This window comes from Lissotriton helveticus, chromosome 5_1 (assembly GCF_964261635.1).
Source record: "Lissotriton helveticus chromosome 5_1, aLisHel1.1, whole genome shotgun sequence".
NCBI lineage: Eukaryota > Metazoa > Chordata > Amphibia > Caudata > Salamandridae > Lissotriton > Lissotriton helveticus.
In genome coordinates this window covers 1,346,667,853-1,347,821,285 of record NC_136065.1, presented here as the reverse complement: position 1 = coordinate 1,347,821,285, position 1,153,433 = coordinate 1,346,667,853, and the positions used below count along the sequence as shown (strand labels likewise).

General features: G+C 46.6%; 1 protein-coding gene and 1 long non-coding RNA gene across 5 annotated transcripts; one reads left to right on the top strand and one right to left on the bottom strand.

Annotated features, from left to right (window-relative positions):
- Positions 1-253,052: 253,052 nt before the first annotated feature.
- Positions 253,053-1,143,544, bottom strand: LOC144755389 (uncharacterized). Of its 3 annotated transcripts, none has more exons than XM_078644239.1 (7): positions 1,143,050-1,143,544; positions 1,086,002-1,086,064; positions 915,493-915,632; positions 716,285-716,379; positions 386,631-386,745; positions 291,590-291,667; positions 253,053-253,604 (listed from the first exon to the last, which is right to left on the bottom strand). In XM_078644239.1, exons 1-7 carry the CDS (start codon positions 1,143,469-1,143,471, stop codon positions 253,591-253,593), a joined length of 927 nt encoding a protein of 308 aa, XP_078500365.1. In that variant the 5' UTR covers positions 1,143,472-1,143,544; the 3' UTR covers positions 253,053-253,590. The 3 variants fall into 3 exon arrangements, with proteins under 3 accessions (XP_078500365.1, XP_078500363.1, XP_078500364.1); XM_078644237.1 differs by having other exon boundaries at positions 291,528-291,667; positions 1,143,050-1,143,542; XM_078644238.1 differs by having other exon boundaries at positions 291,528-291,667; positions 915,493-915,620; positions 1,143,050-1,143,539.
- On the top strand, positions 412,590-477,206 carry LOC144753615 (uncharacterized). Of its 2 annotated transcripts, XR_013594430.1 has the most exons (4): positions 412,590-413,634; positions 414,048-414,140; positions 452,685-452,782; positions 476,730-477,206. It is a non-coding gene; the product is annotated as an uncharacterized LOC144753615 (long non-coding RNA). The 2 variants fall into 2 exon arrangements; XR_013594429.1 differs by having other exon boundaries at positions 412,590-414,140.
- Positions 1,143,545-1,153,433: the final 9,889 nt, after the last annotated feature.

Here is a 1,153,433-nt window from a genome sequence, read left to right as displayed (position 1 = left end):
TGGACTTCCCCTGGACAACGCTTTATTTTTATGTACCCCTGAGACCCGCCTGAGGCTTCATTCGGGAGTCGGATCAGTACGCGGCTGCGTGTTGGTCAAAGAGCGGCGTCTTCCGGGGTTTTCTGCAGCCGCTCCCCCTCGTTGTGCTCTGTTCGGGTCATTTCACGGACTTTGTTTTGAAGACCCGTTTTTCATTATATTTAGATAGTTAGAGTGGGTTGGGACTTCGTTTTTGGACTCCTTTTTGGCATTATTTTCTATAACTCTAATTAGACTGCAAAGGGGTTTTTTATGTCAAGAGACTTTTTCCCCTTCGATGTGCCTAGATTGGAATCCCGGATCAGCTTACAAGTGGACGTTATTTCCGCTTTTTGCGGTTGCTGCATTTCCTGTATTTGCCTTGTGGTACTCACTATTTGGAAAGCAGCGGTTGTAGGCACACGGCAACGAGGACCTGTACCTTGGTAAGAGGGGTATGAGTATAAGGGTGTGTGTTGTACTTGGCCACAAAACGAATCAAGAAAGGCTTGTACCAGCAGAATTGTTATTAGTGATTAGTGAGCCCTGTGTTCTTTCTTTTTGTCTACCGCTTCAGGTATACTCCTCCAGCTGACGGGATTGATAGCTTGAGAACTCCAGCGCACATATCTTTCCTTCTTTTTTCCCCTCCCTCTTCCGGCGCTCTGGTTGATAGTGCTCTGTTAATATTTGCGGTGCATGCATCCAGAGTGTGGGCAGGGGATAATTAACACGCTGTAATAATTTAGCGGTCTTTTTCCACCAAAAAATCCAAACTATTTACTATTACAACCACAGCACTGAGACCGCCCTCATCGCCGCCACCGACGACATAAGGATCCTTATGGACAAATGAGAAACAACCGCCCTAATCCTTCTGGACCTATCAGCAGCCTTCGACACGGTCTGCCACCGCACCCTAACAGCACGCCTCCATGACGCCGGAATCCAAGAGAAGGCCCTGGCCTGGACAACGTCCTTCCTCTCCGGCAGAACCCAGAGCGTCCGCCTCCCTCCCTTCCGCTCCAAGACCACCGAGATCATCTGCGGCGTTCCCGACGCTGTTCAATATCTACAGGGCACCTCTCGCCCACGTCGCACGACAACATAACCTCAACATCATGTCCTACGCCGAGGACACCCTGCTGATCATATTCCTCACTGAAGACCCCCACACCGCCAAAGCCAACCTCCATAGAGGAATGAAGCCCGTCGCCGAATGGATGAAGGACAGCAGGCTGAAGCTGAACTCAGACAAGACGGAGGTCCTCATCCTCGGCCCCACCCCCTCAGCCTGGGACGACTCCTGGTGGCCAACAGCACTAGGAACGGCCCCAGAACCAACCGACCACGCACGCAACCTGGGGGTCATCCTCGACTCCACCCTCTTAATGACCAGGCAGGTCAACGCCGTCTCCGCCACCTGCTTCAACACCCTCCAAATGCTCCGCAGGATCTTCAAATGTATCCCCCCCGACACAAGAAGAACCGTCACCCAGGCCCTGGTCATCAGCAGACTGGACTACGGGAACGCCCTCTACGCAGGAACAACAACCAAACTCCTGAGATGGCTGCAACACATCCAGAACGCCTCGGCACGGCTGATCCTCGATGTCCCCCGATGCAGCCACATCACACCCCACCTGAGAAGCCTGCATTGGCTCACCGTCAACAACAGGATCACCTTCAAACTCCTCATCCACACACACAAAGCCCTACACAACGCCGGACCATCATACCTCAACAACCGACTCAGCTTCCACAACCCCACCCGCTCTGCCAACCTCGCCCTCGCCACTATTCCACGCATCCGGAAAACCACCGCCGGGGGCAGTTCCTTCTCCTACCTCGCCGCCAAGACCTGGAACACCCTCCCTACCAACCTACGTCAGACCCAGGACCTGCTGGCCTTCAGAAGACTTGGCTTTTCGAACAGTAGCTACCCCCCCCCCTCTCCCCTAGCACCTTGAGACCCTCACGGGTATGTAGCGCGCTTTACAAATGGTAATGATTAATTGATTGATTGATTGATTGATTTATTCAGCCTTCTCCATCATTTCACCTGACATAGTGGAAGCTGAGGTAGGCGGTTCTGTCTCTCCACCTAATTGAGTGTTGGAACAGTTATGCCTTCTAAATGCTGATTCACTGGATTTGGTAATTTCTACAGTGACCTCAGGCTCCTCACCGGATCCCACTCCACCATAACACCTTATTACGGCTATTGAATCCATCCGCCCAGTTGTCCTTGATGTTTTGAATTGCTCAATCACCTCTAGTACGGTTCCCCCTTCTTGGAAATGTGCGATGGTTAGGGCTCTTCTGAAGAAGCCAAGTCTAGATCAGTCTAATCTATCCAACTATCGCCCAATTTCTCTCCTCCCCTGGTTGAGTAAATTATTATAAAAACACATTAACAACCTCTTGGTTATGCATTTAGAATCCAACAATTTGTTGGATGTCTCACAAACAGGCTTACGCCCTCAACATGGGACGGAGACAGCACTGTTGATGGTGAAAGAAGAGGCAAGGAAGTTGGTAGATGAGGGAGGAATGGCTGCCATTATCCTCCTGGACCTCAGTGCCGCGTTCGACACGGTTAATCATACCATTCTGACCCACCGACTTAAAAGTATAGGAGTGTCGGGCACTGCACTGGCATGGTTCTCATCCTTCCTTAGTGACCACTGTTTTCAGGTCTTCGAGGGGGATGTGGTGTCCTCAAGACTACCTCTGAGCTGTGGGGTTCCACGCTTTTTAATGTCTACATGAGGCTTTTGGCGGGGGTCGTCCACCCGTTTGGCATTAAGATCATCAGCCATGCAGACGACACCCAGCTAGTGGTGTCCTTACACCACGCTGAGGGGTCGTCTAGCTCCCTGGGCCCTTGCCTAGAAGCATTGCCGGGTGGATGGCGCTCTCATACCTAAGACTCAATGGAGACAAAAAAGAAATCATGTTGTTGGGCAACCCATCATCCTCTTGTCCCTGTCTCCTTGTGGCCGGCCTGTCTGGGCCCCGCACCCTCCCCGAAACCACAGCTAAAGAGCCTTGGTATGTGGCTTGACAGCTCTTTTTACTTCACACATCAGGCAACCACACTTTCAGGTATCTGCTACGGAATGATGAGAATGCTACGCAAAATTATCCCCCTCCTTCCTTTCCAGGCGAGAAGGATAATGGTTCAAGCAGTTATACTGTCACGCCTGGATTATGGGAATGTTTTGTATCTCGGAGCTCTTCAAGCCACGATAAACTAATTGCAGGTAACCCAGAATTGTGCAGCACGGATGCTCCTGCAAATCCCACGTTGGCAATCAGCAAGACCAGGACGGAGACAGCTCCACTGGCGTCTGGCACACAAGGCCATGTGAAAAACTGGCCCGCCGATCATGCACTCATTAATAATTCCATATCTCCCGCATATAACCTTACGCTCTACACTTGGCCGCCACCAAGGAAATAAGGAAAGAAAGATGGGGCGGATGCTCCTTCTCGATTACTGCTGCAAAGATTTGGAATTCTCTTCCCCAGGCCCTGCGAGGGAACAACAATCTTCTGGTCTTCCGTAAACTTTTAAAAACCCATCTGTTTGGAATGCTCCTATAGCACTGTGGACTGATCCCACTCTGCTCTTCATTTCACTCAGCGCTACGAGGCCTCTGGGTAGTCAGGTGCTATGGAAATACATTTTCATTCATTCATTCATTCATTCATACTACAACGCTTTCTGATAATCCTTGGACCCAATCCTTACTAGACTCTTTAATTCCTTTGCTGAGAGTAGGAAACTAACGCAGTCTATGCTGTCGTCTTTCATATAAAATATCCACAAATCGGGGGAAAAACAGGCTGCGCTGTAGCTCATATAGACCAATCTTGCTGATTATGTAGATCACAAACGTTTGACCAGCATTCTGGTGGCCAGACTAAGTGCTAGATTTAAATACTGGTGGATGGCCCCTTGTTCCACCAGTGCAACTGAGTAAATTAGTGCATTGCCTTGGTGGAGGAGAAAGATTTATAAATGGCCACCAAGCAGGCGGTCATTTGTAAAGCATTGCCAGGAACTGCTGTCATGATGGCTCCTGTAAATGCATTTCGCAGTGTGGTCCAAGGCTCCGAAACCATGATGGAGTCCTGCACCAAACTGTTTTTATTTTTTTTTAAAGAAAATCCTGAAAGGGATTTTCTTTTTGATAATAAAAAATGAAAATGCACCCTTCGCCATGGCGAGGGGAGCACTTAGCATAATGAAGGACAGTGAACACTGACCTATATTTCAACCCTACTAAATCAGGCAGGTGAATTAGAGATCTGCCTCTGACGGCCCTTATTCCGCAGGGCCATTGAATGGGTTTAATCACAGCGGAGATTGAGTAGTCTTCACCGTGATTAAATATATGGTTCGGCCACACCTAAATTGGGTAGTGGGACGATTATCTTTGAGGTATGAATACTTTGTCACTGTTGCAATGGATTATACATTTCTGGAAGATATAAATCAGGCCCTAATCCTCAAATTCCCCATTTGGTGAATCCAGACCATGGCTGGTTTATACTACACAGAAACTGTGGTGGTAACACCAAGCGTATACCCCACCTTATAGACAAGGTGCATACATCCTAGAGGAAAACTCTGCTATTTGTAATCAATACAGAAATCTGTTCGAAAGGGTCCATTAGCCCTATTTAATTCACAATTTGAGTCATTATGGCTTTGGAAAAGGGATTCAACAAAGCCTTGCTGAAGAGGGTGTTACCCCAAAACCGGTCCCAGGATGCTTGTTTCCAGTCCAGGGAAGACCTGGCTTGGCAGTTCGGGCTGGACTGTTCCCATGAGGCACAGAGTAAATACTGATTTGCATATGGCTGGGTCTGAACTGGGATGGTGAAGTGAGCTAAAGTACGATGAATGTTTCAAACCAGGTCTGTGACTGGGGGTGAGTGTCTGAAAGGTTTCAGCACTCCGTCCATAATCTCCTTGTGTTTGCTTTGTTCGCCCTAAGTTGGCAGGGTATGCCCAGACCTGGGTCCCTTGCTAATTTTGCCCCTGGATTACAACTAGCCTGGCTGATTAGGGGTGTTACTCCAAAACCAGTCCCAGAATGCTTGTTTGATAGATAGGGAAGACTGGGCTCGTCAATTTGGGATGGACTGTTCCCATGACGCACAGTGTCAAGACTGATTTGCATATGGCTTGGTCTGAACTGGGGTGGCGAAGTGAGCTAAAAAACGATGGATTCAACCCAGACCTGTGACCAGGGGTGAGTGTTTGAAAAGTGTCAGCTCTCTGTCCATCATCTTGTGTTTCCTTTGTTCACCCTAAGTTGGAAATGTATGCCCAGGCATGGGTCCGTTGCTCACTTTGCCACTGAATTTATGCTAGCCTGGCTGATGAGGGTTGTTACTCCAAAAGTGGTCCCAGGATGCTTGTTTCCAGTCCAGGGAAGACTTGGCTTGGCTGTTCGGGCTGGACTGTTTCCATGAGGCACAAGGTAAAGACTGATTTGCAAATGGCTGGGTCTGAACTGGTGTGGCGAAGTGAGCTAAAGAATGATGATGGATTCATCCCAGATCTGTGACCGGGTGTTGGACCCGGCCTCGTGGCGTGGTCCTACCCCTCCCGCATGGCGGGCCCCGGATGAGATCGGCCCTCCATCCAGCCCGGGTCGGCCTCGGGCACACCTCTGCACGACCTACAAACCACCAGATCCGCCACCCGGCGGCCCACAACCACTGACACGGCACACTCGGGCCGCCCCAGCATTACCGGTCCGGTGCCCACCCCGGACCCTCATTCCAGGCCCGACGCCATCTTGGGCCCATCACGTCACAGACACGTGGTCCCGGCCCAGCCGCGGCCACGGCCCCAGCGAGCCCGCCATCGAGGCACCAAGAGCCCTCCGGGTGGTAGAGTGGCCACTCAACCAGAGACAAGGAGAGGGGAGTTTCAATGGCTCTCCAACCGTCCCCGGATGCCTGGTTTCGATCGGCCTCTGGCCTCCCTGAGCGCTGGCCCCACCCCCTGCTGGGTGTCTGGACACCATCTTCCCGGCCCCTCTGACCCCCAGGCGAGAGGGTCCGGACATCAAAGGACTCCAGACCTATATCTGGGCCAGCCCCGGAGTAGGACGGCAGTTGTATCCCGGAGTCGAGAAGCCCTGCTGACGCTGTCGCGGCTAACCCTGAGACGAACTCCCCTTGCTGTTCTACCTGGAACCTGCTGGCGCTGCCGCGGTCCATCTTTGCTGTAACCACCTTGGAGCCTGCTGGCGCTGCCGCGGTCCATCTTTGCTGTAACCATCTTGGAGCCTGCTGTCGCTGCCGCGGTCCACATTCGCTGAACCATCTTGGAACCTGCTGGCGCTGCCGCGGTCCACACTCGCTGAACCATCTCGGAACCTGCTGGCGCTGCCGCGGTCCACACTCGCTGAACCATCTTGGAACCTGCTGGCGCTGCCGCGGTCCACACTCGCTGAACCATCTTGGAACCTGCTGGCGCTGCCGCGGTCCACACTCGCTGAACCATCTTGGAACCTGCTGGCGCTGTCGCGGTCCACACTCGCTGAACCATCTTGGAGCCTGCTGGCGCTGCCGCGGGCCAACCTTCCGGAACACCCCAGCTCGAGGATTGAGAGCTGTGCGTAGAGTCTCCTTGCAACCGACCATCTATAAGACTGTCCCGGTACCTTGCCCCTTGTCACGAGACTTTCCAGATCTCGGGATCTGCTGTATATATTGAAACAATACTTATTGCCAGATAAAGATTGAAAACTCTATCTACGTGTGGTGTACATTTGTAGTGGTGTGGTTACTCTGCTGTACGATTCTAGGAGAGGGCCCTCACGTCGGAGGCCTCTCGACATCGCTCGGTCCCTTCTCTGAAGGAGGGGTAGACCTAGAGGTGGTCAGTCAGACACCTTCTGCCTCCCCCGGGTTCGCCTTTCTAACATTGGTGGCAGGCGCTGCGATCCGAGCCAACGCAAAATCGTACAGAGAGTGATCTACCCGCTACGACGGAAAAACACACAGAGACCATGACGACCCAAGGAACCAACCTACCTGCCGAATTCCAGAAAGAGAAGATAGGAGAATACAGCCACAAAGAACTAAAACAATTCTGTAAAGACATGGGTATCGCTACCACTGGCCTGAGCACAAAAGAGGACTTCAAATCGGCCCTACAAGCCTGGGTGGAAACCCGAGACAGACCACCCCAAGAGGAGAATAGCCCGAACGGGCAACAGGAAACCAGCGCACCCCCGACGGGGGAAAGAACCGCAACACTAAACGCGGACCTCATCTATGAAGACGCTCGAGAACGAGAGCGCAACCGGCTACACGAATTGGAGCTTGCACGACTCCAGCTAGACGGAGAACTCCAGCTAGCGGAGAAAAAGATAGCCCTCGAGCAACTACGGCTGGAGGGGGATCTAGAAGAGAAACGGAGACAGCGTGACCTCGAAGAAAAACGACTAGCATATGAACACGAACGAGGCCTGAGAGAACTAGAAATCAAAGCCAAGATCAAGGAAGATAGCGCGGCCGGGGCCAAGACCTCGGCCCCTCCCGTGAACACCAAGGTTCACCTACCGAAAGATGTAGTCAAAGAATACTACAAGAACGATGATATCCAGCAATGGTTCAAAGCCTACAAGGTGGCCATGACCGCCCATCGGGTGCCCCTGAAGGATTGGGGCGCCGGCCTGTGGTAAAAGTTCGTCAACGAAGGGAGGGACGCCCTGCTGGAACTCCCTGACACCGAAATGACCTCCTATGAGCACATGAAAACGGCCCTACTCACGCGCTACGGACTCACCCCCGAAATGTACCGCCAGAGGTTCCGAGACTGTAAAAAAAATCCCCGGTACCACTTGGGTGGAATATGTGAACTTTTTTAGCAGAGCCTTCGAGGGGTGGGTCAAAGGCAGTCAGGTCACTACCTACCAGCAGTTGGTCGACCTTATGTTATGGGAGCACCTCTCCAACAACTGCTTCATTGAACTACGACAGCACCTCCTCGACAGCAAGTTGACCGAGCCGCGAAAGCTAGCGGTCGAAGCAGATCGGTGGGCGAGCAACCGCGTCCACCGGAACACCACAGGAGAATACGGACGAGGGTCCCCGGGGAACCACCGGCCGCGAGGCGGCGGGTCTGGCATCAGCCGAGGCCGAGACCTCCCGCCGGGGTCTTCGCCCGCCTCCTCTACACCAGCCTCCAGCCCGAGGGGGGCCCATCCAGCCCGACCGGCGCCACGCCCCAACGTTACGTGCCACAGATGCCAGCGGGTGGGTCACTATGCCAATGATTCTCTCTGCCCCATGAACCAGCGGCCCGGCACCACCGGGCCCCCCAGTCGACAAATCACTGCAGCTGCTCTGAGCGAAGAAAAGGATGAAGAAGAAGAGGTCCCTATGGAACCAGAAGAATGGGAGTCTGCGGCCATGTGCCTCGCCTCCCTGGGCGACAAAGACATGATCCCCCGAGACCAGATTCCGATCAACACCCAGAAGTACCGCCAGTGGGTCACCATCAACGGACGCCGGGCCGAGGCTCTCCGTGACACGGGGGCCAACATAACTGCCGTCCGCTGCCATCTGGTGACCCCAGAACAAATCTTGCCCCACGTTCCTTGCCCTGTCCGGTCAGCGGACAATTCCGAGAGCCTGTGCCAGATGGCTCGCATCCCCTTCGAGTGGGGAGGAGTGTCCGGCATGCTGAAAGTCTCCATCCGAGACGATGCCCCGGTGGACTGCCTCCTAGGGAATGACCTGGAAAGTTCCCCCTGGGCACAGATCGAGCGTAGAGAGCATCTGGGGATGCTAGGCCTTCTTGAATGGGTTTGCGTAACGACCCGATCCATGTCCACCCGGGACGCCGTCCCAACCGAAGACAATCTGCCCGAAGAACCTGAATGCCCGGCACCTCCGCCACCCGCCACTGCCACGGCCGAACCCGAACTGGGGCCGCAGGGCCCCAGCCATGAAGAACTTCCCGAGCTCGGGCCCCTTCCCGAACTAGCCCAGTGGCGCCAAGAAGGGGGCCCCACCCGCGAGCAGTTCCGTCGGGAACAAAAGACATGTCCTTCCCTTGAGGGACTCCGACAACAAGCCGCCACGCAAGCCACAGGAGACTCCTCGGGGTCCCACTGGATCTATTAGGACCAGGACCTCCTGTACAGTGAACAAAAGATCGCCGAGGTGGGGGCCGGCCGAGTGCTAGTCGTCCCCCTCCACTTCAGAGACTTTCTCTTAAACCTGGCACATGATGTGCCCCTCGCCGGGCACCTGGGGCAGGACAAAACCTACAGCCGCCTGGTGACCCACTTTTATTGGCCGAAGATGCGCAGCGATGTGTACAACCACTGCCGAACCTGTCCGACCTGCCAAGCCAGCGGAAAGAGTGGGGGGAAAATCAAGGCCCCACTCCAACCGTTTCCCGTGGTGACCACTCCCTTCGATCGAGTAGGGATCGACATCGTGGGGCCCCTGGATCCTCCAACCTCTCAGGGGCACCGCTTCATCCTCGTCCTGGGGGACCATGCCACACGCTACCCAGAAGCTATCCCCCTCCGGACTATCACAGCCCCCGTAGTGGGTCGGGCGCTAATGGGGATCTTCTCCAGAGTCGGCTTCCCCCGAGAGGTCGTCAGTGATCGGGGCACAAACTTTATATCGAAATATATGCGGTCCCTGTGGCAACAGTGCGGGGTCGCGTATAAGTTCACCACCCCGTATCGCCCTCAAGGGAATGGACTAGTGGAGCGATTTAATAGGACCCTGAAAGGAATGATCAAGGGCCTAGATGAGCCCCTCCGGCGCAAATGGGACGTTCTGCTGCCATGGCTCCTGTTCACCTACCCGGAGGTACCCCAGAAGTCCCTGGGGTTCAGCCCCCTTGAACTATTATATGGACACCCTGTGCGAGGCCCCCTCAGCCTGGTCAAGGAAGGCTGGGAGCTGGCCGCCTCCGATACTCCGCCCGATGTTTTCCGATACCTCTTGACTCTCCGCAACCAGACTCGGAGGTTCCGGGAACTGGCCGAAACCAACCTGAAGGCCAGTCAAGAGGAGATGAAGCGCTGGTATGATGAAAATGCCTCGTCCATTGAATTCGACCCGGGCCAGCAGGTCTGGGTCATGTCCCCGGTCGACCCCGGCGCCCTCCAGGACAAATGGACGGGGCCCTTCAAAGTGGTGGAGCGCAAGAGCCCCGTCACGTACCTAGTGGACAAGGAGTCCCCCCGGAACACCCTCCGGGTCCTACACGCCAATTGGCTCAAGCCCAACTTTGTCCGCACCGAACTGAGCCTGTTGTTGGCTACCGATGACGGAGCAGAGGACGACTCCGAGCCTCTACCAGACCTCCTGAGCACCTCCGAGAAAGATGGCTCCATCGAGGGGGTCTCCCTCTCTCCCGCGCTGACACCCAAACAGCGCAAGGACTGCCAGAAACTGCTGGGTCAATTTGCGAACTTATTTTCCCTCACCCCCGGAGTCACCCAGTGGTGTGTTCACGACGTCGACACCGGGGACAGTCCGCCCGTGCGGCACCGAGCCTACCGAGTCCCCGACCGAGTCCGGGCCTGCATCCAAGCCGAAGTTTCCAAGATGCTCGCCCTAGGGGTAGTCGAACCCTCAGACAGTCCATGGGCCAGTCCCGTCGTCCTGGTCCCTAAGGCCGCCGCCACTGGGGTGCCCCCGGAGCTGCGGTTCTGTGTCGACTACCGGGGACTGAATGCCGTCACCAGGACCGACGCCCATCCCATTCCCCGAGCGGATGAACTGATCGATCGCCTGGGAGCCGCCAGGTACCTCAGCACCTTCGAACTCACGGCCGGATACTGGCAAATCGGCCTCACGCCAGGGGCACAAGAACGATCCGCTTTCTCGACCCCCGATGGCCACTTCCACTTCAACGTGATGCCCTTCGGCATGAATAATGCTCCGGCCACCTTCCAGAGACTAGTGAATCGGGTGCTGGCAGGGCTGGAAGAGTTCAGTGCCGCCTATCTGGACGATATTGCGGTGTACAGCCTCTGTTGGGACGAGCACCTGACCCACCTCTGGAAGGTCCTGACGGCCCTCCAACGGGCCGGACTAACAATAAGAGCCAGCAAGTGCCAGATCGGTCAAGGGTCCGTGACCTATCTGGGACACCAAGTGGGGAGCGGCCAAGTGGCTCCCCTTCAACCCAAGATCGACGCCATCCAGGCCTGGGAGCCCCCCGTCACCCAGACCGCCGTCCGAGCCTTCCTGGGGCTCACTGGATACTATCGGCGGTTCATAAAGGACTATGGGAGCATTGTGGGGCCCCTCACAGAACTAACCTCCAAGAGACTACCCCCGAAGGTGCACTGGACCCCCGAGTGCCAAGTAGCCTTTGAGACACTAAAGACTGCCATGTGCACCGCCCCGGTGCTCCAGGCCCCCGACTACAGCCGAGAGTTCATCGTCCAAACTGACGCCTCGGAACACGGCATTGGGGCCGTACTCTCCCAAATGAACTCTGACGGAGTTGACCTTCCTGTGGCCTTTATCAGCCGGCACCTGCTGGCCCGAGAACAACGATGGAGCACCATCGAGAGGGAAGCATTTGCCGTCGTATGGGCCCTAAAGAAGCTCCGGCCCTACCTCTTCGGCACCCACTTCCGAGTACAGACCGACCACCGGCCCCTGCGGTGGTTGATGCAGATGCAGGGCGAGAACCCGAAGTTGCTACGTTGGTCCATCTCCCTCCAAGGGATGAACTTCACGGTGGAGCATCGCCCTGGCAACGACCACGCCAACGCTGACGGCCTCTCCAGATTCTTCCGCCTTGGCGAGGAGAATCCCCAAGAAGATGGGTGACTCTCCCCTGCCTTCAGCTGGAGGGGACGTGTGTTGGACCCGGCCTCGTGGCGTGGTCCTACCCCTCCAGCATGGCGGGCCCCGGACGACATCGGCCCTCCATCCAGCCCGGGTCGGCCTCGGGCACACCTCTGCATGACCTACAAACCACCATATCCTCCACCCGGCGGCCCACAACCACTGACACGGCACACTCGGGCCGCCCCAGCATTACCGGTCCGGTGCCCACCCCGGACCCTCATTCCAGGCCCGACGCCATCTTGGGCCCATCACGTCACAGACACTTGGTCCCGGCCCAGCCGCGGCCACGGCCCCAGCGAGCCCGCCATCGAGGCACCAAGAGCCCTCCGGGTGGTAGAGTGGCCACTCAACCAGAGACAAGGAGAGGGGAGTTTCGATGGCTCTCCAACCGTCCCCGGGTGCCTGGTTTCGATCGGCCTCCGGCCTCCCTGAGCGCTGGCCCCACCCCCTGCTGGGTGTCTGGACACCATCTTCCCGGCCCCTCTGACCCCCAGGCGAGAGGGTCCGGACATCAAAGGACTCCAGACCTATATCTGGGCCAGCCCCGGAGTAGGACGGCAGTTGTATCCCGGAGTCGAGAAGCCCTGCTGACGCTGTCGCGGCTAACCCTGAGACGAACTCCCCTTGCTGTTCTACCTGGAACCTGCTGGCGCTGTCGCGGTCCATCTTCGCTGTAACCACCTTGGAGCCTGCTGGCGCTGCCGCGGTCCATCTTTGCTGTAACCATCTTGGAGCCTGCTGGCGCTGCTGCGGTCCACATTCGCTGAACCATCTTGGAACCTGCTGCCGCTGCCGCGGTCCACACTCGCTGAACCATCTCGGAACCTGCTGGCGCTGCCGCGGTCCACACTCGCTCAATGTAGGAAGGTAGATCCCTGACTATGGTTGCCCCCAACTTTTTGCCTGGTGTTTTGCTGGTTTTCTGACTTAGTTGACCTGGGACCCTGCTATTCAGGGCCCCAGGCCTACTGCTCTCTCTGTAAAATGGATTCCATGTACCTTAGGTACATATCTAAATTGGATACTGAGTCACCTTATCAGTCCCTGTACGGTGTACCTTAGGTACCCAGGGCATAGGTGTACCCAGGGCCTACCAGGGGCTGCAGCATGTATTATGCCACCCCTGGCTGGCCATCCAAATCTGACACAACTGGCTGCTTGACAGCTGGGGCAAGGTGGTGTAATCACCCTTTGCTTTAGATATAGTATACCTATATCTAACCCTAAAATGGACACACATATCTCCTATCAGTCACTCCTATGGCAGGCCTTAACAATCCTGAAGGCAGAGTGCTTGGAATCGTGTGAGATGGTGCTCTGGCATGAGCTGAGCCTGTCTGCGGCTTTCGGGATCCATCCCTTAGCCGTTTCCATGATATCGCATACCATATACTCTTAAGTGCATTATAATCCTCGCGGTTATATGCCAACTCTGGTATCGCTTTATCAAAACATGTAGAGTAAGGTGTCATACGAATTGGAATACTAACCCCTCGCCAATTCTGGCGACGGGGTTAGCATTCCACCCTTCTAGAGGGACACGACATGTATGTAACCCCTAACCCCGGTTAAAGTCAGACAGAGCCTTAGCATCCACAAAATGGATGCTGCCACCGAGACACAAGTCTGCCCTCCTGCTGCTGGGAGTCCTCCCAGAGCAGGAGATAAGGACAAAGGGTTTCCTGCCAGGGGCGGTGCCAGCACCGTCCCAGACAGGATTTTGTGTATTGTAAGTAGGCAGGGCTTCAGAGGAAGGTGACTGCACGTGGCACCCCGGTGCTCACTGTGCATAGGCTGGCTTGAACCAGTTCCAGGGACACTCCAGACCCTGTGCTGGGGAAAAGCCCGCCAAGGAAGTGGGTGTAACCACCCCCCTCCTGGTCCCACCCATAGGGCAGGACCTAGTCGCGTGCCAGCCCCCTTTTCCCAGATAAAGGTAGGGACTGGCCCCCTTCCAAATCAGATCATCTTGGAATCCTGAAACTACTTTCTACGAAAGGAACTCAAGACTTCTTCCTAAGATTTCTCCCTTGTGGCTAAGGAGTAGTCACCCTGCATCCGCAGGCACCATCGCAAGAACACTGCGGTCTGCTGCAAGTCCTTCCTCCGGAATCCGACTGCCCAGCTCGACGAGAACCGGCTTCCCTGGCACCTCTGACCTCTACCCACCTCTACAGCCCAGCTGAGAATCGTGGGTGCGACGAGACCTCGAGGGACCGGCCATCTGCAAGACTGCACGACTTCTGCACAGCAAGCCCGCCGAGTAATTTCCTGGTGAGTGCTTTGGGGTCCGAGAAGCCCCGACCCTGAGCAGCTCCAGCACCGAAGTGCAGCCTCCCAGCATCTCCACGATCTGCGTGGGGCCCTTCTGCTTTTTGCTGCTCACCGCGTTGTTTGGCTACTAGCCCGCTGGCATGTGGCCTTCTGAACGACGCCCGACGACATCACTGCTGCTGGTCTGGTTGCTCCAGACTGGCCCTTGCTCCCTTCCCGAAGAGGAGCACCCCGGACCCTCCTGGTCCACTCAAGACGCCATTTTGAGTCCACCGCGTGGGCTTGAATTAGCCAAGGCTTGTTGCCCAATCCTGGGTAACTTCGACGCCGACAGCTTCATCCATCGTGGGACAGCTCGCCTCTCCATCCTGGTCGCCGACAACGCCTCCTGGTCCGTGAGATCTGCAGAGCCAGCGTCGCCCACTCACCTAGTCGAGGTGACTACCATCCGGTGCCCTCCTGGTGCCCACTGACTACTGGCTAGTAGTCACGAACTTGGTCCCCTCTGCTTTCAGGTGTCATCCATCTTCCAGATCCAGGCTTGGATCAACTCGAACTATCTTCACTGGTCGCCTGCCGGCATCTTTCTTCCAGGCTCCTGGTCCGGCAACGAGGATTCCCGACGTCTTTTAAGACCTATGCAGCTGCAGCCCCTGGGCTAGGTAACTTCGGCATTTCGGTGCCCCAGCATAGCCTCACTATCCAAGGGTCAGGATCCACTGTCGTTTTCTTCCCACCAGGTCGGGTTCGCCCGTGAACACTAACTTTACCTTTACTAGCTTCCATAGACTTTGTCCCGCATCCCGCGTGAGAGTGCACACTCTGCACCCGAGTCCCCTAGGCCTCCTAGAAGTAATCTAATGATTCCCTAGTCAAGTCCTAGCGATTCCAAAGCCTATTAGTACTGTACTTACCTGCTAGTAATTTCGCATTCCACTTTTAGAGTATATGGTTTTTCGTGCCCCTCGAGCATTTGTGTATACTGTGCTAACTTAAGTATTTTCGTAAGAGTTTTGTTGTGTGCCTAGCACCCTGTCCTCATAAAGAGTACAGGGTTGTTGTGATTCTAATAAATACACTGTTTTTTTTCATAACACTTGTGTGGTGTCCTTTCACTGGGTGTTCAAGGGGTAATGTGATGGTAAAACAGCTGGCTTAACACGCCCTCTAGAGTCTTAGCCTTAGACTGCTCGTATCCATGCTACTAGGATAGCTGGTCTATAAGGTTGACTTACAACCAATCATCAATAAGGGTTGTTTGGACTGATATATAGTGATCACTAGAATAGTGAACACTGCACATCAGGCCAACTTCTCACACTCAACCATCTTGGAACCTGCTGGCGCTGCCGCGGTCCACACTCGCTGAACCATCTTGGAACCTGCTGGCGCTGCCGCGGTCCACACTCGCTGAACCATCTTGGAGCCTGCTGGCGCTGCCGCGGCCCAACCTTCCGGAACCCCCCAGCTCGAGGATTGAGAGCTTTGCGTAGAGTCTCCTTGCAACCGACCATCTATAAGACTGTCCCGCTACCTTGCCCCTTGTCACGAGACTTTCCAGATCTCGGGATCTGCTGTATATATTGAAACGATACTTACTGCCAGATAAAGATTGAAAACTCTATCTACGTGTGGTGTACATTTGTAGTGGTGTGGTTACTCTGCTGTACGATTCTAGGAGAGGGCCCTCACGTCGGAGGCCTCTCGACATCGCTCGGTCCCTTCTCTGAAGCAGGGGTAGACCTAGGGGTGGTCAGTCAGACACCTTCTGCCTCCCCCGGGTTCGCCTTTCTAACACCGGGGGTGAGGGTCTGAAAAGATTCAGTGCTCTGTCCATCATTTCCTTGTGTTTGCTACGTTCACACTAAGTTGGCAGGGTATGCCCAGACGTTTGCCCCATGCTCATTTTGTCACTGGATTCAAGTTAGCCTGGCTGATGAGGGGTGTTACCCCGAAACCAGTCCCAGGATGCTTGTTTCCGGTCTAGGGAAGACATGGCTTGGTAGTTCGGGCTGGACTGTTCCCATGAGGCACAGGGTCAGACTGATTGCATATGGCCATGTCTGAACTTGGATGGCACAGTGAGCTAAAGAATGATGATGGATTAAACCCAGATCAGTTGACTGGGGGTGAGTGCTTGGAATGTTCAACACTCAGTCCATCATCCCATTTGGTTATGCTTTGTTCGCCCTAAGTTGACAGGGTATGCCCAGACGTTGGTCCCTTGCTCACTTTACCACTGGATTCAAGATAGCCTGGCTGATGAGGGTTATGAACCCGAACTTGGTCCCAGGATGCTTGTTTCCGGTCCAAGGAAGACCTGGCTTGGCAGTTCGGGCTGGACTGCTCTCATGAGGCAAAGGGTAAACACTGATTTGTATATTGCTGTGTCTGAACTGGGGTGGCGAAGCAAGCTAAATAACGAAGATGGATTCAACCCAGATCTGTAACTGGGGGTGAGTGTCTGATAAGTTTCAGCTCTCTGTCCATCATCTCCTTGTGTTTGCTTTTTTTCGCCCTAAACTGGCAGGGTATGCCCAGACGTGGGTCCCTTAATCATATGCCACTAGATTCAAGCTAGCATGGCTGATGAGGGTTGGTACCCCAAAAAACGGTTGCAGGATGCTTGTTTCTGGTCCAGGGAAGACCTGGCTTGGTAGTTCGGGCTGGACTGTTCCCATGAGGCACAGAGTTAAGACTGATTTCCATATGAGTGGTCTGAACTGGGGTGGCTAAGTGAGCTAAAGAACGATGAAGAATTCAACCCAGGTCTGTGACCAGGCAATGAGGGTCTGAAAAGTTTCAGTGCTCCGTCCATCATCTCCCTGTGTTTGCTTTGTTCGCCCTAAATTGGCAGGGTATGCCCAGAAGTGGGTCCCTTGCTCACTTTGCAACTGGATTCAGGCTAGCCTGGCCGAGGAGGGTTGTTACCATGAACCCATCCCAGAATGGTTGTTACTTGTCCAATGAAGACCCAGCTTGGCAGTTCAGGCTGGACTGCTCTCATGAGGCACAGGGTCAAGACTGATTTGCATATGGCTGGGTCTGTATTGGGGTGGGGACGTGTTCTAAAGAACTATGATGGATTCAACCCCGATCTGTGACTGGGGGTTAGTGTCTGAAAGGCTTCAGTGCTCTGTCCATTATCTCCTTGTGTTTGTTTTGTTCACCCTAAGTTGGCTGGGTATGCCCAGACGTTGGTCCCTTGCTCAGTTTGTCACTGGATTCAAGCTAGCCTGGCAGATGTGGGGTGTTACTCCAAAATCGGCCCCAGGATGCTTGTTTCCGGTCCAGGGAAGACCTGGCTTGGCAGTTTGGGCTGAACTGTTCTCATGAGGCACAGGGTCAAGACTGATTTGCATAATACTGGGTCTGAACTGGGGTGGCGAAGTGAGCTAAATAATAATGATAGTTTCACCCCAGATCTGTCACTGGGGGTTAGTGTCTGAAAGGTTTCAGCGCTCCGTCATTCATCTCCTTGTGTTTGCTTTATTCCCCCCAAGTTGGCAGGGTATGCCCAGACTTTGTTCCTTGCTCAGTTTGTCACTGGATTCAAGCTAGCCTGGCTGATGAGGGGTGTTACCCCGAAACCGGTCCCAGGATGCTTGTTTCCAGTCCAGGGAAGACCTGGCTTGGCAGTTTGGGCTAGACTGTTCTCATGAGGCACAGGGTCAGGACTCATTTGCATATTACTGGGTCTGAACTGGGGTTGCGAAGTGAGCTATATAATAATGATGGTTTCACCCCAAATCTGTGACTGGGGGTGAGTGTTTGAAAAGTTTCAGCTCTCTGTCCATCATCTCCTTGTGTTTGCTTTGTTTGCCCTAAGTTAGCAGAGTATGCCCTGACGTGGGTCCCTTGCTCACTTTGCCACTGGATTCAAGTTAGCCTGGCTGATGAGGGTTGTTACCCCAAAACCGGACCCAGGATGCTTGTTTCTGGTCCAGGGTGGACTGTTCCCATGAGGCACAGAGTTAAGACTGATTTGCATATGGCTTGGTCTGAACTGGGGTGGCGAAGTGAGCTAAAGAACGATGATGGATGCAACCCAGATCTGTGACTCGGGTGAGTGTCTGAAAAGTTTCCGCGCTACGGTCATCGTCTCCTAGTCTTTTCTTTGGAAACAGGTTTTGACAATGAACACTATGTGGATATAGCTCTCCAAGAGCTAAAATGTAGGTGAATGGGACTCCCTCAAAATCACTTCTCATACAGAGGGGTACCAGGCAGAGGTGTCCCATGTCACCATTCTGTTATAACTTTGCAGATGTCATACCTGTTATGGATGTTTTATGCCATCTAACATTTTTACAGCCTGTCCTTTCATCACCTGGTTCATGAAACTCACACTCCCATGAGCAAGAAAACAATTTAAAAAGTGCTCATAGGTATATTAAACAGGAAGTATCGCCCCAACTGTCATTTACTGTATAATGCGTGACATCGATAATATCCCTTGCAAATAGCTTCAGTCTGTAATTTGTATAACACACCCAGGTCCAGGTCAAGTGTATGAACACACTATTGAAAAAAAGGTGGTCTAGTCCTTGACATGCAACAATTTTTTTAAACACTTCCACATATAGTCATAGAAACTTCAGATCAGAAATGTAGATATGTAAATGGTGCAGAATCAAGGTGTCACCACAATTAAAAAAAGAAACCAATATGTACCTGCGTTCCATTTTGACAGATAGGACAGTTCTTTATTAAGAGGGCACAACAGACAAACAGCATTTCCAACAGAATAAAAGCATATATATCTTTTACCATGATGGCCAAAAAGCATGGTCCTTGATTTAGAGTTTGGTGAACGTTTTTCTCTATCATAAACGTGACAGATGTCACATCTGCCTTATTAAAAGTGCATTTTGTCCTATGGCACTTGTAATAATGTAGCATCAGCACAAAATAAAATGATGGATGGAGTGTTGAAACTTTTCAAACACATACACCCAGTCACAGATCTGGGTATAACCCATTGTTATTTTGCTGGCTATGTCACCCCATTTTGGATCCAGCCATATACAAATCAGTGACCCTGCCCTCTGCCCATCATTTATTCTTTTCGCATTTGTCGCCCAAAGTGGGACGGGTATGCTCAGATGTGATCCTGTGCTCACCATGCCACTGTAGTCAAGCTATCCTAGAAGCGTGGCTCAATGGTTAGAGCGGCAGACCCTGATGCAGAGGTCTGGCCCGGGACCAGGGTTCAATTCCCGCCTCGGCGGCTCTTGGACTCAATTTCCCCGGACCTGATAATTCTCGCCTCGGTGCCTAGTCTAATCATGGGTCCCACTCTGTGACTCTGGGCAATAGCTTGCTTAATCTCCACAACGGCCCCAGCAGCGCTTGGATGCCTGGCTTCACCTTGGGGGGTCCCAGGAGTGGACATTTCACAGGAAAGCCAGGATGGGTTCCACAGCGGTATGAATACAGCACTACGAGACCTCTGGGTAGAAGTGTGCTATATAAATACAAACACATTTACACATTTACATTTACATCCTACAATGCTTGTTTCTGGTCCAGTTAGGACCTGGCGTGGCAGTTCAGGCTGGACTGTTCCCATGGGGAGCAGGGTCAAGACTGATTTGCATATGGTGGTGTCCTAACTGGTGAGGCGTGGTGAGTAAAAAAGAGATGGATTTAGGTCCGAACCACTGTACTGGGGGTGAGTGTTTGACATTGTTCAGCATTCCATCCATCATTTGTTGTGTTTGCGTTTGTAATAATGTAGACACAAATCCGGTGTGGTGTGATGAAATAGCCAGCCTGCCAATCTCAAAATCAAGCTCTATGCCAGATGTGTGACTTCAGCCCTGTTTTAGTTTGACAGACACATTATTCTGCTACAAAACGTGACAAATTTCTCACCTGCCTTATTAGAAGTGGTAGAGAATATAATGCACATGGGCGTCCGCAGGGGGGGGCAAGGAGGGGCGCTTGCCCCCCCTGGAGCGACTCTCCTTGCTCCCCCTGCGGACGCCCATAAAAACCTTGACTTCAAGACGGGGTTCTCATTCTCTTTCCTCTCCTTTCTTTTATTTGCTTCCCTATGAAATGGATCCAAAAAAGAAAGACGCTTTTGCTGGAAATGTCATATTTTTCTGACATTTTAATTCCAAAGTGCAGCATTGGGAATAAAAGACAAAAAATATGAAAAATAGATAAATAACTAAATAAAGTAAGACAGAGTGGTAGCAAACTGGCCAAACTGATTTTATTCACACTGAAATACATTAGCGCCACTTTTACAGAGTTTGCCAACGAAGCGCTATTTTTGTTTTCTTGTCTTTGTTTTCCCTGCACTTGGAACTAGTGCACCAATCCTGGAGGTAATGCAATGTGTGGATTGGAAAACAAAATGTGTACTGCGGCTCTGCGTCCAGGGATGTGGTCTTTTTACCATACTGCTTACCTTTTGTAAGGATATAAGCAATGGACATTGAAATGGGTCCATTCAGGGCCCTGTAGTCGTGTCCTTAACTTTTCAGGCAAAAGCACTCACTGATTTCTGAATAGTGAGTGTAAAAGCATTAAGGTAACGATGTTGTTCCTGCTTACATTTCCCATGGTTTGCTAAATTTTGCATTCCCTATAAGTGTTTGCTTTTTCCAGGATGTTGTTACTTTTTGTAGGCCGCATATTGCTCTTGTCTAGTGCGTAATTTAAATTGAGCCGCATCCAGGTGTTTATAGCAGGCAAGAATTGGGTTGTAGTTGAAGACAGTGGGAGTTTTTCTCAGTGGGGCAGTACGGTGTTCAGTGGGGGGGAGGATGTGGCACTATGGTCAGAGCTGCTGAATTTGGAACTGGGAACCAGGTTCAGCCTTAATAACAAGTCCACCAGACCACTCTCCTGCGAGAGCATAATCACATGCTAGACCTTTGAAGGCTTCGCAACACCTGAGAATCCTGGTGTCTTTGCACCAGCAGGTGGACCCTAGCATGACAAGTGTAGGTTAACCTTCAAGGCTTGTCTAACACTATCCATACTGAAGTTCACCTCCAGTCTTGCTGGCAGGCCTATGAAGCAGCACGCCCTAGAACAACAGTCACTGAGGTCACAGGGCCCTTGAGAAGGGCCAGCTCTAGGGCGGTGCAACCAGTGTGACCGCATCGGTTGCTGTCTTTAGGTGGAGGCATCATGTTTGCAAGTATATTATGGTTTTAAAAATGCTTGCTGCCTCCTTCCTGGCCTCCAGCAATTTTCGGCAACAATAAAAATGACATGATGACTCTGGTGATTAATGTTCTTCCTAGAGAGAGATCAGAATTTTGTCTAGTGGAAGTTTTGACTCATGGAAAGGTAGCTCAGATGGTTAATGTACCGGCTGCAAAGAACATGCGCCATGCAGATCACAAAGGGCACATAATGTAAATAGGTCAGTTGGCTACTGCTTTTGTCAGAGAGATCCTTTTGTTACTTGCAGTTTATAAGTTAAAATCCTAACTTAGAACAGTGAGCTATTAACTGTCATCTAAGAGCTGCATACAAACTGCAAGGTATAAATTAGAGCGTTATGTTGCACCCCCCACCCCTCCTCCACCCCAGTCTTTGGTTATCCTAATGTCCCAAAAAGTGTTCTTTTGGACAGAAATCAATTCTGATTATTAAGGGGAACCCCCAACCATGGTGTTACGTTTTAAATTCTGGGTATTGTGTTTCTCCAGACCAATCACTATAAAACTATACAGGCTACTAGTATGGTTGTCATGTGACTCCTACACCTTGTAGTCCTTAGTCTTATGTAACATTTTCTATACAGTGATTTACACACATAATGATTGTCTCTGTGTAATGTGTGTGATGTTAAGTGCTCTGACACCCTACAATGGTATGAGTGGAGCTGTAAATCAAATTAAATGCATCTGAGAGAGAGTGGTTATGGAAACTTGGGCGGCACTGTTAAAAGGTGGTAGGGATGGAATCCATAGAAGAGGTGGTCATTGGGGGGCACTAACAAACATTAATGCACAGGACACTACCAGTGCTATGGCTGGCCCTGCCCTTGAGGCCAGTCTGCCTCACCCATAGGTACCTCCATTGGCCTTGTTTTAGCAGTAGTAGCTGCAACTCACCAGGGATTTGCAATGCAGGACTTGCACGCACACCAAACTAAATTCGCAAACTTACAGTCACCCGGCTTCATTCAATAGCACTTTTAACATGTGCTGCCTGCTGTGGGGCCACTGGAATTAATTATGCAGCAAAGGATGACAACATTATGCCGTAGTGTTGACTAAATTATGCATAAAAAAAGGCTGCAGTGTTATGCAGTATATTTTCAGATATTTTATTATTTTGACGTGTGTGCACATGCTAACAGTCTTCCTGAAAGATTTTGCCTTATTAGTACCAGTGTAACATACAAACGCAGCAGTGAGAAAGGTGACCAGTCAACCTTTACAATAGGCCATCCATTCTGCAGCAACACAAGTCACATTTTATATTTACTTTTGATATGTTTGAACTACAAATAATTTATTAGTTTAAATGGTCAGATCATGCAGCAGATCTTGTATTATGAGGCAAATATGGCAGAGCCCTAATTTTAGAGAAAACATTTGCAAACTAGGATATTTTGCCATTCATGTTTGAACTGCTGCTGATGACAGAAACTCCATGGCTCGGAGACAAATGCTTGTGTTTCCAAATTTTATCGTATTTGGTACATTCTGTGATTAGAAGCATATCCCACTTTGTGAATATATTTTAATGTTAATAACTCATTATAACCTTAAATAATCATTTGTATCCATTGGTTGATTAAATTGGGCAGTGAAATGCCAAACAAATACTAAAAATGGGGATGTCTGCGCATTCTGGTCACACCTCTGGCTCCACCCACAAATCCAATCCTTAGGTTATTCCCGCCCTCTGATTCTCCGCCCACTGTTCTCCTACTTTTTTTCACCCACTTCGACCACTGTGTAAGACTCAGCATCCGTGGACCTGTGATGTGCCCCTGCTGCGGGCGCCGCATGTGCCACACATTTACGAGGCCGGGATTCCGCATAAGGGAGCTGGCCATTAGTGTATCCCTAAATATGGGCCCGTTGTCAGTTTGACATTGACTACACGTAGAGGGATTCTAAGTTTCTTTTAAAAAATATAGCTAACATTTGGGCCTATACATTTTGTTTTGTATAAATTAATTGAATGTGTGAAACATTTAGCAATGCCTGGGGAATTCTAGTAAAGGGAGCACCCATTGGCGAAGCACTAGCGTGTGTGATTGCTGCATTATTTATTACTAACTTTGACGTTGTGCTTTAACTTTGGATAAAAGTTATCATGAATTCTAGCACCAAGAAGCCAATATTGGTAAATATGTGTGCTACAAATAATCCCTAACATACACTGTGCATACAGTATATTCAATCTGGTGCTTTAATCATAGGCTGTTTTAAAGTATTCTGATAAAAATTGAATCGTGCTTAAGACTGCCTTGATTGGTGTTGGATCGAGGATCCGGAAGTCTGCACACCTAGCAGACAGAGATAAAGCACCTTGTCAGAAAGTTTAGCGTTTTCCCTACAGGTGGTGTTTGTTGGCATGTGGCAGGGTCAGTCACATGTCCTGTATTCCTGGCATTTAATTGAGTCTATCCCAGTTCTGCTCCCCAGTGTTTCTTGTGCCCCACCTGGCACACATCATGTCGGAGGATGGTGATGATGATAACATTTTGCCCCCCCCTGGAAAAATATCTGCGGACGCCCATGATAATGCACGTGTCATAAGGCAGACAAAATATCTTTGACATTTGTGAAGGAGCAACCAGCATTCCAAAGTCAAAATCAGGCCCTTTATGATGCCTCTTTTATACGCCTTTCATTGGAATTAATATGGCAAAGGGTTTTATGTTTGACCCTCTTTGTTGTGTGAACCTTTTGTTATTGGCCTCCATAGTATGTAACTGATTTGTGTACATGTTTGCTTAAGCTTTCTCCGGAGGAAGCGAGGGACATATTGGCCAGATTTTGGGGGCATGCAGAAGAGCTACTTGGAGTCAGAGCCACAAATACCAATGGACGCATCGACACTGAGGGCTGGTAAGGTGATCACTCCAACATCTGAATCAAAGGCCTCTGACTTTACCTAGCCACTTGTGGTGGCAGAGAAACCAACACAGGATGTACCATCTATTCTTGTATCCCCCACCATCGCTACAATTATTAAAACTCTCACTCCTGTCCCTGTGGGGAAATAAACACCACCTATTCTGGAAAAGGGCTGGGTTTCCTTCGCCCTGGTCACCTCTCCCTGTGCCCTCATCCCACCAGTACTGGTGTCAGAGGAGGTACTGGAAGCTCTGGAGAACTTCTGTGGGGCAGTCATCATTGTTTCATGCCATTAACGGTGTCAATCATGCACTTAGACATCCTGGATTGCATGTGCTATGCCATGTATGCCTTCTGACTTTCCTAGCGCCTCAGCTGACACTAGTTCCTATTCCTCCTCTAGCCACCTGACACCATTCAAGCCCATTATCCCATTTCACCACATGTACCTATACAAAGCCTCAACCCTGTTCCATGCACTAACTAAATGTCTCCTTCTGACCAAATCCATCCACCTCTCTGCACCATTTCACTTGTTCCAATCATAGCCAAAACCCGAACACACTCCCATACCCACAAACACTCCTTTATCCCAAAACCTCAATATTCCCTTTGCTTTCTCTCCTCAGCCCTCCAGGCCCTATCGCTCTTTGAAAAATCCTTATTACCACTCCCCATTCGAAGATATGGCTTCCTGGAATAACATCAGTCCCTGGAAGATGGAGAGCCTCCTGAAGAGCACATTGCTACAAATGTTGGGAGGCAAGCCCTGTTTCTGGAGCCTAAAGGCATAAAGAAAGCAATAGTATACTATGGGGCATATTAGCAAGAACCTGGTTAAAATTATCGCCGTTTTAGCGGCAGGAAAATGCCGCTAAAACGGCGATAATGGGCTTGCTAATATGTCTTATAGAATTCCAATAGAAGCTAAGGCTAGATGTCCTGCACATCTAACCTGGGCTTCTATTGGAATTCTATAACGCATATTAGCCAGCCCATTATCGCCGTTTTAGCTGCAGTTTCCTGCCGCTAACACTGCGACAATTTTAATGAGGTGTTTGCTAATATGCCCCTATATTTATCTACCCCAAACCTGGACTTTTAATAATAATATTTGTTGTCTTCCACACATTAATCTACCCAGAGGAGAAAGATTTGTGTTGTCTCTTATTCTTTTTATAATAAAATATTTTATTTTGAACCTTTTTTATCTGTTGTTTACTTGAAGATATAGTCTGTTTTAAAAATGTAATACTGTTTGCCTTGTGTGATTGCAGATTCCATTAAGTTGTATAAGTGAAGCAGTTACTTCCATTTCAAAGTCTTCAGATTTACAATGTGTTGCATTGTGGGAGTTCATTCCATTTCCAATGTGTTAAAGGAAGTGGTAGTGTTTTTGTGAAGTCCTATTATGAGTGGATTACAGAGCGAACGTGTGTGTGTGATTACATTTAATACCAATATTTTTGCAAATAGCTTTAGGAATAGCTTGTGATATTGTAGATCACAGATGGTCTATGCCATACATTATGCATGCCTACACCTAGGTTAAGGATATGCGTGCAAATTCTGGCACTTGATTGGTTGCCCAGCCTTGGGCATAATGGGCCTAATTTTTAGATGTGCCATATCAGTGAAGGGGCAGTGGAATATATACTTGGGGTACATGGTTGAATCAAATGATTGTGGTGAAGTGTGTGGTAAAAGAGTAACGAGGAGTGAAGATTAGACTCTCTATAGTTGTGTTGTCTGATATACACTTCAAATGTGAAAAAGTATCAGCATACATTTTTTTAAATGTTTATAGCAGCTTAGTGATAGGGTGTTAGCATTATATGTTAGTGTGACCATGTACATTTGTAAAAAATGCTTGTGGTAGTCACTTGAGTATTAAATGTGGGTATGTAGTGTTAGACTGTGGCCAGACAGGGAGATTGGGTAATTTGCTGTTCAATATGTTTGGTGTTGATAAATTTAACTGTAGTGGCACAGCTACTCAACACGGTGCATTTACAAAATAATTTTACAGGTTTTACTTACGTTCTATTTTGTTGTGGATTGTGTTGTTCAAACAGGATTACCAGATAGAGGCCATGACTTTGAAGTAGCAGGAGCATATTGTTAGAGTAGGTGTTGCGGTTGCTGTGGACAGGGTTTGCCTATTAATGCTATTTTTCCTTCAACATCGTGGTGGAGGATGAACTGCCTTGTTACGGTCGATGGAAATTATACTCTAAAGGGCATGTTCACAAGGACCTATCGCCGAATTAACAGCACTTTATTGCAGCCAAAGTTGTGCTAAATGTACCCCACCATTCACAAGCAGGGGCTAACAGCCCACAGCACCAGTTTTCCTACGAAAGCAGCCACAAAAAACATCGCCACAGAGGACCCCCACAACTATCGCTAATGAGATGCAGAGAAGGCGTTCCTGTGCAAAAAGCCGCGACAACACCACACCTCAAAATTCACAACGACCAGCCAGATCGGCAATAAGAACACAAAACACATGATAAGGCACGTTAGCAGCAGGAAATTTACACCTGCTCTGACCTGGTGTAAAGTAGGACGGCAGCCTGCACCACAATAGGGAGCCCAGTCCAGAGCCACGCCTGAAGACAAACAGATGCCATGGAGCTACTGATCATGCAGCTTGGACACCCAAGAGGGCCACAACACCCACCCAGCAGCCCCCCCCACACCACCCAACCAGCACAGAGGCAGCGCAGTCAAAGATAGCGCCCCCCCAGGAAACACACCTGCCTCACAGGCACAACTTCTGACAATGTCACTGTCCATTACAGGCTGAAAGGGATAACCATCCTACACATCCTGGCTGTCATCGCCCAACAGGCCAACAGCACCAACACAGCGGGCAACCAACATCCCATCCCACACCAAGCTGCAGGCCGTGCTGCACCTGTTGGTCCCTGGCACACCCCAACCAACACCCGCCAGAGTTGGCGGAGTCTCACAGCCAGCTACATCCAAGACCCCCACACCTGTCCTGGACATCACCATCATCCTGGCACCCCAGTCCCCGTACAGCCAACAATGCACAGGAAATGCTGGAGACCAAGCAAGGACCATACGCCATAGCCGGATGCACACAAGTGTTTTGGGCAATCCACTGCACACATGTCCCACCTGAGCCCCCTGATGACACAGCAGACAATCAGTGCAACAGGAAGTACACCTCACACATCTATGTGTAGGCAACATCAGAACACTGTGGGACCTTCACCAATGTTGCAAACCAAATACACAGCCAGTGTGCATGATCCCTTCACCCTCTGACATTCCATCAGCAACCAGCCTTCCCAGGATGGCACCCAGGGAAATGCACAGCTCTTTGGCAAGTTCCCAATTAACACCCCACTCACCTCAACTCCACAACCATGCAATCCACAAATCTGGCAATGCACACATCACAAGTTCACAACCAACATGCACAAATGTAAATGTAAATGTAGTAGTAATTGTATAGTGCACGAATCGACCCATGAGGGTATCTCGGCGCTTGTACGCATACCGCTGTGGAACCCTTCCTGACTTTTCCCTGTGAGGTGCCCACTCCTGGGCACCCCCAAGGTGAAGCCAGGCATCCTAGCATTGTTGGGGCAGCTGTGGAGATTAAGCAAGCTATTGCCCAGAGTTGCAGAGTGTGACCCATGATTAGAATAGGCACCGAGGCGAGAATTATCAGGTCCGAGGAAATTGAGCCCAAGACCCGCCGAGGCGGGAATTGAACCCTGGTCCCGGGCTAGACCTCTGCATCAGGGTGTGCCGCTCTAACCATTGAGCCACACTTCTCCACAACAACATGCCCACCCACCAGACACGATTGAACAACTTACAATGGTAACCTGGGCAAGCTGTGAACATGACCAATCAACTTCATGGCACCTCGGCCACACAATAGACAAATGTGGGGATAGGAGGCAAGCAGGAATGTGTGAAGGATGCAGTAAAACCATGATTGGGAAAGTACACAATGCTAAGAGTGGCGATGAAGGGCTAGACAGACTGCAGTATGCAAAACACACCCATATCCACGGCGACATACACCTCTAGTGTATGGAGTGTAGTGGACAGTGGATGCAACCATGTCACCCCAACCAGTGGGGGTCCTTGCAGAAATGTTGCCTGTTAACCCCCCGTAAGCATGAGCAGAGTGGGATGGGCCGGCGAACGCCAGGCCAGCGTGGGGGTGTGAATAAAAAGCACGTAGCCCTGGGCGTGGTTCTCTTCCGGAAAGCACAACGTCTCTGCCAGGGCAGCACCTCCCACCCCGCCATGAGGCCGACACTGTCCTCATTAGCGGAGCTGCCTGATATCCTGTGTGACTGCCATACAGCGGCCTGCTGGAGCACTAACCCATCAGTGCCGACCCTGCGCAGCCAGGCCACACTGATCAGCAGCAGACACTGGTGTGTGTCAAGGAGGGCCCACCACATGCCAGTGTAACCTCCAAACCCGAGGCCCACGACCCGAACAGCCTTGTAGACCACCGCTGTTCCCCCAAAATTGGCCCACATTACTCCTTTCTCGTTTACACATTCTACCGACGTCCAATATGTGAAACTTTGGTAGTGAGACAAAATATCGAAATTAAAATATCGATATACAATAATATAGATGTTTTAATTTCGATGGTATAGAATATCGATGTCCAAAATATCGACAGACAGAATATCGTTTTTTTAAGGTATGTATGTTACAAATATCGAAATTTACTAATATCGAAATTTTGTTTATTGTTATGTATTTTATTATGTTGTTTATATGTTTGTTAAAAATGTTTTGTAATGTATGTTTGAAAATTAGTATATTTGTTTACATTTTGCGTTTTAGTATCAGAGCGGGTTGTGGGTTTATAGGGGAATAGGGTGGGAAGTAATTTAATAATAATTAATTAATAAATATATTTATGTAAATATTTTTAATTATTAATTAATTGGTAATTAATTAACATTAATTAGTTAATTACATTAATTAGAGTTAATGTTTTAATATATATAAATTTGTGTTATTGTTAATTAATTAATTGATAATTAAATAATATTAATTAGTAAATTAACTTAATTAGAGTTAATGTGCTAATATATATAATTGTTTGTTATTGTTAATAAATAATTAATTGGTAATTAAATGATATTATTATTTAATTAAATTAATTAGAGTTAATGTGCTAATACATTTAATGTTTTTGTTATTGTTAATTAATAATTAATTGGTAATTAAATAATATTAATTATTTAATTAAATTAATTAGAGTTAATGTGCTAATATATTTAATGTTTTTGTTATTGTTAGTTAATAATTAATTGGTAATTATTAATTATTAAGTGATTAAATGATATGATTTATTTATGTGTAGTGGGTTGTGTGTTTATAGGGGGATAGGGTGTGATATAATTAACTGTAAATAAATAAAGAGATTGTATTTATTTGTTGGTATTTATTGTTAATTAATTAGTAATTAATATGTGTTAATTAGTTCATTTATAATTACATCGATTTAGTAATATTAATTGTTATTAATTGATTAATAGAAATTTATATTAATTGTGTTTTTTTGTATGTTTAGTGTGTTGTGTGTTAAAGGGGGAGTAGTGTGGGAAGTAATTTTTACCCCCCATGCTATCCAACGCTTTCCCTACTGTTGCACCCTCTGGAGTGGGAATAGTAATTTAAACCCTACGCTATCCAAGGCTTTCCCTACTGTTGCACTCTCTGGAGTGGGAATAGTAAATTTTACCCCTACGCTATCCAACGCTTTCCCTACTGTTGCATCCTCTGGAGTAGGAATAGTTATTTAAACCCCTACGCTATCCAACGCTTTCCCTACTGTTGCACCCTCTGGAGTGGGAATAGTAATTTTTACCCCTACGCTATCCAACGCTTTCCCTACTGTTGCACCCTCTGGAGTGGGAATAGTAATTTTTACCCCTACGCTAACCAACGCTTTCCCTACTGTTGCACTCTCTGGAGTGGGAATAGTAATTTTTACCCCTATGCTATCCAACGCTTTCCCTACTGTTGCACCCTCTGGAATAGGAATAGTTATTTAAACCCCTACGCTATCCAACGCTTTCCCTACTGTTGCACCCTCTGGAGTGGGAATAGTAATTTTTACCCCTACGCTATCCAATGCTTTCCCTACTGTTGCACCCTCTGGAGTGGGAATAGTAATTTTTACCCCTACGCTATCCAACGCTTTCCCTACTGTTGCACTCTCTGGAGTGGGAATAGTAATTTTTACCCCTATGCTATCCAACGCTTTCCCTACTGTTGCACTCTCTGGAGTGGGAATAGTAATTTTTACCCCTACGCTATCCAACTCTTTCCCTACTGTTGCACCCTCTGGAGTGGGAATAGTAATTTTTACCCCTACGCTATCCAACACTTTCCCTACTGTTGCACCCTCTGGAGTGGGAAGAGTAACTTTTACCCCTACGCTATCCAACGCTTTCCCTACTGTTGCACCCTCTGGAGTAGGAATAGTTATTTAAACCCCTACGCTATCCAACGCTTTCCCTACTGTTGCACCCTCTGGAGTGGGAATAGTCATTTTTACCCCTACGCTATCCAACGCTTTCCCTACTGTTGCACCCTCTGGAGTGGGAATAGTAATTTTTACCCCTACGCTATCCAATGCTTTCCCTACTGTTGCACCCTCTGGAGTGGGAATAGTAATTTAAACCCCTACGCTACCCAACGCTTTCCCTACTATTGCACCCTCTGGAGTGGGAATAGTAATTTTTACCCCTCCGCTATCCAACGCTTTCTCTACTGTTGCACCCTCTGGAGTGGGAATAGTCATTTAAACCCCTACGCTATCCAATGCTTTCCCTACTGTTGCACCCTCTGGAGTGGGAATAGTAATTTTTACCCCTACGCTATCCAACGATTTTCCTACTGTTGCAATATGTGGAGTATGTATATATATTAATTTATATGTAGAGTTTTTAATTTATTTTAAAAGTATATGTATTAGTTATAATTTTTGAAATATGTTTTAATGTTTTTATTTAATATTTGTAAAATTATATGTATTTTTAAAATATGTTTACATTATTATTAATACATTTAAAAAAACGATATTTTTAATTTCGATATTTTTGTACTACGATATTACATTTTCGATATTTTTGTACTTACCTTTATGAAGATATAACTCCGATATTTTTGACTTCGATATTTTTGTGTCGATATTTTTGTATGTAGATATTCTGTCTGTCGATATTATGTCATAGATTCTGAAACTTTGTTCTGGCTAATGAATGGCAGTGACCCCAAATCCGGACCAGCGGCCACAGCACCAGACCCCCCCCCCCCGATCAGTGAGGCATAGTTCGATGTGGGCATCTTGCAAAATGTGCTGCCACAAACCCTGTTCAATGCCATCCGGAGACTCGTGGATGAGGTACCAGGACTACCCTGCAGACCAGTAGGTGTCACATCCAGCACCTACTCGCGATTCACGAATGGCAGAGTACACACCAGTGGTCGCACAGAGAGGAGTAAGAGGTAGATGACGCTCAGTCCGGACGAAAGCCAGGACACAGTCACTGAGGTGACCGAACATGTGGTGCCTCTGGACATGAACTACCCCGGCCGGTGACTCCACCAACCTATGCCGGCGACACTCGATGAATGACCCGTGCTGGCTGCTGCCTCCGGCCTAAACTGCGCTCGAGTAGGTCACAGATTCTGAACTGAACATCAAGTATGCAAAGGCTGATTTAATTTCATTGCATGCAGGGAGAAGGGTAAGAGGTTGACGCCATGCATCTTGGTGGAGAGAAAAGGATCATCGTTACGGAGGTGGTCGTACACTACCGAGAACTGCCCTGGTGTCACTAGCGCTGTGCATAGCGAGCCAACGACACGTGGCTGTGGGCCACTGCTGACCACTGCCTCCGGCATACACTGCAGTCCAGTAGATCACAGAGTCATAATTCAGCAATGGCAGAGTTCATATAAGTGTACCAGCATCATCGCAGACTGCATCCCCACTCAGCCCCAGTGCCACTAAGTCTGTTCCCTGACATTCACGGACACTCTCTAGTCGAGCTTTGGTGGTATCTGAGTCTATAGACTAGGGGGCAGTTTTCATCCTCGTATAGCTGATTCCGAATTGGTGGTGGCAAAGAGGCTGTCGCATTCCACCCCTCCATTTGCTGCTTCTGGATACAATCAAACCTTCCGGCGTCTTGCACTGGAGGACACCTTCCACTGTCCCCCAAAACCCTCCGCAACATACAACTCGGACTTTGATGGTGACCCGCTCAGGTCGCATGGCCCATCTGACTGCAGTCCTGGGTGCCTGTGCCAGCCGCAGTGCTTCCCGGGCCACTAACTCTGTGCTGGTCAAGTGTGGGACCCCTTCTCTGGAGATATTAATGGGCCCTGAATAGTAGGCCTTGGGTTCATCAACGCCATTTCTCTGTGGCCTTGCGCTGTACGCAGACTCCGGGCCAGAATGCGTGCCACCAGGGCTCACACTCCAAAGCGAGTCCAGACCAGCCCGAACGAAGCATCACAGCAGAAGGCACACGCCACCACAGCAAGGACCACTTCCAACCGCCATCTGCCAGAGTTAAAACATAGTCCTGACAGACTTACGGAGTTGCTCGGGCCTGTCGAGGATGCCATCATCGGCCTGATGCCCTGCACAGCACTCCAGGTGCCAGTGACTCAGTGCACCGCAGGCCATTGTCCGTTGCTGATTGTGCTTTGTGCTGTGGAGCGGTTGGGCAGGTATGTCACCTCAAACAGTGTGTGGGCCCCGAGGCGTTGATGGGGAAGATGATGCAGGCCTAACACACCCCACTGCATCTGCATCAGGAATATATCAAAGGGACACAATCCGAGACTTTTTCTTCACATGAGCGTGCTAGTGTCCAAACCCCAGTGCACTGCAACTCACAGACACAACTGTTTGCATGTTGGCTGTCCTTTGGACTTTCTTCGACTCACTCCATGTTGCTCAGCAGTTGACTCTGTAGTGCATGTGTTTTTTGTTTCTGTTGCATTGGTGTCCAATGTTCCAGTGGTTGCTAGCACCAAACATTCCGTGCAGAATGGCTTACACTCACCCCACACACATCCAGCACAGGCATCACTGTACATGTGGACCTGCCAATAAACGGGCGGGAGCATGCGCCTGTGGCCAATTCAACATGATATCTACGTGTGTCCCTGTGGTTTTGTATTATGCATGTGGGCCCTGGGCCCTACGACATTACATTGTGCTGTGTACACCTGATGCAAACATGTTACCGCAGGCAGCGTTTTTAAACTTGGACTTGCAGCTTTGTCGTCACCCACTTAATTCATAAGGGGAGTGGCCAGGGCCGTCATACGCACAGTCAACATGGGTGTGTGACTGCTATTTGAGCACCCCTGGGCGTGGTTCGCTGCTGTGCATGTGCATCTGCATGTGTCTCTATGGCAGTGTGGGTCTCCTTTGTGGGGTGTGGGTAGGCCCTGAAGGGTGATAGACCCCTACGTATGTGTACTTGTTTGCATTCCATGGGTTCGGCCCCCACCCACACCTGTTAGGCCACCTCCTTTTGGTGTGCTGACACATGGTATTGGGGTGCCATGTGTGGGTGGGTGAAGTGTCGTGAGCCAGCTGTGCTTGCGGGTGCTTCCTGCTGTGTGGTCTGTTGCAGGCTTGTGTGGGATATCCATGGGCTGTTGTAGGGAGTCGGTGTCGAAGGTGTGGTGGTCCTCTCCGGCATCATGGATGTGTTGTGTTCTGTGCTCTGCTGAAGGTGTTGTGTGCCCTCTGCGTTGTGAAGGGGAGGTGCGTGTTGACTTTGTGTTGACATATATGTTGGGACATTGTGCTGGTTTGCATGCAGGCTGTGTGGCAATGTACATTGTGACTGAGGGGTGCTGGATTCTCCTGCGGGTAAGTGTACATTTGGACTGCATGACGGGTGTGAGGTCGTACACGTACATTTCCATTTCACTGTTTCCGGCTCTGTCAGATGTAGTGGGCATGTTTCTGTGCATGTGCGGAGCCAGTTGTGTCTTCTGCAGTGTCGGCTATGGGCGTTGACGTCAATGTGGATGTGCTGTTCTTCCTATGTGTGTGCTGCAGTGTGCCAAGGGGATCTGGGACATGGTCCAGGGTGTTTGTGGGTGAGCAGTGTGCTACGCCTCGTTGTGCATGTATGCCATTGTGCCCATCTTCCCCTGTCCCCCAGTCCCTGTTCGTTCCACTCCCTGTTGATGTTGTGTCAGGTCCTCTTGTACTGTGTCCGTACTCCCTACTCCTTGCACCATCTCCACACTGATGACTGTGGCCTGGGTTTCCTCCGGCTCCTCCGGTGGCGCTGGACTGCCACCTCCTGTCGCTATTGCTGCCTTCCTCTTGGCAGCGGGTTGGTGCCTTGTTTAGGTAGTCATGTCATGCCGTCGCCTATTGGCCTCCTGGATTGGCCTCCTTGGCATTCTGACTGCAATCCAGGTGGTCTGCTAGTGTGTCAGTTGCTGGTAGTGTTCTGTCACCTCTGTGACGCTGGTCTTGTGGAATCCTCTGTTGACAAGAGGAAAACAAGGTGTTCCTAAGGGGATGGTCCCAGTGTCTTTCTGGAATCAAACTCTAAATCAGGCCCATAGTATAGATTTTTTGATTGTGTCCATCCATGGTGACGAGAGTTTTAGAACTCAGTAATGCAACAAATAATTATTTAGTCTCACAGGACTAATGATTGTCCTGTATGAGGAATCCTCAAGTAATGCATAGGTGTTTGGTGGGTTACAGTCCACAGATCTGCTGACTCATGTTGGTAAGTTGGCTCAGCCTGCACGTCTCCAGAGGGTTTAGGGTTTCTAAATTGGGCTGTATTTGCTTCTGAAATTTAAAAAAGCGTGTCAGGGTCATCTTATGGTGGTAGACCTCAGTATAGAAAAAACCGCATGTCAGGAACAATGAAAGCAGCATAATATTGATATAGTTGGATTTCAATGTCTTCAATGTTCTCACCCAGTCCGTTGGTTTGTGAACTATAATTAATGCTCACATGATATTTTTATCTGGTTCACTTGCCCACCTGCTTTTCTATGATATCTGAAGGAACAATGAATGTTGATGTTGGAACACCTATGCTAGTGAAATCTTTTGCAAGAGTGAAAGGGTTCACAGGAGCTCTGCTGGAGCTTGTCCACCTCAATGAAGGTCATAGTCGAGAAGGCACTGTATTTGGTTGCAAGAGACCTTGAGCACCTATATGGGAACTCTTGTTTTGGGCATACACTTTCCATATCTGCTCAAAGAATTGATGGTTCTTGGTCTTAAATATCATCAATATGAGCCATTGTATCAACTACTATGCTTTTCTACCCCCTGAGTGAGCCACTAGGGTGATTCATGAATAAAAGTAAGACTCTGCACTTTTAGAGCTTGGGGAAGAATGCGAGGAGGATAACTGAGTAAACGGAATGCTCAATGCTGACAACTGTGGGGGTTTGGCTGTCATGAGATTGAATCCCAGCAAGGGAGATCCAGCAGTCTACGAATCCCACTGGAACTGCACCGCCATCAAAAACAAACAAGTAATGCACCCTGCAGTGACATAAATGGCAGGGGTGAAGCATTTGCAAGTTCCAGGAAAGTTAGGCTCTTCTCAGTAAAGTGCAAAAGGTGTTCATTTTCTTAGTGCGTATGTTGTCCGATTACACGGAGGAGAAGCTTCTGGCTGCAGCTCATTCTCATAATGGAATATCAAAGGGAGACCTACACTTGCCCAAAACATTCTGGAATTCAGACAACTGGCCGATAGATAGATCGATCTTCCCTAGTAAGTGAGATCAGTGCTGTTGTACTGCTGCTGCTCAGCCTGGGTGACTGTGTGTGAGAATGCTGGTGATTAGAATGTTAGTGTGTGAGAGTGTCAGTTGGATGAGGGGTTGAGCAGCAGTAAGGCTGCTCCTGGTGGGGCTCTGATCTGTACCATCATACCTGGAATAACTATATATAAGAACCTAATGACTGGACTACACCTTCTATTGCAACATATTTTGCCGATGATCCTGAGGAAAGAACCTACGCGTGCCACCTGATTCACTACATAATATTGGAAACTAGGGAACTTTCAAGGCTAAGACTTTCACAAATTTTAAACTGCACATTTGAAGAAACCTGGCACCCAGAGCCCCACCCAGTGACCACCCCACCTGTCGCCCTACAAGTAAGTGCCAGTTTTCAACATTACTTCCTTACCTTCCAATCACCATGGAGTATCGTCCAATTCCTGCTATTTTGGGACAGTTCCTACCCATAATGCAGTTTCCTAGAATTACTTGCCTACCGTTTTCATCTACTGCTTGCATACAAAAGATAAACTGTCCACTGCCTGCCAGTTCCTGACTGCTTGCCTGTTGCCTTCCTCCTGTCCTGCCACCTGCTTGCTGTGAAGTACACAGTACTGCCTGAATGGCTACGTAGGAGAGTGTTATCCTGCCTTGCTGCCTGCCCTCGATTCATAATTGACTTTTGCCAGCTCCTGACTGCCATTCTGGGAGATAGTGTGCCCCTTCCTACTGCACTTCTCTTCTCTTGCCCATTTTGAGTCACCGCTATTGTGGGATTGCTTTTATTCGTGACGGTATTGCTGCTGTACATATTTTACATCACACCCTTTTTCCATGCTAGGCTGTGAGTACTTTACATCTTTTTTTTTTTGCCTTTTCAAGTTAAATGCGCTCAATAATGTCTAGGTCTATCTTGGTAGTTGAACCGTTCTGCCTCTTTCAAACCTGGCACGAGCTGCCTACAGCACGCATACACACAGCGGGTGCCACTCAACTGGTCCCTCAGTGTTCTCGCCATGACGTCCTTCCTTCTTCGTTCCGGGATGCTGCTTACAGATGCTCTGCTGCACAGACGTGCCCAGAGCCACCCGGCTTGCCGTGAGTTTGCGTGCCGCCATTTTGGAATTTTGCATTTGAGTTTGCCTGCCAACCACTCTTCACTGCCAACTACGTCTTCTGGGGTGACAACACAGCTAATTGGAATGTCGTTGTATCTCTGCCAACGTAGCTTCATTGCCAACCACATTTATAGGTCTCGTGAGCCAACGCGCATGCGTTGTCTGCGAGACTTAAGTAAGGGCTCTCAAAAATGCTCCCAAGCAGGCGGATTGCCTACAGTGCATGTGTGCAGGCGCATGCACATCGCACACCATTTGGCAGCCTGCATCAGACTTGCAGCCGGCATCAGACTTCAAAGGAATCCGCTCCCCCGCCCCCCGCCGTTCCTGGCTTTGCTCGCTGAAGACTGTCATGCACAAGATCACACCGACTGTCACTCAGACCTTGCTGCCCCCACTTTGGCTACGTGAAAAACAATGTTTATATTGGGCATCCTGGTTTATACATTCCCAAAATAGTCGAGCGTTGTTGCAGTAAACACTTGAAAAAAGGTTCGGTTTGGGCTCTTTAATAACAAAGCCCACCCTTTACTCCATTTTCCAGCACACCTGTGTGGTTTCTGTGAACGAGTTGTAAATAAAACGTGTTGATCATATCACAGGTACAGCTGTGCTACTTGCATTCCCCCCTCCCTTTTAGCCCATCCCTTTCAGCAGCAGCTGGCAGGTACCATAAGGGGCAGAGCGGCGCACACATTTAAACTTTCTTTATTCGCTTTCTCTTAACTAACACAGCAGAGCACATCACACTCAGGTCTGACACCACATCACACACAGCAGAGCACATCACACTCAGGCCTGACACCACACCACACACAGCAGAGCACATCACACTCAGGTCTGACACCACATCACACACAGAAGGGCACATCACCCTCAGGTCTGACACCACATCACACACAACAGAGCACATCACACTCATGCCTGACACCACATCACACACAGCAGAGCACATCACACTCAGGCCTGACACCACCCCACACCCGCAGAGCACATCACGCTCATGCCTGACACCACAGCACACACAGCAGAGCACATCACACTCAGGTCTGACAGCACATCACACACAGCAGAGCACATCACACTCAGGTCTGACACCACACCACACACAGCAGAGCACATCACACTCATGCCTGACACCACATCACACACAGCAGAGCACATCAAACTCAGGTCTGACACCACATCACACACAGCAGAGCACATCACGCTCATGCCTGACACCACATCACACACAGCAGAGCACATCACACTCAGGTCTGACACCACATCACACACAGCAGAGCACATCACACTCATGCCTGACACCACATCACACACAGCAGAGCACATCGCACTCAGGCCTGACACCACATCCCACACAGCAAAGCACAATTCACTCATGTTTGACACCACATCACGTATAGCAGAGCACATCACACTCAGGACTGACAGCACATGACACACAGCAGAGCACATAAACACTCAGGTCTGACATGACATCACACAACAGACAATGCCAAACACACAACACCACACACACAACACCACGCACACAACACCACACACAACACCAACGCACATACACACACACACAACCAAACACACAACCACACACACAACCACACACACAACTACACACAACCACACAACCACACCACATACACACAACTGCACACAGACACATATAAACATGCACACACATACAACCACACACACAACCACACAAACACACACAATCTAACACACAACCACACACACCACACACACACAACCACACACAAAACCACACATACAACCACACACACACAAAAACACACACAACCACACACACAACCACAATCACAAACACAACCACACACACAACCACACATACAACCACACCCACACACAACCACACACACAACTACAACCACACACACAACTACAACCACACACACAACCTACACACACACACACACAACCACACACACACAACCACAAACACAACCACATACAACCACAAACACACACAACCACATACACAACCACACACACACAACCACAAACACATCCACACACACAACCACACATACAACCACACACACACAACCACACACACAACCACACACCACACACCTAACCACACACAACCACACACACACAACCACACACACAACCACAAACACACAACCACACACACAACCACACCCAATCACATACCCAACCACACACCAAACCACACACAACCACACACAACCACACACAACCACACACACAACCACACACAATCACAAACAAACAACCACACACACAACCACACACACACAACCACACACCAACACACACAGCCACATACCCAACCACACACACACAACCACACACACATACAACCACACACACAACCACAAACACAACCACACACACAATCACCCACAAACACACAAACACACACACAACCAAACACACAACCACACACACATCCACACACAACCACACATACAACCACATACACACACAACCACACACACAACCACACACAACCACACACACACAACCACACACACAACCACACACAACCACACACAACCACACCCACCCAACCACATCCAACCACACACAACTACACACAACCACACACAACCACACACACAACCACAACCACACACACACAACCACACACACAACTACACCCATTCACACACCCAACAATACCCAACCACACACAACCACACACAACCAAACACACAACCACAAACACACAACCAAACACACAACCACACACACAACCAAACACACACAACCACACACAACCACACACACAACCACACACTACCACACACACATACAACCACACACACACACAACCACACACAACCACACACACAACCATAAACACACAACCACACACACACAACCACACACACACCCACACACACATACACAACCACACACACACAACCACACACACACAACCACACACACACCCACACACACATACACAACCACACACACACAACCACACACAACCACATAAATCTCCACACACACAACCACACATACAACCACATACACACAAACACACACACAACCACACACACAACCGCATACACAAACAACCACACACTCCCACACACAACCAAAACCACACACAACCACACACACAACCACACACACAATCACACACAACCACAAACACACAACCACACACACAACCAAACACACAACCACACACACATCCACACACAACCACACATACAACCACATACACACACAACCACACACACAACCACACACAACCACACACACAACCACACACACAACCACACACAACCACACACAACCACACCCACCCAACCACATCCAACCACACACAACTACACACAACCACACACAACCACACACACAACCACAACCACACACACACAACCATACACACAACTACACCCATTCACACACCCAACCATACCCAACCACACACAACCACACACAACCAAACACACAACCACAAACACACAACCACACACACAACCACACACACAACCAAACACACACACAACCACACACAACCCCACACACAACCACACACTACCACACACACATACAACCACACACACAACCACACACAACCACACACAACCACACACACAACCACACACACAACTACACACACACCCACACACACATACACAACCACACACACACAACCACACACAACCACATAAATCTCCACACACACACCCACACATACAACCACATACACACAAACACACACACAACCACACACACAACCACATACACAAACAACCACACACTCCCACACACAACCAAAACCACACACAACCACACACACAACCACACACACAACCATACAACCACACACACAACCACAAACACACAACCACACACAACACAACCACACACAACCACACGACCACACACACACACAACCACACAATCAAACACACACACACACAACCACACACACTCCCACACACAACCACACACAACCACACACTTCCACATACTCCCACACACTCCCACACATAGCCACACACACAACCACACACCCAACCACACACCGAACCACATACCCAACCACACACACAACCACACACACAACCACACACACAACTGCACCCAACCACACACATACAACCACACACAACCACACACACACAACCACACACTCCCACACACAACCACAACCACACAACCACACGCTCCCACACACAACCACACACACAACCACACAGCCACACACTCAACCACAAACACACAACCACACAAACACACACAATCTAACACACAACCACACACACCACACACACACAACCACACACAAAACCACACATACAACCACACACACACAAAAACACACACAACCACACACGCAACCACAATCACAAACACAACCACACACACAACCACACATACAACCACACCCACACACAACCACACACACAACTACAACCACACACACAACTACAACCACACACACAACCTACACACACCCACACACACACACACAACCACACACACACAACCACACACACACCCACACACAACCACAAACACAACCACATACAACCACAAACACACACAACCACATACACAACCACACACACACAACCACAAACACATCCACACACACAACCACACATACAACCACACACACACAACCACACACCACACACCCAACCACACACAACCACACACACAACCACACACAACCACACACACAACCACAAACACACAACCACACACACAACCACACACACAACCACACCCAATCACATACCCAACCACACACCAAACCACACACAACCACACACAACCACACACAACCACACACACAACCACACACAATCACAAACAAACAACCACACACACACAACCACACACCAACACACACAGCCACATACCCAACCACACACACAACCACACACAACCACACACACATACAACTACACACACAACCACAAACACAACCACACACACAATCACACACAACCACAAACACACAACCACACACACAACCAAACACACAACCACACACACATCCACACACAACCACACATACAACCACACACACACACAACCACACACACAACCACACACAACCACACACAACCACACACACAACCACACACAACCACACACAACCACACCCACCCAACCACATCCAACCATACACAACTACACACAACCACACACAACCACACACACAACCACAACCACACACATACAACCACACACACAACTACACCCATTCACACACCCAACCATACCCAACCACACACAACCACACACAACCAAACACACAACCACAAACACACAACCACACACACACACAACCACACAAAACCACACACACAACCACACACTACCACACACACATACAACCACACACACAACCACACACACAACCACACACAACCACACACACAACCATAAACACACAACCACACACACAACCACACACACACCCACACACACATACACAACCACACACACACAACCACACACAACCACATAAATCTCCACACACACAACCACACATACAACCACACACACACAAACACACACAACCACACACACAACCGCATACACAAACAACCACGCACTCCCACACACAACCAAAACCACACACAACCACACACACAACCATACACCACACACACAACCACAAACACACAACCACACACAACACAACCACACACACAACCACACAACCACACACACACACAACCACACAATCAAACACACACACACAACCACACACACTCCCACACACAACCACACACAACCACACACTTCCACATACTCCCACACTCCCACACACAGCCACACACTCAACCACACACCCAACCACACACTGAACCACATACCCAACTACACACACAACCACACACACAACCACACACAACCACACACACAACCACACCCAACCACACCCAACCACACACACATACAACCACACACAACCACACACACACAACCACACACACACAACCACACACTCCCACACACAACCACAACCACACAACCACACGCTCCCACACACAACCACACACACAACCACACAGCCACACACACAACCACAAACACACAACCACACACACAACCACACACACAACCACACACACACAACTACACCTGACCACACACACATCCACACACACAACCACACATACAACCACACACACAACCACACACACACCCACACAACCACACCCACACACACACACAACCACACCTAACCACATACACAACCACACATACAACCACACACACACAAACACACACAACCAAACACCCAACCACACACACAACCACACAGACAACCACATACCCAACCGCACACCCAACCACACACTCAACCACACACACAACCAAACACACACAACCACACACACAACCACACACACACAACCACACAAACACAACCACACACACACAACCATACACACACAACCACACACACAACCACACACACACAACCACAAACACATCCACACACACAACCACACATACAACCACACACACACACACAACCACACACACAACCGCATACACAAACAACCACACACTCCCACACACAACCAAAACCACACACAACCACACACACAACCACACACACAACCATACAACCACACACACAACCACAAACACACAACCACACACAACACAACCACACACACAACCACACAACCACACACACACAACCACACAATCAAACACACACACACACAACCACACACACTCCCACACACAACCACACACAACCACACACTTCCACATACTCCCACACACTCCCACACACAGCCACACACACAACCACATACCCAACCACACACCCAACCACATACCCAACCACACACACAACCACACACACAATCACACACAACCACACACACAACCACACACAACCACACCCAACCACACACACATACAACCACACACAACCACACCCAACCACACACACATACAACCACACACAACCACACACACACAACCACACACTCCCACATACAACCACAACCACACAACCACATCCAACCACACACAACTACACACAACCACACACAACCACACACATAACCACATACACAACTACACCCATTCACACACCCAACCATACCCAACCACACACAACCAAACACACAACCACAAACAAACAACCACACACAACCACACACACAACCAAACACACACACAACCACACACAACCACACACACAACCACACACTACCACACACACATACAACCACACATACAACCACACACACAACCACACACAACCACACACACAACCATAAACACACAACCATAAACACACAACCACACACACACCCACACACACATACACAACCACACACACACAACCACACACAACCACATAAATCTCCACACACACAACCACACATACAACCACATACACACAACCACACACACAACCACACACACAACCACATACACAAACAACCACACACTCCCACACACAACCACACACACACAACCACACACTCCCACACACCACCACAACCACACAACCACACGCTCCCACACACAACCACACACAAAACCACACAGCCACACACACAACCACAAACACACAACCACACACACAACCACACACACAAACACACACAATCTAACACACAACCACACACACCACACACACAACCACACACACAACCACACATACAACCACACACACACAAAAACACACACAACCACACACGCAACCACAATCACAAACACAACCGCACACAAAACCACACATACAACCACACCCACACACAACCACACACACAACTACAACCACACACACAACTACAACCACACACACAACCTACACACACCCACACACACACACAACCACACACACACAACCACACGCACACACACACACACAACCGCAAACACAACCACATACAACCACAAACACACACAACCACATACACAACCACACACACACAACCACAAACACATCCACACACACAACCACACATACAACCACACACACAGAACCACACACCACACACCCAACCACACACACACACAACCACACACAACCACACACACAAACACACAACCACACACACAACCACACACACAACCACACCCAATCACATACCCAACCACACACCAAACCACACACAACCACACACAACCACACACACAACCACACACAATCACAAACAAACAACCACACACACAACCACACACACACAACCACACACCAACACACACAGCCACATACCCAACCACACACACAACCACACACACATACAACCACACACACAACCAGAAACACAACCACACACACAATCACACACAACCACAAACACACAACCACACACACAACCAAACACACAACCACACACACATCCACACACAACCACACATACAACCGCACACACACAACCACACACACAACCACACACAACCACACACACAACCACACACAACCACACACAACCACACCCACCCAACCACATCCAACCACACACAACTACACACAACCACACACAACCACACACACAACCACAACCACACACACAAAACCACACACACAACTACACCCATTCACACACCCAACCATACCCAACCACACACAACCACACACAACCAAACACACAAACACAAACACACAACCACACACACACAACCACAAACACATCCACACACACAACCACACATACAACCACACACACACACACACACAACCACACACACAACTGCATACACAAACAACCACACACTCCCACACACAACCAAAACCACACACAACCACACACACAACCACACACACAACCATACAACCACACACACAACCACAAACACACAACCACACACAACACAACCACACACACAACCACACAACCACACACACACAACCACACAATCAAACACACACACACACACAACCACACACACTCCCACACACAACCACACACTTCCAAATACTCCCACACACTCCCACACACAGCCACACACACAACCACACACCCAACCACACACCGAACCACATACCCAACCACACACACAACCACACACACAACCACACACAACCACACACAACCACACACACATACAACCACACACAACCACACACACACAACCACACACTCCCACACACAACCACAACCACACAACCACATCCAACCACACACAACTACACACCACCACACACAACCACACACACAACCACACACACACAACCACACAAACACAACCACACACACACAACCATACACACACAACCACACACACAACCACACACACACAACCACACATACACAACCACACACACACAACCACACACAACCACATAAATCTCCACGCACACAACCACACATACAACCACATACACACAAAGACACACACAACCACACACACAACCACATACACAATCAACCACACACTCCCACACACAACCAAAACCACACACAACCACACACACAACCATACAATCACACACACAACCACAAACACACAACCACACACACAACCACACAACCACACACACACACAACCACACAATCAAACACACACACACAACCACACACACTCCCACACACAACCACACACAACGACACACTTCCACATACTCCCACACACTCCCACACACAGCCACACACACAACCACACACCCAACCACACACCGAACCACATACCCAACCACACACACAACCACACACACAACCACACACAACCACACACACAACCGCACCCAACCACACCCAACCACACACACATACAACCACACACAACCACACACACACAACCACACACTCCCACACACAACCACAACCACACAACCACACGCTCCCACACACAACCACACACACAACCACACAGCCACACACACAACCACACACACAACCACACAAACACACACAATGTAACACACAACCACACACACCGCACACACACAACCACACACAAAACCACACATACAACCACACACACACAAAAACACACACAACCACACACGCAACCACAATCACAAACACAACCACACACACAACCACACATACAACCACACCCACACACAACCACACACACAACTACAACCACACACACAACTACAACCACACACAACCTACACACACCCACACACACACACAACCACACACACACCCACACACAACCGCAAACACAACCACATACAACCATAAACACACACAACCACATACACAACCACACACACACAACCACAAACACATCCACACACACAACCACACATACAACCACACACACACAACCACACACCACACACCCAACCACACACAACCACACACACACAACCACACACAACCATACACACAACCACAAACACACAACCACACACACAACCACACACACAACCACACCCAATCACATACCCAACCACACACCAAACCACACACAACCACACACAACCACACACAACCACACACACAACCACACACAATCACAAACAAACAACCACACACACAACCACACACACACAACCACACACCAACACACACAGCCACATACCCAACCACACACACAACCACACACAACCACACAGACATATAACCACACACACAACCAGAAACACAACCACACACACAATCACACACAACCACAAACACACAACCACACACACAACCAAACACACAACCACACACACATCCACACACAACCACACATACAACCACACACACACACAACCACACACACAACCACACACAACCACACACACAACCACACACACAACCACACACAACCACACACAACCACACCCACCCAACCACATCCAACCACACACAACTACACACAACCACACACAACCACACACACAACCACAACCACACACACACAACCACACACACAACTACACCCATTCACACACCCAACCATACCCAACCACACACAACCAAACACACAGCGCCGCGGCCAGGGCGACTGACGCTGGAATCTGGGGATCACGGTTCGATCCCCGGCTCCGGCGGCAGATTAGCCTAGCACCATGTGACTCTGGGCAATAGCTCGCTTAATCTTCCCGACGGCCCCCAGCGCCTAGAGACCCTTACGGGTGATTGTGCGCTTTACAAATGTGGACTTTACTTTTACTTACACAACCACAAACACACAACCACACACACAACCACACACACACACAACAACACAAAACCACACACACAACCACACACACATACAACCACACACACAACCACACACACAACCACACACAACCACACACACAACCATAAACACACAACCACACACACAACCACACGCACACCCACACACACATACACAACCACACACACACAACCACACACAACCACATAAATCTCCACACACACAACCACACATACAACCACACACACACAAACACACACATCCACACACACAACCACATACACAAACAACCACACACTCCCACACACAACCAAAACCACACACAACCACACACACAACCACACACACAACCATACAACCACACACACAACCACAAACACACAACCACACACAACACAACCACACACACAACCACACCCAACCACACCCAACCACACACACATACAACCACACACAACCACACACACACAACCACACACTCCCACACACAACCACAACCACACAACCACACGCTCCCACACACAACCACACACACAACCACACAGCCACACACACAACCACAAACACACAACCACACACACAACCACACACACACAACTACACCTGACCACACACACATCCACACACACAACCACACATACAACCACACACACAACCACACAACCACACCCACACACACACACAACCACACCTAACCACATACACAACCACACATACAACCACACACACACAAACACACACAACCAAACACCCAACCACACACACAACCACACAGACAACCACATACCCAACCGCACACCCAACCACACACTCAACCACACACACAACCAAACACACAACCACACACACAACCACACACACACAACCACACACACACAACCACACAAACACAACCACACACACACAACCATACACACACAACCACACACACAACCACACACACACAACCACAAACACATCCACACACACAACCACACATACAACCACACACACACACACACAACCACACACACAACCGCATACACAAACAACCACACACTCCCACACACAACCAAAACCACACACAACCACACACACAACCATACAACCACACACACAACCACAAACACACAACCACACACAACACAACCACACACACAACCACACAACCACACACACACAACCACACAATCAAACACACACACACACAACCACACACACTCCCACACACAACCACACACTTCCACATACTCCCACACACTCCCACACACAGCCACACACACAACCACACACCCAACCACACACCGAACCACATACCCAACCACACACACGACCACACACACAACCACACACAACCACACACACAACCACACACAACCACACCCAACCACACACACATACAACCACACACAACCACGCACACACAACCACACACTCCCACACACAACCACAACCACACAACCACACGCTCCCACACACAACCACACACACAACCACACAGCCACACACACAACCACAGACACACAACCACACACACAACCACACACACACACAACTACACCCGACCACACACACATCCACACACACAACCACACATACAACCACACACACAAACAAACACACAACCACACACACAACCACACAACCACACCCACACACACACACCCATACCTAACCACATACACAACCACACACAACCACACACCCAACCACACACACAACCACACAGACAACCCCATACCCAACCACACACCCAACCACACACTCAACCACACACACAACCAAACACACAACCACACACACAACCACACACACACAACCACACAAACACAACCACTAACACAACCATACACACACAACCACACACACAACCACACACACACAACCACAAACACATCCACACACACAACCACACATACAACCACACACACAACCACACACACAACCACATCCAACCACACACCCAACCACACACAACCACATACAACCATACACACAACCACACACAACCACACACACAACCACAAACACACAACCACACACACAACCACATACCCAACCACACACCAAACCACACACAACCACACACAATCACAAACAAACAACCACACACACAACCACACACACACAACCACACACCCACACACTCAGCCACATACCCAACCACACATACAACCACACCCAACCACGCACACACACAACCACACACACAACCACACACACAACCACACACACACACAACCACACACAACCACACACAACCACACACAACCACACATACAACCACACACACAACCACACACAACCACACACACAACCACAAACACACAACCACACACACATCCACACACACAACCACACATACAACCGCACACAGACAACCACACACACAACCACACCCAACCACACACACAACCACACACACAACCACACACAACCACACACACCCAACCACATCCAACCACACACAACCACACACAACCACACACACAACCACCACCACACACACACAACTACACCCAATCACACACCCAACCATACCCAACCACACACAACCAAACTGTTGGACACGGCCTCGTGGCGTGGTCCGGCCCCGTCCGCATGGAGGGCCCGGGACGACATCGGCCCTCCATTCACCGGCTATCGACCCCCCTGACACGCACCTCCACGAACCATCGGCGCGAGCAGCCTCCCGGGCCACCTACAGCTCTCCCCCTCCCTGGTACCCCGGCAGGACCTGCTCGCCAACGCTGCCAGCCTGGCACCCTGACCAGGCCACCCTTTCCGGTCCGACTCCATCTTGGGACCCTCACGCCCGGAACACGTGGCCGCAGCCATCCCGGGCCCGACCCCAGCGAAGCCCAGACATCGAGGCACCAGGATCCTCCCAGGTGGTAAAGTGGCCACTCGACCAGACCCCGGAGGAGGAGAGTCTCGATGGGCCTGCCACCGCCCCGGACGCCTGGTATCCATCACTCTCCCGGCTCCCTGGGCGCTGGCTCCGCCCCCCTGCTGGGTGTCTGGACACCGTCATCCCGGTCCCTCTGACCCCCAGGCGCGAGGGTCCGGACATCAAAGCCCTCCAGTCCTATATCTGGGCCAGCCCCGGATCAAGACAGCAGTTGTATCTGGAGTCGAAGCCCTGCTGACCTCGTCGCGGCTGATCCTGATCGTAACTCCTGCACCTGGAACTATCTCCGAGGCCCTGCTGACGCCGTCGCGGCCTGACCAAGCTGAACTATCTTCGAGGCCCTGCTGACGCTGTCGCGGCCTGTCCGAGCGGAACCACCTTCGAGGCCCTGCTGACGCTGTCGCGGCCTGTCCAAGCTGAACTATCTTCGAGGCCCTGCTGACGCTGTCGCGGCCTGTCCAAGCTGAACTATCTTCGAGGCCCTGCTGACGCCGTCGCGGCCTGTCCAAGCTGAACCACCTTCGAGGCCCTGCTGACGCTGTCGCGGCCTGTCCAAGCTGAACTATCTTCGAGGCCCTGCTGACGCTGTCGCGGCCTGTCCAAGCTGAACCACCTCCGAGGCCCTGCTGACGCTGTCGCGGCCTGAACCCTTGAACTATCCACGCACCAGTGGGTGCCGAGACTGTCCCGCTACACCCTTTCCCCCGAGACCACGACATTACGGATCCCTCGATCCTTGCCGCTACCCTGCCAAGAGCTTGCTTTGAGAACTTATATAAAGATTTTTGTGAACATCCTTCCTGTGTGGTGTCTATCTGTAAGTAGTGTGATTGCTCTGCTGGTACGATTGTAGGAGAGGAGCCTCGCCAAGGAGGCCTCCCTACGGCGCTCGGCCTATTCCATACAGAGAGGTGGGCCTCGGGGCTGACAGTCAGACACCTTCTGTCTCCCCTGGGGTCGCCTTTCCAACATTGGTGGCAAGCGACGGGATCCGAGCCCACGCAAATCGTACAGCGAGTAACACGTCACTACTGACAGAGACCCACAGCCACGATGACTACTAAGGAAGCCGGAACGACCGCAGAATTCCAGAAAGACCTGTTAGAGGAATATACCCATAAAGAACTTAAACAATTTTGCAAAGACTTGGGTATCGCTACCACTGGACTAAGTACAAAGGACGATTTCAAAGAAGCGCTGCAAACCTGGGTGGAGTCCAGAGAAACCCCACCCCAACCGAACGAGGACATTGTCCGAGAAGTACCCGTGAGTACCGTCATAGCCCCCATAGAGGAAAGAACCGCCAACAGGGACCCGGGCCTCTCCCACGAAGATGCCCGGGAGCGAGAGAGGAGTCGGCTCCATGAACTAGAGTTAGCCCGACTCCGGCTGGACGGAGAACTCCAATTAGCAGAAAAGAAAATGGCCCTTGAACAACTGCGATTAGAGGGAGATCTGGAAGAGAGGCGGCGGCAAAGAGAATTGGAAGAAAAAAAACTCACGTACGAACACGAGCGAGGCTTTAAAGAACTCGAAATCAAAGCCAAACTCGAAGAAGCTGGCGCCACGGTAGCCCGGAACCCCTCACCTCCTGCCGACCCAAAGGTCCACATCCCGAAGGATATCGTCAAGGAGTACTACAAGAATGACGATATCCAGCAATGGTTCAAGGCGTACGAAGTTGCCATGACCGCGCACCGCATTCCGCGATCAGACTGGGGTGCCGGCTTATGGGGGAGATTCGTCAGCGAAGGAAGAGACACCCTGCTGGAGCTGGCCGACAACGTAATGTCCTCCTATGACCACATGAAGGACGCCCTGCTTGTCCGGTATGGCCTCACCCCCGAGATGTACCGGCAGAGATTCAGAGACTGCAAGAAAATCCCCGGCACCACGTGGGTCGAGTACGTGAACTTTTATAGCAGGGCCCTGGAAGGATGGATAAAGGGCAGCAAAGTGTCCACCTACGAGCAGCTGTTCGACCTCATCGTTTGGGAGGACCTCTCCAACAACTGCTACGTCGAGCTCCGACAGCATCTACTCGACAGCAAGCTAACCGAGCCCCGGAAACTCGCCGTCGAGGCAGATCGATGGGTGAGCACCCGGGTCCCCCGAACACCGATAGGAGAAACAGGACCGGGCGGCCGGGGGCACCCCCGCCAGCGGGGAGGCGGAGGAGGACAGAACCCGAGCCGAAGCTTCCCGCCGGCCTCGGGCCGGGGTCCCCCTCCAGGGAATCCCCCGAGTAACACTTCGCCGTCCCTGAAGAGGGACCCCCCAGCACGGCCGGGGCCCCACCCGAACATTACTTGCCACAGATGCCAGCGGACCGGTCACTATGCCAGTGACCCCCTCTGCCCCATGAACCAACGTCCCGGCACCACGGGGCCTCCGACCCGCCAGTTCGCTGCTGCAGCACTGGGAGAAGAGAGAGAAGAAGACGTAGAGGTCTACGAGGAAGACCAAATGGAGTATGAACCGGCCGCCATGGCCCTAGCCTGCCTGGGCAATAGAGACCTGGTACCCCAGGCCCCGCTACCGAGCAACACTCGAAAATACCGTCAGTGGGTCCACATCAATGGACGACGGACCGAAGCCCTCCGGGACACGGGAGCCAGTGTGACGGCCGTCCGCTGCCACTTGGTGACCCCCGAACAGATCATCCCGAACGTACGCTGCCCCGTGAGGGCCGCCGACAACTCAGAAACTCTATGCCAGATGGCCCGAATTCCCTTCGAATGGGGGGGAGTGTCGGGCACCCTCAAGGTGACCGTCCGGGACGACGCCCCCGTGGACTGCCTCCTTGGGAACGACCTCGAGAGCTCCCCCTGGGCCCAAGTCGAGCGGAGGGAGCACCTAGGAATGATGGGATTACCAGAGTGGGTCTGTGCGACGACCCGACCTATGGCAGCCCGAGCCCCGGCATCGAGCGAGGCCGCCCCGACCGAGGAGCCGGAGTGGCCCGAGCCACCGCCCTCTGCCATCCCCGAAGAATGCGACTCCGAGACCAGGCCCTCGGAGCCCGGAAACCACCACGAGCTCAGCGACATCCCCGAACTAGCCCAATGGCACCAAGAGGGTGGTCCCACTCGAGAACAGTTTCGGCAGGAACAGAAGACCTGCCCTTCCCTCGAGGGGACCCGCCAACAAGCCGCTGCCCAAGCTACCGGGGACACCTCAGGGTCCCACTGGGTCTACTGGGACCACGACCTCCTATACAGCGAACAGAAAATTGCCGAGCTGGGGGCCAGCCGAGTGCTAGTGGTTCCCCTGCGATTCAGAGACTTCCTTTTGAACCTGGCGCATGATGTGCCCCTCGCAGGGCACCTGGGGCAGGACAAAACTTACAGCCGCCTGGTGACCCATTTCTACTGGCCCAAAATGTGCACTGATGTACATAACCACTGCCGCACCTGCCCGACATGCCAAGCCAGCGGAAAGAGCGGAGGGAAGGTGAAGGCCCCGCTCCAACCCTTTCCAGTCGTAACCACCCCCTTCGAGCGAGTGGGAATAGACATTGTGGGGCCCCTGGACCCTCAAACCCCACAAGGGCATCGCTTCATACTTGTCCTGGTGGACCACGCCACCCGCTATCCTGAGGCCATCCCCCTCAGAACAATCACCGCTCCCGTGGTGGGGCGGGCGTTGATGGGGATCTTCTCCCGAGTAGGATTCCCCCGGGAGGTCGTGAGCGATCGGGGCATGAACTTTATATCTAAATATATGCGGTCCCTGTGGCAACAGTGCGGGGTCACATACAAGTTCACCACCCCGTATCATCCCCAAGGGAATGGACTTGTGGAGCGGTTCAACCGGACACTCAAGGGGATGATACAGGGCCTAGAAGAGCCACTACGACGCAGATGGGATGTCCTGCTGCCCTGCCTCCTGTTTGCCTATCGGGAGGTACCACAGAAATCCCTGGGGTTCAGCCCCTTTGAACTCTTGTACGGACACCCTGTCCGAGGTCCGCTCAGCCTGGTCAAAGAGGGCTGGGAAACTACCGTCCAAGACGCACCACCGGATGTCTACCGGTACCTCCTGACCCTCCGAAACCAGACTCGGAAGTTCCGGGCCCTTGCAGAGGCCAACCTGGAGGCCAGTCAGGAGGACATGAAACGCTGGTACGACCAGCACTCCTCCTCCATCGAGTTCGAGCCGGGCCAGCGGGTCTGGGTCATGTCCCCGGTCGAACCCTGTGCCCTCCAGGACAAATGGTCGGGGCCCTTCAAGGTGATCGAGCGCAAGAGCCCCGTCACCTACCTCGTGGATATGGAGTCTCCCCGGAACCCCCTCCGGGTTCTGCACGCCAACCGGCTCAAACCTCATTTTGCCCGCACCGAACTGAGCCTGCTACTCGCTACCGACGATGGGGCCGAAGACGACTCCGAGCCCTTGCCCGACCTCCTAAAGTGCACTGAGAAAGACGGCTCCGTCGAAGGGATCTCTCTCTCCCCCGACCTGACCCCCGCACAGCGCCGAGACTGTCACGAGCTGTTGGGACAATTCACAGATCTGTTCTCCCTCACCCCCGGGGTTACCCAATGGTGTGTCCACGATGTCGACACCGGGGACAGTCAGCCAGTACGACACCGGGCCTACCGGGTCCCCGACCGAGTTAGGGCCTGCATCCAGACGGAGGTCATCAAGATGCTGGCCCTGGGGGTAGTTGAACCCTCCGACAGTCCCTGGGCCAGCCCAGTGGTCCTGGTCCCCAAGGCCGCCGCACCTGGCACCCCGCCAGAACTCCGGTTTTGCGTCGACTCGGGGCTGAATGCTGTTACGAGAACCGACGCACATCCCATCCCCCGGGCCGATGAACTAATCGACCGCCTGGGGGCTGCCAAGTACCTCAGTACCTTCGACCTCACCGCCGGGTATTGGCAGATCGGCCTCACCCCTGGCGCCCAGGAGCGCTCCGCCTTCTCCACACCCGACGGCCACTTCCAGTTCAAGGTGATGCCCTTCGGCATGAAAAACGCCCCGGCCACCTTCCAGAGACTAGTAAACAAGGTACTGGCGGGGCTGGAAGAGTTCAGTGCCGCCTACCTAGACGACATTGCGGTCTACAGCCTCCACTGGGCTGAGCACCTGAACCACCTCTGGGAAGTCCTGACCGCCCTTCGCCGGGCCGGGCTAACTGTAAAGGCCAGCAAGTGCCAGATAGGCCAAGGGTCCGTGACCTATCTGGGACACCAAGTGGGGAGCGGCCAAGTGGCTCCCCTCCAACCCAAGATCGACGCCATCCTAGCCTGGGAACCCCCGGTCAACCAAACCGCCGTCCGAGCCTTCCTGGGGCTCACAGGGTACTATCGGCGGTTTATCAAGAACTATGGGAGCATTGTGGGCCCCCTCACAGAACTGACCTCGAAGAACCGGCCCCAAAAAGTGCAGTGGACACCCCCGTGTCAGGTGGCCTTCGAGACCTTGAAAGCAGCCATGTGTACCGCCCCTGTGCTCCAGGCCCCCGACTACAGCCGAGAGTTTGTGGTCCAGACCGATGCCTCGGAGCACGGCATCGGGGCGGTCCTATCACAAATGGACTCCGCGGGAACTGACCATCCTGTGGCCTTCATCCGCCGGCGGCTGCTGGCCCGAGAGCAGCGATGGAGCACCATCGAGAGAGAAGCCTTCGCTGTTGTGTGGGCCCTCAAGAAACTCAGGCCCTACCTCTTCGGCACCCACTTCCGGGTGCAGACTGACCACCGGCCCCTAAGGTGGCTGATGCACATGCGTGGCGAAAATCCCAAACTGGTGCGATGGTCCATCTCCCTCCAAGGCATGGATTTCACTGTGGAGCCTCGCCCTGGCAGTGACCACGCCAACGCTGACGGCCTGTCCCGATTTTTCCGCCTCGACGAAGAGAGCCCCCAGGAAGATGGGTGACTCTCCCCGCCTTCAGCTGGAGGGGACGTGTGTTGGACACGGCCTCGTGGCGTGGTCCGGCCCCGTCCGCATGGAGGGCCCGGGATGACATCGGCCCTCCATTCACCGGCTATCGACCCCCCTGACACGCACCTCCACGAACCATCGGCGCGAGCAGCCTCCCGGGCCACCTACAGCTCTCCCCCTCCCTGGTACCCCGGCAGGACCTGCTCGCCAACGCTGCCAGCCTGGCACCCTGACCAGGCCACCCTTTCCGGCCCGACTCCATCTTGGGACCCTCACGCCCGGAACACGTGGCCGCAGCCATCCCGGGCCCGACCCCAGCGAAGCCCAGACATCGAGGCACCAGGATCCTCCCAGGTGGTAAAGTGGCCACTCGACCAGACCCCGGAGAAGGAGAGTCTCGATGGGCCTGCCACCGCCCCGGACGCCTGGTATCGATCACTCTCCCGGCTCCCTGGGCGCTGGCTCCGCCCCCCTGCTGGGTGTCTGGACACCGTCATCCCGGTCCCTCTGACCCCCAGGCGCGAGGGTCCGGACATCAAAGCCCTCCAGTCCTATATCTGGGCCAGCCCCGGATCAAGACAGCAGTTGTATCTGGAGTCGAAGCCCTGCTGACCTCGTCGCGGCTGATCCTGATCGTAACTCCTGCACCTGGAACTATCTCCGAGGCCCTGCTGACGCCGTCGCGGCCTGACCAAGCTGAACTATCTTCGAGGCCCTGCTGACGCTGTCGCGGCCTGTCCGAGCGGAACCACCTTCGAGGCCCTGCTGACGCTGTCGCGGCCTGTCCATGCTGAACTATCTTCGAGGCCCTGCTGACGCTGTCGCGGCCTGTCCAAGCTGAACTATCTTCGAGGCCCTGCTGACGCCGTCGCGGCCTGTCCAAGCTGAACCACCTTCGAGGCCCTGCTGACGCTGTCGCGGCCTGTCCAAGCTGAACTATCTTCGAGGCCCTGCTGACGCTGTCGCGGCCTGTCCAAGCTGAACCACCTCCGAGGCCCTGCTGACGCTGTCGCGGCCTGAACCCTTGAACTATCCACGCACCAGTGGGTGCCGAGACTGTCCCGCTACCCCCTTTCCCCCGAGACCACGACATTACGGATCCCTCGATCCTTGCCGCTACCCTGCCAAGAGCTTGCTTTGAGAACTTATATAAAGATTCTTGTGAACATCCTTCCTGTGTGGTGTCTATCTGTAAGTAGTGTGATTGCTCTGCTGGTACGATTGTAGGAGAGGAGCCTCGCCAAGGAGGCCTCCCTACGGCGCTCGGCCTATTCCATACAGAGAGGTGGGCCTCGGGGCTGACAGTCAGACACCTTCTGTCTCCCCTGGGGTCGCCTTTCCAACACAAACACACAACCACAAACACACAACCAGACACACAACAACACACAACCACACACACACAACCACACACAACCACACACAACCACACACACAACCACACACAAAACCACACACAACCACACACACAACCACAAACAGACAACCACACACACACAACCACACACACAACCATAAACACACACCCACACACACAAACACACAACCACACCCAACCACACACACATCCACACACACAAGCACACATACAACCATACACACACACAACCACACACACACAACCACACACACACAACCACACACAACCACACACACAACCACACTCACAACCACATTCAACCACACCCAGCCACACACACATACAACCACATAACCACACACACACAACCACACACCCAACCACACTCCTAACCACACACAACCACACACAACCTCACGCAACCACACACACAATCACACACACACACAACCACCCACACATCCACACACAACCACAAACACACACACACAACCACACACCCAACCACACAAAACCACACACACAACCACACACACACACAACCACACACAACCACACACACACATACGACCACACACAACCACACATACACAACCGCACACTCCCACACACAACCACAACCACATGCAACCACACCTTCCCACACACACAACCACACACACAACCACAAACACAACAACATACACAACCACACACACACACACATCCACACACACAACCACACATACAACCACAAACACACAACCACACACAACACAACCACACACACAACCACACACACACATACAGCCACACACATACTCCCACATACTCCTACACACTCCCACACACAACCACACACTCCTACACACTCCGACACACAACCACATACACAACCACACACAACCACACACCCAACCAAACACCCAACCACACACCCAACCACACACACAACCACACACAGCAACACTCACAACCACACCGAACCACACCCAACCACACACACATACAACCACACACAACCACACACACACACAACCACACACTCCCACACACAACCGCAACCAACCACACACACAAGCATAAACACACAACCACACACACAACCACACACACACCCACACACACATACACAACCACACACACACAACCACACACAACCAAACAAATATCCACACACACAACCACACATACAACCACACAAACACACACACAACCACACACACAACCGCACACACAAACAACCGCACACTCCCACACACAACCAAAACCACACACAACCATACAACCACACACACAACCACAAACACACACCCACACATAACACAACCACACACACAACCCCACAACCACACACACACAACCAACAACCAAACACACACACACACACAACCTGTGAATCTCACCCTCTGCTGCTTCTCTTACTCACACTGCCGTTTTTCCTCCCTACCCAGATGTTTGACTTATTCTTTCATTTTCCCTACTCAAAGGTGATCTTATCCCTCCTGTTTCTCTTACTCATCCCGATGTGTCATTTACTTTCTTATTTCCTATGCTCTTTAAAGGGGATCTTCCACCTGCCGGTATCTCGTGCTCTCTCGCTTGCCCCATGTTTCTTTTATCTCTTCTGCAGCCAGATGGTTTGCTTATTCTCTCATTTTCTTTACTGAAAAGTGATTGTACCCCTACCGCCTGTTGTTTTCCTCATTATCCTTTAATACTTTGCCGCCTCTCGCTGCCCCCTCTACCAGCATCTTTCTAGTACCTATTTCAGCCTTTTCGTTATTTTTGTCTCTGTCTCAGTTGGCATTGCTAATAATAATGCAACTCTAGCACCTGACTGCCTCAAACTAACTACATGTTGGAAAGGCGATCCCAGGGGAGACAGAAGATGTCTGACTGCCCGCCCCGAGACTCACCTCTCTCTATGGAATAGGCCGAGCGCCGTAGGGAGGCCTCCTTGGCGAGGCTCCTCTCCTACAATCGTACCAGCTGAGCAATCACACTACTACAGACGGACACCACATGACGCAATATTCACAAGTATCTTTATATACGAAATGAAGGCACGTTCTTAGCAGGTTAGCAGGCAGGGATCGAGGGATCCATAAAGTCGTGGTTTCGGGACTAATGGGGTAGCGGGACAGTCTTGGCACCAACTAGTGCGTGGATAGTTCAAGGGGTCAGGCCGCGACAGCGTCAGCAGGGCCTCGAAGGTGGTTCAGCTTGGTCAGGCCGCGACAGCGTCAGCAGGGCCTCGAAGGTGGTTCAGCTTGGTCAGGCCGCGACAGCGTCAGCAGGGCCTCAAAAGTGGTTCAGCTTGGTCAGGCCGCGACAGCGTCAGCAGGGCCTCGAAGATGGTTCAGCTCGGTCAGGCCGCGACAGCGTCAGCAGGGCCTCGAAGATGGTTCAGCTCGGTCAGGCCGCGACAGCGTCAGCAGGGCCTCGAAGGTGGTTCCGGTGCACGAGTTCGGATCAGGATCAGCCGCGACCAGGTCAGCAGGGCTTCGGCTCCAAGATACAACTGGAGTCCTAATCCAGGGCTGGCCCAGATATAGGACTGGAGTCCTTTGATGTCCGGACCCTCGCGCCGGGGGGTCCGAGGGGCCGGGATGAAGGTGTCCAGATACCCAGCAGGGGGGTGGAGCCAGGGCCCAGGGAGGCTGGAGGGCGATCGAACACCAGGCGTCCGGGGATGGCTGGAGGCCCATTGAAACTCCCCTCCTCCGGGATCCGCCAAGTGGCCACTCTACCACCTGGGAGGATCTTGGTGCCTCGATGTCGGGGCTTCGCTGGGGCCGGGGCCAGGGGTGGCTGCGGCCACGTGCTCGGGACGTGATGGGCCCAAGATGGAGTCGGGTCGGAAATGGTGGCCTGGCATGGTCGCCAGACCGGCAGTGTTGGTGAGCAGGGTTCGCTGGGGTCCCAGGGGGGAGAGCTGTGGGTTGCCAGGGGGGCTGCTCTCGTCGATGGTTCGTGTTCAGGGGGATCGACGGCGGGTCGACGGAGGCCGATGTCGTCCCAGGCCCGCCATGCGGGAGGGGTAGGACCACGCCACGAGGCCGGGTCCAACACTACACAACATAAAACAGACCACAGTTTTTCAAATCGGCCACAATACCTGAAACTGATCACAGTACGTGAAACTAACCGCAGTACGATATCTAAAACTGACCACAACCCTTGAAACAAGCATATGTTGTACTGAGTAGTATTATGTTGTGTGTAGTTATGTTGTATTGAGTAGAGTGTAAATATGTGTTGTAAATATTTGTTGTGTAATTATGTGGTATTGAGTGTTATGATTTTTAGAGTATTTATGTTGCATTGATTGGTGTGTAAATATGTGGTTTGTAATTGTATGGTACTGAGTGGTATGAGGGGTGTATTTATATTTCATTGAGTAGAGTACATAACTACACTCAACATAATACCACACAGTACCACATAATTACACTGTATTCAATACAACTTAAATACTCTCCACATACCACTTAGTACTACATAATTGCACATCACATAATTACTCTACTTAATGCAAGATAAATACACTCCACACAATACCACTCTGTGCCACATAACACAACACATAATTACACTGTACTCAATACAACATAAATACACACCTTTCACTCAAGTTTGTGCTATTTATAAACAAATAATTGCAATACAATAGGTCTCACATTACTGAATCTTTGAGCTGCTAGTGTTCCATTATTATTAGCAATGCCAACAGCTCAAACTTTTATAAAGCGAGACCTATTGCATTGCAAATGCTTGTTTTCATCCGCTGTCCTTCCTTTAAAGTTTTTGTCTGTCTGTTATCACTACTACCCTCTCATCTTTCAAGTGTTCGTGAGAAGCCAAATAAAGTACTTAAGGAGCTCTTTCCGGAGTATTTTTTGTCCGATTAGTTCTCCAGTTGCGGGTGAGGACTAGGATCACAATTGAGGAGATGTGTTCTTTATTGGACTCAATGTGTGTAGTGTCTATTAAGCGTACCGTATTGCTCCAGTGGATCATCTGCATCTTATTGATACAATGGATTTCCATACTTCATCTTCTGCCTTTTTGCATCGGTTTGCCTCAAGCCTCCTGGAACGGTGCATATTGGAACAATTTTATGGTGACCATTTTTACTGCCTCCTGCCTGCAGTTTTTTTTTGTTGCTTTCTTCTCTTGTGTTTCACCTGCCTTCCTGTCTTACCTTATCTATACATTCTTCAGTGACAGGCACACCTCTTATGCTAACGTTTATGATGTGTTTGGATTGATCTGATGATTGTTTGTTGCAGTGTCTTATGTTCACTATGTGCGTTGTTTTCTCCTTCCATTACTATTGTACCTTTACATTTCAAGGGGAGTACTCGGGTGAGAGTTCGCTCACCAGTGGTTGCAGCAGGGTTTTTTTTCTATGCATATTGATATCTTGCCATGAGTGCTATTTCCTGTACTTTATTGTTCTTAAGTTTGCAATGTATGCCTTTTTCATGCTTTACTATGATTCATCACTTCATTGCTTAAGTATTTCTTTTTTCCTTCTGATTCCAGTTTGCGCGTATTGTGTGTTTTGCTCCCCACTTTTTGGTGGTTGTGGTATTGTCCATTGAAAGGGTTTCTCATGTCCTTCCCTCTTAGTTGTGGATGTGTTGGTCCTTCCCCACTACCCATTGCAGTTCAGATTTTAGATGTTGCTATTGTGTACTTTACGTGCTTTCTTCCATTTTTACGCGGTTATGGGCCCGTTCTTCCCCACCACCCATTTTAATACAGATACTGGAGAGTTAATGTGAAGAGGTGCTTTTGTTTGCATTGAGTTTTCCCACTTTTATGTGGTTGTGACTTATGATTACGTTACAGCTTCCCATTTAAATGTAGTTATGGGTCGGTTCTTCCCCACCACCCATTGAAGTATTCTTACTCTTGTTTTGATGAAGTTTCTACGCTTTTGAGTACCGTGTGGTATCCCCCACACATCACACCCCAACTAATGTTGTTGGGGGAAGTATTTTTATTGTTCCCTGTGGAAGTACCTTCCACAGATTCATATCTTTTGTTCTGTTTAGTTTCCTACCATGTTATTTTGATGGTTTCCTCTTTACCTCTTGTTTGGCCTGGCCAGCCTTCTTGTGGGTATGGGATTTAGTTTGGGTGTAGCTGCATGGTAGTGTGTGTTTGGTGTGGTTTTAAGGAAAGGGAGATGTGGTGATTGGTGTGTAGTGCTGTTTGCTGGACTGCGTTTACTGTTATTTTTCTAATTATTCATCTTGTGTCATCTGATTATTTTGTAATTTCTTTAATGCCCTGTGTTGCATGTTTTTATTCTTTTATCATCTTGTACATGCTGCATTTACCTTGTATTCTCATCGATTCTGTTTCCCTTTGGGAAAAAAAGAGATGTGTTGTACTGATGCTGCTCAGCCTGGGTGACTGTGTGTGAGAATGCTGGTGATTGGAATGTTAGTGTGTGCGAGTGTCAGTTGGATGAGGGGCTGAGCAGCAGTAAGGCTGCTCCTGGCGGGGCTATGATCTGTACCATCATACCTGGAATAAATATACATAAGAATCTACATGACTGGACTGCACCTTTTATTACAACAGGTGCTTAATTTGACCTGCTGGTTTCCGGTGCTCGGCACTGGCACTTAATTGCCAGCACCAGAACTTAATTGTCGACACCGGAATTTATGACGGGTGACACATGGATGGCGCTGTTTGTATAATTTAGAGATGAGCAGAACAGCAATCTTTTATTATTAAAGTATGCATTAAATACAACTAATACCTGCCGCCCAAGCTATTTGTATAGCTTTGGAGGCCTGGAATAGGCTGAATTGTCACACTTGTAGCAGTGTGTTGGTTAGTAGTTGTGTAGGTAACCGTCATTGGCAGGGCTGGCAGTGGCACTCGGTTGGGCAAGCTGCTGAGGCCTGAGTCCTGACTAAAGCCTGGGCACTTACTTTTTTACAAATTAAGAACTGAGTGAGAGGAAGGTATAGCTCCACACTTCATGGGTAAAATACATGGCTGAAGACGAGTAGGTAAGCAGTGCGTAAAACAATATAATTTAAGAGCACTGCTCTAGCAACTAAACTCAATGATTGATTGTTTTTATTTAGCCAGGGGATACCCAGAATGGCTCTGAAGTGGATGAACACAATCAGGTCAAATGCAATGTCCTTAGCATACCAATTTAAAAATGGAATTGCTCGATTTTGGGTCTAGTAGATGATGTGGTCTGAGGTTATGTCTTTATAATTCACTGCTCAGGTAGAGGCCTAGTTGAACTTTTCCTGGTAGGAAAACTGAGAAAATACGCTTCTAGGTAGATCCAATCTGTCCTCAAATCTATGAGCTGGCCAGCTCAGGCTTGTGGTTATTTCCCACCATCAAATTTACATACCTGGTTACTGCTGTTGTAAAGTGTGTTGCATTAGCCAAAGACAATAAGATCCTGGAAGCAGAACATTCTGACAGTGTCATTCACAGTCTGTGTTGAGTAGTGCAGATTTCATGGTTGGATCGTAGGGATGATTTTGTCTGAGTTTCAGATTTAGGAAATCCTTCCCGGAAAAACGTCCAATTTGGCTGAAATATATACAGTGGCTCGGCTTCTCTTTTATATATCTTCTTTTGGCAATTGGCTTTAGATTCGTCTAAATTACATGTGTTTGACTAGGTTCACTTTGGAGGGCTCGGGCTGGGGGTTGTCTTCATTAAGAATATACATTACTTTCAGTTTTACTTCTGGCTTTTACTTGGAAAAAGAATGGGCTGATTTCACTGCTTAGTTCATCCGATCGCAAATAGACTCAGGAAAGGATTGAAATATTGAGGTAGAAACCGTTTTGGGTAATCCAGTGGTTTATGATTTTTATCAAAAGAGGAAGGAACAACCTGCTCGTAGGCATTTCTCCCTAAAATGCTCTAAAGTAGTATAGCAATGCATCCTCTCTCTGGGTTTAGGCCATAAATGCAAAGAGCCTCCGAAATTTGATTATAGGAAGGCCATTTTGTATTGTTTCTTGGAGTGATGGTTGGTTGACAAACAAAGTGTAATTGGTACTTCTTCATGAATACTACAGTTTTTGTACTCTCTCCTCACAATCTGACACTAAGAGGCGAAGTTGCAGCAGAAGGCAAGAACCTGATTACATTTAGACATGTTTGGTTCTTAGCCCGAGAGTTGGCATATCATTCTGAGAGATTGTTGGTATGCTGTGGTAGAAATGTTTTTGCTGAAGTGATGTGGAACTATGATTTTGCTGGCTGAAATGCTGGTGGATCCCTATTTCAGTTACCAGTGTACTTCCAAAGACACGGGAATGATACATCTTTAGACATTGTAGATCTGGTTTGGCCACAGGAGGAAGCAACACCTCTGGTAATCTGTCCCTAACATGAGTTATATTAGCACAAAGAGCAGAGTTAAAACAAAGTGGGTCACACTATATAAATTATGCACAACCTCTAATGTATTTATTTGTTTATTTATTATTGTCTTTATTATTTGTTTACGGTAGTTGTATAGTGAGGACCTAACCTCATGGGCAACAAAGCACTCATGTAAAACTCTACACAGAACAACATGTGAAACTTGAAGAAGGCAAGTGGGAGAAGAGGTATATACAAGGGAAGTAGCATCTTTATAGTGATGGATAACTAAAATGAATAATAGGCTAAATATTAAAGGTCATTTTGAACATGTGTGTCTTTAGATCTTCCTTGAAGGATAGCAAGTTAGTGTTGATTCTTAGATTATCCAGAAGATAGTTCTAGAGCAGAGGTCTTCAAACGAAGGGGGGACGGGGCCATTTGGGGAGGGCAAATTCATGTTGGGGTGGAGAGGAGAGGGGGCGGGGGGTTCGGGGTCTGGCCAAGATTAACTTAATCTCCTCATGGCTAAAAAGAATGCGTAATATAATCTGGTGCTCATGTAAAGTGCTATAACCCGCACACAATGGTACTTACCCTTTATCTGTCTCATTGTAATTATATAAATTGTCGTAAGGTTGGACTGTGGACCCCTGTCCAGCTAGTTTATGCTAAATAAATACCACTAAATCAGACACATACATACATGCATGCCTTTAAAGTCCTTATCTGGTCCTGGCAACACCTGCAGGCTTTGTAGTGAGTCCACTGTAAGCTTGCCTTGTAGCCATCTGAACTACTGGTTACCCCAATCAGACTCCTCTTATTCTCACTTCCACAACTCCCCAGATGGTTATTCTCACCTACAGGCAGGTTTTTCCTTCTTGGCTCCAGGCTCATCTGAAGACGAACTTCTGATTGTCATCACTGCATATCACTTTACTGGCAGCATGTCCTTCAATCAATCAATCAATCAATCAGGGGTTTGTAAAGCATGGCTACTCACCCATAAGGGTCTCAAAGAGATGGGGGGGACTGCAGATGCATCTGGGTGAGGATATTCAGTCGAACATCCAGGTCTTGAGGTCCTGCTTAAACTGTGTCAATGACGTGGATTGCCAGAGGTGGTGGTGCAGGGCGTTAAATGTCTTGGCGGTGAGGTGGGAGAAGGATCTTCCTCTGATTCTGGTCTTATGGATCTGTGGGACGGAGGCCAGGGCGCATTAGGCAGAGTGTAGTTGTCTGGTGGGTGTAAGGAAGGCAAGGCAGTGGTTCAGATAGTCTGGTCATTGCTCGTGGAGAGCTTTAGGCATGTGTGAGGAGCTTGAAGGTGATTCTCTTGTCGATAGGGAGCCAGTGGAGTTGTCGGAGGTATTCTGTTATATGACTGTGGCGGGCGATGTCGTGGACCAGTCTGGCTGTGGCAGTTTGATGTTCTGTAGTTTCCTGAGCGGTTTCTGGGTGACTCCGGCATAGAGCGTGTTGCTGTAGTCCAGTCTACTGGTGATGAGTGTGTGGGTGACCATCTTTCTGGATTCTGTGGGAAGCCATCTGAAAGTCTTTCGAAGTAGGCAGAGCATGTGGAAACAGAATGAGGATACTGTGTTGATTTGGCTGTTCATTGACAGCGAGGTATCCAATATGATGTGGGAGGGGTTCCTAGTGTGACGGGCCACCAGGAGTCATCCCAGGATGAGTACATCTATATTTTCCAAGTTGAATTTAAGGCAGTCTTGCATCCAGGTAGCGACTGTCTTCATTTCATTGTGAAAGTTCATTCTGGCGGTTGTGGGTTCGTTGGTGAGGGAGATGATCAGCTGGGTGTCGTCAGAGTAGGAGACAATGTTGTGTCTGTGACTTCTGAGGATGGCTGCGTGGGGAGCCATGTAGATGTTGAAGAGGGCGGGGTTCAGGGAGGAGCCCTGGGGGCACTCCGCAGCTGATCTCTGTAGGTACTGAGAGGAACCGAGGTACTCTGACTTGCTGTTTTTGGCCTGTCAGGAAGGAGGGGATCCAGTCCAGTGCCGTGTGGTGGATGCTGTCGTCGAGCAGTCTTGTGATTAGGGTGCAGTGGGAGACAGTGTCAAAGGCGGGCGAGAGGTCCAGTAGGATATTGGACAATCTTGTGATTAGGGTGCAGTGGGAGACAGTGTTGAAGGCGGGCGAGAAGTCCAGTAGGATATCGGACAATCTCATGGTTGCCAAAATCTTGACAAGGGATTTGCCGCCAAGCATCGGCCTGCCAATCTCTATCAAGACAGACCATGTCTCACATTTTAAAAATAATAAGTACAGCTCTTCAGATTTAGCAGAGGATTGTAGTTATCATATTCAGCCTTCTGGAATAATTGAAAGGCTGGATGGGACCATTAAAAATAAACTGGCTAAAGTTTGAAGTGGTTGGATGCTCTTCCTCTTCTTTTGTTGAGTATTACAAGTACTCCTGACAAAAAGACTGATCTTTCGTCCCATGAGGCATTGATGGGAAGAGCAAAGAGATTGGTTTATATTCCTTCAGCAGGGCCAGGCTGGGAACACAAACCAGCCCTGGCAGTTCTGCTGGACCGGCCCCGGAGAGGGGAGGTGGGGGTGCTAGTGAGAAGCTAGACTGCTGCTGCTTTTACTACATGGGGCTGATATTGCATCACTGCTACAAAACCGGCCCCTACCACTGGAAAAGTGGCCCCCACCCTGGTGCCCACTACGTCCATTCCGGCCGTGTCCTTCAGCTGAACTCAATTACTGATTATATCATTCTATATTACTGCAAAGGTCTGGCTGACATGGTGAATTCTGTTTCAAGTCAGGTGAAATTGGCAACAATACAATTGAAAGAAACTTAATGTCAATCCTTAAACCCAGACAACTAGGTATTTATCAAAAGACATGTTTAAAAGAGTTACCTAGAGGAGGTGGCTTAGCCCGTATCAAGTTATACTGGAGACTAACACTTCTGTGAAGTATGCCACAATTCCACAGTGGATCCATGGCACTCAAAAAGAAAAAATGAAAAGAGTGAAGGCGGTGGATGAAGAAGGAGTGGACACAACCACTGATTCACAGAGTCAGGCAAAAAACTCACAGTGTGGAACCAGAGGGGATAAAAAAAATTAAAGGGAAAGTTAAAAAAACAACTTAAAAGTGGGACTGGTGAAGACAATGAAATGTGAATTATTGTTGATGAGAGTGAAGATCCTGATGAAAGTACTAACAGTAGTGGCCAGTTAAAGTGAGGGTCAGAGTGAAAAGCTGTTACAATGTGAATGTCGAAGGCATAAGTGGCAAGAAGTAGTCTCTGATCCAAACAGTGAAAGACTCCAGTTGAAAATGTGAGTCACAAGAAGCCCCAGAGGAAGAAAGCCACTCACAATGAATTGCACTACTCATGCTGATCAAAATGTAAGTCCAGCAGTGAGTAGAGAAGATTCAGCAGTAGTTAGAATTAAAGAAGAAGGGGCTGAAGTAAACAGGTCACTGAAAAGAACCTGTAAAAGAAGACACTGGCAGAAAAGAAAACTGAAGCAAATCAATGAAGAAATTGAAGTTGACTCAGAAAATAGTGAAAGTGAATCACAATCTGCTGATAGACCAGCATAGACAAAAACTCCAAACATAAAGTATGTTTCAGCTGAATTGGTGTTTATAGCATCAGTGTCTGAACAGAAGAAGAGACTGAGCCATAGATCTAGAGTCCAATAAACCGTTACAAATACATTTTTAAAAGTGAACCTGCAAATGATCCTGCAGAAGTAGAGCCCCCTTGAAAATCTCAAATACTTCTAATGAACACAATTGAACTGTATGTACATTTTTGGGAAATCTAGGAAAGAAAAAAAATATTTTAAGAACATAAACTGAATTAACTTTGAGAAAAAAATGAATAAAAAGAGGGGGAAAACGTATTTGAATTCATTTTGGCTTTTGATTATTATTTTCAAAGAAATAGGAAAAGAAATTATTATTGTTTTAAAGAGATCTTTTTCTTTTTAGAGCATCACTATACTTTTTTTTGTCTCAACAAGAGAATATCATGTAATAAATGTTGCAAAATTGTACGTTTGATTGCGTTTCTAATGATACTAATAATCGTAGGTGGCTTGTTGTTGTGTCTCCTTTCTCTGGTGGGCTATGACTTCACAAACATTGAATTAAGTACAGTATGTCATGATATTAAACATAACACACTGATACATAGGGAAAGTCAACTAGTAGATTTTTATGCTAATATTTACACTAAAATGTAGAAGAATATGTTGAAATGATGGGAATTAAAAATACTATGGGGCAGATTTACAATTACTGGCACATCCCTGCATATCGGCCATGATGCACCAGTAATTGTGCGCCGCAGCTCCGCCACCCATGAAGCGTCGCATTTACAATGCGGCGCACCATGGGGCAAAAACGGCACAGATGCGTCACGCATCTGTGCTGTAAAAGCGGTGCATTGCTGGAGTTGCGTCGCAAGCGCGACGCAGCTCCAGCAATGATCAGGGAGGCCCTATGTGTACAATGCTGTGTCAATCCTTACGCCTGCTTCAAGCAGGCGCAGGGTTTTGACGCAGCATGGGCCCAAAAGTGACTGAGTGAAATCTTGTAGATTTCACTCAGCCACTTTTGGGAGGCGTTCCTGCGCAGGAACGCCTCCCCCTGCTATGGTACACCTCTTCTGGCGCAGGGCTTTACAACGTGACTCATCTGGGAGATACGTCACATTGTAAATACCCCGCACCATGGTGCATCTTTTGCACCGCCGCTGATTCACAAAAGTGACGCAACGGCGGCGTAAAAGTGGCGCAAGGGGCTTGTAAATCTGCCCCTATGTTTGTACATTCCTTCTTCTGCAGGTGAAGGTGCATACAATTATCAATATCTTATGGGTTGTTGAGCAATGTGTTCGTTAGTATTTTGTAATAAACATAATTAGTATCTCCATTCCTGTTGAATTTCAGTCTCTCCCTAGAAGATCTATCAATTTCTGAAAATGAAGATACTAATAAGGGTCTCATATAAAGGCAAAACTAAGTATAAATTAAAAAGTACTAACCAGGAGTATGTGTTTAGCTTAAGTAATAAAGAGCATGAGTTTGTTAAGTAATATAATGGAAAAAGAGTTCCAATGAAAGAAGAGTAAGAGAACAGTTTAAGACTGAAGAAGAATTTAGATTGCTAAGTGTGCATTTTAGATTGAGTATGGAACATGAAAGAAAAGGTGAGTTGTGTATGGTTCATTGGGAGCTTACAAAGATTGGAACAACTGAATATGTGGGTGAAAGTAAATGGTGATTTTCTGATTGATGAACAACTGATTCTGAGGGGGATTTATTATGTTTGTGGTAAAACTGCTTCTTTCAATTTGCCATGCAATTAGGATGGATCTTGTTATCTTGCTTTACTGTTTCCTAGTGTCAATAATGTGAGTGGAGTAAATGTTGCCATTTGTTTGAAGAGAGTAAAACATGTATTAGGCACCATTATTCCACCTATAGGTTTGGCTTTGAATGATGTGAAAATGAGTCTTTTGTCTACAATTAAGAACTAGCTTGCTTGTAAAACAGCTGGAGCACTGAGCCAAATTATTTCTGAACTAACTGTAATGCGGGCAATGAATATGCAAAACCACTTAGCACTAGATATCCTCTTGCGAAAGAAGGCAGTGTAAGCAAGGTACTGAGGGTAAAGGAATGTTGTACCTTCATACTGCATAACAGTAGGGCTATTACTGCATATGCACAAAATATTACTAAGGCTTCTTGCGAAGTTCAAGCTTTAGAAGAGCATGGCATGTGGGAAGTGGTAAATTCCTGGCTTAATGAGATAGGAAAGGGTTTTAGCGAGGCTAGTGAATGGATTGATAATTTGGGAGGGGGATGTTGAAATTAGTTCTAACCACTGTAATAATTGCAAATATTTGTTCATTTGTCCTATTTCTCTTCTGCAAAGCTTTTGGGTGTCTGTTTGGATATTGCAGGTATAATGATAAAGCAAACTCATTTAAATGAAAGAGAGAAGGAGAAATTGAAATGGAGGATGTTAAAGATTCTGTTTACAACTAGTTAGAATTGGTGAAGGAGTCAACACAGGAGAAACAAATAATTGCACAGACTGTGTTATAATTTTGGCTAGATTAACCTTAATAATTGTGTATTCAGAGATTATAAAAATATTCAGAGGGGGGATTTGTTGAAGATTTGTATTTTTTTATATTTTTGTGCATAATTATCAATGATCAGAATGTCTTTCCTCGTGCGATTTTAAATGTATACACTGATATAGTAGTGTTGCTTTTGAAACAAATTCTCGTTGGCTTGTGAAAAATCTTTTTTTTAACATGTGTTAACTAGGCCTCATGTTAGACATAGACACCATCTTTTCCAAGATGGAAGCCACCCTGTCACTCATGTTTCTTCCCTCACCTGCCCACTTCTCTTCTCGCAAACTCTGCAGCCCACAGTCAAGCTGGGATGTACTGGTTTATTTCCATTTTTATTATGCTCTTGATGAACTTTCAGTCACAGCCTGATACATTACCAAGATTCTTCCACTGGTTCATCGTTTCACTGTGCTATTCATTCATACAAAAAAAATCATGTATCTAGTTTTGTACTAGCATCTCTGGACGACGTTTGCATAGAGGTTGCTGAATAATTATTCATGTGGTGAGATAGTGCTTGAGTGTTAAGGCAATGTGATGTTTATTTTTCATGTGCACTAACTTACTAATGAAATGCTACATTTACTCACACCACAGTGAGTCTGAAAATTGTGTAATTTCATATGCAGAATAATGTATAAAAACCATTAGTTTGGGGGCTGAGGTTGAGCCAGAATACTATCCTGTTCTATTCAGGATGTTGTCTGCTTCTTTCCCTATTTTGCTGTCTATGCCTATTTGGGACATAGAATAATTAATTTCAGATTTTTGCATTCTCTGCATATGTTTTCATTGAATGCCTTCATGGCATTGATTCTGTACTTTATTCATGGATGCACTTTATTACAGTCTTATTATCTCTATACTGTATATATTATTCTTGTTTTTACAAAGCGAACTACCAGATAGTACTGGAGAGAAAAGGCAAATGCTGAAAACCACTGACTGCATTTAAGCGTAAATAATTTTATCCTACAAACAGAATATGGTTGTCTTTTATTTTATTGGCTTTTATTAAGTCGTTGCACAAATTGTACGGATTATTAGATTGGCAAGAAAGAATGCAGAAATGGCAGAATCTGAAACATTAATGCTGCACATTGTTCGATTCTAGCAGGCTCTGACTAAGACTTGTATTTTATTGTATCACTTCAATATCATTGGCATTTGTAAGCAAACGTTTACTGACTTGATGTCAAAATACAGTGATTGAACTGAATTGAATCTGTACTGCTTAATTTTTTATTTATGTAATGAAAACGTTTAACTTTTACATTTATCTAGAACTCAGTTATTGAGTGGGCCCATTCCATGTATCAATTCCATAGAATTGTTTTAATTTTGATGTTTTGGGAGGTGCTTTAATGTGGAGACACATTACCTCATGAAACTGAGATTCAACACGTTCTCTGATCCAGTACATGTAGGCATTCTGGCTGAGGTAATATTTTTGGGGTCTCCAAAAATCTAAGGATTCATCTTGCTCAAAAGATCACAAATACTTCCCACAGGCAGGTTCTCCTCCCAATAAGGCTTCCCTCGCCCAATGAGGGAATCAAATCTTAATTCTGTTAGCTACACTACGCTATCAGCATTCTCTTACTCTGGAGCAGCATGACTCTTTTTACCTCCACCTCTTTGTTGGCTGACAGACTATTTCTGGTGGGGCTTTGGGTGAGGTGCAAACAGACTGATCACAGATGTAGGGACATATTTATGACCCGGTTTGAGTCGGCCTTGCACCAAGTAACGTGGTGCAAGACGAACGTAAAGCATAAGTCATAATTTTTAAGCCACTCAAAGCCACTTTCCATGGCTTTGAGTGGCTCCAAAAATATGGAGAAATGCAACGCAATCACTGTGTTGTATTACTCTGCCCTGGGTAGGTGTTCCATGTGAGTTGTGGGAGTTCCCACACAACTCTCATGGTTTTTGATGCATCCCCAGATTTACAAGACCTGGTAACGAGGAGAAACTTGTTTTTTTCTCCTTGTTTTTTCCTCTTTCTATGCGTGCTGCATTCTGCGGAACACATAGAAAGAGGAAAACGCCTCTCAGGATTGTTATCGTGCAGGGAAGTGTCCCTTCCTGCAGAGAAACAATCCTGCCTACAACACAGGCACCCTTGCACAATGGTGCATGGGTGCCTGCGTTGGCTCTAGACTGCCAAAACGGCGCCAGTGCAAGGGAATAGGACAGAAATGCGCTGTATTGCATTAATATGTCGCATTCCTGCCTTTTCCCCCATGACGCAATGCCCTGCGCCACTAAATATGGCCCGGAATGCCGAAACTCTGAAGCAATAAAATGGTTCTCTTTATAAGCTTAAAAAAAGCAGGTACTTTGTATCGTCTTCCGTCCACTCACTCTTCCAGCTATTTCTCTTAAAACTGTCAGTCTGTCACAGAAAACCATTCTAAACGTGCAACCCACAGCAGCACCACTGCCTTCATCATCATCATCGTTTAAGACACTCATTGCACCAACAAGGGACTCAACATGCCACAACCTTCATCTGTAGCTGAATATACCTTTGGATAATGATTGCTCTTAAACACTTTAACTTGCAACAAACTTGAAGCAAATCTTGTTTCCGATAATGAATGTGGCTTTGTACCTACTGACAGAAGGTTAATTTGCAGAAACGGTGTGGAGGAGTTAAGTTGCGCACCGTGCACAAAGGAATGCTGTGTGAACTGACAATCTAGATCCATACTGATAAAGAACAGCTTTTTGCACTAACTCAGCGCAATACTCAGAAGGCCGCACACTCCGCTGGGTGTATGCATTCGATTTGCTCAATCAATTCTGGACCCAGCGATAACATGTTCAAATACCTTGCTGTGCAATGTTTACCGTCCCTGGTTCTGCTCAATCGAACACAAACCATTAACGATAACGGGAACAATCGCCCAAAGATGCCAGATGGCATGTTGCTGAAAAGAGTGCCAGCCTTCACCATGGGCGGGCGTTTATTGCAGCGGGTCAGTCGTGGCACGCAATCCCAGTTCATCCCAGTTTAAGAGGAAACTTGAAACAACATCTTGTTTGCTGGGGCTCGGGCGGGGATTTGCAGCTTATGGCACCTTGCAGTTGGCAGAGGGGCCACACTCAAGCTCTTGTGTTGAGAAAAATGTATGCTTTTATTCCAATCAGGCAAATTTTAAAATGAAACGATCCTTCGGTTTAGCCGCACAATCTAAATTAATCTAATAGTGTTCTAATTGTGTGTGACATTTTCCCCCTTCCTCTCGCCCTAAACATTACACTCGCCTTAAGACTCGCAATCTCATTTTCTCCCAAAATAAGCAACCCACACCGTAATATGTTTTACTAAGGAACTTCTATTTCCCACCCTTTGCTCTTACATCTCCATCACTTCACCTTCTTCACTTCACTACTCCACCTCTTATCCTAACCCTCCTGTCTCTTTCTCCCCTTGTACTTTCTCTCCTGTGCCTGCTTGAGCAACTAGCCACAGGCCATTTTATCCAAACATCCTTCATGGTTTTTTTGCCCTGCCTGCTTCCATCAAAGCGTCATATCACCTGCACCAGGTAGGGTGGTGGGCTAATCATGGGGCAAAAGGAAATCTGATGCCCTTCGTGCATGCTCCCCTTTTGCAGGGATATGACGACCCTGCCATCACCGACTCACATCTCTCCCCTGTCCCAAACTCTCAATAACACAGAGAAACTGGCCCCCTCCCCTGAAGGTGTGTGTGTGGGGGGGGCGCTTCCTTGGCGTATGTTTGTAACTGACTGAGTATCCCTACTGCCTAATGCTGCTTCTGTGGAAGAGGAAAGCAGCCGGGATAGGGAAGGGCAATACAATGTTAAAGCCTCTCAAATCCAGCTCAGAACAGGTTGGTAGGTTCAAGTCGCCCGATGTCCCACCTCCGTCGTTCATGTTGCCTTTTCCCTCTCACCCCCAACCACCCGTTTTCCTATTTTTGTTATCTTCCTGCATCATAGTGCTTGTTTTTTTTTTATAACTTCAATGGTTCTTTAAAATAATAATTCTCGAGAGTGTTAATTGTTAGTTTTCCACAGGATCTCTTATGCAATATGCTGCTTTTTTCCCGGGAAAGTCTATGAAGCTACAAACACAACATTTGCAGAACAACAAAACGACACAACAATAGCAGCACACAACATAAAACAAAAAAACAATAAGGCATTCCAATATAAATGCACAACAATGCAACACCAAAAAGCCACACGCCAAAACACAGTAACATAACCTCATTACAATAGCAACACAAAACAGTAAGATAGTATGATACAAGATCAAGATCACCAGGGAAGACAAACAGACGGCGTTGCTACACTCGAACACCCCCAGATGAAGGCTTCACAGCCGACATGTATTGGGATCAGTAGAATGTAGGCATCAACCGCATTGCACTCTGGGAAATGATGTTTAAAGTGTTTGAACTACAAATCACTGAATTGTGATGCAACAATTCCATTAAAAAGTGAACCTTAAGGACACTGTGTGGTTCTTTATAACCCAGCGAATTAACCACTGAAACCTCCATTGAAGGACTTTGTATCCAGTGCCTGGGGGACATACCCCACTTGCATGGGGAAGCATCCAGTTTGATATATTTCACACTCCAGTTCAGGGAGTGTTACCCTGGAGCACGGCACAGCTGTATAACTTCATACACCCTAGGTAGTGCGCACACTAAACCCTTTAGTATGATACAAGACCTTAAAAAATGTCAACAAAACAAACCTCAACAACCCAGATGCAACACAACACATCTACACAAACTAACGCAATCTAGTAGGATACACTACAGTATAATTGTTACTGTGTGTTAGTGTTGTGTTTATGTTTTGTTGTTATTCCATTATTTTATTTGCTGCATTCTTTTGTGTTGATGTTTTGCTACTGTGCTGTATTGCATTGCAGTAGTGTTATTGTGTGGTGCGTGAGGTTTGGCTGCAAAAATGGTTCAAGTACACTGCCACAGGCCAGGCGCAGCTGAAGTTGGTCATAAAGTAGGTTTTGCAAAGGGCCTGGCTGCAAGCCAGGCTGTTCCGCCAACTGACATGTACAGGGCTTGAGCCGCATGGGAGACTGGGCGTGGGTCCTGTGGCCAACCCCCAATGTGTATGGCCTATCCATATGTCCAAGGGAGTTGGCAGCATTGAAGAGCACCGGCCCCCACAGGTCACCTGCCCCTACCGTGTACTGGTAGTTGCGGTATGGTGGGTTGTATTCAAACCCTTTGTGCAGGATGTTGAGCAGAGGCTCTCCAGCCAACTTCCGCTGCACATGGCCAAAAGACATAAGTGACAGGGGTGGCAACACTGAAGGTTGGGTGCAGGGCTGGCTCTAGGCCAAAACTGTCAATAACCCTGAGTGGGCACAGCCAAAGGTGGCCTTGCAGTCTCTGCAGTCATCCCCATTCTGCAATGTCAAAGGTTGTGAGGGCCGCACATTGTGTTGGGAACAAACAAAAAAATAAATATACAGAAGCAAACTTTAATTAACTGTGAGATGTGGGTTCATTTGCTCCTAAAATACACAAAAGTTGATGGTAGGATGCTTTCAATATGTCTAACCACTGGCAATCTCTTGGGTAGCATTCAAACCCATTGTTCTTTTGCCCACCATGCCACCTTAGATTAGACCCAGCCATATGCAAATCAGTTTTGACCTTGTTCCAATAGGAACAGACCAACCCAAACTGCCAAGTATCCTCTCTGAACCAGAGCACAAGCAACTCAAGACTGATTTCGGCCTGATTGGGGCTCTTCAGTCTGGTGTAGCTTGGTCCCGGTGGCACACTGAGCAAGAGATCTAGGTCTGGGCATACCCTTGGCCACTTAGGCCTTACATCAAAAACATACCTTTTGTGTGTTTGATGTAACGCTCTAAGTGCCCTAAGATATGCCAAGACAAGGATCCCTTGCGGGGAACAGAGTTTAAATCGCATGCGATACATCGCATGCCATTAAAACGCGGTTGTTACAATGACTGCATTGTTACATCGCAAACCATTACATCGCAAGTCATTACAGCGACTTGCTGTAGGGAGCAGAAGGTGTTGGATTTACATTGCCACGCCTTCCATGCCATTGCACAAACTGGAGTAGGTATAGTAAACTATACTATTCCCAAGTCCAGATCGTACCCCCACAGAAGTCGTGGTAACGACTTGGGATGTAATGGTTCATGATGTAACAATGTGATTGTTGTAACGACCGCATTGTAATGGCATACGATGTATCGCATGAGTAGTAAAGACATAGATTTATCGCTTGCTCACTGTGCCACTGGAACCAAGCTACACCAGATTGAAGAGCCCCAATCAGGGAAAAACTGGTCTTGGGTTGCTGGTGTTCCAGTTCAGAAAGGACCTGGCTTAGAAGTTGGGTTTGACTGATCCTGTTCTTTAGAGAGCATTCCACAGTATATGATCCACCAGATTGTTGTGCACTAGTGGGGAAAGAAAAAAGGGAAAGAATATCCTCTTCATTCATATATTTTTTTAACACCACTTAATTGATGTCCAATCTCTCTCTGCTTGTGGAGCATTGTTGACAAGTAGTTATAGGATATAGCCCAAGCAAAGATGCATGCTTTAAAGACCTTTGGTTTCACAGATGAGGAATTCATTAACTTAATAGCTAAGTCATCTATGGCAGATAAAGCAGTAGTGTTAATGAAAGCGATACCAGTGAATGGGTGAAATTGATTAATCTAAAAAAAAAAAAAGGCTAAAGAGACGCAATCTCAGGCAAATTTTATGTTAGAGTTTTTGAGAGCAGGAGCAATTCTATCAGGATTAATAGCAAGAAATATACCGGCTTTTTTTGAAGAAATTAGGACATTTCTGGAGAAATGGTCCCAGATTTCAAATTGTTGTTCTAAGGACTGGATGATCCTTATTTTAAAGACAGTAAGGGACGTTGTGGTTACTTTAAATAAGGAAATATTGGAATTGGAAGATAAACTCCACAATTTAAATACAGTTGAAAAAAGCAAAGATAAAGCCTGAAAAGATACATTTAGCGTTAAAGCATTTCGAGGAGTATCTGATGTAGAAAAAAAAAGATACATTGAAAATGTAACAGATTTCAGAGTCAAGACAGGATCCTCAACCGCATTATTTGACACATAGGCAACAATATTGGAGACCTTAGAGTAGAGGGGACAAGCGGCCATTTGATGGAGAGTGATTTCATACCTCTATTAAATTTATCTTCTGAACGAATTAGTCTAGAAGACAATAGTCTTCTATCTAGAGGTCTTTCATTTGACCCAATTCTGAGAAGCAATGTTTTTCAACTCAATAAAGATATATATCCTGATGATTCTTCCAAGTTTATCTGGCACACCATAGTAGTGGAGAAGTTTTCACGTTGCTAGATGCCTTCCCATAGCCAGCTTGCTGGTCTTGCAACTGAGCATCAACTTGTTCCTTCATTCTGTTCAGGATGACTCTGTTGAACACTTTGTCTGAGGTTGATAGAAGACTTATTCCTCTGTAGTTTGGGCAGTTACTCAGGTCACCTGTCTTGGGGATCTTGATCAGATACCCCTCCTTCCAGTCTGATGGCACCTTTTCCTCTTCCCATATCCTTCTAAATATGGGGTAGAGCATGCCTACTAATGTTTCAATGTCTGCCTTTTGTGTCTCTGCACTGTCAGGTCCTGCTGCCTTTCCATTTCTCAGAGGTTTGATGGCTTTCCGTATTTCTTCCTCTTATGAGGGAATGACCTGCAAGATAATCCATGGAGGACAATACATGGAAGCCTTTGAAGTGAGGACCAGAGTCCACCAGGGTTGTTGGTTTTTGCCTTTTCTCTTCCTGCTAGCCATAGATTGGATCAGGAAGACATCCACAGCAAGGGGAAGAAATGGGATCCAGTGGACATCATGGACGCAGCTCGATGACCTGGACTTTACAGACGACCTGGCCGAATGTATGATGATACAACGAATGCTTTTACAACGGATTTTTTACTACGCAAAGTCTATTACAATGAATGTTTTTACAACGCAAACCATTACCATTAAAAGTGCCATTACAACACAAAACAATACTACGCATACCATTACAACGCAAAAAAAGATATTTTTTAAATATTTTTAAAATAACTCCTGGCACAGGATGCAGGGAAAATAGGGGTTTTGGGTGGGTAAGTGTATTAAAATGTGGGTCGAAACTGTGCACATAAGTTTTAAAAATCAGACTCATTTTTAAAATGAATACTCGGGTATTAATTTTAATACTATTAATCGAGTAATAAAAAATATGGGGAAAAAATGAACATTTTTGAAATGCTAAAATTAGTCAACATTTAAAATATAATAAATACATTTACTTATCGTGCAATTAAATAGATTACAAGGAAAACTACCGAAATCAAAGAAAGCAGACCGCCATTTTATGAGCTTGTCTCAAAAACAAGTCCTACAACAGTTTCCATGACAAGAAATGCAGCCTCTAGCACACAAAATGGAGGATTAAACACTCACGATCCCAATAAACAGGCAAATTCATAAACGAAAATTAAAATATAAGTTTTCACATGAAATGTACAAGAAGAAAACTAGAAACAGAATGAATATTTTTACGAAAATAATGGTGTGACACAAAAAAGGTATAAAAAGATATAAAAGGTATAAAAAGAAGTTGACCACCATTTTGAAATCAGTGGCCAACTGACTACCAGCGAGAGCACAAGCTTTTTACGCTGCCCCTCTCTCTCTCCCACAGAAACTAACACTGTGACATAGCATAACAACCTTTGACAACAAGCAAGTAAGTAAAATACATTGCTACTAAATACCTAGCTTTAACTTTTTAACCAACAAAACATTAATTTTAAATTTTTTTATTTTTTTGCAGTTTTTTGAAAACAGCTTGACAGACTTTAATTAAAGGGGCAGAATATTTGTTTTTGATAACAAAATTGGAAAGTAAGTGAAATAATTAAATACAATTTTTAATGGTTTTTCTAATGATGTTACTATTTGTTTCGTACATTTCATAAAGAAATAATATGAAATGTTTAAATGAACCAGGCTCATATGAAAATAAAATAGTGGTGGTGAATATTCATTTTTCAAAAAAGGAATAATCGAAAAACCTCTTCTATTTGAAGCCAAAGCATGAAATGTACTGTACCTCTTTATATTTAAATATATGTAAGGTCTACCAAAGTGTCTGAATAAAAAGTAAAAAAACAGGTGCTTAATGATATAGTGACTGTAAATAATACGAAATGTTTTGGTATGATTCACGTTGAAGAGAAAATAGAAATTTTAAGGCGAAACATGTTAATTTAGAAAAAGCTGAATGTTATTTAAATTGCTTAAACTGTTGAATAGTGCTGTAGTAATATTTTATTTTAAATATATAAAGTGGTGCATACGAATAAATAAAATGTCAAACACCGAATGAAATTTTTAATTATTCCAGCAGACAGATATTATTGTAGTCAACATCTTTTATGAATTGATACATCAATAGAACATCCAATTACAATTAAACCATCATCAAAGTACCACATATATTTTAAAGGTAAGTACATTTAAAAGAAGACTTAATAAACATGTGCAATATAAATAAAAGTAACAGTTTGGTATAAATCCTATTCTTGTAGATGCCTAACAGTTTTTATATATTTCACAATGTATGGATAATGAAGCAAAGAGAAAAATTGTTATATTAAATCCTGAACATTTCTGCAAGTGTTTCAAAACTCATATTTCGATGTTTTTTGATAAAATATTGTTTTTTATTATTTGCTCACATAAATGCAGCATATTGATATAATTAAATGTCTTGTTTCACTGAAATAATGCAATTTTTTATTCCTAAAATAGATATTTCTTAAAATAATTTTTTTTTAATGTATTTATTTTATCTTACAACAGATATCAACATTCAGTAAAGAGCTCTGTCAAAATCGAAACTACACCAGCTTTGCAACACCTTCAAGAGAAATTTAACAGCATCTTCACAACATCCTAAAATAGTTCAAAAGGTAAGTTCTTTTTCAAAATGAAGGATTTTGTTGCCTTTGCCTGGATTTCTCTTCACCGGACTGCGAGGACCAGCAGCCCCGTAGCACTCCGCAGCTGTTCCTCTTCCCGCCCACCTACCTGCCTGCCTGCATATAACTGCTCGCAGCCCCCGATTCGCGGGAGCCGCTCGCAGCAGTTTCTGAGGATTTTGTTGCCTTCGCCGGGATTTCTCTTCACAGGACTGCGAGGACCAGCAGCCCCGTAGCACTCCGCAGCTGTTCCTCTTCCCGCCCACCTACCTGCCTGCCTGCATATAACTGCTCACGGCTGCGTGCCGGGCGAAGCTCGGGCCAAGGGCGGGCCCGTTTAAGCCCGTTAAAGACCGGAGAGGACCGGACGGGCCACCCCTCTAACGTCTTGCATCTCGCACATTGAAGGTCACTCAACAGCCAGTAAGTACCTCTTGTAATATCTAACATTGTACTAGGGAAATGGCTGGGCGTAAAAGCTGGAGCAAGAAAGTGACATCGGGAGGTTATGTAGCTGGGACGCTGGACAATTTTATTACGACAGCGAATTCAGTCCTGGATCATGAAATAACTTTGATTGAGCACCGGTTCTCCCAAGATATTGCTTTCGCAAAAAGATCTTCGTTGGGGCACCTTTAGAATATTCGCACACCTGAGCACACGCGACGAATGTCTGCCATTGAAGGGCTTGAGTTTATACCAAGAAGCGATATCATCCAGGGATTGGGAAAGTTACCTCCAATTGGTGAGACACAGCTACCCTCAACCGTAGAGACTAACTCACCAACAACCCCTGGAAGCAACCAAGCAGAATGCGGATCGGAAGGACCCAACATTCGGCAGCTGCGGGGGAGAACTGAAGGGGCCATACCTAAAAGGAAGCGAGGTGGGGAGCTTCATGTGGTAGGAAGCCCAAGCTTGCGAAGCTTACGAAGTGCACCGACAACAGTGACTCTGCCACTTTGGTTCCAGCTTCAAAGACTTCAAAGGCTCCAGATAGCAGGCCACCGCCTCCGTTAATGGCAACCACTTCGGCAGGGGTAAATCCATCTACCATATCAGCTACATTTGAGGACTCGCTTATATTAAAATTAGGTGTCCTTCTTCAGTCATCACTTCAACCACTTGAGACGAGACTCTTACTGATAGAGGAGTGGTTGACAAAAATCGAAAAAGTAACATCAGTGACTATGGACTATTTAAAGTCTAATAAGGTGACAGTTGGCCAATTACAAGCTAAACATAGCCAGGGAGGATTATTGGTCCAAAATCCTGTATTGCCACCTATCTTGTCTCCCATACTTGTGACTAGTCCAACCCAGATATCTCCCGCTGACCCCCCTGATAGCCTTCCGACAAAGGTTAATAATGAGAAAACTAAAGTGGTTCACCAGCACCAACAGCGAGGTGGTATAACTAGACTAATTAAAATTGATTTGCCCCCAGAGTCAAGCCCGTATGTAGTGGTCCTAGCCGGGGTACCTGAACAGTCCAATGCTAGTGAGGAATCCCACCTGTCCCTAAAAAATAAAGTCATTGTCAACAAAAACAGACCGCCCCTGGCACATATTAATAGTGAAATTTTGCTTGTTCGTAGGGAGTCTTGGGTGGGCTACAGGGTAAAGAACATTATGGGGGATTGCGTTCTGGTAAACTTTAGGGATGCAAAGACCGTATCTTATATATGCGAGTGGATGCAGTCCAATTCTGGGACAGTTATACAATCCCTCCCAATGTCGTATTTTTATCCCCATGGCCCCCGGTGCCGTAGGCCAGACATTAAACCAGACTGGAAGCCAGCTGGGCCCCGGGTAGGGGTGGGAATAACAAGGACAGGCATGGAGAACTCCTTGCACCCTTTGATATTAGTCCTCAAAATAGATACAGTTGCCTGGATATGGTAGATTGACTGCAGTACAACCTTGAGGGTGTAAATGGGGTAGCCCCGGAGAAAGTGAAGGTGAATCCTGGAAATGAACTGAGGGGAAATCCCTCAATCACCATTGGAGACAAGAGTGTAGGAAGAAGTTTGGTACATACAGCCTCCCAAATTAACTACCAATCACCCATTGTTATCAGTAATGAACCTGCAGCAAACACATCTGCTGAAGGTAACTTACCGGGTCCTCCGCTAGCTGGAATAAGATTGACTGAAGGGGGTTATAGGGAGTCTGTCACGAGTACCGACGAGGGTCGTAAGCTAGACATACTTAAGATATTGTCATAGAATGTTGCAGGTCTGCCCAATAAAATGACCTGTCCTGACTGGGGATCCTTTGTGGACAGAAATGACGTGTGCCTCTTCCAAGAGACCTGGGCCCGCGAAGAACAACTCCGTGGGGGTTATGTTTCATTCCACGTGCCGGCCCTATGTGGAGGGAGAGGTCGCCCGTCAGGAGGTCTTCCTATCTGGGTCGGCTCTCATCTGGGCTGCACTGTTAAGACATTAAATACTTACTCCGAAGATCCTCGTATGGCCCAATGCTTTTAAGCTTGCCCTCATTAATGTCTATTCCCGCCCTGTTAGTATAGCCAGTGAGTCCAGGACTATTGAGGAGTTGTCCCATTTTTTTTGCAAACTACTTCGAGTGATACTCATCTCTTGGTAGGGGGCGATCTGAATTGCCATTTTGAGCCTCTAGAGGGTATGAATGAGGATGTTCTATTGGCAGAGGATGACTACTGGTCCATACCCCCGACTTAGGCTCCATCTCCGAGGGCATGGACTCCTCTAGCCATACAGATCACAGCTCTTACTTTAAATCATTCTTTATGAGCATGTAATGAGCGCACTCCTTCTGACACCCCAGCCAAGTGTACCTTCAATAAACCTGGACATATGTCACGTCTCAATTACATCTTGGCTGAAACACGGTTATGGCCAAAGGTTATAGATTTAAATGTTATTACAAGAGCTGAGAGTGATCATAATGCCTTAATTTTAGAGCTGGGCTCACTCAGTATTAGCAGGAGCAGCACTCCAGTCTCCGGGGATTCTGATCCTAGGCTCATACTGTCTAATGACAGACATATAGAGTCAGATGGCACAAATTAATGGAACACCCGGAAGAACTCTGGAAATTATATAGCCGGATAGTTCCCCTCTTCGCCGAGGTTGATATCCTAAACATTCAACCATTTACCCCTCATTATCACATTAAGATGCAGGCTCTTCATGTGGATCTGGTATCTAACCTGGCAGAGGTACTTAACCCCCGGGTGGCAAAGAAGAATAAAAGGGTCCGACAATGCACCTGGTATAATGCAGCCTGCAGGAAGACAAAGTCAGAGCTAGTACAGGCTTTAAAGAAAAATAATAACAAACTCAAACTTAAAGCTAGGAGAGCACATTATAAAGGGCTGATTAAATGTGCAAAGGAAGAGTGGGACCATGATAGGTGGTCCAGTTTATCTTCTGCAATAGCAACGAAAGACTCTCGAATATTCTGGTCCATAATTAACAATGGCGGTGGAGAATTGAAAGCCCCATTGAAACAAATATAGCAGCGGAAGCCTGGGAAGATCACTTCCGGGCTTTGTATTCCATTGAGGACCTTCCAGATACCCCCGAAATCATATTGACACAGACAGCTTTCATCCCACACTCTGAGGTGGTAGAGATTACGTTGACGGAAGTTTGTAATGCAATCTCTAAACTTGCCATAGGCGAAGCCCCAGGCCTAGACAAACTTCCGGTGACCTCTTTAGGCAGGAACCGAAGATATGGGGCCCTGGCACACACAGTGCACTTTACTAGGGACTTCGTGGTGCTACAAATATGCCAATCAGGTATATTCACTCAATATCACAATTTACAGAGGGAGCACTTACCCTCTGACACTGATCAGCAGTGGCAGAGGGTCCAAAGCATCTAAACCAGCAAAAACGAAATCCAGCACAGCATCAAAACACATGAGTCAGAGGCAAAAAGATGGGGGAAGAACCACGCCAAAAGGTGTCAGGTCTAACACGTGTCCCCTCCAGCTGAAAGTGGGGAGAACTACCCAACCTCTTGGGAGTCCTCATCACTAAGGCGGAAGAATCTGGACAGACCGTCAGCGTTGGCGTGTTCTGTACCAGGGCGGTGCTCCACCGTAAAGTCCATCCCCTGTAGGGAAATGGACCACCTCAACAATTTTGGATTCTCACCCCTCATCTGCATTAACCATCTGAGGGGCCTGTGGTCGGTCTGAACGCGGAAGTGAGTCCCAAACAGGTAGGGCCTCAGCTTCTTCAGAGCCCAGACCACAGCGAAAGCTTCTCTTTCAATGGCACTCCATTTTTGTTCCCTGGGGATTAGCCTCCGGCTAATGAAAGCCACGGGTTGGTCTCCTCCCTCGTCATTGATCTGTGAGAGCACTGCTCCCACGCCTTGCTCTGAAGCGTCAGTTTGCACAATGAACTCACTTGAAAAGTCAGGTGCCTTAAGCACCGGTGCTGTGCACATGGCAGTTTTGAGGGTGTCAAAAGCAGTTTGACAGGCCTCAGTCCAATTCACTTTCCTGGGCTGATTCCTAGATGTCAGCTCTGTCAAAGGGGCCACAATGGTGCCATAGCCTTTGACAAACCGTCTGTAATACCCGGTGAGACCTAGAAAGGCTCTCACCTCAGTCTGGGTCTTGGGGGGTTCCCAAGCCAGAATGGTATCAATCTTCGCCTGTAGGGGCGCCACCTTGCCGCTCCCCACCTGGTGTCCCAAGTACACCACAGATCCCTGCCCTATCTGGCATTTACTGGCCTTGATAGTGAGGCCTGCCTTCTGCAGAGCCTTCAACACTTCAGTGAGGTGTTGCAGGTGTTCCTCCCAAGTGGAGCTGAACACCGCAATGTCATCCAGGTAGGCGGCGCTGAATTGCTCCAGCCCTGCCAGTACCTGGTTGACCAACCTCTGAAATGTGGCGGGGGCATTTCAATTACCGGTTGCTGGACAACCTGGTGTCCCTGTTCCCGCTCCCCTGAATCTAGCTCCTGTACCTCCTGTAGTCAATATTAATGTTCCTTCGACAACCCCTTTTCTAGGGTTGCCGGCTTCTTTTCCTATGCCTGTGTCTTCACAAGCTATTTTGCCTGCTACTCCTACTGTTCCTGATCTATCTGTTCCAACTGCTACTCTATTCACTGCCTCTGCTAATATTATGACTCCGCTTTCTGTTCGTCGAAGAATCACTGATTCTGTCTCTAATATTCTATCTCCCTTCTATAAAACTCTGATTAAGACTCCTACCTCTGACTCTGTGCAGAGACGTAGTCAGCTTCCCAGTACTGAGGAAAGAGGAATACTAGATTCCACTGCTCTTAGATGGGTTTCGAAAGTTGGAAGATATAATGTACAAAATGTATTAGATACATTTATGCAATGGAACGAACCGACACAACGATATGTGTTCGATGAAATGTGTTTCCTTCTACGTGAGGAATTGGAAGAAGATGACCCTGAATCAAATCTAGGAGAATTAATTAATGTTCAGAAAGAGTTTGCTACAGGTATGATAGTTGGACAAAATATAAAAGAAGCGATGGAACTGGTTCTAAGTTATAGATCCGACTCATCCCTTCTTTCACCGAGAGAGTTAGAGAAACGTAGTACGAAACGAAATCGTCAATATCCAATGAGAGAGGTTCCACCAATTTGGCGTGAAGCTGTGCAAGCTAATGCACCGCTTGGTATTGCAGCCGCTCCGGCCCAGTTCCAGAGAGTATGGATACATATTCCATGGAAGCGAGCTGAAGTATTAGCAGTAAAACAGGCTTTGCCAGATCCGCGTAAAAATCCTGCAGGATACTACAAAGAGTTGGCTCAAACAGTTGACGCTTGTGTATTGAATCTTGCTGACATAGATCTGCTATTTGGTAACGTAGTACCGCAACCAATTTGGGCTAAAATTCGTAAAGAGAATCATCCAGTTGCCCTAGGTGGTGACTGGGCAGCTATAATTGCAGCGGATGGTCAACAAGTAGGTGGTTCCAAACCTGAACCTTTAATTGCTAATTTGCCTGGTAGAATAATCGATCTAATGAAAACCTTAATGCCTGCATTACGCGTTAACTGGGATAAATTGTCCGCGTGCAAACAAAAGAAAGACGAAAGTGTCTCCGACTTTTTCACAAGATTCGAAGAGACTTTCGTAGATCATAGTGGTCAGGATATGAGCACAGAAGGAGGCCAGAGATTATTTGTCGATAAATTTGTGCACAATCTGCTGCCAGAACTTAGTAGTAAATTAAAGAATTCTGAAAGTGCGTGGGCTGTCTCTACGACTGCGCAAATACTTGCGACTGCTCAGTACTACGAAAATAGGGATAAAGAAGAGAAGGAAAAATCAGATAAAAAGACGAAAGATTTAAAAACTAAAGTACTTTTACAGCAAGCTTATCCGCCTCGCACGAATCAAACTAATATGCAGCAAGGGTCATATCAAAGAACGGATTATAATTTTCAAAGGCCACAATATCAATGGAATCAATGTGCTTATTGCAAAAAGGAAGGTCATTACAAGAGTGATTGTCCAGTTCGGGCGCAAAATAATGATGCGGCCGCTCAGAGAGGTCGTGGTAGTTCTATGCAAAACTCTAGAGGTCGAGGACGAGGTGCTATGCCTCCACAGACAAGTGATCGCCCCTCTAATTATTTCGATCAGCGAAATGGACAATCTGCCCAACAGAATAGGTCTCCACAGTATCATGTCGAAGACTATTATGAAACTAGTGAGGAAATTCAGCAAAGTGAATACTAGGACAGCCATGGACAAAGAGAGGGAGTAGTATCAGTACCAGTAGATCAGAGTGGACCTTATGTCGCAGTAGCAACATCAGGTATAGTCGAACCGTTTCTGTTGGATACTGGTGCAGCAAAAAGTTCTATCATACATGCTAAACTCCCTGGCGCACCTTTGTCTGGCTCAACAAACGTTTCAGTAGGTTTTTCGGGCGCCCCTGTTCACAACCCTGTTTCTGGTCCTTTGTATATTTCTGTTGGACCCCGTCAATTGAAAGCACCCCTGATTTTGACGACAGGTTGTAACGAAAATCTGCTTGGTTTAGACTTGTTAAAACGCCTGTACGCGACATTGTACTGTTCTCCAGCAGGAGTACAGCTTACGTTGGGTAAAAGAATAATCTCTCCGATGTACTTGTCGATGGATGCGCTCCCACCAGAGCTGCGTTCACTCCCTGATACTGTTTGGGCGACTGGTCCTAATGATGTAGGTCTCTTGGAAATTCCACCCTATGTAGTAACTTTGAAAGCAAATGCCAAACTTCCACGAATTCCACAATACAGAATCTCTAGTGAAGGTGAGCGTGCGCTCCTACTGATAGTACAAGACCTGATCAAGAAAGATGTTGTAGAAGAGACTAGAGGTAATGTCTGTAATAGTCCTGTACTGCCTATTTTGAAACGAACTGACCCTACAAAGCCTCCAGTATATAGGTTCGTAATTGATCTTAGAGAGGTTAATAAAATTGTGATCCCACAGTTTCCAGTGGTACCAGACATTACTGCATTGTTAACGTTGATTCCTGCTACAGCAGCATGGTTTTCGGTTGTCGACTTGAAAAATGCCTTTTTCAGCATTCCGATAGCCGAGGAAAGCAGGGATATTTTCGGTTTTTCTCTAGGAGGACGAAGTTTTAGATTTAAACGCGCTCCACAAGGTTATTGTGAAAGCCCATCCATTTACAGTCAAGCATTAAAAAGCCAGTTAGATTTCTTCGTACTTCCTCGTGGTTCTGCTCTAGTACAGTATGTCGATGATCTTCTAGTGGCTGCCGATAACAAGGAAACTTGCAAAACAGCTACGATTTCTTTATTACATCACTTGTCGGATTTGAATCACAAGGTGTCACCTTCAAAAATGCAATACTGCTGCCAAGAAGTGACCTACCTAGGTCATCTCTTGTCAAAGGAGGGAAGGAAGTTGACCCCAGAGAGAATAAAAGCAATTACACAGATGAATGTTCCTAGCACGCAGAGAGAAGTGCGTGCCTTTTTAGGTATTACCTCATATTGTAGGCAATGGATCCCAAATTTTTCTCTTTTAGCAAAACCATTGGTAGCCTTGACTGGGAAAGGTGTCCCGAGTCCGGTACCATGGTCTGCTGAATGTCAGCAGAGTTTTTCTGAGTTACGAAATGCACTGTGTTCAGCACCTGTATTGGGTACACCCGACTACAGTAAGCCATTTATGCTCTATGTCCACGAGAGAGAAGGTTGTGCATTGAGTGTTTTGACGCAGAAATTTGGTGATAAACAACGCCCTTGTGCGTATTTTTCATCAACATTAGATCCAGTAGCTAGAGCATTGCCTAGTTGCTTGAGAGCTACAGCCGCAGCTGCAGCTTCCATTCGACAATCTGCTGGTTTAGTAATGAACAACATGCTAGTAGTCATGGTTCCTCATGCGGTGGATACACTCATGAACCGAACCAAGACGCAACACCTTACCAGTGCTAGATTATCAGGCTATGAACTGACACTATTAGCTAGTCATATTCAGATCAAAAGATGCAATGTATTGAATCCAGCAACATTGTTGCCGACTAGTCAAGAGTCGAGTGATTCCGAACCACACGACTGTTGTTTCAGAACTGAGGAAGAAACAAAAGGACGAATCGACCTAAAAGACACTCCATTGTCAGAACCAGATGGCACGTTGTATGTTGATGGGTCTTGCTTCAAATTGGAGAATGGTGATGTGACTGCTGCTTATGCAGTAACGACTTTGAGTACGATTGTGGAGACTGCAAGAGTGAGTCAGAATTCTGCCCAGGCTGCAGAATTGATCGCGCTAACAAGAGCGTGCGTTTTAGCTAAGGGAAAGAGAGTGAATGTGTTCACAGATAGTCAGTACGCGTTCGGCGTGGCCCATAGTTTTGGCCGTTTGTGGAAAGAGAGAGGTTTCATTACGTCCCATGGGACTAAGATTCAACATGGTCAGCTAGTTAATGACTTGTTGGAATCTCTAACCTTACCGACTGAAGTTGCGATTGTGAAATGCAGTGCTCATAAAGCAATCACGGATGATGTTGGTCGTGGGAATGCTTTTGCTGATGAGATTGCAAAACAGACAGCTAGAAATATGATGAGTGGAATGTATGTTGCAACGTCTGCAAGATGGATTTCTGAGTCTGGAATGTGTGAAGACACAGTGGAAAGCGTGAAGGAAATTCAGAAAGAGGCGACTGAGGAGGAAAAACGTGCATGGAGAGAGAACACGGGTAAACTGGACTCGAGTGGATGTTGGATTGAATTGTCGGAACAACAGCGTTGGATGTTGCCTGATGCGTATGTGCTTGCAGTAGTGACGATGGCGCATGGATCAGCGCACATCAGTTCAAAAGGGATTTGTAAGATGTTGGCTCCGGTCTGGAAGAATGACGGGATTAGTAGGTGTGCAGAGAGAGTGGTGAGGAATTGTATGGTATGCTTGATGCATAATCCTGGCAAGGGAATCCCCACACCTGCAGGTCATTTCGCTCCTCCTTCCTGCCCTTTTGAAGTGATCCAGCTAGACTTCATTCACATGGACCGTTGTAATAACCTGAAATACGTCCTAGTGGTAGTTTGTGCTTTTTCCAGATGGATCGAAGCATACCCACTCAAGGACAATACTGCCTTATCCACTGCCAAAATTCTTCTTAAAGAATACTTCCCCAGATACGGAATGCCACGGATTGTATGGTCAGATAACGGAAGTGAGTTCGTAGGGAAAGTTATGCAGAGTGTGTGTGCCGGCCTAGGGATTAGGCAAAAATTCCATAGTGCAAATCATCCCCAGTCCGCGGGTTTAGTCGAGGGTTACAATGGCACCCTTAAACTGAAACTCGCTAAGATACAAGCATCCACGGGTTTGTCCTGGCCAGACGCATTGCCTTTGGCTTTGCTATCAACAAGAGCAACTGTACATTCTAGAGTAGGGCTTAGTCCCTACGAAATAGTTTTCGGTCGTCCTGCAAATGTTTGGGGGGTACCTAGACCGAAAGAATTTAAGCAGCTGGAATACCCAATGTTAATTGATTACCTTTTCGACTTGACTGCTAAATTGAGTCTTATTCACCAACAGGTTTTCGATGCATTACCAAAGCCATCGGAGAGTCCAGGCCATCAACTGAAACCGGGTGATCAGGTGGTCATCCGAAATTTTGCAAGAACGAAAAATCTTCAGCCCAGATTTATTGGCCCGTTCCAAGTCCTGCTAGCAACGAGAACTGCTATTCGTGTGGCCGGAAGAAGAAATTGGATCCATACAACACACGCTAAACGTGTGCCTCTGCCACTTCCTTACGACAACTGGGTAAAGAAAGGAATCGGTACCTCTGAAACGGAACAAGTCCCCAGGTTCATACCTTTCAGCGATGCAGAACTGATCACGGATTCACCAAATTCTGACTCTCCTCCTGAAACTGCTCTTTGGAACCCTGAACACTTGTCATCCACACCCAATGAACATTTGCCATCTGCACCAAAAGAACATTTGCCATCTGCGAACGTGAACATTGCAACGTCAGCTGAAAATACATTGTTTCCAGATCAGACAGCTCCTGCAAAACTGAGATACAACTTACGTTCTCGCAATATGGACAAATAAAGCAGGAAACTGCCTATTTTCAGATTTGAATTTGCTATAACATTGCCTCCAGCCAGGAAGTTTGCTAATACTTTGTATTGTTTCTTTTTGTTTTAAAATTGCCTTGCCGTCTGGGTAGCCGTAGGGTCGTGGCTGTGTGCCTAGTTGAATCTGCGGGGGTCCGACACAAGGTCGACCTTTCTGTTAGTTCTGGGAACTCCCAGGGCTGATAGAGGCATTTTCATCTACGTACACATCATCAGTGGTCGCGAACGGTCGTAGAAGATGGAGCTTCCTGAGCTACAACGAGAAAATGTAATTTATGTTCGCAGAAATAGACTGTACAGAATACTTCACAGCAAATGCTTTCTAATACAATGTGCAGTTACATTTTTAATTGTTTTAATAACGTTGGTGGGTGGAATCATCTTTTGCATACATTTGATTTTTATGCCAGTAACTACAGTGCCTCCCCTTAATCCTGTTACTTCTACAGTTTCTTCTATGCATTCTTTTCACTCATTTCCTGAACACGAACAAGCTCGACGCTCAGAATTTATGAACAATACATTTGTACAGCTCTTGCATCAACACCAACTGATAGTTAATACTACAGACTGCTGGGTGTGTGGGTTGATACCTCACACTATGGATAAAGGCATTCCCTATCTAGTCTTGCCTTTTAGCTATAATGGATCATTTCAGGCCTTTCAGACCATTTTCTCATACGCCCTTGAGACCTATCCTCCGCGTCCTCCACGGTCCACTAAATACAACTCAGCCAACAAAGCTTTAGTCCAGGGAATTATTGATATGATTAAAGACGTCAATAATACTCCATCTTATCCTAAAGATGAATTGCTGGTGTATTTGACTTGGAACTCTACAGAGTACCGCCTTAGTTTGGGAGAAAGCAAGCGTAAAAGCTCCACTTCAGTTTGGGTCGTGCCTCACCGAGGTCAGGTCTGTTTGCAAGGAAATGGGAGAAATCCGAGAGCTCAGCTAGGGAGCAGCGAGTGCGTTGAGACTTACGTATTTCCGTCTGACTCCTCCCCTGCCTTTCTGACTGCTAGGGGTACCTACTTCATTTGTCAGGACAGAGCATATACATGGCTGCCTGCTGACTTTTCAGGTTCATGTTATATTGCTCGATTGTTACCTCCGACATACACTGCTTCTTCAGATTATCACAAATCCAGAGTAGCAAGAGGTGTCTTCAGCAAGGAAGATACCGCTGGTCAAGAAGCTGGAGACTTTTTCAAAGGTTTCCTTCCGTTTTGGGGGCCTATGGCCAACAGTAGAAATCTACGCCAACTAACACGGGTAGTTGAATCTACTATTACAGAAACTGCTGGTGCCCTTAGTAACTTAACAGCTGAGCTTCAGGCGGATCGTCTCATGACGTTGCAGAACCGTATGGTTCTAGACGTAATACTTGCAGATCGAGGTGGGGTATGCAGAGTGATCCAATCGAGCTGCTGTGTCTTTATTCCTAATAATGCTCCAACAGTCTATGAAGCAATCTCTAAGTTACATAAGATTTCCGACTCTATACACATAGATAAGGGAAACTGGTCCTTCATGGAGTGGTTTTGGACTCTGGTATCAGCGTGGGGATGGAAGGTTCTGATGGTCATTGGTGTCATCCTAGTATTTCTGTTCTCGTGCTGCCTTATTATCCAGTGTGGTCCCGCTCTGTGCAGTCTCTGCGCTGCAACCTGTTTCAGGAAACCACCTGCATTAGGAGAAAAGGCACGAGGCAGGATGATGACACAACGACATATCGCTGATCTAATGAGCATAGAAATGGACTCTGACTCTGATATAGACTGAGTAATTGCCTAAGTAAGGGCAAAAGGAGGGTCTGAGGTTCCGTGATCATTTATGCTCGTGTTTGTAACATTGTCGTAAATACATAATTTTGGTATCGGTGAACCGCAAATGATCCATTTAGTATATCCTGGTGTTTTCGCTATGCTACGAGCAAGAGCACTCCTGTTACCAACACATTTGTGATTTACCCATGGCATCCATCTTAGATCACGGAAGCCATTTTGTATTCCTTGCCCTCACATAGTCAATGGACACGCAATGATCTCTTTTTCATTAAGGACACGTAGGCCTTAACCGGCGATTCACCTTGCTAGTGACACGTGCACCTTAGGCCAGCAACGCTGTGGCAGCATGACTCGGCAAGAACTGCCTCCCCAGCCTGAGGCCAGTCCTGCCATACTGGTTCTTGTGTTCGTTGGCCTGATCATGATTAAGCGGCCGAAGCTGGTAACCGTGCCCATTTACGACCCACAAACATTTCTTATCCCGTCTTTCTATCTTCCACACCTGGCTCTACTCCTTTCCTTCTGGGCCTTTATTAGGGGGAGGTAACGAAATTTACGATGAGGCGGTCCGGGTCTTGAATGAAGAATTGACATGGGAGTATGATGGACTAGTGGGAACCCCTCATTCGTAATGTTTTGACATCAGATACTGTCGACGATTCCTGTGCAACGCCAAATATTTATTGTTTAAGACACAAATGATTAGAACTGTGGTAACATGTAAAGAATTTGCCTGAAGCCCAATATTTAGTATATAAGGAGCAATCCTCTCTGTACAAATCGAACAGGCTCCTAGATACTGCCCATGTGTAGTTTCTGTGACTTCTGTGTCCCTGCAGTAATAAACCTTTGGTCTTTGACGCCACCATCGAGAAGCCCGTGTTTCTGTTTGTTTGTGTACCAAGACAGGTTGAACTCCGGGGTCTTCGGGTGTTGTCCCTGACACCTCTGGACGGAACCAAAAAGTCCAGAACTCCAAGGCATGGCGGTGCCCTGTACTTGGCTGGGCGCAGAGATTGTCCCCTCTGCTCCCAACCAACTACAGGCCCATCAGCCTTATTGATGTCCCTCAGAAGATTGTTGCAAGACTCATTCTGGACAGCTTAGAGGACTGGATAGAGGAGCACACAATTCTTAGTCCGTACCAAGCCGGGTTTAGGAAGAACACCTCCACCATGGACCAAAATTTCCGTTTGTCACTACTGTTCTGGAAAACGGTGAGAATAGAGGGTGGCAGCCTCTATATGGTGTTTGTCGACCGTCGGCTTTTGATCTAGTCCCCCGTGGGAAACTCTGGACTGTGCTCCTCGAGTTGGGCATACCGGCCCATCTTTTGTCTATATTGATGAGGCTTCACGAGGCGAACTTTGTCCAAGTCAGATGTGGGAAAAATGGCGCATTATCATCTAGATTTTGCCGTTGGCCGGGGGGTAAGGCAGGGTTGTGTGCTCGCACCCACCCTGTTCTGCCACTATGTCAATGGGGTAATCTCGCACCTGAATGGAGTACAGAACAACGATGCTCCAAAGCTGGCTGGTAGTAGGGTCCCTGCGATTATGTTTGCAGATGACACCCTCTTGTTGTCTAAATCTCGAATGGGGATACAGCGCATATTGGATGGCTTTGATGAATTCTGTAGAGGTCGGGGTCTGGAGATAAATTCTCTCAAAACCAAATTTATGATCTTCAACCCCCCCGCAACCACCCGGCAAAATCCCAGTCTAGGTACAACAAGGCTGGAAAGGGTACCGACCTTTGACTACCTGGGGTCACTATTAATGAGAGCTTGACGTGGGGCCCCCAACAAATCAAGTCACAATTAAAATTGGCCCAGCTCGCAGGCGGAATCTTCAAGCTATTCAATAAGTCCACTATTAAACCTGCTGGTCCACCATTGGAGGTATATAAAACACAAGCTAGGGGTGCAATTATGTATGGTGGCGAACTATGGGGATACTCCTGCAGGACCGAAATTACTAAGATAGAAAACAAATTCTTAAGACAGTTGCTAGCATTACCACCCAGCACTCCACTTTTTCCTTTAAGGCTTGATTTGGGGATTATCCTCATTGATGAGGAGTTAGCGCTTAAACCACTTAGGTTTTGGCGCAGGCTTTGGGTAACCCCGGAGCTGTCAAACTATAGGCAGGAACTCAAAGAAATATTGACCTACTCTAGCGCAGGGAAAATTCCCTGGCTCACATTTATAAAGAATGAATGCGAAAGGTTAGGAATACCCGTCCTATGGTCTGACCCCGAGAGGGGCTGCAAAATGATCTCACATAAGTTTCTTACGAGGACATTTTGTGATGATAAACTTACTGCTGTATTGTCCAATCCCCATGTAGGCAATTTAACTGTTGCCTTTTTAATGGTCAAAGACTTTTATCATTTTGAGCATTTCATGGATGAGATATATCCTATTTTAGCAAGAAAATTGTATGTACAGTGGAGATACGTTGCTCTACCCTTGCAAGCCTTTACTAGTAGATGGTCATCTTGTTGAAAATTAGTACGTTTTGGTGAACATTATCTGCGCCATCTTGCCTCTTCCCCTGATGCCACACTTTTGTCGTGCGCGCCCGCCATTTTTAAGATGCCCCGATCAGAACGAACCCTTTTGCATGCCGCTGGCCCCTGACGTAGCCCTTCGCCTTCACTAAGCCTGCACGCTGACCGCCCCCTGCTTGCACCTGCCTTGAGTCATAAACCCCTCTTCGGCGCTGCTCTGCCCCAGGCCCTCATCCTGTTCCCAGCGCGACACCCCCCCGCTTCCCTTTCATGATCTCCGGCCCTTAGATGCAAACCCCCTTCTTCCCCGTGTGCCCGTTTTGTCTCCCCTGTTCCCAGGCCGACACCCAGCTCTGCCGATACCCTTCCTTGCCCCTCCCCGTACAATAGAAAGTTTCCCCCATCAAAGGATCCCCGGGTTGATCAAAGCCCCCACTCCATGAGATCCGATCAAACCCCCCACATTCCGTGAATCGGCGGAATATCCAGCTGCGTAATACTCATCACCTGTTGTGACTAGGGTGGGGACTTCTACTGTAGATATGTGTGGGAACGGGCCCAAAAGGGGGATTCCGGGAATGTCTTTCCGTATATCAAAGCTTTGTCATGTGTATGTAAACTGTAATAAAAACCACAAGCACTGTATATAAGGGGCCAGGCCTCAAACGTAAGTTAGAGCACCTCAGAACGATACCTTCTGTCCGTTTCGTTGTGTTCTCCTCCGGAGAGAATAAAAACCTTGTTTCCTGCTTTCCAGTCTCCAGCGCCTGCCTCTTCATTGATTAAATAACTAGAGGGTCACAGAGGCAATACCGCCGGGCAAATATCGATTGTCCCCGACCCGACTCAGGTTTTAACAATTGGCGTCCCAAGCGTGGGGCCCATCAGCGACTCGTGGATCCAGTGGGAGAGGTCCCGACGACAGAGTGAACGACTGCAACGATCGGGAGAGCTCTTGCCCAATAGACCCTCGTCTGGCAGCCGATCATCCGAACTTCACTAGTTCCGAACAGACCTCTCTCGAGTGATCTACGGTCCTGACTGGGGACCACCAGGAGTGCCGTGAGAACTACGAGAAAAAGAGGACGATCGGGCGCTGGATTCGGAAGACAAGAAACTGTCCACATGGTCCGGGTAAGGTCGTGTAATCACGACAAGTTGCGAAATAATTGCTTGATTGTTTGATTGCTTAAAAATACTAGTATTGCTCTTTATTTATTTGGAGATTCACTGTCTACAAACGGAGAAACAACGGGCTCTCTCTTTGCAAGCAGTGGAGGATAGGTAGGGCAGCAGCCGTGCTTATTTTTTCTCCCCCACTCAATAATTACTTGAAACTGAACTGTTGTTCGCAAAACTATTGTTTCCTGGAGATTCCCTGTCTGCAAACAGGGAAGAGACCACCCTTTTTGCAGATAGTGAAAAGGGTAGGTAACGCAGATCTTTGCGGACCTACTCATTCTCCCCATTGTTATTTATTGGTCTTTTTTGTTATTTTTGATCCATGAGGTATTCACTGCCTGCAAACAACGGTGAATAGAAATATTCTGTCCAGTCTTTGCACCTAGTGATAAGATAGGCAGTGCTGACTTTTTAGTCCCTCGTTACGAGCCGTCATGTCTGTCTTCTCCCCACTGATTAATAGCCTGTTTAGCCCGGACCGTGTATTAGAGGTGGACCATATAGCTCCACTAGAAGGCACCCCTAATAAGGACATGTTCATAAACTATGGATTAGTCACCATAGCCTATAATAAATTGTGGCACAGGTATACCGAAGAGAGTCAAGACAAACAGTGGCCACTGGCAGGATCCTTTGACCTTGATAAAATAGAAACGTTAGAAATAGCCCTTCGAAATAATAAGACAACGCCAATTATGCTCGACAGTCTCGGCATGTGGCGCAGAGAGGCTATGCAACGACAGAGAAAAGACGAGGACAAACCAAGTAGAGAAATATACCGACAGGACAACCCCAGGACATCGCTACCCACAACTTATCCCCCGACACTATGCAAAAGACGACCAGACTTAGGGCCAGACCAATGCGCTTTTTGTAGGTATGTCGGACACTGGAAAGCCCAATGCCCGACTCTACTGAGCGTGAGTAAAGGCAAAGGGCCGACAGGAACGACAGACCGGCAGTACGAGAAAAAGCGCGAGACAAAGAAGAACCCGACTTACATAGACAGACCAGACAGAACCACCACGTTTGATTATGCCCGATGGCACAGATTTCGCCAGGACAATTTCAGCGGCATGCTCAAGTTCTCCTAGGTCGGGCAACGTCAAGACGGGAACCCAGCCTCGTTTTAAATTCACAGACGGAAAGAGATAATTATGACCAATAGCTGTTTTATGTTCGTCTTGGGTCTTTGTATGTCGTACTTGTACTGCCCCCCGTCTGAGTTTGTGTGTATGTAATGTACAAATCTGCGTCATCCCTCTACACGTGTTTCCGTGTTACTCAACCTCTGTTAGCAGAAACTTAGCATAAAAGCAACCTGGAAAGAAAGAAATGGTAAAACAAAATCCGTAAACCATTAATGAACTTGAACTTTTAATTTAGCACAACAAACAAGGAATAATAACGGTAAACTGTAGAAAATGAAAGTCAAACAGAACATTCGCCCCCCCCCCCATTCTGGAACCTTCCAAAGTAGGGCAGGGTTACGGCTACGCCCAACCAACGGCAACCCATATAAGGCGGGCCCGGCCGCCAACTCTTGGTCAGGAAATCTTAACGTATGGGGGAGCCGGAGGAGAGGCAGGAGCCAGCGGCCCGGGCAGTTGTAGGTAGTCCCGCCACATGTCTCTTCAGCCAGCCGCAACGGGCCTGGATAGACTTAAGTAGTCCCGCCACATGTCCAGAGAAGAACGAGGCACCTCTTCCTTTTCTCTTCCGTAACAGCCGCAGCAGCTCTGGACGGCGGGATGTCCTGCACGTGCCTCCACAACAATTTGTCCAAGTTGGGCTGGGAGGGAGAGGCGACGCGGACGAGCCTCTCCCACCTCCACCGATAGGAGGTCTCCCAGCCCCCGGCCCGACGCCGAACACCCCCAGTCAGGCGATGGTGCCAATACTTCCACAGCACCGAACACACCATGGTGGCGCCCAAGTACTTGCGCAGCACCGAACGTGCAATGGTGGCCATATTTTCGGAACACCGAACCTGCAATGACTGCACTGATACTCGTGCCGCGCCGAATGCGCGCCACAGGTGGCCATACTCCCACAGCACTGAGCACAGGACTTGGGGAACACCGGATGTGGAGAGACCTTCATGCGGGGCGATGAAAAAGAACAGCATGGAGTGCACCGGGAGAAGGAGACGGCGCAAACGAGTCTCCCTCACCCCCCCAGGTGGGGGCATCACAGCTGCACCCCAGCTGAACGTCCCGCTTTCACACAACAGGGACCTCTTCCTTTCACTCCGAAGGATCTCTCCCACTCTTGCAAACTCGACGAGAGTGGCCCCTGTAGGGCCTCAAAATGGCGTCTGGGTCCACTGGAAGGCGGGCCCCGGCCGCTAGAGTAACTTTGACCAGCAATATAACTCGAACATTTGCCCCCTGGAGCACGAGCCCCCATCTCCGACAGCATCTCCGCAGCCTTGAAGATCCTACAAAGGTCCCCGGCGGAACCTTCGGCCTTTGCAGGTTTCCGGTAAGGGACGGCTGCCTTGACCGCCAACGAAACAAACATGACATTGCCGCTCCTTCTGTTAGCATGAATTCTAGAACTGCCGAAAAGGACTCTGGTCCAAACTGCCAGTAATGGGAAACATTTCCCCCTGATGCTGCTTCCGGACTGAGCCGGCCCCGCCCAAAATGGCGCTGGTATCAATCGGAACTTACGAACACCTCGTGGTGTTCCTTCGCACTAATATAAACCTGATGTTCTGAGATTTTATATGATCCTTTGTACACTTGGCTAGAAAAAAACAAGGAGAACTCACTCTACGAACAGTATGAAAGGATCCCCGTTACAAATGTTGATTACAAATGTACAATGTATTATATTTTTATAACTGATGTAAACCTCATTTACGACGCACACGTACGGTATGCATATAAGAAATCTGATTACCACTATTATGATTATGCTTCTAAATTATGAAAATAAATGCCCCCGAACCCCCAGCCAATTAATAGACGTTTTAGTCTCTTACAAATGAATAAGTAAAACTTTCCGATGTTTTTTTATTGCTGCAAACGACACCCCCCACTGTACGCACTTTAGCCATTGCCACGACCGGCCAAATACGACCGCACCCTCATAATCCAAATGCTGAAATGATTTTGCAAAATAAAGTTTTTGAAACTATGAACGGGTATTGCATGCTTTATTTTAAAAATGTGGGATCGGTGGGAAAGTTCTTTTCTGTGCACCCTACTCTGCTCTCTCTTTAAGGTTAAAAGAAGATGGTTGCCCAGCCCTGGAGGACGGATCGGATCGACAACACGACACTCCGCCTTCAAAGTACGCGACTGACTCATGAACTCTCGCGTAGAGGAAGACCTTGACTTCCAAGGATGGGTAAAACGAACGGTGTAAATGAGGGAATGTAAAAGGAGGGTGAAATGAAATAATGTAAATGTGATAAAGTACAACGTTCCAAAGTATCAGGGAACGGAGCTGACCCAAGAACCGAAGAACCTTAGAACGCCACAGCGTTGAAAGAGGTTTGAGGATCCCGATAGTGAGATACATCCTTTGACTAGATACCTCGCACTAGGCACCTCTGGTTTCCTTTTTACGTTTCCCCGCACACGACCTATATGGACACACTACCCCCCTCGACTCCAGAAATCACGTCCCCGGGGACCCTGCCCCGAGGAGGAAAGACGAGTAAGAGGTAAGTAAAGAACTTATGAATCCATGTATTTGAATATGCGCGAATGCTGTCTCCCCCACCCCCCTTTTTTCCTCCCTCTGCAGGTTACATCAGAGATTACAGCCGAAGTGTGGCGAAGATCTGAAGCCTTGCCATGTCTAATACACGAAGCGGACTAGCGCCGCAAGGTGGTGTCTAAGCGCGCCTGCAAACTACTCACGTATCGAACAAACCCGAAAAATTAGCGCAACCTGATAAAAAGTGATCACCCTTAAACCAGACCGGACGAATGAACCCATGTCACGTATGATGCGAAACTGTGAGGGAATGTGTGTGTGTGACTGAGGCGTTGACCCAACTGGTCGAAGGACCGAGAATGCGAGAAAGTGCGACAAAATGGTACCTCCTTTCTTCTTTCCTTTTTCTCAAGGCACGTCCCCTCTACCTTGTCTAATGCTCAAACTGCATGATTACAAGATTCTAACGCAGACCCGTGAATGCCCTTTACTGTGTAATGCACTAAATAGCCTTTCTTGAATACACTGCCACCCTCTCTGTTGCACGTGTACTATTTAGCCTGCCGTTGCGCTCTCTCTCTCTCTCTCTCTCTCTCTCTCTCTCTCTCTCTCTCTCTCTCTCTCTCTCTCTCTCTCTCTCTCTCTCTCTCTCTCTCTCTCTCTCTCTCTCTCTCTCTCTCTCTCTCTCTCTCCCTCTATTTTTGCACTCCCACTCTTCCGAGTGATTAACCCCGAAATTGGCAGACTGCCACCCCTAGCACACCACCTAATTGGCTTCAAATACCGTCAGTATTTGCACAAAAAACTTGTCTTTAATACAATCACCCTGAGGCCGCGTCATTACCTCTCCTTTTCCGCTAGAAGTCAATGAACCGAGGTTGGGCCGTAAGGGAAAGGACAGGTAAGACGACAGAAGTTCCCTAATCTGGCCCGAAATAAGGGAACTACATGTCAACGGCTCCTATGGTATAAAACAAGGACCTCAGAATACGCGACCCTCCCCTCCCCGAATTGTCGCAATACCCAAACCGGAAAAATGATCACCCCTGTTACCTCCCCTGTATCAGCCGCCCAAAAGACTGGAATTATGAAACTACCCCTCATTTCCGGTTGTGAGAGATGGGTCGATTTATGCCCTTACCACAAGTTTCCTATGTCCCTGGTTGTTCCCCATAAAACCCCTGTCCTTCCTAATTAAGTAATCGGGCTGTAAAAGGTTACGTAGGATCCAGAGTGATGTTTTACAAGGTTAACAGACTAGTCCAAGGTAAAGAAATCATCGAAATGAACCCCGTAGTAGTTGAAAGGCAGGATGCATCGATAGAAAGGAAATGTTCAGCCATGTTCGTCTCTCAGCAAAATACCTGTGTAGTACCATGTTGACGACTCACAGTACCCTTTGTAAATGTAAAACTCTAGAGAACGGCATATCTTTGCCAGGTTCGTCTCACGAAGGTGGGTCACCATCAGATGAACTGTCGTGACTGTAATAAATAATTGTAAAGGAAAGTCATAGTAAATCCAACAGGCCCGTCACCGGTCATTCATATGCCAGTTGTGAACACTAATATAACGGGCATTTTCATTCTTTGCCTGGAGCTGGGAGAGAGATAGACTTTTTTGATTATCTTCATCTGCAAATTCTCTAAAGACTGTCTTTTCAAACTTGTTTAAGGGTACTGCTGTTGGAGGAGAGAAGGACCGGATGTGGGAGCACGAGGCCTGACTACAGACTAAGGAACACCTGCGACATTAGCCAAGGCGAGACCACGACAGAAAAGAGCTGCAGGACGAGGCACTGTTTTCGACAACATGAGAAGAAAGGGTCGACCTGATGCCCCTGCTCGATGTCCAGTGTCTGTCGACAAGTCCCCGCTCTCTGAATTCGGTCACACGCCCGCCTATTTGAAGTCTCTCGTTCCCCTAGTTTGTTCCTAATTTGGCCTTGCTCCATCCCCCTTTTCCTCTGACCTACCCTATGGACTGTTTTGTACGCTCTTCTTCCATCTGAACTTTCTGACAAACACCTCAAAGGACACAGGGCGAAAAGGACCTTTTCGACCAGAAACGCGAGGAAAGGGTCGTGCCCTGCAACGCAGAACTTAGAACAGAGCTGGACTTGTAGCTCCACCGCCGGTGCTCAACAGCGCCAACGAAAGGCAACCAAGAATGATGAGAACTCGTTAAACTTCGAACATTTGACATCCCCAATCGCCGTTTCTGCTAGACCTCATTTCTCTCCCAGCCGCCATCGTATTGATCATGCTCCAATCCGAACCTGATATATATGTAATAACCTGCCAGTATGAAATATGCTTGCTGCTCTCGCTACAGAATCGTTTTTGTATTGCATTCCTATGACTTTCCTGCTAAACAAATTGATCAAAGTTTATCAAATAGGCTCACCTCCTAAAAACTAGAAATGTTAAAATGTATTGTTTACACTCTTTTCATCTAGGGTTCCTACCGTTTTCTTTCTCATGCCCACCACAATAGAACCGAGTAGAAAATGAGCCAGCAAGATGTCTTGAATATGTTAAAGGGAGGACTGTTGAAAATTAGTACGTTTTGGTGAACATTATCTGCGCCATCTTGCCTCTTCCCCTGATGCCACACTTTTGTCGTGCGCGCCCGCCATTTTTAAGATGCCCCGATCAGAACGAACCCTTTTGCATGCCGCTGGCCCCTGACGTAGCCCTTCGCCTTCACTAAGCCTGCACGCTGACCGCCCCCTGCTTGCACCTGCCTTGAGTCATAAACCCCTCTTCGGCGCTGCTCTGCCCCAGGCCCTCATCCTGTTCCCAGCGCGACACCCCCCCGCTTCCCTTTCATGATCTCCGGCCCTTAGATGCAAACCCCCTTCTTCCCCGTGTGCCCGTTTTGTCTCCCCTGTTCCCAGGCCGACACCCAGCTCTGCCGATACCCTTCCTTGCCCCTCCCCGTACAATAGAAAGTTTCCCCCATCAAAGGATCCCCGGGTTGATCAAAGCCCCCACTCCATGAGATCCGATCAAACCCCCCACATTCCGTGAATCGGCGGAATATCCAGCTGCGTAATACTCATCACCTGTTGTGACTAGGGTGGGGACTTCTACTGTAGATATGTGTGGGAACGGGCCCAAAAGGGGGATTCCGGGAATGTCTTTCCGTATATCAAAGCTTTGTCATGTGTATGTAAACTGTAATAAAAACCACAAGCACTGTATATAAGGGGCCAGGCCTCAAACGTAAGTTAGAGCACCTCAGAACGATACCTTCTGTCCGTTTCGTTGTGTTCTCCTCCGGAGAGAATAAAAACCTTGTTTCCTGCTTTCCAGTCTCCAGCGCCTGCCTCTTCATTGATTAAATAACTAGAGGGTCACAGAGGCAATACCGCCGGGCAAATATCGATTGTCCCCGACCCGACTCAGGTTTTAACAATCTGCGGCTTTGAAAAATTGCCCTGGGTGTAATTGTGATATGGAAAATGATCTGCAGGTTATTTTCTTTTGTCCAGCATATTACAAGCCCAGGAAGTACTGGCTCGTACCTTTGTGTAAGAATTTGGGTTTTACACAATGTATGCATGCCTTTAGAGTACTAAAAACAGACACAACTAGACCCATTGTTTTCGCTGTCTCGCAATTCCTGGCAGCAATGTGGCACAAGCGAAGGTATTTAATTGCCAGAACCTGACTATGTTCTGATAGCTAACAGAAAGAATATTGTCTCTCTGTAAATTTTGTAAATTTTTCCAGTTTTTAATCAAACTATTTATTGCTCTATTTTCTACGGTGGTGCTTTTTATCTGTAACATTTTTTGCCTAACTGTCTGCACTTGGAAATTGCTGGGGAATTCATTTTGTCTTGCTATAATATATTGAACTGCCACCCATGAATATTGCTTTTTTTAATGCTCTTGTATTCTTTTATGGCATATTGCCGAAATAAAGATTTCAAATGAATGAAAATGGAGTAAATATAAAATGAACCCCTTTTTCTCCATATAGACCAACATACCAAAAAAGCAATAATAATAAAGCAAAGAAATATCCTATTCTCTTCCAGCATAAAATAATCTAAATAGCAACAACCAACTAGAAGACCAACAGACTCCATCTTAAAGCACAGACAACCAACCCAAAAGGTAATAAAAACCGAAACAAATTCAAAAATGTTTATTTCTTTCAACAGGAACAAATCAAAGTAGCATAATAAAACAAGCCAAGCAGTTAATGTTTCATAAATCTTTTTTTAAACAAATGTTCCAACTGAACCAATACCCAGAAATAAAAAATGTATTAAAAAATATTAATTCTGACAATTTTTCCTTCATTTTCTTTTCATTTCAGATAATGTCAATGAATAAGACAGCCCATTATATCACATCGAAAGGGAAACCGCCTTCTGAAGCATGCAGGGTACATTTAGGAGAGGATAACAGAACCAAGGAGACATTGGAGGTGTGTGCAATACTACTTAACCCATTGCACAGGCAGAGCGGTTACTCTGGGTGACTCATTTGTAAAAACCACAGAGCATAACCACTCTGCCTCTGCAATGGAGATTGAGGTGAGAGAAACAATCAATGAAATGAAAGAAATTGCAAGCACCTCACATGACTCCTCTGGTTTCATTTTGAGGGAGGTTACCCAACATGTCCCTAGTCATGTTGCTAGCAGTTTGCCCATCATACACAATCTGAGAAGAATTATACAACGCAAAAAACAGGCAAGTAACCCTCAAAGAGTTACACCACAAACCTTCTCTGATATTCTTATTCCTCCCGAACTCCCTGTTTCTTTATCTAACGAACCTTTTGTACTGCATAACAACAAAAACCCTCTAAAACGAATCATTATCCTTTGCACACCCCGTAATCTAGTTAAGTTAGAGAATAGTGATGTTTGGATGATGGATGGGACGTTTAAAACCACGCCCCATCCCTTCACCCAAATATACACTATTCATGCTAAAATTAACAATACAGTAGTCCCCTTAGTATACAGTTTGCTACCTGATAAACAATCCACAACTTACACTGAACTTTTAACAGTGCTAAAATCCAAAACATCAAACAAAAGTCCAAGGAAAATTATTATTGATTTTGAATTCGCAATCATAAATGTTATTTCAAAAACGTACATGGATACCCAAATTCAAGGATGTTTTTTCCACTTTTCCCAGGCATTTTGGCGTAAGATACAAAAAACATCCTTAGTTGTGGATTACGTATTGGATAGCAAACTGCAATTCGAACTAAAAAAACTAACTGCACTTTGCTTTGTTCCTCCTGATAGTGTAGACGAGTACTACACTGCAATTACTGAATCTGACTTTTACACCACAAATGAAGAAAAATAGGCACCCGTACTAAATTATTTTGAAGACATATGGATTGGGCATCTAAGCAGGGTGGGTCGCAGAAGGAAGCCACGTTTCCACATGGAGTGGTGGAACTGCTATTCGACCTGCTTAGAAGGAGGAGCAAAGACAAACAATGCCATAGAGGGATGGCACAACTCCTTCAACCACACAATTGGCAAAGCTCACCCCAACTTTTATCATTTTTTGGAAACTTTGAGGAAGGAGCAAAGTTTCCAAAAAATGAGAATGTCACAGGCATTAACAGATAGTCTAAACGCACAAATTTAAAAAAAAATCAAAGGAAATGTCTGAAAGACTATTGGGTGCATTACAACAATTTTCCTTGTGTGTGGCTTCAGACTACCTGGATAATGTTGTACACATTCTACATAACTAATACAACCTACACTATTACTTTCCTGTTTTGCCCTAAATTATACATCTTCTTATAATTTGCATTTTTCAAAACATTTTAAAAATAAATAAAGTCAGGTCACCTTACCTTAGATGTCTTCTTTTTTCATTCCTTTAATAATCCAATCCATAACAATGTATTCCATGATTGATTTTTTTCCAAATTCCAATCTACATTCCGAAACTCATTCGAAAAATCATCTTTTATAAACTCAAATTCCAAATCGAAAACCATTTCCAAAAATTGATACTCCGTTGCAAAAATCCATCCTTTAGAAAAAGATCGATTTACAAAATCACAAACAAAAAATATTTCTTCTCCAACTCCAACATTTCTGAATTCCAAAACATCTGATATAACGATTCATCTCCATTCTTGAAAATATAATCCAAACCTTCTAAATCCGCAATCGTAGAAATTTTTGTTTAAAAAAACCAAAAATGTTGTGGTCATCCTTGAAAAAAAAATCCCAATATCCATCCGGAATCCCAAAAATTAATCCATAGTTCGAAAATCGATCTTCTTCTTTCTCCGGTCTTTCAGAATCGAATACTTTTTGCATTTTTTCAAACAAATTACATTATTTACAAATATATATCCTTCGTAAATACTTCTTTACAAACCCTATCTTTTTTTTAAGGTTAACACGTGACCCGAGGTGGGCATACACTGTCAACAAGGTTGAGGACATGTTAATAAAATACAAACTTTACATATTAATAACTTGTAAAAGCCTCCCTCTTCTCTCCCTGCAGTAAATGTCACTCATACCCTCATGCACTATTATATATAAGTTTTAAAAAAGTTTCTTACCTGAGCGCAGGTCTCCCAAGCTTCTGCTCTGTCCGGTGACGCTCCTCAAAATGGCTGCCTTCAAGTTTCACGTTTACGCGTATACATCATCTGGAGCTACGAAAAAAGAAAACGGACAATTTATTTATTACTTATGTTTACTATTAAATTATTTTATAAGTCAAATATTTTCAAAAATAAAGATTACCGATATTTTATTAATATATTTTGAAGATATTTTAAATATCCATTTTATAAATAAAATATTTGTATATATAAAATAATTTCCACAGTCTCGCATTATTACTATTATTTTTTTAAATATTATATATCAAGAGTAGTACAAATTTTTTAAATATGTAATTATGTTTAAAAAACATGCTCCATTAGGCTTCTTTTCCCTCCCGCGTTCCACTGTAAAAGAACTTGAATAACATAGACGCGACAATCACCTTGACATCTACTGAAATAAAAGAAGGACTTTTTTTACCATTGAATTCAATGTTAAAGTGTGAGAAAATTATTATAAATTAGCTTTTTAAATAATGAATTCATAAGTATTATTTTTATTATAACATAAAATCGAAGTTTTAATTATTTTTAAAATTTTAAAAGCTTTTAAAATATTTTTTAATGCATATTAATTAATAATTAACATTAATTCTGAATTGAAATTCTGAATACTTTTTAAGTATTAAATTAAATTCTAACACCTAGGGGGTGCATCTATAAGGTAAGCATAGAATAATGTAGTGGTAACAATTACTACTCTAACTCCAGGGGGGTGCATCTCTAGGGTAAGGGCTGGATAGTGTAGGAGTATTATTTACTAACTCCAGGGGGGTGCATCTCTAGGGTAAGCGCAGGATAGTGAAGGAGTATTAATTACTATTCTAACTCAAGGGGTGTGCATCTCTAGGGTAAGTGCAGGATAGTGTAGGAGTATTCATTACTATTCTAACTCCAGGGGGGTGCATCTGTAGGATAAGTGCAGGATAGTGTAGGGGTAACAATTACTATTCTAACTCCAGGGGGGTGCATCCTTGGGGTGAGTGCAGGATAGTGTAGGAGTATCAATTACTATTCTAACTCTATGGGGTGCATCTTTGGGGTAAGTGCAGGATAGTGTAGGAGTAACAATTACTATTCTAACTCGAGGGGTGTGCATGTTTGGGGTAAGTGTTTGATAGTGTAGGAGAATTAATTACTATTCTAGGGTAAGTGCAGGTTAGTGTAGGAGCATTAATTACTATTCTAACTCCAGGGGGGTGCATCTGTGGGGTAAGTGCAGGATAGTGTAGTGGTAACAATTACTATTCTAACTCCAGGGGGTGCATCTTTGAGGTAAGTACAGGATAGTATAGGAGGATTAATTACTATTCTAACTCCAGGGGTGTGCATCTTTGGGGTAATTGCAGGATAGTATAGGAGTATTAATTACTATTCTAACTCCAGGGGGTGCATCTCTAGGGTAGGTGCTTGATTGTGTAGGAATATCAATTACTATTCTTACTCCAGGGTGGTGCATCTCAAGGGTAAGTGCAGGTTAGTGTAGGACTATTAATTACTATTCTAACTCCAGGGGGTGCATCTGTAGGGTAAGTGCAGGATAGTGCAGGGGTAACATTTACTATTCTAACTCCAGGGGGGTTCATCTTTGGGTAAAGTGCAGGATAGTGTAGGAGTATTAATTACTATTCTAACACATGGGGGTGCATCTGTAGGGTAAGTGCAGGATAGTGTAGGGGTAACAATTACTATTCTAACTACAGGGGGGTTCATCTTTGGGGTAAGTGCAGGATAGTGTAGGAGTATTAATTACTATTCTTACTCCAGGGGGGTGCATCTTTGGGGTAAGTGCAGGATAGTGTAGGAGTATTAATTACTATTCTATGTCCAGGAAAATGCATATGTTTATTAAGTGATGAATAGTGTAGGTGTAACAATTTATAAAAAAATAAAAAACGTACCCAAACTTGCGTAGTAATAGCCTGCGTTGTAATAGTATGCGTTGTAAAAGATATTGTGTTGTAAAAGATTCGTTGTCATAGTATTGCGTTGTAATACCTGTGTTGTGATGCTTGTTTCCCACCTGGCCCTACTTTCTCATACCCATCAGCAGATGCAAGAGAAGACCAACATAGTAGCAGTCACATCAGCACAACTTGGCCTCAACATCCAAAAGGAAAAAAATAAGATACTGAATGCCAACACGGCCAGCACAATTGCAGTCACTGTTACAGGCAATGCACTGGAAGAGGCTGAGGCCTTCACCTACCCGGTAAGTGTCATAGACAAGCAGGGAGGCACAGACGTCCACGTCAAGGCAAGAATCGGCGAAGCAAGGGCTGCCTTCATTCAGCTACAGAAGAGCTGGAGCTCCAAGGACCTTACATTACAAACCAAGATCAAGCTTTTTAACACCAGTGTAAAAAAAAGTCCTTCTGTTTGGAACAGAAACTTAAAGGACAAGTTAGTGAAGCAATCATTTGGAAAGATACAACAATTCTTTGGAGGAGGTACCCCAGTAAAGGGTAACCATTGATGTGGGGCCTGTCATGCATGCGGGCGGCCCTTGTTGCAGATAATTGGGAACACAACAGATATACGGTTGTTATGAAAAACAAATTACTAATTTCAGGAGTCCAATGATTGTTTATCACATCTTGTGCCGTTGTGGAATGCTTGGGAATCTGGTAGGGAATTTAGGATACGATTTGGAGCACACTAGTTGGCAGTGCAAAGAAAGAAGATGCAGGTGCTACTATTAGAACACTGTTTAGAAATAGGTAATCATGAATCGGGATTTAAATGGTTGAAGATAGGGAAACATTTTGGATCTTCGCCCTTAAAACCAATGAATTAGGTCCATTGAAGAGATCATCTGGGTAGGAAACTAATCCATGTAATTAAAGGGTATTACATACAGCAAGTGTCAATCTTGACAACTTGGGAGAATTGAATATTCATATTTCCTGTAATGTAATGGATTGGGTATATGTGATAACTTGTTGAAGTAATTTGAGATGTAGGTGACTTCCTGCTAGCTTGATCATAGGACGTTTTACTCCTTAAGGTATCATTGCTTATGGATTTTGGGTTATTTTAAGGAAAATATATATTTGGAGACTAGATTTAGGGTGTTCTCTGATGGATGATGATTATGACTATGGCAGAGGTCTCTGCTGTTCACCATTAGGTGATTACTTGATTGGGAATTAACCAGCAATAATTATGTAGAGGAGCAGGAGTGTAACTAGATTAAGATCGTGAGGCACCGTAATTTGGATGTCTCATAATTTATAGCAGAGAATATACAGGAGTAGCTTTTTTTTATATACTGTTATATACAGGTATGGTTTGTAGTTACAACAAAGAGGATGACCCCTAAAAATATGTATTTATTAGAGTGAAATGGATACTAGTTTAAGATGATGACATTTTGTGACTTAATTATCATGTGATTAATGAATGTATGGTTTATTGGTATTATATGTTGAGACAACTAGTGACATTTATACACAGGAGCAGGAGTTGTATTAGATTGAGGAAGGTGGTGCTCCAGTATGCAGAGGTAATATGATTCAAGAATAAATAACATTTTCACTTAGATATATCAGATGAGTAAAAATGACATGTGTTAGAGCAACGAACATATTAGCCTAAAATGGTGGTGCCCTGTGGACTGATTATCACGGGATTCAGGAATTAAAGCTAAAAGCTCACACACCTGGCTTTCATTTAGTTTGCCATTGTGTATTATTTATGCAGGCTCCGGGGATCCCTCCCAATGACTGACCCATGTAGCCAAGATCGGAGAACTATTGTTACCAACAAAAACAGCGCCATGGAGGTATGTGGAAAAACCTGTGAGTCAGTATGGCGGGCGGAAATGTTTAGGCAGAGGGATCTAATATTGTGTGAGTGTGACGATAACGATGAGTAGGTACAGTATGTAGTAATGAAGGTAATGCGGTAATGTGGTTATGGTTGTTGACAAGTCAGGCTTTCCACTTTCTGAGAATGGTGAAATGACCGCAACAATAAAAGATTTAAGATGTTGACTTTTATACTGTGTTTTCTGTTGTTCTTTGCCTTTTTGATAAGCTATTTTGTTGGTCTAAAAATAAACTAGATTCCCCATAATGGGAGAACCTAAGAAGTAGAGAGAGAGGTAATACAGCATATCGAACTGTAGCAGCCATGGAGAGTAATAGAGGTATACATTTTTCAATTTTGTTACTTTATGTGTTTAGCTTTAGACCACCAAATAAATGATTAAACACATCGCCTATCTTTGGTTGTGGCAGCTGGAAAGGATGGGAGAGAATCCGACAAGTGTCCCATGAACCTTTGATGTGGCAAATAGCTTTCTATGAAAATACTATGGTCATTTTATACAATCTCTTTAGTATGATTCCAATTAAGGTTTCTGGTGAGTTTCCCTACTTGTAGGAGGATTTAGTAACAAATAGGGCTTTATTCACCCCCTGTGGATAGGAGAGGTGTGAGCACCATCATCAAAGTTTGAAGACTATGAACTGTTGATGATACATGTTTGGTACAGAAATTATAGTGTTTGGCAGTCTGTAAATTCTATATGTTGGAATAGTTTGTGTGGAAAATCTGGGCTACTGTAATGTGAATGGGACAAGACACGAAGATGACAATCTTTTTCAGGTGAACTATGGTTGGACATTTAAAACACAGGTGTCTTTAGTGATGGTCTGTCTAAACACATGGGGGTCCATTAGGATGACGGCCGGACTTTGTCCGCCCGTCATCCTAGCGTGGATTGGGACCGCCCGCCATTAGGGAGGGGGTCCCTTGGGTGGCATTAGGATGCGGCCGCCACAGTGGCGGCCGCATCCTGCATTCATAACATTGTGGCGGGCGGTGCACTCGGCACCGCCCGCCACAATGATTTGAATGCTTGTATGCATATGCATACGCAAAGCGGCAGGCACTGCGCGGTGCCTACCGCATTGCATATGCAAATGCGGGGGGTACCACAGGTAGACCCCGTGTGCACCCCCCACTTAATTGAAGACCGCAATGCCGCCACGTAAAGGCATCTGTTTCCTCCCATCGTATATGGCTGGCGGTGTCTGTTAGACACCGCCACCATATTAAAGCGGCAGACGGTCTTTCCGTCTGCCGCGGTCCCCCCCGCCATACTAATATGGCGGGGGGGGAATTCGGGAAACGGTGTCGGGCAGATTGCCTCCGCCAGGCCAGCGGTGGCTACCGCCAGCCTGGCGGAAGCAATCTGCCCGACATCGTAATGGGCCCCATGGTATTGACTTATGGTGATAAGTACAGTGGGGACAATATGGTGAAATATTTGATTTCTAATGAGATTAAGTAATCTGCTGAATCGTTATACCTAGCCACCTATCCAATAAAAGGAAAAAAACGTTTTTTGTTATTGTTTAGAACAAACCCCAAATATATTTGTATGAGAACGAGGACATTGGAAGAGAGTTCACGCAGAAGGTTGTTACGCGTTACCTAGGCCACTATAATTTGCAGTGACAGTTCGGTGTACCCCTTGACTAAGACACAGAGATGGAAGACTGAAGAGCGGTCTGCTTTCTGTGCTATTCAAATTACATCTGGGGGTGGGGGGGCTCTGAGAATGTGTGACTGTGTATGTTTGGTATGGATGTGAGAATTGTTTGGGGATTCTTTTATGTTGTTTCATTTCATTTTTGGTTGATTAAACTACTATGATGAAATATTGTGTTTTTAATGTATTCTTGAAAGAATTAATAATGTTGGATGTATAGATTAATGATGTTTCTTATACTATAAGTATGAATGTCTTATGAATAATTGTGGTTAATAAATAAACAAATATCATTTTGAAGTTATTGATGGATGAGTAATGATTGAAGATTCATTCTTTGTAAAAAAGTAAATAGGATAGTAGGATTTTTTTGTGTGAACCTATTGGAGCAATGTCAAGACTAATTTGCATATGGCTGGGTCTAATTTGAGGTGGCATGGTGGGCAAAAATGAATGGGTTGGAATGCTACCCCAAGCAATTGCTAGTGATTGAATTTACTGCAAGCATCCTCCCATCACCTTATGTTTGTTCTTGTGCTCTCAAGACACTAACAGATGCTTAATTTATTTTTAGAAATTTCCTGAAAAATCACGGATAGAGTGAAGTTACTGTTTCGAAAAAAAGCCCTTAAACACATGTAATTGGGGATTAATGCTTGGCTACATAAAACATAACGCATGTCCCACTGTACTCTGCAAATGGCATCACACATCACAACATAAATGAAATAATCAATTAAATCAATCAAGGCATATCATATGACATCACAGCATTCTGATACTCCTGGGTCATGTTCACGCTTTATAAAACTCTCAGTAAAAAAATACATTACTCCTGACCTGCTCCTACCCACTGACTCATTCCTGATCCAGTGAAGCTTTTGTTTGGACAAGAAGGGAGGTTTATCTCTGACTGACTCAGCATACGTGCACTTCTGTCAACTTTCTATCACTCTCAGGAGCATTTATCTCTATTTCTCTGACACATCACAACCCGGATAAGGTACCGTGGGAAGGGGAAAAAAGACATGCACAACCAAGCTGTACTTAATGTTTGCATGCGAAAGTCCTAACAAACAAACATAACATATATACAAACATACAACTGGCCACCCCCTGTGAGTGATAAGTCACGGTCCCTGTTGAAGAAACACTGACCGTTATACTCCTTGCCAGTTTTGAGCCCTGGGGACTATGAGGCATATTTACAAGAACTGATGCATCAGCATTGAGGCATCAGATTTCTTGCACCTGCCGCAAATTGCCTAAAGACCCCATGGATGCACAGTATTTACAATACACTGCTCCATGGCACAAAGATTCACAGATGTGTCCGAAATTCTGATTCATCTTTTGGCACTAAAGTGATGCATTGCTGGAGTTGGTCGTAAGACTGACACAACTTCAGCAATGCGTCAAAACACATAGGCAAGCACCATGTTCAAATCCCTTTGTCAATCCTTACAGTGGGTTTGAGAAGGTGTAAGGATTTTGATGCAGTCAAGTCGTACAGGGATGTAGTGAAAGTATATTTCACTGCATCAGTTCTACGTGTCTTTTAATGTGGGAAAACCTACCTTGCATACATTAAACCTGGAGCAGGTATAATGTGATGCAGGCCTCTACAAACTGTCGCATTGGACCCAATGCATCAGTTTGTAAATATGGAGTAATGTGGATCACTGATTGCGCTGCCCCTGCGTAAAAAAAACTGATGCTGCGATGGTGCTAGCGCCTCGTAAATATGCCTCTATGTCTTTTTCCAATGTTGTGAACTGTGAACAGGGCTGGCCACTGCCCACCCCACAGCATGTCCGAGTCCTACACATCATGCAACAAGCTCATGCTCAAGATGATTCTGTAGGTCAGATCAAATGAATTCTGTCTCTCTTTTAGCATCCGGATAGGTTGTGCTCATACCTCTTCACCGAGGCCCTTGCCTCATTTTGATTTCATTTCATTTCTAACCTCCCTGTGAACGGCACCCATTGGTTCTTTTGCCAGTGACAGGGAGGAAAGGCTGATTCCTTGGCACTTACCGTCCCAGTAGAAAAAGCAGAATTACCCAGTTCTCACCCCTTGTTCTCCCTGGCGTGGGGGTGTTTTTGTTTCTCCCACTCACCCCAACCTCCATTGGTGTTAGAGGACACACCTCTGCACACTCCCTAGTTGGCCAGGATACACCCCCACACACAAACATATCACCTTCTGATTCAGGCTACTCCCTATCTGCTCAGGGGACCCGAGATCAAGGTGATTCTCCCCAACCTCCTGTCTCTTTTAACTGTATAGAGTCGAAAGACGTGATGTGCTCTTTTAGAAAAGCTGAAGAGAAGGATGTTTTGGCCATCCTAAAAGCTCTGAAGTCCGGGTCGCCAGTTGACCCTTGCCCTGCTAGAGTTTTGAGTGGTGTGGCAGAAGCTATTGCTCCTATAGTAACTGACTTGGTTAATGAATCTTTACAAACAGGTGTGGTATCCTCTCAGTGGAAACAAGCAAAACTTCTTCCACTGATCAAAAAACCTTCAGCGGACCCCCTGAATATTTCCAATTATAGGCCTATCTCCTTGCTCCCGGCTTTAGCCAAGGTCTGTGAAAAGGCTGCCTTTCGACAGCTGGAGAAGTTTATGGAATCATCGGGGGCTCTACATCGTGCCCAGTCCGGGTTCCGCACCTCCTTTAGCACCGAGACCGCGCTCGTGGAGGTCACCGAGGCCATTAGGGAATGTCTGGACGGGGGCGGCAGAGCGGCTCTAATTCTATTGGACCTCTCGGCCGCGTTTGACACGGTTCCCCACGTCCAGCTCCTCTCTAGGCTGGAGGATATTGGCATCACGGGCACGGCTCTCAGCTGGGTCAAATCTTTCCTCACAGACAGGTTCCAACAAGTATGGCTGCCCCCCACCACTCATCGAACAGCAGGGTAGATACAGGAGTTCCACAAGGGTCGACCTTGAGTCCCCTGCTTTTTAATGTTTATTTGACTCCCCTTGTCTGCTTGGCTGAGAGCTTGGGTGCGAAAATAATGGCTTATGCCGACGACACCGAACTTCTCTTCACTTGGGACAAGAATAATCTTTGTACCGACGGTGTCCGGCAGTGTCTGTCCTCGGTGTTTACCTGGCTTGTCCGGGCCTGCCTTAAGTGTAATGAGGACAAGTCAGAGATCCTTCTGTACGGGCACTTTCCGGTGGCTTTTAAGGAATCCATTTGGCCCAGTGGATTGCCATGTCCCACTGGGGGCTGTGGGGTTGCAAAAAACTTGGGGATTTGGTTCGGAGCTGATTTATGCTTCCGGGAACAAATCACGAGACTGGCGGGTACTTGTTTTGGGACCCTAACCACTCTCAGGAAGTTTTTTCCTCTCCTTCCCCAAGAGGCCAAGGAAACAGTGGCCAGAGCACTTATTCTCTCGTGTCTGGATTACGCCAACGCCCTCTACATCGGTGCACCTGACTTTTTGCTTCGCAAATTGCAGGTGGTCCAGAACGCGGCAGTGAGGCTCCTCTTTGACATTCCTAGGAGACTCAGCATACGCAGGCAGCTCTTAGAGTTGCATTGGCTTCCAGTTGCTCTAAGAGTACGCTTTAAGATCTTGGTTTTGGCCTTCAAAGCCTTACATGGCCCATGTCCTTCCTACTTAAAGGACAGATTTGCTTTTTACCACCCTTCTCGTCAATTGCGATCTGCCACCCTTAGACATTTGGTCATTCCCAGATTTAAGAGAGTTCGTCTTGGGGGACAATCCTTGACGGTTAGAGCTGCTCAGCTGTGGAATAACCTTCCCGACGTCCTCAGGCACACGACAAACTTCACATATTCTAAAAAACATCTGAAAACTCACTTATTCAGGCAAGCCTTGTAGATCACCTGCTTTTATTTTAGTGACACCCTGATTCCCTCCCGCGCCAGGACAGTTTCGACTAACAGTGCGTGTTACAAGCAACTATATAACATATAACATAACATAACATAACATAACCTATTGCACCCCCGTCATAGACAGCGCTGTCCCGCAGGTACCCTCTTCCTCCTGTCTCAGAGTTACTCTTATACATGTGAGGCACCCCTTTAGACGCCAGTGGGACTCCCCTTGACACCATGAAAGTGCTTTCTCCCAATTTCAATGGGCTGACCCATTACGTAAAACGCAAAAATGTCCTGTCTTACATACACAAACACCGCCCAAGCACTTCTCCCAGACAGAAAGTGAGAAGGTATGTAGAGATTGGGTAGGGAGGGAATATCATGCATTCAACATCCAAAGGGGACGTTTTTCCTCCACCAAGGCCCTTTCGTAAGGGGTGAGTAGCTCTATTGTTCAGGCAATGACCCCGGCAACAAAGTCCTCGTCTCTCTAGATGACGAAAAGGTCTTCAACCGGGTGGAGTGAGGTTACCTTTTTTGATTACTGACCTTCAGAGAGTTAGTCTCAGAGTTTATATCCAAGATCAAATATCTATATATGTCCCCCTCTGCGATGATCTCCTGCAACAGCCATGAATAGCAACCCTAGACATAGCTAGGGGGATGCAGCAGGAATGCCCACTTCCTTCCTGGCTGATTATCTGAGACCAAAAAGTACTTGCCGTACCCATCTGCCAGCATTAGGAGAATGCATGGCATACACACCCCAGCGGAAGACCTGAAATTGTTAATGTAATCCGACGATATCTTGTTAACTCTTTCTCACTCAGCAACGTCTTTGGCACACCTCACATCCCTAATCTTCAGATTTTCCTCCATCTCAGGTTACTGCAATAACAGGGAGAAATGTGAGGCAATGCTCTTGACTCGCTCATCCAATAAAGCTGCCTTGGGTTCTTTACTGTTTCGGTGGAAACATGTTAATTTGAAGTACTTAAGCATCCTACTGAACACAGGCCTCACTAATATCATAGATGACACTCCCCCATGCTTTCAAAGTTTTGGCAGGACATGAAGCTATGGAAGGCTCTCAACCTATCTCTGTGGGGAAAAGAGCAAGTCGTTAAAATGAATGTAGGCCCTTGGGTGAATTACATTTTTGTAGTGTTCTCCCATGTGATCCCAAAAGTGTCCATCTTGGAACTCACTCGCAAGCTCAAGCTATTTCTCTAGATAGGAAGGAAGCCTTGGCTGAAGATAAAGAAGCTGTATGCTCGTGGAGCTCTCAGGTTTCCACACCTAGAATTCTACTGGCTGTCATTTCAAATGTCTCAACTGTGCTTTTTTCTTCAACCCACACTTGGGCAGTCCTCCTCCCTACTAAGTAGGAGGGAAGAGTGATCATGCTCTATTCAAGAGATAAACAACTACTCATTAAAGTTCACCCGATTGTGGGCATCTGTTTATGTATCGCAGAAGGCACAATATATACTGAAAATAGATGACAAACTGCACCAGGCAGCACCATTATGGGGTAATGGGAGATTCGGAAATGTTAACCCAGAACCTTATTGGACCTGCTTCATGGACAAAAGGGTACATAACACAGATCATCGAATGACAGGGGTAGACTCATCCACCTTTGCTTAAGCATGCACAGCCCACAACTTAACACTGAACTACTCATTGAAATGTCATCAATGGACATTATCTAACTTTGACCCAGGGTCTAACTTCAACCCTGGGCCCTCAACCCCTTGCTCTTAGTCATTCCCATATGCAATCCTATCTGTGTACATGGAGCACATAAAAAGGAGTCGCTTCGAGTTTTGGTCCATACGACTAGGTATAGACTACACAGACGAGGACTGGGTGGATCTTCTTTCACACCGCCACAAATACTTATGGGAGGCATGGCCCACACAGGGGTAATACAAAATACTACACCATTGGTATTGGTCTTCATACAGGTTGCATAAAGTAATGATCACAGGAGACTCCACCTTTTGAAGCTTCCCTGAGGTAAACTGTGACGAAATACATATACTGTGGGACTAACAGAAGATATGTCCCTACTGGACGAGAATACGGATGGAAGTGCAACACTGGACCGAGATCGGGGGGAGGGGGACCTAGGAATCCCCATGGCGATGCTTTGTGACTTCTCACAATATCCAGAAATTAGCCCATGACAAGGGCAGTGGTTCACCAAAACCTTAGCTATTGCCACACTAGGTATGCTGTGTTATTGGAAAACGGACACAGCACCCACGGTAGAGGTGTGCCTGAGAGAAATGTTTCAAATGGCCTTTTTTTTCACTATTGTATTGCTACTTTTTTTTAAACCTTTTTATTTACAGTTTTAACCATCTTAACCCCCCCCCCCCCGAAGACTAAGATCTCATCCGTAATACAGTAGAAAGGAAGACAAAATCAATAACAGGATATTACAAATAAACAGAAATCCTTACATACATGAGGTATGTCTAATCACACAAAAAAAAGAAAACCAAAGTTTGATAGCAATACAATTTGTTGCGGAAGGATGATTCAAAACAGGCTGCCATTCTTTATGATATGTATACAAATTTACATGAAGTAACCCTAGGAGAGACTTTGACTCCAACGGAGCAACGGCTCCCATATCGCCATTCCCCTGATCCTTTTATTGCGCCCTTTATTTTTATAAATGGCTACCTCCAAACTATAGGTCGCGAGTAGCCTAGTTCTCCACTGCCCGAATACAGGAGGGTTCTGATCTGATCTATGAGGAGGCCACAAGCAGTCGGAATACAGCCATAGCTATAAAAATTAGTCCCTGCATATATTTCGACCTGTGATCGTTAGATACTCCCAATAATATTTCTTCTGTTGAGATATTAATTCTGACTTGGAATACTTCTGATAACTAGTCAGAGATTTCTGTTCTTATATTAGAGAGTGTGGTGCAGATCGCGAACATATGAACAATATCTGCCTCAAACAATGTACATCGTGGGCATGTAGTCCCCTTACCGGTTCCCCATTTAGGTATTTTATAGGGGGTATAGTACAAGGAAAAGAATGTTTTATAGAACTGGGCATGTCATTTCATAGACATGAAATATGTCTGAGAAAGTTCATACGCATATTAGGCGATTGATGGTTGTACTCCGAGTTTGCCCTACCACATTACTGATTGTTTGTCCATGTCATCCGGAAATAATGTACTCATTTCCTGATATAATTCCCCAATTTTAGGAGTAGGGTTTCTGCCAAGAATTTCTATAGTTTGACTAGTTTGAAATTTTAACCATCCCCCACCTTTCTTTAATAAGAAGTCTCTGATCTGTAGGAACTTGAAGAAAACCCAATGGCTAATATCATACTCGATACGCAGGTCATCAAAGCTTTTAAACCCGTCTAGTGTATAGAATCTTCCTAAGTGTCGAATCCCTGCCTCAATCCACCTCACCATACACCCATCCTGAAAAATCTCGGGGAGGTCATTATTGTGACTCAGAGGAGTATAGTATGAATAACGGCCCAGCCCCAATAATTTCCGGACATTTCCCCAAACTTTGGAAATACTTGATAAAGTCTTGAACTTGACTTTCTTAAAATAGCCGTCATTGGAATGCCGCCATAAACATCCCTCACCTCCCCCCTCTAGTATAAGCTCTTGTGGTGACGGGATGACCTCGTTATTAATTTCAGTCAAAATTTGTGGCACACAATATTTCAACACAGTAGCCCAGTAATAAAGTTTGAAATTGGGCATTGCTAATCCCCCTCTTTCCTTTGGCAACGTGATCCATCTAAAGGCTCTACGAGGTCTCTTATAATCCCACATGAATCTTGAGAACATCGTTTCAATAGTTTTAAATAACTGAGGAGAAAATTCTAAACAAATAGCCCGAAAACAAAATAAAAATCTAGGTAAGAAGATCATTTTTACAACATTACACCTACCACCTATAGTTAAATGTAGATTATTCATTCGAGCCAATTCTTTTTACGTCGACATATCAGTGGGTCCATATTGGGTCCATATTGATACTGACAATATTCTCAATTTTTGCAGTAATATTAATCCCAAGATACGATGCGTGGTCTGTGACTCTTCTATCGTTCATCCTGATCTTATCATTAAGGAAAATCTGGGTTTTTCCCGAATTGAGTTTATATCCAGACACATTTCCGAATCGCTGTGCCTCTTCCTCTATCACATTGATGGCACCATTGGGGTCGCTGGTAACCAGTGCTATGTCGTCGGCATAAACTAGGGTTTTTGTATCGTGATTATGTACATAAAGAGGTGGGATTAACGCATGATTCTCAAGCCGACAAATGAAAGAATTGATATAAATCGCAAACAAAAGGGGTGAACAGGGGCACCCCTGTCTTGTCCCCCTGGTGATGTCAAACCTTTCGGACAGGATCCCATTAATCATAACACTAGCCCCTGGATTAATATAAAGCCTTCGTATGGCTTTAATAAATCCCTCGGTAATTCCGCAGTAAGACATAGCTGTCCACAGAAATTTCCAGGAGACCCTATCGAACGCCTTCTCTGCATCAAGCAAGATAAGCGCCATAGGGTCTCCTGTTGTCTCTGTGTAGTCAAATAATGAGACCGCTCTTTGGACATGGTCTATTGTTGACCTCCCTGAGATAAACCAATGCTGTCGAGCTGACACAATTTTATATATCATTGGTGCCAGTCTAGCGGCTAGTAGTTTAGAAATATTTTTAGAATCCCCATTTAATAATGGTATGGGACGATATGATCCCATTTCCAGGGGATTTTTATCTTTTTTCAAAAAGACTACAATCTTAGCCACCAACCAAGAGGCAGGTGGGATTCCCCCCTGAAATATGGAGCTGAATAATTCTAACATGATACTTTTCAACTGATCTGCAAATTTCACATAAAACTCAGTTGGAATCCCATCCATACCTGCTGCCTTCCCTGTGTCCAACATATTCATAGAAAGCAGAATTTCATCCCAGAGAAGGGGGTTATCTAGACTATCTTGATCTTCTTTCTCGAGTCTTTTCAGTCATGAAAGCTTTCGGGCTTGGGGAGGGATATGTGCATTGGACTGAAATATTGTATTCATCGGCAAGCGCCAGAGTGAGGGTTGGAAGAGTAGTATCATCCTCATACCCGGTGGGGCGTGGCACCAGGCAGGCTTGCCCACTCTTCCCGCTGCTCTTCGCACTAGCGATGGAACCACTAGCGGCGAGGGCTAGGTCGGGGGGGAGTTCCGAGGCTTGAGGCTTGGTGGTCAGTCGCATTATATTTCCTTGTATGCTGACGACCTCCTGCTGTTCTTGCGAGATGCGGAGGGCGCGCTGGAAGGGGTGCGTTCCCTGCTCAGCCGTTTCGGTGACGTCTCTGGCTTGCGAGTCAACTGAGCGAAGACATGCGTGTTTCCGATGGCCAGGGAGCATGCCCAGCCTATCCTGCCGCCTGACCTGGTGTGGGAACCTAGGTGCCTTTTCTACCTGGGGACGCACGTTTACCACAAGCAGGAAGATCTTCTCGAAGGCAATATAGGCAGAGCGCTGAGGGGACTTAAGGGCAGCATGCAATTCTGGGGGACCCTTCCACTCTCGGTAGCAGGCCGAGTGGCGCTGCTGAAGATGGTGGCACTCCCTCGGCTTTTGTATTTTTTTCGGACCCTGCCTGGACGGATACCCGTCGCTTTATTTCGGCAACTTCGATCCCTGGTGGGGGGTTTCATTTGGGGAGTAGGAAGACGCAGAGTAGCACTGGACACTTTAATTTGTCCAAGGGCTGATGGTGGCCTAGCCGTCCCCAACTTTTGAATTATATTATCTAGCCGCAAAGTTCCAGCACCTCACCCAGGCGGTGGCGCAGGAAATTCGAGGCCCGGAGCGGGGAACTGAACCAGAGGTCCCATGGCACGTCTTGTCGTTCGTCGTCCTGCAACACAGTCTGCGGGCTGATGATTTGTCCCCCACAGAGCGTGCCCTGAGGCACTGCTGGAACTGTTACCACAGCCGAGTTGGGGTAAAACGACCTTATGCCCCGGAAATACCATTAGACATGTGAACGGCCTTGCCGCATGGCGGAGATTGGTTGGCTCTGGCGAAGTGGGTAACACTGGGGCTCCAGATGGTGGGTGATTTATTTGAGGACGGTGCACTACTGCCTTATAGCGCGTTGCAGGACTCCTATGGGCTCCCGCGGGGTCACTTCTTGTTGCATGCGGCACTGGTTGCGGCCATCCAGAAGCACTGGGGTACTGGTCTGTCGGAGTCACCCACAAGTGAGGCGTGCCAATATGTAGTGTTGGCAGCGGGCACGTATAAGGCGGTCACTTGTTTATACAGGCGTATGTTGGGAGGGGGGCTGGCGCCGCTGCAGAAGTTGCGCGACCAGTGGGCGGCGGATGTAGCGGCCTGGTCTCAGATACTTAAGAGGGCGTGGAAGGGCACCAGAAACGCTAGATTCCAGCTCATCCCATTTTTTGTGCTGCATAGAGCGTACCTTACGCCGGCTAAAATCAATCGATACTTCCATGTTAATACGGCACTTTGCCCCCGTTGTAGATCTCCTACACATGTTGTGTGACTGCACACGATTGGGCACGCACTGGGAAGAGGTATCCACTTTTCTCTGTAATATAACAGGGCGACAGATTACTCCGGATAAGGGCTCTTGCTTGCTGCACTGGTTTCCACACACTAGCGTAACAAAGCTGACTTGCAAATTTATAGACTTAGGACTGGTGCTTGCTAAGCGAGAACTTACGTCCCACTGGAAGGCAGCAGCGGGCCCTAGCTACACAAGGTGGAAGGCTGCATTACTTAAGTGGGCGGCTAGTGAGAGATCAGTTAGGCTACAACAAGCCCATAGGTCTCACAATGACAAAGCGATAGCGGTGGCGCAAGCTTGGGAGGCTCTTGTGACGGAATAGAAAGCTGCAGATTTAGACGCAAACTCAGAGACAAGTGCACTAACTGATGTAGAGGCCCAGTAGACAGAGTACCTTCCTATAGAGGCGACGTGCAAGCAGAGATTCTCCGCTCTCCGTGGTGGTCACGATACTTATTAAGTTTGTTGAAATGTGCCATTTGTAGAACCTGTACAAAATTAAGCATTATTTGGATTCCTTTAGCCTTCAGATAGTAGCACCGGTGGGAATGGGGAGGGGTGGGTGGTTCTTGGGGGCGGGCCTTTGAGGTTGGAGTGAGGTGTGACTCGGAAGCGGGGGCTATTCACCTTAGCGACACGGAGGGTAGCGTACATCTTGACGCTGCACCAATGATTGCTGCGAGGAAGACCCTCGCTGTGGGGGCTGCACCGAGATTGTTGATAACCTGTTGCATTGTGATGTCATTGCTGCTATCCTCCTGATTGTCGGGCTCATGTAGAGGCACTGGCCAATCCTCCTTTTTGTTGTGGGTGTTGAAAATAATAAACAAATTAAAAAAAAAAACAGTTATATATGAGTACTTAACTGGAAAGCCTTTCTGGAGTGTCTTACCACTGTCTTTCACTGAAGCAGTGGCAGCTTGCATTATTTCGCTTTCTATTTTCGTTTTTGAACGAGTGATTGCAGCTACGGAAGCCGTTTGCACCGCTGCCTTCGTGGCTTCATCAGCCAATGAATTCTCTTCAATGTGAACGCCTTCACGCTGATGACTCAGTGTATGAATCACGTGAGTCTTTTGTAGTTCTTTTTGCAAAAGAACTACTTGTTCCCATAGAAGTTTATGCTTTATTGTGCCACCTTTAGCATCTTTGAAATCGTTTTGAACCCAGTTCTGCAAATATTCATTGTAAGATTGGACGCAGTAATATGAATCACACACTATCAGTGTGGGGAATTTGCGATCTGTATTTTCAAGCGCCATCTTGAAAGCCTGTAGTTCAGCTCGCTGAGCTGTACATTCTCCGAGAGATTGAGTTTTTGTGACCAGAGGTCTAAATTTACCTTCGCGCCTACATTTTACCCCCAATCGCGGGTTGTGCTGAGCCGTCTGTATATATTATATAGCCATAATGTTCAAGTGGCAGAATTTCAGCTGGCAGAGGAAATTCTAATTCGTACTGTAGGAATTCTTGTGTTTTTTAAATACGGGTCAAAAACATATTCAACGTCTGTTGCAGAAAGAGAATTAACCTATTGTATCCATGTCGGATGTAAAGCTTTAGCATTTGGAATGCTTGCTTTTGTCACTGCCTCTAAGGCAGGTACAGGTGTAACGATTTTAATGCGTTTACCCTGTGCCAGGGCTCTTTCTTTTGCTACAGCAGTCTGAACCGCTGTCAGTATCTTGTCTGTTGAAGTGAATTTCATTTCAGCTTGTGTGTGCAAGTGTGACTTATATGCTATTGGTACAGTTTCACCTTCGTTAAAGGTTAGGTATGTGAATCCGCATCTCCCTGGGATGATTCAGATCACTAGGTTGCGCACGTTGTCGCGTGTTTGTAACTGTGTTTTGCTAACATGTCTGTTGCAACGGAACGCAAAATTTCTGTCTGTTTTTGTGTCAATTAGTAGGTTTGAAATCAGGTTTGATTAGTTCGTAGAGAGGTTTAACCCTTTCTGCGTAATTTAGAACATAAGTTCTTCCAAAATTCATGAAACCTAGAATTGACAGTAAGTTTTTCAGCGTTTTTGGAGGTTGGAGCAGCGCACATTTCTCTAAGAAGTTTGCTGCCAGGCTTTTGCCTTCACTTTCATAACTCATATCCCAAAAATAGGACGTTGAGGTGGGCAATTCGTGATTTCTTAAAATGTCATTTATATCCTTTGGAAGCGAACCCCAGTATTATGGTGTTCACTCTCTTCAAGTGCACGTCCAAATCATCATCTGTAAGATAGATGTCATCGACATATGATTATGCCTCATCATCGTACGTTTGTAGTAACTCCGTTACTGTGGCTGTAAATAACCCTGGACTATTTTTGAATCCCTGGGGGAGATGGCAAAATTGTCGCTGTGTCCCCATTATTGAGAAAGCGGTCAAATATATGCTTTCAGGTGCAATGTTTTGACAAAAGAAACCATTTGAGATATCTAATGTAGTTTTATATTTTTTGCGCACAATGTTATTCATCAGTGCTGCACTATGTGCATTCTGTTCTGCAAATGTTTTGCAACAAGAGTTTAGATGTCTGTAATTCAAAACTAGATGATATGAATTGTCTGGTTTGGAGACAGGAAACAAAGGATTGTTCATTGATGAGGTGCATGTTTCAATCACCCCTTGGTATTCAAGTTGATTTAAAATCTCCCTGACCTGTTTTTTAGCTTCCTGTTTGACAGGATATTGTCTTTGCATTGTTGGTTGAGTTTTCAACTGGATTTTAAGGTGAGGGGAGTCCTCATCATATCCTACATGATTTTTGTATAATGCTGGGGCCTGGGCCACAGCCCATTTCCTGGCATATGTGTATTTTTATGAATTGGAATTTGATTTGAGAATGCTGGCATAATTATATCTTCGCCATGTGGGCACTCCCTGACAAATTCAGGTGGCCAGTCTTGTTCAGCTAGTAGGATGTCATAGCCCTTAGAGAGCTTCTCCCAAAAGAGTGCTCTAATTTTTCTTAGTTTGTCCCCCTCCATCCGGAGTGTTACTTCATATAACTTATGTGGTACACTAACCCTGGTATCTACAGTTTCAACTTGGATGCTTTAATTCGAGTCCACTGTCTCCAGATGATCCTTCAGGATCTTGCGAGCTATGGTTACCTCTGCTGCGCTGTCTAGCATTGTTTGGGCCCACTCCCCATTTTTGAGTTGTGTCCTCAAGATCCTCAGCATTTCTGATATTTAGACTTGCTATCTTTGTTTTTTGGAAATTGACTTTTCTTATTTTTTGGAACGTGCTGTTCGTCTTTGGACTTCACTCGTTCTTCTTTTTGTTCTGATTGTCCTCTTCTTTCGGATTTCTGCGAGGAAGTCTGAAAGGTACGAGAGGAACGTGTATCATTATCTTGATATCTATCAGGTTTTCTCAAATTATCCCTATTTCTAAGGTTGTACCTTTTTTCAGAGGGTTCCTGTTGAGGAGACCTTCCTCTGGACTGTGAACGCTTCTCTCTTGGAAGTGTCTGTTTAGTGTTTTCCCACTTCTTTTTAGGAGTAGTGAGATTATTTTTATTAAAAACTTTTTCAGGATTTCAGTTAGTTGAGGTTTTACTGGTTTCCAACCCAAACTATCTCTACCTAGTTCTTCATAAGATTTTTCAACAATTCTGGCAAGCTCATGCGGTTGCTCAGTAATATCTGTTTCTTTTAGTTTTTTGGCGGTTCGCCAGTGATGCTGCTTCACCTTTTATGTTGGCTAATAGTATAGCCGAGACCTGTTTGAAATCCTTCAGTAATTTCATACCCAGATTTAAGGCCGGTTCTGGACCGTATTCATTTTGAATCTGTCTCAGAACATCTGGTATTACCGCCATAGACGGGACACCATGTGTTTTAGTGTAGATTGAAGCAAAGACTGTACCCCAAGTGTCGCAGTCTTCTACATGTGGTGCAATCCCCATTGGTAAACAGATTGTTGGAATCCTGTGTTTCTCATGAGGTGTATTATCAGGGAATACTGCCTCTATTTGAGTACTTTTTTGTGCTAACCAGAACGGAATTTGTTCTCGTTTTGTGGGCAATTTACCAATGACTGACTGTATAGTCTGTGGTGTAATTTTGTTTGTGTTCCCTTGATAAGGGATGTGCTGTGCAATTCTTACAGCTGGTTGGACTGTTAAAGTCCTCAAGACATACTGAACCAACTGCCTGTGTATTTTGATCAGCTGTTTTAGCTGAGCCAACAACTCAGGAGCTGTCATTCTTTCAATGTCAGGATGTGGTGTATAGCTGGCTAGTACCAGCCATGTGGCTCCTGGTCTAACTAGTGGACCGAGCCTGGTAATGTGATTTTGATGTTGTAGAGCGCCGTTAAACCAGAGCTGATGCTCTTGGTAAGTTAGTGGAATTTCAACGTCCTCAAAAGGAACGTATTCCGCTGGAGGTTCCTCTAATTTATATTAGTGGAACTCGTGTGTTGCTGCATTTGCTGCAGGAAACAGAATCCATGAATAGACTACCTCTGTCTGCCGATATTCATGTGCCTCTATAACAAATATTACTTTACCACCTCTTGGTGATATTCCATTTTCTATACGTTTTATAGTAATGGTTTTCCTTATAATTGCCGGGATGAGTATAGCATCCGGGTCATTATGTTGGAGACTTGTGTCATCCAAAACTGCCTGAGCTGCAAGTGCTTCTCTCTCTCTCTCTCTCGTCATCACTCTCCGTCATTTTGTTGACCCTAAGTGTTTGCAGAACAAGTTTCAAGTAGCCAAAGATTCGGTGCACAATATTTTGGAACATTGTATCCTTCAACGTTGAAAAAACTAAAAACTAATACATAGGATTTTTTCGTCCTACTCAGTTTAAAGCGGATGTTTTATCCTTTTACCCACTCCAGACCTCTATTGGAGTATTTTACGGGAAAAAGGGGTCTGTGTGAAAAGCACGACTGAGTTACTCTAGTATCTAGCGTTAAAGTATCGCCTTACCAAACGTTGGGCGCCATGTAGTGTAGTTCCTATATTCCCAATAGGCTCTCCGCATTGGAATAGTGTGTCCTGTAGTTTAGACGTAGGACTGAAGTCAACTAGGTCTCTACCGAATATACTAAACTTAATTGTGTGTGTGCCAGCTAGCTCAGAGGTCACTAGAAACTTTCTTGAATAAACAAGAATGGATTAGTTTCTGACAACCGCTGCAAACATGACAACTTTGTTTCCCAAGAATAAGAAATGTATCTCCAGAGTCGCGGAAACAATTGATAGTTATTTCACTCAGTCAATCGTGCATGCTTCGTTTCACCAGAGGTGCAGAGAAAAAGAGAGATGGGCGTTTTCAATTAAAGGTATTTATTGAACAGTCTTCTTTCTCAAGCATAAGAAATGAACTGCTGCAATTGTGCCTCGGGTGCTCTGCATCCGGCCCAGTCAGGCTTCAGATCATCCTTCAGCACTGAGACGGCGCTGGTGGAGATGACGGAGGCAATCAGGGAATGCCTTGATCGGGGCGGCAGAGCGGCTCTGATTTTATTGGATCTCTCTGCCGCCTTCGATACGGTTCCTCACCAGCTTCTTCTCTCCCGCCTTTCTGCCATCTGCCTCTCTAGTGCTGTGTGGGACTGGCTGGAATCTTTCTTGGCTACTCGTACCCAGCAGGTCTGGCTGCCTCACTTTTCATCTTCGGCCAGGGAGGTCTTGACTGGAGTCCCTCAGGGCTCGACTCTGAGCCCTCTGCTTTTCAATATCTATATGACTCCACTGATCTCCCTGGCGGAAGAGCTGGGTGCCAAAATTATGGCTTATGCTGACGACACCCAGCTTCTATTCACTTGGAAGGGCCCCGACCTGGGCACTGGGGCTGCACAGAGGTGCCTGGCCGCCGTGTTTACATGGCTTGCACAGGCCAAACTCAAGCGCAACGAGGGGAAATCTGAAATACTGCTCTATGGCCAATTTCCCCCATTCTTCACAGAAGCCTTGTGGCCCCCTGATTTCCCCCACCCACTTGCTGAGGGTGGTCCGGTTAAGAACCTGGGAATCTGGTTTGGGGAGGATCTCAGGTTCTCGGAACACATCAAGAGACTAACGGGTGCCTGCCTTGGTACGCTTAAGTCACTGAGCAGATTCTTCCCTTTGCTCCCCGAGCCAGCGAAGGAAATGGTGGCTCGGGCACTTATCCTTTACCTCATGAATTATGCCAATGCGCTTTTCCTTGGCATTCCTGGATACCTGGTGAATAAACTGCAATTGATCCAGAACGCGGTGGCCAGACTCTTATTTAACATATCTAAGAGATCAAGTATCAGATCACACTTGTGTGACCATCACTGGCTGCCCGTGGTCCAGCGGGTGCAGTTCAAGGCCCTTACTTTAGCTCATAGAGCTTTGCACGATTCAGGGCCCTCCTATATTAAGAAACGGGTGTCCTTCTACACCCCCTGTCAAACCCTATGATCTGCTTCTCACCGTCTGATGGCCACCCCCCGCTTTCGTCGTTCTAGGATGGGGAGTTAGTCACTTTCAGTCAAAGTAGCCACTCTATGGAACGCCCTTCCTGTCTCGCTGCCCCACATCCAGGACCTACGCTGTTTTAAGAAACTCCTCAAAACGTATCTTTTCAAACAGGCTTTCTAAATCTTTTTCCATCTGCATGTCTGTAGCCCATATCGTGCCAGGATACTCATGAGTAATTGTGCGTGCTACAAATCCCATATAACATAACATAATACTTGCGGTAAAGTACAAAACGTACAGTACGAAGAGTATTATAAAATATTATTGTAAAAGCATGATATGGTTCCTAAGCCATAAAATACCTAAAATGCATAAAATACATACAGTGATGAATAATGACTAAAAGTACTCAACTGGTGCTTCTAAAATACGCCTACCCCGGTGTACCTAACCTAGGTCTAGTACAAGGGAAGAAATAAGTAAGGTGTAGCCTAGTTCTAGTATTCTTTGCCAGGAATCTATTCCAAGAATTCTCTTAGGGTGTAATCAGCTCCGTACCTTGGTTTTAGAATGTAGGAGGTCTGGTATCTCTCTCTCTCAGGACTCGATTTCCCAGCAACCCGCAAGGGTAGCCTGGAAACACTGGAGCTGGATTTCTAGGCAGGAGAAATTACAGCGTCTCTCGGTGCGTCAGCTGGAGGGTCGGCTTCCTTCGGCACTTGCTGCAGCAGGGCGCATCAGGCAAGTAGATAGTCAAACTGCTCCAAACCACTGTGTGTTTGTTTGGACAAGTGTGGGCATATTTATACCTTGAAGGTGCCGAGTTTGACGTAAGATTGGACATAATAACGTCATCAGAGACTTAATTCTCTGAAAACTCCATGATTTCTTGGATAACTTAATATTCATGCAGGGGGAAGTCCCTGACTGCTAAAGGTGGGTTTTTCCAAGAAATCGTTGTAGATTTTCGGAACTAGTGGAAGTAGCCAAGCCGTATAAGGACTACTTGAGCTATGTCTTAATATATTTATGATTTCTATGCCTATATAAGGATACGGTATTTTATACCTATATAAGGGCATGAATCGGGAAAATTACACTAGGGTCCTAAAACGCTATACAACAAGACCTGGTGCTATTACGCAGCTTTCTTTCAATCCACTAAAGGTTTTAAAGTGACAAGTTGTACGACTGCTGTCCCCCAAATTCACCTGGGCAATGTGTTTGTGTATAACAGTTTAATCATGTCTAAAACTTTTTGCGGCACACCCATGCTGCCAACTTTGACCAGAGCAAAGTGAGGGGAGCAGAGCCGAAAGTGCCTTTCAAATTGACAAAGATTTGCTTTGTATAGCTTTGACTTTTGTGTAGTGCCCTTGAAGCTAGCAGTGTAAGGGACAGTACATTTGTAATTGTTGACTGTCCTCTTTGAAATCTAGATTGAAAAATTGGTATTATAATTAATGAAGTTCCCCACTCTTCCAGATCCTTAAGTAGGCATGTTGCAAAAACGTTTTCCTCCACATCAGTTAGGGCTAATAGCCGATAGTTGGCCGGGTTATATGGCGGGCCGCTATTATAAATAGGCTGTAGAATGCTCCTTTGCCTGGATTCCGGCACCAATGTGTTTGCTACAACATCTTTAGATATTAACAGGCTATAATCTATGTCAACAAAACACAGAAAATAATCCAAAGTAGCCAAAAGTAACATCAGGTACTAATAGTTTTGATTTACAATTAAGAACTAGTGGTACTTTAGGTACTCCCACATAACCAGCATTTGAAAAGTATGAATCCTGTAGATCATGTAACACCTGTTCTGGATCCTGCGAGTGCAATGGTCATCTCTGTACATTTAAGGGAACTGCCCTCCAAGCAAATAGCTTTTGTGGACAGCCAATATCGGTTTTGATGGCTGCCTAAAAACGTTGACTTTTTTTTATTTAACAAACAAACTCCCAAAGTGGGAGATAATTTCCGAAAAAGAATCTAATGTCTCCCCACCCTGGGAATTGTTCTCCAGGTGTTAGGTGATGGAGAGGGAAAAATAGCATTACACTGTTCGCCCTAAATAGGGCGACCCCCAATCCGCTGGGCAGTCAGAGAAAGTATTCTGTTGACGGAGCCAACAGAATACTTAAGAGCCAGCTGTCTCTAAACGAGGACAGAAGATTTGACAGACAGGTTGCTCCTTCATGTTTGCTAGGAAGTACCCTGTCCCACCAAACTCTAAATCAGACCAAAACCTATTTATTTACACAGTTGTCCAGAACAGTAGGCATGAGAGCACTATACAATGTTTTTAAATACACAAACATCTTTGTTAATAAGAATAAAACAATCATTCTCATAGACATACAGCAATAGAAAAATATTCCATTATGCCAAGCAAAACAATTGGAGCTTTTGAAAACTCTATGTTTACAAGACACACCTAAAAGATAAAAATCCTGCATTTGAAAGGAAGTTAACCTTTCACCCTACCCTGTTACTTTGCTTCGTGTGTTTGTGAGCGAGTCACCAAGTGAATTTGCACAGCTTTTGAGCTGCGTAAGGAGGAACCCATACTTTGTTGCAATACATTGAGCAGTTTCCAATGGCAGTGCACACTGCCGATAAATTTACAGGAGAATCCGTGGACCTTGCTGGTAGGACAGAGCACCAGAGCTAGGAATATAGGTTCCACTAGTGCAATTTTGCACCAAACAGTTCCAGAAAAAATACAGGCTCATTTAGGTTACACACCGAATCACATTTAATGATAAAAGTATGTAAATAAGTGAATACCACATTCACATATTTCTGCTGGGTGGAGCAGTTTTGTAGGGGCAGAGGTCCAGTAAGACACAACACAAATGTTTTTGCCATAGTAACTATTGACTTTGAAGGGGCTGACAAATATGCTGCAGAATGTGTGGTAAAAATGATTGAACGTCAACCATCTTTTTACGACAGAGAACCTACATCCAGGGGAAATGCTAAAACAAGGTTTTCATCATGTCTGGGCATTGACTCCATATTTCACACAGAAATGTATATGTACTTGGGAGATAGCCCTGGCAATCCACAGTTACAGATTAAATACATTCTCCTGTAGGTCCAATTCTTAAGAATGGTAAGTGAAAAAACTGGCAGTATTTTGATTTACGCACGTTTTTCTTATCAGCACGTAATTGAAAGTCGAAGTTCTACTTTGGTTTATGCAGTTTTACCGTGGGGGCGAGGTAGTTCGACTACTTCAAGCATACATACTATTTAAAGTTACAACTGATGAACAATTGACATTATTTGTGCCAATAACAATATGGTAAAATGCGTGGCGGGGCGTGGCTACGCGCGCAGCGAGACTGGCTGTGCATTAGCGGAGCTCCGGTGCGACCCTCCACTCAGGGGGTAATTTATCCGGTCATTTCTCTGACTGGCTAGCCAGTAGTTGGCACGAGGCTTTGTGCAGCGCTTACCCAGCTCCGGACCAAGTTTTACGGTTCCACATGCTCTGGAACCGCACCGACACTTAGGAGCCCACCCACGCCGCGAGGGACGCCGCAGGGCCGGTGAGGCCCGCCAGGCAAGTCCGGGGTCGGGACCGGAAGTGCGGGCCGCGCGGGCCGAGTGCGCCCAGCGGCGGTGCAGAGAAGGCGGCGTTGGGGTGCACTGAGCGTGATCGTGGATACTGAGGGGGGCAATAGCCCGACTGGGACCACCGTGGCAGCGAGAGCGGCGGTCTGAGACGGCGAGCTGGGGCTGCTGCCTGCTGGGAGCCGGACTGACAGGGGAGCCCCGGCCGCGGGCAGGTACCCCTCCCCCCGCAGCCCATAGCAGCAGCGCCAACCGGGGAGAGTCTCCAAAGGGGAAAGAGTGAGAGCCCCGGCGACGACAGGCGAGGCCCCACCGCCCGAGGACCGAGGCACCCGCCTGGACCCACCAGTGCCCGTTCTGGAGAGCACCCATGGACGCCTGACCGGGGTTGGGACCCCCGGCGCCACCGGCACTGAGCGAGTGCGATTGGCGAAGGAACACAGATCACGGCTGGGGGGCCCCCACGGTGGCTCTGAGAGGAAGCGCCCCCCCCTGTGCGGTGACTCTGGCAGGAGCCCAGCTGCTGTGCGCCTCGACTGCCGGCCCCAACGCGGAGCGGGCGGACCGGCCCTGGACCAGGCGCCCCAGGGGGACCATCGTGATACCCCATACTGCCAGGCTGATGTAGGGACTACCTGGGCCTGATACCACCTCGCCACGAGGCACGCTGCCACCAACTGTCATCAACCACCCGGCTGGGCGAAGCCCCACCTGACCACATACTTCGCCACTGCAGGGATGCGTCGGGGGGGTTGAGCGGCGGCAGATAGCGACCCCCGCGGAACACCGACGGAGGCTGCGGGTGGTGTTGCCACCTATGTAACTCGAACACCACTGGACCATTGGGGTCAACAGGGCATGAAGATACAGACCTGCGGGCGCTGACCCCCCCCTCGTGTTCCACTACCGCCAGCTCAGCGACGTGGCGGTGGGACAGCACTGCACACGCAGCATACGGCCTTCGAGGCCGAGCCACGCAACGCTTTGTGACCAGCTGCAGAACCTGGAAGTGACGCAACTACCACCGGGACATGCAGGCCTGTATGTTGGTCGGCCCACCTCAGCTGTGGACACCTCACGAGGACCTCTCCCGACAGCGTCCCCCACGGGTGTACGGGCGTAGTCCCCCACCTTGAAGAGACACCTGTAGTGCGGACGGCCCGCTGACACGATTAGCACTACACTATCGGGGCTACCAGAGCACAGAACCCTGCCCATGTCTGGAGGTGCAGGGAAGCGCACAGGAACCGGGAGCACGCACCCGAAGAACAAAATGGACAAGTCACAGAAGCAGACGGATGTGGACCCGGTGACGGCCAGACTGGACTCGGTCTTGGCGGCCATGGAGCGATTAGAGAATTCCATTCAGTCCACCCGGACGTCGCTGGAGGCGAAGATAGACGGGGTCGCCATTGACCTGACGCATTTGAAAGCGGATCAAAAAAACTGGCTGAACGCACCACAACCCTGGAGACCACCGTGACCGACTTGGAACCGCGTGTCACACAGTCGGACAAGCAGATCAAGGATCTCCTCAACAGGGTGGAGTTCCTAGAAGACAGGGCGGAGGATGCAGAAGGACGGGCGAGATGCAACAACGTCCGAATAGTTGGTCTGCCCGAAAAATGGGAAGGGAGAGATCCGACATCGCGTGTGGAGGACTGGCTTCGTGCCCTGTTGCCAGAAGGTAGCCTTTCGCCCCATTTTGTGGTAGAGCGAGCACACAGGGTCCCGACTAGACCGCTCTCTACCGGCTCCAACCCGCGTCCCTTCCTCATTCGGATCCTGAACTATAGAGACCGGGATGCGGTCTTGAGAGAAACTCGCAGACTCGGCGCCATACAAGTGGAAAATGCGAACATAATGTTTTTTCCGGACTATACGATTCAGGTCCAACGTCAGAGACATTCCTTCCTGATAGTGAAAAGACGGCTACGCCAGCTAGGGATCACGTATTTCCTCCTCTTCCCAGCAAAACTGAGAGTCATAGCTAATGAAAAGACACATTTCTTCAACACCTCGGAGGAGGTGGAAGCCTGGCTGGATAACGGGACCGACAAAGACACAAGGAGACAAGGAGATACGCCTAGGTCAAGGAGACGCAGGAGATCCAAACGGAGGCGCGGGAACCGAACACCCTCACCAGCAGCGAGTACTACACACAGCGGCACGAACCCGTCTGAAGAAGAAATACGCCGGGAGCAACGGGAAGCTCTGCGGCTGGTCACGGAACTTGGCGGCTCTCCACCTCAGTGCTCCCCACCTATCACCAGCCCAGGGATATCACCAAGCGACGACGAGGCGATCTATGGACTACCGGACTCACAGGTCTCAGGTGATCTGCCGACAGTCACGCCACAGACATCGGATCTGTTCGGTTGACGGAGTGTCCCACCCTGGCGCTCTTTCTGCCTCGCTTCGCTCTCCCACCCGCTCCATGCCCTCACACCTGCCGGCCGGTGGGACCAATGTACCTGAGTGAGGCGACTAGATGGCACCGATTGCGGGTGTGAGTCAGAGGTGGTGAGTTCACTTTACCCACGATGGCGCACGTCTGAGACGCAGTAAGTAGTCATTGAAGCATACATAGTGTCACCTGCCGCTGAACAATCGGCCTAGAGAGCCCCCTCCCCCCTGGGTTATGATATGACAGGGGTCACTCCGGGTGGGCGGAGTTTCTACTACACACAGGGAACTGGCAGCACAGATGCCGCAAGACTTTAAGATTGCATTGCGCGGCCACCGGTATAGCCCACCTGATAGCTGACCAGAACTATATACTTCCCCCCATGAGGGGCGGTACATGCACTTAGGCTCTACTGGAACTCATCACCCCCTGTTCGCCTTGCGCGATGGACAGCAACCCCCCAGACTGGAATGTTGGATATCCCAGTAGAGTGTTTGGACGGCTGCACGTTTGGCAGTCGACCCTATGGTGTTTTCCCCAGTTTATGTTCACCCTTCTCCCTATTCTTTTATCGTGCTGCAATCATAGTTTAAAGGCGGAATTACTGAACTTTTCATGGTGCTCCACAGGTGTGCAGGAAAATGTCGGGGGGTTGGGAGATGGAGGGCTTCCCGGGGGTGTGCATGGGGCGGGGGGGAGGGCGGATGAGAATGACTTGATGCATTGTGATGGCTGAGGTTAAACTCTGCACTTGGAATGTGCGAGGTATACACACACCTGCACGCAGGTACAAGATATACTCCTATTTGAAGAGACATAAGGTACAAATAGCACTCCTGCAGGAGACACACCTGACAGCGACTGAAGTACTCACACTACGCAGGCGATGGCGTGGCCAGCTGTACGCGACTGGGTTCTCCTCCTACGCGAGGGGTGTATTGATATGGGTGAGACCAGGAATTCCGTTTGAAATTGACGACTCACACATAGACAGGGACGGAAGACTGGTAGCGATAAAGGGTCGTTTGGATGGACACCCATTGGTTCTAGCGTCGCTTTACGCCCCTAACATGGACCAGCAGGGTTTTCTTGCGACAGTATCTACGGCCCTATCTCACTGGCATGGGATCCCCTGGGTATTGGGAGGGGACTATAACTGCGTGCTGGACGTCACACTAGACCGTTCCTTTCCGCCATTACCCAACGCTCCGGTGGTGGCCGCCATGAAAGCCCTTGTAGCTTGGGCTGACCAATGGCACTTACAAGACGTGTGGCGACACCGTAATCCAACCACCAGGACGTATTCATTCTACTCAGGAGCTCACACCCTACACACCCGATTAGACAGGTACATGCTCACTGATGACTTACTCCTGTTAGTCAAGGAGGCGTACTACATGGGTAGGACACACTCCGACCACAACCCTCACATGTTGACTGTCTCTTGGGCAGCCCCACATCCCCCTGTCCCCACTTGGAGACTGCAACCGGATCTCCTGTTAGATGCGCCCTTCCGAGATTCGCTATTCTCGCATATAGCGCATTACTTCGAGGAGAACACGGGCTCTGCCACCACCCCACAAATAGAATGGGACGCTTTTAAAGTGGTCATTCGAGGACAGTGTCTAGGTACGCAGGTCAACCTTAAACGGAGTGTTGAGAAAGACCTTCAGAGGATAGAAGCCGAGTTGATCCGACATGAACAGGATTCGGTCAGAGATGGTGGCGCTGAGTTGCAAGCTGCGCGCACAAGACACGAAGAACTGCTGGAGAGGCTTAGGTGTTTGAATTATGCTGCTCACGCGGCACGCACTCATGATAGAGGGGACAAACCGGGCAAATTGTTGTCGTGGCTCATTACCAGGGAGGACAAGACTAAACCGGTCACGAAACTCCTGGGCACAGACGGGTTGCTCTTACGCACTCAAGCAGAGATTCACGGCGCGTTCGTCACTCACTACGACGCGCTGTACCGCTCCTACCTACCCATCCCCGCCCCGGACACGGAGGAATACCTCCGTCAGATACCGTTGTCGGTGCTCCGCGACGCCCAATGCGCGGATCTAGCAGCGCCCTTCACGTCCGAGGAACTCCGGGAGGTCATAGCAGCGCTGTCTAATGGTACATCCCCTGGCCCTGACGGACTCCCAGCGGAGTTCTATAAGGCATATCGGGACCTCCTGATCCCCGAACTGATTAAAATGTACACGACAGCGCTTGACGACTCCTCGCTGCCGCCCTCTTTAAACGAAGCCACCCTGGTCTCCCTCTTAAAACCGGGTAAAGCCGGGACGTTACTGGGCTCATACAGACCGCTTGCTCTCTTAAACACAGATTATAAAATATTAGCATCTACACTAGCGCGGAGACTTGCCCAGTACACACCCACCCTGGTTCATACAGACCAGAACGGCTTTGTACCCACCCGCAGCACGTCGCTCAATATCCATCGGTTGTTTAGGGTGCAGGAGTACGCGAGGAACCCTTGGCCGCGTTCGGGTTGTCTTGTATTGGATTTAGAAAAGGCGTTTGACTCAGTGGAGTGGCCATATCTAAGGGCGGTGATGCAAAAATTTGAACTGGGAGATGATTATTTGGAAATGGTCGGCCTCCTATACCAAACCCCCAGCGTTTGAGTCAGGACCGGGGGCCTCCTATCAGACACTATACGAGTCAGACGGGGCACTCGTCAGGGCTGCCCATTGTCACCTTTGCTCTTCTCTTTAGCGATGGAGCCACTAGCGGAGTTACTGAGGGGACAAGGCACGGAATGGGGCATCCCATTGATAGACGGTGTGCATACGGTCTCGTTATATGCGGACGACCTGCTCCTTTACATCAGGGACCTCACTCAGATACCACCGGGGCTCGCGGAAATCCTACAAGAATTCACAGCCCACTCGGGACTACGAGTCAATTGGGGAAAATCTGGGGTCTACCCCTTTCACCCTGATATGCAGGAATGTGCAGTGCAATTAGGGGGCACAACGCTAACCTGGTACGCGGGCACCTTCAAATACCTTGGTATCCATATATATCGGTCCCCGGCGGACATACTGGAGGGCAACTTGATCAGGGCTATATCCTCCCTGAGAGCCCAAATACATTTCTGGAACACGCTCCCGCTGAATGTCCCAGCCAGAATCACCCTGGCGAAAATGATAGTTTTACAGAGACTCCTTTATTATTACTCGAACATACCGGTATACGTCCCTGCCCGGATATTTAAAGACCTGGAAACCATGGTGCGTGCGCTCCAATGGAACGCAGGAAGACCCAGAGTAGCCCTCAAGAAGTTATATGCCCCAACGTCCTCGGGAGGATTGGCGGTCCCCAATCAGGAACTTTATTATCTTGCGGCGCAACTTCAATGGGTGGTGGCATGGCTCGCGGGTAGGAACCTCAATGACACAGCCTCGATGGCCCCGGCCCTGACACGTGCGGGGGCTCTCGCACTATTCCACCCCCTCAATGGCGCGGCTCGCGGAATACAATTGCACCTCGCGGTGGCACTTAGATGCTACAAGCGTGCATTAACACTGACGAAGGGGATATCGCCTTACGCCCCGGCCCTCCCATTGGAAGGCATGCCCAGGCCTGGGGGAGTTGTAACCACAGCACAATTAGTCAGCTGGGAACACGTGGGACTGGAATCCATGGCGGACCTATATAATGACGGCGCCCTAGTTCCGTTCGAGAGACTCACGGAGGACTCTGGCCTGCCGGCAGGGCAGTTCCTACTCCACGCCTCTATGGTCCGGACGCTCACGGAACACTGGGGTGATATATCGGAGGAGCCCCAGACGCACCAGTTGATACAATACCTACACATAATGGGTAACGGGTCGCACGTGATACACTGGCTAGCACAGGCGTTACAATCCCATACCACGTGCACACTCCAGCCCTTACGAGACAGGTGGGCGGCTGACAGGGAGAGGGACTGGACGGACAAGGAATGGGAGAGGATCCTGGAAAGCCCGTGCCACATACCCCGCAACTCGAGATTTAGAATAATACAGTTCTACATTGTACACAGAGCATATCTGTCCCCGGACAAGATAAATCGTTACTTCGCGATGGATACCTCCAGCTGCCCATGATGTGCGCTACTGAATGCAGATCTCCTGCACATGCTATGGTCGTGCCCAAGACTACAGACGTACTGGCAAGATGTCACTACACTCTTGACGAAAGGGGCGGGCACGGTACTGAGCCATGATTGGGACGCCTGCGTGCTGGGCCTGATCAAAAGGACAAAACACAACAAGGCCCACGTCAGATTTTGGGATCTGGGACTGATCACCGCCAAACGACTTATAACACGACATTGGAAAGATGCCACTCCACCGCAGACAAAGCATTCGTGCGCCTCCCTCACTTATTGGGCGACAGCAGAGGGTACAGTATTACGCAGGGAGGAGACAGCAGGACGGAGGGCCATCCCATTAGCCCAGATCTGGGATAACATCCTACAGGCGTTCACCAGGGCTTGCTTTGACCGAGGGATGGCATAGGCAGGGAGGGAACCCCCTCTCCCCCCCCCACCCCCCCCTAGCGGAACGAAGAGGTACAGTGAGGGAGAGTACCCCACAGCTACACCATGGACACGGAGCCGTACATATGCAGGAATGATCCACCACTCAGGTAGCCCCCCCCGCTTATGCCCCCCTCCCCCCCTCTCTTCCTCCCCCATGCGCCCCCCCCCTGTTGGGGAGGACCGACTACGCGGCCGATGCACACAGGACACGCCGCCCCGACACTAGAAGTCCTCGCAACTCCCACGTCACTGTTGACCCACATACGCATAGCATCTCCACTCCGCATTGATACGCCACCTGACCACGGGCCAAGACAAGCCGAGACCACATTGCAGCACACCCATCCCTCCTTGACTTAAGGTTCACTACGCCCCCCCCCTTTTTCCCTACCTCGGTTTGGAGGTTGTTTAGCAGACGGTCACCCCCCAGTTGACCACACTGCACTTTTACATCTGAAAAGCAAACGCATGACCATACAATGCACGGTGGCCCTTACCGCAACCCTCTATCGCATCACGACAATGTCCGGGATGTGCTTAACACCGACGACGTCCATACACTTGGTTTCTAAACAGGCCGAGACAGACAGCCCGTCCTTGGGAAACGATGCACTGCAATGTCGAACAGAGGGTTGTGGGCGCTACACGGGGAGATGGCCAGAGGCACACCCGAGCTGACAGGGTGGGCCGGACACTCTGGTGGGATGGATAACGCACGATAAGTTGTAAAATAATGTACGAGTGGCCTTTGATGCAGACGCCGGAACTGTCCCCATTGTGGTTAAATGCATGGCTCATTGATGTTGGTACCTATTGGGACTCTGGCTGTTGACAGTATCATCACGGACTTTGTACGATTTGAACAGCTCTCTGTTTCCCTACTGTTATTCTACACAAGGAAATGTAACTGTATGTCACTTGTTTCAATAAAACATATAAAAATAAAAAATAAAAAAAATAAAAAATGGTAAAATGCGTGGCAATAACCTCACTGAAAGTTATTTATCATTTATCACTTGGCACTTAAATCTTAAATCAAGGGAAAATGCTACACATTATCGTTATACCACATCTGGCCACAAACCCCCTTTTTAACATATATTTAAATGGCCATGTAGAATGCCTAGGTGCCTGTGCAATGGCCCCACATTTGCGAATATTTGGTCAGCCAGAATGGCGTACATTTTACACTAGTCAGTCGGAATAAATATTTTTGGGGCCAAATGGGCCCAGCACAGACCACAAACTCGCTCTCTAGTTGTGAAAAAGGCCTCTTTATTGAAGACAGGTGCACCTCACAATGTTAACCTTGGCCTTTGTCTTACGAAACTACACCTAACTATACATTTCTTCACCTACATGGCTCCTCCCAACACCCCTAAGGTTCCCCCTTATATCCTTTCATCGCAACTGTTTAGGACCCCTACTCGGTCATTAACTGTTGAACTTTTCAAACAGCTAGTTTGAACCTGTAACCCTGTACAAACTAGCTGTCAAACACCACTCAGAAAAGTCCCTCCTCCTCCCTGACTTTTCTGACCCCCCCACAAGGAAAATCTAGGATACCTCCTTATGTTCAGAGCCTTGTCCAGGGATTCCTTCCTCTTAAACACAGAAGGCCCCTCCTGAAATTGGCACATGCCATTCCACTGTTGAGAACAATTCCACCACTGTAGACCTAAACTCACGGAGCTCTGCCTTAACAAAGCCATCTTCCCTACCAAGCTTCTCGTGTTCCTACAAATCATTGTCCTTGCTTAACTACAGCGGCTGGCAGCGCAGCTCCCCCCACTAACTGAGGAGCAAGCTCCTTCCCCAGGCCAAACATTCAGACAACTACTTACCTATGCCCGCAAACCCCTCAACATCTGTTATACGCAAAGCTAACTATATGCCATTAATTCATACCTCCCTACATGCCAAATTAACACAACAGTTCAAAAGTGGCAGTTCCTCAATATTATCAATAAAGCAGCAATGGACGCCACTCCTCCTACCCATCCGGGACAGTCTGTAACAAATCTTACAAATATTACTTTGGTTGAGTCTTTTGCGGTTCGCTGGTCTGACCATTTCTTGTTATCATTTATTTGGACCCCGCAAGATTTGCTACAGCCGTTTGTTAGGACTAAAAAGTTTGGCCGCATATGGTCCAAACTCTCTGTGGAAAGCTGGGCATCCAATCTTATAAATTTTACACCTCCACCTCATGGTGATCCTACAATGGCTAATGCTAATTTCAACAGTTGGCTGGAGTCCTCTTTAGATTCAGCTCTTCCTAAGAAAGAAGTATGTCATCGAATTGGTACTCTCTTGAACTTAGACAGCTCAAACAATCTTGTAAACAATTTGAAAGGAAATGGAGGAGGGATTTTACAGAGATAACAAGAGCAAATATAGAGAAGCACTCATGCTCTATAAAATTGAAATAAAAGCTGCTCCATCTATCTATTACCATGGAAAAATCGCTTCTGAATCTAATTCCCCTCGGGAAATTGTTTACATTGTGAAATCCCTGCTTACCCCTCCTAGTCCTCCCACTGAATGTGATTATGTTCAAAAGCGCTGTGATGAAATAGCACATTTCTTCTCAACTAAAGTCCACAACATTAACTCTACGTTCCAGCAAACCAATCTGGATACAAATTTTCCTTTGCCCACACAACAAGTCCTTCTGGAGGAATTTGCTCCGCTGACCCATCCGTCTCTGCAGGAACTTTTGAGGCAACCTAAATCGGGATCCCCGGCGGATCCTGCCCCGCCGGTCATGCATGCTCAATCTGGTCTTAGAGATTGTCTCTCCTGTTATTCAGGACGTGATAAACTTCTCTTCTCTGGAAACAAGCAAGAGTCAAAGCTCTTTTGAAAAAGCCCAATTTACATCCCGATTACTGGGCCAATTATCGCCGCATCTCTTTTCTGCCAGGTATTAGTAAATTAGCAGAAACATACGTTAACACCTTACAGGCAGCTTTCTTGGAGGAAAATACCTGCCTCCACCCCACCCAGAATGGCTTCAGATGCCAACAGGGCACGGAGACCGCCCTTCTTGCCGTGGTCGAAGAGTCTAGGAAAATCTTGGACAATGGAGGCTGCGCTGCCATCATTTTGCTAGATCTCAGCGCGGCCTTTGATACCGTAAATCATCAAATTATGATCCAAAGATTTAGGAAGGTGGAGGTAGTAGGTACTGCCCTGGAATGGTTGCAGTCCTTCCTTGCAGATAGAGCATTTGCGGTCTTTGAAGGAGATGTTCTTTCGAAGCAGATTCCTTTACAGTATGGAGTTCCCCAGGGATCCTCTTTGAGTCCCACCATGTTTAACATCTACATGAGGTCCCTTGCAGATGTGGTACTTCCCTGGGAGATCCATACTGTCACTTATGCTGACGACACCCAGTTTGTGGTGTCTCTTAGTCAGCAAGTCAAAGCCGATTCGGGTTTAACTTCCAACCTTGTGAAGGTCTCTGAGTGGATGGATCTGTCCTTTCTTAAATTATGGTTCCAAGACAGAAATTATGATACTGGGCCATGAGACCCCCATGACTTTAGATCCTATGTGGCCTAGTGGTCTTGGTCCCCCTCCTATACCGAAAAAACAGATTAAGAGTCTGGGCTTCTGGTTTGATTGCAACCTAAACTTTACAGTTCAAGCACGTAAAGTTGCTGCTAGCTGCTATGGTCTTCTCAGGTTGATAAGGAAGATTCTTCCTCTCCTTCCGTTTAAAGCCAGGCTTATGTTGGTCCAGGCTCTTATTTTATCTCGGTTGGACTACGTGAATGCAGTCTACTTGGGTGCACCACAAGGAACTACTAAGATTCTTCAGATTGTCCAGAATTGCGTGGCCCTTCTCTTAATGAAGGTCCCAAAATTTAATTCTGCTAAGGTGTCGCTTAGTTGGCTGCATTGGCTTCCTGTCCAGGAAAGAATCAGGTTTAAGGCAATGTGTATCGTCTAAGGTCCATTGCTGGTAATGGCCCCCCACTGCAATTATATTGCACCAATAGGACCCTTAGATCTAATAATAAACGACTACTTGTGGTCCCTAGGATCAAACGGTCACGGACGGGAGGCCGGCGGTTTCCATACAACGCGGCTAAGTTCTGGAACCAGCTTCCAGACTACATTTATCTTGAATCTGACTATCTTATGTTCAGGAAGCAGTTGAAAACTTTTCTCTTCCCATGATCAGGGGTGAATGATAAGGTGTCACAGAAAGGGCTGGGACTCCCTTGGGTAGCCATGCGCTATACAAGTGCGTATTCATTCATTCATTCTGCGAAAGAATCAGGCATTCTTATATTGTGCTCCGTGCCGATTCCCAGTACGAAAAGATGTTTTAATCCCTGGTGGACAGCTATACAACATCCGACCCCGCTACTGCATCTGAAAAGACACACTAGTAAGCCATGGAAATGTACATTTATAGACCCATGCACCCCCTGCCGGACAGTCTGCGAAAGCAATAAGAAGTCAACTTCTAAACTGTCATAGCAAGTTCCTGCCCCCACCCCATACACAATACATCTATAGCAACCCCACCCATGAAACAGTGGAAACAACATACTCATGGGGGGTCCCCGGCAGAGGAAACCCCTTCCCAGGACCCAAACTACCTAGGCGACAACACCACCTCTCCCGGTTTTCTGCGGAAAACACCACCCCGCACCTGTTAGGCACAATGTTCACCTACAAGTCCCCACCATAGGGAACCAGGCAGATTGAAGGCAAAACTTCGTCCACAACACTTTTCTTTACCTCCTTGATCTGGCTTAAAGTGACCCAGTGACGCCCACAGAGAAACTATATCCCTGTCCCCAACTGCCTCCCAGTCCAAACCTTAGCACTTCCCATCTCCCCAGCGATCGGGACTCCAAATATGCTGGCATACCTCCAAAGCCTCACAGTGGAAAACAACTCTGTCTCCGCACAATGATTGCATCTCTACTGCAAAAACCCTTAACATAGTCACACAAGCATGTCTCATGCCTGGCATCTTAACCCTAGTTCTGGTCCACATCCCCTCTGCCCACCCTTTCAGCATGCTCTTTCCCATACACCTGCTGAAGGAGCGTAACCTCGAAGGGGCTGCCCCAGGCAGGCAAAACCCCGACAGTTTCCTGGCAATCTTAATTTGGACATACATTTTTCCACACATGACCCCATAAAATGGGTGCCATCTTCCCCTATTTAACCAGGCTTACAACCCCTTCAATGTACCCCACAAAACAAAACGGAGCCTGTTCCTCACTGGCAGGCCGTCTAATGGCCATGTGTACCTCCTCAAACGTCCACTCTATAATTGACTATCCCGTGCAGCAAATCCTATTCCAATGCCTTGACTGATACCCCTAGCGGAAAATTCAATGAAGTCAAAACTCTAACTCCCAAGTTGCCTGCGTCCTGCCACTGCTTCCCTGCACTCTTTACCCTGCCCATCTAAACCAAAATTTTACCTCCTGCAGCATCAGATTATATTTGTACATTCTGTCCCCCTTCCTGGTGTGTTTATAATATTGTCAATGGAGTCGTCGCTGATCTCGAAACCCCATGTATTACTCTTCCTTTGCCCTTGCGGATAAATACATTTGATAGCATTGCTACCCAAAGTCCTTCATGTCAAATGGCCTACGGAACCTGTACCACCGTGACCATCACTTGTAGTTTAGCCAATATGTCATCCAGCAACATCTGCATTTGCCCTTATTCTTCTGTTGTTAGGCGTGCCACCATTGTCACCAAAACAATTCAGTCCCCAGAAATGACAACACAGTTCCTGGACCTTGTGCCTTCTCTGATGCCAGGGGCATTCCCAGTACCACCTGAGCTCTTATACCCTTCTCAACTGTTGCTGACAGGCCGTCAAACCATTTTGGCCCACCAGAAAGGGGTCATCAAGGTAATGTGTCACCGACACTTAAACCATTTGCCCTAAAGAAAACCCATTGCCAAATTGAACTGAAACACTCCAATATGTAGCACACTTTTGTAATGCTATGTCCACAAACCTTTGACCAATACCGGGACACCCAATATCTGGATATCATCAGGGTGCACCGCAAAACTGCAGCATCCAGCTCCATTGCATTATGCCTTTTCCCGCTCTCTCAGTCAGTCCCATCTTCATATATCAAAAAGCATAAAAACTGTTTAGTACTTCATATATAAAATGCCTGGAACTCCCTCCCGTCAAGAGCAGTGCTGCAACAATCTGAACTGCCCAGTTTCTTACTTTGGAACCCTCCCCCATAGGTGGGATACTTAATTTCCTGATAAGCCAAGTTGCAAAAACGGGCCCTCCTTCTTGCTGCCTCACTGTTTTGCACAGCTGATCCCTTACCAACGCTGTACCTGCGTGGACTGACATGTTGTTTTTTATTTATTTATTTGTTGGCCTGGTCCTTCGCACTTAAGTGTAAACTCCTCCCACAAACCTTAACCTCGAATTAACCACATTGTCTCCTTTTTGTGCGATTAAAAATGGTCGACAATCCCCGAAATGTTATTTTAATGTCGTACAACCTGCTCCCCGGTATCTTGCGACCAAGACCATCCCCTGCTGTAGGGTGCTGATTCACTTGGCCAGACTGTCATCCTTTGACTGCAGCTACCACGCCCCTAAATATTGTATAAGTGGGTGTCAGCTTGCAGATATCAAATTCGAATCAGAGTACCCCAACAGATGGGGGTGCACTCCTGACAGGGTTTACTAACTGGAGACCACTGGCCGTATAGTTGGTTTCCTGAACTTACCCCAAACCCATCTACCAGTACAGCTCTGGGTCGACCCCACCCCACTGGGCCTCAGGGTCCCATGCCAGCCCCGCCCCAAATTCCTTGTTGTAGTGAGGCCTATCCACCCTGCAATACCTGTGCCCTCCTGATACCAACTGTGCGTTCCAATAAAGACACCTCTTTGGGTATTTCCACGCCTAAGAAAACCTCAAAAGTCAGGAAACTGCAGTCCTATTCTCCATTGACATCGGCACTTAGTCCTTTCAGACAACTTTCATTCCCCCTCATTGTCCCCTTCTTTTCCCTTGAACCATGGGAAGTAAATATGACCTCTCCATCTATTCCTTTTTTTTTTTATCACAACCTTTGGAACACAAGGATTTGATACGTACCTTTAGAGTAAGAGTCAGAGCCCTTAACCATGAGGCTACAGTGACTACTCTTGCATGTTCTTGTTATTGCTATTTATTTATTCATTCATTCTTGTTTTGCTATGTAAAAGGTACTCCACCAGTGCTTGTCACTCCCATGTAAGATGGTCGCCCGGACCCTTGTCCATTGTGAGACCCTGCCCCACCGCCCCAACACCTACAATCGCCCTTCTCCAGCGCCAAGGTTGGTCGTGAAGGGGATCGAATGGCTTCGGTCTATGCAGGGTATCTTTCTTCACATCTCCGAGCCTGCAACAGACTAGGCACAACATTGTTACCGTACAACCCCACCCCGCTCCCTCCTTTCCTCAATTATTTCTCCCCCTCTTTTTTTCCTCTTTAAACTTGCCAGCATTAGCGTGATCCAAACCCTTGTCCTGCTGGGGCCTGTGCCTCAAGCGTCAAAAGCATTTCCGCTGACCTCTAGCTTTTCCTTCGACAGTTTTTACAAGTCCCTCTGTCTGATTATCGGCAGGACCTAAGAACCAGCCTGCTTGTTAACCTTTGCCTCCGTTATTCCGTGATCTTGCTGAGTTACCTCCTCGATGTCCTTCGCCGAGTACTACGGGCCGTAGTATGCCCTCCTGTTCTAGCTTGTTGCTCCTGTTGCTCCCCGAGGCCCCAGGGCCCGCCTTGACCCAACTGGGTGTTGCACCGCCGAGGCCACCTTTGGCCTTCATAGCAGCCTTGAAACCGTCCCCCGCCGCACTTCGGCTGGCAGCCCCTGCCTGTGCCATTCCTTCTTCTCGGGGTCCTTGAGCCGCATGTGACTCTCCCAAGTCTGCCTGTCCCTGCCATTTCCCCTGCAGCACCAAAGTAAGGTTGGCGAGTGTTAACGCAGGATTACTGGTTACTAGTTACCTTACCAAATCCCAAACCAAGTCGACTGAATCGTTGGTACCTGTCATTGAGTAAAAGGTAATCTAACAATAGGTCAATCAATTAAGAACTTACACCACTCTAAATGACCACTGACCAGGATTAAGTTTCAAAGATTTAATATAAAGTCAAAGATAACTGAAGATACAAACTTCTCAAAATGAGGTTCAGAAGATAAATTGGTATCACTATGAACATGAACTTTTTGAATAGTCTGAGTCTGAAAAACAGAATAATGAGTACAACTTCCAACAACATAAGCGTTGCCAAAATGAATACAAGTTGCAACCTCAAAGTCATTACAGAAAAGAAAATTAAGGTTAGTCTGTCCCTACACTATACTAAGTGACATCCCTACTTAACAAGATCTTTTACCCCTCTAGGTGTCAGCCGTGGTGACTTCCTAAGAAGATCACGCACTTCTCTTTGTCTCTTCTCTGATAATGGGTCTCTCCTGATCAGCCTATCTGCCTACCCATCCGCTTCCTTAGGCTCCCAAAATCATCTGCTCTGCTCTCTTCCCGGGTCGCTTTCCCTAATACCAAATCACATTTCCAATAGAAACGCCCCTTGGGACGCCCCTCACGTGGTACATCTTTGCGCGGTAAACTCCATGATGGTACTCTTCAAGACCCTCGTTATAGTTGACCTTGATTCCCAGGCTTCTTCTCCAGTGCGCTGATACCCCCTGAAATTCCTGGAAACTCCTACAGGCCTGTGCCAGGCGCCACTGAACAAAGTCCCTTTCATTCGAGCTGATTAAGACCCTCGCACCTGCATACAGTTCGTCCTGCAGTGGGCCTCAAATTCCAGACTCCACCATATCTTTAGGTCGTAAAACACACTCAAAGCTCGGTGCTGGACACCTCTCGACTTCTTCCCTAACGAGCACATGGCAGTTCAAACGATATGACATTATCAGTTCAGGCCTACTTGATTTACATGAAGCAGGTCCCTGCACTCTTAAAACATTAACTTAATTTAAACAGCAACATTCTTAACTAGCATACGTTTCTAAAATAACACATCTATAAAGCATATATTTTAAACTTAATTCGATAATACATTTGTGGAAGAACCAGGTTAACTCCATCTCACATTATTTTAGCAGCACGTTTAGATTTGCTGTGAATTGCCCTAAGGCCTACACAATATACTGGATTTTTTAGAGTTCTATTCAACTCTAACATGATTCCTTTTAACATGAGAACATGAGGTTTTCATATTCATTCCAACATTTCTACATTAATCTCACACAGTTATGATTATTGTTACTCTACTTAAACATTCTATACATTTCACTACTGAATATAAGACACTCTGTGTATTTCACTCCTAAATATAAAACACTCGTGTGCAAAAGCATGTTTAAACTAACTACGTGCTTGTAAATATGGTGCACTTATACATTTTTCAGACTTGTGCTCTCTCAATCCCCCCTTTGATGACCTTCAGGGGTCATCACCATCAAGACACCATCACAAAATGTAGAACCCTTCAAAGTGAAGTCGTGGCAGTGCCACCTCTTTTCATTGTCTCTAATGCCTTTAGACTCCTGTATTGGGTGTCCTGCATCGCTGTCAACTTTTCCTCCTGTTTCCTCATAGTTCTCTGTAACCTATTTGCTCTATACCACTGATACAAACGCACCAATCCCCACAAAGTGATTACACAAATCACAATTATGATGATGGGTTTCAATATGTACCAAATGATACCCTTTCCTAAGTTGGCAAACCAACTTCCAACTTTACCCATTCCATGACCTACTTTTTCCCACACATTTATCTTTGTCAGATCCTCAATTTCGTAGTGTATGGCAGTGATGTTTCGTATATACTTCTCTAGAGGTTTTGAATTGTCTGGAATGTAAGTGCAGCACTCCTGGACCTTCAAAGCCTTACAGACTCCTCCCTCTTTAGCTAACAGAACGTCTAAAGCAAGTCGGTTCTGAAGAACCATTGCCCTAATCGATTGCATCTCACCTTCTATCAGCATCAATGATCTAGCAGTACTGGCAGATAGCCTATCTACGACTGTAGCTAACCTCCTGATCTTAATGTCATTCAATATCAGTCCTAAGAAAGGGAATGCAGCACCGAGTACATCTCCAACTACTTCTGCTGCACCCAGCCCTCTCTTCCACCTAGTTGGTATTTCTTTCTTTGTCGTTTCTAAATTCTCAACATGATATATTTTAGGGAAGACAACAGCCAGATAGCATGATCCGTACCAATTATCTGGTAGCTTCACATAGGCATTTCTTCCACATACAAAATATACATTTGGAATTGCTTGCATCCCTTTCAAAAAGTCCTTAGAGTAATACTCCAGTTGAAAGGCATGTTCACAATTGACTTGACCTACATAAAAATTCTCATAATAGGAGTAACTCCTGTGGATGCACAGTTTCCCCCGTTTCTCCTTATCTAAAGCAATTGGACCAATACTACCCTTTCTTTGATGTGCCCTTTCCTCCTTGGTCCAATCAGTTTCCCATTGTCCTGAGGCCTTCAGAATCTTCTGCCTCCTGTATCTAGTATCTACCTGCCCTATAAACTTTTTCTCAATTTCTGACACTTGACAAGTCAGATTGTTTCTTCGAGCATGTGAAGTATCTAATGTTTTCCATGGAATAAACCATTTGTGTAATCTGTCTTCGCTTTTGTAGTAGTCCCACTTGTTCAAATGCTTGAAATTCGGGACCTCTGGCAATGTCGAGTCGAAATTCGAGAAATAATACTCAAATCCTTCTCGTCCATAAAATATGCTCAACAACAAACTGCATGTGATTCCATATGTCAATGGAAGATGATGGTATCTGATACCCTCCTCCACAGAAGCTGGTAATTGCATACAAACGTAGCAATTCTTCACCTCCATGGCATCAACGTATTCATAAAGCAATTTAGCATAAGCATTTGACCTGTAATTTCCCTGTGACTCATCTGTGTGTAACCTTTTTATTTCTGCATCTAACAACGCTTTGTCTTTATCATTGATGTTTCCCTTATCATTAACAATAGTGGTTCTCGGTGTTGAAACTCCCTTGACCTCCTTGACTGCAGCTGCATCTCTCTCATGTCCCACTATGTATGAAACAGTAACCACTAAAACTATCAGGAAAATTACCACTCCCAATAATGTGCCAACTATACATTTTGCCCTGCGGTTCGGGTTGCCAGCCTCCATGTTCTCAAACAGTGTAGTTCTTGACTTTCTTCCGGCATTCGCTTCTTCTTCTCTCTGTACAAAGTCTTTCTTTTACATCTTGTCCCTCTTTGGAACACTTGGAAGCCGACAATTTACTCCGCAAAACATTTTAAAGTCCTGTAGAAAATAGACAACCCTAGCCCTTCTCCATCCGCTAAAAGGAAACCCCTACCAATTTTCTTCTTCCACTCGGCGCTAGGTTATCTTGCAGTAATTTTTCAAAGTCCTTTCAAAAAGTCTTTTTACAACAAAGTGTTAGTCCAAAACAATGAGCATTCCAAGAGCTTCCACTACTCGCTCAAGCATTTCTAACCGAAGGAGAGTTCCCTCCAACACTGGATATCGCGAACAGCAAACTGGAAACTTAACTGTTTCTAAAATCAATTTTCTTATTCCGCTTAAGAGAGGAGGATAGACGATGTTGAGTGTCAGCAACCTTTCAGTCTCCGCCCCCGGTAGCAGGAACAGAATTTGTACTGTGATGATTGGGTCAGTTCTGATCAGGTTCACTTCCCTGACCCTCCCGGTTCTGTGCCCCACCGACATCTGCAACGAGGTAGGTCCAATCAGGAGTAGAGTATCTTCTACTAGGCACTCGCACCCTCCTTGATCTTCTAGGGCCCTCCTCAGTTCCCTCTTGGGTATCTTCCTCCTGATCCGAGTCTTCGGATATAGGAACAAGTGTTTCTTCCTGGGCCGACCTCAAACTTAGCCTCCTGTCTCTTCCCGGCCAAGTGGCAGCCTCACACCTTGTTCTCCTATATCTCGTCCTCACACTCGGTTCTTGATCACTTTGGTACTGATCTGTGTCTGTTTCGTATTCACTGCTGCTCTCTCCTTCAGTTGCGTCTTCTGTCTCACTGCCGTTCTGCCTTCGCTCTTTTCCTGAATCCGATGCGTTCCCAACTTCTTCCGACACCCCCTCAGCTGCCTCAATCCCTTCTTGCGACTCTTCTTCCACTTCCGGGTTTTCGTCTGGGATAGGAGCTGTTTCTTCTAGAGGTGCTGGAACTCTTCGAGTATGGGATGCATGGATCCAATTTGGTAGCCCCCCGCACTTCACCGCGGTGTTCGTGATCAGGATTACCTGAAAGGGCCCATGCCAGCGAACATCTAGGCAGTTCTTCCGGACGTGTTTTTTAACCAACACCCAGTCCCCTGGGTTCAGGTCATGACACAGGTTCCTCGATGCTGGAACTTCAGCCGCATGCACCTGAAGGGACACAGAATGGATGGCGTCAGACAATCCTTTACAATAATCCAAGATCAGATCATCTGTAATATTCAATAGGGCAGCAGTTGGAACTGTGGGAAGTCTCATGGCCCTCCCCATCAGAATCTCGTGTGGAGAGAGACCTGTCCTCCTGTCAGGGGTGCTGCGCATGCTCATAAGCACTAAAGGAAGAGCATCTGGCCAACTCAAAGATGTGGATGCCACTACTTTAGCCAATCTATTCTTCAAAGTGCCGTTCACTTGTTCCACAATTCCTGAAGCTTCTGGTCGATAACTACAATGCAGCTTTTGATCGATATTCAGTGTGGAGCACAACATCTTCACCATTTCGCTGTTAAAATGTTTTCCTCTGTCCGATTCCAGAGAGGCAGGCACCCCGAAGCGCGGTATCAACTCCCTGAGCAACAATTTTGCCACTGTGAGTGTATCGCACCTACGTGTAGGGTACGCTTCAACCCATCTGGAAAATACGCATACAATCACCAACACATACCGAAGGCGATTAACTCTTGGCATTTCGATGAAATCTAGTTGCATCCTATTGAAAGGCCCCCCCGACCTCCCAATGTGACTCAGTGTGACTGGTGTTCGCTTGCCTACGTTCAGTTGTTGGCAGGTAACACATCGCTTACATACTGATTCTGCTGCTATTCTAAATTTAGGGCAATACCAAGTTTGCCTAAACACTCTCATCATAGCATCCCTTCCTAGATGTACTGGACCATGTATTTCTCTCGCCATGGGATTAGCTAATTCTTCAGGTAACACAGCCCTCCCATCTGCTGAAACCCAAAAATCCATTTCACTTCGCACGCAACCTGCTATTTCCCAAGCCTTTTTCTCTGTTTCAGGTGCGTTCTCCTGCATTATTCTTAAATCCTCCCAAGTGTCTACAGTTTCTAACATCATACTTAATTCTGTCTTTTCTTCAGCACCATCTATTTCCACTTTTGAGAAAGAATAATTTTGTTCCGCACAATAACGCGCGACCTCATCAGCGTATCTGTTGCCTTGTGACACAAAATCTGTATTTTTAGTATGTGCTACACACTTTACTATTGCGATGTCAACTGGACCTTGTAATGCTTCTAACAACAATCTCACAAATTCTCCGTTTCGAATGGGCGAACCAGAGGAGGTCATGTAACCCCTCTGAGACCACAACTGCCCGAAATCATGAACCACACCGAAACCATATTGGCTGTCAGTGTATATGGTGACTCTCTTTCCGTTTCCTGCTATGCAGGCACGAGTTAGGGCAATGATTTCTGCTACCTGTGCGGAATGTACTCCTTCCAGGCAAGCGGCTTCCACAACTCCAGTAATGGTACAAACAGCATAAGCTGCTCTCAATCGACCAGTATCGTCTCTTAAACATGAGCCATCAACAAAATAAATTTCATCGGGGTCAGACAACGGCTCATCCACAATATCTGGTCTGGGTTTCGTGCATAGTTCAGTCACATCAAGGCAATCGTGGTCTTCACATCCTTCGCCTTCTATTACAGTAGGTAATGGCATTAAAGTAGCAGGATTCAAGACAGAGCATCTCCTGAGAGTCACGTTCTCCGCGGCAAGAATAACTTGCTCGTAGCGCGTGAGCCTACTATTGGTCAGATGCTGCGTCTTCGTCCTGGTCATTAGCAATTCAACTGAATGTGGTACATACACCACCACTGGATGTCCCATCACAATACTCTCGCTCCTTTCAATGCTGACACCCGTTGCAGCAACGGATTTGAGACATCCGGGCAACGCTGCGGCTACTGGATCTAATGTAGCCGAAAAATATGCAACTGGTCTACGGGCATTTCCGTGGGTCTGTGCCAAGACTGACAAAGCACATCCCTCTCTCTCACAGCAATAGAGTGAAAATGACTTCTCGTAATCGGGCATTCCCAGAGCCGGAGCACGACACAAATCGTCTCTCAGCTGCAAGAACGCCACCAAGCATTCTTCATCCCATGGTACCGGATCACTCACCTCCTTGTGCGTCAGTTTCTGTAAGGGCTTTGCTTTCAGTGAAAAGTTAACTATCCACTGTCGGCAGTAACCCACCATTCCTAGGAACATTCTAACTTCTCTCTGTGTTGTAGGCGCATTCATCTTCATTATCGCAACAATCCTCTCTGGGGACACCTTGCGTTTCCCTTTTTCTAACCGGTGCCCTAAATACTGTACTTCTGTCAGACAATACTGCAACTTGCTCGGAGATACCTTATGTCCATTTTCAGCTAAATGGTTCAGTAAGGCAATTGAATCTGCTTTACAGGCTTCCTCTGTCTCTGACGCAACAAGTAGGTCATCTATGTACTGGACCAGAACCGAGTTCTGGGGTAGTACTAGATTTTCGAGATTCTTTTTCAACAACTGATTGAAGATGGATGGGCTGTCTGTGAATCCTTGTGGGATTCGACACCATGTTAAAACGCGATCTTCCATTTTAAAAGCAAAAAGATACCTGCTCTCTTCATCCAATGGGATTGAAAAGAAAGCCTGGCAAAGATCTATCACTGTGAACCATTCTGCTTGACATGGTATTTGAAACAGATCACTGAAGGATTCGGTACCACGGGACAACATGAAACGACTATGTTGTTAATCTTTCGTAAATCCTGCACTATCCTGAATTTTCCGCTAGGTTTCTGTAAACCCATAATCGGGGAGTTACAAGGACTACCCACGATTTCTTTCAGTATTCCCTGTTGTATCATTGACTCGATCACAGGTTTTATCCCCGCAATCGTTTCCTGGGACAATTTGTATTGAGGCGTTCTTGGAAACTCGGCATTTGGTTTTACCAGTATTTTTACCGGTTCTACCCCTTTAATCAATCCTATTTCTTCTCCTGTGAAATCCCATACCTCTGACGCCACTGCATCTCGTAAGTCTTGGGGAAGATCTTCTACTGTCAGAGTAGGATATAGTTCTACACAGGATTTTGAATTGGCCACCTTAAAGGTAGCATCATCGTCGGTAGTCTGTACCTCCACTCCTTGCGGGGTGCAGTATATGGTGCAGTTCAATTTGCACAACAAATCCCTTCCTAACAGACATACCGGACTCGAGTCACAAACCACAAACTGATGCTCGTTCATATGGTTTCCTATCCTCACAGACACTGGTTCTGTCAAGGGACTAGTCATTCTTTTGTTCGCGACTCCTACCACCTGAATTGTTTCCCCTGACATCGGCAAGTCTGGAACCACCGCCGATCTCAGTGTTGATCGGGTAGCCCCAGTATCCACCAAGAACGTTGTGGGACACCCTGCCACTTCTGCCTCAACAAATGGCCCTCTTTGATCCACCTCGAGGACTGCCCCGAGGGTACAGTCCTCTTCACTGCTCACTCGTTGTCCTGTCAATGGATCAATGTAATAACACTTTTCTTCCTCGATGAAGAGAGGCATCTGTTTAAAGACCTTTCCCCCTGTCGCTACCTTCGGTGGCTGTGGGAACTGGGCCCGTGGGGCCGAAGTCCCCCCTTTGGCCACCTTGCCTCCTGGGACTGTCACCTTTGGAGTTGGGACTTCTTGAACCTGCTCTTCTACTTCTAGCTCTCCATTTTCAGGGTTAAAGGGACACTCGCGTCGCCAATGCCCCACCTGGTGACACTGATGGCACTTTGTCATTTTCTTTAAAGTGGCAAAGTCTATCCTAGGTCTCTGCCCTTCTTCATTATCTTTGTTCAGACCGTTTGGTTTTCGTCCCATCCCCTGCTTCTGCTGGCCCCCCTTCCCAGCGGACTGCATTTGTACCACCATTAATTTCTCCTTTAAATTCTTAGCTTTAGAATCTATTTCGTCACTACAGTATCTCGCATAACGTAGAATCTCATCTAGTGGTTTGTTCTGCCAACAGATTAAATGTTGCTGTATCATCAAACAAATATCAGGTCTCAACCCCAAGACAAACTTTGACACAAACTGCCCTATATCTTTGGGATCCATTACATCGAGTCCACTGTATTGCTTGAATGTTTTCAATAATCTTTCATAAAACTCGTGAACTGTCTCCTTGGGTTCCTGCCTTGTTCGGTCTATTTTCACCCAATCTATATCCTGTGGTGGTACCTTATCTTTCAGCCATGCTATTACCCTTTCATATTTTCGCATGACAATCTCGGACGGTCCATTAGTCCGAGCATCCCTCACTGGTTCAGTATTTGGCCATTCAACACTAGTCTTGCACGGGGTCCACAAATCAGATGGGACCACGATGTCAAACAACGTGTTCAAATCGATCCATAATACTTTCGAGATCTTGACAAACCTTTCTACCTGCTTATACCACTCTACTGGATTGTCCCTTAACTTCGGAAATGAGTTGGTAAATGCAGCTAAGTCTCCTCTACTCCAGGGCACGTGTACATAATTTCCGTTTGATATTTCTCGCAAAGGGAATGCCTCCATATGCATTACCCTTCCCTCGGGGGTCATCACATTTGCACTTCGTCTAACTGTGCCCTTTTTCGACCACCTTTCTTCCCATTTGTCCAATTCTCTCCACACTCTTATCCCTGATACCAGCTCTCTTATGTGTGTTTTTAATCCAGTAGTTCTCTTCTCATCTAGATCCTGGTCTGCGTACTGTAATCTGTGGTTACTCTGCAATGCCCTTGTCCTAGATAAATCCACGGCATACCTGTCTGCCAAATCAGTCAGTTTCTCATGAAACGCTCTAGCTTTCCTAGTAATATCCTTTGCCATGAACAATAACTCATCCTGTTCATACAATTCTATCCTCTCCAAAGGCAATGTTCCATCTATTATCTCATCAACATCTGATTTTAAACTAGTAACATCGAGCCTCTTTGCCTTAATTTCAGCTTTCAAGACACTCAATTTAGCTCCTCCATCCACATCTCTCCCATCCCAGCTCCGAGATCTACGTTTAGGTATAGGTGAGTTATAGGGAGTCCTCCCCTGTTCCCATCTCTCTTGGTCCCATGCCTTTCCATCTTCTCGAGGTGGGTGGTGAAACACTCCTTCATGCCTCATAGCCCCTCTCTCCCCATCCTGGCTAGTTTCACGGGATGCAGGGTAAGATGTTCCATTACTCCCTCTTTCTTCACTACTCCCCTGTGATTCCTGATTATTCGAGGCGTGGCGGGACCTATCGCTGTTCTCCTTTCTCCAATGTTGGACGTCTTCCCCGGGTGTATGATGAGGGCACCTAAATCTATTCTGAAAAGCCTGTACCATTTGGTCTCCTCCTTTCTCCCAGAGACGGGACATCTCCTCACACTCTACACTCCTGCTATTTTGCTCCTGCTGTTCCCTCTCCTCCGTAGGACGTGTAACTCCTCTATTCTCCTGACTTTGGCCTTCCCGCCCCTGACTGCTTTCGCTGGCCCCACAATGAGATACAGTCCCATTACCCCTGCTTTCCCATTCTGGTTCTGTTCTTGACCTATTACTCGGGGTTACTGCGGACCCATCCCATTCCCTCAAATCAGCTCTTAATTCTGTATAGGACTTTGGCCGCGGTCCCCTTAGGTCCATCAGTCCTCTCTGACCTCCCTGTCCTGTGTTGGGACCTACAGATGTATCTAATGGGGTGTTCCACGTTACCGAACCTGGCAATTGCTTCCATGCATTTGTCACGTTATTCCTCCTTTCCATCTCGATCCTTTCTCTATCCAATTGCCTCTGTTCTTCCTCTCTATCTCTCTCTGGGTTATAGATCGATACTATAGGTCCTATGGTAACAGGCACTTGAAGAGCATCTGGCAATCCAAAGGACTCAACCCTTTCGGTGGCTGGCGTTTTCTGCACCACAAACCTTCCCACTACACTCTGTACTGTGCTGGGTTGAGGTGTCTCCCCACCTTTGGTAGGTGTCCATTCCGATATAGGGAGTGGTGTATACCCCTCAATGGCATTCCCATCTTCCCTTGCGAGCCCTCTATCTTCTATCACCCCCACTCTCGGAGGTGGTCTATCCATTAACAATCTGTTTATCAGATTGTCCTCCGACTCGCTTTCCTCGTCTTCTTCCATGAGGTTTCCTCCTCCTCCTGCCACCTCCCTCATCGGATACATTTTTTCCACCTCAATAACCTGTACCCTCCACCGCTTTGCTTCCTCATCCCATTTAGAATCTCGCACTGCTCTTACCGATCGCGTCAGTCTTTGTTGACGCCTGTTCAAATTTCTGTCGTGTGCAGCCCTAATCCATGCATTAAGGGCCTCAAACTGTGTTGGTCTGGGCGAGGGTTTCAATGAGGACATGGTTGCTTTTAGCCGATGTAACACCTCTAACTTAAACGTCCCGTACCTCGGGAACTGCATTTCCTCATTCCCTTCCGTAAGCTTATTCCAAGCCCCAATCCATAATATCGTATGCAGCCCAACATTCGTTGCCATATAATGAGCTGGTGTACCCTCCGGCGGAGCCTCTTCCCCGTAATAATGTTCACTTCGTTTACGTTTAAAAATCCCTTTCAAACACTTAAAACACTTCATGATTTCGCTCTTTCTCTGCGTTTGTTTACTTCCTGATGATATTCCACCAATCTCAGCCCCGTTCACACTAACTGGCCTATCCGTACGCGACTTTCCTCCGACGTCGCTCTAGCCGCCCAACCAGAGCGCGGCTCTAGCTAACGTCACACCAACCGCTCAATCACAGCGCGGCTCTAGCCGACGTCACCCGTCCCCCTTCGCAGCAGTTCCCCTCCTTTCTCAGCTCGTCTCCTCGGTCATGCACGCGTCCCATTCATACTCTGAAAAAAATGATTACTTCCGTCCAAGCGATCACCTTTCTTGACTGTACGCCCACAGTCTTTCTCTGTAGTTGTCACCTTAACTTTGGCGAAATGTCTTTCCGTTTACTTCCAGACAATCGCCTTCTCCGATAGGTTACTCACACACACAGTAACTTTCGACCAGCGTCTGTTACTCATACACTCACTCTTACACTCCCCCTATCTTGGATCCACGGCGGTCAATGGTACCTCGTGACCTCCGTACTATGGTCGACAACTACCCTGGATGTTCGATACACCCAAAACCACTTAAGCTCTGGCCTGAACTTAAGATTTCACCAGTTCACCCGTTTACCAGGTAACCAGCTTACCAGGTTGCGCGCGCTCACAACCTTCTCTCATTCACACTACAGGCATTCAACTCCGCAAGACATTACAATACAAATACAACACAAAACACCGCAATCTGTTCACGCATGACCCTTTTTATACTCACTCTCCTCCGATACTGCTGCTTTTCTCGCACCGTCTGCACCTTTCGGCACACGATTCTTCCGCTGCTCGTTTCTCGACGTCTCGGGGCCTTGGGGTAAACTAACCTCTCTAGATTACCTTCCTCAAGAAGATAACCATCCTCACTCTGCTACCAACTGTTAACGCGGGATTACTGGTTACTAGTTACCTTACCAAATCCCAAACCAAGTCGACTGAATCGTTGGTACCTGTCATTGAGTAAAAGGTAATCTAACAATAGGTCAATCAATTAAGAACTTACACCACTCTAAATGACCACTGACCAGGATTAAGTTTCAAAGATTTAATATAAAGTCAAAGATAACTGAAGATACAAATTTCTCAAAATGAGGTTCAGAAGATAAATTGGTATCACTATGAACATGAACTTTTTGAATAGTCTGAGTCTGAAAAACAGAATAATGAGTACAACTTCCAACAACATAAGCGTTGCCAAAATGAATACAAGTTGCAACCTCAAAGTCATTACAGAAAAGAAAATTAAGGTTAGTCTGTCCCTACACTATACTAAGTGACATCCCTACTTAACAAGATCTTTTACCCCTCTAGGTGTCAGCCGTGGTGACTTCCTAAGAAGATCACGCACTTCTCTTTGTCTCTTCTCTGATAATGGGTCTCTCCTGATCAGCCTATCTGCCTACCCATCCGCTTCCTTAGGCTCCCAAAATCATCTGCTCTGCTCTCTTCCCGGGTCGCTTTCCCTAATACCAAATCACATTTCCAATAGAAACGCCCCTTGGGACGCCCCTCACGTGGTACATCTTTGCGCGGTAAACTCCATGATGGTACTCTTCAAGACCCTCGTTATAGTTGACCTTGATTCCCAGGCTTCTTCTCCAGTGCGCTGATACCCCCTGAAATTCCTGGAAACTCCTACAGGCCTGCGCCAGGCGCCACTGAACAAAGTCCCTTTCATTCGAGCTGATTAAGACCCTCGCACGTGCATACAGTTCGTCCTGCAGTGGGCCTCAAATTCCAGACTCCACCATATCTTTAGGTCGTAAAACACACTCAAAGCTCGGTGCTGGACACCTCTCGACTTCTTCCCTAACGAGCACATGGCAGTTCAAACGATATGACATTATCAGTTCAGGCCTACTTGATTTACATGAAGCAGGTCCCTGCACTCTTAAAACATTAACTTAATTTAAACAGCAACATTCTTAACTAGCATACGTTTCTAAAATAACACATCTATAAAGCATATATTTTAAACTTAATTCGATAATACATTTGTGGAAGAACCAGGTTAACTCCATCTCACATTATTTTAGCAGCACGTTTAGATTTTCTGTGAATTGCCCTAAGGCCTACACAATATACTGGATTTTTTAGAGTTCTATTCAACTCTAACATGATTCCTTTTAACATGAGAACATGAGGTTTTCATATTCATTCCAACATTTCTACATTAATCTCACACAGTTATGATTATTGTTACTCTACTTAAACATTCTATACATTTCACTACTGAATATAAGACACTCTGTGTATTTCACTCCTAAATATAAAACACTCGTGTGCAAAAGCATGTTTAAACTAACTACGTGCTTGTAAATATGGTGCACTTATACATTTTTCAGACTTGTGCTCTCTCACGAGCCTGCCTTTCCTTCCCTTCTGTCTGGAAGTTTTAGATCTCTCCAATAACATGCTGCCAATCCCCCCCACTTCAAAGAGACCCCCCCCCACCCAGACCTATGTACCCCACTGTGGGGCCCCCTTGTACATTGTGGGGTGGCTGAAGCTTAAAGCCCGCTCTCCCCCGGACCGAGACATTCTGTTTCCAGTACATCTCCCGTATCCCCAACCCATTTATTAAATATTTTTTATTTACTTATTTTATTTATTTATTTATTGTCCCCAACAGCAAAATTGCCCTTGGGCGGCCACCCTTCCCCCAAACTAGCCATGGACTACAGGCCAACCCTCCTGACAACCCCCCCTAGTCAGCTAAACTGACAGTGCCCTGAAGACACAAGTGCCCAAGCCGAGCCCCTGGCAGGACATGAATCCCGGTATGAAGTGCTCTGAGACAACAGCACCTACCTTGCTGCCTGAGAAACCCCTCGCCTGACCCAACCTCCCACTTATTGGTGCTGGTCGGGGGATGTGCAGCGGGCCCACCCCTCTGGTATGTTCAGTACCTCAGGACACTGCGTGGCGCACCACCCCCTGCCCTCCTTTGAATTATGGGGGGAGGACACCTACTCCGCCCCAGGCCCCATCCCAGCTATATTCGCCACTCCATGCCAGCGGCAGAGAAACGGCCCGATGCCACTGCCGTTATGAGCTTCTTTTTTTTTTTAAAGCCCTGCCAGAGAATCGAACCCAGGACCTGCTGGAACTATGCAGGGTGTGCCTTAATGCCTGGAGCTGCTGGGGTCTGAAACCCGGGGATATCTGTCAAATATGCACTGCTCTCAAACCCCACCTGAAAATTTGTTTCTATCTCCCCGCCGACTGCCGTGTCACCTTACTCAAAATGTTGACACGGAGCACAAGATGGCTGGATTTATATCCTGCCCGCCCAGCCCAAAGAGATAGCCCAAAAGAGCCCAATTTGTGACCAGGCCGCGCCACTGGCCCAAAAACCCTCCCACGCAGTCGGCTTCCCCCTCAAAGTCCCATTTTGCCCTTCTCAGGGGGAGCAAATGTCATTGCAAAATTATAAAGGCGTCAGTGTTTTCTTTGGAACATGGAAACGTTGGGGTAAATCTGCCCCATGGCCAATGCAATAAGTTTACTGTAACTTTTTATCATTTTCAATTAAGCACATATATTTTTCTAGTCTGTACTTATGAGATGCCAGCACACTGGCCATTCACAATGTTGGCTTCAATGAGATAGACAGGAGTTCATCGGTCATTCACAATGTTATTCATAATGAGATGGCAGTGCATGAGTTATTCACAATGATGGGCCAAATTTATCAAAACATTGCACAGGTGGAAATTCACTAAAAGTGACTCAACCCAGCTTAAAGTGTTGATCTTTGGGATTTAATTTTCAGTGCAAAACTGTGTTTGAACTGAAAAGTTGTTTAAAAGTAACAGATTAGGTGTTACTACACTACGCCGTATGATTTATGACACAATATCATATACTAACAGGGCCTTCTGCTTACAAAGACTATGCCTCTGAGGCAGGCAGAAAGTGGGAGAAGAAAACAAGTTACTTACCTGTAACTTTAGTTCTCCAGTATTGGAAGCTTTCATAGATTCACATGCCTGAATCATTCCCCGTCGTAGAGACGGGAATCTCCAGTATATAAAAAAGCAATGCTTAGTAGTATAGCAAACTGAAAAAAGGCCTAGGCCCATTTCCCTTTTGCAACCCATAGCCTTTGTTATGTAAAAAAGGCCCAAACATTTCCCTGAACCAATCAGAGCTCCTCACCCTCTAGAACACTCCTGAGAGAACCTTCTGCCCCTCATATTTTCGCGCACTTGTGTATAAAGAACACTTGTGGTGCTAAATCCAAGGTGAGCCTCTCAGGGGAGGAGGGTGGGTGCATGTGAATCTATGAAAGCTTCCAATACTGGAGAACTAAAGTTACAGGTAAGTAACTTGTTTTCTTACTCCAGTATTGGAACTTTCATAGATTCACATGCCTGAATCAGAATAGCGAGCAGTGAGATTACAAAGCACATTTCTCTGATACATTTCATAATCATGTAATAAAACTTGAAAATCAAGCATAATATCATACATATATATATATATAATATGACTTTGTAAAACAAGAGAAATTACGGATGGAGGGATGGAAAGAAGGTTCACCGTTACTGGATGATATTCCGCAGTACCGCCTCTCCCACCGCCGCATCCGACTCTGCGGCTGCCTCCAAGCAGTAGTGCCTGGTGAAGGTGTGCGTAGATGCCCAGGTCGCTGCTCTGCAGATATCCTGGATTGGCACTCCTCCAAACAGTGCAGTGGATGTAGCCACTGCCCTCGTGGAATGAGCACGAACTTGTGCATTTAGAGGCTTTCCAGCAGCTTGATGACAGTAGACAATTGCACTGGAAATCCATCTGGCAATTCCATTTTTAGATAAAGGGAAACCTTTCTTGGGTGCGCTAAAAGCGACGAAGAGCTGAGAAGATTTGCGAAAGCTCTTAGTTTCCTTTAAGTAGAACTTCATACATCTTTGAACGTCTAGTGAGTGTAACACTCTTTCCGCTACTGTTGACGGATGAGGAAAGAAACGTTTTAACACCAACGGCTCATTCAGATGAAAATCAGTTAGCACCTTAGGAATGAATTTTGGATTAGTCCTAAGAATCATTCTATCTTCCTGAAACTGTAGGAAAGGCTCCTGAATTGTGAGCGCTTGCAGTTCACCTACTCTTCTCGCTGAACTTACTGCAATGAGAAGAGCCACTTTCCAGGACAAGAACTTAAGGTCCGCTCTGTGGTTCGGCTCAAACGGTGGTTTCATCAATTGTGACAGTACTATATTGAGATTCCATAGTGGTGGTGGAGGCTTTACTGGAGGAAAGACCCTGAATAATCCCTTCATAAACTGTTTGATGATCCTTGATGACCATAAGGAGGGTCCTGATGAAGACCTCCTGTAGCGGGATAACGCAGCCAAATGCACCTTGATGGAAGCGTGTGCCAATCCTGACTTTGCTAACAGCAGAATGTAAGGTATAATTTGATGAGGTGCAGCAGTAAGAGGGTGAATGTTATGTCTCTTACACCACAGACAAAACCTCTTCCATTTCATCCTGTAGGTTTTGTTGGTACTGTCTGATCTAGCTTTAGATGACTAAACTCACATTGTTCAGGACAAAAGGCTACTAATCGCAAGGATTTCGGGTCCGGATGGAGCACCTGACCCCTGGACATTGTCAGAAGCTATGGAATTAGTCGCAGCCGAACTGGACGGTCCTCCGACAGCAGCAGGAGTTCCGTGAACCAGTGTTGTCTGAGCCACCGCGGGGCTATTAGGATCAGCCTGCACGGCTCTTTCTTGATCTTCACCAGTACGCGGGGGAGAAGAGGAATTGGAGGAAAACCATAGGCAAAGACGCCGGACCATGACATGGAAAACGCATTCCCCTAAGATATCTTCTGGGGAAGCCAGCTTGCGAAGTACCGGCATTTCCTGTTCTCTCTTGTGGCGAAGAGGTCCACTATTGGTGTCCCCCACCTTTGAAAGTTGCTGTCCAGTGTCCCCTGGTCCAGCTCCCATTCGTGGCAGGACGATTTGAGCCTGCTGAGAGTATCCGCCTTGACGTTTTGATCCCCCGGGAGGTGTTCTGCTGACAATGATATTCCTTGTTGAAGAGCCCATTCCCATATCTCCTGGGCCTCTTGAGATAGGGAGAGAGATCTTGTTCCTCCCTGCTTGTTTAAATAGTGCATCGCCGTAGTGTTGTCATGTTCTTACCAACACCGGCGAACTTCGTATTCGTGGTAGAAAGGCTTGCATTGCTAAGCGGATCGCCCTGAGTTCCAGCAGATTTATGTGTAATCGCTGCTCGTGTACCTTCCAACGACCGCTGACTTGAAGGTCCTGAAGGAAAGCTCCCCATCCTTCTAGGGACACATCTGTCATCACCACTAATGGAGCCGCTCTTGAAAGAAAAGTCAGACCCTGAGATACATTTTCTTTTTGTGTCTACCATGTCGCTGCCTGCACCATCACTGGTGTCACTCGTATTGTGTCGTCGAAGGATCCCTCCGCTTGACGCCACTGAAGATCGATCTGTTCCTGCCATGGGCGCATCCTTAATCTGCAGTGAGGCACGAGGAGAATGCAAGATGACATCATGCCCAGCAAGGATTTGTACCTGCAGACTGAAAGAGACTTTCTTTTTACAAAGTCTTGGAAGAGAGACACAATCCTCAGTTGCCTTTCTTTGGAGGGAAACGCCTTGTTGCAGTCCGTGTCTAGTATTGCCCCCAGAAATGTGATCACTCTTGCTGGTTGGAGGTTTGATTTCCCTTCGTGAAGAGTCAAACCCAGTTTGGCGAACAAATCTATGCAGGCCTGGGTTGACGCCCTGGCTTGTGCTTTCGATGGTGCTTTGACTAACCAGTCGTCGAGGTAAGGAAATATTTGATGTTTTTGCTTCCTTAACACAGCCGCCACTGGAGCTAGACATTTTGTGAATACTCGAGGTGCTGACTCTAGGCCGAATGGCAGTATCTTGAATTGGTAATGTCTTCCGGCTACTAAGAACCGAAGGTACTGTCTGTGTGCGGGATGGATCGGCACATGGAAATAACCGTCCTGTAGGTCTAATGTAGTCATATGATCTCCTGGGTTCAATAACGGCAGGATGTCCTGTAGAGACACCATCCTGAAAGATTTCTTTTTGAGATAGGTGTTTAAGGATCTGAGATCCAGAATGGGACGCCATGGGAGCTTGTTTTTCTTGACAAGAAAAAACCGGGAGTAAAACCCCTTGTTTTCCTGGGCATTCGGTACCGGTTCTATTGCTCCCTTTCGGAGCATAGTCCGAATCTCCTGCTGGAGTTGATGCAGATGGCTGGCTTTCTGATGCATCGGTGGTGTACAAGGGGGCGTTTGTAGAAATTCTAGGGTGTGGCCGAATTGAATAATGTTGAGGTCCCATTGGTCCGTCGTTATTTTTCGCCAATTTTGAAGATGGTGAGCAATCGTTCCACCCAGGGGAGCACTTGATCTCTGGAATGTTGGCAGAGCCGGAAGATGGAGGTTGAACACTATCCACTCCGGTTCTCCGACTGACCCCTGCCCCCACCACGTCTTCAACAAGGCCGACTCCACCATCGCACCCCAACTCCGAGACGTCATCAACACCTCCTTCAACACCGCCACCTTCCCGGAGAGCTGGAAGCACGCCGAGCTCAGCGCCCTACTGAAGAAACCAACAGCGGACCCCACCGACCTCAAAAACTTCCGCCCCATCTCGCTCCTCCCTTTTCCTGCCAAAGTCATCGAGAAAATCACCAACAGACAGCTGGCCGCCTTCCTCGAGACGAATGGATCCCTCGACCCCTCGCAGTCCGGTTTCAGAGCCAACCACAGCACTGAGACCGCCCTCATCGCAGCCACCGACGACATCCGAGCCCTTCTCGACAATGGGGAAACAGCGGCACTCATCCTCCTGGACCTCTCCGTCGCGTTCAACACTGTCTGCCACCGCACCCTAGTCCAACGCCTCAGCAACACCGGCATCCAAGAGAAGGCACTGAAGTGGATCATCTCGTTCCTCGCCAGAAGAACACAGAGAGTCCGCCTCCCCCCGTTCCGTTGCGAAGCCACCGAAGTCATCTGCGGCGTCCCGCAAGGATCATCACTCAGCCCCACCCTCTTCAACGTCTACATGAGACCTCTCGCAGCAATCGCACGCCAACACAACCTCGACATCATCTTCTACGCCGACGACACCCAGCTGATCCTCTCCCTCACCAGAGACCCCGACACCGCCAGAACCAGCCTCCACCAAGGGATGAAAGACGTCGCCGAGTGGATGAAGAACAGCCGCTTGAAACTGAACTCAGACAAGACGGAAGTCCTCATCCTTGGATCATCACCCTCCGCCTGGGACGACTCCTGGTGGCCCCCAGCCCTGGGTACCACTCCCAAGCCGACAGACCACGCACGCAACCTGGGCTTCATCCTGGACTCCTCCCTCTCGATGACCAGACAAGTCAACGCCGTCTCCTCTTCATGCTTTCACACCCTCCGCATGCTCCGCAAGATCTTCCGATGGATCCCGATCGAAACCAGGAAGACGGTCACCCAGGCCCTTGTCACCAGCCGGCTGGACTACGGAAACACCCTCTACGCCGGAACCACAGCCAAGCTACAGAAAAGACTACAACGAATCCAGAACGCCTCCGCCCGACTCATCCTGAACATCCCTTGACGCAGCCACATCTCCAGCCACCTGAGGAACTTGCACTGGCTCCCCGTCAACAAGAGGATCACATTCAGACTCCTCACCCACGCACACAAGTATCTCCACAACCTGGGACCCAAGTACCTCAACGACCGCCTGACCTTCCACACGCTCACCCGCCAGCTACGTTCCGCTAGCCTCGCCCTCGCCGTCGTACCACGCATCCGAAGAGCCACCGCCGGAGGCAGATCCTTCTCCTACCTGGCGGCCAAAACATGGAACTCCCTCCCCATCCACCTTCGGCTGGCCCAGGACCACCTCGCCTTCAGGAGACAACTCAAGACCTGGCTGTTCGAGCAGTAGCAACCCCCCCCCCCCAAGCCCCTTGAGACCCTTCCGGGTGAGTAGCGCGCTATACAAGTGCTGTGATTGATTGATTGCCGTCGGGTGTTGTCCTTCCCCTGATGGCCCCCCTTCCTCTTGGAGCTGACTTCGTATATGCTCCTGATTGACGCTGACTGTACTGTTGGCGGTAGGGATGCGATGAGGCAGAATAAGAGGAATATCTCCCTTGTTGATATCCTCCCCTATAAGAGGACTGCCCTCTACCTCTGAAGCCACGAAAAGGGGCTTTTCTGTACTGCAGTGTTCCCAAAGCCTTCGCAGTATCGGTATCCTTCTTGATACTCTGCAAAGTATCATCAATATGCTTGCCAAATAGATCTTCTCCATTGAATGGGAGGTCTAGAATCTTGTTTTGAACTTCCGGCATAAAAGCCGTTGCTCGTAGCTATCCCTGCCTGCGCAGGACTGCTGCTCCTCCCAAAGATCTAAATGCCGTCGTCGCTATATCCATAGCGCAGTCTATGACTTCAGCCGAAATCCTTTCCCCTTCCAGGAGAATCTTTCTGGCTTCCTGCTTCTCCGGTTCCAGCACCTGGTTAATGTATGGAGACAGGTCACACCACATCTGCCTGTCGTACCTTCGCAAGATAGCGAGGGCATTAGCTGCTCTAACCAGCAGCGCCGACATTAAGGAAAAACGTTTTCCTGCATTATCCAGTCTTTTACCTTCTCTGTCCGGAGGTGTCGTGATGGGAGCAGATGGATTTCTGGACTTCTACTGTGCCGCCTGAGTAATCACAGAATCTGGTTTGGGATGACCCAAAAGACAAGCTGGAGCATCTGTAGGTGCCTTATACTTTTTGTCTAGTCTGGCCAGAACCGGTGTCACCGTAGCTGGCGTCTCCATGACCTTTAATCCTTCCTCCCAAATATGACTCACGATAGCCAAGGACCGCACAGACTTGCGATACGACTCTTTGAAGTCATATAAAAAGCATTCCGCTTTATCCTCAGTCATGGTGAGTGCAAATCTCTTAGTGGCTATTTCCATTAAATTATGAAAACCACCAATGTCCTCTGGTGGAGAATCTACTGGCTTCGGTGTAGGAGTTGAAGGTGAGGGGATGAGATAGTCATCCCATTCTCCACTCGGTTCTGCAATCTCTCCATCCTCGTGGTCAACATCCGTGGTGTTAAGTTGTGACACTGGTGGTGGAGACCTAGTAGTAGGCTCCGGCAAAATCTCTCTCCTAAGCACTGGCATCCCTGGCACAGACCGTGGACGCGGAGTAGCCTCTGGTACGTCCTGAGTGGCTGGAGTATTTGGATATCTTCTTCTATAATCTTCCAACATGCCCTGGACGTCTTTCAACAAAGATGATGGTACACTCGTCATATCCTCACGCTGCTGTTGGAGATATTGGTGCTGCTCTTGGGGATGCTCTTGAAAATCCCCATATTCTTCCTCAGAATCGACCTCCTGGTACTTGACTTGCAATTGCGAATCACTACTCGCAAAACCATAAGGACTCTCGTCATCCTCGTCCTCCGAGTCTATTTCCTCCAGCAGGTGAGATGGAACCAATGGAGACACCTTGCTTGGCGATGTAACCTCTGGCGTTATAGGCTTTTTCCAGGGTACCAATCCTTTTTCTGGTGTCTTTTCTGTCGTCGACGAGATTCCCGTCGCTGTCGTCGACCATGTTATCGTCGTCGCCGCCATCGTCGACGTTTTAGTTATCGTCAACGCTGTCCTTGTCGACACTCTGGCCGTCGTCCTCGTCCTCGTCGACGCTCCTGTCGTTGACGCTCCCGTTGATTATGTGGATACAGCTATGCTCGTCTACGCCCTCGTCGAAGATGAACCCGTCGACGATACCGCCGTCGACAGTGAAAGCATCGACGGCGCCTTCTCACTAGCTTTTACCTCTTCCTTTCTCGTCGACGACGTCGATGGTTTTGTCGTCGACGATGACATCTTTTTCGTCAACAGTCCCGTCGACAGCGCTGAAACACTTCCCTTCTCCTCAGAAGGCGTAGAGGAAGTTCTCTTGATGGTAATCTTGACTTTATGAGGCGATTTTGGAGGTTCTGAGGCGGACTTCCCTTGTTTTACCTCAGAAGCAGAACCCTTCTTTCCCTTAGTTTAGCCTGAAGGAGATTTTGAGGGACTGTGCCCTGAAGACCCAGGGGTGGTCTTTTTTGGGGCCTTCTCAGGTCTCTCCCCTGAGGTATGTGTCTGAGGAGATCTACTTCTCTTTTGAGATCTCTTAGACGATCCAGACTCCTCCTCACTTTCACTTGAGAGGATTTCTTTCCTGGCTTTAACCTTCTGGAGTCAGATCAGCAGTCTTCCCTCACGATCCCTCAAGGTTTTATTTGAAAAAGTTCGACATAACTTACAATCCTCTGCCTTATGGTCTGGATAGAGGCAGTATAAGCAATCTTTGTGAGGATCATCTGTATAAAGCCTCTTCGGAGAGCAGGTGGAACAAGCTGTAAATAATACCTTTTTCTCCTTCCCAGGCATGGCAGATGAACAAGGAATTCCAATAAGAAGAAAACAGAAGATGAGAGAACTCAAATCTCAGTCAAAATACTGTTGAAGTGAAGAATTTGAGCAGAGCTCAAAGGAGACTCCCTAGCACAACGTGCTGTAGAAAATCTGAGGGGCAGAAGGTTCTCTCAGGAGTGTTCTAGAGGGTGAGGAGCTCTGATTGATTCAGGGAAAAGTTTGGGCTTTTTTTACATAACAAAGGCTATGGGTTGCAAAAGGGAAATGGGCCTAGGCCTCTTTTCAGTTTGCTATAGTACTAAGCATTGCTTTTTTATATACCGGAGACTCCCGTATCGACGGCGGGGAATGATTCAGGCATGTGAATCTATGAAAGTTCCAATACTGGAGTAAAATGTAGTTTTCTTCAAACTTCAAAATAGTTAGGCAAGCACATAGACTAAACACTCTGAGACAGTCTAGCGGACATCAGGATTGGAAGCATTACATTATGCTGGCCCTCCTTGCTCCGAAGAGGTTATACAGACAAGTGAGCCTGTCCCTGACTACCACTTTTCCACTCGGTGCTTTTGCTAGGGACTATACCAATGAATTCCTAGTATGTTAAAAAACTTGGTTTTTGGTTTGATCGGGGTCTCCTTGACTGTGGCAGTCAAATCCTCATACTTCCATTTGTAGCTGGCAAAAAATATCGAGTCCCTCATGAACACTTAAATGTAGACAGCATCATGATGATGGCAAATTCCAAGTCTATCAATGGGCAACCTGTTATTTATCTGGTGATATCACTTGTCTGCAACAGGTACCAAATTGAGCTGTTTGCATGAGTTGCAGTCATAGACCTGGCGCCACATTACATCTGATTGGGCAACCTGTTGAAAAATCGGGTGAAAATGTATCCAGTGCCCCCACCACATACTGCCATTCGTTTCTAAGCATTGTTTAAGATGAAGAAATTCACATTGGAACAGCGGTATTGTTTCTATATTCATTTGTTTGCTTCCATTGTTTCTACTGTATGCAAGAGCTACATTTAAGGTCCTTAAAGCGCTTCACACAAAAACTTTGAGTGTAGGCCTGAACTTTTTGAGGGAGATGCTATCTAAACACAAGCCTGTGTGCAGCCCTTCCCCAAGTGAGGTGTGTCCAAACTGTGCAATTCTCACCTGTCTGACATACCAAACCAGAGTGCCACAGTTTTAATGAGCATGCGCGGTTCAGAGGGGCATTTCAGACTCATCTTTTTATCAAGCAGTATGTCCCTCCCTGGAGGGGAATGAGGATGCGTATACTGTTGTTCAGCATTTTTATATTTTCTTTGATAGTCCATCGGGTCTATGACCCACAATCTTGGAAACAGCCATTGATGACGTATGAGCAGCACAGTCTACTGAGGGCTTAAACACAGCGTGCTTTTTATGTATGACAAAAAGTATATTATTTCTTATGATATACGGTCATGCCATCATCATGACCCTCACCATCATATCTCCCTTAGTCACATTAAACCCCTGATCTCTTTCTTGATCCTACTGAAAGTAATTTCAGCTTTTGGTGTGTGAAATACATGTGGAATCTGGAGTATGAATCAACACCAACAAGCAATTAACAATTGTTTCAAAGACAATGTTCCTTTATTATTTGTATTGTTCTTTATTATTAATGATTTATTATATATTTTTATTTATGCAATTCTTTATTTATTATTTATTACTAATTTAGTATTCTTAATTGCTTGCTTCAAACAAGCAATTCATAATTTTTTCAGACACAGTTTGCAAACAGTTGGATGCAGGTCACTAATATATCGGAGCTAGGTTAGTGCTTGGAAGGCGTGGTACCGAGTAGATAGATTCCTTCACTCTACCTCAGCAGTGCAATAAATACACATACTGCTATAAATAATTCCTTCTTAGCTAATGGCTACATTCACAGACAAGGAAGTTGAAAAGCTAGTTACTCCTTTCATTGTTTAAGTTTTAGTTCATGTTGGGTGCAGGAAGCTCCTTTCCACACTGGCAGCGGAACTGTGAGTGATGAGGTGTCCTGGGAAGTTCGCTTCCACTTCAAAACCGATTTGTCCAGCACACGTAAAAAACACGGATTTGTAAATGAAAAGCCAATATCTGGAACAGTTGTGTCCCGGTGGCTTGCAGTTAGTCACATGTTGCTTTAATTCCAAATGAGTTGTTACCGATTATTGATAATGCAATTGTTTTAATTAAGTGCCTAGTGATGTTACAAGCAGAAAGTTAGCTGTAAACTGTTATTCACTATATGAACAGACAGGAATGTGAAGCAACAGCGGAATGAGGAGACACAACCGCTACCTAGGGGGGGCTGGAACAGCATGCATATAGCAATCGCCTCAGCATTCGAGGCCCCCTTGGGAATGGGATTTTGGTTCCCAGCTTTTGTGCACCACTGTCACTGGGCCGGGCGCGCGTTTCCTGCCATTCAATTCCTGAATTAGAAAAGGTGACGCAGGCAAATTCTGTGTTCTATCTGGGCAGGCAGGGCAGAAGGAAGTGGGACAGGATCACCATAGATTTTGCATCGATCGAGCATCGACTGCCGATTGTTTTTCTAAGCTCTTACACGTCCTTCCTTTTCAAGCTTTAGACAGCCGAATGAAACTTGGAGAGGCTTTTCACAGTATTGTGATTCTGACCGTGACTCAAGATCAGGTTTTTGTGCTGTTTGCCTGGCTGGCTTTCCTTTAGTGTTGTGTTCCTCTATTCTAACTAGGAGGCGCTGCAGGTAGGCTTCTTATCGAGGAAACGTGTTTCACTGTGATTAGGATCATGTATAGAGAACCAATAGCTTCCTGCGCTACTACCTATATTAGAATATTTAAAAAAGGCAGCTCAGGAATATAGGCAGCTGTTATGTAGAGATCCACAGGAGACAGAGTAGTGAGGAACCTCCTTTATTGATATTTATCAGCTATATCTATGGAAAGCGCCCCCTCAAATGTTTCTCTCAATGCTGCCCTCCAACCATTCTTTTCGCACTCCCCAGTAACCCCCTCTAACCAAGGTCTTGCGCAGGACTTTAAGTGGGATGAAGAAACTGGGGGGGGGATGTCTCTCAAAGGGGCGTGGCCAATGTAATTAAGGGCGTGGCTTACAAACAAATAAGCTAAAAATCTGTGCTTAGCATAGTGTGCTGCCTGACTTGTATTTTGCTTTTCCTGTCATTGCATCCAGATATATGATACAACAAGTAACATCATACCTACAAGTCAAGACATATTGGCTTTATCAAAGGTTGTTAGTTGCATAAGATAAATAAGCAGCAACTATGGCTTGTATATTATATTGAAAAAGCTTTCACTTAAAGCCCTGCTGACATCACGACGTTTCTGCTCCTGCGTTTCAAAAAGAGAAGGGAAATCCAGAGACTCCCTTTAAAGGATTTCCCTTCTCCTACAACGGTCATCTGGCACAAAGTCATGCCGTAACTTCTCCACTAGTGAGAAGAGCAGTGTGAGCAGGCAAACATCGATCTGCCTGCGGTCACTGCAGTCTGGAAAAAAAAACAGACCGCCTGTGCCAGGGCACAAAACAGAGCCCATCAGAGACCCATTTCGAGGCCCCTTTAAAAACAAGCATTGGCATAGCCAATGGTTCTCGCCTTTGGGAATTTATAAGCGTTTAGCCATGAAACACTTATGTTGTTGCACCAAGGATATTGTGCAGCATAACTGAATACTTATAAAACGAGACCTATTGGCTATGCCAATGCTTGTTTATTATGATGCTGAAACTTGATCTAAGCATTTCTCATTTCTCCAAGTTGATGTTTTGCAATTAAATTTATCAAGGAATAATATACTGCTTTAAAAATAATGGAAGTGAGTATATTTGTATATAATGTTGTTAGTTTTCCACTGAGTCGCAGCAATTAGATCTATGCACTTATAACCCTTCCAAGTGGATGCTTTTTAATGAAACTTATTGTGGATATTTTAATGTTTTTTGTAAACTGCCTGTTTTTATCTGGTTGTCTTTTATGATCTGATTTTTGGAAGATCGAATATTGATTATTGATTGATACTGACAAACGTTTATTAATGTAAAAAGCACACTCACTCTCCTCAAGCGTATACCAAGAATTTCAAACTCTTTAAAAAATAGTTTTTCTTCTTTTTTTCTTTCCCTTGATAAAGTGAAACAAACTTAAATAAGAGTCTAACAAGACTTTAATTTAAGCTAGACCTCTTAAAGGACAGAATATGCAGAGCAGATTTTCAACACAAACATTGCGCTTTTTGCTTCATATGGAAGAATTGTTGTAGGTCATTTGAGAATGGAAGACTCAACGAAGAGCCACATGAAAATTCTCCATCAAGGTAACAATGTCATAAAATACATTTTCAAAACTGTAGTCCTCAAGATGAGGAGCAGTTCTGTGAGGTCCACTTGGGTAAAAGTGCATATACTGCACACTCTCCTGTAACCGCCGATTAAAGCATTCTAGTTGCTGCAAAAAGGCTCTATTGCTACTGGGCATTAAATCATCTGTCTCTGAATTATGGGACCGAGAAGCAGGCATGCTCTCTAATGGGAGAGAGGCCATTTAGTTTCTAAAAGCGTGCATCCATTGAGGGCAGCATGCTAAAAATTAAACAGAGTGCAACTGTAACATTCGAATGCAGGAGCGAAAACCTTACAGAAGTCATTAGCCACCCTGTGAAACACAATCATTTTCAGTGTAGCGCTCAGCATTCCATTGTCCAAAATCTCCTTAAAAATTGCGTCTATTTCTGAAATTCAAATTCTGCCAATAACTCAAGCATTGTATATTACCTCAGCCACATAGAGATATTTTGAGAGACAGACATAGCGAGACACACAGAGGGAAAAATAAAGAGAACAGCGCAGAGTTAGACAAGCAGATGGAAGCAAAAGGAATTGCACCATGAAGTGAACAACGATATACTGAAACAGTGAAAGAGGGAACGAAAGAGACCGAGCTTGCCAAAGTTAGGCAGAGACAAAGAGTGAGAGCGACAGTCAGTAAATGTCCAGACACACAACAGACCGAGAAAGACATTCTTTGATAGATACGGACATCAAACACAGACAGGAGGAATCACTCCACCCCATTTCATTGGTCCCATTGAACTTGGGCTGGCGGTATGAAGACTAGACAAACTTGCGTGTGTTGACAGGTTTTGATTTGATTTTTATTTGATTTAGGATTTGTAGAGCGCGTAGCTACCCTTGGGCGTCCCAGCGCTATAGTATCAGCCAGAAAGTACTCCTGGGGTAGGATTATTGGGGGAACAGCCAGGTTTTCAAGAAGTCTGCGGAATGACAGCAGATTATTTACTTTGCGGATGTTAAGGGGGAGGCTGTTCCAGAGCTTTGGGCGTTATATGCAAATCGACGCCCACCGGTAATGTAATGTAATGTAATGTAATGTAAAAATTACTTATAGAGCGCAGCTAACACCTAACGGTTTCTTGGCGCTTGAGCAGTGGGGAAAAAGCAGATCACAGCATGAAGGCATTAGCAGAAAGCATTGCGGAACAGGTGAGTTTTGAGGAGAGACCTAAAGCGAACATATGGGCAAGCAAGTCTGATGCTCAGAGGGAGTGAATTCCAAAACGAAGGGGCAAGGAATGAGAATCTTGAACCTCCATGTTTCTTGCGCTTAAAAGTGGGGACCTTAGAGTAGCGTAAGGTGGGAAGAGCGGAGGTCACGAGCAGGAACATAAGGGTGCACTAGCGAAGAAATGAAAGAGGGACTCAGACCAGCCAGGGACCTAAAAATAATACAGCCCAGTTTGAATTTGCACCGCTCAGACACAGGGAGCCAGTGGAGGGACTTTAACAGAGGGCTGACGTGGGAATACCTAGGTTGATGGTGAATGAGGCGTGCAGCCTGGTTCTGAATAAGCTGCAGCCTCTTCAGCAAGTAAGATGGAATACCTACATAAAGTGAATTGGCATAATCAATTCTCGAAATAACTAGGGCCAGCAAGACTAAAGTAAGGGCTTCAATGGTCAAAAAGCGGGCTATCTTCCGGATTTTCCGGAGCTGGAAAAAGCAAGAGGAGACTACAGCTTTTACCTGGGGCCTCATCGTGAGGTCATCTCTGATGATGACTCCCAGACTTTTCGCTGAGTTAACAGGACTGGGGGAGAGCCCAGGCTCGCCGGCCAGAAGATGGATTTCCATGGGTTGGCGGCACCCCCGACAAGAACCAGTTCGGTCTTGTCGGGGTTGAGCTTAAGATGGTTAGCCCCCATCCAGTCGCTAATATGGCAAAGAGTAGACTGAAAAGTGGAGATGGACTCCGCCGAGCCATCAATGTTAAAAATCAGTTGAATGTCATCCGCGTAATTAAACGCGGTGACATGATTGCCACGTAGAGACCGGATAAGAGGGGACATGTATAAATTAAAAAGGAGTGGGGATAAGGAGGAACCCTGCGGGACGCCACAAGTAAGGCTTACTCTATCAGCAGAGAACTGAGAGAGCCGGACCGCCTGGTGGCAGTTGGACAAAAAGGAGCAGACCCAGTCCAGAGCCGTGCCCCGGATGCCAGCCTCCCTGACACGGTCGATCAGACTGTTATGGTCGACCGTGTCAAAGGCGGCCAACAGATCCAGGAGCACTAAAACCTGGCTGATGTTAGAGTCCGCTCCTCTCTACAGTTCCTCCATAACTGAAAGAATAACTGCCTCGGTGGAATGGGCGGGTCTAAAACTGGCCTGTTGGGGGTCAAGGTATTGAGAGTTCTCAACAAAGGAGCTCAGTATGTTAGTGGCATGAGACTCAAGCACCTTGCTAAGATAGGGGAGGAGGGATATAGGGCGAAAGTTGCTCATGATCGTCGGGTCTGCTGTTGGTTTCTTCAGGATGGGCACAACCTCAGCCCCCTTGAAGGAACTGGGAACCAGACCAGAAGACAGAGACGAATTCAAGAGTCTCAAGAGGTGCGTGCTCTTTTTATTCTGGGGACGCTAGCCAGAAATAGGGAGTCCGACCTGAGCTGTCTGGTAGATTTATGGGGTTTATGAGTGGTTTTAGTATAGGTGGACCTTTGCCTTGTAAGATTTTATGAGTGATGCATAAGGTTTTGAAGGCGATGCGCTCCTGGATGGGGAGCCAGTGAAGAGCCTTGAGGGAGGGTTTAGCCGAGCACCTTGATTTCGTCCCCGTGAGCAGTCTTGCTGCTGCATTCTGGGCGTGCTGAAGTTTTTTAATGACAGCTACTGGGGCGCCTAGGTACAGGGCGTTTCCGTAGTCCAGTCTCGATATAATAAGGCCCTGGATGAGAATTTTCCTAGACTGGGGGGGATAAGAGGGAGGATCTTCTGGGCTGCTCGCATGAGCCCAAAGAAAGTGCCGGCTGTCTTTCTCGCTTGGGCTCTGAAGCTGAGGTCCTGGTCGAGCCAAAATCCTAAGCTCTTGATTTCATGTTTTTGTGTGGGGGGGGGGTGCCCATGCTGGGTGGCCATGCAAGGGTTTTTTGGGAGTTTGTTTGGGTCGCCTAGGAGCATAATCTCAGATTTCTCACCATTGAGCTTAAGTCTGGAGTCGCCCATCCATATGGATATATTATGCAGGCAAGCGGCTAGATTCTCCATGGATTGATCGGCCTGGTTGATGGAGACGACTAGTTGGGTGTCGTCGGCGTACATGACCACCTTCATGCCGAATGGTGAGGTTATGTCGTCTAAGGGGGCCATGTAAACGTTAAAAAGAGTGGGGCTCAGGGAGGATCCCTGGGGAACCCCGCAGTTCAGGGGGAGAGCTTTGGAGTGACCGTAACTGTCGGCCACTTGGAAGGGCCTATGTAAAATGGACAGGTAAAATGCAATCAATTTGTTTGCAAAAGCAGACGGTGCAAGTCTCGAAATGAATGCTTTCACAGGAATTGCATATGTTTCAAAAGTAAAGGCATCTCAATTTATTTTGCCTGTCTTTTGCTGTTATCAGCATTCCCCGCAGGTATTTTTCCAGTGTTCGACTATCAATGCATGCGGAGCATAGGCAGCATAATGGTCTGAAAATTAAACCCACCACAACCTAAAAGACACAAAGCCTAGCAGTGAAACATCAGACGTATGAGGCTGGTTTAAAAACAAGCCTGGGAGTGGTGTGTGCGTGCGCAGACTGCTCTTTTTGGAAGCACTGCACTCGTGCTTGTGGTGCGCCCCTGCTTGCTCTTGCAAGCTGGAGACCGCCAAACACTAGTGCGTGCTTCCAAAAAGAGCAGAGCGATGGCTTAAGGTCCTCCTATGCAGTGCATGCGCGCTGCATAGGCGAGACCTAGAAAACAACTGCACAGCCTGAACAGTACTGCCACCAAGTAGACTAAGGACTAGCTACACAGCCTGCCACTTGTCTGTCACCAGATACACAATCAACTGCACAGCCTGAAACACTACTGCCACAAGATATACTAAGAACAAACTAAACAGTCTGCCACACTGCTACAATCAGATGCACTAACTCAACTGAACAGCCTGCATCAGTACTACCAGCAGATACACTAAAATACAACTAAGGAGTCTGACACACGATGTACGACGTTACAACGCGTACTTTTACAACGCGTGCCGTTACTACGCAACTTTTACAACGCAAGTCGTTACAACGACTTGCGTTGGGGGCGCTGGATAGTAAATATTTTAATTTACTATTCCAACTCCAGTACCCGTGGATAGTAGGGAAGGAGTTGGACAGTAAATTAAACTATTTACTATCCTGGAGCGCCCCCCAGCGCAAGTCGTCGTAACGACTTGCATTGTAAAAGTTGCGTGGTAACAGTACCGCGTTGTAAAACCTTCGTTGTAAAGGTTGTTCCCCCTGGCACACTGCTACAACCAGAAGCATTAACAACCAACTGCACAGAATTGCAGAGCCTGGATCAGGCCAGTAATGCAGTCCTAACACAAGCTTTTACAGAGGCCTATTGGCTAGATCTACATGCTCCCACAATCCCAAAAAGGCACAACAGAGGCAAACTCAGGCTGCACGGTCCGGACACAATGCTGACACCCGAGCAAGCAGAGAGCCCACAGACAAACAGCTGACACCTGAGCAAGCAGAGAGCCCACGGACACACTGCTTACACCCAGGAAGCAGAGAGCCCACAGACACACTGCTGACACCCAAACAAGCAGAAAGCCCACATACACAGTGCTTACATCCGAGCAAGCAGAGAGCCCATGAACACATGGCTGACACTCGAGCAAGAAGAGCCCACAGACACACTGCTAACACCCAAGCAAGCAGAGAGCCCATGGACACACTGCTGACATCTAAACAAGCAGAGAGCACGCAGAAACAGTGCTTACACTCGAGCAAGCAGAGAGCCCACGAACACATGGCTTACACTCGAGCAGACACCCGAGCAAGCAGAGAGCCCGCAGACACACTGCTGACAGTCAAACAAGCAGGGACCCTGCGGACACATTGCTGACACCTAGACACAAGGAGCCTGACACGCTGCTGACACTCTGGCAAACAGAGTGTACACGGAAGCACTGCTGACACCTTAACAAGCAGAGAGCTCACGGGCATACTGCTGACACTCAAGCAAGCAGAGAGCCCACAAACACACTGCTGACACCCAAGCAAGCAGACAGCTCACGGACACACTGCTGATACCAAAGCAAGCAGAGAGCCCACTGACACACCGCTGACACCCAAGCAAGCAGGGAGCCCATGGACACAGTCCTGACACCCAAGCAAGCAGAGAGTCCACAAACACACTGCTGACACCCAAGCAAGCAGAGAGCCCACGGGAACACTGCAGACACACAAGCAAGTAGAGACCCCACTGACACACTGCTGACACCCAAGCAAGCAGGGAGCCCACAGACACAGTGCTGATGCCCAAGCAAGCAGAGAGCCCACAGACACAATGCTGACACCTGTGCAAGCAGAGAGCCCGTGAACACACAGCTGACACCCAAGCAAGCAGGGGGCCCAGAGATACACTGCTGACATCCAAGCAAGCAGGTAGCCCACTGACACACTACTGACACCCAAGCAAGCAGAAAGCCCACTGACACACTACTGACACCCAAGAAAGCAGGGAGCCCGCAGACACACTACTGACACCCAAGCAAGCAGATAGCCCGCGAACACACTACTGACACCCAAGCAAGCAGGGAGCCCATGGACACACTGCTGACATCCAAGCCAACAGGGAGCCCATGGACACCCTGCTGACACCCAAGCATGCAGAGAGCCCATGGACACGCTACTGACACCCAAGCAAGCAGGGAGCCAGCAGATACTCTGCTGACACCAAAGAAAGCAGAGAGCCCACAGACACACTACTGACAACCCAAGCAAGCGGGGAGCCCATGGACACACTGCTGACACCCAAGCAAGCAGGAAGCCCATAGACACACTGCTGACACCCAAGCAAGCAGAGAACACACAGACACAATGCTGACACCCTAGCAAGCAGGGAGCCCACAGACACACTGTAGACACCCAAGCTAGCAGAGAGCCCACTGGCACATTGCTGATAGCCAAGCACACAGGGGGCCCAATAAGTTGCTGATGCCAAAGCACGCATGGGGACCAACATGCTGCTGACACCCAAACAAGCAGAGAGCCCTTCACTCTGCTTTATCTAAGCAGATCAAACACAGGTCTTTGCAGGAAGTGCTTGTGTGTTGGTGACGAAAGGTTAAAATGGGTACAGTACAGAGAGCTGTGGGACACGCGTCTTGACGAGAGTTCAAGTGAGTATACTACAGAATGGTGGGGTTTGCTAGGGTGGATACCAGGGCCCTGCATCCACAGAGGACCCAGATGAGGATAGAAGAGGTAGAAAACTATGACATCTGAGCATAGAAGGTGTTACACTGAAGCTCGTATACTTCGATAATGCAAGTATTGCATATTTAATGTGCCACGTCCATAAAAAGTAAAGGAACTCACAGAGAATAGTCGTTGCTACCAGGAATGGAATACTTTAAGGCATATGCAGTTTTATAAAAAGTAAAGCATCTAACAAATAGAGTGGGCACTATATAATACAGTACCTCAAACCTGTGCCTGCTGGGGGTTAATATTACTAAGACCCTGGTGGCACAGAGATGCTAGTGAGCTCAGCGAAGCTCACCCTCCAGGCAGGGGTCCCAAGCGGCCATCTCCCCATGAGACACAAAGCACTCTGAGACCATGAGGGAAATTCGCACCTTCCGATTATTCTCAAAGCTCCCAAGTACCAGAGGAGCGGGTCTGGAGAGAGACTAAGGGGCCTATTACGATCGCGGTTTTCCCGCATCCTCCGGGCCGGCGGAAGCCACCGCCGGCCCGGAGGATGCGGGAAAACTGCAGCGGACCCACCAAAGACCCACCGCCACATTAGGATGGCTGGTGGGTCCTGGTTTCCGTCCGCAGCTTTTCCGCCGCGGTTGGCTTACAACCGCGGCGGAAAAGCTCTAATATGGTGACGTTGTCTCTCAGACACCGTCAGCCATAATAGGATGGCCTGTAAAAAATGCTTTTCCACGGCGGGTTTTCCGCCGTGGAAAAGCATGTGTAACTTCACTGCAGGGGCCCGTTGCGGGCCCCCTGGGTGAAAGGGGGGGTGGGAGGTGCACATGGGGGGTACCTATGGTACACCCCTGCATTTGTATACAGAAATCGGCAGGCACCGCACGGTGCCTGCTGCTTTCTGCATACAAATGCAATCTATGCATTTTTACCATTGCGGCGGATGCAGCTTGAAGCCGCACCTGCCGCAATGGTAAAAATAGAGGATGTGACCGCCAGGGTAGCGGTCACATCCTAATTGCACAGGAGGGAACTCCGCAGACCATGTGGAGGTTCCCTCCTACTCTATGGTGGCGGACGGACTCAGGTCCGTCCGCCATCATAATCGGCACCTAAGTCTCCAACGGGCTTCAGGGGCAGATGGGAAAGGAGAGCAAGGGAAGCTAGAGTTGGGGGGGACACCTGGTGGTATCTTCTAGGGGGGGCTGCACTGCACAAGAACAGGTAACGTAGGGGCACACGTAGACTGGGCAGCTAAGACAGGCGCATGACCAACTGGGATAGGTGCATACATGAACAGCTAAAGTGGAACCACACATTGCATGAGCAGCAACAGTAAAAACAACTACAGTGGTAGGAAGCACACAGAGCACAAGTAACAAGAGCAGAAGCCCACTCAGCATGATTTATAAACATTTATGAAAGGTAGGACAGGAACGCACAGAGCAGTTGATGTGGGAGCGCTCGTGGTGTTAATTCGTTGTTGCGTAAGCACACAGCGGCAGCAGTGATGGAGAGTGTAAGGGAGAAACAGTGAGTGGGTTGAGGCAAACTGTGGTAAAAGTTAAGAGAGCCTGGCAGGGAGTCTAACGAGCATGCAGGGTGGAGCAGCGACAAATACATGGGGCAAAGAAGTGCATTAGAGTTGACTAAGTGGGACAGAGATGCCAAAGACCATATAGAATGGAGTAGAGTGAGAACAAAATCTGGCAAGGGTGTCGGGTGAGCCAGCAGCATGGATCAGACATAGCTGAGTGGGACAGAAGTCTTTGTGTGGGCCCGGTAGAGACACATGATGCAGAGAAATGAGGAGGGTAGTTAGACAAAATACGTACAGGGCAACGAGTGGATTGGGGAGGGTCGACATGGAGATGGGATTGGGGTGATAAAAGAAATGAAGAAACATAACCGAAGAAAGATGAACGAAAGAGGAGAAGTGCATAGGCCAATCGCTAGATTTTATAGGTCATCAGAAAGCTGACCTTGAGTAGTTGCGTGATCCCTGTTTGATGTATGGAAGAGTGCTTTTTGTTCCCCAGAGGCGGTTATTGGGGGCACGCACTGCTTACTTGCACTTCTTATGCTTGAAAAAAGAATCGCAGATGTATACGAGAGCTGCATACAAATTATATTTGAGAGCCTTCCGTATGGTGCCCATAGAAAGGCAAGATGGGAGGGGAAGATGTGCTCCGTCAGGCGCTGCGTGCTTGTAGCGCTACTAAGTGGCACAGCTCGGTTTGACAGGTAAACTCCGCAGCTCAGAAACTTTGCACACATGTCCCTGGTAGGACAGTCCCGTGAGACAGGTAGTGAGAGCCTGTCAGAAAGTGGACTGGGACAAAAGTGTTCGGATTCGCAGACCCCTGAAGCTCATCAGCACTAAACGAGTGAAGCGAGAGGTGCACGCGGCTCTTATGCTTTGAGAGCCCCGTGCATTTTCGAGTGGAGGCTCATGAAGAAGCAAGCGCTAGGTGTGACCGTGAGCATGGTGTAACACCGGTGAGTGGTCCTTGAAGCAGTGTTTGAGGTGTGGATATGAAGAACCGGCTCCTATGTGTCCTGCTTGGGAACCAGGTCTGAGGCATCAAAGGAGCCGAGGCTTTGCCTGGCGTTGCCCTGCAAAGGGCACTTCAGTGTATCCCGTCAGCCACGCACGAAAAAACCCAACATAATGAATAATAAACCTCAATAGGGCTCGAACTCAGAAACAGAGGACGAGTCTCGCATTTAGGAAACATAACATTATACTTAACTTGCCCAACTTTGAGGCAATACTATGAATCCTAAAACGAAGTGGTGACGCGTGGAACAGTGAAAAGAGCACGGTATATGTGAGCAGAATACAATATACGTATTCACGTTGTCACACAAGAAGTGCACAGCGGCATCTATACTGGAGACATTACAAAAAGCATTGGTTGCGCGGCTGTGAAAGCGACGCGGCCACGAAAGTGAAAGCTATTGCGTGTAAGCGATCGCGCTAAGAAGCAGCAGCTGGTTGCATGTGTGCTTGCGCGTGCGCGGTCTGCTCTTTTTTGAAGCACATACTCATGCTTGTGGCATGCCCCTGCTTGCTCCCGCAAGGTAGATGCCGCCACAAGCACGAGTATGTGCTTAGAAAAAGAGCAGAATGACGGCTAAAGGTCTCCTTAGTAGTGCATGCATGCTGCGTAGGCGAGACCTAAAAACTGTTGTTGCTCAGACCCGGTGAGACCCAGCCCACTTAAAGCCCTGGTCTTGCGCCTGGATTGCAAACCCGGCCAAGTGTCCGCTCTGAATCACCACAATCGGTAGATCGAGCACTGCAAGGCCAGGAGAAATGGCACAGCAAGCACGCCTCACAACATATCTTCCTTTTTCCACAAAAAAGAGAAAAAATAGGATAACAGAACAGTCTATAAAAATACCAATAGAGAATAGTCCATCACTCTGAATGATTTTATTTTTGATGCTGTTTTTGTTATACCTTGTGCAGTTTCACAAGGGTCATTGCTTTGACCCACATTGTTTAATGTGTATGTTACACCTTTGGCTAGAATGATTAGCTCCTTTGACTTTTCTATAGTATCATATGCAGATGACACCCAAATTGTTGTGTCCATTTCACGTGACATTCATGAGGTAGTGGATAGATTTCAAAAATGTTTGATGGAAAATGGATGAAAAATAACTGCCTTAAACTTCATTCTGGTTAAACAGATGTTCTTCTGTTCGGTAATGATACATCTTTCTGGTTCCTCACCTGGTGGCCTCAGTTTCTAATAACTCTTCCATCCCGTTCTAGAAAGGTAAAGAACTTAGGACCGCTGTTTGATGATAAGCAGACCTTTCCAGATCAAATCAATCAAGTCATCTCGTCCTACTTTTTTATTCTGAGAATAATGAAGAAAGTTTTTCCCTGTATTCCTTTAGCGCTGCAGGAAACAGCAATAGTTGCCTAAGTACTAGCAAGAATTGACTATTTCAATGCTCTTTATGTTAATATACAACAGCAACTATCAAATACATTTCAAACCCTTCAAAATGCAGCTGCGCAGCAGTCCTAAATTTCAGTCGGTATCACAGGCACTACCCAGGACACAGTGGTTGCCTATAAAGAAATGGTTTGCTTTTAAGGCCCGGTCCATTGCTCATAAGGCTCTACATTTATTTATTTGTAGAGTTTTGTATAGCGCGGACAAGACCCGTGGGTATCAGAGCGCTTAACATAAAAACATAGAAACATAAAAGCATAAAAAGATTACAAATTACAGATTGACATTATAGTAGCAAATTATGATAACACATATATATGAGGTAGTAGGCGATATGCTATCAGGGGTGATTAAATAAATATATATTCCTAACGCCTGTGACATTAGCCTTAGGAGGGGCATAGGCTTGGCTTGTGTCGTAGTCATATCGTCAGGTTTGGTGAGGTAGGGTTACATAGTATTATCAGTGCAGTTCCATGAATAATCAGCAATACGGGTTGGCTAGGTATAGTTTGTGGCAAGGATTAAAAAGATAATCCAAGTAGGGTAGAGAATTATATCATTATGGTTGTGAGATATAGTGTAGAGTTTACATATATATGAGGTGACCTTAAGGTGTGTAGCCGCTGTTTGATCGAGTCATTGTCATTGTCTAATTGATCTTCAGAATATTACTGATGAGTCCGATCTTCTTTGTCTTGAGTGTTCATACTAATGGTCGGTATGTATCTCTATGTAGGGTATTTACTCATCAAGTGGTTCTTAAGTGATTGCAGTCCGGAATATATTAAGCTCAGATTCCAGTGGTATGTCCATTATAGGATTTTACGCATAAAGGAAAGCGCTTAAAACCTGTCTGACTCTAATATTTTCCCAGAAGGGTTACAGTTTCTTCCAGGACAGTTTCTAGCGCCAAGACGCTTATGAGCATTAGTGAGCTTTATAAAAAAAATCTAATTTATTATTCCTGCAAAATTAGGAAGACCCTTTGCATAAAACTCACACAACCCAATAAATGGCATAACCTGTTTGTTGTTGGCGGGCTGAGGAGCTTCTTCAATAGCTTTAACTAACCCTGGTTTAGAGCTTAACACCTGTGCACCTACCACATGATCCAGCTACTCTAGTTTGCTTTAACCAAAACTATATTTATCTTGTCTAACTCGAAATCCATTTAATTTTAGCCGCCCAAAATTTGTCTTTAATCACTCAATATGTTTTTGAAGATTTTTCCCAACCACCAAAATGTCATCTTGGAAAATGAGTAGACAGTTCATAATGCCTAAGATTTTGTCCATAACACTCTGGGAAATCGAGATGGCTGAAGCCAAACCAAAGGCATTCTCCTGAACTGGAAACACTATCATGTGTAACAAATGCTATCAAATGACATGAAGGACATGATGATAGACTATTCTTAAGTCTAATTTGCTTACATTTTGAGCATCATCTAGTTTGATAATCAAATCCTCAATTCTTTGAAAAGGAACAACATTAATCCAAATATTCTTATTCAATTATCTAAGGTCTATGCAAATGCACAACTCTTTGTTCTGCTTTTTAGCAATGACAATTGGGAAAAGCCAAGTAGAACTATCACTAGGTTCAATAACTTCTTGTTTCTGCATTTCATTCAATGTTTAAATAACTCACTTCTCATACTCAGTGGTATGCTTCTTAACTTATGTTTAATTGGTATTGGTCCTTCTTTCAATTTAATGTTCAATTTAAAACCCTACACAAACCGAATTAAGTTCTGAACAATTCCCTGTAATCTTGTACTAGAGACTGAATTAGTTGCGAAAAAGATGCTCAGAATTTTCTGCACAAACATTATGTACAGGATTAATTGTTGACATAATGTAGCTCAAAAAATGTTGCTTAACAATTTCATGAGATAAATCAGCAAAAGAGATAACTTTTTCTTTTAACAGGTAATAAAACAATATCAAGCAAAGCTTGATGAACCCAGCTCACAATGTTTTTTTCCTTTAAAAGTGACATAAACCTTTCCTGTAAGAGAGTTACTCTGAAAAAAAATATAAGTAATGAAATAACCAAAAATATCAATCTTACATCCTTGAAATTATTCAGTTCTAAAATCAGGTTCTTCAAGAGGTACATAGCACCATCATTTCTTATCACTGTCATGTGTGGGAATGGTGATTTAATAATTCGACCATCTGATTACCTAGACCAATGTCACTGATGTGATTCTCACAGATTTCTAAATAAGATGGATTGATGTTCAACACCAGATCCTTAAGGCTTTGATGTGATCAGTCATCGGAAGGTACATTATTTTGATTTACTTGTAACTTCTTCTCCATGCATACTCTGGCAAAGTGCCCTACTGCACCACACTGATTGCACACCTTTTTAAGAACTAGACAAAACTTGAAATTCACTACATTTTAAGGAGAACCACATCGAAACCATGCACAAAATGTGTTACTTGGACCAATCGCTTCTTCAGATATAGATTAAATAAGTGCTGACTTTCAATAATGAACTTTGCTTTTAATCTTGAAAACCAGCTCCTCAGTATCCTCCCTCATAATTTTCACCTCAGCTTCACAATATTGAATCACAGAAGCAGCATCAACCGCTTCAGCCAGTAAAAGATTTTTGAAAGAAATAAGCTTCTCCTGACTAGTCTTATTATTGCAATTCACAACAAGTTGATCTCTGATGAGTTGTTCAGTTGATCAGTAAAATGTTCAAATTCACATGAAGCCGCTAAAACTCTCAAAGCCATAACATAAGATTCTTTGGATTCTTCTGGTCTTATTCAATTATCTAACGCCTATGCAAATGCACAACTCTTTGTTCTGCTTTTTATCAATGACAATTGGGAAAAGCCAAGTAGAACTAATATTAGGTTCAATAACTTTTTGTTTCTGCATTTCATTCAATGTTTAAATAACTCCCTTCTCATACTCGGTGGTATGCTTCTTGACTTATGTTTAATTGGTATTGCTCCTTCTTTCAATTAAATGTTCAATTTAAAACCCTACACAAACCAAATTAAGTTCTGAACAATTCCCTGTAATCTTGTACTAGAGACTGAATTAGTTGCGACAAAAGATGCTCAGCATTTTCTGTACAAACATTATGTACATGATTAATTGTTGACATAATGTAGCTATAAAATGTTGCTAAACAATTTCATGAGATAAATCAGCAAAAGAGATAACTTTTTTCTTTTAACAGGTAATAAAACAATATCAAGCAAAGCTTGATGAACCCAGCCCAGAATGTTTTTTCCTTTAAAAGTGACATAACACTTTCCTGTAACACAGTTACTCTGAAAAGAAATACAAGTAATGAAATAACCAAAAATATCAATCTTTCATCCTTGAAATTATTCAGTTCTAAATTCAGGTTCTTCAAGAGGTACATAGCTCCATCATTTCTGATCAGTGTCATGTGTGGTAATGGTGATTTAATAATTCGACCATCTGATTATCTAGACCAATGTCACTGATGGGATTCTCACAGATATTTAAGTAATGATGTTCAACACCAGATCCTTAAGGCTTTGATGTGTTCAGTCATCGGAAGGTACATTATTTTGATTTACTTGTAACTTCTTCTCCATGCATACTCTGGCAAAGTGCCCTACTGCACCACACTGATTGCACACCTTTTTAAGAACTAGACAAAACTTGAAATTCACTGCATTTCAAGGAGAACCACATCGAAACCATGCACAAAATGTGTTACTTGGACCAATCGCTTCTTCAGATATAGATTAAATAAGTGCTGACTTTCAATAATGAACTTTGCTTTTAATCTTGAAAACCAGCTCCTCAGTATCCTCCCTCATAATTTTCACCTCAGCTTCAGAATATTAAATCACAGAAGCAGCATCAACCGCTTCAGCCAGTAAAAGATTTTTGAAAGAAATAAGCTTCTCGTGACTAGTCTTATTATTGCAATTCACAACAAGTTGATCTCTGATGAGTTGTTCAGTTGATCAGTAAAATGTTCAAATTCACATGAAGCCGCTAAAACTCTCAAAGCCATAACATAAGATTCTTTGGATTCTTCTGGTCTCTGGAGAACAACTTAAAACATCTGCCAATAATACTTTTGTGTGTGTCAAAACATATCTCTAGTCTCTGTACCACCTCCTAACATTGATCGAATTCTTCGCCTATCACAATCAGGCAAATGCTCAAAAATGAAATGCCCTTCTTTACCAAGGTAATGTTCCAAGATAACAATAAAAGTCTGCACTTAAAATAAAAGTATATGATGTAAAAAGAACTAAAGAAATCCTAGAAAGATAATATGCAAACATTTGTAGTGGTGTGCACATCACCGTGGTTTGATAGATGTGCTCAAAACCAACGGAATAACGTTGAGGTAAATTTGAAAAAATGTGTGCATCACCAATAAAGCACTAGCCGTAACAAAATAAAGAAAAACAGTGCTTTGATTATGTGTGAAACCCATTCACATATAACCGTCAGCATTCTTTTGCTTTTAGGGTGTTTTCCAAACCAACCAGAATAATCTGAGAGCAAGGAGCCAATCCGAAGGAAAATGGCAGAGACCAGATGAAGAGAAATGAAGTGTGGGTCCATAACACCAGGGTTAACTCAATAATTGCCAAATTGTTATGTATAACGCCACACAAGACAGAGAGATGAGGAAACGCCTTTATTTATATTCCTCAGCTAATCCTGGAGAGAGCGACCTCACGTGTTGCTGTCAATGCTGCCTTCCAACCGTCCTTTCTCACTCCTCAGTAACCCCTTTCCACCAAGGTCTTGTGTCAGCTTCAAGCACCCGGCCAAGCGCTGTCTGCTCTGAATCACCACAATTGGTAGCGCAGGCACTCACAGAATCTCCATATAAGCGGAGGTGAACTTAGGTCTGGGGGGTGAGTGTGCATGGGGGGGAGTACTGACGTTACCACTCCCCTCCGTTGGATGTGTAGACTGTTCGCCTTCTGAGATTTTAATCTCTGATTCAGAGATTTTCCTTGTATATCCTATATTCCTGTTTTTTGCTAGATTAAGTATCTCCTCGTTGGCATAACATTTCTTAGCGAATGTTAAAATTTGTCCTGATTTGTAATCCTTCTCTTCTCTCAAAAAGTTATTTTGTTTTCGACATATAATTGAATCCTCCTAGTCCATCAATCGTTTTTTCATCGCTGATCTTGATTCATCACTTTGCTTGGTATCTTTCTCTTGTACAATTGCATCTGGATTTAGGAAGGCTTTAAGAGTGGTCAAGGTCAACAGAAACAGTATGGTTACTCAAGATGGCAACTTTGGAATGTCAGCAGAGTGGTGAAATGTAAGTATAAAAAGAAAGGGAGTTCCCTTACCAATCCAAGGACAATGTCTGGAAATACACAATAGAAACAACGAGATAGGCTCAATAGTGAGGACCCCTTTAAGTGTGTGGCTTCACGGGTCAAGCAGACAAATTGTTGCAGAAGACTCCCTTGTAAATTGGCTGATTATATGTAGTGTTTATCTTTATTTCTGTGTGTCTTTTGCGTCTTGTGCCTTGTATGTTTGCTGTTTGTCCGTTTGCTGTGTGTCCGTTTAAAGAAGATAGATGTGTTGTATTTTGTTAATGTTGCTTTAAATTTTTACATTGTTTAATATCTAATTCTGCTTTCATGCAAGCCTCTTCTTGGGATTCTGGCTCTAGAGCATAAGCAGATGGGAGTTGTACTGCCTGGAATGTAAGCAGGTACTGTTACTGTAAAGCTCTACAATAAAACTTGTTATTCTTCACATCTCATCTCAGTTTGGTTAATTTAACACTTCTACTGTTCCTTAGAGTCAGTTACCCCGGGGCTGGTCCCCTTTCGCTTAGCCAATAATGCTACAGCAGCAGGTTACAAGGCCCTAATATGGCAGATTTGTTTGCTCGTGTATGTCACAGTTCGTCACACAGGCATATTATTTGGTCATGCTGCAATACAGTTCTGGATTTTTGGAGAGGAGTATTTCAAAGAAACCACATGATTATGTGTATGTTTTTAAATCTCTTTTACATTCTTCCCTTACAAAATTTAGCAGAACCTATTAGAATGGTGGAGAACTGGCTACATGCACAGTGTGACTGCCGTGCTAATTTTGCTTTTGTGGCTGTGGATGTCAATGGAGAGATCAACACTTGATGACTGGATGCATGAATTGAGCAGGCAAGCTTTATGGCAACAGGTCATGCATAGGTTCTTTGCCTAACATTGAGAATATATGGATTGATTATGATCACGTTCTTAGTTGTTTTATAAAGTATCATAAAAATCACACTGAATCCTCACTCCAGTTATTTCACACTTCTGTCTGGGAAAAGGAGAAACTATTTCTTCAACTCATCCACTTTTATTGGTCTGTGCACCCCTTTTCAAGATCCCTTTCACACACCCTCTTGTTGGCCGTCTATTGCTGTACAAGTGTGGACGACCTTCACATTTTTAGAATTCATAGTTATTTGCAGCACAGCCTGGCACATACTCTTGCTCAATAACCTGCAGCGACCACAGGTGATCCCTGATGTGGTGGGGCATAATACTTGTTACCGGTTCATCTCACTGCTTTAATAGTGCGGCAGGTGCAGTTGCACCAGGGCCTCTGAGCCCTGGTGCAACTGTACTTGCTGCACCATTGACAGGCGAACCCCTAACTCCCACTCTTGCTTGCAATCTCCCCCTCACTCACTCATTCCGACTCGCTCACTCTGCTTTAGTTACTCTCTGGCTTACACTTATTCATACTCACTCTCACTCATTCGTTTATTCTCACTTTCATTTTGTTTAAAATATTTTATTGAACAAAAGCAGAGGTAGTAATAAGCTGACAGTCATGAATTACAAACTTGACATAGAATGCATACATTACAGCAGTGTATCACAAGTACGATTACGAGGGGGGCCAGTCCTAGCCATCGCCATGTCAGTTGAAGGGGAAGTACAAAGTTCACCTCTATAAACATTCCAGTGTCCCCATTTCTTATCCCAAGTTCCAGGACACCCCCTGATCTTGTAGACCGTTTTTTTGGACAGCATACACACATCCATTGCAGCAACCCATTTGATCAAGAGCGGTTTAGATGGTGAGCCCCAGTGCATTGCTATTTCACGTTTCAGTAAGAGGAAGCCCAGAGCCGCCCATTGTCGTTCCATTGCAGTTAGATCTGTGGGGTCCCACACATTGAGGAGTTCGCTTTTAGGAGTCAGAGGGACGGGTTTTCCTAGAGCATCAGTCATTTTTCGAGCAGCACGTTCCCACAGGTCCTGAATCACCGGGCATTCCCAGATAGTGTGGTAGAAGGTACCAATCTGTCCGCAGTTACGGAGACAGAGGTCAGATGTGCATCTACCAATTTTGGCCAGGAGGGGAGCGGACATGTATGTTCTGTGCAATACCTTTAATTGTATGTCTAAATCTGTGGTTGATAGCTGATTCGCGCGGGGACATCAATGCCGCCTGCCATTCGGCATCATCCATGACTCCGATGTCGTTCTGCCATTTGTTTACTCTATAACATTCCCCGCTGGCAGTCAGCTAAGAAAGCTCTAAAGGAACTTCACTGGCTCCCAGTAGCGGCCAGAGTGCAGTTCAAGGCCATGTGCATTCTGCATAAATCCTTTCATCGCACTGGCCCGGCAATTTTGTACCCCATAGTCACGCCCTATGCCCCGTCCAGAGCCCTACGCTCTAGTTCTTTACAGTTAGCAACTACCACCAAAATCTACCAAGCTTGTTGGGGTGGTCGCTCCTTTTCCCATACTGTGGCCAAGCTTTGGAACTCCCTTCCGCTCTCTCTCCGAGAGAATAATAACCGTATGTCCTTCAGAAGGGTTTTAAAAACTCACTTGTTCGCAAAAGCCTGTTGATCTACCTTGAGCTCGCCATAGCATTCAGTCAAAGCGCTGCGAGGCCTCCGGGTAGTTATGCGCTATACAAGTGTAATTTTTCATTTCATTTGTCTCGTAGAAGTTGGAAGGTGTTGGGCATGTTATTACATAATTTACGATAGGTATAGGATATCGCTTTGGCCTGGAGGGGTTCTGACAAGAGTCTGTCCTCAAGGGGTGAGGATTGTGGAAGAGAAGAGAGGTCAGGGACATTGGGGAGTATGTCATGTTTGATTTGGAGATAGCGGAAGGCTTCAGATTGGGCTAAGTCGTGTGTCTTCTGGAGCTCTTCGAATGTCAGTAATTTGCCCTTGTGAAGTATGTCTCCTAAGGTAGAGATGCCAATTGTCTCCCACTTGTCAAAGCCCTGATAGTGACAGAGGGAGCCTAACTTATGTGAGGTCCAGAGTGGGGTGGATAATGTAAGAGTGTCAGCCCAACCGAGTCGCTAGTTTGCACGGTGCCAGATTGTTATTGTGTGGGACATCGGGCCTATATACCGGGTGCGAGAGTGTTTACCATACAAAGCCTCAAGATAGCCCCCATGGCCCGTCTGGTATCTCTCAAGGTGAAAAGCAGGGTTCATGGGTGAACCATATATCCACAAGTTAGTGGCAGTCAATTGAGTAGCCCAATAGTAGAGTCGAATATTTGGCAAGGCATTACCACCAACGTACCACCCCTGTGTAAGCGAGGGGAGAGCAATGCGGGGAGAGCCGCCGTCCCATAAAAGGAGGCGGAGGTCTCCTTTAAGTGTGTTAAAATAAGAGTCGGCTATGGGAAATGGGCAATTCTGCAGGGCGTACAAACAACGAGGGAGTGCAAGCATTTTAAAGAGGGCTGCTCTGCCCGGGAGAGAGAGAGGGAGTGATCTCCAGTGAGAGATGTCGTTATGGAGTCTTTGAAGTGGGCCTTTTAGGTTACGGTCATAGAATATTTTTGGGTCTGGGGTGATAACGATGCCGAGGTATTTGAATCCATCCAGGGCCACTTAGATTGAGTAGCCTCGTGGGAGAGGAGGGGGTGGGCAGTGTAGTACGTATAGTATTGATTTGGACCAATTGATGGAAAAACCCGAGTATTTACCAAAAATAGTGATGACGTGCAGTAGACTGTTAAGAGAGGATTTGGGAGAGGAGACGTAGACGAGGATGTCGTCCGCGTAGAGTGAGATCTTGTCGATCGTGTCATCATCCACGGATGGAATTGTCAGTTCTGACCCAATGAGCCAGAGGTTCAAGGGTGAGTGCGAATAACAATGAGGACAGAGGACACCCCTGTTTTGTACCTCTGTGTAGGGGAAATCGCCTGGATGTATGTCCATTGACATAGACTTGACCCCAGAGATCAGTATAGAGCAGTTGGATCCATGGATGAATTTGGGACCAAAACCATAGCGGAGTAGGACCTCGAAAAGGTATGACCATTCTATAGAGTCAAAGGCAAGCGTAGCGTCAAGGGAGAGGATAGCTGCGTCCTCTTGGAGATGTGGTATCCTACTCATTACGTTGTGAACCCGTTGGAGGTTAAGCGCTGTGTTGCGGCCCGGCAAGAAGCCCGACTGATCCTCATGGATCAAGGCGGGAGGACTGTCATGAGTCTGGTAGCGAGGAGTTTCGCTAAAACTTTCACCTCGGAGTTGATAAGGGAAATCGGTCCGTAGGAGCTGCAATAATTAGCCGGTTTATTAGGTTTATGAATGACAACTATTGATGCCAACCGTTGCTCCAGTGGCAGGCATCCGGCATCTCGGCTCTCCTCGAACATTGCCTTGAGGTGCGGGAGGATCTCACTTGCCATACCCTTCAGGAACTCGATGAGGACTCTGTTGGGGCCCATAGCTTTACCTGACTGTATGGCAAACAAGGCATTGCCAACCTCTTCTGTTGTGAGGTCTGCCTCCAATTCCTGCACATCAGACTCGGAAAGAGTGGGAAGTCTCATCTCGGCCAGAGCAGTTTAGACTCCTCGGCGCTGTATTGTGCTCTGGCTGTGTATATTCCCTCTCGGTGGGTGGCAAAGGCCTCTGCTATTTCACCAGGGTCTGTGACAGTAGAATGGTCTGATATGGTCAACTCTGGGATCCACCGAGATCCCTGCTCGCGTTTTTCGAGCCACGCCAGCAGTTTGCCTGCTCTATCCCCCAGTTCATACACACGATGGCAAGTCTTCAAGAGCTTGGCCTGCACTTTCTCCAAGGTCAGCGCTTTATATTCCAGTTGTTTCGCGCGGAGGCGAGTTCCAGTTTCGTCTGAGGGGTTCGCGTTGTGGAGTGATTCCAGGTGGGTCAGGTCCGTTTCGACCTGAATTAGGTGTTCACTCTGTTTGTGTATGTAGCCAGTTTTGAGAGCTAATGTCTTACCCTTAAGTACTGCCTCATAGGCCTCCCATATAGTTATAGCCGATTTCACAGATCCGACATTTTCCGCGAAGTAGTATTCCGGGTGTTCTAGTAGGCAGCCTTTTATGTCGGGGATTTTTAGGAGCCAAGGGGTTATGATTAATGGGCCGCGGGATCTCTAGCGGTGATGTGTGAATTCTACAATGAGTGGGGAATGATCCGAGATTCCCCTGGGGAGCCCTTTAGGGTGGCGAAAAAGCTCCATATCAGTTGTGGGGGAGAACAGATAATCTATGCAAGAGCTACTATTGTGGGCATTTGAACAGTGTGTGAAGTAAGAAGTGGTCGGGTGAGATGAACGCCATAAATCCTCGAGCCCCATTGTCTGTGTAAAATCAAGGAGATCAGAGCTTTGTCTATGTGGCGTACGCTGGGGGTGCCGATCTTGGGTATTGTTCATTGTCATGTTGAAGTCACCTCCAACAAGTAGGGGTCCCTGTGGGAGATCTAACATTATGCGCGGCAGGGCCTGCAGAGCAGCAGTGCCTAAGGTTGGGGGGATATAGACTGAGATAGCATTCAACGGTTTTCCCTCCCAGGTGGCCTCTAGTACAGCGAAACGACCAAGAGGGTCAGCCCACGTCTTCGTGCAAGTCAGTGCGACATTTTTACGAACCATGATTCCGGTCCCTCTAGAGCCGGAGGTGAAGCCTGCGTGTACGAGTAGTTTGTAACCTCCCCGGTGCAGTGCGTGACACGTGTTGCCCATCAAGTGTGTTTCCTGGAGGAGAACCAGGTCTGGAGCATGACGTTTAAGATATTGCATGACTATCCCTCTTTTTATTCTACTGCCTAGGCCATTGACATTCCATGTCATGATGGAGAGAGACGTGGTCATTGGGGGTGTCATGGTGGCTCAAAGAATGGAGGGCATGTACGGATTATAGGTCTTTGGGGCACCGAGCGTGTCCTGTAGCAATTAGCTGTCTTGATGAAGTCTATGATGGAATTCGGGAAAGATCTGGTGTATCTTGATGTTGAGTGCGGGGCGCCTTGTGAAGGCACATAGTGCTGTGTATTGAGCCCCGTGTCTGAAAAACCTCTGCAGCGTGGAAACAAAAACTGAAGCAGAAATAACATCAACATCAGAGCCGACTTCCCAACCATCCATCTCCCTCCCAGGAGGGAACCGGTGTTTTCTAATATTAAGTACGGGATGCTTTGTGGGGGCGCGTAGTGCTGTGTAGTATGTTCCATGTTCAAAAAACCTCTGCAGTATGCAAAGAAAAACAAAGACAAAAACAATAACAGTATCTTAGCAAACTTCCCAACTACCCCTGTCCCTCCCAAACCCTTCCCCCTTCCCGCCTCCCCACCCTCAACCCCCCTCCCTGCCCCCCTGCCCGCGGACTTGAAACTATCCACTCCCAACTAGGCAGAGTGTCTGTCGCCCTCCCGAACATTGCTGGGGTGCGTGGAGAGCCGTAGGTGCCCTCGCTAGCAATTGACATGATGATATCGTCTAGTGCAGTGATAAGCAACTTGCATCAGTAACAACATTCACATAGTAGAAAATATTAACAAATCAATCTGAGTAGGCCATAATGGCTGTAGCTAGAGGAGGGTATGTGGAGTTAAATAGTGGGTTTCACCCAGTGGGTCCCGGGTCGGCCCCACGCTGGAGGCCCATTCTATATCAGTTCAGGCATTTGACAATGTCCAGCAGCAATAACTAATGTATACGGACAATATGTAACAACCAACAGGATTAGGATAGTCAAGTTCTGTAGTACCTCTCTCTCCAATTAGGCATAGTGTTCATCACCCTCCCACGCATCGACAAGCCGCCCAGAAGGCCAAGAGTCGCTTCCACTGCAAGAGTACTAGGTGAGTTAGTCTATCATATCCTAGAACAATCTACCAGAGTAATATCGTTCATAGGTCATAGGAAAACATCAAACGGAACAAAATGCACAATCACATCAGGACCAGGAAAAGGATATATATGGATCAGGATGGGCTGCAGTCCATAAGATTGAGTCCAGCCAGGAGAGGAGGGTCACGAAAGTTAAGGGTTGGGTTCATGGCGGCGATCTGGAGGAACATCTGGAGGCTTGAAATAGTGAGGAGATCGCGCCAATGGAGTCGAGATAGAGTAGTCCAGTGTAGCTCCAATCAGCGTGGACAGACTTAGCAGTATCACAGTGTCATGATGGACCAATGGAGAAGCGGATCTTCATCCAAGGAGCCAGCAAAGAATCGCAGGATGAGTAGGAACAACACAACCGGCATTGCAAAATTAGACGGTCTAGAACAAGAGTGCTCCAATTGCTAGATAAGTCTTAATCATGTGACTCGCTGCTCACCCTGAGTATTGTCCATGAGCAGGTCTTGACTTTCAGGTAGCATCTCTGAGTCAGAGCGATCTGCAGATTTCCTGAGACGATTCTGGGAGGCCGCAGACTGGCGCCACCCCTCAAGCCAATCCCACACCTCAGCAGGGGATTCAAAGAACCAAGTCTTGCCCTCCGATTCAATGCTTAGTTTTGCGGGAAACAGCATGGAGTACTTGATGGACGGAGCAGGAGCACCTTCTTTACCTCTTGGAAGTTGCGTCGACGAGCCTGTACTTTTACAGTGAAATCTGGGAAGATCATGATCTGTGCGTTGTCAATTCTCAGTGGTGGCCCCGCTCACGCCGTCTGGAGGATGACATCTCGGTCATGAAAATGGAATACACGGGCAACGATAGGGCGGGGGGGAGCGCCCGGCTTCGGCCTGCCCCCGGAAACCCTGTGTGCTCTTTCTATGGAGAAGTAGTTGGATAGTTGTTTTGGTTGGAGATATTGTAAGACCAGTTTCTCCACAAAGAGATCGGCCGCCGGCTCTTCAAGGCCCTCCGGAACACCCAGGATGCGGAGGTTATTGCGTCTTGCGCGTCCTTCATAATCATCGAGGAGCATCTCCATTTGTTGCTGTTGTTTCTGGAGTTGAGTCACTTGTTGCTGTAGAGTGGAGGTATCTGCAACAAGTGCTGAGGTTTTGATTTCTATATCTTTTACGTTGGTATCCATCTTGCGAAGATCCGCCCGTAACAGCGTCACTTCTATGTTTACTGAGTCAATACGGGTCTCTAATGAGGACCGGACCCCAGCGATCACCTCCATAACATCGTCTAGGGTGGGGGGGCCTCGTCTGTGGAGGGGGAGTCGCTGTTTTAGGTATATTATCAGGAGCAGTGTCTTTAGGCTCTCCTTTAGAGCCCAATGATAATTTGTTGATTTGTCTTTGGTTGGGGGATCGATTTCCCTTACCGCAGGCCATCGTGAAGTGCAGATCTTGCAGGAGGTCGCACTGACGCAGATTTGAGGGGTGCACAATTTGGATGGAGGGTCCCTCGCCGATTGTAGAGGGGAGCGAACCCCGCGTCTTCTGGAATACACGCCTCGGGAAAAATTGTGAGTCTGCAGGGTCCCGGGAGGCGAGGACGAACGGTAGCCTACGAGAGGCAAGGGGGGAACAGGAACACCATTCCCAGGTATGCAGGCTCCACCACTCGAGTCTTAGGTTAACGGTGGGGGAGAAGGAAGGGCCTCAGCTTTTCTGTTCAGGTCGAATGTGGATGGGTGGAAGGGCTCTCCCGGGTCATTTCCTCCCATGGAATGTTTGGGAACCACAGGAGAGGTCGTGGAGGCAGGACCCAGGTTGGCACGGCGGCACACTGTATTCACTATCGAGTCTAGTTCAGGGCTGAAAGCGGTGTTGAGACCGCACCTGGTTACATCTCCTGGGCAGCACCAATGACCCCAGGGGGGGCGAACATCTCAGAGTGGGAGCCCCTCACACTCCAGGAGTCTCCAGAAGTCAGGGTGGGCACAGAGACCAGTTACCCCGTCATAGAGGAGGAAGGGCGAGCGCCGCTAACCGCGCGCCAAAATAGGGCCATGGGCGATGCGTGGTCACTCATCCAGCATGGCTCACGAGAGGCTCGGAAATCCTCCCTGCCGTTTCAGCCACTCGATCGGGCAGGGGGAGGTGGTTCGTCTGGTAGGGCAGCACGTCCGCCCGCTATGTCGCAGAGCAGGAGGGGAATTGAGTGCCACCGGCAGTTGTAGGGCAGCCACCGGCAGTAGGCCCAAAGCCAGGGACTCACGTGGATGTAGACGCGGGCGGCTGGGAGGGCCCGTTGTTCGTTATGCCGCTCGTCACCCGGGGGGCCAGCAAGCCGTGGCTAGGTGGTAATGATGGGGAATCGCCCCCAGAAGACTTGACGAGGCTGCTCACAGGAATTCAGGGCCACTAGGCGTCTGGAGCAGCCCCGGTGTCTGCAGCAGAGTGTCCGGTGTCCACAGCCGCCATCTTGGGCCGAGGGAGGGCCGATCTTCGGGACCAAACTCTGGTGTTCAAAAGGACCCGGTGGGCAGAAGGGGCTCAGCATGGGTGCCCGGAAGGTCAGTGATCTTGTGTTCTCTGATCCTGGGCAATATGAAGGCACTAGCACAGGATAAACAGCAGTATGGCAGCGAGGGCCGAGGAGCCGCTTCAAGGTGCGACCATTCCCTTCGGCTGCAAGCCACGCCCCCCTCACTTTCATTTTGAATGACACTTTCAAACACATTAAAATAACACACACTCTCACCCAATCTTTTTCAATCACTCACAAACACACTTTTACTCACATGTGCACAGAGAAACGACACAGATTTATTTCTTTAGTTACCTCAGATGCTCCATGACAGACGTAGAGCAGGAACATGGTGCTGCACATTAGAACCTGCAAGGTATGATTGTGATTAAAGAGGGGTGTGCCTGTGTTAAGGGATCGTAGTTGAAAAATCTCCCTAATAAGCACACTGCAGATATCCATCTACAGAGTGCTGTGCTTTTAGACAACACTTTAGCTGTATCATCGCTCAGCCCCATTCAGCCCTCTTCCCCTCCTGTCATTAGGAGCCTGGTAGATAGGCCGAGAGGGCTGATCTATGCACTGCAGAGTTCATGTAAACATGAAAGTTGTGTCTGCATGAACACTGCTAAATTAAATTGATACAAAGGTAATAGATTAATTTAGCAGTGGCTCAGAGGTGGCCCCTGAAGAGGAACTGCCCCTGATGACCTGTATGTCCCTGTTGGTGAGGCTACTGCTCTCGCCCACCCTTAGTAAATGCTCAGGAGGGGGGTGGGGAAGGACTACATTGATAAGCACTAGAACACTGTAGGAACCATCCATTACTGCCACACATCCTTATCAAGTTTAACCTATACCACCCACAATTTAGAACATTAACACTAGTTCTCACCTCTCCAACGCCCAAATATCTCATTGCATGTCTGCACAATTGAATATAAGCATATAAAACTCTTAGCTGAGTAGAACACTATCAGAAGAAGACAGGGCTTACTGCTGTGTACTAAGAGGATCCTTTCACTTAACAGTACGTTAAGCATTATACATTTAAAAATTTGCAATAGAATTTACCACAAACCATCATTTAATTACAAGTGGTCCCAGGGAAGATGCGTCATGCCATAAGTGTAGTGCTGAAGACACTGACTTTATGCATTTAACAAGGATATGCCCAATACTGGTTGGCAGTCACCACGACACGGACTGAGATGGTTGGATTTACAATAAAATCAGAACCACATATATGTCTCCTGGGGCTGGCTAAGCAGGTCCCACTAAGGTCACTGCTTAGCGTTCTTACAAAGTTCCTAGCTCTAGCGTTATTACTAGCGAAAAGACAAATTGCAGCACACTGGTGCAGAGGCAGAATACCCACCAAGGAACTCTGCAGGAAGAACTTGTATATTGAAATAAACATCTGGAACTTCTCCCTCAAGCGTCCTTTGAGGAGCTATCTACTTGCAAAACCATAGGATTCATTTGGCACAAATCTACGATATATATTTTTAAAATGAAGACACTATCTCATAGTGAATTCAATAAGCAAAACAGATACCTTGTAGAAACGTCTAGGGTAAAGGTACTGAATATAATTTCCCATGCAAGCTTAAAATGCACTAATGCGTACCAACATCTGTTTTAACTAGGAAGGGCTGAATTTGCTTTTTCTTTGTGATCTGTATTACACCATGTATTTATTACTTGTGTTGTAATTTCATGCATTATAATGAAAATAATAAATAGAAAAAAAGTTTAACCAATACCACTAACTGATCTTCGCCAATGACAGATCAGAATTTCTCTTCGTATCTGAACAAAGGAAGTTCCCTTAAACAGAGCCTGATTTTCTATAATATCCATGTATTTAAAAAAAAAAAAAAAGACGTGCTGTGTAAGAGTGAAGGACTGCTGCTTTTGTTACTGGGGGTGATATATATTTCAGCATCGCTGCAAAACCAGCCCCCAGTAACAAAACCAACCCACACATGCCAAAACAGGTCCCTACCCTTCCAGCCTCCCGGGGAATCACCTGATGCCCACTATGGCCAATCCGACCCTGATTGGTATTATAACTTCAGACTCCATATTTACCCTTTCTAAGAACTTGTATGTGGAATCCCTAGTTGATGCCTTTTGTCTTTATGCCACTCCATTCTCCTCTCGTTGTTTGGACAGTCATTCCTTTTCTCTCGCCTGCCCCAGTGAATGCCTAGGCTTCTTCCTTTGGGTTGGTTATGGGAATTATTAAATGGGCTTCTCACAAGGCTTTCTGTTCCCTTGACTATTCCTTCGCAGATTGTTCAGATATGTTTTACTTGTGTGTCCTTAGTGCCCTTCAGCTAAAAATTTCCTGATGTTGGTTCAAGTGGTGAGTGAGTGGGTTATCTCGTTCTTCTCCTCCTTGGGAGTAGAGCAAAATGCCAAGATAGCAGCCAACACACTAGCTTATACCACACGTCTATAGGAAAGGGCAGTCTACTGCCTCTTCTGCTGCTCCCTAAACATATTGGCTTGACCAATATGTATGCTGGCCATCTTTAGGTCCTTAATGGCCTATACAATTTGGGTCTTAGTCAGAGTTATATCACTGTTAAAAACTTTAAAGTAATAGAGGGCAAAATACATTTCCTCCTGCAACACATAGTTGATGTAATATTCAGATTAAAACTTACAAGACTACTTGGCATGAATAATTCACATAACAAATTCATTACATCCACTGTAACATTTGCATAAAACTTGGTATGGAGATGGGAAAGTAGGGCAAGTCGGAAGGAAGGAAGACAGACCAAGTGATGCATAATAATGGATAGAATGAAAAAGAAGAAAGGGAAAGTGCCATATTTGGTTGGGAGCGATAGGGCAATACACAGAGACAGAAGAAAAGAGTTGGAAAAAGACTGGGGTTAGGTTCGCCAGAGGACAAACAAATATATACAAAAGGATTTGCATGTCAATATACAATGACCATTGGTTCAATTGCCACTCAGAAACAAGATTAACGCAACAAAAATAAGCAGTTAGGGAATGCCGAAGAAGAAAATAAGTTACTTACCTGTAAATACAGTTATCCAGTATTGGTATCTTTCATAGATTCACATGCCTGAATCATTCCTCGTCATCGAGATGGGAGTTCCATGGTAACATAATCAAGCAGTATGTAAATAACACCATAAGCTTTAATGGCCCTGAGCCATGCTTTAAATAGCCTATCTATGTCCTTTTTTTTTTTAAAAGGACCAAATGGTGAATGCTGCCAATCATTTGATGCACAAATAACAGTTGATGGACAGAATGTAGAACAATGTCATACATTCACCCCAGGACAGAGATCTGGGCCTAAATCCATCGTTTTTTTGCACTCCACACCACCCCAGTTCAGATATGGCCATGTGCAAATCAGCCTTGACCCTGTGCCTCATGGGAACAGTCCAGCCCGAACTGCCAAGCCATGTCTTCCCTGGACCGGAATCAAGCATCCTAGGACCAGTTTCTGGCTATCAGCAGTCTTCAGCCAGGATAGCTTGACTCCAGTGGTGTACAGAGCATGGGACTCACGTCTGAGCATACCCATTCCACTTGGGGGTGACAAATGCAAAAATAACAGTTGATAGACAGAAGGTAGAACAATGTCATACATTCACCCCAGTACAGAGATCTGGGCCTAAATCCATCGTTTTTTTGCACAGACCATTGGTTCAATTGCCACTCAGCAACAAGATTAACGCAACAAAAATAAGAAGTTAGGGAATGCCGAAGAAGAAAATAAGGGCCCGATGTAGGTAAATTAGATTTACCGATTCTTAAATACCGAATTTTACCGATTCGGTATTCATGAATCGGTAAATCTAATGTAGGTAATTATTCTGTAAAAAATATCGAATCGGTAGGATTCGGTATTTACCGATTCTGTAATGACTGAATCGGTATTTGTCATTGATTCCTATTGGCCTTGAAGCCCATAGGAATCAATGGCAAATGCCGATTCGGTAATTACAGAATCAGTAAAATTACCGATTTGCCAAGGGGGACAGGGTGTCACTTTGACACCCTGTTGCACCCCTGTGTCTGGCTTGTGTGCCATGTGACACACATACAGATGTGCATGTACACTAGAATTTGTTATTTACCAGGCAATAGCATTACATGGTAAATAACGAATCGGTAATAGCCTGTGACACTGTTTTCAGTGCCACCTACATCGTTAAATTTACCGATTCGGTATTTTACAGAATCAGTAAATTTACCGAATCGGTAAATATACCGATTCTGTATATTTTAAGGCCCCTACATCTCCATTACCAAATACCGACCGGTAAAGGCCGAAATCGGCCGTTACGGACCGGTATTTGCCGACCCACATCTGGCCCTAAGTTACTTACCTGTAAATACAGTTATCCAGTATTGGTATCTTTCATAGATTCACATGCCTGAATCATTCCTCGTCATCGAGATGGGAGTTCCATGGTAACATAATCAAGCAGTATGTAAATAACACCATAAGCTTTAATGGCCCTGAGCCATGCTTTAAATAGCCTATCAATGTCCTTTTTTTTAAAGGACCAAATGGTGAATGCTGCCAATCATCTGATAGCACCCTCTAGAACTCTCCTAGCAGAGACAGTTTCCCTCAGATTATTCCAGCATAAGTGAAATGAATGAAATGAAATGAAAAGATCATTTGTATAGCGCAATAGCTACCCTAAGGCGTCCTAGCGCTGCAGACAAATGCGTGTGGGTGAACGGTAAGGGCTTAGTCTGATTTGTTGAACAGCAGGGTTTTTAGCCTTTTGAGGAAAGACAGTAGATTAGGCTCTGATCGCAGGTGGAGGGGAAGGGAGTTTCAGAGTTTGGTAGAGTTATAGGAGAACAAACGGCCCCCACGTCTGGCTCTCTCGATCCTGGGTACTGTGACAAAGAAGGAAGAAGCTGATCTGAGCTGTCTATTGGGGTGGTAAGGGGTGATCAGAGAATGATTAATGGTGGCGCCCGTTTTCCAGAAGGCTCGGTGAGTGATACACAAGCCCTTGAATTCAATTATTTCCCTGACTGGAGCCAATGAAGATTCTGAAGTTCGGTTTTGACAGTCAGGCGACGAGGGATCTGAAGGAGGGTTCGTGCTGTACAGTTCTGGGTGACCTGGAGCTTGCTTAGGGCGGCCTGGGGGGCCCCTAGGTAAAGGGCGTTCCCAAAGTCCAAGCACGACAGAATGAGACCCTGGATCATAATCTGCCTAGCCTTGAAGGGTAGTAAGGGAAGGATTTTCCGGATAAGCCTAAGTATACCGAAGCAGGTGGCTGAAAGTTTAGCTGCTTGGTAGTTAAAATCAAAAGACTTATCCAGCCAGATGCCCAGGCTCTTAATTGTGTCCTTGGGTATGGTGGCGGGTCCAAGACAAGAAGGCCACAGGGAGTCAATAGTGGGATTGGGGGAGTTACCTAAGAGCATCAGCTCGGTCTTGTCTCCGTTTAGTTTGAGACAAGACGATGTCATCCATGAGGTCACCGCTCCCTTCTAAGCAATCCCTCAGATTGTTGGGCTCGGTGTGAAGTTGGTTTAGGGCCCCCACTAGCTGAGTATCGTCCGCATAGGTGATGATTTTTATCCTGAAGGGGGGGATAATCTCAGCTAGGGGGCTCATGTAAATATTGAAGAGCATAGGGCTCAAAGAAGAGCCCTGCGGCACACCGCAGCCCAGAGGTTTGCTGGGGGAGGTGATTTCGCCCTCAAAGACAAAGTGAGAAGTGAGCATCTTATTACACAACATAGAAACAGCCTCTATGGGGAGGAGGGTCAGTGAAATCAGTGCATGTGAATCTATGAAAGATACTAATACTGGATAACTGTAGTTACAGGTAAGTAACTTATTTCTTATCCAGTATTGGGTATCTTTCATAGATACACATGCCTGAATCAGAATAGCAAGCAGTAACATCCAATAGTGTTTTGACTGTTGCGGATGGCGGGAGACCTCTAAAGTACTGAACCCCCTCAAGTTTGAAGTAACACAATAGATACAATTAAAGATGCGCATGTGCGTTTTCTTTCTTTAAAAAAAGATAGGATGGAAGAGAACAAATGTACAGAACGCATTTATAAGAAAGAATCCACTTATCTCGCATGTACTCGCCTTTTCATGTACAGAGTAGCAAAAAGTGACAAGAAAAAACTGTGTATCTTATAATACAACTTACATAGGCATATTAAACATAATCATGAACATGTAAGCACATGAGATTACCATGAGAACAAACAAGACTCTTTCTAAGAGCTAGAAAGAGGCCTTCCTTAATGGAAGAGGTGACGAAGCACCGCCTGGCCGACAGCTGCTTCTGCATCTTGAGAGGACTCCAATCAGTAGTGCTGCATGAAGGTATGAGTGTTCCTCCATGTTGCAGCACGACAAATCTTTTCCAGAGTTACTCCCATGAAGAGGGCAGCTGATGTGGCAATTGCTCTGGTGGAGTGAGCTTTTGTTCTTCTTTCCAAAGGTCTGTTAGCTTTGACGTGACAGAACTGTATCGCCACCGATATCCTTGCGACAGTGGATTTCGTTATCGCAGTTCCTTCTCTGCCTTTGCCGTAGGCCACTAATATTTGATAAGTCTTTCGAATGTCCTTCGATCTCTGAAGATAGAACTTAAGGCAACGTTTAACATTCAGCGTAAGTATTACTTGTTCTGTGGGGATCGGCGGCTGGGGGAAAAAAGATTGGGATATGACTGGCTCTTTAAGGTGGAATTGAGCCAGTACTCTGAGAATAAGATTAGTCCTTAAGATCACAGCATCTTCTTTGAGCAGTAGAAAGGGCTTCTTGATGCTGAAAGCTTTAACTTCACTCACCCTTCTGGCTGAGATAAGGGCCAGCAGAAGAACAACTTTCCAGGTCAGAAATTTCACAACTCAGCCTTATGAATTGGGTCGAACTGTCATTTCATGAGTTCTGAATTGATCACATTAAGATTCCATTCTGGGGGAGGTGCTCCTACCGGAGGAAAAGTATGGAAAAGCCCCTTCATAAATTGTTTGAACAGGCTTTAGGCACAAAGAGAAGGGGCCCTGGAAGCTCTTGTACAATGAGAGATGGAAGCTAGATGCACTTTAACTAAGGCGAAAGCTAAACCAGATTTTGCCAAGGAGAGGAGGTATGGTAGAATCTGTTGCAGGGATGCTTGAAATGGATGCAGGCCCTTCCATTGGCACCAAAACCAGAATCTTTTCCATTTCAGTTTGTTTGTCTGTAGGTACTCTCTGCTCTAGATTTCGAGAGGATGTCACTACATTCCTGCGAAATGTTTATGTCTCTAAACTCCAAGAAGTCAGGAGCCAGGCACGCAAGTGCAGGGACTCCGGGTTGGCATAGTTGATCTCGGTCCCTAGACAGGAGAAAGGGGATCTGCTCCAGATGAATGGGTCTGGTTTCTGAAAGATGAAGGAGTTCTGGGAACCAGTTTTGCCTAGGTCACCTGGGCACAATGAGTATCAGGAGGCAGTTCTCCTGCTTCATCTTGGTCAACACCCTGGGGATTAATGGGATTGGGGAAAGGCGTAGGTATAAATCCCTGACCATCGCATCACAAGGGCATTGCCGTGAGACCCCAGGAGAGGGAACCTGCTGGCATAGGACTGGCATTTGGCATTAATGTCTGTAGCAAACAGGTCCAGCGTTGGTTTCCTCCATAGTGCAAATACTCTGTCCAGGTGGTATTGTTCAAATTTCCACTTGTGGCAATTGTCTGAAGCTCTGTTGAGAGCCTCTGCTAGTGTGTTTTGCAAGCCTGGAACGTGCTCGGTCCTCAGAGAGATTCCATGCTCTTTCGTCCACTTCAATAGCTCTTGTGCTTCGTGTGAGAGCGTGTGAGACCTGGTTCCTTGTCATATTTTCTGTACATACCAGTATGGGGGCACCTGCTATCCTTAGTCGAAAGTCTTGTAAAGAGAGGAATATAGCCTTCAACTCCAAGCAGTTGATATGGCTTAGTTTTTGGGAATTGCACTATTTGCCTTGAATTTGAAGGTCCTGCAAGTTACCTTCCCTGCCTTCCATATAGGTATTCATTGTCAGGATGTAGTCTGGTATCGCTTGCAGAAAAGTGAGCCCTTTGCATTGGTGTTATCATGGCCAGTGTAACCCGAATGATGTCTTTGAAGGATCCTGATGTTTGCAGCCATTGTTTTTGAAGTTCCTTCTGGAGAGGTCTCATCTTGAGTCTGGCCAAGGGCACTATGTCTATTGCTGATGAGCACATTCATAGGGGAGATTTGTATCTACTTACTTAAAAATTGACTTTTTTTTAAATGGTCTTAGCCAATTGTCAATAGATGGATCTGGCATTCTTCCAATAAAAATGCTTTGCATTAGACTGTGTCCAATCTGGCTTCGAGCAATGATGTTATCTGACTGGAAATGAATGAAGACTTTGCAATGTTCACTGTCAATCCCAGCTTGCTGAACAGTTGAAGACAAGCGTTCATGGTTCTGGTTGGTTGACTTACTGTTGGTGTCTTCAGCAGCCAGTCGTCCAAGTAGGGGAATACTTGGTTACCTTGAAAACAGAACTGCAGCAACTGGCCCGAGGCACTTTTTAAATGTTTTGGATGTCGATTTGAGGCTGAAGGGAAGGTACTTGAATTTGTATGGGGTACCAGCTATCGTGAACATGAGGAATGTTCGATGCTTGCGATGGATGGGGATATGGAAGTGTGCATCTTCAAAATCAAGGAAGGTCATGAAGTCTCCTTTGTTGAGACGGCGTAGGATCTCAGTCAGAGTTACCATTGTGACTGTTTGTTTTCTCAGGTACTTGTTTAGCTTTCTGAGATCCAATATCGGTCTCTATTCCCCTGTCTTATTCAGAATTAGGAAAAACAGGAATAGAAACCCTGACCCCTTTGCAGAGTTGGAACTTCCTCAACTGCTCCTTTTGAGAGCATGATTTTAGCCTCTTTGTGCAATAAGTGAAGACGAGGGGAGTGGCTCCTTTGGGTGGAGTAGTTGGAAGTCTCTCTATGAACTCCAGAGTATGACTGAAGGCAATGAGGTCCAGTACCCATTGGTCCGTTGTTATATTCTCCCACTGCTGAAAATACTGGAGATCTTTGCACCCATTGGAGGGGATAGGGAGGAGGAAGCTGGTACCCTGCTCAGATCATTGTTTCCTCCTGTTATCTCTGCCTTGGCCAATGCTCTTTTGCAGCCCTCTTGACGAGAGAAACCAGCCGTAGAAGATTGACGGTAGGTGGCAGGCTGATAGGTTTGCCTGTATTGTGGCTGATAGGGTTGGTATTGTTGTGCTCTCTGATAATTACCTTTCTATGTGGTGAAACCACATTCCTTTGCTCCTCTAAAAGGCATTTTTCACTTCTGGAGGGAGCCTAAAGATTTGCTGTATCAGTGTTAGTCTTTATGGATAATAGTGCCTTGTCAATATGTTTGCCAAACAAAGCGTCCCCATCACACGCCATGTCCAGTATTTTTGTCTGTACTTCAGGTCTAAAAGTGGTGGCTTTCAACCATACTTGGCACCTTAAAACCGCCGGACTTGCAAGTTGGAGAAACCCCATATTGGCTATGTCTATTGCACAATCGATAGTCTCACAGGCTGCTTGTCCTCCCCAGAAAAGGGTATTTCTAGCTTCCTGCTTCTTGTCTTCAGAGATGAGGTCTAGCAAGGAGGCCATGTCAGATCACATCTGCCGATCAGAGCGGCCAATGATAGCCAAAGCATTGGTCGCTTTGATGGTAGTCCCAGCCATGGGGATAAATGTTTCCCCATAATGTCTAGCCCATGCCCTCCTTATCTGGGGGAGTTGAGAACGGGGTGGCTGGGTTTTTTGATCTCCTTTGCACCGCCTGAGAAATAATGGAATTCGGCCTCGGGTGGACCGTCAGGCACGAAGGGGAATCTTCTTGGGGCCTGGTGGTATTATGGCTGGAGTTTTCATTATTCCCACTCCCTCTTGCCAAATATAGTCAATTATCAGAATTGTTTGAATGGATTTCCTAGCCTGCTCCTTGAGATCATACAGTAAGCATTTTGTATGTTTCACAGCCATGGGAAGATGGAATCTGGTGGAAGCCCTCTCCATTAAATTGTGAAAACGCCCAATGTCCTCTGGAGGCGAAATCACTGGATGGTGTGACGGTGGAGAGGGACTAGGAGCAATATGATCTTCACAGGGATCTGCAGGTGTAGGATTTGGGAACTCACCCTCTTCTCTCTCCTTATCTGAGGATAAAGGGTTGACCGGATCAAGCTCCTGTATAGGAGGGCGTGGGACTGTTAGCATCTCTGGTAAAGCCTGTGTTGCAAGGGACTGCGGCTGAACTGGTGGTGGTTCTATTTGGATATTTTGAGGTGGAAACCTCTACTTATAGTCAGCTAGCATAGCCTGAAGATCTTGAATTAAAGATGGTAGTAGATGTGCCATCTCTCTAGAGTGAGTTTCGGGAGGATACCCATAATGTTGATAATGGCTCAGTGGCACCAGATGTGGTTGATAGTATAGCTGCTCGTCTTCATAATCCTCTTCCTCGTTGTGGCACTTTACATGCAATTTGGATGGACTATCAGCACCTCCATATAATCCATCCTCATCCTAATCCTCTTCATCCAACTCCTGTAGGTCCAAAAGGTGCGAGGTAGGCAACGGGGAGATCTTGCTAAACGTCAACAGCTCCGGATATAAAAATGTCTATGACACCTTTATAATTATCGACTGTGGCGTTAGCAGTATGATAACCACTGATGATGGAATGCCAGTCTTCGACAGTGATATTGCAGCCAGCGTTGCCTTCGACGGTGTCACAGTCAATGGTGTTGTCGTTGATGTCGACGTCAACGGTGTTGTCGTTGTTGACAGGAGGGTTAACGATGGTATGGTCATCGACGGTGTCTTTACTGACTTCACCAACAGAGTCTTCGTCAATGGTATAGACGTTGATAGGAAAGACGACGGTGATGGTCACAGCGAGATCTTTGTGGCCGGTATGGGGCCAGAGATGGCCATTGTTGTCATTGTCCCTGTCGTCGACGGAGCCGACGATGTCTCAGTATTACTTGTCATCGTCGACGATCTAGGTGTTTTCATCGATGGTGCTGTCGTCGATGGCGATTTTTCACCTCTGACCCTCCCAGAATCTGAGGAGGCTCTATGATGCTTCTTGTCCTTTCTCACTTGGAGTAGAAGAGACTGAAGATGAAGGCTCTGAGGAGACATTAAGATGTTTCTTCTTTTTAGGGCTCTTGTTCTCTTGGAAGGGTTTGAGGTATTTCTTCCCCTCTCCAGAGTCGCCTTCATGAGATCTGGCTCTCTTGTGTGGTCTGGATGGCCCATCACTGTCCTATTTGAATGTTTTCTGTTGTTTAGTGGATGGGAGCCACAAAAGCCGCCTCCCCTCTCTATCTCTCAGAGTCCTAGAAGAGAAAGTGCAACAGATTTTGCATTGCCTTACCTCCTGGGTTGGGTGGAGGCAATAAATGCAGTCCTTGTGAGGATCATCCACATGGACCCTCTTCTTGCCACAGATTGTATCAGACATAACAAGTTACTTACCTGTAACTACAGTTATTCAGTATTGGTATCTTTCATAGATTCACATGCCTGAATCATTCCCCGTCGTCATAGTGGGAGTCCCACGGTACATAAATAACAAAGTAGTAAGTACTAGAGAGTACCTTTCCATAGGCTATGATGGTAGCAACCATCTTTTTCTATAGCCTATTAGTCTCCTTTTACAAAAAGGACCAAACTTTAAACTCAGCCAATCAGCACCCAGCACCCACTAGAACCTTCCCAAGAGAGGCTGAGTCCCTCAGATTTTCCCAGCACGAGTAAGTACGCACTGTATCCTAGAGGAGCCTCACTGGGGAGGAGGGTGGGTTGCATGTGAATCTATGAAAGATACCAATACTGTTGTTACAGGTAAGTAACTTGTTTCTTATCCAGTATTGGGGTATCTTTCATAGATTCACATGCCTGAATCAGAATAGTAAGCAGTTCCTAGTCTGCATATATATATATATATATATATATATATATATTGATATATTACCTACTGGCGGTCGCCAGTAGGTATATATAGTTAGGATTTTTTCTCTATGGGATTTTTGAAAATTCTATGTCTAATAACTTTGGCGTTTGTGGACGGAATTGGCTGAAATTTTCAGGAAAATGGAACATTTTGTTTCTGAGCAGCCACTGAAAATTTGGGGGGGTTTGTCAAGGGGGGGCTGAGAAAAAAGGGGGGTCCCAAAACGTGTTTTTCCCATGTTAATTTCCATAGGGCGGTTGGCCTCACTTTTAGCCCGAACGGCTGAATGGGTTTGCACGAAACTTGGCAAAATTGTAGGGACTGTTAGCCCGATGTGCCTTTGCTAGGTCTCAAGATATGTGCTCCAGTGGATTTTGAGAAATTAACGTTAAAAAAAAGATATATATCTGTAAGCGCGCTCCGGGCAGCGCCCCGGTTCGCGTACCTGACGGGTAACGGAACTTCGCGAAGCGAAGCTGATTGGCTCTCCGGTGTCTGTCAACATTCTAAACAGTCCGGAGCGGCCGCCATCTTGTCTCTCGGTAGGATCGAGAGACAAGATGTGGTGAAAAACGAAGGGGGGAATGAAGGAAAGGGGGCAAGGTAGACCCCTCCTGACCCCCTAGGATTGATGAGGGGGATATTAAAGTGCCCCGCGGGGCAACAAATAAAAAAATAAAAATTTTCGCAGTAGAGGCGCGTCCCGGTACGCGAACCGGGCAGCTCACCGGGCAGCTAACCGGGCAGCTAACCGGCAGCGTAGCTGTCAACATTGTAAACAGTTCGGAGCGGCCGCCATCTTGTTTCTCGGTAGGTTCGAGAGACAAGATGTGGTGAAAAACGAAGGGGGAAATGAAGGAAAGGGGGCAAGGTAAACCCCTCCTGACTCCCTAGGATTGATGAGGGGAATATTAAAGTCCCCCGCGGGGCAAAAAAAAAAAAAAAATTGCGATTTTTCGCGGTAGAGGCGCTTCCCGGTACGCGAACCGGGCAGCTAACCGGCAGCGTAACGGGGAGTCCGCCATCTTGTTTTTTTGGAGCGTCCGGTTCGCGTACCGGGTAGCGTCCCGGTAAGCGTAATAAGAGAAACAGTAAAAAAAAAAATAATGGAATAGATTATCAAGAAAACTTTGAAAAATTGTAGGGACTGTTTGTTTGATGTGCCTTTGCAAGGCCTCAAGATATGTGCACGTGTGGATTTTGTCTAATTAAGGTTAAAAAAGATATATATATCTGTAAGCGTGCTCCGGCTCCGGCGTGCTTACGTTACGGGTTTTGTTTGCGCTGCAGAGCCGATACGTCACGGTTATGCGACGTGTCATGAGGCGTCTCACGTGGCTACGTGATACGTCACGTAATAAAGAATATATTTTACAGATATAGATATTAGCTTTTAAAAAACCAATGAAATTCACTGAAAAAACCATAGGTTATAGACCATATATAGTTAGGAATTAGCATTTACAAAACCTTGAAAATTCACTGAAAAAACCATAGGTTATAGACCATATATAGTTAGGAATTAGCATTTAAAAAACCTTTTTTTACTCACACAAAACCATTGAAATTCCATATATAGTTAGTTATTTGCACTAACTATATATCGCGCACCCGCAATCCACTGCTGATCATGTCACATATTACATCATTCATGACATGGTCAGTGACATCACTGATGACATCACTGATGACATCTCAAATGACATCACTGATGACATCACTGATGACATCTCATTTGACATCAATGACCACATTACTGATGATATCATTCATGTGACAATACAATGCATCTCCTCACATTTTAATATAACCTCTGTTACACCCAGTGTTAAATACAGAGTATAATTTTTGAAACCATTGACACACCAATACTAGTTACTACATACGCACTCACTGATTCCTACGTCTACACACACATTCACTCATTCACCCATACAATCATTCATACATACAATCACTCATCTTTACAACACTATCATATGCACTCATACACCTATACAGACACTCACACTCTGCCACTCATCCATGGAGTTACTCACACACCTAGTCAGTCCTGTAAAGAATCAATCACACTTCCATTTTCTTGTCTATACAGTTAAACATAGAGCACCTTACATTTTCAAACATATACTAACACATACTTACACTCTTATACAATCATTGATACAAGAACACATTGATCTGCACAGAGTCACACATCTCCCAGCCAGCCACACACACACTCAGTCTCCCATACAAATACTTGGACAATCAATCAATAACCCATATAGTTACTCATATAGCTAGTGATCAACACATGCAGCACTTTACAGAACAACAGACATAATGATGCACAAATTAAGACAGTTTAGTCACTAACCCATGCACTCAGTGAGACACATTTAATCACTTACTCAGTCATAAAGTCAGTCACGCACCTACTAAATCTTTTATTTAGGCACTTCTACATCTACTCATTTTTCAATATGTAAAACATATTTAAACTTTGCAGAAACACACAGTCAATGGATGATGTCATCAGTGATGTCATCAGTGATGTCATTTGAGATGTCATCAGTGATGTCATCAGTGATGTCACTGACCATGTCATGAATGATGTAATATGTGACATGATCAGCAGTGGATTGCGGGTGCGCGATATATAGTTAGTGCAACTAACTAACTATATATGGAATTTCAATGGTTTTGTGTGAGTAAAAAAAGGTTTTTTAAATGCTAATTCCTAACTATATATGGTCTATAACCTATGGTTTTTTCAGTGAATATATATATATTTATCTATATAACTCATGCATGAATATGCGTAAAATGCAGACTTGCAAATATCTACATCCGTATTAGGAAGCACTCTTGTGGATGGACATTCACGCGTCAGAGACCCCCGCATTACAAAGTGGCTGCGGTGTTGTTGGCTTCTGTTTCGACGGACTGCTGGTTTCCAGGGTACTGGATTTGCGCTGCAACCCACTTTCAATCTCGGGAGGAGCTGGGCGGTGGGCTATGCGGAATTCATTCCCGATGCCCCTGCCTCCATTTGGCCCGGAGGATTGAAAGTTTATGCGTTAGTGGGGACCCGAGGAGGCATAAACTTTGGGAGGCACATCAACATTGAGGATGGTGAATTTGTGATGCCGTCCCCTTCCCCGACATTTTCAGTTTTTCTGAATGTGGCATTCTGGGACATGTAGGCGATATTGAACTTGCCACAGATTTGACTCGACATGGGGGCGGAGCTATCACTCAGGCAACAGGATGCAGCTGGGTATTTTAAACCGCGATAGTTATCGCGCATCCTGTGAACACCTCAAGGCACTGAAGAAGGCTGTGATGTATGCCGAAATGCATTTGCTGTTTTTGTGTTCCGAGTAAATGCCTCCAAAACGTCCCCGCCTGTGGTCTCTTCTTCTTCTGGAGAATACTTTGCATATTTCAGCGTGAACGCCAACATTCACGCGTCAGAGACCCCCGCATTACAAAGTGGCTGCGGTGTTGTTGGCTTCTGTTTCGACGGACTGCTGGTTTCCAGGGTACTGGATTTGCGCTGCAACCCACTTTCAATCTCGGGAGGAGCTGGGCGGTGGGCTATGCGGAATTCATTCCCGATGCCCCTGCCTCCATTTGGCCCGGAGGATTGAAAGTTTATGCGGTAGTGGGGACCCGAGGAGGCATAAACTTTGGGAGGCACATCAACATTGAGGATGGTGAATTTGTGATGCCGTCCCCTTCCCCGACATTTTCAGTTTTTCTGAATGTGGCAATCTGGGACATGTAGGCGATATTGAACTTGCCACAGATTTGACTCAACATGGGGGCGGAGCTATCACTCAGGCAACAGGATGCAGCTGGGTATTTTAAACCGCGATAGTTATCGCGCATCCTGTGAACACCTCAAGGCACTGAAGAAGGCTGTGATGTATGCCGAAATGCATTTGCCGTTTTTGTGTTCCGAGTAAATGCCTCCAAAACGTCCCTGCCTGTGGTCTCTTCTTCTTCTGGAGAATACTTTGCATATATATATATATATATATATATATATATATATATATATATATATTGATATATATATATATATAAATTTATCTATATAACTCATGCATGAATATGCGTAAAATGCAGACTTGTAAATATCTACATCCGTATTAGGAAGCACTCTTGTGGATGGTGAACAATTTTAACATAATAGTAAACCCAAGAGGATATATTTTAATACAAAACAGTGCTTATAATACTTGCAATATTAATAATCAACATAGAATGCAATCAAACCTCTCTTAGAAGGGGCTTACCTTAAGAAAATAGGTTCCTTATCACTGCCTGTCCCACAGATGCATTAGCACGCTGAGATGACTCCAGGCAATAATGCTGCGCAAACGTGTGCATTGTCTTCCACGTAGCAGCTCTACCCATTTTTTCCAGCAGCAGTCCTGCAAATAGGGAAGTTGATGCTGACACTGCTCTAGTAGAGTGTGCTTTCACAGTACTTGATAAAGGCTCGCCAGCCTTGTCATGGCAACATTGAATTGCACATGCTATCCATCTGGAAATAGTAGCTTTGGTGACTGCATTACCTTGAGAGTTCTGACCATAAGCTACAAATAGTTGATTAGATTTTCTAATGTCCTTTGTTTTTTGCAAATAAAATTTAAGGCATCTCTTGAGGTCCAGAGTGTGCAAAGCTCTTTCCGCAGGTGTAGAAGGGTTAGGGAAGAAGGTCCTCAGAATGACTGGTTCATTTAAATGGAATTGCGTAGGGACTTTAGGAATGAACTTGGGGTTTCATATTCAGAATGACCGTTTGATCCGTGAATTTCAGGTAAGGATGAGATATGGTGAAGGCCTGTATTTCGCTATCTCTTCTTGTTGAAGTTAGTGCAAAGAGAAGTGCAACCTTCCATGCCAAAAACTTTAATTCTGCCCTGTGTCTGGGCTCAAACTGTGGTTTTAACAAATGAGCCAATACAAGATTAAGCTGCCATTCCGGCGGTGGAGCCTTGATAGGTGGAAAAGCACGAAATAGACCTTTCATAAACTGTTTAATGACTCTTGAAGACCATAGAGATGAAGTATGAGGCGCTCCTCTGTACCTTGATATGGCTGCCAGGTGAACTTGGACTGATGAGTGCCTTAAACCAGATTTTGCTAGCGAAAGCAAATAAGGTAGAATTTCCTCTGGAGCAGAAAGAAATGGGTCAATTTCTTTACGTTTGCACCATACGCAGAAATGTTTCCATTTAAGCTTGTAAGTTTTATTGGTGCTTTCAGCTCTAGATTTGCCAATGATGTCTTTGCAATCTTGTGGAATCTTCAAATCTCTAAATTCCAGGAATTCAGGAGCCACGCATGCAACTGCAGAGTTGCTGGTTCCGGGTGGCGCACTTGGCCCCTGTTCTGTGTCAACAGCGTTGGCGTCGGTAGTAAACATATGGGATGCACTTCTGAGAGAAGGAGATGCTCTGTGTACCAGTTTTTTCTGGGCCATCTGGGGGCTATCAAGAGAATCCGGCAGCGCTCCCATTGCATCTTCGTGAGGACATTGGGTATCAGCGGAATGGGGGGGAAAGCGTAAGCATTGATCCCTGACCAACGCATCAAAAGAGCATTCCCTCGAGAGTTTGGGAGAGGGAACCTGCTTGCGAAGAATCAGCATTTTGAGTTTAGTTGTGTCGCAAATAGGTCTAGCGTTGGTTTCCCCCAGACTGCAAATATTTCGTCCAGTTGTGCTTGTTCCAGCTCCCATTCGTGACAGCTGTCGCTCGTCCTGCTCAAGGTGTCCGCCAAGGTGTTTTGAAGACCTGGGACATTATCCGCTGTGAGAGAAATGTGATGGAGAGTCAACCAGTTCCATAACTCCTGTGCATCTTAAGATAGGGAGAGTGATTTTGTACCTCCTTGCTTGCTTATATAAAACATGCGTGTGGTGTTGTCCGTGCGGATCCACACTGATGACCCCTGTATTCGAGGAACGATGAAGAGATAAGAAAATGGCTTTGAGCTCCAGTCTGTTTATATACATCTGCCACTGGGTAAAGTACCATCTTCCTTGTACCTGCAGGTCTTGCAAGTATCCTCCCCATCCTTCCACAGAAGCATCTGTTGTGACTACGAAATCCAGAAGAACTGGGAGAAAAGACTGTCCTTGTCTGAGATGAGAGGTTTGACTCCACCACTTGAGGGCTTTTTTCATCCGAAAAGTGACTTTGATTTCATCGTCGAAGGAGCCTGAGATTTGATCCCATTGAGTCTGTAATTCCTCTTGAAGAGGCCTTATGTGCAATCGAGTTAGAGGTACAAGATCTATTGCAGAAGAGATTCTGAAAAGGGGGTGGTGATGGACAGAGCATCTGAATTAAACAGAACACTCATACCCAGTCGAAAGATCAGGGCTTGATCCATCACCGTTTTTTAGCTCACTGCACCATCCCAGCTCAGAACCTGGCTACATGCAAATTAGTCTGTCCCTGGCCCAGTGAATCATGGGAACAGGGCAGACCAAACTACCAAGCCAATTCTTTACTGGAAAGGAAACAAGCTTCCGGGGACCGGTTTCTGGCATTGCAGCCGTCTTCGGCCCGGCTTGCTTGAATCCTGATGGTGCAGTGAGCAAGGGACTCACATCTGAGCATACCCTGCCACTCCTATAGTGGCCAAAACGATTCTGAAAAGGGTGTGGTGATGGACAGAGCATCTGAATTAAACAGAACACTCATACCCAGTCGAAAGATCAGGGCTTGATCCATCACCGTTTTTTAGCTCACTGCACCATCCCAGCTCAGAACCTGCCAACATGCAAATTAGTCTGTCCCTGGCCCAGTGCATCATGGGAACAGGGCAGACCAAACTACCAAGCCAATTCTTTACTGGAAAGGAAACAAGCTTCCGGGGACCAGTTTCTGGCATTGCAGCCGTCTTCGGCCCGGCTTGCTTGAATCCTGATGGTGCAGTGAGCAAGGGACTCACATCTGAGCATACCCTGCCACTCCTATAGTGGCCAAAACGAACGATTCTGAAAAGGGGGTGGTGATGGACAGAGCATCTGAATTAAACAGAACACTCATACCCAGTCAAAAGATCAGGGCTTGATCCATCACCGTTTTTTAGCTCACTGCACCATCCCAGCTCAGAACCTGGCTACATGCAAATTAGTCTGTCCCTGGCCCAGTGCATCATGAGAACAGGGCAGACCAAACTACCAAGCCAATTCTTTACTGGAAAGGAAACAAGCTTCCGGGGACCGGTTTCTGGCATTGCAGCCGTCTTCGGCCCGGCTTGCTTGAATCCTGATGGTGCAGTGAGCAAGGGACTCACATCTGAGCATACCCTGCCACTCCTATAGTGGCCAAAACGATTCTGAAAAGGGGGTGGTGATGGACAGAGCATCTGAATTAAACAGAACACTCATACCCAGTCAAAAGATCAGGGCTTGATCCATCACTGTTTTTTAGCTCACTGCACCATCCCAGCTCAGAACCTGGCTACATGCAAATTAGTCTGTCCCTGGCCCAGTGCATCATGGGAACAGGGCAGACCAAACTACCAAGCCAATTCTTTACTGGAAAGGAAACAAGCTTCCGGGGACCGGTTTCTGGCATTGCAGCTGTCTTCGGCCCGGCTTGCTTGAATCCTGATGGTGCAGTGAGCAAGGGACTCACTTCTGAGCATACCCTGCCACTCCTATAGTGGCCAAAACGATTCTGAAAAGGGGGTGGTGATGGACAAGCATCTGAATTAAACAGAACACTCATACCCAGTCAAAAGATCAGGGCTTGATCCATCACCGTTTTTTAGCTCACTGCACCATCCCAGCTCAGAACCTGGCTACATGCAAATTAGTCTGTCCCTGGCCCAGTGCATCATGGGAACAGGGCAGACCAAACTACCAAGCCAATTCTTTACTGGAAAGGAAACAAGCTTCCGGGGACCGGTTTCTGGCATTGCAGCCGTCTTCGGCCCGGCTTGCTTGAATCCTGATGGTGCAGTGAGCAAGGGACTCACATCTGAGCATACCCTGCCACTCCTATAGTGGCCAAAACGATTCTGAAAAGGGGGTGGTGATGGACAGAGCATCTGAATTAAACAGAACACTCATACCCAGTCAAAAGATCAGGGCTTCATCCATCACCGTTTTTTAGCTCACTGCACCATCCCAGCTCAGAACCTGGCTACATGCAAATTAGTCTGTCCCTGGCCCAGTGCATCATGGGAACAGGGCAGACCAAACTACCAAGCCAATTCTTTACTGGAAAGGAAACAAGCTTCCGGGGACCGGTTTCTGGCATTGCAGCCGTCTTCGGCCTGGCTTTCTTGAATCCTGATGGTGCAGTGAGCAAGGGACTCACATCTGAGCATACCCTGCCACTCCTATAGTGGCCAAAACGATTCTGAAAAGGGGGTGGTGATGGACAGAGCATCTGAATTAAACAGAACACTCATACCCAGTCAAAAGATCAGGGCTTGATCCATCACCGTTTTTTAGCTCACTGCACCATCCCAGCTCAGAACCTGGCTACATGCAAATTAGTCTGTCCCTGGCCCAGTGCATCATGGGAACAGGGCAGACCAAACTACCAAGCCAATTCTTTACTGGAAAGGAAACAAGCTTCCGGGGACCGGTTTCTGGCATTGCAGCCGTCTTCGGCCCGGCTTGCTTGAATCCTGGTGGTGCAGTGAGCAAGGGACTCACATCTGAGCATACCCTGCCACTCCTATAGTGGCCAAAACGATTCTGAAAAGTTTGGTCTGCCCTGTTCCCATGATGCACTGGGCCAGGGACAGACTAATTTGCATGTAGCCAGGTTTTGAGCTGGGATGGTGCAGTGAGCTAAAAAACGGTGATGGATCAAGCCCTGATCTTTTGACTGGGTATGAGTGTTCTGTTTAATTCAGATGCTCTGTCCATCACCACCCCCTTTTCAGAATCGTTTTGGCCACTATAGGAGTGACAGGGTATGCTCAGACATGAGTCCCTTGCTCACTGCACCATCAGGTTTCAAGCAAGCCGGGCCGAAGACGGCTGCAATGCCAGAAACCGGTCCCCGGAAGCTTGTTTCCTTTCCAGTAAAGAATTGGCTTGGTAATTTGGTCTGCCCTGTTCCCATGATGCACTGGGCCAGGGACAGACTAATTTGCATGTAGCCAGGTTCTGAGCTGGGATGGTGCAGTGAGCTAAAAAACGGTGATGGATCAAGCCCTGATCTTTTGCCTGGGTTTGAGTGTTCTGTTTAATTCAGATGCTATGTCCATCACCACCCCCTTTTCAGAATCGTTTTGGCCACTATAGGAGTGACAGGGTATGCTCAGACATGAGTCCCTTGCTCACTGCACCATCAGGTTTCAAGCAAGCCGGGCCGAAGACGGCTGCAATGCCAGAAACCGGTCCCCGGAAGCTTGTTTCCTTTCCAGTAAAGAATTGGCTTGGTAGTTTGGTCTGCCCTGTTCCCATGATGCACTGGGCCAGGAACAGACTAATTTGCATGTAGCCAGGTTCTGAGCTGGGATGGTGCAGTGAGCTAAAAAACGGTGATGGATCAAGCCCTGATCTTTTGACTGGGTATGAGTGTTCTGTTTAATTCAGATGCTCTGTCCATCACCACCCCCTTTTCAGAATCGTTTTGGCCACTATAGGAGTGGCAGGGTATGCTCAGACATGAGTCCCTTGCTCACTGCACCATCAGGATTCCATCAAGCCGGGCCGAAGACGGCTGCAATGCCAGAAACCGGTCCCCGGAAGCTTGTTTCCTTTCCAGTAAAGAATTGGCTTGGTAGTTTGGTCTGCCCTGTTCCCATGATGCACTGGGCCAGGGACAGACTAATTTGCATGTAGCCAGGTTCTGAGCTGGGATGGTGCAGTGAGCTAAAAAACGGTGATGGATCAAGCCCTGATCTTTTGACTGGGTATGAGTGTTCTGTTTAATTCAGATGCTCTGTCCATAACCACCCCCTTTTCAGAATCGTTTTGGCCACTATAGGAGTGGCAGGGTATGCTCAGACACGAGTCCCTTGCTCACTGCACCATCAGGATTCAAGCAAGCCGGGCCGAAGACGGCTGCAATGCCAGAAACCGGTCCCCGGAAGCTTGTTTCCTTGCCAGTAAAGAATTGGCTTGGTAGTTTGGTCTGCCCTGTTCCCATGATGCACTGGGCCAGGGACAGACTAATTTGCATGTAGCCAGGTTCTGAGCTGGGATGGTGCAGTGAGCTAAAAAACGGTGATGGATCAAGCCCTGATCTTTTGACTGGGTATGAGTGTTCTGTTTAATTCAGATGCTCTGTCCATCACCACCCCCTTTTCAGAATCGTTTTGGCCACTATAGGAGTGGCAGGGTATGCTCAGACATGAGTCCCTTGCTCACTGCACCATCAGGATTCAAGCAAGCCGGGCCGAAGACGGATGCAATGCCAGAAACCGGTCCCCGGAAGCTTGTTTCCTTTCCAGTAAAGAATTGGCTTGGTTGTTTGGTCTGCCCTGTTCCCATGATGCACTGGGCCAGGGACGGATTAATTTGCATGTAGCCAGGTTCTGAGCTGGGATGGTGCAGTGAGCTAAAAACAGTGATGGATCAAGCCCTGATCTTTTGACTAGGTATGAGTGTTCTGTTTAATTCAGATGCGCTATCCATCACCACCCCCTTTTCAGAATCATTTTGGCCACTATAGGAGTGGCAGGGTATGCTCAGACATGAGTCACTTGCTCCCTGCACCATCAGGATTCAAGCAAGCCGGGCCGAGGATGGCTGCAATGCCAGAAACCGGTCCCCAGAAGCTTGTTTCCTTTCCAGTAAAGAATTGGCTTGGTAATTTGGTCTGCCCTGTTCCCATGATGCACTGGGCCAGGGACAGACTAATTTGCATGTAGCCAGGTTCTGAGCTGGGATGGTGCAGTGAGCTAAAAAACGGTGATGGATCAAGCCCTGATCTTTTGCCTGGGTTTGAGTGTTCTGTTTAATTCAGATGCTCTGTCCATCACCACCCCCTTTTCAGAATCGTTTTGGCCACTATAGGAGTGACAGGGTATGCTCAGACATGAGTCCCTTGCTCACTGCACCATCAGGTTTCAAGCAAGCCGGGCCGAAGACGGCTGCAATGCCAGAAACCGGTCCCCGGAAGCTTGTTTCCTTTCCAGTAAAGAATTGGCTTGGTAATTTGGTCTGCCCTGTTCCCATGATGCACTGGGCCAGGGACAGACTAATTTGCATGTAGCCAGGTTCTGAGCTGGGATGGTGCAGTGAGCTAAAAAACGGTGATGGATCAAGCCCTGATCTTTTGCCTGGGTTTGAGTGTTCTGTTTAATTCAGATGCTATGTCCATCACCACCCCCTTTTCAGAATCGTTTTGGCCACTATAGGAGTGACAGGGTATGCTCAGACATGAGTCCCTTGCTCACTGCACCATCAGGTTTCAAGCAAGCCGGGCCGAAGACGGCTGCAATGCCAGAAACCGGTCCCCGGAAGCTTGTTTCCTTTCCAGTAAAGAATTGGCTTGGTAGTTTGGTCTGCCCTGTTCCCATGATGCACTGGGCCAGGAACAGACTAATTTGCATGTAGCCAGGTTCTGAGCTGGGATGGTGCAGTGAGCTAAAAAACGGTGATGGATCAAGCCCTGATCTTTTGACTGGGTATGAGTGTTCTGTTTAATTCAGATGCTCTGTCCATCACCACCCCCTTTTCAGAATCGTTTTGGCCACTATAGGAGTGGCAGGGTATGCTCAGACATGAGTCCCTTGCTCACTGCACCATCAGGATTCCATCAAGCCGGGCCGAAGACGGCTGCAATGCCAGAAACCGGTCCCCGGAAGCTTGTTTCCTTTCCAGTAAAGAATTGGCTTGGTAGTTTGGTCTGCCCTGTTCCCATGATGCACTGGGCCAGGGACAGACTAATTTGCATGTAGCCAGGTTCTGAGCTGGGATGGTGCAGTGAGCTAAAAAACGGTGATGGATCAAGCCCTGATCTTTTGACTGGGTATGAGTGTTCTGTTTAATTCAGATGCTCTGTCCATAACCACCCCCTTTTCAGAATCGTTTTGGCCACTATAGGAGTGGCAGGGTATGCTCAGACACGAGTCCCTTGCTCACTGCACCATCAGGATTCAAGCAAGCCGGGCCGAAGACGGCTGCAATGCCAGAAACCGGTCCCCGGAAGCTTGTTTCCTTGCCAGTAAAGAATTGGCTTGGTAGTTTGGTCTGCCCTGTTCCCATGATGCACTGGGCCAGGGACAGACTAATTTGCATGTAGCCAGGTTCTGAGCTGGGATGGTGCAGTGAGCTAAAAAACGGTGATGGATCAAGCCCTGATCTTTTGACTGGGTATGAGTGTTCTGTTTAATTCAGATGCTCTGTCCATCACCACCCCCTTTTCAGAATCGTTTTGGCCACTATAGGAGTGGCAGGGTATGCTCAGACATGAGTCCCTTGCTCACTGCACCATCAGGATTCAAGCAAGCCGGGCCGAAGACGGATGCAATGCCAGAAACCGGTCCCCGGAAGCTTGTTTCCTTTCCAGTAAAGAATTGGCTTGGTTGTTTGGTCTGCCCTGTTCCCATGATGCACTGGGCCAGGGACGGATTAATTTGCATGTAGCCAGGTTCTGAGCTGGGATGGTGCAGTGAGCTAAAAACAGTGATGGATCAAGCCCTGATCTTTTGACTAGGTATGAGTGTTCTGTTTAATTCAGATGCGCTATCCATCACCACCCCCTTTTCAGAATCATTTTGGCCACTATAGGAGTGGCAGGGTATGCTCAGACATGAGTCACTTGCTCCCTGCACCATCAGGATTCAAGCAAGCCGGGCCGAGGATGGCTGCAATGCCAGAAACCGGTCCCCAGAAGCTTGTTTCCTTTCCAGTAAAGAATTGGCTTGGTAGTTTGGTCTGCCCTGTTCCCATGATGCACTGGGCCAGGGACAGACTAATTTGCATGTAGCCAGGTTCTGAGCTGGGATGGTGCAGTGAGCTAAAAAACGGTGATGGATCAAGCCCTGATCTTTTGACTGGGTATGAGTGTTCTGTTTAATTCAGATGCTCTGTCCATCACCACCCCCTTTTCAGAATCGTTTTGGCCACTATAGGAGTGGCAGGGTATGCTCAGACATGAGTCCCTTGCTCACTGCACCATCAGGATTCAAGCAAGCCGGGCCGTAGACGGCTGTAATGCCAGAAACCGGTCCCCGGAAGCTTGTTTCCTTTCCAGTAAAGAATTGGCTTGGTAGTTTGGTCTGCCCTGTTCCCATGATGCACTGTGCCAGGGACAGACTATTTTGCATGTAACCAGGTTCTGAGCTGGGATGGTGCAGTGAGCTAAAAAACGGTGATGGATCAAGCCCTGATCTTTTGACTGGGTATGAGTGTTCTGTTTAATTCAGATGCTCTGTCCTTCACCACCCCCTTTTCAGAATCGTTTTGGCCACTATAGGAACGGCAGGGTATGCTCAGACATGAGTCCCTTGCTCACTGCACCATCAGGATTCAAGCAAGCCGGGCCGAAGACGGCTGCAATGCCAGAAACCGGTCCCCGGAATCATGTTTCCTTTCCAGTAAAGAATTGGCTTGGTAGTTTGGTCTGCCCTGTTCCCATGATGCACTGGGCCAGGGACAGACTAATTTGCATGTAGCCAGGTTCTGAGCTGGGATGGTGCAGTGAGCTAAAAAACGGTGATGGATCAAGCCCTGATCTTTTGACTGGGTACGAGTGTTCTGTTTAATTCAGATGCTCTGTCCATCACCACCCCCTTTTCAGAATCGTTTTGGCCACTATAGGAGTGGCAGGGTATGCTCAGACATGAGTCCCTTGCTCACTGCACCATCAGGATTCAAACAAGCCGGGCCGAAGACGGCTGCAATGCCAGAAACCGGTCCCCGGAAGATTGTTTCCTTTCCAGTAAAGAATTGGCTTGGTAGTTTGGTCTGCCCTGTTCCCATGATGCACTGGGCCAGGGACAGACTAATTTGCATGTAGCCAGGTTCTGAGCTGGGATGGTGCAGTGAGCTAAAAAACGGTGATGGATCAAGCCCTGATTTGTTGACTGGGTATGAGTGTTCTGTTTAATTCAGATGCTCTGTCCATCACCACCCCCTTTTCAGAATCCTTTTGGCCACTATAGGAGTGGCAAGGTATGCTCAGACATGAGTCCCTTGCTCACTGCACCATCAGGATTCAAGCAAGCCGGGCCGAAGACGGCTGCAATGCCAGAAACCGGTCCCCGGAAGCTTGTTTCCTTTCCAGTAAAGAATTGGCTTGGTAGTTTGGTCTACCCAGTTCCCATGATGCACTGGGCCAGGGACAGACTAATTTGCATGTAGCCAGGTTCTGAGCTGGGATGGTGCAGTGAGCTAAAAAACGGTGATGGATCAAGCCCTGATCTTTTGACTGGGTATGAGTGTTCTGTTTAATTCAGATGCTCTGTCCATCACCACCCCCTTTTCAGAATCGTTTTGGCCACTATGGGAGTGGCAGGGTATGCTCAGATATGAGTCCCTTGCTCACTGCACCATCAGGATTCAAGCAAGCCGGGCCGAAGACGGCTGCAATGCCAGACACTGGTCCCCGGAAGCTTGTTTCCTTTCCAGTAAAGAATTGGCTTGGTAGTTTGGTCTGCCCTGTTCCCATGATGCACTGGGCCAGGGACAGACTAATTTGCATGTAGCCAGGTTCTGAGCTGGCATGGTGCAGTGAGCTAAAAAACGGTGATGGATCAAGCCCTGATCTTTTGACTGGGTATGAGTGTTCTGTTTAATTCAGATGCTCTGTCCATCACCACCCCCTTTTCAGAATCGTTTTGGCCACTATAGGAGTGGCAGGGTATGCTCAGACATGAGTCCCTTGCTCACTGCACCATCAGGATTCAAGCAAGCCGGGCCGAAGACGGCTGCAATGCCAGAAACCGGTCCCCGGAAGCTTGTTTCCTTTCCAGTAAAGAATTGGCTTGGTAGTTTGGTCTGCCCTGTTCCCATGATGCACTGGGCCAGGGACAGACTAATTTGCATGTAGCCAGGTTCTGAGCTGGGATGGTGCAGTGAGCTAAAAAACGGTGATGGATCAAGCCCTGATCTTTTGACTGGGTATGAGTGTTCTGTTTAATTCAGATGCTCTGTCCATCACCACCCCCTTTTCAGATTCGTTTTGGCCACTATAGGAGTGGCAGGGTATGCTCAGATATGAGTCCCTTGCTCACTGCACCATCAGGATTCAAGCAAGCCGGGCCGAAGACGGCTGCAATGCCAGAAACCGGTCCCCGGAAGCTTGTTTCCTTTCCAGTAAAGAATTGGCTTGGTAGTTTGGTCTGCCCTGTTCCCATGATGCACTGGGCCAGGGACAGACTAATTTGCATGTAGCCAGGTTCTGAGCTGGGATGGTGCAGTGAGCTAAAAAACGGTGATGGATCAAGCCCTGATCTTTTGACTGGGTATGAGTGTTCTGTTTAATTCAGATGCTCTGTCCATCACCACCCCCTTTTCAGAATCGTTTTGGCCACTATAGGAGTGGCAGGGTATGCTCAGACATGAGTCCCTTGCTCACGGCACCATCAGGATTCAAGCAAGCCGGGCCGAAGACGGCTGCAATGCCAGAAACCGGTCCCCGGAAGCTTGTTTCCTTTCCAGTAAAGAATTGGCTTGGTAGTTTGGTCTGCCCTGTTCCCATGATGCACTGGGCCAGGGACAGACTAATTTGCATGTAGCCAGGTTCTGAGCTGGGATGGTGCAGTGAGCTAAAAAACGGTGATGGATCAAGCCCTGATATTTTGACTGGGTATGAGTGTTCTGTTTAATTCAGATGCTCTGTCCATCACCACCCCCTTTTCAGAATCGTTTTGGCCACTATAGGAGTGGCAGGGTATGCTCAGACATGAGTCCCTTGCTCACTGCACCATCAGGATTCAAGCAAGCAGGGCCGAAGACGGCTGCAATACCAGAAACCGGTCCCCGGAAGCTTGTTTCATTTCCAGTAAAGAATTGGCTTGGTAGTTTGGTCTGCCCTGTTCCCATGATGCACTGGGCCAGGGACAGACTAATTTGCATGTAGCCAGGTTCTGAGCTGGGATGGTGCAGTGAGCTAAAAATTGGTGATGGATCAAGCCCTGATCTTTTGACTGGGTATGAGTATTCTGTTTAATTCAGATGCTCTGTCCACCACCACCCCCTTTTCAGAATCGTTTTGGCCACTATAGGAGTGGCAGGGTATGCTCAGACATGAGTCTCTTGCTCACTGCACCATCAGGATTCAAGCAAGCCGGGCCGAAGACGGCTGCAATGCCAGAAACCGGTCCCCGGAAGCTTGTTTCCTTTCCAGTAAAGAATTGGCTTGGTAGTTTGGTCTGCCCTGTTCCCATGATGCACTGGGCCAGGGACAGACTAATTTGCATGTAGCCAGGTTCTGAGCTGGGATGGTGCAGTGAGCTAAAAAACGGTGATGGATCAAGCCCTGATCTTTTGACTGGGTATGAGTGTTCTGTTTAATTGAGATGCTCTGTCCATCACCACCCCCTTTTCAGAATCTATTGCAGAAGAGAGCATTCCCAGCAAAGATTTGTACATTCTCACTGAAACGCACCTTTTTCTGTACAGTTTGAGTGCTAACATTCTTAACCGATGTTGTCTTTCTTCGGAGAGAAAAGCCTTGTTCTGGATGGTGTCTAGTTTTGCTCCCAGAAATGTAAATATTCGATTTGGGTAAATTGCAGATTTTAGAAAATTGACCGAAAGACCCAGCTTGTGGAAAAGAGTGAGGCAGTCCATTGTTGCTCTTTCCACTAAGCGAGAAGATGGAGCTTTAAGCAGCCAGTCGTCGAGGTAAGGGAATATCTGATGACCTTTGGTTTTCAAGGCTGCTGCCACTGGGGCCAGGAATTTTGTGAACGTCCGTGGAGCCGATTTGAGGCCGAATGGAAGAACTCGGAATTGATAGTGGGTATAAGCCACTGTGAACCTCAGAAACTTCCTGTGTTTTGGATGAATAGGGACGTGTAAATATGCATCCTGGAGATTCAATGATGTCATGTAATTGCCCTTGTTGAGGCGACGCAGGATGTCTGAAAAAGTACCCATGCAGAATGTCTGACTTTAGATATTTGTTCAATTTCCTGAGGTCTAGGATAGGCCTCCACTCTCCTGATTATTTGCAAATGAGAAAGAAACAGGAGTAGAAACCTTTCCTCCGTTGGGAAAATGGGACCTTTTCTATTGCCCCCATTTGAGGCATTACCCGTGCTTCCTTTTTGAGTAAGTGAAGGTGAGGGGGTGAAATCCCCTGGGAGGAGTATTGGCCGGTTTTTGGAGGAATTCCAATGTGTGGCCATAAGAGATGAGATCCAGGACCCACTTGTCCGTAGTGATGTTTCTCCACTGATCGATATGCTTGAAAATCGTCGCACCATTTCTGGGAAATGAATGAGCAGCTGGTACCCCATTGAACTCACTGCTTTCATCCAGTACCACGGCCTTGTGATCCACGGCTGCGTTTGGAATCCTGTCTGGAGAAACCAGCTGTATTTGACTGTCTGTAGGACTGCTGTTAATAACCTTGACGGTATTGCGGCTGATAGGTCTGATACGACTGGGATCGCTTATTATTCCTTCTATAATTGGAATAACCCCTACCTCGGGCTCCTCAAAAGGGCTGTTTATGATACTGCAGGGTACCAAGAGCCTTAGCCGTGTCCGTGTCTTTTTTGATGGCCGTAAGTGCCTCATCAATATGGCTTCCAAATAAGCTTTCACCATCATAAGCCATATCCAATATCTTGGTTTGAACTTCAGGATGGTAATTAGTTGCTCTCGACCATCTTTGACGCCATAAAACGGCAGCTCCAGCCAACTGTCTGAAACCAGCTGTGGCAATGTCCATAGCTATATCGATGATCTCAGAAGCTGCTCTCTCTCCCTCCGTGAGCAACCTAACAAACTCTTCCATAGAGGTATCCGGAACGACCTCCTTCAAAGCACCAATGTCAGACCATATTTGTCTGTCATAACGTGCTAGAATGGCTAAAGCGTTAGCCGCTCTGACAGAGACTGCCGCCATAGAAGAGAACCTTTTTCCAACCGCATCCAGGCGTCGACCTTCCTTGTCAGGAGGAGAGATGATAGGCATTGATGGATTTTTCAAACGCCTTTGCGCTGCCTAGAGATCACTGAATCACGCTTAGGGTGACTTGTAAAACACACTGGAGAGCCCTCCGGCGCTCTATATTTCTTATCCAGCCTGGGAAGCACTGGAACTACAGAAGCCGGTGCCTTCATAACCTTAATCCCTTCTTGCCAGATATGGTCAATTATAGGTATCGATCTGACGTCTTCCTTTCCTGATCCTTAAAATCATATAGGAAACAATCCAACTGATGGACTACAGTAGGTAAATGAAAACGGTTAGCAGCCCTGTCCATAATATTATGGAATCCTCCGATATCTTCAGGAGGCAAATCCAAAGGAAGATGAGGTGGCGGTGAAGGAGTTTGCGCTATGAAATCATCCCACTCATCCACTGGTGGAGAGAAATCTGGAAGCTCACCTTCTTCATGTTGCTCTTCCGATGTAGTAGGCTAGTCTCTGGGAGGAGGAGGAAGTATGGGAGCTGGTGCCATTACCAGAGAGGCCGGAGGTGGAGCGCTGGTGTTTGCAGAGCTTCCTGTGGAGGTGAAGGAGGTATAACAACATCCTCCTCAGGAGGAAACCTACGTTTATAGTCCGCCAACATGCTCTGAAGATCCATGAATAACTCCAGAGGGAATTGAGCAGACTGCTGCTCTGCTGTTTGAAATATTGATGGTACTGCACTGGAGGGGCAAAATAGTGATGGTAGTATTGATCCTCCTCGTCATATTCGTTATCATCCTCCTGATGCTTAACATGTAACTCTGAAGGACTATGTCCAGCTCTAAACTGACCCTCATCATCATCAGAGTCCTCAACGTCTAACAGATGGCTAGGAGAAAGCTGAGACATTTTTAGTGTCCTAAAGTGCTGTTGTACTGGTTGCTGAACATACTGGATGCTTTGTCATTGACGGTGAGATTTTCGTCGTTGAGAATACTGTCCCAGTCCTTGGAAATGCTGTCTCCACATTTTCAGTCAACGACGATAACGTCGTCATTGGTAGCGTTGTCTTTGTTGACGGTGGTGCAACTGTCGACGGTGTCTTCGCTGTCGTCGATGGTGTCGTCGTCGGTGGTGTCATTGACTGTGGTGTCGTCGACGTTGGCGTCGGTGGTGTCAACGATGATGGTGTCTTCGTCGACGATGGTCTCATCGTCGATCGTCTCGTCGTCGACAGTGGTGTCATCGTCAATGTCTTCTTCGTCGAGGGCTTCACTGACAGGCTCGTCGACGATGTGGTCTTGATTTGTCGACGACAAGGGCAGCGCCAACGGAATAGAACCTCCAGAACTCACCATTGATGTGGTAAGCACCGTCGACGATCTCGACGACGAGGTACTAACTGTGGTCGTCGTTGAGGTGGGAACAGGCGTCGATGGTGAACCTGCGGCTGATGAAGACTTGTGGCCGCCTTTACCTTTATACTGGCCAGAAGACTCTGGCTTTTCCTTAGATGTTCCTGGAATCTGAGGGGATCCAATCTCTGAGGAGATGTTAGGTTGCTTCTCCTTTTTAAGACAAACTTTAGGCACTTGAGAGGTTTTAGATTGCTTCTTCCTCTCCTCAGCCTGACCCTCAGCCAACCTGGGCCTCTTGAGTGACATAGAGGATGTGTCGCTGTCTACATCAGAAGACTCACATTGTCTTTTCTTCAGCCAAAGTAGAAGCCTTCCTCTTCTATCCCTCAAGGTCTTAGTGGAGAAGGTGCGGCACATTTTACAATGCTTTGCCTCATGTCTGGGATAGAGGCAGTAGATACACTCTTTATGTGCATCATCTACATGCACCCTCTTCTTCCCACAGGATTTACAGGCTCTGAATAATCCCTTTTTATCAGACATTCTTCTAAAAGAGACTTATCTGAGAAATTTGAAGTAAACTGAGCAGAGCCCAGGGAGACTCCCTTACACTACGAAGTGCGGTGAAAATCTGAGGCACTCAGCCTCTCTTGGGAAAGGTCTAGAAGGTGCTGGGTGCTGATTGGGTGAGTTTTCAGTTTTGTCCTTTTTGTAAAACGAAATTAATAGGTTATAGAAAAAGATGGTTGCTACCATAATAGCCTATGGAAAGGTATTATCTAGTACTTACTACTTTGCTATTTATGTACCGTGGGACTCCAACTACGCCGAGGGGAATGATTCAGGCATGTGAATCTATGAAAGATACTCCAATACTGGATAATAAAGAAAAGATCTCAGGAATAAATTCCAGAAGTTTGTAGAAGAAAACTGAGTAGAACTCAGGGAGACTCCCTTCACACATGACGTGCGATGAAAATCTGGGGGAACTACCTCTGCTAGGAGAGTTCTAGAGGGTGCTAGCAGCTGATTGGCTGCATTCAAAATGTAGCCCTTTTTAAAAAAGGCCATAGATAGGCTATAGGACATAGATGGCTCAGGGCCATTATAGCCTATGGCATTATTTACATACTGCTTGATTATGTTACTGTGAGACTCCCATCTTGATGCCGGGAAATGATTCAAGCATGTGAATCTATGAAAGATACCCCAATACTGGATAAGAAAACAAGTTACTTACCTGTAACTACAGTTCTATGTCAGGGAGCGGAGGCGAGGATTTTGCTAGTCCTTTCTCCATTTTATTGGACAGCAAGTTAGTAGTAAAGGAAAAAACATCACATCCAGGACTACCCAAACCAACATGGCAGCGGTAGGCCTGGTAACGTAACAACCAATCAGAGTCCAACAGTTCGTATATATGGAGTCCCAGCTGTTAGTCCTTCCTCTTTCTCCATTGCTGCCTCGGCAAGATAAGTCACGCTCTTCATATCTTTGTCGTGGCAGATTTTTGTGTGATGTTGACAGCTTTATTTGATAGCGATTGTTTGTATTTGACTTTGCCTTATTGTAGGCTGTGTTTCCATAACGCGGTAGGCTTTCAGCCCGAGCGTTCATTCTTCGCGCGTGCGCGATCTTGGTGTCGGCTTCTGACGCCGATCAACTGTTCTCCTCAGCGCTCTTCGCGCTTGAGTAGAAACGCGCTGAGGCACTGCGCTTCTGTCATTTTCCGGCCTCTTCCCTCACACGGACGCCGTTTTTGACGGCAAGAAGTATTTTTCTGACTGAAATTATTTGAATTAATTATTTTTTCTGTCAGAATTTTGGTGTTTCAGTTTTTCTATTGTGTTAGCCTGCCTGGTACCTGTGTGAAGGGTTTTTTCCCCTTGTATTTAGTTGGGGTGTTCGTGTATGGGTACCAGTTTTTCTGCTAATATGCAGTCAAGTCCTTCAACTGTGGAGGTGGTGGCTCCTAATGTTCAGCCACAACTGACCCCTTTACACCCTCCTGCAGAGGTTGACAGGCTTCTCTCTTCGGCGATAGCCCAAGCTCTGGCACCTCTGCAGGACAGTGTAAACAGACTGTCAGCCCATGTTTTTAAGAATGATACTGGTGTTTTTGGGGACAGTGGGGCAGGGTCCAGTGGTGTTCCGTGTGCTCTACCACGTACGGCCAGGAAGCGTGACGCGGGGCACCTGGAGGGCTTCAGTAAATTATCTGAAGTGTTCCGTAAGAGTGCGCGCACGCTTAGAAGCGCACCCTACCGGGAGGAAGAATCACCCGGAGAGACTGGTGGTTTTGCCACCCAGGACCTTGACCCGGAGGAAGGGTCCCCCTTTGAGGGAAATGATGAGGAGGACGAATACGTAGATGAGGATGAGGATGCTTCCTCAGAGGATTTTTCTGATGTGAGCAGGTCTTGGCGCCCTAAGCCCAGTGCTCCTAGTCTTACGGAGGGTGATCTTGCGCCTCCTAATATGTTTGACCCATCTACGATTGTAGGACCTAGGTCATCGGAGTGGTTTCCTGAGCAGTCTACTGCTGATTATGTCGCAGCTAAGCTTCGACAGCCTTTACCTCAGGATGTCCGACTCCGTCTGCGCTCTGAGTGCCCTCGCCCTTCCCTTCCCTTTAGAGTGGCTTGCACCCCTGAGATAGATCCCAAGTTGTGTACCTTCTTCGCCAAATATATCAAAGACCCTAAAAAGGGTATTGATAGGTCATGGAAAGCCTGTCAGGATAAACTCCTAGATGTGGTGGGCCCTCTCACTAAAATTATTGAAACAGCCCAACGCTCTAAGGAGTCGGGCTTACCGATGTCTGTTGATGACGTTGCTGGTTGGTCGCAACGGGCAATGTGCCTTCTTGGCAATGCCAATTGCGCGCTCTCTGCAGAACGGCGACGTTCCTTACTGCTTAAGATTGACCCGAAATTAGGGGAGTTGTCGTCTTCGGAGGCAGGCCCTATTGCACAGGGTGCTTTGTTTGGGGACCCCTTTGTTAAGGAGTTGGGGAAGTTTGTGGCAACCTTTTCGGCTCTGGACAAGGCTCAGGCTTCGATGAAAAAATTCTTCCCCAGAAAGGTTTTTGGCGGGGCCGGCAGAGGCAGGGGTCGCTCTTCCGGCCGTCAGGTCCAGCAAGGCCCCAATAGAGGCCAGTACAAACGAAATAACGGCTGGAACGATGGACGACAGGGTACCTTTTACCCCTCCAGAGGAGGCAGAGGCCAAGGCAAAGGACGTGGTGGATTCCAGTCCAACTCCAGAGGATTTAATGGTAAGATTTCGAATCATCTCTCTGGTTCAAATGGGGGGAAGGTTAGCGTTGTTTCCCCAGGCCTGGGCGTCAATAACTTCAGATCCTTGGGTGCTGGAGACGGTTCAGGGGTTTCACATCGAATTCTACGGTTCCCCTGTTCAGCTTTCTCATCCTCGTCCTCTAGTGTTTTCTGTTTCAGACCAAGAACTTGTCGATTTGGAGGTTCGGGCGATGTTACAAAAAGGCGCCATTATCCCCTCGGCGCTTCACCCAAACGGTTTCCTCAGCAACATCTTCCTGGTGGAAAAGAAAGGCAAAGGGTTCAGACCAGTAATCAACCTCCGCTCCTTCAACGAGTGGTTGGTTTACAGACACTTCAAGATGGAGGGCATCCATCTTCTGAGGGACCTTTTGTTACAGAACGATTGGCTGGTTCGCTTGGACCTGAAAGATGCTTATCTTTCGGTTCCAATCTTTCCTCCTCATCGTCGATTCCTCCAGTTTCTGTGGAAGAATCAGGTTTACGAATTTCTTACGCTTCCCTTTGGTCTTTCCTCAGCACCTTGGTGCTTTACCAAACTCCTGCGTCCGGTGGTAGAACATCTCCGGACCCTAGGGATTCGTATGATTGTTTACCTGGACGACATTCTTTTAATGTGTCAGTCCAAGGACCTCCTTCTTCACCATCTTCAGGTTACTATAACCCTCCTTCAGTCTCTGGGATTCATCATCAATGCCCAGAAGTCGGACCTCTTTCCCCGACAGGAAATGACTTTCCTTGGCTTTCTGATCATAACTACGGATGCGACTCTTCACCTTCCTTCCGAAAAGATCTCCAAGATCAAGAAGGAGATTCGCAAGGTTCTTCGGCGGGATCGAGTATCCCTCCGCCAACTGGCCAGGATTGTGGGCTTACTCTCTTCATCGATCCAGGCCATTTTTCCAGGCCCTCTTCATTACAGGGCTCTTCAGAGACTGAAGGCATTTCACCTCCGCAAGGGTCTTACTTACTCTGAACTGATTTCCTTGAATCTGGAAGCCCGATCGGAACTCCTTTGGTGGTTGGATCACATGGATGCCTGGAACGGGAAGGCGATTTTTGGTTCCCGTCCGGATCTGGTGATCGAGTCAGACGCCAGTCGCCAGGGTTGGGGTGCCCGTTGCGGCTCCCTCTCGGTGGGCGGCAGATGGACAGAGGAGGAACTTCACCTCCATATCAACTGTCTGGAGCTCCTTGCGGGCTCGTTCGCCATCCGCTCCTTCACCTCGACCAAGGTTTCGTGTTGTGTGCTTCTTCGGATGGACAACACGACTGCGGTCAGGTACATCAATCGGTTGGGAGGCACGCACTCCAAGGTTCTAGCGGACCTTGCGAAGGACTTTTGGAACTATTGCCTTCTTCGCCAGATCTCTGTCACGGCGGAGTATCTCCCAGGCGATCTGAACACTGTTGCGGATTGGCAATCCAGGAATTTCCGGGATGCCAGCGACTGGAGACTGGATCCTTCAGTATTTCAGAGAATTTCGGACCTTTGGGGTCTTCCAGTAATGGACTTATTTGCGTCCAGATGGAACGCCCAGCTTCCCCGTTTCTACAGCTGGAAACCGGATCCGGGGGCGGAAGCAGTGGATGCCTTCCTACAGGACTGGTCCCTGTTTCCAGCTTACGCGTTTCCCCCCTTCCTTTTCATTCAAAGGGTGGCGGCTCAAGTCCGCAGGCAGAGAGCTTCTCTGATTCTGATCACGCCAATCTGGAGAGCTCAATGCTGGTTCCCTTCTCTTTTGGAACTATCCTGGGACAAGCCTCTTCGGCTTCCGTCGTTCGACCACATTCTGACGGATCCATTGGGTCACCCACATCCGCTGGTTCTCCAGGGCCATCTACGTCTCATGGCATGGAGGATTTCAGGGGACGTTGGTCTTGTGACTCGCTTTCGAGAGACGCTGAGCTCCTCATTCGAGGAGCCTGGGCTCCTAACACCACTAAGCGGTATAGATCGGCATGGAACAGATGGGTTCGTTGGTGTGTGGGAAAACACCTGGATCCCATGGGCTCCTCTGTCACCGACGTGATTAACTTCCTCGCTGATCTTTTCAAGCAGAAATTGGCGTACAGCACCATTAATTCTTTCAGGTCGGCAATTTCTGCTGGGCATGCCCTCGTTGATGGCTCTCCGGTTGGTGAGCACCCTTGGGTTTGTAAACTCCTTAAAGGTATTCGCCTTTCGCGTCCTCCAGAACCTCGTTATTCAGGTTTGTGGGATGTTAATGTGGTTTTGAATTTTCTAAAGTCCTGGCAGGATAATCAATACCTTTCCCGCAAGGAGCTTTCGGCCAAATTAGCGATTCTCCTCTGCTTGATATCATGTAAACGTGCTTCAGATGTTCGTGCTCTGGACGTGTCAGCCAGGGTTTTTACCCCAGAAGGGGTTACATTTACTGTTTCCAGAAGAACTAAATGTAATACCAGGTCAGTAACTTACCCGGCTTTCCCAGATTCGCCAAAGCTCTGTGTTGTTCGTTGCCTTAAGTCATATGAGGATGTTACTCTTGAGCTCCGCCCTCCGGGCGAAAGACAATTACTTATAGCGGTTAAGAAGCCTTTCAAGGCAGTTTCCTCTCCCACCATTGCCAGATGGGTCAGGTGGATAATGTCTGAAGCTGGGATTAGCGTCACTGACTTTGGGGCTCATTCCACTAGAGGTGCAATGGCTTCCAAGGCTATTCAGGTAGGTGGACGCCTGGAGGATATCATGAATGCAGCGGATTGGTCCTCAGATTCGACTTTCAAAAAGTTCTACTTTAAACCAATCCATGAGGCTGCTTCGTTGGTGGTGAGTAGGCTTTGAACAAGCAAAATCCTCGCCTCCGCTCCCTGACATAGAATGAGAAATTTCCTAGTTACCACAAAGGAAAGTTTCAATTCTATTAAGGAGGCGGAGGCGAGGATTTTCCCACCCAGGCTTTATCGAGCCTGCCCTCCCGTAACTGGAATATGATTTGTTACTTCGTCTAAGGGAGTATACCTTTTTTCTGAGTTTTAATGTTTTCATTGTTACGCTGTGCAATGTTGATTAAGTTATATCTGCATTTCGTTCTTCTACTCCATTGCAATGTTCTTGAATTCTTCGACATTGTTCTGGACGAGATATTATTATTTGGTTCTCTTCCCTAGGCTCCGATCAAAAAACGGACTAGTGGATGGATGACTTCTTCCCTGCGGCAGCTCCCACGAAAGAGGAAGGACTAACAGCTGGGACTCCATATATACGAACTGTTGGACTCTGATTGGTTGTTACGTTACCAGGCCTACCGCTGCCATGTTGGTTTGGGTAGTCCTGGATGTGATGTTTTTTCCTTTACTACTAACTTGCTGTCCAATAAAATGGAGAAAGGACTAGCAAAATCCTCGCCTCCGCCTCCTTAATAGAATTGAAACTTTCCTTTGTGGTAACTAGGAAATTTCTCATTATCCAGTATTGGTATCTTTCATAGATTCACATACCTGAATCATTCCCCGTCGAGATGGGAGTCCCACTGTAAAATACAAAAGCAGTGCCATATGAAATAAATACGCCAAAAGAAGCCAAAGTAGCCTATCTATGTCTTTATAGGAAAAGGACCAAAAGTCCGTTTTAATCAATCAGCCATCAGCACCCTCTAGAACACTCCCAACAGAAGCAGCTCTGCTCAGATTTTCCTAGCACAAGTGGGAAGTAAATATCCTTAAAATCATTGAGAACTGGTTCTATGGGGAGGAGGGTGGGTGCATGTGAATCTATGAAAGATACCAATACTAGATAACACAGCTTGTCCAACCGCTTCATCCTCCTTTTGTGCTGATTAGAGGCAGTAGTGTCTTGTGAACTTGTGGACATTCTTCCATGTCGCAGCACGGCATATCTTGTCCAATGTAACTACAGCAAACAAAGCTGTAGATGCCGCAACAGTTCTGGTGGAGAGTGCTTTAGCTTTCACCTTGAGAGGTTTGTTTGCCTTTTCATGGCAGAAGTGAATCCCCGATGCGAACCATCTGGCTATTGTAACCTTTGTTACAGCAGTTCCTTGTTTCCTTTGACCATAGGCCACTAACAGTTGGTCTGTTTTCCTAATATCCTTTGTCCTTTGAAGATAGAACGTCAAACATTGTTTTACATCTAATCAATGTAATGTCCTCTCAGCTAGAGTAGATGGAGTCAGAAAGAAAGTTTGCAGTATTACTGTTTCGTTCAAGTGAAATTGTGTAGGTACCTTTGGAATGAACTTAGGATTCGTCCGCAGGTTCACATAGTTCTGTGTAAAATGCAAGAACGGTTCTTTGACCGTGAAAGCCTGAATCTCACTAACCCTTCTTGCAGAGGTGAGAGCCTGTAAGAGGGCTACTTTCCACGTGAGATATTTGAAATCTGCTTTATGGATCAGTTAAAATGGTTGACTCATAATAATAATAATAATAAACTTTATTCGGATTATTACAATCCATAAAAGCAATACAATTTTAAAAAAAATCTTCAAAGAGATCTAGTTATCAGTTACTTAAAATGATTGCAGAAAGGAATTTCATTAGTATATACAGTACAAATATATTTTCTTAAAGGTTTTTCCTATGTCTGTATATACATTTCAAAAAATTAAGGACATGGTAACATGTGGCTTCGGTATCCAAAAGCTGCAGGCTCAACATGGCCACCCTGCATTGTCTGAGACCCCACGATTTTAAGAGGGTCAGTAGCCAGAGTTTGCGGTGTTCCTGATAAAATTTACAGAACAGAACTGTATGAAGCGTGGATTGACCTGATATCCCATCACATGGGCATAGAGGTGAATTTGTGTCCCACACATTTGGTGTTGGGAAAACCACCAGTTTGTGAAATACGTTCAGTCTGAATCTTATCAGGAGGAATCGTTCAAAGGTACCAATGTCAAGATTTAAATAGGGCTGCATTGAAAGAGTAGATTGAACCAACATGGCGTGTTGCGCCGACTGTTTCCCAGCCTCAACCTGAAGTCTTAGTTTGATCAAATGGTCCAACGCTCGCTGTTTTAAATTCTCCTTTGCGAGTTCTCCAATTTTTTCGGGATTAGAATAATATTTTTCCATTCCGAGATCTCGAAGAAAGGTCCGAATGTAGGCCAGCCATTTAATTCTCAAAACATAATCCAAGGACATTGCGTCCGCCACTATCATTTTTGTGAGGGCATTTTTATCCGATGTCCAGATACGTCGCCAAAGTAAAATTGGTTGTAACTTGGCAAGGTCTTCAATATATGGTGCCCCTAGTTCCAAGTGGCAGGCGTAAGTGGAGGAAGTTTTGGGGGCAGATAGGATAAATCTGAAGAATTTGTTTTCTGCAATTTGCAGAGAGGTGACGTCCATGTGTCCCCATAAACCTGCTCCATATAAAGCTGTGGATTGGCATTTGGCTTTATATATAGTTATCAGTTCTCTAGGTGGACGTTTTCCTAATTTTTGAGAGAACGATACCAAAGCGGCTAGTGCTCTTTTAAAGCAATGGCTTCTGGCTTCTATTGCTGGTTTCCAGGAGAGTTTATTGTCTATCATGACCCCCAGATACGAGTATTCTTTGGTTGAGTCAATTTTTTGACTATCAAGGTAAATAGAGTTTTGCTGTTTTTTCCCAACCCCAGCATTCATTACAAAAGTTTTTTTCACGTTTATGTGGAGGTCAAGAGTTCTCATAAACTGGGAATAGCTATTAAGGGACCTTTGGAGTTCGCGGGGAGTTTGTGCAAGAAGGACGGCGTCATCCGCATACAGCAGGGCGGGGATCGGGCGATGTTTTGCCAAGGGGAGATCACGGGCACCCTTTAGTAGCTCAACCTCCAAGTTGTTGGTATAGAGGGAGAAAAGGAAGGGTGCCAGGACACAACCTTGTCTGACCCCACGCTCTACTGCGAAGGACTCCGTCAGTTCTCCCTTTATTCCATAACGAACTCTTGCAGATGGATTGGAATAGAGTTCCCTTAGAAAATTCAGGAGTGGGGGATCAACCCCCATCTGTGCCAGGAGGGACCACAATTTTGTATGGGCGACGCAGTCGAACGCCGCCGACAAATCTACATAGGTCATATAAAGTTTTGCTTTCTTTGCATGCACATATTTTCCAAAAATTAATGATAAATTTAGGACTTGTTCCACGGTACCTAATCCTTTTCTAAATCCGAATTGAAGGTCGGATAAGATACCTCTTTCTTCTGCCCAGTCCTGAAGTCTTTCTAAAATCACTCTTCCTGCTATTTTTCCCAATGAGTCCAACAAGGAGATTGGGCGATAGCAGGCGGGGTCCATGCGATTACCTTTTTTAAAAATCGGCACCATAATGGACCTAGTCCAAGACTCCAAGATTCCTATTTTTGCTGTAGCGGTACAGACTCTTGTTAAAATTGGTGCCCAGAGATCTGTTTGATGTTTGAAAAGATCTGCCGGGACACCGTCCGGCCCTGGAGCTTTCCCTTTTTTGGTGGAGTTCAGTGCCACGAGAATTTCGGGAATATCAAAGCTTATATCTATTGGGTATGGTGAGAGTATTTTTTCCTCTTCTTCCAGGTCTTGATCGTGGGTTGGTTTTCGGAAGATACTGGTGAAATGTGACACCCAAGTTACAGCGTCTATGGCAGCTTCGATTTTTGGGCAAATGTCGTCTGCCAAAAAAGGAGTTCTTATAATTTTCCAGAAAGCTTTAGAGTTTTTTTCCTGGGCACTGGTGTGAAGTTCATTCCACAGCTCTCGCTTCAGTTCCTCTTTCCTCCTTTTTCTTATTTTTAGATATTCACTTCTAAGAGTGGCTATTGTTCTGGGATCCCTTTCTTTTTTATTTAGGGCTAGCTTTAGATTTGTATGAGCCTTGGTGCACTCTTGATTGAACCAGCCATTAGGCTTGGATGAGCTAGATTTTTGTTTTCTTGTTAGTAGCACCTTAATTTTTCCCATGATTTGGGCGAAGTTGGTTAAAAGATCCGTATCATTGGTAGCTGTATCCAAACAAATTTCAATTTGGGGATGGACTAATCTTATTAGCTCCTTAGTGAGTTCCTCTGGATTTGTCCTCTCCCATTTTATAGAATACCCATTTACTTTATCCATGTTAATATCTTCCTGAGTCAGTGCGTTGGCTATTATTTCTGAAGAACATTTCTGGTGAATTAATGAGACTTCCAGAGTTAGAATTGCATGGTCGCTTTGGGAATTTGGTATTACTTCAAAGTTCTTTACTCTTAGTTGTAAGGATGCTGATATAATTATAAAGTCTACCGTAGTTTGGTAGCCTCTTCCAATATAGGTGGGTGCAAGTGAGTTTTTCCCATAGTCCGAGGTGTTTGCTATCTGGAGATCCAGATCGGATAGGAGATCATTCATTTGCCTTCCCATTTTATTGTGGGAAAAGTGAGTGAGTAAGAGGCCTTCTTCCGTCACCATGCCGGGACATTTTCTTTTTGGTTTGGTACAGGCATGTAGGTTGAAATCGCCTGCCCATAATATGTTTACCGGGCCTCCTTCTCCTTGTTTCATTCTTAGATTAATTAATTTCTCGTGAAGGTGGGCCAAGACTTTCTCGAAGTCCAATTCATCCAGATTGTTATAAAAATTGATAATGATCATCGACTCTCTTTTCTGGAAGTAAAGACCAAGGATCTGCAAATTTTGTGCCAATTCGATGACCTTTATTTTAACGTTTTGGATAGTGTTGGCTATAAAAATACAGAGACCTCCCTTTGGTCTACCTGTATGTCCCGACTGGGCAAGGGACGAGTACGTTTTAAATCCTTGCAGGTGGTATTCTTGTAGGGACCATGTCTCCTGTAAGCATAGTACTTGGTGATTAAGCGTGTGGTACAGGATTGTCCCATCCTCTATTTTTGTCTTTAATCCCGCAATGTTCCACGAGATCAAGCTCAGGATTGTTACGCTATCCCTTGAACTTTTTGTACTTTTTAATTCATTTCGGATCTCGGGAGCTGGTAGGGTCTCTGAGTCTGGGGAGACTGACGGGCTTTCTATTTGAGGTTGGGAGTCTTCCTGAGGTTGTGATTGTGGTAGTCAATCAACACATTCCAGGGGGCTGTATCTATTTACTAATTGGGGGCCATTCCAGCTATCCCAACGTGTGGAATCGTTGCACTTTATCCGGTGGTCCTGGCCACTCCATTCGTCCCTATTTCTGCCATGATGATTTAGGCCTAGTGGGTTGAATGGGGGAAGCCATCCTTGCCGCGGCTGTTGCCAAGGATGGGTACTAAAATGCATTGATTGCTGAGGTTGGTGAGGTTGCCACCCTTGTTGGGTGGTGTGATGTGGATATTGTGGTAGGTTGATGGGGTGTTGGGTTGCATGGTGTGCGAATTGGGAAAATAAGGCCGGTGACTGCCACTGTAGAACTGGATGTTGTAAGTTTTGTGGGAAATTAGGCCTATCTAAGTAGTGTTGGGGATGATATATGTTGTTTTCGGGGGGATTGGCAGGGCCGGGGTTTGATGGATATACATAAAAGGGAAAATTCTGCCTTGAAGGTGAGGATAAAAAGTAGGACAAGGGGAGGGGATTTATTTTTGTAGCAGGACCTCTGTTGGGCGAATTACAGATATAATTTGACGCCCCAATCTCCCTGAATTTGATACTGATGACGTCCCCCGCTATTGCCTTCGGGGTTCTACCAACCCAGTCTCCTCTACGTACAGAGAAGATGTCACCCCTAATATGTGCGGGTAATGGTCTGTGGAGTTGGAGCCATTGGGCACATTTGTTCCTCAACTCTGCAAAAGTTTCTCTCGTACCCTCCTTCAGTGGGGGCACTGCTGTTAGCACCACCACGAGGGGAGAGGCTTCCGGGGGTAAGTTAATTATTTTGGGCCGAGGTTGCTTTGTCTTCAGATCTGATGGTTTTTCCTGAGAGGGGGTCTCTGGTGGGATAGTGAGATTCCCTTTTGTTTGTCTATTATTTGTTTTTGATTGACCTACTAAACCTGTTTGTGTGGCAGAAGGAAGAGCTACCACCTCCGGAGTGTTTTGGGAGACTTCCAAGTTGCTCCCTTTTTTTGCTAAAGGAAGTGTTTCTGCCGCTTTTTTAATTTGTGAAATATTAGGATTGACTGTTTTACCTGTTATTTGTTTAGTGCTGGGTGATTTTTGAGGAGTTTCCTTAGCTCCCTGTGTTGGGGCAGGACCATTCCTACTTAATTTACAACTGCATTTAGTGTTAATTAATGACGTAAGTCTGTCCAGCTTTGATATGAGTGGTTTAATCTGTGCTGTAATTTTGGCTTCAAGGTCAGATTTTAGATCCATAACCATGTTTTCCACCCAACAGGGTATACCTGCCGAGGGATTTGGGGTAGGTGTGATCAAATTATGGTTCTTTATTTTTGATTTTCCCTTGATAATTGGCATTTCCTTTGAGAAAGTAGTGATGATTTCCTTTGTTTTTATTGGTTCTGCATACGTTTCTGGCTCAGGTGGTAAAGAATTACAAATGGGACTTTGGACTAATTTCTCATCCGGTGATTGGCAAGCTTCTAGATCAGGAGTTGCATCGAGATCAACATATGATTGATTGGAGTCCGATTGGGTTACGGATAAGTCTACTGAGTTAGGAACAGTCACCATAGGAACAATGGTTAATGGCAGAGGTAAGGAGCAATTATTATTATTTGCCCCCTGATGGACAGGAGAATTTGCGGTAGCAATTGAGCCGAGCGAAGATCGTTTTGCCTGTATGAGGTCTAAAGAGACTCTTTTCTCCAGTAAGATGATGCTTTTGTCAATGGTGTCATTTACCCTGGATATGAAAAGGTCAATAGGGCCGGTCACTTGCGTCACCAGTGTTGCTTTCTTGGACGCACTTCTTGTTTTGGGACGCATCCTGATCCCCAATAATGTGCGTTAAATAATTCAAAGGGGCCCAGGGGGGTTGTCGTGGGGTGCAGGGTGACAGGGCCTGGGCCGTCCTCTGCCGTCCTCGAACGGCCTCAAACGGCCCTGTCTTTGCCCTGTCTTCGCCCGAGCTGCGTCCCGCACTGCGGGAGGGAAGTGTTGTTTTGTAGGAGGTGCAAAGGGCGGGGGGCGGGCCAGCAGGGAGAGCGGACCGGAAGCTCTTCCTTGGTCTTGCAGGGACTTCTGGGAAATGAAGTCCCCGCACGCTCGCAGCCCCGCTGGTCCCTCGCGCCCCTTACCGCCTTGGAGTCTTGCTGCCGGTATCCTCGCCTCAATCCTACAAGATGGTGCCTCCACCAGCACCCACCGGCGAAGCGGCACCCGCGAAGCGGGTGCGGCGAGAGGTGGGCTCGGGAGGCTGGGAGACCGATGCGCTGCTTGGCTGGTGCGTGAAACTGATGCCTTCCGCTTGGCTGCAAAGTAGGTAAATGTCCCACGAGGTGGAGGGAGAGGGACGCTTTTAGCTGGCTTAGATGGGCGGGGGGCGGGCCAGCAGGGAGAGCGGACCGGAAGCTCTTCCTTGGTCTTGCAGGGACTTCTGGGAAATGAAGTCCCCGCACGCTCGCAGCCCCGCTGGTCCCTCGCGCCCCTTACCGCCTTGGAGTCTTGCTGCCGGTATCCTCGCCTCAATCCTACAAGATGGTGCCTCCACCAGCACCCACCGGCGAAGCGGCACCCGCGAAGCGGGTGCGGCGAGAGGTGGGCTCGGGAGGCTGGGAGACCGATGCGCTGCTTGGCTGGTGCGTGAAACTGATGCCTTCCGCTTGGCTGCAAAGTAGGTAAATGTCCCACGAGGTGGAGGGAGAGGGACGCTTTTAGCTGGCTTAGATGGGCGGGGGGCGGGCCAGCAGGGAGAGCGGACCGGAAGCTCTTCCTTGGTCTTGCAGGGACTTCTGGGAAATGAAGTCCCCGCACGCTCGCAGCCCCGCTGGTCCCTCGCGCCCCTTACCGCCTTGGAGTCTTGCTGCCGGTATCCTCGCCTCAATCCTACAAGATGGTGCCTCCACCAGCACCCACCGGCGAGAGGTGGGCTCGGGAGGCTGGGAGACCGATGCGCTGCTTGGCTGGTGCGTGAAACTGATGCCTTCCGCTTGGCTGCAAAGTAGGTAAATGTCCCCACTCATAAGCAGGGTTAATACCACATTGAGTTCCCACTCCAGAGGCGGCGAAAGCACATGAGGGACAGTGCGAAAAAGTCCTTTTATGAATTGTTTTACAAGAGAAGACGAACATAAAGAAGGAAGGTTGGAGATTTCCTGTATCTGGAAATAGCAGCCAGGTGAACCTTTACTGACAAGAAAGTGAGTACAGACTTGGCCAGAGAGAGTAAGTAAGGTAAAATCTGCTCAGCAGGAGCTTGAATTGGATTCATGTTATTGGCTTCACACCAATAACATAATCTTCTCTATTTTAAACAATACATTTTGATAGTGCTTTCAGCACGGGATTTAGACAGTATGTATCGACAGTCCTGTGAAATACTGAGATCCTTGAACTCTAGGAATTCAGGAGCCATGCGTGCAAGTGCAGCAATTGTGAATCCGGATGGACTACCTCACCACTGTTCCGTGATAACATGGTCGTGTCGGATGCAGGCGAATGGGTTTGTCTTGTGACAACGGAAGAAGCTCCTGGAACCAATACTGTCTGGGCCAACGGGGTGCAATCAGAATTAGGCGGCTGCCATCCAGTTTCAATTTCTTGAGCACTCTGGGGATTAATGGAATGGAGGAAAAGCGTAGGCATAGATCCCAGACCATCTCATTGAAAGGGCATTTCCCTTTGACCCCGGTTGAGGGAACCTGCTGGGGTAATATCGGCATTTCTTGTTCTCCTGTGACGCAAACAGATCTAGAGCTGATTTGCCCCATTTCTGAAAGATCTTGTTCACCTGAGTTTGTTCTAACTCCCACTCGTGGCAGCTGGATAGAGATCTGCTTAGCGAATCCGCTAGTGTATTGTGTAGACCTTCGACATGCTCGGTTTTCAAGGTTATTCCGTACAACGTTGTCCATTCCCACAATTCTTGCACTTCCTGGGAAAGCGTTATGGACCTTGGTCCTCCTTGTTTGTTTATGTAATACATGCGGGTCGTATTATTGGTACGGACCAGCACCGAGGAACCTGCTATCCTTGGAAGGAAAGCTTGAAGAGACAAGAATATGGCTCGAAGCTCCAGACTGTTGATGTGCTGCTGTTTCTGTATCTGAGACCATCTTCCCTGGATCTGTAAATCCTGCAATGACCTCCCCACCCTTCCATGGAAGCGTCTGTCGTTAATATGAAATCCGGGATGTCTTGCAAATAGGAGAGACCTTGGGCAAGATTTGCTGTTTGAGACCACCAACGGAGTGCGTCCACCATACGTGGGGTTATTTGTATAACATCCTCGAAAGAACCCAATGCCTGTTGCCATTGTTTCTGTAATTCCTCTTGAAGAGGTCTCATCTTGAGCCGCGCTAAAGGGATCAAGTTGATCGCTTAGGAGCACATTCCTAGGAGCGATGTGAATGTTCGAACAGAAACTGACGCTCTTTTTGAAATGGTTTTCGCTAATTTTTGATGGTGCACTTGCCGATCTTGAGACAAGAATGCTTTGCACTGGACGGTGTCCAGGGATGCTCCAAGGAATAGAATGTTCTGAGTTGGAATCAAATTTGATTTTCCCTTGTTCAAAGTGAGCCCTAATGAATTGAACAGACAGAGACACATTGTTGTAGCAACCTTGGCTTCCTGGTTTGACGGAGCTTTGAGCAGCCAATCACCAAGGTATGGGAAAACTTGGATCTCCCGGGATCGTAAAGTCGCTGCTACCAGTGCTAAGCACTTGGTGAAATTCCGTGGTGCTAATTTTAGACCAAACGGCAGCACCTTTAACTGATAGTGGGTGCCAGCCACTGTGAATCGCAGTTATTTCTGATGTTTTGGATGGATAGGGATATGAAAATACGCATCTTCCATATACAGAGAAGTCATGAAATCCCCTTTGTTCAAGCACCCCAGAATATCGGAAAGTTTGTTTTTGGAGAAATTTGTTGAGATTGCGGGGATCCAGAATTGGTCGCCATTCTCCTGTCTTCTTTTTGATTAGGAAGAAACAAGAGTTGAAACCTGTTCCTCTCTGCATGGACGGTACTTATTCTATTGCTTCCTTGAGGAGCATGATCAAGACTTCTGTGCACAATAAGTGAAGACGAGAGGAAGGGGGACCCATGGACGGAGTGGTAGGTGGTATCTGGAGAAACTCCTGTGTATGAGCCTTGGTGACAAGGTCCAACATCCAGCGGTCTGAAGTGATCTTGTGCCACCGCTGTGCATAAACAGAGATTTTCGCACCCAGTAGTAGGGGGGAATGGTTAACTGGCACCCTGAGAAGCTCATTGCTTTCCTGCCAAAACCTGGCCTTGCTGTTGTGTTCTCTTTTGGCCACCCTGGCGAGAGAAACCAGTCGTGGATGACTGACGGTAAGAGGATTGGTTATACGTCTCTCGGTACTGAGGTTGGTACTGTCGATATTGCTGATTCGACTGATAGCCGCCTGATATGTATAGAAACCTCACCCTCTGGCTCCTCTGAAAGCTATGCAGTGTTATTGTAGAGCATCTAAAGATTTTACAGTGTCTGTGTCATTTTTGATTGCCAAAAGTGCGCCATCTATATGTTTCCCGAACAGGGAATCCCCATCATAAGCTATGTCCAGTATCTTCATCTAAACTTCGGGTCTAAAGGCAGTTGCCTTAAGCCAACCTTGGCGTCGAAGAACAGCTGCCCCAGCTAACTGTCGAAAGTTCGCGTTAGCGATATCTAACGCGCAGTCAATTGTTTCAGATCTTCCGTGCCTCCTCTCTTTGATCCTCTGGGATAAGATTTATCAATCCTGCTATATCGGACCACATTTGGCGGTCATAACGGCCAATGATTGCCAAGGCATTGGCAGCTCTAATCGAAGCTGCAGCCACAGAAAAGAATGTTTTCCCCAAAAGGCCCATACAACGTCCTTTTTTGTCTGGAGGAGTGGTAATTGGTGTTGCTGGACTTTTCGAAAGCCGTTGTGCAGCCTGAGATATTACCGAATCTGGCCTCGGATGACCTACGAGGCAAGATGGACTGTTCTCTGGAGTGCAGTATTTTTTCTATATTCGAGGTAACACCGCAGTTATGGATGCCAGTGTCTTCATGATTTTCACACCCTCTTGCCAGTTGTAATCAATGATGGTAATAGAGCAAATGATCTTTCTAGTATCCTCTTTGAAATAATGTAAAAAACAGTCTATTTGTTTGCCCGTAATAGGGAGCTGGAACCTAGAAGCTGCTCTCTGCATTAAATGACAAAATCCTACTATGTCCTCAGAAGGAGAATCAGAGGGCAAATGCGGAGGCGGAGATGGTGTTTCTTTGATATAATCATCCCAAGGATCTGGAACATCTGCCTGTTTAGGTAACTCACCTTCCTCAATCTCCTCATCCGAGGAGGAAGTGTCTTGATGTCCAGTTGGCTCTTGTGCAGGAGTTGGTGTACTAGGTCGAGTAGGCCCTGGTACTTTAACCTGTGGAATTGGGTTCTCGGTTGGAATCTGCTGAGGAGAAAATCTCTGACGATAATCCGCCAACATAGCCTGTAGGTCTTGTATAAGTGCTGGAGGAAGATGAGACATTTCCCTCTGACGAGATTTCTGCCTGTGATGGAACTGGTATGTATGCCGTGGAGCCATATATTGGCCATGGTAGTAGTGCTGCTCCTCGTAATCATCCTCGTCAGTATCTTGACATTTAACTTTAAGCTCAGATGGACTATGAGCCACTCTGTATGGATTTTCCTCCTCTTCCTCATCATAATCCTCGCCTCCATGAAGCCTTCTAATAGATGAAAGGTGGTAACTGAGAAATTTTACTATAATCTTAAAAAAGGCCTTTGAATTCTTTTTTTATTATGTTAAACTCTCGTTGACTGGGGTGTCGACGGTGCAGAGATATGAATGGTAGGAATGTCTCACATCGACGGTCCTGTCGTCGGCGGTAGTAGAATCACAGGTACGTTCGTAGATGGTACCATCGTTGGTATTGTCGTCAATGCCTCTCCTGTCAACAGTATTGTCATCGATGCTTCTCCCGTCAACGGTGTCATCATCGACGGTGCAGTTGGAATCTTCGTCGATAGCTTCTTCGTCTATGATGCGTCGTCGACGGGTTTCGACGATGGTCTCATCGATATAGAAATTCTCGTCGATGAGATAGGTGATAAAATAGCCGTCGTCTAAATAGTCGCCGTCGACGATGGTGTTGACGACGTAACACATATCGTCGACGATTTGATAAAAGTCGTCGTCTACACAGATTTTTTGTGCTTTTTACTCACACTTTCTGAAGAGGATGATCTTGGACGCTCTGTGAGTGGAGTAGAAGGCAGAGATGATGCTGGCTCAGAGGAGTGTTTAGAACTTCTTTCTTTGTGAGGAGATTTTTCTTGGGAAGTTTTCAGCTGTTTCCTTCCCTCACCTGAGGAGCCTTCTTGAGACCTAGCCCTCTTGCTAGATGTAGAAGCTCAGTCCTCTTCCTCAGCCGAAGAAGGAGGACGCTCTTTAGACTTGAGCCATAAGAGTAATCTTGCCTCTCTTTCCCTTAGAGTCTTGTTGGGGAAGGTACGGCAGATTTTACAGTCTTTAGCCTCATGTTTGTGGTAGAGGCAATAAAGACAATCTTTGTGAAGATCATCCATGTGGACCTTCTTCTTCCCACAGGTCCAGTAGGAGCGGAATAGGGCCCTTACGATCAGACATGCTTGCATGAAGAGCTGAAGAGAAGAAAACTGAGTAGCACTCAGGGAGACTCCCCTCCACACAACGTGCAGTGAAAATCTGAGGAGAGCTGCTTCTGTTGGGAGTGTTCTAAAGGGTGCTGATGGCTGATTGGTTAGAGCTGACTTTTGGCCCTTTTCCTAAAAGGACATAGATAGACTGCTAAGATATAGCCTTTGGCTTCTTTAGGCCTATTTATTTCTTATGGCACTGCTTTTTTATTTTACCGTGGGCCTCCCATCTCGGTGACAGGGAATGATTCAAGCATGTGAATCTATGAAAGATACCCCAATACTGGAAAAACAGGAATTTGTGGGAAGTCTTAAAGAAGATGTGCACCAGCACTTAACGTGCAATATCTGGATCACTAAAATCAGATTATTGCACGGTATGTCTTGCCTCATGCAGACTGAACCCTGCCCACACATACCATGAGCAACAGTAACCATATTGGAGCCAAGGGCATGCTTCTAGAGTTTGGTATAGAGTTGGGTATAATTTTGACAAGTAAACCGTTATATATATGAATTGTGATTCATCAGAGAAAGATTTTCAATGCTATTAAGTGTATATAATTTCTTATAAAAGTTATTTATATACAGAGTGTGACTGGAAATTAGAAATCCCTTTGTCTCCTCATAGTTGGAATAAGTTACCTAAATGTTATACTTCCTGTATAATGGATTCTTTTCTACACCTTTTTCATTACATATATTTAATACCTATTTCAGATCAAAGTTGCTCATCTCCCTCAGTCTGAGACATTGAAAGATATGTTATACAATTATTTTACAAGGCTCAGTGGAGAATTTGCTTTAAATACAAAATATGCAATATTCGCCATTTAAAACTTGTGCTTTCCTTGTTCCTTTCCACCTTTATTTGAATGAAAAACACTTATTTTTATGCACGTAATGATTGTCCTTTAAGTACCTTCAAAAATGTTGGGACATCGCTGGTTAGAGTTATTTTATAAGTTGTATATTATCATGTAGTAATTGCTTTTGTGCTTTGTGACGTTTTCTTTATAATCTTTGTAGGTGTGTTAATAAGAACATTTTAACCTCTTCGCTGCTAGAGAGTTTCCCCTGCTGTGCTGGACATCAATAAAAACGGGTGTGGTCATGACGAGCTCAGCTCGTCATAAGCACACGAGCACTGTGCTGCATGACGAGCTGAGCTCCTCATGAGCATGGAAGGGGTTAAGGAAAATAGTAAATATCCTTTCTGATGTGTGCCAAAGTAACAACGTGCACTTAGAATGGTATTTCTACCACAATATTAACTTTTAACTATTGTCCTCCCTGAATACTGACTAAAAAATATCAATTACCGTATAATGAAGGTAAGTGTACATATGAGGGTAAGTATAGATTTACTCTTTGTAACTTAACAGCCTTGCATATTGACTATATAGCAATATCTTAATGGTACACAGGAGGGTTAAGAATAATACATCTTTATTTACCTGTATATACTTTCGTTTGTGACATTTTTGTCGTTGAAATTGTGAAAGGATAATATTTTGTCAATTAATAATGTGACAGACAACCCTTTCTTTAAAACAGACTTAGGAAGGTACCTCAGGATAGTAAAATGATTTATTTTCCTTTCTAAGCTGGATGCAGACGTTTGCTGTACCAGGTCTCATAAGGCAGACATTTTGTTGTTCTCTAGCTGCCTATCTCATCCTGAAGTACAAATAACAGGAGTCACCAGATCTTGTAAATGCCTCAAATGTATATTTTGTTATTAATGGTATTCAACAAGTGACCCAAAAAGATGTGATTTGAGTCAGGAAAGCCTAGTGTGATATATAATGCCATTCAGCGTACAGAGGGGGCAGGAAAGAGAAGAGCACAGGTAGAGAAGGGATGAGCGGAAGCAAGAGATAAATTCACCCAAAGTAAAATTAATGTCCTGAAATCAAGGTGGAGCTGGCATCTCTAGCGCCTGCCTGCGCTCATAACAAGATGTGGTTATCTGCACATCAGCTCTTGATCCTGCATGTTGTTTGAAGGTTCAGCCTCATCTCTTGGACCGTGAAAGACCTGCTACTGTCAAATGTTTAAGCAGCTGCATCTTCCAGACCTTCACATGTGTTCTCTTCTTCAACCTTCTCAAGAAGTAGGATCTAAGCAAGCAAAGAATAATCATAATATTTTAGATCCATTTGGTATTATTACGTAAATGTTACATACAGATTGGTAACATTAGTTCTCAGAAGGTACTGTGCTCACTCTGCACATCAGTTATCTTTGAAACTACCTAGCTATAGGCACAAAATATTTTAATTACTATCAAGGTGCTGGGTGAATTACATACAGCTACACGTTTTAGTCCACTCAGCATGGTACCTCATCCAGCATTGACTACTCACTGACCATCGCGGCCCTACTTCCTATGACGGGAGATATACTACATCTGTGTACACTTTCGGACCACTCCCCAGTCAAGCTCACTCTTACAATCCCAGCCTCTAGATTCTCCCAGATGCAGGTTGTAAGCACAATCCCAGCTGGATTTGTTGTTCCATGGGGAGTTATGAGAAGCCATACTGGAATACTTTAGATTGGACCTGAACACGGTTACTAACTATACCACTCAGTGGGAGGCCTTAATGGGTCATGTGTGAAATAATAATACCAAAACATGAAGGTATACTCAGGTACATTTGTAGACAATTTGTACCATAGTTTTCGGAAAATTCAGACTGCTAAAGCAGGTTCATCATCGCCAAGAATGAACATGGCGGAAATCTTACCTCCATTTTGAAAGAATAGCCTATAAGGCTATGTTGCCTAAATATAAAGCGGCTATTGGGGCCGAAAAGTTGGGGCACTGCACCAATGAGCTTGCTTCAACTAAATCCGCTAAAGATCTTTTCAAACTGATCAACATCTTATCTGTCCACTCAGCTCCATTGCACAAACAAAACTCCCAGGATTTCTGCGAGCAAACAGCTAAATTCTTCTATTTCAATGTAGTGGACATATACAAAGATCTGGACCTTCACAACTCAAAGCTCTCTAATTCCTTGAATGTAGAATCTCAGGCAGAATCTGGCCATCAAAGAAATCTAACTACTAAAGACAACCTCATAGCAACTTTATTGTATTTTGCTATGTTGACACAACAGCTGACAGAACATTATCTGCTCGCTGTTAAATCGGGCACCTCACTAGAACCCTGCCCACCTAATGTTCTGCAATTAGAAGCCTAGAGTATAGTTCCCCATCTTACTGATACCCTGAATAAAGTTACTGAATCTGGTTGTTTTCCTCTGCTTTGGAAAAAGGCAGTAGTCATGCCTCTGCTCAAAAAGACCAATTTGGATCCTGCAAAACTAAAAAACAATCAACCCATTTTCCTGCTGCCTGTAACCACTAAAATCCTCGAGAAACATCTGAACCTTCAGGTTATGAACTATCTTGAACAATTCCAACTCCTAGACACTTCTCAATTTGGCTTTAGGAGCAACCATGGGAATGAGATGTCACTAGACTCTGCAGTCAACAACATCCGCTACATGGTGAAAGCTGGGGAGTCTGCAGTGCTGGTCCTTCTGGACCTATCTGCAGCCTTCGATGCCATCTCCTCGACACAGCTCGTCGAGTGGCTCCAGCAAATGGGGTCACAGACTTGGCACTTAAACTTATGGCATCTTTTCTAAGTAACAGGTCAGAGATGGTCATGGTGGATCAGTTTTGCTTGGAGTCCATAATGATGCCATGTGGGATGCCTCTGGGCTCCTCTATGAGCCCTACCCTGTTCAACTTGTATATCTCTCCACTGGTGATACTTATTAGATCTTTTGGACTTTAAGATTTGTCTTATGCTGATGACACCCAAATCATTGTGTCCATCTTGAGGGACATCGATGCAACAGCCTCCAGTTTTAAACAAGCATTTGCAATGCAATAGGTCTCGCATTAGGAAAATTTGAGCTATTGGTATTGTAAATGACACATTTTTTATTTATGTGTTGGTTTTGAAAATAGCTAAATTAATAGCTTTGTCATTTACAATGCCAATACTTTTAACTTTTGCAAACGTGACACCTATAGCATTTGTAATGCACATGTTTTGTATTTACGTGACTTAGATGTATTGATATTACAAATAAAAATGGATTTTAATTTTTTTAAATAATTAATACTTAAATAAAAGTTATTGCAATTTATAATGCAATAGCTTAAACTTTTGTAAATAACTTTTGTGAAGATTATGTTCAGTGTATTTTATTGTGACAGGAATCCAAGAACAGAAGTGAAATATTAACATCTTTTTGTGACATTTGTAATAAAGCTTGAAACATTGAGAGAACGTATTTGAACCAGTAGTTGAATGGTTGCACAGACTGATGCTGTGGTGGCGCTGAGTGATGTTGTTGTGGCGACGAGTGGTGCTGTGGTGTTCAGTGATGCTGTGGTAGCGCATAGTGATGTTGTGGTGCCCCTGAATGATGCTGTGGTGGTGCGATAGATAGAGGGTTGGCGATAGATAGAGTGAGGGCGATGGATAGATAGATAAATAGAGTGAGGGTGATAGATAGATAGACAGAGTGAGGGCGATCGATAGAAAGATAGAGTGATGGCGATAGATAGAGTGAGTGCGATAGATAGACAGATAGAGTGAGTGCTATAGACAGATAGAGAGAGGGCAATAGATAGATAGAGTGAGGGCGATAGATAGATAGATAGATAGATAGAGTGAGGGCGATAGACAGAGTGAGGGTGATGGATAGATAGAGAGGGCAATAGATAGACAGAGTGAGGGCGATAGATAGATACATAGCTAGATAGATAGATAGAGTGAGGGCGATAGATAGAGGGCGATAGATAGAGGGTGATAGATAGATAGATAGAGGGCGATAGATAGATAGAGGGCGATAGATAGATAGAGGGCGATAGATAGATAGAGTGAGGGCAAAAGATAGACAGAGTGAGGGCGAAAGATAGACAGAGTGAGGGCGATAGATAGACAGAGTGAGGGCGATAGATAGATAGATCGATAGAGTGAGGGCGATAGATAGAGTGAGGGTGATAGATAGAGTGAGGACGATAGATAGATAGATAGAGTTAGGCCGATAGATTGATAGATCGATAGATAGATAGAGAGTGAGTGAGGGCGATAGATAGATAGATAGAGTGAGGGCAATAGATAGATAGAGTGAGGGTGATAGATAAATAGAGTGAGGGCGATAGATAGATAGATAGATAGAGTGAGGGCGATAGATAGATAGATAGAGTGAGGGCGATAGATAGATAGATAGATAGATAGATAGATAGAGTGAGGGCGATAGATAGATAGATAGATAGATAGATACATAGATAGATAGATAGATAGATAGATAGATAGATAGATAGATAGATAGATAGATAGATGGATGGATGGATGGATGGATGGATGGATGGATGGATGGATGGATGGATGGATGGATGGATGGATGGATGGATGGATGGATGGATGGATGGATGGATGGATGGATGGATGGATGGATGGATGGATGGATAGATAGATAGATAGATAGATAGATAGATAGATAGATAGATAGATAGATAGATAGATAGATAGATAGATAGATAGATAGATAGATAGATAGATAGATAGAGTGAGGGCGACAGATAGAGTGAGGGCGATAGATAGATAGAGGGAGGGTGATAGATAGATAGATGTGTGTGGTTGTGTGTGTGTGGTTGTGTGTGTGTGTGGTTGTGTGTGGTTGTGTGTGTGTGTGTGGTTGTGTGTGTGTGGTTGTGTGGTTGTGTATGTGGTTGTGTGTGTGTGGTTGTGTGTGTGGTTGGGTATGTGGTTGGGTGTGTGGTTGGGTGTGGTTGTGTGTGTGTATGGTTGTGTGTGTGGTTGTATGTGTGGCTGTGTGTGTGGTTGTGGCTGTGGTTGTGTGTGTGGTTGGCTGTGGTTGTGTGTGTGTGGTTGTGTGTGGTTGGCTGTGGTTGTGTGCGTGTGTGGTTGTGTGTGGTTGTGTGTGTGTGGTTGTGTGTGGTTGTGTGTGAGTGGTTGGGTGTGTGGTTGTGTGTGTGTTGTGTTTGTGGTTGTGTGTGTGTTGTGTTTGTGGTTGTGTGTGTGTGGTTGTGTGTGTGGTTGTGTGTGGTTGTGTGTGTGGTTGTGTGTGGTTGTGTGTGGGGGGGGTGTGGTTGTGGGTGTGTGGTTGTGGGTGTGTGGTTGTGGTTATGTGTGTGTGTGGGTGTGGTTGTGTGTGGTTGTGTGTGTGGTTGTGTGCGTGGTTGTGTGTGTGTGTTGTTGTGTGTGTAGCCTAGGTTTGTGTGCGTGTGTGTTGCGCCTCTTTATCTCGCTCTCACACCCACGCGATTATGAGCGTTCATCACGGGGCCCGTGCGGCTGGAATTATTGCCTCCTGCTATGTCGAGCAGATAGACTTTGCCGCATATTGATTCCCCACAAAGAAGATGACATGTCCCTGCTCAGCACCCTTTATGGGATGGGCCAGGGAGATGTTGGGGAGCAGGGAAGAAGGGGAGAAGGCATGCCAGCCTGCAACGGAGAAGCCCTTCCCTGGCAGAGGAAAACAACGCGAGATATGAAAGGGGCGGCGTTGGAGATGAGGAGAGCGAGAGGGGACCGAGAGAGGTAGAGGAGGATACATACGAGGGGAAGATGGGAAACGATAAGGAGAGCAGAAAGGGGCCGGTGAGGGAGAGGAGCAAGCGATGGGTGAGAGAGGGAAAGTACAGAAAGGAAACAAGAGCTCAAGCTCGGACTGCAGACATATATTCTTTTAGTTGTAATGTGAGTCGATCTACTAGTCCTCATTTCCTGAATTATCATGTAAATGTTTTTTTACAGTTAACCTCTTACAGAGTATTACAGCGACTGGGTTACCATCTCCATGTTAGCACTCCTGTCTCTATCAAGGAAAATCCCCTTGTTTATGAATATTAGAAATGTGAGATGCAGATTATGTGACTGATGTTTGTATTTTACTTTTTGGTATTATTACTTGTTCACTGTCTATAAACTTATTTTATATTTATTTTATGTACCTTAAATATTTATAGAGAGAACATTTCCATATGTCCACAGCTTATTTTAAAGCATGTTGTTTAAATAAAATATACAGTGTAGGAATGACACCTTGGATCAGAGAAAGGAGATGGATTAGTTACTTACCTGTAATCCTAGTTCTCTTCCAGGGGTATCCTCATCAAAGTCATAAGCATTAGAATATTCCCGCCCATGCGCGGGACCCCGGAAACATTATATTATATGTGCCCCACATATATATATCCATATATATATATAAACATATATATATATATATATATATATATATATATATATATATATATATATATTACCTACTGGCGGTCGCCAGTAGGTATATATAGTTAGGATTTTTTCCCTATGGGATTTTTGAAAATTCTATGTCAAATAACTTTGGCGTTTGTGGACGGAATTGGCTGAAATTTTCAGGAAAATGGCACATTTTGTTTCTGAGCAGCCCCTGAAAATTGGGGGGGGGGTTCGTCCAGGGGGGGTCGAGAAAAAAGGGGGGTCCCAAAACGTGTTTTTAACATTGAGTTTTCCATAGGGCGGTTGGCCTCACTTTTAGCCCGAACGGCTGAATGGATTTGCACGAAACTTGGCAAAATTGTAGGGACTGGTAGCCCGATGTGCCTTTTGTAGGTCTCAATATATGTGCTACAGTGGATTTTGAGAAATTAACGTTTAAAAAAAGATATATATCTGTAACAGCGGACCGGGCAGCGCTCCAGTACGCGTACTTTTCGCGCAACGGAGCTTTGTGAAGCGAAGCTGATTGGTTCTCCGGCGTCTGTAAACATTCCAAACAGTCCGTAGCGGCCGCCATCTTGTCTCTCGGTAGGATCGAGAGACAAGAGGAGGCCAAAGCGAAGGGGCAAATGACCATAAGGGGGCATAGTAGATCCTCGCTGACCCCCTAGGTTTGATGTGGAGGTTTTAAAAGGGCCCCGCGGGGGGAAAAAAAAATAATAATAATAATCGAACGGCTGAATGGATTTGCACGAAACTTGGTAAAATATTAGGGACTGGTAGCCCGATGTGCCTTTGCTAGGTCTCAATATATGTGCTCCAGTGGATTTTGAGAAATTAACGTTCAAAAAAAGATATATATCTGTAACAGCGCTCCGCTTCGCGTAACGGAGGTTTGCGAAGCTGATTGGTCATTCTGTCACTGGGCTATAGTTGGGCTACATCTGGCTGATATTTGGGCTACATTTGTTTTTTTGTCTCTGGCGGCATTGGGCTACATTGGGCTTCATTGGGCTTCATTGGGCTACATTGGGCTACATTTGGGCTCCAACATATATATAGGCCAATGTAGCCCAATATATATTTTTCAAAGTTAATTTTCGTAAAAACCACTGGAGCATATATCTTGAGACATAGCAAAGGCACATCGGGCTACCAGTCCCTACAATTTTGCCAAGTTTCGTGGAAATCCATTGAGCCGTTCGAGCTAAAAGTGAGTCCAACCGCCCTATGGAAATGAAGGAAATGAATGGGTAATTTGTAATTAGCAAATAGCTCATCGCAAACTAGGAATGGTAAAGAATCGCTATTTATTCCTTAAAGTTCGCTATTTAGGAAATGCAAAAAACTTTGATGATACCTATGGCGGTTCATCTCTAACAAGATAAGAAGCATAGGGATAGATTTATGATGACTGGCGCATCACCAGGGATGTGTTAGTCATTCTGTGCCGCTGTTCCGTCACCTATGGTGTGCTGCATTTACAATGCGGCGCATCATGGGGCAAAAACAGCACAGATGCGTGATGTATCTGTGCCGTAAAGGTGGCGCATTGCTGGAGTTGTATCGCAAGTGTGATGAAGTTCCAGCAAGGGTCGGGGGTGCCCCTGTCGCAGGGTTTCTGTTCTCACACAGAACTGTGGACAGAGGATTGGAACCTCGGCGAATTAGGGTGCCCCAAAACTCACCTTAGTAATCAAAAACCCCTTAGCAAGCTAGGTACAGTGTCACATTGGATATAACAAACTCTCAATGTTTAGACAATCCAGAATATGAACTTATAGAACCTCAGGATACGTGGAACTCATGAACAGTCGGTCGTTATATATTTCTTAGAAACCAGAACATGGAGTTAAGAAGAACACATGTGTATTTGAAATGTTTATTTACTAATGCCGTCTTCTCAGGCGTAGTATCTTAGATAATACAAGTACACATATTATCAGTAGCAAAATTACCAGCATAGTTACTAGTACATAAAAAGCGAATGGTGACAGTATGTTAACATGCTGTAAATGAATAAGAGTTAGCAACACTTATAAGCAGCCGCGGGCCGTGGAGGGAGTTACGGTGGGGCAGGGAGGCGGGGAGGGGGAGGGGCAGGGTGGAGAGGGCTCCACCCTGCCCCTCCCCCTCCCCGCCTCCCTGCCCCACCGTAACTCCCTCCACGGCCCGCGGCTGCTTATATCTCACCCTCCCTAATACACATATTATATTATTTGCTAAGAAGGTCTGTTTGTGTTGGTTTAGGGCGTGCCCATACTTTAGTGTCTTAGATTTGAAGGAATCACATCAGCATAGACCAGCTCTCTCTTCATGTGAACCGCATCAACTGTTGTGTATGTGTGTTCGGCAAAGCAATATAAAACCCGCCTCATGCCCAGAATTGGCAGAAGCTGCACTTATGTTATGAGTATGAAGTCGTGGAGATCAGACCTCATAACAATTCTGTATCGTGTTGTTCTTGAAACTTCAGCACTCGCTGTACAGATATAGTTTAACAAGCAAAGCAGATAGTAGAGCAATAACATATTATTCTCATGTAAACCACGATGAACTACTAGGTTGAAAGCTAAAGCAACAACTAAGTGTCGTGTGCAGAAGTTGCAAAAAAGGAAAAATGGCGTTTAAACCGGTAATGAGCCCATGCTAACTTAACACGGTGTAAAGATATCCAGGACCTAGATGACACCTCCCCATGATCCGGAAACGAACTGAATAAGATAATAGAAGTGCCATCTCATGAGAGCAGATTGCAACTTTATATGTGGACGGTCCGCAAGGTAAAACATTAAAAACTAGGAAATTTTAATGCTAAAGAAAAATAAAACAGCCAAGTACTTTATCGAGTCTTAAGCCAATAGGCAAGCTAAATAATAAAAACTTGACAAATAAGTCAATGAATTGTCAATGAAATGCTAGTACTCAGCATATCAAACATGAAAAAGGTCTATGACATAACTGTGTATGCAAAATAAGCTGCAACAGCCTCCAATAGGAAGTCACCGTCTTCATCCGAAAAGAGTTCAGCCATCCAATTTAAAAGCGGAAAAGAACATACGTGTTCTCCCAGCACCGGATCCTCTATCACAATCAGAGGACAGCTCGGTGGGTTTTCAAGAAAGCTCTGTTCCAAGAAAGACTGTGTTGCCGCCAGTAAATTCCAGGGACCAATTAGTCCATGCATCAATGCCACAGCCATAATCCTTTCGCCAGGACAAACCAACTCGTGAGTAATGATAGGAGTCATCAGCTGATTAAAGTCGACGTCAGGAGAAACCGGTCCGCAGAGACACAAATCAATGGCCCAATCGAAATCACAGGTCAGGCAGTGAAATATAGGCTGGACACAGGTGAAGTAGGAGAATCGAAAAGATAATCCATATGCCGTGCTTAATATCGCCAACGGCATTGTGCCATAATATTCTAGCATGCGATTGCGGAACAGTGTCAGCAGCTGCAGGGCGGGAGCTTGCACAGGAGGGACATCCATATTTAAAAATGTAAAAAAGCACAAGAGCGTCCGCTGGTAATGCAAGTAAAAATGGGAATCCACGAAGCACAGTGGAAAAAATAGAATGAAAGAAAGCAGGGATGACTCCAAAGATTTTCTCAAATGAAGTCACGAGACCACTGGTAACAACTTTAAAAAAGTGCGCCAGGGCCTTTGTGGAGGACGCGTTAAAGATAGTCCGAACCATCTTGCTGAAATGGAAAGGCGAATCAGTATTGAAAAGGGTCTGCACCTCTGTACGGGTGTTCGCTATGTGAAGCACGAAAGTTTCACGGGCCGAACTCAAGGCCACCTCTCTCTGAGACAAAAGAGCTCTTATTCTTGCCATGCCGTTGAAATCTGCTCCCAAGGTTGGTATTTGTGGCCAGATTGAAAACTCCCTATGTTCATGTGTGGGAGGAAATAGAACATTTCTGCAGCAAATAACCCGTTCACTTACTGTTACGATAAAAGGAATACTTTTAATTAACCCAGAACAATCTTCATTATTGAGCATCAAATAACTACCATTTTCCAACAACTTGAACGTGGGGATGATAGCAGGAACTGGCGTGCCTTGCAACACGCAAGCCATATTTGGTCGGTGTTTGTTGCATGAACCGTGTAACTGTATGTGCCTACACATTAGTGAATGATCTGGCGTCTCAGTGCATTCCTCTCCATTCAGATAAACTTCTTGATCATCTTTGAAACATCTGTATGTGTATGGAAGCGACCAGACCTCATGAAGAAAAGCACTACCTAAAGGTTCATAACGACCTATTGGTATATATTTCATACAATTTGAAAACTTATATAAAGCAAAAGGCAGCGTTATTAAACCGTGGATAAGGCACGTTGCCAAAAAACCCGCAATCCTCTGCTGATGATGTCACTGAGCATGTCATGAATGATGTAATATGTGACATCATCAGCAGTGGATTACGGGTAATAGTATCTCTAGTTTACTCCCCTATAGCTGTCTTTCTTTTAACATAAGTGTCTGTTTCCTTCCCTTATACTTACTGTTCTTTTTAAAAAAAAAAAATTTTGGTTCACTTCCGGTTCGCGTACCGGCGAGCGAACTGGGAAGCGAACTACGAGAAATAGAGGTTGGCACAGTTCCAAATATTGTACCAATTTTTTAATAACGGGGAGGTAGTTCTGAAAAGAACTTTTTTTTTAATTGTTTTTGTTGTTTTATATTTTTTTAATTATTTTTCTGAACATTTTTTTACTTTTTTTGAATTTTTCTGAACAGTTTTATATTTTTTGGGGGTTTTCTTGGAGGGGGCAATGAAAACGATTCATTGTAAAGGGCTCAACAGGAGCAACAAAACAAAAAAAAAGAATTTATTATTTGGGGCGTTTCGTACAAACTTGCATATGATAGTCAATAGCTCTGTTGATCAGAGTGATGCTTCTTTCTCCGTAGCAAATGAATCCACTGCAATATACGCAGACTTGTTTTACTTCATGAAATCTCGTTTGTATATTTGGCACCATCTCCCTGCCCTCTGGTCCCGTTACTTCCGGTACAACAGATCTTCTGGCCATAATAGGGAGATTATCTAGGTCGTTACGAAACTGTGCAGCACTGTAGTTGTTAGGATGCCACCTAGTCATATGGCGATGCATTGTGTAGTTTCCGAAACTGTATTTTTTGTCGGTCCCTCTGGACAGTCTATCTTGACATATAAGGCAAGTTACGTATCTTGCATTTACTTTTTTCTGACCTTTGGGAATTTAAAAAAATTGCCAAATGAAGTTTTCTTTCCGGTGAGACGTCCTGGGCTCCTCAGGCAAAAAGTGCCTCTCTTCGTGCTCGTCGTCCTGTTCCTCTTCTTCCTCTTCTTGCTGAATTATAACTTCAGCAGGTGGTCCACTCTTCCTTGGATGTGGTGGAGGTGGTGGGGAAGCACCAGCTGAAGCTACTAAAGAAGCCATTGCTCACTGGGAACAAAGGGTCTTTCTCTCACAATGATGAAAGTCAGAGTGAGGAAAGAAGGAGGGATTTTCATCATTTGGGAAAAACAATAGTTCTCAACCAATGAAAAGTGTTCATTTTAGATTATATGACCTAGTCTTACATCATTAGGAAACCAAAAGTGAAATGAACCAATGAAAAGTGTTATTACCAAGTCACATGACCTGCTGTGTTTACGTTAAGCGCTTTGCAGGGCCTCCCGGTTTGCTTCCAGAAACCTGTGCTTTGCGACTCGGTAAGCGTACCAGTTCGCTAACGTAGCACGTCATATGACGTATCACGCGACAACGCGAAACGTCATGCGGACGGGAGGCGTCACGATGTTGTTTTCTAACGCGGCAGTTGCGGTAAAGAAACGTTTACCAGCTCGCGGTCTATTTCGCGGCATCAAGGTCAGCTAACGGGAAGCTTCCCGATTCGCGAAGCGGGAACGAAGAAAAAAAAATATTTAAAAAAAAAATTATTAATAAACATATAAAATATATTTTTGGATTTAAAGAAGAATACATTTTACAGCTACAGATATTAGCTGTTAAAAAACCAATGAAATTCACTGAAAAAACCATAGGTTATAGGCCATATATAGTTAGGAATTAGCATTTACAAAACCTTGAAAATTCACTGAAAAAACCATAGGTTATAGACCATATATAGTTAGGAATTAGCATTTAGAAAACCTTATTTTACTCACACAAAACCATTGAAATTCCATATATAGTTAGTTGCACTAACTATATATCGCGCACCCGCAATCCACTGCTGATGATGTCACATATTACATCATTCATGACATGGTCAGTGACATCACTGATGACATCACTGATGACATCTCAAATGACATCACTGATGACATCACTGATGACATCTCAAATGACATCACTGATGACATCATGACACACCAATACCAGTTACTACATACGCACTCACTGATTCCTACGTCTACACACACATTCACTCATTCACCCATACAATCACTCATACATACAGTCACTCATTATTACAACACTATCATATGCACTCATACACCTATGCAGACAGTCACACACTGCCACTCATCCATGGAGTTACTCACACACCAAGTCAGTCCTGTAAAGAATCAATCACACTTCCATTTCTTCATCTATACAGTTAAACACAGAACACCATACTTCAGTGACATCACTGATGACATCACTAATGACATCTGAAATGACATCACTGATGACATCTCAAATGACATCACTGATGACATCATGACACACCAATACCAGTTACTACATACGCACTCACTGATTCGTACGTCTACACACACATTCACTCATTCACCCATACAATTACTCATACATACAGTCAGTTATTATTAGAACACTATCATATGCACTCATACACCTAGTCAGTCCTGTGAAGAATCAATCACACTTCGATTTCCTCATCTATAGTTAAACACAGAACACCATACTTTTCACACATATACTAACACATACTTACTCTCTTATACAATCACTGATACAAGTACACATTGATATGCAGAGCGTCACACACCTCCCAGCCAGCCACACACACACTCAGTCTTCCATCCATCCAGTCATTCTTCAATATGTAAAACGTATTTAAACTTTACAAAAACACACAGACACTAGATGATGTCATCAGTGATGTCATCAGTGATGTCACTGACCATGTCATGAATGATGTAATATGTGACATCATCAGCAGTGGATTGCGGGTGCGCGATATATAGTTAGTGCAACTAACTATATATGGAATTTCAATGGTTTTGTGTGAGTAAAATAAGGTTTTCTAAATGCTAATTCCTAACTATATATGGTCTATAACCTATGGTTTTTTCAGTGAATTTTCAAGGTTTTGTAAATGCTAATTCCTAACTATATATGGTCTATAACCTATGGTTTTTTCAGTGAATATATATATATATATATATATATATATATATATATATATATATATAAATAAGCAATTGCAGCCTAATAAACACCAGAGCTGAATTATGCTCTAAAGAATTTCCATAAAACATGAACAAACATGCATTATAAACATGAAAGACAACAACAGCCTTGTTTTAGAACTGTTTTAATGCTCAGAAAGCAGTGGAAATTCTCATCAAACACTGAAAGCATAGGAAGCTCCCAGGCTGCATTGCAAAACTACAGTCTAAAAAGACTGAAAAGCTAACCTGCATCAACATGCAGCAAACTGACACTGTGCCTTTAAGGCACCCGTGACCCCCAGCTTCCCATCATGCCTCAGGGGTGACAGTTAGGTCAGTTGTTCTTTGCGGAGACTGAAAAAACCATGAAACATTTAGGTTAACCATATCTCCAACTTAAAATAATCCTTTGCCTGGGGAGGCGGGAGGGTTGCTTATGACTTTGATGAGGATACCCCTGGAAGAGAACTAGGATTACAGGTAAGTAACTAATCCTTCTCATCCAGGGGATCCTCATCAATAGTCATAAGCATTAGAATAGAATAGCGAGCCTCACCTCATCTCCCTGCGGGCAAAGGAATAATGAAAAACAGTAATATCAATACTAAGCCTAGAAAAAACTAAGCTTGTACAGGCCGCAGGATACCCAAATAGATTCCTCAAAGAGGCTTGTCCTACTTGAGTATCAGTCCTGGAATCAGATTCAAGACAGTAATGCCTTGTAAAGGTATGAACTGATCTCCAGGTTGCAGCCTTGCAAATCTCAGACATAGAAACATCATGTAAGAAAGCTACTGTGGCCGCTTTACCCCTAGTAGAGTGTGCTTTAGGTGACAACAGTAAAGGCTTGCCCGCCAGCTGATAAGCCAGTTTAATACAGGAAACAATCCATCTGGAGATGGATCTTTTGGCAGCTGGAAAGCCTGTTCTCATTGAACCATAGTTGACAAAGAGCTGATCCGTCTTCCTAATACTTTTGGTATTTTCCAAATAAAACGTAAGCACTCTCTTGACATCCAAAGAGTGCAGAGACCGTTCAGCAGGGGTCGTAGGGCTTGGAAAAAAGGATGGAAGAGAAATGGACTGATTAATATGAAAATCAGACACCACTTTAGGTAAAAAAGATGGATGTGCTCTTAAGACTACTCTGTTGTGGTGGAAAACAGTGTAGGGTTCTTTGGTACACAGCGCTCACTTACTCTTCGCGCTGATGTAATTGCCACCAAGAACGCAACCTTCCAAGAGAGGTGTTGCAACGAGGCCTTGTGGATGGGCTCAAAAGGAGACCCCATCAACTTGGATAGAACCAGGTTCAACTCCCAAGGAGGAGAAGGGTTCCATACAGGGGGATAGACTTTCTTCAACCCCTGAAGGAAATCCTTGACCACTGGAACTTGAAAGAAAGAAGTTTGGCTTGGTGATTTCCTATACGCTACAATGGCTGACAGATGTACTCAAATGGAAGCATACTTCAACCCAGATGTTGCTAGGGAAAGGAGGTATGGTAGAACAACCTCCTCCTGCCCCGTAGTAGGGTCAAGATGACGCTCCCTGCACCACATATAAAACCTCTTCCACTTGAACGCATAAGACGCTCTTGTGGAAGGCCTCTTAGCTTCTTTTAAAATGTGCATACATTCAGGAGGTAGGTTCAGATGTCCGTACTGCAGGACTTCAGGAGCCATGCTGTCAGGTTCAGTGAAGGGAGGTTGGGATGCAGAATCCTCCCGATCATCTTGCTCAACAGGTCTGGTCTGCAAGGCAGCCGTTTGTGTGGACACGCAGACAGATGAAGAAGGTCCGGGTACCACCACTGCCGTGGCCAGTCCGGAGCTATTAGAATCATCTCCATGTTCGACCTGAGGAGCTTGGAAACCACCTTTGGGATCAGCGATAGGGGAGGAAATGCGTAAGCAAATGTCTCTGACCAATCCATCAAGAGAGCATTCCCCTGCGTCCCTGGCCGGTGGGATCTGGACGTGAAGGCGTGGCATTTTCTGTTTTCGTCGTCTGCAAACAAGTCTATAGTTGGACGACCCCAACAACGAAAAAGCTTGTCTACTACCTCGTCGTTTAGCACCCAGTCTGCCTGATCTTCGAAGTGCCTGCTGAGTGCGTCTGCCTTGACGTTTAACTCGCCTGGAAGGGGCACTGCTACCACTGAGAGATTCCGAGCGAGAAGCCAGTGCCAGATCGCCTGTGACTCCAGGGAGAGAGGGCGTGACCGTGTGCCTCCTTGTTTGTTCAGATAGAACATGGTGGTTGTATTGTCTGTCTGAACCAGGACTGAGTTGGTCTTGATCGCTGGAAGAAAAGCTTTGAGCGCAAGATGCACCGCTCGGAGCTCCAGCATGTTGATATGGTAGGTCTGCTCTTGTGCCGACCACCGACCTTGAATCTGAAGGCACCCCATGTGTGCCCCCCAGCCTTGTAGAGAAGCTTCTGTCACTAATGACTGCGTTGGGAGAGGCTGGTGAAAAGGTACTCCGACCAGAACATTCTGCGGTCGAATCCACCATTTGATGGAAGTCTTCGCTACTTGGGGTAGACTGATCCGGTCCTCCCATCGTCCTGTTGCTTGGTCCCATTGGTCCTCCAGGGCCTGCTGTAAAGGACGTTCGGTATGAGAAAGATGTATGATGTCATGGAGCCTAGCAGGGAGGCAACCTGTCGGACTGTTGGGCTTCGAGACTCGAGCAGAACTCTGCCCTTCTGCCGCATAGAAAAAAGTCTCTCCTCCGAAGGAAACGCTTTTCCCAATTTTATGTCTAGAACGGATCCTAGGTAGTGGATGGACTGTGTTGGCCGCTGGACTGACTTCTCCATGTTGACGTGGAGCCCGAGTTTGTGCAACTGGTGCAGGCAAAGCTGGAAATCGTTTGCAACCTGTGCTGGAGATAGACCTTTTATGAGCCAGTCGTCCAGGTACGGATAGATGAAAAGACCCTTTTTGTGAAGAAAAGCCGCCACCACTGCCATGCATTTGGTGAGGACTCGTGGTGCGGACTTGAGCCCGAAGGGCAGTACTTTGTACTGGTAATGTTTGCTGCCGATCACAAACCTCAAGTACATTCGGTGACGCAGTGCAATCGGGATGTGAAAGTATGCATCTTGCAGATCCACCGAACACATCCAATCCCCGACTTGAAGATGTGGACATATTAGGTGAAGAGCTAGCATGCAAAACTTTTCCTTGACTATGACCTTGTTTAGAAGACGAAGGTCTAGGATGGGTCTGAACTTGTCCTCCTGATCTCTTTTGGGAACAAGAAAATATCTGGAGTAGACTCCTTTTCCCCTTTGAGAGGGAGGTACTTCTTCTATAGCTCTTTTTTGCAGAAGAATTTTCACCTCTCTCTGGAGCAAGTCCAGCTGGTGGGGAAGAGATTTCTTCGGAGGAATGTTCTTTGGGAGCGCACGGAAACATAGCGTGTATCTATTGCGCAGTATATTCAACACCCAACGATCTTTTGTGATGCTGACCCACTTTGCCAGATGTTGTGAAGCACTTCCTCCCACTGGAGTGGGCAACGGCGCCAGAGGAAGCCACTGTTCAAGCCTTTCCTCCCCTCGCCGTGTTAGAGGACTGCTGGTAACCTCCTCTACTTCTGCCCGATTTGCCTCCTCGAAATTGGGTCTTGCCTTGACTCTTGTTTTGGGACCACTGAGGGGTTTGAACCCTCTGTTGAGCCCCTCTGCCCTTGTTGGTCTTAAAGCGGGGCTTGAACTCCTTTTTCTTTTCTAGACCGACCGCTTTGACAGTGTCCAGCTCGGTCTTCATTCGACTCATCTCCTCGTCAGCGTGTTCACCGAAGCGAGAGGAACCAGAAAAAGGAAGGTTTAAGATGCGTTGTTGTGCATCGGGCTTGAGGCCTGTAAGGCGCAGCCAAGAAGACCTCCTGGCACAAACTCCATGGGAATAAGAATGAGCTGCTTGCACTGCGCCGTCCGCCGCTGTGCTAATTATTTGGTTAGACACTAGGCATCCTTCGGTCAGTGTCTCCTCAAAGTCCTTCTGGTCCTCTTTTGGCAGTTTGGACTTGAACCGATCCAATGAATCCCATAGGGCTCTATCATATCTACCTAATAGAGCGGCCGCACTGGAGAGAAGAAGCAGAATTGCATACCTTTCGACCCCACGAGTCCTGTGATTTGCTGTCTTTGTCTGGTGGAACTGAGGAGGAGGCAGCCACTGCATGTGTCTTCCGAGCCGCTGCTACAATCACAGAGTCTGCTGGAGGGTCAACTTTCACAAAGACTGGGTCGGAGTCAGCTGGTTTGTATTTTTTTTGTATGCGAGCCGGCACCGCCCTAATAGTCGCTGGAGTCAGAAAAATGCCTTTGACAGGATCCATAATTCCCGGGACCAAGGGTAGTAATGGACGTCAAACAGATTTTTGGTGCAGCGTTTCAAAAATCACTGTCGTAGCCACTTGGGGGACAGACATTTCAATGTTCAGTTTCTTAGCCCCTCTCTGCAGGACATCTAGATAAATGTTGATGTCGTCCACTGGAAAAACTCTGGAGATGGGGCTATCTGTAAGCGTGGAAGAATAATCTCTCCTGGAAGACCGGGTTGAGGAGGAAGAAGAAGAAGATGGAGTTCTTCGACTCCTGCGGTGAGCACCATGCCTCTTTTCACGTGATCTTCTTGGAAGCTCCTCCCTTCTGGGAGAGCGAGATCTGGCTGGAACTTCCCTTTCGGGAGAATGAGATTGGCCGGCTCTTCTCTTCTGGGAGAACGAGATCTGGATGGCCTCCTCACAGGCGATCTTTCTGCTTGGCGCCTGGGAGGGCTGCATCTATCCACTTCTGCCACCAATCTTTGGAGTGGAGACCTGTGCTCAGGACTGGCGTACTCTTGCATCCGCTTGGCAGCCCCTGATTCTCGCCAACGATCCAACGGTTGGTACCACCTAGGGGACAACTTCACCACCTCTGAAGAAGGATCTGTCCGTCTTAAAGGTGATCTATTGACCGGACTTCTGGATCTTGAGGGTGATTTTGAGGAGCCAGAAGATGAAGAGGAGTGGCGCGAAGCCGATTCAGTCACCATAATCACAGAGTCCCTTGCCGTCGAATCAGCCCTTTCATGAGGCCTCGACATCGGGTGTTCTGACGTGGATTGCCTCGATAGTGACGAACGTTGGTCTCTCGGAGTCGAACAGCGCTGCACTGCCGACGATGGAACCCTCTCTCTCGATGTCGAAAACCTCTTGGGCGTCAACGGAGCAAGCAATCTCGGAGTCGAATGTCTCGACGGTGAGCGATGCGAGGAATGATGGTCTCTCGACGCCGAACGGTGATGACCAGCCGACGACGGAGCTTCCTCTCTCAACGCCGAATGTCTATGCGACGATGGCGGAGGGGTATTGACCACCCTCGATGCCGACGAAGATCGGCTTCTCGATGCTGATCGACGTCTGGTTGTCGACGGCGAAGGGATCTTGGGCCTCGACGCCGATCGTCGCCTTGCTGACGACGGCGGAGGGGTCACACGTCTCGACGCCGATTGTCGTCTGGATGATGACGGCGGAGGTGTAACGCCCCTCGATGCCGATCATCGCCGGGTTGACGACGGCAGAGGGGTCTTCGTCCTCGACGCCGATCTTCGCCGAGTTGACGATGGCAGAGGTGTTATGGTCCTCGACGCCGATCGTCACCTGGTTGACGACGGCGGAGGAGTCACCTTTCTCGACGCCGATCGTCGCCCTGTTGACGATGGTGGAGGTGTGACCTCCCTCGACGCCGATCGTCGCCTGGTTGACGACGGCGGAGGGGATTTCGACGACGGAGCTGGAATCCTCGACGTCGGGGACGAACCTGATCTTCTTTTCGACAGCGAGCCCGCCGTCGACGGTCGTTTATTCGATAAATGACCCACCGGTAGCTGTTTCTTCAACACTGAGCCCGACGCTGAAGCTGAAGGACGTGAAGACTTGTCCCTTGAAGGTGATCTAGCCCTCTTGAAGCCCTTCTTCACTGGAGATCTTCCTCTGGATGACCTTTGGGCTAGGCCATAAATGTGATTCCTCTCCCTGTCCTTAAGAGTTCCTTCTGACAGGAGCTCACAGTGAGAACAGGTCTTTGGGTCATGATGATCAGGCAAACAAAGTATACAGACATCATGACTGTCTGTTTTAGCCTTCTTGTCGCCACAAGAAGGGCAGTTGTCAAAAAGAGAGGGCTTTTTGAGTGAAAATGCCTAAAAAAAACTGTCAATAAAAGACAGATACTTACTTGACTTGATGTAAAATGTCAAAGTAAGCCAAAAAAATCAGAATAATGAAGGAATTTTCTGACAGAAAGCCAGAAAAGAGTGGAGCTGAGTTACCAGGGTCCTTCCTGAAGGAGCCGGAAAGAACAACTCACCTAACTGTCACCCCTGAGGCATGATGGGAAGCTGGGGGTCATGGGTGCCTTAAAGGCACAGTGTCAGTTTTCTGCATGTTGATGCAGGTTAGCTTTTCAGTCTTTTTAGACTGTAGTTTTGCAATGCAGCCTGGGAGCTTCCTATGCTTTCAGTGTTTCATGAGAATTTTCACTGCTTTCTGAGCATTAAAACAGTTCTAAAACAAGGCTGTTGTTGTCTTTCATGTTTATAATGCATGTTTGTTCATGGTTTATGGAAATTCTTTACAGCATAATTCAGCTCTGGTGTTTATTAGGCTGCAATTGCTTATTTTTATATATATATATATATATATATATATGTATATGTTTATATATATGTGGGGCACATATAATATAATGTTTCCGGGGTCCCGCACATGGGCGGGAATATTCTAATGCTTATGACTATTGATGAGGATCCCCTGAAAGAGAACCTTTTCTCCTTTTATTTTAACAGTGGGTGTTCCGTGTCATGAAGTTAAAGGTCTGCATCATCTCAGTCTAAACACCTCCCGAGGGGCCAGCACTTCCAGGTGTTAGATTCCATGCTGTTCACGCCCAATCTTCATCTAAAACACAGCACGGACAAGCCAGGAGGCACACTGCTCCGTCATCAAATGCCATCTACTGAATCCTTTTCAGGAGTTCAGTTTTGTGATTTCACACATTCCCCTTCAAAGTAACTATTCATGTTTACGTTCCGTTTTATTATTGTTATTATTTTGTAAAACAGTGTTTCACGGTTTAAGTGGTTCATTTTATAGCAAATGAGGACACTCAGGCAGGAAGAGATTGGATATAGAGAAGCCAGGTATAAAACAAGGCAAATTAGAGTAATATATATTTAAAAAACATAGCTACTAGATGCGACTGGACAGGTCAGACCCCCCTTGTCACAAAAAAAGTGTTGCTACAGCAGAACTCTTGCGCCTTTTTAAAATTAATCCGCTCCTAGCACCCGTCGCTCAAAGTGAAACATGTTTGCTAAAATAAGCAAAGGCTTGTAGTAGACAGTACGGCCTGGGTATAAAACCCTGTGCAGCCAGTTCACAAAGGTTTTTTACCAGCTTAAATCAGGCTTGCACCTGGAGAAATGTTATCTTTAGTTTAAGCCTGCATGAGAAAGTAGGAAAGAGGCTTAAATGCATGTGATGTCCTTGTGCCTGGTGTAGCAGCTCATGCTAACTCTAGGCACTTGTTCATAAACACTTTTTAATGTAGTGTGTCTTACTTTATCTCTGTCATTTATAAGAGCTTTTAAGTAAGAGGTGGTATTCTTGTCCAATTCAAAGCCATTTATTTTACCAACCTCGGTATGATGGAAAGCTGAGTTTGTCTTTCCGAGTTTCAGACCTGTGACCTGCAATTAATTGAAGTGCTCTGAAGGGGCAGCAGGAGAGTGGAAGCAGACACGACGTGGGATTGGTGTGGGAGGCAGGAGCAAGTCAGGAGAGGGAGGAGGGGGAACTGCTCTTTTATTTACTTTTTGAGCAATCGTGGCACCGTGCTTTAGATTAAGACCTTTACTGTTAAAGCGCGAGTGCCCCTATTTAAACCAAGATAAATAAAGCGAAAAAAGGCATGTTTGGCAATGCAACTAACCACATCGCCACGCCATTGCGGGAATAAAAAGAATCATTTGAAGGCACGAACGGGGAGGGGCGGGTGAGCAAGAAGGCATCGGAATGCAGGAGGGAAGGCGGACGGAAGAAATTGCTTCGCTCAATATATACACACGGCGCTGTTAAAGTATCCTGCTGCAGCGTCCAAGCATGAGAAAAGGGGAAATTATTAATAGCCGCTATTATTTGACAAAAAGGCAAAAATGCGTCCATCTTGGTGCAGGGAGAGCCTCCTGTGGCTTCGACCGTGGGAGTGCCGTGAATCGATCTCGGAGCGGGGTGGGGAGACATAAAGCAAGCATTGGCGGCTGCAAAACAAATCGGCCCCGAAATGAAGAAAAGCAAGCTCTTGGCATTGCTGTGGGGGGGCGGGGCGAGAGCGCATTGGTGGGGAGCAGCAGCCTTTGATGTGCGAGCGAGTGGGAGGGAACACCATATGGGGTGTGATTAAGAAGTGAGCTCAAGCGCGCGCTGAGGAAGCGTCGCGCTTGAGTAACTCACATGCATTGGGGACAATCCTCGCTGGTTTCAAGAGCTGTTTTGCCCACTATAATCTCGCAGAACAACGCATGCGCGTTGGTTCAGCGAGACCTAAAAACTGTATGCAGGCAGTGGCCACATGGATGGAGAGAAACTACTTACAAATGACCAAACGCACAGTGCAACGGTCTGTGGGAAGGTGGACATAACTGAGATAGATTATGTTTATATCTGTGGGTAGTTTCTAACGTGATAGCAATTTTTGAGCGAAGAAAATGTCTCTACCTAGAACATGTTTGTGTACATCCGCTTAAGACACACAATAGGAAAAACATACCAGGATTCCCCATTTAGCCTGCAAGATGTAAAGGGAGGGAAATTTAAATGTAGTGCCAAACTCCTTTTGCTTTCTTTTAAAGTTTTTAAGGAAATGTCTTACATATATCACAGTGCAAAGTTTTGTGAGTGTGGTAGAGGCATTATATGCACTGGGAATGAGGATCATAAGTGTAAATCTTCTTCAGACCACAGGTAGCAAAGGATTTGAAGAGAGATTTCCCTTCTGTGTCAGCCATAGTGACACATTGTGACAGGTGACAGATGAGAAAAAAAGGTCTTCCTGGCCCCAAAAATATTAATGTTCCCTAAAAACAACCCACAGACGTGTGGAAGCTGAACATAGGGTTAGATCAGCCACACAGTAGACGAACAAGTAACAGTTTAAAGTCACAGGAAGGTTAGAGATGAGGTCTGTCTGTCTAATACCTCACACGACATGCAGTAGAAATCTGAGGTATGGTGGCCTCTAGAGGAAGTAGGAGAGCTGGCACTTCCACCTTATAGGTTAAAGTTCAGGTTTCTTCAAATGAAGTGTATTTAGTTCTAAGAAAACACTACTGTTAAGGCCTATGGACATTTGAAAATTCTTTACTGCTGTACAAGATTACCAGGGATTCCCAGCCTGATGATGGGAAATGATTCAAGCATGTGAATATATGAAATATCCAATGCTGGAGAACTCAATGATTTAATAGACGCCACACAACTAGATGTTATTTTTCCTTATGGAAATCTAGTTGTGTTATACTTCTGTCCCAGAAATCGCTAGTGCAATCCTCATAGGGTTCTCCATATTAAGGCAAGGGAGTCAAGGAAGTACTGCTGGCAGCTCAGCCATACTTTACTGTACTTCCCTGAAATACAGTCAAATTGATGGTCACCGACACCTTTTACACAGCAGCTGCTAATTTCTCCCACAAATGTTTTCACATACTTAAAAAAAATCTTCAGCTTGCAACTTTCTTCAATTATATAATCTGCAGAAACTCTCTGTCAATCTCATCCTTTTTCTGTGATAAAATAGCTGCACCTCAAATGAGCTTTGTAGCCCAGCCAGCCCATATGCTCCTTGGCATCCCTTCACATGCACTCCTCTTCTACACAGGTATCTTCTCTTCCAGAGTTCCACCACATTGAGACTAGCTCCTTCACTGCTCCTTGTACATCTATCAAGTGTGACTGCCTGTCAGATCTGTGTTACCCCTCAACAACATTAACCTTGCACTGGAAGGTATCAACCAAGTCTTGGTCAAAACCTGCAACTCTACTTTTAGCCCCTGTTATAGTACCAACAATCTGTAAACATGTCACCTCTCTTTTGAAGAAACCACCTGCTAACCGTTCAGCTTTCAAAAACTTTTGCCCAATTTCCTTGCTTCCCTATGCATCAAAAATCTACGAAAAATATGTCAATAAGCAACTGTCCTCATACTTAGAGTACCATAAACCTATCGACCGATCTCAATCCAGCTTTAAACCAGGGTATTGCAAGCAACAAGACTGCTCTTTTAACATCCCTGGACATCTGAAGGATATTTTGGATCCAGGAACCTGTGCAACTCTGGTTCTATTGGACTGATCAGCCGCTTTTGATACGGTATTCCAATTCTACTCTCATTATGAGATTACACGATCTAGGTATCTGCTTGAAAGCCCTTGACTAGGTAGCCTCTTTTCTCAGTGGCAGGACACAGTTGGTATTGCTGTCCCTATTTCAGTCTGGTGCCATAATGATCACCTGTGGGGTGCTGCATGCTTCTTCACTCAGCCTCATGTAATTTAATGTATATCTGATCCCCACCTATGCGTCTTTTGTGCAATCCTTTGGTTTCAACATCATTTTTTTGCAGACCACACACAAATTATCATCAACATCTCAACCTCCCAGTCCTATGCACAAGCTGCTTTTATATTCTCTATGATTTTCTTAACCAACTGGCTAACAGCAAATTGCCTTAATTGTAATGGTGACAAAACCAAGACCATAGGCTTTTGTAAAGCCTCCTCTTTCGGGCCACAGATTTGGCTGACCCCAAAACAGGGTGCCAGTGGCTAGGAATCATGGCATCCTACTTGATAAGAAGCTATCAGTCTCTCTGCAAATCAACCAAGTTGAAGCAATCTGCTTTTCTTTAATGAACAAGCTAAAAAACATCTTTACTAATCTCCCATTGCACACTAATCAAGCCGTTACCCACGCTCTTATCATCCATCTAATTATAGAAATTCCCCTTAAATTAGGGACTGATGTCCACCTCATCCAACATCTGCAAACAGTCCAAAATCTGTAGCTCACATTATCTTACATTTTCCAATGCTCGCCCTCGTCCTGCCTAATCACGAAAAACTTCATTGGCTGCCCACACCAAATGGATCACCTTTTAATCCCTGCCTGTATCTGGTTTTCAAAGCTTTTCACAATTCTGGGTGATTCTACGCTACTGACAAATTCACCTGTCATCAGCCCTCAATACTCATACAATCAGCCTCACTTAAAATCCTGGCTCTCCCTTACAAGTCGCTCGACTTCGCAGATAGTCAAGCATTCTCCTGCCTAGTACTGAAAGCTTGAAATGCTCACCCTCTGGACATGAAAAGCACTTCTTAGCTCAATATCTTCAAAGGGAAACTCAAAACCCAAATTTTCTCGTTAATGGCCTCTACCCTTATTACTCCATTTGCTTCTGCACCAGGATGCACACATGGTGGGCGAGAGTTTGAGCTTACAAAGAGAAGAAGAAAAGGATGGGTAAGCAGAAGAAGGGGAGGAAGAAGGATGGGAAGAAGGGGATGGGGAAGAAGAAGGTGAAGGTGAAGGAGAGGCGGTGAAGAAAGAGATGAAAGATAAGAAGAAGTGTATGAAGAAGAAGAAGGGGAAGAGGAAGAAGAAGAAAATATACAAGCGGACTTGATGAGGTGCTGAGTTGGCAGCAATATCTGGCATGATTGACAAATACCACTGCCCGGTCATCCACAGACTCCAGTCTGAATTGCATGATTCTATGACTGAAGCAAGGAGTGATATGGGGCTGTTACGTCCCATCTGTCTGAGTAGGCCAAATAGTGCATAAGTGTCTCTGTGAACTGTTCCCAGATCACTTCTGACCTGAAATATTGGCATGAAAAAAAATTCCTAATCGAACAAGTTACTTACCTTCGGTAACGCATTATCAGTAGAGACTCTATCTAGCTGCAAATTCCTTACCTTTGAGTTTCCCAGGCGTCTGGAAACTTTTGCTGAGCAATACCCCTTGCGCGCGATGTCGGGTGGCTCCATTCGGCTCCGCATGACGTCGACCTCAGTGTCGGTTACGACATCGTGGTGCCTATATAGGCGCCACCCAGGTGCGTGGAAGTCAGTACTTTTCATTTTTCCACGCCAGAAGCACAGAGCCACGAAGTACCTGATGTAGTTGTGTGCAAAACTAGGGCCCGAAAGGGGGAAACAACCCTAGTCCTACAATATCAGTCCACAAAGCGGGGAGGCATGGGGCTGTTAGTAATCTGCAGCTAGATAGAGTCTCTACGAGATAATATGTTACCAAAGGTAAGTAACTTGTTCATCTGACAGAGACCTCTAGCTGCAGATTCCTTACCTTTGAATTAGATACCCAAGCCATACCATCTTGACAGTGGGTTGCGGACTCCCATCCTAAACTAGGAAGTCTTGCAAGACAGAACGGGCAAAAAGCCCATCCCTGCGTACTTGCCCATCAAGACAATAATGTTTTGTGAACGTGTGCAAAGAAGCCCACATCGCTGTATGACAGATGTCTTGGACTGCGACACCCCGAACCAAGGTTGTAGTCGCAGCCTTTCCCTTGGTGGAGTGGGCTCTTAATCCCTCAGGCGGGCTGCTGCTTTGCCAAGGCATAACAGAGTTTGATGCACAGAATGACCCAGTGAGGGAAGGTCTTTTTCTGCACTTACCTTCCCTTCTCTGCTCCCACGTACCACAAAGAGTTGGTCATCCACTCGAAGCTCTTTTGTGTAGTCAATGTAGAACAACAACGCTCCTTTTGTCTCCAGTCGGTGGAGACGCTCCTCTTCCTTAGAGGGATGCGGAGGAGCAAAGGAGGAAAAATGGATGGAAGAACCCAGATGGAATGGGGTCATGACCTTTGGCAAAAAGGGAGCTCTGGAGCGAAGCACCACCTTGTCTGGAAAGGACATAAGGTAAGGAGGCAAGAAAGTTAATGCCTGCAACTCACTCACCCTTCAGGCAGACTTGATCCCCACCAAGAAGTCTGTTTTGATGGACAACAGCTTTAAGGGAGAATCGATTGTGCAAAGGCTCAAAAGGAGCATACATTTGATAGGTAAAGACAAAATTAAGGTCCCATTGTGGCATGAAAAAGGGCATAGGTGGAAATAAGTGAGCCAGCCCTTTTAGAAATGTATTAACAATTGGAGATTTGTAGAGAGATGGCTGGTGTGGCAGCCGTAAAAAAGCAGACAGAGCAGAAAGGTAACCCTTGAGAGCTCCCAAAGCAAAGCCCTGCTGGGCAAGGGTTAGAATGAATAAAAGGACAGTAGAAAGAGAGAGAAGCAGAAAGAGGGTCAATAGACCTTTCTGTGCAGTATAACACAAATTTCTGCCAACGGTATCTGCTTGAAAGTCCTTGACTAGGTAGCCTCTTTTCTCAGTGGCAGGACACAGTTGGTATTGCTGTCCCTATTTCAGTCTGATGCCATAATGATCACCTGTGGGGTGCTGCATGCTTCTTCACTCAGCCTCATGTAATTTAATGTATATCTGATCCCCACCTATGCGTCTTTTGTGCAATCCTTTGGTTTCAACATCATTTTTTTGCAGACCACACACAAATTATCCTCAACATCTCAACCTCCCAGTCCTATGCACAAGCTGCTTTCATATTCTCTATGATTTTCTTAACCAACTGGATAACAGCAAATTGCCTTAATTGTAATGGTGACAAAACCAAGACCATAGGCTTTTGTAAAGCCTCCTCTTTCTGGCCACAGATTTGTCTGACCCCAAAAAAGGGTGCCAGTGGCTAGGAATCATGGCATCCTACTTGATAAGAAGCTATCAGTCTCTCTGCAAATCAACCAAGTTGAAGTAATCTGCTTTTCTTTAATTAACAAGCTAAAAAACATCTTTACTAATCTCCCATTGCACACTAATCAAGCCGTTACCCACGCTCTTATCATCCATCTAATTATAGAAATTCCCCTTAAATTAGGGACTGATGTCCACCTCATCCAACATCTGCAAACAGTCCAAAATCTGTAGCTCACATTATCTTACATTTTCCAATGCTCGCCCTCGTCCTGCCTAATCACGAAAAACTTCATTGGCTGCCCTTAACCAAATGGATCACCTTTTAATCCCTGCCTGTATCTGGTTTTCAATGCTTTTCACTATTCTGGGTGATCCTACGCTACTGACAAATTCACCTGTCATCAGCCCTCAATACTCATAGAATCAGCCTCACTTAAAATCCTGGCTCTCCCTTGCAAGTCGCTCGTCTTCGCAGATAGACAAGCATTCTCCTGCCTAGTACTGAAAGCTTGAAATGCTCACCCTCTGGACATGAAAAGCACTTCTTAGCTCAATATCTTCAAAGGGAAACTCAAAACCCAAATTTTCTCGTTAATGGCCTCTACCCTTATTACTCCATCATTTGCTTCTGCACCAGAATGCACACATGGTGGGCGAGAGTTTGAGCTTACAAAGAGAAGAAGAAAAGGATAGGTAAGCAGAAGAAAGGGAGGAAGAATGATGGGAAGAAGGGGATGGGGAAGAAGAAGGTGAAGGTGAAGGAGAGGCGGTGAAGAAAGAGATGAAAGATAAGAAGAAGTGTATGAAGAAGAAGGGGAAGAGGAAGAAGAAGAAAATATACAAGCGGATTGATGAGGTGCTGAGTTGGCAGCAATATCTGGCATGATTGACAAATACCACTGCCCGGTCATCCACAGACTCCAGTCTGAATTGCATGATTCTATGACTGAAGCAAGGAGTGATATGGGGCTGTTACGTCCCATCTGTCTGAGAAGGCGAAATAGTGCATAAGTGTCTCTGTGAACTGTTCCCAGATCACTTCTGACCTGAAATCTTGGCATGAAAAAAAAATCCTAATCGAACAAGTTACTTACCTTCGGTAACGCATTATCAGTAGAGACTCTATCTAGCTGCACAAATTCCTTACCTTTGAGTTTCCCAGGCGTCCGGAAACTTTTGCTGAGCAATACCCCTTGCACGCAATGTCGGGTGGCTCCATTCGGCTCCGCATGACGTTGTAATCAGTGTCGGTTATGACATCGTGGTGCCTATATAGGCGCCACCCGGGTGCGTGGAAGTCAGTACTTTTCATTTTTTCCACGCCAGAAGCACAGAGCCACGAAGTACCTGATGTAGTTGTGTGCAAAACTAGGACCCGAAAGGGGGAAACAACCCTAGTCCTACAATATCAGTCCACAAAGCGGGGAGGCATGGGTGGGGCTGTTAGTAATCTGCAGCTAGATAGAGTCTCTACGAGATAATATGTTACCAAAGGTAAGTAACTTGTTCATCTGACAGAGACCTCTAGCTGCAGATTCCTTACCTTTGAATTAGATACCCAAGCCATACCATCTTGACAGTGGGTTGCGGACTCCCATCCTAAACTAGGAAGTCTTGCAAGACAGAATGGGCAAAATGCCCATCCCTGCGTACTTGCCCATCAAGACAATAATGTTTTGTGAACGTGTGCAAAGAAGCCCACATCGCTGTATGACAGATGTCTTGGACTGCGACACCCCGAGCCAAGGTTGTAGTCGCAGCCTTTCCCTTGGTGGAATGGGCTCTTAATCCCTCAGGGGGGCTGCTTCTTTGCCAAGGCATAACAGAGTTTGATGCAGAGAATGACCCATTGAGAGAAGGTCTTTTTCTGCACTGCCCTTCCCTTCTCTGCTCCCACGTACCCGCAAAGAGTTGGTCATCCACCCGGAACTCTTTTGTGCAGTCAATGTAGAACAACAACGCTCCTTTTGTCTCCAGTCGGTGGAGACGCTCCTCATCCTTAGAGGGATGCGGAGGATCAAAGGAGGAAAAATGGATGGAAGAACCCAGATGGAATGGGGTCATGACCTTTGGCAAAAAGGGAGCTCTGGAGCGAAGCACCACCTTGTCTGGAAAGGACATAAGGTAAGGAGGCAAGAAAGATAATGCCTGCAACTCACTCACCCTTCGGGCTGACGTGATCCCCACCAAGAAGTCTGTTTTGATGGACAACAGCTTTAAGGGAGAATTGATTGTGCAAAGGCTCAAAAGGAGCATACATTTGATAGGTAAGGACAAATTAAGGTCCCATTGTGGCATGAAAAAGGGCATAGGTGGAAATAAGTGAGCCAGCCCTTTTAGAAATCTATTAACAATTGGAGACTTGTAGAGAGATGGCTGGTGTGGCAGCCGCAAAAAAGCAGACAGACCAGAAAGGTAACCCTTGAGAGCTCCCAAAGCAAAGCCCTGCTGGGCAAGGGTTAGAATGAATAAAAGGACAGTAGAAAGAGAGAGAAGCAGAAAGAGGGTCAATAGACCTTTCTGTGCAGTATAACACAAATTTCCGCCAACGGCAGACGTACACCGGCTTAGTGGAGGGCCACCTGGCCACCAGAATAAAGTTACAGACTTCGGGAGGAAGGTCAAAAGCTATCAACTGTTGTCGCTCAATCTCCACTCATGGAGGTGCAGAGTTGACAGGTTTGGGTGGAGAACCCTCACCTGCTGCTGCTACAGAAGATCCTCCCGAAGGAGCAGCCTGATCGGATGATCGATACTCATTCTCAGAAGCTCTGGATACCAGACTCTCCTCACCTAGTTCTTCTTCAGAACCCTGGGCAGGAGTGGTATGGGCGGAAAGGTGTACAACAGGCCTGAGATTTACTCACGACAAATGGCGTCGCCGAGCGATAGCTGCCTTGGAAACTCCAGCCTGCAGTACTGCTGATACTGCGCGTTCTCTTCAGACTTCTCTTCAACTTGAAATGATCCTCCGTCAGCTGTTCCTGATTTGGCAGAATGAGAGGAGAAAAGGAAAGGCAAGACAGAGAGTAGACCTCCTGGATGATCTGCAAGACCCACTTGTCCGGTGTTATGGGTCTCCAGTGGGGGAGATGATGACAAATTCTCCCACCAACTGGAGTAGTGTGGTCCTGTAGAATCAGCCTAGGAGTGCTTAAAGGCTGCAGCTGTTTGGGGCAGTGTGAATGATGTATTCTGGCCTCCATTCTGAGCCCAAACTGCACTGCATCTATGCCCTCGCATAGCTTGGGCAGTCTGTGCAGGACGATGGCTAGGATAGGGTTGACCCGGCTCGAAACCCCTTCCGTTGCCAAGAAAGGGGCGAAAGGAAGACTGGGTGGTGGAGAGGCCATGGATCTGGCCGTAGCTCAAGAGTCCTTGAACCTGACCTGATCACTTGGACTTCTTCTTCTTCTTCTTCTTCTTATGCCTCTTCCCAGAGTGTCCTGAGGACCTCGAAAGGGAGGAAGTGGACTTAGGGCTCCGTCAGCGGTCCCGCGACCATCGACGATGACCTCCCGGAGTCGCGCTTCACGGTGTGGACTGCCGGGCCACGAGAAACTTTATTGCCTGCTCCCTCAAGGTCTTCGGAGCCATAACCTGACAGTCCGAACATGACTTAGTATCGTGGTCACTCTCGAGACACCACAGACATACAAGGTGTGGATCGGTGACCAACATCATGTACGAACAAGTCCCGCCTGGCTTGAAACCTGTCTTCCTCAAAGACATCCATTTCACAAGAAGTCGGAGCCTAAAAATATCTATAGAAATTGAAAAAAAGCCTGACAAAAAGTGGCAAAGGGTAGCTCTTCCTGGATTGGCGCTTAAATGGCGAGGAAAGAAAAGAACTGCTGTTGGAGTGCCTGGGTGATGCCTATATAGGCACCGCAACATCATACCCGATGCTGAATATACCAACAACTTCACGCGGAGCGAATGGAACCACCCAGCGTCGCGCGCAAGGGTTATTGCTCAGCAAAAGTTTCCGGATCTAGCCTGATCCCAGGGAAATTCAAAGGTAAGGAATCTGCAGCTAGAAGTTTCTGTCAGATTCTTTGGATTTCTCTTGATATAAGTGCAACATTCTCCTAACATCTTAAGAACCTAGAGAGTGAACACTGGAGTGGAAGGTTTACTGAATTAAACTAGGAGAGTTATAGATTTATTTATGTGAAAATTTGAAACCAGCTGGAGTAACACCATAAGCAAGGTTCTCACTGCAATGGAAGACTGTACAGGGTTCACTGCAGACAGTGCCTGTACCTTACTAACTCTTTGGGCACATGCTACCTATCACAAAAAGCAGTCTTCCCGGTTAGATGCTGCAATGAAGCTTTGTGAATGGGTACAAAGGGAAGATCCTCTTAATTTGGGTAGTACTAGACGGAGCTGTCATGGAGGGAAAGCTTAAGGATAATCTTTATTAAAGCTATTAAGGAAAACTTTTAACTTATTGAATTTTTAAGAATAGTGACTGATACAGCCCTTTCCTACAAGACATAATCCCTACAGGTGAACTTTAATAGAGGGAAATTTCAGCTTAGATTTGGCCTTATGGAGTAAGCATGATAGGATAACCTCTTCTTCACATAAATGCAATTGGAATTTAAGAGGATCTCGTTGTCGACCTCATGGCCTCTTTCAAAATGTCCACACAGGGCTGTCGACAATTTAAGGAATCATACTGTGTGATGTTGGGAGCCATGCTGCCAGCTCAACTTCAGATTCAGATAGCACAATTGACCCTGCAACCTAGTCAGTTTGCCTGGCAGCCTCTTGTGTTGTTTTATCGATAACTGAAGCTCCAGGAACCATCACTGGCTGGGGCACTCTTAAGTGATAATAATCAGGGTTGCCTAGGAGGCTTGTAATTTCACTAGTACTGAGAAAAAATGTAATGTCCTTAACCAGTTGATCAAAAGGGCATTACACAGTGAACAATTGTTGCAAACTGATCTATGTTTGGTATGCCCTATCTGATAAGACTTCTTGTAGAACTTCGATGTCTGACACCCATTTATGATTTTCCTCATAGAATTTGCTGAGTAAATCTGCTTGGTGGTGCTGGTTTCCATTGAGATGAATCACCTTTATAAAGAAGTTTCCTGGCCAAGAGCCACAACCAAATTATTGGGCTTACAGTGACAAAGGCCTTGATCTGGTTCCTCTCTGCTTGTCTAGGTAGTCAATTGTGGTGGTGGTAGTGTTGGTTTGCACTAGAATCCAATTTGATGTCCAATGATGGCAAAAAAAGCTCTTAGTGGTAGGTGACCCACTATGAACTCCAGGAAGTTGATATGCTAAGAGTTCTCTTTTATTGACCACCATCCTTAGACAGATACCAGCTTAACAGAAAGGCATCCGTCACTTATGTTTGAGTTGGTAGGCTAAATTGGGGCAGAAACACTATGCACAACATTGCTGCTTTCGCACCACCATGAAAGAGACTGAGAAGCTATTTGGGTCAATCTTAGTTTGTGGTCTTAGTCATCCACTTTTCTTGACCACTGATCACACATCAGAATGCATTAACTACCCACAACCCAGCTATCTTTCCAATCATTAATTGACTTTATGGTTCTCTGTGACCCTGCCTTTTGGGTACGTTTGCTCTATAGAAATACCATAAACATACTAATCTTACAGGCATTGCTCAAGCAGTGTCACATGTGTAATCTCACATTCATTACAATAGCTATGCAACCCAGAAGTAATGAAATTTGATATGCTGTCAGTTTTTCAGTTTTATGCGTTTCAGTAAAGTGGATGACATAATTTCCTCTGAAAGAAACAATTTTCCTGGAAAAGACTCTAGAATCACTCCTAGATATATTTAAATTTAGACTGGCATCATGATTGATTTCTGATTTTCAGCCCCTGCCTATAAACTAAACTCATAGTACTGCATAGTCCTTTTTCAATTCACCTAGGTATTGTTATATTGAAATATTTCAGCAATGAAGGTGGCTGCTACTAGCACCATGGATTTGGAGAATTTTTGAGGTGCAGACTTGAGACCAAAAGGCATTACTGAATGCTGGTAATAGGTCTTTCTAACTACAAACCAAATAAACCTCCTGTGTTTCCTTGCTGTTGGGATTTTTAAATGTGGTCCTACAGATCTAACAAGCACACCCAGTGCCCCTTTCCTGATTGGATGATAGATTAGATTAAGTGCCAGCATCCATAATGTTTCCCTGGTGATCCATTTGTTTGCAAGCAGAACGCCTGAGATGGGCCTAAAGTTCTTTCTTCACAAGAAAGTATCTTTGATGCCTAGATGCTCTTCTGCCAAGACAAACATTGTGAACTGAACAGTGGACCCCAGATGAATTTGCCACTGATTTTGCCTAGCAGACTTGATGTTTGAGCCTTGTATCTGATAGTATAAACACCTACATTGTTGCTACTGTTACTGCTGTCTGCTGTGGGCAATGAGGGAATTGAACCCTATGGCTCCTGTAACATCTGTGGGCTTTGTAACAGTAATTTATTAAGTAGTATCTCCTGTATCCTTCCAGACCCACTACTTTTAGGGTCTCTGCCTCCAGGTTTTCATGTGGAATATCCATTCCTTTCTGTACTGATCAAAGTGAATGTTGTCAATGAACAGTAGATTTAAAATGTTCAACTGGGCATCAGGCTTCAAGGATGTAAGTACCAGCCATAATGATCTTTGGCTAAAGCCTGTAAAGGCATCAACTCTATCGAGTTGATGCCTTTACTGATGACCTGTTTAAAAAACAGCAACAGATCTCCCCGCACAACTGCCTGAAACTCTTGTCTTTCTTTCCAGCTGCATCCATTCTTTTGCTCTCTCTGTCTGGAGGGTGAGAAGTCTCTGGTGCTGAAGGACATTTCTATGGAACGTAGACACAATGACGGAGTCCAGTTTTGGGTCCATACGGGGGAGGCTACTTGTTCCAGAGGCTTATATTTCTTAGTAGTAAAGGTGCTGACACTTTCATCATAATCACTCTGAGAAATGTTTCTTCTACCATTTCAGCAAACATAACACTAAAGGGAGAAGAGGTGTAGGTCTAGGCTAACTTGTCTCATTAACAACAGATCTCTGTATGAGGTGCTTCCAACTGGAAATTAAGTTTAGATGCTCCTCTCGCAAAGACATCCTAAAAAAGTAATAATGTCATCCACTGGAGGCACTCTAGAAGGAGAGCCAGTAATCAATGCAGTAGTGCAAGATGAACTAGAATCCCATCAATCTGAGGTTCAGTCAGGTGATGAAGAACTCTCTTACAGCTGTACTGCAGAGGTAGAAGATCTTCAGCAGGCCCCTGAGGAGAATGTGGAGCAGGTTGAGGTGCTTCCAATGGCCTATGATAGGTTGGTGATGGAGGCCTTTTCCTAATGGAAAGATTGATGTCTGCCTGGAAACTATAACCTCAGAGAGTTAGAAGAGGCAGTAGGTTAAATGGATCGTGAAGTCTGAAGAGGATCCTTTAATGGAAAACAACTGCAAAGTGCTATAATAGAGCTGGCCCACCCACCGTAGAAAGTGAGAGATGTAATCTCTTTCCTGGAGAGACTTCCTCCACTGAAGAGAGTCCCGACATCAGTCTCCATGGCATTGATCTCCATGAGGTCCAATGATGTTCTGAAGTCAAATGACTTGTCGAATACATTGACTAGTGCTTTGACGGCGAGGGGCGCAAAGGTGAGTGAGATGGCAGGCATGGAGAATGATTCGATGTCAATTACCTTTCTGAGAGGCCTTGATGTTTTGCCATTAACCCCTTCTTTGACTGCATCAGGGTCCAACCCCCTGGCTGATTTCCAGACCTTTTGTATTGAATGATTAGTGATGCATCTTCTCACTTTCCTTTGTTGAGTGAGAGGCTGAAAGGCACACAATACTGATATGATGTGGGTCAAAGGTTGCTTTCTGTCAGTCACAAGAAGGGCACTTGACAAATAAGTTTAACATCCTAACTGGACATTTGGGGTACAAAATAAAAAAACAAATAAAGCCTGAGTCTGCGTCACAGAAATAGGAGACATAAAATAACACTGAAAAATTACAAATTCTAACAAAAAAATGCCAAGAAGTAAAACAGTGTTCTAATTCATCCAGTGATAGGATCTGGAAGGTTCAGCAGGGCATGAATTGTTCTAGTTTTGCACATTATTTGTAATTAAGCACCTAGTTAGTATTTCATGGTGTCTGGATGCAGGAGGAATGTTTCTAAAGTTTATGACTATTAATGAAGATCGTATGATGCAAGATTACCAGACCCCACAACAAATCACACCAAGGCTCTGCTGAGGAGTGTAAAGCATTCTACACCTCTACCAAGTCAGCCTTCCAAAGACTCTCACTGCAAACACTTGAGGTCACTTTTCCCCAACTCTGGACATACTTGCTCTTCTAAGAATCTTAAAAAAACAAAAACCAGCATCAAATCCACAAACAAAATGTTTTAATGAAGAGCTGTGTGAGCTGGAATCTCAAAGATCAGTGACATAAATCAAGATCAGACAAGGGTATGGTCTATTGTAAGGCGACAGGAGAGTAAAAAAATAATTCTTGCCACAAATCAAACTTGGTATGTAGTTACCATCTACAATGAAATAACCAAATATAAGCCTTGGAAACCACACTTGCAACTCAACTGTACACTGAAGACCTTTTACTGTTGTTTGAATCGAAAATAACTAAACTCAATGGCACCATTTCTAGCAACCTTGAACTTAACTCCCTATCCCCGTGTTAGCCCTCATTTGATACATTCAATTTTTTCACTCATTGACCAAAAGGAAAGGTTATCCTAAGGGCCAAAAGTACTCGATAAAACAACGGAAACCCTTTACCATAAACAATTCCCTTTTCCGCATAACTGTAATCGACACATCATTACTGTACAGAGTCAAACCAGGCATTCTATCATGCCAACATCAGGCCTCTGATAAAGAACCCATCCACTGAGCTGATTAACAAACCAGTGGCCAAACGTTAATTTACCATATCTCAGCTAGAGCATGAAAAAGGAGATTAGAAGACATTTACAAGAATACAATAAACTTAATTTCACCTTTCACTACAATTAATCTGGGTTTAGCCCAGCCAAGGATTATAAAAAACCTTCCTGGACAAAATTAGAGAGGTGCTACTATGGTCATTGGACACACCCCTGATATTCCTTAACCTCTGCCCAGTATAGTATGTATTGTTGAGAAGAACAATGAAAGGTCTAGAATCAATGTGCCAACGAATGGATCTTCTCCTTGCTTTCGAACCTCAGGAAAAATATCTGGATTGGATCAATGGATTACTCATCTTGGAAGGAGTCATTTGGAGAACTGCAGGGTTCAACCCTTCAATGCCTACTCCTACACCAGCTGGTGAAGGCCTTTGAGCAATACCAGGTTAACCACCAAACAAGTGCTTATGGCACTCAAATCTATTTTCAGCTATGAAACAGGATGAGTGGAGTTGAGACCTAAAGCATTATGTGAGGAGAAGAATCCACTTAGTGTTGTAGTAGGCTATCAATTAAGGAGCACCATTCCTTACCCTCACCACACAAAAATTCAGGGACCTGTATTCAATCCTGAACTCTTGAATCCCACAAAAAGAAACCCTCAATTTCTTCGAATATACCACTGGGTACTGCTGAAAAGAATCCTCGTAATGGCCAACTTATACTACTGTAGCGTTTGTTATTTTGAACTCCTAGAAAAAATCATCATAACACTTCAGATGCTGCAGAACTCCATGAGCCAACCTTGAAAGTACTTCTCTGGCCCTCAATAGGTCCGAGAATAAAATTCAGTGTTCTTTGTACCATGCCCATAGGCTACTGGACAGAGGATCAGGAAATTAGCAAGGATTAGCTGCTCTCAATGATCCCATAGACATTTGCTTTTAGCAATGGAAAACTTTATTTCCTCATTTTCTAACACTTTTTTTTTATGGAACCAATAGAAGCAGATCTATGGAGTTCAGGGACCCACACCATGGAACTCATTTAACCCACATATCAGGAAAAACAAATAATAACCTTTTTAAAAAAAAAGCGTGCATGCCTAGTTGTTCCTGCATGCATTCAATTACACTCAACACCTCCCCAAGTAGTAAAGAAATAATATGAGAATGGGACCCTCTACTCGCTGATGAGATCCTAGCTTCATTCTGTGCCTTACCTTGCTCTCCGTAGTAACTGTAAGGAAACACCTCACTTTACAAAAATTCTTAATGACTAAAGAATTGATGTCTACTCTAGTAATTTAACTGAGCACTGCTACACTTCTTAATTGATGCAATATATGGTCTTTTTCATTCTTCATGTCTTAATTTTATGATGGGCTGTTAGTTTTCCTTATGTTTGTGGAGTAATCGCTTCTTCAAGAACATTGACGCTAGCATTGAACTTTAACCCAGACATCAACTGCAAACCCCTCCACCGATTGTGGCTGTCAATGTTTCCCAATGCAACAAACTAAAAATACACCACGACACTGGTTACTAACTTCGGGGCATATCAGCAACGAGGCGATAAAAACTTTATCGCCGCTTTAGGGTCCGTTTTCGGAAGAAAAGCGGTGATAATTTTATCGCCTAATCAGCAAGGTAACGCCATCGCGTGAAACCTTGCGTTATCACCATTTCCCTTAATGCCCAGCTTTGCATCTCAAATGAGATGCAAAGTGGGTGTTCCTCCCTAGGATAATGGGAGAAATGTCGCTAAGCGACATTTCTCCTATAATCAAGCCTCACACAAAGCAGCATAGCGACAAGAAAAGTAGCGATAACCTCTGTTATCTATACTTCCCTTACTCCTGCTTTGAAACTGACTTAGCCATGATATCCTATGGAAGGTGGATATCATGGCTAAGTATGTGAGGCCCTATCAGCAAGCTATCGCCAAAAGTTGTGTGATTATCGCTGGATTTCCAGCAATATTCGCACAGTTGGCAGCTTGCACTCTGAATTTTATCGCTTTGGAGATAAGCGTTGCTGATAACACACGCTATCTCCGCAATAAAATTCAGAGTTGGCCGGCGATAATTATCCTCACACTAAGAGCGTTGAGCGATAATTATCGCCGGCCCTTGCTGATATGCCCCTTCCATCTTTAGTCAGGTAACCCTCCAAGTGTTATACAAGGCAGCAATGCTCTCTGCAAACACTGCTTTAAACCCTTTTCTATGTAACTACAGTTAGATTATGATACATTTTAATTCATAGAGTTCTCTCTTGATATATTTTATCATGTTTCAAAGGCTCATGTTTTTTTTACTTTTACCTTCTTGGAAACGAATAACAGGTAATCCCATTGATAAGAATTGTGTGTTTTATATAATTACAGAAGTAGTTAAAAGCCAGCAGACTTCTCTGAAGCCTCTGTGTAGGATCTTGTACATCAAACACCTGTCTCCAACATCTCAAAACCTTCCCACTTACTTCTGCTTATCCACTGACCACAGAATGTTCAATACCTACTGCCGCATTCGACTACCATCCACTAAAAATGCCCATAGAGGCACTGCTCACCTCTCCATGGGTTATTCCGGCCTCCTCAAGTGTGATTTCTGATTTGTCAAGCACTTCCTCACCTGCCTTGCCCCCTTTCTTCAAGAGCCTGGATTTGCATGAAATCTGCAAGACACTCTTTAGCTGGGCCTCCAGAAAGCCTTGAGTGTGAGAGAAAAATATGGTTAGCAATGTGTTTGTCTCAGGGTTTAATGAACCCCCACAGTAAAAGTTAACCAGAAAAGCTTCCAATAGCGTATACACACCATGTTCAACAGTCATATGAGGCTCTAAGTCATTACAGATAAAAACATTACAGCAAACATAATTACAGTGAATACCCAATAGGAGGTACCATTCAGTGTTTATGAAAATCTCATAATGAAGAAACAGTTATCCGGGGTATCCAACATATGATTCACAAAGATTACAAGCAGCCGCTTTGTTAAATTTGGCATCTACATAATCAAGAATATCTTGGGTAGTAGATTCAAATAAGACCCAAAGGAAAGTCTTTTAATTGGTAATAAAAACAAACCTACAACAATGCAGAGGACCATATCCTGTTCTGACTAGCATTTAGAAGAATGCACCATTGTTTATGGAGGTGAGCAAATCCCCTTTTCCCAAATAGTGGCAATTATTTATAGAGAGATCATCCTCAATGGCTTCTCTTTGCTGAATTTGGTCATTTGTCTGTTGTTTAAGACAGATCTGACACCTTTGACTTTTGTCTTGACCACATAATCTAAGGAGTAACTGCACTTCTTTGAAGTCCTTTTCCCCAAAAAGTATCTCAATTGAATTAGTATCTTGATGTGAGTCAGATAGGTAATTTAACCAGTAGATATCAACATAAATTATTAATTAATGTTATTGTGTATCCGCATTCTATATTACTCATTACCCATCTGCCCAAAAAAATGTTCTCAAATCAGAAACTAGAAAGAAGTGAAATAACCATCCTTCATTATCCTGTTTTTGCAATTTTAAGAGGAACTCGAGGGGCGCATGGCCAGGATGGTGGCAGGTTAGGACGTGCTTTCCAACCGCTCCGTCCCACTGCTCTATAAAGCTGACTATTGCCCCCGCCAGCTCGACCCGAGAGCCCCCGGGTGCCCACGCATTGCAGAGCGATGGGATCCGCGACCTGACTGGGGCGCACCTGAGAGGCGGGGTGTGGATCTGGAGGGCTTGCGCTCGTTCAAAGCTAAGCGCATATCCGGCAGCCGTGGTCTGCGACTGAGCCTCTTTCGGACCTGCAGAGCTGCGCTTGGAGTTCCCCACCAGACGGTTCCTGGTCGCCCACGAGGCAGGCAGGCCCACCCGGGCTTGTGGAGCGGGCCGGGGGCTCCCAGCGCAGGCCTCTGAGGTGTGTGGCCGAACAAGAATGGGGGAAGCAGTGGGCCCCGACCGAGCCCTAAAGTACTGAGTGCATCTGGACGCGGCACCTGGTGGTGGGTGAGAGAGAATTTGGCCTACTGCCTGGGGCCTACCCCTGCTGGGGAAGAACGGAGTGCAACCTGTGTCGCCTACGCTGATTGGTGGTGAGTGACCAGTGCCCCAGCATTGGCCCCACGCTTTGACCCCTGCTGGACTGTAGTGCACAGTGGGTCTTGTGGGGGGGGGGGGAGTGTCCAGAGGACAAAGCGGAGACAGCTCATCCCCTCTCACTACACCCTGCAGCGAGACTGGGGCTAACGGGAGCCTTGAGCGTACTGGACTTGCGACCCTGTGGCAGATTCGGGATCTGAGTTGTGACACCATGGTGGCCCACTCTACGTGGCTTGCAGGGACACCGATCTGAGGGGAACCCTGGGAGACGACCCTTCCCCTGCAGCGTGCCCCCAACACATCGGGACACCAAAGGCTCCCACTTGTGTGTTGGAGGATAGCAGGGGAGGTAGGGCCACCTCCGCTGCCGGAAGCAATGAGACGGTTGAGTGGGATCAAAACCCTCACACTAATTTCCCCACACACCTTGGCCTACCGAAGCCACATCAAGATAAACGCAGTGCACGACTATCCCACAACCACAGGGGATGGAATATGGGAGCTCCAGATGCGGAGGGAGGCCTTGGCCCTTCTTATACTGGTTGCTGTGGGATCCGTCTGGCAACCCCATAGCTAATCTTGCGTCAGTGCCCACCCTGGAGGGCTCTGGTCATGCCCCCCACTTTTGGCAGCCACTAGTTTGCGTCGGAGCCCTCGGCAGAGGACATGCTACAGCACACGACATAGAAAGTAAGAAGTCACCCGGGTCAGAAGAGCTCCCTGGTACCATACACCAGGCAACTCCCAGAGAAGCAGCCGGAGTGGCATGGTGGGCTCGTGGGCAAGGAAGGATAGCTCCCTAAAGGTTTTATTTGCGAAAGCGTCCGGCTCCGGGTCAGGGGACACCCCTGCATCACCGAACCTGGAAACCAGGATGGAAGTGGGGGATGGAGAGGCCCTGCACACCAATGCATATGTGGAGTCCCTGTTTTCTTCCCTCCGAGCGGACCTATATGTGATGAGGACCGAGATAACCTCTGAGTTCCGTGAGGTGCAACGCGACGTGGACGAAGTGGGCGAAAGACTGGCCGAGCTCGAGGACAGATGGTCAAGTCGGGTGGAGGAGGTGGCCTGGCTCCAGCAAGAAGTACTCAGGCTGAAAGAACAGCATTTAGACCTCCAAGCCCATAACGAAGACCTTGAAAACATGTCACTGAGGAACAGCATAAGGATTCGAGGGGTACCGTCCACAGCAGACGGCTCCAACCTCAGTGAGTATGTGACAGAACTCTTGTACCATGTTGCTGGCCTCCCAGAGACCACCCACATACGGCTAGACCCGGGGACCAGAGGGGCTTACCCCCTTGTTTTAAAAGAAATTCTGTCAGGTCCACACCCCGGTCCTAACAAGACTTTTTAACTCCTTTCTCAACACTGAAGCACTTTCTGACTCGCTCACAGAGGCCTCGATTTCAGTAATACTAAAACCTGCAAAAAAAAACTGGATTGTGCATCGTATCTGCCAATCTCACTACTTAATGTCGAAGCTAAACTCTTCACGAGCATCTTGGCACCACGCATCAACCCGCACATGCCAAGCCATATTGACCCAGGCCGGGTTCACCAGTCAGTGAGGGGACAACACGAAGCGGCTCTTCCACCTCACAGATCTTATTGCTCGCTCGCGTCGGGAGGTGCTACCACTACCTGTCGATGCTGAAAAGCCTTTGACAGGGTACATTGGCCCTTCTTAATGGAGACGCTCTGTTGCTTTGGGTTTGGGGACAGATTTCTTGGGTGGCTCAAAGCGCCGCGAACATCAATTAGGGTCAACGGGTTCTCTTTGGCGCTCTTTCCCATATGTCTGGAGACTCGGCAGGGGTGCCCGCTCTCCTCCCCTATTGTTCGCTATGTATATGGAACTGGTGGCTCAGAGGATTAGGGACAATCTGTGAATCTCCGGTATTCACCTTCGGGGACACACATACTATTAGTCTTTAACCTGATGATGTGATTTAACACTGACGAATCTGGAGACTACCTTAGCAGCCCTGGTCGATGACTTCTTATGTTTCAGCGCTGTCTCAGGAGTCAAGGTGAAACTGCATAAATACAAAATCCTGAACCTGTCCACATCCACAGCCATTGAAGAAGTCTTAGCTAAACAATTCCCATTCTCTTGGGCCACCCAGCACATACCATACATGGGGAACTATACTCCACTACTAGCCCAAACTACCACGACCCTGACAACGTGGACGCGCGCGGGCCTATCTTGGCCAGGATGCAATGCTGCAGTCAAGATGTTGATCTTGCCACGCATACTATATGTCTTCCAAACCAAACCCTTAACCTCCCTCCGGCCACTCTATGGAGTCTTCAACAGCCTATAAATCACTCCATCTGGGGTGGGAGGCAGCCGTCTCGCAGCTTTGCATCGGAAATCTGATGGGGAAATGGGAGTCACAGTGGTCGCACGATACTTCCAAGCTTCACAGCTGCGCTTCGTATTAGAGTGAAACCACCCTGAGGCGGAGAAACACTGGACATTTATGGATCAAACAATAGCTGGCAGAAATATCTGGTGTGAACTGTGGCTCCCACGGTAGCATAGAGCTTGGGGTCTATACTCCTCTCCTATTATGGCGACAACTCTAAAAGTGTGGGATCTTACTGCGATCCGACATGGTCTTACCACCTTCCCCTCCCCAATGACCCCTCTAACAGACAACCTGGATTTTCCACTGGGGTGTAACTCTGAATCATTTCAGCGATGACGTGAGAAGGGATGTAAGATGATGGTCTACTTTTTCGACCTGAAGGGCCTTATTCACTCAGCTTCAGGAGGATTATGCGATCCCAGCAATGGATTGCTATATGTACCAAGAAGCGCAACACTGGGTAACATCCTCGGCAACAAGACCAGGGGCCTTGCGACAAGCGCCTAATATCGGAACTCTATGCCTTCCTCTTTCCAAACACTTCTTCTACAAAGACTAAGGGCCAGTTACTATGGGAGGAGGCAAAGAATGGCAGGACATTTTTTACAGAGAACACCACACTGCACATGACCTGTCTTTCACAGAGGCGCTATACAAGGTGGCCACGTATTGGTATCTCACTCTGGTCCGACTCAGTCATTGGAATAAAGAGCGGCCAGCATCCTGCTGGCGGGGTTGTGGGCAGACTGGGTCACTGGTACATCTCCTATGGCATTGCCCTAAGCTAGTGTGGTACTGGGATCTAATTTTCTAAGACATTAATGGGGATTTTGACACAGACATCCCGCGCTTCCCGCATACATACTGCTGGGGCTTCCCAAATGTGTGACCTTCCCTTTGCGTTCCGTAAGAGGGAGGCAGATAGCCACAGTTCTAAACGCCACGCACCTAGAGTTGCTAGCTCAATGGGGGTCCGAGAGGATCCCAGATCACTCTGCTTGGCTAAGGCGATTATGGATGGTGTTAGGCATGGAACGTTTATCACTGATGGCGGACAACAAAACAGATGCTTTTCAGGAACTCTGGGCTCCCTTCCTAAACATCCTCAGTGAGGAGTTTGGAGAAGTCACCTGTCCTAAGCTGCTACAGGTTCTGCACCTCACTGACATAGGCCAGTCCCCTACGACACACTGAACAGCGAGTAGGGGCACCAGCGTAGCCGCCTCATGGGACAGGATGGGGTGCGGAGGAGATTGGGTGGGTGGGGGAGGGGGATTCTGCTTCTCGCTTCTTGAAGGCATGCAGCTAGATCACACGCCTGGCCCAGTGACGGCTTCTGCTGAAGCGGAGCTTTAGCTGGCTTGAGATTTTGAAGATCACGGAATGTAAAACAGATAAGTCGATTACTGTAGCCCTTGGTTCACGTTGCCTGCCTCCGGGTTGTTGGCTTATAGCTTTGTTAACTCCATGAGGTGGACGTTTACAATACTGGCTACTGACAACGTTTGCCTTTTCATCTTCTCTTTTCTTGATGCGGTGCCTTGATGTAAAACAATAAAAAGAGTTATTAAAACAAAAAAAGGAACTGGCGCAGGGTGGTAAGGAATAGCTCTTTACAGGTAATGTTAGTTCTCCTTCAGGAGAATTTCTGCTGAAATCATAAGTACTGAATAGCACCACTCACATGCGGGATCCTGGCAAACATTTTCAAAGAAAATATATTGCACATTTGACTTTCTTAAAGACATATCTTCATATTTAAAAACAAATAATTTAGCAACATGTAAAAATAGGGTGTTTTGGTCAAATCCATTTATTTACTTTAAATAATAAAACCTTTTCAAAAATACATAAATGTCACCAGAGATGCTTCCCAAGCCTATTTGAAAGGACATAAAGGGATGTACATATGGGAACCATCATTGTAAAGCTAAAACAAACTGACACTGCAGCTTTAAGGGATCACAGCCCTCCAGTATCTCATCATGCTCTCGGGGCAGTTGCTCCTGTTTTTTTTCCGATGAAGTTAGAGAATACTAGCACAGAAGAAAAGAAAAAAGGTATTTACCTGCACCTGTAGTTCTTTAGTATTGGTTTCGGAGTCTGATGATATATATACTGGGCAGTACAATGTTAAATAAAGGGAGAAAACTTTGACATAGTCATAGAAGTACCTTATGCACATAATTTTCAAAAGATTGTGTGGCCAATCAGCATACAGCACTTCCGTCACTATTACCTACCCAGGTATGCTCAGATTTTGTAGTAGAAGTTCTGAGAATATGGTAACCTGGTTGAGCCCCAGGGCAAAAGGTGGCTCACACAACTCTATGAAAAATAGCAATACCGGAGAAGGAATGGTTTCTTACCTGTAATCCCAGTTTTCTCTTAGGGCACTTACTATTATAATTGCAGGCGTTTGCTTTCCTTCACTAAGGCCTGTAGAAACACTTAAGACATGAATATTTTGCGGCCTATAAGAAACGCTATAATGGGCAATTTCTTCAGATTGCATTTAAAAAAGGGTAATGAATCTATATATATATATATATGTGTGTGTGTGTGTGTGTGCGTGTGTGTGTGTGTATATATATATTCCCACGTTATAGTTAGTTGGACTCACTATAACTTGCGCGTCCAATGCACTGCTGATGACGTCATATATTACATCACTCATGACATGGTCAGTGACATCACTCATGACATCACTGATGACACCATCCAGTGAATGTGTGTCTTTCTGAATAATAAATATGTTTTATATATGTATATGTAAAAGTTGATGGAAGAATAAATGTTTAAATAAGTGTTTACATGTTGATTGGTTAACTGGCTTATTAAGTGTATCTTAGTGAATACATATATTAGTGAGTAATGGTTAAATATTTAAATATATGTATTAGTGTTTCACTTTGTGTATAAGTGGCTGCATGGGTTGGTGAGTAGCTACATGTGTATGTATATGGGTTATTACATGTTTTTCTTAGTATCAGTATGAGTGTTTGTATGGTTTGGTGGGGGTATTACCTAGCACATAAATGCATGAATGACTAACTCTCTCTTTGTATGTGTTTTAAAGACAGCATATGTGCAGGACTGTATGGGTGGATGAGTGTGTATATGTGTGTGTTAGTGAGTGAATGAGTGTCTCACTAGTGTCTTTATCAGTAACTACATATGTATTAATGTAGTGTATGTGAATATTAATGTATATAAGTGAGTATATGTGAGAGTAAGAGATTGTAAGAGTTCCTGTTTAAATTAGTATGTGTTTCTATAAGTGATTGTTTAAGAGAGTAAGTATGTGTAAGTTTCATTAGAAGTAAAGTGGTAGTGTGTGTATAGCTGTATATGCAAATAAATGGATGTTTAATAGTTTATTTGCATGTGTGAGTATGTGTCAGAGTATCTTTTAGATGACTGTTGGTGTGTGACAGGATGTATAGGTGTATCACTACATATAATGAGTGAGTATATGTATGAGTTACTATATAGAACTGTTGGTGAATAAGTGGATGTGTATATAGATGGTGGAATTTTTTGAATTGGTTGTTGTTACTAGTATGGGTATCTCCATTTTTTTGAAAATTTTAGTTTCTATTATTGAATATGTGCTTCAAGGGTTACATTACAGTGAGAGGAGGTTTGTCACTCTGTCACAAGGATGGTGTCATCAGTGATGTCATGAGTGATGTCACTGACCATGTCATGAGTGATGTAATATGTGACGTCATCAGCAGTGCATTGGACGCGCAAGTTATAGTGAGTCCAACTAACTATAACGTGGGAATTTCAATGGTTTTATGCGAGTAAAATTTCCAGCTAACTATAACTGGTGTGAAACCTATGGTTTTTTCAGTGAATTTAATAGGTTTTTTAAATGCTAATTCCTAACTATAACTGGTGTGAAACCTATGGTTTTTTCAGTGAATTTCATCGTTTTTTTTAATAGCAAATCTCTATAGGTATGAAATGTAATATTTTTTATAATGAATTTTATATTGTATAATTATGTAATACTATTTTATTATGTTTAAAAAAAAATTATTTTATTTTTTTTGCCTCGGAGCGCTTCCGGGGCGCATACCGATGCGCTCACCAGTGAGCGCATTGTTATGGCGCGCCCCGGGGCACGTACCGGGGAGCGTCCCGTTAGCGCCATTGCCGTGAACGAAAACATCATCGTGACGTATCGCCTATCCGCGACGCCTTGCGTCATAAGACAAGTATCGCGTAGCCGCGAGATGCGTCTTATGACGCACCGCGTAAGCGCTCCCGGAAGCGCTCGAGCGTATACGACCGCGCAACGTAAGCGCCCCGGCACGCTTACGCTACGCGCCCCGGGACGCGCCCCAGGGCGCGTAGCGTAAGCGCGTCAAGCCATGTGACTTTAAAATAACACTTTTCATTGGTTCAGAACATTTTTTTTTCCAAATATTGAGAAACCCACCCATTTCTCTCATTGCTTTGTACTTGGAGAGAGCAAGAGGTGTTCTTTGCATTATCTGCTTTTCAAAGTTTCCTGATCTACAGCAATGGCAGCAAGGGAGTCATCCAGCAGTGATTCTGATGGTTTTTTGCCTGAGGACCCTCCTCACCACAAAACAAAGGACCACTTCATTTGGAAAATTTTGGACATCCCTGAAGGAAAAAAAAAGGTTAATGCTGCTAAGGTAACCTGCAAGATATGTGGCAGTATTTTATCCAGAGGCAATCCTAATAAGAAATATAGCTTTGGAAATGCCAATTTAATAAGGCATGTCCAGAGAAGACGCCCAAATAACTATGCCAGGGAGAGTGTGAGGGACCTGGCACGGAATTTACCAAGAGATGGCAGCAGCACCTCCACTGGTGGAGCAACACCTTCAGGAACACCACGTGGAAGAATGGTCCCTAACGTGCAGCCGGTGTTTGCAGGCATAACATTTCTATGCGTGGACTGTGATGAACTGCTCTGTTATGGGGAGCAGAGCGTTGAACTCATTGCTATAAAGAGACAGGAACACCGCTGCCCTCCCCGTCCCTAATTTTTCACAATTTTTTGCTTCTGTTGAGCAGTTTTGGAATCCCTGTTTTTGTTTTTTCCCTGAAAAAAATCCCCCAAAAATATAAAATCGTTTTAAAAAAGTATAAAAAAATATAAAAAAAACCAAAAAGAAAAAAAAAAGTTCTTTTCAGAACTACCTCCAATTTATAAAAAAATGCTACATTTTTAAAAAACTCTGTCATTCTTTCTTCTCCACGGTACGCTCCCCGGTGCACGTACCAGGCGCACCCCCGCGAAATAGAATTTAAAAAAAAAAATGTTTGCCCCGCGGTGCCCTTTTATGGCCCCCACATCAAACCTAGGGTGTCAGGGGGGGTCTACACTGCCCCCTTTTGGTCATTTCCCCCTTTGTTTTTGCCACCTCTTGTGTCTCGATCCTACCGAGACACAAGATGGTGGCCGCTCCGGACTGTTTGGAATGTTGACAAGACACCCGAGAGCCAATCAGCTTTCCGCTCGCGAACTCGCGTAGCGCGCTGGGGCGCGCCCCGGTGCGCGTACCGGGGCGCGCCTATAGATATATATTTAACCTAAATTACTCTAAATCCACTGGAGCACATATCTTGAGACATAGCAAAGGCACATCGGGCTACCAGTCCCTACAATTTTGCCAAGTTTGGTGGGAATCCATTCAGCCGTTCGGGCTAAAAGTGAGTCCAACCGCCCTATGGAAATTAACATGGGGAAAACACGTTTTGGGACCCCCCAAATATCTCGGCCCCCGCTTGACGAATCCCCCCCGAAACTTTCAGGGAAGGAGCAGAGCGGAACGGGCCATCTTCTTTGAGAAATTTGAGAAGATTCGTCCACCGGCGCAAAAGTTATTCCCAATAGAATGTTGCGGATTTCCTATGGAAACTAGGTCCTAACTATAACTACCTACTGGCGACCGCCAGTAGGTAATATATATATATATATATATATATATATATATATATCCACACAGCCATCCACAAGAAGAAGAAGGCGGCAACCACAGAGGAGATACTTTTCAGAGCAGCTTTAATTCACAGCAACGCACAGTCCGGTGGCGGCGAATGCATTTCGGCGCATTTGCCTTCCTCAGCGCCCTTCACCCGACAGAGAGTCCTGGTAAGTGCTTCCTGCTGTCCCTAGATGAACACTAGGCTCCGCTCCTCCCCCTTGCCGTGAAGCACACCTGTTGTAGTGCAAATCATTGTAATTGCACCACAACTCCCACAATGCCATATGTTGAAGCAGAATGGGCTGGTACATGGCGGAGGTTCAAGTGTTCTTTTTAGCGGTAGCCCAAATCCAGCAGGGCTCGATATTCCCTTTGTCCGCTCGCCGCCAATCAAGCTGCTCCTCCGGTCTCCTCAAACTGTCACAGCCCTCGTGTGCGGCAGTCATTGAGCGGGGGCAGAGTGCCACAAACAGAGGTAAAATACCTCCACCGCCCCGAACGCCGTGCACAAGAGCGGGGCCGAAGTATTCCTTAACAGGAATGCAGTATATGCCGTGAAGCAGTACCAATGGACTTCTTTCCCAAACGTGACAGGGGTTGTCAAAAAGCGCCACTGGTAAGCGCTTTAAAATGTATATATATATATAAACCACATGTATAAAAAGAACTAAATGGCGACTCCAGAAGCCACAATAAATTCTGCTCTTAGTAAGCCCGAGCATGCTGGAGCCTGTTTTATGAATAATATGAAAGACAAACATCTGAACTTTCCCGAGTGTGTCCTGCTCATAACAACAAGAATGGAGAAATGTCATTGGTATACTATCAGCCAATCACCTGCTCCCTCTCATCTGCTGCGCCCAATGAAAAGCCATTTGTCAGTTCAAGTATTGCCACAGATATGCTGTTTTATTTCCAAATGCGAGCTGATGAAGGCAGAACGCCGAAACGCGTCCTCGCTGAAATAAATGGATAAAGGAACTCCGCGAGTGCTGTGTGTTTTTACACTGGAGCCTGTATGTTTTTGAATGGACCCACCTCCATTCTTGATGGCACCCGTCAGCAAGTGTGCTGGATGCGCAGAGGTGGAACTTGGAGTGTGAATATATATACATATATATATATATATATATATATATATATATATATATATATATATATATATATATATCGTATTTACAACGCTTCCCCAATTCGGAAGAATTATCACGGCCACCTCGCATGGATTGCAGGTAATTTATTCAAATATCAGACTGCACCGCAACGCGTTTCACCTTTCGGCTTGATCACCAAAACCAAGGTTTTCCTTTACGTTTAGGCAATAGAATGTGACATGGATTCAGCCCATTGGTACATACAACTTTTGACATGTACAAAATTGAAAATGAACTGCTTTATAGATGAACTTACAGCCCACTTGGGCGGTATTCTTCTGATTTTCTTCAAAAGAAATGTTGGCCCACTTGGGTAATAGTGCTGTTTCCGAATTATATTGCTGAAACTGTATGAATTGTTTTCACTATAACAGTATACCAGAGATAGGAATGAGCAACATGTGGCATTGTCCTATGTGTATTGAATGACGAAATTGACTAGGTCAAAATGGCGGAACCACCGTAGATTTATGTGTTATTTTTTTCACTGTGGTTGAGTCCTTTGTTTATGTTTATCACTGACGTATATTTAAATGTGTAAACTGTAATGCTTCTTTAGCGTGATCAAGCCGAAAGGTGAAACGCGTTGCGGTGCAGTCTGATATTTGAATAAATTACCTGCAATCCATGCGAGGTGTCCGTGATAATTCTTCCGAATTGGGGAAGCGTTGTAAATACGATATTGTACAGGGCTACCGGTGCCCTGATCACGGACCGCCCTGTAAGACGGCTTCTCTCAGAACCGGGGTTTGTGTGTTCATATATATATATATATATATATATGAACCACATGTATAAAAAGAACTAAATGGCGACTCCAGAAGCCACAATACAGTCTGCTCTTAGTAAGCCCGAGCATGATGGAGCCTGTTTTTGTGGTGGGAAAGGGTGTGTTGAAATACATATTCATACATACAAATTTAATTCAAATTTACTGAAAAAAGTTATTTGACTACTTAAATCTCTTTCAAATAGATTTTTTAATAGAGAGAGATGAAGGAAAAGAGGACAGTGTAGCCCTGTAGGAAAATGAGTTACTTACCTGTAACTACGGTTCTCCATTATTGGTATCTTTCATAGATTTACATGCTTGAATCATCTCCGTCATGGTGCCACGGTATACATATAAAAGCAGTAGATAATACTACAATAGACTACAATACAATGAACAGTCACAGCAATAGCCTATCCATTTTTTTTTGTAAAAACAGAAGCAAACTTAGGTAGCACCTAATCAGGCGACAGCACCCTCTACAACAATCCCAAGAGAGGTTACATTCCTCAGATTTTCAAGCACAAGTTTTATACCTTGAGGAAATAAGGGAAGCCTCTCAAGGAGGGAGGGTGAGTCGCATGTAAATCTATGAAAGATATCAATACTGGAGAACCGTAGTTACAGATAAGTAACACATTTTCTTCTCCAGTATTGGATCTTTCATAGATTCACATGCTTGAATCAGAGTAGTTAGCAGTTGCGTTGACATACATGTATAGAAGTACTCTAATAAAGACATGTCTAACCTTAGAGGATGGTTAGTAATAATATACATACATACAAATACTTAAACACTTGAATGTATATAAGACAGGGGCGTGGCTTAGCCGGCGAACATGGCGGTCATGTAGAGCGTGAGCTCCGACCGGCCAGCAGAAATCCTACATCAATATCCTGGCCCTGGTCATCGTAAACGGTTCCCAGTGATCCCGCTTGGTGCCCGGTCCCGGGGGCATCCATCGACGGCATTTGGCGGCGCCGAAATCGGCTCCCGTGGTCGGGGAGTGTCCCGGCGGAGAGCCGCGATCGAAGCTGACCGGCGAGGCCTATAAAGCCGGGACCTCAATTTTGCCGTGGCCCGACCAGCTGGGGCGGCCGCACCGAGAGCGGAGGAGGCGCGTGCCCCACAGATCACCCTGGGGCTGGGGAGCCCTGAACGCCGCGTCTCCCGTCTGGTGGCAACGTAGGGGACACAGGGACAAGGCGAGCCTGGAGGGAGCCCGATCCGGAGACGGCCGGAGAGAGTGGCCGCCATCTTGAGTGGCAGTGGCTGCCGCGCTGATCGGCGGAGAGGCACGACTGGGCGGGCGAGCGGCGCTGCCGCATACACAGGTTAGTGCGGCGCTCAGTGGGCCTGAAGCGCTGGTCTGCGGCAGTGGCCGGCCTGGCGGCGAGCTGCGGTGTGATTGCGGCTGGACGGCCAGAACTCGGGGGTCAAATCGGGCCCCGGCGCACGTATATTGGGGCACTGACCGCGCTGTGACACCTCTCCTGCATCTGGGACCTTGTAGCGGCCGGGGCCAGTGCCCAGCATCCTCGAGCGCCGGCCAGGGGGCAACGCAGCGGTCAGCTGAGGACAGCGCTGAGATAAACACTTCGACACCCCCTTGGGCGGGCAACCGGCAGTTGGCGGCCATAGTTGCGACTCGGCGCGGGCAGGCCGTGCAGGGGCCGGTGGGCAAACCTACACATCGAGATCAACATGACGCGAGGCGGAGGTGGAAGTCAGGGCAAACAGGGACCAATTGACAAATTCAATGAGGCGGCTGGTGCGAAAGGAGCGCAGTCACAGGTGCCAGACAACGCGGCGCTCCTGGCGGCGATCACGCAGTCCAGAGATAGGGGCAAGATGCCAAGATAGGGGCAGTGGGCTCTGATGTTATGCTTCTTCGGCAGGACCTGCAAAACGCTGTGAAACGCATTACAGGTGCGGAAACGCGCATATCGGAGGTGGAGGACGATGTTACTACTTTGAAAATGAGAGTCGGGGCCCTGGAGGGAATTCAGAAGGGCCTGGTTCTGAGAGCCAAGAACGCGGAGGGGCGCGCCAGGCGCAGTAACCTTCGCTTTCTAGGATTTCCGGAGGATTGTGAAGGGGGTAATCCTGAAGCAGGCGAGACTGAAGGGCTAGCTCACGTACGAGAATGCGAACATTCTTATCTTCCCGGACTACACAAAATTGGTTCAGCAACAGCGCCAATCCTTCACCGCGGCCAAGACTCGCCTCAGGGGCCTGAAGCTGCAATATTCATTGCTTTACCCAGCGAGGTTGCGGGTCGTCTTCCAGTCCCGCACATTCTTCTTCGACACCCCGGAAGAGGTCTTTTAATGGACGGACGGATCAACACGGCGAAGGGTGCCCAGACAGAAATACCTGGTTCCATTACTGAAGGATAAAGCCTTCACTCAGTCAAAACCTGCCCTCCTGTATCTCCAATTATTGGATTCTGCTTTGGCTATGTTTAGCGTGGCCAATTATCTTGTTGCTGCAGTTAGGATCAGGAGAAGAAGACTTAAAATGTAATATATGGGTTTTTGTATGGAAGGTGAAAATGGATAATGTTTTGTGTATTTGTAAATTTTTAGCGAAATAGTTACTCCTTTTTAGCTGTATTTTTAAATTGTGAATATATTAAATTATACTGATGCTTTGCATCATTTTTAATATTGTGAATATGTAAATACTATTGTCCTACTGACTTTGTAATTTCTCATGAATTTGTATTGCCCCTCCTCTGTGAATGTAGAATGCTTTTATGATTTTTAACTAAATCGAATAAAGTGGTTTTGACTTGACTTGACTCCGCGCCAGGAAAGATCGCATTCGAGCCGTGGCTCGCAGTCGTGGTCAACGTCTCGCCGAGACGAGGCAATGCAGGAGGTCCAGGAGGATGTGCCCTGACTTTTGAGGGAACTGACTCATGCTTTCTTTATATGTCAGATATAGATGACCAGGTGCTATGCTGCCATGGCTGGTGGCCACACTCGGTTTGGTTTGAGGAGGGAGCAACAGCCTAGTTCTACATGGGCTGCTACTGTGGGGATCCATTGGAGGGGGTGGCACTTGGCTCCCAGTTGGGGCCGGGACCACACTCCGACCACGACAGGTGCTTCCATGTTTGGGAGGTGTGGGGTGGGGGGTGGTGGGGGGGACGTTGGGAGTTGGTTTTCAAGGGGGGGGGCTCGCGCGTAAATTGCTGCTTGCGGACTGTTGTAGGAACTGCCTTTGCTGCTCTTGTAAGGCTGGGTCGCAATATGTACTACTGCACAAATGTCTCTTGATGGTGAGGGAGTGCGGCTAGGCCCTGGTGGGACACGGATAATGAGCTGGAATGTGCGGGGAAGTAAAGAGGGGAGCGGTTTTTACATGGGCCAGGAGGAGGGGAACTGACATACTCTTGTTGCAAGAAACGCACTTGCTAGGCACTAAAGCGCTATGCCTCCAGTGAAATGGCTTCATTCATGCTTACCACTCGGGGTTCACAAGGGGGTCACGAGGGGTAGCGGTCCTCATACATCGTAGGGTTCCTTTTGCTCATAAACGCACATGGACTGATGCGCAGGGTAGATTTATATTTGTGCAGGGAGAGATTGGAGGAGACGCTGTGATCTTTGGCAGCGTATACGCCCCACCACCTTTGCAGTGGCCCCTGGTAGAGAGGCTGTTGTCCCTTTGGGTGGATATGCCCACTGCCCTGTCCACTGTGGGAGGGGACTGGAACGATGTCATGGAAGTCTCGTGTGACCGATGGCGTAGTGCTGCTAGCGTTCAGGATGCGGTGGGGAGGGAAGGGCCGGCCACTAGATTGAGGGCCTTGGTCACGGGCCTAGATTGGGTGGCCACTTGGAGGTACAAGCATGGGTCACGTAGGGACTTCACGTATTTCTCCACAGCGCGGGACTCCTTCTCTAGATTAGACTACGTGTTTGTTCCGAGAGTGATGGCTCATAGAGTCTTGTCCGCGGAGATCCTGCCACAGGCGTTGTCCGACCACTCGCCGGTCTATGTTATTCTTGACACTGGTCGTGCTCGGCAGCCGTTTCGGGGGCGTATGTCGCCTTGGCAATTGATGCTGGACTCCTACCGTACTCACATGACCCGTGAACTTGCACATTTCTTATCCACTAACGTGGGTACGGTAGACTCCCCGGCAACACTGTGGGAAGTGATGAAGCCCACGCTGCGGGGGATAGATATCTCAAGTGCGCGACGGCACGTAGGGAGAAATGTAGAGAACTAGTGCGGCACGAGGCGGACTTGGAGGATCTGGAGCGCAGGGGGTGAGAGGAAGATGGTAGACCGGCAAGGCGGCAGCTGGTATTGGTGCAACAACAATATGCTGCGGTGCTGCTGGACGAAGCCCGACAGGCTTGGCTGGCTACACGCAGTCGTATATACCAATGGGGCGACAAGTCCTGCAAGATGCTACATCGCCTGTGTCAGGGCATTATGCATGCCCAGCCGCTGCCCCAGATAGTGAGCCCAGATGGGGAGCCACTTTTGGAACCCGCTGTGATTGCCGGGAGCTTTGCTGCGTACTACGAGGCATTGTACGCGCCCCGGAAGTGCTTAGAGGTGGAGGTCGTGCAACGGTTTATTGATGACCTCCCTCCGAAGGCCGTTTCGGACGAGGCTCGTGAAGACGTAGACCGTCCTTTGAAGGACGATGAGTTGGCCACGGCACTGGGCGAATTGAACCCGGGTAAGGCGCCGGGACCTAACGGGTTCCCTAGCGGATTTTTTAGGCGCTTTGCGACGCAGCTGAGTCCTCATTTTCGCCCAGTCATCGAAGAAGCGCGCGAGAGCAGCACGCTGCCCCCGGACTGGAGTAATGCGGAAGTGGTGGTGTTCCTGAGGCCGGGGCAACCTCCGGAGAGACACGAGTCATACCGCCCAATCTCTTTGCTCAACACCGAGGCCAAGATACTGGCTAAAACCCTCGCCAGTAGACTTAAACCCCACATTATGGAACTGGTTCATCCGGACCAGGCGGGTTTTATGCCACAACGAGCCACTCGCCATAACATTAGACGAGCCCAGGTCGCGATTTCAGCGTGGCGAGGATTGGGGGAGCAGGCGGCGCTGTTTTTGGCGGACATGGACAGGGCGTTTGACTCCCTGAGCTGGACGTACTTGTTTGCCCTGCTGGGACGCCTGAACCTGGGCCCACGCTTTTTGGCATACGTGCGGCTCCTATACACAGACCTCACAGCCACGGTGCGGGTGTATCCCGCTACTTCCAAATTCGGCGTGGGACGAGGCAGGGCTGCCCCCTCTCCCCAAATCTTTTTGCACTCGTGATGGAACCCCTCGCGGCGTGGGTGAGAATTGACGCTCAGCTAGAGGGATTTCGGTGGTCGGCGGACCTAACTGATAGAATAGCCCTTTACGCAGATGGTGTGTTGTTTTTCCTCACGGACCTGGGCGCTCGGGGCCTCGTCTTTTGCGAATCCTACAAATCTTCGGCGAAACCTCAGGTCTATATATGAATCCCGGGAAGTCTACACTCTGGATCCTGGGAGGCCCGCAGCCGGTGGGGGATTGGGCATGGGGGCTCCAGTTGACCACGGATGGCGTGAAGTATCAGGGAGTATTTCTCTCTGAGGACGCGACCATAGCCCGAGAGCGAAACATTACCCCGGTCTGGGAGCACACTCGGTAGAATGCCGCTCTCCATTCTTGGTAGATCGGCCATCTTTAAGATGGTGGCGCTCCCGCGCCTGATATACCAACAGCAAAATCATCCAGTGTTGGTTCCACTCGGCTGGTTCCGGCGCTACAACGAGGCATTGAGCAGATTCTTGTGGGAAGGGGGCGCCGTACGTGTTGCCTTGTGAACTTGCTTTCGGTCAACGTACACTGGGGGCTTGGCCACGTCAGACGTCCTATCGTATTACCAGGCGTCCCACCTTTTGGTATTAAATGAATGGTGGTATGCAGACAGGAGTGACCCCGCATATGCAGTGGAGAGGGCCTTGATGGGCACTGCGTCCGTCCACACACTGCTATATTCTGCACCCCTCAGGAGGTCTCTGCCGTCCATCACACAGGTGGTCTTTCAGATATGGAGGCAGGCTTTACGAAGGATGGGCTGGTGGAATGTCCTTACTCAAGAAACCCCATTGTGGCGAAATGGTAGGTTGCCCCAGATGGCCACCTTGATGGGCTTCCGGGGCTGGGATGCAATTGGCATCTCTGCCCTAGGGGACGTTATGTCCGGGTGTGTACTCAAGTCCTTTGATACTCTGCGGGAAGAATTTGAGATGGCACATACCCAGTTCTATAAATATCTCCAATTTCTTCATGCCCTCACACCATATATTGCAGGGTTGGAGAGTCTGCCTGAGTTCAGCCCACTGGAGGCTAAAGTTTTCATGGGGGAGTTGCCCGATAAGAAATTGTCCCGCATCTACCAAACCCTTGTACGACACTGCTCCACAGACCTGCAACGACTTAACAACACATGGGCGCAGGACGTTGGGGAATTGGATGAGGAGGATTGGGTGGAGGCTCTGGAGGGCCCCAGGGGAGCTGCAATTTCCACGTGCCTGCGACTCATCCAATTTAGATACCTCCATCGTACATACTGTACCAGACAGAGCTTGTGGAAGGCGGGCTTGGTTGCATCCCCAGATTGCCTTAGGTGTGGGTCGGAGGTGGGAACGTTGATGCATACGGTTTGGGACTGCAGGGTGTTACGGAAATTCTGGAATGAAGTGTTCCGGTGCCTAGATGAGGTCCTGGCTTGGGTGCTTCAGAGGGATCCTAAGCTGGCTCTGCTTCACGTCATGGCTGGGGTAGGGGACAATAGGTACAAACGCCATTTATTGTTACTGGGGCTAACACTGGCCAAAAGAGACATTGCACGATCATGGAAGGCGCCCCAGCCCCGTCGCTCATAGCCTGGAAAAATGGGATGGACTTTTGTATGGGGCTGGAGCAACCCATTTACGTGGCTAGGGGCTGCCCTCGCAAGCACTTCAAAATATGGAAGAGGTGGGCAGACTATCGTGGCTGGAGCTGGATCCGCCACCTGAGGACAATGCTATCCAGCCTCCCTGACAGTTCGACAGTCAGGACTGTCTTACAGATACATTGGTGCACATGGCATGCGTTATACTTGACGTGCATGATACAGGCGGAGCAGGCAGCGGCGCGCGGGGGGTGGGGTTGTGGGTGGGTGGGGGAGTGGGGGGGTTTCCTCAGTTTCACCTTTTTGCTTGTATGTTTGCTTCTTTACAGGAACTGACTGCATTTGTAATTGATACATTGATACTGGTGATTGTCTCTGGATGTCAGAGCATTGCGTAATATGTGTTTACTATGCAATCAATAAAATCTGTTTTAAAAAAAAAACATATATAAGATATCGTGCAGTAAAGCACCTATATATATACGGACCAGAAGCGCGAGGAGTTAACGGATGGGCGCCCGGCTGACAACAAAGACGCTGGTAAGTCGCCGTTCCCGTTATTCACACTCCCGTTTGTTGCGACTTGCATTTGCGAGGGTCCGATAAAAACAGCAAGGCGAGTGGGTATCTGCGACTAGACCCAGGGAGGCTTCCCTGTGGTATTAAAAAAACGCCAATCAGCATGTGTGATGAAGATGAACGCCGCGAAGCGGCTCTTGATGTCTCCAAGAAACGCACACCAAACTCTTCTGCGGCACCAGACATCAGAGGCAGGGGGAATACATCACTAAGTTCCCTACAGAATTTCTACATGAAACTTGAACGACTAAGTGAGAGAGAGATAGGAAAATGTTGGGAGGCTACCTCTCTACAAAATTATATCGACGTGGATCGAGTGCCCAGGGGGCTCCGCATATATACAGTACCCGCCTATGAGAGCCCTGACCCCTTATTATTGGAGCAATGGGCTGATCTCACTGCAGCCTCCTGCAAGGCTATGCTCGATCTACTTGTTAAATTCGCCTGGAGCGATAGGGCCAAAGCGATTGAGGAGATAGCCACCCTTGAGATCGAAATTGCCAAAGAAACGGATACAGCCAAATCCACACAATTACGAGAGGATATGAAAAAACGCTTGATCAAATACGAACTTAAAATACGACAGCGGAAGCAAGAAAAGTTTGAAAGAGATGAGCGTGACTACGCTCAAGGAAGAATCCTTACCTTTTCCAAAAAATTTGATGGTCCGCGGAAAGCTGTAAATAAAATGAAGAACACCGGACCGGTAGAAGAACCCCCCACATCGGAATCCTCAGCCACGGAAGAAGAACAATCAGGTGATGAGAGGCCAACATCGAGCAGCGAAGGGAGGAAGACTCCTTTTCACCTGGAATTCGACCTCATCCGCCGTACCTGGCTGAGAGGGGGCAAACTCAAGCCACCCGAAAACGACAAAGAACTCGACGAGGTGGCTGGCAGAAGAAGAGGAAGGGGCAAAGCAGCAGCCCAAAACACTCGCAAGAAGAGAGGGAAGAAATGGTAGATTCCAGTCCCATGATCATTAACCTGACTGATCAGGTTTTAACACGAGATGAAGAGGACACCTTACAATTGGGGCTCAGCTTCTGCCCGAATAATGGACTGGAATATACCCAAACCCGTATCGACTTGTTCAAACTGACCCGCAAAATCAAATTACACAAGTTTCACAAAATGAAACCCCAGTCTGATGGCACAAGGAGAACGAAAAAGAAAACCACAGTGTGCCCTACAGACGTTTTGTCCATCAGGGATCTTCATACGGCACAAGCCTTGGAGGATCTGAGAACTGAACAATTGGTTGAGAGTGTCGAAGATATCATCGGGACACCTGGTGCGCAAAGCATTCAGCAACAATCACCAATTACAGATTTCAAAGCTCCATCGCAGCTCAATCCGCAGATGCCATATGATGCAATATACACCTTTGCAGACGCTGTGACACAGGATCTCATGAATTACAGACTCTTGAACAACAAGAGGATTAAGACAAGGAATAATCTAACCGTGGCACAAACCAACGCCATTGCAAATTTGAGTAAAAATAAAGAGATTATTGTGAAACCCTCAGACAAGGGGGGGAATGTTGTCCTGCTAACACGAGACCAGTATTGTCAGGAGTCATTGAGACAACTTCAAGATCTAAGAAATTATCAAAAGATCAATAAAGATGAATATACAGCAAGTATCAAGGCTTATCATGATCTCTTGACTAAATGGCGTAACAAACTGATGTTAGATATGAACGAATTCCTTTTCCTTAGAAATCCAGAACCTGTGATCCAGACCTTTTACCAATTACCTAAGGTCCATAAAGTTCTACAGTGTCCACCGGGACGACCTATTGTGTCCTCCAAGGGTAGTCTTACGGAAAACTTGTCGATCTATATTGATTCCTTTCTTTCTGGTTTTGTATTTGATTTGAAATCATATGTGAAAGACACTAAGGACTTTATTGGACAGATTGAACAGATTGTCTGGGATCCATCTTATGTATTAATTACCCTGGATATTGCCAGCCTCTATACTAGTGTACAACACGAACAAGGTATAGAGGCTATCAGGTATATTCTGGACAAAAGATCGGCCAAATATATGGAGCATGGGAAGATGTTAATAGAATGTTTGAATTTCTGCCTTAGAAATAACATCTTCCTCTTTGAGAATGACCTGTATAGGCAAACCAGTGGGACTGCGATGGGAACCTGCTTCGCCCCCAGCTATGTGAATCTTTTTGTAGGCTGGTGGGAGGAGCAGGTTGCCCTAGCTGGCGAAAACCAGCAATGGGCTAAACACATCGTGGTATGGCGTTGATATATCGACGACCTCTTCCTGGTGTGGAGGGGTTCCACCACACAGGCAGAGGAATTCATTGAGGATCTTAACCAGAATCAGTTACATTTAAAGTTTACATCTGACAAAAGTGAGACGGAGGTACATTACCTTGACCTAACGGTATTTGTCAACAAAGGTGGGCTGGAAACTGCTCTATATAGAAAGCCGACAGCCGGCAACAGTATACCACATGCTGGAAGTAGCCACCCCCCCAGTCTGATTCGCAGCATCCCCTATGGAGAACTGCTGAGACTGAGACGCAACTGCTCTCTTGAAACAGACTTTATCTCAGCAGCTAAGGGATGTATTGCCAGATTTCTAACCAGGGGGTATGACCAAACTTTGTTGGATGATACTTTCAACAAGGTATTGAGAATACCCAGGAAACATCTCCTTGAACAAATTCCTAAGACCAGGGAGCACTCAGATTTGAACAGCAAATTCCGTATGATCACAACCTACTCTGCTGAGGCCAACAAACTGAGACAAATGCTCACAAGGAACTGGCATATCTTACGTACGGATCCCATTATTGGGAGTGATGTTCCAGTCAAACCCTTGCTCACATTCAGGAAATCGAAATCAATAAGAGATAATCTGGTACAGAGCCATCTTATCCCAATCCAACCCAAGGCCAGCGGCACTCTGAAAGACATGAGGGGTTCTATCCATGTGGGAAATGTCGAGCATGTGATAACAGTAGACGGACACTAATGTATAGTGTTCCAGGTTTAAGTAAACCTAGAATGATCAACAAATTTATCACCTGCATGACACCATATGTAGTGTACTGTTTGGTCTGCCCATGCGGACTACAATATATTGGGAGTACGATTAACATCGTCAAACTCCGAATATTGGAACATCAAAGAGCAATCACAAATAAGGATGTGACCTACCCTGTGGCTCGACACTTTGCCAAAGTACACGGTAGCAACAGGGAACTGCTACGTTACTATGGCATTGATCATGTGCCTGTGCACCCCAGAGGGGGTGATAGATTACTGAGTCTGCGTAGACTAGAGTCTAGATTTATCATAGACTTGCAGACTAAAAGTCCCTCAGGACTTAATACAGGGGAAGAACTCACAGTCCACCTTGGTAGATGATCCCCCGTCTCCTGAAATATGTCCTTAAACACACTGTAAATATTTCTTCGAGAAAAGATTGTGTATTAAACCTAAGAGGTGAATAGGGAGGAATACATAGATATGAATATTTGAAACTGTATTACAGTAACTCATGAAATTAGACACTAACATGAACTATTTCTCCAAAAAGATCTTTGGAATACATGACCTTTTTTAATCTTTTTTGATCAATCTTTTAATGAATGAAAGCATTAATTTATTACACTGTAATCTTCATGATGTCCGAAATCTCCAATTATGTATTTAATAAGTCGTATATAATGACTTGTCTTCGCATGTTCATGTTCTCGACCATAGTCTTGATAGACAGGGCTATTTCAATATCTCATTTCATTTTCCATTTTCAATTGTATCCGCATTCTACACATGGTATATTTTGAAAACAGTATTATGACTGCTGGCAATTTGCTGTATGTAATTACATCATATCTCTTTCCTACCTCATTGCTAACTAGCCAGTATAAATTAGTCGGATATCAATTTATCTCTGGGACACAGTATATATTGTGATGCCGGAGCTGTGCCGATACACGGCTTGATTGTAATTTACCTCTGTTTTGGGTTATGTTGCAAAAGGTTAAATTTTTGGTGTTTGTAACTTTCGTTTGGTAATTTAGCCAGAACAATGCCGATCCACGGCGAGATTACATCCATTTTGCATTACTTTGCATCTGGCAGTGGTTGTTAGTCCATGGCGATTCTATAATCCTCAAGCACAGAGGCTATATACCTGCTATGAAAAATGTTACTTACATTCGATTATATATGCAATGGCCGCCACGTTTTACCAAGCGTTTCTAAACGAACATCTTTGTACATAAATCAAGTCCGCCCTCACTTTTCATGAGGGCGTTTACAGAAATGAGCCGCGAGCGGCACACTGCTGACACTGAGGAAGGACTTTGTTTGAAACGCGTCTGTCATCTTACTTTTGCTGTAGGCGCTAATAAAATCCTGTCGCCTTACCCGGAGTGCTGAGTCTTCTTTTGGATCATTGAGGGGACTACAGAGCTTCAATATATATATATATATATATATATATATATATATATATATATATATATATATATATATATATATATATATATATACATATATATGTACATACATATATAAATATATGTACATACATATATATACATGTTTATAAATATTCTTGACACAATGCAAGGGAAACAAGCACTGGCGTTGCCAATAGGTCTCGCACTCGGAAAGTTTGATGTATTTGTTTTGTAAATGTATTATTTTTTAATTGTACAGTGTTGCTTTTGTGGTGTTGAGTGGTGCTGTGCTGTTTGTTTGTTGGTGCTTAGTGATGCAGTGGTGGTGCTGAGTGTTGTTGTGGTGGTGTTGAGTGGTGGTGTGGTGGTGCTGCTGTGGCGCTGAGTGTTAATGTTGGGCTGCTGATTGATAATGTGGTGGTGCAGCACATTGCTGGTGTCTTGCTGAGTGATGATGGTGTTGTGCTGCTATTTTTTGTGCGTGGAGCTGAGTGATGCTGTGGTGGTGCTGAGTGTTGCTCGTGTTGCGCTGAGTGATGGTGGGGTGTTGCAGAGTGATGCTCGTCTGGTGCTGAGTAGTGCTGTGGTGTTGTGAAGTGATGTTGTAGTTGCATTTAGTGATGCTGTTGTTTTGCTTAGTGGTGCTCTGTTGGAGCTGAGTGTTGCTTTTGTTGTGCTGACTTATGGTGTATTGTGTCGTGTAATGCTGTGGTGTTGCAGAGTGGTGCTGTGGTGTTCCTGAGTCTATTTGTGTTGTTGCTGAGTGTTGCTATGGTGGTGCAGAGTTGTGCTGTTGTGTTGCTGTGGGGGTGTGTAATAGTGTTGTGGTGTTGAAGTGTAATGCTTCCCTTTAACACTATGAGTGTATTGTATGTTGTTGCGTTATGCTTATTGTGTGATGTTTGTATGTGATGTAGCATATTTGATGTTGTGTGAGTGTGAGTGTTTTGCATGTTTTAATTTTATGTATTTATGTATTTTGAGTTTGTATATGTGTCTATTTTTATTTTTATGATATGTGTGCTGTTAATGTATTTAAACGGTAATTTTTTTTAATTTAAAAATGGCGGACGCTATGTATTCCCTTTACGTTCCTTACGTAAGGGAATCTAGCGTTCTAGTTTTTTTTTACTTTTTATTGTAGTATTCCCGTGACGTAATTTTCAGCCAATCGCAGCGCTCCGTTTGGTTACGTAGCGTTGCATTTGACGTGCGTCAACGGGGAAATTCCCAGATTGGCGTGAATCTTCGAGTGGGAAAGGCGTGTTCTTCTTCCGGTCTTGTTCCTGCGTCGTTTGACCGGTAATACAAATTTTTTATAATATTTCCTACATTATGATGAATGTATTATTGCTTGTGTGTATATTTTTATCAATTTGATTAATGTTTTGGATGTATTATTGACTAATTTGTATGGCGAGTGTTTTATTTCTTACCGTATGTACTTAAAATATAGTTCAGTAAAGTTATAAACAGTGGATGTGCTATAATTTTAAATGTTTTGAAATGTAATATATATCAATGTAATTTTTGGATAATTGTTAAAATTTTATGTTGTGTGATATTGCGTTTCTGTTTAATGTAAGAATGTTATTTTTCCTGAGGTATGTGTGATATTTCTAACATTTGTAAGTATGTAATATATTTGTATTGTTTGTGCTATTTCTACACTTTTCTGCCTGAGTTGCTGCGACATACAGGTAATTTTTTTATTAAAATATTTTTCTAGAGCATTTTATTATATTGTGTATTATTTATTGTGTTGCCTTATAGCTGTAATTTCATTTGTTATCCTTTTTTTGTGATATTTCTACTTGATTTGTTTTACAAAAGTGCGATTATTAATTGAATACGGGGAGTACTTTATTTTTATGGTGCATTGGTGGGGCACATGTGTTTCGTGTAAACGTCAGTTACCGATATGTTTTGGGAAGTTCTGCAGGTAAGACGAACTTTTGTCTGTTGATATTCTTTTTTTTTATTTCTTTAGTAGATGTTATTTATTGTAATTGTTTTGCATTTACAGCTTTTTACTGTCCGGGTCCTGTTTGGCTCCGTAAATGTCACTTACCGATCTTTTCTGGCTAAAAGGACGGGTAAGCTAAAATTATGTTTTTTACAATTAATGGAATAATTGTTTTTTTTTCCTTATCTGCTTGTAATGTTTTAGAAATGTGTAAGTCTTTCATGTTTGTGTACTGATTGTGATATTTCTCAACTAGAATAGGCGAGTTGCTGCAACATACATGGTTTTTTTTGAAAATACATTTTTATATAGATTTTCAATATATTGTGTATTACTTTGTGTCTTCCTTTTTACCTGTAATTTTATTACTTAAAAATGTTTTCTGATATTAGTTGTTTATTTATTTGACGAAAGTGCTAATCATAATTTTAATCGGGGAGTATTTGAATGTAATACGTCACGTGTGGGACACCTTTGTTACGTCAACGTTATTTACCGATATCTTATGCAAAATTATACAGGTAAGAACAACTTTTGTCTGTTGATGTAATGTTTTTTAATTTTTTAATGTAGATGTACTTTTTTGTAATTTTTTTGTCGTTTCCCATATTTAAAATGTATTTGTTTGACGAAAGTGCGAATCATAATTGAATACGGGGAGTACTTCATTTTAATAGGGCACGGGTGGGGCACGTGTTCCACGTAAACGTCAGTTACCGATATCTTTTGGGAAGTTCTGCAAGTAAGACCAACTTTTGTCTGTTGATATAAAGTTGTTTGATTTATTTTGTAGATGTTATTTATTTTATTTTGTTTGCATTTACAGCTTTTTACTGTCCGAGTCCTGTTTGGCTCCGTAAATGTCACTTACCGATGTTTTCTTGCAAAAACGACCGGTAAGCGAAAATTATATTAGTTACAATTAATGTAATGTTTTTTTATCTGATCTACTTTTAATTTTTTAGAAATGTGTAAGTGTTTAATGTTTGTGTACTTATTGTGATAATTCTCAACTTCAATGGGCGAGTTTCTGCAACATACAGGTAATTATTTTTTAATTTACATTTGTATATAGATTTGCAATATTTTGTGTATTACTTTGTGTCTTTATTTTTAGCTGTATTTTAATTACTAAAAAATGTTTTCTGATATTAGTAATTTATTTATTTGACGAAAGTGCTAATAATAATTTTAATCGGGGAGTATTTCAATGTAATACGTCACGGGTGGGGCACGTTTGTTACGTAAACGTTATTTACCGATATCTTCTTCAAATTTCTACAGGTAAGAACAACTTTTGTCTGTTGATGTAATGTATTGTATTTTTTTTATGTAGATGTACTTTATTGTGTTTATTTTTTGTCCTTTCCAATATTTATAATGTATTTGTTTGACGAAAGTGCGATTCATATTTGAATACGGGGAGTACTTGATTTTTATCGGGCACGGGTGGGGCACGTGTTTCACGTAAACGTCAGTTACTGATATGTTTTGGCAAGTTCTGTAGGTAAGAACAACTTTTGTCTGTTGATATAAAGTATTTTTAAATCTTTTGTAGATGTTTTTTTTTTTTTTTTTTTTTGCATTTACAGCTTTTTATTCTCCGGGTCCTGTTTGGCTCCGTAAATGTCACTTACCGATATTTTCAGGCAAAAATGACCGGTAAGCGAAAATTATGTTTGTTACAATAAATGTAATAATCTTTTTGTTTCTGATCTACGTTTACTGTTTTAGAAATGTGTAAGTGTTTAATATTTGTGTACTGATTGTGATATTTCTCAACTTCAATGGGCGGGTTGCTGCAACATACAGTATTTTTAAAAAAAAATACATTTGTATCTAAATTTTTAATATATTGTGTATTACTTTGTGTCTTCCTGTTTAGCTGTAATTGTATTATTTAAAAATGTTTTCTGATATTAGTAGTTTATTTATTTGACGAAAGTGCTAATAATAATTTTGTTCGGGGAGTATTTTAATGTAATACGTCACGGGTGGGGCACGTTTGTTACGTAAACGTTATTTACCGATATCTTCAGCAAAGTTCAACAGGTAAGAACAACTTTTGTATGTTGATGTAATGTATTGTATATTTTCTAGTAGATGTACTTTATTGTTATTTTTTTGTCCTTTCCAGCTATTCACTGTCCGTGTCCGGTTTGGCTACGTAAACGTCAGTTCCCGATGTCTTCCGTCAATTTCTACAGGTAAGGGAATTTTTGGTGCGTTTCAATTAATGAAATAATGTTTTTGTTTCTGATGTATTTTTAATTATTTTGTGATTTATAAGTATTTACTGTTTGTGTACTGTTTCTGATATATTTATCCTTTAATGGCCGAGTTGCTGCAACATACAGGTAATTTAAATTCCCAAATATATTGAAATTATTTTTATAATATAATGTGTATTCCTTTTTCTCTTGCTATATAACTGTAATCTTTTTTTTTAAATATGTGTTGATATATATATTTTTTTTATGTGCCGAAAGTGCGATTTATAATTTAATACGGGGAATACTTGATTTAAATACGGCACGGGTGGGGCACGTTTTCCACGTAAACGTCAGTTACGTATATATTCCGGGAAGTTTTGAAGGTAATACCCACTTTTGTCTGTTGATGTAATGTATTTAAATTTATTTTTTCGATGTTTATAATTTTGTTTTTTTGCATTTACAGCTATTCACTTTCCGGGTCCTGTTTGTCTACCGCTTGTGACATTTCTATACTTCACTGACGGTTTTGAAGCGACATACCGGTAAGTCTCCTTATTTGTTTATATTTTTTCATATTGCGTTCTTGGTGTTCTACTTTATTGTATCTAGTTTTGTTTGTGAAATGTGGATTTAATAATGTACATGACTACTATTTGCCTTTTGTGCATTGTGTACAATATTTTGCGATGTTCGTGTTTGTGTATGTTTTCCTATTTCTTTTTAAAAAAATAGTGTTTAGCTGGTATCGTCGGCATGCATTGACTGATGTTTGCGCGTGTCGTCTTTGTACCCGGGTCCTGTACTCTAGTTTAGCCTTAACTTCCACCCTCTTTTTTGTTTAATCTTGCACTTGGCTCGTCTTTGGCTCGTGTATGGCCCGTATCTGGCTCGTGTCGCCAATATGCATTTCCCTTTTTATTTTGTGATGTTTTTGTAAAACTTATTATGTATGCACTGTCTATGTTCTCTTTGTGTGACTTTTGTCTGATCTCTTCACTTCACAGACTGAGCTGCTACGATCGACAGGTAATTGCTTTTTTTTCTATATAATTAAAGAGTGCCTTTGTGATTTGGAACACTTTTTGGTATAGAGTTCCTTTGTGTGCTGTTAATGTAATCATGGACTTGGCTCCTTTTTGGCTCGCACTTGGCTTGTGTCCGGCTCGTGTCTGCTTGGTGTCTTTTTCCATGCTATCACTGGCTAGTCTTTAGCTCGTATCTTCGCCATGCATTGACTCATGTTTGCTTGTGTCGTCCTGGTATGCGGGTCCTGTAGTCTAGTTTCGCCTGAGCTCGCACCCTGTTTATTTTTTATCTCGCACCTGGCTCGTGTTTGGCTCGTATCTGGCTTGTATCTGGCTCGTGTCGCCGCTATGCATTGCCCTGTTTTTTGTGATGTTTTAATTTTTTTGTAAAACTTATTATGTATGCACTGTCTATGTTCTCTTTGTGTGTCGTTTGTCTGATTTCTACACTTCACTGACTGAGCTGCTTCGATCGACAGGTAATTGCTATTTCTTTCAATATAATTAAAGAGTGCGTTTGTGATTTTATACACTAAATTGTATCCAGTTCCTTTGTGTGATGTTAATGTAATCATCGACTTGGCTCTTTTTTGGCTCGCACTTGGCTTGTGTCCGGCTCGTCTCTGCTTAGTGTCCTTTTCCATGTTAACATTGGCTTGTCTTTAGCTCGTACCTTCGTTATGCATTGACTCATTTTTGCGCGTGTCGTCCTTGTATGCGGGTCCTGTAGTCTCTTTTCCCCTGACCTCGCACTTTTTTTCTTTTTTATCTCGTAAATGGGTCTTGTTTGGCTCCTGTCTGGCCCATATCTGGCTAGTATCGCCGCTATGCATTGCCTTTTTTTTAGTGATGTTTTCTTGTTTTTGTTAAACTTATTATGTATGCACTGTATATGTTCTCTTTGTGTGTCGTTTGTCTGTTACACTTCACTGACTGAGCTGCTACGATCGACAGGTAATTGATGTTTTTTACAATCTAATGAAAGAGTGCCTTTCTGATTTTGTGTATAGAGTTCCTTTGTGTGATGTTAATGTAATCATGGACTTGGCTGGTATTTGGCTCGCACTTGGCTTGTGTCCGGCTCGTCTCTGCTTAGTGTCCTTTTCCATGCTATGACTGGCTCGCCTTTAGCTCGTACCTTCGTCATGCATTGACTCATGTTTGCGCGTGTCGTCCTGGTATGCGGGTCCTCTAGTCTATTATCGCCTGACCTCGCACTTTTTTTTTATTTATCTCATAAATGGCTCGTGTTTGGCTCCTGTCTGGCCCGTATCTGGCTCGTATTGCCGCTATGCATTGCCTTGTTTTTAGTGTTGTTTTCTTGTTTGAGTTAAACTTATTATGTATGCACTGTATATGTTCTCTTTGTGTGTTGTTTGTCTGATCTCTACACTTCACTGACTGAGCTGCTACGATCGACAGGTAATTGGTTTTTTTAACAATATAATTAAAGAGTGCCTTTGTGATTTTTTAAACTTTTTTGTATAGAGTTCCTTTGTGTGATGTAAATGTAATCATGGACTTGGCTCCTTTTTGGCTCGCACTTGGCTTGTGTCCGGCTCGTCTCTGCTTGGTGTCTTTCTCCATGCTATCACTGGCTCGTGTTAAGCTCGTATCTTTGTCATGCATTGACTCATGTTTGCGCGTGTCGTCCTGGTATGCGGGTCCTGTAGTCTAGTTTCGCATGAGCTCGCACCCTGTTTATTTTTTATCTCGCACCTTGGTTCGTGTTTGGCTCGTGTCTGGCTCGTAACTGTGCACTGAGCTCACTTGACACACAACTCAAAATGGTGCAATGCTGCTGACTGTATTCTGTATTGTAGGGAAGCTTGCAATGGTGTTGTGTGGCCTCTATATACGAAAGAAGCTTGCAATAGTGCTGACTTGTTCTGTCTCATTTTAGAGTGGTGTTGAAGGGTGCCTATTGTCAATCTGTTGCTTGTGAATGATGTTGTGTTGGTGCAAAGTGATGATGTGGTGGTGTTGTTGAGTGGTGCTTGTGGTGGTGCTGCGTGCTTTTGTGTCGGTGCAGAGTGATATTGTGGTCCTGCTGAATGATGCTGTTGTGGTGGTGTTGAGTGATGCTTGTGTGTTGCCGAGTGATGTTAGTGTGGTGCTGAGTAATGCTGTTGTGGTGATGAGTGGTGCTGTTCTGGTGATGAGTGCTGGTGTGTTGGTGTTCACCGATTACCACCACAGCATAACTCAGCACCATAACAGTAGCACTTCTCACAGCAACTGCATCACTGAGTCCCACCAATGCACCACGCAGCAACACCACATTATAACTCTGCACCCCCACAGTACCACTGAGCACCAACCCAGCATCACTCTGCACCACCACAGCCGTACTTAGCACAACAACAGCCTCATTGATCAACACTACTGCACTACTGATCCGCAACAAAGCATGCTTTTATACCTGTTATTGTGTGTGCCACGTTAAAACATGTGGTGAAAGTGTGCACTTACGGCCGGCGGTGTGTATGGCTGTTTAAAGGGTGCACTGATGGCTGTTGGTGTGTGTGTGTGCCTGGTGAAAGAGTGCACTGATGGCTGGTGGTGTGTGTGTGTGCCTGGTGTAATGTATAGTAAAACTGTGCACGGAGCTCACTTGACACACAACTCTAAATGGTGCAATGCTGCTGACTGTATTCTGTATTGTAGGGAAGCTTCCAATGGTGTTGTGTGGCCTCTATATACGAAAGAAGCTTGCAATAGTGCTGAGTTGTTCTGTGTAATTTTCGAGTGGAGTTGAGGGGTGCCTATTGTCAATATGTTGCTTGTGAATGACGTGTTGTATCAAATTGATGCTGTGGTGGTGTTGTAGAGTGGTGCTTGTGGTGGTGCTGCGTGCTGCTGTGTGGGTGCAGAGTGATATTGTGGTGGTGCTGAATGATGCTGTTGTGGTGGTGTTGAGTGATGCTGGTGTGTTGCCCAGTGATGTTAGTGTGGTGCTGAGTAATGCTGTTGTGGTGATGAGTGGTGCTGTTCTGGTGATGAGTGCTGCTGTGTTGGTCTTCACTGATTACCACCACAGCATAACTCAGCACCATAACAGTAGCACTTCTCACAACAACTGCATCACTGAGCCCCACCAATGCACCACGCAGCAACACCACCAGTGAGAGCTGTGTGCAGTGAGTGAGAGCTGTGTACAGTGAGTGAGAGCTGTGTGCAGTGAGTGAGAACTGTGTGGACAGAGTGAGAGCTGTGTGCACTGAGTGAGAGCTGTGTGCTCTGTGAGTTATGTCTGTGTGCACGGAGTGTGTGCAGTATGCACTGATTGCGGACTGTATGCAGTGCGATTGAAGGCTGTGTACACTGAGTTAGGCCGGTGTGCAGTGTGAGTGAGGACTGTATGCAGTGTGATAGAAGGCTGAGTGCACTGAGTGATGGCGGTGTGCAGTGTGAGTGAAGCCTGTGTGCAGTGTGAGTTAGGGATGTGTGCACAGAGTGACGGCTGTATGCAGTGAGTGAGGCCTGTATGCAGTGCGATCGAAGACTTTGTGCAGTGTGATTGAAGGGTGTGTGCACTGAGTGAGGCGTGTGTGCAGTGGGAGTGAATTCTGTGGATAGTCCCTGAATATTTGCACTATTGATGTTTCTGAAAATATGGCGAGAAAATGGGTAAGTAAGTGTTGAAGAAGCAGTCACAACACTATTATACAAATACAAAAGTGTTTCTCGTAATCCTAGTACCTTTTTTTTTGGTTCATACTGAATTTGGTATTTTCTTTATTCCGCACACGTAAAAAAATGTCTAGGCATTTGCAGTGTTGGTGTGTGTGAATGGCCTAAGCAGGCACTTACGGCTGGTGCTATGCAGTTTTGTTTGGTGTGTAACTTTGCACTAACAAACGTACAATTTAACAAAAAACTATTTGACCTGCATGTAATAGATTGAGTAAAAGAACGTGTTGCTTTCAACAGTGTTTCTAAAGTTTGTTCACGTGTATTTCATGGTATTCGGTGAGAAGGCGAGTTTCGCGCACTTTAGTTTATAATTTCATTTACACGTAAAAATTCTTGCCATTTGCAGTGTGGGTGTGTGTGCATGGCCTAAGCAGGCACTTGCGGATAGTGCGATGCGTGTTTGGTGTGTAACTTTGCACTAACACACGTAAAAAATTAACAAAATACCTTTTTTCCTGCATGTAATAGAATGTGTAAAAGAACGTGGTGCTTTACACAGTGTTTCTAAAGTAGCTTCCCTTGTTTTTTATGCTTTTCGGTGAGAAGGCGACTTTCGGTCGCTTTAGTGTAGATTTGCATTTCACAACGGATGGCCGACAAGCGATTAGAATCTTTACAACTGTGATGAAAGAAATACAGTCTCCTGGGGTGGTTAGGCCCCAGACATTTTGCTCTCGCCCCCTCCCCACCTTAGAGAGGGGAGAAGGAAGAAGCACATGGCGTGCATGAATGTAAAAGAGTCTGGGGACTGGTGGTTGTGTCTTAAAATGTTTTCAGAGAAAAGCGGGCATAAAAGTAGAAGGTGGGGTGGGAGAACGTGCAGCTGAATGAGAGAGAAGCTATGGTGTGCGCGTTTCTGTGCATAAATGGGAGCGCGTGTGGGAGGGGGGGGGGGGAAACGTGCAGATGAATGAGAAAGAAGATATGGTGTGCGTGTTTACGTGCCTGAATGGGAGAGAGTCTGTGTTCTGTGTGACCTGTTTGTTGTGCGTGTTGCCGTGCGTGAATGGGATAGAGAGAGAGTCGTGAGGCTGTTTGTGTTTGTTGTGCGTGTTGCCGGGCGTCAATGGGATAAGATAAGCAAGAGGCACGCGCGTGTGCGTGTTGCCATGCGTGAATGGAACAGAGAGCGTCTGTGGGCTGTTTGTTTTGGTGTACGTGTTTCTGCAAGTGAAAGACAGGGTGGTATGCTTAGAAAGAGTGCACGTCTGAATGTTGTCAAGCTACGTGCCGTGCGTGAATAGGAGAGAGACTGGGATGTGGGGGAGTGGGAGAGAGAGTCTGTGGGCAGATTGTGTTTGTTGTGCGTATTGGCTGTGTACACTGAGTGAAGCCTGTGTGCAGTGTGAGTGATCCCTGTGTGCACTGCGAGTGAGTGATGTGTGCAGTGAGTGAGTGCTGTGTTCACTGTGAGTTAGGGCAGTGTGCACTGAGTGTGTGCAGTATGCACGGAGTGCTGACTGTATGCAGTGTGATTGAAGACTGTGTACACTGAGTGAGGCCTGTGTGCAGTTTGAGTGAGGCCTGTGTGCAGTGTGAGTGAGTGCTGTGTGCAATGAGTGAGTGCTGCTTGCACTGAGTAACGCCTGTTTGCAGTGTGAGTGATCCCTGTGTGCAGTGCGAGTGAGTGTTGTGTGCAGTGAGTGAGTGCTGTGTTAACTGTGATTTAGGCAGTGTGCCCTGAGTGTATGCAGTATGCACAGAGTGTGTACAGTATGCACTGAGTGCGGACTGTATGCAGTGTGATAGAAGGCTGAGTGCACTGAGTGAGGCCTGTGTGCAGTGTGAGTGAGGGCTGTGTGCATTGAGTGAGGCCTGCTTGCACTGAGTAACGCCTGTTTGCAGTGTGAGTGAGGCCTGTGTGCAGGGTGAGTGAGAGCTGTGTGCACTGAGTGAGAGCTGTGTGCACTGAGTGAGAGCTGTGTGCAGTTAATGACAGCTGTGTGCAGTGAGTGCGAGCTGTGTGCAGTGAGTGAGAGCTGTGTGCAGTGAGTGAAAGCCTTGTGCACTGAGTGAGAGCTGTGTGCACTGAGTGAGAGCTGTGTGCTCTGTGAGTTATGTCTGTGCACGGAGTGTGTGCAGTATGCACTAATTGCGGATTGTATGCAGTGTGATTGAAGGCTGTGTACACTGAGTTAGGCCGGTGTGCAGTGTGAGTGAGGACTGTATGCAGTGTGATAGAAGGCTGAGTGCACTGAGTGAGGCCAGGGTGCAGTGTGAGTGAAGCCTATGTGCAGTGTGAGTGAGGCCTGCTTGCACTGAGTAACGCCTGTTTGCAGTGTGAGTGAGGCCTGTGTGCAGGGTGAGTGAGAGCTGTGTGCACTGAGTGAGAGCTGTGTGCACTGAGTGAGAGATGTGTGCACTGAGTGAGAGCTGTGTGCTCAGTGAGTTATGTCTGTGTGCACTGAGTGTGTGCAGTATGCACTGAGTGCGGACTGTATGCAGTGTGATTAAAGGCTGTGTACACTGAGTTAGGCCGTTGCAGTGTTGGTGTGTGTGAATGGCCTAAGCAGGCACTAACGGCTGGTGCAACGCAGGTTTGTTTGGTGTGTAACTTTGCAGTAACAAACGTACAATTTAACAAAATACCATTTTACCTGCATGTAATAGATTGAGTAAAAAAAGGTGTTGCTTTCCACAGTGTTTATAAAGTTGGGTCCCGTGTATTTTATGGTATTTGGTGAGAAGAAGAGTTTTGCGCCCTTTAATTTATATTAGCTTTTACACGTAAAAATTCTTGGCATTTGCAGTGTGGGTGTGTGTGCGCATGGCCTAAGCAGGCACTTGCGGATGGTGCTATGCGTGTTTGGTGTGTAACTTTCCACTAACAAACGTACAAATTAACAAAATCCCATTTTACCTGCATGTAATAGAATGTGTAAAAGAACGTGGTGCTTTACACAGTGTTTCTAAAGTTGCTTCCCTTGTTTTATGCTTTTCGGTGAGAAGGCGACTTTTGGTCGCTTTAGTTTAGATTTGCATTTCACAGCGGATGGCCGACAAGAGATTAGAATCTTTACGACTGTGATGAAAGCAATACAGTCTCCTGGGGTGGTTAGGCCCCAGACGTTTTGCTCTCGCCCCCTCCCCACCTTAGAGAGGGGAGAAGGAAGAAGCACATGGCGTGCATGAATGTGAAAGAGTCTGGGGACTGGTGGTTGGGTTCTAAAATGTTTTCAGAGAAAAGCGGGCATAAAAGTAGAAGGTGGGGTGGGAGAACGTGCAGCTGAATGAGAGAGAAGCTATGGTGTGCGTGTTTCCATGGGTAAATGGGAGAGCGTGTGGGAGGGTGGGGAAAACGTGAAGATGAATGAGAAAGAAGATAGGGTGTGCGTGTTTACGTGCTTGAATGGAACAGAGAGAGTCTGTGGGCTGTTTGTTTTGGTGTACGTGTTTCTGCAAGTGAAAGACAGGGTGGTATGCTTAGAAAGAGTGCACGTCTGAATGTTGTCAAGCTACGTGCCGTGCGTGAATAGGAGAGAGACTGGGATGTGGGGGGGTGGGAGAGAGAGTATGTGGGCAAATTGTGTTTGTTGTGCGTATTTCTGCGAGTGAAAGTTAAATAACGTGCAGATGAATGAAAAATGAGAGAGAAGCTAAGGCAGGGGGGATATGCTTGGAAGATGCACGTCTGAATGTTGTCAACGTGTGCGTGTTGACGTGCGTGAATGGGATAGAGAGAGAGTCTGTGGGCTGTTTGTGTTTGTTGGGCGTGTTGCCGGGCGTGAATGGGATAAGATAAGCAAGAGGCACGCGGGTGTGCGTGTTGCCGTGCGTGAATGGAACAGAGAGAGTCTGTGGGCTGTTTGTTTTGGTGTACGTGTTTCTGCAAGTGAAAGACAGGGTGGTATGCTTAGAAAGAGTGCACGTCTGAATGTTGTCAAGCTACGTGCCGTGCGTGAATAGGAGAGAGACTGGGATGTGGGGGGGTGGGAGAGAGAGTCTGTGGGAAGATTGTGTTTGTTGTGCGTATTTCCGCGAGTGAAAGTTAAATAACGTGCAGATGAATGAAAAATGAGAGAGAAGCTAAGGCAGGGGGGGTATGCTTGGAAGATGCACGTCTGAATGTTGTCAACGTGTGCGTGTTGACGTGCGTGAATGGGGTAGAGAGAGAGTCTGTGGGCTGTTTGTGTTTGTTGGGCGTGTTGCCGGGCGTGAATGGGATAAGATAAGCAAGAGGCACGCGGGTGTGCGTGTTGCCGTGCGTGAATGGAACAGAGAGAGTCTGTGGGCTGTTTGTTTTGGTGTACGTGTTTCTGCAAGTGAAAGACAGGGTGGTATGCTTAGAAAGAGTGCACGTCTGAATGTTGTCAAGCTACGTGCCGTGCGTGAATAGGAGAGAGACTGGGATGTGGGGGGGTGGGAGAGAGAGTCTGTGGGCAGATTGTGTTTGTTGTGCGTATTTCTGCGAGTGAAAGTTAAATAACGTGCAGATGAATGAAAAATGAGAGAGAAGCTAAGGCAGGGGGGATATGCTTGGAGGATGCACGTCTGAATGTTGTCAACGTGTGCGTGTTGACGTGCGTGAATGGGATAGAGAGAGAGTCTGTGGGCTGTTTGTGTTTGTTGGGCGTGTTGCCGGGCGTGAATGGGATAAGGTAAGCAAGAGGCACGCGGGTGTGCGTGTTGCCGTGCGTGAATGGAACAGAGAGAGTCTGTGGGCTGTTTGTTTTGGTGTACGTGTTTCTGCAAGTGAAAGACAGGGTGGTATGCTTAGAAAGAGTGCACGTCTGAATGTTGTCAAGCTACATGAGATAAGCAAGAGGCACGCGCAGGACAGAGAGAAGGTGGGCGGAGGGAGCCGCTTCAATGAGGCGTGGACAAAGTGAAGAGCCAATGAAAAAACAACAAAGGTCGGGAAAAAAAAGTTTATGGCACAAAAGCGCGTGCCTATGCCCACGTGAACTCGAAGAAAACCGCACGGAAAAAGCGGTAGTTTCACTAGTATTTTGAGCACTTGAATTCTCTCCATTTCCCATTCCTGCGGAATGGAAAAGGCGAGACCTAAAAACACCTCTAAAAGTACAGGCTTATGTTATTGGAATAGATGACGTAGGACTGCCTGTCCCACTGCTGCTTCGCTATAAGATGCCATATCCAGGCAATAATGCAGCGTGAAAGTATGACCACTCTTCCATGTTGTGGCACGGCTAATCTTGTACAGTGAAATACCAGCAAAAAGGGCAGCAGACGAGGAAACTACTCTTGTAGAATGTGCCTTGGCCTGACCATAAGTGGTTTACACGCCTTAGTATGACGGAGTTAAATAGTAGCAGCGATCCATCGTGCAATATTCCTTTTTGTGACAGCAGAACCAGTCCGAGAGGCCCCTAAGATACTAGCAGTTGATCCGTTCTGCGCAACTGCTTTGTATTTTGTATGCAAAACTTAAGACATCGTTTGACATCCAAAGAGTGGAGAACAACGGGCTCATTAAGGTGAAACTGTGATGGAGCCTTCAGTAGGAACGTAGGGGTTGTTCTCAACATAACACAGTCCTCTGTGAAACGTAGGTAAGGCTCTTTTATGGTGAAGGCTTGAGTTTCACTTACTCTCCTAGCAGAAGTAAGCGCGAGAAGCAAAGCCACTATCCATGTGAGAAACTTGAGCTCAATTTTGTGAAGTGGCTCAAACGGTGGTTTCATAAATTGAGCCAGGACCACATTAAGGTGCCAATCTGGTGGAGGAGGCCTAATGGGGGGATAAATCCTGAATAATCCCTTCATGAACTGCTTGATGATGCGAGAAGGGTGCGCAGACAGAATATTGAGTTTTAAATTTCGAGTTGCACAAATATTGAGTCAGAAATATCATGATTGAAAAATATCAACAGCAAGAATATTGTGGTCAGGAATATCGACTTACGGTAAGTAACATTGAATTTAAAAAAATACTGAAGTGTTTAATATCGTTTGCAAAAATATAGTTTTTAAAAATATCTATATTTTTATTAATGTTATATACTTTAGTATATATTTTAAATGTCTGTGATGTATTTTTTGTATAAGAATTGTTTATATGTTTTAATATTTGTGTTAAATTTTGGAGCAGTTATTATTTTTTTTATTTGAATTTTGCATCTTTTTGTTCAGTTCCGTAGCGGGTTGTGGGTGTATAGGGTAATAGGGTGGGAAGTAATTTAATTATATTAAATTAATGTTTATTTTTTTGTATGAGAAATATTTACATTTTTTAATACATGTGTTACATTTTTAGTAGTTTTTTTTAATTCGAATTTTGTGTTTTTTAGTTTTGTTGCGGGTTGTGGGTTTATAGGGGAATAGGATGGGATGCGCTAAAGGGTTACTTTATCTCCGTTGGGTGGTTTGTGAGATAACGGAATCTGGCTTAGGATGTCCTACCAGAAAAGCTGGAGAACCATCGAGAGCTTTAAACTTTTGTCAATCCTAAGCAAGACCGGGATAACTGTGGCGGGTGTCCTCATCACTTTCACACCTTCCTCCCAGATGTCATCTACAATGAGTATAGATCTTTCTGGATAAATTATTGAAATCATAGAGAAAACAGTCAGATTGCTTTACTGTCAAAGACAATTGAAAACGTGAAGCTGCTCTTTCTATTAGCGCGTGGAAGCCACCAATATCTTCTGGTGGAGACTCCACAGTTTGAGGAGAAGCAGGTGTTTATGTAACTAGTCCTCCCATTCATTACCTATTTGTCCATCTTTCTGAGGTTGACTCTCCTCAATTTCTAAGTCATCAGAAGAGTCCTGATTTTGTTGTGGTAAAACAGTGTCCCTTGCTGTGGAAGCCATAGGCAAAGGCTCAGACGTACGTGAAGGAGAACATACTGGCAAAGAGGCAGGTGGTGGAGGTGGAGCAACAGCTGCTGAAGGAAAACATGTGCAGTAGTCATGCAACAAGTCTTGAAGGTCATGAACCAAAGACACAAGAAGGTGGACCATAGGCTCAGTAACAGGCTGTATATATTGAATTTTTGCATGTGGAGGGCGATATTTTTGCCGATAGTAACCTTCATATTCATCATCATCTTCATCTTGATATTTTACACAAAGCTGAGAGTGACTGTGCGCAGGGCCAAGCATCCCATCATCATCAGATTCCTCTAAAAGTGTTGAAGGTGGCAAAGGTGAGACTACTACATGAACGTTGTCGACGGGTACATAGGCGTGAGTTGCAATGTCGACGGACGCTTACGACCAGTCGTGGGATACAGCGTCGCCAGCCTCGTCGATGGTAGCGGAGTCTGTGTTGTCGATTAGGACATGGCAGGAGTGGACGAAGTAGCCGTCGTCAGCACCCTCGACAATGTCGTCGTCGACACTGTGGTAGACGAGAAGGGCATCAATGGAACCATCATCGTCGATGAGGATACTGACGAGAAGGTTGTCGTCGTCGGTGAGTTGATCATCGGTGATGTTGAAGCTATTGTCACCACTTAAAGCGGCGGGCCGTGGACGATAACGTAGTCATATTCGTCATCGACAATGTATATTTTATCGACAACGAGGTCGGTGAAACATGTTCAGAAGGTGATTTTTGTGTCGACGGTGACTCAGACGTGAACGCCGCGATATAAGCTTTCTTGAGGCTGTTATTTTCATGGAAGTTTCTGAAGATTGTTTTTCCTTTTTATGGTTTTTCTCCTCAGTAGGAAATGAATGCTTTCCTTTTTGTGAGGTGCCTGCATCTTCCTGATGAGACTTTTTAGAAGCCTTTTTCTTGGAAACTTCAGGAAATTCAAGAGATCTTTCCCTCCTTTGGACTGTTTCCTGAGAAGCCTGTGAAGTAGAGCTCTCCTCATCATCAGAGACAATGTCAGATTAATGTTTCAGTCTCTGAAACCAAATCAACAGCCTACCCTCTCTGTCTTTAAGGGTTTTGGTTGAAAAAGTCCTACACATTTTGCAGTCTTTTATGTTATGTTGAGGGAAAAGACAATAGAAACAGTTTTTATGTGGATCCTCAGAATGCAGTCTATTCTTATTGCATGATCCACACAACCTGAAGAGACCTTTCTTTGAAGAATCTGACATTTTGAGTAGAAATCTGAAAGTTTAAAGAGATAAACTGAGCAGAGCTCAGGGTGACTCCCTTTCACAAGACGTGTGGTAAAAAATCTGAGGAACCTAGCCTCTTTTGGGATTGTTCTAGAGGATGCCGTTGCCTGATTGGCTGCTACCTAAGTTTGGTTCTTTTTTACAAAAGAAAATGGATAGGCTATTACGGTGACTGTTCATTGCATTGTAGCCTATTGTAGTATTATCTACTGTTTTTATATGTATATTGCTCACCTAGGCCTCCTCCCCAACTCACAGCCATCCACTCCCTTCCACTCTCCAAAACTCCCCCGAAACCTCTTTACTGCATGCTTGTTAATTGTCGGTCCGCTGAGCGACATGCCACTGAAATATCATAAACTATCCTTAGTGAATCCATCGACATTGCGGAAACCTGGCTCAGAGACCACTCGACGAGCATCCTGGACCTCCTCGCCCCTTCAGGCTATTCTATTCTCAGGAAAGACCGGCCCATCCGAATTGGCGGTGGTGTTGCCATCATCTTCAAAGAGGAACTACAAATTTTCCTTGTCAATAATACTAATTACTCCACCCTTGAATACCTTGAAGCTGAACTCAAAATTCACGGCTCCCAACCCATTCGCCTTCACATAATATATAACCCTCCTGGCAATACTCTTCCCTTCGTTGATGAGCTATCCAACCTTCTTACACAATCCTCACCACTCCCCGACCCATTCCAAAGGATCTATCCTAGATGCCATAATTACTATCAAAGATCTAGCCCTCCTATCCAACATTGTTCCCATCGACTGGTCTGACCACCATCTCATATTGTTCTCTATAGCGGTCTCTGCCACTCCCCCGCCCACGAAAACCACTAAACCCTTGAAACTGACCAGAAATTTGAATAATATCCCCCCGGATGTACTGTAATGTAAACTCCATGCCCAACTTCTCGCCATCCCGCCCTCACTTAACGCAAATGAGCTTACAGAACACTACAACAAAGCAGTTGTCGAAACCCTAGACCTCCTGGCCTGCTTAAGCTCAAAAACCAAATAACCGTTCCTTCCAAATCATGGTTTAATACGGAGCTTAACAATGAAAGACGTTCACTGAGACAGACGGAAAGAACATGGAGACTGCACCCTTCCCCCTTGCACCTAGCTCGCCTCAGACGTGCAAGATCCTCTTACAAAAAACACATCTTTAAACAAAAAGCATCCTTTTTCAGAACACAACTTGACCAAGCCAAAAACAGACCCAGAGAACTGTTCAACATTGTTCGCAATCAAACCTCAGCCGCTCCGCCTGTACTTAAGGCCTCGACGACCAGATGCGAAGAAATAGCCCTCTTTTTCTCTGAAAAAATTGCGAAAATAGAGCAATCCTTCCTGCCGACTCTGACCCCTACCTCTATACTGCACATCCCCCCTACCGCACCTGCTTCCTGCCCACTCCCCCGCCCCCTCCACAACCCTCCATAATACTGATCTCACTCCCCCCTCCTTTCCCTCCACCCTCCAAGATTCTAATCCCCACAACACTCGCCCTAAAAATAACGCCGCTTGGCATAATTTCCAGCCAGTCACTGAAAGAGATGTCTTTGACATCATTGCAAAACCTAAACCCTCCTCCCACACTGAAGACCCCCTCCCTTCTAAACTCGTCCAAAACCTCAAACATATCATCACACCTGCCTGGACGTCGATCATTAACACCTCCCTAGCCACCGGCTGTGTCCCCACCTCCCTTCAACTGGGACAAATCACCCCCATTCTTAAAAACCCTACGGCACACCCTAATGACCTCAACAACCTACGTCCTATCTCCAACTTTACCCTCCTCTCGAAAGCCCTTGAAAAATGTGTCCTTCTTCAGCTTGACAGACACATTGAACTATTTAACTTACTTGACCCCCTTCAATCAGGCTTCAGGAAAGGCTGCAGCACCGAAACCGCCATGCTTAACATTATAGATGGCATTCACCACTCCCTCGACAATGGCGAATCTAGCCTACTGATCCTCCTCGATCTCTCCGCAGCGTTCGATACCGTTAACCACTCTGTTCTTCTCAAAGTCCTTAAAGAACGATTCGGCCCTAATGGCATGACTCATAATTGGTTTGTCTCATACCTGCAACACCGCGCTCAGCAAATTAAAATCCACAATTGCCTTTCGAACCCCTACCCCATCTCTCTAGGAGTTCCACAAGGATCCATACTATCTCCCTCTCTCTTTAACCTCTTCATGGAACCTCTCACCCTCATTCTCAAACAAGCAGGGATTAACTATCACCTCTACGCTGACGATACACAACTCTACCATAAGATAAAAACCCATGCTGACATCCTCCACCTCAACAATACCCTCATCAAAATTCAAGCCTGGTTCCACTTGAACCATCTCAAACTTAACCCAAAAACAACTGAAATTATTCTTTTCTCCCCAAAAAACAACCAGCTCCCCATTCAAAAGTGGATCACAGAGGGAGGAGCTACGCTCGTAACCAAGATGGCCGCATAAGCTCCCGGCTCCGCCGACCTCCGCCAGAGGCTCATGAATCCTGACTCCCATCCTGATTTCCCGCCGGACTCCCGTGCAGGTGAACTGCGCCTGATTCGAAAGGTGCAATCCCGGAATTTCTAGCTGCTCGGACGACAAAGATAGGTCGTGTGCCATTCTTGGTCTACCCCAGATTTGAAGCCGGGGCCTCGAGTTTTAACCCGGCCGGGTTGGAGTTGAACAACATCGGCCGCGGACCGTGGGCGGTTCCGGTCTTCCGAAGTGGCGTTTTTCGTCTCCCGTTATGGATGGTGCTTTGGTGACAGCTCTACCCAGCAACTACGGTGGCCTATTGTACCGACTATTTGTTCGGGGTTCCGCTGCCCGGAGGCCCCGTTGAGCTCCCGGGGTTTTCTGGGCTCGGTTCCTCGTGGGAGGCGACGGTACTGCTATCGTGCTTTGGACGTGTTAACAGTGGTTTCTACATTGCTTCTGCCCTGTGCCCCGGAGAAGTCGACCTCCGAGGTTCGGACGCCCGCCCGGTCGCTCATTGAGGGGCGATGGAGCGGGCTGAAACTACACCGTCGCTACGCACTGTAATGGCTGCCATTTTGGAGCTCCACACACGATTCACCACCACCTTCCAGGAGATGATCATAACTGTTGATCATATAGGCTTGGGACCGGATTCCGGCCCTTTGTTCCTGGAGAGCCGAGATACTTCATCCGCGGTGAACGCCTTGATTGTTACCGAGGACCCTGTGCAAAATACCGACACAGAAATCTACTGCGACCCTAAGATGGCGGCGATCGAGCCCGAAAGAACTGGACGTTTATTTAGCCCTATGTCGACCCCGCCCGAGATGGATGTGACTATCTTCGTAAGCCATTGTGACTTCTCCAACGTCTGTCGGACTACACCTTTGCCTCTTTTTGTGAGTGATCAAAACCGCTTTGCTGATTTATCGCTGGTGGGCAGTGGATTTGCTTTGACTTTTGGACTCTGTGGCCGTCTATCCTGTTTTCCCTCATATCGAATTGATCTTGACACTCTACTATTTTCTATTAATCTTGTTGTGATGGCGGTTCGGATGGACAGAGCCTGCGTGGAGAAACGCAGCGACCTATTTGTACTGGACGGGGTCATCGTGATGGATCGTGAGGGTTTGGGCTGAACTTGATTGGACTTTGATGCACCGTTTCTTTTGTCTTTGCTGGGTGGTATCTGTGGGAGCCAGGGCCAGATGTGAATCTGATTGTCTGATTATTAGTCTGATATGCTCGGGACGGGATTTGCTGCCTCTGCGGTACCGGGGGTCGGGCGGGATGGTCCTTTTTCTGTTTGCGGCTCCCCTACGGACTGTCTCTTGATTTGCTAAAATTTGCTTAACACTACGGTAGGGGGTGACTGCTTTTGGCGGGGGATGGGAGTCCGGGAGCTCGTATCGTTTTGCAACATTCTCCTCCTCCAACTTTTTCCCTTCCTTGGGGCGTAGTTTAGGGGGCGACAGGCACGCTGCTAGTGGGGTTAGGTCGTAGCCATCTGCAGGGGTGTAGGGTGGGGGGTTGTGGTTTTTTTTTTTTCCTTTGTTATTTTCTATGACCATTCTATTTCCCTTTTCCCTTCTTCACAAGAGATGTGGCGTATTCTCCTGATTTTTGCCTAAACGTATCTGGGTGTCATATGTCTGCCTCGTATATCCTGTACTCCTGGTGGGCGGGTGCTGTGGGGGGGTGCCTGCGGTCATTGCTATCTAATTGTTTTGCTTCTGCTCTACGCTGGTATTGATTTCTTTGCTGATTCTTACTGTACGGTATTTCTTCACTTCACTTGCCCGTCCACAGCTGTGTTGTATTCGTTTGTGACACCCGATATGTATATTTCTCCTCTTGTGTTATAATAATATAAAGATTTTTTTTTAAAAAGTGGATCACAGACCTTAATGCCCTCGACTGCTCCTTGTCCCTAGCCACCTCAGTCAAATCCTTGGGCATCTCCCTTGACAACCGCCTAACTCTCAACGTACACATCAACAACTCTGCCAAAGGAGCCCTCTTTACCCTCCGTAACCTTAAGAAAATTAAGCCCTTCATCCCAATTGATGACTTTAAACTGGCAGTCCAATCGCTTGCTCTATCGCGCATTGACTATGGCAATGCCATCCTCACCGGAATTCCCAGAACCCACCTGGCACCTCTTAAATCTGTGCTCAACCTCGCGGCTAGGCTTATCATGGACTGCAAACTGTTGGACCTGGCCCTTTTGGCAGGTTCACCCCGAAACTTTTAGCTTTTTCCTAGCCTGTTTCTGGACCCTGGTGGTAGTGATTTTAGGCCTCTGCGCACTTTTTCACTGTGGTACAGTGTAAAGTGCGTGAGCTCTCTGTGTATGTGTGGTGATTGACCTGCCCTCCCATAGGAATGAATGGGGAATATGTATGCCCATGGTAGTTCCTGATGTGTGGGGAGTGCAGGGTCGAGTTTGATATGTGCGAACTCGTGAGATTGAATGCTGCGTAATGGTGTATGCGGCATGATTGTATCTAGTCTAGAAGTGCCACTTTGAGAAGTTGGCATATTTGTGTAATTTGTGCCTGGCATGTGATTGGCTGGTGAGCCTGGCCCAGAGTGCCTGGGCCTGCTTGTGGATTGCCTGTCTTGTTTGAGGGTGACAGGGGCTGCAGAGCCCCCAGGAGGTTGTCTGAGTCAGCCCGTGGATGAAAGGCAGCATCTGCTGCCAAGGAAGTGGGTGGAGATAGCACCTGAGAGTGAATGAGGCTGTGCCTGCCTGCCACAATGCTGGCTCCACCTCCCCGCTGGGCGACTGTCACCTCTGTCCCTGATACTGAAAGGACTTCCCTATAACCAGTTCTAGCTGGTTCTCACACTGCCTGCACAAAGAATTCAAAGACTTTTCTCTGTATAAGAAGGGGCTGTGTCCCCTTCCAAAATGTTCTTGTTTTTGGACTTGAATCTGCCAGGGGCGTGCTGCTGCTTGGGCCCAGGGGAATCCCTGGGCCCTGCCCAGCCCCTGGACACCTGATGGACATGCCTGGAGGACTCCTGGGGGACCCCTCTGCCTTGCTTGGGCTGATGGGGGGACTTGGCTTTGCCCCCTGGGAATCTCTGGGACCTTTGCAGCATGGAGAAGCTGTATTTCCTTTCAGATAACTTTGTCTTGCTTTTGCCAGGGCTTCTTATAGCCTAAAGCGCCTGGAAGCGCTTTGGTTGCTGTTCTAGCGCTAGGAGCGCTGTGGATTGGCCTTTAGCGCTTTATGTACGAGTGCCGGTGCCCACCCGGCACCTTTATTTAATTATTTTTATAGATGGGTGCCACCCCATTCATTTCATTGCCTAACGGGTGCTCACCCCGTTTATACTTTTATTTTGGATTTCGAGGGTGCCCACCCCTCGTTTTGCCACTTTTAATCACCGCCGCGGCCCTCGCGCCGCAACCAGGAAGTCAGGCACTGTAGTGCCTGATGTGGGGCGGGACTTCCGGTTCCCGGAGGAAGTCCCGCCTGCTGCCGCGCTCTGATTGGCCAGTCCGGCCGGCTGAGGGGAGGAAGATGCCGGCGGCCGCTGCGGGGCTCCCGTGACCGAGAGGGAGCCCTGAGAGAAGAAGCGTGGCCTGCTACTGGGGCTCCCGTGTGCTGAGGGTGCTCCGGGGAGAGAAGGAAGCGCCGGCGAAGGAGAGCCGCCGCCCAGCCGAGAAGCCGCCGCCCGGAGGAGCCCCGCACAAGAGAGCCCGGTGAGTCGAAGGGCTGGGGGGCTCCGTGTGGGCCACTGTGGGTGCCTGTTGAAGGCACAGTGACGGCGAAGAGCGGCCCCACTTGGCAGCGGGCCGCTCCAGCATTTGGGGCATGATTGTAGGAGCTTGAGAGCTCCGCCACGGCAGATGTATATTCCGGGCGGCCCCAGATGACAGTAGGCCGCCCCCACGTTCTGTCAATGGCCCCTGTGGCCCGTGTCTTCCCCCAGTTGTTTCGAGAGCCACGGAGGCTCTAGGGGGGCACATTATTGTTTGAGTCTAGAGGGGCTCACCGCCCACCTGATGTTTAGGGCCCAGTGAGGCCCTTGGGGGACACGAGTGTTTCAGAGCCTGTGTGGCTCCAACGTTCTGTACAATGGGGCATGTGTGATATGCCCAGAGCCTGTGTGGCTCCCAGTTGGCGCAGCTTTGGTTCTAGGGCCAGTGAGGGCCCTGGCGCAGTTTTGATGATTCCCAGCTGCCCAGCAATTAGTGGGCAGCTGCACCATTTAGGTCTTGGGATGTTCCCAGGTGCCCAGCAAGTAGTGGGCACCTGCACCGTTTAGGCCCCTGACATTGAGACACAGGGCGTCTTAGCCCCCACAAGGCCAGTTGGCCTAGGGACTGCCACAGGTGGTGGCTTATGTGAGTTTGGCGCAATTGTGTGGTTTTTCCTTGCACCTCTGAATGTTTAGGCATCATGTGTCTTTGCGCTATTGAGTTGTGTTTTTCTTCCCTGCACCGCTGAATTTTTTTTTGATGCATCATGTGCTTTGTTCTTAACACCGCTGAATGTGTAGGTTTATGCATCATGTGTTTCCCTTTACTACTCCTCTGAATGTATATTTATGCATCATGGGTAATGTGTTCTTTCCTAGACTCCTAAACGCTGTGTGATACTTAGGTGGTTGTCCGTACACCTCTGAATGTTTTAGGCATCATGTGTTTTCCTTTACTACTACTCTGAATGTGTTTCATGCATCATGGGTAATGTGTTCTTGTTTATACCCCTAAATGTATTTTATTCTTAGGTGGTTGTTCTTTCTAATACAGGTGGTCCTAGTGAGGTCCTGGTCCCCTGCGTGACATTCTCCTAAGGTGTTTATGGTTGCGTAGGTGGTACTTACCTGTTCCCAGTAGTTACTGGATGTGATTTATAACTGTTATTTTGTGCTATACCTATTCTAATTTCTGACAGTATTTCTATTTCTAAAAGTGTTGATGCTGACAGTGGCCCATGTGGCCCTGTCCTGTAAATAATCCCTTATGAATGTTGCCCGTGCCAGTTGGCACAATGTACATGTGTGATTTCTATCTGATGTGTGTTTACAATACAAAAGTTATTTTAATATAACCTTGTGTGGAGTTCCTTTTGTGGTGTGCCTAGGATGTTGTTGCTGTTGTGTGCTGGCGCAAATGCTTTACACATTGCCTCCGAGTTTAGCCTTACTGCTCGTGCCAAGCTACCAAGGGGGCGAGCAGGGGTTATCTTGGCGTGTGACTTCCTTGCCCTGACTAGAATGGTGGTTTCTGCCTGGCTTTGGCGTCAGCCTTAGCCTACCAGAAATAGCCAGTTCTAACATTGTTGGTCAGCGGTGCGGATTTCGACTTGTGTTTGCGCAGTGCCACAGCGACAACTGGCTACATTACAAAACTCTGCAATTTTTTCAGATAGTCACATGTTTGGGATTATTGTTTTGGATTTTGTTTTTCCTCAAGAGTGTCATTTTCAGATGGTGTATCTGCGCTTTATGTTTAGTGGCAGATGAGAGAGAATGACAGGGCGGGACGCCAGTAGAGGGGGAGGTTCCCATAGATTAGGAATCCCTTCCTGGGTCCAGTGTCCAATCCCTGTTCCTGTTCCTGTGAGGGTAGATCGAAGAGAGGGAGTGTGGATGAGAAATGGCTTGCTTGGGAGGGTGGTTATCCCCTGAGTGTAGTGTGTGTGTGTCTGGATTCCCCAGGGTGGTAGGATCCAGTGGTGGCAGCTTAAATGTGTCCAGTGCGTGAAGTCCCATTCCCGGTTCCCAGAGTATGGTGCCTGGTGCTCAGTAAGAGGGGTACAGGTTGAGAGTCAGGGGCAGTGAGGAACTGTCTCACCAGTCTGGAGGGGGAGTGTGTGGATGAGTGGTGTCTTGAACTGGAGGAGTTGGTGTGAGTTCTTTTTTAAGGAGCTTGCATGTGAGGTGTACCTCTGGTGGTGTGCAGGAGGTCCTGCAGAGGCACTGGACAAGAAGGTGGATGTCTGGCGGTGTGCTAGATGTCTTGCTGAGACATTAGGGAGTGATTCTAAAAGTAGTGGCTTGTGTATCTGATGATCCTGTGTAGGTGAAGAGGTTCATGTGTAGCCCAGCTAGGTCCCAGTAGGATGGTAGGGGTGTAGGGGCTCACGTCCTGTCTCAGTGGAGGCGGAGTGAGTGTGGGACGGTGTGTCCCACGTTTGCCCGAAACCCTGTCTCTGGGCCTGGAGGGTTCCCTAAGGGAGCGCCAGGTCAGGGGCCTAGGCTGTACTTACAGGTCATTTGAGGAGGATCTTCCTGTGTCTAGAGGACGGGGAGTTTCTGTAATCAGAACTCCGGCGGTCCTGGTGTTGGGCTGTACCGCTCCTAAGTGGAGGGTGCAGAAGTCCTGGTTCGCTGGGCATTTGACCGTCTAGAGTGCTTGACCATTTGTGGGTCCTCTGGAGGTCGTTCCCCGAGGAGGGGGGATGCCAGGTTCAGCCTGACCTGGAGGGAAGGGCATCTGTAATTAGTGTCCTGACCTGGTGTTTGGCTTCTAGGGGTACCGCTCCAAGGTGGGAGGGTGCAGAACTCTGGAAGGGGGTGCAGAGGGACGGTGTCCTTACTTCTGACCCCGGTGCAACCTGAGGGTTTAGATCCTAGGTTGGGAGATTAAGAAACTTCTATTTCAAGAGGAATCTCTGCCAAAGTAGATCAGCTGAAGAGACTGAGGGGGCTGCCCTTGCTGTGTGTTCTGGGGCCCACCTGCAGTCTATTGTTTCTACTAAGGTGGAGGAAAGGGGATTTTGCTATGTGCTGTGTCCCCCCACCTGCTTGAAGAGGGACTGTGCTGTGTGCTTTGTACCTCAGGAGTGAAATAGTTTCCAGGTGGTAGACCAGTGATGGGGTGAGGTCCTGATCTGGTAGGAGAGTTGTGTTCCGGTGAGTGCTTCCCTGTGAGGGTGCGGAAACCCAGAAGTAGAGGTAGGGTGGGGCATGCTTGCCCGTGACCTCTGGTCAGCCTGAGGGGGTGTTCCCTAGGTTGAAGGTTCAGTGGTAGTTGTAGCTACACTGAGAGGGAGTGGAGAATGGCTATTGTGTGCCAGGGGTTACTGCCCCCCACTCTGTGGATTGGTTAGGACCTGTGATATTTGGATGGCCTAGGGCCTGGTCTTGGCCGTGGATGACTAGAGAGTACCAGTGGGGTATCCTAGTTGGGTCAGAGAGTTCTTGTTGAGGGAAATCTATGTGGGTTCAGAGTGACGATAAAACTGGAGGGTGTCCCTGCCGTGCGGGCCCGTGTCCGTGTTTTGTCACCCAGAGCAAGGAAGCCCATCAGTGGAGTGATTGGTCTACCCTGCATTTTGGCTGGAAGGGGGTTGTGTTGGACCTGGCCCTTTTGGCAGGTTCACCCCGAAACTTTTAGCTTTTTCCTAGCCTGTTTCTGGACCCTGGTGGTAGTGATTTTAGGCCTCTGCGCACTTTTTCACTGTGGTACAGTGTAAAGTGCGTGAGCTCTCTGTGTATGTGTGGTGATTGACCTGCCCTCCCATAGGAATGAATGGGGAATATGTATGCCCATGGTAGTTCCTGATGTGTGGGGAGTGCAGGGTCGAGTTTGATATGTGCGAACTCGTGAGATTGAATGCTGCGTAATGGTGTATGCGGCATGATTGTGTCTAGTCTAGAAGTGCCACTTTGAGAAGTTGGCATATTTGTGTAATTTGTGCCTGGCGTGTGATTGGCTGGTGAGCCTGGCCCAGAGTGCCTGGGCCTGCTTGTGGATTGACTGTCTGGTTTGAGGGTGTCAGGGGCTGCAGAGCCCCCAGGAGGTTGTCTGAGTCAGCCCGTGGATGAAAGGCAGCATCTGCTGCCAAGGAAGTGGGTGAAGATAGCACCTGAGAGTGAATGAGGCTGTGCCTGCCTGCCACAATGCTGGCTCCGCCTCCCCGCTGGGCGACTGTCACCTCTGTCCCTGATACTGAAAGGACTTCCCTATAACCAGTTCTAGCTGCCTGCACAAAAACTTCAAAGACTTTTCTCTGTATAAGAAGGGGCTGTGTCCCCTTCCAAAATGTTCTTGTTTTTGGACTTGAATCTGCCAGGGGCGTGCTGCTGCTTGGGCCCAGGGGAATCCCTGGGCCCTGCCCAGCCCCTGGACACCTGATGGACATGCCTGGAGGATTCCTGGGGGACCCCTCTGCCTTGCTTGGGCTGATGGAGGGGACTTGGCTTTGCCCCCTGGGAATCTCTGGGACCTTTGCAGCATGGAGAAGCTGTATTTCCTTTCAGATAACTTTGTCTTGCTTTTGCCAGGGCTTCTTATAGCCTAAAGCGCCTGGAAGCGCTTTGGTTGCTGTTCTAGCGCTAGGAGCGCTGTGGATTGGCCTTTAGCGCTTTATGTACGAGTGCCGGTGCCCACCCTACACCTTTATTTAATTATTTTTATAGATGGGTGCCACCCCATTCATTTCATTGCCTAACGGGTGCTCACCCCGTTTCTACTTTTATTTTGGATTTCGAGGGTGCCCACCTCTCGTTTTGCCACTTTTAATCACCGCCGCGGCCCTCACGCCGTGACCAGGAAGTCAGGCACTGTAGTGCCTGATGTGGGGCGGGACTTCCGGTTCCCGGAGGAAGTCCCGCCTGCTGCCGCGCTCTGATTGGCCAGTCCGGCCGGCTGAGGGAAGGAAGATGGTGGCGGCCGCTGCGGGGCTCCCGTGACCGAGAGGGAGCCCCGAGAGAAGAAGCGTGGCCTGCTGCTGGGGCTCCCGTGTGTTGAGGGAGCCCCGGGGAGAGAAGGAAGCGCCGGCGAAGGAGAGCCGCCGCCCAGCCGAGAAGCCACCACCCGGAGGAGCCCCGCACAAGAGAGCCCGGTGAGTCGAAGGGCTGGGGGGCTCCGTGTGGGCCACTGTGGGTGCCTGTTGAAGGCACAGTGACGGCGAAGAGCGGCCCCACTTGGCAGCGGGCCGCTCCAGCATTTGGGGCATGATTTTAGGAGCTTGAGAGCTCCGCCACGGCAGATGTATATTCCGGGCGGCCCCAGATGGCAGTAGGCCACCCCCACGTTCTGTCAATGGCCCCTGTGGCCCGCGTCTTCCCCCAGTTGTTTCGAGAGCCACGGAGGCTCTAGGGGGGCACATTATTGTTTGAGTCTAGAGAGGCTCACCGCCCACCTGATGTTTAGGGCCCAGTGAGGCCCTTGGGGGACACGAGTCTTTCAGAGCCTGAGTGGCTCCAACGTTCTGCACAATGTAGCATGTGTGACATGCCCAGAGCCTGTGTGGCTCCCAGTTGGCGCAGCTTTGGTTCCAGGGCCAGTGAGGGCCCTGGCGCAGTTTTGATGATTCGCAGCTGCCCAGCAATTAGTGGGCAGCTGCACCGTTTAGGTCTTGGGATGTTCCCAGGTGCCCAGCAAGTAGTGGGCACCTGCACCGTTTAGGCCCCTGACATTGAGACACAGGGCGTCTTAGCCCCCACAAGGCCAGTTGGCCTAGGGACTGCCACAGGTGGTGGCTTATCTGAGTTTGGCGCAATTGTGTGGTTTTTCCTTGCACCTCTGAATGTTTAGGCATCATGTGGCTTTGCGCTATTGAGTTGTGTTTTTCTTCCCTGCACAGCTGAATGTGTTTTTGATGCATCATGTGCTTTGTTCTTAACACCGCTGAATGTGTAGGTTTATGCATCATGTGTTTCCCTTTACTACTCCTCTGAATGTATATTTATGCATCATGGGTAATGTGTTCTTTCCTAGACCCCTAAACGCTGTGTGATACTTAGGTGGTTGTCCGTACACCTCTGAATGTTTTAGGTATCATGTGTTTTCCTTTACTACTACTCTGAATGTGTTTCATGCATCATGGGTAATGTGTTCTTGTTTATACCCCTAAATGTATTTTATTCTTAGGTGGTTGTTCTTTCTAATACAGGTGGTCCTAGTGAGGTCCTGGTCCCCTGCGTGACATTCTCCTGAGGTGTTTATTATTATTATTATTATTATTATTATTATTATTTATTTTTGTAGAGCGCGTAGTCACCCTGAGGTATCCCAGCGCTAGGAGCCCTATCTCTTCAGTTCAGCGGGCCGAGGGCAAGCAAAAGGGGGGGGGGGGGAGGGGACAGAAGATCAGTGTTAAGAGTAAGCATGAATCATTGGGGAAAAAGATGAGTCTTGAGCCGCTTCCTGAAGCGAAGGTATTGTGGTTCGAGTCGCAGGTCGCGGGGGAGCGAGTTCCAAAGGCGTGCAGTTTGGACAGAGAAACGTCTTCCACCCGAGCGGGCTTTCTTGAATCTGGAGGTGGTGATGAAATTTTCTGTGTCCGAACGGAGGGATCTTGTGGATTTATAGGGTGTGATGAGTTTACTGAGAACAGGGGGGCCTTGATTTTGTAGTAGTTTGTGGGCTAGGCACAAGGCCTTGAATTTGACCCGCTCCCTTATGGGAAGCCAGTGGAGGAGTTTTAGAGCAGGTTTAGCGGAAGTTCTGGCAGGGGTATTTGTGATAATCCGGGCCGCAGTATTCTGGATTCTCTGAAGCTTGTTAAGGGTCGCTTCAGGGGCGCCTAGATAGATCACATTGCTATAATCGAGCCTCGAAAGTATTAGGCCTTGAATTAGCAATTTTTGGGAGTTAAAGGGCAGGAGGGGCAGGACTTTCCTCAGCGATTTCAGGAGCCCGAAGCAGGTCCCGGCTACTTTCTTTGCCTGCACAGTGAATGAGAGGTCAGTGTCGAGCCACACACCCAGACTTTTTACCTCTTCTTTTGGATCAGGGGGGGGGCCCATACAAGCTGGCCAGATGTTCGGGGAGAGTGTGAGCCCTTTCGGGCCGAGGAGCAGAACTTCAGTTTTTGTCCCGTTTAGTTTTAGGGCTGAATTGTTCATCCAGCAGTGGACCTGCGTAAGGCAGTTAAATAGGTCTGCTGATTGTTGTCTGGGTTGAGATAGAGACACCACTAGTTGTGTGTCGTCAGCATAGCTGACGACGCTCACTCCGAATGGGGTGATAACCTCCTCCAATGTGGACATATAGATATTAAATAGAGTGGGGCTCAGGGAGGAGCCCTGAGGCACACCACATTGGAGGGGAATTTCGGAGGAGCAGGCGTTCTTCTGCCAGATCTGATAGGTCCGTTGAGCTAAGAAGGATGAGAGCCAGGAAAGGGCCGAGCCTTCCACACCAACTCTTTTAAGTCTTTTGATGAGAAGTTGGTGGTTGACGGTATCGAATGCCGCACTTAGGTCGAGGAGGATCACTGCCACTGATCCTCCTCCGTCCAGTAGTGCTCTGGCTTCCTCTACCGCTGCCAGGAGGGCGATGTCAGTGCCCTGCCCTGGACGAAAGCCCGTCTGGGAACTTTTTAGCTTATTGTTGCTCTCCAAGAACTGAGAGAGTTTCCTATTAACCAATTTTTCAGCAATCTTGCTGACTCCCGGGAGTAGGGAGATGGGCCTGTAATTAGCCAGATTTTCGGGGTCGAGGGAAGGTTTCTTTAGTAGAGCTTTTACGACGGCCGTCTTCCAGCTCGGGGGTACAACTCCCTGTTGGAGTGAGGCGTTGATCAGATATGTCAGAGGGGGAATGATCGTGGGGGCTACCTCCTTGAGGATCCTGAGTGGGGCGGGGTCCCTGGGAGATCCGCTCTTTATGGATTTCAGCGTGTTTCCTACTTCTTCAGTTGTAACTTGACCCCAAGAAGAGAGACAAGTAGGTGTTGAGGAGTACGGGAGATTGTTTTCTTCACACGGATTCGCGAGGGGGATTGAATCAAGAATTGTTTGGATTTTATCATGGAAGAAATTAGCTAATTGTTGGCATTTTTCCTGATCGGCTTTAGTATCCGTGGGGTATGTCGGTCCCTGTTCTGGGGTTTTCAGAAGCTCTTTAAGGATGGCGTAGGATTCCTTACTGGAGCATCCCGCTTTCTCTATTCTCTCCTGGAAAAAAGCGCTTTTAGTTTTTCGAATAGCGGTTTAATAGATTAAAAGGGAGGTAGAATAGATGTCTTTGTTGGTTTCCGATTTGTTTTTTCTCCAAGAGCGTTCCGTTCTCTTGCACTCTTGGCGCAGGGCTTTAAGCTCTGGGGTGTACCATAGAGCAGGGAATAGTCTTTTGGGATGTTTGAGGGTCGCAGTTTTGGGGAGAAGTGTATCTAGAGAAGAGGTAATCCACTCATTAAACTGCTTGTCAGCCGTGGCAGGATCGGTGGAGAGCTCGGGGATGGAGTCTGCAAGGACGGCGGCCCATTCCCCGGGTGTGAGTTTATGCCACCGTCTGTCGGTTACCTGAATTTTAGTGGTTAGGGGGTTCGTGGTGGATATTTCCCAGGAGATAGGGACCAGAAAATGGTCCGTCCATGGGAGGGTCACGGGTGGTCTGGTGGTGATAGTTGCTACATTAGTGAGGATGGGGTCCAGTAGGTGTCCCTTCTCATGGGTAGGCTCGTTGTTGACCAGTCGGATATTGAGTGACATTAGGTCTTGCCGGAGGTCAGAGGCTATCCGGTCCGTAGGGTCCATGAAGTGGAGGTTTAGGTCGCCTAGCATAAGGAAGTTGGAGGTAGAAGATGCTAGTTGTGACACTGATTCGATGACGGCATTAATGAAATTGCCAGGAGCACCTGGGGGCGGTAGATCAGTAGCCCTGACAGGGAGTGAGCTGGGGAGGTTTGGATGGAGAATTGACAGCTTTCGCAATCCTCGATATGGGCGTTGGAGGTTCTACAGGTAAATTGATCCCTGAAGATTATGGCTACCCCCCCTCCCCTCCCTTTGGGTCTATGTAAGGCTTGGCAGAGGTACCCTGTGGGAAGGGCCGTGACGATGTCCGAGTCGGAGCTATCTGATAGCCAAGTTTCCGTTAAAAACAGTAGATCGAAATCCTGATCTTGGATTAACAGGTTGGTTTCGAGAGCATGTTTAGGAAGGGAGCGGCAGTTAAGAAGTCCTATCTTCAATCCGGGTTTTGTCGAGCTCAAGGGAGTCGGATTGCAGCGCATACAATTAGAGAAGGGTTTACCATCAATATGCGTGTGGTAGCAGGCAAGGACTTTCTTAGGTTGGAGTGCGCGGAGCGCGTCTCCAGTATACACCACACGGTCATAAGGGCCATCTGGCAGAGTCACTGGGCCTGGGTCCGTCTGGGCCCGGACGGGCCCAGACGGGCTTGCCTTTGGCGCGCCTTCGGCGCGCTGACGGCGCGCCCGCTGCGCTCCCTGAACTGACACATTATTTATGGGCGATAAAGGGGAGTTGGCAAAAAGTGGGCGTGGACACCCGGAGGGGGCATGTCCTAGTCTCCTCGCGGCCGGTGATGGCGGCGTGCGAGTGGGTCCTGTGTCACACAGCGTTCAGATCAGCTGTTTCAAGTGATACAGGTCAGTGCAGGGGGAATGGCGCAAAGTGGGTTAAAAACACAGGTTTCACACAATTTTTAAAATACAAATTCAATTTCAGTGCTAAGCGTCGCTCCCGGCTTTCCGCCTCAGGAGATTAGGGTAAAGTGCAGCTCTAGTGGTCAGAGCGCGCTTTTATATGATTTGGCAAGAAGTGGGCGTGGCCACCGGAGGGGGCGTGTCCTAGTCTCCTCGCGGCCGGTGATGGCGGCGTGCGAGTGGGTCCTGTGTCACACAGCGTTCAGATCAGCTGTTTCAAGTGATACAGGTCAGTGCAGGGGGAATGGCGCAAAGTGGGTTAAAAACACAGGTTTCACACAATTTTTAAAATACAAATTCAATTTCAGTGCTAAGCGTCGCTCCCGGCTTTCCGCCTCAGGAGATTAGGGTAAAGTGCAGCTCTAGTGGTCAGAGCGCGCTTTTATATGATTTGGCAAGAAGTGGGCGTGGCCACCTGGAGGGGGCGTGTCCTAGTCTCCTCGCGGCCGGTGATGGCGGCGTGCGAGTGGGTCCTGTGTCACACAGCGTTCAGATCAGCTGTTTCAAGTGATACAGGTCAGTGCAGGGGGAATGGCGCAAAGTGGGTTAAAAACACAGGTTTCACACAATTTTTAAAATACAAATTCAATTTCAGTGCTAAGCGTCGCTCCCGGCTTTCCGCCTCAGGAGATTAGGGTAAAGTGCAGCTCTAGTGGTCAGAGCGCGCTTTTATATGATTTGGCAAGAAGTGGGCGTGGCCACCGGAGGGGGCGTGTCCTAGTCTCCTCGCGGCCGGTGATGGCGGCGTGCGAGTGGGTCCTGTGTCACACAGCGTTCAGATCAGCTGTTTCAAGTGATACAGGTCAGTGCAGGGGGAATGGCGCAAAGTGGGTTAAAAACACAGGTTTCACACAATTTTTAAAATACAAATTCAATTTCAGTGCTAAGCGTCGCTCCCGGCTTTCCGCCTCAGGAGATTAGGGTAAAGTGCAGCTCTAGTGGTCAGAGCGCGCTTTTATATGATTTGGCAAGAAGTGGGCGTGGCCACCCGGAGGGGGCGTGTCCTAGTCTCCTCGCGGCCGGTGATGGCGGCGTGCGAGTGGGTCCTGTGTCACACAGCATTCAGATCAGCTGTTTCAAGTGATACAGGTCAGTGCAGGGGGAATGGCGCAAAGTGGGTTAAAAACACAGGTTTCACACAATTTTTAAAATACAAATTCAATTTCAGTGCTAAGCATCGCTCCCGGCTTTCCGCCTCAGGAGATTAGGGTAAAGTGCAGCTCTAGTGGTCAGAGCGCGCTTTTATATGATTTGGCAAGAAGTGGGCGTGGCCACCCGGAGGGGGCGTGTCCTAGTCTCCTCGCGGCCGGTGATGGCGGCGTGCGAGTGGGTCCTGTGTCACACAGCGTTCAGATCAGCTGTTTCAAGTGATACAGGTCAGTGCAGGGGGAATGGCGCAAAGTGGGTTAAAAACACAGGTTTCACACAATTTTTAAAATACAAATTCAATTTCAGTGCTAAGCGTCGCTCCCGGCTTTCCGCCTCAGGAGATTAGGGTAAAGTGCAGCTCTAGTGGTCAGAGCGCGCTTTTATATGATTTGGCAAGAAGTGGGCGTGGCCACCCGGAGGGGGCGTGTCCTAGTCTCCTCGCGGCCGGTGATGGCGGCGTGTGAGTGGGTCCTGTGTCACACAGCGTTCAGATCAGCTGTTTCAAGTGATACAGGTCAGTGCAGGAGGAATGGCGCAAAGTGGGTTAAAAACACAGGTTTCACACAATTTTTAAAATACAAATTCAATTTCAGTGCTAAGCGTCGCTCCCGGCTTTCCGCCTCAGGAGATTAGGGTAAAGTGCAGCTCTAGTGGTCAGAGCGCGCTTTTATATGATTTGGCAAGAAGTGGGCGTGGCCACCCAGAGGGGGCGTGTCCTAGTCTCCTCGCGGCCGGTGATGGCGGCGTGCGAGTGGGTCCTGTGTCACACAGCGTTCAGATCAGCTGTTTCAAGTGATACAGGTCAGTGCAGGGGGAATGGCGCAAAGTGGGTTAAAAACACAGGTTTCACACAATTTTTAAAATACAAATTCAATGTCAGTGCTAAGCGTCGCTCCCGGCTTTCCGCCTCAGGAGATTAGGGTAAAGTGCAGCTCTAGTGGTCAGAGCGCGCTTTTATATGATTTGGCAAGAAGTGGGCGTGGCCACCCGGAGGGGGCATGTCCTAGTCTCCTCGCGGCCGGTGATGGCGGCGTGCGAGTGGGTCCTGTGTCACACAGCGTTCAGATCAGCTGTTTCAAGTGATACAGGTCAGTGCAGGGGGAATGGCGCAAAGTGGGTTAAAAACACAGGTTTCACACAATTTTTAAAATACAAATTCAATTTCAGTGCTAAGCGTCGCTCCCGGCTTTCCGCCTCAGGAGATTAGGGTTGCATAGGTGGTACTTACCTGTTCCCAGTAGTTACTGGATGTGATTTATAACTGTTATTTTGTGCTATACTTATTCTAATTTCTGACAGTATTTCTATTTCTAAAAGTGTTGATGCTGACAGTGGCCCATGTGGCCCTGTCCTGTAAATAATCCCTTATGAATGTTGCCCGTGCCAGTTGGCACAATGTACATGTGTGATTTCTATCTGATGTGTGTTTACAATACAAAAGTTATTTTAATATAACCTTGTGTGGAGTTCCTTTTGTGGTGTGCCTAGGATGTTGTTGCTGTTGTGTGCTGGCGCAAATGCTTTACACATTGCCTCCGAGTTTAGCCTTACTGCTCGTGCCAAGCTACCAAAGGGGTGAGCAGGGGTTATCTTGGCGTGTGACTTCCTTGCCCTGACTAGAATGGTGGTTTCTGCCTGGCTTTGGCGTCAGCCTTAGCCTACCAGAAATAGCCAGTTCTAACACAAACGATTTGACCACATCTCTCCCGCCCTTAAATCCCTCAAATGGCTCCCCATTGAAGGCAGATCCACATATAAAACCGCCTGCATTACGCATAAAATCCTCCACCAAAACACACCGACATACCTCTCCAACAAACTGACCAAAGCATGCTGCACGCGATCACTGAGAAGCTCCAACACCCTCCTACTTATCCCACACCTTCAGAAAAAGAATTCCACTCAGTCACGCTCCTTTTCAGGCAATGCCCCACTTATTTGGAATGCTCTCCCAAAAGACGTCCGCTGTAACCAGTCCTACCCCAACTTCAAAAAAGACCTCAAACTTCTTCTCCTTAATAAATACTGGGGTTTCTAATCCCTTCCTGGTAGCCTCGCCCCTCTGCATCACCCCACCTAGCTGCTCCACATATGACTTGTGACCACCCGCCTGCCCAACTCCCTTACCTTCTATCTGATCACCTTACCTCCCCCTCCTCATGACCCTCAGTTCTCTTGCATGTTTTTTGTATACTTAAGTGAGGCTTCCCGCCAAACTGTGACCGCTATTTTGTATTACTCATAGTGTCTAGCAATTGTTTTTACTTTTTTATCTAGATGTCATGTATCCTATGTGGACTTGCTCTTTTATTATTCCATTGTCTGTGCTTATACACACTGTACCTGTTTGGAAACACCTTGTAAAGCGCTCTGATACTCCTGGCTCCAGCCAGCGCTATATAAAACCTCTTCAATAAACTACGACGACAGCGATGATTCAAGCATGTGAATCTATGAAAGATCCAATACTGGAGAAGCTGCCATTCTGTAAATGTCAAAACAACGTCTATGCCTTTAAGGGCCCAGAGACCACCAGTATCCCATCATGCCTAGCAGGTGGTAGTTGCTTCAGTTCTTTTTGCTGAGATATGGCAGTGTTAGATAGATCTAATAATTGTCTCTGTTATCTCCACCGGGGAGGAGGAAGGGTGGCTCATGACTTCAATGGGGATTCACAGAAAACTGGGATTACAGGTAAGGAACCATTACTTTTTTCTCAGGGGATCTCCATTGATAGCATGAGCACCGAATAAAGTAGCAAGCCCATTCCCACCAAAGAGCAGTGGAAAAGACAGAAAACATTTTCAACAAACCAGATTAAGTAAATACATTTCACAGAGAGGCCTGTCTTACTTGAGCATTTATTCTAGCATCTGAATCCAAACAATAGAGTTTAGTATAAGTGTGAACAGATTTCCATGTCGCCGCTTTACAGATCTCAGCGATTGGTATATTTCTCATTAAAGTAGCTGCAGCCCCTTTGCCTCTAGGGGAATGAGCTTTAGGTCTACCAGACAGAACCTTATATGCCTTCTGATAGCCTAACAGAATACAAGACACTATCCATCATGAAATGGACTGTTTTGATGTGGCTAAGCCTGTACAGACGGCCTATAGTTTACAAACAACTGGTCCGACTTGCGGATATCATTTATTTTCTCCAGATAAAACTTTAGGATTCGCCTGATATCTAGAGAACGGAGAGCCCTTTTAGCTGGTGTAGAAGGGTTGCTGAAATAAGGTACGTAAAAAAGGGTCTGATTAACTTGAAAATCTGAAATAACTTTTGGTAGGAATTTTGGATGAGTCAGCATGACCACCTTCCTGGAATGAAAAAACGTGTATGGACCATTAGAACATAATGCCTGAATATCGCTAATTCAACGTGCTGATGTGATCACTATGAGGAAAACTGCTTTCAAAGAGAGATGTTGGAACGAAAAGAGTCAGACAACGTTGGTGAATTTCAGGCATTGCTGGAGGAGGAAGACAAAGAATAATAGGTCGAAGACGTCTTGACTGTTTTCTACACACAGACGCATAGCGACAATGTGTGCATCGAGAAGATGGTCGTGATGAAGAACATCAGGACCTGGTGTGATGCCTGGCATGTCATGAATGATGTTGAGATCTTTAACATGATCGAGGAGAAGGTAGAGGGATTGGGGCGGGGCTTCCACATGTTGCAGTTGTGAGAACAGCACAGGAGATAGAAGAGGCGCCGTAGGAGGAGGTGGAGTATGAGTAGGAGAGTCTGGAAGCAGGACAGGTGATATACCGTGGAGTCAAGAGTAGATGGTAGATGTCTAAGTCTTAACTTTCTGACTTTCTCCACAGTTCTTGAGTGTTTTGATAACGACAGACTCCTCCACATTGTTTTTCCATGTCTTAGGGTAGATAGATTCCTCAATGTCGAACTTCTCCTGAGCCTTGACGTTGTAGTCTCCTTCAACATCGACCTTCTATGTCTCAACGTTGAACGTCATCTCCTATTCAACATCGACCCAGACCTCGATGGTGAGCATATAGGGATCGTACATTGTCTAGACAACGATGCTCTCAATAACAACGCTGTTTTTGATGTAGACGCTGGTAGAGAACTGACCCTTTCCAAGCTCACTGGATGTCTCACCTTCTGATTGCGCTTGTTGCCTTCATCTCTCCTCTTCACCATGGAGGCAAATCTTCTACTTTTCCCTCAGGGTGTGCCTAGAAAGCTTCCTGCACTGTGGACATCTCTCAGGAACATGGCGTTCTGACTTTGCCTTCTTTCTTCCACAGGCAGGACACTTGTCAAATAAAAATTACATTTTATTTGATCAATGGAAAAAAATGGTGTTAGAAAAACACTTGAGCAGATTAAATCCGTCGAGTGAAAAAAAATTCTAAGTGAGATTTTTGAAGAAAAAAGCCTAAAAGGCTCAACTCCAAGTGCTCCAAGATCTTCTTACCATGAGCTAAAAAAAAAGAACTGACGTGACTGTTAACGGCTATGCATGATGGCATCGTGGTGGTCTCTGGGCTCTTAAAGGGGCAGACACTGTTTTCACATAATTTACATAATGGCAGTCTATAGGGCTACACTGTCCATCTTTCCCATTTAAAAAAAGTTTTGTGGAAGACGACATCCAGCTCATCCTCTCTCTCACGAAGAACCCCGAAGACACCAGACTCTGTTTCCAGGAAGGAATGAGGAATGTGGCAGACTGGATGAAAGACAGCTGCCTGAAGCTAAACTCAGAGAAGACCGAAGTCCTCGTCCTCGGACCCTGCACCTCTGCCTGGGACAACACCTGGTGGCCCTCCGCCTTTGGGAGCCCACCCACCCTGACAGACCACGCTCAGAACCTCATCATCATCCTTGACTCCTCCCTCTCCATGAACCGCCAGAGCACCGCCTTCGCGTCCACCAGTTTCAACTGCCTCCGTGTCCTCCGTAAGACCTTCAAATGGATCCCCCTGACTGCAGAAAGACCATGACCCACACACTCATAACCAGCAGACTGGCCTACGGTAACACCATCTACGCCGGAATCAACAAAACGCTTCTACACAAACTCCAAACCATCCAGAACGCCGCAGCCAGATTTGTCCCAGGGATGCCACGCCACGAGCACATGACTCAGCACCCCCGAGGCCTCCACTGGCTCCCCGTCGAGAAGAGGGTCACCTTCAAACTCCTCATCCACGCCTACAAATCCCTCAACAACATCAGACCCAAATACCTCAACGACAGAGTATCCTTCCATGTACCAAAGAGGAACCTCCGCTCCGCCGACCTCGCCCTGGCAGAGATTCCCCGCATCCGCAGAAAGAGAACTGGCGGGAGAGCCTTCTCCTACATCACGGCCAAGACCTGGAACGAGTTACCTCCCCGACTCTGCACATGCTCAGGAAGGACCTCAAGACCTGGCTCTTTGACTGATCTGTATCTGCTCCCCCCAGCGCCTTTGGACCCTCACGGGTGAGTAGCGCACTTCACAAACCCCTGATTGATTGATTGAATTGTTTCCACAGTCCTTCCTGAAGGCAACATCTACACTTAAGACATATTATAGAAAGTGCTCCAGCATCCGACCACCACATCTCTGTTAGCTGTCAAATCCAGACAGTAATGCTGCGTAAAGGTGTATCTGTTTTTCCGGTTTACTGCCCTGCTAATATAAAGTTCAAAGAAAAAGGGCAGTCCAGAGACCCTGGTGTTGGATATGAAATCCTATGGGACTTTGGAGGAACGTAGCTCAAAGCTCTGGACCTTTCAGCCTCGTATTGACAAGTGAGAGTAAGGGTATAAGCATATGTTCCTCCCTTCAGTCGGTCTGTTTTTTCATTAGGTTAAATCCTTGCTTTGCAACACAACACAGTAGTCCATTTAGAGTTTAGTGAAGGAAGATATCTTAATTCAATTCATCACTTTTTAAAGCCATTCCACTCTTTTTTAAATCATGTTTTATGGCAGGATATTAAGAAAAAGGGGACAGCCGACACGTGTTTTGCCCTAAGTGGCAGACTGAGCCAGGGCTTTCTCAAGGCTGTAAAGGAAAGTAAATACAATAAATACTAAGGATAACCAGATAAGAGGGCCCCAAGGGAAGCACCAGTTGTGATGTATAAGTGGAACTAGTGAGAATTAAAGATTCACAAATATTTATTGATTTTATTGATAATTTTTAAAAAGAGCTACAATGTTAATGATAAACGCAAGTGTGAAAAAGGGTGAAAAGAAGGTGACCCAAAGATGCTTTACGTACGTTTGTGAGACCAGAAGATAAGAAAGAAAATAAAAGAGGAAAAAACTGAGTAGGGTGCTGGCAAGAGCAGGAATCCAGAAGGAATATTCTGGATGTCGAGAGAGCATATGACCGAGATAGGACTAAGGATGATGATTAAAGTGAAAAAGTAGAAGCCTCATTCCATTCTATTCAAAACTTATTTAATATGCACGACAGTACGGTATACAGACATATCGATTCAAAAATATAGAACAGCACAAATATCGAAGTAAAAATATAGAATGGACAAAATATCGAATGGACAGGATATAGTGGTGAAAAATATCGTTTTGAAGGTAATAATTTAATATCGATTTTTAAAATATAGAAAGTTAAAATATCGAGGTATATAATATAATAATTAAGATATATTGAATTTTTAATAATATCGAATTTTTTTAAGTGTTTTTTTATGTTATTTCATTTTTGTGTAATTTAAATCTGTGGCGGATTGTGGGTTTATAGGGGATTAGGGTGGGAAGTAATTTAATTCTAATTAATTAAATGTATTAATTTATGTATAGGTATTTATTTTGAATTAGTTGTTAATTTAATATTAATTTGTAAGTAATTATTTTTAATTGGTAATTAATTTTTAATTGGTAATTAATTTGTATTAATTGATTAATTGATAATTATGTTAATTGTATTAATTTATTTTCTGTAGTGGGTTTTGTGTTTATTGGGGAATAGGGTGGGAAGTAATTTAATTATAATTAAATTAATCATTTTTACTTATTTATTGGTATAGATTTTTTATTTATTGTTAATTAATTGTTAATTGGTAATTAATTTGTATTAATAGGAAATTAGTTTTAATAACTAATATTTAGTTGTAATTTAATCGATTAATTATTACATAATTTAAAATATGTAATTTATTTTAATTAATTTTTTTATTGGTATTGATATTTAATGTATTTGTATTAATTTATTAAATGTTTACTTTCCCTACTGTTAATCTCACTAGAGTGGGAATAGAAATTTTTTACCCCTACGCTATCCAACACTTTCCCTACTGTTGCACTATCTGGAGTGGGAAAACTAATTTTTACCCCTACGGTATCCAACGCTTTCCATACTATTGCACCCTCTGGAGTGGGAATAGTAATTTTTACCCCTACACTATCCAACGCTTTCCCTACTGTTGCACTCTCTGGAGTGGGAATAGTAATTTTTACCCTCCCGTTATCCAACGCTTTCGCTACTGTTGCACTCTCTGGAGTGGGAATAGTAATTTTTACCCCTACGCTATCCAACGCTTTCCCTACTGTTGCACTCTCTGGAGTGGGAATAGTAATTTTTACCCCTATGCTATCCAACGCTTTCCCTACTGTTGCACCCTCTGGGGTGGGAATAGTAATGTTTACCCCTACGCTATCCAACGCTTTTCCTACTGTGTTGCACTCTCTGGAGTGGGAATAGTAATTGTTACCCCTATGCTATCCAACGCTTTCCCTACTGTTGCACTCTCTGGAATAGGAATAGTAATTTTTACCCCTACGCTATCCAACGCTTTCCCTACTGTTGCACTCACTGGAGTGGGAATAGTATTTTTTACCCCTACGCTATCCAACGCTTTCCCTACTGTTGCACTCACTGGAGTGGGAATAGTAATCTTTACACCTATGCTATCCAACGCTTTCCCTACTGTTGCACTCACTGGTGTGGGAATAGTAATTTTTACCCCTACACTATCCAACGTTTACCCTAATGTTGCAGTTGCTGGAGAGGTAATAGTAAATTTTACCCTTCCGCTATCCTACAGTAAAAATATTGTACATTTTTTGTAATTAATAATATGTTAATATATATATATGTGTTAAAAAATCAAATTGTATGTCTTTTTTTTAACTTAAATTAATTATTTAATCATTTTAAAGGTATTTAAGTATTCTTAAATATGTTTGAGTTAATTATAGTTATTATTTCATTAATTTTAAATTACTTTTGACATTTAAAAAAAATCGATATTTCGACTAACTATATATTTTTTTTCGATATTTTTGTACTTACCTGTTTGAAGCTAGGGCTTTGATATTTTTGCTTTCTATATTTTAACTTCGATATTTTTGTCTTCTATATTTTTGTATTCTATATTTTGTCAGTGATCCCAGCTACAGTACCTAGTTGTGATATTCAGAAGTCATACAGTCTATTGCAAGTATATTACATTCCAGATTTCTTCATAGTAGTATATAAGAATATTCACAATCTGGGAAAAACAAGTATTTAAATGAAGTACATTCAGGATTGGATAGATGGAATGATATTATTATGTAGCACTTGCACAAACTGTCTTAAGTAATCCATTCAACCCATAGTCAATATATAAACACTGTCATAAAAAAGAGGCAGCACAAACATGAATAAAGCAAATTATGAAAAAATCCACGTTAGAATTACCACAAGCTATGTATAAGACCTTCCAGATGAATTTAGGGTCAGCATACAATCCCTAATACAACTCTATTAGCAGAGTAATATTGTATAGCAATATAGAAGGTATTTTTTTAAAGGGATAATGTAAACGGGGCAGAGAAAAAGGTAAATTCAAATGCATCATTACACAATGGTCGATGAAGGTCTATCTTTGAGAGGTTGTAGTTAGTCCACTTTTGCAAGAGAAGTGCCACAGCAGAAACACATACCAAAGATATCAAAATGGAAGGAGTAATAGAAGACTAACGACCAAAGGGGATGTCTGTAATGAAGCACTCTAATTAAGAATGAATATCACATGGTCTGCAAAGTTGTAGTCAGAAACTATCAGTTCTCAAGTAAAATTCCATATTATATCACAAAAGCAGAATTATTGAGTAAGGTACCTCTCCGCCTGAATAAGAATTGATCTTACGAGGAAAGAGCAGGAGCGTATATTTTAAGCGCAGACAGGTAAGAGGATTCCAGTACTGAACGAGGCTTTTAAGAAAAAAAACTGCTGACCCAGACACTCCTAAATCAGGACTGAACAGTCTGCACAATGTACAGGCGGCTCCTTGAAAAGACGGAACCGGAGCATACTTCTTTAACCAATGGAACACATTTGGATTGAAGCAAACATTTATCCGGCGCTGACTGGTTAAAGTTGAAAGCAATGTGGCGAGCCTTACTTACTCGAAGTGGTGAGTTTTTAGACCCAGGATAAATCCATCTTTTGGAGTGTTGCTGTAATCTGACAGCATTCCGTCTGCGCCGCCATATTTAAAATATTGCTGGTGTGCATTATAACCCAGAACTGGACGCACATTTGAACCGGAAGGAGTAATTCAGATAGGGTATGTGGAAACGTTAATTATTTTTAGATAAATTATATATTATTTTTAATTATTTTTAAAGCACGGCAGTGCACGCAATACTCAGACAATTACTTAAACGCAGTAGAGTATATTGATCGACATGTTGTCAAAGCTGAAACCTCCAGCGTGGGGAAAGAAAACCCTGCTGCTGATCCAGTTGAGGGCCCTGTGCTGGATCAATGCGTTGTGAAGTCTGAGACTTAGGGTGCGGTGGAAGACTGTGTCGAATGCTGCTGAGAGGTCGAGAAAGAAGAGGGCTACTGTTTCTCCTTTGTCCAGTAGGGTGCGAATGTCGTCTGTTGCAGCGAAGGTCGGTTTCTGTACTGTGGTTTTTCTGAAGCCGGATTGGGAGGAGTTGAGGATGTTGTGCTCTTCCATGAATCTGGCAAGTTGGCTTTCGCAGGGAACGGTTGCAGGGTGATGGGTCTGTAGTTTTTTAGTTGAATTGGAGCAAAGAATCTTTGATCGTTGATGGCTTGAATATCACACCACTACAAGTGCCACTTTCCCAATAAAGAAACTTTAATCCTGCCTTGTCAATTGGTTCAAAAGGACTCTTCATAAGTTGGGATAGAACGATGTTCAAATGCCAAGGGATGGGGGGTCTTATTGGTTAAAAGACTCTAAAAAGATCTTTAAGGAGTTACTTACTGATGCTAGTAGGCCATAGTCATGGATGGTGGAGTGCTCCTCTAAACATGAAGTGGCCGCTGAATGGACTTTGACTGATACATGACTTAATCCAGGTGTTGCTAAATGCAAAATATACAGCAAAATGTGTTGTGATAAAGATGGGACTGGGTGCAAATTTTTGTTGGCACACCATGAACAGAATTTCTTCTATTTAGCTCCATACATTTTGATTGTTGAAGCTGTTCTATTGTTAGATTGTATTTCTTTGCAGCCCGCCGTAATATCTAAAAGGTGGATCCAGCGGTCATGCTGTCAAGTTCAGAGTATTCGGGTCCAGATGCAGGGTCTGGCAGTTGCATCATGTGAATACATTTGGTGATGGATTCCCACTGTAACAATAAATGTTACTTTAGGCTGGGAGTCAAATATACTGAAGATCAATAAAGGTCTGACATGATCATTACACAACTTACCTAATTTATTACAGTTCTCCTTTCCAAATATCGTTAAGCATTTACTTATAACAATATATTGTTCAAGCTGGATAATACATTTGTACAGTACTCAAGTAAATGTATCATACATCTGCAACAAGTAAATACTGTCTAACATCAAAACATTTAATTACAATGAGATAAATCACTTCATCTGAATGTTTATGAAACTTCCATGACTTGGTTCACAATCCAAATATAGTGGTCCAACTATGTCCATGCTTACAGCCAAGATAATGTATCCAAGGACAATGAACGATTGGCAGTACCAATTATTGCATAAGAGCACAAAACAGCCAACATGTGTTCTGCTTCTTTAGGGCTGCTACAAAACAATAATTAAAAAAATTATTTTGAAACGTTCCTACTTACATCATACCTGATGAATTTACTTTATTGGATATGCATCTATAAGTTATCTAATTATAAGACTACAGAAAGTTGGGCAGAAAGTAAACAAACAGTGAATTAGTGACGGAGTATTAGGTGATGGCGTCAACAGAATTCTGGCTTGCACTGAAAGGAGAAATAGCTCTGTGAACAAGTAATGTCTAGGCCACCATGGAGGTAGCTGGATGAGGTAATACGCCTCATCTTTATCAAGACCTTTGGAATCACAGAAAGGGGAGGCAAAGCATACATATGAGTTCCTGACCAATAGACTGAAAAGGCGTTCACCCACAGTCTGGATGGTCAGGCCTGCTGGCATAATACCAACATTTGTATCTCACACTGGGCGCAAGTAGTACAGACTCGGTGTGCCCTAGTAAAATAACATTTTGTTGGAATGCACTTGATGAAGTTCATATTTGTGATATTCGTTTGGTGTTCTGTTGAGGTTGTCAGCCCAGGAAGTGATTGGTACTTGTTCTGCCTTTTATATGGAAATAATTTTGAAAGGCCGGTCCCATATTTGTTAGCCTCTTTGGAGAGCATGTTCCTCCTTGTTTCTTGGCATTGTATAAACTTGTATTATCTGTGCAAATTAATACTGAGCAGTTTGTTATTCTTGGAAGAAAACAATGCATGCTTAGTGCTATGCCTTTAGTTCCACAATACTGATATTGAGTTGCACCTCTTTGGCCGACCACTCGCCACTAACTGCCAGCTCCTGCAAATGTGACCTCCAGCCCTCTAAGGAGGGGTCTGTAGTCATAACAAACTGAGTGCTCTTTTTTGGACAAAAGACCAATCCACGTTGGTATTGCTGTATTGTCCCCACCATGGTAACGCTTCTTTCATTCGGCTTGTCACCCTTATAAGGGCATCAAATGATTCCTAACCTTTGTAGCAACTATTGTTTGAGTAACTCTTGAAATGGTCTCATGTGAAGGTGGCAAAGTTGGATCAAAGTGATGCAGGAAGACATCATTCCTAAAAAAGACTTGTAAATTCTGACGGTGACTAATTATTCTCTTTGGTATTTGCTGACAATCATATCTATAATGTTCTTCTCTATCATCGGAAAGGCTTTGTGCACCTCTGTATTCAGTACTGCCCCTAAGAAGTAGATCCTGCGTTAAGGAATTAAGAAATATATTTTTCTTGTTTAGTGAAAGTTCTATTTTTTAAGAGCTCTATGCAGTCTCTGGTTGTTACTTTGGTGGCATCAGGGGGTTCCCTTTCACTAACCAATCATCTCTATATATATATGGGACATTTTGATGGCCTTGTTATCCTAGATGTGCTGCTAGTGGGACCATACACTTTGTGAATATCCTCGGGATGACAAGGCCAATCATTAGAACTTTGAACTGATAGTGGCGACCGGCCACTTTGAATCTACAGTATTTAGGATGAGTAGGATGGATGGGAAAATGTGCATCTTATAGTTCAAAAGATGTCATGTAATCCCTTTGTTGATGGTCACAACTTCTTGCAGGGTGACCATGTAAAATTATTGCTTCCTAAAAAAACTAACTTGAATTATGGAAATCCAAATTTGGCCTCTTTTTCTCTCAATATCTTTTTTATGAGGATAAAGCAAAAAGGATAATTTACTTACCTGTAATCCTAGACTCTTGCAGGGGTATCCTCATCAAAGTCATAAGCACTAAATATTCCCGCCCACGTGCGGGGACCCCGGAAATAATGTAAAAATATATATGTAAATCACATATAAATAGCTCCACATATATGTATGCACATATATCATTTTTTCTCACACCATGCAGCCCCAAAATAGAGGCTAAACAATGTAAATACTCATACATGCACTGTAATTAGCAAGGAAACAAAAACACATTAGGTCAAATAGACCTTGAACTTTGTGTTTTAATGAGCAAAAAGACTCATAATCCTGAAAATTGCTAATAAATAGACATTGTTAGCCAAAGGCTGCATTGAAAAGCAATAGCATAGAAAATGAAAGCCTTTTCAATAGCATAGAAAATGAAAGCCTTTTCAACAAAAAACTGGCACCGTGCCTTTAAGGCAGCCATGACCCCTGGCTTCCCATCATGCCTCAGGGGTGACAGTTAGGTCAGTTGTTCTTTATATAACCCTGAAGTCAGGGCTCAACCATAAGTCATAAAACACACACATCTCATTTACCTGGGGAGACGGTGGGTTGTTTATGACTTTGATGAGGATGCCCTTGGAGGAGAACTAGGATTACAGGTAAGTAACTTATCCTTCTCTTCCAGGGGATCCTCATCAATAGTCATAAGCACTGAATAGAATAGCAAGCCCAACCAACACCTGCAGGTAAATGAGAAATACATGACCTAACCGAAACATTTGTAGCAGCCGAGAACTCAGCCGCTAAACAGATTCCGCAAGGAGGCCTGGCCTACCTGGGTATCTGCTCTCGTGTCAGAATCAAGACAGTAATGTCTGGTAAATGTATGGATGGACCTCCAGGTCGCCGCCTTACAGATCTCAGACATGGGCACATTATGGAGAAAAGCTGCAGTCGCCGCTCTACCCCTGGTGGAATGTGCCTTGGGAGAAAACCCTAGAGTTTTCTGCGCCAATTGGTGGGCAAGCTTGATACCCAAAACTTTCCATCTTGAAATAGAACGTTTCGAGGCTGCGTAACCTGTTCTGATCGAACAATAGTTGACAAATAGTTGATCAGACTTACGAATAGAGTTGGACCTACCTAGATAACATTTTAACACTCTTTTCAGGTCCAAAGAATGCAAAGCCCTCTCAGCTGGAGTAGAGGGATTGGGGAAGAAGGCGAGCAGAGAAATGGTCTGATTTACATGAAAATCTGACACCACCTTGGGTAGAAAAGACGGATGTGTCCCCAGTACTACTCTATTCAAGTGGAACACAGTACAGGGTTCCTTGGAACAGAGAGCCTGAATTTCGCTCACCCTACGAGCTGACGTGATTGCTACCAAAAAAGCAGCTTTCCAGGAAATATGCTGCAAAGTAACTTTATGAATGGGTTCAAAAGGCGGGCCCATTAATTTTGACAGCACCAGGTTCAGCTCCCAGGGCGGAGAAGGAGGACGCACTGGAGGGTACACTTTTTTCAACCCCTGCAGGAAGTCCTTTACAGCAGGCAGTTGGAAGCAGCTACATGCACCTTAATGGAATTAAACTTTAGACCTGCTTTAGCCAGATATAACAAATAAGGAAGAACAACTTCTTCCTGACCCTAAATAGGATGATGACCATTCTGTATACACCATAGATAGAAGCGCTTCCATTTACAGGCATAAGAATGTCTTGTGGAAGGATGTCTCGCTTCCTTCAGGATGGACATGCAGTCCTGAGGCAATCCTAGATGGCCGTATTGTATGACCTCAGGAGCCATGCTGCCAAGCTCAGTGACGGAAGGTTGGGATGGTGAATCCTCCCGTTCACTTTGGATAACAGGTCTGGTCTGCATGGCAGCCTCTCGTGAGGAGTCACTGATAGGTGAAGCAGGTCCATGTACCACCATTGCCTCGGCCAGTCGGGGGCAATGAGGATCATCGTTGTGCACGAGTGTGTCAGCTTGCTCACCACCTTCGGGATCAACGGAAGGGGTGGAAAAGGCATACACAAATTCCCCTGACCATACTATCAAAAGGGCATCCCTTTTGATCCTGGACGGTAAAATCTTGAGGCGAAGTCTCGGCATTTGGTGTTTTTGTCGTCCGCGAACAGATCTATGGTGGGACGACCCCAAGACTGGAAGATGCCTTCGAATACCTCGTCGTTGAGAACCCAGTCTTCTCTGTCTTCGAAATGCCATTCTGTTCTCCTGGAAGGTTGACTGCTGTGACTGACAACTGCGAGCCAGAAGCCAATGCCAGATGCGCTGGGCTTCCAGTGACAGAGTCTGTGAGTGCGTCCCCCCCTGCTTGTTCAAGTAGTACATCGTGGTGGTGTTGTCCGTTTGTACTAATATTGATGTTTCTCGAATCGAGGGAAGGAACGCTTTGAGAGCTAGGTGGACTGCTCTCAACTCTAGCATGTTGATGTGGTAAGTACATTCCTTGGGGGACCACAGACCTTGCACCTGGAGATGACCCATGCGTGCCCACCAGCCTTGTAGAGAAGCATCAGTGATCAACATCTGTGCCGGAGGAGGTTGATGAAACAGAATTCCCACCTGCATATTTTGCTTTTTTGTCCACCACGGAATGGAGGCTCGAGCTGTTTCTGACAGAGTAATCTGGTCATCCCAGCGAGCTGATTGTTGGTCCCACTTGTCCTCCAGATCCTGCTGAAGAGGACGCATCCAAAGCCTGGCATTCGGGACCAGAAAGATGCATGAAGCCTAGCAGGGAGGCAATTCTTCGCACTTTCTGAACTATGTAGCGGAGCACCAGCTGACACTTCTGATTTATAGAACACTGTCTCTCCTCCGAAGGAAACACTTTTCCTACCTCGGAGTCTAGAAGAGCTCCTAGGAATGGAATCTTCTGGGTGGGCTGAGAGACTGATTAGCTGAAGTTGACATGCAACCCCAACCGTTGGCGAGTTGGATGCAGATCTGGAATTCATCCCTTACATCGTCTGGGGAAGGACCTTTCAGTAGCCAATCGTCCAGATATGGGTACACGAAGACCCCCCCTGCGGTGTAGAGCGGCTGCTACTACTGCGACACACTTCGTGAATACTCTGGGGGCTGACTTCAACCCAAACGGCAGGACCTTGAATTAGTAGTGAGAGGTCCCCACCCGGAACCGCAGAAATCTTCTGTGTTTGTGGTGTATCGGGACATGAAAATAGGCATCTTGTAGGTCCCCACCCGGAACCGCAGGAATCTTCTGTGTTTGTGGTGTATCGGGACATGAAAATAGGCATCTTGTAGGTCCAGCGAACAGATCCAATCTCCCCTCCTGAGATGTGAATATATTTGGTGAAGCGCCAACATGCGAAACTTTTTTTTTTTTAATATGTAGGTTGAGTGCTCTCAAGTCCAGAATGGGCCTGTATTCTGCCTTTTGGCCCTTTTTTCTGACCAGGAAGTATCGGGAGTACACTCCTTTCCCCCTTTGAGCGATTAGAACCCTCTCGATGGCTGACCTTTCGAGGAGTATCGCTACTTCCTTTTTCAAAAGGATGAGCTGATGTCTTGAGGCTGGCATTGGAGGAACTGGTGGAGGCAGCTGTTTGAAACGAAGACAGTACCCATTCTGAAGTGTAGTCAACAACCATCAGTCTTGTGTAATGTTTTGCCACTCTGACATATGATGCGCGATGCTTCCCCCCACTGGAGTGGTCAACGGCGCTGGGGGAAGGAAGGACTCATTGATTAAGCTGGGACTTGTTGGAATTGTTGCCAGGGCGCTGATTTCCACCTCCTCTGGAATTACGCCTGCCTCTGATTTGAGATTTCTGTTGCACCTGTTGGTCCTGACCCTTCTGCCAGTGAGGGGTTTGAACCCTCTGTTTGGAAGGGCCTTTATTGTAGGATCCGTACATCCTCAGAAATTACTTCTTCTTCTAAAGCCCTACGGCTTTAAGAGTGTCCAAATCTGACTTCATGCGTTGCATTTCCTCGTCAGTACTTGCCCCAAACAGCAATGTTCTCGAAAAGGGCAAGTTCAAGATTCTAGCCAGAGCCTCCGGTTTTAAGGCTGTCAGGCGCAAACAAGATGACCTCCTTGCCATTACTCCATGCACATAGCCATGCACTGCAAGGGTAGCTCCATCCACTGCAGGCGCTTTTGATTTGATTGGAGACCTGGCTGCCCTCCAAATCTCCTCGAAATCTTTTCGGTCGTCTTGCGGGAGTTTCTCAACAAACCGTTGCAGAGAATCCCACAGGGATCTGTCATAACGCCCCCGAAGGGCTTCCGCATTAGAGACCTTGAGAAAGGAGGCTGAGGTGTTGCAGACTCTTCTTCCCCACAAATCTTGTGATTTGCTTTCCTTATCCCAAGGCACTGTGAAGGAGGAAGGTGCAGCACTGGATATTTTCGCCGCCGCTATAATCACCGAGTCTGGTGGCGGGTCGGCCCTGAGGAAAAGAGGTTCCTCTTTTGGCGAGCGGTACTTTTTGAGAATCTTCGCTGGAGCGGCCTATATTGTTGCTGGAGTAAGGAAGACCTCATTCACAGGTTCCATAATCCCGGGTACCAAGGCAACAGAGGCTTAGGTGCAGCCCTGTGATGTAAGGTTTCGAAGATCACGGAGGTCTTGACCTGTGGAGTAGTCATGGGCACTCTCAGTTTCAGAGCACCCCTGCCCAAAATGTCTTGAAAAGTAAAAATATCATCTATAGGGGATATTCTCGATGGAGGACTGTCCGTCAGAGTCGGAGAATAATCCCTATGAGAGCGGGACAGAGATGAAGACACAGTTGGAGATCTGCGTGCCCGTCTCCTGCTCCTAGACCTCGATCTCCGTCTACTGGAACGCATTTGGGAGCGTGATCGCTCTCTGGGCTGTGAAACTTGCCTGCCCTGATCTGCTTGCATCCTGGCTGCTGTTTCCTTGTCTGGAGCCCAGTGATGAAGAGGCCTACACCATCTTGGAGATAGCCTGATGGGAGGCGACTTCTGGATGTGCTCCCTCGCTCGCGAACGTGCCGGGGGTGGCAAATCCGTTTGTTCAAGCCGTGAACGTGCCGTAGAATGCCTGGACCTCTCACTATCAGAGAAATAGATGACCACAGCTGGAGATCTATCATGGTGAGAAGAACGGGAGCCCAAAGAAGATGATGACAGGCTCACTGGAGACACGATCCCCCTGGAAGGGTTCCTGGAAGTAGAACTTGTGCGACTCTGTGAAGCACGATCGTCTGACACTCTTTTCCTTTTAGCAGGTGGGCTCATATGCACTGGAGAATGCTCTATCGATCTAGATCTTCTCTCTGAGATAGATTCCACCTCCGCAGCTGAAGCCGATCTTGGAGACCTCTGCTGTGGTGCTAAGGAATGAGACCGAGCCGAGGGTTGATGAGCTCTCTCCGAAGGCGACTTCCTCTGGGATCGTGAAAGATAGACTTACCTCGAAGACAGAGGCTTCGACGTTGAACGTCGATGTTGTGACGTCGATGGGGATCTTCTCGACGTTGATCGCCGGTGACTGGGCGACGACAGAGGCTGCTTCGATGACGAACGTCGATGTTGTGACGTCGACAGAGACCTTCTCAACGTCAAACGCTGATGACTGGGCGATGACGGAGGTTGCCTCGACGTCGAGCGACGATGGCCGGACGCCCACAGGGGATGCCTCATCGTCGAACGCTGATGACTAGGCGTCGACGGAGGAAGCTGCGATGTCGAAGACTGGTGATGATGCTTCGACGTCGGCTGTCTCGACGTTTAGCTCCTATGCTCCAACGGAGACCTCTCTCTCGATGCTGCACATCGCCCTGTTGACGGCAGCAGAGGTACCACGTCTCTCGACGCTGAAGTCTTTGTTGTCGAAGGAAGGTGACTCGTCTTCGCTGTCGTTGATGGCCTATTCGACGCCGAAGGAGAACAAGTCGGGACTTCTCTCGACGTTGATCGCCGGTGACTGGGCGACGACGGAGGCTGCTTCGATGACGAACGTCGATGTTGTGACGTCGACGGAGACCTTTTCAACGTCAAACGCTGATGACTGGGCGATGACGGAGGTTGCCTCGACGTCGAGCGACAATGGTCGGACGCCGACAGGGGATGCCTCATCGTCGAACGCTGATGACTAGGTGTCGACAGAGGAAGCTGCGATGTCGAAGACTGGTGATGATGCTTCGACGTTGGCTGTCTCGACGTTAGCTCCTATGCTCCAACGGAGACCTCTCTCTCGATGCTGCACATCGCCCTGTTGACGGCAGCAGAGGTACCATGTCTCTCGACGCTGAAGTCTTTGTTGTCTAAGGAAGGTGACTCGTCTTCGCCGCCGTTGACGGCCTCTTCGACGCCGATCCTGACGCCGAAGGAGAACAAGTCGGGACTTCTCTCGACGTCGATCGCGTCCTGCGCTTCTTCTGCCTCTTAGGAGACCTACCTCTCCCAGAGAGACCATAAATCCTTATTCTCTCTCTATCTTTGAGAGTTTGCCTGGACAAAGACTTGCAGTGTTCACAAGTGCCTGCAGAATGTGTCTCAGGGAGACAGAGGATACACACAGGATGTGTATCAGTCCTGGCCTTCTTCGTCCCACAGGAAGGGCAGTTGTCAAAAAGAAAAGGCATTTTTGACAGAAAAATTCATTTTTTTAAGATCCAAAAAAAGCAGCACTAACACTCTATGCCCAATAGACGTCGAGTGAAAGTAAAATCTGTAGAAAACCTCTAGTATTTTTTGAAAGAAAGTCAAAAAGAAAGGGAGCTGTTAAACCAGGGTCCTGACTGAAGGAGCCGGAAAGAACAACGGACCTAACTGTCGCCCCTTAGGCATGATGGGAAGCCAGGGGTCATGGCTGCCTTAAAGGCACGGTGACAGTTTTTGTTGAAAATGCCTTCATTTTCAATGATATTACTTTTCAATGCAGCCTGTGGCTAACAATGTCTATTTATTAGCAATTTTCAGGATTTATGAGTGTTTTTACTCATTAAAACTCAAAGTTCAAGGGCTATTTGACCTAATGTGTTTTTGTTTCCTTGCTAATTACAGTGCATGTATGAGTATTTACATTGTTTAACCTCTATTTTGGGGCTGCATTGGTGTGAGAAAAAATGATATATGTGCATACATATATGTGGAGCTATTTATATGTGATTTACATATATATTTGTATTTTTTCCAGGGTCCTCGCACGTGGGGGGAATATTCAGTGCTTATGACTATTGATGAGGATCCCCTGGAAGAGAATCAAAGTCTATATTTTGCTGGTATTTGCGGACTTGTTCTGTAGTACGTTTCTGAAAAATAATGCAAATCTCGGTTTGTAACAGAGGAAGATGATGATGGGGTCCACCGGATAATGGTGTAGTTGGTGTTTTTTAATGTAAAATTGTAGCCAAATTGTATAAGGTCCAAGCCCAGTGATGCGAAGTTTACATTGTCCCATTTTATGTAAAAAGATGAGATTCTTCTACCTACAGGTATTCCTGAATTTAATGTGTCTGTCTGTTTTTAAGTGTTCACTGCCTTATCACTGATTTGCAGATTTCCTTAGGGGGAGCCTGCTTAGGGTGGGACACTGGTGCTGGTAGTGGTCTATATTGTTGAGCATAACCTTGGCAGTATGTGTGTTGCAACAGTTGCTACCTATAAGGTTGGTAACATCCTGTAAAAGAATATTGGCTCCTAACCCTTAGTCAATGGAATGCCTGAGGTAGGTTTACTTGTAGGACACCTACAGATCTTGCAGTGTCGGTATCTGATTTGATTGACTGGAGCATTTCATTTACATGTGTACCAAAGAGAGAGTCTAAATAATAACCCATGTCATTAATTCTACTGCGTAGCTCTGTTCTATCAAAAGTAGACCACAGCCAACCTTGTCAGCACCATACAGCAGTACTAGGTAATTACCTAAATCCTGCTGATGCAATGTCCATTGCTGCATCAGTTATTGGCAAATACATTTTCTTCCCCTCAACAAGAATTGATTTTTGCTTCAGCCTTTTTATCAACCCAAAAGTTATCCCGATATGGACTAATATCTCTCCATATCTGGCAGACATATTTTGCAACAATTGCCAAGTTGTTGGATGCCCTGCTTGATGTTGCTGATAATCGCTTGCTGCTATTGTCCAGCCTTCTGCTCGCTCTGTTAGGTGGTGCAGGACATAAAGACTCTGGATGTCTTGATCCTCTTTGGGCCACATGTATCACTACCGAATCTACACAGCGGGAGCAATGAGGCAAGTTGGCATATTTTAAGGTGTTTTATGTTTTTTTGCCCTATCTAGAAATACTGCGGCTACCGTAGATGGATTTTTTATTGCTTTTAGTTCTTCTGACCAAATGTGATCAAATATTAGTACCATCTTTACTGTCTTGTATATTCTTCAAAACCATACAAGAAGCAGTCTATTTCTTTTTTTGGCATTGCCAAATCAAATCTGTTGGTCATTCTTTCAATGAGAGTGTGAAAGCCCCTTGATGTTGTCTAGAGGTGAATCAGCTATTGGAAGAAGCGATACCTTCCCATTCCAGGCCAGTAGATTGCAAAGAAACTGGCTGTATCTGGCATTTGTCTTGGTCATCAGTAGGGAACGTCTGTGCCTGGCAGATTAGACTGAGGTGCCAGAGGGGAATGATGTACCAAAGGTATTAAAAACGAAATGAAAAACAAGTTCATAATCAACTTGTATGCCTGGGCACTAGCATATGCTGTAAACCAGCCCCAATTTTTCAAGACACTGTTTCACTATGTTTCATTCCAAAATTGTTCTTTATTTAGTTATCCATGTTTGGTAACGACATCCAAATGTTGCATCACATTAAATATCCAGCCAAACGGATGAATTGTTTCAAATTCACAAATATTTGTTAACTTGGCCTCCCATGGCCTCCCGATGCAATTCGGCGCTACACTGCGCCTTTATCAAGGGATCTGTAATTTAAATGTCAATAATTAATACTAGATCCTGAGCCAACAACAAAGACTACTACTCGCTACATGTCGAGCTAAATAAGCATACTTCTTAAGGTGTTAAGAAAATTAATGCATTTAACGAGAGGTTATCTATTCGTAGCTATGCGCGCGCTAAGTGCGTGTGAAAAACTCAGATATAAACTCAAATGTATATTATACAATCTCCACCCTCGGGGGAACAAAACTACCAAAGCTACTACGTGGTTGTGAGCAAGTGGCTGCAAAAGGGTAGCGAGCGGGTAACTGAGGCCCTAAACAGAGCGACAGGTGAATGATCTGAATTACGGAGCTTCCTGCTGCTCTGCGGGAAGCAAAGGGGGATACATCGCGTGTTTAAACTATCCGCCCAAAATTACTCGTAATTATTAAAGCTAGCGCTGCTTGCGTTACGCTATCAACCGCAGTTCCTGGGAATTCTCCTAGTAGGGGGGCTTACCGGAGTGAGTAAAGAACCGCTCACGGGAGACTGCCACACACGGACGCGAGCATCACAGAGTGGCAGGTGACCTATGGCGGAAGTGGGTGGGGGGAGTTAATCTCGCGGCTAAAGCGCTATGGATTCTGGGACTTGTATGCTATTGGTGGTGTTCTATGATACCTTCGCAGTGAAAACAACAAAACAGAGCCCATCATGCAATGCATTAACAAGTAAACAGATTACAGTTATAAATAACAAAGAAATTCCACCCTCTCATTAAGGCCAAACGGTTTGAGAGATTTCAGACGATAAATCCAATAATTCTCTCTCTTCAAGAGTAGGGCCTCAGTTACCCGCTCGCTACCCTTTTGCAGCCACTTGCTCACAACCACGTAGTAGCTTTGGTAGTTTTGTTCCCCCGAGGGTGGAGATTGTATAATATACATTTGAGTTTATATCTGAGTTTTTCACACGCACTTAGCCCGCGCATAGCTACGAATAGATAACCTCTCGTTAAAATGCATTAGTTTTCTTAACACCTTAAGAAGTATGCTTATTTAGCTCGACATGTAGCGAGTAGTAGTCTTTGTTGTTGGCTCAGGATGTAGTATTAATTATTGACATTTAAATTACAGATCCCTTGATAAAGGCGCAGTGTAGCGCCGAAATGCATCGGGAGGCCATGGGAGGCCAAGTTAACAAATATTTGTGAATTTGAAACAATTAATCCGTTTGGCTGGATATTTAATGTGATGCAACATTTGGATGTCGTTACCAAACATGGATAACTAAATAAAGAACAATTTTGGAATGAAACATAGTGAAACAGTGTCTTGAAAAATTGGGGCTGGTTTACAGCATATGCTAGTGCCCAGGCATACAAGTTGATTATGAACTTGTTTTTCATTTCGTTTATGATAGTCTGCACCCTGGAGTAGAGGGTGTTCCTGGAGCACAGTAATCGTTTATATATCTCCTTTATATTTCGCAGTGCTCGAATCTTTGAAAACTTTAGTGATTTCCAAAGGTATTAAAGACACTTGTATAAAAGGAGTGCATGTAGTGTATAGTTTTGCGTTACGCCTTGACTGAAGCGGAGACAGAGGTTTTTGAAACTGGTTTGGAGGTTCTGATGTTGATTCTGTAAAATGTTTATAACAGTTTGTAAGCAGAAGTAACAGCTCTCTGATTAATGCTATTGAAACCTAGATCATTGCTTTCTGTTGTGTCTGCATAGTCTGTGTGGTCTGAGTGTAAGGGTCATATTCATATTGACAATCGTCATCATCTTCTTTAAAAAGCTAGTACCATCATCTGACATCAGGATATTGTGGATGACTAGGATCAGCTGAATAGATGTCCTCCATCTGCCTGTCTGTATTCCTCTTCATCAGGGTCTTGGAAATTTGCCCATTAGCTGTGCTGGACTGTATGCAGTACCAAACTGTGTGCCACCATCGTCAACATCCTTTTCTGAGCCTTCAGTATCCAGCAGCCTCTGTAGTGGATATCGAGATACCCTGCAAGGTGGCGTGCTTTCCAGCATTAGCTGCATTGGAATGCCACTTTCTGAAATGAGAGTGATCATGGTGGTTTTCTTTCAGGATGAGACTGTTGATGAGACTGTCCTCGACAGCGTTGTCACCAATGATAATTGTATTGACTTGGACAGGGTCATCATTGGCGTGACTGTTAAAGCAATCAACAGTGTAGTCGCCAAAGATGTCGGTATCGACTGTGTCTTCATGGTAGGTATTGCCATCAACGGTATGGTTGGCGGTGCTAACAACAAGGTTAGTTTCTCATCCAACGATAGTCTCATTGATGACAAACTCTTAGTTGACGGAGTTGCTAATCCTGGTATTGTTGACAATGCTGAGATTTTTTACTTTAATTTTGAATCTGCCTCCTGGAGTAGATGGCTCAGAAGATGGTTTATGAGCTGACTTAGAAGAGGTTGTTTTCAGTCACCACCAAATACATCAGGAAGCACTTCAATCTACGTCACAGATTTCTTGTGTAATTTCCTTGGAGTTTCCTCAGATATTGAGCCTTGAACTTGTAGTGGGGTAGGCTTACTATTCTGTTATGTGCTTATGACTAATGAGGATCCACTCAAAAGAAGGAAAACTTTCACTTTGGTACTCCTAGTTTGCATCCAGGGGAATAATCATCAACATCATAAGCAACCCTCCTACCTCCCCTGACAAGAGTTTAAAGCAGACATTTCAATTCTGTGCCGATTATCTTCATTGCTGTTAAAATCAACTGACCTGTCACCTCAGACGCATGATGGAAAGTTGGAATGAGGGTGAAACCCTTTAAGGCACATGGCCAGTTTTAATGCTCTAACTATGCACCTTATGTGCTAGCAATGCCCTCAATTCTCTTTATTTTTTCTTTTGAAAAAGAGGTTTGTGACTGATATTGCTACTAGTCACTTTGGATTCAGTGACTATATTACTACAATAGGATTTGTTTTTTTTAATGAAACATAAATGGAATTGAGCAAGTTCTAGCATCCTTTAGGCTGTATAGTCTATTTATTCTTTCAATGCACTTTTTTATCTTCATAAAGAGCTTGCTAATATGTAGATATATATTTTGCTGCTGTATCGGATCGACACTGCGATCTGTTCTGAGCTTTAGCTTTAGCTCTATATATCTATTTGGATTTAAGATCATGATATGCCTCACGATGTGAACTGCTACATGAAAAAAAGTGAAGAAATAAATCAAATAATGTTTGAAATTTGAAGAACTGATTATTTACTGGTCTGACATGATTTAAAGCTAAGAACAGATCGCAGTGTCGATCCGATACAGCAGCGCCCAGAGGGTCGCTCCCAAGATAAAGGGAACGCTTTTCTCTTCAGTGATTGTCACACCTGATGTTCGACTAGCTGATACCTCCGTGGCACGCTACATTCTTACAACGGTACAACATCAAGCCTGTGCCCAACCGCCCCCTTGTTTTCGATATATATTTTGCAAAATTCTGCTGGATTCCGCACTTGGGCGAGACAGTTCAGGGCTTATGACTTTGATGAGGATTTCCCCTGAAGAGGAATAGGATTATCTATCTGTAAGTAACTTTTCCTTCGACATTAAAGTCCAGAAAGAAAGGCTTAAAGAGCACTTAGAGTTAGAAAGTGCCCTTTTTTGTGCTTTTCCAGGTGACTCTGAAACACCTTCGTAGTCCTCTTCAGAGGTGTAAGTTTCTCCTGAGGTGGATATTTGGAACCACAACCAAAGTCTTCCCTCCCAATCATTTAGGGTTTTTGTGGGAAAAAATGCAACGTATTTTGTAATACTTAGCTTTGTGTTCAGGATAAAAGCGATATATGCAGTCCTTGTGGCAGACTTAAGAATGAAGTCTTTTCTTGGCACAGATCCATATTGTCTAAAAAAAGACTTTTTAGAGGACTCAGCAATATCAGATTTTAAAGATGAATATATATTCTCTAAAGTATGGAATAAAGCGTAAATAACCCACTTATCTGTGACTGAGTGAGCATAGCTCAAGGGATTCCCTCAACACATGAAGTGTAGTAGACATTTGAGTGTGGTGACATGGATATGGAAGAGTGAAAAAGGTGCTGAGTACAGATTGGCTGCATTTTGAATAATTTAAAATGATACAGACTGCCTCTATGCCTGAGTCGAAGTTTTCTGCTTTTTTAATTTAACGTTGTTTTGCCCTTTATATTTGCAGTCGGAATTCACAGCTTGACAATGTGGATGTTTGAAGGATGTACGGCTTTACAACGCGTGCTTTTACACCGCGTGCCGTTACAACGTGGTTTTTTCAACGCAAGTCGTTACCACGACTTGCGTTGGAGGGGTGCGGACTTCGGAATTTTTTTATTTACTATTCTGACACCAGCCTACGTGCAGTAGGGAAGGTGTTGGATAGTAAATAAATAATTCCTTGTCCTGTAGCGCCCTCCAGCGCAAGTCGTGGTAACGACTTGCGTTGGAAAAACCGCGTTGTAACGGCACGGCGGTGTAACAGCCGCGTCGTAAAGGCTGTTCCCCTTTTTGAAGCATGCAAATTTAAGAAAGATCCAATATTGTAGAACACTCAATTATTTTAACCCTTTCACTTGCTTATGACTGCAACAGTGACTCCCCATAAGGAGAAGTAGGATTATGGGTATGCAACGATTCCTTCTCCTTCAGGGGATCTCCATAGATAATCATAAGCACTGAAAAGAGTAGCCGTGCCATCACGTACAAATGTGGTGGAATGGAAAAAAGACAAATCAATTAACTAGGTTTGTCTCGGAGTGATGCCCTACTTGGGCTTCTGTTCTGGAGTCTGAATCAATACAGTATCTCTTAAAAAGGATTTACAAACCTCTCCATTGGAAATATTTTTGAGTTTTTTTATTGAGAGTGCGATTCACAGTTGTGCATATAAAAAATAAAGTGCTTACAATGCTCAATTTCATTTTTGGATTGCTTACTCATACAAAGATGGTCCATTTTCAGATCTAAAATAGTAAAATAGGCCACATATTGCACGGTTTAGAGTTAACATTTCATCTTTACAAATTCACAGGCTAACTTCCTATGGACATCCAGCATTTCTCAAATGTTATAAGTGTTCCTGATCTTAGCGCATAGCGTCTTTCCAGCTCTTTAACTTTGTGAAGTTTAGCCCGCCATGCTTGGAAAGTGGGTACAATATTGCTTCGTCAATTCTGGAGAATTAATGATCTTACCACCAGACCTGATATAAATAAACACTCCTCTTGCATTTTATTTGACGTTTTGTTTGGTATGAAACACCCCAGAATTGCAGTATACTTGTCAATAATTAATGCTTGACCTATAGAGGTTCTAAGGTATTTCTCAATTTCTTCCCATAGTTGCTTGATCTTTGGGCAGTCCCAGACAATATGGGTCCAGGTACCTCCTCCCTCTTCGGGGCACATGAAACATCTATTTTCAATCTCTGGGTATATATTGTGGAGGAAAGATGGGGTTCTGTATATTAACTATTTTGTGTAAAATTGCATTCTCCTAAAATAGGCACCCCTTATTATTGTGGCATTACATTTGTTAATTTTGTTCCAGACCACTCTCAGGATCTGGAGATCTTATTTGTCCTGCCATTTGTCTCAGGCTTTTTCATACACACTAGAGGACTTATTTTCATTAAATATTTTTACCCAGCTGCTTATTGACCATTTATTTGTTGTTTCTAGTAGCGCTTCGCTTAGTTGTGATCATGCTCTTAACACTGTTAAATCAATATTTTTTTTTAAAAATTGATTTGGATAAATGACCACTTAAACATATCTCTAGAATGAAGCAGCCCATTCTCTATCTCTGGCCACTTTTTTATTCTCCTCCCACTTCTTTGGTACGCCGGTTTGTAATAACCTGTCTTCACCGGCATAAAGCTCGGCCAGCCTTGTAGAGTGGTTTATCCATGAGATTCTGTAATATTTTAACAATAGGGCTTTTTGTTTTAAAAACCTCTAGAGAACCTTGTATCGTACTTCCTTAGGGTTCTTAACTACCCTCATGGGAACTGCGATTTTGTATTTGTTCACTATTTTTATCATAAAAAATTGTCCATATACGGCGAATTGAAATGGTTATGGAATCTGTGCTTATAATGTGCAAAATTTGCATAATGGTACTCCCTCAGGTGTGGGAGGGACCATCCCTACCTCTTCATTTGGGTAGTTTAAAGTGGCTAGTGCTAATCTTGGTACCTTGTTGGCCCATACGAAAGACGAGAATAGACCATCTAATTCTTTAAAAAAGGAAGTTTGTAGTGCACATGGAGCTGCTGAAAATAAAAAATTAAATGGTGGTAGGATTGACATTTGTAAAAGGGCCACCCGCTCTACTATTGAGATTGGGAGTTGATTCCATTTAGCTAATAAGCGCTTAACTTTTTGCACTACTGGAACATAATTTAATGTATATAGTTCCTCGACTCTTTTCGACACATAGATCCCTAAATACCCCTTAGGCCTTATTTATTTTATAACCGCACATTGCTTGGAATTCTGAAAAGATCCCCAGGATTTTCTTTTGGATGTTCTCCCCAGGCTTAAGAAAGAAAGCAATGACATCGGCATAAAGTTTTATAATAATCATACCTTGTAAAGGTGCAGTTTGTAGTGCTTTTTGTCCGATGGCTATTGCCAGGGGCTCTATGAATAAGGCAAAAAGAATTGGAGATAGGGGGCACCCCTGCCTTGTACCCCTGCTTATTCTACAATTACCTACATTCCCTAGAATTAATTATTTGTGCCATTGAGTCCTCAAACAGACTTTTCACTATATGTATACAACTTTCTGAAAAACTCAAATGTAGCAAGATTTAAAAAAAGACACTCCCAGGACACCAGATCAAAAGCGTTCTCAGTATCTAAAAACCCCACATGCGCCTCTGTATTATTCTTATTAAAATAATCCAAAGCATCTATCAAAAATGTTGTGTTCGAGGAAAGTTGCCTACTTGCTACAAAGCCACATTAGTCCCCGTGGATTATTGATCCCATAATTTTATTAAGCTTTGTAAAAATGTTATAATCAGCATTGAGAAGTCTAATTGGCCTATAGGAGTTGATGTTTTCCCTATTTTTATCCTTCTTCAAATGCTAACTAATACTGCCGTATGGAAGGAGGCCAGAGGTGCCCCTCCTCTTAGCATATAATTAGCAAGCCTAAGCTGTTGTGCATTTAAATTTGGGGCAAATCTTTTGCATATTTCTACTGCAGTCCATCCCCATCTGCTTTTGAACTCACCACTGTGTCTTCTTCCATAGAACATTATGCTGTTACTATTTGACTATGTTCTTTGCTCAAGGATGGAATAGGTAGCTTGTCTTGGAAGCGTATAATACAGTCAGGCATTGTTTGTTGATCCATCTGGTATATTCTCTCACGATCAATCAACCAAACATTTGTAAAGCGAGGTCGGCGGATCGTAGCTGGTGGTTGGGGATGTAGAAGGAGAGTCGACTGTTGAGGTAGGCTGGGACGGTCTTGTGGAGTGCCATGTGTGCGTGGATGAGGAGCTTGAAGGATATTCTTTTATTGACGGGGAGCCAGTGCAGGTTTCTCAGGTGGGGGGTGATGTGGCTGTGGCGTGGTATGTAGAGGATCAGTCGTGCCGAGGGGTTTTGGATGCGTTGGAGTAGATTGCGTTTCTGTAGTCGAATCTGTTGCTGACGAGGGCTTGGGTGACTGTCTTTCTTGTGTCCGTTGGGACACATTTGTAGATTTTGCGGAGCATGCAGAGGGTGTTGAAGCAGGAAGAGGAGACGGTGTTGACTTGCTTGGTCATTGTGAGCATTGAGTCGAGGATGATTCCCAGGTTGTGTACGCGGTCTGTGGGTGTCGGGGCTGTCCCTAGTGCTGTCGGCCACCAGGAGTTGTCCCAGGCTGAAGGGTTGGAGCCGAGGATGAGGACCTCCGTCTTGTCCGAGTTCAGCTTCAGGCGGCTGGCCCTCATCCAGTCGGCGATGGTCCTCATTCCTTCGTGGAGGTTGGCTTTGGCAGTGGTGGGGTCCTTGGTGAGGGAGAGGATCAGCTGGGTGTCATCGGCGTAGGTGATTATGTTGAGGTAGTGCTGTCGGGCCACGTGTGCAAGCGGGGCCATGTAGATGTTGAACAGTGTCGGGCTGAGGGAGGAGCCCTGGGGGACGCCGCAGATGATCTTGGAGGCTTCGGATCGGAATGGGGGGAGGCGGATGCTCTGGGTTCTGCCTAAGAGGAAGGATGTGGTCCAATCCAGAGCCTTACTCGGATCCCTGCGGTGTGGAGTCGTGCGCGTAGTGTGTGGTGGCAGACGGAGTCGATGCCGGCGGAGAGGTCAAGGAGGATGAGTGCTGCGGTCTCACCGTTGTCCAGCAGGGTCCTGATGTCATGGGTGGCGGCGATGAGGGCGGTCTCGGTCTGTGGTTGCTGCGGAACCCTGACTGAGAAGGGTCCAGGATTCTGTTTTCTTCGAGGTATTGGGTTAGCTATTTGTTGATGATCTTCTCGATGACCTTGGCCGGGAACGGGAGCAGAGAGATGGGCCGGATGTTCTTGGGGTCTCTTGGGTCTGACTTGTTTTTTTTTTTTAGAAGAGTGTTGATGTCCGCATGTTTCCATCTTTCTGTGAAGGTCGCAGTCTCGAGGGAGAGGTTGATGACGTTGCGCAGGTGGGGTGCGATGGAGCTGCTTGCTTTGTTGAAGACATGGTGTGGGAGTGGGTCTGACGGAGAGCCAGAGTGGATTGTGCTCATGGTCTTGATGGTGTCATCGATGCTCACGCTGGCCCAGGCTAGGAGGGGGTCGTAGTCGATGGTGTGAGGAGAGTCCGTTGTGTTGCTGTAGGTTGTGGTGGTCTGGGTGTTGAAGCTGTTGTGGATGTCTGCTATCTTTCGGTGGAAGAAAGTGGAGAGGGAGTCGCACAGGGCTTGTGACGGCGGGATGTCGTTGGTGTTGGAGCTTGGGTTGGAGAGTTCCCTCACAATGGTGAAAAGCTCCTTGCTGTTGTGTGTGTTGTTGTCGAGGCAGTCTTTGAAGGAGGTCCTCTTGGCAGCCTTGATGAGGTGGTGGTGGTTGCAGATGGCATCCTAGTGTGCTGCGCGGCTGTCCGGGGTCTATTCGCTGCGCTGTTTCTTCTCTAGCTTCTGGTAGGCTTGCTTGAAAGCTAGGAGTTCTGGGGTGAACCAGCTGGCCCTCTTGCTGGTGTCTCTGTGGGGGGTTTCTTCAGCGGAGCGAGGGTGTTGCACAATCCTCGATCCAGTGTCTGAGGCTGAGGGCAGCGTCGTCGGAGGGTTCGGTGCGTGCGTTGAGAGTGAGGTTTGCATGAAGTTGATCTTCAGTGATTTTGCTCTAGCAGCGGCGGGGGATCTGTTGGGTGCGGTGGTGTGTGGTGGGTTTCTAGAAGGTGAAGTGGCTGCAGCGGTGGTCGGCCCAGGGGAGTTCGGTGGTGTGGTTGAAGGAGAAGTGCGGGCTTGAGGAGCAGATGGGGTCATGGGTGTGGCCGGCAGAGTGGGTGGGCGTGGTGACGAGTTGCCTCAGGCCGAGGTTGGCGAGGATATCGGTCAGGGTTGTGGTGTTGCTGTCATTGTTGTTCTCAGGGTGAAAGTTCGGTCTCCGAGGAGGATGTAGTCGCTGGAGGTCAAGGCGTGCGTGCTGATGAAGTCGGTTATGGAATCCCTGAACTGGGGGCGTGGTCCGGGCGGTCGGTAGACGAGGGTGCCTCATAATGCCTGAGAAAACCCTCCCCAATATCCTGGGAATTGGTTATTTGTATTTTAGATTCTTCGTCTATCAGCGATACGATTCTATTTTGAACCTGTTTTTCCTATGCCTGTCAGGCGAGTAGTCCCTTGTGTATTCGCTCATATGTCTTCTGGAGGTAGGCCGTGTTTGCCATGTCACCTTGTAAATAGTAATATTCCTGCATTTCTAATTTTGCTTGCAGCAGCTCCTGTTTTGATGCTGGATTTCTATCCCTAGTGTACTCCCATGCTCAAGCCTTGACTCAAGTGTGGATCTTTTTTCTTTTTGTTGAGGGATTTCTTTAGAAGTAATAATTCCTCGTAGTGTAGCCTTAAAGACATCCCACACTATGCTTACAGAAGCAATATCTGTATTGCTAAAAACAAGCTATTAATTTAGTTTGCTACGTCTATGCATCATTCCTTTCTCTCCACATTGATTTTATTAAAGTACCACCTCCTAGGTGCTCTTTCTGGCCCTGCCCTGGCTATTACAATTTTTCGCTAGTGCATGGTATGAGAAGGCATTTGAAATATAGTCATGCTTGCTCATTTTGCAAGATCAGAAAAAAGTCTAACCAAGAGGCCATATTGTATTTCGTCGAGAAGCATGAAAATGAAAAATTATGTTTCTCTGGATACCGAAGGCGCCATGGGTCCACCAAGTCAAGATCCCTTTTGGCACTCGTCACAGTAATAGTCACCTGTGGCTTATTTTGTTTTCGAACATTAGTGGAAGAATCAACTAGTGGATCCTGAAGAAAATTGAAGTCGCCACCCATTATGATAGAGCCAGGAATGCTGGTTAGGGCCTGTTTAAGCTGGAGCAAGGGGAGGGGATTATCTAAAACTTGTGCACAGATTGCTGCTTTGGGAAGATTTTACTGGTTCAGACTTCCATGCACAAAGACCCATCTCCCTCCAGGGTCTGTCTGTGTGACTTTTACTTGGAATTGTACATGTTTGCCTACATAGATTTGCACCCCTTTCTGTGCACAGCCAGCATTTGACAAGCAGCAGAAGCCGTCCCACTGCAGCGAAATTCCACTCGCACTATTTGAAGTCTTGAAATTGGTTTCCTGCAGGAGTTCAGTATCTGGGTTGTGGCTTCTGAGCCAGCTTTCTATTGTGTGGGCTTTAGGCTTCTTGTTTATTCCATTGGCATTAAAGGAGAGTAGTGTGAGTTCTTCTCCACCTATTGATTACTTGTAGCTGAACTGGAATGGCTTGCGCTGTCATGGAGCACATGCTGTAAACACATTCCCCTCAACCTCGCAGAAAGTGCTGCGTGCATACATAGCTTCGTGTTTTTAAAGAAGTCTCTCCTAAAGAAGTTCCTCAGTCTCTTAGAAAGTGCTGCGTGCGAACATGGCTTCTCACTTTGATTACATTTCATCCAATTAAATACCATAGCAGCTAGGATACAACCTGTATATACATCTAAAGTGCATCTAAGATTCATAAAGTGACATGAGCATTTCTGAGATAAAGTGACATGTGCTTTCTCTTAACCCCCACCCTGTATTGCCTATTCCCAATTTCGTATGCCAACTCAAAATTTAACCTATGAGTCCTGAATTGTTTCATCCCACGAGGTGTGTAAGCACTTATAGTCAAACTCTCTTTTTTCAATTTGCCTCCATCTCACCACCACTCCCTCTGCCCCCCACCCTGAAATATGGAATTGCCCACTTTTTCCTCCCCCCCCTTATTACTGGATGCCATTGTATTGCATCCTTTTGCGCCCTCTGGCTCCCCCATACTCACCCAGTGCTATGAGCACTCTTAGACCCGCAGAGTAAATGACCTGGACATTTCCGTTGAAAATGGCTGCTTGGATTGTGCCCCCTTTGGGGCTGAGTCTCACTTTTCCCCATGAGACAGTTTTGATAGCAATGATTGAGCTTCTTGGATATCTATAAATACGTGGAATTTTCCTTTACCCAACACGTTAAGTTTTGATTGATGAAATATCGAGGCCTGTGCTCCCCTCTCCTCAAACAAGTCAATCATCTTGACAAATTATTTTCAACTCCTTGCAGATGCTGCAGACATATCAGAAAATATTTTAAACTCAGGAATTTCTGTAATGGAGAGGGATCTCTTCATTATGGCAGTGCTTAATATTTTTTCCTTGACCCTAAAATCTGCAAAGTTGAGTAGTATGGTCCGTGGAAATTTAGCATTTGATTGTCTCTGTGCTGGGACTCTATGGGCTCCGGTGATTGTGAGGTCCCCTTCTAACTCTGGCATTGCTTTCTTCAACAACGAGTCAGCCCATTTAGTCAACTGTGTGCCTTCGCATCCTTCTGGGATTCCCCCTGGATGAAGGTTTGAACACCTATTGTAGTTTTCTAAGTCCTGGAGCTTCAATTCCATCTGGCTCTTGCATTTGCCCAGGTCAAGCACATCTTGCTGTATAGCAGAAAATGTGTCCCCTAAATCTGAGATGCAGCTCTCTGCCTTGTCTATTCTTTTCAGTGTGCTAGACATGTTTTTTTCCAGTTCAGACAGTCTTTCGTGCAATAGAGCAATCTCTGAAGCCTGGGACATTTTTAGTTCTCTAATTTCACCCAATATGGTTAAAAGCATTTTATGGATTGATGTTTCTCCACTCTTCCCTCCCTTCGCAGTTCTTTCTAACGCGTCTCCGAGTTTGTCATTATATTTCTTTCTTCATTTTCGTTGACTATCTCCCATGTAGTCCCGGCTGCTGGTCGAGTGGCTTGGGTGTACCTGTAGGAGTACTTTGAGGGAGGTCGTTGTCTTCTACCACATGTGCTGATCTGGCTTTTTTTCCTATAGGCATAACTTCATCTACTAGTGCGGGGTTTGTGGTTGTAGTTGTAGTCTGCTGCTTCTGGTGTTTCTGGAAGAGAGGGTATTGCTTAGGGCAGATAGGGCTATCATTTGCACCTTGCACCCGCTTGCTCCTGTCTTGCTCCATGCTGCTCCTTGCATCCAGACGTAAATCGGGTGAATGATCGAAAGCATCTTCATCATTTTCTTCATCTGATATCCTTTCAGCATCTGAAGGGTCATCTGGCTCATTTTACTTTTCAATTTCGGCTAACGCATTATCCTTAAGTTCCATCCTCTGCTGTGCGTTTCTCTAGCCTCTACGCTTCCCTCTAGGAGCTGGAGGGGGTAGGGGGTAGACTGATCCGGCATTTCGGTGTTATCATTCTTTACTGTCTTATGCTGCTTTGTGTGCATTCTATTGTCACCTCCTTTTAGTAGAGGAAGAGACAAGCTCAACCTTATGGAGGGCTGCAAATTGGTCTACTGAAGTCTGCTTTTTAGAGTCTTATTGCAGTGCCCAGATCTACATGAGCTTCTAGGCAGCTTCTTGTATACTTTAAGGTTTCTGATATACTTTGGACTATGCTTCGGGCTGTTCAGCAAACACGTTATCAGGCGCACCTTCTCTTTCCCTCTCCTCCTTGCAAGCAGACCCAGTAACAGCAGTCCTTCATTATGTGCCAGTACCGCCAGACCCTCGCAGCCTCACAACCTCGTGGCAGGCCTCCACTACTTTCCCGTTCCCTCCTCTCCCCTGCTGCAATGCAGTCAGAGAACGAAAGCAGAGCCCAGACGCAGGCTTCAAAAAGGGAAGCAGGAATATCAGGGTGCCGAAAGGGCCACAGGAGAACTGCTGGTGTCCTGTAACCTTGCTACAGCGAGGTAGATGAAAAGGAGTGGAGTTCGTGCTATATGTTAATGCTATATGTTCCAGGGTTCAGCCGGAGTCTTCAAGTCACAGGAAGCCTCAGGGATCAACACTCACACTGCAATATAACTGCAATATGACTATGTTTGAGAGCGAGCCTGGAACGAGGCTAGAACCAGGCTAGTCCAACAGGACTCACGGAGCGAGCCACGAAGGACTGCAAAGAGCAGGGGCTGAAGGGGGGGGTGGGTGGTGCTGTGTGTAAGTCCTGTGCCCTGTATAAGCGAGAATTCATCCTAAAAACTGGTGATGTAGACAAATCACCAACATTTCAAGTATATATCTGAGTTTACCAAATATAGTCTCTAAAAATAATCCACCTGTAACAGTACTGCCGATCTGAAAGAAAGTGTGCCCCAGCACATAGTCAAGAGGCAGTTGAGTCCCATGCACTCCGTGGTCTAGATCAACAGTACCATTATGGGTGGAGTTTTTTCAGAGTCGACTTCTTCGCTGTCAACATGAAGCTTCTGGAAAGGTAAGACTGACGGTGGTGCTGAAAGGATCTTCCTTTGTGAGAGACCTTATCAGGGGAGAACCAAGACACAATAAAAAGGGGACCTTTCCTGGCCTTTCTGTGATTTCCATTCTCTTTGTCTTCCCTTTGGTCTTCTAGTTTGCATCAGAGTCAAATTCATACCTGGTCCATTTCATTCCTTGTCCTTCAAGGCTTGTGTGGTCATATTTTTACTGAAGTCATAATCCTTTACTGAATGTGAGGTAGCAAACATAGCTCACGTAGATCATGTGGGTCAGAGGCTACTTTCTTCATTACAAAAGAGAGGCACTTCGCAAACAGGAAAGACATTGCCACACAATTGCTCTTTAGGGGATGAAATAGAAGGTAAAACAGCTTCAGTCTTGAAATTCTAAGGTAAAGTCTACTACTCTGCTCATGTGTAACGGGTATAGTCTTGCAGTCAACAAATGCTGAATATGACAACTAGTGCAGACCTCGCAGTATAGGGGTGATATTTTTCTTATCTTGCTACACTGGTCACAGCTGTTTCTGAAGAATTTTGCCATAGGTGCAACATGTTCATTCAGTAGTACCAATCAGGACAGCATTACAGTGGTCAGTTTCAAAACTCACATGGAGCTACCAATAGTAGTCCTGTGAGATACTGAGACAGAGGGACAAACTCTTCACACCAGTTTTAAATAGTGTAGATCTTATGATTCTTTCTGATCAATCCATATTTTTCAAGTGGTAGAGTAGAAAAGTTTTAACTTTTTGCACATAACTAATACTGATTATTTCTAATCGTAATGTTCTTGTAAAGATTGGAAAGGTCACAACTTCCTAGCAGGCACCATATAGAGAAGTTCGCCTTTAGAGGTAACTAGAGTTAACCAGTTCATGCTCACCCAAGATTGAATAATGACAGACACACATTTAATTTACTTGAAGTATCAAATCTTACTCTGAGTGATCAGTCAGCTTATTATGCAAGTTTCTCTCCTGTTCTTGTGAAACTGTACACCATGGTTCATTAAAACGTGGTGTGAACATGGCACATAATAGTTAAATAGCAATGGGTACAAACTTGCAACCTCAAAATCCTGGTGGCGACCGGTGTTTCTAGAGATGCTTGGGCCAAACACCATCTTGTACATCTATTATACAGAAAGAGTCTAAAGTAATTATTAGTATTGCCACCTCCATCAACCTAGTGAGAAAGAGGAAGTAGTCAAGACCATTGAAGGTTTCAGATAAATAAAAAATCTTAATGAGTGACACAACCCCATTCCTTACCTCAGTATGGCAAAATGCCATTTGCTGATCTCCATGTAAACTGTCAGGATTAAGATGGGCCTGACACTGGATAATTACTGCTTTTTATATGATACTTAGCAGAAGTGTCACACTGTAGCAAATGTGTATAATGTTGCAATCTTCTTGACTTAGAGACTTTTTTAACCGGTTGGGTAATCCATGCCTGCTTCAAGGCTTTAGGAATGGAGTATGTTTGAAGGGAATTTTTTTATAAATTCTGAAAGATAGCAGCAATATCCCTGTGGATTCGCAAGTAACAGACTAGAATCTTTCAGAGTTTGTTTGGCTCATACTTTGATAATACCCTTACCTCCTCTAGAGTTTCTCGTTGAATTCAAATAATGACTATACTGCACAATTTAGGAAACTGTCCAAATCTATAATTTCCCTCTGGTGTTCTATTGCTTTGATTAAACTGTTTCACATTTTCACAATATAATCACATATAACTGCATGAGACTCAACCATTTTCCAAGCCTAATGCTCAGCCCCAGTCCTTCATTCAGATCACTGAAGACTGCATGATTTCACCAAACACAAAATCCCAAAAATAGAAGGCCTGAATGGTATCTCTAGATCTTACCTACTGTGTCCGTTGACTTGAAAGTCCTAAAAAGTTTAGGCTGAGGCAATGAGGAGCCACACACAGTAATATTAATAGGGTAGCCCTCTCTATCTGGGGGTAGGTTTGGAGGGACCTGTAAGCAATGGAAAAGCATTACTTATATACATATAAGAACTATTGTTCCTTTCCAAAAGAAGTAGCATCTTCCTCACACTCACAGAAGAATAACATTATTAACTATAAACAGGAAATCTTTATTTTAAGTATTAAACATCTACCTATTTGTATCCTTTATGAAGTTGGACACACTTACTTCAACAGTATCAAAATGCCCCTAACGCTCAATTGGAAAGGTTGGCTTTAAGTACAATTTCTTCAGGTTTAAGTAGAGCATTTATGGCCACCAAGCCATCCATTTGCCTTTAGAAATGAGGAAGCACGCCCAATAAATACAGGTGCCTTTAAAGGCACCTTTTGCTTCAGAAATCTAAAACTACAAACAGAAATTAGTCAAACGTCATTAGAGCTACATGGGTCTGAACTGAAGTTCTCTGAACTGATAATGACATTTTGGGAGTCCGTTTATGACAGGAAAATGGGTCTGTGATCGTTTGACATATTTTAGGTATATCCGTTTTTGATCATAAAAGTTTTCATAATGCGACTCTGCCTTTTAAGTAAGGTATTATTCTAAGCAGTTTTCTGGGTTTGGTGCAGCTTAAATCAATAGGAAGGTCCGTTAGTGGTACAAACGTGTGATAAAGGGCTACAATCAAGTGAGCAGAGTATACATTAACTTGGTGGCTTTTTTAATTTGTGGCACACGTTACAATGATTACTTGTTCCCAATTTTGTTACCAGCCACAACATTGAAAGTGTTTCATATTTGTTTACGCAAAGGATATGGTTCACTTGCATGATTTCCGAATGGAGTACTCTTCTGCCACCTCAATGAGGAATACCTTGCTGATGATTTGTAAGGTGAAAACTTAGATTAAAGAATCAATGAGGGGCATATCATGATAAATATTAAGCTGCAAAGTCAAAAGGCACAAATATGTGATAAACTCGTTCAGTCCTAAGTATTTACTAAATCATAATACAATTTGATATAAACTCATTCCATGTCTACTTCCATAATGTACCTGAATGTAATAAATAAGTAAAAATTTAAAAACACACATTATTGGCACTTAATGCATTGTTATAGTCAAGTCTTCACACTTTAAAGGCTCGATTACAGGTGGCCGTCAAACTGCAACAGGTTTGCGCAGGGATTGTATTTATAAGCGGTAAATACCACATGCAATAATGTTTGTTCCCTTTGCTTAATTTCAGCAGGTTAAACCAAGGGGAAATGGCCTGATATTTGCCATGGCAGGCATATTTTTGTGCATTAAGGCGATGAACACTACATCCCAAGGTGTCCCTCCCTGCACATAAACATTCATTAAAAAATGACGATTTACAACTTCTATGTGTGCTGCACAATGCACACCTCACCACAGGGGAGCCATTAGCAGTCAGGTGACAGTTGGAAACTGGCATGGGGCCTTTTGGTTTTCAGCAGGAACAAGACAACTTTCTAAAAGTGTATTTTCCAAAATCCCAATGTAGAATTTGAGCTTACCATCAAATTGGATTTTTGTGTTTGAATTCTCTTTCTAGCTGTTTCCAAACTGAATTTAGCACTTTCAAGAGTAATAGTGTAAACCAATGTTAAGCTAAGGGAGAGCTGCCAAACTATTGAGGTTTCCACTGCCAAGACATGTAAAACGGGCATTTAAGGCCTAACCTAGGGAAGTTCAGGGACTATTAGAAGGAAAGTATAGGTCTGTCAAAAGGATTATTTCCGCAGGTCGAAATCGAGGTTTAAAACTGCACACCCAGGCCACAGGGGCAGGCCTAGACACAGGTGTTTACAGTGCTACTTCAATGGGTGGTGCAGCCAGCTGGTAGTATTTAGTTCACAGGACCTGGGGACATGTAGTACATGTGGTACTATATACTAGGGACTTACAAGTAAATTAAATGTGCCAGTTAGGTGTATACCAGTTTTAACATGTTTTAAAGGGCTAGTACAAGCACTTTACCCCTGGCTAGCAGTACTATAGCAAACAAAAACAGGTTAAGTAAAAGGCGGGAACAATCTGGGGTTCTACATGTGTCCCCTGGTTCCCCACCCCTATCAGAAGGCGGGGAGAACTACTCACCCTTAGAAAGTTCTTAACGCTAAGATGGAAAAACCTGGAAAAACTATCAGCATTGGTGGGGTACCAGGACAATGTTCACCGTATAGTCCATTTCCTGGAGGGAGACTAAGTACCTCAACAGTTTTGGATTCTTACCATGGATGTACATCAACCCTTTTTGGTCTGTCTGAACCCGAAGGTGAGTCCCAAACAAGTATGTTCTCAACTTGATCTCAACCACTGCAAATATTTCTTACTCTTTTGCACTCCACCTTTCTTCCCTGGGAGGCAGCTTCCTGCTGCTGAAGGTTACATGTTGGTCCAAGCCCTCCTAATTTAGTTGTGACAGGACAACCCCAACGCCAATTTCTGAAACATCCATCGGACTAGAAATTCTTTGGAGAAGTCAGGTACATTGAGCACTGGTGCTGTACACATTGTCTCCTTCAGGGCATCAAAAGCTGTCAGTCACTCCTCTGTCCAGATCATCTTTTTCAGCTGCTTTTTGGAAGTTACAGTCAGTTAAAGGGGCAACATCGGTACCATATCCCTTTTATAAATCTCTTGTAGTACCCAGTGAGGACTAAGAAAGCTCTCACCTGGGTCTGGGGCTGTGAAGGCTCCCAAGCCATAATAGTTTGTATCTTGGGCTGAAGAGGCTGAACCCTGCCAACAGCGACTTAGTGGCCCAATTACACCACTGATCCCTGCCATATCCGCCACTTACTAGCCTTTATAATGAGGCCTGCCTGGTGAGGGCCTAGAGCGTTCCCTGTTAAGATGATCATCCTACCTGGAGCTGAAAACAGCAATGTCATCCAAGTAGTTGCCACTAAGGTTTTCTAGCCCAGCCAAGACCTGAGTGACCAACCACCAGAAGTTCTTTAGTCCGAATGGAATCGCTCTGAACTTAAAGTGGCCAACAGGGGTAGAAATGCTGACCTCTCCCTGGGCCCTTCAGTTAGGGCAGTCTGTCAATACCCTGTTGTCAAGTCAAACGTACTGAGGTACTTGGCAGCACCCAAATTATCAAGGAGCTCATCAGCTCTTGGGATGGGATTAGCATCAGATTTGGTGCCTGAATTGGGGCCCTGTGGATTACAGGGCCCCAAGGGGGCCGATCACGATGTGCCATTGCAGCTGCTAAAGGAACCGCCCGCAATATTTGCGGCAGTCCCACCATATCAATTATAATGCGCCCGCCAGTGGGGCGGGCGCATCCTGTATATTTTACATTGCGGCCGGCAGTGCTGCAAGCAGCACCCACCACAATGTAAAATATACATGTTGTGCTTTTACATGCACAATGTGACAGGCACCGCGTGGTGCCTGCCACATTGTACATGTAAAAGTAGGGGGGTACCATAGGTACCCCCCATGTGCACCCCACCCCAGGGGGCCCGCAACGGGGCCCCAACAGCAGGAACCGCCAGCCTTTCCATGGCGGCAATGCAGCCAGGGAAAGGCTGATCACGGCCTGCATCATAATATGGATGGAGGTGTCTTCCAGACCACGACACCATATTAAACCCTATTTTTCCGCTGGTCGACTCGTCGCCCGGCGGAAAAGCGGCGGGCGGTATTTCCGTCTGCCACGGACCCCCCAGCCATCATGATATGGCAGGGGGTCTTTGTAGTGACGATGGCGGGCGGATCGCCCCTGCTGGGCCAGCGGTGACCACCGCCAGCCCTGCGGGGGCGATCCGCCCGCCATCGTGATCGGCCCCAAAGTGTTTGGGTGGTCCTCAGTGGGGAAGCCTTGGGTAGCAGCACCACTGGACTGGACTAGGGTACACAGACAAGCTAAATCACCCCCAAATCCAACATCTAGAATACCTCATCCTTAATGCTAGCTCTCAGTTTGTCAGGCAGCCTCTAGATTTTATTCTTGACAGGCATGCTGTCCACCATGTCTATGTCATGGGTACACCAATCAGTGAGCCCTGGCGTAAATGAGAATAAAGAGGTGAACTGCCCCAAAAAATGACGAAAGTCCCTCTGCTGTGCTAGGGTCAGGGTAGGGGACAGGATAATTCCTTCCACTGACCCATCTTGCTCTGTGGACGACGGGAGGTCTGGAAGAGGTTCACTCTCCTTTTTCTCCTAACCATCATCTGTCACCAGGACCATAGTGATTTCAGACCTCTTAAAGTGGGACTTGAGGTAGTTTTACATGTAGGACCCTTAAGGGTTTCTAGCTGACTTGAAGTTCACCAGGTAGGTGACCTTCCCTTTCCACTCCTCCACCTAATAGGCTCCATCACCCTCATCCTTTAGACAGGCTGAAACTCCAGCAGGATGGCTTTCTGGTCATACCAGTGTTTCATGACCTCCTGGCTGACCTCTAGATCCTTAGTGACCTTTTTCTATAAGGGCTTCATCTGAGATATAAGGCCTAGCATGTAGCTCATTACATCCTGGGGAATTTCTTTGGAGCTTGCCTCACCCTTTCTTAACAAGACTGAGAGGTCCATGTACAGCCTGGTCAAACAGATGTTCAAAGAGCCTGAGGCCCTTTCCTGGATGCAAAGAGGAGGCATGTTAAGAGAACTCCCAAGTTAAGCCTCAGGGGTGTTGATATGCCCATAAATAAGTCTTTCAAGATTGTTGTTGAATCTCTTAACAAGCCCATCGGTCTAGGGGTGGTATGGTGTGAAGCACTTGTAGGTTACGCCCACAAAAGTCCCACACAAACTTTATGTATGCAGCCATGACGTTGGTGCCTCTGTCAGACAGAACCTCCTTGGAGAAACCCACCCAGTTAAATATCCCCATCAGTGCAATGGCCAACTCGGGCGCAGTCACTGACCTCAGGGTACAGTGTGGCATGGTCCACAAACACCAGAATGAACCTGTGGTCTAAGACTGTCATGGTATCCAGATGCCGAACAATATCGCAGCCCACCATTTCAAAGGGTGTTCCCACCACAGGGAATGGAAGCAGGAGAGACTCATGCTTCAGCTCAGGCTTCCCACTGGCCTGGCAGGTTATGCCTAATCTGAAGAATGTATCCAAATGCACCCTCATCCTGTCCAATAATATTGGGTGACCACTCAGGCAAAGGTGTTGGGCTGCCAAAATGTATTGCATGGGGATGTCATGAGTCAAGAGATGGCGAGGAGGAAGAGGGCAGCCCGGTAACGCCGCAGGACAGGTAAGTGTGTTTTTATTTAATTTAAAAATAATCTTTAACTGTTTCGGGGGGCAGGATGGCTAACTCTGCTCTATGCTCCATGTTCCCAGCAGAGCACGGAGTGGGCAAATTTCCGAACACTCTGCTAGCGGAGTGGAGTAATATGCCCAGGGTAAGTAACAATCCTGGCACTTAGTCTGAGAAAAGCCATGTTTTTCTTCCATTAAACCATCCCTTCTTATGGTCAGGGTTAGACTGGGATTTATTATCTTGAAAACGTCTTTGCGAGGAGTTTAGAGAAGTGTTTTTGTTTTTCACTTTTCCCACCTCATTCTGTTGGTGAGAACCATGTCCACCCTTCTGAGGGTCTCCCACGATACCTTCTTTAAAATTCTGGTACTGATCCAGAGGTCAGCCTCTTTTGTAAGCTCCCTGAGCACAGTGAGGTCGGAGTGAATAAGGTTTTGACACAACTCTGCAAAGCAATTACTGAACAGTTACTCTCGTAATCAAATTGTACAGCCCAGAATAATCATAAAGATTCCTGCCCTTCAACCAATCACCTTACTGGAGTGTTCCATGAAATCAACCCACGACTGGTGAGACAGCTTGTGGCTATCCTCAAACTTCAAGAGGCATTTCTCTGGGGTTAAACCAAACTATACAACAAGAACTTATGGGGGAATACCATATCCTGACACCTTTGTCTAAGTCTAGAAGGGTATCCCTCCCGATGAGATACATATGCTTCCAGAGACTAGCCTCACAATCCTCCTCTGGATCCCAGTGCATTCAAAAAGATGTCTCATAGAGCTGAAAGCTCTCATCTATGTCATCCTCCACACAAAGCTAGGCACTAGGTTTTGGGGATGTGGACCCTTTTACATCTCCTTGCTGTATTGCTGCCACCATTATTCCTCGACTCTCTGACCTGTCTTTTCTTTAGGACCAGTTCTTTCTGTCTCATTAAAGTATTATTATTTATTGTATGGTAGTTATGGTATTTTCCGATATGTTACTCTAAATGTATTGTTGGTATGCTCTTCATATAATGTTTGAAATGTTATGGCTTGGAGGCTAACAGTTACAGAGTGGCACATAGAGGCAAAGCAGGTGTGGATGGAGTTTCGCCTTACTACAATAAAGCAAACCATATTCATCTCCTGAATTTTACTGCGAACCTCCTCTAATTTCACATTGGCAACGATTCATGAAACCCTACTTGTTGTTACACATCTTCAGGAGAAACTTCAACACTTTCTTTTCAGAATTCGAAGTGGTCATCTATTTGTATTTCTATAGCCCTGCTGAAGCTCATATGGCACTGTACTTTAATTACAGAATTATTTATTTGTAAAGTTTTTATAGAGCGAACATGGACCTTATGGGTATCAGAGCGCTGTACAAAGTGGCAAAAGCATGCGTAAAACAACAAAATGGAATAAATGAGGTAGTTTAGCAACCACAAAGTCTAAAAGGGGAGAACACACGAGGTCAAAGGGGGCACGGTGAGGCAGCCAGTCTAGCGGGACCAATACAGGTTCAGCAGGTCAATAGCGCAAGATGACCCATGAAAAGAGAAGATATTAAATTTTGAATGAACAGTTAAAAGAGTATCAAGACTGGAGAAAGAGAAGGCTTGACAAGGTAACATGGTTAATGCTGTTGATGGTCATTCAAGAAAAGCCACATGCCTTTTTTTTTAAAGATGCAATAGATGGGTTGGAGCTGATCTCAGGAGGAAGAGCGTTCCATATTCTGGGAGCAAGACCAGAGAACGCACAATTATAAGTTATTTTCTTATTGAATTTGGGAGGTTTCAATAGAAGGGTGGGAGAGCTTCTTAAGTTCCGACTCGAGCCAGATAGCTCAAGCTTTTTTGCCAGGTAAACGGGATGTTGTAATGAATAGCCTTATGCATCAGGCAAGCTATCTTGAATCGTTACCCTAGCTTCGATAGTCAGCCAGTTTAGTTGAATTATGTCTAGAGTAATGCGGTCTGTTTTCTGGAACCTGTGATGAGTCTGGTCGAAGAATTTAGAGTGGCTCTGAGAGGAGCCAAACTAGCTTTAGGCAGCCCAGCAAGAGAAAGCAATCCATATTCCAAGCGTGAGATAAGTAGGGATTGTACTGCAGGCTGGAGGTACTCGGGCGGAAGGAAAGGCTTGATTTCCCTACGGGTGTTGAGCTGAAGATTTGCTCCCCTAATAGTTGCACTGTGATCATGCATATTAAGGTGTTTGTCCAAGGTTATGCCTAAAGATTTAGCAGAGTCAACAACACGAGGGGTGCAGTTAAGAGCAGTAAGTTGTGTAAGCCAGTCCAGGGTAAGTGCAGAGTGGTTGCGGGGGCAATCAGAAGGAATTTTGTTTTGAGAGTATTTAACAATAGATGGTTCTGGGCTAGCCATTGTTGAGTTTGTAAGAGTGCATCATTTAGAGTGTTTATGTCATCTGGAGAGTATAGTTGCATGTCATCAGCATACATATTTATTTATTTATTTATTTATGAAGCTTGTAAAGCGCTCGGCTACCCCCAAAGGGGGTGCCCCGGCGCTGTAGACTGCATACTTAGAGAAAGAAATGCTTCAAGAGATGGAGAACAGCCAAGTTTTCAATTTACTACGAAAAAGAGATTCGGAGGGCATAAACCTAAGGTCCAGTGGGAGGCTGTTCCAAAGTTTAGCAGTCATTACACCGAACGCTCTGCCGCCCATTCTGGAACGGCGAAAGCGGGGGACAGTCAAGAGACGCAGGTGGTTCGACCGCAAAGATCTAACCGATTGAGATAGTACAAGTCTTTTTCTCAAGTATCCCGGGCCCGAACCATTTAGGGCCCAAAAAGCAAGGGTCAGCATCTTGAACTGAATACGACGGGCGATGAGAAGCCAGTGTAGCTTCTTACGATAAGATGCGACCGATTGACGATAGGGGATGTTGCCAATCAGTCTCGCTGCCGCATTCTGGACGATCTGTAGACGTTCTATTTGGTACAAGGGGGCACCGGCATAGATACTGTTGGCATAGTCCAAATGTGAGGTGATCAGGGCGTGGATGATGGTTCTACGGGCATCCAAAGGGAGGTACGGAAAGATCTTTCTAATCATACGTAATTTCCCGAAGCAAGCTGCCGTGACCTTGTTAATTTGAGCTTTACAGGAAAGAGCGTTATCAAATTGAAAGCCCAAATTCCGTACTGTTTGGGCTGGTGTGGGAGGAGGATTAAGCACAGAAGGCCACCAAAGACTAGCCGGCAGTGTTGTTTTTTTGATTAAAAATAAGACCTCCGTCTTATCAGTGTTAAGCCTGAGATGATTAGAGGTCATCCAGGAGCATATGTTGCCCAGGCAGTGGCGAAAACTGGCGAAGCTGGAGTCAGAGTGATCTCTAAACGAAAACACAAGCTGAGTGTCATCAGCATAAGAGATCACTCTGACCCCCCAGGACTCCACCGCCTTAGCCAATGGGGCAAGATATACGTTGAAAAACAGGGGGCTCAGAGCTGAGCCCTGAGGCACGCCACAACGGAGGGGTTTACACTCTGATTCAAAAGGTCTAAGAAGGACCTTCTGAGTTCGTCCTTTGAGAAAGGAGCCGATCCAAGTCAGAATAACACCACCCATTCCAGTCTGGCTCAGTCGATCCAGTAGTATCTCATGGGATACGGTGTCAAAAGCGGCGGATAGGTCGAGGAGGACCAACATGGCCTCCTCGCCCCTATCCACACACTCCCGGATCGTCTCAGAGACCTCCAAAAGGGCAGTCTCAGTACTGAAACCGGTCCTGAATCCAGATTGTGAGTCATGTAACAGTGAGTTGGATTCTAAATATTCAGCCAGTTGTTTCTGCACCGCCTTTTCCAGGATTTTCGCCGGTTTGGGGAGGAGGGAGATGGGGCGATAATTACTAAATTGTGCCGGGTCCGCATCCCCTTTCTTCAGAATAGGGACTAGCATTGCCTCCTTCCAAACAGTCGGGAATTGGCCTGTGCGCAGAGATGCATTACTGCTTTTCATGTCATTTACTCCTGAGGCTTGAGCCGGGAGGTTACATTTTAAAACTTTTGCTTTTAAAATCTGTTGAATATTTTCCCAGTGTGTCCTTCCCCCTCCCCCTGGCTTTTGTGCTGAATACTCAGTGCTCAACCTAGAGGCACGAACATCGTAGGGTTTTACCTAGCACCGATTTAGGGTGCCAGACAAGGCAAGGGTGTTTAGACCTTACCCGTATCTCCCCCGATAGCTTGGCAGATTACTTGCTTTCCCCTTCAGCGTGTGGCCGATTTTCGGGCCGTCATCTGCGGGGACCGACAGGGAAAGGGTAGCGGCCATCCTAGTGAGGGCTCGCATTGCACGTCGCGCAGACGACGGCATAAAAACAGAAGAAGCACTGCTTTTCAGAATTACTGCTTTTCATGTCATTTACTCCTGAGGCTTGAGCCGGGAGGTTAACTTTTAAAACTTTTGCTTTTAAAATCTGTTGAATATTTTCCCCGTGTGTCCTTCCCCCTCCCCCTGGCTTTTGTGCTGAATACTCAGTGCTCAACCTAGAGGCACGAACATCGTAGGGTTTTACCTAGCACCGATTTAGGGTGCCAGACAAGGCAAGGGTGTTTAGACCTTACCCGTATCTCCCCCGATAGCTTGGCAGATTACTTGCTTTCCCCTTCAGCGTGTGGCCGATTTTCGGGCCGTCATCTGCGGGGACCGACAGGGAAAGGGTAGCGGCCATCTTAGTGAGGGCTCGCATTGCACGTCGCACGGACGACGGCATAAAAACATACGGTTATGGCTCCGCGCAGCGGACGCGCATTGCGGGCGCGCCGATCGCGCGCCGGAGTCAAGCCAGAGTCCTGCCCGTCTGCGCCCGTCCGCGAACGGCCGGAGCGCGGGGCAGGACTCCATGGCCCCTCCCTCCAAACTGAAACTGATGCCCTAAGCAGCAGCGGCCACCGAATATACTATTCCAAAGCCGATCTCCTCACACTCGGTAAGAGGCCGACTCATACCTGCTTTCATACTATAGATCCTGACTACATACCCTCCCTTTGTAAACTATGTCACCAAGTACTTCCCACGATAAATAAAATTCCAAGAAAGGCAGTCAACATGAAGATGATATTGCTAAACTGTAGGTCTTTGACTAAACATAAAATGGAGATCCACGACCTATTGCTAAACGAAGATCCGGACGCCATGTTTCTTACTGAGACATGGCTGGAAGAATCGTCCTCCCCTGATATTTTAGATGCAATACCTCTCAGGTATAGTCTACTGAGAATAGATAGACAAAAACAACGTGGAGGAGGGCTTGCACTAATCTATAAATCAGAGCTAGAATGCACTTTAGTGAAATCCACCATAACTAATAGTGAATGTGGCTTATTTACAATAAAAATAGAACCGACAAACACAATCACTGGTCTATTGATATATCGGCCCCCGGGAGCCGCGGCGCCTTTCTGCAGCCAACTCATTGAGTCAGCAACCCAGCTAGCAGTTAGACACAAAAATCTAATTATTCTAGGCGACCTAAATCTTCATTTAGAAGATATTAACTCTAGCGAGGCACAATTTTTAGTTGCCGCACTTAACTCTGTAGATTTAAAACTTCTCTCCACAATCCCCACACACCAGCAGGGACATCTTCTTGATCCCATTTTTTCGAATTGGGAGGGCATTAAGATCTTACCCCCGATTCCACTGATCTGGTCTGACCACAGTATGGTGCCATTTGAAATACTAAGACAACCTATAGGAATTATACCTATAAAACATCCTCCTCATAAACGCCGCAATTGGAAAAGATTCACCCCTGAACTCTTTAATAGCATGTTAGCCGAGCAACCTCCAACCGTAGGTAACTCCTTACAGGAAGTTTGGGACAACTACGAATTATGGATGGCGAAAGCATTAGATAGGATAGCTCCGTGGACAGCCAAACCTCCAGCAAGACAATCCAAAACCGCTCCATGGTTTTCGGAGAAACTTAGAACAGCAAAGGCTCAATGTAAATCTATAGAGCGTAGATGGAGAAAAAGCTATGCACCTGAACTCAAAGAAAGTTACAGAACTGAACAAAAAAAGTATCAGAAACTGGTCAGAGCGGAGAAAAGTAACCATTATAAAAATAGAATTGAGCAAGCAGACAATCCTACGAGAGAGTTGTTTAGTATCTACAGAGAACTCACAATTACATCACGATTAGATGCTGAAGACACATACTCTGCCGAGATATGTGATCAAATTGCTGACTTCTTTGTAGAAAAGGTGGATAAAATCCACTCCACCTTTGTAAGCAACATAACTCCCGGAAATACCAATGTGGATATCAGATCCACCCGAACACACAAATCCCCACTTACCAGTTTCAAAACTCCTGACAAACAGGATCTATTGAAAATCATTAATGGCATACAATCCGGCTCCCCCACCGATGCCTGCCCACCGGAACGGTGTAAGGGAGTCATGGAAAGCACCTTAATTGATCACATTAGTCATATGATCACTTCATCTTTTCAGGAGTGCTATGTTCCAGAAGTTTGGAAAACAGCCCAAGTTATGCCATTAAAGAAGAAGCCCAACATTCATATTTCTCAGTTCCAAAATCTACGCCCAATCTCACTTCTCCCTTTCTGTGCTAAAATCATAGAAAAAGTTGCAAATAAACAACTTATGGAGTTTTTGGAGAAAGAAGCTCTCCTTCATCATTCCCAGTCAGGATTTAGATCAGGTTACTCGACTGAGTCGGCAGTTCTATATTCGACTGAATGTATTCGGCAGATGGTGGACGAAGGCGAGACAGCGGCGTTGGTCCTATTGGACCTTAGTGCAGCATTTGACACCGTGCTGCACTCAACGCTGTTGTCTCGTCTCTCGGACATGGGAGTAATGGGCCCAGCACTCGCTTGGCTACGCTCCTTTCTGACCGACAGAAGCTTCCAGCTACACTGCCCACCCTTTAGATCATCTCTTCGGAAGGTGAGCCATGGGGTTCCACAGGGCTCTAGCCTCAGCCCCACGTTATTTAACATCTACATGGAACCCCTGGCGCACATTGTGGAGGAATTTGGGGTGGGCATTGTCAGCTACGCTGACGACACCCAGTTGGTGTTCAAGCTAACTCCTGATCGAAGAGAATATGCCACCAACTTCTCGGACTGTATGTCGGCAGTAGCGGCCTGGATGAACAACAATTGTCTACGTCTGAATGGCGATAAGACCAAAGTACTGGTGGTCGGGAGGGATGTTTCTGCGTGGTCTCATGCATGGTGGCCTAGCGAACTGGGTAACCTGCCTGTTCCCGCACGGACGGTTAGAAACCTAGGCGTGATGCTGGACTCCGACCTCTCCGGCAAGACCCCAAGTTAACAAGATAACGGGAAAGTACTTTGGCATATTAAAAGTTCTTCGAAAGGTGCTGGATCTTCTTCCCACCGAAGCCAGGAAAACCATAGTCCATGCTCTGATAACACCCCATCTGGACTATGGAAATGCCCTCCTGATTGGACTCAGCCAGAAGGGCCTTCATCAATTGCAATGCGTGCAGAATACAGCCGCACGACTGGTGCTCGGACTCCCAAGAAGAACATCTGCTAAAGCTGCCTTATTTAAACTCCATTGGCTCCCTGTTAGGGAGAGGATTAAGTTTAAGACCCTTTGCTATGCCCACCGCATTGCTCAGGACAAAGGCCCTGAATACTTAAAAAATCTCCTTACTATACATCGCCCTACCCGAAATCTAAGATCTTCGGGCATGATGTTATTTAAACTTCCCCGAATTACAAGAGCTAAAATGGGAGGAAAATCTTTTCGATACCTGGCCTCCAAATATTGGAATGCACTCCCGCTCCACCTGCGGATGGAGCCATTCGAACTGAGATTTAGGACAAAATTAAAAATGTATCTGTTCCCTAACATGTAATCTCTCTCTGAGCTCCATTTCCACTACTCCTTTGGATTTCTGTATTGTATTAGCAGTCAGCGCGGGGACACACAGTTTTGTGCAGCCAGGCGCTTTAAAAATGTTTTATTATTATTATTATTATGTGTTCCAAATGGAAAGGAGTGGCCTGACCAGTAAGGGAGCCAGGTTACCCATAACCTTAGCAGGGACCAGGTCTAAAGGGGAGCCAGATTTGCACTGAGCAAACAAATTCAGTGCGGACTCACTAGTTAACTCATTGAAGGACACCAGTGACACTTTCTCAGGGTCCTTGTCACTGGGAATAGGGAGAGCCAAGACAGCAGAGAAGGAAGATGTTATGTTGTTAACTTTATCATAAAAATAGTCCGAGAGACCATTACATAAGTCTTGGGTAGAGGAATTCTGAGGCACCACGGCAGGGGGATTAACAAAATCCTTTACAATTTTAAAAAGAATTTTTGAAGAATTATCTGCGTTCTTGATTTGTAAGGAAAAAAAGTCTCTCATCGTAGACCGTTTTAGTTTTAGGAAGTGTTTTAGGGCAGTCTTGTAAATAATTTTAGACTCTGAATCATAAGTTTGCCGCCATTTACACTCTAATTTTTTACAGCGACATATGGTAATGAATGTTAGTACGGTTTAGAATATCGGAAAGTGGTTCCATAAAAAGGTGAAAAGGTGTGGGCGAGAGAACCTTTACGGTACTCCAAAAGTGACCGGGGTACTGGTTGCCAGGGATTGGTTAACTTTGATTCTATGTGTGCGGTTCTGTAAGAAAGAGGCAACCCAGGTTAAGACAGGGCCCGAAAAACCTATCCTATGTTGACAAAGAGCAGTCAGGTTTTAATGTTTGATGGTGTCAAGTCAGGACATGTCAAGAAGGATCCGAAGACAAGGGACATTTTGATCAAGGAATCTCAAGGCATCATCAACAATGTGAGTTAGTGCTGATTCAGTACTGTGCCCTGCTCTCAAACCCGACTGGTAGAGGTCAAGGAGCTGAAAGTTCTTTATGTGGGAGCAGAGTTGAGTGTGGATGCATTTCTCTAGCGATTTAGCTAGAGTCATGATGTTGGTGATCAGACGGAAGTCGTTAGGATCAGCTAAGTCGGTATTAGGCTTCTTAGGGATGGGAGTGACTAAACCTATCTTCTATCTTGAGGCAATCAGGGATCCTCCCTCGTAAGAGAGATTCTTGAATAATCTGGGACCACAGAGGGAGAATGGCTGAATTGAGATCTTTGAAAAACTTGGCTGGTAGAGGATCACTGAAGTGATTGGAAGTTTTTAGGGATGCCACAGATTGGTGCTCCAATCTGTGTCAACTGGAAGAAGAAAAGCATTCCAAGATGCGTTGTTTTTGGGAGCATATATTATGTGGTAGGAAGGTATGCTCACTACAGAAGGTTCCATAAATTCCTCTGATGATGCGAGGGTGTTCAGAGGCTGCAAATTTGGAGTGTCAGATTGCAGCTCCAGTTCAGTTTTTCGTGCCTTTTCGGAGAAGTGTGCCGAGAAGTCCTCCCCACTAGGAAAGGAGGTCATGGATGCCGAGATTGTTCAATTTTTTTTCTTCAGATTTTCTTTTCATAATTTATGAGAACTACATGTCATCAGCGAGACTAATCTGATAATGCTGTACTCACATGCCCGCAGCGTTCCCATGCAACTGGCTTAGCTCTCCTGTTTGAGCATGTGTGGATCTACACAGCATGTGTCCATCATGTGTTTCTTGTACTCAGCTCTGCCTTGTCTTGTTCTGGAATTCTTGGAGTCCACTGGAATACCTCTCACTGTAGCTTGCAGGTAATCTTTTATTTGTGAGGTCTACTTCTCGTGTCATCACTAAGTTGAATTCACAGTGCACATTGGAATTCTCTTGCGCTCCCTCGACATTAGACTTTGCCCACTCTCCGCCAGTTTTCATTCATTTATCTTCAGGATATCATGTTCATGTTACAGAGCTATGAAATGAAATGAAATGAAATTAAATGAAAAGTAAATTTATAAGAGCGCGATTGCTGCCCGGGGGCGTCCAAGTGCTAGCAAGTGTTCTTCCTTCAGGATTGTTCTGGCTCCACTGACGCTTTGATCAGACTGCCACCCCCACTTCTTCTAGTGAAACTGACTACAGACTTCTGTATCCAGCACTTGTAGAAAGACTCCATTTTATGCTATGATGCACAAGGCAATTTATGGTGGCGGTATGCAAGTGTTCTTCCTTCAGGATTGTTCTGGCTCCACTGACGCTTTGATCAGACTGCCACCCCCACTTCCTCCAGTGAAACTGACTACAGAATTCTGTATCCAGCACTTGTAGAAAGACTCCATTTTATGCTATGATGCACAAGGCAATTTATGGTGGTGGTTCCAAGGATATTCAAAAACTGTTTCCACTATACACTCCTTCAGGTGCTCTCAGATCGGACAGTTTGGGCCTCATTAAGACCGCAAAAATTAGCCGGACAAGATGGGGTGGCAAGGCGATCTCACAATGAGCGGCAAAGCTCTGGAACAAAATGCCATTGTCCATGAAGCTCCAATCCAACTTGCAGATCTTCAGGAAGAGCCTAAAAACATGGCTGTTTACCTCCGCATAGGTTCCTGTTTACATAGTGTACTGTTCTAGCTCACACACCTCAGTGCCAAGACGCCACGGCAAACGAGCGCTATACAAGCATATAAAACATAAAAACATCAACCTTTGACTTTCAGGAAGATTTCAGGCACATTTTCGTGTGTTGGTGGTTCCAATACTCTGCCTTTTTTCTTTTCTTGGTCTCTTGTCTTTTTTTTCTTCCCTTTCTTCTAGCTTTCCCTCTTATCCCTATTTTCTGTAATGCAAACATCATTTAACATCCCCTTGAGAACCCCCCCTTTCCTGCAGCCAAATGGAAAAAAAAGTATTCATAAAATATTTGAGAGTTTGTGGCCCAAATTTGTCTCTGGGCAAAAAAGTATCCATGTTACGACACTGCTTAGGGGCTGATGATCAAGAGATATTTGAAAATTTGCCAGATATAGAAACTGAAGGTGGTGAGGATGCTTCATAATTTCTATTTCTCAATGAGTTTGAAAAATCAATCAAACCTTTAGATAACCATTTTCTTCCCAAAGTTCTATAATTTTGCAGCAATACTATTTTGAGAAGAGAATGCTGGGTTGTGGAGAATCAGTTAAGGATTTTGTCACTGCTCTACGAAAACTGGCCTATCCCTTGTAATTTTGGGGGAAAGAACTGATGAAAGGATAAGAGACCGATCCATGTTAGAATGCAAACTGGCCACAATTTATGAGGAACTAAGGTCCAAAAATGATCCTGATCAGGTAATCAGGTGCTAATTGTTGCCAAAAGTGGTGAACATTCCTTGTTGTGGATTCAGGAACTACAGAAATACAAGGATGCTGCTTCTACTGTGTGTACTGTCTCACCCATACGGAAGCCACCATCTCCCACTGTTGTAAAAGTTAAAAATGTTTGCTGCAGGTGTGGGAGCCCTAATCACTTTGCTAATTTTAAAGTGTCCAGGCATACATGTCATTTATAAGCAATGTTGCAAGAAGGAGCAGTTCAGGAAATGTTGTAAATCTAATGATTCCAAGGAGATTTTTTTTAAATAGGTACAGATGTTCCTGAGGAGGTCTTGCAAATTGTTAATGATATCAATTATGCGTCCAGCATTCTTTGCGAGTATTCATCTTACCAAGTATCTCTTAATGGTATTGTAGTCACGATGATGATGATGGATTCTGGAGCAATACTTTCCTTAGTTTCTGATAGAGATTTTGCCAAGTGTTTTCACAGGAAGGTCGAGCTGAAGAATCCTGACATCACAGGCTATTTTGAGGGACAAAGGTAATGTACCTTATCTGGTACATACATCTTAACATTGTAAGATTGATGTACCAGATAAGGGGAATACTGTATTAAGCTAGCCACATCAGAACATTCTTGGGATTTACCTTGACCCTAATTTAGAGCCCAAATTTCAGGTCAGAAAGATTGAATCTGTTGAATTACCTTCTGGCAAATATGCTTACGATTTTCTTCAAGAATTCCCTGATGTTTTTTCTAATAGGTTGGACAATGTCAGGGGTTACGTACAATGGATTCCTTTGAAATATGGTGCCATACCTGTAGTATGTAACTTTAGGAATATTTCCATTAACTTGCAAAGCTCAGAGAATATGGAGTTGAAACATGTGCCTGAGGAAGATAATTGAAGCTGTAGAATCTTCTGAACGGGTAACTCCTGTTGTGGTAAACAAAACAAGATGATGGACGGAGTGCTCAAACTTTTCAACCACTCACATGTTGTGCTGGCAACTAAAAGCTCTGGTCAGGTTAGATTGTGTGTGGATCTCAGGCAGCTCAACAAAGAGATAGTGGATGATAAGTTTCTCCTTTCCAATATAATGGAGATGGTAGGGGTGCTAGAGTGTGTTAGGTTTTGCTCCACGCTGGATCTCACCTCGGCCATTCATCAGGTTCACCTGACTGATGACTTAAAGGACCTCATTGCGCTCATATCACCTTTTGGGATATTGTGCTTCAACAGGATGCTTTTTTGTTTTTGCTTACCAGTGTCTGTTTTCCAAACACTGATGAATGATACTTTGGGGAAGGTTTCATGAGTAAAATTCTTTTCAGACGATGCCTTGATCGTCAGAAACAATTTGGGTGTTCATCTGGAAATGATTACAGAAGTACTGAGGATGGAATAGTTTCTTACCTGTAACTCAAGTTACATGTAAGAAACTTCTTCTCTTGCTGGGGATTTCCATGCATAGTCATAAGTACTTGAATAGACTAGCAAGCCCACTCCACACGCAGACACGGTGGAAGAGGCAGAGTCAAATTGCAAAAGCTTTGCGCGGACCGGCAGCCGTGAGGGAAACGGTTTTACCGCTACCTGCCACGCCGTGAGGGGAAAGGCTTTACCGCTACTGCAAACTACCTCTCCCAGCTGCCCCGGGGAGGCAGTCAGCACTCACGCCACCAGCGTGCCCGGAGGCACTTAAGTAGATGGAGCACCCTGAGCTCCGGGGGGCAAAAGCTTTCAGCGGACCGGCAGCCGCGAGGGAAACAGCTTTACCGCTACCTGCCACGCTGTGAGGGGAACGGCTTTACCGCTACCACAAACTACCTCTCCCAGCTGCCCCGGGGAAGCAGTCAGCACTCACGCCACCAGCGCGCCCGGAGGCGCTTAAGTAGACGGAGCGCCTCTCGCACCGCGAGTCATGGGCGGGAGAAGCCCTGGACAAGGGCGGGACAGTCTGTGGCAGTCCGGGGCAGAACGAGGCAGGGCTGGGCAACCCCCCTTGGCTGCTGGGACAAAGATAAACTTAGTAAGTCAAAAAGGATTTTAATACCTGACTTTTACTTATTTTAAATATAGTGTCCATTTGCCTCTGGTACCACCCAGTACTTCAATATATCTTCTGTTTCTTGAGTCCAACTGTCTGTCTCCCGCTGATACTATTACTAGTTTTTCTAAAATGTCCAAACATAAATCAACTATTGACAATTATCTAGTAAAAGTGGTGAACAGAATTAACAATGACGGAAATCGTTTGGCCGGGAGAACCCTTTAGACTTACCTCCTGCATTACCTGTAGTTAGTAATGATCTGCTTGTGGTCGTAAATGGTGATCCTGATGTTATTCCAATAGAAATACCAGCTGATCCAGTTCCAATCCAGGATCCCCCCGAATCATCTGAAACACCTGACGCCATTATGCCACGGCGTTCCCCGGCCTTGCGAACAGTGAGGGCCTGTAGAAAAGTACAAACCAAGCGCGGGGGAATCTATAACAAGAGGAAAGCTGAATCGACACCGATTAGTAATGCCAGTGACAAAGAGACTATGATTAAGAACTGCATGGCTAATCCCAATTCTGAGCAATTTGATATGTTGGTTAGCATTATAGAGGGGAAGTTTGAAACAATTGTTAAACCACTCGTGGACAAACTAGACCTTCTGACAGTTGAGGTTTGTAGATTGGGCAGACTACCAGATGCGCACATTGGCATGAATGACAGCTCTAGGCCCAAAGAGAAGGGGGTAATATCCAACGACAATGCCCCAAAGCCACTTGATGCGAGGCCGAGCTTAAATAAAGTAGTTACAGCTGGTCTGCCAGCTGGGGCAGTAGGACTGCACAGGTAACAACAGCACCAGTAAATACGTTTGGAGGATCTGCGCCTAAGAAAAGTAGTTTTATCAATCTTCCACCAGACTGTGCTCCTTATGTAGTTGTCCTAACCAATGTCCCGCCTCTTGATATCAGTCAGTCCCACACTGCACAAACCCCCCAGGAGTCACATGATTCGCTTAAAAACAAAACGGTTTCATGGCTGCACAGGCAATGTGGGTTCCCAACCAATTACTTGGATCAAATATTAACAACAAGAAGAGTTAATTGGATTGGGAACTCAAGAAAGTCCTGCAGGGGGGAATGCGTCATTGTTAATTTTAAATACCCTCAGCATGCCGCAACTGTCTTGCTCAGAGCATCCTCTCTAACCCCGAATGAGAATGATGTACTTGTACGCCCTTTGGGATACTTTTATAATCATCTTAGTAAGATGTCCCATTTTAGTAATAGAGTTACACCCTTTACCCTCAATCAAGGTCCAACTTTTGAGGTACCATTACAGAATAGATACCAAGCTTTGAGCTCTCTGGACCAGAATGATTCACATCCAAAGGTCATTACACCTCAGCTTAGTTTACCCTATAACGTCCAAAGAATACACTCAGGTGGGCTTGGTATAGATCTGGGGAAAACTAAGGATTCTACTTTTACAGTGTCTGACGGTGGTCCGGTATCTGACCCGGCTATAGAGAGGAGAACGATTAATCAACAAACAGTATATGCTGAGGTTTCTAATGTTTGTTCAATTGAGGATGATGTTAACCTCATTGTTAATCAAGATGAACCCAATAACTGTACCATAGGGTGAACCTCTATTGTGAGCTGGAACATAGCTGGTTGGGCCTCAAAAAGAATGGGGACAGGAGGACATGATCAGGTCCTACGACATTTTATGTCTCCAAGAAACGTGGTGCGTCACAAAACCCAGTTTTGAAGGGTATGCATGTTACAGTCTAGAAGCTGTAGAGTCAAGACATGGGAGAGCCAAGGGAGGTTTAATTTTCCTCCTATCTGTGGACCTGACGTTGACAGTAGTAAAACATGTAACAGTTGGAACTCATTCCCAAATTCTATGGATACAATTGAAGGGTGGTCCAGAGGTGCTCTTAATTAACTTCTATAACAATATTTTTAATAATTCACGGCACAATGTTATAGAAGAATTGGAAAGTGCCCTCATGAAGCTTGTAGCAGAAGCTAAATGTATTTTTACCTATATCTGGTTAGACGATTTTAATTCTTCAATTTGCCCCCTATCACTTTCTGGGGCTTGTGGGGTGCAAAACAATAGTGGCGAAAATACACCCCACTTCCCACATCATGTCTATGGGGAGGCAATTAACGGTATTATGTCAGCGTATGATTTAGAGTTAGTACAGCCTGATAAAGATGCTAGTGGCCAAACTAAACCCACCTACATTGGGAGAAACACTAACTCCCACATTGATCATATTGTGGTCTCAGCTAGCATAGCACCTTACTGTTTGACAGCGGTTATCGAGGTACCTAACCTAAGTGATCATAACTGCTTAGTTATGAAAATAGAAAATTGGAACTGTAGGAATCAGCGGGCATTGAGAACCCTAGATAATATCGAGCCCCATAGGTCAAATGGGACTAGGATAAGGAGGAAAGGGGAAAAAAACGCAATAGTTGTGCCTATAATTATATCCAGAACATTGGCAGATATCAATGTCATTTTGACAGTAGGAAGTGGGTCTGTTTCAATTCTAAATAATTTTGTTAATATTAACAGAATTATTGAGAGTATATTCACAGGAAAGAGGCCAGGTTCGACCGGCCATGGTAAGGGTTGGTTCGACCATGCATGCACAGTGCTTCTCTCCCAATTGAAGCCCACTCTAGCAGTTAGACCAAGGGATAGGAATCAAGTCTTACTTTTGAGACATGATTATAAAATGGCACTCACTAAAAGGAAGAGGGAATTACAACAAGAAGCTTGGGATAGTTTAACGCAGGCGTCAGAAACTTCTGACAACTGCCTGTTTTGGTCCACAGTTAATTCCCCCTTCCTTAAAGGTGATACAACTCCCCAACTTTCTTCCAATGTCAGTAGTGAGGCATGGGTCTCCGAATTTTCAGCCATATTTCAATCTAATGGTACAAATGAAGCAGTGCAAAGGCATTGGCCTATAGCCCCTTTGGACGTAACCCTGGGAGAGGTCGAATGCAGCATTAAAGCTAGTAAGGGGGTAAAAGCACAGGGCTGTAATGGAGTCCCAATTGATGTTTACAGGGCTCTTCCTTTATTGAGGGGACCGATACTTACTTTGGTTCTCAATGCAGCAGTTACAGCCTTGATCCCATCCACTTGGGGAGACTCGATTATTGTCCCTATTAATAAGAAGGGGGTCAAGACAGCAGCATGTAACTACCGACCTATTAGTCTACTTGACTCATCGGTGAAAATCATGATTCGGGTGCTGCTGTTTAGGCTGGAAAATTGGGCAGAGGAGAAGGGGATTCTTGCTACCTCCCAATACAGCTTTAGAAAGGGCCATGGGACCCTAGATCAATGCCTGAATTTAGATCTATTAATCGGCAAGTACACCAAGGCTAAGCCAGGTAATTTATATCTCTGCTTTGCCGATTTAAGCAGAGCATTTGATCTGGTTAACCACTCGCTACTGTGGCAAGTTCTGCTAGAACTTGGCGCACCAGAGGAAATCATCTATTTTTTAGCTAGACTATATAATAAGATGCAAGCCTGTGTGCGGTATGGGGCTAGTGGGGAGTGCACGCCAAACTTTAGTGTAAAGCGAGGGATAAGACAGGGTGGTGTCCTTGCCCCCCTGTTTTTTACTCTATTTATTAACGGCGTAGACTCCGTCTTGAAAACAGTTAAGGCCGACGCCACTCAGGTAGCTGGGTCCAGCGTGCCAGTTCTGCTTTATGCAGACGATGCCATACTGCTATCACGGACTCCAATTGGCCTACAGCGCCTGATGGATCGGTTTTCTGATTTTATTGGGGAGAGGAAGCTGTTGATCAACAAGAGTAAAACCCATACCATGATCTGTGGGGCCAGAACTAATAAAAACCAGGCCTTTTTTATTGAAGGGGTGAAAGTACAGCAGGTGGAAAAATGTTGTTATTTGGGTGTTACTTTTTCTTGCGACGGAAGTTGGTCCCAGGACTTATTAAACGTTAGATCAAAGATGGTAAAAAGCTCCTATGGCATTTTTAAATTCGCTTCTAAGCTAGGGGACAGGCGAGTTAGAGATATGATGCAGATCTACAAGGCAAGGAGTGTCTCTATTGCATTATATGGGGCAGGGTTGTGGGGTTACACTAATATAGGTTTGTTGCAAAGGGAAGAAAATATCTTCCTCAAAAAACTTTTGTGCCTACCTACCTCAGCTGCAACTGATTTAATCCATAGGGAGGTAGGGGCAGCCTATTTAGGGGACCTCATCCCGCTAAGGCCTTTGATGCTTTTCCAATCGATTTGGCGCAAGGAAGAGACAGTGTTTAATCAACTTGTTATCAGGGATTGTCTCAACCTGGAAAATTGTACTAAGATACCCTGGCTTAAATATGTAGTGGACAGTTTTCAAACTATCTATGGGATCAACATATTGTTAGATTCATGTTCCGTCGGAATTATTTCAAAACAAGAAATGAAAGATACTTTTATGTTACATAGAACCCAAAAACGTTTAGCAGCGAATGGTTGTCTTACAACAGTTCAGCTTTACAATAAATACATTGAAAGCGAAGGCTACCAGCCGTACCTGACTATGGTAACTAGACCAAGCCATAGATTTGTCTTAACAAGACTCAGATTTGGAATGGCCCATGTTCTGGTGGCCTTCCCTCAACCAAAAAAGTACCCTGCTGGCCCCTGCCCTTGTGATGGGCAATCGAAACAAAGCACCCTGCACTTTATGCTAATTTGCACCCTTTTCTTGAATATCAGGGTTACTTACTTGAAACCACTGTTTGTAAAGTATGGTATCTACAATGTGGATGACGCTATGAAGTTGATCTATAATATGAACTCTCCAGACAAATGTTTTTATATTGCCACTTTTATATATAAATCAATCGAATCCAGGAAAAGTATGATATTTTTTTTTTTTAATTGTCTATTTTAACTTTTGTTTTAACCTGTACTTTTAACCTGTATTTGCTGCTTTGTATTGTATTGCTTCTGCTTTTATGGTCATTGTTTTATGTACCGAATAAAGCTTCATGAAATGAATGAGTCAAATTGCAGATTTAAGCAAAGAGGTTCAGAAGGGAAGCCTGTTCTACTTGAGCATCTGCCTTGGCACCAGAATCTAGCCAGTAGTGTTTTGTGAATGTATGGACTGACCTCCAGGTAGTAGCCTTCTAAATCTCTGAAATGGGTACATTACGAAGCAAAGCAGCAGTAGCTACCTTCCCTCTGGTAGAATGAGCCCTAGGCTTACCATCAAGGGGTTTGTTAGCTTTCTGATAACAGAGCAGAATACAAGAAACAATCCACCTGGAGATGGATTGTTTAGAAGTGGCTAGACCTGTACGTAGAGATCCATAGTTTACATATAACTGATCCGCTCTACTTATATTGTTAGTTTTGTTCAGATACATTTTCAAAAACCCTTCTTACATACAGGGATGAAGCGATCTCTCCGCTGGAGAAGATGCATGCTGGAAGAAAGTAGGCAAGAAAATAGTTTGATTTACATGAAAATCCCAAATTTCCTTAGGGAGGAATTTCGGATGAGTCTTCATAACCACTTTAGATGCATGAAAAACTGTGTACTGTTCTTGACAGCAAAGTGCCGGAATTTCACTAACCCTGCGGGCAGAGATGATAGCCACAAGGAAAGCTGTCTTCCAGGACAGATGCTGAAGAGTAGCCTTATGAAAGGGTTCAAAGGGCTCTTGCATTAAATGAGAAAGCACCACATTAAGATCCCAAGGAGGAGAAAAACTTCTAATAGGAGGAAAAACTTTCTTCAAACCCTCTAAGAAATCTTTAATGACCGGAATCCTGAAAAGAAAGATTGTGAAGGGTATTTCCTGTAAGCAGTCAAGGCTGCCAAGTGAACCTTAATGGAGGAAAATTGGAGTCCAGATTGCGCTAGATGAAGCAAGTATGACAGCTTCCTGGCAAGAGGTAGGGTCTTCGTTCCTCAATGAGCACCAAATACATAATCTCTTCCATTTGTGAGCATAAGCGGAATGTGTGGATGGCAGCTTAACTTCCTTAACCCCTTCTATGCTTATGAAGAGCTCAGCTCGTCATGAGGCACAGTGGAGCTGTGCTCATGACGAGTTGAGCTCTTCATAACGGCCGTGGCACTCCCACGCGCGGCTAATTTCACACCTGTGTGGGGGCTCTATTGGAGTGGGTGGAGTTGTAACGATCCCAACTCGTCATGAGCACAGATCCACTGTGCAGCATGACGAGCTGGGCTCGTCACGAGCTCCGCGGGGCTGCGCGGGGCCCCTCCGCCCGCACTGCGGGGGAATTAGCCCCGCATGGAAGGGGTTAAGAATGACAAAACACACAAGATGATGGACGGAAAGTTGTAAAATGGCAAAACATTCAACCCCAGTCACAGATCTGGGTTTAATCCATCGTTATTTAGCTCACCAAGCCACCCCAGTTCAGACATGGCCTATGCAAATCAGTCTTGACCCTGTGCCTCGTGGGAACAGTCCAGCCCGAACTGCCAAGCCATGTCTTCCCTGGACCGGAATCAAGCATCCTAGGACCGGTTTCTGGCTATCAGCCGTCTTCAGCCAGGATAGCTTGACTCCAGTGGCGTAGTTAGCACGGGACCCACGTCTGCGTATACTCTTCCCACATAGGGTGAACAGCAAAACACACAAGATGATGGACGGAATATTGCATAATGGCAAAACATTCACCCCCAGTCACAGATCTGGGTTTAATCCATCGTTATTTTGCTCACCAAGCCACCCCAGTTCAGACATGGCTATATGCAAATCAGTTTTGACCCTGTGCCTCATGGGAACAGTCCAGCCCGAACTGCCAAACCATGTCTTCCCTGGACCGGAATCAAGCATCCTAGGACTGGTTTCTGGCTATCAGCCGTCTTCAGCCAGGATAGCTTGGCTCCAGTGGCGTACTGAGCACGGGACCCACGTCTGGGCATACCCTTCCCACATAGGGTGAACAGTAAAACACACAAGATGATGGACGGAATGTTGCACAATGGCAAAACATTCAACCCCAGTCACAGATCTGGGTTTAATTCACCGTTATTTTGCTCACCAAGCCACCCCAGTTCAGACATGGCCATATGCAAATCAGTCTTGACCCTGTGCCTCATGGGAACAGTCCAGCCCAAACTGCCAAGACATGTCTTCCCTGGACCGTAATCAAGCATCCTAGGATCCCGTGCTCACTACACCACTGGAGTCAAGCTATCCTGGCTGAAGACGGCTGATAGCCAGAAACTGGTCCTAGGATGCTTGATTCCGGTCCAGGGAAGACATGGTTAGGCAGTTTGGTCTGGTCCAGCAGGGCACCATCCATGTGGTAGTTGCTCAGAGTGTGAATTAACTGAGCGAGTGAAATGTGTACAATTGGTGGACGGAAAAAACATGGCATTTGACTAAATTCACCAATTGTAACACGGCCAATGTTATCTACCGACTGACTTGCCCCTGTGGGCTCTACTACATTGGTCTAACTACACGGAAGATTAAAATTTGCATACAGTAACACCTGAGCACCATTAAAGCTAGTAAATTGACAACTCGCCTAGTAGTGCACTACGGTGAACAAAATCATGACTTTAGAGACATCAGATGGGTAGTGCTTGAGAAGGTCTGGGGTGATCCATCCTGCATTGAGAACAGACTGAGTTGCAAAGAGGCACGTTGGATATATCAGGAGAGGCCTGGCAGGTCGGGACTGAATGATGTGATTGAGTGGAATAAAGTAATAACACGCACATAATCACAATCAGTACAGCATCCCCATGATCTTCAGTCATGAATGGTGTCGACCCTTATGGACTCCCTCTTAAAGAAAGAATAAAAACAACTTGGTCAAAGAAAACCAGTATTAGTCCATACATATCCCTAGATTCATTTGATTTCGAGGGAAGATACAGTGGGCTCTCCGATTGGCAGGGGGCAGGATGCCCGTTTGGGCGCCCGGAAAATAAACTGCAAGATCCTTGTACATCAAATACTCCCGGGGTATTAATAACAGCTCTAGCTACCGGGAAATATAAATACATGGGTGGCATTCATTTACAAATGGGATGTCCATTCTTACACATACCTCACTTTAAATTTGGTTTTTGTAGAGAACCAAAATGTACCTTTCTGTGCTTGTGTTTACAAATAGCATAATAAAAAGTCGAGTGTCAGCTGTATTAAAGAGTGAGCCAAAATTATACAATTTACATTTGCATTTAGCAACCACAAGAGGAATACATGTAGTTTCCCACTCCAAAATGGCTGCCACGCCTGGGCACCATGTGATGGACGTTCGTACGTTGCGCACTGACGTCACAACAGGCCCGGCAGCGAGTTCGTCCTTTCATTTAAAAAAAAAAAAAACGCGTCAGAAGCAGAATGGAACGGAAGACCTAGACGGAACACGCTAGGAATTGGTCCGGTAAGAGGGAATATGCACAGATGGGGATGACCAGGAGACTGGGACACGGTGGATGCCCCATGTAACACGCAGTAGGCGCCAGCCATACCCAAGAAATTTTGGCGGGGACAATGGCCTAACATCTAAGCATTTGAACTAGAGGCTCAAATTCCAGGGACAGCAAACACTAAGAGCAGAAGGCGCTAGCGTCACAAGCAGGTGGGGTTTGAACGCTGGGACATACATGTCATGATAGCGGGCACTACGGGCAGAATGTATATTTGCCATGAGTAGGTGTCAGGAGGAGATGTGAGCATCCAGGTTTGGGGTGCCTGCGGGGTGAATGACAATACTGCGAAAAGTATATGCAAAGGGGGAACCAATAGGAACCCTATGGCTTTATGTTGGTAGTGTGTATGTGTATCCCGTTTCAGGTTGACAGAACGCGATTGGGACCACTACACGTGGATATATACACGCCTGCTACATTGGTGGCTGCAGGTATGCCAACGAGTGGCAACCACCAGGTAATATGGTAATATTGAGTGTCCACTAAACAATTATATGATAATTGTATAACAATGTGTACGGGCATCCATTAGTCAGTGTCATTCTGTGTGTTTTTACATGTTGTATCTGTGTCTTTGTTCCAAACAGGTTTGAGTGCTGTAAAGTAACAGCAGTGTGTGGCACTGACCCCTAGCCCTGAAGAAGCTGCCGACCAAGAATGATAGGCAACGAAACATGTTGGTTTCATATGTATTAAAACGAAGTTCAATTGTAGCGTGTTGGTTTTAATGTGAGCAGATACCCAGCAATGAATAAAGTGGATCATGTAGCTAGTGGTGTCTAGCTCAGTTTTAGCTAGTTAGAACAGTGAATGGAGATGCTCTAACCCAAGGGGTCGGGTAACTGTAGGTACGAGCAGTTAGGTTCACAATTGAGTTCTTACACTACACTTATAAGTTTATTCACAATAATTTCTTTTGTGGTGGGAAGGAGCCGATGATGATAAGTGGAACATACTGATGAGTACCTGTCAGCAGTTCCTTGGTGGTTGCATACGTGAGGTCCCTTCCCACCTTGCACACACTTTTTTAGTACACCTTTAGAATTGAGAAGGTGGCTGGAATATTTGTAGACACAGACACAAAAAGGATTTTAGTAATGATATAGGCACACTCTGGTAAGTAACGCAAACATGCAGCGTACTAGAAACACCTCATTAATTAGGAGGCAGGTGATGTTTCTGTGAGAGCCTATGACAGTTGGGACAGGTTTTATTGATGAGAATATTGTGAGTGGAGGGTAACCTGTGTCCCTTTTTCCCTCTTGGCTCCTGTTTTGTTAAGATCCTCCAGACATCCCCCAAGTGCTCTATTCCAAGGAGTCTCCATTCTTTGAAACCTCATAGCCGCCCCCACATCTGTCAATGACGCACAACACCACAGAGGTGTCCGAGCCGTTAATCTCCTCCTCTAACCAAGAAACCGGGTAGCTGCATGCCATACATCTATGGTCACCTGCGTCCGTTGTGGTCGGGTACCCCCACATCACCTAGCATATAGCATACATTCATATCCTTCCGGGCCTGCATTCATTCTATCCACCCTGTACGCTGGGTCCTGCTCGTACGCAAAACCTCACTCATTGATGATTAGTAGCTGTGATGCCCAGTAATACTTTTGAACATCCGGAACTGCCAGCCCTCCATCATACACCTCCTTCTGTAATTTAGCTGGGGCAATCCTTGGAGCCCCGGCCTTCCAGAGTAATCTGCCACCTGTGTGGTCATTTGCCTAAACGTTGCCTGCGGGATCTTACAGGGCGTATTCTGTGTCACATAAAGTAACTGCGGTAGGGCAATCATTTTGTAGAGAGCTGCTCAACCCATTATTGTTAGTTGGGGTGACTCCCAGTGTGACACGTCCGCTTACAATAGTTCAAGATGTGGGTCCAAATTGTGCCTAAGGAAATCTCACAGGTCTCAGGTAATATAGATTCCTAAATATCTAAATTCTCCTGGAGTCAGTAGAGCTAGGCAACTACAAGGCAGGCACAGGGGCTCTCCTCATGGGAAGTATACCACTGACTTGGTCGAGTTGATGGTATAACCCGAGTGTTCCCCAAACACCCGGAATATGTGCATCACACGGTGTAAAGAGTGTAAAGGTCTTGCCAAGAAGGATAAGTTACTTACCTGTAATCCCAGTTCTCTTCCAGGGGTATTCTCATCAAAGTCATGAGCACTGAATCTTCCCACCCATGAGCGGGGACCCCGGAAACTATAAAAAATTATATATGAAAACATATATATATAAATATGCAGCTCTATATATATGCATATATCATTTTTTTCACACATCAATGTAGCCTCCTATAAGAGAAAAAGGCTAATCAATGCACTGACAAAAACTGCTTTTGCAACCATATACTATAGAATATAGACAACAGGAGGACAAGTATCACTTGAACTCTCTTTAATAAGTAGAATCAAAAACTCCATCTGCAAAACAGCAGGCATAGTTAGCCTATAGGCTACCTTGAAAACCAATAGCATAGAAAATTAAAGCAACTGTAAACACAAAAATTGGCACCGTGCCTTTAACAGCCATGACCCCCAGCTTCCCATCATGCCTCATGGGTGAAAGTTAGGTCAGATGTTCTTTGCGGTGACCCGAGGGTCAGGGCAAAAAGATATGGCTTAAAGAAGTCTCATTTGCCTGGGGAGGTGGGTGGTTTGCTTATGACTTTGATGAGGATACCCCTGGAAGAGAACTAGGATTACAGGTAAGTAACTTATCCTTCTCTTCCAGGGGATCCTCATCAATAGTCATAGGCACTGAATCAAATAGAAAGCCCATCCTCCGCCTGCAGACAAACAAGAGGTGACCGAATAAACTATCATGGCTGATTTAGCATTGAAACAAATTTCTCAAGGAGGATTGGCCTATTTGAGTGTGTGCTCTGGTATCCGAATCGAGACAATAGTGCCTCGTAAACGTATGTATCGATTTCCAAGTGACTGCCTTGCAGATCTCAGCAATTGGTACATTGTTCAGAAAAGCTACTGTAGCTGCCTTCCCTCTAGTGGAATGAGCCTTGGGAGTAGACCAAAGTGGCTTCTGTGCCAACTGATAAAACAGCTTGATGCATGACACTATCCATTTGGAGATGGAATGCTTAGATGTTGGAAAACCTGTTATGATTGAACCATAGTTTACAAAGAGTTGATCAGATTTCCTAATAGCTTTAGACATATCCAAGCAGAATTTCAAGGCCCTTTTCAGGTCTAAAGAATGAAGAGACCTCTCAGCTGGTGTAGGGGGTTAGGCAAAAAGGTAGGTAACAAGATGGATTGGTTAACACCAGCCCCGGAAGGAAGGGTGGGTCCTCAGAACGACTTTGTTGTGGTGAAAAACTATGTACAGTTCATTAGAACAGAGACGCGTGTATCTCGCTCACCCTGCGAGCGGAAGTGATTGCTACCAAAAAGTCAGTCTTCCATGTAAGGTGTTGGAGGGATGCTTTGTGGATAGGCTCAAAAGGAGAGCCCATGAGTTTGGACAGAACCAGAATTAGCTCCCAAGGAGGTCGGATACGAGGGTAAACCTTTTTTAACCCTTGCAAGAAATCCTTCACACTTGCAATTGAAAGAAAGAAGGTTGAGAAGATGACCGCCTGCATGCCGTAATGGCCTTCAGGTGTACATTTATGGAAGAGAAATTTAGACCTGACCTAGCTAAGTGGAGGAGATAAGGTAGAATTACCTCCTGTTACCTCTTGGTAGTATGGAAACCATTTTGTACACACCACAAATAGAAACCTTTCCATTTAAATGCATATGAGTGTCTTGTAGAAGGCCTTTTTGCTTTTTTCAAAATGCTCATGCAGTCTTAAGGAAGTCCTAAGTGCCCATACTGGAGGACCTCAGGAGCCATGCTGCCAAGTTCAGCAAGGGAAGGTTGGGGTGATCAATGCCCCAGTTCCTCTTGGCCTGTATATCCGGTCTGCACAGCAATCTCTTGTGTGGACACTCCGATAGGTGTAGAAGGTCCAGGTACCACCACTGTCGCGCCCAGTCTGAAGCGATCAGAATCATTCTCGCCTTGGAGTGGGAGAGCTTGGTTTTGACCTTCAGGATGAGAGGATGAGAGGAAGAGGGGTAAAGAGTATACAAAGCCCCCTGACCAGTTGATCCTATGGGCATTCCCTTTCGGCCCTGGTCGGTAGAACCTTGACGCGAAGTCGCAGCATTTTTGTTTGTATTGTCCGCGAAAAGGTCGATGCTTGGACGACCCCATTCTCGGAAAATTCCTTCCACAACTTTGTCATGTAAAACCCAGTCTTGCTGCTCGTCAAAGTGACAACTGAGGGAATCTGATAGAGAGTTCTGCTCTCCTGGCAGGTGTATTGCTGTAATCGACAGCTTCCTTGCTAGGAGCCAATGCCAGAGGGCTTGAGACTCGCGATCGAGTTCCTCCCTGTTTGTTTAGATAGTACATGGTGGTCATATTGTCCGTCTGGACTAGAATGGAGAGGGTCTGAATGGAGGGAAGAAAAGCCTTAAGGGCTAGATGCAGGGCCTGTAGCTCCAGCATGTGGATGTGGTATGACGGCTCTTTGGCCGACCACCGACCTTGAGCCTGGAGGGACCCCATGTGCGCTCCCCGAGCCTGGAGGGAAGCATCTGTGATTAGAGATTATGTCGGAGGTGACTGATCGAATGGAACTCCCACCAAGAGGTTTTTCTGTCGCATCCACCATGGGATAGATGATCTGGCTGCCCGCGACAGAAAGATATTGAGCTGTCCGTTGATCCCACTTGTCCTCCAGATCCTGCTTTAAAGGACGCATCCTCGGCCTGACGTTGGGGTTGAGAAAGATGCAGGATGCAATCGACCCTAGGAGAGAGGCAACCTGTCGGACCGAAGAGGAGGTAGTGCAAACGATTTGATTGCACTTCAGAGTGATAGATGATAGTCTCTCCTCCGAGGGAAACATTTTCCTATTGCGGAGTCTATTGTTGCCCCGAGATAGTGGATTATTTGAGTAGGATGCTGAACTGACTGCTCGAAATTGACATGAAGGCCCAGCCATTGGAAAAGGGCTAGACATCGTTGGTAGTGGGACCCACACACTGGGGATATGGGCCCTTCAGAAGCCAGACATCGAGATAAGGGTAAACACACATTTCCTGGTGCCATAGACCAGCTGGCACATCTGCCGTGCAGTTGGTAAACTCCCGGGAGCTGATTTCAGCCTGAAGAGTAGAACTCTGAACTGATAATGCTTGGATCCCATCAGAAAGTGCAGGAACTTCTGGAGACATTGGTTGTCTGGGGCGTGAAAATATGCATCTTGCAGCTCTATTGAACTCATCCAGTCCCCTTGCTGGAGATGAGGATATATTTGATGGAGAGCCAACATGCAAAACTTTTCCTTCCGGATGGATTTGTTGAGAGTGCGCAGATCCAGAATAGGTCTGAGTTCTGACTTTTGGCCTTTCTTTCTCACTAGAAAGTACCTTGAGTATACTCCTTGACCCCATTGAGATATAGGAACTTCCCCATGGCTGATTTTCATGGGAGAGTAAATACATCCCACTGCAGTACTTGCAGCAGGTGGCACACGTATTTCACTGGAGCGGTCACTGGAGGTTGACAACGAAAGGGTAGAGAGTACCCATTCTGCAAAGTAATTAACATCCATTGATCTTTTGTGATGCTGTGCCACTCTTCCAGGTGGTTGGCTATACTTCCCCCCACTGGAGTGGGGAACGGCGATGGGGCAAGTGTGTGCTCATTGTTTTGATGGAGCTTTTTTTGAGGTAGCAGATTGATATGGAGCACCTGTTCCTCTAGGGTGCGACGCCCCTGATAGTGGGTTCTGGATTGGTGCTGCTGCTGTTTGTGCCTCTGCCACTAAGGGGTTTAAACCCTCTGATGGAAGGGCCGGCGGTCCTATGGCCTGTATCTGTGCCAGAGCTCTTTTTTCTTTTCAAGACCTACCACCTTCAAGGTGTCAAGCTCCGGCATCCTTCTTGACATTTCATCATCCGTTTGTGTGCCAAATAAGGAAGATCCTGAGAAAAGGAGATTTAGGATCCATTGCTGAGCTTCAGGTTTTAGTGCAGTAAGCGGAAGCCAGGATGAACGTCTGGGACAGATTCCGTGTGCATAAGAATGAGCAGACAGGGTTGCTTCATCAGCTGCATTGCTAATAATTTGATTAGCCACCAAACCTCCTTCTTACAATACCTCCTCAAAATCTCTGCGATCCTCCTTGGGAAGTTTGTCCTTAAGTTTTTCTAGAGAGTTCCACAGGGCACTATCATAATGCCCAAGAGAGCTGAGGCACTAGAAACCTTCAACATGGAGGCCAAAGTACCACAGACTTTTCTTACCCAAGAGTTCTGGGCTATGCTTTCCTTATCAGGAGGTACTGTTGTTGAGGAGGAGGCCACTGTGTGTGTCTTTTTAGCCGTTGTGATGATTACAGAATCTGGTGGTGGATCGGCCCTAAGGAAAAGTGAACCCTCTTCTGGAGGCCTGTCTTTCCTCAAGATCCTTGCTGGTGCGGTCTTGATAGTTGTTGGTGTGAGGCCCAGGTACCAGAGACAATAAAGGTCTGGCCGCTGATCTTTGGTAGAACGTTAAAAAAATTACTGAGGATGAAGTTTGAGGGGTAGGCATATCAATGTTTAATTCTGTTGCCCCCTGTCCAGTATGTCTTGGAAGGTACTGACATCATTCACTGGAGAGACCATCAAAGTTGGACTGTCTGTTAGGGTCGGAGAATAGTCCCCTGTTGAAGATTGAGTAGAAGAAGTTGAACGTGTAGGTGATCTGCTTCTTCTCCGATGCCCACAAGATGTAGACCTCCTTCTTGAGGATTCTGTCGCTGCGTGAGCATGATCTCGACCCCAAGAGGGAGTGGTTGGCAAGAGATCTACTGCCTCCAGTAGTTCAAGAGCAAGAACAAATATCATAGGAGATAATGGACACCCTTGTCGTGTAACTCTCTTGAGCTGGAAACTACGGGAGATGGTACTGTTTACCCTCAACCTTGCCATCAATCAATCAATCAATCAATCAGGAATTTGTCAAGCGCACTACATACCCACGAGGGTCTCAAGGCGCTGGGGAAGGGGGGCTGCTACTGATCGAACAGCCAGATCTTGAGCATCCTCCTGAAGTTCAGCAGGTCTTGGGTCTGTCGTAGGCTCAGTCGGAGGGTGTTCCATGTCTTGGCGGCGAGGTGGGAAAAGGATCTCCCGCCGGTGGTTGTCCTTCGGATGCGTGGGACGGTGGCGAGTGCGAGGCTGGCGGAGCGTAGCTAGCAGTTGGGGATGTAGAAGGAGAGCCATCTGTTGAGGTAGGCTGGGCCGGTCTTGTGGAGTGCCTTGTGTGCGTAGATGAGGAGCTTTAAGGATATCCTCTTGCTGACGGCGGAGCCAGTGCAGGTCCCTCAGGTAGGGGGTGATGTGGCCGAGGCGTGTTAAGTCGAGGATCAGGCATGCCGAGGCGTTTTGAATGCGTTGTAGTCGTTTGATGAGCTTGGTCGTGGCTCCCGCGTAGAGAGCGTTTCCATAGTCGAGTCTGCTGCTGACGAGGGTCTGGGTGACTGTCTTTCTTGTATCTGTCGGGATCCATCCGTAGATCTTGCCGAGCATGCGGAGGGTGTTGAAGCAGGAGGAGGAGATGGCGTTGACCTGCTTAGTCATTGAGAGCATTGAGTCCAGGATTATTCCCAGGTTGCGTGCGAGGTCGGTGGGTGTCGGGGCTGCTCCTAGTTCCATTGGCCACCAGGAATCATCCCAGGCTGAAGGGTTGGAGCCGAGGATGAGGACCTCCGTCTTGTCTGAGTTCAGCTTCAGACAGTTGGTCTTCATCCAGTCGGCGATGACCTTCATTCCTTTGTGGAGGTTGGCTTTGGCGGTGATGGGGTCCTTGGTGAGGGAGAGGATCAGTTGAGTGTCGTCGGAGTAGGAGATTATGTTGAGGTCGTGCTGTCGGGCGACGTGTGCAAGCAGGGCCATGTAAATGTTGAAAAGTGTCGGGCTGAGGGAGGATCCCTGGGTACGCCGCAGATGATTTCGGAGGCTTTGGACCGGAACGGCGGCAGGTGGATGCTCAGGGTTCTGCCGGAGAGGAAGGAGGTGGTCCATTCCAGAGCCGTGTCTCGGATCCATGCGGCGTGGAGGTGTGTGCGAAGTGTGCGGTGGCAGACGGTGTCGAAGGCGGCGGAGAGGTCTAAGAGGATGAGTGCTGCGGTCTGGCCGTTGTCCATCAGGGTCCTGATGTTGTCGGTGGCGGCGATGAGGGCAGTCTCAGTGCTGTGGTTGCTGCGGAACCCTGACTGGGAGGGGTAAAGGATTCTGTTTTCTTCGAGGTATCTGGTTAGCTGTCTGTTGACGATTTTCTCGATGACCTTGGCCGGGAAGGGGAGCAGAGAGAAGGGCTGGAAGGTCTTGCGGTCTCTTGGGTCAGCCTTGGATTTTTTCAGTAGGGTGATGATCTTGGTGTGATTCCAGCTCTCTGAGAAGGTTGCGGTCTCGAGGGAGAGATTGATGACGTTGCGCAGGTGGGGTGCGATGGAGTTGCTTGCTTTGTTGAAGACGTGGTGCAGGAAGGGATCTGACTGAGAGCCTGAGTGGATTGTGCTCATGGTCTTGATGGTGTCATCGATGCTCACGCTGGCCCAGGCTAGCAGGGGGTCGTGGTCGATGGTGTGCGGAGGGTCTGTTGTGTTGCTGTCTGTTGGGTCTGTCTGGGTGTTGAAGCTGTCGTGGATGTCTGCTATCTTGCGGTGGAAGAAGGAGGCGAGGGAGTCGCACAGGGCTTGGGACGGAGGGATGTCGTTGGTGTTGGAGCTGGGGTTGGAGAGTTCCTTCACGACTAGTGGCCTGATATAGCAGTCTGAACCAAGCTCTAAACTTAGAGCCGAAGCCTAACATCTCCAGGACTGCGAATACATAGCTCCATTCCACCGAGTCAAACACCATTTTGGCATCCAAGGCCAATGCTATTGTTTGTAAGTTTCCGCAAGTTTTAATTAGATGAAGTACTCCCTACAGGCGTTGCATGTTTAAACAGGTACTTCGGTGGGGAATAAATCCTGACTGATCCGGGTGTATTATTGCTGGCAGTATAGCACTGAGTCTTGTTGCTAGGACCTTCGCCAGTACCGACATTCAAACTGCTGATAGAAGTTGCATTTTGTCAAAATTCGACCTTGATTTGGACTCCCTCAACTCCAGAGGTGGCATTGAGTTGGGCTTGATTTGGGGAGAGGGGATCATTTTGTTGTCGATCTCTGCCCCCCAGTGTGTACAGATGGTTGTGGCTTAACAGATTTTGAAGGGAATTCTTTACTTCACTTTTCCCATGATGTATTTGGGATCAATATCAATTACTTGAAGATGAAATTTAATGTGTGTTTATCTAATGAACAATGCGCTATGAATGTTTTTTCCCTAAGACTTTTGTGAGTAAGAGGGCTCCGGAATTGATTTTATTTTACTGTCTGTCAATCTAGATGTTAAGGGGAGAACAGCTACTACATAATTTTGCTTTAGCAATCATGTTCTTCAAAGCCTTGTTGTAGACATCAGTAACGGTCAGGAGACAGGTTGTTACACCATGAGAATCAACAGCAGCTCCGCTCAAAGGAAAAAGGGCACTCGTATTAAGTGGGAGTTTGGTATTGCTGAAATTTTCACTTCCTAATTGGTCATGGATAACCGACTATGCTTAGTTAGTATAAAGCATTTATCACCCTCTCAGAGGCAGGGTCATGGGCACTATGTAGAGCAGCCTTTGAGGGCCCCAATAAGAAAAGTGGATATATTGACGCAGCTCTAGATCTTTCAAAGAGCTAATGGCCTCTCTCCACAAGCAGCCTAGGTCTGCTCCTGAGGTTGCTCACTGTAGGAAGACCTACAAAACGGTAAAAGTAGAAAGGAAAAATACCCTCAGATTAAAAGCCTTGGAAGATCTCCAGGAAGCATGATCAGAAGGCTTTCTGGACTATCATAAATCAACCATTCCTTAATCATGAAGAGCCCATGACTGAATCTGCCATATCTGGCCATGAGTGGGCTACTTTTTTGGGGAGGTTCATTACATTAGTGACAAAATAGGCAATGACAATGATTCTCCAATTGCAGCAAGGGATTGTTTTCGCCCCAAATACTGTCCTTCATTGGAAGAGGTGATAGTGGCCGTTAGGTCCAGCCCTAATGGAAAACCCTAGCCCGCACAGACCTTTAGACCTATTTAAGAGTAATCTAGATCTATGGGACCCTTTGGTAGCTAATGTGTTAAGAGCAGCCAGCTCTTCCGCTAACATTCCATCATGGTCCAACTCGCTAATCGTCCCAATCATTAAAAATGGAATCGATAGGACTCCAGCTGTTATTAACCGATCTCACTCCTGGACTCTACTGTAAGGGTTCTAGGTCATGTTTTACTCTCCCACCTTTAGGCTTGGGTGGAGGATGGTGTCACCCTATAGGACATCCAGTACGGGTCAGGACCTCCTCTCGTGGCCCACTGGGAGCTAATTAAGTGTTCAGGCATTCCTGGCCCATCTTAGCACTGATTTCCGTGGCATCCTGCATGCCTCTGAGTGACATTTCCAGACACCCAGGCTGACTCCCACCCGGCCCTGACCAGTGCAAGGTGTGACGTAACCTGGGCCCCTCAGACGGCCTTCCCAGTACTGGACCTTGCTCCGGTAGAATCAGTAGGGGCCTGCGTGGAGAGCAGAGGGGGCCCCTTCTACGTGGCATCAGTCTCCTACCACCCTTGTCCTGTCATGGCCCTCCCGGGCCCATGCATCATGGTGTTGCTCTCCCCCCTTGGTTCAGTGCCTTTGACCAGCGCAGACTGAGGATTTCTATGCAGAGGAGACGACTGGCCACACATCATCCTACTTCCCTCTCCCTCAACAAGGCACGTGGATCGATGAACAGGCGGGACCAATGCACCCTGCGGCGGCCTGACCCAGGTGAACATCGCCTCCCCGGCTGGGGATTCTTGAGACACTATGGACCACGCTTGCCACATTGACCACTGTGAGTATGCTGCATTGCGGCCCTTGACTTCACTGTGTGAGGAGCCCCCGGGTGTGCTGCAGTCCCAGTTTTTTATACTGAGGCCTGCGCTGCTGCCCGACACAGGAATCCTGGGCATCCTCCCCCCCAGGCATCAGTGCTCCAACTGGTGTGCGTGAGGGCCTGCTTCTGTTGTGGGTTGCTGCTCAAGGTAATTTGGGCAACGTGGCGTGCCTTGTACTCTTGCTGAACCTGGACCCTTTATCGTGGGCCTTTCCTGCAGTGAGCTGAGGCACTGGAGGGCTGAAGGTGACTTGCCCCTCGCGACCCTCTTTCTGCCGGACCATGGGGGCCTGGAATGGTCACCAAATCTATTTGTCACTGCTTATCCTTCTAGGGAGAATGCTGAACACTCCTGGGCCCGGGCGAGACATCCTCTGCACCCCCTCACATTGGCGCTCACTTCGGTGAATGTGCAGGGGACCTGCTGGACTTAGTGACATAGGCAAGTCCTAATTAGGTCACTGCAATGCAATTAATAGACTGAAAACTCTGAACCATGCATTTTGAGCCTCCCCAATCTCGCACTGAGATGTTGAGAGAACTGTAAATGCCCACTCTTTGATGTCTCCACAAGCTACAGTCAGCATCTAACAAGCAACATTTACCTCTGACATTCCCTAAACCCCGCACATTCGCGCTCAATCGGAGTTGATGGATAGGGGAATGGCTGTGCTGACCACCTAGGCCCATCCTTGAGTCCCACTTGGAGCCAAGCAAAGTGGATGGGCCCCCTATAGCACCACACCCCCTTGCCTTATTGCTTGGGTTGGCACTCACTGAGGGAGACACCTTCAATTTCTGCTGCCCTCTAGCTAGCCCCCCAGTGACCCTATCGGACGACCTCCCCAAACGGTTTCCTTCACCTTCATAGCAGTGGGAGAACAAAATATATCTCCAAGTGCTTCACAATCGCTTGGGGAGGGGACAATATCCTCTACTTACCCTCATAAGCAGACTCTGATCAGTCACCTTGGGTCCCTTTTCAACCAGCGTGGCACCATTGTCAACCATCCCTGAAACGCCATTGACAGTAACCACGCTGGCGATGTCCATATCTGACGAGTTAGACCAAGTGTTGGCTGCCTTTGAACATTCCCGAGTCTCAATGGAGAAACGACTCAGTACCCTGACTACCCAGCTTAGCTTCCTCCACGATGATCACTGTAAACTCCCAGACAAGGTCATGGAAGGTGAGGAAAATTTCACTACCCTCACAACAAATGCACTATCCGGGATCTACAGAAGCAAGTCCGCTACCTGGATTAAAGGGCAGAGGACACTGAAGGCCGGTCCGGGAGGAGCAACATAAGAATACTGTGGTTGCCGGAAGGAGTAGGGGGCCAGGTCCCCATTGCTTACCTGAAAAACTTGTTCATGTAATTTACCCTAACTGTGATCTCACCCCTTCTTCACATTGGAGAAAGCACAACAAGTACCATTTCGGCATCCTCTTCCTGGCTCTCTTCCATGGCAAATGTTGGTGAAATGACTCCATTTCAGGGACCAAGATGCCATTCTTTGTGCAGCTTGCCCTTCTGGCCCTCTCTGAATTGAGAACAAAGTGGTCATGGTGTTTCCTGATTAAACTAGCACAGTTCGGTGGCAACAAGCTTCTTTCCTAGAAATCAAAGAAGCCTGGGACTGGGCAGAACAACATTTTTACACAGCCGCACCATATTGACCAGCCCAAACCTCAACTGCCCCCAAACCACACTGGAATCGGTGGAAGAAACCCCAACATACCTCTGCATCACGATCATCTCCAATGACTCCCCCGAACTTGAAAAAGATCATAGAAATTGAGCATCTGGCCTTACAGGTGGCCGCCACCATGGGAACTGCCACAGTTGACCCAAATGAAGACAAGGGCTCACACATTTTTACCATGGATGATGACACTTTCCACTTGGACAGATTGCAACCGCGCACGGCCGGGACCAGGGGCCAGGAACTCTGCTCCTAACGTGAGGGAGCTTAGATATTCAGGACCACAGCTACTCGCCCTACAAGGGGAACTTCACGAAAATTGCATCCACAGCATAAATCTGTCACAAGGACATAGATCCTGCCCAAGCTGCCCCTTTAAAGTTGAACACCCTCAGTGGGGCTAAGTCAAAGCGCAGCATACTACAGAGCTTAAAATGCTCCTTTTGAACTGCAGTTCTTTGACAAAGCACATGATGGAACTAAATTTATTACTCAGTGAGGAGCAGCCCGAGGCACTATTCCTGACTGAAACTTGGCTACATAAAGATGCAGACCCAGATGTGGTGCAGGCACTACCACAGGGCTATTTCATCCTTAGGAGGGAGAGCATAGTTAGGAAGGGGGGAGGATTGCGATTATTTTGAAAAAAAGTATCAAAGGGAGGATAACCCCTGATGTTTTGCAGGATTGCAAAAGCTTCGACTTTACTCTCTCCATTTCCCCGACCTGCACACTGTCAGAAATGTTGATATATCGTCCCCCAGGTCCTTGTGAGATGTTTATTGAATCCCTCACGGATAATGCAGCAAACATGGATTGCTCAGCATCGAACTTCATGATCCTCGAAGGTCTTAACCTCTCTTTTGGAGACCACACAAAAGGGGAGGGGCTGAATGTTACACAAAATTTACAGGTCCTTCACCTACTTCAAAAGGTTACCTGCCCCACACATGAGAAAGGCCATATTTTAGATCCAGTACTCTCCAAGCTTGAAGATTTGGTAACTGACTGTCCTACCCCCATTCCTTGGTCAGACCACTTTATAATCCCAATAACCTGGACATCCTCATCCCCTATAATACATCACCAAACCACAAAAAACTGGGAACATACTAGGCCCAAGCTTGACCATGAACTCTGGGCAGATTCACTAGTCAATACCTGCCCAACAGGGAATATGGACCCCCAGACTGCCTTTAAGAACTTTAACGTTTGGATAACGTCCTCCCTTAATGCCATCATCCCGCATAAATGGAGAACAAACAAACTAAGAGAAACCGATCCCCTTGGTTTACCCCCAAAATTAGAGAAATTAAACAAAATGTGGGTCTGGAGGAAAGACCATTAAAATATATCAAAATGAGATCAAAAGAGCCCAACACATTATTATGAGGAGAAAATTAAGGGGTCAGCAAATGCTTCTAAGGAAATTGCCAGGATAGTCAAAAACGTATTAGTCCCATCCCAGCCTGATACCTCATCCGATTCCTCATCACAAAGTTGTACAGAACTGGCAGAGTTCTTCAACAATAAGATTCTGAAAATATATAATGCCTTCTATCCGGCCACTATATCTGAGAACTGGTTCTCGGATCAAGCGATGGCAGAGAAGTATTCGGCAGTTATAGAAGAGTTTCCCTTGCTAGATCTTTTTACGCTTTCCCAACCTTGGAACTCAATTAAATCAGGCTCCCCCTGTGACCCAGTGCCAGTACACTTGTTGCACAAAGTAAAAGGTGCCATTCTCCCTCTTCTTTTAGATGTTCTCAATGCCTCCATCCTTACCTCTCTAGTGCCCAAAACATGGAAACATGCAATGGTCAAAGGACTTCTTAAAAAATCTAACCTAAATCAAGAGGTATGGAGCAATTACTGCCTAATCTCTCGTCTACCTATGATTAGCAACATTTTGGAAAAACATATCAATAAAACTCTTACTGACTTCTTAGAATCCCATGCAATCCTGTACTTCTCCCAGACTGGTTTTCTCCCCAACCATGGGATGGAAACCGCGCTGCTTGCACTGTCGGAAGAGGCACACCAACTGCTCGATCAGGGTGGCATGGTAGCAATCATCCTGCTAGTGCCGCATTTGACACTGTAAGTCATAAAACTTTAATAGACCGACTCAAACCTGTAGGAGTGGCAGGGAAAGCCCTCTCCTGGTTCCGATCCTTCCTCACGGAGAGAACCTTCCAGGTGTTCGACGGCACTTATTTCTCGAAATCTATTACACTGTTGTGTGGCATCTCACAGGGCTCCTCATTAAGCCCCACCCTGTTTAATGTATATCCTAAGCCTCTGGCCGACCTGGTCCTTTCCTTTGGGGTGCAGAGCTTGACGTACGCAGATGACACACAGCTCGTACTGTCCCTTAACCACCCGAAAAAGCATGAGATTGACCTAGAAGCCTGTCTGAGTGCAGTAGTCACCTGGATGAACCACTCCTTCCTCAAACTGAATGGGGAAAAAACTGAGCTAATGATTCCAGGGAACAATAACAACAGCTCCCCCCCCAACTGAAATGGTCCAGCAGCCTAGGCATCCCCCCATTCCTAAAGAGAGAATCAAAAGCCTAGGAATATGGCTGGACACATCCCTAAATCTTGAACATCAATCATTACAGGTTGCAGCTACATGCTATGGAATTCTAAGACAACTACGGCAAATTCTGCCTCTGCTTCCAGACTCAGCCCGCAGAACACTAGTCCAAGCCCTGGTATTGCCGCGACTGAATTATTGCAACTCCTTATATTTGGGTACCCCTAAGGCTACCACGAGGAGATTGCAGGTGGTTCAGAACTGTGCAGCCTGACTTCTCTACAATATCCCCAGGAAACAATCGGCCAAGCCAGTACTTAGGGCTTAGCACTGGTTACCGATCTTAGAACGAATAAAGTTCAACTCACTCTTCATAGCGCACAAAACTCTGTGGGGTACCGGACCTAAAACCCTACGAAACCTGCTGTCCTTCTACTTACCATCCCGAAACTTGAGATCCTCCAATCTCTATCAAGCCAGGGTACCCAAGATCAAGAAATCAAGAGCCGGAGGCCGCCTGTTCTCAGTCAATGCCTCTGTTCTCTGGAACACGCTACCAAACCAGCTCCGCTCTTTGAACAATCACCTCAAATTCAGGAAGAAGCTAAAGACTTAGCTCTTTACAAACTTGCAGTAAGTCTCCAGTTTTTGGTGAAGGTTGGCGCAGAGTGCTGGAATGCCTACGGGTAGCCATGCGCTTTATTAAGAACGCATAAATAATAATAATAATAATAATTATAGGGCTCACCAACACTTCCAAATGTGACCCCACAAACCGCAGACACTCATGTAAGTGAATCTGCCAGATGTTGTTTGCACCAATGTACCTAGACTGTATACTCCTTTTTTGTCATACTATGGTGTTTTGATTTACTGCTGTTATTTAACTCAACCTTTACTAATCATACCCCCTCCTGTTACCACCAAGAGCAGACACTCAACTCTCCATGGCGCCTACTGGACTTGTCTTGCATGCACATTGCACGATCCTCCCAGTGGCTCTACACCTATAATTAAAAAATGCGATCCCCTGCTTTCTTCTCCAAGGTGTCAAGATATGAGAACCCCGGCGACTGCGAGCTAGAGGCCCTCCCCCAGTCTTTTCTCCTTACAAACATGGACCTACAAGTGGCAGTCTTATCACTTAAAGCTTGGTCACCTCCCACTATACCATAGGTCTTTAAATATAGACGTCTGGGTTGGGCATACTGCCTGTTGCAGTAGGCTCCCCCTGGGCAGGGATATGAATCCTCCACACAATGGGCAAGTGATAACAATGGAATGATTCCCCCAGCACTGATTACTGGCTCCCTACACTAAACATACACAGTATGAACACAACGCACAAGTGATGCACAATCTATTCCTACAAAAAGCGTCAAAAAGCCCTGACTGTCCTATTGCAGGGGATCACACTACAAAGGAAGAACTTAAGCGCCTTTGTAAGCATTTTGGGGGGGGGGCATAATCCACGCAACTTGATATTCAGCATATGCACAGGGTATCCTTAATTGACTTCATCCAGGTACCCCCTTTCAGGTGTTTGATGCCATCATAGATTGTGAAGGGTGCCATGGATCACCTAGATGGTCGAATCTATGCTCCTCTGGATTCTTGGAAGAGACTATAATCATGTACTAGACATAGCCGTTGACAGATCCCATGCTCCTCTACCACACTCTTCCCCTCATGCACAGGCAGCGCAGCTCGAGAACTAAATGCAACACTGGTCCTTACAGGACGCATGGCGATCCCATAGCCTCACCACCATATTGTACTCCTTTTATTCGGTGCCCCAGCAGTTGCATGTGTGCCTTGACAATTTCCTGTGCTCTGCTTATCTAGTGTTTCAGATACACCACACCAACTATTTAGGGCACATGGTTTCGGAACATGATGCCCACTATATTGACCTACAGTGGAAGATCACTAGTATGTTGATGCACACTTGGCGCCTCCGGCCCGACTGCCTGGAAGACCACGTCTTATGTAACAAGCATGGCACTCATATCTGCCACTACTTTACTGACAATCATAACATGACATCTACTAGAAAGATCAAGGGGGACGCCTTCAAGGTAGTGCTTAGAGGGGTCTGCATACAGCAGATAGCGGGAGTCCGCAGAGTCCGCAGAACACTTGATAGGGAGAGCACGGCTGCTGAATGCCAGCTTACCGAAATGGGAAGACAGCTGAACTTGTTCCTGGGTTGAGGACACAACTTGCAACAGCCCTAAAATGTCATATGCTGAGCTACTAGAGTGCCTTCAATGCTTCAATTTTACTGCCAACACGCCAGAACTACACAGAGAAGGTGACAAGTTTGGCTGCCTTCTTACCTGGCTGATACAACAGGATTGCACAATCACCCTAATCACCAAGATAAAATCGCCCACCTGTGATAAAATCTGCAGGCAAGAGGAGATACTCCAATCTTTTTATGTGTACTGTTCAACAGTTTACAGTGCGCAATCTAACTCTTTGGAGGAAAACTCACTACACTTCCGAACCAGGATTGATATGTCCCAAATTCACACAAATGTCAGCCAAGCACTTGATGCTACAATAACCATGGAGGACAAGATCTTGCCTGTAACAAGGCGCCTGGGCTAGATGACCTACCTCTAGAATATTCCGATGCTCCTGGTGCCCGCCTGGCTGCAATGTACGATGCTGCATTGAAAGCAGGGGAACCCCTCCCCCTCGTTAGGTGAATCCCTTTGAGTCTCTCTTTGCAAATGAGGCAGAGACTCCCTGCTGGATCTGGAGAAGGTGTTTGACATGCTGACATAGCCATGCATTTTCCTTGCTGGTGTATACCAAACTACTTTATACTAAACCTACTTCTAGGGTGCGACTAGCTTGCTCCGTCTCTGCCTCCTTCCTGGTACACCGGGGGACCAAACAGGGTGCCCTGTGTCTCTCTGCTACTTGCTCTCCCGATGGAGCCCGTGGCCATATGACTGAGGATGGAGGGTCATGACTGGGGTGTACGACTGGTGGACAGGACCCACTCTGTGTCATGATATGCGGACAACTTGCTGATATATCTACAGGACATCACCATGGATCACTACCCAATACGAAACACCTTGACCAAGTTTGCTGCAGCCACAGGACTGAGAGTGTACTGGGAGAAATCAACTATATGTTACCTCAATCCGGCACAGGCTGCACACCCAGTTTACCTGGGCTAAATACCCCTTCATTGGCATGAGCGGCACTCTGCTATCTGGGGATTCGATTATACCATACCCTGCTCAACTTGTATGAGGGTAACCTTCACACAGCATTGCCTGGCATCAGGCCATACATTAATTTCTGGCAGTCACTCTCTCCAGCTCCTATTGGCCAGATAGACCTTGCTGAAATAGATCTATTTATTCAACTACTTTACTATTTTGCCAATCTCCCAGTATTCCCTCCGCATCCATTCTTCCAGGAATTGGACACCCTATTAGGCAATTGTATCTGGGGCACATCACAACATTGGGTTGCTCTTTGGAAACTGCAATCACCGGTAGACTAAGGAGGTCTCTGCGGTCCCTCCTTTGAAGCCTACTATTTAGCAGCTCATCTCCAATGGCTTTTGCAATGGACTGCGGGAACGTACATGGAAGAGACTCGTGGTGCGGAGGGAGATCTTTCCTCATCCACAGTTCACTGCTTCCTGCTCCCAAAATTCACACCTCCCCTGAGAAACGACTACAAGTGGCAGTGGCGAGGACATGCATATCCCGCATATACCGTTCAGCAAAATGAACATTAGCTTACACCTCTGTGTTTCCCCTAATAGGTCTCCCATGCTTCCACAGCAATTATACGCACCAAGATATGACACCCTGGACAGCTCAGTCACTCCACACATAGGCGATCTGCTAGCAGACAGATATCTCCTCTTGTTTGAACAGCTGATCTTGGACAGAAACGTCCCCCATGCCAATTCCTCCTTAGGTTAGTCCACACCTGGGGTGTCCGTAGGGAACATCATGGACAGGAACCTACCACCCACCCAGGTTGTGCAAACTACCCTTATAATTGGGAACGGCTGACTCCTAATTTCCTGGCTCTGCAAAGCCAGTTGAGACTTGTCAGTGGTCCCCCTAGACTCGCTTCGTCAGAAATGGGAGGATGAGTATGGGAGAGTGCTACATGACAGGGATGGACACAAGCCTTAGAATTCCCTCAACGGGTCTCTTGAAATTCCTGTTTCAAGAACATACAATTCCTTTGCACAGAGCATATCTCGCCCCGCTTAAATAAACCATCATTTCCCCAGCGTGCAGGACAACTGCCCATGCTGTTGTGCACTAGACGCCAAAGTAATGCATATGCTATGGTCCTGCCCGGCCCTCCAACACTACTGGTAAACAGTCCATGGTACCCTGCAAGGGGTCGTGGAACTACCTGATATATACACCTGGGAGGTGTGCTTACTGGGCATGTTCAAGCACCACAAACATTACAAAGTGTGCACTCCTTTTGCCTCCTTGACGCTCCTCCTTGCCAAACACACACTCATCCTATAATGGTGCTCCCCTATAGCCCTTCCACTGGAGGCCTGGTACGGCATGGTGCGTAAATGGACGACAGTGGAGGAAGATGCTCTTCGTTATGAAGAGGTGCCACAGCTACACAAACAACCCCTACCTTCCCACTGGCCAACTCTATCAACATAATTCTTACAGTTTACTAGAAAGGGTGAGCTCCCCTCATAGCCGCATAGACCCTCTACCCCTACATTATCTGCTAGTGTGGCCTGACGCCCCTATCCTCCGTTTATTATTATCTAGTTTCATATGGTTTATGAATCGAATTCCCACCCTATGCTTAATACGCCTATTGTTACAGTGCATTAATAATTTTTTTTACAGCCTCTTTGTCTCTCCATGTATATAGCCATTGAATATTGCTAACCACAGACTGTCAGAAAGCAAATGTTCTTCTTACTGTCAACTACAATAATTGGCACCGATGTCATTTAATGCACTGATAGAAAATCAGTTAGTGTTTTGTTCTATTGGCAAATATAATAAAAATGATGTTTTGTAAAACTGAAATATGTCCTTTATAATGTCCCATGGATACAGAAAAGACCCGAAACCAACCTTCAAGCTCCATGAACATATAGTTAATTTTAGTTATCTAGGGGTAACATTTAATTGCAGGGGATCCTGGCAGCCACAGTTAGAAACCAGGAATATGCCGGCCATTTACCGAGCAAAATTGAAATGGCATGGAAACCTACATGGCAGAGGCCTATGGTATACAGGTGGTATTGTCCCAACACGTCACAGAAAACAAATGTACATGTTTTTTACTGTCTCTCTCACTGTCAACGTCTCCTTTATCAGTCATAGGGAGTTAGGCCTCTTACATCTTGAAGATTCTTAAGGACCTAACCAATGAAGCTATGGTGAAGGGTCTGGGTCAAAGTGGCCCTATCAAAAGAATAGTTGAGGATTGTTTGCCCCTGCCTCACGGTCTAGAGATTCCCTGGCTGGGAGGAATTAGGGACATGGCCATAGTCCTGGGCATGCGGAATTTGTTTGAAAAGCCTTTACAATTGTTCATTATGATGGGCAAAAAAACACTTAGGCCTATGTGCTACATCCACTGTGTGGACAGGAGATTGGCAAGGTTATCTGAACTCTCTTCTGTTGCCATTTATATACAGCTTAAGCCATTTATGAACATCTAGCCATTTTGTTGAATGATGCACAGCATTATCAACACTTTATTACACTTAGGTTCAGACACAGAGCCTGATTTATATCTCATTGGTTGGGTCACTATGTCACAATGATGATGGATAGCCTGTCCACTGAAATATAAATCTAATTTTATCCTGTGGGATTTATATTTTGTCAGACGGGATATCCGTCACCGTTGTGGTAGAGTAACCCGTTTGCCGAGATCTAAATCATGCCCTAAATCTATTTCATAGATCAGTTACCTTCTCCCGGTGCAATGATTGGTTGCAAGAGCTTTCACCTTGCCCATGCAATCAAAAATCAGCATAGAGTACTTTACATGTAATGTTTTTCTGCACTTTTTATTCTTCTTATATGTCTTCTGTTTTAAAGCCTTTAATGACTAAGCATTCCTTGCGATATTGCACAGAAGAATTGCACTTTCTACAATCTCTTGGCTCAGAGGAGATTGTGATTACCAAATGTACCTTTCGAAACTGGTGCTTAAAGTGAGGAAAGTGCTTGGGCAGTTCACTTAACAGCTGTGTGCCTTTTGCATGCGTTGGTTTTAGCTGCATTTTCGTCTTTCCTATACTTGTTACCTAGACATTCTTGTATTATTGCCATGATGTACTGTACCAACTGTAATTTTTGTACAAAGTCAAAATATGTCTTATCTTTTGATCATAATCCCACTGAAATGCTATTTATAACCACTTTTTCCGGGGCTTGTTATTCTGTAATAAAAGTTTGTAGGTGGGCTTTTAAATTGATGATATCAAATGCATTGTACTTGGTGATAGTGTTTTATTTGCATCTTGATTTTATCTTTTAAAGGATTGTATTTGAATTTGCACTGTTTTATTGTGCCTTGTTATATATGATTGTATCTTACTTTTGTGGTTTATATTAATATGACCGAAAAAAGTTGTACTTGACTTGATTTGGCTTGACTAGGATGAGATGTGCAAACAGGAATTTGCGGATGTTAAAAGGCAGTCTTTCTTTGGTGCAACATTTGAAGAACTTTATCCTGGATTTGCCATATGTTGTTACCGACATCACTGAGAAGGGGCTGGGTGCAGTGTTCAAACCGAAGCAGGAGGATGGTGAAGTCACCATAGCCTTTGCCTCTAGGTCTTTGAAGGGTGCAGAAAGTAGGTACTCCATGATGAATAAGAGGCACTGGCAGTATTTTGGGCCACTAAAAAATGTAGACAGTTTGTGTGGGGAGTCTTGTACGAACAGACCAGAAGCCTTAGCAGAAAGTTTTTGGCACAAAAGGTTTGGATTGTGTTTCATCCTGGATCACACACTGTTTGGCTGCGCTGCAAGACTACAATTATTTGGTTGTGAACATTCCAGGAGTAGAGAAGGCTGCAAACAGCTTTTCTAGATTAATCAAAGATACCCAAGGTTCTGTGGAGGGTGATTGAAGCTGATAGAAGGAAGAAGAGTTTAAAGTGTGTATGATTACTGGTGGTTGCGTTTCAAATGTTGAAAGGAAGGAGGTAATCGAGAAAGAAGATGTTATCAAATACGTCATTGAAATTGTTGCTGAAAAGGAAACTGGGCGAGGAAAGCATTTGGGAGGCTTTGAAAAGGACATAAAGGAACTTACTGTAGTGTTTATAACAAACTTTTAATGCAAGGGGATAGGTTGGTTATTCCTCAGTGTGTGAGGGATCATTTGATGTGCTTAGCTCATGAGGGACACCAGGGTATTTGTAGAAGTAAAGAACGTTTGAGAAGTGTGTTAGTGCCCAGCATGGATCTGAAAATCGAAAGAGTCGTCAGGGAGTGCTGTGAATGCAAATTGAGTGATAGTTCTCAAAAGGTGTGGATAGCTCCTGTGGTTTGTCGTGAGATACCTGATGAAGTATAAGGGAAGATAGCTCTGGACATTGTGGGTACTTTGGAAACTAAAGCAAATTTGAGTAAGTACTTACTTGTTCTTATGAGCATGTTGTCTAAGTGGCCAGAATTAAAATGTGTGCAAGACATCACCACTCTTTGTGTAATGAAATTCTGTCTGGGTGTTTCCGAGAGAAAGTAATCCTAGCTGCATCCTTACAGATAATGGAGTGCAATTTTCCTCAGTGGAAATGGAGAGATTTTTGTCAGAGAGCGGAATTGTGCACAAGAAATGTGCCTTATACTATCCCGAAACAAATGGAATGATGGAAAGGTTCTATAGAGCATTGAAAAAAACATTCAAATTACGTGGCTGAAGCGGATGGACTGGGTCTTAATGAATGAGAGCAGAATGGAAGATTATAGGTTCACTCCACATACCACATTTAGAATTTGTCCTTTTGAGGAGTTTCAGAAATGGAAGGCTAATGCTAATATGTGCCCTCCCTGAGTTAGTGCATATTGTGATCAGTTTTCCATTCTTGGGGAAAAGATTGCAAAGGGGAGGCTCAGAGAGTTAATATTGCTGAGAGACAAGAAGGAATGCTATGATGTTAGTAAAGCTGCCAAGGAAGTGGCTGTTAAAACTGACGACATGGTTTAAGTTACATGGCTGAGGAAGATGCACATTTATTCTCATTTTAGTGATTTTCATTGTGTTGTTAAAGTCTAAGGGCCTGAGTGCAAGTTCGTCAGTCCATTCGACAGCAGAAGGAGTAGTTTCTGTCCTGTAACTCCAGTTCTGTAGTAGGGGTATCTCTGTTATAGTCATAATCTAGTGATTAGTCCCGCCCATGTGCGTGGACCCCGGAGCAATCAAAAATAATCTCTTACAGTGTCAAAAAATGCAGAAATGCATAGACACTTAAGAGAGAATTTAAAGACAGATAATGCAGCCAAAAAGGCTACACTGTCCAGTACTTCAACTAGAAATTCCACCACAAAATCCACAAAACAGCAAAGCCTGTACAGATTTCCCTTGCTTAACAGCAAAATCCCTCAGGAATGATAGAGAGAAGAACCTGGACAGACAAGCCCCATAGGCTGCCATTATGTGGCTTAAACAACGCCAGACCTGTAGCATTATGTACCTGAACAAATCTCCACCGGGGAGGCGGGAGGGCGCTTATGACTATAACAGAGATACCCCTACTACAGAACTGGAGTTACAGGACAGAAACTACTCCTTCTGTAGTAGGGGATCTCTGTGTATAGTCATAATCTAGTGAATAGAATGGCAAGCCCATCCCCACATCAAGCGGCGGTGGAGAATATGAAAATCACGCCACTATTGTGCGAACAAATTCCGCAGCGAAGCCTGCCCAACCTGAGCGTCTGCCCTGGCATCAGTGTCCAGGCAGTAATGCTTAGCAAAGGTATGGACCGACTTCCAAGTGGCCGCCTTGCAGATCTCTGCAAAGGGAACATTACGAAGCATAGCTGTCGTGGCAGCTTTGCCTCTGGTGGAATGAGCCTTAGGCTTACCCCCCTAAGGTCTTATTAGCTTTGCAGTAACACAATTGTATGCAGGACACAATCCACCTCGAGATGGACTGTTTAGAGGTAGCAAGATCTGTCCTGACTGAGCCATAATTAATGAACAATTGGTCTGACCTACGAATATCTTTAGTCTTATCAAGATAAAACTTCAGCACCCTCCTAACATCCAGGGAATGTAAAGACCTTTCCGCTGGAGATGACGGATTCTGAAAGAACGTAGGCAAAGTGATAGTCTGATTTATATGAAAATCAGAAACAACCTTGGGAAGAAACTTAGGGTGAGTACGCATAACAACCTTAGCAGCATGAAACACAGTATAAGGTTCTTGGCAACACAACGCCTGAATCTCACTCACCCTGCGGGCCGATGTAATGGCCACGAGGAACGCCGCCTTCCAGGACAGGTGCTGCAACGAAGCCTTATGAATGGGTTCAAAAGGCTCCTTCATCAATCTGGACAGCACCACATTCAAGTCCCACGAAGGCGAAGGAAGCCTGACAGGAGGGAACACTTTCTTCAAGCCTTCCAAAAAATCTTTGATCACAGGGATCTGGAAGAAGGAAGTCTGTGAAGGGCCTTTCCTGTAGGCAGTCAAAGCAGCCAGATGAACCTTAATGGAATGGACATTAAGGCCCGACTGCGCCAGATGCAGCAGATACGGAAGGATGACATCTTCCTTGCATGTCGTAGGGTCATAGTTCTTAGACTTGCACCAGATACAAAACCTCTTCCACTTGTAAGCATAAGAAGTCCTAGTGGAAGGTCGCTTAGCCTCCTTCAGTATGTCCATACAATCCTCTGGGAGATTCAGATGGCCATATTGCACTATTTCAGGAGCCATGCCGCCAAACTCAAAGACGAGAGGTTGGGGTGTACCATCCGCCCCCCGAACTTCGTGAGAAGGTCCGGCCTGCACGGCAGCTTCATGTGAGGAAGGAGAGAGCGGTGAAGCAGGTCCGTGAACCACCACTGTCTGGGCCATTCAAGGGCAATCAGGATCATCCGCGCCCTGGACTGGGACAGCTTGATGAGAACCGCCGGAATCAGGGGAATTGGTGGAAAAGCGTACAGAAAGCTGTTCGACCAGTTGATCCATAACGCGTTCCCCAGCGTCCCCGGCTGGTAGTACCTGGAGGCGAAGCCTCGGCATTTGCTGTTTTCGGCGGTGGCGAACAGATCCACGTCTGGAGTTCCCCACCTTGCGAAGACTTCTCCTAGTACTTCGTCGTTTAAGACCCATTCGTGGTTTTCTTGAATGAGTCTGCTCAGTTTGTCTGCCTGAACATTCTGCACACCTGGCAGATGGGTGGCCGTTATAGACAGTCCTCGAGCCAGAAGCCAGTGCCAGATCGCCTGCGCCTCCTGCGACAGAGTGCGCGATCTCGAGCCCCCCTGCTTGTTGAGGTAATACATCGTTGTCGTGTTGTCCGTCTGAACAAGCAGAGAGTTGGTCTGAAAGGACGGGTGAAAAGCCTTCAGTGCCAAGTGCACAGCCCTGAGTTCCAGGAAATTGATGTGGTACGTGGCCTCCATCTGGGACCACGTCCCTTGAATTTGTAGGTCTCCGGAGTGCGCTCCCCAGCCCTGGAGAGAAGCATCCGTCACGATAGTCTGTGTGGGAATGTTCCTGTGGAAGGGAACCCCTCTGAGGAGATTCTCCTTCGAGCACCACCACTTCAGAGACTGAAGAGCATGCAGAGACAGCCGTATCTTGTCGTCCCAAGATCCTCTCCTCTGGTCCCATTGATCCTCCAAGCACTCCTGCAGCGGTCTCATGTGCAGCCGCGCATGTGGCGTCAGGAAGATACACGAGGCCATCGATCCCAGCAGAGAAGACACCGTCCTCACTGTCGTGGACGGAGTAGACATGAGAACCTGAGCCTTCCGAAGGAGTGATAAACGTCGCTCTTCCGAAGGAGACACGCTTGCCGACAGTGTATTGATGGAGGCTCCCAAGTACTGGATGCACTGGACCGGAATCGGGACCGACTTGGACATGTTGATGTGCAACCCCAGCTTGTTCAAGAGAACGCACGTCTTCTGGAAGTGTGCTTGAGCTTCCGAGAAGGAGGAGGCCTTGATCAACCAATCGTCCAGGTACGGGTAGACAAACACCTTGTTCTTCCGCAGGTGTGCTGCTACCACTGCCATACATTTCGAGAATGTCCTGGGTGCAGACTTCAGCCCGAAGGGTAGCACCGTGTACTGATAGTGATTGGTGCCGACTTGAAAGCGCAGAAACTTCCTGTGTTTGCATGCAATGGGCACGTGGAAGTATGCGTCCTGTAGATCTATGGCACACATCCAATCTCCTCGTTGCAGCTGAGGGTAGATCTGATGCAACGACAGCATGCGAAACTTTTCTCTGCGAATCCACTTGTTTGCCTGTCGCAAATCCAGAATGGGCCTGAACTCGTTTCTGTCCTTCTTGCGGACAAGAAAGAACCGAGAGTAAAGACCTCTTCCTCTTTGAGACAGAGGTACGTCTTCGATCGCCCTTTTCCTTAGCAGAATGTCTGCCTCCGCCTGAAGCTCGCGCAGTTGATACTGCGAGCTGACGGGAGGAATCGATGGAGGAGGGCTGGTGAAACGCAGACTGTATCCATTGCAAACAATATTCAGCACCCACTTGTCCTGAGTAATTTTTCTCCACTCTGCCAGAAAAAATTGAACGCTTTCCCCCACCGGAGCGGGTAACGGACGAGGGGGAAGTAACAGCTCAGGGTCGAGGCCGGGCCGGGCCCTTGGAAGCGGTAGAGGACTGCTGTCTACCTCTACCCCCCTGGCGTTTCTGGAAGGGCCGTCTATACTGCTGCTGCTGCTGCTGATGTTGTCCGGCAGACTGCCCTCTTCCACGACCCTGCGACCCGAACCGCCGTTGGAACTGGCGGTAGGGTTTCTTCTCCTTGGGCTTCTCCAAGCCCACCGCCGTCAGGGTCTCCGCCTCGGCCTTCATCCTGGCCATCTCGTCATCCGCGTGTTTTCCGAAGAGGGTATCTCCGGAAAACGGGAGATTCGCCACACGTTGTTGTGCTTCTGGCTTAAGAGACGTCAACCGGAGCCAAGCATGGCGCCTCTGGTTAATCCCGTGGCAGTATCCGTGCGCAGACAGCAAGGAAATATCCGCCGCGGCGCTAATGGCCTGGTTAGAGACCAGCATCCCCTCCTGGACGATCTCCATGAAGTCCTCTTTGCGGTCTCGAGGAACGAGGTCCGCAAACTGCTCCATTGAGTCCCACAGTGCACGGTCGTATCGTCCCAACAACGGCGAGTCACTGGCAGCCTTCATTGACGAGGAGGATGTACCACACGCTTTTCGCCCAGCAGAGTCGATCCAGCGGCTCTCCTTGTCCGGAGGCACCGTGGACGCAGGGGAGGTGGCATGAAGCTTCCGGGCCGCCGTCACAATGACCGAATCCGGCGCCGGGTCCTTTCTCAAGAAGGCTGGGTCCGAGTCCGGAGCTCTGTATTTCTTGAGGAGCCTGGAAGGCGCAGACTTCACAACCGCCGGCGTCAGGAAAAGTTGTTCAGCCGGCTCGAGGAGCCCCGGCACCAGAGGCAGTAGGGGGCGAGACAGGTGTTTCTTGTGTAACGTCTCAAAGATGACAGAAGTCGAAGGCGTAGGCGCTTCAACTTTGATCCCCAACTTCGCCGCTCCGCGCAGGAGAACCTCTTGGAATGTGCCGATATCGTCGATCGGGGACACCCTAGTCTCCGGCGAATCAGACAGCGTGGGCGAGTAAGAACGGGTCCCAGATGAGCGCGACCTGGACCGACGCCTCCTATGGCGATGCCTGGATCTCGATGAAGATCCGCGTCCACTCCTAGACTTGTCCCGTCTCCCCGAGCGAGACCTCGATCTCTTGGGCCTGGGACGGTCCGCCGGCCTCCCCGGTTCCGGAGTCCGAGGCTTCGGCTTCGACTTAGGAGTCTTCTTCGGCGGCGTCGGAAACTTGGGCATCGACACCGCCCGCGGTGGAACCGGGGGTGGGGGAGTCACTGGAAGCGGGGCCTGCGGAGCCGGTCGACCAGGCAATGGAGGGGGGGTCGGAGCCTTCGGAGGCGGACCCCTTGGTAAAGGAGGCAGTGAAGGAGGCGCTGAAGGCTTCTTCGGGGTATATACCTCGGAATACGCCGTTCCCGGCGAGCCATCATCCTGTCCGGAATGTGGGGAGCCCCCCACAGTCCTGGGCCTGTCTTTTCGACCTCCTGACGCCGAAGATCGGTGCCCAGACGGCGAACCTGGGTCCCTAGACGTCGAACGGCCCTTCGGCGTCGACCGCCTCTCACTCCTCGACGTCGAACGGTGTCGACGTCTCGACGTCGACCCCGACCAGATGGACGAGCCACGGAATCTCGACGACGGGCGATGGTGCCTCGACGGCGACCTCGACCTCTTCGGACGTCTCGACGTCGACCTGGATCGTCTCGACGTCGACCTCTTGGAACGTTTAGACGTCGATCTCTTTGAATGTCTCGACGTCGACGTCTTCCGCGCCGGAGACTGCTTCCGTCTCGACGGCGGCCTCGACGACGAGGATCCCCTCGACGACGATGTCCTCGACGGCGAACGGCGGTGTCGCCTCGACGCCGGGTCCTCCGATGTCGACCACTCGACGCCGACGGCGACGACGAGGAGATCGACACCGGCTTCGACGGCGGCCGGAACACGCCCCTCGACGTCGACGGGCGACGTTTTCTCAACCCAGAGCCCTGGGGAGACCGGGAACTGGCCGTGGACCTTCCCCTCGACGTCGTGGTCAACGCAACTGACCCAGACGGAGATCTTGGGCACGGGCTGGACTTCCTGCCCCTGGGGAGCCCCCCAGAGGCCTCAGCATGGGCAGAAGGAGCCCCTCCTGACCCACCTCGTGCCTTCAATCTTCTTTCTTCAAGTCCCTGAAGTCTGATTTTTCGCCTGTCCTTCAGGGTCCTTCCAGAGAAGCCTCTACAGATCACACACTCCTCAGGGATGTGGGAAGAGGGAAGGCAGAGGATACAGACCTCATGGGGGTCTGACTTGGCCTTCTTCCTGGAGCACTCCGGGCATTTGTCAAACAATGCTGGCATTATGGACAATAAAAGAGTGCAGGAACCCAAGAAGAAAGTCACTAAAGTACTTTAAAAGCACCAAAAATCGAATTTAGTGTAAAAACACCAACAAAACCCTTGAAAAGGGAGAGCTCAATGCTCCAGGGTCCTGCTTGCAGGAGCCGGAAAAAAGAACTGAAACTAAGTTGGACCTGCTATGCATTCTGGGATACTGGGAGAAGGTTCTGGAAGGTTCCTTAAAGGCACAGTATCCTATTTAAGCCACATAATGGCAGCCTATGGGGCTTGTCTGTCCAGGTTCTTCTCTCTATCATTCCTGAGGGATTTTGCTGTTAAGCAAGGGAAATCTGTACAGGCTTTGCTGTTTTGTGGATTTTGTGGTGGAATTTCTAGTTGAAGTACTGGACAGTGTAGCCTTTTTGGCTGCATTATCTGTCTTTAAATTCTCTCTTAAGTGTCTATGCATTTCTGCATTTTTTGACACTGTAAGAGATTATTTTTGATTGCTCCGGGGTCCACGCACATGGGCGGGACTATTCACTAGATTATGACTATACACAGAGATCCCCTACTACAGAACCTGTGGTGGAGGTGCAGTGGTGGTTGGGGACTGCCACACCAGTGGCCTGACCGCCGTATTACAAATATGGTGGTTGGATTATTTTTGGACCACCACAACCGCCAGGGACCCGCGTTCCCAGGCGGAGGTGCGGTGGTCTGGGACAGCAATCTGCTTGGCGGGCCCGCAGTGGCATGGCCTAGCATATTCTGAGTTTTCCACTGCCAGCCTTTTTATGGCATTCAGCCTGCCATGCAAAGGCTGTTGTTGAGGATACTAAGGGGGCTTTACAATGGGATGCATGCAGGGGGCACACGGTGTGCCCTCCATGTGTGCATGCACACCCCGTTCCTGCATGTCGTGCAGGAGCTCGCTTTGGCACCCCCATTGCCGTGCCTTCTTCAAAGGCACCACTGTGGGAACGCCAAAGTACCGCCTGCCAGACCAAGAGAAAATCATAATCTGGCAGGCGGCTGACAGTCCACTTTGGCGGTGCAGGAGCGGGGTGGTGGCATGCCACCACCGAGCAGGGTGGTGGCGTGCTGCGCTCCTGCACTGCCAAAGTTGTAATCAGCCCCTAAGTCTTCAAGGGAGCTGCAAAACTGGATGATAGAAAAATTTGGAACTTCAACAAATTAGTTGTTAATAATTATTTTTTGTTTCTCTTTGGTTTGAGATTCCCTTTGGTTAATTTTGGAGGGTGTGTGTGGTATTGTTATCCAATGTATGTTAGTTATGATATATTCTAATGTGTTAACCTGAATGTATTGCTGGATCATTCTTTATGGAATGTTATGGATTGAAGGTTGAAAGTTACAGAGTGGCACGCATGGGCCTTATTACAATAAAGAACTCGTTAAACATTTATCTTCTCCTGAATTATACTGCTGATTGCCTCTAATTTCACACTCATCTCATGTTCCAGCAGTAGTTTAGAACTTTTTCTTTAGAGCCATCTTCTTTTCGTCTGGGCTCTCTCAACTGCTGCCCTCTTCTCCTCCACAGCCAAGTTTAGCTTAGCTAATATGACATAGAGCAGTAAGTAGTTTAGTAACAATTTCAATTGGGCATATTTCTTAAATGTAACCCCTTCGGTGCTCAGGATGGAATGGTTCCATCATCAGCACCAGTGTTTCTGTGCTCATGAGGGAAACATTCTGCCATGTGCACTAAAACCTTCTGCTGCAAACAGCAGAGGGATTTCCTTTCCTTTTTGTTTTTTGGCCTCTGGAGTTGGGCAAGAGCTTGCCTAACTTCCTGCCTGAGGCTTTTATTTTATTTTCAAAGTATTAATGTTTGCGTGCATGGCATGCTAACGTCATTAAGTTGAAAATTAAAATAAAACTTAGTTTCAGTTTTACTGTTTCAGTGCTCGTGGGGATATCTCAGCCAGTTTACCTAAACAAATGGGAGAGGTATCGTTGGAAATGGGAGAACCTCTTGAAGGGCGATCCCCAACCAGGGAGGAGGGAGCAGCCCCTTGGGCAAGGGCCTTTGTTCCCCCCAATAAATTCTGGCATAATCAGTCTTTTGCCCCCCCCCCTGGGGGGGCAGCAGCCCCCATCTGCTCCCCGGGGCGGGAGGGGGGCAGAAAGCACCCTAGACATCAGGGATTCTGCCAAGGGTACATGCTTCCAAAAATGGGCATGCCAAGCCCCCACCCTTTCCCATTCTAAAAATGCAAAAGTCTTTCTTCCCCCTCCCAGGAAGCATATAAGGACAATAGCCCCTGATCTGCCCACTGGGGGCAGAAAGCCTACTAGGCACCAGGGATTTTTTTTTTATACATAGGGGTTGGGGCTGCCTAGAATGGGCATGCCAATGCTCCTTCCCCCCAAAAAATGCTACAGTCTTGCTGCCCTCCCAGAGGCAGCTGGGGGAAGTGGCCCCTTTATCTGCCCCGGGGGGCAGAAAGTCCACTCGGCACCAGAGATGGTTTATAAGTAGGGGGGGGCAGCCCAGAATGGGCATGCCTATGCCTCCACCCCCAGAAATAATGCCACAGTCTTTCTGCCCCTCCAGAGGCAGATTGAGGACACAGCCCCTTACCTGCCCCTCAGGGGAGCAGAAAGCCCACTAAACACTAGGGATCATTTTTCAAAGTTCTAGGGTGGGGGCTGCCCAGAATGGGCATGCCAAAGCCCCTTCCCCAAAAAATGCCAGTCTTTCTCCCCCAACAGGAGTCAGGTGGGGGCAGTAGCTCATGATCTTCCCTCCGAGGGCAGAAATCCCACTAGGCACCAGGGAATTCTTTTTTCAAAGTTCAGGCTTGGGGGCTGCTGAGAATGGGCATGCCAATGCCCCCATCCTACGAGAAAAATTGCCACAATCTTTCTGACCCCCCGGAGGCATATTGAGGAAATAGCCCCTTATCTGCCTCTCCAGGGGTGGGTAGTGGCAGAAAGCAAACTAAACACCAGGGATTCTTTTTTTTCAAAGTTCTGGGTTGGGGGTGCCCAGAATGCCAATGTCAATGCTCCCACCCCCCTATAAAATGCCAGTCTTTCTGCCCCCTCAGGAGTCAACGGGGGTAGGGGGGTAGTAATTCCTGATCTGTCCCTCCCTAGGGGGCAGAAAGCCTACTAGGCACTAGGGATTTTTTTTCAAAGTTCAGGGGCAGGGGCTGCTGAGAATGGGCATGCCAATGCACCCATCCCCAAAACAATTGCCAGCCTTTCTGTCCCCGGGAATCAGATGGGGGCATTAGACCCTTATCTGCCCCCGCCTAAGGGATAGAAAGCCTATGGGCACCAGGGATATTTTCAAACTTTAGGGGTGGAGCTGCTGAGAAAGGGCACACCAATGCCCCCACCTCACGAGAGTAATTGTCACAGTCTTTCTGACCCCCCGGAGGCAGATTGGGGAAATAGCCCCCTATGTGTCCCCCGGGGGGGCAGAAAGCCCACTAAACACCAGGGATATTTTTTCAAAGTTCTGGGGTGGGGACTGCCCAGAATGGGCATGCCAATGCCCCCAACCCCTAACAAATGTCAGTCTTTCTGCCCCCACAGGAGTCTACGGGGGCAGTAACTCCTGATGCGCCCCCCCCAGGGGGCACAAAGCCTACGAGGCACCAGGGATTTTTTTCAAAGTTCAGGGGTAGGGGCTGCCGAGAATGGGCATGCCAATGCCCCCATCCCCCCAAAAATTGCCAGCCTTTCTGCCCCCCCAGGAAGCAGATAGTGGCAATAGCCCCTTATCTGCCCCCCTTCTGTGTGGCAGAAAGCCAACCAGGTCCTAGGGATTATTGTTTTTGAATATGTAGGGGAGGTGGCTGCCCAGAATAGACATGCCAATGCCTCATCTCAAAAAATATTGCCACAGCCTTTCTTACCCCCCCCCCCCAAGAGGCAGATGGGGGCATAGCCCTTGATCTGCGGGAGGCAGAGAGCCCACTAGGCACCAGGGATTACACTGGCTTTTTTATTCATACGGTTGGGGGCTGCCTAGAATGGGCATACCAATGCCCCCATCCCCAGAGAAACATAGCCACAGTCCTTCTGCCCCCCTTGGGGCATATTGGGGCAATAGCCCCCGATCCATTCCCCACTAGGGTGGCAGAAAGCCCCTAGGCACTGACCTTTTATCGGAGTGTGCCTAGTTGTGGATTGTGGGCCTTCGCCCAGCAGACACCTAGGGAAAAATAGCAAACCTGTACATTTTTCAAAACTAGACACCAAGCGAAATCCAGGATGAGGTGGCTTATGTGCCTCTCATCAGGTTCTGTTACCAAGAATCCCTTGCAAACCTCAAACTTAGTAAAAAACACTGATTTTCCTCACATTTCTGTGATGGAAAGTTCTGGAATCTAAGGGGAGCAACAAACTTCCACCAACCCAGCATTTCTGCAAGTCTCCCGATATAAAATGGTACCTCACTTGTATGGGTAGGCCTAGTACCCGTGACGGGAAACTGCCCAAAACGCAACGTGGACACATCACATTTTTCCAGTGAAAAATGGCCCTTTTTTCCTAATGTGCCTAGCTGTGAATTTTGGACCCTAGCTCTGCCGGCACCTAAGGAAACATAGCATACCTATATATTTTTGAAAACTAGACCACAGGGAAATTCAGGATGTGTTGACTTGTGTGGCTCCCACCAGGTTCTGTTACCCAGAGTCCCATGCAAACCTCAAACTTTGTCAAACAAAACACATTTTCATCACATTTCCATGATGGAAAGTTATGGAATCTGCGTGGATCCACAAATTTCCACCAACTCAGCATTCCCCAACATCTCCCAATAAAAATGGTACCTCACTTGAGTGGGTAAGCCTAGTACCCTTGACAGGAAACGGCCCAAACCACAACGTGGACACCACATTTTTCCAGTGAAAATGTATCCTTTTTTTCCTAATGTGCCTAGCTGTGGATTTTGGACCCTAGCTCTTCTGGCACCTAAGGAAACCCAGCAATCCAATCCATTTTTGAAAACTGGACACCCAGGGGGAATCGAGGATGTAGTGGCTGTCAACAGCTTTTGAAACCCAGAATAACTTGCAAACCTCAAACATTGTAAAAAAACATTTACCTCACATTTCAGTGATGAAAAGTTCTAGAATCTGTGTGGATCCACAAACTTCCACCCACACAGCATTTCCCAAAGTCTCCAGATAAAAATGGTACCTCACTTGTGTGGGTAGGCCGAATACCCTTGACAGGAAACGGCCCAAACCACAAAATGGACACCCGTGAAAATTGATCCTTTTTCCTAACGTGCCTAGCTGCGGATTTTGGACCCTAGCTCTGCTTTTACCTTAGGAAACCTAGCAAGCATGTACATTTTTAACAACTAGACAGCCAGGGAAATTCTGAATGGGGCGACTTGTGTGGCTCTCACCAGGTTCTGAAACCCAGAATCCCTGCAAACCTCAAACTTTGTAAAAACAGATCACATATTTTCTTCACATTTCTGTGATGGAAAGTCCTGGAATCCAAGAGGAGCAACAAACATCCACCAACTCAGCATTTCCCAAAGCCTCCCTTTCAAAATGGTACCTCACTTGTGTGGGTAGGCCAAGTGCCCGTGACAGGAAACAGCCCAAAATGTACTGTGGAGAATTCAAAATAATCTATCACAAAAAGACTTTGTTTCGCGAGGGAGTCACCTGCGTTTTTGATCTCCGGCTCAGTAGCCATCTAGGGAAACCTACCAATTCCAGACATTTCCGAAAACTAGACACCTGGGGGAGTCCAGGGAGGTGTGAATTGTGGGGATCCCTCACAGCTTTCCTACCCAGAATCCCCTGCAAACCTCAAATTTAGCTGGGAAAAAAATCAAAGTTTTCTCACATTTCTGGGTGAGAAAGTTGTGGAATCCCAGGGCTGAAATTAATTTCCTACCACCCAGAGTTCCCCTTGGTATACTGATAAAAACTATACCTCACTTGTGTGAGTGTTCAATGCAGAATCCCCTAAAAACGTATTTAACAGTTTTCATAAAGCGTTTAGAGTTCGCTGTGCTATCCCCTCAATCCCTATGTTTTTGGACCTTTGCAGTCGCAGGCCCTCATCCCACCCACACAAGTGAGATATCATATTACTCAGGAGACTGAGGGGAACACTGAATGGTAGGACATTTGTGCCGGCAGTGATCCTAGCCAGAAATGTGAGGAAAGTATGATTTGGTTTTAGCTACATTTGAGAATTGCAGATGATTCTGGGTGGGAAACATTGAGGGATCCACGTACGCCATACTTCCCTGAACTGCCTTGGGTGTCTAGTTTTCAGAAATGTCTGGGTTTGGTAGGTTTACCCAGATGGCCGCCAAGCCCAAGACAAATAACGCAGGAGCCCCCTTGGCAAAACAAGGTCATTTTGTGATAGATCATTCTGATTTTTCAACAATACGTTTTGGGCCTCAAGAACTAGGCCTACCCACACAAGAGACTTACAATTTTTATTAGTAGACTTTGGGGAATGCTGGGTAGGTGGAGGTTTGTGGATTCACACAGATTCCAGAACTATCCACCATCACAGAGATATAAGGAAAATGTATTTCTTTTTACAAAGTTTGAGGTTTGTAAGGGATTCTGTGTAACAGAACCTGGTGAGAGCCACACAAGTCACCCCATCCTGGTTTCCCCTGGAAGTCTAGTTTAAAAAAATGTATAGGTTTGCTAGGTTTCTCTAGGTGCCAGCAGAACTAGGGTCCAAAATATACAATTAGGCACATTGCGAAAAAGGGTGAGTTTTCTCTTGAAAAATGTGATGTGTCCACCTTGTGTGTTGGGCCATTTCCTGTTGCAGGTACCACCCACACAAGTGAGGTAGCATTTTTTATCAGGAGACTTAGGGGAACACAGAATAGTAGAACACGTGTTATTATCAATTCACTTTATTTGCATTTCTGCCTTCCAAATGTAAGGCAATATGTAAAAAAGAAGACATTTTGAAAAACTACTTCTAATTCACAAGCTGGTATGGTTACCCAGAATTTTGGAGACTTGCCAATAACCACTGCTTCTAAACTGCATATTTTGTTTCCCATTTTGGAAATATATAGGTTTCATTGGTACCTATTTTTTACTCTTTATATTTTACCAAATGAATTGCTATATACCCGGTACACAATGAAAAACCATTGCAAGAAGCAGGTCAGTTATTGGCTCTGGGTTCCTCTGTATCTTGGAGAAGAAAATAAGTTACTCACCTGTAAACTGTGGTTCTCCAGTATTGATATCGTTAAAAGATTCACATGCTTGAATCATTCCCTGTCGTCGAAGTGGGAGTCCCAAGGTACATAAAAAGCAGTAAATAATGACTTTAATATTAAAGTTAATAGAGAAAAATATTCACTTTAATATCTTGCCCTAGTCATTAGGAATGGTCCAAACTCCAGCCAATCAGGCAGCAGCACCCTCTAGAACCCTCTCCACAGAGGCTCTCAGATTTTCAAGCACAAGTGTAACATAAACCTATTAAAATTAATTAGTAAAGGTACCAATGTTGGAGAACCACAGTTTACAGGTAAGTAACTTATTTTCTTCTCTAGTATTGGGGTATCTTTCATAGATTCACTTGCTTGAATCTGAATAGATAGCAGTTATATCATAGGTATGCATGCTGATAAAAAGGTATGCAGTATGAAATGTACGTAATCCTGTACGGCACAAAGAGTATCATGAATTCACATGCCCCTTTAAAATAATATATATATATTACCTACTGGCGGTCGCCAGTAGGTAGTTATAGTTAGGACCTAGTTTCATAGGAAATCCACAACATTCTATTTGGAATAACTTTGGCGCCGGTGGACGAATCTTCGTGAATTTCTCTAAGAAAATGGCCTGCTCAGTTCCGCTCCTTCCCTGAAAGTTTGTGGGTTATTTGTCAAAGTGGGGGCCGAGAAAAAAGGGGGGTCCCAAAACGTGTTTTACCCATGCAATTTTCCATAGGGACCTTTAGCCAGGGCTACAGCCCGAACGGTTGAACGGAATTACATGAAATTTGGCAGAGGTAGAGTTCTGTTCGCAGATTGTGCTTTTTGTTAAATGGTGTAAATCAGTTCAGTAGTTTCTGAGAAAATTGAAAGTAAAATCATAGCGATATCTAGAGACGGAGTTCAGCACGCGTACTGAAATCTGTTCAATTACGAGCGCGAGCTGCATGCTGATTGGCTGTGAACTGTCTGTCACCACTCGAAACCAGGAAGTGTTGGCGGCCATCTTGTGCCTCGCTAGGACCTAGTCACAAGAAAACAGTAAAACAAAGTTGAGAAATAAGGGAAGGGGGTAGGGTAGAGACATTCTGACCCTCCAGGCTTGCTCAGGGGGTCGTACATGGATGTTTAGGCTCTATTTTGGATTTTAATTTTTTTAAAGGAAAAACGCGGCGTACGCGTATGGAAATACGTACAATTACGAGCAAGAGCTGCATGCTGATTGGCTGTCAATACTCCAAACCAGGAAGTGATGGCAGCCATCTTGTTTGTCGGGAGAGCATAGTTACAAGAAAACAGTAAAGCAAAGTTGAAAATAAGGAAAGGGGGCAGGGTAGAAACATTCTGAGCCTATAGTCTTGGTCAGGGGGTGGTACATGGATCTTTAGGCTCAATTTTTATTTAAAAAAAAAATGGCGGAGTACTCGGGCAGTACTTGTACGCGGTGGAAAAGGTGAAAAAAAACTAGAAGTCCGTTTTATTCATTAGGTCCCGGGGGGAAATTACGGGGGCAATTTTTTTGCATAAGGGAGCTTTTAAGATGTCCCAAGCACTGGGGAACGGCACTCCTCTGGTTTTAATTTGAAGTATGCGGGGGGGGGGGTTACGGTCCTACTCCCCGCAGTCTCGGTGAGCGGCACCCCTCGGGTCTTTTTAAAAAAAAATGTTTTGAGCTCTCTCTCTCTCTCCCCGTACACGTCGCGGGGAACGCCACATTTCTGGGGCAGTGATATGTAAAATGACCTTCCAGCTCCGGGTACCTGCATTGTCTGGAGTTTTTTATTAATGTTGGGAGGGTGGGCTTGATAATACGTCCTTGTAAATTCCCATAGAAGCCTATGTTCTGGTGTTAACATGGGCTTCTATGGGAAATAACAAGGCGTTATTATGAAGCTCATTATCACCGTTTTATCGGCAGTTTCTTGCCAATAAAACGGCGATAATTGTAACACCGGTCCTTGATAATATGCACCTAAGTTTACAGGTCAAAAAAAGAGCAATGAGCCAAATTATCAACAAAAGGCGATACATTATCGTCGCTTTTATCGGCAGGAAACTGCCGATAAAAGTGTGCGTAGTGTACAGCAGCTTCTTTGTAAAAACTATAATTACCTCAGAGCAGTGACAACAGATACGTTACAACAGTCTGACAAACAGATCCACAACCTTTTTACGCCACTTTTGAGTCACTTTTAACATGAGTAAAGTGTCGCAAGAAAAAATCTCAACTCCATACTCTGCGACACAGTTTTAATGTTGTTTTCTCTCTCTTTCTCTCTCTCATTCTCTGTGACATAATTTCTCTTTCTCTCTTAAACGTAGACACTGCTCTCTTGGACGTGTAGACGTGTAGAAGAATTGTTCAGAATAAGTTGTGACACCAACTGCCTGAAATGTTTACCCGCAAGGTTTATACAACGGTAAGCACAGAGGCCTAGATCTGCAAAGCCTTCATAAGAATGCATTTGAAATAAGTCGCCATAACGGGCGTCAGTAACGCAGTAGGCACTTCCATATAGACACCACTTGAACGCGGCACTATAACAGAACTGGAATGTACGAGTCACACTGCACACGTAAAACCGTAGAGTTACCAAAACTTGTAGGGGCATAGTATCAAGAACGGTGATAAAATTATCGCCGTTACAGTGGCAAGAAACTGCCGCTAAAGCGGCGATAATGGGCTTGATAATAGGCCCTTGTGAATAACCATAGGAGCCCAGGTTAACACCAGAACCTGGGCTGCTATGGGAAGTTACAAGGGCCTATTACCTGACAATCTTGCTGAATATTCTGCGTAAATTGAGTAGAACCAGAACATATGTCCAAAACATTTTGAATATCAGAAACACTTTCTATTTTACTTTTATCACTACTGCATTTCTCATAAACAGAATACAACGAACAGAATCTTTCTTTCCGATTTTCAACAATTTGTTGTTGCAAACTTTCAAGAAAAAAAACAACATTAACAACTACATTAGCTTACCAGTTGACACCATAACTATTTTAAAACTGATAACCAACATTCTCTTCAACACTGTCCTTTTTCTTTTTGCCTCCAATCACAACTTCATCTTGTTTTTTGTTTTTCTACAGCTTCACTACAGATATTCTCAAATCTTTTTTTCTACCTACCACATGCTTTTCAAATATTGGATATTGACCTAGATTGGGTGCATATTGTATGTATGTATGTATTGTGCACTTATATAGCGCATACTGTCACCCAAAGGGTATCCTGGCGCTCTGACTGAACATAGCTAAGTACATGCATACACAGATTACGCTGCTCTAGGAAACAAGTAGGTCTTCAGGCTTCTCTTAAAGGCTAGGAATTCACTATGGATCCTCAATAAAAGTGGGAGAGAATTCCACAGCTTAGCAGCGGCAAAGCTAAAGGAGCGGCCACCCATCCTTACCCTCTGAAACCTGGGAACTGTCACCAAGCGTGCAGAGGAAGAGCGTACGGTCCGGTAGGTGGAATACCAAGAAAACAAGTTCTGCAGCAGAACTGGACCACGTCCATGCAAGGCTTTAAAAACCAGGCAAGAGGATTTGAAAAGAATACGTTGATGCACTGGCAGCCAATGCAAGTCGCGCAGCGCAGAGGTGGAAGAAGCCGTGTGCGGCCGGGAGAGGGCCAGTTTGGCTGCCATATTTTGAACACGCTGCAATTTACCAACCAGCAGTTTAGGTGCTTCAAGAAGCAGAGCGTTGCAGTAGTCCAGCCTGCTTAAAATGATCCCGTGCACCACTTCTGGTCTGGCCTGTGCTGGGAGTAGCGGCAGGACTTTCCGCAACATCCGCAGCAGCATCATACACGTTGCAACGGTTTTGTTGGCAAAGGCAGCCAATTGCAAGTTGGGGCCAAACACAACCCCAAATTGCGAGCAGACTCTGCTGCTGACACTGCCCCTAAGAAGGAGGACGGGCAGAAATCATCTGGAACAGTACAGCACCTCCGTTTTCGCACCGTTAAATTGGAGGGAGTTGGAACGCAGCCAGTCCGCTGTAGCTGTCATGCAGCGATGGAATGTCTCTAAAGAGACTGCATCTTTACCCTCCAAGGAAAAGATCAGTTGGATATCGTCAGTGTAATTAAACAATGAGACACCAAAGGACCTTATCAGTTGGATCAGAGGGCGGAGGTACAAATTGAATAAAATTGGGCTGATGGCCGACCCCTGAGGCACACCCTGCCCTACTTTCCGCACTCCCGACCTAAAAGGCGGCAAAGGCACCTACCTGTTGTTAAGGTACGAGACTAACCAGTCCCTCGCCCGCCCTGTCACCCCGATCTCCTCTAGTCTCCTGATGAGGGTGGAGTAGCTGACCGTGTCGAACGCGGCCGACATGTCGAGCAGCACTAAAAAGGCTGCCCGACCCATGTCGACCCGCGAACGGAGATTGTCCAACACGACCACCAGCGCGGACTCCACCCCATGCGCTGGCCGGAATCCAAACTGTGCCACATCCAACCCGATGTTATCTTCCAGGAATCCAGATAGAGATCGGGTAACCAGCTTTTCCATGATCTTTACCGGAAAAGGAAGCAGAGAGATGGGCCTGTAATTTGACAAGCAGGTGGGGTCGAGTGTGGGTTTCTTCAGGAGGGGTGAAACTACCGCCAATTTCCAGCACTCCGGGACAGTCGCGGTGTTAAAAGACTGAAGACAGATGGAATACAAAGGGTGGAAGAGTTCCTTCTGGAACAGCTTCCAAAATTTATGCGGAAGCGGATCCATCGGAGAACCCGATGACACAGTCAGCGCCAATTTACAGAACCCCTCAAAGTCAGGAAGGGAAAAACAGCTCAGCAAAGGCCGAATAGATGGTTCTTCCGGAGTACCCAGACTAGATGACATGTCCGGGAGAGCCCCGTAACCAATTATACTCTTTCACACAACTTGCATCTGCACTAATCTTTGTCTCATCAAAATCAATCAAATACAAGCCAGATAAAGTTCTCACTCGAGACAAAGCAACATATGCCATACCCTCTTTAAACACAGTACTTCCAATATTCACTAAAGCACTATCTACACTTAAACCTAGAGATTTATGAATGGTCACCGCATACGCCAAATTAACAGGAAACGTTTTTCTGCGAACATACAAATCTTTTACAAGCAAAAAACGAGCTGAACAACGACTAAATTGTTGTACTTCTTCAATTTCATCAAATTTGATTTTCAAAAATTCTATACCATCTCTATTTACATAATTAACAAAATCAACAATTTTACCTATTGCTCCATTTACTAAACCTTTTTCCACATGCAAATTACGTCGTAAAATGACCCTACAGTTTACACATGCATATAAATTATTTTCTAAACCAGCAGTTTTACTTATCGATTTCTCTAAAGAATCCAATTCCCTCTTCAACTTTTCAGTCAAAATAATAGTGATTCCTTCATGTTATATTTCATCCATAGCTTCCAATTTTATAATTTCTTCATTTTCCAACTTTAACATTTCTTCATTGAATAGACAACATTCACGCAGTGTTGGCATTAAGCAGATTACAGATTTGTTTTCTGCAATTCTCATATATATTTTCTCTGGGACAATATTTTCATTTGGAAACAAATTAGAAAGTAATCTTCTCTGTAAAGCTTATTTGCCATGTGTAGTCACTTTCCCAATTCTTATATCTTGAAGAATAGTTCCATAATCAACATCATTTGCCTGTCACATATTTGTAATAGGTTCCTTATATTCAAAACATGACCAAATGTTTACATTTCCAATGCTCCCCAAAGATTTTTTGGTATCTTCATGCGTCAGTGTTTTAAACACTGGTTGTCCTTTTACAGGAGTAAGTTGTAGTAGATCTCCAAAAACGATGACGAGTTTTCCTCCTAATAATACGTCATACTCTGTTTTAAGAATTTGCTACATTCTTAAATGCACAAAGGTAAGCATTAAGTTTGATACCATGCTAACCTCATCAATAATGAGAAGTTTCATTTTCCTCAAGACTCTAGAAACTTCACAACAAGCTTCTCCAGATAGCTTGTGGTATTCTAATTTGTTTTCATGCTCTACTGGTAGCATTAATAAACAATGTAAAGTAATTCCTTTAATACTGTGGGCTGATAATCCAGTTGGAGCAGTGACAAAACAAGACAAATGCGACTCAGTTGTTTTCTGTAGAAAAGTTGTGATAACTTTAATTAAAAAACCTTCCCTGTTCCAGCTTGTCCACTCACATACATTCGGATAGGTTTAAATGATGAGCAAGAGCACTCTTTCTTCTCATGAAGTAATCCATGGTGAATCTGTTCTCTCACTTGCTCATATATTTGTTTCTGCTCAACATTTAGTTGTTCTTCCAAGTTTCCTAAGTTTGTTACATCTCCTTTAGCTAGATGCATTGCTGTTTCCACCTCCTCCATAGCAGTTGCTGCTTCATTTTGAACAATTGGTTCTCCTAGTGCATGGGTACTCGCAAACCTACTCTCGGGGGCCAAATTTACAGTTTGGTTTGTGTCCGAGGGCTGCACCGGTGGGGGCGGGGTCAGTGGGGGGCGGGGGGGGGGGCTAGAGCAACAAAAAAACTGTGACCATGAGGTTGAACACAGGTCCCTGCAGCGGATGCCTTCGTCCACTGAGCTACAAGACTCTTCCTCAGCCCCTCCCTCACTCCCCTTCCCTCCCTCCCTCACTTCCTCCCTCACTCCCATTCCCTTACTTCCTCCCTCACTCACTCCCCTTCCCTCACTCCCTCCCTCCTTCACTCCCCTTCCCTCACTCCCTTCCCTTCCCTAACTCCCTTCCCTCACTCCCTCCCCTTCCCTCACTCCCTTCCCTCACTCCCCTTCCCTCCCTCCCCTTCCCTCACTCCTTCCCTCCTTCACTCCCCTTCCCTCACTCCCTCCCCTCACTTCCTTTCCCTCACTCCCTCACTCCCCTTCCCTCACTCCCTCCCTCACTCCCTCCCTCACCCCCCTCACTCCCCTTCCCTCCCTCCCTCACTCACCTTTCCTCACTCCCCTTCCTCACTCCCTCCCTCCCCTCACTCCCTTCCCTCACTCCCTTTCCATCACTCCCTCCCTCACTCCCCTTCCCTCACTCCCTTTCCCTCACTCCGTCTCCCTCACTCTGTCTCCCTCTGTCGCCCTCCGCCGCCTTCTCCCTCTTTCGCCCTCCTTCCTCTGTCTGTCTCCCTTTCTCTGTTTCCATTTCTCGGTCTCCCTTTCCCTCCCTCTCCCTCGGTCTCTGTCCCTCTACCTCCCTCTGTCATCTTACCCTGCCTGTGTATCACTGGGCTGAGACAGCTTCCCCAGCCAGCTTCCCCAGTGCGCACAGACACACAGCCCCACAGAGCACTTCACAGGTCTTTAAAAAGACCATTTGCATGTGAATGGGGCTTTGCTGTATTTCACCTCCTCTTAGCGCCCCTGCAGCTCCACTCCGGCCTCGCTGGATTGAATCGCCCGTCCCCCACAGAGCAGCAGAGTCTCTCTGACTCCGAGTGTCTCTGCAACCGGCAGTGTTTGCAGACACTCTTTGAAAATGCTTTTTTAAAAACACGGGTACGTCTCATGGTCCGCGGGCTGCCACGGAAGGCTTGCCGGGCCGCTGCCAGCCCGCGGGCCGTACTATGAGTACCCGTGTCCTAGTGGGTCCTGACTCAACGGAGCAGAAGTTGACTGTCTTGAGAACTGTCTCTAGGAATCTCAGCTGCAATTGTAGCTTCTTGCTCAATTTCGTCGTTCAACATTTTCACATAATTAGCAAAAACAGGACATTCTATAGTATCTTTACTTGCGTTGAAGGAATCTTCATACCTCTCAAAATCTCCAAGTAATTCCAATTCTGAACACCACTGTTTAAAAAGTTGCAAAAGAGCTAAGTAGTAAAATTCCCTTTTGTCAGGAGTTTCATAACTCAGTTTACGGTGATTAATCAAATGTCCTTTTCTTTGTTTCACCAAACTTCCTTCAGAACCAACCACGGCATATATACCATTATTGATGTTTTCTGTAACATGCCGTTTAAAAATATAGGGGCCGATTATGATGGCGGACGGACCTGAGTCCGTCCGCCACCATAGAGTAGGAGGGACCATCCGCAGGGGCTGCGGCGGTCCCTCCGTGCAGATTAGGATGTGACCGCCAGGGTGGCAGTCACATCCTCAATCTTTAACATTGCGGCGGCTGCACCCGCCGCAATGTTAAAAATGCATGCTCGGCATTTGCGTGCACAAAGCAGCAGGCACCGCGCGGTGCCTGCCGCTTTGTCCACGCAAATGCAGGCCCCCCCATGTGCACCCCCCACCCCCCTTCACCAAGGGGGCCCGCAACGGGCCCCCGAAGTCAATGTCCGTATGCTTTTCCACGGCGGAAAAGCTGCAGTGGAAAAGCATATGATTTCCGCCATCCTAATATGGCTGGCGGTGTCTGACAGACACCGCCAGCCATGTTAGAGCTTTTCCGCCGCGGTCGGAACCCGACCACGGCGGAAAAGCTGCGAACGGATTTTGAGACCCACTGCCATCCTAATTTGGCGGTGGGTCTTTTGTGCCTCCGCAGAGGTTTTCCCACATCCTCCGGGCCGGCGGTGGCTTCCGCCCGCCCGGAGGATGCGGGAAAACCGCGATCCTAATCGAGCCCCTAGTTTTGAAGCACTTCATACAGACACATGTCTTCAAGATGATGACTTCTATTTGGATAATATGTATCCAACATATTTGTTTTCACAATATCTGTACTTTCTGGCTCTTTTTCAGCTAAATATTCAATTTATTGTACAGATTTAAGTACTCGATTTCGTGTTGCAGCAAGACCTGGACTCACCCAAATGATTCTTCTAGATTTGGAGTAAAGACTTGCAGATAATAAGCGATCTGAACATTCATACGCTCCAATTTCGCGATGAGATAACATCTTCAAACTGTAACTATATTATTTCTTACTTAGACTCTTCTCGTGGGAAATCTCTCCCCACATCTCCTTCAATTCTGTCTCTTCTGATTTTGTTATGTAGGATGTTACATATCGAGCAACAGTAATTGAATTGTCTGCAACATATTGAATATCCATGTTAGCATTAACATGGACAAAATGACTGGGTTGTAGTCATTTATGTATTTTGAATCTTCATTTCTTCTTAAGTTGTAGGTATTTTTGGGAGACCTTCTTGTGATAGTATGTCGCAAAGATGACATAAAACTGTTCACTCTTCCTTTTGGTATTACAGGGCATGGAAATCCAAAACGACATTTGGTGGTCGATTCCGATTCGGGAAAAACTGCTCCGAATAGCCGTACGGAGCGTTTTTCCCTTACGAATCATACCCTGCAACGTCCCCGTACGTACGACGAAGTACGATTCATACCAGGAGCTGGACTCCGTACGAATCGTACAGAGACAGTACGAATCTAATCCCCGTACGAATCTCCCTCGGAACCCGCTGTACAGACATCCGTACGGTTCGCGGCTGGTTTTTCCGACCCAGCAAGTACGATTTGTGTCGGGTACGCACCGTACAACGCTTTTTCTACGGGAGCCAAAAACATCTGGAGAAGCAAAGTTCACCTCGAAACAGGTACGGAACGCCCCCCCCCCCCCCGGGTACGGTGCATACACCCCATGATCACAGGGGTACGGTGCATACTCCTGCGATCATGGGGTGTACACACCGTACCCCGCGATCATGTGGTGTACGCACCGTACCCCATGTACGCTGCGATCGCGGGGTACGGTGCGTACACCACATACCGTACGGTGTGTATGTGATTGTGTGCTTTTCCGTACGAATCGCCCTTACCTGACGAGGACGGTACGAAGCGCGTCCTCATACCGTACTCGTCGGGTCGTACGGCATGTTTACGATTCGTACGGAGAGGGCTCCTGATACGAATCGTACGGATGGTTTTTTTCTAGGATCGGAATCGACCCCTTGGTGCAGAACTTGTCCTTCGATTTATACTTTCAACGACAATATTTCCCACAACGATGGCTTTGGAATCGTAAGACTTGTTGTCTTAAGTCCTTATTTTGTGTACTTTCGTTTTTTTTTATTCTTTAATAAAAGACAACACAGTATCATCTGAGTCTGTTCCAAATTTGGGAGCATCTTTTATCCATATTAGCATATGTATGTGAGGAGCACCTATCGCTTGATACTCCTTTCTCCAAAAGAAATCCAGAACCTCTCCAAGAGGAGGATTTTTTTATTGGTGATAAAAGACATCATAGCTTCGAATCTATGATTGAAATACCTGCATACATTAACTGGATCCAAAGAGCACAATTCTCTAGGTATCTTGTATTCAATATTTAGTATATTTGGATTTGCCTCTCGAAGAAATTGAAGTAAATCATCCCAAGCGTACTCAGCACAGCTTAGAGTAAGGAACCATGTAGGAGTTCCTAAGTTCCTTAGCATACATTTCAGTTCTCCATGACGACGGTACCAGTACTCATTAGTACCACGCTGACATGCCATGAGATTAATCAGCTGAGATTCCAAAACATTATCTTTCTGCAGTACTTTATCCATAAATTCCTTTGCCGAAACATTTTGCAGATGTACACCTATTTTCAATATATGGTTTACTGCATAAGACAGTCCAGACAAATCACTCTCAAACAAAAGATGAAACAAATATGGAATACATTGTCGAAATCTAGGATCTTCTGCATACAATCTTGATGTCCGGTATTCAGATGCAGGAATCTGCGCAGGTCGGTCATCATATCGTCCTTCTTTTCCTGTGGGAAACTACTGAGGGAAACAACGAGCTTCCAAGCTTTTTTCCCATACACTAATGGGACTTCCTTTTGCTTCTTTCATTTGGAATAACTCTATAGTATTTCCCATCACTTCTTTAGAATTAAGTGGATGAACACTGTAATGTTCGTAGATTTCGTCAGTTCTGGACACATCCACTTTTTGAATCTGTCCAGATGGCAACTCACTATCTTCTTCTACAGTTATTTCTTCTTCTCTCACATACACATTTTTATAATATTGATTATTTTTTACCAGATACAACGTTGCCTTTTTCACTTTCCTAACATCTACTAATTCTTGCCAGATTTTTTTACTCTTTGTAGGAACGCCATTAACAAGAATAACTAGAGTTTCATCTTCTACATTTTCTACACCAATTGTTTCAATATTTTTCTTTAAATCTAGAGGCAAATATACAACTCTTCCCTTTAATCCTCTCTGTAAATCTGAAGGAGGCAATTTCCCTGTCTTAGGCTCCATACGAACTATAGCCTGAAATGGATGCACACATTGAATAAGAATAGACTCATAGGTATTTAAATCCATCAGTTCAGGAGGAATGCTTAGCAACTCAAGATTATTATGCACAGCTCTATCAGGCATTTTGTTCTCGTCTAATTTGTTATAACAATATTTACAAATACGCTGATCAGAACCCAAATCAAAAGAATTCTCTACCAACAAATAAGTTGCAAAATCCTTCCACTCATTATTATTTTCCTTTTCACTTTTTTAAGTACAGATCAACAGTCCTGCTTTGATTTTTATAATGAGATTGTCGACAACAAATACAAGAATAATTTGGCCTTTCACCTGAAATCATCTTAAACCTTGTAATTTCTTGCTCAACATTTTCTACAGTACAACATTGTACATTCTCTTCCACATTTTCTTCTATTAATTTCTCAGCTTCTGCACTGTCTTCCTGAGGACCAAAGTAACTAACCTGAATTTCATCACAAACATTCGTTACATCTGATACAGATCCACACAAAAGAGCACTGTTCAACTTTTTTAACATTAGTGCTGGCCTTTTTGCGTAATACAATGTTCTGACTGATTTCCTCATTTGAGAATGATGAACTGCTAACATCCTGAAATGGTGAAAAACACTTTGACATACTTTTTTAGAAAGACAAGCCAGAGAAAGACCTTGCAAACCAGTATTTTCTCTCACTCTGCAAGGGTCTAGTCCTTGCAACATCTTAATCTTTCATTTAACACTTTTCTTACTATAGTTACGTAAGAAATTACGTAAACATTCAATAGATTCTTGCCGTACACTACAAATACTACTACAATTCCAAGTGTACACTGGAGCTTTAGGACGTCTCCCTAAAACTTCATCAGCTAACACCTCTACTGCATTTCTAGGAACAATTTTCTCTTTCTCAATAGCACAACCATTTCTAACCTCATATGCACGACCACTAGTGTCAACTGCATGCAACAAACCATTACTTTGAAGATAACTCTCATTAAAAAAGGCTCAGAACTTGAAGTATGTTTCCATTCACCCAAAAAAAAACTCTGAAAAATTACTTCTGTTAATTACTCTTCTCCATTTACTTTTGGCCTTCATTAAATGGATTGGCTTATCTAGTGATCGAATTCTATTGATAACTAAAATAAACATTTTTTTTTTCAATTCGAAAGCTTTCAACTACATTTTCTATATGTTTTCTTTTCTTATAAAAAGCAGGGTTTTTTTTACATTTCTTGACTTCTTTCATTAAGTTCGACAAAACTCCATTATAAAACATTCTTTTTCTAATTTCCTGAAAGTGATTCTTCCTCCTTTTACCATACGCTTCTTTTCTACAAGGTGAATTTCCATGGCTGTTCTCTTTCTTCTTGCTTTTCTTTTTATTTGTAGATACACAATTTATATTTTTCACATTGTGCACACTACTCTTAGGGGCACATTAGGATGGCGGGCAGGCTTTGCCCGCCCGCGACCCTATCGGAAAACGGGACCGCCCGCCTTAAGGGCGGGGGTCCCGGGAGTGCCATTAGGATGTGCCCGCCACAGTGGCGGGCACATCCTGTATTTTCAGCATTGTGGTGGGCGGTGAGAGGCGCCTAGAGGAGTGGAGTGCGCCGAAGGTAGTCGACAAGAGAAGTACATGGCCCCAGGGTGAGTAAATGGTGGGCGAGTTGACTAGGTGTGAGTAGGCGCAAGGAGCGCCGTGCGTGGCGTAAGTAACAATGGCTGCAGCCTGGGCAGGGTCGCGTATATTGATTGCGACTGTAGGTGTTGTGTGATTAAGTCGATACGGCGTGACATAAACGGTGGGCTGAGGAATCGAGAAAATCAGCCGGTAATGCAGCCAGAGGCGAGCTCAAGAGGGGGGGAGGTGAGGAGTGGGTGGAGGACGGGTGGAACGGGGGGTTGACTAGAAACGTGGACAAGGACCTACTGTGCTGAGGGGAGGGGAGGGAAGGGTGAACGGAAGCTAACATAGGTGTGATGGTAACCGATAAGGGGTTACAGCATACTTGCACGGCAGCCGCAGGTAGCGTGGTTCGCGGGTCCGAAGTCAGAAGCCACTGAAGGATCGTCTGATTGAAGGGGGAAAAAAACATCATTGCCTGAATTGGGCAAGAGAGTAAGGCAGGCACACATGTAGTGAAAATGACCTGCAATTTTTAAGGCGGCGGCGGGGGCGGGTTAGGCAGGGCAGCGCCTGTAGGAAAAAGAGAGCCGCCGGTTGGACTGAAATGATACCGCGCTCGGTGAAGAAACTCGAGTGAGTGGTGGTGGAGCGACACGTACCTGAAAGAATCGAGGCGGCCGGGAGCACCGAAGGCTTGGGTGACTCTGGAGGCTCGCTGTGTGAAGGAGCAGCTCCGTGAACCCGGAAGGGGTGCTGCGTAGTAAATAATAAGTGATTGGCTGGTGACGGGGGGTGGGCGTGGCTGGGGAGAGGACGGGGCAGGGCTGGAGTTGTGTCCGAAAGTCGCTAGGGCAACGGAGAAAAGCACGAGAAAAAAACTTTATTGAGAGAGAAACATCAGGTGGATTACAAACACAGTTCAGTAAAGGCTGGTAAATACGCATAAAACCCATGTACATGCATAAGTTGAAATAAATATTTAAACCAGCTAACCAGCAAAACTTAGGCAATGCGAAATGAACCAAGACAGAAAGTTAACATGTTTGTGCGATCAGGACTGATTGAATGGACATAGCCAGGGAGTGTTGGGTACAAAGGGCAGTACATAAATAACAATCTCCGGAGCAATTAAATTAGGAACAAGAAAAGGATGGTAATATACAGGATGGAAGAATCTGGCCAAATTTTTGGGAGCACGGACGGGAAGGGGACACAGGGGGAGGGTGGAAAGGGCTCTAATTAAATAAGCACAGGGAGTAGGAGAAAAGGTGTGTTTGATGGTCAGCACTAAGGTTGGCAATGCAAGTCAAAAATCCATCAAGGAGCATGGTACTAAACGGTTACAGTGCTATTCCACTCGTCGAGTGTGTTAAGGCCATGGTTGACAGAGTCGACGCGTGAAATCCATTTACATTCCGCTCTGTTCAACAGATTAGACATACTGCCGCCTCTGATTGGCAGTCGTGGTTTTTCAATGACCGTCCATCTCAGGTCTGTGTCTAGGTGCTGTTTGTCCAGAAAGTGTGTAACCAGAGGGGCGGTCAAGACTTTGCAGTTGATCCTGCTCTTATGTTGGATAATCCGCTGTTTTATCATTTGAGTGGTTTGGCCGATGTAGATGAGGTCACACGTACAGCGGATGGCATAGATCACATTTTGAGTCTTGCAGTTCGAATGGTGGTTCAGTTTGTGGGTGCGGCCGTTGTAGATGAACTCCTTAGTGTTGATGGTCAGGTCACACACACTGCAGGATTGACATTTGTAATGGCCGACTACAGGATCCAAGCCCCAGGCGGCTGTAATAGTGTGTTAGTCCGGAGGTAGGTTGGGCCAGGTGATTGCATGCACAAGGTGGTTGGCGATGTTATTTCCCCGTTGATAGGAGAACAAGGGTGGTTCATGAAACTGTTCCTCGGATCGCAGCAGAGGCCAGTGTTTCTTTATTATTCTACTGATCCTGTTGCTGTCGGGGCTGAAGGTAGAGACAAACGGGATTCTAGTCAGTGTCTTTTTGTTGTTAGGGGTTAAAAGATGTTCCCGGTGGTTGTACCAAGCACATTTCTTGGCTTTTGTCACTAGGCGTCGTGGGTATCCCCTGTTTATAAGTTTGTTGACCAATATGTCAGCCTCCCTGAAATAGTCTTTTCGCCATTTACAGTTGCGGCGAATCCGCAAGAATTGGCCGTATGGAAGTCCGTCGCGTAGGCCTCTGGGATGGTAGCTGGAATAGTGTAACAAGGTGTTCCGTTCCGTGGGCTTCCGGAAGAGCGATGTCCCCAGGGTACCATCTTCTGCATGGATTGTAACATCTAGGAATGGTAGATCGTTGGTCTTGTATTCACTCGTGAATTTGAGGTGTTCCTGTGCGTTGTTAAGCCACTCGACAAAAGGTAGAAGGGTATCTGAAGATCCATTACAGATAAGGAGAATATCGTCTATGTACCGGCGCCATAAATCAATCTGTGAACGGTAAGGGTTGATGGGGTTGAGAATGAGTGATTTTTCCATGTCGTGGACAAACAGAATGGCGAAGTTGGGGGCGAAGCAAGCGCCCATCGAGACACCCTTGATTTGAAGGTAGTAAGTGTCTCTGTACAAGAAATAATTGTTTTGAAGTGCAATACGAAGGAGGTCCATGATAAAATCGGTCGGGATCTTGGTAGGTCGGGGTCTGGAGAGCAGGAGGTTTTTAATCACTTGAAGGCCTTCACGGTGAGGAATGATGGTGTAAAGTGACTCTATATCCATACTGGCCATGAGTTGGGTGGACATATCAAAGGCTTTATCCTCTATGGTATTGATGAGGTCCATAGTGTCACGTATGAACGTGTCGGTAGTGGGCACAAACTCCTTGATAATGGCATCTATGTACTTTCCCAGTGGTTCCAATATAGACCCGCAACTGGAAACGATGGGTCGCCCTGGTGGATTCAGGGTGTCCCTATGTATTTTTGGAAGGACGTAAAGGACGGGAGTCCTGGGGTGTGGGGTATTGAGGTATTTAAACTCCTTTTTGGTGATAATGTCAAGGTCCCTGGCTGTTGTGGTGGCCGATAAGATTTTTGTTCTGATGTCACTCATGGGATCTCTAGAGAGTGGGCGGTAGTGTTCCGCATTGGAAAGTTGACGTTTGATCTCTAGGTCGTATTGTGTGGTACCCAAGACGACGATGCCGCCGCCCTTGTCCGCGGGCTTAATGATGATTTCACTGTTTTTTTGAAGGGAGTTGAGGGCATGTTTCTCAGTTAAGGGAAGGTTGTAGGGGATGAACCGTGGTGAAGTTTTGAGGTCCATCACCTCCTTCATAACTAATCGTTCAAAGGACAGTATTTCAGGGGTCATTAGATTGGAAGGAGGATTGAAGGTGGAGGGAGGCCGAAAGGGAGAGACCTCGAAAGGTGTTGCGTCCGCTCTGTCTGCGAAAAAGTATTTGAGACAAACCCTCCTGAAGAATCTCAAGAGATTAGATTGAAGTTCAAGGAAGTTGGCACGTACGGTGGGTACAAAGTTGAGACCCCGGTAGAGAAGTGTGATTTCTTCAGAGGTCAAATTGTGGTTGGAGAGATTGAAGATGGGGGTGGCCATTTCAGTATCCATGGTAGCTGTAGTATTGGTTATTGGGGAGGACCCCATTGGTAGTAACGATTCCGTGTCTGGTGTTCGCCTGGAACCTGGGGTTGATATTGTCTGGTCCTGGCTGGACGGTTCTGCGGTGGGGGTTGGCCGCGGCCGCGGCCCCGGGCTAAAAAACCAGGAGGCAAAACTGGTTGAGGTCTGGAACTGGAGTTTGAAGAACCTGCGTCCGAATCGTCCGCAGAGGTGTTGGAGGAGTCAGAGAAGGTGATCCGTTGGTTGTTACGGTACCGACCCCAGTTGCGTGTTCTTTGGGGATTCTGTGGAGTATTGAAAAACTCGTCGTTTAGGTAGGGGTATGTATTTTCCACCTTATAGTTCTTAATATCTTTTTGTATCTTATTGACTTTTTTGTTGAGTTCAAAAGTATTAAATGTTGCGATGGTCGAGTTGATTTTGTCTAGAAGACTCTTGGCATCAGTTAGAGAAGAATCTGCCAGGATGAGTTTCTCCAATTCATCAATTTCCTCCAATTCAAGCCGACTGTGTTCGATGGCCGTATCTATGCTAAGGACCATCCAATGGCGGGAGCAGGTGGTAGCTAAGTGGCTGAAGCTCGTTCTAAACTTAGGATCCTGTGTAAAGATCGCTGGGGTGTTTCTGATTTGTAGGCCCACAGGGATCACACCAGATCGCAGGTAGTCTGTGAGCATCGGCGCGTGGAGATCAGTTCTAATCTGTTTCTTTTTCAATTTTTCAAGTTTTTCCAGGAGGAAACGGGAGGTGTTCGGGGTAGTGGGAGTGGTGGTCGAGGTGGTCGCTCCCGAGAGGAGTGAGGGACCGACCAGGCGCGACTGGATGTATTCTTCAGAGTAGGTAAGAGACTCCTTGGACATCGTGTGTATGCCTGATGGTAATACACCGATGGGGGCCTATTTGCTAAGGCAATTATGATAGGTACCAAGAGGTACGACTCTCGCAGCTCGGCAGCTGCTCACAGTCTAGTAAAGGAACAACAGGTGTAGGACCCATAAACCACGTTGGGATGGGTGTAGACTATGTATAAGAAACAATTCCCAACAGGTATCAATTTAAGACAGTTCAATGATATATGCAGTAAGCATTACATGAAAGGGAAACAAGGAGACTGATATGGTTTAAGAGCTTGTTATTCACCAATTCAAAAAAGGCGTTTCACATGGAAATACAGTTTAGACAGCACTGTACAGAAAAAATCATGTGACAACCCGGAGGCACTTGATGAGTGGTGATATATACATTTAGTGAAAAGTGATGATACAAGTGCTGAACGTGAACAGCGTGAACGGCGCAAGGTGACAAAGAGATATACAGTGGTGGCTCCGTAGGACTTAGTTTTAGTCACTTAAATCATGATGTCATACATTTTACAAGAGCCAAAAACGTTAGATGCGCCATAAAGTTGCGCTGTGGTGTCAATGGCGTTTCGATCCCCGTGAGTCGGGATCGTCTTCAGGACAGGGTTGTCGGGTTCAGTCAGTGCTGTGGGGAGAAAGGTCGGGTCAGGGTGGGTGAAGGAGAAGAAGGGAAAACAACACCCGTCCTCCACCTACTCCTCACCTCCCCCCCCTCTTGAGCTCACCTCTGGCTGCATTACCGGCTGATTTTCTCGATTCCTCAGCCCACCGTTTATGTCACGCCGTATCGACTTAATCACACACCACCTACAGTCACAATCAATATACGCGACCCTGCCCAGGTTGCAGCCATTGTTACTTACACCACGCACGGCGCTCCATGCGCCTACTCACACCTAGTCAACTCGCCCACCATTTACTCACCCTGGGGCCATGTACTTCTCTTGTCGACTACCTTCGGCGCACTCCGCTCCTCTAGGTGCCTTGGAAAGGCATTGAAAAATGCCCATGCTAATATGGCTGGCGGTGTCTGATAGACACCGCCACCATGTTATCCCTTTTCCGCCCCGGCCACAAGGCGACCGGGGCGGAAAACAAGTGTTTCCCACCGCTGCGGTCCCCTCCGCCATCGTAATATGGCGGGGGGAATGCAGGGAAGGATGTCGGGCGGATTGCCTCCGCCAGGGTGGCGGTGGCCACCGCTACCCGTGCGGAGACAATCCGCCCGACATCCTAATGGGCCCCTTAGTGTTTGATAATTTCCTGAGAAAAGTCTTCGTTCTCTTACCAGGACTTTTTTTCTTATTCTTAACACATTGTTCTTCATGTAAATTTTGTGGATGACTTCTCTTTAAATAAACACCTTTCTTTCGTCGTTTCCTCTTTTGAGCACTTGTAGGCATGATGAATTTTTTTCAGTGTTGATAAATAGAATCTATTATAAAAAATATATATAACATTACAAAAATAAATATATGAAATATACTACTATATTACTTATAAGAAGAGAAGGAGGATTATAAGGACAAAGGTGGGACTATGAAAATAGAAGGACTTACAACAAAGGAAGAAGGAGTATGACACAAGTGAAAATATGAGGAGAAAGGGGAGTATAAGCAGACACTGCAATATAAAGAGATAAAGGGAGTATGAACAGACTGGAAAGTATGAAGAGGTAAGAGGGAGTATGACGAGAAAGGTGAAAGTATAAGGAGAGAAGGAAGAGTATAAGAAGAAAGAAAGAGAGTGTGAGCAGAGAGGGGGCAGTATAAAAAGAGAGAGAAGTACAATAAAGAGAAAAGAAGTAATATGAAGAGTGGAAAGTGTATAAAGAAAGAGACAGGAGTATGACAAGAGAAACAAATATAAAGAGAGAGGTCAGTATGAAATGACGGAGAGTATAAGGAAAGTGCTGCGGAGTGTATGCAGGGAGTCAAAGAGGAGTAAGACAAGAGAGCAAGCACTATCAACAGAAAGAAGAAGTATAAACAGAGAGAACAGAACCTGAAAATATAAAAGCAATGTAAAGAGAAACAGGAAAATATGAACACAGAGAGAAAAAGTATAGGACAAAAGGGAATGAAACAAAAAGGCAGTAGTATGAGGAGACATGGAGAAGTAAGAGAAGAGAGAAGAGAATATGAAAACAGGAGGGAGTATAAGGACAGGGGGGCAATGAAGAGAGGAATGTCACAATAAGAAAAGAGGGCAATATCAGTAGAGAGTGGGAAGTATAAGAAAAAAGAGAAAAAGAGTGAGCAGAGTATGAGAAGAAAAAGAAAAGTATGAGAAAAGAATAGGGAGTATGTGCAAAGAAGAGCGAGAATAAAAGGAAAACGAGAATATAAGAAGAGAAGAGTATATATGAAGAAAGAGGAAAGAATATAAAGAGAGAGAGAGACAAAAATGTTGAGAAAAGACATATATAAGAGAAGACTTAATGTATAAGGAGAGAGGGAGTACTATGAGGAGACAGTAAGAACTATGAGGACAGGGGTGAATATAAAGACAAGAAAGAATATAAAGAGTTGGGGAAGTATGCAAAAAGAGGAGCACGTATGAAGAGAAAAGAGAAATATAAGAAGAGAGGATACTATAAGAAAAAGGAGGTAGTATGATGAGAGAGGAAGCAGTAGGAGGAGAGAGGAGGGAGTATGACAAGAGAGTGTAGGAAATATGGACAAAGGGACGAATATGATTCCTTAATGTACATAGACGCACAGTGTGATATTAGACAAAACAATATGAGACCATGTATTATACCAAAACACATTTACAAATAAAAAACGTTTAAGTAAGTATACACATTCCATGTATATAACTACTACATTTCAGTGAACAACTCTGACTCATTTTGCAAATACATATGCAATTTACTACATTACTTTTGCCAGCATTAAATCAAAAAAAGAGGCGCAATAGAACAACAAACACGCACAGGGGGCTTGTAAATCTGCCCCAGAATGTATAAAGGGAGAAAGGAAACAGTAAGAAGACAGATCAGGGAATATGAAGAGAAACATTAAATATGAAGAGACAGGGAAAAAAATAAGGAGACAGAAAGAATATGAGGAGACACAGGGAAATATAAACACAAAGAAGGGCAGTATGAAGACAGAGGAGAACATAACAAAAAGAGGGTAGTGCCATGAGAAAGGAAGGAGTAAGAGGAGAGAAGGGGGAGCATCACAAGAGAGGGTAGAAAATATGGAAAAAGGGGCAAATATAAATCTTTAATGTACACAGACGCACAGTGTGATATTAAACAAAAAAAATAACACCATGCATTATACCAAAACACATTTACTACTGTAAAAGGTTTCAAAAGGGGCAAATATAATTCCGTAATATACACAGATGCACAGTGCGATATTACAGAAAAAAATGAGACCATGCATTTTATCAAAACACATTCACTACTGTAAACTGTTTCAAAAGGGGCAAATATAATTCCTTAATGTACACAGAGGCACAGTGTGATATTACAGAAAAAATATGAGACCATACATTTTATCAAAACACATTTACTACTGTAAAACGTTTCAAAAGGGGCAAATATAATTCCTTAATGTACACAGATGCACAGTGTGATATTACAGAAAAAATATGACACCATGCATTTTATCAAAACACATTTACTACTGTAAAACATTTCAAAACGGGCAAATATAATTCCTTAATGTACACAGATGCACAGTGTGTTATTACAGAAAAAATATGAGACCATGCATTATACCAAAACAAATGTACTACTATAAAACGTTTCAAAAGGGGCAAATATAATTCTTTAATGTACACAGATGCACAGTGTGACATTACAGACAAAATATGACACCATGCATTTTATCAAAACACATTTACTACTGTAAACTGTTTCAAAAGGGGCAAATATAATTCCTTAATGTACACAGATGCACAGTATGATATTACAGAAAAAATATAAGACCATGCATTTTCTCAAAACACATTTACTACTGTAAAACGATTAAGTAACTATACACATTCCATGTATATAACTACTACATTTCAGTGAACAACCCTAACTCATTTTGCAAATATGCAATTTACTACATTACTTTGTCCAACATTACATCAAAAAATGTGTTACAATAAAACAACAAAGACGCACAAGAGGCTTGTAAATCAGCCTCAGAGTAAATGAAAGGAGAGAAGGAAAGTAAGAATACAGATTAGGAAGTATAAAGAGCACAAACCTAATTCTAAACAACCAACACTATTAACTACTCAACAACTAAAAAAGTGACTGCACACATTCTAAATTTTTTAGTACTGCACTTTATTGTACAAAGGTGACTCACAAAACAAATTTAATGAATTTTAACTGTATATCTTTTATGATGCAACTGCAACGAAATAAAGATTATTGAACATGAACATGAACAAATTAACTTAGCAACTGATTTTATCATAATAGTTATCCAAATGCAGAGAATACATTACTCTTACTAAAAACAAAATGTACAACATATATTTCCTTACAATGTATCATCTCACCTTAGATATTATTATACAGAATCTCTCTAGTTCGGTGTCTGCAGCAGAACCAAGAAATGGTACATTTTCCCTCTCAATTTACAGTTCTATACCTGTAATTACCAAATCAAAATCCTTCACACATTAATTCAAACCAAACACAAATGTCTATTGGTTCAGCATTTCAAACAATTCCAACTGACATAACTTTCCACCCTACCCCCAATAGATCATGCAAAAGCCAACTGTCAACAAAGGTCAAAAGTTCAGCACTCTATAAAACACTGCCCCCCAATAAATTTACACTATGCATAAGCATTTACTTATAAGTACCAATAAAGAGAAAATGTCTCATTACAACCAACCAACATATAAACACATAAACTTGATACATATCTGTAAAATATATATTTTTTAATTGATTTTTCTTGCTTACGTACGGTTATGGAACAACTTAGAGAATTGGCACTGTACGTCGTCCGTAGGGCATGGTACGCGTACGATAAATCTACCGTAAAAAAAATAAAAATAGCCTCTATCACTAATTTTTTATAATCCCCGGGAACCCCATCTCCCGGGGCACAAATATAACGTTGGGCACCGTGGGGGGAGCCCCAAAGTCCCCACGAACCTAGCCAACTCTGTGCGTCCTTCAGGAGCCAGCATTGCTTTTCTTCAGAGAGAGCAGCTTACATGCTGCTCTCTCTCACGAAAAGCAATCTGCTTTCATACTTGAAAGACAGAACAGCCCTAGGGGATCAGGAAGTCCTATAGCAAATAGCAAACTTTTCCTCTCAATCTACACACTCAATCTACACACAAATACAAATAAAAAACAAATCACATTTATTCCCACACTAAATCAAAATGAAACACACTTTTATATTGCTTAAACTTTTTAACCTTTTTCCAACTGACAAAACTTTCAACCCTTCCCCCATTCCACATTCTGCCATTTACCATAGAAACACTTCAGGGAACACCTAACTGAGAACACAGGTGAAAAGTTCATCAAACAATGTTGCAAATCAAAACAGCAAGTGTGCTTGAGTTGTCAATATAGCAGCTTATGTAAAGTAACATTCTTTTCTATCACTTTTTCTTAACCAATCCATTTCAGGCTTTCAAAAAACTGATAATTGCACCCTAGTTTCTGTGTAAAAAACTTTCAAACATCCAATAATTTCTTTATTTTTTTCCAAAACTACATCTTATCCACCATTTTAGAAAAATCTTATTTTTCAAACTGCCATTTAATATACAGAGTCCATCTGAGTGCATCCAAACCTCTCTTCAAGATGCTTAAGGTGTGGATTGTGGGACACAGCTATATTTTCTGGAGCCAAAGGTACGCAGAACAGAAAGGACATCACAAAGACCTAGGTTTACCAAACGTAGACATTAAATGGATTGGACAGAGAGGGTAAAAGTGGCACCAATTGATGCCATTGGTGAAATCTTTTCTGCATATCCAACACCCTGACCTCATAATTGTGCACTGTGGTGGCAATGACCTAGGCACTTTGAAAGGGGTAGGTCTGGAAATGCTTATGAAGGACACCTTTCGACAACTGATGACACTTTTCCCCAAAACTGCCTTTGTCTATTCTAATATATGCCAAAGGCAGAAATGGAACAGGTCCAACCACCATTGTCCACAGATTGAGAAGGCTAGGAAACATGTGAATAAATCTGTTTCTGCCTTTCTCAGAGACTATAGAATGGGGTCCATCTACCACAACAATCTGCGTTTCAATATGCATGACATCTATAGGAGAGACGGTGTACATTTTACAGATGAAGGGAACAGAGTCTTCCTCATAAACTTAAGACTCTGCATCGGTACTTACTTGTGTAGGTACTAAAATCTCCCAATAAACACAATGGCTCTTTTTAGAGCCACCCAACATGTAAACACATACACTCGATAAATCTCTAAAAAAATATTTTTATTTTTCTTACTTACGTACACTTATGGGACGACTTACAGACTTCACACCGTAATATATATATATTACCTACTGGCGGTCGCCAGTAGGTAGTTATAGTTGGGACCTAGTTTCCATAGGAAATCCGCAACATTCTATTTGGAATAACTTTGGCACCGGTCGACGAATCTTCGCAAAATTCTCCAAGAAGATGGGCCGCTCCGCTCCTTCCCTGAAAGTTTCGGGGTGATTCGTGAAGCGGGCCGAGAAAAAAGGTGGGTCTGTATCACATCACTCATGACATGGTCAGTGACATCACTCATGACATCACTGATGACATCTCAAATGACATCACTGAGGACATCACTGATGACATCATCCTTGTGAAAGAGTGGCAGACCTCCTCTCACCGTAATATAACCTTTGATACACACATTCAAAAATAGAAATTAACATTTTCAAAAAAATGGAGATACCAATACCAGTTACAACAACCTATTCGGTAATTCCAACATCTACATACACATCCACTCATTCACCAACAGTTCTATGTAGTCACTCATACATGTACTCACTCATCATATATACTCATACACCTATACATCCTGTTACACACCGATACTCATCCATAGAGTTACTCACACACATACTCACACATGCAAATTGACTATCAAACATCCATTTACTTGCATACACAGCTATACACACACCACTACACTTACTTCTACAGAAACGTACACATACTTACTCTCTTAAACAATCACTTATAGAAACACATACTTATTTATACAGGAACTCTTCCAATCTCTCACTCTCACATATACACACTTATATACATCAATACTCACATATACTAGTTTAAAACATATGTAGTTACTCATAAAAATACTATTGAGACAGTCATTCACTCACCAACACACCCATGCACCCACTCATCCACCCATACAGTCTTGCAAACATGCTGTCTTCAAAACACATACAGTGAGTCAGTCATTCATGCATCTGTGCTCTAAGTAATACCCCCACCAAACCATACAGACACTCATACTGATACTCAAAAAACCAACTAATAACCCATATAGACACTCATGTAGCTACTCACCAACCCATGCAGCCACTTATACACAAAGTGAGACACTGATACAGATATTTACATATTTAAGCATTACTCGCTAATACATGTATTCACTAAGATACACCTAATAAGTCAGTTATACAATCAATTTTACAAAAAAACATTTAGACACTTATTTACCTATTTATTTTTCCATCGACCTTTAGATATACATATATAAAAACATATTCATTTTTCAGAAAGACACAGTCATTGGTTGATGTCATCAGTGATGTCATTTGAATGTCAGTAAAAACAAGATTCAAATCATTCTGATTTAGTTTCTTGCTCTGTGCCATTCCAAATAATAAAAATGTCGCAATATGCGCTATATTGATGACATTTTTATTATTTGGAATGGCACAGAGCAAACTGCTACCAACTTCGTCAAGAAACTAAATCAGAATGATTTGAATCTTGTTTTTACTGCCAATTATAGCAGAAAGACAATTGATTTTCTTGACATTTCTGTGACCATCAATGGCTCCATCATTGAAACTACTTTACACCGTAAGAAAACGGCAGGCAATAGTATACTGAGGGCCAACAGCTCACATCCTCGCAACCTGATACAAAGCATCCCCTATGGGGAATTGCTAAGGGCCAAAAGGAACTGTAGTACAACAGAATCATTTGAAGCTGAAAAGCAAGTGATGTGTGACAGATTCAGGGAACGTGGGTACAACAGTAAAACCATTCAAAGTGCATGTGAAAGAGCTGACAAAATGGCTAGAAATGATCTGCTGTATACTTCCAAAGAATCGGAAAGCAGTACAAATGTAAGATTCATTACCACCTACTGTGGACAAGCCAATGAGATAAGAACTATATTCAACAAACATTGGCATGTCTTATTGAATGATGAACACCTTAAGTCTGACTTGGCAAGTAATCCACAGATTACTTTCAGAAAAAGTAGATCCCTTAAAGACGAACTCAGCCACAACCATGTTACACTCACTAGAAACATCACTACCAGAATGGGATATAAATGCTGTAGAAGGTGTAAAGCATGCAGGGCGAGTGTCAATTGTGAGAAACTAGTGGTTCCAACTACGGGAAAGGAATTCTATATCAGAAAATACTTGACCTGTGACACCACATATTGCGTGTACATTTTAATCTGTCCATGCAATAAGTGGTATGTTGGAAGTAGTAAACACACAGCCACGAAAAGAGTTTTGGAACATCTGCGTGCAATTAAGAACAAAACTAAAACATACCCTGTTGCTCGACATTTCCAGACACACCACTTTAGTGATGAAACAAAACTTCGCATGGTGGTGATTGACAAAATTGATTTGGGAATGAGAGGGAAATCAAGAACTCTCTCTGAGAAAACTTGAATCTACCTATATCATTGATTTCGAATGTACTATACCCGGTGGCCTGAACTCTAATGAAGAACTTGCAATACATTTACAGTAAAAGTAGAAGCGGCATTGAAACTTGTTAGTAGTATCTTCCAGTAATTTTAACCTTCTTTTTTCTTTCAGATTGTTAGAACATGTTTGGCAGAGTAGACTTGATGTGAAGAACTTTTTCTGTTGATGAAAAACAACATCTATTGTGAATGCCCACTGGGGCCAGACATAACATTTCTTGCTGATACACACTTCTGATATTGAGTGCCTTGGATGACCCAGCGGGGCTTTAAATATGTATGTTACGCTTTGGCCCACTTGGGCGTTATATCCTTATCCTGACCATCAATATTTATTTGTATATTGCTGTATATTGGGATTTGCCCACTTGGGCAGAATGCTGGGTCTGCATTGAATATTAGATGTAAATCTATTTCTTTAGAATGTATGTAGATGTGTTTCATTGCTATTACTTTAGCGTTTAAGACATACCAAGATGGCCGACACAGTTACTCCTGTGCTAAGCATACCTGCCGAACAGTCCTTTTTCTATGTTAATTGCACTGGTTTGTAGATTTAAATTGAAGTTTGTGTGGCGAGATGGTAAGCGTGATCAAGGCTTAATCGCCGAAACGCGTTGTTATTGCCATTAAATCTATATTTTTTGCACAGAAGAAGTGTCCGGGCTATCATTTCTGACAGATGTGATTGGCGAAAAGAATATATATATATATATATATATATATATACATTAATAGAAAACAATGCATACACTAAATAAAAAGGTAGGGAAATCATCTATTAATAATAAAGATATCCAAACATATAGGAAGGTGGGCAGTATCGAGGCTCATCTTATTGAAAAAGATTACATAGTACTGCTTGTCCCACAGCTGTAGCAACATTGCTTGAAGCTTCCAGACAGTAGTGCTTAGTAAAAGTGTGCATGCTGGACCAGGTTGCTGCTTTGCAAATCTGTTGAATAGGCACACCGTTGAAGAAGAGACTGCTCTTGTAGAGTGAGCTTTCACTGTTGAAGGTAGAGGTTTGCCTGCTTGCTGATGGCAAAACTGAATCGCTGAAGATATCGAACGTGCTATAGTCTGCTTAGTGACTGGATACCCCTTTCAGATTTTACCATAAGCCACAAAAAGCTGATCAGTCTTGCGGATGCTGGCTGTCTTCTGCAAGTAGAATTTTATACACCTGTTTAGATCCAGGGAATATAAATCTTTCCACTGGTGTTTGTGGATTTGGGAAAAAAATCTTCAATATGACTGGTTTGTTTAAGTGAAAGTCTGATGGGACTTTAGGTATAAAAGAAGGATTTGTTCGAAGTATAACATAGTCTTTTGTAAACTGAAGGAACGAATGACCTGTAGTGAAAGCATGTATGTTGCTTACTTGTCTGGATGATGTAAGAGCTAGCAGAAGAGACGCTTTCCATGTAATTTATTTGAGGTCCGCCCTATGAATGGGCTCAAAAGGGGTCTTCATAAGTTGCGCCAATACAATGTTGAGATGCCAAGGTGGAGGTGGACGTCTAATTGGAGAGAACATTCTAAGCAATCCTTTGAGAAATTGTTTCATCATTTTTGATTACCAAAACGACTGTGACCCATTATACTGCAGAAATCTAGAAATTGCGGCAAGGAAAACCTTAATGGAAGAATGAGAGAGACCAGATTTAGCCAGCTGCAGGAAAAAGGGCAGTAATTGTTCTGGTAAGAAATGGATAGGGTGCACCTCTGAGCTTGCGAACCAATGGAAGAATCTCTTCCACTTGAGTTTGAAAGTCTTGATAATGGACGGCGCTCTAGCATTAGCCAGGACTTCTCGAGAGTCAGTAGGAATGATTAGGTTGGCGAACTCATGGTGTTCAGGAGCCAAGCTGATAATCGTAGAGATGGTGGGTCCGGATGGCAGACTTTGCAGTAGTTTGTTGTCAGCAAGTTCTGTATTGGGCATAACTCCGATAGGAGTAGAAGCTCTGTGAACCAGAACTGGCGAGGCCAACTGGGTGATACGAGTAGTATTTGGCAAGGTTCTTTCCTTATCTTCCGAAGCATACTTGGGATGAAAGGAATCGGAGGAAAAGCATAAGCATAAATCTTTCACCAATTTATCGAAAACGCATTTCCGCACGATCCCTGTTGGTGTAGCCAGCTGGCAAAGAATTGGCATTTGCGGTTCCAACTGGTCGCAAATTGGTCTAATTTTTGTCTGCCCCACAACAGAAAGATGCGATCCAGCGTTGGTTGGTAGAGTTCCCATTAGTGGTTGGCTGTAATTGACCTGCTCAAGGAATCTACCAGGATGTTGGCCACCCCTGGAGCATGTTCGGCTGTTCACGTTATTTGGTGTTAAATTGCTCAATCCCATATTTGCTGGGCCTGTAGGGATAGCATAGTTGATCTAGTCCCTCCTTGTTTGTTTAAATAGTGCATCCTTGTTGTGTTGTCTTGTAATACTGATGTGCCTAATATTTTTGAGAGAAAAGATTTCAGGGCCAGGAATATTGCCTTTAACTCCAATAGATTTATGTGTAAGGATCGTTGTTGGTTGTCCCATTTTCCCTTGACTGTCATCCCATTTGTTAGGGAGCGATAACTCATCTAGCAGTAGATACACTTCTTGTGGGGGTCATCTCAATGAAGTCAAAGTTTCCCACAAGAGTCACAGTGCCTGAATAGAAATCTTTTAGAAGAAGACATGTTGATCTAAAGATGTGAAGAAATTCAGAAGGCCAAAGAGAAAGTACTGAGCAGAGCTCAGGGAGACTACCTTCACACGTTGAGCAGTAGAAAATCTGAGAGCCTGGAGCCTCAGTGAAGAGGGTCCTAGAGGATGCTGTCGCCTGAGTGGCTGAAGTTTGGACCATTTCTTATGACTAGGACGAGATATTAAAGTGAATGTTTTTCTCTATTAACTTTAATGTTAAAGTCTTTACTTACTGCTTTTTATGTACCATGGGACTCCCACTTCGACAACGGGGAATGAGTCAAGCATGTGAATCTATGAAAGATACCCCAATACTGTAGAACCGACCAAGTCCTATATATCCCCACAACCAGAAGGGTCCAGCAGATGTAGCGGTATATTGCTTTAAAAAAGATGTCATACTTAGAAGAAGCTACAGGTGAAAACGTTGGTTCAAATGGCTGTTTTTTAAAACTCAGTTTCAATATTTTATTATTTTCAACTGGGAAGATGGTGATTTCAACACAACAAACCCTTTGTTGATACCACTTGCAGGGAAAAAGCAGACGCTTTCTTCTGCAGCTCTTTTTTACCATTTAAAAAATAAAAACATTATGGGTCCCCTCCAGAGGAATCCACAAGGCCTCAGTACCTTTAGAATCCTCAGGGTGTTGGAAAAAAAGGATGCACATTTAACGTGGATACCTTATGTGGACAAGAAGTTACAGGGGCCTAAGCGCAAACTACCTCAAATAGCCAAAAAAGGCATAGACAGCAGAGGCCAATCAGCGAAAGGGTTAATAAAATAATGAACGTCACAATTTTATGTTGTCATTACAGTACTTTGATTTGAACAAATTGAGAGATTGGGCCAACCAACATGTGTTTCACCCCCGTAACTGCATGCAGGCATGGGGCTTTTTTAAGGCTACATGTCTCTGCGGTCGAATTTCAGAGTGCTGCAATTCTGTCAGATAAAGGCGTTTATGCCTGAGGTATAGCTACAGCCATTGGCAGTCAAGCTCTATGTAACATTACATCAGTAGACTACTTTCTAATTGCTCCATCAAGCTCTTTTGAAATTTCTAGTCACTTTATCAAGCTATTAGAGTCAATGGATTCACATGATTCACTGTATCAATATTCAAGTTTTCTTTTCTAATCACTGTACTGAGCTATTTTTGTGTTTCAAACACTACATAACATTCTCTTGGCTGTTAAACTTTTCAAGATGTTGATGTTGTTGTGTGTTACTTTCTTAAAGGGCATGCCTCTCACTGTCTCAATCCTTAGGGATGTGATAGCCATGTAATTCCTTGTGGGTTGTGATAATCACTAGCTTTCATTTTGAGGCATCTAATCACTCTGTCACTCCATACAGGTAGCACCAGACTAACTTCGTTATTAACGCTGGGCTTTTGGTACCCTCACTGAACTTACTTCCTTAGCTGTCTTACCAATCATGGTATGAATCTTTGCGACATGAATCATTGAATTACTCCTTGGGAAAATTCACCTTGCACTTTGTTCAGATCTTATTATAAGTGGTCTTGTGTTTGGTGTGCTAATGATCATACAGTATAAAACCAACAACGATGCGTAAGGAATTTATCAGGTGCTATAATTATAGCCTATAATAACTGTGCCCTTAAAATGGTGCATAAGAAAACAAGTTACTTACCTGTAACTACAGTTATCCAGTATTGGTATCTTTCATAGATTCACATGCCTGAATCATTCCCCGTTGCCGAGGCGGGAGTCCCACGGTAAAATAAAAAAATTTAAAAAAAAATATATATATATATATATGTATGTATACAAAAGCAGTGCCTTAATAAGAACTGTAGTAGGCTAAAAAGAAAAGAGGCCCAGAAGGCCCAAAACTTAGTAGCCTATCTACCTCATTACATCAAAAGGACCAAAAAGTGGTTCTAACCAATCAGCTGCGAGCACCCTCTAGAACCTTCCCAGCAGAGACAGTTCTCCTCAGATTTTCCTAGCACAAGTGAGAAGTAGGTATCCCAAATAGAGAACTGTCCTGCCGGGGAGGAGGGCGGGTGCATGTGAATCTATAAAAGATACCAATACTGGATAACTGTAGTTACAGGTAAGTAACTTGTTTTCTTATCCAGTATTGGGGCATCTTTCATAGATTCACATGCCTGAATCAGAATAGCAGGCAGAGTGTAAAGCCCTTTCCGCCGGCGTAACTGGGTCCGGGAAGAAGGCTTTCAGCTTTACAGGCTGATTTAGATGGAATTGAGACGGTACTTTAGAAATTAATTTGGGATTTGTTTGTAACGTGATGTAATCTTTAGTGAAATGCAAAAAGGGTTCAGAAATAGTGAAGGCCTGAATTTCACCAACCCTTTCGGGCCACAGTAAGAGCTAATAAAATTGCCACTTTCCAGGTCAAAAATTTGAATTGGCTCAAATGGTCTCTTCATTAGTTGAGATAAAACTGTGTTCAGTTCCCACTCCGGAGGTGGTGGCCAAATCGGAGGAAAGATTTGAAAAAGTCCTTTTAAAAATTGTTTGATAAGTGATGAACAAAGTGATGGTTTGTTATAGCTCTTTCGGAATCTGGAAATTGCAGCAGGGTGAACTTTGATAGAGGAGAACACAAGTCCTGCTTTGACCAGAGATAGCAAATAGGGAAGGATATCCTCCGGTGGAGCCTGTGTTGGATGAACATAATTCGCCTCACACCAACGACAAAAGAGCTTCCACTTTAAGCAATACGTCTTGACTGTACTCTGGGTCAATGGTATTGGGTGAAAAGCGTACGCATAAATCCCTGACCATCGCATGGACAGGCCATTCCCTCTTGATCCCAGTTGAGGGGATCTGCTGGCGTAGTAAAGGTATGTGCTGTTCTCTCTCGTTGCAAACAGATCTAGAGTTGGCTTGCCCCAAACTCGTAAGACCTTTTCCACCTGCTCCTGCTCCAGCTCCCACTCGTGACATCCTGAGAGAGATCTGCTGAGTGTGTCGGCCAAAGTGCTCTGAAGCCCCTTGACATGCTCTGCTCTTAGGGTTATGCCGTGTTCTGTAATCCACTCCCACAGCTCCTGAGATTCTTGCGATAGGGAGAGTGACCTCATTCCCTCCTGCTTGTTGATGTAATACATGCTGGTCGTATTGTCAGTGCGGACCGGCAAAGAGGAGCCCCTAATCCTCAGAAGGAATGCTTGCAGAGAGAGAAATATGGCTCTCAATTCCAGACTGTTGATATGTTTTTGCTGGTACTGTTGAGACCATCGTCCTTGAATCTGTAAGTCTTGAAGCCTCCCCAGCCCTCCATGGTTGCATCCCTTGTTAGGTCAAATTCTGGGGGAGTAGTCAAGAACGTGAGGCCCGGAGAAAAGTTTGCTTTCTGCGACCACCAGTGGAGAGCATGAATCATGAGCAATGTCACCCTGATGAAGTCGTCAAATGATCCTACGGCCTGTTGCCATTGCAGGTGCAGTTCTTCTTGCAGAGGTCTCATTCTGAGCCTTGCCAACGGAACCAGGTTTATTGCAGACAAGCACATCCCCAGAAGAGAAGGGAATGTTCGGACAGAAACTGACCTTCTTTTTGAGATTGACTTGGCTAGTTTTTTGTAGCCTTAGCTGGAGATCTTCTAATAAGAATGCTTTGCACTATATGGTGTCTAGCATTGCCCCCAGAAACGGTACCACTTGGAGGGGATGCAATTGTGATTTGCTTGCGTTGAGCGTGAGTCCCAAACTTAAGAAGAGATGAAGGCATCTCCTGACACCCTTTTTTGTAATCTGTTCCGAAGGACCCTTGAGCAACCAGTCGTCGAGGTAGGGAAAGACTTGTATTCCCTGAGACCTCAGCGTTGCAGAGACTGGAGCTAAGCATTTTGTGAAGATCCTTGGTGCTGATTTCAGTCCGAACGGGAGCACTTTGTACTGAAAGTGGACACCAGCCACTGTAAATCTTAGGTATTTGCGATGTTTGGGATGTATAGGGATATGGAAGTATGCGTCTTCCAAGTTCGGAGAAGCCATAAAGTCCCCTTCGTTGAGACAGCTTAACACCTCGGCAAGTGTCACCATCCGAAAACTCTGCTTTTTCAGAAACTTGTTGAGTTTGCGAAGGTCCAGAATCGGGCGCCACTCCCCAGATTTTTTCTTTATGAGGAAGAAGCGGGCGTAGAACCCCTTCCCTTTTTGCGAAACTGGAACTTTCTCTATCGCATTATTGTGGAGCATGTTTAAGGCTTCTTTGAAAAGTAAGTGAAGACGAGGGGAACCCTTGGGTGGGGTCGTAGGCGGTTTATTTAAGAATTCCAAAGTGTGACCCTTGTGTACAAGGTCGAGGACCCACTGATCTGACGTGATCTGTTGCCATTGTTGAAAGAAAGCTGAGATCTTTGCGCCCACAGGGAGGGGGAATATTTTGACTGGCGTCCGGCTGAACTCATTGTTTTCTGTTTGAGTCACGGCCTTGATTGTTCAACCGTCGTCGTCCGCCCTGATGAGAGAAACTGCCCGAAGAAGGTTGTTTATATGATGATTGGTAGTAAGGCTGTTTATATTGCGATTGATACTGCCTGTTCTGTTGATTGCGATAATCCCCTCTAGAGGAAAAACCACGACCTCTCCATCCTCGGAAACATCCTCTTTTGTACTGGAGAGTACCCAGCGATTTAGCAGTGTCTGTGTCGGTCTTGCTAGCCAACAAGGTGTCATCTATATGCTTCCCAAATAATGAGTCGCCGTCATAGGTCATATCCAGTATTTTAGTTTGTACCTCTGGCCTAAACGATGTTGCTTTAAACCATCCCTGGCATCTAATCCACCGCTGCCGAAAATTGATATTAGCAATGTCCAGAGCACATTCGATAATCTCGGACGCAGCTCGTTCACCTTCCAGCACAATCTTCCATGCCTCTTGTTGACGGTCTTCAGGGAAGAGTTCTGCGAACTCTGACAAATCTGACCACATCTAGCAGTCGTATTGTGCCAAAATTGCAAGGGAATTTGCTGCTTTGATGGAAGATGCAGCATTAGTAGAGAATTTCTTTCCTATAAGATCCAATCTTCTACCCTCCTTTCAGGCGGAGTTGAAATTGGGGTGGCCAGGTTCTTCGATCTCTGATGAGCAGCCTGTGATATGACTGAATCCGTGGATGTCCTAAAAGGCAAGATGGAGTGTCTGGAGGTGCTCTGTACTTTTTCTCAATCCGTGGAAGCACCGCGGGTATGGCGGCAGGTGTATTCATTATTTTAAGAATTTCATTCCAAATGAAGTCTATGATTGGAATCGCTCTTGTTATTTTTCTGTAACCTTCCTTAAAATCATGCAAAAAACAGTCAGATTGCTCAATAGTGATTGGCAATTCGAATCTTGTTGCGGCCCGTTGCATGATGTTGTGAAAGCCGCCAAAATCCTCAGGAGGAGAATCAGATGGCTAAGGAACAGGAGGTGAGGGCATGGGAATGGTGTAGTCATCCCAGGGGTCCCCATCAGCATTGTTGTTGGGTAATTCACCTTCCTCCCTTCCATCTTCGTCTGAGGATGAAGTATCTTGATCCCCCTGTGGTGCTGTTCCAGAGGGCTGCCTTGGTGAAGTAGGAACTTCCGCCGGTGGTAGTGGTGTTGGTATGACCGCCGGTGTGGGAGGTACGACAGGAATAGCCGGCTCAGGAGGAAACCTTTGCCGCTAATCAGCCAACATGGCCTGTAGGTCTTGAATCAAAGAAGGAAGAAGATGAGTTGTCTCTCCTTGACGTGGAGCCCTTTGTAGCTGTCTGTGATAAGGTGTAGACAGATCCTCCTGATAAAAATGCTCTTGATAATCTTCTTCCTCGTCATCCTCTTGGCATTTTATTTGTAATTTTGAGGGATGCTGAGCTATACCAAATGGACCCTCATCATCTTCGTCATCAGACTCGTCATCTTCCACATATGTCTCCAAAATATCTGATGGAAATAATGGAGATATATTGCTATAGTCTTGTCTGTGGTATGTTTTCAACTGGAAGTGAGTGTAGGAAATAGGCGTCGTCTGAAATACTGGAGGAATCGCTAATGACCAACCCTTCGTCGATGGACTTTTCGTCATCAAGGGGCTCTTTGTCGTCGACGTAGTCGCCTTGACCAATAGTGTCGTAGACGACTGAGTCGTCGACGGTGGTGTCGCCGACGGGCTCTTCGTGGACGGAACTGTCTTCGGCGGGCTCTTCGCTGACGGAACTGTCGTCGATGGGCTCTTTGTTGACGGTGTCGTCATCGACGGTGTCGTCGTCGGCGGTATCTTCGTTGACGAGGTCTTCGACATCGACAGGCTCTTCGTCGACGATGTCTTCAATGATGAGGGAATGGTCATCGATGAGGTCGACGTCGACGCTGTCGTTGACGGAGGTTTAGATGAGGATCATTTAGAAGACGATTCCTTTGTCACAGAAGATTTCTTTGATGTAGATATTTTAGAAGATACAATAGGTGAGGTAATAGCCATAGTAGAGACCGTAGTTGAAGAACTAGAAGCAGCAGAGGTCACAGAAACCGTATGAGACACCAGAGAGAGTCTTGACCTGGGTTTTACTCAAAGTTCTGGTAGTCAAAGGCCTGGAGGTCTCAGAAGACGGAGACAAGGCTGATCCAGAAGGAGAAGTTGGAGATCTCCTTGCCTGGTCAGAAGCTCCATGAGAGGATTTGTGGTGCTTCCTTACCTCTGATGAAGAGCTGTCTCGGGATCTAGCTCTCTTGCTAGATGTTGAGGCCATGTCATCCTCCTCAGCCGAAAAGGATTTCAGCCTTAACAGTACCCTTGCCTCCCTGTCTCTGATGGTTTTGGCAGGGAAGGTACAACATATTCTACAATCCTTAACAAATTGGTTAGGATGTAGACAGTAGATGCAGTCCTTGTGCTGATCATCTACATGGACCCTCTTCTTATCACAGTTCCTGCAGGCTCTGAAGAGAGCTTTCTAGCCTGACATCTTGAAGAAAATATGAAGGCACTCAGGGAGACTCCCTTCCACACGACGTGCGGTGAAAATCTGAGGAGAACTGCCTCTGCTTTGAAGGTTCTAGAGGGTGCTGGCAGCTGATTGGTTAGAACCATTTTTGGTTCTTTTCATATAATGAGGTAGATAGGCTACTAAGTTTTGGGCCTTCTGGGCCTCTTTTCTTTTTAGCCTACTACAGTTCTTACTAAGGCACTACTTTTGTATATATATATATTTTTACCGCCGGACTCCCGACTCGGCGACGGGGAATGATTCAGGCATGTGAATCTATGAAAGATACCCCAATACTGGATAACATGCAGATAATCGCACCAACAGTTGCATGTCCTGCTATTTACGTGTACAATCTATATCGCAGCACGTAATTCCGCGGAGCCATTGCGTGGCTTATAACTGTGTTTTGTGCACATGCAGGTGTTTGCACAAGCATCTCAATTTACAGGCACTCGTAATGATTGCCTTATTTTCTGTAAAGGCTTTATCCAGCCTCGCCCTACTGCTCTGTGAGCAGTAGTTAAAGGAAAACTGCTAATAACCAATGATATCATCATTTTAGTTTTCCGTATCCTGGGGCGGGCGGGGCTAGCAGAACAGGGGCCAGGGGGGAGGAGTGGTTTGTCCACTCTAAGTGCCTATGACTCTCTGGCCGGCCGTCTTGTTCCGGCCAAACTGTCATGCTCACTTTGCATGTACTCCACCCAGGCTGCATTACAGCCTGGGTGGAGATCATGTCCATGCTCTCATTACTCATCTAAGCGGCGAACCACAGCACTCAGATCAGTCACAACGCTGCATTGCAGGGATGTGATTGGCTAGGGGAGTCAGGAGCCTGGGTGCTTCCTGCTGTCGAGGAGGCCAAGAGGAGTGAGAGATGGCAACCAGCCGGCTGGTCTGCAGGTAAGTGTTTTTTCTTTCTATTTTTCATTTACCACCCCTCCCCCCCCCCCCCCCCACCCCTGCCACCCCCATCAAACAGCGGGCACCTGTGGCTTCATCTAGAGTTGTTTTAAGACTTGGGCTCATCAGGCTCTGACCCAAGGCCCCAGCCTTTCATGGGGCTCCCTGATAGAGCCAGCTCTGATCTTCAAACAGAATTGCCCTGATCACCTCGAATCATTCTTAAACACAGTATTTTAAATACCGTTATACTTTCATTTATTATAATGTGAATGTTTTCATTTACCACCCCCACCCTCCCCCTGCCCTGCCACCCCCGTTAAACAGCAGCCACCTGTGGCTTTATCCAGAGTTCTTTTAAGACTTGGGCTCATGGGCTGTGGCCGAGGGTCCCAGCCTTTCATGGGGCCCCCTGACATAGCCAGCTCTGCTCTGCAGACAGTCTTGACTTGGTCACCTCGAATCATTCTTAAACATAGTGTTTTAAATACCGTTTTCCTTTAATTTATTATAATGTGGATGATGTGTGAGAGTCTAACAAAGACATTTTGCAGAGAATATTTTGTTTATGATTCATGCAACATTCAAAAAGAGTTATTTTAGATCGAAACAGGACCTCACACATGAAAAATGGGTAGGTGTCACAGAGATTATTTGCAGTAATATTAGTGAGCAGCTGATGTGCTATAATATTGCACTATCACTGAATACTAGATGTAAACACATTTAGAATATGCAGGAGTGTGCCCGTGCACTGTCGGTGAGTGACCTGGCCAATGAAAGGCATGAAAGAGCTGAAACTGGATCATAATTTCAAAGCTGTTCTGAACAGGGACCCCAAAATACGCTTGTCTAAGTGCCCCCAAATTCTTTAAGATGTCCCTGGCTTTAGAACAATGTGGGGCATCTCCTCGAGTTACCACCATACTCGCTTGGGCGATAGCATTCGTGCACCAATATCTGTGGGTTGCAAACATTCTAGGCCAGATGTAAGACCCTAAATTGCATGCACACTGGTTTGCAACCTGTTTGCGCATGAAAAATGGGCCAGGGCCATGTGCAATTCCTAAATAGCGAGTCGCAATTTATTTGCGACTCCCTATTTACGAATTGCGAGTCGCAATTAGGAAGGGGCATTCACTTCCTACTTGCGACCGCAAATCAATGTATGAATTGCAATTGCGGTCGCAAAACACTTGCAAATTACCACCAATTTTGCTGGCCGTACATCTGGCCCTCTGTATCACATTCGATCTGTGTTCTATTCAGTAGCCATTGAGTTTTGAATCTCTTTTGAACTCTTGGTGCTGCCGCCATGAGAGACTCTCAGTGCAGTGTTGGCAGGCTGTTAAAGACTCACTGTTCTCGAGGCACGCGTGTGGGCTTTGTGCTCCCGAGCACTTGCTAACTTTTAGGCCTGTCTATGGTAATCTTTTTTTTAGATTGTTTTCATTCATTGGAGTCGTTTGCCTTTATATTTTATTTAAATGATCTGGAAAGACCTTTACAGAAACGTAAGTGCTGGAAAGTGATAAATGGTTTTCTTTAACAGGGGAGAGACAGTTGCAAGTTAGTTAAAGCTGCTACTGTAGCATTCTTTGGAAGGGCGTGAATGCAAAATTCCAGTGGCTTCTCAGAAAGAATGTGCTGCCAAAGAAAGTGTTGAAAACAGAAATGCCATGTTTTTTGTCACTGTTACTTATAATTTTTTAATCAAAAGGTATAAGAGCATAACTTTCTAACTCGGAAACTTTCTGATTTAATGGTACCACTGATGTTTGAGACCAGGCTCACCAGATTGCTCCTTGTCACCAGAGATGCAGTGATATAGTGCTCCAGGTTAATCCTCATCATAGTCCTAAACACTTCTAATCATTCAAGGGTTCTGGGATCATGTAAAAAAGATATATACATATTTACAATATATATATATATATATATATGTAAACCAAGTCCTTAGAAACACGAAGTAGGGCTAAACTCCACCCAGCGTTTCTTCAACAGGAACGGACCACACAAAAGGTAAAGTTCTTAAAGTGCAAATTTATTTTCTTCCAACATGACGCGTTTCAACCAGGTTACCCCGGCCTAGATCACATATATGTATATATGCAAAAAAGAAGCAGAGAACTCAGATCCTGCATAGAGCACTCTCAACACCAGCGACACTCTAGATCTGCTCACCTCAAATGTCTGCTTTTCTTTCAAAGTCTTTAAGCATAGGATAAGCACAGTGCCATCCACGCTGAGCTAGAAAGTGAAAGAGGGCCAGATGTAGGTAATCCTATTTTACAGATTCTAAAATACCGAATTTTACCGATTTGGTATTTTAGATTCGGAAAATGGAATGTAGGTACAAATCGGAATTTCCGATTCGGTATTTACCGATTCGGGAATCGGTAAATACCGAATCGGTAATACCCTGCCCATAGGAATGAATGGGAATTACCGATTCAGTATTTACTGATTTGGTATTTAACGAATAGGTAAATACCGAATCGGAAATACAAAAAACAACCAATTGAGCTTCTCAACCAATCAGGTTCATCCACCACACCCCACAACAAAGCAACAGAGGATTCAACCAATCAAATGCATCTACCCTACCCCACAACCAGGAAGTGGCCACACCCATGCAGGTGCTGAGTAAGAAATGTTTTACTTACCTGTAACAGCAGTTATCCAGTATTGGTGTCTTTCATAGATTCACATGCCTGAATCATTCCCTGTCGTCGAGACGGGAGTCTCCGGTACATAGAAAAGTAATGTCCTATAGACATACATAGAGAATAGTAGGCCTAAGGGCCTTGCCTTAGTAGCCTATCTACGTCCTTTTGTAAAAAGGACCAAATTCCAGAAAGTAGCCAATCAGCTACCACCTCCCTCTAGAACCTTCCTGTCAGGAGCCTCAGTCTCTCAGATTTTCGTACGCACTAAGCTAGGTAGGCGTAATACATGTTAGAGAGAGAGAGGTGAGACCTTCCAGGGGAGGCGGGAGGGTTGCATGTGAATCTATGAAAGACACCAATACTGGATAACTGCTGTTACAGGTAAGTAACTCATTTCTTATCCAGTATTATGGGTGTCTTTCATAGAGTCACATGCCTGAATCAGAGTAGCAAGCAATACATTATGCACATTTCTGATGGAACAGCATAAGCAGTCTGAGATAATACATATCATGCGACTAAGAACCATCAACAAGTAACAATAAATAAATAAATAAATGTGCATACCAGTGAAGGATGGTGGGAAGGAGGAAGGCTCATCTCACTGGAATAGGTGGCGAAGTACAGCCTGGCCCACAGCTGCATCCTGCATCAGTTCCGTATCCAGGCAGTAGTGCCTGGTAAAGGTGTGTGGCGACTTCCAGGTCGCTGCCCTGCAAATGTCTAGTATTGGCACGCCAGCAAATAGCGCGGCTGATGAGGACACAGCTCTTGTAGAATGAGCTCGTACTTTGGATTGTAATGGCCTTCCGGCTTTGTCATGACAAAAGGCAATTGCAGAAGATATCCATCGTGAAATGCTTTGTTTGGAAAGGGGCATGCCTTTTCTTGGTCTGCTGAAAGCGAGGAAAAGCTGATTTGTTTTCCTGAAATGTTTAGTTTTGTCAAGGTAAAACTTGAGACACCTCTTTAGGTCCAAGGAATGCAGGGATCTTTCAGCTGCAGTACTGGGATTTGGGAAGAATGATCGGAGGACTAAGGGTTCATTTAAATGGAAGTCCGACGGGACCTTAGGAATAAATCGAGGATTCGTTCTCAGAATCACTCTATCTTCCTTGAACTGCATGAAGGGATCTTGGATGGAAAGAGCCTGTAGTTCGCTGACCCTTCTAGCTGAGGTCAGAGCCAATAGAAGAGCTGTCTTCCATGAGATATGTTTGAGATCCGCCCTATGGATTGGTTTGAAAGGGTGTTTCATCAATTGGTTGAGTACCACATTGAGATGCCATGTTGGAGGAACTCTTCTTGGTCGAGGGAAGGATCTATAGAGTCCCTTAATGAATTGCTTTATTAGCCGGTGGGACCAGAGAGAGGGCCCTTTTGATGTCCTCGTAAACCGGGAAATTGCTGCCAGATGAACTCTGATAGAGGCATGCGCAAGTCCAGATTGTGCCAGGTGTAACAGATATGGCAATAGTTGCTCTGGAGTAACTCGGAAACGATGGAGACCGTTGTCCTTACACCAAATGCAAAAGCGTTTCCATTTTAAGGAATAGGTCTTGTTTGTGCTGTCCGCTCTTGCTTTCGCGAGGACATCCTTGCAGTCCTGTGGAATGTCTAGTTGGTAGAATTCTCGGTACTCAGGAGCCATGCCGATAATCTGAGAGATTTCAGATTCGGGTGCAGTACCTGGCCTTTGGACATCGTGAGTAGGGATGGATGTTGTCCCAAACGGATTGGGGGTTGGACTGAGAGGCGATGTAGGTCCGTGAACCAATGCTGCCTCGGCCAGAACGGGGCAATCAGAATCAGGGTGCAGCGCTCCGCTTTCATTTTCCGTACGACTCTTGGTATGAGTGGAAATGGCGGAAATGCGTACGCAAACACGTTGCGCCAGGCGATGGAAAATGCATTTCAAAGGGACCGCAACTGGGGATGCCAACTTGCGAAGTTGCGGCATTTGCCGTTCTCCCTGGTGTCAAAGAGGTCGATCTGCGGACTCCCCCATTCCAAGAATATGCGATTCAGCACTTTTTGTTCGAGTTCCCATTCGTGGGACAGGGATCTCTGTCTGCTTAGAGCATCTGCTATGACGTTGTCCTTGCCTGGGACATACTCTGCTGTCAGCGTGATATTGTGGAGCACTAGCCAGTTCCAAATTTTCTGCGATTCGCGAGATAGTGTTAGCGAACGCGTCCCTCCCTGCTTGTTCAGGTAGTGCATTGTCGTGGTGTTGTCTGTCCTGACAAGCACTGGGGAGTTTGTGATGCGCGGGAGGAAGGCCTGCAGAGATAGGAAAACTGCCCTCAGTTCTAGGAGGTTGATATGGAGCTGCCGCTCCTGGTCCGTCGACTTGCCGCTGATTTGTAATTCTTGAAGGACCGTTTCCCATCCCTCTAGAGAGGCATCTGTAGTTATTACGTGTGGAGTTGCAGGTAGCAGGAATGGTAATCCTTGCGAAAGGTTGTTGGGCGTCCTCCACCAGAGCAAGGCCTTGGTTTTTTGTTGAGTAATCACGATGTGATCCTCGAAAGAGCCTGTGCTCTGAGTCCACTGCCTGGTCAAGGCCTCTTGCAGGGGGCGCATCCTGAGCCGACAGTGTGGAATAAGCAGGATACACGAGGACATCATCCCCAGGAGGGATTTGAAAGTACGGACCGGCAGGGTTTTCTTTGAGGCCACTGCGGTGGCCAGAGTAATCAGCTTGTGCTTCCTCTCTTGAGATGGGAATGCTTTTGAACATTTCGTATTCAGAGTTGCCCCAAGAAAGGTAAGAACTCTGGAGGGTTGTAAGGTAGACTTCTCGTGATTGAGCGTCAAGCCCAGATGCTGGAAAATTTCGAGACAGGCTTTGGAAGACTCTGCTGCGCCTGTTAGAGATGGTGCTTTCACCAGCCAGTCGTCCAGGTAGGGGAAGACTTGGTGTCCATGTTGTCGTAGGAAAGCTGCCACAGGGGAGAGGCACTTGGTAAAAATTCGAGGTGCCGATTTGAGACCAAATGGGAGGACACAGAATTGGTAGTGTTGTCCCGCTACTGCGAATCTGGGGGATTTTCTGTGGCGTTTGTGTATTGGGATGTGATAATATGCGTCTTGTAGGTCTAAAGACGTCATAAAGTCTCCTTACTCTAGTGACCCCAAGATCTCTTGGATAGTCACCATCCGAAACGATTGACTCTTCAAGAATGTATTGAGTGCCCTGAGATCTAAGATGTATATTATTTACAACAAGGGGTGGTGATGGACAGAGTCTCTGAATTAAGCAGAGTACTCTCACCCAGTCAAGAGATCAGGGCTAGATCCAACACCGTTTTTTAGCTCATTGCACCATCCCAGTTTCAGAACCTGGCTGTATGCAAATTAGTCTGTCCCTGGCCCAGTGCATCATGGGAACAGGGCAGACCAGACTACAAAAGCCAATTCTTACACTGGGAAGGAAACAAGCTTCCGGGGACCGGTTTCTGCCATTTCAGGCGTCTTCGGCCCGGCTTGCTTGAATCCTGATGGTGCAATGAGCAAGGGACTCACATCTGAGTATACCCTTCCAGGCTTAGGGTGGACAAAATTATTTACAACAAGGGGTGGTGATGGACAGAGTCTCTGAATTAAGCAGAGTACTCTCACCCAGTCAAGAGATCAGGGCTAGATCCAACACCGTTTTTTAGCTCATTGCACCATCCCAGTTTCAGAACCTGGCTGTATGCAAATTAGTCTGTCCCTGGCCCAGTGCATCATGGGAACAGGGCAGACCAGACTACAAAAGCCAATTCTTACACTGGGAAGGAAACAAGCTTCCGGGGACCGGTTTCTGCCATTTCAGGCGTCTTCGGCCCGGCTTGCTTGAATCCTGATGGTGCAATGAGCAAGGGACTCACATCTGAGTATACCCTTCCAGGCTTAGGGTGGACAAAATTATTTACAACAAGGGGTGGTGATGGACAGAGTCTCTGAATTAAGCAGAGTACTCTCACCCAGTCAAGAGATCAGGGCTAGATCCAACACCGTTTTTTAGCGCATTGCACCATCCCAGTTTCAGAACCTGGCTGTATGCAAATTAGTCTGTCCCTGGCCCAGTGCATCATGGGAACAGGGCAGACCAGACTACAAAAGCCAATTCTTACACTGGGAAGGAAACAAGCTTCCGGGGACCGGTTTCTGCCATTTCAGGCGTCTTCGGCCCGGCTTGCTTGAATCCTGATGGTGCAATGAGCAAGGGACTCACATCTGAGTATACCCTTCCAGGCTTAGGGTGGACAAAATTATTTACAACAAGGGGTGGTGATGGACAGAGTCTCTGAATTAAGCAGAGTACTCTCACCCAGTCAAGAGATCAGGGCTAGATCCAACACCGTTTTTTAGCTCATTGCACCATCCCAGTTTCAGAACCTGGCTGTATGCAAATTAGTCTGTCCCTGGCCCAGTGCATCATGGGAACAGGGCAGACCAGACTACAAAAGCCAATTCTTACACTGGGAAGGAAACAAGCTTCCGGGGACCGGTTTCTGCCATTTCAGGCGTCTTCGGCCCGGCTTGCTTGAATCCTGATGGTGCAATGAGCAAGGGACTCACATCTGAGTATACCCTTCCACGCTTAGGGTGGACAAAATTATTTACAACAAGGGGTGGTGATGGACAGAGTCTCTGAATTAAGCAGAGTACTCTCACCCAGTCAAGAGATCAGGGCTAGATCCAACACCGTTTTTTAGCTCATTGCACCATCCCAGTTTCAGAACCTGGCTGTATGCAAATTAGTCTGTCCCTGGCCCAGTGCATCATGGGAACAGGGCAGACCAGACTACAAAAGCCAATTCTTACACTGGGAAGGAAACAAGCTTCCGGGGACCGGTTTCTGCCATTTCAGGCGTCTTCGGCCCGGCTTGCTTGAATCCTGATGGTGCAATGAGCAAGGGACTCACATCTGAGTATACCCTTCCACGCTTAGGGTGGACAAAATTATTTACAACAAGGGGTGGTGATGGACAGAGTCTCTGAATTAAGCAGAGTACTCTCACCCAGTCAAGAGATCAGGGCTAGATCCAACACCTCTGTTCATCACCACCCCCTTTTCTGAATCGTTTTTGGCCACTATAGGTGTGGCAGGGTATACTCAGACATGAGTCCCTTTCTCACTGCTCCATCAGGATTCAAGCAAGCCGGGCCGAAGAGGCTGAAATGCCAGAAACCGGTCCCCGGTAGCTTGTCTCCTTTCTGGTGAAGAATTGGCTTGGTAGTTTGGTCTGCCCTGTTCCCATGATGCACTGGGCCAGGGACAGACTAATTTGCATATAGCCAGGTTCTGAGCTGGGATGGGGCAGTGAGATAAATAACGGTGATGGATCAAGCCCTGATCTTTGGACTGGGTAAGAGTGGTCTGCTTAATTCAGACACTCTGTTCATCACCACCCCCTTTTCTGAATCGTTTTTGGCCACTATAGGTGTGGCAGGGTATACTCAGACATGAGTCCCTTTCTCACTGCTCCATCAGGATTCAAGCAAGCCGGGCCGAAGAGGCTGAAATGACAGAAACCGGTCCCCGGTAGCTTGTCTCCTTTCTGGTGAAGAATTGGCTTGGTAGTTTGGTCTGCCCTGTTCCCATGATGCACTGGGCCAGGGACAGACTAATTTGCATATAGCCAGGTTCTGAGCTGGGATGGGGCAGTGAGATAAATAACGGTGATGGATCAAGCCCTGATCTTTGGACTGGGTAAGAGTGGTCTGCTTAATTCAGACACTCTGTTCATCACCACCCCCTTTTCTGAATCGACTGAGATCTAAGATGGGCCTCCATTTTTTCCGTTTCTGTTGTATTAGAAAGAAGCGGGAGTAAAATCCTTTCCCTTTTTGTGCTGATGGTACTCGCTCTATTGCTCCTTTCTTTAACATTGAAGCGATCTCTTGAAGGAGTAATCGTAAGTGCCTGTGTTGGAGCTTGCGAGGAGGAGTTATCGGGGGAATTGAATTGAATTCCAATGAATGTCTGTATTGGATCAATTGGAGCACCCACCGATCTGTTGTTATTGATCTCCAATTGTGGAGGAAGTGTGTTAGGTTCCCTCCAATTTTGAAAGAACGAGATGGTGGATGGACTGGCTGCTGGAAACGGTCATTGGCGTCCGCCAGTGGGTTTCCTTTGGGTTTTTCCCCTGTAGTTGGACCTCCCGTATGAGGTCTGACGACCTTGTGGCTGTTGTCGCTGCTGGTATTGCGATCGGCCTTGGTTATATGAGTATGAGGATTTACCCTGTTATGATCCTCTGTAAGAGGGATGTCCTCTACCCCTGTTCCCTCGAAAGGACTGGTTTTTAAACTGCAATGTGCCAAGTGCTCGTGCCGTGTCCGTATCTTTTTTGATTGTCTGTAAGGCCTCATCTGTTTTCTCCCCAAAGAGGTGTTGGCTGTCGTAGGGCATGTCAAGTACTTTAGTTTGGACTTCTTGACGAAAGGATCTTGCCTTGAGCCACCCTTGTCTTCGCAAGACCGCGGCACCTGCTAGTTGTCTGAAGCCGGTCATTGCGACATTTACAGCACAATCAATAAGCTCTGATGCCGATGTTTGTCCCTCCTTAAGGAGTGATTGAACTTCCTCCTTTAAATTATCAGGCAGTTCTGTCAGATATGTGGCAATGTCCTCCCACAATTGCCTATTGTAGCGTCCAAGTAGTGCAATGGCGTTAGCTACTTTGATGGTCATGGCTGACGTGGTTGAAAAGCGTTTGCCAATGCCGTCTAGTTTCCTGCCTTCCTTGTCTGGTGGTGTTGACAATGGAGAGGACGGATTCCTAGAGTTCTTTTGAGCCGCCTGGGTGACCACGGAATCTGGCTTTGGATGCCCAGTGAGGCATGCTGGTGCTGTTGCTGCTGCCTTATATTTTTTGTCCAGTCTGGGTACCACTGCTGAGACCGAGGCTGGTGTTGCCCTTGTTCCATATGTGATCAATGATTGGTATTGATCTAGTTGTTTTTCTGACTGGGTCTTTAAAATCATATAGGAAACAATCTGTTTCATGGGACTCCATAGTCATATGGAACCTCGTGGCGGCTCTCTCCACTAAATTGTGGAATCCGCCAATGTCCGCCGGCGGTGAATCCGAAGTAGTGGGCTCAGGTGTGGCTGGAGAAGGAGCGATGTAGTCTTCATCATCCCTGTGGTCGGAAAGGTCGTCCTGTACTTCCCCTTCTTCTGGTTCCTCGCCCTCGTCGTCAGAAGACGGGATAGGTTGTACTGTTTCTCTCTCTCTCGAGGAATCACCAAAGGTGATGGTCTCGGTCTTGGAGATGAGGTCTGCCCAGATGGCACCGGAGTTTTTTCCGTTGACGGGGCCGTTGGCGATTCGGGAAATCGCTTCTTGTAGTCTTGTATCAAGTACTGTAGGTCTGACACTATAGATACTGGAAGGCATACCATCGGTGTGACCTGCGTCTGTACCTGTGGATGTACAGTCTCCTCTGTAAACACCACATCATCGCCATCTTCATCCGTGCTTTGGCACTTTACTACGAGATCTGATGGACTGGTGGCCTGACCATACTGGTCATTGTCCGATTCGTCATCTTGTAGTAGGCAAGATGGGGGTAATTTTTTAACCCTGCTTGGAGACGTTAAATCCGGTGTAATTGGATTTTTTGTACTCTTTTTGGGTGGAATCAGGTCGGATTGTTTCCATAGTGTCGACGGTGTCGTCATCGATGGCTTTGTCTACGGTGTCGTCGTCGACTGAATTCCGATTGCCAATGGTGGGCTCGTCGACGGCACCTTCGTCAACGGTACCTTCGTCGACGGTGCCGTCGACTGTGTCTTCGTCCTCGACGGTGCGCTCGTCGACGGGGTCTTCGTCGTCGACTGTCCCTTCGACGGGGTCTTCGTCATCGACGGTGCGCTCGTTGACGGGGTCTTCATCGTCGACGGGGCACTCGACGTCGATGTCTTCGTCGACGACGATGATTTTTCCGTCGTCGATGTCTTCAGCGCCGACGGTTTTGGCTTCGTCGTCGACGTCGTCGACGGAATCTTAAGCAACGGCGAGTGCTTTTTTATAAGAACAATCGACAACACAGGCTTACCCGCTGTCGGCGATGGAGTAGTCGTCGTCGTCGATGAAGAAGCTGGCGACGCCGTCGTCGTCGACACAGTCGTCGTCGATGTTGAAACATAGACTGTGGAGATGGTTTTCCTCAGCACTGAGGGAAGCGTCGACGAGATTGTGGTCGACGACTGTGCTGGCTTCCTGAAGGCAGGAGCCTCCTTGTCAGACGTGGTAGATTTTACCTCAGAAGACTTTTTGGCAGTCTTTTTAGGAGGAAGGTTTGTAGGGCTAGGGGAAGCAACCCTCGGCCTCTTCAAGGATATTTTTGAGGAAACTGAAGCCATCTCACCGTCCTGAGAAGATTCCAGGTTGTCTCTGGTTTTCAGTCTGTTCAACCAGATGAGCAGCCTTCCCTCTCTGTCTTTAAGTGTCTTTGTAGAGAATGTTCTACATATTCTACATTCCTTAGGAGAATGATCTGGATAAAGACAGTATAGGCAAGTTTCATGCTTGTCATCGACGTGAAGTCTCTTCTTACCACAAGATGAGCAAGCTCTGAAGAGACCTTTCTTCTGTTGATCAGCCATTGTTGATTTTTGAAAGAAATATCCAATTTCTGTGAGGAAAAGAGATAAAACTAGGAAACCTGAAGAGAACTCAGGTGGAGACTCCCTAGCACAGCGTGCGGTAGAAAATCTGAGAGACTGAGGCTCCTGACAGGAAGGTTCTAGAGGGAGGTGGTAGCTGATTGGCTACCTTCTGGAATTTGGTCCTTTTTACAAAAGGACATAGATAGGCTACTAAGGCAAGGCCCTTTGGCCTACTTTTCTCTATGTATGTCTATAGGACATTACTTTTCTATGTACCGGAGACTCCCGTCTCGACGACGGGGAATGATTCAGGCATGGAAATCTATTAAAGACACCCATAATACTGGATAACTGATCATTCTGGAGAGCTGTGAGACACTGAGCAACTGGCTGCCCTGAGCTTACCTGAAGTGCACAATGGATTCCGAGGAGTCACAGAGGGAAGGAGCAGAGCCCAAGAGAAAACTTAAATTCAGCACAGCTGAACTGCAGGTGCTGGTGGAGGAGGTTGTGAGACACCACACCCAGTTATTTGGTAAGCAGTCTCTGCAGGTTGCAGAGTCTGTGAAAAGAAACACCTGGCTGGGGATCCAGTCAAACGTGAATGCCATCGGGGTCACATCAAGGGAAATTGATGACCTTAAAAAACGGTGGTATGATGTTAGGATCATTACAAAAAAAACTTGTAGCTCAGAAAAAAGAAGCCAGTGCCACCGGGGGAGGAAGGAGCAGGGCACCTGCACTAACAGAGCTGGAGCAGATGGTGGAATCCACCCTGGAGCCAGACAGTGTCCATGGGATAGGGATGCCGACAGCTCAGCCAGAGCTGCATAAAAACAAGGTAAGCTGCATGGACTTCAACACTCCCCCTTCCCCAATGTGGTTGTGTGTGTCACACTCCAGTACAGGTTTTAGGATTTACCTGCAATGCATCATGGGGGACGTAGACATAGTAACAGACATCACTACATTCATCACAGAAAACAGCAAGGCATGGCAAACACTACATCCATAAGCAGTTGAGGACTTTGCAAGTGTGTGACAGGAATGTGATTTAATAATGACACACAGGTGTACAGCACCACTGAGCCAATGTCCATATCTGTCCACAGGAGAGTCATCGCGCAGGACAGCGCTGGAAAGGGAGAAGAGGACTCCCCAAACTGAAAGGAGTGAGGACGCAGGCACAAGTGCAGGGCAAAGCACAGAGCCGCCACCCGCACCCCCAGCACAGGCAGGATCAACACAAGAGCGACCCACCACAGCACAGCCTTGTTCTCCTCTGCTGTACGACTCACCACAGCAGGACCCAGCAGCACTCTCTCCCACACTAGGTACAGACTCCTCTGAACTGGTAAGTCCAAGGAGGCATGATGTGCCCCCTCTCAGAATCTTTGAATCATCTGATGAAGATGAAAGGGAGGGTGACACCCAAACGGCTTCACTGGAGGCAGAGAACGCTGGGGAGCCGTCCACATCTGAATTTGTGCGTACCGGTGCCAGACGCCATAGGGTACGGGAGAGAAGCGCAACTCAGGATGGGGAGAGGGTCTTCTGTGGGCTGGAGCCCACAATGGTCAAGGTGCAGCGCCTGCAGGCAAAAGGAATATCCAGTTCAGAGACAGGTGCGCAACTTAAACACCAAAATGGGCAACATAGAGCGGGGCATTAGCTCCGTGGCAGAGAGTATGAAAGACATGGCAGAGGGAATGAGGGACATGTCGCAGGCCATGATGGCTCTCTGTGATACTCTGAAGTCTGACCGCACAGAGAGGCGCCGTGAGAGGCAGTGCATGCAGCAAAATACAAAGGCAATGAACAGACTTGCAACAGCCACCTCCCTACTATGTCGGCGCTCTGTGGCCATGCAAGAGGGCCTTGTGCCCTGCTGCACAGGGGGATGGGTAGAGTGACATCTGCCATGGAGCTGCTACTGACAAACCAGTCAGCCAACGCTGGGCACCTAGGTGTGGGGGACACTGAAGACACCACCAGCAGGAGCAGCAGTAGCACACCCATACCAGACATTAGAAGAAGCAGCGGGCGCCAATCTGCTGACCCTGAATCTACAGCCACTGTTGTAACCCAGCCTCGGGCATCCCGAACTGTTGTGCGTGGGTGCAAACAATAATGCTACCCACACTCCACAGGACATGTCAGGATGAAGTAACCTGTGACCGCCCAGTGAGGTAGTAAGACATTGGAGTACCATGGTGTGGCTTTACTATTTTACCGTAGTGCCCATTAAACTACGTCATTCATATCCAATGCCTGGCTGTTTCTCCTTACTTACTTAGAAATAGCTGTGTGTGATCTCTGCCCGTCTCAGTCGCCCATCTGTTGCTGGCGCTGCTCCTGCTGCATAAGGTTCTGACTGTTCTGTTCCATCATCAATGTCCTCATGATGTGTTATTTCCACTTCTGTGCCTTTCATGGTGGCAAGGTTGTGCAGCATGGCACAGGTCGCAATGATTTTACAGCAGATGATAGGAGTGTACTGCTGTGCTCCTCCGCTCATGTGGAGGCAGCGGAACCTGCATTTTACAAGTCCAAATGTGCGTTTAACAAGGTTGCGTGTTGCTCTTCGTGCCACATTGTAACGCCTCTCACTCCTGGTAGATGGATTCAGATAGGAGGTGAGAACAGAGGACCGCAGAGCATAAGCACTATCGCCTAGGTGGAAAAGAGGGTGCCATTAGTAACATACTCAAAATACATTCATCTGCAGTAACTATCAGGGTGTGTCACAGTTATTTACCTAGCAGGTATCCTTCACCAAAATCTCCAGCAGCAAGGCGTGTGTAGATACCACTGTTCTGGAATATGTATGAGTCGTGTGTGCTCCCAGGGAATTTGGCTACAATGTCTGTTATAATGTTGCCAGCGTTGCATATCACCTGCACATTGATAGAGTTGGTTGACTTTCGGTTCCTGTATATGTGTTCTGTGGCTGCAGGTGGGCAGATTGGGATGTGGGTGCCATCTATACAGACTATGATGTGAGGGAATTGTGCCCGTTGATAAAACTCAGTTTTGGTCTTCAGCAGTTCTGTATGTGTGTCAGGGAAGCTGATGTAATGATGCATTCTCTGCATCATGGCCTCCAGGAACTTCCTGAAGAAACGGGATAGGCAGCTCTGGGCCACACCACCTACTGCAGCAATCACACTCTGGAAATTCCCAGATGCAAGCAGGTGTAGGCTACAGAGCACCTGCACATGGGGAGGGATAGCGTGCCCCCTGGTGTTGGGTGCTCCAGGAGTGGGTGCAGGTCCCTGATCAAGTCCAGGATGGTTTGGGGGTGTAGCCAGTACCTTTGCAATATCTCTGGCTCAGTGAGTTGGAAAAGCGTAATCCTCTGCCTGTAGACTTGCTCCTCCCTTCTCCAGAGCCTCTCTCCTGCTGCCTGTAGCTGTAGCCGCCTTGCAATGACGTAGAATGCCGCCATTCTGGTCACACTGTTGCATTTTGGGGCCTTTTTTATAGCCTGCACCTGGTTACCACCTGCTTTCACTCCATGGTAAATACCGACTCTTAAATACCGAATTTCATGAAATTCGGTATTTTTGAGGTTTCCTACATCTCAGTACTCATTTTTTACCATTTCTTAAATACCAATTTGGTAAATAAGAAATCGGTAAATAAGAATTCGGTAAATTCCGATTCGGAAAATTACCGATTCTTATTTACCGAATCGGTATATTTGAGCCTCCTACATCTCAAAAGCCAAATACCGGTCGGTAACAACCAAAATTCGGCATTTTCGGCCATTACCGACCGGTATTTGGCTACCTACATCTGGCCCAGAGTCTTTTGTCATTTCTACAGCAAAGTGTTTAAGCATAGGACTAGCACAGTGCTGTCCATGCCGAGCTGTAAAATGACAAAAACTATTCACCACTCCAGGCACAGTATTACAGCTTTGAAATGGTATGCATAATTTATGCGTCACTCTATGCCTGAAAGGATGTTGTTTTGATGTATTTTTTTGACAACCCTAAATGAACTACAAATGTATTTCCTGATGGCAAATACATCTTCCAGGAGACTGACAGAGATCCAGGCTCCTTTTGGTCCTTCCAGGGGATCCTCATCAATAGTCCTAAGTGCTGAATAATTTTGCCCACCCGGGGTAACCTGGAGGACTTAAAAAGAAAAAAAAATATATATATATATATATATAGAGACATAAACACACACACATATATATATGTACACATGTTGATTGTGTTGATTAATGGACCTATCTAACACTGCCACATCTCGGCAAAAAGAACTGAAGCAAGTGCCACCTGCTGGACATGATTGAGTAGAGGGCCCTTAAAGGCACATACATTGTTTTAACATTTACATAATGGGAGCCTATAGTCCTCTTTTCCTTCATCTTTCTCTTTTTAAAATGGGTTTCTAAAAGAGATTTAAGTTGTCAAATTACTTTTTTCTTATGTACATACATATATTTATTACCCCTTTTTAAATGCAATCTGAAGAAATTGTCCATTACAGCCTGTCTTCTAGGCTGCACAATTTTCATGTCTTAAGTGTTTCTACAGTCCTTCCCGAAGAAAGGAGAACATCTACACTTAAGAAGGCATATTATAGCAAGTGCTCGAGGATCCTCGCACGTGGGGGGGACTATTCAGTGCTTATGACTATCAATGGAGATCCCAAGAGAGAAACATGAAATCAACAAAAAATGATTTATATTCCGAATCAAACATTAGTGACTTCACATGTTGGGTTCAGAAGCTTTATACACTCAATCACAAAAAAAGGTGCATTATTCTTTTTCCACTTTTAACCCATTCAACTCCTTAACAGCCATTTCCAAAATCAACTTAGCCTCCAATTTCCTCAGTTCTCGGTCTCTATCTCCACCCCTTAAACATCTAGGTATCAGTGTTATACCACTGTATGCAATTTCATTTAATCCATAATATACTCCTTTTAAGAATGTCTTGACACTGGATATGTTGTGCCACTATTCTTTATTGCTCTTAAGTGTTGCAATATTATTTTATGTAGTGTGATACTACCTATATATTTCTACTTATCAGGTGAGCTATTTTTAGCACCTACTAGTCCTACTAGTCCATTCTGGCAAGTGAACTTAAGCTAGAAAGGAGCAGGTTTTTCCGTTCATTCAGAAAGTGAATGAACAATAAAGATGCCATTAAATCTTGTTTTTATCTTGACACATTTGCTGCCTGTTCAAGGAAAGATGTCAAACATCAGATTGTCTTTCTACTAATTGCTGCTTGGAAAATTGAGCTGATTTTTCTTCCTCTTAATACAGTTAGAGGTTTTTGTCAAGGGAGGGGTCTGAGAGATTACATTCTTTGTTTCTAACACACAACATTTAAATAACTTTTAGAGGAATAGTACAAAGATTTCAAATATATCAGATATTACGAAAGTACTTTTTTTGTAATTAAAGAAATCTGATCAAAAAAAAGTTTTAAATAGGAGCAAAAAAAATCAAACACTTTCCCTTGTGATGTGCAAATGACACGTATTTCCAGAAACTTAACCTCGGAACATTATTGTTTGTACACTATATAGTTTTATCAGTTAGACAACATGTACGTGGGAAATTTTTTGGCTATTTCAATGTAAAATCTGCTGATTGCAAATGACAGTGTGCTACCACTTCATGCCTTAGTTATGTATTTATTAAAAGTGATAGTTTCCGTACATGATTAGAAAAGCATTCCTGCCCCCAACCTGATGGCAATTAAGTTAATGAACTAAGAGGCAAGTCAGGGGTTATGTGTATACTCTATGTGGGTAGATTTATATTATATATGGAGCAAAAGTTTAGCCTGTTAAATCAAACAAAATGATTTTTTGTACAGCAGACATGCTAAATTCGCATATTTGAAGGTGGTCCCACATGTGATAATGAATAAAATGGCGACTCAGTGAATTAAATTATTTGCCCACAATCACTTCATTTGAAACCAGTTTATGGGACAAGAGCATTACTATTAGGTTGGGTAGATTATTTAAGTCACTAGACCTGTAGGTCTAGTAGCATTGTTATAATTGTTTGAGACCTGCCACTGCAAAACTGCTCCTGCAAGTTAATTTTCCCCTAATACTTATATTATTTCGGAATGGTGAGTCAAATGAGGTGATGCTTACTCTGTGTCTACACGCATTACACTTGTTACCTTTCACAAAACCATCACAGGGTTTCAATTATGTGTCCTTGCCTCCGGCAGTTTTCACATCACTTCTAAGTAAGTGGTCTTGCATTGATCTTGCTTGTCTAAAACTGATCAAAGGACGTCTCAGCACTCCACTTCTGATTAAATGCCAATGTTTATTAAGGGCTGCTCTGACCTGTGAATGTCGGCGATTGTATGTTGTTATAGACCTATAAATTTCTCCTTAGGTTTTCCAGATTTCAAACTGAACAGTGCTATTTCCCTTTCACAGTTTCTTGCTCAATCAGAGGCCATTTTCAAAACTTAATCTGTTTACCCTCTTTCTCCATATCTCATGAGCATATCCATCTCTGTTTCTAGATACTCCATTTATGTACTGCAAACTCTCATAGGTCTATACAATTCTCCAAATGCCATGTTCTGAATTAATGACACAGGGTGAAAGCTCTGATCATGGAAGATACTATTCCCTGCTGTAGGTTTAAATTAAGGCAACTTTAGTCCGGGTATATAGATCTAGGCACCTGAGGAAGGAAAGGTCTAAACTACAGATGAAGAATTGGAAATGCATTTGAAATTAAGGCAAATGTTACCAACTGTGTATATGTATATATATATATATATATATATATATATATATATATATATATATATATATATATATATATATATATATATATATATATATATATATATATATATATATTTTTTTTTTTTAAAACCTTTTCTTTTGATTTCAGATGCATTACAATTTTCGATATTCACTTCTATGAATGGAAATATAGGGCCCACTTCGGATAATGAACAACTCAAACTGGGTTGGGCAAGTTTATTCATCAGGATTGTCCATTGTAAATGCTGGAAAAGATTATACTTTCTATTATTAATCTGCAGATGCATGCATAGATTTTTCTTTTTCTTATTATAAGGAATGTATTATTTACAATTGGACATAAAGAAAAGGGATTGAACAATCAGTGTGATTAGCCCACCGGGGCTCAATACCTGTTATGGCAAATATTATGCTACAATTACCGGCAACGATGGTGGTTTGAAACCAATTATATCAGTACAAACAGTTAGGGTAATGACAATGTCAAATGGCACCAAATAATATACATGTAGACAACCGTTTGAATCCTCTGTGTGATACATAAGATGTCATTTACATATTTGACTTTTGTTGGTTTTTGAGAACATTTTGTAAGAAACATTAGTATGTCTTTTATTTCTATTTTATGACAAATGTGCATGAAACTTTGCAAACCTGCTGCCCCTGTTTTATTATGGGAGGACTGAAAGTTTTGTGGCATTTGGTCAAGGGGGTGCAAATAAAAAGGGGGCTCCCAAAACAGGCTTAAAATCCAATGCATTTTCCATAGACCTTTGTATTTCACATAGCACAAGAAACATCAGCTGGATTTGTATGAAATTTGGCAGTATTGCATATAAGGGCTGATGATTATGTGAGGGTACTGCAGGTAAGCAAAGTAAGTAAATGTTAAATTACCAGGTTTTTCAACTAAGGAAAAACAGCAGGGAGCAAGGAAGCCCAAAAAAAAAACTTGACTACATATGTAAAGTTTCAGATTTACTGCATGAACAACTGAAAGACCCATCATGGTCACATGCTAATAGAAACCTATAAACAAATACCTAACAATTAGAATACATCTTAATCTTTATATGTTTTCTTTGCATGGCATCTAGCTCACAAAATAAAAGTGTCCCAACAAAGCAAACAAAAAACATCTTTCTTATGCAGCTCTGAGCAACCAAATGAGAAATTGTCCTAGCAGTGAGCTACACAAACTACTATTTGGAGGACAGGGTAATTGGCCAATAGGAAAAAAAGAGAATAATCTCAATTTGTGTAACAATAACAATGATTGACTTTTATTCTGTTTCAAGAAAGAAAGCTCTGATTATGCTTTCCTTTCTTTTACTGAAAAATCACAGCAGCCAATAAAAACGTTTTAGCATTAACATAAACTACATTTCCTATGAAACCCTGCTCACAACCACCAATCATGGGTCAGTAGTTAATATAATGCAGCCTAGATAAGGGACTTTTTGATGTTGCCCTTGTGCTTTATTTTCAATCATTATTATCATTTCCAAAACATAATTGATTGCTTTCATTGCATTGAACTGTTGATTGGGATTATTGTATGGTGATGCTCTTTTTCCAGCGACATGGGAAAATGTTCAATTGGCACTCTGGCCTGAGTCTGGGACCGCGTAGTGCTTATCCTTGAGCACGCTCTTCGAGCATGCTGCTTTGTGGTCTGTAGCCTTTGTTTGGCACCTTCCCTAATCATGCCTGACTAAATACCTGAGCCCGGGGACACGTGTAGTCCAATTGGGTGGTATACTTGGGCTTCTTTTGGGCTACATACAGTCCCCCATCCATGTCTGTTCTCCAACGCAGCATTCTTTTAACATGCAGCTTCCTGCTGCTTCATTAATTACCCTCACAGCAGGAAAGTGAAGCCGGCTGTGAGAATACGAGCTGCCCTGTTGAGCGGTGTGGACGCTCAGCACAATTGCTCAGGAAGAGATAATTAGGCTCTGGACGCTCTGTTTATCTGGGGCTGGAATAATAATTGACTACAGCTTTGCTGAGGAGCTTCCAATTTTCTTGTGAGTGCACATGGGGTTGGCTCCCCCGGATTGATCCCTTAGGATTGACTTGGTGCTATCTTAAAACATTTGTGATTATAACACTTTAACGGAGTAGGAAAATTATGAGTCTTATTAAGAACAACCACATGGGCCATTTTTTGGAAGACACATTGGTTGACGCTCTGGATGCCTCTGTTCAGCAGTCAGTCAATAGGGCAATCGAGACTGCTGTCACTATTACAGTTAACCAGGCCCTGGCAGTGGCACTTAAACCCATTACAGCGCAGCTAGAGAATTTTGCCAAATGGCATGGGTTTCATAATCCTATGACTCAGGATCCAATGGCCGGTTCATCAGACATACCCAAAAAAGCAAAAGCCAAGTCGTGTGAGTGGGCTCAAGCTGATGCTCTGGCCAAGCTTCCTCAAGCTCCCATAAGTGATCATGGCTACTCGATTCCCTCAACCTCCTCAGGTGCGCAATCAAATTGCAAGGGTGATAAATATACTGATACTGACACAACACAAACGGATTTGTCTGATCACAACAACCCCCCTAAGCATGAGAAGGCTAATAAACTCACCTCTGCCACGTAACAGCTCTTATTGGGAACTCCCTTCACTGTTAATCCCCAAAATATCGTTTACACATGATCATATGATTGGTCTCCCTCTACGGCGGTATCTGATTACATGCATAAAAACCTGCGTAAGGGCTTCCACAGATTCCCCTGGACTGACATCCCTGGTAAGACCTGAGCATGCTGACCTTGCAGGACCCGTATAGAAGATCTTAGCAATGGCATTTGTGGCTAAAGAAAATTGTTCTCCCATTGATCCTGATATATTAGCGGGTTGGACCTAGTAAGCTATGTCAACAGAACCTGTGCCATGTCAACAGAAAGGCGCAAGTCACTACTAATGCGCATGGATTCCAATCTAAATAAACAGGCTTCTGCGGAAAGCAGGTACATTGGCTGAGGGGCACCTCTTTGGGGATGTATTTGTGAAAGATGTTTCCAAATATATCTGTACTTTCACATCTCTGGATAAAGTCCAATCAAATATATTCACACAACAAGGGCAATAAATCCTTGAACCACACAGAGCAGTGGATGTATAGTGCTTTTCGTTCCTACACTCATTACTGTACTAACGTAATTCTATGTACCACTAGCGTGTGCAGGGGACCTTGGATTTCTTTCCAGGTAAAACTCACCAGGGTTGTTTGTACTGCATCCACGCAAGTAGGTGCAGACCCTGCTGTGGGTGTCCATAAACAAATCTCCCACATTCACAAAAGTGGGTCGCAGCCATTGTATCAGAGTTGATATGCAGAATTGCATTGGTATAGATAGCGCTAACCCTACGAGGCCTAAATTGCTATATACAGCAGTTTTGTTAAGCCTCCTCCCTCTCTACATACAAAAATACATTGTAGTAAGCCAGCAGCAGCATCTTCCTCAGTCCTTAGTTAAGTAAAAAAACCACACACAGACGCTTATTCACGACCTGATCTTGCTCGAAACTAAATGCAACAGTTGAAGCTAAACACTTTTCATTTAGTGTATAGCTTTCAGCCCAAAAAGGAATCACTTTTTCTTGCTGCCATTCATGGCCTTTTTAATGTGATGCCATCTTTATCCAAAGAGAGAGAACAGTTTTCACTCTACTCCTGTCTTTTAGGGCATGTAACAGTGTACACGCTGCCACTGACTTTCTGTGCCCTGGGAGAAGGCTGCACGTGCACACAGATTACAGGGAACCATGGTCAACGCCATGTACCAAAGTATACTGCAAAGTAATCATGGTATACCGTGGCCCAAAATGTGACTAAATCCTAGCTGTATTATTGGATTATGGTACCCTTGCATCACTCATGGTGTTGCATGGGCAATACAACTCTTAAGTGAGATCTACAAAGGAATGGAAGGTCACCATGTGTGGCCCAGCATTGACTGGTAAATCTGGAGAAACACAAGGCAGTGCAATTTGCTGTTTTGCATTACTCTGCACACCACAGTCTACATTGCTGCTAAATTTCACCTACATCCATATGCCACACCACTGTAGCCACTCTATGCTATTCCACTCTTTGCCACTGCACTCTACTCCCTCCACTGTACGCCACTCCTCTGTACTCTGTTCTACTGAACGCTACACCGCTCTACGGCACTTCATCGTATGGCACTACACTCTACGCAACTTCATTCCATGCTATTTGATTGAACCCCACTCCAATGTATGCCACTCCACTGTATGCTTTCACTCTATAACATGCCACTGTAAGCCAGTCCAGTCTACACCACTCCACTGTATGCTACTACACTATACACTATTATCCTCGACACCACTCCACAAAACAACACTCAGTTCTACGCCACTCCACTCTACGATACTACACTGTGCACAACTCCATGATATTACACAGTATGCAAGTCTACTTTATGCCTCTTCAGTGTACACCATTCCACTGTATTCCACTCCACTCTACACTACTCCAGTATATGCTATTCCACTCTAAGCCATTTCGCTGTCACTCCACTAAATGCTTTTCTATTGTGTGCCACTCCATTGTAAGCTATTCCGATTCGATTCATAAACTTTATTCGACAGTTAAGTCATAAAAGTACAATATAAAAAATACACTTTTTTAATTTAAAACTAATTATATAAATATTTAAGATACAATTAAATACTGTGGTAACTATCGAATACTTTTTAAAAATGATTACTCTGTTTCAATAAAAATATGTAAAAACAATCAAAAATTCATTATACACTTCCACTCTACCCCACTCCACTCCTCACTCCATTCTGTGTTATTCCACTGGATCCACTACACTACATGCTCCTACACTCTACCCCATTTTAATGCATGCCATTCCAGTCTACACCACTTCACTAAACGCTAAATGCACTGTATGATACTCCACTATATGCAAAATTGCATAAATTACATGTGCGATGCAACCTGATATTTTTTGGCCTTGGGGAAAGTCTGATATATCAAGAATAAAAAAATCTAGATTCCTCAGATGGGTACCTACCGCTGCCAAAGATGTGTTGCACACCTTTGGTATAGAGTTTAGCCTAAAGGATAAAACATTGACCTACTAGTATAAGTGATAACAGTGTCTTTCTAACTGAGATGTAAAAGTATAAATCTTGCAGATCAATTGATTGCTATCCCAAACAAAACCCACTAATTTAGAAAGGGGTTACTAATTCTCCAATGACCAATTGAATGTTGCTTTTAAAAAGATGTTGGTGAACCATCTTAAACCTATTATGTCTCTTCATGCCTTGCAGTCTCTTTACCTTGACCAGGAAGCACCAGCAGCATACACCATTTCTCTGTTCTCAACAGGTAACATCATCCTATTCTAATGTAATCGTAATGCTGAAATAAAGATAGTTCAGTAGCCTAGTTGCATCATTTTAAAGAACAATCAACCAGTTACCAACAATCCGCCTGAAGACCACACCTTGAGAGGCCACCGTCCTTCAGATTTCATTTAGCACAAGTGTAAAGGAATATTAGCATTATTTGAGCCTCTAATGGAGATGCAGGTGAATAGCATGGGAAACTAAGAAAGATACCAATTCAGCACTACCATTATAAGGAAGTTTTTTTTTCTCCTGAATTGGATCTTTATTAGATTCACATGCTTAAATCAGAATATCAAGCAATTACTTTAGAAAGTAGCAATACATGTGGGCGACGGGAAGGTAGTTTAATTAGGACTCTCCTTATTGAAAAAGGTGGTGCAGAACTGATTGCCCAACCGCATCTTTTTGCGCAGACAACCTCCATGCAATAATGCTGAGTACATTTATGCCTGTTCTTCCAGGTTGCTGCACAGCAAATTTCCAGTAATGATAACCCAGAGAACAAAGCTGCTAATGGTGACACACATTTGGTTGTGTGTGTTACAACCTGTGCTCGTGAACTGTTGCTAGCTTTATTGTGACAGTCCATAGTGGCAGCAAAACCACCCAGCAATCTTTATTTCTGCTTTATGTATCGGTTTAAAGACTTTTTATAAGTTGAGAAAATACTGTATTTAGTTTCCAAGGACTTGGTTTTGCTTCAACGGTGGAAAAAACTCTGAACAGCCCTTAGTGGAATTCCTTTATAATGCTGTTCGACCAGAGTGAAGTTTGTCCTTGTGGCCTTCTGGACATGAAGTGGTCTCTCACTGATGCGCGAGTAAGACGTGAACGAGATATTTGTAGTAGATATGGAAGGATCTGATATGGGGCAGAGGAAATTAAATGTAAATCCTGGTAGGCGAAATACAGAAGTGTTTCCACTTGGTTCTGTAGGACTTATTTGTAGAAACAGCTCTACCTTTTGCCAGCATTTCTTTACAGTCATCTGAAATTGTTAAATTGTGAAATCCATTGTGTTCAGGAGCCATTCTGCTGAACAAAGAGATGCTAGGTTTGGATAGAGTACTTGGCAGATGTTGCAAGAAAGAAGATTCGAAAGAGGTGACAGGGTACGTGTACTTGCTATGATAGAAGAAGCAGTAGCTCTGTGAACCAATACTGCATTGGTCTACTATCCCTTGATGTTGTTCTGGGTTTAAGAGATGAGGTTCAGTCCTTCTCACCCAGACAAGAGGCCAGCACAACAGGCAAGAGTCCTTCAGAGCAGCAGTCCAGAAGAGGGACAGTTCTTTCAGCAGCACAGCAGTCCTTCTTCTTGGCAGAGTATCCACAGGTCCAGAAGTGCAACAAAGTGGTGGTGTCTGAAGTCCAGTATATTTACCCAGTTGTGACTTTGAAGTGCGGGGAAGCTTTTAGAGGCATGCCTTTGAAGGGCACAGATACCCGGCCTTCCCTGCCCTGGCTCCAGACTAACTACAGGGGGAAGCAGCTATTTGTGTGCAGGCAGGACACATCCTTTTCAATTCTAAGTGAGGGTGTCAACTACACCCAGTCATGTGATCCAAAGATAGACTGCAAGCACTAAATGGCTAAGGCTAGAAAATGGAAACCTTCTAAAAGTGGCATTTTCATAATTGTAATTTAAAATCTGACTTTACCATAAGTTCAGATTTTTCATTACAATTCAAAAGACACCAAACATGAGCTGGGTACATGTCCCCACTTGGATATTATGGCAGGCCTAAGACATGTTTAAAATGCTAATTAAGTGGGTGGCACAATCAGTGTTGCAGGCCCAATAGTAACATTTAATTTACATACCCTAGGCACAGGTAGTGCCACTTTACTGGGAACGTAAAAGTAAATTACTTATGGCAATTTGGTATAATCCAATCTAACATGTTTTAAGGCGAACGCACAAGCACTTTAGCACTGGTTAGCAGTGGTAAAGTGTGCAGAGTAATTAGGTCAGCAAAAACAAAGCCAGCAAAAATAGGAGATCTGAAGGCAAATCGTAAGGGGAAAAACCATGGTAAGTCTGCCAGGTCTAACAGGGAGGCTTACGAGGGACTTATAAATGTAGTAATATGGAGCACATTGAGGAGGAAGTTCATTTGGCGCACCGGGATTGTGTCGTATTTGGTGTCAGAGCTGATGTATGATTGCTCAATCTTCATACTGAGGCAGATCAAATTGAGAAATGAGGGGTATAGTGTATCAAAAGAAACACAAAGTGGGGAGTATATTTGAATCCTTGTAGGAGGGGGATGATGTGGGGTAGTAATATGTTTCCCCCAAGTTTTTAAAGGTGTAGGATTGACTAATGGATTAATGGAAAATCGAATATTGATTTTAGATTTAATGGTGATGAAATATGGAAAAGTTGTTGGGACATGAGGTTGTGTGGTGGTTTGGTTATGCTATTTTCTAGTTGTCTACATCCTCCAGTGTCGTTAAGTGGACATTAGTACGAGGTTGGAACTATATACCCTTGTAAGATGGCAAGCAATTGGATTTAGGAGCCTTTAATGTGGTATTAACTAAATTAATGGGTGCTCCTTTTGAACCTGTACATAAGGCCTCCGTGCAGCACTTAACTTGGAAGTTAGCGTTCCTTGTAGCCATTACTTCTGCTCGTAGAGTGAGCGAGATCCAGGCTCTGTGTTGCAAGGAACCTTTCATTGTATTCCATGCTAATAGAGTGGTACTCAGGACGCATCCTGCCTTTTTGCCCAAGGTAGTGTCAGATTTTCACATTAATCAGGCTATAACCTTGCCAACTTGTTTCCCAAATCCTACCAATCATCCTGAAAGAGCTCTACACTCTTTAGATCTTAAGAGAGTTCTTAAGTTTTATCTGGACAGAACAAAGACTTTGAGACACTCAGACCGTTTGTTCATTAACTATGGTCCTATTAATAAGGGCTCTGAGGCTTCCAAGAGGTCCATATCTAGATGGATTGTGTCTTGCATTCTCCTAGCGTATCAGTTGTCAAACAGGTCTTTGTCAGGAAGACCGAAGGCTCATTCAACAAGAGGGAAAGCTTCCACTACAGCTCTCCTTCGAAATGTTTCTTTGGCAGAAATCTGCAAGGCAGCTACATGGCTTTCAGTTCATACCTTTACTAGCCATTACTGTCTTGATTCAGACACACAAGCAGATGCTCAGGTTGGGCAGGCTTCGCTCAGGAATTTATTTGCTAATTCTAGCTAAGATATGTATGTCACAGCTGTTGTTATTTCTTGTTTTCTGCTCGCTCGCTTCTTAGTGGGTATGAGCTTGCTATTCTATTCAGTGCTTATGACTATTAATGAGTATCCCCTGGAAGAGAAGGATTAGTTACTTACCTGTAATCCTAGTTCTCTTCCAGGGGTATACTCATTAAGTCATAAGCATCCTCCCGCCTCCCCGGGCGAGCACATTATGGTTTAATATGTGTGTTTTGATATGTTATATGCAGATACCTGCAAGTTTTACTGTACCGTACAAAAGAACTGACCTAACTGTCACCTGTGGGGCATGATGGGAGCAGAGTTCCCCCTGGAGGCCTTAAAGGCAAAGTGTTCAGATTCTCTGAGGCCTTAAAGGCGAGGTGCCAGTCTGATTTTCTGTACAGGGATGTTATTTCTTTATGCAGCCTACATAGGCTAATTGCCTTTTATTACAGTTTCTTTGATGAAAATAAAAGGTTTTTTCTGTCTGTGGAATGCATTTTAGGCTCCTGCCTTTTTTCTTGCATTGTTTTCTATGGTTTATTTTAATTCTGCAGAAAATATGTAATTACGTCTTTATTAGCCTATAAGTTATGGTTGGGCTGCATATTATTAGTGTATACATGTATATGTGTATAATTTGTTTAGTACTATGTACTCTTATTATATATTTACACATATATATATGTATTTTGTTATATGTTCCGGGTTCCCGCTCATGGGCGGAGATTATTCAGTGCTTATGACTATTAATGAGTATCCCCTGGAAGAGAACAAGGTCTGCTCCCCTGAAAGACCAAGGACAGATCTGACCAAAGGAGACACTTGAGTTTGCAAGTACGGCAAGTTAGAAATGGCCGAATGGTCTACCACCTGTATGACCTTATCTTAGGGGGGGTGTCTTCCCCCTTCAACTCTCTCAATGGAATTGACTATGAAGCTTCTATCATGGTGCTTTTATCATCAGACAGTTTTTGGAAAAAGGCTGGTATTTTACCACTGCCCCTAAGAATACCTAAATGGGGAGCTATTCCTCAGCGGATTTGCTTTAGTCTTTTGGAACAGTCTGGTGGACATTATTTATTTATTAGCCCACATCTTTACTTCTGTTGAGGGCACTTGATGGGGAGGGCCTGTTGTCCGGGCTCCAAGAGGTAAAAACTGGAATTGAACTTATGGAGCAAGCCACTCTAGGGGATCTTAAGCCTAGCTTCCACCTTAATTAAGCAATCCTTGAGGAAAAACACAAGGACTACCCCAACCGAAGGGAGACAAAAATCAAAAGGGCACAAACAGTCCTTATACTTGGAAGTAGCAGGTACAGAGGCACCCCAGGTATGATCTCTAGACACTCTGCCAGTTTCAGAGGCCTTCAAAAGACCCTACCCGCTTGTACAGATAGTTCCATACAGTCACTGAGGACTGTCACAATAGAGCTCCACTCTCCTGGGCGTCTACGTACATCACTCCGTCACCTTTATCACCTTCGTCAACTCCTGTAACCCCTGTGACCAGACTCACTCCTATGTGAGAACTCACTCCCTGCCCACAAGTCGTACCCAGACTGCCAGCCAGCCACCAACCACAGTAGAACCCAGCCCCCAATCCAGAGGGTGCACCGCCCACAGCCGAGGCAGACTGAGCCAACTGACTACTAGCCAACCCAGCTCAAATGACTGCACCCTATCACCCCCCCAAACACAAGGACACCCCCTCAACTCATTCAACTACTCGATGAGAGAGGAGGGTACCACACACAAACCTGTGTGTAGGGGGAGTGCTGGTTAGGGCTGCACCTGCCGCACAGGAGGGCAAGGGAGAAGAGGACACCGCACAAGAGCCACTTCCCTGGGCTCAACTGTGGAAGGCCGCGGGGACTGATAACTCCTGCTACTGCCTTCCTGTAAGAGTGTCCACGAAAGGCATAGATTGAACATTAAAGCAGAATCTGCAGTACACGGGGGTCCCTATATGCGTTGTAATATATTCATGGATATCTGTTGATACAATGAGCAGATATTCAGTTTTATGAAGACTATTTATTTTATCTGAGTTGTTCTCAAGTATGTTGTGTTTTTATTTTTTTTATATATTTCCTTAATCCTCACGATTTATTTGTGTTTTAGACATAAAGGTGTTATTTGATATGAAATACTAATGTGAAATTATTTTATGAAAATGAAAAAAAGATTTAAGCTGTATATATATTTTTCTAAACTTCTGCAGTAGTTGGATGTGTTTTATTTTCTGGATGTGAGGTGTATGTATAGTGAAGTTTGAGTTGTATATGAGAGTTTCATCCCAGGGGAATTTTCTTTTTTTTTTAAATGATAACAGGCCAATAAGTCCAAGTCCTCATACGTCTGGGTCACACATTTGGATTTATGCAGATGCTTCCTCCTTTGTTATCATCCAAATAAACCACATCATCATCTGGATCTACTGTACACAAAAATATCCATAAAGATAAAGAAAGGCACCATAGAACTAATTCTTTGAATCACAGCAAAATATAGGCTTCTTTTCTTGCTTTTTTCTAGTAAATAAAAAGGTAGGAGAACGGAGACCAATCATATCTTTGTCAATTGAGCACATGTCTAAAGAACCAACCAATGTGCATGGTTACACTACAGGAATCCCTACAGGTGTTGCAGAAAAGTGATTTAATGTCCACTTCAGACCTACAGGATGCATATTTCACTATCCCTAACCATCCCAAGTACAGAAATATGCATTCAAAGTTCCTTTATTCAGTCTCGCATTAGCTCCAAAAATCTTCAAAAAGCACATAGCTCCAGTCACAGGAAATTTTAAATAACTTTCACAACAGCTGCTTATTTAAAGGAAAATCATTCAGGTGACATTGAACTCCGGGAAGATCACCCTACAAAGTTTCCAAGCATTAGGTCGAATGCTCACAAAGGACAAATCACTATCAGTAAACCGCAAGAATATTCAATTTCTGGGAGCAATCTTAGATACAAATATAGGCAAAACCTTCCCATCAAAGGAGAAAATAACATGAATAACCAATCTTAACACAACGCTTTCAAAATGAAAACAATATCGCCTCAACAATGAATGAGTCTCTTTTGGGAATGATGTTGTCCTGTATTAATTTAATCCCAATCTGCTGTCTGCTTATGCCTCAGTTCCAGGTGAAGTTGAACAAGAAATGGCTGCAAACTCAAGGGTTGTTCGATGACCTTGTCATCTTTACCTTGATCATACTACAAGCACTGCCATGGTGGTTCCAACACAAAAATACCGTAGTTGGACTGACTTTCTGTTCAGTTAGTGTTAGCCGTGACGGTTCCAACGCATGCAGTGATGGCTCCAACACATGCCGTGGTGGTTCCAACACATACATACCACAATTGAATTGACCTTCATTCAACAAATGTTTTACAACAAATGCTAATATGGCCATATTCAAGAACTGGCAATGTGAGGCGTACATTCTCTAGACAAAATCCATTTCCATATCAATACTCTGCAGAAAAAGGACTTTGTCCTGAGTCTGCTCTGCAGTTATTTTTTACCTAGGATAATCTCTGTTCTAATCCACTCAGGCAATACAAGTTCAATCTATTACAAGAACAAACAAGGGGAAACTTGATTACTGGATCACTGACATAATATTGATGACCAAAATATCCCCATTCACAAATATCGGCACAAAAATATCGATTGCCAAAATATCGACATCCTATCTTTATAATATAAATGACTAAAATATCGAAAAATAATATAGATGTAAAAAGTATCAATGTACAACATGTCAGGGGTTTTTATATATAAAAAATAAAGTTAAATTAATTCAATGATAAAATTAACTTTAAAAAAATATTTAAATGTAATGTACATTTTAACAACTATAATAAATATATGTTATTAAAATATTTTTAACATACATATATAAAAAGTAATATATAAATATATATTTCCTGAAAATGATTAATAAACAAATAATTCTAATTTAATTTAAAATGATAAAAGATATAAAAATGTAAAAATATATATATATGTATGTAAACACACTGCACTCCTGGGGTTTATGTTCAAGATTTTATTTCGAGGACGTGTTTCAGCGTGTCTGCCTTCTTCCAGCTCGTATTTAAAAAAGCAGTTAACACGCAGTGAGGGCACTTTTAAATGCAGAGATGGATTCTCATTGGACACTGATGCAGCAAAGGGAAGAGATTGGTCAGTTCTTTAAAGTTCCACACATACTCGGTCACTTCATTCCAAGCTGTTACAAGTCCCGATGACACATTGTATCCCGCCACTGATTGGGCATTCTAACGAGTAAAGATTATTCCTTTGCTGCAAGGCAATTCAAAAGTACCTTTCACTCTGTTGGTGTGACCGCTGAACACCCCTCGTCCTACCATGTGGCACTGCAGTTCACGGAGCAGAGGATATATATATATATATATATAAACATTCCACACCACATCCCAAGATCCAGTGAAGAGACCAACAGCAGGGTAGGTATGGAAAACGGCTTTAATCCATCAGCACAGGCGAGTGACAGTCCCATAACCCCTCAATGGGCGAATGCATTTCGGCACGTTGTCTGCCTTCTTCAGCGCCAGGGTAGTGAATGAAACAGGGAGGGTCGTGTTTCATAGGTAAAATACCTGCCCCCTCCTGATAGGTAGCTTGCAGCCCCGCTTCTTAAAGGTGTATACCAACGCATACAAACTTAGGTAGGACGTGATTAGTGACGACCGCCTACCAGTCCCAGCATGCATTAGTCATGTTTGTTATCCGGCTATAGGTTGCTGCGTGGAGCGGAACTTGATTGCTGTGGGGCGTCCTTCTTAACCCATGCGCATAAGATCACGCCGTCTCCATTTACCCCATACCGCTTCACCCTGATGTCACCGGGATTCCTGTGGGCGGGAGTGAGGCTGACATCAACACCTCACCCGACGTTAGGCTTATGTTAAAGCCCCTACACCGCCGAAGTCCCGAACAGCCAGGGGGACTCTGATAATTCCGGTACCCCGGAGAATTCCTTTTTCCAGTAGTTTACAGAGTCAACTTCATGAGGCGGGGGTCTCTTGGCGCGTTTACTGGCAAGCGCGCTGAAATATAAACATTCCACACCACATCCCAAGATCCAGTGAAGAGACCAACAGCAGGGTAGGTATGGAAAACGGCTTTAATCCATCAGCACAGGCGAGTGACAGTCCCATAACCCCTCAATGGGCGAATGCATTTCGGCACGTTGTCTGCCTTCTTCAGCGCCAGGGTAGTGAATGAAACAGGGAGGGTCGTGTTTCATAGGTAAAATACCTGCCCCCTCCTGATAGGTAGCTTGCAGCCCCGCTTCTTAAAGGTGTATACCAACGCATACAAACTTAGGTAGGACGTGATTAGTGACGACCGCCTACCAGTCCCAGCATGCATTAGTCATGTTTGTTATCCGGCTATAGGTTGCTGCGTGGAGCGGAACTTGATTGCTGTGGGGCGTCCTTCTTAACCCATGCGCATAGGATCACGCCGTCTCCATTTACCCCATACCGCTTCACCCTGATGTCACCGGGATTCCTGTGGGCGGGAGTGAGGCTGACATCAACACCTCACCCGACGTTAGGCTTATGTTAAAGCCCCTACACCGCCGAAGTCCCGAACAGCCCGGGGGACTCTGATAATTCCGGTACCCCGGAGAATTCCTTTTTCCAGTAGTTTACAGAGTCAACTTCATGAGGCGGGGGTCTCTTGGCGCGTTTACTGGCAAGCGCGCTGAAATATAAACATTCCACACCACATCCCAAGATCCAGTGAAGAGACCAACAGCAGGGTAGGTATGGAAAACGGCTTTAATCCATCAGCACAGGCGAGTGACAGTCCCATAACCCCTCAATGGGCGAATGCATTTCGGCACGTTGTCTGCCTTCTTCAGCGCCAGGGTAGTGAATGAAACAGGGAGGGTCGTGTTTCATAGGTAAAATACCTGCCCCCTCCTGATAGGTAGCTTGCAGCCCCGCTTCTTAAAGGTGTATACCAACGCATACAAACTTAGGTAGGACGTGATTAGTGACGACCGCCTACCAGTCCCAGCATGCATTAGTCATGTTTGTTATCCGGCTATAGGTTGCTGCGTGGAGCGGAACTTGATTGCTGTGGGGCGTCCTTCTTAACCCATGCGCATAGGATCACGCCGTCTCCATTTACCCCATACCGCTTCACCCTGATGTCACCGGGATTCCTGTGGGCGGGAGTGAGGCTGACATCAACATCTCACCCGACGTTAGGCTTATGTTAAAGCCCCTACACCGCCGAAGTCCCGAACAGCCAGGGGGACTCTGATAATTCCGGTACCCCGGAGAATTCCTTTTTCCAGTAGTTTACAGAGTCAACTTCATGAGGCGGGGGTCTCTTGGCGCGTTTACTGGCAAGCGCGCTGAAATATAAACATTCCACACCACATCCCAAGATCCAGTGAAGAGACCAACAGCAGGGTAGGTATGGAAAACGGCTTTAATCCATCAGCACAGGCGAGTGACAGTCCCATAACCCCTCAATGGGCGAATGCATTTCGGCACGTTGTCTGCCTTCTTCAGCGCCAGGGTAGTGAATGAAACAGGGAGGGTCGTGTTTCATAGGTAAAATACCTGCCCCCTCCTGATAGGTAGCTTGCAGCCCCGCTTCTTAAAGGTGTATACCAACGCATACAAACTTAGGTAGGACGTGATTAGTGACGACCGCCTACCAGTCCCAGCATGCATTAGTCATATTATATATATATACAACAGCTGCAGTCTCCCACCACGCAGACGAAACGACAGAGAAACCATGCAAATCCAGGGCTTCTTTTGGGCACAGGTATTTATTGAGGTCGAGTTACCAAAATCTGACGCATTTGGGGCATCCGCCCTTGCTCACAGATCGTCAGTAAATGAACTGTTCACCATTTAAATAATAGCTGTTCCATAGTTTTTTTCAAACACATTTTTTTCTCTAACCACGTGATAATGAAAATTGAGGACATACTACTCAGTATAAAACATGTAAAGTATGTCTTCCAAACATTTCTAAAATTTCACATGTTAATGCTTAATGTAAAATGGATAAAAACAAATAACAGTTAAATCCATAATGACATTGGTCTGAGCGATATATATACATCGAAAATAAATAAAGCAATGTATATTTTAAATATGTAAAAGCATAAATGCAATGACAAAAGAATTGTTGTTTAAAATACTGTGTTAGTCCATACTGGTTGTTGTTAGTGCAAATGACGCATAAAAATCGAATGTGCAAAAAACGCATTGAACTTGAATGTGCAAAGTTCCGCATTAAAGTGCTACAGAGTTTTGTGCAAAATGCCAAGAAATTAAAGTGCAAAATTGCAATATGTAAACAACAATCAGATCTGAAAATCTCTGTTTCAGTAAAATACAAAAACAGAGTGCAAATCCCATTGTGCAAAATACGCAATATTGTATGGACATAGGAATACATATATAAATGTATAAATAACTAAATTCCTATTAGTCAAATTAGACTGTAACCCAGTATGATTCAGAGTATCTGCATGAATGCAGTAATGGTCATATGTAATGCTTACCGTTCAGAGTTTAAACAGCTAGTTAGCATAGGTAAGTGAAAAGTATCAAATGTTGGGAGTAAACCAAATGTACACACTGTTGTGTCTATGTCCTCATATCAAAGTGTAAAAGGAAGTGCTTCCCATTAAATAAAAAATGGGATACATAGAAAGAAAAAACCTACAACCATGAAACTAAATAAAATAATAGAGGAGCAAACTTTTAAAAGAGATTCAAAAAATGTATAAAACAGAAAGGCATAGCACTCCACTAAACATATATAGTCAGAAAGTGATTATCATGATTTTAAAGGAACACATATAAATCATCAGTGGTATTCAACCCATTAGGGAATTTACTGTCCAGTTCTAAAATGAAATGTGATTCCAGCCTCCTGAGAATCTTGTCTCTGTCACCACCCCTACGGGGTTTGGGAACTGAGGCGATAACATAGTAAGAAAGGCATTGTAGATTATTATTATGTATGGCCTTAAAATGTCTGGCCACTGGATACGTACCATCATTATTAACGATGGTACGTAAATGCTGGAGAATCCTGACATGCACCTGTAGTCGGGTACTTCCAACATATCTAAGACCACAGGTGCATGTCAGGATGTAGACAACAAATTCTGTCTTACAGTTGAATGAGCCTACTATGTTCGTCATAGTTGGACTAAAGGGTGTTGAATATTGGGTGGTATTTATTCCAAATTTACATGCTCTGCAAGTGGAGCAGCGTTTAAATCCCGGCCGGGATTTCAACCAGTCTTCCTTCTTGCCAAGATCTGGAAATTCATTGCAAATATGGGTCCTGAGAGAGGGTCCCTTACGGTATGTTATGGTGGGACCGTCAGGCAGCCTAGGTGCCAAAACCAAATCTGTTTTAAGAATTGGCCACCTTTGCTTGACAATGGACCTAATTTGTCTGGCCTGTTTACTGTAGGCTGTTATCAGTCTAGGGGCCTGTTCAATTACTACAGGTTCATCATTAGGAGGGGTAATGGCAGTGGGGGCCAGTAATAACTCTCGACTTCTAGCTTTCATTTTCTGTACCGCTAGTTTCAAAACGGACTCCCTGTAGCCCCTACGTCTAAATCTGTCCAGAGCTTCATTCGTGCAGTTAGTGAGGTCCACATCTGTACTGCAGATTCTCTTAAGTCTGAGCAACTCCCCAAACGGAATATTATCTATCACATGTTTTGGATGTGCACTGCTGGCATGTAAGATGTTATTGCCAGCAGTGTCCTTCCTGTGAAGTTTGGTAGCCAACTGACCCTCATGAATAAATACTTTTACATCGAGGAATTCAACCTCACATTTGTTAATCACAGAGGTAAAATTAAGGTTTATCTGATTATCATTGATGGACCTGATAAAATTGTTGGCGCTGTCAGAGTCGCCCTTCCACAAAACAAAAACATCATCTATATATCTATATATATATATCCATTCACCTATAACATAAAATCTAATAAAAAAACATTATATTTTTAATTAAAACATTAAAATATTTAATAATTTTTAAACTTACATTTTGCACTCCATTGAGTGCAACAGTAGGAAAGGTGTTGGATAGCAGAGGGGTAAAAATTACTATTCCCACTCCAGTGAGTGCAACAATAGGAACACTGTTGGATAGCGGAGGGGACAAAATTACTATTCCCACTCCAGTGAGTGCAACAATAGGGAAAGTGTTGGATAGCGTAGGGTTTAACATTTCTATTCCCATTTCAGTTAATGCAACATTAGGGAAAGTGTTGGATAGCGGAGGGGTACTGTTAGACCTGGCATCATTGGCATGGGTCCCCCTTCCTCTTTTCTCTTCCTCTCTTTTATGTTGGCTGGATTTAGATGCTCTGGACTCCATGCCACTGCTAACCAGTGCCACAGCACCAAAGCTCCCTGTATAAAGATGACTGTATGAATTAGGATAACCATAATGCCTAGATATCTGTAGCATGTTCTAATAGTGTGATACCCTCCCTTTCACTGTCGCTACTGTGAAACGATCCATTCTCATAGGCCAGAATGGGCCAGTTGAGCATTACCTTCTGCCAGCCTATCTGACCCCAGGAACCTGATAGGAACTTCGAGTTTGATATGTTTATGCTCAGGACATTGAGAGACACCTTTTAGTAAGGACCGTCTATACATCCCATGTTTGGAAATGCCTCTTCTGTAAAATGCAGTAGTTTCTTGCCTAAGCATTACTGTAGGCTTGGCGAGTATGTGTATTGGCCGTCTGGTTTTGGAGCAGCAGGGCCAGCTGGGTCAGACCTGGCTGGAGAGAGGGGTGACTCTTTGATCCGATCATGGCCGTGCCTGGCAAGGTGAATAATGGCTCCAACTCCCACTGGGTGTCTGATAGCAGACCCCCTCATTCGGAAAAGGCAGGATGTCACCTCGTAAAATAATTGTGATCCCGGACCCCACTGAACTGGTTCTGACTGGAGTCAGTGATTTGTGACCTTAGAGAACATAGACTTTGTAGGTATAAAATGCTGTGCTGGAACTTTGTCAGGGTGTATTCCTTCTGAATGTCGAGACGAAACTCTGTCCGAGTGAACAGAAGAAAGGACTTTGAAACTTTCACCAAGCTTGTCAAAGAAACTACCCGAGGGCCCGAATTGAGAGTGCCTCCTGCAGAAGTCTCAGGGACATTAGACTTCAACCCATCAGCAATCAGAATTTCTGTGCCAGGAATTCTGCTTGCAGGTGAGGCCTCCATCGAGTAATCCGGAGCCTCTAGTTCTACTGTGAGTACTGCGGACTGGACCTTTGAAACTTTTGCTGAATCTGTGTGGGCTGCTGCAGCTAAGAGAGAGCTGCTGCCGCTGAGATCCCGCCTGAATTTGAACCTTTGCAACTTTCGCTGAATCTGTGTGGGCCGCTGCAGCTAAGAGAGATATGCCTCCTCTGAGAGCTCACCTGAATTTGAACCTTTGAAACCTTTGTTGAATCTGTGTGGGCCTCTGCAGCTAAGAGAGAGCTGCCGCCGCTGAGAGACCACCTGAATGCGAACCTTCAGACACTTCGCTGAATCAGTGTGGGCTGCTGCAGCTAAGAGAGAGCTGCCGTCGCTGAGTGCCCGCATCTTTGCCAACTTTGCATCACCCTTCGTCCTGTGGCTTGCCGCAGCTAAGAGGGAGCTGCTGCCGCTGAGTGCCCGCACCTTGGCCAACTTTGCATCACCCTTTGTCCTGTGGGCCGCCGCAGCTAAGAGAGAGCTGCTGCCTCTGAGTGCCCGCACCTCTGAAAACTTTGCATCATCGTGATTCGTCCTGTGGGCCGCCACAGCTAAGAGAGCTGCTGCCGCTGAGTGCCCGTATCTGGTTTACCATTGTCGAGGATTGTCGCTATTGTCTTGTGGACTGCCGCCGCTCAGAGAGATCTGCTGCCGCTGTAAGCCCACCACGTATCTGCAAGACGAGATTCATCGCCACCACCAGCCCGGGCCATCACAACCGCGTGCTGCTGCCGCTGAGAGCCCGCCTGTCCCCGAGTGCCCGAATCATTGTGGGTGCAAGCTGCAGACCTCTGCAGCCAAGACTTGTGGTCGCTAGGAGTCCGCCTGTCACCGTCTCCGCTTCTTCAAGAAGCTGCGTGCTGTGTCCCCTTTCAACGGCAGGTACCTGGTGCACAACGGGTCGCATAGGCCCCGGTTTTGAACTCTGTCATTTCCACATTCTGGTGAATACGTTATTGCCTTTTTGAGTCCCTACTGGTTTACATACATTGTAGTTCGTTGAAACGCTTTGAGAGTTTTGAGTTAAACTGTTAGATAAAGATATTATTTTTCTATACCTACCTGAGTTGTGTCCTTTTGTGGTGTTGTTACTGCCTTGTTGTACATAGTCATAAATGCTTTACACACTGCCTCTGAGATAGGCCTAACTGCTCGTGCTACGTTACCACAGTGTTGAGCAGGGGTTGTCAAAATGGGTAGCCCACTTGCCCTGACTTAGGAAGAAGGGTCCCCATTTGGACATTGGCGCCAGCCATTGCCAACTGGAGACCCCTATTTCTAACATTAATGGTCAGAGGTGAGGATCAGGACTTGCATTCATGATCCACGTTCAATAACTGGTAGACACCACTGGTGAGTGTAGACCAAAGCGGAGCCACACATTTATTTTTATTGTTTGGTTGGTTGTTCTAGGATTGAATTGTTGATTGCAGCCATGAGTACTGCTAATATGGGAAGGCCGACCTTCAATGCTTCGGAGGATCTCACCTTTGAGGAGGAAAGATTAGATACCTATACTGCCAGACAGCTGAAGTCATTTTGTAATCAACTCGCCATCCCCTTGATAGGTATCTCTAGGAAGGAAGAGTACCAGAAGGCGCTGAAGGCCTGGTGGGAAGCTAGAGAGTCCCCTGAAGATGAGGAAGAGAATGATGGAGGGCAGCAGGATGATGCAGTAGAGGGGGGGAGATAGAACACCCTCCAATCCAGGTACTAGTGTATCCCAAAGGAGCCTGACCCCATAAGAGCTGGAGGACAGGAAGAGAGATAGGAGGCATAGTTTGGAGATGGCTAAATTGGAAGGTCAGAAGGATCTTTAGAATAAGAAGTTAGACATTGAGAAGAATTGAGGATCAATTGATCTCTAGAAAATGAAAATGGAGCATGAGAGAATGTTGAAGGAGATAGAGATCAGGGCGAGGAATGTCCCGGTCTCCCCCTCTGGTGGCAGCATACCTTAGTAACACATGAAAGTAGATTTTATATTCCTAAAGATGTAATTAAGGATTTTCACAAAAGTGAGGATATTGGGCAATGGTTTGCCGCATATGAAATAGCAATGGTGTCCCACTGGGTCCCTGAGTAAGATTGGGAAGCGGGTTGTGGGGACGCTTTGTGAGTGAAGGTAGGGGTACCCTGTTGGACCTGCCTGAGGAGAGCAGGATGGTGTATGCCTATATGAAGGAAGCTTTGATGACCCGTTATGGTTTGACCCCAGAAATGTACAGGCAGAGGTTTAGAACCTGTAAGAAGTTAGAGGGTACCACATGGGTTGAATATGTGCCTTATATCTGCAGAGCAATGGATCGTTGGGTAAAAGGTAGCAAAGTGGAAACTTTTGAGCAGTTCTATGATTTGTTTGCCTGGGAGCATTTTTCTAGTAACTGTTTTCAAGAGCTACGCCAGCACCTGATTGCAAGCTGACTAACCCTATGAAGCTTGCTGAGGAGGTGGACCGCTGGGTGAGCACCCGGGTCCGCAAAGGTTTTGTGGGAGACTTCGTCAGAGGTGGGCAGGGTCCCCAGCAGAGAAGTGGGGGGGGAGACAAGGGGAAGCTGAGGGAGCTCCAGAGATGGGTCCCAGAGTAATTTGCCAGAGGATCAAGCAGTGGTGTCCCAGCCTCCCCCGGAGAGGAAACCAGTGTCACCGACAGGTAGACCTGTTCACAGGGGGCCACTCACTTGTTTCAAGTGTGGTCAAGTGGGCCACCGGTATTATGATCCCCAGTGTTCCCAGAGGGACCCCAATGCATCCCTGTGTGCACCACCCTGTACACCATTCCGCCAGATTGCCAGTGTAGCCCTGGGGGGGGGGGGGGGGGAGGTGGAGGTCCAAGGTGGGTGAGATCCTGTAGAGTTAACCCCTGTCTCGCTAGGAGACTTTGAGAAGGTCCCTAACCCCACACTGCCTAATAACACTAAGAAGTACGAGCAGTGGGTGACCATCAATGGCCATAGGGTGGAGGCTCTCAGGGACACCGGAGCTAGTGTGACTGCTGTCAGCTCCAGGTTGGTGTCCAAAGAGCAGGTTGTTCCCCATGCATTCTGCCCCGTAGTGTCAGCAGACAACTCAGACAGCCAGTGTGAGGTGGCTCAGGTTCCCTCCGAGTTGGGGGGGGTCTCAGGAACTCTTCAAGTGGCTGTTAGGCTCGCCATGCCTGTAGACTGTCTTTTGGGCAATGATCTAGAGAACTCCCTGTGGGCTACGGTGGAATGAAAGTCTCATTTGGAGATGTTGGGCCTGCCTGAGTGGGCGTGCGCGACCACTCGGTCCATGAAAGCTCAGAAGGATGTTCAGAAGGGCCTGGAGCCTGAAATTATGACCCAGGCCCCTGCCTTAAAGAGATGGGGTTGAGGGCACGGGAAAATGGCCCCAGCAGTTCCCAAGGTCCCGGAGGGAGCCGACCCTGAGGGGGATGCCCTGGAACCTACAGGGGAACAAGTGGCTGAGCTGGGGGACCTACCAGAGTTGACCCATTTGCAGCAAGAAGGTAGTGCCCTCCAGGGAGGAATTTTAGGGCAACAAAAAACCTGCCCTTCCCTTGAGGGAGTGCGGTGACAAGCCACCGCGCAGGCAGCAGGTGATCAGATAGGGTCACATTGGATCAATTGGTAGAATTACCTCTTTTACAGCAAGCCTAAGGTTGCTGAGCCTGGGTCAGCCCGTGTGTTGGTGGTACCCCAGCAGTCCAGGACTTTCCTACTGGGGTTGTCTCATGAGGTGCCAATGGCCAGACATCTGGGGCAGACCAAGACCTTCGACAGGCTGGTTACCCACTTCAATTGGCCCCAGATGCGCAGGAGCTCAGATGGACACTGCAGGACGTGTGAGACTTTCCAGGCAAGTGGGAAGAGTGGGGGAAGATTAAGGCCCCACTACAGCCGTTTCCCGTTGTGAGTACCCCATTCGAGAGAGTGGGCATTGATATTGTGGGGCCTCTGGATCCCAAGACAGCCATGGGCAACAGGTTAATCCTGGTGTTGGTGGACCATACCACCAGGTACCCTGAGGACATCCCGCTCAGGACAGTGACGGCTCCTGTGGTGGGACGGGCACTGATGGGGATTTTCTCCCACATGGGATTCCCCCGAGAGGTGGTGTCCTATAGGTGAACTCATTTCATCTCCAAGTATATGAAGTCTCTGTGGGAGGAGTGTGGTGTAACGTATACATTCACCTCTCCTTACCACCCCCAGGATAATGGGCTGGTTGAGAGATTCAACTTTACCCTTAAGGGCATGATTATGGGCCTAGGTGAGTCCATGAGGTGTAAGTGGAATGTCCTCTTGCCATGCCTGTTGTTTGCTTACCGTGGGGTGCCACAGAAGTCCATAGGGTTCGGTCCCTTTGAACTGCTCTATAGTCACCGGGTAAGAGGGGAGTCTGGTCAAGGAAGGCTGGGAGCAATCTCCCAGGAAACCTCCCCAGGATGTGTTTAGTTACATGATGGCCTTCAGAAACCAGACTCAGCGTTTCAGGAAATGTGCTGAGGCAAACCTGGAAGCCAGTCAGGAAGTGATGAAATGCTGGCATGATCAGAATGCCACTCTGATCGAGTTTCAGCCTGGACAAAAGGTTTGGGTAATGGCCCCAGTGGAGCCCTGTGCGCTCCAGGATAGGTGGAATGGCCCCTTTGAGGTGGTGGAGTGCAAGAGTCCTGTTACCTACATGGTGGACTTTTAGTCTCCCAGGAACCCCTTGCGGATCCTGCATGTTAACCGCCTGAAGCCCCACTTGGAGAGGTCTGAATTGGGCATGCTTCTAGCCACAAATGCTGGGATGGAGGAGGAGAGCGAGCCCCTTCCTGACTTCCTGTGTGCAGGGGAGTGAGATGGGTCAGTTGAGGGTGTGGTCCTCTCCACCACGCTGACTCCTGAGCAGCAGGGTGATTGTCGCCAACTTTTGGGACAATTCAGTGACTTGTTCTCCCTGGTGCCCAGTGTCACTGATTGGTGTGTCCATGACGTGGACACCGGGGACAGTCCTCCCATTAAGCACAAGGCTTACTGAGAGACTGAACAGGAAAGGACCTACATTAAGGATGAGGTTACCAAAATGTTTGCCCTTGGGTGGTTGAGTCCTCTAGCAGCTCGTGCTCCAGCCCAGTGGTCCTTGTCCCGAAAGCTGCAGCCCTTGTGCCACCCCAGAACTTCAGTTCCGCGTTGACTATCGGGGGCTCAATTCAGTCACGAAGACTGACGCAAACCCCATTCCTAGAGCGGACGAGCGTGTAGATCGGTTGGGGGCTGCCAAATACCTCAGCACATTTGATTTGACGTCTGGGTATTGGCAGATCGCCTTGACCGAGGGAGCAAAGGGGAGGTCAGCATTCTCCACCCAAGATGGGCACTACCAGTTCCGGGTGATGCCCTTTGGAATGAAGAATGCCCCTGCCACCTTTCAGAGGTTGGTCAACAGGGTGTTGGTAGGGCTGGAAGACTTCAGTGACGCCTACCTGGATGACATTGCAGTGTTTAGCTCCTTTTGGAAGGACCACCTGCACCACCTCTGGGAGGTACTGATGGCACTGTGAAGGGCAGGCCTCACAATCAAAGCCAGTAAGTGCCAAATTGGGAAGGGTTCGGTAGTATATTTGGGGCACCAGGTGGGGAGCGGCCAGGTGGCACCCCTTTAGCCCAAACTATCCTGGCATGGGAACCCCCCAAGACTCAGACACAGGTGAGGCCCTTCTGAGGACTCACGGGTACTACAGGAGGTTTGTCAAGGGATATGGCAACATTGTTGCACCCTTGACTGAGCTGACTTGTAAGAAGCAGCCAAAAAAAGGTTAACTGGACTAACACCTGTCAGAAAGCTTTTGACGCCCTGATGACTGCCATGTGCACCGCACCCGTGCTTCAGGCGCCCGACTTTTCCAAGGAATTTGTTGTCCAGACAGGCGTCTCAGAGCATGGTATAGGGGCTGTTCCGTCACAGATCAATGAGGAGGGACTAGACCAACCGGTAGCCTTCCTAAGCAGGAGGTTACTTCCCCGGGAACAGAGGTGGAATGCCATTGGGCGTGAGGCATTTGCTGTGGTCTGGGCGCTGAAGAAATTGAGACCATACCTGTTTGGGACTCACTTCTGGGTTCAGACAGACCACAGGCCCCTTAGATGGTTGATGGAGATGAGGGGTGAGAATCCCAAGTTGTTGAGGAGGTCCATTTCCCTACAGGGAATGGATTTCACGGTGGAACACCCCCCTGGTACAGAACACGCCAATGCTGATGGTCTGTCCAGAATTTTCCGCTGCAGTGATGAGAATTCCCAAGGGGATCATTAGTTCTCTCCACATTTCAGCTGGAGGGGACGCGTGTTAGACCGGGCATCATTGGCGTGGGTCCCCCTTCCTCTTTTCTCTTCTTCTCTTTTATGTTGGCACTTTTCCCACTCCAGTGAATGCAACAGTAGGGAAAATGTTGGATAGGGGAGAGGAAAGTTTTACTATTCCCACTCTAGTGAGTGCAAAAGTAGGGAAAATGTTGGATAGCGGAGGGGTAAAAATTACTATTCCCACTCCAGTAAGTGCAACAGTAGGGAACGTGTTGGATAGTGGAGGGGTAAAAATTACTGTTCCCACTCCAGTGAATGCAACAGTAGGGAAAATGTTGGTTAGCAGAGAGGAAAGGTTTACTATTTCCACTCCAGTGACTGCAACAACAGGGAAAATGTTGGATAGTGGAGGAGTACAAAATACTATTCCCACACCACTGAGTGCAACAGTAGGGAAAATGTTGGATAGAGGAGGGGTAAAAATTACTATTCCCACTCCAGTGAGTGCAACAGAAGGGAAAGTGTTGGATACCGGAGGGGAAAAGTTTACTATTCCCACTCCATTGAGTGCAACAGTAGGGAAAGTGTTGGATTACGGAGAGGTACAAATAACTATTCCCACACCGTGAGTGCAACAGATGGGAAAGTGTTGGATAGCGAAGATGTAAAAAATACTATTTCCACTCCAGTGAGTGCAACAGTAGGGAAAGTGTTGGATAGCGGAGGGGTACAAATTACTATTCCCACTCCAGCGAGTGCAACAGTAGGGAAAAGTGTTGGATAGCAGAGGGATAAACATTACTATTCCTACTCCAGTGAGTGCAACAGTAGGGAAAGTGTTGGCTAGCTAAGATGTAAAAAATCACAATTCCCACTCCAGTGAGTGCAACAGTAGGGAAAGTGTTGGATAGCGGAGGGGTAAAAATTACTATTTCCACTCCAGTGAGTGCAACAGTAGGGAAAGTGTTGGATAGTAGAGGGGTAAAAATTAATATTCTCACAGAAGTCAATACAAAATTAAAAACAAACAAAATATCAACTACAATACAAAAAAGTTAAAACAAAACAATATATAAAAATAATACAAATTACAAAAGATTTTTTTTGTATAAACTTTTTATTGATTTTGTGCACGCAGCAGACAATCTTGGTTCACATAACAGTTCGTACGGAACACATACAATCATATCACTTCCCTACCATCCCCCGCAACAGTCCCTATCCAAGGCATCCCGCCTCCCCCTCTACCCCCACCCCTCCCATGTCAGTGTGCCTCCCTCCCCTCATTACAGTTGTCAAACCGTCTAATAATCGGTAGCAGGAACTCCCCTCAGGTCGTTTGTCCACAGATATGGCCAGGTAGGAGCTAATGTTGCTTAAAACCTCCACTCCATCTCCGGGCTCATGGAACCCACTTAATCTGTTCGTTCTGCACCTCCGGGCGCACTGTCTAACTCCCTGTCTCCACCTCACCTACCTCCACCTCCCCTCGCCCCGCGCCCTCTTCCGGAGCCTGCCGGGCCCACGCCGCCAGCGGCTCAATCGCCAAAGCGAAAAGGAGCGGGGATAAGGAGCAACCCTGTCTGGTGCCCCGACCGACCAAGCATGCCGCGGATATGGAGCGGCCCGTTCGGACCCTTGCAGTAGCCGACTCATATAGCAACCTCGTCCAACGGACAAAGCCATCCCCCAACCCGAACCGAAGGAGAACGCAGAACAAATAAGGCCATTCTACACTGTCGAATGCCTTTTCAATGTCCACCGACAGCACGGCCGCCCCCGTGGGACCCTCCCCTTCAACATCCATGACCCTGATCAGGCGCCGTATGCACGTCGAGGTGTTCCTAGTGGGGATAAAGCCCGACTGGTCCGGGTGTACCAGCGAGCACATATGGGCAGTCAGCCTCGTCGCTAAGATCCTGCTCAACACCTTGTAGTCCACCGTGAGCATCGATAGCGGACGATACGCCGTTCTAGCTGTGGGGAGGCCACCCTTTTTCAACAGCGGGATTACAATCGCCTCACGCGCCGACGCCGGCAGTTTACCCTGCTCCCAGGCCTCCCCATAGACCTGGTGGAGGTGAGGCGCCAGGAGATCCACATATGCCGCATAAAACTCCACGGGGAGGCCGTCCCCCCCTGGCGTTTTCTTCCTGGCCATATGCTTAATCGCCGCCCTAATCTCCCCTGTGTAATAGCCGCCCCAAGCGAGGCTCCCTGCTCTGGATCCAGCCGCGGCAGCTGGGCCTCGTCAAGGAAGGCATCCAGTGCCGCAGGGCACTCCGCCATCCGGCTCCGATAAAGTTCCGCATAATAATCCCGGAACTGAGTGTTAATCTCCAGCTGCGAATGGACCATGCCCCCAGCCGACGTAGCTAGCGACAAAATCGGCGTGCCCCTAGTGTCAGGTTTGGCCAACCATGCCAGCAGTGAGCCGACCCGATCCCGTTCCGCATGCGCTCTGACCATATATTCCCGGTAGTCATGGCAGCGGAGCCTCTCCACCTGGACGGCCACCCGCTCACGAGCCTCCAGCACTTCCTCTCTATTGCTGCCCGCCTCACGGCCGTCCCTCTCCGCCTGCCGCAGACTGGGTCCTCCAGCGTCAGCGGGTTCAGCCGCCATGTGGGAACCGGCTGCCGCTGTCCGTTCCAAAGGACCGTGAGCAGGCAAGAGTTATGGTCCGATATGGTCCGCGCCAGATACTCGCAATCATGCGTAAGCTCCTGAGCCCCATTCGAGCAGAGGAAAGTGTTGAGACGCACATGCAAATCATGCGGTACCGAGTAGAACGAATAATCCCTATCCGTGGGGTGACACGTCCGCCATGCGTCCTGGAGTTCCCAGCGGTCCTGCCAGTCCCTCCGAGCCTTGGCCACTCTACACACCACCGACCGAGCAAGCGGCGGATGGGAACGGTCCATCTCAACATCTGCCACCGAGTTAAAATCCCCACCCATATACACCGTGCTCACAAGCACATCCGGCAGCCGGCTGGACAACACAGAGAAAAACGCAGCCTGATCAAAGTTAGGGGCGTACACACAGCAAAACGCCACATCCCGGCCATCTAGCCTCCCCAACACTGCCACAAATCTCCCTTCCGGATCCACTCAAGTGGTCAATGGCTGAAAGGGGACACCCGCTCGCACCCAAATTAGCACCCCCCTAGCATGCGCAGAGTAAGTAGTATAGAAGAGTTGCCCTCTCCAACGCCGCTGCAGCGCCTGTCCTTCTGCCGAAGTTAAATGCGTCTCCTGTAGGAAAGCCACCTGGACCCCCCTCCGGACTAAATATGCATGTACTTTATACCTCTTCCTCATGGAGTTGAGCCCCCGCACATTCCAGGTAATGCACTTCAGTTCCAATCTAGCCGCCATCAATGGGCACATAGCAGAGTCCAATCCCCCACAGTCTCATCGGCACACTGACAATACCCAGAAACTCAACAATCCCAAAACATCCCCAACCAACTCCCATCCCACCCACCCCCAGAACAGGCATCAAACAATTGTCACCCATCCAAACCCAACCCCCGAGTACGAGGGAAACTCCGGTAAATACCAGAGACTCACAGAGTACGTGAGATCGAGGAGGTGACCACCCACCAGCCGGCCGGACAGCCAAAACCCGTCCACCAGAAGAGGTCGATCCCGACTAAGAGTAGACCTCCCCCACCCCCTCCCCAGCAGCGCCACCACCCATCAACAAGGCCCAGGACCCAGCACCCCCCACAGGGGGCAGAGCACAGCCACAGTCCCATCCGCCCAGAGAGCAGGACCCCATCCGCCTATAATGTGTCCACCCCACCGGGCCAGCAGACCCCCTTACTGTCCATTACTCAGCGTCCCGTAGTCACTCATCTAGTAGGCCATCAGCTGTCTGCGGTGTGATCTGAGGTAGCCCCCCAGATTCCTTGTCCGAAGCCTCATCCGAGCCTCCCGGTTCCGCCTCATCCGAGCCCAACCTGGAGCCCGTGTCCACCACCTGAGTCTCAGGCACCACTCCGGAGATGTCCGACACAGCCTTTAGGGCATCTCTCCTCTCCTGCGCAGTCTGTGAGGCCGAAGGGGATCTCCTGTCCTGTTCTCTCCTCCGATTACGCCTGCTCCTGCGCGGCCTCGGCCGGGCCTCAGCGTTTTCCGTCCAGGCACCCGAGCCATCCCTGCCCGCTCGGTACCGCTCCAACCATTGCCAAGCGTCGTCCGGGGAATCACAGAACGTCGCCACTCCGTCCACCAGCACCTTCAGGTGGGCTGGAAACAGCAGGGAGTATTGCACCCCCTCATCTCGGAGAGCCCTCTTGACGGCGCCAAAGGAAAAATGGCTGCGCTGGACCTCCTGGGAGTAGTCTGGAAAGATCGACACAGATGCGTTGTCCACCTTGTAAGGACCAGCCAGTCTGGCCTGCCGCAGTATAAGGTCCCGGTCCCTGAAGTGGAGCAGCCGGGCTATCACCGGCCGGGGAGGACGACCCGGGGCCAGGGGACGAGCCGGGACTCTGTGAGCCCTTTCCAAGGTGTAGAAGTGCGTCAATCCCTCAGGGACCACCACGTCCCGCAGCCAGTTCTCCAGGTACGCAACCATGTCGTCCCCCTCAATATTGTCAGGCAGGCCCACTACGCGGATGTTGTTGCGTCTGTTGAGCCCTTCTGCGTCAGCCGCTCTCCGCTCCAACTGCTGCACCCTACGAGTTAAGTCCTCCAGTGCGACATCCGACGCCTTCTGGGCCGGTTCCAGCGTCTCTATCGCCAGTTCAGTGGCCTTGACACGGTCCGCGAGCTTGCCATGGTCCGCCTTCAAAAGGCCAAGGCTCGTGGAGACCTGGGCGATGTCCTGGTGCAGCGCCTCCCTCGTGTCCCCTATGGCCTTAAGAATTTGGTCCATCTGCTGCTGCTGCAACCCAGCCGCTCGATCGCCCGTCTGCTGCTGGTCAAGGGCGTCAAGGGAGTCCTCAACTTGGTCCGGTGGCGCTGCGCCTGCCCCTTTCCGCGGCTTCCCCATGGAGGCCAGCCGGTGATCGCGTCGATGCCAAATACTGCAGGGTCACTCCAACTTGCTCTTCAATGAGGGCCAAAGTCGTTAGCCCGCTGGCAAGCCTGACGGGAGAGCAGGGTCTAGCACGGCGAAGGGAATAGAAAGAAGGGGGGGCAGCCAGCCGGCACAGCCAGATCTCGGCTCCCGCTACCCCCAATGAGACTCCCTCCGCTCCAGGTCCCCGCAGCCAACAGCCAAAGCCACCCGTAGCCCCACGCCGCTCCCGGGCCGTCCCTGCTGGCAGTTCCCAATGCAAATGTCCAGGATGGGAGCAGAGTGGTCCCAGTCTCCTCCAGGGCCAGAGGGCCGCCCCAAGGAATCCACAATGTCAGGGTCGTTGCCGCTAAGGTCCGGCGCGGGTCACGAGGGGCCCCTCCAGGCAAACCCAGGCCCCCACCCAAACCCAGGCTACCAGTGCAGTCTCAATGCCGCCAGTGCCCAACAGCTCCACCACGGAATCGGCAGCGCCTCGCCGATGCCGCCACAGGTTCAAAGCGCCAGTCGGCCTCAGCGCCGCACCCTATCGCCGGGCGCGTCCGCTCCCGGTGCCCTCTCCAAACCTCCTCACAGCACCAGCGTCCCGGCACTCCTCGCTCCGGTGCCTGGCCCGTCGGATCCTAGGTGTCGGGCTCCCAGGAGACGACCACCCGCACTCGAGGTCAGGGTGCCCGCCAGCGCCGTCCTCCAGCCTCCCGCAGCCGGTCAATCTCCGGCAGCTCCTCAAAAATCTAGGCCGGGGATCGGCCGCAAGTCTCAGGCCCAGGCAAAATGGCCGGCAGCCGCCTCCGCAGTCCCCGCCGAGGAGTTCAGTCACCTGCAGCCACGGGACCCAGCGTACTCCCGACCGGCTCTAGGGCGTCCCGCGACCTTCAGGAATCAAGCCCGGGTGGCGGCGCCGCCGGGGGGGGTCTCTCAACAGGATAATCTCCGAGACCGACCCGGAGCTCAGGGCTCAGGCGTCCATGCTCGGCAGCGTCGTGGCCACGCCCCCTACAAATTACAAAAGATAGACACATATTATGTTACAAAATACAAAACAATACCTAAAAACATTATTTTATACAAATTAAAAAAAATTATTTTCAAACAAATAAGTATATTTAATAGAAATTAATTATATTCAAAACCAGTAATTGTTAAATAAAATTAATATTTTTTATTTCCTACCCTATAACACCACACAATTCATAAAACACTTCTACATTTCTAAAAAAGTGTACCTTCATAATGAACATAATTAATTATCAAATAAACTAATATTATTAAAAAACAAAATAAAACAGTTAAAAATTATATTACTCACCAAACATTACACCTATAAAACCAAAATCGACACATAAAATAAAACTAAACAATTACCATAAATATTTATCAATTAATAAATGAATACTAATGAGCAACTAATATTAATTAATAAAACCTAAAATACCTTCCACCCTATACCCCAATAAATACCACAACATACACCTAAAAATCATTACACAATTTCCATAACTAATTTTACATTATTAAATTATTATCAATTAACAATGAATTCATTAATTGAAAATAATTTACTTCCCACCCTTTACCACAATAAACCCCACAACTCACATCTCACATTAATTACCCAATTGCCATATTTAACTTGTAATTAATTAATTACATTTATTTAACAATTCATTATTTATTAATTTTAAACAAATTACTTCTCACCCTCTACCCCTAAAAAACCCCACCACCCATTCCTAATAAATTACAAAATTAACATAATTAATTGCCAATTAATTAATTAAACAATATTAATTAACAAACAATATAAATTATAAATTAAATAAATATTAATATATAAAACTTCTAATAAGATGTATTAAAATTAAATTACTTCCCACCCTATTCCCCTATAATCCCACAACCCGCTCCTACAAAAACGATAAAATTAACATAATCATCTAATAATTAATAATAATTAACAAGCAAATAATAATGAATTCATACATAAAATCCCACAATTAATACTATTAAATCTAAATTAAATAAATACTAAGAAATACAAAATATTAAATAATGTATTATAATTAAATAACTTCCCACCCTATTCCCCTATAAACCCACAACCCGCTCCTAAAAATATAACACAATTAACATAATTACCAATTCATTAATAAATAAAAATGAACAACCAATTAATAAATAATTAATAAATTTATACCCACAATTGACACTATAAAATCTAAATCAAATACATACTAATAAGTAATGCAATGTAATTAATGTATTATAATTAAATTACTTCCCACCCTACTCCTCTATAACCCGACAACCTGCTGTTAAAAACGTAACACAATTAACAATTAATGAATTATTACAAATTAACAACCAATTAATAATAAATTAATTCCCACAATTGACACTATAAAATCTAAATTAAATAAATACTAATAAGTAATAAAATCGAATTAATTATAATTGAATTACTTCCCAACCTATTCCCCTATAAACCCACAACCTGCTACAGAACTAAATGCAAAATTTAACTAACAAAATTAATCACTACTAAAAATGGAACACATATATTAAAAAACAAAATCAATAGTTATACAAAAAATAGATCACATACTTTCAAAATACATACTAAAATATATTACACTAATTTAAACATCAATATTTTAAACAACAATATTTTTGCAAACGATATTACTAACTTCAATATTTTCAAAAACTATATTTCTTAATTTAAAGTCGATATTCTTGCTGTCGATAATCCTGTATCACGATATTTCCAACTCGATATTTGTGTATGTCGATATTTAAAACTTGATATTCTGACTGTGCACCTTGATTACTTCCCTTATCCAAAGAAGCCCAGAGGATTCAGGATTGGGGTAGAAAACACTGCATTCAGTTAACAGCCGAGCACGTTCAGGACTGGAAAATGCATTGGTGGGCACCCTAAGCAAAACAGACAAAGAATGCCATGAGTGGAACTATATTAGATCCATTTGAACATGATCTTCAGGTGCTTGGGAAGACCTATCTTGGACCAGTTATCGTCCAACGCAACAGGAAATGCTGTTATAGTGCTAGCAGGCATACTATACCGGGATCACGGGGAAAGGTTTTTCAAAAGCCTGTTCACAGGCCTTTTTTTATTTTTTTATTCTGTGAATTGATATTTAAACATCACATACAAGGACAGACCACAGTGGTTTCACTGCGAAGAAGACTTAAGATTGCATGTATTATTGATGCAAAGCAGTTGGGTTGGTGCATTCTAAACTCATTCATTTCAACGGAAACAGATTGATAACAGGGGATGAAGGAAGGACTTTTCAGTCAGTGTTTGAAGAAATGTCACAGTGTGCACAGCATAAACTTTTGGATGTGCCTTAGGGTCAGCGTAGACAATATCAACATACCACGCCACACGGGTGAACCGTTCCCCTTAACAGACTCAAGGAGGGCAGTCATCACCTATGTATCTCCCAAACCACCAGGCACTAGGGGAGACAGCGAGATATGCCTCCAGGGGTGACGAAATGTCTTTGGGGCTGACGGGCACTGGCACAGGCTCCCAGTAGGCACTCAAATGTTCCTGATGATACATTGTGTCTCCAAGCAAATCTACAGTGAATGGAGCCCTACGCCGCCCCCAACACATGTGCAAGTGGCGGTTTGTATGCAAAAGCAGGAGTGCTGACAATATGCAGCCCTCCGGTGGAGCATCTTTCACGTAGCCCAATAGCGAAACTTGAGTGGATCACCCTAGTGCATACTCCAGCATCACATAAAGCGCAGCAAACAATTCACTCAAGTAATGTTGCATGGCAGTGCATTACCAGGACAGATGCAAAAAGGTGGCACAGGGTGCTGCAGTCTGCGCAGCACGCATCCTCAAGGAGACCAACTGGGTGCACCACAAAGGGGGTGCGATAAAGCCTATGTAAATACTTGAAGTGAACAAGTTGCAATCTGTAATTAGGGGAGAACACACGTGATTGAGCGCAGCAATATTTCCATTGCCCATCGTACAATGGGGAATCCAGATCTTCTATTTTTGTGGACCCCCAGTGCCCCTCCCCCAAGGGACAACTGGGTGCCCTTCCTCCTTTGACCAAGGAATCCCTGACTTCAATTATCCCTTTCATTAAATCTGGTTCCCCCCTAGACCCTTGTCCTTCCCACATTCTTCGCCACATCTTTTCCTCTTGCCCTGACCCCCTCCTTCATCTCCTCAACAGCTCCCTCTCTCAGGGCGTTGTACCCCCCCCCATTGAAAACAGCAATCATTGTCCCTATCCTTAAGAAACCGGGCGCGGATCCCTCGGCCCCCGCCAACTATCGCCCCATCTCCCTCTTGCCATTCTTGGCAAAAGTACTCGAGCGCCATGTCACCTGCACTTTGAGCTCTTTTGTGGAGATGCATGGGGTCTTAGCTCCCCGTCAGGCCGGTTTCCGCCCCGCACACTCTACGGAGTCCGTAGTACTCTCGGTCCTTGACAACCTCAGGGAGGGAATGGATACCAACCAGACCCAGGCCCTGGTCCTCCTTGACCTCTCAGCCGCCTTTGACACGGTTGATCACACCATCTTACTCTCCCGTGTCAGGGTGGCGGGGATCGGGGGTACCGCCCTGGTATGGTTGTCCTCCTTCCTGAGGGACCGCACCCAGGCGGTTCGCCTGGGTGATTTTACTGCGGACTTCCGGAAAGTTCGGTGCGGGGTCCCCCAAGGTTCCTCCCTTTCACCCCTTCTGTTTAACCTTTACATCGCCCCTCTTATTTTTTCATTACAACAGATGGAGGTCTCCGTGTATAATTACGCGGATGACCTCCAACTTGTCTTTAATCTGTCTTCTTCCCCTGCTTCTGTCTCTAACTTTCAATCTACTATGATCCACATCCGAGACTGGATGAACCACAACCATCTGAAACTCAACCCAGACAAGACTGAGCTGGTGTTGACGGGTGGTTCATCCAGTCCCTGGTCCTCTCTGTTTTGGCTTGGTGTTTAAATTGCCACGGTTTCATCATATCACCCCCCTCCTCAAATCTTTGCATTGGCTCCCAGTCCGTGAGCGTGTCCAGTTCAAGCTCGCTTCCCTTACCTTCCAAGCTCGACTGGGCACGGCTCCGGTCTTTATCTCATCTGAGATTATACCCTATGTTCCTACCAGGGAACTACGTTCATCCACCAAATCCCTCCTTACAGTCCCGCGGTTTCGGAGGAAGAAATGGGGAGGATCGAAATTTGCGACCCTTGCTCCACTTCTTTGGAACTCCCTGCCTCCAGAACTTAGAGCCTCCACTCTTTATCCGCAATTCAGGAAACAGCTCAAAGCACATTTGTTCACCAAAGCCTTCAGTTAGTCCTTCTGTAGTTCTAATTCCTTTAGTCTAGTATTCACTGTCCCTTCCCTGTTATTTTGCCAGTTATAGCGCCATGAAACCGCTGGTGACCGTGCGCTTAATAAATAATTTTAAACTCAAACTCAAACTCAGATCGCAATCCCATGCTCTGTGGCGTCTGGGCTCCCGAAGTGCCGCAGTGTCCTGCATTCCCGCGTATCGATTAATGATGAGACGGGGAGGGGGAGGTAAGGATCAACTCTAGGCGGCACGTCTAGGAAAAAACTGTATGTCACTCTGATGGCAGCACTTTGTTGGTATTATGTTAATGTATCGAGAATGTCAACATTGGTGCTCAGCAGGGCCTGCTGGGATATTATGAAAGACCTGTTATGATGGACCGAGCCCATTGAAGTCAGACCCAGGGAAGGTAATCAGACTCGAGCGCCAGCCTCAGTGGTGACGGGGTAATTGGGGTGTTCAATAAGAGGGGCTGAGGGAGCGTGGAGGCACTCCAGCCGGGCGCGACGTCGCAGCTCCCACCACACATATATAGGGGTCGATTCCGATTTGGGAGAAAAAAACGTCCGTACGATTTGTATCCGGAGCCCTCTCCGTTCGAATCGTACCCATCCGTCCGAGTCGCGTAGAACGATCCGTATTCCATGAATCCGTCCGAACTGTCGCAATCCATACGTATTGCAAGGCTAAAACCGTGAACCATATGACTCGTACACATGCCGTACGACTCGTACACATGTCGTACGACCCGACAAGTACGATCCGGACGCGATTCGTACGGTCCACGTCAGGTAAGGGCGAGTCGTACGGAAAAGCACACAAACACATACACACCATACGGTCCGTACACCCCATGATCGCAGGGGTACGGTGCGTACCCCTGCAATCATGTGGTGTACGCACCGTGCCCCATGTACGATGAGTGTACGCACCGTACCCCATGTACGATGGGTGTATGCACCGTACCCTATGTGCGCTGAGTGTACGCACCATACCCCATGTACGATGGGTGTACGCAACGTACCCCATGTACGCTGGATGTACGCACCGTACCCCATGTACGATGGGTGTACGCACCGTACCCCATGTACGATGTACGATGCAGTGTCCGCCAGCTCACGTTATGTTCCTCTAGCCATGTCATTAAGCTCACCCATAGTTATCTTGCCACAAGCATGCACATCTCTACTCAGCCAAATCCCAAGAAACCAGAATGAGCCATCTGCCCATTCAAAGGGGTGCTCAGGGATAAAGAACGTTGTTGCATCCGTTAGAGGGAACAGGACCGACTTGGCACAGTTAATATCAATTCCAGAGAGGCCTTCAAACCTGGTAAATTCACGTAGCAGGGGTTCAAGATTGATATGAGGGTCCCTGACATATAAGGTCACATCATCAGCATGCATAGACACTATAATCCGGCGGGGGGCAAAATGTCAAACATCGATGCACATGGTGTTGATGCAGCCGAGCAGCAAGCGGCTCCGTAGTGATAGCGAACAAAATGGGGGAGAGAGGGCTTCCATGATGAGTACCTTTCGTCACTGCAAAGGGGGCTGTGACACTGCCATTTACCCATAACCAAGCAACAGGTTGGCTATACAAAATACTTGGTCAGAGGGCTTTTCTTACACTTCTGCCCTGCTTCCCCTAATCACAAAAGTCCTACGTGAAACAAGGAAACAAGTATGTCATATAATACCTGCCAATACTGATCTGATGCCTAAGGGACACAACAGGCTTCCAACAACCTTGCACCTATACTCTGCCAACTGTGAGTATACCATATCAAGTGGTGCACCACTTTTGACCCTAGGAATGGGCTTAAGGTATTCTGCCAGCCTCTCTGGTTCAAGCGGAACCGACCCATCTCAGCTGCTGCGCGGCGCAAGCACAACCAACGCATCGCTGCTGCTGCATGAACTGGACAGGTCACAAAGCCCCACATCACAGCCACAGTCCCATTGGAACTGCCACTGCATGATGCATCCTCATCGCAGGCCCTCACATCCCTCATCGACCATAGCCTCGACGATGATGCTGGGTTCCACATCACAGCTTCTCAAAACAGACACATCGCTCTGACTGCACGTTGCATCCTTGATGCCAAACTTTGCATTGCAAGCCCTGTTGATGGGATCCTCAACAACAACGCAGGCCCCTGCATCTTCACCACATCTTGGAGCCAACGCATCATTCAGCTGTGCAGTGCATCTTCAACCCAGTTCTCTGCAACTTGCCACAAACCAGGATTTAAGGTTCTCTGTTCAGGGTCCCTGTAACTGGCCCGTGCTTCAGCGTGGTCAGCCTAAATAGATGACTTTGGTCCAGATGTAGATATCCAAATACCGGTCGTTAACGGCCTAAAATACCGATTTTCGGCCATTACCGACTGGTATTTGGATACTGAGATGTAGGGGATGTCAAAATACAGATTCGGTAATTTTACAGAATCGGTAATTTACCGAATCGGTAATTTTACCGATTTGGTAAAATTACCGATTCGGTAAAATTACCGAATCTGTATTTTGACATGTAGGTAGCACTTTAAACAGTGCTACAGGGCTTTAAAGATTTATTATTTACCACCAACTATTAGTTGGTGGTAAATAACAAATTCCTATGTAAATGCAAATATGTGCATTTACACCTGTGCCCTTAGGGCATTGTATGTGTGCCATTTGGCACACATGCACTAATCAAGGGTGCAACAGGGTGTCAAAGTGACACCCTGCCACCTTTGAATTTTTCGGTAATTACCGAATCGGTATTTACCGATTCGGTAATTGCCATTCATTCCTATGGGCCTCAAGGCCCATAGGAATGAATGGCAATTACCGAATCGGTAAATACCGATTCGGTAATTTGCGAATCTTACCGATTCTGTAAAAAATACCGAAATTTACCTACATGAGATTTACCGATTCTAAAATACCGAATCGGTAAAATTCGGTATTTTAGAATCGGTAAAAATGATTTACCTACATCTAGCCCTTTGTCTTGGTCTGGCGGGCCCAGATTTCAACAATTGGCGCTTAGTGCTTTTTAGTGCTATTTTCACTGAAATCTTTAAAATTCCATAACATTGGGTCCATTAATTGGAGTTTTGTTGTTTTGGTCTTGTTTTATGTATTAAAGAAAGCTCTACTTTTCTAACTAAGTGTGGGATCCATTTTTTATGTGGTGATTTCGCTTTAGTACTGTTTGAAGTGTTGCACCAATACTTTACACATTGCCACTAATTTAAACCTGACTGCTCTGTGCCAAACAACCAGAGGGTTGAGAACAGGTTAATTTAGGGTTGGTGTGTGGTTGCTGCTTGACCTGGGCTCATACCCCAGTCAACCAATAACCCAGTTTCTTACAATGGTAATCAGGGGTAAGGATAAGACTTGTGTTTGTGCAGCGCCACATAGTGATTTGGTGTACACTACCATCCCCATGCTTAAGTCCAATATAAGTTAAACATCTCCCTTATTGGCTTTTTTTTCCACCCAAATTTTCCATCTGACTGTTATGTCTGAAACCACCCCTGCAAGAATGAAATTTGAGGTGCAACATGGAAGTTTACACTGTGGCCCAACTCAAGGAGTTCTGCAAGGAAAGGGAACTTCTAGCCAATTAATCAATCAGGGTTCTTGGAGCATGGCTAATCATCCAAAAGTGTCTCAAGGTGCTAGGGTGGGGGCGGGGGAGGGAGCGAGGGAGGGAGGTTTGGCAGTTCAGTCGAAGAGCCAGGTCTAGAGGTTCTTCCTGAATTGATGCAGTGACAGTGACTAACAGCGATGCAAAGGCAGGGAGTTCCAGGTCTTCGCAGCGAGGTAGGAGAAGGCTCTTACTCCAGCAGAGGTCTTGCAGATCCATGGCATAGTGGCCAGGGCCAGTTGGATGGAGCAGAGATGTCTGTTGGGTGTGTAGAAGCAGAGGCAATGGTTGAGGTATTCAGATCTGGTGTTTTGAAGGGCTTTGTAGGCGTGTGTGATTATTTTGTTGATTGGGAGCCAGTGGAGGTCTCTCAGGTGGCCGAAGATGAGGCTGTGGTGGGGAATGTCAAGGATAAGTCTGGCGGAGGTGTTCGGAAGACACAGCAATTTCTTTTAGCATTTTTGGGTGGTGCCGGCGTAGAGTGCGATGTCATAGTCTAACTTGCTGCTGACAAGCGCCTGGGTAAACACTCTCCTGGACTCAGTGGGGATCCCTGGGGGACTCCGCAGCTGATCTCTGTAGGTTCTGAGAACAGGGGCACCAGGAAGGTACAGCACCAAAAGGTTCAGCGGGCCTGATGAACAAGTTACTTACCTACGGTAACGCTTTTTCTGGTAGATACAGTATCTGCCTGTGGATTTCTCACCTTGTGAATATACCCCTTGCATCAGCAACATTCGGAATTTCTTTTGTAGCTTCGCGCCGACGTGGGCGTGGACGACGTCATAGAGGCACGGCATCGCACACGACTCCGCTGACGTCACCGACACTACAATAGGCCCACGCCGGCGTGATGACATCAGTTCCGCCCTTTTTTCGTGCCATCGAGGCACACGGACAGACCAATGACAGTAGACACATACACAGTATGCAAAGTACAAATATCAAGGTAACACACACAGTGTGAAGCAAATGCAATAAAATATTTGAAATAAACAACTCCTTGACAATAAAGAAAATACATTACAGTAACTCTGGTATAGAAGAGTGGACAACGGGGAGGCGGGTGGGTCAGTGAGGAATCCACAGGCAGATACTGTATCTACCAGAAAAAGCGTTACCGAAGGTAAGTAACTTGTTCTTCTGATAGATACATCTGCCTGTGGATTCCTCACCTTGTGAATAGAGTCCCACAGCAGTCCCCAATCCCAGAGGAGGGTGTCCAGTCTTCTACACCAAAAAATCCTGGAGGACAGCACGCGCAAAGTGGCCCTCCCGCCTCACTTCGGTATCTAAGCAGTAATGCTTCAAGAAAGTATGGAGGGAGGCCCAAGTCGCGGCTCTACAAATATCCTCAACAGGTACACCCCTAGACAAAGCAGTAGTAGTCGACTTAGCTCTAGTAGAGTGAGCTCTTATACGCTCTGGAGGTTCCTTACCGACCAAAGAGTAGCAGATCTTTATACAGAGAATGATCCATCTTGAAAGAGTGCGCTTGTGCACCGCTCTTCCCTTCTTGCAGCCAGCAAATCCAACGAAGAGCTGGTCATCCACCCGATAGTCTTTAGTTCTATCGATATAAAAGCTCACCGCCCTCTTAGGGTCTAGACGGTGTAGTCTCTCCTCCTCCTTGGAAGGGTGAGGGGGAGGATAAAAGGTAGGAAGGGTAATAGATTGTCCTAGGTGGAAAGGAGTTACCACCTTAGGGAGAAAAGCAGCCCTGGTCCTAAGGACCATTCGATCAGCATGAATGGTCAAGAACGGGGGCTTGGAACTAAGAGCTTGAAGCTCACTCACCCTCCTTGCTGAGGTGATCGCAATGAGGAAGACGTCTTGAAAGATAAAAGCCTCATGGGACACTTGTGTAAGGGTTCGAAGGGAGAACCCATCAAGAAGGTTAAAACAAGATTTAAATCCCACTGAGGCACAACAAAGGGAGTAGGAGGAACTTATTCGTGAGGCCCTTCAAAAATCTTAAAACCACAGGAGACTTGAACAGAGACGGCTGATCCGGCAAACAGAGAAATGCCGACATTGCCAAAAGATAGCCCTTGACTGTGGCAACAGCAGAACCCTGTTTTGCCAAAGAAAGAGCAAATTATAAAATATCGGACAAAAGAGCCTTCAAAGGGTGAACAGACTTCTCCCCACACCAAGAGACAAATTTAGACCATCTGTATGAATAAATGGATTTAGTGGAGTCACGCCTAGCCGAAAGAATGACGTCCACCACATCGTGTGGGAGAGAAAAAGAGTTCAGATTGCCCCGTTCAATCTCCAGGCATGAAGGTGTAATGTCTGGAGGTGGGGGTGTAAAAACTACCCCTCCATCTGGGAGAGGAGATCTACCCTGAAAGGGAGACGGAGCGGCGGGCGAGAGGAGAGGTGGAGAAGATCCGTGTACCACACCCTTCTTGGCCAATCCGGGGCGACCAGAATTACTTGGGCCCGGTCTTGGCGAATCTTCCTCAGAACCCGAGGAATCAAAGGTATGGGAGGAAATGCGTAAAGGAGTTGACTTCCCCAACTCAACTGAAATGCATCCCCCAAGGCTCCTTGCATCGGATACTGGAGACTGCAGAATGACGGGCAGTGAGCATTCTCGCGAGCGGCGAACAGGTCCACCTGAGGAGTTCCCCAGGTCCGGAAGACGTGACGAACCACCTCCGGGTGAAGCCTCCACTGGTGGTCGGCCGAGAACTGCCGACTGAGACTGTCTGCTCGCACTTTCAGAACTCCGGCCAGATGATTTGCCATCAGACAAATCTGATGGTCCTCAACCCAGGACCAAAGGCGCAGAGCCTCCCTGCAGAGACACTGCGACCCCACTCCCCCCTGCTTGTTGATATACCACATCGCGATCGTGTTGTCCGTCAGGACTTGCACCGACAGACCGCGAAGGGAAGGGAGGAAGGCCTTGAGCGCCAAACGTATTGCCCGCAATTGCAGAAGGTTGATATGAAGCAACCTTTCCTCTGGAGACCAAAGACCCTTGACCTCCAGATCCCCCAGATGAGCACCCCACCCTAGAGTGGATGCATCCGTTATCACTGTGGCCACTGGAGGAGGTAGATGAAAAGGCTTTCCCTGAGACAGATTGCCTTCCACGCTCCACCAAGACAGATCCGCCGCAGTTTCTCTGGAGATCCTCACCGACTCCCTGAGATCTCCGTTGTGTTGATACCACTGCCTGCGGAGGCGCCACTGGAGCGCCCTCATGTGCCAGCGTGCATGGTTGACCAACAGAATGCAGGAAGCCATCAGACCGAGCAGGCGAAGGACCTTCGGGACTGGAATGACCACTCCATTGTAGAATAAAGGAATCATTTCCTGTATGTCGCAAATCCTTTGAGGTGGAGGGAATGCACAACATACAGTTGTGTCCAGTTCAGCACCTATGAACAGGTGAGATTTGGGTACATTTATCGAAAAACCCAACCGGTACAACAACTGAGTTGTCTCCTGCAGATGCTGGAGCACTTTCTTTGACGACTCTGCCTTGATCAGCCAGTCGTCCAAATAGGGGAATACTGGAATCCCCGACTTTCTGAAATGTGCTGCCACCACCGCCATCACCTTGGTGAAGACTCAAGGCGCAGTAGTAATTCCAAAAGGAAGGACCGCAAACTGGTAGTGCTGCGAACCCACCGTAAAACGGAGATACTTCCTGTGCGACTTCAGGATTGGGATGTGGAAATACGCATCCTGCAAGTCGAGCGACACCATCCAGTCTTCTTCCAGCAGCGCTTGAAGAACCTGCGCAAGGGTGAGCATCTTGAATTTCTCTTGTTTCAGATAGAGATTCAAGATCCTGAGATCCAGGATTGGACGAAGTCAGCCATCCTTCTTGGGGATTAGGAAATACCGGGAGTAGCATCCCTGACCCCTTTCCTGCTCTGGGACCACCTCTATCGCACCCTTTCTTAACAGTGTCTGCACTTCCTCCTGTAGAAGTAACAGATGTTCCCCCGTGCAAAAACCTTGGCAAGGAGGGTAATTGGGAGGGAATTCCCAAAAGGGAAGGGCATACCCATTTTCTACGAGATTGAGAACCCAAAGATCTGATGTAACCGATTCCCAATCCCGTAGAAAGTAGGTAAGCCGACCCCCCCACCGGACCCATATGATCCTGAATGGCGGATATAGGGCTGCTTTTCTGTGGCTGGGGGGTTGGAAGATGTGGAGGAGGAGGAGGCCTGACGACCTCGAGGACGAGCTCTTTGTTTTCCCCTATATGACCTGTACAAGGGATTCTGTTGCTGCTGCTGCTGCTGCTGACCTTGCCGATAGTTGCGAAAGGAAGAGCGTCCAAAACCTCTGAACCTCTTGGCTGTAGAACCTCTGATTTGAAGCCCTAAAGATTTGGCAGTAGCCCTAATGTCCTTAAATCTTTCTAAGGCTGTATCAGCCTTTTTGCCAAAGAGACCAGATCCATCGAACGGCAGATCCAGCAAAGCAGCTTGAACATCTGCTGAAAAGTCTGAAGTTTTCAGCCATGCCGATATCCTTGTGGCAACCGCAGTGCCCATGATACGTGCCACCGAGTCTGCAGTGTCCAGTCCACTTTGTATCACTTAACGTGCCGCTGCCTGTGCGTCTGATAACACCTCCTCAAAATCCTTCCTGCTGTCATCAGGGATCTTAGGAGCCAAAGAACGCATTGTATCCATAAGGGCATGTACATACATCCCCATAAGGCAAGTGGCATTTGTTGACTTCAACGCCATACTCGCAGAGGAGTGAGCATCTTGAATTTCTCTTGTTTCAGATAGAGATTCAAGATCCTGAGATCCAGGATTGGACGAAGTCAGCCATCCTTCTTGGGGATCAGGAAATACCAGGAGTAGCATCCCTGACCCCTTTCCTGCTCTGGGACCACCTCTATCGCACCCTTTCTTAACAGTGTCTGCACTTCCTCCTGTAGAAGTAACAGATGTTCCTCCGTGCAAAACCTTGGCAAGGAGGGTAATTGGGAGGGAATTCCCATAAGGGAAGGGCATACCCATTTTCTACGAGATTGAGAACCCAAAGATCTGATGTAACCGATTCCCAATCCCGTAGAAAGTAGGTAAGCCGACCCCCCACCGGACCCACATGATCCTGAATGGCGGATATAGGGCTGCTTTTCTGTGGCTGGGGGGTTGGAAGAGGTGGAGGAGGAGGAGGCCTGACGACCTCTAGGACGAGCTCTTTGTTTTCCCCTATTTGACCTGTACAAGGGATTCTGTTGCTGCTGCTGCTGCTGCTGACCTTGCCGATAGTTGTGAAAGGAAGAGCGTCCAAAACCTCTGAACCTCTTGGCTGTAAAACCTCTGATTTGAAGCCCTAAAGATTTGGCAGTAGCCCTAATGTCCTTAAATCTTTCTAAGGCTGTATCAGCCTTTTTGCCAAAGAGACCAGATCCATCGAACGGCAGATCCAGCAAAGCAGCTTGAACATCTGCTGAAAAGTCTGAAGTTTTCAGCCATGCCGATATCCTTGTGGCAACCGCAGTGCCCATGATACGTGCCACCGAGTCTGCAGTGTCCAGTCCACTTTGTATCACTTAACGTGCCGCTGCCTGTGCGTCTGATAACACCTCCTCAAAATCCTTCCTGCTGTCATCAGGGATCTTAGGAGCCAAAGAACGCATTGTATCCATAAGGGCATGTACATACATCCCCATAAGGCAAGTGGCATTTGTTGACTTCAACGCCATACTCGCAGAGGAGTGAGCATCTTGAATTTCTCTTGTTTCAGATGGAGATTCAAGATCCTGAGATCCAGGATTGGACGAAGTCAACCATCCTTCTTGGGGATCAGGAAATACCGGGAGTAGCATCCCTGACCCCTTTCCTGCTCTGGGACCACCTCTATCGCACCCTTTCTTAACAGTGTCTGCACTTCCTCCTGTAGAAGTAACAGATGTTCCTCCGTGCAAAAACCTTGGCAAGGAGGGTAATTGGGAGGGAATTCCCAAAAGGGAAGGGCATACCCATTTTCTACGAGATTGAGAACCCAAAGATCTGATGTAACCGATTCCCAATCCCGTAGAAAGTAGGTAAGCCGACCCCCCACCGGACCCACATGATCCTGAATGGCGGATAAAGGGCTGCTTTTCTGTGGCTGGGGGGTTGGAAGAGGTGGAGGAGGAGGAGGCCTGACGACCTCGAGGACGAGCTCTTTGTTTTCCCCTATATGACCTCTACAAGGGATTCTGTTGCTGCTGCTGCTGCTGCTGACCTTGCCGATAGTTGCGAAAGGAAGAGCGTCCAAAACCTCTGAACCTCTTGGCTGTAGAACCTCTGATTTGAAGCCCTAAAGATTTGGCAGTAGCCCTACTGTCCTTAAATCTTTCTAAGGCTGTATCAGCCTTTTTGCCAAAGAGACCAGATCCATCGAACGGCAGATCCAGCAAAGCAGCTTGAACATCTGCTGAAAAGTCTGAAGTTTTCAGCCATGCCGATTTCCTTGTGGCAACTGCAGTGCCCATGATACGTGCTACCGAGTCTGCAGTGTCCAGTCCACTTTGTATCACTTAACGTGCCGCTGCCTGTGCGTCTGATAACACCTCCTCAAAATCCTTCCTGCTGTCATCAGGGATCTTAGGACCAAAGAACGCATTGTATCCATAAGGGCATGTACATACATCCCCATAAGGCAAGTGGCATTTGTTGACTTCAACGCCATACTCGCAGAGGAGAAGGTCTTTTTAGCCACCTGATCCTGTTTCTTGGCATCCTTATCTCCAGGCACCTGAGGAAACGCACTCACAGTCTTTTTGGAACAGGCTGCTTGTATGACCAGGCTCTCAGGAGAAGGATGAGACGTCAGAAAACCAGGGTCTTCAGGCGCAACCCAGTACCTTCTCGCCACACTCTTGGAAACCGCTGGTGCTGTTAGAGGCTTTTCCATACTTCCATAATAGGCTCCGTTAAGGCCTCATTAAACGGAAGCAATGGTTCCACCACAGCGCTGGGCGAATGTAAAACTTCTGTAAGAAGATTGGACTTAAACTCCACTCAAGGCAAAGTCAATTGCAGAAGTTCCGCTGCCTTCCTCATCACCACATGATAAGGCTGGACGTCCTTTGAAGGCGCATCAGAACCGGATGGTAACTCCCACTCTGGTGAAAAATCCAGGCCACTAGCATCAGCCAGATCCTCAAAACAGTCATCCTCCAGTTCACCTTCCTCCATATCAGGATGTGACTCCATATATCTCCGCTCCTCCATAAGGCGCTGTACCTCCCTCCTGGATCTCTCCTTAACACGCCTCGCCGCCGGATCCACCAACGACTCAGACGGAGCCAGAACTGACGTCGGTATCGAATCCGATGGCCCAGTGAGATGCCCTCGAGGTCGATCTGGAGCAGGCGACGCCGGTACCGGCGTCGATGACCTCGGTGGAGCCGGGTATTGCCATGGCGGCGGCGGAGCCGGCATGAACGGCATGAATGGAGCCGGAGCATAGGAGTGAGGGACTCCTAAATTGAAGGCCAGAGGACCCATGGGATCCGAAGGTGCGCCAGAGGGGTACCACGCCCTTGAAAAGACCCCAAGGGTCTGGTACCCGACTTTGTTGTGGGGGACAGCATTAACAAATAGTTTGAGGTGATTGTGAGGCCTGCCTTTGGAAGCATATTCATAGTGAGGAGAGGGACAGGATGAGTTGGGGGAAGGGCAGAGAAGTAAGGTATTATCAAGGGCTGTACAATTTGACTTCCAAGAGCATATGTCCAGTCTTGGTTTTGCAGATCTGCAGCAACACATTATTGGCAGCAAGCTAGCTGACCCCAGGGAGCTTGCCAAGGAGACAGACCTTTGAATCAGCACCAGCGCCCACAAGAAGGTATCTTGGGGATCACCACAAGGTAGGGCAGGGTCCCCACCAGAATAAGGACGGGGAGACTGACATAAAAACTGGATTTTCCCTAAAGGTCTCCAAACTAGCTCAAAGGCTCTGGGCTCCCAATTCCCACCTGAAAAGCAGAAGAAATTGTTTCCTGACAGTAAGTCATCAGGGAAGTCACTCCCAAAGTGCTATGATTGTCAACTGGTTGGGCACACAAGGGGGATGCCAAGTGTCCCAAGTGGGCACAGCCCGCCTGGTGAGCAGACACCAGGGTTGGTTTGTGTAAAGCTTGGGCAGAAGACTGCCACAGATAGTGTGGAGGATATAATAGAGGTTACCCTAGTATCCCCTGGTGATGGAGAGATGGTGCAGAGAACTCACATGCCTAGTAACAGTAGAAAATCCAGCCATTGGCTCACCATCAACTGGGTGGAGGCTCTGAGAGACACTGGAGTCAGGTTGACAATTGTCAGATGTTCTCCGGTGACCTCAGAGCAGTTAGTCCTGAATGCATTCCACCAATTGACAACCATGTGGTTCCCTATGGGTGGGGGGGTCTCAAGATCCTTAAGGGCAGCTGTGAGTCTGTCCATGCTGGTGGACTGTCTGCTTGGCAGTGACCTAGAGCACACCATCGGGAAGAAGTGGAGCTCAGGTCACACTGGAATGTTAAGGTTGCTTGAGGGGGTGTGCCTGACTACATGGTCCAAGCCACCCAAGAGGCTAGTCAGGGAGACCTGGAGCCTGGAACAGTAGCTTAGGTGCCTGCCAAAATGAAGAAGGGCATGGGGCACAGGAAACTCAATCGTTAAACTCCGATGGTTCAGGAGGAGGCTGAACCGGAGGGAGGCACCCTGGAGCCTACAGGAGAGGAACCTGCCACCCGGGGAAACCTGCGTGAGCTAGCCAACTGGCCAAAGGAAGGGGGTCCCACCAGGGAGGAATTCTGCAAGGCACAGAAGGAGTGACCTACTATTGAGGGGATACGGCAGCATGCTGTGGCCTAGGGGGTCCCACCAGGGAGGAGTTCTGCAAGGCACAGGAGTAACCTGCTATTGAGGGGATACGGCAGCATGATGTGGCCTAAGCAGCTGGCAACACCTCTGGTGTTCACCTGATTTACTGGGAGAACAGTATCCTGTATAGTGAGCCTATGGTTACAAGCTTGGTGCAACCTATGTTTTGGTGGCCCTCCATATCTACTGGGCCATCCTACTGGGGTTGGTTCATGATGTACCCCAGCAAATCATCTAGGGCAGGACAAGGCCTTTAAAAGGCTATTCACCTACTTCTAATGGCCCTGGAGGAGAATCGTCTCAGAAGTGTTTTGCTGGGTAAGTGGCAAGTCAGAATGGAAGAGTAAGACTCCCCTGCCAGTGGAACACCCTTTGAACGGGTCAGCATTGACATTGTTTGGCCTCAGGACCCCAAGAAAGCCAGTGGCACATTGGCAACAGGGCCATCCTGGTCATGTTAAACCATGCCATCCAGTAGACGAAGGCTATAACTCTAAGATCAGTGACTGCATGGTGGGTGTTAGTATCAGAGTTTAGAGAAAAGATGTTCTCAATTTGAGTGACCCATGTCTCCTCATCGACATGTACGTCCAGTGTTGGGTCATTAGGGGTTTTGAAGTGTGGTGCATTTACTAACTTCCAACATTCACAACTATTTCCAGAACTAGCTGCCTTATCCAAATCGGACCATAAATCCTCCCGAATTTCTCTATCTCTTGTTTTCCTTGCAGCTTTATATGAAGCCTGGAGCATTCTTATTTGTTCATGATTACTAGGCTTGACCTTTAGGGCAGACAACAGGGCCTTTGTAGCTTTTGTACATGGGAAATCAAACCAGCCGCTGCTATTCCCACAATTTGGCGCTTTTGTTCTTGTTCGGGCCCGTTTTATTTTCCCAAGATATTGCAAAAGGCTGGCACCATTCCCTTGCCTCGGCTTCCGGGTCTAGGCATAGTTGGATATCGTCGTGTATTTGATATGATTTCTGGAACCAGCTTAGTTTTATCAATGTGGGCCCATTTGAGCTGGACCCCATTTTTCCTAGCCACAATTGGTGTTTCAACATTTCTGCGATGTTGTCCCTCAGGTGCTAATACCTTCAGCTCCATAGAAATCATGGCACGGTCGCTATAGGTTGTGAAAGAGTTACATACCTTAACGGCCCTTTCGACGAGGGGGGCGGTCAAAAGTATGTAATCAATCGTGGACTACACCCCATTTCATAAAAAGGAACCCGGGAAAGTATCTGTTTTAAGGTCTGGGTCAGAAATTATTTCTAAACGTACTGCTTTACTGTTTTATGACGGTCTGTACATGTGTTTAACATGCATTGAATTGATGTATAATGAACCTTACTTAATGTAAAGCGCTCTGTTATCCGCAAGGATCTTGTTCGCACTCTATAAAACTTTCAAAATAAATAAATACATTTCAAAAAGCTATTAGCTTATTTAATTCATTACCATACTCACTATATGTAAAATGATATACAGGGTTTCCCTTCATGTCCTCTATCCCACAAACGGCAATTTATTATAATTGCAGGGGTGTATATTGAAATCACCTAGCCATATAATGTCGATGTTGGGGGACTTTATGTTGTGTACGATCTCTGAGATGGCTTTATCGACTTCCTCCACAATCGTGTCCATCTTTGTGCCAAATCTGTTATTATAAAAATGTATTAGTACCCATACCCCGTCCTGATGTATCTCCAATATCAAAATATGAAATTTTTTGTTGTTGTGTGATTTCATCTTTGTGTTTATTGGTACATCATTTCAGAATAGGGTGAGGTTCCCCCCCTTTGTCCTCCCTGAGGTAGATGGACTTGCCTGGGTCTGAAAGGATCGATAGCCATTTATGAATACTGGCTCTTGGCCCATGTTTCCTGGCAGCATGCTATTTCCTGGTCCTGCCATATCTTTAGCCAAATAGTGTCACTCAGTTTTTGGGCGATACCAGCCACATTCCATGTGGCTATTTTCAGAACATTTCTTTGTCTCTCCCACTGTATAGAGGATGGCTGTGTGCTCACACTATTAACTGTAATAGGGGGGCATTGCCTTTCATTGCGCGACTATGAGCTTGTATATACTGGCTGTAGTCAGTCACAAGCATCAAGGTCGGACAGGGTGGCGTATCTGTTCTTAAACCTCTAATCTATATGCTCACTATTTCCCCCGGATGCCCCCCCACTGTCCTCTATTGGGCTGTGGGTGGCCCATAGATCTTGGTGATGCAGAAGGTCTATAGAAGAAGCCCAAAGGTAGGACAGTGACGTGTGAATTTCTAATATAGTCAGTCCCTTGTACAGTTCAATCTTTATACCGTTAGATCCCATTGCTTTACCCGATGATACAGAGCAGGTAGCCTGCTCAACTTAGCAAGGGGAGAAGTCACTATCCAAAATCTGTCTGTGGACCTACGATAGTCGGGGATGGTTATGTCCACAAGGAATTTGTGTATTTCATGTGTTTGGAATTTACCCCGGTCTCTGTAGAGTTCGGAGTAATAATTTGCGAATTTGTTTGCAATGCCTTCTGCCGTAGCCCTGATCTCCCCATCGGTCGTCACTATTCTTGCTACCCAGTTGCGTGTCTGGTCTCTCTTTTCTAGCCATGTTAGGAGTTTCCAAGCTTTATTCCCTACGCCATAAAATCTCCTCTTTGTCGATATATGGTTTTTATGAGCTGTGTCCTTTGCCAGGTCTCTGTATTCTTTTTCCCTTCATTTCATGTGTCTGTATATCTGAGCCTACTCAACGTGTCATGTGCCATTACTGTAATGTGTTCCTCAAGATGATCCATCTCGTCCCTCGCCTCCTCCTTTTTCTCAGTTATCAGCGAGTAGACCTGCCCCCTCAAAACAGTTTTGATGCCTCCCAAATAGTTATCAGTGTTGTAAACGACCCTAAATGTTCTGTTAAATAATGGAGTGTCATTTGTCGCAACAATGCCATATTTTTCCTATACCTTATGTGACTTATTATTTTCGGACCAGGAGTGACTGCTATATTTCAGCCAAATTGGTGAATAATCCGATAAGTCCCGTGCTAGGTGTTTGGTCACAACTAGGTTGGAGATATGCAACAGGTGTAAGAAAATATAATCCAATAGGGAGGCGCTATAATGTACCCTGGACACAAATGTATATTGTTTATTCCCCACATGCTGAAGTCTCCATGTATCAACCAGGCCAAAGGCATCCATAAATGAGGGCAGTGGGGACGTGGATACTGTTCAATAACAACATTAAAATCTCCCCCCCAAGACCAATGTGCCCTGTGGGAGTTGCAGGAGGAGTTCACTAATCGTTAGGAGGAAGATCTAATGGTGTCTTGTGGAATGGATAATAAGCAAAGGGTGAAAATGTTACCCAAGTGGGCAACTTATTTCCCTTCATTATCCCTCCATGTAGCAATGGGAACAAACGGTGTAGTGTTTTAGATGAGAATACTAACTACCCTTGAATATGAAATATAGCCCGCATGTGCCACCAAATTGTATCCATTGCAAGACATTGCTTGCAGGTGTTGCCCAATAGGTGGGTTTCCTGCAGGAGCACAACGTCCGTACCATGTCTCTCGATGTACTGCAGGACTATACTCAACTTCAGTTTGTGGCCCAGGTCATTGACATTCCAGCACATCACCCTAAGGGTGCGCATTGTATTATCAAGTAGTTGATTGTTTGAACTGTGCATGTGTCGATTGGTGTCTTGCCTCCGGGTCTCACCCATCGCGCCTCCTTTGTGCATTAATGGTGTGCCTTCTGTGTGAAAAAAGCTGTTTTAAAAAATAACAACAAAATTAACCCCTCTCTATCACCCTGCATAGTAGGCTTTGAACTACCCACTCTTCCCCAACTAGCAGAGCATCTCTAAATCAAAAATGTCTATGAACTGGGGTAGAACGATGCTGTTCCATCAGCTCCCACTGCAGCCCCCCCTGGCAAAAATTGCAAATAAGAGGCCTCCTCCCCCCATCGTCAGGCAGCTGACTTTTGCAAAGGCAACACAAATCTGTAACAGTTCAACCAAGGCTTTTGACTATGACATTTGAATTTAACACTATATGTAACAGCATCTTACGTTCCTCAGGTCACCGCTTTCCAAATCAGTCCTCAGTGTGGTCTTCTCCTCCGTAGCCCAATGTAATGTCCCAGTCCCGGAGTAAAAGGTCACGCTCTTTGTGTTGGCTCGGTTCCCCCAGTCGTGAGCCATCCCTCCAACCATGTCCATGCCTCTCCTGGTGTGGTAAAGTGCCTGGTCTTGCAATGACTCACAGGTTAGCAGGGTAAAGCATCATGTAATTTAAGGCTCTGGAGCGCAACTTCCTCTTGACCTACTAAAGCTGTGCCATTGTTATTGTACTTGGAGGGTGAAATCTGGGTAGAGTTGAACAGTGGCATATTTGTCCATTTTGGTTTGTTGGTAGGGTTTATCCCCTCTGCCTCGCACCATACTGAGTGTCACTCCAGTCCCCAGAGTAATTGTCAGCAGGGTGTTGATCACAGCCTTCTGTGAGGGGTTTATGAGGTCACGCAATGAGGACCTCCTACTCTCTTCTTTCCTCTGCAGCCACACAGTTTTGTGTCCCCTAATTATTAAAGGAGAATAGGAGTCCCCACCCTGCCCTCTTCTTCAAGTTGGCCCATAGCAGGCTCTGGACAACCAGGCCATGAGGTTGCCGGCTGTGTGAAGGCACTGCAGTGAATCCAGTAATATATTGCTGTCTCCCCTAATTGAGCCCCAGCTTCAGCACACCAGTTTGCAATGCGTCTATCAGGCCCCACCCGCTGTTGCACAGCTATCACCACCAAACATCCTATAAGGGCCCCCAAAGTGGTTTTAAGTCATAGGAAGCCTGCCCCGCTCTGTGTACCAAAGAGGGGTCTGCACTCACCATCACTCCTACATTCATCCATTCACTGCCGGGCCCTACAAATTCACAGTCCTGCCAATTACAACAGTGCCTCCCTTGGCCCAATATGGCTGCACAGACCCCAGGATCCTCGCCCCCACTTACTGGCAGTTTCTATGTGGCATATAGTTCAGTGTTCTCAAGCGGCATGGGCGGTATTTTGTTTTTCTTTTTTCCTTTTTTGACCCTCCAGGCGGCTGCACCCACCAGCACTCTGGAGTTTCGTCGTTTCCTCCGCATCAGCGTAGCATTCGCTCTAGTAGCTGATACAGGCTGCAACTCACCTAGGGCCCTGGACGAGGATATGATCTCGGGCACCAAAGTAGAGGCAGGAAGAATCACACACCGCTTCTTTCAACTAGTCGCCGCCTCCCAGGCGCGCATCCAGGGTGGACCATGAGGCTTCAGTTGGCCCCTCGTGCAGCAGAGCTCTGTTGTCCGGACCTGCGGCCGATGGGGACAGAATTGACCTCAAAATGGATCTGAGGCAGAACAGGCATAGATTCGCAAAAAATTGTGTGTGAGACCTCCCAGATTGTTGTTGGGTCTCGGGGTCTGGCCTGACAGGTTACAGAACTCGCTCAAGGAGTGACAGCAACCGCCATAATGGTCTGCAAGACAGGCCCCGATCGCAGCACAGTTACACCTTGCAGGGAACAAGTGGATGATAATGCTTGTACCTTTTCAGGGTCAGGAGTCCTTCCTCCTTCAGAGAAAATATGCCCAAAGAATTTGAATTTGGTTTTGTGAAACTCACACGTTTCTGCATTTAAAGTAAGACCTGCATCAGCGAGCAAATGGCATACTAGTTTAGGAGCTTTGTCATGCTCCATTTGTGTGGCCCAAACACTAGTATATCATCACTGCAGTTCAAAGCATTTGTGAGAGGTTTAATTACTCAGCGAATGACATCCTGAAAGATTTCTCAAGCCAACAACACACCAGGGCTGAGTCTTTTGGATCCGAACAAACCAACACGAGTTAAAAAAGTAGTAATGTACCTTCAGTTCTCTTCCAGCTCAAGTTGATGATATCCTTTGTTCAGATCAAGATGGGAGAAACTTTGGCACCATTCAGCTGGTTAATCATGACCGCTATGTCTGGACATGGATGTATTTCTATCTCTATTGCTATGTTGGACAGACGCATATCAATACAAATGTTCACTGCACCTCCACTGTGCTCTTTTGGCACTCCCACTATGGGATCAACCATGGCATCGGACCAGTAGAGTGCTCTATAATGTTATGCCTCAATAATGTTTCTAGTTCTTTATCAACGGCCTCCTGTAAATTAAAAGAAATCAGACAAGTGTTGCTAAGCACCTGTACTATTGTCCTCATTAATGTGAAGTTGCACCTTCATTGTCATGAGTTTCCCTAGTCAGTGAAACAAGAAAGGGAATTGACATACTATTTCAGAATGTGCTTTGAGGTTGCACTTGATGGATATCAGTCCCGTATCAGCAGCGGTGCTGAAATGGAGTAGACATACCCTCAATTAAGTACCTTGGCGGAGATTTATTGGTGCTTGTACTGTCATTTTCTTATGCCTCATAGTCACTACGAATTACCCTTGACTTTACAATGACGCAGAAGCAGCCCATGTATACACCTTTGTTTTCAATGGCGCTAGATGTGGTATTGCACATTGAATTTAACTGCCGGCTTATTGATCATTGGAACACTGTCTATAATAAAAGTTGTAGGGCAATACATCCTGGCACTTATCCTGAGCTGCAACGGCATCTACATGTAGGCGAAGAGTCACTCTCACTTACCGCTTTCTCCTGGGGCTTCTGCTTGCTGCGGACCCGTTGGAGTGTCCCCGACAGTTTTGAGGCCTTCGCGGAGCTGGGTCCGGGGTCTCGAGTGAGGAGAGTGGCCGGCCGCGAGTGCAACAACAGCGGCCTCTGGTGGTGGTGAAGACTCGGCCGGAGGACACTGTAGACCTGATTGCCGATGGCGATGGTGCCGACCCAGCCCGACTGGCGGAGAGCCGTGTGGTGAGTGTGGTGCCGCTGGGTCGCGGGAGGTGCGTGATTATTGGCCCCCATTCCGGTGTTGTGCCCGGGCCCATCGCTGCCTTTGCCCGGAGTCGGCGTGCTGCCCCCAGGGTGCGGCGGAGTTTTTAGCCTTTTGGTGACTCTCCGCTGAGAAACCTGCCCTGGCCTGTGATATCCCGCTGAGAAACCTGCCTTGGCCTGTGAGATTCCCGTTGTGAATCCTGTTCATCCCTGTTGTGAGACCCGGTCCCGCGGTGAGGTGGAGAGGGACGAGGCCGGAGCAGCTAAGATGGCGGAGAGCACCCTTGTGCGCACACCTCACCCGGGCAGAGAAGCCGTTTCGCGAGAGAGTCCTGGGGTCTGGCGACACCAGAGAGAGCCCACGTTCAGAGATGTTTTGGCTGCATTAACAACTCTGCATAAGACCGTGATCCGGGACGCCCGGGATCTGGGACGGAGGATGGCCGCCATTGTAGTCCCGCCGCTCCACATGGGTGGGGATGAATCACAAGGAAGCGCCGATGTGCCCGCCTTTGCGTCAGTGTTGAACGTTCCAGCTGCGCCTACGTTTGTGGAGGCGCTGGTCGACCCGGTCCGTGACATCGCTTTGGATTGCTCTGTTGTGTTTGGGAGTGACTCGTCGGGGTCTTCATATGTACGGCGGCAAATGAAACAACATCGATCCATAGTTTGGGTCGCCCCGGCGGCGCTTCAACGATTGTCGGATTGTGTGTCCTTCTCCTCTTGGCCGGTGAGACTGTGTTCTGCCTGGGGGATGTTTCCGGCATCGGTGCTACCAAACGCGGAGTTCCGCCATGCGTTCTTGACTGGGAGTTGGGGGCTACGGTCCCATGGAGTATTGGCGCCTCTCGGGCCTCCCGGTTCAGTTGGACCCGCCACACTGTACTGTATGCCGATTGATGAATGGCCGTATGTGGGTACTATTGATAGAGGAGGCCAGGGATGATATCGTCTGGGATATGATGGAACACATTGTTGGCTGACGGTGTTTTGGAGGGACACTCAACGGGGATGTTACCGATTGACTGTATGATTCTTGCTTACTGTGGCTCTTCTGACTTTGCTTCTGATGTATATTGTGCGCGATAGGGGAGGGGGGGGGGGCCGGGTGGTCTGCTCGATGGCCCTTCTCCGTATTTTTTCCTTTCTTTTTTCTTCCTCTTTCTTCTATATTTTGGGTCTCTTTTAGGGCGATAGGCACGCTGCTGGGGGGGGGTAGGCCGTAGCCTTCTGCAGGGGTGCAGGGTGGGGGGTAGGGGGGAAGCGGGTTGTTTCTTTGTCCTTTCTTTGTCTCTATGGCCCTTTGCTTCCTCTTTTTCTGGGTGTCGTCGTCTTCATGTTTCCTACAATCTGTTTTGTTTTTAAGGGTTGGGGTGCTGACTCGCCATGACATGTATGTGTTGTTTACTTTCATCCTGACTCATGTGCCTTGCCCCCGTGACCTTAAGTGTATTCACACTCATTCCGGGGTCTGGTTCCTGTTGCTATTGTAGGATCATGTGTGACCGTCTGGCACTTTTTCTGATATTTTTTCTGTTTTATTTTTCTTCATTGTAAAATTGACCTTCTTACATCCTGTATATTACGCTGTACGCTTAAATACAAGTCATATCCTGGATACTTACCTGCCCCGACTTATCGACCGCTGTTTCTTTTATATTGCTCTGCTTACCTTCCGACTTGCTTAGCGGCCGGCCGGGTTGGTTGTAGGCCCATGCTTGTATTGATGTGAAGTGATAATAAAGGTCTTACAAAAAAAAGAAAAAAAAGTTGTAGGGCAGCCATTCTCCTGTAGCCTGAACTTGGGGCACTGTCCAAATGAGTATGGTCACTTCATGTGGCGGCCTCGCTTTGACTTGTGTTCTACTTTGCAAGCAGCCAATCATACATGTGCACATGGTTCTAAGGTCTACATCCCCATTGCGGATGTATGACATCACAACGCATACTTTCACAACGCATGCCATTACGATGCAACTTTTACAACGCATACCATTACAACGCATAGTGCTTTGGGGCGCTGGATAGTGAATAGTTTAATTTACTATTCCAACTCCAGTCCCCGTGGATAGTAGGGAAGGTGTTGGATAGTAAATTAAACCTATTCCCTATCCTAGAGCGCCCCCCAGCGCAATGCGTTGTAATGGTTTGTGTTGGAAAAGTTGCGTCGTAATGGCACTGCGTAGTAAAAGTTGCGTTGTAAAGGTTGTCTCCCCCCATTGCACATCCATCTTCTTCACTATCACTCGATGATGGTGTTAGAGAGCCATTGGAAGATTAATTTGATGACAATTGACTTCCTTTAGTCTCTATTTACATCAATTGATGTTGCTTTTCAACCCGGTAAGCGTGGCTAGAATGCTTCTGGAACTTTCTGGCGGCCATTTCCTCTTCTCATCATGACCCACGTAGTTTCCCATTTCGCTATGCAGACCATTATGAAATGCTTTTCTTTCCCACAGCCTTTGCACATCTGTCCAATGGCGGGACATTTACCTTTGTGTGGAAATGAGAATCCACAATGGGAACACAATTTCTTTTTCTTCTGAGATATCATCTTAGGGGCCTCCATTTTGTTTTTCTGCTTGCTTTTCATGATCAACACTGATTCATTCTGGGCTGTTCCAGCTTCCATATCTGCAGCCTATCAATATGGAGGATCCTTAACTCTTGCAGCCATGAGAACGTTTTTTTGGACTCAGTGTCTCTGTCAGCATGTATCATCTGAACGAATTGGTGAGGCAACCATCAATGACTGAGGCGCATGGCTGCTTCGTCATTGAATTTGCTGCACTTGCAGGTCTTAATGAGTATATGAGGTCTTTCGAGAAATTCATGTGCTATTTTGCCAGGTTGCTGTCTTGTCTGGTTAAAAATTTACCTTTCATAGTCATGCTTCAGTATTGGATTGAACTTGGCTTCCAACGTCTCTTGCATTTGACAGTACTGTACAGCATCAGTTTGTGATATTTTCTTAATCACTTCTGTCACTCCATAACCTGCAGGTGGGGCCCGCGAGGCGGGGAGCTGTGACCTGACCTGATCTGGTCAGTGCCGGTCGCTCCACCCGCCACGTGGCCCACCTGCGTGTGCCCAGCCCCCGTTTGCCGCCACCAATGCCGCCACTGCTAGTAACTTTTCTTTTCACTGCTGTGCTTGTATTCTGTGATTGTATTCTGTTCTCTCCGTGCTGTTGTACCCCTGACTGTTGCCCTTGATTGTATTCTGCTCTCTCCGTGCTGTTGTGCCCCTGACTGATGCCCTTGATTGTATTCTGCTCTCTCCGTGCTGTTGTGCCCCTGACTGTTGCCCTTGATTGTAATTCGGTTCTCTCCGTGCTGTTGTGCCCCCTGTTTTCACTGTTGTGCCCTTGAGTGTATTTCGGTCCTCTCCGTGCTCCCGCTGACCCACCCTGCTCCCCGCTCCCTGCCGCTGCTCCCCCGCGGCCCCACCCCCGTTCCTTCAGCCTCTCCTCGCATCGCTTCCCTCCCCACTCGCCACCCCGCTACCGCCTCCCGCCTCCCAGCTGCTCCTCCCTCCCACTGAGTACTTAGGTGGGGCCCGCGAGGCGGGGAGCTGTGACCTTACCTGACCTGGTCAGGGCCGGTCGCTCCACCAGCCGCGTGGCCCACCTGCGTGAGCCCAGCCCCCGCTTGCCGCCGCCACTGCTAGTAACAGCCTCTCCTCGCATTGCTCCCCTCCCCACTCGCCACCCCGCTCCCGCCTCCCAGCTGCTCCTCCCTCGCTCCGCCCCCTCCACTCTCCATCTATGGCAGAGTCGCCAAAGGCAAGCCCGTCTGCGCCCGTCCGCGCCTGGACCGCGCCCAGCGCCAGTCCCCCTGGCCCCCGCAGATGCCTTCCCACCCGCCGGACGTACGCCGCCGCCACCCTCAGCGCACTCAACACCGGACGCCTCCCCGGATGCCACCAAGCCACCCCAGGATGCACCCACGGACCCTTCACCTGCCAATCCTGCAAGTTCACCTGCATACGGACCCGCAACCCACTCGCACCCGCCAAGCCAAGCACCAACAGCAACCACCTGAAGTGCATCCTGCTCAACACCCGCTCCGTCCACAGACACGCCGTGGAACTATGGAACCTGCTCGACACCACATCCCCGGACGTCGCCTTCCTCACGGAGACCTGGATGAACGCCTCCCCAGTACCCGACATTGCTATAGCCATCCTGGACGGATACAAAATCACCCGGGGGGACCGCGTCAACCAGACTGGAGGAGGCATCGCCATCGTACACAAGAACACCATCTGCATCTCAACCAACTCCGAAGATACCCTCACAGCCGCCGAACATCTTCACTTCCAGATACACACCGACCCCAAGCCCACACTCAGAGGCACCCTCATCTACAGGCCCCCAGGACCCCGTGCACAATTCAGCGAAGACATCGCAGACTTCATCAGCCCACACGCCCTCCCCTCCGCCGACTACATCCTCCTAGGGGATGTCAACTTCCACCTGGAGAACAACAACGACAACAACACCACCACCCTACTGGACAACCTCGCTAACCTCGGACTCAAGCAACTGGTGAACACCCCCACCCACTACGCCGGACACATTCTGGACCCAATCTTCTCCTCCAGCAAGCACATCTCCTTCAGCCACTCCACCGGACTCCACTGGACTGACCACAGCTGCGTCCACTTCAGCTTCAGAAAGAACACAACTCACCACCTCCCGCAACAGGTTCCCCGCAGGAACTGGAACAAGATCACCACCGACCAGCTCACCGCATCACTGAACCAGAAACCGCCCGCCAGATCAACGGACCCCAACCAAGCAGCCCACAACCTCGCACAATGGATCACCAACTGCGCCGACGACCTCGCACCCCTGAAAACCCATCCCAGCAGGCCCGGAAGCAAGAAAGCCCCGTTGTTCAACGACGACCTCAAGAACTCCAAGAAGAACTGCCGCACCCTCGAGAAAGCCTGGCGAAAGAACCCGACCACAGACAACATGACCGCCCTCACAAGCACGCCACCCGCAAACACCACCAGCTGATCCACACCACCAAGAAGACAGCATTCAAGGAACGATTAGACAACAACGCGCACAACAGCAAGGAACTCTTCAGCATCGTCAAAGAGCTCTCCAACCCTAGCGCCGGAAGCAATGACATCACTCCCTCACAAGACCTTTGCGACTCACTCGCCGCGTTCTTCCACAACAAGATCGCAGACATACACAACAGCTTCGGCGAACAGACCACGCACCCAACCACAGAACCAACGCCCCCCACCACCATCCTCCGTGACTGGACCCCAGTCAACACCGAAGACACCATCCGGACGATGAACACCATCCACTCCGGATCACCAACCGACCCATGCCCGCACCACGTCTTCAACAAGGCCGACTCCGTCATCGCACCCCAACTCCGGGACATCATCAACTGCTCCTTCGACACCGCCACCTTCCCGGAGAGCTGGAAGCACGCCGAACTCAGCGCCCTACTGAAGAAACCATCGGCAGACCCCACCGACCTCAAGAACTACCGCCCCATCTCGCTACTCCCGTTCCCTGCCAAAGTCATCGAGAAGACCGTCAACAGACAGCTGGCCGCCTTCCTCGAGACGAACGGATCCCTTGACCACTCACAGTCCGGCTTCCGAGCCAATCACAGTACCAAGCCCGCCCTCATCGCAGCCACTGACGACATCCGAACCCTGCTCGACAACGGGGAAACAGCGGCCCTCATCCTCCTCGACCTCTCCGCAGCGTTCGATACTGTCTGCCACCGCACCCTAGTACAACGCCTCAGCAACGTCGGAATCCAAGAGAAGGCACTGGAGTGGATCATCTCGTTCCTCGCCGGAAGAACCCAGAGAGTCCGCCTCCCCCCGTTCAGATCTGAGGCCACCGAAGTCATCTGCGGCGTACCACAAGGCTCATCACTCAGCCCCACCCTCTTCAACGTGTACATGAGCCCCCTCGCAGCCATCGCAAGCCAACACAGCCTCAACATCATCTCCTACGCCGACTACACCCAGCTGATCCTCTCCCTCACCAACGACCCCGCCACCGCCAGAACAAACCTAGACGAAGGGATGAAAGAAGTAGCCGAGTGGATGAAGAATAGCCGCTTGAAACTGAGCTCAGACAAGACGGAAGTCCTCAACCTTGGATCATCACCATCTGCCTGGGACGACTCTTGGTGGCCCCCGGCCTTAGGCAGCGCACCCAAACCAACGGACCACGCACGCAACCTGGGCTTCATCCTGGACTCCTCCCTGGCGATGACCAGACAAGTCAACGCCGTCTCGTCTTCATGCTTCAACATCCTACGCATGCTCCGAAAAATCTTCCGATGGATCCCCACCGAAACCAGGAAGACGGTCACCCAGGCACTTGTCACCAGCAGACTAGACTACGGAAACACCCTCTACACCGGAACCACAGCTAAACTGCAGAAAAGACTCCAACGCATCCAGAACGCCTCTGCACGACTCATCCTGGACATCCCCCGCCACAGCCACATCTCCGGACACCTGAAAGACCTGCACTGTCTCCCCGTCAGCAAAAGAATCACGTTCCAACTCCTCACCCACGCACACAAAGTCCTCCACGACCTGGGCCCCAGGTACCTCAACAGCAGCCTGACCTTCTACACTCCCACCCGCCAACTCCGTTCGACCAACCACGCCCTCGCCGCCGTTCCACGCATCCGGAGAGCCACCATGGGAGGAAGATCCTTCTCCTACCTGGCAGCCAAGACCTGGAATTCCCTCCGCATCCACCTCCGTCTTACCCAAGACCACCTCTCCTTCAGGAAGCAACTCAAGACCTGGCTATTCGAGCAGTAGCGGACCCCCCCCCTAGCGCCTTGAGACCCTCCGGGTGAGTAGCGCGCTATACAAATTTCTTGATTGATATTGTTTGATTGATTGAAGTATTTGATGATTTTTTGTCTTCTGCTTCTTCTAAAGCATCTACAAAGTAATTGAACATTTCGATCAATGAAGTCCATTTGGTGTCAATATTCCGCTTTTTGACAATTTCGAAGGGAAGCAGTGGTTTCAGGATCACAGCTGCGCCGTATTTGGTGCTCCTTTCTGCAGCCATTGAAAAAATGCACCATTTCGTCTGGCTTTTCATCAGATTGGATGCCACCAGATACTTTGGATGCACTGACCTCTAACAAGGCTTGCTCCGATGTAGATGGCACTTCCTTAGTTTGCACTTGTGCGTGCACTTGTACTCTCTGTACCCGATTGTCATTGCCTTTAGCATTTCTGTGTGTTTGGTCGTTACTGTTGCTGATTTTAGCGCTTCTTTGTACCTGGTTGTCGCTGTATTTAGCATTTCTGCTTTGTATGGACGATGGCTCTGTGTTACGCTTTTGCGCAGTATCTCTTCTTTAACCCTTACCAGAAGGCTTCTGGCAGGCTTTCTGACTGTGCTCCTTAATAGGGCCTTCACCTTCTTGGAGGGCACTGTAAGAGCTAGAGCAGTGCTTTGACTCCACATACGCCAACCATAGACTGCTTCTTGGAGCGTCCATGTCATGTATAAGCAGTTTGCTGGACCCCCACGCATCCCCAACTCATTGCCAGCTGTCACATCCTCCCAAGCTCTGAGCATGAAATGACCATGCCACACACAGAGCTCTGTAACACACATCTTTATTCTTCTGTATGCATTCATTCGCTGGACTCACAACGTCATAAACTTTATTGACCACACCCAGACACACCCAGATACCTCCCAACTGATTATGTAACTTTGTAAAGAGTCTGCACATGATCACACAACACTACAAAGGCCACTCTGGTCACGTTTCAGCCTAGCCAAAAAGTGTAGGTAGTGGAGCCGAGGGCCCAGCAAGATCACTGGTCTAGGCCCTAGGAGAAGAAACAGCAAAAGAGTGAGGTCACCTAGCTTGTGGACCTCCAGACTCCATGAAATCCTATATGGGTTTCACACGTAAATCGCCTCACACCCAACTTTGAGAGGTCTGATGTTACCATGTTCCTAGTCACGGATACGGAGGGAGCAGGAGAGTGAACCTCTCCCCGACCTTTCTTCCAAGGAGCAGGATGGGTCAGTGGAGGGTGTCAGACTCTCCCCTACCCTGACCCAAAAACAACAGAGAGAATCCCCCAGTTGCTGGGGCAGTTTGCCTCCCTCTTCTCCCTTACCCAGGACTCACTACATGGTGTACCCATGATATTGATACTAGGGACAGCATGCTTGTGAAGAGTAAAATCTATAGGTTGTCTGATAAGGGGACACCCTGTATTAAGGAAGAAGTCTCCAAAATGTTGGAGTTAGGGGTTATTGAGTCCTCAAACAGCGCTTAGTCTGGCCCAGTGGTGTTAGTCCCCAAGGCTGCTCCTCCAGGCTCCACCCTAGAACTTAGGTCGTGTGTGGGTTACCGGGGGCTCAATGTGGTCACAAAATCTGACGCACATTCCATCCCCCAGCACGTGTGATTTAACATCTGGGTACTGACAGATTGCCTGGAACGAGGGTGCTGAAGAGAGGACTGTGTTTTCTTCTCCTGAAGTGCACTTTCAGGTCTGGGTGATGCTTTTTGGGTTGATGAATGCCCCTGACACCTTCCAGAGGTTGGTCAAACAGGTCCTAGCGGTGTTGGAGAACTTTAGTGCCACCTATCTGAATGACATGGCGGTCTTCCGCTCTAGTTGGGAGGACCACATGTGGCACTTCAGGGAAGTGCGTCAGGCTCTGCAGGGGGCAAGCCTGACTATCAAGGCCAGTAAGTGCCAGACGGGGTCTACTTAGGTCACCAAGTGGGAGGAGTTAAGGTGCAGCCCAGCACTTCCAGGCCAAGATCACAACCATTCTGGCTTGGGAACCCATCAAGACCCAGACAGATGAGTGAGCCTCACAGGTTATTACAGTAGATTTGTCAAGGGATATTGCACCATTGTTACACCCTTCACAAAGATGACTTCTAAAAAGTAGCCACGTTAAGCGATCTGGATAGAGACATGCCAGAATTATTTTGACATCCTAAAGGAGTTCATGAGAACAGCACCAGTGTTTAAGACCCTGACTTCTTCAGAGAATTGATTGTACAGACAGAGGCCTCAGAACAAGGTGTAGGGGATGAGCTCTCACACTGGCCTTAGGGCTTTGCTATCTTTACCACTGCTAACCAGTGCTAAAGTGCCTGTGCTCTCTCCTTAAAACATGCTAGATTGGCTTACACCCAATTGGCATATTTAATGTACTTGTAAGTCCCTGGTAAAGTGGCACTACGTGTCCCCAGGGCCTGTAAATTAAATGCCAGCATTGGGCCTGTAACACTGATTGTGCTGTCGTGCACGCCTCAGCCAGACCCGCTAGTGCAAGGGGTTCGCCCTTCTCTGCACGACGTCCTCAGACCCAATTGAAAGAAGTTGGCACAGAAACTGGAAAATACAAAACATAACGTTTATTACACCTCATGAGGTGGTGCCACAATTCAAACACTACCCTGCGGTATTGCAAGAAGTAGCACAATGAGTTAAGGACGCATGGTTTATTTATACCCACACAGGGGCTCAAAAGAAGGCGGTACAAGGCACAAGAGCACATTTTATGTACATATAAGGTAATGTTGAGAAGCACAATCGATCAGTGGGTGGAGCTAACAGTCTGAGGGGTTTGGCTAACAAATTCCAATCTCGGACCAATGACTACCAGATGTGAACCCTAACGGTTGCAGTTAATGAGCCACTTCAGTGGTCTGATGATCTTTGATGACCCTCGATCACCACCATTGTGTACTGATTTTAATGTGCTATGTTACTTTAGCCTTAATGTAGGATGGTCTTTCATTAGAATAATCTTGCCAAAGAATAGAAGGTATGGGATGTTGAGGTGCAGAATTGTTGGTGATGCTGCACACATGTGCTTCATAGTGGATACTGAGGGATTAAGGGCATAGTGTTATTTGAGTTAGATGAATTATGACTTTAGCCTATTGGCTTTGACGTGGTATAATAGCATTCTGCTTTCCAAGTAGTAGAGGTCTATGCTTTAGCAACTCCATATTCTAAACTGCAGCCATCTTCTGAGCCTCTGTAGGTGAGAGGTTATATTTTAGATTACATGTGTTGTCCACCAGTAGTGAACCAGACAGAACCGGTTCTTATCGGGTGGAATGTGCTCTCTTCGTGCCGAGTCAGAGCAAAACGCTTGGCCAGCTGCTTGTTGTGCTCTTGGTACGAGGTGGTGCAGGAATCCAGTGAGAACTGTGGGCGGAGTTAGCTAGAAACTTCGATGAAGAGCTGCATTCTATATTAGAGAAAGGGGGTCCGTGAGAGATTCAGAGAGTTTCTGAGAGGCAGAGAGATGCTGAGATTCTGAGATGCTGAGATGGTGAGATGCTGAGATGCTGGTCTGGTGTTTTGGCGGTCTGATGATACATCACGGTGCAGACGTGCAGACGTGTTTGTGCAACAGAGAGTCCGGAACCAACCAGTGAGGGAAAGAGAGACAGACCCTTCTTCAGATGACAAGACGCCTAAGATTATGGTGAGGTGTTCGATGTATATCTAACTTTATCTAACTATGCTTTTATTTTTAGGCTCTATGTATATGTATGTGTTGGTGATTGCTATAAATGTTCACTTTCTTTCTTTTGTCATCCTATTATCATGTAATAAATAAACCCTAGAGCATATCATTTGTTTGCATTCCTTGTGAGGGAAGGTCGGGACCCTTTTTTTTTACCAAGTACTTACAGAGGGATGGGTGATTCCCCTCTAATGGGTAATTGTTGATACGGAAGGGAAAGTGCCTCCCATCAGGGATGTCTAAATTACATTGCCAGGAGGAGCATGCGTTGTTTACCCTCTTGAAAAGGGAGGTGTTGTGACTTGTTATTTGCGAGCTCCTCAACAATGGTCTTATATGTTGTCAGTGTTTCTTCCTTTCTTGGGTAAGTATTGTGAAATGTGGTGTCTTTCTGTAACCTGAGAAAGGATGTGGTAAGTAATGACCTGGTGACTGACAGAAGCACCAAAACATACAGAGAAGGTGGTAAGTACAACGGTCAGCGGCAAAACAAGGGGACGCTAATAATAGCCTGTTGCTGGGCAGATTCAAGCGTCATGGACAGGAAGATAGGACATAGCACATGGTCGGCACGAGGTAGCATGCGGCAATCAAAATGGCTGCCATGAATACAAAATGGAGTCCGTAAAATATCAAGTTAACAACCAGAATTAAGATGTCTTTTGCTAATGCTCAATCTAATCGCTGTTAAATTACAACAGACGACCCTTTTACCATTAGCTAAAGACATTCGCTCTTTTAGGGTAATCTAAACACTCATCTCGTATATCTATACACATTACACTGGTCACTTCCTTATCCAACATGTGTTGTGCTTTTACAGTATTTCTTTTGGATGGTATACAAGCAGTTATGCACATAGAACATAGCATTGGGCCACAGTGGATGCACATACAACAGGTGAAAATCACTGCAATTGCAATACAGAGACCAGCAAGTAATTTCCAACCCCAGGCAGAAACTAGAGCCCAGAACCAACCCGCAAAAGTCCAAGTGCAATTTTTAACATGAATATCTGTAGCTATTTTATGCAGTTTAAGAATCGCCTCATATACTGAGGGCGAGTTGTCAGGAATAAACACACAACGACTACTACCGATAACTTTACATGCACCTCGTCTATCTGCTAACATGACATCTAAAACCATCCGATTCTGAAGAGTTACAATTCTAGCAACTTGCAACTCCTCTGTAATATTGCCTAAAGCCATAGCAGTTTGATTAGTGACAGCTTCCACAACTCTAGTCAATCGTCGTATTTTCCTGCTATTTAATGCAGCACCCACAAAAGGAAACAAACACAAATTAAAATCAACATATTGCTGTAGACTAGTGTCCGTCTGATCCACATCATCAATTCTTATTGCTCGTTTATTGCGGTTCATCAAAATATTTCTGAACAATTTAAAACCTCGGTGGTACGAAGCAGGTGCCAAGAAAATAGGGGGCAACAGAAAAGAAACATAACATATACCTCACCACCCTCCTGGTAGTCTATGATATCCATGATTCCCACATACTAGATACGTATTATGTGACACCAAAAAGGTACTATCATTCGATCCATCTATATTTAATACAGTAACACAATCACTAGTTCCAACTGGAATTCGTCCAGTACTTTGCACACAAAGGTCGGCCTTAGTCCTTGTAACAGTGATTACAGACCGGTTGCTCGTAGTAGAGTCTCTCGTATGGGTGAAAACATATGGTGTAGAAGCATTATCCGGTCGGTATTCCTCCCATTCACATATAGTTCCATTTGCTTGAGGATACCCATGTTCATCTTGATAACACTCTTTATTCAGACGGAAAAGAAGTCCACCTACTGCAGGTTTCCTATTTGCGAATAGAAGAGTGTACCAGGCTCGACAAAAACCATTATGCGAAAAAGGAAGCGGAATAAATGGCGTTCCACCTTTCTTTTGATGTGCTGGAAGCATACCACATATCCGACAATTAGTAAAGTTTGTGGCATTGTGGTTGTGATGGAGCATCTGAACAAATGTATTATTCAAATAAGATTCTCGATGCTTTTGCTCATGATACGGAAGAGTGAAATGCTGATGCTCTTCTGGGACTGGAGTAGTAGGAACCACAAAGAACTCATGAGCAGGAATCATCATATCAACAGACCAGGTGATCACTGATATTATTGTCAAAGTAGCAAAAACACCTATAACTCCTAATACCTTTTTCTTAGTGGTTATCATAGCAGCAAAAATCAGTTTTCTTAAAAACAGAACAAAATAATCAAAAAACAAAAAATAATCGTAGGAGCTCTTCTCCGTGGGTAGACGTTGGTTTCTTGACCGCAGATCAAGACAGGTGTCACTACACTACGCAGGGCTGATCCCCCTCCCTTGTTATATCGGCATTCCGTTTCCACTACCCACAGCGGTTGCTCAACCTGTCTCTCTCAAAAAACTGTAGACTCTTTCCTCGGTCTCAAGTTGTATCGCGTTGCTCCAGGAGTCATCTGGTCCGGGAAGAACTCCGCAGATTCGCCAGGTGATACAGCATGGCCTTTCTCCGTGGTCAAGATCTCTCGATGATCAGACAGCACAGCAGGTTCCACCAAGGTCGACAATACCTTTCGACAATGACTGCTATGCACCCAATTTTTCTTGTTGGTGACTCGAACCGCTGTTCTTGTAGCGAGGAGCACTTGCTCTGGCCCACGCCATCTCGGTTCCAAGCTGCTTGACCTCTCGAATGCTTTGACCATTACGAGGTCACCAGGACGGAGCTCATGGCATTCACCTGCGGATCTGTCAGGAAGTGCTTCTCGAACCTGTTGATGAATAGAAACCAAACTGTCGGTTAACTGTGCCAAATAGTCACTCATCAAGACACAAGATACATCATACACAGAACTCGGTTTCGGAACTCCCCAAATATTCATCGGCCGTCCAAATACCACTTCGTACGGGGTAAGACCTGTCCTACAATGTGGCACTGATCTGATGGACAGCAATGCCAAGGGCAATGCATCTGGCCAGGTCAGGTGTGTAGAAGCTTTAATTTTCACAATTTTCAGCTCCAGAGTAGCATTATACCTTTCCACCAATCTTGCTGATTGTGGATGGAACACTGCATGGAACTTCTGTTTAATTCCTAATCCCTTCAGGACATATTTCATAACTTCCCCAACAAAATGAGGTCCGTTATCATTCCATAAAAGTCTGCAAACACCAAATCTCGGGAAAAACTCCTTCAGTAGCACCTTAGCAGTGGTAATAGCAGTATTATCCTTCGTGGGGTATGCTTCAATCCATTTACTGAAAGCACAAACTACCACCAGAACATACTTCAAGTTATTTAAACGCTCAAGCTGAATGTAGTCCATTTGCAGGACTTCAAAAGGTGCAGTCGGTGTAGCAAAACCTCCAGATGGAACTTGCGTTCCTTTTCCAGGATTATATTGTAAACAGATTAAGCAGGACTGTACTACTCTCTTAGCTGTGCTAGCAATCTCTGGATGCTCCCAAACTTGCGTAAGCATTTTCGTGATTGCGGAAGCTCCAACATGTGATAGCCCATGTGCCATCTGAACCATAGGCTGTATGAAAGCTATAGGCAGCTTCCATCTATCCATTTGCTTATTCCTCCAACAGCCTTCGTCATCTAATTCTCCTTCTTTAGACCACTCTTCACGTTCTTTATCAGAGGCTGTCCTCTGTATCTCTCGTACTTCTTGCCTAGCATCATGCCATCTCTCAGCTTGTGACTTCACTACGTACATAGGAGTAGTATTTCTTTTCATCGCAGTTTCACGTGCCACGTGGTCTGCAAAGGCATTTCCTTGTCCAATCTTGTCTGTCACTTTCTTATGAGCGCTACCTTTCACTATAGCTACTTTCTTCGGACATGTCAATGCAATCAAAAGATTATGCACTAATTCTCCGTGCATTATTTGCATTCCGTGAGATGTAAGAAAGCCTCTTTCTTCCAGAGTAGGCCAAAATCATGCGCTACTCCAAAAGCATAGCGGCGATCTGTGTAAATGTTGACACACAAACCAGTACTAAGCTCACATGCTCGTGTCAAAGCTATCAATTCAGCTGCTTGAGCCAATTTCTGTGGTATGCGAGCTGTCTCCACTATTGTTTCAAGCGCGGTGATTGCATATGCGGCTGAGGTCGTACCATCTGGTAATTTCAAACAAGACCCGTCAACCCATAGTTCACCATCCACATCTGGAAGGGGCGTATCCTGCAAATCAATGCGACCCTTTGTCTGTTCCTCAGTCAGGAATATACAATCATGCGCTTCTTGTCACTGAGGCTGAGTCACCGGATACGGTAACAAAGTAGCTGGGTTCAAAGTTGCACATCTCTTCAATATAATGTGAGGAGCTAGTAATGTCAGCTCATATACTGTAAGACGAGCGCTTGTTAAGTGCTGCGTTTTTGTTTGATTCAAAAGGGCATCAACCGCATGGGGTACCAACACTAACACCTTATGTGACAAAACTATTCCCTCACTCTGTCGTATTGACACAGCTGTTGCTGCAACTGAGCGAAAACAACCAAGTAATGCTCTAGCAACAGGATCAAGAACTGCTGAAAAATAAGCACAAGGACGTTGTTTGTCGCCATGTAACTGAACTAAAACTGACAATGCACATCCATCTTTCTCATGTACATAAAGTGTAAAAAGCTTTGTGTAATCTGGTGTGCCTAATACTGGTGCTGAACAAAGGGCTTGTCGTAACTGTCTAAAAGCACTTTCACATTCATTTGTCCATGGAAGAGGTACTGGAGTATCTTTCGTCAAGAGCGCTAACAAAGGCTTAACAATATGTGAAAATCCCAAAATCCACTGCCTGCAAAAGGAAGTAAGACCCAGAAATGCACGTACTCCTTTCTGTGAGGTAGGAACTGGCATGTCTAAAATTGCTTGTATGCGAACTGATGTCAATGCACGTCCCTCCTTAGACAAAAGGTGACCCAAGTAGGTTACCTTTGGTCTACAATATTGTAACTTCTTTCGAGACACTTTGTGATGATGTGAAGCAAGAAAAGAAAGCAAAGATAAAGTACATTTTTCACACTGTTCCGGGGTATCAGCTGCCAACAAGATGTCATCGACATATTGTATGAGAGCTACACCCTCGGGTAATGCAAAAGAATCAAGTTCTCTCTTCAATGCTTGACTGTAAATACTCGGACTTTCAGTATAGCCTTAAGGAACTCTACAAAATCTATACGATCGATTATTCAAAATGAAAACGAACAAGTATCGGCTATCAGGATGAATAGGGATCGAAAAGAAAGCGTTCTTCAAGTCTATTACAGAGAACGTAGTGGCAGTCGGAGGAACCAAAGTAAGAAGTGTGGTAATGTCGGAAACCACAGGATACTGTGGCACGACAATCTTGTTTACTTCCCTCAAGTCAATGATGAATCTAAAGATTTGTGTATCAGTTCTCTATTCAGAATTGGAAGAATCGGACTGTTGCAAACATTAAATGGGACTTCCTCCACAACCCCAACTCGAATCAAATCATGTACAATTTGTGTGAGTGCTTCTTCACCCTCCTGTAAAATCCTATATTGTGGCAAACGTGGTAACACAGCTCCCTCCTTGACACTAATCTGAACTGGTGGGATAACCATCTGCCCCACATCAGTGTCAGAGGTAGCCCACAAAGTTTCAGGAAGCGAAGCCAATGCAAAATCCTCTTTAACGAGACAGATTCTTGCAGGCTCGGAATAGTTATCATTCAGAATAACACGCACTCCTTCAGGAGAACATCGTATTGTGGCTCTGAAATACTTCAGCATATCAAGACCCACAATATTGTCTGGTGTATTTGGAGAAAGCAAAAATGGACATGGAGCACTAAATTTATCAACATGAAATGCAAGTGGTTGTGACAATGGGCTAAGGGAAGGTGTTCCATCGAAACCTATCGAAGTAATAGTTACGCCAGACAGGGGAGCCCTCGGAACCAATTGTTTAGACAAAGCGCTACGAGTAGCTCCTGTATCAACCAGAAACCGATCATTAGAACCCAAAACATATGCTGTAACATAGGGACCTGTCTGATCTACTGGAACTTCAACTGATTCCTTACCCCATCCTAGGCAATCCTATGCATGAGCCGAATCGTAAAGATCAGGCTGAACGTAATCAGACATCTGGTATTGGTTTCGCCTATCAAATGTGTTCTGACCATTCTGTGATCGTGCATTAGTATCAAATTGAGCTCGATCATTCGTATTTTACCTAGGCCCTGAAAAACCTGAACGATTCCTCATTTGTCCCCGCCCCGTGAGTTCTGTTGGGCACGCAACACTGGACAATCGGCCATCCAATGGCCGAACTGCTTACAATATGCACATTGATTTATAGACAGATTCGCACGAGTATAGGGGGCATTGAAAGATCCACGTCCGCCTCTATCATAACCTCTATCATAACTTCTATCAGAACCTCTAGAGGGTGGACCATAGACCTGAGCTAACATAATTTTCGTTTTCAAATCTTTGGATTTCTTTTCCTCGCTACCTTTCGCTTCTAATTCTTGGCGCTCATAATTTTGAGCCATCGTCAAAACAGAAGCCGGAGAAGATGTAGTCGAAAAACTTTCACTGGCTTTTAAGCGGCTTGCTATCCCTGGCAACAGATTTGTGACATACTTATCGACAAACAGATATCTGCCAGTATCATCCGTCAAAGACTGACCGCTAAAATCATGAAAAGCTTCCTCAAAGCGCGTAAAGAAATCAGAAACTGATTTGTCTGCTTTTTGTTTACACGATGCTAAGACAGTCCAGTCAATCTTTTTAGGGGGGATAACTGTTTTAAGCTTAGTTAAAATAGCTGCAGGGAGAGCTAGTATCACGTGATGTGGTTTTTAGGCGGGCTCTCTATCCACATCAAGTCGTTCTAAATCTTTCCAGTCTGCACCAAAGGTAGCACAATCATCAATTTTACGAACAGTCCGCAACATATCTGGCGGCAAAATTAAACCGAAAAATAAATCTATATCACATAGGGTCATAGTACAAGAATTTAAAGCGCCTTCAACTTCCTCATAAAAAGCTGCTGGATTTTTTGCGGATCGGGTAACGCTGCTTTAAGCGCCATTACATCTGCTCTATTCCAAGGAGTGTATACCCAATTATAAATGAAATATCCTTTGAAATCTACAGAATTTTTATCATCACTATCACCCGTTCCTTTAGGAGGAACATACAAGGGCACGGCTTCCCACATAGGTCTCATGTCCACTGGTATTATCTTATCTGTTACAAAGATAGAAGACTGCGACCCTCCGGACGGATTAAGCTGTGCAGCTGCGTCTGCGCGCTTTTTCTTCTCCTTCAAGTGAACCGCATCAGTTCGTAATTTAACCAACCGTCTAATCGTGTCAGGCACCTGAGAGAAAAGAAAAAGACCATCACGCATGGATTTACAATCAGCTGCTACATCATCAGGTTCTAGTACGGGAGAAAATTTTCGAAAAGATTCTACAACTTCTGTAGCAAATGTTTCAGTGAAATATAACTGCTCCTTTTCCGACCATCCCTGTATGCCTGCTAAAAGATCGAAAGCAGGATCAATACTACGTAGTGCTTTACGAGCGGCTTGTCGAAGTTCAGCTAAATGCTCAACAACCAACATGGATCGAGTGTCCCTCGCTGTTCGTCGCTCGGTGTCAGAGTCCTCATCGCCTTTGGCCGGAGCGGACGGAACGGCATACGGAGGTGGAGGTCGATCTAATAACAAAAAATCATCTTGCGGTTTATTAAGGACAGGATAGAGAGGCTGTCGGACAGGATATTGGCCAGATACCTGCAACCTATGTTCTTTCTCCTCTCTCTCTTTTAACTCTTTCACTTCTTTCTTTCTCAACACCCGCACTTTCTCATACACATTCTTTCGCTGTTCTTTCTCAATCAACGCTTGCTCACGCTTCTCTTGCAGTCGCACTTCTTTTTCCCACATACGCAGGCATTCAAACATATCACGTCTAGACCTTCGCTCAAACATACATCGCTCCACCTACTCAACCTTTCGTGCATCAAATGACCCATTCAGTGGCCACCGTAACTCAGGATCCTTTTTGGTATATTTATGCCACAACGTGCTGAACATTATGGCAGAAAGACCAAACTTAACGTACATATCTCTATTAGGCGTCCCTTCTGGGGGAGCCGGTTGCGATTCCTCAAGTCGTAAACTGGTACCATTACAAAAGCAGCACAACCTTCGAAGTGCGCTAAAAACAGGCATGTCAGAAATAGTGCAGAATATGCAATATTATACAAAAAATAGCGCTTAAGGTACTTTTAGTACGTTGCGCCGTTCAAATCAAATAGTTGAAGAAAAATCTTCACATTACCTGCCTATATGTGTTGCAAGACATATATTCATAAACATATCAAGATTTCAAATACAAATTAGACTAGTCTTTTTCAAATACAAATATGCCACAGTAAGTGATCCTAAACCTACCTTACCATACAAGGGCATCCAAAACCCATAGCAAGTACCGTAAAACGGCTCTTACCAAACATAGGGTGTCCAGGTTCCAACTGCCAAGTTCTAAATTCGACCAAACGGTCACTGCACGGCGGACCAACAGAAGAGATCTCAGTCGAGGACCGGCGCCGCCTGGATGGTCAGATCGGAAAGAAGGGAAGAAACGCCTCGGGTGCCAAGACTCGGGTCTTCTCTGGCAGCGATCGCGTCCTCAGTGAGGTTCCGAACCTTCGTCATGACCAATCCTTCGGGCATCCGAGTCGCCGATGAGCCCCACATTGGGCGCCAATTTGACGTGCAGCCCTCAGCCAGACCCGCTAGTGCAAGGGGTTCGCCCTTCTCTGCACGAAGTCCTCAGACCAAATTGAAAGAAGTTGGCACAGAAACTGGAAAATACAAAACATAACGTTTATTACACCTCATGAAGTGGTCCCACAATTCAAACAGTACCCTTCGGTATTGCAAGAAGTAGCACAATGAGTTAAGGCCGCATGGTTTATTTATACCCACACAGGGGCTCAAAAGAAGGCGGTACAAGGCACAAGAGCACATTTTATGTACTTATAAGGTAATGTTGAGAAGCACAATCGATCAGTGGGTGGAGCTAACAGTCTGAGGGGTTCGGCTAACACATTCCGATCTCGGACTAATCACTACCAGATGTGAACCCTAACGGTCAGCGGCAAAACAAGGGGACGCTAATAATAGCCTGTTGCTGGGCAGATTCAAGCGTCATGGACAGGAAGATAGGACATAGCACATGGTCGGCACGAGGTAGCATGCGGCAATCAAAATGGCTGCCATGAATACAAAATGGAGTCCGTAAAATGTCGAGTTAACAACTAGAATTAAGATGTCTTTTGCTAATGCTCAATCTAATCGCTGTTAAATTACAACAGTGCCACCCACTTAAGTACTACTTTAAACATGTCTTAGGCCTGCCATTGTAGCCAGTATGTGCAGTTTTAAACTGCCATTTCGACATAGCAAAATAAACCTTCTGCCAGGCCAAAAACCTTACTTTTGAATACAGATAAGTCACCCCTAGGGTAGGCCTGGACAGCCTAGAGAGTGGGTGCAATGTATTTCAAAAGTAGGACATGTACATTTAACTTATTCATGTCATGTTAATGAAAAGCTCTTTATTGCGTTTTTCACCTCTGCAAGGCCTAACTCTCCCTTAGGATAACATTGAGTTATCTTATTACATTTTATAAATGTAATTTCCAAATGAGACCAGGTGACCAGATCATGTTTGGTGGCTCTGGAATTGTAAGGAAAAATCCGAACTTATGGTGAAGTCAGATTTTAAATTTTGAAAATGCCTCTTTTAGAAAGTTGGCATTTTCTTGCCTTAGTCATTTGGTGCCTGCAGCCAGTCTCTCAGTCACATGATTTGGTGTAGTTGAAAGTTGGGCTTTTTGTATTCTTTCTAGACAGCCACACTCAATGAAGAGCTAAGGTGTGGCTAGATGGGCCATCATTGGCAGGAAGGGAGGGAGGAGCTTGACCCAGCCCCACGTACACATGAATAGGCTGTTTCCTGCCTCCAACAAAGGGCTGCATATCCCCTGTAGCTATTCTGGAGCCAGGGCAGGGAAGGCAGGGCATCTGTGCACTTCAAAGGCCAGCTTCCCCCCACTTCAAAACCACATATTGGTATATAGACTGGACCCCAGAAACCACCTCTTCAGGATACTTCTGGGCCTGTGGATACTCTGCCAGGAAGGAGGACTGCTGTATTGCTGAAAAGACTGCCACAGCTCTGAAGGCCTGCTGCTCTGCTCTGCTGACATGCTGCCCTCTTGCCTGGGTGCAAAGGACTGGACCTGCATCTCTTGAACCCAGAACCCAGAGTGACTCCAAAGGCTAGTTGGCTAGCCTTGTTATCTGAAGCCTCAGGGACACAATTTGCTTCCAACACCCTTCCAACTGCGCATAGGCCTGGACTCTACCTTCTTTGAGTCTACCCTGCCAAGTGGTGCCCCATCTCCCCAGTCCTCAATCCTTGGAAATGGGCTTAAGGTGATCTGTCACCCTATGTGGATCTGCTGGAACTAGTGGAACTGATGCATTGCCTCTGCTGTGTAGTGCAAACCTGAGCAGAACCAGCGCATCACCATTACTGCTTGCATTGCACCCATTGCAAAGACCTGCATCACCGCCACAGCCCATCAGAAATTCCACTGCATGATGCATCCCCGGTGGAGAGCCTCGCATCCCTCATCGACGGCAGCCTCGAGAACATTGACAGACTTGCAGTCTTGCAGATCTTCGGAATCGACACATCACACTAACTCGCACCGCATCCTCGACGCAAGACTTCAAATCACAAGCCTCTATCAACAGGATCCTTGACGACTATGTAGGCCCTGGCATCCCAGCCTCGCCACACTTCTGAACAGATGCATTGCACGGCTGCGTGAGGCCTCTTCGACATGGATCGCTGCAACACTCTGCAAGCCAGGATTTAAGGTACTATGTTCAGCGGGCTCCATAGTCAGCCCACGCTCCATCGCGGTCTGCATGAACTTGTTACTTTGTCCCAGTCCGGCATGACCAGATATACACAGTTGGCGCTTTGTGCTTTTTGCCCCTATTTTCAATGAAATCTTTAAAACTGTATAACTCTGCTTCTACTAATTGGATTTTTTTCAATTTCATCGTTTTATTTATTAAAGAAAGCTCTATTGTTCTACCTTGGTGTGGGATCCCTTTATATGAGTTGCTATGACTTTATTATTGTTTCAAAAGTTGCTCAAAAAGTTAAGCCTGAGGTCTCTGTGCCGAGCTACCAGTGGGTTGAGAATAGTTTAATTTACGGTTGTTTCACTCAACATCTCACTCTGACAAGGACTGTGGTTGCTCCTTGGTTAAGGCTTATACCCCAATCAACCAACAACCCAATTTCTTACATGCCCTTACTAACCCGTTCTCGCTTACCTTTATTAAAACTTTACTTTTCTGTAATGCTCCCGTAGGTCCAAATAATACCCGAACCGCAATGTACATTCTGACTAACCTATATACCATCAAGCCAATTCACATAAGGAAGACACAACATCAGGTACACCATGTGATCAGTGACATATTTCCTACCCTTGGTGCAGTGTCTGACTGGTCTCACCCGGATTCATCTTTGAATCGCACACCGACCATCTCCTTAATCATAAAACCCACTTTACATATTAGACAGCCAACACTAAACATCAGTATATATATCGATTTATACCCATTCACCCTTAGTAAAAGCACATGTATAATAAACAGAGCAAAAATCCATCCGCATTTGACCTAAGTCAACCAAGAAAACAATAAAACATCATCAAACCCAACATAAAAAAACATCAAACCCACAAAGCATAGTAGATCATACAAGCAGGCCAGCTGCTATACAGAGGTCCTCTGAAACACCAAACAACATTGTGAACAGCTAGAAAGAAAATGGAGAGCCAGCCCCTGCACCACCGACAGAACTCCCTACAAGGTTGCACTCAGACGCTACCACCAGTAAATAAGAGACGGCAAGGAAAAACAAAGCACTAGTTTACTCATTGAAGGAAGTTCCAACAGCTACAAAGAGATCTTCTGGATTGTTAAGGATTTCACCTCGCTACTGTCACCAACATCTCTGCCTCCCAGCAGCAACTCTGCAATAACGTACCCATTTTCTTCCACAGCAATATCGCAAACATCTACAGCAACCTCGCACACCAACCCAACCCACAAGAACTCATTGCCAACATACCCACCACTAACCAAGATGGTCACCTGACCAAATGGACAACAATCACCAGAAAAGATACAGCAGCAATCATGTGGACCATCCACTCAGGAGCCCCAACGGACCCATGCCCCCACCACATCTACAACCTCGGCATATCACCAATCAGCACCGCGCTGACCCACATATTCAACACCTCCATCACATCTGTCACTTTCTTGGATGAATGGAAACTTGAAGAAATCAACAACCTCCTCAAGAAACCCACAGCCTATCCAAATCAACTGAGCAACTTCCGACCCATCTCTCTGCTTGAGAAGGCAATCAATAAGCAACTCACAACCCACCTTAAACTTCACCATATTCTAGCCCCACTCTTTTCAACATATACATGACACTGCTCATCAACATCATCCAATCATAAGAAATCACTGTCATCTTTTATGCCGATGGCACCCCACTCATCATCTACATGAAAGACAAAACAACTACCGACAGAACCAACTTCACCAACTGCATGACCATGGTATCAGACAGGATGTGAACCAACTGCATGCAGCTCACCTCCAAAGGTGAACATTCTGGTCCTCAGCAGTAACAACTTCCCCATGGGACTCCACATTGTGGCCATTGGAGCTAGGACCAACACTCACACCCACAGAGCACAGAAGAAATCCAGGCATCATCCTAGACGACAAGATCAACATGACGACTCAAGTCAATGTAGTGTGCACCCCTGCTTCCACATCCAACCCATACTGCGAAAAGCCTTCAAATAGTTGCTTCGGAACATCAGACGGATAGTCATGGAAGCACTCATCACCAACAGGCTGGACTACGGCAACACTCTCTCAGTTCAAATCGCCAAACAACTCCTACGTAGACCATTCAGAACACTGCAAGACTCATACTCGACCTCCCGGATCACACTTCACCCACATCACACCACACCTCAGGAAGCTTCCCTGGCTCCCCATTCACAAGTGCAGCCAATTCAAACTTCTCAGGCACACATACAAAGCCCTGCACAAAACCGCACCAGAATACCTGAACAGGTGCATACACATTCAACAACCCCCCATAAACCTCACTCTCATACACATTTACCAAATCCTCAAAAGCAAAACTGAAGGTCGCTCATGCTCTTAAATTACAATTAAGACATGGAATGACCTCCCTAAACATATCAGAGTCTCTCCTTTCTTCTTGAGTTCCTCAAGAAGCTGTTGACCTTGCTCTTCAAATAATAATCTTGCAGACCACAAACCTAGACACCCGATCAAATGCCTCGATACCCTTTTGGGTGATAACTTAACAGAGATATGCGATTAAACATAAACCCACCCCACTCCAGATAGTACACCAAAATATAGCACTGGTGACGACTAGAGCAAGTCCCTCAGGCTGTATCATTAGCTGAAAACTTCCCATTACCTGAGATGCTACTTAATCCAACATTCAATTTGATTCCCACAATCGAAAAACACCTTATGCCACAACAATACGTTCTCAATGTTCCCTACTGTTTAACTGACACCTGAATGTATTAAACTTTGACACTAAATAATTCTCTCTAATGTTCCTCTTTTTATCAGTATTTCCTCCTCTTTTCTTGCCTACCAGTTATTTCTAATATAAACCAAACAAATTCACTCTCCCTGTGTGCTTTTTCAAAGAAGTGATCCACTAATGGAGCCTTACCCTTCTACATTCTAATTGCCTATCTGTTCTCATTGTATAATATTTTTCGATTATTCTTTGTGATGTTTATGTTTATTAAACTTATGTTTAAGTTTATGTTTATTAAACTTGTAAAGCGCACAGCTACTCTAAGTTTCCCGGCGCTAGCTCCTGAAGGAAGGATGAACATGTATCAAGTTAAAACAGCAAGGTCTTGAGTGTTTTTTTTAAAAAGCACTGGGTCCTGAGTAGTCCTCAGGGCTAAAGGCAGTAGATTCCAGGCCAGACCAGCCCTACGCGCAAAGGAGTTTCCGCCAAGACGCTGACGCTGACGCTTAAACTTCGGGATCTGCATCAGCCATTGAGCAGAGGAACGCAGCGCTCTGCCAGGCACATAGAAGGCATATCTTCTCTGTAGGTAAAGGGGGCCGGTATCATACAGGGCCCGGTGAGTGATGGTAAGTATTTTGAATTTCAGGCGGGACTCCACTGGCAGCCAATGCAAGGAGCGCAAGTGTATCCGCACACTATCTCTAGGGGAAAGCCCCATAAGGAGTCTGACCGCAGAATTCTGCACGACCTGAAGTTTTTTAATCAGTGGTCCCGAGCAACTGACCAGGAGCGCATTGGCGTAGTCCAGGCGGGACAGGATCAACGCACGGACCACGGTTTCCCTAGAAGCATACGGCAAGAGAGGAAGAAACTTCCTCAAGCTCTTTAATATGCCGAAGCAAGACCCGGACAGTTTCTTTACGTGCGTCACAAAATGCAAGTTTTGGTCAAACCAGACGCCCAGGTTTTTTACCGTGCCCGTTCTTTCAGAGGGCCGAGAAAAACCCAGGGGCCAAAGCTTTTCTCTGAAGTCAGAAGGAAAGGAACCAAACAGCAGCACCTCAGACTTCCCTTCATTGCATTTTAACTGGGCATTAGATAACCAGTGAAAGACAGAGAAAAGGCAATTTTGGGCCAGCCCGACCGAGTCCACTTCCTTAGGCCAAGTAAACAGCAGCTGGGTGTCGTCGGCGTAGGCCATCACCTTAGCCCCCAGTGACTCCGCCAGGTACACAAGTGGGTCACATAGATGTTAAAAAGGAGATGGCTAAGCGATGAACCCTGAGGCACCCCCGTTGACACAGGGAGAAGTGCAGAGGCACTCGGGGGGGGCCAAACCTGCTGCTGCCGGCCCTCGAGGAAGGAACTAATCCAGTGCCAGGCGTTGCCACTGATACCAATGGCAGACAGGCGGTTAAGCAGCATGGCATGGGGGACCGTGTCAAATGCCGCCAAGAGGTCCAGCATAACCAATGCTGCCCTCCCGTCGGCATCTTGACACTCCCTGATAGCCTCAGCAACCTCCAGCAAAGCTGATTCCGTGCTATGAGCTGCACGGAAACCTGACTGAACCGGGTGAAGCACCTTGGACACCTCGATGAACTTGGTAAGTTGAAAAGTGACGGCCTGCTCGCACACTTTCGCCAGGCTGGGCAGAAGCGAAATAGGGCGATAATTTTCCGGCACTAGAGGGTCCAAGGACGGCTTTTTAAGCAACGGAAGGATCAGGGCAAGTTTCCAGGCTCTAGGCACGGAGGCCGAGCAGAGTGACTTATTAATCAAGTAGTTCACCTCTGGGTTGACGATATCGGCCACATCCGACAGAAGCCTGGCAGCACAGGGGTCACTAGGAGAGCCGGATTTAAGAGCTTTCAGGATTTTTAGAGAGCTGGCCAAGTCAACAGGGTTAAAGTCCGCAAAAGAAAATAGGGGCTCTACCCCATTGATAGACGGAGATAACCCCGAGACAGGATGCCCTGAGGAGATGGAAAGCGAAGCTTGAATGTTAGCTATTTTATCCTTGAAGAAAGAAGGTTGCCAAGGAATTGCACCAAGAATCCGAGGTAGGGGCGGCCACCACCGATGTTTATGTGCTTTAGACACAAAGGTGTTATTTGATATGAAATAGTAACGTGAAAATATTTTATGAAAGAGGATTGAAGCCATATAGATTTTATATGTTGTATTTTTCTGGATGCAGTGTATGTATGGTGAAATTTGAGTGGTCGATAAGAATTTCATCCTGAGGTGAATTTTGAAATTCTTTTGTTAAATGGAACCCTTTCTCTTTTGTTTTACCCTGTTATAATTTCCCAAAAGCTGATATCAGAAGAGATCTTTCCACTTTAAGTAGATGGGAGACATGATCTGGCTGGCGGCGGAGAGAAGCCACAGACCCTGGCACAGGACGTTTTAAAATTACTCACATATGCAAGAAAAAAATATTCCCTGTTATAGACTCCGAGGTGCGTCATACTTCAGGGGCGAGCGTGAGTTTCTTTACTTAAATATTCAGTGAAAATTTACGCGATGCTCCATACTCCTCCTCTCCTGATCCCAAATCCGAGGAGAAACCTCACACAGATCGTTGCGCAGATAAAAAGACACTGCGTATTGATTACAAGCTCAAATATAGAGCTTGCGCGCCCTCTTATGGTCGAAGGACCGCTGCACTCTATTTTTAATGATCCAACAGTCAAATACAGCTCTGCGTAAGGTCGCTGATGTTAAATCACAAGCAGCGAAGCATCCGAACATTAGATCAAATGAAAACTATTTAAGCGACAAAAAAGATACCGTAATAACGTATTTAAAAAAGAGAATGTCAATTACTTATCATAACGGCTGCTGAAGCAGCTAAGAAGAGAGACATACAAATGGAGGATTATATGGACAGCGCCTTATGTGGATTGGCTACAATGTGTGTTCTTGTTCAAGATGTTCTTCTATGTGTGTCTGAAACTTTAACAGCTACTATATGCACTATAACTGTTCTGTGAATGTGAGTGAGAAAGAGGCGTGCAGTGCGGTTGCCTGTGCAGTACCTGAGGCATATGTGGCAACTGTACTGTTGATTCCTGAGCTGTGCATGCCTTTGAGCGGGAGAGAGAAAAAAACACTTGCATGGATGCAGCCTTTGTGTCAGTGTGTGTGCGTGTAGCTTGATTGCTAGTGACTGCTGTACTTTGTGTAGGTGAGAGGGAAGCATGATTTGCTGCCTTCATATTCATACGCATTTTGTGTATGTGAAGTCTGCATGGTCACAGTCTAAACAGGAGCAGTTCTGTGTGAAGGAAGCTTGTACTGCCTTTGCCTGTTCTATGTAAGGAAACTTGTGCTGTTGGAGTCCGTGCAGTACGAGTTCTGTGTGTGAGAGGGAAGTTTTCATCACCGCCACCTGTGATTTACCTATTGCACATTTATTTGTGTGTAAAGACGCTTGCACTGCCACTAGATAAGTAACCGTTACGGAGACAGGAAGCATGCTTTTGTGCCTGCTGTACTATGCCGGTACTGTCGGTTGAGCTAAAATGTAAGCACAGCATTAGCTATCTTTAAATTAAAGTTACTTTCAAAGAAAGTCACCTGCATTTGTTTGATTCCCCTGCCAACTCGCACTATCTTCAAAACCAACAGCACCATCTACAAAGCCACCACAATAAGCAACTCCGCCTATTTGGCTAAGAAGCTCACCTGTCATTCCCTACAAGAAAACAAGTTACTTACCTGTAACTTTGGTTCCCCAGTATTGGTAACTTTCATAGATTCCCATGCTTTGTATCATTCCCCGTCGTCGGAATGGGAGTCTAGGTAACAAAAATACCATAGCTGTAGGTACAACAGACCAAGGAAAAAGGCCTAGGCCTCATTCTCTTTTGTAGCATATCACCCTCTTTGTGTAAAAGAGACCAAACTTAGGCCTCAGCCAATCAGAAGTGCCTCACCCCTTAGAACCTTCCTGAAGGAACCTCAGTGCCTCAGATTTTCGTAGCCGCTGTGTACTTAGACACCATATCTGTAGTAGGATGAGCTTTCCTCGGGGAGGTGGGTGGGCGCATGGGAATCTATGAAAGTTACCAATACGGGGGAACCAAAGTTACAGGTAAGTAACTTATTTTCTTACCCCAGTATTGGAACTTTCATAGATTCCCATGCGTTGTATCACAGTAGAAAGCAGTTAGCAACAAAACCACATTTTGCATCATCACAATATAGCAATAGGCAACATGACATAAAGATACAAAATGTGAAAGACGGAAGGTTGGAAAGAAAGGAAAGCTTGCCAATCATTGGAAGAGGTTCCTCAGGACAGCCTGTCCTACTGCCGCATCATCCTGTTGTAAGGACTCCAAGCAGTAATGCCTGGTAAAGGTGTGAACGCTGTTCCAGGTAGCAGCTCTGCAAATGTCTTTAATCTGCACCCCCGCGAAGAGGGCCGTTGAAGAAGCCACAGATCTCGTGGAATGTGCTCGAATCTTTCCAGTCAGAGGTTTTCCTGCAGCAGTGTGACAATGCAGAATGGCACTCGTGATCCATCTTGAAACACCTTGTTTGGATAGTGGGAGGCCCTTGCTTGGACCCCATAAGGCAACAAATAACTGTGAGGTTTTTCGAAAACCCTTAGTACGCTCCAAGTAGAATTTTAAGCACCATTGCACATCTAGCGAATGTAATGCTCTCTCTGCTGGTGTAGCCGGTTGAGGAAAGAACGCCTTAAGAATGACCGGCTCATTCAAGTGGAAGTCCGAGGGAACTTTAGGCATAAACCTCAGATTAGTTCTCATGATTACAGTGTTTCTCTTGAATTGAAGGAAAGGTTCTTGGATAGTCAAGGCCTGCAACTCTCCAACACGCCTAGCCGAAGTGAGAGCGAGGAGGAGAGCCAATTTCCATGAAAGGTATTTCATGTCAGAACGATGGATTGGTTCAAACGGGCCCTTCATGAGTTGAGAAAGGACTAGATTCAGATGCCATTTCGGAGGAGGCGGTCTCACTGGTGGATAGACTCTGAACAAGCCCTTTAGAAATTGCTTGACAATTCTGGAAGACCACAAGGAGGGCCCAGATCCCGTCCTCCTGAACCTTGATATTGCCGCCAAATGGACCTTAATTGATGAATGGGCTAGTCCTGACTTAGCCAAGGACAGCAGATAAGGGAGGATCTGATGAGGCTTGGAAGCGAAAGGATCAATGCTTTCTTTCCTGCACCAGCAACAAAATCTCTTCCACTTAAGACGGTAAGTCCTGTTCGTAGAAGGAGCCCTTGCCTGAGAAAGGACCTCCTTAATCTCACTTGATATGGGTAGGTTCATAAACTCTTGTTGCTCAGAAGCCATGCAGTCAGGAGTAATGACTGCGGATCTGGGTGCCAAACTTGTCCTTCGGACATCGTGAGGAGATCTGGTAGAACCTCCAAAGGAAGAGGAGGAGCTATCGATAGCAGATGGAGTTCTGTGAACCAGAACTGCCTCGGCCGAGCAGGGGCTATCAGGATCATCCTGCACGGCTCCACTTTGATCTTCCTGATGAGCCGTGGGATCAGAGGTATGGGAGGAAAAGCGTAGACAAATGTCCTCGACCATGCTATCGAAAGCGCTCTCCCCAGAGAATCTCGATGGGGAAGCCTGCTTGCATAAGACCGGCATTTCGGAGTGGCAAAAAGATCGATCTCCGGTCTGCCCCACTGGCTGAAGACCTGCTCCAAGACTCTCTGATTCAATTCCCATTCGTGGCTGACTGAGGATGACCTGCTCAGTCTGTCGGCATTTTCGTTTAGGACGCCTGGCAAGTGTTCTGCCTTCAGCGATATCCTCTGAAGGATCGCCCATTCCCAGATCTGCTGAGCTTCTTGCGACAATGGACGAGATCTGGTTCCTCCTTCCTTGTTCACATAGTGCATGGCCGTGGTGTTGTCCGTCCTGATAAGCACTTGTGAACCTTCCAGGCGAGGAAGAAAAGCTTGCAGAGCCAGTCGTATCGCCCTGAGCTCTAAGAGGTTGATGTGGAGGCGTTTCTCCTGGGGCTACCAATGACCGCTGACATGCAGGTCTTGCATCACTGCCCCCCAACCCTCCAATGACGCGTCCGTTGTTACCACTTGTGGAGACGGGTCGTTTACGAAGGATAGACCTTGGGACAAGTTGTCTTGATCTATCCACCATAGGGCCGCTTCCTTCATCTTTGGAGTGACCGTCACTCTGTCCTCGAATGAACCGTGGACTTGTTTCCACTGGTTGTCTAGATGCTCCTGCAGAGGACGCATTCTTAGTCTGCAATGGGGAATTAGTGGGATACACGAAGAAATTACTCCCAGTAGAGACTTGTAGCGGCGTATTGAAAGACACTTTTTTGTTTGTAAGTCCTGGGCCAAGGTCTGTAATTTGTCCCTCCTTTCCGGAGTAGGGAAGGCTCTTGAGAGCTTTGAATCTAAGATGGCTCCCAGGAAGCGAGCCTTTCTGGACGGGACCAGGGAAGACTTCTCGTTGTTCAGAGTGAGTCCCAGATTCCGAAACAACGGAGCTTTCAGTAACCAGTCGTCCAGGTAGGGAAAGACCTGAAAATGGTTCCTTCGCAGGAAAGCTGCTACTGGCGCCAGCACCTTTGTGAAAATTCTTGGGGCTGAGCGGAGTCCAAAGGGTAAGACCCTAAACTGAAAATGGCTCTTGGCTACTGTGAATCGCAGAAACCTTCTGTGTGCTGGGTGAAATGGAACGTGGAAATAGGCATCCTCGAGATCGAGCGTGGCCATGAAATCGCCCGGGCTGATAAGCTTCAAGATGTCCTGGAGAGAGACCATCCGGAAGGACAGGGAGAGGAGATAGGTGTTTAGCTCCCTGAGGTCTAAAATGGGGCGCCACTTCTCTAGAGTCTTCCTCACCAGGAAGAACCTGGAATAAAATCCTTGCCCCCTTTGGTTGGAGGGGACCGGCTCTATCGCTCCCTTCCGGAGCATCTGTTGGACCTCGAGCCGCAGGAGATGCTGGTGTTTCGATGGAGTGGCTGCCGGGGGCTTGGGTGGAGGGACTTGCGTGAATTCCAAGGTATGCCCTTTCCGAATGATGTTGAGCACCCAACGGTCCGATGTTATCCTGGACCAGTTTTGAAGGTATTTGGTGACCCTGCCTCAAACTGATGATTTCTTGAAGGAGGGTCCAGTAGGAAGAGCCAGGAGGCCGCTATTGGCGTTTGGACGAATCCCGTCCTCGTCCAGCCTGTTTTCCCTTATTGTAAGGCCTGGAGTAGTTGGTAGACTGGCCCTGCCGCTGTTGATAAGGCTGACGGTATTGCTGCGAACCTGAGCCCGTGGTGGAATAGCGTTGCTGTTGAAAGGATTCTCTGTAGTTACCACCTCTACCTCTGGATCCCTTAAAAGGAGACTTTCGGTATTGAAGGGTCCCCAAGGACCTGGCAGTCTCCGTGTCCTTCTTTATTTCTTGAAGAGTGTCGTCAATGAGTTTGCCGAATAATGCCTCCCCATCAAAGGGAAGATCCAGGACCTTGTTTTGGATCTAAGGCCGAAACCAAGTAGCTTTGAGCCATCCTTGGCGACGGAGGATGTAGGAGAGTGGGGTCTGCAATCCTATGGTCACCCCAGATTTTTGCTTTTTGCTTCACTGGTTTACGACTTTCCCTGGCTGTGGGCCTGCTAATCAGACCCACAGCCTAGCTGTTCTCTCTCTAAATTGACAACCATGTACTTTAGGTGCATTTACCAATTGGTACTGGGCCACCTTATTAGTCCCTGTACAGTATACCTTAGGTATCCAGGGCATAGGTGTACCCAGGGCCTACCAGGGGCTGAAGCATGTATTATGCCACCCCTGGCTGGCCATCTAAAACTGACACAACTGGCTGCACGACAGCTGGGACAAGGTGGTGTAATCACCCTTTGCTGTAGATATAGTATACCTATATCTAACCCTAAAATGGACACATATATTCCTATCAGTCACTCCTATGGCAGGCCTTATCACTCCTGAAGGCAGAGTGCTTGGAATTATGTGAGATGGTGCTCTGGCATGAGCTGAGCCCGTCTGCAGCTTGCGGAACCAAGTCCTAATAGCTGTTCCATGATAACGCTATACCATATACTCTTAAGTGCATTATAATTAGGGCTCCCGGTTTTCCGTTTTTACGGATTTTTACATATATATACAGACAGGAAAGTATTTTTCCTTTGTCTGTATTTATATGTAGAAACGGCAAAATACGAGTAAATTTTGCCATGCTGCTGTGCTTCAGAGTTGCCGCGCCACGCCCCTGTTGAAGAAGCTTGGAACAACACACTGGTGGCAGAAAGATAGTCGGCATAATCAGCCTTCCCTTGCTTAGAAATCTGAAGTTGTACCTATGTAACAACCTTGAAGGAGCGCCCAAGCAGCACCCGCAGCGAATTTTTGGCTTAGGCATCACGTTGCATGGCAGCAGCTCCCCTGTACACTGCAGGCAATGTGGGGTCGTCAGACGTAGCAAACATCTTGAATCAGCCTTCTTCAATGCTTGTAAATACAATTCATGACGTCTGCAGCTCCCACAATGTGTAATCTCAAAGGCTACCCCGAGGCACTATTTATCTGCGTGCGACAAATATCACATAACGGACTACAGATCAGGTTAGGCTTCAGCTCCTATTTCGCCTCCCCCCCCCACCCCGTGCCGAGACAGCCTCCCGGGCTGGCGCCCGTCTTATTGCAGCCACACTTCACAGATCATTGGCGTTTACGCTGCAGGTTAAGTTCTGGGGTTGTACTGTGAGAGGTGTGCCTGTGTATTGTGGAGGGGGCGGCATATACTGGGACAGAGAAGGAGGGTGTAAGGATCTTTGGCGCTCAGGTCACTAGGAGAGAATGTCAAAGAATGAGATTCATGTCTGCTGTAACTCTTGGGACCCAAGGCAGTCCGGCTAGTCGTACAGTCACTGTAAGAAAATTAATCGAAAAATTCCTAGAATATATATTGGTAACAAGACTGGTAAGGCTGAAGCTTGCCACCAGCTGATTCATTGACACAGAGCTGCAAGCAATACTGGTGTACAAGCATTGGGAAAGTAATAAGTCTAGGTTTTGGACTTTCTTTGCTATGCTAGGGGGTTTTCGTCATGAAGTACAGCATCAGCAAGATGCTACCTATATAGCAAGACAAAAGGCTAATAAAAAAAGTGCATTCAACTAGCCGCATCATTTGGTAGGCACCCACATGCTGCATTACACACGCTAGAATATATAATGTCATGGGTGCCATTTTCTTTATTTACCGATGCAAGATGGATAGTTTGAAAAAAGAAAATAAAAGCAGCAAAAAAGTGTTTTTAAAGTGCACCAGCAGTAATTTACTGCCTCGTCCTCGACAAAGAAAATAAATGCATTGTTTTTCAAAAGACCACGAATGGGGGTGGTGGTGGTGGCAGCAACAGGGAGCTAGTGGGAAGGAAGAACCATATGGGTGAGAGCAGGCGCGCAACACCCATAGGGCTCAAATGTCTTCAGCCCGCCCCCCCCCCACCTCCCCCGTCGTGTGTGTCCGGGTTGGGACAGCTTCCCGGGTACACACACAGACAGGTCTTGAGCTTATCGCACCTGCACCAGAGTAAATGGTCTTTAAAAGACCATTCACTTGTTAACGAGGGTTTGTTGTTTTTTCACCCCTACTAATAGCCCCTGCATCTCCACTCTGCCTATTGCCCCCCCCCCCCCGAAATTTGTATTAGCCGCCCCCTGCCCCCCTCCCCGAAATTTGACTCTAATTGCGCCTCTGGATCAGGTTTAGTTTGAGGTTTCAGAAGGGCTGGCTGTTCTTTTCATCCTTCTGGGAAGGGTTTACCTCCGCACCATTCTTGAGTTGCATTAGTAAGTGTGCCTGATTGATTTTGCTCGTAACAAAGCCATTCAGTCATAAAAACGTCTCTCATAATTTCACTGACATGAAAATGTCACACATGTCAATCTGAAACCTTGGCAGCCATGGGTTAGTTCACTACGCTTCCAGTAAAAACAATTGAGCTGACTTAAAGCCACGTTAGAGCTAACGTTTAGCATGGGGCTCGCTCTGTCACCATCGGGATTTATGTCCTACAGCCTCCTTACAGGGTTGGGGGCGCATGCATTATGTAGTTTATTTCACTTGGGCCCGGGTTCTGGCGCTGGCAAAAGAAGATATAAATCATTATTTGTAGCCTAGTCAGCCCCTGCCTTATCAGCGCCTGTGGCTGCCCAATTGGTGATAAGCTAATTGCCATCTCCTGCAGACAGTGCTTGTACTACAAAGGTAAAGTTTTCAGATGAATGTATAATGTTGACCAATAACAACCAGGCGCATGCATGCATTGTCAATTTAAATAAATGTGGAAAAATACTAGCTGTAGCGTCGTCTTTTGCTTGTCACAAAAATAAATGTGGATAAATACAGATAAAATGGCCAAAAAATAAATATGGATAAATACAGACGGAAATAGCAAAAAAATAAATACCATAAAACCGGGAGCCCTAATTATAATCCTCGCGGTTAAATGCTAACTCTGGTATAAGATTATCAAAACATGTCGAGTAAGGTGCCATACGAATTGGAATACTACCCCCTCGCCAATTCTGGCGACGGGGGTAACATTCCACCCTTCTAGAGGGACACGACATGTATGTAGCTGAGAACCCCGGTTAAAGTTAACTCGAGCCTTGGCATCACAAAATGGATGCTGCCACCACTGACACAAGTCTGACCTCCTGCTGCTGGGAGTCCTTCCAGCGAGGGAGGCTTGGACAAAGGGTTTCCTGCCTTGGGAGGTGCTAGCACCACCCCAGACAGGATTTTGTGTATTGGGTAGGACAGGCCTGAAAGGAATGAGACATGCCTGGGGCACACAAGGTGTCCTGTGCATACACCGGTTCAAACCAGTTGCTGGGGCATCCCTGCCCCAGCTCTGGCGCGAAACCGGACAAAGGATAGGGGGTGTAGCCAACCCCCTTCCTGGTCCCACCCAGGGGAGGGACCTAGTCAGTAGTGCAGCCCCCTTTAGGAGAATAAAGGTAGGAGCTGGTCCCATTCCAAATTAGATTATCCTGAACAACTTTCACAAGAAGAAACTCTGGACTTCGACGTTCTTCTCCCCAGAAGACTGAAGTATCTCCCTTGTGGGCAAGGAGTGTCCACCCTGCACAAGCAGGCACCATCAAGCGTCCAGCGGCTTCACTTTGTCGTCTTCCCTCGAGGATCCATACTTCAGAGCCCGACGAGACCTGGATTCCCAGACCTCTCCGACCTCAACTCACATCTGCAGCAAAGCTGAGCCCCGTGGGTGCGACGAGACACGTGGGACCGGCCATCTTGAAAGAAACTGCACTTCGCTTCCAGTACGACTCCCGAGGTAAACTCGACCAAGTGCTTTGGAGACTGAGAAGCCCCAGCCCCGAGCAGCTCCTGCACCAAAGATCAGCCCTCCAGCCTCCACGAGATCTGCGTGGGGCCCTTCTGCTTGTTTGCTGCTCGACGCGTTGTCTGGTCACTTGCCGGCTGGCTAGTGGCCTCCTAGACGACGAACTTTGAACTCTTCACTGCTGGTCTGATTGCTCCAGACTGGCCCTTGCTCCCTTCCAAAAGAGGAGCACCCTGGACCCTCCTGGTCCACTCCAGACGCCGTTTCCACTCACCGCGTGGGTTGCCTTTGCCAAGGCCTGTTGACGCCAAATCCGGATCCAACACCGCCGACAGCGAGAGCCTACGTGGGACAGCTCGTGCCTCTATCCTGGTCGTCGAAGACACCTCCTGGTCCATGTGGCTGCAGAGACAAGCGTCCACTCTTCACCTGATCGCGACGACAGCACCTGGTTCCTTCCTGGTTCCACACCGGTCACTGGCTAGTGACTTTGAACACTGTCCCCTCTGCTTTTAGGTCCTCTTCTTCACCGATCCACCCTTGGATCGCACCGGACATCTTCCTCCTGGTCGCCTGCAGCATCTTTTCCTCCAGGCTCCATAGACTTCAACGCGAGAACCCGACACACTTTGACACCTATGCACCCGCAGCCCGTGGGTGAGGTAACGAGAGCATTTCGGTGCTCAAGGGTAGTTTAACTGTCCTAGTGTCCAGTTCCACAGACGTTTTAGTCCTAACTAGTCAGGATTGTCCGTACTCACCTTTAACTTGAACTGTACTGTCCATAGACGTTGTTACGCATCTCGCGTGTGAGTTCACACTCTGCACACGCGTCCCGTGGGCCTCCTATTACTTACCTAAGGTAAAGATAGCGTAGTCCTAGCGAACCTCCAGCCTCTGGACAGCTCCATTCCTTCTATCGACTTTCACATTCCACTTACTTAGTATATGGTTTGTCGTGCCCCTAGGGCACCATTGTAATTTTTTGCAACTTATCGTATTTTTCCTAAGTGATTGTCATGTGCTTAGCCCTCTGACCTCATAAAGAGTTCAGAGGTGTTTGTTAATAATAAATATATTGTTTATTTTCATAACAACCTGTGTGGTGTCCTTTCATCTGGGATTCAAGGGGTTATATTGTGGTAAAACAGCTGGCTTCACATGCCAAAAGAGTTTAGCCTAAGACTCCTTTGTCCATGCTACCATTAGGATAGCTGGTCTATAAGGTTGACTTACAACCAATCACCATAAGGGTTGTTTTGACTGATACAAGGTGATCACTAGAACTAGTGAGCATCATATATCAGGCCAACTTCTCACATTGGTGTGCAGCGGTTGGGATTTGAGCTTGCTGTTGTTTTTACCAAAAATAATCTTGAAATATCATTTGAAAGATCACATAAGGTACCATAGGTACATATAACAAGCTTAGAAATACTCTGAGTTCTACTGAACCAGCTCTTGTAGTAGAAAGGACCTAGCACACCCTGACTACAACTCTTAGCAAGGGATCAGTAGGAAAACCCATAGTGTAGGTAAGTGCATCACTTGCACCTCACTAGAAAGCATGTCTACCCATGGAGAGTCTTCAGAGACTCCCCTAGTGGGTAGTGACCCTCCACAGGTCCTTTCCAGATATGCAGCTCTCAGTTTCCAGGAGATGAGACAATTGTGTACCTCCAGGAAATTGAAACAGGGTTCTAACCCTACCACTCCTTTTCTGTTAGGTCTCTTAGAGACATATGATGCTAGAAGGGCTTCTAACACAGGCCCCTCTAATCCAGATGGGAGCATGCCCCCCTTAGAAGGTACACCTGGTGATCCAGAATCCAACCTCCCTGAAGCAGAGAATGAAGATAGGGAAGAAGGGGATGTATCTGAGGATGAGGCAGAAAATAGGCAACCTTTAGTCAGCAGACTTACAAGGGCCAACTTAGACCTACATAGGGAAGGAACTGGGGGAGGCCCAGTGCCATCCACTAGCAGGCCTAACTTTGGGGTCAGGAGAGATAGATCTCCTTCTAGGGACTCCAACAGATCTGTGCACTCTCATGCATCTGCTCAGAGGAGAATGACTTCCCCTCAGAGGAGAGAGCATGAAGCAAAGATGAGGGAGACTAATCTGAGGATCCAAAGGGAAGAACTTGCCCTTGCCATGGAGAAGCTTGCCTTTGCTAGAGAGCAACAGTTGAGTGGGGTAGTCCCCACTGGTGGCAGCAATATCCCTAGGGATAGAGAAAGGGGTTTTGATACTAGAAACCTGAGTAAAATAGTGACCTCCTATAAGACAGGAGATGATATCCACAAGTGGATAACTGCTCTGGAGAGGGCCTGCAAAGTACAGCAGGTACCCCAGGGTCAGTGGGCAGCTATATTGTGGCTCTCCTTTGAAGGTAAAGGTAGAGATAAGCTCCTCACTGTTAGAGATGAGGATGCTAATGATTACCAAGTCTTGAAAACTGCACTGATTGATGGGTTTGGCTTAACAACTGAACAGTACAGGTTAATGTTTAGAGACACCCAGTAAACTCAGGCTCAAGATTGGACTGACTTTGTTGATTGTGCCACTAAGGCTTTGGAAGGCTGGTTACTGGGAAGTAAAGTTACTGATTACACAGGATTGTATCATCTAATTATGAGAGAGCAAATCTTAAATAATTGTCAGAACCAGTTGTTGCATCAGCACTTGATTGACTCAGATCTGACCTCTCCCCAAGAATTGGGAAAGAAGGCAGACAGATGGGTCAGGACAAGGGTCAAGCAGCAGAACCAGAACCAGGGTGGTGGCCAGAAGAAAGCAGACCAGAAGGGTAATATTGAGAATAAGCAAAATGACCAGAAGTCTTCAACAGGGCCCCAACAACCTAAGGAGGGTGGGTCCCAAAATTCCCAAAAGAAGAAGAATGATGGTCCTAAGAAACCATGGTGCCAATACTGTAAAAGTAGGACTCACTGGTTTAGTGAGTGCACCAAGAAAGGCCAAACTCCTACCACTACTGTCCCTAAGACACCTGCACTCCCTAGTACAGTTAGTAGTGGTAGTGTACCTCCCAAGGCTATAATTGGGTTAACCCTGGGAACTGAGGTGGGTTCTGACTTAGTCAGAATTCCTACTCAGGCAGTTCTTGTTTGTACTGGGGACATGGATATGACCCCTACTGTAAGTCCTAGTACTCTGGGCAAATACAGACAAACGCCTTTAATGAATGGAAAAATGGCTCAGGCCTACAGGGACACATGTGCCAGTGTCACCATGGTGACACCAACATTTGTGGACCCTGACCAAATCATGCTAGGTTCAGACTACCTAGTGACCAATGCTAGCAATGTCACTACCAATCACAGTATGGCAGTTGTTAATTTCTCCTGGGGAGGGGTAACTGGCCTCAAAAGGGTTGTAGTTAGTTCAGACCTCCCAGTAGATTGTCTTTTGGGCAATGATTTGGAATCCTCACTGTGGTCAGATGTGGAGTACAGGACTCATGTAGAAATGCTAGGTCTCTCCTCACATGTCCTTGCTGTGACCAAGTCACAGGCCAAGAAATGCCCAGCTGAACTAGTGCTGGATCCTGGAAGAATGGACCAGACACTAACCATGAGGAAGAGCAGTAGGGGTAAGGCTGAGCCTTCCCCCCTGCCTCGGGTTGAGGATCAGCCCTCTCAGGAGGCTGACCCAGAGACCCCAGAAGGAACTGTCCTAGAAGAGCTTGAACCTGAACAGGTTGAGTTTCTTGGGACAGGGGGACCTTCCAGGGCAGACTTGAGGCAGGCACAGTTAGACTGTTCCTCCCTTGAACCCCTCAGACAGCTGGCTGCTGCTGAGGCTGCAGGGAATGCTACAGGTGCCCATAAGGTATATTGGGAGGATGGACTCCTATACTCTGAGGCAAGAGACCCCAAACCTGGTGCTACCAGGAGGCTGGGCATCCCCTTGTCTCTTAGAGGTTTCCTTCTCACCTTAGCCCATGAGATTCCCCTTGCAGGTCACTTAGGCCAGAACAAGACTTGGGACAGGCTTGCCCCACACTTTCACTGGCCTCATATGTCTGAGGACACTAAAGAGTTTTGTCGCTCATGTGTCACCTGTCAAGCCAGTGGCAAATCAGGTGGCACAACAAAGGCCCCCCTTATAACACTACCTGTGGTGGGGGTACCCTTTGAGAGAGTGGGGATAGACATTGTTGGACCAATGGACCCCCCAACAGCATCTGGGCACAGATTTATACCGGTGGTAGTGGATCATGCCACCAGGTATCCAGAAGCTATTCCCCTTAGGACCACTACAGCTCCTATTGTGGCCAGGGCCCTACTTGGAGTTTTCTCCAGAGTGGGGTTTCCTAAGGAGGTTGTCTCTGACAGAGGTGCAAACTTCATGTCAGGATACTTGACTGCAATGTGGAAGGAGTGTGGTGTAAATTACAAATTTACCACACCATATCACCCACAGTGCAATGGGCTTGTTGAGAGATTCGACAAGACCCTCAAAGGGATGATAAAAGGCTTACCTGAAAAGCTTAGGCGAAGATGGGACATCCTTTTACCCTGCCTCCTGTTTGCTTACAGAGAGGTCCCACAGAAGGGGGTTGGCTACAGTCCTTTTGAGCTTCTGTTTGGACATCCTGTAAGAGGACCCCTATGTCTGGTGAAGGAAGGATGGGAGTTACCTCTCAAAAAGCCTAAACTTGACATAGTGGACTATGTACTTGGTCTCCGCTCCAGGATGGCAGAGTACATGGAGAAGGCATCCAAAAACCTTGAGGCCAGCCAAGAACTCCAAAAAGCTTAGTATGACCAAAAGGCTGTCCTAACTGTGTATCATGCAGGGCAGAAGGTGTGGGTGTTGGAGCCAGTGGCCCCAGCAGCTCTCCAAAACAAGTGGTCTGGACCCCATCCCATCATTGAGCAAAAGGGAGAAGTCACCTACCTGGTGGACATGGGAACTCCCATGAGCCCCCACAGGGTGCTTCATGTAAACAGGCTCAAGGCATTTGTCAACAGGGAGGACATGGGCTTGCTCATGGCCACAGATGAGGGGCAGGAGGAAGAGAGTGACCCTCTCCCAGACCTGCTCACTCAGAACCCTGATGATGGATCAGTAGATGGTGTAGTCTTTTCTGAAAGCCTCTCTGAACATCAACAAGAGGATTGTAAACAGGTTCTTCAATCCTTTAGACAAATGTTCTCACTGACCCCCAGTCAGACCAACTGGTGCACCCATGAGGTGGACACTGGGGTCAGTCTGCCTATAAAGAGTAAAATCTACAGGCAGCCTAACCACGTCAGGGACTGCATTAAGAAAGAAGTTCAAAAGATGTTGGAATTGGGAGTCATTGAACCCTCAGAGAGCCCTTGGGCTAGTCCTGTAGTTCTAGTGCCAAAACCTCACACCCAGGATGGTAAGAGAGAGATGAGGTTTTGTGTAGACTACAAGGGTCTCAATGCTGTCACTAAGACAGATGCCCATCCAATACCTAGGGCAGATGAACTGATAGACAAGTTGGCTTCTGCAACTTTCTTAAGTACATTTGACCTAACAGCTGGTTATTGGCAGATCAGGTTAGCTGAGGATGCCAAAGCCAAAACAGCATTTTCTACCCCAGGAGGTCATTACCAATTTGTGGTGATGCCCTTTGGTTTGAAAAATGCACCTGCCACTTTTCAAAGGTTGGTGAACCAAGTTCTCACTGGGTTGGATGACTTTTGTGCAGCATATCTAGATGATATTGCTGTCTTTAGCTCCACCTGGGAGGATCACCTAATCCACCCGAGGAAAGTTTTGGAGGCCCTGCAGAAGGCAGGCCTCACTATCAAGGCCACCAAGTGCCAGATAGGGCAGAGTCTGGTTGTGTACCTGGGCTACCTTGTAGGTGGAGGCCAGGTTCAACCATTGGAGAGCAAAATACAGGCCATAAAGGACTGGGCTCCTCCAACCACCCAGACACAGGTGAGAGCTTTCTTGGGCCTGTCTGGTTACTATAGGAAGTTTGTCAAGAATTATGGGTCCATTGTGACACCACTTAATGCCCTGACAAGCAAGAAAATGCCAAAAAAAGTTCATTGGACAGTTAGCTGTCAGAAGGCATTTGATGACCTAAAGCAGGTCATGTGTACTGCACCTATTCTCAAGAGTCCTGACTACTCCAAAACCTTCATTGTCCAAACAGATGCATCTGAGTTGGGTGTGGGAGCTGTTCTATCTCAACTGAATATTGATGGTCATGACAAGCCCATTGCTTTTATATGCAGAAGGCTGACCCCTAGAGAGAAACGTTGGTCAGCTATAGAGAGGGAGGCCTTTGCTGTGGTTTGGGCCCTGAAGAAGTTGAGGCCCTACTTGTTTGGAACTCACTTCAAGATTCAGACCGACCATAAGCCCCTCTTATGGCTAAATCAGATGAAGGGTGAAAAGCCCAAGTTCTTAGGTGGTCCATTTCCCTACAGGGGATGGACTTTACAGTGGAGCACAGACCAGGGACTGACCATGGCAATGCAGATGGTCTCTCCAGGTATTTTCACTTAGAACAGGAAGACTCACCTGGTCAAGGTTAGTTTAATGTCCCTAAGTTTGGGGGGTGGGGTTATGTAGGAGAGTGGGGTCTGCAATCCTATGGTCACCCCAGATTTTGCTTTTTGCTTCACTGGTTTACGACTTTCCCTGGCTGTGGGTCTGCTAATCAGACCCACAGCCTAGCTGTTCTCTCTCTAAATTGACAACCATGTACTTTAGGTGCATTTACCAATTGGTACTGGGCCACCTTATCAGTCCCTGTACAGTATACCTTAGGTATCCAGGGCATAGGTGTACCCAGGGCCTACCAGGGGCTGAAGCATGTATTATGCCACCCCTGGCTGGCCATCTAAAACTGACACAACTGGCTGCACGACAGCTGGGGCAAGGTGGTGTAATCACCCTTTGCTGTAGATATAGTATACCTATATCTAACCCTAAAATGGACACATATATTCCTATCAGTCACTCCTATGGCAGGCCTTATCAATCCTGAAGGCAGAGTGCTTGGAATTATGTGAGATGGTGCTCTGGCATGAGCTGAGCCCGTCTGCAGCTTGCGGAACCAAGTCCTAAAAGCTGTTCCATGATAACGCTATACCATATACTCTTAAGTGCATTATAATCCTCGCGGTTAAATGTTAACTCTGGTATAACATTATCAAAACATGTCGAGTAAGGTGTCATACGAATTGGAATACTACCCCCTCGCCAATTCTGGCGACGGGGGTAGCATTCCACCCTTCTAGAGGGACACGACATGTATGTAGCTGAGAACCCCGGTTAAAGTTAACTCGAGCCTTGGCATCACAAAATGGATGCTGCCACCACAGACACAAGTCTGACCTCCTGCTGCTGGGAGTCCTTCCAGCGAGGGAGGCTTGGACAAAGGGTTTCCTGCCTTGGGAGGTGCTAGCACCACCCCAGACAGGATTTTGTGTATTGGGTAGGACAGGCCTGAAAGGAATGAGACATGCCTGGGGCACACAAGGTGTCCTGTGCATACACCGGTTCAAACCAGTTGCTGGGGCATCCCTGCCCCAGCTCTGGCGCGAAACCTGACAAAGGATAGGGGGTGTAGCCACCCCCCTTCCTGGTCCCACCCAGGGGAGGGACCTAGTCAGTAGTGCAGCCCCATTTAGGAGAATAAAGGTAGGAGCTGGTCCCATTCCAAATTAGATTATCCTGAACAACTTTCACAAGAAGAAACTCTGGACTTCGACGTTCTGCTCCCCAGAAGACTGAAGAATCTCCCTTGTGGGCAAGGAGTGTCCACCCTGCACAAGCAGGCACCATCAAGCGTCCAGCGGCTTCACTTTGTCGTCTTCCCTCGAGGATCCAGACTTCAGAGTCCGACGAGACCCGGATTCCCAGACCTCTCCGACCTCAACTCACATCTGCAGCAAAGCTGAGACCCGTGGGTGCGACGAGACACGTGGGACCGGCCATCTTGAAAGAAACTGCACTTCGCTTCCAGCACGACTCCCGAGGTAAACTCGACCAAGTGCTTTGGGGACTGGGAAGCCCCAGCCCCGAGCAGCTCCTGCACCAAAGATCAGCCCTCCAGCCTCCACGAGATCTGCGTGGGGCCCTTCTGCTTGTTTGCTGCTCGACGCTTTTGTCTGGTCACTTGCCGGCTGGCTAGTGGCCTCCTAGACGACGAACTTTGAACTCTTCACTGCTGGTCTGGTTGCTCCAGACTGGCCCTTGCTCCCTTCCAAAAGAGGAGCACCCTGGACCCTCCTGGTCCACTCCAGACGCCGTTTCCACTCACCGCGTGGGTTGCCTTTGCCAAGGCCTGTTGACGCCGAATCCGGATCCAACACCGCCGACAGCGAGAGCCTGCGTGGGACAGCTCGTGCCTCCATCCTGGTCGTCGAAGACACCTCCTGGTCCACGAGGCTGCAGAGACAAGCGTCCACTCTTCACCTGATCGCGACGACAGCACCTGGTTCCTTCCTGGTTCCACACCGGTCACTGGCTAGTGACTTTGAACACTGTCCCCTCTGCTTTCAGGTCCTCTTCTTCACCGATCCACCCTTGGATCGCACCGGACATCTTCCTCCTGGTCGCCTGCAGCATCTTTTCCTCAAGGCTCCATAGACTTCAACGCGAGAATCCGACACACTTTGACACCTATGCACCCGCAGCCCGTTGGTGAGGTAACAAGAGCATTTCGGTGCTCAAGGGTAGTTTAACTGTCCTAGGGCCAGATTTAGGTCGCCCAATACCGGTCGGTAACAGCCGAAATTACCGAATTTCGTCCATTACCGACCGGTATTAGGCTACTGAGATGTAGGTGGCCTAAATTGCAAATTCGGTAATTTACCGATTCGGTATTTTAAGGAATCGGTAAATTACAGATTCCTTAAAATACCGAATCGGTAAATTACCTAATTGGCAATGTAGGGAGCACTCAAATGAGTGCTTTTCCCATTTTAGGATTCGTTATTTACCACCAACTATAAGTTGGTGGTAAATAAAGAATACCTTAGAAAATGCAAATCTGTGCATTTTCAACTGTGCCATGTGGCAGACATACATGCCCTTAGGGCATGTATGTGTGCCACATCTGCACACAAGCACGAATCAGGGGTGCAACAGGGTGTCAAAGTGACACCCTGGCACCCTTGAATGTTTTCCCGATTTTACCGAATCGGTATTTACCGATTCAGTAATTGCCATTCATTCCTATGGGCCTCCAGGCCCATAGGAATGAATGGCAATTACTGAATCAGTAAATACCGATTCGGTAAATACCGTATCGTACCGATTCGGTAATACTTAACGAATATTTACCTACATTGCATTTACCGATTCTAAAATACCGAATCGGTAAAATTCGGTATTTTAGAATCGGTACATTTCAATTACCTACATCTAGCCCCTAGTGTCCAGTTCCACAGTCGTTTTAGTCCTAACTAGTCAGGATTGTCCGTACTCACCTTTAACTTGAACTGTACTGTCCATAGACATTGTTACGCATCTCGCGTGTGAGTTCACACTCTTCACACGTGTCCCGTGGGCCTCCTATTACTTACCTAAGGTAAAGATAGCGTAGTCCTAGCGAACCTCCAGCCTCTGGACAGCTCCATTCCTTCTATCGACTTTCACATTCCACTTACTTAGTATATGGTTTGTCGTGCCCCTAGGGCACCATTGTAATTTTGTGCAACTTATCGTATTTTTCCTAAGAGATTGTCATGTGCTTAGCCCTCTGACCTCATAAAGAGTTCAGAGGTGTTTGAAATTAATAAATATATTGTTTATTTTCATAACAACCTGTGTGGTGTCCTTTCATCTGGTATTCAAGGGGTTATATTGTGGTAAAACAGCTGGCTTCACATGCCAAAAGAGTTTAGCCTAAGACTGCTTTGTCCATGCTACCATTAGGATAGCTGGTCTATAAGGTTGACTTACAACCAATCACCATAAGGGTTGTTTGGACTGATACAAGGTGATCACTAGAACTAGTGAGCATCATATATCAGGCCAACTTCTCACAGAGGACTGCCGCCCCAGCCAAGGAACGGAACGCCGTCGTCGCAATATCCATTGCACAGTCAATGATTTCCATGGACGTCACTTCTCCCTCCTGCAAGATTTTCTTTGCCTCAGATGTAGACTCCGGAGGCAGCTGGTCAAGGTAAGGGGAGACATCACACCAAAGCTGGCGGTCGTACCTACCCAAGATCGCTAGGGCATTAGCCGCTCGCACCAGCAAACTTGCCATGGATGAGAATCTCTTCCCCACATTATCCAACCTCCGCCCTTCCTTGTCAGGATGAGTTGTTAAGGGAGCAGAGGGGTTACGGGATTTCCTCTGCGCTGCCTGAGAGATCACAGAGTCTGGTCTTGGGTGACCCGTTAAGGCCGCCGGACCATCATCGGGTGCCTTGTATTTTTTATCCAGACGCGGTATCAAGGGACCACCATCGCAGGGTGCTTCATAGCCTTAGGCCCTCCTTCCACAAATGATCCACAATAGCAATGGACCTAGTTGATTTCCTAAAAGGTTCCTTGAAATCATATAAGAAACAATCTGTAGTAACCTTAGGCATGGCTAATTTGAATCTTGCAGCAGCTCTTTCCATCAGCTGATGGAAGCCCCCAATGTCCGCTGGCGGGGAATCCGCCGGATCCGGGGCTGGTGAAGAGGGATCTGGAATGATATATTCATCATACTCAGTATTTGGAATAGAGTCATGATCCGACTGCTGATCCTCATCCGAGGAATCATCATGGGCCTTTTGTAACCCGGAGGAATCCTGATGGAAGGACGTTTGAGGCTGAGGGGACACTTGAGCCGGAAAAGTAGGTGTCATTAAGGAGGCTGAAACCCCTGTAGGCGTAGCAGGCGTTGACGGAACCGGAATAGGCCTACTCGCCTTAGATTTATGGTCCTGTAGCATCTTATGCAGCTCTTGAAGAAAATAAGATGGCACTGTAACCATTTCCTGTTCAGAATGGTGTTGCGACTGGGCTGACTGAAGATGACCAGCTTCCTCGTGGCCGTATTCGCCCTCAGAGTCAGTGTCCTGGCATTTGACTAGAAGTTGGGAGGGACTATTGGCATAGCTGTACGAGTCCTGGTCATCCTCCTCTGACTCCCCTTCATGAAAAAGCATGGTTGGCAGTAGGGGAGACACACTCCTCGGAGAAGTCATCTCTGGCGTGATGCGTGTCACAGAAATGGTAATTCTTTTTTCAGAGGACAATACCGTCGACAGTTCTGTCGTCGACGGTTGTATACGCGTCGACGAGATCGGGGTCGTCGAAGTGGTCGACGATCAAACCGTCGACACGCCAGCCGTTGTCACTTTCAAAGTCGTCGTCGTTGTTATTGTCGACGTCAGCACCATCATCGTCGGCGACATTGTAACCGTCGTCGGCGGCACCTTCGTCGGCGGCAAGTTCATCGTCACCGTTTTCGTCGTCGACGTCTTCGTCGACTGTAAATTCTCCGTCGACGGTGAAGACACCGCTGTCGACGGTACCTTCGTCGACGAAACCCCTGTCGACGGGATCGTCAACGACATCAATCCTGATTTCGATTTTTTTCGGCGACGGAACTTCCGCCGTCGACGTCTTCGTCGTCGAGGACTTGGAACTCCTCTCAGAAGACTGGGATGAAGGTTTTTTGAAGGCTGTGGCAGTCTTCTCACCTCTAGAAGGCGTAGCAGGTCCTACCCTCTCCTTTACACCTCAGTGAGGAGATTTGCTGGGACCTGGGCTCTCAGACTCACTGGGGGTCTTTTTTGAGGCCTTGGAAGATCTTTCCATAGAAGGAGAAGGGGAACCCCTACCCCTCTTCACTGACCTTCTTGAAGAAGACATCGACGCTGCATCCTCACTGTCACTAGAGACAGTCTCCTTCCTGGATTTCAGCTTCTGGAGCCATGTCAAGAGTCTACCCTCACGGTCCCGGAGGGTCTTGGTCGAAAAGGTGCGACAGATCTTACAGTCCGCAGCCTGGTGGTCAGGATAGAGGCAATAGATGCAGTCTTTGTGCTTATCCTCCGCAAAAAGCCTTTTCTTGCCACAGGTGGAACATGGCTTGAAAAGGGCTTTTTTCTTCTCCATTTCTGACATCCTGGAAGGTAGCAACAATCCTGAAGTGAATCTGAAAGATTCTGAAGAAAAAATCCTGAAGTAAATCCTTTGAAGAGTAGAAGTTGAGCAGAGCTCAATGGAGACTCCCTAAGCACAACGTGCGGTAGAAAATCTGAGGCACTGAGGTTCCTTCAGGAAGGTTCTAAGGGGTTAGGCACTTCTGATTGGCTGAGGCCTAAGTTTGGTCTCTTTTACACAAAGAGGGTGATATGCTACAAAAGAGAATGAGGCCTAGGCCTTTTTCCTTGGTCTTTTGTACCTACAGCTATGGTATTTTTGTTACCTAGACTCCCATTCCGACGAATGATACAAAGCATGGGAATCTATGAAAGTTCCAATACTGGGGTAATTACACGTTATCTTTCCTATGACCCTGTATGGAACTCTGCTGCCCTTCGACTAGGTTTGTGCAATGCATATATCGTATACATACATGAATACCTGCATCGCATTGAAGGGTCCAAACAGGATAAAACACCTTTATGAATATTGGACGTTTTGGTTTGAATTTTAAAATGTATAGGAAGCACACCATAAACTAATTTGCATTAGATTTAAAACTGGGCGTCTAGTATTAATTTGGTGCCAACAACTACTGTGCTAAAAGGGAGTTATTATTTAACAAAATAGACCTTCAAAGCATTCCAGAATTATATGCGATTAGGACATTTAGGACTGATGTTCAGTCTGAGATGGGATGACTACACCTCTCGGGCTGCCTTGCATCTTAACTACTGCTAGAGGGCAGGAGGAGGAGGAGAAAAACTGTATAGCGCATTTGACAGCCTGCAGTGCGTGAGTTTAGCAACCCTGCGGGTTGAGAGTGGGTCCATCTGCCCAGGAGATGCCCTCTTGGCTCTTTCATTTAATGGTGGATGTTCTCAATAATAATAGGTAGGCAAAAACCTCCAAGTGTTTGTACTGCTGAGTAGTACAGAACAAGTTACTTACCTTCGGTAACGATATATCTGTAAGAAACATTAGTTAGTGATAGATTCCTTACCTTAGATTTACCCCCAGGCGTCAGACTGGATCCAGAAAGTTTTCGTCAGCAGAACCCCTGTGCGTCAGTAGGCGTCATCGTGCAGCTCTGCGTACGTCGCTGGCGTCGTAGTTGCCGAGATGACGTCGCTGGAGCTACTTAGACACGCCCACGCCAGTTCTGTACAAGGCTTTCCTCACCAGAAACGCAGAGCCATGCAAGATACTGACCACTGGTGCATTGAAACTAGGGCCCTGAAAGGGATGACCTCAACCATAAAAATCAGTTCACAGAATGGGGAAAATGTGTGGAGCGGCAAGGAATCCATCACTAACTAATGTTTCTTACAGATATATCATTAGCGAAGGTAAGTAACTTGTTCGCCTGAAAGAAAAATGTTAGTAATAGATTCCTTACCTTACCCCAGCAATACCAACCCCGGTGGTGGGTTTGCGACCCAAGATCACACCAGAAAGTCACTGAGAACAGAACTGTCAAAGAAGCCATCTCTCCGGACTTCACTGTCAAGGCAATAATGCTTAGTAAAATTGTGCAGCGAGGCCCACGTGGCTGCCTGACTGATGTCTTGCAGGGGGACACCACGTCCCAATGCAGTAGTAGCCGCCACCGCCCTGGTAGAATAGGCGCACAACCCCACCGGAGGTTACTTTTTAGCCAGAGAATAACAGGCTTTAATACACAAGACGATCCAGCGGGAGATAGTCCTCTTGAGTACAACACGACCTTTCTTGGCGCCTACTTAGCCAACAAAGAGCTGGTCATCCACCCAGAACTGTTTTGTGCGATTCAGGTAAAATGAGAGCGCAAGTTTTGGGTCCAGACGGTGGAGCCTCTCTTCTTGGAAGGGTGCGGAGGTGGAAAGAAAGTGGGCAAGGCGATAGTTTGCCCGATGTGGAAGGCAGTAACAATCTTCGTCAAGAAGGAAGGACGAATGCGAAGCACAACCTTGTGAGTTACGCCTTGAGAAATCTATTAACAACAGGGGACTTGAAAAGAGAGGGATGATCAGGGAGCCTCAGAAAGGCCAAAATCACAGAAAGGTAACCCTTCATAGTGCTCAGAGCAGAGCCCTGCTGGGCCAGAGAAAGAAGGAACAAAAGGACTTCTGAAAGCGGGGCAGAAAGGGGATCCACAGCCTTTGCTGTGCACCGTGCCACAAATTTGTTCCACCTGCAGACGTATACTTATTTAGTGGAAGGACGCCTGGCTGCCAGAATGATATCACAACAAGTAAAGGTATGCTGTACCTAATGAGTCCTTTAGGTCAATGAGTTTAAAGAGAGCATAGGAGTGCTAATGAAGGTCAGAGGAAATATTTTCTCCTTTCAGAAAAAGACCCTCACACACACAGCCATCTAGGTGTCTTGCTTCATCTCTGGGTCTGCTCCTTATCGGGTCGGCACTGCAATACCCGATCAGCACCCATAATGGGGCCTTCTTGGCAGAGATCTTTTTTCTTATCCGTTGGGTGCGGTGCGTGTAAGGAACCTCGTGCGTGTAGATATGGAATGTGTGAAATATAAAACAGGAGTTAGTGTCCCCAAAAACTATTTTTTTGACTGTGGTCACTATCCTGATTAAAACCAAAAGAGGCGTGCACGCCTGCTCTAAGGTTGCAGGGTTGTGCGCTAAAACTCAGGCCAACATGTTTCTTGCTTAGTGTCAGATTGACGGCAATTTTTCAGGACCTATTATTGATCATTCTACACTTTTTGATTGGTTGTCTGTTAATTAAACAATTTTAGTGACCACCCACACAGCACCCTAAAAAGTGGTCGATCAACAACAATGCCTGTAGGAGAGAAGAAGAACAATAGTTACTTACCTGCAATCTGTGGTTCTGCAGTATTGGTGTCTTTCATAGATTCACATGCCAGAATCATTACCCGTCGTCGGAGTGGGAGTCCCACGGTACACAAAAAAGCAATAAAATGCCATAATACCTTAGGAAAAAAACAGTAATTCCCAACCAGGAAGTAAAGTAGCCCAAGCTACAGGAGAAAAAACTTCCACACTCATGACTATCTTAGTCATTTTGTATAGCCCAAACTGCAGCCAATCAGGTGACAGCACCCACCAGAAGGTTCCCCCCAGAGGCTCAGGCTCTCAGATTTTCTCGCAAGGAGTGATGGTAACCAATGTAGCCTAAGAGCCTCTGAGGGGAGGCGGGCGGGTTGCATGTGAATCTATGAAAGACACCAATACTGGAGAACCACAGATTACAGGTAAGCAACTATTGTTCTTCTCCAGTATTAGGGGTGTCTTTCATAGATTCACATGCCTGAATCAGAGAAGATAGCAGTACATATCCATATTCGGAAGACGCTATTTGCAGCATAAGCTTGTAAATAAGAGATGCACATAACCATGAAATATATACACATATGTAATCACATCACTAAAAGCATGATAAAATGAAGTTACTTGAGCATGTGCATAATAATAATAAGCATAACAAGCGTCTGACAGCAGTAGAAGGAGGAGGGAAACAGAGGCTCACCTTATCTGAAAAGATTACGCAGGACTGCTTGACCCACTGAAGCATCGGTCTCGCTGGCTGCATCCAAACAGTAGTGTTTGGTGAAAGTATGCCGACTGGCCCAGGTTGCCACTCTGCAGATGTGCTGGAGAGGGACTTCAGCGAAAAGAGCCGTTGAGGAAGACACTGCCCTCGTCGAGTGTGCTCTTGGAGCTGCTTACAAAGGTCGTCCTGCTTGTGTATGGCAAAAGTCGATAGCTGCAGAGATACATCTTGCAATTGTTTGCTTAGATACTGCTTGGCCTGTAAGAATCGTACCATAGGTGATAAACAGTTGATCAGATTTGCGTAACGTAGATGTTCTTTGTAAATAGAATTTTAAACATCTCTTAATGTCCAGTGAATGCAATGCCCTTTCTGCAGGGGATTGTGGGTTAGGAAAAAATGTCTTTAAGATGACTGTGAAAGCCTGAATATCACTGACTCTTCTAGAAGAAATCAAAGCCAATAAAAGTGACACCTTCCACTTAAGGAACTTCAAATCGGCTCTGTGGATAGGTTCAAATGGATGGCGCATGAGTTGCGCTAACACTGCATTGAGATGCCACGATGGTGGTGGACGACGTACCGGAGGAAACATTCTGAAAAGCCCTTTGAAGTACTGTTGTATAATTCTTGAAGAGAAAAGAGAAGTGGACCCATCTTGTCGGTATCTTAAAATCGCTGCCAGGAAAACCTTAAGGGTTGCATGAGACAATCCCGATCTTGCCAGATGCAAGAAAAAAGGTAGGATTTGCTCTGGCTTAGCCAAAAAAGGATGAATTCCAGCCAAATGACACCAGATACAGAAGCGTTTCCATTTGAGTCTGTATGTCTTTATTGTAGCAGGTGCTCTTGCTTTGGCTAGTACCTCTATGCAATCTGCAGGGATGTTTAAATGGGTGAATTCAAGGTACTCAGGCGCCAGGCCGCTAACCTCAGAGATGTCGGGTCCGGATGGTAAATCTGACCGTCCTGGATGGAGAGTAGGTCCAGAGTTGGACGCAACTAAATTGGTTCGCTCTCCGATATGAGAAGGAGCTCGGTGAACCAGTATTGGCCTGGCCATCTGGGGGCAATAAGAATCAGCCGACACGGTTCTTTCTTAATCTTCCGCAGAACTCTGGGAACCAACGGTATCGGAGGAAAAGCGTAAGCATATATTTGAGACCAGTTGATCGAAAACGCATTCCCCTGAGAGTCTTTGTGGGGATGCCAACTTGCGAAGAACCGGCATTTGCTGTTCTCCCTGGTCGCAAAGAGGACTAGATCTGGATGACCCCACTGCCGAAAGATCCGATCCACCGTTTGTTGATGAAGCTCCCACTCGTGAGTGGACACTGTCGTCCTGCTGAGAGTGTCCGCAAGAACGTTCTCCGTTCCCGGTACATAAACCGCCAGAAGATTGATTCTGTGTCGTATTGCCCATGCCCATAGCTCCTGGGCTTCCTGAGACAAAAGAGCCGATCTTGTCCCTCCCTGTTGACATAGTGCATACTTGTTGTATTGTCTGTGCGAACCAATACAGTGGCCCCTTGAATGAGTGCTCGAAATGATTTGAGGGCAAGGAAGATGGCTCTCAGCTCCAACAGATTGATTTGCCAATGTTTCTGCTGAGGGCTCCATTTTCCGCTGATTGTTAGTCCCTGAAGAGGAGCTCCCCAACCTTTGAGGGATGCGTCCGTGGTGATTGTAAAGTTTGGTGCATCCTGAAGGAACGCGCAATCCTGTTGCAGATTCCTTTTTTGTATCCACCAAAGAAGGGAACCCCGAATGCGAGGGGTGATCTAGATGAGGTCTTCGAATGAACCGGAGACCTGCAGCCATTGAAGACTGAGCTCTTCTTGAAGAGGCCTCATTCTGAGTCGGCAATTCGGTATCAAAGGAATGCAAGACAATATCATCCCCAGAAAGGATTTGAACCGTCGGACTGAAACTGACTTTTTTGAAAGTAGATTCCGAGCCATGTCCTGGATTCTGTTTTGTCTCTCATCCGTCACGAAGGCTTGGAGCAGTTGAGTGTCTAAGGTTGCTCCCAAGAAAGCTCGTCTTCAGGATGGTACCAACTGGGATTTGCTGACGTTGATGGAAAGACCCAGAGAATGAAAGAGAGCTAGACACTGCTGTAAATGGTTGTCTGTGTCTGCGTAAGAACTGGCCTTGATAAGGCAGTCGTCCAAATATGGAAATATTTGTATTCCCTCCAGTCGGAGGTGTGCTGCTACCGGAGCCAGGACCTTTGTAAATACCCTGGGTGCCGAGTGCAGCCCAAAGGGAAGGACCTTGAACTGATAATCCCTGCCAGCCACTCTGAATCGCAGGAACTTTCTGTGGCGAGGTAAGATGGGGATGTGGAAATACGCATCTTGGAGATCCAAGGTGGCCATGTAGTCTCCAGCCGATAGGAGATGCAATATTTCTTGTAGCGACAACATTCTGAACGTTAGCTTCTTCAAATATTTGTTTAGGGCACGGAGATCCAGAATTGGACGCCACTCTCCGGATTTATTCTTTACCAGAAAGAATCTGGAGTAGAATCCTGTTCCTCTCAGAGTCTGAGGAACCTTCTCGATGGCTCCTTTCTTCAACATCAAAGTGATTCGGGCAAACAGTTCTTTTAGATGAGCTGGAGGTGGGCCCCTTGGAGGAACGTTTGGAGGAAACTGTTTGAATTCGAGGGCATGGACCTTGGCCACGATGTCCAGGACCCACCTGTCCGATGTTATCGATGACCATTTTGAGTAGAATTTTGATATTTGTCCTCCAATTTTTATGTGAGATTGGGGCAGTAGCGGTGGCAGGCGATAAAGTTCATTGTCGTTTATCCTTTCCGCGGTAGGCCGGCTTCTTTTTGTTCTGTGAATAATTAGTGTTGCGTTGGCCGTGGGACTGATAACGCTGGTTTTGGTAGCGTTGATTCCCCTGTCTGTAGGAGGACTGTTGAGTATATCCGCCTCTGTTAGAGGACGATCCATGTCCTCTCGCTCCTCAAAAGGGCGGCTTACGAAATTGTAGGGTGCCCAAGGATTTAGCAGTCTCTGTGTCCTTTTTGATTGTCTGCAGGGTTTCTTCCACATGCGGACCAAACAGAAACTCTCTATCATAAGGCATATCCAATACCTTTGTTTGCACTTCTTGATGGAACGAAGTAGAACACAGCCAACCTTGTCTGCGTAAGACAGCAGCACCAGCCAATTGTCTGAAACCAGTTGAGGCCACATCAACAGCAGAGTCAATGATCTCAGCCGAGATCCTTTCACCTTCCTGCAGGATTTTCTGAGCTTCAGACTTAGAGGGTTCTGGAAGTAAGTCGACATATGGTGAGATATCCGACCACATTTGTCGGTCATATCTGCCCAGGATGGCCAATGAGTGGGCAGCTCGGACTGTGGTAGCCGCCTTTGTTGAAACGCGCTTACCAATGGCATCCTAGCGTCTGCCGTCTCTATCCGGTGGGGCTGCAATTTGAGATGAAGGGTTTCTAGATCTCTTCTGTGCAGCTTGAACGATGACCGAATCCAGTTTTGGTTGTCCTATAAGGCAAGCAGGGGACTTTTCAGGAGCCTTATATTTTTTATCAATCCTTGGCAGAACCGGAGGTATGGAAGCCGGAGCAGACATAACTTTAATTCCCTCCTTCCAGATGAAATCTATGATAGGTATGGACTTGGCTTGCTTCTTAAAAGGTGAAATCCATCCACGTCCACTAGAGATGAATCAGAGGTAGCCGGTGGTGAAGGCGAAGGAGTTTGCACTTGGTAATCATCCCACTCCGACATCAATGATCTGTCATCGAGTTCTCCTTCTTCTCTTTCATCTCTGTCAGAAGAATGTTGTTCGTCCGGCTGATTGGACGATGCAGGTGGAGGAGACCTTGGGGGTCTGAAATCAGGTCTAGGTGTTTGCACCACAGGTGTAGGAGGTACAGAGCCTGCTGACTCCGATGGCGGAAAACGCCTGTAATAGTCACCCAACATGCATTGAAGGTTGGTAAGCAATGACATTGGTACCTGAGCTGAGGGGACATTGGTCACAGGCGAATGCGCTTGCTCAGATGAATGCTGATCTTCTTGATCGTCCTCCTGATATTTAATGTTTAATTCGGAAGGACGTGTCGCCGTTCCAAATGTTTCCTCAATAACAGAATCCTCCTCGCTGTCCTCAGAATCCAGTAACTTGTCTGGAACCTGTAGAGGTACCCTTTGTAGTGAGATGTGTAGAGGAGATAAAGGTTCTAAACTAGAACCATGCTTTTGAAGTAAAGACGGCTTTGGTGTCGACAAAAAAGCCGTAGACAGCGACCAAACTTGCAGAGTGGTACAAGAAGATAGTTGTGGCGTCGACGGGGGCCCCACCAAAGGGCTCGTCAACCTGGGTTTGGTGGCAGACGACAACGAAGTCTTCGTCGACAGTAGAGTTATCGTCGACGGTGGTGTCTCCGTCGACTACTGCGTCTTCGTCGACGACGGTGTCTTCATTGACGATTTTGTCTTCGTTGACGATGGTGTCTTCGTCGACGATGGTGCCTTCGTCGACGGCATGGTAGCTGTCGACGAGCTCGTCGACGAAAGTATCGTCGACGGAATCTTCTTTAGCTTTGCCATCGACGAGGCGCCGACGACGGCAGAAGAAGAAGACTCTGCCGTCGACGAGATAGGTCTAACAGTAACATAGACTATCGTCGGCGATGAAGACGCTGTTGACATAATCATCTCAGGCTTAGGAGAAGAAAAGGTTACCGTAGACGTGGACGTAGCGTCGACGCAGATCTTCGTCGACGACGGCATCGTCGACGACAGGGTCTGTTTCTGAGGTAAAGTCTTCTCAGAAGATGTTTGAGGCAATTTCTTGGTAGATCTTCTCGGGGGCGTAGATAAACCACTTTTCTCCTTAACAAGGGGAGCAGCCTTAGATGTAGAAGGCCTCTCAGACCCCTTAGTAGGTTGTTCCTTCCTTACAACCTTTGCCCCAGGAGAAGATAATGCCTCGTCAGCAGCTCTCTTCCTAGAGGCTGAAGTAGACCCAGAGGCAATACTGCCCACCTCAGAAGCAGGATAATCAGTATCCTTGAGCTTTTGTAGCCACAAAAGCAGGCGGCCCTCTCTGTCCCTGAGGGTCTTCTGAGGGAAGGTCCTACAGATCTTGCAGTCCTTCACTTGATGTTCAGGATACAGGCAGTAAATGCACTTCTTGTGGGGATCTTCTTTAAACAGCCGAAGCTTACAACAAGAGTCACAAGGCCTGAAAAAAGATTTCTTGGAAGAAGACATCTTCAAAACCAGATTCCAGAAGGAAAATAGAGAAGTACTGAGCAGAGCTCAGGGAGACTCCCTTCACACGAGGATCGGTAGAAAATCTGAGAGCCTGAGCCTCTGGGGGAACCTTCTGGTGGGTGCTGTCGCCTGATTGGCTGCAGTTTGGGCTATACAAAATGATTAAGGTAGTCATGAGTGTGGAAGTTTTTTCTCCTGTAGCTTGGGCTACTTTACTTTCTGGTTGGGAATTACTGTTTTTTTCCTATGGTATTATGGCATTTTATTGCTTTTTTATGTACCGTGGGACTCCCACTCCGACAACGGGGAATGATTTAGGCATGTGAATCTATGAAAGACACCCCTATTACTGGAGAATCATAAATATTAGTGCATTGTTTTTCTATGGTCTGCAGTTCAACCTAAATGCAACAGCCCGTGATATGACCATGCTATTGTGGCACTGCAAAACAAATGTGAGAAATGAGCATGCTTCACAGGAGAGTGTATGTGATCATGCACTCGGCGAATTTTAGGAACATTTTAAAACAGAAGTAGCAGACAAATTTACAAGGCACACTAACTCACTCACCCAGCATGTGTTTAATTAACAGACCTCCAACCAAAAAGTGTAGAATGATCATCATCATATATAACTTTATTCGGTCTTTTGTACAAAAAGCCATCAAAGTATACAAGAATAAAACATGTGTACATTTACAATTAGAATAGTATTAAACCACTGCAAGCACAAGTACAAATGACATCCCGAATCAGGTTAAAAAGACCTGATTCGGTACATATATCCATAAATACAATCGACCTAGTTATACTTAAAAGGAAATGCTATACAACTGACAAATATATGGGATAGAAAACCATGTGCACCAAGCTAGATATTTAAAATACGTATACAGCATAGAGAGGGAAAAAAGTTAAATATGGCAACACAACTATAATTAAAAAAAATTGCGAATTAGCCAAAAGGAGAATAAAAAACGGCTCAGAGCAAAAACTATTGGCCCAAAAGTATCTGTTTTTAAAATTCTGAACGCAATCTGGTACTGCCTAGCACCCAAGTTGATGCATAATGGTCTAATCCATCTCCTACGTAACTGCTGATACTTGGGACAAAAAAATAAATATATGTTCTTCAGTTTCCATCAACTTCACGGCAGGTAGGGCAAGTGTCTAAAACTAGGCCTATCTCCTCTTTCCCCGGAAATTTCAACAGCAAGTTACCATATTTAAACCTAATATTTAAACTTATAGCAACAGGGGGTGAAATCAGGTCATGAAAAGGTTCAAATACGGAACATGATTTTATATTTAAAAAGTTGGTTGTTAACTGGCCACTTGTTTGATTATTCGTGTAATGCGCCCCCACTACATTCCAGTACATAGCTTTAAGTGTCAAGATGTCACATCTGGTGGCCCTTTCTGGGGGCTCCCACAAACCCATCAAGTTCAGTAGTTTACACCAATTAGCAATATGTTTGAACCAAGGAAGTTGTTTGCCCCGTTGAGCGTCAGGACCTCCCGTAGGGAGTTACGATAGTCAATTAATTGCAGAGTAGTCCATAGACGCAACCAATAAGTTAGGGGTCTCAGGGCAGCCAAGTCGCCAATTCTCTTTATCCCAAGATCACAAAAAGTGGGGTGAGTGGTGTTGTAACAGGTAGCGAGATGAGAGCCCTAGCAAAATTATTCTCACAAATCGTTAGTTTATTTACAGGAGTAAAACTCCATATTTCTGCTCCATACAGAACTCCACTTTATGCTTTTGCACGATAAATTTCAAGGGCTGGAGAGAGGGGTTGGGTATAAGATTCTTTAAAAAATCTTAGTACTGATTTGGATCTTTGGCATAGTGTTAGGAAGCTCTTCCTCAGTTGATATTCCCAACTAAGCGTCTCATTCAAGCCTATACCTAAATAATCAAAACTTTTTACCCGTTCCATAGGTTCATGTAAGATCTTAATCTCTTGTATGCCACCCCGTACTTTCCCGAACACCATACATTTTGCTTTTGAGGTGTTCAGTCCAATTTCCTCTCCTTACAAAAGCTCAGAAATGTATCCAATAGGACCTGTAAGCCCATAAGGGTTGTGGATATTAAAAAAAGAATCATCTGCAAGGAGCAAGATGGGGACTTTTGCATCGTTCAACGAAGGGGCATCAATATTACAACCCATTATACAACTCACCACATCATTAACAAACAGGGAAAACAATGTGGGGGCAAGAACACACCCTTGGCGCACCCCACGTTGAATCGGAATCCTCTCTGTCAGTTCCTCGTTTTTCCCCCACCTGATCCGGGCATAATTATCCTGATGCAATCTGGCAATCACGGTCACCAAGTCTTCCGGGGCACCGTGGTCAAGCATGGTCTTCCACAACAAATTGGGCGGAACCAAATCAAATGGAGCTCGCAGGTCCACGAAAGCTACGCTCGTACTTCCATGCTAGCAGGGAGAATCTGAAAGCTTGGTCGCACGTGCTAATTTTGGCTCAGAAACCCACCTGGGATGGAGACAATACCATGTTATCATCCATCCATTCTTGGAGTTTGTCTAGAACTTGCCTGGCAAAAATCTTCTGTAGGTTGTCTATTAGACTGATAGGTCTATAATTGGAGGGGATAGCAGGATCGCCCTTTTTAAAGATGGTTATTACCTCTGCTCCCCTCCAAGTTTCCGGAATATCCCCACCAGCCAGTATGCAGTTAGACAGAAGGTTTATATACGGTGCCCATATCGTGGGTTCTGATTTGTACAGATCCCCAGGAATCAAGTTGGGTCCGGGGGCTTTGCCTGCTTCTAATTTACTGACTGCTGACACAGTGTCCTCTAAGCTAAAGACTAGCGATGGATTATTTGTGGTCCCATCAGAAACAGTGATATCTAAGGTTGGGGCAGCCTGGCCAGTATGGGGGCCTGCAATAATCACATCGTCAGAATATAAGCTCGAAAAATGGTCCACCCAAACCTCAGGCTTGATATGATGGTTATTGAAAGTAAAATTCTTCACGCTGCCCTACGATACAATAAGCCAAAACATGAGGCTATCTCTAGCTTGACCAGATCGTTCTAATTTGTGTCAGCGTATTCACGCTTGGCTTTACTAAGAGCTACTCTATAAATGTTACAAGCAGAAATTATGTCAAGTCTAGAGTGCTCTCTAACTGCTATTTGTAATGCCTTCTTAGCTCTCTTGCAGTTGTCATTAAACCAGATGCGATCCCTTACACTGCCAGGCCTTCCAGCATGTCTAAAGTTTGAAAAGACTGTTTGTAGAGCTTCAAAAAGCTCTTTATGTGTTGCAATAACATATGATACATCAGACAAATCAGCACTATCCTTATGGCTACACATATTGGTTAAAGAGGCCACTAGGAACTTGTATATTCTAGCGAAGAGGTCCTGGTAAGCTTCAATTTTAGGCCATGTGACTCTTCTGCGGTTGTTGGTTGGGCACAGCTCTATTAATTTGAAAATATGGCAATTAACATCCCAATCCAGGTCCTTACCCTTCAGTTTTAAAAGCAAAGAGTTATGATCACTGTCTGTCCTTGGTTCAATAATCATATCTTCCACTAATAACCATATTCTAACATCAACAAAAATATAATCTATGACGCTTGTGTAGGTACCCCTCTTAAAAGTAGTCTTTCTTCCTATATCTGAAGGGGTTCTCCCATTACAGGCCCTCAGACTCCTACCAGCCGTTAAGGAAGCAATCTGTAATGAAACGTTTAAATAACATTGGTCATGTTTACCAGCTACCAAATTGGGGATGCCCCATTTCTCGTCTTCCTCTTCGAGTGAAGCACTTAATAGAGCGGAGGGTTCAAACGCGGCGTTAAATTCCCCTGCGACTATAATTTTAGAATTCACGTGATAACCTCCCACTAAATCGTCTAATAGTGAAACTACCGCAGATTCACTGCTAAGAGGTTCAGACCTAGCATAAACATTTAGCAAGGTCAGGATTAGGCCAGACGGAAATGTAAGCTGAATGCCCATAATGTCTGGGGAATTTATTAAAAGTTGCTTGTACCTACAGGCTACGGTGTTTTTAACCAATCTGCCACTGGCACTACCTGTCGTTTTTGGAGGGAGAGCATCCACAGAATATGAGGTGAAGCCATTAATATACACCTTATCTACGGCCCAGGTTTCTTGAAATACACAGATATCAGTGTTTTCCATAGCAGTAAACCATTCGGTCAATATTAGGTCCTGAAGAATTGCCGTCAATCTGACACTAGGCAAGAAACATGTTGGCCTGAGTTTAAGCGCACAACCCTGCAACCTTAGAGCAGGCGTGCGCGCCTCTTTTGGTTTTAATCAGGATAGTGACCAAAATCATTAAAATAGTTTTGGGTAGATCACTAACTCCTGTTTTATATTTCACACATTCCACATCTACACTCACGAGGGCCCTTACACGCACCACACCCAACGGCTAAGAAAAAAGATCTCCACCAAGAAGGCCCCATCACGGGCGCTGACTGGGTTTTGCAGCGCCGACCCGAAAAGGAGAAGACCCAGTGATGAAGCAAGACACCTAGCTGGTTGGGTGCGTGAGGGTCTTTTTCTGAAAGGAGAAACGATTTTCTCCGACCTTCATTAGCACTCCTATGCTCCTATGCTCTCTTTACACACATTGACCTGTAGGACTCATTAGGAACAGCATACCTTTTCTTCTTGTGGTTTCTGTAGGCCTGTATGCTGGACCTATTAATTGGCCCTTAGTCCTCCTAGTTGTTTCATTGCCAGAATGATATCACAGACTTCAGGAGGCAAGTCAAATGGAATCAACTGTTGCCGCTTAATCTCCACGAATGTAGGAGGGGGCTGGACAGGTTCGGGTGGAGGACCGTCCCCTGCTGCTGCGCCAGAAGATCCTCCCAAAGAGACAGACGGATCGGGGGATCCACGCTCATACTGGGTAGCTCGGGATACCAAATTCTTCAAGCCCAATACGGGGCCACAAGAATGACTTGGGCCCGGTCACGCCTGATCTTCTTCAGCACTCTGGGTAGTAGTGGTAAAGGCGGAAAGGCGTACAATAGACCTCAACGCAACTCGTGACGAAAAGCGTCACAGAGCGCGTTCTCTTCGGTGGCAAATAGATCTAACCAATGCTCTCCCCACTGTTGAATGAGACCTTGCACCACCTCCGAGTGAACACGCTATTTATTCGTGATCGATCATGCACCTGCGGCTGAGTTCGTCCACCCTGGCGTTCAAAAAACCTGCCAAGTGTTGAAACATCAAGGAAGTGCCTTGACGTTCCAGCCATGTCCAGAGGAGATGAGCCACCTGACATAGGGTCTACAACACCACCCCGCCTTGCTTGTTGCAATATGCAATACCACATGGCGGTGGTGTTGTCTGTGAACACCTGCCCTACTCTCCCCTTGACAGAGTGGATGAATACTTTCAGTGCAAGTAGGCTGGCCCGGAGCTCCAGAAGGTTGATATGGACCATGGACTCTGCCGGAGACCAGAGGCCTCTGATCTCCGCCTCTTCCATGTGGCTGCTCCATCCCAAGAGGGACACAACCGTCACCACTGTGTGCTCCGGCTGGGGAAGGAAGAGTGATCTGCCGCTGACCCAATGCTGGTTTGTGAGCCACCGGTGCAACTGTTGCGCAGTGCCCTCCGAGATCTGGATGTACTCGGACAGGTCCCCTTGATGCTGCGCCCACTGGAGCTTCGAGTCCCACTGCAGAGCCCGCATATGCCATCTGGCATGATTGGTCAGCAGGATCCAGGAGGCCATGAGGCCTCAAGGTCATCCTGACCGAAACCCAGGACAAGGCCGAAAGATCAGCGCCACGAGACCTATGGTGAAAGTGCGCTTAACAAATTCATCTTAACATAACATAACATCAGAATCATAGCCCGAATGTCCCGGACTCGCTGTTCGGGAGGATAAACCCCAAACCGCGCCGTGTCCAGAACTGCTACGATGAAGAAGAGCATCTGAGAGGGAATCAGGTGCGACTTCGGCACGCTGATGGAGAACCCCAGCAAGTGCAGAAGGTCGCCCATAGTTTGGAGGTGGGAGACAATTGCCTGGGGCGAGCCTGCCTTCAACAGCCAGTCGTCGAGATAAGGGAAGACTGAAACCCCTGATCTGCGCAGATGAGCTGCAACCACCGCCATCACTTTGATGAACACCTGAGGGACGCTGGTAAGGCCAAAGGGTAGCACGGTGAACTGAAAGTTCTCGTGGCCTACTGTGAACCGTAGCTAACGTCAGTGGGCTGGCAGGACGGAGATATGAAAATAAGCCTCCTGCAAGTCCAACGCTACCATCCAGTCTTGCGGGTCTAGAGCAGACAAGACCTGAGCAACTGTGAGCATCTTTGAACTTCTCCTTCTGGAGGAAGCGATTGACGTTTCGAAGGTCTAAGATGGGACGCAGGCCCATGTCCTTCTTTGGAACCAAGAAGTAGTGGGAGTAACAACCACAACCTACTTCTGGCATCGGAAGGCGCTCTATGGCCCCCTTGGCCAAGAGGGTCGAAACTTCCTGCTGGAAAAATGTCAAGTGAAGGGGAGGGAGTCCCCCCTGCGGACTATTTGTAAAACCCACCTGTCTGAAGTGACGGTGCACCATTGGGGGAGGTGATGGTGAATCCTGCCATCCACTGGCGTTTGCTGGGCCTGAAATACCGGACTAGGAAGGTTTGGAGGCAGTGGTGGCAGGCATGGCGGTGGACTGACCTGCCCGCATGCCCCGTGACCCACCTCTGCGGGTACCACATCTGCGATTGCGCTGAGACTGTTACTGCGCAGGCCTGTGGCTCTGAAACAAACATGTTTGGGTGCCCCTTCCTTGGCAACGAAAGGAGCGAAAAGCAGAAGCGGAAGGAGTGCGTGTGGCCGAAAGGCCTAAAGACTTGGCCCTAGCTCGCAAGTCCTTAAAACGCTCTAACGCACTATCTGCCTTGTCGCCAAAAAGGCAAGTGCCATCAAAGGGCATGTCCATCAGAGTGTTCTGGACATCCCCGGAAAAGCCAGTTGTTCTCAGCCAGTCGTGGCGGTGTAGCGCCACTGTCATGTAAATCGTTCCGCCAAGCGAGTCGGTGGTATCAAGGCCAACGAATTGTGAACTTGGCTGCATCTCTCCCCTCAGCAATAGCCTGGGAGAGTAGTGTCCGGGCCTCCTCCGGACACTGAGGGGTCACCTGCGCAACCGTATCCCACACAGAGTGGGAATAACGGCCCTAGAGGCATGCGATGTTCATGGACCGCAGCCCTGAACTGGTGGAAGTGAACGTTTTCTTCCCAAACTGCTCCAGTTTCTTGGATTCCCTGTCTGGTGTTGCGGAAGGGAATGCACTTGGCGACGCAGAAGCTTGGATAACCAAGCTCTCAGGGGTAGGGTGTTGGTAGAGGAAAATGGGGTCACCCAGGGCCGGGCGATTTCGTCGGGCCATGTTCCTATCCACAGAAGCCCCTGTGTTGCACCTGGACCAGGTGCCAAAAAGGACAAAGGGCGTCTGAAAGTGCATCATTAAACGGCAGCAGCGGCTCCGTAGAGGAAGACGCCAGATGAATCACTTCTTTCAGGAGGTTAGTCCTGACGACCACCGTATGGAGATCGATGTGGAGAGCCTCGGCTGCCCTACGCAACACCACTGAATATGTACCACCCTCCTCCGTAACCACGGTAGAATGAGACAGTGTGCCAGGTTCTGGAATAAAATCCAGCTCACCTGCGTCCTCCAAATCCTCTTCCCAGTCCGGGTCTAACTTGCATTGGGCTGTGAGAAGGTCTTCAGACCCCTCACAGTCCTCCCCGTAAGGGATAGAAATTCCCCATTGGCGTCAGAATTGGCGTCGATCGGCATCGGCCAGGGAGCCGGCCAACGCCGGTGGCGGTGCCATAGATGTAGATGTCAGGGGAGGTCTTATGAGGCCACCCAACATCGGCTGGGATCCATGCATGGACCCATCGGGGTCTCGCAGCCGGAGCGAGAACCCCCAGCTGACAGAAAGTCCCGCAGCTAGGCCGTAGTCGCTGACGGACCCGGAAAGGGCGGGAAGGCAGTCAACAACAGCTCAAGCTCTGCCGGAGCCGCGGTGGTGGCACCAACTGCACCCTCAGCCGTATCGCGCGACAGTCTAGGGGAAGGCGAAGAGCGACTACACTTCTTGAACTTCTTGTGCTTTGCCTTACCTGATTCCAAATGCGAAGACTTCATCGAACGATGGTGGTGGCTCCGCGACCGGTCCCTCGACCTCCCACGGGACCGGGACCTTGAACGGCGTGGAGCCGACTCCCGGGCCTCCAGCAACTTTCAGCACTGCTCCCGCAAAAGCTGAGCCATGGCCCAGCATTTGGGGCACTACTCGGAGTCGTGGTCACGCCCCAGGCAGTAGAGACACTCACTGTGCGGGTCCATCACCGACATCGTGCGGGGACAAGCCACGCAAGACTTAAAACTGGGCTTCCCTATACACTAGGAGTCAAAGACTCAAATAACAGAGACAAAAGTCCCAAAAATGAATTCAGTCAAAAATTGACTGGGGGTACCGTTCTCTCCCGATCTGCGCTTGCTGGTGCGGAAAAAGAAGGAACTGACATCAGTGCGCATGGGCGCGTCTAAGTAACTCCAGCGACGTCATCTCGGCGACTACAATGCCAGCGACGTACGCGGAGACGCACGACGACGCCTACCGACGCTCATGGTTACTGCTGACGTAAACTTTACAGATCCAGTCTGACGCCTGGGGTAATTCTAAGGTAAGGAATCTATCACTAACGTTTTTCTTTCAGATACGTAAGTTACAAAACATCTGTTAAAGTGTTATGACTTGTTTCTGTACAAAAAGGCAATATATTGTGCTGTTACTAGTGATATAGTGCGGGTAATAGCAGCATTTTAAAAATGAAATGAATGAGGGAAATAATAGAATCAATTGATGCAATATTAATGTAATAGCATTGTAATGCACATATGTGTTTAGAGGAGTTCTGACAACATTTTGGCCCGGTGCCAGTGCACATGCTGCACCATTCGAATCATGATTCTATGGCCTGTAAGGTAACTGCACTTGTGACGGCCTGTTTAGTAGTAAAATATTGCAATACTTAGTGCTTAGAGGGGTTCCTAGAGCTTTGGGCCCCGGTGGCACTACACCTGCTGCACCACTGAAATCATGCCCCTAGTGCCTGTCAGATAACTACACATGTGCCTGCTTATTTGGTAGATAAATATAACAATAGTTGGTGTTTAGAGTTCTAACAACTTTTGACCCGGAACCACTGCACCTGCTGCACCACTCAAATCTAGGTCCTTTTAACTGCAAGGTAACTGCAATTGTGTCAGCCTGTATAGTAGTAAAATATACCAGAATTAGGTGTTTTGAGGTGGTCATTACAAATTTAGGGCCCGGTGCTACTGCACCTGGTGCACCATTCAAATCATGACCCTATTGTCTGCAAGGTAACTGCACTTGTGACTGCCTGCTTAGTTTTAAAATATAGCAATATTAGGTGTTTAGTGGGTTGAATAGAGTTTTTGGTCCTGGTACTGCTGCACCTACAGCACCATTCAAATCATGACCCTATTGCCTGCTAGATAAATGCACTTGTGACGGTCTTGTTCAGTAGTAAAATTTAGCAATAATTTGGGTTTAGTGGGGTCCCTAGAGTTTTTTGCCCCAGTGCCACTGCACCAGCTGCGCCATTCAAATCATGATTCTGTTGTCTACAAGGTAACTGCACAGACTGTTTAGGAATAAAATATAGCAATATTTATTTATGAAAAGTGACGTATCGCTCCATGAAAACAGCGATGCGTCACTTTTCATTGCGCCCTCCTTGCGACACCAATGATGCGTCATATTTACAGTATGACGCATCATGTCGCAAGGAGTTACAGATACGTCAGTATTTCTGACGTATCTGTAGGCGCAAAAATGACACATTGCTGGAGTGTGTCACAAAAGTGAAGCAACTCCAGCAATGGGTCATTTCACGTGGGCAAGTCCTATGTTAAATGTGCCTGCGTCAGTTTTACGCCTGCCATGAGGCAGGCGTAAGATATTGACGCATTTGTGTCCTAGAAGTGGCACCGTGAAATCTCATAGATTTCACTGTGTCACTTCTACGTGGCTTACTTGCGTCAAAACGCCCACCCTGCATACATTATACCTGGCGCAGGTATAATGTAGGGCAGGGGTTTACAAAGTGACGCATTTACCTAGATGCATCACTTTGTAAATATGACGCAACATGGCGCATCTTTTACCCTGCTGGTGCGTCACAAAAAGTAACGCACCGGCGATGCAAAAGTAATGCAAGGGTTCATAAATAAGCCCCTCGGTGTTTAGTGGTGTGCCTGCAGCTTTTGGTACTGATGCCACTGCACCTGCTGCACTATTGAAATCATGACACTACTGCTGGCTAGATAACTGCACTTGTGACTGCCTGGTTAGTTGTAAAATATAGCAAGGGCATGGTGCCACTGCACCAGCTGCATCATTCAAATAATGACCCTGTTGCCTGCAAGATAACGGCACTGGTGACTGCCTGTTTAGTAGTAAAATATAGCAATATTTGGTGTTCAGTGGAGTTATGATCTGGCCCCGGTACACCTGCACCTGCTGCCCCATGACATTTTTTTCCCCTCTCAATTGCGAGGTAACTACAATTGTGACTGCCTGTTTAGTACTAAAATATAGTAATTTTAGGTGTTTAGTGGGGTGCATAGAACTTTTAGTCCTGGTGTCATTGCACCTGCTGCACCATGGAAATTATGACCCTGTACTCTGCAAGGTAACTGCACTTTTGACTTACTGTTTAGTTAAAAAAAATTGCAATAATCTGGGTTTACTAGGGTCTCTATAGCTTTTGACCCTGGTGCCAAAAGATCAAGAGACCTGCTGCACCATTCATTTGAAATACCGTTTAACTGCAGGGTAACTGCTATTGCGAATAACTGTTTATTAGTCAAGTCTAGCAATAATATGTGTTTAGAGGAGTCTTGACAACATTTAGGCCCGGTGCTACTGCACCTGCTGCACCATTCAAATCATGACCCTGTTGTCTGCAATGTAACTGCACTTGTGGCTGCCTGTTTAGTAGTAAAATATGGCTGTCGGTCTTGTATATTAACTTTATTTTTAACGTGTAATGTTTATTACAACATTTAGAATTTGATCATATTGATCAAACAGATTAAGTTAAAAAAAATCAATCCAATAATACCCTCAAAGTGCAAAGAAAGGTACTGAGGCACGAATATGAAATGCCACAATCGTTCTAAGGCTAAAGCATTTGCATTACACAAATAAGTTAAAAAAAGCAAGCATTCTCGAGCTGTTAGAAGCTGTCTGACTTTTCAGTGGGATGAGATCTTATCATTACAGTGAATGGGGCCTAAACAGTGTGAATAGCTTTAGCAGAAGTATCGTAAATGCGTGCTCCCATGGGAGGTTATACAAAAATAATGTTCCACACTAAAGCGAATGGATACATTAATTCAGCAATGGGAACTGATAAGAGCCCCCCTTTTAAGATATAATAAAAAACAAGACATTTCACAAGAACAGCGCAAGGGCTGTGCATGTAAAAACTAAAAATGTCTTATCAGCACTAGGCAAAGTACTACCTCCATGGAGGGTGCTCCAATAAATGAAAGCACATATATTGGGAAGCGAGTTAGTACTGATTGGAGCTCTGTGACTATAAACGCTCGGTTTCTAGTGTTCGGTTGAGCATAGATTCTGAAAAGGGGGGGCCCTCGGCCCCCCCGCACGCATGGCGGCGCGGCGACCGCCTCACCCCCCTCCCCTCGGGTCTTTCGACGGTGGGGGCGTGCCCTGGGGGCGCGGCCCACCGCCGATTGGCCGGCGCCCCTCCTGACCCGGAATCAATGGACTGGTTCCGGGTCGGGGGGGGCGGGCGTGAGGAGGGGCCACCCGGCCCCTCGGGAATAAGAGGTAGGGAGCGCCCAGGAGACTTCCTTGTCCCTGGACGCTCCCTCGCTGAACGTTGTGCCCCGCGTTCGGGGCCTCTTTGTTTTATAATTTTCTCCCCGTTTCTTTTTCAGGTTCAAAAGCCGATCGCTTGTGGATAGAACGGACTGCTTCAGGCCGCGGAGAGAGACACAGTGCGTCGCCTCACCGATCGTGGTCTGCGGAGACTCGGGGCTTTTGGATCCTGCGAGGTCGTCACGCAGGGCCGGTACTGCGGCGCGCTCGTGCGGTGGAGGAAGCGTGTTTCATTGAGGTATCGGGTAGGGGCAGTGGTAGCTCGCTGGCCAGGTCGGAGGGGGACGGGCTGAGTGCGTGCCGAAGGGCGGCCAGGAATACGTTATCAAGGCGCCCCCATTGTTTTAGCAAGGAATTTTGGCGCGCTCCCAGAAGAACGGCGGGGTGGGCATTCTGTAACCAATTAAGCAGCGGGCCAGCTCACGAGGGGCCGCCCTGCTAATTTTGTATTTCGAAGGTGTGCTCCGGGACTCAAATTTAAACCGCATAGGTAACGCGGTACACACAAGGGTTTTCCCGCCTCGGCGAGTCGGAGCGGAGAGGTTGTTCCAGCGGAACACAAGCGTCTCGCTTGCAGCTAAGCAGGGTCGACCAGGGCAGCACCTGGATGGGAGACCCCCGGTGAAAGTTTATAATTGTAGGAAGAAACTGTTTTCCACGGCTGCATTACATTGATGATTAAGCTAATTTGTTGTTCATCCGGTGACACAAGGTGTACAATTGCATGGTGAAACAAGGGACCATTGCTAACAAGGTTATTGTTAGTTATTAAGTGATTGATTATTAATGTCATTGCACAGTACATCTATGTAATTATTTTCACGCTACACTGCAGTGTTTATTTGTAATTCAGGGGACTGGAGGTGTCACAGAGGGTGCAATTTTCTTGAAAACGAGGTGACAATTTTGAAAGGTTTTCACTAATGTATTATTGTAATTTCGATTAATAGGTGATTTATTGTCATATCCTTACATTTCTGGGGAGTAAGTGCAGATACGGGTCCAGATTTGTCCTGGCCTTGGACGGAGTGTTAATTTAAAGGTCGCTTATACACGGTAATAACACAAGTTTTAATTCCAGGAAATTGGACTAGCGGACAGGACGGAAGAGCATCCAGCACGCAAAGTGGTGTGAGCAGGGGCCGCAGATCATTATCGCAGGCGAGGACGAGTGACTGGTCGGTAAGAGGGGTACGGGGGGCTAGCATTCATCGCTCCTGGTGGCCGCCGGGTGGGTCTACATTAGGTTTACTCACCCCCTTACATAAGCGGACAAGCCGCTAGTGTTGCGGTCGCCGTTGCATGGTGCTGAAAGCCCCCTGGTGACCCTCCATCTGAAAGGTACACACAGCTGACCTGTTGGGAACTAAGTAGGCAGCGGGTGTTTTTGGGTTTAGCGTCATGCCAGGTCCAAGGGGTGGAAAAAGGGGGTCCAACATGGAGGCTATGATGCGGGCTATGATGCGGGAGATGAGCGACATTAAGCAACAGCTAGGACAAATTAAGGAGCGGGAAGCTCGGTTGGAGGATAGAGAGGGCGAGGCACCGGGCCCGTCCGGGAGACCGATCCGCAAGAGGGTGGCACCAGTGCCGAGAGGGGAATTTGTCACCCCGCAAGGGAAACCTAGGTCCAAACGGCCCAAGGAGGCGGTCCCCACCCCAGGCCCAGTGGATCCGTTACCCGCCGCACCGCCCGCGGCGGTCCCACCCCCGCATGTGCCTACACCCATTGCCCCTGTGGTGCCGGTGCCGACAGGTCAACCAGTAGACGCTGGGTCTGCTCCTGCACCGGTGCCCACAATCCCGGGTGCAGGCGGGCCACACCCGGCGCCCGCCCCGCCAGCTGTGCCAGGACCATTGGGCATAACCCCAGTGGTACCTGTTGTCCCGGGGGGTAACGTAGACTCAATGCCGCCCGAATTGGTAGCTCAGTTAACGGCCATGATGCCATGGCTCCAAAAAGGGGGAGCCTTCCCGAATTCTGCAGACCATGCGGCAGAGGCGGCAAGGTTCGTGGAAAAAATCAGATCGGCACCGAGAGCCGACAGTGTTGCAGTGCCAATTTCTTCTCCCCTTGCAGGTCCAAGTGTTCCCCAGCTGGACGGAGTACAAGGGCAGCCGCTCATGGTGCCCGCACTTGGTAAGGAAGTGGCATTGCCACTCTTGGGGGACGGTGTAGTACCTTCTAGGAGCGAAAATCTAGCACAACATGTGTCTTTAGCGGTTAAAGAAATGATTTGGGCTGATAAATACGTGTACATTTATTCTTTATTATTGGATAATAGGGAAATGGAGCAGGCAAAAGCACTGAAAGAGTGGATGCTCCCAAGTGAATGGAGGGCGCAGTGTACTAGATTCAGGGTTGAGGAAAATCTCAATAATTGGATGCAAGCATGGGCCGTTTTCACTGCAGTTAAGGCTGAGCGTCCTCCAGATCTGCAGGCTGCATTGGCTTGCTACTCGAGCAGGATTGTGGGGTGGAGTCAACAGTATTCTGGGGAAGCATGGAAGGGTTATGATGTAAATTTTAGGAAGGCGTTGGAATTCAATAGAGCATTACCATGGGACACGGTAGACTCCATGGCCTGGCACAAACAGTTCTCTGACACTGCACCTCCCCCTCAGTTCGGTGCGGGCAGGGTGTTCACTAGACCGCAGCAGCCCTTTCGGCCCCCCCAAACGAGTGAAGTGCCTGGGAAATTTAGGGCAGGTGGGCCAGAAAAGAAAGGGGTGTGCTGGGATTTTAATAAGCGTACCTGCACAAGGGCCGCGTGTAAGTTTAGGCATGCATGTGCCTCCTGTGGGCACCCCTCTCACCCAGAATCTACCTGTAGGTCCAAGCAAGGTAACACGGGGCAGAGGGGTAGGGGAAGGCCACTATAAGTCAGACACGTCACGCCCCCCCACTCCTGTGGACGTGGTGGCAATGATTCCATTCTTGAACAGATACCCTGACCACAAAGCAGCCACCCTACTCCAGGAAGGTTTTTCCAAAGGTTTTAGGATCCCGGCCGGGGGATACACAGGCAGTGCGCACTGTAGGAATCAATTATCAGTCACACACAATCCGGCTGTTGTGGCCGCCAAAATTGACAAGGAGCTTTCCTTAGGCAGGATATCTGGCCCTTTTTCTGCAGTGCCAGTACACAATTTTGTGTGTTCCCCACTGGGAGTTGTCCCCAAGAAAGAGAAGGGGCAATTCAGATTGATTCATAACCTATCAGCGCCAAAGGGGGCCTCACTGAATGATGCCATTGACGAAGGGATCTGTAGTGTTAAGTACGCCTCTTTTGATCAGGCTGTGACCTTATTGCAGGCCACGGGACCCGGGGCGCTGATGGCGAAATCAGACATAGAGTCCGCCTTCCGCCTCCTCCCAGTCCACCCGGCGGACCAACATCTTTTAGGTTTCACCTTTAGGGATAGGTTCTACATGGACAAATGCATGCCTATGGGTTGTTCTATTTCTTGCGCCTACTTTGAGATGTTTAGTTCATTTCTGGAATGGGCCATGAGACAGGTGACAGGCCATCAAAGAGTCATGCATTACTTAGATGATTTCCTCTTCCTCGGTACAGCGGGTTCTCAGGAGTGCGCACTGGCATTGCAGGAGTTTTGCGTGCTCATGCAGGCTTTTGGGGTCCCGCTTGCGCCTGGGAAGACGGTGGGCCCGACCACCTGCTTGGAATTTCTGGGCATCGAGATAAACTCAATGGAGAAATGTTTTAGACTACCTAAGGACAAGGTGCGCAAATTCAAGACGTCGCTACAGTTATGCCTCCGGAAGGAGAAGGTCACTTTGCAGCAATTACAGGAGGTGGTAGGGCAACTGAATTTCGCACTAAGAATCATCCCAATGGCTCGCCCCTTCTCTCGCTCCATCGCGCACGCGATGCAGGGGCTGAGGGAAAAGCACCACCGCACGCGCCTATCGGCTGAAATTCGCCAGGATATGCTTATTTGGATGGCATTCCTGGAGGATTTTAACGGTAGGGTGGTCTGGCCCGGCCCGCTCACTACATCAGCGGAGTTAGGACTATGGACCGACGCGGCCGGTAGTGTGGGCTTTGGTGCCATCCTAGGGAATAGGTGGGTCGCTCAACAATGGCCAGGAGAATGGAACACATGGGGTTTGCTCGGCAACATTGGCTTCCTGGAGCTTTTTCCAATATGGGTGGCACTGATGGTTTGGCCAGAACACCTATGTAACCGATCAGTGGTGTTTTGGTCAGATAACATGACAGTGGTGGACTGTATCAATCAGCAGGGGGCGCGGTGTCCTTTCATACTTCGTTTGATCAAAGAAATTGTTCTGCGTTGCCTTAAACTGAATGCTAATTTTAGAGCCAAACATGTCCCTGGTGTTTTAAACAATGCTGCTGACGCCCTTTCTCGCTTCAAAATGCAGGTTTTCAGGGAACATCTCCCCACAGCAGACCCCTCGCCAGCACACTTCCCAGCAGTACTTTGGCAGATTGGTGCCCCAGATTACAAGACCTCGTGGTCGCTAGCCTAGCCCCCAGGACCAAGACGGCTTACGAAGGGGCGTTTCTGTCTTATTGTTCCTTTTTGGGGCCACAGTGGGAAGTGCTTTGGGCAAAGGAGGATGGGTTTGCAGCCTATTTAGAATGGATGCACAAAGAGGGGCGCTCAGTAGCAGCGGCAACCAGACATAGGGCAGCAGTGTCATTCTTCGCTCAAGCTAGGGGCTTTCGGGATCCCACCAATACCTTTATGATACGCAAGGCTTTAAGGGGATGGCGCCGTATTCAAGGACACCAGAAGGACAAAAGGAAGCCCATGGGGTTGGCCCGGCTAACAGCCTTACTGGGCACGCTGGAGATTGTTTGTAACTCAGAGTGGGAAGTGCTTCTTTTTAGGGCGGCATTCTCCCTGGCATTTTATGGGGCGCTGAGAATTAGTGAACTTGTTGCAGGATCTAAGGCTGACATACTAGGTGGCTTGCAGAAGGCTGGGGTGACGATAAGGGGTGACACCATGTGGGTGATTATCCAGAAATCAAAGACCGATCAAGAAGCTAGGGGTCACACCATAGTTCTGCAACGGGCCCCCGCCAACCCGTGCTGCCCGGTGAGGCACGTGGAAACACTCATGGGATTATTGGTCGGTTCAGTAGGTAGGGCGTTGCTCTGTCACGCCGACGGGAGCCCCTTGACCAGGTATCAATTCAGGAGAGTGTTCGAAATTGGGGTTACAAAAGCGGGTCTTGACCCTAGAGATTTTGGATCTCATTCTTTCAGGATTGGGGCAGCAACTGAGGCGGTGGCGGGGGGCCTCCCAGTGGACAGAGTGAAGACAATTGGGAGGTGGTCGTCAGACTGCTATAAACGTTATGTGCGGATTGACATGCTATGATTACCTGTCACTCACGCTTGGTCTCTTTTCCGCTCTCTTACAGTTTCTCAGACCTGTTACGCAGGGGAGGAATTTGTCGTCGGGCACCGCCAATATTCATCGGCACGGAGCGGCGACCAGGAAACAACGAAGAACGATGTCTGGATTGTTGGTCATTCATATGTTAAGCGAGCGGAATGTGTTTTCCTGTCAGGTGACAAGAAGGAAAGGGCGGCACAACTAGGGCTGAATATCACGTTCTTTGGCAGAGGAGGGTTGTGTCTTCACGAGTTTAGGGGATTCTTCCAAGGGCTGTTGGCACGCCAGCGGGCTCCACCGTCAGTGGTGATACCTCACCTTGGGGAGAACGATTTGGCAACACTGGGCAGGCGCACCTTGATTGAGGAGATTATCTCAACAGCGGGTTGGATAGCTAGGACCTGCCCCGGGTGCACACTAGTATGGTCACAACTAATACCTCGACTTCAGTGGCGGGGGGGCGATTCAGTCAGGGCTTTGAATCACTCGGTAAAGAGGATCAACACACGTCTGGATAGGTTGTTCCGAACCCCCGTGTTACAGTCAATACCTCATGGGTGCATCTGGGGTCAAAAGTATTACTTGAGGGACGGGGTTCATCTGACAGAAGAGGGTAATGTCCTATGGGCTGACAATATCTGGGCTTGGCTGGAGGGCTGGGGTAGGAGGATGTGTCCTTAGATAGGGGCTACAGGGGGAGGCCAGATCGTCGGTTAACAATACTGGCCTGTGGCGGTAAGGTCATTATCGGTGAGCACATATTTGAGGTCTGAGGGGGCGGGCATCATCCTATGGAGGTTCCCGCCCAGGGGGAGGAGCCTGCGGGCCACTCCCAGTACTCCAGGGGCAAGGTAATATGCAAAGGAGCGCGGGTAGGAGTAGTTCACGCTTTCCTTAGGCTGGTAGCCACCCCGCGCGCGTGGACTCATGACGCCATCGGCGCAGAGTAAGGGCCCTCCTTTAGTGGGTAAATGGAGTTTGGGGCGTAGACCGGGCAATTCCCGGGGTAACACTGCGCATGCGCACTTCTAAGGGGAAGGCGCCGCTTGTAGGACCTGACACCGGTAGTGACCCTGCCATATGGCCAGAAATGTACAAAAATCAAGATAGGATGTTTAGTTAAGCTAGGAAAAACTTGTATTAGAGTTTTGTTAAGGTCAGGCTCTCAAACTTGTTGATTACGATTGTATAACTGAATGTCCTGCTGATTTTTGTATTTCATTGTTGATTATGCAATTAAAACCCTTTTTAATTTCATACTTTAATAAATACGGCCGGGCGACTAGCGCCCGCCTTCCAAAGAGTAAACACGTCTCGTGTCCACGTTCCTTGGTGTTGGGTGCCGGATCGGGGGGGGGGCGGCAGCTAGTCGCTGACCATGTGAAAAGGGGGGGCCCTCGGCCCCCCCGCACGCATGGCGGCGCGGCGACCGCCTCACCCCCCTCCCCTCGGGTCTTTCGACGGTGGGGGCGTGCCCTGGGGGCGCGGCCCACCGCCGATTGGCCGGCGCCCCTCCTGACCCGGAATCAATGGACTGGTTCCGGGTCGGGGGGGGCGGGCGTGAGGAGGGGCCACCCGGCCCCTCGGGAATAAGAGGTAGGGAGCGCCCAGGAGACTTCCTTGTCCCTGGACGCTCCCTCGCTGAACGTTGTGCCCCGCGTTCGGGGCCTCTTTGTTTCCCACCCACCATCCCTTGGTACAAAGTTTAAGCAGCGTATGTCCGGTCTAATGGTAAGTTTCATAGGTATAGACCGCGGGAGAGAGTAGGTTGTTGTGGTATTTTGTGATCTGTTGTCAGGACTTTTTTCCCTTTGTAGAAAAATGATGTGTGAAGTGAACTATATTTGAAGATATGTGTCTTTAGGCCTTTTTTCCCTTTGTAGATATACGTAGTTATGGTGATTATGAGCAACATGCGTGAACCGAATTGTAATTTTATGCCATGTATCGTTAGGCCTTTTTTCCCCTTTAGCTATGCGTGGATACTGTTATTTATTAGCCAGTGTAGTTGTCCTTTAGACTTTTTTCCATAGGTCGTCGTATTTATTAGGTATGGGGCATGCGGTAAGGTCATTATCGGTGAGCACATATTTGAGGTCTGAGGGGGCGGGCATCATCCTATGGAGGTTCCCGCCCAGGGGGAGGAGCCTGCGGGCCACTCCCAGTACTCCAGGGGCAAGGTAATATGCAAAGGAGCGCGGGTAGGAGTAGTTCACGCTTTCCTTAGGCTGGTAGCCACCCCGCGCGCGTGGACTCATGACGCCATCGGCGCAGAGTAAGGGCCCTCCTTTAGTGGGTAAATGGAGTTTGGGGCGTAGACCGGGCAATTCCCGGGGTAACACTGCGCATGCGCACTTCTAAGGGGAAGGCGCCGCTTGTAGGACCTGACACCGGTAGTGACCCTGCCATATGGCCAGAAATGTACAAAAATCAAGATAGGATGTTTAGTTAAGCTAGGAAAAACTTGTATTAGAGTTTTGTTAAGGTCAGGCTCTCAAACTTGTTGATTACGATTGTATAACTGAATGTCCTGCTGATTTTTGTATTTCATTGTTGATTATGCAATTAAAACCCTTTTTAATTTCATACTTTAATAAATACGGCCGGGCGACTAGCGCCCGCCTTCCAAAGAGTAAACACGTCTCGTGTCCACGTTCCTTGGTGTTGGGTGCCGGATCGGGGGGGGGGCGGCAGCTAGTCGCTGACCATGTGAAGAAGTTGACTCTTGCATGCTGTTTGCCATTGAAACTGGTGGGAATACAATTAATGGAAGTACTATCAATAAACATGAGTGTTTCTAATGTCGAATAAGTCCCTTTAATTCAACAGGTACCATCCGTAGCACTGATCAGCATATTGCCTAATATTTGATTACACAAACTACAGCTGCGCATAAACCAGCCTTTGATCGGCTCATTCAATGTCTTGGAGAAATTTAAGCTAAAGTCAACAGTTTGATCAGACTTTATACTGGTCTAAGGACCACCAGGGGCTCTTTGTAAGACAATGTTCCGTCTGAGTCTAAAAGTAGGGCAGTCCAATCCTTCAGCAATATGAAAAATGCTAATGGAATTACAATCCATACTGAGAATGTTTTATCTGACCCCACTAATGACCTTATATAATTTGCTATGCACACCTACTACTTCCTATTTGATCAATCAGAAGAGTAATAGCTCACTTGCTATTGTGAACCTACCACCTTCTGCATCCACTTTTGCCTTCATAATAATCAATGTCCCCTGTCTTGACACTGAGAAAAAAGAATCTTTTAAGCAACTGGAAAACAAAAGACTCCACTGGTTATAGAAAAAGATTAGGGAGATCTATCACCTGGTGACAGCACTGCTTTTGTTAGAAGGGTCCGTTAGCTACGGCAATCAGTAAAGACATGTAAGGAGGAATGTGTGCTTATTAACTTTTGCAAACCTGCCCTAGTTCATGCACTATTTAATACTCTGGAGGAAGTTACATGGTCTATCAGTGTTATTAAAGCAGTCCGTACTGGAATTCTTTTACAAACTCACAAGACCTCCTAGGCCACATTTGACAAGAGCATTTCCCCATTGATAAATCAGTCTTTAATAACCTCTGGAGGGGCGTGGCTTGGACAGCAGGGTTAATGGCTGCCTGAGTACGTCGCTCCGTCAGATCGGGGAAGGAGAACACCGATCCCGAGAGATCTACAAGCAGGAAAGGCGCACTTAATGCAATTTCGTGCGTCGGAACTATAGCTGCTACTGCTGACGCCAGCACAAGGGAGGAAAATCGTGATGAGCCCGGTGTGAGAAGCCCGAGTGCACAGGGAAAATGGCGACCCGTGCAACTCAAAACGAAACCGAAAACTGGAATGCAGAGGAAAAGCATCTCTAACCAGCGCCAGTAAGCCAAGACCTGAGACCAAGGGCGAGGGAGAAGAGCGGATACTTGCAAACGCCCTATACCGCCTCCGGCCGGCCTGGCGAGGGGAGGTGACAAGGTAACAAAGGATCAGCGAGGAGCTAAGGGTCTCCCCACACCCTGATCAGTAAAAATTACTGACAGCGCGAGCGTAGGCTCTAACAAGGGCGGTGATTAAGGTGGCATACAGAGAGAGGAGTGAGCGCCCACATAACGGGAGCACCGGTGCCAGAGCGGCTGGTTCCGGCGGGTCTTCACAAAAGAAGCGAAAGCAAAACCTCCACAAACTGCTGAGCTCAGCACCGTAAAAATCCCACAAAATAGTGACAAATAGGCCAGAGCAGCAGAAGTCACGGACCGGTACAAGCGAGGGATATCTCCCAAGCCACAGCCGAATCACCAATCACCAGCACAGAACAATACCAGTAAGACAGCAAGACAGAGATAGTTGTCCGCACTATGAGCGGAGGTTAAGGCAGCGAAAGGGCAGAGCGGCGGGCGGAACCCGGCGAGGCAAGCAGAGAAACGAAAGCTAAATCACCCACAGCGGAGACTTGTAACGAGTGATCCCTCCCAAAAGGGGCGACATAGAGATCAGCGCGCCAGAAGTCAAGCACCAACCTCTCCGGGGGTCATGGATCAGGGCGTACATCGGCAATGACTGGCGACCTCTAGCTCCAACACAATCGCAGTGGACAATTGCGGGAGCGGATAGCTGGTAAAAAAAAAAGAGGACGAATGGCCAGCTCGAAAGCGAAACCGCTGCGTCTGTCAAAATAGCAATTGGCACACAAAGGTAGGAAAAGAACCCAGACCCTTAGTGCGCCGGATCACCCAATATAAAGAGAATGGTGCCCAAAATCAGCGGTGTGGCACCCACAACCAACACAATGACTCCACAAGTATATGTACGGAGTAGGCCGGCTGGGGAGAACTAAAGGGGAGCGCTCGGTGTGCTCCTCCAAAAAGCAACCCTGCAAAAGAGACTGTACACCTTATAATAGCAAGGGTGCCCACCTGACTGTCCGGAAGCGGAGTATCACCGTTAGTGGCCCAGTAGAGAGCCGATAGGGGGCACCGATAGAATACCAAAAGCTACAGTGTTCCATCATGGAGGGAAATGCCGGTTGGCAGAGTGGGCAAGTGTGCGTTTGGGGGAGTTCCTTGCTTCGCAATCTCCGTTCCACGAGAGGTTGCACCCTATGGATGAATTTCGCATTGAATAAACTATGATTATTGGGAGTAATTGCAATTTGGAGAAAGTGTGTTTCAAAGCAGACACGACAAAGACATTTCAGCGTGCACGATCATTGAGTGATTATCATGGAATCACGGACAGTTAACGGTTTCACGTTTGCTTTCACTAATTAAATCATGGAGTATTTATTTATGTAAATGCGATGTTTTTTAGCTTTACTCACTTTTTACTTATGATCACCGTTTGGTAATATAGGAATGTTGCATTTTGGTTATGGAGATTAGATCAGAAGTGAAGGGTGAGGTAAATAGGAGATTACAAGATTAGAGCAATGTTGGGTGTAGTGCATTATGGGACATGGAGTAGCATTTCACGTTTTTTGAATAATTTAGCACATCTGTGGGATATGATCACGGGGTTAGAAACAAGACGTTTAACTGGAGGGGAGCCGTGTAAAAGTAACGGTCATCACAATAAAACGATGTTAAAAAAAAAAAATCAAGGCAACTAGAAAGAATGATTCTTCATTACAAAGGTGGAAAAGTACGAGGTATAGAGGACGTGTGTTAAGATTTTTTATAAGGTAAGGCATCATCTTGTTTTTGTGAAGAGATAAGCAAGGTGGGCTTAAATGTATGGATAGATCAGAGTTCTGTGGGAGAATTGTTATAACGCTGTGGGTTTCTAATTTAATAACGGGTGTTTAGCACGAGGCCACAGCCACGTTATGATGAGTATCATTTAGCTATGTTTTGTGAAGGGATCAGGGGGTGAATAACGGGGAGTGGATTTAATTGAAACTCGTGGATTGGGGAACGAGGAGAGGACACAAGTATAAATTATGCGCGTATAAATTTTGCACGTGAAAATTTTGTATTTACATGTTTTATATATGTTGAAGGTTAACAGTGAATAGCTAGCTGAATGTTTTTTATTTTATTGTAGTGACCCCTGAAGAAGAACCAGTTTGGTTCGAAATGCATTGGGTAACATAGACGTATCAACTTGGATGTTTGTTTCACTTCTGGATTTCACGAGTCACTGTTTAAAGCCTGGATTGGCAAACAGAAGTTACTTGTAAAGGTGAAAAATAAAGCCGGAAGTTGTTATGACACTGTCTCCTGGGTGTTTTCGCAAGCGTGTTTGACTGATAAAATTTCGAATAAATATTAGTTAACCTGGATAAATTAATTTAAAAATGGTTCTAATGAGTTAAAAGATGGGAAGGTTTTACCCATGACGCAGTGCGACAGAAGGAACACGAAATGAGTGTCCCATGTATATTTTCGTTTGGGGAGACACCATACAGACCTCCATACAGGCCACCCTAGTCCAACACAGCCCGAGTGCCAACACAAGACTCCCAAGAAAAGGAAGCAATAAGGCTAGACCACATACCAGACTGGCGAACGGGCACTGGAAGGCACCATCCAAAGCGCATATGGCAGAGGAGTGCTGCCCAACCTCTGGATAGGATAGGCTAGAAAAGAGACTGCAGTCTGTCAACAAGGTAGGAAGCTACAGAAAATTAGCAGACGTAAGCGGACCACAAGAAACCACTGGGCTGACAGCAACAAGGCCATCGAGTATAGGGGCAACAACCACACCAAGAAATAGTGTAATACCTGCGTAATACCAGGAGAACCCACGTGATACAAACATAGCAGATAGAGAATCAAGGCTTCAATAACAGCTTAAAAAGAACAAGGGAGAACAAGCGATATCCGCCTCCCCGCCCAAACAGAAGCCAGACATCAACAGCACCCTAGATATGATCCTAAAGAAATTAGCAGATGTCCACGACTTGGCTAAAACCACAAAGCACACAACAGATGCAATCCAACTCGAGATTGCAGCGGTCAGGGCCGACCTGAATACAGTTAATAACAGACTCGCTGCAACAGAACAAAGAATCAGTGATGTAGAGGATACTACCCACAGCTCAAGTCAGGAGGTGAAGGCATTAACAAAAATTACCACGTCACTGCAGAAACAGACAGCGGAGCTTGAGGATCGTAATCGACGGGGAAACATTCGAGTACTGGGGCTCCTGGAGGACTCAGAAGACACAGCCGGCTCGTGCTCGAGGACCTGATCCCCAAACTCACAAATGTTAAATTTGACCGCAAATTTGAGCTAGACCGGGCGCACAGAGTCCCCACCTTTAAATCTACAACAAGGCATGCAGCCCGGCCTATCTTTTGCAATTCTCAGAGATCGCAGCACATGGAGGCCATCTTTAACTATACGCGTAAAACCCACCAGATCACTTGGAAAGGACATAAGATCATTTTTACGTAGGACTACTCTAAGCCCACGGTCGATACTAGGAAGGGGTTCTTGCCCTAAGTGATAAACTCAGGAGCAAAAACATACAATTCTCATTTGTTGGCCCCAACAAATTCAGGATAAGTGACAGCGGAAGATCCTACCTTTTCAACAACCCTAAGGAGCTGGCAGCATACCTGGACGACCAACATCTCAAGAAATGGAAACGTCACAAGCCTGGTCCAGCAAAAGGAGAGCTTCACCTGAGCCGGTCACTGATTGAATCACAACTCACTTACAGGGCCAGGGTTCTGCTTCTGCCTTCCTGGTGGTTCTGGAAAGCACCAATAAGCCAACAAGCACACCTACCTCACCAGCTAACCCAGTGTGCTCTATAGAGCAAGACGGGAATTGCAACCACTATCTACCTCATCAAGCTACACATTCCTACCTCAATGGATATCTCAGGCTTCGTCCACAGACCAACAGACACTCGACGATGGCGGCACTACGACATGAGATGCCTATGCACAACCCAAGAAACAAACCTCATATCCTTTATAGACGCTAATTTGATTTATGCTCTCTTTTTGATACAATGGTTTTTAGATATGTCAAAGGGGGGCCCACAAACACAGAGATGATACATGGCTAATAGGATCTCTTTGGGAATGCAGCAACATAATCCACAAAACAGTTATTCCCCGGGAGATGGGACGACGACCCTCTCATCGCACATCCGACACACACGGTTTTGTGGTAGGGGGGAAGGGCGGGAGGGTGAAGAGGGGGGATTGCTCAGTTCTTTGCTTACTATATTCTCTATCTTCCTTTCCATTATCACCTCTCTTTTCTCTACAAACTGTATCTGGCATGCCCTGTTACCCAACGTAACTGGGAAACCAGGCATATAAGCATACCTGGAGACAACACTTACATTACATGCAGATTACCTGGGGGCTAAAGATGCACTGTGCCATGGGAAAAGGGAGGTAGAACAAAAAGTGTCACCTACCAACTCTAAATTCCGAGATAACGAATTTGAGAATTGGGTATATAGAACGGATGCGCCCGCCACCCCTCACCCTAGATGATGGCCCACAGTAACACACTCAACCTGGCAACGCACCTCAGCGTAGTGTCCCTCAATGTCAAAGGACTTAACCACCCTATTAAACGCAGGAAGATCTTAGACTGCCTAGCCAAAACTAAAGGCGATATAATCCTACTACAAGAATCCAAACTATCCATGGAGGATGCCAAACTAATGAGAAGTAACTGGATCTCACATATGGCTTGCTCACCCGCCAAAAAAAAAGAAGCGAGGGGTTATGACACTGATATCCAAAAGATCCAATATAACACTAGACTCACAGTCCCACGATAGTGAGGGCAGGTTTTTGGTGACTCATTTGAGAAGGGGAGACGAGCTAATCCACGTAGCAAACATATACGGCCCAAACGCGGACAACCCAGCCTTCTGAGCTGAGGTATCACACACGCTAGATAGCTTCCGCCCAAATGACCTCATGGTGGTGGCAGGGGATTTTAATATCCCACTGGATCATATAATGGATAGACAATCATCCTGCCAATATCACCCCACGAGCTCGCATGCTACACTCCAAAATATCTGCTCAAAATGTAACCTTAAGGACGCATGGCGCCTCCAGCACCTGGACACTAGGGACTACACATTCTACTCTAACCCACACAATTCCTACGCCAGGATAGACTATGTACTAATCTCTGGGCCTCACACACATCTAATAATACACTCAGATGTAGCTCCAAGACTAGTATCAGACCACTCATGTATCAGCCTAAAACTGAGCGGGTGTCACAATGAAGCCGTCCCCCAGAGGTGGCGTTTTACAGCGACGTACTATCAGACCCTGCGAACAAAAAAAAGGTTGAGGAGGCCATAACAGAATACCTCAAATATAATAACTCCCTTTGGCCTAGCACTAACACACTCTGGGATGCCCTGAAGGCTACTGTCAGAGGCACTTTAATTGAAATTAAGTCAAAAATAAAAATACAAACCTGAGACTGGCACAGCTTGAGCAGGAGAATAAAAGCTTAGAAACAGCCCATGAAATGGCAATGCAAGATAGCAAGCTCCTAGCAAAACTAACACAAAAAATTACAAATACAACAAAATCCTGAGTGAGAGAGCGGGACTGTGATTTAATAAATACAAGGCCCTTAACCTGTGTGACGCCAATAAAGCAGGGAAATTGCTTGCCTCCTACCTAAAGCACAAACACAACCAGTTTGCTGTCTCATCCATCACAGACTCAAACAACAAAACCCACACAAGACAAAAAAACATCCTAAAGACCTTTCAGGAGTTCTATCAAGAACTCTACAAAAACGATCAGACCCCTGACTTAGAGGAAAGCACAAAATACCTTAACAGACTCGGGTTACCACAGCTAAGCCCCGAGGATACATTTAGGTTAGGTCAAGAAATTAACCATACCGAAATTGAAATGGTGGTCAAATCACTGAAAGAAAACAAAGCCCACTTTCCAGATGGGTTCACAGCCGCTTTCAACAAAACCTTCCTAAAACAGCTGAAACCTACCATGAAACAGGTCTTTAACCACTCACATTATAGTCATTCCAAAGGAGGCTAAAGAACAACTGTCACCAAAAAACTACAGACCCATATCCCTTATTAACGTGGACTGCAAAATATACACTAAGATTTTGGCAGTCAGACTCAATTCTGCTCTCCCCAAACTAATAAGCAACTCCCAGGTAGGATTCCTACACACTTGTATGTCTATCGACAATACTTGACTTCTCTGCCACATTTTGGAGCATAAGGCCACCAGGTCAAACCGGCAGTAGCTATTACCCTAGTTGCTGAGAAGGCCTTTGATAGGGTTTCCTGTGCCTTCCTGGAGCGCTGCATGCAATCGTTCAACTCAGAAGAGGGATATATACAGATGGTGATGACCCTGTATGGGGACCCAACAGCCATTATTGTCGGTAATGGGTCACTCTCTGAACCCTTTACACTGCAACAAGGTACAAGACAGGGATGCCCACTGTCCCCCTCTCTATTCTTACTGGCACTGAAACCCCTTATCCGGGACATCAAGCTAAACACGAACATAAATGGGGTCGATATTAATGGCGTTGAAATAAAACTAGCCGCCTATGCGGATGACATACTAATAGTAACGGAACAGCCAAAGGCTTCAATTGAGACCCTGATGGATACGATAGCAAAATACTCCGGGCTCTCAGGGTATAATCTAAGCAAGGACAAATCAGAATGCAAAGCACTAAATATTCACTGCACAAGAGATATCCTACTGGGGTCGGGCCTAGCCTGGCAAACAGGGTTTACCAAATATCTAGGTATACATTTTGGGAGCGACCTAATTGACACACTACATCACAATGAGAAACTACAACTAGAAAAGATTAAGAAACTCCTGGTCTCCAAAATTCATAACATGGTGGGGCAGAATTGAAACTATCAAAATGATGATCACCCCAATGATTAATTACCTAATCAGTATGCTCCCGCTCCTCCTCACAGATGATTTCCACCGTAAAGTCGGCATCCTGATCTCTAAATTCCTCTAAGACTAGAGAAAAACCAAGGAGGGGTAAACCTAGAAGACTTCAGAATATTCCAGTTAGCTTTTCTGGCAAAACAAGGTTCATACTGGATATCACCCCCTACTGACTACACACCGGCTTGGTTTCAGGTAGAGAGGGCCATCCTGAACAATCTGAGCCCACAGGCTCTACTAACAGCAAATAGATACCACCACACCTCCAAGTCTATCTTTAAAAACACAAAAATGGTGCCACTAAAGGTAGATAAGAGGCTGCAGAATAGCATCAAAGGTTCTAAAATGGAATCACTCTGGGCCAATAGTAAGAATATGTACAAGGGGAAAAGCCTAGCCTTCGACACATGGATTGAGAAGAACAATAGTTACTTACCTGTAATCTGTGGTTCTCCAGTATTGGTGTCTTTCATAGATTCACATGCCTGAATCATTCCCCGTCGTCAAAGTGGGAGTCCCACGGTACATAAAAAAGCAATAATATGCTAATAATTACCAAAAAACCTTAGAAATAAACAACCAGGAAGTAAAGTAGCCCAAAGCTACAGAGCAAAAAACGTCCACACTCATGACTATCATAGTCATTTTGTATAGTCCAAACTGCAGCCAATCAGGCAACAGCACCCACTAGAATGTTCCCCCCCAGAGGCTCAGGCTCTCAGATTTTCTCGCACAGGAGTGGAGCCAATATCCTAGCCAAAGGAGCCTCTGAGGGGAGGTGGGTGGGTGCATGTGAATCTATGAAAGACACCAATACTGGAGAACCACAGATTACAGGTAAATAAGGATTAGTTACTTACCTGTAATCCTAGTTCTCATCCAGGGGTCTACTCATCAAAGACATAAGCTATGAATATTCCCCGCCTATGTGCGGGATCCCGGAGCATATAGAAAATACATATAAATATATATGTATATATATGTGAAAACATATATTTGCAGCCTAAAACATTTGCCAACTGGCAAAATTGACGCAAAATTACATAAAGTAGCATACATACAGTAGTACTCTCCCAACCCCTAAGGAAGAAAGAGAGCAGAAAACATTCGTATACAACAATGCTTTATTGCCATAGGAAAAACCTGTAATTGCAGGCATTTGCCAGTAGGCTGCAGTAGAGTATAAAGCAACAAAGAAAGCTGACACCTTGACTTTAAGGCATTAGAGTAGGGGTACTGTGCCTTTAAGACCTGAAGGCAACCCCCTGCTCCCATGGTGCACCACAGGTGGCAGTTGGGTCAGTTCTTTTTGGAGGTGCATAACACCCGAGGAGATCCACAATAAAACATCTCATAACTTTGTAAATCTGCTCGTCCGGGGAGGTGGGCGGGAGCTTATGACTTTGATGAGTATACCCCTGGATGAGAACTAGGATTACAGGTAAGTAACTAATCCTTCTCATCCAGGGGATACTCATCAATAGTCATAATCTATGAATAGATTAGCAAGCTCATACCCAAAGTCTCGCGGACGAGCAAGAAGTAAAAATCTTTACAGAATGACTAAGAAACATATTGCAAAAACATCTTATGCAAATAAGTTTCTTAAAGAGGCCTGCCCTACTCTGGCATCGGCCTGAGTATCTGAGTCCAGGCAATAATGGCGGGTAAAAGTATGGACAGACCGCCAAGTAGCCGCTTTACAAATTTCAGAAATAGGAACATTACGAAGGAGAGCTGTAGTGGAGGCTTTCCCTTTAGTAGAATGTGCATGCGGTTTACCCTGCAAGGTCTTGTTAGCTAGCTGATAAGCTAAAGCTATACAGGAGACAATCCAGCGAGAAATTGACCTTTTGGAAGCTGACAGGCCAGTATTAGTACTGCCATAATTAACAAAAAGCCAGTCAGACTTTCTAAGAGGAAGGGTTTTTGACAAGTAGAACTTCAGGAACCTCCGGAGATCTAGAGAGTGTAATGACCTCTCCGGGGGAGTGGAAGGTTTAGGAAAAAAGGTAGGTAAGGTAATAGACTGGTTGATGTGAAAGTCTGAAACTACCTTAGGCAGAAAACTTGGGTGCGTTCTTAAGACCACCCTGTTGGCATGAAAAACTGTGTAAGGTTCCTTACAACACAAGGCCTGGATTTCGCTGACCCTACGGGCAGAGGTAATCGCCACTAAAAAAGCAGCTTTCCAGGTCAAGTGCTGCAAAGAGGCCTTATGTATAGGCTCGAAAGGAGCGCCCATCAGTTTAGTCAGGACGATATTAAGCTCCCAGGGAGGGGAGGGGGACCTCACCGGTGGGAAGACTTTCTTAAGACCTTCTAGGAAATCTTTAACTACAGGCATAAGGAAGAAAGATGTCTGATTAGGAGTCTTCCTATATGCTGTGATTGCAGCTAAATGAACCCTGATGGAGGGGTATTTCAGGCCTGATCTCGCTAAGTGCAATAGATATGGAAGAATCTCCTGCTCTTGGCCATGTACCGGATCAAGAGAGTGCTCATGACACCATAAGAAGAACCTCTTCCACTTGAAAGCATAGGACTTCCTAGTGGAGGGTCGTTTTGATTCTTTAAGAATAGTCATGCAGTCTGCTGGGAGGTCTAAATGTCCATACTGGATGACCTCAGGAGCCATGCCGTCAAGCGAAGGGAAGGAAGGTTGGGGTGAAACACCTTCCCCTGGTCTTTGGTCAACAAGTCTGGACGGCATGGTAGGCGCCGGTGCGGAACCTCCGACAGCTGTAGAAGATCGGGGTACCACCACTGGCGTGGCCACTCTGGTGCTATCAGGATCATCCTGGTGTTGGTCCTGTAGAACTTCTGGATCACCGCCGGGATCAGAGGCAGGGGAGGAAAGGCGTAGAGTAATGTCTGCGACCAACTGATCAAAAGACCGTTCCCCAGAGATCCCTGTTGGGGAAACCTGGACGCGAAGACGGGGCATTTTGCATTTGCCGCGTCTGCGAACAGGTCTACGTCCGGTACGCCCCAGCACCGAAAAACCTCTTGTGCGACTTCCTCGTTGAGCACCCAATCGTGCGCTTCTACGAAGGCTCTGCTTAGGCAGTCTGCTTGGACGTTTTGAACTCCTGGTAGGTGGACTGCCACGATGGACAGGCCCCTTGCTAGGAGCCAGTGCCAGATGGCTTGTGCTTCCAGAGACAAGACTGTTGACCTCGTGCCTCCCTGTTTGTTCAGATAGAACATAGTTGTCGTGTTGTCCGTCTGAACCTGGAGGTAGTTGGTGCGCAGAGAAGGATAAAGAGACTTGAGAGCCAGATGAAGTGCTTGAAGCTCCAGGAAGTTGATATGGTAGCCTTGCTCTACCTCGGACCAGAGGCCTTGAACTTGGAGTCGGTCCATGTGAGCGCCCCAGCCTTGAAGGGAGGCATCCGTGACAATTGACTGAGACGGAGGAGGACGATGGAATGGAACTCCCTGGAGGAGATTGGACCGTTTCAACCACCATCTGATCGAGTCCCTGGCTTCTTGAGGAAGCAAGACCCGGTCTTCCCACTGATCCGATCTCTGAGATCACTGGTCTTCGAGGGCTTGTTGCAGAGGCCTCATGTGAAGGCGGGCATTGGGCACAATGTAGATGCACGAGGCCATCGATCCCAGGAGAGAGGACACTTGTCTGGCTGTGGGGGCGTGAGTGTCCAGAAGAAGGCGACCCTTCAGGAGAATAGATGACAACCTCTCCTCCGAAGGACACACGCTTGCCTGTAGTGAGTCCAGAGAACCACCCAGGTAGTGGATCCGTTGGGAAGGGTTGAGAACTGACTTTTTCAGATTGACTTGAAGACCCAACGAGTCCATCAGTTTGAGGCAGAACGACAGGTGGTTTTAAAGCAGCGTAGGAGTGGAGCTTTTCAACAGCCAATCGTCTAGATACGGATAGACGAAGATCTTTCTTTTGCGAAGAAAAGCAGCCACCACCGCCATGCACTTGGAGAATGTCCGAGGTGCAGATTTCAGGCCAAACGGCAGCACTCGATACTGGTAGTGACGGCGTCCGATCTGAAACCTTAAAAATTTCCGATGCTTGACTGACACTGGTATGTGGAAGTAGGCGTCCTGCAGGTCGATGGCACACATCCAGTCTCCCTGATGAAGTTGCGGGAAGATCTGGTGCAGGGCGAGCATGCGAAACTTTTCTTTTAGTATGAATTTGTTCAGCATTCGAAGATCCAGAATGGGCCTGTATTCTTTGACAGTTCCTCGTTTTTGAACCAAGAAATACCGGGAGTACACTCCTTGATTTCTGTGAATGGAGGGAACCTCCTCTATGGCCATTTTCTTTAGGAGGACGGAGACTTCGTCTTGTAACAGTTGACTTTGGAAACTGGGAAAGTGTCGTGCCTGAAGGAGGACTTGCGGAGGAGGAGATTTGAACCTCAGCAAGTAACCATGCTGCACAATATTCAGCACCCATTTGTCTTTTGTAATGGATTCCCACTCTACCAGATGATGAGAAACACTCCCTCCCACTGGAGTGGCGAACACACGTGGAGGAAGCAATGGCTCAAGGCTTGGGAGGTTGCTTGGAGGAGGACTGCTGCTTGTTATTGCCACCTCTTTATCTGCCAGGACGACGCTGCTGGAACTGCGTTTTCTGCTGAGACTGGGATTGCCACTGAGGGGTTTGAACCCTCTGCTGGAAAGACCTCCTGTCTCCCTGGCGAAAGCGTTTCTTGAATTCCTTGCGCTTTTCTAATCCCACCGCTTTGACGGTGTCCATCTCCGCTTTCATTTTGGACATTTCGTCGTCAGCGTGTGTTGCAAACAGAGATTTCCCATTGAATGGCAGATTCAAAATCTTATTCTGGGCGTCTGGCTTGAGCCCTGTCAGGCGGAGCCAGGCCGAACAAATACCATGTGAATAGCCATGGGCCGCAAGGTCAGAGGCATTCACTGCGGCGCTAATAACCTGATTGGCTACAAGGCCTCCCTCCTGTATAATCTCCAGAAAATCTTGACGATCTTCCTTGGGGAGCTTGTCTGTAAAGCGAGTCAGGGAGTCCCAAAGGGATCTATCGTACCTTCCAAGCAAGGCAGAGGCGCTAGACACCTCATAAATGAAGAGGAGGTGTTGCATACCTTCCTACCAAAAGAGTCCATAAGTTTGCTGTCTTTTTCAGGTGGTACTGAGGAAGAAGTAGAGCCGGCATGGGACTACAGGGCAGCCGCCACAATAATGGAGTCCGCAGGAGGATCAGATCTGAGGAACAAGGGATCCTCTGCAGGGGCCTTGTACTTCTTGGCTATCCGAGATGGAACAGATCCCCCCACTGCTGGTGTGAGGAAAGTAGCCATAGCCCGTTCTAGGAGGACGGGACCAGGGGCAGTTGGGGCCTGGGCGCTGTGCGATGATGAAGGGTATCAAAAATCACAGAAGTGGGAGCCACTGGAGTATGCAGCGTAATGGTCAGCTTTTTTGCTCCCCTGCCCAGAACATCGGAGAAAGTCGCGATTTCGTCAATTGGAGAGACTCGAGAAGGAGGCGTAGAAGAGAAGGTTGGAGAGTAATCTCGGTAAGACGACCTAGTCGAAGATGACCGTGTGGAAGATCTTGTACGCCGTCTGTTATGGGGCCTGTCACGATTCCTGCTGTGACGGTCCCTGGACCTAGAGCGATGTCTTGATGGAGACCTCGGTCTTGGCCGGATTGGAGAACTTGGCCTGACAGGCGTTTTTGGCCGTACTGGAGAACGTGATCTGTCCCGAGATCTTGGCCTGGGTGAAATCCTGGGACTCCGAGGAGACCTAGACGGTCTGGTCGGCGTTCTTGCTGTAGACGGAGAGTATGTGCGGGAGTAACCCGAGCCCGGGCTACTTTGACCTCCAGACACAGCCCCTTGAGGATGATGAGCACGAAACTGCGTGACCTGCCTGCAGATCTGGGTGAAGATTCCGGGGAGATCTCCACGATATTTAAACCCGGAGATGATGACTTGCCTCCTGAAGATCCGGAACCAGGGGACTCCTCCACCACCCTCACTTGATCCCTCGACGGCGAAAGCCTCGACGTCGAAGACGTCTGGGTGACTAGTGGCATCGAGCGGTGTCTTGATGCTCTCGACGGCGACCGACCACGTCGAGAGAGGCTCAACTGAGAACCTCGACGTCAATCCAGAGACTTCGACGTCGATCCTCGACGTCGCCCAGATGGAGATGCTCCATGACGTCGTATCGACGACGACTCTCGACGTCGTGTCGACGATGACCTTCTTCGACGTCGCGTCGACGGCGACCTTTCCTGGCGCCGCCTCGGCGTCGACTTCCTTGACGTCGAAGGATGGGATCTGACAGTCCCTCTTGACGGCGGCCCGACAGCCGGCGGCGACCTGGATGCCGTCCTAGCTCTCGACGCCGATCCCCTCAGGGGAGGCGGAGAGTGTCTCGACGTCGACGGAAGCCTCGACGTCGACGGAGACTTAGAGGTGGTAGCAGCCATGGACTTCGAGCCCGAAGCATGGCGCCTCGACGCCGACTTACTTGACTGCGGCGGAGATCTTCGACGTCATGAAGATGATCTGGGCCTCTTCGACGGCGACCTCGACGTCGACGGAGTTCTTCGACCTTCCTTCCTCTTCCTGGGGACAGGAGAAGTGGAATGACGCCGTTTTTGGCCATGCTTGCTTGTAGGAGAAGACCTGGGTACTGTAGAAGCACCCACCTGGTGACTTTTGTCTATCTTCTGCATGGCATGAAGTCGAATTCTCTCCTTGTCGCGAAGAGTTCGTGTAGTAAACTTTTGACAGTGATGGCACTGATCAGGGTTGTGTGCAGATGGTAGGCACACAATACACACAGAATGTGGGTCAGCCAGAGCCATCTTTTTGTCACAAGAAGGACATTTCCGGAACAGAGCAGGCATTCTGACAGGAAATTCTTGTGGGTTACCACAGAAAAATAAATCAGAAGCCTTATTAATCCAAAAAATGTCGAAATATCAGAGAAAATTCTCTCAAAAAAACAATTTCAGTTGAAAACTGAAGAGCTCAAGCTCCAGGATCCTCACAGAAGGAGCCGGAAAAAAGAACTGACCCAACTGCCACCTGTGGTGCACCATGGGAGCAGGGGGTTGCCTTCAGGTCTTAAAGGCACGGTACCCCTACTCTAATGCTTCAAAGGCAAGGTCTCAGTTTTCTTTGTTGCTTTATACTCTACTGCAGCCTACTGGCAAATGCCTGCAATTACAGGTTTTTCCTATGGCAATAAAGCATTGTTGTATACAAATGTTTTCTGCTGTCTTTCTTCCTTAGGGGTTGGGAGAGTACTACTGTATGTATGCTACTTTATGTAATTTTGCGGCAATTTTGCCAGTTGGGAAATCTTTTAGGCTGCAAATATATGTTTTCACATATATATACATATATATTTATATGTATTTTCTATATGCTCCGGGATCCCGCACATAGGCGGGGATTATTCATAGCTTATGACTTTGATGAGTATCCCCTGGATGAGAACTATTGTTCTTCTCCAGTATTGGGTGTCTTTCATAGATTCACATGCCTGAATCAGAGTAGATAGCAGTACATAACATAATGCTAGTTAGACGCTCTTTATATCATAGTATACATATAATAAAGAAGCATAAATAATATCATAAAACATACATAAATTCATTAGTGCTTACATATGCATACTAGATAGGATATATATCAGCATGTAAATAAGCGTCTAAAAAGAGCATAGTGGAGGAGAGAGAACAGAGGCTCACCTTATTGAAAAAGATTGCAGAGAGGAGCTTCGCACGCAACTAAGATGGCCGCATGAGCATAGGGCTCTCGAGACCCTCGTAACCTCCCGCATATATCCTGTTGTTAATCCTGAACTTTATCGACGTTCTCGAACAGATGACCCACAGGAGAACCTAAAACTGCAACGTACGTCCCGATCGGACCCGGGGGTCCGGAGCTGTGGTGTTGGGCAGTTTGCGGCCTTGGATCTGGAGAAGCCTGGCGCTGGAGTTGGCTGTGTGCCCGGGGTGTAATTGAACAACAACGGCCAGAGGTGGTAGTCGAATTGGTTTAACTTTCACTTTCGATTTTGCCACCGTAACCGAATTCCATCAGAGACACGTCCCCGGCCTGACAATCGCCTGAGGCTTATATTGCTGAAAGTGCCGATCTTCGGTCGGAAGGCTGATCGTCTTTATTTGCAGACCAAGTGCCTTTTATCGGACCTCCTGTTGTTCCGTTTCACGGACATCCGCCGAACTTATCGACATCCCTGGTTCCTGGATGTCGCCTAGTGCCTTTTGGCTGGTCTTTGCGGTGGTCTTTCTCCCCCTTCAGTCCTGTCTTGGACACTAATTGACTATTTCTCGTAATGGCCGGGAAGCCGGAGGGAGACAGGCTGAAATCTAAACCTACCAGACGGGGTGGATACACTCAAACCAATGTAATGGATCGATATGCCCAGGTCAAGGGATCGCCTAGTTGACCGGGTCAGCCGTCGGATGAGGCTAGAGATGCGATGCCTCTGACCGCAGACCCCACTCTACAGGACATCATGGCTGCCATCGAAGGCATCAAGTCGTCCCTCGGGAAGCAAATGGAGACTCTCGCTCATAAGTTGGACACTGTGGCTATCGATGTCAACTTGATTCGTGCTGACGAAAGAGTCAAGTCCTTGGATATTAAAACTTCAAGTCTGATGGGCGATGTAGTAGACTTGCAGACCGAAGTCCGCAACTTAAGAGCCTCTAATGACTTGGTCACCCGTCGCCTGGAGGATTTTGAAGGGAGGGCTCGGCGGAACAACATCCGTATCATTGGAATTCTGGAAAAAGCGGAGGATCCGGAAGCTGACCTCTTCGTGGAAACCCTTATCATCAACCATCTGGCACCCAAGGGACTGAGTAAATTTTTCACTGTGGAAAGAGCACACAGAGTCCCTGAAGGTAAGCTGAAGGTGGGTGCCCCGCCGCGAACTATGATAGCGCGCATTTTTAACTTTCGAGACAGAGATGCTTCAGGCCTCACGAGCAGGTGGACCCATGCAATTTGAGAATTCCACGGTCAGTTTTTATCCTGATTTTACCCAAGGCGTCCAGAAGCAAAGATTGAGTTTTCTTGGGGTAAAACGGAGACTTTATGATATGGGCCTCAAGTATGCAATGCTTTTTCCTGCAAAGTTGCGGATTGAATATGAAGAGCGGGCCTATTTCTTTGATAAACCTGAGATGGTAGCTGATTGGCTGGACCCTCGACCTGCACGACCAGACCCGGAGCAAAGGCCCGGTGGAGCAGAGGGAGGTTTGCCTGAACAGGAATGAACACCAGCTATTTGATTCCTGGGGACGCTTTGGAGACTTACACTGTGGGGTTTTGATATTGCTGTATGATTATTTTTGGACAACATGGGGGGTACGGGGGTTCTGGTGGGTCTCTTTCCTCCTCAATCTGACTTTTTGTAGTTTAGTTTAGATGTGGGGGCGACAGGCACACTGCAAGTTGGGGTGGCTTTCTAGTCTTATGCAGGGGTGCAGGGTGGGGGGTGTTCCTTGGGGATGTTTCAGTGGGGGGAGGGAGGGTTTGTTGGGATCTCAGTTTCCCTTTTTACAAGGCATCATATTGCTAAACTTTTTCATAGAAGTGCTGGACTCTGGTCGGGGTTGGATCCTTTTCCTTTTTAGTGAATGGGGGGTAGAGGGTTGAGATTGGTGAGTTGGGATGTGAATGGGTTGGGAGATAGGATAAAGCGAGGGGTTGTATTGCAACTGTTAAAACGTTATTCCCCTGATGTGGTCCTACTCCAGGAAACCCACTTGATTGGAAATACGTTCCATGCCATGATCAGAAAGGGTTATCGTCTTGTCGCCCAAGCAGGGTTCTCCTCCGGTTCTCGGGGGGGGGGGGGGGGGGGGGAATCCTGGTTAAGAATTCTCTTCCGCTGGAGATAGATGACACAGTCCTTGATGATAGGGGGAGATATGTTGCCATATCAGGGCGCTGGGAGGGTCGGACACTTTCCCTGGTTTCTGTCTATGTTCCTCCAGGTTTGCAATCTACCACCTTTGCTGATCTGGGACGGGTTTTACTCGATCTCCCTGAGGGCTCATTGATCCTGGGTGGGGATTTCAATGCTGTTGTGTCTGGTATGCTTGATAGATATCCGCCTCGGGACCTTAGAGGAGCACATGGCTGGCTGCCTGGTCTACTCAACACTTTAGGTCTGGTAGATTGTTGGAGATTGCTGCATCCTTCCCAGCGACAATTCACATTTCATTCTGGTGCGCATGGCAGCCTCTCTAGAATAGATTATGTATTGGTACCAGCGGCACAGGCTTCCTCTGTTGCAGAGATCAGGCATTTGGCTCGGGGTATTTCGGATCACTCCCCTATATGGTTGCGGGTCGACTTGGCCTCCGGGACCGAGGGACGGGTAGCCCCGATCAACCCTTGGTATCTCCGAAATCCTAAAACCCGTAGGGAACTGGTTCGGTCCCTGGATCTCTATTTTCAGGAGAATGAGGGCTCGGTCTCCTCTGCGGTGTCGTGGGAGGCTTTCAAAACTGTGGTGAGGGGGCACGCCTTGTCTTTGATCGCTGGGGTTAAGAAACAGAGAGAAGCAGATATAGTGTGAGTGGAAACTGAAATAGCGGATTTGGAGTCAGACCTAAAACAGGAAGTGACCCGCGCCAAGATGCATATTTTGCGGTTGAAACAGCTGGAATATAAGACGCTAGCTACTGATACTGGGAAGGCTCTTGGTCGGGAGCAACAGGGACGCCTATATGATGTGGGAGATAAAGCGGGTAAGCTAATAGTGTGGCTGGATAAGCGAGATAGAGCGAGTCGCGTTGTGCCTGAGCTTGAGATTGCAGATGGAGCTCGGATTACCGACCCTGCGGAGATAGTGGCAAGTTTTGCTGAGCATTTTCAGGCAGTCTACTCTCCGGTCTCGAGTAGGCCGGAGGAAGACTCTCACTTATTGCGAGATATTGCCCTGCCGTGTCTATCGGACGCGAACCGGGAGCTTATTGACAGCGAGATAACGGCTGACGAGGTGGCGTTGGCGATGCGTTCCCTGCGTTCGGGTAAGGCTATGGGTCCAAATGGTTTGCCTATAGAGCTGTATAAGCTTCGGCCTCATAAGGTTGCTCCTTATTTACGAGATATGTTTTTGGAATCCAGGGAGTGGGGTCTTCTTCCCCGAGATCAGCGGCTTGCGACAATCGTAGTGATACACAAGGAAGGGAAGCCGAGGAACAAATGTGTATTGTATCGGCCTATCTCACTTTTAAACGCTGAGCCTAAAATCCTAGCTAAGTTGTTGGCCAATAGATTAATCACTGGTATGAGTGATTTAATTCATCCAGATCAATCTGGTTTTATTCCGCATCGCAATACGGCACTGAATCTTAGGCGTTTGCATGGTGCTCTCGCGAGGGCCACTACGCTGCGTGAGTCGGCCATTTTGGCGTCATTGGACACCACTATGGCTTTCGATACTGTGGAGTGGTCGTATTTGTGGGCGGCGTTAGCTAAATTTGGTTTCGGGACGAAATTTATTGGATGGGTGCGGCTTCTTTACAGCGAACCCCTTGCACAGATAGTCGTGAATGGTCGTGTTTCTGATCCGTTTGGTCTTGGGCGTGGTACCCGCCAAGGTTGCCCTTTGTCGCCTCTCCTGTTTGCTTTAGCTCTCGAGCCTTTGGCAGCATGGATCAGTTGGAAACCCTTGTTGAAGAGTATTCGGTGGTCCCCGGAATATGAAGACCGTATTTCGTTATATGCGGCGATATTTTGTTATATCCAACTTCACCCAGAAAATCACTGATAGTATTGTGCGACGTATTGGCCTCTTTCGGTAGAAACTCGGGTTTGGTTATCAATTGGGCGAAGTCATATCTCTACGTGCTTAGTAGTGATACTCCTCTCCTTCCACGCAATTGTCCCATTCAAGTTGCGCAGGAAGGATTTAAGTATTTGGGAATCTTTTTGTCGCTCGACCCCTCCGTTCGGTATAAACAAACTCTTGTTCCTCCTTTGGACCGTTTGAGACAGGACGTTGCGGGTTGACGTAAGCTTCCACTTTCGCCATTCGGGCGAGCGGCTCTCTTTAAAATGATATCCCTTCCCCGTTTCTTGTATGCCCTCCAGAATACGCTTGATGTAGATCCAGCTAGTTATTTGCGGGCAGTGGAGGGTCTTCAGAGGAAGTTGCTGTGGGATGGTAGACCTCGCATAGCGCTTGCCAAACTTACACTCCCATGGTACGATGGAGGTATAGCACTTCCTGATATTAAGCGGTACTATTGGGCATCACAATTGGGTGCAATTAATCATGGTATGTATGGCCCAGAGTTGAACCCTGGTTTTGCTATGGACCGGTGGCTACTGCCTGATGGTGATTATTATAGGGCGCTGTATACGAAATCGGTGGTTGTCGGGACCTACTAAGACGGCTGTTCGCATTTGGAAAGACGTGACCTGCTCGTTGGGATGGAAGGATCGATTGACATTGGCGACCCCGCTTTTTGGCTCTGATAGACTAGGCAAATTGTGGAATACTAAAGGATTAGATAAGTGGGATCTCATCGGCATTTCGAAGGTGGGAGACCTATGGGCCAAGGGGCGAGTGAAATCGTTTTCGACCTTGCAGGCTGAGTTTGACTTGGGTGCAACAGAATACTTCCGCTATGTCCAGGTCCAACACTCCTTGATGTCGGTCTTTCAGGAAGGGGAAGTGATACCGGAGTATACCCCGCTGGAGGATCGGGTGTTAGATGGACATATGCCCGATAGTACTATCTCTCTGATCTACAAGAAATTGATTAATGATAGGACGGACCTTCTGCTTCATTTGCGTGATCTTTGGACCCGTGATGGCCTTGAAGTAGATGATGAGGACTGGCAATCTCCGATTTCCTTTCCTAAGGAGGTTGCGATTCCAGCGAGACTTAGATTGGTTCAGCTAAAAATGTTGCATAGGGTCTATGTCACGGGTCCCCGTCTGATAAGGATGGGCTTTTCTGAAGAGGGTCTGTGTAAAAGGGGTTGTGGAATGTTGGGTACATTTCTTCATATTCTTTGGGAATGTCGGGAAGTTGCTGATTATTGGAAGCAAGTGCATGGGGTGATGCAGGAGGTCACGGGTGTAGCTCTCCTGCCCGAGGCTAGGTGCAGCTTGCTGAATGTATGGGAGCCGACTGATTGTAATGTTGCTCAGACTCAGTGGGTGACCTTGGGGGCCATGATCGCCAAACGTAATATAGCGCAATTATGGGGATCGCATAGGGCTCCTACTCTTGAGGTATGGGTGGAGAACATGGATTGGTGCATGTTTCAAGAGAAAACGGTCTATCTGGCCCGGGGTCGTCCCCGGAAATGGCATAGAATTTGAACTTCATGGAACCGATACCGTGGTGACATATGTGTTCCTCCTGCAGCTACCATCATGGACGTTTCACTGTCCCCCTGACTTTCAGATGATTTCTTTGTTCCTCTCCTCTTTCCTCTCCTCTCTTCCCTCCCACCATTATTGCATTATTTGTATTGTAGTACATTAAGGGGGTTGTCCGCCTCGATATGGGCTATGCACTTTGTACTGTGTACTCATGCCTTGTTTGTTGGTTTTTCTAATAAAAAGAAATATTAAAAAAAAAGAAAAAGATTGCGGAGAACTGCTCGTCCCACTGACGTATCTGTATCACTTGCAGTGTCCAAACAGTAATGTTTGGTAAACGTGTGTCTGCTGGACCAGGTTGCCGCTCTGCAGATCTGATGGAGAGGCACCCCAGCAAAGAGAGCGGTGGACGAGGAAATCGCTCTTGTAGAATGTGCTCTCGGCGTGGTGTGTAGAGGCCTTCCCGCTTGTTGATAATCGTCGAGGACATCCAACGAGCTATAGTCTGTTTGGATACGGAGTAACCCTGACGTAGCCTTCCATACACTACGAAAAGGTGATCCGATTTTCTAATTGTAGCAGTTCGTTGCAGGTAGAACTTAAGACATCTCCTGATGTCTAGTGAATGTAAAGCTTTCTCTGCTGTTGTCTGAGGATTTGGAAAAAATATTTTTAGAATTACCGGTTCATTAACCCCTTCCACGCTCATGACGAGCTCAGCTCGTCATGAGTTGCGCCGCTCGCATGCTCATGACGAGCTCAGCTCGTCATGTAACGCGGCTTTTTAAAAAAAAGCCGCACAGCCCGAAAAAAGCCGCCGCACGCATGCGGTTAAGGTGAAAATCTGAAGGAATCTTAGACATGAAGCTGGGATTGGTACGAAGCACCACTGAATTCGATGTGAATTGCAGAAAAGGTGACTTAATCGTGAATGCTTGAATGACGCTTACCCTTCTTGCTGATGTCAGCGCCAGCAGCAGAAATACCTTCCAAGAAAGGAACTTAAGGCCCACCTTGTGAATAGGTTCAAAGGGGTGTCGCATGAGTTGAGCGAGCACCACATTCAAATATCAAGATGGAGATGGACGCCGAATAGGGGGAAACATACGAAACAGCTCTTTAAAAAATTGTTGAATAACTCTAGTAGAGTAGAGAGAGTTAGAACAATCTGTTCTGGCTTGGCCTGCATGGGATGTAAATTGACCGATTAACACCAAGTGCAGAACCGTTTCCATTTGAGCTTATATGTCTTGATTGTGGCAGGTGCACGAGCATTGGCTAAAACTTCTTTACACTCTGCGGGAATATATAAGTGTGCAAACTCAAGGTGCTGAGGCGCCATGCTGGGTCCGGATAACAGATCTGACCCTTCTGCATGGATAGAAGATTCGGTATAGGTGGAAACTGAATGGGATCGCACTCCGAGAGGAGGAGAAGCTTGGTGAACCAGTATTGGCGAGGCCATCTTGGGGCAATGAGAATGAGGCGACAAGGCTGCTTATTCATCTTGAAGATAACCTTGGGTATCAGTGGAATCGGAGGAGAGGCGTAGGCATATATTTGTGACCAGTTCATGGAAAGCGCATTCCCGCACGAGTCCCTGTGGAGAAGCCAGCTTGCGAAGTATGGGCATTTGCGGTTCTGGTTGGTTGCAAACAGGTCCAGCTCGGGACTGCCCCATTTCCGGAAAACTGGATCCAATGTTCGTTGATGCAATTCCCACTCGTGGTTGGATATCTGAAATCTGCTGAGAGAATCCGCTAGGACATTGGAAATCCCTGGAACATGGACCGCTGTGAGAGTAATCCCGTGACATAGTGCCCAGTCCCAGATCTCCTGGGCTTGCTGAGAGAGACGGGCCGACCTTGTGCCGCCCTGTTTGTTTAGGTAGTGCATACTTGTTGTGTTGTCTGTCCGAATCAACACTGACGTTCCTAGTATGATTAGTCGAAAAGACTTTAGAGCCAAGAAAATGGCTCGCGGCTCCAGAAGGTTGATGTGACATGACCTTTGTTGCACATTCCATTTTCCATTGACTGTCCTTCCCTGAAGGTGCGCCCCCCATCCTTCGAGGAAACAACTGTCGTGATTGTGAAACTTGGGACTTACGATAGGAATGTGCATCCCTCTCGTAAGTTCTCCATCCGAGTCCACCACAGCAGTGCTTTTTTCATCAGAGGCGTTATGAGAATGATATCGTCGAACAAACCTGACAACTGTAACCATTGGATGTTGAGTTCCTCTTGCAAAGGCCTCATTCTGAGACGGCAATTTGGTATCAATGGGATGCAGGATGAAATCGTTCCCAGGAAAGATTTGAATAGTCAAACTGAAACGCACTCTTTTTCTTGCAACAGGAGAGCTAATTTTCGGATCTTGTGCTGCCTTTCTTTTGAGAAGAAAGCCTGCATGAGATGGGTATCCAGTGTGGCTCCCAAAAAGGTCTTCCTTTGTGACGGAAGTAGATGAGATTTTTCTTAATTGATGGAAAGCCCGAGAGATTGGAACAGCGACAGACATCTTTGAACATGTGCTCTTTCTCCGATAAGAAATTCACCTTGATAAGGCAGTCATCCAAGTAAGGGAAGATTTGAACGCCTTCCAGGCGTAGGTGTGCGGCCACTGGAGCTAGCACCTTTGTGAATACACGGGGTGCTGACCGTAGTCCAAAGGGAAGGACCTTGAACTGAAAATCCCTGCCAGCCACTCTGAACCGTAAGAACTTTCTGTGCCTGGGGAGAATCGGCACATGAAATAGGCATCTTGAAGGTCGAGGGTGGCCATGTGATCCCCTACCGAAAGAAGCTGGAGGATTTCTTGAAGCGTTAACATCCGGAAGGACAATTTTTTCAGGTATTTGTTGAGGGCGCGCAAGTCGAGGATGGAGCGCCATTCCCCTGTCTTCTTGCGAATGAGGAAGAATCCTGAGTAGAATCCCATTCCTTTTTGCAATTCAGGGACTTTTTCGATCGCTCCTTTCCGAATCATTAAATTTATCTGGGAGAACAGTTCCTTGAGATGAGCCGGAGGTGGGCCTTTGGGAGGAGAATTTGGAGGGGTCTTGATGAATTCAAAAGTGTGGCCCCTTGCCACTATATCTAGGACCCACTTGTCTGTAGTAATCTTGGACCAGTTTGAGTCGAAATGGGATGTTTTTCCTCCAACCTTTGATTGAGGAACAGGCAGAAATGGTGGCAGGTGGCACATTTCATTGTTTCTTGGAGGAATCCCGTCCACAATAGGAGAACCTCCTCTTTGATTGCGAGAAGTTGTTACCTCACTGACAGTACGTTAGTTGTTTGTATGGTTGATATCTCTGGTTACCCTGAGAGGCTTGGTACGATCTTTGTTGATTGTAGCCCCCTCTATTGGAGAAGGACCCACGTCCTTTGGCACCACGTAAGGACGACTTTCGAAACTGAAGGCTACCAGGAGATCTTTCCTTGTCCTTCTTTATTGCCTGAAGTGCCTCATCGACATGTTGGCCAAAAAGAAATTCCCCATCATATGGCATGTCAATGATTTTTGCTTGGACCTCTTGGCGAAAGGATGTTGACTTCAGCCAGCACTGCCTTCTCAGTACTGCTGCTCCCGATAACTGCCTGAAACCTGTAGATGCCACGTCTACTGCTGCATCAATCATTTCCTCAGAAGTGCACCCCCCTTCGTGCAAGATCTTCTTAGCTTCAGATTTTTCAGGCTCTGGTAGCAGTTCAATATATGGTGAGATGTCCGACCACATCTGCCTGTCGTATCTTCCTAGTATTGCTAGGGAGTTTGCAGCACAAACCATAGTTGCCGCCATAGTGGAGACCTCTTTGCCAATGGAATCCAGACGTCTGCCATTCATGTCTGGTGGCGCAGTTACGGGTGAAGAGGGGTTCCTGGCTCGTCTCTGAGCCGCTTGAGTGACGACTAAATCCGTTTTAGAGTGTCCTATAAGGCATGCAGTGAGGTATGAGGCGCCTTTTACTTTTTGGCCAAGCGAGGCAAGAGAGCGGGAAGAGAATTGGGCGTTGACATGATCTTTCCATATGAAATCTATGATGGGAATTGTTCTCACTTGTTTTTGCGGCTGATCTTTAAAATCGTAAAGGAAACAATCGTTCTTTTTTGTGTCCATAGGAATAAGAAACCTCTTTGTGGCTCGTTCTATTATGAGATGGAAACTACCAATATCTACAGGCGGAGTGTCCACAGCAGGTGGAGCAGATGATGATGGAGTTTGAATCTGATAGTCATCCCACTCCGACAAGTCAGATTTATCATCAACCTCTCCTTCCTCCCTGTCCTCATCAGTGTTGATAGCCTCTCTGGAATGGAGAGAGTGTGCTGGAAAAGGTGGACCTGCATATCTTACTACAGATACTGGTGCTGAAGAAGGTTGTCTTGGGGATTTGTACACAGAAACAGATACTTAAGGCATGGGCGTCAAAGGAAGCAACTCAGCCGATTCAGATGGAGGAAATCGGCGATAGTAGTCGTCCAACATATATTGTAAATTGCTGAGGAGGGCTAATGGCATCTGTGCTGTAGGCACTGTAGCAGGCTCCTGATGTTCAAGGAACTGCTACTCTTCCTGATCTTCATCCTGATATTTGATGAGCAGCTCAGATGGACTAATAGCAGTGCGGAACCTGTCATCCACATCTGACTGCTACTCATCATCCTCAGAGTCCAATAACTGGTCAGGTAGCTTTAGCGGGGAGGGAGCCGGTAGTGAAGAACCCCGTCTTTGTAATAAAGTTGGTTCCGTAGACGGCGAGGCAAAGGAGATCGTAGACGAAACTTGTAATTCCTTACAAGACGATAGAAGAGGCGTCGACGGTTGTTCCGTCGACGGTGCCGCCGATGAAGATGGTGTGAGGATAGTGACCGCCGACGAAACAGATAACTTCGTCGACGGGACAATCGTCGTCGACGATGTTTTCAACGACGAGGCAATCTTCGTAGACGATGCTTTTGACGACGAGGCAATCTTCGTCGATGATGTGACCGTCGACGATGGGGTAGTCTTCGTTGACGGTGAGGTCGTCGACGGAAGGCTGATCTTCGTCGACGAGGAATCCATCGACAGAGTGGTCTTCGTCGACGGGGCAGTCGTCGTCGAGGTGATCTTTGTCGACGATGAGCCCGTAAACGGGATCTTCTTACCCTTCGTCGCCGACGTCGAAGCGTCGACGATAGATGGCATCAGTTTCGTCGACGAGATGGGTTTAACTGTCACAGAGACAAGCGTCGACGGAGAAGAGGCCGACGACATAATAATTTTAGGCCTATACAAAATGACTATGATAGTCATGTGTGTGGAAGTTTTTTGCTCTGTAGCTTTGGGCTACTTTACTTCCTGGTTGTTTATTTCTAAGATTTTTTGGTAATTAGTAGCATATTATTGCGCTTTTATGTACCGTGGGACTTCCACTCCGACGACGGGGAATGATTCAGGCACGTGAATCTATGAAAGACACCTCAATACTGGAGAAAGGTATTTACCATCCTTACCAACTAGAAAACGGAACATACCCCATTACATTCACAGATCTCAAGTCAAGGCATATTCTAACTGACATTGAATTCTATAACTTTTTGAAAATCAGATCGGCCTTGACTAAAACCAAATTATCTGCCGCCATCAATCTCCCGATATGTGTCAAACATTAATAAATTAGGGCACCAGGTCTCACACCTCTACAAACTCCTCCGCCCAAAGTCCTCTAAACTTAATTACAAGACAATTGCCTATTGGGATAATCAAAATAAAACCACATTTACCGAAAAAGAATGGGCCACACTATGGTCCTCGGCCTCACTCAATAAGATCTACCCAGTTCTCTCACAAACAAACTTTTGGCTGCTCCACAAGGCTTTTAGGAGCCCTGCACGTTTATTCTCATTAGGTCTCAGGGAGGACGCATTATGCTGGAACTGTAAAAAGGAAAAGGGGGATCTAGCACACCTTATGTTTCAATGACCAACACTCAAAGCATTCTGGGAGAAAATCTTCAGTTTTATAAATAGACTGTTAGGCTGGACGCTAACAAAAGAATTTTCCACCCTCATCACTGCATTTATGAGCACAGAATTGAGATCAGATCACGATAAGGACCTACTAGATATGCTACTGACTGCAACAGTGAAAATGGTCCTAGCCAATTGGAAAGACACAAGTAAGACTTCTTACAAAGGCTGGTCCAACTGTGTTACGCATCTCAGAGGAGCAGACACCATTGCACTACAGAACTCACCCTGGAGACCGGCCTCCAGAGGGATGTGGAAATCACTCGACACGTACCTAGACTCTTATGAACCTCCATGAAAACAAGGCATGTCGGAGAAACACACCCTGGTTCCCCCTATGTACGGACAAGTGTTTCAAACTAGGCGAAACCACTATAGCCCCCAGGGGTCTGCATGTGGGCCAACATGTGTTCCAATCTCTTCACAGTATGTTGGATGTATGTCAGATTAACAAGTGATTCAAAAGATATGTAACTCTCAGAGCCTGTCCCCTATCTCTTATTTCACCCCTTTCTTTCCTGCTTTTTTCTGTCAGCCTTCTCTCTTTTTCAGGAAATAACGTCATGTGGGGTTAGCTAAACAAAACGTTTCATAATATCTCGTCTCAGGACACTGTTGCATAAACTGCGACTGGCTAACCTTGTAACAGAATTGACAATGTGTTCTTGTATAAAAATAAATAAAAACTCTTTGAAATAAAAATAAAAAAATAATAATTCCAACCTCTTCTCACCTTTGAAAGTTATGGACTCAACTGACGGACTTGACAACTATTGTGGAACTGAACCAACAATTTTGGATTGCTTAAGATTGCTTGTACAGATTTCTCCGTAGGGACTGTATCTTTTGTGCCGTCAAAATCACTCTACCCTTGACACAAACTTGGTTTATAACTGTGAAGCTGCAGTACTGATCAGCAACTCCATTACAGACTATGATGTGCCTTCTTGTTTTGATTTTAGTAATTTCAATCTTCTGTCGTTGAACATTGCTAGTTTACCATTAAAATCCACTATAGTTGGATTTTATCAAATTGTTCCAAGGTATTTTAGTCCAAGAAACCTGGTCCACCTTTCTATACTATCTGGGTGGATATGCAACTGTTTTTACCTCTACAATTCAATCCCCATCTCGCAGGGCAAAAGGAGAGTTGATGATCTGGGTAGCAACCTCTTTGAATTGTAAAGTTACCTGTTTTACTATTAATTCTTGTACTATAGAGGACATTAACAAGAGAAGAGGAACATTTCTGAATATTACAACCATTAAATATTAAAACAATAATCTCCACAAGAATAATATGGACAACATAGTAAATTTGTTCTACCTTGTTCATTTTAAGACCAGTTATGAAGCCGATACAATGAGCCCCAGTAATCATGCAATTATCTATGGTGATTTCAATGCCAAGATTGGCAAGGAGTTGATGTCTGGAGACACACATTCATACACACATTATATTAATGGTTTTCCAGTTGTAATTGATAACTGTGAAAAACAAGGATCATTTTGCATAAATTTAACACCAGAGCGAAATTTACAGGATGTCTGTGGAAAGACAACTAACATCACCAATCGACACTGGTAATGGTAACTCATACATCATTGATTATGTCCTATGTCCAGGTATTTCTTATTGAAAACTTTTAACTTTTAAGTTAAAAATGTCTGCTTATAGAGATCATATCCTGCTATGATCTCTAAAGTTATTCGAACAACCATCATGAAAACCTGATCCAGTACAAAAAGAGCTGGTATTCATAGAAGGTGGTCATAGATTAACATGGCACCATGTCACTGCTACTGATATCTTAAATAATTTTATTAAAAATAATCTTAATGATTTTTATGATTGTTCATAACGGAGAATTCTTATGCTTTAGTTATTTGTTTAAACATATCAGTAATAAGATTAACAATGTATTAACTGCAAAACACACACCTCCCAAGATGATTGGAGGAACATGGTTTGATAGTGCTTGCTTGAAGGTGAATACATTTTTTAGACAAGCTTGTTGTAGGTCTCCAAGAGATAGAGGGCAAGTGGCCATCTTTAGATTCCACTGTAAAGAAGCAGTGGCATTTAGGAAACAGGAATTGATAGATAAGTCCTTGGAAGATGTCCTGCTCTCCAGTGTGACCACAAACTCTAACTCCCTTTGCAAACCTATCAACTCTCGTTTTTAAAAAAATCTCTATAAGAATTCAGATTGTTACCTGTCAATCATGCCTGATAAATGGGTTATGCATTTCTCCAATATATATATGATGAGGTATATCTATTCGACCATGATCAGTAGGGGATAATGTGCTGTACCCACACTAGTATGAAGGTGCTTTCTATTACCCACGTATGAAAGTATGAAAGAAAGAATTGTCAACAGCGCCACAATAAATGCACCTGGTCCACACGAGGTCCCTATGGACCTATTTAAAAGTGATGATGAGCTCTGGGATCCAATTGTTATCAGGTTTCTAAACACGGCCAGTGAGTTAAGGATACCTATCTTTATTTAACTATGGAGTACAAGGACGTTCTGCTTATTTTTAATGATTATTACCAGTTTTATTATATGCTGGCAACACAGTTTTATTGGACATGGCAGCTACCACACTGAAAAATGTAGTGGATGGCTTTGTATCTTACATAGACGACAGCACTAACTATAGTATAACATTTGTGATAGGCATCTGCAAAAAATGTGTAAAATTAAAAAACGTTATAATAAAAGGCCATCATTTAGAGAGGGGTAATGCTTTATCTTACTTAGGTATGGATTTTGACAATACTTCCTCTTGGGAAGAATTGTTAAGGTTAAAGCAAAGGTCTTTTGTACAATACTTTTCAAGTGATTATAATTGTGCATACAAATTAGGTAAGAAACATATTCTGAACATGCTGAATTTATGACAGGCTGTGTATTTCTGTTGCCTGTGTGGGTCGGGTGTATGGGGATACATTAATAAAGGTCTCCTCTAAATTAAAGAAAACACATTTTGTTGATGACTCGTCTGTTCTGCAGAGTTGCCCACATTACTCTTGTCATGAAGAGCTTGGAGTCCCTTATATTTCAGAGAGAATCCAAATATGCCCTATCCTTGTCCCACTTTCTATAGAGTGCTAATCAAAGATTTGTTACCAATGGAAAGCTAGGGCAAGTCGGACATTTTTGATTTCATTACAAGACCAGAGGCTACTATTAAGCAATGACTTTTATTAGCTTCTCCAACATGCAGCCCTTTAAAGAATGTTCATACATCATAAAACATTAGAATGTTCATAAAACACTACAAATATCAGGTGCATGATCTCATTCATCCACTACTTTTATTCGCTGCTCCTGATACAACAAGATAAGTATTTATTGCGCTTGTGATTTTACTTTTCCTAACAACTAATAATAACTCATACCTTATACATTAGAACAGCTTAACAGCTGTCCCATGTATGATTCAATAATAGTAGTTTGGTTATTATTACTAAGAATATGAACGACTGATGTTTTTTTCCCCTACCAGGACATCTTAAGTCCATCTAATTTATGGTAGGGCCAGGTAAGTCTCCTTTGTCTTTGTCACTTTCGAGTACAGCACACGCGCTTCAATTTTCTCGAATATAGAAGGTTTAGATAATACGTCAAGTGCCGTTTGCATTCCTCTTACTCTCGAGGGCACGAGCAGTCACAGCGACGTCTTCACCCTCAATGTAGTTTTGTCTGTTTAAGCGGTGACGCCCTCAAGCACCCTTCTGCTTTGTTAATAACGAGCTCACCTGACCGATCTCGCCGCCTCCAGTCTGTGGTCCCAAAGCGATCGCCGAATCGTTCCGGTTTGGACGGGCTACTGGGTGTCTCTTGCCCTTTCTCAATCAGCCTCTGGGCTCAGCACAGGTCCAGGCCCGTCCTCACGGCCCACCCAACACGGTGCAACCGGGCTCATTTCCTTTTCCGTGGGCCAATCTACCCTCGTGGGCAGTCAAGCAATGCAGGTGCCCCTCCGTATTTCTGGGTCTCCGCTGGCAGTTCTCTTGTTGGAGCCGGCGGCTCTCCCAGTTTACAGCCTCCGCAACAGTGCAGCCGAGGACGCGGGGTGCTGAAGGATCCGGTCCCGGAGTGTCCAGAACGGTCCCCGGTCCTGCTGGCGGCGAGAGAGGCTCTGGGGCCTGGTGTAGCGAGGCACGCCGGGGCCTCAAGTTTCGCGGCTGCCCGGGGGCCCCTGGGTGGTGAGCGGGCCGAATGAAAGGAGAGGCGTGGGGCGGCTGGCGGTCTATACCCGCCCCAACGCTGACTCTGCCGGACTGCCCATATTTGTCATCGGTGGCCCGTGAGAGCTCAGCGGTGCAGTTGGCGGCCGCCGGGGTGATTCTGTCCGCGACGAGGAGACGCAGAGACGCCCAAACAGACAGCGAAAATACACGGAGAGCGGGAGGGGGGCAGGAAACAGACAGGGGGAGACGCAGAGACGCCCACCGAAACAGACAGGGGAAAGAAGGCACAAACGGACAGCGAAAATACACGGAGAGCGGGAGGGGGGCGGGAAACGGACAGGGGGAGACGCAGAGACGCCCACCGAAACAGACAGGGGAAAGAAGGCACAAACGAACAGCAAAAATACACGGAGAGCGGGAGGGGGGCGGGAAACAGACAGGGGGAGACGCAGAGACGCCCACCGAAACAGACAGGGGAAAGAAGGCACAAACGAACAGCAAAAATACACGGAGAGCGGGAGGGGGGCGGGAAACAGACAGGGGGAAGAAGGCACGGAGGGAAACAGACACGATCTTACCTTCACTGCGAAGGATCCAAAATGGCGGACACAAGCTTCCGGATTTTTAGGATTTGTGGGCGTGGTTTTGATGTTCTGAGTGACAGACAACGTCACTGTCTAAAGAATATCAAAAATTACGCCCCCAAATCCGAAAAGGACGGGGCTACATCGGAGTGACGGATCTCTCCTCCAATGGCTGGCCTCCGTTTAGGAAGCCAGCCAATGAAGGAGAGACAGGGCAGGGAGGCGGGACCTTCTGCGCTACTAAGAGTCATTAAATCTCCGGCCTAAGACTGCGCAAGCGCAGCCTTTTAGGCCTTCGACCTAAAAAAGGGTGGAAGGAGTTACAGGAGCGTGATTTGAGTCTGCCAGCGTCTCATAGCAACGAGCTAGGAGACGCAAGCCATAGTAGACTGGGAGGGAGTCCCTCCTTTGTTTTTCCACCCTGTCTCCTTGACAACAGCTCCTTCGCTCGAGCCATAAACAGCTGCGCTACCAAGAGGAAGGCTTTATTTTGCATTTTTTCACAAAAAGTGTGGGTTTAGCACCATCTTGTGGCTATTCTCTAAAACGAGCGCTTACCTTCATAAAAATCTTAATTCCAACGAGCTAGCTAGGAATCTGATAATCACTTAATAAAAATAACTTTGAAACAAACTGTGAGTAACAGCCCCCCCCCCCAAAAAAAAGGGGTCTATTCTGTTCACTTTAGGCAGTTTATTGTAAGGGAATAGAATCCAACAACCCTCAACTTAGGTTTTATAATAAATAGGTAAATTCAATTTTATCTCTACTAGTTCGCCCTCACAAGAAGGTGACCAAAATAAAGAAACAAGTATCTGCTGTATTATCAAAAGACTCTATACTACTAAAAGATTTAGCGAGAGGTCTGGGACTTCTATCATCTTCTATCCAAGCAATTTGCCTGGACCCCTTAACTATGAGGTCTGCAGAGACTAAAAACATAGGAATTAAGAAAAAAGGCTTATGGTATGGAACTCAATACCCCTTTCGGAGGATGCTCGCCAGAACCTAATATGGCGGCTGAAGATTCTCGAAGCATGGAATGGCAAAGCCATCTTCTGGAATATACCAGACTTTATTTGAGAATCAGATGCAAGCAACCGAGGCTGAGGAGCCCACCTAGACAAATTAGAAACCGGGGAGATGGTCAACAAACAAACAGTCAGGTAGTCCTGAATGATGCTGCAAGGCAGATTTTTAAACTACCAAGAAGAGCACATGCTACCCCCCCCTAGTAAAACAACTAAATTGGGTCCCTATCAAGCAGAGGGTCAGGTTCAAGGGTCTGTGCATTGCGCATAAAGAACAGCATGGAGCTGGGCCCAAATGGATCAAAGATCGTCTCAAGCCCTATGTGCCTTGACCCTACCTCAGGTCATCTGAGACTAGCCTGCCTGCGCTTCAATAGAGCTACATTGGGGGGGCGGGCTTTCTCGGTCATGATTACCCAGATTTGGAACAAGCTGTCGGACAATATGCACAGGGAAACCATGCTACTTCCGTTTGGGAAGAAACTCAAAACCATCCTGTTGTACTGAGGCATTCGGTTAAATCCACCGATTACACGCTGAATAGCCTCGGGACGAGGGGACTTCTGGCTCATGGTCCAGGATGCAAGCGCCTGAAGACCATCTGTGATTGGCGCTCTATAAATATAATCTAACATTAACATTAATATTAACAGTCACTACACATAAATTGTCTAGAGATGTTAGCGGGATTGAATGCCCTTATGAGTTTCAAGAGATTACTAAAAAACTCAAACACCTCAATCCGTTTAGACAGTTTTTCAGCAGTCTCATTTATAAACCGTCCGGGAGGTGCGAAATCCAAAACACTATCAGAGATAGCAAAACAGATATATATTTTTGCTGGGAACACAAGATTACTCTCAGAGCAGAATGTATCCTAAGAATTCAGAATATCAGAGTAGACTGGAACTCACGTTTTCTTCACGATTCCAGCGATTGGAAATTTAACCCAAACATGTTTGCATTGATTCAGAATGTATGGGAACCAGTGCAGATAGACTTTTTTGCAAGCAGTCTAACTTCCCAAGTACAAGTACAAGAGTACTTCAGTTGGAGACCAGACTCCATTGCAGTAGCTGTGGATGCCTTTCTCCAATGTTGGGGAAAAACATGGGTTATGCATTTCCTTCCTTCTCCATGATACAGAGAGTATTATGGAAGGTGAAACTAGAGTCATGCAGCATCATTATGGTAAATCCGTTCTGGAAATATCAGATACGGTTTCCTGGGGTAATGGAACTTGCAGTAGATTTCCCACATCTAATCCTGACATCCTGGGGTCATCTTCAAGGGCCGGACGGAGAGGAATATTCTTTGGTCATAGAGGGGAAAATTAACCTTCTTGTTTGGAAGATTTCCGGGGATCAAGTAAATACTCAGATCTTTCAGGAGAAGCGAAAAGCTTACTGGAAGAATCATGGGCTTCAGGAACGAGAAAAATATATAGGGCTATTTAGAAGAAATGGTGTAGTTGGTGCATGGACAGGGATTTGGATCCCGTGGAAACAACAAGTAGCTAATTATCTAGCACAGCTTTTTGATTCAGGTCTCTCTTATAGAACAATCAATTGTTATAGATCTGCTATCTCCTCATGTTATGCCTTGGTCAATAATCTTGCAATTGATAGTAACCCTCTAATCAAAAGAGTAATGAACGGCATGCGTTTGAGAAGACCCCCCTAAGCACGTTATGAATCCTTATAGGATGTCAACCTTGTTTTTGAACTTTTCTGCAGTTGGCAAAACAATACCTTTCTCTCTCTTAAACAAATTTCCATGAAACCTGCTATCCTACTTTGCTTAATCTCCTTTAAGAGAGTCTCAGACATTAAAGCTCTAGAACTATCTAATAGATTCTATTCCTCAGAAGGTATTCATTTTGACATTTGGAAAAGAACAACACCTATGTTAGATTCTGTATTCTATCCTTTCCTCTGTGATGTGAGAAACTATGTGTGGTTAAATGTATGAAAGTGTATGAGAGTAAGATAGCAGAATTCAGATATCTTGATACTGACCAACTTATTTTATCATATGTAAGACCTTATAAACTAGTTTCTTCAGCCACATTAGCAAGATGGATACGCATGGTGTTGAAAATTAGTACGGTTTGGTGAACATTATCTGCGCCATCTTGCCTCTTCCCCTGATGCCACACTTTTTGTCGTGCGCGCCCGCCATTTTCTAAGATGCCCCGATCAGAACGAACCCTTTTGCATGCCGCTGGCCCCTGACATAGCCCTTCGCCTTCACTAAGCCTGCACGCTGACCAACCCCCCCTGCTTGCATCTGCCTTGAATCATAAACCCCTTCTTCAGCGCTGCTCTGCCCCAGGCCCTCATCCTGTTCCCAGCGCGACACCTCCCTGCTTTCCTTTCATGATCTCCGGCCCTTAGATGCAAACCCCCTTTTTCCCCGTGTGCCCGTTTTGTCCTCCCCGTTCCCAAGCCGACACCCAGCTCTGCCGATACCATCCTTGCCCCTCCCCGTACAATAGAAAGCTTCTCCCATCAAAGAATCCCCGGGTTGATCAAAGCCCCCACCCCATGAGATCCGATCAAACCCCCCACATTCCGTGAATCGGCGGATTATCCAGCTGCGCGATGCTCATCACCTGTTGTGACTAGGGTGGGGACTTCAACTGTAAATGTGTGTGGGAACGGGCCCAAAGGGGAGTTCCGAGAATGTCTTTTCCGTACATCAAAGCTTTAACATGTATGTGTAATCTACAATAAAGTCATAAATGTGTGTATAAGAGGCCAGGCCTCAGGAATACAGTTAGAGCACCTCAGAACGATACCTTCTGTCCGTTTCGTTGTGTTCTCCTCCGGAGAGAATAAAAAAACCTTGTTTCCTGTTTTCCAGTCTCCAGCGCCTGCCTCTTCATTGATTTAAATAACTAGAGGGTCACAGAGGCAATACCGCCGGACAAATATCGATTGTCCCCGACCCGATTGAACTTTTTACAATTGGCGTCCCAAGCGTGGGGCCCATCAGCGACTCGTGGATCCAGTGGGAGAGGTCCCGACGACAGAGTGAACGACTGCAACGATCGGGAGAGCTCTTGCCCAATAGACCCTCGTCTGGCAGCCGATCATCCGAACTTCACTAGTTCCGAACAGACCTCTCTCGAGTGATCTACGGTCCTGACTGGGAACCATCAGGAGTGCCGTGAGGAATACGAGAAAAAGAGGACGATCGGGCGCTGGATTCGGAAGACAAGAAACTGTCCATGCGGTCCGGGTAAGGTCGTGTTGCCACGACAAGTTGCGAAAAAATTTGTTTGATTGCTTGATTGTTCAAAAATACTAGTATTGCTCTTTTTATTTTTATTTTTTTTATTTGGAGATTCACTGTCTGCAAACGGAGAAACAACAGGCTCTCTCTCTTTGCAAGCAGTGGAGGATAGGTAGGGTAGCAGCCGTGCTTGTTTTCTTTCTCCCCCACTCAATAATTGCTTGAAACTGAACTGTTGTTCGCAAAAATATTGTTTCCTGGAGATTCCCTGTCTGCAAACAGGGAAGTGACCACCCTTTTTGCAGATAGTGAAAAGGGTAGGTAACGCAGATCTTTGCGGACCTACTCATTCTCCCCATTGTTATTTATCGGTCTTTTGGTTTTGGTCCATGAGGTATTCACTGCCTGCAAACAACGTAGAATAGAAATATTCTGTCTAGTCTTTGCACCTAGTGATAAGATAGGCAGTGCTGACTTTTTAGTCCCTCGTTACGAGCCGTCATGTCTGTCTTCTCCCCACTGATAAATAGCCTGTTTAGCCCGGACCGGGTGCTAGAGGTGGACCATATAGCTCCACTAGAAGGCACCCCTAATAAGGACATGTTCATAAACTATGGATTAGTCACCATAGCTTATAATAAATTATGGCACAGGTATACCGAAGATAGCCAAGACAAACAGTGGCCACTGGCAGGATCCTTTGACCTTGATAAAATAGAAACGTTAGAAATAGCCCTTCGAAATAATAAGACAACGCCAATTATGCTCGACAGTCTCGGTATGTGGCGCAGAGAGGCTATGCAACGACAGAGAAAAGACGAGGACAAACAAAGTAGAGAAATATACCGACAGGACAACCCCAGGACACCGCTACCCACGACTTATCCCCCGACACTATGCAAAGGACGACCAGACTTAGGGTCAAACCAATGCGCTTTTTGTAAGTATGTCGGACACTGGAAAGCCCAATGCCCGACTCTACTGAGCGTGAGTAAAGGCAAAGGGCCGACAGGAACGACAGACCGGCAGTACAAGAAAAAGCGCGAGACAAAGAAGAACCCGACTTACATAGACAGACCAGACAGAACCACCACGTTTGATTATGCACGATGGCACAGATTTCGCCAGGAAAATTTCAGCGACATGCTCAAGTTCTCCTAGGTCGGGCAATGTCAAAACGGGAACCCAGCCTCGTTTCAAATTCACAGACAGAAAGAGATAAATTATGACCAATAACTGTTTTATATTCGTCTTGGGTCTTTGTATGTCATACTTGTACTATTCCCCCGTCTGAGTTTGTGTGTATGTAATGTACAAATCTGCGTCATCCCTCTACACGTGTTTCCGTGTTACTCAACCTCTGTTAGCAGAAACTTAGCATAAAAGCAACCTGGAAAGAAAGAAATGGTAAAACAAAATCCGTAGACCATTGGTGAACTTGAACTTTTAATTTAACACAACAAACAAGGAATAATAACGATAAACTGTAGAATATGAAAGTCAAACAGAACATTCGCCCCCCCCCATTCTGGAACCTTCCAAAGTAGGGCAGGGTTACGGCTACGCCCAACCAACGGCAACCCATATAAGGCGAGCCCGGCCGCCAACTCTTGGTCAGGAAATCTTAACGTATGGGGGAGCCGGAGGAGAGGCAGGAGCCCGCAGCCTGGGCATTTGCAGGTAGTCCCGCCACATGTCTCCTTGGCCGGCCGCAACGGGCCTGGAAAGACTAAAGTGGTCCCGCCACATGTCCGGAGAAGAACGAGGCACCTCTTCCTTTTCTCTTCCGTCACAGCCGCAGCAGTCCTGGACGGCGGGATGTCCTGCACGTACCTCCACAACAATTTGTCCAAGTTGGGCTGGGAGGGAGAGGCGACGCGGACGAGCCTCTCCCACCTCCACCGGTAGGAGGTTTCCCAGCCCCCGGCCCGACGCCGAACACCCCACTACTTGCGCAGCACCGAACGTGCAATGGTGCCAATACTTCCACAGCACCGAACACACCATGGTGGCACCCCAGTACTTGCGCAGCACCGAACGTGCAATGGTGGCCATACTCCCACAGCACCGAGCACAGGACTTGGGGAACACCGGAGGTGGAGAGGCCTTCATGCGGGGCGATGAAAAGGAGCGGCATGGGGTGCACCGGGAGAAGGAGACGAAGCGAACGAGTCTCCCTCGCGCCCCCCCAGGTGAGGGCATCGCAGCTGCACCCCAGCTGAACGTCCCGCTTTCACAAAACAGGGACCTCTTCCTTTCACTCCAAAGGGTCCCTTCCACTCTTGCAAACTCGACGGGAGTGGCCCCTGTAGGGCCTCAAAATGGCGTCTGGGTCCGCTGGAAGGTGGGCCCCGGCCACTAGAGTAACTTTGACCAGCAATATAACTCGAACATTTGCCCCCTGGAGCACGAGCCCCCATCTCCGACAGCATCTCCGCAGCCTTGAAGATCCTACAAAGGTCCCCGGCGGAACCTTCGGCCTTCGCAGGTTTCCGGTAAGGGACGGCTGCCTTGATCGCCAACGAAACAAACATGACATTGCCACACCCTCCGTTAGCATGAATTCTAGAACTGCCGAAAAGGACTCTGGTCCAAACTGCCAGTAATGGGAAACATTTCCCCTGATACTGCTTCCGGACTGAGCCGGCCCCGCCCAAAATGGCGCTGGTATCAATCGGAACTTACGAACACCTCGTGGTGTTCCTTCGCACTAATATAAACTTGATGTTCTGAGATTTTTGTGATCCTTTGTACACTTGGCTAGAAAAGACAAGGAGAACTCACTCGACGAACAGTATGAAAGAATCCCCATTACAAATGTTGATTACAAATGTACAATGTATTATATTTTTTATAACTGATGTAAACCTCATTTACGACGCACACGTACGGTATGCATATAGGAAATCTGATTACAGCTATTATGATTATGCTTCTAAATTATGAAAATAAATGCCCCCGAACCCCCAGCCAATTAATAGACGTTTTAGTTTCTTACAAATGAATGAGTAAAACTTTCCGATGTTTTTATTGCTGCAAACGACACCCCCCACTGTACGCACTTTAGCCATTGCCACGACCGGCCAAATACGACCGCACCCTCATAATCCACATGCTGAAATGATTTTGCAAAATAAAATTTTTGAAACTATGAACGGGTATTGCATGCTTTATTTTAAAAATGTGGGATCGGTGGGAAAGTTCTTTTCTGTGCACCCTACTCTGCTCTCTCTTTAAGGTTAAAAGAAGATGGTTGCCCAGCCCTGGAGGACGGATCGGATCGACAACACGACACTCCGCCTTCAAAGTACGCGACTGACCCATGAACTCTCGCGTAGAAGAAGACCTTGACTTCCAAGGATGGGTAAAACGAACGGTGTAAATGAGGGAATGTAAAATGAGGGTGAAATAAAATAATGTAAATATTATAAAGTACAACGTTCCAAAGTATCAGGGAACGGAGCTGACCCAAGAACCGAAGAACCTTAGAACGCCCCAGCGTTGAAAGAGGTTTAAGGATCCCGATAGTAAATTACATCCTCTGACTAGATACCTCGCACTAGGCACCTCTGGTTTCCTTTTTACGTTTCCCCGCACACGACCTATATGGACACACTACCCCCCTCGACTCCAGAAACCCTATCCCCGGGGACCCTGCCCCGAGGAGGAAAGACGAGTAAGAGGTAAGTAAAGGACTTATGAATCCATGTATTTGAATGCGCGCGAATGCTGTCTCCCCCACCCCCCCCCCTTTTTTTTTCCCTCTGCAGGTTACATCAGAGATTACAGCCGAGGTGTGGCGAAGATCTGAAGCCTTGCCATGTCTAATACGCGAAGCGGACTAGCGCCGCAAGGTGGTGTCTAAGCACGCCTGCAAACCACTCACGTATCGAACAAACCCGTAAAATTAGCACAACCGGATAAAAAGTGGTCACCCTTAAACCTGACCGGACGAATGAACCCATGTCACGTATGATGCGAAACTATGAGGAAATGTGTGTGTGACTGAGACGTTGACCCAACTGGTCGAAGGACCGAGAATGCGAGAAAGTGCGACAACATGGTACCTCCTTTCTTCTTTCCTTTTTCTCAAGGCACGTCCCCTCTACCCTGTCTAATGCTCAAACTGCATGATTACAAGATTCTAACGCAGACCCGTGAATGCCCTTTTTACTGTGTAATGCACTAAATAGCCTTTCTTGAATACACTGCCACCCTCTCTGTTGCACGTGTACTATTTAGCCTGCCGTTACGCTCTCTCTCTCTCTCTCTCTCTCTCCCTCTATTTTTGCGCTCCCACTCTTCCGAGTGATTAACCCCGAAATTGGCAGATTGCCACCCCTAGCACACCACCTAATTGGCTTCAAATACCGTCAGTATTTGCACAAAAACTTGTCTTTAATACAATCACCCTGAGGCCGCGTCATTACCTCTCCTTTTCCGCTAGAAGTCAATGAGCCAAGGTTGGGCCGTAAGGGAAAGGACAGGTAAGACGGCAGAGGTTCCCTAATCTGACCCGAAATAAGGGAACTACGTGTCAAACGGCTCCTATGGTATAAAACAAGGACCTCAGAATACGCGACCCTCCCCTCCCCGAATTGTCGCAATACCCAAACCGAAAAAAAAAAAAAATGATCACCCCCGTTACCTCCCCTGTATATGTCCCTGGTTGCTTCCCATAAAACCCCTGTCCTTCCTAATTAAGTAATCGGGCTGTAAAAGGTTACTTAGGACCCAGAATGATGTTTTACAAGGTTAACAGACTAGTCCAAGGTAAAGAAATCATCAAAATGAACCCCGTAGTAGTTGAAAAGCAGGAGGCATCAATAAATAGGAAATGTTTAGCCATGTTCGTCTCTCAGCAAAATACCTGTGTAGTAAATAATTGTAAAGGAAAGTCATAGCAAATCCAACAGGCCCGCCACCGGTCGTTTCATATGCCAGTTGTGAGAACGAGCATTTTCATTCTTTGCCTGGAGCTGGGAGAGAAATAGACTTTTTGATTATCTTCATCTGCAAATTTTCTAAAGACTGTCTTTTCAAACTTGTTTAAGGGTACTGCTGTTGGAGGAGAGAAGGACCGGATGTGGGAGCACGAGGCCTGACTGCAGACTAAGGAACACCTGCGACATTAACCAAGGCGAGACCACGACAGAAAAGAGCTGCAGGACGAGGCACTGTTTTCGACAACATGAGAAGAAAGGGTCGACCTGATGCCCCTGCTTGGTGTCCAGTGCCTGTCGACAAGTCCCCGCTCTCTGAATTCGGTCACATGCTCGCCTATTTGAAGTCTCTCGTTCCCCTAGTTTGTTCCTAATTTGGCCTTGCTCCATCCCCCTTTCCCTCTGACCTACCCTATGGACTGTTTTGTACGCTCTTCTTCCATCTGAACTTTCTGACTATCACCTCAAAGGACACAGGGCGAAAAGGACCTTCCCGGCCAGAAAACGCGAGGAAAGGGTCGTGCTCTGCAACACAGAACTTAGAACAGAGCTGGACTTGTAGCTCCACCGCCGGTGCTCAACAGCGCCAACGAAAGACCACAAAGAACAATGAGAACTCGTAAAACTCCGAACATTTGACATCCTCAATCACCGTTTTTTCTATGCCTCATTTCTCTCCCAGCCGCCATTGTACTGATCCTGCTCCAATCCGAATCTGAAATATGTAATAACCTGCCCGTTCACGTTATGATATGTACTTGCTGCTCGCTACAGAACCGTTTTTTGTATTGCATTTCTATGACTTTCCTGCTGAACAAATTTATCAAAGTTTATCAAATAGGTGCACCTCCTAAAAACTAGAAATCTCAAAATGTATTGTTTACAACTCTTTCATCTAGGGTTCCTACCGTTTCCTTTCTCATGCCCACCTCAGTGGAACCGAATAGAAAACACCCAGCAAGATGTCTTGAATATGTTAAAGGGAGGACTGTTGAAAATTAGTACGGTTTGGTGAACATTATCTGCGCCATCTTGCCTCTTCCCCTGATGCCACACTTTTTGTCGTGCGCGCCCGCCATTTTCTAAGATGCCCCAATCAGAACGAACCCTTTTGCATGCCGCTGGCCCCTGACATAGCCCTTCGCCTTCACTAAGCCTGCACGCTGACCAACCCCCCCTGCTTGCATCTGCCTTGAATCATAAACCCCTTCTTCGGCGCTGCTCTGCCCCAGGCCCTCATCCTGTTCCCAGCGCGACACCTCCCTGCTTTCCTTTCATGATCTCCGGCCCTTAGATGCAAACCCCCTTTTTCCCTGTGTGCCCGTTTTGTCCTCCCCGTTCCCAAGCCGACACCCAGCTCTGCCGATACCATCCTTGCCCCTCCCCGTACAATAGAAAGCTTCTCCCATCAAAGAATCCCCGGGTTGATCAAAGCCCCCACCCCATGAGATCCGATCAAACCCCCCACATTCCGTGAATCGGCGGATTATCCAGCTGCGCGATGCTCATCACCTGTTGTGACTAGGGTGGGGACTTCAACTGTAAATGTGTGTGGGAACGGGCCCAAAGGGGAGTTCCGAGAATGTCTTTTCCGTACATCAAAGCTTTAACATGTATGTGTAATCTACAATAAAGTCATAAATGTGTGTATAAGAGGCCAGGCCTCAGGAATACAGTTAGAGCACCTCAGAACGATACCTTCTGTCCGTTTCGTTGTGTTCTCCTCCGGAGAGAATAAAAAAACCTTGTTTCCTGTTTTCCAGTCTCCAGCGCCTGCCTCTTCATTGATTTAAATAACTAGAGGGTCACAGAGGCAATACCGCCGGGCAAATATCGATTGTCCCCGACCCGATTGAACTTTTTACAATGGTTATGACTAAAGCAGGGAGAGCTCTCTAGGTATGGGGCAGACTCATCAAGAGGCGCCATGGCTAGCAAGTATTTTGGGAAGGGGGATCCCTACAAGAAAAACTTAAAACAGCTGATTGGTCAAATGCAAACAGTTTTGTAGAATTTTGTTTAAGACCAGTGGAGCAAGTAAGGAACTTAGCCTAAGATGGCTTTAAACATGCATAATGGTAGCCACCGGTCTTGTAATGAAATGATGATTCTCCAATTAATATGCAGAGAGAATCTTCATTTCATTAAAAACATACGGAGGCTAACATTATCCCACCCCCCTAACCCTGATGAGAAAGTTGTTTTAGGTCGGTACCATTTTGAGATTTTCAAAATGTTTAAAAAAAGAAATTGCCATCCTATAATTAAGTGTTTCTTTTCTCAGCGTATTAGCTTGACATTCAGTCCACCTTTACTGTACAATTTCTCTTGTTTTTTTATCTTGTTCCTTCAGACAATAATGCATAGGACCCCCCAACAGAATTCCTTGATGCAGCTCATCCTTTGTGTCATTCAAGATGAAGATGAGATCATGCACTGGATATTTGTAGTGTTTTATGAACATTCTAATGTTTTATGATGTATGAACATTCTTTAAAGGGCTGCATGTTGGAGCAGCTAATAAAAGTCATTGCATAATGTTAGCCTCCGTATGTCTTTAATAAAATCAAGATTCTCTCTGCATATTAATTGGAGAAGAAAACAAGTTACTTACCTGTAGCTACAGTTATCCAGTATTGGTATCTTTCATAGATTCACTTGCCTGAATCATTCACCGTCGCCGAGGCGGGAGTCCCACGGTAAATTACAAAAGTAGTGCCATAAGTAAATAATAGTAGTAGGCTAAAAGAAAAAAGCCTGAGGCCCAAATCTTAGCAACCTATTGATAAAAGCCAGAATCCAAGGGAAATCCAAGTTAGGCTTTATTCAAATGCAGCCACCGACAGATACAGGTCTCAACAGCAGCGCATCCAAAGCCAGCATGCCACATGACACTCCATGAGGTTATCATATTCTATATTCTATAACTAACACGTGCAAGTTGATTACAGCACATCCCCCTTACAAAATCATAAAAACAACAGAACAGGAAATGTCTCTCAACGGTGGCCAGAACATAAGGAACAATAAAGAACAGGAAAAGCAATCAGAAAAATTCTCAGCATTCGCAATATAGGAACAACGACAGAGTGAAACATAGAAAACAATAATACTTAATACAAAACATAATCCTTGAATCTCACAGGTACATGCCTGTGTCTAGTTGAATAACCATTGTTTGCGTCTCTATCCACAGAAACACAACCATGGTTACTAGTTGTACGGTGATTTGTCTCAGTGAACTTAACCAGTCTGAACATTCTCCAGGTACAACCATTGTCCAAAGTTACAACGTTTTTCTTAATTGCTATGATGGCAAAAGGGCCAAGAAAATTAGATGAACTTTTGTGGCCATACTTGGCTTTTTTTACCAGAACACGGTCACCCAGATTCCACTTCGTCTCCCTGACTGACATTTTGTCATCATACCGCAGTTTGTATTTCTGCTGGTAGTCGGCAAGTCTATTTCTTTTTAATTCTTCAGTCACAACAACAGGGAGCCATACCGGATTTAACTTAGAATTCGCTATCCTCCCTCTCAAAGCTTCAAAAGGTGATTTTTGAAAAAAGGCATTAGGAACTGTGCGGTGTGCCCACCAAGTTTCTCTCAACACATTGCTAAACTCTAGAATCTTGTGCCCATTGAGCACAACTCTTGACACCCCTATTCATCCTTTTCGTGAGACTGTCACTGTCTTCTGGTGAATAATGCCAAGATCTCCAAGAAAAGTATGCATCTCATGGGAGGTGAACTGCACCCCATTGTCAGTGACTAAATATTTGGGAATATATTCTGAAACAAAGACATATTTTAAAAACTCAATCACTGACCTCGAATTGACAGTACTCATGCACTTGGAAACCACCCACTTTGAGGTGTATTCCACTAAAAGAACGACAAACCTCTCATGAGAGGGCATTAACTCAAAGGGACCCATTATATCCAATCCCAACTTGGTCCACACAACATCAGGTACTTCCACAGGGGAAAGAGGAGCATGACTAGTCACATGAGACCTATCATTAATGGTACAAAAGTGACAGTCTTTGACAACATTCTCTATCATTCGAACCATTCCTGGCCACCAATATCTTTCTCTGACTCATGCTTTAGTAAGGCTCCTTGCCAAATGTCCCTCATTAGCTAAGTTGACCACTTTATCCTTAAGTTCATCACGTGGGACCACCCAGTCACCACTCATGAGATTTCCCTGGCAAAAGGTGAGATCATTTCTTACAGTCCAGCAGGGCTTCAAGTCAGAGTCAAGATCTTTGTAACTCGGCCAACCCTTAGAAATACCCACTTTAAGGGAGGAGAATACCTTTTCACTAGCAGTGCAGGATAACCATTCCTCTTTTGACAACAAAGGCTCCGTCAACAAATTGGCACACTCAAACTCCTCCCCCACGTGTTCAGATTTCAAGGGCAACCGTGACAAACAGTTAGCAGATTTATTACTCAGGCCTGAGATGTACTGTACACTAAAATTAAACTCTTGCAGACCTTCACTCCATCTCTTAAGCCTAGGAGTCATGTGCTCACTGTGATGACACTAAAAAATTTGAACAAGGGGGCGATGGTCAGATTTTGCAATAAACGGAAGTCCCCATAGATAAACCATGAAGTGCTGTATTGCCCAAAACACACTCAGCACTTCTCTTTCAATACAAGAGTAGTTGACCTCAGCCTCTCTAAGAGGTCTGGAGGCAAAGGCTACAACTCTTTCTTCTCCCAGATCCAGTCTTTCAATCTGCACAAGTCCACACACATCCTCACAGCAGAACCACCAAAACCAAAAATGCCAAAACCACCGGAGTTAACCATTCCGAGGCCTCAATCTCTTTAATCACTCCCAATCTTAACAATTTTTCAAGCTCAAGTCTTAACGGCTCAACCATCAAATTTGGCACTCTTCGTACCTTATGAACACAGGTCTTAGCTGACTTCTTTAAAATGATCCGATGCTCAAAACCCTTAAGAAAACCAAGAGCATCAGAAAACACTTCAGGAAAATCTTTAAAATATTTACTTCCAACATCCACAGCATCAATCGACATAACTTGTCCATGTGGAATCTCACACACACTCCACACCACCCCAGGTCAGACATGGCCATATGCAAATCAGCCTTGACCCTGTGCCTCATGGGAACAGTCCAGCCCGAACTGCCAAGCCATGTCTTTCGTGGACCGGAATCAAGAATCCAAGGACCGGTTTCTGGCTATCAACCGTCATCAGCCTGGATAGCTGGACTGTTCCCCATGAGGCACAGGGTCAAGGCTGATTTGCATATGGCCATGTCTGACCTGGGGTGGTGTGGAGTGCAAAAAAACGATAGATTTAGGCCCAGATCTCTGTACTGGGGTGAATGTATGACAATGTTCTGCATTCTGTCCATCACCTGTTGTTTTTGCCTTTGTCGCCCCGAGTGGGATGGGTATGCTCAGACGTGAGTCCCATGCTCTCCACACCACTGGAGTCAAGCTATCCAGGCTGATGACGGCTGATTGCCAGAAACCGGTCCTTGGATGCTTGATTCCGGTCCAGGGAAGACATGGCTTGGCAGTTCGGGCTGGACTGTTCCCATGAGGCACAGGGTCAAGGCTGATTTGCATATGGCCATGTCTGACCTGGGGTTGTGTGGAGTGCAAAAAAACGATGGATTTAGGCCCAGATCTCTGTACTGGGGTGAATGTATGACAATGTTCTGCATTCTGTCCATCACCTGTTGTTTTTGCCTTTGTCGCCCCGAGTGGGATGGGTATGCTCAGACGTGAGTCCCATGCTCTCCACACCACTGGAGTCAAGCTATCCAGGCTGATGACAGCTGATAGCCAGAAACCGGTCCTTGGATGCTTGATTCCGGTCCAGGAAAGACATAGCTTGGCAGTTCGGGCTGGACTGTTCCCATGAGGCACAGGGTCAAGGCTGATTTGCATATGGCCATGTCTGACCTGGGGTGGTGTGGAGTGCAAAAAAACGATGAATTTAGGCCCAGATCTCTGTACTGGGGTGAATGTATGACAATGTTCTGCATTCTGTCCATCACCTGTTGTTTTTGCCTTTGTCGCCCCGAGTGGGATGGGTATGCTCAGACGTGAGTCCCATGCTCTCCACACCACTGGAGTCAAGCTATCCAGGCTGATGACGGTTGATAGCCAGAAACCGGTCCTTGGATGCTTGATTCCGATCCAGGAAAGACATGGCTTGGCAGTTCAGGCTGGACTGTTCCCATGAGGCACAGGGTCAAGGCTGATTTGCATATGGCCATGTCTGACCTGAGGTGGTGTGGAGTGCAAAAAAACAATGGATTTAGTCCCAGATCTCTGTATTGGGGTGAATGTATGACAATGTTCTGCATTCTGACCATCACCTGTTGTTTTTGCCTTTGTCGCCCCGAGTGGGATGGGTATGCTCAGACGTGAGTCCCATGCTCTCCACACCACTGGAGTCAAGCTATCCAGGCTGATGACGGCTGATAGCCAGAAATCGGTCCTTGGATGCTTGATTCGGGTCCAGGAAAAACATGGCTTGGCAGTTCGGGGTGAATGTATGACAATGTTCTGCATTCTGTCCATCACCTGTTGTTTTTGCATATTTCTCTTCCAAACAATTGTCTAAGATAACAATTTCCAGTTACAAAAATAAACTTCTCACCATGAATAAAACTTGCCAGAGTCACAAGTCCAAGTCGCGCTGTGTTGAACACATAGAATCAATTCCTTGTTCAACTTGTTAATCATGCTTTCATGGTTAATTGTGAGTGTAAATCCAAACCAAGATGACCGCCACGTTAGGTGACTTGACGCGTGCGTCAAACGTCGGTGTCAACGGAACGTGAGTAAGCGAATGCAGGCACTTTGAGGGAGAATGGAGAGGACATCGAGCATAGAATACGGGAGGCTGGAAACACCCTAAGCACGGGATGGCAGGAGTTCAAAAGTAAGCTTGTAACGAACAAGTTACTAACCTTCTGTAACGCTTTTTCTGGTAGATACAGTATCTGCTTGTAGATTCCTCACCTTATGAATATCCCCTGCTCCAGAAACATTCGGAAACTTTTGTAGCTCTCCACGCCGAGGAGGACGTAGATGACGTCACAGAGGCACGACTCCGCTCGCGACTTCGCGGACATCACTGGATCCATAAGAGAGCCTCGTCGGCGTGATGACGTCAGTTCCGCCCTTTTTTCCGTGCCCTTGAGGCACACGGACGGACCGGCATAGATAGGTAGAGTATACACAGGACACAGTATTCAAACCAACACACATAGGGCAAGATGTAGGTAGCCCAATACCGGTCGTAAACGGCCGATTCCGACCGGTATTGAGCATTTGGGATGTAGGAGACAGAAAATCGTCTGATTCGGTAAATTTACCAAATCGGTAAAGTTACCGAATCGGTAAACATTCCAAATCGGTAAACATTTAGAATCGGAAAATTTACCGAATCGGTAAATTTACCGATTCGCAACGGTTTGCGAATCGGTAAATTTACCGAATCGGTAAAATACCGAATCGGTAAATAAGAAGTGGTAAAATTCAATATTGAGATGTAGGTAAGCTCTTAAACACCGAATTTGCTTGAAATTCGGTATTTAAGAGTCGGTATTTACCATGGATTGAAATCAGGTGGTAACCAGGTCCAGCCTATAAAAAAGGACCCAAAATGCAATACTTTTTTCACAATGGCGGCATTCTATGTCATTGCGAGACGGCTACGGCTACAGGAGGAAGGAGAGAGGGAATGGCAGAGACAGGAGCAGGTCTACAGACAGAGGATCACTTTGTTCATGCTCACAGAGGCAGAGATACTCCAGAGGTACAGGTTGGACCCAGACACCATCTTGGACCATTTACCAGTCGTTTCCCAGCACAACGCTGCCACTCATCCCTCCGAAGGGCCCTTGCAGCTGCCCGGCATTTCACTCTCTCCCTACTATGTCCTGGGATGGGTTTGTCAAGTTGGCACAACGAGTCAAGTCCGGCTCTCCTGCGGACCCGCTTAGACCTGCCCTTTTTAGAGATTCCTCTTTTCAGGGGCGTACGGCGGTGTGCTCGCTGATTAACCTTTCCTTGACTTCAGGTACGGTTCCTGCCAAGTGGAAGAAGGCGGTGGTCTCCCCGATCCTGAAAAAACCATCATTGGATCCTTTAAAACCGGAAAACTACCGCCCGATTTCATTGCTCCCTTGGCCGGCCAAAGTCATGGAGGCCCACGTCAACCTGGCTCTGACTGAGCATATGGCCCAGGCCAATGTCCTCAATCCTATGCAGAATGGGTTCCGTGCTGGTCACAGCACGGAGACGGCCCTTCTGGCAATGGTAGAACATCTGCGGAGTGTGTTGGATGCAGGTCAAACGGCAGCGCTTATTTTATTAGACCTTAGCGCTGCCTTTGACACGGTGTCCCATCGCATCCTTCTGCACCGCCTGGAGGACATTGCCATCTGTGGCTCTGCTCTGCAGTGGTTCCGTTCCTTCCTTAGCGATCGCTCCTTCTGCGTTGCCACCCCTCCTTTTCAGTCCAAATTCCATCAGCTGGACCTGGGGGTCCCTCAGGGCTCCTCGCTGAGTCCCACGCTTTTCAACTTGTACGTGCGGCCGCTGGCTGATGTCGCCAGGCAATGGGGCCTAACCATGGTCTCGTATGCCGATGACACGCAGCTAGCGGTCACGATCAGCGGGGATGCCGAACAGGATGCCCCCAGGTTTCGAGATGGGCTGAGAGAGGTGGCCAGCTGGATGAATAACAACTGTCTCCAGCTGAACGCGAAAAAAACTGAGGTGATGATCGTTGGGAAGGGAGCGGACCGCTGGGGAGGCGTCTGGTGGCCTCCGGAGTTAGGGCCGGCTCCTACTCCAGTGATGGAACTTAGGAACCTGGGAGTGTGGCTAGATCACACCCTTTGCTTCACTACCCATACCAAGAGAGTGGCGGCATGCTGTTTTGGTGTCTTGCGTGTGCTAAGGCCGGTGCTTAAATTTTTTGATGCCCCGACGAGACAGCTGATTATTCAAGCGACGATTATCTCCCGGCTGGACTATGCTAGCTCGCTCCTGCTGGGAGTTAACCAATCTGAGATCGTCCGCCTGCAGCGAGTACAGAATGCTGCTGCGAGAGCAGTGGTGGGTTTTCCGAGGTCTTGCCCCACGTCCAACACCCTGCGGTCCCTACACTGGTTACCGATTAAAAGTCGAATCCACTTTAAGGCCCTTAGCCTTGCCTTTAAAATCTTAAAAGGATCGGCACCTGAGATCCTCAACAATCTTTTATCCGCCTATGTCCCGACTCGCTCTCTTCGATCTCTTGGGCAATCTCTGGCGGTTATCCCGCGTTTCAGGCTTAGCCGGATGGGCGGCCTGCGTGTGAGAGCTGCGGCTCTCTGGAACTCCCTCCCTTTGGAAATTCGTTTGCTAGAGGATCTATTGGCATTTCGTAGGGCAGTGAAAACTTACCTGTTTTAATTTCTTCACCCGGTGTTGTACTTCTTTTGCGTTGTGTTGTGTTTGCCTTTTCCTTGCGCCAGGACGCTCCTTAGCTGGAGCATCTGTGCGCAATATATAAATGATAATAACATAACATAACATAACCTCATCAGGGACCTTCAACCACTGTTGGAGCACACTACCCCAAGGGAACACGCTATTCCACCCCACGTGTAGGTGCTGTGCAGCCTACACCTGCTTGCGTCTGGGAGCTACCAGAGTGTGGTTGCTGCGGTAGGTGGGGTGACCCAGAGGAGCCTGTCATGCTTTTTCAACAAATTCCTTGACGCCATGTTACAGAGGATGGACCATTATATATCTTTCCCTGCAACCCATGCTGAACTGCTCCAAACAAAATCTGACTTTTATCTGATGGCGCGTTTCCCCAATATCATTGGCTGCATTGATGGCACCCACATTCCCATTTGTCCCCCTGCTGCTACAGAATACATATATAGGAATAGAAAGTCCACCCACACCATCAATGTGCAGGTGATCTGCAATGCCAAGTGCGCCATCACTGACCTTGTGGCAAAATTTCCTGGGAGTACCCACGACTCCTACATATTTCAAAACAGCGGTATCTATGCACGGCTGACAGCAGGGGAATTTGGTGAAGGATACCTGCTAGGTAAGACACAGTGTGCGACCCCATTAACACCTATTGCAGAAAGAAGTACATGTGAGTAATGTATTCCCATTTCCTTTTAGGAGACAGTGCATATGCCCTCCGCTCCTTCATCCTCACCCCCTACCTCAACCCCTCAACACCCAGCCAAAGGAGATATAACAGGGCCCACAAGAGCACAAGAAATATTGTGGAGCGTACATTTGGTATATGGAAGAGCAGGTTCAGGTGCCTGCATAAGAGTGGAGGTGCCCGGCAATATACCCCCATCACCTGCTGTAAAATCATTGCTGCCTGTGCCATGTTGCACAACCTTGCTGTGAAGAAGGGCACAGAGGTTGAGTTGTCAGACTTTGAGGATCATGACGACGAGGTTGCTGTGCCTGAAACACAACCTGCTGGAGTGTCAACACCAAGTGATGGCAGATACAGACGTGAGGATATTACACGCAACTATTTCTGAGTAAGTAATGAGACAAAGACATATGTAGAATGCTAGAACACTAGTTTAATTTTGTAATGACGTTGGTATTTTAAATAACAAAAGTGCACCAAAAAGAATTTAACTGCAATGCTCACAGTGAGTAAACAGACACAGACAGGTGTTGTAAGCACCCAACGTAGTTTAATGTTGTCACTACGCAGGTATCCAAGGTACAAATGTGCAACACAAACTTTTAACTTTCAAAATTGTATGTCCAGGGTCACTAGCCCATACTATTAACTGTTCATTTGCGCCCACGCTTAGCGCTGCCAGATGTATGTGGCTCACTGTGTTCGCTGGGCGTTTGGCCTGTAGTCTCCCCTTGTCGCCTGCTGCTCCTCCTTGTCTCTACAACAAGGGGGCTTGCCATGCTGCTCCTACTTGTGCTCCCTTCACTCTCTAGCACATCAATAGCAGCATTTTGTGCTGTTTGAGCATTTATTAGCGCCTCAAGAGCACAGGTCATTCTGGCTATGCCCCTTGTCAGATGATTGCTGTTTTGCGTCAAGACCTCCTGACTGTTCATGCTTCGCCTGCATAGCAGGGATGTGGCTGTGGCCAGGCGGTGCATTGCTTTGTTGTGTTGCTGAGCACGCTGCTTCTCCCTGCGCCTTGATGTTATTTCTGTGTCCAGTTTGGTGCACAGTAGATGCACCGATTGTGTCATTTCATGTATCCCTGTAGCCATGTTCTTGTTCACTTCCACCAGTTCCCTGATGCCCTTTCCAATTTCTTCCATATTGATATTCAGGTTGCGCATTTGTCGTTGACAGGACATGATGCCCTTTCCCTGTATCCTCTGAATCTTGACCATGGTCCCCTCCAGGCCTTGGAACACACTGGACCCCTCCCCACGTGCACCTACACTCCTTCCTTGGACTGTGCGGCGTCTTGTGCTACTACGGACAGGCTCTGCGCTGGACTGCAGTGTGGCAGAGATATCATCTCCAGGCAAGGTGTGTTTGTCTTCCACCTCCATTTCACCGGCAGCTGTCTCCATTTCTATCAGTGAGGGAACAACATGCCTCCTGCTTGGTTGTGCTGCAGGTGTTTCAACATCCAGTGATGCTGGCATATCTGGTGAAGACATTAACAGAGGGGACTGTGAACGTCGTGGGGTTGCCTGCAAATCTTGAATGATTTCAGGGTCTTGGGAAGGAGGCTGGCTACTCGGTACACCTGTGTCCTGTGAGGCACTGGGACCTGGCTCCTGACTTTTATCCCCCTCAGGTGCCGTGCCTTCAGTCTCCTGTGACTGCCTTCTGGATGTGTGACCTGTGGACATATGAGCGTATATCAGCTCAGCGCAAATGTCTCACAGCCACTACAATTAAATCTTTGTAAATTGCACAATTTACATGTTGCTTGCCCTTCATTATGTCTGCAATCATTTGCCTAACTTGGTGGTTGCTGTGCTGTATGACATGGTCTTACATTAACTGACTACATGTACCATGATGCATTGCTACTGCTTGGTGCTGGCACACCGGGACTGGGGTCACTTAGCTTCAAAGGGTGAGGGAAGGATGAGGGTGTGAGGGGGATTGCTGTGCATGCATCTTACATTTTCTACTTGCAGCTTTGGCAGAGCTGTCCACTTCTCCCAGTCCACAGACGCTTTCTGGCTCTAAAGTTGTGGCCACCATCTCCTCCAGGTCAGTGAGGGGGGGTGCTGTGTTCTTTCCTCCACCAGTTTGCGATGCCTGCTTGTGGTGGTCTGCTAATTTTTTTTTTGTGAGGCTCCTCAGGTCATAGAACCTCTTTTTCAAATCCTCTGTGACTCTGGTGGTTACTCCCACAGCATTGACTTTGTCGAGTATATCTAGCCAAATCTTCCTTTTGGCAGATTCAGCCACAGTGAAGGATTGCCTTCCAAAAAGTTTGTGGTGCATCTTTACCACCTCCTCCACAAGGACCTGTAGCTCCATGCTGCTGAATTTCAGATTTCTCTTCCTCTCTGTCTGCTCTGTGTCTTTGCTGGTTGCCATGTTTCAGGTTTTAAAATGCACAAACTCTTTCTGCTGCTGCTCCCAGTCTCTCTGCTCCAACTGCCTCTCCAGAACCTTCTAATTAGTTGCAGCTGCCTGTGTAGCCACTTCCTGGTAGGGAGGGGGAGGGTGGTAGCACCTGATTGGTTGTTTTCTTAGGTTTCACTTTTGCTTGCTTTCCGATTCGGAATTTACCGAATCGGTATTTACCGATTCGGTATTTCCCATTCATTCCTATGGGCCTTTTGGCCCATAGGAATGAATGGGAAATACTGATTCGGTAAATACCGATTCGGTAAATTCCGAAAGTCCGATACCGAATTTTACCGATTCGGTAATAAATCAGTAATAAATACCGAATTTTTCCCTACATCTCATTTACCGATTCATGAATACCGAATCGATAAAATTCGGTATTTAAGAATCGGTAAATGACATTTACCTACATCTGGTCCATAGTGTGAAATCAATGCAATAGCAATTAAACAATTTCATTGAAAGTTACAAATACAAATACACACTTAGTAGGTATAGAAGAGTGGACAACGGGGTGGTGGGTGGGTCAGTGAGGAATTCACAGGCAGATACTGTATACCAGAAAAAGCATTACAGAAGATAACTAACTTGTTCTTCTGATGGATACATCTGCCAGTGGATTCCTCACCTTGTGAATAGAGTCCCACAGCAGTTCCCACTCCCGGAGGAGGGTGTCCACTCCACTATACCAGAAAATATTGGAGGACAGAACGCGCAAAGTGACCATCCCTCCTCACTTCGGAATCTAAGCAGTAATGCTTCGCGAAAGTGTGGAGGGAGGCCCAAGTTGCCGCTCTACAAATGTCCTCTACAGGTACACCCCTAGACAAAGCAGAATTGGAAGACCTCGCTTTAGTTGAGTGAGCTCTTATACCCTCTGGAGGTTCCTTACCAGCCAGGGCGTAGCAGATCTTGATGCACAAGATAATCCCTCTGGAAAGTGTGCGTTTGTGCACCGCTCTTCCTTTACTGCAGCCAGCAAATCCAACATAGAGCTGGTCGTACACACGATAGTCTTTAGTCCTATCGAGATAAAAGCTCACCGCCCTCTTAGGGTCCAGGCCGTGAAGCCGCTCCTCCTCCTTGGAAGGGTGAGGGAGAGGATAGAAGGTAGGAAGGGTAATGGACTGCCCCAGATGGAAGAGAGTTACCACCTTAGGCAGAAAAGCAGCCCTGGTCCTAAGAACCATTCTTTCAGCATGAATGGTCAAGAAGTGGGTTTTCAAACTCAGATCTTGAAGCTCACTTACCCTCCTTGCCGAGGTAATAGCAACTAGGAAGACCGTTTTAAAAGACAACAGTCTCAAGGGACTCTTGTGCAAAGTTTCAAAGGGAGAACCCATCAAGTAGGTTAAGACAAGATTTAAGTCCCATTGAGGCACAATAAATGGAGAAGGCGGAAATTTGTTGGTAAGGCCCTTAATGAAACGTAATACAATAGGTGACTTAAACAAAGAAGGCTGGTCCGGCAAGCAAAGGAATGCCGACAAGGCCGATAAATAACATTTCACAGTAGCCACAGTCTGCTGGGCCAGAGATAGTGCAAACTGAAGAATATTGAATAAAAGAGCCCTTAAAGGGTCAATAGACTTCTCCCACCACCAATGGACACATTTAGACCACCTCTAGGAAGATATAGACTTGGTGGAAAGACGTCTGGCAGACAAAATAACGTCCACCACATCAGAAGGAAGGGAACAAGAATTCAGGTTGCCCCGTTCAATCTCCAGGCATGAAGGTGTAAGCTCTGTAGGTGAGGGTGTAGAACCTGCCCCTGCGACTGTGAGAGGCGGTCTGCCCTGAGAAGGAGACGGAGCGGAGGGCACGAGGAGAGGTGGAGAAGATCTGTGTACCACACCCTTTTTGGCCAATTTGGGGCGATCAAAATGACTTGGGCCCGGCCTTGGCGAATCTTCCTCAGAACCCGAGTAATCAAGGGTATGGGAGGAAACGCGTAAAGGAGTTGTGCGCCCCAACTCAACTAAAACGCGCCCCCCAAAGCTCCCTGCATCGGAAACTGGAGACTGCAGAATGACGGGCAGTGAGCATTCTCGTGAGTGGCAAACAGGTCCACCCGAGGAGTTTCCCACGTCCGGAAGACGTGACGAGCCACCTCCGGATGAAGCCTCCACTCGTGATCGGCAGAGAACTGCCGACTGAGACTGTCTGCGCGCACGTTCAGAACTCCGGCCAGATGATTTGCCATCAGACAAATCTGATGGTCCTGAACCCAGGACCAGAGATGCAAAGCTTCTCTGCAGAGACAATGGGACCCCACTCCTCCCTGCTTGTTGACATACCACATCGCGGTAGTGTTGTCCGTCAGGACTTGAACTGACTGATCGCATAGGGAAGGGAGGAAGGCCTTGAGCGCCAAACGTATTGCCCACAACTCTAGAAGGTTGATGTGAAGCAACCTTTCCTCTGGAGACCAAAAACCCTTGATCTCCAGATCCCCCAGATGAGCACCCCACCCTAGAGTGGATGCATCCGTTATCACTGTGGCAACCGATGGAGGCAGATGGAAGGGCTTTCCTTGAGACAGATTGCCCTCCATGCTCCACCAAGACAGATCCGCTGCAGCTTCTCTGGAGATCCTCACTGACTCCCCAAGATCTCCGTTGTGCTGATACCACTGACTGCGGAGGCACCACTGGAGTGCCCTCATGTGCCAGCGTGCATGATTGACCAGCAGAATGCAGGAAGCAAACAGACCGAGCAGGCGAAGGACCTTCAGGACTGGAACGACTGCTCCATTGTAAAACAAAGGAATAATTGCCTGAATGTCGAGAATCCTTTGAGGTGGAGGGCATGCTCGACAGACAGTAGTGTCCAGTACCGCCCCTATGAAAAGGTTGCGCTGAGAGGGCACCAGGTGAGATTTGGGCACGTTTATCGAAAAACCCAATTTGTACAACAGCTGAGATGTCACTTGCAGATGATGAAGCACCTTCTCTGGCGACTCCGCTTTGAGCAGCCAGTCGTCCAGATAGGGGAAAACTGGAATCCCCGATCTTCTAAGATGGGCTGCCACCACTGCCATCACCTGGGTGAAAACTCGAGGTGCAGTAGTAAGTCCAAACGGGAGAACCTCAAACTGATAGTGTTGTGAACCCACCGACTTCAGGATCAGTATATGAAAATATGTGTCCTGCAAGTCGATCGACACCATCCAGTCCTCTTGCTGAAGCGCCTAAAGAACCTGCGCAAGGTAAGCATCTTAAACTTTTCTTGCTTCAGAAAAAGGTTCAAGATCCTGAGATTCAGGATTGGACGTAACCTGCCATCCTTCTAGGGAATCAGGAAATACCGGGAGTAACATCCCTGACCCCTTTCCTGCTCTGGAACCACCTCTATCGCATATATTTTTTAGTAATGTTAGGACTTCCTCCTGCAGGAGAAGAAGGTGGTCCTCCAAGCAAGTCCCTTGGCAAGGAGGGTAATTTGGTGGGAATTCCTGAAAAGGAAGGGCATACCCATTCTCCATAAGATTGAGAACCCAAAGGTCAGTTGTGACCGATTCCCAATTTTGCAGTAAATGAGTAACCTGACCCCCTACTGGACCAACATGATCCGGAATGGAGAATCTAGGGCTGGTCATAGCCTCCTACACTATAGCTGTATTATGCCCATTACAGGGGAGATATCAAGGATTTCCCGTTGTCAATTTTTCAACAATGACCCTGGCAGGTGCTGATTACCTTATAACATTCCAAAATGCGATCTATTTTGATAGCTGTGAGGGGCTATTTTGTTGTTGTAAATGGTTTCCTATATCACCCTATTACACTGGCTAGATACGCTTTTCCCACGCTCAGAACTACGCGATCTATATTGATGACCTAATCTGGTAGTTCTAGTTAATTATTGCGGGATTTAGCACTCGGCTTTTCGATCGCCGATAATTTTCCGGTATGTTTAGACCATACGGCATTATTATTTTTTATATTTTGAAACCTCCTTGGGTGTTTCTCCACAAATACATTCTATACAGCCCTCTGGTAAACTGGGTAGCTTTGTACTACTCGGAACTACACGGTGACGTTACTGTGTAGTTCCGCGAGTTAACCTCGCGAGATTACGCGCTTTGGGCTTGTTGTCAAGAAGCGAACGGCGTAAAGAAGTGAGTCTTTACAAACTCTAGATAGTTTGACTACTGAAAAGGCTTAGTACGCCCTTCTCTGTGTCTCCAGGTTATCTTGTACAATATTTGAGAATCGCCACAATACGAGCTACGCACCCCGTGATTGGTCAATTGACTAATCAATGATGTTTGGAAAGAGCTTTCCCTGTCTCGGTCGTTGCCTCCCCCTGACTCGATTTCGGCTCGAGGCAACGACGGACAGGTAGATAGTGCTCTCTGTTCCTGCTAAAGTAATTTTTCTTCACTTAGTTTGAATCTTTTATGCAATTACACCCAGTAATAAGATATACTTCGTTTATAGACAATGTACCAGAAGTCTCCGGTTTGTGAATAATTATATCGGTTTTCACAGGCTCTCTGAACAGTAATATCACACACCGAAGCCTGGTGATATAATACAACTAGAGGTTTGATGGGAGGCTTAAGAGGTTTTGGTTCAGGTGGTTAGGATGAGGGAGGCAAGTTTTTCCTGTGAATGCAAGATAATGAGAGTCTGGGCTTAGAACATACATGCATTATAGGGCAGGACTACGTTTGTTCTCTCTATATGTATTGAAGCTCAGCATGTTTTTTGCATTCATAGAGCGGGGTCTCACATATCCTGAGCCAGATCCAGGAGAGGTGAGGTCTGTCCCCCGGGCACTCTGGATGAGTAGACACTGGCTTTTGTTTTGTTTGAAAAGGGACTCGACAGTCTTTCAGGGACATTGGTGGTTTTTAATACTGTGTCCATTGTGTGTTTATAGATGTTTCATACACCACGTGACCTGTGGAGTACTATCAGACGATGGAAAACTATATCCTTTTGATTGTATAATAACTTCACTTAAATATTTTCTTTATATACTTTACACTGTTAATATCACATGCAGTAGCATATATGAGCTAGAACAGAGGCCCTGAAGAAAGCCTAGGGTCCCTTTTCCCATTAAGGCTGAAACATGTTGGCCCCCATGCAGGTATTTGGTTGAACTGCAGATACATATATTATTGCACTGTTCTTGATTTTAATAGGAGGAGGACCTTCTCAATAAAGTCTTTTTGTGGTTTCTCTATCCTTTTTAATATACTTCACCACACCACTTATTTTTTGTTGCACTGCACCTGATCCCATCAGATCAGAGTCACTTGGTCCTAAAGTGACTGCGGGTTAGAATCCCGGATGGATAAAGGGTACGATTGAGGTCTCAATGATCTAGAGACACGAGACCCTTAAGGATGACCAAGTGATAATATTGATCATCACGAGAACCTTTGATGGGAATCCTATATGATATTCCTCTGCAATCACTGGTGGTCCTTTATTTGACATTCCCTGTCCCTTATAATCTAGTAGTAAGTCTTGACTCTGTCTTGATGTATTAATGCAAACATTAAGACTTCCTCTTTAGAGGTTCCAGATACCCTCTTTTTGAAACCTTAGGTTTGTATGTTGTACACGTAGTCTCTTGAGGGATATAACCTAGGCTGGTCTATAAACATCCCTCTGGTCCTCCTTAATGTTGTTGTTGTTTAAATAACAGAGGCTCAATAACAGAAGAAGGAGAATGGAGAACTTCTGTTAACATGTTTGATTTGAACTCAGTAGTGGGAAGTTGAATATCCAACAAGTCAGCTGCCTTTTTGATCACCATATGATATGGGGCCACATCCTTAGAAGGAGTATTAGATGAAGGAGAAAGCTCCCACTCTGGAGAAATATCCAGGCAACTTGCCTCTCTCAACTCAGCAAAACACTCATCTGAGTCCTGGAGTTCACCCTCCTCCATCTCTTCTAGTCGGTACCTTTGCTCTTCTAAGATCCTCTGGGCTTCTCTTCTGGATCTTATTCTAGGTACAGGTGTCGATGGAGCCAGAACCGACTCTGTCAGATCCGGGGCCGGTGTCATGCACGGATCCATTGGCGCCGCCTGCGCCGATCGAGGCCGAATAGAAGGCGCCGGAGAAGAATGGAACGGCGTCGAGGTCCTCGGCGCCGGGAAATTCCAAGACGGCGCCGCCGGCAGAAAAGGCATGAAGGGGGCCTGGGCATATGCTTGAGGAACCCCCAAATTGAAAGCATATGGACCCATGGGACCCAAAGGTGCACCAGAGGGGTACATAGCTCTGTGAAAGACCCTATACATGGCATTTAGATAATGCGATGGGTCTTGACCCGGAGCTGGAAAAGGTGGATAAGCTCCCGGGACTGAATCCAAAGCAGGTGTTACCGTATTCGGGCCAGCCGGCGCCGATGTCGGAACCAATGGAGTCGCCTGCTCTTCCGCCACAGGAATCTCTTGCTCTGGAGCCGGAGAATGTACCAAATCCAGTGAAGGAACCAGCGTCGGTGATCGAGGTGGAGAGACTGCAGGCGAAGCCGATTTATCAGGACAAGCTGGATTCGAAAAAGAAGGAGACACGAAGTCCTTTCTGTGATGTCGAGAAGGAGAGGTCAACTTCGGTGCCGCATCCTTGTCCGATGTCTTGAAGAATGCTTCTTCTCCTTATGTATCTTTAGCTTCGAAGTGCACCCCGACGTAGACTTCGAGCCCGACCTTGATCTGGAGCGAGAACTCGACCTTCTCCCACCTCTCTTCTTTTCTTTCCTTATTTTAGCCATAAAAAGTTTTGCTTCTCTCTCCTTAAGCATCTTAGGATTCATTTTCCTGCAGCATGGACAACCATCGACGTCGTAATCGAAAGATAAGCACCAAACACAGTCCTCGTGTGGATTAGTGATGGACATATGTCCACCGCACTCCCTGTAGGACTTGAACCCGGATTTCCTCGAGGTCATCTCCGAAGAAAACCAGAAGAAACACAGCAATACAGTCAGAAACACGAAGTATCAATAGTAACTACGGAGAGTCCTAGAAAAACCGTTGGCGTTGACGGACCGGAAAAAAGGGAACTGACATCATCACGCCGACGAGGCTCTCTTATGGATCCAGTGACGTCAGCGAGGTCGCGAGCGGAGTCGTGCCTCTGTGACGTCGTCTACGTCCTCGTCGGCGTGGTGACCTACAAAAGTTTCCAAATGTTGCTGGCGCAGGGGATATTCACAAGGTGAGGAATCCACTGATAGATGTATCCATCAAAATGACACTTACTTTGGTTGCGCAGATCTGGATAAAATGGGTAAAGTTCTCCTTTAATATATGTGCTCCAGCGATGATTCAAATGTCCAGGACATCGTGTTGTTTGAGTCTAAGTACCTCCAAAGTCCAAATCCTTTATCCACAATTCATTGAAAAGAGGAAAAGAAAAAAAATGTGGTGATTTCACAGGGGAATCAGTGGTTGCTCAAGCTTGTCCCCAATCAAGAGCTCCTCGTCGCCAGTGATAAAAGTCAGAATCCACGGTAAATCCAAGTAAGCCTGTATTCAAATGCAACCACCGACAGTTACAGGTCTCAACAGCAGTGCATCCAAAGCCAGAATGCCACATGACACTCCATGAGGTAATCAGATTCTATATTCTCTAACTAACACATGCAAGTTGATTACAACACCTATCTAGATCATTATAGTAAAAAGAACCAAAAGTCAGCTCCAACCAATCAGCTACCAACACCCTCTAGAACACTTTCAGCAGAGGCAGTTCTCCTCAGATTTTCTTAGCACAAGTAAGTATCCCAAATTATAGAGCACTGACTCGCCGGGGGGGGGGGGGGGGGGGGGGGGATGCATGTGAATCTACGAAAGATATCAATACTGAATTAGTGTAGTTACAGGTAAGTAACTTGTTTTCTTATCCAGTACTGGGGTATCTTTCATAGATTCACATGCCTGAATCAGAGTAGCAAGCAGTATACCAAATGTAGTGTCGTTTGCGGATGGTGGGAGACAAGTGTTCATAAACTCCCAAACTGCATCCACGATGGTTGAGAATTTTTTTTAATAACCAGGCCTTTAAGAAATCAAAAGCTATGTTAAAATAAATTAGCGAATAAAACATGAATACATAAATATTAATATATGGACATATATATATATATATATATATATATATATATATATATATATATATATCTCTGCTCCGTTTACACCTGCCTACCGCACTCAAAGGCTGGTGCCTGCTTTGTCGGGGGTGCACCCGACATGTAATATCTGCTCCAAAAGTCCCAAACCGCAATCACGCGGAAAATGAGGTAGCAGCACTCCCAGGGTTATAATCACAATATTTATTCAAAGAACGCGCTTTCGGCACTCGGCCTTCTTCAGTAATGAATCAAAGTCACGGCAAACAACCGCCATTTAAAATCATCACATGACATATTGACAAAGAGATAGGACTCAATACAAGAGTATGGTCGCCATATTGGAATGGGTCAAATAGTCATTACGATGTGTGCATTGGATAGACATCCCTACAACATATCGTCTGGATTTAGGAACATCATACACAATATAATTTTGAACCACAGGTATCACACCCTGAATGGGTATGCCCTTATTGTAATGCAAACAAATTATTGGATACATCCATGTCTGCACCCGTCCACAACCAAACGGTGTTGTTATCCTGCCCTGAATGGGCCATGGTCCACTCCCTATGCATATGTCAAAAAATACATTACATCAATAGTTCGAGTCATGTTTTGAATCAATTACATATTAAAAAATTGCAAAATTCATAATATACAGAAATCATCCACCAAATTCATTTTGTCAATCATATTAAGTGAACTCCCAAATCTTTGTGCATGTTTAAACCCATAGGCATTTTGCTTTGCAGATCGATTATATAACGCGACTCGAGTCACATAAGTTTCTGTAACCTGTCTCCCCCTCTCTCACTTGAGGGGACAGAGTCTAGACAAAAGTAAGATAACAGGTCCCTGTTACGTGCATGTTCTAAATCAAAATGTTTAGCCACAGGATAACTTACATCTGCATTCTGGATCGCTCTCTGGTGCTCTAAAATTCTTAGTTTCACCGGATTTGTAGTACTGCCGACATACCTCCTGCCACAAGGACATGTCAAGCAGTACACAACGTATGGCGTGGTACAGGTAAGGAATTTTTGTATTCTTCTGGGTTTCTGAATCCCAGGAACTCTATACTGTACAATCCACTTACTTACCTTGCACGCCTTACAGCGACCACAAGGAAAGAAGCCTTTCAAGGGTTCTGACTTAGGTTTGGGTTTGAACTCTTCATGGTGACTATGTACTAGGTAATCTTTTAAAGCCCTAGCTTTCCTAAAAGTCACCAACGGGTAAGAGGGTAGATCTTTCTTTATAATGTTGTCCGTCATCAGTATGTTCCAATGCTTCCGCATGATACGTTTAAGATCGGAGGCATTGCTGGAGTAGGTTGTAATGAATCTAAACTCTCCACCTCTTGTTTTCACTTGTTTGTTTTCTAGCAGCGTTTTTCTATCTAGCCTGCTTACCTTGCTCCAAGCCTGTCTGAGTACCCCATCTTTGTACCCTCTAGCTTTGAACCTCTGTATGCTGCTACCCGCGGCTTTGCGGAATTCCTGATTGTTAGTATTGTTCCTCCTAATCCGAAGCAGTTCCCCGTAAGGTATACTGTTGACCAGACTGGTAGGATGACTGCTGGTAGCATATAATGTGGAATTCCCAGCGGTCACCTTACGAAAAAGTCTGGTTTGCAGGCTGTCATTCTCAATGAATACTGTCAGATCTAAATAATTCACTTCTGTTTGACTAACTTCTCCTGAGAACTTCAGGTTGTTATCATTGTTGTTTAATACTTCAATGTATTCCTTAGCAAGTTCGACTGACCCCTCCACGATTATATAGAGGTCGTCGATATAACGATACCAACCCCTCACGAGATCATTCCATTTCTTGTTACCGGGTGACCAGGCCACCTGCTCCTCCCACCACCCCACGAAAAGATTCGCGAAACTGGGGGCGGAGCAGGTACCCATCGCCACTCCCGTCAGCTGTTTAAACAACTCCTTGCCAAAAAGAAAGATATTATTATCCAGACAGAATTGCATGAATTCAAGCAGCATCTTATTATGCTCGAAATATTTTACAGGTCTACTCTCGAGGAACCAAGAAATGGCTAACAGCCCATCCTCATGTCCTATGCAGGTGTATAATCCAGTAATATCAATGACCAACATGGTATACCCTTCTCGCCATTCAAATTTATCAATGCAGTTCAAAAAATGTTTAGTGTCTTTCAAATATGATTTCAAATTTACCACATGTGGAGAAAGAAAAGAGTCTATATATGTAGACAAATGTTCTGTGAGGCTACCTAGCGAGGCAACGATAGGTCTCCCCGGGGGGTTCACCAAGTCTTTATGTACCTTGGGTAGGTAATAAAATGTAGGAGTTATTGGATTCAAGCATCTCAGAAAAAGGTGTTCATCACAATTCAGCATATCTCTGTTATACCATTTGAAGATCATGGCATGGTATGCTTTAATGCTGGTGTTATAGATAGATTCCGTAACTCTGATATATGTGGTAGAGTCGTTAAGTTGTCGTAACGCTTCTTTCTCATATTGTATTTTAGTAAGCAAAACAATGTTCCCTCCCTTGTCCGAGGGTTTGCATACCAAAGAAGAGTCCTCACATAATTTTTTCAGTGCCAAATGCTGTTTATTGGAAAAATTTGGATTCACATGTTTGAATTTCATTGTACTCCTTAGTTCCCTCAAGTCTTGGATCACAGCCTCCGAGAAGGTATCTATAGCATCAGTTCCCATTATAGGCATGAAAGTCGAAGTGGGTTTGAAAGATGTAGCACCCCCTTTTTACTGCACGTCCATTTCTGTTACCAATAAGTTTTTCTCAAGTTCGTTTCTTCATCCTCATTAATCTCAAGCCTCAGTTCTTCCAAGGATCTGATGCCCGCCAGATCCCTACAGGTCAATATACCATCTCTTGTGCTATCAACAGCCGTTGGTTTGCCAGGTGGGGGTTTCAATTTGAAATATTTGCATAGTTTTAGTTTGCGGATAAATTTAAAGAGGTCTATCCGAGTCTGCGTGAACTCTAAGTTTTTCTGTGGGCAAAAAGTGAGTCCAAGCTTAAGGATGTTTTGCTCTTCGTCAGTTAGGATTTTGGATGTCAGATTAATTATGGTTAAATTATCCTTTGCTTCTACACCTTCTTCTTGTAGAAAATCTTCCTGCTCCTTGTTAAGGGTGGCGAGCCTACGATGTTGGCGGCTCCAGACCCCCTCCTCGTCTTCCTCTTGCTCCTCTTTTGTCTGGGGGTTTGCCCCTGCCCCCCTGGAGCTGTTGCTTCCGCATGACTTGATATTCCTCGTGAAAAGCCGACGTCTCCGGTAAACCATCCTGGCCGTCTTCGCTAGACACTTCATCCCCCGTAACGGACGAGTCTGAGGTTTCTGGAATTGGAACAATTGCTTCTGGTTGTTTTTTTCTTAATTCCTTCCTGGGATTATCATATTTCTTGGAGAAGGTGAGCCTTCCCCTGCTATAATCCTTCTCGTCTCTCTCAAATTTCTCTTCTTTTCTTTGTTTGATTTTTTCTTCATATTTCTTTAGACGTTTTTTCATAGCTTCTCGTTTCTCCTCTAATTTGGATTGATCTTCTTCTTTAGATAGGTCATGTTCAATATCCTTGATTTGTGCAAGGGCCTTATATCGGTCGCTTCAAGCAAAACGCACTAGAATTATCAGACTCCCCTTGCAAGATTGGGCAGTGTGTTCAGCCCATGCATCCAGTAACAAGGGGTCTGGGTTCTCATATGCCGGTATCGTGTAAATCCTAAGTCCTCTAGGTACACGATCAACACATCGTAATGACTATTTGACCCATTCCAATATGGCGACCATACTCTGCTATTGAGTCCTATCTCTTTGTCAATATGTCATGTGATGATTTTAAATGGCGGTTGTTTGCCGTGACTTTGATTCATTACTGAAGAAGGCCGAGTGCCGAAAGCGCGTTCTTTGAATAAATATTGTGATTATAACCCTGGGAGTGCTGCTACCTCATTTTCCGCGTGATTGCGGTTTGGGACTTTTGGAGCAGATATATATATATATATATATATATATATATATATATATATGGATATATAAAATATATACTTTTCTTTAGACATATAAATATGTATGTTGTATGAATATTGAAAGCAATAGAACACTTATAAAAAAGAAAGGTACCTGAATCTGACCCTAATAAAGGAGATGGTGTAGGACAGCCTGTCCAACCGCTGCATCATCTTGATGTGCAGATTGAAGACAGTCATGCTTTGTGAACGTGTGGACATTCTTCCATGTCACAGCATGACAGATATTTTCCAGAGTCACTCCAGCAAACAATGCTGTAGAAGCTGCCATAATTCGTGTAGAATGAGCTTTGGCTTTCCTCAGTAAAGGTTTGTTGGCTTTGTCATGGCAGAAATGAATCGTAGATGCCAGCTATCTGGCGATTGTTGCTTTTGTGACTGCATTTCCAGGTGTTGCTTGGCCATAGGCCAGGAACAGTTGGTTGGATCTTCTGATGTCTTTCGTTTTCTGTATTTAGAATTTTAAACAGCGCTTAATATCCAGAGAGTGCAATGCTCTTTCCGCTGGAGTGGATGGATTTGGAAAGAAAGTTCTTAATCTCACTGGTTCATTCAAATGAAATTGTGATGGTACTTTAGGGATGAATCTAGGATTTGTCCGAAGGTTTACGTAGCCCTGTGTAAAATGCAGAAACGGTACCGGGATAGTGAAAACTTGGATTTCACTAATCCTTCTTGCCGAAGTAAGAGCCAATAGCAGGGAGACCTTCCAAGTGAGAAGTTTGAGTTCAGCTTTGTGGATCGGCTCAAATGGATGTTTCATTAATTGCGTTAGCAGTGTTGAGTTGCCACTCTGGAGGAGGAGCTCGTACTGGAGGGAAGGCTCAGAAAAGCCCTTTCATGAATTGTTTGACAAGTGAAGATGAACAGAGAGAAGGAAGCTTAGCGCCTTTTCTGAATCTGGAAAGGGCAGCAAGAGGGACCTTGATCGATGAAAAAGAAAGCCCCGACTTAGCTAGAGAAAGCAAATAAGGGAGAATTTGTTCCGCAGGAGCTTGAACTGGGTGGATATTATTCGCCTCACACCAACAGCAAAAACGCTTCCATTTTAGGCGAGAATTCTTGATTGTGCTCTGGGCTCGAGATATTGCTAAGATTTCACGACAGTCTTATGAAATGTTAAGGTCCTTGAACTCTAAGAAATCAGGAGCCATGCATGCAAATGTAAAGACTGTGGGTCCGGATGAACCACTTCACCTTTGTCCCTCGACAAGATCGTGGTCATTGGAAGAAAGCGAATTGGCTTGTCCTGAGACAGTAATACAAGTTCCTGGAACCAGTACTGCCGTGGCCACCGGGGTGCCATAAGGATCAGACGGCAACCCTCCAGCTTCATCTTGCGGAGCACTCTCTGGATTAGTGGTATTGGGGAAAAAGCGTATGCACAAATCCCTGACCATCGCATGGACAGGGCATTCCCCCTTGAGCCCTGTTGAGGAGACCTGCTGGCATAGTGTTGACGTTTTTGTTCTGTCTCGTTGCGAATAGATCCAGTGCTGTCTTGCCCCAAGCCTGGAATACTCTGTTTGCTTGTTCCTGCTCCAGTTCCCACTCGTGACAGTCCGATTGAGACCTGCTCAATGGGTATTGTGGAGACCCCTGACATGCTCGGCTCTCAGGGTTATGTTGTGGAATGTGAACCATTCCCACAATTCTTGAGCCTCCTGCGAAAGCATTGCTGATTTTGTTCCTCCTTGTTTGTTTATGTAATACATGCTGGTCGCATTGTCAGTGTGGACCAGCACAGAGGAACCCGCAATCCTTGGAAGGTATGTTGTAGAGACAGAAAGATGGCGCTTAGCTTCAGATTGTTGATATGCTATTGCTTGTGTACTTGAGACTATTTTCATTGAATCTGTAAATCTTGCAGATGACCTCCCCATCCCTCCATGGAGGCATCTGTTGTTAAAACAAAGTCTGGAATGGTGTGAAGGAATGTGAGACATTGGGATAAATTCGTTGTTTGTGACCACAAATGCAGAGAGTCTATCATGCACGGTGTGACCCTAATGGAATTGTTTAACAAACCCACAGCTTGTTGCCATTGAAGGTGTAGCTCCTCTTGAAGAGGTCTCATTTTGAGCCTTGCCAAGGGTATGAGATTTATTGCAGAAGAGCACATCCCCAGGAGTGAAGCAAACATCCGGACAGAAACTGACCTTCTTCTTAAAATTAGAGTTTCCAGTTTTTGAAGATGTACTTGTTGGTCGTGAGACAAGAATGCTTTGCACTGGACAGTGTCTAGTAGTGCTCCGATAAAGGGAATGATTTGGAGTGGACGGAACTGGGATTTGCTCTCGTTGATAGTCAGCTCCAGAGAAGCAAAGAGATGAAGAGATGTTGTTGTGGCAACCTTGGCTGCGTGTTCCGAAGGGCCTTTTGAGCATCTAAATAAGGGAATACTTGGATTGCCTGAAATCTCAAAGCTGCTGCCACAGGTGCCAAGCACTTCGTGAAGATTCTTGGGCCAATTTCAGTCCAAATGGGAGCACTTTGAATTGATAGTGGGCGCCAGCCACTGTGAAGCGGAGATATTTGCGATGTTTGGGGTGGATAGGTATGTGGAAGTACGCGTCTTCCGTATCCAGAGAAGCCATAAAATCTCCCTCATTTAAACAACCTAGAATCTCGAAAAGAGTGACCATCCGGATACTTTGCTTTTTGAGGAATTTGTTGAGCTTGCAAAGGTCTAGAATCGGTCGCCATTCCCCTGACTTCTTTTTTATTAGGAAGAAACGAGAATAGAAACCTGTTCCTTTCTGAGATGATGGAACTTTCTCCATCGCATTCTTGAGGAACATCGTTAAGGCTTCTTTGAATAATAAGTGAAGATGAGGAGGAGGGAGGCCCTTGGTAGGAGTAGTAGGTGGCTGTTTGATAAATTCCAGGGTGTGACCATTGGTTACTAGGTCTAGAACCCATCGATTCGATCTGAAGGAATTTCCTGCCACTTGTGTGCAAAAGCTGAAATTTTCACGTCCGTGGGTATGGAGAGTAATTTGGTTGGCGCCCTGCGGAGATCACTGCTTCCAGTTAGTGTCTCAACCTTAATTTTGTGATAGCTTTCTACCACCCTGACGGGAGAAACCAGCTGTAGTGGATTGCTGGTATGATGACTGGTGTAAGGTTGTCTATACTGGGGTTGGTACTGCCTATTTTGTTGGTTTTGGTATCCTCCTCTTGATGAAAAATCACGTCCTCTTGCGACTCTGAAAGATCCGCACCTGTGTTGAAGAGCGACTAACAATCTAGCGGTATTCCCTGTCAGTCTTGATAGGTAAGAGGACTTCATCAATGTGTTTACCAAACAACGATTCACCGTCAAAGGCCATGTCTAAAATCTTTGTTTGCACTTCAGGCCTGAAAGTGGTGGCTTTAAGCCATCCTTGACGTCTAAGCACTGCCGCACCGGCAAGTTGACGAAAGTTGGTATTCACAATATCCAGTGTGCAATCTATAGTCTCAGATGCGGTCTTCAGGAATGAGGTTAATGAGACCCGCCATATCTGACCACATTTGACGGTCATAACGGCAGGTTATTGTAGAGAATTAGCAGTTCTAATAGAGGCCGCTGCCATGGTAGAACATTTCTTACCTATAAGGTTTAGACGTCCTTCCTTGTCAGGCGGTGTAGTGATGGGTGTTGCCGGATTTTTAGATCGCTGTTGGGCGGCTTGAGAAATGACCTAATCTGGTTGTGGATGGCCAATCAGACAAGATGGGCTGTTAGCAGGGGCACAATATTTCTTTTCTATGCGAGCAAGCACTGCTGGAATAGATGCAGGCATCTTCATGATTTTAACTCCTTCATTCCAGATATAGTCTATGATTGGTACAGCGCTTGTGATTTTCCTGGACTCTTCCTTGAAACAATGCAAGAAACATTCTGTCTGTTCGACAGTAACAGGCAATTGGGATCGGGCTGCTGCCCGCTTCATTAAATTGTGAAAGCCCCAGATATCCTCAGGGGGCAAATCAGAAGGTAGAGGAAGAGGCGGAGAAGGCATTGGTATAATGCAATCATCCCATGGATCTGTATTACGAGTATTATCGGGCAATTCGATCTCTTCAACCTCACCTTCAGAGGAGGTAGTGTCTTGCTCATGTTGAAGAGGGCCTGTAGGCTGGGCCGCTGCAACAGGAACCTCAGACTGAGGTAAAGGATCAGGACCCACCGCTGGTAGGAGTGGATTTTCTGGAACAGCCTGTTGTGGGGGAAACCTCTGCCGGAAATCCGCCAGTATGGCCTGGAGATCCTGTATGAGCATAGGAGGTAGGTGACTCATTTCACGCTGGCAAGACTCTCTACGATGAAATCTATGGTGTGGAACCATAAGTTCCTCCTGATAATATTGTTCCTGGTAATCCTCGTCGTCTTCATCGTCTTGACACTTGATGTGGAGCTCAGAAGGAGCCAAAAGGTCCCTCATCGTCTTCGTCCTCATAGTCATCATCCTCAACGTCAGTTTCTAGGAGATTCAAAGGCAGAAGCGGAGAAATCTTACTTTAATCCTGTCTCTGAAAAGTTGTAAGCTGGTAAAGTCCAGATAATATAGGTGTTGACTGCGTAGGTATGACTGTCATCATTGATATATTAGATTGAACAGGTAAATCTGTCGTTGACGGGCTCTTCGTCGACGGGGTCGTAGTCGACTGGATCGTCGTCGACGGTCTCTTCGTCGACGGTATGTTCAATGATGGTGCCGTCGTCGACGGAACGGTCCATGGAGCCGTCGATAGTGTCATCGTCGACAGGGCAGATGTCGACAACGTACGTCATCGATGATGATATCTTCGTCGACGGTGAAGGCTTCGTTGACGGTACCATCGTCGACGTGGACTTAGACGGTGACTTCGTCTATGATGTCTTCGTCTTCGATTCCTATACAACTGGCTTCTTTGTAGCGATAGGGATTCTCGTATACAGAATAGCCGAAGTGATTGCCATCGTCGAGACAGTAGCCATTGATGATGGGGCAGAAGAAGTCACAGAAATCGTCGATGAGGGAGTCAAAGTGACAGATTTTACATGGCTTTTACTCACAGTTTTTGAAGTAGACGCCTTCTTAGACTCCTTGAGAGATGAGGATGGAGGAGACTGCGGTGACCGAGAGGAAATCTTAGGTGACCCCTGTGAAGGGTCAGAAACATCCATCCATCCATTTATGGTGTTTTCTTCCCTCACTTGAAGAGCTGTCATGAGATCTAGCTCTTTTGCTAGAAGTTGAGGCTCTGTCATCCTCCTCAGCCGGAGAGGATATGAGCCACAAAAGTAATCTTGCCTCTCTATCCCTAAGAGTCTTAGTAGGGAAGGTACAGCAGAACTTGCAATCCTTTGCCTCATTCTTAGGATAGAGGCAATAAATGCAGTCCTTATGTTGGTCATCAACATGGACCCTCTTCTTATCACATGTCCTGCAGGGCTTGAACAGAGCTTTCCTGTCAGACATCAGGAAGTTGTAGAGAAGAAAACTGAGTGGCACTCAGGGAGACTCCCTTCCACACGATGTGTGGTGAAAATCTGAGGAGAACTGCATCTGCTGAGAGTGTTCTATAGGTTGCTGGTAGCTGATTGGTTGGAGCTGACGTTTGGTTCTTTTTACTATAATGATGTAGACAGGCTACTAAGATTTGGGCCTCAGGCTTTTTTCTTTTAGCCTACTACTATTATTTACTTATGGCATTACTTTTGTAATTTACCGTGGGACTCCCGCCTCGCCGACGGGGAATGATTCAGGCATGTGAATCTATGAAAGATACCCCAATAATGGATAAGTGCCATTCTCCAGCGACCATCACAAAGAGGGATAAAGGATTATGGTTGTTATACATGTATATGTGTATAATTATTTTAGTACAATGTACTTTTTGATATATTTACACATATATATGTATATTGTTATGTGTTCCGGGTTCCCGCTCATGGGCGGAGATAATTCAGTGCTTATGACTATTAATGAGTATCCCCTGGAAGAGAATGGTTTTTCATCAACATCACGCCCACGATAGAGAACTCTACGGGTTATAGAAATCTTCTGTAAAATCGTATATTATGTCAAAAACAATTCCTAAGATGGAACCTTATCAATTTTAAAGTTCATGGTTCCGGGGACGTCATTTGTTAACCCAGTTTAGGATAGGACTCATACAGTATTATTTATCTTTTCTGTTGTGCTGTAGGTTACATGCCAGTATTTATCTCAGTCCTTGTGTTAATGTATCTCTACAATGCACGATGTACCTTATGTTTTTTTGTAAATTGTATATGTCAGAGCCTATGAAGTATGTTGTACCCATTCTTAAAAATGTTAACTTTGCACAATGTAGGCATGCACTTCATTATCTACAGATGCTTACATCCCCCTGGAATGTTTTGATGTTAATCATTATTTTTCTGCTTCTATCAGGATCCAGAAATGTTTTAAGATGTAAACTGAGACAAAATTGCATCTGTTTCACATTTATTTTCTTGTATGGTTCTTTGTAACTGAATAAAGATTTTTTGAAATTGTGTGAGATGAGGAAGGGCCGTAACAGAATGTAGAAGACGATGATGAAAGAGCTTGGACACGTAATCTATGATCCCTGAGATTTAGAAGCGACTGGCCATGACAGGCTTTAGTCACAGAACATCTTGGTATAATAGATCATCTTTGAATCCACCAGGGCAGATGGTGTGTATCAATGAAGAAACTTAAAGATCACTACCGTTCTAACTGGGACAGCAACCCTCTTAATGGCCATGTTACTGGTTCAGGTGTCTTCCATTACAAAACAGATGCATAGTTTTGAAAGGTGTATGATCTTCCCACTTTGTATGCCAGGAGACCTGTGCACTGTTTGCATACATTAATAGTGAATCAAACAAGGATCTAACAACCGCGTTTATTTTTGTCCTTTGGAATAAATGGAAGGGTGTGCCATATTTGAGTAATTAAAAAAGGACAAGGCTTCTACTATTCCATGCTCCGGATTGACCGCTCAAGTTCAGCTATTCATTCCAAATCCCCCCAAAATATTTGCTTTCTTAGCAAAAGGAATCTGACGCCAAATGAAGTGGGGGTAGGGGCTTAATCCTAATAACAAAAACACAGTTTTGCACTATTATATGCCACTTTCATTGATATTAGTTAGATGGGTGTCCTGAATAACAAGGACACATTTTAAAAAGACCCAGATGGGCACCATTAAAAGATTTGGACCAAGTGAGTGATAGGACTGACGTCCTTCCCTGTCCTTCCCTGTCCATCGATTTTGGCTACCTGACCTTTCTCATCAGGTTTAAACAGGCATACACAACTGTTGTGTAGCCATGCACCCATAAATAGGGGAAATGGTAGAAGGGGAATTATGAAAACCTTCAAACTCAAAGATATGCAAATCTGACAGTGGGTGGCATATCTGTATACATAAAAGCAGCAACAGATACACCATTTGAATGACCTCTACTGACAACAAACATTTTATTTCTAGAATATATTAATTGCTATAGGAAGGCAGAGAAACACAGACACCAAATTCCAAGACAATAGTCTTAAACACACAAAACCACAGAAATGTACTAGTTATTGTTATGTCAAGTAACTATAGTTTTTACCCTAAGGTAACTATAACTTGCCTTCTTACGAAGCACAGCTAATTACCCCACAAATTCCATCACTCATGACATCTTCTATGACATCATTAATATCACAGTGACATTTGTAATTAAATTATTGGTGAGAAAACTGCGCATGTCAAGAGCGTGAACTATATTTACCCTAGGGCATGTGTTATATTTACTTTAGATAAATGTGAATTTCAGAGGTTTTGTATGTTTAAAACATTATGTTGTCACTGAAATTTTCCCCTAACTATGTTACCTTAGTCGTTGTTTGTTTTCAGTTTATATATATATATATATATATATATATATATATATATATATATATAAATGCGAAGAGTCCCGAGGAACCTGTGAAAACATCTGAGACTGGCGACCTGGAGATCGACGATCGCTGGAGAGCAGTCGGGAATCTCTGGTAAGCCGTGACTCGATGCGAGTAACGGGAACGGGCGCAAGGCAAGGATCTAGTGGGAGAGTGAGCCCAAGTGTGGAGGGAACTCAAAACCACACGGGCTGTGTATCTGTACAAGCGTTAATATTGTTTGAAAATTAATCAGCATGGCTGCTGAATGGGAAAAGGGAAGAGAGGAGGCTGCAAAAGACATATTTACTGACACAGACACGGGGAAAGGTGATAAGACCAAACAAAGTGCTCAAACCCAACCCAAAGAGAAAGATGAAACAAAAATACTTTTGAATGAGTTGGAGAAATTACGAAAAAAAGAAGTTGCAAAGTGGTGGGAAGTGAAATCTCTTTCCAGATACCTGGATGTGAATAGAATCCCCAGAGGGCTGAGAGTATTAGTAGCACCCACCTATGAGGACCCCGATCCGGCAATGCTGCAAATGTGGGCTGAAAATAGTGCAAAATCATCTGAAAATATGCTCAAAATACTGATCCAATTTGCAGCAAGTGACAGAGTGAAATTGATCACACGGATTGAGGATATATTAAAAGAACTAGACGCAAAAGAGAACAAGGAAGAAATTGCAGAGAGAATGAAAGAAATCCAAACAAGATTAGACAAACATGAAGCAGAAATCAAGGAAAGAAAAGCCATCAAATTTCAGAGGGACAGAAATGATTATTTAAACGGAAGAATCTATACGTTTGCGAGAAAATTTGATCAAATAAGGAAACAACCCCTACAAGACCCACAGGGCAATCAACCCGGAGCCCCTGAACAAAGTGAAAATGAGATAAGCTCAGAATATGACACAGACAATGACAGTAATCAAAGCGCACAAATGCTTGGACCAGCACCGACCCCGGCACAGGAATTTGCTTTTTTACGCCAACAGCGCCTCAGAACATTGCGTCCACGAAGCGCGTCAAATCAAGGAGAAGGGCCAGGCAGGAGCAATCAGAACCGAAAACAAAAACAACAAGCAGGAGAAGAAAAGACAGGAGGTGGGGGACAACAAGCGCAAAAAGAAGAAAAACAAAAGAAAAAACAGCAATACAGATACAACAAACGCCGATGATGGAGACAAACAAAGATAACACAGTCATAAACTTAACAAACATGGAGCTATCGAAGGAAGAATTGGAAATTTTATCTTTAGGCTTGACTTTCTGCAGTAACACAAATTTTGATTACACTCAAACAAGGATTGATTTGTTCCTATATGTGAGAAAATTAAAACTGCAAAAATATTTCTACAACGTCAAAACGAGCACTGAGGCCGCAATGCCCAATAATGATATGACCGAAATGCTAAATGTAGAACATATGGACGCACTACAAGACCTTATAGACCTGGAAATGGAAAATGAAAATGGTACTGAAGAAATCACACCGAGTGGGGCAGCCCTTAATTCAGACATCAATATTTGGCAAACAGTGAAAACAGGTTTTAAGCCCAAATCAATATTTGTGCCAATAATGCCAAAAGATGGGTTGGATTTGTTCGCAGAGTATGTGATTAAAGACCTTAAAGAACTTTCTATCATGAGCACTAAACTACGTTATAAACAAAATGAAGACCACACTAGAAAATACAATGCACTGATGGAGAAAATAAAAGCCAGGTCGGACATCGTGGTGAGATGGTCCGACAAAGGGGGAAACATCGTTCTCTGGCCGCTGGAAATGTATAACACTGAGGCACTGAGTCAACTACAGAACAGGAAGTGTTACATGAGAATCAGTCCTACTTACCTGGTAGGCATTCAAGAAAGGTACCATAACGAACTGTATAAATGGAGAGGCAAAGGCCTAATTAGCAAAAGTGAATTTGAATTCCTAAAGACTGATTACCCCGTCACAGCGCAACTGTATCTGATCCCCAAGATACACAAGAATGAAAACATACCACCCGGAAGACCAATAATTTCGGCAATAGGGAGCCTATTTGAGAACACAAGTGTGTTCATTGATCATTTTCTTCAACCAGAGGTCAGAAAATTACCGGCGTACATAAAGGACACAGGAGACTTCCTGAGAAAGATCTATGACATAAAGTGGAAAGAGAACTACATTTTTTTGACTCTTGATGTCCAAGCTCTTTACACCAGCATTAGGCATAAGGACGGTCTTAATGCCATAAAACATTTCTTGGGAAAAAGACCTATAAACCAATATGAACACACTAAAATGCTGTTGGAGATGTGTGAGTGGTGCCTTACGAATAACACATTTATATTCGACAAACTGTTTTACAAACAAATCCAAGGTTCGGCGATGGGCACTTGCTTCTCTCCCAGCTATGCGAATCTGCATATGGGCTGGTGGGAGGAGCAGGTGCTACTGAAACTATATGGACAAACAATGAATCACAATGTGGTTATCTATAAACGTTTCATTGATGACATCTTTATTTTGTGGGAGGGCAGTGAGGAGAGTGCGAGGAGTTTCACTGAACAGTTGAACGAAAATTCATTGAATCTCAAATTTACCTGTAATGTAAACAAAGAAAGTATACAATTCCTGGATGTAGAACTGTTTGTTATGAAAGACACAATACAGACACGCACGTACAGAAAGCCCACTGCGGGCAATACAATCCTCCACGCTAACAGTTTCCACCCGACACCTCTAAAACAGTCTATCCCATACGCAGAATGTCTTAGGATGACTCGAAACTGCAGCACCAAGGAAGGGTTAGCTGAAGCAAAAACCAATCTCTTTACAAGATTAAAGCACAGAGGATACACTGACAAAACATGCAAAATTGCGGAAGTCAAATGTAGCGCCAAAAACAGACGGGAGCTACTATTCCCTGATGTGACAAAATCTGGACCCAATCAACAGGAAAGGCAACCCCCGAGGCTAATTACGGGTTACAATCGCCACCATGCCAACCTTCGAAAAATACTCAGAAGGCACTGGCCATTGATCCGTAATGACGCAATCATAGGTGACAAAGTGGGTGACAAACCACTGGTATCCTTCAGGAAGGCCCGATCAATGCGTCAACAGTTGGTCAACAATGCCCCAGCCATCCAAAAACAGAAAAACTGGTTTCAGTCGCAAAAGGGTTTCAAAAAATGTCCCAAATGTAAAGCCTGTACCCATGGGAAGAACACTACGAGTGTCATAGTACCCTTTCGCAAGCAACCCTATGTCATTAGGCAACACTTCACTTGCAAAACGGAATACGCCGTTTATGTGCTTGTATGTGAATGTGGTAAACAATATGTAGGGTCGACTATACACCAAGTGCATGTAAGAATCTTACAACACCTGAGAGCTATCACCAACAAGGACCCAGCCTACCCAGTAGCGAGACATATCCATGAGATGCATGGAGGGGACGCAAAAGGTCTGACATACTTTGTCATTGACAGCATCCCAAGAAATGTAAGAGGCGGCAATCGCAAGCTTGCGTTACGCCGTCTGGAATCCAGATATATTATTCTGTTGAATTCCAAGATCCCCGCAGGGCTGAACGCTGATGAAGCCCTCAGTGTACACATCTAAATAGCCTACCCCTACTGTACCTGAGTACCTTTTTAACAAAGACCCAGATGGCGCGATCATTATACAAATTTCAGTACAAGTCACATGTAATCCGCACCCACTTACCACACCAAACACTTCATTTCGTATCGTAAGTTAAGTCAATCCCAGTAAAATATGTGAAATTGGTTGAACCTTAACGTAGCAGGATTTGCACAATACCAAACACATAGGGTGCGCACTAGCGCGTAATTTGCCGCTCATTAAGGCTAACATGAGTATGTGCCCTCACAATAATAATGAATGTGAACGCGAAAAATCACACGCTTCACTTACCAGACGCACGAGGAGGGACTGGGAAGGCTGTTAACATGTTCTGACTCTGCCACCAGGCCAGCAAACCGATCTCCGGTGTTACCGAACCCCTTTGTAGGTCTTCGCACAAAAACCAATCACCGGCCTGGGCAGTGACACACACCCCTCCATCAATCACGCCCAGTAGCTGTGACGTAATCAAATTAATTGAACGAAGGGCGCAATATTGAATGCCTCAAATCAATGTGGGGAATTAAATGATTGTAACACGGGGTGTTTTGATGATTTGAATAACAAAGCAATGTCAGCATATTGTTGAAACATGACGCTAATATTTAGTCAAACATGATTAGATGTATGTTGTTTTGTAATAGCAATGTTACATTCGTGGTAGTGGTCACGTAGACATATGGGTGTAACCAGAATCACCATGGCGACACTAAAACCAATTAGAAAATTACAATTATGACTCATGTGATTGTGCAACATGTGGATGTATATATATAGCGCAGATTCAATGGGTCTGATGTTAGTGAGCAAGGCGGGAAGAGCCGCCGAAACGCGTCTGAGCAGAAGCTGTTGTAACAAATAAAACCCTTGAACTGAGATACACGGAGTCAGCGCCTCTTTTGATGATGAAAGCTTGGTTGGTGGTAATATATATATGCATATATATATATATATGTGTGTGTGTGTGTGTGTGATATAAATATACATACATAATATATAGCGTTTACATGTGTGGACACCTTTCGTTCTTCTTTGTTGTAAATGGCCCCATCCGTTCTAAGTTTCTCATTTGTGTGCCCACCTTACAAATAAGTTCTAAAGATTCCACTGGAGAAGAATGTTTCCAAGTTCTGCGTTTCATCCCTGTAATTTCTCTTTGAAAAAGTCAATAAAAATATATTGAATGCTATAATGACCCTGGCCTACAGAATGAGATATTCTAACCTTTTGCAATCAGCAGGTCATAATGTGTGCCAAGGGAGACACATTTTCTTCAAATGAATATTAAGATGACCAGTTTTCTTCACTAGTATAATAGTGTTAATGAATTTCAGTACACTGAATGAACTAACAAAAATAGTTTGAGATAGAAAAACAGTTTGTAATTGTTGAAAAATGCAACAACAGTACCGTGTACTGTGAGGAGCGTTTCATCTTGCAGTACATATTCAGAAGTCTAGTCCATGGAGACAGTGTCACCCTTTCTTCCTCACTGAGCGAAGACCCTGCAAGATGAATTAGGAGATATTTAAGTTGATTCACGTGTTGAAACAGCAGTGGTTCAGCCAGAGATATATTTTTTGTGACTTCATTTGTGAGCTAATGATTCATACAGTTACAAAGACACTGTGGAGTGATGTACAAAACTGCAGCAAAAAGGAAGGAATATAATTATATTAATATCATTCATAAGAGGTCTCGTCCATAAAAACATAATTGTCAACAATAAATACATAGAATGGAAAACGAGAGCAGTTTTAGGATTTTATGCTATTAACATTTCAAATCATTTACCAATTCCATTAAAAAATAAAGCCACAGCAAGGGCCAGTCTATTTGAAAGCAGTTCTAATCAGCTATTTCAGGCTACTTTTCAGGATTAAGGAGGAATTAAATTACTTAACTCTAAGCGTAGTTTTCCAGCATAGGTATCTTTCATAGATTCACTTGCTTGAATCATTCCCAGTCATGGAAGTGGGAGTTCCACAGAACCCTAGAAAGCAGGAGTCAATGACAAACATAACAGTTAATGTTAAAAAAACATTAACTTCAACAACTTATCGTTTAAACAGAACCAAAGTTCAGCCAATTAGGCAACAGCGCCCTCTAGAATACTCACCACGGATGCTTCAATTCCTCAGTTATTCAAGCACAAGTTAGACAGAGTAACCCAGATAATAAGGGGAGCCTCAATGGGGAGGAGGGTGGATCACATATGAACCTATGATAGACACCAATATTGGAGAACTACAGTTGCAGGTAAGTAACTTAATTTCTTTTTCAGTATTGGATCTTTCATAGATTCACATACTTGAATCAGAATAATCAGCAGTTAAAACATGTGTGATTGATAACATTATTAGAAAATAGCAGATGGTGGGAAAAACATTTAGACATGCCTCACCTTATTGGAATAGATGGCACTATACTGCTTGTCCCAGAAACACATCACTCTTGTCAGAGGAATCCAGGCGATAATGCTGTGTTAAGGTGTGCGTGCTGGTCTATGTTGCCGCTTGACAAATCTGTTGCATAGGCACACCTGCGAAGTGAACTGTGGTAGTAGCGACAGCCCTGCTAGAATGATCTCTGAATTTGATTGACAACGTTTTCTCATCTTGCCTATGACAGAACTGGATATCTGCAGCAATCCATCTATCTATGCTTTTTTGGTAACTGGGAAGTTTCCATAAGTGACCAACAACTGATATGCATTGCAGAATTGTGGAGTACTGTGCAAGTAGAATTTGATCAATCTTTTGATATCCAAGGATGTAAAGATGTTTCTGCCATAGTTTGGTGATTATCAAATAATGTTTCCGGTATTATGGGTTAATTCTAATGGAAATCCGAAGGAACCTTAGGGATGAAGGACTGGTCCTCTGCACCACACTGTCTTGTTTTAATTGGAGGAATGTCTCTTTAATTGTGAATGCTTGAATATTACTGTCCCTTTTTGCTGCCGGGAGTGCTATAAGAAGTGCTGTTTTCCAAGTCAGGTATTTTAGGTCTTTTTTGTGAATGGGCTCAAACTGAGCTTTCATTAATGGCCGCAGCACAATATTAAGGTGCCAAGAAGGAGGAGGTATCCTTAGACGAGTAAATACTCTGAAAAGGCCTTTGAGGAATTGTTTTATTACTATACTGGTTCATAGCCAAGGTAATGTATCCGATCTTCTATCTGATATCACTGCCAGGTGTACTTTAATAGAAGAGTGGCCTGAGCCAAATTTCGCCAAATTGAGCAGATGCCGGATTCCGGTGGTGATGAGATAGGATGAACATTAACTTCCTGACACAACAAACAAAAAAGCTTACACTTTAGTTTGTATGTTTTATTGGAAGTATCGGCCCTGGAATTTGTAAGGATCTCTCTACAGTTTGTAGGAACATTCGGTGTTGCAAATTCATTGCATTCGGTAGCCAGGCCAACAAGTGTAGAGATGTTGGATTCAGATGAAGTACCTGGCCATGTTTCATCGTTAGTAATGTTTATATGGGTTTCACATGAATGTGGGTATGTTCTGAAAGGAGCAGGAGTTCTGTGAACCAGAATTGTTCTGGGCCATCTAGAGGCATTCAGGATAACTCAGCAGGGTTCTCTGTTCAGTTCCTTGAGGAACCTCAGAATTAATGTGATAGGGGGAAAATAATACGCAAAGATCCCTGACCTTCTGATCAAATACACATTCCTCCACGATCCCTCCTGTGGGTGCCACTGGCGTAGAACTGGCATTTCTGATTCTCTCATGTCGTAAACAGGTCTTCATTGGTATGCCCCAACGATCAAGAATGTCTTCCAGAATTTGTTGATTGAACTCCCATTCATGACAGCTGGTGTTTGTCCTACTCAATTTGTCTGCTAGGACATTGGTTGCTCCATTCACATGTTATGTCTTTAGGGTATTTGGGGTTGCAGAGACCATTTCCAAATTCTCTGTGCTTGCTGTGACAGGGTTGATGAACTTATGCCCAACCCAGGCCTCCCCCCAAAGCCGATCATATCCCGCATCATGAACTTTCGCGACCGTGACACAGCATTGCGTCTCGCCAGAGAAAAGGGGGACACTGTATGGCAAGGCTCCAAAATAGCGCGGTTTTCACGCTCATGGTGCAAGAAGCACACCGTAAATACAAACGGGTCAAGGCCACCCACAGGAACTTGGGACTGAAACATGGTATGCTTTACCCGGCCAGGCTGCAAGTCGATGTCAACGGCCGGTCACGCATTTTCGACACACCGACGGAGGCGCAGGAATTCTGCCACACATACAAGCAGAACAATAACCAGGCGATTGCGGTTGAGACCAGATCCTCTCCCCAGAGCAGTGGCTCCAACGCAAGCATGGAACTGTTCTCAAGTGCGGGCACTGGGTGACCCTCCCTTCCTGCAAGGCGACGCAATGATGACATAACTAGTTTGGGATATTAATGTTCATCACTTCATACAGTTTCTAATGGCTGACCGACTGGCTTGGCGTTGCCACCCCTCATGGTGTACACCTTTGTTTTTTGTTTTGTTTCTAAAGATACGGATGTACCGAGTAGGGTTCTTTCATTCCAGTTTAAAGTCTATTGGTATATCACGCTTCATTGTTCGATTTGGGAATTGCCTCGCTTCCTTCAAGAGGAGGTTGGGTGGGAGGGGGGGTGTAAGCTGTTTTCCTGCAGAAAACTAGACTTAGATGTTGTCAGGCTCACTGTCCTCTTAAATGTTTATCAACGATTGCTTTTGTTAGCTATGTCTGTCAAGACTTTTAGATGGGGCAGTTAGGTAAGGTTTATGGCCCCTCGGACTTATCCCTGTTATCCTGGAATTTCCGAGGACTGAATGACAACCGCAAGAAACGACAAATTGTTCATTATTTTTTACATCACAATGTCGATGTTGCTTTCTTACAGGAAACACACCTGCCCAAAAATCTTTTTTGAATATAAAACTTAATCAAACAATTATAGAAATATAATTAAACAACCTTCTATGCATTGTTTTAAAATAATTATTAATACAAAAAATAATCTTTTAGTTCAGGAGGGAATGTGTTTTTAGTTTAAACTTCATAAATATATTAATTTAAATGTATATACTCAAATTCATCAAAATATGAATTTTAGACTGTTAAAAATGTCATGACTTCCTCTATTTTGCTCTATATTTAAAATGATGATACACAATTCATTTACACTAATATTTAACATAAAATACTTTAAAACATTTTAAGTTGAATAAAGTTTTAACAGTTGTCTTATACTTTACTGTAGGGAGACTTGCCAATATGTGCATTGGTCGTATATGTAACATATGCATAGCCGTGATATATACCATAATTCAAGTTTAGGTAAAAAGTCATTAGTGAATCTAGTAATGACCTGAAAAGTTGTTTTTAAATGTGAATAATATCATGGTGCACCATTTGCAATATTATTGAACAGAAGTTCCCAGGGGGCAGAACCCATAATAGTCTCCAACACATATGCAGCTTTGTTTAACATAGCTGATTAATTTTGCTTTATACAGCCCTTGACATTTCTTTTGCCAAAACTTATTTGGGAGAAGCTAATATTATATTGTCCATCAATTATATTCACTTTGACCAGTGCTACTGAGCCAGTTTTCTTTAAAAGTGCTATTTTTAAAACAAATCTTTGGAAAAATATCATCCATAAAAGAAAAAAGAAAAATATTTGCAAACTCACTCTATTGCATCAATTTTCAAGATATTTTCTTGTGGTACATCCCTCCCACCATGAACTCCATATATATGTTATTTTTCAGTGCTCAGGCCCTTCAAAATATATCTTCCTCGTTACAGGCCCCCTGATTACCCAATAATGATGACGCTGCTCTGGCCACTAACGCTCGAGTGTCTGAGACCGAACATCTCTATTAATGTGCAGTTTGTTGAAATCTGTGAAAATGTGATTGCAGATGCTTTGTTGCAATACTAGTTTGATTACTTCAGGATGGTGCTGGATGCAGATTAAATTACATCTTTCCCACCAGACCTTTGGAATTCTGGGAACCCCAACTAAACCCACTGGTGCTACCCTCCATTGCAAACCAGAAGTTGGGTAGTTATGAGGTATATGTGCAGGGCTGTAGCTCTTGAAGTCAACACCCTGGGGGTGGCCAACCACCTCCTGCGCACAGCCTATGGCTGAATAAAACATAGGATGAAATGACATAATAGTTAGATGAAAATGTTAGTGAAAACTTAACATTTTAAACAAAAGAATACACTGAAATAATTAAAACTCATGCCCCCACCATGTATGGTGTTGTCGCCAATGGTGTCATCATCATTATATAAATTGTATTTGATATTTTAGTAAAAATCATACACAACAATTAGAAAAATACTTCATAAAATATAATAGCACATTGTACAATAAAAGAGACAGACATAAAAACCGATAAAAATAAGATAGCAGCATAAATAAATATACGCTTAGAGGAGCATTGCAAAAGAGAAAAAGTGCATGTTCAAGAAATTATGCCTCAAGCTGAGAGAGTTTTTAATGTCTCGAGCTCAAAAAATCATGTCACATAAAAACATATTTTGAGAGACGGTAAAAGCTGCAGGTATGAAAACGCTGGGCTCACTTCTCTAAAATTCATAGAAGACACGAGGGGTCTCTGGGGCAGATCAAAAGAAAATACATGGTATCACAGACTGAGATGTTATCACACATGCACAGCACCATTTGCAAACATCAGCTGATGGAAAATACCTAGTCTGAAGTAATTCAATAATTGGCGATGGTGGCTAGGCATCACCAGATGAAGGTATGGCTCAATACCACTCTCTGACTTCACCATAATATAATGATGCATCAACCGCTTGGTCAAAGCAGAGGCCTGACGCTCTGCTGCCACTCTGAGATAAAAGCCTGATTTAACCAAGCAGGATCTTCTATAACGATGTGCCCAGGATCAGAGACAAGCTCTGGACTTCCCAGATCTTTGAGGTTGGGCATAATGTAAAGTAGCCATGGAATATGAAGCATGTTATCCAGGCCCAAGCAGTCACAGATAATTAGCCTATTTCAGTTTAGCTCCTCCTTCAGCCAAAATGAGAACCAGAATAAAAGGGGGTGAAAGCATATACAATCTGATATGTATCCATTCCCAGCTCTTCATGTATAAATGATCTCTGAGGGGATATCCTATGGTACAATTAGAAGGCCTCTCATGGCACCTCAGCCAAACAATAGCAGAATGTTTGGAAGAGGTGGGGAGCAGACATGTGCGAAGGAGGCAAGTGACCGATGAATAAGAATGTACACAATGCCAAGTGTGGCGTGGATGTGCTGGCCAGACTGCAGAATGCAGACCACACGCATATCCATGTCTACGTACCCCGCTGGTGTATGGAGTGTAGTGGACGCAACCATGTCACCCCAGCCAGTCGGGAAGATCGCGGAAATGTAGCTTGTTACGTCCCCCCCGGAAGCGTGAGCTGGCCCTGCGTATGCCAGGCCAGCATAGGGGTGTGAATAAAAGGCACGTAACTCTCGGCGTGGTCCTCTTCAGGAATGCCGAACATCTCTGCCAGGGCGGTGCCTTTCACCCTGCCTTGAGGCCGACGGCGTGAGCGGAGTTGCTTGCGATCCTGTGCACCTGCTGGACCCCGAGACGCTGGTCCCCGAACCAGTCCTGCCCGCCGCTGCGCACCCAGGCCTCAATGCCCACCTGCCGACACCACCATGTGTCGAAGAGGGCCCACCATGTGCCAGTGCAATCTCCAAGCCAGAGGCCCGCAACCTTGGCAGCCTCCTCAGACCATTACGGCCTCCACAACACAGGCCCACAGTGCTCCTTTCTCGTTGACGTACTCCACCGGCATGCACAGCGGACAAGTAGGTCACACATTTGGAACTGAGTCTTGATTACACCATGGCAGAGCACATTAATTATGGCTAAGTTTATGTCACTATACTCCCTTTGATGTGGTGCCACCAGGTCTTAGTAGTGCATCACAACCGCAAGATTCTGTGGGCCCACCCGGACTACTGCTTTTGGCCTATGCTGCGCTCGAGTAGGTCACACAATTGGAACTGAACATTGATAATTCCAAGGCAGAGCACATTTCTTTGCACGCAAGGAGAGGCGTAAGAGAATGACGCATTGCATTTGGGAGGAAAAAAGGATCATCGTTACTGAGATGATATAACACTACAGACAACTGCCCTGGTGTTACCAACTCTGTGCATCGCGAGCCAACGACAAGTGGCTGTGGGCCACTCCTGACCGCTGCCTCCAGCCTACACTGCGGTCCAGTAGGTCACAGAGTCTTGATTTAGCAATGGTGGAGTTCATATCAGTGTGCTGGCATCATCGCAGACTGCTTCCCCTCTCAGCCCTGGTGAGTCTGTTCCCCAACATTCACGGACACTCTCTGGTCGAACATTGGTGGCGTCTAAGTCTATGGACTTGGGGGTAGTTTTCCTCCTCATGCAGCTGATACCGAATTGGTGGTGGCAACGAGGCTGTCGCTTTCTACTCCTCCATTTGTTGCTTCCAGATAGCTTTTGCCCTCTGCATCACGCCCTGGAGGACACCTTCCACTGTCCCTCGTAACCCTCCGCGACATTCACCTTCGACATCGGCAGGGACCCACTCAGTCTGCGTGGCCTTACCTCAGTGAACCATAAGTCACCGTCCAGCGGCGGTGGGCCTGTGCATCCAGGGCCACTAACTCTGTGTGGCTCAAGTCAGGGGCCATGTCTGAATGAATATCGGATGACCTCTGTGACGGTGGTCTTGGGGTCATCGACGCCATGTGTATGTGGCCCTGCACTGTCTGCTGCCTCTGGCCTCAACTGCGGACCACCAGGATTCACACATCCAATTGAGTCCTAACCGGCCTGGATGTGGCATCACCACAGGAGGCACACGCCACCATCGCCCGGGCCAACTCCAACTATCATCTGCCAGAGTCGAAATAGTGGTACTGGCAGAATACCGGAGTTGCTCAGACCTGTTGTGGATGCCATCATCTGCATGATCCCCTGCTCAGCACTCCAGGTGCCACTCACTCAGTGCACCGCAACCCATGGACCATAACTGATTGAGTTTTGTGCTATGGAGAGGCGTTCCGAACGGCAAGAGCACCTCGGCGGAATCTCGCTGTCCTTGCTCCAATTAACCTGACATTGTTCAGTCACGAGCGGATCTCCTCATTTAAAGACCGCCCGGAAGACCGCTTAACCCCGCAGCTGTTATCCCAAATGGCCGCGGACCGATTATCTTCTCGCACAAGTTGGACCTTCCTAACTTGCAATTCGTAAACCCGGTAAAGGGTTCGAACTTGTGGATGCAACCAGTAACGCTAAGTTGCCTCGCACCCGAGGCGTAATATTCAGACCAGGCAAAATAATCCTATTTAGAGTCCTGATGATGATCCCTTATAATTAGAGCAATGGATCGAAACGTCGTCGACTTTTTTAAGTGGACATACATGTAACCATTGTTTATTACCGTGTATGTTCTACTCTGGAGAACACTACCTACACTGATCTAAAAAGTGTCCAGGTTGCTCAGTTTCTTTGCCTGTGAAACTCTCTTTCAATTCTTTCTACTATTCTGTCCTTCTCACAAGTACGGTACAGGACTGTGCCCTACTTTCAAGAATTGTTGCTTCTGTATTCAATTTTATTCTGTTATTCTACTTAAATAAATCCCTGGTCCGGCTGGACAGGAGAACTATATAGTAACCTTCGTGTTCTATATTATATTTGTTTACATTCCTTTATTTGCCTAGGACCTTTGTTTCTTGAAATTACTTACACCCTTGGTCCTTAGCCACCTTTTGGGTCCCCCTTGTTTTCTTCTAAAAAATGGAGAGGTTGCGCAGCAATGTCACCTCTGGCAGTGTGGGAGACCTGGGACGTTGATGAGGAAGATGATGAAGGTCTAACAAACCCCACTGTGTCTGCATCAGGAATATCCCGAGGGAACACAATCCTAGTCGTTTTCATCACATGAGTGCGCTCAGCTCTAGAGCCCCAACCTCAGTGCACTGCAACTCACGGACACTTCTGTTTGAATGTTCGGTGACCGCTGTACTTGCTCCGGCTCCCTCCAAGTTGCTCAGCAGTTGACTGTTATGCTGGTGTTTTCTGTTTCCATTTCACTGGTGTCCACTGTTCAAGTTGTTGCCAGCACCAACCACTCTGTGCGGGCTGGGTTACACACACCCCACACACATCCAGCACAGGCGTCACTGTACATGTGGCCCTGCCAATAAAGGGACCGGGCGCACGTGTCCGTAGCCAGTTCAACATAATTTCTGCGTGTGTCCTTGTGGTCTTGTTGTATGCATGAGGGCCCTGGGCCCTATGACATTACATTGTGCTGTGTACAGCGGATGCAGTCATGTCACCGCAGGCAGCGGGTTAGAGCCTGGACATGTGGCTTTGTCGTCAACCACTCAATACGTAAGGGGAGTGGACTGGGCCACTGTACGGAGAGCCAACGTGGGTGTGTGACTGATATTTGCGTGGCCCTGGGTGTGGTTCTGTACTGGGAATGTGCATCTGCATGTGTCTCTGTAGCAGTGTGGGTCTCCTTTGTGGGGTGTAGGTGGTCCCTGAAGGGTTTTAGATACCCACGTTTGCAATCTAGTTCGCCTTCCATGGGTTCAGACCCCACCTGCACCTAGTCGGCCATCCCCTTTTGGCGTTCTGACACCTGGCATTGGGGTGCCATGTGTGGGTCGGTGAAGTGTTGTGAGCCAGCTGTGCTTGCGGGTGCTTCCTGCTGTGTGGTCTGTTGCAGGGGCAGTGTTCTCCTCTATGTAGCTTGGCTGCCCTGGTCCTGGTGATGGGTTGCGTGGGATGTCCATGGGCTGTTGTAGGGCATCGCTGTCGAAGGTGTGGGGGTCCTCTCCGGCATCACTGATGGGTGGTCTGGTCTGCTCTGCTGGAGGTGCTGAATTTCCCTCTGCAATGTGAAGGGGAGATGCATGTTGACATTGTGTTGACTTGTATGTTGGCGCATTGTTCTTGTTTATATGCAGACTGTATGACCATGTACATTGTGAATGTTTGGGAGGTGCAGGATTTAGATGCGGGACCGTGTACATTTGGACTACATGACGGATGTGAAGTTGTACGCGTGCATTCCCATTTCACAGTTTCCAGCTGTTTCAGCTGTAGTAGGCCTGTTTATGTGCGTGTGCAGACCCAGTTGTGTCCTCTGTTATGTAGAGTCGAGTTTGCGCATTGTACCACATTGTCGTCAATGTGGGTGTGCTGTTATTGCTATGTGTGTGTGCTGGAGTGTGCCACGGGGATCAGGGACATGATCCAGGGTAATTGTGGGTGTGCAGTGTGCTACACATCGTTGTGCATGTGTCCCATTGTGCTCATCTCCCCCGTCCCCCCAGTCCCTTGTAGTTACTCACCCTGTTGATATTGTGTCAGGACCTCCCGAGCTGTGTCTGCACTCCCGACTCCTTGCACCGTCTCCACACTGTTGTGGCCTTTGTTTCCCCCAACTCCTCCTGTGGCTCAGGACTCCCACCTCCTGTCGCTGTTGCTGCCTTCCTGTTGGCAGCAGCTTTGTGCCTGGTTTAGATTTTCCCATCATGCCAGCGCCTCTTGGCTTCCTCCATTGGCCTCCTCAACACTCCGACTGCATTCCCGGTAGTGTAATTGGGGGTCAGTTGATGGTAGTGTTCTGTCACCTCTGTGACGCTGATCTAGATTTGCTGTGGACTGCACCCCGACTTCCTCTCCCTCTGCTCCTTAGCCTTCCCCGACCATGTTGTTCCTTGTTGATGGTCTGTGGGGGTTGTGGGGTTCACGTTGGCCTCTGCGCTCAGTCAGGGTGCATCCATGTTGCTACGCACTTTGGATTATTTCTGGTGTGTTGTTTTTGTAGCTTTTATAGTGCATTTTCCCACCAGACGCGTGGGATTTACAGGCCTGCCGCTGGTTTTTGCTGCTTTTTGTATAGCGATTGGCCTCACCGCAGCTTTTTTTGCATTTGTGTTATGCATTTTTGCAGCATGGTGTTGAATTTAATGCAGTTATTTGACGCGTTATCCGGTGTCTATCGCATGGTACCACGGTGTCGTGAATACTTGGTTAACACGGCGTCATTTTCACGTGATGGACTGCGATGTTGAGTGTTGTGTTAACTTACTTTTACGATGGTTATCACACGTTCTTGAGAATATGCCCCATGGTATGTCCCCAGTTGTATAAGGCTGAGAAATAGTCAACCCAGGCCTGGGCTGGGATTGTTAGGGCCTGATCTGAGGTTGATTCACCACCATCCAGAAGGCAGCACTGTCCCGCAATGCGCTAGTTATCTGCAAATTCTCCCGCATCTCCTTCTTTAAGTCTCTGTTTCTAATCCTCCGTGTCAACTGGTATAATGCCCTAGACCTTTTCACCTAATTTCTATCTCAGGGTTTCTTTTTAAGGCCAGCTAACAGCTCTTTGCATGTCCTTGAGCAATTCTTATCAAACCACCTGAAAGGAGGTGGAAGTGCGGCCACCCCCGATATGTAAGGGCAGATTTAATGTACCCGCATGGTGACTGAAAAGCCGTCAAAATACAATAATGAGAGGCATCCTCATCCACACAAATGTGAACTTCAGACTGACAAATAGACAACAACTACGAATTGAAGACCTCGGGTATAATCTTTTCCCACTGTGATCTGCGCCTCTGATCTTTGAGTATGGCAGGTTCCTTGAAAGAAGAACACATGCTCACCGGCTTCATGTACAGCTGAATTGTGGGGAGAATAGACCGGCTGAGACACAGATATAATCAACAACAGACATTGACCCGGCTCCTTTAAAGGTGGGCACTCAATCTACATCATTAGCTTCTTTCTTGTTGAGCATGTTAACTAAGTTATAATCTAAAACCTAATTGTTTTACAAGTCCCCTTGCTCAGTGTGCTTGGGATGTACTTAGTCAATTGGCCAAGCAGATCGTACAGATAACATTCCAGGCAAGAATGCAAATTAAAATCCGCTTTGCATCCGCTTTGGAACTCTCTGGAAGCTGATCAATAAACGGAGAGAGATCGCACCACATTTGGCGATCGTAGCAACCCAAAATTGCTAGTGCGTTAGAGGCTCTAACGAGGAGGCTGGACATAGAGGAAAACCTCTTGCCCACATTGTCCAAGCGCCTGCCCTCCTTGTCCGGCGGTGCAGTTAGGGGTGCTGCTGTTTTTTTTTTATTTTCTTTGAGCCGCCTGAGAGATAACAGAGTCTGGCTTCGGTTGTCCAATTAGACAGGTAGGGCTATCCTCCGGAGCCTTATATTTTTTTCTCCAGGCGCGGTAGAACCGGGATTACAGTAGCTGGAGACTGCATCACCTTCTTACCCTCACTCCAAACTTGCTCTACGATAGGTATGGAACGGATAGATTTCTTATAAGGCTCCTTAAAATCGTAGAGGAAGCAGTCTGATTGTACCACTGGAACAGGAAGGCCAAACCTTTTAGACGCTCTTTCCATACGATTATGGAAACCCCCCATGTCAGCCGGGGGAGAATCCACAGGGTCCGGAGAAGGTGAAGCCGGATTTGGGATGATATAATCGTCCCATTCTATGTCAGGATTTGGGATATGTTCCACATTCTGCTCCTCATCCGAGGAATCATCATCATCACCATGCACTGTAATAACCTCTTGCCTTTCTGCCAAAGGTTCTCCTTCAGGCCTTTAGAGACACTGACGCCGCAGAAGTAGAAGGAGGCTGAGGAGGTGGTGGCGGAGGAGGTTGTATGGATTCAGAAGCTTGAGATGGAAAGCTCATCTTGTAGTCCAGCAACATCAGTTGTAGGTCATTTATCAGTGAAGACGGCATGGCTACCATACCCTGATGATGTGGATCCTGAGATGTATCACGAGGAATGAATTGCTCTTGTGGATGATGCTGATCCAAGTAATAATCATCAGAATCCGAGCCCTGGTACTTCACCTGGAGCTGAGATGGACTATAAGCATCCCCATACGGACTTTCATCCTCGTCAGAATATTCCTCCTCCAGAAGAAGAGCTGGAGGTAACGGTGTCACCCTACGGGGCGATGTCATTTCTGGTGTAATTTGCCTTTTCTCAATAGAAATCTTTATTTTTTGTATCGTCAACGGTGTCCTCGGCGGCGGCGGCGACGAAGGAATCGTCGTCGCCGGTGAAAGAAAGTCCGTCGACGGTGGGCTGGTCGTCGACGGTGGGCTGGTCGTCGACGGTACAATCAGCGAGGTCGACGTCAGTATCGTCGTCGTCATCGACGTCAGAATTATCGACGACGACACCATCGTCGGCGTCAACACCGTCGACGACACAGAGGTAGGATGTATCGTCGACGATGTCGTCAGCGAAGATCCCGACGACTGGCCCGTCGACGGAGCTGAAATTGAGACTGGATGAATTTTTGATGTCGTCGTTGACGTACCTGAGGAAGTCGTCGTTGACGGACGAATTTTCTTCTCCCCTTTTGTCTCCTGAGGTGTACTTGAAGGTTTCTTAAACATTTTCTGCTTTTCAGATGGTGAAGAGGTAGCAGACGGACCCTGGCTTGCCTTCTTAGCAGATGAAACTTCAGAAACAGGTCCCTCCCTCTCCTTTGCACCTTGGTGAGGAGATTTTTTGGGACTAAGCCTTTTAGACCTATCAGAGGTTTTTTGAGAGGCCTTAGCAGGGGGTTCAGTCGACATAGAAGAGGAAGACCTACCCCTTTTTGTAGACCTCCTCGAAGATGTTGCTGAGGAGGAATCTTCACTGTCACTAGAAATTACCTCTTTCCGTGACTTCATCTTCTGTAACCAAGTCAGAAGTCTTCCTTCCTGGTCTCTCAGAGTCTTTGTAGAGAAGGTCCTGCAGATCTTACACTCAGTGGCCTTGTGATCCGGGTATAAGCAATAAATGCAGTCCTTATGTTTATCTTCAATATAAAGCCTTTTCTTTGAACAGGTGGCACAGGCTTTCAATAAAGCTTTCTTTTCTGACATTCTGAAGTGAGATTAGATGTAGCAAACCAAAGTTGAAGAGAAAACTGAGCAGAGCTCAGTGGAGACTCCCTTAGCACAACGTGCAGTAGAAAATCTGAGGCTCTGAGGCTCTCTCAGGAGGGTTCTAAGGGGTGAGGCTAATCTGATTGGTTGTTGCAAAGTTTTGGTCTCTTTTACAAAAAGGAGGTGGATATGCTACAAAATGAGATGATGTAAAAAACAACAGGAGTATAACCCATAGACCAAAGTGGGATCAGGGTGCAGGCATATATAGAACAATATCCCACAATATCCCACAAGGTAATATTTAGAAAGACAATTAGATACGCATGCTCACAGCATTACCAACAAAGACAACAAGTTGTGGCCCTAAAGAACAAGTTACTTACCTTCTGTAATGCTTTTTATGGTAGATACAATATCTGCCTGTGGATTCCTCACTTTGTGAATATCCCCTTGCGTCAGCAACATTCGGAATTTCTTTTTGTAGCTTCGCGCCGACGTGGACTTGGACGTCATAGAGACACGGCATCGCACGGGACGTCACCGACGCCTACAATAGGCCCACGCCGGCGTGATGACATCAGTTCCGCCCTTTTTTCCATGCCTTCGAGGCACACGGACGGACCAATGACCGTAGACATATACACAGTATATGCAGTACAAATATCAAGGTAACACACACAGTGTGAAACAAATGCAACAAAACATTTGAAATAAACAACTCCTTGACAATAAAATAAATACATTACAGAAACTCTGGTATAGAAGAGTGGACAACGGGGAGGTGGGTGGGTCAGTGAGGAATCCACAGGCAGATATTGTATCTACCAGAAAAAGCATTACCGAAGGTAAGTAACTTGTTCTTCTGATAGATACATCTGCCGTGTGGATTCCTCACCTTGTGAATAGAGTCCCACAGCAGTCCCCACTCCCGGAGGAGGGTGTCCACTCTTCTAAACCAGGAAATCCTGGAGAACAGAGCGTGCAAAGTGACCGTCCCTCCTCACTTCAGAATCCAAGCAAGTGTGGAGGGAAGACCAAGTAGCCGCTCTACAAATATCCTCTACAGGAACACCTCTAGCCAATGCTGAGGTTGAAGACTTAGCTTTTGTAGAATGAGCCCTTATACCCTCTGGTGGTTCCTTACCGGCCAAAGAGTAGCAGATCTTTATACAGAGGACGATCCATCTCGACAAAGTTCTTTTATGGACAGCTCTTCCTTTTCTTGCAGCCAGCAAAACCAATGAAGAGCTGGTCATCCAAACGAAAGTCTTTAGATCTGTCCAAGTAAAAGGACACCGCCCTTTTGGGGTCCAGACGGTGTAATCTCTCCTCCTCCTTGGAAGGGTGTGGGGGAGGATAAAAGGTAGGGAGGTTAATGGATTGACCAAGGTGGAAAGGAGTTACCACCTTGAGCAGAAAAGCAGCCCTGGTCCTAAGAACCATACGATCAGCATGAATGGTCAAGAAAGGGGGCTTGTAACTAAGAGCTTGAAGCTCACTTACCCTCCCTGCTGAGGTTATTGCAACGAGGAAGACTGTCTTAAGAGTCAGGAGCCTCATAGGACATTTGTGAAGAGGTTCGAAGGGAGCACCCATCAAAAAGGTCAAAACAAGATTTAAGTCCCACTGAGGCACAATAAAAGGAGTAGGAGGGAACTTATTTGTGAGGCCCTTCAAAAACCTTAAAACTACAGGAGATTTAAAAAGAGATGGCTGGTCAGGCAAACAAAGAAATGCCGACAGCGCTGAAAGATAGCCCTTCACTGTGGCAACAGCAAGCCCCTGTTGCGCCAGAGAAAGGGCAAACTGGAGAACATCAGACAAATGGGCTCTCAAAGGGTCAATAGATTTAACCCCACACCACGTGACAAATTTTGACCATATATAAGAATAGATGGACTTAGTGGAGTCACGCCTGGCTGACAAGATGACATCCACAACGTCAGGCGGGAGGGAAAATGAATTCAGGTTGCCCCGTTCAATCTCCAGGCATGAAGGTGTAATGTCTGGAGGTGGGGGTGTAGAACCTGCCCCTCCATCTGAGAGAGGAGGTCTGCCCTGAGAGGGAGACGGAGCGGCGGGTGAGAGGAGAGGTGGAGAAGATCTGTGTACCATACCCTTCTTGGCCAATCTGGGGCGACCAATATGACTTGGACCCGGTCTTGGCGAATCTTCCTCAGAACCAGAGGAATCAAAGGTATGGGAGGAAACGCGTAAAGGAGTTGTCTTCCCCAACTCAACTGAAACGCGTCCCCCAAGGCTCCTTGCATCGGATACTGGAGACTGCAAAAAGACGGGCAGTGAGCATTCTCGTGAGTGGCAAACAGGTCCACCCGAGGAGTTCCCCACATCTGAAAGATGTTGTGAACTACCTCTGGATGGAGCCTCCACTCGTGGTCGGCCGAGAACTGCCGACTGAGAGCGTCCGCACGAACGTTCAGAACCCCGGCCAGATGATTTGCCATCAGACAAATCTGATGGTCCTGAACCCAGGACCAGAGTCGCAGAGCCTCCCTGCTGAGACACTGCAACCCCACTCCTCCCTGCTTGTTGATATACCACATCGCGGTTGTGTTGTCCGTCAGGACTTGGACTGACCGACCGTGAAGGGAAGGGAGGAAGGCCTTGAGCGCCAAACGTATCTCCCGCAATTCCAGAAGGTTGATATGAAGCAACCTTTCCTCTGGAGACCAAAGACCCTTGACCTCCAGGTCACACAGATGAGCACTCCACCCTAGAGTGGATGCATCCGTTATTACAGTGGCCACCGGAGGAGGCAGATGAAAAGGCTTCCCCTGAGACAGGTTGCCTTCCACGCCCCACCAAGTCAGATCCGCTGCAGCTTCTCTGGAGATCCTCACTGACTCCCTGAGATCTACGTTGTGCTGAAACCACTGCCTGCGGAGGCACCACTGGAGTGCCCTCATGTGCCAGCGTGCAAGGTTGACCGCTGCATTGTAAAATAAAGGAATCATTTCCTGAATGTCGCGAATCCTTTGAGGAGGAGGGAATGCACGACATACAGTTGTGTCCAGTAGAGCACCTATGAACAGGATGCGCTGGGAGGGCACCAGGTGAGGCTTGGGTACATTTATCGAAAAACCCAACCTGTACAACAACTGGGTTGTCTCTTGCAGATGTTGGAGCACTCTCTCTGACGACTCTGCTTTGATCAGCCAGTCGTCCAAATAGGGGAATACTGGAATCCCCGACCTTCTGAGATGTGCTGCCACCACCGCCATCACCTTGGTAAAGACTCGAGGCGCAGTAGTAATTCCAAAAGGCAGGACCGCAAACGGATAGTGTTGCGACCCCACCGTAAAACGGAGATACTTCCTGTGCGACTTCAGGATTGGGATGTGAAACTACGCATCCTGCAAGTCGAGCGACACCATCCAGTCTTCTTCCAGCAGCTCTTGAAGAACCTGAGCAAGGGTGAGCATCTTGAATTTCTCTTGTTTTAGATAGAGATTCAAGATACTGAGATCCAGGATTGGACGAAGTCTGCCATCCTTCTTGGGAATCAGGAAATATCGGGAGCAGCATCCCTGACCCCTTTCCTGCTCTGGTACCACCTCTATCACACCCTTTCTTAATAGAGTCTGCACTTCCTCCTGTAGAGGCAACGGATGTTCCTCCGTGCAAAAACCTTGGCAAGGAGGGTAATTGGGAGGAAATTCCCGATAGGGAAGGGCATACCCATTTTCTACGAGATTGAGAACCCAAAGATCGGATGTAACCGATTCCCAATCCCGTAGAAAGTGGGTAAGCCGACCCCCAACCGGACCCGCATGATCCTGAATGGCGGATCTAGGGCTGGTTTTCTGTGGCTGGGGGTTTGGAGGAGGTGGAGGAGGAAGAGGCCTGACATCCACAACGACGAGCTCTTTGCTTTCCCCTGTAAGACCTGTACAAGGGATTCTGCTGCTGCTGTTGTTGTTGCTGCTGCTGACCTTGTCGATAATTGCGAATGGAAGAGCGCCCAAAACCTCTGAATCTCCTGGCCGAAGAACCTCTGATCTGGAGACCTAAAGATTTGGCAGTAGCTCTACTGTCCTTAAACCTCTCTAAGGCAGTATCGGCCTTTTTGCCAAAGAGACCAACACCATCGAATGGCAGATCCAACAAAGCTGCTTGAACGTCTGCGGAAAAGTCTGATGATTTTAGCCAAGCCGACCTTCTCGTGGCAACCGCAGTGCCCATGATGCAAGCCACAGAATCAGCAGTGTCCAATCCGCTTTGTATTACTTGGCGTGTCGCTGCTTGAGCGTCAGATAAAACTTCCTCAAAATCACAACTAATTCCATCAGGGATCTTAGGAGCCAAAGAACGCATTGAATCCGTAAGTGCGTGCACATATCTCCCCATGAGACAAGTGGCATTAGTGGACTTCAATGCCATACTTGCCGAGGAGAAAGTCTTTTTGGCCACCTGATCCTGTTTCTTGGCCTCCTTATCCCCAGGCACTTGGGGAAACGCACTCAAAGACTTCTTTGAACATGCCGCCTGAATGACCAGGCTCTCAGGAGAAGGATGAGATGTTAAAAAGGCAGGGCCTTCTGGTGCAACCCTGTATCGTCTTGCCACACTTTTGGAAACAGCCAGAGCAGTTAGAGGCTTTTTCCACACCTCCATAATAGGCTCTGTTAAAGCCTTATTAAACGGAAGCAACGGTTCCACCACCGAACTAGGCGAGTGTAGGACCTCAGTAAGAAGATTAGACTTAGATTCAACTGTTGGCAAAGTCAAATTAAGAAGTCCTGCAGCCTTCCTCATTACTACATGATAATGCTGGACGTCCTTTGAAGGCGCATCAAAACCTGATGGTAACTCCCATTCCTGGGAAAAATCCAGGCCACTAGCATCTGCTAGGTCTTCAAAGCAGTCTTCTTCTAGTTCACCTTCCTCCACATCAGGATGAGAGTCAACATATCTCTGCTCCTCCAAAAGGCATTGAGCCTCCCTCCTGGATCTCTCCTTAACACGCCTCTCCACTGGATCCACCATCGAATCCGACGGAGCCGGAACCGACGTCGGTACCGAATCTGATGGCCCAGTGGGTTGTACTCAACGGTTGACTTGGAGCGGGCGACGCCGGGACCGGCGTCGACGACTTCGGCGGAGCCGTGTATTGCCATGGCGGCATCGGCCGGAATAAACTGCATAAATGGAGCCGGGTCATAGGGTGTGGTACCCCCAAATTGAATGCCAGTGGACCCATGAGACCCGAAGGTGCTCCAGAGGGGTACCAAGCCCTCGAAAAGACGCCATACATAGCGTTCAAAAACGCTGATGGGTCTTGGCCTGGGGCAGAAAAAGGTGGCTGAACACCCTCATGCTGGACTTGAGGTGGGAACGAATCCGGCTCCTCCACAGGCACAGATTCCCCTTCCACCGGAACTACTTCTTCCTCTCCGGCCAGGGACGGCGCCGGAGACCGATTGGAAGCCGGAGCCGGCGACTGCACCTGCGACTCCGAAGGCGAAGCCTCACCTTCCTGATTCGAAGTTTCCTGCGGAGGGATCACCTTCGATCGAACCTCCTTAGGCAACTTCGATCTCGAGTCCGACTCCTTTCCCGAGTCACGTCGGGACTCATGTCTCCTCTTCTTATGCTTCTTTCTTGATTTTGAAGCATGTTCCGTAGAGGACTTCGAGGTCGACTCCTCTCGAGATCTAGATCTTGACTTCGACCTCGACCTCACCATTCTCGAACAAGATCGTGAAGACTTCCTTCAGCCTTCAACTTCGCCACCAGGTGCTTGGTTTCTCTTTCCCGCAGGGCATTCGGGTTCATCTTTCGACAAGATGAACAACCATCCACATCATGGTCAGAGCTTAAGCACCATAAGCAGTCCTCGTGCGGGTCTGTGGTGGAAATCATTTTCCCGCATTCCCTGCAGGGCTTGAAGCCAGTCTTCCTTGACGACATTGTCACAAAACAAAGAAGCAGAAAGACGAAGCAAATAGCAACAAAGTCACTAGAAAGCTACTGAGATTCCCCGAAACCGTTAGCATCGACGACGCGGAAAAAAGGGAACTGATGTCATCACGCCGGCGATCCAGATTCACAACTTATGGCCGGACACGATATTGAGTCGTTATACACAAATATTCCTCACCAAGAAGGACTGGAAGTTATTAAATCTCTACTACAACTCAGACCCCAACCTACTGGCATCCCTAGGGATTTTATTATGAACTTATTAAGGATAGCCCTACAGAACAACTACTTCCTGTATCGGGAGACGTACTATCTCCAAATCAAGGGAGTCTCCATGGGGGCCTGTTTTGCCCCAAATTTCGCCATCCTGTTTGTCCATCATCTCGAAAAAACTCTCATCCTCTCCAGCCATAATCATTTCTACGGCCAGATTACTCTATGGCGGAGATACATTGATGATATCCTGCTCCTCTGGAATGGCAGTGTCCCTTCACTCAACTTATTCATAACCTGGCTGAACCAATCTCAAGAACATCTGAAGTTCACCAGTGACTGCACCAACAACGATCTCCCCTTTCTTGATGTCACCATCCATTCCGAGGAGGGTAGATTAGGAACCGTCCTCTATCGAAAACCCACGGAAAGGAATACCTTGCTCCAATACTCTAGCTATCATCCGCGAGGGCTGAGAGATGGTCTCCCTTTTGGCCAATTCTTGCGTATCAGACGCAACTGTAAATGGCGCAAGGATTACTTTCGTGAAGCTGAAATTCTCACTGCTAAGCTGGTTAGTAGAGGTTACCCAAAATGTTTGGTTACACGAGCTCGCAAGAGGGCATGGTATTGCCACAGAGACATACTTCTCACATCTCAATCCAAGCCCCCCATGACGAGGATACCCTTTATGTCCAAATTCAATCCCGCAAGCAATACCATCTCCAAAATCATCAAGAGAAACTGGGAAATTCTACGCCCCTTTAAGTTCTTCCAGGATCCACCACTGTTCTCGTATCAACAAAGAGCTATTCTGGCTAGCCACCTTGTCCACGCCATTACATGGCCCGAGAAAGTAGAGATGACACACACGCTTACCGCATCATGGGGCCTTGACCCGATCATAGGTCACTACAGATGCCAAAGTTGCAGTGTTTGCGAATTGACTACCAACACTAAAGAATTCACGAACGGAGGTAAAACATATAAACTGAAAAAACTGGCGAACTGCCGTTCTCAGAATGTGATTTACGCCATCAGCTGTCCGTGCCACCTTACATACATCGGGCAGACCACACAAATGGTAAAACAACGTATCATACAGCATAAAAGCAGGATCAACTGCAAAGTGACAACTGCCCCACTGCTCACCCACTTCTTGGAACAAAATCATGCAGACACTGACTTAAGGTGGCAAGTGATTGAAAAACCTTCTTTACCCATGAGAGGAGGCGACATCAGAATATTACTAAATAAAGCTGAATGCGAATGGATGACACTGTGTGACACAGTCAACAAAGGACTCAATACCATCGACGAATGGAACAGTACCTTCTCTATTTAAGACTCTGAGCATTCCTTTCCGCCAGCCAATGCCTTATATCACACTACAGTCATGAAACTGAAGACTCTGAGCATTCCTTTCCACCAGCCAATGCCCTATCCCACACTACAGTCATGATCCTGAAGACTCTGAGCATTCCTTTCCTTCAGCCTATGCCCTATTTCACACTATAGTCATGATCCTGAACCACCCTGTGGTTGATTACATCCATCTTGCCCCATACATATTGGGTTAAATAGATTTGTATGTACAATGTCTTGTATCCAGGATGTATCACTGGAGTCGGTATTATTGTTACATCATCTTTGAAGGGACACATTAACAGCATTATATCATTGTACATTTCATTGTATTACCTTCCCAATGTAAACATATACACTGTTTTATTTGGAACATACTGACCCTGACGACTACTTAATTTGGTTATATCTTTGCTGTGATCTGCCTCCCGTCCATGTGGACAATTGTGTCTCATCCCTGATCACCCAGTCGTAACTACCACTTCATTAATTGTTGTATTACGTCGCTTAGCGACCTTCGCTATAACTGGTTATGACACTGCCGTTGTTCTCTCCCTATACGTCACTGCCTCCTTCCTGCCAGTCCCGACCTTCGCTATCACTGGTTATGACTCTGCCGTTGTTTACCCCTTATACGTCACTGCCTCCTTCCTGCCAGTCCCACCCTACACCACGCCCACAGCCCTCCCGATTGGTTGCGCTGTTCTCCTTTTCCTTCTTTATTCGGTCGTCCCTACAGCGGCTGCCACAATCTACTCCCAACCGGACAATCCACACGTCCTTCCGCTGATCCACTCAGGTAATGGACATCGTGCCCCTACCTCTCACCCCGCTCGCCACCTACCCAGCGGTATCGGTGACAGGCGCATAATTCTACATCCTTGTTTATTTCCGCAGCCTTTAATTATCCCACGCGTGATCGAAATTACGATCTCCCCTACCACGATCAAGTAATGAATAACCTGTGAGTCCAGATTACCCCCGACTTCTACAAGCACCCGATATTCATTGTCCTTAGACCCAGGTAATTTATTTTACAATTATGGCCAACCCGCCTTTTTGACGCCGATCGTCGGCCAATAGTATATGTTTCAATTTCCCGTTTTACCCACTGTCTTCGCAGTAATTCCGGGAACCTGAATTGGTAGGGTGCCTCCGGAGAACCTGATTCACCACAGATCTACTCAAGTTGCACCTACTCCCAGGTAATAGTTGGTACCTTGACTGCCTGCCCCCTTTTTACGTATCCCTGTATGCTTCCTGATGTAATTCTCCTCCTTTCCCCAGTGCCACTTCACATCAGTTTAAAGAAACGGACCGCTACCCGCTCCTTGTCATTGGCCCCCTTCTACCTGAAGTGTTCAGGCCAAGGTATTTGTAGTTCTCTTTCACCTAGTTCTCACCCCTTCCCGCACGCCCCTTTCCACCCCTTCCACCGCCCTCCGCTTTTCCCCGCTGTATTCCTTGTTTCCCTCCCTTAATTGTTTTAAAGTGACACTTCTCCGAGTAATTACCACGCTCCCCCTACCCTGTATCCATTAGATGATTGTTGCTTCTCCCCCCCATCCTTCCTTTTTATCCCTGCAGCACTGCTCCAATTCCAAGCACCCCTGTCCTGAAGACGATCCCTATTTAAAGAGGATCGAAACGGCCGTCGACTACCCACAGCGCAACTTACGGCGCGCCCTCTCAACAATGGCCCAGCTGAATTATCAATGTTGAACCATCAATCAGTTTAGAAATTAACTCGTTAGCCATTGGATTTCACTACACTGTATATATTGTGCCACTCACTTCACCTGCGCCGTCCCCTGCTGTGCACAATTGTCACATGCGTCGCATTTGTGTCACCCACTCACACTGAGCACCAAGTGCTATTGAGGTTGCTTTTTGTATTTATGTCAATACGGTGCTGCTTTAACTGTATCAATTGTACATTGTAAGCTTTTAATATAAGATGCTATATGCACATTCATGCAATTTAATTGAGTCTCCTTGTTGTCTTTGTTGGTAATGCTGTGAGCATGCGTATCTAATTGTCTTTCTAAATATTACCTTGTGGGATATTGTTCTATATATACAAAATGAGATGAGGCCTAGGCCTTAGTTTCTCTTTTGTACATACTGCTATGGTATTTTTCAAATTACTGAGGCTCCCAAGCTGACGACGGGGAATGATACAAAGCATGGGAATCTATGAAAGTTCCAATACTGGGGCAATCAGTGTTGTATATGAAGAGGGATAATTAGTGAAAAAATTATTTTAAAACTTACTGAGGTCCCTGGGCACCGCAATTGTTTCCTCCCCAAAGATTGCATTATAAACATTATTTTCAAAGGACCAGAGGACACCGAGTATGAAGGGCGAATTGGTTGAGATCACCTCCATTTTACAATTCAGATCCAGCTCTAATAGCATTGCTAAACCCACTCTTGTTTTACCACAGATCGATGGAATGGCTTTAGAGGTGTGTGTAGCATACCCATTTAGGTATATGATCACCTCCATTTCACACGTCTCCTGGAAACGAATAAAATCATATGAGTTGAGCATCTAGACCCAAGTTTCATCACAGAGTTTGTCATGAATCCATGGAATGTTCCAGCTTAGCACTTTCATACCTCCTAATGTTCTAGTGACTTGCGTGTGACCAGAATTGGCAGCCTCAGGGCCAAGTCAATCTGCGTCATTTAATGCACTCAGAGGTTACAAACGGTTCCTCAAAGCTATATTTCCCTGGGAATTCTGACATCCAGGGCCCCCTTCATGCCTGAATTTGCCTCCTACAACAACTCCCCTGAGTTCACAGGCTTGTAAAAGAACCCCAATGGGAACACTGTGATTCTACTGGTAATGGTTGCGTTGGATGTAAGGTTGTTAAAAATAAAGCCCACCCTATCAACATTATAAAAATTCACAACAATGCAATCCCCTCCACAAATTTGTGCAGACTTCCTTGTCCATCTCACTGTCTGATCCAGGTCTTTAACCATTTTTTTAGTGAGAGCTACTTCTGACCAGTAAAAATCATCATGAGCTACTGAAGGCTAAGCAACTCGCGCATTGTTACAGGCATCCTCACACCCTGGCTTTAAGCCTACTGTCCATAGAGGCAGATGCTATGGTTTGAACAAACACTTTGAATAGGGGCACTATGACAGGGCTATCATGTGTGTCAGTGACAGCGTGATGTTTGGGGATGTATGAATTTGTGTGCATATGAATGGGATATATGTGTATGGTTGACTGAGAGACTGTGTCATATGTACTTGTGGCACAGGACATACCTTTCTCCATATGTGGCACCATTACATTTATAACACAAATTGAAAAAATGTAAAGTGCAGAAACATTTTCGTCAAAAATGTTTAGAGTATGAAACATTTTTCGGCACCTTAAATTTCTCCAACTTAATATAAAGGCTGTGTTTTTTTACTTATAAATGTGGCACTGTATTGAGAGAACTAAATTAAAGAGTTATTTTTGTTTATGTGGATTCCATAAAACGCATCATTTAAATGTTCTCTCAGTGTCACATTTACAAACACCAAGCATCTTGCTCCCAATGGCCTGTAGACATGGTACCATATTTATAACAGAAAAATAAATTTGTTTAAATGGGAGGAATTTTAAGTGAATAATCATACTTCATAAGATATTAAGAGATATTTGGCTTAATTGAAAGTGGAGAAATGCATTAATACTTAGGGGCTCCTTCTGATTATCGGTGAGCCGGCCACCGACAGGCCGTCGGTAGTGGTCCCACTGACATCTACATGAGCGGCCGACTGCCGGTTTCTGATACGACGGTTGGAGGCATTCAGTGGGGAGATCATCCGCTGCTTTTCTGACGGGCTTAAGGAGCCCGTAGGTGCAGTGCACGGACACAGTTTTGCTCAGCCTTTTCATGCCGGTCCAATTGCCATGAAATAACAGACGGAAAGGGACTTTGGGGGCCCCTAGCTGGGCCTCCATGCCCTGAGGCCTCTGCTATGGGGCCTGGGGAGTACATGGGGTACCTCTCACACATCCATGTGCAGTGTACCACTCACCAAGTGGTGCCTGGCACAAGGGGAATGGATGTGTGAAATATGCCTTTTCCAAATGCAGCTTCCGTCTTCGGTGCTGGGGGTTGCATCGGAATACCGGAAGTGGAACCGGCGACTACTAGTCAGGCGGTTTCACTTACACTGCAAAATCGGAATGAGCCTCTTAATGTTTCATAGGAAAATGTTTCTTGACTTTAATTTCCATCATTCGTAAAAAATGACAATTTTTCAGTTATAAAGATGGCACTTGTCTACTGGCCACTGAGAGCAAAAGGCCTACTGCTTGTAAATGCGACCCTTTGAAATGAGAGAAACTTAAAATGAAGAGTTAATCAGTAAGGTAACTTTTCGTTTTAATTTTCTCCCATTTAAAAGCTTTCAAAAACAAGGACTTTGATTTCAGAGTTAAATACTTCAGTGCTTCACCTTTGTGGCCCAGACTGGCTGATACAGTTGACTGAGAACTGCTCATTAATTGGGCTCTGCTATCTGCAGCCTGATGACAATAATGTATACACAGCCTTCCCGTAATGTTAAAAGAAAAATGTGACCCTGTGTTTATTTAAAAATTAAGTCAAAGCTGCCAGCTATTTTGAAGTTGCTGGGAGCTACTGGTAGCTTGTGATCGACTGGTTGGAGACACCTGTTATAAACTCCTCAAAAAGAGACTGACTGAAGTTAAAATTAATCATCCCAGCAGCCAATGTACCACCTTATTTTTTAAGTTGTGTGTGACTGTCCAGTTCATTCTGTTTTGAAGGTGGAATGTTAGCCAGGACTATTACATAAGGGGTGAATTCAGGAGGGAGTTGAATAACCACATCACATGGGGCAACACCCTTGTGAAACTCGTCTGAAGTATACAGGGCCCTTCCTGAGCTGCCACCTTTTGAGTGTGGGCCGTGATAAATAGTGTGGGGAACTGCTGCCGCCACTGGGAAACACCAGGACTTCAAGCCTGCAGGGAGGACTACACCTCCCAGTACACCAGTGATGGAGTGAGGTTTGTAAAATTACACCCTCATGAAAATAAGTACCTCCATAATAATGTATTAACTGAATGTACTAACCAACCTTGAACACACACATGGAGCAAACACAGTTTACCTAATATATTAAACAATGATGGCATGAGTACGTATTAACTGTTTATGCTGTGGAAAATCGTACTAGGGCATGTTTATGCTATGTTGTACATTGCACAATTTCCATGTTGTGCACGGATAACAGAAATGCTGCTTTAAATTAATAGCTTGCGCTATTTAATAACTAATACAGGGTAATAGTATGGTGGGAGGTCAATATAATGAGTTTATTTAATGAATTAACCCCTTCGCTGCGTTTGTCGGCCAACGGCCGTCACAAGCACTACCTCCGTAGTACTGCGAACGTCCGTTGGTCTCATGTCCCTGCCTGCAGGTGGTTGTCTTGGTCTATACGAATGTACGCATGTGTGGAGAGCTCTGCCTGCTCAAGAACTGCTGAGTGTACCAGCTGATGTAATCCATGTGATGGCCATGTTGACCTGTGTCCTATTGATTATGTGCCAAGATGCAACAGTGACTGTGGGAACTGCCATCGCTATGTGCAATTTAAATGTGAAGCGGATGTCATAATATTAAAATGTTGCAGAATGTATAACAATTAATATTAGTAGTATATGAATGTATTTATCCTTAATACTTCCTTTGTTAAAACCGCTATGGGATGGATTTGCAATGAGAACCTGATGAGGAGACTCTAACATGACCCGTGTCAACCAATCACAGGGCGAGTTTCTACTGACACTGCAACATTGTAAGATAGTGAGCTAGAAATTAGGGTATAATTTATTTATTTATTTAAAAGGTCTTATATTGCGCTGGCTAGGCCCGGAGGTATCAGAGCGCTTTACATAGGTATCAGACAATAAATTGCAGGTTAGATATCCCAAATTGTGGGTGTGGTGACAGATCATCGAGAGCATTGAGAGAGAGAGATATCGAGACACAGAGATCAAGGAGAAGTGGACCAGCACCAAGTCAGAGAGCACCTTAGGTACGAGAACGTTGCGGGAGTGCTGGGGAGGAGACTGTGTCCGAGGAGAACTAGATCAAAATTAGACAGATGGGGAGGTTATTGTTTGTTTGCCAGTTTATTTACAAGACTTACATTGCACCTGTCCTGTTAACTCTGTCCTCCAAGCCTATCTCTGGGGACCCCCCGCCACGACCTCTGCCAAGGAAGTGGTTTCCTGATTCTTTGGTGGATAACACCCTCCTTAAAAGCTTAAATTCTACAATTTATTTCTGCAAAGTAATTTTGCTGTACCTTCTTTTCCCTACCCTTATGCACGCTTTGATGTTGAGGCAAATGATTCCTTTTGATTACATTGCTTGATAAATTGTTATCTTATAAGTGGTCTTGTGTGGGTACTGATAATCTGAAATGAGCCTTTAATTTAATAGGATAAAATTATTAACCAGATAAATGACTTAGTGGTTATTTAAATAAAGTATTAAACTGTTTAGTTAATCATAGTCACTATCAACTCGTCAACTAATGGTCCATCGACCAGAAGAAGACAGTTGAAATTAAGAATAGTTAGGAATATAAAATGTGTTATTACTGTGAAGTATAGAACTGTACATATACAAAAACTGACTAAATTAAACCCCCCCTAATAGTATATGTTTCAATTTCCCGTTTTACCCACTGTCTTCGCAGTAATTCCGGGAACCTGAATTGGTAGGGTGCCTCCGGAGAACCTGATTCACCACAGATCTACTCAAGTTGCACCTACTCCCAGGTAATAGTTGGTACCTTGACTGCCTGCCCCCTTTTTACGTATCCCTGTATGCTTCCTGATGTAATTCTCCTCCTTTCCCCAGTGCCACTTCACATCAGTTTAAAGAAACGGACCGCTACCCGCTCCTTGTCATTGGCACCCTTCTACCTGAAGTGTTCAGGCCAAGGTATTTGTAGTTCTCTTTCACCTAGTTCTCACCCCTTCCCGCACGCCCCTTTCCACCCCTTCCACCGCCCTCCGCTTTTCCCCGCTGTATTCCTTGTTTCCCTCCCTTAATTGTTTTAAAGTGACACTTCTCCGAGTAATTACCACGCTCCCCCTACCCTGTATCCATTAGATGATTGTTGCTTCTCCCCCCCATCCTTCCTTTTTATCCCTGCAGCACTGCTCCAATTCCAAGCACCCCTGTCCTTTCAGACGATCCCTATTTAAAGAGGATCGAAACGGCCGTCGACTACCCACAGCGCAACTTACGGCGCGCCCTCTCAACAATGGCCCAGCTGAATTATCAATGTTGAACCATCAATCAGTTTAGAAATTAACTCGTTAGCCATTGGATTTCACTACACTGTATATATTGTGCCACTCACTTCACCTGCGCCGTCCCCTGCTGTGCACAATTGTCACTTGCGTCGCATTTGTGTCACCCACTCACACTGAGCACCAAGTGCTATTGAGGTTGCTTTTTGTATTTATGTCAATACGGTGCTGCTTTAACTGTATCAATTGTACATTGTAAGCTTTTAATATAAGATGCTATATGCACATTCATGCAATTTAATTGAGTCTCCTTGTCGTCTTTGTTGGTAATGCTGTGAGCATGCGTATCTAATTGTCTTTCTAAATATTACCTTGTGGGATATTGTTCTATATATACAAAATGAGATGAGGCCTAGGCCTTAGTTTCTCTTTTGTACATACTGCTATGGTATTTTTCAAATTACTGAGGCTCCCAAGCTGACGACGGGGAATGATACAAAGCATGGGAATCTATGAAAGTTCCAATACTGGGGCAATCAGTGTTGTATATGAAGAGGGATAATTAGTGAAAAAATTATTTTAAAACTTACTGAGGTCCCTGGGCACCGCAATTGTTTCCTCCCCAAAGATTGCATTATAAACATTATTTTCAAAGGACCAGAGGACACCGAGTATGAAGGGCGAATTGGTTGAGATCACCTCCATTTTACAATTCAGTTGTGTGTGACTGTCCAGTTCATTCTGTTTTGAAGGTGGAATGTTAGCCAGGACTATTACATAAGGGGTGAATTCAGGAGGGAGTTGAATAACCACATCACATGGGGCAACACCCTTGTGAAACTCGTCTGAAGTATACAGGGCCCTTCCTGAGCTGCCACCTTTTGAGTGTGGGCCGTGATAAATAGTGTGGGGAACTGCTGCCGCCACTGGGAAACATCAGGACTTCAAGCCTGCAGGGAGGACTACACCTCCCAGTACACCAGTGATGGAGTGAGGTTTGTAAAATTACACCCTCATGAAAATAAGTACCTCCATAATAATGTATTAACTGAATGGACTAACCAACCTTGAACACACACATGGAGCAAACACAGTTTACCTAATATATTAAACAATGATGGCATGAGTACGTATTAACTGTTTATGCTGTGGAAAATCGTACTAGGGCATGTTTATGCTATGTTGTACATTGCACAATTTCCATGTTGTGCACGGATAACAGAAATGCTGCTTTAAATTAATAGCTTGCGCTATTTAATAACTAATACAGGGTAATAGTATGGTGGGAGGTCAATATAATGAGTTTATTTAATGAATTAACCCCTTCGCTGCGTTTGTCGGCCAACGGCCGTCACAAGCACTACCTCCGTAGTACTGCGAACGTCCGTTGGTCTCATGTCCCTGCCTGCAGGTGGTTGTCTTGGTCTATACGAATGTACGCATGTGTGGAGAGCTCTGCCTGCTCAAGAACTGCTGAGTGTACCAGCTGATGTAATCCATGTGATGGCCATGTTGACCTGTGTCCTATTGATTATGTGCCAAGATGCAACAGTGACTGTGGGAACTGCCATCGCTATGTGCAATTTAAATGTGAAGCGGATGTCATAATATTAAAATGTTGCAGAATGTATAACAATTAATATTAGTAGTATATGAATGTATTTATCCTTAATACTTCCTTTGTTAAAACCGCTATGGGATGGATTTGCAATGAGAACCTGATGAGGAGACTCTAACATGACCCGTGTCAACCAATCACAGGGCGAGTTTCTACTGACACTGCAACATTGTAAGATAGTGAGCTAGAAATTAGGGTATAATTTATTTATTTATTTAAAAGGTCTTATATTGCGCTGGCTAGGCCCGGAGGTATCAGAGCGCTTTACATAGGTATCAGACAATAAATTGCAGGTTAGATATCCCAAATTGTGGGTGTGGTGACAGATCATCGAGAGCATTGAGAGAGAGAGATATCGAGACACAGAGATCAAGGAGAAGTGGACCAGCACCAAGTCAGAGAGCACCTTAGGTACGAGAACGTTGCGGGAGTGCTGGGGAGGAGACTGTGTCCGAGGAGAACTAGATCAAAATTAGACAGATGGGGAGGTTATTGTTTGTTTGCCAGTTTATTTACAAGACTTACATTGCACCTGTCCTGTTAACTCTGTCCTCCAAGCCTATCTCTGGGGACCCCCCGCCACGACCTCTGCCAAGGAAGTGGTTTCCTGATTCTTTGGTGGATAACACCCTCCTTAAAAGCTTAAATTCTACAATTTATTTCTGCAAAGTAATTTTGCTGTACCTTCTTTTCCCTACCCTTATGCACGCTTTGATGTTGAGGCAAATGATTCCTTTTGATTACATTGCTTGATAAATTGTTATCTTATAAGTGGTCTTGTGTGGGTACTGATAATCTGAAATGAGCCTTTAATTTAATAGGATAAAATTATTAACCAGATAAATGACTTAGTGGTTATTTAAATAAAGTATTAAACTGTTTAGTTAATCATAGTCACTATCAACTCGTCAACTAATGGTCCATCGACCAGAAGAAGACAGTTGAAATTAAGAATAGTTAGGAATATAAAATGTGTTATTACTGTGAAGTATAGAACTGTACATATACAAAAACTGACTAAATTAAACCCCCCCTAATCCAGTGCTTGTCTTCAGGGATCATTAATGGGTAATGTGTGATGGGCCCTGTTGGTTGGGAAGTGATTTATGTGTGACATGTGTTCATGGTCCCTGGCTTATGAATTAGGGTTTGCGCTGGATCACTTGATGGTTGTTATTGATTAGTTTGGTGATTTATTGATTATTGATTATTGATTGATTATATGTTTAACATTCCATGTGAAGTAAGTTAGTGTTGCGTTTCTATGTAGTTTTGGAAAACAGGTACGGAAAGATATCTGGGACGCCGGCAAATGAAGTTTGCCTGAAATAAGGCAGAGGAAAAGTGTGAGAAGTGAAATCACACGGAAATAGGTGCATTGCCGGTGTAAACAGTGGTAACACCTGTATGTTATTTTAGGGACTATTTAGTATGCATGTAGAAAGAGGGTGAGATAGCAAAGGGTCCACCTGTGAAAATTTGGCCTTATCCCCAGAAGAGTTGCGAGACCTCCTTTTCAACAAAAGGCCCTCTTGTGAAACTTTGGCCTTATCCCTAAAGAAGAAATGCGTTACTTACCTGTAACTGCAGTTATCCAGTATTGGTGTCTTTCATAGATTCACATGCCTGAATCATTCTCCGTCGTCGAGACGGAAGTCTCCGGTACATAGAAAAGTAATGTCCTATAGACATATATAGAGAGAAGTAGGCCTAAGAGCCTCACCTTAGTAGCCTATCTATGTCCTTTTGTAAAAAGGACCAAATTCTAGAAGAGAGACAATCAGCTAACACCTCCCTCTAGAACCTTCCTGTCAGGAGCCTCAGTCTCTCAGATTTTCGTACGCACCAAGCTAAGTAGGCCTAGCACTGATAGAGAGATAGGTGAGTCCTTCCAAGGGAGGCGGGAGGGTTGCATGTGAATCTGTGAAAGACACCATTACTGGATAACTGCAGTTACAGGTAAGTAACGCATTTCTTATCCAGTATTATGGGTGTCTTTCATAGATTCACATGCCTGAATCAGAGTAGCAAGCAATACCTTGTGCACATTTCTGAAGAAGCATCATATACAAGTCATTAGATAATACATATCATGCGACTATGAACCATCAAAAGACAGCAACCAGAAGCAGTAACAGAGAAATGTGCATACCAGAAAAGGATGGAGGGATGGAGGGAGGCTCACCTTACTGGAACAGATGGCGTAGCACTGCTTGTCCCACTGCTGCATCCTTCATCAGCTCTGTATCCAGGCAGTAGTGCCTGTTGAAGGTATGCGGCGACTTCCATGTTGCCGCCCTGCAGATGTTGATAATTGGCACTCCTGCAAATAGTGCCATAGAAGTCGACATGGCTCTTGTAGAGTGCGCCCTGATTTTAGAGTGCAATGGCTGTCCGGCTCTGTCGTGGCAAAATGCAATCGCCGAAGAGATCCATCTGGAGATGCTTTGTAGTGGAGAAGTGTGGCTCAATGGTTAGAGCGGCAGACCCTGATGCAGAGGTCTGGCCCGGGACCAGGGTTCAATTCCCGACGCGGCGGGTCTTGGGCTCAAAATTCCTCGGACCTGATAATTCTCGCCTCGGTGCCTAGTCTAATCATGGGTCCCACTCTGCAACTCTGGGCAATAGCTTGCTTAATCTCCACAACGGCCCCCACAACGCTAAGGATGCCTGGATTCACCTTGGGGGTGCCCAGGAGTGGACACCTCACAGGGAAAGCCAGGATGGGTTCTACAGCGGTATTCGTACAAGCGCCTTGAGACCCTTGCGGGTGAGTAGTGCGCTATACAAGTATCAATTTACATTTACATTTTTTGTTTGGTAAGTGGTAGACCCTTGATAGGCCTACTGAAGGCTATGAAGAGTTGGTTAGATTTTTTGAAATGTTTGGTTTTATCAAGATAACATTTTAGACATCTCTTAAGGTCCAATGAGTGCAGCGATCTCTCAGCTGCGGTGCTGGGATTTGGAAAGAATGATCTGAGAATCACTGTCATCCCGAAACTGCAGGAAGGGGTCTTGGATGGAAAGAGCCTGCAGTTCACTGACCCTCCTTGCTGATGTAAGCGCCAGAAGGAGAGCCGTCTTCCACGAAATGTATTTCACGTCTGCCCTATGAATGGGTTCAAAAGGGTGTTTCATCAGTTGGTTTAGAACCACATTTAGATGCCATGTTGGAGGGATCATCCGTGGTCGAGGAAAAGATCTATAGAGACCTTTAAGGAATTGTTTTATTAGTCTACTAGACCAGAGAGAGGGTCCTTTAGTTTTTCTTTTAAACCTTGATATTGCCGCCGAATGTACCCTTATGGAGGAGTGGGCTAGGCCCGACTGCGCCAGATGTAGTAAGTAGGGTAATATTAGTTCTGGAGAGGTGGCGAAGGGACGTAGACCCTTGTCCGCACACCAGATGCAGAAGCGTTTCCACTTCAGGGAATAAGTCTTATTAGTGCTGTCCGCTCTTGCCCTAGCTAGGATATCTTTACAATCCTGCGGGATGTTTATATTGCTGAATTCTCTGTACTCAGGAGCCAAGCCAATAACCTGAGAGATTTCAGATCCGGATGTTGAACTTGCTTGTTGCTCATCGTGAGTAGAGATGGATGCTGACGTAGATGGATCGGCGGCTGCAGTGATAGGCGATGAAGGTCTGTGAACCACTGTTGCCTCGGCCAGAATGGGGCTATCAGAATTAAAGTGCAAGGCTCCGCCTTCATCTTTCTGAGAACTCTGGGAATCATTGGAAATGGCGGAAATGCGTACGCAAAGACGTTGCGCCATGCGATGGAAAATGCATTCCCGAGAGACCTTGATTGGGGATGCCAACTTGCGAAGTTTTGGCATTTGGTGTTCTCCCTGGACGCAAATAGGTCGATTTGCGGCGTTCCCCACCGTGAGAAGATTTGAACGGTGGTTGTCGTGTCTAGCTCCCATTCGTGTGTTGAAGATCTCTGCCTGCGCAGTGCGTCTGCGATGACATTGTCTTTGCCTGGGACGTACTCCACCTTCAACGATACGTTGTGGAGAATGAGCCAATTCCAGATCTTTTGCGATTCGCGAGAGAGTGTTAGCGAACGCGTCCCTCCCAGTTTGTTCAGGTAGTGCATCGTCGCAGTGTTGTCGGTCCTGACGAGCACTAGGGAGTTCTTGATCCTTGGCAAGAAGGACTGCAAGGCTAGGAAGACTGCTCTCAGCTCCAGCAGGTTGATATGGAGCTGCGTCTCCGGTTCTGATCATCTGCCGCTGATCCGTAATTCCTGTAGGACTGCTCCCCAACCCTCTAGGGAGGCGTCCGTCGTAATGATATGAGGAGCTGCCGGAAGCAGAAACGGTAATCCCTGCGAGAGGTTCTTGAGCGACCTCCACCACTGCAATGCCTTGGTGATTTCCATAGTGATCTTTATGCAGTCCTCGAACGATCCCGTGCATTGCGTCCACTGTTTGGACAAAGCCTCTTGGAGCGGACGCATCCTGAGACGACAGTGCAGTATGAGCAGGATGCACGAGGACATCATTCCCAAGAGGGATTTGAAGATACGGACTGGTAAAGTTTTCTATGAAGCCACTGATGTGGCCAGAGAGACGAGCTTGCGTTTTCTCTCCTGAGACGGGAATGCCTTCGCAGCTTTTGTATCCAGTGTTGCTCCGAGGAAGGTAATGACTCTAGAGGGATGTAAGGTGGATTTTTCTTGATTGAGTGTTAGACCCAAGTGCTTGAAGAGATTTAGACAGGCGTTGGAGGATTTGGTTGCGCCTGACAAGGACGGTGCCTTCACCAGCCAGTCGTCCAAATATGGGAAGACGTGATGTCCATGCTGCCTGAGGAATGCTGCCACTGGGAAGAGACATTTGGTGAAGATCCGGGGCGCAGGCTTGAGGCCAAAATGGAGGACACAGAACTGATAGTGCTGGCCCGCCACTGCAAATCTTAGGAATTTTCTGAGATTTTTGTGGACTGGGACGTGAAAGTATGCGTCTTGCAGGTCCAAAGACGTCATGAAATCTCCCTCCTCCAAGAGACCCAAGATCTCTTGAATCGTGACCATGCGAAACGATTGCCTCTTTATGAATGCATTGAGCGCCCTGAGGTCTAGAATGGGCCTCCATTTCTTTTCCTTCTTTTGAATAAGGAAAAAGCGGGAGTAAAATCCTCTCCCCTTGTGAGCTGACGGTACTCGCTCTATTGCCCCTTTTTGTAGCATAATTGAGATTTCTTGAAGAAGCAATCGCAGGTTTTTGTGATGCATTGGGCGAGGAGGGGTTGTCGGAGGGGTATTTTCGAATTCTATAGAATGTCCAAATTGAATTAACTGAAGGACCCACCGGTCCATTGCGGTTGAGAGACGGTGGCAGAGTCTCAATTCCGCTTAGCCTGCTAAAGGGAAACACGAATGTACCTCGCTCTACTCCATGTACTGATGCACGTAAGAACTGTGATGTGATTTGCTTGCATAATCTTTTTAAAACCATTGTTGAGTCACAAACGATGTTTTAGCTTGTTTAACCAATTTTAAAAAATTACACTTACTCACAGCAAATTACACGCTTTGCATTATCGCTATAGCTGCTGCTTGGTGCGATCTTTATCTTCGCCCCCACCCTGATTACAAGGGGGAGGGAATACTGAAAGTAAAATCAGAAGCCTGTGCTCGTCATCACCCCTGCCCGCCCCGGTCCGACGCGGTAGCCAGTACCGTTGCGCGGAGGGCGGGGCAGGGAGAGCCAGTGACTTCCTGCGGGGACACTTACAGAGCGGTTAGCGCTCTAGTGGATGCTGCTTGAGGGCCTATTTAGGCTGAGCCCCGACACCTGCAAGCTGCGGTTGAGAGACGGTGGCAAAGTCTCAATTCCGCTTAGCTTGCTAAAGGGAAACACGAATGTACCTCGCTCTACTCCATGTACTGATGCACGTAAGAACTGTGATGTGATTTGCTTGCATAAACTTTTTAAAACCATTGTTGAGTCACAAACGATGTTTTAGCTTGTTTAACCAATTTTAAAAAATTACACTTACTCACAGCAAATTACACGCTTTGCATTATCGCTATAGCTGCTGCTTGGTGCGATCTTTATCTTCGCCCCCACCCTGATTACAAGGGGGAGGGAACACTGAAAGTAAAATCAGAAGCCTGTGCTCGTCATCACCCCTGCCCGCCCCGGTCCGACGCGGTAGCCAGTACCGTTGCGCGGAGGGCGGGGCAGGGAGAGCCAGTGACTTTCTGCGGGGACACTTACAGAGCGGTTAGCGCTCTAGTGGATGCTGCTTGAGGGCCTATTTAGGCTGAGCCCCGACACCTGCAAGCTGCGGTTGAGAGACGGTGGCAGAGTCTCAATTCCGATTAGCTTGCTAAAGGGAAACACGAATGTACCTCGTTCTACTCCATGTACTGATGCACGTAAGAACTGTGATGTGATTTGCTTGCATAATCTTTTTAAAACCATTGTTGAGTCACAAACGATGTTTTAGCTTGTTTAACCAATTTAAAAAAATTACACTTACTCACAGCAAATTACACGCTTTGCATTATCGCTATAGCTGCTGCTTGATGCGATCTTTATCTTCGCCCCCACCCTGATTACAAGGGGGAGGGAACACTGAAAGTAAAATCAGAAGCCTGTGCTCGTCATCACCCCTGCCCGCCCCGGTCCGACGCGGTAGCCAGTACCGTTGCGCGGAGGGCGGGGCAGGGAGAGCCAGTGACTTCCTGCGGGGACACTTACAGAGCGGTTAGCGCTCTAGTGGATGCTGCTTGAGGGCCTATTTAGGCTGAGCCCCGACACCTGCAAGCTGCGGTTGAGAGACGGTGGCAGAGTCTCAATTCCGCTTAGCTTGCTAAAGGGAAACACGAATGTACCTCGCTCTACTCCATGTACTGATGCACGTAAGAACTGTGATGTGATTTGCTTGCATAATCTTTTTCAAACCATTGTTGAGTCACAAACGATGTTTTAGCTTGTTTAACCAATTTAAAAAAATTACACTTACTCACAGCAAATTACACGCTTTGCATTATCGCTATAGCTGCTGCTTGGTGCGATCTTTATCTTCGCCCCCACCCTGATTACAAGGGGGAGGGAACACTGAAAGTAAAATCAGAAGCCTGTGCTCGTCATCACCCCTGCCCGCCCCGGTCCGACGCGGTAGCCAGTACCGTTGCGCGGAGGGCGGGGCAGGGAGAGCCAGTGACTTCCTGCGGGGACACTTACAGAGCGGTTAGCGCTCTAGTGGATGCTGCTTGAGGGCCTATTTAGCCATCGCCCCTTAGACGCGCGCAGCGGTCGCGCGCAGCGTCGCCGAAGACCAGCCAAAGAGCTGCCCGTCTGCGCCCGTCCGCGGCGTAAGGGCGCGGCCAAGGCACCATGACCCCCTACATTGCAGGCACCCCACTTATAACATATACTGCGGATACACTCAGACAGCTACAACCTACGAGGGCATGTGATACCCGCCTAGCATGCAATCAGCTCGAGGGCCGCTTCTCGTGTGCACAATGTCAATATCAACTGGATGTGGATATAAATAGCATACACACCAAGGCTCCTAAATTAACTTCTTCCTTAGAACTTAAGTGCCTTCTTTTAAATGTAAGGTCCCTCCCCAAACACCAATTGCAGATCTGGGACCTGATTTTTAGCCAGCAGCCTGATATATGTGTCCTTACGGAAACATGGCTGAAACCCCATACGACTTCAGCGATCACATTAGGGGTCCCTGCAGGTTATAGGATCATACATGTGGATCGCCCTGTTAAAACTGGGGGTGGATTAGTCATTTTATTTAAAGACATCTATAAGGTTGCCATTTTAGAACAAAAGTTCACTTCACTTTTGGAAATCATTTGCTTTAAAATTAATCTTGCAAGTCTTTTCTCGTGGAAAGGGGCATTAGTATACCGCCCTCCAGGCTCTAACCCAGATTTTGCTCTGTCCCTACAAGAACTATTGGCCCCGCATATTAGGGCAAAGGAGGACTTCCTCCTATTGGGGGATTTTAATATACACATAGACAATCCCTCTCTCCCTGAAACAACTCAACTAATAGCTGACTTATCCAATCTTGGACTGGAAATAATAAATAGCGGTGCTACACACACGGGTGGTCACACCCTGGACTCAATATTTTCCACCTGTACTAAAATCAGATGCCTACCTGCTAAAGAAATGTTTTGGACTGATCACTTTTTAATTGAGTTCTATTTGCCCGGTCCCTCTAAACGACTGCATAGATCACCACCCCCGCCAATTTTTCGTCGCCAATGGCACAGAATATCTGCTGAAAAGCTGCAGGAATGTTGGCTAGAACCAATATTTACAGAAGCTGACTCAGCTGAGTTGGCATTGGATAAATTTAACAACTCTCTTAAAATAGCAATTGACACCCTGGCCCCTTTAAAACTTCACAAGCAGTACCCTCCCACTAAACAGGAAAAATGGTACACCTCAGATCTTAGGAAAGAAAAACAAAAATGTAGGCGGTTAGAAAAAACATGGAGGAGGTCTAGAAACGAAAAGGATAGGGAACTTTTTCTAAAAGCCTAGGCAATATATTATAAGAATATAAAGCTAGCTCGGAAAAATAATATCTCATTACAACTTGCAGAGGCAGGCAACTGCCCGAGGGAATTATTTAAAATCCTGCAAACTTTCGTAAAACCCACAGCAGGGGAGAGCCCTGATGATGCCTCCCAAGAACTTTGTGATGAGATTTCTATGTTCTTTGAGGACAAAATCAATCTCATTTACAACAAAATCTTAGCATCACAAGATGTAGGAACTATGGCCCCCTCTGCCAATGACACTGCTAAAGACCTGCCCACACAGAACAAAAACTCTTTTCTCATTATCCCACCAGTTAGTGATTCTGATCTTTCACTCCTTGTTAACAAATTGAAAACTGGCTCTCCTAATGACCTCCTCCCTGCAAAAATGGTGGCCCCATTGACCTCCATCTTGGCTCCATCCATCCAGTCAGTAATGAATTCTTCACTGGCTAAGGGGCAAGTTCCAAAGGAATGGAAGATTGCGGTGGTAAACCCTATTAGGAAAAAAGCGGCCTCCCCCTGGACAGATCTTGCTAACCTCCGGCCCATCTCCCTCCTCCCCTGCATCGGTAAGATGACAGAGAAGCACGTGAACACCCATCTATCTAACTTTCTCGAGGCAGCGGACGGCCTGGACCCCTCTCAATCAGGGTTCAGGCCAAATCACAGCACCGAATCAGCCCTTCTGGCAGTGACCAACAACATCAGGATGACACTGGATGAAGGGGGGTCTATGATTCTGGTGCTGTTGGATTTATCCGCTGCCTTCGATACGGTGTCTCACACAGTGCTTCTCTGCCGCCTGAGGGATGTAGGGCTGGGAGGAGCAGCTCTGTCCTGGATGGAGAGTTTTCTCTCCGGCCGCTCTCAAGAAGTTAGGCTGGGCTCCCATAAATCCATCTCCAGGGAGCTCACAAGGGGGGTGCCACAGGGCTCATGCCTAAGCCCCACATTATTTAATGTGTATGTGGCCCCCCTGGCCAACTTAGTGAGGTCCTATGGGTTTACCCCTGTGTCCTATGCCGACGACACCCAACTTCTGTTCCCTTTTAAAACCTTCACACCGGATCTGCAAAAATCTTTTGCAGAAGGTATGAGGGTTGTTTCAAGATGGATGGCTGAGAACTGGCTACAATGCAATGTGGGAAAAACAGAGGTCTTACTGTTTGGAGAGGCAGTGACTCTGTGGTCTGGTGAATGGTGGCCTGTAGAACTGGGTCCAGTTCCCATTCCAAAGCAGACGGTGAAAAACTTGGGAGTATTATTCGACCATGCGCTGACATTTAAACATCATGTCAATCAAGTTGCCGGCACATGCTTTAGGGCTATTGGTCTGCTGAAAAGGGTGTTCCCCTATCTACCCGACAACCACAGGAAGACATTAGTGCAGGCACTAGTGATCAGTAGATTGGACTACTGCAATGGCCTTCTTTTGTCTACAAATGAAGGCCAAATGAACAAACTGCAAGTAGTCCAAAATACGGCGGCGAGGTTAGTCCTTAATGCTCCATCTAGGACCCCCTCCCGACCTCTACTGGCGGAACTCCACTGGTTGCCAGTGCGGCAGCGCACTAAATTTAAAATCTTGTGCACCATTCATAAATGCCTGATAGGTAAGGGCCCCAAATACCTTACAACTGCCTTTCAACCCTATGTCCCAGTTCGATCTCTACGGTCCAGTAATCTCCATCTACTACAGGTCCCCAAAATAAAAAGGTCCCGCCAGGGAGGGCGTGCCCTGGCACACTCTGGACCCGCTCTCTGGAATTCACTTCCCCCTACATTAAAATGTATTTCAAACCATCTAGCTTTCCGCAAAACGCTTAAGACCTACCTATTCACCAGCGGCTAATTTTTCCATCTGCCTGAGTTACCTCTGGAATGACCTGGATAATTTTATGTTCCTTTCAGCTAGCAAAAGCGCGGAGATACCCCTTCGGGGGTCTATTCAGGCGCTATACAAGCACATAAAATAAAATAAATAAATACATTGTTATTCTCCTCCAATTGTTGAGGAATTGGGTCAGTTTTCCTCCAATTTTTAAAGAGGGAGATGAGGGATGGACTGGCTGTAGGAATAGGTCATTGGCGTCCGCCAGTGGTCTTCCGTTGGTTTTTTCCCCTAAAGTTGGACTTTCCAAAAGAGGACTGTCTGCCCTGTTGTTGTTGGCGAGGTTGGTATTGTGACTTGCCTTGGCTGTAAGAATATAAGGATCTATTTTGATAATTGCCTCTGTAAGAGGATTGTCCTCTGCCTCTGTTCCTTCGAAAGGACTGGTTTCTAAATTGCAGAGTGCCGAGTGCTCTCGCTGTGTCCGTGTCCTTTTTTATTGTTTGTAGTGCCTCATCGATCTTGGCTCCAAACAGGTGTTGTCCATCGTATGGCATGTCCAGGACTTTAGATTGCACCTCCTGCTGGAACGAGGTAGACTTGAGCCATCCCTGCCTTCGCAATACAGCTGCTCCTGCTAGCTGTCTGAATCCAGTCATTGCTACATCTAGAGCACAGTCGATCAGTTCAGAGGCCGAAGATTGACCCTCTAGAAGTAGAGATTAAACTTCCTCTTTCATGTCCTCTGGCAGTTCAGATGAATACGGAGCAATGTCTGCCCACAACTGCCTATTATACCTTCCTAGAAGTGCAATAGAATTTGCCGCCTTTACTGTCATTGCCGATGTGGTTGAAAAACGCTTTCCGATATTGCCCAGCTTCCTGCCCTCCTTATCTGGTGGAGCTGTTAACGGAGAGGAGGGATTTCTGGAATTTTTCTGCGCTGCCTGTGTAACCACTGAGTCTGGTTTGGGATGTCCTGTGAGGCAGGCTGGTGCCGATGCTGGGGCTTTGTATTTTTTGTCCAGTCTTGGAACCAGTGCTGAAACTGAGGCTGGAGTATGCATCAACTGCAGACCCTCTATCCATATATAGTCAATAATCGGAATTTACCTGGTGGTTTTCTTAAGTGGTTCCTTAAAATCATAAAGGAAACAGTCTGTTTCTTGAGACTCCATCGACATGTGGAACCTTTTGGCCGCTCTCTCCACCAGATTGTGGAACCCACCTATGTCCGCAGGTGGTGAACCTGAGGTAGCGGGCTCCGGGGACGCTGGAGAAGAAATTATGTAATCATCTTCGTCATCATGATTGGAATGGTCATCTTGGACCTCCCCCTCTTCCTGTTGTTCTTCCTCATCCTCAGATGATGGAGGATCTTGTATCTGTTCCCTCTCCTGACGGAGCACCAATGGTGGTGGTCTGGGCCGTGGAGACGGAGCCATTCCCGCTGCTGGAGGAGCCTTTCTAGCTGCTGGAGCTGAGGACTCCGGGAATCGTTGTTTATAGTCCTGAATTAAAAATCGCAAATCAGACACTATAGACGCTGGTAGACATACCATGGGCGTAATTTGAGTCTGAACCTGTGTCTGAACATTATGCTCTTGGGTAATTTCAGCATCATCAATTTCCTCATCAGTGCTTTGGCATTTGACCACTAGATGAGATGGACTGGTAGCCTGTGTGTTATCCTCCTCATCCGACTCCTCATCCTGTAGGAGACAAGATGGAGGCAATCCTTGCACTCTACTTGGGGACGTTAACTCTGGTGTAATCACCTTTTTTGAGCTCTTTACCCTGAGAGAAGCGGGTTGTAACTCGGCCTCAGCTGTCATTGAAGGGCTCGTCGACAGCCGGATCCTGGACGACCTATCGTCTCCGGATTGAAGTTCTTGTGTCTGTCTCGTCGACGGTGGAACCGTCGGGGACTGCTTCCGTTGAGGCGTCGACAATGTCTTCGTCGACGGTGTGGCTGACGACTGTATCTCTTTCGTCGTTGCCTTCGTCGATGCTTTCGTCGACGATGACTTCGTCGACGACACCTTCGTCGACGATGCCACTGTCGACGGTGCCACCGTCGACGGTGCCTTCTTCGTCGTCGACTCTTTCGTCTACAGTACACTCGTCGACGATGATGATCTCGTCGACGGCAAAGAGGTCGACGGTGCTGGCCTCGTCGTCGACACTAACGTCAACACTGTAGTCGTTGATGATTTCTTTTTAAAAGGATAATCAACGACAAAGGCTTACCTGCCATCGATGACGGTGTAGTCCTCGTCGATGAAGAAAACGCCGACGATGCTGTCGTCGTCAATACTGTCGTCGTCGACGTCGAAACGTAGACGGTAGACACAGCCTTCTTTTGGCATCGATGAGGGCGTCGACGAGGTCGTCGACGGTGCAGGCTTTTTGAAGGAGTCTCCTTGTCAGACGCTGATGACTTGGCCTCTGAAGACTTTTTTACAGCCTTCTTTGGAGGAGCGTCTGTAGGGCTAGGGGAAGCCACCCTTGGCCTTTTCAGAGACAGCTTTGAGGAAACTGAAGAAAACTCATCTTCCTCTGAAGATTTCAGATTGTCTCTGGACTTGAGCCTGTTAAGCCAGAGTGAAAGGCGTCCTTCTCTGTCTTTTAGCGTTTTTGTAGAAAAAGTTCTACAAATTTTGCAGTCTTTAGGCGAATGGTCCGGATACAGGCAATATAAGCATGTCTTGTGCTGGTCTTCCACATGTAGCCTCTTTTTCCCACAAGAAGTTCATGCTCTGAAGAGACCCTTCTTCTGAGGATCAGCCATAGTCAGTTTTGAAGGAAAGAAATCCAAATTTGTGAAGAAATAAGGTAGAATAAGGAAACCTGAGGGGATCTCAGGTGGAGACTCCCTTAGCACAACGTGCGGTAGAAAATCTGAGAGACTGAGGCTCCTGACCGGAAGGTTCTAGAGGGAGGTGTTAGCTGATTGGCTCTCTTCTAGAATTTGGTCCTTTTTACAAAAGGACATAGATAGGCTACTAAGGTGAGGCCCTTAGGCCTACTTCTCTCTATATATGTCAATAGGACATTACTTTTCTATGTACCGGAGACTCCCGTCTCGAGGACGGGGAATGATTCAGGCATGTGAATCTATAAAAGACACCCATAATACTGGATAAGTAACAGATCCTCCCCTAGCTTCAATGAAGGGTAGGATAGCGGAACTGTTATGCTTGCCCGTATTGAAAGGAAAACTCTTTAAATTGAAAAACGATCTCTTTATTTAGTAAACAGACAATGTGGTGGTGTTTTATGTTGTAACTAACAAGTTAATGTAAAGAAAAAGAACTTAGAACAGTACAGATAATTTTTGTAAAGGAAGGGTCAGCAGTAAGAGGAGAGGCTGACGTCACAGAAAGCCACGCTGGCACTGGTCAGAACGCGGAGACAAGGTAAGCTCAGATTGGCTGGTTGGTGTGAGCCACGCTAGATCGGATAGAACAGCAGGGGCGCAGAGAGCTCTGATAGGAGAGTTAGAGTGCGTTACGCTGACATTGGTCAGGTGTCTAGAGAAGCGAAGGAATTTAATTGGTAAATTATAGCGGATTGTGTTGACGAAGATTAAAATTTTAGGTACATTTGTCGATAATGAGCAAAAACGTATTTCGAACAACCAAGACAGGAAAAATTTACTTTGTTTGGCCAAATATAATCTGCATGGAAAGTTAGTAGAAGCTGCTGGTGAATTAGGAGTTGACATAGGGAGATCAAAGGTGTTGCAGAAGACATACAGAGTGGATATTACTGAAAAGGATATAGGTAGACTAGTGCAGATAAAAGAGTTAATGGTTCTTTTGAGAAAATGGGGAGACGTGGGAGATGGAAGGGTATATGGATGAGGAAGAAAGAAGAAACAGCTGCTAAGGAAGTACATATGCATCCAGTAAGGGAAGCAGAAAATGTTGCCCTTGAATGTCCCATGAGGGAAGTCCCAGAAGTAGGTTATGTGCATGTTCCGTGGTCTAGACAGGATATATTGTTTTTTACAAATTAATTCCCAAGGTTGAGAGAAAAGCCAGTGGAATGGTACAAACAAGTTGAAAGGTTTGTGAAAGTCTCAAAAGTGCTGCTGAGATTTAGATGGATTGTTTGAGATTGTAGTCCCTTCAGATTTATGGACAGAATGTAAAATTACAGTTGATTGGCCAAAAGAAGAATATCCTAGAGATCCTAAAACAGGAGCACCTTCTGATGAGGTAATGAAAAAGTACAATCAGGTGATTACTTTCTTGAAAAGTGAAATTTCCCCTATGGAAACTGATTGGGTAAAAATAGACAGAACCACCCAAGAGCCGCAAGAATCTGTTCATGAGTATTATGAAAGATTATTACAGGTTTTTAAGCAGTGCAGTGGTTTTGGGAACATAGGAGATAAAGATATGGGCCATTTTGTGTACAGATTTGTGTACGGATTGAGGCTGAGATTAGTCAGATGATTCAACACATGTGTTGGCAGGCTAAGACAATTGATGAGATTTTACGGTATGCGAAGCATTGTAGCGATGATATTGAGTTGCGTCATTGCAAATTAAAAGAAAAAACAATGTGGGTGCAAGTAAAGGTTGCAGAGCAGCAGGAAGCCCAGATGAATTCTCAGTCAATTAATCAGATGGGAGGAGTTAGTCAGAATGCTCAAAGACCCAGTGGAGGTAGAGGTAGGGGACAAATGAGCAGAGAAGAAACGAAAAAGAAATTTCCTTGTCATGCGTGCGGAAAGTATGGACAGTATGGACACTGGAAGAATGAGTGTAGATCAGTGCAGACAACTAATGGAGGAAATCAAAGAGTAACTCAACAGGTGCAGAGTGAGGTAGGTGTACAACGACCACTGCAGCAGAAGGTAGTCAATACCCAGTATCAGGTTCCGCAACCACCTTTACCACACAATGTAAATTCTCAAAGATACAGTGCGGATACAGGGTTCCACAGGGGAGATCAGGTTGGTAAAAATACTAACTCGCATGTGATTCTACAAGTTTGGATGCAATGTAATGGAAGTGATGATGAGCTGAGTCAATGGTGGATTAAGAGTGCATGCTTGGCGCTACTCTAGAGGTAGATCAGACAGGTCAATTTATTGATGGAAAAGTGGAAGGTTATGATATCACCTTTCTTGTGGACACTGGTGCTACCCATTCTACTGTGAGAGCAGCAGAAATTCCGAACCTACCCCTCTTGGGAGAAACTATCCAAGTAGTAGGAGTCTCAAATAAATAGATTAGTACTCCAGTTACTAAACCAATCGAAGTACATATTGGTCCATTTGAAAAATTGCATCGGTTCGTAACGTGTGACTCGAGTCCAGTAAATTTCTTAGGGAAGAGACGAACAAGTTACTTACCTTCAGTGACGCTTTTTCTGGTGGATACAGTATCTGCCTGTGGATTCCTCACCTTGTCAATATCCCCCTGCGTCAGGAATGTTCGGAAAATTCTTTGCAGCTCGCCAGCGTGGACGGCGTCACAGGAACGCACGAAATCGCACGCGGCTCCGCTGACGTCACCGACTCCATAATAGGCCTACGCCGGCGTGATGACATCAGTTCCGCCCTTTTTTCTGTACCTTCGAGGCACACGGATGGACCAACAACAATAGAAATATACACAGGATACACAGTACAAACTAGTCAAGGTAACACACATAGTGTGAATATAACATAGTAAACATGTCCAAGAAAACATTCCTTTTACGGATAACATGTATACATTAAAAAACATTACCATAAATTCAGGTATAGAAGAGTGGACAACGGGGAGGCGGGTGGGCATGTGAGGAATCCACAGGCAGATACTGTATCCACCAGAAAAAGCGTCACCGAAGGTAAGTAACTTGTTCTTCTGATGGATACATCTGCCAGTGGATTCCTCACCTTGTGAATAGACTCCCACAGCAGTCCCCACTCCCGGAGGAGGGTGTCCACTCTCCTATACCAGAAAATCCTGAAGGACAGAACGTGCAAAGTGGCCGTCCCTCCTCACCTCGGTATCCAAGCAGTAATGCTTCGCGAAAGTGTGGCCCAAGTTGCCGCTCTACAAATGTCCTCAACAGGTACCCCCCTAGACAAAGCAGATGTTGATGACTTTGCTCTAGTAGAGTGAGCTCTTATACCCTCTGGAGGTTCCTTACCAGCCAGAGCGTAGCAGATCTTGATGCATAGTATTATCCATCTCGAAAGTGTGCTCTTGTGCACAGCTCTTCCTTTTCTGTAGCCAGCAAATCCAACAAACGGCTGGTCATCCACTCGATAGTCCTTTGTCCTATCACGATAAAAGCTCACCGCCCTCTTAGGGTCCAGACGGGGAAGCCGCACCTCCTCCTTGGAAGGGTGATGGGGAGGATAGAAGGTAGGGAGGGTAATAGACTGTCCTAGATGGAAGGGAATTACCACCTTAGACAGAAAAGCAGCCCTGGTCCTAAGAACCATTCGTTCAGCATGAATGGTCAAGAAAGGGGGCTTTGAACTAAGAGCTTGAAGCTCACTTACCCTCCTTGCCGAGGTAATTGCAACTAGGAAAACCGTCTTAAAAGACAACAACCTCAAGGGACAATTATGTAAAGGTTTGAAAGGGGAACCCATTGTGAGAAGTTGGCCTGATATATGATGCTCACTAGTTCTAGTGATCACCTTGTATCAGTCCAAACAACCCTTACGGTGATTGGTTGTAAGTCAACCTTATAGACCAGCTATCCTAATGGTAGCATGGACAAAGCAGTCTTAGGCTAAACTCTTTTGGCATGTGAAGCCAGCTGTTTTACCACATATAACCCCTTGAATACCAGATGAAAGGACACCACACAGGTTGTTATGAAAATAAACAGTATATTTATTAATAACAAAACACCTCTGAACTCTTTATGAGGTCAGAGGGCTAAGCACATGACAATCTCCTAGGAAAAATACGATAAGTTGCACAAAATTACAATGGTGCCCTAGGTGCACGACAAACCATATACTAAGTAAATGGTATTAGGAAATCGATAGAAGGAATGGGGCTGTCCAGAGGCTGGAGGTTCGCTGGGACTACACTATCCTAACCTCAGGTAAGTAATAGGAGGCCCATGGGACGCGTGTGCAGAGTGTGAACTCACACGCGGGATGCGTAACAACGTCTATGGACAGAACAGTTCAAGAAAAAGGTGAGTACGGACAATCCTGACTGGTTAGGACTAAAGCGACTGTGAATCTGGACACTAGGAGTGTCAAGCTACCCTTGAGCACCGAAATGCTCTTGTTACCTGACCCACGGGCTGCGGGCGCATAGGTGCGAAGTTGTGTCGGGTTTCTGCGTTGAAGTCTATGGAGCCTGGAAGAAAAGATGCTGCAGGCGACCAGGAGGAAGATGTCCAGTGCGCTCCACGGGTGGATTGAGGAAGAAGAGAACCTGAAAGCAGAGGGGACAGTGTTCAAAGTCACTAGCCAGTGACCGGTGTGGAACCAGGAAGGAACCAGGTGCTGTCGTCGCGACCAGGTGAAGAGTGGACGCTTGTCTCTGCAGCCACGTGGACCAGGAGGTGTCTTCGACGACCAGGATGGAGGCACGAGCTGTCCCACGCAGGCTCTCGCTGTCGGCGGTGTCGGATCCGGATTTGGAGTCAACAGGCCTTGGCAAAGGCAACCCACGCGGTGAGTGGAAACGGCATCTGGAGTGGACCAGGAGGGTCCGGGGTGCTCCTATTTTGGAAGGGAGCAAGGGCCAGTCTGGAGCAACCAGACCAGCACTGAAGATTTCAAGGTTCGTTGTCTAGGATGCCACTAGCCAGCCGGCAAGTGACCAGACAACGCGTCGAGCAGCAAACAGGCAGAAGGGCCCCACGCAGATCTCGTGGATGCTGGAGGGCTGATCTTCGGTGCAGGAGCTGCTCGGGGCTGGGGCATCTCAATCCCCAAAGCACTTGGTCGAGTTTACCTCGGGAGTCGTGCTGGAAGCGAAGTGCAGTTTCTTTCAAGATGGCCGGTCCCACGTGTCTCGTCACACCCAAGGATCTCAGCTGTGCTGCAGATGTGAGTTGAGGTCGGAGAGGTCTGGGAATCCGGGTCTCGTCGAGCTCTGAAGTCTGGATCCTCGAGGGAAGACGACAAAGTGAAGACGCTGGACGCTTGATGGTGCCTGCAGTTGGAGGGTGGACACTCCTTGCCCACAAGGGAGATTCTTCAGTCTTCTGTGGAGAAGAACGTCGAAGTCCAGAGTTTCTACTTGTAAAGTTGTTCAGGATAATATAACTTGGAATGGGACCAGCTCCTACCTTTATCCTGCTAAAGGGGCTGTACTGCTGACTAGGTCCCTCCCATGGGTGCGACCAGGAAGGGGGGTGGTTACACCCCCTATCCTTTGTCCGGTTTCGCGCCAGAACTGGGGCTGGAGTGCCCCAGCAACTGGTTTGAACCGGTGTATGCACAGGGCACCTTGTATGCCCCAGGCATGTCTCATTCCTTTCAGCCCTCCCTACCTCAATACACAAAATCCTGTCTGGGGTGGTGCTAGCACCTCCAAAGGCAGGAAACCCTTTGTCCAGGCCTCCCTCGCTGGAAGGACTCCCAGCAGCAGGAGGTCAGACTTGTGTCTGTGGTGGCAGCATCCATTTTGTGATGCTTAGGATTCGTTTGACTTTAACCGGGGTTCACAGTTACATACATGTCGTGTCCCTCTAGAAGGGTGGAATGCTACCCCCATCGCCAGAATTGGCGAGGGGGTAGTATTCCAATTCGTATGACACCTTACTCGACATGTTTTGATAATGCTATACCAAAGTTAGCATTTAACAGCGAGGATTATAATGCACTTAAGAGTACATGGTATAGCGTTATCATGGAACAGCTATTAGGACTTGGTTCCGCAAGCTGCAGACAGGCTCAGCTCATGCCAGAGCACCATCTCACATAGTTCCAAGCACTCTGCCTTCAGGATTGATAAGGCCTGCCATAGGAGTGACTGATAGGAATATATGTGTCCATTTTAGGGTTAGATATAGGCATACTATATCTATAGCAAAGGGTGATTACACCACCTTGCCCCAGCTGTCTTAGCAGCCAGTTGTGTCAGTTTTGGATGGCCAGCCAGGGGTGGCATAATACATGCTGCAGCCCCTGGTAGGCCCTGGGTACACCTATGCCCTGGGTACCTAAGGTACACTGTACAGGGACTGATAAGGTGGCCCAGTACCAATTGGTAAATGCACCTATAGTACATGGATGTCAATTTAGAGAGAGAACAGCTAGGCTGTGGGTCTGATTAGCAGGCCCACAGCCAGGGAAAGTCGTAAACCAGTGAAGCAAAAAGCAAAAATCTGGGGTGACCATAGGATTGCAGACCCTACTCTCCTACACCCATTAGAAGAGTAAGCACCAGATTCAAGTCCCATTGAGGCAAAATAAAAGGAGTAGGAAGACATTTATTTGTAAGGCGCTTCAGAAATCTTAAAACAATAGGAGATTTAAATAAGGACGGCTGATCCGGCAGGCAGAGAAATGCCGACAAAGCCGAAAGATAACCTTTAACTGTAGCCACAGCAAACCCTTGCTGCGCTAAAGAAAGAGCAAATAGAAGTATATCTGACAAACGAGCCCTCAAAGGGTCAATGGACTTCTCCTCACACCAAGTCACAAATTTAGACCATCTGTATGAATAGATTGACTTGGTAGAGTCACGCCTGGGCGATAGAATGACATCCACCACATCATGTGGGAGAAAAAAGGAATTCAGGTTGCCCCGTTCAATCTCCAGGCATGAAGGTGTAAGGTCTGGAGGTGGGGGTGTAGAACCTGCCCCTCCATCTGAGAGAGGAGATCTGCCCTGAGAGGGAGAGGGAGACGGAGCAGCGGGCACGAGGAGAGGTGGAGAAGATCTGTGTACCACACCCTTCTTGGCCAATCTGGGGCGATCAAAATTACTTGGGCCCGGTCTTGGCGAATCTTCCTCAGGACCTGAGGAATCAAAGGTATAGGGGGAAACGCGTAAAGGAGTTGCGAGTCCCAACTCAACTGAAACGCGTCCCCCATGGCCCCCTGCATCGGAAACTGAAGGCTGCATAATGGCGGGCAGTGTGCATTCTCGCGAGTGGCAAACAAGTCCACCAAGGAGTTCCCCACGTCCGAAAGACGTGACGAACCACCTCTGGATGAAGCCTCCACTCGTGGTCGGCTGAGAACTGCCGACTGAGACTGGCTGCACGCACGTTCAGAACTCCGGCCAGATGATTTGCCATCAGACAAATCTGATGGTCCTGAACCCAGGACCAGAGATGCACAGCCTCTCTGCAGAGACACTACGACCCCACTCCACCCTGTTTGTTGACATACCACATCGCGGTGGTATTGTCCATCAGGACTTGAACCGACCGCCCGCAAAGGGAAGGGAGGAAGGCCTTGAGTGCCAGACGAATTGCCCGCAACTCTAGAAGGTTGATGTGAAGCAACCTTTCCTCTAGAGACCAAAGACCCTTGATCTCCAGATCCCTCAGATGAGCACCCCACCCTAGAGTGGATGCATCCGTTATCACCGTGGTAACCGATGGAGGTCGATGGAAAGGCTTTCCTTGAAACAGATTGCCTTCCATACCCCACCAAGATACATCCGCCGCAGCTTCTCTGGAGACCCTCACAGACTCCCTGAGATCTCCGTTGTGTTGATACCACTGCCTGCGGAGACACCACTGGAGTGCCCTCATGTGCCAGCGTGCATGGTTGACCAACAAAATGCAGGAAGCCATCAGACCGAGCATGCGAAGGACCTTCAGGACTGGAACGACTGCTCCATTGTGAAATAAATGAATCATTCCCTGTATGTCGAGAATCCTTTGAGGTGGAGGGAATGCTCGACATACAGTTGTGTCCAGTACCGCACCTATGAACAGGTTGCGCTGGGAGGGCACCAGGTGAGATTTGGCTACATTTATTGAAAAACCCAACCTGTACAACAACTGAGTTGTGAGCTGCAGATGATGGAGCACTGTCTCTGGAGATTCTGCTTTGATCAACCAATCGTCCAGATACGGGAATACAGGTATCCCCGACCTTCTGAGATGTGCTGCCACCACAGCCATCACCTTGGTGAAAACTCGAGGTGCAGTAGTAAGACCAAACGGATGGACCGCAAACTGGTAATGTTGCGATCCCACCGTGAAACGGAGATACTTCCTGTGCGACTTCAGGATGGGGATGTGAAAATACGCATCCTGCAAGTCGATCGACACCATCCAGTCCTCTTCCAGCAGCGCCTGAAGAACCTGAGCAAGGGTGAGCATATTGAACTTCTCCTGTTTCAGGTAAAGGTTCAAGATCCTGAGGTCCAAGATTGGACGAAGTCTGCCATCCTTCTTGGGAATCAGGAAATACCGGGAGTAGCATCCCTGACCCCTTTCCTGCCCTGGAACAACCTCTATCGCACCCTTTCGTAACAGTGACAGGACCTCCTCCTGCAGGAGAAGTAGGTGGTCCTCCGAGCAAAAACCTTGGCAAGGAGGGTAATCCGGAGGAAATTCTCGAAAGGCAAGAGCATACCCATTCTCTACGAGATTGAGAACCCAAAGATCTGATGTAACCGATTCCCAATCCCGTAGAAAATGGGTAAGCCAACCCCCCACAGGACCCACATGATCTTGAATGGCGGATCTAGGGCTGCTTTGCTGATGATGGAGGGAATTGGGAAGCGGAAGAGGTAGAGGAGGAGGAGGCTTGACATCCTCGAGGACGAGCTCTTTGTCTGCCCCTGTAGGATTTATATAGCGGATTTTGCTGTTGCTGCTGCTGTTGAACTTGACGGTAAGGACAAATGCCCAAAACCTCTACACCTCTTAGTCGCAGAGCCTCTGGACTGCAGCCCCAAAGATCTGGCAGTAGCCCTACTGTCCTTAAATCTTTCTAAAGCTGAATCAGCTTTTTTGCCAAATAATTCAGTACCATCAAATGGCAAATCCAACAAGGCTGCCTGAATGTCCGCAGAAAAGTCAGATGACTTCAGCCAAGCATCCCTTCTAGAGGCAACAGAAGTTCCCATAATGCGAGCAACTGAATCAGCAGTGTCAAGTCCACTTTGAATCACTTGACGTGCAGCCGCCTGTGTATCAGCCAACACCTCATCAAAATCCTTCCTGCTGTCCTCAGGAATCTTTGGAGCCAACTGCCGTACAGAGTCCATCAGAGCATGTATATATCTCCCCAAGAGACATGTGGCATTTGTCGATTTTAGGGTCATACTCGCAGAAGAGAAAATCTTCTTTGCAGTCTGATCCTGTTTCTTGGACTCCCTATCCCCAGGCACTTGAGGGAAAGCACCAACAGACTTCTTCGAACAGGCAGCCTGTATAACCAGACTTTTAGGCGAAGGATGCGAGGATAGAACTCAGGGTCACCGGGAGCTACCCTATACCTCCTTGCAACACCCTTAGCCACTGCAGGAGCTGTAAGAGGCCTGTTCCAAACCTCCAATATAGGCTCAGTCAAAGCCTCATTAAAAGGAAGCAATGGTTCTACAACCGAAGATGGGGAATGAAGAACCTCAGTCAATATATTAGCCTTGAATTCAGCTGTAGGCAAGGTCAAATTTAAAAGAGCCGCAGCTTTTTTAATGACCACATGGTATGGCGCAACGTCCTTTGAAGGGGCATCAGAAACAGAGGACATCTCCCATTCAGGGGAAAGCTCTAAGCCACTAGCTTCCCTCAAATCATCAAAGTAGTCCTCCTGAAGCTCACCTTCTTCCATTTCAGCCTCAGCCTCTCTAAATCTCTGCTCCTCTATAAGATGCTGAGCTTCCCGCCTCGCTCTTTCCTTCACGAGCCGCACCGTCGGACCCGTGACTGACTCCGACGAAGCCGGAGCCGGCGTCAAGATCAGATCCGGAAGCCCAAACTGCTGCTCACGAGGTCGAGTCGGAGCCGGTGTCGATGGAATCGGCGTCGACCACTTCGGGGGGTGCCAAGAAATGCCAGGGTGAAGCCTGCGCCGGCATAAATGGCATAAAAGGAGCTGGAGCATAGGAGTGGGGAACTTCTAAACTATATGCCAAAGGACACATGGGACCCGAAGGTGCACCAGAGGGGTACAAAGCTCTCGAGTAGACTCCATACATCGCATTTAAAAACGAAGTAGGGTCTTGACCTGGAGCTGGGAAGGGCAGGTAAGAACCCATAGGATGCCCTCTCGGAGGTTCCAGATTCGCCTCCTCTTCCACAGGCGGATTGACTGGATTCACCGAGCCCTCTTGTAATGGAGCCTCTTCTTCCTCTTGAGCCGGGGACGGCGCCGTAGAGGGAACCAACACCGGAGCCGGCGAATGCACCGGCGACTCCAAGGGCGAAGCCTCACCTTCTGGAACACCAATCGAAGGAGACACCTCATCTTTCTATGCTTCCTCTTAGGCGACTTCGGCCTCGACTCCGTGTCCTTACCGGAGTGATGACAAGATCCATGCCTTCGCTTTTATGCTTTTTCTTCGCTGATCTCGAAGCATGACCAGAAGACGACTTTGAAGGTGATGTCGTGCGGGACCTCGACCTCGACTTCGACCTCGCCCTACTCGAACGCGATCTCGAAGTCTTCTTCTCTTTTCTACCTTTCAACTTCACCACTAGAAGTTTCGCTTCGCTCTCTCGAAGAGCCTTCGGGTTTATCTTCTTACACGAAGAACAGCCTTTGACATCGTGGTCCGAACTCAGGCACCAGATACAATCTTCATGCGGGTCCGTAATCTACATCATCTTGCCGCACTCCCCACAAGGCTTGAACCCGGTCTTCTAAGACGACAGCTTCAGCGAGAAACAAAGAAGCAAAAAGCAAGAAGCCAAACAGAGAAAACCAATAACAAAGTTACCAACAGCTACAAAGGTTCCCCGCGATGTTGTGCGTTCCTGTGACGACGTCCACGCCGGCGAGCTGCAAAGAATTTTCCGAACGTTGCTGACGCAGGGGCATATTCACAAGGTGAGGAATCTACTGGCAGATGTATCCATCAGAATTGCTATGCATGATGAATTGCACTATTTACTGCACACCGGATGATATTGCATTCCAGACACCTGATGAGGCTGTAGCTTTTAAAATGGTGTTAGCAAAGCAAGGAACAGAAGTGAATGAGTTATTTTTGCTTCTGACAGATAAAATTATGCCTGAAGAATTGATGAAGGTAGTGAATTTGGATGTGTGGGATTTTACAGGACAAGAGATTGGGTTAATGAGAAAAGTAGACCCAATTAAAATTACAGTGAAAGATGGTGCTAAATATCCCAACACACCACAGTATAAAATGAAGCAAGAATCAATAGCAAGAATAGCTCCTGTAACTGATTAAATGATTGAGCAAGGAATTTTGCAGGAAATAATGAGCAGTCCTTGCAATTCGCATATTATGGAACTGAAAAAGGCAAATGGAACATATAGAATAGTGCAAGTTCTAAAAAAGTTGAACAAAATTGTTGTGCCCTCTTGCCCAGTCATACCAAATCCAGCAGTGATCCTTTAAAAAATTCCACATGATGCAGAATGGTATACAGTGATTGATCTGTGTCATGCATTCTTTTCGATTCCTTTACATCTGGATAGCCAGTATGGATTAGTTACTTACCTGTAATCCTAGTTCTCTTCCAGGGGTATCCTCATCAAAGTCATAAGCATTAGAATATTCCCACCCATGCGCGGGACCCAGGAAACACTATATTATATGTGCCCCACATATATATAACCATATATATATATAAATATATATGTATGTACAAATAAGCAATTGCAGCTCAATAAACACTAGAGCTGAATTATGCTGTAAAGAATTTCCACCATACATGAATAAAGTGCATTAGAAACATGAGAAACAACACAAAGTTTGTTTAGAAACTGTTTTAATGCTCAGAAAACAGTAGAAATTCTCATAAAACACTGAAAGCATAAAAAACTCCCAGGCTGCATTGCAAACACACAGTCTAAAAAGACTGAAAAGCTAACCTGTATCTGCATGCAATAAACTGACATCGTGCCTTTACGGCACTCCTGACCCCCAGCTTCCCATCATGCCTCAGGGGTGACAGTTAGGTCAGTTGTTCTTTGCGGAGACTGAAAAAACATGAAACTAAGAGGTTAACAATATCTCCAACTTAAAATAGTCCTTTGCCCGGGGAGGCGGGAGGGTTGCTTATGACTTTGATGAGGATACCCCTGGAAGAGAACTAGAATTACAGGTAAGTAACTAATCCTTCTCTTCCAGGGGATCCTCATCAATAGTCATAAGCATTAGAATAGAATAGCGAGCCTCACCTCATCTCCCTGCGGGCAAAGGAGAACACAGAAACGTGATCAGTGAGCTTAGAAAAAACTAAGCTAAGATAGCACAAAAAACTATCCAAACAGATTCCTCAAGGAGGCTTGGCCTACTTGAGCATCAGCCCTTGAATCAGATTCCAGGCAGTAGTGCCTCGCAAAGGTATGAACTGATTTCCAGGTTGCGGCCTTGCAAATTTCTGACATAGGGACGTCATGCAAGAAAGCAACAGTGGCCGCTTTCCCCCTGGTGGAATGAGCCTTGGGAGGTAAATGTAAGGGACTTTTCGCTAGCTCGTAAGCTAAGGTAATGCATGAAACAATCCATCCCGAAATGGATCTCTTAGCGGCTGGGAAGCCCGTTCTCAGGGCGCCATAATAAACAAACAATTGATCTGTCTTCCTTATTTGTTTGGTACTTTGTAAGTAGAACTTAAGCACCCTCTTGTGGTCTAAGGAATAAAGCGACCACTGAGCTGGGGTCGCTGGATCAGGGAAGAAAGATGGTAGGGAAATGGACTGATTGATGTGAAAATCAGACACCACCTTAGGGAGAAAAGAAGGATGTGCCCTTAAGACTACTCTGTATGGTGGAAAACAGATTAAGGCTCATTGGTACACAGTGCTTGGATCTCGCTTACTCTGCGCGCTGATGTAATTGCTACCAGAAAAGCGGCCTTCCAAGACAAATGCTGCAAGGAAGCTCTGTGGATTGGCTCAAAAGGAGGGTCCATCAACTTTGATAACACCAGGTTCAACTCCCACGGAGGAGAAGGGTTTCGAACAGGGGGATACACTTTCTTTAACCCCTGCAAGAAATCCTTGACCACTTGCATCTGGAAAAAGGAGGACTGGCTAGGCGACTTCCTGTACGCCGTAATGGCCGATAAATGCACCCTGACAGAAGCATACTTAAGACCAGATCTTGCTAGATACAGAAGGTAAGGGAGAATGACATCCTCCTGCCCCTTCGTAGGATCAAAGTGATGATCCTTACACCAAAGAAAAAACCTCTTCCACGTAAACGCATATGACGTTCTTGTGGAGGGTCTTTTCGCTTCTTTTAAAATATGCATACAATCAGGAGGCAGACTTAAATGTCCGTCTTGCAGGACCTCAGGAGCCATGCTGTCAAGTTCAGTGAGGGAAGGTTGGGATGAAGAATCCTCCCTCCCATCTTGGTCAGCAGGTCCGGCCTGCAAGGTAGTCTCCTGTGTGGAAGTATCGACAGATGTAGAAGGTCCGGGTACAACCACTGCCGTGGCCAGTCTGGAGCTATCAGAATCATGGTCATGCTGGATCTGAGTAGCTTGGACACCACCTTTGGGATCAGGGGCAGAGGAGGAAAGGCGTAGGCAAATGTCCCTGACCAGTTCATCAAAAGAGCATTCCCTCTTGTCCCTGGACGGTGGAATCTGGACGCGAAGGCGTGGCATTTTGTGTTTTCGTCGTCCGCGAAAAGATCTATTTCCGGACGACCCCAACGATGGAAAAGGTCCGCCACCACCTCGTCGTGCAGCACCCAGTCTGGCTGATCTTCGAAGTGCTTGCTGAGTGTGTCTGCTTTGACATCTAGCTCTCCTGGAAGATGCATCGCCACTACCGAAAGGTTTCGGGTGAGCAGCCAGTGCCAGATCGCCTGTGACTCCAGGGAGAGAGGACGCGACCGAGTTCCACCCTGCTTGTTTAGGTAGAACATGGTCGTTGTGTTGTCGTTCTGGACCAGGACTGAATCGGACTTGATTGCAGGCACGAAAGCTTTTAGAGCCAGATGGACTGCTCTTAGCTCCAGCATGTTGATGTGGTAGGACTGTTCATGTGTGCCCCCCAGCCTTGCAGAGACGCGTCTGTCACCACTGATTGTGCTGGTAGTGGCTGGTGAAAAGGGACTCCCACCATCAGATTCCGCTGATGAGTCCACCATGAGAGGGAGGATCTCGCCGCCTGGGAGAGAGAGATCTGGTCCTCCTAGCGACCTGTCGACTGATCCCACTGGTCCTCCAGAGTCTGTTGCAAAGGACGCATCCTCAGCCTGGCGTTGGGTATAAGAAAGATGTAGGACGCCATCGATCCTAGCAGGGATGCCATCTGCCGGACTGTCGGATACTGCACTTGGAGCAGAATCCTGCACCTCTGTCTCATTGAAGACAGTCTCTCCTCTGAAGGATACACTCTTCCCACACTTGTGTCCAGAACGGAGCCGAGGTAGTGGATGGACTGGGTGGCCTGATGCACGGACTTTTCCATGTTGACATGCAGCCCGAGGGCGTTCAGCTGTTGCAGACAAAACTGGAAGTCGTGCCTCACTTGCAGTGGGGATGGACCTTTCAGCAGCCAGTCGTCCAAGTATGGATAGACGAAGAGACCTTTTCTGTGAAGAAAAGCCGCCACCACTGCCATGCATTTGGTGAAGACTCGAGGAGCGGACTTCAGACCAAAGGGCAGGACCTTGTACTGGTAATGCTTGTGGCCGACCACAAACCGCAGGTACTTCCGATGAAGTTTTGCGATGGAAATGTGGAAGTACACATCTTGGAGGTCCACCAAACACATCCAATCCCCTACTTGCAGATGTGGACATATTTGGTGAAGGGCCAACATGCGAAACTTCTCCTTGATTATGACTTTGTTCAGAAGTCGAAGGTGGAGGATTGGTCAAAACTTGCCCTCCTGATCTTTTTTGGGGACAAGAAAATATCTGGAGTAAACTCCTCTTCCTCTTTGAGAGGGCGGAACCTCTTCTATTGCCTGCTTTTGGAGAAGAGCTCTCACCTCTTTTCGAAGCAGCTGTAACTGATGAGGACGAGACTTCTTTGGTGGAATGTCCTTTGGAAGTGCACGGAAACGTAGCGCATATCCATTGCGTAGTATATTCAGCACCCAGCAATCTTCTGTGATGCTGGCCCACTCTGCTAGATGTTGAGAAGCACTTCCTCCCACTGGAGTGGGCAACGGAGGCGGAGGAAGCCACTGCTCATGACTTTCCTCCTCTCGTCGTGGTAGTGGACTGCTGCTGTGACCACCTCTACCTCTGTTAGATTTTCCCCCTCGAAACTGGGACTTGCCCTGATTCTTGTTTTGGGACCACTGAGGGGGTTGAACCCTCTGTTGAGCCCCCTTGCGCGGGTTGGTTTTGTATCTGCGCTTGAACTCCTTTTTCTTCTCCAAGCCGACCGCTTTGAGAGTGTCCAGCTCGGTTTTCATTCTACTCATCTCATCGTCAGTGTGGGAGCCGAAGAGAGAGGAACCGGAGATGGGAGGTTCAAGATGCATTGTTGTGCATCAGGTTTGAGGCCTGTCAAGCGCAACCAAGCCGACCTTCTGGTGCATATTCCATGTGCATATGAATGTGCCGAAAGCACTGCGCCGTCCGCCGCCGTGCTAATCATCTGGTTATCCACCAGACAGCCTTCCGTCAGTGTCTCTTCAAAGTCTTTCTGATCTTCTTTTGGCAGTTTTGACTTGAAGCACTCCATGGAATCCCATAAGGCTCTATCATATCTGCCTAAAAGCGCTGCTGCACTGGAGACCCTCAGAGTAGATGCGGCAGAGTTGCAGACCTTGCGACCCCACGAGTCCTGGGATCTGCTGTCCTTATCTGTAGGAACTGAAGATGTAGCAGTGACTGCATGTGTATTACGTGCTGCTGCTACGATCACCGAGTCTGCAGGAGGATCAGTCTTAACGAAGACCGGGTCAGAGATGGCTGGCTTGTATTTCTTTTGGATGCGAGCCAGCACCGCCTTAATGGTCGCTGGAGACAAGAATATGTCCATGACAGGTTCCACAATTCCTGGAACCAATGGAAGCAAGGGACGAGACCCAGACTTCTGGTGAAGCATCTCAAAAATCACCGCTGTGGTGACCTGGGGGACTGACATGTCAATGTTGAGCTTCTGAGCTCCCCTCTGCAGGACATCATGGTATGTGTTAATGTCATCAATCGGTGAGACCCTAGAGATAGGGCTATCCGAAAGCGTGGGGGAGTAGTCCCTCTTTGAAGAGGAAGAAGAAGAAGTTGACGGTGTTCTTCTACTCCTGCGATGAGCACTGCGTCTCCTATCCCTTGATCTTGAGTGATGCTCCCTTCTGGGGGAACGAGATCTAGAAGGCCTCCTCACAGGTGATCTCTCAGCTTGGACCCTGTGTCTGGGGGGTCTGCGTCTGTCCGCTTCTTCAACCAGTCTTTGAAGAGGAGACCTGTGCATAGGACTGGCGTACTGGAGAACCCGGCCTTATGGGCCGAGCGGCGCAGGGCACGCCTGAGATCTCCGAGTTCACCTGCCTCGACCGACAGAGACACAGGACACTCTGTTTGGCGTAGAAAAGTAGTTTTATTAGCTAAGCACAGTTATCTAAGGAGTACCACACAGGTAGGTTCTCAAGAGACTGCCACTTCAATCTGTGGCGCACAGTCTATTATACAACACAAGTTTACAATGTCAACTCCCAATATACACAAAACTGACAAATAGGAATAGTTCGAAAACAAGCTATCAGATGTCTAAAACACACCCTCCTTTCAGACCCCGTGTGCTCTCCTCCTATCAGGTTAATCAACACTGGTTCCCGTAATTCAATTTGCAGGTGGCAAAACATGTGTAGAATGCTTCAAAAGAAGAGCTATGTAACAAGAGAACACACGGAGAGAATAGTGAAGGCCAGTTAAATAAGATATGGTAGAGAAGAATGGTGGGACCCAAACAGTGGAGTAAGTCATGGATTAATCAGTCTAGACATGGCTTTGCGAACTCGGCCGGACCCTGACATCAGTATCGCACACAAGGACAAAGGTTGTTCCTTGACGAGAAAAACAACGAGCAGCTGAAAGTGGCAGGAAGCGCATTTTTCCGCGTTAGCCGTGCTGCCTGAGTGAGGCAACATAAAATGGCGACTAAACGCAAAATGGCGGCTGTAGCAAAGCGAGGCTGAAAACTACGTAACCTCAGACCCTCCTTTTGCCATACTCAGGCAAAGCAAAAAGGAACCCATTTCAATCTGAGTCGATATCAATGGTCATGAGGTCACTAAGATGTTGTTGCACCATCATCTTAACGTGTTCTGTCTGTTGTGCTACTGGTTTGGAGACACAGATTGTGGCACAAAGTCCACAAATGGCTGGACTGGACCACACTGTAGACAAAGACAACAAGAAAAGATGAGTGCTAGAATCATTCCAAGGAAAGTTAGCACCTTCCATCCCCAAGTGGACAGTAGTCCCCAAAACCATCCCATCACAGACCAATCTCCAGTATCTTGGTGGATAGACTCAGAGATGACATGTAGGTTAGAGATGGCTTGGTATACTGTAGGGGCGTTGTCAGGAATATAAATGCAACAACTAGACCCAATCAATTTGCAAACTCCTCCTTTATCTGCAAGTATTATGTCTAAAACCATTCTATTCTGTAAAGTCATAAGTCGATCTGCCTGAAGCTCAGCAGTCAAATTTTTCAATGCTCCAGAAGTGACATTGATTGTGGCATCAACCACACGGATCAACTGTCTGATATTTTTGCTATTGGCCATCGGACCCCAAAAGGGAAGAAACCCTTTCAGAAAATCCCCTCCTTCTTGCCCTGCTGTATCTTCCGAATATACAACTCCTCTAGCAACTCTCTTTTTATGATAATCAGCAGGAGCAGTGTATGTAGGAGGGAGGAGAAAAGCTATATAACACGTTCCCGAGAAGTGTGTGGGAAGCCATGTATAAGCTTTATCATGACAGATGAAATATGTACCTTGTGATGCCACTAATGGTGCGGGTGTAGAAGGAGTATAGACATAAGTGTGGGAACAGTTGCTCCTCTCTTGCTTAGTTTTGGTATTCTGGCCATTTATATGCAAGCACAAACGACCCCGTTGGGGTAGTACCCAAATCGGTGCAGAACTCTGTTGCATGAGCTTGTCAGTAAGGTTAAGAGTATAGCGAGTTATATTCCACCCATCATACGCTCTCTTTTCATCCTTGGGGATCTTGATGATATCAGCAACCTTTACCATAGTTACAATGCCCTTTATGAAAGAACTATGACTGAAATCCACTCCACCATTATAGGATCCACCAGAAGGGTATCGAAGTAAATTCTGGTATGCATTGGAAAACATAGCGAGATAGGCCCAAGCAGAACCTTCATATGAAAAGGGGAGGACTAGATACGGCATTCCTCTTTGTGTATTATGTGGTATGAGACCACATACCCAACAGTCAGTAACATTCACTATCAATTGATGTTGGTGTAACAGTTGAATGAATGAATTGTTAAGATATTCCATTCTTCTCATTTGCTCGTGATCTGGGAGTGAGTAAAACTTATGCAGTGAAACAGTAGTAGAGGGAGTTAGAGGGACAGAAGTAGGAACAGGTACTAACTGCAGGACATGAATAAACCATCCTATGCATGCTAATAAACTACTTAAACCTACTAAAACACATAGTGCTACGCCACAACGATCAAATAATAATTTCTTATAATGAGCTCTCTTCAACATTTTAATTTCACTTCCTTTCCCAGCACTATCCATTACTCTAAAGGCGTTGCTCATGATAATCTTCCTTAATCACTTGGCTGTGATTGTTAGCCGTCCTATGACACTGCAAGTCCTTTTGACCTAGTCACTATTCAGGTCACAGCTCAAGACTCCTACCGTGACCCTGCAACTTGATGGATAAGGGAAGGAAAAACTTTTCTTTATTAACAGAATTTAAAAGGGAAAGTCAAAATTAATTGTCTTTAGGGGATCTTTTCCTCAAATTATATTGTCTCTTTCCAAGCGTTGTCTGGTCCTGAAACAAATGTTCGGGATCTGTTGTATCAAGTCTCAGATGAGCAGGTACAGCTTCTTGTAGAACATCATCGTCCTCTTTCTCTGAGCTAGTCCAATCCAGGTGTGCACTGCTGAATGGCACAAAATTGGGTACCTTCTCACACTCGCTGTCACCGATACCTTCTCGGACCCACTGGTCATAAGGCAAAGGCAATGGTACCCTTTTGCAGTGCACACCGTGGATCCAGTGTCTTTTCCCCAGGACCTTGACAGCTGTACGAGTTGTAAGTAGCACTTGTCTCGGAGGCCCCCAGCGAGGTTCCAAGTTCCTTTTTCTCTGGAAATTTCTCAGGCACACCCAATCCCCAGGCTGGATGGTGTGTCCGGAATCTGAAGAGGCCTCTGGTAAAGCGTTTTGGACCTGTTGACGAATAACATGCAATTTAGTGGTGAGATCATGCAAATAATCAACCAACAGTGGGTAGGGGATATCTGAGTACTTTTTGGGTCTGGGGACTCCCCAGACGTTAGCTGGGCGTCCAAACACAATCTCGTATGGGCTAAGCCCCAAACGAGAATGAACAGTTGTTCTAGTAGAAAGGAGTGCCAAAGGCAAAGCATCAGGCCAAGAAAGGCCCGTGCTGGCCTGAATCTTTGCTAGCTTAAGTTTGAGAGTGCCATTGTAGCACTCTAACAAACCTGCTGACTGAGGATGGTTTGCCGCGTGGAATTTCTGTCTAATGCCTAGACCTACACACACCTTTTGCATAATTTGACCTACGAATTCACTTCCATTGTCACTCCAGACAATGCGCGGCAAACCAAACCTCGGGAAGAATTCTTTCAAGAGTATTTTTGCAGTGGACAAGGCAGTGTTGTCCTTTAGGGGGTAGGCCTCTATCCATCTGGAAAAGGCACACACCACCACCAGGACATACTTGAGGGTACGTAGGGGGTGCAAAGTGACCTGCTGGAGTTGGAGTTCCCTTTCCTGGATTGTGCATCAAACAAACAATGCAATGTTTCACCACATTTTCTGCACATTTAGGAATACCAACATTCTGCCATACTGGAGCTAAAAGCTTACATATACCCCGTGCATTAATATGGGCTGGTCCATGGGCCATAGTAACTACAGGCAGTACATACGTATCAGGTAACAACCATCGTTGATGCTCTGACAATTCCGTCCAACATCCCGTACTATCCAACATTCCCGTACTTTCTCTCCACGTACTTAATTCTTTCTCAGTGGCCTCCTTCTGGATCGCTTTCACACTTTCCACTGTGTCTTCACACATACCAGCTTCTGCAATCCATCTAGCAGGCCTGGCAACATACATGCGACTTTCAACATTCCTCGCTGTTTCCTTCGCTATCTCATCTGCAAATGCATTTCCTCGACCCACATCATCAGTAATCTTTTTATGCGCACTGCACTTCACAATCGCTATTTGAGTAGGAAGGGCAAGTGATTCGAGAAGGTTAGTTACCAACTGATCATGCTGTATCTTGGTGCCGTGGGAGGTAAAGAATCCTCTTTCCCTCCACAAACGACCAAAACTGTGGGCAACGCCAAATGCATATTGACTGTCAGTATATGCATTTGGCGTCACTCTTTTCCCTTTCGCCAACACACATGCTCTTGTCAACGCAATCAATTCTGCAGCTTGCGCTGAATTATGCAGAATGCGTGCAGTTTCTACCACTGTATACAACGTCGTTACTGCATAAGCAGCTGTCGTTTCACCATTAGGAAGCTTGAAACAAGACCCATCTACCCATAGGATCCCATCCGGATTCACAAGTGGTGTATCCTTAAGGTCTATTCGACCCTTCGTTTCTTCTTCAGTGCGAAGAAAACAATCATGCTGATCTTGTACATTGTTAGCATCCAAAGCAGGCAACAATGTTGCTGGATTCAGAACATTACATCTTTTTATGTGTATGTGACTAGCCAGAAGTGTCAACTCGTATCCGGACAAGCGAGCACTCGTTAAATGCTGAGTTTTCGTCCTATTAAGAAGACTGTCCACTGCATGTGGCACCATAACATTAAGAGTATGATCTAGCACTAGTCCAGCAGACTGACGAATAGAAATTGCCGCTGCTGCTATTGCTCTAAGGCAACTAGGTAATGCCTTAGCTACTGGATCTAATGTTGCAGAAAAATAGGCACACAGCCTTTGTTTGTCGCCAAATCGTTGCGTCAATACAGATAATGCGCAACCTTCCCTTTCATGCACATAGAGTGTGGAAGGTTTACTGTAATCTGGAATACCCAACACAGGAGCAGAACACAAGGCAGTACGCAAATCTGTAAAACTCTTTTGACATTCATCAGTCCAAGGCAAAGGCTGGGGCGTATCTTTAAGTGTAAGTGCCAACAGAGGTTTAGCAAGAAGGGAAACATTTGGAATCCACTGTCTACAGTAAGAGGTAATGCCTAGGAAAGCACGCACCTCTCTTTGTGTGGACGGTACAGGCATTCGTGCAATTGCATGAATACGTTCTGGAGTCAATCGCCTTCCCTCCTTCGACAAGAGATGACCTAAATAGGTAATCTCTTGTCGGCAATATTGTAACTTGAAAGACGATACTTTATGATGTGAATCAGACAAATGCTGTAAGAGCGATACAGTTGCTGCTTTACAAACATTTTCAGAATCTGCAGCAATCAACAAATCATCCACATATTGGATAAGAGTGGCACCTGAGGGCAAAGAAAAAGTATCAAGTTGTGACTTCAAAGCTCGACTGTATATTGAAGGACTTTCACAATAGCCTTGGGGTGCGCGCTTAAACCGGAAGCTTCGACCTCCGAGAGAGAAGCCGAAAAGATCCCTACTTTCTTCGGCAATGGGAATGCTAAAGAAAGCATTTTTAAGATCGATCACTGAGAACCAAACTGCTGAAGCAGGAATCATGGTAAGCAAAGCTGTGATATCTGGCACAACAGGAAATTGAGGGACAACAATTTTGTTGACCTCTTGAAGATCAATTACGAAACGGTACACAGGTGGCTGAGAGGGATCAGTACGTTTAAGAATAGGCAAAACAGGACTATTGCAAACGTTTCCTCTAGTCTCTTCAACCACACCCTTCTGAACCAAATCATGAACAATGGCCGACAAGGCTCTCTCACCATCACTGGATATTTTATATTGTGGAACACGTGGCATCTTAACATTGTCTTTAACAGTAATTACATATGGTGGAATTTGCAACAAGCCGACATCATTTGGACCCACAGCCCAAAGTGTAGCAGGAAGTGAACGCAACTCGGGTGGTAGCTGTTCTTTAGATACATACATTGGAGAAGTCAACTTATCACCTAAAGTGAGGTGCACACCAGAGGGTGAACAATACAGTGTAGCATGTAAACGTTTCAGTAGGTCCAAACCCAATAAATTTTCTCCGCATCCTGTCGTTAAAAGGAGTGGAGCTTCCAAATCGTATGGACCAATAGAAATGGGCAAAGGACAAGAGATAGGATTTGAAACTGGGGCGCCAGAGAATCCTACAGAAACATTTGTTAAGCCAGACAAAGGTGCCCCAGGGAGTTTAGAATGCATAATAGAACTTCTCATAGCACCAGTATCCAAGAGAAATGGTTCTGTAACACCTAATGCCATAACATTAACATAAGGTCCTTCCTGATCTACTGGAACTGATATGACTCCCTTACTTTGCCTATGGCTGTCCTAGCTAGTGTGGAAAGCAACGTCCTCATTATCGAAACAATAGTCATCATTGTAGTATTGTGCAGATTGAGAATTCTGCTGATCAAAATAATTCGTAGAGTCTTGAGAGGGAGAGGGACGTCGTTCCTGAGGTGGCGCACCACGACCCCTTCCTCTGGATATGGATCGAGAATCACCACGACCCCGTGGCGCCAATGATCCACCATACCGTTGTAATAAAATTGGACAAGTATTCTTAAAATGACCATCTTCCTTACAGTAAGCACACTGGTTGGGGCCCAATGGAGCTCGTGGAACTGAGGGAACTGGCTTCTGCAACAACCTCTGAAACTGTGGGGGCTGTGAAAATGAGGGTTGAGCAGAACGAGGGGGATAAGCCTGTTGCAGAAGGACTTTTGTTTACAAGTCTTTAGTCTTTTTCTCCGCTTTCTCCTTGTCTTCCTTATCCCTATTCTCATAATATTGAGCAGTAGCCAATATCTGAGCAGTGGAAGAGACAGCCCAAGAACTCTCCGATTGTTTTAATTTATTCGATAATTCTGGAAGTAAATTAAAAACAAATTTGTCTACGAACAATCGTTGTCCACCTTCAGTACTCATATCTTGCCCACTATGGTCGATGAAAGTCTCCTCAAACCGAGTGAGGAAGTCGGAGACACTTTCATCCGTCTTTTGCTTACACGCCGCTAACTTATCCCAATTAACACGCATTGCAGGCATTAAAGTTTTCATCAAATCTATTATTTTTCTAGGCAATTCTGTGATCAGGACATCCGGTTTGGCCCCACCTACTTGACCTGCATCCGCAGCTGTAATGGCAGCCAAATCACCACCTAAAGCTATCGCATGATCCTGCCTACGAATCTTGGCCCATATTTCTTGTGGGACTACATTCCCCATGAGTAAGTCAATATCTGCCAAATTCATAATACAAGCGTCAACAGTCTGAGACAGCTCTTTATAATATCCCGCAGGATTCTTACGAGGGTCCGGTAAAGACTGTTTGAGTGCCAATACTTCTGACCTTTTCCAAGGATCGTGTACCCATATACGCTGAAAATGAGCAGGAACGCCGGGAACATTACCTGCTTGTGGAACTGCATCTCTCCATATCGGAGGGACTTCTCGCATTGGGTATTGCGCCGTCTTACGACGAACCGCGGGATCAGGCTCAAGAGAATTTTTAGAGAAAAGGGTAGTTCGAAAAGCAACACGTTTCTGAACAGCATGCTCTACAGCAGGACCCACAATAAGTCCCTTATCAAATTGATCCTGTATGTCGAATAAATCCTGAGGAGGCGAGTCTAGGTCTACATCTCCCCATTCCTTAATCAGAGTATTACACATGACATCAAATACATATCTTTGTGTGGGCGCGTTCCATTGAAGGAAAGTATCTAAAATATCATGTGTACTATACTGTACACGACTCATGATCCAATTATAAGCGAGGGAATCTAATTTAGTCCGTTCTTCCAAATCTGGAAACTGACTACGAGATTGCCTCCTAGACGAGGCAGGAGAGAAGAAAAGAGGTCCAAGAAAAGGGGACAAAAGACCCGAGACAGTGTCGACTAAACGCCATCGAGCTGCAGGGGAATCTGACACTAAAACGGGGGACAATGTATTCTGCAAGACAGAAGAGGAATCTGTAGCAAAAGAAACGACAGATGGAGAAGGCTGCGGCACAGGAGATTGGGGTACCGATATTGCTGGCAAAGGGGGTTGAGGCGGAATCACAGGGACAGGTATCTGTGCAGGAATTACAGCGGCTGGATTGACAGCAGGCTGTAATGGCGGTGCATTAGCTCCTAACACATAAGGCGGAGGTAATGTCAACAAATGGGACATAAAAGAATCATCATCAGGGTTTTTATTCTTTGATACCGTAGGCAATACAGGATAGCATCTATCTATTGCCATGCGATGTTGTCTTTCTGACACCTCAATCGCTTGATCAGCTTCATCATTTTTAAATTGTTGGGCAGCCTGTAGAATCAACATACTCTGTTCTTTCTTATCTTTCTTCGTTTGCTTAATTTCTTTCTGTTTGGCTTCCTTGCGCCATAGGCGAAAGGAGCCAAACATTGCAGGCCGGGCTTTTCTCTTAAATAAAATTGCTTCCAAATTATCTAATATATCTGACTCAAAAGACCCATGTTGTGGCCATTGCAAAACACCGTCCTTTTTAGTGTAACGGGTCCATGTTTCATTAAAGACTATAGGACCCAGACCGTGCTTTGAGTAAAGTTCATAAGTAGGAGTTCCAACTGGAGGAATTGGACAAAAATCCTCTAGTCGGAAATCTGAAAAACAACCACAACAACAAAAATTTCTTAAACTTACTAAATCCAGGCATTTTGTCCTTACAAACATCAAGGGATTTTCAGACAATAAAGTCACAGCACAAACGTACTTACCCCTTGGCTTCGGTTAGCGCGCTAATCGAATAACAAAATACAAGAACAAAGAGAGTGGGCGCTACCCACAAATACTTAACTAAATGCTTTTCTCGTGCCAACAGATGTCCGTCTATCGTCTCGCGATACCAATCATCACCAAAGGGCCAAGGCAGGGCAACAGTCAGGGCAGCAGTCGTCAGCAGCCGTCGGGAAGGAGTAGCCACGCTTCAAAAGACCTTCGGTCCATTTCGACATGCAGGGGTCGCTCACGTGGTTCGCGAAATCCTCCGGAATTTCCCTGCGAAGCTCCTCACGACTCTCGGGCAAAACTACTACCGCTGAAGTCGCCCACACGTTGGTCCGCCAATTGGAGAACCCGGCCTTATGGGCCGAGCGGCGCAGGGCATGCCTGAGATCTCCGAGTTCACCGGCCTCGACCGACAGAGACACAGGACACTCTGTTTGGCGTAGAAAAGTAGTTTTATTAGCTGCAGCTAAGCACAGTTATCTAAGAAGTACCACACAGGTAGGTTCTCAAGAGACTGCCACTTCAATCTGTGGCGCACAGTCTATTATACAACACAAGTTTACAATGTCAACTCCCAATATACACAAAACTGACAAATAGGAATAGTTCGAAAACAAGCTATCAGATGTCTAAAACACACCCTCCTTTCAGACCCCGTGTGCTCTCCTCCCATCAGGTTAATCAACACTGGTGCCCGTAATTCAATTCGCAGGTGGCAAAACATGTGTAGAATGCTTCAAAAGAAGAGCTATGTAACAAGAGAACACACAGAGAGAATAGTGAAGGCCAGTTAAATAAGATAAGGTAGAGAAGAATGGTGGGACCCAAACAGTGGAGTAAGTCATGGATTAATCAGTCTAGACATGGCTTTGCGAACTCGGCCGGACCATGACATCAGTATCGCACACAAGGACAAAGGTTGTTCCTTGACGAGAAAAACAACGAGCAGCTGAAAGTGGCAGAAAGACCATTTTTCCGCGTTAGCCGTGCTGCCTGAGTGAGGCAACATAAAATGGCGACTAAACACAAAATGGCGGCTGTAGCAAAGCGAGGCTGAAAACTACGTAACCTCAGTATTCCTGCATCCGCCTTGTAGCCCCTGAATCTCGCCAGCTCGGGGACAACCGCAGGAGAACGCTCTGTCCGTCGCAAAGGCGACTTGCGAGCAGGGTTTCTGGTCTCTGGAGAGGCTGACCTTGAGGAAGCTCGCCTGGACGAATGCGAGGAGGAGTGGCGGGATGCTGACTCCATCACCAGAATCACAGAACCTTCTCTGGATCTCTCTGAAGCAGGTCTCGACGTCGGTCAGGAGTCTCTCGACGTCGATCCTGCATGCTTCCGCGATTCTTGTCGCCTCGACGTCGAGTGGTCTTTCGACGTCGAAGGCCTCGACGGCGAACGATGCCGGTGAGAGGCTGGTGAAAATAAGCGATGCCTCGACGTTGAACGACGATGTGCAGCCGACGACGGAACATGCCTCTCTCTTGACGCCGAACGCCGACAAGACGACGACGGAGATCTTACCCTCAACGCCGATCGATGTCTGGTTGTCGACGGCAGAGGACTCTGGGCTCTCGCCGTTGACCGCTGTATCTGCGACGACGGAGGTGAGCCTGTTCTTGACGTCAAACGTCGAGTCGACGACGACGGAGGTCTGCTCCTCGACGCCGATCGGCGGCGGCTTGGCGACGGCGTAGGTGTCACACTTCTCGACGCGATCGTCGCCTATTTGACGACGGCGGAGGTGTGATGCTCCTCGACGCCGATCGTCGCCGGGTTGACGTCGGCGGAGGGCTCTTGTTCCCCGACGCCGAACGTCGCCCGGTTGACGTCGGCGGAGGGGTCGTTGTCCTCGAATCCGATCGTCGCCGAGTTGACGACGGCAGAGGGTCTTGAATTCTTGATGTCGACGACGTACCTGAATCTCTTCTCGACGGCGAGCTCGCCGTCGAAGGTCATTTTTTAGATAAATGACCCACCGGTAGAACTTTTCTCAGCGCCGAGCCCGACTCTGAAGCTGAAGGGCGTGAAGTCTTGTCCTTAGAAGATGTTCTAGACCTCTTGGAGCCCTTCTTTACCGGAGACCTTCCTCTGGATGACCTATGAGCCAGGTCATATACGCGAATCCTCTTCCTGTCCTTCAGAGTTCTTCCTGACAGGGTTTTGCAGTGAGGGCAGGTCCTTGGATCGTGATCTTCAGGCAGACAAAGTATACAGACTTTATGGTTGTCTGTCTTGGCCTTCTTTTTACCACAAGAAGGGCAGGTATCAAAAAGAGAAGGCATTTCAAGGAGAAAATGCCCAAAAAACTGTCAATAAAAGACAGATTCTTACTTGACAAGATGTAAAACGTCGAAGTAAGCCAAAAAAGTTGTGAAAATGAAGTGAATTTCTGACAAAAATCAGAAATGAGTGGAGCTGTGTCACCAGGATCCTTCCTGAAGGAGCCGGAAAGAACAACTGACCTAACTGTCACCCCTGAGGCATGATTGGAAGCTGGGGGTAAGGAGTGCCTTAAAGGCACGGTGTCAGTTTATTGCATGCAGCTACAGGTTAGCTTTTCAGTCTTTTTAGACTGTGTGTTTGCAATGCAGCCTGGGAGCTTTCTAGCTATCAGTGTTTTATGAGAATTTCTACTGTTTTCTGAGCATTAAAACAGTTTCTAAACAAACTTTGTGTTGTTTATCATGTTTCTAATGCACGTTATTCATGTATGGTGGAAATTCTTTACAGCATAATTCAGCTCTAGTGTTTATTGGGCTGCAATTGCTTATTTTTATATATATATATATATATATATTTTATATATATATGGTTATATATATGTGGGGCACATATAATATAGTGTTTACGGGGTCCCGCGCATGGGCGGGTATATTCTAATGCTTATGACTATTGATGAGGATCCCCTGGAAGAGAACTATTAGCTTTCCGGTTCGGAGACCGAGTTTTGGCATAGTGCTGAGTTCCTCAAGGGTACACCGAGGGTCCCTCAATCTTAAAAAAGTGTCTGGAAGATTTGAGAATGCCTGAAGTGTCAGTTCTGGTTCAGTATATTGATGACCTACTGGTGGCATCAAAAACTTGAGAGGCTTGTATTACAGATACTATTGCATTACTGAACCATTTGGAAGAAAGAGGACATAAAGTGTCCCCTGCAAAATTACAATTCTGTCAGCAAGAAGTCCAATACTTAGGTCACAAGATTGAAAAGGGAGTCAAAAAGGTAACATCAGAGCGCATCCGTGCAATTAAGGACATGAAACCATCTATGACTCAGAGAGAAATGCGAATGTTCTTAGGAGAGGTTGGATACTGTAGGCAGTGGATTAGTGGCTTTTCACTAATTGCAAAACCTCTACAGAGGTTGACGAGAAATGATGTGAAAGACCGAATTAAATTGGATGAGGAGAACATGGAAGCTTTTGTTAAATTAAAAGACAGTCTGTGTCAGGCGCCTGCTATTCGGAATGCCTGATTATTCAAAAGATGTTGCATTATATTGCAGTGAGAGAGATGGATGTGCACTTGCAGCTTTAACACAAAGGTATGGAATGGCGAGACGTCCTGTGGCTTATTTTTCTGTCACTTTTGACTCAGAAGCTGCTGCATTACCTGACTGTTTGAAGGCAGTAGCTACTACATGTGTGAGTCTGGAACAGAGTGAAGGGATCCTAATGGGTCATCCTGTGAGAGTGTATATGCCACATTCAGTTGAGATCCTTTCAACAAGAACACAAACTCAACACCTTTACCTATAGTCGGCTGATTAGGTATGAAAAAGTGATTCTGGGTGCAGAAAATGTCACTATAGTGAGATGTACAAATATGAATCCATCCACAATATTGCTAGATATTTTGAATGAAGACGTGAGAGATGAAGCAGAACATGATTGTTTGGATGTGACTGAATTTTGCACTGAGCAGCGTCCTGACATTAAAGATGTTCCCATTGAAGAATCTTATTGTGTGATGTTAGTTGATGGTTCATGGTTGCAAACTGAAACCGGTATGTTGAGTTCTGCCTATGCCGTCTGTACTGTAGTGGCAATCCTGGAAGCATCCTATCTAAAAAGGATGAAATCTGCACAAGTTGCTGAATTGGTGGCTCTAATTCGATCCTACAAATTGGGAAGAAATCAGAAGGTGACTGTAGGAGAGTAGGGTCTGCAATCCTATGGTCACCCCAGATTTTTGCTTTTTGCTTCAGTGGTTTACGACTTTCCCTGGCTGTGGGCCTGCTAACCAGACCCACAGCCTAGCTCTAAATTGACACCCATGTACTTTAGGTGCATTTACCAATTGGTATTGGGACACCTTATCAGCCCCTGTACAGTGTACCTTAGGTACCCAAGGCCTACCAGGCGCTGCAGCATGTATTATGCCACCCCTGGCTGGCCATCTAAACAGACACAACTGGCTGGTAAGACAGCTGGGGCAAGGTGGTGTAATCACCCTTTGCTGTAGATATAGTATACCTATATCTAACCCCAAAACGGACACATATACTCCTATCAGTCACTCCTATGGCAGGCTTTATCAATCCTGAAGGCAGAGTGCTTGGAATTGTGTGAGATGGTGCTCTAGCATGAGCTGAGCCTGTCTGCAGCTTGCGGAACCATGTCCTTATAGCTATTCCATGATAACGCTATACCATATACTCTTAAGTGCATTATAATCCTCGCGGTGATTGCTAACTTTGGTATAGCATTATCAAAACATGTCGTGTAAGGTGTCATACGCTTTGGAATACTACCCCCTCGCCAGTTCTGGCGACGGGGGTAGCATTCCACCCTTCTAGAGGGATAAGACATGTATGTAACTCTAACCCCGGTTAAAGTTAAGCAGAGCCTCAGCATCACAAAATGGATGCTGCCACCACAGACACAAGTCTGGCCTCCTGCTGCTGGGAGTCCTTCCAGCGAGGGAGGCCTGGACAAAGGGTTTCCTGCCTTGGGAGGTGCTAGCACAACCCCAGACAGGATTTTGTGTATTGAGGTAGGGAGGGCTGAAAGGAATGAGACATGCCTGGGGCACACAAGGTGTCCCTGTGCATACCCTGGTTCAAACCAGTTGCTGGGGCACTCCAGCCCCAGCTCTGGCGCGAAACCGGACAAAGGATAGGGGGTGTAACCACCCCCCTTCCTGGTTCCACCCATGGGAGGAACCTAGTTGATAGTACAACCCCCTTTAGCAGGATAAATGTAGGAGCTGGTCCCATTCCAAATTAGATTATCCTGAACAACTCTACAAAGAAGAAACTCTGGACTTCGACGTTCTGCTCCACAGAAGACTGAAGAAATCTCCCTTGTGGCCAAGGAGTGAGCACCCTGCAACTGCAGGCACCATCAAGCGTCCTAGCGGTTCACTTTGTTGTCCTTCCTGCCGAAACCAGACTTCAGAGCCCGACGAGACCCGGACTCCCGGACCTCTCCGACCTCTAACCACATCTGCAGCACAGCTGAGACCCGTGGGTGCGACGAGACGCATGGGACCGGCCATCTTGGAGAAACTGCACTTCACTTCCAGCATGACTTTAGAGGCATCCTCGAGTAAGTGCTTTGGGGATTGAGAAGCCCCAGTCCCGAGCAGCTCCTGCACAGAAGACCAACCCTTCAGCATCCACGAGATCTGCGTGGGGCCCTTTTGCTTGATTGCTGCTCGACGCGTTGTATGATCACTTGCCGGCTGGCTAGTGGCCTCCTAGACGACGACCCAAGAAATCTACACCACTGGTCTGGTTGCTCCAGACTGGGCCTTGCTTCCTTCCAAAAGAGAAGCACCCCGGACCCTCCTGGTCCGCACTAGACGCCATCTTCACTCACCGCATGGGTTGCCTTTGCCAAGGCCTGTTGACTCCGAATCCGGATCAGACACCGCCGACAGCGAGAGCCTGCGTGGGACAGCTCGTGCCTCCATCCTGGTCGTTGAAGACACCTCCTGGTCCACGTGGCTGCAGAGTCAAGCGTCCACACTTCACCTGATCGCGACGACAGCATCTTGTTCCTTCCTGGTTCCACACCAGTCACTGGCTAGTGACTTTGAACATTGTCCCCTCTGCTTTCAGGTCTCCATCATCTTCGATCCGCCCTTGGATCACTCCGGACATCTTCCTCCTGGTCGCCTGCAGCATCTTTATTCAAGGCTCTATTGACTTCGACGGGGAAACCCGACACACGTTCACACCTATGCACCCGCAGCCCGTGGGTGAGGTAACGAGAGCATTTAGGTGCTCATAGGTAGATTGACTCTCCTAGTGTCCAGGTATCCTGTCGTTTTAGTCGTAAATAGTCGGAACTGTCTTTACTCACCTTTTTAGTAACTTGTTGTGCCCATTGACTTTGTTCCGCATCTCGTGTGTGAGTTCACACTCTGCACAAGCGTCCCGTGGGCCTCCTGCCCCTCACCTAAGGTTAGGGTAGTGTAGTCCCAGCGATCCTACAGCCTCTGGGCATCTTCATTTCCTCTATCGATCTCCGTATACCATTTACTTAGTATATGGTTTGTCATGCCCCTAGGGCACCATTGTAATTTGTGCGACTTATTGTATTTTTCGTAATTGTATTGTTATGGGCTTAGCCCTCTGATCTCATAAAGAGTTCAGAGGTGTTTGTTAGTAACAAATATATTGTTTATTTTCATAACAACCTGTGTGCTGTCCTTTCATCTGGTATTGTAGTGTAGTTCCTATAGTCCCAATAGGCTCTGCGCATTGGAATAATATTTTCAGTAGTGGAGACGTAGGACTGAGGTTATCTAGGTCTCTACTGACTATATTAGACTTACGTTTTTTGCCAGCTAGCTCAGAGTTCACTAGAAACTTTCTCGAATAAGCGAGGAGGAGTTTAACCTCCCTGGACAGACAAGAAGGGATTTAGTTTCTGACAACCATAAAACATGACAACTTTGCTCTCCCTGAATAAGAGTATATCTCTAGAGTCGTGTGAAAACAAAAGACAGCTATTTCATGTGAGAAGTTGGCCTGATATGTAGTGCTCACTATTCTAGTGATCACTATGTATCAGTCCAAACAACCCTTATTGATGATTGGTTGTAAGTCAACCTTATAGACCAGCTATCCTAGTAGCATGGATACGAGCAGTCTAAGGCTAAGACTCTAGAGGGCGTGTTAAGCCAGCTGTTTTACAATCACATTACCCCTTGAACACCAAGTGAAGGGACACCACACAAGTTGTTATGAAAATAAACAGATATTTATTTATAACAAGACTACCCTGAACTCTTTATGAGTCAGGGAGCTAAGCACATAACAAAACTCTTAAGAAAATACTTTAAGTCGCACAATTTACACAAATGCCCTAGGGGCACAAAAAACCATATATTACAAAAGTGGAATGCGAACTACTAGCAGGTAAGTAACTATTCTCATAGACTTTAGAAACGCTAGTCCTACAATGCTAAACACTTAGATTAGTTGCAGGAGGCCTGTGGACGTCGTGTGCAGAGTGGGAACTCTCACGCGTAAGGCGGGAAAAAGTCTATGGAGGCTAGCAGTTGCAAAGTTACTGTTCTCGGGCGAACCCGACTAGGTGGGTCGAAAACAAGAGTGGATCCGAACACTTAGGGTGTTGGACTATGCTGGAGCACCGGAGTACTCAGGTTACCTAGCCCAGGGGCTGCGGCTGCATAGGGTTGAAGTTGCGTCGGAAACCCTCGTTGAAGATCCAGGAGCCTGAAGAAAGAAGTTGCTGGCAGGCGACCAGTGAAGAAGTTCGTGGTGATCCAAGCCTGGATCAGGGAAGAAGAAACCTGTAAGCAGAGGGACCAAGTTCTGAATCACTAGCCAGTGATTTGAGTGGGCCACCAGGATGGCACCGGACGAAGTCACCTCAGCCAGGTGAGTGGGCGCTGCTGGGCTCTGCAGTCTCTCGGACCAGGAGGCGTTGTCGGCGACCAGGATGGAGGTGCGAGCTGTCCCACGAAGGTTCTTGCTGTCGACGTCGCTGGACCCAGGATTGGGCAACAAGTCTTGGCAAATGCAAGGCCCACGCGGTGGACCTAAAATGGCGTCTTGAGTGGACCAGGAGGGTCCAGGGTGCTCCTCTTTTGGAGGGGAGCAAGGGCTAGTCTGGAGCAACCAGACCAGCAGTGTTTGTCGTCGTGGAGCGTCGTGAGAGGGCCACTAGCCAACGGGCAAGCGACCTGGACAACGCGGTTGGCAGCAAAGAGCAGAAGGGCCCCACGCAGATCTCGTGGATGCAGGGGGGCTGAACTTCGGTGCTGGAGCTGCTCAGGGTCGGGGCTTCTCTTACCCCAAAGCACTCAGTCGAGGGTCACTCGGGAGTCGTGCTGGACAAGCGTCGTGCAGTTCTGAAGATGGCCGGTCCCTCGAGGTCTCGTCACACCCACGGATCACAGCTGGGCTGATGATGTAGGTTGAGGTCAGAGGTGCCAGGGAAGCCGGTTCTCGTAGTGCTGGAGCAGTCTTGATCCGAAGGAGAGACTGGCAACAAACCGCGATGCTTGGTTGGTGCCTGCTGCTGCAGGGTGACTACTCCTTAGTCACAAGGGAGAAATCTTGAGAAGAGTCTTGAGTTCCTTCTTGCAGAAAGTAGTTTCAGGATTCAAAGATGATCTGATTTGGAAGGGGGCCAGTTCCTACCTTTATCCTGAAAAAGGGGGCTGGCACGCGACTAAGTCCTGCCCTATGGGTGGGACCAGGAGGGGGGTGGTTACACCCCTCTCCTTTGGCGGGCTTTCCCCAGGCCAGGGGCTGGAGTGCCCCTGGAACTGGTTTCAGCCGGCCTATGCACAGTGAGCACCGGGGTGCCACTTGCAGTCACCTTCCTCTAAAGCCCTGCCTACCTAGGATACACAAAATCCTGTCTGGGACGGTGCTGGCACCGCCCCTGGCAGGAAACCCTCTGTCCTTGCCTCCTGGACTGGGAGGACTCCCAGCAGCAGGAGGGCAGACTTGTGTCTCGGTGGCAGCATCCATTTTGTGGAGCTAAGGCTCTGTCTGACTTTAACCGGGGTTACAGGTTACATACATGTCGTGTCCCTCTAGAAGGGTGGAATGCTAACCCCCTCGCCAGAATTGGCGAGGGGTTAGTATTCCAATTCGTATGACACCTTACTCGACATGTTTTGATAAAGCGATACCAGAGTTGGCATATAACCGCGAGGATTATAATGCACTTAAGAGTATATGGTATGCGATATCATGGAAACGGCTAAGGGATGGATCCCGAAAGCCGCAGACAGGCTCAGCTCATGCCAGAGCACCATCTCACACGATTCCAAGCACTCTGCCTTCAGGATTGTCAAGGCCTGCCATAGGAGTGACTGATAGGAGATCTGTGTGTCCATTTAGGTTTAGATATAGGAATACTATATCTACAGCAGAGGGTGAGTTCACCACTCTGCCCCAGCTGTCAAGCAGCCAGTTGTGTCTGATTTAGTTAGTCAGCCCAGGGGTGGCATAATACATGATGCAGCCCCTGGGAGACTTCTGGGTGCACCTCAGCCCTGAGTACAGGGACTTGAGAGGGCCCAGTGCCAATTCAGTACCTGGGTACAATTTGGAGTAGAGAGAACAGCTAGGCTGTGGGTCTGATTAGCAGGCCCACAGCCAGGGAAAGTCGTAAACCAGTGAAGCAAAAAGCAAAAATCTGGGTGATCATAGGATTGCAGACCCTACTCTCCTACATGACCCCCCCAAACTTTGGGACAATAAACTAACCTTGACCAGGTGAGTCTTCTTGCTCTAAGTGGAAATACCTGGGGAGCCCATCAGCATTGCCATGATCAGTACCAGGTCTGTGCTCCACTGTAAAATCCATCCCCTGTAGGGAAATGGACCACCTAAGTAGTTTGGGGTTTTCACCCTTCATCTGACTTAGCCATAAGAGGGGCTTATGGTCGGTCTGAACTGTGAAGTGAGTTCCAAACAAGTAGGACCTCAACTTCTTCAGGGCCCATACCACAGCAAAGGCCTCCCTCTCAATAGCTGACCAATTTTTCTCTCTGGGGGTCAGCCTTCTGCTAATGAAAGCAATTGGCTGGTCGTTGCCATCAAAATTCAGCTGAGATAGAACAGCTCCCACACCCAACTCAGAAGCATCTGTTTGGACAATGAATGGTTTGGAGAAGTCTGGACTCTTTAGGATAGGTGCTGTGCACATGGCCTGCTTTAGGTCATCGAATGCTTTCTGACAGCTTGCTGTCCACTGAACTTTCTTTGGCATCTTCTTACTTGTCAGGTCATTAAGGGGGGTCACTATGGACCCATAATTTCTGACAAACTTCCTATAGTACCCAGTCAGGCCCAAGAAAGCTCGAACCTGAGTCTGGGTGATTGGAGGAGCCCAGTCCTTGATGGCCTGTATCTTACTCTCCAAGGGCTGAACCTGGCCTCCACCTACAAGGTGGCCCAGGTATACAACCTGTGTCTGCCCTATCTGGCACTTAGTGGCCTTGATAGTGAGGCCTGCCTTCTGCAGGGCCCCTAACACTTTCCTCAGGTGGACCAGGTGATCCTCCCAGGTGGAGCTAAAGACAGCAATATCGTCCAGATATGCTGCACAGAAGTCATCCATCCCAGTGAGAACTTGATTCACCAGCCTTTGGAAGGTGGCAGGTGCATTCTTCAACCCAAAGGGCATTACCACAAACTGATAATGACCACCAGGGGTAGAAAATGCTGTCTTGGGCCTGGCTTCCTCAGCTAACTTGATTTGCCAATACCCAGCTGTCAGGTCAAATGTGCTTAAGTAGTTGGCAGAAGCCAATCTATCTATAAGTTCATCTGCCCTTGGTATTGGGTGGGCATCAGTCTTAGTGACTGCATTGAGGCCTCTGTAGGCTACGCAAAACCTCATCTCTCTCTTACCACCCTGGGTGTGAGGTTTTGGCACTAGAACTACTGGGCTAGCCCAAGGGCTATCTGAGGGCTCAATGACTCCCAACTCCAACATTTTCTGCACTTCTGTTTTGATGCAGTCTCTGACATGATCAGGCTGCCTGTAGATTTTACTTTTGACAGGCAGACTGTCTCCAGTGTCAACCTCATGGGTACACCAATCAGTTTGGCTGGGTGTCAGAGAGAACATATGTCTGAAGGATTGCAGAACTTGCCTGCAATCCTGTTGCTGATGTTCAGAGAGGCTGCCACAAAAGACAACACCATCTACTGATCCATCATCAGGATTCTGAGTGAGCAGGTCTGGGAGAGGGTCACTCTCTTCCTCCTGTCCCTCATCTGTGGCCATGAGCAAGCTCATGTCCTTCCTGTCGACATATGCCTTGAGCCTGTTCACATGGAGCACCCTGAGGGGGCTCCTGGAGGTTCCAAGGTCCACCAGGTAGGTGACCTCTCCCTTCTGCTCAATGATGGTGTGGGGCCCAGACCATTTGTCTTTGAGGGCTGCTGGTGCCACTGGCTCCAGTACCCACACCTTCTGTCCAGGCTGGTATACAGTCAGGACAGCCTTCTGGTCATGCCAAGCTTTTTGGAGTTCTTGGCTGGCCTCTAGGTTTTTAGATGCCTTCTCCATGTATTCAGCCATCCTGGAGCGGAGACCAAGTACATAGTCCACTATGCTGGTTGCAGGCTTTTTGAGAGGTCTCTCCCATCCTTCCTTCACCAAACACAGGGGTCCTCTTACAGGATGCCCATACAGAAGTTCAAAAGGGCTGTAGCCAACCCCCTTCTGTGGGACCTCTCTGTAAGCAAACAAGAGGCAGGGTATCAGGACATCCCATCTACGCCTGAGCTTTTCAGGTAGTCCATGAATCATCCCTTTGAGGGTCCTGTTGAATCTCTCAACAAGCCCATTGCACTGTGGATGATAGGGTGTGGTGAACTTGTAGTTAACACCACATTCCTTCCACATTGCAGTCAGATATCCTGACATGAAGTTTGCACCTCTGTCAGAAACAACCTCCTTAGGGAAGCCCACTCTGGAGAACACTCCAACTAGGGCCCTTGCCACTACAGGTGCTGTAGTGGTCCTAAGTGGAATAGCTTCAGGATACCTGGTGGCATGGTCCACCACCACCATTATAAACTTGTGCCCTGATGCTGTCTGGGGTTCCATTGGACCAACAATGTCAATCCCCACTCTTTCAAAGGGAACCCCCACCACAGGTAGTGGTATGAGGGGGGCCTTTGTTGTGCCACCTGACTTACCACTGGCTTGGCAAGTGACACAGGAGCGAAAAAACTCCTTGGTATTCTCATTCATGTGGGGCCAGTGAAAGTGTGAGACAAGTCTGTCCCAAGTCTTTGTCTGACCTAAGTGACCTGCAAGGGGAATCTCATGGGCCAAGGTGAGAAGGAAACCTCTCAGAGACAAGGGGATGACCAGCCTCCTGGTTGCACCAGGCTTGGGGTCTCTTAACTCAGAGTACAGGAGTCCATATTCCCAGTATACCCTATGGGCACCTGTGGCATTCCCTGCAGCCTCAGCAGCAGCCTGCTGTCTGAGGGGTTCAAGGGAAGGGCAGTCTAACTGTGCCTTCCCCAGGTCTTCCCTGGAGGGTCCCCCTGAGCCCAGAAACTCAACTTGATCAAGTTCAAGCTCTTTAGGCTCAGTTTCCCTCAGCTCTCTCAGATCAGCCTCCTCAGAGACTTGATCCTCAACCTGGGGCAAGGGGGAAGGCAAAGCCTTACCCTTACTGCTCTTCTTCTTGGAAGGTGTCTGGTCCTTTCTTCCAGGATCCAGCACCTGTTCAGTGGGGCATCTTCTGGCCTGTGACCTAGTCACAGCAAGCACATGTGCTGGCAAGCCTAACATTTCCATGTGAGTCCTCTGCTCCACTTCTGACCATAGGGATGACTCCAAATCATTGCCCAACAAACAATCCACTGGGAGGTCTGAACTAACCACAACTTTCTTTTGGCCACTTACCCCTCCCCAGGAGAAAGCAACAATCGCCATACTATGACTGGTAGTGACGTTGCTGGCATTGGTCACCAGGAAATCTGTACCTGGCATGATCTGTCCAGGGTCCACAAAGTTAGGTGTCACCATGGTGACACTGGCACAAGTGTCCCTATAGGCCTGAGCCATTTTGCCATTTATTAAAGGTGTCTGCCTGTATTTGCCCAAAGTATTGGGACTTACATCAGGGGACATATCCATATCCCCTGTACAGACAAGGACAGCCTGAGTGAGTGTGCCAACTAAGTTGTCAGACTCCTCAGTTCCCAAGGTTAACCCAACTAATCCCTTGGGAGGTGCACTACCACTACTGACTGTACTAGGGGGTGCAGTTGCCTTAGGGGCTGTAGTGGTAGAGGTTTGCCCTCCTCTTTTGGTGCACTCACTAAACCAGTGAGACTTACTTTTACAGTACTGGCACCACCTTTTTGACTGGCCTTCTTGAGTCTTCTTTTTCTGCTGTGAAGCCTGACCCCCACCCTCTTTGGTTTGTTGGGGACCTGTTGAAGACTTCTGGTCATTTTGTTCACTCTTAGTGTTACCCTTCTGGTCTGCTTTCTTCTGACCACCCTGGTTCTGGTTCTGGTTGATCCTTGTTCTGACCCATTTGTCTGCCTTCTTTCCCAATTCTTGGGGAGAGGTCAGATCTGAATCAACAAGGTGCTGGTGCAACAACTGGTTCTGACAATTATTTAAAATTTGTTCTCTCATCATCAAATTATACAATCCTGTGTAATCAGTAACCTTGCTACCCAGCAACCAGCCCTCCAAAGCCTTAGTGGCACTATCCACAAAGTCAGACCAGTCCTGAGACTGAGTTTTCTGGGTGTCTCTGAACAGCAACCTGTACTGCTCAGTGGTTAAACCAAACCCATCAACCAGTGTATTCTTCAGGACCTGGTAATTGTTAGCATCCTCCACTCTTGTAGTGAGGAGCTTATCGCTACCTTTGCCATCAAAGGAGAGCCACAGTATAGCTGCCCACTGACTCTGGGGAATGCCCCGCACAGTGCAGGCCCTCTCCAAAGCAGCCATCCATTTCTGGATGTCATCCCGTTGTTTAAAAGGGGGCACTATTTTTGTCAGGTGTTTAGTATCTAAACCCTTCTCTCTATCTCTTGGGAGATTGCTGCCACCAGTGGGAACTGTCCCACTCATCTGCTGCTCTCTAGCAAAGGCAAGCTTCTCTTTGGCCAGGGCAAGTTCTTCCCTTTCAATCCTCAGTTCAGCTTGTCTCATCCTTGCTTCATGCTCTCTTCTCTGAGGGGAAGTCAATCTCCTCTGTGGAGAGTTCCTTCTCCTCTGAGAAGAGGCATTAGAGTGCAGAGATCTAATGGAGTCCCTAGAAAGAGATCTATTTTTCCTAACTCCAAGGTTAGGCCTCATTAGGGTCAGTACTGGGGGTCCCCCAGATCCTTGCCCAAGTAGGTCTAAGTTGGCCCTAGTGAGTCTGCTGACTAACTCAGGACCCTTGTTTGCCTCACCCTCAGAGAGTTCCTCAAGATCCTCCTCCTCAACTGCATTTTCAGTGTTAGGGAGGTCTGGATCACCAAGGTGCCCTTCTAAGGCTGGCATATTCCCATCTCCCTGAGATGCTTTCCTAGCATCATAAGTCTCTAAGAGACCTAACAGAAAGGGAGTGGTGGGGTTAGACCCCTGTTTCAATTTCCTGGAGGTACACAAGTGTCTCAACTCCTGGAAATTGAGAGCTGCATATCTTGAGCTGACCTGTGGAGGGTCAATCACCACAAGAGGGGTCCCTGAGGACTCTCCCTGGGTAGACATGCTTTTCTAGTGAGGTGTAAGTGGTGCACTTACCTACACTATATGTTTACCTACTGATCCCTTGCTAGAGTTGCAGTTTAGGGTGTGCTAAGCCCTAGGAGTTACAACAGCTGGTTCAGTAGAACTCAGAGTATTCTAAGCTAAGTTATATGTACCTTAGTACTTATGTGATCTTTCAAATGATATTCTTAGGATACGTGTGGTAAAACAACAGCAAGCTCAAATCCCAACCGCTGCTCACCAATGTGAGAAGTTGGCCTGATATGTAGTGCTCACTATTCTAGTGATCACTATGTATCAGTCCAAACAACCCTTATTGATAATTGGTTGTAAGTCAACCTTATAGACCAGCTATCCTAGTAGCATGGATACGAGCAGTCTAAGGCTAAGACTCTAGAGGGCGTGTTAAGCCAGCTGTTTTACCATCACATTACCCCTTGAACACCAAGTGAAAGGACACCACACAAGTTGTTATGAAAATAAACAGATATTTATTTATAACAAGACTACCCTGAACTCTTTATGAGTCAGGGAGCTAAGCACATAACAAAACTCTTAAGAAAATACTTTAAGTCGCACAATTTACACAAATGCCCTAGGGGCACGAAAAACCATATATTACAAAAGTGGAATGCGAACTACTAGCAGGTAAGTAACTATTCTCATAGACTTTAGAAACGCTAGTCCTACAATGCTAAACACTTAGATTAGTTGCAGGAGGCCTGTGGACGTCGTGTGCAGAGTGGGAACTCTCACGCGTAAGGCGGGAAAAAGTCTATGGAGGCTAGCAGTTGCAAAGTTACTGTTCTCGGGCGAACCCGACTAGGTGGGTCGAAAACAAGAGTGGATCCGAACACTTAGGGTGTTGGACTATGCTGGAGCACCGGAGTACTCAGGTTACCTAGCCCAGGGGCTGCGGCTGCATAGGGTTGAAGTTGCGTCGGAAACCCTTGTTGAAGATCCAGGAGCCTGAAGAAAGAAGTTGCTGGCAGGCGACCAGTGAAGAAGTTCGTGGTGATCCAAGCCTGGATCAGGGAAGAAGAAACCTGTAAGCAGAGGGGACCAAGTTCTGAATCACTAGCCAGTGATTTGAGTGGGCACCAGGATGGCACCGGACGAAGTCACCTCAGCCAGGTGAGTGGGCGCTGCTGGGCTCTGCAGTCTCTCGGACCAGGAGGCGTTGTTGGCGACCAGGATGGAGGTGCGAGCTGTCCCACGAAGGTTCTTGCTGTCGACGTCGCTGGACCCAGGATTGGGCAACAAGTCTTGGCAAATGCAAGGCCCACGCGGTGGACCTAAAATGGCGTCTTGAGTGGACCAGGAGGGTCCAGGGTGCTCCTCTTTTGGAGGGGAGCAAGGGCTAGTCTGGAGCAACCAGACCAGCAGTGTTTGTCGTCGTGGAGCGTCGTGAGAGGGCCACTAGCCAACGGGCAAGCTACCTGGACAACGCGGTTGGCAGCAAAGAGCAGAAGGGCCCCACGCAGATCTCGTGGATGCAGGGGGGCTGAACTTCGGTGCTGGAGCTGCTCAGGGTCGGGGCTTCTCTTACCCCAAAGCACTCAGTCGAGGGTCACTCGGGAGTCGTGCTGGACAAGCGTCGTGCAGTTCTGAAGATGGCCGGTCCCTCGAGGTCTCGTCACACCCACGGATCACAGCTGGGCTGATGATGTAGGTTGAGGTCAGAGGTGCCAGGGAAGCCGGTTCTCGTCGTGCTGGAGCAGTCTTGATCCAAAGGAGAGACTGGCAACAAACCGCGATGCTTGGTTGGTGCCTGCTGCTGCAGGGTGACTACTCCTTAGTCACAAGGGAGAAATCTTGAGAAGAGTCTTGAGTTCCTTCTTGCAGAAAGTAGTTTCAGGATTCAAAGATGATCTGATTTGGAAGGGGGCCAGTTCCTACCTTTATCCTGAAAAAGGGGGCTGGCACGCGACTAAGTCCTGCCCTATGGGTGGGACCAGGAGGGGGGTGGTTACACCCCTCTCCTTTGGCGGGCTTTCCCCAGGCCAGGGGCTGGAGTGCCCCTGGAAATGGTTTCAGCCGGCCTATGCACAGTGAGCACCGGGGTGCCACTTGCAGTCACCTTCCTCTAAAGCCCTGCCTACCTAGGATACACAAAATCCTGTCTGGGACGGTGCTGGCACCGCCCCTGGCAGGAAACCCTTTGTCCTTGCCTCCTGGGCTGGGAGGACTCCCAGCAGCAGGAGGGCAGACTTGTGTCTCGGTGGCAGCATCCATTTTGTGGAGCTAAGGCTCTGTCTGACTTTAACCGGGGTTACAGGTTACATACATGTCGTGTCCCTCTAGAAGGGTGGAATGCTAACCCCGTCGCCAGAATTGGCGAGGGGTTAGTATTCCAATTCGTATGACACCTTACTCGACATGTTTTGATAAAGCGATACCAGAGTTGGCATATAACCGCGAGGATTATAATGCACTTAAGAGTATATGGTATGCGATATCATGGAAACGGCTAAGGGATGGATCCCGAAAGCCGCAGACAGGCTCAGCTCATGCCAGAGCACCATCTCACACGATTCCAAGCACTCTGCCTTCAGGATTGTCAAGGCCTGCCATTGGAGTGACTGATAGGAGATCTGTGTGTCCATTTAGGTTTAGATATAGGAATACTATATCTACAGCAGAGGGTGAGTACACCACTCTGCCCCAGCTGTCAAGCAGCCAGTTGTGTCTGATTTAGTTAGTCAGCCCAGGGGTGGCATAATACATGCTGCAGCCCCTGGGAGACTTCTGGGTGCACCTCAGCCCTGAGTACAGGGACTTGAGAGGGCCCAGTGCCAATTCAGTACCTGGGTACAATTTGGAGTAGAGAGAACACCTAGGCTGTGGGTCTGATTAGCAGGCCCACAGCCAGGGAAAGTCGTAAACCAGTGAAGCAAAAAGCAAAAATCTGGGTGATCATAGGATTGCAGACCCTACTCTCCTACATTTCACTCAGTCAGTAAGTGCGTACTTAGTTTCACCAGATTGCAGAGAAAAAGAGAGACGGGCGTTTTCAATAAAAGGTGTTATTTATTGAGCAGTCTCTTTCCTTATACAAGAGAAATGAATTGCTACAATTGCAATACTTATAGTTAAGTAAAGTGCATACAGTAAAAGCAGGATTATGAAATAATACTGTAAAAGCATTGATATGGTTTCTTAGCCATATGATACTTTAAAATGGATAAAATAGATACATACATATATACATTGACTAATCGTACTCAACTGGTGCTTCTAACTACGCCTACCCCGGTGTACCTGACCTAAGCCTAATAGTTGGGAAGGAGTAAGTAAGTAGCAGTTTAAGTTAAGTTTGTTTTGCCAAGAATCTGACTCAAGAATTCTCTGTAAGGGTTTAGTCAGTTCAGTACCTGGGTATTAGAAGGCAGGAGGGTTGGTATCTCTCTCTCAGGACTCGGTATCCCAGTCACCTGCAAGGGTAAGCGGGAAACGCCGGAGGTTGGATTTCTCAACAAGAGAAAAGACAGCGTCTTTCTCAGCGCGTTAAAAGGGAGGGGCAGCGTCCGTGGGCTCTCGCATCAGCAGGGCTCTCGGGCAAGTAGTAGCTGCTCCAGATTCACCACCACCGTGTGTTTGCTTAAGGCAACGTTGGTATATTTATACCTTAAAGGTGCCGGGTTTGACGTAAGGCTGGACATAAGACGTCAATAAAGATGTCACTAAGAACTGGTCGTTCTTACAGTGCTTTACAGGAGTTCTTGGACGAAATCAAAACAACGGCAGCGGGGATTTCCCAGGTTGCTGGAGGCTTGGATTTGTTTAAGAACTCGGTGTGCTTTCTAGGGGGCTGGAGGAATAGGCTTGCTTAATGTGACAGCATGCGCTATGACTGAATTATGAAAAGGGTTTCTATGCCGTTGTAGGGATATTATTGATTTATAACCAGACAAGGGCAAAGAATAGGAATATCGATTCAGGTACCTAGATAAACACACTACACCCACTCCACGAATTCATGTCCATAATTACTAAACTAAGCAATAGTAAACATATCTAACGGTGCATGTGTATACCGATCCACCCCAAAATACATTTTTTTTTTGCATTTGAAATGGCGTATGCTAAATACATGAAAAATGAGTATAGGTACTGTACGTTTTTCAAGCAGAGTAATCATTCATAAAACAGGATGCATATATATCAGCATATATATCAGTGGAATGATTTTGCGAAAATTACACATGAAATGGCTCTTAATACAGAAGAAAAAGTGCGAACCATTTCATCACATATAAATACAGTTATTTGTAAATATGCTAGAGGCTGAGGTAAAATATTGTCTCTAGAGTTCCTAAAAATAGAAGCTCTGTTCTCTAAGAATAGTTCTACTTTAAGCAGAGGATGAGTGCCAAAAAATATTTTGGAATCGGGGGAAAAAATAATTTCGTTTTTCAGGGGAAGAAGCCAAAACAGTTCCAAATATTTCCAGAAGCTTTTGTTTTTCAAAGCTGAAGGCCAAATTCAGAGTTCAGGGAACGCTGAGTGCTCATTTGCTTAAAAGTTATTCTTTTTGTTCCGGGGAGAACATCATTTCAGACAGACTTTCAAAAAAGCAGTTTACCGCTTCAGGTGAAAGTTCGACCAAGTTGAAAAATGCCGCAACTGTGCAGTCATGAGAATGATTGCTATCATTGATGTTTTGATCAGCATTGCTCACAGAAGGTCGTACCTGGTTGATGCTGCTCTCATCTTGCACTTCACTACCCTTTAATCGCAGTGGTGAAGTCTCAACGAATGCCGTCATCAGGATGGGTAACCGCTGGGGACAACACGATGCATGAGCCGTTACTGGACTTAGCAAAGTATCTGTATCCAATGGTACTTCTGATTGTAGTGTGAGACAGACGTCTAACACGCATTCTTCTCCGCACAGCATACATCTTAACACAGGTAAGATACAATTCTGCCAGATGGGTCTGAATGAAAGAAACCAGGTCATATTCAGATCTCTTAGCCGGGTTAATCCAAGGACTTTAGTTATGCGGTCCCGATAGCGTATAGCTAGGATCGTTTCTTCCATTGTTGCTGGAGTCTTGTCTGTGACATGGCTTGCCATAACGAAGCAGGAGTATCAAAAATAAAATGCCTGCTACGAGTCCCAACAGGAGTGGAAGGCTGCCAAAGATCGAATGGACAAAATTAGGAAAGATGCCCAGGACTGCTTTAAAAGGTGTCAACAGTCCCGAAAAAATTGTCTTAAATACACTCGGGATACCATTCGTATCTGAAATGTTTAAGATTTGGCTTAGTATTTCTGCGAAATGTAAGGGGCAATTTGTTGATAATAGTGCATGTATCTCTTCCGTTGTCCTTGCAACTTGGAGATCATACGTTTCTTTTGATGACGTCAAGGGCACAGGGATCTGTAGAATAACAGACTTCATTTTGCTTAAAGTATCAATTCGAATAGAAGAGATTTTCAAACTGGGACAAATTTTTCCCTCCCTGTCTGGAGTGTCGTTCGGATACAATACTTGCATACAACAAGTGACCATGGGCGAAACGTTTACTAGATGAGCTTTTCCTGGCACCAAGCCACAACATCTGTGGTCCACAATTAGAATGTAGCTCCCGTTCGATAGCCGTCTAAAAAAGGGCTCTATTCGAGTTGCAGGTGTGCCAAGCTGGTGACATGAAAGGTTATTTGAAGTCCCCTCACAGGCCCCATGTAGATTTATACCCTGACACAGAAGTATACCACTTAGTAATTTTTCACAATTATTACCACTAAGAAATACATTCTGTCCTTTTTCACTATAACATGTGTGTGTGTAAGGTAATTTCCATGATGACTTAATGTATCCTTTACCCAACCTTTCATACTGGCCTGCCTGTATATACTTTTGGCAGTATTGAAATTGGAAAGTTGTTATCGGAATAGTTATGATTCCGTGTATTATCCATTCAATGACAGGTTGTTCTGACATTGTCAATGGTAATCTCTCAAGTTTTTCAATGCTCAGAATTGTATATTCTGCTCCTTTCGGTGCCAAGCTGATTTGTGTATCAGTAAGGTTAAAGATAGAGAACAGTGACGTCGTGTTGATTAAACGCCAAGGCACGTAGCCTGAACGCAGATTTTGTAACGTCCAGCCAAGCTGTACAATAGAACGCAATTGGGACTGACCATGTTGTAACATTAGTAAGTCCTGCTCTATTATATCGATTGCAGATGATACAATACTGTCCAGTGAATATATTCTGGAAGACAGAGTCATTAATCCATTGTCCACAACAGAAAGTGATTTTTCCAAATTAATACGGTCAATTTCCCGTATTTTCTCTGCTGCTTCAATTTGAGTTTCTTTCCAAGCTTCGTTATAAACTGCATATATAGAGGCCGCTATGAAACATTTTTGACGCTGTTTGCGTGGTCCCATAATGAAATCACGCAAGTCAGCACCTTCTTTAAGTAAAGTTAAGTGTTGCTTAATTTCTGCCAGTGTGGATGTTTGTAGCCATTCAAGGCAGAGTTTTCCTACACTGTACGTTGTTACTATCCCTGGATGTTGTCTCTGGGAGTATCTAGGGTCTGGCCTGGTCAATTTGAACCCCTGTATTTTGTTCAGGAATCAATCTTGACAGTTATTTGTGTCTGTGGGCCAGATCAACCATTTTTTCCAATCAGGATGTGTTCTGTTTTGGTTTAAAATATGGGATACGTCTATCTCAACATCTGTAGTGCTATTACTGTCAGGTGTTGGCTTTGGAATAGACGGTTTGTATAAGTCTTTAATTTTGGCTAGGCCAAGACAGGTTGTTTGTTGAATTATGTCATTCAAGAATATAATTTGTTCTGGGATCATGCAGGCTCTGAATAATGATTCTATACCTTGGACTTGCCAATCTTTAATACCCCAGATCGTTTTTGTCTCAATGTTATTTTTCCAAAAATCAAAACCAAATGTATTCATTTTTTCAAAAAATGTTTCTGAATAGATTAATTTTGTATTTGTCAGCATGGTTTTCATTCCTGTCTTATTTAACAGTTTGAAATAAAACGTTTCTGCTTCACTTGTATTAAACCCTGAGAAGTATGGGAATTTCTCATAAAATGTTTTTGAACTACCTTTTGGTGGAGTTGCACAATGTTCCCATTGATTATAATTTAAAACATTTCTAGGTTGAGCAGATTTATGCAAATAATGGTTAGTATAGTGATTGTAGCAGTACATCCGTTCATAATTTGATGAACCTTGTAAATAATCATGTTCTGTAAATTTTGCTGACATAACTAAGTCTGACATCCTATCATTAATACTTTGAAAGTCCCAATCATCAGAGAATGTGCTCGGTTTTACAAAGTCACTTAATGAAACCTTAAATTGATGAGGATACTTCAAGAGCTCAACCGGGCCATATATTTCGTAATCTGTTTTGTCCCATGCTACCCCACCGGGTATCGGATTGGCTGTGAAGTTTACTGAAGAAAGTTCTCTTTTCTCGATGTGTGAAGACTTGTGTGGCTTTAGGACCAGGTTGATATTCTGGCTTGCTGTGTCCATTGTAATATATTTTCCCTCAATGAAGTGTCCCAAGCATAGCACCATGATGAGCCAAAGCAGGAGGAAAAGTACACCTAGCACCACCCAAAATTCAATCCATGGGGAAATCAGATAGGTTTCTTGTAGTTGATGAAAGAGTTCTTTAGCTTTGTCTTTAAAAGTTTTTGTTGTTGTTGGCTGTTCTTCAGGTTCGCTCGGATACTCAGAAAAGTCATCGAAATTGATGAAGTAGCCTGATTCAGTTCTGTCAATTGTTGGAATTGCTTCTGGATTTTTCTTTGTTTCATTAGCATAGTCTGTGGCTACATCGTTGTAGACAGGTGTTTCTTGACGAATTGTTGCAATTTGGGTTTTAAGAGGCATAAGTTCCATGGCTTTGTTGCATAGTCCTTGTTGATTCACTGTAGGTTTATCAATTGTGATTAGTCTCTCAGTTTGAACCTCTTGATTTGTAGCAAACTTTGGTATTCTGCTATTTCTTGGGAGTCCACTTGGCCTACTACTTATTATTGGCCACATGATTGTGGTTTAACCAGGTCGATGGATACAACTCGGTTCTCCTTTTTACCAGCAAGGGGCGGTAGTACAACTGATCTTGTTCCGTTGATAGCTAAGACAGGTACTGCTTTTCTGTAAGAAGGCCCAAATTCCTTCTTCACCGCGATTTTCTCTCTGACCAGATCCCCAATCTTTGGAATCCAGACAGGCCTTGCTGGGACAGGTGGTTTCTCTTCAGTGGCTGTTGGCTGTTGTTTCAACTTTATGTTGCTCAGGTCTTTTCTTCTTTCATTTAAGTCCTGTAAAATAGCCAAACGATCTTTGATATCAAAGCATTTTCCTTCTACCACTGAAGTCTTACTATCGAGGTCCTGGATATGCATTCTAGTCCCGAGCAATAGTTCGTATGGACTGAAACCTTTTAGAGAATTTCTTGGCAGATTGTTAAGACTACGTTGGACACTTATTAAATGTTTGACCCACCCAACCCCCGAACCTAATACCTTTGCCGTTATAGATTGCTTTATGTCTCGGTTTTTTCTTTCCACAATCCCATTTCCCTCAGGAAGGAAGTGACAAGATTACCGCAACGCAATGCCCATGCTGGTCATGGCCTCCTTATAAGCTCGAGAGCTAAAAGCAGGACCCTGGTCAGAATGTAGCATGCCAATTGCGTATGTGCCGATATAGACTCGCAAATCTTTTATAACCGTTCAGACGTCAGCCGAGAGCTGGGGTCTACATTTTAAGTGAAACTAGTCTCTTTATGTTAATTTGACGCATTATTCCTACTGGGTTTTGCATATAGATAGCATTGTCCTATCTAAGCGAAGGGCCATGGCAATACACCGGCCGGTTCGCCACTGCGATCTCTGTTGCAGCCTGGGCAGTTTATTGCGAATTTGTGATGTTGCAGGCTCATTCCTGGCCACCAGTATATTGATTGTAATTCTTCCAGAGATTCCTTAATCTTAAGGTGTCTTAGACCCTCACCCATATGTGCGTCTGCTATTAACAATACTCTCCTGTTCGTGTTTGGAATTACCCTATCCCCCACTCCAGGGATTTGAGCAAAAGGAACGGAGTTTGCATCGATTATGTATGTATAATTGAGTGGATAGTTGACGGGTAGCGCTGCACAGTTGCCTTTTGATGACGTTTTTACCGCCAGCATCGTTTCCCCGTCTATGTATTTTCCTGAACGCTTTTTTGTAGCTACGGAAGACGGCTTAGTTGCTTCCGATGTGGCTGTCTCAGCCAATGAATTCCCTGTAACGTGAACGCCATCACGTTCATGACTCAATGAATGTATCACGTGAGTCTTTGGTAGTTCTTTCTGTAAAAGAACTACTTGTTCCCAAAGCGTTTTATGCTTTATTGTGGCACCTGTGTCATCTTTGTAACCGTTTTGAACCCATTTCTGCAAGTCGTTATTGTATGATTTGACGCAGTAATGCGAATCGCACACTATTAGTGTCGGGAATTCGCTATCTGCATTTTCTAGCGTCATTTTTAACGCTATTACTTCAGTTTGTTGATCTGAATTGTTTTCTACAGAGTGTGATTTTGTTACCAGAGGTCTCAATTTACCTCCGCGCCACACGTTTTTAACCATCTCGTATGTGGCGTTATAGGCTTCTTTTCCCCAAACTGAGGGTTGTGCATATCCGTCTGTATATATTACACAGGCGTACTGTTGTATGGGCAGAATGTCGATTGGCAGAGGATATTCTCTTTCATATTCTAGATTTTTTAATCTTTTCATGTTTGGACCAAAATAGTATTTCACTTTGTCTGTAGCAAGAGAAATTTCCCATTGAATCCATTTTGGATTTAATGCCACGGTAGTTAAATTACATGGGCTTGTTAATGCCTCAAAGGCTGATTCTGCTGTTATAACAGTAATCCGTCTGCCTTCGGCTTGGTCTTTTTCTTTTGCTACAGCTGTTTGAACCGCATGTACAATGTTTTCCTTAATACTGAATGTTTTTTCAGCTTCTGTGTACAAATGTGATTTGTATGCTATTGGTACCGTTTCTCCCTCATTAGAGGTTAGGTATGTGAATACGCATCTTCCTGGGATGACCCGGATCACAAGGTTGCGTGTGTTATCGCGTGTTTGCAATTTTGTTTTAGCTAACATGTCTGTTTGCAATTATCTCAAAATTTCTGTGTGTTTTTGAGTCCAATTGATTATTATAAAATCTGGTTTTATTAGTTCATAGAGAGGTTTAACCTTCTCTGCATAATTTAGAATGTAAGTTATTCCGAAATTCAGGAAACCTAGAATTGATTGTAAGTTTTTCAGCGTTCTTGGTGCTTGGATTACAGCACATTTCACTAAGAAATTGTCTGCCAGGCTTTTGCCTTCACTTGACAATTCATATCCTAAAAACAGGACAGTTAGATGGGCAATTCGTGACTTTTTAAAGTTGAATTTGTAACCCTCTGCTGCGAACCCAAGTATTATGGTGTTCGCTCTTTTCAAGTGAGTATCCAAGTCATCATCTGTTAGATAGATGTCATCGACATAAGATAATGCCTCATCATCATACATTTGTAGTAACTCTGTTACTCTTGCTGAGAATAGCCCTGGGCTGTTCTTGAACCCCTGTGGGAGTCGACAGAATTTTTTCTGCGAGCCCATTATTGAGAACGCGGTCAAATACCTACTTTCAGGTGCTATGTTTTGACAAAAGAATCCATTAGAGATGTCTAATGTTGTTTTGTATTTTTTGCGCACGATGTTATTCATTAGTGCTGCACTATGTGAGTTTTGTACTGCAAAAGTTTTGCAACATGAGTTTAGATGTCTGTAGTCCAAAACTAGACGATATGAATCGTCTGGCTTGGAGACAGGAAACAAAGGATTGTTCATTTGTGAGGTGCAAGTTTCAATCACCCCCTGGTATTCAAGTTGATCTAAGATCTCCCTGACCTGTTTTTTAGCTTCTTGCTTAATTGGGTACTGCCTCTGTGCAGTTGGTTGACATTTTAACTGGATTTTGTGTGGAGGAGAGTCCTCATCCCATCCAACATGGTTTTTATATAATGCAGGAGCTTGGGCTACTGCCCACTTTCTTGCAAGTGTATATTTTTTATGAATTGGAATGTGATTTGAGAAGGCAGGCATAATCATTTCTTCGCCATGAGGGCACTCTCTGACAAACTCTGGTGGCCAGTCTTTTTTCAGCTAAAAGGATGTCATGGCCTTTGGAGAGGTTATCCCAAAATAGACCGCTTATTTTCCTAGTCTTATCTCCCTCTATACGTAATGTTATTTCGTATATTTTATGAGGTTTGCTAACTCTGGTATCTGCAGTTTCCACCTGAATGTATTCATTCGTGTCCACTGTCTCCAGATGATTCATCAGGATCTTGCGAGCTATGCTCACTTCTGCTGCGCTGTCTAGCATTGTTTGAGCCCACTCTCCGTTTTTCAGCTATGTCCTCAGGATCCTCGGCATGTTGATTATTTTAATACTGGCTACCTTCTTTTTTGGAAATTGTAATTTTTTACTTTGATGAGCAGGTTCCTTATCTTTGGACTTGACGTGCTCTTCCCTGTGTTCTGACCGTCCTCTTCTTTCCGATTTCTGCGAGGAAGTCTGAAAAGATCGAGAGGGATGTGTATCAATATCTTGATATCTATCAGGTTTCTTCAAATTATCCCTATTTCTAAGGTTGTATCTTTTCTCAGAGGGCTCCCTCTGGGGAGACTTGTGTCCTTGGTCCGGAGATCTTTCTCTCCGCTGAGGAGACCTTCCTCTGGACTGGAATCTTTTTTCTTTGGGAGTGGATTGTTTATTTCCATCCCAGCTCTTTTTTGGAGTATTTAGATTATTTTTAATAAATATTTTTTCAGGATTTTCAGTTAGTTGGGGTTTTACTGGTTTCCCACCCAAACTATCTCTTCCTAGTTCTTCATAGGATTTTTCTATGATTCTGGCAAGTTCAAATGGTTGTTCTGCTATATCTGTTTCCTTCAATTTCTGGCGGATCGCCACAGATGCTGCTTCTCCTTTTATGTTAGATAATAATAAAGCTGAGACCTGCTTGAAGTCTTTCAGTAATTTCATACCCAGAGTTAAAGCAGGTTCTGGACCGTATTCATTTTGAATCTGTCTTAGCACATCGGGTATTACCGCCATGGATGGAATACCATGTGTTTTTGTGTAAATGGAAGCAAAGACTGTGCCCCAAGTGTCACAGTCCTCCACATGTGGTGCGATCCCCATTGGAAGACAGATAGTCAGAATTCTGTGCTTCTCAGTAGGGGTAGTATCCGGAAATACTGCCTCTATTTGAGTGATTTTTTGAGCTAACCAGAATGGAATTTGTTCCCGTTTTATGGGTACTTTACCCAGACATGACTGTATGTTCTGGGGTGTAATTTTATTTGTGTTCCCCTGATGAGGGGTCAGCTGTGGAATGTTAATAGCTGGTTGGACTGTTGAAGTCCGCATTACATATTGGAATAATTGCCTATGTATTTTAATCAGTTGTTTTAGTTGGTATTGACATTTTTTCAATGTCTGGATGTGGTGTGTAGCTGGCTAGAACCTGACACGTTGCTCCTGGTCTACCTAGTGGACCGAGCCCGGTGATGTGATTATTATGTTTTAGGGCGCCTTTAAACCAGAGCAGGTGCTCTTGGTATTTTAATGGGATTTCCACCTCCTCGAAAGGAGTGTACTCATCCGGAGGTTCCCTTTATTTTGTAATAGTGGAATTCATGTGTGACAGCGTTTGCTGCTGGAAAGTTTATCCATGAATAGAATACCTCTGTCTGCCGATATTCATGTGCCTCAATTACGAATATGACTGTACCACCTCTCGATGTCAGTCCATTTTCTATAAGTTTAAGAGTTATAGTTTTTCTTATGTTTTCCGGGATGATAATTGCACCCGGTTCATTTTCATTAAACCCTGTAACATCGAAACCCCGTTGATTTGCATCTACTACAGTTTCACCGGTTTCGTTGCTGTCGCCGTTAGTTGACATTGTTTTAATGAAAGTTTGCAGAGCAGGTTTTCAAGGAAACAAAGATTAGGTGCACAATATTTTGGAACACTGTATCCTTCAACGTTGAATAAACCAAAAACTATACATAGAAATCTCTTCCTACTAAGTTCCGGCGGATTTTAACCTTTGACCCACTCCAGACGTCTTTGGAGTATTTACGGGAGAAAGGGTCTGTGTGAAAAAGCACTACTGAGTTACTCTAACGTCTTGCGTTAGATTTATCGCCTTACCAATGTTGGGCGCCATGTAGTGTAGTTCCTATAGTCCCAATAGGCTCTGCGCATTGGAATAATATTTTCAGTAGTGGAGACGTAGGACTGAGGTTATCTAGGTCTCTACTGACTATATTAGACTTAAGTTTTTTGCCAGCTAGCTCAGAGTTCACTAGAAACTTTCTCGAATAAGCGAGGAGGAGTTTAACCTCCCTGGATAGACAAGAAGGGATTTAGTTTCTGACAAAAACATGACAACTTTGCTCTCCCTGAATAAGAGTATATCTCTAGAGTCGTGTGAAAACAAAAGACAGCTATTTCCCTCAGTCAGTAAGTGCGTACTTAGTTTCACCAGATTGCAGAGAAAAAGAGAGACGGGCGTTTTCAATAAAAGGTGTTATTTATTGAGCAGTCTCTTTCCTCATACAAGAGAAATGAATTGCTACAAATGCAATACTTATAGTTAAGTAAAGTGCATACAGTAAAAGCAGGATTATGAAATAATACTGTAAAAGCATTGATATGGTTTCTTAGCCATATGATACTTTAAAATGGATAAAATAGATACATACATATATACATTGACTAATCGTACTCAACTGGTGCTTCTAACTACGCCTGACCTAAGCCTAATACGTGGGAAGGAGTAAGTAAGTAGCAGTTTAAGTTAAGTTTGTTTTGCCAAGAATCTGACTCAAGAATTCTCTGTAAGGGTTTAGTCAGTTCAGTACCTGGGTATTAGAAGGCAGGAGGGCTGGTATCTCTCTCTCAGGACTCGGCATCCCAGTCACCCGCAAGGGTAAGCGGGAAACGCCGGAGGCTGGATTTCTCGGCAAGAGAAAAGACAGCGTCTTTCTCAGCGCGTCAAAAGGGAGGGGCAGCGTCCGTGGGCTCTCGCATCAGCTGGGCTCTCGGGCAAGTAGTAGCTGCTCCAGATTCATCACCACCGTGTGTTTGCTTAAGGCAACGTTGGTATATTTATACCTGAAAGGTGCCGGGTTTGACGTAAGGCTGGACATAAGACGTCAATAAAGATGTCACTAAGAACTGGTCGTTCTTACAGTGCTTTACTGGAGTTCTTGGACGAAATCAAAACAACGGCAGCGGGGATTTCCCAGGTTGCTGGAGGATTGGATTTGTTTAAGAACTTGGTGTGCTTTCTAGGGGGCTGGAGGAATAGGCTTGCTTAATGTGACAGCATGCGCTATGACTGAATTATGAAAAGGGTTTCTATGCCGTTGTAGGGATATTATTGATTTATAACCAGACAAGGGCAAAGAATAGGAATATCGATTCAGGTACCTAGATAAACACACTACAGTATTCAAGGGGTTATATGTGGCAAACTCATTAAGAATGCACTCAAGCGCGCACGCTTTTATGATCGAGACAGCCTATTAGACCAGGATAAACCCAGCAAGAGACAAGATGCAACCTTAGATAGACTAGTATTCGTCACACAGTATTCGCATGTCAGTAATCAGATTAAAAACATCATAAATAGAAACTGGAAAATTCTGAACTTTAATATGGAAAAACAACTAAATAAACCCCTTTTTTCCTTCCGTAGAAATAAAACCATCAAGAATAGCTTAGTACATACCTAGAAAGCCATTAAGGAAACTCAAACGACCCTAACAGGGGGGTTAGCATCTGGAAATTACAAATGTGGTACGTGTACCATATGCCCTAACTGTATCGAAGGCAAAAACCTGGAACACAATGGCAGGCGACTAACCCCTACCACCTTTAACAACTGTCGTAGTCAAAACGTTGTATACCTACTCCTATGCCCCTGCAACTTGGGGTACGTTGGAGAAACCAGCAGGGAACTCTGAACTCGCTTCCAGGAACACAAATCTGCAATACGGACTAACAAACCCAATGCCCCGCTCACAGAACACTTTCAAGCCCTTAATCATACGTGTGACGAGATAAGATGGTTCATCTTGGAAAAGATCAGAATCAACAGATGAGGTGGCGATATAGACAAAACCAGAAAGATTAGGGAACAGTGGTACTTTTGCCACCTCAACACAATTTATCAAGGACTGAATAGTCGGGAAGATTGGACTAAATGTCTGTAGTTCGGTTGTCTACCCAGTAGTGAAGATAACACCTTTTTCAATTAAGTTAACATTAATATTACTATCAGTAGACTCATTCTTGTATATTCACTATTCCATCGAACCGATATAAACCTCACTTGACCGTATAGTGGTTTAGACTATGAGGGTAACATGAGCCTTATAACTTGGATTTATTCATTGTATTTTTATTTAAGTATTTCACCTCTCCTCTCTCTCTTATTCTTACGTTTATATTTCCATGCGCTTATCTCATTAGAACAACCGCTACCTAGATATTCCCGTTATGCCTATCTTGGAGCCAACTTCTGATAATTTTGTAAATTCGAAATGTCTACCGTTACACAATTTGTGTAATAGTCAATTCGATAGCAGGCGTGTATACCGCTCCTTCAGAGCATATTAGTAGCATTGTGTCCATAATTCTACAATATGTTAATTTATTGCACCAGGTTTTCACGATACTCAATAGACTATGTGTCAACGCTAAACTCAGTCCTCCAACAGATATAGCAATCCTGCTTCTAACTACAATACTGTCCCCGATTTTGGCCCTTTAAATCTTTTGCCATCAATTGCGGAGTGATTTATGGAACCTCCCAACTCATACCCTCACTATAGATGCGACAGCCCCGTCACAGCCTCACAAATGGAAATACAAACACGGACCAGAAAGGAAACCTGGCATCGAGAGTTCTGATTGGACAACCGTATCTAATGAAAACAGAGACTCTGTGAGACCTACATTAGCATATCCAGCTTCCCCGGGCTTAACAGCATTGGAGCCTAGTCAATTTATCATTGTTCAATCACGTACGAGCTTGACAGTTAAAACTCACAGAACACGGCTCGTCCTCGACATACGACCCGGACTCCCATAGAGAGCAGACCGCTGTATTACGAACTGGTGAGTGAACATCTTGGCTTTGCCCTGACTCTTGTATGATATAGTTGGAGGCTGGGGTCTCAATCCAAACTGACTATAGCATCCCTTTTATGTCTACTTTTCAATCACCTACAGGTAGTCTCTAGTGGATCTTAGCCAAGAAAGAGAACCTAAGGGATAGTGGAAATAATTACCGCCCCATTAGGTAAGCTGCACCTAAATTTGCTTATCAAGGCTTATGATAACACAGTGAAAAATAATTTGGGGTAATACATTGGTTATATTCATTTGAATTATTTTCAGGTTTCTCTCAAGAAACTAACTTTGAACCTCTTTGCAGCAACCATCTACTGCATCATAATTTGCAAGATGTTGGTAATATGAGACATCATTAACTGGTAATTTTACTTACTTTACGCCACAGTTTTTCAAATATAAACAATAACCTGTTTGCCAAACATTATTCCCGGCTTTTCCTTTTCTGTGTCTCTTTCCCACATTTCAGATAATTTTGGCCTAATTCCAGATTTATTCAAAAGGTCTAAGACACAACCGATTTAAATTGGGTTGCTGTTGTTGTTAAGTGGGAAGTACAAAAGTCACACACTACCAGAACAGGTAGGCAATGATCGCAATGATCAAAAATCCCCTCTAGTAACTTACCACTGCATTCTATATGCATTAATATACTGTTTCTCTGATCACACAGAATACACTACTACCAGTAAAAGTAACCTTGAAGTCTACGTGTAGATAAAGAAACGGAAACAAGTAGTAACAAGTGAATCTCCATATCACTCCAGGGTAAGCAGCACTTATATCAACCTCTATTGACGATCATCTTGAGTTCTGGGGGGCCCCGTGGTATAAATAAATCGGAATTTTTCCCAATCCTTTTTGGGTGGTGAGTGGGGAGGATACTGCTCCCATTATCTCTTTCCCCCCCCACCCAAATAATTTTATATACATTGTCCTATGTGGAACTTATGACGTAAATTTATATTACCCATAAAGGGCTTATAATCACGAATTTTATTCTTTTAGCCATAAATTGCACTTGTTTTTTTAGGTTGTTTGAGTCTAAGGCACTTATGGACAGTACACAAAATCTCGCTAAATAAATGCACTGTTTTAATAAATTATGAGACCCACTTTATAACGGTAATTTGATACTTGAAATGCAATGAATCTTGACTGTGTATGTGTTGCCAACGTATAACCTTGTAGAAGACCATAAAATGTGATTGGAAACTATAGTTAGATGCACTTCTGTTCTCTAGAATGTCTTGTAAACAGCAGTAAATGTGAGATGATGTCAGATAATTACCAACTAATGGTCTATGAGTTGTCCACAGACCACCATTGGTTATTCAATAGATTTACATCATGTACCAAATGGGACTTTAACTATTTTTGCATAACATTGATTTTCAGGGCGAATGAATACACCCCTTGGCCTTCACAGATAAAATACTTGTCTTGATAAAGGTGGTCATAATAAAGAGACATCACCGAAACGCGTCGACGCAACTAAAATGTATAATTCAAGTCTCCAACACCGTAATTGATATGCTGAAGTGATAGCGACTTAATACTGGTGTTAGTAGATCGGAGCAAGAATATACAATACTGTATCCAACAATGTTATATTGTAACTGTTCTGTCTGCTTGTAATTGTGCAGGTCGCAATTATTTGTATTGTCTAAGTTTTATTGTCCTTTTATTTTAGATTAAGGGATTAACAGCCTGATTCATGAAGCGAAATTGCGCCCGCAATGGCTGCGAAAATGCAATTGCGGGTGCAAAACACGGAATCGGCATTCAAGTACAAAATAGCGAATTCGCAAACACATAATAGCGATTTAAATTGCGATTACGCTATAATAGTCGCAGACTCCGGGTAGTCGAGCATTAGCGATACGGAAATAGCGACCAACCACGGAATCTGCGAAATGAATAGCGAAACGCAATATTGTCTCAATCGGCATTCATGAAAATAATACAATAGAGAAAAAGCGCAAATTCGCACGTTTGCGCGGCGCAATTTAAGGACAACTCAAAGCAGGTGGTAACCATAAAAGCCATGATTAAGTAAAATTTGAAAAACTGTTGGCCAATCACCAACAGGTCCAGGCCTGACCAATCACACATAAGGACATTCAGCAGCAGCAGTAGGCGTTCCACAATGCCAGGGATGTACATGGTGGTGAGGCGGCGAAGGCTACAGCGAGCAGCACGGAGGAGACGCATGAGGCAGGAAAGGATTTACCGGCAGCGGGTCACCTTGCTGGGCCAAACCAGAGAACAGATTTATGCTAAATACAGGCTGAATGGGGCAATGATCACCTGGCTGATACAAGAACTCGACCCCATCATGCAGCACCCAACAAGGCGAAACAATTCTGTGCCTACACATGTGCAGGTATTGTGCAGCCTGCACCTCCTGGCCTCCGGCAGTTTCCAGGGCATAGTAGCCGCTGCTGGGGGGATATCCCAGCCCACCATGTCACGCTGCCTCCACACTTTTGTTGACGCCATGCTCAGCCAGCTCCACCGCCACATCACATTTCCCACGAGCCAACAGGAATTGGACCTGACAAAACTACAATTTTACAATGTCGCCCATTTTCCCCATGTCCTCGGCTGCATAGACTGTACCCACGTCGCCATCTGCCCACCAGCTGCCACGGAGTATATGTACCGCAAAAGGAAGTCCTACCACTCCCTCAACATACAGATGGTCTGCAATGCCAAGACCATCATCACTGACATTGTGGCCCAGTACCCAGGGAGTACCCATGACTCCTTTATCTTCAGGCACAGCGGACTCCACACACGACTGCTCAGGGGAGAGTTTGGGGAAGGACACCTACTTGGTAAGTACACTTTGTCGACAATGTCACATTGCTATGAAGTAACTGCGCTGCACAGGCAATCAACATCTGCTCCTCTCATTCAGGTGACAGTGGCTACGCCCTACGGGAATACCTCCTGACCCCTTACCTCAACCCTGCCACACCTCAGCAACGGCGCTACAATGTTGCGCACATCCGGACAAGGAACTGTATAGAAAGGACATTTGGCCTGCTCAAGAGCAGGTTCCGTATTCTGCACAAGACAGGTGGGGCGATGTATTACAGTCCTGCAGCGTGCTGCCGCATTGTGGCTGTCTGTGCAATGCTTCATAACATTGCAACCAAGCGCCGGATACCTGTTGACATCTCAGGCAGTGAATCTGAGGGGGACGACCGGCCACCAGCACATGCGCACCATGCACGCGGGGAGAACCCAGCTGAAGGCCACAGACGTCGCAACCACATCACAGCGAACAATTTCTAGCCCACCCTCTTCCCCCAACCCACATATCACAATTGCATGCAAAATGTAATGATTACACAAGGCTAATGTGTGCAGCAAAATAAATGTATTTGTTTCATTCACAAGAATAAGGTTATGGTTTCAACTATTTACAAATTACAGTATTCCTGGTTCTTGGCAGGCTTAGCGTCAGCCTGTGGCAGTGTCCCTCAGACAGTGTCAAAGGCGCCTCCGGCGCGTAATGCCCAGGCGCCTGTGAGGCTCATCCTCATCCTGGGCAGCTGTACCAGGCGTTGCCCTGGTGCTGCGCCTAGGTGGCGGGACCTGCGTGGCAGATTGGCTGCTCACGCTGGAGGCACCCTCACTGGCATCGTCCCCCCCTACAGTGGCCGGTAGCACAGGTGTGTGAAGTGCCGTCACGGCGGTGGTTAGGTGCTCGAGGACCCTGGTTATGTCCTCGCAGCACTGGACCAGTTGGTGCTGCTGGGTGAGAGAGCGCCGCGACAACTGGGTGGTGGCATTTGCTGCCACATAATTCGACCTACTATAGGACGACAGCCGGCTCATTAGCTGGTAGTGGCGCCTGCTTGCTACACTGCGGTGTTTGATGAGCGCAGCAGTGTTATCCTCCATGGCTGCAGTCATGCGGCACATGGCCGCCGTCATGCGGTCCATCTTGTCTCCAACTCCCGCCACATTGCGGCCAATTTTATGCAGCTGGAGCTGGATGGCTCCTTGCTGCTGCGACTGGCGCTGGTGGATTCTGAGCATGCGCCGCTCGACGCTCATACAGGCATGGAGATGCCCATTGCCCCTCCTGCTGATCGGCCGCTGTGTTGCCGCAGGCCCAGATCTTGTTGCACGAGCTGCAGGTGGTGGCGCAGCAGGTGTTGCTGGTGTGGCAGGAACTGGAGGCACATTGGTGGGGTGCCTGGCTCTGGCAGCCGGTTGGCCGGCAGATGCAGGAGCAGGTACGGTGGGGGGCCTGGCCTTGGCAGCCGGTTGGCCGGCAGATGCAGGAGCAGGTACGGTGGGGGGCCTGGCCTTGGCAGCCGGTTGGCCGGCAGATGCAGGAGCACGTACGGTGGGGGGCCTGGCTGCTGGTGTTGGTGCAGCGGCAGATGCAGGAGCTGGTACGGTGGGGGGCCTGGCTGCAGGTGTTGGTGCAGCGGCAGGGGCTGGTGCCTGGGTTTCGGGTAGTGATTCCTCCTCCTGGGCCTCCTCATCAATCTGCAGCCTCTCGCTGTCACTGCTATCTGCGCCACCTGTGAGGGTAAGTGGATACTCATTAGTTGCATGTGACTGTCAGACGTGCAGATGTTACATGCATGCTGGGTGACATTCCCTGGATGGCTGTGGATTTGCGTACTTTGGAACATTTCTGGCTGCATTGTGGTACTACTACATTGTGGACATACTACATCTCCCACAATGCTTCAGGGCATTTCCTGATGCACAACATAGGCATGACTAAGGGCCAATGAGTGAGCCTATTTGGTCAGGGACGGTCATAGGGGACAGGGTCGCAGTCGCATGCCACTTACCTTGGGTGTATTGGGTGGGGCGGGAGGAGTCCAGAGGGGTCACGCCAACGCACGCCTCCCTCTCCAAGGTGTTCTCAACCTGGTCCTCCAGGGGTGTGTTGGGTGGGACTGTCGGTCCGCCACCTCCAGTGCCCGAAGCCTCACCAAGCCGCTCCGCCACCCTCTCCTTGGCACGACCTCGGAGGTCGTACCAGCGCTTCTTTAACTCCTCCAATGACCTATCGGCCACACCCACCGAGTTAACGCTGGAGGCTATCCCCAGCCAGATCCTCCGCTTGTCCTGCTCTGGGACCCTCCTGGAGTTGAGGCCGAACAGCCTGTCATGGTTGGCCACCACCCCTTCAATTAGGTTCTCGAGCTCCTGCTCTGAGAACTTGAGCTTGCGCTTTCGTCCGGCGCTGTTGCTGGGGCCAGGGACAGGTTCCTCAGACATGGCGGTCGCTATTTCTGGCGTTTCTGGAGTCGCTATCGGTGGTTTGGCGTCTGCTTTCCGACGTGCTCACTCGTAGGTTAGCGTCACTGTGGTGTTTGGGGGTGGGAACTGCCTGCTTCCTGGTTGTGATGTCATCACGGTGCTCGGAATGCGTCTTCCCGTTTTCCCGATCGCGCGAGAATGCGACTCGCATTCCCGGTCGCACGGGATTGCGAGTCGCATTCCCGGTTGCACGGGATTGTGAGTCGCATTCCCGGTCGCACGGGATTGCGAGTCGCATTCCCGGTCGCAGGTAGCCGGGAATAGCGATTTTTCTGCGTTTTAGTTGGTCGCTAACGGCTTTAGCGCCCGCGTGCGAGTCGCTATTTTTTCCCCCGAAAAGTACATGAATGCCGTTTTGCGTTTCCTCTATAGTGAGTCGCTATAAATCGCTATTAGGGACACGCAAAACGGCCCGTACATGAATCAGGCTGCTAGTCCAGTAATCCTTATAATGTGTCAATTTTAATGTCAAAATAAATGAAATTTTAACTTTACTTACAGCCTTGTTGTATGTCACTGTTTCGTCATAAGGTCCATTATTTTAAACCTGTATCTAGCAGCGCCTTAAGGGAACTTCTCCTTTTTTCAAGTTATATGTGGTAAAACAGCTGGCTTCACATGCCAAAAGAATTTAGCCTAAGACTGATCTGTCCATGCTACCATTAGGATAGCTGGTCTATAAGGTTGACTTACAACCAATCACCATAAGGGTTGTTTGGACTGATACAAGGTGATCACTAGAACTAGTAAGCATCATATATCAGGCCAACTTCTCACATTGGTGTGCAGCGGTTGGGATTTGAGCTTGCTGTTGTTTTTACCAAATATAATCTTGAGATATCATTTGAAAGATCACATAAGGTACCATAGGTACATATAACAAGCTTAGAAATACTCTGAGTTCTACTGAACCAGCTGTTGTAGTAGAAAGGGCCTAGCACACCCTGACTACAACTCTTAGCAAGGGATCTGTAGGAAAACCCATAGTGTAGGTAAGTGCACCACTTATACCTCACTAGAAAGCATGTCTACCACAGGAGAGGCCACAGTGACTCCCCTTGTGGTTAGTGACCCTCCACAGGTCCTTTACAGATATGCAGCACTCAGCTTCCAGGAGATGAGACAATTCTGTACCTCCAGGAAACTGAAACAGGGTTCTAACCCTACCCTTCCTTTTCTGTTAGGACTCTTAGAGACCTATGATGCCAGAAGGGCCTCTAATCCCGGCCGCTCAGACCCAGCAGATGGAAGCATGCCCCCCTTAGAAGGTGACCCAGACTCTAACCTCCCTGAAACAGAAAATGTAGATGGTAGGGAAGATGGAAACTTATCTGAGGAGGAGGTAGACAATGGCCAAGCTTTAGTCAGCAGACTTACTAGGGCCAACTTAAGCCTACATGGGGATGGGTTTGGGGGAGCCCCAGACCTAGCCACAGGCATGCCTAACCTTGGGAATAGAAGAGATAGGTCTCACTCCAGAGACTCTCTCAGATCTGTTCACTCCCATGTCTCTCATGCATCTGCTCAGAGGAGGATGACGTCCCCTCAGAGGAGAGAGCATCAGGCAAAGATGAAGGAAGTTAGTCTGAGGATTCAAAGGGAAGAACTTGCCCTTGGCAAGGAAAAACTTGTTTTTGCCAGAGAGCAGAAATTGAGTGGGATAGAACCCACTGGTGGCAGCATTATCCCTAGAGATAAAGACAGGAGTTTTGATAATAGACACCTGAGTAAAATAGTGCCCTCCTATAAGACAGGAGATGACATCACAAATGGATGACTGCTCTGGAGAGGGCCTGCAAAGTACAGCAGGTACCCCAGAGTCAGTGGGCAGCTATATTGTGGCTCTCCTTAGAAGGTAAAGGCAGAGATAAGCTCCTCAGTGTTAGAGATGAGGATGCTAATGACTACCAAGTCCTGATAAAATGCACTGATTGATGGGTTTGGCCTAACAACTGAACAGTACAGGTTGATGTTCAGAGACACCCAGAAAACTCAGGCTCAGGATTGGACTGACTTTGTTGATTGTGCCAATAGGTCTTTGGAAGGCTGGTTACTGGGAAGTAAAGTTACTGATTACACAGGATTGTACAATCTTATAATGAGAGAACAAATCTTAAATAATTGTCAGAACCAGTTGTTGCATCAGCACCTGATTGACCCAGATCTGACCTCTCCCCAAGAATTTGGAAAGAAGGCAGACAGATGGATCAGAACCAGGGTTAAGCAGCAGAACCAGAACTAGGGTGGTGGCCAGAAGAAAGCAGACCAAAAGGGTAGTAATCAGAATCAACAAAATGACCAGAAGTCTTTAACAGGGCCAACAACAATCTAAGAAGGGCGGGTCCCAGAATTCCCAAACGAAGAAGAATGATGTTCAAAAGAAACCCTGGTGCCAATACTGTAAAAGTAAGACTCACTGGTTTAGTGAGTGCACCAAGAAAGGCTCAGCTCCTACCACTACTGCCCCTAAGGCACCTGCACCCCCTAGTACAGTTAGTAGTGGTAGTGTATGTCATGCCTGCCGTGTAGGAAGCATGTAACGGTAACGTTCGTTCCGCTAATCAGGCCGATTACTAGTGGTTGGCGTTGGTTGGCAAAAGCCATGTGGATGTATTTGCGCATGCGTAAGCACCACGCATGCGCTAGTGGATAGTGTTCGAGTGATAAGCCCGCCCTTGACGCCCAGGAAGTGCTTCGCGTTCAGCCAGTTAGTGTTCTTTCCGTTCCGGGTTCACATCGGCGTCCGAGGAGCTAGGGGATTCAGGCGTGCAGGTATTTTGAGGTGCATGTGTTATTCTACGAAGCGGCTCGCTTCTGGATACTTTCTTATGTTTTCTTTTCCTAGTGTGGTTTCATTTTACCGCGGAGAGCGGTGGCAATCTAAGTTGGTTCCAGTTTATTCCTCAAGAGATTCAGAGGTTTTCTCTTTTGATTTGCGTCCGGGTCATTATGTGATCAGATACTTGTACTTGGAGATTTCTTTGGACATAGTTACAGCGCACCTGCTCGGTGCTCATGGTACAGACATTTCGTACACAGTCAGTTCCAGCACAATACAGCGTTCCTGATATTCTTCTTCTTTTCTTTTTGGTTCATGATTCATTTTGAACTTCCACAAGGTACAATATATACTCAGCACATATCATTTAGGGGAAGACACGGGGAGGGGTTTGTTTTCACTGTTGTCTCTTCTGTATTACTGCAGTGCCATAGCGGAAGATTCCATATTCCCCTACGTGGAAGAAGACTGTGGAGTGTCTGTCTTTTCTTCCCCCTCCTACCCTTGTTTTGTTCCCCTGTGTTCCCCTGGGTTACGTTTTGGGTGTTAGTGTTCAGTCCTGACGCCCGGAAGGTGACTGGGGGAAGCAGGGTGCATAGCATCGTGGATCCAGGACACTTCCGAGACATAGAAGGTGCGTGCATGACAGAACGCGAAGCCTTTATATACAGTGTCTCCTAGGTGTCATGGATCTTACGCTGCAGGACGTAGCTAGCATGGTGGGAAATCTCCAGAGAGAGACCCAAAACATTGCCGACAGGTTGGCGGCTTTAAGTGCACATGATGGGGAGAGAGCAGGGACCAGCAATGCAACCCCAGTAGTACAAGTGGTCACACCCCATTCCATCCCTTTGGCTCCGCCTGAAAGGTTTTATGGAGAACCCTCTAAATGTGCGGCTTTTCTGACACAGTGTCAGTTACATTTTTTATGCAAGGCTGCATGTTTCCCTAATGATCAAGCCAAGGTGGCTTTTGTACTGTCATATCTCGGAGGGTCAGCCGCTAATTGGACCATCCCATTGATAGAAAAAGACGACCCCATGCTATTGGATTATGAAGCGTTCCGTAGAGAACTGCGCAAAATGTTCGACAAACATACCTTCACTCACGCAGCAGATACGGAGCTACTACATCTGAAACAAGGGTCAAAAGACTTATTTACCTACATCACTACCTTTAACAGATTAGTGGTAGAGGCGGATTGGCCTGCAAATAAGAGAAGCGCTCTTTTTTATAAAGGCTTACGAGATGAGCTCAAAGATGAGTTGGCTCATGTGGTAGACCCTCCAGCAACCTGTCCTGAGTTAATCGATCTAGTGGTGAAACTGGACCATAGATTGGGTGAAAGGAGAAAAGATAGAGTAAGATATGAATATCCTAGATACGGCCACAAAGAGAAGAAAACAGAGGCTGAAACTAAGACTGAAGAACCAGAACCCATGCAAATAGGTAGCATAAAAGGTCCCTTGAGTGAGGCAGAAAAACAAAGACGTAGGGTGAACCGATTGTGCCTATATTGTGGCAAAGCAGGTCATTTCCTACGAGAGTGTCCTGTCAAACCTAAAGCTTTCCGCAAATCGGAAAACTAGCAGACCCTAAGGTAACAGAGACCGTACCGCCGGGTCCATTAGTTCATATGGTCTCCTCTTTGTTGAACAATAAAGGACATTTTTTTGTTGAGTCCAGACTGGCATGGTTGACGCAGTCGGTAAAACAGGCAATAATGATAGATTCTGGGGCTTCGGGCAATTTTATGGACTATCAGTGGGCCATGGCCAATAGCATTCTTACTGAACCAAAAAAGACCCCCGAGGAAGTGTATACCATAGATGGGAGTCCTTTAAAATCCGGACCCATCACTCATTCCAGCATCCCATTGGAGATGTGTATTGACCCCACGCACAAAGAACAATTAACTTTTGATTTGATTGAATCCCCCCAGTTCCCAGTAGTCTTGGGTCTTCCTTGGTTGCGCCTCCACAACCCCCACATAAATTGGAAGACAACTAGCATTACTTTTCAGAAGCAAGAGGAACAACCAACACTCATGGATAGCAGTCCTTTTCCTATCCTCTCGTGCAACAAGATCGCCAACCCCATACAGAGCACTATACATATGGTATCAGAGTCCCTTACAGCTACGGATCAGGGAGAACAACCCGATTTAACACTGCCTCCTGTGTACCAAGGTTACCAAACCGTGTTTGATCAAAGGCAAGCTACCTGTTTACCACCTCACAGAGTATATGACTGCCGAATAGACCTCCAACCTGGCGCTCGCATACCTACCAGTAGGGTATACTCCCTTACTGAGAAAGAGAACCTTTATTTAAGGGAGTATCTTGACACCATGTTGGAACTAGGGTTTATTCGGTCGTCTAGATCCCCTGCCTCTTCGGCTTTGTTTTTCATCCCTAAACGTGAAGGGGGTTTGCGATGCTGTATAGACTATCGCTCATTGAACGACATCACTATAAAGAACAAATACCCCTTGCCGCTCATCTCCTCTCTGCTTGACCAGGTGAAGGATGCCCAATGGTTCACGAAATTAGATCTACGTGGAGCCTATCACCTGGTTCGAGTCAGAGAGGGCGATGAGTGGAAGACAGCCTTCTGCACCAAATACGGGCTGTATGAATATTTAGTGATGCCCTTTGGGCTATGCAATGCTCCTTCAGCATTCCAATACTTCATCAATGAAGTGCTGAAGGAGTATCTTGATAAGCACGTCATAGCCTATATTGATGATTTACTGATATATTCCAAAACTTTGGAGGACCATGTACGTCATGTGAAATCGGTCCTTCAGCTGTTACAGGATAACAATCTTTTTTGTAAACTAGACAAGTGTTTCTTTCATCGCCATCAAGTTGCCTTTTTGGGATTCATAGTGTCAGCAACAGGTCTACGTATGGATCCAAGGAAGGTCAGTGCTGTTCTAGATTGGCCTCCTCCCAAAAACGTGAAAGAAGTCCAACAATTCATTGGGTTTTCAAATTTCTATAGACGCTTCATTCACCAGTTTTCAGATCTAGTAGCTCCTATCACAAAGTTGTTACGGAAAGGGGTTCCGTTTCAATGGTCAGAGACTGCGGATAAAGCCTTTACCGTGCTCAAGACCGCTTTTACACAGGCTCCTATTCTCAAACACCCAGATCCTTCCAGTCCCTACGTAGTAGAGGTTGATGCATCTCAAGTAGCAGTGGGAGGGATACTTTCTCAAGCTGACGTTTCTACGGGTGAATTGCATCCTGTGGCCTATTATTCCCACAAATTGACCCCAGCGGAGGTAAACTATGCTGTTGGTGAGAGAGAGCTCTTAGCCATTAAAAAGGTATTGGAAGAATGGAGACAATATCTCCTAGGGACAAACCATACCGTCACTGTCCTAACCGACCATCGTAACCTCCAATATCTGAAATCAGCCAGAGCACTGTCCATGAGACAGCTGAGATGGACTCAGTTCTTTAATGAGTATGATTTCAAGATACATTTCAGAGCGGGGAGACAAAATGGGAAAGCCGATGCCCTGTCCCGTCTGGGATTCGATCCAGCCCCATCAGTCGAGACGCCTCCCTGTATCATTGCTCCCCAAAGATTGATTGGTGCATTAAACACTGAAGAAGACTTTCTCCTGCAGGTGAAAAGTGCACAGAGTAAACCTGCTGCTAGAGACATTGCACAGCAACAACAGGCCATCGTTACAGACGATCTACAGTACATACAGTGGGGGTTGTTTATTCCCACAGTACCACTTCAACAGCAAGTAATGGAATGGTGCCATTCGCATGGGGTGGCGGGACATCCAGGCTATAAAAGAACCCTAGAGTTGGTTAGGAGATACTGTTGGTGGTCCCACATGGCAAAAGACATACAACATTTTGTACAAACCTGTCATATCTGTGCACAGGGCAAATCCTCACATGAAGGTTTAGTGGGTTTGTTATTGCCTCTTCCTACACCAGTAGCACCCTGGCAATCTGTCTCCATGGACTTTATCGTAGAATTGCCAAGAACACGCAGGGGCAATACTGCTCTTTTAGTGGTGGTGGACATGTTCACCAAAGCAGCTCATTTCATCCCGCTTCAAGGTCTCCCTACCTCCGCAGGGTTGGCGGATGTGTTTTTGCAAAATGTTGCACGACTCCATGGTCTGCCGTCTGTCTTGGTTACTGACAGAGGCTCTCAGTTTATCTCCAAATTTTGGAAACAGTTATGTAAATCACTACAAATAAAGGTGCGCCTGTCTTCTAGTCACCATCCTCAGACGGACGGACAGACTGAACGTGTAAATCAAAGTCTTGAACAATTCTTGAGATGTCAACTATTGCAGGAACAAAAGGAGTGGGATGAACTGATTTGGTTGGCGGAACTGTCATATAATAACAGCCACCACTTTTCCACCTTATATACACCCTTTTATGCTTCATACGGTTTCCATCCTAAGGTACTCCCTTTCCCTCCATTGAGGCCTTGTGCCATTCCAGCTGCTCAAGAGTTAGTATCACATTTGCAGATGGTACATTCTACCATACATACCAACCTTGACAAGGCCAAAACAGAGTATAAGAAGACTGCTGATGCACATAGACATGCAGGACCCGTGTACCATCAAAACGACAAGGTTTGGTTGTCCACCAAATACCTAGCATTGAAGGGAGCATGTAAATTTAAGCCCAAGTTTATTGGCCCCTTTTCTGTTCTTAAGATCGTCAATCCGGTGGCCATCAAATTGAGCCTGCCCCCTTCGATGAAAATTCATCCTGTTTTTCACATCTCATTATTGAAACCGGTGTTGCCTGATACTCGTCTTCCTGTGGCTCCTCTCTCCGCTCCCGTTGATTCAGATGTGGACTATGAGGTGGGAGCTATTTTGGACTCTAGGAGAGTGAGGAATCGCCTCCAGTATTTGATACACTGGAAGGGGTTCGGTATAGAGGAAAGGTCATGGGAACCCGCCGCTCAAGTACATGCGCCTCGATTACTGCGAGCCTTTCACAGGAGGTACCCCCACAAGCCCAAACCGGTGGGGGGCGTTGTGGGAGGGGTGTTCTGTCATGCCTGCCGTGTAGGAAGCGTGTAACGGTAACGTTCGTTCCGCTAATCAGGCCGATTACTAGTGGTTGGCGTTGGTTGGCAAAAGCCATGTGGATGTATTTGCGCATGCGTAAGCACCACGCATGCGCAAGTGGATAGTGTTCGAGTGATAAGCCCGCCCTTGACGCCCAGGAAGTGCTTCGCGTTCAGCCAGTTAGTGTTCTTTCCGTTCCGGGTTCACATCGGCGTCCGAGGAGCTAGGGGATTCAGGCGTGCAGGTATTTTGAGGTGCATGTGTTATTCTACGAAGCGGCTCGCTTCTGGATACTTTCTTATGTTTTCTTTTCCTAGTGTGGTTTCATTTTACCGCGGAGAGCGGTGGCAATCTAAGTTGGTTCCAGTTTATTCCTCAAGAGATTCAGAGGTTTTCTCTTTTGATTTGCGTCCGGGTCATTATGTGATCAGATACTTGTACTTGGAGATTTCTTTGGACATAGTTACAGCGCACCTGCTCGGTGCTCATGGTACAGACATTTCGTACACAGTCAGTTCCAGCACAATACAGCGTTCCTGATATTCTTCTTCTTTTCTTTTTGGTTCATGATTCATTTTGAACTTCCACAAGGTACAATATATACTCAGCACATATCATTTAGGGGAAGACACGGGGAGGGGTTTGTTTTCACTGTTGTCTCTTCTGTATTACTGCAGTGCCATAGCGGAAGATTCCATATTCCCCTACGTGGAAGAAGACTGTGGAGTGTCTGTCTTTTCTTCGCCCTCCTACCCTTGTTTTGTTCCCCTGTGTTCCCCTGGGTTACGTTTTGGGTGTTAGTGTTCAGTCCTGACGCCCGGAAGGTGACTGGGGGAAGCAGGGTGCATAGCATCGTGGATCCAGGACACTTCCGAGACATAGAAGGTGCGTGCATGACAGTGTACCCCTCAAGGCTATAGTTGGGTTAACCCTGGGAACTGAGGTGGGTTCTGACTTAGTCAGAATACCTACTCAGGCTGTTCTGTAGTGGGGACATGGATATGACCCCTACTGTCAGCCCCAGTACTCTGGGCAAGTACAGGCAAACGCCTTTGATCAATGGAAAAATGGCTCAGGCCTACAGGGACAAATGTGCAAGTGTCACTATGGTGACACCAACCTTTGTGGACCCTGATCAGATCATACTAGGTTCAGACTACCTAGTGACCAATGCTAGCAACGTCACTACCAATCACAGTATGGCAGTTGTTAACTTCTCATGGGGAGGGGTAACTGGTCTCAAAAGGGTTGTAGTTAGTTCAGACCTCCCAGTGGAATGTCTTTTGGGCAATGATTTGGAAACCTCCTTATGGTCAGAAGTGGAGTATAGGACTCATGTGAAAATGTTAGGATTGTCAGCACATGTCCTTGCTGTGACCAGGTCACAGGCCAGAAAATGCCCAGCTGAACAAGTGCTGGATCCTGGAACAATGGACCAGACACTACCCAAGAGGAAGAGCAGTAGGGTTAAGGCAGTGCCTTCCCCCCTGCCTCGGGTTGAGGACCAGCACTCTCAGGAGGCTGACCCACAGACCCCAGAAGGAACTGTCGTAGAAAAACTTGAAAATGAACAGGTTGAGTTTCTTGGGACAGGGGGACCTTCCAGGGCAGACTTGAGGCAGGCACAGTTAGACTGTTCCTCCCTTGAACCCCTCAGACAGCAAGCTGCTGCTGAGGCAGCAGGGAATGCTACAGGTACCCACAAGGTGTACTGGGATGAAGGACTCCTATACTCTGAGGCAAGAGACCCCAAGCCTGGTGCTACCAGGAGGCTGGTCATCCCCTCGTCTCTTAGAGGTTTCCTTCTTACCTTAGCCCACGAGATTCCCCTTGCAGGGCACTTAGGCCAGAACAAGACTTGGGACAGGCTTGTCCCTCACTTTCACTGGCCACAAATGTCTGAGGACACAAAAGAGTTTTGTCGCTCATGTGTCACCTGTCAAGCCAGTGGCAAATCAGGTGGCACAACAAAGGCCCCCCTTATACCACTACCTGTGGTGGGGGTGCCCTTTGAAAGAGTGGGGATAGACATTGTTGGACCAATGGACCCCCCAACAGCATCTGGGCACAGATTTATACTGGTGGTAGTGGATCATGCCACCAGGTATCCACGAGCTATTCCCCTTAGGACCACTTCAGCTCCTGTTGTGGCCAGGGCCCTACTTGGAGTTTTCCCCAGAGTGGGGTTTCCTAAGGAGGTTGTCTCTGACAGAGGTGCAAACTTCATGTCAGGATACTTGACTGCAATGTGGAAGGAGTGTGGTGTAAATTACAAATTTACCACACCCTATCACCCACAGTGCAATGGGCTTGTGGAGAGATTCAACAAGACCCTAAAAGAGATGATAAAAGGGTTACCTGAAAAGCTTAGGCGAAGATGGGACATCCTTTTACCCTGCCTCCTGTTTGCTTACAGAGAGGTCCCACAGAAGGGGGTTGGCTACAGCCCTTTTGAGCTTCTGTTTGGGCATCCTGTTAGAGGACCCCTATGTCTTGTAAAGGAAGGATAGGAGTTACCTCTCAAAAAGCCTAAGCTTGACATAGTGGACTATGTACTTGGTCTCCGCTCCAGGATGGCAGAGTACATGGAGAAGGCAACCAAAAACCTTGAGGCCAGCCAAGAACTTCAAAAAGCTTGGCATGACCAAAAGGCTGTCCTAACTGTTTACCAGCCAGGACAGAAGGAGTGGGTGTTGGAGCCAGCGGCCCCAGCAGCTCTCCAAGACAAATGGTCTGGACCCCACACCATCATTGAGCAAAAGGGAGAGGTCACCTACCTGGTGGACCTTGGAACTCCCAGGAGACCCCACAGGGTGCTTCATGTTAACAGGCTCAAGGCATTTGTCGACAAGGAGGACATGGGCTTGCTCATGGCCACAGATGAGGGACAGGAGGAAGAGAGTGACCCTCTCCCAGACCTGCTCCCTGAGAACCCTGATGATGGGTCAGTAGATGGTGTGGTCTTTTCTGACAGCCTCTCTGAGCATCAACAAAAGGATTGCAAACAGGATCTTCAATCCTTTAGACAAATGTTCTCTCTGACCCCCAGTCAGACAAACTGGTGCACCGATGAGGTGGACACTGGTGACAGTCTGCCTGTCAAGAGTAAAATCTACAGGCAACCTGACCACGTCAGGGACTGCATAAAGAAATAAGTACAGAAGATGTTGGAATTGGGAGTCATTGAGCCCTCAGAGAGCCCTTGGGCTAGTCCTGTAGTTCTAGTGCCAAAACCTCACACCCAGGATGGTAAGAGAGAGATGAGGTTTTGCGTAGATTACAGGGGTCTCAATGCTGTTACTAAAACAGATGCCCATCCAATACCCAGGGCAGATGAACTCATAGATAAATTGGCTTCTGCCAAATTCTTGATTACATTTGACCTGACAGCTGGTTATTGGCAAATCAGGTTAGCTGAGGAGGCCAAGGCCAAAACAGCATTTTCTACCCCAGGAGGTCATTACCAATTTGTGGTGATGCCCTTTGGTTTGAAAAATGCACCTGCCACTTTTCAAAGGTTGGTGAACCAAGTTCTCACTGGGTTGGATGACTTTTGTGCAGCATATCTAGATGATATTGCTGTCTTCAGCTCCACCTGGGAGCATCACCTGATCCACCTGAGGAAAGTTTTGGAGGCCCTGCAGAAGGCAGGCCTCACTATCAAGGCCACCAAGTGCCAGCTAGGGCAAAGTCAGGTTGTGTACCTGGGCCACCTTGTAGGTGGAGGCCAGGTTCAACCATTGGAGAGCAAAATACAGGCCATAAAGGACTGGGCTCCTCCAACCACCCAGACACAGGTCAGAGCTTTCTTGGGCCTGTCTGGTTACTATAGAAAATGGACACATATACTCCTATCAGTCACTCCTATGGCAGGCCTTATCAATCCTGAAGGTATAATGCTTGGCATTGTGTATGACTTTGGAGAACTATGGGTGCAGAGGGGATTTCTAACCTCTTCAGGGTCCCCCATCAGGTATAGTCAATTTGTAAAAGAGTTGCTTGAATCCTTACAATTGCCAAAACAAATTGCAGTGGTCAAATGTGCTGCACATAAGTCAGGAGATGAATATGTGACTAAAGGCAACACATTTGCTGACCAAGTAGCACAATACTGTGCATTGAATGAGACTTCCATAAATCGGGGAAAAACAAAAGAAAATACAGTTTGTCAACTTATGTTTGCTAACACCATTGAAACAAGGGGTGAAATGAGACAATTGCAGGAAGAGGCAGGTGAAGAAGAGAAACAGGAATGGGAAAAAGCAGGATGTGGGAAACGAGCAGATGATGATGTATGGGTATACATTGATGGGAGACCAGTAATGCCAGAAAGTTTGCTTTCTCATGTGGCAAGGATGTATCATGGAAGGACACAATTCGGCCGAGACGCTATGGTCAGATCATTCAAACAAACATGGTTTAATACCAAGTTCAGGACCATTGCAGAGAGTCTCTGTCAAAGATGCCTGACGTGTCAACAGCAAAACCCAGAAAGAAAAACAGTAGTTATTATGGGAACAATAGGGAGGGCAGGAGGACCTTTTACCAGACTACAAATCAATTTTATCGAGATGCCTCCATGTAACAAGCTCATGTATGTGTTAGTCGGTGTGTGCTTGTTTTCCCGTTGGGTAGAGGCCACAAGAAGGAATGATAATTTAACTGTGGCAAAACTCCTGTTGAGGGAATACATTCCTAGATATGGTTTTCCAGTCACTATGGAGACAGATAGAGGTACACACTTCACTAGTGAAACAATCAAAATAATTTGTGAGGCATTGAGCATACAACAAAAGAATCATTGTGCCTATCATCCAGAGGTTTCTGGAATAGTAGAGCAGATAAATGGTACAATCAAGAACAGGTTAGGAAACGTATGCAAACCCACAGCACTAAATTGGCCTGAAGCTTTACCCCTGGATTTGATGAGTCTCAGAAGCACTCCCAACAAAAATACAGGGTTGAGACCTCATGAGATCTTGATGGGAAGAGCGATGGGAAAAACACTGAGCCCTCAGAGAGCCCTTGGGCTAGTCCTGTAGTTCTAGTGCCAAAACCTCACACCCAGGATGGTAAGAGAGAGATGAGGTTTTGCGTAGATTACAGGGGTCTCAATGCTGTTACTAAAACAGATGCCCATCCAATACCCAGGGCAGATGAACTCATAGATAAATTGGCTTCTGCCAAATTCTTGATTACATTTGACCTGACAGCTGGTTATTGGCAAATCAGGTTAGCTGAGGAGGCCAAGGCCAAAACAGCATTTTCTACCCCAGGAGGTCATTACCAATTTGTGGTGATGCCCTTTGGTTTGAAAAATGCACCTGCCACTTTTCAAAGGTTGGTGAACCAAGTTCTCACTGGGTTGGATGACTTTTGTGCAGCATATCTAGATGATATTGCTGTCTTCAGCTCCACCTGGGAGCATCACCTGATCCACCTGAGGAAAGTTTTGGAGGCCCTGCAGAAGGCAGGCCTCACTATCAAGGCCACCAAGTGCCAGCTAGGGCAAAGTCAGGTTGTGTACCTGGGCCACCTTGTAGGTGGAGGCCAGGTTCAACCATTGGAGAGCAAAATACAGGCCATAAAGGACTGGGCTCCTCCAACCACCCAGACACAGGTCAGAGCTTTCTTGGGCCTGTCTGGTTACTATAGGAAGTTTGTCAAAAATTATGGGTCCATTGTGACACCACTTAATGACTTGACAAGCAGGAAAATGCCAAAGAAAGTTCAGTGGACAGTTAGCTGTCAAAAGCCATTCGATGACCTGAAGCAGGCCATGTGTACTGCACCTATTCTCAAGAGTCCAGACTACTCCAAAACCTTCATTGTCCAAACAGATGCTTCTGAGTTGGGTCTGTTCTATCTCAGCTGAATATTGATGTTATGACCAGCCCATTGCTTTTATAAGTAGAAGGCTGACCCCTAGAGAGAAACGTTGGTCAGCTATTGAGAGGGAGGCCTTTGCTGTGGTTTGGGCACTGAAGAAGTTGAGGCCATACTTGTTTGGAACTCACTTCAAGATTCAGACCGACCATAAGCCCCTCTTGTGGCTAAATCAAATGAAGGGTGAAAACCCCAAACTTCTTAGGTGGTCCATTTCCCTACAGGGGATGGACTTTACAGTAGAGCACAGACCAGGGACTGACCATGGCAATGCAGATGGTCTCTCCAGGTATTTCCTCTTAGAACAGAAAGACTCACCTGGTCAGTTGGGGGGGGGTTATGTAGGAGAGTAGGGTCTGCAATCCTATGGTCACCCCAAATTTTTGCTTTTTGCTTCACTGGTTTACGACTTTCCCTGGCTTTGGGCCTGCTAACCAGACCCACAGCCTAGCTGTTCTCTCTCTAAATTGACACCCATGTACTTTAGGTGCATTTACCAATTGGTATTGGGACACCTTATCAGCCCCTGTACAGTGTACCTTAGGTACCCAGGGCATTGGTGTACCCAAGGCCTACCAGGGGCTGCAGCATGTATTATGCCACCCCTGGCTGGCCATCTAAACAGACACAACTGGCTGGTAAGACAGCTGGGGCAAGGTGGTGTAATCACCCTTTGCTGTAGATATAGTATACCTATATCTAACCCCAAAATGGACACATATACTCCTATCAGTCACTCCTATGGCAGGCCTTATCAATCCTGAAGGTATAATGCTTGGCATTGTGTATGACTTTGGAGAACTATGGGTGCAGAGGGGATTTCTAACCTCTTCAGGGTCCCCCATCAGGTATAGTCAATTTGTAAAAGAGTTGCTTGAATCCTTACAATTGCCAAAACAAATTGCAGTGGTCAAATGTGCTGCACATAAGTCAGGAGATGAATATGTGACTAAAGGCAACACATTTGCTGACCAAGTAGCACAATACTGTGCATTGAATGAGACTTCCATAAATCGGGGAAAAACAAAAGAAAATACAGTTTGTCAACTTATGTTTGCTAACACCATTGAAACAAGGGGTGAAATGAGACAATTGCAGGAAGAGGCAGGTGAAGAAGAGAAACAGGAATGGGAAAAAGCAGGATGTGGGAAACGAGCAGATGATGATGTATGGGTATACATTGATGGGAGACCAGTAATGCCAGAAAGTTTGCTTTCTCATGTGGCAAGGATGTATCATGGAAGGACACAATTCGGCCGAGACGCTATGGTCAGATCATTCAAACAAACATGGTTTAATACCAAGTTCAGGACCATTGCAGAGAGTCTCTGTCAAAGATGCCTGACGTGTCAACAGCAAAACCCAGAAAGAAAAACAGTAGTTATTATGGGAACAATAGGGAGGGCAGGAGGACCTTTTACCAGACTACAAATCAATTTTATCGAGATGCCTCCATGTAACAAGCTCATGTATGTGTTAGTCGGTGTGTGCTTGTTTTCCCGTTGGGTAGAGGCCACAAGAAGGAATGATAATTTAACTGTGGCAAAACTCCTGTTGAGGGAATACATTCCTAGATATGGTTTTCCAGTCACTATGGAGACAGATAGAGGTACACACTTCACTAGTGAAACAATCAAAATAATTTGTGAGGCATTGAGCATACAACAAAAGAATCATTGTGCCTATCATCCAGAGGTTTCTGGAATAGTAGAGCAGATAAATGGTACAATCAAGAACAGGTTAGGAAACGTATGCAAACCCACAGCACTAAATTGGCCTGAAGCTTTACCCCTGGATTTGATGAGTCTCAGAAGCACTCCCAACAAAAATACAGGGTTGAGACCTCATGAGATCTTGATGGGAAGAGCGATGGGAAAAACACTTATACCTGCCAACAAATTGATAAATATATCTGATGATCTCATCCTTGACTATAGCGAAGGATTAGCTGATGGGGTACATTCTGTCTTTCATCAGATTGGAGCAGACGCGACTACCACACAGCACACTCAAGCCCATGACCTGAGCCCTGGTAAGTGGGTTCATGTGAAAAGGCATAGAAGAAAGACTTGCCTAGAGCCCCGCTGGGAAGGACCACACCCGGTCATATTGGTGACAACTACAGCAGTAAAGTGTGCTGGCATATCTAAATGGATCCAAGCTAGTCATACTCAGCATGTCCCAGGGTCCACCTGAAAGACCAGTAGAGCGGCCTCTGGAAATCTCAGATCCGAACTTGGAATCAGAGACCGAAGTACAAGAGACTGGTGAGGCTCGAGCAATAGACTGTGAAACTGGCGAGTCCAAACCAAAGGATTCTGAAGAGCAGTTTGATGGTGAACAGCCTAGCACAAGTCATGTAAAGTGGGCACCAACTACTGGGACTAAGGAAACTGCTGTTGAACAAGAGGGAAAGTTTAGAATAGAGACAGGAGAAAGAAATACAGAAGATGAAAAAGAAAGTGAAGAAGAAAACAAATTCAGAGTAGGTGCAAAGAAACGAACATACGAATTGAGCATGGAAGAAGAAGTAGTTCAAGAAAAAGCACAAGGAAAGACGACCATTGGTCAAGCGGAGTTAAAAGGTTGAAATACAGGGTAGTGAAAGGACGAACTGAGGACAGGTTAGAACAGATAAAGGGAGTTTTTCAAGTCAGATAGAACAGGGAGAGTCAGATGACAAATCAGTGCTGCGACCAAAGAGAGTGATAAAACCAATCTAAAAATTCAAGTCACCTGACTGGACCTTCATAGGGTTAGAGGAGATTGAAGAAGAAGATCTGAATAAAGAAAGATATGTGTGTATGCAATTACCATCGTCTGTCTCAGATGGTATGACCTACCATCACCTTCCGTTGACATACGGTGTGACTTGTAGTGTCTTATCAAGATTGTTGTATAGAACAGGTAAACTGGATTACTATTATTCCAATGTAAATACAATCTTTTCTAAAGTCCCTGTAGAACTTGAGTTAAATAATATAGCACCTGCACATGTTATGGGAGATTTTTTCCTGACAACCAAGCCCTTAGATATAGAGTACACATATAAGAATAATTTAACCTGTAAATTGAAGGAGGAGAAGATTTTTTTAGAGATGGTGGAAGAAAAAATTTTTAAGTTTCAGAGAAAAGCTGTTGAAAAGAAATTGCTGTCACCACCTTGTGTTTTCAGAGAAGGCAATTATGACAAAGGCGAGACTTATGCTGCAATGGCCCTAGACTGGCCGCTGAAGGGAAAATTATGCTTATATAGGGAAAAGACTAAGTACAACAATTACTTCATTGGTTCCAGTGAATGTGAAGATACCTATAAAATTATTGGCGGTTGGGGATTAAAGGGAGGAACTGACCCTGTCTTTCATAGCATATATTATTTCTGTGGGAGGAAAGCTTATTATTGATGGAACTTGTTATCTTGGGACTGTCTTTCCAAAAGTCTACCATGTACATAAAAGCACAAATGGAATCCATTAAGTAAAGCAATGACTAATACGTGTGAAAAGAGAACGTTTTTAAAACATTTTAGGTGATATATTTGGAGCATTAATACCTGGAGTTGGGGGTTACACTGAATGCATATAAAATTTGACAATTGTCCACAGTGGTTGATCGTTTATCAACATATATTGCTGGAAGATTCATGATGATTGACACTGAAATGATTGCAATGAGATCTATGGTTATGCAAAATCGACTTGTCCTTGCCATATTATTGGCAAAAGAGGGTGGAGTCTGTGGAATGCTGAAGGTTCAACATTGTTGCACTTACATTTCAAATAAAAGTAAGAATCTGGAAGGATTTATTCAAAATATTACAAGTATCTGGGAGAGATTAAGTAAGAGTTTTTCTACTATAAGCAATTAGTTTATGTCTATAGGTAGTTCCCTGGTAGGAAAAATAATAGTGCCAATAGTTTCTGTAGCAACTATAATATTAACAATGAGAATGACGTATATTTGTATGAAGAAAAGACGCAAAGAAAAAAAAGTAAGAAAGTTGAGTAAGGAATACAAAGAAAGAAAAAGAGAGATAGGAGAGATCGAGTTGGAAGATTTTAAAGAAAAAGTATATGTAAAATGTAAGGAGCAAGGGCCAGAAGATATAATAACAGCTCTATAACTTGACAAATTGTATGTGTAGGTATTTTATGATGGTAAACCATCAAAGGGGGGATTGATGGAGTGAGGTTTGTAAAATTACACCCTCATGAAATTAAGTACCTCTGTAATAATCTATTAACTGCATGGACTAACCAACCTTGAACACACACATCGGGGAAACACATTTTACCTAATATATTAAACCATGATGGCGTGAGCACGTATTAACTGTTTACACTGTGGAAAATCGTACTAGTGCATGTTTATGCTATGTTGTACATTGCACATTTTGCATGTTGTGCACAAATAACAGAAAAGCTGCTTTAAATTAATAGCTTTCTTAAAGTAAGAACAATAGTTACTTACCTGTAATCTGTGGTTCTCCAGTATTGGTGTCTTTCATAGATTCACATGCCTGAATCATTCCCCGTCGTCGGAGTGGGAGTACCACGGTACATAAAAAAGCAATAATATGCCTATAGAAAACCCAAAACGTTGGTAATAACCAAACAGGAAGTAAAGTAGCCCTAAGCTACATTGCAAAAAACTTCCACACTCATGACTATCCTAGTCATTTTGTATAGACCAAACTGCAGCCAATCAGGCGACAGCACCCACCAGAATGTTCTCCCCAGAGGCTCAGGCTCTCAGATTTTCTCGCACAGGAGTGAAACCAACATAATTGCCTGAAGGAGCCTCTGAGGGGAGGTGGGCGGGTGCATGTGAATCTATGAAAGACACCAATACTGGAGAACCACAGATTACAGGTAAGTAACTAGTCTTCTTCTCCAGTATTGGGGTGTCTTTCATAGATTCACATGCCTGAATCAGATTAGATAGCAGTACAAAAACATCATGCTCATTAGACGCTCCTTGTATCACAGTATACATGCATAATAGCAAAAGAGAATAAAATGTTGTAAGCGTCCAAAAAGAGCATAGAGGAGGAGGGAGAACAGAGGCTCACCTTATTTGAAAAGATTGCGAAGAACTGCTCTTCCCACCGAAGCATCTGCATCACTTGCAGTGTCCAAACAGTAATGTTTGGTAAAGGTATGCCTGCTGGACCAAGTTGCAGCTCTGCAGATCTGATGAAGAGGCACATCAGCGAAGAGAGCGGTAGAAGAGGAGACCGCTATTGTAGAATGCGCCCTTGGTAAAGCCTGCAGAGGTCTTCCTGCTTGTTGATGACAGAGTCCAATTGCTGAGAAGACCCACCGAGCTATAGTCTGTTTGGATACAACGCATCCCTGGCGCAATTTTCCGTAGACTACGAACAGTTGGTCTGTTTTACGAATTTGGCAGTTTGTTGGAGGTAGAACTTGAGACATCTCCTGATGTCTAACGAATGTAAAGCCCTTTCAGCCGCTGATTGTGGATTTGGAAAGAATGTTTTGAGAATTACCGGCTCATTAAGATGAAAGTCAGAGGGAACTTTGGGCATGTACCTAGGATTAGTACGCAACACCACTGAATCTGAAGTAAATTGCAAGAAAGGAGATTTCGATGTGAATGCTTGAATGTCACTGACTCTTCGTGTTGATGTCAATGCTAAGAGCACAGAGACTTTCCATGAAAGGAACTTGAGATCAATTTTATGAATGAGTTCAAAAGGGTGACGCATGAGTTGAGCGAGCACCACGTTCAAGTACCAAGATGGAGGTGGACGTCGGATTGGGGGAAACATACGGAATAGTCCCTTAAAAAATTGCTGAATTATCCTTGATGAATACAGAGAAGTAGATCCATCCTGACGGAATCTGGAAATGTCTGAAATAGGTGAGCAACCCAATAAACCCTTGCGGGCTTGGGCAAGGAATGTATTTAAAGAAATATGCCAGCAAGGGATTTTGTTTGAAAATTGTGAATTTGGGCCACAGTAGAAAGTGAATGAATCAATTACCCACACTATTATCAATTGGTGGCTGAGTTTGAATTGAAATTAGAACAAAGTCAATATTGTTACCACACTAACAATACAAATAAATACAAAAACCAGGGTTTTTAGTCAAATTATTATTATTATTTTCTTTACAGTGAGTAAAAAGGGTACTAGAAAATGCATTTGGGATAGACGAGGAGCATCCTATATACTCCTACTATAAATCTCCAAAAAAGTCAATACTGCTAAGTAATGTTAATACAATGATTTCAAATCAACAAGATAAATGAAAATCAATGATGATAGATGAAAATCAGGCAGAATTAGACTTTGTAGTCGACGTTTCGGTCTTTGGGAATGATTTCATAAGACCATCATCAGGACTTCATTATTGTGCATTAAGCGGGATGACCCTAAAGAAAACTGTGAAAAACAACATTTCAACAATACGTCGACTACAAAGTCTAATTCTGCCTGATTTTCATCTATCATCATTGATTTTCATTTATCTTGTTGATTTGAAATCATTGTATTAACATTACTTAGCAGTATTGACTTTTTGTGGAGATTTATAGTAGGAGTATATAGGATGCTCCTCGTCTATCCCAAATGCATTTTCTAGTACCCTTTTTACTCACTGTAAAGAAAATAATAATTTTTTGACTAAAAACCCAGTTCTTTTTTTTTTGTATTGTTAGTGTGGTAACAATATTGACTTTGTTCTAATTTCAATTCAAACTCAGCCACCAATTGATATTAGTGTGGGTAAATGATTCATTCACTTCCTACTGTGGCCCAAATTCACAATTTTCAAACAAAATCCCTTGCTGGAATCTGGAAATGGCTGCCAAAAATACTTTCAGAGTTGAATGCGATAAACCCGATCTAGCCAGATGGAGAAAGAAAGGCAAGATCTGTTCTGGTTTAGCATGAATGGGATGCAGATTGGCAGAGTTACACCAGGCACAAAATCGTTTCCATTTGAGTTTGTAGGTCTTAATCGTGGCCGGCGCTCTAGCATTGGCCAGAACTTCTTGACAATCCGCAGGGATGTCTAAATGGGCGAACTTATTGTGTTGAGGAGCCAAGGTGCTAATTTCAAGGAAGCTGGGTCCGGATGGCAAACTTGACCCCCTTGAATCGTCAGGAGATTCGTATTTGTGGCAACTGAATGGGATTGCACTCCGAGAGGAGGAGAAGCTTGGTGAACCAATATTGTAGAGGCCATCTGGGAGCAATGAGGATTAGGCGACATGGTTGCCTCTTCATCTTCCGGATGACCTTGGGGACCAAAGGAATTGGTGGAAAGGCGTATTCAAATATTTGAAACCAGTTCATCGAAAGCGCATCCCCGCATGAGTTCTTGTGGGGAATCCAGCTTGAAAAGTCTGGGCATTTCCGGTTCTGATTCGTTGCAAACAAATCCAGGTCGTGGTGACCCCACTCTCGGAATACTCGATCCAGGGTCGGCTGATGGATCTCCCATTTGTGATTGGATACTGCCGACCTGCTGAGGTAGTTTGCTAGCACCTTGGAGACCCCTGGAATGTGGACCGCTGAAAGATTGATCTCGTGATCCAGGGCCCAATTCCAAATCTCTTGTGCTTGACGAGATAGTAGGGCCGACCTTGTAACTCCCTGTTTGTTCAGGTAATGCATACTGGTTGTATTGTCTGTTCGAATCAGAACCGTGGAACCCTCGATGATCGTCCAAAATGATTTCGGAGCCAGAAAGATGGCCCGTAACTCCAGGAGATTTATGTGCCACTTCTTCTGTTGTACGTTCCATTTTCCGTTGACCGTCATTCCCTGGAGGTGTGCGCCCCATCCCTCTAGAGAAGCATCCGTGGTAATGATAAATCTGGGCACCTCCATCAGGAATGCACATCCCTCCTTTAAGTTTCTTCTTTGCATCCACCATTGAATAGTGTTCCTCATCCGAGGAGTTATGCTGACCATGTCTTCGAATGATCCTACCACTTGCACCCATTGGAGACTGAGCTTTTCTTGCAAGGGCCTCATTTTGAGACGACAGTTGGGAATGATAGGGATGCAGGAGGAGATCATCCCTAGGAAAGATTTGAATCAGCGAACAGAAACACACTCTTTTTTCAGTGGTATGGAAGCCATTTTGTGTATTTTTATCTGCCTTTCTCTTGAAACGAAAACTTGAGCGAGTTGAGTGTCCAACGTCGCTACCAAGAAAGACTTTCTCTGAGACTTCGTTAGATGAGATTTTTTGAAATTTATTGAGAAGCCCAGGTTCTGAAATAGCGACAGGCACTGTTGAACGGGCACTCTTTCTGTTTTTAGAGAACTGGCCTTGATAAGGCAGTCGTCCAAGTATGGGTAAATCTGAATGCCTTCCAAACAAAGATGAGCTGCTACAGGAGCTAATATCTTTGTGAAAACTCGGGGAGCTGAACGTAGTCCAAATGGGAGAACTTTGAATTGAAAGTCCCTGCCAGCCACTCTGAACCTTAAGAATTTCCTGTGCCTGGGAAGGATGGGCACATGGAAGTAAGCATCCTGAAGTTTGAGGGTTGCCATGTGATCCCCTTCTGAGAGGAATTGGAGGATTTCTTGAAGTGTTAACATGCGGAAGGATAGTTTTTTGAGGTATTTGTTGAGGGCATGCAGGTCGAGGATAGGACGCCACTCCCCTGACTTCTTGGTTATAAGGAAAAATCTCGAATAAAAACCTCTCCCTCTTTGCAATTGAGGTACTTTTTCGATCGCTCCTTTTTTGAATCATGACATATATTTGGGAGAACAGCTCCTTGAGATGAGCTGGCGGTGGACCTTTTGGGGGAGAATTTGGAGGGGTTTTGACAAATTCCAGAACGTGGCCCCTGGTTACAACGTCCAGGACCCATCTGTCCGTAGTAAGAAGTGGGATATTCTTCCTCCAATTTTTAAGTTTGGAATGGGTTGAGGTGGTGGCAGGTTGTCCATCTCACTTGCTTTTGTTGGTGTCTCGTCCTCGATAAGAAGACCATTTTCTTGTCTGAGAATAATTGTTTCCTCTCTGACCGTACGTCTGTTGTTTGTACGGTTGGTATCTTTGGTTACCTTGTGTGTTGTTATATGAACGTTGCTGAGAGTATCCTCCTCTATTGGAGAAAATGGCTCGTCCTCTTGCACCACGAAAGGACGACTTACGGAATTGCAAATAATCCCAGCGATCGTGCTGTCTCTGTGTCCTTCTTTATGGTCTGCAACGCTTCATCAACGTGCTGACCAAAAAAGTACTCTCCGTCATAAGCCATGTCCATGATCCTAGTCTGGATTTCTAGGCGAAAAGATGTGGATTTGAGCCAACCTTGCCTTCTCAGCACCGCTGCACCCGCCAACTGCCTGAAACCCGTAGCTGCCACATCCACTGTTGCATCAATCATTTCAGCTGATGTACATTCTCCTTCATGCAATATTTTCTTGGCTTCAGACCTATCAGGTTCCGGAAGCTTCTCAATATATGGCGCTATGTCTGACCACATTTGTCTATCGTACCTCCCTAGTATCGCTAGGGAGTTCGCAGCACGGACAGTAGTTGCCGCTATAGTTGAGACCTTTTTGCCAATTGAATCCAGACGTCTCCCATCCCTGTCAGGGGAAGCGGTGACTTGGGAAGGTGGATTTCTGGATCACCTCTGAGCCGCTTGAGTGACAACTGAATCCATTTTAGCCTGTCCAATAAGGCATGCTGGTGAAGTGAGAGGCGCCTTATATTTTTTATCTACTCAAGGTAGTACTGCAGGGAGAGAGTTTGGCGTAGCCATTATCTTTAAACCCTCCTTCCAAATAACGTCAATTATTGGGATTGTTTTAACCTGCTTTTGTGGTTGATCCTTAAAATCGTACAGGAAATAGTCATCCTGCTTTGTCTCCATGGTAATTAAAAATCTTTTCGTTGCCCTTTCCATGATCTGATGAAAACTCCCAATGTCTACAGGCGGAGAGTCCGCAGTAGGTGGGCCACTTGGAGAAGGGGTTTGAGCTTGATATTCGTCCCACTCCGACATTACTGATTTGTCATCAACCTCTCTTTCTCTTTCCTGCTCAGAGGTGACATCATCCTGGGCATGGTGAGATGGTATTGGCGAAGGGGGAACTGTAGCTTTCGAATCCGAGACTGGCAACGGAGAAGATTGTCTCGGAGGTCTTAACGCTGCCGTAGATGTTTGAGGCATAGGTGTTGAAAGGCGTGATTCACGGACTCGGACGGTGGGAACCGGCGGTGATAATCACTCAGCATTTATTGTAGGTTATGGAGTAGATCCAATGCCATCTGTGCCGTAGGCACCGACGCAGGGGCCCGACTAGTAGGCTCAAGGAACTGTTCCTCTTCTTCCTGATCCTCATCCTGATATTTTATAAGCAGCTCAGTGTGAGAAGTTGGCCTGATGTGCAGTGTTCACTATTCTAGTGATCACTATATATCAGTCCAAACAACCCTTATTGATGATTGGTTGTAAGTCAACCTTATAGACCAGCTATCCTAGTAGCATGGATACGAGCAGTCTAAGGCTAAGACTCTAGAGGGCGTGTTAAGCCAGCTGTTTTACCATCACATTACCCCTTGAACACCAAGTGAAAGGACACCACACAAGTTGTTATGAAAATAAACAGTGTATTTATTTCTAACAAGACTACCCTGGCTCTTTATGAGACAGGGAGCTAAGCACACAACAAAACTCTTATAAAAATACTTCAAGTCGCACAATTTACACAAATGCCCGAGGGGCACGAAAAACCATATACTACAAAAGTGGAATGCGAATTACTAGCAGGTAAGTAACGATTCTCAGAGGCTTTAGAAACGCTAGGCCTACAATACTGAACACTTAGGTTAGGTGCAGGAGGCCTAGGGACGCCACTTGCAGAGTGGGAACTCTCACGCGTAAGGCGGGAAAAAGTCTATGGAAGCTAGAACTCACAAAGTTACTGTTCTCGGGCGAACCTGACTAGCTGGGACAAAAACGGGAGTGGATCCAAACACTTGGAGTGTTGGACTATGCTGGGGCACCGGAGTGCTGGATTTACCTAGCCCAGGGGCTGCGGCTGCATAGGGTTCAAGTTGCGTCGGAAACCCACGTTGACGGACCAGGAGCCTGAAGAAGAAGTTGCTGGCAGGCGGCCAGTGAAGAACAGTTCGAAGAGATCCAAGCCTGGATCAGGGAAGAAGAAAACCTGAAAGCAGAGGGGACCAAGTTCTGAATCACTAGCCAGTGATTAAGTGGGCACCAGGATGGCACCGGGCGAAGTCACCGCAGTCAGGTGAGTGGGCGCTGCTGGGCTCTGCAGTCTCTCGGACCAGGAGGCGTTGTCGGCGACCAGGATGGAGGTGTGAGCTGTCCCACGAAGGTACTTGCTGTCGACGTCGCTGGACCCAGGATTGGGCAACAAGTCTTGGCAAATGCAAGGCCCACGCGGTGGACCTAAAATGGCGTCTTGAGTGGACCTGGAGGGTCCAGGATGCTTCTCTGAAGAAGGGAAGCAAGGGCCAGTCTGGAGCAACCAGACCAGCAGTGTTAGTTGTCGTGGAGCGTCGTGAAGGGGTCACTAGCCAACGGGCAAGCGACCTGGACAACGCGGTTAGCAGCAAAGAGCAGAAGGGCCCCACGCAGATCTCGTGGATGCAGGGGGGCTGAACTTCAGTGCTGGAGCTGCTCAGGGTCGGGGCTTCTCTTACCCCAAAGCACTCGGTCGAGGGTCACTCGGATTTCGTGCTGGACAAGCGTCGTGCAGTGCAGAAGATGGCCGGTCCCTCGAGGTCTCGTCGCACCCACGGATCACAGCTGGGCTGATGATGTGGGTTGAGGTCAGAGGTGCCAGGGAAGCCGGTTCTCGTCGTGATGAAGCAGTCTTGATCCGTAGGAGAGACTGGCAACAAACCGCGAAGCTTGGCTGGTGCCTGCTGCTGCAGGGTGACTACTCCTTAGTCACAAGGGAGAAATCTTGGGAAGAGTCTTGAGTTCTTCTTGAAGAAGGTCGGTTCAGGATTCAAAGATTGATCTAATTTGGAAGGGGGCCAGTTCCTACCTTTATCCTGAAAAAGGGGGCTGGCACGCGACTAAGTCCTGCCCTATGGGTGGGACTAGGAGGGGGGTGGTTACACCCCTCTCCTTTGGCGGGCTTTCCCCAGGCCAGGGGCTGGAGTGCCCCTGGAACTGGTTTCAGCCGGCCTATGCACAGTGAGCACCGGGGTGCCACTTGCAGTCACCTTCCTCTAAAGCCCTGCCTACCTAGGATACACAAAATCCTGTCTGGGACGGTGCTGGCACCGCCCCTGACAGGAAACCCTTTGTCCTTGCCTCCTGCTCTGGGAGGACTCCCAGCAGCAGGAGGGCAGACTTGTGTCTCGGTGGCAGCATCCATTTTGTGGAGCTAAGGCTATGTCTGACTTTAACCGGGGTTATAGGTTACATACATGTCGTGTCCCTCTAGAAGGGTGGAATGCTAACCCCGTCGCCAGAATTGGCGAGGGGTTAGTATTCCAATTCGTATGACACCTTACTCGACATGTTTTGATAAAGCGATACCAGAGTTGGCATATAACCGCGAGGATTATAATGCACTTAAGAGTATATGGTATGCGATATCATGGAAACGGCTAAGGGATGGATCCCGAAAGCCGCAGACAGGCTCAGCTCATGCCAGAGCACCATCTCACACGATTCCAAGCACTCTGCCTTCAGGATTGTTAAGGCCTGCCATAGGAGTGACTGATAGGAGATCTGTGTGTCCATATAGGTTTAGATATAGGAATACTATATCTACAGCAGAGGGTGAGTACACCACTCTGCCCCAGCTGTCAAGCAGCCAGTTGTGTCTGATTTAGTTAGTCAGCCCAGGGGTGGCATAATACATGCTGCAGCCCCTGGGAGACTTCTGGGTGCACCTCAGCCCTGGGTACAGGGACTTGAGAGGGCCCAGTGCCAATTCAGTACCTGGGTACAATTTGGATTAGAGAGAACAGCTAGGCTGTGGGTCTGATTAGCAGGCCCACAGCCAGGGAAAGTCGTAAACCAGTGAAGCAAAAAGCAAAAATCTGGGTGATCATAGGATTGCAGACCCTACTCTCCTACATGACCCCCCCCCAAACTTTGGGACAATAAACTAACCTTGACCAGGTGAGTCTTCTTGCTCTAAGTGGAAATACCTGGAGAGCCCATCGGCATTGCCATGATCAGTACCAGGTCTGTGCTCCACTGTAAAATCCATCCCCTGTAGGGAAATGGACCACCTAAGTAGTTTGGGGTTTTCACCCTTCATCTGACTTAGCCATAAGAGGGGCTTATGGTCGGTCTGAACTGTGAAGTGAGTTCCAAACAAGTAGGACCTCAACTTCTTCAGGGCCCATACCACAGCAAAGGCCTCCCTCTCAATAGCTGACCAATTTTTCTCTCTGGGGGTCAGCCCTCTGCTAATGAAAGCAATTGGCTGGTCGTTGCCATCAAAATTCAGCTGAGATAGAACAGCTCCCACACCCAACTCAGAAGCATCTGTTTGGACAATGAATGGTTTGGAGAAGTCTGGACTCTTTAGGATAGGTGCTGTGCACATGGCCTGCTTTAGGTCATTGAATGCTTTCTGACAGCTTTCTGTCCACTGAACTTTCTTTGGCATCTTCTTGCTTGTCAGGTCATTAAGGGGGGTCACTATGGACCCATAATTTCTGACAAATTTCCTATAGTACCCAGTCAGGCCCAGGAAAGCTCGAACCTGAGTCTGGGTGATTGGAGGAGCCCAGTCCTTGATGGCCTGTATCTTACTCTCCAGTGGCTGAACCTGGCCTCCACCTACAAGGTGGCCCAGGTATACAACCTGTGTCTGCCCTATCTGGCACTTAGTGGCCTTGATAGTGAGGCCTGCCTTTTGCAGGGCCCCTAACACTTTCCTCAGGTGGACCAGGTGATCCTCCCAGGTGGAGCTAAAGACAGCAATATCGTCCAGATATGCTGCACAGAAGTCATCCATCCCAGTGAGAACTTGATTCACCAGCCTTTGGAAGGTGGCAGGTGCATTCTTCAACCCAAAGGGCATTACCACAAACTGATAATGACCACCAGGGGTAGAAAATGCTGTCTTGGGCCTGGCTTCCTCAGCTAACCTGATTTGCCAATACCCAGCTGTCAGGTCAAATGTGCTTAAGTAGTTGGCAGAAGCCAATCTATCTATAAGTTCATCTGCCCTTGGTATTGGGTGGGCATCAGTCTTAGTGACTGCATTGAGGCCTCTGTAGTCTACGCAAAACCTCATCTCTCTCTTACCACCCTGGGTGTGAGGCTTTGGCACTAGAACTACTGGGCTAGCCCAAGGGCTATCTGAGGGCTCAATGACTCCCAACTCCAACATTTTCTGCACTTCTGTTTTGATGCAGTCTCTGACATGATCAGGCTGTCTGTAGATTTTACTCTTGACAGGCAGACTGTCCCCAGTGTCAACCTCATGGGTACACCAATCAGTTTGGCTGGAGAGAACATATGTCTGAAGGATTGCAGAACTTGCCTGCAATCCTGTTGCTGATGTTCAGAGAAGCTGCCACAAAAGACAACATCATCTACTGATCCATCATCAGGATTCTGAGTGAGCAGGTCTGGGAGAGGGTCACTCTCTTCCTCCTGTCCCTCATCTGTGGCCATGAGCAAGCTCATGTCCTTCCTGTCGACATATGCCTTGAGCCTGTTCACATGGAGCACCCTGAGGGGGCTCCTGGGGGTTCCAAGGTCCACCAGGTAGGTGACCTCTCCCTTTTGCTCAATGATGGTGTGGGGCCCAGACCATTTGTCTTTGAGGGCTGCTGGGGCCACTGGCTCCAGTACCCACACCTTCTGTCCAGGCTGGTATACAGTCAGGACAGCCTTTTGGTCATGCCAAGCTTTTTGGAGTTCTTGGCTGGCCTCTAGGTTTTTAGATGCCTTCTCCATGTATTCAGCCATCCTGGAGCGGAGACCAAGTACATAGTCCACTATGTTGGTTGCAGGCTTTTTGAGAGGTCTCTCCCATCCTTCCTTCACCAAACACAGGGGTCCTCTTACAGGATGCCCATACAGAAGTTCAAAAGGGCTGTAGCCAACCCCCTTCTGTGGGACCTCTCTGTAAGCAAACAAGAGGCAGGGGATCAGGACATCCCATCTTCTCCTAAGAGTTTCAGGTAGTCCATGAATCATCCCTTTGAGGGTCCTGTTGAATTTCTCAACAAGCCCATTGCATTGTGGGTGATAGGGTGTGGTGAACTTGTAGTTCACACCACACTCCTTCCACATTGCAGTCAGATATCCTGACATGAAGTTTGCACCTCTGTCAGAAACAACCTCCTTAGGGAAGCCCACTCTGGAGAACACTCCAACTAGGGCCCTTGCCACTACAGGTGCTGTAGTGGTCCTAAGGGGAATAGCTTCAGGATACCTGGTGGCATGGTCCACCACCACCAGTATAAACTTGTGCCCTGATGCTGTCTGGGGTTCCATTGGACCAACAATGTCAATCCCCACTCTTTCAAAGGGAACCCCCACCACAGGTAGTGGTATGAGGGGGGCCTTTGTTGTGCCACCTGACTTACCACTGGCTTGGCAAGTGACACAGGAGCGACAAAACTCCTTGGTATTCTCATTCATGTGGGGCCAGTGAAAGTGTGAGACAAGCCTGTCCCAAGTCTTTGTCTGACCTAAATGACCTGCAAGGGGAATCTCATGGGCCAAGGTGAGAAGGAAACCTCTCAGAGACAAGGGGATGACCAGCCTCCTGGTTGCACCAGGCTTGGGGTCTCTTGACTCAGAGTACAGGAGTCCATCTTCCCAGTATACCCTGTGGGCACCTGTGGCATTCCCTGCAGCCTCAGCAGCAGCCTGCTGTCTGAGGGGTTCAAGGGAAGGGCAGTCTAACTGTGCCTCCCCCAGGTCTTCTCTGGAGGGTCCCCCTGAGCCCAGAAACTCAACTTGATCAAGTTCAAGCTCTTTAGGCTCAGTTTCCCTCAGCTCTCTCAGATCAGCCTCCTCAGAGACTTGATCCTCAACCTGGGGCAAGGGGGAAGGCAAAGCCTTACCCTTACTGCTCTTCTTCTTGGAAGGTGTCTGGTCCTTTCTTCCAGGATCCAGCACCTGTTCAGTGGGGCATTTTCTGGCCTGTGACCTAGTCACAGCAAGCACATGTGCTGGCAAGCCTAACATTTCCACGTGAGTCCTCTGCTCCACTTCTGACCATAGGGATGACTCCAAATCATTGCCCAACAAACAATCCACTGGGAGGTCTGAACTAACCACAACTTTCTTTTGGCCACTTACCCCTCCCCAGGAGAAAGCAACAATCGCCATACTATGACTGGTAGTGACGTTGCTGGCATTGGTCACCAGGAAATCTGTACCTGGCATGATCTGTCCAGGGTCCACAAAGTTAGGTGTCACCATGGTGACACTGGCACAAGTGTCCCTATAGGCCTGAGCCATTTTGCCATTAATCAAAGGTGTCTGCCTGTATTTGCCCAAAGTATTGGGACTTACATCAGGGGACATATCCATATCCCCTGTACAGACAAGGACAGCCTGAGTGAGTGTGCCAACTAAGTTGTCAGACTCCTCAGTTCCCAAGGTTAACCCAACTAATCCCTTGGGAGGTGCACTACCACTACTGACTGTACTAGGGGGTGCAGTTGCCTTAGGGGCTGTAGTGGTAGAGGTTTGCCCTCCTCTTTTGGTGCACTCACTAAACCAGTGAGACTTACTTTTACAGTACTAGCACCACCTTTTTGACTGGCCTTCTTGAGTCTTCTTTTTCTGCTGTGAAGCCTGACCCCCACCCTCTTTGGTTTGTTGGGGACCTGTTGAAGACTTCTGGTCATTTTGTTCATTCTTAGTGTTACCCTTCTGGTCTGCTTTCTTCTGACCACCCTGGTTCTGGTTCTGGTTCTGCTTGATCCTTGTTCTGACCCATTTGTCTGCCTTCTTTCCCAATTCTTGGGGAGAGGTCAGATCTGAATCAACAAGGTGCTGGTGCAACAACTGGTTCTGACAATTATTTAAAATTTGTTCTCTCATCATCAGATTATACAATCCTGTGTAATCAGTAACCTTGCTACCCAGCAACCAGCCCTCCAAAGCCTTAGTGGCACTATCCACAAAGTCAGACCAGTCCTGAGACTGAGTTTTCTGGGTGTCTCTGAACAGCAACCTGTACTGCTCAGTGGTTAAACCAAACCCATCAACCAGTGTATTCTTCAGGACCTGGTAATTGTTAGCATCCTCCACTCTTGTAGTGAGGAGCTTATCTCTACCTTTGCAATCAAAGGAGAGCCACAGTATAGCTGCCCACTGACTTTGGGGGATGCCCTGCACAGTGCAGGCCCTCTCCAAAGCAGCCATCCATTTCAGGATGTCATCCCCTTGCTTAAAGGGGGGCACTATTTTTGTCAGGTGTTTAGTGTCTAAACCCTTCTCTCTATCTCTTGGGAGATTGCTGCTGCCACCAGTGGGAGCTAACCCACTCATCTGCTGCTCTCTAGCAAAGGCAAGCTTCTCTTTGGCCAGGGCAAGTTCTTCCCTTTCAATCCTCAGAGTAGCCTGCCTCATCCTGGCTTCATGCTCCATTCTCTGAGGGGAAGTCAATCTCCTCTGTGGAGAGTTCCTTCTCCTCTGAGAAGAGGCATTAGAGTGCAGAGACCTATTGGAGTTCCTAGAAGGAGATCTATCTCTCCTAACTCCAAGGTTAGGCCTACTTAGGGTCAGTACTGGGGGTCCCCCAGATCCTAACCCAAGCAAGTCTAAGTTGGCCCTAGTTAGCCTTCTGACTACCTCAAGACCTTTGTCTACCTCATCCCCAGAGAGTTCCTCTTGATCCTCCTCCTCAACTGCATTGGCAGTGTTGGGGAGGTCTGGATCCCCAGAGGTACCCTCTAAGGCTGGCATATTCCCATCTAGCTGAGAAATCTTTCTCGCATCATAAGTCTCTAAGAGACCTATTAAAAAGGGAATGGTGGGGTTAGACCCCTGTTTCAATTTCCTGGAGGTACACACTTGTCTCATCTCCTGGAAACTGAGAGCTGCATATCTTGATTTGACCTGTGGAGGGTCAATATCCACAAGGGGAGTCTCAGTAGATTCTCCTTGGGTAGACATGCTTTTCTAGTGAGGTGTAAGTGGTGCACTTACCTACACTATATGTTTGCCTACTGATCCCTTGCTAGAGTTGTAGTTTAGGGTGTGCTAGGCCCTAGGAGCTACAACAGCTGGTTCAGTAGAACTCAAAGTATTCTAAGCTAAGTTATATGTACCTTAGTACTTATGTGATCTTTCACAAGATATTCTTAGGATATGTGTGGTAAAACAACAGCAAGCTCAAATCCCAACCGCTGCTCACCAATGTGAGAAGTTGGCCTGATGTGCAGTGTTCACTATTCTAGTGATCACTATATATCAGTCCAAACAACCCTTATTGATGATTGGTTGTAAGTCAACCTTATAGACCAGCTATCCTAGTAGCATGGATACGAGCAGTCTAAGGCTAAGACTCTAGAGGGCGTGTTAAGCCAGCTGTTTTACCATCACATTACCCCTTGAACACCAAGTGAAAGGACACCACACAAGTTGTTATGAAAATAAACAGTGTATTTATTTCTAACAAGACTACCCTGGCTCTTTATGAGACAGGGAGCTAAGCACACAACAAAACTCTTATAAAAATACTTCAAGTCGCACAATTTACACAAATGCCCGAGGGGCACGAAAAACCATATACTACAAAAGTGGAATGCGAATTACTAGCAGGTAAGTAACGATTCTCAGAGGCTTTAGAAACGCTAGGCCTACAATACTGAACACTTAGGTTAGGAGCAGGAGGCCTAGGGACGCCACGTGCAGAGTGGGAACTCTCACGCGTAAGGCGGGAAAAAGTCTATGGAAGCTAGAACTCACAAAGTTACTGTTCTCGGGCGAACCTGACTAGCTGGGACAAAAACGGGAGTGGATCCAAACACTTGGAGTGTTGGACTATGCTGGGGCACCGGAGTGCTGGATTTACCTAGCCCAGGGGCTGCGGCTGCATAGGGTTCAAGTTGCGTCGGAAACCCACGTTGACGGACCAGGAGCCTGAAGAAGAAGTTGCTGGCAGGCGGCCAGTGAAGAACAGTTCGAAGAGATCCAAGCCTGGATCAGGGAAGAAGAAAACCTGAAAGCAGAGGGGACCAAGTTCTGAATCACTAGCCAGTGATTAAGTGGGCACCAGGATGGCACCGGGCGAAGTCACCGCAGTCAGGTGAGTGGGCGCTGCTGGGCTCTGCAGTCTCTCGGACCAGGAGGCGTTGTCGGCGACCAGGATGGAGGTGTGAGCTGTCCCACGAAGGTACTTGCTGTCGACGTCGCTGGACCCAGGATTGGGCAACAAGTCTTGGCAAATGCAAGGCCCACGCGGTGGACCTAAAATGGCGTCTTGAGTGGACCTGGAGGGTCCAGGATGCTTCTCTGAAGAAGGGAAGCAAGGGCCAGTCTGGAGCAACCAGACCAGCAGTGTTAGTTGTCGTGGAGCGTCGTGAAGGGGTCACTAGCCAACGGGCAAGCGACCTGGACAACGCGGTTAGCAGCAAAGAGCAGAAGGGCCCCACGCAGATCTCGTGGATGCAGGGGGGCTGAACTTCGGTGCTGGAGCTGCTCAGGGTCGGGGCTTCTCTTACCCCAAAGCACTCGGTCGAGGGTCACTCGGATTTCGTGCTGGACAAGCGTCGTGCAGTGCAGAAGATGGCCGGTCCCTCGAGGTCTCGTCGCACCCACGGATCACAGCTGGGCTGATGATGTGGGTTGAGGTCAGAGGTGCCAGGGAAGCCGGTTCTCGTCGTGATGAAGCAGTCTTGATCCGTAGGAGAGACTGGCAACAAACCGCGAAGCTTGGCTGGTGCCTGCTGCTGCAGGGTGACTACTCCTTAGTCACAAGGGAGAAATCTTGGGAAGAGTCTTGAGTTCTTCTTGAAGAAGGTCGGTTCAGGATTCAAAGATTGATCTAATTTGGAAGGGGGCCAGTTCCTACCTTTATCCTGAAAAAGGGGGCTGGCACGCGACTAAGTCCTGCCCTATGGGTGGGACTAGGAGGGGGGTGGTTACACCCCTCTCCTTTGGCGGGCTTTCCCCAGGCCAGGGGCTGGAGTGCCCCTGGAACTGGTTTCAGCCGGCCTATGCACAGTGAGCACCGGGGTGCCACTTGCAGTCACCTTCCTCTAAAGTCCTGCCTACCTAGGATACACAAAATCCTGTCTGGGACGGTGCTGGCACCGCCCCTGACAGGAAACCCTTTGTCCTTGCCTCCTGCTCTGGGAGGACTCCCAGCAGCAGGAGGGCAGACTTGTGTCTCGGTGGCAGCATCCATTTTGTGGAGCTAAGGCTATGTCTGACTTTAACCGGGGTTATAGGTTACATACATGTCGTGTCCCTCTAGAAGGGTGGAATGCTAACCCCGTCGCCAGAATTGGCGAGGGGTTAGTATTCCAATTCGTATGACACCTTACTCGACATGTTTTGATAAAGCGATACCAGAGTTGGCATATAACCGCGAGGATTATAATGCACTTAAGAGTATATGGTATGCGATATCATGGAAACGGCTAAGGGATGGATCCCGAAAGCCGCAGACAGGCTCAGCTCATGCCATAGCACCATCTCACACGATTCCAAGCACTCTGCCTTCAGGATTGTTAAGGTTGTGATTAACAAGGACCCCCTGGGTAATGCTCTATTAGACTCCTAGGGCAGGGTAACCAACCTGTATGCGAAAAAATTTCCTAGGCAGTCAACAATTTACAGAAAATAAACAAGTAAGAGAACCCAAGTCAAGGACAGTTGCAAAAGCTGAGGAGGTGATCTGAGTTCGTCAATTTTTAATAAAAAACACACATGTGTGTATAATATACGCAATAGCACAAACACAATTTAATAATAAAATGTCTGATTAACACAATGCTAAAAATTCACAACCAAGGAATTACATTAAAAACAAATACAGATGCAGTTTATAAAGGAACACCAATTCTGACGGTGTCCAGCTGAAGGACAATAACAGTACTCGACGCGCGTTTCGGCGACTTAACGCCTTCTTCAGGAGCCACAAGGCATTCTAAAAGTAATAATACAAAAACATGGCATGAGACACGGTACATTTTACATTCTTGCAAGTGTCAATAACAGTAAACTAATACATAATTCGATTAACTTCAAAAAAAGACCATTCCATCATAGCAGCTAATACAGTGCCTTGGATCAAAGGTGATCTCATAAGAACTTTGTTTATTTTTCTATTCACTGATTGATACATATCAACTAATAGTGCGAGAGTACAACACAAGCATTATTAATTAGGCAATCTATAATTGCAGGACACATAGTTGTCTGAAACAATTTTGGTGCATTCTAGGCATATAGATATGGTACTGATACAATCAACAACTTACTTCATGCAGACCAGGGATTTGTTCGGTCAAATGCTCAACCATAAAGTTCTATGCGGGTTGGTTGGATCAGTTGGATCTAAGCAGGGTGCGAAATAATGGGGGGAAAAAGGAGGCGGGGTGGGGGGGGAAGGGGTGGGAAAAATTTGTTATAATCCCAGTGTTCCTGAAGATGGGAGAACATTGAATCAATTGAGCCCAAGCGATGACATATAAACGGCCAAAAGCATTTATTTGATTTTAATCACATAGTTATGGTGACCAAAAATCAATCTATTAAATAACAGGGATCTACATCTATAGGGAATGCATGGACTGAAGAACAATGACTTATATTATATGTCAATACCTGATATAAGTATACGAAGATTACAGTCTTAAATGGGATATGCTTTCAGGTAGAGGTTCATATAAATATCCAGATGAACCAACGAATCTGAAAAAAGTGAAAAAAGTGAAAAAAGTTACTAATCGCGACACGTCCATAGGATAGGGATAAAAATTGACTTTTTTCACCTTTTTCAGATTCGTTGGTTCATCTGGATATTTATATGAACCTCTACCTGAAAGCATATCCCATTTAAGACTGTAATCTTCGTATACTTATATCAGGTATTGACATATAATATAAGTCATTGTTCTTCAGTCCATGCATTCCCTATAGATGTAGATCCCTGTTATTTAATAGATTGATTTTTGGTCACCATAACTATGTGATTAAAATCAAATAAATGCTTTTGGCCGTTTATATGTCATCGCTTGGGCTCAATTGATTCAATGTTCTCCCATCTTCAGGAACACTGGGATTATAACAAATTTTTCCCACCCCTTTCCCCCCCCACCCCCTCTCCTTTTTCCCCCCATTATTTCGCACCCTGCTTAGATCCAACTGATCCAACCAATCCGCATAGAACTTTATGGTTGAGCATTTGACCGAACAAATCCCTGGTCTGCATGAAGTAAGTTGTTGATTGTATCAGTACCATATCTATATGCCTAGAATGCACCAAAATTGTTTCAGACAACTATGTGTCCTGCAATTATAGATTGCCTAATTAATAATGCTTGTGTTGTACTCTCGCACTATTAGTTGATATGTATCAATCAGTGAATAGAAAAATAAACAAAGTTCTTATGCGATCACCTTTGATCCAAGGCACTGTATTAGCTGCTATGATGGAATGGTCTTTTTTTGAAGTTAATCGAATTATGTATTAGTTTACTGTTATTGACACTTGCAAGAATGTAAAATGTACCGTGTCTCATGCCATGTTTTTGTATTATTACTTTTAGAATGCCTTGTGGCTCCTGAAGAAGGCGTTAAGTCGCCGAAACGCGCGTCGAGTACTGTTATTGTCCTTCAGCTGGACACCGTCAGAATTGGTGTTCCTTTATAAACTGCATCTGTATTTGTTTTTAATGTAATTCCTTGGTTGTGAATTTTTAGCATTGTGTTAATCAGACATTTTATTATTAAATTGTGTTTGTGCTATTGCGTATATTATACACACATGTGTGTTTTTTATTAAAAATTGACGAACTCAGATCACCTCCTCAGCTTTTGCAACTGTCCTTGACTTGGGTTCTCTTACTTGTTTATTTTCTGTAAATTGTTGACTGCCTAGGAAATTTTTTCGCATTCAGGATTGTTAAGGCCTGCCATAGGAGTGACTGATAGGAGATCTGTGTGTCCATATAGGTTTAGATATAGGAATACTATATCTACAGCAGAGGGTGAGTACACCACTCTGCCCCAGCTGTCAAGCAGCCAGTTGTGTCTGATTTAGTTAGTCAGCCCAGGGGTGGCATAATACATGCTGCAGCCCCTGGGAGACTTCTGGGTGCACCTCAGCCCTGGGTACAGGGACTTGAGAGGGCCCAGTGCCAATTCAGTACCTGGGTACAATTTGGATTAGAGAGAACAGCTAGGCTGTGGGTCTGATTAGCAGGCCCACAGCCAGGGAAAGTCGTAAACCAGTGAAGCAAAAAGCAAAAATCTGGGTGATCATAGGATTGCAGACCCTACTCTCCTACACTCAGATGGACTTCTAGCTGCACGAAAACTCTCATCTTCATAAGATTCTTCCTCTTCAGAATCTAATAATTGCTCCGGCAACTTTAAGGGTGAAAAACCGCTAAGGATGAGCCCCGTCTTTCCAGTAGTGAAGCTGTCGTAGACAGCGAGGGTAACGGGACTACAGACGGCATAGCTGACCACACTTGTAGTTCTCTACATGATGAAAGAGGAGGCGACGACGGTGCCACCGTCGTCGGTGTTGTCGACAGAGAAGGACCAGTAGCTGTCGACGGGACAGTAATCGTTGTCGACGATGATCTCGACGACCAGGGAGTCTTTGACGACGGTGCGGTCTTCGACGATGTAATCTTCGTCGACGATAAAGTTGTCGATGGGAGTGTTATCTTCGTCGACGGGAGTGTCGTCTTCGTCGACGATGGCGTCGTCGACGGTATGGTAATCTTCGGCGACAAGGATGACGTCGACGTGAGGGTGATCTTCGTCGACGATGAGCCCGTCGACGGGATGACTTTCGTCGACTAATGTTTCGACGACGATGAGCTTGTCGACGGGGTCTTCAAAATCTTCGTCGAAGGAGGGGTATCGACGATCGATGGCACTATCTTCGTCGACGAGATGGGACGAATCGCTACATGAACTAACGTCGAAGGTGAAGAAGCTGAAGACATTACCATCTCAGGTCTTGGTGAGGAGAAGGTAACCGTCGACGTCGATGATATGTCGACGTTGAGAATTGTCGGCGGTGGAGCTGTCGTCGACGCTGTAGTCGACGATGTCTTTTTCTGAGGTAACATTTTATGAGAAGTTCCCTAGGAAGATGACGATTTTCCAGATTTTCTCAGGGGCGTACCAGGTCCAGATTTAGAAGGTGGAGAAGCCTTTTTTGAGGCAGAACTCAAAGGCACGCCAGAATCCTTGAAGGATTGGGCTTTCCTCAACACCTTTGCCCCAGGAGAAGTCTTCTATACCTCAGCCTTCCTCTTTCTAGAGGACATAGTTGACCCCAAGGCTATACTTCCTACCTCGGAAAGGGGGTTATCCTGGTCCTTGATCTTCTGGAGCCACAGGAGAAGACGACCCTCCCCGTCCCTGAGGGTCTTCTGAGGAAAGGTTCTGCAGATCTTACACACCTTTACCTCATGATTTGGATACAGACAATAAATACATTTTTTTGTGGGGATCCTCCTTACAAAGCCTCAGCTTCCCACAAGAATCACAAGCCCTGAAGAGGGATTTAGAAGATGACATCTTTTAGAAGGTAAAAACCAACCAAAGTTATGAAGAACTGAGCAGAGCTCAGGGAGACTCCCTTCACACGAGGTGCGGTAGAAAATCTGAGAGCCTGAGCCTCTGGGGAGAACATTCTGGTGGGTGATGTCGCCTGATTGGCTGCAGTTTGGTCTATACAAAATGACTAGGATAGTCATGAGTGTGGAAGTTTTTTGCACTGTAGCTTAGGGCTACTTTACTTCCTGTTTGGTTATTACCAAGGTTTTGGGTTTTCTATAGGCATATTATTGCTTTTTTACGTACCGTGGGACTCCCACTCCGACGACGGGGAATGAATCAGGCATGTGAATCTATGAAAGACACCCCAATACTGGAGAATAACTAATACAGGGAAATAGTATGGTGGGAGGGAGGTAAACATAATGAGTTTTATTTCATGAATTAATATTCTTTTGTGTCTATTTACTTTAGCACGAGATTGGGACTGGGACTGCATGAAAATGGCCTCTTGTCCGAGCCTGCATGTGGTTGTCTTGGTCTGTATGAAGTACGCACTGGTGGAGAGCTCTGCCCTGCTCACAAACAGCTGATGTAATCCGTGTGAAGGCCATGTTGACCTGTGTCCTATTGATTATGTGCCAAGATGCAACAGCGACTCTGGGAAGAAAACAAGTTACATACCTGTAACTTTGGTTCTCCAGTATTGGAAACTTTCATAGCTTCCCATGATTGTATCACTCCCCGTCATCGGAATGGGAGTCCCCGGTTTACCTAAAATAGCAATAGAAACCATTACTAAAAACAGAACCTAGGCCTAGGGCCATTCTTTTTTGCAACCTATCCACCTCTTTTTGTAAAAGAGACCAAAAAAAAATGAACAACCAGCTGTTGTATAACCAAACCACTGAAGATGGAAGAGGCTGAGCTTTCCCAGGGGAGGAGGGTTGGTCGCATGGGAATCTATGAAAGTATCCAATACTGGAGAACCAAAGTTTCAGGTAAGTCACTTGTTTTCTTACTCCAGTATTGGAACTTTCATAGATTCCCATGCTTGTATCAGAGTAGCTAGTAGTTATCAGCACATTTTTGTGGACCATGAGCAATATCAAACCAAGAACAAAGCCAGAACATATTCATCATGATGACATCTTCAATGGTCAATACATACTTAGAAACTTCAAAAAACATAAACATATGAGGTTCAAAAATGTGCAAGAGCTGATAAAACAGTAACATGAAAGGAGGGATGAAAGGGAAAGCTGACCACAACTGAAAGAGGTTCCTCAGGACTGCTTGGCTGACTGCTGTGTCACTCTGTGTTGCAGAATCCAGGCATGAATGCCTTGTAAACGTATGGGTACTGCTCCAGGTCGCTGCACAGCAGATCTCCCGGATACGAACTCCAGCAAAGAGGGCTGTAGAAGAAGAAATCACCCTCGTGGAATGAGCACAGACTCGACCTTCTAGGGGTTTGCCCGCTGCCTTGTGACAATACTGGATAGCATTGGTAATCCAACGAGCGATCCCTTGCTTGGAAAGGGGAAAACCCTTACGAGGCTCACTAAAAGACACAAACATTTGAGAAGACTTTCTGAAGTCTCTAGTTCATTGAAGATAGAACTTCAAGCACCTCTGAATGTCCAGAGAGTGAAGTGCTTTCTCTACCGGACCAGCCAGTTGATGGAATAAAGTCTTAAGAATTACCGGATCATTCAAATGAAAGTTCAAAGGATCTTTAGGTATGAATTTTGGGTTAGTACGTAGAATCACTGTTCCTTTTTTGAACTGGAGAAAAGGTTCCTGAATGGTGAGAGCCTGCAATTCTCCAACAAGCCTAGCTGAAGTCAAGGCTAGAAGAAGCGCTACCTTCCAGGAGAGGAATTTCAACTCTCCCATGTGAATAGGTTCGAAAAGAGGCTTCATAAGCTGAGCAAGAACCAAGTTCAGATGCCAATGGGGAGGAAGAGGCTTGACTGGAGGGAAAACTCTGAAAAGTCCCTTGAGAAACTGATTAATGATTCTTGCCGACCAGAGGGAAGTGCCTGAAGACGTGCGTCTGAAACTAGAGATTGGCGCCAGGTGCACCTTGATAGAAGAGTGAGCCAGTCCCGCTTTCGCTAGTGATGAACAAGTTACTTACCTTCGGTAACGCTTTTTCTGGTAGATACTATATCTGCCTGTGGATTCCTCACTTTGTGAATACCCCTTGCGTCAGCAACATTCGGAAATTCTTTTTTCGTAGCCTCGCGCCGACGTGGACTCCTGACGTCATAGAGACACGACCTCGCTCGCGACTCCGCTGACGTCACCGACGCCTATAATAGGCCCACGCCGGCGTGATGACATCAGTTCCGCCCTTTTTTCCGTGCCATCGAGGCACACGGACGTACCAATGACAGTAGAAATATACAAGTATACATAGTACACAATAATCAAGGCAAAACACACAGTGTCAAGCAAAAGCAGGAAAGCAATTGGAACATTTCCTTGACAACAAAATATATATACATTACATTACAGTAACTCCGGCATAGAAGAGTGGACAACGGGGAGGCGGGTGTGTCAGTGAGGAATCCACAGGCAGATATAGTATCTACCAGAAAAAGCGTTACCGAAGGTAAGTAACTTGTTCTTCTGATAGATACATCTGCCGTGTGGATTCCTCACCTTGTGAATAGAGTCCCACAGCAGTCCCCACTCCCGGAGGAGGGTGTCCACTCTTCTAGACCAGGAAATCCTGAAGGACAGAGCGCGCAAAGTGACCGTCCCTCCTCACTTCGGAGTCTAAGCAGTAATGCTTCGCGAAAGTGTGGAGGGAAGACCAAGTCGCCGCTCTACAAATATCTTCTACAGGCACACCTCTGGCCAATGCTGAGGTAGAAGACTTAGCTCTAGTAGAATGAGCCCTTATACCCTCTGGTGGTTCCTTACCGGCCAAAAAGTAGCAGATCTTTATGCAGAGGACGATCCATCTCGATAAAGTTCTTTTATGGACCGCTCTTCCTTTCTTGCAGCCAGCAAATCCAACGAAGAGCTGGTCTTCCAAACGAAAGTCCTTGGATCTGTCCAAGTAAAAGGACACCGCCCTCTTAGGGTCCAGACGGTGCAGTCTCTCTTCCTCCTTAGAAGGGTGAGGGGGAGGATAGAAGGAAGGTAAAGTAATGGACTGCCCTAGGTGGAAGGGAGTTACCACCTTAGGCAGAAAAGCAGCCCTGGTCCTGAGAACCATTCGATCAGCATGTATGGACAAGAAAGGGGGCTTGTGACAAAGAGCTTGAAGCTCACTTACCCTCCTTGCCGAGGTTATTGCAACGAGGAAGACTGTTTTAAGGGTAAGAAGCCGCAAGGGACATTTGTGGAGAGGCTCGAAAGGAGCACCCATCAAAAAGGTCAAGACCAGATTCAAGTCCCACTGAGGCACAATAAAAGGGACAGGAGGAAACATATTTATAAGTCCCTTTAAAAACCTTAAAACCACAGGTGACTTAAAAAGAGAAGGCTGGTCAGGCAAACAGAGAAAAGCTGACAGCGCAGAAAGATAACCTTTCACCGTGGCAACAGCAAGACCCTGCTGAGCCAGAGAAAGGGCAAACTGGAGAACGTGAGACAAATGGGCCTTCAAAGGATCGATAGACCTTTCCCCACACCACGAATGATAGATGGATAGGCTTCCCTTGAGACAGATTGCCTTCCACGCTCCACCAAGACAGATCCGCCGCAGCTTCTCTGGAGATCCTCACAGACTCCCCGGGATCTCCGTTGTGTTGATCCACTGCCTGCGGAGGCACCACTGGAGTGCCCTCATGTGCCAGCGTGCATGACTGACCAACAGAATGCAAGAAGCCATCAGACCGAGCAGGCGGAGGACCTTCAGGACTGGAACAACCGCTCCATTGATGAATAAAGGAATCATCTCCTGTATGTCGCGAATCCTTTGAGGGGGAGGGAATGCACGACATACAGTCGTGTCCAGTACAGCACCTATGAACAGGTTGCGCTGGGAGGGCACCAGGTGAGACTTGGGTACGTTTATCGAAAAACCCAACCTGAACAACAACAGTGTTGTCTCCTGCAGATGATGAAGCACTCTCTCTGACGACTCCGCTTTGATCAGCCAGTCGTCCAGATACGGGAATACAGGAATCCCCGATCTTCTGAGATGCACCGCCACCACTGCCATCACCTTGGTGAAAACTCGAGGTGCAGTAGTAAGTCCAAACGGAAGGACCGCAAACTGGTAGTGCTGCGACCCCACCGTAAAACGGAGATACCTCCTGTGCGACTTCAGGATCGGAATATGAAAATACGCATCCTGCAAGTCGAGCGACACCATCCAGTCTTCTTCCAGCAGAGCCTGAAGAACCTGAGCAAGGGTGAGCATCTTGAATTTCTCCTGCTTCAGATAAAAATTCAAGATCCTGAGATCTAGGATTGGACGAAGCCTGCCATCCTTCTTGGGAATCAGGAAATACCGGGAGTAGCATCCCTGACCCCTTTCCTGCTCTGGGACCACCTCTATCGCACCTTTTCTCAATAGAGTTTGGACTTCCTCCTGAAGGAGTAACAGATGTTCCTCTGAGCAATACCCCTGGCAAGGAGGGTAATTGGGAGGGAATTCCCGAAAGGGAAGGGCATACCCATTTTCTACGAGATTGAGAACCCAAAGATCTGATGTAACCGATTCCCAATCTCGTAGAAAGTGGGAAAGCCGACCCCCCACTGGGCCTACATGATCCTGAATGGCGGATCTAGGGCTGCTTTTCTGTGGCTGGGGGGTTGGAAGAGGTGGAGGAGGAGGAGGCTTGACGCCCTCGAGGACGTGCCCTCTGCTTTCCTCTGTAAGACCTATATAAGGTATTCTGCTGCTGCTGCTGTTGCTGCTGCTGCTGGCCTTGTCTATATGACCGAAAGGAAGAGCGGCCAAATCCTCTAAATTTCCTGGTCGTTGCGCCCCTGACCTGAAGGCCAAGAGACCTAGCAGTTGCCCTGCTGTCCTTGAATCTTTCCAAGGCTGTGTCTGCTTTCTTTCCAAAAAGCCCCACACCATCGAAAGGCAAATCCAACAATGCAGACTGCACATCAGTTGAAAAATCAGAAGACTTTAACCAGGCTGAACGCCTCATGGCAACCGCCGTGCCCATGATCCTTGCCACAGAATCCGTAGTATCAAGCCCACTTTGGATGACCTGACGAGCCGCCGCCTGAGAGTCAGACAAAGCTTCTTCAAAGTCTTTTCTACTTTCCTCAGGAACCTTAGGGACCAATGAACGCATAGAGTCCATAAGAGCATGAATGTATCTTCCCATAAGGCAAGTGGCGTTAGAAGACTTCAAAGCCATACTGGCCGAAGAAAAAACCTTTTTCGCCACTTGATCCTGCTTCTTGGCCTCTTTGTCGGCAGGTACTTGCGGAAAAGCCCCAACAGACTTTTTAGAGCAAGCGGCCTGAATTACCAAACTTTCAGGGGAAGGATGAGAAGATAAGAAAGCAGGATCCTCAGGAGCCACTCTATACCTCCTTGCCACACTTTTCGAAACTGCAGGAGCAGAAAAGGGCTTCTTCCAAACCTCCATGATGGGATCCTTTAAAGCGTCATTAAATGGTAGCAAAGGTTCCACCGACGAGCTTGGAGAATGGAGGACCTCTGTTAACAAGTTCGACTTAAACTCGACAGAAGGCAAAATCAAACCCAAAAGTCCTGCTGCCTTCTTCATGACAACATGATAAGGTTGAACATCCCTGGAGGGAGCATCAGGTCCTGAAGGCAACGACCACTCTGGAGAAAACTCGAGACCACTAGCATCCGCCAGGTCTTCAAAACAACTCCCCTCCAGCTCACCTTCCTCCACTTCAGAAGAAGATTCATCAACCCTGTAGGAGAGTAGGGTCTGCAATCCTATGATCACCCAGATTTTTGCTTTTTGCTGCACTGGTTTACGACTTTCCCTGGCTGTGGGCCTGCTAATCAGACCCACAACCTAGCTGTTCTCTCTATCCAAATTGTACTCAGGTACTGAATTGGCACTGGGCCCTCTCCAAGTCCCTGTACCCAGGGCTGAGGTGCACCCAGAAGTCTCCCAGGGGCTGAAGCATGTATTATGCCACCCCTGGGCTGACTAACTAAACTGACACAACTGGCTGCACGACAGCTGGGGCAAGGTGGTGTAATCACCCTTTGCTTTAGATATAGTATACCTATATCTAACCCTAAAAATGGACACACAGATCTCCTATCAGTCACTCCTATGGCAGGCCTTGACAATCCTGAAGGCAGAGTGCTTGGAATCGTGTGAGATAGTGCTCTGGCATGAGCTGAGCCTTTCTGCGGCTTTCGGGATCTATCGCTTAGCCGTTTCCATGATATCGCATACCATATACTCTTAAGTGCATTATAATCCTCGCGGTTATATGCCAACTCTGGTATCGCTTTATCAAAACATGTCGAGTAAGGTGTCATACGAATTGGAATACTAACCCCTCGCCAATTCTGGCGACGGGGTTAGCATTCCACCCTTCTAGAGGGACACGACATGTATGTAACCTGTAACCCCGGTTAAAGTCAGACAGAGCCTTAGCATCCACAAAATGGATGCTGCCACCGAGACACAAGTCTGCCCTCCTGCTGCTGGGAGTCCTCCCAGAGCAGGAGGCAAGGACAAAGGGTTTCCTGCCAGGGGCGGTGCCAGCACCGTCCCAGACAGGGTTTTGTGTATTCCAGGTAGGCAGGGCTACAGAGGAAGGTGACTGCAAGTGGCACCCCGGTGCTCACTGTGCATAGGCCGGCTGAAACCAGTTCCAGGGGCACTCCAGCCCCTGGCCTGGGGAAAGCCCGCCAAAGGAGAGGGGTGTAACCACCCCCCTCCTGGTCCCACCCACAGGGCAGGACTTAGTCGCGTGCCAGCCCCCTTTTCCCAGATAAAGGTAGGAGCAGGCCCCCTTCCAAATTAGATCATCTTTGGAATCAAGACACGACTTTCTACGAAAGGACATCAAGATTTCTTCTTCAAGATTCTCCCTTGTGACTAAGGAGTAGTCACCCTGCATCCGCAGGCACCATCTTAAGAACACTGCGGCCTGCTGCAAGTCCTTCCTCCGGAATCCGACTGCCCAGCTCGACAAGACCCGGCTTCCCTGGCACCTCCGACCTCTACTCACCTCTACAGCCAAGCTGAGAACCGTGAGTGCGACGAGACCTCAAGGGACCGACTATTGCCAAGACTGCACGACTTCTTCACAGCAAGCCCGCCGAGTAATCTCCTGGCGAGTGCTTTGTGGTCCGAGAAGCCCCGACCCTGAGCAGCTCCAGCACCGAAGAGCAGCCCCCCAGCATCTCCACGATCGGCGTGGGGCCCTTCTGCTTTTTGCTGCTCACCGCGTTGTTTGGCTACTAGCCCGCTGGCTTATGGCCTTCTGAACGACGCCCGACGACATCACTGCTGCTGGTCTGGTTGCTCCAGACTGGCTCTTGCCCCCTTCCAGAAGAGGAGCACCCCGGACCCTCCTGGTCCACTCAAGACGCCATTTTGAGTCCACCGCGTGGGCTTGAATTAGCCAAGGCTTTGTTGCCCAATCCTGGGTACTTCGACGCCGACAGCTTCATCCATCGTGGGACAGCTCGCCTCTCCATCCTGGTCGCCGACAACGCCTCCTGGTCCGTGAGATCTGCAGAGCACAGCGTCGCCCACTCACCTAGTCGAGGTGACTACCTTCCGGTGCCCTCCTGGTGCCCACTGACTACTGGCTAGTAGTCACGAACTTGGTCCCCTCTGCTTTCAGGTGTCATCCATCTTCCAGATCCAGGCTTGGATCAACTCGAACTCTCTTCACTGGTCGCCTGCCAGCATCTTTCTTCCAGGCTCCTGGTTCGTCTACGCGGATCCCCGACGTCTTTTGAGACCTATGCAGCTGCAGCCCCTGGGGTAGGTAACTTCGGCATTTCGGTGCCCCAGCATAGCCTCACTATCCAAGGGTCAGGATCCACTGTCGTTTTCTCCCTACCAGGTCCGGTTCGCCCGTGACACTAACTTTAACTTTACTAGCTATCATAGACTTTGTCCCGCATCCCGCGTGAGAGTACACACTCTGCACCCGAGTCCCCTGGGCCTCCTAGAAGTAATCTAACGATTCCCTAGTCAAGTCCTAGCGATTCCAAAGCCTATTAGTACTGTACTTACCTGCTAGTAATTTCGCATTCCACTTTTAGAGTATATGGTTTTTCGTGCCCCTCGGGCATTTGTATATACTGTGCTAACTTAAGTATTTTCGTAACAGTTTTGTTGTGTGCCTAGCACCCTGTCCTCATAAAGAGTACAGGGCTGTTGTGATTCTAATAAATACACTGTTTATTTTCATAACACTTGTGTGGTGTCCTTTCACTGGGTGTTCAAGGGGTAATGTGATGGTAAAACAGCTGGCTTAACACGCCCTCTAGAGTCTTAGCCTTAGACTGCTCGCATCCATGCTACTAGGATAGCTGGTCTATAAGGTTGACTTACAACCAATCATCAATAAGGGTTGTTTGGACTGATATATAGTGATCACTAGAATAGTGAGCACTGCACATCAGGCCAACTTCTCACATTGGTGGCAGCGGTTGGGATTTGAGCTTGCTGTTGTTTTACCACACATATCCTAAGAATATCTTGTGAAAGATCACATAAGTACTAAAGGTACATATAACTTAGCTTAGAATACTCTGAGTTCTACTGAACCAGCTGTTGTAGCTCCTAGGGCCTAGCACACCCTAAACTACAACTCTAGCAAGGGATCAGTAGGCAAACATATAGTGTAGGTAAGTGCACCACTTACACCTCACTAGAAAGAGCATGTCTACCCAAGGAGAATCTACTGAGACTCCCCTTGTGGATGTTGACCCTCCACAGGTCAAATCAAGATATGCAGCTCTCAGTTTTCAGGAGATGAGACAAGTGTGTACCTCCAGGAAACTGAAACAGGGGTCTAACCCCACCATTCCCTTTTTAATAGGTCTCTTAGAGACTTATGATGCGAGAAAACTTTCTCAGCTAGATGGGAATATGCCAGCCTTAGAGGGTACCTCTGGAGATCCAGACCTCCCCAACATTGCCAATGCAGTTGAGGAGGAGGATCAAGAGGAACTCTCTGGGGACGAGGTAGACAAAGGTCTTGAGGTAGTCAGAAGGCTAACTAGGGCCAACTTAGACTTGCTTGGGCTAGGATCTGGGGGACCCCCAGTACTGACCCTAAGTAGGCCTAACATTGGAGTTAGGAGAGATAGATCTCTTTCTAGGGACTCCAATAGATCTCTGCACTCTAATGCCTCTTCTCAGAGGAGAAGGAACTCTCCCCAGAGGAGATTGACTTCCCCTCAGAGAATGGAGCATGAAGCTAGGATGAGACAGGCTACTCTGAGGATTGAAAGGGAAGAAATTGCCCTGGCCAAAGAGAAGCTTGCCTTGGCTAGAGAGCAGCAGATGAGTGGGTTAGCTCCCACTGGTGGCAGCAATCTCCCAAGAGATAGAGAGAAGGGTTTAGATACTAAACACCTGACTAAAATAGTGCCCCCCTTTAAGCAAGGGGATGACATCCAGAAATGGATGGCTGCTCTGGAGAGGGCCTGCACTGTGCAGTGCATTCCCCGGAGTCAGTGGGCAGCTATACTGTGGCTCTCCTTTGATGGTAAAGGTAGAGATAAGCTCCTCACTACAAGAGTGGAGGGTGCTAATGATTACCAGGTCCTGAAAAATGCACTGATTGATGGGTTTGGTTTAACCACTGAGCAGTACAGGTTGCTGTTCAGAGACACCCAGAAAACTCAGTCTCAGGACTGGTCTGACTTTGTGGATTGTGCCACTAAGGCTTTGGAGGGCTGGTTGCTGGGTAGCAAGGTTACAGATTACACAGGATTGTATAATCTTATGATGAGAGAACAAATTTTAAAATATTTGTCAGAACCAGTTGTTGCACCAGCACCTTGTTGATTCAGATCTGACCTCTCCCCAAGAATTGGGAAAGAAGGCTGACAAATGGGTCAGGACAAGGATCAAGCAGAACCAGAACCAGAACCAGGGTGGTCAGAAGAAAGCAGACCAGAAGGGTAATGTTAAGAGTGAACAAAATGACCAGAAGTCTTCACCAGGTCCCCAACAAACCAAAGAGGGTAGGGGTCAGGCTTCCCAGAAGAAGACGAATCAAGAAGGCCAGTCAAAGAGGTGGTGCCAGTACTGTAAAAGTAAGTCTCACTGGTTTAGTGAGTGCACCAAAAGAGGAGGACAAACTCCTGCCACTACAGCCCCTAAGGCAACTGCACCCCCTAGTACAGTCAGTAGTGGTAGTGTACCTCCCAAGGCATTAGTTGGGTTAACCTTGGGAACTGAGGGGTCTGACAACTTAGTTGGCACACTCACTCAGGCTGTCCTTGTCTGTACAGGGGATATGGATATGTCCCCTGATGTAAGTCCCAATACTTTGGGCAAATACAGGCAGACACCTTTGATTAATGGCAAGATGGCTCAGGCCTATAGGGACACTTGTGCCAGTGTCACCATGGTGACACCTAACTTTGTGGACCCTGGACAGATCATGCCAGGTACAGATTTCCTGGTGACCAATGCCAGCAACGTCACTACCAGTCATAGTATGGCGATTGTGGCTTTCTCCTGGGGTGGAGTGAAGGGACAAAAGAAAGTTGTAGTCAGTTCAGACCTCCCAGTTGATTGTTTGTTGGGCAATGATTTGGAGTCATCACTATGGTCAGAAGTGGAGCAGAGGACTCACATGGAAATGTTAGGCTTGCCAGCACATGTGCTTGCTGTGACTAGGTCACAGGCCAGAAGATGCCCCACTGAACAGGTGCTGGATCCTGAAATCATGGACCAGACACCTTCCAAGAAGAAGAGCAGTAGGGTTAAGGCTTTGCCTTCCCCCTTGCCCCAGGTTGAGGATCAAGTCTCTGAGGAGGCTGATCTGAGAGAACTGAGGGAAACTGAGCCTAAAGAGCTTGAACTTGATCAAGTTGAGTTTCTGGGCTCAGGGGGACCCTCCAGAGCAGACCTGGGGAAGGCACAGTTAGACTGCCCTTCCCTTGAACCCCTCAGACAGCAGGCTGCTGCTGAGGCTGCAGGGAATGCCACAGGTGCCCACGGGGTATACTGGGAAGATGGACTCCTGTACTCTGAGTCAAGAGACCCCAAGCCTGGTGCAACCAGGAGGCTGGTCATCCCCTTGTCTCTGAGAGGTTTCCTTCTCACCTTGGCCCATGAGATTCCCCTTGCAGGTCATTTAGGTCAGACAAAGACGTGGGACAGGCTTGTCTCACACTTTCACTGGCCCCACATGAATGAGAATACCAAGGAGTTTTGTCGCTCCTGTGTCACTTGCCAAGCCAGTGGTAAGTCAGGTGGCACCACAAAGGCCCCCCTCATACCACTACCTGTGGTGGGGGTCCCCTTTGAAAGAGTGGGGATTGACATTGTTGGTCCAATGGAACCCCAGACAGCATCAGGGCACAAGTTTATACTGGTGGTGGTGGATCATGCCACCAGGTATCCTGAAGCTATTCCACTTAGGACCACTACAGCACCTGTAGTGGCAAAGGCCCTAGTTGGAGTGTTCTCCAGAGTGGGCTTCCCTAAGGAGGTTGTTTCTGACAGAGGTACAAACTTCATGTCAGGATATCTGACTGCAATGTGGAAGGAGTGTGGTGTGAACTACAAGTTCACCACACCCTACCACCCACAATGCAATGGGCTTGTTGAGAGATTCAACAGGACCCTCAAAGGGATGATTCATGGGCTACCTGAACCTCCTAGGAGAAGATGGGATGTCCTGATCCCCTGCCTCTTGTTTGCTTACAGAGAGGTCCCACAGAAGGGGGTTGGCTACAGCCCTTTTGAGCTTCTGTATGGGCATCCTGTAAGAGGACCCCTGTGTTTGGTGAAGGAAGGATGGGAGAGACCTCTCAAAAAGCCTGCAACCAACATAGTGGACTATGTACTTGGTCTCCGCTCCAGGATGGCTGAGTACATGGAAAAGGCATCTAAAAACCTGGAGGCCAGCCAAGAACTTCAAAAAGCTTGGCATGACCAAAAGGCTGTTCTGACTGTGTACCAGCCAGGACAGAAGGTGTGGGTGCTGGAGCCAGTGGCCCCAGCAGCTCTGAAAGACAAATGGTCTGGGCCCCACACCATCATTGAGCAAAAGGGAGAGGTTACCTACTTGGTGGACCTTGGAACTCCCAGGAGCCCTCTCAGAGTGCTCCATGTAAACAGGCTCAAGGCATATGTTGACAGGAAGGACATGAGCTTGCTCATGGCCACAGATGAGGGACAGGAGGAAGAGAGTGACCCTCTCCCAGACCTGCTCACTCAGAATCCTGATGATGGATCAGTAGATGGTGTTGTCTTTTGTGGCAGCCTCACTGAACATCAGCAACAGGATTGCAGGCAAGTTCTGCAATCCTTCAGACATATGTTCTCTCTGACACCCAGCCAAACTGATTGGTGTACCCATGATGTTGACACTGGAGACAGTCTGCCTGTCAAGAGTAAAATCTACAGACAGCCTGATCATGTTAGAGACTGCATCAAAACAGAAGTGCAGAAAATGTTGGAGCTGGGAGTCATTGAGCCCTCAGATAGCCCTTGGGCTAGCCCAGTAGTTCTAGTGCCAAAGCCTCACACCCAGGGTGGTAAGAAAGAGATGAGGTTTTGCGTAGACTACAGAGGCCTCAATGCAGTCACTAAGACTGATGCCCACCCAATACCAAGAGCAGATGAACTTATAGATAAATTGGCTTCTGCCAAATTCTTAAGTACATTTGATTTGACAGCTGGGTATTGGCAAATCAGGTTAGCTGAGGAGGCCAAACCCAAGACAGCATTTTCTACCCCTGGTGGGCATTATCAATTTGTGGTAATGCCCTTTGGTTTGAAAAATGCACCTGCCACCTTCCAAAGGTTGGTGAATCAAGTCCTCACTGGGCTGGATGACTTCTGTGCAGCATATCTTGACGATATTGCTGTCTTTAGCTCCACCTGGAAGGATCACCTGGTCCACCTGAGGAAAGTGTTAGAGGCTCTGCAAAAGGCAGGCCTCACTATCAAGGCCACTAAGTGCCAGATAGGGCAGACACAGGTTGTATACCTAGGCCACCTTGTAGGTGGAGGCCAGGTTCAGCCATTGGAGAGTAAAATACAGGCCATCCAGGACTGGGCTCCTCCAATCACCCAGACTCAGGTTCGAGCTTTCTTGGGCCTGACTGGTTACTATAGGAAGTTTGTCAGAAATTATGGGTCCATAGTGACCCCTCTTAATGACCTGACAAGCAAAAAGATGCCAAAGAAAGTTCAGTGGACAGCAAGCTGTCAGAAAGCATTCAATGACCTAAAGCAGGCCATGTGCACAGCACCTATCCTTAAGAGTCCAGATTACTCCAAGCCATTCATTGTCCAAACAGATGCTTCTGAGTTGGGTGTGGGAGCTGTTCTGTCTCAACTGAATTTTGATGGTAATGATCAGCCTATTGCTTTCATTAGTAGGAGGCTGACCCCCAGAGAGAAAAATTGGTCAGCTATTGAGAGGGAGGCCTTTGCTGTGGTTTGGGCCCTGAAGAAGCTGAGGGCCTACTTGTTTGGCACTCACTTCACCATTCAGACCGACCATAAGCCCCTCTTGTGGCTAAATCAGATGAAGGGTGAAAACCCCAAACTGCTTAGGTGGTCCATTTCCCTACAGGGGATGGATTTTACAGTGGAGCATAGACCTGGTACTGATCACAGCAATGCTGATGGGCTCTCCAGGTATTTCCACTTAGAGCAAGAAGACTCACCTGGTCAAGGTTAGTTTATTGTCCCAAAGTTTGGGGGGGGGTCATGTAGGAGAGTAGGGTCTGCAATCCTATGATCACCCAGATTTTTGCTTTTTGCTGCACTGGTTTACGACTTTCCCTGGCTGTGGGCCTGCTAATCAGACCCACAGCCTAGCTGTTCTCTCTATCCAAATTGTACTCAGGTACTGAATTGGCACTGGGCCCTCTCCAAGTCCCTGTACCCAGGGCTGAGGTGCACCCAGAAGTCTCCCAGGGGCTGAAGCATGTATTATGCCACCCCTGGGCTGACTAACTAAACTGACACAACTGGCTGCACGACAGCTGGGGCAAGGTGGTGTAATCACCCTTTGCTTTAGATATAGTATACCTATATCTAACCCTAAAAATGGACACACAGATCTCCTATCAGTCACTCCTATGGCAGGCCTTGACAATCCTGAAGGCAGAGTGCTTGGAATCGTGTGAGATAGTGCTCTGGCATGAGCTGAGCCTGTCTGCGGCTTTCGGGATCTATCCCTTAGCCGTTTCCATGATATCGCATACCATATACTCTTAAGTGCATTATAATCCTCGCGGTTATATGCCAACTCTGGTATCGCTTTATCAAAACATGTCGAGTAAGGTGTCATACGAATTGGAATACTAACCCCTCGCCAATTCTGGCGACGGGGTTAGCATTCCACCCTTCTAGAGGGACACGACATGTATGTAACCTGTAACCCCGGTTAAAGTCAGACAGAGCCTTAGCATCCACAAAATGGATGCTGCCACCGAGACACAAGTCTGCCCTCCTGCTGCTGGGAGTCCTCCCAGAGCAGGAGGCAAGGACAAAGGGTTTCCTGCCAGGGGCGGTGCCAGCACCGTCCCAGACAGGGTTTTGTGTATTCCAGGTAGGCAGGGCTACAGAGGAAGGTGACTGCAAGTGGCACCCCGGTGCTCACTGTGCATAGGCCGGCTGAAACCAGTTCCAGGGGCACTCCAGCCCCTGGCCTGGGGAAAGCCCGCCAAAGGAGAGGGGTGTAACCACCCCCCTCCTGGTCCCACCCATAGGGCAGGACTTAGTCGCGTGCCAGCCCCCTTTTCCCAGATAAAGGTAGGAGCAGGCCCCCTTCCAAATTAGATCATCTTTGGAATCAAGACACGACTTTCTACGAAAGGACATCAAGATTTCTTCTTCAAGATTCTCCCTTGTGACTAAGGAGTAGTCACCCTGCATCCGCAGGCACCATCTTAAGAACACTGCGGCCTGCTGCAAGTCCTTCCTCCGGAATCCGACTGCCCAGCTCGACAAGACCCGGCTTCCCTGGCACCTCCGACCTCTACTCACCTCTACAGCCAAGCTGAGAACCGTGAGTGCGACGAGACCTCAAGGGACCGACTATTGCCAAGACTGCACGACTTCTTCACAGCAAGCCCGCCGAGTAATCTCCTGGCGAGTGCTTTGGGGTCCGAGAAGCCCCGACCCTGAGCAGCTCCAGCACCGAAGAGCAGCCCCCCAGCATCTCCACGATCGGCGTGGGGCCCTTCTGCTTTTTGCTGCTCACCGCGTTGTTTGGCTACTAGCCCGCTGGCTTATGGCCTTCTGAACGACGCCCGACGACATCACTGCTGCTGGTCTGGTTGCTCCAGACTGGCTCTTGCCCCCTTCCAGAAGAGGAGCACCCCGGACCCTCCTGGTCCACTCAAGACGCCATTTTGAGTCCACCGCGTGGGCTTGAATTAGCCAAGGCTTTGTTGCCCAATCCTGGGTACTTCGACGCCGACAGCTTCATCCATCGTGGGACAGCTCGCCTCTCCATCCTGGTCGCCGACAACGCCTCCTGGTCCGTGAGATCTGCAGAGCACAGCGTCGCCCACTCACCTAGTCGAGGTGACTACCATCCGGTGCCCTCCTGGTGCCCACTGACTGATGGCTAGTAGTCACGAACTTGGTCCCCTCTGCTTTCAGGTGTCATCCATCTTCCAGATCCAGGCTTGGATCAACTCGAACTCTCTTCACTGGTCGCCTGCCAGCATCTTTCTTCCAGGCTCCTGGTTTGTCTACGCGGATCCCCGACGTCTTTTGAGACCTATGCAGCTGCAGCCCCTGGGCTAGGTAACTTCGGCATTTCGGTGCCCCAGCATAGCCTCACTATCCAAGGGTCAGGATCCACTGTCGTTTTCTCCCTACCAGGTCGGGTTCGCCCGTGAACACTAACTTTAACTTTACTAGCTATCATAGACTTTGTCCCGCATCCCGCGTGAGAGTACACACTCTGCACCCGAGTCCCCTGGGCCTCCTAGAAGTAATCTAACGATTCCCTAGTCAAGTCCTAGCGATTCCAAAGCCTATTAGTACTGTACTTACCTGCTAGTAATTTCGCATTCCACTTTTAGAGTATATGGTTTTTCGTGCCCCTCGGGCATTTGTATATACTGTGCTAACTTAAGTATTTTCGTAAGAGTTTTGTTGTGTGCCTAGCACCCTGTCCTCATAAAGAGTACAGGGCTGTTGTGATTCTAATAAATACACTGTTTATTTTCATAACACTTGTGTGGTGTCCTTTCACTGGGTGTTCAAGGGGTAATGTGATGGTAAAACAGCTGGCTTAACACGCCCTCTAGAGTCTTAGCCTTAGACTGCTCGCATCCATGCTACTAGGATAGCTGGTCTATAAGGTTGACTTACAACCAATCATCAATAAGGGTTGTTTGGACTGATATATAGTGATCACTAGAATAGTGAGCACTGCACATCAGGCCAACTTCTCACAAACCCTCTGTTTATCCAGAAGTCGTTGAGCTTCTCTACGAGATCTCATCTTCACTCGAAGTGCGGTCGAATCCAAAGCCGAATTCGACGGCGCCGGAGTCGACTTCGGAACCGAATCCGAGGGCTTGGAAGGCCGCCCCATAGAATCCAAAGGAGCCGGTGACGCCGGGACCGGAGTCGTCGACTTCGGCCGAGCCGGCGTCGACACCGGCGTCGACCTCGGTGGAGCTTGGTACTGCCACAACGGAGTCGGAGCCGGCATATACGGCATGAAGGGTGCCGGAGCATATGAGTGTGGAACACCCAAATTGAAAGCCATTGGACCCATGGGACCCGAAGGTGCTCCAGAGGGGTACCACGACCTCGAGAAGACACCATACATCGCGTTTAAAAACGCAGAGGAGTCCTGACCTGGAGCCGGGAATGGTGGATGCTCAGGTCGACCTCGTGGCACGTTCGAATCTGTCTCCTCAACAGGATTCGAAACCTCCTCCTCAACAAGAACCCCAACTGTGTCCTCCGGAGCCGGAGATGGAGCCGGGGACGGAGCCGGGGACGGAGCCGGGGACGGATCCGCAACTGGAATCGGAGACTGGACCACCGACTCCGAAGGCGAAGCCTCACCTTCTCGATCCGACACCTGAAGAGGAATCACCTTCGACCTCATCCTCTTGGGAGACTTCGATCTAGAATGATGATGGGAACCATGCCTCCTTTTCTTGTGCTTCTTGTGAGAACCAGAGGTGTGACCGGACGAAGACTTCGAAGCCGACGCCTCCCGAGACATCGACCTGGATCTCGACCTCGACTTCTTCGAGTGCTTCGATGATCTTTTCACCTTACTCGCCTTAATCCTGGCCACAAGAAGCTTGGATTCTCTTTCACGGAGAGCCTTCGGATTCATCTTTTGACACGATGAACATCCATCGACGTCATGATCCGAACTTAAACACCAGATGCAGTCCTGGTGAGGGTCCGTAACGGACATCATCTTCCCACATTCTCTGCAAGGCTTAAACCCGGTCTTCTTTGTCGACATGACAATAGAACACAAATATCCGAGAATGGAGAATCGAGGAAATAAAGTAACACTGTACTAAGGCTACAGAGTATCCCGAAACCGTTAGCGTCGACGACGCGGAAAAAAGGGAACTGATGTCATCACGCCGGCGTGGGCCTATTATAGGCGTTGGTGACGTCAGCGGAGTAGCGAGCGAGGTCGTGTCTCTGTGACGTCAGGAGTCCACGTCGGCGCGAGGCTACGAAAAAAGAATTTCCGAATGTTGCTGACGCAAGGGGTATTCACAAGGTGAGGAATCCACACGGCAGATGTATCTATCAGAAAGGATATATGGAAGAACTTCATGCGGCTCAGACTTGAAAGGATGGAGGCCATTCGGCTGGCACCAAATACAGAAACGTTTCCACTTAAACTTGTAAGTCGTGTTGGTACTTGGAGCCCTTGCCTGAAAGAGCACCTCTTTACATTCTGCTGAGAGATTCAGATCAAGAAATTCTCGCTCCTCAGGAGCCATGCTGAGAGCTGTAGAGACTGAGGATCTGGATATCCAACTTGACCCTGGGACATCGTCAGCAGCGAAGGAATCGGCTGCAGAGGACGTGGAAGGTCCAGGGAGAGACGGTATAATTCTGTGAACCAAAACTGTCTGGGCCACGCAGGAGCTATCAGCATCATCCTGCATGGTTCTGCTTTGAGTTTCCTGAGAAGCCTGGGGATCAGAGGAATGGGGGGAAAAGCGTAAATAAATGCACCTGACCAGGCCATCGAAAGCGCATTCCCTAACGATCCCGGTTGGTGAATCCTGCTTGCATAGAACCGGAATTTCTTGTTTTCTGGAGTGGCAAAGAGATCTATGGAACGTGTGCCCCATCTCTGAAACACCTTCTGCAGAGTGGAGTTGTCCAGTTCTCACTCGTGGCTGACGACTTCAGCCTGCTGAGCGTGTCCGCTGCTTTGTTGAGGGCACCTGGAAGATGTTCTGCTCAGAGTGATATCGGCTGCTGAATTGCCCACTCACAGATTGCTTGGGCTTCCTGTGACAACAGTCGAGATCTGGTGCCTCCTTCTTTGTTTATATAATGCATGGCCGTTGTGTTGTCTGTACGTATAAGGACGGCCGACTATTGTATTAGTGAAAGAAAGGCCTGCAAGGCTAGGCGAATCTCTCTGAGTTCCAGCAGATTGATATGCAACAGACGATGCTGAGGCCGCCACCGGCCGCTTACATGAAGGTCTTGTAACGCTGCACCCCAGCCTTTGACAGAGGCGTCCGTAGTGATTATGTGTGAAGCAGGAGCGATCCTGAAAGAAAGGCGCTGAGAAATGTTTTCCTTGGTCATCCACCATGATGCGGCGTCTCTCATGGTCTCTGTAACTGAGATCTTGTCCTCAAAGGATCCGTGGACCTGGTGCCACTGCAAGTCTAACTCCTCCTGAAGCAGACAAATCCGTAACCTGCAGTGACGAATCAGAGGTATGCAGGAGGAAATTGACCCCAGAAGGGCCTTGTAGAGGCGAACTGAAAGTGACTGTCTTTTTAGCAATAGAGAGGCCATGGACATCAGCTTTTCTTGCCTCTCCAAGGTCGGGAAAGCTTTTTTCACGGACGTGTTTAGAATGGCTCCCAGAAATCTGGCTGTCCTTGATGGACGTAGAGAAGACTTCTGTTCGTTGAGCGTTAGCCCGAGATTGACAAACAGGTGAGTGCATGTTATGACTGATTCTTGTTCCACCTGCCTGGTAGGAGCTTTTAGCAACCAGTCATCCAGGTAAGGGAAGACCTGAAGCTTTTGTTTTCGAAGAAAAGCTGCTACCGGAGCTAATACCTTGGTAAAGTACCGTGGAGCAGTTCGAAGTCCAAAGGGAAGAACCCTGAACTGAAAATGACTCTTGGCTACTGTTAAGCAAAGAAACCTCCTGTGAGCTGGGTGTATGGGTACGTGAAAATAAGCATTTTCTAGATCTAGAGTGGCCATGAAATCCCCTGAGTTGAGAAGGCATAGGATGACTTGTAGAGAAACCATCCGAAAGGATTGTTTGATGAGATAGGTGTTGAGCTCTCTCAGATCTAGGATAGGGCGCCACATTTCTAACGTGTTCCAGATCAGGAAGAACCTAGAGTAAAATCCCTTTCCCCCTTGGGAGATAGGGACCGGTTCTATTGCTCCTCTGAGGAGCATTTGATGGACCTCCAACCGTAGAAGGCGGAGATGTTTCAATACAGAGGCGCGAGGGGGCTTGGATGCTGGTTGTTGGACAAACTCTAGGGTATGGCCGTAATGAATGATGTTCAATACCCAACGGTCCGATGTTCTTTGCTGCCAGTTGCGGAGGAAATATGAAATTCTGCCTCCCACTGATGACACAGGAGGAGAGGGGCAGTAGTCAGAGCCAGCAACCCGCTATTGGCGCTTAGAGTTGTCACTGCCCTGGCGACATTGTCTTCCTGTGTTGTTCGAGAGAGAGAAAGAAGACGAAGATTGATTCTGCCGCTAATTGTAGTTCGATTCAAAAGGGGGTGGTGATGGACAGAGTATCTGAATTAAGCAGAACACTCCTACCCAGTCAAAAGATCAGGGCTTGATCCATCACCGTTTTTTAGCTCACTGCACCATCCCAGTTCAGAACCTGGCTACATGCAAATTAGTCTGACCCTGGCCCAGTGCATCATGGGAACAGGGCAGACCAAACTACCAAGCCAATTCTTTATTGGAAAGGAAACAAGCTTCCGGGGACTGGTTTCTGGCATTACAGCCGTCTTCGGCCCGGCTTGCTTGAATCCTGATGGTGCAGTGAGCAAGGGACTCACATCTGAGCATACCCTTCCACACTTGTGGTGGCCAAAACGATTCAAAAGGGGGTGGTGATGGACAGAGTATCTGAATTAAGCAGAACACTCCTACCCAGTCAAAAGATCAGGGCTTGATCCATCACCGTTTTTTAGCTCACTGCACCATCCCAGTTCAGAACCTGGCTACATGCAAATTAGTCTGACCCTGGCCTAGTGCATCATGGGAACAGGGCAGACCAAACTACCAAGCCAATTCTTTACTGGAAAGGAAACAAGCTTCCGGGGACCGGTTTCTGGCATTACAGCCGTCTTCGGCCCGGCTTGCTTCAATCCTGATGGTGCAGTGAGCAAGGGACTCACATCTGAGCATACCCTTCCACACTTGTGGTGGCCAAAACGATTCAAAAGGGGGTGGTGATGGACAGAGTATCTGAATTAAGCAGAACACTCCTACCCAGTCAAAAGATCAGGGCTTGATCCATCACCGTTTTTTAGCTCACTGCACCATCCCAGTTCAGAACCTGGCTACATGCAAATTAGTCTGACCCTGGCCCAGTGCATCATGGGAACAGGGCAGACCAAACTACCAAGCCAATTCATTACTGGAAAGGAAACAAGCTTCCGGGGACCCGTTTCTGGCATTACAGCCGTCTTCGGCCCGGCTTGCTTGAATCCTGATGGTGCAGTGAGCAAGGGACTCACATCTGAGCATACCCTTCCACACTTGTGGTGGCCAAAACGATTCAAAAGGGGGTGGTGATGGACAGAGTATCTGAATTAAGCAGAACACTCCTACCCAGTCAAAAGATCAGGGCTTGATCCATCACCGTTTTTTAGCTCACTGCACCATCCCAGTTCAGAACCTGGCTACATGCAAATTAGTCTGACCCTGGCCCAGTGCATCATGGGAACAGGGCAGACCAAACTACCAAGCCAATTCTTTACTGGAAAGGAAACAAGCTTCCGGGGACCGGTTTCTGGCATTACAGCCGTCTTCGGCCCGGCTTGCTTGAATCCTGATGGTGCAGTGAGCAAGGGACTCACATCTGAGCATACCCTTCCACACTTGTGGTGGCCAAAACGATTCAAAAGGGGGTGGTGATGGACAGAGTATCTGAATTAAGCAGAACACTCCTACCCAGTCAAAAGAACAGGGCTTGATCCATCACCGTTTTTTAGCTCACTGCCCCATCCCAGTTCAGAACCTGGCTACATGCAAATTAGTCTGACCCTGGCCCAGTGCATCATGGGAACAGGGCAGACCAAACTACCAAGCCAATTCTTTACTGGAAAGGAAACAAGCTTCCGGGGACCGGTTTCTGGCATTACAGCCGTCTTCGGCCCGGCTTGCTTGAATCCTGATGGTGCAGTGAGCAAGGGACTCACATCTGAGCATACCCTTCAACACTTGTGGTGGCCAAAACGATTCAAAAGGGGGTGGTGATGGACAGAGTATCTGAATTAAGCAGAACACTCCTACCCAGTCAAAGGATCAGGGCTTGATCCATCACCGTTTTTTAGCTCACTGCACCATCCCAGTTCAGAACCTGGCTACATGCAAATTAGTCTGACCCTGACCCAGTGCATCATGGGAACAGGGCAGACCAAACTACCAAGCCAATTCTTTACTGGAAAGGAAACAAGCTTCCGGGGACCGGTTTCTGGCATTACAGCCGTCTTCGGCCCGGCTTGCTTGAATCCTGATGGTGCAGTGAGCAAGGGACTCACATCTGAGCATACCCTTCCACAAAACGATTCAAAAGGGGGTGGTGATGGAAGCTTGTTTCCTTTCCAGTAAAGAATTGGCTTTGTAGTTTGGTCTGCCCTGTTCCCATGATGAACTGGGCCAGGTTCAGACTAATTTGCATGTAGCCAGGTTCTGAGCTGGGATGGTGCAGTGAGCTAAAAAACGGTGATGGATCAAGCCCTGATCTTTTGACTGGGTAGGAGTGTTCGGCTTAATTCAGATGCTCTGTCTATCACCACCCCCTTTATGAATCGTTTTGGCCACTATAGGAGTGGAAGGGTATGCTCAGACATGAGTCCCTTGCTCACTGCACCATCAGGATTCAAGCAAGCCGGGCCGAAGACGGCTGTAATGCCAGAAACCGGTCCCCGGAAGCTTGTTTCCTTTTCAGTAAAGAATTGGCTTGGTAGTTTGGTCTGCCCTGTTCCCATGATGCACTGGGCCAGGGTCAGACTAATTTGCATGTAGCCAGGTTCTGAGCTGGGATGGTGCAGTGAGCTAAAAAACGGTGATGGATCAAACCCTGATCTTTTGACTGGGTAGGAGTGTTCTGCTTAATTCAGATGCCCTGTCCATCACCACCCCCTTTATGAATCGTTTTGGCCACTATAGGAGTGGAAGGGTATGCTCAGACATGAGTCCCTTGCTCACTGCACCATCAGGATTCAAGCAAGCCGGGCCGAAGACGGCTGTAATGCCAGAAACCGTTCCCCGGAAGCTTGTTTCCTTTCCAGTAAAGAATTGGCTTGGTAGTTTGGTCTGCCCTGTTCCCATGATGCACTGGGTCAGGGTCAGACTAATTTGCAAGTAGCCAGGTTCTGAGCTGGGATGGTGCAGTGAGCTAAAAAACGGTGATGGATCAAGCCCTGATCTTTTGACTGGGTAGGAGTGTTCTGCTTAATTCAGATGCTCTGTCCATCACCACCCCCTCTATGAATCGTTTTGGCCACTATAGGAGTGGAAGGGTATGCTCAGACATGAGTCCCTTGCTCACTGCACCATCAGGATTCAAGCAAGCCGGGCCGAAGACGGCTGCAATGCCAGAAACCGGTCCCCGGAAGCTTGTTTCCTTTCCAGTAAAGAATTGGCTTGGTAGTTTGGTCTGCCCTGTTCCCATGATGCACTGGGCCAGGGTCAGACTAATTTGCATGTAGCCAGGTTCTGAGCTGGGATGGTGCAGTGAGCTAAAAAACGGTGATGGATCAAGCCCTGATCTTTTGACTGGGTAGGAGTATTCTGCTTAATTCAGATGCTCTGTCCATCACCACCCCCTTTATGAATCGCTAATTGTAGTTCGGCTTGTAGGATTGCGACTGGGAACCATACGAGGAGTAACGTTGCTGTTGATAACCTCCCCTGAGTCCCTAAGGATTTTGCGGTTTCTGTGTCCTTCTTAATATCTTGGAGCGCATCATCTATATGTTTTCCAAACAGCGCTTCCCCATCAAAAGGTAGATCCAAGATCCAAGTGGAGAAGTGTGGCTCACTGGTTAGAAGCAGCAGACCCTGAAGCAGAGGTCGGCCCGGGACCAGGGTTCAATTCCCGGCAGGGTCTTGGGTCAAAGCCCGCGGGCTCGATAATTCTCGCCTAGGTGCCTAAAGCTAACCATAGGTCCCACTCTACAACTCTGGGCAATAGCTTGCTTAATCTCCACAACGGCCCTATCAGCGCCGGGAATGCCTGGATTCACCTTGGGGGTGCCCAGGAGGGACCATCTCACAGGAAAAGCCAGGACAGGTTCCCCAGCGGTATACAGCGCCAGGACAATCCGAGATGGAGAAACAGTGCGCTTTACAAGTATACATTTACATTTACATATTTACTTCCGGGCAGAACTAAGTAGCTCGCAACCAGCCCTGTCGGCAAAGGATAGCTGCTCCATCCAACGAGCAAAAAGCAGTTGTTGCACTATCCATTGCAAAATCAATGATTTCTGCCAATGTTATTTTGCCCTCCTGGAGAATCTTTTTATCTTCTTTCCTTCCTTCTTCCGGCAACTTCGGAGCCTTATATTTTTTCCAGGTGAGGTAGAACTGGAATGACCGTGGCTGGATTTTGCATCACCTTTAAGCCTTTATCCCAGACATGGCCAACAATTGGAATTGAACAGACCGACCTCTTATAAGGTTCCTTAAAGTCATAAAGGAAACACGCCGATTACACCTTGGCCATGGGAAGGTCAAACCGTTTGGCCGCTCTTTCCATTAAGTTATGGAAACCCCATATATCCACAGGGGGGATTCAACCGGTGCCGGAGCAGGAGAAGCTGGATCTGGAATAACATAGTCATCCCACTCCGTATCTGGATCCGGAATCGTGACATTGCCTTGGTCATCATCAGAGGTATCATCCGGGACGGTAGGCACAATAGGTGGAACATTCTGCGGTTCCAAAATTGGCTGAGGGACGAGCAGGAGGAACAGTAGTAACCGGCACCCCTACAGGAACAGGAGGCTGTGTTGCAAACCTTTTCCTGTAATCCAAGAGCATAGCTTGTAAGTCTGTTAGTAAAAAGGAGGGCATTTGGTCCATCTCCTGTTTGTAATCTTGTTAATATTGAGAGGGAGGACTGTACTGATCATACTCCTCATACTCCCCTTCAGAATCTGTGTCCTGGCATTCAACATGTAACTGAGAATGGCTACCAGCATAGCCAAAAGGTCCATCCTCCTCTTCCGATGTCTCTTCTTCAAGGAGTAGTGCAGGACGTAAACGAGTCACCCTCCTTGGCAAAGTCATCTCCGGTGTGATTTGACCGTTTTTCAGTAAGATTGAAAAAAAAATTCGTCAACGACGAACAAAGAATCGTCGACGAAGAAATTACCATCGGTGACACACCTGTTGTCGATGCAGTCGTCATCCAAGTCGTCGACATTGTCGACAACGTTGTTGGCGTCGTCGACGTCGTGATCGTCGATACCATCGTCGATGACACATATACCACCGGCGTCAAACTCGTCAGCACAGCCCTGTGCCAGAACCAGTGACGAGGAAACCACCATGGACGAGCCCGTCAATGGAGTTAAAGATGAAGAAGACAGTACCTCTGGTGTTTTCGTCGACGGAGTCGATGACGGCGTCGTCGACAAGTGAGCCTTTTTTTGATGATTTTACCTCAGAAGTCAACGATGATGAGTTTTTGAAGGTCTTTGAAGCCGCAGGAGGAGACGTTGGAGGAACAGGACTGGATTTCCTCTCAAGACTTACTCCTTGATAGTCCTTCCCTCTCCGTTACACCTTGGTGAGGAGATTCGACAGGACTAAGCCCTTTCAGAGGTCTTTTTCAAGGCCCTACTAGGGCGTTTCTCAGAAGGTGAAGGAGAAGTTCTACCCCTTTTTACAGACCTTCTGGAAGAGGTTGCAGAAGATGCTTCATTACTATCAAAAGACACTGGCTCCTTTCTTGATTTTAGCTTCTGGAGCCGGGTCAAAAGACGCCCTTCACGATCACGCAGAGTCTTGGTAGAGAAGGTGAGGCATATCTTAAAGTCTGCAGCCCTATGGTCTGGGTACAGACAGTAAATACAATCCTTGTGTTTGTCTTCAATATATAACCTCTTCTTTGCACAAGTAGCACAGACGTTAAAGAGGGCCTTATTCTCTTTAGCCGACATCCTGAAGAAGTTGTTGTAGAAAAAACTGGTGAAAAGGTTGTAGAATTAAAGATGTAGGAAATAACTGAGCAGAGCTCAGTGGAGACTCCCTTGCACAACGTGCAGTAGAAAATCTGAGGGTCTGAGCTTCTCTCAGGAGGGTTCTAATAATCTGATTGGTTGTTCATTTTTTTTGGTCTCTTTTACAAAAAGAGGTGGATAGGTTGCAAAACAAGAATGGGCCTATGCCTAGGTTCTGTTTTTAGTAATGGTTTCTATTGCTATTTTATGTATACCGGGGACTGCCATTACGACAACGGGGAATGATACAAGCATGGGAATCTATGAAAGTTCCAATACTGTAGTAACTGCCATTGCTACGTGCAATTTGAATGTGAAGCGGATGCCATAATATAACAATGTTGCAGAATGTATAACAATTAATATTAGTAGTATATGAATGTATTTAGCCTTAATAATTCCTTTGTTAAAACGGGTATGGGATGGATTTGTGATGAGAACCTGATGAGGAGACTCTAACATGACCCGTGTCAACCAATCTCAGGCCGAGTTTCTACTGACACTGCAACATTGTAAGATAGTGAGCTAGGAATTAGGGTATAATTGATATCCCAAATTGTGGGTGTGGCGACAGATCATCGAAAGCATTGAGAGAGAGAGAGATATTGAGACACAGAGATCGAGGGAAAGCGGACTAGCACCAAGTCAGAGAGCACATTGCCGAGGTGCTGGGGAGGAGACTGCGTCCTAGGAGAACTAGATCAAAGGTAGATAGATTGGGAGATTATTGTTTGTTTGCCAGCCTATTTACAAGACTTAAATTGCACCTGTCCTGTTAACTTTGTCCTCCGAGCCTATCTCTGGAAACCCCTGCCACAACCTCGGCCAAGGAAGTGATTTCCTGATTCTTTGGTGGGTAACACCCTCCTTAAATACTTAAATTCTGCAATATATTTCTGCAAAGTAATTTTGCTGTACCTTCTTTTCCTTACCCTTATCCACGCTTTGATGTTGAAGCAAATGATTCATTTTGATTACATTGCTTGATAAATTGTACTATTATAGGTGGTCTTGTGTGTGTACTGATCATCTGAAATGAGCATTTAATTTAATAAGATAAGATAAAATTATTAACCAGATAAATGACTTTGTGGTTATTTAAATAAAGTATTAAACTGTTTAGTTAATCATAGTCACCATCAACTCGTCACCGAATGGTCCATCGACCAGAAGAAGACAGTTCAAATTAGGAATAGTTAGGAAAATAAAATGTGTTATTAATGTGAAGTATAGAACTGTACATATGCAAAAAATGACCAAATTAAACCCCCCCAAATCCAGTGCTCGTCATCAGGGATCATTTATGGGTAATGTGTGATGGGCCACGTTGGATGGTAAGTGATTTATGTGTGACATGTTTTCATGGTCCCTGGCTTATGAATTAGGGGTTGCGCTGGATCACCAGCGAGGAGGCCACCCCCCTTTCGGGCTCTTAATTGCTAAGTGGCCTGCGGCTGCTGTAACTGCCTCCGCCACCGGAGACACCAGGACTTTAAGCCTGCGGGGAGGAGTACACCTCACAGTACACCAGCCTGGAGACCATGCCCCTTCCATGCTCTTAAGCGCCCGCGGCTGCTGTAACTGCTGCTGCCATTGGAGACACTGGGACTTCAAGCCTACAGGGAGGACTACACCTGCAAGTACACCAGCCAGAGGTGCTGAGTGGCCCGAGGGCAGGCCCGTCCATGCCTGTCAGAGCCTAGAGGAAGCTAGGCTGGGCCACCCCTCTTGGTTTTCAACTCAAGAAGATGGGAACATAAAGAAAATGCCATCACCAAGCACCAATCCAGGTACTGTTGCTTTTTCCTTCTTTTTGATTAATATAGCAGTTGAGAAGACCATAAAACCAGTAGGAAGGACACACTCCCTTCACCTGGAGTTGCATACACTGGGCCTGTTGACTGCTTACAGTCCTAGGTGATATTTAGAGTACCACTGTAAACTGGCCAAACGGAATGCTAAGGGTAGTCAAAATAGAGGTACAAAGCAAGTAAACAGGACCGCAGTGAGTACAGCAGCAAACTGTGTGGTGGACGACATAGACACTCTAATCGAGGAAGTTGAATGCGTATTCAGTGGTCAGAACAAGCATCCTAACGCGGGCCAGAAAGTGGCAGATATTTTCCTGCATAAAAATCCCTGTAAGGAGCATCCACTCATGCTCCCGGTACCCAGCAGTATTGCTATGTGCTCAGTGCAGTCCAGAGACTCGAGTGAAGGGGAGCAGCTGGAGCCTATTCCCATACCTGTCCCCTCCGGTAATAGTCATATTTCTCGAATGCTGAGGACATAGTACCCGTGGATTTTTTTACACCAACTGTTTCGACCCTCTTGCCACTAACATAGAAGCCACTGTCAACAGGACCACTAGTGGCATCATACCCATCCCTAGAGCTTGTGAGGCAGAGGCTAAGAAAAGGAAGGGGAAAAGTTTAATAGAAGCGGACACCGGTATTCTCCACAGCGAACTGAGTGAGCTTAGAACAACTGTTAAGCAACTAACTTCAGAGGTACATTCACTGAGAATGACAGTAGGGGCCCTCATGGATCAGCCTAGCAGGACATGCCCAGGTACAAGTAGAGGGACAGGACAGGGTAACATTCCTCACCAGCATGGCAAAGTCTGGGTGGGCATGGATGGCAGAAACAGAAGCATAACTTTTTACTATAGCTCCACCCAGTACACATAAATACATCAGCAAACCCACCTACAGCATCTTAAAAAACAAGTACCACCATGTCCTAATCAAGAGGAGGCTACTGGGAAAATCTACAACATTCTGCAACCCACACACAGGTCAGTGGGCTTTTGGACGGAAGCTAGAAGAGCGGTTAGCGCTTCTCTTTAGCTTGAGCAAATCTCTGTTGCCTACAGTAATTGTACCATTTTTATTGCGTGAATACTACGTTTTAACCTCTGTATCGTTTTTACTTTGCACTAGTGAGCACAATTGTGCTGAAATTGCACCAGAGCAGCCTGTATGTAACAGACAGCCTTTCTTTGTACAATTGATTGCACTTTTGCTTACCTGACCCGCCATTCCCTGTTCCGCCGTGGGAAGTCCCGTTTGTAGCAGAGGGAATACCGGGCTGTTCAACATCATCAGGCCACATAGCCGCCATCTTAGGTGTGGTGGGTCTGGTGCGACGCGCTCTAGCTGCCGCGACTTCCGTGATACGAGCCTATTTAGCCCTATGATCTTCCGGACGCGCAGCGGACGAGCCCAGCGGGCGCGCCAAAGGCAAGCCCGTCTGCACCGGACCTGCGCCCGGGGCTCAAACCCCTGCCCTTCATTCCAAACAAACTTACTCAAGAGATGCACCTAAGACATAGTGCTTGCCCACACACGGTACTAATCCGCGATAACGGCAGGCTGGAACCCCGCAAATGCTCGGGTTGTGATGTCCTGCTCAGGCACTTTACTCAACAAGTTGAATCCGGGGACTACGGCAAGTGGGCCCCTTACCCATTGTTCGGCTGCGAACAACCCACGAAACCACAACACTACGACCTTAAAAAACATTCTCCTAAACGTCAGGTCAATGCCAAAACACAAACATGAAATAGAAGCTCTCATTACAGATAATGAGGTAGACCTAGCTTTCTTAACGGAAACATGGGCCACAGACACATCAGGGCCGGACTGGAATACATCAGTACCTACAGACTACTCTGTAGTACCTGCTGACAGGCAGGGAACTATAGGCGGAGGGATAGCAATTATCCACCGCTCACTTTTTAAAATAAATATTCTCCCTCAACCAGGACTGGAAGCGGAGGCCATATCCTTTACGGGCAAACAAAATAATCGAATAATATTCACGGGTCTCCTCCTCTACAGACCCCGGGACCTAGAGGTCCTTTCACTAACGCCTTACTGACTTTTTTGGAATCCACGTTAGACCAATCAACATTCACGGCATTAGGAGATTTTAATTTCCATTTAGAGGAAAATAACTCTACTGAAACCTCCATTCTAATAAGAGAACTTCCGCAGTTATGGGCTGAACCAACTTGTGGCACGACCTACCCATACAGCAGGTCATACCCTGGACGCAATTTTCACTAATAATAATCACATAAAGATCACCTCTATCGCCCCGCACCCTTGGTCAGACCATGCAGTTATCTACTTCAACCTCAAGATAACTCTGACGAACATCAGGAGGAAAGATCTCTCACTCACTAATAAAACTCGCCCGTGGAAGAAACTTGAAGCCGCTACGCTGACGAGCGCACTCAAAAAAGAACTGCCATCCTTCGAAAGCGGCGATAGCAATAGCGGAGCTCATAAATATCACACCTGGCTTACCCAGGCAATGGATGAGCTAGCTCCAGAAGTAATTAAAAAACCTAGGATACGCTCAGCCACTGCACAGTGGTATACCCCTGAGGTCAAATTGATTAAACTGAAATGCCGGCGATATGAAAGACTATGGCGCGCCGACTATAGTCCTCAGACCAGAAAGGAGTACACAGCAGTATTACATGAAAACAAGCTTACGATAGAACAAGCTAAGGTGACCTTCTACACAAAGAAAATCCAAGAATCTACAAACTCTTCTAAGAACTGTTCAAGACGATTACCCACTTAGCCAAAAGCCCTAGGGATACAATCTTTACGCCTGATCAGGACTTTGTGGAAAATATAGCGCAATTTTTTCAGCATAAAGTCCAGGCAGTTTATGACGACCTCCGTTCTTCACCCGTCAGCGGGGAGATACCTCACACCCCTCACACAATAGACCAGCCTTTCTATGTCCCTGAGCTCTCGCAATTCTCGCCGATGAGTGACACCCAGGTTGCCACCCTGCTTTTACAGACTAAATCGGGATCTCCAATGGATCCCTGCCCCCCCTACATATTACACCTGGTCCCGGAAACAATCAGTTTGGTCCTTACCCCGCTCCTTAACATTGTCATAAGTTCTGGACTATTCCCCTGCAGCTGGAGGAAGGCATGTATTAGGCCCATTCTCAAAAAGGAGACTTTAAATCCCATGGAAACTAAACACTACCACCCAATATCCTGCCTGCCCCTCCCAGCCAAAATACTGGAGAGTGCTATGAATCAGGAGCTCACTAAACATCTAGAAAATAATCATCTCCTGGACCCCACACAACACGGCTTTAGGGTAAATCATTCCACCGAATCTGCTCTGATCATAGCTACCGAAGACATCCAAAGGACCATGGATGAAGGGGGAAGAGCCGCTTGGATCCTTTTGGATCTAACAGCGGCGTTTTACACCGTTAACCATGGGGTCCTTATAAATAGATTGAGGATGCTGGGCATCACGGATACTGCCCTAGCCCTGCTTAAGTCCTTCCTAGAGGCCCGCATCCACCAAATCCACTGGGGCGGCCTCCAATCCGATGAGTTCCATCTCCCATGTGGTGTCCCCCAGGGTTCGCCCCTTTCACCCACTCTTTTTAACCTTCATGTCACCCCCCTTGCTGCACTGATGAAATCCCACGGCCTGCACTTAGCGTCATATGCTGATGACACCCAACTAGTTGTCTCACTTGCGCAGACGGTGGAAGCCACTGCCACCAGTTTTAGAAACTGTCTGTCTGACGTAAAGAAGTGGATGAACATTCACTTCCTTAAGCTCAACACCGAAAAGACTGAGGTGATTGAGTTTGGCCAAAAATCGTCCATCTGGAGTCACCTATGGTGGCCTCCAGAGGCTGGCAGCTGCCCAACCCCAGCTAATAAAGTCAGAAATCTAGGCTTTATAATGGACAAGGACCTCACCTGCACAGTACAAATCAGCCAGGTCACTTCGGCTTGCTTTTTCACACTGAAGATCCTCAGGAAAATTCTGCCCTACATACCATTCTCCCTGAGGAAAACTGTGGTGGGAGCGCAGATTATGTCCAGGGTGGACTATTGTAACGCCCTGTACATAGGAGACGGTGAAAGACAACTCGCCAGGCTCCAGTCAATCCAGAATGCATCGGCCAGGGTCCTGCTCGACCTCCCCAAACGACATCCCACCTCTAAAGCTATTCGGGAACTCCATTGGCTCCCGGTTAGGCGCAGAATTAAATTCAAGGCCATGTGCTTGGTGCATAAATCTCTTTACGGAAACACTTCAAAGCAGCTCTCCAACCTTCTCCCTCGATATGTGCCGGAGCGTACACTCAGATCTAGCTCTCATGATCTAATCTAAATCCCTAGAATAGAATAAAGAGAGCTCGATGGGGCGGCAGATCCTTTTCCCATCAAGCCCCCAAGCTATGGAACAGTTTGCCAACTAACTCTGCGATAGGACCCCCACCTGCAATGGCTCTGCTTGGGGTGTTAGGGCCAAACCTATTAAACGAAAGATCACGTACTGATGGTGAGATAACTAGGCCCTGGCAGGGGGTCAACTATCACAGCCCCTTGGAATTCTCTAGAATGTAAATGTCCAGTATTTGTAAAGCGTAAACAATTACCCAAAGGTGTCAAGGCGCTGGGGGCCGTCGGGAAGATTAAGCAATCTATTGCCCAGAGTCACATGGTGCTTGGCTGATTTATCGCCGGCCCCAGGGATCGAACTGTGAGCCCCAGGGTTCAGCAGTCAGTCGTCCTGGCCGCTGCGCCACATGATAAATGTACCTAAATTGGCACATGCCTCAGAAGAAACAAATGAAGCCTTGATTAATAAAGTCTTCCATTGAATAAGACAGGTGAGGCAATGCCATTCAGTAATAAAATGACAAATCGTCTACATCCACAATCAAACTCCCAAGGGAAAGGCAGATCCAGACACTAAGGGGCCCATTATGATGATGGGCGGACTTTGTCCGCCCATCCTCCTGTCGTGTGGAGGTACCGCCCGCCATAAGGGCAGGGGTCCCGTTGGGGGCATTAGGATGCGCCCGCCACAGTGGTGGGCGCATCCTGTATCTATAGCATTGCGGCAGGCGTTGCTGAATGCACTGCCCGCCGCAATGCTAAAGATACATGTTGTGCATTACAAACCACAACGTGACAGGCACCGTGCGGTGCCTGCCATGTTGTACTTTGCAATGATGGCGGGTAAAATAGGTACCCCCCATGTCCACCCCACACCCCCCCCGGAGTTCCTGGGGGCCCGCAACGGCCCCGCGCAGGGTGTCTCCGCATGCCTTTCCGTGGCAGCATTGCCGCCATGGAAAAGCATTTGAAAATCCCCATGCTAATATGGCTGGCGGTGTCTGATAGACACCGCCACCATATTAAACCTTTTCCGCCCCGGCCGGGGCGGGAAAGCGGCGGACGGTCTTTCCGTCCGCCGCGGTCACCCCCGCCATACTAATATGGCGGGGGTGATTCCGGGTAGGATGGCGGGTGGATCGCCCCCGCCAGGCCGGCGGTGGCTACCGCCAGCCTGGCGGGGGCGATCCGTGTCACAACAAATTCACCAATGATGGGCTATTATTTCCATACAACAACTGAGCAAACACAGCCAGCTGGGCTAAGCATGAGCAGTGACTCAAAGGGGCAGTCCCCTATTCAAATGCCCACCTTACCAACTACCATGTCTTGTTCGACCAGTCAAGAGGAACAGTGAGCGCACCCAAACCTGGAGCCCACTAAAAAATTGAGATCACTGTCTTGGGTCCAAGATTGCGTGTGAAGAGTGGAGAAAGATGGAGGATAGTTATGACATATGTATTTTCAGGAGACATGGGCTACTGACAAAATATTTAGAGAGGGTTTCACCAATTATAGTGTTGAAGCTACACCATCATAAAAATGGCCTTCCAGCAGGTGGTCTTAATATTTGGACTAAAATTAATGTAAGAGTTTATATTAAAAAAAATGCTCCTGGTCAACATCTACAACAGATTTCTTTCCCAGCACCATGATTCTCCCACAATTCTAGCTCTAGACGAGTTCCTGGAAAGGGAAGGGCCAGCAGACAACATAATTCTCACTGGGGACCTAAACACTACCTTTGAGCCCCACGAGGTCACCACAAATGTCACGAACGAGGAGGATGCTGAATTTGGCATTTCACGCATGATGCAGACAAAGCTGTGTTAAGAACGTGAAGGTAGCATTTCAAGTTGCCTCTCTCACTCTTAAGTATAGGTTGAGGGCAGGCAATGGGGAATCTACCTCTGATCAAGAGCTCTGCCACACTTATAAAAGAGCCAATTGTAAAACAAGGATTGACCACATATTGCTTAATGTTCGCCTTTGGTGCAAGTTAGTGGACATGTGGGTAACTGAGAGATTCAATAGTGACCATAATGCTTTAACTCTAGAATTATCTAATGTGTTCACTACCCACCCGCCTTGCTTAAAGAGTAGCTTACCCACTTCCACTGTTCTCAGTAATAACAGGAGGGTCAAACGGCCCACAATTGAGAGGACTGTTGATACTTGTGCACAAGTCTACAATATAGTATTCCCCTCACTGGCTGACTTGGGCACCCAGGGATTAGAGATGCAACCTCTGGTGGACATATTCATGTGTTTATTGAGTAACCTCAAAAAGTTTTTTTGCAAGGAAGGCAAGGGCAAGATAAAGGCTAAAAATAAGAATGTAAGCTAGCTCGGCAAGCCTTGATAGGGGCTATCAAAGCTGGCCATGGTGGCTATGGAAAGGAACGCATATAAAAACACCCAAAAATGAGGCAAAATTGAACTGGCACTAAGGTTTTTGGAGAGATTTACTAGTTGCAGTGCAAGCCATTAATAGTATACAATTTTGGCACTTGATTTCTAAAGAGTCGAAAGACCTAGTTCCAGAGGAAAACTTCCACATACAGCCACAGACTTGGGAAGATCACTTTGGTGAACTATACGCAGGACCAAAGGACACATGCCGAGTACCTATTGAGTACCCCTCTGTGGACTTTGAAATAGATCAACTTACTTTCGCTATAGAAGAAACTCAGGGAGCAATTGCTACTCTGCAATGGGGTAAATCACCAGGACTCGACAAAATCCCGGGCGACCTCTTTCTCTCTGAACCGGAAATGTTGGATGTGATTCTAAATCACAGCTTCAATGCTATCTTAAAAGGAACACGTATTAGGGTGTGGTGGGAGACTGTGTCGAATGCCGCTGATAGGTCGAGGAGGATGAGGGCTACTGTTTCTCCTTTGTCCAGTAGGGTGCGGATGTCGTCTGTTGCGACGAGGAGGGCGGTTTCCGTACTGTGGTTTTTTCTGAAGCCGGATTGGGAGGAGTCGAGGATGTTGTGTTCTTCAATGAATGTGGCAAGTTGGCTGTTGATGGCTTTCTCGATGACTTTCACTGGGAACGGGAGCAGGGAAATGGGTCTGTAGTTTTTGAGGTCGATGGGGTCCGCTGAGGGTTTCTTTAGGAGGGGGTTCACCTCGCCGTGTTTCCAGTCGTCGGGGAACGAAGCGGTCGCCAGGGAGCGGTTGATGGTGTGGCGGAGCATGGGTGCGATGGTGTTGGCGGCTCTGTTGAAGATGTGGTGGGGGCAGGGGTCCGTGGGGGCCCCTGAGTGGATTGACTTCATTGTCTTCAGTGTGTCTTCGGTGGTGAGGACTGTCCAGTCATCAATCGCTGGTTTCCGGGTGTCGGGGTGGTTGGTGAGGGTTCAGTGTGTTGGTTGTCTTCGTCGAAGTTGTCGTAGATGCTCTTGATTTTGTGGTGGAAAAAGGTGCTGAGTTTGTCGCAGAGTTCTTGTGAGGGAGGGATGCCGGTAGACTCGCTGGTGGGTTGGGCGAACTCCTTGATGATGCTGAAGAGTTCCTTGCTGTTGTGTGCGTGGGTGGAGATTCTGTCTTCAATCGCTTTTTTCCTCGTTTCTCTGATGAGTTGATGGTGAGCGTTGGTGGCGGCTCTGAAGTTGTTGTGGGCTTCTGTGGATTTGGTGTTTCTCCAGGCCTTTTCGAGGCGCCGGCATGTGCGCCTGGATTCTCGAAGTTCGGTGGTAAACCATCTGGCTTTCTTGGCACGGGTATTGTTGTTTTTCTTGAGGGGGGCTATGGTGTTGGTGCTGTCCGAGATCCATCTATGCAGGGTTCGGGCTGCGGTGTTGGGGTCGTCGTTTTCCGCAATGATTGGGGTGGAGTTGTTGAGTGAGGAGGTGAGCTGGTCGTCGGTGATTTTGGTCCAGTTTCTTTGTGGAAGCAGGTGCTGGTGTCTGTGGATGGTGGGTGTTCTGAAGGTGAAGTGGACGCAACGATGGTCGGTCCATGGGAGTTCGGTGGTGTGGATGAAGGTGATGGAGTTTCCTGCAGTGAAGAGGGGGTCGAGGGTGTGTCCTGCTGAGTGTGTGGGCTCGGTCACGATCTGGCAGAGTCCAATGTTGTGGAGGTTGTCCAGGAGGCATGTGGTGTTGGGGTCCAGTTGATTGTTGAGGTGGAAGTTGAGGTCTCCCAGCAGGGTGTAGTTGGTGGATGCGATGGCCTGCGGGGAGATAATGTCCGTGATGGAGTTGGCGAAGGGTCCGCGGGGTCCAGGGGGTCGGTAGATGAGGGTTCCTCGGAGGGCGGCGGTGGGGCTGGCCAGTATCTTGAAGTGAAGGTGTTCTATCAGTTCTGTGGACTCGTCCGGGAGTGTGCTCAGGCAGAGGCTGGATTTGTGGACGATGGCGATTCCTTCTCCTGGGTGGGGCGGTCCTTCCTGGAGATCTTGTATCCTTGGGGGATGGCGATGGCGATGTCCGGTCACGAGGTGGTGTTGGTCCAGGTTTCGGTGAAGAATGCTACGTCCGGGGTGGTGCTGTCGAGGAGGTCCCAGATTTCTGTGGCGTGTTTGTGGAGGGATCGGACGTTGAGGAGGATGCATTGCAGGGTCTTCGGTTCGGTTGTGTTCTTGTGGGCGGGTTGTGCTGGATCCGTGTTCTTGGAGGTGCTGCAGGTGTGCCGGCAGCGGTGACAGCTGAAGGGTCCATGGGTGTCGGCTGGTGATGCTAGCTTGCAGTTGTTGTTGCAGCCTGGGTTGAGTGCGTGGAGTGCTGCTGGGTCGTAGCGTTGGCGGGGCGGAGGTCCAGGGTTCCTGGTGCTGGTCGCGGACGGGTCGCAGACGGGCGCAGACGTGCTTGCCTTTGACGCGCCTTCGGTGCACCAGCGGCGCGCCCGCAGCAGTGGCCGCCATTAAGTAGGGGTCGGGGAGGACTGGACAGCTGGAAGGCGGGAGCGGGGAGGGGAGCTAGATTGGGCCGGTCGCGCTGGGGCGGGAGGGGCCGCGGGGGCAGCAGCGGCGGGGAAAGGTAAAGGGAGGAAAGAAGGGATAAAGAAAAAAGGGAAAATAAGCAGAAATAAGGCACAAAAGAGCAGAGATGCAGAAAAGAGCAGAAAGGTGAAAGATAGAAAGGGTAGAAAAACAGTGAAAACGAGTGAAGGAGCAGAGGGAGAGAAAGGGAAAATGGGCAGAAATAAGGCACAAGAGAGCAGAGGTGCGGGAAGGTGAAAGATAGAAAGGGTAGAAAAACGAAACGAGTTAAGGAGCAGAGGGAGAGAAAGGGAAAATGGGCAGAAATAAGGCACAAAAGAGCAGAGATGCAGAAAGGTGAAAGATAGAAAGGGTAGAAAAATGAGTGAAGGAGCAGAGTGAGAGAAAGGAGGCAGAGGTTCACTGGACCACCAGGGATGAGGCGCAGGGAAACCTGCGGGTGGAGGAGGGCCTCGATCACCAACACTCAAGAGTGCAGGGGCAGGGGCACCTCACTTAATGGTGGAGCTGCGAGGGTGGGAGAGCAATTTCACTGACAATGAGTCAGTGGTCTTGCTCCATTGAGCACCATATGCACCCAGCGGTCAGTGCATTGGGCACCATATGCACCCAGCGGTTAGTGCATTGTGCACCGTATGCACCCAGCGGTCAGTGCATTGGGCACCGTATCCACCCAGCGGTCACTGAATTGTGCACCGTATGCACCGAGGAGTTTTTGCATTGGACACTGTATGCACCCAGCGGTCACTGCATTGGGCACCGCATGCACCCAGTGGTCCCTGCATTGGGCATCGTATGCACACAGCGGTCACTGCATTGGGCACTGTATGCTTCTCACAAGCCTAGCTAACAGCCACACCCTGGCAGCAGGGCACAGATGCCAGTCCCTGGCACTCGACAAGGGTTGCAAGACAGCACAACATGGAACAGTATGCTGGGTTGTGGCCAAGCAATCCCCAAGTGTGCGTGGTGTGCCAACTCTGCAAGAGAAAACACTTGCTACTGGTTCACGCTGTGACATTCCAAACAGGACCAGTCGCAGATATATGATTTTACACTAGAATTTTCAATAATACGTTGCTTGTTATTGTAAAATAAGTGAGATTCTGCCAGTTTTGGCTGGCAGGGCGATATGCTTGGAAATAGCTACGAAACAAACAAAGACGTTAGAAGACCAGACCATTGCCTATCTCCAGCTCCTCACCACCACCAGACTAGCAAAGCCAGTAGAAGCACTACAATATATAGTATTCACTTCCGACCAAAACCCAAGGAAAGCGCCAAGAAGCCAAACACTGCGCTTCACAAATGCTAAAGTAACGAAACATAACACCGCAAGACTGCTTGTGAATTTGCAAAGAATGTAGGTCTATTCCTTGGAAGCGCCAAGGTGACGGTGGGCGCATGTCAGCAGTCTGTGCCTGGGCTGTCATAGCGCACTGAAGCCTATGTGGGGGTGGGAAGGAGGGATTGAGAGACGCCAGGGGCAGTGTGGGCTGAAGACGAGTTAAGTGCACTATAAAGTAAAACAAAGGTTTGTACTGACCCTTCCCTTTGGTCAAATGGCATCTTTGGTACATAAGCATGCGCTTCATTGGCAAAAACGTATAAGAATTAAATTATTCTGAAAGGATGAGGGGAGAACATCCTCGTGCCTGCCCTCAGCTACAGTCACACTTTGATGCCGGGGTGAAGACTTCCATCAAGACAGAGGTACAAGAGGTTCTTGTTATAGGAAAACAAAGCAATGCTGGACTGAGGTCGATTCATTTATAGAAGTTTAAGACGTGTAGGCCCCGGTTATGGAAGGCTGTGTTATTTCCATGACACTTGCAATACCTCCAGTTATGGTACACATCAAATAACAACAATGTGTGCAGTAAGAACCCCACTTCCCACAGTTATCCCAGTAAACATCCGCAGGCCAGGCCTTCGGAACCTTAGCAGGGAAGAACATAACCTGAAAATGTAAGCCCTGCGGATTTTGGTGTGGAAAGCACCGTACTATGCATGTTATGCCTCATTTTGGGTTACAAAAGTATTTGGCGCTATTTGTTGCACCTGATAAATTCATATTTCTGTATCAAGGCGAGAGATATGGCGGCCGCCTCTGTGGCGACTGGAATCCGTCGATAGCAGCAGATAGCGGACAGAAGCGGGGTCTCGACATGCAAGAGAGCCTGCCAGAACAGGAAGGGCTCAGTGCCTCGAAAGTGCCGGCCTCTGGGCGCAGCTCTGAAGTGACAGTGACACAACAGCTCAATATCCACGTCTCTTCGTCCCCTCCGCTGGGGTTAATGATTGTCGATCCTTCAATCCCTGCACATTTTTATTCGTCGAGCTCACACCGTCCTAATTAATGATAACTCTTGGCTCCTCCAACTCCTTCCAGTACACAGGGCTGCTCCACTGCAGGGGCCCTCTGTGTGCCTATGGAGGGGATCCTGTGTGCGCCTGTGGAGGGGTCCTGACTGTGCCTGTCTCAGAGCCCTGTGTGCGCAACTCGGCCGGGAGTTGGTTGTGTACGCACGTGCAAAAAAAAAAAGCCGGAAGTGGCCGGCGTGAGCTGTGCAGCGGGGCTCCCATGCTTGACAGAGAGCCCCGCGGTGGCGGCCAAATGGAGGAGAGCCCCGGATTCCAAGAGGGGGCCGGGTGAATGAAGGAAGGCGGCCGAGGCCGCCAACGGCAGTGCGGGTTCCCAGGAGTCCAGGGAAGCCCCGCAGGAGAAGAAAACAACTTACTTACCTGTAACTACGGTTTTCCAGTATTGGTATCTTTCATAGATTCACATGCCTGAATCATTCCCCGTCGCCGAGGCGGGAGTCCCACGTTAATAATATATACAAAAGCAGTGCCTTAGACATTTTTTGTAGTAGGCTGACAAGACTATAGGCCCCAAAAGGCCCAAAACTTAGCAGTCTATCTACCTCATGATATGAAAAGAACTGAAAGCAGTTCCAACCCATCAGCTGTCAGCACCCTCTAGAACCTTCCCAGCAGAGGCAGTTCTCCTCAGATTTTCCCAGCACAAGTGAGAAGTATGTATCCCTAATAAAGAAGGTTCTGCCGGGAAGGAGGGTGGGTGCATGTGAATCTATGAAAGATACCAATACTGGATAACCGTAGTTACAGGTAAGTAACTTGTTTTCTTTATCCAGTATTGGGGAATCTTTCAGAGATTCACATGCCTGAATCAGAATAGCAAGCAGTAAAACCATATCTGTCGTTTGTGGAAGGTGGGAGACAAAGCGTAATTCTACATATCCCCCACTCAACCGGAAGGTTTTAGAGCACTAAAAATGTAAATATACATATATGCAGAATCCTTCTGAAAGAAAATAATCATATTCAGATAACATAGTTCATATTAAAGACAGCATTTGACAAGCAAAACATTACAGTATATCATGCATACTCTTATGTCATGAATATAATGTGAGAGACCTTTTAAAAGTCTAACCTTAATGAAGCTGCAGCACCGCTTGTCCCACTGCTGTATCATCCTGTGATGCCGACTGCAAGCAGTAATGCTTTGTAAATGTATGGACACTCTTCCATGTAGCAGCTCAGCAAATGTCCTCCAGCGTGACCCCAGCAAATAAGGCTGTTGACGCCGACATCATCCAGGTGGAATGTGCTTTATCCTTTCGGACTAAAGGTCTGTTCGCTTTTTCGTGACAGAATTGGATTACTGAGGATAACCATCTGGCTATCGTTGCTTTCGTCACGGCTTGTCCCAGCGTGACCTGACCATAAGCAATAAATAACTGGTTAGATTTTCTTATGTCTTTAGTTTTTTGAAGATAGAACTTTAGACATTGTTTCACATCAAGAGAATGCAGGGCCTTTTCTGCCGGTGTGACAGGATCCAGGAAAAAAGTATTTAACTTTACCGGCTGGTTTAAATGAAATTGAGATGGTACTTTAGGAATGAACTTTGGATTGGTTCTCAGGGTGACATAGTCCTTAGAGAAATGAAGGAAAAGCTCTGAAATCGTGAAAGCTTGAATCTCACTAACTCTCCGGGCTGAAGTGAGAGCTAGTAAAATAGCCACTTTCCAGGTTAAAAACGTTAGTTCATCCCTGTGAATAGGTTCGAAGGGCCTCCTCATTAACTGGGACAAAACGATATTGAGAACCCATTCAGGAGGTGGAGGTCGGATTGGAGGAAAAGCATGAAACAATCCTTTGAAAAATTGCTTTATCAATGAGGAAGAGCATAGTGATGGCTTGTTTGAACTTTTTCTGAATCTGGATATAGCGGCCAGATGTACTTTGATAGAAGAGAATACTAGACCTAGCGATAGCAAGTAAGGAAGGATATCCTCAGGTGGAGCCTGGAGCGGATGAATATTATTTGCTTCACACCAACAACAGAATCGTCTCCATTTAAAACGGTACGTTCTGATAGTACTCTGAGCGCGGGCTTGAGACAGAATTTCTCTACAGTCTGCAAAAATCTTGATATCCTTAAACTCTAAGAAGTCAGGAGCCAGGCGTGCAAGTGAAGCGATTGTGGATCCGGGTGTAAAATCTAACCTCCTTTCCTTGTCAACATTGAATTTGTCCGTTTGAGACAAATTGGAGGCTGCTGAGATAGCAGGAGCAGTTCTTGTAACCAGTACTGCCTCGGCCAGCGAGGAGCAATGAGGAGAAGAGTGCAATGTTACCTCTTCATCTTTTTCAGTATCCTTGGTATTAAAGGATTCAGGGGAAAAGCGTATGCATAGATTCCTGACCATCTCATGGACAGGGCATTTCCTCTTGACCCCCGTTGAGGAAATCTGCTGGCGTAGTAAAGGCATTTGCTGTTCTGTTGCGTCGTAAACAGATCTAGAGTTGGCGTGCCCCATCTCCGAAAGATCCTGTTCACCTGATCCTGTTCCACTTCCCATTCGTGGCAACCTGTGAGAGATCTGCTGAGGTTGTCGGCTAGAGAGTTTTGAACCCCTTTTACATGCTCCACTCTGAGGGTATGCCGTGTTGTATAACCCACTCCCACATCTCTTGAGCCTCCTGCGAGAGGGAGAGAGATCTCGTCCCCCCCTTGCTTGTTGATGTAAAACATGCTGGTGGTATTGTCCGTACGCACCAGCACTGAGGAATTTGCAATTCTCGGCAGGAACGCCTGCAGAGACAGAAAATGGCTCTTAACTCTAGACTGTTGATGTGTCTCTGCTGATATTGGTGAGACCATCGCCCTTGAATTTGGAGGTCCTGGAGATGACCTCCCCATCCGTCCGTGGTCAGGATGAACTCTGGAAGGGTTTGGAGAAACGTGAGGCCCGGTGACAGATTGTTTTCTTTTGACCACCGTTGAAGAGCTTGCCTCATTCTGGATGTCACCTTTATGTGATCGTCGAAAGACCCTCCTATTTGTTGCCATTGTCACTTCAATTCTTCTTGCAGCGGCCTCATCCTGAGTCTTGCCAATGGGACTAGACTGATCGCTGAAGAGCACATCCCTAGAAGAGACGCATATGTTCGGACAGAAAGTGACTTTTTTGTTGAGATTAGTCTTGCTAGTTTTTTAAGTTTGTTCTGCCGTTCCTGAGACAAGAACGCCTTGCACTGTTGGGTGTCCAGTGAAGCTCCCAGAAAGGTTAACACTTGAAGGGGTTGCAGTTGTTATTTCTTTGCATTGAGAGTGAGCCCTAGGTTTGAGAATAGACGGAGGGAGCTTTTGACCGCTTGTCTTGTAGCCTGTTTTGATGGTTCTTTGAGCAGCCAGTCGTCGAGGTATGGGAAGACTTATATTCCCTGCGACCTCAGTGCTGCAGAAACTGGGGCTAAACATTTTTTAAATAAATACTTTAAAAACCAAATTCATGGCCTTTAACGGACACACGTCTTTAAGGAAGAGTATAATGGTGGGTTTAACCACACTAGAGGAGTTGAAGCAATTTGACTACCCAGGGATAAGGCTGACCAGCACACAATCATGGGTCCCACAAATTGTAAAAAAAGCAAGCTCTCACTTCAACATGTAGGCACTGCCCCAGTCAAACCAGATCAAATCAAATTCCTTTATTCGGGTTTTAAAGAAGCAAAAACCATAAAAGTACATTCTTAAAAATAATATATAATAAGTACATCAACAATTTATAATAAATACATTTAAAAACTGAATTAATATTCACAAATTACTATGCTTACCAGCGCCAAGAGTGCAAAAATACAAGCTCAAAATGGGTAAGGCATATACAATTTTGTTATAGTACAGATAAAAAGCATGACAAATAGTTTTCATAAATTGATTCAGTGTTCCTATTTCAGATTTGAACTGTGTTTAATACAAAGTTTCAAAAATCTAGCCACATCCTTAGCAAAACACTCTGTTTCCAAATATTGGATTGCCTGGAAAGCAGGGCGAAATCGTCGCCAGCCCATGATCTTTAATATTGGAATTACCCACTGCTTCCTGAGTTCCTGATAGAATCTGCAAAATAGAACCACATGGAGTGTAGACTGCGTAGATGTTTCATCGCAAGGACAATATATTAACAGATGTGACCAGTCGTTAACTTTGGGAAAGGTGACCAGGCGACGCAATATATTCATTCTAAAACGAGTGAGCACGAACCTGTCGTGTCCACTCAAATTAAAAGTCAAATAGGGCTGTATGGTCAGGGTGGTTTGTACTAATAGAATATGTTGGACTGAGCTTTTAGATGACTCCTTAGTCAGTCGCAACTCTTCCATATGTGTCAAACATAGTTACTTAAATTATTTCCTAGAAATCTCATTAATTGATGTGGGGTTGTAATAGTACCTTGTCAAACCTAGGTCGGATAAAAAGTTTTTAACATACAGGAGCCAGGCAATCTTATCTGAGTTTTCGAGGGAAAGACAATCACTCAGGAGCTCCCTGTTAAAAACTAATTTCGTGGAGGACCTAATTCGGTGCCATAGAAGAATTGGTTGAATTTTTACCAAGTCACTGATATATGGCAAACCCAATTCCGCGTGACAGCTAAAAGTGGAGATGCCAAGCGGGACCGCTAAAAGGAACCTCAAGAAACTATTCTCTACCTTTTGTAGAGCATCCACTCTACCATAGCCCCACGCCCCAGCTTTATACATTGCCGCACTGACACATTTGGCTTGATACATTTTTATCATTACGAATGGTGCTCTTTCACCAAGCCTCTGTGCAAAGTTCACTAGTGCAATGATAGCCCTAATAAACAACAGTTTCCTGGCCTCTAATGCCTGTTTCCAGGAACACATATCATCGATTAAGATTCCAAGGTAGGGATACGCGATGGAAGTTTCCAACCTGGTGGGTTCTACATAAACACCCCGCTTTTTCTTATTTCTTACCCCAGAGGTCATAACAAAAGTTTTTTTGATATTAATCCTTAAATCCAAGTTAGCCATGGAGCTATGATACCTATTAACGGAGTGTTGGAGTTCGAGGGGAGTACGCGCTAAAATCACAGCGTTGTCCGCGTAGAGTAGAGCGGGGATTGGTCATTTTTTCACACAGGGTAGGTCCTGGCACCCCTCCAGCATCGCCTGCTCCAGTAAAAAAGTAAAGAAATTCGATTTATAGACCACTGGCTCCAGTAATTTAAGTGTACCAAGCTCAGGACATTGGAGCCACACTTTACGAGGCAGAGCTATGGGGAAATAACAATGGAGATCCCATAGTAAAAACTGAAAACTCATTTATGTGATTGGTCTTGGAGCTCCCTCGGAATGCCCCACTGTGAGAAGTTGGCCTGGTATATGATGTTCACTATTCTAGTGAACACCTTGCACCAGTCCAAACAACCCTTATGGTGATGGTTGTAAGTCAACCTTATAGACCAGCTATCCTAGTGGCAGCATGGACAGAACAGTCTTAGGCTAAAAGACTCTTGAGGGCGTGTAAAGCCAGCTGTTTTACCATATGTAACCCCTTGAATATCAAATGAAAGGACACCACACAGGATGTATATAAAATATATATGTATGTATTTAATAACACACTCCTCTGAACTCTTTATGAGATCAGAGGCCAAAGCACATAACAAGAAACTTAGTCAGAATACGTTAAGTTGCACAATTTACGGTTAGGCCCTAGGGGCGAAGCAAACCATATACTAAGAAAGTGGTATAAGTACCACATCACGAGAAAAGGAAAGGCCTAGGGCATAGGGAATCGCTGTGGCTACACTATCTGAACCTTAGTTTAGAAGTAGGAGGCCCACAGGCGGCGCGTACAGTGTCTTTACACACACGTGTGAGTGAATGTAAAGTCAATGGGAACTTAGAAGTTAGATTTAGAAGGATTTAGGACACTTCCGGTTTAGCTAGGAGGAAACAACTAAAAACCTAGACACTTGGATAGTCAATACCTTGGGAGCACCGAAGTACTCGCGTTACCTCACCCACGGACGGCGGGTGCATAGGGGTGAAGATGTGTCGGATTTCGCCATTGAAGCCTATAGAGCCTTTGAAGAAAGATGCTGCAGGCGACCAGGAGGAAGATGTCCGGGTGGATCCAAGGGTGGATCGAAGATGAAGGGGACCTGAAAGCAGAGGGGACAGAGTCTGGGTCACTAGCCAGTGACCGGGTGGAACCAGGAAGGTACCAGACGACGTCGAGGAGCAATCAGGTGCTGTCTTGAAGCTTGTCTTTGCAGCCACGCGGACTGGGAGGCGTTGACGACGACCAGGTGCCAGAGAGGAGCTGTCCCACGAAAGTTCTCGCAGACGGAGGGGTCGACTGCCGGATTAAAGTCAACAAGCCTTGGCAAAGGCAACCCACGCAGGATACAACAAAGGTCTGAGGTGATTTCCCTTTGCAGGGAAGCAAGGGGCAGTCTGGAGCAACCAGACCAGAGGGTGATTCAAAAGGATTGTCATCACAGAGGCTACTAGCCAACGGGCCAGCAACCAGACAACACGTCGAGCAGAACACAAGCAGAAGGGCCCCACGCAGAACTCGTGGAGTGCTGATCTTCGGTGCAGGTGGAGCTCAGGTTCGGGGTTTCTCAATCCCCAGTGCACAGCTTCGAGAATGCCTCAGGAGCTGCACAGTTAGCAAGTTGCAGGCTTTCCAAGATGTCCGGTCCCACATGTCTCGTCGCCTCCACGGATCTCAGCTATGCTGCAGTCGTGAAGAGAGGTCTCAGAGAGGTCTGGAAGTCTGGCTCTTGTCAGGCTCTGTGCTCGGGTTCCGGCGGGAACGTCGACAAAGCAAGCCGTTGATTTGCTGGATGGTGCCTGGTTGCCCAGGGTGGTCACTCCTTGGCCACAAGGGAGATTCTTCAGTGTTCAGCTTCAGCAGAATGTCGAAGGTCCAGAGTTTCGTGTCAAGTTTCGATTCAGGATTAATCTAAAGTCTCAGGACTCAGCTCCTACTTTTATACAAATAAAAGGGACTGGGTTACTTTCTAGGTCCCTCCAATGGGTGGGACCAGGAAGGGGGGTGGTTACACCCCCTCTCCTTTGTCCAGTTTCGCGCCAGAGCTGGGGCTGGAGTGCCCCAGCAACCGGTTTGAACTAGGGTATGCATGGAGCACCTTGTGTGCTCCAGGCAGTGTCTCATTCTATTCAGCCCTCCCTGTCCCAATACACAAAGTCCTGTCTGGGGTGGTGCTCGCACCTCCCCAGGCAGGAAAACCTATTGTCCAAATCTCCGTGACTGGAGGGACTCCCAGCAGCAGGAGGTCAGACTTGTGTCGGTGGCAGCAGCGTCCATTTTGTGACGCTGGGGCTCTGGTTAACTTTAACCGGGATAGTCAGCAGCAACATGTCTTCTCCCTCTAGAAGGGTGGAATGCTACCCCTGTCGCCAGAATTGGCGAGGGGGTAGTATTCCATAGCGTATGACACCTTACTCAACATGTTTGGATAAAGCCAAACCAAAGTTAGCATTTAACCGCGAGGATTATAATGCACTTAAGAGTATATGGTATGGCGATATCATAGAACAGCTATAAGGACATGGTTCCGAAAGCTGCAGACAGGCTCAGCTCATGCTAAAGCACCATCTCGCACATAACCAAGCACTCTGCTCCAGGATTGTTAAGGCCTGCGATAGGAGTGACTTATAGGTTACTGTGTGTCTATATATAAGGGTAGATATAGGAATACTATACCTAAGCAAGGGGTGATTACACGACCTTGCCCCAGCTGAGTGATCAGCCAGTTGTGTCAGTTTGGATGGCCAGCCAGGGGTGGCATAATACATGCTGCAGCCCCTGGTAGGCCTTGGTTGCACCTATTCCCTGGGTACCTATGGTACACTTGTACAGGGGCTGATAAGGTGAACCAATTCCCAATTGTGGATGTACCTAGAGTAGATAAAGTACATTTAGAGAGAGTGCTTCTGGGATGTGGGTCTGATCAGCAGGCCCACAGCCACATCTAAGTCGAAAACCAGAGACGCAAAAGCAAAAAGTGGGGGTGACCATAGGAAGCAGACCCTACTCTCCTACACTCACTGACACTGATGTGTCTGGATTTGGGACTGAAGGATGTCGCTCATGCAACTGATTTTAGGCCCCTTGCTTACTGAATCCGTATTTGGTCAAACAACTCTCCATTACCTCTGAAAGAATCACTACTTAATGTACTATCACTCGACCCTAGGGGTAATATATAGTGGCTTAACTTCATTAAGGACTGGTTGGATAGACTGGGTATGAGTGATCTCTGGACAAATCCCAGTAGCATTCAAAAAATAATCTTGCCCATCCTTAAAAAGAGATACTGGCTTTACGTAAAGGATAAGTGGTTAAACAAAGGAACAGCAGTGGAGCTGACAAGCAGGTTCTTGAGTTTTAAAGATAACATGCATCACGAAGAATTTCTGAACCGTATAAAACCCCCATTAGCTAAATCTCTATATTTAAATTTTAGTTACAGCATTGTACCAGTTTTTGTAGAAACTGGAGGGTCACTAATATATTGCCGATCTGTCCTGTAGGTAAGGGTGAACAGGAAACTTAAGAAAACATTTTATTCTTTTGTCCCAAGTACATACAGATCAGAAGAACTTGGTTAATACCGATCTGTCGGATCTGAGCCGCAAATCGTTTGAAAGAAGTCATTACGATATTAAAAAGTGATTGTACAGAGATTTTAACTTTTGCTGTCTAGATATCTGTTATATGTTAGAGGACTAAGAACTAGGACATTGAATCCAGTGAGTAATAATCGAACCATTCACAAAGTACTGTACGCCCTTGTTTTCAAGTTTCACCTATTTGTTCAAGAATAGTCTGAGAGATTTTTATTAGTTTTTAGAAGTGGAGTTTTTGGGAAATCTTAATTCCTAGACAAACTAATTCCATTCCTACAATGAAACTTTTATGCAAGTAAACAAACTGATTAAATATTGCACATGGCACTTTATTAAGCTCTTTATTGACACCAACATAATCTGTAACATGAATTTTGGACACAGCCTTCAACAAGTAAGGCCTTAAGCAATAGGTGAATTACTCCTAAGTGCTCCTGTTGTGGAAGTATTCATGTTTTTTAACATTGTATTATTATTTTTAGAATGGGCGAGATTTTAATTACTGGTAGAACTAATTCATTCTAGTGATAAAATGTTCTTCCTGTATTCAGAATGATGAAATATTGCACACAGCACTTTATTTAACACGACAGCGTACATAACACATCATGCACATCAATATAGTTGTGATATGAACTTTGGACATACAATTACATCGAGTATTATCTTAACGGGTTGGCAAATTCCTTAATTGAATTGCATGAAAATACTTACGTTCCAAAAATATTATTGTTTTATAAGGGGCGACTAGATATTATTAACTGTTTTTCTATGATTTGTTGTGCTTTTATGATTTTTATACAAAATCGAATAAAGGTATTTCTACTACTACTAATCGTGCGGGTACTTCCACTCAACACCCCCGATAGTGGCCCTCCTTGCTGTAATTGAAGCGCTAATAGGATTGATTTCAGATTTACTAGGGTTCCTCTCGCCCCTTGCATGCCCTAGTGATTGGGAAGGAGAAAACTGTTATTGCTACCCACATGAGGTAAATAAATATTGAGAGGGGGGAGCGTTATTGGCGTTGACACTTTACTTAAAATATTTGCCAAATTATCACAAATAGACCCCATCATTTTCCCTATTTTGCCCACGGCTTTCTCCAACCTGGCAATTTGCACATTGAGGGCTGAATAAATTACTTACCTGTGACTAGAATTCAGCAGCTTTGGTGTCTTTCATAGATTGACATTCTTGAATTACCTCCCAATGTCAGAATGGGAGCCCACAGTAGACCATGTTATTATGGCAGTATACCAATATAGCAACTATCATTGAAAACAAGTTAACAATCATCAATAGATCATTTCCAGTCCATCCACCTCCCTATATACCTGTCTATAGTCCAGCCAATTAACGGAGGAACTAAGGTTTCAAACCCTCTTCAGAGGCTCCAACTGGCAGATTTTCATAGCTGGTAAATAATGATGCATTACCCTTATTACTAGGAAGAAAGGAGGGCACATGCCCACATATGAATGATGCCAATTCTGCAGAACTGCAGTAAGAGGTAAGTAACATTTTCTTCTGAAAAACTGGATCATTCACACTTTTGAAGTATGATTAATAAAGCAATATCTAAAACATAACTTAGACAGCACGAGGCTTAACATGAGACAGGTTGAGCTGCATCTTTAATCTCCGTGAAAGATTTGACATCCAGGTAGTAATGTCTTGCGATGGTGTGGGTCAAAGAACGGGTTACTGCTCTGCGGGTGCCCAACAGACGTACTCGGATCAAGAAATGGTTTTATATCCTCTTTGTTTATAGACTGCACTACATTCAGTAAAGATAGCATTTTGAAAGATTGCATTTTTAAAAATGTGTTCAGAAGATCTTGGATGGGACTGCTTTCTTCATTTTTTGAGAACAAGGAAGAATCTTGAATAAAATCCCTGGTTCTTTTCACGTCCTGGCACTGGTTGTGTAGAATTATTGAGAAGCAGCTCTTTTTATTTCTTGTTTTGGCGTCTCTAAGTGGTTGTGTTTTTCCTTGATTGGAGGCACAGTTGGTGGCATTGTTTTATATTCTATTGTGAGTCAATACTGAAATATGTTTAATACCTGTTGTTAGGGTTCACCAGGCAGGTATTTATGCCCTTACTTTTTCTCCCACGGGCACGCAAGTTGAGGGTAGTGGGCTGTCTTGTAAGTTAGATTTTTCGTCCTTGTTCTTGGCCCCTGTTGGCGATGCATATATACTCAACAAAGACGCCCCAATATGCCCATGGAACAAGGAGACAAAGTGTCCCCTACTTACTACTTTTGAAGGTGCAGCAGGACTACATCAGAGATCCTCAAGCTTTTCTGGTCTATTGGCACATGTGGTTGACGCTTCTTTTCCTCCTTTCGGTCATGTGTACATCACCCTCCCTGATATCTCCCAAATTGGTAGAGCAAGGGTTAGCGGTATAATCCACCATGTGATAGTAGAGTAGATAAGTGGTGAATGCCTGCCGCGTCTTCTTTTTTAGAGCGCGTATTCATTGTGAGACTTTGCAGTGAGGAGTACAGGCAGACCCTTCTCTCTGCAAGTGTATTGGATTTTGTGAGATATGTTGTTGGGATGCACTACTTGACATAATGTCCCTTATTATGGTTTAGGAGAGCACGCAGAGCATGAATATATACCTTTTGTCAGTCATTGAGACCAGCAATGCTTGAGGATCTAATATGTAGTCCTGCTGCTCTGCAGGAACATATTCTTCAAGGAAGGCACAGCGGGTCCTAGCAACAACTGCCCGTTCTACTTCTACATAATTGTACAGTATTGTATTAACTATATGTAATGTTATGTATGGCTGTGGTAAAGGGCCACTAGCAGGAAAAACTGGATTCAAATCCAGTAATTCACAGCTATGATGTAGCAATAGTTGTTAACAAAAGCTGAAACCCACTGTTACTAGGTCATAAAGGAATTCCAGGTTGCTCTGGCAGGGCTTTCACAGAGTCTGTCAGAAAAGTTCTGGAAACCAGGGTGCTCAGCTGCTGGAGAAGAGGGCACAAACAGTGGTGGGGATGGGTGACAGGACGTCATGCACTTTAAACATTTTAAACATCGAAGAAAGGCCATGTTATGTATGACTCCTCCATTACTCTTCTGCCCCATGTAGTATTTGAAATCAAATGATTTTGGGGGCCATACATAACATAAAATTATAATAGGTAAAAAGTGAAATACGCTCCATCCACCTACAGCTCTACCTGTGTCATAGTTTTCCTCTGCCTTCTATGCCAGCTGCAAGCTCCATAATAACTAGCCAACCTTCCATTCTCTTACTTACCTGCAGCTCAAATGTATCATATATTCAGCGATCACAAGTCACAACAGTACTTACCACCAAGATAAGTGTTGTAACCTGAGCATGTTTATCAAACTTTATAAAGTGGTACGATCCATTCCCCCCCCCTGCCCCAGCCACTTGGTATCTTCCCCCCAGTCATCCTTGGAATGCGACTTATTCCTGTCAATGTGGAGAGCAGGGTGACATCAATAAAGATGAGTTAACTTACCTTTGGTTCACGAGTCTTCATTACAACACTGGCGACGAGGCGAAGAACCTGGCGCAGGGGGCCCAGCTGTCACCTCCCCTTTCAGTACTCTCTCCAACCGGTGCTCAAGTAATGCTGTGAAGTTCGTGCTTGGAACAGATGAGGAGAAAAGTTCCATTGGTGATCTCTGTTCGACGGACTAGTAGCCTAAGGATTCAGGAAGGTCTGTCATCTTGTGATTTCGGGAGATTTAATTGAAGCAGAAGCCGTGATTAAGGTCAGTCACGTCCATCTATAAGTGCCCTCAACAGACATTGCAGCTGTCGAGATGGCGGAATGACAGTCGGCGCGGTGCTACACTGATTTATGAGGTACCAGCTAAGCCGAGAGACCTTAGAGATCTGTGCCGTGAGTAAATGAAGGCATAAGGAGTGCGTGACAAACTCCAGCCAGCGCAGTAAGAAGGAGTGAATGCGAAGTGATAAATTAGAAATATCAATTTAAACGGGTCAGCATAATAATGTAAATGCTATAATAAGAAAGAGACCCTTTGACTGACTGGAACGTGTATACTTGCTAACATCTTTAAATTGGGTGGCGTGATATCAGCGGGCTGTGAGGAGACGAAGTGCAGCTTTGAGAGACGCTTTTGGTGTTCCTGAAACTCAAGAGTAAACAGGCTTTAAGTTAAAGAAAAAAAAATATATATATATATATTTAAATATATATATATTGTGTGCTTCAGTAAAGCATTTCTCGTGAGGAAGAGAGGAGCGCGCAGGCATTCACTGAAGTGATTAATTACCGGCGGCGGCACTGTCAGGTTCTCAGTGAGGCGTGAAACTCCTCTCAGCTGTTCCCGCCTCAAGCGCGGGTGCGATGATGTGAGGAAACCACAGAAGGGCGCATGGCATAGTGACGGCGATGCAAGTGATTAATAGGAAATAAAGACTTTCAACTGGAACATAAGACATTTAGGCTTTGAGAGTGAGAAGCGCAATTGAAATTTGAGGCGGAGTGTAACGGCAAGAGAAATTTCGAGCCTATTAGCATCTTTCATTTCCTACGCTGATAGGCACAGCTGTTCGGAGTTGAAGAGAAGGTTGCGCATGTAAAAAAAAAAAAAACTAATATGTGAACTGTTCCTCGCGCTGACAGGCACAGCATTGTAAAGTCTATAAACCTGTTAGTTGTGACAGCCTGCAGAACATTAATATGGATTGTGGTGTTATTAATATTCATACCATTTTTACAAGTTGCAGGCGGAAGTAAAGGAAGTAAAGCCATTATGATAATTGTGGGGAAGGAATTATCACTTAGAAATTCCACATCATTGAATGCATGGTAGAATATGTGCAGATTTCATACTGTTGAAATATCTTAAGTGAATCTATACCTGTGATCTAGTGCCCTCACGTGTCCTGTGGTGCTCAAGTCAGGAGTTGACGTCGAGCATTTTACCAACTGCAGGTCATCGGCATCAAGTCAGGAACCTACTTAAATTGTTGTAGTTCATAGCTGTGGTATTTTGTTGGTTATTTCACAAGCAAAGTTTCTCGCATGCTTCACCATAATTAGAATTTCCTAAGTGAAAATACGTCCATGTTTATATCCAAGCTCTGAGATCATCTGTGCTTACTGTGTGCGGTTTTACAAGCATTAAGTAGCTCTAACCTACCATTTCCTGAAGTGCATTGCTACCCGTCCATGCAGTGTATTACTAAGGGGAAAAAGGGTACTACCGTAAATCCTATAGTGCGCCGTGCAATGTTCTAACAGTGTATACATGGTACATGCGTGATAGATGTGAGATTGTCCATTTGCACAACAGTCAAATCAGAATTATAAGTGCAACCTCCTGACTGCAGAGGGGGTGCACTGAGGTAGTGGATATAATCAGTTCATGTAAGGGTTTTGGGAGGGGTGAACATTGTAATGGTGACAACTGTGCGTTAGTAATCCAATTTAATTAAATTGTACTTCTGTGACCTTCCACTAAGCAGCGAAGGCATAGGGGAACCCCTCCATCAGCTTCAGGGTACTGTGTAAGGACACCTGCAGTTTTCCTAGCTTCAGGTGTAAGTAGTATTTTTGCTCAAGGTCCTAGGTCATAAGCGGTTCTCCCCTACCATTAGTATTGTTGTTTCACCTTGTCACAGGAAGTTCATTTACCGTTCCTGGGTGACGGTCTTCCCCTCTACATAACTTAGTTCCCTGTCTTCTGTAAGTAAATATTTCTAATATCTGAGCATCTGTAAGGACCTTAAAGGTTCCTTTTCACTCCTTTCTAGTGCAGTGGTGCTTCCAGCTGCTAATCTTCCACATGGCGGCTTCATCTATGAACCCCCCCCCCCCTCCTTCCTAAATGACATCGGCGATCCAGATATACACTGGAAGGATTGGATCAATTTGTTTGACTCATATCTAATAGCCATAGGGGGGGGGGGAAATTCTCAGTGGTGCGGAAGCAACATGTTTTGCTTCATAATCTAGGAGTGCAAGGGAGGAAAATATATGACACTCTTCCAAACCCAGCATTGGAAGACGACGAGTTAGATTCAGATGTCTTCAAAATTACAATGATTAAACTAGAGACTCATTTTGGGGACAAGGTTAACGTTGTGCTTGAGCGTCACAAGTTCTTTTCACGGGTGCAGGCAAAGGGTGAATCCATAACTAATTACATTGCCGCCCTCCGAGGTCTCACACAGCTGTGTGAGTTTGGGGAGTTGAACGATTCCCTCATTAGGGACCAAATGGTGAGGTGCACCCACAACCCAAAGATAAAAGAAAAACTTCTGGCAAAGAATCCCTCGTTTAGGGAAGCGGTGGCCATCGCCCACTCCATTGAGCACACCGCAAAATGCATCCAGGAGATGGACCAACCTAAAGAATCCATGGGTTGTGTGAATAAAATCAAAGGGTTGGTGTTGGAAGATAAAAGAGAAGGAGAAGGTAAGAAGATCAAATCTAAAGAGGTAAAGAGTGATAAGCCCTTTAATGTCACAGAAGGGTTGAAATGCTTCAGGTGCGGAAGCAATAATCATCTTGCTAATAGCATGCATTGTACGGCTCGAAATTCTATGTGTATGAAGTGTAACAGAAGGGGCCACTTCACAAGGGTGTGTAAGGAAGGGGAGAGGAGTCAAGTAAGAATGGTACAAAGCGAAGAGGTACAGGATCCAAACTATGTGTTCTAATAACCTTTTTCTACCTGTTCTAGGGTGAGGTACCTTGCATACAGATTGTAAATGAGGGTGGGGAGGTCCTTGTTTTTTTGACCAGGGTCATATCCTCCTTAGCCTCTCCAACCGCCCCTTGAGGTGTTGTGGTATTAGGGTCCTCATCCCTGCGTGTTACTGTTATTTAGTGCCAGTTCCCCCCCCCTTGTCTTCCCTTTCCTCTTCCTCTCTTTTCCATCCCTCTTTCTTTTCGGATCAAGGGAGATGTGTTGTAATTTAAGCTGGTATGGTAAATGCTGTGTTGGGTCAAAGGGAGATGTGTTGTAACCTGAGCATGTTTATCAAACTGTATAAAGTGGTACGATCCATTCCCCCCCCCCCCCCTGCCCCAGCCACTTGGTATCTTCCCCCCAGTCATCCTTGGAATGCGACTTATTCCTGTCAGTGTGGAGAGCAGGGTGACATCAATAAAGATGAGTTAACTTACCTTTGGTTCACGAGTCTTCATTATAACAATAAGCTATACACAAACAGGCAACTGAAAATATTGGTCAAAACACACTTTATAAATCAAACACAGCTCACATGTACCATATAATCCGTTAGCTCAGGAGTCCCAACAGCATTTATCACTAAGCAGAAACAATGCAAGATTTTCAGCATCTGACATGCTTCCGCATCCAGCAAAAAACTTCACTTTGTTCTTTATGGCTCTATGTAGACATTTATTGTTATGTCATGCTTAGAGTTGATGCATAACTTTACCTTAAGGAATTAGCCCTACCAGTAAAATATGGTTTCAAACATTCACCATTACAGCTTACACAGATACATTCACTAAGCCTTGTAAACAACAACAGCATGAACCTCAATGGAGATCATCACGCAAAACTAAGAATACATTTAACAAAATCTACGAATTTCTGGTCTGCATTTAAAGGCATGGTAGGCATAGAAAAGAGACAGTGCAACCAGGCTATATTGGTGACAGACAGAGCACTAGGCAAATGCCACTGACATAACAATTCATCTTCATTTTATACAACTATTTTGGGTCGGCTTATAAAGGCAATATGTACAATCTGAAGTTTACTATGATTAGCAGCCTTTTTGCTACAAAAGCTTGATTGCAACCAATATGCGAGTCTAAAGGACTAAGAATGTAGGAGCTACTATGGTGAAGAAGATTGACTTTATCACTGAAATGCAATCCAAATGGTCTTTATGTCTTCAAAAAATATGGACTTGGATAAAAAGGCAATATCTGCCTGCATGGTCTCAACTGTGCCATCCATCTACACAGTGCAGTTATTCATGCTCACCTTTCAGCAGACAATCGCTTTCATCTTCGTCGGTGCTGGATACTTCAGCAGAAATCTCCCAAGATGTCAAGGATACGTCCAGACTGGAACCTGCATCTTCCAGAAGTGAGGACTCTGCTGTCTGAATGCTGAGAACCAGACTCAGAAGTTATAGTATTAATATAAGGTGTAATATATGAGTGCATGCAAAAACCTTCATAAAACATGCCTGTATTCCATTGTATTTATGATTTCACTAATCGTCTGTAATAAGACACGGATAGCAATACTCCAGTGTAACAACTTAGTACAGTCTTCAAATGGCAAATAATTTTTGTGAGAAGCAAACACATAAAACACTCAATAGCAAAAGATTGCACAGGACATAGGTATTAATGTGTAAAATGGCAAGTTAGACGAACACAAAATATGTTTAGAAAAAGGGATTGCTATTCTATGGCATGTGGAAATTTCGTTGAACATTTTAGCTACATTTTATGTAGAAATGTCCATGAAAACATCTGGAGAAAAGTAAGTATATTTTTCCTCATTGCATTGGCATTTCCACATTCCGCATAATTCTGTAGAAAGTCCCAAATGACTTTCTAAAGAACACTATAAAATGTCAGAAATAAAGATGTGCTACTTCATTGATAAATGTTCCAGATATGGAACACCCACTCATTTTGAAGTGATGCTCACAGATTTTTCAGGAGTGAAAAAATGCACTTTCTGCTTGATAGACTTCCTACAAGAATCCCTAAAACAAATAACATATGAAATTCATAGGACAGGAAGCTCCCATTTATCAGGGCCAATAACAAAGGAAAAAGTTATTTTCCCTCGGTAACGCCTTGTCTGGTAGAGACTCTATCTAACCGCAGATTCCTCACCTTTTGAATATCCCAGGCATCAGACTGGATCTGAAATTTGATGTAGCAATGTTCTCCAGCATCGACTGGTGGTGTTGTATGATGTCCTTATTCCACGTGCACTTCCATCTCATGAGGTTGTGATGTTGGTTCCCCTACATATACCTCACCTGTCCATGTTGGCATCAGTTTCTATATATCCTGCGCTCATTCCAGCAGATGTGGAGCCTTAAACTCATTTTCAGTATACATGTTAGGTAAACATTTTTTGTGTGCAGAAATTCTGCATCATAAATGTTTATCCACATAACCTCTACGTGACATCCCTTCCACAGAATGGGAAGGTGGGAGGCCTAGGGAGGAATTTGCTGTTAGATAAAGTCTCTAGGCATTACTGAAGGTGAGTAACTTGTTCTACTCATACAGACTTGCAACCGCCGATTCCTCACCTTTTAAAGCGATACCACCTTAGTACCTCTCAGATGGTGGGTCTGTGGAAATGACTCGCACTAGAAAATCTTGCAGAACAGACAGGGCAAAATGCCCTTCTCTCCCGACTTGGCCATCTAAACAATAATGTTTGGTGAACATATGCAAAGCTGCCCTTGTTGCAGCCCTGCATATGTCTAACACTGGTACTCTTCAAGCCAAAGTTGTAGTAGCAGCCTTTGGCCTAGTTGAATGTGCATGCAGTCCTTCTGGAGGCTGTTTCTTGGCTAGACTATAACAAATCTTCAAGTATAAGACAATCCACCTACACATTCTTCTGTTTTGTACTGCAGTCCCCATTTTTACTCCTGAGAATCCAACAAGAAGTTGCTCATCCTTTTGAAATTCCCTAGTTCTCTCTAAATAAAACTAAGAGTTCTCTTGGGATCAAGATGTAAACGTTCCTCTTCCTTTTAAGGATGAGGTGGTGCTTAAAAGGATGATGGACAGACCCACATAAAAGGTGTAACTACTTTAGGAATGAATGATACTCTTGTTCTAAGGCCTGCTAGATATCGTCAGGTGAGTTTGTCTGCTCTGGCATTTAAAGATCCCACCAGGTGTTTGCCCTGATTGCTCAGTCACTTCCAGAGATGAAGAGCTTCCAGACACAGAACCCATAAACCCACTCCGCTCTGTTTGTTGCAATACCACATAGCTGTCCTATTGTGCATGAGTACTTGCACTCGTCACCCTCAGATCCTTGGAAGAAAAGATTTTAAGTAAGGCTAATCGGATTACCTGAAGCTCCAACAAATTTTATGTGAAGATGAGTTTCCACCAGAGGTCAAAGTCCTCTGACGCCAGGTCTCCCAAATGACCTACCCAACCCAGTAAAGACACATCCATCACTAAGGTCAGTTCTGGGTGGTGCAATGAAAGGGTTCTGCCTTAGTTCAATTCAGGCTAGTAACCACCACAGCAAGGTCTGTAGCATCCTCCTCTGACACCTGGATGAAATCGGAAAGATTTCCTTGGTGTAGAGCCCACTGAGACTTCAAGTTCCACTGCAGAGCCCGTATATGCCCCATGGAATGGTCCATAAGCAAAATGCAGGAGGCCACGAGACTCAGCAGTCTCAGAGCCACTCTCACCGAGATTCAGGCTGCAGGCTGAAACATTAGGATCATATCCTGAATATCCTGGTCTCAACAAGGCAGAAGTACAGCTCAAAATTAACATAGTGGCCAGTATAGCTCTGATAAAATGGAGTCCTTGCAAAGGAGTCAGGTGCAAATTCAGCACATTGATGATAAAACCCAAATACATCAATGAGTAAGCTGTCATCTGGAGATGGTTTGCAACTACCTGAGGCAAATCCGACTTCCACAGCCAGTCGCCAAGGTACGGGAAGACTGGTATTCCCATCCTCCACAGATGTGCTGCAACCACCAACATCAACTTAGTGAAAACCCGAAGTGCACTGGTCAGCCCGAAAGGGAGTACGGAGAAGTAAAAATGCTCCTGTCTACTGTACCATTCTGCAGTCTATGAGACTGCAGAATGGGAATATGAAAATACACGTCCAGCAGATCCAACACTATCATCCAGTCTCCTGGAACCAAAGCACATAGAACTTGGGCCAACATGAGCATTTTGAACTTGTCCTTCCTCAAAAAGAAGTTTAGGGTTCAAAGATCTAAAATGGGGTGAAGATCCCCATTCTCTTTTGGTATTAGAAAATAACAGGAGTGACAACCAGTCCGTACTTCTATTGCCCATTTCTCCAACAGAGCCTCAATTTCTGTCTGAAGAATTGACAAGTGGTCCACCAAAAAAATTGTGGTGGTGCTGTTGTGTCCAGAAGAAACATTTCAAAGGGTAGGGAGTTACCTTGTCCCATGGTCTTGAGCATTCAGGAATCTTAAGTTTTGCTCCTCACAGGCTGGAAAGTAGGTGATATGGCCCCTCGAGGCCAATCGTGAGGCAACACAGTCAACCTAGAGAGGCTTTAAAGATGTTGCCTTTGGGGGAGCAGTCGTTTGGGCAGATTGTTGTGTTTGGGTAGCTGCACGATGTCTACCTGCTCCTCAACCACATCCTCTAAATGCCTGGTTGGACTGCTGCACTATTGGTATGTACCATCTCTGTCTCTGAAGCCACCCTCTACCAAAAGGAGTGCTGTTGCTGTAACAACTGACGCACTGGAATTGTCAATCCTAAAGAATGAGCAGTTGCTTTGCTTTCCTTTAATATCTCAAGGGCACTATCTGTTTTCTCTCCAAACAGCCCAGAGCAATCAAATGGCATATTCATCAAAGAATGCTGATCATCCGTTAAGAAACCAGTCGTATGGATCCAAGCATGCCTCCTTATCACTAAACTGGTCCCCAAAACTCTATCCAAACAACCTATTGTATCTAATCAATTGAACATTTTGCAACATCTTGTCCATTCAAAACCTATTTTGCTAAATATTCCTAGTATCCTCTGGAATAGCTGGTAAAACATCAGCAATTCTGTACCGCAAAGCGGGAGAATATCTTCCCAACAAACGGGAAGTATTTACAGAGCGTAACGTCAAACTCGTTGAAGTAAAAAACCTTCTTCGCATATGTTTCCATCTTCTTAGACTTGCTATCAGGTGGTGTGGATGGATTTGGATTAGCTCGACTTGCAGAAGCTTGACCAATTAAACTCTCTAGAGCTGGATGTTATAGGACAAAATCTGGATCTCCCAGTGCTGATTGATTTCTCCTCACAACGTGTCTGTTTATTGAAGGGTAAGATCCAGGCTTTGCCCAATTGCCCATTAGAACATACGTTAAAGCCTCATAAACGGAAGCAAAGGCTCCTGTGAAGTTTGTGGTGGATCCAGAATTTCCACCAGTAAAGCCGTTTTAACCTCATGTGTAGGTAAAACCAAATCAAGTGTTTTTGCTTATTTATGAAATACAGTAAGAAAACAAGTTACCTTCCTGTAACTTTGGTTCCCCAGTATTGGTAACTTTCATAGATTCCCATGGCTTGTATCATTCCCCGCCGTCGGAATGGGAGTCTCGGTAACAAAAATACCAGCAGTAGGTACAAAAGAGAATGAAAAAGGCCTAGGCCTCATTCAATTTTGTAGCATATCCACCAGTTTTGTAAAAGAGACCAAAACTAAGACTCAGCCAATCAGAGGAGCCTCACCCCATAGAACCTCCTGAAGGAACCTCAGAGCGTCAGATTTTCGTAGCTGTTGTGTAACAGTAACCACATCTGCTGTAGGCTGAGCTTTGCCAGGGGAGGAGGGTGGGCACATGGGAATCTATGAAAGTTACCAATACTGGGGAACCAAAGTTACAGGTAATTAACTTGTTTTCTTTCCCCAGTATTGGAACTTTCATAGATTCCCATAGCTTGTATCAGAGTGGCCAGCAGTAAGAAATAAAGCACATTTTGTGTTATAAAAAGAAACATGATTGCCTCTGTACCATCATGAAAGCAGAAGTAAATTATATACTGAAATAACAAACAGTAAACACAAAATGTGCATAAAAAGGGAAGGAGGGATAGTAGGGAAAGCTCACTAATAAGTGGAAGAGGTTCCTCAGGACAGCCTAGCCCACAGCTTTGTCTTCCTGTGTCAAGGATTCCAAGCAGTAATGCTTCGTGAAGGTGTGCACGCTGCTCCAAGTCGCAGCTCTGCAAATGTCTCTGACGTGTACTCCCGCGAAGAGAGCTGTAGATGAAGCCACGGATCTTGTGGAGTGTGCTCTAATCCTGCTGTCCAGTGGCTTACCCGCTGTAGAGTGGCAATATAGAATAGCACTGGAAATCCATTGTGCAATACTTTGCTTTGAAAGTGGAAGGCCCTTGCGAGGACCACCAAAAGCAATGAATAATTGTGAATATTTACGAAACCCTTTGGTGCGATCCAAATAAAATGTCAAGCACCTCTGCACATCCAGAAAATGAAGTGACCTCTCCGCTGGTGTGGAAGGTTGAGGAAAGAAAGACTTGAGAATCACCGGTTCATTTAGGTGAAAGTCTGAAGGCACTTTAGGTATGAACCTTGGGTTAATCAAAATCACAGTATTTCTCTTGAATTGGAGAAAAGGTTCCTGTATTGTGAGAGCTTGCAATTCCACAATGCGTCTCGCCGATGTGAGGGCAAGCAGGAGAGCCAACTTTCATGAAAGAAATGTTATGTCTGTACAATGAATTGGTTCGAAGGGATCATTCATGAGCTGTGCGAGAACTAAATTCAAATGCCATGTAGGAGGCGGAGGTCTCACTGGGGGTAGACTCGAAACAAGCCCTTGAGAAATTGTTTAATTATTCTTGAAGACCAGAGAGAAGGTCCAGATGCCGAGCATCTGTAGCGAGAAATCGCTGCCAAGTGAACTTTTATGGATGAATGAGCCAATCCTGTCTTAGCCAAAGACAAAAGATAAGGTAGAAGCTGATGAGGCTGAGAAGAGAAAGGGTCAACACTTTCCTTCCGGCACCAAATGCAAAATCTTTTCCATTTTAAATGGTAAGTTTTATTAGTGGAAGGAGCTCTAGCTTGAGATAGAACTTCTCTTATTTCATTTGAGATGGAAAGATTCATGATTTCTCGCTACTCAGGCGCCATGCAGTCAGGTGTAATGACTCTGGATCCGGGTGCCAAATCTGTCCGTGGGACATCTTGAGAAGATCCGGAATCGTCCGCAAAGGAAGAGGAGGGACGAGTGACAGAAGGTGAAGTTCTGTGAAACAGAACTGTCTCGGCCAAGCAGGATCTATCAAGATCATCTTGCACGGTTCCGTTTTGATCTTCCTGATTAGCCTGGGAATAATTGGAATGGGGGAAAGGCGTGCACAAATGCTCTTGACCAAGCTATCGAAAGCTCATTCCCTAATGACCCTCGATGGTGAAGCCTGCTTGCGTAAGACTGGCATTTTTTGTTGGTCGGGGTGGCAAATAGATCTATTGAGGGTTTGCCCCACCGTTGAAAAATCTCTTCCAAGACCACTTGGTTCAGTTCCCATTTGTGACTGACTGATGATAGCCTGCTGAGTCTGTCTGCCTTTTCGTTTAGGACTCCTGGTAGATGTTCTGCCTGCAGTGATATTCAGTGAAGAATAGTCTATTCCCAAATCTCCTGGGCCTCCTGAGACAACGGAAGAGACCTGGTACCCCCTTCCTTGTTTATGTAGATCATGGCCGTGGTGTTTTCCGTTCGGATGAGAACCTCCGACTCCTGCAGTCGAGGAAGAAATGCTTGAAGTGCTAGCCTGATAGCCCTGAGTTCTAGGAGGTTGATGTGAAGAAGACGGTGCTGGGGCAACCAATGCCCGCGGACATGAAGATCCTGAAGGACCGCACCCCAGCCGTCCAGTGACGCATCCGTTGTCACCACTTGAGGAGACGGATTGCCTACGAAGGATAGACCTTGGAAAAGGTTTTTCTGTCTTGTCCACCACAAGGCCGCTCTTTTCATTGCGAAAGTAATCGTCACCTTGTCGTCGAATGAGCCTCCACTGTTTGTCTAGCTGCTCTTGAAGAGGCCGCAACTGCAATCTGCAGTGAGGGATTAGAGGGATGCATGAGGAGATCACCCCCAGAAGGGATTTGTAATGGCGTACTGAAAGACACCTTCTTCTTCTCAAGAGCAGCGCCATGGTTCGCAGTTTTTCCTGCCTTTCTAAGGATGGGAAAGCCTTGCTGAGATTTGAGTCCAAGATGGCCCCCAGGAAACGCGCTGTCCTGGACGGAATCAGAGATGATTTTTCCTTGTTGAGAGTAAGACCCAAATTCTAGAATAGGTTTGTACATGCGTTGACTGCTTCCCTCGCAGCCTCCCTGGACGGGCCCTTCAGAAACCAATCGTCCAGTTATGGGAAGACCTGAAAGTGATGTTTCCGTAGGAAAGCTGACACCAGTGCCAGCACCTTGGTAAAGATTCTTGGGGCAGAGCGAAGTCCGAGGGGTAAAACCCTGCATTGAAAGTGGCTCTTGGCTACTGCAAATGGTAGAAACCTCCTGTGTGCAGGGTGAATGGGTATGGGAAAATATGCATTTTCGAGATCGAGAGTGGCCATGAAATCCCCCGGATTGACGAGACGTAATATATCCTGAAGGGAAACCATCTGAAAGGATTGGGAAATGAGATAGGTGTTTAGCTCCCTGAGGTCTAAAATAGGGCACCATTTCTCCAGCGTCTTCTTCACCAGGAAGAACCTGGAATAGGATCCTTTCCCTCTTTGAGATAAGGGAACCAGCTCCACAGCTCCCTTCAGGAGCATCTGATGAACTTCAAGCTGCAAGAGACGCAGATGTTTTGATGGATTGGCAGCAGGGGGTTTGGAAGGTGGGATTTGAGTGAATTCCAAGGTATGACTCTTTCGAATTATGTTGAGCACCCAACGGTCTGATGTTATCTGAGACCAGTTGCGGAGGTATTGTGACACCCTGCCTCCTACAGATGTTATCATGAAGGTGGGCACAGCAGGCAGAGCCAGAACGCTGCTATTGTCTCTTGGACGTATCACGTCCCTGGCGGTTCTGTTTTACTCTGGTATTCGATCTAGAGAAAGTCGAGGCTTGACTTTGTTTTTGATGATAGGGCTGACGATACTGTTGTGACGCTGATCCATATGACAAGTACCTTTGCTGCTGGTATGAGCCTCTGTATGACGTGGTACTCCTGCCCCTGGCACCCCTGAAAGAATTTTCTTGGCCTCACCTTTTGCCTCTTGTGGAAGTTGATCCAAAGAAGGTGAAAGGTCACACCACAATTGGCGATCATACCTGCCCAATATCGCCAGAGCATTTGCCGCTCGCACCAGAAGGCTAGCCATTGACGAGAACCTCTTTCCAGCGATATCAAGATGCCTGCCCTCCTTATCAGGAGGAGTTGTAAGGGGTGCCGAAGGGTTGCGGGACTTCCTCTGTGCCGCCTGTGATATCACAGAATCCGGTTTATGTTGCCCAGTCAAGGACGCTGGACCATCTTCAGGTGCCTTATATTTCTTTTCCAGGCGTGGCAGGACTGGAATAACAGTAGCCGGGTTTTTCATAGCCTTAATACCCTCAACCCACACATACTCCACAATGGGTACAGATAGGGTCACCTTCCTATAGGGCTCTTTAAAGTCATAGAGAAAACACTCCGTCTGTACGGAAGGCATAGGCAGCTTGAACCGGCTTGATGCTCTTCCCATCAGCTTATGGAAACCCCCGATATCCGCTGGGGGAGAATCCACCGGATCTGGATTAGGCGATGCGGGATCCGGGATCACATACTCATCCCATTCTAAGCCTTGATTAGGCCTGTTATCAATATTCTGATCCTCATCCGAGGAATCATCCTGTATGTCCGGTAGTGTTGAAGGAATATTCAAAGCAGGTGTTGGAGGCTGAGAGAACACCTGAGTTGGCAACACTGGAGAAATCATCAATGGAGTTGTAGGGGCAGTCGTAGTTTGAACTGGCGGGACAGACTCTGCCTGAGTCGTTACTTGAGAGGACCTGTTTTTATAGTCCTGCAGCAAACTATGGAGATAAGTCAAAAGTGAGGAAGGAACAGACACCATTTCTTGGCCTGCGGATTCTTGACGTTGGTAAGCATGTTGGTAAGTACATTCATGAAGAAACTCACCCTCAGAATCAGTGTCCTGACTTTTGATCAGCAGCTTGGATGGACTGTGGGCATACCCAAAAGAGTCCTGATCCTCATCGTCAGAATATTCCTCTTCTTTTAGTAACAAAGCGGGAGGCAAGGGGGTAACCCTCCTTGGAGACGTCATGTCCGGAGTTATCGTTTTCAAGGAAATAGTTATCCTCTCCGTCGGCGATTACATCGTCGACGACGGAGAAGGTGAAGGTATAACCGTCGTCGACGTCGTAGATGGAAGAGCCACCGTCGACGGACGGACTGCCAACGACGAGATGGGCATCGTCGTCGACGTGACCGTCGACAATCCTGCCGTCGTCGTTGTCACGGTCGTCGTCGTTGAAGCACTCGTCGACGACACCGTCGTAGTCACCATCGTCGATGAAATCCTCGTCGTCGCTACCGTCGTCAAAATTCCCGTCGACGACGATCCTGTCGACAACGATTGTGCCTTTGACGAGCTCGTCGACAGCAACACTTTAGTCACCTTAGATTTAGACGCCTTCGTCGACCGAGTCTTCTGCTGCGTCGTGGACGACTTGGAGCTTTTCCCAGACTTCTCAGAAGACTGAGCAGATGGTTTTTTGAATGCTGAAGCAGTCTCCACCACTGCTGAAGGTGTAGATGGTCCCTCCCTCTCCTTTACACTGTGGTGAGGAGATTTAACAGGACTTTGGTGCTCAGACTCACGGGGGGTCTTTTTTGAGGTCTTAAGTGGACGCTCCACAGAAAGTGAAGGGGAAACCCTACCCCTTTTGACTGACCTTCTGGATGATGTAGCTGAAGAAGAGTCCTCACTGTCACTTGACACTGTCTCTTTTCTGGACTTCAATTATTGGGAGCCAAGTGACGAGGCGACCGGAGGGTCTTTGTAGAGAAGGTGCGGCAGATCTTGCAGTCCGCTGCCTTATGATCAGGATACAGGCAATATATACAGTCCTTATGCCTGTCCTCCACATATAACCTTTTCTTGCCACAGGTGGAACATGACTTGAAAAGGGCCTTCTTCTCCTTGTCAGACATTTCAGAAGAAACTCTAAACAATCCTGAAGAAAAAAGTTGAAGAAAATCTCTCAAAAGAGTAGAAAATGAGCAGAGCTCAAAGGAGACCCCCTAAGCACAATGTGCAGTAGAAAATATGAGGCTCTGAGGTTCCTTCAGGAGGGTTCTATGGGGTAATGCTCCTCTGATTGGCTGAGGCTTAGTTTTGGTCTCTTTTACAAAAAGAGGCAGATATGCTACAATAGAGAATGAGGCCTAGGCCTTTTTCTTTCTCTTTTGTACCTACTGCTATGTTATTTTTGTTACCGAGACTCCAATTCCGACAACGGGGAATGATACAAGCCATGGGAGTCTATGAAAGTTCCAATACTGGGGCAACAAAAGATGATGCCTCTTCCGAAGCCATAACTGGTGCAGTGGATGATAAACCTACATCAGGAGAAGTATCAAAACAGCTAGTGCCTTGTGTATCCTGCAGAATTTCGTTGTAAGGATATATTTGCATCAAACAGAAACTCACCTTTTGAAAAATCAGGTTCTGATCTAGCATACACCACAACTGAAGGCAACTGACCTTCTGAATCCGATAAAATATTCAGATTCACTAATGACAAAATCGATCCCGGCATTGCATGCGAAATTGGACAAGGTGCCTGTGGCTTCAATTGTGGCAGTGGCGATAATGAAGCCCTTGGATACATAACCATTAGCCCAGATGTCTTAGGCCTAAAACTCTAAACAAGAGGCACAGTTGGCATTGAGGATGGATCTGTAGGTATCTGACCAAATAGGGGCCACCTCTGATCAGAGGAGCCCAAAAGCGAGAGAATAAGTTTCAGACAAACCCCAAAAATCGAGTCCATACATTTTTGAGCTGTTGGATTTGATCCGGCATCGCTACCTTATCCACTGGGAGTTAAAAGGGAAACCCATCGAAGGAGGATGCCTTGAAGAAGGCCTAGCTGAAGAACAACTCTGAGTGGAAGTCTCTCTAGTCCTCATGCGACTCTGAATGATGGCACCTATGAGAATGGTGCGATGCAAGAGAACAATGCTTTGACTTCTGGCTCTTAGTTCACTTCTAGCTCTAAGTTGACTTCGGCTAAGTCCTTTTGAAGGAGAACAAGCCAGGCAACTTGACCTCAACCAAGATCCAACGGGACCTAGACTTTGATTTACTGAATTCCACAAATGTGAATTTCGTTTCATAATCTTGAATTGGCTTTTTGTTCATCTTGGCACACAACCAACATGACTTTCAGTCCTTGGCGGAGCCAAGAGACCACAAACAAATATCTATCGACAGCTGTCAGTTGCAGGTCATACATAGTTCAAACTCTGACGGTTTTGGTGACATTCTGCTCACCAAAAATAAATTTCTAGAGGAAATCAACTAGCAATCGTCAAATGATGGTTAGAGCTCTGGATCCGCGTCGATTAGCGCCGAAAGAAAGGAACTGACACCAGGGAGAGCAGGTGACATACATGTAGGAGAGCTTCCATCACAACTGCACGAGATGGAATCATTGGTGGAACCATGACATCGCACAATGCCACCTTTTGACACTGGAGGGCATTGCTATACAAACATTTCCGGATCCAGTCTGATGCCTGTTGGTATTCAAAAGGTAAGGAATCTGGAGGTAGAAGTCTCTATCAGAAGAAAAGATTACTTAATTGTAGTTCTACATCAAAGGCATCTTCATTTAAGAAATGAAAACTACAATATTTACCTGCTGTGTGTGTGAACCCCAAACCACTCTTCATAAATGTATTGTCCACTGAAAGGTCACACAGGATGTCCGTATTCAAAAGTCCTTATGTTAAGCAAACACGCATAATAGCTTATCAGCCACTTAATGTTTTCGTGGCAATCCAATAAATTAATCTTAATGAGCAGTTTCAAGCCTGTATGTTATCATCTGATGTGCACAAAAAGTGTAAAAGTGTATGAAAAGGAAGGAAAAAGTGCAGCAGGAGAGTCTTTCATTGAACAGTGAGAAAAAGGATTCTACCTCTTTAAGCGTCCAGGAAATTCCACTACCCACAAAGCACTATACTAGCTGTTACATTACAGAGCCAGTTCCTCTTTGCGGTAATATTGGTGATAGATTTAATTTAATTCCTACCATGAAGAAATAGAACTGCAAGAAAGTAACCTATTTTTCTGCAACATAGGATCGTCATTGATAAGATGGTCCTAAATTCTAAATGAGACTTGCAAGCTATTTTTAATTACAATCAAAAGGCAACTGTTGGGCAGCAGGAAGAAAACCGAACGAACATTCATTCTAAGTGTACAGAGAGCAGATTGACAAAAAAAAGATTTCTATTTAAAAAGATTGCTCAAGATTACCTGGCCCATTCTTGCATCTGCTTGAGTGTCTGAATCTAAGCAATAGTGCAAATGTGTGATCAGACTTCCATGTCGCTGCCTTAAAGAGGTTATCAATTGGTACATTCCTGTTACAAGCTGCTGTAGCTGTCTTTTCTCTGAAAGAATGAGCCTTAAGCTTTCCTCAGAGGTTTGCTCACTCGCTGATATCATAATGTGATAGAGAATACTATCCTTCTAGAAAGACATTGGTTTAATGTAGCTGGACCCTGACTGATTCAGGGTACCCAGAAGACGTCGTTTATCGTTTCCATTGTGAACTAGAATCATGCAGCGAGGATCCCTCTAGAATCCCGACATTGGGAACCTGTCTTTCCTGCCCTGCCGGCGCCACAGGGTGGCTAGTTCAGGTTGGAGGTTGATTTACCTTATCACCTTATTCATGCTGTGATTAGTCTTCAATCGCCCCGATACTGCGACCTTGGCCAGGTTGTCCTGCGGGTGCCGTACGTTGTATTGTTCATCCTTATATGTGCACCACCTATAAACGTGCATCCTCTCCTTGAAGCACGGACAGGGGAAGGTATCTTTCAGCCCTTGGTCGTTAGAGGATCTTCTGGATCGTTTACTCAACCTCGAGATCGCTGTTGATCTTGAATTCTGTGGAGTCTCCATTTGCGTCATTTAGCTGTCGCTTACAACAGGAAGATATTGTTTATCCTCTTGCATACCAAATTTACGTTCTGTGAGCTGCTACTCCACATATCAGGTGGTCGCCTCATTGAATTCAGATGGCCCCCCAAATATCTTCAAAAAATTTTCCGCCCTGAAGAATGAACTCTGTATATGTTTGTGTGCGCGCAGACATTTTTCTGTTTAGTCTTTTTTGTATCATCACTTTATTGTATTATGTGTTCTTCTTGCGTTTGAATCATTGTTACCTACTAAGGGGCCGATTATGATGGCGGACGGACCTGAGTCCGTCCGCCACTATAGAGAAGGAGGGACCGTCCGCAGGGGCAGCAGCGGTCCCTCCGTGCTAATTAGGATGTGACCGCCACCCTGGCGGTCACATCCTGTATTTTTATCATTGCGGCGGGTGCTGCTTGAAGCTGCATCCGTCGCAATGATAAAAATGTCAGTGTGCATTTGCATGCACAAAACGGCAGGCACCTCGCGGTGCCTGCCGCTTGGTGCAGGCAAATGCAGGGGGTACCATAGGTACCCCTCATGTGCACCCCCCACCCCCCCTTCACCCCTGGGGGCCCGCAATGGGCCCCCAAACACAAATCCGTATGCCTTTACACGACGGAAATGCCGCCGTGTAAAGGCATCTATCTGCAGACATCCTAATATGGCTGGCGGTGTCTGATAGACACCGCCAGCCATGTTAATGCTTTTCGCCCGCGGCGGAAAAGCGGAGGACAGATAGTAAGACCCACCAGCCATCCTAATATGGCGGTGGGTCTTTCAAGGCTCCATGGCGGATTTTCCGCATCCTCCGGGCCGGCGGTGGCTTCCGCCGGCCCTGTGGATGCGGGAAATCCGCAATCGTAATAGGCCCCTAAATGTTGTTGTTGTATATGTAGTGTTCCTAATTTAATTTTGTTTTTTAACTATTGGCCTCTGCCTGTGTATTAACAGCACTCTTTTGAGATAAGAAAGTAATTTTTAAATGTGTATATACATGTGATTATCTTATCTTTTTTATACCAATAAAATATGAACTAATAAAATGTTCTGATGTTCTAAAATCTGCGGGTCAACTACCTACATGGTTTGGATGAATCACTCATAATATTATTCCCTTAGGAGGAACATTTTGTTGCTTACCCTGACTGATTTGGCCATAGTTAACAAAGAGTTACTTTGTTTTTCTCAAGTTTTTGTTTATCTATGTAAAAGCAAAATACTCTTAGTATTAAGGGATGTTCTGCAGATGACGACAAATTGGAAAAGAAAGCAGCCAAAGTGACAATTTAGTTCGTATAAAAGTCACAAATGACTTTTGGGAAAAGAGAAGGATGTGTTGTCATTACCACCCTGCAGATAATGAAAGATTGGAAATAAAAGTAGCTACAGTGACAATGTAGTTAGTATAAAAGTCACAAATGACTTTTGGGAGAAGAGAAGGATGTGTTGTCATTACCACCCGATTGGAGTGGAAAATTCTGTAGGGCTCTACCGTCGCTAAAGCCTGCAACTGGCTTACACTCCAAGCTGGAAAAATGGCTAGCAGGAAAGCTGTCTTCAAGGAGAGATGCTGCAATTTATAACCTTGTGTATCAGCTCAAAACGGAGTCCATTAGCTTTAGCAGAACATTTAACTCACACGGTAAAGAAGGAAGTCTAATTGGAGGGAATACTTTCTTAAGTTATTCTAGGAGGTCTTTGATGACAGGTAGTTTTAAAGAATGATAGCTGATTTGTACATTTCCTGTAGGCTGGAATAGCAGCCAAATTAACTTTTATTGATGAGAACTGTAACTTGATTTAGCTTAAATGAGCCGGACTGGCGATGGGAATATATGTCCATTATTCTGGTACCAAAAGCAGAATCATTTCTGTTTTATAGAATAACATAGTCTTATTTTGCTTTTTCAATATTTCCATATAGACCGATGGGAGATTCAAATGGCATACTGTTTGACTCCAGGAGCCATGCAGCCAAATTCAATTAAGTTAACGTTGGTTGTTGAATTTGCTACTGAAGTGTGGTCAGTAGGTCTGGCTTGCATGGAGTCATCTATGTGGTTCCATGGACATTTTGAGAAGGTTCGTGAACCATCACTGCGTCGGCCAACCTGGCACTCTTAATATCATTTTTGCTGGATGTCTCTATAGCTTCAGTATTACTGTGGGGATCAGTGAATATGAGGAAAGGCATGAAGAAATAGACTTGACCAACTTGGCAAAAGGGCATTCCCTAGATAGACCACACACACAAACCTCAGACCTTGCTGGGGTTGGGAACTTGAGGCACGAGGCCTAGGGGCTAGCCAGCCTCCAAACTGATATATATATATATATCCTCTGACCAGGCAAGACCTATAATTCTAGCGCAGCGCGTTGAGCAGGAGCGCATTACTCTTCATTAGACTCGAAATCTGAATATTTTAAAGCAACCCGTTTTGTATATTATTTAAATATTTGTTATTTCTACCCTGTTTTTAGCCCACTCACTTGCTCTATAATCGTTCAATCACCGCATTTGGCGGCCCTTCCTCCCTTGTTTCGTATTGGCAGCGCCATCTTGGGGGTAATTTCTTTCACGGCAGCGCCATTCAGGGCAGCGTGCTAGGCGGCGTGAAGGCTCTCCTTTATTTCTTTCGAGTAGGATCTTCAGTCCCAGGGGTCCCACCCCATGAGCCTGTACGAGTCGTGCACATGGAAGTCCACCGAGCATTTACTCCCAACAGGGGATGCTGGGCGTAGGCGGCAGGATGGCTCCCATGACATGGCATCACACCATAGAGTTGACAGAGCTGCATCTCAGGTCAGAACCATTTTGGGCATTTCTTTTCTCTTTTCCTAGGGTTGAGCATCCCTGATTCTTATTGTAAAGCGCTCTGATATCCTTCGGGATCTTCTTCGCGCTATATAAAACTTTCTAAATAAATACATTTATGGTGGGTTGGGATTCGGGAACCGGACCTCTGACCAGGCAGGACCTATAATTCTAGCGCAGCGCGTTGAGCAGGAGCGCATTACTCTTCATTAGACTCGAAATCTGAATATTTTAAAGCAACCCGTTTTGTATATTATTTAAATATTTGTTATTTCTACCCTGTTTTTAGCCCACTCACTTGCTCTATAATCGTTCAATCACCGCATTTGGCGGCCCTTCCTCCCTCGTTTCGTATTGGCAGCGCCATCTTGGGGGTAATTTCTTTCACGGCAGCGCCATTCAGGGCAGCGTGCTAGGCGGCGTGAATACCGCAAGGTATTTAAAACGGCCATGGCAGCGCGCAGCGTCCCAGCGCAGCGGGAGCACGCCGGAGTCACGCCAGAGTCCAGCCCGTCTGTGCCCGTCCGTGCACGAACGGGCCCAGGGGCTAGGACTCCTAGTCGTAGTATCGTGTACTCGTCGGATACTTTACATGACTTATATTCCAATAGGGTGAGGTTGAGTCCAAAGATCATTAGCACGCTAAAAGATATGCAGATCTTTAATCCCATCAAAGCAAGTTCCAATTTAGGTCAACCTGTACTGAAGGTCGGGAGCTTGAATACACGATCTCTCCACAAGCACCATCTGGAAAAATTTTCCCTACTGCAAGAGGGAGATATAGATATCCTAACCCTAACAGAAACTTGGTTGGATGATAACTCAGTACCGGACATTATAGCAGCCCTTCCGGAAGAGTATGATGCGGTTTGGCATAACCGAGCTAACAGCTCACGTGGCGGAGGAGTTGCAATTCTATTCAAAAAGTACTTAAGAGTTGAAAATCTCATAGCAGAATCGGTGGATCTGGCAGATCTACTTGGAATAACGGTGATTTTTAATAACTCATGCCTTGCTCTTCTTACAATCTATCGGCCCCCTAATACCACTGTAATGTTTAATGATCTTTTCACCCCTATTCTATCAGATTTCTGTACCAGATTCCAAAAGGTAGTGATAACCGGAGATTTCAATCTACACTGGGAAAAAATGCCTAAAGATTCGATATCTCGACAATTGGAGGTCTCTATGTCCTCAATTGGCTTAAACAGTTGGTAGTAGGTCCCACGCATAACAGGGGACACACGCTTGACCTTGTCTGGACTTCGCATCCTGATGTGACGATTCAAGACATTTTACCCTGCGTGTGGTCAGATCACTATCTGATCAATTATGCTATTCCTACTATTGGTACTTCCGCAACCAAAGCCCCAGAAATAAAGAAAGTTCGCCAATGGAAGAAGGTTGATTTGCAAACCTTGACTGGTATTCTCCCATGCAGCATTAATCCCCTTAGCGGCAATCTAGATCAGGACTATATGAAGTTAACTCAAAATTTAACTCAGGCAATTGATCAAATTGCTCCGGAGAGACTACAAAAAGCTAAAGGGCTGGGGAAAGGTGCGCCGTGGTTCACCCCTCTTCTGAGAGAACATAAGAAAGAGCTTCGTCGTGTGGAAAGGAATTGGAGGAAGACAAAGGAGGAAATTGATCGTGAACATTACAAAGTCAAACTAAACGCCTATAAGAAATTGATCCTGACAGCTAAGGCAGAATACTTTGACACTCGTATAAAGCAGGCGCAAAATGTTCAGAAGGAAACGTTTAATATCTTGAGAGAATTGACAAAGATACCGGCTAAAGCTGACACAAAGATTGACAGCAACACCTTTCAACAGTATTTCTTAGAGAAAGCGCACACTATTCTCTCCGAGAATAAAAAGAACACAGTAGGTGGATTTATCTCACTGCAGAATACCGAAGTTCCTCAAGATTGCATTATTTCAAGTTTTTCTGAAATTAATTCTACAAATCTTGAGCAACTGATGAATAGTATTAAATCAGGTTCGCCAGCTGACCCCTGCCCCCCTACGGCCACATGCATCAACGTGTTTTGCATTCGCAAACGGTGCGATTCGGAAAAATCGGCCGTTTGCGAATGCAAAATCCGTTTTTGGGATGCATCAAACCTTTGTGCTTAATTCGCTATTTTTAGCATTTCTTAAAAATGCGATTGCATTTAAGGAATCGCATTTGTGCGATTCCTTAAATGCAATGCATCATTTTTTTTAAAATAGCGAATTTGAAAATTGGAAGTGCAAATTAACACGAGGTTGAGCCTCGTGTTAATTTGCGAAAATCCTCAAAAACGTAAAAAAATGCATTTTTAAAACTGACATGTTACAGACACACATGTCCTTAGGACATGTGTGTGTGAAACATCCACTTAAAAATACATTTCAGGGGTGCAAGGGGGGGTCCTGTGGACCCCCCCCTGCACCCATGGAATGCATCAACATTATGCGAATTCTAATTTGCAAATTCGCAATTCCCATTGATTCCTATGGGCCTTTTGGCCCATAGGAATCAATGGGAAATGCGAATTTGCAAATTAGAAGTCGCACAATATTTGCGAACCGGCAAAAAAAGCGAATTTTACCGAATCGCAAATATTAAGAAAAAATAATCATGCATCCCGTTTTGCGACTACCAAATTGCGATTCGGTATTTTTCGCAATTTGGAAGTCGCAAACGGCCGGGATGATGCATGTGGCCGCTAGGGTCTTCCGAGCGGCGCGGCCCCTCCTGGAAAACCATATCGTTTCCTTCCTCAATATGTCATTGGTGAAGGGAGATCTTCCGCCTAGTCTGAAGGAGGCTCGGGTTAGACCTCTGCTAAAAAAAACAGGAGCGGATTCAGCTAACTTGAAAAATTATCGACCGATTTCCCAATTACCATTTATATCTAAAATTTTAGAACAACATGTTCTGCAAGACCTTTCTTCTTTTCTGGAGTCCCACAACCTCCTTCATGGGCGCCAGGCAGGCTTTCGTGCATACCATAGCACCGAGTTAGTGATGCTCTCGGTGCTAGATGAGCTTAGAGGCATGGCTGACAGTAGGAAACCAAGCGCCCTGATACTTTTAGATCTTTCAGCGGCGTTTGATACTGTCAGCCATGACCTGCTCCTGGAAAGAGTGGCCAGGGCGGGAATAAAGGGCTCAGCTTACAATTGGCTAGAATCCTTCCTAACAGGGAGGCAACAGAGGATTCAACAGGGAGATGATCTCTCCAATGTGGGTATGGTGGAGTGCGGAGTCCCGCAGGGCTCAGCACTATCGCCACTACCTTTTAATCTTTACCTACAACCTCTGATTAAGTCCTTAATGCACATGGGCTGTCGAGTGTTTAATTACGCCGACGACACTCAGTTGCTTTTTAGCACTGACAATTCTACCATGGCTCAGGCACATGTGCTAGAAGTTCTTAGGTACACAGTCAGTTGGATGACCAGCAACCTACTGAAGATTAATCCCGAAAAGACGGAAGTCTTGGTGGTATCTACTGGTACATCACCATGGGGTGATTTGTACTGGCCGCAAGAACTTGGACCTACTCCAACACCAGCAGCACATGTAAAAAGTCTTGGCATAAAAATCGACCGTGACTTGTCAATGTCTGTCCAGATTTCTACGGTAGTTGGCATATGCACTGGTCTAATCAGGCAATTGCGCAAATTAGTTCCTTTTCTATCTCAATCGATGCTTCGCACGGTAGTTTCAGCCACAATTATATCACGATTGGACTATGGCAACGCCCTTTATTTAGGCCTGCCAAATAGTCTGATCAAGAGATTGCAGGTTGTCATGAACGATGCGGCACGGTTAATTTTCAAGCTTCCCAGAAGAGCTCATGCCTCCCCCCTATTGTCTAGGCTTCATTGGCTCCCTGTGAAGCAGAGGGTAGAGTTTAAGAGCTTGTGTGTAGCACATAAGGCAATATATGGACAAGCACCGGTCTACATAAAGGATCGTTTGTTGCCTTATAACCCTAAACGATCACTCAGATCTTCGGACGCTCAGCTCTTGGTTTTCCCTCGCTTTAAATTGGCAACAAAGGGCGGAAGATCCTTTTCCACACTAGTTCCACAGCTGTGGAACAAGCTGCCGGACATGCTTCGTAAAGAGACCAATCTTTTACAGTTTAGAAAGCAGTTGAAAACAACTCTATTTAGGGAAGCCTTAGGTCACTTTTAATCATTTGGTTATTTTACTCCTCCCCTAACTGGAAATTGTTGTGTCTTCTTGGTCTGAAAGCGTCTTGAGACCTGCAGGTGAGTTGGCGCTATACATACTAAAGTAACAATAACAATATACACAAAAATGGGCTGCCCCTAGCATGGGTTCCTACAGTTTCCTACAGAATTAAATTGAGATGTAGTTCCAGTGGGGACATCTCATAAAAAGTTTTGGACTGGCCTCACACACCGCCTGGTGTCATGCTTCATTATCGGCTGTCCTCGCCCTCTAAAAACTTTGTTTGATAGAGGGCGGGCATACACTTGAAGACAGGGATGCACTTCTAGAGCTAAGTGATGGCCGTGTGAAAGCGAAAGGTGATCTAAAAACCATTACATTTGTTTCTAGACAATGTTTGGTATTAAAATAGGTGAACAGTGCTATGGGACATTATTCTCCCTTCACCGTATTAAGTGTTGTCAACATGTTTCTGCATTCGCGTCCCCGGAGGGTACATCGCATTCGTCAGAACCAAAGGTTTTAAATCTATGGGCGCACCCTTGTCGCATCTAATGCAAGAAGGGCCTATCACTCAAGGGACGAGGGCTAAGGGGTTCTAGCTACCCGTCCGGTGTAGTACCGAGGTGAGTAATTCTGTAGAAAACAGGGGAAACAAAAAAGGAAAAAGAGACATACAAACCAAACGTGTAAGTATATATCGCAAGTGGCACACTATGTCGTCAAAGCCAAGTCACTCCTATTGAGCTCGTGGTGTGGTCTTTATGAGACACGTGGCAAGTATCCGTGTCATCATACAACAAACAGAAATGATGGCAATCCATCTCTCACCCTAAAATACTATCATAAATGCTCCATGGGAGCACACCCAACACCCTGTCAGCAGAAGGTAAAGAAAAAGCTATCGCGTTCCCAACCATACCAGCAACTCATCCCCTTACTGTCTGACTTCAGCGCTCCCAGCAGTCTTCTCTAGAGAGCTACCATCCGAGGGCTCTCCGTGAAAACCTACATGTCGGACAATTTCTCAGATTAAGGAGGAACTGCTCAGAGGTGGACACTTTTCAAACACAGGCGGAACAACTAGAAATCAAGCTTCTGGAGAGACACTACCCTAGTCGAATAATCAGACGAGCGAAGAACAATAATCGGGAAGCCCTTCTGGAGACCACACCGAAGGAACAAACAGACCGCCTAGTATGCGTAACAACGTATACCCCCGTTTCTAATAAAGTGCAGAACATCATCAAGAAGAAATGGGCAACCTGAACAGTGGGAACCCCCTCTTTTCATGTTCAAATGGAGCAGAAATCTGAGGGACGATCTGGTACACTCAGAAATTCCCAATGATGACAATGAGAACCAGATGTCCCTTTGGAGCTAACCGAAACCAACAGACCACTATCCGTGCGGCAACTGTGTATGCTGCCGCCTGACTACCACCAATAGGGAGGTCGACATCGGCACAAACAACCCCTGGAAACTAAAAACCTTCACCAATTGCAACACGGAGAATGTAGTCTATCTACTGACCTGTCCATGCAATTTGATGTACGTCGGGATGACGACAAGAAAGGTGAAAACAGGGATCAGCGAACACCGTAGCACCATCCGGTGCAAAAAAACGGACTCTAAACTGACAAAACACTTCACAGAGAAAAACCCTAGTGACTCCGATTTACATTGGGTCATCCTGTAGTAATGAAAAATGACATCAACAGACAATTACATATCCGGGAACAGCGGTGGGTGTACAGGTTACATACATGTGAGCAAGGCCTTAATGATGATATACCTTGGTTACAACTAGCAAAGTGACCAGGACTTACTCAGGATTCAGTATCCATCATCAGCCCATATAGATGTACACCATTACACTGGTGACTCGAAGACCATGAGATTGAAAAGAAAAAGTCAAACGTGGACAGTACACACCACGATTGATATAGGTATTACCACGGTGCAGTTAATAACCACCATTAGACTATCCCAACACTCTTGCTGCCCGAAACACACTGATTATGTTAGACATGTCTTATTGTATCATCACGTAGGCCTACAATACATTACAGCAATATTTGTCTGCACAGTTAGCAGTATTTGACAACTGTGGATATGGTACACTACTGAAACACCCACGTAACAGTATAGTGATACTCCACTGCATAGTGAGTGGAACATGAAAGCAATCTTTTCATTGTTTTACTTATTTCTTTTAATTTGCCTTTTATCCTGGAGAGCGTGACGGTTGTACGCATATCCGGGATGTTGACTAGGACAAATATCCCATACTGTTGTCTTTAAACTCGCTTTCTTGCAAGACTGATGCGCTGAGACCAGCGCACATGCACAGAGCAGGAACGTCTAACCGCACGCATGCACAGTTTTTCTTTCCCCTTCCTCATAATCAGGAAGATCAGAGTAAGTGTAGGCTGCAGCCAACAGTGCAGGCGCTTCTAGGTACCACTAGAAGCGGACCATAGAAAGTTCTGTTTTAACCAATAAAATCGAGCACAATCAGTTACGCCCCACACCAAGCGGAGATACCCACCCCACAAGGGACACAGGATACACTCCTCGTGCTTTCAATTAGCGCGCTCTAGACAATCAATCTACCACTTAACCAGGGTACTTGACCCTCGGTTTAGACACCAGTCTCCATCGACGGGGAGATCGAGAGGACGCATCAAGAGAAGACGGCTGGGAGTGCTGAAATCAGACAGTAAGGGGATGAGTGGCTCGTATAGTTGGGAAGGCGATAGCTTTTGCTTTACCTTCTGCTGAGAGGGTGTTGTGTGTGCCTTATGCATACCGGGCATTCAACTTCTTGATTGCACAGAACTGCATGTTGGTGTTTATGAGCAACAGCCCTGTGTACACAGGAACAGACCCTTACCAGTTGCACTTTTCCTTTACAGAAGGTCACAAGTAGGCCCTCCCACCCTCGCCCTCCCATGGAGCATTTATGGTAGTATTTTAGGGTAAGAGATGGATTGCCATTATTTTTTATTGGTTGTATGATGACACGGATACTTGCCACATGTCTCATAAAGACCACACCACGTGCGCAATAGGTGTGACCTGGCTTTGACGACATAGTGTGCCACTTGCGATATATACTTACACGTTTGGTTTGTATGTCTCTTTTTCCTTTCTTGTTTTCCCTATTTTCTACAGAATTACTCACATCTGTACTACACCGGAAGGGTAGCTAGAACCCCTTAGCCCTCGTCCCTTGAGTGGTAGGCCCTTCTTGCATTAGATGCGGCAAGGGAGCGCCCATAGTTTTAAAACCTTTGGTACTGACGAATGCGGTGTACCCTCCGGGGATACGAACACAGAAACATGTTGACCACACTTAATAGGGTGAAGGGAGAATAATGTCCCATAGCACAGTTCACCTATTTTAATACCATACATTTGCTCCCTGAATTAAACATGGTCTAGATACAAATGTAATGGTTATAAATCAAAGTCAAAGTCAAAAAGTACTTTATTCGGCTAAAAAAGATATAACCATAAAAGCAACAGGCAATCATATTTCATTTACAGTTCTCAGTATTACATCAATGAAGGAGGATATTAAAACAATACATAGTATTTACACTATTACATTTCGATCAAGCGAAGCGACTTCCTAAATTTAAAAACCTGTTTAAAATACTCAATTAGTGAAGCCACAGTAAAAACATTGTCCATTTTTTGCAGTTCTAAATACGCTAGACGGCACCTGTTCACATTCATTTCCTTTAAAATGGGAACAATCAATTTTCTACGAGGCAGTGTATAGTATTTACAAAAAAAATAGAACATGTATATTGGATTGCATAGATATTTCATCACAGGGGCATAGAGGAAGTTCTTTGGACCATGAATTCATTACAGGGAAAGTAAATAGTCTAAAAACAATGTTGACTCTAAAACGTGTCAAAAGAAATCTTTCAAAATTACGCATATATAAACTTAAGTATGGCTGTAATTTGTCACTTGTTAAAATTAGTTGATGGGAAGTGACAGTATTTTTATTCATTTCATCAAGCTGTCTTTTATTTCTGAGGAATTCCATACATAATGTCTTCAGTTCTTTTCTGGGGATGTGTGCCATAGAAGTCGGATCATTGTAATAATGTGAACGGTCTATTTCATTAAGAAACGTTTTGATGTAATTTAACCATTCAACGACATTTGCTCTCCCCATTTTTAAAACATCCTGTATTATGGCGCGGTTTAATACACATTCATTCACTGTCCATACTCTGTGCCATAATAAGATGGGTTGTACTCTGATTGTGTCCGTAATATAGGGCAACCCCAACTCATCATGACATATAGAGTTCGCTGTACTCTCCGGAAGTGATAGAATGTTTCTTAAAAATTTATTTTCAACTATCTGAAGTGACTTTATATTAGTATAACCCCAGAGGCCAGCTCCATAGAGTGCCACAGATACACACGTTGCATTGTACACAGTTAAAATTTCCCTGATTGGCTTCATTCCCAATTTACGTGTAAAACTTTTTAGTGCCATGATTGTCTTAGAGAAAAAGAGCGTTCGTACCTTCACCGCACTTGACCAAGTCCCAGTTTCATGGAACAAAATTCCAAGATATGGGAAGGTAGATGTTCTTTCTAAGGGGGCGTTATTTATGTACATTGTTTTCATTTGCTTTTTAGTGCGCGTGCCACAATTCATTGAGAAAGTCTTACTGCAGTTTATTTTTAAATTAAGGTCAAGCATAAACTGATTAAAAGATGTTAAAAAATTTTGTAGGGCCATGGGGGTACGTGCCATCAAAACGGCATCATCTGCATACAAGAGTGTGGGGATGAATCTCTTTCCGATCTTAGGCATATCCTCACACTCTTGCAGCAGGCACTTTTCCAGACCATTTATATAAATAAGGAATAAGAAGGGCGCCAGTACACACCCCTGGCGCACTCCGCGCCCTATTCCAAAAGATCTGCTACATTCCCCCCTCTTGCCAAAACGTACAACAGCTGATGCTCCTGCATATAAGTCCCTTAGGAATTGGATTATCGACTTTTCCACGCCCAATTGTGACATCACGTCCCATAATTTACTATGGGACACACAATCGAAAGCTGATGTAAGATCAACAAATGCACAATATAGGCGCTCCCTTTTTATCACAATATGTTTCTGCTGGATCAGAAACAAATTTAATCCTTGCTCTATTGTTCCTATGCCCTTTTGAAATCCAAATTGTAAATCACTAATTACCCCCGCCTCCTCCGCCCAGGTTTGCAGTTTGACTAAAATCACTCTACCAAGGATCTTTATTGACGAATCCAGAAGGAAATTGGCCTATAACAGGCACAGTCTTGTCTATTTCCCTTCTTGTAGATGGGTACAATAATTGATGTGAACCAGGAAGGGTTCAGTCCCCTTGCAAGAGCTGCATTAAAAAGTTGTACAAGTATCGGGCCCCATAATTCGATATTTGACTTGTACAAATCCGCCGGGATACCATCTGGGCCCGCCGCTTTTCCGCCCTTGGTAGCTCCTAGGCTTTCAACAATCTCTGGTAATGTTACCTTGAGTTCACTTTCCTCCTCAACTGGTTCGCCTTCTATGTTTACCTCAGTATTTCCTATCTCATCTACTGACGTATACAAGGTGGAAAAATGCGTGACCCAATTATCCTCATTAATCGCAATTTCCAACCGAGCTTTAGCATTTTCGTATGGTAGGGGGGCGTTTAATACCCTCCAGAAGGCGGATGCATCCCTTGTTTGTGAGGCTGTACAAAGTTCTTCCCATACACCTTTTTTAATAGCGTCTCTTCTGTTTTTTAGGGCCTCATTATAACCCTTCCTTAGGTTTCTTATCTCTATAACATCACGTGGGTCCTTATGTAACGCATGTTTAAGATCTGTTAGAGCCTTAGTACAGGTTCTATCAAACCATCTTGTACCCTTCGTTAAACCATTTTTTAATACCAGGAGTAGGTTCTCTTTGATAGTGGAAGCAATAATATTGAAATTAACTAATATACTTTCACTATCAGATTCCTCATCTAGGCAGATCTTAAAATTTTCGGGGCAGCTAATTAGCAGTTTTTTAAGAAAGTTTTCAGGTACCACCTTACTCCACTTGAGGGTATACCCATTCTGTCTACCTAATATAATATCTGGGGCAACCTGTACTTGCTCATTGTATGAGGCCAAGAAGAGATTCTCAATCTCAATTTTTTGCGGTAGGTGGTCACTGAGTGGTGCATCCATTATTTTATAACTAACTAGTTTATGACCATAACCGTTGGAGCAAAGGCTAAAGTCTATCGTAGTGGATGCTCCCCTCCCAATAAAAGTTGTTTGAAAGGGTATTGGCTGCTCAGTTAATTCATTAGCAAATCCCAAATCATGATCAAATAATAATTCATTCAATAGATCCCCGGTCTCTGTGTGTTTAAAATGTGGTAAATTAACATCCTGCTCCAACATTATACCACAAATCCCTTTAGAGCCTTTTGTGCATAATGGACAGTTAAAATCACCCCCCCACAAAATCATTACCTCCTTTCCATTGCTGTCAGACTCATACTGCAAATCAATCGCTAACATTTTCAAAATGTCACGTGAAATATTAACTGGAATATTATTATAAAAATTTATAATTACAAAACGCAATCCAGTTTTAGTGTCTATTGCTAATTTATGGTAGAACTCACACTTAGAATAAAAGCGTACCCTCTCATATGCTAAGCTATTCGAAAGGTACGTTATCAAACCACCCTTTGGTCTCCCATGTCTGGCCCCAATTGCTGGCGTACAGAACGTTCTATAACCATTCAAATGTATCTGGTCAGTGGCCCATGTTTCCTGGAGGGCCATGATTTCTATGTCTTTTATCACACCCTCCCAATCCGGATTATTAATTTTTGTTTTTAGTCCTGCCACATTCCAGAACATTAAGGAACATATATCGTTTTTCCGGTGCGTACTTTCAACACTTCTGGTGTCCATTTCCTTGGAATTTTCAACCTCATTTCCCAAGATGTTGACCACATTTAATACGTCATTTGCAGGTATTAAGTTCTTTCCAGTTTCCTGCCTTGGGGTCCCAGCAAGTGGAAAAATCAGCCCGGGGCTATCCAAATGGTTATAAATCACCTTTCACTTTCACACGGCCATCACTTAGCGCTAGAAGTGCATCCCTGTCTCCAGGTGTATGCCCGCCCTCTATCAAACAAAGTTTTTAGAGGGCGAGGACAGCCGATGATGAAGCATGACACCAGGTGGTGTGTGAGGCCAGTCCGCAACTTTTTATGAGATGTCCCCACTGGAACTACATCTCAATTTAATTCTGTAGGAAACTGTAGGAACCCATGCAAGGGGCAGCCCATTTTTGTGTATACACATTCCATAGATAGCCCTGTTCTCGTAACCTGGATGTGAAGTTTTAGCATTTTTTGCCATTGTTAAGAGGTCTATTGAAGGTGTTGCCAACTCTTTAAAAAAACATTTAGAACTTCACCAATTACTTATTCATGCACTCTTCATAATAGTGAATGAGAAAGTCTGCTTGTTGATTCGCTGTACCTGGAATGTGCATGACTGTTACTGTTAGCTTTCTGGCCAGGACCCAGTGCCAGATTGTCTGTGCTTCCAGGCAAAGCGTTCACGAAATGCAGCATCACCTTTTCCTGACTGAGAACCTTTAGAAGCCAGTCATCCAGGTGAGGGCAGAATAAAATTCCCTTAATTCAAGGTGAGCTGCTACTACTACCACACATTTTAAGAAAGTGAGAGGAGCACACTTAAGGCCAGAATAAAGGACTAGGCATTCATAGTGGTTGTTTCCTAGTACAAATGTCAGACATTTTCTGTGTGGATTTACTACTGAATGTGAGAACATGTATCTTGCAACTACATTACACACCAATGTGCCAGAAATGTGGATAGACCTGATACAAGATCAACATCAAACTTTTCCTTCTTGATGATTTTGTTTGCAGATCATAGGCCTAATATTAGTCTGTATTATGCCTTCGGGTTTTTTATTTGTAGCGGAAATACCTGAGTAAACATCTTGGATTTTCTGAGCTGGTGCAACTGACTCGACTGCCTTTGTTTTTTAGGTCTCGGCAACGAGAACTATTGTCGCCTAGTAAGCTAGCAAGGGACTACAGAGAGGTGGACGAGCCGACCAGGGTCTGTGGACGCGCACAAAGGCAGGCAGGCAGGCAGGCATGCGCCAGACACACACACAGACAGACAGACACACGCACGCACGCATGCATGCATGCACACACACACACACACACACACACTCTCACACTCTCTCTCTCTCTGCCGCCCCCGCACCCCCCCCCCCACTCACCGGGCTCTTTCCCTCCGCATCGGGTCAGTCACGGCAGAAGGCAGACTCGTGTCTTCTCCGGCGATCTTCAGCTGATGTGCACGCCCACGCTGCGTCGTGCGCGCCCACCACGCTGTTTCGCGCCCGTTGATCCTCAGCTTGTGATTACTACTCCTTCTAACCCGGATTCTAAACTACTATTTCTTGGTTCTCTAACTCCACTCTGTTGATTCCTAACAAACTGATACTCAGCACATTTCACAGTCTCGCTTTTGCTTCTCATAAATACAATAAGATTATTTTAAGCAATGTCTACCCTTCTTTTGGTTCTGTGCCTATTATGCTTCTGACTATAGAGTTTTAGAAAGTGTGGTGGAAGATTCAATGATATCAGCGGCGTGCACAGTGCAGAGTGAGTGTGCAGAGTAGTGAGTGCAGAGTAGTGAGTGCAGAGGAGTGAGTGCAGAGGAGTGAGTGCAGAGGAGTGAGTGCAGAGGAGTGAGTGCAGAGGAGTGAGTGCAGAGGAGTGAGTGTGCAGAGTAGTGAGTGCAGAGTAGTGAGTAGTGAGTGCAGAGTAGTGAGTGCAGAGTAGTGAGTGCAGAGTGAGTGTGCAGAGTAGTGAGTGCAGAGTAGTGAGTGCAGAGTAGTGAGTGCACTACTCTGCACTCACTACTCTGCACTCACTACGTGCATAGTAGTGAGTGCAGAGTAGTGAGTGCAGAGTGAGTGTGCAGAGTAGTGAGTGCAGAGTAGTGAGTGCACTACTCTGCACACACTACTCTGCACTCACTACTCTGCACTCACTACTCTGCACTCACTACTCTGCAGAGTAGTGAGTGCAGAGTAGTGAGTGCAGAGTAGTGAGTGCAGAGTAGTGAGTTCAGAGTGCAGAGTAGTGAGTGCAGAGTAGTGAGTGCAGAGTAGTGAGTAGTGAGTGCAGAGTAGTGAGTGCAGAGTAGTGAGTGCAGAGTAGTGAGTGCAGAGTAGTGAGTAGTGAGTGCAGAGTAGTGAGTAGTGAGTGCAGAGTAGTGAGTGCAGAGTAGTGAGTGCAGAATAGTGAGTGCAGAGTAGTGAGTGCAGAGTAGTGAGTGCAGAGTAGTGAGTGCAGAGTAGTGAGTAGTGAGTTCAGAGTAGTGAGTGCAGAGTAGTGAGTGCAGAGTAGTGAGTAGTGAGTGCAGAGTAGTGAGTGCAGAGTAGTGAGTGCAGAGTAGTGAGTAGTGAGTGCAGAGTAGTGAGTGCAGAGTGCAGAGTAGTGAGTGCAGAGTGCAGTGCAGTGCAGGTGAGTGCAGGTGAGTGCAGTGCAGGTGAGTGCAGTGGAGTGCAGGTGAGTGCAGTGGAGTGGAGTGCAGGTGAGTGCAGTGCAGGTGAGTGCAGTGCAGTGCAGTGCAGGTGAGTGCAGTGCAGGTGAGTGCAGTGCAGGTGAGTGCAGTGCAGTGCAGGTGAGTGCAGTGCAGGTGAGTGCAGTGCAGGTGAGTGCAGTGCAGTGCAGGTGAGTGCAGTGCAGGTGAGTGCAGTGCAGGTGAGTGCAGTGCAGTGCAGGTGAGTGCAGTGCAGGTGAGTGCAGGTGAGTGCAGTGCAGGTGAGTGCAGGTGAGTGCAGTGCAGGTGAGTGCAGTGCAGTGCAGGTGAGTGCAGTGCAGTGCAGGTGAGTGCAGTGCAGTACAGGTGAGTGCAGTGCAGTGCAGGTGAGTGCAGTGCAGTGCAGGTGAGTGCAGTGCAGGTGAGTGCAGTGCAGTGCAGGTGAGTGCAGTGCAGTGCAGGTGAGTGCAGTGCAGTGCAGGTGAGTGCAGTGGAGTGCAGTGCAGGTGAGTGCAGTGCAGTGCAGGTGAGTGCAGTGCAGGTGAGTGCAGTGGAGTGCAGGTGAGTGCAGTGGAGTGGAGTGCAGGTGAGTGCAGTGCAGGTGAGTGCAGTGCAGTGCAGTGCAGGTGAGTGCAGTGCAGGTGAGTGCAGTGCAGGTGAGTGCAGTGCAGTGCAGGTGAGTGCAGTGCAGGTGAGTGCAGTGCAGGTGAGTGCAGTGCAGTGCAGGTGAGTGCAGTGCAGGTGAGTGCAGGTGAGTGCAGTGCAGGTGAGTGCAGGTGAGTGCAGTGCAGTGCAGGTGAGTGCAGTGCAGTGCAGGTGAGTGCAGTGCAGTGCAGTACAGGTGAGTGCAGTGCAGGTGAGTGCAGTGCAGTGCAGGTGAGTGCAGTGCAGTGCAGGTGAGTGCAGTGCAGGTGAGTGCAGTGCAGTGCAGGTGAGTGCAGTGCAGTGCAGGTGAGTGCAGTGGAGTGCAGTGCAGGTGAGTGCAGTGCAGTGCAGGGGAGTGCAGTGCAGTGCAGGTGAGTGCAGTGCAGGTGAGTGCAGTGCAGGTGAGTGCAGTGCAGTGCAGGTGAGTGCAGTGCAGGTGAGTGCAGTGCAGTGCAGGTGAGTGCAGAGCAGGTGAGTGCAGTGCAGGTGAGTGCAGTGCAGTACAGGTGAGTGCAGTGCAGGTGAGTGCAGTGCAGTGCAGGTGAGTGCAGTGCAGTGCAGGTGAGTGCAGTGCAGGTGAGTGCAGTGCAGGTGAGTGCAGTGCAGTGCAGTGCAGGTGAGTGCAGTGCAGGTGAGTGCAGTGCAGGTGAATGCAGTGCAGGTGAGTGTAGTGCAGTGCAGGTGAGTGCAGTGCAGTGCAGGTGAGTGCAGTGCAGGTGAGTGCAGTGCAGTGCAGGTGAGTGCAGTGCAGGTGAGTGCAGTGCAGTGCAGGTGAGTGCAGTGCAGGTGAGTGCAGTGCAGTGGAGTGCAGGTGAGTGCAGTGCAGTGCAGGTGAGTGCAGGTGAGTGCAGTGCTGGTGAGTGCGGTGCAGGTGAGTGCGGTGCAGGTGAGTGCAGTGCAGGTGAGTGCAGTGCAGGTGAGTGCGGTGCAGGTGTGTGGTGCAGGTGAGTGCAGTGCAGGTGAGTGCAGTGCAGGTGAGTGCAGTGCTGGTGAGTGCAGTGCAGTGCTGGTGAGTGCAGTGCAGTGCAGTGCAGGTGAGTGCAGTGCAGGTGAGTGCAGTGCAGGTGAGTGCAGTGCAGTGCAGGTGAGTGCAGTGCAGGTGAGTGCAGTGCAGTGCAGGTGAGTGCAGTGCAGGTGAGTGCAGTGCAGGTGAGTGCAGTGCAGTGCAGGTGAGTGCAGTGCAGGTGAGTGCAGTGCAGGTGAGTGCAGTGCAGTGCAGGTGAGTGCAGTGCAGGTGAGTGCAGGTGAGTGCAGTGCGGGTGAGTGCAGTGCAGTGCAGGTGAGTGCAGTGCAGGTGAGTGCAGTGCGTGCAGTGCAGGTGAGTGCAGTGCAGGTGAGTGCAGTGCAGGTGAGTGCAGTGCAGTGCAGGTGAGTGCAGTGCAGTGCAGGTGAGTGCAGTGCAGTGCAGGTGAGTGCAGTGCAGGTGAGTGCAGTGCAGTGCAGGTGAGTGCAGTGCAGTGCAGGTGAGTGCAGTGCAGTGCAGGTGAGTGCAGTGCAGTTGAGTGCAGTGCAGTTGAGTGCAGTGCAGTTGAGTGCAGTGCAGGTGAGTGCAGTGCAGGTGAGTGCAGTGCAGTTCAGGTGAGTGCAGTGCAGTGCAGGTGAGTGCAGTGCAGGTGAGTGCAGTGCAGTGCAGGTGAGTGCAGTGCAGGTGAGTGCAGTGCAGGTGAGTGCAGTGCAGGTGAGTGCAGTGCAGGTGAGTGCAGTGCAGTGCAGGTGAGTGCAGTGCAGTGCAGGTGAGTGCAGTGCAGTGCAGGTGAGTGCAGTGCAGTGCAGGTGAGTGCAGTGCAGTGCAGGTGAGTGCAGTGCATGTGAGTGCAGGTGAGTGCAGGTGAGTGCAGGTGAGTGCAGGTGAGTGCAGTGCAGGTGAGTGCAGTGCAGTGCAGGTGAGTGCAGTGCAGGTGAGTGCAGTGCAGGTGAGTGCAGTTGAGTGCAGAGTGGTGTGTATTGACAATGTAAATGACAATGCCATTTATTTATGATTTAAAGAAAAAAAAAGAAATGTCATGAGCAATGCCAATAGCTCTACCTTTAATGATGCCGAGACCATTGCATTGTAAATGCTTGTTTTAAATAGGAGCTTTGTTCCTTTCCTGAGGATCTGCGTCTGGTTCTTTCAGGTTTGTTAAAGGTGATAGAAAGTCTTGAAATGTATTAAGTATCTATGATATGCAGCAGTACTTCCTGAACATTTTCAAACCATGACCCTATTATCGGGTTTAAGTTAATATTTTTTGCTTTTATTATTGCTGAATACATACAGTACACATTCACAAGTATTTACATTTTGTTGTGTGATACAAAGAAATGGCACTCTACAGCCTTTTCTATCTTTATGTACCCCAGAAGGACTGTCACACAAATCAATTTACTTTTCTTTCTCTGACTGCAAAAGTGAGAGGAAGTTGTGAACATCAATCCCCAAAAAATAAAATGAGCAGCAACTCCTTCAAAGACACAGTCTGAAATGTTACTTCTATTTTTGAAGTGCAGCAAATGAGACAAGATAAATACTTAATTTAAAGGCAACTTTATCTTTATTCATTGCTTGGATTATCACATCTCACTGCCTTTTACTAGATGAGTTCCTTCCTCTGGAGGTGCCAGGCTTCCTTAATGATGATCATGCTTTTTTTAGTAAGAGTATATTTGACCTTGAAGGTATTATGGCTGCTGAGGCTCAAGAAGCCAAAGAGAGGATTGAAACCTGTGTTAGTAATGCTGTCTATCTTTCGCCTCCAACTGCTCCTTGACAAAAGATAAGTTACTTACCTGTAATCCTAGTTCTCTTCCAGGGGTATACTCATCAAAGTCATAAGCTCTGAATAATACCCGCCCACGCGCGGAACCCCGGAATACATATATATATGTGCAAATTTGAGCAACAAAGTACAGAGTACCTCCAAGAACATACATATATTCATGTATACAACGTATATAAAACATTCAGCCTAGTATACCTGAAATAGGCTAATATGCCAAGATGACATGGATTTCTCACTAAGATTTTTTTTTTCTTATAAATACTGTAATAGAGAACATACACCCTAATCATTTTCTTAGACAGCCCTTTATTTTCAGAGAAAACAATCAGTAAAAGCAGGCAATTAGCCCATACGCTGCATAGGTGAAAAAAATCACAGTACAAAAAACATAGCACCTTGCCTATAAGACTTCCCAGCACCTGGAACACCGTGCCTTTAAGACCTCCAGGATTCCCCTGCTCCGACCATGCACCACAGGTGACAGTTAGTGCAGTTCTTTTTAATGGTGTACTAACCTGTAGGAACCAGCGCATAAAGGTGCAAAATGCTAATATGCTGTCAATACTCGTCCGGGGAGGAGGGGTGTTGCTTATGACTTTTAGGAGTATCCCCTGGAAGAGAACTAGGATTACAAGTAAGTAACTTATCCTTCTCTACCAGGTGATACTCATCAATAGTCATAAGAACTGAACAGAATAGCAAGCCCATACCCACATTCCCGCGGACGAGCAGCAGCATAACTATAGGAAATATAACACCTTAAGGATGAATTATCCAAACAAATTTCTTAGCGAGGTTTGCCCAAACTGAACATCTGCCTGTGTGTCGGAGTCCAAACAGTAATGGCGAGTAAAAGTGTGTTCTGAGCGCCATGTGGCTGCTTTACACATTTCTGCAACAGTTACATTCCTGAGGAGAGCCGTGGTCAAGGCTTTTCCCCTGGTAGATTGAGCTTTTGGTTTGCCCGGGAGGGCTTTGTTGGCTAGTTGGTAAGACAAAGAGATACAAGAAACTATCTACCTAGCGATAGACCTTTTGGAAGCTGCAGAACCAGTATTTATGAAACAATAGTTTATGAATAGGCGGCCTGATTTTCTCAAGGCCTTCTTTTTTATCTAAATAGAATTTCAGGACCCTCTTGAGGACTAGTGAATGAAGGAAGCTCTCTGGAGGATTTGAAGGGTTAGGAAGGAATGTGGGTAGAGTGATGGTGTGATTAATATGGAAATCTGAGAACTTTAAATAGGAAACTCAAGTGGGTTCTTAAAACCACTCTATGGGGTCCATTAGGATTTCGGGTGGTGGCACCACCGCGGTGGTTGCGGGGCGGTAAAACAGCTTTTTCCACCCGCGAGCAGCGGAACTCACGTCCGCCACATTAGGATAGGTAAACATAGGTAATTTCCCATCCGCCGCGGAGCGACGCACACTGCCACCAAAGTGCGCCCGCCACCGCAGCGGCGGGAGCCAATCGAGACTCTCCGCCGTGCCGAATGACGTCCGCCCCGCTCGACAAATTAGGATGGCCCAAACAAGCAGACGCACCGCAGCGGAGACACCGCCCAGCCTGAGCAGGCGGAAAGTCGACAGCGGAGCGCGGACGCCAAGACCCGGTCACGAACGCCATGAACACAGCCCTCCATATGCATCCGGTGATGTTCCTCCTACAACACTATCGTCAGAGGGTACGCCGCGGACGAAGCCGCAGGTACGCAACTACACAAATGCAACACACAACACACATGCCGACACAGGGTCCAATCACCACACAGACACCCTGCTGGGGGACACAACACATCCATACGGGCACCACACATCACCCACCTCACAACAAGGCACCCCTCAGCATCCGGGACACACATCGACTGCCAACCAACAGCAACGTCCCGGTCCCGGTCACGTCACCGCCGCGGTCAACACATGCGCACTATGCAGAAGGCAGGGCCACTCCAAGGCATGGGCAGGGCACAAACACCACAGGGATACACAGCCCCCAACCACATAGCAACACACCCCATCAACCCACAGGCCAGGTGCCCATCCCATGCACCCCCATGCACACCAACAAGCACTGCAACAACAAGCACAATACACACTCCCTGCACCACACAACACACAACCAGGGAGAGAGTCACTGCAGGAGTGGCGGACAAGGAACACACCACACCACTGCCACACACACTCAAGGCTCACAATCCTTGCCAGCACACACACAAACACAAACAAACACACACCATGGTTGTAGCCACAAACACAACACACACACAGGGATGCCACAACCAATGCCTGAACAAGAACAACACACAAACAATACAGGAACACATACTGAACTCCAACAGAAACACACATACCCTGTCAGCCAAACTGGGGAAAATCAATGGGAGAACAGACACAACAGGAGTACACAACAACATCACTCAGGAACAAAACACACACACCAAAACACAAATCACACACGAAGTGCATCAGGACCAACACACACAGCTACATCAAACCCATCACAGATGCACATGAAACCTCTCTCAACAAACCCCACAAGACATCAGGGGATGCACATCAGGCAATGCCAAGGCCACATACACACAGCACCGCATGCACGACAAGCATTCTCTGCCGAACAGGCATGATTGACACAACCGTATCACACACCACAAATCAGCACTGCACAAATACAACACCACACCCAGGAACTGAAGCAATACCACACCCTACATCCACACATCAAACACAACACCTACACATGCACCACTCTAGGATACAAGAGCACAGCCACCTCCACCTGAGCACTGGCCAGCACACACAGCTGAAGTCCACATGACCACTACAGAATGACCAATAGCACAAGGACAGCACACTTAAACCATTGGGGCAATGTCCAGAGTGGAACAACACCTACGGCCCAAGAACTGCACCACAAAGCACAAGCCCACATATGACGTGATGGGGAGGCACACACACATGGAAACCAAGGGGAATGCTGACATCTAGGTTAAACAGCCTGCATGTCAGTAGCAGACATGTAAGGGATGTACCACACACAAATAGAGGGACGGAACAACCACAATGGCCAAAGCACAAGTGGCACACATAGGGGATGGCCTAAAACCACACACACCATGCCATACAGGAGTGGAAAAACCAACATATGCCTGCAATGCATGACAAACACAAACACAATGCCAGTGTGGAGCAGCAGGGCCACACAGTTCACACAAGAACACCCAAGACACATCGAGGACCAATCAAACACAACACTGATGTGCAACTCATACACTTTGTACACTCCAAAGTGACAAACACAACAAGGAGGAGTCTCACACAACACCATGGATACACCTACACACAGCACAGTGCACTACAAACAGCTCACACAAGGGCATACAATCCTCTACCCAGGGCAAGACAAAACAAACAACAGGCATACAACTCCTGGGTGACACGTGTGTCTCACACAATACAGGGGCACACACAGATCCACTACAAACTGACACCCTTCACACTGCACACCTCTGCTACACCCAACACCACGCATCTCATGTAGGCCATGGCACCAGGACCAAGGCCCAACACAAGCAGACCATACACATACAAGGCTGGGCACACAGAAAGCAACAGGTGAGAGCACGACCCAGCAGAGCAACAGGGCAGTGTCCAAGGCACAGGTGAGAGCATGACACAGCAGAGCTGCAGGGCCAGTGTCCAAGGCAGGGGAGAGTACAGCACAGCAGAGCAACAGGGCCAGTGTCCAAGGCACAGGTGAGAGCACAACACAGCAGAGCTACAGGGCCAGGGTCCAAGGCAGGGGAGAGTACAGCACAGCAGAGCAACAGGGCCAGTGTCCAAGGCACAGGTGAGAGCATGACACAGCAGAGCAACAGGGCCAGTGTCCAAGGCACAGGTGAGAGCACGACACAGCAGAGCAACAGGGCCAGTGTCCAAGGCACAAGTGAGAGCATGACACAGCAGAGCTACAGGGCCAGTGTCCAAGGCAGGGGAGAGGCCAGCACAGCAGAGCTACAGGGCCAGTGTCCAAGGCACAGGTGAGAGCACGACACAGCAGAGCTACAGGGCCAGTGTCCAAGGCAGGGGAGAGTACAGCACAGCAGAGCAACAGGGCCAGTGTCCAAGGCACAGGTGAGAGCACGACACAGCAGAGCTACAGACAGGGCCGGACTGGGAAGTGAAAGCAGCCCTGGCAAATTTTGCCAGACCAGCCCCCGTCCGGCGCGTAGCGAGCCAGCCTCCGTCCCGCGCGTAGCGAGCGAGCGCAGCGAGCGAGCCCGACGGCCACTAGGGGGGTTTGAATTTTTCAAAAACGACATACCAAAATGGTGAATTTTACAGCACATTTTTCATTACATATTCATATTGTATAAACTTTCAAAGCACAGTAAACAGTAGGGGATGACCTTAAAGAACATCAGGTTACCCACCCAGTCATATGTATTCATAGGCATTCTTTCAGAGAGCACTAAAAATAGACACAAGTAATGAATCAGAGAGAACAAAGTAAAAGTGAGACCAACCCCCACATGGTGTGTAGCGAGCAAGCGCCGTGAGCAACCACTAGGGTGAGTTTGGGGGTTTGAACTTCTACCCCCCCAAGAAAATTTGGGAGACAGAAAAGCCAAAACAGAGCGAGAGCGAGAGAGAGAGCGAGAGAGAGAGAGCTAAGAGAGAGCGAGCTAAGAGAGAGAGAGCTAAGAGAGAGAGAGCGAGAGAGAGAGCTAAGAGAGAGAGAGCTAAGAGAGAGAGAGCTAGAGAGAGAGAGAGCTAGAGAGAGAAAGAGCTAGAGAGAGAGAGCTAGAGAGAGCTAGAGCGAGCTAAGAGAGAGCTAGAGAGAGAGAGCTAGAGAGAGAGAGAGAGCTAAGAGAGAGAGAGAGCTAAGAGAGCTAGAGAGAGAGAGCTAGAGAGAGAGAGCTAAGAGAGAGAGAGCTAAGAGAGAGAGCTAAGAGAAAGAGAGCTAAGAGAAAGAGAAAGAGCTAAGAGAAAGAGAAAGTGAGAGAGAGAGAGCTAAGAGAAAGAGAAAGAGAGAGAGAGCTAAGAGAAAGAGAAAGAGAGAGAGAGAGAGCTAAGAGAAAGAGAGAGAGAGAGAGAGCTAAGAGAAAGAGAGAGAGAGATGAGAGAGAGAGAGCGCTAAGAGAGAGAGAGAGAGCTAAGAGAGAGAGAGAGAGAGCTAAGAGAGAGAGAGAGCTGGGAGAGAGAGAGAGAGAGCTGGGAGAGAGAGAGAGAGAGCTGAGAGAGAGAGAGAGCTAAGAGAGAGAGAGAGCTAAGAGAGAGAGAGAGAGCTAAGAGAAAGAGAAAGAGAGAGAGAGAGAGCTAAGAGAAAGAGAGAGAGAGAGCTAAGAGAAAGAGAGCGAGAGAGCTAAGAGAAAGAGAGAGAGAGCTGAGAGAGAGAGAGCGCTAAGAGAGAGAGAGAGAGCTAAGAGAGAGAGAGAGAGCTGGGAGAGAGAGAGAGCTGGGAGAGAGAGAGAGAGCTGGGAGAGAGAGAGAGCTGAGAGAGAGAGAGCTGAGAGTGAGAGAGAGAGCTGAGAGAGAGAGAGAGAGAGAGCTAAGAGAGAGAGAGAGAGCTAAGAGAGAGAGAGAACTGAGAGAGCGAGAGAGAGAGAGCTGAGAGAGAGCTGAGAGAGAGCTAAGAGAGAGAGAGCTGAGAGAGAGAGAGAGAGAGCTGAGAGAGAGAGCTGAGAGAGAGAGAGAGAGCTGAGAGAGAGAGAGCTAAGAGAGAGAGAGCTAAGAGAGAGAGAGAGAGAGAGCTAAGAGAGAGAGAGCTGAGAGAGAGAGCTAAGAGAGAGAGAGAGAGAGCTAAGAGAGAGAGAGAGCTAAGAGAGAGAGAGAGCTAAGAGAGAGAGAGAGCTGAGAGAGAGAGAGAGCTAAGAGCGAGAGAGAGAGAGCTAAGAGCGAGAGAGAGCTGCGAGAGAGAGAGCTGAGAGAGAGCTGAGAGAGAGAGAGAGCTAAGAGAGAGAGAGAGAGAGAGAGAGAGCGCTAAGAGACACAGAGAGAGAGAGAGAGCTGAGAGAGAGAGAGAGAGCTAAGAGAGAGAGAGAGAGCTAAGAGAGATGGAGAGAGCTAAGTGAGATGGAGAGAGCTAAGAGAGATGGAGAGAGCTAAGAGAGAGAGAGAGAGCTGAGAGAGAGCTGAGAGAGAGCTGAGAGAGAGAGAGCTGATAGAGAGCTAAGAGAGAGAGAGAGAGCTAAGAGAGATGGAGAGCTAAGAGAGATGGAGAGCTAAGAGAGAGAGAGAGAGAGCTAAGAGAGATGGAGAGCTAAGAGAGATGGAGAGCTAAGAGAGAGAGAGAGAGAGCTAAGGGAGATGGAGAGCTAAGAGAGATGGAGAGCTAAGAGAGAGAGAGAGAGAGCTAAGAGAGAGAGAGATGGAGAGCTAAGAGAGAGAGAGAGATAGAGGTCACCAAACCAGCAGCCTGATTATAACTTTAGAACTAACATGAAAACTCTCAACAATGCCATCAAACCCATACACCTCACACACCCACTTTTATAAGCATTCCAATAACACATAGGAAAGAACAGACACACCCCATATTAACAAGATCTACCAAGAACCCAAGCAGGTGGATTAGCAGACTCTACTAACACAGGTTAGGTGGAAGATCACATTATCTACATTCTACTGTGATATGTCTACAAGTACTAGAAGTGGGCGAGCAAAGAGATTAACAGGGAGAGCCGAGACAGAGCCAAACCAAGGGTGGGCTCTGGCTGTAAAAGTTCATGCGCGAGCTGAGCCCTGAAAATCATGCAAGAAACAACATATTAGAATATAAATTGTCTTCAAAATTTAAAAAAAAGTGTTTCTTTAATATTGAGTGTTTCACCTTAGTCCATCAGATTGTATCTCTGCATCGAGAAGTATTTATTGCAAGCGAAAGGTTTTAAACAGAAATTTACAAATATTCCTGCCCACGCCATGCTAAAAATGCTATTAGTGAACTAAGAAGCAAGTGAGTTGTCATTTCCACCCTATATGTGGCCTAAATTCTTATCATACAGAGAGTAACATTAAATCAATCACAAAAGAGGTTTTTTGTACTGCACACAACCCAAAAACACTTATTTGAAGGTGCTCTGATATGTGATAATGATGAAAAAGGAGGCTCTGAGGCAAAATATTTGCTCAGGATTACAATGTTTGGTCAACCACGGATGCCGGGGTTGATAGCAGATTTTCGAGTTTCACACTGTGCAGTTCAGCCACTTGATGGGTATATCTTTCTGACATCAAAGATTAATGGTTTGTCCTTAATTCTTGGAAGAGGAGATTAGCGTGTGGGTGACAGTCACAATCCACATTTTATTTTCTGCGGTTTTACATAGTGCGCACTTGTGAAAGCTTAACAACAGACAAAGACCACCTTGCATGCTGTTTTTTAAATGTTGCAGGTAGATTTGTCAGATTTACAGAATGCGGAGCTGAGGCCAGGATTTAAACCTTGTTCCCCCCCATGTTACATGGTTGTCAGCAGTAGCCAGTAGGACCCATAACCTTAGTTCTTTTTGGGCTCAAGATTCTAAGATGAACCCGAGCTGAGCCAGAGCCGGCATTTACCTCAAGCCTGGTTTGAGCTTTCAGTGCTCTGTCTAGCAAGTACAACCGTTAGGTAACATAACATAAAATAACATTTGATCTCTAATTGAGTCATATCCTTCCATCAGTTGAGCGCTTGCTTTTTTCAGTTCAGATCCTTCTGCCACGGTTTTCTATGATAGACCCACCTCCACTGGTGTGAGTCATTCCTTGCTTGACTTGAATCTCATTTGCCTGTAGTTTGAGGTCTATACTTCCTCCGAGGAGTTTAATTCTCTCCTGGATTGAGTCCTATCTTCCTTCTTTTTAATTTAAATTTTTTTTTATGTTATATAGCGCAAACTAGACCCGAAGGTATAAGCCAAGTTACATGAGCACCAGTTGTGTTACAGATGGACACATTAATTTTGTTAGGCAAAGGGAGATTAAGTGGGTTGCCCAGAATCACAGGATGTTGCGCGTCCCTGCTGAGATTCGAACCCAGTTTCCCAGCTTCGAAGTTGACTGCTCTAGCCGTTAGGCCACAACCTTGGTGGGGAGTTCTAGCATCTATAGACTAGTTGAATCTTATAAATTAAGTCGTCTCATGGTTAGAGTTCTATACCTCCATTAATTGAGGTCTGTAGTCCAAGGGGTCGAGTCCAAACCTTCATTGGTGGGAGTCCTACAGTCCCATGGCCTTATTAGTCAAATAATATAACCAGGATCTTGTCTCATGTCCTAGCAACAATAACCCTGGTGATGTACTCCTGAGGAGAAATGACCAGAAACCTTTTCAATATGTGGCAAAGCAGCAAACCTCAGCCAGGCTTTAAAGATCACTGTGTATAAAACAGCATGTGTAAAGAGCTCTCATGAATATTCATCATGTGCCTCGTGTCTGAGCCCAACCACTCCAGTAAGGTAGGGTTGTGAATTGGGAGCGGCAGCTACTGGGATCCGTGTACAAAATAATTTATGGATGGAATAGATGGTGAACTGGGTCAACTCCCCGGTTCAGCTCTTCAATGTCTTTAAGAGAGAGTTGTTGTTGTGTATTAATGACATATAATTAAAGTTCCCATTCTGGTGAGCGCTATATGATGTAGAGTTGGGCAAGCCACTGAAGCTCCAGCCAGGCTCGAGTCGAGACAGATGCCGGTCTCTGGCTCAGCTCGAGGTCCTCTGGACCCCTCAAGACCAGAGGGAGCAGAGCTCTGCTCTGCCGGCCAAAGCAAAAGGGATACCAATACTGTGGCTTAGTTTTACAATGTGATACATGGCATCAATCCCGGCTGAACACATTTTGTGGCGCTAGGCAATATTTTATTTCACCAAGCACCTTTTTCTTCATTATCACATCGAAAGTGCCTACAAACACGCGAGCTCAGGCTGTGGACTGTACAAAAATCTGAATAGAATATGAAGTTGCTTAATTTCTGAAATATGTTGCTGTCATCTTGTGAGAAAAACGTCAGTCATCATAAGTTCAGTGTAATTATGAGTGACTGTTAGTCACTCATAATTACACTGAACTTATGAAAATGTCACATACATAGCAATCTGAAACCTTGGCAGCTACGGCCGGGCACTGGCAGGCTCAGGCTCTAGCTGACGACTCCGACTTAAAAGACAGTAAAAATAGACAGCTAACAGGGGAACATCTTAACGAGGGAGCTGAGGAGCAAGTGGTCAGGGGGAGAGGCCTTTCTCTTGTTGCCGCGCTTGGTTTCTCTTGTCCACATGCATACAGAGCGCGGGGCCTGTGAGATCAATCGGCCTGCTGCTGGGCCCGGCCCCTGCTGAGAACACACTAGTTCTTACAAAATACCCTCCTCAGAGGCCTGCCGCAGCACACTCCTTAGGACAAGATGCCAGAACACATCCACCCGAAATTATATTTTCTTTGCAATTCACACTGAAACCGCATTAAAGCGGAGGATGGGAACTCAGGCCTGACAGCTCCCTGTGCTATCAGTTCACCAATAAGGCCTCGCAAAGACCTGCAAGCCTCTGGATAAATTGCATTTTCCAAGGGTTAATTAGGCTGTCTTGAGCCAACTTCAGTGTTTGCATTAAAGACAGACAGTCAAGATACAGTCCACACTTAATTCTTTACTGTTTCGCCTCAATATGAGCCTTCTTTGCCCCCTGGTCCAGTATCAGCCCCTGTTGCCCTGCTCCGATCTCAGCACTCGCACTGCCCCTCTGTATACTAAGCCCCTTCAGATCCATGCACTATACTCAGTTTTATACCTGGTCTATATTTAACACCCTCACGGCTTCATTCCAATGGATGTTTACTCTCCTTTGCACCATCTGCTAATATGATGCAACTTTCATGACCTAAAGACAGTGTGCCTATCCACAGTGCTAATGTCACTTTCCATCATGCTACTTTCATATTAAACTTAAGTTAAAAACAACTGTTCTCATAGAAGTGAATTCATATAAAAAATAATAAAGACGGGTAGGCTATTTTGAAGGCATCATACTACCAGGGTAAGTTCAGATTTGACCCTATAAACTATTACTAGAACAATCAATAACACAACCATATAATACATAAGCTATTGGAAACGGTTAGAAACACAGCCTTTCATTAGTGTGATATGCAATTATACAAAATATCCCAAAGACACTGGGTTGCAACATCAATTATAGGCAGGCAAACTGGAATTATGTGATTCTGCTGCATTTCCCACAGTTACAGATTTAACGCATTTGCCACACAATCCATCATGTGCAGCACAATTTGCAGATGCGAACAAAAAATTCTGTTTCTAGCCACAACGGATCAAAAGTTACTAAAAGCATGGAAACGTGTTCCTGTACAGTGTAGGCCCTTTACATTGGTTGACTGATCATCCCTCAGTTGTCCATTGCCACATTTGGGTGTTAAACCAATACTACAAAGGTGACATATTTAATTAGATAGTGTTGCTATGCGTAAAAATTACATCACGAAATAGTACTATAACAAAATGGCCCGTAATATGCCAAAATGTGTTTTTTCTTATAAAATAATTTACTTAAATACTGCTCCATAATTCCAGTTGCTATTATTATAGGTTAAGTGAAAGAGGACAAATAATGGATGAAATCATTGGTGTAGGTGTTATTCTGTTAACATTCGTGCAAAAGCGACGGAAAACGACCTCAGGTGGAAATTCAATATAACCTAACAGCTACCACAAAAATCAAAACGGAGAAATGTTACTTAAATACTCTAAAATGCTCCGAGAACAAGTAGACCGGTGCGGTTACACTTACTCACTCACGGTCACGGGCCGTGCTGTTGGTGGCAGAGTGCAGACACAGGACAGGAGGGCTGCCTACTTCCAGGGGCGGGCAGCGTGCCAGCGGCCTAGCCTAGCCACCCCACCACAGTACAATAAATTAAATTATGGTGGCCGCTTGGCGCTCCGGTCCTCTCCTGCCTCTGGCTGGCTCTCGTGATCAGGGCCTGCAACCTGCTGTAGTAGGGCACCCTGACTGCGCAGTTTTTAATTGCCCCTATTCAATGCGCATGTGCGAAAGACAGCACTCTAGGCGGCGCGCAGACGCGCCGGAGGAGGCAGGGCATAATTGCGCACTGCGCACCGTCAGGACAGGCACCTCACTCTCCCCCAACGTTATGCTTCCGCTTTTTTTTTGTGGGGGGGGGGGGTTAAGTTGCACCGCACGTCAGTGCAAAGGTCGACAATCAGGCTTGTTGCTGCCTGCTGCAGTGTATGGGTGGCGCTGAGTGAGTACAGTACTGCTGGGTGGGGGACCGGTTTTGCATCAGGGGGCCGGTTTTGGATCAGGGGGCCGGTTTTCGGTCCGACCCGACAGGTACAGCGTGTCAGTGTCAGACTGACACTGACACGCTGTACCGGTCGGGTCGGACCGAAAATCGGCCCCCACTCTCAAAACCGGCCCCCTGATGCAAAACCGGCCCCCCACCCCCTCCAGCCGACCGGGGGATTGCCCGGTGCCCGAAAGCACCAGTCCGGGCCTGGCTACAGAGCCAGTGTCCATGCTTGTAAACAATGGTCAGGACTAGCACACCTGTATGAGGCACAGGCGCATGAGGGGGATGTCAACTCACTCCTGGTAGTCATGCTGACTTGGACCTGGCTGTGTGTCGGTGACAGCAGGCCCACTTAACTGGGGTGACAGAGCCCCAGGTGATGTGGGGCTAATAGTGGCTTGGCAAGCTGGAGGGTTGTGTGGACCAGGTGGCCTAGTGGCACGTGGAGGTGAAGTCATGCAGACTTCTGACACAGTGTGGATGAGAGAGGTTGGAGGGGTGCCCTTCCACTTTTTGGGAATATGAATTGGCTTCCCTGTCTTGGGGTTGATGGGAAGTGTTGATGACCCAACAGGCACACACACCAACTGTCCCACATCAGGTGCAGACACTGGCACTACCTCTGGTGATGTGATGGATCCCGCGGAACGCTTGGTCTGGCTATGCCTCAGGACCTCCTTCCCCTCTTTGCCTGGTGTACCCCCTACAGTGGCCTGCTTTACCTTTGTTCCAGGGGTGGTGTCTACAGTGCCCTGCTTTGCCTTTGTGCCAGGGTTGGTGTCTACAGTGCCCTGCTTTGCCTTTGTGCCAGGGGTGGTGTCTACAGTGCCCTGCTTTGCCTTTTTGCCAGGGGTGGTCTCCACAGTGCCCTCCGTTGCCTTCTTGCCAGGTGTACCCCCTACAGTGCCCCCCTTTGACTTCTTGGCAGGTGTACCCCCTACAGTGCCCTCCTTTCACTTCTTGGCAGGGGTGGTCTCTACAGTGCCCTCCTCCACTTGCTTCAATAGACTCGGAATTGGGGTAGATGTGGTCGGTGGATGTGGCCCTGTGCTCCTCCTAGGTGTACCCCTGATATGGAACACCTCCTCAGTGGACACAGACACTGCATGGGTAGGTCTGTGTGAAGTTTCTGTGACAGGAGAGTATTTTGCTGGTGATGCCTCTGCGGCATGTGAGCCTGATGTCTGCCTCATTGATCGCCTGGCCTTGATCTTCCCTGACTGGCCCTTGTCAGTGCATTGTGGGGTGGCCCTGCTCTTCAGTGGGGATGGTGTCTGTGGGCGTGAGTGTTTGGGTTGTGTCTGTTGTGTGCTCCTGGTGCTGTATCTTTTTGGTGACGCAGGCGAACCGTGGTCACTGTCACCTGATGTGGCCACTGACTGGGGGTGGACAAAGGCACCTGAGCTGCAATGGGAGCATGTGCCTGTTGAAGGGCTGACGTGACTGTGGATGACAACGCCTCGATTGTCCGGTGTAGTCCACCCACAACTGAGTGTATGCCCTCCATGTATGCAAGCACCTGGCATTGTGACACACACACTCCCTCGCCCTGGAGTCAGCTTGTCTGTAAGTGTTTGACACAACCGCACACCCTCAGACATATACTGCAGCAGCACAACTACACGTCTGAAACCCCTCTGCCCGACGGCTTCCTTCTTGGTGACTTACCACGACATTGGGACCACCAAACAGCCTTGGGTACTGTGCCAGCACTTCGTCCACAAAGACCTCTAGCTCCTCGCTGGTGACCGGACTGGCACGGATCTTCTCCGTACTTGCCATCCCTGTGGACATGGAACACCTGTGGCGGAAGTGAGTTGTGAGGGGTCCCAGGCAGAAGGCGCAGGAGGCAGCAGCAGGAGAGGGTCCCAGGCTGCAGGCTCTTCAGGCAGCAGCAGGAGAGGGTCCCAGGCAGCAGGCTCAGGAGGCAGCAGCAGGAGAGGGTCCCAGGCAGCAGGCTAAGGAGGCAGCAGCAGGAGAGGGTCCCAGGCAGCAGGCTCTTCAGGCAGCAGGCTCTTCAGGCAGCAGCAGGAGAGGGTCCTAGGCAGCAGGCTCAGTGAGCAGTGGAAATGTGAGGCTCACTGAGGAAAATTGAATTTTGCCTTGTCATGTGTGCCTACGTGTTCCCCATCCTATGTTATATGTGCATGATCGATATGCATATATCCCCTTATGATCGATTAAAGACGCAATTATAGTTGTGTCCAACGTTAGTATGTCAGTTATCCGGTCCCCGTGAAAGCAACGTGAATTAGGCTTCTAGGCCTATGTTGCCAACGTTTTACATTATGCCCGTTAGACTTATCGAATTGTCCCCGTTTCTAGGCCTCAAAGGGCCTGAACACCAGATTCAAGCTCCAGTCGCCTGAAACCACTCCGAGGAGCGATGCAGCCCCTCCCGCATCCCTGACCCTTCGCTTACTTCTTGCCGCGCAGCGCGGTGCCCGGCCTGGCTCTGCCTGTCTGTCTGCCAAGAATATGTTATGCCTACAGTTATCAGTTCAGCTCTCCGTCTTCACATTCCTAAGCTAACGAACCGCATAAACATCTTCAGCTATAGTCTAGTCTTCCTGTCTCCATGCAAGTGAATTACTGTATTAATATCCATAGAAGATTCATAGCACACGCAATACACGGAGAATATATGCATGCACCAGCCTTAGTGTCAAGTAGCCTTTGCTCTGATGACTTTTAGATTCTATCAACATGTACTCCAAACACAAGATACCAGATATGATATAGGTACATGTCGTCCTGACATCTTAGACTTTAGTCTCCTCTTCTAGTGCAGAAGTCAGAGCCCCCAGCTCTCCCTAGTTACACGTCATGGCCCGTTTGCGCGCACCAGTAGGTTAAAGGTTTCAGCTGCCCAGGTAGCCCCCTCCATGTATCCACCCATTTATGACACTTCTGTGACGTCTTCATCACATGTCTACGTACACGCCTTCTTTGTACGCCGATTTGTTCTTATCTTACGTTTGTCACTTATTACGCCTACTGTATTCAATGTAATTGTACTGTTTTACTATATATATCATGTACTGTTAATGAAACGTTGCAGCTGCCATTCCATGCCATTCTATTTCAGGCTGTTCCGATCCTGTCCCTTCCCTTATGCCTGATTAAAGCCTGTTCGACTCAGATACCCCGGATCCTGCCTCTTATTTATTGAGCTATCTGTTTTATTTTATGCATAGAAAAATAGTACCGGTAATTAATTATTTATTTACCACATAATGGCGCCCGAATAGGGACGAGCCCCTTCCCCACGCGCCGGCGATGTAACGCAGGCCCCCTGACCCTTCTACAGCCGTGACGGAACTCTACCGTGCACATGCAGATATTTCTGCTTCATCAAGTCTCCCTCAGGCCCACCGAGGAGACGGAGACTGCGGTCCGGCATCCAGACGAGGCGGTGAGGAATGCGGTTCGTCCCGACCAGAGCCCAAGCCGAGAGAGCAAGGTCCGAGGTATCTGGAGGCCCACCTGTTTCTGAAGCCCGAAGTTCGAAGCGCATGCGTAGTAACCAGACGTCGTAGCAGTCCAGTCCAGTCCGAGGCCTTCAAGTTTTGCTTCCCGGTGAGTACCGTTGCTGGGGGAGTATCTAGACGGGGTCATTAGTTTGTCTCTGGTCCGATGGGTTTGGGTACACAGATCCAGTCCGACGTGTCCATCTAGGTGGATACGGTATGACGTGTCTCTTTAGGAGACCGGTATCTTCTGTACTGTTTTAGCAGTGCATCCAGTAATTCTAGTAAGTCCGTTTCTCGAGAAATTCAAGTGTTATGTTTTTCAGTGTATCAGGTAGAATTCTGTTCGAACTGTTATTAATGTATTTCTATGTCGTGGTATGAGTGATTTGTTTGCCATTTCATTACTGTGTTCATTGTGTATTGTGTTTAATTCAAGTATGACTCAAATATGCCTCTGTTTTCAAAGTTACGTCAGATAAAAACCAGAAAAGGGTTACTCGAAGAAGCAGTTCCTGTCCCTCCTAGGGACAGTCCTGGACACTTTATGTATCACAAGCATGGCTTAGATGCCATATTATATCTAGACTTATGGGTGGATTATACAAGGAATCTTGAAGAGAAATATAGATGGCCTGTATCAGGTACATGGGATGCCGAGTGCATCATGAGAGTAGAAGAAGCATTATGGAAAAAGAAAGCCAGACAGTCCCAGAAAGATGCCATAGAGTTATGGCGCAAAGAATCTCATAGAAGAACCGAAAAAGAATTTAGAAAAGCAGAATTAAGTAGAGAATCCTCAGAAAAAGCCCAAGAAAGGGAACTTCTAGAAGAAGGTGAACAAGTTAGAGCAGAACAATCAGACAGACAGAGAAATGCCCTAATTAAAGGTATGTATCCTCTTCTCGCCGAGGGTTTGCCGAAGGCGACCCCGGAAGCACCCCATAATTTACCGCCACCATTAGTCCCGACTAAACTGCATCATAAACCGACTGCAGCTGAAATTTTTCTTTCTTCCTATTTAGACGACACTGTCCCAGAATATGCTAATACAGATCCTACTCCGCCAGTCCAAGTTCAAGTCCAGCCTCCTGTTAATGTAATTCCTGTGCCTCCAGTCGTTGGTCCTGTCCATGCGCCAGTCCCCCAGGATCAACCCACATTACGTACTCCTACTGTACCAGTCACTTTACCAGCACGTACAGTATTAACAGACGATTCCAGTTCAGGAGGAGCAGGGGGAGGTACTCCTATCACCCCGCCTCAAACAAGGCGACGGACGCTCAGAGATGTAGCGTTACAGCGTACGCCAAAACTGGCTACGTATGACGCCCTCCGAAAGTATCTTACAGAGTGCGGACCTGATTGTAGATATGATCCAGTGCCAGGAGAAGATAGCATGCTAATATATTCCATACGTTTACGTCGAGTTGCAAGCTTCTTGGTTACCATATCGAATATGGAACCACATCTAGACAGAATATACCATTTTATTCAAACAGGGGAGAATCCAGAAAGTATTCACGAAGCTATGGCACACAGGAAAGTCGAGATTCAAGGCATGATTTTGCAATTTCTGATAAATTGTTTAATAAGAGAACAAGATTATCCTGATAAAAACAAAGAAGATATGAAAGTCCTGACAAGATGGAGTGACAATATATCAGAAGGAAAACACAGAACACAAAATTGTATAGAATCCATGTATAAAAAGATTCGTAAAGAAATAATAAGTATACACAAGAAGGAGGAAGAAAAGAGAGTAGCCGAGAAAGAGAATGACTCTTCAAGTGAAGAGGTAGACAGCGAGAATCCCGCCAGAATAGCGTATGTAGGTAGAACTAGATTTTCCGACAGACACACACGCCTAGATTACAAGAAAGTTTTTCCTCCTCCCGTACCAGAACAGTGTTCTCTTGAACAAGTATTCCAGGCCACCGATAAAGTTCTGAAATTACGAATAGGTTATAGTGAACTTAGTACCATGCATGAACAAGAACTAGCCCGATCAGCAGTCCGATGGGTTAGTGATTCTACCACGTTTCCAGACGAAATAGTGGCCCAAACGTTTCTGAAGCTGCCCCCAGCCGAGCAGCGACTGGTGGGTATGTATATGATCCAGCACCTCATTACACTGTATGAGGATCAGCATTCTGATCCAGGTCCTTTACATGATGTACTGAACGAGTTACTCCTAAACCGATGGAAAGGTCTAGGTACCGATTTAATTAGTGTCATTCTAGAACAGCGCCACAAATACAGAACGTTCCTGACTCCGCATTTTGTTCATGTTTCACCTCCGTTCTACATAGACAGACAGAATCCGTTACGAGAAGTACATCCTGTTAAGGGAGAGGGAGGAAATCTCGAACGAGTATTTGTTTACACCCCTATCACGAAAATAGAACTTCTAGAAATGAAAAAGTTAATACCCTGTCACGATAAAGATCCAGCAGGGTTCCATCGAGAATTAAAGGACATGCTCCGTATGGGAGAATACACGTATCCTGATATCATTAAAATGTTAAAGGTCCTGTTGCCTGCGGGCATATATGAAAAACTCAAAGAAAAAGAATGGGAGGTGGGAGAGAAAAAGATAGATTGGACCGCGTTAGAGACCGAAGATAATGCACGAGTCCCAGGAACTGGTCTTGGGGATAAAGCCAAAGAATTACCCGAACTGTTAATACAGGTCTTGCCAAAATTACTAGCCACGAAAAAGGAAGATTGGGATGCCATTTCAGCCTGTAAACAGAAACAAGATGAAGACACTAGTGATTTCTATTCTAGATTTGAGAAATGTTTCATTATTAATAGTGGTCTGAAAACAAGTAGTGAATCGTATCCACATCTTTTTGTTACCAAACTAGTTGAGAATTCTTTACCGCAAGTTAAAAATAGAGTATTGAAAGTCGAAAGTACCTGGCAAGCTAATACTCCATCACAAATGCTCCAGATGCTACAGTATCACCAGAACAGAATCAGGGAAGAGCAAGAACACGAAAGGAGACGTATGAAAGACACGAAAATAAAAGTACTGGTTGCACAGTCTGTTCCACAAGACGGTCAGAAGAGGGGTCCGAGTCAAACTAGTCATTCTACAGCTCCTGTTAAGGGGACATGCAATTACTGTAAACAGCCAGGTCATTATATAAATGAATGTGCAGTTCTGAAACACAACATAGCTACAGGTAAGACGAAAGAGAGACCACGTCTTCCTAGACAAGAACATGTTCCACAGAATTCCCAGCCACCGCAGAACGCACAACAGACAGTTACAGTACCGCAGCCTATAGCTGCCACACAACACGTAACACAGCAGATGTACCAGTACGCACAGTCAGATTATCCAGAATATCAGCAGTATTCATGAAACAGCCTAGAGAAGGAGGTTGGCTTGCCTCTCATCGAGGTTCCTGTAGATCAAGAGGGTCCCTATGTACACAGTCAAGTATTAGGGAAAGACAGAAAGTTTCTGATTGATACAGGGGCAAGTAGGACTACCATCAGTCATGACGAGGTTCCAGGGGCTTCACTCTCAGGCTCTAGAAATGTTTCCCTTGGATTTTCAGGAAAGCCTATTGTTAATGAAATATCGAAACCAGTATCCCTAGAAGTTGGTCCATTGTCCCGAACTACAGACTTGTTACTTACGAAATCATGTCCAGAAAATTTACTAGGTATTAAGACCCTGAAAGAATTAGGAGCAGTTATATGCTGTTCCCCAGAAGGTGTGAGATTGTTTTTACGTGATTTTAAAGGTCATTATGTATTACGTGATTTTGATCCAAGATTATTGAATGTACCACAGCATTTATGGGCGCAAGGTCCAACTGATGTAGGTTGTATGCACATTACACCCTATCGTGTCACTCTGAAACAAGGTGTTGTATTACCACGAATCCGACAGTACAAATTGCCACCTGAGGCTGTAGCAGCCTTATCCAAAATTATTGACGAGCTCATTGCTCAAGGAGTGGTTGTAGAAACTGACTCCAATGTATGTAATTCTCCTATCATTCCGATTCTTAAACGTACTGATCCCAATGCACCTCCAGTTTATCGATTAGTGATCGACCTTCGAGAACTTAATAAATGTATCATACCCCAGTACCCAGTGGTTCCAGATATTTCTTCCCTATTAACTGCCATTGATTCCGAAGCTACGTTCTTTACTGTTATTGATCTCAAGAACGCATTCTTTAGTGTCCCCATTCATCCAGACAGCCAATCCCTTTTCGGTTTCTGTTTAAATGGAAGAAGCTATAAATTCACACGAGCTCCTCAAGGTTTCACAGAAAGTCCTAGCATTTACAGTCAAGCACTTAAAAGATGACTAGACAGTATTCACATGCCAACTGACACTGCCCTGCTCCAGTATGTCGATGATCTATTAATCACAGCCCGTTCTGAACGTGACTGCGAACGTGCGTCACTCACAGTCTTGTATTTCCTGGCCGAGATGGGGCACAAGGTGTCCCCTTCGAAACTGCAATTTTGTGTCCAGCAAGTGGTGTACCTTGGACACTTACTGTCCAAGAGGGGTAGGCAGTTGACACCAGACCGTATCCAGTTAATAGCACATCTTCCACAGCCCAAGACTCAGAAGGAGGTACGAGTTTTTATCGGCCTCACTTCTTACTGCAGACAATGGATTCCTCAGTACGCATATCTAGCCAAGCCACTGATACAGTTAACGACACAGGAGGCAGCCACATTGACTGTCCTCCCCTGGACCCAAGAACATACACTTGTTTTCAATGAGTTAAAGAAAGCTTTATGCCAAGCACCTGTTCTAGCGACACCAAACTACAGTAAGCCTTTTACACTTTTTGTCACTGAACGTGATGGTACAGCATTATCTGTTCTTACACAAGATCAAGCAGGACAACACAAGCCTTGTGCTTATTTTTCTAGCACATTAGATCCGGTGGCCCAGGCTCTGCCTGCGTGCCTCAAGTCAGTTGCAGCCACAGCTCTAGCTATCAGACAAAGTGATTCCATAGTGTTAGGACACTCCCTGACAGTACAAGTTCCACATTCTGTGGAAGTTCTTTTGAACCGAACACAGACTCAGCACTTGACAATTGCACGTTTAACAGGTTATGAACTGACACTGTTTCAGCCACACATAGAAATCAGACGCTGCAACATTTTAAATCCCGCTACACTGTTACCCTCAGTTACTTCAAATCCTACCACACATGACTGTGTGGAAGTTGTTAACACCATGACAAAGCCAAGACAAGACTTGACAGACATTGCATTACCTGATCCCGACCTGACACTTTATGTGGATGGTTCATGTATGAGGACAAGTACAGGAGAGTTAGTAGCCGCGTATGCAGTGACTACTGAAACTGAAGTTATAGAAACACATCGTATTGATACCCTGTCTGCTCAAGCAGCAGAGCTCGTCGCTCTGACCCAAGCCTGCATACGAGCCAAGAACCTGAAAGTAAACATATACACAGATTCACGTTATGCATTCGGAGTCGTACACGACTTTGGAATCCTCTGGCAAGAGAGAGGTTTCATGACTTCTCATGGAACCAAGATTCAGCATGGCCCCCTCATTCAAGCTCTGTTAGATGCAATACATTTACCGACAGCTATCGCTATCATGAAGTGCAAAGCACATACGAAAGTCACTGACATCATTTCCCAGGGTAACGACCTGGCAGATCGAACAGCCAAGCTTACAGCTCAGACTCCAGACATTCCAGTTAACACGACACAGACAGACGTTCCAGATCAGACTACTTGTATGACAGTTAAGGACCCCACACAAGACGTACTAGATATACAGTTACATGCTACCCCAGATGAAATCAAGAAATGGTCTGAACAAGGAGGGGTCCAGACAGATCAAGGATGGTTGACGAAGGGAAAAGCCACATGGTTTCTCCCCGACTCTATGGTTCAAGTCATTATTAACACCGCACATAGTCCAGCACACTTAGGAGAAAAAGCCATGTTAGACAGTATTCAGAACCTCTGGTTTAACAAGCATTTACGAGCAGCAGCCAAACAGAAAGTGCGTACCTGCATGATCTGTTGTCAGTTCAATCCAGGTAAAGGTGTTCCGGTGGAACAAGGTGGATTCCATCCTCCTGACCACCCTTTTGAAGTCCTCCAGATGGATTATATTCAGATGGATCGATGTCGAGGTTTCAAGTATGTCCTCGTAGTTGTATGCGCTTTGTCCAGATGGACAGAAGCCTATCCAGTCCCAGATTACACTGCCGCGACCACTGCCAGGCAGTTGGTTCGTGAGTATTTCCCCCGCTATGGATTACCGAGGGTCGTGTATTCAGACAACGGCCAGCCATTCTCCTCCGAGCTCATGAAACAAGTATCCCTACTGTTAGGGTACCAGTGGAAGTTCCACTGTGTACGACATCCTGAAGCAGCTGGTCTCGTCGAGAGACATAATCAGACCCTGAAAATCCGCATTGCAAAGGTATGCGCAGAGAAAGGTGTAGATTGGATGGTAGCACTGCCAGTCGCCCTTTTTTACATGAGAATGGTTGCTCACTCCCGTTCAGGTCTCTCACCTTTCGAGGTAGTTTTCGGTCGTCCCCCAAACATGTGGGGTACACCTAGACCACGTACAATTACTGATGTTGACAGTAATATGCTGACAGATTACCTGGCTTCCTTGATGTCTGCACTACTCTCTTGTCATTCACAGGTTGCCGCTGCTTTTCCAGACAACACTCAAGTGAAACCGCACGAGGTCATACCAGGCGACCTCGTTCTGATTAGGAACTTTGATCGTTCAAGTCCGCTGGAGCCCCGCTGGAAAGAACCAAAACTCGTTCTGATGACAACAAGGACTGCGATCAAGGTGGAGGGCCGCAAAGGCTGGTTGCATTCCAGTCACGTTAAACGATTCCATGGACTCCGTCCAAAGACTTTTTTCAAGGACTGCCCCGTTCTCAAGGACTGCCCCGATACTGACTCTAAACTTCCCCTGTTAGAGAAAACTCCGCAGCAGGAGTATAAAGAAAAATTAAGGTCTAGTAAGTCAGCCAGTTTAATTGTCTAAGTCCCTCTCGGGTGAAACGGTTAGACAGGTTCCTGACATGTATGAGATAGACCCCCATAGTGAGAGAGTTAGTCGAAACTCTAAGAGAACACGTTATCGAAAGAATCTTCGAAGTCGATGCATTGTTACTCTATTAATTATGTTATTCCTGAGTCTTATGGTTACCTGCATAAGTTATGCCTTACATCTATGTTTTCCTCCTACTGTTTCACATGTACATTTTTCCTCTAATGTTACAGTAGAGCACACATTTAGTGAACTGCCTCCTCACGAGTTATCCTATCGTCTTGCAATGCGCAACAATACTTTTATCCGTATGTTACACTATTCACACCAGACTAGCAATGCTACTAATTGTTGGGTGTGTGGTCGACTCCCCCCTTTCCAGACACCGAAGGGAGTTCTGCCACTCTTTCCCTATCCGTTTTCACACAATGGTTCGTGTGGAGCATGGTCCACGTTAACGTCATCCTCAAACGATATGTCCCTTCTGAATAGAACATGTTTCCCAGACAAGGAAGGACTTTCCCATAGAACAGGGTTAGATCTAGAAAATGAAGTATATGATCTAGGTAATTATTCCTCAAATTTCATGGTTTTGAATGTTCAGTCCGAGACTACTCCAGATTTGCCTGCTATTACAGTCCTACCAGTGAAAGGCGAATTATGTGTCAGAAAGAATGGTTCAGTACATCTAGGACACAGTGATTGTACTACTGTGGTCGAGTATAGTGACAGTGGGAAATCTACTTTCAAAGCCTCACGTCATTCTTATTTTGTGTGTGGTCAGACCGCATATGTTCGTCTGCCTCTCGATTGGGATGGAACATGTTACATTGCCTTCCTACTGCCACCAGTTTTTCTAGCCCCATCCGATTATCACAGAAATACACATCTAGTACACGTTAGACATAGAAGGGAGATAGAGTCCCCAATTGTCGATCAAACTGAAACTGCCTTAGAACAGTATCAAGACTTCAATAAAGGTTTCTTTTTCTTCATAGGCCCTGTCCAGAATAGTAAGCTAATACGTAGGCTAACCAGAACCCTTGAAGCAGTAGTGAATGAGACTACTTCCGCTCTAGGTAACTTAACCGAAGAACAATCTGCTATGAGATTTGTCGTGCTCCAAAATCGTCTCGTCCTTGACGTCATACTGGCCGATAGGGGCGGAGCTTGTAGAGTCATCGGATCTAGTTGCTGCATTTTCATTCCTAACAACGCACCGTCTGTATATTCAGCTATAACCAGACTTCACAAGATAGCCCATCAGTTACACCAGAATCCAGGCACCTGGACATGGTCCGGTTGGCTCTGGAGTATAATATCTGCCTGGGGATGGAAAGTATTGTCATTCCTGGGTATAGTAGTAATGATCATATTCAGTTGTTGCCTATGTTTACAATGTGGCCCTGCGATTTGCGGCTTGTGCGCTACATCTTGTATTCCTAGTCCTAAGTCCCGTTCCAAGACAATCCGAGACGAGCAAATGATGCTCTATGAACAGATAGATGGTATCATGACTATTGATGTTTCCTGAAGGAAACGTAGGGCACAAGGAGGGAATGAGGAAAATTGAATATTGCCTTGTCATGTGTGCCTACGTGTTCCCCATCCTATGTTATATGTGCATGATCGATATGCATATATCCCCTTATGATCGATTAAAGACGCAATTATAGTTGTGTCCAACGTTAGTATGTCAGTTATCCGGTCCCCGTGAAAGCAACGTGAATTAGGCTTCTAGGCCTATGTTGCCAACGTTTTACATTATGCCCGTTAGACTTATCGAATTGTCCCCGTTTCTAGGCCTCAAAGGGCCTGAACACCAGATTCAAGCTCCAGTCTCCTGAAACCACTCCGAGGAGCGATGCAGCCCCTCCCGCATCCCTGACCCTTCGCTTACTTCTTGCCGCGCAGCGCGGTGCCCGGCCTGGCTCTGCCTGTCTGTCTGCCAAGAATATGTTATGCCTACAGTTATCAGTTCAGCTCTCCGTCTTCACATTCCTAAGCTAACGAACCGCATAAACATCTTCAGCTATAGTCTAGTCTTCCTGTCTCCATGCAAGTGAATTACTGTATTAATATCCATAGAACATTCATAGCACACGCAATACACGGAGAATATATGCATGCACCAGCCTTAGTGTCAAGTAGCCTTTGCTCTGATGACTTTTAGATTCTATCAACATGTACTCCAAACACAAGATACCAGATATGATATAGGTACATGTCGTCCTGACATCTTAGACTTTAGTCTCCTCTTCTAGTGCAGAAGTCAGAGCCCCCAGCTCTCCCTAGTTACACGTCATGGCCCGTTTGCGCGCACCAGTAGGTTAAAGGTTCCAGCTGCCCAGGTAGCCCCCTCCATGTATCCACCCATTTATGACACTTCTGTGACGTCTTCATCACATGTCTACGTACACGCCTTCTTTGTACGCCGATTTGTTCTTATCTTACGTTTGTCACTTGTTACGCCTACTGTATTCAATGTAATTGTACTGTTTTACTATATATATCATGTACTGTTAATGAAACGTTGCAGCTGCCATTCCATGCCATTCTATTTCAGGCTGTTCCGATCCTGTCCCTTCCCTTATGCCTGATTAAAGCCTGTTCGACTCAGATACCCCGGATCCTGCCTCTTATTTATTGAGCTATCTGTTTTATTTTATGCATAGAAAAATAGTACCGGTAATTAATTATTTATTTACCACATCACTCCCACAAACTTATAGCCCCCTGGGGTCGTCTGTAAGCTGCAAAGCAGCACCAATTGGTTGTCCAGGTCTGCCTCTTTCAAAATCATCCAATGACCGCCTCCGCGCTGGCGGAGCACACCTTCCGCGTTTTTCAAATCTGCATCATGCCACCGCGATCATCGCTCCCATTGGCTGTAGGCAATGCTCCATGGCGGTGATGCACCGCGGGTGCCCGGGGTGCGCTACCGCCATGGTGCATCATTCAAATGCATCCAATGACCGCCTCCGCGCTGGCGGAGCACACCTTCCACGTTTTTCAAATCTGCATCATACCACCATGATCATCGCTCCCATTGGATGTAGGCAATGCTCCATGGCGGTGATGCACCGCGGGTGCCCGGGGTGCGCTACCGCCATGGTGCATCATTCAAATGCATCCAATGTCCGCCTACGCACTGACGGAGCATGGCCACCGCCATGTACACATGTCCATGTGCCAATGGCTTCCGTACTTGTGAAGGAGGTGGTGCTGGTGTCACACCGCCGGGGACAGGCGGTAGGTACCGCGATTCATACGGCGGAGCATGGCCACCGCCATGTACACATGTCCATGTGCCAATGGCTTCCGTACCTGTGAAGGGGGTGGTGCTGGTGTCACACCGCCGGTAGGTACCGCGATTCATACGGCGGAGCATGGCCACCGCCATGTACACATGTCCATGTGCCAATGGCTTCCGCACCTGTGAAGGGGGTGGTGCTGGTGTCACACCGCCGGGGACAGGCGGTAGGTACCGCGATTCATACGGCGGAGCATGGCCACCACCATGTACACATGTCCATGTGCCAATGGCTTCCGCACCTGTGAAAGGGGTGGTGCTGGTGTCACACCGCCGGGGACAGGCGGTAGGTACCGCGATTCATACGGCGGAGCATGGCCACCGCCATGTACACATGTCCATGTGCCAATGGCTTCTGCACCTGTGAAGGGGTGGTGCTGGTGTCACACCGCCGGGGACAGGCGGTAGGTACCGTGATTCATACGGCGGAGCATGGCCACCACCATGTACACATGTCCGTGTGCCAATGGCTTCCGCACCTGTGAAGGGGGTGGTGCTGGTTTCACACCGCCGGGGACAGGCAGTAGGTACCGCTATTTTCAGAACCATTCATGGCTATGCCAATCTTGAACACTGTATCAGTACACAGCAGCAACATGGTGAAGGGCACATTATTGTACACACAATGCCATACTTCCATGTCATTCACAGGTGACCGCACGTTCAGTGTGACACACATTGGTCTGTGGTCCCTGCCATGTTACTTATGCATTTCATGGCTGATGATGCTTGACACTCTTGAGCTGGTGTTCATGATGTGGTACTAATCAATTTGTAGTGGGTCAGTGATGACCTTGACAAGGCTTGTGTCACTGCATTGTATCGTATCAGACTGGTGCATTCACAACAGCTACTATGATCATTGTGTTGATGGATGTGTGGAGAGTTTACATGATGCATTGAGGTGTGACAGGTACAGCAGATGGGTATGATACAGACATGGTACTTTCCTTACTTACTTGGCGGATGTTGCAGCACCTTGCCTGCACATGTGAATTGTGTTCTCCTGTATGTGCGCATTCACATTCTCCGATGTGTTTGTGGCCCTTGTGTATTGTCAGTGGAGATGTGTGCCCTCTGTGTGTATCAAAAGGCCAGCCATGTAACCTTGTGTGCCATGATTCTCTCAGGCAGTCGATGTTTTTCCATGATATCATTGATGGTATGTGCTGTGGCCATCTCATGATGGTTGTCACTAACATTTTGATTTTTACATCTCAACTAGGAGGAGGCCAAATCTCCTACGTCACCTGACAGTGCTGGAGGACATGGAGAATGAGGCAATAATACAGAAATTCTGCCTGGATAGACCAACACTGAAGATCCTGTGTGATCTATTGGAGCCCCACCTGCAGCCTCACCGCCACTATCCAACGGCATTCACAAGGTGATGGCAGCACTCCACTTCTTTGCGACAGGTTCCTTCCAGGAGACCGTGGCTAGCGCTGGAGGGATGTCGCAGCCCATGTTCAGCATGGTGCTGAGGGATGTTCTTGTTGCCATGTTGTTGTATCGGAATCGCTACATCCATTTCCCTAGGGGAGGAGAATTGCCTGCCGTGAAGGGGGACTTCTATCCCCTTGGGCACATCCCACATGTTGTTGGTGCCATCGATTGCACCCATGTAGGTCTGGTGGCACCACAGGCGACGGAGCACATTTATAGGAACCGCAAACATTATCATTCCATCAATGTGCAGGTGGTGTGCCTTGCGGACATGACCATTTCTCATGTATGTGCGAAGTATCCAGGCTCGGCGCATGATTCGTACATCATGAGGAACAGCATGGTGCCACCGATGATGGAGAATCTGCATCCCCAGCGTGCTTGGATTGTGGGTGAGTATGCCTACTGATATGGCGTGCTGTGTGTTACCTGATGCACTCTGGCTGTGCAACATTGCAATGGGTCTTTGTCATTCACAGGTGACTCAGCATATCCCAGTAGGCCATGGCTGTTGAACCCCCTCAGGAATCCCAGGACCCCGGCTGACATCCGCTACACAATGAGGCCCATGGCAGGACCCGAAGGGTAATCGAACGGACTTTTGGCCTGCTGAAGTCAAGATTCTGCTGCCTTGACAGGACTGGAGGTGCACTGGCATACTCGCCTGGGAAGGTGTGCAAGATCGTTGTGGCATGCTGTATGCTGCACAACCTGGCCATCCACAAGAGGGTCCCCCTGCTTCTGGACGATGGTGAGGAACCAAGGCCACCACCTGCTCAAGGACCTGAGTCCAGTGATGAGGACAGTGGAGAGGAGGAAGGAGTAGACCTGCGCCAGCAGCTCATCGACCGCTACTTCACTTGAAAGTGGTTGATGAGGTATAACGTGTACATTGTCTGGTGTGGTTGCTGTTGTTGTGAAGGGCTATGCGCTGATGTAACCGACAGGCACACGTTCAGTCACCTGTGTGTGATAAATGTGACATTGACGTTCCATATGGGGACGTATGCTGGACCCTATTTGTTCACACCTGCAGCCCATTGTCTAGTATGCCTGTTGTGTCTTGTGTATGTTTTGTGTAGTGTTCTGCCTGTGATGCCACAATGAGACCAGTGGCTGTTGTTCTGTTGTGTCTCCCTAGGTGCTACAGATGAATCATGCACTACAAACTGTACAGCATTTGGACACATCATGGACCTTGTCAACATTGTAAATATTGCACTAAAAACGAGACTGCACAAAATCTGGTGCGTCAGGTATTTTATTTTGACAGTGGACATGTGATTTGTGCGGGAATATTTACATGACAGTGGGGAATGAGCAGTGAGTTGACAGTCCTGTTCGATGAGATGCAAGAGTAGAGTCCACATGGATGTGGTGACCCAGTCCAACAGACAGGGGCCATTACCAAGGAAATGTGGGGAAAGACAGTCCAAACAGTCAATGCAGTAGGAAGAGGGCTGTCATCGCGGCTGGCTCCGTAGCTGGCGTGTGGCAGGTGCTTTGCCTCCGGAGACTCCCAGGCTCTTCTTTGGACGCCCCCTGGATCTTTTTGGCGGGGGGGACTGCTGAATGGCCAGCGGCGTGAGGGGACTCGCCCCTCTCTGTTGGTGCAGGGGAGGATGGTGCACTGTCATGCTACGGCACAACAGGAGGGGACGTAGGTGGTGGTTGGGACACAGGCCTGTCCCTCAGCAACGCCACTTGCTGGCCCATGAGATCCACCATCTGTCCAAGGCGGTTATCGATGGACCTCATCAGCAGGATGAGCTCCCTTAAAAGTTCATCCGACCGGCCACTTTGTCCCTGGACCTCTTGGTATGCCTCCACTACTCTGGTGAAGTGGTCCAGGGATGGTGTCTACTCCTCCCGAGGTCTGGTGGTGACCCTGGCCCTCCCACCTGCTCTGCTGCCACGGACCTCTTGCCTTGCCACTGTGGGTCCAACCACTCTCTCCCTGCCCTCAACAGTTGTTGCTGTGGCGTGGTCGTCCCCTGGGACAGGGAGGGTGCTGCAGATGGTACTGGTGGTACTAGTGGTAGTGGCGGTGGCGGTGGCTGCGGTGGAGGCAGAGGCCGTGACAGCAGGGGGCTGCTGCGCTGTTGTTGCAGCAGACGTCGTGGTGGGGAGGATGGGGGCCTGGGACCTCTGGGTCTGTGGCACAGCAGATGGGCCGGGCTGGAGCTCATTGTCCAAACTGTCCTGGGAGTCCACATCTGAGAGTGCATGTGCCGGGGATGGAGACTGGCTCTGCTGGTCGTTGGTGTGGTCCTCAGCAGTGAGTTCTTTATCACCTGTGGATTAGATGGGGAATGGTCAGTGTTGGACACTGTGCAAGTATTGTGTCAGCTGCATATAAACGACTGTCTGTACACGACACAAATATGAAGTTACCAGTAGTACAATTCATGACAACACTGTGTGTAGTTTCAAAGTGCAGAGGAACATCATTTACTCATACATGTTTGATCTCGATGCATTGCATGCAATTGTTGCTGCGTTTAGGAATGCAGGTCTACCACACACACACACACACACATCAGGAAGAGTCAAGATAGCTACCTACCTGTTCGGTGAGGGTGAAGAGTGCAATGGCTGACACATGCTCCTGGGTGGGAGAGGCCTGTATCCTGATCAGCTGTGGGACAGGGGGCATGGTGGGAGTGGTAGTGCAGGCCTCCCTCAAACAGACAGACATCACAAGCAAGATAGCTACCTACCTGTTCGGTGAGGGTGAAGAGTGCAATGGCTGACACATGCTCCTGGGTGGGGGAGGCCTCCACGCCGCTGGAGTGTGGGCCAGGGGACATGCTGGGAGTAGTGATACAGGCTTCCCACCCCCAAACAGTGCTCCAATACAAGATGGCTACCTACCTGTAAGTCTGTTTGTTGAACTGTGCAATGGCTGACACATGCTCCTGGGTGGGGGAGGCCTCCATGCTGCTGGAGTGTGGGCCAGGGGGCATGCTGGGAGTAGTGATACAGGCCTCCCACCCCCAAACAGTGCTCCAATACAAGATGGCTACCTACCTGTAAGTCTGTTTGTTGAACTGTGCAATGGCTGACACATGCTCCTGGGTGGGGGAGGCCTATATCCTGCTCAGCTGTGGGACAGGGGGCATGGTGGGAGTGGTAGTGCAGGCCTCCCTCAAACAGACAGACATCACACGCAAGAGGGTTCAGTGAGGGTGAAGAGTGCAATGTCTGACACATGCTCTTGGGTGGGGGAGGCCTGTATCCTGCTCAGCTGTAGGCCAGGGGGCATGGTGGGAGTGGTAGTGCAGGACTCCCTCCCTCCCCCATACAGGCCTCCTAAGCAAGATGGCTAGCTACCTGTTGGGTGAGGGTGGACAGTGTAATGGTTTTTAGGTATTGCAAGGTAGTACTTCTCAGTGTGTTGTTTGGCATTTGTTTGTACTTACCAGCCTCCACTCCCCCGGCTACTCCTGTGAGACTCTCAGGAAGCAGTATGGCAAGCACCTTCTCCTCCCATGGTGTGAATGTTTTCGGTGGGATGGGAGGGCCACTGCCAGTCTCGTTCGCCAGCGTCCAGTTCTTGCTCCTCCTCTCCTTGACAACCCTCTTGAGATCATGCACACCGCTTCATGATCTCCTTCTTGGATCTTGGGGTGGTCCCTACTGCATTCACCCTTTGGACTATCCTTTCCCACATTTGTGTCCTCGTGGCTAATGGTGTCTGTTGGACCAGGCTACCAAACAGTTGTGGCTCTACTCTCACAATCTCATTGACCATGTTTGTCAACTCACTCTTGGTGAATTTGGGCATTTTTTGTGCTGTCATGGTGTGTGATGGTTAAGGTGTTTGTGGGTGCAGGGGTGTGGGTGCAGGGGTATGGTGTTGAGGTGTGAGGTGTGTTGTATGCTGGGAGATTGTTTGTGCTGGTGTAATGGTGGTAGTGATAGTGGTGGTGGATGTGTGTGTGTGCTGTGCTCTTTTGCCTCTCCTTTCAGATGTGGTGTATGGCCTTCTCTTCTGGAGTGTTGTAAAGGATTGTGGTCAGTGAAGGGGGTGGCTTTATACTCAGCTGTGTGGGTATGTCCAAGTGGATTTTGGGTGTCAAGTGTGTTGTGGGAGTTGTTCTGTTTTTTTTATATTTGTTGGGCTTTATTTGTTTTATTTGTATGTGTCTTATGTATGTGGGGGGCATGGCTGAATTTATTTGTGCACTGTTTGGCATCACTGCGGTGTTTTGGCATTGACCGCCATGTTTTTCATGGCCCGTCCGCTGCGGTGTCTAGGCTGCAGCTCTTCCGCTATTGTTCCCATTCACTCCTGTGTGCTTTTCCGCAGCTTTTCCGACCGCCGCGGTCGGTTTTTGGCCATCACCGCCCGCGTCGGACGGCTTTGCTTGGCCCGCTACCGCCGCGGTCGGTCTTTAGTGGCGGTTGATCCTAATGTGGCCGCCGGTGTATCCGTGGTGCAGGCGGGCGGTTGATTTCTGCCTCCTGGCGGTCGGGGTGGTTTTCCGCACGCTATCCTAATGACCCCCTATGTGCGTGAAAAACAATATAAGGCTCTATACAACACAGGGCCTGGATCTCACTCACTCTGCAAGCAGAGGTGATGGCCACTTGAAAAGCGGCCTCCCATGACAAGTGCTGTAGAGAAACTCTGTGAATAGGCTCAAAAGGAGCACCCATCATTTCAGCAAGAACTATGTTGAGCTCCCAAGGTGGAGATTGATATCTGATCTGTAGGTAAACCTTTTTTAACCCCTAAAGAAAATCTTTAACCACAGGAATTGGGAAAAAGGAAACCTGTGTAGAGGACTTTCTGTATGCTGTGATAGCTGCTAGATGGACCTTTATAGAGGAAAATTGAAGGCCAGATTTGGCCAATTGCAGCAAACACAGTAAGATCACCTGCTATTGACCCTGAATAGGATCATGACCATTGTCCAGACACCATAAGTAAAATCGCTTCCACTTGAAAGCGTACGATTTTCTGGTGGAAGGTCTTCTTTGAGTATGTTCATACATTGCGAAGGCAAATCTAAGAGTCCGTATTGAAGGACTTCAGGAGCCATGCCATCAATTGTAGGGATGTGAGACTGGGGTGAAAGACCTTCCCTTCGTTATTGGACAGCAAGTTTGGACGGCATGGTAACCTCTTGTTGTGGAACCTCCGATAACTGAAGAAGGTCCAGGTACCACCACTGCGGATGCCATTCTGGGGCTATCAGTATCATTCTGCTGTTGGTCCTGTACAGCTTGTTGATCACTGCCGGAATCAACGGGATTGGTGGAAAAGCGTACAGTAATGTCTGAGACCCTTTTTATTCAAAGGGCATTCCCCCATGAACCTGCTTGGTCAAACCTGGATGCAAAGACGGGGAATTTTGCGTTAGCCATGTCTGCAAACAGATCGATGTCTGGAACTCCCCAATGGTGGAAAATGTTGTGCGTGACCTCGTTGTGAGCACCCAGTCATGAGCTTTGACGAAGTCCCGACTTAGGGCGTCTGCCTGGACGTTGAGAGTTCCCAGGAGATGAATCACCACAATCGTTATATTTCTTGCAAAAAGCCATTTCCAGATGGTCTGAGACTCCAGAGAGAAAGGTCTAGACCGGGTACCCCCCTCGTAATTTTCCGCTGTTCTTCCGGTTTCAGCCCAGTGAGACGCACCCAGGCTGAGCATCTAGAACAAATGCCATGGGAGTAGCCATGGGCAGCCAGATCTGATGTGTCTGCCGCTGCACTAATGACTTGGTTTGCCACCAAGCCACATTCTTGCAGGATTTCTCGAAAATCTTGCTGATCTTCTTTCGGAAACCTTTCCGTGAATCATGCCAAAGAGTCTGTCATACCTCCCCAGGAAAGAGGAAGTACTAGCCACCTTCATCACTGCTGCTGAAGTGTTACACATTCTTTTGCCCAGCGAGTCCATGATTTTACTGTCCTTCTCTGGAGGAACTGAGGAGGAGGTTGTCGCTGAATGTGACTTTCTGGCTGCCGCCACTATGACTGAGTCTGGAGAGGGATCCAATCAAAGGAAGACTGGATCCTGATCTGGAGCCTTGTACTTGTTGGAAATACGCGGGGGAGCTGAGCCCACCATAGCCGGAGTCAGAAAAGTCTGCATCGCTGGTTCTAGCAGACCTGGGACTAAAGGAAGCAGAGGCCTGGCCGAGGATCTGTGGTGCAGGGTTTCAAATATGCCAGAGGCCGAGACTGCCAGTGCCGACATATCAATGTACAGTTTGCTGGCACCCCGGCATAAAGCATCATTAAAAGTCCCTATATCATCAATCAGGGACACTCTGGATGGAGGTGTAGCAGACAAAGTTGGTGAATTGTCTCTAATGGAAGATCTTGAGGACGTGGACCATGACAGTGACCTTTGTCTCCTTCTTTTTGGGGTGGAAGAAGGACGGGACCCTGATATCCCCGTGTCCTGGATCATGAACGTCGAGCCAACGGAGACCTGGCCCTCCTCGGGGACCTGCGTGGAGAAGCCCCCTTGGATGCAGTAGGAAGAGGCCCAGCAGAGACTCTGGAGGGAGAGTATGTTCTGGAGAAATCCGAGCCCGGACTTCTGTGTGGAACCTTCTAGTGTCGAACGCTCTCTAGCCATCTTGGGGAAAGATTGACAGGATGAGTCTTCTCTCCCGGAACCGTAGATCCCTCCGGTTTAATCTGTATAATATTGATGCCAGATGAAGATGACCCTTCCCGCGACGTCGAGCGTCAGGCCCGGACTGGCCATAGCGGGCACCGGGCAACCCCCCGGTGCGCCGCAAGGGTGGGGGCTGGTTTTGAGCCCCGGGGGGCCGATTTTGTTAGAGGGCCGTTTTTGCAGCATAGCTGCAAAATCGGCCCAGCAACAAAATGGGCCGAAAACCGGCCCTAGCAAAGCGCTCGGCGGCACCTCCAACCCCCCCCAGAGGGGAGGGGGGCCGGCCGAGCACTTTGCCAGGGCCGGTTTTGGTTCCCAGTCCGGCCCTGTCAAGTGTATTGTTCTCGACGTAGACCTCAGTCTTACTGTCACTTCTCCTGACAGGACCACAGGGTGTCTATCTCTCTACATCAAACGATGTCTCGCTGACGACACGAAATGTGCCGCCTTCGACGTCGGCCGCTCCTGCGGAGAGACACTTGAGGACTCCAGAGAGTGCATCAGTAGGGAAAGTGTTGGATAGCGTAGGGGTAAAAATTACTATTCCACCTCCAGAGAGTGCAACAGTAGGGAAAGTGTTGGATAGCGTAGGGGTATAAATTACTATTCCAACTCCAGAGGTTGCAACAGTAGAGAAAGTGTTGGATAGCGTAGGGGTAAAAATTACTATTCCCACTCCAGAGAGTGCAACAGTAGGGAAAGTGTTTGATAGCGTCAAAGTTAGAAGTAGCATACTTATAAATAAATTAATATTTTAAAATATGAAGAAAAAAATTATTAAATTAATCTAAGCTATTTACAAATACCAATAAATAATTATTAAAAAAATAATTACCAATTAATAATTAATATCCAATAAATTATCAATACCCAACTATAAATGTAATAACTACTTAATTTGATATCAATTACTTTACACACTATTAACGCACAACAAACGCCAATAATAAAATAATACACTTAACATAATTATCAATTAATCAAATAATAAAAAATAATTAAAATTAGTTACCAATTAATAATTAATTAAAAATAATATAATTAGCAAACAAAATGTATGAAAATAAATTATTACTTAATTACATTTAAGTTACTTCCCACCCATTCCCCTATAAACCCATAACCCGCTACCGATATATAATTATCAATTAATCAATGAATTAAGATTAATTACCAATTTATAAAAATGAATTACCTATTAATTAAAATTAATTTATAATCCCTAAAAAATTAATAATTAATTTAGTATAATTAAATTACTTCCCACCCAATTCCCCTATAAACCCACAACCCGCTACAGAACATAATTATCAATTAATTATAATAAATTACCAATTAATAAAAATTAATGACAAATTAATAACAATTAATTTATAATTCCTAAAAAATTAATAATTAATTTAGTATAAATAAATTACTTCCCACCCTATTCCCCTATAAACCCACAACCCGCTACAGAACATAATTATCAATTAATCAATTAATTAAAATAAATTACCAATTAATAAAAATTAATTACCAATTAATTTAAAATAATTTATCATTCCTAAAAAATTTATAATTTATTTAGTATAATTTAATTACTTCCCACCCTATTCCCCTATAAATCCACAACCCGCTACAGTACTAAAATACAACATTTACTTAAATTACATTAATTTTTTTTTAATACATATTAAATACATAATAATATACATAAAAATCATATAAAAATCAATATTAGTAATATCGATATTACTTACATCGATATTAACAAAATCGATATTACTTACCTCCGAAATTCTGTCCCTTTGATATTAAAAAAATCGATATTACTTACCTTCTATATTCTGTCCCTTCGATATGAAAACATCGATATTATGGTAGGTCGATATTAAAAAAACGATATTTTGTCTGCATACCATGTTGAGAAAGGAGAAGATAGAACTCGTTACTTACCTGTACACTATGGTTCTCCAGTATTATCTTTCATAGATTCACATGCTTGTATCTTCCCCGTCGTCATGGTGGGAGTCTCCCGGTAAATGATAACCATAGCAGTAGAAGAAAAAACTGCCTGGAAGCCATCGAGCAGTGAAACCACTAGGCAACCTCTCTTCCTCATTATGTGGCCCAAACTACAGTCAATCAGCTGCCTGCACCAGCCTACACCATTCCCAGCAGATCCACCATACCTCAGATTTCCAACAGCCCAAGAGTGAGCTATGCAGGAAACCAGAGATAAAAAAGGTGGTCTACCTAATAGAAACGGGGAGGCGGGCGGGCGCATGTGAATCTATGAAAGATAATACTGGAGAACCATAGTGTACAGGTAAGTAACTAGTTCTTTCTCCAGTATTCAATCTTTCATAGAGTCACATGCTTGTATCAGAGTAGATAGCAGTCCTTGTAGTTAGAGCTTTTCAGAAAAAAAAGAACTCATTACGATTTAAAAGGTAGTAACAACCAAATATAGCTATTCCAGATATTAGCATAAAGGGAAAAAACCACATTATATATAAAAAACTGTAGCATAAAATTCATAAACATGTACCTTATTTAAAGAGATGTCGCAGAACTGCCTGTCCCACTGCCGCATCTGCTTTCCATTCCGTGTCCAGACAGTAATGTTTGGTGAATGTATGAATATTCGACCATGTTGCTGCTCTGCATATGTCTGGAAGGGGTACTCCTGCTAGCAATGCAGAAGACGTCGCCATCTTCCGTGTATCATGGGCACGGACATTCATGTCGAGAGGCCTTCCTGCTTTCTCTTGACAAAAGACAATGGCGGATGCAATCCATCTGGAGATGGAGGAACATGAAAGGGCCAGACCGTTTCTGGGCCCGAGTAAGCGACAAACAGTTGGTTTGATTTGCGAAAGCTTTTAGTCTTCTCAATGTAGAACTTTAGGCATCTGCCAATGTCTAAAGTATGTAGAGCTTTTTCAGCGGCTGTAGAAGGATTTTTAAAATATGTAGGCAGGATTACCGGTTCATTTAGATGAAAAGACGAAGGTATTTTAGGCACAAATTTCGGATTAGTCCTTAGCATCACCTTATCTGGCCTGAATTGTATGAAGGGATCCTGTATAGAAAAAGCTTGGATCTCGCTGACCCTCCTGGCTGATGTGAGTGCCAGCAGTAATGCTACTTTCCGTGACAGGAATTGCAGCTCAGATTTGTGGATCGGCTCGAACGGAGCTTTCATAAGTTTGTGACAAGACTGTGTTAAGCTGCCATGGGGGTGGAGGATGCTTAATTGGAGGAAACCTTCTGAATAGTCCTTTTAAGAACTCCTTGATTAATCTGTTAGACCACAGAGATGGGCATCCTGGAGATCTTCTGTATCTAGATATTGCTGCTAAATGGACTTTAATAGATGAGTGCGCAAGCCCTGATCTGGCTAAATGCAGCAAATAAGGAATAATTTGCTCAGGAGAAGACGTCAAAGGATGCACTGTATGAGCAAGGCACCAATTACAGAATCGTTTCCATTTTGCAGTATATGTCTTGTTGGTAGACATCGCTGCGGAACTTTGCAATATTTCACGACATTCCGGAGTGATATCTATTGACTGGAATTCGTGCTCAAAAGGTTCCAAGCCGACAATTTTAGAGAGGTCAATTGCGGATGAAGTACTTGGCCTCTGTTCATGGAAATCAAATCCCTGGTTATTGGGAGCTGTATTCTTGGCTCCACCGACAATTGTAGAAGCTCTGTATACCCAAACTGCCTCGGCCAGGCTGGGGCTATTAGTATTATTTGGCAAGGTTCTGATCTCATTTTCCTCAGTAATCTGGGAATTAGGGGAAAGAGAGGGAAGGCATAAGCAAACATCCCTGTCCATCGGGGGTGAAGAGCATTCCCTCTCGAACCCTGTTGAGGGAACCTTCTGGCATAATGTCTGCACTTGTTGTTGCTCTGAGTTGCAAACAGGTCCAGACTTGGCTTGCCCCACACATTGAAAATCCGATTCAGCTGGACTTGACATAGTTCCCACTCGTGGCAAATGTCGGATGACCTGCTTAACAGATCCGCTTTTGTGTTGTCTACCCCTGGAACATGTTCCACTTGCAGTGTTATGTTCTGACACAATAGCCATTTCCTGATCCTTTGTGCCTGAATCGACAGGGGTTTTGATCTCGTGCCACCCTGCTTGCGCAGGTAAAACATTGTTGTTGTGCTGTCTGTTCGCACTAAGACCGATGAACCTTGGATCCTGGGAAGAAAGGCCTGAAGGCACAGGAAGACGGCTTTCAATTCCAAGAGATTGATGTGAAGTTTTGTCTCTTGAGGTGACCAAAGGCCTTGAATCTCCAGGTCTTGCAGATGTGCTCCCCAACCTCGTAATGAAGCATCTGATGTCATGACGTAGCTTTGTGATTGAGGTTCGAATAACAGGCCCTTTGTTAGGTTGCTTCTGATATCCCACCATGACATTGCACGTTTGATCTGACAGGTTATGATCAGCTTGTCGTCGAAGGAACCCAGGGCTTGGACCCATTGTTTGTCCAGGGCTTCTTGCAGCGGTCTCATCTGTAAACGGCAGTTGGGAATCAATGGGATACAAGAGGACATCATTCCCAGTAATGACTTGAATATTCTGATGGAAGTGAACTTTTTTGTTGCCAGAGATGCAGTCAGATTCAAGATTTTTGTTACCCGTTCTTCTGATGGGTAAGCTTTCATTTCCTGTGTTTTCAAGATTGCTCCTAGGAATTGTAGAGTACAAGTCAGAAGAAAAAATGATTTTTCTTTGTTTATCCGAAGGCCTAATCTTTGGAAGAGATCCGTGCACATCCGTAGAGATCTGTGTGTTGCTTAGAACAATGGTTCTTTTATTAACCAGTCCTCCAGGTATGGGAAAACCTGGAGATCTTGCTGCCTTAAATGCGCCGCTATTGGAGCCATGCATTTTGTGAATACTCTGGGGGCAGACTTCAGGCCGAAAGGCAAAACTCTGAACTGGTAATGGCGCCCCGCCACCATGAATCGCAGATACTTCTTGTGTTTTTTGTGTATCGGAATGTGGAAGTATGCATCCAACAGGTCTAGAGAGACCATGTAGTCTCCCTTGCGGAGCAGTAGAAGAATTTCCTGTAAGGACAGCATACGGAAAGACATTTTCTTTATGTATGTGTTCAGATCTCTGAGCTCCAGTACCTGCCTCCATTTTGATGATTGCCTTTTCCTTATAAGGAAGAAGTGTGAATAAAAACCTGTTCCCCGCTGGTCTGATGGGACTTCCTCTATCGCTCCTTTCAGCATGAGTGATAAGATCTCTGCTTTGAGAGCTGCTATATGTTGATGAACTCTGCAGAGAGGTGGACGATTTGGAGGCCTTTGTGAGAATTCCAGGGTGTGACCCTGTGTAATGATGTCTAATACCCATCTGTCCGAAGTTATGGACTGCCAATGCGGGAGAAACTGAGAGAGGTAGTGGAACTGGTCGATCTGAAGCGGTATTGGAGGCGCCTGAGGAACATCACTGTCTGCGACCAGAGTCTTGCTTCCCTCTGGCGGCGGACTTTCTTCTTCCTTGTTGTTGGAAGGAAGTGTTCGAGGACCGATATTGCTGGTTGGAGGAGTACTGACGGTATCCCTGTTGAATGTAAGGTTGGTACCAATTAGATTGGTAAGAGGTACGTTGCTGTTGAAAGTGTCCTCTGGATCCTCGGCCACGAAAGGACTGATAACGGCCTTGCTGTAATGATCCCAAGGATCTAGCAGTATCAGTATCTGCTTTTATCCCCTGCAACGCCTCATCGATCTGTTTACCAAAGAGGCTTTCACCATCAAATGGCATGTCTAAGATTTTAGACTGGACCTCCGGTCGAAAGGATGTAGCTTTGAGCCATCCTTGCCTCCGTAGGGTTACCGCCCCAGCCATCTGGCGGAAAGCTATAGACGCTATATCTATTGCCACGTCTATGGACTCCGACGCTGCTCTGGCTCCATCCTGTAAGATGGTAGTCGCCTCCTCTTTCTTGTCCTCCGGAAGGTGCGACAGGAATGGTGCGATGTCAGACCACATCTGTCTATTGAACCGGCTCAGAAGGGCCATTGCATTGGTCGCTTTGATGGAAGCTGCTGCATGACTGCAAAACGTTTACCTATGCCGTCCATCTTCTTGCCCTCCTTATCGGGGGGCGCCACGCATGTTGCCATTGGGTTCTTGGAGCGCTTCTGCGCTGCTTGAGTCACAACCGAGTCCGGTCGAGGATGACCAATAAGACATACTGGAGCCGTCTCTATAGCGCAATACTTTTTGTCCAGCTTGGGTATGGATGATGGGACTGAGGCTGGATTCTTCATCAGTTTGAGTCCTTCATCCCAGATATGGTCAATAAATGGAATGGCTCTTACCGACTTCCTGGAGGACTCCTTGAAGTCGTAAAGGAAACATTTGCTTTCCTTGATTGGCATAGTAAGCTTGAATCTTTTAGCCTCTTTTTCCATCAAGTCGTGAAAACTGGCTATGTCCTCTGGTGGAGAGCTTGATTGAGGCAAAGGTGACACCGGGGACGTTGGAGCAATATATTGGTCCCATTCATCTCCAACCCCCTCATCCTGAGGAAGTTCCCCTTCCTCCTCTTGATCGTCCTGATCGGAATCATTTAAGTCATCTCGAATTGTAATAATATTTTGGACCTCCGTCCGAGGAGGAGGAGGCGGCTGAGTCAGGGGTGTCTCTTTTGCAGGTTGAGAGACTTTCTCAGTGGCCGCGGAAGCATTATTTTCCGGAAAGCGACGGTAATAGCTGTCAATCATGCTTCTTAGGTCTGATGTTAAAGAAATAGGCACCGACATGGCCTCTTCCCGCACAGGCGTATCCACTTCCTCTTCATCCTCATAGTGATAGGCCTGGTGAAATGACTCGTATCTCATCTGGCCTTTGACTGGCCGATCTGTAAAAGTGAAGTGCTCCTGGGCCTCTTGGTGGTCTTCCTCATCGGAATCCTGATGTTTAATATGGAGCTGCGAAGTACTGTAAGCAACACCATAGGATCCTTCCTCCTCTGATTCCTGGCAATTCGGAATGGTAGAGGGCAGTAGAGGTGAAATCTTCGGCGTGGAAAACTCCCCTTTTTTGCTCGTCAACGCTTCAGTCGACGGAGCAATCCTCTTTATGGAAATATAGGTTGAAGTTATCTTTGTTGGAGATGGCATCGTCGACGATTTTTTCGTCGTCGACGGGGCCGTCGACGGGGTCGTCGACGGACCAATCATCCGCATCGTCGACGGGATACTCGTCGACGAAGATCTTGCTGTCGACGAAGGTCTGGCACTCACCGGCGACTGAGTCGTCGTCGACGAAGCTGTCGTCGTCGAGTTTGTCGTCGTCGTCAACGACGACGAGATGGTCTTCGTCGAGGTCGTCGACGGCCTCGTCGGTGATCTGACTGGAATTTCAGTACATTTCGTCGACGGAAGCAACGGCGGAGCCTTCTTTTCTGAGGAAGGCTTGAGAGGAGTTGGAGGGAGTGAAGTAGAAGGTTCACCTTCCTTAGTTTTTCCTGCTTTTTGTTTCCTCACATCTCCATTTTCCTCAGAGGACCCTCTTTTTTGTTTCTTAGAGGTGTGTCCCTTGGCTTCTCCCTCAGACTCCGAGTCTTGAGCTTTCCTTTTCTGAAGCCATAATAAGAGGCGCGCTTCTCTATCCTTAAGTGTTTTGGCAGAGAAGGTCCGGCAATACTTGCAGTCCTTAGGAATATGCTTAGGGTACAAACAGTACAAGCACTCCTTGTGAGGATCTTCAGAAAACAGTCTGGCCTTGCCACAGGACCTGCAAGCTCTGAAAAGGCTCTTCTTGGAGCTTTCAGACATTTTGAATGAAATGATGCTTGACAATAAAAGAACAGTACCTGTCTTCCAACTGTGAAAGCTCAAAAGTTCAGTGAAGAGAGAAAAAACTGAGCAGAGCTCAGGGAGACTCCTTCTCACACAAAGGCGGTTGGAAATCTGAGGTATGGTGGCTCTGCTGGGAATGGTGTAGGCTGGTGCAGGCAGCTGATTGGCTGTAGTTTGGGCCATATAATGAGGAGGAGAGGTTGCCTAGTGGTTTCACTGCTCTATGGCTTCCAGGCAGTTTTTTCTTCTACTGCTATGGTTATCATTTACCGGGAGACTCCCACCATGACGACGGGGATGATACAAGCATGTGAATCTATGAAAGATTGAATACTGGAGAATGTGACATTTCTTGCGGATTAAGTATAACCTCTCCTCCGAAGGACACATTTTTGCCTTTGCGGTATCCGGAGAAGCGCCCAGGTAGTGGATCTTTTGGGTCGGATGAAGATTGACTTTTTGTAGTTGACTTGTAGGCCCAGCTTGCTCAGTAGTTGAAGGCAGTATGAGAGATGACTCTGAAGCCGAGTGGATTACGAACTCTTCAGGAGCCAGTCGTCCAGGTAAGGGTATATGAATATCCTTTGTTTGCGAAGAAAAGCTGCCACCACTGCCATGCATTTCGAAAACGTTCGGGGAGCTTGAATTGAAAAAGCTGGAGAGCCACCTGAAATCGTAGACATGTCCAATGTTTCTTGGAAACTGGAACTTGATAGTAGGCTCCTGCAGGTCTATATAACATATCCAGTCCCCTTGGTGTAGATGAGGAAAGATTTGGTGCAGCGCTAATATCCGAAATATTTCTTTGCGGATGAATTTGTTTAGAAACCTCAGGTCGAGAATTAGTCTGTATTTCTCCGGCATGGCCTCTTTTCTGTACCAGATAATAACAAGAATATATTCCTTGCCTTCGTTGTGGAACTGGGACTCTTTCTATGGCATTTTTCTGCAGAAGACTGTTCACCTCCGCTTGCAACAAGTGGTGTTTTTGGAGACATTTTTCTTGCTGAGGTAGTGAGGGAGGTGGAGATTTGAATCTGAGCAAACAGCCACTCTCCACAATATTCAGATCTCACTTGTCCGTTATTATTTTCGTCTACTCTTCCAGGTGAAACATAATACTTCCCCCCACCAGAGTGGTTAACGGGCATGGAGGAAGCCAAAGCTCAATGCTTTGCTGGTTGCTTTGTTGCAGAAGATGGCTGTCTTACAGCTCCCCTTCCTCGACCAAGCCTTCTCTGGTGGTAGGAGACCTGGGTTGATTTGGATGCTGCGTGGACCAGTGAGGGGTTTAAACCCTCTGCTGGGAGGAGCGCCAGTTGTAGGGATGGAACTTTCGTCAAAATTCCTTTCGCTTCTCCAATCCAACGGCTTTTACAGTGTCCGTTTCTCATTTTGGACATCTCATTGTCTGCATGAGATCTGAATAGAGAGGAGACATTGAAGGGGAGATTCCTAATTCTCCACTGTTCATCTGGTTTCAGCCCCGTGAGACGCACCCAGGCTGAGCATCTAGAACAAATGCCATGGGGGTAGCCATGGGCAGCCAGATCTGATGCGTCTGCCGCTGCACTAATGACTTGGTTTGCCACCAAGCCACATTCTTGCAGGATTTCTCAAAAATCTTGCTGATCTTCTTTCGGAAACTTTTCCGTGAATCATGCCAAAGAGTCTGTCATACCTCTCCAGGAAAGCGGAAGTACTAGCCACTTTCATCACTGCTGCCGAAGTGTTACACATTCTTTTGCCCAGCGAGTCCATGATTTTACTGTCCTTCTCTGGAGGAACTGAGGAGGAGGTTGTCGCTGAAAGTGACTTTCTGGCTGCCGCCACTATGACTGAGTCTGGAGAGGGATCCGATCAAAGGAAGACTGGATTATTATCTGGAGCCTTATACTTGTTGGAAATATGCGGGAGAACTGAGCCCACCGTAGCTGGAGTCAGAAAAGTCTGCATCGCTGGTTCTAGCAGACCCGGGACTAAAGGAAGCAGAGGCCTGGCTGAGGATCTGTGGTGCAGGGTTTCAAATATGACAGATGCCGAGACTGCCAGTGCCGAGCAAAAGTCAAATAATGTAAGGATGCACTCCTTCCCTTAGGTATTTTCATTTGTATTCGTCAGGAAAACTTCTTATTGCGTGCGAGCAGATACCGTGAATTGTCCCAAATTACAGTAGTATCACAAAGTATGTAAAAGAGGTGCGTATCGTTGCGCACCCATCTGTCGCAGTGTGAAATTAGGAACTTTTCCTCATAATCAAGCCTTATTAAAAAGTAATCTTGTTTGATACAAACGTAAACCAGTACTCTTATCCACACTTTAATCCAACGTTTAAACTGCATTGTATAATCACTCCAGAGGCAGCGTAGTTCCACATTGATGTTTTATTAGACATTTTCAAATGCCTCCTGTCGTCTATCCAGACTTTGTCCAACGGCACGTGATACAAAACATTCGTAGAGAAATTAATCATTTTGTTCCACCCAATGCATTTCGAACCTTACGGTTCTTCGTCAGGGGTTACTGAAAAAAAATACAAAAATGACTAAATTGACTTACACAACCCATTTCACTTGATACTCTTAAAAACGTAATCACATCACCCTCAACAGTCCAACCTCCCCGATCCAAAAGAAAACCACCCGTAGTATGAAACAATAATCAATCCCACCTGACATTACGGCAGACCCCCATCATTAAAAAACCCATCATTAAAAAAAATACTATATGACACTGTGTCTTTAACAGGCAAACCTAATTAATGAAAATAACTAATAAGCAAACTGTCATACAACACCTCCACTACCTTTAACGATCTTCCCCGAGTGTTTCTCAGAAATGGCCCCTTAGATAACTGACTAACTTTTTTTTAAAAAGCGAAACCTTCAACAAATTACCTTTGAAACTAAAATCTTCTACCATCTCGTTACAAGCGCGTTTGCTCACTGCAGCCCGTGATGTGACTACTACACCAAGCCTTTCTGATTATAAACTCGCACACGTGTGCACGAACAGTTAGGGATAGGCTCTGACCCCGTACCTTCCCGTTCAGAGTGCCAGAACTTTTAAAGTGATATTTCAAGGCAAAACAAAAAACGCTGTCAGTTCCGACATATGAATGTTCAATTTGCTGGCACCTCGCCATAAAACATCATTAAAAGTCCCTATATCATCAATCAGGGACACTCTGGATGGAGGTGTAGCAGACAAAGTTGGTGAATTATCTCCAATGGAAGATCTTGAGGACGTGGACCATGACAGTGACCTTTGTCTCCTTCTTTTTGGGGTGGAAGAAGGACAAGACCCTGATTGCCCCGTGTCCTGGATCATGAAGGTCGAGCCGACGGAGACCTGGCCCTCCACGGGGACCTGCATGGAGAAGCCCTCATGGATGCAGTAGGAAGAGGCCCAGCAGAGACTCTGGAGGGAAAGTATGTTCTGGAGAAATCCGAGCCCGGACTTCTGTGTGGAACCTTCTAGTGTCGAAGGCTCTCTAGCCATCTTGGGGAAAGATTAACAGGAGGAGTCTTCTCTCCCGGAACCGTAGATCCCTCCGGTTTAGTCTGTGTAATATTGATGCCAGGTGAAGATGACCCTTCCCGCGATGTCGAACGTATTGTTCTCGACGTCAACCTCAGTCTTACTGTCACTTCTCCTGACAGGACCGCAGGGTGTCTCTCTCTCGACATCAAACGATGTCTCACCGACAACACAGAATGTGCCGCCTTCGACATCGACCGCTCCTGCAGAGAGACCCTTGAGGACTATTGTCAGCGCAAGGATTTCCTCGATGTCGGCCCTTTCGACATCGACTGCACACGGGACTGTGATGGAGTCTTCGATGTCAAGCACCTGTAGGCTTTTTGTGATGTCTTCGAAGTCGACCTCTTCGACAGCGATCGACTTGACGGTGGAGGATTCCTCGACGTTGACCGCCTGTAGGCTTGTGGCGGTGTCTTCACCGCCGATCCTCTCGACAACGACCTTCGCGAAGGCAGCGGAGATCTAGATGCAGACCAGTGTTTCAACTTCGACAGATGTTTCGACGTCAACTTCGAGCCCGAAGTAATATGCCTCGACGTCGACTTACTTTTCGGCAACGGAGGCTCTCGTCGCTCCGACGGCGATCTGTCCCTAGATGTCGCTTCATGCCTTACTTGCTTTTCTGAAGTTGATTTCGATGTCGATGGCGAACACTCAGGAATCTGCTTCCTTTTGGATGCTGGGGAAGCCAAATCAACACCGTTTTCTGTGTTTTTCCTGAGAGAAGGGCTCTTTGAAGGTAGGATTGTTCTCAAGGCCACTTTTAGAATGTCCTTTTCCTCTCTCTCGCAATGCTTGAAGTCTAATCTTCTCTCTGTCATGCTGAGTTCTTCTGGAGAATTGCTGGCAGCAATAGCATTTCTCTGGATTCTGTGAAGATGGCAAACACACAATGCAAACAAAGAGAGGGTCTGATTTTGCCATTTTCTTCCCACAGGAAGGACATTTGTTGAATAAAGCTGGCATTTCTGACAGAAAATAGTTGTTAAATTTGTCAGAAAATTACTGAAACAGTTGTCAGCAGTCACAAATGTCGAAAACAGATGAAACAAAAAAGATTCTGACTAAAAATAACGAAAAACTGATGAGCGGAAGCTCCAGGGTCCTCACAGAAGGAGCTGGAAAATAGAACTGACCTAACTGTCACCGATGGTGCATGATAGGAGCATGGGGCTCCTGGGTGTCTTAAAGGCACGGTGTTCCAGGTGCTGGGAAGACTTAAAGGCAAGGTGTCAAGTTTTTTGTACAGTGATGTTTTTTAATCTATGCAGCCTATGGGCTCATTGCCTGCTATTACTTGTTTTCTCTGAAAATAAAGGTCTGCCTTGAGACATTTTTAGAGTGTATGTTCTCTATTACAGTATTTATATGAAAGATTATTTTTTTTGTGAGAAATCTATGTTATCTTGGCATATTAGCCTATTTGAGGTATAATAGACTGCATGTTTTATATATGTATACATATCTATCTCTATGATTTTGGAGGTACCCCGTACTTTTTTTCTCAAACATATACATATATAGGTATTTATGTATATGCTCCGGGTGCCACGAGTGGGAAAGACTATTCAGTGCTTATGACTATTGATGAGTTTCATCTGGAGCAGAACAATTTTTTTCTTCAATGCCCACTACCAAAATCCCTTGTTCTTAATTTCTAGTATGTCATCCTACATGTGTTAACAAAAGAAGGCAAACCTTGAAAAAGGAGAGGTTCAAGATTTTTAGGTGTGTGTCTGGTTTTAATGGGGCTAGAAGGAGCCAGGAGGCTCTGTGAATGGATACTTCATGACAGTATCCCGTAACTGGCCATTCTACTAAAACAACTGCTGCACTAATAATTTGGTTAGAAATCTGAGAAATTTCAAGCAGCATTTTAGCAAAGCCTTGCTGCAGATGTTTTGGCAAGACATCAAAACTAGCACTGCTTAAATTGAGGCGACCATAACTGAATCAGTCTTTGGTTCAGTTTTCGCGAAGTGTGGATCCTGTTGTGGTGTCTTACAATTGTTTAGTAGCTTAGAGTACCTGGTTTTGTTGTGTCAGTGATGAGGAACTATTCCTCTGTAATGTCAAGCAGGCCCTGTACTAAAACAGCAAGAGTTTCAGAGCTATTCTTGGCTGTAGAGTTTCTAGAATAGGAAGAGGCCCAGCAGAGACTCTGGAGGGAAAGGAAACTACAGTTTGTGGAGCCTCCGGAGGAATGCTAAGGTTAGACACTCTCCTGGCTAGTACATTATGAAAGGTTGTTAATGTTGTTGATGGGAGAGACACAAGATAATGACACGGCTGGTAAAGTTGGAGTATGAGATGAATTCGAATCATATGAGTCTTCATAAAAGACCTGGATCTCTTTCCCAGAATACATTGGGTAGAGGGTGGAGATCTCTGAGAAAATGATGGATTTTGTCTTCCATTGAGTAGTGCAAATATTGAGTGTGGCCTCAATATCACCTTGTGAAGCGGCAGCTGAAAGGGTTGTAAAGGAACATGAAGTGGATTCTCATAGGGGATTATTGGTTTTATTGACTTGAAATTAAGTGTATCCAGACTGACTGGGTAAGGCATAATGGGAGGAGGATTAGATTAGCTCTCTATTTTTATTTTTTAATTCAGTCAAAGATGAAGTTAAAAAAATGAGGCATCATATCAGGGGACACAGTTTTTTGATAAGGCGATGCCAGTCATAGACAATCCAGGTGACTATATATATTCATCAGCAAGAGTGGAAATAGGGAAACAGTTTTAGTAATGAGGCACTACCTCTGAGTAAATAGCACTATTTAGAATGAGCAGCATAATTTAAATGAATCTCTCATATTTCAGGCACAGTGAGTCTTCGTTTTCTACATCTGTAAGCCATGCTGGTACTGTTTTTGAAGTTAACAGACAGAAGGTTACTGCATCTACTATGGCTTGCAGAGGGAATGGAGTACCTGGCCTAAATAGGCTCACTGCAGTCCTTTTCAAAGGTGACTCACAGTTTGGGTACATGATTAAGGTTATTAATAATGAAAACACAATAAGAGAATGGACGGAGCGCTGTAACTTTTCAGACACTCACACCCAGTCACTATTAGATCTGGGTAAAATCCATAATCGTTATTTAGCTCACTTTGCCACCCCGCTTCAGACCCAGCCATGTGCAAATCAGTCTTGACCCTGTTATTCATGGGAACAGTCCAGCCCGAACTGCCAAGCCAGGTCTTACTGGGAACGGAACTGGGGTGGCGACATGAGCTAAAGAACGATGATGGAGTCAACCCAGATCTATGAACGAGGGTGAGTGTCTGAAAAGTTTCAGTGCTCCATCCATCATCTCCTTGTGTTTGCTTTGCTTTGTTTGCCCTAAATTGCTAGGGTATGCCGAGACGTGGGTCCCTTGCTCACTTTGCCATTGGATTCAAGCTAGCATAGTTAATGAGAGGTTTGACACTGAAACTGGTCCCACAATACTTGTTTCCGGTCCAGGGAAGACCTGGCTTGGCATTTCGGGCTGGACCGTTCCCATGAGGAACAGGGTCAAGACTGATTTGCATTTGACTGAGTCTGAACTGGAGTGGCGAAGTGAGCTAAAGAATGATGATGGATTAAACTCTGATCTGTGACTAGGGGGCCGTGTCTGAACATTCAGCACTCTGTCCATCATCTCCTTATGTTTCCACGGTTGTTAGCAAATCACTGTATACAAAGTGCCAAGGGACCTTACTCTTGGTGGGTCTCAGAAGTCCACCAGCTGTGCAAAACAGGATTTTTCTCAGAGCCCTAATAAATTGAGCTGGGGGAAAATTAGTTAACTTGATATGTCTGAGTCAACAATATGTTGTCTTAAAATATGTTGATGGCATTTGGTAACTGCTCCTGCTCACTCTGCTGACCATATTCTGGACCTTGTTCTCACTTCTTCAGAAGACCTTTAGTATCCTCGCCTCTTCATTTCAAGTGAACAGAGGTTCCTTTATCCCTGTCTTGGCAAAACACAATTAATGTGAGCTGTGGTGCTATAAATCAATGTTCTGTGACTCCTTAGCCCATGCTCCAAAATCAAGCTTTCCAAGTTGAGGACTACTTTATGTTTTTACCTTTCTCCTTACAATGTATAATACCAATAATAATAAAGCCACCTTCTCAGCAGAGGAATAACACAAACCCCTGCAATGTAGGGGGCCCCATCCCTTCAGGGGGGCCTCAACCCTTAAAGGGTACCCCATAATTTTGCTTTGAAAACAATGCCTGTCAGACCCCATTAGAAGAGACAACGGGCAAGCAGCGACTACATATCTTCAACTATGGAGTTGATTTGCTTTGTCTCTGATGTTCTGAAGCTCGACCGTCTATGACTCTGCAAACTGGGCCAAGTACAAACCTTTCTACATTTGACAGTCAGTGGTAGTAATGACAACGATGCCAAGCAGTCACAGCCAACTCAAGGGTGCAGTGCAATCATGCAACGGTGCAATAAACAATATCCAAGCACATGCTTAGCTTTCAAGAAAAAGTATTTTAATGCACATTAGAACATGATATTACACACTAACACAACTAAATGTGATTTGCTGTCCCTGGGCACTATCAGGCAGTGCTGAGCTATCTCTCTCTAGGTGGTCCATCACTCTAGGGTAAAAGTGATTTGTGTGCTTGGAGCTTAGCAGAAGTTCTCACTACTTAATAGCTTGTGGTCAGTCTCTTATGGCTCAGTCATAAGTTTCTTCACTCACAATGTGGATCAGTCCTTAGCACAGCTAACTAGCTTCTCCATCAATGTGCTTGTCCCACTCTCTTTTCTGAGAGATGGCACGCCAGTAAGTAAGGGTGTTCCATGACAGCTGTTGGGCCGCCCACCTGGCAGATGTAGAGTCAGTATTCCTGATTTAATATAAACAGTTGAGGCACTGCACAGACTGGCAACTGAAGTCACTCACAGGCTAGTTGTTCTGGTTACGATATGGCCACACCCAGGCCAAATGATTTGTGATGGTGCAGCCAAGCACACGCTGATACTCTTGTGATGAGAACACGCACAGGCAGATACAATAGTGATTTTGCAGCCATGCACAGGTCAATACTCTGGTGGCTATGCCGCTATGCACAAGCCAATGCTCTCACAATGTAATCTTGCAAAGGCTGATACTCCGGTGATGACAGGACTATTGCAAAGCCAATTACTGGTGATGATGTAGCCACGCACAGGCTGATTCTCTTGAGTTGTAATTTCAGCCCCAATTGTGCATCATTAATGAGCAGTACTGGGCTGTTCCATCCCGGAATTGCCACAAAGATACTGCATGCCTAGAGAAACTTAAGTTTGGAACACTCACAATAGATGTGCAAAAAGGTTTATGTTTTCTGCATGTGGATGCTATATGCCAACTGAAAGTGTAATTGGGAAAAAACAACAGAGCGGACCTCACCTAAAGGTTTCCCTCACCATGAAGCACAGAGTCTGTATTACCACTCTTGACCCCCTATCATCAACCAAATGGCAGTGTTGAGAATGACTAATCCACATCTTCTTGCCAAGCAAAAGGCCATATCGAATTTCTAAAGGAGCCTTGTCTTCACTCTGCTCACATCAGTGTCAAGGGCTCCTTTCTCCAGCTTCAATAATGCCAGCAGTACACTTCCACTGTCTGGAAAATAACCTCACCTCCATCCTGTGCAGAGGCCAGGCCTGGGATAACTAAAATAGATCCTACAGGACTTCCTTCCCCTGGTGTACACACACACCCCATGCGTGTACCACTCAGGTTACAAATACAAATACGCAAAACACTCACTTGGGATGTTAGCAATAGGAGTTGCATAAGCATATAGAAGTAGAACTTTACTTGAGTGGGCCAGTAGGCCTCCACTCCAGTGACAGAGATAGAAAGGTCTTGTCATATCTATGGATTCAAAAATGACGGGGCACTGCGACCACCTCTTTATGTATTAAACCCACAACTGGGACAGTAGACCACTGTATGGGTGACATTAGGGCTAAAAATAAAAACTCAGGATACTAGACATATGCAGTCACACCAGCGGAACAAACTGTTCACCGTGAGGGACATTCTCATCCCCACACCCCTCCTACAGTCACTGGCTTAACTCATCACTTAACTCAACATCGCCACTTAATCTAAATGTTGCAGAATGATACCATCTGCACTGTAGTATGCATGTGAGCTTGCCTCCATCAAGCAAAAAATCTGTCTGACAATTTTGTCAGTGTAAAATCCATACTAATATTATAAAGAGAGAGCCCAAACCTTTGAGGCGGGTAATCTTAGTAACCACAGCACCAATCACAACACCCAATATAGCGTTGGAAAGGGCAGTTGCAGCAGAAGGACATAGGCTATGCAGACGGCCACCATATATATTTTTTTTTTGCAGAGTTTTATATAGCGCGAACTTGACCCGAACTGAATCAGGTATCAGAGCACCAGTTACTTTACATGAGGACACACATTCATTTTTGTTAGGCACGGGGAGATTAAGTGATTTGCCCAGAATCACAGCTTGTTTGGTGTAGTTACCAAGACTCGAACCCAGATTCCCCAGGTCCGAGGTCGAGCGCCTTAGCCGTTAGGCCAACTCCTCTATACATTTAAAAGGTAAAAGAACGGAGGGCGTGGCTTAGCGGGCAACGATGGTGGACGCAGCTTGCTAGAGCTCCCACCGGCCCGACATTTATCCGGCAGTTATCCTGGCTCCTGAACCCGCTACATAACCCACCAGAGCGGAGATAGTGGCGGAGGGCAGGAGGTGTTCTCCGGTGCACTTTTCGGTGCCCCCAGACCTTTTACGGCCACGACAGCAGCAGCGGCAGATGGCGGCCTGGTCCCCTGAGTGACGCCGGGACCTCGATTTTGACGCTCCCAGATCGGAGGGTCTCCGCGCCGGCCGGCTGGGCCAGCTCCTCTCCTGGGCCTGCGGCCCCCCCTTGAAGGCGGAACATTGGCTGTATCAGCGGTCTTGCCCGCAGGTGTAGAGCGCCGGCCTGAGCTGGGGGGAAGACCGAGGGGCACTGCGGCCTGCATCGGGACCGGGAGACCGGGACCTCGAGTTTCGAGGCTCCCGGCTGTGAGGGCTGGAGCCTGGTGGTGCCCGAGGGGCTGATCGGAGAGGCTGAGGACCCGGTGCCCCCCCGGAGTGGGTGCCTGCCCGGGGACTTGGTGTGCTCCCTGACCACGGACGAGTGTGGGGATTGATCCTGCGTGGACCCGGTGGCGGCGCCTGGTGTGACCCTCTATCTATTGGTGACTCTGGTTGGAGGCGAGGACCGGCCGGCCCACGTAACGCCGGTGAGTGCCCGAGACTGTTGGCCAGTGGTCCGGGGGGTTCCTCTGCTGGGTGCTGGTGGCGGCCGCTGCGTGGCCTGGAGTGGATTCGACACCCCACCCCCCCCCCCCCTCCCCCCTTGTGACTGGAGTATGGAGTAGAGCCATCGTGGAGCGGAGACAGGGCCAGCCTGAGACGCTGTGGTGCTCCCTGCACTTGGGAGCGGCCTTGTGGACCCTGGTGGCCCCCCCAGGCGGAGGACGACGATAGTGTGGAGACCTGGTGGGCCTGAGGTTCCTTGAGTGGTGTACTCTTGCTTACATTTGGAGGTGCGGGGTTGGCGTGGACACTACCCACTGTTGATCGGGGACCGGCTGGGCCCAGGTGTACTGCGACAATGACCAGAGGTGGGGGGGGGCAGTGGATCCGCCAAGCAGGGGACCCTGGACAAATTTACGGGGCCGAGTGGAGCGCCTGGTGCCTCGGGCGGAGGCCATGGATCGGGCCCTGACAATGCAGCACTTATGGTGGCGATCACCCAGTCCAGAGACATGCTGGACGCCAAGATTGGGGCGGTCGGCGCGGATGTGACCCTATTGCGTCAGGACCTGCGGAACGCGGTGGTGCGCATTACTGAGGCGGAATCCAGGATATCGGTGGTGGAAGACGACGTTGGGACCCTGAAGCGGAAAGCGGCGGCGATGGAAAATGTCCAGAGGGGCCTTGCGCTTCGGGTGGAAGATGCTGAAGGGCGGGCGCCCAGAAACAACCTTCGCTTCGTGGGGTTTCCGGAAAGCTGCGAGAAGGGGAACATGGAACTGTTCTTGTCTCACTGGTTGGAGTCCTGGCTTCCCCCAGATGTACTGTCGCGGTGCTTTGTTATTGAACGCGCGTATCGAGCCCTGACGCAGAAGCCACCGACGGGGGAGCGGCCCAGGCCGGTGATCGCTAGGATTCTGAATTTCCACGACAGGGACACTATCCTGCGGGAAGCGAGGACCAAAGACTCCCTTCTCTTCGAAAACCACAAGATAATGATCTTTCCCGACTACACCAGGATAGTGCAACAACAACGCCACTCGTTCATCGCCGCCAAGGCTAAACTTCGAGGCCTGAAGATCCAGTACTCCCTCCTTTATCCGGCCCGCTTGCGGGTAATCTTTCAATCGAAAACTCACTTTTTTGATAATCCGGAGGATGTCTTTAAGTGGACGGATGAGACAGTGAGGGTACGACCGCATGCCCAGCCGGGACTGAACCCGGGTCACTCACGGGACCCATCACCGGCACGGGAGGATTCCACAGCCAAGGGCAGGAGACATAGGAGATCGAGGTCGCGGAAACGCTCCCCTTCACGTAGTGGAAAGCGAGATGGCGCGCCCACCGACTCTGATCACTCTGGCAAGGATGGAGGTGGCTGAGGGGACTGAATCTGCTCATGATAAGTACAGGCTCCCGTTGGGAGATGGTTTTCCTGTGTTTGTTTGGACTGCGGCTTGCTAACTGACTGCATAATCGCTGCATGACTTTCTTTATTCATGGTTGGGACTCTGTGGGGAAGTGGGGGGGTTCAGGTAGCTCTTCTATAGGGGCTTGCCTCCTACTTAAGTGGGAGATGTTAAGGGGGGGAGTCGGTTGGCTGGGTGGGTAGTTGGGTCTGTTGAGGAGGGATTCTTGGGGATCCATTGGAGTGGGTGGCCGCTGACCTCCCGTTGGGGGTTAGGGTGCTCCTGCACCGCGATAGGTACTTCAATGTTGTTGAGGTATGGGGGTGGGGGGCGGGCGGTTTGTTGGGAGTTGGGTCGGGGTTGGGTCTGGGGGTTGGGGGAAGGGGGATACACGGGGTTTGGGTCCACAGGAGTAACTTGTTCACGCACAATGGTTCATCAGGTTCGTTTTATGTACTACGGGCAATTGCGCTCTCTCATGCCCGGACAGTTCCACCCCTTTCCATTTGATGGCGGCTAGGGGTCCTGCCTCGGAGCTCCCCAGAGCTACTCTGAGAATTGTGAGTTGGAACGTGCGGGGTATGCTCGATAAAATTAAGAGAGGGGCTGTACTGCGACAGGGTAAACGGGAAAAGGCTGATGTTCTATTGTTACAAGAGACTCATCTCCTAGGTACGAAGACTCTGAGTCTACAAAGGTATGGTTATCATCAGGTGTACCATGCAGGGTTTGCTCGGGGATCCCGGGGGGTGGCGGTCTTGGTCCATCGGAGAGTATCCTATGTACATTCCTCGCAGTGGATTGATGCACAGGGCAGGTATGTTTTTATCAAAGGAATGATTGGCGAGGAACAAGTGGTATTTGGTAGTGTATATGCTCCCCCCCCCTTGCAATGGTCTCTGGCGGAGAAGCTGTTTGCGGTCTGGGCAGAGGTGCCGGACGTCTTGTCAGTGATAGGTGGCGATTGGAACGATGTGATGGATGGATCTGCGGATCGATACAGGCCGGGTGGCGGACAAATGGCGGTTGCCCCTACGAAACTGAGTGAGATGGTGAGAGGTATGGGATGGACGGATGCCTGGCGCTGCCAACACCCACACAATAGGGAATTTACCTATGTGTCTGCGGTCCATCGTTCATTCTCTCGGTTGGACTACTTGTTCGTCCCGTGCGCCACCGTCGGAAGGGTGGCATCGACTGCCATTCTGCCCCGGGGGCTTTCTGATCACTCCCCCGTGACGATCGATATTCTCCTTGACAGACGGCGACAGCCGTTCCGGTGGCGCCTCTCTACTTGGAATCTGCTATGGGATGACTACCAGTCCCACATGCGTGAGGCCATTGCCCACTACTGGAGAGAGAATGAGGGGCCGGACTCTGACGTGGTGACCCTCTGGGAGGCCATGAAGCCGACACTCAGGTGTGTAGACATTGCCTGGTGTGCGAGGGCCCGCAGGACTCGTAAGGAGGAACTGGAGAAGGCGGAAGAACGTGTCGGCACTCTGGAGGCACGCTCTACAGAAACAGGGGCAGCGGAGGATACGCGGCGGCTCCTGCAGGCACAGACTGAGTCTGCGTCCCTATTGCTTGAGGAGTCGCGCCAAATATGGCTCGCAACGCAGAGTAGAATATACCAGTGGGGGGACAAATCTAGCTCTATGCTGTACAGGCTGTGCCAGAATGCGTTCCAGGCTCAGACGCTGCCGACGCTAAAGGATGAGGCAGGGACCCCCATAACTGATCCAGGGACTATAGCTGCCAGTTTCGCGAGCTACTACAAGGCACAATACGCCCCCAGGGACTCCCTTCCGGCGGAGGCTATAGACAAATTCCTGGCGGATCTCCCGCCGCGGGGGATCTCCGACGAGGAGCGTGCTGACCTGGAGCTTCCTTTGTCCGCGGAGGAACTGGGCAGGGCATTGGGCGAGCTGAATGCCGGGAAGGCCCCTGGGCCGAACGGCTTCCCGTGTGAGTTTCTACGGAAATTCCACCTCCAGTTAGGGCCCCATTTCAAAAAGGCATTGGATGCTGCCGGGGAAAGTGGTCAGCTGCCATCGGATTGGAGACATGCCGAGATAGTGGTGTTTTGCAAGCCGGGGAGACCGCCAGATAGGCATGAATCGTACCGCCCTATCTCTCTCCTGAACATCGAGGCAAAGATACTGGCGAAGGCACTGGCCAATCGCCTCCTACCTCTTGTTACCGCTCTGGTCCATCCGGACCAGGCTGGTTTTATGCCACACAGAGCCACGAGACACAATATTAGGCGGGCCCAGGTGGCTCTGGAGATGATGAAAGCCACCGGCTCCCAGGCGGCGCTCCTATTGGCAGACATCGATAGAGCCTTCGACTCGCTGAGCTGGATATACTTGCAGGCACTCCTACCCCGTTTGAATCTTGGCCCTCGCTTCCTATCGTATGTGCGGTTGCTGTATACCGGCCTGATGGCGTCAGTGAGGGTGGCGGGTGCGGTTTCAGACGCCTTTCCCATTGGGCGAGGCACCCGACAGGGTTGCCCGCTCTCGCCATACTTATTTGCTCTAGCAATGGAACCCCTCGCGGCGTGGGTGCGAATAGATGCACAGATGAAGGGGTTCGAGTGGGAGGCTGGGCCGTCAGATCGTATCGCGCTCTACGCGGATGATGTGCTGTTCTTTCTGACGGACCTCGACAGGTCAGGCCCCAGAGTACTTGAGATACTGAGAGTGTTTGGAGAAGTATCAGGGCTGAATCTCAATGTGCGGAAGTCCGTTTTGTGGACCCTAGGCAGCGGGGTGGCACTTGGTGCCTGGGCATCGGCCTTACAAAAGGCGACGGGAGGCCTTAAATACCTGGGGGTGTTCTTGACTGACATCCCTGGAGTCTCGTGGGAGCGCAATATTATTCCGGTCTGGGATAGAGTCAGATCAGACATGAAGACGTGGTCCCGTATGCCCTTGAACCTCTATGGCCGGTCAGCCATCTTTAAGATGGTCGCTCTTCCTCGTCTGCTTTACCAACTGCAGAATCATCCCTACCCTATTTTGCCACAATGGTTCCGCCAAGTAGATTCGGCGCTAGGCCGTTTCCTCTGGGCTGGGGGGACGGTGCGGGTGGCCCTTCGCACCTGCTTCCTCTCTACATACTGCGGTGGCCTGGCGTCTTCGGACATCCTCTCCTACTATCAGGCGTCCCATCTTGTGATCCTCAACGAATGGTGGTATGGAGATCGGGGAGACCCGGCATACGCTCTGGAAAGATATCTAATGGAACCCGATACTTTGCACACGCTACTGTACTCAGCCGGGAAAAGAAAGAAGCTTCCGGTGGTTACACAAACTGTCTTTCGAGTCTGGCGTTGGGCGCTTGGTCGCATGGGGTGGTGGAATAGGCTGACTGGGGAGACCCCATTGTGGCGGAATGGCCGCCTACCGGCTTTGTCGACCCTGCCGGGGTTTCGCGGCTGGGACTCAATAGGGATCTCGGCGTTGGGGCATGTTATGAGGGGCACGACCCTTAAATCCTTCCAGGAGTTGAGGGATGAATACGACATGCCGAGTACCCAGTTCTTCAAATACCTGCAGTTCCGCCATGCTATCTCCCCCGCCCTGGAGGGGTTGGACTCTCTGCCGGAATTCAGTCCCATAGAGGCTAAATTATTTATGGGAGAATTAACGGAGAAAAAAATGTCATGCGTGTACCAATCCCTAGTCACTCACTGTGCGCCCTCCCTGGATGGCCTTCGGGCCAAATGGGAGAGAGACGTTGGTGAAATAGATGAGGAAGGATGGAGGGAGGCTCTTGCGGCTCCGAGGGAGGCGGCCGTCGCCGTACGGCTGCGTTTTATCCAATTTAAATACCTACACAGGGCTTACTTTACGAGAGAGAGGCTGTGGCGAGCTGGTCTGATTGCCTCCCCCGACTGTCTGAGGTGTGGTAGGGAAATGGGTACGTTCCTGCATACGGTGTTGACCTGTGGGGCAATGGTGCGATATTGGAAGCGTATTTGGGATTGCTTGGATGAGGTACTGGGCTGGCAGCTCCCGCGTACGTCGCAGCTGGGTCTTTTGCATGTCTTGGAACAGGTGGGCGGTAACATCTATAAGAGGCATCTCTTACTCCTGGGCCTTACGGTTGCTAAGCGGGATGTGGCCCGGGCCTGGAAAAACCCTGGGGCTCCCCCGATTGAGGTCTGGAAAAGAGGTATGGACTACTGTATGGGACTAGAATGCCCTGTATTTGAGGCCCGTGGCTGCCCCAGCAAACACTATAAAATCTGGAAGAGGTGGGCAGAGTACAGGGGGTTGTGGCTAGAGCCGCCGCCGCAGCAGGACACAATGGCGGATCAACTATCATGAGTGCCGGGACGGGAATGAGAACGCATTACCATCTTTGTGCAGATTACTTTGTTTAGATCCTGGTGACCATCGTGAACGGGGTGGGGGTGGGAACCGGGTGGGGGGTTGTTACGGGATGGGAGGGGGGGATCCGGGTAGTTGATGTCCCTATTTTATCCTGCCTTATATGCTGATTGCTGCAACTGTGATTCATGTTTATATGCTTACAGCCTTCCAGTGTCTGGAGTGCTGTACATGTCTCTGCAATCTATTTTTGAAATGTCAATAAAACCTGGTTTTGAAAAAAAAAAAGGTAAAAGAACCGGGCCAGCAAATTAGTCCCTTGTGGGTGTGTCTGCGTTGTGCTGTGGTCGTGGGCTGGGGGCGTGACTAACGCTGGGGGCATGTGGTACGGCCATCACATCGTGGGCTGGGGCGTGTGCTGGGGGCGCGACAAACGCTGGGGGCGTGACAAACGCTCGGGGCGTGTGTCCGCCCTTCATGCCATGTGAGTCATACATACAAGCGCCAATTACATTGCTGCGCATCATCAAGGGGCACGCTGGGGGCGTGACACGCTGGGGGCGTGACACGCTGGGGGCGTGTGGTACGGCCATCACATCGTGGGCTGGGGCTTGTGCTGGGGGCGCGACAAACGCTGGGGGCATGACATACGCTCGGGCGTGTGTCCGCCCTTCATGCCATGTGAGTCATACATACAAGCGCCAATTACGTTGCTGCGCATCATCAAGGGGCACGCTGGGGGCGTGACAAACGCTCGGGGCGTGTGTCCGCCCTTCATGCCATGTGAGTCATACATACAAGCGCCAATTACGTTGCTGCGCATCATCAAGGGGCACGCTGGGGGCGTGAGAATCGCTGGGGGCGTGTGTCCGGCCTTCATGCCATGTGAACGCAATTGCGCCGCATCAAGGGGTGTTGGAAAACGAGGCAGCATCTGTGAGGCCTGCACAAATAACATGACACATTTGTCCTTCACTGGGAACCAAACACCCTAGGGCAGCGCCTGACTCTCAGAGGGTAGCGTTGCAGAGCAGTCTGAGGCTTACTCAAGGGAGGTGGTGTGGGCTAGTAATCGCCATTTGCAGGTGCGCAAAAATAACACTCAATAATTGATTGTCCAGTCTGTGCTTTGCTTTATAAAAAGTACATTTATTAAACACACACACCACTCAATACTATACACCAATTTACAAATATACATAAGCTGTTGGAATTACTTTGTGACATTGCATAACATTTCCACCCCTCCCGCAGGGGGGGTGGGGTCTAGTACCATCACTCCTATGTATGCACATCATCTTGCCCCCAATGCAATTAGTTGAACCTATCCTGGACCGAGGGCCCTGCGCACTGGCACAATCCCAGTGGCGTCCCCCTCCCATTACCTCAACAAGCATTAAACAGGGATACACCTGCTTTGGTGACACATGACCCTGACCAAGCATCTCATACTGACCCTAAAGTATATACCTCTACATCTTAAGGGCTAACAGTCTGGGGTTTTCACCTAAGCGCAGCAGCAAGACTACATGTTTACGCACACTTTATTTATTTATTTATTTATTTATTTATTTTTTGGGTTAAAATTTTTTTTATTGAGCAATCATATAAAAATACAAAGATGGGCCCACAACCACACGGGCTGGCCGCTAAGTCACATAGCACGACACATGAAATAAACAATCATTTCCGAGGCCAGGCCAAATCATAGAATAAAATTGCTCCAGACATAGGACAGGATACAACAATTTTCTATATAAAACATGAAAATAACAAACACAAAGACAAGGCGAGTACAGTAATCAAGTCAGCCCAAATAGCAGAGGGGGAGGTCACTAAACAGGAGAACAGACATAAATCAATGAGATTCGGTAAGGCCGTGAGGGGGGGGGAGCAGGGAGGACAGGAAAATCCTAGAACAGAGTGAAAAATTTCGGGAACGTCGGCCTAAGGAGACAGGATAATATCGGAGGTGGCAACCAAGGGAGGGGTACAAATATCTCCACGGTATGCATTCCATTGACCCCAGATTTTCGTCCACGCCCCTGGTCTGCCCCTAGCCACGTAGACTGTCTTCTCTCGGAACATGGACCAGTCCATGTTGTCCTCCCACACCGAAACGTCAGGAGGTCGGGATACGCCCCAGAGTTGCGCAATGTCGCGCTTCGCGACCATGTAACCCAGGGTCGCCCATCTAGTCTGGGCCACAGAGTAATCGGAGGGTTCCCACACATTCAGCAGGCATCGTCGGGCCTCAGGCCGCAGGGCAACACCCGTCACTACAGTCATTATCGCAAGCACATCCACCCAATAGGCCGCCACCACAGGACACTCCCAAAGTATGTGCAGAAAGGTAGCGCTCATCCCACAGCCACGCTTACACAAGCCATCCGGGGAAAAACCCATCACGACCAGACGCGGACCAGTCACATACACCCGGTGGAGGATCTTAAGTTGCACCAAACGAAGACGGGCGGGAATGGCGACCTCCTTTGGGGAGGAGAGTGCCGACTGCCAGTCCTCGTCATCCAGTTCCAATCCATCACCGACCCACATCTCCCGGAGTCGGACCAACAAATCCGCACGATTATGAATCAGTTTCTTACAGATGAGCGAGATAGTGCTGTCGGGCAAGTGTCCATCTAGTATACGATCTTCAAGGGGGGAAGACTCGGGTAGGATCACATCAGGAGTCAGAACCGAGGCCAAGGCATGTCGGACTTGCAGATACCGGAAAAACTCTCTATCACTCAAGTCGTATTCCGCCTTAAGGGCCTGGAATGACTTCACGCGACCATTCACACAAACGTCACCCACCTTACAAATCCCAATCATATCCCAGCGTTCAAAACCCTTAGTAGACCAGAGACATCCCAAACGTTCAGAAGCATAAAGCGGAGTCGCCAGCGTCAGTCGATTCTCCCACCCCAAACTCACATTCGCAGCACGCCACACTTTGACCGCAGCCCTGGACGGGCCCACAAGATGGCTCCCGGCCGATCTAGAATATAGCGCTCTATTAAAGTCCCCTCCCGGCAAATGGAGCCTATCCATCTCAAAAGCCGGATCGCGACCCGGCGAATACATCGCGTGGTTAATGGCCGAGAGCTGGGCAGCCCAGTAGTATCTCTTGATGTCGGGGAGCGCCATGCCCCCGTCGTACCAAGGGATAGTAAGTTTCGCGAGGGCTATACGTGGGCGCCCGTCCCAAATCAATTGTCTTTGCAGACTCTCGATTTCTCTGAAATAAGTAGCGGGAATGTCGTCGAAGGAGTTCTGAAGGGCGTAGAGGAACCGCGGCAAGGACATCATTTTAAATAGAGCCGCCCTACCCAGAGGAGACAGGGGTAGCTTACGCCAACGGGCCACATCCTGGCGTAATCTAAGAAGCGGGGGGAGGAGATTGCGCTCAAACCGGAGGGAGGGGTCCAGGGTAATAAAAATCCCCAAATACTTGAAGCCAGACTGGACCACCTGGATAGGGAACCTGGCCGGCAAAGAGGGCAAAACACCCGAGAGAACATACACGCAGGACTTAGCCCAATTAATAACAAGGCCCGAGTTAGCTCCGAACGAAGTAAGAACATCAAATAAGACGTTCAAGGATTTACGCGGGGATGTAAGATATAGAAGAATGTCGTCCGCGTAAAGAGAGACACGGTCTTCAAAGTCCGGCGACCAACGGATCCCTTTGAGTGATGGTTCCCATCGAAGCCACGCAGCTAACGGTTCCAGGGCCAGTGCGAAAAGCAATGGAGATAAGGGGCAACCCTGCCGGGTCCCTCTACCAAGGCTGAAGGGGACAGAGACTCTACCGTTCACCAACACTTGCGCTAAGGGTTCCACATACAACAGCTTCACCCATCCAATAAATTCAGGTCCAAAACCAAATTTTTCGAGAGCTGCCCAAAGATAGGGCCACTCGACCGTGTCAAAAGCCATCGAGGCATCCAACGAGGACAAAATGGCCGGCTCCGTCAGACGCCCCGCCCTCGCAACAGCACCGTGGAGACGACGTAGGTTAAGAGCCGTGTTGCGATGTGGGATAAATCCGGACTGATCCGGATGAACCAAGTCGCTAATGACCGTCAGTAGGCGGGTCGCCAGGAGCTTAGCCAGGACCTTAGGCTCAACATTTAACAGGGAAATGGGCCTATAAGACGAACAAAGGTCCCGCGGTTTCCCGTCCTTGGGAATTACGACTATCGTAGCAAGACGCTGGTCATACGGGAGAATACCCCGTTCCCGGGACTCCAAAAACATGGCACGAAGATGGGGCGCTACCTTGTCCGGGCGTAGCTTGTACAGCTCAATTGGCAACCCGTTCGGGCCCAAGGCCTTGCCCGAACGGAGCGAACGAATGGCAGTCGCTATTTCATCCGTAGTAAAAGGGGACTCCAACGAGACACGGTCTAGATCGGAAACACTGGGCAAAGCTATATCGCGCAACAAAAGGCGAGAGTCAGCCACATCCCGTCCAGACACAGGGGTATAAACCACACGAAAATATTCTGCAAAACATTCCACTATTCCAACCGGGTCTGTCACTTCGACACCATTCGACGACTGAATCACAGGCACCACACGATTCGCTCTCTCTTTCTTATCCAACCACGCCAGCAATTTACCCGCTTTGTCCCCCACATCATACAGACGACCCTGCTGTTCCCGAAACATCAGTCTAGCCGCATCCGTGACCAAGGATTTATAAGCAAATTGTTTCAGACCCAGGGCGTGGAGTTTATCAGAGGTGACCTCAGACTCTAAGTCGGCCTCCCTCTCCGCAATCTCTGTCTCAAGGTCCACCACCTCCCGATTCCTAGCCTTCTTGGATTGAGCAATAAGGGAAAGGGCCTGCCCACGTATCACTGTTTTAAAGGCCTCCCACAGTGACACAGCCGAGGAAACCGACCCCTCGTTGTCCAAGAAATAGGCATCGAAAGATTTAGTCAAAAGGTTTCGGGTCTCAGGGGAGGCAATATACCAGGGGTTGATAGGAGCCACTCGGCCCGCCGCTTCCACCCCAAACTCAAAACAAAGCCAGAGCGGAGAATGATCGGAGATGCCCCGGGGGAGGTGTCTGATCTCACGCACCGCCGGCGTCTGCGCCGCGGGCATCAGGAAATAATCCAGTCTAGACAGACTCCCATGGGCCCCCGAATGGAAGGTGTATTGGAGCTGGGTAGGATGCATGAGCCTCCAGCAATCCACCAAACCAAACGTGTCCAAAAACCCACCTAGCCATTGTTGGGCCGAAGGAGTATCCCTAGGGGGGTAGCGATCATGTAGACCGGAGATCACAGAATTAAAATCGCCTGCAAGAAAAAGAGTACTGTCAGGAAGGTTCAGCAACACACGGCCCAAATCGGAAAAGGTGGAAGTCTGTAGGCCGGGGGGCACATAAACAGTAAACAAGGAGAGGGTACGACCCTCATAGCGACCCACGAGGACAGCATAACGCCCCCGATCATCAAGGATCACATCATCAATGGCTAGGGGGAGGGAAGCCCGAACAAGGATACCCACCCCCCTGGAACCAGTGGTAAACCCCGAATGCGCAGCAAGGCGATATCCCCACCTGTTCATCGCACGACAAGAATTGCCCACCAAATGAGTTTCCTGCAAAAAAACAATATCTGGAGATAAACGGCGTAGACATTTTAACACCACGCTCCGCTTAATGCGATCTCCCAGACCATTAACATTCCACGAAACCAGCCTCAATCCGCTACCCCCCATCCCACACAGCAACGCCGAAACCCCCCCGTGATGAGCATGACATAACAAATATCAGAAGCAAGATTGATTCGCCTTGAAAACATAACACATAAACATCGAACATCCCAATCACCCACCCCCCAACAATCAAGAGAACACCCCCCACCCTGCACCCCTGCAAAATGCTAAATAGCCACCCCAACATGCAGTGTGCCTGTCGCCCAAGAACCCCTATTCTACAAAAAGAACCCCGGAGGAGGAAAGGCTCTGGCCCACCCGCCACCCCGAGTAGGACAGATAATGAGGAAAACACACAAACAGTAGAGGCACTGAGGCATTAAATCCCTGAAGAGTTTACTCTATTCGAGGGCCCAGGCGTAGGCGGATTGTTCAGCTCTCCACGCCACCCTCAGCACCACCCGGGTGGGCGGCGGACTCAGTCTCAGGAGGTCGGTCAGGCAGAGAGTCCATCCAGTCATTTACAGAATCAGGCCGATCAAAGAAGAAGGTTCGGTCGTTGTACTCGACGCGCAGCCTGGTCGGAAAAAGCATGGCGTAGCGAAGCCCCATGTCTCGGAGACGTTTCTTGACATCACGGAAGCCCATACGCTGTCTCTGGACCTGTTGAGAAAAGTCCGGATAGAAGTTCACCGTGGCGTTCTCAAAGGCCACCGGGTCCTTCACACGCGATGCTTGCAGGATAGCGTCCCGATCCCTATAATGGAAGAGTTTCGCAACAATAGGCCTCGGCGGGGCACCCGGCTTACCCTTCCCCCCCGGAACACGATGAGCACGTTCCACTGCGAAAAACTTAGTCAAACCAGACGGGGAGAGGTGGTTCTGGATCAAGTCCTCAACAAGGAGATCAACAGAGTGAGGTTCTGGATTCTCCGGAACGCCGACCACGCGCACATTACAGCGACGGGCCCTGTTCTCAAAGTCCTCCAAGCGCCGGGTCATGAAGTCGTTCACCTTACGAAGGTTGCCGATCTCCGTCTGCATCTCCGAAACGTCTTCCATGAGACTGGATGACTTGAGATCTAACGACTTCACCTTCTCATTGGTTTTCGACAGGTCAGCACGAATCAAGTTCACATCAATGGCCACGGTGTCAATTTTGTGGGCCAAAGCTTCATATTGTTGGCCTTCATGGCAGAAATGGCGCCCATGACGTCCTGCAAGGATGGCTCCGTTGACGCATCCACAGTGTGATCAGCGTTACTTGATCCAGGCAGGGCGGCTCCGGGGGACCCCTTGGAATGGGTGTAGCGGTCCATAACGTTGGACTGGACCGGGCCCCCACGCAGGGGCGTCTTGGTCTTCCGAGTCTCTCGGTCCCCTCTGCCAGCCATGATAGAACTGCGTCACCAGGAGATCAACCAGGCTCGATAGAATGGCCACAGGAAAGCAGGGCCTCGGGACCAAAGAACCGCAGCTAGGGTACCACTATTGGGAGGGTCAACAGACAGGAGAATAAACCAGCCAAAGGCCCGACAGCCGGTCCGTGCCCCGACTTCTGCCCAGGCCAGGCTCCTCTGCCAGATGTCTCAGTCTGAGGCAGAAACGAAACCGAAACTTAAGAGGGGGACCCACAAGTCGAATCCCCCTGCCGTTGTTGTTCAACTGCAAGACGGCCACTGAGCCTCACCCAGTCCCGGGCGTACCTCGAGGGCGGAGCCCGAAAGTCCGAATCGATGTAACTCCGGCACCCCGGGTCCAAATCAAATTTCAAAAAGTCCAGGGCAATCAGCCCAGTGTCCTCTACACAAATCCTCGTAAAAAGTCAGGATTAGTTCAGGATATCATGCCGGGTGCCCGCCAAGCTCCTCCCGCACACTTTAGAATGACAGTACTCAGCACATTTGGATATCATAAAAAATGCATTGCAATTACAGCCCCTAAAGGCATCACAGATGATCACAGGATTAAGTTGTAAATACCGTCAGACACCCTAGCAGGAGTGTCTAGCCACTTAAATCCACTTTGCTTGTGACATCACCTTACACCAGTACTTCACATAGAACATCAGTCCCTCTAAAAGAAATAACCATTAATAAATGCATTTCAGTGCAATTACGCCATTTCACCTCCAGGGGATGCCCTTCTCGAGATATCTCCAACTCAGCCCTTCAATCTTTGATGCACTTCTCAATGTACCCCCAGCTGTAGAACAAAAGTTCCAGCCTAGGAGGTGATGCAATCTTCGCTGAGAGTTGAGGGGTTATTCTTTTTAAATCCTCAAGAAACTTAGGGTGGGACTTAGCTTTGTGCTGGTGGCGAGACTGCGCTGCTCCAGCAGCTCCCCCAGCACCTTTTCACACTCAAGGGTGACCCATCTCCTCTGGGGGCCACCAAAACGCCAAAAACTATCCATTCCTCATGTCTTGCAAGGCATCATGGGGCGCTTCAAGCTCCTGCCGCTTTCTGGGGCCTCGGTGGGGGGCCCTGTCCCACCCGGACCCCAAGGTAAGGGTATGCGACGTGGGAAGCCCACACCCGGACGCTCCGCGCTTTGGTCGGGGGCCCGGTCCCACCCGGGCCCCCTGGCTCCTCCTTCCTTGTCCGGGGCCCCGGTCCCACCTGGGACCCCCGCAGGCTTTCCACGTTGGAGGGCAGTCCCCGGGACCTGACCCACCCCGGGGGCCTTTCCTGGACCAGCAGCGGAGCCTCACGCGCTTCGCCGTCAGGGGGCCACAGGTCCAAGGTTGCTCACCTTCTGGGGGCCATATCTCAGCCCCTGGAGGTCTGATCTGCCCCATTTTCGCATCTTCTTGCTCCTGGCGGCGCCCCGGAGCCACTGGGAGCACTCTCCTTCACCCTCCGGGTCTCCAAGAGGGTGCATTCTGCAGGGAGCGGTCTACACTGGCTCCCTGCGCCAGCCTTTCGCCTGGCTCTCCTCCTGCGCCTCTCTTCTCCCTGTGCAGAGGCCTCTTCTTCTGCGCACCGGTCCTGGGCTCTTCTTCTGGCGCTGTTAGTGCCCTAGGGGGGCAGTCAGGGGTCTCTCCTTCCAACTGCCCATTGCACCAGGCTCCAGCACCTTTCGCCTCCGCAGACCACACCCCAGAGAGAGCTTCTCTTCCTGTGCAAGTACTTTTTAAAAGTTGAGTAGGGGGCTGGCAGGAAGTCTCTGTGTGTCCTATCAAACAGCGACACATCACTTCCCTGTCCCTGCTCCCTCCTCCTTGTCCAGCCTCTGGGTTGTTCAAACATGGCGTCGTCCAGTGTCTCTGGCCACATGGCCTCTGAAACCCAACTCCTTCCCCCCTCACTGCCTTCACATGAGGCAACCAGGTGCCTGGCACCCAGCGACAGCAGTTGATGGATTGGCTTTTAGCTCCACCTATCTTTTCTCCTTGGAGGGAAGATCTTCGCTCTGGGAGGAAAGGGCATTAATCTAACCTGCCATGGCCATACCCCAGCCAGGGACTCAGAGAAATATGACATTTCTGGACGACCCAAAATCAGTACAAATATGACTTTGGACTTAGCAGAATACTCATTTTCACATCTGCTACACTGTACATTAGTGCGTGTCTGGAATCTTTAGGCTTTGTGGAAGTTATTTTAGCTATGGGCCCCACATCTCCATTGGGACATAATGAAGTAAAACACAGTAAGACACACTGACTTTCCCTGGCATGTTCCTTCCCAGGGTATAAAGCCTATTCCATGTCACCACCCAATTCTGCATAAGTCCTGCCACACCATTCACTCTGTAGCTGCTCCTGGACTGCGCACGCTAGGAATCTCCCCTGTGCAGCCCCTACACGTGTGCACACGCATGTACACTTGTGTCTGCATGTAACCAGCACGGTGCCCCATACTCCAGCTGCTGCGCAGCGGCCTAGTCAAGCCAGGGGGACACCAGTAAAATCCCCATGCAGTCTGCTTCATTATGAGTTCACCGTGGGTGATTCCCAGATTTTGAGGCTCCCCCACAGTAAAATCTCAACAATTAGGTGCTCAAAAAGCAAAAAATCCGGGCGGCCCATAGTGTCAGAACCACCTTCTAACACACGCCGCGCCCAGCTGATTCCTACAGGGAAGAAGTAGCCATTCTACATGGGTACACTTCCCGTAGTCAGCGATAACTAGTTATAAGGGGTTCTGACCAGACCCCCCTTACTCACCAGTTATCCGCTCAGACCACCTGCTTCTCCCATCCATGAAATCTCCACCCATGACAAGGATCCCAGACTACCCTAAGAACCCTCCAGGCTCTAGGTTAGATACCTCCAGGTCATTCATGGTCTACATGGACTCAGCCTAACTAGGCCCACCTTTGCCCTTGGGCAGGCAACACTATGCCTACCCCTTGTCTGGACAAGGGTACAGTGCCTCAGCACTGATGCGGTCTCCTGGGATAGGTCTACATCCCATCCCCGGGTCACAAGCTGGTCTCCCTTCCAGAGTTTGTTCCAACCAGTACCCTCTCTGTTTTGGTCGTTGCACCCTAAAGATGCAACCTCTCTGGACCCTCACCCCCAGCCTGCAGCTGAGGTCATTTTGCTGCCACCACCCTTGACTGGCTTCCCTAAAGAAAGCACAGCCACTCATGCTTTTCCCACTCAGAAAAGCTCCTCTGACCACTAGCCTGACTCCAAAAATAGGACCTAAGACTGGTCTCACTACCACACTGGCAGTGCTAGGGAGGAACACTGAGGGTGCCTTGACAGACCCCCTACAGCTCATTCCCTCCGTCAGTAGCTCCACACGGAAACTACCCCGGGAACCTAGACCCCCTTCTTGTTCTCCGCTGCGAGAACAGGGCCTATGTACCCTTCCCTCCGAGAGGTGCGCTCTCCTCCCGGAGTACCCTTAGAGAGCCTGTGGGCCCCGAGTTAACTAGACCCAGGCCTACTTCTCATGGCTCTCCCCGGTCTCCCGGCAGCGCCCTGGGAGACCGTCCAGGGAGCTACATGGTCCCTGGATGGCCTGCGCCACCCCTTCTGAAGAGCAGGGTCCCTTCACTTAAGATAGGCCCCACCTGCCTTCAGGGTAGTACCACAATTCTCAGCCAGGGACCCTAAAGATCCCGGCTAGGCCTGCACCACCCCTTCGCGTAACACAGGGTCCCTTCACTGAAGATAGGCCCCACCTGTGTTCAGGGTTGTACCACCTTGCAGAAGTCCACCTCCTGCCTCGAGCTAGGGGGAACACCCCCATGCTCCTGGTGCTTGGGTCCAAGTCCCACAAGACCTACCTGACTGGTTGCCGGCTAGGCATAGCCCCAGCCACCACTTCAGGTTTCCTCCACCAGCTCCAGGTCCTGGGGTTCAAGTCCCACAGGAACTACCGGACTGGTCACCGTCCACCACTAACCCTTCAACTGGAAACTAGGGAGCACATTACCCCCACTCATATCTCCACTGGGTCAGTTACCTTGCCCGCCTAGGGTACCTAGGGGCTACCACTACACATCATCATTCAAGAACTACCCTCCTTTGGAGCCACCCACTACCAGGGGCCACCCCTGGGTTGCTCACCTCCCCACCAGTTAACCTGGGGGGCCTGCTGGACACTCAACTCTACCACACCCTCCTCCCACCATGGGAAAAGTTTGTTGGGGTCCCCCACCATGGGAAACCCTGGGGTGTTACTACCCGGGGTGAAGAAACCTCCTGCCCCACCCTTCATGTAGTTTAGGCCTGCGCCAATAGCAAGAAACTTTCAGCGGGGGAAGGATATCTGGGGCCCCTTCTGTGGAAACCCTCCCTGCCCTTAAAAAGTGTGGGAACCTCCCAGGACCCCCTTTTCTCTTGACCCCCATAAAGGTCCATCCACCCCTACACCCCCCCCTCTGTGATGTAGGTATCTGTTGCTGTCCCTATCTCTTGAGGAGACACCCTCCTCATGCAGTTATAGTGCGTGTAGTGTTAGGGTTCAAAGGTGTACAATATGGTTTAGAACATTTGTTTGTAATCATTTGCTGGAAAGCAGAATCCCGCTAGCACATGATAATCAACATAGTGCGGTCGTATCAATACAGTTTACATTTAAACCATAATATCTTCACATGACACATAAGGGCGCGGGGCTTTCCTTTCCCATACTTTTAGTTCACATAACCAAAACTTTGAACCCTTCTCAGAGCCTTGCGCTCTTCCATTTGCTCTTTACTGTGTAGGTAATGTGTAGCTAAACTAGACTTATCAAATGCTATAATTGCACACCAGAATGGGATACTATGTTTCCTGCCGCTAGACACCAATGTTGGAAAACGAGGCAGCATCTGTGAGGCCTGCACAAATACCATGACACATTTGTCCTTCACTGGGAACCAAACACCCTAGGGCAGCGCCTGACTCTCAGAGGGTAGCGTTGCAGAGCAGTCTGAGGCTTACTCAAGGTAGGTGGTGTAGGCTAGTAATCGCCATTTGCAGGTGCGCAAAAATAACACTCAATAATTGATTGTCCAGTCTGTACTTTGCTTTATAAAAGTAAGAGTACATTTATTAAACACACACACCACTCAATACTATACACCAATTTACAAATATACATAAGCTATTGGAATTACTTTGTGACATTGCATAACATCTCCACCCCTCCCGCAGGGGGGGGGTCTAGTACCACCACTCCTATGTATGCACATCATGTTGCCCCAAATGCAATTATTGAACCTATCCTGGAGCGAGGGCCCTGCGCACTGGCACCATGCCAGTGGCGTCCCCCTCCCATTACCTCAACAAGCATTAAACAGGGACACACCTGCCTTGGTGGCACATGACCCTGACCAAGCATCTCCTACTGACCCTGCCTGACTACCTCTACATCTTAAGGGCTAACAGTCTGGGGTCTTCACCTAAGCGCAGCAGCAAGACTACATGTTTACGCACACTTTAGAATGACAGTACTCAGCACATTTGGATATCATTAAAAATGCATTGCAATTACAGCCCCTAAAGGCATCACAGATGATCACAGGATTAAGTTGTAAATACCGTCAGACACCCTAGCAGGAGTGTCTAGCCACTTAAATCCACTTTGCTTGTGATATCACCTTACACCAGTACTTCACATTGAACATCAGTCCCTCTAAAAGAAATAACCATTAATAAATGCATTTCAGTGCAATTACGCAATTTCACCTCCAGGGGATGCCCTTCTCGAGACATCTCCAACTCAGCCCTTCAATCTTTGATGCACTTCTCAATGTACCCCCAGCTGTAGAACAAAAGTTCCAGCCTAGGAGGTGATGCAATCTTCGCTGAGAGTTGAGGGGTTATTCTTTTTAAAGCCTCAAGAAACTTAGGGTGGGACTTAGCTTTGTGCTGGGGGCGAGACTGCGCTGCTCCAGCAGCTCCCCCCAGCACCTTTTCACACTCAAGGGTGACCCCTCTCCTCTGGGGGCCACCAAAACGCAATAAACAATCCATTCCTCATGCCTTGCAAGGCATCATGGGGCGCTTCAAGCTCCTGCCGCTTTCTGGGGCCTTGGTGGGGGGCCCGGTCCCACCCGGACCCCTGGGTAAGGGTATGCGACGCGGGAAGCCCACACCCGGACGCTCCGTGCTTTGGTCGGGGGCCCGGTCCCACCCGGGCCCCTAGCTCCTCCTTCCTTGTCCGGGGCCACGGTCCCACCTGGGACCCCCGCAGGCTCTCCACGTTGGAGGGCAGTCCCCGGGACCTGACCCACCCCGGGGGCCTTTCCTGGACCAGCAGCGAAGCCTCACGCGCTTCGCCGTCAGGGGGTCAAAGGTCCAAGGTTGCTCACCTTCTGGGGGCCATATCTCAGCCCCTGGAGGTCTGATCTGCCCCATTTTCGCATCTTCTTGCTCCTGGTGGCGCCCCGGAGCCACTGGGAGCACTCTCCTCCACCCTCCGGGTCTCCAAGAGGGTGCATTCTGCAGGGAGCGGTCTGCACTGGCTCCCTGCGCCAGCCTTTCGCCTGGCTCTCCTCCTGCGCCTCTCTTCTCCCTGTGCAGAGGCCTCTTCTTCTGCGCACTGGTCCTGGGCTCTTCTTCTGGCGCTGTTAGTGCCCTGGGGGGGTCAGTCAGGGGGTCTCTCCTTCCAACTGCCCATTGCACCAGGCTCCAGCACCTTTCGCCTCCGCAGACCACACCCCAGGGAGAGCTTCTCTTCCTATGCAAGTACTTTTTAAAAGTTGAGTAGGGGGCTGGCAGGAAGTCTCTGTGTGTCCTATCAAACAGCGACACATCACTTCCCTGCCCCTGCTCCCTCCTCCTTGTCCAGCCTCTGGGTTGTTCAAACATGGCGTTGTCCAGTGTCTCTGGCCACATGGCCTATGAAACCCAACTCCTTCCCCCCTCACTGCCTTCACATGAGGCAACCTGGTGCCTGGCACCCAGCGACAGCAGTTGATGGATTGGCTTTTAGCTCCACCTATCTTTTCTCCTTGGAGGGAAGATCTTCGCTCTGGGAGGAAAGGGCATTAATCTAACCTGCCATGGCCATACCCCAGCCAGGGACTCAGAGAAATATGACATTTCTGGACGACCCAAAATCAGTACAAATATGACTTTGGACTTAGCAGAATACTCATTTTCACATCTGCTAGTCAAGCTATCCAGGCTGAATGAAGGCTGATAGCCAGAAACCGGTCCTTGGATGCTTGATTCCGGTCTGGGAAAGACAGGGCTTGGCAGTTCGGACTGGACTTTTCCCATGAGGCAAAGGGTCAGAGCTGATTTGCATATAGCCAGTGTCTAACCCAGGGTGGTGTGGAGTGAAAAAAACGATGGATTTAGGCCCAGATCCTTGTACTGGGGTGAATGTATGACATTGTTCTACATTCTGTCCATCAACTGTGTTTTTTGTAATTTTCACCCCGAGTGGGCTGGGTATGCTCAGACGTGAGTCCCAGGCTCTCCACACCACTGGAGTCAAGCTATCCAGGCTGAATGAAGGCTGATAGCCAGAAACCGGTCCTTGGATGCTTGATTCCGGTCTGGGAAAGACAGGGCTTGGCAGTTCGGACTGGACTTTTCCCATGAGGCAAAGGGTCAGAGCTGATTTGCATATAGCCAGTGTCTAACCCAGGGTGGTGTGGAGTGAAAAAAACGATGGATTTAGGCCCAGATCCTTGTACTGGGGTGAATGTATGACATTGTTCTACATTCTGTCCATCAACTGTGTTTTTTGTAATTGGCACCCAGCGACAGCAGTTGATGGATTGGCTTTTAGCTCCACCTATCTTTTCTCCTTGGAGGGAAGATCTTCGCTCTGGGAGGAAAGGGCATTAATCTAACCTGCCATGGCCAGACCCCAGCCAGGTACTCAGAGAAATATGACATTTCTGGACGACCCAAAATCAGTACAAATATGACTTTGGACTTAGCAGAATACTCATTTTCACATCTGCTACACTGTACATTAGTGCGTGTCAGGAATCTGTAGGCTTTGTGAAAGTTATTTTAGCCATGGGCCCCACATCCCCATTGGGAAATAATGAAGTAAAACACAGTAAGACACACTGACTTTCCCTGACATGTTCCTTCCCAGGGTATAAAGCATATTCCATGTCACCACCCAATTCTGCATAAGTCCTGCCACACCATTCACTCTGTAGCTGCTCCTGGACTGCGCATGCTAGGAATCTCCCCTGCGCAGCCCCTACACATGTGTGCACACGCATGTACACTTGTGTCTGCATGTAACCAGCACGGTGCCCCATACTCCAGCTGCTGCGCAGCGGCCTAGTCAAGCCAGGGGGACACCAGTAAAATCCCCATGCAGTCTGCTTCATTATGAGTTCACTGTGGGTGAGCCCCAGATTTTGAGGCTCCCCCGCAGTAAAAGCTCAACAATTAGGTGCTCAAAAAGCAAAAAATCCGGCCGGCCCATAGTGTCAGAACCACCTTCTAACAAGGGGCATGCTGGGGGCGTGAGAAATGCTGGGGGCGTGTGCTATGTTCCACCCTCATGCCATGTGGGTCGTACATTAAATCAGAAGATCGTCTGCTGTGGCCGTGTGCTGGGGGCGTGACAAACGCGTTCACCTGGAGGCCTGGTAAGTAACGTTACTGCAGCCTCTCCTGCGTGCTGTTACTGAACTCTCTCATTCAACGAAATTACACGCGCCTGCTATCATCAACCAGGGCTCTAGCTGCGCTCAGGCGGTGGATCAGTACACTAATTACACGCGCCTGATAACATCAACCAGGGCTGAAGCTGGGCCTCAAGCGGGGGAACACGCGCCTGCTAACATCAAACAGGCCTGCATCTGGGCCTCAAGCGGGGGAACACGCAAATGAGCGTGTCTGCGGGGACAATTACTGCAGCCTCTCCTGCTCGCTGTCACTCAACTCTCTCATTAAACGGATTTACCTGCGGCTGATAACTCTCTCATTCAACGAATTACACGCGCCTGCTAACATCAACCAGGGCTGTAGCCGGGCTCAGGCGGCGGATCACTACACCAATTACACGCGCCTGCTAACATCAACCAGGGCAGCAGATGGGCCTTCTCCATCCCTATTCTAATGAAACAAAAAATGTTGTCTACCGCGATATTTTAAAATAAATTGCCCTTGCCAAAACACACATTACACACATTCTATTTCATACCTGGACAACGTCGGGACGGGCTGCTAGTTGATTATAAAAGAATATAAATTGCTCTTAAAGAACATAAAACTCTCAATATGAAGACACATTCTGCAAACATTTTGACAATAATTCATCATGAGAACTGTTCTAAATTGTCAGAAACGTTGCTGAAGCCTGTTCCAAAATGGTTCAACCCCCCTAGACAGCTTTGTGATTCTCTCTCATTATTTTTCGCTGTCAAAAAGGCCCCTTTTGTATAGAAATGGCTATGAAGTCATTCAAGTTTGTTAGGCCTGTAGATCGATCTGTGATGTTCTGTGCACTTGGTTCCTCTCTCCTTCACGTTTTTCTTTTCTCTTGATCTTTGGCTCATTTCCTTTGGCTATACAGTGTTAGCAATATAAACACCATCAGACAACTATTTCAGGGGAGTATTCTCAAGTAAGTGTGATAATGACCACAAATTTAGCTTAACTCAACTCTTCATATCGCAGTCTATAGCGGGAAAATAACGCTGTTTTAACTAAGCATTCACAACACGGCGGTACCATGCGATAGGCGCACGATAACACATCAAATGTCTACGATAAGGTCAACGCGACACAACAAAAATTCAAACCACGATCGCAAAAAAAGTTGCGATGAGGCCAATCACTACACAAAAATCTGCCAAAATCAGCGACAGGCCTGCAATTCACAAACGTCAGGCGGGAAAAAATCACCATAAAAGAAGAAAAAAAAACAAATGCCAAACAACAGAAAAGCACAATGGATGTTGCCAGAGCAAGTACGGAGGACAGCCAGAACCCCACACGCCCCCAGGAGGACCAGCCAGGGACCTCGGGTCAGGGAAGGGCAAGGAGAAGAAGAGTAGGAAAAAGCGGTTCAGTTCATAGGAAAACAGAATCCTGATAACAGAGGTGGTAGAACAGCATCAACAACTGTTCGTCACTTCCAATGAGTCATTGTCAACAAAAAATGGACTATGGCAGTCCATCGTGGACAAGATAAATGCAGTCGGAGTGCTGAAGAGGGCAATGGAAGAGGTCAAAAGGCGCTGGAATGATGTCAAGCGCAAAACCAAGCTGAAACTTGCCAACAACCGGAAGGCAGCAATGCAGACTGGAAGTGGGAGTCGTGCGCCACAGGAGGACCTGGACAAGAAGGAGGAAATGGTGTCCACAGTCATCAGTGGGGAGACGTTGGCAGGAGTTGGGGGACCGGACACTGCTCAAAATGACCAGAACCAACAGCACCAGGGTGAGTAATGACCAGGGACTGGGGGGAGATGGGCACAATGGCATACATGTACAATTAAATAGAGCACGTCTGCGGACAAACCATGCCCAGCCCCCAACTCCCAGCAAGAGACCAATGTACCCAAGTATGCAACCTCTCAGCACTGTATAAGCACAGAAGGCAAAGGCACACCGCATAAAAGGGATAAGGGGCAGCAAAATCAGAGCTGCAGGTGCGACCCCCCCGAAATGCAGCACATACACACATAACAAGCAGAGCACATCAACATTGACAACAATGTGGTACAAACCGCAACATGTCCACAACAGAACACAGGACACAATTGGTGCCGCTTGCGTGTAGAAACTGGCCAATCACATTTGGCATTGCAGGGAAATGTGAGTTGATAATGTACAAGAACAAACACACATCCATTAAGTTGCCAAAATGTCCACTGTCCCCCATCAAATAGGCAGCTCCTCCCAAACAGCCACAATGTACACAGTCATGCAGTCTGTATGAAAATATGTACAATGCGACAACATACATGTGAACACATTGTTAAACTGCATCTCCCCTTTACATTGCAGAGGGAGAATCAACACCTCTTGCAGAGCAGCCCAAACCTCTCTTCTCTGATGACGAAGAGGACCACCACAGCTTCGACTCCGACACCCTCCAACAGCTTGTTGAGAGCCTCCGCAGCCCACCTCAAGGAGCAGGGCAGCACAGCTGATAAGAGGAGACCCCACCCCCTGCACAGACCACACAGCAGGCAGCACCCACCACCACGGCTGCCTCACAGGACTCCAACAAAGAACACATGGCCTTCCAACGCCGTGTGTTGGGGTGCCAGGAGAATCTGGCTGAAAAGTTGCGGGTGGGCTTCGACCGCATGGCAGCCAAACTAGATGCCATACGTGGGTGTCTAAGTCGCATCAGGGACCGATCACGGTCCGTAACGGATACCCACAGTCCACCCCATGCTCTCCAACGGACCATGGCTGACATCGCTGGAGTCCTGACTCAGAGACTAGAACAACTGTCCAGTCCAGGTGGTTCTAGCGATGTCACCCGGGAGTTGGGACAAATGCGGTGGTCAATGGAGACCATGGAGTGGACGCAGGTGGAAAAAGCGGCTGACAAGGCTGCACACCAGAGAGAGGTAGCTTGGTTTCTCAATGACCTCAGGACCATCCTCATGGTATTGCTGCCACAAGGCCTGGCGCTGATGCATGCTGCTGCTACCACTCCATCCACAGCTCCGCCCTCTGAAGTGTCAGTGCCACACAGTGCAGCAGACATTCCACCTCCGGCCCCCAAGGTGTCACTGCCACACAGTGCTGGAGACAGAACACCACCACCCACACGTGAGGCACATGAAACAGCAGAGGACGAAGAAGCGGATGAAACCTCTTTACTGGTAAGAAGAAAACGGTAGCATTCATCTCCGTCATAAGGTCTGTTTCTGCTTGGTTCTGCCCTCTGCATCATCACCTTCTACTGTCCCCCGATACACTCTGCAACCCTCACCTTGGACCTCAAAATGGACTGCCATAATCTGTTTGATCGCCAATGACACAGCAATCAGACTGCGGACTGAACTCATCCTTTTCCTTTGGACTTGTCATTCCCAGAAGGACTCTGGCTAGCCCTCCACGGGCCTACATTGTAAAGTGGGGTCTGTATGGCCCTGTACTGCTCCAGCTGCAACACTCCACTGAATGTGCATTAATCATTCATAATCACACAGATGTGTCATGTCTATGATCTTTCAAGTGTGGAAGTATAGATGAATGCAGGCTCAGTAATTCCTCCTTAATGTCCATGTCGCCATGTCGTCGGACTTGGGTCTCAGGGTGTCACATTGCCGAATGCGGTCCTTGTGGTGCCGACACAACAACAGGGACACACACGTTAGTTACTTCCTTGTCCAGCCCAGTAAGGAACCATGCCCAGAGCCACTGTTCAAACCCTTACGCTGGACTGGCATATGCCAGGCCAGCCCACTTCGCTTACGCTCACAGGGGTGGACGACAACGCTCAATGTCCCGGGGCTTCCTTGTGGTGATCTGCCGATCACAGGTCTAGTTGTCAGCATGACACAGCCACTCCCTCAAGGCTGGTTTACACTCACAACACACCCATCCAGCACACGCGTCACAGGACATGTGACCCTGCCAATGAAAAGGGCCGGGCGCACGTGCTCGATGCCATTTCCACTCTCTATCTAGGTGTATCCTTGTGGTGTTAATGTAGGCATTAGGGCTTAGGGCCCTGCAACATCACATTCCCAGGGCTGGAGGTGACATGCTGTCATTAGCACCATGGTCCTCAATCATAGAGGGTCCATGACTTTCGAGGCACAGACTTGGTGTCACCAGATACACTGTGGCTGGCACAGGCACACCGCCACGGGACGGTGACTTTCGGTGCCCTGATGTAGAGGCACCTTAAGAGCTGAGCGGGTGTGCAGCCTGTGATGTTGCCCCGTCCTGGCGGTCCGGACTGGTGACGATCGTTGTGAGCCCTGCTAGACCGCAGTGTAGGCCAGAGCCAGTGGGCAGTGCGTGCCTACCGCCACTTGGCGTTGCCTCACGGGTCACAGAGTTAGTGGCACCTCAAGGGCTGAGCGGGCATTCAGCCTGCAATGATGCCGTGTGCACTGGTATGTCCTCTGCCATAGTGAAATCAAGACCCAGAATCAAATGTGAGACATGGTAGCCTGCGGAGCTGGGCTGCATGATGTGGAGGGTGCCATGTCTGCGGGCCCCGGGCTTGGGGCTTGCACCGGCACGTGGTGGGCCCTCTTTGCGACGTGCCGGTGGCAGAAGGTGAGCAGTGAGGCCTGGGTGCGCAGGGGCAGGCATGCACTGCTGGGCGCAGGGAGGAGATGGGGTGCAGCTGCCTGGGTGCGCAGGGGCGGGCATGCACCGCTGGGTGGAGGCAGGGGCTGGGGTGCAGGTGCCTGAGTGCGCAGGGGTGGGCATGCACCACTGGTAGGCAGGAGGGGCTGGGGTGCAGCTGCCTAGGTGCGCAGGGGCGGGCATGCACCGCTGGGTGGCGGGAGGGGCTGGGGTGCAGCTGCCTGGGTGCGCAGGGGCAGGCATGCGCCACTGGGCTGCGGGAGGGGCTGGGGTACAGCTGCCTGGCTGAGCAGGGGTGGACAGGCGATGATGGCGTGTGCAATTGTATGTACTTTGCCATTTATGTATTTGGACTCTGTTTCAGATGAGGGATCTGTTTCAGATGAGGGACCTGGTGAACTGCACTACATACTGGCACATGGTTGAAAACACACTGGTGGCAGCAGGTGAGCAGTGAGGTCTGTGTGTGCATGTGGGCACTCTCTCTCCCTGTCCCTCTCTTCTTTTCTCTGTGTCTCTCCCCCCTCTCTTTCAGTCTTCCTCTCTCTCCCGCTCTTTCCGTCTTTCTCTCTCTCCCTCCCTCTCTTATCGTCTTTCTCTCTCCCTCCCTCTCTTTCCATCTTTCTCTCTCCCTCCCTCTAATTCCGTTTTTCTCTCTCCTTCCCTCTCTTTCCATCTTCCTCTCCCTCCCTCTCGTTCCGTCTTTCTCTTTCCCTCCCTCTCTTTCCGTTTTTCTGTCTCCCTCCCTCTCTTTCTGTCTTTCTCTCTCCCTCCCTCTTTCCGTCGTCCTCTCTCTCTTCCTCTCTCTCTTTCCTTCGTTCTCTCTCTGTCCTTTGGTGAGCGCATGACACAACTTCTTATCTAGTTTTTGTCTTGCAGGCTGTGACAGCCGCCATGTGTCTTGATTAACGTTCTTCTGAATTCATTTTTGTTTGGTAATTCGAAGGTAAATGTGTGATGCTCATTTTTGTGATGACACATGCATGTTACCTGTTGTGAGTGTGCGCCATCAGGCAGATTCTTTGGTACATGATTTTGTGAAGTTGATGTGGCATGTCTTTGCCTGGGTGGGGTGTGGAGGGGTCCTGGGGGTGGTGGTGGTGGGTGTTGGGGCCCTGTTGGGGCTCCAAGCTGCATGATTAGTGGTTCCATGGCATCTGTTGTTCTTCAGGTGGGCTGGGCTCCCTTTTCTGGTGCAGGTTGTCGTCCGACTTTACACCAGGTCAGAGCAGGTGTTAATTTCATGCTGCTAACACGCTTTATCACCTGTTTTGGGTTCTTATCGCGATCTGGCTGGTGATTGAGAATTTTGCGGAGAGGGGTTGTTACGTCTTTTTGCACGGGAACGCCTACTCTGCATTTCATTAGTGATAGTTGCCGGGGTCATCTGTGGCGAGGTTTTTTTGCGGCTGCTATCGCAAGTAAAAATGGGGAGAGGAGTTGGCCTAACAGCTAGGGCGCTCGACCTCGGACCTGGGGGAACTGGGTTCGAGTCGCGGTAATGACGCAAAAAACATCCTGTGATTCTGGGCAAATCACTTAATCTCCCAGTGCCCAACAAAAATGAATGTGTGTCCTCATGTAACGTAACTGGTGCTATGTAAAGCGCTCTGATACCCGATTCGGGTCAAGTTCGCGCTATATAAAACTCTGCAAAAAAAAAAAAACTGGTGATATGGGCTGTTAGCACCAGCTTGTGAATGGGGCGATACATTTATCGTCACTTTGGCTGCGATAATGTGCAGTTATCTTGGCAATAAATCCTTGAGAATGTGCCCCTTAGTTTTTGAATTATAATATCTGCATCAATGTGTGCTAAGGTAGTTCATCTAATTTGCACACCACTTTACGTTTCATGGATCATCTGTGGTGCTCTAAAATCTTGCTTCCTCGTATTATGGAAGCAGAATATTCCTATAAATGCTCCAATACTGATGTACATGTAACAAACGCATGTTGCAGTCGCAGCTATGCACTGTATCGCTCTATTTACCCAGCTATTCTTGCTTTGTCTGTTACTTTCTGTACTGTTTCAAAAATGTCAATAACAATTTATTGAAATCAAAATAATTGAGAAAATATGGTCCACTCTCACCAAATCTTATTCCTTTGAGCATATATCTTCTGTTGATACTAACTCCACTTTTTCTGTATTTATTCCTTACACACGATGATGCAACATCATTGACCCTTTCTGTTAAATCTAATTACCCCATATATCAATGTCACACCCACATTTCAGCAGATTCTCAAACCAGCGTTCGACGTCAGTTTATACTACAATCTGTAACTCTTTGTTTGTCACATCCACAGATCACACTGAATGGAGGTTTGCCTTAGTTGTACCCCCCCCTATAAAGGCTTTCTGTGGATCCTAATATCTTGAGCAGCTTTCAGCCCATTCCGTTGTTTCCTTTCAAGAAAAATAAGGAAAAGGAAATCAACCATCAACTCTCCACTTCATCGAGATCAATAGATTTTTAGTGCAGGTTCAGTGAGATTCTGTCCAAACATGGGACCGAAACCGCCCTTTGGTGCTGTCACGGAAACGCTTCAATCCATCAGGGATCACTTTGGATACTTTTCCCACTAGATTCTGGATCACTGCATCTCCCTAGTATGCATCTGTGTAACTTCACTCTCTTTGTTGGAATGCTTTCTGTTAGGTAGAGCTCAAGCCATCCAAATCCCTTCTTTGTACTCTTCAAAAGGAAAACCTTAACGTGAGCCCTACGGCCACCCTACTTTAGCCCAACTTTGTTTAATCTTTATAGCACCCTGTTCTTTCTCATCACATTTTCGAGTTTCAATGCTGAGGATAACAAGAACAATTTCCCTTTCAGCGATGAACTGGGTGAGACTCAGTCTAGATTTAAAGCTTTAAAGACAGAAATTCCCACCTGTATTTTATTTATTTTATTTCGTTTTGACAGTTTTGTATAGCGCCACCAAGACCCTTGCGGGTATCAGAGCACTTTACAGGGCAAATACAGGTGATTGACATATACATATAAATACAATGAATCATGTGAATACAGTAATAGTAACTATTAGAGACTAGAACATATCCACAAGAGTGTATAAGAAAGTTCAGGTCAATTTGGACAAGAAAATCGATTTCACTTCTTTTTTTTTTTAAAGTAGCAGACGGATTAAGTCTAGTTTCTGTAAAACGTGTCTTCCCTTGGACATATAGAACAGGTTTCACATGGCATCAATGATACAACTTTCCTCACACACAAAAACATAAAGATGCCACATCGACATCAGAATTAGCATCAGCGGCGCAAGCTTCCAGCATGCACACCAAACAAGTGACACATGGACAACTGTTTTTTTCCCATGTTAACTAATTCCTTCCCAATTCAATGGCATTTATTTTATCAATGTTTGAATAATGAAGTACTGCAAACATTCAATCAGATGTCTCAAAGATCATGCAGATGTGCTCAACAGTGGTGGTAGGGAGATGGAGCTAGCCACGGTGACAGATGGGGGCGCATGTGTAAGCCACAGCTCTGCGGCTCGTGTCGCAGCACAAAACATGACCTAGGAGCCATAGAAGACTCTGACTGTACTCCTGAAGAAAGGTAAGCTAGTTCCTGTGGGACCCCCAATCTCGTTACACGTGGTGCACTAACCTGGGCATTCCCTAGGAAGCCCAAAAGTCCAGACCTGGCTACACCCGCAGAGCAGACATGCAGCACCGTGGTTGGGAGAGACTAGCTTCATCATTAAGATGGGCAGGAGAGGCAACGTCCGGAGGAAGTCTAGAGGAGGAATTGCAGTGCTGGCACACTAACCAAATGTCCCTTTGCCTGCTTCTGTAATGAACAGCCTCCAGGCGACCGGGAACAATGGGATGGTGACTCTTGTCATAAAAAGAGGACTACATCAGGCTTGGGAAACAACAAACCAAACAACCATTTTTGTCTAACTTCTAGAAGCAGCTTGAGTCTATGCCACCTCAGGGCTCCTCAACTGGGCCCAAGCCATCTATTACTCTAAGAGTAATAGGTCCGCACGGACTGAGCCATGGTTTGAAGACACTCTGAAGGGACTTTCTGAAGGTCAATTGTTTAAGAACAAGGCACTACAATAATTTCGTTTCGATAGGATTAGGGCGGGAATTATAGCTTTCCGAAGCTCCAGAGGGATGAAAGTTAGGACTTTCCAGAGGCTCTATAAGATTAAGGTAAAAGAATTGATATGCCCTTCAAAAGAGAGTTTATCGTCAAAGAATACTCCTAGATTTTTAACCTTTGCGACCAGTGAAGGGGCTTCCCCCATTTCTACCGGCCACCACCTGTGTGTCCAGAAGGAACTATCTTTCCCAAACAAGAGTACCTCTGTTTTCTCTGTGTTTAGTTTAAGACAATTTCCTGACATCCAGCTCCCTACTTCATGCATGCAATCCCGAAATCTATGAGCCAGGATGCTCCTTGGAGCGACAGTGCGCTATACAAGTACTCTCACATAACATAACATACCATGAGCCATAGTATCTGGATTACCAGACAATTACACCACAACCTGTGGGTCATCGGCATAAGAGACCACAGAGAAGCCACATATTTTTAGGAGCATAGCTAAAGGCGTCACATATATACACAATATTGTTGGGCTCAAAGACGAACTCTGAGGAGCTCCACATAGGAGAGAGAACTCCTTTGACCTAAACCCATTAATCTTTACAAACTACTCTCTATTGAAAAGAAAGGAGGACAAAAGTTTTAGGGCCATACCTCCAATCAGAGACGGTTAATGAGGATATTGTGGTTTACCTTGTCGAAGGCTGCGGACAGATCTAATAGGATAAGAGCAGCCCTCCCTCCCTTATCCATGGTTAATCTTATCATCTCATGAAACTAATTCCTTTTAAATCACTCTGTATTGCCTTTAAGGCTCAACAAGGTCAGGGCCCTGACTTTTTTAAGAATACATTTCGTAGATATTCTCCCCCTCGGCAACTTAGATCGTCGTCGGCCCTTAATCTTGTTATCCCGAAAATAAAATTGACAGTTGGGGCGGAAGACGTTATATAGTTGGTACTGCTAGGATCTCGAACGCTCTTCCCACCTCTCTTAAAATGAAAATCGATGTTTTGTCATTTCGGAAATCGTTGAAAACTTGGCTGTCCAACAACAAAAGCTATGTTGCTGTTTCTACTTCTTAATCCAGATTCTTGAGGCTTCGAGACACCTTCGGGTTGTAGTGTGCTGTATACATTTTCATTTCATTGTGGAGTGGTCACAGAGGCGAGGTAAGGCCCTGATACCTTCAGACAGCCAGAGCTTTGGACCGGCAGACTGCCTTTTGTGTGAGCGTCTGTAATTTAACCAGCGCAATTTAGCACTTCATACACCTATACAACATATTTACAGATTATACAAAAATAATGTTAATCTGTGTGCACCATAATAATCAAATAACTTTATGTGGCTGTATTAACCTGTAGTGAGAGTCACAAATATAATAGTATCATAATCATGGTATTCTCTTATGCTAACTGTACACGTTTTGTCGCCGTCTTTTCTCTTAAAGCTTGATAGGACTTGGGCCTAGGCATCAGCCACTCAAATTATTTCTTTAATAAATGCATTGCAGGTAGGGCGACTAATGGGCTATGTAAGAGACTGTGTGGCCTAGAGGGCTCCTTCTGCACATTATATGGGAGTGTGGGCTGGTCCAGAAATATTGGAAGAAGGTACATGAGTGAATGAGCGAAGTAGTGTAAATTGTGATTAGGCCTGAAGCCAAGAGGTGTCTACTGAACGTGTGGGAACCCACAGATCTTAACAGTAATGATAAACTATGGGCAACTTTGGGTCAAATGGTAGCCAAAAGAAATATCGCACGACTAAGGGGGGCAACAGCATCGCCTAAGCTTGAAGCTTGGAAAGCGGATATGGACTGGTGTATGGTCAGGGAAAAAACTGTTTATGTTGCTCGTGGCTGCCCCCAAAAATGGATTGCTATTTTGGACAGATGGAATGCGAATCGTGGATACATATGTGACCCCTCTGTTCTTCCTTCCCAAGATGATCCAACATTACCAAAATTGGAATAACTATCATGTCTCGCTGTATAAGGTGTGTTATAATCTGTAACTGTCAAGTCTCCATAATTGTTCTACTTGATTCAAGTGTCCATGTAAAGCTGTGTCAGTGTGGTTTAATAAAAACATTTTTTTTTAAAAATGCATTGCAAGTTTCATGTTTTTCCTCATGTTCAGGTGCGGTCTCATGAAGCACTTGTTAATTATAATAGAGCTTGTGTATTGTTGTGAACTATTAGATTAGTTAGCCTAATCGAATTCTGGATGTGGATATACAGCATGTGGGATGGGAGAGAGCCTCCTGTACTAGGCCAACCAAACTGTCGCTAACTTGGCGGCCCTGGAGCTGTGTACCTCTTTGTCTGACCCGTCTGACCCTGGGAACCTGGGGAGTCTACTTGCTACCCGAGAACATGATTTCGTGATTGGACCATCCAGAGGGAGTTGGTAGAGAGAAATTTCCAGAAACTTCTATTGTGTATTAATTGTGTGTTCCTTAGCATAGTTTTGCAGATTCTGTCCTCAATTCCCTGAGAGAAGACCTTTCTCGAACTTTGCTGATTGCCCTGCCAAGGGTGCTGAGTTACATGCTTGAGTGCCCATTTCTTTCCCTAGAATCTTAATTTAGTTTTTTGATGCTGATACCTTCCTCTTTAAACTCCCCTTTGCCACTTTCAATGCTTTATTTAGAATAGCTAAAACAATCTTCAAGGTTCGGACTTCAACCCCTCTGTTGTTATTGTGGAGACAAATTGGTTTCACTCTCATTGAAATTTGTTGCTGATGCTAGCGCCTTTCACAGCCTTTCAGTCGACAACCAAAGGTCCATGACCAAAGAAGACTCATTTTAATGACTATTCTAGAACTTTTAGTTACAAGGAGAGGCTTCACTGCCTTGCCTAGTCTACTGAGGACACCAGTCCCTACTATGCATGCAACTCTAACAGGTCGCATAGATCACTGTTAAATTGAGACATACCGCCAAGACCAGGGAGTGGAACTTTTATGCCAGAATGCTACCCCACGCAGGTAGTGAATCAAAGGGGGCTTTTGTCTGATAATTATTCCAGTACCAAATATAGTTTTGTTGGCCTGGAATACTCCGTGCTCAAACCAGAGATATCCAGATCAAAGCTTCACTGGTACAGGACACGACTGTCCATTTCTTCAGTGCCTGCAAACGCCTCTTTTACAGCTATGAGATCCACATGTCTAAATCTGCCCGCCAGCTCCTCTTCAATGAAGAAGTTACCAGCATGTTGCAGAAAACTATGAGAAACCAGGTCCCAGTGGCGCAAGATTCTGCCTTAGAGAATATACTTAAGGAGCTATCTGGCATCAGAACTTTCATTTCACTGGTAGAAATGACCATATCTAAAACATCTCAGAATCTGGTTTTGATAAAGACGGATCTTGCAACGTTCCACTCATAACTCACTACAATGGAATGTCTGACCTAACTGACCTAAACTAAGCAGAAAATTACAGCACCAACTGACTGAGAGCAAGACTACAGGCATGTGCAAGTCAAAGTAACATATTTGGAAGAAAGAAATAGGTGTGACAATATTTGCTTTTCACTGGTCCCTGAAGGAGTAGAAGGTGATAACATAATGGCCTTTATGCTCCGTTTATACCTAGTAATATTATATAATAAAACTAGTTACTTACCTGTACACTATGGTTCACCAGTATTATCTTTCATAGATTCACATGCTTGTATCTTCCCCGTCGTCATGGTGGGAGTCTCACGGTAACAGAATGACTATAGAAGTGTCATAGAGTAAAACACTGCATAGAAAATCCCATACGGGACCATAATATTTGGTTGCCAAACCTCCTCATTATTTGGATCAAAACTCAGCCAATCAGCTGCCAGCCCTGACATCATACTCCCCAGCAGAGCCATCATACCTCAGATTTCCAGCCGAGTGAGAGATAAGAGCTCTACCTGAGTAACGGGGAGGTGGGAGGGTGGCATATGAATCTATGAAAGATAAAACTGGAGAACCATAGTGTACAGGTAAGTAACTAGTTTTTTCTCCAGTATTGAATCTTTCATAGATTCACATGCGTGTATCAGAATAGCGAGCAGTACTTATAGAAGATGCGTTGCTCAGGATAGAACCTCACAGACTGTGGGCTATGCTCCTATTTTTTGTGTATAAATAAACAGAAACTTAGAATAGTTTTCAAACTTTACACAAATCATGTCTGTTGAACAAACAGAATACCAATAAAGCAAGAGCATAACCTTGAAAGAAAAGCAAATATAAACACATAAAAATATATAGAGATATATATATAAATATATATAATCTTGAACAATACCTCAATGAAATAGATGGCAAAGAACTACTTGTCCCACTGCTGCGTCATTTCGCCATGCTGTATCTAGACAATAGTGTATAGTAAAAGTGAGCACATTTTTCCACGTTGCTGCACGGCAAATGTTTGGCAGTGAACCTCCTGCAAATAGGGCCGTAGGTGTTGCCACTTTTCTGGTGGAATGTGCATGTACTCTGAATTGGAGAGGATTACCGGCTTTGTCATGGCACAGAAAGATAGCCTAAGAAATCCATCTAGAAATACTGGATCTTGAAAGTGCCAACCCTTTTCTTGGGCCAGAAAATGATATAAAAAGTGGGTTCGTTTTTCTGAATGACTTTGTCCTGTCAATGTAGAACTTTAGACACCTTTTGACGTCTAGAGAATGTAGAGATTGCTCCGCAGGCGACGAAGGATCCTTAAAAAAAGTAGGTAACACCACAGGTTCGTTGAGATTAAATATGGATGGAACCTTAGGGATGAATTTAGGATTTGTCCTCAAGACAACCTTGTCAGGACGAAATTGGAGAAAAGGTTCAGAAATCGAGAAAGCCTGAATTTCTCTTACGCTCCTTGCTGAAGTGAGAGCTAAAAGCAAGGCCGTTTTTCATGTGAGAAATTGCAAATCCGTTTTATGTATCGGTTCAAAAGGAGACTTCATGAGCTGTGCTAGAACCGTGTTAAGCTGCCATGAGATTGTTGGGCGGTGAACTGGTGGAAACGTCCTGAAAAGTCCCTTGAGAAATTCCTTTATTACTCTCTGAGACCAGAGAGATGGACAGTTAGGAAGTCTTCTATATCTTGAGATAGCTGCCAAATGTACCTTTAGAGAAGCATGGGAAAGTGTTTTTTTTTTAGTCCTCATTTAAAGATAATATGCTCCAAAAATCAAGAGAGAGAATTTCTCTAACCCCTTCAAGTGTCTGAAGGATAGATGTGAAATTACCGGTCGGGTTTCACCCCCACAGAGGAGAAAGGATACTATGTATCTCCAGCGCCGCACCTTCGACTACTTGTATCGGGTTCAAACTCTGTCCTGAAAATCAGGCGGCCAATATCATCCCACTTTCCAGTGAGAGGCCTAAATAGACCAGTCCCCTGGACTTTGTCTAAAGCATATTATTAATCATTGGACCCAGAAACATGTATATCTACTTCGAAGACAAAGACCATAAGCAAAAAAACTTTGAAACCCATATAATAATTTATTTTTTTACATATTATATATGTCTTGCCCCTGTCTCAACCCAATTATCCCAGATTTCCCAGTGTTTAGTCTTTAGCATGTAAGAACCTGCTTGATCAAAGCGTACTACCCTCTGAATGGAATAAATCGACTCATTTTCCGTAAGGGGACAGGGTAGTATCCATTTAATACAGAGTTCCCTACGAGCTAGGAGTATCAAGATAAAAAAAAAAGCTTTATGACTTTTTGTTAGTTTTCTTTCATCCACTTCGTTTGGAGGTACCCCAAAAATTACAGATAAAGTTGTCAGTTTTATTTCTAGCCCCATAATATCTGATATGGTCTTACCCACTTGGTTCCAAAATAAGGATATTACTGGGCAGCTCCAAAACATGTGAACCTCGTTAGCTCTATCTTCTTCGCATTTGGGACATTTCTTGATCTCCCGATTTCCCATCTTCGAGATTTTCCGGGGAGTCCAGTAGGCCTTATGGGCTGTGAAAAGGTGATTCTTTTTTAATGGTGCAGCATTTATACAAGACCAAAGAAGTGACATAGATACTTGCCCAATAGTTTCAAGCTCTTTATCTGGCAGGTCCTTCTTTCATGTCTCTACAAACGAGGCCCGCTCCTCTTCTCCATTTTGTACTAATAGCCAGTACCAATCTGACACCTCTATTTCCTTGATGGCCCGAGAGTGGGTCTTCAATGCTAGGTTCGAGTTCCCTTTCAGATCTCTTTACGATGCTTTTGTCCAACTTAACAACTGATAGTATTTGAACTTTGAGATCAGATTTCCAGTTATAGCTAATAGGTATGACCAAGAAATGAGATCTGCCTCAAATACCAATTGACCCCAAATATTTATTCCACATTTTCTCAGAGGTATCGCCATGGCATCTGTCAAACATAATGGTGTCCCAGGCGAGTCTCAAATTGGAGTAATGTCATTATAATATGGGATTTTTAGAAGGCGACTCACTTGTGACAAATGTTTTACTGATGCTGACAGAATCTTCAATTTAACTTTTTTTTTAAATTTAGGATCACCAAATTTTAGAAGAAAGCCCCCGGCTTGTTTAGAAAAGTCCAGAGTAAGAGTTTTAAAAAGAGGTGAGAACATACAGACTTCCAGCATCAATTGTCGAAAGTTTTTTAACTGGAATGCACACATATACAAATATAGATCGGGACTTGCAATCCCTCCATATTCCTTTTTCTTTCGAAGTTTTTTATGAGCAATCCTTGGGCACCTATTTCCCCATATAAACCATGAGAACAGCCCCTGAACCTTCCTAAACCATATTTTTGGAAACTCCAGGAGGATATTATTAAATAAAAAGGTATATTTTGGGAGAATCTACATTTTTGTTAAATTGGATTTGCCCAAAAAGGAGAGATATAGAGACCCCCAAGATTGTAAGTGGGAACTTACTTCTTTTGTAACTTTATCAAAATTAACTTGTGCAATTTTGTCGATGTTGTGGAGTATTTGAATTCCCAAGTATCTTATCTCCTTTTCATAGATGGTCTCAAAATCCATATTCCACTTCATTAGCTCTGTTTTTTGTTGGTTTAAAAGATACCCTGAGACCTTCCCAAAATTCTCTATTTCCATCCATATTTCTGGGTGGGACCTTTCTAAATTCCCTGTAAACACAATGTCAACTGCATAAAGGCCTATTTTTTCTAACATCCGTTATATTTAAAGGGGGTGATTTTCTGTGATGCTCTTAATTTATAGGCTAGAGGCTCCATATACATATTAAAAAGTATCGGGGAGAGGGTACACCCTTGTCTGGTCCCTCTTTTAATCTGTAATGCTCTCGTTAGATTTCCATTAACCAGGATTTTAGCTGAGGGTTTTTTGTAAATGGCTATAATTGCTGCTGTGCATTTTTCACCCAGATTAAAACACTGTATTACTTTAAATAAGAAGGTCCAATTAACGCGATCGAAAGCCTTGGCGGCATCAAAAGTCATATCACCAATGGAGACTTGTACATCTGTGCCAAATCTATGGCTCCAATGAGATCAAAGGTTAATTCACTTAACTGCCTCCCCTTCATAAATCCTTTTTGATCCGAATGGATATGTGAGCCTATTACTTTGTCCAATCTTCTGGTTATAATCTGCGTATGAATTTTATGATCACAGTTTAAGAGCGAGATTAGACAATAAGACTCACAGTCGCGTGGATTTTTATTAGGTTTTAAAAGGATTGTGATAGTTGCGTCTCCCCAAGAAACTAGGGGGTTGTTCCCCTCTATGAAAGAGGAGTTGAATAGTTGTAAAATAATAGGCGTTAATTCATCTTTTAAAATGTTATAGATCTCATTTGGGATAGAGTCTGGTCCCGTGGCTTTCCCCTTTTTTTAATGAGTTAATTACTTGGACTATTTCTTCTAATAGTAAAGGGCCATTTATATGATCTCTAACGTCTTGTTGGAGGGTGGGGAGATCTATCTCTGATAAGAATTCTTCCATGCAGGCCTCATCGATTATCTCATCTTCTGTATAGAGTTTTTTAAAGAACTGGACAAAGGCTTCCTCAATTTCATAATATTCAGTAACTATACTGCCGTTGTTTTAGGAACGTATCTCTTTTATCCAATTTCTCGTCTGGTCCGTCTTTATTTCCCAGGCGAGGAGTTTGCTACACCCTTCCCCATACTCATGATGTGCGAGTTTGCTGGCGTCCCATTTTTTTTTATTATAGATTCTAGAAAGTGCGCTAGTTTATATTTAGCAGATGTCAAGTCATTTAAAATGACCGAAGCTATCCTTATCCTTCTCGAGACTTTCGTTCAATCTCTGTATCTCGTTTTCAAGCTTTTTGGTCTCCTCTTTTACTTTCTTTGCTTGTACACAAGATATACTTGTCAACGCTCCCCTCAGGAATGCTTTATATGTATCCCACACCACTTGAATTGAGGCAGAATTTAAATTGATATCGAAAAACTCTTTTGTTTCTATTTTAAGTTTTTCAATTATGTTTTGCTCCAGTAATAGTGTTCGATTAATAGTATACCTTCTAGTGGGTGGTACCTTACGTACAGCTACCTTCAGGATAACAGTGGAGTGATCTGCCATATAGCCAGATGCAAAAGATAAGGCAGGATTTGTTCTGATGAGATATTAAAAGGATGAAGATTTTGAGAAACGCACCATTGACAAAACCTCCTCCATTTTGCCGTATAGGTCTTGTTTGTAGAGATCGCCCGTGATTTGGAAAGAATCTCTCTGCATTCCTGAGAAATATTCAAAGATTGAAACTCATGTTCATGAGGTTCCATGGAGATAAATTTAGCGATTTCAAATTTGGATGAAGAATTTGGTCTTTGTTCATGGAAATCAGATTCTGAGAGAGTGGGGACTGAATACTGGGTGCCACTGACAGCTTGATCTGAGAACCACGCTTGCCTTGGCCATGCTGGAGCTATGAGAATCAAGTGGCACAGCTCCGATTTAATTTTCCGGATCACTTTTGAAATTAGAGGGAATGGAGGAAAGGCATATGCAAACATTCCTGTCCAGAATTTTTTGAATTCCTCAATAATAACAGCTTTAATATGAAGTTCACCATGAACTATAGTGAAGAATCCATTGTTTTCCTCGATGTTGAATTATTTGTGGAAGGAGGGAAGATCAAAAGTAGGATGCATAGGAAAGAGACATGGTGTAATTCACTGCTTCATGCAGACAGTGCCCATCCAAAAACCCAGATAAACTCTATCCCAATGGAGAATTTTACAGGGCCCGTAGGAACTGTTCAAATGATGAGGATTTTAATAATGTTATTAAAGATATGGAAAGAAGATTCCTTGCCAGGGGATATGATAAAAAAGTCATACTAAAAGCAAAAAAACAGGCTCTTGCATTAAACAGGATAAATACCCTTAAGCCACGTGAATTGAAAGAAGCCAAAACATCACCAGTCAGACTAGTGACCAACTTTCACCCTTGGTCTCATAAGATATTTGGCATCCTAAAACGTCACTGGCATCTATTAATTGCGGATGTACAATTACAAAAACATGTCTCAAAATAGCCCAGTGTAATATATAGAAAAGGTTAAACAATAGGTGGTATGATTAGTCCTAGCTATCCTAAAAATGATGGAGTAAATCCATCATGGTTACACAGACATAATTAGTGTTCTTTTAAATGTACTAATTGCAGTATGTGTAGATTTGCAATTAAAGAAAAGAAGGATTTTCAATATAATGGTTCAAAGACATACACAATTAGACAACAAATAGATTGCACTACCAAATATAGTAGTTTATATCATTGTATGTAACGGCTCAAAAATCTATGTGGGAAGTATGATCAGAAGTATGAAAGATCGTATATCTGAACACTTCAGAGCCTTTAGGAATATGGATCTTAGATATCCAATAGGTGTACACGCCGCAGATTGCCCTCATAAAACTAACCAGCCTGCCTTCTCCTTTCATGGACTTGAGAGTATTCTGATTAACATGGGAGGTGGTAATAGAGAACTCATGCTTAGGCAAGCCGAGGTGTGTTGGATAATTAGACTTCATGCGGTTGAGATGGGTATCAATATTGATAGTGAAATGCAATATTTTTTGGGCCAATAGAAAGATGCAGTGTTAACAGATGTTTGAAGTTACTCTTTAGGGTGTGGTAATATGTTTCCATCTTCAGCTATACACCCTTTAATGAGACTATTTCAAGCTTATTATGTGATATCATATTTGTAGTAAAGTGATCGAATATATTAGTTGATTGTGAAATTGAGATACTGTATAATATAGTGTCGATAAAGTAGATAAATTACTGATTAACAAATTGATATATTGGATAATATGGTATGTGATACATGAAATGTACCTGATCTAAAACTTCAATTCTGGATCAAATAGTATGTCCGTTGTATACTATATATTATAACTGATGATTACTTGAAATAATTATGACCAGGTTAGGATATAATTTGTGATTTGACTATATCTACTCCTTCCTTTTCTATGGATTCTTTAACCGCTATCCTTCACACATAGCTATAGTACTAGAGAGAGTAAGTACCTTTCATTTGGATCCTCCCATTACTGCTTTGAGATATCACTATTAAAATATATATTAATATGTGGCTTTACATATTTTGTTGAATTGTGGATATGGAATACATTATCCTTAATATGCCATCTATAGTATTCCCTTTTAGATAAGATTCACGATTAAATAACTGAATTTTAAGATAAATTTAACCCGTAATACCATTTCAAGATGGCGCGGAATTTTGGAACGCTAGTCCGTTCTCCCTCTCTAAGCTTATAGCTTTGAAAATTAAGTTTTAAACTATCAGTACAATTAAATAAGTTACCTTGTAACATCTAATTTGAATCTAATAACCGTTTGAATAATGTAATTCCATTTAATATTATAGATTTAAACTTTCAGGTGTCAATCGTGAGCGAGAAACTCGGCTACATTTATGATTGTCCGAGCTCCGTTATTTATAAATGACCTTAAATGACATGTTTCTAATGTAAAATAGTGAGGATTGTAATCTTGGCAGATCTATTATTAGATATATCAGGAGATCGGTACTTGGTATACATAAGTCCGCTTTCGATATCTAAATCCGATAGGGTATATAATGACTTATGCAAGATGGCGCTGATGCTAGAAGCAGACACAAGAATGTATGCCGAAGATACCCAGATACTTTTTTACCGGTAAGACACATATTGTGTGTATCTATGCGGGGAGATTAGGACTAGAGTTAGTATATTGATGTGGCTAGCCAAATAGGAGTAACACTAAAAAACGATATTGCGGTCTTTTTTAGGTCTTAAGTTACGAGATCGACTGAACCAAGAGAAACGCATTTAGTCAACTAGAGGAGAATTTCCTTCTAGTTGAGGTAACCTTTTTAACATATAATTCGGGATAACAGTTCTCACGATATGGTGCCTTCTTAACAGTTTTTTTCGTTTTAAATATTAACTTTAGATTCGGGTTAAAATGGTCGAGATATTTGGCCAGAATTGATGTCATGCACACAAGATATTTCCTGACTGTGAATATTAAGTCAATTTCGACCTCGACATTTTTTACGTAATTGTTGGACCCGGCCTCCTGGCGTGGTCCCCTTTCTCCCTCATGGCAGGCCCTGGACAGCAGCAACCCCTGACCTCTCCGACGAAGCTACCTCTTCAACCCTCCCCGAGAGCCACCACTCCTGGCGACCCCCTGCTCTCCCCCTCAGAGTCACGGCGACCCCTACTCGCCCCACTCTGCTGGTTCGACCCCTATCCCGACCGCCATCGCAGGGCCGACTCCATCTTAGACCCTACACGTCCGGACCCCGTAACCGCGGCCTGACCTCGGCCACAGCCCCAGCGAAACCCCGACATCGAGGCACCGAGGTCCCCCCAGGTGGTTAAGCGGCCACTTGACGGATCCAGGAGGAGGAGAGTTTCAATGGGCCTCCAGCCGTCCCCGGACGCCTGGTTTCGATCGCCCTCCGGCCTCCCTGGGCGCTGGCTCCACCCCACTGCTGGGTGTCTGGACCCTCTCATCCCTGCCCCTCTGACCCCCAGGCTCGAGGGTCCGGACATCAAAGGACTCCAGACCTATATCTGGGGCAGTTCTGGGATGGGTCCGCAGTTGTATCCGGGAGTCGAGAGCCCTACTGACGCTGTCGCGGCTGACCCCGAGAAGAACCCACTACCGTGAACCCTGAACCTTTGGGGTCCTGCTGGCGCTGCCGCGGCCCCACCTCGCTGAAACCATCTTTGGAGTCCTGCTGGCGCCGCCGCGGCCCAACCTCGCTGAAACCATCTTCGGAGCCTGCGGGCGCTGCCGCGGCCCAACCTCGCTGAAACTATCTTCGGAGCCTGCTGGCGCTGCCGCGGCCCAACCTCGCTGAAACCATCTTCGGAGCCTGCTGGCGCTGCCGCGGCCCAAATCTTGCGGAACACCCTAGCTCGAGGATTGAGAGCTGTGCGCAGGGTATCCCCGTACCAAGCTGACACTAAGACTGTCCCGCTACCCCCCTTTTTCCCCTGTTACCGAGACTTTAAGGATCCCCCGATCCGTATGTACATAGTGCCGAAGGCACCCATCGTTATTGCTGATAAAGATTCTAAGGAGTTATCCTCTTGTGTGGTGTCCCTTTGTAGTAGTGTGATTGCTCTGCTGTACGATCTTAAGAGAGGAGCCTCCCGCAAGTGGCCTCTCGACGGCGCTCGGCCCACTTCCATACGGAGAGGTGGAACTCGGGGTGGTCAGTCGGACATCTTCTGCCTCCCCAGGAACCGCCTTTCTAACATTGGTGGCAGGCGGTGCGATCCGAGCCGACGCAAATCGTAACAGAGAGTGACTCATCCACTACTGACAGAAACACACCACAACCATGACCACCAAAGAAACCAGACAAACCGCGGAGTTCCAGAAGGAACGGTTGGAGGATTATAACCACAAGGAATTGAAACAATTCTGCAAGGACCTGGGCATCGCTACCACTGGACTGAGCACCAAGGAGGATTTCAAGCTGGCCCTACAAACCTGGGTGGAGGCAGGAGCAACGCCACCCCAAAGCGAAGACAACACAGTTCCGAACATGCAACCAGAGACCGACACAACCCCGGCGGAAGGAAGACCTACAAACGTAGACGCGGGCCTCTCCCATGAAGACGCCCGAGAGCGAGAAAGGAGCCGGCTCCACGAATTGGAGCTCGCCCGACTCCGTCTGGACGGAGAACTACAGCTGGCCGAGAAAAAGATAGCCCTTGAGCAACTACGGCTGCAAGGAGACCTGGAGGAGAAACGAAGGCAGAGAGACTTAGAGGAGAAGAAGCTCACGTTCGAGCACGAGCGTGGCTTAAAAGAACTTGAGATCAAGGCCAAAAATGGTGAGGCCAGCGCCTCCGGGAACCGAAGTCCACCTCCCCCTGCGGACACAAAGGTCCACATCCCCAAAGACGTCGTCAAAGAATACTATAAAAATGACGACATCCAAAAGTGGTTTAAGGCCTACGAGGTAGCCATGACCTCTCATCGAGTACCCCAAAAAGACTGGGGTGCCGGCTTATGGGGGAAGTTCGTCAACGAAGGGAGAGACACCCTGCTGGAGCTCCCAGACACCGATATGACCTCTTACGAACACATGAAAGCCGCCCTCCTTACTCGCTACGGACTTACCCCCGAGATGTACCGGCAGCGATTCCGAGACTGTAAGAAACTCCCCGGTACTACCTGGGTGGAGTACGTGAACTTCTATAGCAGAGCCCTAGAGGGGTGGATCAAAGGCAGCAAAGTCACCACGTAGGAGCAGCTGTTTAACCTCATTGTATGGGAGCACCTCTCCAACAACTGTTTTATTGAACTCCGGCAGCATCTCCTCGACAGCAAGCTGACCGAGCCCCGTAAACTCGCAGTCGAGGCCAATAGATGGGTGAGCACCCGAGTCCCCCGGAGCCCGATGGGAGACTACGGCGAGGTTCCCCGGGCACCACCGGCCCCGAGGCGGCGGAGGATACCAGAACAGGAGCCGAGACTCCCCCACGGGGCCGCCCCCGAACTCCACTTCGCCACCCCTGGCCAGAAGAGGGGCCCCCCCGGCGCGACCCGGGCCCCGCCCGAACGTTACCTGCCACAGATGCCAGCGGCCCGGTCACTATGCCAATGATCCCCTCCGCCCGATGAACCAACGACCGGGCACCACCGGTCCTCCAAACCGCCAGATCGCGGCCGCCTCCCTAGGGGAAGAAAGGGGCGAAGAAGAGAACTATACCGAAGACCAGACCGAGTGGGAGCCCGCCGCCATGTCCCTGTTGTGTCTAGGCGAGAGAGACATGGTCCCCCGGGCCCCGATCCCGGGTAACACTCAGAAGTATCGCCAATGGGTCACCATTAATGGGCACCGGACCGAAGCCCTTCGCGACACCGGAGCAAGCGTGACGGCCGTCCGCTGCCACTTGGTAACCCCCGACCAAATCCTGCCCCACGTGCTGTGCCCAGTACGGTCGGGGGACAATTCCGAGAGCCTGTGCCAGATGGCCCGCATTCCCTTCGAATGGGGAGGGGTGTCCGGCATGCTGAAAGTGACCATCCGGGACGATGCCCCCGTGGACTGCCTCCTTGGGAACGACCTAGAAAGTTCCCCCTGGGCCGGTGTCGATCAGAGAGAGCATCTGGGGATCAGCCGCGGGCCGTGGAGGGAGTTACGGTGGGGCAGGGAGGCGGGGAGGGGGCGGGGCAGGGTGGAGAGGGCTAAAAACCGGCACCTGGATAATTACAGGTAAGTAAACAATTTAAATAATAAAACAAATTTCGTAGCGCGCACGGCATCGCAAAATGCGATGCAGTGCGCACTACGAAATTCGTTTTATTAATCAAATTGTTTACTTACCTGTAATTATCCAGGTGCCGGTTTTTAGCCCTCTCCACCCTGCCCCGCCCCCTCCCCGACTCCCTGCCCCACCGTAACTCCCTCCACGGCCCGCGGCTGCTGGGGATGCTAGGCCTTCCCGAGTGGGCCTGTGCGACCACCCGATCCATGGCCGCCCGGGCCCCCACCCAGACGGAGGCCGCCCCGGCTGAAGATCCCGAGTGGCCTGCACCTCCGCCGCCCGCCGTATCCGAAGACACCGACCCAGAGCCCGAACCCCTGGGGCCCAGCAGTGAAGGAATTGCTGAGCTCGGCAACATCCCGGAACTAGCCCAATGGCGCCAGGAAGGTGGCCCCACACGAGAACAGTTCCGGCAAGAACAGAAAACCTGTCCCTCCCTCGAGGGAATCTGCCAGCAAGCCACCACTCAAGCCGCCGGAGATCCCTCGGGATCCCACTTGGTCTATTGGGACCACAATCTCCTCTACAGTGAGCAAAAGGTTGCCGAACTGGGGGCCGGCCGGGTGCTGGTGGTCCCCCTCCGATTCAGAGACTTCCTCCTGAGCCTGGCACACGATGTGCCCCTCGTCGGGCACCTGGGGCAGGACAAAACATACAGCCGCCTGGTGACCCATTTCTACTGGCCAAGAATGAAGAATGATGTGAACAATCACTGCCGGACTTGCCCTACCTGCCAAGCCAGCGGGAAGAGTGGAGGGAAGCACAAGGCCCGCCTCCAACCCTTCCCAGCCGTCAGCACCACCTTCGAGCGGGTGGGAATAGACATTGTGGGGCCTCTGGAACCCCGCACCTCCCAAGGACACCGGTTTATTCTCGTCCTGGTGGACCATGCCACCCGCTATCCTGAGGCCATCCCCCTCCGGACTGTGACGGCCCCCGTGGTGGGCCGGGCGCTAATGGGGCTCTTTTCCCGGGTGGGCTTCCCCCGAGAAGTCGTCAGTGACCGGGGTACGAACTTCATTTCCCGTTACATGAAGTCCCTGTGGCAACAGTGCGGGGTCACGTATAAGTTTACGACCCCCTACCACCCCCAAGGGAATGGATTGGTGGAACGCTTCAATAGAACCCTCAAGGGCATGATCATGGGCCTGGAAGAGCCCTTGCGACGCCAATGGGACGTGCTGCTGCCCTGCCTCCTCTTCGCCTATCGGGAGGTCCCTCAGAAGTCCCTGGGATTCAGCCGCTTCGAACTATTGTACGGACACCCCGTCCGGGGTCCCCGCAGCCTAGTCAAAGAAGGCTGGGAGGTTGCAGTCAAAGGGGCTCCCCCCGACGTCTTCCGATACCTCCTGACCCTCCGGAATCAGACTCGGAAGTTCCGGGAACTTGCAGAAGCCAACCTCGAGGCCAGCCAGGAGGAGATGAAACGCTGGTATGACCAAAACGCCACTTCCATTGAGTTCGAGCCGGGCCAACAGGTCTGGGTCATGTCCCCGGTCGAACCGTGTGCCCTCCAGGACAAGTGGACGGGGCCCTTCAAGGTGGTAGAACGCAAGGGCCCCGCCACTTACCTGGTGGACCTGGAGTCCCCCAGAAACCCCCTCCGGGTCCTCCACTCCAACCGGCTCAAGCCTCACTTTGCCCGAACGGAGCTTAGCCTGCTGATGGAAACCGATGGCGGGGCCGAAGACGACTCCAAGCCCCTACCGGACCTCCTGGGCACCTCAGAGAAAGACGGCTCCGTCGAGGGAGTCGCCCTCTCCTCCGCCCTGACCCCAGAACAACGCCCGGACTGCCGAACATTGTTGGGTCAATTCGCAGACTTGTTCTCCCTCACACCCGGCGTCACCCAGTGGTGCGTCCACGATGTCGACACCGGGGACAGCCCGCCTGTGCGACACCGGGCCTACCGAGTTCCCGACCGAGTTCGGACCTGCATCCAATTGGAGGTCTCCAAGATGCTGGCCCTGGGGGTAGTGGAACCCTCCGACAGTCCCTGGGCCAGCCCTGTCGGCCTGGTCCCGAAAGGTGCCGCCCCTGGCGCCCCTCCTGAACTTCGATTTTGTATCGACTACCGGGGGTTGAACGCCGTCACCCGGAACAATGCACACCCCATTCCCCGGGCCGATGAACTGATCGACCGCCTTGGGGCGGCCCGCTACCTGAGCACATTCGACCTAACCTCCGGCTACTGGCAGATCGGACTTACCCCGGGCGCCCAAGAGCGCTCCGCTTCCTCAACCCCCGATGGCCATTACCACTTCAGGGTGATGCCCTTCGGGATGAAGAACGCCCCCGCAACCTTCCAGAGGCTGGTGAATAAGGTGCTGGCGGGGCTAGAAGAGTTCAGCGCCGCATATCTGGACGATATTGCAGTGTACAGCCTCCACTGGGCCGAGCACCTCAAGCACCTCGGGGAGGTCCTGGCGGCCCTCCGACGGGCCGGACTGACCATCAAAGCAAGCAAATGCCAGATAGGCCAAGGTTCCGTGACCTATCTGGGACACCAAGTGGGGAGCGGCCATGTAGCTCCCCTCCAACCCAAGATCGACGCCATCATGGCCTGGGAGCCCCCAGTCACCCAGACCGCCGTCCGAGCCTTCCAGGGGCTCACTGGGTATTACCGGCGCTTCGTGAAGAACTATGGGAGCATTGTGGGCCCCCTCACCGAACTCACCTCCAAAAAGCAGCCACAGAAGGTGCACTGGACACCCGAGTGTCAGGCCGCCTTCGAGACTCTGAAGACAGCGATGTGTACCGCCCCCGTGCTCCAGGCCCCCGACTACAGCCGGGAATTCCTAGTCCAAACAGATGCCTCGGAGCACGGTGTCGGGGCAGTCCTGTCCCAAGTCAACACCGAGGGAATTGATCAACCTGTGGCCTTCATCAGCCGACGTCTGCTGGCCCGAGAACAACGCTGGAGCACCATTGAGCGAGAGGCCTTCGCCGTGGTGTGGGCCCTCAAGAAGCTCCGACCCTATCTCTTCGGCACCCACTTCCGGGTGCAAACAGACCACCGGCCCTTGCGGTGGCTGATGCAGATACGAGGAGAGAACCCAAAGTTGCTGCGATGGTCCATCTCCCTCCAAGGGATGGACTTCACTGTGGAACATCGCCCCGGCAACGACCACGCCAACGCCGAGGGCCTGTCCCGCTTCTTCTGCCTCGACGAGGAGAACACCCAAGAAGATGGGTGACTCTCCCTGCCTTCAGCTGGGGGGGACGTGTGTTGGACCCGGCCTCGTGGTGTGGTCCCCTTTCTCCCTCATGGCAGGCCCTGGACAGCAGCAACCCCTGACCTCACCGACGAAGCTACCTCTTCAACCCTCCCCGAGAGCCAGCACTCCTGGCGACCCCCGGCTCTCCCCCTCAGAGTCACGGCGACCCCTACTCGCCCCACTCTGCTGGTCCGACCCCTAGCCCGGGCCGCCATCTCAGGGCCCGACTCCATCTTGGACCCTACACGTCCGGACCCCGTGGCCGCGGCCCGACCTCGGCCACAGCCCCAGCGAAACCCCGACATCAAGGCACCAAGATCCCCACAGGTGGTAAAGCGGCCACTTGACGGATCCAGGAGGAGGAGAGTTTCAATGGGCCTCCAGCCGTCCCCGGACGCCTGGTTTCGATCGCCCTCCGGCCTCCCTGGGCGCTGGCTCCACCCCCCTGCTGGGTGTCTGGACCCTCTCATCCCTGCCCCTCTGACCCCCAGGCTCGAGGGTCCGGACATCAAAGTACTCCAGACCTATATCTGGGGCAGTTCTGGGATGGGTCCGCAGTTGTATCCGGGAGTCGAGAGCCCTGCTGACGCTGTCGCGGCTGACCCCGAGAAGAACCCACTACCGTGAACCCTGAACCTTTGGAGTCCTGCTGGCGCTGCCGCGGCCCCACCTCGCTGAAACCATCTTTGGAGTCCTGCTGGCGCTGCCGCGGCCCAACCTCGCTAAAACCATCTTCGGAGCCGGCGGACGCTGCCGCGGCCCAACCTCGCTGAAACCATCTTCGGAGTCTGCTGGCGCTGCCGCGGCCCAACCTCGATGAAACCATCTTCGGAGCCTGCTGGCGCTGCCGCGGGCCAAATCTTGCGGAACCCCCCAGCTCGAGGATTGAGAGCTGTGCGCAGGGTATCCCCGTACCAAGCTGACACTAAGACTGTCCCGCTACCCACCTTTTTCCCCTATTACCGAGACTTTAAGGATCCCCCGATCCGTATGTACATAGTGCCGAAGGCACCCATCGTTATTGCTGATAAAGATTCTAATGAGTTATCCTCTTGTGTGGTGTCCCTTTGTAGTGGTGTGATTGCTCTGCTGTATGATCTTAAGAGAGGAGCCTCCCGCAGGTGGCCTCTCGACGGCGCTCGGCCCACTTCCATACGGAGAGGTGGAACTCGGGGTGGTCAGTCGGACATCTTCTGCCTCCCCAGGAACCGCCTTTCTAACAGTAATAAATTGTTTCTTTGGATATGTTGGCTCTATAGGTAATAGTTAATGGGAGGTCCTGCTTTGAATGAACTTTAAGTAAAGTGTCAAGGTACATAACTGTACTGGACATGATAATGATGTGATACCGGTCACCTTTATTTGAGAATATTTGGAATAGGTACGGTCAATACGACAAGATGATATAAATAGTATCTGCTTTTAGAAACAAACTATATTTCACTTTGAGCATTATAGACTAACAATTTTGTCGTAAGGATTTTATATGACTACACCTATATATCATGTAGTCTTTGATAATTTTCGATAACTCTATGGAGGTCAATTACACTCAAGACTGGTTTAATAAAATCTTTAAATTCTCCCTTTTAGGAACTCGCAATTTGGAATTTAATCTCTTTTATTTATCAGCTTTGAAATAAATAAATATCATTGGTAAGTTTTATACAGTCCTTTGTAAAATAAATTATTAGTGTAGATTAGATGTCACCTTTGTTAATTGGTGTAGGAACTGTACGCTTCTTTACCCTTTTTTTCTCTATTTGAATCACGACTTTGGCACTATAGACACAATAGGTGTAGGTTCTTATCTATACGTTTCTTTTCCTTCTCTGTACTTATTTGCATGGAAGTTATATTCCTTATAGGTATTTCTCTATATTTTGGGATCATATTCTTTCTAGAGACCTACTTTTGGATCACTAGATTTCTTTCTTTGTAGGTTCTTTCACCTTCTTCTGGAGGTCTCTAAAAACGGACTCTCAATATTTATTTGATCCATACGCGTATTAATTGGGCACACATTTTGCTTGCCTTTAGCCCTGACAGAGTCAATTGGCTGAAGAGCCAGACGAAACACGTGTTGGCAAGATCAGTTAGCTATTTGTATTATTAAAGAAACCCTTGATGATCTGTACCCAGTGATTGGACTGAAATTAAGAATTTACTTTGGAACAAATAAAAGAAGACACGGAAAATCACATCAGTTTGAAAAGGCTATTATTGATATTGACATTTGTAATTTCTAGAGTTGCTCAGGTTGGGGAATTGTGTTGATGATTGATGGTAGATTTCTATCTGCCTATTGCTATAACCCGCGGCAGGGGTTGTATCTCCAACTTAGAGCATATGCTAGTTATATATACGGAGAGAAGATATTGATTTACACTATTTAGCGCATTGTTGCCTACTGCCAATCTTTTGTATAGTGTATGCGAACATTCCTGTCCAGTACATTTGGAGAGCATTGCCCCACGATCCTTTCTGATGGAATCTGCTTGCGAAGTGCTTGCATTTTGAGTTGCGAACTGTCGCGGAAAGGTCTAGTGATGGGGTTCCCCATAGGCGAAAGACTTGGAGAAGTTGATCTTGATGTAATTCCCATTCGTGAGAAACATTTGGAGATCTGTTGAGAGCATCTGCCCTCGAGTTGTTCACTCTCGGAATGTGCTGCATTTGCAGCGAGATGTTGTGGAGAAGTAACCACCTCCAAATCTCCTGCGCTTGTCTTGAGAGAAGTTCCGACCTTGTACCCCCTTGTTTTAGTAGGTAAAACATTGTAGTCGTACTGTCGGTCCTGACCAGAACCGTGGAACCTCTGATCCTAGGTAGAAAGGCCTGTAATCCCAAGAACACTGCCTTTAACTCTAGTAGGTTGATGTGAAGATGAGATTCTCTTTCTGACCAATGACCTTAAATTTCTAATTCTTGGAGATGTGCCCCCAACCTTGCAGAGATGCGTCTGTCATCATTACATAACTGTGATGCTGAGGTTCGAATAGCAGACCTTTCGTTAAGTGTTTTCTGATTGTCCACCATGACAGGGTTCTTTTTATCTGAGGAGAGATGTACACCCGATCTTCGAAAGATCCTGGAGATGGAATCCACTGTTCGTCCAGAAGTTCTTGAAGAGGTCTCATATGTAGCCTGCAATTGGGAATCAACAGGATACAAGAAGACATCATCCCCAACAATGACTTGTAGATCCTCATTAGAGTGAACTTTTTTGTACGCAGAAGAGATGCCAGATTGAGTATCCTCTGAACCCGTTCTTCTGAAGGGTAAGCTATCGCTTCTTTTGTGCGAAGCATGGCTCCTAGAAACTGAAGAGATTGAGATGGGAGAAGACACAACTTTTCCATGTTGACTTTCAAACCGAGACGACTGAAGAGATCCATGCAAAGCTGCAGAGAGAGCTGCGTTTCCTGAATTGAAGCACCTTTTATGAGCCAGTCGTCTAGGTATGGGAAGACTTGGAGACCTTGAAGTCTTAAGTGAGCTGCCACTGGCGCCATACACTTCGTAAAAACCCTTGGGGCTGATTTCAGACCGAATGGCAAGACTTTGAATTGGTAGTGGCGCCACGCCACCATGAAGCGCAGACATTTTCTGTGTTTTATGTGGATCGGAATATGAAAATAAGCATCTAAGAGGTCCAGGGATGCCAAATAGTCCCCTCGGCAAAGAAGTAGTAATATTTCTTGAATGGATAACGTGCGAAAAGAAATCTTTTTGATGAATTTGTTCAAACTTCTCAGGTTCATTACCTGTCTCCATTTCCATGTAAGCTTTTTCTTTATCAGAAAGAAATGCGAATAAAAGCCTTTCCCTCGTTGAGGACGTGGCACTTCCTCTATTGCCTCCTTTTGTAAGAGAGATAAAATTTCCATTTTGAGAGCAGACAGGTGCCGATGTTTTCGGAGGATAGGAGGCTGATTTGGAGGCTTCTGCATAAATTCCAGGTTATGGCCCTGATGGATTATGTCCAAAACCCATTTGTCCGTTGTAATTGACTTCCATGCTTGGTAAAATAGAGTTAGATAATGGTTGTTGGAGTTTGAACAGGTGGTGCGCGCAATGCTGAAGTCACTGTCTTCTATTAGTCTGTTGAGACTTGCCTCTTGCCGATGTTTTTCCTCTTGTCTGCTGCTGATACGAGGATCCTGAGGAACGAAACTGCTGACCACTTGAGAACTGGCGATATCCCTGTTGATTGTAAGGCTGATATCTGCCAGATTGATATGCTGGTCTATGAGTATACTGTCCTCTCGGCCCTCTCCTTCGAAAGGACTGAAACTTTCCTTGTTGCAGATATTCTAGTGCCCGTGCCGTATCAGTGTCGGCCTTGATGCCTTGAAGGGCTTCATCAATGTGCTTACCAATCAAATTTTCTGTCGGAAGGCATGTCAATTATTTTTGTTTGGACTTCTGGTCTAAACGAAGTGGCCTTAAGCCATCCCTGTCTTCGTAGTGCTATAGCCGCTGCCATCTGTCGAAAAAAAAGCAAAGACATATCCATTGCTATATCGATGGGAGTCAGAAGTCGCTCTGGAGCCATCCTGGATTATGGTGGCGAAGTCATTGTCAACGGTGTCGTCGACATTTTGACAGAAATTACAGCTGGAGATACTCCTACCTTGGATGAAGGAGCAGGTCAATCAATCAATCACGGCATTTATATAGCGCGCTTCTCACCCGGGAGGGTCTCAAGGCGCTGGGGGAAAGGGGTGTGTTACTGCTCGAACAGCCAGGTCTGGAGTTGCTTCCTGAAGTAGAGATGGTCTTGGGTAAGTCGAAGGTGAGTGGGGAGGGAGTTCCAGGTCTTGGCTGCCAGGTAGGAGAAGGATCTTCCTCCGGCGGTGGTTCTGCGGATGCTAGGTACGGTGGCGAGTGCGTGGCTGGTAGATCGTAGCTGGCGCGTGGGCGTGTAGAAGGTCATTCGGTCGTTGAGGTACTTGGGTCCCAGGTCGTGTAGGGCCTTGTGTGCGTGGGTGAGGAGTCTGAACGTGATTCTCTTGCTGACGGGGAGCCAGTGCAGTTCTCTCAGGTGTCCGGTGATGTGGCTGTGTCGGGGGATGTCCAGGATGAGTCGTGCGGAGGCGTTCTGGATTCGCTGGAGTCTTCTCTGGAGTTTGGCTGTAGTTCCGGCGTAGAGGGCGTTCCCGTAGTCCAGTCTGCTGGTGACGAGTGCCTGGGTGACGGTCTTCCTGGTTTCAGTGGGGATCCATCTGAAGATCTTACGGAGCATGCGCAGGGTATTGAAGCACGAGGAAGAAACGGCGTTGACTCGTTTGGTCATTGACAGGGAGGAGTCCAGGATGAAGCCCAGGTTGCGTGCGTGGTCTGTAGGTTTGGGGGCGGTGCCCAGGGCCGGGGGCCACCAGGAGTCGTCCCTTGAAACAGATGATCTTTTCAACGGTGTTTGAGGCAAAGAAGATGAAGAAATCTCTGTTTCTTTGGTTTTTTGCTTTTCAGCAATCATTTTCTCCTCAGGAGCAGAAGACTTTCTTTTCTTGGGAGTCTGAGGAGCAACTTCTTCAGAGTCCGAATCTGTAGTGGCTTTCTTCTTTTGAAGCCACAATAATAAACGTGCCTCCCTGTCCCTCAAGGTTTTAGCCGAGAAGGTTCTGCAATGCTTGCAGTCTTTAGGGACATGTTTAGGGTTTGAGACAGTATAAGCAGTCCTTATGTGGATCCTGAGAGTAAAGTCTAAGTTTCCCACAGGATCTGCAGGGCCTGAAAAGCCTCTTTTCAGAGCTTCCAGCCATTGTAGGTGAAGGAAATAGCACAGTACCTCAATCCAGTAGCAAGAAAACTGTCAGTTGAGAAAAGGTGAAAAGTTGACAGGAACTAAAATGAGCAGAGCTCAGGGAGACTCTTCTTCACACGATGGTGGTTGGAAATCTGAGGAATGATGGCTCTGCTGGGGAGTGTGATGTCAGGGCTGGCAGCTGATTGGATGAATTTTGGTCCAAATAACGAGGAGGTTTGCAACCAAATATTATGGTCCCCTATGGGATTTTCTTTGCAGTGTTTTACTCTATGATACTGCTATAGTCATTCTGTTACGGTGAGACTCCCACCATGAGGACGGAGAAGATACAAGCATGTGAATCTATGAAAGATACAATACTGGAGAATTTCAACATTCCCTGGAGCTTCAAAGAGCACATAGAATTAGATCACGTTGAAACAGCAACTCCAGTGCACCACAATAGATAATAGTTTACTCCCTCAAGCACCAACAAGCAGGGGCAGTTATTACAATGGCCGAGCAGAGTGGTCAACTCCTTTTTGAGGGCCACAAAATCTTCATGAATCTGGGCTCCTTGCAAGATTCTATAACAAACGGAAACGCTTTCTTGATTTAAGACCCAGGAAGAACCTCCTTGACATGCCGTATGGTTTGTTGGAACCAACGAAGAACAATTGTTACTTACCTGTAAACAGGTGGTTCTCCAGTATTGGTGTCTTTCATAGATTCACATGCTTGAATATTCCCCATCGTCGGAGTGGGAGTCCCACGGTAAATAAAATAGCAATAATATACTAAATATATATATATAAACATATATATATATATATAATCAGAAGAAAAAACCTGAAATATGTATTAGAAAAGGCATAAACTGCCTACCCAAAATTCTACATAGGAATGCATGGGGAAGGAAAAGACCATATGCAGCCTATCCTTGTCATTATGTTAGTCCAAACTGCAGCCAATCAGGCGACAGCAGCCCTCTAGAACCTTCTCCTCAGAGCTCAGCACCTCAGATTTTCGTAGCACAAGAGTGACCAAAGAGTCTATGAGGAGAAGAGAGCCTCTGAGGGGAGGAGGGAGGGTCGCATGTGAATCTATGAAAGACACCAATACTGGAGAACCACCTGTTTACAGGTAAGTAACAATTGTTCTTCTCCAGTATTGGGGTGTCTTTCATAGATTCACATGCTTGAATATAGAATAGATAGCAGTCAGTACCAAGGAAAAGTTTCCATAATCACAATGCATAACAAAAGACTGAAAATGTATGTGTATGGAGCACATATATATATATATATATATATATATAACAGTCAATAAGCATTTGGAAACTAATAGGAGGAGGGTAGAACAGAGGCTCACCTTATTGAAAAAGAAAACGAAGCACAGCTTGTCCTACTGCGGTATCCCCTTCATTCATGGCACCCAGACAGTAGTGTTTCGTGAACGTGTGCCTGCAGGACCACGTGGCTGCTCTGCAAATCTGATGCAGCGGGACACTGGCAAAAAGTGCAGTAGAGGACGCCATGGATCTTGTGGAATGGGCTCTTACTGAAGACTGCAAAGGTTTGCCTGCTTTTTGATGGCAGAAAGCAATAGCCGAAGACACCCAGCGGGCTATTGTAGGTTTGGTGACTGGACGTCCCTTGTGAAAGCGGCCATAGGCTACGAAGAGTTGGTCAGATTTGCGGAACTGGGCCGTTCTGCTGATGTAGAACTTCAAGCACCGCTTAATGTCCAAGGAATGCAAGCGTTGCTCCGCAGGAGACTGCGGGTTAGCAAAGAAAGTCTTCAGAGTAACAGGTTCATTGATGTGGAAATGTGAAGGTACTTTAGAAAGAAAAGTAGGGTTAGTGCGTAGCAGCACACAATCCGGTTGAAACTGAAGAAATGGTGGTTTGATCGTGAATGCATGAATGTCACTCACTCGACGCGAAGACGTCAATGCAAGAAGAAGAGCAACCTTCCAGGTGATGTACTTGAGGTCAGCTCTATGTATTGGTTCAAATGGTGCATTCATTAACTGTGCTAAAACAATGTTGAGGCGCCACGCAGGAGGAGGGCGCCGAATTGGTGGAAATTTACGAAATAGTCCCTTGAAAAATTGGCGTATTATCCTAGGAGAACAGAGGGAGGTGGAGCCATCGTGGCGGAAGCATGAAATTGCCGCCAGAAAAACTCTCAAAGTAGCATGAGACAATCCTGACTGAGCTAATTGAAAGAAGAAAGGGAGGAGCTGAGCGGGCGTTGCACGCAAGGGATGCACACCGGCAGCAGCACACCAATGGCAGAAACGTTTCCATTTCAACTTGTAAGTCTTTATAGTTGAAGGAGCTCTGGCCTGAGCAAGGATGTCTCGACATTCTTGAGGAATGGTTAGATGTGCAAATTCACAGTGTTCAGGTTCCAGGCTGATAAGCTCAGAGAAGAGGGGTCCGGGTGGTAGATGAGACCCCTGTCCATGGAAAGAAGATCCATCCGAGGATGAAGAAGGATGGGCTCTCATTGGGACAGAAGGAGCAACTCCGAGAACCATGCCTGTCGTGGCCACCTGGGAGCAATGAGAAGGATGTGGCAGGGTTCTCTCCGTATCTTCCAAAGCACTCGCGGCACCAGAGGGATTGGAGGAAAGGCGTAAGCAAACAGATTCGACCAGTTCATCAAAAGGGCATTGCTCTGTGACCCTTTGTGGGGATGCCAACTTGCATAAGCTGGGCATTTGCAGTTCTCTGGCATTGCAAAGAGATCCAGCGCCGGGCGACCCCAGCGACGAAAGATCATGTTGAGTGTTGGTTGATGTAGTTCCCACTCGTGGGTTGATGATCGGGATCTGCTTAGGGAATCCGCCAGGAGGTTGGACAACCCCGGGAGATGAACTGCGGTGATCGTGATTTGGTGATTGAGTGACCAGTCCCAAATTGCCTATGCCAGGCGAGACAGCACCGGAGATTTCGTTCCGCCCTGCTTGTTTATGTAGTGCATGCAGGTTGTGTTGTCTGTTTGTATGAGGACAGACTCTCCTTGCAGCACGGGTTGAAACAACTTCAGCGCTAGGAAAATAGCCATGAGCTCCAATTTGTTGATGTGCCAGGCTTTCTGATGTAGAGTCCATTTTCTTTTTATAGACAGGTCTTGGAGGTGCGCCCCCCCATCCCTCCAGAGACGCGTCCGTGGTGAGTGTAAGATCTGGGGTGTTTGATAGGAACGACATCCCTGCTGCAAGATGCAATGGCTGTGTCCACCATTTGAGCGCTGCTCTCATGCGAGTCGTGACACAAATCAGATCGTTGAAGGATCCGGTGACCTGACGCCACTGTCCGTTTAATTCCTTTTGAATAGGACGTGTCCGTAGTCTGCAATGTGGGATGAGAGCGATGCATAAAGAAGCCATCCCTAGAAAGGACTTCAACAGTCGAACTGAAATGTACTGTTTTGACAGTAGAAGAAACACTAGACGAAGAATCCTCTGTTGACGTTCCAGGGATACAAACGCCTTTGCCAGCGTGGTGTCTAGTGTGGCCCCTAGGAAATCCTTGCAAGTTGCAGGGTGCAATTGGGACATTTCCAGGTTGAGAGACAGACCCAAGGAACGAAACACCCTCTGACAAACGGAGGTATGGTGCAGCAGTTGTGAGCGGGACTGCGACTTCAGGAGGCAATCGTCGAGATATGGGAAAATCTGGACACCTTGGAGGCGAAGAAAAGCCATGACCGGAGCCAATATCTTGGTAAAGACTCGAGGGGCGGAACAGAGGCCAAATGGCAGGACTCTGAACTGGAAATGCTGTTGCCCCACCTTGAATCGTAGGAACTTCTGATGACCTGGGAGTATTGGGACATGGAAGTAGGCGTCTCGGAGGTCGATAGTCGCCATGAAATCTCCGACTGAGAGCAAACGCAAGATTTCTGTAAGCGTTAGCATGCGGAAGGATTGATTCTTGAGATATTGATTGAGCGCTCTCAAGTCCAATATGGGTCTCCATTCCCCGTTCTTCTTGACGATTAGGAAAAAACGGGAATAAAACCCCTTCCCTCTCTGAGACTTTGGCACCACTTCTACTGTACCCTTCTGAATCAGAAGGCGAACCTGATGGAAAAGTTCCTTGAGGTGCGGAGGAGGCGGCCCGGAAGGTGGTGTCGGAGGAGGTATTTCGACGAATTCCAATGCATGGCCTTTTTCTACAATGTCGAGCACCCAACGGTCCGTGGTGATGGAGGACCATTGAGAACCAAACAGAGAGATTCGACCTCCAATTTGCAGAGTTAAAGGCAAGTCATTGACGTTTGTTGGAAGATCCCCTGTAAGTGGACTTTCCTCTATAGGTCTTGGCCGGCTTCTGACGAGAAGACTGTTGACGGTTTCCGGAGAAACGCTGGTTGCCTTGGTTATAGGAGCGATATTGATTGCTTCTTCCTCGAAAATTGGAATTAGTGCCTCGTCCGCGAGCACCCCGAAAGGGCTGTTTCTTAAATTGAAGAGTACCTAAGGCACGTGCAGTGTCAGTGTCCTTCTTTATAGATTGCAATGCTTCGTCAATGTGCGCTCCGAAGAGTGATTCGCCATCATATGGCATATCAAGAATTTTTGCTTGAACTTCCTGACGGAAAGAGGTCGAGCGCAACCAACCATGCCGACGTAAGACGGCCGCTCCAGCGAGTTGTCGAAATCCAGTGCAGGCCACATCCACTGCACAATCAATCAATTCTTCGGATGTTCTTTCACCTTCCTGAAGAAGCTGTAACGCTTCCGCCTTGGAAGCATCCGGAAGTAACGCCACATAGGCGGACATATCTGCCCAAACTTGATGGTCATATCGACCCAAAATGGCCATAGCATTAGCCACTCGCACAGTAGTGGAAGACATTGAGGAAAATTTGCGCCCTATAGCATCAAGGCGCCAGCCCTCACGGTCCGGAGGAGCTGTGATAGTAGATGCAGGATTCCGCGATCCCCTCTGAGCTGCCTGTGTAACGACAGAATCAGGCTTCGGCTGGCCAGTAAGGCATGCCGGAGATCCCACCGGCGCCTTATATTTCTTCTCTAACCTTGGCAATTGTGCCGGTAAAGAGTTTGGAGTCTTCATGAGTTTCACCCCTTCAGCCCAGATGAAATCTATAATTGGGACAGTATGAATCTGTTTAAATGGTTGGTTCTTGAAGTCATAAAGGAAACAATTTTCCTCTCTTTGGACTCGTGGCAACTTGAAACGCTGAGCCGCTCTATCCATCAATTGATGGAAGCTTGCAATATCCACCGGAGGAAAATCCCCTGGCGTCACTTGAGATGGGGATGGTGTTTGTGCCCGATAGTCATCCCACTCCGCCATCTGATCATCACCATCCACATCCGTAACTTCTCCATCCTCTCGCTCTGGTGGGTTCTCGTCGTCATCATTAGGATACAAAGTTGCATGAACCTGAATTGATGTGTGTCTCTGAATGGTAGCAGGCGGTGAAGGTTCTGAAGGAGCGGTTGATGGCTCCGTAATCGGGGGTCAAAACAGATGGGACAGTAGACACTTGTGGTGATGGCGGGAAACGCCGATTATAGTCATCCAACATATTTTGGAGGCTTGAAATCATTGACAATGGCAACATCGCAGCTGGCATTTGAGTCTGAACTTCATCATGTTGGCCATACTGTTCCTCCTCATCATTACTGAAGTCCTGACACTTTATAATTAAATCTGACGGACTTTGAGCCTCAGTAAAAGCTTCATGCCCATGCCCTTCAGACTCCTGATCTGAGTCCGTAGCAAACAAAGGAGAGGGTGGAAGAGCCATTTACCCTTCAGGAAAAGTTGCGACCTGGTCCGACTTGCTGGAAGACAGCGGCAACAAAGGTAGTGAGGCAAATGAAGACGGTATCATCTTGACTACATCTTGCGACCTTATCGTCGACGGCAATCCTTCCGTCGACGGAGCTTTCGGAGGCATAGACGGTGCAATGGTCTTTGCGGTCTTCTTCGCCGAAACCGTCATCGAAACCGTCACCGACGAGGACATCGTCGACGGGGACGTCGTCGACAGCATTGGAACCGTCGACGGAACCTTCATTGACGTAGATGTCGACGGAGCCTTCTGTTTTATCTTTTTCGTCGACGGGACAGTTGTCGACGGGACGGTCGTCGACGGGGCAGTCGTCGACGGAGCAGTCGCCGATGGGACAGCCATCGACGGGACAGACGAAGACGGAACACTCGTCGTCGAAGGCGTAGACGAAATCAACATCTTCAAACCTTTCGTCGACGACGATCGGACTGTCGACGGCGGAGGTTTCTTCGTCGACGACCAAATTGAGATGATTGACGATAAAGTCTTAGAACTGAGAATTACCTTCATCGAAGACGATGACGTCGACGAAGGGGCTGTAGACGATCCAGAAGCAAGCGTCGTCGTGACTGTCGTCGTCGACTTTGAACCAGAGACAGCAAATCTCGTCAACGGAACTGTAGACGACACCGTCGTCGACGGAAAATCAGTTTTCTTCACAGGAAAACTTGATGAAGATGCAGCAGGAGCCTGAGAGACAGGTCTCGTGGGCCCAGAAGTGGTAGGAAGTGGTGAAGACACCGCAGGGGCCAAGGAGAGAGACATCCTCTTCTTTTTCAAAAATGGAGAAGGCACCTCCTGGACACTACCACGCTTGGAAGCTGCTTTAGAATGGCCGGAAATAAGACTTTCAGCATCAGAAAGTACATTATCTTTATCCTTCAGTCTCTGAAGCCAGAGGAGTAAACGGCCTTGTCTGTCTTTTAAAGTCTTTGTGGAGAATGTTCTACAGAACTTACAGCTCCCCATCTCATGGTCCGGGTACAGACAGTAAATACACTTACTGTTTGGGTCCTCAGAAAAAAGTCTTAGCTTTCCACAGGATGAACAGGCTCTGAAAAGAGACTTCTTACTTGTAGACATGTTGTAGAAAACAGGAAAAACCTGAAGAGAAGAGAAAACTGAGCAGAGCTCAGGGAGACTCCCTTACACACGACGTGCGGTAGAAAATCTGAGGTGCTGAGCTCTGAGGAGAAGGTTCTAGAGGGCTGCTGTCGGCTGATTGGCTGCAGTTTGAACTAACATAATGACAAGGATAGGCTGCATATGGTCTTTTCCTTCCTCATGCATTCCTATGTAGAATTTTGGGTAGGCAGTTTATGCCTTTTCTAATACATATTTCAGTTTTTTTCTTCTGATTATATATATATGTATATATGTTTATATATATATTTAGTATATTATTGCTATTTTATTTACCGTGGGACTCCCACTCCGACAACGGGGAATATTCAAGCATGTGAATCTATGAAAGACACCCCAATACTGGAGAAGATGCTGATCACCAAGGATGTTCAAACCAGAGACTTTGATGGCACCGGTCAACTTGAGTCTTCCCTGGATTCCATTTCTACACCGGCTATGGACACTGCCCAACCTTGGCACTACCCTAGACCTACAAAACAGAAGGGAGACATTGACCTGATCTAATCGGCCTAGTGAGAATGAAACCGTCTAGAAGATTTCATGCGGAACTGGTTGATGGGCCCCAAGCACAAGACCATAGAAATGCGGCACCTGGCGAGAGATAAGTTTAGATCAGCAATAAAGGTTAATTAAAGGGGCAATTGTAGTCCGATGTAAGGGGGGTGAGAAAAAGGGGGTTAAATATTCTTCAAAAGATAATAATAATGGATATTTTGTAACTGATGTTGGTCACACCTTACAATACGGGACCAACTGTGTGATATCCATCCAGAGATAGAGCCGAACCACCTTACCAGTATCCCATTACCTCAATTGCACCACTATTTTATATCATGATAGCCACCCCATTAACCGATATGACTCCACAAAGAAGATCAGGAATCAACTGATTCAAATATGTGGGTTTAATTTGACACATTATTCCAATCAGTATTATACAAAGCAGAAATTAATTTCGAATGTATACTAATATCGTTAAAGTCCAAATGTGAGAGTGCGTTTAATCGTAATAAAATGAGATAAATAATGGTAACAGCCACAATGCAAAGAAAACTAGCTGTCACAATAAGGTTTTCCATAAAGAAACTTCTCTTTTCTAATATAAACAGAAGTTGGGACCGGCATTTTCTAAGGGAAATTCTAATAGGGGAGCATAGAATGTGTTAGCGTTGAGTTGAACTTATGTAGAAGTTCAGGAAAAATAGTGTTCAGCATGAAGCTGTACACTCAAGAAAGGTCAGCAGAGAGATCTGTTCCCTCTCAGAGTCAAAAGGAAGTCTGACTGACGACTATGGGAACACCAATTAAATATACACAGTAGATTCAATAATATTCATATCTCCCTCCCACCACCAAGAGCCAATCCAGAACCTGTGTGTGGGAGGAGTCAACACACTCCCTAAGTTCTCATCCCCTCAGAATTAGGTATGCAGCTGGTAGCCTAGAGCATTTAGCCCTCCTGGTACACCATGAACAGAAGGCCTCCTCTCTCCATCATTTCGCAGAATTCATTGTCCACTTCCTCTCCGCAGGCCTCACTATCAGTAGTCTAATGCAAAAAAATATTCCTTTCTCTAGCTAACAAGAAGCATGATAACGTACCTGCAGAAGAAAGAATCAACACACTCGCAGTACTTAAGCAGACATTTTCAATTAAGGCCTAATGGCAAGATAAGTTCTCTTAAAAATCAAAATGGATGCCTGTTATCTTTTATGTATATGTAATGGAAGAAAACAAGTTACCTGTAACTTTGGTTCCCCAGTATTGGTAACTTTCATAGATTCCCATGGTTTGTATCATTCCCCGTCTACAGCCTGGGAGCCTCGGTAAACAATAAATACCATAGCAAGATGTACAAAAGATAAAGTAAGGCCTAGGCCTCATCTCATTTTGTAGCCTATCTACCTCTTTGTGTAAAAGAGACCAAAAGTTTGCAACAACCAATCAGATCAGCCTCACCCCATAGAACCCTCAGGAGAGAGCCTCAGAGCCTCAGACGTTCGCAGCCGTTGTGTAACAGTAACCGCTTTTGCTGAAGGCTGAGCTTTCCCAGGGGAGGAGGGTGGGTGCATGGGAATCTATGAAAGTTACCAATACTGGGGAACCAAAGTTACAGGTAAGTAACTTGTTTTATTGCCCCAGTATTGGAACTTTCATAGATTCCCATGCTTTGTATCAGAGTAGCTAGCAGTAAAAAATAACCATACATATTTTGCCATCAGCGTATTACGACATTTCCATATACAAATCATTATGTATGTATGTATGTATTGCGTTCTTTTATAGCGCAGACTGTCACCCAGAGGGTATCCTGTCGCTTTGACTCTACCTAACTTTTACGCAATCACAAGATTACACTGCCCTGGGGAAGAGATGGGACTTCAGTCCTTTTTTAAAGGAAGAAAGTTCCCTCAGATTTCTCAGACACAGGGGGAGAGAATTCCAGAGTTTAGCGGCAGTATAACCAAAGGAGCGGCCACCCATCCGTATCCTCTGAATTTTGGGGACTACCACCAGGCAGGCCGAAGAAGACCGTGAAGGTCTAGCTGCTGAGTACCAAGAAAAGAGTTCTTGCAACAGAACAGGCCCCTGTCCGTGCAGGGCCCTAAAAACTATGCAAGACGCTTTAAAGCATATACGCTGATGGATTGGTAGCCAGTGAAGATCTTGAAGCGCCAAAGTAGAAGAGGCTGAGCGCACTTGCGAAAGGGCCAACTTAGCAGCCATATTCTGTACGCGCTGCAACTTACCAATCAGGGTGCTGGGTGCACCCGGAAGCAGTTCGTTACAGTAATCAAGCCTGAAGAATAATACTACGCACTACCTCTGGTCTAGCAGGTGCCGGAAGCATGGGAAGGATCTTGCGCAGAGTCCGGAGCAGCATCATACATGTGGCAATTGTCTTGTTCGCAAAGGCCTCCAGCGGTAAGTTAGGGCCAAACATAACACCCAAGTTGCGGACAGCATCTGTCGCCGCCACCGTGCCCAAAGAGGAAGCTGGCCAGAAATCCACCGGCATGGGGCGAGGGGTTCGATCCATTGAACAGTGCAGTACCTCGGTTTTGGAACCGTTGAACTGGAGGGAATTAAGTCTCAACCAGTCCGCGGTGGCTGTCATGCAGCGGTGGAAAGTCTCCTTAGAAACGGCATCTCTGCCTTCAAAGGAGAATATGAGCTGCGTATCGTCAGCGTAATTAATTACCGATATACCAAAAGATTTGATCAGCTTGATCAAAGGGCGGAGGTACAGATTAAACAAGATCGGGCTAATTGCCGACCCTTGAGGCACGCCTTGCCCCAACTTCTTAATGCCAGATCTAAAAGGCAGCAAAGCCACCAATTGGCGCCTGTTCTGAAGGTAGGAAACTAACCAATCCCGGGCCCGCCAGCTACCCCAATCTCTTCCAGTCTGCTGATTAATGTGGCGTGGTTGACTGTGTCGAACGCGGCCGAGCAGCACTAAAAAAGCTGCCCGACCAGTGTCAACCCGCGGCCGTAGATCATCCAGGGCCACCACCAGCGCGGTCTCAGTGCCATGAGCTGGCCGGAAGCCGAACTGAGCCACATCCAAACAGACATTAGTCTCCAGAAAACTGGACAGCGACTTGGTGACCAATTTCTCCAAGATCTTAACGGGGTAAGGGAGCAGCGAAATAGGCCTATAGTTCGCCGAGCAAGTGGGGTCCAGCGTGGCCTACTTCAGAAGAGGAGAGAACACTGCTAGTTTCCAACTTTCAGGAACCGTGGCGGTGCTAAAAGACTGGCAGCAAGTAGAGTAAAGCGGGGGGAAAAGTTCCTCCTGGAACAGCTTCCAGAATTTGTGAGGTAGCGGGTCCAGCGGGGAGCCTGAAGATACACCATTGGCCACAAGACAAAAATCCTCGTAGGAAGGGAGAGTGAAACTGTCCAACCGTGGGCACCCTATAACTTCCTTGGGAGTCCCTAGAGTTGGTGAAGATGCTAAATCATCCGAGGGCTGGAAACAGGGGGTGCTCGGATTGGAGAGTCCCCTCAGAATATTAGCGATCTTATCTTCAAAGGCAGATGCCAATGAGTCACATAAGGACTAAGAGGCCGGGATGTTATTAGTGGCACAGGCCGGATGGAAAAGGTCATTGACAATTTAAAAAAGGGTCTGTGATTTGTTCCCTGCCTGAGCCAACATATCCTCAAGATACTTGGCTTTGGCACACTTGATCTGTGCTTTGTAGTCCAGGAGTGCCTGTTTAAAAGAGCCCTATCTGGCTCTAGATAGTGCTTCCTCCAGGCTCTTTCCGCCTGTTTACACCGCAATTTCAGCTGGAGAAGATCGTTAGAATACCAAGGCGTAACATGCTTAGGTCTATCCTTCGCCTTCCGCAAGGGAATGCCTTATCCAAAGACTCTGTGATCTGTTGACAGAGTCTCGAATAGCTCTCTTCCACATCTCCCCCCAGGGAAAAGTCACCAGATAGTAGAGTAGGCAGTGTGGAATTTTTCAGAAGTCTAGACCACTGCCTACTAAGTTTGGTGGCACCTGAATTGTTATCACTAGGAGAATCCACTGGGAGATGTAATGAGAAGTGGATAAGGGCATGGTCAGTCCAGCATTGAGAAATTATATCCCTAATCTTCACCTGAGTATCATCCGCAAATACCAGGTCCAAGGCATGACCCTTCAGATGAGTTTGGGAGAGCACCAGCTGCTGGAGATGGATATTACTGCAGGCCTGGCGCAAATCTCTATAGGCTGTATCAGAGGGCCCATTATGCCAGAGATTGAAATCTCCCAAAACTATAAATCTGGCATGTGTGTTGGAGAGGTCATAAATAAGATCAACCAGCTCGGGCAGAGCTGACAAGGCACTACTAGGTGGTCTGTAGCAAAGCAACCCAGAGTACATGACTCCTCCCAGGCCTTTTAAGGAAAAACCCATGAGTTCCAAACTTTGGACCTCTTTGACCTCAAGCTGGGATAAAGCCAATGTGTCCCTAAAAATTAACCTCACGCCTCCTCCTCTGCTTCCCACTCGAGGGTTGTGCTTGATCTTATAGCCCGAGGGGCAGGCCAGCCCGAGTTCTACCTCACTGTCGGCTCTGTAAGCATATATACCTTGTAACAATAGACGCAGAAAGCTTATGAGATACAAAATGTGCAATTATAGGAAGGAGGGATAGAAGGGAAAGCTCACCTACTGCCTCATCGCTCTTCATGCAAGAGTCCAAGCAGTAATGTTTTGTGAAGGTATGGGCGCTGCTCCATGTTGCTGCTCTACATATGTCCTTTATAGGGACTCCAGAGAAGAGCGCCGCCGAAGATGAGACAGATCTTGTGGAATGAGCTCAAACCTGTCTCTCCAATGGCTTTCCTGTCATCCTGTGACAGTAACCAATAGCACTTGTAATCCATCGTGAAATCCCCTGCTTTGAGAGAGGAAGTCCTTTCCGTAGAACACTAAAAGCCACAAAAAGCTGAGAAGATTTTCTAAAATCCTTTGTCCTCTCAAGATAAAATTTGAGACATCTTTGGACATCCAAAGAATGAAGAGAACATACCGCTGGTGTCGTAGGTTGAGGAAAAAATGATTTCAGAACTACTGGTTCATTCAAATGGAATTCTGACGGAACCTTTGGGATACATTTTGGATTGGTTCTCAGAAACATAGAATCCTTCCTGAACTGTAGACAAGGTTCTTGGATAGAGAGTGCTTGCAATTCTCCTACTCTTCTAGCAGAGGTTAGAGCCAGAAGTAGGGCTAACTTCCATGACAAGAATTTTAAATCCGCCCTGTGAATTGGTTCGAACGGAGGCCTTATCAGGTGAGCCAGAACCAGATTTAGATTCCAGGAGGGAGGTGGCGGCTGTACTGGTGGGAAGACTCTGAAAATACCTTTCAACAATTGTTTGATAACTCTCGCGGACCAAAGAGACGGACCTGCCGTCGACCTTCTGAACCTTGAAATAGCCGCCAGATGCACTTTGATAGAAGAATGAGACAGGCCTGATTTTGCCAACGATAGAATGTAGGGCAGTATCTGATGAGGAGCTGAAGAAAACGGATGGATGTGCTCCTTATGACACCCTGGGCAGAAACGCTTCCATTTAGCCTGATACATTTTATTAGAACTTGGTGCGCGCGATTGAGCCAAAATTTCTCTACACTCCTGAGGAATAACTAGAGGGTGGAATTCTCTGTACTCAGGAACCAGGCTTTCAAATGAAGAGATCCTGGATCTGCCAGGCTTTCAAATGAAGAGATCCTGGAACTGGATGTATCACCTGTCCCTGTGACATCGTCAACAGAGATGGAATGAGAGGAAGGTGACATGGATAATCCTGGGACAGTAGTAGGAGTTCCGTGAACCATAACTGGCGAGGCCACGCCGGTGCTATTAGGATTATTCTGCAAGGTTCCATTTTCATCTTCCTGAGAAGCCGTGGAATCAGGGAAATTGGAGGAAAGGTGTAACAGAATGCGCCTAACCAGGACATCGAAAGAGCATTCCCCAGCGATCCTCGATGGTGATGCCTGCTTGCAATAAATTGGCATTTCCTGTTTTCTAGAGTGGCGAACAAGTCTATTGTTGGAGTACCCCAACGTTGAAACACCTTCTCCAAAGTGCGTTGATCCAACTCCTACTCGTGACAGGCAGATTTTAGACGACTCAGGGTGTCTGCTGTAGTGTTGAGAGTGCCTGGTAAGTGCTCCGCTGTGAGCACTACCCTGTGTAGAATCGCCCATTCCCATATTTCCTGGGCCTCTGTTGAGAGAAGGGAAATTGTACCTCCCTGTTTGTTTACGTAATGCATGGCCATGGTGTTGTCCGTCCTGACCAGCACAGTTGTATTCTGAATTCTCGGTTTGAACGCTTGCAAGGCTAGGCGAATTGCTCTGAGTTCCAATAGATTTATATGGAGACAACGGTCTTCCGCATTCCAGATATTGCTGACCTGAAGATCTTGTAGGACTGCGCCCCAGCCTTCCATTGAGGCATCCATGGTTAGAATCAGCGGGGATGGAAGCATCCTGAACGAAAGGCCTCTGGAGATATTTTCCTGGACAGCCCACCAAGCTGCCGCCTTTTTCATAAGAGGAGTAAGTTTGATTTTGTCTTCGAAAGAGCCTTCTGCCTGGCGCCATTGCATGTCCAGTTGCTCTTGCAAGGGGCGCATTCTTAATCTGCAATGCGGAACTAATGGTATGCAAGATGATATCAATCCTAGAAAGGATTTGTAGAGACGAACCGACATGGACCTTTTCCGCTGTAGACGGATTGCTGAGGAGATTAGCTTCTTCTGCCTCTCTTCCGAAGTGTAAGCTTTGTAAATTCTTGAATCCAGAATAGATCCCAGGAATTTCTCTCTTGTTGATGGAACAATGACAGATTTGTCTTTCCTGAGACATAGACCCAGACTTTTGAAAAGATGGATGCAAATCTCGACAGCCTTTGACGCTTCGTGAGAAGATGGAGCCTTGATCAACCAGGTCGTCTAGGTAAGGGAAGACTTCTAGCGATTGTTTCCTTAAAAAAGCCGCTACCTGGGCCAATACCTTCGTGAAAATCCGCGGAGCGGATCTGAGCCCGAAGGGCAGGACTTTGAATTGAAAGTGGCTCTTGGCTACTGTGAAGCGCAAAAATGGATCGGAACATGAAAATATGCGTCCTGGAGATCCAAAGTCGCCATGTAATCCCCAGGATTCAGAAGACGTAAGACGTCTTGAAGAGAGACCATTCGAAAGGAGAGTTTTATGAGATAGGTGTTGAGCTCCCTCAGGTCTAAGATTGGGCGCCACTTGTCTTCCATCTTCTGAATGAGGAAAAATCTGGAATAGAATCCTTTTCCTTTTTGAGTGGGTGGCAAAGGTTATATCGCTGCCTTGGCGAGCAGATGGGAAACTTTGAGACGGAGAAGACGCAGATGTTTTGATCCTGTGGCACGAGGGGCTCTTGAAGGTGGTACATTTTGGAACTCTAATATATGGCCAAATTGAATAATTTGGAGGACCCACTGATCTGTTGTTATGATCTTCCAGCAGTCGAGAAAATTTGTAATCCTTCCCCCTATTTTTGAAGTAAGAGGTGAATGAACAGCAGGCAGAGCCTGGAAGCCGCTATTGGCGTTTAGAATTGTCTCTTCCTTACGCCCTTGTCTACCTCTGGAAGACTGGTGAGAGAAAGACGTAGATCGTTGCTGTTGCCGCTGGGAATACTGAGGCTTATACGATTGGGAGGATTGGGAGTAGGAGGAATACCTCTGATAGCCTCCTTTGTAAGAAGAGAATCCCTTGCCTCTTGCTCCCCTGAAAGGCACTTTTCGGTATTGGAGCGTGCCTAAGGATTTTGCCGTCTCTGTGTCTTTTTTGATATTTTGCAAAGCCTCATCCACATGCTGACCGAACAACATGTCTCCGTCGAAAGGCAGATCTAGAATCTGATTCTGCACCTCTGGACGAAACCAAGTACACCGCAGCCAGCCTTGACGCCTTAGGACTGCCGAGCCAGCCAAGGCACGGAAAGCCGTTGTCGCAATGTCCATTGCGCAATCTATAATTTCCGCTGAAGATCTTTCTCCTTCTTCAAGAATCTTTCTCGCTTCCATCTTAGCACTCTTCCGAAGTTGATTACTGAAAGGCGAGAGATCGCACCACATTTGGCGATCATATCGTCCCAAAATTGCGAGTGCATTCGAAGCTCTTACCAGGAGGCTAGACATTGACGAAAATCTCTTGCCGACATTATACACGCGCCTGCCTTCCTTATCTGGGGGCGCTGTAATGGGTGCTGCGAAATTCCTTGACTTCCTTTGTGCTGCTTGTGAAATAACCAAGTCTGGTTTAGGTTGACCTATGACACATACCGGACTGTCATCCGGGGCTTTATATTTCTTCTCCAGCAGCGACAGAACCGGAGTCACTGTAGCTGAATTTTGCATGACTTTTTTGCCCTCACTCCAAACGTGCTCCACAATCGGAACGGAACGAATAGACTTCTTGTAGGGCTCTTTGAAGTCGTATAGAAAGCATTCTGACTGCACGACAGGAACTTGAAGGCCAAATCCTTTGGATGCCCTTTCCATAAGATTATAGAAGCCCCCTATGTCCGCCGGAGGTGAATCTATCGGGTCCGGAGATGGAGATGCCGGATCCGGAATGACATATTCGTCCCACTCAGTGTCAGGTTGTTGAACCAGCTCTTGGCCCTCATCCAAAGAGTCATCGTTATCAGGTACTGTAATCACAGTTTGCCTTTCCGACTCAGGTCGTTCACCTTGACCCTGAGATGTTGAGGTCATAGGAGTAGGCAAAGATTGTTGAGGAGGTGGCGGTGGAGGTGGAAAGGTTTCTGAGGTTTGCGAGGGGAACCTCTTTTTATAATCCAGCAACATCAATTGTAAATCATTAATCAAGGAAGATGGCATGGCCACCATCTCCTGTCCAGATGCATGTAAATGTGTGTCTTGAGGAGTAAATTGAGTTTCCGGGTGCTGATCCATGAAATAATCATCTGAATCTGAGTCCTGGTACTTCACCTGAAGTTGTGAAGGACTATATGCGTCCTCATAAGGTCGTCGGCGAAATTCTTGTCGACGGGCTCGTCGACGGAGTCCCCATAGATGGAGATTTTGCTTTCGTCATCGACGTAACTGAGGAAACCATCATCGACGGATGGATATTCTTCTCTCCCTTTGGTTCCTGAGGAGTAGAAGTAGGTTTCTTGAAAATCTTTTCCTTTCCTGCTGGAGAAGAAGCCACAGAAAGGCCTTGGCTTTGCCTTTTTTGGAGGTGGCACTTCAGGAACAAGTCCCTCTTTCCCCTTTGACAGGCTAGGAGTTTTTTTGGGACTAAGCCTTTTAGACCTTTCTGAGGTCTTTTGAGAGACTTTAACAGGAGGTTCAGCCGATGTAGAGGGGGAAGACCTACCTTTTTGTAAACCTCCTTGACCTGAGGAGGAGTAGCACATGCCTTGAAAAGAGCTTTCTTCTCAGACATCCTGAAGAGAAAAGAAAATTGGTAGAAATTCTCTGAAGAGAAAAACACTGAGCAGAGCTCAGGGAGACTCCCTTAGCACAACGTGCGGTAGAAAATCTGAGGCTCTGAGGCTCTCTCCTGGGGGTTCTATGGGGTAAGACTGATCTGATTGGTTGTTGCAAACATTTGGTCTCTTTTACACAAAGAGGTAGATAGGCTACAAAATGAGATGAGGCCTAGGCCTTACTTTCTCTTTTGTACATACTGCTATGGTATTTATTTTTTACCAGGGCTCCCAGGCTGACGACGGGGAACGATACAAAGCATAGGAATCTATGAAAGTTCCAATACTGGGGCAAGCAAACATTAAACATGAATATGCAAAGAACATTATTCCTTTAGTCAGTTAATCAACATAAAAAGTGGTGAGACTACTCGCTTATCAATAACAGCAACAAGAAATTGTCAATATGAATGAAGCTCTAAGAAATGACCAGGGAAAAGCACTCATGCCCCCGACAGATATAGGGCAAGCTTCCAACTTGTTTTATGCACAACAATTCACACCTGAACACCCTGAGAATACTCAGTCTAATATAGAGTTCCTCTGCTGGATTAAGATACCTAGAATCACCCCAGAAGCAACGGCTTCCTAATTGAAAGAGTTTACAATGAAGAAATAGGGCAAGTTATTGAAACTTACCCTATTCCTCAGCACCCAGGGTGTACAGATACCCAGCTGAATTTTACAAGATTAGTAAACAGGCACTGGTCCCTGTACTCACCAAACTGTTTAATGAGATACATGTAGACACTTCCATGTTATCGGAGGGTAAGAGAGCTAGAATCACAGTTATCCTGTAGCCTAACATGGACCCCCACTCATGTGCAATGCCTCATGGGTCTGCCTCGATTAACATTGATTTTAAGATCCTGGCAAAAACACTAGCCAACAGGCTGAGAAACCTCCTCCCCTCTCTAGTGCATTCAGTTCAAGTGAGTTTTGTCCTCATTGATCCTCAGCTTTTCCCTTACACACCATGGCACATGTATTCTGGCAGGTAAGGAATAATACTGAAGAGATACTGGTGTTCTCACTCAATGCCAAGAAGGCTTTTGACTGGGTGGAGTGGGCTGTTTCGAATACTGGAAGCAATGGCCTAGGTCGGGGATTCCTTGCTGATCCCTGGCAATCCATCGAGGAACATGGCAGAGATGCCCTCTCTCACCTCTACTTTTAATTTTGGCTTTGGAACTCTTGGCAATAGCCATAAGAAATTGCCCAGACATCCACGGAGTCCAGATTCTGGCTAGCACAAGGCACTGCTTTATACACATATTTTGTTAACGTTGTCCAGACCGGAGGCATCACATATACATCTCACTGAACTGATCTTGTTTTCTGGCTTTTCAAGACACAGTATTAACTGGGGGAAATGTGAGGCCATGCCCCTCTCCAAAACTGCTAAAAAAATTCTCGCTGGGGAAACTTTCATTCAAATGGAAGCAGAGAAATAAAAAATACTTAGGGATTCTACTTAACGTTGCATTAACAGACATGGTGGAGGACAACCTAACCCCCCTGGCCCAGAAACTTCGTACAGATTTAGAGAGGTGGTCTGCATTAAATCTTTCAATGTGGTGGAATGTACAACTTGTGAAAAGGAATATAATGCACAGGTCAATTATCTTTTTGCAATGCTCCCCCTCCATGTTACCTAATGAACAAGTTACTTACCTTCGGTAACGCTTTTTCTGGTAGAAACAATATCTGCCTGTGGATTCCTCACCTTGTGAATATCCCCCTGCGTCAACAACATTCGGAAATTCTTTTTGTAGCTTCGCGCCGACGTGGACTAGGACGTCACAGAGGCACGGCATCGCTCGCTACTCCGCTGATGTCACCGACGCCTACAATAGGCCCACGCCGGCGTGATGACATCGGTTCCGCCCTTTTTTCCGTGCCTTCGAGGCACACGGACGGACCAATGACAGTATACATATACACAGTATACACAGCACCAATATCAAGGTAACACACACAGTGTGAAGTAAATGCAATAAAACATTTTACAACAAGATAGATATATAACAGAAACACTGGTAAAGAAGAGTGGACAACGGGGAGGAATCCACAGGCAGATATTGTATCTACCAGAAAAAGCGTTACCGAAGGTAAGTAACTTGTTCTTTTGATAGATACATCTGCCGTGTGGATTCCTCACCTTGTGAATAGAGTGCCACAGCAGTCCCCACTCCCGGAGGAGGGTGTCCACTCTGCTATACCAGGAAATCTTGGAGGACAGAAAGCACGAAGTGGCCGTCCCTCCTCACCTCGGTATCCAAGCAGTAATGCTTCGCAAAAGTGTGGAGGGAGGCCCAAGTCGCCGCTCTGCAAATGTCCTCAACTGGAACACCTCTAGACAAAGCAGATGTTGCAGACTTTGCTCTAGTTGAATGTGCTCTAATACCCTCAGGAGGGTCCTTACCCGCCAGAGAGTAGCAAATCTTGATGCACAGGATTATCCACCTGGAAAGTGTGCGCTTGTGCACCGCTCTGCCCTTCTTACAGCCAGCAAAACCCACGAAGAGTTGATCATCAACACGATAGTCTTTAGTCCTATCGAGATGGAAACTGACTGCTCTCTTTGGGTCCAAGCGATGAAGCCGCTCCTCCTCCTTGGAAGGGTGAGGGGGAGGATAAAAGGTAGGAAGGGTAATGGATTGTCCCAGATGGAAGGGAGTTACCACCTTAGGCAGAAAAGCAGCCCTGGTCCTGAGAACCATTCTTTCAGCATGAATGGTCAAGAATGGGGGCTTGGAACTAAGAGCCTGAAGCTCACTTACCCTCCTTGCCGAGGTAATTGCAACCAAGAAGACCATTTTAAAAGAAAGAAGCCTCATGGGACACTTGTGCAAGGGTTCGAAGGGAGAACCCATCAAATTGGTCAACACAAGATTCAAATCCCAATGAGGAACAATAAAAGGAGTAGGAGTGAACTTATTTGTGAGGCCCTTCAAAAATCTTAAAACCACAGGAGATTTGAAAAGAGAAGGCTGATCAGGCAAACAGAGAAATGCCGACAGCGCTGAAAGATAGCCCTTCACTGTAGCAACAGCAAGACCCTGTTGCGCCAGAGAAAGGGCAAACTGGAGAACATCAGACAAATGGGCTCTCAAAGGGTCTATAGATTTCTCCCCACACCAAGTGACAAATCTTGACCACCTATAAGAATAGATGGACTTAGTGGAGTCACGCCTGGCTGACAAGATGACATCCACCACCAGGTGTAAGGTCTGGAGGTGGGGGTATAGAACCTGCCCCTCCATCTGTGAGAGGAGATCTGCCCTGTGAGGGAGACGGAGCGGCGGGTGAGAGGAGAGGTGGAGAAGGTCTGAGTACCACACCCTTCTTGGCCAATCCGGGGCGATCAATATAACTTGGGCCCGGTCTTGGCGAATTTTCCTCAGAACCCGAGGAATCAAAGGTATGGGAGGAAACGCGTAAAGGAGTTGCAAGCTCCAACTCAATTGAAACGCGTCCCCCAAGGCTCCTTGCATCGGATACTGGAGACTGCAGAATGACAGGCAGTGAGCGTTCTCGCGAGTGGCGAACAGGTCCACCCGAGGAGTCCCCCACGTCCGAAAGACATGACTGCCGACTGAGACTGTGCGCTCGCACGTTCTGAACTCCGGCCAGATGATTTGCCATCAGACAAATCTGGTGGTCCTGAACCCAAGACCAGAGACGCAGAGCCTCTCTGCAGAGACACTGCGACCCCACTCCTCCCTGCTTGTTGATATACCACATCGCGGTCGTGTTGTCCGTCAGGACCTGAACCGACCGACCGCAAAGGGCAGGGAGGAAGGCCTTGAGCGCCAGACGTATTGCCCGTAATTCCAGAAGGTTGATGTGAAGCAACCTTTCCTCTGAAGACCAAAGACCCTTGACCTCCAGGTCCCCCAGATGAGCACCCCACCCGAGAGTGGATGCATCCGTAACTACTGTGGCCACCGATGGAGGAAGTTGAAAAGGCTTTCCCTGCAACAGATTGCCTTCCACGCCCCACCAAGACAGATCCGCTGCAGTTTCTCTACTGATCCTCACTGACTCCCTGAGATCTCCGTTGTGTTGATACCACTGCCTGCGGAGGCACCACTGGAGCGACCTCATGTGCCAGCGTGCATGGTTGACCAACAGAATGCAGGAAGCCATGATACCGAACAGACGAAGGACCTTCAGGACTGGAACAACCGCTCCATTGTAGAATAAAGGAATCATTTCCTGTATGTCGCGAATCCTTTGAGGTGGAGGGAATGCACGACATACAGTAGTGTCCAGTACCGCACCTATGAACAGGTTGCGCTGGGAGGGCACCAGGTGAGACTTGGGTACATTTATCGAAAAACCCAACCCGTGCAACAACTGAGTTGTCTCTTGCAGATGAAGGAGCGCCTTCTCCGGTGACTCTGCTTTGATCAGCCAGTCGTCCAGATACGGGAATACAGGTATTCCCGACCTCCTGAGATGTGCTGCCACCACTGCCATCACCTTGGTGAAAACTCGAGGCGCAGTAGTAAGTCCAAACGGAAGGACCGCAAACTGGTAGTGTTGCGACCCTACCGTAAAACGGAGATACTTCCTGTGCGACTTCAGGATGGGGATGTGGAAATAAGCATCCTGCAAGTCGATCGACACCATCCAGTCTTCTTCCAACAGCGCTTGAAGAACCTGCGCAAGAGTGAGCATCTTGAACTTTTCCTGTTTCAGATACAAGTTCAAGATCCTGAGATCCAGGATTGGTCGAAGTCTGCCATCCTTTTTTGGGATCAGGAAATACCGGGAGTAGCACCCCTGACCCCTCTCCTGCTCCGGAACCACCTCTATCGCACCCTTTCTGAACAGTGCCAGGACTTCTTCCTGCAGGAGAAGCAGGTGGTCCTCCGAACAATAACCTTGGCAAGGAGGGTAATTGGGAGGGAACTCCTGAAAAGGAAGTGCATACCCATTTTCTACGATATTGAGATCCCAAAGATCTGATGTAACCAATTCCCAATCCCGTAGAAAATGAGTAAGCCGACCCCCTACCGGACCCGCATGATCCGGAATGGCGGATCTAGGGCTGCTTTGCTGTTGTAGGTGGGGGGTGGGTATTAGAGGAGGAAGAGGCCTGACGTTCACGTCCACGACCCCTTTGTCTCCCTCTGTTTGACTTGTACAGAAGGTTCTGTTGTTGCTGCTGTTGTTGGCTTTGTTTGAAGGGACGAAAGGAGGACCTGCCAAAGCCCCTGAACTTCCTGGTGGTAGAGCCTTTCGCTTGCAGGCCCAAAGATCTAGCTGTCGCCCGGCTATCTTTGAACCTCCCAAAGCCGTATCCGCTTTCTTTCCAAAGAGGCCAACTCCATCAAAAGGCAAATCCATAAGAGTAGCCTGAACGTCAGCGGAAAACTCTGAAGACTTTAGCCAAGCGGCTCTTCTGGTGGCCACTGAAGAACCCATCACTCTAGCCACAGAGTCCGCCGTGTCCATGCCACTCTGAATAACCTGGCGGGCTGCCGCCTGAGTGTCCAAGACAACCTCGTTGAAGTTTTTCCTATCTTCCTCCGGAAGCTTAGCTGACAATTGCTTAACCGAATCCATTAAGGCATGCACATACCTTCCTAGTAGGCATGTAGCATTTGTGGATTTCAAAGCCATGCTACCCGAGGAGAAAACCTTTGTAGCAGCTCCAGGAACCCTGGGGAAAAGAGCCTGCTGACCTGTTCGAACAAGCGGCCTGCACCACCAGACTTTCCGGCGAAGGGTGTGAAGACAAGAACTCAGGGTCTCCAGGAGCCACCCTATAACATCTCGCCACTGATCTGGACACGGCAGGTGCAGACAAAGGCTTTTTCCAGACCTCTAAAATCGGTTCAGTCAGAACCTCAGTGAATGGCAGAGGCGGCTCAATAACTGAAGAAGGCGAATGTAAGACCTCCGGGAGGATATTAGATTTGAACTCCACTGTAGGCAAAGTCAAATTCAACAATTCAGCAGCCTTTTTGATTACAACATGGTATGGCACCACATCCCTAGAGGGTGCATCCGAAACCACAGGCAACCCCCATTCTGGAGAAAGTTCAAGGCTACTTGCGCTATGCAGATCCTCAAAGCAAGCCTCATGCTCCTGAAGCTCGCCTTCCTCCACTTCAGGTTCCCCATATTCCTTCTCCTCCAAGAGACGCTGGGCTCTACGCCTCGACCACTCCAGACGAATCAAAGTCGTCGGATCCGGTAACGACTCCGACAGAGTCGGAGCCGGCGTCGAACGAGGAACTGGAACAACAGGAGGTTGAGAAGCCCGAACCGGCGTCGAGCCCCGATCCAAATCCCGAGGTCGCTCCGGAGCCGGCGAAGCCGTGAAAGGAGTCGATGACCTCGGCGGCGCCGTACCGAGCCAAGGAGGATATGGCGCCGGCATAAATGGTAGAAAAGGCGCCGGAGCATAAGCTTGGGGGACACCCAAGTTAAATGACAAAGGACCCATGGGACCCGCAGGTGCTCCAGTGGGGTACATTGCCCTCGCATAAACACCAAACATGGCATTCAGGAAATGCGAAGGGTCCTGACCAGGACCAGGAAAGGGAGGGTACGAACCCATTGGCTGCTCCGTAGGAGGCAGCTCCGGATTCGGATCCTCTAGCCCCTTTTGACCTTCCAGGTCATCTTCCGGAGTCGGTGTCTGAGGAACTTCCATGACCTCTTCATGCTCCGAAGACTGACCCGAAGCCGGATTCGGTTCTAACTCCGGATCCGGAGAATGCTCTCGAGACCGTACCGGAGAGGCTCCATCTTCAGGCTCACCAGCAGGAGAGGGAGACACAAAGTCCTTATGATGTCTTCGAGAAGACTTCCTCTTCGAGTCCGACGCCCCCGAATGATGACGAGAACTATGCTTCTTCCTCTTGTGTTTTCTCTTCGATGATCCCGAAGCATGCCCAGAAGCTGACTTCGACGCCGACTCCGATCTGGCCCCCGACCTTGATCGCGACCTCGATCGCGACTTCGATCTTGACTTCGGCCTTGATCTGGAGCGTCTAGATCTTGATCTCGAAGATCTCTTGGCTTCTTTACCTTTAATCTTGGCTAGTAGAAGTTTAGCCTCCTGTTCTCGCAGAGCCTTAGGATTCATCTTAGAGCAGGATCGACAGCCCTTGACGTCATGATCAGAACCCAGACACCACAAGCAATCTCCGTGTGGATCGGTAATCGACATCATCCGGGCACACGAGCCGCACTGCTTGAATCACGTCTTCTTCTACGACATCCTCGACGAAGAACAGAAACAGTAATACACAAATAGCTACAAAGTCTCTATCTGTAACCACAGAAGATCCCAGAAACCGCTAGCGTCGACGGCGCGGAAAAAAGGGAACTGATGTCATCACGCCGACGTGGGCCTAATAAGGAGTCGGTGACGTCAGACCGAGTCGTGCGCGATGCTGCTTTCCTATGACGTCGTCCACGCCGGCATGCTACGAAGAATTTTCCGAACGTTGCTGACGCAAGGGGGATATTCACAAGGTGAGGAATCCACTGGCAGATGTATCTATCAGAATATCCATATTATCTTCGTTTTAAGTAAATGATACATATATCCCCAGCTGCTTGGGATTGGGAGAGAAAACTAAATTGTGTAACGTCTTCCCCTGCCAGTTCTCCAAAAATTCGTTTTATACTCACTACTAGATTCAGGACGCCCTCCAGTCATTGGAAGAGAGAGGTCGGACGCGATGCACAGCCTGGATGCTTGTCATGAAACGCCTATGACTACGACCAAGGTGGAGCCGCAGAGAAAAGATATGCTGGACGAGGCACTATCACCGACAAGAAAAATGAAAGAGAGAAGGGCTGTCCAGAAGCCCCCAGCCTGTTGATCTACTTGTGCCTGAAGTCTCAGCCCATTGGGCCTAATTGGTGGGCTCACTTGTGTGGAGTATCTGCCCCCCTGGTCCATCTCCAGTCTGACCCCACTCCACCCTCTCTTCCTTTGACTCCCCCAACCCCCTTTTTCACATGGGGTTTTAATCCACTTGATGAAGGAACAGTGCACGAAGATAGAATAGGGTTAATAGGGATGGACTTCACGGATCAAGAATAAGGTGCGGGTACCCTGTCTAAGGTACCAGCGATAGATTAGTTAGTGAACAGGGCAAAGGGACTGTGATCCCAGAGAAAGAACGAACTCGCCCTGCAACGTGGAATCTGGATCCGAGCTGGATGCATAGCTCCACCGCTGGTGCTCAACAGCGCCAACGCTAGATGAACAATGGGAGCCTACCAGTGATGGCTTACTGCAAAGGACGCTGGAAAGAAGAGCTATGACAAATCCCATTCCATGACCATCAATTATATTAGGTTGAATTTCTCTCCCAATCACCTTGTATTCATTATGCCCCAAATGGACAAGAAAAAGGTTTTCCTTTGAAATTCCACATCAATTGCATCCATAGTGTCATTGTATTAATAATAGCATAGGAATATCACACCATATGGAAGAAAGAGTAAACTGTGTATCACAAGGATTATTCAATGCCAGTTGCCCTCATGAATATACTTATTAGTTTGGCTCCTCACACAGTCCAGTTCTCAATAACGCACTTAGTGGTCCTTATCCTACAAAACAATTAGTATGATAAACTCGTTTTTGTGTTAGAATGAATTTACTGCATCATCTAGGAATTATGCTCATCACCAAGTTTAAACGTGTGGTACAGCAAAAGCCCTTTTGTATACACTATCTCCCAGTTTGTTACATTCACTGCATAGGTTATTGACAATGCTGTTTGTACTGATAGCGATCTTCTTCTCCTGCTGTCTGTGCATCTGCCTGTACAACCTGTATGCCACCAAAGACTACAATGAACAGTCCAACTGCATGTTTAGCTATGGGGCATCTTGAAGGACTGGGGTTGGAAAATATCAATGTTTCTCTTGGTCCCAGTATTGGCAATATGTGGTTGTTGTTTGGGTGTACACTGTATACCACTTTTATGTTCTCTTTGCATAAATACCTTGCGCCCTAAGACTATGGACACTCAGCTGACAAAAATGAGAGTAAGTATGAGCAAGAGATACAGGACACTATGGAGATCAAAATAGACTGACAAGCTGGCTAGTTATGTTCAAAGGGGCGACTGTTAAAAGCAAAACGACAATCATAAACATTATCTGCGCCAACTTGTCTGGTGGAAGTTCTATGTGCACATAAGCTGCAGTCATTCTGACAGACCGCAGCCATTTTGTATTATGTTGGTCACCTTTGTTTCACCCTGCCCTTACTAGCATCCCTCTGACCAACCTGGTATGTGAGTTGGGGGATATAAACTATTGCCAAGACAAACATCAACACCACTTGCTGCCACAAACTTGTTTTTCCTCTCATCTCTGTTTACAGGCAAACCCATGGACACTCTTACACAAACAGGTTCCAAATACCAAACAGACTCTTGCAAACATGGTTTATTGCACTGCACACAGCAAGACTTGTTTTTGCCAACAATGGGACCTGTTTTTATCAACAGAGCAGACTCTTAGATCTGGCCGGTCTCACATGTTTTAGACCCTGAAGCAAGGTCCAGCTGCAAGATTAGATTGTCTGTTTTGACCTGGATGGGAGGAGAATTAATGTTGATGAAACAATGTTGGGCTTGTGTAACCATGTTGATGAAACAATGTTGGGCTTGTGTAACCATTATAATGAAACACATGCATTGTGTCAAACCCGTATAAAAGGAAGAGCTAAAGGAGTTGCCAGTAGAGCACCTCCCGGAGACATCCCGGTGTCTGAGTTGATGTGTTCTCCTCTGGCGTAATAAACATTTTTCTTGCCTTCCAGTTCCCAGCGCCTGCCTCATTTTTTTGATAGCGAATCACCAGTGAATTAAAGGTGTCCCTGCGCCGGGCAGCATTGGGGGTCTTAGGAGACTTGCTGCATTGTGGTTTTTTTTTACAATTTTTTAGGTTTGCAAGGGTTTCTGGGTAACAGAACCTGGTAGGAGGCAGTCAAGTCACCCCATCCTGGATTCCCCTGGGTGTCTAGTTTTCAAAAATGTATAGGTTTGCTAGGTTTCCCAAGGTGCCGTCAGAGCTAGGGTTCAAAAACTACAGCTAGGCACTTTGCAAAATAAGGGTCATTTTTCATTGTGAAAATGTGGTGTGTTGAAGTTGCGTTTTGAGCCGTTTCCTGTCGTGGGCACTATGCCTACCCACACAAGTGAGGTACCATTTGTATCAAGAAACTTAAGGTAATGCAGATTTGTAAAGCAACTGTTATTACCTATTGACTTTCGATGCATTTCTGCCTTCCAAATGAAAGACAATGTGTAAAAAAGAAGTCATTTTGAAAAATGATCAATAATTTTCATTCTAGAATGAGTGTTCCCAATTTCGGAAATGCGCAAATATCTACTGTTTCTAAACTCTATGTTTTGTTCCCATTTTAGAACTACATAGGAGTCTTTCATAACGAATTTTCGATGTATACATTTTCCCAGAATAATAGCGCTATACCCGGCACATAATAAAAAAAACCATTGCAAGACGCTGCTCAGTTTTTTGCTCTTGGTGCGTCGGGTTCTTGGTGAACCTAAAAGTCCTATATATCCCCACAACCAGTAAGGTCCATTGGATGTAACGGTATATTGATTTCAAAGAGCTCTCATAATTAGAAGAATTTACAGGTGAAAAGGTTGAAACAAAAGGCTGTTTTTTTCAACTAATTTTACATTTTTCCTATATTTAACTGTTAATTTCTATAAAGAAACCTTGATGGATTTACACAAATGACCCTTTGTTGAATTTAGCATTTTGTCTACTTCTTTAATTGGTATAGCTTTACAGGATCCATTATTGCTTTCATACCCATTTCTACCATTATCTGGAAGGAGGTTGAAAGCAAAAAGAATAGCAAAAATAGGTTATGTCCCAGAAAAATGCCAAAACTGTGTAAAAATGTTTGGTTTTCTGACAAAAGTCTGTCATTTCCTAAAAGCTGGGAAAATGATTATTTCAGCCCCACAAACCCTTTTTTGATACCATTTGCATGGAAAACCTCAGATGCTTTCATTTGCAGCACTTTTTCCCAACCTTCCCCCCCCCAAAAAAAAATTTAGCTGTATTTTGGCTAATTTCTGAGAGCCCTCCGGGGGAATCCACAAACCATAGGTATGGTACCTTTAGAATCCCCATGATGTTGGAAGAAAAGGACGCAAATTTGGAGTGGATACCTATGTGGTCAAAAAGTTACAGAGGCCTAATTGCGAACTACCCCGAATAGCCAAAAAAGGGTTCAGCACTGGGGGGGGAAATGCCCAGCAGTTAAGGGGTTAAATAAAATCCATCAAATGTGTTATAAAAAAATAATAATAACAGTGGTCGTGAGTTTCAAGTGACCTTCAAGAAGTGGTAAGTACATGGAATAACTGCAAACAGAAAGAGTGAACACATCTAAAAATACAGTAACAAGGGCTGTGAATTCGGGACAAAACTAAGAGACAATGTGACTCCCTGAGAAAAACCCTAACAAAGGTAGTGAACACATGAAAGAAATCTAGACTGAAGTGGTTGACTCATCACTAGCTTCAAGTTAAAGTGAGTCCACTGAAACAATCCTGCTTGGAAGAACCCAACAGATGCGACTGATCCAATGGACAGCCCAGTAAAGATGGGGGCTCTAAAAAGTAGTCATGTGGCTGATGTGGAGGATCCATAAAGTGAAAAACCAAAGGTGGTGATGGACGGAGCGTTGACAATACAAACACTCACCCCCAGTCAACTGATCTGGGTTTAATCCATCACCGTTCTTTAGCTCACTCCGCCACCCAGTTCAGACATGACCATATGCAAATCAGTCTGACCCTGTGCCTCATGGGAACAGTCCAGCCCGAACTGCCAAGCCATGTCTTCCCTGGACCGAAATCAAGCTTCCCAGGACCGGTTTCTGGCATTACAGCCGTCTTCAGCCGGGCTTGCTTGACTCCAGTGGCAAAGTGAGCAACGGACTCACGTCTGAGCATACCCTGCCAACTTAGGGCGAACAAAGAAAACCAAAGGTGGTGATGGACGGAGCGTTGACAATACAAACACTCACCCCCAGTCAACTGATCTGGGTTTAATCCATCACCGTTCTTTAGCTCACTCCGCCACCCCAGTTCAGACATGACTATATGCAAATCCGTCTGACCCTGTGCCTCATGGGAACAGTCCAGCCTGAACTGCCAAGCCATGTCTTCCCTGGACCGGAATCAAGCTTCCCAGGACCGGTTTCTGGCATTAGAGCCGTCTTCAGCCGGGCTTGCTTGACTCCAGTGGCAAAGTGAGCAAGGGACTCACGTCTGAGCATACCCTGCCAACTTAGGGCGAACAAAGAAAAACCAAAAGTGGTGATAGACGGAGCGTTGACAATACAAACACTGACCCCCAGTCAACTGATCTGGGTTTAATCCATCACCGTTCTTTAGCTCACTCCGCCAACCCAGTTCAGACATGACCATATGCAAATCAGTCTGACAACGTGTCCTCATGGGAACAGTCCAGCCCGAACTGCCAAGCCATGTCTTCCCTGGACCGGAATCAAGCTTCCCAGGACCGGTTTCTGGCATTACAGCCGTCTTCAGCCAGGCTTGCTTGACTCCAGTGGCAAAGTGAGCAAGGGACTCACGTCTGAACATACCCTGCCAACTTAGGGCGAACAAAGAAAACCAAAGGTGGTGATGGACGGAGCGTTGACAATACAAACACTCACCCCCAGTCAACTGATCTGGGTTTAATCCATCACCGTTCTTTAGCTCACTCCGCCACCCCAGTTCAGACATGACCATATGCAAATCAGTCTGACCCTGTGCCTCATGGGAACAGTCCAGCCGGAACTGCCAAGCCATGTCTTCCCTGGACCGGAATCAAGCTTCCCAGGATCGGTTTCTGGCATTACAGCCGTCTTTAGCCGGGCTTGCTTGACTCCAGTGGCAAAGTGAGCAAGGGACTCACGTCTGAGCATACCCTGCCAACTTAGGGTGAACAAAGAAAAACCAAAGGTGGTGATGGACAGAGCGTTGACAATACAAACACTCACCCCCAGTCAACTGATCTGGGTTTAATCCATCACCGTTCTTTAGCTCACTCCGCCACCCCAGTTCAGACATGACCATATGCAAATCAATCTGACCCTGTGCCTCATGGGAACAGTCCAGCCCTAACTGCCAAGCCATGTCTTCCCTGGACCGGAATCAAGCTTCCCAGGACCGGTTTCTGGCATTACAGCCATCTTCAGTGGGTGAGTGTTTGATTTGCTCAAACACTCCGTCCATCATCCCCTTTTGTATCGCTTTGTTCGCCCTAGTGTGGCAGGGTATGCTCAGACGTGAGTCCCTTGTTCACTTGGCCACTGGATTCAAGATAGCCTGGCTGATGAGGATTATGAATCCGAAACCGGTCCTAGGATGCTTGTTTCCGGTCCAGGGAATACATGGCTTGGCAGTTCGGGCTGGACTGTTCCCATGAGGCACAGGGTCAGACTGGTTTGCATATAGCCATGTCTGAACTGGGGTGGCCGAGTGAGCTAAAGAATGGTGATGGATTAAACCCAGATCAGTTGACTGGGGGTGAGTGTTTGATTTGCTCAAACGCTCCGTCCATCATCCCCTTTTGTATCGCTTTGTTCGCCCTAAGTGTGGCAGGGTATGCTCAGACGTGAGTCCCTTGCTCACTTGGCCACTGGATTCAAGATAGCCTGGCTGATGAGGATTATGAATCCGAAACCGGTCCCAGGATGCTTGTTTCCGGTCCAGGGAAGACATGGCTTGGCAGTTCGGGCTGCACTGTTCCCATGAGGCACAGGGTCAGACTGATTTGCATATAGCCATGTCTGAACTGGGGTGGCCGAGTGAGCTAAAGAATGGTGATGGAATAAACCCAGATCAGTTGACTGGGGGTGAGTGTTTGATTTGCTCAAACGCTCCGTCCATCATCCCCTTTTGTATCGCTTTGTTCACCCTAAGTGTGGCAGGGTATGCTCAGACGTGAGTCCCTTGCTCACTTGGCCACTGGATTCAAGATAGCCTGGCTGATGAGGATTATGAATCCGAACCGGTCCCAGGGTGCTTGTTTCCGGTCCAGGGAAGACATGGCTTGGCAGTTCGGGCAGAACTGTTCCCATCATGAGGCACAGGGTCAGACTGATTTGCATTTAGCCATGTCTGAACTGGGGTGGCCGAGTGAGCTAAAGAATGGTGATGGATTAAACCCAGATCAGTTGACTGGGGGTGAGGGTTTGATTTGCTAAAACGCTCCGTCCATCATCCCCTTTTGTATCGCTTTGGATCCATAAAGTGTCCATCAGCCAGGGTAGTTGATCCATTAACCAGCCACTAGCACAAGTGGTGGGTCAACTTAACAGCATTCAGCTGTTATAAGGACATCTATGTCTTCCTAGAGAGCCACCAAACAGTCTCTTAAAAGGAGACCTCACCCTGATAAGCACTCCATCTTCTGTATGCACATTGCCATCAAAACTAATGAGCTCATATGTGATGCACCTCTCGCACAGATAGGAACCAGCAGTCATTTTGTGGCCACGGCTATAAATGGCATACTTATTTCTCCCATGCTACTCTTCAATTGGGCAAGATGTAAAGGTTAACCTTGTGGGGCACCTTACCAGTCGCCAGTGGTTCCTTGAGTTCCAGTTTGAGGCTCCATTGTGACCCTCCATGTTCTGGATCTGAAACAGAGTGATTACAAACAGTTTGGATATACAGCAAGAATGAAGAAAAGTGTGAATATCTGAAAATGTAAAATAGAACTTTTCAGTTTGTTGCAAGCATTTCAATTGGAACATTTAATTTCAGACAATAAGTGAACATTCATGAAAGCATGTATTTTAGTGTGGATAATACAATAAGCCTGATGTGTTTGTGCATTTTAATTGAGAAAATACAGCAACCCACATTTCTGGTGGGACCATATAAGGAAACTGATGTGATTCTACGAGGACACTGATAGACAACATACATTGACATGATACCTTAAAGGGCTATAAAGATCTGTGAAGTAATAAAGGTAAGTATTAAACTAGTAAACTGTTAAAGAGATTGTGTCTACAAGCTGGCAGTAACAACGTAAGGATTTGTGTGGCTCCTAGTAATATATATATTTGAGGTGCCCGATTTTGAACAGCTTTACATTAGGGGTGGGCGAAAATTCCACTCAACAGGCGGAGTTCATGGAGTTTTGCACATTTTGCGTGTTGGAACATTGAGTTCCAGCAAAAACTCTGACAACTGCTGCATGGCAGAGTTTTTTACTCATGGGAGGCCTGCCAGCATTAAGTTGCGAGCAAGTATTTGCATCCACTAGCATGATTTGTAGATGATAGAACGCATCCCAGCAAGTTTTCTGAACGTGGGTTGCTGCTTCAAGTCACCACCGTTCACGTTGAGAAAACTGCGACTCAAGCAGAAAATGTACTTGAGCGGCAGAAAGAAGCAGCGCCCTCTGGTGCGCAGGATAGTGCTGCTCACACTCATTTTACAGCACAGAACAATCTCCTGGTGCTAAACATAAGTGCGAGCAGCGCGACATGTGGAATTCCGTTGATTCATGGAACTCTGCAGAATCTCATACAAATATGTAACTGCGCGGAACTCTGCAAGTTCCTCCCACCCCTTACTTTAAATGTATTGCCTCCACTCAGGTATTCAAACCTTTGTCATGACAATCTATTGAATTATAAATTAAACCTTCAAAAATGCTTCCCTTGCAAAAAACAGCCAAAAGCTCAAGTTGCCTGGTGTCCACCAGTCAAATAACGACAAACAAAAGTGTAAACAAGCATTAGTAAAGCCATTTCATTTGAGTTTGCATCTGGATTTTTTTTACTTGTAGCAGCAACATTTTACGTGGAATTCAGTTTCTAACCAGCCTGTTACTCCCATGATAGGAAAACATGCTAAGGGTGACCTGCTATATGTTTAGTGGACTACTGAATAAAAATATAATAAGACATACTCAAATAACACTTGCAATTGTAGCATAATTTGCCAAAAATTTGTAATCACAAATACAACCCCCTTCACTACTGGTGTTCTTGCTGCAACAGTGAAAATCAAAGTGCTTCTATGAGAATTTGCATCTATATCTTCCTCCAAATGTCTCTTTCTATACGTTTTCCCTTTTCTTCTCTTTATATGTGTGCCCTTCTCTAGTTAAGCAGTCACCTAGGAGCCTGCTGAGCAAAAGAAATTGGAGGGGGCAGGATACAGGCGGTGCATATAGACAAAAAGAGAACATTATAGTAAGAGATGAAGAAGGGTATAGAGATGGAGATGATGTAGAAAGATATGCGAGTTGGTGAGAGAAGAACAATAGTTACTTACCTGTAATCTGTGGTTCTCCAGTATTGGTGTCTTTCATAGATTCACATGCCTGAATCATTCCCCGTCGTCGGAGTGGGAGTCCCACGGTACATAAAAAAGCAATAATATGCCATAAATATGTAGTAATACTAATAGAAATGAACCAGGAAGTAAAGCAGCCAATGCTACAGTAGGCAAAAAACTTCCACATCTATGACTCTCATAGTCATTATGTATAGTCCAAACTACAGCCAATCAGGCGCCAGCACCCACCAGAATGTTCTCCCCAGAGGCTCAGGCTCTCAGATTTTCTCGCAAGGAGTGAAGGTAAACATAATAGCCTAAAAGCCTCTGAGGGGAGGTGGGCGGGTTGCATGTGAATCTATGAAAGACACCAATACTGTAGAACCACAGATTACAGGTAAGTAACTATTGTTCTTCTCCAGTATTAGGGGTGTCTTTCATAGATTCACATGCCTGAATCAGAGTAGCTAGCAGTACATATTCTTGCTGAACAGACGCCCATGACATCAAGCTTGTCAGTTAGTAATGCAAATAACAATGCAAAGTGAAAATACACATATAGTATAAAGCATAACATAATGCAATCATGGAAATATGTGAAAACATAATATATAAGAAGCGTCTGACAGCAGAAACAAGGAGGTGGGAAACAGAGGCTCACCTTAATGAAACAGATTCTGTAGAACAGCTCGACCCACAGAAGTATCAGCTTCGCTGATTGACTCTAGACAGTAATGTCTGGTAAAGGTATGGCGACTCGCCCAAGTAGCCGCTTTGCAGATCTGCTGAAGAGGAACTCCAGCAAATAAGGCCGTAGATGAAGAGACCGCTCTAGTAGAGTGCGCTCGGGGCGCAGATGGTAAAGGTCTCCCAGCCTGTGCATGGCAAAAGGCAATGGCAGCAGATATCCATCTTGCAATAGTCTGTTTTGATACTGCCTGCCCCTTACGAATCGCACCGTAGGTAATGAACAACTGGTCAGAAGTGCGTACAGTAGACGTTCTTTGCAGATAGAATTTAAGACATCTTCTAATGCCAAGCGAGTGTAAAGCTCTTTCCGCAGGTGTTTGCGGGTCAGGAAAGAACGATTTAAGAACAACAGGTTCGTTCAGATGGAAATCCGAAGGTACCTTCGGAATGTATTTAGGATTTGTGCGAAGTATCACAGAATCGCTTGTGAATTGCAGGAAAGGATGATGCACAGTGAAAGCTTGGATATCACTAACCCTCCTGGCGGATGTTAATGCTAAGAGCAGTGATACTTTCCACGAAAGAAACTTCAAGTCGGCTTTATGGATGGGCTCGAATGGGTGACGCATTAGTTGACCTAGGACCACATTCAGCTGCCATGAAGGAGGCGGACGGCATACAGGAGGGAACATTCGAAAGAGGCCTTTAAAGAACTGTTGGATAATTCTTGCTGAGTACAGAGAATTGGAACCATCCTGTCGATATCTGGATATTGCAGCCAGAAACACCTTTAAAGTAGCATGAGACAGACCTGTTCGTGCTAACTGCAAGAAAAAAGGAAGAATTTCCTCAGGTGTTGCTAAAAAAGGGTGAACCCCTGCTGAACGGCACCAGATACAGAAGCGTTTCCATTTCAGACTGTATGTCTTGATGGTAGCGGGCGCTCTAGCTTTGGCCAACACCTCTTTACAGTCTTCCGGGATGTTCAGGTGTGCGAACTCACGGTGTTCAGGAGCCAGGCCGCTAATCTCAACGATGCTGGGTCCGGATGGAAGACCTGACCTTCCTGAATACTGAGCAAGTTCGGGATTGGATGTAACTGAATTGGCTTGCTCTCTGACAGTAGGAGGAGTTCTGTAAACCAATACTGGCGTGGCCATCTGGGCGCAATCAGGATGAGTCGGCAAGGTTCCTTCTTCATCTTCCGCAGAACCTTGGGGACTAGTGGAATCGGTGGGAAAGCGTACGCAAACGTCAGAGACCAATTGATGGAGAACGCATTCCCCAGAGAATTCTTGTGGGGGTGCCAGCTTGCGAAGCTCTGGCATTTGCTGTTGGTACTTGTCGCAAATAGATCTAAGTCTGGCCAACCCCACTGATGAAATATGTGTTCCACTGTCTCCTGGTGAAGCTCCCATTCGTGGGTGGTGATCGTTGTTCTGCTGAGTGCGTCCGCTAGGACGTTTTCCGTCCCCGGAACATGCACTGCTTGCAAATGTACATTGTGGTGAAGAGCCCATGTCCATAAATCCTGCGCCTCTTGAGACAGGAGAAGAGATTGAGTTCCCCCCTGCTTGTTGACGTAGTGCATGCTTGTTGTGTTGTTTGTTCGTATCAACACATTGGTGTCCTGAATGATGGCACAAAACGCCTTGAGTGCAAGAAAAATGGCTCTCAGCTCCAAACGGTTGATGTGCCACAGTTTCTGTTGCGCAGTCCATTTGCCGCTGATCGTGAGGCCTTGTAGATGAGCCCCCCAGCCCTCGAGGGATGCATCTGTAGTGATGGTCAGACTTGGTGCTTCTTGAAGGAACGCACAACCCTGACTCAGATGACACCTCTGTGTCCACCAAAGAAGAGACTTCTTCATGAGTGGCGTGATTTGAATGAGGTCCTCGAAAGTGCCCGAAACCTGCTGCCACTGCAAGGTTAGTTCCTCATTCGAAGTCGGCAATTTGGAAGTAATGGAATACAAGCCGATGCCATCCCTAGAAATGATTTGTATAGTCGGACAGAAACTGACTTTCTTTGCATGAGATCTTGTGCTAGCCGACTTATTTTCATTTGTCTCTCCTTGGAGACGAAAGCTCTGAGTTTTTGAGTGTCCAGAATCGCTCCTAAGAATGCTCTTCTTTGAGACGATTGTAATTGGGATTTGCTGAAATTGATTGTCAGGCCTAGAGATTGAAACAGGTGCAGACACTGTTGAAGGTGGCGTTGAACGGTTTCGTGAGAACTGGCCTTTATAAGGCAGTCGTCCAGATATGGGAAAGTTTGTATTCCCTCCAGCCGGAGGTGTGCAGCCACTGGAGCTAACACTTTTGTAAATACTCTTGGAGCTGACCGCAGTCCAAAAGGAAGAACCTTGAACTGGTAGTCGCTGCCAGCCACCCTGAAGCGAAGGAATTTCCTGTGGCGAGGTAAAATGGGGATGTGGAAATATGCATCCTGGAGATCTAAAGTGACCATGCAATCTCCTGCTGCTAGAAGATGCAATATTTCCTGAAGAGACAGCATCCGGAATGTCAATTTCCTTAGATATTTGTTTAAAGCGCGAAAATCGAGGATCGGGCACCACTCCCCGTTCTTCTTCCTTATCAGGAAGAACCTGGAGTAAAATCCTATTCCTCTCATCCTCTGAGGAACGCTCTCGATCACTCCTTTTTGTATTATCATTTTGATTTGGGTAAGCAGCTCCTTCAGGTGAGCTGGAGGCGGTCCTTTTGGCGGTACATTTGGAGGGAATTTTTCGAATTCGAGGGCATGGCCCCTGGCCACAATATCCAGGACCCATTTGTCTGTTGTTATAGACTGCCAGTTGGAGTAAAATTTTGATATTCTTCCGCCAAGTCGATTGTGAGGGTGGAAAGATGGTGGTGGCAGGTGAAAAGTTTCATTGTCGCTTGTCTTTGCTGCGGTAATTAGTCTTACCCCTGTTTGGGGTGTATTGAGATCTTTTCTGCCCATAAGACTGGTAGCGCTGTGTCTGATAGCGCTGATTACCTTGTCGGTATGTGGATTGTTGTTGTTGGTATCCACCTCTATTGAAGGACGTTCCTCGTCCTCTCGCTCCTCGAAAGGGCGGCTTGTGGAATTGTAGAGTGCCCAAGGATCTGGCTGTTTCAGTATCCTTTTTTATCAGTTGTAAAGCTTCCTCCACCTTGGGGCCGAATAAATATTCGCCATCAAATGGCATGTCTAAAACTCTGTTCTGAACCTCTTGCCTGAAAGCAGTGGAACGTAACCATCCCTGTCTACGCAGAACAGCAGCTCCTGCTAATTGACGAAATCCCGTAGAAGCAACATCAACAGCTGAATCGATAATCTCTTCAGAGATCCTTTGACCCTCTTGAAGAATTTGGAGTGCTTCAGACTTGGATTGCTCAGGGAGGAGATCGATAAATGGTGCGATGTCAGACCACATTTGGCGGTCGTACCGACCTAAGATGGCCAATGCATTGGCAGCACGAACAGTTGTTGCAGCCATGGTGGAGACGCGTTTTCCAATTGAGTCTAGGCGTCTGCCATCCCTATCCGGCGGCGCCGTAACTGCAGAGGACGGATTTCTGGCTCTTTTCTGAGCAGCCTGGACAATTACTGAGTCAAGTTTTGCCTGTCCAATTAGACATGCAGGCGTCTTTTCAGGAGCTTTATACTTTTTATCAATTCGTGGCAAGACCGGAGGAATGGAAGCCGGCGTTGACATCACCTTAACACCTTCCTTCCAGATGAACTCCACGATGGGTATTGTTCTTATCTGTCGTCTAGGCTGATCTTTGAAATCGTATAAGAAACATTCTTGTTGCGTATGTTCCATCTTTATATGAAAGCGTTCAGTCGCACGCTCCATCAATAAGTGAAAATTAGCCACATCCACCGGAGGGGAGGCCGACGCAGTCTGAGGAGATGTTGAAGGAGATTGTACTTGATAGTCATCCCACTCCGATAAATCATCCACTTCTCCCTCTTCCCGTTGGTCTTCATCTTCCGAAGATTGCGGATCTCCTTCGTGAGCAGGTTGTGGGTGTGAAGGCGGACACACCGGTGGGATCACAGTTTGAGGCGTTTCCAAAGTTGGAGTTGCCGGTCCAGAACCTGTTGATTCTGAAGGTGGGAACCTCCGATAGTAATCGTCCAGCATAAATTGTAAGTTGGATATTAAATCCAAAGGCACTTGAGCAACAGGGTTACTCACTGGTATCGATACATTAACAGGAGATTGAGAATCATCACATTCCTCCTCTTGAAGTTTAATATGCAACTCCGATGGACTAGTAGCGTGTCCAAAAGTATTCTGGACCAACTCATCCTCACTTTCAGAGTCCAAAAGTTGGTCTGGCACTTCAGAGGACACCTTTTGAGGTGAAATACAAAGGGGTGAAAGCTGCATTGCTGTTTCGCGCATTTGCCCTGATGCTTTTTGTGGCGTTAAAAACACCGTCGACGGAGACCACACTTGTAGTGCCGTGCATGATGACAACTGCGGCGTCGGAGGAGGATTCCCTCCCGATTGTTTTGTCGTCGACGGAACACCTCTCGTCGACGGGACATTTTTCGCCAAAGGAACACTCGTCGTCGACGGGACACTCACCGTCGACGGGACACTCTTCGACGACGGGACACTCTTCGTCGACGGGACACTCTTCGTCGACGGAACAACCTTCGTCGACGAGATACTCTTCGTCGACGGGACACTCTTCGTCGACGGGACACTCTTCGTCGACGGGACACTATTCGTCGGCGAGACACTCTTCGTCGATGGGACACTCTTCGTCGACGGGACACTCTTCGTCGACGGGACAGTCTTCGTCGACGGCGTGGAGCCCGACGACGAGCTCGTCGACGGAGTCTTCTTTGTCGACGGTAAAGCCTTTAGAGGTGTCGACGGCGAGGCGTCGACGACGGACGTCGACGATACAGGCCTTACAGAAACAAATACCATAGTTGGAGACGCCGTCGACGATGACATAACCATACCAGGTTTAGGAGAGGAAAATGTTACCGTCGATGTCACTGTAGTCGTCGTTCTCGTCGACGAGGAAGCTGAAGAGGACATCGTAGTAGGTGGAGACGATGTCTGTAGTAAAATCCTCTCAGAAGACTGGGGAAACTTGAGGTTTGTCCCTTTTTTGGAAACAGAAGCACTTTCAGTGCCCTTGGTTGTGGGGACAGCCTTAGATGTTGAAGGCTTATCCAGTCCCTTAGAAGGTGGTTGTTTTTTAGTCAGCTTAGCCTTAGGAGATGACATTCCTTCAGGCGCAGGCCTCTTCCTAGAGGCTGAAGTAGAACCAGAGGCAATGCTGCCTACCTCAGAAGCAGGATTAGAAGAATCCTTTAGCCTTTTCAACCACAGAAGTAAACGACCCTCTCTATCCCTGAGAGTCTTTTGAGGCATGGTTCTGCAGATCTTACAGTCAGAGGCCTGGTGATCTGGGTAGAGACAATAGATACACTTTTTATGTGGATCTTTTTCAAAAAGCCGAAGCTTACCACAGCAATCACAGGCTCTAAAGAGAGATTTCTTAGAAGACATCCTTAAAAGTAGAATACAAATGGAGTTAGAAGTAAGAAACTGAGCAGAGCTCAGGGAGACTCCCTTTCACACGACGTGCGGTAGAAAATCTGAGAGCCTGAGCCTCTGGGGAGAACATTCTGGTGGGTGCTGGCGCCTGATTGGCTGTAGTTTGGACTATACATAATGACTATGAGAGTCATAGATCTGGAAGTTTTTTGCCTACTGTAGCATTGGCTGCTTTACTTCCTGGTTCATTTCTATTAATATTACTACATATTTATGGCATATTATTGCTTTTTTATGTACCGTGGGACTCCCACTCCGACGACGGGGAATGATTCAGGCATGTGAATCTATGAAAGACACCCCAAATACTGGAGAAGTAAAGTAACTAGAGGAAGGGGAAGTAGTTAAAAAGAGGTACCAAGCGAGAGATGTATGCAGAGAAAAAGAGTTTGAGAAATAGAAAAGTAGAAAGGTATAGACATATAGAGAAGAAATTGCAGAAAGGGGCAGAGAGATGCAGCATTCAAAGTGTTGAGGTAGAGCCATAGGTAAGGTAGAAAATTATATGAATTAGAGAGAAGAAAGGCAGCTAGAGGTAGAGGTGCTGAAATAAAGAAGCCTTTTGTTGTGGGGAGAAAGGAAATTCAGACCAAATAGGACATTCGGAATACCCATTAGTAGGAAAAAGACAGACTGAGGAGAAGGGCCATCTCTGCTGCCAATATTTATGGTTCTATGAGATGCTGCACTGCACTCTAGTAGCCTGCAGACAATTGACACAGATTGGTCACTACAAGCTCACCAACATAGCAAGCCCTCGATGGCTTAGAGAGTGGTGAATGGAAGATTGAAGTGTGACAGTTGCAGCGTCTGTGACCAGAGGCAGAAAACATCTTGTGGTCACTGTGAACCACTTGTGGGGGCATACTTACAAGCTCCTGTCACCACAGGAACGTCACTAAAAGTGGCGTTCCTGTCTTAATATGTGCTTCACCTTATTTACAAGGCAGCTTTAAGCTACTTATTGTGGCTTAATGCTGCCGTGTAAATAAGGCACACTTTCACGCTGGACTTAGCGTGAAAGGGGAGGGAAATGGGTGTTGCAGTGGACATTCCACTGCAATACCCATTGATTTTGACGCTGCACGCTATTTACAAGGGAAGCGTAAATAGGTGGCAGTGCCAAAATTAAGTCCAGTGAAAACCTGGTCTTAAAAAGGCGAAATGAGGAGAAATGCTTTATTTCTCCTTGTTTTTGCTGTTTTTGAGCAGCACACCAAGAAACAGCAAAAGGCCATTGATTGTTTATGTGCAGGAAAATGACCCTTCCAGCACATAAACAATTTTCTTTTTAAAAATGCATTTTGTAACTTCTATGTGTGCTGCATTAAGCAGCACGCAAAGAAGTGACAAAACTTCATTTAAAGATTGTTTATGTGCAAGATCTCCCTTCCTGCACTCTTGCTATCTTCGCCTCAACGCAAACACTCTTGCACTATGGTGCAAGAGTGCCTGCGGTGGCGCAAGGCTGATAAATTTAGCACCAGCGCTGGAGGAAACGCAGGGCTGCACCGTATTGTTGTAAACATGAAGCAGCCTTGCGTTTCAGAAGTGGTGAAGCGTGGCGTTAAGCCAAGGAGGCTAACGCCACGCTCTGCCACTTCTCTAGTAAATATGCCCTGTGGTGTCTTAGGATGGGAAGACTTCAAGACACCATGCTGTTTCCAAGGAAAGTTTATTCCCAAGAGAATAACTAGCTGTTGAGGCTAGACCACATGGTTAACGTTAAATACTTATACACACCAAAATGTATTAGAAATGTAGTCAATGCTTGTAATTTTTATTCCAAAAGTACTTGATGGTAAGCAGACCATAAATCAATAGAACAGAAATATTTTTTACCACCATTTAGGGTCAACAACTCTTATTCCTTTGGCAATGGTTGACAATCTATAAGAATGTTTTTGTTGAATGACCTAAGCTTAGCGCAAAAACGAATCTTTCCATTTTTCTTTTTAGTTACACATCAGCTCTGATCCATTCAGGTGAGTTAGCAGGTTCTATTATACCATCTGAACACAACCCTTCAAGATGTTTTTTTTACCTCTTCCCTGACATTGAGAGGAACATCTCACACGGAATGTGCAAAAGGAACAGCATTTTTTTTTTTTATTATTTTGTGCTTTTAGTTATCCAAAATAAGAGCAAGGTCATTATCCTTATGCTAAATCAGCATGACAGTAGTATCCGTGCCAGATCTTAAAGTCATGCCCATCTTGCCTTGATCCACCCACCCCATGGTGTCCCTTCTGTTTACTACTACATAAATCAAGCTATAAATTTCCCTTCCAGAAATGTTAAGTGCATCCTAAAAAAAGTGAATGTTTCTATTTCACCGTCACCGTCCAGGCTTCATGTCAGGCTTCTGCAACATGTTATCACCCCAAAATTGTTTAGAGGTGGATTCAGCTAACATGGTTATAGGAGAACCTGTAAAAAGCCATAACGGTTAATTCAACATTATCAATTTATTCTTATCAAAAGGGGCCTTATTCTGGCAACCACACCCTTTTCATCCAATCTATCTGTTAAAATCACATTCTCTTCTCTTATAAAATGTACTCTTTCGTTCTCGCTAAGGTTATCACTGTCCTCCTTTTCACTGTGAACACTACCTATTTTAACAGATGTGACCAGGTTCCTACATACAAGCATAAGATGTCCAACTTTTTTACATTCGTTGCACCGTTTTCCTTGAGCGGGACGACTTGTTGTACTACCAATCTGTTGAAAAGATCGACATCTGAAACAAGATGTATTTCATGAAAATAACCTAGTATTTCTAGAACTAACCTCTTGGTTTTGGTAGCTGCACTAACATTTTTATGTTTTTTGTCTACTACTTCACCAGATATTTTTACCAAGGAATCGGCTGATCATTCTAGGTAGGCCCATAGCAATTATAACAGTTTATTCAACTGAAGGATTCATGCAACACAAAATGTTTCTTCCATTTTTTTTTATGCCCAGTAAAACACAAATTGATCAAGTATATACTGATCAACACAATTTTTAAACGTGCAAGCACTGTAATGAAGCAGCATGTTGGTCAATGTTTACACAAGTGGCTTTTTGCGGGAAGAAAAATTAAGTTGTTTCACCACAATTGGTTCTTCCAGAAGTGTTTTGCAAGCCGTTTTAGCAGCTCCATATATATATTCCATTATCCCTCTCATCTTCAGATGTCTATAATTCTGGTAAATTGGGAAACCTTTTTGCCCGTCAGTTCCTAAAAAATTAAATAAAAGGGATATCTTACGAGATGGTGGATAATTTTACTCGTCCATTTACAATAAATAATTCGCAAAAACCAGCGATTTCATTTTTTTAATGGTTCTTCTGGATTCTGGAGAAATTTTGGTGGTTTCTGAATGTGTCGACCACTTACTATGTTGTTAGCTCTCAAAACCAAATCACCTTGCTCCAGCTTAACAATGACAATTGTTACATTTTATAACGGTATGAAAAAATACCAGAGTGAATGAAGTAGGGAAGTAATATTTAAATATTGTTTTGTAGTCAACCTATACAACCTGCTTAATGCATCCATGACAAATTACGTGGTAAACACTCCAATGTGAATGAGTAGCAAGGCGTACTAAAACACCCTCAGCTTGTGATAAACGATGATGATGAGCGGTCATCTAAAGCAGGATGACAACCTGATAAAATGGCTGCCACATAGAGTGAACACTGAGTGGACCTTACCAACCAATGGCCATACAAAATGATGGCACGTAGCACACATGCAAAAGAGGCACCAGGCAAAGTCTCAAACTCATATGCCTGACCTTCCCATAATCAAGATTGCCCAAGTAACTAAAAACACAGACGTTTTGCACTCTGTAGTAAACTTATACTCCTCACAACATGGCCACCTTTGGTCATTAGACCTTTCTCTACGTTCTCACTTCTTAAGCCTCCCAGAATACCTGTGTGCATTCTACTTTGTACTTGAATGTTCCACACTTGTCAGTTGATGGTCTGGTCAGCTGGTGAGGTGTAGTGCTCTGCCTTAATAAATCTTTCATGTAACTTAACTGGAAGTATCTTGTGATAATCTTACAACATTTTGGCGATGATTTAGTTGACCAGACCAGAGAGGGCAACCAAAAAGCACAACACAGCCCTGAGCAACACCTCCCTCCAAGAACCCAAGAAGGTGTCTCACCTAACTGCGGCAAGAAGCAAGAAGAAAAGAAACCAGAAACCTGTGAAACGCCAGAATGTAAGAAAAAAAACAGCTGCTACTAACAGAAAAATACCAGATCAAGAAGAAGAATTAGAAGAAATCAGCCGCAAGTAACTCCAATAAATAAATTAAAAAAACGAAGAACAGTCTAACTTGAAGGACTGTGTCACACTCTTTCATGAAGGGTTGGTTGTCCGATGACAAGAGATGTCTCCGCCCAATCAGCCGCAAGTAACTCCAGTAAAAAATTAAAAAAAGAACCGAAGAAGAGACTAACTTGAAGGACTGTGTCACACTGCTTTATGAAAGGTTGGGTGTCCGATCCCAAGAGATGTCTCCGCCCAATCGCAGGTGAGCAATATTGTCCTGCGCTGCCTGTCTTTGAATTGACCAGCCATGAATCAAAGTGTCACATGGAAGCACAAACGAGTCGATGTTAAGGCTATTCATTCATTAACGAGAGTGCCACCTGGCGGATTTTCTAAGTATTTTTTGTGATTGCGTGTCACAAACAATATGTGTTTCTTTTCAAAGGCAGGCAAAACGAGGGACATGAAAGTAATTCTTGAAAATAATACAACCTACTGCTGCATTGCTCTATTGTTCTGCATTTGAAAGCCGGAAAAAACTAAGGCAGTACGAGTGAAGTGAGAGAAATATTTGGAAATAATAAAACCTTCTGCCGCACTGATAATAACTTTCAAAAATGTATTCGTGAAGAGGCTGATGCATTAATAAAGCACCAAAGGGAGTAAACACTTCCACCAGCATAGCCCATCAGCATTACTAGCACGTCACTTACAACTACAACTCAGAATTACTTCCTCGTACAGTTAAACCTGCGAACCCGGAACCAAGAGAGTATAACACCGTAGAAAAGGAGCAGCGGTCAAGTTAACATGATTTTGAAAGTTTGTGGAACAGAAGCAGAACAAAGACAACCGTCTCATAACAAGTAGTGCATCGACACAGAGATCCCAAGAACTGGGCAATGAGTCCAATTGGTTGACATCGAACCCAGAAGCGGGCTACTGTACCCAAACCAGGGACAAATGTCCTACAACTAGAAGCTAGTCCTTAACCACGGAAACAAAACGCAGAAAGGAGACTCTAGTCCCAGAACTAGTAGGGGGCAAAGGCTCCGGAACCAGGTGGATACAAAACTTCCAGAACCAGCTGGGGATAGAGGTCACACAACCAAGGAGGGGATAAAGGTCCCAGAACCAGAAGAAGACAAAGGTCTCAGAACTAGTACCAGGAGAGGAGAAAGGAGGTCCCAGGACCGGAAGGGGACAAATGCCCCAGAATCAGAAGGGGACAAACGCTCCACAACCAGAAGGGGACAAAGGTCTCACAACCTGTACCAGGAGAGGACAAAGGAGGTCCAGGACCGGAAGGGGACAAAGGCCCCTAGAACCAGAAGAGGATAAGAGTTTCAAAACACGACATAGTTTTGTGACAGAGCGGCTCCCAGAACCAGGACAAAGTTCCAGTATCACAACAGAAAATCATGACACAGAGGTTCCCAGAACCGTGAACCGGGTCTTATAGCCCACAGTACCGAGACAGATAGTCCACAGATTTGTGATAGAGCGGTTCCCAGAAGAGCCAGGACAAAGCTTCCAGTAACACAACACAAAATCGTGACATGGTGGCTCCCAGAACCAGGATGAATGTCCTGCGTCTAGAACCAGGCTTTACAGCCCACAATACTGAGACAGATAGTCCACAGAAAAATAAAAGAAGAAAAATAAAAGAAACATAGAGGGCCAAATCACAGAAAGAGGCCCTGAACCCGAGAAAGAGAACCAGAACCGAGACACCTGGTCCAGAACTTCAACTTGGACTGTGAGAGAACCGGCTCCAACTTTCTCCTCGGGAACATCCTTCCAGAATTTTTTGAGCATGTAGGCACCCGTGGAACTGTGCACCTTCAACTATAAGCGGGAAGCCACGCCGGACAAGGACTGAGACGGCTCCAACGCATCCAGAACGCCTCTGCACGCCTGATCCTCGACATCCCTCGCCACAGCCACATCACACCCCACCTGAGAGACCTGCACTGGCTCCCGGTCAACAAGAGGATAACCTTCAAGCTCCTCGCCCACGCACACAAGGCACTCCACAACACCGGACCAACGTACCTCAACAGACGACTCAGCTTCTACACCCCACCCGCCAGCTCCGCTCTGCCGACCTCGCCCTCGCTACAGTTCCCCGCTTCCGAAGAGCGACCTCAGGCGGCAGATCGTTCTCCCACCTCGCCGCCAAGACCTGGAACACCCTACCCATCCACCTACGGCAGACCCAAGACCTGCTGACCTTCAGAAAGCTCCTCAAGACCTGGCTTTTCGAGCAGTAGCAGTATTCCCCACCTCAGCGCCTTGAGACCCTCATGGGTGTGTAGTGCGCTTTACAAATGAAATGATATGATTGATTGATTGATTGATTGATTGTTTGGAGAAAATACACTGTCTCTTCCCGTTTTTGCAGGTCAATGACGGATTGCAGAGAGTAGACTGTCTCTTCATGTTTTGTCAATCGAAGGGGAGTAGGTGGTCATGATAATCCTGTTCCTTTCTTCACCCTTGACCCTAAACAAAATGCTTCTTTGCCTTCACCATCTGGAAGTCCATGAGGTCGCTGACTTCCTACTTGTTTTGATGTTAATTGTGGTTGTCTCCCATGCTTTATGTTTTCGTTGTATGTTTCGTGTGTTTATTTTCTGGTCCATGTAAAGGAGGAAGATGTGTAGTATACTTATACTCCTCGCAACTTGGCCACCTTTGGTCATTAGACCTTTCTCTACGTTCTCACTTCTTAAGCCTCCCAGAATACCTGTGTGCATTCTACTTTGTACTTGAATGTTCCACACTTGTCAGTTGATGGTCTGGTCAGCTGGCGAGGTGCACTGCTCTGCTGTGTCTTAATAAATCTATCCTGTAACTTAACTAGAAGTATCTTGTGATTATCTGCATTTGTTCCTTGAGGATTTCCTTGTAGAATCTCAAACCGCTTGGCCCGACATGAAGTGATGATTCTGATGGCCATCAACACACAAAATACGTTCATGCTTGGATTATGTTCTCCAGGAAACCATCTCAACTCCTAGTTGCCAATATGCGGTGTCTTAGTTCGGAAAGACTTGAAGACTCCATGCGATTTGCAAAATACGTTTATTTTCAGGAGAATAACACATAGACAACTAAGCCAATCTATCTGTGTGTATCTAATTCGGAACCCACCCTCCAATGGCCAAAGCATCTGGAGATTCCAGAATCAGAGCACAAATAAATTAACATGATACAAAGATGCATGAGCTTATGACTTCCACAGGTAAGTGTATTACAAACTTAAAAAATGGAAAACAACTTAACAAGTAGTGTAAAATACAAAACCACTATGCCCAGAGTTAGAAACTGCTGCTGTGACATCTTGTAAAAAAGTCAACCACTGTCATCCTGTAAATTAAGTCAGGACCTGAATCAGCGTTGCTCTGAGAGCAAAGTCAGATCATTGATACCTGGAGTTCTGAATAATAGCCATTCAGTGACATAGTCTGAACAACGCTAGGAATGAATGAATGACCAAAGTCATATCCAGGTAACACCTTCTGCTCTGTGCCAGACAATGGTACACGGCTCATTAAAACTGTAAACAATGACAGCAGTGACACTGTGTGACCAGGTCAGACAGTTCACCCATGACATTGATAAAAAGACATATCGAAGCTTGGAATGGTTACAAGAGTTTGACTCTGATCGCAGCGCTTTAATGCTGTCATCAGTACCTCTTTCTGTGGTGTGCCACAAATGTCTGATTATGATCACTCAGGCACCAGTCTGAGTCAGACACTAACAGCAGTACATCATTGTAATCAGAGTCAGAAATAGAAACGGTGCTACTTTATATCTATATGTAAAGCACCAGAAGCTGGGACACTGCGTATCCAGACGTAAGGCACTAGACGTTTTGACAAAATCACACTTTTTGGCAGTGGCCCCCTGTGAACAGAGTCGGGGCATGTAAAAGTGACCTTAAAGTAGTCATAAATTGATGAGAGTCCCATATCAAAGATGTACAGTAACCAGAAGCCAGACACTGCCTGCTGGGGTACCCTGTAAAGAGGCTTGTGACCAGAGGCAACCACTAGCAAGAAGATGCCTATGACCAGTAAGAGTCACTCGCTGACTTCGATAGCGCTGGATCATTTATCAGACTGGGGTGCAGCCTTCAATGATAAGTCACTGCAGTCTTGTGGATAGTGAAAAATCCAACCGTTACACGAATAACAAGTGAAGGAAATCAGCAAGGCCCATTCTGCAGGAGCTGTAGGGGAGCAGTATGTGCCCAGTGGTGCATTTTGGAACACATTTTCCTGAATATATTACTAAAGTATGGTGTGGTACAACACCGCTATTTACAAAAAGCCTTTTCCATTGTAATGGCATCCTGCAATGACTACTAAATGTGTTTCATGCAGGCAGTTTTACTGCTAAACGTGGATGGCACACAGGCAATAAATGTGGAAAAGGGTTTCAGGGTATATTTATCCTTTGTGTCGTGTCTTGGTTTGTTTTGATCCTAATGAAATCTTTATTTCCATCACACTTCAGGATTAAAAAACAACGTTTATTTGTAAGTTCATGGTTGAGGAGGGGGCGGAGCTAGCAGCCGCGGAAAATGGCCGCATAGTCCCGGGGCTCCGTCGACACTGTTTTATTAATCCTACACTATCCTGCGTCAATCCATGATCTGCGACCCCCCCTCCCCCTAAAGTGTTGCGGATTACCTGGGGGCCCGGCCGACCCGACTTGAGACGGATCCCTTCAGCTCCGGCGGAGTGGGCGGGCTGCATCGCTGAGACTCTTGGAGGGCCCGTGATCCGCGGTCTCCAGTTGCGACGTGCTCGCGTTGCGTGCGGCGACGTGCGGCTGAGACTGTGCGGCCGAGATTGAGCGGCTGAGCGGGCGGCTGTCGGGACCCCCCGCTGGGCACAGCAAAGCACCGGAAGAGTAGCCGCGGGGAGTGCGGCCATCATTACCTGCACTGCGGACCCGGACCTCGCTCCAGCCAGCGGTGAGAGGTCGGGAGGGGGCTGAATGCACGCGCGGCCTCCCGCGGACCCAGGGCGCCAGGGGCACGCACAGCAGCGGTCATAGATTTTTGCAGCGGAAGGGGGGGCGAAGGTACTTGTGGACTCCCTCCTCCTACCCACCCAGGGAGCCCGGGACGGCTCGCCTGGCCCGAGATCTGCCCCTCTCCTGGTCTGGAGCACTGGCTTACAGGGGACCGCGCGCCTCCCCCACTCTCCCGCTGCTTCTCCAGCACGAGACCCAGGCCCCACCGCATTGCTAACGGCGGTTTGAATATCTGAGGGTGGCGGTCCTGCTGCTCCGCCGACCCAGCGGTACCACGACGGTCCCGGAGCCCATAGCTGGCGCTGGGCGATCTCCTTAAAATCCCAGTAGTGCTGATCTTGTGGTCTGAAGGCGGCAGTAATTACTGGGTGGCCAGATTCCCCTTCACGCAGAGGCGAAGGCATACCAGGACCACAGGAGCCATGGGGAAGGGAGACAGGACCCAGAGCAAGCTCCCCTTCTCTCAGCGGAGGGTCCAGGTGCTGAGTCCGCAAACGCACCAGGATGAGGCTTTGCCCACGGGGGAACGTCAGGAGGACAATTCGGAAATAAAAACGATGCTGCGCTCCATGGAATCGAATATCCAAACGAACATCACGGCGCTGGGGACCAAGATGGACGCCATGTCATATAGGATGGACCGCATGGCGGAGCGTCTCGACAAACACACAGAGAGGCATGACATGGCGGAAAGGCGCATCACGGAGGTGGAGGAGGCCCAGACAGACTTGGATACCGCGAGGCGCCGGGCGGAGACGTTGATCAAGACTCTGCAAGACAAGACGGAGGATTTAGAAGCACGGTCCCGTCGTTGCAACCTCCGCATCCTTGGCCTGCCGGAGACCACTCAGACTGGAAGAATGGAGCAGTTTGTGGAAACCCTGCTCACCAACCTGCTTGGAGAAGGAGTGTTCTCGTCCATGTTCGTGGTCGAACGTGCTCATCGGTCTCTGGGCCCACGTCCTAATCCTGGTCTCCCTCCGCGGCCAATTATAGCGAAGCTGTTGAATTACAGAGACAGGGACACGGCACTTCGGTTGGCACGTTCCAAAGGTGATCTGCACTTCGAGGGATCAGTGATTTCCATCTTCCCTGACTTCACGGCCCGGGTACAGGAGGCGCGCAAACACTTTGCGCCGCACAAGAAACGACTCAGAGACATGGGCCTTGATTACGCCATGCTGTACCCAGCCAAGCTGCGTGTGAATAGGCAGGGACATTCGCACATCTTCACGGACCCTGCGGAGCTGCAAAAAGCTTTGAAGAAATGGGCTCGAGACAAGCCGGAAGAGCAGGCGGATAATCAGGAAGGAGCTGGTCAGCAACCTGAGGACAATCAGGAGTGACCTGGCGGTGACCGCTCTGTGGTGCAGGGTTTGCAGACTGCTCCTTTTGAGGTCGTGTGTGCCTGGAGTGATCTGGATCCGGAGGAACTGTTTGCTGCCGAGATGTCACAGTTAAGAGGTCGTGGGAGGCGGGTACAGTTATTGCCCCTTGTTGTGCTAGACTACACCCATTGTGACTGCTGCTCTTGCTGGCCTATTACTATTTGATGGGTTGTGGTTGCAGCGATGGGGTCGGGTTGGGGGGGGGGGGGGCGCTATTCCCGGCATGACCGGGGGTAATGTTGAAGTGATATCTGTGGTTTGATGGGCTGATGCATACTAGATGGTGTTCGACGGGTGGTAGGGTCTCAGGGCACCAGAGTTGTGACTTACTAGGTGAGTCTGTAGTGGCTGGCTACCTTTGCCCACGAGCCGTTGGCTATGGGGTTTCTGGACTGGTGGCTGGGGAGGGGCGGGTGGGACAGGGACCTGCGTGGCCGAGTTGGGGAGGGTCAGCTGTGGGAGGAGGGTGGAATGTTGGGGTTTGTTTTTGGACTTGAACTGTTCTTTTTGTTATTGCTTGATAATGTGCTTTGCCAATCTATGCGTGGACCTCCCAATGTACATTCAACTGTTGCTCCCCTGCCGTTTCTCCTGCTTGACTGCGTTGTTGCAGTTAACGTGAACCCACTCTATATCTTTAATACATTCTGCCATGGCGGGTGGGTCTGATGCTTCAGAGCTCACGGCACTGAGGGAGCCGGAACCTACACACTTAAGAGTATTGACTTGGAATGTTCGGGGATTAAATGACTTCAGGAAGCTTCGCAAAGTCCTCAGTTACCTGCGCAGACACCATATAGACCTTGCACTATTACAGGAAACACACTTACCTTTGACCAGCAAAATGCTTCTCCACAAGGGTCTGGTGGATTGTAGTGTAGCTTCTGGGTTCACAACACACTCTAGGGGAACTCTCATATGGGTTAACCCCGGCTCCAAACTAAAACTGACGCTCCTGGAAGCCGACACCGAGGGTAGATATGTACTCTGCAGATGTAAGGGCAGGGGTCTTGATTGCATGGTGGTGAATGTGTATGGCCCAAACTTTGACTCCCCGGAGTTTTACACGACATTGGCTCAGAAATGTGAGCAGTATGAATGTTCAGGGATGCTCTGGGGCGGGGATTTCAATCTGGTTCTTGACCCGATGCTGGACAGGTCGGCGGGCCCACATAGGAGTCCCTCGGCAGCGGCAGCGGTACTACAGACTGCATTGGCACGTCTGGATTTACTTGACGTTTGGCGCAATAGGCACCATGCCAGAGGGGGCTACACGCACTATTCCTCCTATCACGAAATACATACAAGAATTGATTACTGGTTTGCGTCGCGGCCTCTAGCTAGTAGAGTGAGGGACTGTCTGATACTTCCCCGCACACTTTCAGATCATTCTCCTCTCCTCATGCTTCTCGAACTGCCGACGCCTCGCCTCCCTCCGTTCACGTGGCGCTTTCCCCCATATTCTTTACTAGACGAAGTGTTTAGGGGCGAACTCGCGGAGGAGATCCAGAACTTCTTTGACAACAATGTGGGCTCCGTTGATGACTTCCAAACGTTGTGGGAGACATTCAAGGTGTATATACGCGGTGTAGCTATGGCCAAACACTCCAGCGTCCTTAAGTCCATCAGGCAGCGGCTTCAACACCTGGAAACGCGCCTGGCGGAACTGGAGCAGAGGCTGCAGGCAGGCCCCGACGGGGACACACTGGATAGTATTAAACAGCTAGTATCAGAATACAATGCGGAAGCTGATAGGGAGGTCCAGCACATGGGCAAATATGCTACGGCACGCTCCTATGGCGAAGGTGGGAGGCCTGGATCCCTGCTGGCCAACATGGTTCGCAGCGAAAGACGACAGCTTGTAGTTGGCGAATTGGTGTCGAGTACGGGGGAGCTCCTGACTGACGAAGAGCGCATTCTAGACGAGTTCCGACAATTCTACTCCACTCTTTATGAGGCCAAATCTACCGGCATGGAGGGGGCGATAGATGATTATTTAGGCTTCATTACGATGCCACAGCTATCAAACGCACAGAGGGAGTTCCTGATGATGCCTATTCAGAGGGAAGAGATAGTTGATGCACTGGACAGTATGTGCGCGGGCAGTGCTCCGGGTGCCGACGGGCTGACGGTCAGCTTCTACAAGGCCTTCAGTGACCAGTTGGTGCCCTACCTGTCGACTCTGTTCGACTGCATATGTCAGGACGGTTGTATGCCGCCGACCATGCGAGAGGCACTCATTATTACTCTCCTTAAGCCGGGAAAACCCCCGACAGAACGGAGCTCATACCGGCCACTCTCGTTAATAAATGTCGATGCTAAACTTTACGCCAAAGTTCTGGCGACGCGTCTGGCTCTCTTGACCCCGGAATTGGTCGCTCCAGAGCAGGCCGGCTTCATCCCTACCAGGAGCCTTACCTACAACATACGCACGGTGCTGGGGACAATGCAACATGTTAAACCTGAGTGTAAGGCGCTAGCTGTATTTTTGGACATGGAAAAGGCGTTCGACTCAGTCGAATGGCCCTTCATGTCTAGAGTACTACGGAAGCTGGGCCTGGGAGAACCCTTCCTGCAGATGATAGGTGCGTTATACTATGAACCATCGGCTAGAATTCGCCTGGGCAACAGAGTGTCGGACGCCTTCGCAATACGCAGGGGCACCAGGCAGGGCTGCCCTCTATCGCCGCTGCTATATGCACTAGTGGCTGAACCTCTAGCGTGCGCACTGAGGGAATACCATAGTCTCGAGGGAATCAGTTTCCCTACGTACAAGATCTGCATATCTACGTATGCTGACGATACCCTCCTCTATGTTAGGGACCCAGAGCTCAATCTCTCCTCTGTGCTGCGGGAGGTTGTGCAGTTTGGGGCGTTATCTGGACTGAGAGTAAACTGGAGCAAATCCGTTGCATTCCCACTGACCCCGGCAACGAGCGAGTTTGAGATGGATTATCCACTACAGTGGTCGGATGACCCGGTCCGATATCTGGGCATACAGCTACACCCGGACCCAGATGTTCTGGTGAGGGAGAATTATGGGGTGGCCTATTCCAAACTGTCCGATGACGTTGATAGATGGTGCAGGTTGCCGTTATCCCTGTCGGATCGCATAGCCCTGATGAAAATGATTGTCCTGCCCCGGTTCCTGTTTTTGTTCAATACCATCCCGGTGACCCTACCGAAGGTTTTCTTCAAGACGCTGACCCAGGCACTCATACGGCTGGCCTGGGGGGGCAAGCAACCGAGGATACAGTGGCAAATCCTAATGCTTCCATATGAGCAAGGAGGTTTAGGGGCGCCTGACCTGGAGAGATACTACAGGGTTGCGCAAGCAACACATTTGCATACTTGGACTCACGGGGATCGCAACATCCCCCACGTGATACTTGAAACCCTTTTCGCTGCCCCTCTCCCCCCTCCGGCCACAGCGTTTGAACCAGCCTCGCGTCGGGTTGGCACGCTGGACTCCATCACGGCGACTAATCATGCGTGGCATTCTTTGGCTCGGAGTCATGGTCATGACCTACTGTATTCCCCGCTTGTCCCTATAGACTGGGCAGTGTGGCTCTCGCCGTTGCGGGAGAAGGGGGTCCTGTGTGCGCTTCGTCAATTGGGCATATTCAAGCTGGGACATCTATTCAAAGAGGGTACGGCGATCACCTGGACACAGCTGGCGTGTTCCAGGCCGTCTGCCACACTAATGCAACGCTTTCATTTCCACAGGATCCGTGCGGCGTTACGGGACTTGTTGGGTGTTACCATGCAGGAGCCTCCTGAAACTCCGGAACTGACGTACGTTATCAAAACGCCGTCCCCTAGCCACCTTGTCTCCCGGTTGTATCGGATAGGCCAGCGTTGCGGCCAACAGACTGCCTCCAAAGCTCGATCGGCATGGCAACGGGATCTGCAGGCGGAAATCAACGATTCTATGTGGGAATACTGCTGCCGCAATACTAGAAGGGTTTCCATTAACGCTCGACATAGACTCATCCACTTTAAATTCCTGCATAGAGTATATTACACCCCTGAACGCCTACACAGGTACGGCCTCCGACAATCAGCGGAGTGCGAGCGCTGCCACTTCCCAGTAGCGGATTTCATGCATCTTGCGTGGTCATGCCCGGGCATCAACAGATTCTGGGCGGACATTTTTGAGGAGCTGGGCTACATACTGGAGACCGAATTACCGGTTGACCCGGCATTGGCGCTTCTGGGTCACTCCAGGATTCTCCCGCCGGCAACGCGACGCCTTGCAGATCTGGGACTAATCATGGCCCGACGGTTGGTGGCGCGGTGCTGGATGCGAGGACCTCTCCCGACCAAAGATAGGTGGTCGAGGGATATGCTCTATGGGTGCACTCAGTCGCAGCTCTATAGCGAGCTTCTACCTCCTCGCAGCAGACCGAAAAATTTCTGGGATCAGTACCTGACGTATGCTACCAAAAGGACTGACGCGGATTCAGGACATGAAGAAGAGGAGAACCAGGTCGGGGAGGAGGACACTGAGGTTCGGGGCTCGATTATCTCGGATTAGGTGATTAGTGAATGCATGGGTGTGTCTCTGCGTGGGACTTCGAGGGTTGTGGGAGGCTAGTGGTAGCGTACCATTTGAACACTTTTTCCAGGGTACTACTTGCAGGGCGGGTCGTCGCAGGACTCAGGGTTCACTGAGGTTTGGTGCGGGTGGAGAGTGTAGGCTACAGATTGGGAGAACAGGTTAGGAGGTGAAATGGTTTTGGGAGTCATGCAGAGGCAAGCACGGGGGTAGTTAAGGGGGGGGATAGGGGAAGGTTCGGGGGGGGTAGTTGTAGGTGAGGTTATAAACTGGGTTTCAGGGTTTAGACAGACATTCCACACCAACACACCTGACCACATCGTGGCGTTGGGTGGGCACTGACGAGGGGGGGGTGCGGTTAGGACGGGAAGACCATAGTACCTAGGGAAAGTGTGCACAGCAGAGGTGAAGAGGTGGGGCGTCCACTTTTCCCTGGGGGGCTATTGCTCTGTAAGATCTGCCGATCCTAACATGATGGTCTTGAAGTTCACTTACATTGCTGCCGGCCCAAGGGTTGTAGGCATAGAGCTGTGTGTATGTACTGTCTCTGAATAAAAGTTTATAACCCAAAAAAAAAAAAAAGTTCATGGTTGAGGATATATTTTCAAATATGTGTGCAATTCATTACAACTAAGTTACTGTCGGTTATAAAATAGCTTTGACATCCTGCAGCCTTTTCTTTCATGCTCACTGTACACCAGCAACATTGTCTCTTGGTTGACATTACAAATTTCCCTCGCCATGCAGTTGGACTAAGAAAAAGAAAAGACCAATCTCCATGTTAAAAAAATAAGCAGCAATTTGTCAGTAAACTTTGTCTGTGCTGTGTTCTAAGGGATCCTCTCCAGGGTGAGATGTAAGAGAACGGAATGTAAGTGGGATGGAATGTGGGGGCCAAATAAAAATTGTAATATGGAGAGATTAAAAAAGAGTCATTTATTGAACACCACAAAAGTGGCAATGAGTTTTGGGCCCGGCAAGGAACCTTTGTTGGCAAGTGGATGTATTGAAATTGAACATCCAAGAAGAGTAGAGCTGTGTAAGCCGGCAATGTCACACGAAAAAATCAGAAAGGAGAGAAACGGAATTATGCCAAGGAGAAACAATTTTTAGCACCAGTTTACTTAACATGCATAGGAGCGAGTGACTTTACGGGTACACTTTGCGCAGTTTTGCTCGTGTGCATGGTGGAGCGTACATGCTTGTCCTTGCCACGAGCAGTCAAGCACGAACCAGAGCATAGAGAAAGGAGTGGGCGTAGTGCATCGGCACTGAATACCAGTCAACAGCACTAGGGAAAGAAATCCAAGAGTGATGTCACGTGTTGCGAAGTAACGCAGCGTGAACACAGGAGGCGGCCATTTTCTTTGCTTAACGATACTTTTTTGGTCTAGCCCGGGCAGCGCGAACTGGAGTATGGAATTGAAGCCCCGCCCACTCTCCGTCCATATTTGTCATTGGCTTGTGTCATTGCCCTTCATATATGCTGGCTTCTGATTCATTTATAGGCTTGTTAGTCCCTCCTTACTACCTTCTTGTCTTCATTTGTAACCTCCTTCTCACTTTCTAAGCAGCCCGGGACAATGGCGTCTGCTTCTTTGAACAGGTCTCATATTTACAAGAGTTTAAGCTACTGGCATTGTAAATGACAATACCTTTTATTTATGTGTTAATTAGCAAAACAGATAAATAAAAGACATTGCCATTTACAATGCCAATAGCTTAAACTCTCGCAAATGTGAGGCCTATTGCATTGCAAATGCTTGTTAAGTCATGTACTTATGTTAACAGGTACCAAAGGGACAGAGTTGTGTATGCGGGTACACCAATTATCAACTTACCACAATATTCAGGAGTTGTAGAGAGACTACTCAACGTATGTACACTTATTTAAACTCAATGGGGATTACTTATGGTGGAACTTTTGGTAGCGCAAAGCAGTAAATTCATCATATTATAAGCCCTCTGGTGTACTGTACCTGTGGGGAGGAATTAAAGAATATTGACACAATTGCCTTTAATACAGGTGGCCATTAGGGGAACTCTTCAAGAAAGAGATAAGGTGCTTAAAACTTTGCACACAGTGGTCACATTTATTACTTACAAGAACTTGGATTTCACAATGTATGCATCACAAGCCTTTTCTTTTACACCACCACAACAGTTTTTGGCAGTGGATCCCCCATTAAACTGGCAGGAATGGAAAGAATATTTCTGGAATTATGTAGATACTATAGAGAATGAGGAATTCAGTTAAGAGAGGAAAAAGGAAATTATTTTACATTTGCTTGGGTGACAAGGATTAAAAGTTTATAATACATTGGGAAAAAAAACAACACTTCCAAAAAATGGAGATGTTTTGGGTAACGCTTAGCAAATCTCAATAGTTACTATTCACCAACAGTGTGTGTCGCAATAAATAGATTAAATTTTTTTCCACAGGAAACAGGGAAAATCTGAATCCACTGGAGAATTTATGTCGGCTTTAAAACGCTTAATGATCAATTGCAATTCTAGTCCCTTGCATGATGAACTCATAAGGGATCAGATAATTATGCATGTCAACAATGAGTATGTATAGTAGAGATTGTGAGCACATGGGATTTTGTATTTGAGAGGTCATGTCTATTGTGAAAAAAGAGGCGGTATCCAGAGTTTAATTTGAGCCGAAGGTTTCTGGTGCTCAACACCGGCACTTAATCATCAACACTGGTGCTTTTCACCAGATAAGGATACACTCACATTTTTGGTAGACACGTGGAGCTTAAGTCATATGTCCAGAATCACAGGCTGTTGAGCCGACGCAGAGACTCGAACTTGGTTGCCCAGCTCCAAAGTTGGAAGCTTTGGCCGTTACACCACATCCCTTCCCCGCTTTCATGGTTAGTAGTCGGTTCTGTTTTAGGCGGCGCTATCAGGAGAAATAGGATAGTGCAAGCTGCCTCCTGACGAGAGCCCTGGCACTTATTTTTTTGCAAATTAACCACTGGAGGTATCCAATAGATGTTCAAAGGCGTTATTGATAAGATCAGGGGGTAAAAGTTCTACTGGGATAGTAGAAAAATATAAATCTGGGAAAAAGAAAGGTGTGCAGAATACAGATGATAGAAGAGCAAACCAAAAAAAGAATATCAAAGAAAGGAAGGGTTATAAAACCAATTTGGGGAAAAGAATCCTCCTAAAAGATGTTTTAGATGCGAGAGTGCAGAAATCTTAGCATACAGCAAACATTGTCCTGCAGTCGATCAAAAATGCTCTGCATGTGGTTTTAGAGAGCATTTTGCCAAGGTATGTAAAATGTAAAACAAGGAAATGACAATGAAATTAGTTAACAACAATAGCAGCTCTAAATAGGATTCTCACACTATGGAGAAAGAAGTTGAGAGAAAGAAAAGAGTGTATGTGGAGTATAGATGGAGTTGGAACAACTTCTTTAAAGGTCATATGCAATTTAACAAAAAATGGAGGAGTAAATTAGAGATGAAGTTAGGTGGGGTTCTTATTATGATAGTGCCAGAATCTGGATGATCTTATACTATAGTGAACAAGGAAGGAGAATTCTGAAGGTGTATTGGGTCTCCATCTATTACAGCCTGACAATGCCACAAAGAGTTTCAGTGGCGAGGTTATACCTATGGTGGGTTATAGATTAGTTAGCTCTGAAGTTAAAAACAGGATGGTCATGTGCAAATTGTATGTGGCGGAAAAAAGGCCCTTCTGTCATAGGCTGGAGTGACGAATAAGCCCTTAACATAATCTTAGAGCCTAACAGTCCACAGCAGGTGATAGTGGTAGTAGGACGAGTAATGCACTTTTGAAATAATTTCCAGAAGTATTTTCTGTGAAGATGGTTGTGTTGAAGGGTTTCTCTCATAAAATAATCCTAACAGATGATGCAAAATCTAAGGGACATAAAATTAAATAATTATCTTGGAGTGTGAGTGAACATGGAGATAGAAAGGCTGTTAGAAGCTGGCATAATTGAAAGGGTGGAAGCGTCAGAATGGATTGTTCAATAGTAGTGGCAAGGAAACTGTAGTATCGGGGTGTGGCTGAATGACCAAGACAGGAGACATTAGTAGAAATTTCTCTTCACCCTTATTTTGTGTTCGAATTCCTGAACAGTTCCTATTTCATCTTTTAAAACCTTGGGAACTTTGAAAATCATACTGGGCAAAATGTTAAAATTAAAATGAATAGAAAGTATGGGTATTTCATCAAGAACAGTGGGATTTGCGTGCCAAGGTTTTGAATAGATACCCAGCTTGGCCAGGTCAATCCAGCCAACCAAATCCTACCCTTTACTGCCACATATACCTTTGGCTGCACAAACTTCTTCCTAAGGTTTGCTGTACAGTACAAAAGAAACTCAGTAGATCAATATCCTTGACACGAAAAGCCTTGGAACAAATATCTGGAACTTCAAGTTTAAGTGTAGCAGGCCACAGAAAAGAGTAGGTGCTATCTGCCAATACAGTAATGGGGGCACCAGAATCCACCATCACTTGAATAGGTTTGTGTTAGACCTGTCTGGCTTTTTGCGTAGTCCCTCCAATTTATTATTTATTTTGTCCCCTATTTGCCCCTCATGCCCTTATTAATTTTTGTGTCCACTAGATTTTTCAAGGTGTTGGTCTAGGGGATAGGTGTTCTTCCCCCCCCCCCCCCCCTCATAGTTTTTCACCTCAGGCCTAGAGGCCTTTTCTGACAGGAATATAGTTAGAGTCACAAAATGGTGGCTACCAACTGTCATAACTGACCTACCTGGAACATGTCCCATAGGATAGAGTAGGGCATTCCAGAACCTTCTGGTCCCTTCTGGACCTCTGAGGGTCAGCCTATAAAAGGCGGAATGCTGGTCAGCCATTTTGTCTTACCAGAGAGAGTCAGCTGGAGGTCAGGCTGTAACAGAAGGTGGGGGTAGGATAGTCAGAGGGTTAACCTATTGATTCACCACCCGCCCTTCCTTGGGTTACTTGACCTGTCCCCGCTGTATGGGATTACTGGTGACCCTGGGCGCCTGACCATCCCCTAAGCTAGAGGTAAAGGGGTGTGCGTAGGAGAAGGAGACTGCAGCGCTGTGGAGCGCAGTCCTCTGCCCAGCTGAAGAGACTTCTGAAGAGTGTCCCTCAAAACCCCCCCCTTTTTCCATCATCAGCCTTTGTCCAGTTCTGAGAAGGCTAATGCCCTGGTGACCCTGTGGGCCCTTACCGGTCGTATAGCAGACGAAGCACCTGTCCCTCTTGTGAGGCAGTGGAGGGATTTCTGGTGAATAGCCGATTCCGCCGTGAATGGGACCCCTGGGGCTTCGTTAGCGCTGTTGTGGCAGCGCCGCCGACTGAAGGGAGAAGAGGGGGCTGCTTGAGCAGCATCCAGCGCTACTGCGCGCGCTCTAATCTGAGTTAGTTGTCCAGAGCAGGAGGGGCCTAAGATCGAGCAGGCTCACCGGGGAGACGCTGCCCGCGTCAGGCGGGCGGAGCAGACTCCGGACTGGGCCGCTAGTCCCTCGCGCATGCGCGGTCGCACCGCTGTGAAGGAAAACGGCGGAGATCAGCGCTGTTCTGTGAGGATAGACGGACCCCCAGGAAGTGGCGGGAAGTGTGCATCGGCGCTTCCTGGTTTGTGGGACTTTCTCCCCCACTCAGGCCTCGACGAGGAGCGGCCTTGAGCAGGAGGGGAGGGGCGGAGGGCGGCATCGAGCGCCCGAGGAGAGTGGTTCCTCTCCCTCCTTGTGGAACAGAGATACCGGCCTCAGGGGCCCCTGCACTGTGACGCACTGTAATCAAGTAAGGAGGTGGTGAGAGTGGGAAGTTGGAGGCCAGGGAGTCTCCTGCAAGGGAACAAGACTTCCGTTTGACAGAATCAGAGATGGGCTAATGCTGGGGAATGTTGTCCAGACTCTGTTAAGGAAATATTAAGATTTCAGTCTTCACACAGGAGATTCCCCCTTTTTATTCAGACTATCCTTTTTCCAAGACTTCCCCCTTGTCTTTTACCATTGTCAGAGCTGGCAAGGAGCTTATACAGAGCAAATAAAGCGGGAAAAGCTCATCAATCCCTCAGGTTGAATGGTGGGAAAAGGTTAATTGAGTAAACTGTTTCTTTTCAAGCCATGGTACTGTGATGTAACTTCATAGAGCTAAGTAGAGTGACTTTTCCAACCATATTTAAGGAAATTACAAAACCTATGACTGAATGTAATGTGTAGTAAATTGGGAAACTGTTTAATGTCAAACTGTGGCAACTCTTGGAGTGTTAAACTTTTCATGACAAACTGTAATGTGTTAAACTGAGATTTCAAAAGGACCACAGAGCAAAGTATATTTTTATAAACAAGCTCGTATTTTCCCAAACATTGGAGTGGCGTCATTTTTGGGTGTTATTGCGTGGTTTTACTGCTGGGTAGTTTGCAACCTTTGCACATGTGCCTCTAGTAATTGTGTCTTACCCTAGGCCAGGCTACCCTAGGTGACCTGTCATCCCAGGTTTCAACATATTGGTGTCTAGCGGTGGGATCCTGACTGTGGTTGCAGCTACTCAGTAGTAATTAAACGTAATACACTAGCCTACACCAGGAGTTTTCTCCTAGAGGCCCTCCTAATTTGTCTTTTTGTTTTTCCAAATTTGTTCCTGGTGGTGGGTGGAGGTAGCTTTAGGTTGCCCTTGCAACTCTAATTTCCTGGTGTGTATAATCTGGTTTTGCCTATTTCAAAATGGAGTTTGCATTAGAAAACCTAGATACCTATTCTGTGGCTCAGCTGAAAGATTTCTGCCAGAAAATGGGGGTATTTTTTAAGCATGGTGCCAAGAAGGGGGAACTCCAGACCAGTCTAAGGGCTTGGGTGGAGGCACACAAAGAAGGGAAGGAGGAGGATGAAGAGGCAGACCGGGACACGGTTGAGGAGATAGAAGGATTATTCCACTCTGAGGGGGAAAACCTAATCCCAGGACCAGTGTCCTACTCCAGGAAGGGCAGTAGCGCCTCTGGGGGAAGCTTAACCGAAGCAGAGCTCGCTGACAGGAGGGAAAAGAGGCAATTAAAATGGGAGTTGGCTAAGCTGGAGCAGGAGAAGGAAGAGAAGAGGATGGTTCATGAGTTCAGGTTGAAGGAGTTGGAACTCCAGGCCCTGCAACGGGGGCCTTCTCCTGTAATAAATGGTGGCAGTGAATCCAAAGAAACAGCCAGGGAGTCCAGACCCTATTTGCCAAAATACCTTATTGCTAGCTTTAGTCAGGGAGATGACATAGCCAAATGGTTGGCTGCCTTAAGAGCCCATGGGGTGCAGGAGAAGCACTGGGGGGGTGGTTTGTATAGATACATGCCTCCTGCTGGTCGGGACACCTTGCTGGCCCTGGAACCAGAGGAGCAAACCAACTACCCCATCATGAAGCTAGCATTAGTAAGGAAGTTTGGGCTTACCCCAGAAAGGTACCGTCAGAAGTTCAGGGGGAGCCACAAGTTGGGTACCCAGAACTGGGTGGACTTCCTTGACTACGCACGTAAGGCATTAGAGGGCTGGGTCAAGGGCAGTGAGGTGAAGGACTATGAGGGGTTGTATGATCTATTTTTGAAAGAGCACCTCCTCGAGAAATGTTTTCCCGAGCTGCGCCAACACCTGGTGGACAGCAAGCTGACCAATCCCCGGAAGCTTGCAGAGGAGGCGGACATCTGGGCAAGTACCCGGGTGTCCTCAAAGGGGACTGGAGGGGATTCCCAAAAGGCCGGACAGGGCGCCCCTCAGAAGAAGGAAGGGGGAGATAAAAAGAGGGAGTTCTCTAAAGGTCCCCAAAACAATTTCCAAGGAAAGGGAATAGGTTTCACCCCTAAGGTAAACCCGCCCAGAAACCCTAATCCTGGCCAAAGCCAGCAGCCAAGGGTTCTCCACTGTTTTGAGTGTGGTGGTGTTGGACATTATAAGGGAGATGTCAGATGCCCAAAGAGACCACCCCCTCCCACCGGAGGAAAACCACCGGGAGTAGCTAGTGTAGCGCTCGGGGAGGAGTTGCCCTTAGATAAGGGGGGTGAGTGGGCGGGTATCACCTTAGTGTCCCTGGGAGAGCGGGAGATGGTTCCAAAGATCCAGGTGCCCCCAAATACTACAAAGTATGGGCAGTGGGTCACCATCAATGGCCAGAGAGGGGAGGCTCTGAGAGATACAGGAGCCAGTATGACTATGGTGAGAAGTCAACTGGTGTCTCCAGAGCAGGTGGTTCCCAATGTACTCCACCCCGCCGCGATGGCTGACGGCAGAATGGGCCACTATCCAGTGGCTGAGGTTCCCTTTGAGTGGGAAGGGGTTGCAGGTTCACTTCGAGTTGCCGTAAGCCCTGCCGTGCCAGTTGATTGTCTGCTGGGGAATGACATGGAGCACAACACTTGGAGAGAGGTGGAATACCGGACGCACTCTGCGATGCTGGGTACACCTGACTGGGCCTGTGTGAGCACACGGTCTGCGACTACCCGAAGAGGGAGTTCGCCTGGGTTGGAGCCTGGAACAATGGCCCAACCTGCTGCCAAAAAGGGACAGACCCGGAGACAGGAAGAGCCTGCTTCGGCTTCCACGCCCCATGTGACAAATCGGCCACCTGCGGTGGTGGACCAGGAGTCCGTGGAGGGGGAAGTAGACTCTCTGGAGGATTTACCCATCCCTGCTGAGTGGCATGTGGAGGGAGGACCTACCAGAGAGGAATTCTGTAAGGGGCAGAGGGAGTGCCCTACCCTTGAGGGACTGAGGCGTCAGGCTGAAGCCCAGGCAGCAGGTGATGCTACGGGACACCACCATATTTACTGGGAGGATGGACTCCTCTACAGTGAACCCAAGGTACCCTTACCTGGCTCATCAAGGGCCTTGGTAGTCCCGCAGCCATACCGAGCCTTTCTGCTGGAATTTGCTCATGCAATACCCTTGGCAGGACACTTAGGCCAGGACAAGACCTTTGCTCGGCTTGTCCTCCACTTTTACTGGCCTCAAATGAAAGTGGCGTCCAACACTTACTGTCGGACATGTGTATCCTGCCAGGCCAGTGGGAAAACAGGAGTGAAGCTGAAAGCTCCCCTGGAACCACTTCCAGTCGTTAGCACCCCCTTTGAAAGGGTGGGCATCGACATTGTAGGGCCATTGGATCCACCAACAACAGCTGGTCACAGGTTTATCCTGGTTCTGGTGGATCATGCCACACGTTATCCAGAGGCCATTCCTCTGAGGACTGTCACTGCACCTGTGGTGGCTAGAGCCCTGATGGGAATCTTTACCCGAGTGGGATTCCCCAAGGAAGTTGTGTCCGACAGGGGGACCAACTTTCTGTCAGCTTACATGCGGGCGATGTGGAAGGAGTGTGGAGTGACTTACCGGTTCACCACTCCTTATCACCCCCAGTCGAATGGATTGGTAGAGAGGTTCAATAAGACCCTGAAGGGCATGATAAGAAGTCTGCCTGAGAGCCTACGGAGGAAATGGGACGTCCTCCTGCCTTGCTTGCTGTTCTCCTACAGAGAGGTGCCGCAGAAGGGAGTGGGCTTCAGCCCTTTTGAACTGTTGTACGGGCACCCTGTGCGTGGACCTCTCAGCCTGGTGAAGGATGGATGGGAAAAGTCTCCCAGGAAGCCTCCTCAGGATGTGGTGAGCTACATGCTGGCCTTTAGGAGCCAGATGGCAAAGTTGTGGAAGCAGGCTTCTGATAACTTGGAGGCCAGCCAGGCAGTAATGAAGGAGTGGTACGACCAAAATGCTCACCCGGCGGAGTTGGAGCCTGGCCAAAAAGTGTGGGTGATGGAACCTGGAGAGCTAAATGCCCTTCAAGTTCGTTGGACAGGCCCATTTGAGGTGTTGGAAAAGAAGGGTAAGGCCACTTACTTGGTGGATCTCAAGACCCCGCGACAGCCCCTACGGGTGCTGCATGCCAATCGCCTCAAACCCCACCATGAGAGGCCGGAGGTCATCCTGATGATGGTGACGGATGGTGCCGAGGAAGCAGAAAGCGAGCCTCTCCCTGATCTCTTTTCATCTCAAGAGAAGGATGGGTCGGTGGAGGGAGTGATTCTCTCCCCATCCCTAACTCCTGAGCAGCGAGAGGATTGCCGCCAGGTATTGGAGCAGTACTCTTCGTTGTTCTCCCTTGTCCCGGGAAGAACCCACCTGTGTACCCATGATGTGGACACAGGAGACAGCCCACCAGTGAAGTCAAAGACCTACAGGCTGTCAGACAAGGTGAAGGCTAGCATCCATGGAGAGGTTGCCAAGATGCTAGAGCTAGGAGTGATAGAACCTTCCAACAGCCCTTGGTCCAGTCCGGTGGTGCTAGTGCCAAAAGCCGCCCCACCAGGCACCACACCAGAACTGAGGTTCTGTGTGGATTACCGAGGACTGAACTCAGTTACAAAGACTGATGCTCATCCAATCCCTAGGGCGGATGAGTTAATTGACCGGCTAGGAGCTGCCCAATACCTAAGTACCTTTGACCTCACTTCAGGGTACTGGCAGATCTCCTTGACAGATGGAGCAAAGGAAAGGTCAGCCTTCTCCACGCCTGAGGGACACTTCCAATTTTGTGTGATGCCCTTTGGGCTCAAAAATGCCCCTGCCACATTTCAGCGGCTGGTGAATCAGGTCCTCTCTGGACTGGAGAGTTTCTCTGCTGCCTACCTGGATGACATTGCTGTCTTCAGTAGCAGTTGGGAGGACCATTTGCAACATTTGCAAGCAGTTCTCCAGGCCCTGAAACAGGCTGGATTGACAATCAAGGCCAGCAAATGCCAGATTGGGCAGGGGTCGGTTGTGTACCTTGGACACTTGGTGGGTAGGGGGTCAGTGCAGCCCCTGCAGGCAAAGATTGAGGCAATCATGGCCTGGGAACCCCCCAAGACACAGACTGAGGTCCGAGCTTTCCTGGGCCTCACAGGCTACTACCGTCGCTTTGTGAAGGGGTATGGCACTATAGTAGCGCCCCTCACGGAGCTCACCTCAAAGAAACAACCTCGACGGGTAGTTTGGACGAAGGCTTGTCAGCAAGCCTTTGAAAAGTTGAAGCAGGCAATGTGTGTAGCACCGGTCCTGAGGGCCCCAGACTTCTCCAAAGAGTTCATTGTCCAGACAGATGCATCAGAACATGGCATTGGGGCAGGGTTATCGCAACTAAATGAAGAGGGCCTGGATCAACCTGTGGTCTTCTTATCCAGGAGACTGCTTCCCCGGGAACAGAAGTGGAGTGCAATTGAGAGGGAAGCTTTTGCGGTGGTGTGGGCTCTGAAGAAGCTGCGGCCATACCTGTTTGGCTCGCACTTCCTGGTTCAGACTGACCATCGCCCCCTTCGTTGGCTAATGCAGATGAAGGGGGAGAATCCCAAACTGTTGAGGTGGTCCATCTCCCTACAGGGAATGGACTTCCGGGTGGAACATCGGCCTGGAGTGGACCACGCCAATGCAGACGGACTCTCCAGGTATTTCCGCCTTAGTGATGAGGACTCCCAAGGGGTTGGGTAGTTCTCCCCACTTTCAGCTGGGGGGGACGCGTGTTAGACCTGTCTGGCTTTTTGCATAGTCCCTCCAATTTATTATTTATTTTGTCCCCTTTTTGCCCCTCATGCCCTTATTAATTTTTGTGTCCACTAGATTTTTCAAGGTGTTGGTCTAGGGGATAGGTGTTCTTTCCCCCCCCCCTCATAGTTTTTCACCTCAGGCCTAGAGGCCTTTTCTGACAGGAATATAGTTAGAGTCACAAAATGGTGGCTACCAACTGTCATAACTGACCTACCTGGAACATGTCCCATAGGATAGAGTAGAGCATTCCAGAACCTTCTGGTCCCTTCTGGACCTCTGAGGGTCAGCCTATAAAAGGCGGAATGCTGGTCAGCCATTTTGTCTTACCAGAGAGAGTCAGCTGGAGGTCAGGCTGTAACAGAAGGTGGGGGTAGGATAGTCAGAGGGTTAACCTATTGATTCACCACCCGCCCTTCCTTGGATTACTTGACCTGTCCCCGCTGTATGGGATTACTGGTGACCCTGGGCGCCTGACCATCCCCTAAGCTAGAGGTAAAGGGGTGTGCGTAGGAGAAGGAGACTGCAGCGCTGTGGAGCGCAGTCCTCTGCCCAGCTGAAGAGACTTCTGAAGAGTGTCCCTCAAAACCCCCCCCTTTTTCCATCATCAGCCTTTGTCCAGTTCTGAGAAGGCTAATGCCCTGGTGACCCTGTGGGCCCTTACCGGTCGTGTAGCAGACGAAGCACCTGTCCCTCTTGTGAGGCAGTGGAGGGATTTCTGGTGAATAGCCGATTCCGCCGTGAATGGGACCCCTGGGGCTTCATTAGCGCTGTTGTGGCAGCGCCGCCGACTGAAGGGAGAAGAGGGGGCTGGTTGAGCAGCATCCAGCGCTACTGCGCGCGCTCTAATCTGAGTTAGTTGTCCAGAGCAGGAGGGGCCTAAGATCGAGCAGGCTCACCGGAGAGACGCTGCCCGCGTCAGGCGGGCGGAGCAGACTCCGGACTGGGCCGCTAGTCCCTCGCGCATGCGCGGTCGCACCGCTGTGAAGGAAAACGGCGGAGATCAGCGTTGTTCTGTGAGGATAGACGGACCCCCAGGAAGTGGCGGGAAGTGCGCATCGGCGCTTCCTGGTTTGTGGGACTTTCTCCCCCACTCAGGCCTCGACGAGGAGCGGCCTTGAGCAGGAGGGGAGGGGCGGAGGGCGGCATCGAGCGCCCGAGGAGAGTGGTTCCTCTCCCTCCTTGTGGAACAGAGATACCGGCCTCAGGGGCCCCTGCACTGTGACGCACTGTAATCAAGTAAGGAGGTGGTGAGAGTGGGAAGTTGGAGGCCAGGGAGTCTCCAGCAAGGGAACAAGACTTCCGTTTGACAGAATCAGAGATGGGCTAATGCTGGGGAATGTTGTCCAGACTCTGTTAAGGAAATATTAAGATTTCAGTCTTCACAGGAGATTCCCCCTTTTTATTCAGACTATCCTTTTTCCAAGACTTCCCCCTTGTCTTTTACCATTGTCAGAGCTGGCAAGGAGCTTATACAGAGCAAATAAAGCGGGAAAAGCTCATCAATCCCTCAGGTTGAATGGTGGGAAAAGGTTAATTGAGTAAACTGTTTCTTTTCAAGCCATGGTACTGTGATGTAACTTCATAGAGCTAAGTAGAGTGACTTTTCCAACCATATTTAAGGAAATTACAAAACCTATGACTGAATGTAATGTGTAGTAAATTGGGAAACTGTTTAATGTCAAACTGTGGCAACTCTTGGAGTGTTAAACTTTTCATGACAAACTGTAATGTGTTAAACTGAGATTTCAAAAGGACCACAGAGCAAAGTATATTTTTATAAACAAGCTCGTATTTTCCCAAACATTGGTGTGGCGTCATTTTTGGGTGTTATTGCGTGGTTTTACTGCTGGGTAGTTTGCAACCTTTGCACATGTGCCTCTAGTAATTGTGTCTTACCCTAGGCCAGGCTACCCTAGGTGACCTGTCATCCCAGGTTCCAACAGTTTGCCATCAATCACATCTGTAAACAACACAAAATGCCCAAACCACAGTTACTCAATACAATGTTTTGATATAGGGTAAGAAACACTTTATTATCGCTTCCCTGGACACCATTATTTTGTGTCAATCATTTTGTGTTGTTTACTAATGTTATTAGGTCTAGCCCTCACCACATTAAGGACCTAACCCCTTTTGTTCCCAATCAATCACATCTTGGCAGATCGGATCTTCTTTTCAACAACAAGGGGAACCGTATGTGGACAATATTTAACGGGGTCCAGTGTACATGTTCGGACAACTAGTAGCACAAGAAGGGTACAAAGTTCCCCGATAAGAGTGTGTGAGACAAGAGTGCGTGCAGCATAGAGGAAAGGAAAAAGGGAAAGGGCATTTCCCTTTTTGGAACTAAAACCCTCACACACCTAGCAAGCTAGATGTCATGCTTCATCATATGGGTTCTGCTCCTCGTCAGACTGGCGCTGCAATGTCTGCCCGTAAAGGGGCTCTTTATCGGAGATCTTTTGTTCCGGCCATATGGTGCGTGTGGGTGAGAGGGCAAGTAAGGGTGCAGTCGTGAAGTAGTGGTGAAAATAAAAAAGGTGGGTCAGTCCACAAGGAATTTTATTAGCGTGGCTGACACCCTTAGTTAAAAAGGTGGGAGCGGAGATATGTGCCGAGAAGTGTACTCAGCAAAATACCTACGACCCTCTGGTCAGGTCAACATGTTTCTTGCTCCAGTGGCAATTCTTCAGGACCTCAGTGCTCAGTACTACACAGTGAATAAAAATTAAAAACTCAATGTACAACCTTATTCCAGGAGGTCAAAAGGAAGGCAGGCCGGCAGGTCCTGCTATTGAGTGGCGACCTATGGAGAATATATGAAAATATGGAGAAGGGATCAATATATCGTTCCATTTATTGATAGGTCGCAACCATATTATGCTGGAAAAAGCACTCTTGTGGAAAGACACTCAATGGTTAAACAATTAAAAAAAATTAAAAATGAAGAGAAAGCTGGAAGGTAGGAGAGAAAGTAAGGAGCTTACCCTTAGCAAATCCCTAAAGCGCCTCGCAGTCTGCTCTCGTGGGACCTGCACCAGTGGTCAGGTACCTACAGAGAAGAAGGATTAAGCAGCGAGGCCGCAGACTTAGGGACGACTCACAGGGGGATGAGTGTGTAGTAGCGAGTCGACAACGAAAGGGGGCTTCACTTGCTGTACGCTGCTTTTCCTGCCTCCCTGCTTGCCTCCGCCGCCGCAGGACACACGCGGCTGCCGAGAGGGGCGAACAGGAGAAACTACATCTCCCAGCGTCCCCTGCTTCGCGGGGACGCCGACTGCCAGCTGGGGCTTCCGCCGGGAGGCGCATATCAACGAGCCCTCCCTCCGGTGGAGCGGGGGTCTGAATCACCGCGTCAGGGGCTTCACTTGCTGTACGCTGCTTTTCCTGCCTCCCTGCTTGCCTCCGCCGCCGCAGGACACACGCGGCTGCTGAGAGGGGTGAGCAGGAGAAACTACATCTCCCAGGGTCCCCTGCTTCGCGGGGACGCCGACTGCCAGCTGGGGCTTCCGCCGGGAGGCGCATATCAACGAGCCCTCCCTCCCGCGTCGCGGGACGCGCGCGGGTAGTGCCGGGCTAGAGCCCGGGCAGAGGGCGGGCCGTCTTAGGCCGTCTAGGGACGACGAGGGACGGGACGGGCCCCCCCCCTTGATTGATTCTACAAAATGGGTAAGCGCAAATTACAAACATCTTCCAGCAGGGGACCAGTTAAAGCCAAAGTAGCACGCAAAGCCATTGCATCAGCAAGTATTATGTCTTATTTAACTACTGCAGTGGGTAAACTGAACAAGGAAATTGCTGCAAAGGAACAGGAATTGGGACTAGAACAGATAATTTTGGATAGTCAATTATCTCCTACAGCAAATAGACTTCCAATCCCACTGGAACCAGCAATAGTTGTTGGTAATTTGCCTAGTATTGTCCCACAAGATCTAACAAATACCACTGCTCAAGAGGGTCCAAATAATACGAATCAAGACATCCTACAACCAGAAGTCATCTGCACCCAGGTACAAACCCTCCATGCTACTAAACGTCCTAAACGGGTATTTCGAAAATCGAACAAGCGAGGACTATACATACGGAAAAAGGTCCGTCACCCTTTAACTGACATTGAATCCTCACTGAAAAACATGGTGGAGAAAGTACTTGTGGACAAAATAGAAGCAACACTTGTGCAGATCTCTAACGACATAATAGAAACCTTAAAGGATTGTGTAGTAGATATACTTGGGAAATGTGAAAGGATTAATACATTTTTGTCTTCAGATCCCAGAAGGCCATGTACATGCATTTCAAATACTGCACCACGGCCATCATTTAATTCTAATATACAACCACAATCCCCTATGGAACAAGAAAAAGAAGTTCAACATCTTCCAACCCCATCTACCCCGCCCCAAGTATCTGTGGGTAATGCAAAGCCCCACGTATCTGGGGGTAATGCAAAGCCTCAAACGGTCACCAGTATAACCAGGGTGCAGCAGACGAGTAAAACCTGTTCTGCTCAAGTTACATCTAGAGACCCAGTAACAGACATTTCTAATTTACCAGGGCCTAGAACCCAACGCACAAGACCACCTGTACACCTTCCCCCGGAAGCAACACCTTTTGTTGCTATTCTAGTGAACGTACCAGTACTGAAAAATGGAGAATGCGAGTCAGATATCGCACAGTTAAATAATATTAAGATGTGGTGTGATGCAAACTGTACTGGCCCCAACAATATTTCGGAGTACATCCAAACAGGCAGAAGGGTTGATTGGGTGGGGTATACACCTAAGAAACTTGCAGGGGATTGTATGATTGTCAATTTCAATAGACCCCATGAGGCCCTACGGTTATTCTGGGATGCTACTGAAGTGAGGGAAGACGGGATCAGAGCAGTACCGCTAGGTTTCTTTTATCCTCGACCTACAATACACAAGCCCCAACCAGGAAGGGTCCTGCATAGAGCACAACCTAGATACACCCCCTGCCCAAGTTCATGGGCCACACAGAAAACAGGCATGTTGCCGAAAATTAGTGATAAACAGGGAGGGGAAGTCAGAAATGGCCTTGTGCTAACAAATGGGTTTGCTGCATTCTCCAACTTAGAGGAAAACGATTGACTAACCCCACCAGGTAGTACCACAAATCAGCCACAATTTCCCATCCCACCTGTAATTGAAAAGAGCAATACAGTAACTATTCTTGTTAACACCCTTTCTCCATCTCAACACACTCGGCCGCAAACCATTGAAAAAGGTAGTAGTGTGAAAATGATGAGCTGGAATATTGCAGGCTTACGCTCCAAAAGGGGCGATATAAGATGGTTGGACCTGTTAAAAAAATGTGATGTGGTGGCCCTACAGGAGACTTGGGATAGGGATTGTGATTTTTGGTTAGATGGATACATTTCCTATTTTTTAGCTGCTCAGACATCAAGTTCAGGCCGAAATAAAGGGGGCCTGTTATTTTTAATATCTGTAAATGTGAAGGGCACTGTGAAGGTACTAAACACACCATCCCAAAACTATTTAGTTCTGGAGGTTACAATGCCTAATAACTATAAATGTGTCTACATTAATTTTTATAATAGCATACAAAGTATAGCTTTAAATGCCAACATTAACTCGTTGATGGAGTTCTTATGTAGATATAGGGAGGGTCAAACCACTTTTGTATATTTTTTCCTGATGGGAGATTTTAATACTCATTTATGCCAACAGAACTGCCATGTCATTGATACAATTAATACTGATATGTTACAATTATCACATTTTGAGCACTCAGAAAAGGGGTTTGCCCTAGAAGAACTTCTTTTAGAGAATGACTTATATGAACTAGAGTTCTTCGACAGAAAAGAGCGGGTGCCAACTTATAGTGCTAGGGACAGCAATACAATCATTGATTATATATTTATTTCACCGGGTCTGTTGCAAAATGTAATGTTTTATAACGCTGTACAGACGACTTTCAGCGACCACAACCCGGTAATACTAGAAGTAGATAATAACAATCTGTTTTTATTTACAAAAAGAATAAACATTGATCCAAATATAGCAGGGTCCACAGAACTGATTGTTAAGGACCAGGGGAGACGTGTCAAATGGAGCAATATCATCCCCGAGGACTTTCTCCTTTCTCTTAACTTAAAGATGGGCAAAGAAATTAACATCTGTATGGACCCAACTAGGTTTGAGGGGAATATAGTTCAGTCCTTTGAAATGATTTGTTGTCAAGTATCGGATGACCTAAAAAGTAACACGAAAAAGAAAGAGAAAGGGGCTATGGGATGGTTTGACAAAGAATGCTCGAAATCCCACTGTGAATTATATAAAGCATTAAAAAAGATACCACGTGATAAACAGGAAGTGGCCAGCTTAAGGCAAAAGTATAAGGCAAACATCCTAAGACGGAAAAACGAAATAAAAAGAAGGGCATGGGAAGACCTATATGAGAAGGCCACCCTGAGGGACAGTGCTAAATTTTGGAAAATCGTTAATACCCCCTTATTTAACGGGATTGAAAATGCACCGCTAGAAGTAAATATCCCGGAACGAGACTGGTTAGAGCACTTTCAAAACATCTATGGTAGCAATATCGCTGTAGGCCCCCAAGATCAACAACTGATTGAAACAGACGAGGTTTTATCCAGTTTTACTATTAAAGAGGTGCAGAAGGCAATTGAGGACACTGCAGGTAAGAAGGCCCCTGGCCCAGACGGCGTACCGGCCGACATGTTTAAATCAAACTCAGGCATGTGGGCAGTGGTTCTCACTAACGTCTTTAATGTGATTGGCTTGGAAAGGACAAAAGCGCCAACATCATGGTCACAGTCTGTCATAATCCCCATTTTTAAGAAGGGCCAAAGGGGAGACCCTAGATGCTACAGGCCCATCTCTTTGTTAGATTCTTCCTTCAAAATATTGGGTAAAGTCATCTTGGAAAGAATCTCAACTTGGGCAACAAACAATGACATCCTGTGTGAAGCTCAGTATGGCTTTCGAGCCGGGAGAGGCACAGAGGATCAATGCCTAAACTTACATCTTACTTTGGGTAAATATACTGTAGCATCAAAGGGGATGATGTATTTGGCTTTTATGGATTTGTCCACAGCTTTTGACCTAGTTAATAGGTCAAAGCTGTGGACAATACTTTTGAAACTGGGCCTAGACCAAGCACTAGTGAATTTCCTGGCACGACTACATTGTGATTTGAGGGCTACCATACGTATGTCCCAAGAGGGAAATTGTACTGCCTTTTTTAAATCAGGAAGGGGGGTGCGCCAAGGGTGCATCTTGGCACCTATGCTCTTCTCACTTTATATTAATTCACTGGGAAAGACCCTGGAAACGGCCTCCATTGACGTACCACGTATGGGTGACTATTTAATGCCGGTTTTATTATATGCTGACGACACTGTACTGTTGTCAAGAACCCCCAATGGTTTACAACGTCTTTTAAATTCTTTTGGGGCTTTTATGCAAAACTTGGATTTATCAGTTAATATTGAGAAATCCCATGTTATGGCAGTAGGTAGTCGTAAGAATAGCATTAAAACCCTTACCTGTAATGGTTCAGTGTTATCTAAAGTTAAAGTTTTTACTTACCTGGGTGTGGTGTTCGATGAGAAGGGGACATGGGCACCACAAATTACAAGTAAAGCTGTGGCAGTAAAAAGATCGGCTGCCGCCATCCTAGGTTTTGCAAAAAGGTTGGGAGGTAAACCACCTGAGGCTATATTAGCAATTTATAGAGCTAAAACTTTGTCCATTGCGAGGTATGGGGCCGCGATATGGGGTTACAAAAATCTGGCCCATATACAAAGAGAAGAGAACTTATTTTTGCGATCCCTACTGGGCCTTCCTAAATCCACCCCAGCCTTTTCCGTACACATGGAATTGGGGATAGGGTACATTGAAGACTCATTGGCTCTGGCCCCACTACTGTCGTGGATTAGGACATGGCTTAATCCAGCTTTAATTTTAAACCATGTGATCATTAGGGTTTGTATGGGGAGGGAAAATGTGGCTAAGATCGGTTGGCTACAACACATTAAAATCACAGCAGTATACCTAGGCCGACCGGAGCTATATACAAACCCCGAGAGCCTAAGGAGAGAGGACATCGACTGGGTAAAGAAAAACTTTATAGAGAAAAAGGAAGCAGAGAGAGAGGCTAGCGAAATTTTAAAACCAACTGTCAGGGCCCACTATATGTTGATTGCTTCGTTATCCATCCAATCTTATTTGACAATAGTAAATAAACCTTTCCATAGGTGGGTCCTCACTAAATTCCGTTTTAACCAAGCACATTTTCTGCTAGGAGAATTTGAAAAATGGTGTAAGCCTCATGAAAATGCTCCCTGCAAATGTGATCACTTCTCAGATCAAGATTTATTACATTTTGTGTTTTTCTGCCCCTTTTATAAGAATGGGAGGGAGAGATACATTAAACCAATTCTGAGAGGTTTAGATTTTATGCAGGTCAGACCAGCCTTATTGTATCTGCAGCTCATGGAAACTACAGTAGTAATGTATGGGGTAGCCAATTTCCTGACTATGTCAATTCGATCAAAGCAAGCAAGATCAAGGTTAAATAACTAATGTAAATTAATTGCTTGAACCGAATAATTGGCTAATGTTTTTGTAATTCTGACATGTGTCAAATATGAACTCATGATCTGCATGTTTTGCACTCTTCCCCCAGGCTGCTAGTACCTTTGTACTTAGAACTGCAAATATATGTTAGTTTTGCTAACTTTTTAAATTTTGTACACTGTTAAGGGCCTATAAAATTGTTATTGCTGTAAATATGATGATAAAGATGTTTTTTTATGAATTTTTCACTTTTTAATAGCAACTCTTTTAGCCTTTTTAACTTGTTTTTAATATTCTGTCTGTATGATCGAAAGTGGTTCTGTAGCATACTTTTATGATTTTAAAACAATCGAATAAAGTGTTTTTGACTCTGACTCTGACTCTGACTATTGCCTCCATGATTTTCGGTTCAGCAGATATTATAGATAGTCGGCCTTCTTATATCCTTAGTAGACTTGATAGTTGCAATATTATTCTCTTCAGTTATGAAAGATACTGGAGAATACTGGAGAATGTCCCTCCTGATTGGCCAATGCTTGAGTAGATATATGTAGTGGGTGGCGGAGTAATGGGCAACAGTCTAGTTTTTGCGGTTGAAGGTTTTATTTGTTGAAACAGGATATCAGTACAGGTTTTCCTTATGTGGGTCCGTCTAGGTGATCTGCTCCGTTCGGGTCGCTGCTTTCTCCTCGTTGCCTCCTCCTTCCTCCTATTCGGACTCCGCCTCGCCTCCACCTGGTCCGTCTCCGTGATTCCGGTGTTCGCCGCCTCGGTATAAGACACAGGAGAGGACTTCTCAGTTCGTGTTAAGCTACAGACACACTCGTGAGGGGAAGGGAGTGAGGACACCACCGGTGTTTATTTACAGCTAGTGAAGGGCGGGGAGGGGGTGCAGGAAGGGTTCTCCAGGGAAATGAGGGGAAACGGGATACGATTTACGCTAGGTTCCTTCCTCTCCTCTTAACCCAGCCCGTGATACGATGACGTACCTCAGATAGCCACACGCCTCCAGGTCGCGTGTGGCTGGGCGGCTCGTATTGCCGTAGGCCTCCAGGCTCCCGCGCCGCCAACGGGTCACTCTGCTCCTCCACTCCCTCGGTAGATGGTAAACCGGGTCCTCTTCTCTCCGTACTCTCCTCGAGTCTCTCTCCCCAACACACGTCTCTCCGCTCGCCGTCCTCCGCTCCGGTGTACAAGCACACCTGACTGTCATCACCTGCCGGCTTAAAGGCGTGACGGGGCTCCTCCTCTTCCCGGGGGCATTTCCAGTTAAAGGGACAGTCTTCAATATCTTCCTCGTCGCAGCTATAGCGTTCTTCGGGCATCGAGCAGACCTGGGTGTGGGAAGGCTGAAAAGACAGGAGGGGGGGGTCACAAGGTGAATACTCACATGGGGCGGTAGTGGCCTTCGAGGCGCCCAGTGACCTGCCGCCCCCGTCACAATATAATTGAATGTTCTATGCTTTTGGCAATATCAATTACTTCAGAAAGGGGTGGATTGCTGCAAGTGAGAAGTCTTTCTTGCATCATTTTGAAAAAACAATTAAACACGAATGGGTCAACAAAGCTAAAACTCATACGGCTGAAATTTAGTCTTCAAATCACTCATCACTAGCTTGTTTACACTTATAGAAACTGTGCCTCTCTAAAAGTATGCTAGCCTCCCCAGAAAACAGTTTTTTACGTCTCATTTTGGCTTCAATGTAAACATTCCAAACAGCATCACTGCCAGGAGACGGAATGATGGGAAGATTATCAAAGATATTCTGGCCAGCAACCCCCAAGTGAATAAATAGTAAAGCAAGTTTCCTAGGAGGAGCATAAGCAAGGCCATCAATACCAATCAAATCGTTTTCAAAATTGCGTACCCACTGTTTCTATTTAATTTCAGGTTTACCTGTTTTTACAGAAAAGGAGGTGGTCAAAGTACATTCAGGTGCAGTGGGCATGTTTAAATAAAATAAAACTTCCCAAAATGAATAACTAAAAAAAAATGAAAAAAGTTAAAATACAAAATAATACATATATATTTTAATATTATTCCAAAGAGGTACCTTGTGTAGGATGAAGACAGCCTTTAATTGAAAGTCAGTTCATGAAGACAGCCTTTAAATGAGAGTTAGTTCGCTGGATAATGCTGGTCACACTGAAAGTGTATTGGAATGAAACTGTGCGTGTGACGCGAACAAGCAGCCACCCATAATCACTCACGTTCACGAGAATTTTTTTATTTATTTTATTTAGAAAGTTTTATATAGCGCAAACATGACCACCGAGGGTATCAAAGCGCTTTACAGATTGTGCAGTAGGACGAGTACATGCAAACACAAATATTCAACGTGCCGAAAAGTACATAGACATTCTCATGAGCCTAGCATCTAGGACACAGAACAGCGTCAAATGGCCCGGGAGTCAAGTGGGGAAGGCAGACTGAGGCAGATATTTCTTCATCAAGAGCCCTTTAACTTATGATTTGAAGAGGAAAGTAGAAGAGATCACCTTGACTTTGGGGGGAATAGAGTTCCAGATCCTTGGCACCATACCTGAAAATGTTCGATTATAGGTCTTTTGTTTCTTGAATTTTTGTGGTTTGAGTAAGAGGGTGCTGGCACTTCTGGAGGCTCTTAAACCACGAGAGCTCCAGTTTCTGAGCGCGGTACATTGGGGTCTTGAGGTGGATGGCTTTGTGTGTCATGCATGTAATTTTCAGGTTTGTTTCTTGAATTTTTGTGGTTTGAGTAAGAGGGTGCTGGCACTTCTGGAGGCTCTTAAACCACGAGAGCTCCAGTTTCTGAGCACGGTACATTGGGGTCTTGAGGTGGATGGCTTTGTGTGTCATGCATGTAATTTTCAGGTGTATCTGAGCTTCATATTGGAGTCATTGCAGAACAAGCAGGTCCGGAGAGATGTGGGTGAATTTTTTTGTGCCCATTTCGAGCCTGGCCGCAGCATTGGTGGTCACCCTAAGGGGACCCATTTTCACTCTGGGAAGGCCACACAGCGTAGTACTGCCAAAGTCCAGCTTTGCGATCACAAATGCTTGCACTGCAACCTTTAGGTCATGAGCAGGGAGATAGGGTTTAAGCTTCCTTAATGCTGAGTTGGAAGTTTGCTCTTTTGGTGAGGGAACTGATGTGTTTTTGCATGTTCAGACTCTTGCCTAGTATGATACCAAGCAAGGATGCCGAGTCCATGAGGTGAGGTCTCCAGTTAAGAGCCGTAAGCTGATTCAACCATTGTTCAATGACTGGTGATTGCTTATGGGGTGAGATAAGGAGGAATTCTGTTTTTAGAGCATTTAGTTTCAGGTGGTTCCGTGTCAGCCAGCTTTGTGTTTCCAGTAGGACTGAGTTGAGGGACTGAATGTCCTCAGGGGAGGCGATCTTCAGGTATAGTTGAGTATCGTCCACATACATGTGATAGTGAATGCTGGATGATTTCGGCATTTCTGTTTGAGGCTCCATGGACAAGTTAAAGAGGTTGGGAGAGAGTGATGAACCTTGGGGAACCCCAGTGAAACCGGTGCAGGATGGGACAGGGATTGGTTCACCTTGAAGCGTTGGGGTCTATTCAGGAGGAACGAAGAGAACCAATTAAGCACAGGTCCAGACAACCCCATCCTGTGTTCCAGGAGGTCAATTAGAGTATCATGTTTGACAGTGTCAAATGCTGACGAAAGGTCAAGAAGGATCAGTAGGCACGACGCATTGTGGTCCAGCATTCTTAACGCATCATTGACAATGTACGTTAGGGCCGACTCTGTGCTATGGCCCGAGCAGAAACCAGATTGGCATTGGTCCAGGAGTTGGAAACTGTCGATATGGTTGCAAAGTTGGGCAAGCACATATTTCTCCAGGAGCTTTGCTTAGGTGGGGATGTTGGAGATTGTGCAGAAGTTATGAAGGTCCGAGGGATCCGCAGTAGGTTTCTCTAAAATTGGAGTGACTTGACCCATTTTATGCAATCTGGAATAGCACCTTGGAGCAGTGATGCACTGACTATCTTAGTCCACAATGTTAGTAGGGAGGATCTAACTTCCAGGAAAAGGTTCGATGGCAACGGTTCATTGTAGTGGTTGGAAGGTTTAGAGCATTCCTCCAAGGTTTCGAAGAGACTCCAGGAGACACTGTTTTTGGGGAGGTGTGGTTGCGCCTGGACCATGAAATCCCTACCAGGTGGGCATTGGGGGGGTTAGTGGACAGATTGACAGGTGGTTACAGGCAGATCGTAATTCAGTTTCAATCTTACTGGTCTTATCTATGAAGAAATTTGCAAATTCTTCGCAGTTGGACAATGTCCCTTGACCCAGTGATGCGGAGTTTGGATGACTATTGGCTTGGGACTTGATGAGTTCGAACAGTTTTTTTGGACGTTTTTTTGCTTGGTGTAACTGAGTTCTGAAGAAAGTTGGCCTTCGAGCATTTGATGCGTTTATTATAGGTGCTCCTCAGGGATCTTGGGTGGTAGAGATGCTAAAGGGATGGATTGGACCGCCACAGCCTTTCAGCAAGTCTTAGGTTTCTTCTTTCTGAATTAAGACTATCGGTAAACCATGGTTTGGAGAGTTTAGAGGAGATTCTTTTGAGCTGAAGTGGAGCGACCGAGTCTAGTACATTCAGCATTGCGTGATTATAATGGGCCGTAAGGTCGTGGACATCCGACATGTTCGGTGGTGGGGGCAGGATTTTATAACAGAGAGCAGTAAGATCATGCGGGTTGATGTTCCGCAGGCATCTTTCCAACTGTTTTGGGTTCTTGGGCTGGGCTTTACTTGTTCTTACCAAATCCAGGATACGTTATGTTATGTTATGTTATGTTAAGGGGATTTTGTATAGCGCACTGTCACCGGAGGTATCATGGCGCTGAAAGGGTGCTGAGGAAGCAGAGGGGATTTAGCAGGATTGTGGGAAAAGCCAGGTTTTTAGTGATTTGCGAAATTGAATGAGAGTACCGGAAGTCCTAACTGGGAGGGGGAGAGAGTTCCAAAGTTTGGGGCCGAGGAAGGCAAATCTACGACCCCCAGATCTACAGAGTTTAAAGGGAGGGACCACCAGAAGATGTAAGTGAAGAGATCTGAAGGTGATGCAATAGTGATCTGTCGAATCACACGGGAGGATAGAATCCAGGAGGATGAAGTTGGGCTTACCAATGATGAGATCTAAGGTAGATCCTTTGATATGCGTGGGGCTGTCACAGATTTGTATTAGGTTGAGGTTAAGAAGGAAGGATTGAAGGCTATTGATCACCACATTGTTTACATCATTTCAATGGAGGTTGAAATCTACCACGAAGATTTGGGAGCCGTGGAAGTCTACATTGGCTGAAATAATGTCCATGATCTGTTCTGTGAAGGGAAAGTTGTTGCGAGGGGGTGGTAAAACGTGTGCAGTTTGCAGGTGTGAATGTTGCCCCCAGTCACTTCAATGCATAGGTATTCACAGGACGGCAGAAGGTCAGTCTGTAGTACCTTCACTGTAAGATTGCTCCGATGTAAACATGCAATGCCTCCACCTTGCCCTAAGGATCTGTCCAACCTAATGATATCATAGTTGGAAGGTATTAAGAGGTCTAGGAAGGGGGTAGCTGAGTCATTAAGCCAGGTTTCCGTCAGCATTACAAGGTCAATATCCTGCACCTGGGTGAGGTTGGTAATGTCCGCAGTGTGTTTAGCTGCGGATCTACAATTTATGAGCACACATTTGAGACTAATAATGGCGTCTGTTGGAGCGGGTAGCATGGTGGTGACTATTGTGAGGTCGTTCACTTTTAAGGTTCTGGTGTTATACCTAGGTTCCCTGAAGGGATCCGTGGGGATGGATTCAATTTGTTGCAAGTTTGCTATGGTGGGTGGGTGAGCTGGAACATAAGAATGTAGGAGAGAGTGAATATATGTATCAGACAGGGAGGCTCTGCATCTGGAGGGGCGAGCAGGGTCATTAGGGAGCGGAACAGAGGCCCACCTATGAGGTATGTGGGAGACATGAGACGGTGCCCTTCGCACTTTAAGGGGGAGAGGGAGCCCGGAATGCCCGCAATCAGGGCGCGAGCAGAGATGGTGATTTTTTGTGGTGATGCAGCTTGGACTGGATTTTGCAGACAAGGCCTTAGTGATATGTAGTAGACTGCGGACCTCTGTCTTAAGTTGTTGTAGGCAGAGAGTTATCTCGCTCAGGTGGCCTTCCAGTGAGGTGTGTGAATGGGATTGAGAGGCAAGGTCCCCGGGATCCTGGAGCGGGAGAGATCTAGTGAAGTCTGGGGAAAGTAGGGCGGGTGGAGACTGCAAGTGTCCAGTGAGAAGAGATTCTGGGCAATGGAGCTGCCCGCTCGGAACGGATAAGCTAGGGGGAGGAGCTAGTGAGGTCAGGGGAAAGAAGGGTGGTAGGCAACTGCATGAGACCAGCGGGAAAAGATTCTTGGCAGTGGAGCTGCACGCTCGGAATGTGTATGGAAGGGGAGGAGCTATTGAGGTTGAGGGAAGTTAGGGCAGTAGGTGACTGAATATGCCCAAAGGGGTGGGATTCTGGGAAGTGGCCCTGCAAGCTCTGGAGGATGGGTAGGATAGGGGAGGAGGGGATTAATGGATAGAGACCACTGGAGGCCAGTGGGAGCCTGAAGGGAGTGTGAGTTGGCTGGAGGAATGTGACTTGGGGAGGTTATCTTTTATGTTTTGTAAAGTTTGGAACCAAAGCTTCCTCATTTATCATTATTGTATGAATTTATATGAATTTGTTGTCTACGTTATGTCTAGTATCATCTAATATATGTGACAAATATTATATTTTATACATGTTACGTATGTGATGGAACTAGTGTGGTCTATGAAAATTGATTAATAGACTACTGTGTGAACTGATAACGTTTTTTGACAAAATTGAATTTCAAAATCCTTTATAAATCAAAGAATTGAAAAGAAAATTTCAGTCACTAAAAGTGTCACGTGTGATTTGATAAAGTAATTTGTTGATAAAGTGTCAGTATTGGCATGCGTGATATTGCCAGCTCACGAGAAAGCAGGTGAGTGGCACGAGGCAAAGAATTTAAAGGGCGCCGTAAATGTGAGTGCCCTATAAAGGTACAAAAGTCAATAAAAAGCTGGTGCTGGTATAAAGGCTCAGAAAGTCAATGGAAAACAAGGGCAGCAAGCGAGACACACTATGTAATGAAAAAAGTCATAGAGCTCCTCAAAATCAGTCGAATTCAGCATTTGGGTCACACACTTCAATCAGCCAACAGTTGATGGTCATGAGAGATAGCCAACACCACTCCTGGGACCTAATGTAGTATCAGGGTGTGGCTGAATGACCAAGACAGGAGTAGAAATTCAGAAGTCTTTTATTTATGAGGTCAATAGTAAGGACTCACAGCTGAGACCAGCTTCTAGAGTGAATGGTCAGTGTTAACTACCCATTCACCTAGCAACTAGAAGAGTAATTCCACAAATAATGTAAAACTCAGTAAAGCATTCTGAATCAGAGTTAAAGTAACAGTAACACACAATATTAAAAGAAACACATTAATATGGTAATAAAATAAGGGATTAATTGTAATTGCATTTATATAGCGGTTACTACCCCTGACAAGGCGTCAAGTGTCAAGACACTACAGAAACCTAATCAAAAGACTTGACTATGTGGATCTGAGATACTTGAATAATAATATAATAGTGGAGAGATCTCCTTTGCCAAAGATTAATGCAATGCTGGCTATGTTGGGGAAATGAGGTGGGTTTCAACTGTGGATTTATCATCAGCATAACACCAAATTTGTTTGTACCACGAATGTAAGAATTGAACTACTTTCATGACACATTCAGGTTGCTACATATTTTTATGGATGCTCTCTGGCTTAGCCTTGGCAGCCGACTTTTTCCCGAAACTTATGCACAAAGGAAATGAAGGAATATTGTTTTTTCAAGATGATATTTTGTTGATGGGAAAAGATAAAGATCAAAATGATCACCCCTTAAGGAAGGTGTTGGCGAAATTGCATGAGAATGGATTGTCAGCGGCATTTACTAAATACACATTTGGAGTGCAAACATTGAACTACTTGGGGATTAAGTAAGCAAGGATGGCATAAACCCAAGCAGTGGCCTAACAAAGGACCCTGCAGATCCCATTGTGCGGGGGGGCTGAAGCTCCAGGGTGCCCCCTCAGCACAGTACTCTGGCCAAGAGCTCCTGGTTGAGTCTGGAGGGGGGCCCTGTGGTATCCTGGTTTGGATGCCATGTGCCTTTCTCACTAACCTGTCTTGCTGCTCAGCCTATGTGGATGCATGGTGGAATGTTGGAGTGTGTGAGGTAATATAGAATGTGTGGGATGCCTGGTGGATGGATGACAGTTGGAAGACAGGGCTGAGCAGCAAGAGAGCTGCTCCTGGTGGGGCTTTAATGAGTATATGATCTAACCTGATAATTCATCAATAAACCATCTTTAATCATCACATCTCGGCAACAGTCTATCATATTACAGGCCCTCCACGTACCTTGCAGGGGGACCCCTCAAGTGAACCCAAGATGTTGCTGAGTGCCATTCCAATTGATCTGGTTCCCAAGAACAAGGAGGAACTAAAGTCTTTTTTTGGCCTCGTGGTATTTTACGCAAAGTTTGTAAAGAAAAAAAAACATTCAGAGAAAACATATGTAATGAGAAATTTGTTAAAATGCAAGGTCAAATTTGACTGGAAAGAAGGATTACAAAAAGGATTTGAGTCAATTAAGGGAGATTTAAGCAGGGTAAACCCTTTGCATTGATTTTTCCCAAACCTGACGAGTCGCAAGGGGAATTGAAACAGTGCTTACACAAAAAGATAAGCATAGTATGGAAACAACAGTAGCTTTTGCATCTAGACCCCTTTCTGCTGCAGAGGAACAATACTCAGTAGCGGAAAGGGAGGGACTGGCAGTGGTATGGAACTGGAGGACTTCAGAAATGACCTAGGAGGTTTTGAAGTGATTAGATGAAATCATAAATCCCTAATAACATTGTTGTCTAAGGAAGGGTTGTTAATAGCTACACCAAGAATTGACAGATTATCCATAAGGTTTATGGACTATAACCATAAAAACACAGTAAGTGCCAGGTGTAAAAAACAAAGTGGCAGGCTGTCTTAGTAGGCTTTCATTGCCGTTGTGTAGGGTACCAAAAAGTAATTGGAAGGAGTTGAGAGTGTCTTGAACAGTAGAGGATAAAAAGATTTCCAATAACTAAGGATGAGTGGGAAGAAGCAGTGAGCAAAGATACTGTATTGCAAGGTGGAAAAACATATGTGATAGGAGAGTGGAAAGAAAAAAAAACTGTGGAACAAGAGTGTTGCAAATCCTGGGAAGTACAGGAAGAACTATCCATTATGGATGGTAATTTACTAACAGGAACGAGAATAGTACCGCCACAAAGCATAAGAAACAGAATTATAGAATCAAGCCATGAATGTCATTTGGGCATTGTAAAAAGTAAGAAAAGAGTGAATGAAAGGCACTGGTGGGCTGGAATGGATGGGGAGGTGGAACCGGCAAGCAAGGGAACGTGTGGAATGTGAATGTGCAGACAAATCTAGAGTCACATTGAGATAACGGCTAATGCTGGTGGAAATTCCAGATATGGCTTGGGAAAACATTGGTAAAGACATCAATGGCCCTGTGGTGAATAAAAGTGGGAACTATATCTATACATTAGTCGCCATGGATTATTTCTCAAAGTGGCCGAAAGTGGTGTGTATTGAGAGTGCCAATGCAAAAGGTATGCTTGCATTCTTGGATGAGTGGTTCCAGGGGGAAGTGTTGCTGAAGAAGTGATTACAGACAATGGGCCACAGATCAAGGTTTCTTTGGTTAAATCAGTTGTACAACATAATGGTGTGGAGCATAAATGCACATTGGTGTATCATCCAGAAGGTAATGGTGATGTCAAGAGATTCAACCGAGTGATCAAGGGTATTGTGCAAAAGGCTAGCAACAAGGAAAGTTGGATGTTAGAAGTGAAGAAAATGATCTGGATGTATCACATCACTCTAGTAGTGACGGCGTACAGTCCTTTCACTATCATACGGGGGAGAATTCCTTTTACTATAGATACCCAGGGGGTGGATAGAAAATTCCAAGCAAGCTCAATAGTCACCTGAGATGGTAAGAAGGAATATCAGAGATGCACAGGATAAATATAAAATATACAGCAACAGAAAGTCCGGTGCTAAGGAGGTGAGAGTGCAAGTGGGCGAGATGGTGCGGGTGAAAAAAAAGGGCAGGTGAGGAAGGAGGAAAGCAAATTTTCTAAACCATTAAAAGTGGAAGAACTTTTTTTAAATGCAGCGAGGTTGAGTGATGGACATGTATGGCACGTGAGCAGAATGGCAAGATGTAGCAAGGTTGGAATGGACCATGAGGCTAATATTAGAAAAGGGCAGTTGGAATGGTTGAATGACGAGGACACTAAAAATGGTGGATTGGTAGAAGATGAAAGTGGGCAAGTGGAGGATAACTTTGGTGGGGGAAGGCAAGAGGATGAAGAAAGGATGGTAACAAGGGGCAACCTTACACAAAGTAGGTCTGGTCGTAATGTATATTTGAATGCTTGTACATGTGAATGTTAACTATTTTATTGCATGATATATTCTGTATAACTAGGGTATATTTAGTTTGTTGTTATTTGTGTTGTGTCGATGTTAGGTGTTTGTGCTTTTTGTTTCATTTATTTTAGTTAACAAATACTCTTATTTAAGGAAGGGAGATGTGTTCTATAAGTTCACGTCTCCGGTGTGATATGTAAGAGAATGGAACGTAAGTGGGATGGAATGTGGGTTTTCCAACCCCATCTCTACTCAACAGTCTGATACCCATGTCTTAGGGCGCACAGCAAATGCAACAATATAGACACAGAAACAAAACATGAAGTCCACTTCATGCTTATTCTTCACCTGACCTCCTTCAAGGAGGTTATTCGGAAGGTGTTGCAGCACCTCCATGCACCGCTGACTGCAGTGATACCCTCTGGACCGAGTCGTTGACTGGCAACTGCAGAGTCAATTGTCAGAGCTTGGTACCGGAAAACCTTTTAAGCTCAGTTGGCCCCTGGTAGTCATAATAATTTGTGAACGGAGTGAGGCACTACTACGAGGCTATCCTCTGATCACAGTTGGCCGCTGGCAGAACTGATAACCTCAACCATTTCTTCATTTGCATAGCATTCCCAGGCAACATGGGCAGGTTCAAATACAAAGCGAGCAGACTTACTTGTGCGTGGGAAACATCCTTTACAACGCAACTTTTACAACGCACTACCATTACGACGCAACTTTTACAACGCAAGTCATTACAACTAATTGCGCTGGAGGGCGCTCTAGAATAGGGAATAGTTTAATTACTATCCAACACCTTCCCTACTATCCACGGGGACTGGAGTTGGAATAGTAAATTAAACTATTCACTATCCAGCACCCCCCAACGCAAGTCGTTGTAACGACTTGCGTTGTAAAACCTGCGTCGTAATGGCATGCGTTGTAAAAGCATGCTTTGTAGTGACATACATACCTTGTGCGTGGCATGGGGGTGATGGAACATAATTTTTTGAGAATAATTACTGCCTGATCAAGTCTGCTCATCAAGTCTGAACTAATATTTAATTAATAAGTTGGGACTAATAGTGTGGTCTTTCTAAAACACAGGAGAGTTTTCAAAGTGCAACATAAAGGCAATACAAAAATGATACAACACATTTAGAGTTCCACAACTGCAACGTAAAAGCATGCAGAAGACTTGCAAACTGGAGTAATGAGATAATATGAGAGAGAAATGTACTAAATGTACTAAGAAAGAGAGAATAAAAGTAAAATGCAAGTAGTTCTATAGAAATAGGATTGTGAAAATGCTTAAAAGAAAAAAATCTTGTTTATGATTTTTTGCTTCTTAACATGAAAATCTAAAATAGTGAAAAACAGTGTTTGCTTATATTTTAGAAAATCATATACAGACTATGTTTATAAGATTAGTTAAAGTGATGCTTTTATATCTTTTTTATGCATTTTCTATGCATTTTCTATTTTCTCATATGAAGCCTTTTATAATAGTGTATTTTTTATTCACTAGAAAATGAAGATATTGTGGTTTTTAATGTAGGCCTTAAGCCTGTTAGTGCATTATTTCTCTTCCTAATAAAGGCCAAATGTATTTTGCCCTTCATTATTTCTAAAATGCTAACCAATCGAATTGTGTAAAACTGGGAAGAAGCTACATTTAGGGGCTGGAATAGTGAACATTTTGAGGTATAACTACCCCATGGGAAAAAGGTTGAGAGCCACCGAGACATCAAGGACACACTCTCGCTCGTGCTCTCCTGTTACTCTGGCTGTCTGGCTATTTTCCTTGCAAATCTTTGGCGTGACATGCTGTCAGTCCGAACTCTGAAGTTCCCTGAACTGAACTTTTCTGAATTCTACTTGCACTTCATTGGCTGGTGATGTTGCACAAGCTATAACTTTTAGGTTGAAAGGTTGGCTATTCAGATTAATGCACACTGTGCACTAGTTCACTGATCTTAGGTTCATATGAAACCTCGAATTTCATACTGAAACTGCAATGTTTTTCTTTTCTCTCTCTCGCCTCACACCAGTTATTGATTTATGATGTATATTTTTGTTTGATCTGTGATTTATTGTGATGTTATCTGTACTACATTTCCAAAGAACTGATTATTCTGATGTGTTTTGTGCATTGACCATTCATGTTGAAGTTTAGATAAAGGTATCTTGATAAATATTCTGGGGTTGCCATTTTTGAATAAATATATTTCCACAAATTATGTTTGAAGGCTGTTTTTGTTAGGTATTTTTTTATTACAGGTCCGCATGGAGAAAATAGCATCCGTCTCTAATTATCTGAGTCCCTATAAGTTCTTACAAAGATCTATCGGAGGACCTCATGGTTTGTAAATGGTCGTAGAGTTTCTATGGGCCTAAACTCTTGTTTTTAACCCGTTAAGTGCTGCCGTCGGCCGTTGAACGTTCGGAGCACTACCTGGCTGGTGCTGCGCACGTTCAAAGGCCGACGCAGCCCCGCCTGTTTTTTAAAACTGACGCACTGTGGTGTCTTGGGAGTGGTGTATCCTCTTAGTACCATGCATCTCCTTAGTACCATGCTAATAGAAGATGCACTACAGCTGGGATCTAGAATGTATAGAGGGCAGTCAGTTATTGTATGAAGCTGGACTGGAGAAGTTGTATCTGCTTGCCTCTAAAAAACTTACTCTTGGATACTATTCTTGAATGATCCTTCTTTACACGCTCTGCCGCGAAATCGCAGAAGCGGCCAACGGGTTAAAAAAGATTATATAGTTTGGATCAAGGTATACTGAATATTTGTGAATTATTATAAAATGTACACCGCTTCTGCTGGATGAGACGCATGTCAGCGGTAGCACTTACTCCTGAGGCAGTCAGAGCTGAATGTCTTGTCCAGGGTTACTAGGTAAATCCAAGACACGTGGATCTGTAGTTTCCAGGGCTTTCATTTAGGAATTCGGGGCTTTTGGGACTTTTAGTCTTCTTTCAGCCCAACTACACAAATGTACCGGGAAACAACAATACCCCCCACACCCTCCCCCCCAAAAATACAATACTGTAATTTTGTGTCGCCATGACCAACCAGCCTTGTGTTTACACGCTTACCGTGCGTTCTTTACATGGCTCCTCGCCAGGCCTTCCTCCGCGGCAACGCGCTCCTTCCCTTCGGTCCAGCTTGAAGAAGCCTCCTTCTCTGGAGAGAGTCCGTCTTTCCACCCTCTGGCACCCCCGTCCGCGACCTCTCGCTTGGAGCAAACAAGCAGGGCCTCATCGAGTGAGGTGTCCCCCGTCCGTGGGTGGGTGTCTTCCCTGAGAGAACTTTCTAGAAGAGGTTCCACGGGAGCGCCAGAGAGGATCTCCCCAGCTCCTGACTCCTCGCCCATAGCAGAGAGCTCGACGGGAGGCCGAGGCGCAGCCGCGTCCCCTTGGTCTAGACCCAGCGTTGCTCCATCGCCGGACCCAGAGCTGGTGTCAGTGTCCCGGAGCCGCTGGCCTCGGTTCATGAACCTGTGAAAGAAAACCAACATGTCGGACTGTGCTGAGAGCTGTCCTGTTGCTTGTCGCAGTCGGAGATATTAAATCGGTTTCTTTTTAAAAATTAATGACGCAATAATGGCGCGGAACGTTCTATCGTTTTCAGATGGTGTTACTGGTTGGAACGGCGATTCTCCACGACAGGGCAGAAACAACCACGTATTTTTTCGGAACTGAAACATCCCGGGAGTTTGCTCCCCGGCCAATGATTATTGCTAATTATTATTATTATTAGGATTATTATTATTATTATTATTATTATTACTTCATGCCTGCCTGCTTGAGTTCTTTACACATGGGAATAACAAATGGAGTCCACTCGAGCGTGGTGCGCAGCACTATCTTTAGCTGTGATGTACCGGGGCTTCTGCTACATGTGTGAATAAGGGCACAGAGGGACATACCGTGGAGACCCCATTCATGTATATAGTATAGATATCCCATATACTGCACCTGCACAGAAGACGGGGCATGGTCATATTTCTGTTGAAACTAAGAGACGTATCTCCTACAGTCTAGGTATTCCGAAGAGACCTCATTCACGTGCACACTGAGCCATGAGTCTAAGCAGTCTGATTGGGTTGGATAGCTATAGAGAGATCATATGATTGTGCTTAGAAACAGAGGGGCAGCTGGTGATGAATGATGATTGGCGCCTTGATGCCCATTGGGCTAAGTCTGCGCGGTATGGATTTGCTTTCATGACTGTACCTCTAATGAATGTACAGGGAGGAACAAAGATTTCTTCTACGCATAAGCATGCCCTGTGCTGCCTAATTTATGTCCATACAAGCTCTACCGAGGCCTCATCAGGTGCGCATGAGTACAAGGACACTTTGTTCATGCACACAGGGTCTAAGAAGAACACGGTCTAACAACTCCAGGAGATTTTCACGTTATTCTTGTTCAAGTGCATAAGAGCTGCCAGGACCCTTATACAACCAAGTCCCTAGAAGCTTTGCTGTATCGTTTTACACCCGAATCTAGGCTAATGAAATACATCATTGATTTGCATACCCCATACATTTGACAGGAGCTCGGAGAAGTCCTCACGACAGTGTAAAGGAGCTTTAACATCGTAGGTATTGAGGGAAGACAAATGATGAGTGGAATGCTTGAATCGGCAGCAGTCCAGTCCATACTTTTTCTGCTCCCCAACGCCACCACAGGCAGGTCCTGCTGCAATAGGAACAGTCAAGTCTCAACTGCTAGGTCTGATCCCTTCTGAGCGAGGACACAAGCAGCCCTAGAACGATTTCAGCCTCCTCAGTAGGGTGCAGCTTGGTTCCAATGACTAAAATATTCCCTATTCAGTGTTTATATCACTATGGCCACACTTTATCTATGTTTACCTTTTACAATCTCCTGTCTCGTCATGAACCACAACCACGCCTTAGACTATTACTGATTGATTTTTTATTTTTTATTTTATCAAAGTAAAGAGATTTTAAAATATTTCTTGTTTTCAATTCAAACACATTTGTATATACAAATAATTTTTACATATATACAATAGAAGCCCTTCATTTCCAAACTAGGATGTCACAATGAAAGAATAAACCGGACATTCCTATCGAGATCAAACAGAATAATGTGAGGAAAACAAATAGGTAAAACTTATTTCAACCAAATGTTTTTTTAGTTCCTCAACAAATTATTTAAATTAATCATGGCCGAGGTTCGGTAAACAAACGCGAGCGAACAAAAGGAAGAGGCGTTCTAGGTGACAGCTAAATGCTGTAGAAAAGGTAACAGGGAGATACATTTCACCTAAGCACCGGCAGTGCACGAACTATTTCCATTTTCTGGATATAATCCGAGCTCAGTGGGAAAGAGAGGTCCTGATACAACTTGAAAATTACCTCCAGCCCCTGATGACTCTAGAACCCGATGGATTTTGAATAGCCCTAGTCCTGAAGAGGCCAGAATTGATTGGCTGAAACGCGTCGACTGTAAAGAGACAACAGATATATAAAAAACAATTTTGATTAATTTAAATAATTTGTTGAGGAACTAAAAAAACATTTGGTTGAAATAAGTTTTACCTATTTGTTTTCCTCACATTATTCTGTTTGATCTCGATAGGAATGTCCGGTTTATTCTTTCATTGTGACATCCTAGTTTGGAAATGAAGGGCTTCTATTGTATATATGTAAAAATTATTTGTATATACAAATGTGTTTGAATTGAAAACAAGAAATATTTTAAAATCTCTTTACTTTGATAAAATAAAAAATAAAAAATCAATCAGTAATAGTCTAAGGCGTGGTTGTGGTTCATGACGAGACAGGAGATTGTAAAAGGTAAACATAGATAAAGTGTGGCCATAGTGATATAAACACTGAATAGGGAATATTTTAGTTTTATTCCTTATTTCAATTCAGAATTTATACCGAGAACCAAGGTACCAGTTTCATATTAATTTAGTCTTCTTTACCCAGGTACCGGTTGGTCTAATGGGTTTCCCCTGTTATTTATAGAGCTTGGTTCCAATGAAGCAGGGCCTGATTCACAGAACTAACTTAAGACAAAATCCTAAACTTTCTACCATTTCGGTATTCACAGAAGTTAGGACTCCTAAAGTTAGAAGTCCTAACTTTACTACTCCTAAACTGAGAAAAATCCTAACTTTAAGACTTTCGGTATTCACAGAAGGCATTTAGCAGTCCTAAAGTTAGGCGTCCTAACTTCTGTGAATACCGAAATGAGTAAGTGCCTTCTGTGAATACCAAAATGGTAGTAAGTTTAGGATTTTGTCTTAAGTTAGTTCTGTGAATCGAGCCGCAGTTTTACCTAGAGCATCACACGTACAAAAAAAAGAATGTTGGATGGATTGTTTGAATTATTCTCAGGCACTGGTAATTAATCTGGGAGCAGAGGCATTTAAAGGCATGGGCAAAGTGGACAATTGCCCAGAGCCCCCCCAAAATTTGAATGCCGCCCCTGGAAAGTGAATGTTCTTTCTATTGGACCTCGGTCTATGCTATTTATCTATCTAAACCTTTCACCCTCTGTGACTATCTCTACATCTGACTCTATCTCCCTACCCATTGTCATATTAAGTATTTTTCAGTGCTGTGCAAGACATATTTCGCCAGTTTTTGCCCTATTAAAGTTTAATTTATAATTTAGTATTGTTCAGTAATATGCGGCTTGAATTAGCAGGAAATGCATAATATAGTTCAAAGGGGCCCACGAAATACCCTTTGCCGGAGCCCTCGAAACTCCGTAATATGACACTGCTCTAGGGTGCAGTGCAGGCCATCATTTAGTTCCCACCATGCCACCTTCGACAGAGGCCAGCCATATGCAACTCAGCCTTTGTCCTGCTCCAATGTGGTCATTCAAGCATAAATGTCTAGGCCTGATCCCTCTGAGCGAAAACACAAGTAATCCAAGATCAGTTTTTACCTATTTGGGCAGCCTGGGTAGGGTGCTGTTTGGTTCCAGTTACACAGTTAGCATGGGACAACAACCGTACATACCATAAGGTGTGTCACTAAAGAAAACAAGAAAGTGATGGGTGGATTGTTTGAAATTAGCTCAGTCACTGGTACTCAAAGCCTCAATTGATTTTTTTTGTTTTGTTTTGTTTTTTGCCCACCATGCCACCTCAGACAGGTACCAGCCATATTCACACCAGCCCTGGTTCTCTTCCAATAGGAAATGCCATGCTAGGGACCCTCTGACTGGGAACACAACCAATCCTAGACTGATGTTGGCCTATTTAGTACTCCTCTGTAGGATGCAGCTTGCTTTCAGTAGCACAGTGAACAACAGCTTGGGCGCCATACTGAGGGAAACAGAAAGTGGTGGGTGGTTTGCTTGAAGTAATCTCAGCCACTGGTAATTACTCTAGTTCGCAATCCAGGCCATCATTTTTTTGCCCACCATGCTGCATCTGACAGGTATTAGTCATATGCAAATCGTCCTCGGTTCTGCTCAAATAAGCACAGTCCATCCCAACCTGCCTAGGCAGGCCACCTCTGAGCAGGAAACCAGGCATTCCTATACCGATTTTAGCCTTTTTATACCTACTTAGTAAGGTGTTGCTTGGTTCAAGTGGCACAGCGTGCACAGACCAACATCTGGTATCACACTGAAGAAAACAAAAAAGTTAAAAAATGATGGGTATGTTGCTTTAATTAACATCAGTTACTGTTAATTAGTCTATCCAGTCCATCATTTTTTGTCAGCCATGCCACCTCAGACAGATACCAGCCACAGGCATAGAAGTTCTGAAGAAGACAAATTATTACTGCATAAGAGATCTCTTCTATTTATAGGCACTCTGAGAAGACAACTCATTTGTGTGATGAAGATACTTCATGTTTGTGTATAACAGCACCAGGGGTGTCATTCACAATGGCTCTTAGTTAAATAGAATCTAGGGACCTTGTCCCCTATTGGATAGTGCATAAAGGTAAACAGAGATCAGGTCTCATGATTGTGTATGTTTGTAACCCTGTTTTCCTGAAGGCCTTTCACATGGTACCATTTCAGTGTACTTGAGGAGTTAAGGTCGTTTTTGTGTAGTAGAGTGACAGCAAGAATATATGATTTGCATAGATACACCAAGTGCAACTGACTGTACTTGCATGGAGTTGATTAGTTATGTTCTACACAAAAATGATGTTGGAGAACTTAAACCACAGATTTTTTTCAGAGGATTCTTGTAGCTGTTATTGTTAATTCATACTGTCAGCCAGGGAGCATAGCCCAGGCAGCATGCAAGAGAGTATCTTTTGCATGGCCATGCAAGACGTCGCTTGCACCCTGATTCTCATTCTCTCAGAGAAGTCACAGCCTGGAGAGAGGTTTCCCTAGAGGTGGGTCAAGACTCAAGGGATAGTTGGGTTAGCATTTGGCTGAGTTGAGGCTCCAGTAGAAAGAGTCCCCTACTTGTTGCACATCCACAGACCCTCTCTTATCTCTGGAAGGATTGTGAGGAAGAGGAGCTGATTGAAACTAAGATCCATCAGATTCGTGTCAAGAAGTATATGAAAGAGGCATTGCTAGTCAAGCCACTAACCTGTGTGGGTGAGATAGTGTGTTGGCGGGACCAATGCGCCAAATACCAGGTGGTAGAGCATGCCTAGTAATTGCATTCCATTAATAATAATGGGGCTGCCCTATGTCCCTCAGAACCTGGGTATACAATATTATAAAGCTACAATGGGTACTGCTGGGAAGGAAATGTTCTCTTTAAATAATGCTTATGTCAACTAGCTTAAACACATCAATAAATGATTGACACAACACACAGGTCTGTAGTTATTCAGTATATTTGTATTCATATACCGAAGTTATGTTAGAGTATGAAAATTAAAAGTCTCAAGCACGCCTGGTATATAAGAGTGGCATACAAGTGACTCAGTGACATACCGACACAGGGTGATCATCGGGATCTGACAACAAAAACAACAAATGACGTAAACATAATGTGAACAAATGTTTTGACGAGGCAACGTTTTTCTACTTCAGCTCAAAAGACAATGCCAATTGTATTTTTTGTGGGTACTTTAGGCTTGTTGGCAGAGGATACGAAGCCTTTAACATATATAACATTGACTTTTCGACCTTAATGGTACATGTTCCCATTTAACTATCACAACAGGTCTGAGTGGTTACATGAACATCTATAATAGTTTTTCCTAGCCTTTCAATGGCTTCTTTTGCATTGCTCAAAGCTCTGTCTGCAAGAAAAGCAAGGAGAAGGCACACAAAAAATCGAGGGGGAAAGCAGTGAGAACGAGGGGAAAGCAAGGCTAAGCCATTCAAAAAAAGCAAGGAGAAAGCAGTGAAAATGATGGCAAATCAAGGAGAAGGTACACAGAAATGGGAAAAGGCAAGGAGAAGACAAGAGCAAGAGAGATGCAGCACCATGGGTAGGGCTGGGCCTGGGAACAACCCAATGGGATCGAGCTGCGGTCTCTATTAAGTAGGTTCTGGGAGTAGGGAGGGGCGTCGGGAGGCAGTGGGTAGGGTTAGGCAGGATGCAGGAAATAACGGGCGGGTGAGGCGCTGAGGGAAAAAACAAGGCAAAAGTAAAAAAACAAAGGAAGTGCAAGGATAAAGTACTCATAAAATGGCAAAAAAGCAAGGAGAAAGCAGTGTAAAAGGGAAAAGTCAGGAGAAGGCACACAAAAAACAGGAAAATCAAGGTGAAAGCAGTGAAAATGAGGGTAAAACAAGGATAAGGCACACAAAATTGGGAGAAAAGCAAGATGAAAGCAGTGAAAATGAGGAAAGCAAGGAGTAGGCACGTAAAAAATGGGAAAAGAAAGGAAAAACAGTGAAAAACACGGTTAAAGAAAGGAGAATACACTAAAAACAGGGGTGGAGCAAGGAGAAGCATTGAAAAACGAGGGAACGGCAAGGAGAAGACACTCAAAAAATGGTGGGAAAAGCAAGGAGAGGCAGTTAAAAATAGGAAAAGCAAGGGGAAGACAGGAGCAACAGCGATGGTCGTATGGAGGGCATGAGAGAATATTCCTTTTACTCACCTCCACATACATTGCAGACATGGCTAGACCACTTTCTCTGTATTGCCAATACACACAGAGAGCACACACAGAGGCACATAGATCGGGTACTCTATTGGTGCGCATGATACAACCAGACCTCTTCCCCACTCCGATTCTAGCAGTAGATACCGCAACCCGGGTGACGGTAGTCACACAGCTTGAGATTAACTCAGCCTTTCAAGATTATTACATGGATTTGTACGGGAAACAACCTTTACAACGCATTACCATTACAACGAAACTTTTACAATGCAACATCCATTACAACGCATGCCATTACAACGCAACCATTACAACGCATGACACTACAACGCATACCACTACAACGCATGTCATTACAATGCAGCCATTATAACACTTACCATTACAACGCATAACATTACCATCCACCACTTACCCTACTGTTGCACCCCCTGGAGTTAGAATAGTAATTTTAACCCCTACACTATCCAATACTTACCCTACTGTTGCACCCCCTGGAGTTAGAATAGTAATTTTAACCCCTACACTATCCAACACTTACCATACTGTTGCACCCCCTGGAGTTAGAATAGTAATTTTTACCCCTACACTATCCAATACTTACCAAACATGCAATGTAATGTTATGTGTTGTAATGGTATGCGTTGTAAAGGTAGTATGCGTTGTAATGGAATGCGTTGTAAATGTAGTTTTTAAAAATTCGTTGTAATGGCATGCGTTGTAATGGAATGCGTTGTAATGGATGTTGCGTTGTAAAAAATGCATTGTAAAGGTATGCGTTATAAAAGTATGCGTTGTAACGTCATACATCCGATTTGTACTCAGCACACCCCACTTTTAATCCTGTAGAGTTACAGGAATTCCTGCAGAGTGTACCCCTCCCCAGGGTACAAGCAGTGGATAGGGATGACATTTTAGCTCAAATCCCGGCAAATGAAATCAGAGGGGCCCTGAAGGAACTAGCATGTAATAAAACGCTAGGATTCGACGGAATCCATGTGGAATTGTATTCTACTTACTCCACACAACTGATCCCTCAGTTAGAAAAATGGTATAATGCATCCCTAGATTCAGGATTGCTCCCTTCCTCCATTAAAGAGGCGCTAATGACATCCTTGTTGAAAACTGATAAATCCCCAGAGAACTGAACTCATACCGTCCGCTTTTGATATTAAATACTGAGTATAAGATACTCGCCCGCAGGCTGCTTCCACTGCTACCCTGATTCATACACACTGATCAGTGTGGATTTGTACCTCACCGAAAGACTTCTTTGAACATACAGCAGTTGTCCCAGACCATGGATGTCAGTTGAGCTCTGTACCTCCATGCCGGTTGTCTCTCATTAGACATCCACCGGGCGTTCCATTAGTTGAAGTGGGATTATATGCTCGCCACACTGACCTGATTTGGGATACCTCAGGCCTGTATCAGATGGGTCAAGTTGCTATACATGGCCCATATAGAGAGAGATAGAACAGAGCTTTACATCACCCAATCCTATCTGGTGTTGTGGGACACTAGACAGGGTTGCCCCCTTTGCCCACTCCTCCTCATCCTCGCGATTGAACCGATAGCTCAAAAATGAGACAGGAAGCAAAACTATTCCACTGTATGTCGATTACATGATCCTGTATTTCAATGATATCCGAGACGTGCAGATGGAAATGGCCCAATTGACGTCCACCTTTGGGCCCTTTCTGGTCTCCACAGCAATGCAACCAATCCATGCGTGTTCTCCCTCGCTGGCTGGTACGTGGAACCAACCCTGCCTTTTCGGGAGTATGTAATCTTAGTGGCCCATTCTACATTCTGATACCTCGGATTCGAATTTATAGAGAGGGCCCTGATATCCTAGAAGGCAATGTCTTGCGCACCATTTCAGCACTCAAATCACAGATAGCTTTTTGGGTGACCTTGCCCCTTTCTGTGGCGGGGTGGTTGGCACTAGCCAGGCCCTTTATACCATTTTGTGAACCTACCAATCTTAATCCCTAATGGGCTTTCCAGACAACTCAACAATCTACTAACTGACTTGATATGGGGACAGGGATGCCGTAGAGTCAGTTGGGCTAAACTACAACTTCTGATGGTTAGAGGAGGACTGGGAGTTCCCGACTTTAAGGCGTATGGTATTGCTGGACAGCTGCAGTGTTTATCATACTGCCTGGGTGGCCTTAACCTACAGGAAATAGACCATACAGAGGCACAGTTGGCGTGTGGCTAACTGCACCACCTGCTGTGCTCTGGGACCCCATCACAACCCACACACAAGTTGCGGTTACACATCGCATTGTCATATTAAAAAATGGCGATGAAATATTTCTCAGGGGGAGGGCTCACCACAGTGGGTCACCTGTTCGCAAAAGGATCCCTTATGACCAACAAGGATTTCATACATACCCACACACTCCTGAACACCCTATTCCTGACGCATGCCAGTCTTCTGTGGAATATGTGGCAACATTGGGAGGTTGATGATCATGAGCCACCAACTCACGAGTTATTGAGGGCATTGCATATGATGGGAAATGGCAGGCACTTGGTCCGTTGGCTTTATCAAGGTCTCCAAGACCATGTGATGATACTACTTACAACGTTAAGGGATAAATGGGAGACAGACCTGGGCAGGGCACTCACTGACAAAAAATGGGCACGGCTGCTGGTATACCCTAAAAAAGTGTCTTGTAATTCGAGATTCAAACATATTCAGTTTGCCATTCTACATTGAGCATACTTAACACCGCATAAATTAAATATGATATACCCTGCAGCGTTCTCTATGTGCCGCCCGTGCCTAGCAGAGGGGGCAAGCTTGATCCACATGTTTTGGGCTTGTCCACAGATATCAGAAAATTGGGGAGGGGTGACCGGGGTGATGGAAGAGGTCACTGGCTGGGCCCGGTGTGAAAAGGCGGTAAAGTGTGAGTGCAATTTCCAAACCTGGCATTATCACTGACCAAGCGCCTTTTCATCCTGCATATTAAATCCCCCTGGGCTCCAGGCCTGGCAAATTGGCTAGAGGAGCTGAAGCAGTGGGGTCTAGCTGAAAGTCTAGCCTTTCAGCGAGCTGAATATAAGGGAATACGCCATTTGCCAATCTTGATGGAGTGGGGCATGATATTGAAGAGGTTTAAGGCACAGGATCCAGATCCCGGAGTGGTAGCGGGATCCCAGTGAGTTTATGATCCTTGCCCCAGTAGGAGTGGTGCCCTGGCAGTCATAGATACACAGGGTTTGTGGTCACCATTGTCTGCTGGGTTTATTGACAAGCAACACTTTACTCGTGCGGATGTAAATGTAAATGTATACTTGTAAAGCGCACTGTTACTCCATTACGCAGTGTCCTGGCGCTGTATACCGCTGGGGAACCCGTCCTGGCTTTCCCTGTGAGATGGTCCCTCATAGGCACCCCCAAGGTGAAACCAGGTATCCCCGGCGCTGTT

Coding starts and splice junctions, on each gene's coding strand:
- LOC144755389 (XM_078644237.1), bottom strand. CDS start 1,143,471: ATGTTGGTTTTCTTTCACAGGTTCATGAACCGAGGCCAGCGGCTCCGG. Junction 1,086,065..1,143,049: donor AGCCATGTAAAGAACGCACG/GTAAGCGTGTAA, acceptor ACTCTGTTTCAG/ATCCAGAACATGGAGGGTCA. Junction 915,633..1,086,001: donor CAAGGAACCACTGGCGACTG/GTAAGGTGCCCC, acceptor ATAACTTCTGAG/TCTGGTTCTCAGCATTCAGA.